Below are 1153433 nucleotides of genomic sequence, written 5' to 3' on the forward strand. Positions count from 1 at the left end.
TGATGTCAGGAATTGAACCTCTATGTTATGCTCTGGACCCTGGGAATATTGTAGCAGGACTCAGCAAAATTCTTAGGCTCTATGAAAAATTTCTAAACTAAGGCTACATTTCTTTGAAAGTCAAAGAAATCAGATGGGTTGCTTATATGCAGGCTTTATTATCAATTTCATCCATTTTCATTCTGTCAAGGCAAATGCTTGATTCCTTAGCATTAGATCTTCCCCCAATGCCAGGCCCTATCCTCTGGGATTATCTTTCATTCTTATAACACAAATATTGTTAAAATCTATTTTTTGTTTCTTTCTCTATCATAATAATCATGCTAAGGTGCCAATGCTCCTGAAATGCACAGCTTAATTTTTTTCCAATATCCTCAGGTTCTTTCAACGCCCCCCCCCCAGCCTGCTTCTTGGCAAGCATACAACAAATTCAATTATTATTACTTGGTCCAATAAAACTTAAAGGAATAGCAAATAGAATTATCAGAAAATAAATAAATAAAAGTCAATTTATGATAATGCATTACTGTATGTCTTTAACCTTTCTTAACCTAGTAGAGGATACACCATATGCACCATTAGTTAGTGCCATACTCAATGTCAATGATGGGAAGTTTGTCTTGTTCTTTAAAGGGGTTCTTTTTTTTTATTAATAGTTTATTTTTAATTTGTGAGTCAACGTGAGGGTACAGTTACAGATTTATACATTTTTGTGCTCATGTTTCCCCCATACAAAGTTTGATAACCCATCCCTTCACCAGTGCCCATTCTCCACCACCCGTAAACCCAACATCCCTCCCCCCCTCCCCAGTCCTGTCTCCCCCCACCCCACACTGCCACTATGGCAGGGTATTCTAAAGGGGTTCTTTTAATGCTTCTTGCAAAACTGGTTTCAAGGCTATAGATTCCTTAGCTGTTGTCTGTCCATAAAGCTGTGTATAATTTCTTCAAATCTGAATGATAATATATCTAGATAGAACATTCTTGGTGATGTGTTCATTTTATTGAGTTTTTGTACTATATCCTTCCATATTCTTCTGGTTTGTAGAGTCTCATTTGATAGATCTGGTGTACATCTAATGAACTTTCCTTTGTACATAAGTTCTTTTTTCAATCTTGCTGTATTCATTATTCTGTCTCTATCTTTGAATATTGTCATTTTGAGTATAATTTGTCTTGGAGTTTTCCTAATTTATTCTATTTTCACTGGGACCCTTTGGATCTCTTGAAATTCTATACCTGTAATCCTCCACTCTGGGAAGTACCTGTAATCCTGAACTTTGGGAAGTTCTTACTGATGATTTGTTCAACTAATATTTCTTCATCACATTTGCTTCAGGAACCCTGATGGTTCTTATATTGTTCTTCTTGAACTCATCCCATAGTTCTCTGGTATGCTGTTCATTTCTTTTCTGGTTATTTTCCACCTTTCACCTGCTGTTTCCTAGTAGTTTCTTCCTTCTTATCTTTGAGATCCTTGAATTTTTGTGCAGCTTCTGTTGTTCTGCTGTTCATAACTTATATCATGTACATGTTCTTCATTTCTGTTGTTTCTGACTGTAGTAGTTTTTTTTTAATTTCAACTCTTGTGCTTTGATGACTACCTTTGAACTCACTGAACTTCCTTATCACGGTCACTAAAGACACTGTCTGAGAAGTTGCTGGTGTTTTTCATATCTTCAGTGATATTGTTTTCACTTATTGAGCTTGGTGGGCTTCTATGTGTTTTCCCCATTGGTTTTCTGGTGTTCTTGTTGTGCTGGGGATGAGTCTTTAATTACAACTCCCCTCCCCTGGGAAGATACTGAGAAATTAAGCTGGAGATTTCTCTCTTTCTTCTTTGCCCACCCTCACAAAATAATGGGAAGAATACTGTGAGCAGCATGTAATTTGTTGAGTAGATCTGTCTCGCAGCTTCATAAATTGGGAAGGAGCTGTGGTACAGGCCCTTAATGCGGTGCAGTGTGGGTGTGGAGGCTGCTGGGATCCACCAGGTAGAGAGGGGGTTTGCCTCCCTTCTGGAATAGGTCCAGTTATATCAGCTGGAGGCAAGCTTTGCCTGGGATGTAGAAGCAGCAAGCAGATGGTCTAAAACTCAGATTTTTTGACATCTATAACATTCATTATTTGTTGCTTTGAGACCTTACCTTATATTTTCTCCTTGTATTTTCCCTTAATCGTTTTGTATTATGGTCACTTGTGACCAGATCAATGCAATCTCCCTAAAGTCACATAACATCCTCTTGAATCGATGAGCGCATCAAATAGTACTCTGAGGTGAAATGAATGTTATCTTTGAAAAAGGATGTTCCATGCAGTCTAACTCATTAGTTCTGAGGTATTTGTGTATTTAGAACATTGAAAATCAGTTCTGACAAAGGTTTATGTATTGTTTACTCCAAAAGCTCCACGGATGGTAGTTTATTTACTCCAAAAATTGTAATAGGAGAGCTATTTCAATGATCTGGAAAACCAAGGTGGGCTATCTAAAACTAAGACTTACCCAGGAAAATCTAGGATTGTGACCACTCGGGTCTTTAGTGACACATATTCTGGTATAATTATGGAAATATGCAGATGAAAGGCATGGAGTATCCCTGCTACTGAAGAACTTTTAGTACTATTGGTTACATAGAACTTCCATGAAATAAGTATGGTCAGGTCAGAGATATAATGCAGGGGTTAAAGTACTTGCTTTGCACTACATAGACCCTGGTTCAATCCCTAGCACCACAAGAGCACCATCAGAAGTCACTCCTGAGCACAGAGAGCATTGCTGGGGTGTTTCAACCACCCTCCCCAAAGATATGGGCATTTTAGCTAAACAACTCTAAAATCAATTAACTCCTACAAGTATTTTACCAATAGAATGTATTTATACATAGTTTCTTACATATAGTTCTCATATCTTCATAATCCTTTGAAGAAGAGGCTATCTCATCCATTTCAGAGAGGTAGAAATGAAGTTCAGCAAAATTGAGAGACGTGGCTAAATTCACACAGTTGGTAATCTGAATAGAGAGCTCTAAACACAGGCTCTGTCATGTTCTGAAACCTCTTTCCTTTGGGGTGTTGCTTCATCCTTTCTTCTGTACCACAGCCAATCTTGCAAAGTTATCATGAAATTATTGTTATTTCTAAAAAATGTATATTTAAAGAACCAAGACTAGTGGCATGATGGAGTTTCCTCTTCCTCTTTTTTCCAACATTATCTTTAGGAGACAGGAATTCAGCTCAGTTGTAGAGCGTAATACCTCACTCCATGTGCCTCCTCCACCCTCCTCCCCACATGACCTTAAAATTGCTCTAACAATGGAAGTTAACAATGATGGTGGGATTGGTGCTAGAACATTGTGTGACTGAAACTCTATTTTATTTTATTTTTATTGAATCACCATGTGGAAAGTTATAAAGCTTTCAGGTTTAAGTCTCAGTTACATAATGCTTGAACACCCATCCCTTCACCAGTGCATATATTCCACCACCAAGAACCACAATAAACCTCCCCCCACACCCCCGCCCCCCAGCCCCCCACCCCGCCTGTGTAGCTGATAAATTTCACTTTACTTTGATTACATACAAACAAAAAACTCACTATTATTGTTTGGAGTTTCCCCCCACTAGAGTCGGACCTGCTGGAAAGGATGCATTTGATAATTTGTTTTCCATTGCTGAGAATGAAGAGATATGAGGTCGTGTGGCCACAGTAGCGGCCTCGAGGTTCTAGATTTCTGTATTTTAGTATTTTAGTGACTAAGTCCAGAGGGCTTTCTGCCAGAGGTTGCATCATTGCTAGCTCGTACCTCTCTGCTACTTTATATTCCACATATGAGTACAATCTTTCTGTGTCTGTCTCTTTCTTTCTGACTCATTTCACTCAACATGATACTTTCCATGTTGATCCACTTATATGCAAATTTCATGACTTCATGCTTTCTAACAGCTGCATAGTATTCCATTGTGTAGATGTACCAAAGTTTTTTTAGCCAGTCATCTGTTCTCGGGCATTAGGTTTTTTTCCAGATTCTGGTTATTGTAAACTGTACAGGTGCAGATGTCATTTTGACTATACTTTTTTGCTTCTTCAGAGTATACTCCTAGGAGTGGTAGTGCTGGGTCAAATGGGAGCTCAATTTCTAATTTTTTGAGAAGTGACCATATTGTTTTCCAAAAAAGCGGAACCAGTCGGCATTCCCACCAGCAGTGTAGGAGGGTTCCTTTCTCCCCACAACCACGCCAACAGCGGTTGTTTTTGTTCTTTTGGATATGAGCCATTCTCTGTGGTGTGAGGTGGTATCTCATAGTTTTTTTGATCTGCATCTCCCTGATGATTAGTGATGAAGAGCATTTTTTCATGTGCCTTTTAGCCATTCGGATTTCCTCCTTGAGAAAGTTTCTGTTCATTTCTTCGCCCCAGTTTTTTTATATTTTTATATTTTTATTTTTTAAATTATTTTATTAATTCACCATGTGGAAAGTTACAAAGCGTTCAGGTTAAAGTCTCAGTTATACAATGCTCAAACACCCATCCCTTCACCAGTGCACATATTCCACCACCAAGAATCACGATATCGCCCCAGTTTTTGATGGGGTTGGATGTTTTCTTTTTGTAGAGGTCAACCAGTGCCTTGTATACCCTTGATATCAACCCCTTATTGGATGGGTATTGAGTGAATATCCTTTCCCATTCTGTAGATTGCCTTTGTGTTCGGGTCACTGTGTCTCTTGTGGTGCAGAAGCTTCTTAGTTTAATATAGTCCCATTTGTTTATTTCTGTTTTTACTTGATTGCTCAGGTCCATGTCATCTTTGAAGATAACTTTGGCTTCAATATCGTGGAAGGTTTTTCCAACCTTGTCTTCAATGTACCTTATGGTTTGTGGCCTGATGTTGAGGTCTTTAATCCATTTTGATCTGACTTTTGTGCATGGTGTTAGGTCGAGGTCTAAGCCCATTTTTTTGCATGTGGCTGTCCAGTTATGCCAGCACCATTTGTTGAAGAGGCTTTCCTTGTTCCACTTCACATTTCTTGCCCCCTTATCAAGGATCAGATGATCATATATTTTGGGTTGCATGTGGGGATATTCCACCCTGTTCCTGCTGTTCCATTGGTCTGCAACTCTGCCTAGTACCATGCTGTTTTAATTGTTACTGATTTGTAGTAAAGTTTAAAGTTGGGGAGGGTGATGCTTCCCATCGTCTTTTTCCCAAGAATTGCTTTAGCTATTCGTGGGCATTTATTGTTCCATATGAATTTCAGGAGTGTTTGATCAATTTCTTTGAAGAATTTCATGGGTAGCCTTATAGGGATCACATTGAATCTGTATAGTGCCTTGGGGAGTATTGCCATTTTGACAATGTTAAGTCTTCCTATCCATGAGCAGGGAATATGTTTCCATTTTCTCGCGTCCTCTTTAATTTCATTGAGTAGCATTTTGTAGTTTTACTTGTAGAGATCCTTTACTTCCTTAGTTAGGCTGATTCCTAGGTACTTGATCTTCTGGGGGACAATTGTGAATGGGATTTTTTTTTAATGTCACTTTCCTCTGACTCGCTATTTGCGTATAGGAAGGCCATGGATTTTTGGGTATTGATTTTATAGCCTGCAACTTTGCTGTACAAGTCTATTGTTTCTAGGAGTTTCTTAGTGGAGGTGAAACTCTATTTTAAATAACTTTGTAAATCACAGTGCCTTAATGAGAATAAAAGAAAATTACCTTTATAATATGTGAGGCTAAGAGATGACTCAGAAGGCTAAATGCTGCTTTGCAATTCTTGTTACTGCAAGGTGCATTGAGCACCTCTGGGGGTGACTCCCTTAGCACAGACCTGGGAGTAGCCTCCATGCAAGGACCACCACGTGTGGCCCAATACTCCTCCCATAACAAGAAGATAGAATATATTAGACTTGAATTTGAACCCATCCGTGTTTTGGCCTTTCATTTAATTAAATTATTTCTCTTCTCTTGAAGGCAATTATATGGAACTAGCAATATGAATAAAAACAAACTGATCCATGATTTTCTGGAAGTGGTTTCAAGAGGTGATATAGAATTGATCTGCAACCATATTACCAAAGTCCATTCCATCATTGGAAACCTTGATTTTCAGCATCCAAAAACTGGAAATACACCACTCATTACTGCAGCAGAAAAAAATCTAACAGAGGTAAGGTGTGTTGTCCTGGGACCCATGGATAGCCATCTAAAATAAGGATTCCAAGAATGAGATGTTTAAGAATAGCATAATCACCACCTCAGTGAAAGAATGTCTGAAAGTACAAAGTAGCAACGGGACTGATGAGAAAAATGGAAGACACTAAACTAGACAGGCACCATTTGGAATATTCCTTCATTCAGTCAACAGATATTCCTGCAAGACCAAAACTAATATCCATGATGACATTCTGGTGGATCTAAAGTGAATCAAACTCAGATGACTCCTAGGGCACTTTTCAACTGGGGGCCATTGGAACCTTCAGGATATTCCAAGGGTGCCCCAGGTGAAAATCCCACAAATAGAACAAAATAGGATCATAATTCCGGGGATGGGGGTGGATGGGTGGACATCAACAGGAAGGAAACAAAGTTGAAAGTGGGCCAAGGTTAGAAAAAGCTTGAGAAACACTAACCCAGAGGAATGTAGGATCACATAATGCAGTCTGAGGTGTTTTTGCTTGTTTGTTTTTCTGACATTTATTTATTTCAGTTGAGGTAATGATTTAGGAATACAATTTACCTATCTCATACATGTATGTTAACCACCAAGTGTTAGCTGGAAAAGTCCCCACAGCTGATGTGTTCTTGCCCTTGGTTTGAGAAGAATCACTCAACCAGGCTCAGGGCCCACAAAAGCTGGTTTACATCTCCACTCCAAGAGGAAGTCATGTGAGTGAGAGAACCCACACAGTGAGTTCTCAACTCACAGATTCTCACTTGGCAACCCTGCAGTCTGATTTTACAGCCGTCAGATGCCAGGACAAGAGGATCCCAGTATATAACATCTTACATTTTTTAAGGTTAACTGGGGAGAGATATGGGATTTTAAAATTTTGCATTTATGTTTATGAGGCCAGAGTGATAATGCAATGAGTAGGGTGCTTGCTTTGCATGCATCTAATGTAGGTTCAACCTATGGCATCCCTATGGTCCCTCAAGCACCACCAGCACTAATTCCTGAGTATAGAGCCAGCAGCAACCCCAGAACACCACCAAATGTAGCCCAAAAAACAAACAAAAATAATTTAATGCTTAAAAATTAAAGTTTGTGTTTTAAAAAACATCTCTGTCCATCATCCTCTACTGTTAGGGTGGAAAAAGTTCTAATTTTTATTTTTTTATTTTTTGCTTTTTGGGTCACACCCAGCGATGCTCAGGGGTTACTCCTGGCTTTGCACTCAGGAATTGCTCCTGGCAGTGCTTGGGGGACCATATGAGATGCCGGGGATCGAACCCAGGTCGGCCGCGTGCAAGGCAAACGCCCTACCCGCTGTGCTATCGCTCCGGCCCCAAAAGTTCTAATTTTTAATAGCCCATTTTGGCTTTTCAAATCGTTGTAAAAGCTCTTTTACTGCCATTTTTTGAATCATTGTGGCGCTTCTGTTGTTGAAAACAGTACAGAGTCCTTTGTTAGGAGTTGAAAAGTCTAACTTCAGCCTGAAAAGAGATTTTATATGCACTCTCAGTTATCACTCCTAGCAGGGCTCAGGAGAGCATATAGGGTGCTGGGATCGAACCTAGGTTGATTGTGTGCAAGGCAAGTGCCCTACTCACTGAACTCTCTGAAGCATGAATGCCATGGAATTTTAAAGGAGGGTCACACACCCAGAGTTAATCAGGTAACACTGCCAGAGACTCTTGAGGGACCACGAGGTACTGGGTATTGAACTTGGGTCACCCACATGTTAAAAAGCATGTACTTCAGCCCTATGAGACATCTCCCTATCTTTCAAAATGTCTTCGACTTTTTGGCAAAAAGAAGCAAAACTAGATCAGAGATATGGGTGTAGCAAGAGTATTAGTCATAGTATTTGTTCTGTAAAAATTGTCAAACATCCAAATTCAATGCTCAACAAGAAGAGAATCAGATAACCCTTGCTCAAGCAATGTATTTGATTACAGAAGAGTATTAATTTAGGGAACGCAAATCTTTTTATGAAGGGCAGTAAGAAAATTACCCTTTTCTCCAATGGAGACACTCTTTCTTTCAGTGTTCACTACACACACAAATTGAAAAGAAAAACTGGAACAAAGGCAGCCATTGCTTCTGCTCACAAGGCATAGAAATGTGGGATCCATGAACACTAGTCTTCTAATGTCGATCTTTCATTCTTGTATTATCGAGGCTTCTGGTGAATTCTTCCTTGTGTATATCATCCTATAGACCACACCAATTCAAAGAACCATCAGAGACTGAGATCAAATTTATCAATTTCTTTTGTACAAGGTTCAATTAAAGCTACAATCAATAGGATTCTGAGCAGCAGAAGTAAGCCATAATGTTGATTGGCCTCATTTATGCTATCCAAAGCCCTATACTTTTCTTTTCTTTTCTTTTTTCCATCTGGAGCAGGCAGAGAGATTGCATCTGTTCCATCTGGGGTTTCCTGGTGAAATTGGCTCAGTATGGGGCCCAGAGAGATCTCCAGCACTGTGGTGTCTTCTGGGACTCACTGCTGTGTCTCTGGGCCAGGGATGTTTGTGCACTAAGATCCACATTACAAAATTTTCAGCAGATTACAAGGTTGGCGCTGGAGTTGGTTCGTGGGGTGACTGCAAGTGCTTCCATGAGTATTTGGAAGGGGGGGAGGTAGCCCACCTCAACTCTGAGAAAGCCTGGAGATTTCAGTTGCAAAGCGCACATACCAGAATTTTCAGCAGATTATATCTTGATGAGGTCCATCCTGAGATGATGGAGTCAGGTCGGGGGTATGGCGGCAATTATGGATTGTGGAAGCAACCCACCCCACCTCCAATTTAACTCAATCTGTTCAGCCATGAACAGGTCCGAGATTAACTGGGGTTTTCTATCTCTTTCAAGATTTATCTATGAGTCTCTGAAATAAGGTCAATAAATGAACTTGTATAGCTGAGCTGGAGGTGGTTTGTGGGTGTGGTTCCCACATACCTAGCTTTCGGATGTTTAATTTCTTGGAAAACTTGGTTCCAAGTTGTTTGGGTCTGGCCAAAGACACAGGAGCAATTTGGGGGTATCCTGAAGGCACCATCAGGATTCTGATGCACCCCGCAGGTACAGGTCGACCTGTTGAAGTCCTATAGTTTTCTAGTTGAACAATATCTATGAAGGCTTGACTTAGGGAAAAACAGGTGACTTTTCTCTTTTAAAAAGATTTTTTAAGTTTTTCACTGGTCTCACCGAGCCAGCCAGCAATCAAACCTGGAATCTTCTGATCCGTAGTCAGACGCATTATCCATTGTGCCACTGGATTTTTTTTTTTGGCTGGAGCAATAGCACAGCAGGTAGGGCATTTGCCTTGCACGCGGCCAACCTTAGTCTGATTCCTTCGTCCTTCTAGGAGAGCCCAACAAGCTGCCGAGAGTATCCTGCCCACACGGCAAAGCTTGGCAAGCTACTAGTGGTATATTTGATATGCCAAAAATAATAACAACAAGTCTCACAATGGAGACATTACTGGTGCTTGTTCGAGCAAATCTGTGAGCAACGGGATAACAGTGACAGTGACTGTGATTAAGTTTTTAAATTTAAAAATTTAGTTAATTTATTTTTTAATCGAATCACTGTGAGCTACACAGTGACAAAGTTGTTCACAATTGAAGTTTCAACATCCATACCTTCACCTGTACATTTCCCAACACCAGTGTCCCCAGTTTCTCTCCCACCCTCCCCTCAAACAGGTGGCCTTTCCATTAACTCTCTATTGAGCTATCTCCTTGATTTGAGCTACCTTACCAGACTTATAAGTATGTACTAACTATTGTACAGACTTTCCTTTAGTCGAAAGGGAGAAAATCTAGCGCAGGTGGATCATAAATAACAACATTGCCCAGTAATTTGACTGTTCACATGAGTGCCCTTTAAGAATGAATAGGTATAACGGCCACTCGATACCCCTATTGCAAACCACAACACCCAATTGGAGAGAGAGAACAAAAGGGAATACCCTGCCACAGAGGCAGTGTGGGGTGGGGGGAGATGGGATTGGGGGATGGGAAGGATACTGGGTTTTTTGGTGGTGGAAAATGGGCACTGGTGGAGGAATGGGTTCTCAAACATTGTATGAGGGAAACACAAGCACGAAAATGTGTAAATCTGTAACTGTACCCTCATGGTGATTCACTAATTTAAAAATAAATAAATTTTTTTAAAAAAAATGAATAGGTATAACTAAAAACTTCATTTTAAAAAAACATTTCAGGGGCTGGAGCAATAGCACAGTGGGTAGGGCGTTTGCCTTGCACGTGGCCCACCCGGGTTCGATCCCCAGCATCCCATATGATCCCCTGAGCACTGCCAGGAGTAATTCCTGAGTGCAGAGCCAGGAGTAATCCCTGTGCATTGCCAGGTGTGACCCAAAAAGCAAAAAAAAATTTTTTTTCAGTTTATTTTTTGGAAAGGAGAGTTAGGCCACACAAGTAGTGCTCAAGACTTAGTCCTGGCTCTGTGTTTAGAGATCACTCCTGCCATTGCTTGGAGGGTCATATGCATTTTCAGGGATACGTACTGGGGTTGGCCACATGTAAGACAAGTGTTTCACTCCCTTTACTATCTATCTGGGTCTTATATGACTTTTTAAAAATTCTATGATTCTTGTGAAAAGGATAATTGCCTCTAGGAGCCACATAAATGACATGTCATCTGCCCTTTTGGAAACATCCCCAAAACAATGGTAGCCTCATTTTAGGGAGAACTCTGTAGTTATCTGAGTCATCTGCTGATGGCTTTTCTTAACTCTATTAAGAAAATATTTGGGGAATCATTCCCATTGATGTTCAGGGTATATTCCTAGCTCAGTGCTGGAAGCTCCTCCTGGAGATTGTCAGAGTATGCTATACCAGCAATCATACTGGTACATGCAAAATATGCACTCCAGTTAATTGAGTTATCTCCCTGGCCCTAATGGTCTCTTATGAGCATTCCTAGGGCACATTTCACCACGAGCTTTTAGAGGAATCTACAAAAGAAGTTTTCTTTGTGGGGGTGAAGCGGCATATGTAATTATTGGGCCTGCAAGGGAGATCCTTGTCAGTCTGGAGTATAGGTTGGCAGTAGCCCATGGTCGGCTTTAGGATGCCAAATCAGTTAGAATAAAAAGCATCATCTTGATTTAGGAGGACTGTCCATCTGGTTTGTCCTTGCATAGGACAATTAGCATTCATCCATCTCCACAGAATGAGTGATGGCTACAGAAATAGAGGGAAAAAAATTTGGAGGTGTTGATAATGTACATCGACAGTATGCGATCTGGAGCTCTTGGCTGATGTTTTTAACCAAGTGAAGTTAAGAGAATTAGCTATCAAATGTTCAGAGCAGTCTGGCAGAGGATGGCAGATCCAGCAGTAAGTAAAGAACATTCAAAAATTTAGGAGAACCATACCAGGAAAGCTTGCCTGTGTGAGGAAAGCTTACAAAGAATTTCTGAAAGATTTTTTTAAAAAGTTTTCTTTTTCTACCCTGTTTTTCTGGGGTCTAAACAGCTTTTCTCCACAGACACTAGCATTATAGTTCTCTTTTCACCTCAAAACTGTGACTCATTTCAGTAACTACAATTTTATTCCCATAGTAGAAACAAAGTTCTTTACTTTATACCCAGTCAACATTAGTGGCTGTGTTGGCATGTCTGACATGATGATGGATCGATTCGGTGTAATTGCAATCTGGGTTCTGCAGTATTACCCTCTAGTTTCATTCTATTCTGTCTCACCAAAAATGAGTCCTTGGCATGAGCTTCTACATGAGTTGACCCAGAGTTTGTTTCCTTATTTTATGGCCCCAAAGAGAGATGTTTTTAACATGTTGTTCTGTAATTTTCCAGCAACAGATTCGACAATGAGGTTTTGGCAGTAACCCAAGAATCAATAAATATATAACAAGATGCATCAATTGAAGTATTGGCTGCATTTAGGAGAACAGCTTTGTGTTCTATCCAAAAGCGAGCCCATACCCATTGTCAGCTCCAACATCACACATACCCCCAGAGGACCGGCCTCCCCCTCACCTGTGCTCACAGCTCCGTTCCCCTTCCCTCCATCCCTTTGTCAAACTCAGTTTGGTAGTGTGACTCTCATGTTCATTAACCAGTTGTTATTCTGTCTATGTTTTCTTTATATTCCACATATGAGAGAACTGTTCTGTGTTCCTCTGTTAGACTTCTCTCAAGATGATACTCTCCAGCTCCATCTAAGTTGCAACATGATTGCATGATTGCACAGAGCCAGGAGTAAGCCTTGAGCACTGTTGGTGTGCACCCCTTCCTCCACCCAAGAAAAGAAAGAGAAAATGAGAGAGAGAGAGATTTACAAGAAGGTAACTCTTTTCCCAGGCAAAGCTTTACTGGGAGAAGGGGTCTTCTGGAAAAATGGAGAACAACATCTTTGCAAGAACATAAGGGAGTCAGCACAGGACAAAGGATCTTGGCCAAGGCCAACAAAGGGAGCATAGTCAGAGCATGATCTGTCAACTCCCTTGTCTGTTGCCAGGACACATTTCCCTCAGCTCCAAGAATTGCATATGGCGCACTGGTCTGCACATCACAGGATGATAGAATGTGCAGGTTACCTAATACTGCTCAAGCTTCAGGGCTAGGAATTCTCTCCTGCCTTCCTACAGAGGAAGTCTTCTATATATGATTTATTTTTATTTTATTTTCTAGGTTCATAAAATATTTTACTTATGAGTCAGGAAAGGAAATGAAAAGAAGTCAGGAAAGCTCACAGATTATGGGAGGGTTTTCTGAAGCACGGGTCCAGAGAAAGGCAGAAAGCTTTCCCCTCTTCTTCTTCTTCTTTTTTGAGTGTGTGTGGGGCGCACACCTGGCAGTGGTTAGGGGTTACTCCTGGCTCTGCACTCAAGAATTACTCCTGGCTGAGCTTGGGGGACTATATGGGATGCTGGGAATTGAACCTGGGTTGGACTTGGGTCCGGTGTTTGCAAGACAAACACCCTACCCGCTGTATTATCACTCTGGTCCAACCTTCCCTTCTCCTTCTCCCACCCCCATTTTTACCAAAGCGGTGGGATGAGCATTTTTCTCTGAGCCTAAAGTAGGTGAGCAGGTAAAACATAGGTTAGGATGTCAAGAGGATTATTTTCTAATATTTGGCATCTAGATTATATAGTCAACTTGGTTATTCAGTTTATTAGGTACTTCCTGGGCCTTCCCTTCTAACATTCCATACTGATTATTCCTTTTCTTGGGACCATTTTCTAATCTCAATACTTTCCTTTGTCATTATTTCCCCCCTACAAAAAACTACTTAAAAAGTAGGGAGCTCCTACTGTGGTGGAGAAAAAAGTGCGAAGAAATTGTCTTACTACTTCCTGCTAAAAGTGGTGGCAGGTTGAGGCTGCAGGTGGAGCCTCCTCTCATACTCTGAAAGCATGCAGTGTATTTTTCTAGATTCTTAGGTTCTGGCGAAGGTCTTTTAATTGCTTATATATAACTGCCCTTATGAAAGGAACCCCTCCAAAATACAAGGTTAGCCTTCAGTTCTCTTGCATGTCTCCCCACTTTTCTGTCCCCCCCAAAGAGGTATCTGTGCCCCTTGTTCCTCTCTGTAAGTCACATAACAGAAGCAGGTGACCACTCTTCAACATCTGGGTCTGACTGACAGCCAAGAGACCAAAATGAAGAACTACTGCAAAAATGGGGAGAGGGAATGAGCATTAAGTAAAGTTTTAAGTTGATCCATTTCTTAGCTATGTTAAAAACATTTGGCCCGTATCTCTTAAAGACCTTCATAAAATTTGTTTCTGGTGTAGAATCCTTTAAGTTATAGATGTAATGCATCCCAAAATGGACATTCCATCTGACTTCTGCATAGACAGACACATTCATTATACATTTTAAAAACCTGATTTAGAGATTGGAGTGATATCACAGAGGGTAGGGCATTTGCCTTGCACGCGGCCGACCCAGGTTCGATTTTCAACATCCCGTATGGTCCCCTGAGCACTGCCAGGAGCAATTCCTCAGTGCAGAGCCAGGTGTAACCCCTGCGCATCACTGGGTGTGACCCAAAAAGGGGGGAAAAAACCTGATTTAGCTTGTCCTGAGGGGGGTTGTTTTCTGGATATTGTTTTGCCTTAAGGCAAGGTTTCTGAGGAATTATAGGTTGATTTTCTTGATGGGTTGAAGAGCCAAGACAAGGCCTCATTCTATCTTACCCTCACCAGCATTATAAACTTAATCCAAGCCATTAAGAACTGAACATTAGCCAATGCTTCTATGGTTCTCCATGGGAAATTGTGTCCATCTTCTCCAGAGGGCCAAAGTCCTATGTTTGGTTTATTTGATTTGTTTTGGGGCCACACCCAGTGACGCTCAGGACTTACTCCTGACTCTAGCTCAGTGTCAGTCATGGCAGGCTTGGGGGACATATGGGGTGAGGGGATCAAAACAAGATCAGCTGTATGCAAGGCAAATTTCATACCTGCCGTCCTATGACTCTGTCCCCATTTTTTTTTGTTTTTCCACTTTTTGGGCCACACCTGGTGGTGCACAGGGATTACTCCTGACTTTGCAACCAGGAATAATTCCTGGTGAGCTCAGGGGACCATATGGGAACCTGGGAATTGAATCTTGGTTGTCAACCTGCAAGGCAAACAACCTACCCACTATACTGTCAATCTATCCCCAATGGCCATAGTCCTTTAAGCAGTCAACCCATTGCAAAAATTCTGAGAATTTACCAGCAGCACTGAATTGATATAAGGTTGTCAGCAGGAGGGAGTAAACTGGTTAGAAAGTTCATCCTTCTATCACCTTACAGTTCCTTATGTAGTCATTAGTGGCTAATAAAGTGGAGGACCATTTATTGCCATTAAACATAAAATTTTATTAACTATTAATTTTCCTCATGAACTTTCCTAAATTCCATTAATAGGTTCATGAAGTTTCACTCTAGTTGAACTCTCTGTCTGTCTGTCTGTCTGTCTCTCTCTCTCTCTCTCTCTCTCTCTCTCTCTCTCTCTCTCATTTTACCTTTTACGAAAACTGTCAACAGTGAAGCATCAGAGATTCTTTCCTCATAGACTAACAAGTTTCCCAGCACAGTTTCAGTCTACAGAGACAAGTAACAGTGTTTCATTTACAATAGTAATGTTGTCAGTGACTGAGTGCCTGGCGACGTCAGGACTGGGGAGAGTGGTCTGCAGAACTCCCGCATGGTGTGGACACCAAAGTGTTGTCAGCCTCACTAAGGCAGCTCTCAAGCTGCACCTGAGACCCAGTTGATTGGAGACGGGGAGCTAGTCCCACAGACTGAGGTGGTGTTATATTCTTCAAGGAAGTCAGTTGCAATTTCCACCGGGGTTTGGGCAGAGAAAAGAATTTCTGGAGTAGAATGATCTCTCCCATATGTGGGATATTAGGAAACCTCGGAAATACCAAATGCCCAAAAGCAATGAAAACAAAGAGTAGGAAAACTAGCCTTCAATAGAAAGCTTGGCATGGGGCAGGAAGAAAGAGAGAGAGCCCAAAAAGTAAAGGAAATTTTGCATACTAAAGAAGGGCGGGGTGGGGGCAGAGTACAGCAGGTAGGGTGTTTGCTTTGCATGCATCTGACCCTGGTTCAATCTCTGGCATCCCATATGGTTCCCCAAGCACTGACAGGAGTAATTCCTGAGTGCAGAGGCGGGAGTAACCTCTGAGCATTGCTGGGTGTGACCCAAAAGAAAAAAAATAATAAATAAAGAAGGGCCTGGGCAGCCCCAGAGTGGATGTCCCAGGATTGCCTTGGAAAGCTGAGTGGATGGGCCTGTTCAGTTGGGGTTCTCAGTACAGTTAAAAGTTCTATTACTAGGGTGTTAAGGAGAAAGGGCTTTGAGTGTAAGACTGGGAAAAGGGCAAGATAGTCTTTTACAGATCATACCTTGATTTTATGGTTTCTGTTTTCATCTCAGAAGTGCGTTTATTGTGTGGGTTGAATTGCATTTATTGTGCTATGTTGGATTTTTATTTGTCTATGTTCCTCACTTGAGTATAAATACCTTAAATATTGGTCAGCTGTCTTGTCCACTGTTTTAGTTTCAAAACTAAGGATAGTTCTTGACACACTAGTCAGTCCATCCATATTCGTTTTATGAATGATGCCTTCACCATTTTGAATAAAGTATAGTCTCTTCCTAGAAATATTTGTGAAAATTTCTTGAAATACTCAATAATTTAGCAAACCACAACACCCAAAAGGAAAGAGAGAGATCAAATTGGAATGTCCTGCCACAGAGGCGAGGTGGGGATGGGATTGGGGGGGTGGGAGGGATACTGGGTTCATTGGTGGTAGAGAATGGACACTGGTGGAGGGATGGGCTCTCAAACATTGCATGAGGGAAAAACAGCATGAAAATGTGTGAATCTGTAACTGTAGCCTCACTATGACTCACTAATTAAAAAATAAATAAAATTTAAAAAGAAATACTCAATAATTTATATAAGCCTTAATAGAAGGAATAATGTTCTAAATCATAGATGACATTAATAAATTAATAGGGTCCTGGAGCTGGAGCAGTAGTGTACAGGAGGTAAGATGCTTGCTTGATATGTGGCTGACTCAGGTTTGATCCCCAACATCCCCGGGCACCTCCATGAGTAATTTCTGTGTGCAGAGCCAGGAATAACCTCTAAGCATCACCGGATGACTTAAAAAGAAAAAAGGAAAAAAATTATATATATATGTATATATATATATATATTCTGTATCATGGAGAGTTTTGTTTCCCAATGTTAAAAAGAGGCAGTCACTGACATTCAAGCAATCCTTCAACTTATTCCCTCATTCTTCTTCCTTATATAGTGAATGAGAGCCATGTCTAAGTTTTCTAACCAGCCCTGAAGACACTGTTGGTACTCAAAACCACTAAAATATGAATGTTTTGATATTGCAGGTTGTTGAATTTCTTTTGGAGAAGGGAGCGGATATCACCCTTTGCAATTACAGCAATCAAACAGCAGTTCATGTGGCTAATTGTGAAGTGCAAAGACAACTTCTGGCCATCAGTGGAATTCAAGCTCCCCAAATGCAGCTTCTGCGAAGTTCATGGCTAGGCGATCTTGAACAGCTTCAACATTTGCTGGTCAGTTAAATTGATGTTGGCTTCTGCCTTGGGGTGGGTGGGTGAGCAATCAGAAGGGCACATGGACTCCTGTAAGAGATAAAGTTACTTTCATACTGAGTTGCTAAAGTTTCAGGCAGGGAATCTGGAATCTGAGAAGCAGGATGAGCGAGAACACAGGGTGCAAAACAAGATAATGAAAGAGCCCCGCAGCAACCTTCCTCCAGTTGAAAGCTAGAAGTCCCGCAGCACCACTGGGAAATGAAGTGCTCCCTACATGCCCCCGGAGAACGACGGTCAACTTGCTCAGAGGAGTTCCCTTGACATCACAACCATTTGTACAAATGCTGCTCAGGTCCCTCTGGAACGGTTGCAGTTATTATCTTTATCCTGAAATGGAATCAGAGAACCTATGCTTTGCCTAATATTTAGCAGTAACTAAGGTTAAAAGTTATTACTAATTTTTAGTTTGGGGGCCATACCTGGTATGGTGGTGCTCAGGGCTTACTCCCAGCTCAGGCCTCAGGGATCACTCTTGGCAGTGCTTCGGGAAGCATGGGGAACTGGAAATTCAACATGGGCCTCCTGCATGCAAAGCAAGCACTAAGCCCATTTAACTAGTTCTCTGGCCCCGTTTCTTACTTTTTTATTTTCTTTTGGTTTGGGGGCCACAACCAGCAATGTTCAGGGATCACTCTTAGTGATGCTTGGAAGACCATACGAGGTGCCAGGGATCAAACTGGATCAAACTGGTTTTGGCCACAAGCACCTTAGCCCTTATGCTATTCTCCAACCCTGAGAATGTATATTTTTGAGTGTTATCTTCATAGGATATTTTTCTTGTTCGGATTTCCTACCATAGATACTCTTTCCTATATAATTTGCAAAATGATATCTACAACCAGGATTAGTTAATGGTGACTGACAACTGCTTACTAGTGGCATTACCTGCAGAGAGGCTGTCAGTTGGTATGACCTTCCAACTGAAATCAAGTGCTGCTAGGAAACAGTTATTTTTTATAGTCCTTTATAAAGAAACACAAACAGATATAAGAATGGAAGGAATTCTGATCACCTAGAATTTAAGAAAGTAAAAAATCAAATCCAAATTACTAATTATTTTGTTTTACTAAATAATTTATACTTTTCCCCATGCCATGAACTAGCTTAATTTTTTTGAAAGATCATAAATTGTATTTAGTACTCTTTACAACATCTGTTTGTGTAATCCAATGTTTTTTATAGCCTCATTCTCCCCCTCTAATAGTTGGCAGCTGAACTTTAAAAACGGGGCCCCTGTAACTAGATTTTGAGCTTAGTCAAGGGCTGCTGAATTAATGAGTTAGTGCAAGACTATTCTCAGCTCAAAACTTTCATGTTGGTTCTAACTAATAATAACATTGATGTAAGAAGAGTTTCTTTTCAGAGACTGAAAAAATATTAACTAATTAATTCCCACAACACCCCTCTGAGGTAATGTCATTATCTCTAGTGTCTCTGGAGAAACTGAAGTAGAGACACTATCTTGACACGGTATAAAGAGAAACAGATGAAAATGAGTGTGTTACTTTAGTCTATATAAGATACAGTTTGGATAATTTGGTATTCCAGTAGCTTCCCAGTGCTGATTTATCTGAAAATTTTTACTTTTGCTAAAACAACAAATAATTTCTATAAAGCTAACTCCATTGGCTGTATAAATACTGTTAAATAATTTAAATAAGCTGCCTTACTGTAAATAATTCTTTGGCAGGTGGTAGGGGGGTGCCATATATGGTGGTGCTCACAGCTTACTCCTGGCTTTGTGCTCAGGGACCACTCCCCAGTAGACCTTGGGTGACATATGGGGTGTCATGGATCAAACCAGGTTGGCCATGTGGAAGGCAAGTGCCCTGCCTGCTATACTATTGCTCTTGCCCCTAAATCCTTTGTTATTCCACAATGTTTTTACAGCATAAGTCATACACTCAGCTCAGTGCTTTTCATTTTCTTTTCCTAATCATCAAAACAACACTACAAATGCTACTCCTGCTTTATGGCTAAGGACTCAAAGCGAGTGAATAGGGTTGTGAGATTTTGCAACTAGAAATACTGGATGCTGGGTTTTGTTTGAATTCCATGTGAATATCAAGTTGTTTTTAAACTATAATTTATGTCTCAAATTAAATTAATCACTGTTTAAGTACCAGAGCAATAATACTGCGGGTAGGTGTTTGCCTTGCATGCGGCCTACTCAGGTTCGTTCCTCAGCATCCCATATGGTTCCCCGAGCACCACCAGGAGTAATTCTTGAGTGCAGAGCCAGAAGTAACCTCTGAGCATCAGTGGGCATGATGACCCGAAAAGCCAAAAACAGCCGAAGAAAAAAGAAAAGAAAATTAACCATTGTTTAACTGGGCATATTTTATTTGTATCAGAGTTATCCTAGGACCCCTTAACAGTGTTCTCAATTTAACTTTGTTAGAAGGCTTAAGTACCCAGGTGAAGCTCAGGGCTATCAGGACTGTGCCCTTTCACATCACCAGATCCCTCCTGGTATTAATAAAGAGAAAGACTATCTTGAAGCTAAAGTGAGAATCTGGCTGAACTGATGGGAGTGGTATTAGAATTGTGTGTGTGGGGAAACGATTAACAGCTTTGTAACTCACATAACCTCAATCAATTTTTTTAAAAGACAAAAAAGAAAACAAACAAACAAAATTCTGACAATCGGGCAGTGGGGCAAGGGCCGTGGGTCAAAGTACCGGTACATGTGCCTGGCGCAGGCCCAGATTGTATTCCCAGCACCGCCTGACCTGCCCAGCTCTATCTATTGAAACCATGGTGGCCCCAGAGCACTGCTGGGGAGGCCCCTCACCTTAAACAGGTAAGGAGTTATGCAGCAAAAACATAACTGAAATAAAGCTTCATTTTTTGAAGTCAAAAGAAGAGTTCCTGGATATTAATTTCCCCAACCAACATGGCTTGACCCCTTTGATGCTGGCTGTGAGGGACGTGGACCTGTTTGAGAGTCTTGATATGTTAACAGTCTACAGACCTGTGGAAGTCCTGTCCGAGCTTCTCAGGCATCATGCGTGAGTAGGAGGGTCCAGTTCAAGGGTAGATTATTCTTTAAGTGGTATATTAAATGTCCATGCCTATCTGTTATAGAGACAGTACAGTTGCAAAGGAACGTTCAGATATCAGCTGCTGCTAGCTATTCTTCTTAAGATGTGGCCCTGGGCAGGGGCCTCGAGTTCATTGTTGTTTAAACCACAGAAACAACTGGAAACAGAAGATTTAAGCGACAATAACAAACTTAAAAATGTACCTGTCAAAGTGGCAGGCTGGGGGATGGGAGGGAACTCAAGACACGGGTGGAGGAAACTTGACACTGGTGGTGGAATTGGTACTGAACACTCCATGTCTGAAGCTCTACTATAAATAACTTCGTGCATCATGGTGCCTTAATAAAAATACATTTTTTAAAAGGTCCCTGAGTCAGAGAGATCGTACAGCAGGTAGGGTGCCTGCCATGCACAAGACTTATTTGGTTTGGATCCCTGGTGCCACACATGGTGCTCCAAGCATAGAGGCAGGAGTAAGCTGGGAAACAAGCAAACAAATAAAAATATAGTGGCACTTTCTTTTTTGGTTTGATTTTCTTTAAGTAAACATTCTTGTGACAAGTAACAGAAATATTAAGTAATTCTTTTTTTTTTTTTCTCTCTGAGTCACATCCAGCGATGCTCAGGGGTTACTCCTGGTGGTGCTGGGAGATCATATGGGATGCTGGGAATCGAATCTGGGTTGGCCTCATGTGCCAGGCAAACGCCCTACCTGCTGTGCTATTGCTCTGGCCCCCAGTAATTCTTGATTATACAAACTTCTTACCTCCAAGATGTTACTCATTATTTCAGGGAGCATTGCTAATATATTAAAACTAGTTTATCAAAACTAATGCTGGCTGTGAAATGGAAATCACATTGAAGTGATTTCCAGTTGTCTAAAAATTACTTTATGCCAATATCTCTTTTTACAGAAATGGAAGTAAATAGCTTATTTTTAAGCATAAGGCTAATATGCAATTTCTCACATTAGAATAGCAGTTTCCTGATGCTGTTTGCTATGCAGATAGCTTATTGTCAAGTAAAAATAGATGGTCTAAGTACTTTGTCAATGTTTTACATGGGTTTTATCTTAGGGAAAAAGGGGAAAAGGCGGTTTCAAGAACAAAAAAATAGTCAAAAATACAGACCAGCTAGTAAAAGAGATAGTAAAAGAGATAGAAGTTTGAAGCTACCTCAGACTTTAGTGATAAGACACTGCTGAGGAGATTGTTGAAAATTATTATTACAGAGCATCACCTTAGAGATGGTGTTCAGTGGAATGAGCCCAAAACTTGGAGGCAAATGGATTCCACATGGAAAAACACAGACCAAAGCATATGAACAAATTGAAGTTTCAATGTTAGGGTATTTGGTTGAGGTTAATTATAAGGGAGGTCCAATCCCTCCATTCTTGGTCTTAGGCTATTTCTTTTTTATTTTTCTTTTTGGGTTACACCCAGCAATGCTCAGGGGTTACCCCTGACTAATGCACTCAGGAATTACTCCTGGTGGTACTCAGGGACTATATGGGATGCTGGGAATCGAACCTGTGCAAGGCAAATGCCCTACCCACTGGACTATCACTCCAGCCCCTGCTGTTTTTTAAAAAAATTTTTATTAGTGAATCACCGTGAGGTAAGACTTACAAACTTTCATGCTTGCATTTCAGTTATACTGCTATTGAGTGCCCATCTCTCCACCAGTGCCCATTTTCCACTACCAGTGGTACCAGCACCCCTCCTACTAACTCCCACCCCATCCTCCCCTCCACCCTACCCTGCCTTTGTGGCAGGGCATTCCCTTTTGCTCTCTCTCTCCTTTTGGGTGTTGTGGTTTGCGGGCTGAAGGTAGACTATAAACCAAACATGATGGCCACTTAATACTTCTGCTATTTCTTTTTAATCACAGTTTTGATGAAGAAAAGGTTATGAGAGAATATTGCTGCAGACCATGAAACATTTATTTTCCCCCATAGAAAGAAAATAATTCATGATAAAAATGTTCAGGTTAAACTACGCTTGTAGTCGAAGGCCATGTGGGGGAAGGGAGTTGCGGGCTGAATGAGGGCTAGAGACTGAGCACAGCGGCCACTGAACACCTTTATTGCAAACCACAACAGCTAATTAGAGAGAGAGAACAGAAGGGAATGCCTTGCCACAGTGGCAGGGTGGGGTGGGGGGGAGATGGGATTGGGGAGGGTGGGAGGGACGCTGGGTTTACGGGTGGTGGAGAATGGGCACTGGTGAAGGGATGGGTTCCCGAACTTTGTATGAGGGAAGTATAAGCACAAAAGTGTATAAATCTGTAACTGTACCCTCACAGTGATTCTCTAATTAAAAATAAATAAAATTAAAAAAAAAATGTTCAGGTTAAAGACTGTGATCAACTTATTTCTTTTCTCAGAATTGACTAGTGATGCAGGTTTAATTATTGTTTCCCTCACAGTGATCTTTGTTCTGTTTTGGGGTCACTCCTGGCGGTACTAGGGGCTACTCTTGGCTCAGTGCTCAAAGTCTCTCCCAATTGTGTTCAAGGGACCACACTGTTCCATAAATCAAACCTGGACCTGCTGTATGCAAAGCATATACTCCAGTGCTTTGCGCTACATTCCCAGAGCAACCCCCACCCCTGCACCTTCACCATAATCTTTCATTGTTTTTCATAATTTAATCTGTAGATCAAAGCTTCTTGAATTTTACCATTTAAGACCAGTTTTCACCCAAGAAATTTGTTACACAGTGCTGGATATTTAGATGTATAAAATAGGTATACAAATCAAACATTTGCTGATAATAAATTATAAAGAACTTTATCTTGAAAAACTTTTGAAAGATTTTTTTGTGAGTCCCACATACAGTTATGCCAGTCCACATGTGTTCACAACCCACACTTTTTTTGGTTTAGTTTTTGGGTCCACACTCATTGGTGCTCAGGTCTTACTGTGTAATTGCACTCAGGAGTCACTCCTGATAGACTTGGGGGACCATATGTGCTGCCAGGGATTGAACCCAGGTTAGCCATGTGCAAGGCAAGTACCCTACCTGCTATACTACGACCCTGGTCCTCACAACCCATATTAAGAAATAGCGTCTAGAAATCCTGAGCTGATGTCTAATCCTAGGGTTCAGTACACAGAGAGAGGACAGGAAGATATTTGTGTCATGACAAGGAATCCTAAGACCTGCCAGTTGGCCTTAATAACCCCTGGCAAGGTAATAGGAATGAAAAGATCAGATAGACAGGGATTTTTATGATAAGATGATTCCACTCAACCTAGAGTCTATGAAATAAGCAAATTAATCTAATTAGAATAGGGAGTGGGGGCTGGAGCAATAGCACAGCAGCTAGGGCGTTTGCCTTGCAAGTGGCCAACCCGGGTTTGATTCCCAGCATCCCATATGGTCCCTGAGCACCGCCAGGGGTAATTCCTGAGTGCATGAGCCAGGAGTAACCCTTGTGCATCACCGGGTGTGACCTAAAAAGCAAAAAAAAAAAAGAATAGGGAGTAGTTGCGGGTAAAACCTGGTGGTACTCTGGAGCCACTTCTTGAGCACCACGTGGAGATCAGATTAAGGACAGCAAAAAGCAATACAGCACCGTAATACTGTATGATCTCTCTGTAAACCTAATTTCAAAGAGAGAGAGTTCTGGCATTTTTCCACCATTTTGGTAAATAAATAAAGAAGCTGTTGATATTTGGAAAAAAAGAGTAAGTAGTTCACTAAATCATTGGAAAGAGAAAACTAATTTAGTAAGCTATTTAGAATGTGAATAAAACAATTTATTAAGATGTTTCTTATTTATTTGATTTATATATCTTAAAGAATTACAAACCCTTTGTCCAAACTTGGTAACTTTATGCCAATAAGAATTTTTAAGAATGGAAATGGGAATAATATATAAAACACATTTAAAAAATATTTAACATTTTCTCCGCGCCCGCACCCCCAGAATGACTGACGAAGAGGACGGAGCTGCTTGGGACACCGGCAGCCCACCAGCAACCTGCAGTATGTGACTTGAGAGTTTCCGCCAGGTCCCCCGAGCGGGGGCCTGGCGTTTCTCTTTTTTTTTTTCTTTAATCTATCTCTCTTCCCCTCAACCTCTGGGCACAGCACAGCATCTATCCCACTTCTGAGCGCAAAATGGAGAGACGCACCCAAGTGCGCGGCGCGGCTGGCGGGGGATCGAGGGCGGGGAAGTACCGGTCTCCGCCCACATCGGACACTTAAAGAGAGTGCAGCCACGTGGGCTTTCCCATTTCTCCGCGCCCGCACCCCCAGAATGACTGACGAAGAGGACGGAGCTGCTTGGGACACCGGCAGCCCACCAGCAACCTGCAGTATGTGACTTGAGAGTTTCCGCCAGGTCCCCCGAGCGGGGGCCTGGCGTTTCTCTTTTTTTTTTTCTTTAATCTATCTCTCTTCCCCTCAACCTCTGGGCACAGCACAGCATCTATCCCACTTCTGAGCGCAAAATGGAGAGACGCACCCAAGTGCGCGGCGCGGCTGGCGGGGGATCGAGGGCGGGGAAGTACCGGTCTCCGCCCACATCGGACACTTAAAGAGAGTGCAGCCACGTGGGCTTTCCCATTTCTCCGCGCCCGCACCCCCAGAATGACTGACGAAGAGGACGGAGCTGCTTGGGACACCGGCAGCCCACCAGCAACCTGCAGTATGTGACTTGAGAGTTTCCGCCAGGTCCCCCGAGCGGGGGCCTGGCGTTTCTCTTTTTTTTTTTCTTTAATCTATCTCTCTTCCCCTCAACCTCTGGGCACAGCACAGCATCTATCCCACTTCTGAGCGCAAAATGGAGAGACGCACCCAAGTGCGCGGCGCGGCTGGCGGGGGATCGAGGGCGGGGAAGTACCGGTCTCCGCCCACATCGGACACTTAAAGAGAGTGCAGCCACGTGGGCTTTCCCATTTCTCCGCGCCCGCACCCCCAGAATGACTGACGAAGAGGACGGAGCTGCTTGGGACACCGGCAGCCCACCAGCAACCTGCAGTATGTGACTTGAGAGTTTCCGCCAGGTCCCCCGTGCGGAAATCTCTCTCTCTCTCCTTCAACTTTCTCCCTGGACTTTAGACAGAAACCCAAAACCGCGCGGCCGCTGCCGCGGCCGCGCGACTTAATGTCATCTTAGTATCAGCAGTATGTAATGGTTCCTTCTTAATGGGTCGGACTTTTGTGGGTGTTCCTAACAAGAATAGTAAGTATTTTGTTGAAATATTGAAGGCAATCAAAATGGTAGCCATCTCTCTAGACTGAACTAAGCTATATCCCCACGCTGGCTGAGAAGAAATATCCTTCTTTCTCGGGAAGAAACGTGGCGTGGTGTCAAACATAGTGTGATGTCCATTAAGCAAACAGACCTGGTGGCGTGGGAATGGGAAATAAGGGGAAAAATTAGGTACATGGACCAGCGGGACGCTGGTGGTATCTCGAGCCGGAGCCGATATCAGCGCAAGAGCTTTGGTTCCAGAAACTGCTTCCAGACACTCTACTAGACTATCAACTAAGCCAGAGCCCCACGCCGGCTGATGACGGGAAATAACCATCCTCTTCGGTTTTTTTTCCCTTTGTCAGACAGCGTGGCGATTACTAAACAGGCGTGAACTCGGTGGCGCGGGGCAAGGGGGAAAAAGAAAAGTTATGTAACAAACAGCAGGACTTAATATCTCTATATGCTTAGTAATGGAGAATTATCAAATGCCTCATTGGCAATAGGACTGTCTTTTTCTTTTTGGGGGGAAACCCCAGCAACGGTAGTGAGTTGTGTGTTGAAACATGGAATGTAATCGAGATAAGCGCAAATGAAGTGAAACCTATCACATATAAGGGTGGGGACTAGGGAGGTGGGAGGGGGCGGCAGATAGACTGGGGGGGTTGGGAATGTAAGATGGGCACTGGTGAAGGAAGGGGTATTTGAATATTGTATAACTGACATAATCCTGAGAACTTTGTAACCCTCCACTTGGTGATTCAATAAAAAAAAAAAAAAAAAAAAAAAAAAAAAAAAATAAAAAATATTTAAACTGTCATTTTCTATCTCATAGATTTTTTAAATTGTTGCTCTCCCAAACTACTAAAATTAATTATATTTAATACAAATGTCTTCCTGTCATATTGGTTTTCTCTTTTCAGCAAATCTGACTAAATAATCTTTGGTGTTTATTCAATTCTTCCTAGAGATCCTAAACTCTGTGATTTTAGTGGAAAATCAGCAATACATTATGTGTCACAAATAGAGAGCTTTAAGAAGCAACAGTTATTGGACATTCTAATGAACTCTATACCCAAACCAGGTAAATATTTCTCTTCTACTTGCTAAATTCCCCAACTACAAATGTCCTATTGGAAATTTTTTTCTATATATATTTTATAGATCAATTTAAATAAATCAAACTTGTTTGCTTTCCGTTATGTTTTTAGCTTTGGAGCCACATTGGTAGCACGTGGGGTGAGTCACTCCCTGCAGAGCTTAAAGGCCATGCAGTATGGGGATCAAACTCAGGGCATGTGTTTCAGTCCTTTGAGCTATGGGCCCAGTTTATAATAGTTTTTAAAAACTATATATTGAAGTGATATTTATCTAGCTATTTATTGAACAACAACTCTGCACAGGCCTATGCACAGGTGATCTGGAAGATGCAAAGTGGATTACAGAATGGACCAGTCTTATAAAAGTCTTCAGGATGGGGTCTTCAGAAATGGTAAAAGGGTGAGGTACATGCCTTGTATGTGCCCTACCCTGGCTCAAACCCTGGCACTGCATGGTTTTCTATCAACACTACAGGGTGTGGGCCTAGTAGCTCCTGGTAGCACATCCAGGGAGCAACACATCCTCAGGCCTTCACATTGCACCTCAGGCCGTCCTAACTACGAGTCTTCAGGATAGACCCCAGGCTCCTTGACTACTGCCTGGGATGGAGTGGGGGGCAAAATAAAAACGTAATAAAACAAAAATGTTTAGATTCTCTTTTAGATGACAAGGGATAGGTGACTTAAGTCAGAGGAGAGACAGAGTTGGTTATGAGCTTGCAAGGGAGGAGGAACATATGTGGTGATTGAAGTTTGGAAAAGCTAAGAAAGGAGAAAAAGAGAAGTTTGATAGAGGTGACCATAGGATACCACGCCATGACTTAGAAATGGCAACAAAGAAAGAGAAAGATATATTAAAACCAAAATGCTATTTGTGCTTGCTCTCTGATGGCACTAGAGAGCTGCCACTGCAGCAGGAGCAAGGCAACTTCATATTAAACAAATATGTTACCAAAGAAATTATCGACAAGTTTGATCCATAACAGGTTCACTTTTCAGAAGCTATGTGTCATCTTACTGATGAAAATTACAATAAAATTGAACAATAAAATGACAAAATAAACGTCACACGCAAATTTTAATGCTATTTAGCAAATGTGTGATTTTGTGGAACAATAGCTAGATTCATGTTTTTTGGGGTGAAGCTTCTGGAGAGATAGCAAGCTAACCCTCAGAAGGTTTCAGGGAAGAAATGAGTCTCAATCCAGTCCTTGAAAAGAGCAGCACATACTACAAATGAGCATGGCTTCTCTCTGAGGCAACCAGGAGAAAGGAACTGAAAGTTTGGGAAGGAGCATAAAAAGTCGCAGAGGTTCAGAAACTGCGTCTATGGAGGAGAGAGGTTTCAATGCCATTGTGAAAGACATGTGGTTCTCCAACAAAATAATCCCCAAAGAATTTTCAGTCAGGGAATAGAAGAAAATCATGGTTAAGACAAATCACGTTTATCATATAGGATGTAAACTGGGAGAAAGGCTCATGGCAGGGAACTTTATGAAAAACAACAGAAGCATCCTTGTGATAGGAACCGGGAATGATGGCCTTGGGCTGTTAGTGGCCTGTCTGAGAGGTGCTGTGTACAGGAAGTCTGAGAGAGTATGGAAGAAATTGAAAAAATCAGTGATAGAAGATTGATAGAGGAGGGTCAGAGAGATAGTACAGGGTTTAAGGTAATTGCCTTGCACATAACCAACCCAGGTTTGATCCCTGGCACTACATACGGTACCCCACGCACTGCCTGAAATGAGCCCTGAGCACAGAGTCAGGAGTAAGTCCTGAGCACAACCAAGTGTGCCTTCCCGACTTAAAGAAAGATTAATAGAGATCTACAGAAGAACTGAGAGATTCTGTCAAAGATGATACCAAAATTTCCAGGAGTGGAGAGACAGAAATACAAGCAACAAATGGGAGAACATCCTGGTTTCAAGAGGTTATTAATGGCTGGGCGTTTAAAACATTGAATATGATGGAACTTGGGGACTTTCAAGTGGCAATTTTCTGTAGGTCGACTTGTGAGAAAGGATGAGTTGATAAAGCTACTTTGCAGTGTTTTTATGAAAGGAAACTTTGAGGACCTGAGAATGGGTAAGTGGGTGAGATCAATAAGGAACTGATGATGGTGAGTGTGCTAAGAAAGTCAGAAATCTGTAAGACAGAAGCAGAAGATATAGTGCAAAGAGTAATGGAGAATAAACAGGCAGTCTGGATGTAAATCACCTACTCAATTTTGTTTCAGTTACTAGATAAATGAGAGAGCATTGAAAGGGGAAGGCATTTTCAGATAGTTAGATCTCATGCTTCTATTAGCAGAGGGAAAAAAACGATGCAGGTGAGAGCAGGGATCCTTAGGAACTAGCTGGGAATTCACTATTGAATGTTCAGAATTCTTTCAATTTAATGTGGCTTCAAGTGCTAGACAGGAAGTGTGCTAGAGTGGCTGAGTACTTCTGTCCTTAACAACTATAGAGCAAAACATAATTTTCAGCCCATGAAGAGGAGTTTCATTTGACAACTTTGTCTCCCCATCCCTTTCCTGCCTCTTTGACTGGTGCTTTTCCTCTCTCTCTCTCTCTCTCTCTCTCTCTCTCTCTCTCTCTCTCTCTCTCTCTCTCTCTCTCTCTCTGCTTTTGGGCATTGTTGTTTGCATGTCTAATTTCCTTTAAAAACAAAGAGTAGTTCAGGGCTGGAGCAATGGCATAGCGGGTAGGGCATTTCCTTGCACGCGGTCGACCTGGGTTCTATTCCCATCATCCCATATGGTCCCCCGAGCACCACTAGGAATAACTCCTGAGTGTGTGAGCCAGGAGTAACCTCTGTGCATCGCCAGGTGTGACCCAGCCCCCCCCCAAAAAAGTAGTTCATTTATTCTGTAGATTTTTGTTGTATCTTGTATTGTTCTTGTATCTCTTCCTGGGGAAATTATTGCCAAAAGCTTTTAATCAGGATGTCCAGCCACTGATTTGGTAAAATCCTTTTACAAAATGAAATTGAATTTAGAACCTAGAGATGGATCTTTCTGTGAAATTGCTGGAGAGGAGTCTTGTCAAAACATATTATTATGTTTCTTTTGGCAGAAAAACATGCTGAATCACTGCTAGACATTTGTCATGATGCAAATTCTTCTCCAACTGATACAATAGTTACTAAAAACCAAAATATAATCTTGCAAAGCATCAGCAGCAGTGAGGTAAGATGTTCTCTAAGGAAGTAAACAAAAAGTGGATAATCTACTTCATCTACTACTTCATTTGTGTTGCTTAAATATTTTGTAATATTCATATAAAATTGTGTTTTAAATATAATCACAAAGAAATTCAGAAAAAAATAATAAAATAGATTCTGCTAGTTTAATCTCAGAGCAGTAATTACCTACTCAGTTCCAAATTGGTGCAGTGTGTGTGTGTGTATGTGAGTGTGTGTGTGAGTGTGTGTGTGAGTGTGTGTGTGTTATGTGTGATGTGTGTGTTTGCACTCAGTGCATGTGTTTGTATATTTACATAGTAGAATACAAACAAAATAATAAAATGTAGTTTATCTTTATGTATTTTAATATGGAAATGGGGATGATTGATCTCTTCTTGTCAAATCTGTTACAAGCTACCACAAAGGAGGTGCCTCTTGCTCCTGTTCATTGCTGTCCTTCCTGTGATGATGATGCCACAAAAATGCCCTTTACTATTCCATATATATATATATATACATATATATGCTGTACTATACTAAATACTGTATGTCTCATACTATACTATACTGTGCTAAGCCATGCCATGCTATACTATACTATATTATGTTGTGCTGTATCACACTAATATATACTCTCTACACCATAGTAATAATACTAGAAACAAGTTTTGTGAGTCACAGAAAACAGTGGGATGAAACCCAAACCATGCAACAAATTGGTCGCAATGGTTGTCTGCAGGGAAAGAACTGGACATGGACTCTCTATTGTATACTTATTTGTAATGATCAATTTTGTTTGTCAGTGTGTTTGGGCTCATTCCTGGTGAGGCTCGGGGACCATGCAGTGCAGAGGATCTACTCCAGGTCTTTCTTCCTCATGCAAAGCATGTGCTCTGACTCTTTGAGCCTTTTCTCCAGTCCCTAACTTTATTTTTTTGCCTTTTTGGGGGTCACACCTGGCTGTTCACAGGGGTTACTCCTGGCTCATGCACTCACCTGACGGTGCTCGGGGGAACACATGAGATCGAACCCGGGTTGGCCGCGTGCAAGGCAAATGCCCTACCCACTGTGCTATCGCTTCAGCCCCATCCAGTCCTTAACTTTTGAATTTTTATAAAATTTAATGGGCCAAATTGTTAAATATATCTTATTGATAATAAAAACTGTCTGCAAATATGTTTAAATTTTTATTATTCTCTTGTAAAATTTTTTTATAGAGGCCATATCCCTCAGTGCTGGAACTAAGGGTCTGGCCTACTTTTTTAAAAAAATTTATTCTTTTATTGAATTACCACGTGGAAAGTTACAAAGCTTTCAGGTTTAAGTCCCAGTTATACAATGCTCGAACACCCATCCCTTCATTAGTGCACATATTCCACCACCAAGAATCACAGTATACCTCTCCCCCAACCCCCCCACCTCCCCAGCCCCCTACCCTGCCTGTGTAACTGATAAATTTCACTTTTCTTTCACTTTACTTTGATTACATTCAAGATTTCAACAAAAAAACTCACTATTATTATTTGGAGTTTCTCCGCCCTAAAGTCGGACCTGCTGAAAAGGAAGCATTTGATAATTTTTTTTTCATTGCTGAGAATGAAGAGATACAAGTTCAAGCGGCCGCACTAGCAGCCGCAAGGTCTTGGATTTCTGTATTTTAGTATTTTAGTAACTAAGTCCAGAGAAATATCTGCTAGAAATTGCATCATTGCAAGCTTGTACCTCTCAGCTACTTTATATTCCACATATGAGTGCAATCTTTCTATGTCTGTCTCTTTCTTTCTGACTCATTTCACTCAACATGACACTCTCCATGTTGATCCACTTATATGCAAATTTCATGACTTCATGTTTACTGACAGCTACATAGTGTACTACATTGTGTAGATGTACCAGAGTTTCTTTAACCAGTCATCTGTTTTGGGGCACTCTGTTTTTTTCCAGATTGTGGCTATTGTAAACAGTGCTGCAATGAACATAGAAATGCAGATGTCATTTCTACTATACTTTTTTTGCCTCTCCAGGATGTTCCCAGGAGTGGTATTGCTGGGTCAAAAGGAAGCTCAATTTCTAATTTTTTGAGAATCATCCATACTGCTTTCCAAAAGGGCTGAACCAGTCAGCATTCCCATCAGCAGTGAAGGAGAGTCCCTTTCTCCCCACATCCACACCAACACTGGTTGTTTTTGTTTTCTGGGATGTGGGCCAGTCTCTGTGATGTGAGATGATATCTCATTGTTGTTTTTATCTGCATTTCCCTGATGATTAGTGATGTTGAACATTTTCTCATGTGCCTCTCAGCCATTCGGATTTCTTCTTTGGGAAAGTTCCTATTCATTTCATCACCCCATTTTTTGATTGGGTTGGCAGTTGTCTTCTTGTGGAGTTCAACCAGTGCATTGTATATCCTTGATATCAACCCTTTATCAGATGGGTACTGCGTAAATATCCTTTCCCATTCTGTAGATTGTCTTTGTATTTTGGTCATTGTTTCTTTTGAGGTGCAGAAGCTTCTTAGTTTGAGATAGCCCATTTATTTATCTCCGTTTTCACTTGCTTGGCCAGTGACGTGTCAGCTTTGAAGATACCGTTGACTTCAATGTTGTGGAGGGTTTTGCCAACCTTGTCTTCAATGTACCTTAGGGATTCTGGTCTGATGTTGAAGTCTTTAATCCATTTTGATCTGACTTTTGTACATGGTGATAGGTGGAGATCTAAGCCCATTTTTTTTTTGCATATAGCTGTCCAGTTTTGCCAGCACAGTTTGTTAAACATGCTTTCCTTGCACCACTTAACATTTCTTGCTTCCTTATCAAAGATTAGATGATCGTATATTTGGGGGGGGGTGTCAGAGTATTCAACCCTGTTCCATTGGTCTGCAGCTCTGCCTTTGTTCCAATACCACGCTGTTTTAATTACTACTGCTTTGTAGTAGAGTTAGAAGTTGGGGAGTTTGATTCCTCCCATTTTCTTTTTCCCAAGAATTGCTTTATCTATTCGTGGGGCCTTATTGTTCCATATGAATATCAGGAGCGCTTGCTCCATTTCTTTGAAGAATGTCAAGGGTATCATTATAGGGATCGCGTTGAATTTATACAATGCTTTGGGGAGTATTGCCATTTTGACAATATTAATTCTTCCAATCCATGAGCAGGAGATCTCTCTCCATTAATCATGTCTTCTTTTATTTCCTGAAGTAGCGTTTTATAGTTTTCGTTATACTAGTCCTTTACCTCCTTAGTTAAGCTGATTCCGAGGTACTTGATTTTTTAAGGCACAATTGTGAACAGGATTGCTCTTATCATGTCGCTTTCTTCTCTCTCATTATTTGCATATAGGAAAGCCATGGACTTTTGGGTATTGATTTTATAGCCTGCAACTTTACTATACAAGTCTATTGTTTCTAGGAGTTTCTTGGTAGAGGTTTTAGGGTTCTCTAAGTATAATATCATATCATCTGCGAATAATGAGAGCTTGATTTCTTCCTTTCCTACCTGAATGCCCTTAATATCTTTTTCTTGCCCAATCGCTATTGCAAGTTCTTCCAGTACTATATTGAACATAAGTGGAGAAAGTGGGCATCCTTGTCTCGTCCCTGTTCTTAGAGGGAAGCTGGCCTACTTTTGAAGTCCTCTGTGGGGCTATGTGATTCTGAAAATCAAACTTAGAGTAACATACATGCTAGAAATATGCACTACCGCTTGAGTTTTCTTCCTGGTCCCAAACTGTTAATTAAAAAAATTAATGAGGCAATTATAAGAATTTTTCGACACAGTGAAATACAGAATTTTCAATCTTTTTCTCCTTCCAAAAATTGTCCATAAGCAGCAAAACACAAAACTGAAACAAAAACTTTAATTCCTAAAACTTTCTCTTGAAAATACTTATGGATTTAGTGAAAACAAGCACAGAGCGATCCTGTGTAATCAGCTTCCCCTTAATGGAAACTGTCACTACAAGAATAGAAGAGTTTAGGATTTCTTGCAGAATAACCACTGTCTATAGGACAGAGCACTCATGCTGTACCTTAGTCAAACTATGAAGTATGATACATAGTCATAATTTGAACTTTGATACTGCCTTAACAAAATGAAAGGGTGGATTTATTGGGAGGGCAGCGTAGGGTATATAATTATTAAGTTGTCAACAGAAATAATGACATTACTAGGGAATGTCTCACTTTGATGACTCAAGAGTTAGGACAACAAGTATGTACCTCCAGCAGTGCCTCCTACTCCGACTCAGCTGTAGGTTGCAGCTTTGCAACTTGAAAACCACTGATCAAAAGATGAAGAGGAAATTGCCCAAAGAAATGATACAAAGCCTGAAAGTTGTTGACTCAGAGTGAAGAGGGGAAGAAATCTGATGATGTTTGTAACTTTTTTTTTAGTTCTTGGGTCACACTTGGCCATGCTCAGGGGTTACTCCTGGCTCTGTGTTAAGGAATTACCTCTGACTCGTCTTGGGGAACGCTAAGGACTACTAGAGATCAAAACCGGGTTGGCCACCTGTGGGGCCAGAGCCCTACCTGTGATGCTATCCCTCCAATCCATGTTTTTGTAACTTAAAAAAAAAAACAGGGGCCATCCCCAGGGGCCACTTCTGGCTGGTGTTGCAGATCAGTGGTTGGGAGTCCAGCCAGGTGCTGTGGTGCTTGGCCAGGAGGTGCTCAGGGACCACCAGCGCCACACCCAGAGTGATGCAAGTGGGACTTATTTGCCTGTGCTCAGACCCGGGAACTCACACTTGCCAAGCATGTGCTCCATCTCCCTGCCCACTACACGTTTAAATGAGCTTTTTACAAAATGAAATACAGAAACCAGCAAAGTTTTAAATTTAATCAGGACATCTTTAGGCAATGTGATGGACTGAATTCATCTGGAAATTTACTTGCTAGTAGTATTTGAATTTTTTCCTTTCTGGCTTTTTTTTGGGGGGGGGCGCATATTTGGCCATGCTCAGGGGTTACTCCTGGGTATACACTCAGGAATTACTCCTGTCAGTTCTGGGGGACTGACCAAATGGGGTGTGGGGGATTGAACCAGAGCCAGCAGCATTCAAGGCAAGCAACTTCCCTGCTGTAGTCTCTCTCCAGCCCTGTATTTGAATATTTTGCCTTTGTGAAAAAACCTATTTAAATTTGTGTAAATAACTTTTCTAAACAAGTTTACCAGAGTTAGTACAGTGGCTCTTAATGGGGGATGAGGATGATTTTGCCCCCAGGAGGCATTTACCAGTATTTGGAGACATTTTTGATGTCGATGTCACGGCTAAAGTAAAAATTCTACTAGCATCTAGTAAGTAGTGGACAGCAAGGCCATTAATCATCCAGCAATGCACAACACCCACAGACTAAAAATGTATTCAAGATATAGAACAAGGGTTAAAATCCTTGCTTTGTCACATAGCTGACTCTGGTTCAATCCCAGAACCTCATCTAGTCCCTTAGCACTGACAGGAGTGCTCCCTAAGCAGAGTCAAGTGTAAGCCCGGAACACTGCTATAAGTGGCCCTAAGACCAAAAAAAAATACAAATAAAAAAAACCAACACTTATCCAGCCTCAAATATCAACAGTGCCAAGACTGAGAAACTCTATAAGGATTACTGCTACTATGCACCTACTACATTGTATCATTTCGTATCATCTGTGGGATTGTTTTTCTTACTAACAATTCAAATAAAGTGAAGATCATACAAGATTAAAACTCAACAAGGAAACACTGACTTTAAAGGAAGAGATAGAAGAGAGAGAGAGCTAATAGATCTATACAGGGCTTTGCATCCCAAAAAGAAATAATACACAATTTTTTTCTAAGTGCACACCGAATATTTTCCAAAATAGACCATGTGTTTGGTCAAAAAACATACCTCAACAGAATCAGGAAGATATAAAATGTATCAACTACCTTTGCATACCACGATGCACTGAAGATAGAAGTCAAACACGCACAGACTGCTGGTGGGAATGCCGAATGGCTCAGCCCTTTTGGAAAATAGTACGGATACTTCTCAAAAAAAATTAGAAATAGAGCTCCCATTTGACCCAGTAATACCTCTTCTGGGAATATATCCCGGAGATGCAAAAAAGTATAGTAGAAATGACATCTGCTTTTACATGTTCATTGCAGCACTGTCTACAATAGACAGAATCTGGAAAAAACCCGAGTACCCGAGAACAGATGACTAGTTAAAGAAACTTTGGTATATCTACACAATAGAATACTATGCAGCTATTAGAAAAGATGAAGTCATGAAATTTTCATATAAGTACAGCAACATGGAAAGTATCATGTAAAGTGAAATGAGTCAGAAAGAGAGGAACAGACATAGAAAGATTGCACTCATTTGTGGAATGTAAAGTAACAGAATGGGAGACTAACACCCAAGAACAGCAGAGATAAGTATCTGGAGGATTACTCCACAGTTTAGAAGCCAGACTTGCATATTGAGGGAAAAGGCAACTCATATATACAAGGAATCACCAAGTAAAGGGTGCTAGGAGGGCCCGCTCAGGATGGGAGAAGCGGGCTAAAAGTAGACTATAGACCGAACATGATGGCCATTTAATACCTCTACTGCAAACCACAACACTCAACAGGAGAGAGAGAGAGAGAGAGAGAGAGAGAGAGAGAGAGAGAGAGAGAGAGAGAGAGCAAAAGGGAATGCCTTGCCACAGAGGTGTGGTGGGGTGTGGGGGGTAACGGGGTGGGGTGGTGGGAGGGATGCAGGGACCATTGGTGGTGGAAAATGGGCACTGGTGGAGGGGTGGGTGCTCTATCATTGTATGACTGAAACACAAGCACGAAAGTTTGTAAGTCTGTAACGGTACCCCCATGATGATTCACTAATTTAAAAAAATGGGGGAAAAAACAAAAATAGATAAATAAAATAAATAAAATGGAGATCAATGGGGGCTGGAGTAATAGCATAGTGAGTAGAGCGCGGCCTTGCACGCAGCCGACCCGGGTTTGATTCCCAGCATCCCACATGGTCCCCTGAGCACAGCCAAAAGTGATTCCTGAGTGCAGAGCCAGGAGTAACCCCTGTGCATCACCGGGTGTGACCCAAAAAGAAAAAAAATGGAGATAAAAAATAATCCAAATAATCTGGGGCTGGATCAATAGTACTGTGCATAGGACATTTGCCTTGCACACGGCCGACCCAGATTTGATTCCCAGCATTCAAATCTAGAGTTAATTCCTAAGTGCAGAGCCAGGAGTAAACCCTGAGCACCACCAGGTGTGACTCAAAAAGCAAAAGGCAAAACAAACAAATAAATAAATAATAAAATAATCCAAATAAAATAGGGATCAATATTTTATTTATTTATTTATTTATTTGGTGGGGCTTGTGGTTTCTCCCAGTGGAGCTGGGGAACTATGATCCGAACTCCTACACGAAAAGCACATGCTCCAGCTCTTAGAGTCACTACCCTGTTGCAAAGCTTCATGTTAAACAGGCAGAGGTTTTATTTGTTTGTGTTTCTTCTGGGCCAAACCTACATGGTTGGACAGTTCCCAGCTCTACATTCAGGGTAACCAGGCTGTGCTGGGGACTGAACCCAGGTCTCCTGCATGGTCTACGCCAGCCCTTTGAGTTATCTCACTGGCCTGAAAATCAGTCTTTAATGCCAGTGTCAGAGGTTAGAAATGGATAAACCAAAACATTTCACATTTATGCTATTTTAAAACAATTTTCTTTTTTAAAAAAGACTCAAAATCCATCCCTTCATAATATTGTATTTTTATCTTATTTTTAAAGCACATTTTAGAAATTCAACTTGTACTCTTTTCTTGACATTCACTCAAGGTTTTCATACTGTGGTTAAAATCACCTTGAAATCTTTCTGAGTGAGGAATAGATTTATTTTTCACTATTGAATTTATCTTTTCTTTCCTAATGCTTTCTCTAGGAACTAAATGGCAAGATTCAAGGTCATCCTTCACTTTTTTAAATAAAGCTCATTTTTGTTTTGGGCTATCTATAAGAGACACTTATAGTTTTTCAAATATAAAAAGCTTACTTACTGGGGCTGGAGAGATAGCACAGCAGGGAGGGCATTTGCCTTGCACGCGGCCGACCCAGGTTCAAATCCCAGCATCCCATATGGTCCCCTGAGCACGGCCAGGGGTAATTCCTGAGTGCAGAGCCAGGAGTAACCACTGTGCATCGCCAGGTGTGATCCAAAAAGCAAAAAAAAAAAAAAAAAAAAAAAAAAAAAAAGCTTACTTACTGATTGTTCCTGAGAAGCTCTTTTTAGAGTGCTTCAATAATTTGTCATCTTAAGATATGCCTCTTTACAAATTTAATCACATTTATATTTTGAGTTTTCTTTTGTCTTCTGTATATTTGACATTTTTCTATTTGCAGATAAAAATACTATGCTCTATTTTCTGTCTGTTGTCACCTCCTATAATTTTACCAGGTTTTAAAAATCTATCTATGCTTGGGGCTGGAGCGGTAGCACAGCGGAAACACGTTCGCCTTTCACGCGGCCGACCTGTGTTCGATTCCTTCACCCCTCTCGGAAAGCCCGGCAAGCTACCAAGAGTATCAAGCCCGCACGCCAGAGCCTGGCAAGCTACCCGTGGCATATTTGATATGCCAAAACAGTAACAATAAGTCTCACAATTAGAGATGTTACTGGTGCCCGCTCGAGCAAATCGATGAGCAACAAGATGACAGTGACAGTGATCTATGTTTGGGACATACCAGTCTAATAGTTTTTCTCTATTACTCATCTCTAAAAGAAATGAGAGGGGGCTGGAGTGATGGCACAGCGGGTAGGGCGTTTGCCTTGCATGCGGCCGACCGAAGTTCGATTCCCAGCATCCCATATGGTCCCCTGAGCACCGCCAGGAGTAATTCCTGAGTACAAAGCCAGAAGTAACCCCTGTGCATCGCCAGGTGTGACCCAAAAAGCAAAAAAATAAAATAAAATAAAATAAAATAAAATAAAATAAAATAAAATAAAAGAGTGGGGCTGGAGCAATAGCACAGCGGGGGTAGGGCATTTGCCTTGTACGCGGCCAACCCAGGTTCAATTCCCAGCATCCCATATGGTCCCCTGAGCACCGCCAGGAGTAATTCCTGAATGCAGAGCCAGGAGTAACTCCTGTGTATCGCCAGGTGTGACCCAAAAAGAAAAAAAAAGAAATGAGAAAATACAAAACTATTTATATTGTTGAGTCTTCAAGTCCACCTCTTTTTTTTTCTTTTTGGGTCACACCCAGTGATGCACAGGGGTTGGTTACTCCTGGCTCATGGCTCATGCACTCAAGAATCACATAATCCTGGTGGTACTCAGGGGACCATATGGGATGCTGGGAATCGAACCCGGGTCAGCCGCGTGCAAGGCAAATGCCCTACTTGCTGTGCTATCACTCCAGCCCCATGTCCATCTTTTTTTTTTTAGTTTTGCTTTTTGGGGTCAAACCTGGCAATGCACAGGGGTCACTACTGGCTCTGCACTTAGGAATCACCCCTGGTGGTGCTCAGGGGATCATATGGGATGCTGGAAATCAAATCCAAGGCAAGGCAAATTCCCTACCCACTGTGCTATCACTCCAGCCCCTCAAGTCCATCATTTTCAAAGCAGAAATTATGCCCTACTTTATTTTTTGTTTGTATATACTCTGGTTTCTCTTCATATTGCATAAATCTTTTGCCTTTTTATTTTTGGTTTGTAGCATGTTTGACACTTTAGTTTATCCACAGGAGAAATTTTTATCAAGTGCTTAAAGGTATTACCCATCTTTCATTATCCCATATGATTCTCCTTGTGACTATTGTCCTGTGCAAAATATAAGTTAAAGTTGATTCGCCTTTCTCCTAAGTTTCCTTATTACTTATCCTTTCTGGGGACCACTTCTGGGTGAATAGGCTTCGAGGATTAAGGAAAAAAGCCCAATTTAAGACAGATGGGGATGGGGCTGGAACTGTAGGGGGATTGGGACTATGGGGACACTGGTGGAGAGAAGTTGACACTAGTCATGGGATTGGTGTTGAACTATTATATTCCTAAAACTCAACTATTAATAACTTTGTAAATCACATTCTTTAATTTAAAGAAAGGAAAGTAAAGAAGAGAGAAAATGCATGGGGTCATGGGGCAAACAGCCTCATGAGCTGAGCCCTGGCAGTCCTCCAAGTCCTCCATGAGCAGAATTTATTGCTTAGAACCAGTGACCATCAAAAGGAGAAGAACAACATTCCTTGATCAGGTGCCTCACTCGCTTGATCTGTCCGGGTTAGACTTTAACATATCTGAGGGCATCAGTTTATTGGGATAAATTGTTGGTGGGTTATTTGTTTTATTTTTAAAAAAATTTTTAGAGACGTGATTTACAAAGTTACTGATTGTTGTATTTAGACATATAATAATTCAACACCCATCCTCCACCAGTGTCATCTTCCCTCCTCCAACATTCCAGGTTCCCTCCCCATCCCCCATCCCAACTCTCATTCCACCCCAGCCTATTAACCGGATAGGCACATTATAGAATTTCAGTGCTTGCTTCTTAGATTTCATGTTTTCAGTTCTGTTGAATATGTGTTTTGGGTATATGGCCATACCCTGATTCATATCACTGGTATAACTGAAGCCCTGATGCCTATTAAGCCATTGTTTCCTGGGAATGAACGTTTTTCTAAAGGACTTTCAGGAGAGAGAGCAAAGATGGGCCCGAGCCAGGGCAGCGTCCGCCTCTAGCTCCAGCATTCTGAACCCAAAGTTCCCATAAACTACTCATCCTGTCCATTTCCTCAATCTATCTAGTCCCCACACATTTCTTTCTAGTTCTAGTTCTAGTTGAAATCCTTGTTTTCAAACTGTACATGATAGCAAGAATTAAGAGCTCTGGAAATCAGATTTCAGAGTCTTGGTGTGAACCTGGATCACCCCAATGCTGGGTGTATGATCTTGAGTAAGTTGCATAACTTCTCTGGGTTTCTGGTAGAGTTTGTAAATTGTTTATAAGCAGTTATAAAGAAGTAATCCCTATGGATTTTATGGGGAGGTTTGTTCATACTCTGCATCTTCCAGCTGAAATTTCCTAAAGGAACAGCCAATAAGTGAACTGAGCAGTGAGATTAACTATATCCCATCAATCTACAGAGACCCGACATGAGAGCCAGTTACATATTTATATACAGTTGTAAATGAGGACTGCTCTGCTATTTCCCTCAGAGTTTAGCAGGAGCATTTTATTGAATTATTATCACAATATGAAATGGTAGAGATATATTCTGAGGACTTTTCAAGAATTCTAGATGAAGGGTCTGATTAAAAGCTATTTATACTAAAAAGAAGAATTCGGTGATCAATACCCATCTGCAACTATCTCCAACTTTCCAGCTAATCAAAGTGTGCTCACTCAGACTCCAGCCAGATGACTTACTCCATATATTACATTATTAGAAATGAAGTGACGATTGAGAAAGGAGAAGATTGATAAAGGGCTGGGTGTATCATTCAGCAAGCAGAGGATCTGCCCAACTTGTGTGTGGTCTTGAATTTGACCCCCAACACTATATTAGCCATCCCACCACTACCCTAGCCTCATGGGATATGACTTCAGTGTTCCCCAAGTGATGCCACTTCCCAGAATATGGATATGTTTGCCTGACAGTGTTAAATTTTGAAATGTAGAGAATAAGCATCGAAGTATATGGTCAGGGTGACCCAGTTTTGCTCTCCCATTTGTCAGGGGCAACTCAGTGTTCTGAGAAAGGGCACCTAGCCTTTTTCAGTTAGTTGAAATGCACTTGAAATACTTAAAAAACACAAATTCACTGCATGAAAGGCTTGAAACCGTTACTACAATTGAAGACAAAATATTGTTATGCCTTAGTTTTATTATTTCCTATTGTAATTAAAATAGGTGAAGTGCAAAAGAAAAGATTCCTAAGCTTTCTTTAAAACCACTAAATGGAGTATTAGAGTTTGGGGATAAAGATTTCCCTAGTTTAACAGAGCAAAGACTTTTTATCCGACGGTGTTCTTCATTAGGTGATTCATACATATCATTACAGCCACATGGCTAATTGCAATAGCCAGGGTTGATGGGCTATTTCAACTGCTTCTTGCATCTCTCACTGTTCTTAAACTAAAAAGGGCAAAACCCCCAGTCGCCACTACTAGTGAAGGATTTTCTCCCCAACAATGAGCTTGAATAAAACATTTCTTCTGGGAGGTAGAAGAGGCTCTTATAAGTCAAGTTGACTTTCAACCATGTTTTTCATTATAACAATTATTTCCTAGAGGATAAAAAGAAGAATTTGCTTTGATTAGGTCAGAAAGCTGTCATAGTGAAGACTTGAATCAGCTTTGCTGCCTCCACGCAGCCTAGGCTTGCATCTGTAGCTCCCAGATGCAGCAGGGATTTCCACCCTCGCCATTTGTCAAGGACACCGTAGGGAGGCACTATGGAAAAGATCATGCTCCTTTGGGGTTGTTTTCTATGATTGTGGTCAAAGATTCTTTCCAGTTGTCCCCTCGGATGGCATTTGCTGCAGTTATCAAGCTGATCACTGAAATGATAAAGCATAAAATATTACATTTCTAAGTGTTCCTTGTGATTTCAACTTTGTTCTTCAGTTTTCATTATGAATCGTCCCCATCTGTCCAAGTCTGGTGCTCTAGGGGCTGACTTTTCCATTGTTGTAGTTGTAAGACTTTATCCAGTATAAAAGGGACCCCCAGTCTAAGACTTTTTCCCTTCAACAGAACTGGTGAGTGAATCCACAGAACTGAATTTGGGATGAGAGAGGGGGGCAGCAATAGATACTTTGTGCTGTGGTGGCAAGTGTTTGTATGCTAAAACTATGAAACCATAGTTAACAGCACTGTAAATCACACTAGCTCCATAGAGTTTTAGAACTTGGACTAGCGAGATAGGACAGCAGGTAGAGTGATTGGCTTGCAAGTGGCTGACCCAGGTTTGATACCTAGCATTCCACATGGTCCCTCAAGTACCCCAAAGAGCAATTCCTTAGTACAGAACCAGGAATAACCTCTGAGGTGTGGCTTGAAAAAAAATTCAAAATAATACTAATAATAAAAAATTTAGTTTTGGGGGAAAAAATCACTCTACCAACAAAGTGGTGCCTGAAGTAAGTGATATTTTACTTTTTGACTATTTTAGGAGTTTGACCAAGATGATGACTGCAGTCTTTCCCTACTAGCTAGTGAGGAAGGAGATGCAAGTGGCGATAGACAAGACTGGCAACCCAGGACAGAAGGTAGGGGGCTTGCGAGAATATTGATTATTTAGATTTCCGTGCTAACTACAGAAGTGCTTGGGGCAGAACTTTGGAAACACACATACACCACACACACACACACACACACACACACACACACACACACACACACACACACACACACACACACACACACACACACTCATCTCAGCATCCAGGCTCTGTTCTCTTCCAGAACCAGGCAGGTCTCCATCAGCTCTTGTCCCCGAGCGTCTCCAGAAGGGAAGCAAGGGAACTAGAGCCTCAACGCTCAGCCCCAAGGATGGAATTTTCCAGAGCAGTGCCTTTGCGTTTAACAGACTCCAAGGTATTTGCGCTTCTTGCAACAGGAAAGTTACCACATCCATCTGCCATTTGTTGACCGATGAACTTCATAAAATAACCCTATTGACGGGCTCCAGTTTCTTTCTGGCCTTGTCCTGAATTTCGTGTCTAATGCGCCGGGAAGCGGCCGCGTTGGGTCTCGCTCCGCATCCGGCGAGCTCCCTGAACGATGCATGGGCCTCGCTTTGTGGGCTGCGACCCTAATGCGATGCTGCCCTCTGCTGGGCAGGCTCCTGCCTTTCTCAGACTCGTCGGAATCTTCCCCAGACCGAGGACACAGAATCATTAGTTTAGGGACCACGTCCCTCCGCCCCCGCCCCCGCCCCCTCTACCCCCGGGGTGGCGGGGGAGGAAGTATTAAGTATTTATTGACTATAAATTTAGGTAATGGAAGATTACCATTACCTAATATCTCAGGGCTGGATGAAGGAGACGTTACTGAGACTGCTGGAGAAAATAGATCAACGGGGTGATGATGATGATGATGATGATGATGATGATGATGATGATGATAATGATGATGATAATGATGATGATGATAATGATGATGATGATGATGATGATGATGATGATGATGAAATTTAGGTAACAAAAAAACCCGAAAATATTCTCTTTAATTACATGTGAAGCAATGAATAGACTATAACCTCTAGGCAAAGATTTCCCAGAGACAGAGAAAGAGGAAGAGAAAGAGGAGAACATGAGAGAACACCAAAATACTCAGAAATGTGACACCACACTCACAATTGTGACATTTGAAATGATTAATGCAGAAAGGCCAAATAAAAGTCAACAAACCCCCTTCCAAATGTTCCTTGGGGTCTGTCTGCTATTCAAAAGCTTACAGTAGGCCTAGATCTCTGAAGCCCAAGCACCTCCCAGGCTGTTAAATAAATCCATCTTCTCTGCTGAGTTTGGAGATGACTTGCCAGTAAGGTGCTAGTAATCATTATAAAATTGATTTCTGTTATTCTAAATTTAGTGTAAGATTTCTATTTTTTTTTTCTTCTTCTTCTTGGGTCCTGCTTGGCCTTTCTCAGGCCTTACTCCTGGCTCTGGATTTCTCAGGGATCTGGTGATGCTTGGGAGACCATAAGTGGTGCTGGGGACTGAACCCAGGTCAACCACATAAGTAGCAAGTCCTGCTGTACCATCTCTCTAGCCCCCAAATCCATAATCTTTTTTCCACTGAACTTGAGTCACACCCGGCAATGCTCAGGGCTTACTCCTGGTTCTGAACTCAGGAATTATTCCTGGTGGACCCTGGAGACTATATGGGGTGCCGGGAATTGGACCCAGACTGGCAGAGTACATGGTAAACGCCCTACCTGCTGCACTATTGTTCTGGCCCCAGATCTGTAACTCTTATGCAGCATCTCCATTGTATGCTTGCAGTTTAAATTTTTGAAAGAAACTCTAAACTAATTTTTTAGATATCAGAAAATCTTTACTTGATTTACTTATATATTTCAGTCACAACGTCTAAAATAAAAATGTTCAGGATCACTAAGGGCTGGAGTGAATTTTCTGAACTACATGGTCACCTCTGGGAGTGGTCCTGGAACATAGCAGTGTGTGGCCCTCAAACAAAAATTTGTAGGACAGTAACAGGAATGGTATTCAACTTCATTATTGATTCATTTATTTTTATGGGGGGGAGAGAAATCCCAAAGATTGCACCCAAGTCCTCATCCGGGTGTCCGCTGCTGAGTTACATATTGGGTCCTATACATTCCTTCAAATTGCATTTTTATGTTGCTAATCTTTTAAGTGCTGGCACACTTTATGAACACTTCACACATATACTTCACATATAAACAGTTTATTCTGTTATTAATAAACATATTTAGTCATTTAGTTAATATCTGTTTATATTTTTCTATTAAAAAGGGAGCATCACTAGTTAAAATATTATGTATATTCAAACATTAGGCTGTTTGTATAATCCCCATTGATTTTAGCAATTAAGTATCCCTGAAGCATGCACTTGCTTTATCACAAGCTTTTAAAAATGAGAAATGTAGGGCAAGACTGATAGTACAGTGGCTAGGGGATTTACCTAGCATGTGGCTGACCCGGGTTTGATCTCCAGAACCACATATAGTCTCCTGAACTCTGCCCTGAGAACCAAAATTCAAAGAGGGACAGTGTGTAGGGGGGCGGGGGGAGAGAAAGAGAGACAGACAGAGACAGAGACAGAGACAGAGTAAAGTACAATTTATGGACTTTCAAAGCTTCCTACCAAAAAAAAATCAAACATCTTTCAGTATGAAAAAAATCCTCTTGCATGGGGCAGAGAGATAATACAGCACGTAAGATACTTACTTGCAATTCGTGGCAGACAAGGGTTTAATCCCTGACACTGTCTATGCCAGCACTACCAGGAATGATCCCTGAGCACAGAGCCAGGAGTAAAACCTGAGCACCACCAGATGTTGCTACAAAACAAAACAAACAAAAAAATCTTCTTGAATTTTTCATTCATTTACTTTCCCAGAACATGGCAGGTGCAAACCTTTAAAATCAGAAATTGAGCATATAAAATTGCCATTCATGGGTGAATAAGAACCAATTTCCTGAAATCACTGCATAAAAATGTTTTTAAAGAGCTATTATCTGGACCAAATATGATGACCTCTCAGTGTCTGTGTTGCAAGCTATAATGTCCAAAAGTAGAGAGAGAGAGTATGGGGAATATTGTCTGCCATGGAGGCAGGGGGAGGGTGGGAAAGGGGGGGTATATCCAGGATATTGGTGGTGGGGAATGTGCACTGGTGGAGGGATGGGTGTTTGATCATTGTGTGATTGTAACCCAAACATGAAAGCTTGTAACTATCTCACGGTGATTCAATAAAATTTTTAAAATTAAATAAAAAAAAGAGTTATTATCAGGCTGCTTAGTGACAGAATGTTCCCTAGCTAGGTAAAAAGGAAGGACGTTTTAGAAGATTCTAGAAAGTTCAGAGACCATTATAACAACAGCAAAGGGTTTGGGGTGTGGCCCAAGATATAGAGCACATGCCTTACCAGTCGAAGACCTGCCTGGACTCAGTCTCAGCACCACATCAGCACTGCCGGGAGTGGCATCCACAACGATCAGCCAATCAATGAACAGACCTAAGGGGCTGGAGAGATCGTTTGACATGCTGGAGAAAATGCTTTACAATGTGAGGCCCAGATTTGATCCCTTGCACTGCCTGGAAAAATCCCTGAACACAGAGCCCGGAGTAGCCTCTGACCAAGGCTGTGTGTGGCCCAAACCTAACAAAACTTTAGTACAGCAGTACAGTACAGCAGGTAGGGTGCCTGCCTTGCATGTGGCTGATCTGAGTTCAATCCTCCACACCCCATATGGGCACATCGCCAGGAGTTATTCCTGAGCACAGAGCCAGGAGTAACCCCAGAGCATTATCAGATATGATCCAAAGACAAAAAAATTTTTTTTCTTTTTGCGTCACACCAGGCAATGCACAGAGATTACTCCTGGCTTTGCACTCAGGAATTACTCTTGGCAGTGTTTGGGGGGCCATCTGGGATGCTGGGAATCAAACCCGATAGGCTGTGTGCAAGGCAAATGCCCTATCTGCTGTACTATTGCTTCAGTCCCCAAAGTATTTTTAATTAAAAAATAAAAACCTATAGACATTAAGTATGATTATTAGGAAGAATTATCATAACTTCATCTTAAGATTGTCCACTGGTCTCCAAATCATTCTGCCTCTGCCACAAGTAGGGGCGACCCCACATCAATCTTAAGACCTTTAACCTCTGCTGACAGCAAGAATCCCTGAGCCCAAGTTTGTCATATTATACTTAAACCTGTCTCTCAAGTTAGGGGTTTTGAACTAGAGTCCAAAAGTAGAGTAATGAAGGAGATTGGAAAACGTAACTTAAAAAAATTCTGAAATTTATGACCTAGGAAAGTAGCAAAGTATTGAGAGGGTATTTTTATATCTCTCTGCACGAGGTAGTATCTGCATGTACTTCAATTTTTTCTTTTTGGGTCATACCTGGTGATGCACAGGGGTTACTCCTGGCTCTGCACTCAGATTACTTCTGGCAGTGCTCGGGGGACCATATGGGATGCTGGGATTCGAACCTGGGTCAGCTGTGTGTAAGGCAAACGCCCTACCCACCGTGCTATCGCTCCAGCCCCTGTCCTTCAATTTTGATAAACACACTGAAAATATAGGAAAGTAAGACTTTATGATAGAACATTATATTCATTGTATGAATTTGGATGTGTCACTTTTAAGTTTTAGTGTGTGGGGGGGGGTTTGGGCTTTGGCTTTAATATTAATGAACATTTTTTAATGACTCATTTTCATCTTATCTATGATTAGCTATGTTAGAGTGCTGAACTTTTGTTTTTCTCTACTGAAGCATTTTTGTTTCTTTCTTTTTTCTTTCCTTTCTTCCTCTCTTCCTCTCTTCCTTTCTCCTTCCTCCATTCTCTCTCTGGCTTTTGGGCCACACCCTGGAGATACTTGTCTTATTCCTTGCTCTATGCTCAAGGGTATCTCCCAGCAGTGTTTGGGCAACCATGTGGTGCCAGGGATTGAACCTAGGGGTCTTGCATGTAAAGCACAGACTCCAGACCTCTGGGTCATCTCCTCCATTCTTCTACTGTAAAATTACCAAGTGGGATTAGTTTACACCTTCTTATGGAGAATGATACTCTCAGGAAGAAGCTAGTGTTTTCTTTTGACATGTGACATCCCCTTTTCTGGGCCACTGGTAAGGTCAGAGGATCCCACCAACCTTCCAACTCACTCAAGAGACAGACATATCAGAGACCATTTGTATGTCCCACTGATTCCAGTCAACTCATTCTATAATCTCTCCCACCCATCACCACCTTCTAAGACCAATAATTAGGACAGGAACCATTGGCTCCAAGAAATTAATTTCTTTATAGGCAAATGTTTCTTATATTTGCATATATATCTTTATTTCTTGATTTGAAAAAATAAAACAGTCAATTTATAGACATTTGAACAATTCCATTTGTTTGAAAGCATTCTGAGTTTACTAGTGCTTAATAATGATAAAAGCACAGACTTTTAAAAATATTTTTTTTATAAAGTAATTCACAATATTTGATCATACTTAACATTTAAGCACCAATCCCACCACCATAACACCTTCCTACCACCATATCTGGGATGCTTCCATTCCAAACTCCAAACCCTGCCCCAAAGCAGAACCGAAATAATTCTTTTCTTTTTACGAATACACCATCTAAAGTGATCCAAAAAATTTCCTTAGAGGAAAGTGAAGCACAGACATTTTCGTTGTTGTTTTGGGGCCACAATGACAATGCTCAGGGTTAATCCTGGCTTTTCACTTAGGAATCACTCCTGAAAGTGTCTGGGGAGCCAAATGAATGCTGGGGCTCGAACCGGGGTTGGCTGCAGGCAAGACAAGCACCCTACCTGCTTTTGGAAAGTATACTTTATAAAAATGAAAACGAACCTAGTTTTATAAATTACAGACACAAAAGTTAATAATGAAAATACTTCTGTTATACAGGCCCTTCTAGTTGACAAAATATCCAAAGTCCTTTGCAAATAATAAATACCTAGCGAGGAAGAGAATATGGGTGTTGATAGCTATTATGTCACTTTTACAAGGTCACCTACCTCATGACCTTGTGGCAAGGAGGCATGTAGACTGAGACCTTTCTAGTTCACAGCCTGTCTTAGCTTCCCTGTAACTCTCACATGGAACTCTCACATGGAACTAATCTCAGAGCCTCCAGACTGCCACAGACAAATGACTGATGTATCCATGAAATTGACTAAATGTGGAGGTGAGCCCGTAGCCTTCAAGAGAATACTTTCTTCTGTCCCGCACCACCACCATTCACTCAACATCATGAATGCTTGACTTGCTATTCTCTCCGCTTTCTTGTCATCTCTACTAGAGCCACAGCTGAACCTTGTTTATTTTACATTTTTAGCACAAACCATTAGGTTCAGCATATACTTAATAAAAGTTTGCTGAGTGGGAAAAATGAATAGGCTAATAAACCTTAAACTACATGCAATGCAGGCATGGTTCATACTAGTTTTTAGTATAAATTTGCTCAACCTGTATATTTTTACTTAAAGAAAGCATCTATTCTACTTAGTGGAATTTTCTGTTACAACAAGGAGACTGGATATTAACTCAAAAAGATATATGTACAGCTATGTTCATTGCAATACCAGGCACAATAATCAAGATAGGGAGTCACCCAAATTCCCAGTAACAGGTGAATGGATAAAGAGGTTGTGGTGTGGAACTATAAGATGAGATGAAGTCTTATCTTTAGCTATATCATGAATGAAGCCAGAGGATATGTTGTTAGTCTGAGAGAGAAGGACAAATATCAGATGATCTTTCTCATATGTGGACTATAAAGAAATGAATTAAAGGAATGGACAATGACCAATAATAACAAACACTTGAACTTTGCAGAATTAAGATTATCAAACTGGGGGGCTGGGAGGCTCTGGGAGAGAAGAGGAAGAAAGCAACTATAATTGATACAAGGGCAGTAATAGAGAGTCTCTGGCCCGGACAATGCTCATTCTGGAATACTTCAGAACAGACCAACCATCCAACCAAAACTAAAATGTTTCTCCTAGATATCACTTGTATCACTTGTCATCCTGTCGATCTTTGATTTGCTTGAGTGGGTACCAGTAACATCTCCATTCGTTTCTGTCAAGTGCTAGAGTAGCCCAATGGTATCTGCTCACTCCATGGGGAGCCTCAAACAGTTCGTTCAGGGTTTTGACAAAGAGGTTTGACCATCTTGTAGGTGGACTGCCATGCAGTCTTTTGACATCCCGTGGAATCCAGTCAGTAACAGCTCTAGTCCAGCGGTCATCTCTAAACTGCCTTACGTGTCCGGCCCATCTGATTTTCGGTGCCATGGCAAACGAGACAGCATCCCTGATTCTTGATCATCGACGGAGGTCGGAACTCTGGATTCCTTCTCTCACTTTAGTGAAATGTAATATTCCCAGCATAGCTCTTTCAATTCCTCTTTGGGATACCTGAATAGCATTCTCATCCTGTTTGCATAGGGCCCAGGTCTCTGAGGCATACGTTAGTGCAGGAAGAATGGTGGAGTCGAAAAGATGTACTGGAGTTGGAGGTTCTTCATCCTCTTAACCACTTCTTCGACACTCTTGAAGGCATTCCACGCTGCTCTCTTCCTCCTGAGCAGTTCTGGCGCCAAGTCATTCCTCATGTTGGGTTCTCGACCCAGGTACACATAGCTGCTGCATTCGGAGATGTTCGTTCCATTGAGAGCAAATGGAACATCAGGGACTAGTTCGTTTTTCATGGACATTGTTTTGGTGAGATTCAGCTGCAGTCTGACCTTTCCACACTGGCAGTCGAAGTCTGCCAGCATTTGTGCCACTTGGCTAATGTTTGGTGTTATGAGAACGATGTCATCAGCGAAGCAGAGGTGGTGTAGTTGCCGACATCTATCTTCACTCCCATTCTTTCCCATTCTAGTTGTTGCATGATGTTCTTGAGGGTGGCACTGAAGAGTTTCGGTGAAATGGTATCACCCTGCCGAACCCCTCTCTTTACATCAATGATCACTTCCTTGTCAAATGGTGAGATCCTGGTGGTGAATCCATAATACAGCTCGTGGAGAATCTTGATGTACTGAGTTTGAACACCCTCTTTGGCTAGGGCTTTGATGACCACTTCAGTCTCAACAGAATCAAAGGCCTTCTTTAAATCGATGAATGTTATACAGAGTGGCATCTTGAACTCTTGTGAAACTTCAATGAGCTTGGTCACCGTGTGGATATGGTTGATTGTGCTGAATCCTTTTCGGAACCCGGATTGCTCACATGATTGTTCTTCGTCTAGTGCTCTGCCTATTAAGGATGACTTGAATGAACAACTTGTAGATGATGGACAACAGGCAGATTGGGCAATAGTTGCCGATGTCGTGGATGTCTCCCTTCTTGTACAACAGAATGATGCTGCTGGTTTTCCATTGGGATGGAAACTTGCATATGGACAGGTAGCATGTGAAGAGCCAAGCCAGTGTATTGACGAGTACTGGTGGCAGATTCTTCAGGTGTTCAGGTCTGACCTTGTGTGGCCTGGGTGCTGTACGTGTCTTTACTGACGAGATGGCATGTCCGATTTTGGAAGGGAGGATGTTGGGAACAACTCTCCATCTGCGGAATTTGGTATGTGGGCAGGTGGACGTGGCTGCCAAAGAGATCTGAGTAGAAGTCATGAATAATCCTCTCCATTGCCCTTCTGGAAGATGTGATAGATCCATCAGGACATCAGAAGGCAGTCATCTGGTCTTGTAGTTGGCGAAGGACAGGCGAGCGTTGTGAATACTTTGCCCGGCTTTTGCTGCATCGGCCAACACTGCAGCTCTTCTCTCCTTGAGGTCTTCCTTTATTGCTTCTCTGCACAGCTTTGCGAGCTCGGATGTTAGCTTGTTAGATATCGCTAAAATTTGTGTTTTTCCCTTCTTATTATTGTTGTCTTGCATTTCTATAGGTGTTGAAATTATTGTTGCTTTTCCAAGAGATGTCACTGACCCTCAAGAAGTGAGCCAAGATTTCAAAGAAAACAAGTAAGGACTATCCTTTGAAAGATTAGATTGCAATTCAAGTACAAAGTGATACTTGTGTGGCAATTTACATTTTAGTGATTGACCTCAGTTCTAAAGTAGGTTAATAAACATTACTGCAACAGCAGCCAGATAATAAATATTTTAGATTTTGTGAGCCATATGGTCTCAGCTCTGCAGCATAGCTGAAACCAGCAGCTACAGACAGTACTCAGCCTGTGGGTGAAAGAGGGCTCCAACACAGCTACAGAAACTCGCTGGAGGCCAGAGTTGGTTGGGTCCACAGCAGTGCCACTCAAAATGTGGTCCTCTGATTCTTTTGCTACCTCATGATGAAAGTAAAATCACCTTTAAAAGTTTGTTTGGGGGGGTTCTGGAGAGATAGTTCAGTGGATAAGAGGCTTATCTTGTGTGAGTCCAAGATGGGTTCGATCCCTGGCATCCCATATGGTCCCCAAAGCAGCACCAAGAGCAATTCCTGCTAGCATTGCTGGGTGATACTAAAAAACTAAAAAAAAAAAAAAGAGTTTATTTTGGAGTCAGAGCAGTAGCACAGCAGATAGGATACCTGCCTTGTACGTGGCTAATCCATGTTTGACCCCTGGCATTCGCATCTCATATGGTCCTCCAAGTCCCATCAGGAGTAATTCCTGAGTACAGAGTCAGGAGTAAGCCCTAAGCATCACTGGGTGTGCCCCCACCCCAAAATAGACCCATCAAAACAACCCAAAAGTTTTTATTTAGATTACTTTTCTCATGGGGAAGCAATCCTGGCAGTGCTCAGGAGACAGTGTCAGAGCTTGGACTGGGGCTCCTACATGCAAAGCACTCTAGCCCTTTGCTCTGTCTCCCTGCCTTGGACCTTCACAGTTTAACCATTTTAAAAGTTGTATATCAAGCTAGAGAGATAGTACAGCAGTAGGGCCTTGCCTTGCATAAAGCCAACCCAGGCGTGATCCCAGCACTGCACAAAGTCCCCAGAGTCCACCAGGAGACTCCCTGAGCACAGTGCCAGAGGTAAACCCTGAGCACTGCTGGGTGTGGCCCTCTGAAACAAAGAAGCAATAAAAACATTAAATAAGAGTTGTGTATTAACTGATAATATAATTTTATGCTCATTAATATGATTGCCTGTTTTTGCTTTGTACCATTTTTACAGTACTAAACTTTTGTTCTGTTTTTACCAAATTATCTCCACAATGGACTGGAAAATGTTAAAACTGGATCTTCACAAAAGATAGTTTGAGAAGCACTGGACTGTGTTTGGGGAGGTCAAGCCAAGCCTGTGCTTAGCTCCTCTGGTTCCTCTGGTCAAGTGAGAAAGGACTGACTGGGCAAAGTGAAATGGGCACAGAGGTCAAGTGGGCCAAAGAGTGAACTTTCAGAACTATGGTCCCTCCACTGAGAAGGACCATTTGGAAAGAGTTCTCCAAATTTTCTTGTGATGTCTGGCTGGACTGAGAACTGAGATGCAGAAGATGTGGGGAATGAGATTTTTATTTATTTTTTTAAAACCAATTCTATTGGGGTACTGGGATTTGTAATACTGTTAATCATCCTTTTTCATGCATATATCAGAATGAGATTTTTTTTCAATCAAAACATTTTCTTCTCTCTTAGTCAGAAATCCTCAGTGCATCGAGAATGGAAGCGAGTACATTCTGTTACTCTCGCAAATGAGAGGAAGATGGTAAACTTCGGGACAAAGATGCTGACCATGCCACCTTCATTTCTGAAGAAAGAGGAAAGTTCTAGGGATGACTGTCATGTGAACTCGGATTTTTTGTTGCCAAAACCTTGCCTAGAACCAACTATTTCTAAGTCTGTAGCCAAAGAAGATGTTTTTCACTTTCTAAAGGGGCAGCAAAGGAAATCTGAAGGTGAGCTAAATAAATTTTACAGTGATTATTTTAATAATAAACATGTATTTTATATGCCAGGAACTATTTCTTCCTTCCTTCCTTCCTTCCTTCCTTCCTTCCTTCCTTCCTTCCTTCCTTCCTTCCTTCCTTCCTTCCTTCCTTCCTTCCTTCCTTCCCACCCACATCGGGTAGCATGTTTGCCTTGCATGCAGCCGACCCAGATTCAATTCCCAGCATCCCATATGGCCCCCTGAGCACCGCCAGGGGTAATTCCTGAATACAGAGCCAGGAGTAACCCCTGTGCATCGCCGGGTGTGACCCAAAAAGAATATATATATATATATATATATATATACATATATATATGTTCCTTTGTCAAGAGTATTTATCATAAACAAATATCTTATAAAATATTTTTCTGCATCTATTGATAGGATCATATGATTTTGGAGGTGGGAGAGTATCATGCATGGCTGAGCTCAGGAATTACTCCTAGCTCTTGCTTGGGGCTCACTTCTGGCAGTGTTTGGGGGACCATATGCAGTGTTGGGGTCAAACAGGGGTAGGCACATGCATTACCTCCTTTACTAATCTCTCTTGCCCCAATCAAATGGTTTTTACTTTTAATATGGCACTTATATAGTTCATTGTTCTTTATAGTTGACAGTATTTCACTAAGAAACAGCGCGAGAGGGACTGGAGTAATGGTACTTACTACTACTGTCCTCAACCAATCAGCCTAAACTACCAGGGACAAGCTATAATCTAATAAACTGTGATAAGGAAGATTGCTTGGCAGAGGAACTGTAATGCATCTCACCAAACAAAGAGAAAAAAACTAAATCATTATTATAGGATTTTGGAGTAAAGATACAATTCAATTAAAATATTAAGTAGAACATATTTTGAAAAAATTTATAGAAGTAAAAAGTACATAACAAACTCATTTGGGGAGTATTTTTTATTGACAAATAAAGGACATACATCAGGGTGTGCTCAGGGGACTGTATTGGATGCCAGGAATCAAACCTGGGTTGAACATGGATAAGATAAATGCAAGCACTCTACCCACTGTGCTCCAGCCCCAGCCCTGAGACCTGATCCCTCTCGAAAGGGAAGCAGCCCGCAAGCAAGTTTCACCATCCCAAGCGAAGGGCGGAGCAGCATGGGCTCATTAAAGGCTGCCCAGCCCAGACAGAACCAGCCTCCTCCTCCACATTGAATTGAGGTCAGGAGCGCACCCGGAATCACTAGAGACTTTCTCTGCAGATTAAGGGAATCAGGTACTCCAGGTGATCCTGAATCAAGCCCTTCGTTGCTGCCCACAGGTGTGGGACATTGGTACCAAATCAGGCACTGTGAACTGTGAGTCTGGATGTAACACTGGTCTGTCCATCCTTAGGATTAGAGCTACACAGTAAGTTTGTGACCTCCACTTGGCAGGAACCGTGTTCCAGAGTGAGACAAACTCAGTGTCAAGTCCATGTGCAATTGGGAGCATGAACCCTTGATTGTCACCCAGGCCTGCGCAAAACCAGACCCTCACTCCATGAGGACTCAGCATCCGACACAATAAAGAGGCAGAGGGTCTCACCTGCATTAAGGAATGATGACAGAAACCTGGGAAGACCCACAGCACACAAGAGCTTTCTAAACTCCTTGACTAGGGGCAGGAGAGATAATACTAAGTAAGGCACTTGCCTCTCATGCAGCCAACTCAGGTTTCAGAACCCGTATTGCATATGGTCCCCTGAGCACTGCCAGGAGAAATTCCTGTGCACCAAGCCAGGAGTAAAGCTCCAAACACCGTCAGATGTGACACACAAAAATATTAAAAAGGAAAAAATAGATAAACTTCAAACTAAAAATGGTAATAAAAGACAGATATGGGGGCTGGAGCGATAGCACGGCGGGTAGGGCGTTTGCCTTGCAGGTGGCCAACCCAGGTTCAATTCCCAGCATCCCATATGGTCCCCTGAGCACTGCCAGGAGTAATTCCTGAGTGCATGAGCCAGGAGTAACCCCTGTGCAAAGCTGGGTGAGCCCCAAAAAGAAAAAAAAAGACATATATGGATATTATGTAATGGTTAAGCTGTTCTTACATCAAAAAGATGAAAGGCTCATTAACATATACACCAAGGGCTGGAGCGATAGCACAGCGGGTAGGGCGTTTGCCTTGCACGCGGCCGACCTGGGTTCGAATCCCAGCATCCCATATGGTCCCCTGAGCACGACCGGGGTGATTCCTGAGTGCAGAGCCAGGAGTAACCCCTGTGCATCGCCAGGTGTGACCCAAAAAGCAAAAATAAATAAATAAATAAATAAATAACATATACACCAAATGCAAGAGAACTGACTGACTTGAAGCAACTACTAACAGTCCTGAAGAAAGATCTGAACAGCAACACAGTAGTAGTAGGAGATTTTAACATCCTCCCTCTCAGTTGCTGGGATTCCCACTCCTTGTTGAGTTCTTTCCTATAGGTACTGAACAGAATAGAGAAAGCTAGAAGCTAAACATTATTAATTTATGCAGTTTTCAGCTGTAAAAATTTTTGCTGATGCTGCTTGTTTCCTTTCCCCAGAACTGTTCATATTTATACCTTCTAAAATTCTTTTACTCATATTTTAGTGAGGTTTTGGATTTTCACTTACAGTGGAGAAAAAACTTATAAATTTAACCTTTAACTATAATTATATACACATTTAAGAAAGTTCTCAACATATATTGTGAAAGACTTATCAGAAAGAGCTTACCTCTACACTTCCAGGAGAAATTGTTTTGGGGCTACACCTGGCAATGGTCAAGGGTTATTCTTGGCTCTGCACTCAGGAACTTCTCCTGATGCTGCTCAGGGGACCAAACCTGGCTTGGCTGCTTGGGCAAGCACCCTACCTGTTGTAATATCTCTCTGCTCCCACACACACTCCTGCCTCCCACACACACACACCAGAAAATTTTGAGTGCCTTTCTATCCCTGAATCATTCCTTATCAGAGCTGCCTAATATTTATTCAAATATTTATAATACTACCTGAAATATTTTTAACTCAGGAAGTTATACATATGTGTCTTACTATAAATTATATTCAGTTATAATTCTGGGATATCCATGAAATTTCTTTTTTTCCCCTCTGAGTCACACCCAGCAATGCTGAAGAGGTTACTACTGGCTCTGCACTCAGCAATTACTCCTGGTGATGCTCGGGAGGCAATATGGGATGTCAGAGATAGAATCTAGTCAGTTGTCTACAAGGCAAACACCCTTCCTGCTGTACTATCACTCTGGCCCCATGAAATGTCTTTTCTTTCCTTCTTTTTTTTTTAGCTTTATGGGTCACACCTGACAATTCTCAGGGGTTACTCCTGGCTCTGTACTCAGGAATTTCTCCTAGCGGGAGATCGTACGGGATGCTGGGAATCGAATCCGGGTCGGCCGCATGCAAGGCAAACGCCCCACCCACTGTGCTATCACTCCAGCCCCGAAATGTCTCTTCTTTGTTTGTTCAGCCACACACTGGCTGCGCTTAGGACTTACTCCAGGCTCTGTGCTCAGAGACCACCCTGGGGGTCTCAGAGAACCCTTTTGGATGCCGGGAATCAAGCCCAGCTAAACTACATGCAAGACAGGTGCCCTGCACACCATGCTATCTCTCTAAACCCCACAATAGCTTTTCAAGAGAAAAGCTCAAGCTTTCAAATACAAAGTGTGTGGGCAAGAATTTTGTCTTTGGGAGCTGGAGCAATAGCACAGCAGGTAGGGCCTTACACGCGGCCAACTTAGGTTCGATTCCCAGCATCTCATTGGGTCCCCCAAGCACCACTAGGAGTAATTCCTGAGTGCGAAGTCAGGAGTGATGCTGGCGAGTTGTGGCAAAGGAGAATTCCCCTTCCCCTCACCCTTCCTTCGGAATTCATGATTTATTAAATAATATTTTCACAATCCTGCACAATCCAGGATTTGTGAACAAAACCCTTAGGTTAAGAGATGACTGAGGGGCCGGAGCGATAGCACAGCGGGTATGGCGTTTGCCTTGCACGCGGCCAACCCGGGTTCGATCCCCGGCATCCCATATGGTCCCCCACACACCGCCAGGAGTAATTCCTGAGTGCAAAGCCAGGAGTAACCCCTGAGCATCGCTGGGTGTGACCCAAAAAGAAAAAAAAAAAAGAGATGACTGAATGGCCAGTGTGTGTTGGGAAATTCGTGTTTTTCTCCCGAGAGATTCAAAAACCTTATTTCCCCAGGAGCTTTTGCTTACTTTAAAAAAATTTGTTTGTTTGGGGGCCATACCTGGTTGTTTCTGTGCTCAAGAATTACTTCTAATTTTGGGGGGGGGGCTACACTTGGCCATGCTCAGAGCCTGCTCCTGTCTCTGTGCTTAGGAATCACTCCTGCTAAGCTCCGGGGACCATATGAAATGCCCGGAATTAAACCCAGGTTGGCCATGTGCTAGGCAAGCACCTTACCCACTGGACTATCACTCCAGCCACTTACTCCTAGCTCTGGGAATAGAGGTCACTCCTGGCAGCTTTCGGGGGACCACATGCTGTTCTGGGAATTTAAGCCACGGTCCACTGCATGCTTATCTTCTGTACTAATCTTCGTTCCAGGCTTTGTTTGTTTATAATAAAGGCAATAAAACCCAGAATCACATCCCCTTTCTCTTGGTGGCATTTACCCACTTTTTATAGTAAAGGTCTCTCTTGCTCAGGAGAAAAAGATGGATTAAAGTGTGAATCATTCACTCCATAAGCTCCAAGACTCATGTCAGGCTTCCCTCCCCTGCTCCAGCCCCACCACGTGCTCTGGTAAACCCCTGCTCTTCACTACAGTGCCTGTGGGGGCTGGAATGAGGGGGACTGGCTCTGTAGTGACCGGTGAGTAAGAAATGCTGTGTTTTCTAATCCAGAGTCTCATTCTCTAAAAAAATCATGCGTATAAACATTACACATATATAAGGTAGCACTGTCATCCCATTCTTCATCGATTTGTTTGAGCAGGCACCAGTAACGTCTCCATTGTGAGACTTGTTGTTACTGTTTTTGGCATATCCAATACACCACGGGTAGCTTACCAGGCTCTGCCGTGCGGACAGGATACTCTTGGTAGTTTGCTGAGCTCTCCGAGAGGGACAGAGGAATCGAATCTGGGTTGGCCTTGTGCAAGCCCTACCCACTGTGCTATAGACATAGACAGAAAAGTCTATTTCTCCTACAAAACAATAAATGCAATTTAGCATCTTATTTTATTTATGATAAAACTATGCTGTTATGAGTTAAACATTAGAACAGAGTCTGTACATATATTATACATATATAATGATGACACATATACCAGTGTTATAGATATACATACATATGACATATAACAGATGGCCAAAAGCAACAAACCTAAGAATTAGTCTGTAGAACAAAGCTTGCAATGGTGGGGAGATGTGGGAGGCTTTTGAGATGTGGGACTGGGGGACAACACTGAGACAGCAGAAGGAAATAGGCACTTGGGATGGTGGTGGAGGGTGCTGGAATGTTGCATGTGTGAAACTCTATCATTGGCAGTAATGAAAAATTGTAACGCACAGTGACTAAAGTAACATTTTAAAAAGAAGAAATATTATCGTCATATACCTCTTTATGATGGGGATCTAGCCTGAGAAATGCATCATTAGATAATTTCATTGTGTGTGAATTCTTTTTTTTTTTTTTGGCTTTTTTTGGGTCATACCCAGTGATCCTCAGGGATTACTCCTTGCTCTGCACTCAGGAATTACTTCTGGCGGTGCTCAAGGGACCATATGGGATGCTGGAAATTGAACCCTGGTTGGCCGAGTGCAAGGCAAATGCCCTACCCGCTGTGCTATCACTCCAGCCCCTGTGTGTGAATTCTTTAGGATGCACTTATATCTTGATGGTACAGCCTAATGATACACCCTATAGATAGCACCTCAGCTATCTATAGCACCTCGGCTATCTATAGGGACCACCATCATACATGTGGTGTTAATATATATACTTATGTATTATAGAAATGTGATAGTAATACATATGCGCTCATGTATATTTGTGGTGAGTATATTTATACATCTATATATGAACAATACTCTATATGAAATGACCATCCCCTTTAGCATCAATTATCCGAAGTTTTGTATAAAGATTCCTTACCTACCTCCATGGGGATCACACCTGAAAATGCTCTTCATTGCACACTTTTCTTCAAATATCAGCACTATGATCACTCTAGCCTCACACATTGACAAGACTGACTAGATTCAGGGCTGGAGGGATAGCACAGAGGGTCAGCTGTTTGCCTTGCACGCGGTCGACCCAGGTTCTATTCTTAACATCCTATATGGTCCTTCAAGCACTGCCAGCAGTAATTTCTGAGTGCAGAGCCAGGAGTAACCCCTGTGCATCACTAGGTGTGACCCAAAAAGAAAAAAAAAGACTGACTAGGTTCAGTGTACTTCTGAAAATATTTAATATTTATTTTTTATTACAGACTTTTCTTCCTCTGATATGAAGTACAGAAGACGTGGAGTTGAGGTAAGAGCTGACATTTGTTTGAGGACTTTGACTTTAAAAATTAAACCAGGGGGCCAAGTAGATGGCTTAAAGTGTTGGAGTTTGTGCTTCTCATACAGGGGGTCCAGGTTTGAAACCCAGCACTATCTTGTCCCCTGAGCACCATCAGTTTTAGTGTTACACCATCAGCCCAAATAGTGTTTTTTTTTTTTTTTGCTTTTTGGGTCACACCTGGCGATGCACAGTGGTTACTCCTGGCTCAGCACTCAGGAATTAGCCCTGGTGGTGCTCAGGGGACCATATGGGATGTGGGAATCGAACCCGGGTTGGCTGTGTGCAAGGCAAATGCCCTACCCGCTGTGCTATTGCTCCAGTCCCCAGTTTTGGGCCCAAATAGTTTTATGCCCAGAAACTATTAAAAAAAAAAACTAATACAAGGCTTAAGTCTGACAGTACCGTGGGTCAGACGTTTGTCATGCATGTGGCCAACCAGATCCCGTATGGTCCCCAGAGCACACCTGGTATGATCTCTGAGCACAGAGTCAGAAGTTACCCCTGAGCACTGCTGGGTATGAACCCAAACCAAGCAAACCAAACAAACAAAACTTAATACCAAGGAATTCTTGTTAGACACAAAGAGCTCAGAATCAAGACCTTTCCTGGTGCACTATTCTATCTCACATGCAGCTTACATACTAGCAGTATGTAAACTAGCAGTGATATCTGAAAAATCATTCTTGCCTATGTATTTTATTTCTGGGTGTTTCCTGTTTTCTGTATTATGAGCTGTGTTGCTCTCAGACAATTTTAATTTGTCCTCTTGTAACATGTCTGGAAATTAGGTCATTTTTGTTTTACAATGATAAATATTTCCTAGTGTCTAATTTAGACGTAAAACATTTGAGAATACTTTGCAACTTGAGTTTCCTAACTCTGAGACTTTATTTCTCCTATGCACCTTTGAGAAGATGCATAGGTACTGCTAATTGTTTTGTGGGTTTGTTTTCTGTAGGAGAGGGGCCTCACCCAAGTCCCAGTGACTAGAACTCAGTAACCCACACCCAGGTGTTACTCCTGGCTCTTCTCTCAGTAATCAAACCTGGTGGTGCTCAGGTGACTATATGGGATGCTAGGATCAAACCCGGGTTGGCCACGTGCAAGGCAAGGTCCCTCCTCACTATATGGCCCCATACTAGTTTTTTTTTTTAAATTTATTGGCCAAAAAAAAAGATGTAATGAATGTTACTAGAAAGGAGTTTAAATACTGGGAGACACTGTCCTTATTTCTGAATTTCCTTATTACTTTTTAGAGATTGAAGAAAATTATTCAGGAAATATGTTTGGAGACTATACTGCCTCTCACCTTTGAAAATTCTGTTTCTTATAGCAGGATCCTCTCGCTCTTCCTCCTTACACATAGGGGTTGGGGATAAACATTTAACATACAGCTCTCAATTAACACCCATTATCCATACCTATAAATATTCTGATATAATTATCAAATACATGGAACAGATCACAATGTAAAGTTTAAAGAACAGAAGGCTCTTTAATATATATTAGGTTACACTGCCCTCTAGAGGTTGAACATAATAAAGACGAGCTAAGTTTGGAAATGGGCTGGAGCAATAGCACAGCGGAAAGACCTTGAACTTGGTCGACCTGAGTTCGATTTCTCCACCCCTCTCAGAGAGCCCAGCAAGTTACCGAGAGTATCTCGCCCGCATGGCAGAGTCTGGCAAGCTACCCATGGTGCATTTGATATGCCAAAAACAGTAACAACAAGTCTCAAATGGAGACGTTACTGGTGCCCGCTTGAGCAAATCGATGAGCAACAGGATGACAGTGACAGTGACAGTGAAGTTTGGAAATGGAGCACAAAGTCAGCCTCAAGGGAACAATGAGCTGTGGTTGTACTCTAAATATAAATTCTGAGCTAGTCACAGCTTGAAGATTATTGTAAAATTGAGCAGCAGTTTAAGCTTGTCTGACTCATAACTTCAAAAACATGAACGCAGTCCTATGGAAAATAAAAAAGAGAGGTCGAAGAGATAGTACAGTGGGTAGGTGCTTGGCTTGCTGCAGCCAACCCAGGTTTGGTCCTTGGAACCTCATGTTGTCCCCTGAGGAACATCAGGAGTGAGCCCTGGGCACAGAGGTGGGAGTAAGCCCTGAGCACCACTGGATGCACCTCCAACACCCCCCCCCCCACCACAAATAATGTCTTTAAAGGGAAAGAGTTTCATCTTAAACTTTAACATTTATTACATGTAGTCTTTTTTTTTCAATATTAGCCATGAATCTTTATGTCTATAATTGTGGTTTCAAACTTATTTTGTTTAAAATTGTCAAAGAATTTATAATTTGAATCTTAATAATTTTAGTTTTTATTTATAAAATTTAACTATTATTTTAGCTTTGTTCTAACAGAACTTCAGCAAAGGCATCTTAGTTTCAAAAACTGTGATTGCCAGCCTTGTACTTTTAAGGGTTTCCTTACAGAAATTCTTAGAATCTCTCCAGATTACCTTAAATCAGTAATAGGCTGTATACAAGCGTCTACACTAACTTCTCTTTCTCTTTTAGCAACCTCTGCCACCATTGTCATTCTTGTCTATGCAACCTGGTCTCTTTACTATTCCCCCAAGTCACAAGGATCAAAAGGAGAGAGAACGAAATATTTCAAGCCTCATATCCTTTGTTCCTAAGTTCTCTGAGCCTGTGAGTCGGTCTGATGAGTTTCTAGCATCAAACAAGCAGCAGGAAGTCCCAGTTAAAGTGTTTGTGGATCAGACTCTCAGGTCCTCTGATGGCTCCATTTGGTCCAGAAACCTGTGCTCTTTTTGGAAGGCTAACCATCACAGACAACACCTGGGGGTGAAGGGGGACCTGAAATCCACGGAAACAGACGAGCATGACAAAACTGAAACATCTCACTTTGCAAAAAGGCAGTCTTTGGTATCCTTTGAGTCTTTTAAGGAATGTGATTTTCCCATGGACCATGAAGTTGATCTTGATTCTCTTGGTAGTGAAATTAGAAAAGCAGAAGAGGAGAATTCTCAATATATAGCACCCCAAATGAGAGGAGGTTCAGAAGCCAGAAACCATGAGCAAGATTCAGAAGTGTTACATGTCATGTCAATCAAGTTCCAGGAAATCCAGCACTCAGAAAGAGCTCAAAGCCAGACTGAAGAGACTAGAAATGATACAGCTGATTCAAAAGGCACTGTAGTACCTGATGATGAAGCAGTGGCCTCGAATCATATTTTCGAAGATTTTTCTGAACTTAAAGCTTTGTTCAGTGTAGTTCCTCATGACCCCATTGACAATAAGCTCCCAAGCAGTCAGAGGGACATGGAAACAAACACAAAAATATCAATAGCAGAGACAACCAAACCAGAAATGAATGGACTGGTGCCACTTATCCACATCACTTTTCCGGGAGAAGGAACTCCCAAAGAGCCAGCAATAACCAAACCAAGCCTCCAGAAAAGAAAAAGCGCTCTTCCTAACAACAGCTTCAACATGCTAGCACGCCAAGAAAGTGACAGACATAAGCTGAAAACCCACAGAAATAAGATGGATTCCAAAACCAAGGGCAGCAACAAAACACCTCAGAATTTCATGGTTACCACTACAGAAGGTTCCACGAAGCCCAGCATGCATAAAACCAGCATGAAAACACAAATCTTCCCTGCTTTGGGGCTTGACGCCAGATCTCGACAACCATCCAAGTTTCAAAGGAGGATGCCACAGATAGAAAAGAAGCCATCACCGTACCGGGCTCTGAAGCCTAAAAAGCAATCATTTCCTTGCATTAATAAAAATTCAGGAACAAAAAAGTCCTCTGTTCAGCCAACAGAACCAAGACCTACTCACTTAGATCTCAAGTATAGTGACATGTTCAAAGAAATCAATTCAACTGCTAATGGACCTGGAATCTATGAGATGTTTGGGACTCCTGTCTATTGCCACATTCGAGAGGCTGAACGGCACGAAAACAGGCATTACCGAGACATCAGCTCAGCCCCACTTGGCAGAAGCATCACCAATAAGTGCCGGACTTCACACAGTGAAAGGAATAGCAATAGCAGAGCAAGACTATCTCAGAAAAGGCCACATATTAAGCCCACAAAGCCCTCCCTTGGTATCAAAAAAAAGCACAAAAGTTTAACTTCTGAAGAAAAAGGAAGCAAAGCTATAGGCAGTAACATTCCAGACATTGAAAACGATGATGGTATTTCAAAACCAGAGTGGCAGAGAACATCTTCGGAAACAGACTTTCTTCCTCCCAGAGATGAGGTTAGGCTCTCGAACTTGACTCAGACTCATGAACAGCCCATTGAACAGAATGAATTCCTTCCTGTCTCAAATTTGTCTATTATTGAAGAAATCTCTATGGAAGAGTCTCCTGATGAAGGAGACATTTCTAACAATCAAATACTTGCTTCAAGCCTCAGGGATCTGCATGAACTTGAAGAGCTACATCATCAGGCCCCATTTTTCCTTTCAGAAAACAGCTGGGTATTGCCCAGTGAGAAGAATTCCAACAAGCAGGTACTACAGAAGGAGGAGGATACAGCATCTCTCGGTAAAACAAATGCCAACCAAATTTTACCTAATGATCTAGAATTTGATTGTGTTCCCAACAAACCTAAAACCCTCATAAGTTTCTCTTTCCAAGAGAAACAAGAAAATGCATCTCCCCCGTTATATCAACACTGGGCACATTCCTGGGATGAGGATAGTTTAGTTGATAAGTCAGTTATAAATCAAAGCTTTGGACAAACGTTAAGTGATGCAAACCCAACTTCCCAAGAGATTGTTGACTCTCTAGAGGATGAAGAATTGACAGATGAACTCTTGGGTTGCCTTGCTGCAGAACTGCTGGCTCTTGATGAGAAAGATAACGAGACTTTCCAAATAGTGGCAAATGAAACAGATCCTGAAAACATAAACCTTCTCTTCGGTGGGAGTGAAAATACAAGAGAAGAATTGGTCAGGGAGACAACAAATGTTGAGATACAGGTTGGTGTCAGAATTGGAAATTAATTTTGGTTTGGAAGGGACCATCAGATACTATCTGGTCCAAATCCCTTTATTTCCCAATGAGGATTCAGAAACCCTAAAGAATTAAATACCTTCCTCAGGGGGCCCACTGTTTGGTTTCAAGTTTGGGACCTAGATTCCCTGATTCTCCAAGTAAATAATATACTCTGGTTATGACACCTCATTTAGCTAGCCTGACACTGCAATGGAATACTTTTGGAGTACAGTAATGTAGCAAAACTATATAGCAAAAAGTAATATGACAAACAGGTCAACATTCTATTCAGTGATGATTTAATCAATAAATATCAGAGAGATCATTATGGGTAAAGCATTTCTATAGGTTTCATGAGATGTCATCTTTTCTAAGAGTAAATACCATATTTCACTATTGCTCATAGCTTCTCTTCTTAAGCCCCTTACCTGTTGGACACTTGGGTTCTACCCGCTTCTTGACTACCACATAAATGGTGCTAAGATGAACATAGGGAAGCATATCTTTGTGAGTTAGGGTTGTGTATTCTTATCATTGTTTGTTGTTTTTGTGCTTGGAGGCCTACACCTGGTGGTGCTAGGGGTGTGCTTCTGGCTCTGTGCTATCTGGTCACTGCCACTGGAAGTGAGAGGATATATGGGTACTGAAATTTGAACTGTGACCTCCAGTGCTCAAAACATGCACAGTAGTTTGCTGAGTGATCACTCGGGCCATTTTGTGATTTTTGGATAAATATCGATGAATGGAATTACTGGATTATGTTTAAATTTTTCTTTCTTTTTTTTTTTTTTTTTTGCTTTTTGGGTCACACCTGATGATGCTCAGGGGTTACTCCTGGCTCTGCACTCAGGAATCACCGCTGGTGGTGCTCAGGGGACCATATGAGATGCTGGGAATCGAACCCGGGTTGGCCGAGTGCAAGGCAAACGCCCTACCCACTGTGCTATTGCTCCAGCCCCATGTTTAAATTTTTCTAAATCTTCATTTCTATTCTCATCAGTAGTGAGTGAAAGATCCTTTTTTCTCAACAATTCCCACCTGTGTGTGTTCACAAATGAAGAGGGGCCACAGGGCTCTATCTCTTCCGCAGCCCGCATTCGGTAGTCTTTAGTCGCTTCCCCCACCCCAGGGAGGCTGATGGAGATGGGCAGGTGAAGGAAGGAACGAGTGCCAGGCTGGTCAGTATCAGTTGCAGTTTATTCCAATCTCCATTCCCGGTCTGCTTCTCTCTCGCGCGTGCGCCTCTGTGTGTTCCCCCTACTTCTGTCTTTCCTGCTTCTATGTGTTCTCATGTCTTCTCCCTGCTTCTTTGTCTTCCGCCTGCTTCTGTGTGTTCCCCCTACTTCTCCTACAATCTTATAGCAATCACATAGGGTGGTAACACAAAGGTGGGTCGGAACATTAACACATCAACAAAGAAAGGTAAGACCACTCCTCAAGGACAAAATCTCATCTAAGAAGATTACTAGATCTGCTCAAGGATGGGATCCAAACAAGGGTATGTCACTTTCTTCTTTCCTCAGCTAGTAATCCACTTATAGTTGTAGTAAATCTACTTCTATTATTTCTAGCAATGTCATTCTGTATGAGCACAATAAGAGATATAACCTTAAAGTTTGGTTCTTCCTGAGGACATCTCACTATACATTCCAGACCACAGACCTCAGGCCAGGTTAATCTTCCTAACCCCAGAAGGGTCCTAGTCTCGTCGTTAGCTTTGGGTCGTGACAGCATTGTCCATGATCATGCCCTCAACTTATAGTTGAGTATTGTGGTGCTTTGGCCTGGCCCATTTCGATGCCAGGGTAGCTCACAGCTTGCCCTGGGTCCGTTCCGTCCCTCATCGGGACCCTGCTTTTGGGGTGCTAGGAACTAAGGGCAACTGAGTTGAGAAAGCAGATGCCCAAGAGTAAATATTATTGGAGTCAGATCATCTCCCAAGTTACAAGAGCATAATATTAACTGTCTTCCTGTGTCCATACAGAAAGGACATTGCTTTACGGTAAACTATGCAAAAGACACTAACTTACAATACAAATTCAGAGTTCTTCGAAGGATCTGATCTTACAAGATAACAGAATCTGATTAGGGTAAGGTAGTTAACTGGTTGGGAAGGAGGTGCAGAGAAAAGTTTACAGATAAACAAAGGAAGGGAGTATCTCCTCCATGAGTGTTTAAACCTAAGCTCCCTGTGGCAAGGGAGGAAGGACAAATCAATGTTATCCTACATACCTGCGTTTGTTTTTCTAGTTTATTGATCATAGGCTACTCTTGCTGGTCTGAAGTGTTATCTTATTGACATTTTTATTTGCATTTCACAGATAGAATGGTGAGCATAGAGTGTTAAAGTCTTCTGCTAATGGAGCTGGGGTGGTATGGATTAGGGCAGGGCATGCAAAGTCCCAAAGTACCTCCAGCTGGAAGGTCCATAAACACTGTTGCAGTGATCTTGGTGGCCCTGGTGCCACAGGCAACTCTATCCCAGGTTCAAGCATTCAACCATCCCACCCAATTAACCAATAGTTGCTGGAACTGGCCTTCAAACTCCCTGAGCACTACTTCGGAAACTTCCACCACCCCTCTACCCCAAATCTACTACTACTTTTGTGTGCCTGAAGTTCACTTGGTCTATGTGGTGCAGGAGCTGGTGGGCTGAGGTTGGAGTGAGGAATTCTTTTTTTTTCTTAATTGAATCACTTACAAAGTGTTTAATTGAACACTTACAAAACTTTGCAGTCTAAGTCTCGGTCATACAATGATCAAACACCCATCCCCTCACCAGTGCACACCCTCCACCACCAAGAACCCCATCCCTCCCCTCCCCCCACCTATGTGGTGGATGATTTCCACCTTACTCTCTCTCTTCTTTGATCACATTCAATATTTCGACAAAAGATCCACCATTATTATTTGGAATTTTCCCAACATTGAGACCTGCCAAAAAGACATCATTAGATAATTTGTTTTCTATTGCTGATATGAAGAGCATCTTGGATTTCTGATCTTTTAGTAATAAGTCTGGAGAGATTTTTGCCAAAAGCCACTGGGTTCTGAGATTTTTTGTGTGCCTCTGGGATGATGGCCATTCAGGAGCCAGGAGCCGTTCGTGGGTGGCAACTTGGGGCCTCATCGGTGCATGGAGAGGGGCCGGTTCCATGCCCCCATCCCATGAGGCCCCGCATGTCGCCGCTCTTTAGTTTTGGGCAGGGGCAGACGCTAGATCATTTATTTTCCATTGCTCACTTTGTATATCAGGAAAGGTCGGAGGAATAGTCCTGTAGCCACATACCGGAGCCATGCTTGTAGAAGCTCGTGGTCACCGGGATTTCATCTGGAGAAGGCAGGGAGACTGCACCTGTTCCATGTTGGGGTCCTGGAAATATCAGCTAGGTAGGGGGCCCAGAGAATTCTCTGGTGTTGTGGTGCCTGCCGGGTTTCTTCACTGTTGGGTGCCATGAGGAATTCCTCTTTGCAGGAAAGGGAAAATTAGGTCTAACCTCAGTACAGGCATTCCAGGTTGATCACCTTCCCTATTAGAAAATTTTAGAGGGAGGCCAAATAGTGAAGCAAAATAATTTTTATTGAAGAAATTTAGATAAATGGGAGGGGAGACAAGGCGAGATATGTAAGGGACAAACACAGGCTTTTCCAGAGTGGAAAAGGCAGAGAATTGCACTTAATAAAAGGTTATATATCATTTCTCCAAATTGTTTTAGCTTTGCACTCTTTTTTTGGGGGGGGGCACAACTGATGGTGCTCAGGGGTTACTTCTGCCTGTTGATGCTCAGGGGACCATATGGGGTCTGAGAATTAAACCTGGGTTGGCTGCGTGCAAGGCAAACACCCTGCCTGTGATACTATCACTCTGGCCCCAAAGCCTTGCACTGTTGATGGTCTTTTCTTGTGTGTGTGTGTGTGGTGGAGTGAGGAGGGGGAGGTATGGACCACACCAGGTGGTGCTGATGGGTCCTGGCTCTGTGCTCAGGGATCATTCCTGGAATGGCTCAGAGGACCAGAACCCTACCCGCTGTACTATCATCCCGGCTCCAGTCCTTTCATATTCTTGGTATTTGTTTAGTTTTGTTTTGGAGCCACACCTGGCAGTGCACAGAGCTTACGCCTGCCTCTGAGCTCACTCCTGGTGGGCTTTGGTACCATATGTGGTGCCAGGGATTGAACTTGGGTTGGCCTCATGCACCTTAAGTGCCCTACCTTCTGTACTATCCCTCTAGCCTTCTGTTCATATTCTTATCATGCCCTTTAGATTATCCTGTAACTTCCCCATTTCCAAACGGTCAGTCCTTCTCTGAGTGGGAGCATCTGGGTGGTGCTACAGCTTTTTCTTCTCTAAAGAGCGCAAGATTTTCAATCTCAAAGGGTTGAGCTCCTCATAAGTTTGGGCTACTTCAGGGCTGGGAAATTTCTTAAGATTTATTATTTCCCCACAGCTCATCACCAGGATCCCTCTATTTGTCTGCCTGCAAATAAGTCCAATTAGATTTATAGGCTACATATAATTTGTTCATGTGTACATTTATTTGACTGCATTTAAGAAAAATTTTTATTTCAATCATTGTATTTTATAATTTTACAATACTGTCAATGATTGGGTTTCATGAATGCAACATTTCAACACTATATCCCCTGCCATAATGCCTGTTTCTCTGCATTGTCCAGGTCTTCCCACACACCACTCTGGCTAAGGAATACAATGTCTGGCCATTTAGGGGCTGGGGGGTCTGTATTCTGGATATTGACCCAAAACAATAAGAATGGGCAAGATTGGTACATTTGAAAAAGGAAGGCTTGGTGATTTGGCTTAAGGTTAAAGCTTGTATCTTTCACTGATGAGACATAAATGAGATTAAAATAAGGTGAATATTTGAAAGGACCTCAGTATTGAATGGTGACTCCTCTTTTTGTCTCATTCTTCCAGCGATACAATAATGGGTTCAGAATATATGACAAGGAGGAGAAATATCTCAAATCAAATGGAAATAAGACATTTTCTGAAAATAATTTAAAGTGTGAAGAACCTACCCTCTGGACCAAGGGTGAGATCCTTGGGAAGGGAGCCTACGGCACAGTAAGTGTACTTGGAAACATGATGAAACCAAGAATCCCCCTTTCCCCTGAGATTTCCCTATTCTCTGATACTCACTGCATTACTCCCCCCCCCCCACCCAAATTCTTTAAATTAGAACTCTTTCCATTGGAACAGGAAGCCCAACCCAAAGGAACTGGAATAAGATATTCACTGCTTTAGGTAATGGAAATGTCCCAAGTCAGTCTGGTGCTGGCAGTTCCAAGGATCAAATATGACACTAACATCCTCTTTCAATCTCTCGTTCTCAAGGCCAGGGCGATAGTACAGCATGCAGGGTGCTTGCCTTGCATGTAGCTAACCCAGGTTTGATCATCAGCACTGCTTATGGTTTCCTGAACATCGACAGGAGTGACTCCTGAGCACAGAGCCAGACTCTGTATGATGACAAATGCCCCTGGATTTCCAGCCTCTCTTCTCTTAGGTTAAATTCAGAGGCAAAGTTTCTTTATTTGGAGCTGGAGAGATGGCTCAATGGGTTGATTGCATTGAATGCATGTAGGAAGCCCAGCACCATATGGTTCCCCAAACACTACCCAAAGTGACCCCTGAGCACAGAAATGGGATTAGCTTCTGAGCACTGCTCAAAATTCAACACTATTCAACAGCTCAAAATACATTACCAGAAACTAAAGGTCAAAATAAAGAAGGGAAAAAAGAAAAGATTCTCTGAATTGTATAAGAGACCATCTAAAAAAGTTGGCTTGACGGCTTCAAGGGCTGAATGAAGCACATACTTTGTAACAGGAGCCGTCGGTCTGATCCCTAGTATCACCAGTCTCCAAACACCTGGGAGAGTAACCCTAACCAGAGTAGCCCCTGAGTACTGCCAACTTGAGAAAAAAAAAAAGACCTGTCTAAATTAAATTCCTTGTACTTTAAATAGTATTTACAGATTAGTTAAGAAAAAACTGATCCTTGGGGCTGGAGCGATAGCACAGTGGGTAGTGCATTTGCCTTGCACTTGGCCGACCTGGGTTCGATTCCCAGCATCCTATATGGTCCCCTGAGTGCCACCAGGAGTTAATTCCCGAGCGCATGAGCAGGAGTAACCCCTGTTCATCTGTGCATAGCCAGGTGTGACCTAAAAAGCCCCCCTCCCCCAAAGAAAAGAAAAAGAAAAAACTGATCCTCTGTAAGATCTGTTATAACCCTCATTGGGTACATTTCAGAAATCAGTAAGACGGTGGAAAGAATGAACCACTGAGCTCACATGATGAAGATGGAGGCTGCATTGCCCCTCGACCTGCTCTCTCCCCATAGTCTGGTTGCACTTATTTTATTGAAAAGCTTTGCCAAACAAACAAAAAACCCATCTCGTTGGCATCAATAACTGAGGAAAGTCTTGGCACCACAACTGAAATACTGAAGTCAAAATGTTATACAACTTCCCCAGCATTCCAAGGACAGAAATGGTAAAGTCAGTGTTCGAAGCTCTGATTAGTACAGACCGTCTGACTCAGCCGCTGGGACATTCATTATCAGGGACCTTGTGTGCTTCATTGAAACACTGAATTTGCTTAAATACTTTGCATTTAGGCAGGGAATAAAGACAGGTGTTTGAGTGGGAAAGAGAAGGATGTAGCATTTTGTGTGCACAGATTAAGTTTTAGATACCTAATAATGAGGTATTTATTTCATTTTAGGTATATTGTGGTCTTACTAGCCAAGGGCAGCTAATTGCTGTGAAACAAGTGGCTCTGGACACCTCTGATAAACTGGCTACTGAAAAGGAATACCGGAAACTGCAAGAAGAAGTAGATTTGCTCAAAGCACTGAACCATGTCAATATTGTGGCCTATTTGGGGACATGCTTGGAAGAAAACATTGTGAGCATTTTCATGGAGTTTGTTCCTGGTGGCTCCATCTCTAGTATTATAAACCGTTTTGGGCCACTGCCTGAAATGGTGTTCTGTAAATACACAAAACAAATTCTACAAGGTGTTGCTTATCTCCATGAGAACTGTGTGGTGCATCGAGATATCAAAGGGAATAATGTTATGCTCATGCCTACAGGAATAATAAAGCTGATTGATTTTGGCTGTGCCAGGCGTCTGGCCTGGGCTGGCTTAAATGGCACACACAGTGACATGCTTAAGTCCATGCATGGGACGCCATATTGGATGGCACCAGAGGTCATTAATGAATCTGGCTATGGAAGGAAGTCGGACATCTGGAGTATTGGCTGTACCGTGTTTGAGATGGCCACAGGGAAGCCTCCGCTGGCTTCTATGGACAGGATGGCTGCCATGTTTTACATAGGAGCACACCGAGGACTGATGCCGCCTTTACCAGAACACTTCTCAGAAGATGCCGCAGACTTTGTGCATGTGTGCCTGACCAGGTAAGAAACAGAAAACTGGAGGAGGATGAGGAGGAATAAGTCATAAAGAGAATTCAAGCAGCTGGCATTTCCCATGCAGTCTGGGTGATGAGAGAAACCATGCTGCACCTGTGTAATCAGGGGGAGTAATTTTGTGTAGCATCATGATGAATCACGGGTGATTCTGTTCCTTCTTGTATCAGGGAATAGGGTAATGTTTCAAGGAGAAAATGCCTCAGTTAATCAGAGGCTGGGCGATAGCTCAAGAGGCAAAACACATGCCTGAATGTGCCTCTAAGTGTGAACACGTAAGCATGGCCCAAGTGTTGCTGGAGGTGACCCCTAAAAATAAATGCATTATTAGGTTCAAATAATACTTCCCTAAATCAACGGGTATACAAAAAAATTGTTTGAAGTCTACTTATACACCAATGGAACATTTTCCCGGGGACCATACTGGAATGACATCCCTTGTTTCCTAAGCTACTTCTCTTCTCAACTAGTGTTCTCCTGGGGTTTTTGTTGTTTGTTTTGGGGTCATATGCAGTGGCAGTCAGTGCTTACTCCTGGCTCTACACTCAGGAGAGCCACTCAGCCCGGCGGGCTCAGGGGACCCCATGGGGGTCAGGGATGGAGGTCAGCTGTATACAGGTGTGTGTCCTGCCCACTGTTCTATCTACTGTCTCTCCAGAACCCTAGTGTTCTCCTTCCATTTCTAAAACTAACTCTCAGGAAAGTACTTGAGTACTTTTAGTGATAAAATTAGCGAGCAGCAAATTTAATATACTGGTTCCTCAGAAACACTTGCTTATAAAGTGATGATAAATATGTAGTTGGAGCATATCAAGCATCGGGTAGGGGGAATATTTAGAGAAGCACAATAAAATGCCCCCAGAGAGTTGGTTCTTTTCGCTTTTCTTGGCATCTCCTTGTATCAATGCAATAAAACTGGGCAAAATGTTACTGTAAGGGCCATTAGAAGTCACCCACTGGCATGACTTCAAGCTTTATAGCCAAGCACTTTCTGCTTATTCTTACATAAGCACTGTTGTCCCCGCTGTTCATCGATTTGCTCGAGCAGGCACCAGTAATGTCTCAATTGTGAGACCTGTTGTTACTTTTACTGTTTTTTGGCATATCAAATATGCCAGGCTCTGCCGTGTGGGTGGGCTACTCTCGGTAGCTTGCCAGGGTCTCCGAGAGGGACGGAGGAATCGAACTTGTGTTGGCTGCATGCAAGGCAAATGGCTTACCCATTGTGCTATCGCTCCAGCCATTCTTATATAAGCACATTCTAATTTCAAGGAAAATAGAGTGAGCTGACTCTGGCTAAAGCTAGTGTGCATGGTGGGGGAGAGCTGGTGAGTGTTATGCTAGAGCCTGCCACCACCAGACCTCTAGGATACACAGAGTCCAATGTCTTCTGTCTTAAAGAGACTCAAATTTAGTTGCATGTGGAGGAGGATGAAAGCCTGAGACCTAAACACAGTGTTTTGCCTTTCAAGAAAGTGTACTTTATCCTTCCTAGAGGAAACATTCAAGTTCCTCAGCTTTCAGCTAGCTAATATAAGGCAGCCTCCAATTCTGATTTTGTCTTTGTTTTGATTTTGGGGCCACACAATGTTCAGGGCTGACTCCTGGCTCTACACTCAGGAATCACTCCTGGTGGTGATAAGTGGACCATATGAGATACCAGGATCCGCTGTGTGAGAGGCAAATGCTCTACCTGCCGTGCTATTGCTCTGGCCCCTTGTTTGTATTCTTGCACCTTGGTGCCCATGTGTCTCCTGGTCTCCCAGTGTCTCTTTTAGATTTCCTGATTCACTCTCTTTGGCCTATATGTAGAGTCTTTCCTGGTGGATTTCTGGGATCATGTAGGCCAGTACAAGAATGTGTACTCTAGAGTAAAGTTCTAGATATGTATTTGAGCAGGAAATTTGCGGACAGAGTCCAGGCACAGAGCTGTTTCTACCTCCCCTTAAAAAACAACCAAAACTGGGGCTGGAGCGATAGTACAGCGGGTAGGGCTGGCACACCTTGCACGCGGCTGACCCAGGTTTGATTCCCAACATCCCATATGGTCCCCCGAGCATCGCCAGGAGTGATTCCTGAGTGAAGAGCCAGGAGTCAGCCCTGAGCATTGCTGGGTGTGACCCAAAAAGCCAAAAAAAATAAAAGCCCCAAAATCAAAATCTCACAAAAGGAATATAAATGTGCTAAGAATATTCCACAGATGAAATATAAAGTAACAGAATGGGAGACTAACACCCAAGAACAGTAGAGATAAGTACCAGGAGGATTACTCCACAGCTTAGAAGTCGGGCTTGCATGCTGGGGGAAAAGGCAGCTCAGATAGAGAAAGGACCACCAAGTAAAGGGTACTAGGAGGGCCCACTCGGGATTGGAGAAGCGAGCTAAAAGTAGACTATAGACCGAACATGATGGCCACTTAATACCTCTACTGCAAACCACAATACCCAACAGTAGAGAGAGCGCAAAAGGGAATGCCCTGCCACAGAGGCTGGGTGGGTGGGGTGGGGTAACAGGGTGGGGGTGGTGGGAGGGATGCTGGGACCATTGGTGGTGGAAAATGGCACTGGTGGAGGGATGGGTACTCAATCATTGTGTGACTGAAACACAAGCATGAAAGTTTGTAAGTCTGTAACTGTATCTCATGGTGATTCACTAATAAACAATTAAAAAAAAAGAATATTCTATAGATGGGCCAGTGCTATAGCATAGCAGGTACGGTGTTTGCCTTGCATGTGGCAGACCTGAGTTTGATTTCTGGCACTCCATTTGGTCTCCCAGTTTCCCTAGGAATGATGCCTGAGAACAAAGCCTTAGCACTGCATGTGTGACCCACAAACAAACAAAGCATATCCCCTTGGGGTTGGAGCAATAGCACAGTGGGTAGGGCACTTGCCCTGCACATAATAACCCAGGTTAGATCCTCTATGGTCCCCCAAGCCCTACCAGGAGTGATTCCTGAGTGCAGAGCCAAGAGCAATCCTTGAGCACCCCCAGGTGACCTCAAAACAAAATACATACAAAAAGAAAAAAAACACTCAATGGAGCATTGTTAACTTTGGGATTTGGTCATAGTTTTTCAAACTACTCTAGTTGCTTGTACTTAATCTATTGATTCATTGAAATTGTGATCCAATTTTCTTTTATGAAGAATTTTAAAGAGAAAGTATTGGATCTTTTTTATGGCTTCCTGAAACATACTTTGCTTTATAAGCTAAACTGGATACAATTCATACCTCCAGTGATCGATCAACAGGGCTAGTCTAAAGGTCAAGTGAAATAGCATACGTAAATTGTTTATCAGAGAATGGGGCATATAATTAGGATTTCATAATTATTTTTTTATTGGTTAACTGGATTTTTTTAATTTTCCCCTGGACTGGAGCTATAGCACAGTGGATAGGGCGTTTGCCTTGCATGCAGCCAACCCAGGTTCGATTCCTCTGCCCCTCTCGGAGAGCCCCACAAGCTACTGAGAGTATCCTGCCCACACGGTAGAGCCTGGCAAGCTGTGGCATATTTGATATGCCAAAAACAGTAAAAAGCAGTCTCACAATGGAGACGTTACTGGTGCCCACTCAAGCAAATCCATGAACAATGGGACGACAGTGCTACAGTGCTTATTTTCCTCTTACATCTTATATAAACACTGTGGTTTACAAACTTATTCATAATTTGTTACATTCAGTACACCAACACCAATTCCACCACCACTGCACCTTCCCACCACCATTATTTCCAATTTTCCCAACCACCCCCTAAGCCTACACCCATAACATGTCCTCAGTAATTTATTTGGTATTGATTGTTATGATTTACTAAAAGAATGATAAAAAAATTCCTCAGAAGAAAGTTAGTGAAGATTGTGTATCTCACCATGCAGCTATTAAGCCCTTGTATAAGAGATTATTAAAATGTTACAGGTTAATGGGGCTGGAGTGATAGCACAGCGGGTAGGGCATTTGCCTTGCACCCAGCTGACCCAGGTTCAAATCTCAACATCCCATATGGTCCCCTGAGCACCGCCAGGAGTAATTCCTGAGTGCAGAGCCAGGAGTAACCCCTGTGCATAATCAGATGTGACCCAAAAAGCAAAAAAAAAAAAAAAAGTTACAGGTTAAGCCTTCTGCGAAGATATTTTGTTAATTGAGATTGAATGCATGCCATTCACTAACATCCCATCCAATCTGGTGTGCTACTCTTGGTTTATCTGTGTTGTAGAGTTTGAGATGTTGCTCCAGGACATCAAATATATATATATATATATATATATATGTATATATATATGTGTGTATATATAGCTTTTTGGGTTACACTCGGCGATGCACAGGGATTATTTCTGGCTCTGCACTCAGGAATTACCCCTGGTAGTGCTCTGGGGACCATATGGGATGCTGGGAATCGAGCCCGGGTTGGCCACGTGCAAGGCAAACGCCCAACCCGCTGTGCTATTGCTCCAGCCCCCTAAGGACATAAAATATTTTTAATGAGGTGATATTGCTGAAGTTAACCTTTTAACTGGGAGGCATTTGGGGGCATGTGTGGTTTTGCAAGGGCTTCAAGAAGTACAGGGAGATGGAAGGATACCATCCCTGACTCCGTGAAAGCCTGGAGGTTTCAGTCACAAAACCTGCATGCCTGAGTTTTCCAACAGATTAATTTCTGAATGAGGCTCATCCAGAGTGATGGAGTCTGGCCAGGAGCATTGTGGCCAGGTGTGGAAGTTTCCTGCTGCCGGGGCTCTGTTTGGGTGAGTGCTGGGCTCATCTGCACCCCTCTGTGGTACCCCAGACAACTCAGCCTTGTGCGGGGTCCAGAAGGATCTATGCAATTTGCTGATCTCCTTCGAGATTTACTTATAAGTCTCTGGATCATGGCTGGTAGGCTTTTATCGTTATTAATAGGGAGAATATTATTCCCAAACTATTCCTTAATGTAAGGAGATATTTTCCTTAACTATTGTCTATAAAAATCTATAATTACTTCTTGAAATTGTATGACTAAAATCCTAAAGACGGGAGATAGCTCAAATGGCAGAATATATTTCTAGTGTGTGGAAGGCAACATTTGATCCCCAGCACTGCATGGCCCCCCAAGCATCTGAGGGGGCTCTACTGAAAACAAAACAAAAGCTTAAGGACTCTAGAATGCCACCTGGATCTATGACAATATTCCTTGGAGGTGCGGATTGTCAGAAATAAAGGCACTTTTTACTTTTTTTGAGGGGGATGGGTCAGGCCACACCTGGAAATGCTCTGGTCTTACTCCTGGCTGTGCTCAGGGATCACTCTTGACCATGCTTGGGGGGCCTTCTGGGGTACTGGCGATCAAACCTGGGTAAACTATATGCAAGGCAAGTGCCTTAGCCCCTGTAGCATCTCTCTGGCACCAAGGCACTTTTAAAGACCCAGAAGTTGAAGTGATTAGGTGGCATAACTGAATTTGGGGAAACAGTAAGAAACATGCAGAGGTGTTGTCATGGGCAGGCTTTAGGTTCTGGGAAGTCAGGTCAAGTTTAGTTTGTTGCAGTATGGGGTAAAGTGTAAGGGATTGCAAATGATTTGGGGATAAGAGAGGGGGGAATGGGCCTTTGGGAGAGTAGGGCAGAAGAGAGTCCACCTTTAAATGGAGGATAGTTGAGAACATGCTTAGGTCTGGACTTTGGTTTGATGGTGGTGGAAGCAGTGAGCTTTATAAAAGAATATAAGAATAAAATATTCTTTATAAAAGAATATTCCAGAACATTCAGAAGAAAGTGAATCAGGACTTCCTTCATGATGAAGATGAGTGGTAGTCTATTGTATCAAATGTGGAGTGGAAAAAAAAATAGTAAGTTGTGGAGGATATCAGGGGAGGAGTTGAAGAGGGTCCTCTTCATATATAGAAATTTCTGACACTCTGGAATTGGAGCTCAGGAAAGCAATTAAGACTGGAAGCACATAACTGAGAACCAAAGTTGTAGAAGAGTCATGAATTTTATTTTTTAAAGGCTGACTGATGAAAATGATCTGGAAAATGCTTGGGTAAAGGGGAAGAAAAAGCATATGAACAACATCAAAACATCTAACACACAATCAGCATCTAACACATACCCACTAGAAGAAAGAGTACAGGCAGCAGAGATTAGGTTAGTGCTCATGCCCAACCTGAATTCAATTCTTTTTTTTTAAATTTTTATGTTTTTAAAAATTTTATCACCATGTGGAAAGTTACAGAGTTCTCAGGTTTATGTCTCAGTTATACCGTATTCAAACACCATCCCTTCACCAGTGCCCATATTCCACCACCAAAATCCCCGGTATACCCCCCGCCCCCCACCCCAACTGTATAACTGATGAATTTCACTTTATTTTCTCTTCACCTTGATTACATTCCATATTTCAACACAAAACTCACTATTGTAGTGGGAGTTATATCCCCAAACAAGATAACCCTAATAAGGAGGCATCTGATAATTAGTTTTCCATTAAAAGATTGTATATTTTCAGGTTTTAGAAAAGGTCGCGCAGCCGCATTAGCGGCTGTGCGGCTTGGATGTGTCCCAGTCCTGAATCCTGGAGCCGTGTTAGTTGCTGCTCAGTGTCGCCAGGGCTCCATCTGGAGAAGGTGTGCTGGCGGCACCTCCTCCTTCCGGCCCCCCGGTGTTGCTCGGTGAATTCTCTCTGAATTCAATTCTTGACACAACATGGTCCCCTTGCATCCTATCCTGGATGTCCCCAGCACTGGGTGGCCAAGTTAATTCCCAGCACGGTAGGACTGGAGCTGCATTGCATCCTTGGGCCCTTGCAATCAACTGAGTGTTCGCTGAGAGTTTCAGTGGGGGCCCCCAGGCCACTGAACACCCTTCGGAAGCCCACCCCTTCAAATAAAATTTAATATAAAAAACAGTGGTAGTGAGTTGGCCATGGTTAATTTTAAGAAGGGAATTTTTTTTCTACTCAGCATTAAAAATTTTTTTTATTAGTGAATCACAGTGAGGTACAGTTACAAACTTATGAACTTTTTTTTTTTTTTTGCTTTTTGGGTCACACCCAGCGATGCTCAGGGGTTACTCCTGGCTTTGCACTCAGGAACTACTCCTGGCGGTGCTTGGGGGACCATATGGGATGCCGGGGATTGAACCCGGGTTGGCCGCGTGCAAGGCAAACGCCCTACCCGCTATGCTATCGCTCCGGCCCCACAAACTTATGAACTTTTGTGTTTGCATTTCAGTCATACAGTGATCGTTTACCCATCCCTCCACCAGCGCCCATTCACCCCCACCAATTATCCCAGTATCCCTCTCACCACCCCACCCTGCCTCTTTGGCAGGGCATTCCCTTTTACTCTCTCTCCTTTAGGATGTTATAGTTTGCAATAGAGGTATTGAGTGGCCTTCATGTTCGGTATATGGTATACTTTCAGCACACGTCTTTCAACCTGAATTGGTCCTCCCAACATCCTCTACTTGGTGCTCCCTTCTCTATCTCAGCTGCATTTTCCCCCAGCATGTGAGGCCAGTTTCCAAGCTGTGGGGCAGGAATTTCTATAAAGAAAGGATTAAGCAAAATGGTTAAGAATTTAAGATAATTTGGGGTTAGAGTGATAGCCCAGCAGGTAGGGTGTTTGCCTTGCACACGGCCAACCAGGGTTCGATTCCCAGCATCCCATATGGTCCCCTGAGCACCGCTAGGAGTAATTCCTGAGTGCAGAGCCAGAAGTAACCCCTGTGCATCACCGGGTATGACCCAAAAAGCAGAGAAAAAAGAATTTAAGATAATAAGGGCTGGGAAAATAGCTCAAGGGCTGGGCATATGCTTTACGTGCAGGTGACTCCCACTCATTCTAGGCACCTGTCCCTGAAAAGTGCTGGATGTGACCCACCAAGTGTCTGGCTGATCGTTGTGCCCATGCACTCCCTGCGGGTTGTGCCCCCAGAGCCCCTAAGAATTTTTGATAGTGATTATTAAAAAAAAAAAGTACCCTGGATAACTGGGCTTGGCCACATTAATTGAAAGAAGAAACAAAAATCACAACTAGTAAAAGTAGTCACGTTAAGAAAATACATTTGGGGGGTTGGCGAGATGATACAGCACGTAAGGTGCTTGCCTTGTATGTGGTCAATCCCTGGTGTCCCATGCTTCCTGCCAAGCCCTGTCTAGAATTATTCCTGAGTGAAGGGCCAGGACATACCCCTGAGCATCACCAGTATGGCCCCCAAACAAAACAAAAAGAAAACCAAACCAAAAAAAAAAAAACCAAAATATTTTGATGATGTACATATTCTAAAGGCAAGGAATCTTCAGAAGTTTTTATTTCAAAATCATTTATAGCAATTTATTTTTATTTCCATTTTATCTGGGCTATTCATATTGGTAATTCACTTCATAAATTATCAAGATTGCAAGTTAACCAAAAATGCCTCAGAATAAGCTAATTGCAGCTGTTTTTAAAAATTATTTTAAATTTCCTTAAGGGGAGTAAAGAACCCAAACCACAGTATTATTAAAACAGCTCCTCTTTCCCTCTACACTCAAAATTTTAAAGTATTGAATTCTAAGTAGAAGTTCATTAAACTACATCTTAAAGTATGAATTTTGTTTATAACTATGTTGAACAGAAGTATGATGGAATAGTGTCTAGTTTTTATATGTAGTAGCTACTAGTTTTGAGTATTATGTGTCAGTTTAAAATCTATACATACTTTATCCAGTTCTTTCAACCAAGTAGGTTACTATTGGTACTTTTGTAAACGGAGAATGAATCATTTGCAGATCACACACTATACACATGAATCGAAACTCAAACCAAGTCTGTCTACGGAATGGAAAAGGATATTCATCCAATACCCTTCTAATAAGGGGTTAATATTAAGGATATACAAGGCATTGGTGGAACTCTACAAGAAGAAAACATCCAATCCCATCAGAAAATGGGGCAATGAAATTAACAGAACATTTCTCAAAGAAGAAATTCGGTTGGGGCCAGAGCAATAGTACAGTGGGTAAGGCGTTTGCCTTGCAAGTGGCCAACCTGGGTTCAATTCCCAGCATCCCATATGGTCCTCTGAGAACCACCAGGGGTGATTCCTGAGTGTTAGAGCCAGAAGTAACCCCTGTGCATTGCCAGGTGTGACCCAAAAAGCAAAGAAAGAAAAAGAAAGAAAAGAAATTCGGTGGCCAAAAGGCACATGAAAAACTGCTCTTCACCACTAATCATCAGGGAGATGCAGATCAAAACAATAATGAGATAACATCTTACACCACAGACTAGCCCACATCCAAAAGGACAAAAGCAACTGGTCTTGGCATGGATGTGGGGAGAAAGGGGCTCTCCTTCACTGTTGGTGGGAATGCTGACTGGTCCAGCCTTTTTGGAAAACAATATGGGCATTTCCCAATTAGAAATTGAGCTCCCGGGGCTGGAGAGATAGCACAGCGGGTAGGGCGTTTGCCTTGCACGCAGCCGACCTGGGTTCAAATCCCAGCATCCCATATGGTCCCCTGAACATGGCCAGGGGTAATTCCTGAGTGCAAAGCCAGGAGTAACCCCTGTGCATCCAGGTGTGACCCAAAAAGCCAAAAAAAAAAAAAAGAAATTGAGCTCCCATTTGACCCAGCAATATCACTTCTTGGAATACACCTTGGAGGCTCCAAAACACACAGCAGAAACACCATCTGCACTCCTATGTTCATTGCAGCGCTATTCACCATAGCCAGAATCTGGAAACAACCTAAGTACCCGAGAGTAGATGAATGGATAAAGAAACTTTGGTACATCTACATAATGGAATACTATGCAGCTGCCAGGAAAAATGAAGTCATGAAACTTGCCTATGGAGAGTATCATGCTCAATGAAATGAGTCAGACGAAAACAGATATAGAATGATTGCATTCATTTGTGGTATATAAATATATATGTATATAAATGCATATATATAGTAAAAAATATTCATGGTCAGGGAAAACAGACGTTAGGAAGACTGGTTAATGGTTGGAATTAACCACAAGTGTGTGTGGGACTTAGGGTAGGTAAGATAGAGAAGGGACTGCTATGACACTAATAGCTGGGAATGATCACACTGGATAAGAGCTGAGTGTTAGAAAGTAGGTAAGGGATATTCTAGATAACCTTTCAGTATCAATATTGCAAACCACAGTGCCCAAAAAAGAGAAAGGCACCTGCCATAGAGGCAGGCAGGGGGCGGGTGGGGGTGGGGGTAGGGGTAATGGGAAGGAACCTGGGGACACTGGTGCTGGGAAATGTACACTGGTGGAGGGATAGGTGTTGGAATACTGTATAACTTAAGTCCAATCGCGAACAACCTTGTAACAAAATATAAATTTAAAAATAAAAATAATAAAATCTAGGTCAAATGGATGACTTCGGAGCTACCTGAGTCATACCAAAATAGGTTCAAAAATATAGACCCAAATAGACCCATTACTGGACAAAAAGAAAATCCTTAAATTGTTCAATCCACAATAAATGATAAAACTATAGTTTTATGAATTAGTACCATTAAATTTTCAAGAAAATCTAAACAACCAAGTCTGTCTGGCAGAGGTTGTGCTTTCATCTTTGTTTTGGGGCCACAGGCAGTGCTCAGAGCTTACTCCTGGCTCAGCAATTCGGGATCACTCCTGGTGGATTCGAAGACTATATAGGATGCTGGGGATAAAACCCAGGCCAGTTGTGTGCAAGGCAAACACCCTGCCTGCTATAGGACCTCTCTAGCCCCTCTGCTTCCATCTTTAAAGCACATAATGATCCTGGGTTTGATACCCAACACTGCAAATAAAGAACACATTGAGGCAAATTGATATAGTTGGTAAGCATAATTTTGGGTGATGCTTCTAACGTGCTTTTTTCATTCTTAGGGACCAGCATGAGCGACCTTCTGCTGTCCAGCTTCTCAAACACTCCTTCTTGAAGAGAAATCACTGAATGTTCAAGACTCCAGCTGTCAAAGGCACTGTATTATTGTCAGTTTCATTGTGGGAATGATGGTTCAAGCACCCATGATTTCCTACAGGGAAGTTGGTCTAACTTAACTGGATCCTGCAGTGCCACTAGAAGTTTTAGTTATATTAGTATCACTAGCCATCTATATGAAAATTTCTTAAAACCTATTCCAGTGTTTACAGTTTTTACTAGCCAGCAACTATAATCTCTTGCTTTATATATTTCTTTCAATTTGGCTTGTTAACAGAATAAATTATATAGAAAAAAACTTTTCTTGCTTCATGAGATTTATTACAAAAGACTGGGAAAAATTAAAGAAAAGTTGAAAGATGCAAATGGCTTGCTTACTAGTAAAATTGTGTTGGGGGAGCCGGAGCTGGCGCTCCGCACTTCCGGCCCCGGCTTCCTCCGTCGGGCCGCTTCGCGAACAGCGTGGGAGCCCGGCCCGCTGATCAGGATGATCACTGACGTGCAGCTCGCCATCTTCGCCAACATGCTGGGCGTGTCGCTCTTCCTGCTCGTCCTTCTCTACCACTACGTGGCCGTCAACAACCCCAAGAAGGAGTGAAAGTGGCGCCGCCCCAGGGCTCCAGGACATAGTCTGAGGCACGATGGGGGGTGTGAGGGTCCCCTCACACTTCACTTCATCCCTCCTACCCATCACCACATACAAAAAGCAACTATACCTGGATTTTTCCAAACAACTTTTATTTCCTCAAAGTCTTCCTTAACCCTATGGAATGAGAAGCTGCCACGTAGTAGGGCCCAGTATGGGGGTTTCTTTCTTTTGTACTCCCCCCATATAAATATATTTTTTTCTGTGGTCCCAAAAAATAATTGTGTTGGGGCCACATCCAGCAATGGTCAGGGCATACTCCTGTGTCTGGAATGACCAATATGGGATGCCAGGAATTGAACCTGGTTCAACTGTGGGCAAGGCAAATGCCTTACCCACTGCACTCTATCCAGCCCCCACATTGTTTTTTGGGGTCTGTACCTGGTGATGCTGAGGTTACTCCTGGCTCTGCATTCAGGAATTACTTCTGGTGGTGCTCTTGGCCCCAACTTACATAGATTTAAATCTTTGCCTTGCAGATTATAGATTTTTATCAAGGCTTTAAAAGGCTAAAAGTCTGTTATTTCATTATGAGAGGGTCCTCATCTATCCCCTCCTACAAGCTCAAGTATTCAAAGTGGCTTCATACACATTTCCCTGTATTTATAGTGGCCTTATTTGCTGCAGTTATGTCATTGGCATGTCTATGAAGAATGAGTTAAATCAGAACGTCAATAAAAAAAATATGGACAAGTTGTCACAACTATTGCAAGGCCTTATGTTGGAAGTCAGTTTCGAATTTCTATTGTTGGTGACCCATAAATTTCACTGGAACCTAGTGTTTTAGGTTATACCTAGTTATCCTTGGGGAGAAGGGGCCACACTTGGCAGTGCTCAGCGGACCATTATGGGGTGCTGGGGATAGAACCCAGGTCGGCTGCATACAAGGTAAGTACCCTTACTCTCTGGCCCTGCAGAGAAATTTTTTTTTTTTTTACAAACTTTGTCAGTTCAAAATCAGATTACTTTGGGTTGTATTCTAATGAGCTGCCAACCTCAGTCAAAATCAAGCACAAGTACTTTAGAGAAAAAGATGTGACATGCCATCCAGTTGAGGTGAAAGATTTTCCACTGTCAATGTTTCACTGTCTTTGTGAATATACCTTCTTTCTTTCCAATTTGTACAGTTCTCTTCTTGCATTTGCTAAAATTTGACACCAGTGTCTTTTTGCAGGGGTTTAGGGGAGGCACAACTCATTGATGCTCAGGGGTTTACTCCTAGTTCTGCACTCTGGAATAACTTCTGTTGGTGCTCAGAGACTGACCATATGAGATGTCAATGATCAAACCGCGATTAGCCATGAACAATCAGGTCCCCCCCCGGCCCCCGCAACACCCTTTTCATTATGTGTTGAACAGATTGTGTTCTGAACCCGAGTGCCCAACACACACACACACACTCACCCCTTTTCATTATGTAATTAACAATAGATTGTGTTCTAAACCCGAAGCCATCCAGAGGAAATTCATTTCTCCAGTTAAAATTCTCAAAACAGGGGCAGTAAGATAGCTCAAAGTGGTACACCAATTGCAGTGACTTCTTAGGGACCTTCCTCTCCCCAATCAAGGAAAAATCTTAAAGTAGCTTCAATTCTATACCATTTCTTTGTTTCAATCTGTTGTTCCTTAATATGATGGGCATTTTCTCAATGACTGAATTTGGAGTATGGGATTGGGAATATGTAAAATTCCACCTCTACAGCAGAAGTCTATTTCAAAAACATTAAAACCATTTCAATTGACACATACTTAGTGGAAGGTGGGGGGGGGAAGCAAAGGATGGGCTAGAAAGCAGTAATATTAAAGTAGCTTAGAATTATTTTATCATGGGTAATTCCTCTTGTAGACAATTATGATTACTCCTTTGCATTTTGTAACAGATACAAGGTTAAAGAAAGCCCTAAGTATTTATCAGAATCAATTCTGGAAACACACTTGTACTGTGCAAGCTTAATGCACTTCAATACTTTATCCCCTCCAAAATATAATCCCCTAATAATGGTGCCATCTATTTATTCCTTCCAGATCACCCAAGCCTTAAATACAACAAATTTTCTTTTTTTTGCCACATCTGATGGTGCTTAGGGATTTCTTGTGATGCTTGAAGGACTGTATGCCTGTCAGTTGCACCAAGCACCCTACCTGATTATCTTTCTGCCCATTCCCTCCCCAATATACACACATTTTAAAAAGAAAATCAAGGCAAAAAGTCAATTCATGCTAGTAAAGGGAAGAGTTGAAGCTGAAATGTATACAATCGGATCTTAGACCTTATGCCTTTTGTAAGAACTGCTGTACTGTCACTTGGTCCCTGATCAAGACATTTTTATAACTAGAACTTTCAATTTTTTCCCCCAGAAAACATTAAAATAAATCACATAGTAAAAAATGAGAAACCGGGCCCAGAATAACAGTACAGCAGTTAAGCCTTGTACACGGCCTACCACAACCAAGAGTAATTTCTGAGTGCAGAGCCAGGAGTAACCCCTGAGCACTGCAGTGTAACGCCAAAGAAAAAACAAAACGAAGAAGTGAGAAACTGCCTTTTGTTTAGGTAAAATTTGGGAATAAACTATTTTTGGAATAGGACCATTTCCTTTAGCAATACTACTAAAAAACAAAACCACCTCATCTGTATAGTAAATGAAAAACCCTGAAAGAGCTAATCAACAAAAAATACTTTACAACAATACATATGCACATATAAGCCAGTGGTTTGAGTCTAAGATTAACTAAGAAGTAAAAATAAGCAATTAAATTCAAGTGGAAATAGGTGCTTCCAAGAGTGTTTCCAAGGCAAGGCATTTGGGAGTAAAAGAAATTTTTTTTTTTTTTGGTTTTTGTGTCACACCAGGTGATGTACAGGGGTTACTCCTGGTTTAGCACTCAGGAATTACTCCTGGTGGTACTCAGGGGACCATAAAGGATGCTGGGAATCAAACCTGGATTGGCCGCGTGCAAGGCAAATGCCCTACCTGCTGTACTATCGCTCCAGCCCCTTGTAGTGAGTAAAATAATTTTATATTTGGTTTTCTGAAGTAATTATCAACTACTTAATTCATAAAGTGTTAAGTGTTTTTTTAAACACAAAGTCTGTTATATAACTATAATCTGTTGGCACATACAATCATCAGCATAACTTTAACTGTTACTCCAACCAGAAATTAAGAGACTTCTGCTTTGGTAACTGCATGACCAGTATTTAAATATGTGTAAAATGGATCTCATGTTAAATAGGACCTAAGATATTTTGAAGATTTTATTAAAAGTCATTACTGCCAGTCTTGTAAAGTCTGTCTCCAAGAATGTTTGTGAAAAAATACTCCTATAATTGGGTTCTGAAAATTAAGCAGCTAAGGCAAATACTTAGGGACTAAGCTCAATATTGAAGATTAATTAAAAGAGGTATAAGTCAAATCACTCTTGGCAATGTGCTTCTGCTTATAGGTAATAAAACTATGATCTAGGGAAAACACAACTGAAAAATGAATCACTCTTTTATAGGATGTTTTAAAGATGTTTTTTAATATTTCAAATATTAAAAAAAAACTCATCAAAATTTATCACCTTAACAGTACTTTGCACATGTGGAATTTCACACCTAAATTTGGTGATACTATTTTGGTTTATTTATGGCTACTTACAGGAAGACTCAGTAATAATGTCCATTCATTGGAGTCTTTTTTCTTTGGTTGAGCCTACTGGGACCAGGCTGATGAATTAATTTTTGCAAATGAGATGGATAAAGCAAATTCATAGTAATATGAACTATAAGGATTTTTTTCAATTAATGGAAATGAAACTTAAATAAACTTTCATATTCTCTCCATTGTGATTTTAGAAGCTAATATCTTGTCCGGAAGTTAAAAAGTTTGAATAGCTCACACAATCCTGTAAAAATTACAACTGGCTGCCCTTTAATAAATAAAGTCATCATAAAGAATTACATTTACAGAGTGAAAAGTGAATACATAGCATTTCAAATTCAATTTTGAAAGTACTAGTAAGTACTGACTCATAACAATATACACTAGCTACCTTTTAAACTGTCCATCATTAGCACCAATATAGATTCAACAAAATTACCTTTATTCCCACATCTCAAAACAATTCTGCAAATTCTCAGTGAAGTTTAAGTATAGTCACAGACCTTAAATATTCACATTTTTTCCTATGTCATATTGAAAATAAGTTCACTACTTTTGTGAATAGTCTTTACAAAATCTTATTAAAATTCCTGGTATTATCATCCCCAATTATACAGTAGCACAACCACCCCATGTCATTTCACATGATAGCTCCTTAGAGGTTTCACATCTAAATTACCAAGAACAAAACCCTTCCCTCCCTCATGTTGCACTCTTAATTCTATACTAGTCCTTGGATTATGTACCACTGTAAAGTATAACTGTATCAAAATTACCATGTTTATGGACACAATGTCATACAGAGTAACCAAGTTACATGTAATGACAAAGATTACTAAAGTTATGCAAGACAAGAACAATTAGGACATGCTAGCTAGGCAAAAGTCCCTAGAAAGAGACTCCTAGTATCCTAAATTCAAATAACATTGACAAAATAATGAACAACTGTCTTAAAATTTTTTAAAGTTACCAGCAAATTAGGTAATTGCTAAATAAAAGTAGACCACAAGATTAAACTCTCTAATATTTACAACTGCAACATACTTGAGTAAAATTACAATTGTGCACATATCAGTGGCTTTGTAACAAAAATAATTCATATACAAAGATGAAAAATTAAGACAGAAGTTGAATTAAACCCCATTGCAAAGATACTCAAGATTTACCACAGAATAAATTCAAGATTAGCTAATAAACCAGAGCCATAGTACTGGTGTTTAAGACAAATTTTAAACAAGTTAAATCTACTGTTTGTTCAGAAGTCATATGACTGTGCAAACTTAACCTCAACAAAGAATATACTGAGATGTGCAAACAAATGTAAAACCTCCACTAGCTGGAAACTGACTTTTTTTGTCCTCACAAAGCTTCCTGATAACAACCATAAGCTACAAATATAGATACTGCACAGTCAAGTGATTTTTTTTAAATTTATTGTTAGTATATAAAAAATCTGAGAGCAGTAGGTTTCATTTCATTTTTTATAAGGAAGACTGCATTTACCTGAAAAAGAAATATGGCATCATACACAAACACGCTCCAGAGAGGAAAATGTTTAAGAATATGGTGTCATTCTGACTGCTAGGAAAAGCAATTCCTGTTTACTGTTAAATATGTAGTGTTAATGTTCTTTAAGAAAGAAAAATACTATTTTTCCACTATGTTAAGTTTTGGTGAATGAAGTTTTCAAATCACAGTAATCTACATAACCATTAACAGCTCTGTGTTTATAGTACTGCAACAAGCCAATAAACATTAAATGCACTTCACATCAAGAGTATGTAAACTTTATTTTTTCTTCTTCAAGCCTTCAGAAAATAAGGGGCTATTTCTATAGCCAATCTGATCAGAATCTCTGAAGGCAAAAGTTCAGTGCCTCACAGTGTAAATTACCATCGCTAGCACTGTACACATCTGGTAGTGAAGTGTCCACTGTCAATGGCTTCCAGTAAGGCCTAGAGTTAAGGTTAACATGAAAAAGTGCCACCTTTTAGATTAGTGATGGACTCTGACAAGATAAAGTTATTCTGTATATTGTTATACTTACAAGCAGCTCCAATCCTGAGTATTTATGGTAATATCTAAACATACAAAAATGTATGTACATTTTTCTCCACTTTCTTGTAAACAGTTGTCAGTATACTGTTTTATCCCTTTATCAGTGAAACATGCAAATCATACATACAAATATAAATACACAAAAGAAAACAATTTACACTCATTCAAAAGCCAAGCAACAACAAAAAATAGCTACAGTATTCAAATTATAAATAACGAATGCTTGAGGCATCTTATATTCCTAGAAGCAGCCAGCCATTCACCCTAATGTTCTTAGCTGCAATTGTAGAAATACTGAGTTTTTGCACCTTCCATGCTTTTACAGTATTTATAACACTATCATATGTGGAGATAAAGACTTGTTTACTATAATCTCTTCTTTTCAGAATGAAGAATAAAGCAGCACTTACAAATATTGAAGCAGTGGCAGCAACACCAGGTGTTACCACTGCTAGATCAGAAGAAGTTTTCCATTCTAACAATTCTTAAATTAAAAAAGTAAAGGAAAAATTGACCTAAACAAAATGATTACATGTTCATTCCTTGGGCACTTAACAGCGAGTCCAGCATGTCGAATGTGTCTTTGTAGTCCATATGCTGGCTGTTTGTACTGTACTCGTGATTGACATCAGGACCGTTGGTCTCCACTGGTTTCTTGTCCAGTTTCACGAGGGTGCTGAGATGTCCGTAGCCCACCTGGTATGTGACAGGGGGAGGAGGGGGTAAGGGATGGTTAAAAACAGAGTTGTGAGAGGATATATACTGCTTAACAGAGGAAGAACTAGATGAACTACCTGAACTTTTGGAACTTTTGCTCATTTTGGAGTGATGGTTGTGAGATGCATCATTGATATGCAGCCTCTTCCTTGAAGAGCTTGAACTAGAGGAAATGCCATCACTGCTCAGGCCAACAGGACTCCTCAGAACAGTGGGCGGTATTCCATCAGCACTGTGTTTACTACCACCACTGCTGCTGCCGCCACTATGGACGTGGGAATGCTTGTGACTGCTGAGGTGATGGCGATTTGACAGATGCTCCTTGTGCTTCTCCTTATGGTCTCGGCTAATATGTGGGCTTGAATGCTTACTCTTCCCACTGCCTTCGTCAGAAGAGCTGTGCCTTTCTGAGGAAGAAACTTTTATTTTCATTTTCAGTTCTTCTTTACTGGCACTTTTATCAGTGGGTGGTATTGGTATCCGTAACTTCAGTGATCCACTCTTTTCCTTTTTATCTGCCATAAACTTGTCAGGTTTTTCAGAACTTGAGATGGGAATTTTCATTTTAATGGGAGAAGTCACAGAACTGCTGCTGGCTGCCTGCGACTGTACGTGTTTGTGTTGCTGTTCTACCTGGGCAGCTATATAATGATCCCTGACATCCAGATCAAGGGTTTCTAGCTTACGCTTTTCTCTATATTTATCTAAAGACATTTTCTGAGGAATTACTCCAGGAGTGGCAGAAATTGGCCCATGGTGTTTACTGCTCCCTGCTTTATGAGTATATTCCTGCTTAACAGATGAGTGATCAGATATTTTGTCAGGTCTGTGATGCAATCCTGAATGCAGTGAAAGAGAAGGTCCCTGTTGGAAGTTGATGTTGTACTGGCTACCAGATAAAGATGTCTCCTGTTTCTGTGAATACATCTGTTCTGTCCTTGCTGATTCTTGATGCTGAGGCCATTCTTGATGTGATGACAAACCATATGAGGTACTTGGCATTCCCGTGGCCAGCATCGACAGGTTATCAGATGTATGGCTGTCCTGAACAGAAACGTTTCCTGAATTCAGAGGTACTGGTGCAGGAAATGCTGATGTAGACGGTTTCTGAAAACTTGGGTTTGTAGACACACCAGTAGCACTGTCTACTAAAATGGAATTCTGGACCAAAGATGAACCAAGAAGTGGCTTCTCTGACACTTGTCCATCTACTTTTGGTTTCTTAGAAGCCGCCTGATCTGCCTATTTAAATAAACACATACACACACAAAACAATGACAGCAAAAAAATTTAATACAAATTATTTGCCTATAAGAAATAAGTATATAGAAACAACAACTGGTATTCAAAGCTTCATGTTGGATATAATTATAAAGCTATAAAAAATTAAAAGCATTGATTTGAGTTAGCTATAGGTTATAGCCTAGCCAGCAGGAGAAAATTACCTGACAAGGCTTTAATTCCCCCATTTGTAAAATGAGTACTTCCATCATAATCACTGTCAGAATAAGAAATTTAAAAGCAATTACAAAGTCCACTGGACTTAGCAGTTACATTAGTATATGTAGTTTGGAACACCATATATGTAAAAATAATGGAAACAAAAATTTAATCACAGTATTTCAAATTGGTTAGCTCTGTAATTGTTATATATGGGAAATGATATTTTATTAAACCCTGTCAATTTTCTTACCCTCCAGTTTCGAATCTTCTTCAACCTATTAGGCGTTTTCTCCAATATTTGTAGAAACTCATGTGTTAGCTCTAAAAATAAAATTTAAATTTAAAACTTAGAAGGTGCCTTTAGGATTTAATTTTATTCTCAAGTGGGCAATTTATTAAAAAGCGACCTCAAGAACTCATCTGTTTCACTGTCATCTTCCTAATACAGCACATACAGAACTAGAAGAGATTTAAGCTATTTTTAAGGATAGGCTCTTAAAAAAAATCTAATAGCAGTGAAAAAAACATTCTGTCCAAATGGAAAACTTTCATTAGGCAAACACCACAGAAACAAAAAGTTAACTTTTCAAAGAAAAATCTGCCTTTTAAAGTTATTAACATGAAAGGCAGCTGTATAAGATATCTTTAAGATAGGAAAGAGAAAAACATTAGCCTTATAATGCAGAGATCCTACAGATGCCATTTTAACCAAGTGATCAGATATCATCCCAGAATGCTCTAAGATATACTAATATTATGTGCCCCATGAAAATATGTGGAGAGGTGGCATTACTCATTTGTATGCTAATTTTGCCCCAATAGTCTAGCTTCAATAGTAAGAAAATGGCACACAAATTCCAATTAAGAAGCCTTCTATGAACTAGTTATGGGCCAGAGATAGCACAGCAGTAGGATTCTTGCCTTGCATGTAGCTGACATGGGTTCAATCCCTGGCAGAAGTGATCCCAGAGCACACAGCCAGGAACAAGCCCTGAGTACCCCCAACCCACCCTGCACCGAATAACTAGTCATTCTTTTTCAAAATGTCAAAGTCTTGAGGGCCTGAGAGATACACAAATGACAGGGGTAAGGAATTTGTCTTGCATACAGCCAACCCCTCTGACTGAAGACCAAGTAAGCTCAGAGAACTGCTTGGGTCAAGCCCAACCAACCACCTACCCAACTCCACAAATTAACCCCACACAAGGTATCATGGTAATTCAAGACTGAAGAACTGACACAGGTTAGAAAACAAGGCAAGTGGGAGTACAGCGATTCAGGAATAAAAAAGTTAGGGAATTAAAATATTATTTTCAGTTTAGTTGGCTTTGAATAGCATTCTATCAACATTAATCTACTGGCTTTGATACTTAATATATATTCTAAGCAAGTCCATTATAAACACTGGCAAAAAGCTACATAAGAACCTGTACTTTTACAGGCTGGAGTGATAGCACAGTGGGTGCCTTGTATGCAGCCGACCCAGGTTCCATTCCTCTGCCCCTCTCAGAGAGCCCGGCAAGCTACTGAGGAGTATCTTGCCTGCACGGCAGAGCCTGGCAAGCTACCCGTAATGTGTTCGATATGCCAAAAACAGTAACAAGTCTCAAAATGGAGACCTTACTGGTGTCCACTCGAGCAAATCGATGAACAACGAGATGACAGTGACAGTGTACTTTTACATCTTAAGGTTGAAATTACTTCAACCTGGAAAAAAAGGCAACTACATTAAAACTTCCTTGCAACCAAAACTATTAGCACATCTGACCAAAACTACTTTGGTTTTTTTCCCTTTAAGTTTCTTAAATACAAGATTTTAGATGATCCACTTTCCCAAAGTGGCATAACTACTAGCATTCCAGATAAACAATTATTTATCAAATGAGTAACAATACACTAAACACTAATGTTAATTCCCTATAATAATGGGGAGAACCTGTATGAGTAAAGACTAGAGAAACTTATAATACAGAATTTCTCTCAAGAACATACAAATACCACCATTCTATGATTACAAGATGTGATGTAAAGTTCCTGCTTAAGTCTTAAGCTTTTTGACATCTGGATCCCCACTTTCACATATTAAAACAAACAGAAGAACTCAACCCCCTCCTACAACCTACTTTCATATTTAGATACTAGTAAATCTAGCCCATTTACTTTAATACGGACTGGAGCGATAGCACAGTGGGTAGGGCGTTTTCCTTACAGGATTCAATTCCTCCGTCCCTCTCAAAGAGCCTGGTAAGCTACCCGTGGCATATTCAATATGCCAAAAACAGTAACAACAAGTCTCACAATGCAGACGTTACTGGTACCCGCTCACTACTGGTACAAAATTGATGAGCAGTACTACAGTACTGTACAGTACTGTAGGATGACACTACTACAGTAATATGCTGGGTCCACGATTAACACATTGTTTTGACTCAATATTATTGACAGTTTGGTTGTCAAATATTAAATACGCATAAATTTTCTGGTCTAAAACCTGCCACACAGTAGGCATAAAATACGAAATTTCTTAAGATTCCTACTTTATTGGAACTAGGAAGATAGCACAGTGGGTGCTTGCCTTACACACTACAGACCTAGATTTTATTCCTAGCACCGCATGTGGACCCCCAAGCCCTGCCAGGAGTGATCCCTGAGCTCTGTTGGGTATGATCCTAAAACAAAAGATTCCTACTTTATTACATTTTATAGTAGAGGAACAAAACCAGAGGTCAAACTTAATTAAGCCACATACATTAAAAACTACATCTGGGGCCTGGACAGTTAATACAGGTGCTTTCTTGCTTTGCATACTGTAAAGCATTGTTATATCCCTGAAACCCAAGCTCTACCATGAGTGATCCTTGAGCAAAGAGCCAGAAGTAAGGCCTGAGCACTGCCAGTGTGGGACAGTACCTGCTTCTCCTTCAGACTGCATTATAATATTTAAAATACAATTATAATAAAGGCCCTTTCCCCTCAAGATACACAAAAAAAGAATTCAGCATAAAGTCATGAGTTCACTATTTAAAAAAAAAAATCCAGAAGATTTGAGGTAGTAACATACCCAACAAGGTCTATTGAGGCATGATTACTGCTAACTAAAAAATCTATAATAATACTAAAAACTATACAGCTTCAGCTAATTCCAAGGAAATGGTGCTTTGGGATCAACATTAAATGAATTATTTCAGTAAACACTATGCTTCAGACACCATGCTAAAATTAAGTTACATCTTACCATCTGCAACTTGAAATTTCAACTTTTATGGGTCAAAATAGAGCAAAGTCTGCTAACTACTACATCAGAATTTTTCAAGACCCAAATTTGAGCTTTCTCATAACTAAGTGGAGGAAACAGAAGATCCCTGTTGTGTCAATTAAAAAAAACAAAACAAAACAAAACAAAAAAAACAACCAAAACCAAAAAACCCAACAACCAACCAACCTATCATTTAAAGAGCTGGGAAAAAAAAGACATATTTATGAGGGCTTTGTTTTAGCACCATGTAGATAAACTTTTAATTACAATTATATCTACATTATCTTATCTATTGACTATTAAAAACTTAGACGGCATAAACCAAATTTTCAAGTCATAGAGGAAAAAAGAGACCTCACAAGTTATCAGAAAATGTCACCTGAATTCAATAAATGTTCCTTTTCCCTTGGATACACTTGAAGAAAAGGCGGGAGGGAATCTAAGGGGGGAGAACCAAGTAAACAGCATGATAAACACTTTGGGAAAATTTTTTCAGGACAAAAAGAAAAACAAGAAAAGAAATCAAGGGAGCTCTAACAAAGAAGCCTATTTTTGCCACAGGGGAGGATAGGCAAACTAGAGCCAGTGAGTCAAATATGGCCTGCAAGCTACTGTGATATCTTATTGGAAAAGAGCCATACCCATTCCTTAAAATGGCTAATGACAGTTGCAGAATTGTTTAGTATTAGCCTTCCACAGGAAAGGCTGTAGACCTTTGAAATTATCTCAGGTAATTAGAAAACCTATTCCAAAATCATTACTTTACTGAATAAATATCCTCTGCATATCTTCTCTCACAGCTTAAATTTTGTCAAGAAAGCCAGAAAGCTCACAAAAAGAAAAAGCTCAAAACCCAACAAACCAGTTTAGGGGCCTGTACAGTATAGCAGGTAGGGTGCTTGCCTTGCACACAGCCGACCTGGCACTACCTATGGTCCCAAGCCCTGCCAGGCCAGGAGTGACCAACTGAAGAGCCAGTAGTGGCCCCCAAACCCAAGCCCACCAAAATCCAAAGAACCCCCCCCTACACACACACCATTTCAGGCTGTTACATGAGAAGTGTTACCCATTTGCTTTTTGAAATCTGTATTACATGGTTAAAAAAAATTGAGAGCAGGAAGGGGGTGGGGAGAAGTTGAAGCCATATTCAAATTACTCAGGGCTTACTCCTGGCAGTAACTGACTATATGCAGTGAGAGGGAACCAAGAACAGGCGCTTTCAATATGCCTTACCCTGTATTATCTCTCCTGCCCTGTTAGTAGTGGAACCAGAGAACTAAAAACAATACCCTGACAATACATTTAACACAATGCTTTACATTTTCTATAATAAATGAATTTCAAATTCAACAAAATTAGTATAGTTTTAAGTTTATATTCTTATGTTATCAATCTATAGGATAATACAGTAATTCTTTCCTTGATAAGTATTGAAAGACCTTATATATTTAGTGGTTAACATATATTCAACTGTTTCTTTTCTTTAGGCAACTGAACCCTTCTCCTTATCCATACCGCTCATTTCCATCATACTTATACTTTAAAAGTCAATCAACTTATTAAAGTGGAATTAGTGATGCTTTGAAAGTATTATCTTTTAAAGTTTCAGATACACTTTGTTTTTTAAGCCCCAGCTCTCCCTTGAATGCATAGTCTTGCTTGCTTGTCTCTACGTATCTATTTTGCTAGTGTTTTCCACTTTGGAGAAACTGGTGTTTTCTCTTGAACATGTCCTTCCTCTATTTTTCTCCCCTCCTGTCTTTCTAAACAAGTTTCAAAAAAAAAAAAACTATCTTGCACCAAAAAATAAACTGACATTCTAAGTGGAATTAGCATAGAACTACTAAGTGGGGGTTGGGGCTGGTGGGGCAAGGAGAAGTATGCTCTACTGGTTAGAATTTTTAACTGTTCACTTGGGCAATGAGTAAGGAGTTTCACTATTTTTTTTTTTTAAATATATGGGACTAGATGGAATTTTTCCACAATATAAATTGTTTTCAATGTGAAAAGATTTTCTCCACTTACCATCTAGTAATTCTAGAGTTACTGTAGGATCCACGTATTCCCACCAATGTTTTCCATCAGTCGACACAGGAATCTCCCAGTTCGACCATTTGCAAGCCAAATGAATGCACACACATGCTATCACTGTTGGTTTGTACTGAAGACAGAAGGTTGTAAGATGCAGACTGTCGTGGAGCAGGTTTGAAAATGAAGAGTCACAGAAATTCAAGTATGTAAAACAAAGAAAAATATTTTCCAGTAAATAAGTACAAAATTACAAAGATACTTCTATGTCTAGAGTACAAAACCTTAGTCAATTATAAGCTAACAGTAGTTTAAAAAATAAAACATTTAAAACCCCACAATTATGAACAGTTTGTACTAATATTTTATTAGCACTACTATATTAGTAGTTCTAAATTTAATCTTACATCTACACATAAAATATTTTTTTCCTTCTTTATAAAAGGAGGGGGAATACAGTGAAATATCTGAAAATTACTATAGATAAAAGTGCCACACTAAAGTTTTCTGGTGCTATTTTTGCTTCTTTTGTAATGCCATGGTTAAAATAAGCAAAGAGCTAATGATCGCAAAACTGACGAAGTAATATCATCACATTACAACCAGGGTTTCTAACATCTGATGTTACTTCAGTAAACACAATTCTCATAGTCAAAGAAACCTGTACAGTTATCTAGTAAACCTGTCTTCCTTACAGCAAAGCCACAGGGAAAACTTACCCTTTGCTGAAAGAACAGCTTCACTGACAATGTTGCTAAGTACTAACAAAATACTATCCTTTCTTTTACTCCCACTTAACTCTAAACATGTAATCATGTCATGGTTAGCCTTTCCTAACCAAAGTTTAAAATGAAGTTTCATTTGTTCAAAATTCCTTGAGCTAGAAATCAAGTTCCAATAAGTATCTGCCAATTTTTAATAAATTCACTGAATCATAATAAATTAAGGGCAACACAAAATTGGTTCAATCCCCTTTCCCAATAATCCATTAAAAAAACAAATAGAGTTAACCTATGACAAAATTACTTATTAGCTATTCAAGGTTTTTAAAAACGTCTTCCAATTCAATTTCAGAACTGAAGAAAACATTTACAGATAAACCAGAAATCAATAACCCCTTTTCTTTATATAAATTGAAAAGGAAGACCTTTAAAATAAAAAATTATACTTATGCAAAACCAGGCACTAATAGGACTGAGCTACTTATAGTTTACTATGAATGGGCATTATCTGGAAAAAAAAACCCCGTTACATAAATTTTATTTATTAAAAAACTTATTATTTTAAAATTAAATCAGATTAATGTGAAATTGTAAAAAAAACTGTCATTTAACTATAATTGTAAACTTGAAATAGCTTTATACTTACCAAGTTGCTCGAGTTTCTACGTTAAGTTTAGCTCTTTGTAATCTTTAGCTGCTATTCAGGCTACCAATTTTAGACTTATGCACTCACAAATCGAGAATATGTCATCAGAAAGCACCACTACACTTCACATTGTGCATTTAACCCCTCTGTGCCAAAAGTCCCTTGTACAATACACCGCAGAGCAGACAGGAAGGTACCACCACAGTAGATGGTCCAGTCTCCTGCTGCAACAAGGGTAAGAGACACATTGAGGGGGCCCTGCATTAAAGGAAGCTATAGTGTGCTACAACAGTGCAACAAAGAGGGTCAGGATAACAACCTGTTGGTAGCCATGAAATAGGATGTCTGTGCCAAATCCTTGCTTGCTGTAAGAAAAGAAAAAAAAAAAACGAAGACAATACTATCAGCTTTAACATTCTACCATCAACAAGCTCTCAACACAACAAAAAACTTAAAGATTTGTACACAAAAAGTAAATTTTACTTACTACTTACAAATATCACAAGAGCGCCATCATTTTCTATACTACTGAAAATCTTCAACAACATTCACTCAAATGTTTTCTTGCTATCCCCCAAAGATCTGAGAAACAAGCCGATTTGCTTTTAGCTAGCCAGTTACAAGGAGGGCTAAACTTGTTACTAAGTTAAGCATCTAGTCAGCTAAAAGTTGCAATAAAGCATTCTCCTGGATTTAAAAAAAAAAAAAAGAAGAAGAAGAAAAGATTTTGAAGTCTAATACAAAATACAAAGAGGTGCCTGCCAGGCTTAAAAAAGTCATCATATTTAAGTTGGCTTAAGTATGTAATCAAAAGAAAAGAATTAAATAAACCCCCACCCTCCCAAAACTCACAATAGCTGTCTTCATGTCACTAAGCATCAACAGAGAATAAACAACCCAGAAATGCTAATAAGGGTATATATATGGGAAACTCCAGTTTATTTTTAGAATTAAAGCCCAATTTAAAGACAACTTTAGAAAAGATACAGGCACTCTAGGGGAAATTCACGATGCTTCAACACTGGTTTCCAATAGAAAAGCAATATTTAACAACAAGCCACAAAACACTGAAAATAGTCCCATGCACCCTTCTGCTTTTTTTTTTTTCCTCAACACGGAAGTCTTTGCCATAAATTCCACCCTCTCCCCAATTATATTTACAATCACCAATGCCATCTTTTCCCTCTTCGTGGTCAAGGATCATTTACCTAACTTCACCCCTCTCTCAAAGGCCTCAATCTGGACCCTCCTATTCATACGCAGCATCTGTAATTCCTGCTGCCCCATATGCACCATCAACATAAAGATTTACAAAAGGGATTTGGGTCTAGCAGAGCTGTGCTAAGGAAGAATGTCAAAGCATCAGATGTCTTGGTGGCAGTGAGACTTAAGTATGCATTCTTTCCTGGTGGGGAGGGAAGGAGAAATCACAGACGTGAAAAGGTCCCTGTAAAATCACATTATCCAATTCAGTAGCAAAGTAGCATAATACCAACTTTCCATTTGGGAAGAGTGTGAAAGGAAGGACTATACAGAATCAAAATTTATGACTTCCCACCCCTCCAACCCCTGCAAAAAAATTTTAAAAAGTAGCAAGAAGCAAAAATGATTTTAAAATTGCCAATAGCGGTTTTCATCTCAGAATTTAAAAAATTTAGTAACTTTTTAATAGTTACTGGAAGAGAGGAAGAAAATGGTTCTCTTTATTAGCTTAAAGTTTTAATAAAGCAAAGAGGAAAAGACATCAAATAAGAAAAAAATAAAATGGAGAGATAAACGAGTTACTTAAAATGTTAGTCAGACAAAGTGAAGTAAACAAACAAAAATCACCAGCCCCCTCCCCCATGAGATTTGCACTAAAATAACTGGCAAAACTGTCTTAAAGCATTGATAAAAACGTAATTACTGACCAAAAAAAAAATTAAATTTAAATATTTTGCTCTGATGTTGTATTTTTAATTTTTATAGGCACTATAAAGTTTACTGTGTTCTTAATTTCTTTAGATATAAAAGAGCATGTATAAAAATACACTTTCGGGCCAGGGAATACTGAGCTTAATCCTGGGGGCACTGGGCGAGTGATGGGGTGAGTGTTGAGAAAAGATTTAAAGAAGCCGACCCAAATTTTTACAATACTAAGATGAAAATCGAATTTCATTTCATGTATCTTGGTATTAGTATCTTCCTTATTTCACTTTCCTTGAGGTACAACTGAAAGCTAATTCTCTGGTTTTCCAATATTCTAGCAAAAGTCTATCCTTTTCAGAGTTTTAGAAAAACAGACCCATAAAACATTTTTTCTTAATTGTCTAGTTATCTATACAATTCTACATTATCAAATTCAAACTGGGGGGCACGGAAGTAGGTGTTATGAAATACATCCATATTATCCTAAGAAAAGAAATCACAAACACTATTTACAAATGATACCATGCTATTTAAGGATAGAAAATATTAATGGAATCTTGGTGATAAGCTTATAAACTGTTTTTTTAACGGATGCTACTGTTGCTGGGGCCACTCCGGTGGGGGCTCTGTGTGCACACTCAAGGATCAAGAACCAGGGTCTCCTAAGCCGGGAAACCTCCACCCCTTTAATTTAGCTGTCATTAAAAACCTACTGGAAAAATAAATAGATTAAAATTTAGAATAAATAAAATGTGGGGCTGGAGTGATAGCACAGTGGGTAGGGTGTTTGCCTTGCACACGGCCAACCCAGGTTTGAATCCCAGCATCCCATATGGTCCCCTGAGCACCGCCAGGAGTAATTCCTGAGTGTAGAACCAGGAGTAACCCCTGTGCATCGCCGGGTGTGACTCAAAAAGCAAAAAAAAAAAAAAAAAAAAAAAAAAAAAAAAGAATAAATAAAATGTGAATAACTAGGTAAACACTAAAAGAAACAAAGTCTTCAAAAACCCATTTAGAAAAAGTCAGGTGGGAAAAGAATGAAACTACAAAATCTTGTTTTCACAAAAGAAGCAATAGAAAAGCACACTACAAGTTCCAAGTGATTGTTATTAGTACGTAACACTTCACATGGGAAACAGGAAAGCAGAAGTGCAAAGACATGCAACTGTAAAAATATTTCTAGGGATATAATAGGTCAGCACTCACTAAAAAGTATAAAAATGTGTACTACATGCTTCAGTCAGTAAAGCAATACAAAGTTTCCTATTCCTATTTATAAAATGTTTATCAAACTGTGTACAAAGGTTTATCAATAGATACATCACACACCGGGTTGATCATGCTAATTCTTTTCCTGTTTTATGCAAAGTTTTTTTAAAAAGCCGTATTAAGTAACACTTAAAAAACTCTGAAATGCACTAAGTCAACTTTTTTCAAATATGAGCAAAATATTTACAAAAAATGACAAATTACAAAGACAATTTTTATACAATTTAAGGTAGTGTATTAAAATTTAAATCTATCATTTTTCAATAAGCAGAAGAAAATGACACTACTAGAAATTATCATTTTCTGCATATTATGCATTAATGGTCTACACTTCAAATATTAGTTGATATATGACAGGTATGACTATGTGCGCATTAGAGTCTGAATATTTTTATAACTGCAATGGGATTTTCATCTATGTTTAAGAAAAGCTAATTCACCAGGTAGTGTTGCAAATAGAAAAAAAAAAGGTGTATGTAGAACACTAAACTTTAAAATTTCTTCTATTTTATACAGGCCCAATTTAAAGCTAGTGGAACAAACTAGTATTCAAAAGATTTATGGACCGAAAAAAAAAAAGGCACTAACAAATCAATTTAATTCTCTAAGATCACTTACCTCTTACTAACTGGGTACATTTCACCACATCTGTGTGTGGATGTTCAATGGTGATCTCAAAACCTGAAATGAAAAGCACTTTTTTCCCAATCACTTGCCACTATAATACTTGCTTGAGAAGTGCCATTAACATAACTGTAACATTTTTCATTATAAAAAAAACTTCAAGGGCAAAGTTCAAGTTTCTCATCATTGATGTGCTTATTGTATCACAGATGAGAAATAATTTCTTCTCAAAAACTATGTTCAAAAATGAGAAGATAATAAAAGGGTTGAAGGAGTGCATGCTTTGCATGCTGCAGCCCAGAGTTTGGTCCCAAGTACTGCTTAATAGCACAGGCATGGCCAGGAGCAAGTCTTGACTACTGAACAGGGAGTAGCACTGTCCTGTGTGCACCACAGGGAAAAACAAAAAATGAGGACAATGTTTCAATTTTGAAAACAAGTAAATGTAGAATATTAAAAATATTGAATTATAGATAATTCTGACACATTCATTTAAGTCTGAAGAGGCTTCAACTATGTAGCGAATTTCTTACATATATTTCAAACTAATTTTCTTCCACCAGAAAATGTTCAAAGAATAGTTATTATAAACATAATCCATGGGCCACAATCACAGAAATCAACTTTTTAATGACATATTCCTAATTACATTCCTAGTAAGCTACAGATCAATAGGTTCACCCATTTTATATTTCATAAGCAATGAAGTATTAAGGCAAGAGAACCTTGCAAGTCTCAAGGTTCATTAAATCACTCTTCCCAAAGCCTAATAAAACATGCAAAAGATTGCATGAGTTCAAAATCAACCCATTTTTATTTACTTTATTTTTGAAAGAAGAGGTTGGGGTTGGAGGTGTGTTCAGCAGTAAGAACAGAAGCACTGAGTGTGTGAATTCTTGAATACAGAAGAGGTTACATCTAGTGTCTTCAGAAGCAGTTAAGTGAAGAATATCCTACGTAACAGGTAATCTGGATTTATAAAATCTTTGTGTAGCCTATTTGAATTTCTAATTGGACAAAATGATAATATAATAACTCACAGATAACATTTTTTGAGTTCTAATATTCTCCTTAAATAACATTTGTCCCTTAGGCTTAAGAATCTGTCATAAACATTAATACTTTATAAATTTATTTCATAAATTTACTATATAGATTTTATTTATACGTAACAAAACATCACAACATTCCAAAATCATTAAATTTAAAAGTAGCAAGATTTTAATTTTTGTTTTTGGGCAATACCCAGGGGTTATTTAGGGCTTGCTTACTCCTGGCTCTATACTGGTGGAGTTCAGCGGGCCATCTGGGGTGCTGAAGACCAAACCTGGGTCTATGCATGCAAAGCAAGCACCTTACTATACTGTATCTCTCTGGTCCCAAGAGTCTCGCTTTTATCTTTATATATATTTTAGGTTTTATGGCCACACTTAGTGATGCTCAGAGGTTACTCCTGGCTCTGTGCTCATGAATCACTCCTGATAAGCTTGGGGAACATGATGGAGGGCAAAGGATCCAACCTGGGACAACAGTGTGCAAGACAAGTGCCCCACCCAGTGTTGGTATACTCTATCCAGCCCCTCTTTTCAAATACTTTTATATTATAAATATTGCCAAATAAGCTTTGTGCATTTTATACAAGTTATTTCTATATTGAAATCTGTCATAATGGGAAATATGATTATCATAGTTTCAATGCCCTGAAAAGAATAAAATAAAAATAGATGAAGCAACTTTGTAAAATATTCATCTTTCGCCTTCAAATTCACATTAAGGTAGCTTGGTTATTCTACCTTCTTATTCTATACAACAAAGGTAGGAAAGTTAAATACCGATTAAAACATAAAGTTCAAAGTCTTCCAACATGGTCCTGCTAAGTAGTTCCAGGAGTAATTACTTTAAACCTACTCATAAGCTTCTTATGCTTCAATTTCCTCATCAGTAAAATAAAATATTAAAATAAACTCTTGGATAGTACTTAAAAGTTACATAATCCTTGTACATAATTCTAACTTTTAAAGATGGCTAAAATTAAATTACTAAAAATTGTGTCAGAGCAACAGTACAGCAGGGAGAGGTTTGCCTTGGACACAATTGACCTGGATTCAATTCTTATCACCCCATATGGTCCCCCAAGGCCTGCCAGGAGTGACTGCTGAGCTAAACACCAGAAATAAATCCTGAGCACCACTGGATGTGGTCCAGAAAAAAGAAATAACAAAAAGGGAAAACCTTAAAAAAAATTACAGTGAAAACTATTATTTAATTGAACTAAATCTAATTAAAAAAAAGGTTCCTTGTACTCAGGCAGTATCATTCTAGACTAAAATCTGTTTTAAAATTAACTTTCCTGGGGCCCGAGAGATAGTACAGCGGGTAGGGCGTTTGCCTTCATGCAGCCGACCCAGGTTCAACCACCAGTATTCCATATGGTCCCCCAAACATTGCCAGGAGTAATTCCTGAGTGCAGAGCCAGGAGTAACCCCTGAGCAACGCTGGGTGTGACCCAAAAAGAAAAAAGAAAAAAAAAAAACCCTTTCCTGAATGATTGAAATTCCAGAAATATATTAGAATACTGCACTGAAGAATATCTGCACATATATATCTGCTAAGTACATACCTAGGGTTTGTAGCATTATGGTTTCAAGTAAAACCAGTTCTTGAGTCTGTTGTAGGTAAGCCTGTGGGGTTAAAAAAAGAATAGATATGTTAGAATACTTTAGATAAACTTCGCACTACAAAGTATGGGGCTGTTAAATCTCATGACAATTGTAGATCATAAAAAAAAAACAGATGAATAAAAACAAAACAAAAATACCTAGGAAAAGTGCTCCAGTCAGCAGGAAGATTACCTTGGATAAGGCTAATTTTGTTCAATCCCTGGTACCCCACATGGTCCAAGCCCCTCTAGGAGTGATCGCTGAGCAAAGAACCAAGAGTAGGCCCTGAGTACAGCTGTGTTTGGTTCGAAAACCAAAATAAAAATTCTCAAGGATAACTGCTTCAAGACAGATTAAAGACAGGAAGCATAAAGAACATCAAATCCACCTTAAAAGGAAAGATCGTACACATTCTCCTTTTTCAAGTGGCAACTTCTTGACAGTCACAGAAAATCAGTGAGTTCTTAGAAATAACTTCCTCTCCTCAGATAAAATCAAAACCACTCCTCAGATCTCGACTGAAAGAAAAAAATGTAGGGCATGGCAAAAAAGTTCCAGTCTTTGCAAGAATGAGGGCTGTCATAACTGCAGGTTTTTTGTTTTGTTTTGTTTTTGTCTTTTTTGGGTCACACTTGGTGTTGCTCAGGTGTAATTTATGGTGATGTTCAAACCATGAGATGCCAGAAATCAAACCTGGGTTGGCCGCATGCAAGGCAAATGCCCTCCCTACCCAATGTACTATCACTCAGGCCCCAGGGTTGTCATAAAAAAAAAAAGGGAAAAAAAGTTTTTTGAAGTAAAACGTTGGAGGGTTTTAGGAAGAAGGAGAGAGTGAAAGTGAGAGAAATGCACTCGATTGTAGGCTTCCCCACATACAAATATATGTGAGCTCCTACACATATCCCAGCATGCTTTTATATGTATATCCTACACATATAAAAGCATGAAAGTACACAACTACAGAGGGGAGATGCAGATGCCACATGTGCTCAGCCATGTGGGCTCAGGCGGCTTATATGCTTTTGTCCCAAGGTTTAATCCTTGGTGCTGTCCACATGTACCAAGCTCAGTCCCCTTATCTCTTACTCTTTGGGATCTCTGGTATTACAACAAAGTATACAATCCCTTGGTATGTGCAAATCTAAATACAGCCAGTGTATGAGGCCATAAAAGCACAAATAAAAGATGTTGAAGCACCATAGTCAGGATTTTAAGTCTCAACAAGCACATGTATACTTATTACAATGATCCTTGACAAATACTAAAACCAGAATTATGTAAGAGCACAACTAAAGAAGCGTGACCCCTGTCATGTATCTATACAAGCAAGCACTATAGCCAAGTTTATGATCCCTAATCATTGCAAAAATCAAAAATTCTGATAAAAAAAAAAAAGTCCCAAAATAAGGGGTTGTGTTGCAAATGGCCAGTCCAGATTCAATCCCTGGCATCCTATTGGTCCCCTGACCCCATCAGGAGTGATCTGACCACTGAGCCAAAAGTTAAGCCCTCTTGGGGCTGGAGCGACAGCACAGCGGGTAGGGCGTTTGCCTTGCACGAGGCCAACCCGGGTTCGATTCCCAGCATCCCATATGGTCCCCTGAGCACCGCCAGGAGTAATTCCTGAGTGCAGAGCCAGGAGTAACCCCTGTGCATTGCCGGGTGCGACCCAAAAAGCAAAACAAACAAAAACCAAAAGTTAAGCCCTATCGCCTACCCCATAACACCCCAATAAAATGCAATTTATATCCATTGGGAAAAAGAAACTTTCTCTTCAACTCTAATAAAGCATTCTCACAGAACAATGTTAGACTAAGAATAGGTATTAAAACATTTCGCCCATCTTAGATAATGACAACTAAGATGGTAATATAATACCATATATATATCCATTTATGTAAGGATAGTAGATCAGTGCATCCAGAAAATGAGAGCACCTTTAATAACCCATTACAAAAAAAATATTCTAATACCAAACCCACCACCATTATACCTTACCACATTATTCCAAATTTTACCACCACCCAAGCCTGCTTGTTAAGAGTAATCCGCTAAAAATGATTCAAAAAGATTTCCTTAGAGGAAAGTGTATGAAGATTGTTGTATCTCACCTTGGAGACATTGAGCCCTTGTGTAAGAGATTACTAACATTTTGTGACAGGTTGAGTTCTGTGTGGTAATATATACATACTGGGACTGGAGCGATAGCACAGCAGGTAGGGCGTTTGCCTTACACGTGGCCGACCTGGGTTCAATTGTTTTGTCCCTCTCGGAGAGCCCGGCAAGTTACTGAGAGTACCTTGCCCGCACGGCAGAGCCTTGCAAGCTCCCCGTGGCGTATTCGATATGCCAAAAACAGTAACAAGAAGTCTCACAATGGAGAAGCGACTGGCCCGCTCGAGCAAATCGATGAAGAGCGGGATGACAGTGACAGTCACCCCCCCCACACACACACACTGATGGAGATCCTTTTTGCCTTCTACTTTACACCCCATCAAATGTGGTGTGCTACTCTTGGTACATCTATAAGAAATGTAAATTTTAAATAGAGTGCTACAGCTGAAGTTAAATGTACCTCTGAAGCTTACTACTCTCTTCCATGATTTATTTGTGAGTCTCTGGATTATGGCCATTAATGAGCTTACATGGCTCCCAGAGCAGTTTGTGGATGTAACTGCCAGGTCCCGGGAGAAATGGAGATGTGGGGAGGTGGCCTATTCCTGACTCAGAGTGAGCTTGGAGATTTTGTAATACCCTATTTTAAAAAATCACTTAACAGATTTTTTAAAAATTGTTTCTAGACTGAGGGAAGATAGTAGGGCACTTGCCTAGTATGCAATAGATCCAGACTGGATTCCGGCTCCCCAGTAAGGGTTTCCTGAGCTCACCAGGACTCATCCCTGAGCAGAGCCAGGTGTGACCCCAAAACATAATAAAATAAAAATAGCTTCTAGACAGAGAAATTATATAGGAGTTTAGGTGATTGCTTTGCAAATGGCCAACTTGGTTCAACCCCTAGCACTGCGTAACCCTGGGCAGGAGTAATCCCTGAGCACAGAGGCAGAAGCAAACCCTGGGCAATACTACCAGGTATAGATAGTACCAAAAATGTTCTCCCTATTATTTAAATATTCTCCGGACCAGTAAGATGGTTTAAGTGAAGGTGGATATGTTTCCTCCCCCGCACTGTGTGGCCGCTCAAGCACCATGGGATACAGCCCTGGTGGAATCCCTCCCATCTGCTTCCCTAGCACAGCTAGGTATGGCTCCTGCAACAATAACAAGATGTCCTAAATGTTTATAAAAAATAATTTCAGTTTTATATGATTAACAAGAAGTACCTTTGACTAATCGTGTATTTTTTAAATAGCTACCTTTAATTTGGTGGGTGGGGATACACAAACCTGGTAGTATTCAGGGCTCTGACTCAGGGATAACTCCTGGCAGGGCTGAAGGACCTTACACAGTGGTGGGGATGAACCCAGGTTGGCCAAGTGCAAGCTTCCTACATGCTGTACTATCCTCTCCAGTCTAATCCTCAAAACACTTTTTTTAAACCAATCAACAACTATGATAAAGCCTGTCATTAATAAAATATATTAAGATATACTTAATCCTGAACTCAAACTTGATCCATATCAAACTGAATATAATTTGATAGCAATTCAAAAAGTAAAAATTTAAGAAGAAAAAAAAAAGTAAAAAAAAAAAACACACAAAAATTTCCTCATTAATAATTCACCTATAAAAAAGCATGCTAGAAAAATAAACTTAAAGGCCCAGAACTCTAATTTCTGCTTTAAGACATCAAAATACTTTTAATGATGATTTCAAAAAAGGTCTACTGACAATGACCAAAATGTTTGGATACTAGCATTACTCTTTAAATGTTTCCAAATTACAGAACAGAATTAAAACGCTTTTTTTTTTTTTACATACATCACATTTAGTATCCAGCAGGGGTTCTAAGGGATGAAGACAAGCATGTGCTACTTTGATAACATGTTCAAGTTTTCGAGCTTGTTCTTCCACTTTTGCAGCCAAAAATAATGCAGTAGGTGATATAATCTGCAAAAAAGATAAAAAAAATTTTTTGATTATTTCCTAAAGGAGAGATGTATAAGGAGAAATGCAGTAATAATAGTTATTAGAATAGAATTAACCATCTTGGACTATAAAGTTGTTTCATTCTGCAAAACAGACACTGTGGAAAGGACAGTTAAGTTTAAATGATATTAGGCAAAGGTAACAAAAACTCAATGTAAACTTGTAAATAAAAGAGAAAAAATAGAAAAGGATGAAAGTGGATAAAGGACACTCAGATTTTCCCTTGTTTTGAGCAGTCATCACTTTCTAAGTCTCTTTTAAAATAGTCAATGATTCATTGTGTGGCTAACACCTATACAACCTTAACAGAAAAAGAATACACAAGACAAAATATAAGAGTATTCAGAACATTGAACTGCTAACTGACCCTCTCACTTCACCATAGCAGTATGACAGTAGTTAGAAAGTAGTTAAACATACAAAGCAACAGAGTAGAAATTTTGTCAACTAGAGATTAAGAAAATAGCCTTTTTTTAAAGAAAAAAAAGTTTTAGTTGTATTTGTGGAAAAAGGTTTGTGACATGGCTCTAAGATACTAAGAAAAACATCAATTGTGAGCAAATATTTACCCTGAATTAAACTATAGCCAATTAACTACCATCTTAGAAAACAGGCATATTTTAAATCCAAATAACATTCTAAGATTTACATGCAGGATAATTCCCCATGAAAAATAATTCCTCAGTTTCAATATTTAAGTGCATGTACTTATGTCTGTATGCTTTTTCAAAGAGACAAACATTGGGGTCTCGCTGTATCGTGGGGATTGGGATTATCAATGACTATATGGAAACAATGCCAAAGATAGGAAAATATAGGAGGCATTAAATCATGCTATATGATTTGTGGCTTAAGAGAAAGTTCAGGTATAGAAAGGTGAAGACCTTTCCCTAAGAACATTTAAAACTTCTAAATACCACTTCTGAGAAATGGAATTTTAATCACTTGATTTTGTATCTTAAAAAGAAGTTTAAGGCCATCTGCATTTACAGATAAATAAATGGGTGGGGGAGGGGTAGAGAAAAACCCCCAGAAGTTCTCCTGTATAAATCTATGCATCTAAAATTAGCAAGTTTGGCACCAAAACCCTAGAAATGCTACATTGAAAGAACTGAATAATTTCAATTTGAACTTTCAACATTTCCTTCTTTAAAACTCAAAATTACAATATTTTTAAAAAATTAAACAGTGTTCCAAAAACCAAGAGTCTCATCAATTTAAAATAAACCTAGTTAACATTCTTGAATTACTAGTCAAAGAGCAGTCATCCAGAGCTGAGGGTTTTCTGAGACATACAAAGTACAAGATAACCAGATGTGGGTAATTATTTCCTATCAGTGCTATTTTCTCCATATAGTTAATATTTTCTACCACTGCTACCTACACTTAGCCTGCTTTATTATCCTATTTAAAAGGTTTAATTCAGAAGAAAATCTCCTATAGCAAAATTCCTTAGATAGTCTTCTATTTTGTACAAAATGGCACAACTCTGAATCTTTGTATTTAGTGTGTTCTAACTGGCTTAATTCTTCCCAACCAGTCTAGAAGTAGTGTGAATAGTTACTGTTTCATGTTCTCATTATCTAGCATTAGCCATAGTTTAATGTATTTTCTGAAAGAAATGGATACCCCACATAAAAATACAAAGTCACCAAAATTAAGAACAAAGTACTCCAAAATGCCACAATAAAAATCTGAACTACAGTATACCAAAGTAAAAATGCTAGAAAATGAAGATACTTTAAATTAATTCCCTACAATTTCTATGATCTATAAATTTTTTTTTTTTTTGCTTTTTGGGTCACACGTGGCAATGCACAGGGGTTGCTCCTGGCTCTGCACTCAGGAACCACCCCATATGGGATGCTGGGAATCGAACCCACCAGGTCGCCCAAGTGCAAGGCAAATGCCCTACCCGCTGTGCTATTGCTCTACCCCTATGATCTATAATTTATGCCTATGGCTAAGCACATCAATTGCTATAACAAAGAATCAAGCAACAGATGCACAAGTCAGAAGTCAAATTAGGGGATAAATAGTAAGTACCCCTGGGTGGTGGCCCCAAAATAAAAGAAAAAATTTTAACATATCAAATTAGACTGAATTTTGTATTTAAAACTCTTTCTCAACTGCCACTCACAGAATGTATTACTCACCAAAAAAGCATTTACAAAGTCTTGGCAAAAATCTCACAAGATTCCATAATAGTTCCATTCTCTCCAAACTGTCATTAGTAGTGGTAATTGTAAGCCTAAATATCCTTGCGGTGCTTGGGGGACCATATGGCATGCTGGGGATCGTACCCAGGGTTGGCTGCGTGCAAGGCAAATGCCCTGCCAGCTGTGCTATTGTACCAGTACCAGATGTTTTAGTTTAAGAATGACTAAGGAAGGAAATCAAACTAGGTACTATTACATTTTTGTATGGAAAGTTGATTTTTTTGTATGTGTGGCTCATTAAAAGAAAAGAATCCCAGAATTTTTAGTAATGGTAGTGTTATAGCTGATCTGTGGTCTTTAATGAGAGAGAGAGAGAGAGAGAGAGAGAGAGAGAGAGAGAGAGAGAGAGAGAGAGAGAGGAGAGAGAGAGAGAGAGAGAGAGAGGGGGGGGGAGGGGGGGAGGGGGGGAGGGGGGAGGGAGAGGGAGGAGAGGGGGAGATCTACTGTTAGATCATTTGGAGAGGGAGAGGAGAGGGAGAGGGGGAGAGAGAGGTCTTTTGTTAGATCATTTGGAGAAGGAGAGGGAGAGGGGGAGAGAGAGGGGGGGGAGAGAGAGAAGAGTTAAAAATCTTCAGGCTGAAAAACACTAGTACTCAGTATTCAAACTACAGTACTGGGCCAGAGCAGGAATAGCAGATAGGACATTTGCTTTGCATGCTGGTGACCCAAGTTCCAATACTCAGCATTCCATATGGTCCCCGAAACACTGCCAGGAGTGCAGAGCCAGGAGTAACCCCTGAGCATTGCTGGGTGTGACCCCCAAAAAGCAAAATAAGAGCAAAGATGTCTCATAACCAAGAAAGCAGGTCCAAGGTCTAAGAGCTGAGAATATGATTGATTGCCTGAGGTAAATAAAAAGCAAATTTGCCCTTCCTCTACCTTTTTATTTCATTCAGGCTCTGCAGGGATTGAAAACTGCCGGGGGGGGGGGGGGGAAGATAGCACACCAAGTAGGGCATTTGCCTTTCACAGGAGCGACTGACCCAGGTTCGATTCCCAGCAAGAGCCAGGAGTAACCCCTGTGCATCACCAAGTGTGATGAAGTAAAAATAATACATAAACAAACTGCCACTCCCTCTACCCTCTTTAATCTATTCAAATACTAATCTTCCTGAAAATACCTTTGAGGACACCAGAAAGCAATTCTTAAAATAAAATAAAAATAAAAAGAGTAGATAGTTTATTTATTTGGGCAGTGATGCTCAGGTGTTATTCCTGGCTCTGCACCCAGGTATTACTCCGGGTGGTGCTCGAGGGATCACATGGGATGCCTCGGACTGAACCCTGGTCAGTCCATGCAAGGCAAATGCCCTACCTGCTGTACCATCTCTCCACCTCCAGAAAACAATTCTTTCCCTTAAATCTTAGTATCCCTTAGTAAACTATTTTAGGATAGGACCAAAAAAAAAAAAATCCATGCAATATTTCAACTTCTAAAATTTATTTATGCAATTCTGAGTCTTTGTCAAAAGACTTTTTAGGAAAAAATATTTTTTTTCTTTTTTTTTTTTTTTTTTTGCTTTTTGGGTCACACCCAGCAATGCTCAGGGGTTACTCCTGGCTTTGCACTCAGGAATTACTCCTGGCAGTGCTTGGGGGACCATATGGGATGCCGGGGATCGAACCTGGGTCAGCCGCGTGCAAGGCAGACACCCTACCCACTGTGCTATCGCTCCGGCCCCAGGAAAATATATTTTCCTAAATACCTGCAAATATCTGCAAATATGTTATTTCACATTAAAGTATGTTTTATATACATATATATATATATATATATACACACACACACACAGATGTTTATTGGTCCATTCTCATTTGCCATACCAAAAATCCGAAATAAGTGACCACCATCTGGGTAAAAAAAAAAAAGAATATGCTAATAACATAATGGAAAACCAAAGTTAACTTTGATTATAAAAAATAAGAAAATAAACCATCTTTTGTTAGATCATTTGAAAACACTGCTTGAATCTTTTTATCTTTTTTGTTTGTTTGTTTGTTTTTGGGTCACACCCAAAATGCACAAAATGCACAGGGGTTACTCCTGGCTCATGCACTCAGGAATTACTCCTGGCGGTGCTCGGGGGACCATATGGGATGCTGGGAATCGAACCTGGGTCGGCCGAGTGCAAGGCAAAGGCCCTACCCGCTGTGCTATTGCTCCAGCCCCCTGCTTGAATCTTTTTAGATGTGTTCATTTAAAACATCAAAGAGCCTCTATAAATCTGAAAACCATTTTCCAATTAAAAATATTATATATAAATCCTTAATCATCTCAGATGACAAAACAAAAAAACTAATGTTTAATGTAGATGGCAGTATTCCCCAAACTATCTACAGACTCAATGTCAAAATTCCAGCTTTCCATTTTTTGCAAAAACTTAAGTTAATGATAAAATTCATTAGGATATGCTAACAAAGTCAGAACCAAAATAGTCTTGGAAAAGATCACTATCTCCTAGATTCAAGATTTACCACAAAGCTAGTAACGCTGACTGGTACTGGCTCAAGAAAAGAAACCAATAGAACTAAGTGTCATGAAATACACCCCTACGTTAACTATCAACTGATTTTTAAGTAAGACTCGTAAGATAACTTGATGGGGAATCTGCTGTCTTTTCAACAAAAAGTGTTTGACACCCATAAATCCACACAGGGAAGAAGAAACAAAGGAAATCAACATCATAAATAAAAAGTAAATTAAAATGCATTAGAGTTAGATGAAAGAGCTAAAGTGCAAGTGACAAAAGAAAAATATTAATAAATGGGATACATATATTTACAAATATATGTAAATATATATTTACAAATGATAGCATCAAAAAGGAAAATAAGCCAAAGTAGAAGGAACACAAATAATGTGTGACTAGCAAACAATATCCAGAACAAATAAAAATCTCTTGCAACTTAGTAATATGATAGTATTTTAAATAGAGAAAATGCAAATCAGAACCACAAAGATATTTACTAGAATGACTGTAAGAGTTATAATGAGCAAATGAAACCCTTATACACTTCTGTGGGAAGGTAAAATGGTATAACTACTTAAAAGTTCCTTCCTATTTTTTACAAAGCATAAAATATGTCCATATGAAAACTATGTAAGGAGGCTGGAACAATAGCACAGTGGGTAGAACATTTCCCTTCCACTCAGTTGATGGGGCTTCAGACCCCATAAGTCCCCTGAATCTGTCAGGAGTGATCCCTGAGCACCACCAGTCTGGCCCAAAATCTAACCCCCCCGCCCCCGAAAACCCCTTCTACCTGAATACTCAAACATATAATACCAGAAAATGGGAAGAAACACAAATGGCCACTAATAATAAAATGAGGTATATTCACATGCTATCGCTCCAGCGGGTAGGCCGTTTGCCTTGTACTAGGCCCACCTGGATTCAATTCCTCCACCCCTCTCAGAGAGCCCTTCAAGCTACCCGTGCCGTATAGAAGATGCCAAAATCAGTAACAAGTCTCACAATGGAGACATTACTGGTGCCTGCTCAAGCAAATCGATGAGCAACAGGATGACAGTGACAGATATTCACATGAGCATGTTAAAAAAAAAAAATTTCGGGGCTGGAGTGATAGCACAGTGGGTAGGGCGTTTGCCTTGCACGCGGCCAACCCGGGTTCGATTCCCAGCATCCCATATGGTCCCCTGAGCACCGCCAGGGGTAATTCCTGAGTGCAGAGCCAGGAGTAACTCCTGTGCATTGCCGGGTGGGACCCAAAAAAAAAAAAAAATTGCATGCTACACGCCACACCATGTTTGAATCTAGAAAACACACCAAGTTAAAGACTATATATTACATATTCCCACTGTTCTGAAACGTGTACAGAATAGGAAAATCTAGAGACAAAGTTCATTGTTTGGGGAGGGGAGTGGCAGTGGAGGGGGTGGCTAGAAATCAACAGTAATTGCCAGTAGACAGTTTCTTCTGAACTGATAAAAATATAAATTCAGAATGTAGGGGCACCCACTCTGCTTTATAAAACACATTTACTGAAATCTGAATGGGTAAATTTTGTAGCTCAAAAGATTATTTCATTTGTGGCTCAATAAAGATTTTTGAAAAGGAATTAAACACATCTTTTAAATATTTAGTACCACATACCAAAAAGGAAGTAATAAACCAAATAATTCCTTTCAAATGAATGAGTACCAATAAACATGTATCTTACTCATGCAAAAACCTTTCTGTACATCTGTTAATTTTATATTAGGTTGTTTTCAGTAGATGTACATTTGTTAAACAATGATTAACCTTGGTATTATAAATTATGCAATTCTTCCATAGAAGAAACTAGTGACTGCGATTTAACAGCAATTTTACTTGTTGACTAAATGTTTGCTTGTCCTTAGTTCACGGGTATTACTTTTGCTAGTTAGTAGTCCAAAATAGGTCCATGAAATAGAAATGTAAACCGAGCAATAAATATGATGTATTTTTTCTAGCAACCACCTTATCAAAGAAACAAAAAAGAAACCATTTCCAGTGAATGCGTATGATAGCATAGCTTTAATGATAGCACAGGCCTTAAGGTTTTGTAGGTATTCTAAAGAGAAAATTCATTAAAAGACAAAAGGCTAGTAAATGTATTAAATGTTCAGAAGTATCACAACTCAGACTGGGCCAGAGAGATAGTACTTTTTCTGGGTAAGGTGCTTGCCTTGCACACAGCCCAAACTGCTCTGATCCTGGATACCACATGAGGTCCCCAGGGCACCACCAGGAATGATCCTTGAATACAGAGCCAGGACTAACACCTGGGAACAGCTGGGTATTGACCCCACAAAGACCAAAAAAAAAACCCCACAAAAAACACACCAGCTGAAATTGGTTAATGCCCTAGTGATTGCCATATTAAACAGACATATTCAATCCACTATATTTTCCTCCCTCTCCCGTTACAATATAAATCCCTTAAGGAAAGCAGCATCTCATGTATAACCCACTTAAGTCATACTACAAAGACTTGGATAATCATTTGTTATGTACACAACACACTTTCTAAAATCTTAAAAAAAAAAAAAAAAAACAGCTGGAGCAATAATACGGTAGGTATGACAACTTGCACGTGGCCCACCCAGATTCAGATTCTTGGCATTCCATACAATCCCCTTAGCACCACCAGGAGCAATCTCTGAACAGTCAGGAGTAGGCCCTGAGAATTGCCAGGTATGGCCCCAAACCGAAACAACTTTCTTATCAAATCACATTTGAATTAAAGTTATTAATAATGAGCTACCAGATATAATGCTCTAACATCAACTCCTTCGACAGAGTTCACTTCCTTCCATCAATATCCCCAGTTTTTCCACGGCCCCCAGGCCTGATTCTATGACAGACATTCCCCCAACCCCCATGTACATTTTGAAATGGTTTTTTTGTTTGTTTTTTGTTTTTTGAGTCACACCCATGCACAGGGGTTACTCCTGGCTCATGCACTCAGGAATTACTTCTGGCGGTGGTCAGGGGACCAAATGGGATACTGGGAATGGAACTTGGTCGGCCGTGTGCAAGGCAAACTCCCTACCCGCTGTGCTATCACTCCAGCCCCACATTTTGAAATCTTAACAGTGAACAGTAGGTGAGGTTCTTAGTGCCAATTTGTTTTTTTCCACTCTGTTTTTGACTTACAAAAATTTAGCAATAGCATGGCGGTTAGGGCATTTGCCTTGCGCGAGGCTGACCCGGGTTGATTCCTCTGTCCTTCTCGGAGAGCTCGGCAAGCTACCCAGAGTATCCCGCCCGCACAGCAGAGCTTGGCAAGCTCCCTGTGGCACAGTCGATATGCCAAAAACAGTAACAAGTCTCACAATGGAGATGTTACTGGTGCCCATTTGAGCAAATCGATGAACAACGGGATGACAGTGATACAGTGATACCTCCATTTTACATGTATTTACTTAAATAATTACACAATAAGTACTTAATATGCTTAATACGCCAACTTTACTATTAGAACTGTCAAGGAGGGAGGGCTGGAGGCACAGGTAAGAAGGCAAGTAGGAAACAAGGTGAGAAGGGGGCCACAATGGGGGAAAAGAACTAGAGTATGGGGCTGGGGAGATAGCACAGTGGGTAGGGTGTTTGCCTTGCACCTGACCTGGGTTCGATGCCCAGCGTCTCATATGGTTCCCCAAGCACCACCAGTAGTAATTCCTGAGTGCATGAGCCAGGAGTAACCCCTGTGCATTGCCAGGTGTGACCCAAAAAAGCAAAATAATAATTAAAAAAAAAATTATGGCTTATAGCCACCTTTTGAAATATTTTTCAAATTTATTTCAAGGATCTTTTTGAGGATTCCTATTGAAGAGAAAACCCTATGAGCAACAGGGAAACGACAAACAGGAATATAAAGGCAGGAAAGGAGAGCCAAAGAGAAAGGGTTGAGGTGCTTGCTTTTGATGTGGTTAACCCTGGTTCAATCCCCAATCCCAGTAATACAAGTTCCCTGGGCACAGCAGGGTGTGGCCCAAATGATCAACTGCTACCAAAAACAAAACAAAACAAAAACAGAAAAATCAGAGAAATGGTTAGGAAACCTCAGAAAATAAGTTCTACATTTATAACTGTTACGTAAAGAAGAGAGCTGAGCAAAGTTAAGAAACTCCTCTTGAGGCATGTCTATCCACTTAAAGCTCAGGAAAATTAATCTCACGTAAGTATGCAACAGAAGGATATTTAAACCAGGAAAAGTTACTGTAAGAAAAACAGAACAAAAACTAGGAACAAAAACTAGAACATAAGTTGTCCTTACTGGTGTTCTGTCACCATATGGCTAGCTAATTCAATATTCAAGAGAAACCTCACAAAAACCACAGCCCAAATCTCCATCAACTGATGAATGTCTCTGCAAGACTATAATAGTAATTCTGGCAGAAAAATAAACCAAGTTCTAATATATGCTACAGATAATCTTGAAAACATAAGTGAAAAATGCTAGTCAGAATCATAATCTATGATTCTACTAATAGAAACGTACAGAATAAACTAGAGAAAGAAAAGAACTAAATGGTGGCTGGAGAGATAGTACAGTGGATAGGGCGCTTGCATACTGCCAACTCAGGTTCTATCCCCATCACCCCACATGGTTCCCCAAGCATAGCCAGGAGTAATTCCTGAGTGCAGAGCCAGAAGGAGTAACCCTGAGCATTGCTGAGTATGTCTCAAAAACAACCAAAAGGGTGGGAAGGGAGCTAAAGATTGTGGAGCGAAGAAATCAAAGAATTTTCTAAAATTGATGTACAACTTTCTAAAAACACATAAAAAACCTACTGAATTGTATACTTTCAATGTGTAAATCTAAATGGGAATTAATAAAGGAAGACATATAGTATAGTGCCCGCTCAAGTAAATCGACGAACAAGGGGATGACAGTGACAGTGATATAGAATAGAGCAAGATTCAAGTATTTATCCTGTAATTCCTAGACAAACTTTACCAAAAATGTAGAAAAACATTATTTTTGAATGAAAATGTCCCAGTAATAGAGTTATAGAATATCAACACAAAATAAAAGGATCTAGGCAATGAGCAACAGCTGCTAATATCATAAGGAGAGATAACTAAACATTAAGTACTGCCTGATGAAAGAACATAACACCACCTGAAAGCTTGCCAAAGGATCTAATAAGCCTGATCAAATTTCTAGATCCAGCTGGCAATTTACAGGGAATAAAAGAACAAAAGAACATAATAAATAAATGGTGCCATGACTGTATTATCACTAAAATACACACAGTTGGAAACTTTACAATAATAAGGATACTAGTTACTTTGGGGAGACAGAGTAGGGGCTAGCATCAGAACATGAAACTTAAAAATACTTTTGGAGTAGTTAGCAATGGTGATTTTCCTTTTCTCTTTGTTTGCAATGCCAGCAATCAAGCATAGGACCTTACGAATACCCAAGTGCTACGACACTATGCTACATCCTTGGTCAAAGCTGATTTTCCCGAAACTTGAAGTATGATTAGATGGGGTTTTTTTGTGCTTTTATATTTATAAAAAATCTTATATTTCATAGCACAATTATACACAATTTGGTATACACAAGTATACCAAAATGGACAGAAAATAAGACAGAAAAGAGGACCCAAAAGAAAAAAAGTGGAGTTAGCTGGGTTCTTCTTTATGAAAAGTTGGAACTTCAATTAAATCTTAAAATCTAACAGATGAGCACTTGGGAGATTTCAGGGACTGGGTTTAAGGACCCTCACACAGCCAACCAAGATTCAATTCCCAGCACAACATACAGCCCCCCCCCTTAACCTCCCACTCCAGCACTAACAGAAAGTGATCCCTGAGCACAAAGACATGGGCCCCAAAACAAAGTCCAACCAATCACAGCATCACACAAAAAAATATGGATGCATAATACATAAATTCTGATTGGTGTAAAGCTGGAAGAGATATATGGGGCCTAACTCAAAAGAGGATTTTAGGCCAGAGTGATATATTTGCTTTGCATGTGGAAGATCTGGGTTCATCCCTGGCAGCACATAAGGTCCTCTGAGCACCACCAGTATGATCTCTGAGCACAGCCAGCAGTGCCCCCAAAACATACAAAAATATGGGGAGGCCAGAGAGGTAACAGAGCAGATGGGATGCCTGCCTTGCACAAGGCTGACCCAGGTTCAATCTGTGGCATCCCATATAGTATCCCAAGCACCAGAGTCAGGACCTGAGTTAGCACCTTGAGCCAGACTACCGGGTATAACCCCCTGCCCCAAATGAGGATTTTACTGGATCTGTCCAGTAAAATTAGCAAATCAAACTCTTGAGAATTTTTATTTCCTGCTTTAAAATCATTGTCATCAACAGTGTGCCCTATTAGATTTGAGTAGGTTAAAAGTGAGCACAACAGTACAGGATTGGCAGAGTTCAGAGTTTAAATTCCACTTAATAACTGCTTTGATTTTGTAAGTCATTTAATAATTGTTTACTTGGGAGAATAAAACTGAGATGAGCAAAGTTCCTTTTATGCCGTGGAATCAAAAAATTTTCATTCATAAACAGGAATTTAGAAGTCTTTAATTCAAAAATATCAAATTTCATAACCTAGGAAACCTGTATTTGGTTAGTATCATTCTGAATAGCACAGGTAAAGAATATTCCATTATTGCAGTAAGTTCTACGGCACAATACTGCAGTATTTCTCAGCAGTAGCATGGATTCTGAATTTAAACAGCATTCTTAAACGAAACTTTAAAAATTCTTTTTTTTTTTTTTTTTTTGCTTTTTGGGTCACACCCAGCAATGCACAGGGGTTACTCCTAGCTCATGCACTCAGGAATCACCCCTGGTGGTGCTCAGGGGACCATATGGGATGCTGGGATTTGAACTCAGGTCGGCCGCGTGCAAGGCAAACACCCTACCTGCTGTGCTATCACGCCAGCCCTAAACTTTAAAAATTCTTGAACTAAAATTTGTAGTGAAAGGTAGGAGTAGGAGAGATAACTGTCTAGAATAAAAAAATTTACACAAGATGGGGCTGGAGTGATAGCACAGTGGGTAGGGTGTTTGCCTTGCACTCGGCTGACCCGGGTTCGATTCCCAGCATCCCATATGGTCCCCTGAGCACCGCCAGGGGTAATTCCTGAGTTCAGAGCCAGGAGTCCTCTGTGCATCGCTGGGTGTGACCCAAAAAGAAAAAAAAATTTACTCAAGAATAAAAAAATTCTTTGTGGTGGTGGGGAATCAAATTCAGGGTCTCATATATGTGCGCGTATTCCTCCGCTGAGTCACATCCCAGGGTACCAGGCATCCTAATAATTCTTATGCAAGTAGTGAGTCACAAATGGTACATCACAAAATCTTATTATCACTCTCAGTGAGGTTACTTTAGGGTTCTGAAGAGACTCCTAGTAACACAACTTGAGGAACCAATAGTGTTAATAGCATAGGCTATCGAATATAAATCAGTAGGATTTTTGTTCTGGTTATATGCTGTATAACTTCAAGTATTAACCTACTTGACTCATCTTCCTATCTGCACTAAGAAAAAGAGTATCTGCTCAGCTGGAGAAATAGTATCGTAAATAGGGTGCTTGCCCTGAATGCAGCCCACCTGGGTTCAATCCCCAGCATCCCATACGGTCAACCAAGCACTGTCAGAAGTGATTCCTAAACAAGGAGCCAGGAGTAACCCCTGAGCATAAGCCGTGTGCAGCCCCTCCCCTGCCAAAAAGAGAAAAGATTATCAAGGCCGGATCCTAGTACAGCAGGCAAGGCACTTGGGTCTTGCATGCAGCTAACCTGGATTCAATCCACTGCACCCATATGGTCGCCTTTGGTTACCAAAGTGATCCCTAAGTGCAGAGTCTGGAGTAAGCCCTGATCATCACTGGGTATTACCCGCCCCCCAGCAACGAAATATCCTCCTTAGAATAAATTTTAAAAAAAGGAAAGAATAAATTTCTATTGCAAGGCCAATTTCAAGATTACAACAGGGGATTGTCAAATTATCAGCCCAGGGATTATAGTGACTTTTGCAGATCAGTGGTTTTCAACCTTTTTATACTCTTCATATAGTTAACTAATTCCTAAACTCACAAGTTTTTTTTAAAAAACTACCTCTCCAGGTAATGAAGATTGCAAATTTTCAGAAATTTTCAGCAAGACAAGGGTGAAAGTGCTTGACTTACAACCAACCAACCCTGGTCCCTGGTTGCATAGTTCCCCAGAACTTCCAAGAGTGATCCCTGAGCACTGACCAGCACAACACCACCCAGATCCTAAAATCAAAACCCTAAAACCAAACTAATAAATCTTCTAATTAAAAAAAATTTTTTTTTGGTTTTGGGTTCATACCTGGCAATGCTCTCAGGAATTACTCGATAGTACTCAGGGGACCATGGGATGCCAGGCATTGAGCCTGGGTTGCATTCATGCAAGCCAAATGCCCTACCTGCTGTGCTAGCTCCCTGGCCCCCCAAACCTTCAAATATTTAAGTGTCTTCTAATAGTTGGAACCAAGCGATTAAGACTATAAAAGCAAAAAGTGGCAAGCTAATTTCAGAACAAGCAAACGCAAGTTTGTGCTTATGTGTAGCAGCTGACCCATATAACTTAGTAGTATAAATGAAACAGTCAGAGAGAAGTCTCAGCTGTGCTGAGCCTGGTAGCCTTGGTCTCCTGGGCACTGATTACTGGAGCCCTCTCAGGATGGGGGCAGGCTGAGTCCTTCCCCACAGGAGGGCCCAGGGCTCCACCCACCCACATCCGCTTCCACTTGGAAGTCACAGTGCTGACTCATCCTAGTGATACAACTGCTGGAGCACGTGGCACTGCTGCTCCACATCTCTCAAGCTAAGCCGGATAGCCCAGTAGGAACAGAAAATTAGATGGGATAGGAGAGACAGTACAACATATACAGTGCTCGCCTCACACGCAGCTGACCCGGGTTCGATCCCTGGCATCCCATATGGTCCCCTGAGAACCATCAGGAGTAATTCCTGAGTGCAGAGCCAGAAGTAACCCCTGACAATTGCCAAGCGTGGCTCAAAAACCATAAAAAGAAAAGAAGGAGAAAATTGGATGGGCTAGCTGTGTAAAAATCCACTAAGTTCAATTAGAGAAAGCAATAGCACAGAAGGCTCAACTAGCTCCTGGAAGCTCAGCAAATCCAATGACTTTAGTAACAGCATTATAAAATACATGCTGTAACAAGCAATGTAATTTTGTGTCTGCTAAGGGGATAAGGGGGACAGGCTGGGAGGGGGGCGTAGGGGATGGGAGGGAAAATAACCTGGAACACTGGCGGAAGGAATGTGGTATTAGAACATTAAATACCTGAAATTACTGTATTAGATACAGTAATCTAAACAGCTTCAAAAAGAAAAAAGTAAACAGTGACACAGATTATGAATTGAGTCATTATTTAAAAAATCCTTAGTCATAACACATGATCTTTAACTGTATACTCTTGGGAGCTTAAAAATGAAACTACTTTAGATCTGGCATATGATTTGCCGTTCTGATTGCTGAAACTCATAAAAAGTGGCAATAACCTAAGAAAAGTGAAAAGATCATGATGGCCTGGCAAACTGAAGTACTGTAAGTTCAGGTGAAGACCAATTAAAAACTCTCAGAAAAAGATTTATACAACTCGAGAGAATTCATAAGACTTGAAAAATAAGCAGCAAATACACAATAAATCTGACTAACAAAACAATTTAACAGTTTCTGAGAAAAGCTGGAAGAAGAATAGCAAGCAGGGCACTTGCCTTGCATGCAGTCAAACTGGGTTCAATCCCTGGCACCCACATAATTCTGAGTCCTGTCAGAGTGATCCCCGAGGACCTCCAGGTATGTCTCTGCATTCTAAAAAATTAAGAGCCTATACAGCGCCCATACATATACTGCCAACCTGTCAAGAATGTGAAGTGAGGGCACTGTAGGATAGGACCCAACCCCCAAAACAGAAAGAAAAGTTGGTCATTTAAAAATAATGGGGGGGGGGGGGGTCATAGAGATAGGAATTAAGCAGGAATTAAGCATGTGTCTTGCATGTGGTCAGCCTGGGTTCAATTTCCGAGACCACAGAAGGTCCCCTAATACCTCCAGCATCATTACCAAACACATACTCAGGACTAAACTCTGAGCATGGCCCTGTGTGGCAACACCCCCAGCTCACTGTCACTGTCATCCCATTGCTCACCGATTTTGCTCGAGCAGGCACCAGTAATGTCTCCATTGTGGAGACTTCTTGTTACTGTTTTTGGCATATCAAATATGCCATGGGTAGCTTTGCCAGGCTCTACCGTGCGGGCAGGATACTCTCCTAGCTTGCCGGGCTCTCCGAGAGGGGCGGAGGGATAGAACCCAGGTCGTCCATGTGCAAGGCAAATGCCCTACCCGCTGTGCTATCGCTTCAGCCCCCTCCCACCCACCCCTAAATAAATTAATAATTGAAGAATGTTCTCCCACAGCATATACCTTAAAGGCACTGTTGGCTATAGGGACTTTTCATATTTTACTAGATTTATCTTGAGCTTGATCCAGCAATGACATTCTTTAATTACTAATTCTAGTCACATAAACCTCACTGCATCCGGTGAGGAAAGGTAGATTTGTCTAACCAGGTTACACAGAAAAGTCACTGACTATTGACAGTGATCCAACCCTTGCAAAGAAATTGCCCACAGAACTCAAAGTTTCTAGGTTACCATAACATGTGGAAATTTAATTGCATCCTTAAAACCATTTAATCTTTAAGGATTTCTCACCTTAAGCTTGTGAAGAGTGAAAAAATACAATGAAACCACATAAACATTAACACTCCCAAGAGATACATGGTATCTATTATAAAACTTGATAGTCTGTAACCAGCATCTTAAAATTTAAACTGGTTAGTTTACTTTGTAACTGAATCATGAAGATCAATGATTTTTCTTTAAGATTACTGTATTTACATTCCACTGTAACCCCACAAGAAAAAATGTCCCATTAATGCCAGGTAATTGTGACTGAAAGAGACTTACATTCGATTTGAAATCAGGGAAAAAAGAGAGGTGGTGTTATGTGTTAAGTGCTGAATACTAAATATTAATATTAAAATACTAAGCTATTTTTGATACAAACATAACAAAGGCAAAAAAACTAGATCAAATGTGAAGGTCAATATTACTTTCCAAAATATACCATCAGATTTCAATTATCCAGCATTCAAATCTGTCACATACATGGAAGACATTAAGAGTAATAAAAATACTGTTTTTAACTGAATAGCATTTAAATAAAACAGTGAAAATTTGATGGACTTCTTACAACCAAGCGACTTGGGCTTTACCAGTCAACTATGAATTTTGACTGTAACAGGGCACAAAGATTAAATTATGGCATAGGGAGAGTTCAAGAGGTACAATCTTGTCATGAGATTATTTATTCAAAGTAGAAAAATCGAATTCGGCAAATGGGACACTGGTAGGCATTAAAAAAAAAAAAATTCGGGGCTGGAGCGATAGCACAGCGGGTAAGGCTTTTGCCTTGCATGCAGCCAACCCGGGTTCAAATCCCAGCATCCCATATTGTCCCCTGAGCACCGCCAGGAGTAATTCCTGAGTGCAAAGCCAGGAGTAACCCCTGTGCATCGCCAGGTGTGACCCAAAAAGAAAACAAACAAAAAAATTTCCCAGAATTATTCTTACTTCTACCAGGTTTTTGTTTTTGGCCACACCTGGTGATGCTCAGGGGTTACTCTTACTCTTGACTCTATACTAAGGGATCACTCCTGGTGGCCTAGGGGATCAAAGCCAATTCGGCAGTGTGCAAGAAAAGTACCTGGAGATTCTACTATAGCTCTGGTCCTGAAGTGATCTTTTTTTCCCCTAACACTTTCCCTGATCTAAGTCCTGTGCACAAAATATGTCACTAAAAAAAAAAAAAAATGGGAAAGGGGGAAGAATAGGGGACCAGAGAGGTTGTACAGTGGATAAAGCAGTTGCAGTCAATGCAACCAACCTGGGTTCAATCCGGGACAGTCCATACTGTCCCCCAAAGTCAGTCAGTTCCTGAGTGAAGAGCCAAGCATAAATTCTGAGAACTGCCAAGTCTGGCCCCCAAAAATAAAGAAAATGAAAAATTAACAAAAATTGTTCAGATTTAAAAGAGGTACAAAAATAACTGGAGATGGGGCAAAAATATATGCTGTTGAAAATCTATACATACCAATCTGATCATTCAAATCAACTGAAATTAATAAGAGATTAAAACAGAAATCAGTCTAAACTATGAAGCTTTCCCCTACAATTTAAAATTTTTTTGCTATGAAAAACTTTCATAGCAAAAAGAGGTCTCAATGACAACCCACAAATAGCATTCTCTTCCACAGTTCATTTCTCTACAAACACCTGTCAGAACAGCAAGCTAATAACTAATAAAAAGCAAAAAAAATAAAGGGAGAATTAAGGCCACCTAGTATTTCTAAATACACAATTTTTTGTTAACAGAAACTCGTGTCAATCTAAAAAGGGCACTACAATCTTATCTTGCATAACTATTAAGCGTGCATTTATATTACATATGTGATATACACATATCTCAATAATCTGGCATAGTCAATGTGAAGCAAGATTTGACCAAGTTTCAAACAGCAAGTCACCCTATGCTGATGGATGATATATTTGACATCCTAAGAAATTTTGTAAGCAAATAAAATATTTCTGTTCAACGTTAACTTTTACAAAGAGCTAATTCAAGAGACTGTTACAATATACCATCAGATTTCAATTAAGCAGTTTCCAATATTTGTGGGTTGAAAAGAAATTTAATACACTAACGATGTATAACACAATATGACTGCTCCAAATTAGACCTGCTCTACCACTGTGTGAAATTACTCAACTCTAAATATAAAATTTTAATGAAGAAAACCTACGTAAAATAATTCTACATGAGTAATGTTTATCTTTCAGCTCGTAATACTTGACACAGCTGAACACTGGGCCTGATCATTACGTCATCAATTTTTTTTCTAAAAACCCGCATTTGAAGAAAAAAAAAGGTTTCTACGATTTACCTTTACTGTTAAAACGCTTAATCTACAATAAATGGGGGCCAGAGAGATAATACGACGCGAGTAATGTGCTTCCTTTTCGTGCTGTCGACCCGGGTTCGATGCCCTAAAACTGCCAAAAGAGATTCCTGAGTGCAGAACCAGGAGTGCACATTACCGGGAGTGGCACCCGCACAAGGTAAGAAACGATTAAAACAACAATTTAACAGAAACGACCAGCTTTTGGATTCCCGCGCTATCAATTTACCTTAAAAAAACTGGTAGAAGTATATTTTAAAAGGTGGTAAGTACTTACATTTCTGCTGAATTTGGTGAAAGAATGGTGCATATAAAACCTGTGCATATAAACAATCGCAGTGTTTATCGTAAGCTGAGAGCTGGGATGTACCGTTTAGGAAATCTCCATGAAAAAAACAAGTTCTCATTTCCAAAACCATTCCAATGGAAAATTCCCGATCTAAAGTTCTTTCTCCTGCTCTTCCGCCTGCCCAACAACTCCACCCCACTCGACTCCCCTTTTCAGGGCAAATCCCAACCAACCCCCCCCCCACGCGCGCGCGCCAAAAAATAAGTAGCAACCCCCAAAACTCGGGTTTCTCCAAGAATCCCATACCCGCAGGCTGGCTGGGGACGGACGAGAGGCCACAGCAGAGTTATAATAAGCGCCGCGCATGTTCCTTTCACACCCATTTCCCCACGGAGGCAGACCTGGAAGGAATCTTTTTTCTTTTTTAATCAATGGCTATGACCGACTTAGCTGCGAGCCAAGCAGTTGAAAGGCGCGCGCGCAGACGCCTCCGTCCAAAAAAAAAAAAAACCACAAAAAAGAAAAGAAAGAAGAAAAACCCACGCCTGGAACAGAAAGGCCTCCGGGGCGCACTCGCGGGCGAGCGCCGCCGCCGCCGCACGCCTCCAGCCAGGCCCCGTCAGTCCTCGGACGCGAAGGCCCCGCAGCCCCGAGACTCCCCTCGGAGGCGCCCCCTCCCCCGGCCCCCGACACACGCACACACACACGCACACACTCACAGGCGGCCCGAGCGGGGATTACACAACGCCGCCGCCTGCTGCCCGCCTTCCCGGGCTCCCCTTTCTCACCGGCGCGGCCTCCCGAGCCCGCCCCGACCGAAGCTCGGCGAAGGCTGAGGGAAAAGGCAGCGACGCCATGTTCGGGGGCTGCGGGGGGAGGCGGGAGGTCGGCGGGCGACCGGAGACCGGCGACCGAGTTTGGTGAGCGGAGCCAGGGCGCGAGCGGCAGGGGCCACCGAGACTTAGAAGACAAGGATACACATTGAGGCGCTGCCCCATGTCCTGGATGAGGTTGGCCGCCTGCTGGCGGTACGAGAGCTCTTTGTCCGCCTCCATCCCGCAACGGCGGCTCGGCGTATTCTCCAGCTGTTCCCGAGTAAAGAACCAGCGAGAAGAAGCTCCACGGCCCGACGCCATGACACTTCCTCCTCTGCCCGCTCCCTCACCCACCCCCCACCCCTCTGGGCTCGCGGACTCCCCGCCAAGGCCGCGCGGCCCCGCCCCACTCCGCTCGCCGTAGGTCGCGCTCCGCCCCCTCCGCCCGCGCCGGCGGGGCCGTGCGCATGCGCCAGAGGCCCGCCCGGCCGCCCCTCCCTTCGGTCTTGTCTTTTCCCCGCCTCCACCCCGGCTCCGGACCGCGCTCTCGCGGAGGACCACAATGCCCCGCGCCGCTTGTCATTTTGAGGCGCCGGAGATGGGGGGGGGGAGGGCGCGGGCTCGTCGGCTCAGTGCATGCCGGGCAAGGGGCGGAGCCGAGTGAGAAAGGCCGCTGGCGGGCGTGGGTGCCGTAGGAGCCGGTCCTTGTGGACCTTGACGCTCGGAACTGGAGTCTGGTGGCGTTGTAGAGCACAAACCAAAGGGGCCCGGAGCGCTAGGACTGCGGGGAGGGCGTTTGCCTTGCACGCGGCCGACCCGGGTTCAACTCAGGCTCTGTCAGGGTAATTCCTGAGTGCAGAGCCAGGAATAACCTCTGAGCATCTCTGGGTGTAAAGCACGAAGAAGAAAAGAAAACGCTTCCACTTTTCCACCCTTGTTTGCCTCTCGTGTTGGTCCAGGGAGTCTCGAAGACTTAAATGCTCGCATCCAAGACCCTCTGGGTCCTCACGGGTGGTTCTGGGAAAGGACTCCAGTGCTTCTTGCCTGCATCATTTTGTTTGAATCACGTTACCGAGACTTTTGTGTTATTGGAGGGTAAGGGGAGTGACCGCCCCAGCGGGCCTTGGGGAGGCCACAGCCCAGGCGGTGCAGGGCCTGATCGTTCCATTTCCCTGGCACAGCCGCACTTGGATTTAAAGGAGAGGAGTGGTTGAGAAGCGGGGGGACGACAAGGAAGGGACTTTTCAATATTGAGAACTACGTCGCACAGAGCGGCGGGGTAACACCTTCCCCACTCCCTGCAAGGCAGTGCCCCTGAGCCCCAGTAGGAACGGTGGTCTTTGTCCCCTGAGCCAACTTCTGTAGCTGGGAATCCATGTGAGCTGTTGGGCAAAGGGTACAAAAACAAGTGGGCATTCCTAAAAAGCATCTTGATAATTGTTCGGCGAGTTCCTGATTCAGGTTCGGGCTTCTGTTCTAGTTCCCACCTAAACTAACCATCCTGATGTGCCTGTGCTCCGCTTACCTGCATGACGTTACTGTATCGTTACTGTATCGAACTAATGTGTTTGTTACTGTTTTTGCAGGGTGTGGAGGGTGAGGGGACACACCCAGCAGTGTTCAGGGCTAACTCCTGGCTCTGGGCTCAGGGATAATTCCTGGTGGTCTGAGGACCATCTGGGGTGTTCACTGTACTTTCACTCTAGCCCCCGAGCTGTTGACTTGTCTGAAGTAGGCAAGTTAATTAGCTCAATAACTTCATTTCTCATCTTCATTGCTTCCTGTTTTATGCTGCCTGGAAGTTCTAGGCTAGATTGATTTTAACCAAGGTTTATAATGTGTCCACCTATCCCCTCTGCCTCACTGATTTGTGATAAAAACTGTAGGCCAACTAGAATAAAAGGTAACCTCCTCAACCTGATAAAGGACACATTAAAACCCGATAGCTAGTGTCATACATAACTGGTGAGACACTAGCCTACTAGCAATGTACAATTGAATTGTGAACTTAAAAAACTATACCACTTAAAAAATACCTTGTGAGTCTAAAATACAGAATCAATATGTAGAAAAGAAAATGATTAAGAAAATCAAACAATAAAAACGGGAGGATATTTTTGGTTCACAATTTGAACTTGATGTTGTTACATGTCAATTCTTCCTAACCCCTTTGTAGATTGTACAAAGTATCAGTTTTAACATGTAATTGTGTAGCTATCTACAAATTGATTACAAAGCTTAAAGAAAAAGGCAGCAGACCCAGAGTAGCCAATACATTACCAAAGGAGTTGGACTGATACTCCTGCCCCACAAGGTGACACTACGGAAAGTAATGCAATACTGGCAAAAGCATAGGTGAATGGAAGGGAAGAAATACAAGAGAAATGGTCCCATACAAATGTCAACTTATCTTTAACAAAGGAATAAGGCAGACTCTTATGAAAGTGTAGTCTTTCTTCATTTGTTTTGTTTTGTTTTGTTTTGGGGCCACACCCAGTGGTTCTCAGTGCTTATTCCTGACACTGCACTCAGGAATTAGGCCTGGTGGTGCTCAGGAGACAATATGGAATACCAGAGATTGAACCTGGACTGGTGTGTGGCAAATACTCTCCTTGTTCTATCGCTTTAGCCCCAAAAGCATAGTCTTTAAAACGAGGGGTGCTAGTGCCATTAAGGAAAAAATTAAAACGTGGAAAAAAAAACCAATGTAAGCTTTATACATTTTTAAAAATAAACTCAAAATGAAGCATTGACCTAAGTGAAAGTGAAAAACTGTTAGGGGCGGCAGATCTCTGCCCGGGGGAGGCTCGGAGAGACAAAAGAACAAAACCAAGACAACTCTTTCTGCAAATGCATGGGGTTTATTTAAGCCAATATAGCTATATTGGGACCTTCAATTGTGCCTCAATAGCGTGGCATAACTGAAGGCCCCGACCTCCAAAAAGCAGGCTGTATTTATACCCTTTTGGGGGAGAAATGAAAATCTCACATATCAAAGGGAATCACATAGGTCACTTAATTTGCATATCTAAACATTTGTTGACAAATGAAAATCTCACATATCAAAGGGAATCACATCTATATATCAAAGGGGATCACACATATTGGGGGAAAATTACATGTATTGAATCAAAGGAGAATCATACATATCAAAGAAAATCACAGGTATTGGATCAATAGGAAAACCATAGGAAACCATAGGAAAACCATACAAAAGGGAAAACCACACCTATTTCACTTAATATGCTAATTTCAACATTTGTTGACCATTCCGAGCAAATGTTTGTTTACAGTTCCTCAGGGCAGTTTGTTGGCCTATTTGGTGACAGAGTCCTGCCCAGCGGAAGGTCCTGAAGACATCTTTCAAAGCAGTCAAGTAGTTACAAAGGGCAACTTCAGCGGTTAACCCTTAACCTGCCCTTCAGTTCTTGACTCTTAACTTGCCCTCCTCTTCAAAACTACAAAACATCTAGTAGAGGAAAATCTAGGTAACTTTGGCAGTGGGTTTTTAGTCTATCACCAAAAGAATGAGTCATGGAAGAAATTACGTTGAACTTAATTAAAATTTAAGAAATTCTATGTGAAAAAGTTAAAAGAATGAGTGTACTGGGGATAACAAAATCCTTGCAGAAGCACAAGTCTGATGAAAGATATAGTTCAAATATGTAAAGAATTCTTTAAAACAGGGGCTGGAGCGATAGCACAGCGGGTAGGGCGTTTGCCTTGCACGCGGCCGACCCGGGTTCGAATCCCAGCATCCCATATGGTCCCCTGAGCACCGCCAGGAGTAATTCCTGAGTGTAGAACCAGGAGTAACCCCTGTGCATCGCCAGGTGTGACCCAAAAAGAAAAAAAAAAAAAAAACAAAAAAACAAAGAACTTTCTTTTTTTTTTTTCTTTTGGACCACACCTGGCTCTGCACTCAGGAATCACTCCTAGCAGCCTAGGGAAACCAAATTGGATACTAGCGATCAAACTCATGCAAGGAAAGTGTACTATCTCTCCAGCCCCAAAAGAACCAATTTTAAAATGGGCAAAAAAATCCAAAGAGGTTACAGGGCTGGTTAGTTAAATTCTCTGGTACCTATATTTTTCTTCCTTTCTTTCTTCCTTCCTCCCTTCCTTTCTTTCATTCTTTCTTACCTGGATTGAACCCAGGTAAGCTGTATGCAAGGCAAGCACCCCACTAGCTGTAATATTGCTCTGGCCCCTCTAATGCTCATCTTATGGAGCATTTAACCTAGTTAATAATACAGAGGACTGGAGCACAGCGGGTAGGGTGTTTGCACTGCCGACCTGGGTTTGATTCCTTTGTCCCTCTCAGAGAGCCAGGCAAGCTATCAAGAATATCCTGCCCGCAGGGCAGAGCCTGGCAAACTACCTGTGGCATATTCGATATGCCAAAAACAGTAACAATAGGTCTCACAATGGAGATGTTACTGATGCCTGCTCAAGCAAATCAATGAGCAACAGGACGACAGTGCTACAGTGACTAAAAAATAATACAGAAGCAGTGACAACGTGTCTCTGTGTAGGTCCGTGGTTCCCAGGTTCTTCAATACTTTCAAGAATGAAAATAAAGTAATAAAAATGATCAGACTCAGAAAGTAGAAGAAAAGTTTGTTGGAATGTAGAAGTAACTCCCTGTAAGGAGGAAGTTGGTATAGGACTAACTTAATTGTGATTTGTGTGTGTGTGTGTGTGTGTGTGTGTGTGTGTGTCTGGGTCTTTGTGTTACAGAGAATGCAGGGGAGGTAAAGATAAGTGTTTGTTGTATAGGCCCTTATAATGAAAATTAGGCTCTTAGCATTTCTTATCAATTGCAAAGAATGTTACTGAGAATGCAAGGTTCAAACTGAGAGGTCTGGCTGGTTACCTTAGGTATTGCCCGTTATCTTCCCCTCCAGGTGAGCCTAAATTCTGGGGCAGAACTCTCATTGGACAATTGTTAACTCCTTGTTTAGCAAAAGGGCCCAGGGATTCACTGTCACTGTCACTGTCATCCTGTTACTCAAAGATTTTGCTCAAGAGGGCACCAGTAACATCTCCATTGTGAGACTTGTAGTTACTGTTTTTGGCATATTGAATATGCTTGCCAGGCTCTGCCATGCGGGCAGGATGCTCTTGGTAGCTTGCTGGGCCTTCCAAGAGGGACAGAGGAATTGAACCCAGGTCAGCCACGTGCAAGGCAAACACACTGTGCTGTGCTACTGCCCCAGCCCCAGAGATTCACAGGAAGTCAAAAATGTAGGATAGGGCATTCAAAACGGGCTGCTCACAGTAGCCGACAAGGGTAAACTGAGGCTTTCTCTTTCATTATTTCATATCATTGTGGTTTCTCTTCTTACATCTAGGTCTTTTATGCATTTCAAAAAATAATTTTTTCGTATATGGTTTAGAGGGTAGTCCAGTTTTGTATGAGGGTAGGGTATCCACTTTTCACACCATTTGTTGAAGAGATTTTCCTTTATCCATAGCATCATCTTCTATCCTTTGTCATGGACTATAGGATAGTGCGTGGGTCTGTTTTGAACCGTTAATTCTATTCCATGGGCCCATGTCTGTTTTTATTCCAATCCCATACAGCTCTTTGGTGGGAGAGGTATTCTTCCAGGCAGTGCCCTGGGGCTTAGGGGACGCTTCTGGTGAAACTTAGCCACTTGGATAGACAGTTCAGTGTCTTGTGATGTGGTGCTGTTTGGGCCCAGCAAGCTAGAGAGGTTGTATTTGGTGGTGCCAGAAGAATGCGAGTGCATGTAGGATTCAACTTGGGAACCTACATATGCAAGGCTCAGTAAAGTGAGGAGCTAGGGAGTTAGCATGGAGAAAAGAGTGCTTCCACTTCTCTGCTCGACCCATCTAAGCTCCCTGGGAAAATGCCTGGTATGGGTTAGGAGGGGTAAAGTTTGCTTCGAGCAAACACCTACATAACAACGACACTCAGATGCCACCAGCCCCATGTGGCAGCAATCAAGCTGCAGCTGAGATCCACTTGTTCTGTACAGTGTGGGCAATGATCCCTGCCAACTGATTTCTCAGGGAGCCATGGGCTCACTTGAGTGAGGAATTTCTCCGTAGTAAAGGAAAGTCATTCGTAACCTCGGCTCTGTCATTCCAAGTCCATGCTTTCCCTTGCAAAACGCATTTCAGGAGGAGATGAAATAGTGATGCAAGTTAGTTTGATTCTTGTTGTTGTTGTTGTTGTTAAGAGTGCTCAAGGCCACTCTCCACAAGTTCAGACGAGCCTCACACATGAAGGAATCAGCAGAGGAACCCAGGTGTGCAGGACCTGGGGCCAAGATCTCCAAGGCTGCTCGGATTGGGTCTGGGCCTCTTCTACCCCAATTCCCCATTTTCCAGTAGCTAGGCAGTCACACCCAGAAACTGCCCCAGGAGCAGTTGTAATCCCATCAACGGCCAATATCCAGATACTATAAAACCAAGCTCCAGGAAGAGAGCGACGCAGAGTCTCTTGTATCAGACATCTGATAGCCTAGTTCTCTCTCTTGGAGAACCTGGCAAGAGTTTACTGCCCACACAGGGGAGTGCCTGGCGAGCTCCCCGTGGCGTATTCATATGCCAAATACAGTAACAATGATGGGTCTCATTCCCCTGATTCTGAAGATCCTCTAATGCAGCACCATTGGGAAGAATGAGTAAAGAGAGGCTGCTAAAATCTCAGGGCTAGGATGAATGGAGACATTATTCAATGATCAACAGGATGACAGAGATACAGTGATACAGTGTTGTTGTTGTTTTCCTTTGGGGACCACACCTAGTGGTGCTCTGGGGATATTCCTGGCTCTGCATTTAGGAATTAATCCTGTCTGTGTACCAGATGCTGGAGACTGAACCCAGTCATGCAAGGTAAGCACCCTCCCTGCTGTATTATTGCTCTGGCCCCAAAGTAGGTTAGTTTTTTACTTACAAAATTTGAAAAAAAAATTTCTTAGAAATAAAGGAGGGGAGAGAAAGAGAGGAATATGTGTTTAAGCGAGAACATGGGCTTCTCCAGAGTGAAATGAAGCAGAAAGAAATGGGTTCAGGGGCCAGAGCAATGTACCGCGGGTAGGGCACTTGCTTTGCATGCGGCTGACCTGGATTCGATCCTCGGCATTCCATATGGTTCCACACACAGAAAGAAAGAAAGAAAGAAAGAAAGAAAGAAAGAAAGAAAGAAAGAAAGAAAGAAAGAAAGAAAGAAAGAAAGAAGAGAGAGAGAGAGAGAGAGAGAGAGAAGAGAAGAAAGAAAGAAAGAAAGAAAGAAAGAAAGAAAGAAAGAAAGAAAGAAAGAAAGAAAGAAAGAAAGAAAGAAAGAAAGAAAGAAAGAAAGAAAGAAAATCACACAATTGTTTCAAAAATTTCCCCTCCTGCAGTTTTCTGCAAACATGAAAGCTATTCAGGGGGTGGGGCTAAGCAGTAGGACAAGGAGCAGGGTGCTTGCACAAGGTTTGCCCAGGTTTAGTTCACGGTTCCCCAGACGCATCCCATCAGGGGTGATCCCACCCTGAGCAATGTTGGGTATGGTTGAAAAACCAAAATTAAAAGAAACAAAAAGTTAATCTGGGCATTGTCATAGGAAATCCTTGTACTGTTGTTGGTCTTTTAATAATTTTTTTAAGAATTTTGACCTTTAGGGGCTGGAGCAATAGCACAGCGGGTAGGGCGTTTGCCTTGCACGCGGCTGACCCGGGTTCGATTCCCAGCATCCCATATGGTCCCCTGAGCACCACCAGGAGTAATTCCTGAGTGCATGAGCCAGGAGTAACCCCTGTGCAACGCCGGGTGTGACCCAAAAAGAAAGAAAAAAAAAGAATTTTGACCTTTAGATTTTCCTGTAGATTTTTCTTTCTTGAGGAGTTTGCTTCAAAAGGCTCGGTTTCTCCAATTTCTAAAGAGCTCAGGATTTGCTCGAAGGAATGTGGTTTTCATGCCTTTGCGCTACCACAGGGCTGAACAATCTCTTCTTAAGTTTTATTATTTCCCAGACTGGAGCGATAGCACAGCTGGTAGGGCGCTGGCCTTGCATGCAGCCAACTGAGGTTTTATTCCTCCGTTCTTCTCAGAGAGCCCGGTGAGCTACCAAGAGTATCCCGCCCGCACAGCAGAGCCTGGCAAGCTATCCGTGGTGAATTTGATATGCCAAAAACAGTAACAACAAGTCTCACAAAGGAGATGTTACTGGGGCCTCCTCGAGCAAATCGATAAACAATGAAACGACAGTGCTACGGTGCTACATTTTCAGGTTCCCCCACTCTCCTCATTCTACCCTCTCTCTACCACTACCTACCTGACCTGGGTTGCATCCTCAGCATCCCATATGGTCCAGCGAGCACTGCCAAGAGTAATTCCTGAGTGCAGAGCCAGGAATAACCCCTGAGCATTGCCCTGGGTGTGACCCAAAAAAGTGAAAAAAAAAAACCCACAAATCCAAATTTATTTATAGTTGCATTTCGGACATTCTATATTTCATCATCAATCACACCACCAGTGTCAAATTCTCTCCACCAGTGTTCCCAGGTTCGCTCCCTCCCACCACATCCATACCCTCCGGCCTGCAATCTTAACAGGTACCTTTTTAGTTTGGTCATTAAAGTTGGATCTTGTCATTGAAGCTAAAGGTATCTTCCAAGATGACACACCACTGGCCAAGCAAGTGGAAACAGAGATAAATAAATGGGACTATCTTAAACTAAGAAGCTTTTGCATCTCAAAAGAAATAAGGACTAAAATACAAAGACAGTCTACAGAAGGGAAAGGATATTCACCCAATAACCATCTGATGAGGGGTTGATATCAAGGATATACAAGGCACTGGTTGAACTCTACAAGAAGAAAACATCCAAACCCATCAGAAAATGAGGCGATGACAGCTTGGGGCTTGTCCTGAAGCCCCCACCTGGCACCTTTCTGCTGCCGCCCTCGGATCCTGACCAATCCCCACTCCGCTGGTTAGGGGCGTGTCCTCATCTTAGGGGGCATGGCCTAAAAGTGGGCGTGGCCTCTTTCCAGAGTGGCGGCCGCTAACACGGCCACAATTTTTTTTTTACCATTCCATGCATTGTCCTTTGGCCACAATTGATAGAATTCATTCCTCCGAAGAACTCCCTGATCATCTTAGTTACTATATGTTAATACTCAACTAACCCAGCCTATCCTAACTTCACGAAAACTGTCAATGAACACATCAACTTGCACACAAAAGTCCTTTGTCAAAGGAGCATAGCCCCAAATCTTCAGTTGAGGTTCCTCCCAAGCTAACGAGAGCTCCAGATAGTAAAACCCATAACAACATGAAGAAACAGAGAAAATCCCCACCACCAGGAGAGAGCCAAGAAAATATCTCACTAACCTCAGCAGCGACCTCCCAGAAATACATCCTCCTCTCAGATAAAGAATTCAGAGAGGAAATTGTGAGGATGGTTCACGAACTCAAAGAAACTATGGAACGAACATCCAATAAATTAAGGGAGGATATGGATGCAGCATTGGAACGCTCCACCAAGATCATCCAGGAAGAAATGAGAGCAGAAATTTCAAAGCTACGAACAGAAGTCACTCAACTAAAAGAATCAATAGATGAAATTAAAAACTCCGTAGGAGCCCTCAATAGTAGAATGACTACAGCTGAAGACAGAATCAGTGAGCTTGAAGATGAGCTGCACAAAGCATATAGGCAACAACAAATAATGGCAAAAGACCTCAACATGGCTCTAGAGCCAGTTAGAGTCCTAGGGGATGACCTCAGGAGAAACAACATAAGAATCATGGGAGTGGAAGAACCACACGGAACCAATCCCAATGAAAAAAGCACCATTAAAGACATCATTGCTAAAAAATTCCCAGAGCTAGAGAATGTGGACATCCAGATACAAGGAGTCCGAAGGGTGCCAGCTAAAAGGGACCCAAATAGAAAAATCCCCAAGGCATATCATAGTCAGAATGATGGATGCCATGGATAGAGACACAATACTGCAAGCAGCAAGATCAAAGAAGGAGATCATATACAAAGGAGCACCCCTTAGATTCACAGCAGACCTATCAGAAGAAACCCTCCAAGCCCGAAGACAATGGTGGGATATAGTGAAAAAACTTCATGAAATGAATGCCTCACCAAGAATACTCTACCCGGCTAATCTCTCAGTTAAACTTGAAGGAACCATACACTATTTCATGGACAAGCAACAGCTCAGGAACTTCATAGACTCAAGACCAAATTTAAAAGAAGGACTCAAAGGGCTACTATAAGACAAGGAAAAAGACCTATAAGAACAATAAACACTACAGAAAAATGGGACAAAATCCCATGACAATAATTTCTCTTAATGTTAACGGGCTAAATGCACCAATCAAGAGGCACAGAGTGGCAAAATGGATTCGGAAACTAAACCCAACTTTCTGCTGCCTACAAGAATACACATCTGAATAGCCGGAACAAACACAGACTAAAAATCAAAGGATGGAAAACAATCCTGCAAGCAAAGAGCCCCCTCAAAAAAAAGGGCTGGGGTGGCCATACTAGTATCCGATAGCATAGATTTCAGGCTGAAAAAGATCAGAAGGGACAGCAAAGGTCATTTTATATTCACCAAGGGATATATACAATAGGAGGAAATCACACTCCTAAACGTATACGCACCTAACGAACGACCAGCTAAATACTTAAAAGAACTCCTAAGAGAATTTAAGGAGGACATAACTAGCACCACGATAGTAGTTGGAGATTTCAACACTGCCTTATCACCTCTGGATAGATCGACAAGAACAACACTCAGCAAGGAAACGATGGCCCTGAAGGAAGAAATGGAGGAGACAGGGCTAATAGACCTATACAGGGCTATATACCCCAAAAAGAAAGAATACACATTCTTTTCCAGCGCACATGGAACGTTTTCCAAAATAGACCATGTTCTGGGCCACAAATTATACCTTAATAGAATTGGGAAGATAGAAATTGTATCAACTATCTTTTCAGACCATGATGCACTGAAGATGGAAGTTAATCATGCACAGACACGGAGAACCAAATCAAACACTTGGAAATTAAACAACTCACTATTGAACAATGAGTGGGTCACTGAGGAAATCAAGGAAGAAATTAAGAGATACCTCCAAACAAATGAGAATGAAGACACAAGCTACCAGAACCTATGGGACGCAGCTAAAGCTGTGTTAAGGGGAAAATTTATAGCTCTGCAAGCCTTCCTCAGAAAGGAAGAAAGGGCCTATATAGATAGCTTGACTTCACAGCTCAAGATCTTAGAAGAGGACCAGCAAAAGGAATCCAAACCAGATCGAAGGAAAGAAATAATAAAACTTAGAGCAGAAATTAACGATATGGAAACCCGAAAAACAATCCGTAAGATCAATGAAACAAAGAGCTGGTTCTTCGAGAAAGTAAATAAGATTGATAAACCGCTAGCAAGACTCAAAAAGAAAGAAAGAGAGAAACCCCTAATAAACCGAATCAGAAATGAAAAGGGGGACATCACAACAGAAACCAAGGAGATTCAAAGGATCATCAGAGACTACTTTGAAAGTCTGTATGCCACGAAACAAGAGAACCTAAAAGAAATGGACGAATTTCTTGACTCCTACAATCTCCCAAGACTGAGCCAAGAAGACGTGAAATAGCTCAATAGGCCCATAAATATCAAGGAAATCAAAACTGTAATCAAAAGTCTCCCCCAAAACAAAAGCCTAGGTCCAGACGGATTCACTGGCAAATTCTTCCAAACATTTAAAGAAGACTTGTTGCCAGTTCTCCTCAAGCTTTTCCAGGAAATTGAAAAGACAGGAACCCTTCCGAACAGTTTCTACAAGGCACATATCTCCCTAATACCAAAAGCAAACAAAGACACCACTAACAAAGAAAACTATAGACCAATATCCTTGATGAACACCGATGCAAAGATCCTCAACAAAATACTAGCAAGTAGAATCCAACAACTCATCAAAAAGATCATACACCATGACCAAGTGGGATTCATCCCGGGGATGCAAGGATGGTTTAACATTTGGAAATCAATCAACATAATCCATCACATCAACAAAAGTAAAGATAAAAACCATATGATCATATCAATAGATGCAGAGAAAGCATTTGACAAGATCCAACACCCATTCATGATAAAAAACTCTCACCAAAATGGGTTTTGGAGGAACTTTTCTCAAGATAGTCAAAGCCATCTACCACGAACCTAGGGCAAGCATTATCATCAATGCAGAAAAACTAAGGGTTTTTCCTCTAAGATCGGGGACAAGACAAGGATGCCCACTCTCACCACTTCTCTTTAATATAGTATTGGAAGTATTAGCAATAGCCATCAGGCAAGAAAAAGATATTAAGGGGATTCAGATTGGAAAGGGAGAAATCAAGCTCTCACTATTCGCAGACAATATGATGCTATACCTAGAGAAACCTAAAAGCTCTAGTAAGAAACTCTTAGAAACAATTGACCTACACAGTAAAGTCGCAGGCTATAAAATCAATACCCAAAAATCCATGGCCTTCCTATATGCAAACAATGAGACAGAGGAAAGGGACATGAAAAAAGCAATCCCATTCACAATTGTGCCCCAGAAAATCAAATATCTTGGAATCAGTTTAACTAAAGAAGTAAAGGACCTCTACAAAGAAAACTATAAAACGCTACTCCATGAAATCAAAGAGGACATGAGGAAATGGAAACATATCCCCTGCTCATGGATAGGGAGAATAAACATTGTCAAAATGGCAATACTCCCAAAAGCATTATACAGATTTAACGCGATCCCTATAGGGATACCCATGGCATTCTTCAAAGAAACGGAGCAAGCAATCCTGAAATTTATATGGAACAATAAACGCCCACGGATAGCTAAAACAATTCTTGGGAAAAAGATGATGGGAGGCATCACCCTCCCCAACCTTAAACTGTACTACAAAGCAGTAACAATTAAAACAGCATGGTACTGGAACAAAGGCAGAGCTGCAGACCATAGAACAGGGTGGAATATCCCCACACACAACATCAAATGTATGATCATCTAATATTTGATAAAGGAGCAAGAGATGTGAAGTGGAGCAAGGAAAGCCTCTTTAACAAATGGTGCTGGCACAACTGGACAACCACATGCAAAAAAATGGGCTTACAACTCGACCTGACACCATGCACAAAAGTCAGATCAAAATGAATTAAAGACCTCAACATCGGACCACAAACCATAAGGTACATTGAAGACAAGGTCGGCAAAACCCTCTACGATATTGAAGATAAAGGTATCTTCAAAGATGACATGGAACTAAGCAATCTAGTAAAAACAGAGATCAACAAATGGGACTACATTAAACTAAAAAGCTTCTGCACCGCAAAAGATACAGTGACCAGAATACAAAGACTATCTACAGAATGGGAAGGGATATTTACACAATACCCATCAGATAAGGGGTTGATATCAATGGTATATAAAGCACTGGTTGAACTCTACAAGAAGAAAACATCCAACCCCATCAAAAAATGGGGCGAAGAAATGAACAGAAACTTTACCAAGGAAGAGATACGAATGGCCAAAAGGCACATGAAAAAGTGCTCTACATCACTAATCGTCAGAGAGATGCAGGTCAAAACAACCACGAGATACCACCTCACACCACACCACAGAGACTAGCACACATCCAAAAGAACAAAAGCAACCAATGTTGGAGAGGATGTGGGGAGAAAGGGACCCTTCTACACTGCTGGTGGGAATGCCGGCTAGTTCAGCCCTTTTGGAAAACAATATGGACGATTCTCAAAAAACTAGATGTTGAGCTCCCATTTGACCCAGCAATACCACTGCTGGGAATATATCCCAGAAAAACCAAAAAGTATAGTCGAAGTGACATATGCACTTATATGTTCACCGCAGCACTGTTTACAATAGCCAGAATCTGGAAAAAACCCGAGTGCCCTAGAACAGATGACTGGTTGAAGAAACTCTGGTACATCTATACAATGGAATACTATGCAGCTGTTAGAAAAAATGAGGTAATGACGTTTGCATATAAGTGGATCAACATGGAAAGTATCATGCTAAGTGAAATGAGTCAGAAAGAGAGAGACAGACATAGAAAGATTGCACTCATCTGTGGGATATAGAATAATAGACTATAAGACTAACGCCCAAGAATAGTAGAAATAAGTACCAGGATGTTGTCTCCATGGCTTGGAGGCTGGTATCTCATTCTGGGTAACTCAGGGAAGGGACCACCAAGTAAAATGTGGTCGGAGGTCATGTGGGGGAAAGGTGATACGGGCCGAATACAGACTAGAGACTAAACACAATGGCCACTCAACACCTTTATTGCAAACCACAACACCTAATCAGAGAGAGAGAACAAAAGGGAATACCCTGCCATAGTGGCAGGATGGGGTGGGGGGAGACGGGACTGGGGAGGGTGGGAGGGGTGTTGGGTTTACTGGTGGTGGAGAATGGGCACTGGTGAAGGGATGGGTTATCGAACTTTGTATGGGGGAAACATGAGCACAAAGATGTATGGATCTGTAACTGTACCCTCACGATGACTCTCTAATTAAAAATAAACTAATAAAAAAAAAGAAAATGAGGTGATGAAATGAACAGAGACTTTCTTTTTTTTATTTTTGGTTTTTTGGTCACACCTGTGCTGGGAATCCAGTCAGCCTCCTGCAAGACAAAAGCCCTTCCTGCTGTGCTATTGCTCCAGCCCCCAACAGGAACTTTCATAAAGAAGAAATCCAAATGGCCAAAAAGCACATGAAAAAACGCTCTTCATCACTAATCATCAGAGAGATGCAGATCAAAACAGCAATGAGATATCATCTCACACCAAAGAGACTGGCCCACATCCAAAAAAAGAACAAAAGCAACCCTGTGTTGGTGTGGATGTGAGGAGAAAGGGACTCTCCTTCACTGCTGGGGAGAATACCGACTGGTTCAGCCCTTTTGGAAAACAGTATGGGTGATTCTCAAAAAATTAGAAATTGAGCTCCCATTTGACCTAGCAATACTACTTCTGGGAATATGTCCCAGAAAGGCAAAAAAGTATAGTAGAGATGACATCTGCACTTGTATGTTCATTACTGCACTGTTTACAATAGCCAAAATCTGGAAAACACTCGAATGCACAAGAACAAATGACTGGTTAATGAAACTTTGGTACATCTAATCTACACAATGGAATACTATGCAGCTATTAGAAAATATGAAGTAATGAAATTTGCATATAAGTGGATCAACATGGAAAGTATCATGTTGAGTGAAATGAGTCAGAAAGAGAAAGATAGACATAGAAAGATTGCACTCATTTGTGGAATATAAAGTAATAGAATTGGAGACTAACACCCAAGAATAGTAGAGATTAGGACCTGGAGGTTTGCCCCATGGCTTGGAAGCCAGCCTCACATTGTGGGGGAAAAGGAAGCTCAGATAGAGAAGGGAACACCAAGTAAAGGGTGTTTGGAGGATCTGCTCCAATTGGGTCATGTGTGCCCAAAGTAGACTATAGACCGAACACAATGGCCACTCAATACCTCTATTGAAAACCACAACATCCAAAAGGAGAGAGAGAACAAAAGGGAATTCCCTGCCACAAAGGTGGGGTGGGGGATGGGGGTGGGGGGAGGGATACTGGGATCATTGGTGGTGGAGAATGGACACTGGTGGAGGGATGGGTACTTGATCATTGTATGACTGAAACGAAACACGAAAATTTGTAAGTCTGTAACTGTACTTCATGGTGATTCACTATTAAAAATAATAAAATAAAATAAAGTTTTCTTATGCTTCCATTAAAAAAAAAGAGTTGGGTCTTGTGACTTCAGTGTTGGTGTCTATCATTTCTTAACACTGCCGTCCCCTGCCCCCTTTGCTTCTCATCTGTATCTTCTCCCCTTTCACTTCATTTCTTCCCTTCTACTCCCTATACTCTGGGGCCAAGGGTAATGTAGGCATCCCCCTTTATTTAAACCATTGCATATCTTCATCCAGTTCCTCTAAATACCACATATAAGCGTTATCGTCCTGTGTTTATCCTTCTTCTTCTGGCTTACTTCATTTAACATGTTATCTTACAGTTCCATGCATGTGACTACAATACATCCTAACCCCTGCGCTATCTCCTGAAACTACATACATTTTTTTCTTTTGGAAACAATAGCAAATGTGGTTGCTTTCTTTTTGGGTAACACCTGACAATGCTCAGGGGCTACTTCTGGCCCTGCACTCAGGAAATACTCCTGGCGGTGCTTGGGGGATAATATGGGATGCTGGGGATTGAACTCAGGTCGGCTGCATGCAAGGCAAATGCCCTTCCCACTGTGCAATCGCTCCAGCCCCAACTGCATACATTTCAGACTACTCATATTTTGTTATATAGTCTGAAGTCCAGTAAAACTTACTTCTGTTTTTCATTTTTTCCTCTCTGGATTGCTTTAGTCTTTTAAGTCTTTGGAGTCTTTTAAGATTTCATATAAAACTTAGTATTTTGCTGTTTTTGTTTTTCTCTTTCCTTAAACACTATCTCTGGAATTTTGTTTGTTTTGGGGCCACACCCATCAACCCTCAGGGTTCACTCCAGGCTCTATGGTCAGGGATCACTTCTGACAAGCTCAAGGGACCACATAGTAAGCCATAGATTCAAAGTTAGGTCAGCCAAGGACAAAGCAATTGCCTTACACATTCTACTATCACTTCAGCCCCTATTTCTGGAAATTTTTGGTAAAATGAACAATTTGTCTCTATCAACTCTCATAAATGTGCGTCAAATAACTTCTCATTTTGTAAATGGTTCCTTCTCTTTTCTAACAGCATCTTGTAGTTCTTGTTATATGAATCCTTCAATTCATTTGTTAAATCTATTCCTAAGTATTTCTTTATTTGGGGCTGGAGCGATAGCACAGTGGTAGGGCATTTGCCTTTCACGCGGCCGACCCATGTTTGATTCCTCTGCCCCTCTCAGAGAGCCCGGCAAGCTACGGAGAGTATCCCGCCCGCACTGCAGAGCCTGGCAAGCTACCCGTGGCGTATTGGATATGCCAAAAACAGTAACAATAAATCTCACAATGAGAGACGTTACTGGTGCCCGCTCGAACAAATCGATGAGCAACGGGATGACAGTGACAGATTTTTTTCTTTTGGAAACAATAGCAAATGTGGTTGCTTTCTTTCTTTTTTTTTTTTTTTTTTGCTTTTTGGGTCACACCTGGCGATGCACAGGGGTTACTCCTGGCTCTGCACTCAGGAATTACCCCTGGCCATGCTCAGGGGACCATATGGGATGCTGGGATTTGAACCCGGGTCGGCCGCGTGCAAGGCAAACGCCCTACCCGCTGTGCTATCTCTCCAGCCCCTGGTTGCTTTCTTAATGGTTTTATTTTCATTTGTTATTTGCATATAGAAGTGCCAAAATTTTTTTTGTATATTGGTTTTGTAACCAATCACTTCAAGTATTCCTTATTTTGAATAACTTTTTGTTTGTTTTGGGACCACAACTGGTGATGCTGAGGTTTTACTCCTGGCTCTGTGCTCAGGGATCACTCCTGGTGGGAATCAGGGGACCACATGTGGGGCTGGGAATAGAACCCAAGTCAGTTGCATGTAAGGCAAAAGCCCTACCTGCTCTACCATCTCGGTTTATCTTCATCACTTTAGGGATAGGCACAATTCCTAAGTTGACCTAGGGCTCCCATGATCTTGCTATATCAAGAATGTCTTGCTTTCTCACATTTAGTCCCAATGTCTTACTTCTATTCCTTCCTAACACAAGGCTTTTCCTTCTGCTATTTATACTATACTCTGCCTCAAGTACTCTTTCCTGTCCTCTATTTTTAAAAATAATAATAATTTAGCACCTATTTACTACCCATGGCATATTGGATGTGCCAAAAACAGTAACAATAAGTCTCTCAGTGAGAGGCAATACTGGTGCCCGCTCGAAAAAAATCGATGAGCAACGGGATGACAGTGACAGTTACTTTTATGATCCCAACATATGATGAACTGCTGAAAATCTCTTCTTAACATTGACTCCCTAATTGTGTTCTAAATACAGATATGCTTTTTCATCATAGTTTTGTTCCTTTGTTTGTTTCCAGTAATGCTCAGGCTTATCCTGGCTATACACTCAGGGATCATTCCTGGCTGGGATCTAGGGATCAAATGGAATAACAGGGACTAAACCTGTGTCAGGTTCAAGGCAAGTGCCCTACCCACTCTACTGTCTCTCTGGCCCCTTCATCATAGTTATTGTCATGAGCAATTTTCTATTAGTTTGCTGCTGACTTGATACCTGTCTCCATCCCTAGGTTATAAACACAGTGGAGAACAGAAACAATGTTCGGAAGGTGGGGGTTAGGGATCTCTCAAGCAGTGAGTGCTCAGAGTGTTTTTTAAAAATTTAATTTAATTTTCAATTTTTTTAAATTGAAGCACCATGAGGTATACAGTTATAAAATTGTTCATAGTTGAGTTTCAGTCATACAATGTTCCGACACTTATCCCTTTACCAGTGCACATTTCCAGCTACTAGTGTCCCCAATTTCCCTCCTCCCACCTCCTTCCCAACCCCATCCTTGCCTGCCACTATGGCAGATTCTCTCTCTCTTTCTCTCCCTCCCTCTCTCTCTCCTCTCTCTCTCTCCTATCTGCCTCTCTCTTTTATGGGTCCACAACGCAAAACATTGTGGTTTGCAATAATGTTACTAAAAGGCTATCATGTATATATCACTTTACCTCCTTTCAGCACTCAGTTTTTGATTGTCATAGCTGTCCCTTCTCTGTCCTAACTACACTCCTCCTCCTCCTTTGTGGCAAGCTTCCTACCATGGACCAGTCCTCCTATCTTTGGGTATTATTCATATTATATATGTATATACATGTTATATATATATATATATATGGCAAGTGAGTACAGTCATTCTTTATTACTCTCCCTCTGACTCATTTTATTCAGCATGATATTCTCATGTCCATTCATGTATAAGCAAATTTTATGACTTCATTTTTCCTAACTGCATAGTGTTCCACTTTGTAGATGTATCATGATTTCTTTATCCACTCATCTGTTCTTGGGCTGGAGCAATAGTACAATGGATAGGGCATTTGCCTTGCATGTAGCCGACCCGGGTTTGATTCCTCCGCCCCTCTCGGAGAGCCTGGCAAGCTACCAAAAGTATCCCGCTTGCACTGCAGAGCCTGGCGAGTGTATTTGATATGTCAAAAACAGTCACAACAAGTCTCACAATGGAGACTTACTGGTGCCCGCTCGAGCAAATCAATGAGCAAAGGGATGACAGTGATGACAGTGATACTCATCTGTTCTCAGGAAGTTGGGTTATTTCCAGATTCCTCCTATTGTGAATAATGCTGCAATGAATTTAGGAGTGCAGATGGCTTTTCTGCGTTGTATTTTGGGGTCACTAAAGTATATTCCCAGGAGCAGTATCGCTGGGTCATATGAAAACTAAATTTCTAGTTTTTTGAAGATTGTCCATATTGTTTTCCAGAAAGGCTGCACCACTTGGCCTTTCCACCTGCAGTGAATGAGAGTCCCTTTCTCTCTGCATCCATGCCAGTCTTTTTGAGCTGTGCTAGTCTCTGTGGTGTGAGATGATATATCATTGTTGTTTTGATTTGTATCTCCCTGATAATTAGTGATGAAGAGCACTTTTTCAGGTGTCTTTTGGCCATTCCTATTTCTTCTTTGAGGAATTTTGTGTTCATTTATTCTCCCCATTGTTTGATGAGGTTGTGTGTTTTTTCCTTATAAAGTTTTACAAGTGCCTTATATAACTTGGATATTAACCCATTATTTAAAAAAATATATTTATTCATTTATCTATTTTTTGGGGGCATCCACACTCAGCGATACTCAGGACTTACTCCTAGCTCTGCACTCAGGAATTACTCCTGGTGGTGCTTGGAGGATCATGTGAGAGGCCAGGGATTGAACCTAGATTGGCCAGATGCAAGGCAAATGCCCTACCCACTATACTACTACTCCTACTCCCAGATATTAACCCTTATTAGAAAAGTTTTGGGTAGATAAACATAGTCATGTAATCTGCAAAGAGTGAGAGCTTGACTTCTTCTTTTCCTATATGGATGCCCTTGATATCTTATCTTGCCTAATTACTATGGCAAGTACTTCTAGTACTATATTGAATAGAAGTGGCAAGAATGGGAAACCTTGTCTTGTGCCTGATCTTAGAAGGCATTTGGTTTTTCTCCATTTAGTATAGTGTTTGCTGAGGGCTTGTGGTAAAATGGCTTTGACTATATTGAGAAAAGTTCCTTCAATTCCCATTTTGTTGAGAATTATTTTTTATCACAAATGGGTGTTGAATTTTGTCAAATGCTTTCTCTGCATCTATTAGTATGATCATATGTTTTTTCTTTTTTATATGGTGTATATTAAACCATCCTTGCATTCCTGGAATGAATCCTATTTGGTCATGGCCTATGATTTTTTTTTATGAATTTTTGTTGGATTTTGTTTGCTAGTATTTTTTGGGGGGAAGGCCATACCTGGCTGTGCTCAGGAGTTACTCCTTACTCTGCAGTCAAAAATTACACCTGGTGGTGCTCAATGCCAGAGATTAAACTAGGGTTGGGTGTATGTAGGGCAAGTGCCTTACCTGTTGTACTATTGCTCCAGCCGTATTTGCTAGCATTTTGTTGGGGATCTTTGCATCTGTGTTCATCAAGGATACTGGACTGTAATTCTCTCTCTCTCTCTCTCTCTCTCTCTCTCTCTCTCTCTCTCTCTCTGAATCTTGTTAGTTGTTTATCAATCTTGTTTATTTTTACAAAGAACCAGCTCTTGGTTTCATTGATCTTTCAGATTTTTTTTATTTCAGTTCATTAATTTCTGCTCTAAATTTTATTATTTCCTTCCTCTTGCTGCATTGGGCTCCTTTTATTAGTCATTTTCCATTTCTACTTGTATAGTCAAGTTTCTTATGTAAGCCCTTTTATTTTTTAATTTTTTAATTTTTTTTGTATTTTGGGTCACACCCATCGATGCACAGGGGTTACTCCTGGCTTTGCACTCAAGAATTACTCCTGATGGTGCTTAGGGGACCATATGGGATGCTGGGATTCAAACCCGGGTTGGCTGCATGCAAGGCAAACACCCTACCCGCTATGCTATCGCTCCAGCCCCATGTAAGCCCTTTCTTGATGAATGTTTGCATAGTAATGAATTACCTCTTAGCATAACTTTTGCTGTATTCCACAAATTCTGCTAAGTAATGGCCTGATTCTTGGTTGTTTCCATGAATCTTTTAATTTCTCCTTCTTTGACTTTCTCTCGACCCAATGATTGTTCAGTAATGAGCGATTTAGTTTCCAGGTGTTTGAGGGTTTTTTTGGTTGTTTCTCCATTTCTGTTTGTGATTAACTTTTAATTTCAGTGCATTATGGTCAGAGAAGATGATTGGTATGATTTCTATACTCCTGACTTTGTAGAAGTATGTTTTTTGCCCCAGCATGTTATCTATCTTGGAGAAAATGTCACATACACTGAAGAATAATGTGTATTTGGCCTTTCATTTCTTCCCTTAAATAAAGTATGTCCTTGTTGAGGTTCAGTCAGTTGTTCTTTCAAGAGGTGACAAGAGCAGTACTGAAATCACCAATTGCTATTGTATAGTTACCAATGCCTTTCTTCAAGTCTATTAGAAGTTGTTTTAAGTATTTTGCTGCTCCCTCATTAGGTACATATATGGATAGGAGTGAGAGTTCTTTCTGATGTACATATCCCTTGATAAGCAAGAAATGGCTTTGCTGTCTCATAATTTTTATCAGCCTGATAATACCTGTCATCTGATACCAGTGTGGCCAACCCAGTATTTTTGAGGGTGTTGTTTGCTTGAAGAATTGTTTTCCAACCTTTGACATTGAGTTTGTGTTTGCTCTGACTGTTCAAATGTATTCTTGCAGGCAGCAGTGTTGGGTTGGCTTTTCTAACCCATCCTGCCACTCCATGTCTCTTAACTGGACCATTTAGTCCATTGGTATTGAGAGAGATCATAGTTATGGGGTTTTGTGTCATTTCTATGCAGGAGTTTGGTGCATTTGTGGGGTTTGTCTTGTCTTAAAGTTACAATGTTTTTGATTCTATGAAGTTTATGAGTTGCTGTTTATCTGTGAGGTATAGTATTGTTCCTTCAAATCTAAATGACAGTCTGGCTGGGTAAAGTATTCTTTGTGAGACATTCATTTCATTAAGGTTTTTCATTATATACCACTATTGTCTTTGGGCACAGAGGGTTTTATCTGGTAATGATCTTTTATATATAATTTATTTCTTTGATCTTGCTGCTTTCAATATTCTATCTCTATGTTTTTTTCCAGTCTGATTTGGATGTGTTTTGGAGTATTTTTATTTGGATTTCCTTTGGCTCTCTTTGGGCCTCTTGGATCTGGGTGCATGCACTCTTCAGCTCTGAAAACTTCTCAGCAATAATGACTTTGACTGTTGCTTCTTCATCAAACCAGTGACAGACCCAGACTCAATCCCCAGCATCCCATATGGTTCCCCAGGCTCTGCCAAGAGTAACTACTGAGTACAGAGCCAGGAGTAACCCCTGAGCACTGTCATGTGTGGCCCCTAAGGCAAAAAAAAATGTTAAATGGATGTGAATGAGTTAATGAGTGCATAGTTCTAATCCAGTGGAAAGATATTAATTTATAATTTAAAGTGAGAGATGTGCCCTAATATAGATATCAGTAATTTTTACAAAGGTTGCCAGTGAAATCCCAAAGTCTAGAAACAACTATTGGTCTTGAGGAATTTTGAAAAAGCAGTAATTGGATCAGATACATGTTTTGGAAAATTTCTCTTGTGATAGAGTGGGAGATAAATTGCACCAGATTAGTCCAGTGGCAGGATATAAATAAAAAATTATTTCAATTGTCCTAATAAGAGAGCACTTAAATTAATTTGCAAGACATAGAAAAAAAAAGAAAATATACATGAAAGTGACAGGATATATTGGATATATGGTAGATTTAATATGGGTGAAAGGAAGGATTTAGGTGACTGGGAAATGCTATTAATCAGGAAGTGAAGCTAAATTTGGGGACAAAAGGATTTAGTTACATTTGGGGCATAGGATCTAATATGCCCAAAATACAAAAAGAACCATAGTATTGTACTTTTCTTTTTATTGCCTAAGACTGATAGAATTTCTTGTAGTACTGTCTCCCTTGACTTGTGAATACCATATTTTTCTGTTTTTCTTTTTCCTACTTAGAACCCAAAAATGTCCTAAGGTTATTCCATCTGATCTTCAAACCAGTTATTAATCTGAATCTGGGATTTTTGGTTCTCTGCTCCACTCTTTTTTGTTTGTTTGTTTTTGCTTTTTGGATCACACCCAGAGATGTTCAGGGGTTACTCCTGGTTTTGCACTCAGGAATTACTCCAGGTGGTGCTTGGGGGACCATATGGGATACCGGGGATCGAACCCGGGTCGGCCTCGTGCAAGGCAAATGCCCTACCTGCTGTGCTATTGCTCTGGCCTTTCTTCTCCACTCTTTTTCTAGTTCATTTAAAGAATTTTTTTTTTTTTGGTTTTTGGGTCACACCCGGTGATGCACAGGGGTTACTCCTGGCTCTTCACTCAGGAATTACCCCTGGCAGTGCTCAGGGGACCAAATGGGATGCTGGGATTAGAACCCAGGTCGGCCGCGTGCAAGGCAAACGCCCTACCCGCTGTGCTATCACTCCAGCCCCCTCATTTAAAGAAAGTTTAAATCTCTTTAAATATTTTCTATACGTTGATGATATCTCCCAAGCCTCTGTGAAAATCTGTAAATTAGTATACCCAACTGCTTACTAGATATTCCTTAATGATAGCAAGTACAACTATTGATACTCTCATCCCTCTCCTCTACCTTTCTCATTGTCTTCTCATTTTGCTAACAATGCAGTAATAAATCTATCCAGCTGCTCAAATTTAAAAATAGAAAGTAAAGACAAATAACTATGGGTAAAGACATCTGTCTAAAGTATATACCAGTTTTGGGGCTGGAGCAATAGCACAGCGGGTAGGGCGTTTGCCTTGCATGTAGCTGACCTGGGTTTGATTCCCAGCATTTCATATGGTCCCCTAAGCACCACCAGGGGTGATTCCTGAGTGCAGAGCCAGGAATAACCCCTGTGCATTGCTGGGTGTGACCCAAAAAGCAATAAAAAAAAAAGTATATACCAGTTTAATACCATTAATTACATCTCAGAAGCTAATTGTCTCTAAAATCATATACACAGAAAAGTTGTAGTCAAGAAAACCCTTATTTTCAACCAGGTTAAAGAGGAATCTGTTCATCTTTTCTAATATCTACATAATTTCACTTTTTTTTCTTTTTGCTTTTCTTGGGTCACACTCGGCGATGCACAAGGGTTACTCCTGGCTCTGCACTCAGGAATTACTGCTGGCAGTGCTTGGGGGACGATATGGGATGCTGGGAATCGAACCCGGGTTGGCCATGTGCAAGGCAAACACCCTACCCGCTGTGCTATCGCTCCAGCCCCTAGTTTCATTTTTTACAGTTAAATCCCTGATCCAATCCATGTCATAGTGATCTTTATGCATCCTGTGCTGTGAAGTGAGATTTTTTTGTTCTGGTGCTGGGAACTGAACCCAGGATATCACACATACAAGTCAAGTCAAATGTTTTATCACCAACCTACATTCCTGGTCCAAAGTTTAATTTGATAAAAGTATTACTTATAATTGTAAGATTATAAATACATTATAAATATACATATTATAAACACACACATCCTTAACACTACAGTCTTTCTATTCTCTATCTTTCTCATATTTAATCCATCATGCTGTTGGGTCTACTGCATTTCATCATCATTTTTCTACTTACATTTTCTCAAGTCACCTTTTTTTTTTTTTTTTGCCTTATCTTCCTACAAACATTCTTGGTCTCCTTAAGTGATTCTCTACAGGGGCTCAAGAGATTATACAGTGAATAGGGAGTTTGCATCACATGTGGCTAACCTGGATTCAATTCTGAGCACCCCAAGCTCCTCCACTAGGAGTAATTTTTAAGCATCACTGGGTATAGTCTAATAACCTTAAAAAAAATCTCTACATAGCTACTAATAAGGGAAATTTTTAAAAAACATATCCCAACAGTCTACTGACTTATCTCTAAAATCACAATAGCTTCCAATGAAACATAATATGAAATTTTAACCCTTGACCATATCTTTCTTATCTAACCAACTTTCCTGCTTCATTTTATTTCTCTCTCTCTCTTGGTCACAGGCTCTTTCACAAACTCTTTTCTTCCCTGAATTTTATACTTTGCCTGGAATTCTCTTTATTACCATTTCCTATTATTGTACAAGACTTTTAAAAAATGCTCTTTAATAAGGCTTTTTCTGATCCACAACTTAATGTTTTATGCTTCATATTTCCTCTAGTTATTCTCTATACATTTCCCTATATTAATTTCTTAATAGTGTTTATCACTATGAGAAAGCTTTATCTCATTCATTCTTCCTGCTCTCTTCCCTCTGTATCTCTTTCCCCCTCACTCCCCCATATATATATGTAAATATATATATATATGTATATATATATATATATATGTTAGCCCTCCAGATTGTTGACTTTATCAGAGAAGGAATTTTCTCCTTTTCATTTACTTCTGTATTCTCAGTACCTGGAATAATCCTACAGCCCTGACATATCACATAAACACTGTGTGTATGAACATTCCCACATGCGTGTGTATATGTATATGCATTATTCTATCTTTATAGCTGTATTATTGTAATATGTAATAAAGCCATATTTTTATAATAAAAGAAATCTCTAAACACTATGTCAATTGCTCAAACATAGTATATTTTGTAATAGACATTTTATTCCCACAGGATAAAGAAAGAAAAGTAATAACACTGCTCAATATAACTCAACTTTACCTCTATTTTTGGGCCAGATTATATCAACAAAACAAACAAGTGAATGGGTATAGTTCTACAAAGCATAATGGGGGAGAAAGATAGTGATGATATAATGAACTAAAATTAAAATATCACAATAGGCATAGTTAAGCAAAAATTAGATTAGCCCAATTACTTGTCGAGACTCAACTCTATTTTTTTTTTTTTTTGCTTTTGGGGTCACACCTGGCGAAGTACAGGGGTTACTCCTGGCTCTGCACTCAGGAATTACTCCTGGTGGTGCTCAGGGGACCATATGGGATGCTGGGAATCAAACCCGGGTCGGCTGCGTGCAAGGCAAACATCCTACCCGATATGCTATAGCTCCAGCCACAAGACTCAACTCTTGATTTTCTAGACTAACCCAGAGGAAAAGAAGTATGAATGAAGTCAAATCAAGAAAGTAATTTTGACAAACCATATGTGATTTTTTTTTTTTTTTTTTTTTTTTTTACTTTTTGGGTCAACCCAGAAATGCTCAGGGGTTACTTCTGGCTCTGCACTCAGGAATTACAACTGGCAGTACTCAGTGAACATATGGGATGCTGGAGATCAAACCTGGGTCAATGGTATACAAAGCAAATACCCTACTCTCTGTGCTACTGCTCTGGCCTCCAAAACTATATGTGATTTTTGCTTTTATCTAGAGGTACACAACCACAGATGTTCATTGCCTTTCCCAAGACCAAGTAAACTGCAGAATCACAGTTGGGACTAGAAATGGTGATAAATAGGTCCAGGTTACCCTGATATTGCCCTGTTTATTTTTCATAGTTAATTTTACTGATTCTGATTAGTATTTTTAATTAAAGGCACTTCTGGTAAAGCCAAACTTATGCTCTTTAATTTTAGTCCAGAATGAAATGAATAATTACTCATTAAATCTCAATATCTCAATAGTTTTGCCTTCCTAAATCTATTCTCTGACTTGAAACAAGTCTTTTTGTGGGGGGCAAAGAGGCTCATACTAGGCACTGCTTAGTGCTAGGGATCAAACACACATGTAAGGCTCTCCCCATGTCTGTAGGCATGCACCCTACCACTTGCACTATCTTTCTGGCCTCAAGAGAAATCTTACTCTAGACTCAGCCCAAGTTTTGACTTCTGTGAAGATTTGCTTGATATTTGTGTTCAAAATGAAAAATTTTGCAGAAACTTCTGTGACATGCATGCTATATTGCTTAGTAATAATTCCATGTACATTGTCTTGCCTTTTTAATTGGGCTATGAGATTATGGAATATATACAGTATGCATTTTGTGGAATCTAAAACATTTTCACCTCTGTTGTGGGCTAATGAAAGTTCTTCACATATGAACAAAAGCAAAGTTATACTGGCTTAGTCAGAAATACTTGCTCAAAATGAAAAACCTACCTGAGTCTTCTACAATGAATCTGGTTTTGTTTTTTTCCTCCATATGAATCATTATAACATTTTGTTTTTTATTTCTGCCATTAATTTCAAAGATGCCGGGATAAATCATTTTTATTTACACAAGAATTAACACCATACAATTCTGTATTATACCACATGTGAATCATTTTTGTTGTGAATAATTTATGATATTTCAAGATACTCTTTTTTTGGGTAAAACAGCTCAAAATAATATTTTAGTAGTGTATGTGTGATACATACTAAAAAACAAAAATAAAATAGCTCCTTGAAAGTTTGTAGTTAAAGTTAGTCATTCAAATTGCTTTCTCTCAAGGCCCAAAAATGCTAGGGCATTGCCAGCTTTGAGTTTATCCTGAAAAAAGAAAACAAAAGATTTAATTTTAAATTGTCATTCAATTTTTTCAAATAATTTATAGTGTCTATCAGATTTAAAAATCAATTATAAAAAAGAAAACAAAAAAGAGAAAGAAATAAAAAATAATCAATTCCCATTGTGAAAGAAAATACTAGCAGGTTAAAGAATCTCTTTCCAAATATTGAACCATATCTTACCTCACTATTTGAAATATAAATTTCATTTTATTTATTTTTTGTTTTGGGGTCACACCTAGCAGTGCTCAGGGCTTATTCCCAGCTCTGTGAGCTGAGGGATCACTTATGGCAGTGCTCTGGGGACCACATGGGGTGGTGAAACTGAACCTGGTTGGCAAGTGCCCTACCTGCTGTACTATCTCTCCAGCCCCAATTTTAATATTCTTGAAGCTGATTTTTATATTCCTATGGTTATGTTTCATTGGGTATTATTTATTTTAATATTACCTATAGATATTATTGTTTGGGGGACTCTCCTGGCAGTGCTCAGGGCTTCCTACTAACTCTGGTTTTCATAGATTACTCCTTGTAGTGCTCAAGGGGGACTTTCTGGGGTGCTGGGAACTGAACCTGGGTTGGCTGTGTGCAAGGTAAGTCAGTACCTTTTCTGCTGTACTATTTCTCCAGCTCCTACCCAGAGTGCTTTTTATTGTCTTATTTCAATGCTATAAGCAATAAATTCAATCTTAATTTTTTTTCTTTTTAGACTCAAAATATTAGAGCAGCTTTGAGTTTATACTACAAATGTCATCTGTATTTGTGATACAATTAATTTTAATGCATTGTTTTGAAAGCTTCACATTGTTAAGTAAAGTAATTAAAAGGATAAAACATTGATAAGTATTATTCCATTTAAGGTTTTTTTTTGTGTGTGTGTTTGGTCCACACTTGGCAGTGTCAAGGCTGATCGCTGGCTCTGCACTCAGGAATTACTCCTAGTGGTATTCTGGATGACTCTACGAGGTGCCAGGGATTGAACCTGAGTTGGCCATGTGCAAAGCAAGACCCTACACATTATACTATCTCTTTGGCTTTTCCATTTAAGTAATATCAAGATACTTAGATCAGTATAAGTTCAATTTAATTTTGGTTAACTTTATAGAAAGTTTTTCACATTCTTGTAAATAGAAAAGTTAAAATAATACTACGATTTGGAAGCAACCCCCAAATCCACTGACAGCTGAGTAGAATAAAGAAGGAATGGTGGTGATGATTGAGGAAAGGCTTGAGAAATAGTATAGTGGGTAGGGCACTTGCCTTCCCATGCCAGATCCAAGTTTAGCTCCTGGCATTTCAAATGTTCCCATGAACACCACCAGTAGTAATTTCTGAATGTAGAGCCAGGTATAACCCAGAATATGGCCGTGTGTGAACCCCAAATCAAATAAATAAATAAATAAAAATAAGGAATAGTGGGGACTGGAGATACAATAGAGTGGTAAGACACTTGCTTTGCATGCAGACACCCCAGGCTTGATCCCCGGGACCTCATATGGGTCCCTGAACATGGCCACTGAATGTGGCCTCAAAACAAACAAACAAAAAAGAAGGAATGGTACTCAGCTATGAAGCAGAAGATAAAATCTTGCCCTTTGCTACAACGCAGATGGAACTGGAGGAGGTCATGCTAAGCAAAACAGAAGAAAGACAAACAGAATGATCTCACTCCTGTGGGATACATAAAAGCAAAGCAAGGAAACCGAAAATGGGCACTGAAAGCATAGTCTAAGACTGACATCAGAACAGAGGCTAACCAAGAGAGGGTTCTTGTACTAAAAGTGTGAAGGGAGTTATAAGGGTGGCCAGAATCCAGTGGGCTGGTGGCAAGGATATTGGCACCTTACGGAGGTGCAATGTGATAACTTTACACCCCTAAAACATATGAACATTTATAGTTTAGTACACCAATACTGACTGAATCGATAGCACAGCATCAGGCACAGTAGGGCATTTGCCTTGCACGCGGTCGACCCGGGTTTGAGTACTCTGTCCCTCTCCGAGAGGCCGGCAAGCTACCGAGAGTATCCTGCCCGCACAGCAGAAACTGGCAAGCTACCCGGGGCGTATTGATATGCCAAAAACAACTAATCTCACAATGGAGACATTACTGGTGCCCACTCTAGCAAATCGGTGAACAATGAGATGACAGTGCTACAGTGCAGTGCTACACCAACACTACTTCAATTTTAAAAATTCATTAAATATTAAAAATAGAGTATCGGGGCTGGAGAGATAGCACAGCGGGTAGGGCGTTTGCCTTGCACGCGGCCGACCCGGGTTCAAATCCCAGCATCCCACATGGTCCCCTGAGCACGGCCAGGGGTAATTCCTGAGTGCAGAGCCAGGAGTAACCCCTGTGCATCACCAGGTGTGACCCAAAAAAAGCAAAAAAAAAAATAAAAAAAAAATAAAAATAGAGTATCAAAAAGCCCTTAGCACAGCTTTCTGCATTATCAGGTAAACAATTAACAATTCAAGACTTTTAGACTTGAGGAGAATAAGTGCATTATATACTTCCTGTGTGAAGCAATCTCAGTAACTTGCAGCTAATATATCTGAATGATTCTTCTGGGTATTTGATAGTCTACCTTTAGCCTATTTAGAAGATTTCTGAGCTATAACCTTAGAAACTAAAATAGAATTATAGTTTAAAGAAAGTTGGGGATTCAAGTGTAGAGTAAAGCTAAGCATTATGTAAAAGGATTATGACAGACTTCTGAAAGATTGGTCAGCTTTATATATTTCTATATCTTCACTGTGACCATTATTGATGGGTAAGAAGAATGTAATTCAGTGGTGCTGTGTGGGTTTGAGGTTTGAGAAGGTGACTCAGGGAGAAAATGAGAACATCATCTTACTCTGTTTTATAAATTTATTTTTTGCAGGTTAGGCCTTATTTGATGGTGCCTTGGGGCTTCTCACTCCCAGTTTGTTGGGTGCTGGTGGCCCCATGTGGCAATAGGGGATGAAAAGGATTGAACTAGGGTCTTCTACATACAAATCATATGCAACAGCTTTTTGAGGTATTCCTTGGCCCCTGCATATTATTTTAAAGCTCAAGAATAAGATTATGAATTAAACAACAAATACCTTTGTATCTGCATCAAATTCTTCCATGGACTCGATCAGTTTCCCAGGTTCCAGCTCACCCAGTGGAAAAGGGTAATCAGTTCCCAACATGACTTTATCCTGAAAAAAAACCCACCCTTTTTGGTTTGTTTTTGGGGCCACACTCTGCAGTGCTCAGGGCTTGCTCCTAGATCTATGCTCAGGGGTTACTCCTGGTGGCTGAGGCATATGGGGTTTCAGGGATTGAACTGGGTCAGCTGGATGCAAGGCAAATACTCTACCCACTGTACCATAGCTTCGGCTTTTTTCATTTTGTTTTATTTTTGGAAGACTCTATGTCTTGGGACTACATCTTGTGGTGCTCAGGGTTTACTCCTGGCTCTGTGCTCAGGGGTCACTCCTGGTAAAACTATAGGGAGCTAACCTAGTCTACTGTTTGCAAGCAAGTACCCTACCCATTATACTACCATTCCTACTCCTAGCCCCCAAAACCATTTGTATCTGTAATTGTATAGAACATCAAAGAACCATATGAATTAGTTGCATTTACTTATTAGAAACATTTCTTCTAATAAGTAAAATGGTAAAATTAATTTCTTAGTAAAAACAACCCAAAATTTAAGATAGAATAAATTCCAGTTTTATTTGACAGTTTCTCCAGCAGATGTCACTATTAGGTCTCTTAAAATTTCAAAATGATCTCCAATTAAAAAAAAAAGGTCCAAACACAAGGGAGCTAATGAGTACTTAAAAGCAAGAAGTAGCATTTAATAAAACATGCTGATTTTACATGAAAATAAGAATTCTTATAATTAAATCACATGTGTCATTATAACCTTTCTAATGACACGTGATTTAACCCACAGTGTGGCACTGTTGGGAAGGACGAGTAAAGAGAGGCTGCTAAAATCTCAGGGCTAGGACGAACGGAGACATTACTGAGAATGCTGGAGAAAATAGACGATCAACGGGATGATGATGATGATGACGATGATTTTGAAAGTATACTAGAGTTGAAAAAGAAAAAATTAGGGACCAATATACAACAAGCTGACAAGTATCATTCTCAATGGTGAAAAACTGAAAGTTTTCCTCCTGAGATCAGAAACAAGGCAAAAATGGCCTCTGTCTCCACTTTAGTTCAAAATGGTAGTGGAAGACCTAGTTATAGCAATTAGGCAAGAAAGAGAAATTATAAGGGATCTAACTTTGAAAAGGAGTTAAATTACTACTATCACTTTTATGATAATATACATAAAAGAGCTGAACTAGAAGAGGGAGGTTAAAAAAAAAAGACTACTCCAGCAGTTAAAAAGATAGTGCAGTGGGTAGGACGTGTACATTGCGTGTGGCGATCCTGGTGTTTGATCCCAATATATTGTCCCTTGTGGCCCCCAAACAAAACAACAGGGACCAGGATAATATTACAGAAGGTAATATTATCTTTGCTTTGCACATGGCCAACCTGGGTTCGATCCTTGGCATCTCATATGGTTCCCTGAACACCTCCAGGAGTAATTCCAGAGTGCAGAGTCAGCAGTAACCCCTGAGCATTGCCAAGTGTTCTGACCCCAGCCCTCAAACAAACAAACAAAACCCCAAAAGTAACCTATAAACCTGTCCATGCTAAATCCCTGGTTAAAATCCTTAAAAAGTTACCTTTGGTAAAGCCCATAGTCCAGCATGTCACCCCCAATAAAGTGACAACGTGCCAACATAATCCATGGTCCAAATGACTAGCTGGGGAAAAAGTACCATTTTAGATGAAAGAAGTGAGAGATTTGTGGATACATTTTAGTGAGTTTAAGAACCCTTTCTAGGGCCCAGAGAGATAGTACAGCAGGTAAGGAGCCTGCCTTGCATCCAGCCAACCTGGGTTTGATCTCTGGCATTTCATTCTGAGTTCACCAGGAAAGATTCTTGAATGCAGAGCCAGGAGTAATTCTTGAGCACTGCCAGGTGTAGCCCCCCCCAAAAAAAACAAAATAAATGAACCCCTTCCTGGAAACCCTACCCAACTGACTATTAATCTTGACTCTACTACCTTACTAACATAAGGCAGCTAGTCACCCTTATATAGATAGATGTTTTTCTTTTATTATTTAATATTTTAGATTATTTTTGGTTTTGGGACCTTAACTGCTCTATTAACTCTCCAGCCCCAATTTATGCATTTTAAATATTCTGAATTTGAACTATTATAAGTATAAATGACACCTTGATTTCTATAAAATAAAAAAAGGGTTTCTGATTACATATACACAAAATAATGTGGTAAAGTACATAATAAAGCATAGAGGAGAACAATGATAGATGGATAGCTTTATGTCTAGATTCTCGTACCCAACATTAATGAAACCAAGCAAATACACCTGCTGAGAAAGGCCCTAAAGACCCAATGTTAGGTCTCCTCACATCTGTGCCAACAGCTGATCTCATTTGCCTCTGCCTGTTTGGTATTCACTAGAGGTTCATTTGTCCGTATTTTTGCTCCTCTTGCTAAAGCTGTTTACAGTTCCAAAAGACAACATACTTTTAAAAGTCCCGTGCTTATATTATATCTGTAGACTACATTAACATGAAATCTGGAAATCAATTTTGCTTTCTAGTCTATTCCTAGTGCTGTGGTCTTGGATATATCCTGGAGTGGGGGGCAGTCTGACCTGTTTTAATGCTGTTGGCCACCCTTCTCTATAGGAACTTAATTATTCCCTTGTATTAATCTGTTTTGCAACATTTTCAAACCTGTTATCTATATGTGTCACTCTTATTTTTTTAACAGATAAACTTTTGATCATTTCTAACTTCTTAGAAATTTCATAAGGGAGAATGAAGTAGCCATATAAGAATTGAAAATGAAGTTCTATTTTCTTATTTAGAAGAATAGGGAAAATTCTAGGGAAAAGGAAAAGAGATTCCTCAAGCATTACACATCAATTTTGACTGATTAAGGCCATGTACTTCTTGTTTTATACCAGTTTCTACTTGGTGGTTAATAAATACTTCTTACACTTTTATTACTATTTCTATCACATGCTATGTTATTAACTGCAAATGATTTATTTTTTATTTGGGCTTTAGGCTGCACCTCATTATTCTCAGGGCTTAATCCTGGCTCTATGTTCAGGGATCACTTCTGGCAGGAATTGGAGGACCATATAGGGTGGATCAAACCCAAGTGAGCCACATTCAAGGCGAGTGCTCCACTCAATCGCTTGGCCCGTCTTCTTTATTAGACAGCAAAGCAGTAGATAATACTGATTGATATCTCAGAACTAAAACTCTACCCAATGTACATTTTCCTCCCCAAAGCCAGCAGCACACATTACCTATGAGGTCAAAGACCTACTGAGTTGATAATATGGTGATTAATATTCCTGCCAGGAAAATAAACCGTTCACCTGTAGAGATGCATTTATTTTTCCACATTTTAAAGTAATGCTTCCTGAAGGACATGACTTACTAAATAAACTCTAGTAGTGAGATATTTTTTCTTTTGAAAAAGATAATTATCTTCTCATGAACACATTTCACTAGGAGCATATATAACAATTGCAACATGACTTACTACATCTTTTATTTAGTTAGTGAGTAGGGAGACTTTTTTTTCTTTTTAGGTCACACCTGGCAATGCACAGGAATTACTCCTGGCTCATGCACTCAGGAATTACTCCTGGCAATGCTCGGGTGACCATTTGGGATGCTGGGAATTGAACCCAGGTCGGCCACATGCAAGGCAAACGCCCTACCCGCTGTGCTATCGCTCCAGCCCCGATATTTTTTCTTTTGAGAAAGATAGTTATCTTCCCATGAACACATTTCACTAGAAGCATATATAGCAAATACAACATAAATTATTACATCCTTTTTTTTTATTTAAGTGTATTGGATATCAAACCAAGGACCTCACACATGTATATCATATGCCTCACTGCTGAGCCATAGAAGCTAAAAATTACAAATACTCTAGTATATCACGAATTCAGCTTTTATTGAGATATAATTTCTTTTTTTTTTTTTTTTTTGCTTTTTGGGTCACACCCAGCGATGCTCAGGGGTTACTCCTGGCTTTGCACTCAGGAATTACTCCTGGCGGTGCCTGGGGGACCATATGGGATGCCGGGGATCGAACCCGGGTCGGCCGCGTGCAAGGCAAACGCCCTACCCGCTGTGCTATCGCTCCGGCCCCCCTGAGATATAATTTCTTAAAGAAAGAGCCCCATTTTCATCCAGCATTTTTTGAAAACAATATTGGCATTCCTTCAAAAACTAGAAATTGATCTTCCATTTGACCTCACAATTCCCCTTCTTGGAGTATATCCCAAGTGTGCAAAAAAGCACAGTAGAAATAACATTTGCACCTGTATGTTCATTGCAGCACTGTTCACAATGGCCAGAATCTGGAAACAACCTGAGTGCCCAAGAAAAAATGACTGGTTAAAGAAACTTTAGTACATCTACACAATGGAATACTATGCAGCTGTTAGGAAAGATAAAGTCATGAAATTTTCTTATAAGTGGATGGTCATAGAGAGTATCATGCTAAGTGAAATGAGTCAGAAAGAGAGGGACAGACATAGAAGGACTGAACTCATTTGTGGAATATAAAATTACATAATATGAGACTGACCCCCAAGGACAGTAGACACAAGGGCCAGGAATATTGCCCCATAGTTGGAAGCCTGTCTCATGAGCTGGGGGAAAGGTAGCTGGGATAGAGAGGAGATCACTAAGTTAATGATGATTGGAGGAATCATTCAGGATGTGAGATGTGTGCTGAAAGTAGATAAAGGACCAAACGTGATAGCTTCTCAGTATCTGTATTGCAAACCATAATGCCCAAAAGTAGCGAAAGAGTATGGGGGAAATTGTCTGCCAATGAGGCGGGAGAGGGTTGCAAAGGGGGGGTACACTGGGGACATTTATGGTGGAAAATGTGCACTGGTGAAGGGATGGGTGTTTGATCATTTCATGACTGAAACTCAAACATGAATGTTTTGTAACTGTATCTCACGGTGATTCAATAAAAAAGAGCCCCCTGGGGCCGAAGCGATAGCACAGCGGGTAGGGCGTTTGCCTTGCACGTGGCCGACCCGGGTTTGATCCCCGGCATCCCATATGGTCCCCTGAGCACCGCCAGGAGTAATTCCTGAGTGCAAAGCCAGGAGTAACCCCTGAGCATCGCTGGGTGTGACCCAAAAAGCAAAAAAAAAAAAAAAAAGCCCCATTTTATTTTATCAGTGTAAACCAAGATTAACATTCTATCTCAGGACTATTATGAAACTCAATTAAACAAACATTAATATAAACCTACTATTTGTAAAACATTGGAACTGGTGATATTAATCATCAGCATTTGTGTAATACTTTGGGACAGTATTAGTTCCTCATATCAACTGCCTGGGTATCAACTTAATTTTATAGAGGAAGAAACTGAGGCCAAGAAAGATCAGTAGTTAGGGATGGAGCAATAACACAGCAGGTATGTCATTTTCCTTGTACGAAGCTGACCCGGATTTGATTCCCAGCATCCCATAGGGCCCCCTGAGCACCACCAGGAGTAATTCCTGAGTGCAGAGCCAAGAGTAATCCCTGTGCATCACCAGGTGTGACCCCAAAAGCAAAAAAAAAAAAAAAAAGAGGGATAAGTAGCTTTATATTAAGGGTCATTCAGACTAGTAAGGTGCAGACTTGAACTCATGTACCACACCATCTCTTGGAAGCTAGTTATAATGAATTATTATAAGTTATAATGAATTATATTTTGAGATCATGCTAGCATCAAAGAAGGCCTCTTCCACTCTTTGAGGATGTACATAGAATATTGAAATGCACTTAAATCTTAGCCTTTTAGAACTCCTGGATAGAACAGTTATGAATGGTATAAGCCACCGGAAAGGGAAACAGTAGCAGCAGCCACTGGATCTAAACAAGTTACCAGTTACATCTTTTTTTTTTTTTTTTCTTTTTGGGTTATACCCAGTATGCTCGGGGGTTACTCCTGGCTCTGCACTTAGGAATTACTCCTGGTGGTGCTTGGGGGACCATATGGGATGCTGGGGATCGAACCCGGGTTGGCCGTGTGCAAGGCAAATGCCTTACCCACTGTTCTATGGCTCCGACTCCACCAGTTACATCTGGTTACCCACAGAACAAATGCCCAAGACAGTCATACTTGCACTTATTTTAAAAATGAGTGCAGAGGGCCAGAAAGAGTTCAAAGGGCTAGTGCGCTTTGTGTCCTGAAGGCCTGGAATCAATCCTCTGCAGTGATGGTCCCCCAACACCACTTGGAGCGGCCCTGGGACACTGAGCTGGAGGGAGCCTTGGTTTGGTTTGGTTTTTAAGTTGGCCAAAAGATTTTATTTATACATTTACATACGTATTTCCAACTTTATTTTATTATTTTAAAAAAATTTAATTTTTAAAAATTGAGTCACAGTTACAAAGCTATTCATGATTGGGTTTCAGTCATACAACAATCCAGTACTCCACCAGTGTCCACTTTCCACCAACAATGTCCCAGTTTCCCTCCCATTCCCCCCATCCCCCGCCTGCCTCTGTGGCTCTATGGCAGGCACTCTCCCTCTCTCCCTCTCTCTCTGTCTCTGTCTTTGTCTCTCTCTCTCCTGGAAGTAGCCTTTGATGCTTAGCACCAGGTGACATCCCAAAATTTATAATCATATCAATACAATTTAAAAATTGGGGCATACTGTGCACCCCGTCTTCCGAACCGGCTTTGTAACTGTGCACGTCCTTCAAGTACGAGGACCATCCCTCGGCCACGCCCTCCGTCCCCCACTTCCCGCTGCCGTCTGCGTCCCCCGAGTTTCTGAAGCCACTCCCCGCCCGCCCTGTGCACCCCGTCTCCTGAACCGGCTTTGTAACTGTGCACATCCTTCAGGTACGAGGACCATCCCTCGGCCACGCCCTCCCGTCCCCCCCATCAACAGGAAGACACTGGGGGCGTGGCCTGTGTCTTAGTGGGCGTGGTCTCAAAGTGGGCGTGGCGTACTTTCGGAGCGGCGGCCGCTAATGTGGCCGCAGTTATTCTTTACTACCTCAGCTCAATCGGTACTGTGTATTTCGTTAAAAATTCACTTTTGCGGTTGGTTTAACATTCGGAAATCAATCAACATAATCCATCACATCAACAAAAGTAAAGATAAAAACCATATGATCATATCCATAGATGCAGAAAAAGCATTTGACAAGATCCAACACCCATTCATGATAAAAACTCTCACCAAAATGGGTTTTGGAGGAACTTTTCTCAAGATAGTCAAAGCCATCTACCATGAACCTATGGCGAGCATTATCATCAATGGAGAAAAACTAAGGGCTTTTCCTTTGAGATCGGGGACAAGACAAGGATGTCCACTCTCACCACTTCTCTTTAATATAGTACTGGAAGTATTAGCAATAGCCATCAGGCAAGAAAAAGATATTAAGGGGATTCAGATTGGAAAGGAAGAAATCAAGCTCTCACTATTCGCAGACGATATGATACTATACCTAGAGAAACCTAAAAGCTCTAGTAAGAAACTCTTAGAAACAATTGACCTATACAGTAAAGTCGCAGGCTATAAAATCAATACCCAAAAATCCATGGCCTTCCTATATGCAAACAATGAGACAGAGGAAAGGGACATGAAAAAAGCAATCCCATTCACAATTGTGCCCCAGAAAATCAAATACCTTGGAATCAGCTTAACTAAAGAAGTAAAGGACCTCTACAAAGAAAACTATAAAACGCTACTTCATGAAATAAAAGAGGACATGAGGAAATGGAAAAATATCCCCTGCTCATGGATAGGGAGAATAAACATTGTCAAAATGGCAATACTCCCCAAAGCATTATACAGATTTAACGCGATCCCTATGGGGATACCCATGGCATTCTTCAAAGAAGCGGAGCAAGCAATCCTGAAATTTATATGGAACAATAAACGCCCACGGATAGCTAAAACAATTCTTGGGAAAAAGATGATGGGAGGCATCACCCTTCCCAACCTTAAACTCTACTACAAAGCGGTAACAATTAAAACAGCATGGTACTGGAACAAAAGCAGAACTGCAGACCAATGGAACAAGGTGGAATATCCCCACACACAACCTCAAATGTATGATCATCTAATCTTTGATAAAGGTGCAAGAGATGTGAAGTGGAGCAAGGAAAGTCTCTTTAACAAATGGTGCTGGCACAACTGGACAACCACATGCAAAAAAATGGGCTTAGAACTCGATCTGTCACCATGCACAAAAGTCAGATCAAAATGGATTAAAGACCTCAACATCAGACCACAAACCATAAGGTACATTGAAGACAAGGTAGGCAAAACCCTCCAGGATATTGAAGATAAAGGTATCTTCAAAGATGACACGGAACTAAGCAATCTAGTAAAAACAGAGATCAACAAATGGGACTACATTAAACTAAAAAGCTTCTGCACCGCAAAAGAAACAGCGACCAGAATACAAAGACTATCTACAGAATGGGAAAGGATATTTACACAATACCCATCAGATAAGGGGTTGATATCAAGGGTATATAAAGCACTGGTTGAACTCTACAAGAAGAAAACATCCAACCCCATCAAAAAATGGGGCGAAGAAATGAACAGAAACTTTACCAAGGAAGAGATACGAATGGCCAAAAGACACATGAAAAAGTGCTCTACATCACTAATCGTCAGAGAGATGCAGATCAAAACAACCATGAGATACCACCTCACACCACAGAGGCTAGCACACATCCAAAAGAACAAAAGCAACCGCTGTTGGAGAGGATGTGGGGAGAAAGGGACCCTTCTACACTGCTGGTGGGAATGCCGGCTAGTTCAGCCCTTTTGGAAAACAGTATGGACGACTCTCAAAAAACTTGAGGTTGAGCTCCCATTTGACCCAGCAATACCACTGCTGGGAATATATCCCAGAAAAGCCAAAAAGTATAGTCGAAGTGACATATGCACTTATATGTTCACCGCAGCACTGTTTACAATAGCCAGAATCTGGAAAAAACCCGAGTGCCCTAGAACAGATGACTGGTTGAAGAAACTCTGGTACATATATACAATGGAATACTATGCAGCTGTTAGAAAAAATGAGGTCATGACGTTTGCATATAAGTGGATCTACATGGAAAGTATCATGCTAAGTGAAATGAGTCAGAAAGAGAGAGACAGACATAGAAAGATTGCACTCATCTGTGGAATATAGAATAATAGACTATAAGACGAACACCCAAGAATAGTAGAAATAAGTACCAGGAGGTTGTCACCATGGCTTGGAGGCTGTTCTCTCACTCTGGGCAACTCAGAGAAGGGAACAGCAAGTAAAATGTGGTTGTTGGTCATGTGGGGGAAAGATGATGCGGGCCAAATATAGACTAGAGACTGAACGCAATGGCCACTCAACACCTTTATTGCAAACCACAACACCTAACCAGAGAGAGAGAACAAAAGGGAATTCCCTGCCATAGTGGCAGGGTGGGGTGGGGGGAGACGGGACTGGGAAGGGGGGGTGGGATGTTGGGTTTACTGGTGGTGGAGAATGGGCACTGGTGAAGGGATGGGTTATCAAACTCTGTAAGGGAGAAACATGAGCACAAAAATGTATAAATCTGTAACTGTACCCTCACGTTGACTCACTAATTAAAAATAAACTATAAAAAAAAAAAGAATATCCATTAAAAAAAAAAAAAGGATTGCATATAACATTCAGCATTGTGTTTTAGGATTTCCTTAAATTATTTATATCATATAGTGTTTTTCATTAAAATGATTGTAGGTAACACATGGAAAATGTTTTGCTTTTCTTACTGGTACTCCCATAACCTTTTTTCTCTTCCTTTCTATTTTCCCTCTATACACATTGCCTCTATAAAATAGTGTCAACGTTTGCTTTTTTTTGTCTGCCTCTGAAGAGGTTAGTACTAATTCTTCCTAAAGGTGCCACTTTAAAATGTAGATTATTTTGACCAATCAAGAACCAACAGGTAAAAATAAATAAAGAAGTAAAATAAACTTTTAGCTCTTCCCTTAAATAGTAAAACCTAAATAAGAAGTGCATTCCAGAAATCAGCTAGTACTGAAAATGTACATGAATGACTTAGCTCCAAGGCATGGCAAGCACACGAGCGAATACCTTCTCCTGTCATCACTTGGACGGTAACTTCCTCTCTCTGAAGCCCCAGGCATCTCTCCCACTCCTTAGCTCAGAATTGCATGTAGTTTAATTTGTTTCGCTTTTTCTTGGGTCCAAGATCTTTGATGTGACCATAAAAGTATAAAATTTGGTACTTTCACCCTCTTGCTAATTTTGTCATTAATTGTAGGGGATGTCTCAGCCAAAATTAAAAAATGAAGTAAAACAAAAAAAATTCACTTTTGCGATCTCAAACACTTACGCAAAATAGCCATTAGCTTAGGCTGACACTATAAAAGCTATCAGTGAATAAGGGAAGTTTAGCACAATCGGAGCCCCTTCTTCTCACAAAAAGGAAGAGTAATAAATAACTACAAGGTTCCAACTCTATACTTCCGTGACAATATGAAGAAGCAGCGAAAATTCCCTCCGCGAAGAGAGGGGGAAGAAAAGATACCAGAAACCTCAACAGGGGCTTCTCACATCTACGACCTCTCAGATAAACAATTCAGAGAGGAAATCTGGAGGAGAGTCGACCTACTCCAAGCAAATATGGAACATACATCCAATAAATTAAGGGAGGAGATGAATGAAGCGCTGGAACGGTCTACCAAGAAAATACAGGAAGAAGTGAGAGCAGAAATGAGAGCAGAAATTTCAAACCTTCGAACGGAAGTCTCACAAATAAAGGAATCGGTAGATGAAATAAAAATCTCACTAGATGCCCTCAACAGTAGAATGACTACAGCGGAAGACAGAATCAGTGATCTGGAAGATGAGCTGCAGAAAGCTTATAGACAACAACAAATCATGGCCAAAGACCTCAAAATGGCTATAGAGCGAATCAGAGCCCTGGGGGATGACTTCAAGAGGAACAACATAAGAATCATTGGAGTACCAGAACCGCAGGGAAGCAACCCCAATGAAAAAAACACAGTCAAAGATATCATTGCTAAGAAATTCCCAGAGCTGGAGAAGGCAGGCATCCAGATACAAGGAGTCCGAAGAGTACCAGCAAAAAGAGACCCGAATAAAAAGACCCCAAGGCATATCATAGTCAGAATGACGGATACCATGGATAGAGACAAAATTCTGCAAGCAGCGAGGTCAAGGAAGGAAATCACGTACAAAGGAGCACCCCTCAGATTTACAGCCGATCTGTCAGAAGAAACCCTCTGAGCCCGAAGACAATGGTGGGACATAGTGAAAAAACTCAACGAAATGAATGCCTCACCAAGAATACTTTATCCGGCTAAACTCTCACTCAAACTCGAAGGAACCATACACTATTTCTCGGATAAACAACAGCTCAGGAACTTCATAGACTCAAAACCAATCTTGAAAGAAGGTCTAAAGGGGCTACTGTAAGACAAGGAGGAGCCCCATAAGAACAACAAATCCCACAGAAAGATGACACAAAACCACATCACAATAATCTCTCTCAATGTCAATGGCCTAAATGCACCTATCAAGAGACACAGAGTGGCTAAATGGATCCGGAAATCAAACCCAACATTCTGTTGCCTGCAAGAAACACACCTGAACAAACAGAGTAAACATAGACTCAAAGTCAAAGGATGAAAAACAATCCTGCAAGCAAACAACCCCCTTAAAAAAGCTGGAGTGGCCATCCTGGTATCCGACAACATAGATTTCAGGATGAAAAAGATCAAAAGGGACAGCGAAGGTCATTTTCTGTTTACCAAGGGATATGTACAACAGGAAGAAATCACACTCTTAAACGTATACGCTCCTAACGAACGACCGGTTAAATATTTAAAACAACTCCTAACAGACTTCAAAGAGGACATCACTAACAGCACAATTGTAGTCGGAGACTTCAATATGGCCTTATCGCCTCTAGATAGATCCACAAGAACAAAACTCAACAAGGAAACACTGACTCTGAAAGAAGAAATTGAAGAGAGAGGCCTAATAGACCTATACAGGGCCTTACACCCCAAAAAGAAAGAATACACATTCTTTTCCAGTGCACACGGAACATTTTCTAAAATAGACCATGTACTGGGCCCCAGAACATACCTCAATAGAATCGGAAAAATAGAAATTGTATCAACCATCTTTTCAGACCACGATGTGCTGAAGATAGAAGCTAACCACTCACAAATACGGAAAATCAAATCAAATACCTGGAAATTAAACAATTCAATGTTGAAAAATGAGTGGGTCAGGAAGGAAATCAAGGAAGAAATCAAAAGATACTTAGAAACAAATGAGAATGAAGACACGAGCTACCAAAACCTATGGGACGCAGCTAAAGCCGTGTTAAGGGGAAAATTTATAGCTCTCCAAGCATTCCTCAGGAAGGAAGAAAGGACCCACATAGATAGCTTGACTTCACGACTCAAGACCCTAGAAAAGGACCAGAATAAGGACTCCAAACCAGACCGAAGGAAAGAAATAATAAAAATTAGAGCAGAAATTAATGACATCGAAACCAAAAAAACAATCCGAAAGATCAATGAAACAAAGAGTTGGTTCTTTGAGAAAATAAATAAGATTGATAAACCGCTAGCAAGACTCACAAAGAAAGAAAGAGAAAACTCTAATAAATCGAATCAGAAATGAAAAGGGGGACATCATAACAAAAACCAGTGAGATTCAAAAGATCATTAGAGACTACTTTGAAGGTCTTTACACTACAAAAAAGGAGAACCTAAAAGAAATGGATGGATTCCTTGATTCCTACAATCTCCCAACACTGAAGAAAGAAGACCTGGAATACCTGAATAGACCCATCAATGTTAAGGAAATTGAAACTGTAATCAAAAACCTCCCCAAAAACAAAAGCCCAGGCCCAGATGGTTTCACTGGCGAATTCTTCCAAACATTTAAAGAAGACCTATTGCCTGTTTTCCTCAAACTTTTCCAGGAAATTGAAAAAACAGGAACTCTCCCAAACAGTTTCTATGAAGCACATATCTCCCTAATACCAAAAGCAAACAAAGACACCACTAAGAAAGAAAATTACAGACCAATTTCCCTGATGAACACCGATGCGAAAATCCTCAACAAAATACTAGCAAATAGGATCCAACAACTCATCAAAAAGATCATACATCACGACCAAGTAGGATTCATCCCAGGGATGCAAGGATGGTTTAAAATTCGGAAATCAATCAACATAATCCAGCATATCAACAAAAGTAAAGATAAAAACCATATGATCATATCAATAGATGCAGAGAAAGCATTTGACAAGATCCAACATCCTTTCATGATGAAAACCCTCACCAAAATGGGGTTTGGAGGAACTTTCCTCAAGATAGTCGAAGCCATCTATCACAAGCCTACGGCAAGCATTATCCTCAACGGGGAAAAACTAAGGGCCTTTCCTCTGAGATCAGGCACAAGACAAGGATGCCCACTCTCACCACTCCTCTTCAATATAGTACTGGAAGTACTTGCGATAGCTATTAGACAAGAAAAAGAGATTAAGGGCATCCAGATAGGAAAGGAAGAAATCAAACTCTCACTATTTGCAGACGACATGATACTATATCTAGAGAAGCCTAAAGCCTCTACTAAGAAACTCTTAGAAACAATAGACTTATACAGTAAAGTTGCAGGCTACAAAATCAATACCCAAAAATCCATGGCCTTCATATATGCAAACAATGAGGCAGAAGAAAGGGACATGAAAAAAGCAATCCCATTCACAATTGTGCCCCAGAAAATCAAGTACCTCGGAATCAGCTTAACCAAGAAAGTAAAAGACCTTTACAAAGAAAACTACAAAACGCCACTCCATGAAATCAAAGAGGACATGAGGAAATGGAAACATATACCCTGCTCGTGGATAGGGAGAATCAATGTTGTCAAAATGGCAATACTCCCTAAAGCATTATACAGATTCAAAGCGATCCCTATAAGTATACCCATGACATTCTTCAAAGAAATGGATCAAACAATCCTAAAATTCATATGGAATAACAAACGTCCAAGGATAGCTAAAACAATTCTTGGGAAAAAGACAATGGGAGGCATCACCCTCCCCAACCTCAAACTTTACTACAAAGCAGTAACAATTAAAACAGCATGGTACTGGAACAAAGGCAGAGCTGTAGACCAATGGAACAGGGTGGAATATCCCTACACACAACCCCAAATGTATGATCATCTAATCTTTGATAAGGGAGCAAGAGATGTGAAGTGGAGCAAGGAAAGTCTCTTTAACAAATGGTGCTGGCACAACTGGACAACCACATGCAAAAAAATGGGTTTAGACCTTGACCTGACACCATGCACAAAAGTCAGATCAAAATGGATTAAAGACCTCAACATTAGACCACAAACCATAAGGTACATTGAAGACAAGGTCGGCAAAACCCTCTACGATATTGAAGATAAAGGTATCTTCAAAGGGGACACGGAACTAAGCAATCTAGTAAAAACAGAGATCAACAAATGGGACTACATTAAACTAAAAAGCTTCTGCACCGCAAAAGATACAGTGACCAGAATACAAAGACTATCCACAGAATGGGAAAGGATATTTACACAATACCCATCAGATAAGGGGTTGATATCAATGGTATATAAAGCACTGGTTGAACTCTACAAGAAGAAAACATCCAACCCCATCAAAAAATGGGGCGAAGAAATGAACAGAAACTTTACCAAGGAAGAAATACGAATGGCCAAAAGGCACATGAAAAAGTGCTCTACATCATTAATCATCAGAGATATGCAGACCAAAACAACCATGAGATACCACCTCACACCACAAAGTCTAGCGCATATCCAAAAGAACAAAAGCATCCGCTGTTGGAGAGGATGTGGGGAGAAAGGGACCCTTCTTCACTGCTGGTGGGAATGCCGACTGGTTCAGCCCTTCTGGAAAACAATTTGGACGATTCTCAAAAAATTAGATATTGAATTCCCATTTGACCCAGCAATACCACTGCTGGGAATATATCCCAGAGAGGCAAAAAAGTACAATCAAAACGACATCTGCACATGTATGTTCATCGCAGCACTGTTTACAATAGCCAGAATCTGGAAAAAACCCGAATGCCCCAGAACGGATGACTGGCTGAGGAAACTTTGGTACATCTATACAATGGAATACTATGCAGCTGTTAGAAAAAAGGAGGTCAAGAATTTTGTAGTTAAGTGGATGGGCATGAAAAGTTTCATGCTGAGTGAAATGAGTCAGAAAGAGAGAGACAGACATAGAAAGATTGCACTCATCTATGGTATATAGAATAACAGAGTGGGAGACTAACACCCAAGAACTGTAGAAATAAGTACCAGGAGGTTGACTCCATGGCTTCGAGGCTGGCCTCACGTTCTGGGGAAAGGGCAACTCAGAGAAGCGATCACCAACTATATTGTAGTCGAAGACCATGTGGGGGAATGGAGTTGCGGGCTGAATGAGGGCTAGAGACTGAGCACAGCGGCCACTCAACACCTTTATTGCGGGCCGTAGAAGCTAAATAGAGAGAGAGAACAGAAGGGAATGCCCTGCCACAGTGGCAGGGTGGGGTGGGGGGGAGATGGGATTGGGGAGGGTGGGAGGGACGCTGGTTTTACTGGTGGTGGAGAATGGGCACTGGTGAAGAGATGGGTTCCCGAACTTTGTATGAGGGAAGTATAAGCACAAAAGTGTATAAATCTGTAACTGTACCCTCACGGTGATTCTCTAATTAAAAATAAATAAATTAAAAAAATAAAAATTGGGGCATAAAATTTTTAGAATGACATTGTGAGTATGATACAATGTTTTACATTTTCCCCAATATTTGGTTTCTTTTTTTTTAAAAAAGGCTGAAGACATAGTTAGGGGTTAAATGTTTGCCTTACATGTGGACAGTCTACAGTCCACATCACTGCAAAAACAAAACAAATAGAAACAACTAAAAAGAAAGAATACGTAGTTATTTTAGTTGAAGTGGCTGAATGACTATCTTTTTTTTTTAAAGGAAAGTTGATGGGAAATTATATAATTTAAAGGTAACCATTCTAAATTGTGTACTTTGGTGCCATTTAATACAATTCTATTTTGCAACCATTTTATTTATCTAGCCTAAAATATTTTCAGGGTCAGAGTAATAGTACCAGAGGTAGGGAACTTGCCTTTTACTTGCTGGTTCAATCCCTGGCATCACATATGGTTATATGGTTCCCCAAGTGCATACAGGGAGTGACTCTTGAGCACAGAGCCAGAAATACTCTCTGAGCTCTGCTGGGTGGGTGTGGCCCAAGCCCCCGAAAATAAAATATAAACAAATTTTTGTATTTCCAAAGAGACCTTATGCACTTAATTTTTAAAACTTTTTTGTTTAAAAGGGAATACCCTGCCATAGTGGCAGGGTGGGGTGGGGGGAGACCGGACTGGGGAGGGGGGAAGGGATGTTGGGTTTGCTGGTGGTGGAGAATGGGCACTGGTGAAGGGATGGGTTATCGAACTTTGTATGGGGGAAACATGAGCACAAAGATGTATGGATCTGTAACTGTACCCTCATGATGACTCTCTAATTAAAAATAAACTAATAAAAAAATAAAAAAAAATAAAAAAAAACTTTTTTGTTTATTGAATCACTGTGAGATAGACCTTTTCAAAGCTGTTCATGATTGGACTTCAGTCATACAGTATTCCAACATCCATCCCTCCACCTGTGTACATTTCCCAGCACCAATGTCCCCAGGTTCCCTCCTATCACCCCCCACCCCCACCCCCATCTCCTGCCTATCTCTATGGCAGGTGCTTTTCTTTTCTTTTCTTTTCTTTTCTTTTCTTTTCTTTTCTTTTCTTTTCTTTTCTTTTCTTTTCTTTTCTTTTCTTTTCTTTTCTTTTCTTTTCTTCTCTCTCTCTCTCTCTCCTTTTGGGCATTGTTGTTTGCAATATTGTTACTGAAAGCTTATCAAGATTATCCCTTTACCACTTTTAACCTTCATATTTTGCCCAGTGTGATCATTCTCAGCTATTATTGACATACTGGTCTCTTTTTTATCTTATCTACCTTCAACCTCCCCACACACTTGTAGTTAGTTCCAACCATTGACCAATTCTCCTAATCCCTGTTTTCCCTGGCCATGGATTAATGTATAAATACATTAATAGATGTATAAAATGCATCTTCCACTATGTATTTTTTTTTTATGTACCACAAATGAATGCAGTCATTTTGTATCTGTCCCTCTCCTTCTGACTCATTTCACTCAGCATGGTACTCTCCATGTCCACCCATTTATAGGCAAATTTCATGACTTCATTTTTCCTGACAGCTGCATAGTATTCCATTGTGTAGGTGCTTATGCAATTTATTTAAAAAATTATTAATTAGTTGGTTTTTCTGCCACACCTGGAAATGCTCAGAGGACAAGATAGACTGAGGGGATCAAAGTCAAACCTGGACTGTGTATGAGGCAAATGCTCTACTTTCTGCACAATCATTCTGGCTCCCACCTTCCACACTTAAGGCATCACTCCCAACCCTTTCTTCCCTGAGGCCCTGGTAGCCATTATGCTGTTTTTAGTCTCTGTGACTTTACCTATACTCAATATTTCACATAAATGGAGTCATATAAAATATGTGTCTGCCTTCTTTCATGTAGCATGTTTTCAAGTCCATTCACACTGTATCAAGTGTCAGTTTCTAATTTCTATTTTATGGCTGAATGTTGTAGCCCATTGTATGGGTATAGCACACTCTGTTCAATCATTTGTTGATGGACATTTAAATTTCTTCTACTTTTGACTACTGTGAATAAATAAGACTATTGTAAATATTTGGTTAAAAACATTTGTTTGAATACCTTCTTTTAATTAAAAAAATGGGGGGCATATACCTAGGAATGATTGTAGATATGTTAATTTTGTGGTTAACTTTTGAAAATCCACCATTTTCCCCACAGTTACTGCACCATTATTTATTCCAGTCAGTAAGAGTGAGAGCTTCAATTTCTCTATACCCTTGCCAACATGTTATTTTTTCATTAAAAATATATATGTATTAGGGGCCAGAAGATAGTACAGCAGGGAGGGTGCTTGCCTTGTATACGGCCAACATGGGTTATAAATCTCTTATCATATAAGACTTCTTGTGAATTTTTATTTAAAGTTATTTTACTTTCAGCTCCAGAATTTCTATTTAGTTTCTTCTTACAGGGTTGGATCAATAGCACAGCGGCAGGGTGTTTGCCTTGCACTCTGCCGACCTGGGTTCAATTCTACCGCACCTCTCGGAGAGCCCTGCAAGCTACTAAGAGTATCTCGCCCGCACGACAGAGCCTGGCAAGCTACCTGTGGTGTATTCCATATGCCCAAAACAGTAACAAGTCTCAAAATGGAGACGTTACTGGTGCTCCCTCGAGCAAACCGATGAGCAATGGGATGACAGTGACAGTGACAATTCTTCTTACAATTCCTATATATTAATAGTCCATTTTTGTTCAAACATTGTTCCCTTAGTTCTTAGACTTAAAAAATATCTTTGACCTCCAACATGGATATCATGGGAGGTCACTTCCCCTGAGCACTCTCCAGGTGGCTTACAGGAGCAGAGCCCTGAAAGTGAGACCAACCATCTTGGCTCCGTTCCTTCCTTCGCCTGCCACATCATCGCCATCAACCTCCCCAGGGTGGGGAAGCGGCCGGAGACTACCGAACTCGGATGGCAGGAGAGACAGCGCTGCTGCCCTAGGCCCTATGCCTGGCTCGGTGCGATGAGGCGTCCCTTCCCTCGCCCGCACCTTTTCTTTTTATTTTTATACATGTGATATACAGTCCCTTTCCACACTGTTGGAGATCAAGCTGGGCCTCCGGAGTGTCTGCATCTGCATGTTCCGCAGCTTCTCAAAGTTCTCAGGACAATGACTGAGGAGATATGCCATGCAGGAAATAGTAAGAAAAAAAAATCTTTGACAAACTGGAGAGATAGTTCAGGGGTTGGTTAAGATGCTTGCCTTGCATTTGATCAGGTTCTATCCTCAGCACCACATACTGTCTGTCCCCTGAGCACCTCCAGGGTAACTTCTGAGCAGAGAGCCAGGAGTCAGCCCTGATCACCACCAGATCTGGGCCAAAAACAAAACGAAAAACAAAACTCTTTGAGCATATGTAAGACCATTAATCTAGGGGACTGGACAAGAGACTTGTACTTATAAGGCACTTCCCTTGTCTGTAGCAAAGTTTGGTTCATCCCTGGTATCACATATGGTCTTCTGAGCACGGCTAGGAGTGATGCTTGATCCTGGTGCCTGAAATAATCTGGGTTTGATCCAACCTCCCCTTAAACTCCCAAAAGAAAGACTACTGATTTGAAATATTTATCTAGAAAGTCCAGTATTATCATCTCTTAATGACAAATTGAATTTTTGTGTTTGTGACATATTTTATTATTTCTTTTCCTGCCTCATATATTTTTGGTTAAGAACTAAGACAGTTTGAACATTAATATGGGATAACTACACAAGGCTCAACCTGTGACAACAAGTTAGCGATCTCTTATATAGGGGCTTAATGGCTCCAAGGTGACATACAACAATTTTCACACACTTTCCTATAAGGAAACCTTTTTTGGATCATTTTTAGTTGATTATTTATAACAAGAAGTACAAAATAAATTATTTAGCATCTGCCTTTGGGACAGACTTGGGTAATGGTGGTAAAATTTGAAATAATGGAGGTGGGAAGGTGTAATGGTGGTGGGAAGTTGTTCATAATGTAATAAATTATTATGAACAACTTTATGAAAATAAAATTAAAACAAATAAAATGGGCTAACTTTGGAATCAGATTATTTGTTTTCTTTTCAGGGCCACGCCTCAAAATACCCAGCACTGTGCTGGTGGCGGGGGAGGGTGTGCTGCTCTAGGTGGTGGTTAGGAAACTATGTGTGCCAGAGGTCCAAGCAGGACCCAGCAGGCAGAGCAAGCCCTCACTGCTCTCAGACCCTGTCACCAGACTATTCCTTTTCCTCAGGGTTTGATGCTGTTCCTGGCTGTGCTTTGTAGTTATCTACTTAGAGTTATGTGCAAACTATTTGAAAAAGATGGTATGTATGGCTGGAGCACATGCTTTGTATGCAGGAGGCATGCAGGAAGTATGTAGGAAACTCAGGTTCTAGAGTAACCCTTGAGTTCTGCCAAGTATGACCCTCCCCCCCCACACACCAAACCAAAACATAGGCTGAACAACAACTACTACAGCAACAATCAAAATACTTATTTCTTGTCACATTCGGTCTCTGTTCATTAAACTTCTTGGTATTTGGGGTCAGAGAGATAGTACAGCCAATAGGTGCTTGCCTTGCATGAGGTTGACCTGAATTCAATCCCCAGCATCCTATATGGTCCCTCCCAGGAATGACCCCTGAACACAGAGCCAGGAGTAACCTCTCAGCATTGCTTGGTATAGCCCTCCAAACAAAACAAACAAAAACCCAGTTAAACTTGTCAGTGTTTATTTTGATAAGGATTTCCTTAGGTATCTAATACAAAAAGAGAGTGAGTGGGACTGGTATTATAGTGTTAGTACACATATTTTTATCTAGGGCAAGAGAGAAGAGATAGTACAGTGGGTAGGGCATTTGCCTTGACCCAGGTTCAACCCCCAGCATCCCATATGGTCCCTTGAGCAGTGCCTGGAGTGATCACTGAGTGTAGAGTCAGGAGTAAACCCTGAGCACTGCAGGGTGTGACCTCAAAACAAGAACATATAAGAAAAAAAAAGACAAAAACCCGAGAAATATAAGCTAGAGACTTGAACTTATCTTTATAGCTTAAAGTTCTTGTTTTTTTTTTCTGGGCAAGTGTCCTGCTCTGGGTTTGAGTATATGACTTTCTATATGAGTATATGGATTTCCAGATTCTTTTGTTTCTTTTCATCTGTTTTTACTCTTTCTCCCTTTACATTTCATTAAATCAGTTCTTACCTTCTTTACTTTTGATTAAATCTTCAAAGAGGATCTTAGTTTTATTTTACATCATTGTTTCAGAGACATATTTTATTTATTGTAAAGTTTAATTTAGGTAGACTTTTTGGGTAAGAAGACAGTTAATTAGCGTATAGGACAAAATCACTAGGTAGAAAATTTTGCCTTTATCTCAAATTTTCAATAAATGTATAACACTGAAGTTACTAAACTTTCAAGATGGTTGAAAAATCTTGCAGACTGATTGACCCTTCTTGTTTTCACTAAAGTTCCATATTTGATATCTGAATGTACTATTATCAAATGCTTTTATTGTGAACTTGCTATGGGGCAGGATTTATCCTTTAAGTGGCTATCTTATTTAATCCTGTCAACATTTTGAGAGTTAGGTATTATATCATAGCTACTTTATTGATAAAGAACTTCAGGCTTAAAAAGACCAAATTATTTGCTCAGTATATATCTCTCAAAGCTATGATTATTCAGTGCTGTATTGAATTGGTTTTTTTTGGGGGGGAGTTTCCTTTTTTTGGAGGCTGGGGGAGGTTGAGAAACACCTGGTGGTGCTCAGGGGTTACCCCTGACTCTGTGTTTAGGAATCACTCCTGGCAGGGCTCAGGGGACCGTATGGGATGCCAGGGATTGAACCAGGGTCAGCTGCATGTAAGGCAAATACCTTACCTGCCTTACTGTTGCACCAGTCCTAGAACTATTTTTTTTTTTTTTGCCTTTTGGGTCACACCTGGCGATGCACAGGGGTTACTCCTGGCTCTGCACTCAGGAATTACTCCTGGCAGTGCTCAGGGGACCATATGGGATGCTGGGGATCGAACCCGGGTTGGCCGTGTGCAAGGCAAACGCCCTACCCGCTGTGCTATCGCTCCAGCCCCTAGAACTATTTTTTTTAATAGTGGCCACAACTACCAATGCTGGAAGAATTGAGTTGTTCTCTCTCTCTCACTCTCTCTCTCACTCTTGCTCTTGCTCTTTCGCTCTCTCTCTCATTCACTTTTTCCTTCTTTATTTCCTTCCTTCCTTCCTTCCTTCCTTCCTTCCTTCCTTCCTTCCTTCCTTCCTTCCTTCCTTCCTTCCTTCCTTCCTTCCTTCCTTCCTTTCTTTCTTTCTTTCTTTCTTTCTTTCTTTCTTTCTTTCTTTCTTTCTTTCTTTCTTTCTTTCTTTCTTTCTTTCTGCTTTTTGGGTCACAGCTGCTGATGCTCAGGGTTACTCCTGGCTCTGCACTCAGATATTATTCCTGGAGGTACTCAGGGGATCATGTAGGATGCTGGGGATCAAACCCCTGGTGGGCCGCATGCAAGGCAATACACTAACCCACTGTAATATTACTCAATACCTGAGAAACTCATTTTAAAGGACAGGAAAAAAGACTATCGTGGGTATTTGTTCTATTTTTGGATGTCCCACCCTCTGAAATGTGTATTTTTCTCTTCCTTCTTAAATACACTGTTTATTTAACCCTTACTGGATATTTGCCTTTCTTTTCCCTCCTAAGTATATACTTACCTTTTGTACTTCTCACAAAAGTTATTTTCAAGGACTCACAAGAAAATATCAGGCCACATGTGTGCTGTAACACGTTTATGGCACCGAGATCCAGGAAAGAAAAAAAGGAAAAACAGTAAAATTAAGGTATGTTACTTCTGGATTCTATTCCATTGTTCTGAGGGTCTGTCTTTATTTCAGTATTATGTTGTTTTATTTACTTCTGCTTTTCAGTACAATTTGCAGTTGGAGAAAACAATGCCTTCCATCTTCTTTTCCCCCAAGGATTGCTTTGGCTATTCTGTTGTTTTTTTTTTTTTTATCCATATGAATTCCAGGTCTGATTTATTTCTTTCAAAACTATCTTGAGTATCATTACAGAGACTGCACTGAATCTGTATAATAGTTTGTGGAGTATTGCCATCTTGATGATGTTAATCCTCTTAATTTATGAGTAGGAGATGTGCTTCCATTTCCTCTTGTCCTCTTTTCTTCCTTTCTTTCTTTTTTTTTCTTATTTTTTTTTTTTGGGGGGGAGAGCACATCTGGTAATGCCCAGAGGTGACTCCTGTCTCTACACTCAGCAATTATTCTTGGCAGTGCTCAGGGGCCCATATGGGATGCTGGGGATCATACAGGGTTGGCCCTGAGCAAGGTAAGCTCTCTATCTGCTATACTATCTCTCTGGTCCCTCTTTTATTTTTTTTTTTGTAGTGCTTTTGTAGTTTTCTTTGCATAGGTCTTTTGCCTCTTTAGGTAAGTTGATTTTTAGGTACTTGATTTTCGGAGACACAATTGTGAATGGAATTTTTATTTTATTTATAAACTTTGTTTGGCTTTTGGGATACACCTGGCTCAGGGGTTAAAAACTTTTTCTGGCTTTTCACTCAGGAATGGTGTTCAGGGGACTGTATAGGATGCTGGGGAGAAAAACCTGGGTCGGCCACATGTGAAAGCAAATGACTTAACTGCTTTACTATCTTCCAGCCCCTATGGATAGAATTTTTAGAAAAATTATATATCTCTATTTTGTTGTTTATAGCTAAATCCATTCTGTAAGAAAAAGAAAAAGAATGACTTCAGATTCTCTAGATTCAGGCTTTCTTTGTCTTGAGCAAGGATCCAGACTTGTTCTGACAAAGCAAGGTAAATAAAGCACTAATTTCAGCTCTAAGCCCAACTGGAACCTCAGCAGGTCAAAGTCCTGCTCCTTCCTGCTCCAGTCTTCTTTGCTGGTACAGACTAATGCCACGGAAGCCTCTTGCCCTCCTGAGGACTCCCTTCCAACCGGGCAATTCATAACCCTATGCCAGCAGAGCTTCAGCCCCTTTTGCTGGTCTAAACTAAAACTCTAATAAAACTCTCTTGTCTCATTGCAATCTCCCCCCACCCTGCATCAGAACTCTGAGCCCGGAATTCCTTACTCCTTTTGTGTCCTCAGCTTCTAAAATCTGGACCTCCTTCCCGTCGACCTCCTATGATATGATGCTTTCATAAACTATCCTTAAAAGCTCTTGGGCTTGATAGAACCTGTTTTTACCAACGGACTAAATTAAGGTTTCCTCGGATCTCTTTTCAGAGGGTCCAGACATATATATTGGAGAGTCCAAAAATCTAACCCAATATCTTTCAACTCTCTTTCAAGAATGTGTTATTTTTCCTAAGGCAGACATTAAACATGAATGAAAAGAGAATAGCCCTGAATAACAGCTGAGAAATCTGCTGATGATCTGAATGTCTCCATTCATGGAGTGATGCCCACCCCCTTGCTGTCCCCTTGATGGCCAATCCTAATTGAGATTATAATAAGGGCCATCAGTGGCTGTCTCACTCCTCTTAACATGCAGACTTAACAACATAGGTCTGGGGACCTGTGAAGAGACACTTTAAACTATTTAAAATTGTCCATTATAATGTGGATGTGGGGATAAGGGGACTCTTCTTCACTTCTGGTGGGAATGCTGACTGGTTCAGTCCTTTTGGAAAACAATATGGAAGTTTCTCAAAAAATTAGAAATTGAACTCCCATTTGACCCAGCAATAACCACTTCTGGAACTATATCCCGGAGATGCAAAAAAGTACAGTAGAAATGATATCTGCACTTGTATGCTTATTGCAGCACAGTTTACAATAGCCAGATTCTGGAAAAAAATTGAGTGCCCAAGAACAGATGACTGGTTAAAGAAACTCTGGTATATCTACACAATGGAATACTATGTGGCTGTTAGAAAAGATGAAGTCATGAAATTTTCATATAGGTGGATGGTCATGGAGAGTATCATGCTAAATGGAATGATCCAGAGAGTGGGACAGGCATAAAATGACTGCACTCATTTGTGGAATATAAAGTAACATAATGGGAGACTAACACCCAAGGATAGTAGAGATAGTAGAGATAAGGGCCACTCCATGGCTTGGAAGCCAGCCTCACATGCTGGGGGAAAAGGCAGCTGAGATAGAGAAAGGATCACCAAGTAAATGATGCTTGGAGGGCTCGCTCAGGACGGGAGATGTGTGCTGAAAGTAGACTATGGACTGAAGATAATGGCCACTTAGTACCTATATTGCAAATCAAAACACCCAAAAGGAGAGAAAGAGAGAGTAAAAGGGAATGTGCCTGCCACAGGGGTAGGGGGGTGGGTGGAAGGATGGGGGACTGGTGGGAGGCATACTAGAATCATTGGTGGTGGAGAATGGGCACTGGTGGAGGGATGGGTACTTAATCACTGTATGACTGAATTTTAATCACAAAAGTTTGTAAATCTGTAACTGTATCTCATGGTGATTCATTAAACATTTTTTTTTTTAAAAAAGAACAGACGGAGGAAAAACAATTGTCCACCATAAACCAGAAACCTTGGAACCTTGACCTTTTTTGGAATGCTTCCCAGAAACAATCTGTAAATACAGTCCATTCATCCCAACTTTATGAAGGGTCAGTTTTAAAATACAAGTTTATCACTCAGGCAACCCTCGACATTAGACACAATCTACATAAACTAGTTTTATTTGTTTTTTGTTTTTTTTTTTTTTTTTGCTTTTTGGGTCACACCCGGCGATACACAGGGGTTACTCCTGGTTCTACAGTCAGGAATTACTCCTGGAAGTGTTCAGGGGACCATATGGGATGCTGGGATTCGAACCTGAGTTGGCCACATGCAAGGCAAACGCCCTACCCGCTGTGCTATCGCTCCAGCCCCCATAAACTAGTTTTGGGCTCAGGAACTTCCTAGGTGTGCTGCTAAAATTGGCATCCTTAATACTTATAGCAAGATCTAGGAGGAGGAATGGAAAACGAAGGAAAGTTATAGAAGAAGGAAAAAAGGCTGCTGTGCTAATGAAGCCTTTTGGGTGGCAATTGTCATTTCTGCATCTCACTGAAAGATTCTCTGCAGTCCTTGCCTCGCTGTTGAAAGGGAAGAGTGAACATCGAGAGATGGTTACCCCCATGTCCTGTCCCTTGTGTGGGCTAACTGCTCCAGTAGGACTTTGTCCGGGACAGAGGCCCCAGTGTTACAGCCTTCCCTGGCTCTTGTCCTTAAGCATCCAAAATTGGAAGTAGGAGCCAATACTTAGTGGCTGGATTCAGAAGAGACTTTTTTTTTTTTAATTAGGAGGATAAGAGGAAGGGGAAAATAGCAAAAATCTTCCGTAGTTTGTTAGGGCATGTAAGCTGGCTTCAGAAAAGGTGGAAACCTTATATCTTCTTGGCCAGGGGGAAGGGTGGGCACTTTTCATGAGGTTTAAAGTGTATATAGGTAGCATGAGACTAATACCCAAGATGAGGGTAAACAGGGACCAGGAGAGCAGGTCAGTGGCTTGAATCTTGACATAGGACTGTGTGGGGGGTGAAGGGCACAGCTAAAGGGATATACTTGATAACCTTTCATTATCTGTATTGCAAACTATATGACCTGAAAGAAAAGAAAGAGAAGGAAAGAGAGAAGGAGAGAGAGAGATAGAGAGAGAGAGAGAGAAGAAAAGTGCCTGTGATAGTGGTAGGTGGTGGGACAGGGTGGGGGAGTGTGGGAGGGAAACTGAGACCATTGGTGGTGGGAAAAGTACACTACTGAAGGGACAGAAGTTGGAACATTATATGACTGATATTAAATCATGAACAACTTTGTAAATGTGTATATCACTGTGATTCAATGAAAAAAATAATAAATGGGAAAAAAGGAAAAAAAGCTAAAAAACAGATAACGTACAATATAGGGCAATAAGATAGGAGGTGGAAGAGGAGGATGTTCAGATGATTATCTTCTGGTCATTCCAGTTACCAGGCCCATCTTGTGACATTCTGTATCCGCATACTGGGAATTCCCTTTTTAAGAGCCAGTCTTGTCCTAATCTGAAATTGAATATCTCCTGCCCACCCCCTCCACTCCCTATATTACCGTGAAGCATCAGTCCCATCTCAGACGGTACAGCAAGACATGGAATGAGGATCCTGGTCCTTAACTTGCAAAGGCTCCTGCAAACATGTTGCTGTCATCATAAGTGAATCTAAGGCAATTATCCAAGTGGCAGGTGAGTTTGTAACTTTCTTAAACATTTCGGGAACCAATTACTCTGCTTTAAAATCCTATTCTTATCCTCTCCACTCTAAAACCTGTGAAATAATCAGGTTGTTTAAATAATCCTATTATCAAAAATTTTTAAAATGATTGAAATTATCCTCCTCCAAAGCTTCACCATTATGTTCTGTTGTCTCTGACGGGAATTCTTGTTTTCTTCTATTTTCTTGTAATGCCAGAATGTCCTACTTCCCTTTTACAATGAGATCCTGAGTGTTGTAGAAACTACCGTGACTTTTAGAAAACTTCAGCTCCATTGCCTCTTTCTTTTAATGCCAGCTGAATAGCACTTTGCCAGGCAAAGAGGACCCAGACAGTCAGGTGCAATTAAAAGATCCCACTTATTTCCCACAGACAGCACTCTTCGAGGCCAGAGGCCAGAGGCCGGAGAAAGCTAAAACCTAGAATAAAGAGATGACTCCAGCAAGGCCTGTGAACGCCCACAGGTCTCCTTGTAATGCTGCTATTTGAGGAGTTAAAAAGCCCACTAGTGCCTAGAGACTTGTACAAGACTTATTTTTTGGCTTCCATGCTCATGGTTTACTCCTGACTCTGCTCGCACACATCACTCCTGGTAGTAGTTGGGTAGCCATATGTGATGCCAGGAACTAAACCCAAGTCATCTGCTTGCAAGCCAAATGCCCTATCTGCTGTACTGTTTCTTCAGTCCCAACTTGTACAAGACTTGAGTGTGATTAGTGAAGAATTTATACTACTGCATCCCATGGTGCCACCCCCTCCCCATGTTTTACTGATTAGTATTTCACCTAAATGAAATAAAATGAAATTTGATATTCATTTGCTTTTGCATTCCTTACTCCAAGTCTATGTGAAAAACAGACAAGCAAAGAATCTCCTTTCCTTTTGACTAGGAGAAAGAGTCAGGCCAACCTCAGCAGATGTAGGATAACATTGGTTTGTCCTTCCTGTCTTGCCACAGGGAGATTAGGTTTATTGGATTGTTCCCATCACAGTGCTCCCATTCCTCCATGTTTATTTGTAACTCCTTTCTTTGTGCTCTGTTGACTTGTAAATATTGTTTTTCTCTTCTTAAGTCCTTTGTCCTTTGTATAGTTAATTCAGTGCAATGTCCTCTTTGTATGGACACAAGAAGACAGTAAATACTATGTATATTGTATAGTTAATTCAGTGCAATGTCCTCTTTGTATGGACACAAGAAGACAGTAAATACTATGTTTTTCTAATGTGGGAGTTAATTGACTCTCAATAATATTTACCTCCTGGGCATCTGTTCTCTCGACTTAAGCCTCAATTGCCTTTACTTCCTAGATCCCCAAAAGCAGGGTCCTGACGAGGGACTGAATGGACCCAGGGCAAAGCAGTGAGCTATGTGCTACCCTGGCATCGACATAGGCCTGGCCAAAGTGCCGTAATGCTTAACCATAAGTTAAGAGCTTGGTCATGGACAAATTCTGTCTTGATTCAAAAAATAATAATTAGATTCGGACCCTGCTAGGGTTAGGAACGATTAATCTGGACTGAGCTCTGTAGTTTGAGTCTGTGGCAAGATGCTCCTAGGAGAGCTGCCCTACAAGCCTCGATATGTCCTTTATATCCTTTATTGTGTCCATACAAAAATAACTAATATTAAGATGTTAATTAAGATGTTAGGAGAAGAGGAAGACCCATGGATATGTTTCTGCCCTTTGGCCTGATGGGCATTCAGGAAGGGCTTTTATTATGTTGCTAAGGGACTGTGTGTAGCATCGGCCCAGAGTGAGGGAGTTGGAGAGCCTAGAGAGTTGGAGTTGTTGAGAAAGAGAGCAGGGAGCAAGATGGAGTGCAGAGAGATGAGCGGGAATGACAGGAGGAGACAGGAATGAGGAGCAGTGTGAAGCTAGAATGGGGGGTTCAGAGAGACTGGAACAGGCGCGTGGGGGAAAATGGAATAAACAGCAACTGATCAACCAACTGGCTTGGCCCTCATTTCCTCCTCCATCTGCCCCATGGCACGGGCTGCCCCTGCTGGGCAAGCGGCCGGGGACCACCCAACCTCAGCGATGAGGGGGAGAGCCACGGGGCCTCCCCTGGCTGACCTGGGAGATTATATACTTTTGACTAGGAGAAAGTCAGGCCAACCTCAGCACCAAACTCTCACTGTCCTGCCGACGATTTTTTTTTTAACCTTTTGACAGTGCATTTATTTTTTTTCTTTTTTGTTTTCTTTTTTTTTAATGAGTGACCATGAGATACAGTAACAGACTTAGAAACTTTAGTTATTACATTTCAGTCATACAAGGATTGAGTACCCATCCCTCACCAGTGCCCACTCTTCACTAGCAATGTTTCCAGAACCCCTTCCTCCATGCCCATCACCCCTGCCTCTGTGTCACCCCCTGCTCTATCTCTCTCCTTTTGGGTGTTATGGTTTGCAATACAGGTACTAAGCAGCCATCATGTTTGGTCCATAGTTTACTTTCAGAATGCACCTCCCATCACGAGTGAGCCCTTCAACCATCATTTACTTAGCGATCTCTTCTCTATCTCAGCTGCCTTTTGCCCCAGTATGTGAGACTGGCTTCCAAGCTGTGAAGTGATCCTCCTGGCCCTTATCTCTATGATCTTTAGGTGTTAGTCTCCCATCATGTGGCTTTATATTCCACAAATGAGTGCAGTCATTCTGTCTGTCCCTTTTTTTTTTTTTAAATTTTTTATTGAGTCACCATGTGGAAAGTTACAAAGTTTTCAGGTTTAAATCTCAGTTATACAATGCTCGAATACCCATCCCCTCACCAGTGCACATATTCCACCACCAAGAATCCCAGTATAGCTCCACCCCGCCCCTGCCGACGATTTTAGAGATGTGGTTTGAGATCAGCATTAGAGAGACCTTGGAGAGTTAGAATTGTCAGCCTCTCAGGACTGCTGGGATGGGTTTCACCACTATGGGGAGCTGAATTGAGAGGACTGGCTACATTCACTAGCCTAAAACTAACTTTATATATATTTATATATGTATGTATATATATATATATATATATATATATCTACACACACATATCTATTCCCTTTCAAGTCTCTAATACTAATCATGCATCGAGTTGGATTACTAGCCAGTAGTCCAACATAAATCCTACTATCATTAAGGCAGGACATAAAACTTCTTTTTTTTTTTTTTTTTTTGCTTTTTGGGTCACACCTGGCAATGCACAGGGGTTACTCCTGGCTCTGCACTCAGGAATTACCCCTGGCCGTGCTCAGGGGACCATATGGGATGCTGGGATTTGAACCCGGGTCGGCCGCGTGCAAGGCAAATGCCCTACCCGCTGTGCTATCTCTCCAGCCCCAGGACATAAAACTTTTTCTGTGACCTAGACCATACCTGAGGCCACTATGCTGACTAATTAACATGCTTGAAAAATGCCAGCAACCACAGAGGCTGGACTTTATCTGGTGTAAGAAACTTTTGGACAATCCTTTCCACCAGGGTCTTAAGCATAAGGCCTTCTTTAGACTGGGAACAGAAAAATCACTCCAGATCCAATCACCCCAGTTTTATCAAGGATATTGGGTGATTACTTTTTTGGGGGGTACAGCGCACACCTGGTGGTGTTCAATACTTATGATTTGTGGTACTGAGCTCAGGAATCACTCCAGGAAGAGGTCAGGGGATCATATGGGATTCCGGGGATAGAACCTGGGGCCAGTCCAGTGCAAAGCAAGCACCCTACCTGCTATACTACCTCTGCTATACTATTTCTCAACTCCCAAAATTTATACGTGTTCTTATATATCATCAGATTATAGGTGACTGACTGATTTGAGACTGATTGAGACAACAGACCACATTTGAGGTGATTAACTCCTAACATCACTTAATGGCTTTTTTTTTTTTTTGCTTTTTGGGTCACACCCAGCGATGCACAGGGGTCACTCCTGGCTCTGCACTCAGGAATTACCCCTGGTGGTACTCAGGGGACCATATGGGATGCTGGGAATCGAACCCGGGTCGGCCGAGTGCAAGGCAAGCGCCCTACCTGCTGTGCTATCACTCCAGCCCCCAATCACTTAGTGGCTTTGTGGACAAAATTTTTGGCCATGGCTTCTCCCAGGATGGATAATAAAGTACACATTAGACTTTGCCTAGACTTTTCTGAGATACAGGGAAGATGCTTGATTAGCAGTTAGACCCTGCTAACCTGCTTCACTTAACTCATCTTTAAAGACTATGTCACTCTTTCATTGGTATGGTCATTTGATATTTTTCATCTTTGGGCCTTGAAGATATGTTATGGCTGACTGAATAACTAAGTTCACCCACAAGCCTAAATGATATCATTAGCTACTTCACCTTGCTTAACACAAAAGTAGCTCAAATAAGAAAGCCATTCTACATAACCAAACAACTCTGTATATTCTAACAGTAGCACCAGGGAGATCTTGTTGTGTACACATTCCTGTCTGTTCCTCCACTATTAGTCAGTATATATCAGATATGAAAACCCAGGTGGAGGCAATGGAAGATGCAGTTCCATCTTTGGGTGACTTGTTACTAGCTTGGAGATGAGCTTGGGTAGGGTGGAAAAGACAGTAGCAAGATATTTGATTGCAGTTGCTAAAGGTTAAATATTATATTGTTGTTTTCTGTGACTAAAAGCTTTGCTTTTCTATGATGAGATCTCTCACATTTCCTAGGATCAGGTTTCCTCAAAAGAAAACTCACCACTGAATACAGGCTCTGAAGACAAGCCTGCAGGAAGTATATCACAGCCCACCGCACAGTCTGGCTCCCTGATCTTCACCTCTAACTGGTAGAGAGCAAGGACATTGAGACCAAGGTACTCACTTTTGTATCTTCTAAGCTTGAATCAGTTAGAATTAAAGCTCCATTTCCCAGGGATTTCTTGGGTCTCAACTCCTTGAGGAAGGGCTGTTAGGTAGAGAGCTAATGGCATGCGTAGGGTCATGGGTGTATGCAGAATGATAGGGGAAAAAACCAAAGCAGAGTCCTAGCATTTAAATAAAAATTTTTGAAGGGAGATATCAAGGCCACATTCACTGTGAGAAGAGAATTCCATCTTTGGGGATGATCAGGGTCTCCCTTTTCCCCATAGATGGGCAACTTAATCTCCACTGGGAACACTCCTCACAGTATATCAGAACAAAATAGAGCAGCTTTTGACCCTGAAACCTGAAGAAAGATAGACTCATCTTCTGTACTTGAGCCTGGCTGAAATATCCAGTGGAAGGTGAAGAGAAATTGCCATGAGAAGGAAATATTAATCACAATACCCTTAATAATTCAACTATTTAGTAAATGTACTGGTAAATGGTCAGAGATTCCCTAATACTCAGCTGTTTTGGGAACTTTAAGAGCACCTAAGACTTTGTAGGGAGTGTTTGCTGAACCCAGCTATTCTTGCAGCCCTATAATCCAAACCCGTCACTGATGAAAATGGGGAGTTTTAAAACCAACTCTCTTCACTGACACATTGAGGTTAAAGAGAGAATTCACTACTGTGACTTTGTTTCCTTATCAAGTCCTAGACAAAGATTTCCAGATGACAGGTAGAATCTCTCTTTAGACTGTTACCACTAACACTTTCCAAGATCCATTCCTTGTAGGAACTACCTTGCAAAGGGCGGGGAAGTTCTGGTAGAATCAATGAGTCTTTCTCATTTCCAAATCTATAACATTCAAAAGGAGTTGGGAAAGTTGCACGATAATTCCAATTTGTATACAGAGGAATCATTCTTTGTGAGACAGGTTTTCTGTCTAACCTGATGATGTTTATCATAGAGCCACACTCTCCATTCTCTTCTTCTCTGGTCCATCAGAAAGCCATCACTGGAGTCTCTCCCCATACGCTCACATGTGCTTTCACCCCACCTTTAGGGTACAGTTGGAATGGGATAATTATTATCCACTTTTTTTCTGGTGGCATCTGAAAGTCCGACTCTCCTGCTGAGGAGGGATAATGTGGTTGGGTTAAAAACTCAGGCAATTTGCAGAGATGCCTCCGGACTCCAAATATTTAAAAATTTTAGAATTCCAGGAGTGTGCAGCCACAAAAGTGGCCATGCGACATCTCATACTATTCGCGGCCGGCAATACAAAATAAATTATTTAGCATCTGCCTATGGGACAGGCTTGGGTGGTGGTGGTGAGGTTTGAAATAACGGTGGTGGGATTGGTGTCGAAATATTAAATGTAAGCAATTATTGTGAACAAATTTATGAAAATGAAATTTAAAAATTAAATAAAAAATGAACTCAGGCAATTACCATTCACAAATGTGCCAATCTCAGTCCTGCAATTTTCCTATCAGAGAAAAGAAATGCCTGGGAGCATTCTTGTGAGGAAATTATCTCCCAAACACATGCAGGCAGGGAGACCCAGCCACACTCCTCCCTCCCCACTGTGATTTGACCCTGTTCCTCCTTCATAAAAAAGGGAATTTGGAAGGCTGGTTTTGCAATATTTACTCATCATGACCTCACTTCAGTGTGTTCCAGGCCTTGCACTGGAGAACCTGTGCTCACCTGGTAGAAGTTATCACCCTCAACTGGGCTTTAGAGCTAGTAAGGACTAAAGGGTCACTATACATTACAGACTCAAATATACCTTTTTTGAGGCTTCATTCTCATGCAGCCATTTGGAAGGAAAGGCAGTTCCTCACTGCTGGAGTGATAGAACAGAGGGTAGGGCGTTTGCCTTGCACGCGGTCAACCTGGGTTTGATTCCCAGCATCCCATATTGTCCCCTGGGCATGGCCAGGAGTAATTCCTGAGTGCATGAGCCAGGAGTAACCCCTGTTCGTTGCCAGGTATGACCCAAAAACCAAAAAAAAAAATCACCAGGAGAGAGACCACTCCTGCAAGAGATCTATCTTCCCTCAAAGGTGACCATAATGCATTATAGAGACCACCCAGAAGACCACCTAATTACTGAGGGAAGCCAGCAGGCAGACTCCAAGACAATGTGGACACCTGTGAATGCCCAGACCAGGATTCCCTGACTTGGCACAGATGCCTTTCCAGCTCTAATCCAGTTATTTGGGTGAAGAGGTTCATTTCGCACAGACATAAATTCTAAAACATTTCTCTATGGAATAGTTGCAAAATGAGAAGGTACAGCTATGGTTGCCTAAAGCAGATATGTGGAAAGTTGTTAAACATCTCCACCAGACTTTCCATCTGGGAGCAGTTAAAACTCACAGCATGGCTGTAACTAGCCTGGTGATTAGTTATAGATTTGGGTTTACACCAGACCAAAAAATAGACAACCTGCTCCTGTGAGATGTATCAATCTAACAATCTTATGTCATTCTGGTGTTCTTCCTGATACACTATGCTTGGCTGGCCACCGTGGTAAGAGCTGGCCATTAGATTCCACTCACATGCACAAATATTGGGAAATACAATACCTTTTGGTTTGGGTGACGCCTTCACAGGGCAGGTTGAAGCATTTACCTGCTGGACTGAGAGTTTCATGGAAGTGACCTGAGTGCTCAATCATAAGTTTGTACCCAGGTTTAGGCTATCCCATGCACTGGAGTTGGAAAACAGGTGCTTTAAAAGCAGAATTTAGTTTTCTGAAATTCTAGAAATTCAGTTATATTTCCACTTATCTGGATCTGGAGTTCCCAATCCTCAAGTAAGCCTGAAAGGCCAAAGATATTCTAGTTTTTCTTTTTATTGGCCCACACCTGACTGCTACTCCTGGTGGAGCTTGGGGGACAATGACCAAGTAGTACATCGATTTGAAGAATACATAGAGTCATTGTACTATTGCTTTGGCCCCTAAAGGCCAATGATGTTCTAAAGAGACATTAGAAAATACTCCCAGGAAAGCTAACTTCCCTGGGTCACCCTACTTCCCATTACCCTGCTCAGAATCAGAACTCCCAGACATTTGGATGTCCTTATGAGAATTAAATGGAAAGCCATTCTTCATGAATGATTCCTCGGGGATAGTGCTGGTTTAGAGGCCACCTGATATGCTAGCAATTTGGCCCTAATCCAACAGCCCTCAAAAATCTATCAGAGATACTTTCTTAACCACAGCACCACCTCTCTTTAATCCTGGTGACTGTTTTAGACCAAATCCTTTGTCTATGGGACTCTCACTTTTGCCCCTCTGGGATATTCCTGATATGGTTCTTCTTTCTTTCCCTACAGCTATCACAGGTTCTGGAATAGACTCATGGATTAATAAAACCTGAGTTAAAATCTGGGAACCAGAAGGCCACTATTTAACTGAACCCTCCATCCAGAGTCAATCACGGTGCCACACCAGTATATCTGTGAGCCTCTAGAAGATTAAACGCCTCTTCCAGTGAGCTAGAGATAGGTAACACTAAACTTCCCTGTCTGGGGAAGTCTATGATAACTTGTTGCTTTATTGGTGGGACAATTGCCCCTCTTCTCAGACCTGTTTAGAGTGCACCCTATCACTATTCCTCTTCTGGTGTCTTGAAACGCTCCTGGTGGCTTTCTTGGAACCACAACTTTAGACTCACTATGCTGACTAGATGTTTTTTTCTCTCATTAACCTTCATTTTCCCTTGGCTGCTAACTGGCTTCCCAGTTCCAGCCAACACTCATACATCCCAACTCACTAGTAGCTCTGATTACTTGATCTATTCCCGAGAGGATCAGACAAATAAAGGGATGGCCCTTATAGCCCTCCCCCCCAGCCTTGAAACTCTGGCAAAAATTCGTGGTTATTATGATGGCGTCTCACTTACTTCGGCCTCCAAAGCTTTCTTTCCTACACCTAGTGGTGAATACTATGATGCAGTGGATTCTGAACCCTGGGAAGAAACAGACCCAGGGTCAACTTTCCCCATCGGTTTTGCCTCTGGCATTGCAGGAAAGGCCCATCTCTGCTTTAAGACATTTGCAGCAGTCCCTGACTCCCAGTTTGTGGGTGAGTTCAATACCACCCTGCTCTGCAACCACACACTCTTCTTTAACCATTCTGATCTTTCATGGGAACCAAGTTTTGATAAGGCTGAAGTAGAAGAGAATGGGACTTATGAAGTGACCATTTATTCCCATGAACTGACATGGGGAGAGAAAACCAAGTTCTGTGTCAATGATTCTTTGTATTTCATCAATAGTTCCTCCCAACAGTTTGAACTTGGATTCAGTCTGACAACTGGAACAACTTTCTTGTCGAGTAACCTGTCTGCACTCCCCCGGTTTAATGTTATCCATCTAATTTTCCGTAACCTCTTTTGCGCCTCTCCCTTTCACACCCATGACAGCAGTGACCCTTTATACCTTCCTCTTTGCTCAGATGAATATCTTACAGATAAGGTTTACAGGAAATTCTCAGACTACCCAGGATTTGTCAACCTATACAACCATACATGGTTCCGGGCTGAGGGCTGCACAACTCAGGTTAGCCTCTGGGGCACGGGCTTCTTCTTTTTATGTGGTCAGGCTTTGTATGTCCAACTTCCCCAGGTCTGGCATGGGTCTTGCACAGTGGTAGCAGCCCTGCCAGATGCTCTCATACTCCAGCCGGAGGAGATGGAGTTGTTGGGCCGTTATCCCAACCTTGGCACTTTTCTCAAGGCAACACCTATTTCTATCCAAAATCTCACTTATTGAGATTCCTTTGACCTTTCCCAGTGGGTCTGGGTGGAATGGAGACATGCACATCACAACCCTATCCTGATTCATCCAGGAATAGGACACTCTGTATTCCAGAGTTTCTTTTGGCTTGGTGGCATTTCACTTCCTGAGGACTCACTGCTTAACCTCACCATTGTGGACCAACAATCTTGGTAGGCCACATTCAGTCATTGAGAACCAACAATGGTCAACCAGTGCAGTCTAACAGATGTGATCCTCCAAAACAGACTCTTTGGTATCCTAACTGCAGAGGCTGAGGGCACTTGTGCCCTTTGAAATGAAACTTTTTTTCATTTCATCCAAGACCCAAAAGAGACCTTCAGGCTAGATCTCCTAACCCCACAGTCTCCTAACATCTTTTCCTGTTATCTGGGCCTAGATGCTCCCCTTTGTGGGTCCCCTCCTTATTCTACTTTTCTCTATGGCCTTTGTCTTCTAAACTGCCTTGTGAGGTTTCTCTCTTTTAGATTGGAGGAAGGTTTATCTCTTCCGGACTCAGATACTGGTGCTCAACATGAAGTCTCAAATGCCAACAGTTATCACCTTGTACCGAGGACCCCTGGATCACCTGCCTCATAGAGGACCCTGACCATTTGGTTTGGGTTCCACTTCATCGCCCCACTTCAGCAGGAAGCAGCCAGAGTGGTCGTCACCCCTTTCCCTGACAGCAGGAGGGAACAAAAAGAGACCCCCCAAGTCTTCCCCTTGCCAGGACAGCCTTAATATTAACTTCTGCTAAGTAGAACCCCATTTTAATCTGCAGTTTTACAGGACCCCCTGAGAATAATGACGTCTGTAGTTTCTCAGGTTCCCCATAAGATCAATGGGTGACCTATGCCCTGGGCCCAGTTGTCAGATAATGAAAGGCAGGATAAATGGCTTGATTGAATTCCAAAAAGTTTCTAATTTAACAGAATGCAGTAAAAGGCTAAAAGGTTAGGGCAAATTCCACTAAGACCCTACTTAACTTAACAAAAGTTCTGAGGGAAACAGGTAAACATCATCTATTGTATTGTGACAGTTCTATTGACCTACACAGGATGCCCCAACTCTGAGCCATAACTGAACCAAAACTTCTGCAGAGAACAGATGAAAGTCATTCATCATCATGTGATAACTCTGTCCAATAAGAATTCCAAGATGACAGACATGCAGTGGCTTAGTTTTTCCCAGACTTTTCAAGTCTGGGAGCTACACTTTGTTATTAAAAAGTTTTCTGCTTATTACTATAAACCTTGAGCTTTGTGTATTCATTCTTCATACTCCAGATGGATACATTACACAGAGACTCTCCTCTCATGCATCACTAACAAGTTATGTGGTTTAAAATGTTCTAATTGATGGGTTATGGTGCCATCAACAGGTTAACCTGTACCTGAGGGGCGAGTGCATCAGCAGTCTGATGGTGTCTTCAGCTTCCTGATACCCCCAAATTGCTGTTGTGCCTCTAGCCAGACCCCAACACTCAGGACCAAATTTTCCGAGAAATTAAACAGCCAAAAGTTAGGTATGTGGAAGTTATACCCATAAACCACCTCTGGCTCAGCTACACACACTCATTTATCAACCTTGCTTCAGAGACCAATAAATAAATCTTGAAAGAGGTCAAAAGCTACAGTTAATCTCAGATCCACACAAGGATGAACAGACTGGGGTAAATCAGAGGGGGCCGAGTTGGCCTGTTGCCCACCTGTGAAGAGCCCCCAGCAGCCACTTGCTTCCACAATCCAAAATTGCCACCACCTGAACTCCACTATCTCAGGATGAACCTCACTGAGATATAACCTGTTGAAATTTTGGGTATGTGGGTTTTGTGACTGAAATCTCCAGGCTTTCTTGGGGTCGGGATGGGCTACCTGCTCCCTCCTTCTTGTACTTCAGGAAGCCTTGGCAGTCATGTCCACACCCCAAAGCTGCAGCCCAGTTAAAAAGCTACTCCAGCATTTTCTTCCTGATAAAAATACTGAATGCCCTGAATACCTGAATAGACATGATGACCTCTTAGTACCTATATTGCAAACCATAATGCACAAAAGGAGAGAGAGAGAGAGAGAGAGAGAGAGAGAGAGAGAGAGAGAGAGAGAGAGAGAGAGAGAGAGAGAGAGAGAGAGGAAAAGTGCCTGCTATAGAGACAGGCTGGGGGAAGGGGTTGTTGTTATTAGGGGTTGATGGGAAGGAAATGGGGGACATTGGTGGTGGGCAATGTACACTAATGGAGGGATGGGTATGGATCATTGTATGATTGAAACTCAACCATGAAAAGCTTTGTAATGGTCTATTTCATGGATATTCAATTAAAAATTTAAAATTCTAGCTGACACCCTGGAGGAACTCTGTATTTAGTGGCAGGGGACAATGGAGCCATAGAAGAGTGCACTTATTGTCAGATATCAGCCTGTACAGTGGAGCCTGTTCTGTCCAATTCCAAGGGAGAAGTTTAAGAATAAAGTTCTAAGAGATGAGTCTTGAAAAGTCATAGAATTCAATGAGAGATGACTGAGAGTGGAAGGAGGAGTTACATTTCTAGAGACTTGTATATAACCATGAAGGTCCAGATTCACTGCTGCTTAAGGACCAATCAAACGGGAAATACTGTGCTAGGTAAAGATAGAGCTTCATTGGCAACATGCCAGCAGGTTGGAGGATAGCAGATTCATGTTCTCAAAACAACCATCTTGTCTGCACAGTCACAAGAAAGATATTTGTAGAGAAAGATAGAAGAAAGACACCAGGGGGTGTTAGAATGAACAATAAGGTGCTCTCTTAGACTGGTCTCCTGAGGCAACCTTCATTAAGTTGTACACCTCCCTATATGGGTTGTAGTTACGTATTTCTGTAATCACCAATAAGACAATAAAGTGATGCTGGAAAATGTAAGGGTAGATCAGGACGCTATAAAAGCAACCCAGAAGACACAGGTAGTTGGAACACTTTTGGATCTCAGGGCAATTGCTCCAGCTTATTTAGAGAAGAAGCAATCTTGGCATTGACAAGTAGATATGAAGAGAGGCATGGGTGCTTCTGAAAGGGTAGCACTTGCATTTTCCCCATTAAGGGGCATAAGTGTGAAAGACCATAGAGGCTCTATATGACTCCTGTTATTTGGGGCCTATTTCTGGTCCATTCAACTCCCAAAGCCATCAAGTTTCTTGGAATACTCAGCTGGGACCATCATACTGAGTAAGAGAAGGATAGTTTCCCCCATTCTTGGAGGTTGAGAACTCTAGCTCAGATGACTATCAGTAGAGGCTGAGAACCCTGGTCCACCACTGATGACAAGCACAGACAAGGACAAAGAATACCAATACTAACATCTGGAAGTCCTAAAGTACCTCTTCAAAACTTCTTGATACTGCCTATTTCACAAGTGATTTTATTGTATGCCATGTACACCCTGATCTGCAATCCACCCTTTCAGAAACTTTCCCTGTTCTCTTTCTCTATGAAAACAGTATGTGACCTCACAGACAAGATTTTTTTTTCAGGACATGAGTCTGTAATCTTTCAACCTGCTGGTTTTTTGCAAATGAAACAATTTCTTGACCCATCTCCGTGTTTCTCAACTGACTGGCTCTCAAAGCTTCAGTGGAAAAGGGCCTTTGTGGTTACAATCGGATTTTAGATGGATAGAAACTATGCATCAAGAGCCTCATACACATGATTTAAATCACAATCTAAATTATGGGAAACTAGGCTTTAAGTTGATGGGGTAAATGGTTCAGGCTCTTGGGGTGGCTATGGGATGGGTAAAGATATTTCACATTTAGCAGAAATAGAAACAATTTGTGGCCAGAGTTCAGAATGTGGTGGTTTTAAAATGTCTTCAAATTCTTTGATACTCCTCCCTTCTAATTCCACTCTATTAGAATGTGATGCAGACTTAATAACTTGCTTTGAACAAATAAAATGCGATCAAAATGGTGCTAAAAAACTTTAGAGGCCAAGACATAAAAAAGGGAAAGTTTCTGCTCTTCTCTCTCTCTCTCTCTCTCTCTCTCTCTCTCTCACCTCCTCCCATACACATTTTCTCTTTCTCTTACTCCTCTCATACAGACACATTTTACTGTTTCTTTTTTTCTGACTGTCTCTCTTATTCAGATCTCCCATTCTTGAGGGAATTTAATTGTGAGTTGTGGCTACACCTAAGCAATACTGTGGCAAATAGCTGGGGAGGAGCTGAGGCCTCCTGCTGAAACCTAGCACCAGTGTGCCATTCACACTGGTCATAAATCCTTCTGTCCCAATCAGAATTCCTGACAGACAGACTGGCAAGAGATCCTCAGACAGCCAAGCTGCTCTTCATATACCGAGATTAAGAAGCCATGAGAGTTAACAAGCAGTTGTTGTTTGAAACAACCAAGTTTCAAGGCAATAAGTTATACAGAAATAAATCGCCAATATGGATTTCATCAAAATTATATGGTTATAATAAGAAGATGACCAACCTCTAAAAAAACTATCAACCTAAGTATATAAAGTAAAAAGTTTTAATTTAATATTTTATATTAAAATTTTTGTTTTTAAAGTAATATCATATAGATTTTTAATATAATATAAATCCCAGGTGCACAGTACTATAATCCACATCTCTAGCAAGTGTGTTGTTTCATCTCAAAGCCTAATCCTTCCTTCACCATACAGACCCCTTCTGGGGCTGGAGAGATAGCACAGTGGGTAGGGTGTTTGCCTTGCACGCGGCCGACCCGGGTTCAAATCCCAGCATCCCATATGGTCCCCTGAGCACCGCCAGGAGTAATTCCTGAGTGCAGAGCCAGGAGTAACCCCTGTGCATCGCCGGGTGTGACCCAAAAAGCAAAAAAAAAAAACCAAACATACAGACCCCTTCTGCCAAATGTACCCCCTCCCTTCCCCTTGAGTAACTTCTATTTCATTTTTACAGTCTGAGAGTTTGTCATATTTTGGATGTTCACCAGTATTTATTTTTTATCTTGTAAAGGGATGAAATAGAGTATCTGTCTTTCTTAACTTAACCTGTCTCATTTCACCCAGCATGTTGCCCCATAGGGCTTTCCATAGTGGTCCCAGAGTTGCACCTTTTTCCTATGACCTTGCCCCAAGTCGGGTGTGCAAGGCAAGTACCCTACCAGCTGTACTGTCTCTCCAGTCCCAACTCCAGTTTCTCTATCTTCCACTTCTCTTAAAGAATTAGAATTTTCTGTTAGATCAGTTCTTAGTATTTATATAGCAAATGTTCACTGTAAGCCAAGTGTTATACAGTGATGATCTTCCCTTCACATGCATCTCTGTTTCCTCTGAGTTCATGATATCATTTTCTTTTATTTCCTACATTTTTCTATGTGTACCGCTTGTTTATTCCTAACACATCATCTGATTATCTCACTGCTCTAACCTGGGTAGGCTGCTGTCTAAACTGGCTATCATGTTAGGACATTTTTGTAGCCATTCTGGAGGAATTGATTTTTTAGGAGAATTTTTCAAAGATAAACATAACTAGAATGAGGAAGCATTAATATTTTAAAAGAGAATTCTAAATTATTAATATATACTGCTTCCATGCCCTGGAGTCATCAACTTAAGAGGTCATGTAGCTTGAGGTCACAATTGCTTATGATGCCCAAGTCTTCACAGGACCACTACTTTGAAAATTGCTTCCTGAGTTTTTCTGGGGATTCCTATGATGTCCTCACATATGTTTACTAACTATGTCCCCTGGTGACTCCAGGCACGTGCCATGTTCCTCTTCTGTTTTGGCTGATCACTGTTACATGCACGTTGTCTGAAGGTTGTTGGTAGTAACCTCACTGCTGTGGTTTTTCTTATAAGATGACTGCTGTCTTTTCTCTTGAGATTGTTGTTTCTAAGAGCACCAGGGGAAGCCACGCTAATGGGAGGTAATGAGAAAGACCCTTTCCCCAGGTCCATGGCCTTTCCCTTCCCTTCTCTACTGCTCAAAGTCCAAATCTCACAGACCTTTTCTGCTTCTCCTCTTTGTAAACTTCCTGCAGACACACCTCCCCACCACCTCTCGGTTCAAACCAATAATCATCAACAGTTACAATCAACTGCTCACCACCCATTCGGACAGGAACAAATACAAGAGTTAGAAGACTCAGAAGCACAGGTCAACCACATGGTCTATTACCAAATCAGAATGTTTACATTGGCTCTTGAGTTTCACAAGGTGAGAACCAATCTGTTTTAAAATGAAACGAAGCCTCTCTTGTGGAGATAGATAGATGCTTTCAACCGGTAGGCATTTTCCTTCTAAACGAGATTTTAAGTAGAGTCTACTTGCAACTAAAGTAAAAGCTACACAGTAAATTTTTGAATATTTCATACACTTTTAGAAAACTCCAAAGATTTTTCCCTCATGAAAATTGTCGTAAGTTGCTGAGAATACTTTTTTTTTTTTTTTGCTTTTTGGGTCACACCTGGCGACAGGGGTTACTCCTGGCTCTGCCCTCAGGAGTTACTCCTGGCGGTGCTCAGGGGACCATATGGGATACTGGGAATTGAATCCGGGTTGGCCACTTGCAGGAAAACGCCCTACCGTTGTGCTATCTCTCCAGCCCGCTGAGAATACTTTAAAATAAACAAGCTACCACCAGGGACACTTGTGAGTAGACTATGCCGGAGGAGGGATTTTCTGTTTATTTCAGAGCCACAACAAGCTTTGCTCAGAGCCTATTCCTGCTTCAGGGTTCAAGGGTCACTCCCCATGGGTGCACCAAAACCAAATGATGCCATAGATGGAACTTGGGCCTGCTGCAAGCACAGCATGTGCCCATCCCTTTCTGTTATGTCAAAGGAAAGACTTCTACTTTCAAAGTTTCAAGCAGAAGTCTTGAAACTTCTTTTTGATCAAATAAGATCATTGTCAAAACCAAGGTCATCCTTTTTCAGAAAGAAAATGTGGGTGGACTCAAGACCTTTTTTGTTATCTTCTTCCGTCCCCTTTCTAGCATAGCTTCTCCCCTCTTTATTTCAGTTTTATGTTTTTTTTTTTTTTTTTTTTGCTTTTTGGGTCACACCCAGCGATGCTCAGGGGTTACTCCTGGCTTTGCACTCAGGAATTACTCCTGGCGGTGCTTGGGGGACCATATGGGATGCCGGGGATCGAACCCGGGTCGGCCGCGTGCAAGGCAAACGCCCTACCCGCTGTGCTATCGCTCCGGCCCTTCAGTTTTATGTTTTTAGTGAAAGAGGACAGAAACTTCACAATTAGCCTAATTAGAGGTAGGGTCAGGAGTTTTTAAAGCAAGGGCCACCCAGGAGTGCTGGTGATATGCAGGGCCACTCTTAGAGATACTTGACCATCTGCATGGGAGACACCAGGGTCAGATCTGGAGGTGCCCAGGAGCCAACGTAGTGACACCCTATCATGATAGGGGACCTGTGTGGCTAGGATTGGAACCCATGGACTTCATGAATGCCAGGCAGGTGCTTTACCACTTGAACCCTTTCCCCAGTCCAAGGAACCAGGGTTTTATTTATTTATTTACTCATTTTAATATTTCCCATTTATTGAAAACTTGTAAAATTTAGACACCGAGACTCGCAGGGTTTCTAATGATAAAGTTTCAGGCATATAATGCCCCACCACTGAACTCTTGGTGTTCACCATGAGTGTAAGCATCCCTCCACCAGTGACTCAAGGTGACTTCTTATCAAACTTCTTTTCATTAATTCCCTGTACTGGCCTGTGGCTACTAAACTGTGGCAACATGCGAAGGTTCTCTGACACTTAGAGCAACAGATACTCAAAGGTTCAGGCGTACAGCAATGGTTGAGATAAAGTCACCCACACAGGTCACGGACTCGTAGTCGTATAACAAAGGTTATTGGGGAAGATAATGGATATATAGGGGCAGAAAGGAATGCATTACTTGAGGATCATGAGATGGGAGGAGAAAGGTAAAATCTATGGTTTACATGAATTAAGGGCTGGAGTGATAGCACAGCGGGAAGGGCATTTGTCTTGCACGCAGCCAACCCGGGCTCGATTCCTCTCGGAGAGCCTGGCAAACTACTGAGAGTATCCCGCCCACACAACAGAGCCTGGCAAGCTACCTGTGGCATATTTGGTATGCCAAAAACAGTAACAACAAGTCTCACAATGGAGATGTTACTGGTGCCTGTTCAAGCAAATCGATGAACAACGGGATGACAGTGCTACAGTGCTACATGAATTAGATGGGATGGAGTGTCACAAGGTGTGACAGGATTTCTATGAGCTAAAGCAGACATGGAACAATATGTTTTGCAGACACTGCTGGTGTCCAGTCTCCCTAACCTTAAACCCTGGGCACAGGTAGTGGCAAGGCCAGGGGCCATGCTAATCACTGGGGAATGCCGGTTCCCCTGGCAACAGCTTAACCTTCTCAAGGCCGAGACTCGGGGGCTTTCCTGGCACAAGCCCAGCAGCCTAGACAATCAGGGAGTTGTGCCAGGAAGAACTCCAACAATTCCTCACTCTAAGTCAAACTTTAGATTTTTTTATAACAAGGATGCTCATTCTACAGCTCAATGACTCTCTGTTTTTGTTACTATTATTTATTTATTTATTTTAATATTTATTGAGGTACTGTGACTTACAATATTGTTAATAATGGTTCCATGTGTGACTCATCCATCCTAGAATACCTACTTCCCTACACCAAGGTCCCAAAAGTCCCTCCTTTCAAACCTCACCTTCACCCCTCCTGCACATTCAGTTCTGTGAACCACCTCTCTGGTTCTATTGCCTTTGGCCTTTTCTTACTCCCTTATTATGTATCTTTAAATCCTACATATGAAAGAGTTCATTCTGTATCTATCCCTTTCCTTCTGACTGCCTTCACTCAGCACGGCTTCATGCATCTTGTGGAAAATTTCATGATTCAGTCTTCCTTCCTTCCTTCCTTCCTTCCTTCCTTCCTTCCTTCCTTCCTTCCTTCCTTCCTTCCTTCCTTCCTTCCTTCCTTCCTTCCTTCCTTCCTTCCTTCCTTCCTCCCTCCCTCCCTCCCTCCCTCCCTCCCTCCCTCTCTCTCTCTCTCTTTCTCTCTTTCTCTCTTTCTTTCTTTCTTTCTTTCTTTCTTTCTTTCTTTCTTTCTTTCTTTCTTTCTTTCTTTCTTTCTTTCTTTCTTTCTTTCTTTCTTTCTTTCTTTCTTTCTTTCTTTCTTTCTTTCTTTCTTTCTTTCTTTCTTTCTTTCTTTCTTTCTTTCTTTCTTTCTTTCTTCACACCTGGCAGTGCTCAGGTGTTACTCCTGGCTCTCCACTTAGAGATCACTCCTAGTGATGTTCAGGGGACCATATGGGATACTGGTGATCAAACCTGAGTCAGCCACATGTAAGGCAAGTACCCTACTCACTGTACTATTGCTCTGGCTCCTAATTTAATCCTTTCTTATATCTGCACAGGATTCCACTGTGTATTTGTGCCACAACTTTTTGATCCATTCATTGACTCTGGGAATTTGGGTTATTTCCATATCTTGGCTGTTGTACTAAGTGCTGAGATGAACATAGGCATGCACATATTCTTCAAAATTAATTTGTTGTTTTTTGGGAGGTAGATGCCAATAAGTGGTATTGCTGGGTTATAGAAAAGTTTTTTTTTTAATATTTTTAAAGATTTTTTTTAAATTGAATCACAGTAAGAAAGACTCTTACAAAGCTGTTCATGATTAAGTTTCAGTCATACAGTGTTCTAACACCCATCCCTTCATCGGTGTACATTTCTTCACTCTCTCTCTCTCTCTCTCTCTCTCTCTCTCCCTCCCTCCCTCCCCACACCTCTCTCTCTCCCTCCTTTCTGGCATTGTGGTTTGTTATACAGATACTGAAAGGTTATCAAGACTATCCCTTGACCCACTTTTAACACTCACTAGTCTCTTCTCTGTCTTTCCTGCTCTCCGCCCCACGTACGCTTGTGGTTGATTCCAACCCCTGACCAGTCTTCCTAGCCCCTGTCTTCCCTGCCATGGATATTAGTCTTATACTGTATATATTTTTTATATACCACAAATGAGGGCTGGAGCGATAGCACAGCAGTAGGGCATTCGCCTTTATAGAAAAGTTTTAATGCTTTCTTGAGAGATCTCCACATAGCTTTTCATAGAGTTTGAACCAGATGACATTCCCACCAACAGTGAAATAGGGTAGAACCAGGGTTTTAATGCATATCAATTTCTGAAGCAGCAAGTCCCGAAAGACAGCAGCTCACCAGAGATCTCTCTGGACCCTGTTCCAAGCCGATTTCACTGGGACTCCTCAGATGGAGCGGGTGTTTTTTCTCCGCTCACTCCAGATAAACCCCCAGTGGCCACAAACTTTCAGGCAGGCAGGCTTGAATGGGGGTGGGAAAATTTGAAATGATGGTGGTGGGAAGGTTTAATGGTGGTGAGATTGGTGTTGAAATATTGAATGCAATCAATTAATGTGAACCAACTTATGAAAATAAAATTAAAAAAAAAGAAAAAATAAAGGGAATAGTCAATATGGAATGAATGCCATGAAGGTTGGCATTCTGATCCTGCTTGGCTCTGATCCTGACTTTTGGCCCCCATAGTCCATCCAAGTGCAGACTTGGCTTACCTTTCCCATGACATCAGTTAACAGTTTGAGAGCAAGAGGATCATGAACCAAAGAGTCTGTGTAAAAGGAACCGAGGTATTTCTTTGGGTTGATTCTATTGTCCTGGGCACACAGATCTGGGCGCACAGCAAATCCATGGGAGATTCTCCCCACTGTGAAGGGAAAGGCACCACCTGCAAGTAAAATTCAACATTGACGGCCTAGAGTTAGTTCAAATGGATTCCTCTTAACTTTCATGTCACATGCAAGAAGTTACTATCAGTTCATTGGTTAGCAGCATTTACAAAGAACCTACAGGATTCCCAATTCGGGGAGATGACCCAGAAAAAAAGACAGAAATTCATCTAGAAAATTTAGACTCAGGGTGTTTATCCTAAAGTGAGAAGAGAATTGGGTCAAGATATGTGGTGAAGTTTTAAAATATAACATGGTTTATAGAAAAACAGAATTTATTGGTGAATATTTATAGAATAATTGCATAAGCATAAAATGCAATGCCATTCAATACCCATCAGAAATGCAGGTACACTGTACTTATTGACTTGGGAGATACATTTATATGTTATAGAGAAGAAAAGTTATAGTAGAGAATAGCACATATGTGGTATATCTATTGATGTGTGTGTGTTTCAGAGTCACACTCTATTACCTATAAGAATCAAGTGGGAAGTGTAAATGAATGAAATAGGTCCACTTGTATATAATATATAATAGTGAATGACAGGGATATTGCAAATGAAGAGCTTTGGCTCTGACTAGAAGGATTTAAGTTAAAAAACAAAAGAAATTAAAAAGAGCTGGAAAGCTATCTTAATGGATGGACTGAGTGACTGTTTTGTATGTGTGAGGCCCTGGATCAATTCTTGATACCATATGGTGTCCCCTCACCATCACCACTGTGAGTAAACCCAGAGCCAGAATTAAGCTCCTGAGCACTGTTGGGAGTGGCCCTCAAACAAACTAAACAACAACAACAAAATTTAAAATATGATACCAAGCAAATTAAACTTGTTGATACCACATAACTTTATAACTTGGTCTCTTCAAAATTCAGATGTTGAATTTTTAACTCCCCAGTTGCCTGTATTTGGAGTTAGACTCTTCTTTTGTTTTGGGGTACACCCTATTTGGGAGTAACCTGCTCAGAGGTTACTCCTGGAGAATTTGGTTTTGTTGTTGTTGTTGTTTTTTGTTTTGGTTTTTGGGTTACAACTAATGGTGCTCAGGTCCTACTTCTGGTACAGTAACCAGGAGTCATTCCTAGGGGTACATACAGAAAGCTAGGGATCAAAACTGGGTTGGCTAATTGCAAGGCAAGTGTAGCATCTCTCTGGCCTGAAATAGGACATTTAGGGAGATAATTGCGGTTAAAAAAGAGCATAAAGTAGAACCCTAATCCAGTAGAACTTATAAGGTCCTTATAAGAGGAGGACCCCAGTCCTCTCGGTTTCTCTCCTCTCTTTCTCTGTTTCTGTATCTGCACAAAAGAAAGGCCATATGACCAATAAGAAAATCACCTTCCTAAAACTAGGAATAAAGGTCTTCTCAGACATCAACCCTACTTTCACCTTGATCTTGAACTTTCAGCCTCTAAAATGGAGAGAAAATGAAAGTCTGTTGTTTAAGGGACCAGTCTATGGTATTTTGTTATGGTGGCCCATGTTTGCCAGTACAGATATGCTCTTACCTCCATGCGCAAAACACACTTTCAGCTTAGGAAACTTCTCAAACACACCACCCATGATCATGGAGCAAATGGCTATGGTGGTCTCTGCTGGCATTCCTGAAAGAAGAAGCATGCACAGGTGTAGAGTTTGTCAACTCAAACAAGAGAAACCCCAGTGATGCTCATGGCCAGGAAATGGCAGCTTTCTGTAACTGGACAGGTTGGGAAATGTGGGGTATTTGTCCCCACATAGTTTGGTTGTATATAGGCCATTACTCTGGAAAGAAGAACCATCTGAAGCTTCCTATTTGCCACTTGTAGGTAGAGGTGTCTCATGGCTACACAACAGGAGCCAGGGGACCTGACTTTTGTCCTGAGTCCCTCAGTTTAAGTTTCGGAATGCAATGGGACAAGTGGCATACAGCAAGTCTGGACAGAACCCTAGCTCTTCCAATGTCTGGATTCCTGGCCTTTGATGGCTTTAGATGCCCCCAAGGCTGTGTTTCTTCATCTGTAAGACAGAGGCAGTAACTGTCCACCTTGCAAGCCTTGCAAATGATGATGTCAGCAAAGTTCTCGGCCAGAACTTTACACTGGAAGTACATAATGCCCCCACCCCGTGCTTCAGTGTACTACCTGTAAAATGGAGATAATATAGGTTAGTTCTTACTCCTTAGTAAGCAAACAATTAATGTGAACACATACTGTTTCTGCTAAGTATCTTCTGCTTCTTAGCAGTGAGAATGAAAACAACTGGAATAAAATGAATATAAGTATCTTGTGTTCCTAGAAGAAGAAGCTGGTTCATGTTTGCAGCCTTTATCAGCTTGAAGCCAGACCAGGTTTCATGTCCAGATAACTCTTTTTTAAACGCGTCTGTCTGCTCTACCAGCTGAGCCCTGCACCTTCTTCGGGGGCAGGAGCCTGCTGAATGGAGCTTTACCAGATGCTCCTCCCTCACCTGTCACTGGTCTATGGACAAGATGTGATAGATTCACGTCCATATGGAGTGGTTTGTGCAGAGACATTCCTGAAGGCAGAGGAATGAACATTAGCTCTTCGTTTTGATTCCTGGATTTGACTTTCCATGAATTACTTGGATCATAAGCCCCCAATCCATTCTTTACATAGGAACCAGAGTGGAATATTTACTTCGTAATTTGGGTCCCAATTCTCTTCAGTTAGCCCTCAAGTCTGCTAATTTGTATCATAATCAAATCCTTAAATTAGCTTATTCTATGTTTATTATCTCTTTTCTAATCAGAACCACACTTCTGTTCATGTCTGTACCTTTGCACAGTGCCTGGCATTCTGGAAGTGAACAAGATATGTATGCTGCATAAGTGAACCAAAAAATGAAATAATAATCCTCTTTTTTGGGCTTTGTTTTGGGGATTCACCTGGAAATGTTCAGGAGTTAACTCCTGGCTCTGCTCTTAGGAGTTACTCCTGGAAGTGCCCATGGAACTATGTGGGATGCCTGGAATTGAACATGTGTTGATTGAGCACAAGACAAGTACCCCACCCTCTTACTATCTCTCTAGACCCTGAAATGATCCTTTATACAAGTGCCCTCCTTACTTTTCATGCAGGAAGTTTCAATGTTGATAGCCATAAATAATGTTGGATTTATATCTGTTAAACTTCTCACACTGGAGAGGATGTTTTTCGAAGCTGGATAGCATTGGGACTTCTATAAAAATCTTATTATATTTATTGTTGCTCAAGAATTTGGAGGTAGGAAAAGGATAAGAAGCTACCTTGAGGGGCTGGAGTGATAGCACAACGGGTAAGGTGTTTGCCTTGCACGCGGCCGACCTGGGTTCGATCCCTGGCATCCCATATGGTCCCCTGAGCACTACCAGGAGTAACTCTTGAGTGCAGAGTCAGGAGTAACCCCTGTGCATTGCTGAGTGTTACCCAAAAAGCAAAAAAAAAAAAAAAGAAGCTATCTTGATAACTATGTAGATGATCCTTGAGCAATCCCAGAGGTATAAAATGTCAGAGCAGAGACTCTCAATTTACAGATCAACATGGAGGAAAAGTGTCTGTCACAGGTTAGACAGTAAAGGCTACCTGGAACTGCAGTTCAGCTTCTTCACTTTCAATATATATCATTCAATTCTTTTTAAATTAATTAATTTTTTTTGTTTTGAGTCACACTGGTGCTTCCCAGGCCTTTCTCTGGGCTCTGCACTCAGGGATCACTTTTGGCAGTTCACAAAGGACTATATGGGGTTCCTGGGATCAAACCCAGGTCAGTTGCCTGCAAGCAAGTACCTTGTCCCCTATACTATCTGTCCGGCCCCAACACCACTTAATTATTCATGGAAATTATCTCATTTTTACTTAGACTAATTGGACTGAAGAGAGAATGGATATTGTTACTCCCCTACCCAACTCCGCGCCCCAACAAGAGAATCCATGTGCTATTAAGTTGGGGATCTACTTTTTATTAGGTTGTAGATAATCTGAAGTTTACTAATTTATATGTCTCCATTTCTTTGTCTTATCAGGGATGATAGTAAAAGACTGGAAAGAACAAATGATGGTTTCTTCTCTTTTTTCTCTCCCTTACCCTTACATGAAATCATGAATGAATAGTGCAGAAGGCAAAGAGCAAAAAGAGGTGATCAAGAACATGGAGCTGGAGCGATAGCACAGCGGTTGGGCTTGCGCCTTTCACGCGGCCGACCCGAGTTTGATTCCTCCGCCCCTCTCGGAGAGCCCAGCAAGCTACCGAGAGTATCGAGCCAGCGCAGCAGAGCCTGGCAAGCTACCCGTGCATACTGAATGTGCCAAAGACAGTAACAATAAGTCTCTCAATGAGAGACGTTACTGGTGCCCGCTCGAACAAATCGATGAGCAACGGGATGACAGTGAAGAACATGGAAAACCAGGGTTTTCCTAATCACTGGCCCATTACCCTTGGGTGATAAAAGTTAACCTTTTACTCAGAATTCCAAGATTCTCATATGTAAATGCTGATGCAATTACTGGCTTCTTTAAGAAAATCTACTAGACAAGCATGGTTACTGTTGGGTGATCCTTGGAAGGAGTCCAAGTAGAGAGGTTTTTGTATCAAACAGATTTGAGTAACTCCATCTTCACTTATTAATTATAGGCTACAATGACTTATTAATCATGCAAAGACTTAGTTTTTCCATCATCACATAAAAATCTCTTTTTTTTAAATATTTTTTTTCTGGGGCTGGAGTGATAGCACAGCGGGTAGGGCGTTTGCCTTGCACGTGGCCGACCCAGGTTTGATTCCCAGCATCTCATATGGTCCCTCAAGAATTGCCAGGAGTAACCCCTGTTCAACGCCGGGTCTGATCCCAAAAAAAAAAAGCAAAAAAAATTTTTTTTCTCTTTTTGGGTCATACCCAGCAATGTTCAGGGGTTACTCCTGGCTCTGCACTCAGGAATTACTCTTGGCGGTGCTTGGGGGACCATATGGGATGCCAAGGATCGAACCCAGGTAAACCACATGCAAGACAAACGCCCTACTTGTTGTACTGTCTCTCTAGCCCTCCATCATAAAATTCTTATAAAAAATGTCCATTTCAATGAGCAATAGGACAATGGGTAAGGCACTTGCCTTGCAAGAAGCCAACGCAGGTTCAATCCCCACATATTGCACCACAGATTGTCCCCTGATACCTGCCAGGAGTGACCCCTGAGCACAGAGCCAGGAGTAAACCCTGAACATTGTTGGGTATGGGGCTCAAAAGAACAATAAAAATGTCAATCTTTTAAGGTTTAGTCAGAGTGGATCTAACTAAATTTAAAGGAGGCAGTGTATACAGTACTTATCTGAGTAAGAACTCAATAGCTCACAATCTGGTTAATCATACTTTCTTACTGGCATAATATGACTTAATATATAACTGGAAAAAGAAAATTTAAGTCTTTAATCTCTCTTTCAGACCCCAGGTTGACACAAACCTACTAGCCAAGGCAGCCAGTACTTGGCCATTCGTCCATCCATCTGCATGTCCCAGGGGTGCACGAAGATAGAACAGTTCAGTTTTTCAGCTGCCTTCAAATAAGAATTGAGAAAGGATTACTTAGATGAGTCAGCAAAAACTGGGTACTATTTTAGGGAAACTGCTTTTCTCTAGGTCTATGTTGATCTGAATTAAATTTTGAAGTTGCTTCTTGATCTATCTAAAAAAGTCTGATGACCTCTGCTCCTGGTGAGAAAAGAACACATAGAATTAATCTATGGGTGTGTCAGTGATCATGAGCTGGGTCGATGAATTTAATGTATCATTTGGCAAAACAAGCCACAGGAAACAGCCACCATTCAAGTGTTATGGCTGAGAGCAAAATGCTCCCAGATTGATCTTGTCCTTCAAAGGTGGGGGAAAATTTTCCTTGGTGACATGTTTACGTATACTTTTACATATATATTAGGGCCAACTCAGCTATTTCCACCCCCCCCCCGCCGCCCCCATGGAGAAACTACTTTGGGACAAGGGCTTCTGAAAATGGTGGACAAAGGGGGAATTGAATAAAAGACTTTACATTCATCAGGTTCTAGGGAGCAGAAGAGATAAATACCTTTTGAAGGGAGAAAACTGAATTTGTTTCTGATCATAGATGCAGGTTAAGAAGAGAATATCAGCTTTGGAGAATGGTTTGAACTTGGTAAAGTCACATACTTCTATCTATGATTAATTAAAATAAACAAATACTTTTGGTCATGTTCTGTAATGTGAAATGTGGTAGAGAATACAGAGAGAAGTCACTTATATACCCCCAAATGTAACACATTAATTGAGTACTTACCACGTTTCATGGGCTGTTAAGAGAATTTTATAATTATTAACTAGTCTAATCTTTTACGAGATGAGTACTTCTATGACTCCATTTTATAGAGAAGGATATTAAGGCAGACAGAGACCACATAACTTAGCTCTTTTAAAGGTAGAGACAGGCATTTTGCCAATCTCACTGTGCGTGTCTCATACTTTTGTAACTAATTTTGTACACTCTGAAAACAGACCAAAATTTGGATCTCTAGGCTCACCTTGGAATGACAAAGCCAACTTGTCTCAAAGTAACTCCTCTTTTTTTTTTTTTTTGGTTTGTTTCAGCACTTATTGACGTCAGATAGAGAAGAGCAAGGTTTGACAAGTCTCACTAACCAAATAAATGTGCCACCCACCTCAGGATATCATGAGTCAACTGTGGCCAGGATGTTCTCCTGAATGCCTTTAGAGACTGGCAGTCCCCCAACAGTCTAGTTAAAATGACTGAGGGGTCAAACTATCACACAAATGAAAGTATCTATTTGGATCCCAACCTACTGTTACTGCTTTCTCAACCCCTTAGTAATTCATAAGCCTATTTCCAATAAATAATGAAATGACTTGTGACTGAAGGCTTACTCACACTGTAGTGAAACAACTTGGATGCACAACTAAATGAATTGTCTTTTAAAATTCAATAAAGTTTCCAAAAACATACACTCTATCACCTCAGCTTCTGTAGCCATTAAACATTAGGGAATTGTGGTGGCCACAAACCTCCAGAACCCATTCATTCACTTCCATTCTCATGGGTGATCTTCACAGGTTTGTCCTGAACCTCCCACAGAAGAGAATGAATCCCCTGAAAAACCCAGGTATGCAGGACCAGTGACTGAAAACTCCAGGCCTCAGGCCTCAAGGAGCCTGGCTGTTCCTTCCCATATCTCCATCCTTCCTAGGCCCTGGCTCTCACCCCTTCTGGGTGCCATTTAAGCACATTAACGGCCATGATCCAGAAACTCACAAATAAATCTCAGAACAGAGAAGTTTGATGCAGAGATGTCTCTGGACACAAATTATTTAAAATTTTAGAATTCCAGGAATGTGTGACTGCAAAAGTGGCCACATGACTTTGCACACTACTTTTTTTTGTTTTTACTTTTCTATCGAATTACTGTGAGATAGACCCTTACAGACATCTCATACTATTCATAACAAGCAATACAAAATAAAAGTGGTGGTGGGAAAGTATAATGGTGGTGGGATTGGTGTTGAAATATTGAATGTAATCAATTATTGTGAACAACTTCATGAAAATAAAATTTAAAAAATAATAAACATTGGGGAACTCAACATTTAGAGGAGAATTAAATCTTTCGGGTCATTAAGAGAACATTCCATAGGTAATCAATCCCCTAACTGGTGGTCAGTGTCTATAGCTATAATGCTGTGGAATATCTTGCCTGTAATAAGAATTCAATGAACATTAGATGGAATGATCATTGCTTACAGTGTTTCTGAGTCTACCAACCATGATTGAATTCATGATTGAAGCTTTTGTGTTTACTAATACGAACTACAGAAAACAATACTATATTTCTAAGAGGGAAGTGAGAAAATTTTAAAATGAAGTAAAATAAAAATGAATGCAAGTTAATTTCTGGCACTACAAAAAACTGGTTTACGGCTGGAGTAATAGTACAGTGGGTAGGGCACTTGCCTTGCATATGGCTGACCTAGGTTTGATCCCTGACATCCCATATGGCTCCCAGAGCACTGCCAGAATTGTCTCCTGAGGGGAGACAGGAATAACCCAAGCAATGTTGGGTATGACTCAAAAGCCAAAAAGAAAAATAAGAAAGAAAAGAAAAGCAGGTTTAGCTGCAGAAAGAACAGGTAGAGGAAGATGTGTGAAGGGCAGCCATGGACATTGAAGGTGAAGTTGGATACTTCAGAAATGGGTGGCACTGACTTTTTCTAAAAATATTTTATTATTTTATGTAATATTTCAGATATTGCAAGTGATAAGCAACAGCACCTACAAAAAGATTCATATTTTAGGTATCTAATTTCATCAACTGTTAAGATTTTGATGACATACTTTTGTTTTGGGTAGGCTAGAATGTAAATGAATAGAGAATACCTTCTACCCAATCATCTGCCCCCACTCCAGTCTTAATGTCCCAAAGCTTAATTACCAAAACAGGGAAGCAGCACACTTTTGTTGTTTATTTTCAAAATCTAGGGCCTAACCAAGTGCCTTAATTGGGCTGGAGACACACTCCAGAGGATAAGGTGCTTGCCTATAGCTGGCCCCAGGCCATCCCTGACAGAGCATACGGTTCCCCTAGCACCTCCAGTGATACCTGAATAAGAACTAGGAGTAAGCCCTGAGCACAGTCAGGTGTGCCCACAAAACAAAGTATCTTAACTAAGGATTGATAAAGAAAAATATATATCTATATGTTTGATTATGATGCAGTTACTTAAAAATCATGCCTGAAGAAAAGTTCCATTTTAGCTGGAAGTTCTCAACAAGCACATAAAAATCACAAACATAGAATTTGTAGACTTATGATTTTATTAAGATGTAGTGTTTACAAATAAAAAAATGAAATATACTATACCAGTGTCATTTATTTTTGAGGAGGAAATTAACAGTTACTTTTGATTTCCTCTGTAATTTTCTGTATTTTCCTACAGTTTCTTCACAATGATTTGATAATTTTGAAAAATGATAAGCATACTTTTCTCCAAAACAAAACCAAGTATATTTCTTTTATGCCATGGCTCTGTTGTTGAGGCCAGAGTGATAGTATAGCAGGGAGGGCATTTGACTTTCACATGGTCGATCTGGGTTCGATTTCCAGCATCCTGTATGGTTCCCTGAGCACTGCCAGGAGTAATTCCTGAGTGCAGAGCCAGGAATAACCCCTGACCATCACCGAATATGACCCAAAAAGCTAAAAAAGAAAAAATAGGGGAAAAACATGGTTTTATTATTCTGTATCCAATATGAGGGCAATACTTTGGCTTTTAAATGAAAAAAGGAAGGAAAGAGAACCAAGGTGATTTTCCTGAGTTTTCCACCCAAGGAAACATCTGCACTTGCCCATCTTCTAGTATAATGACTACTCCTTTTGAGGCACCCTTTTCACATTCCCTCCTATGCCCAAACCCAACATGCCATCCACCCTCTTTCTGGCTTATGTGGAAGCTTGCATGGTCACCATCCCACCAGCACCTTGTGCTGGGTGTCTGCTCTTTGCTGTGGAGACCTCTGCATACTCACTGCGTAGATTGGAAAGAGTTCTTGAGCGTTCAGATCCCACTCATTGATGTGGGAACCAATCTGGACCCCAGGAAAACCCAGCTCCTTCACACAGCGCTCCATCTCCTGGACAGCCAGCTCAGGGGCCTGCATGGGCAATGTCCCCAGACCCACAAATCTCCTAGGGTGGCTTGCCACGGTGGCGGCTAGATCATTGTTTAGAAGCTGACAGAGGTCTAAAGTGTCCTGAGGTTTGGCCTGGTAGAGAAAGGGAGGAAAATACCATAGTTTACAAAAACCTTTTCCTTGAGGAGGGGGTATCACACCCAGCTGTGCTCCTGGTTCTGCAATTAGGGATCAGTTCTGGTGGGCTTGCGGTACTGTATGTGGTGCCAGGGGTTGAACCTAGGTCTGCCACAAGCAAGGCAAGCTCCATACTTGCTGCCTAGCCCCTTCTTTCTTGAGGGCATTCCCTGGAGCACTCAGATTCTATTTGGTCTATCAAACTACCAGCCACTCACCAGACATGTGCCTGACCACTTAAGCCACATCCACAACCTCTAAAATTTGCCTCCTTAGCTATTTCCTCTCAGCAGCACCTCCCCAAGACTGAATCAGGTGTCAATTCTCAGGGACTTTGCCCTTCAGAAAACTGAGGCAGCACTGGAGGTAGACTTTACCTCCTTGGAGAACCAGAAGCTAATCATTGCAAACACAAAGTAAACAAGCAACAACAAATAATCTCGCTGGAATATTGATTCATTAGAAAAATTGAGACTATATTCCCAAGGGACTGGAGCAATAGCAAAGCGTGTAGGGTGTTTGCTTTGCACACAGCTGATCCAGGTTCGATTCCTCCATCCCTCTCAGAGATCCCGGCAAGGTACCAAGAGTATCCTGCCCACACGGCAGAGCCTGGCAAGCTCCCCGGGGCATGTGGAGTATTTGATATGCCAAAAACAGTAAGAATAAGTCTCACAATGGTGACATTACTGGTGCCCGCTTGAGCAAATCAATGAACAACAGGACGACAGTGCTACAGTGCTACAGTGCATAATCCCAAGACAAGGATATAATTACTGGACCTGGCATGGGACGTGAGAGATAGGATGGAGGTGGGGGCAGGAGCTGCGTACCTAGTGCCTCACTCCCCACAGGAGGCAGGTGAGTACATGAACATACCATCAGGGCACCTCCTTACCACCCCTCATGGTAGAATGCCAGACTGCTCATGGGTCACTCCAATCACTGCCTGTGCTTAGACTTGACTTAGACTTAACTTTAGCAAATTGCTGATGCTAATCAGGTTTGCTTTCAGTTCCTCTAACTCCCCCTTTATTTATTTTTCCCCCCTTTCAGCATCATTCATTGCACCACTAGGAGCCTGATGTTTTTCTGCAGACTCAGTTGTCTTTTCATGATGGCACCTAATAAGATCAGTTTAGGCACATTGAGGTTTTGGGGAGTTTTAACTTTAATGAGCGACTCCAATCACAGAGACAGATAAGGACTCTCTGTCAATAATGCTGGAATTATTGGCTAGGGGAAGAATGTGTGATCACATTCCCAGTCAATATTTACTTAGTTGAGCAGGTACATATGCCCAAGTCACGCCTGGAGGCAGGCACTGTAGTGCGAGTAGTGTGAGGTGTCTCCATTGATCTCTGAGTGGGAAGAGATTTCGGGAGCGCAAGGTCAGTTCAACACTTGAGGGATCTTTCTACATGCGATGGAACTGAACATGAGTGTCTCCCTGCAAGGAGGTGGTGAGCAGTTTCACACTTACCCAGTAGCTAAACATGACAGGAACTGTGGAAAGGGCTTGCACAGTCACTCCTAAACAGAGATACGAAGAAAAGCAAAGCTGATGAGGACAGCCTAAATACACCTTCACACGGCCTCCGGCTCGCTCCTCGCATCTGCTTCTCCCTGCCCCCTTCTCTCAGCCTCCTGTCCCTCAGCCTCAGGTTCTAGCCAGGGAAAGAACAGCAATAAGAAAATGACATCATTTGAGATAAACTAATTGACTTCATTTTTCAGATGTTTCCAATTCTCCTGCCTGTGAAGTTTTGTTGAAGCAAGACATTGCCTCACCTCACCAGTTTCTTCCCCAGGGCTCTGTATCTCAGGTACATACTTGACAGATGTATTTCTCAGTCACCTCCTCCACCCCTTTCATTCAGCATCTAAGTGAGCCTGGATGAAGCCCACTGTCTGGAATATCCAGAATCTGGTTTTATTTCCAGAATTTCCGGAATCGCACATCTAGGGGGCTTAGAATCTCTTGTGTTCAGACTCCTGGACCTGAGGTGTCAGGAGAGGCTCGGCCCAACGAAGGATCCCCCTCTTTGCCTCAAACCCAAATCCAGCCCAGCAGCAAGTCCTATTTCCCAGTTTCTTTCATCCATCCTGGTCTTCTGATCCCTGCTGCTACCTGGTCCAGGCCACTAGCACTGGTAGAGCCCCCAAAGCTAGTCTCCGGTCATCATTCTTTTCCACCTGGAGTTCATTCCGTTTTTACTCCTATGTCAGACATCAAACATTGGCCAGGCCAGGCCAGGCCCTGGTTCAACACTTCCATGATATTCCAAAATATCACACTGAAAATAAAATCCAGACTTGAACTTGGTCTGCTCTGAACTCAAACTTGACCTGTTTATTATCTCTCTTAATTTTCCCTTGCCTCCTGCCTGTTGTTTGGAGGTTTTTCTTGACCTTGGAACTTTTTGTGGCCAATCCATTGGCATGTTAAATTTTCCCTTTGAGGATAGTCATCTTCAAAGTGTTGATTTTCACCCTCAAGTGCTGATTACAATATTACTCCTTATAGAGGCCTCTCCCAACTCCACTGCAGTCACTCACTTGTTCATTCCTCTACTTGAATGAAAACATCACAAGGGTTTATTTACTCAGTCTGTAGCCTCAGTGACCAGAGTTAGATCTAACACTTGAACATACCCAGTCAGTAATAGAATAAACCATTGCTCACTGAAGAACAGAGAGTGCAGCTTTTTGACTTGAGAGGATAAACATTTATATTTGATGTAATTTACATTCATTGATTAGTACAAAACAGATGAGTATCTTTGAGCGTTATATGTTTTATATTTTAGATGTATGCTTTTAGTTATATTTTTCTCTTTTCTTTCTTAGAGTCACTCTAAGGTCAAGTGGTTTAAAAGTGGTGAGGCAGAGTGACTTGTCACCATCTTCAGATTAGATTAGCAAATTATTTGTGAGTTGGTTGGCCTGGATACATATTCTTTAGTCCCTGGCAACATAGTGGTGAAGTGATATGTTTGTTTGAATTGGAATTTATACTTTTTTAAAGAAGGGGCATTTGACAATATGGCATAACACATGTTCTCCAAATGTACTCATTGATTCAAATGGCTGGCGGGGAAAAGGGATTTGAAGAAAATAGCACTGTAGCACTGTCTTCCAGCTATTCATCGATTTGCTCGAGCGAGCACCAGTAACTTCTCCATTGTGAGACTTGTTACTGATTTTTTGCATATTGAATACGCCACTGGTACCTTGCCAGGCTCTGCCGTGTGGGTGGGATACTCTTGGTAGCTTGCCGGGCTCTCCGAGAGGGACGGAGGAATTGAACCCCGGTCGGCCACATGCAAGGCAAACACCCTACCCACTGTGCTATCACTCCAGTCCTTGAGGAAAATAAATTCTTAAAACCTCCTTTAGAAAATTTGATTCAGTGGATGGGACTCAAGAGTATTAAACGTGTTTCTAGGGGCTGGAGCAATAGCACAGCAGGGAGGGCATTTGCTTTGCACACGGCCGACCCAGGTTCGAATCCCAGCATCCTATACGGTCCCTCAAGCACTGCCAGGAGTAATTCCTTGAGTGCAGAGCCAGGATTAACCCCTGTGCATCGCTGGGTGTGACCCCAAAAAAGCAAAAAAAAAATGTTTCCAAAGAGTTGTGGGGTTGGGGGCTTTGCTATTCCTGGTTAAATACTTGAGGGTCACTCCTGAGTGCTCAGGGAACTACGTGGTGCCTCCAGTTGAGCCCAGGTCTCTCTCATCAAAGCATGCACATGGCTGCTTGAGCTCTGTCTCGGGTCAGGGAAAACAGTTTGAAATAAGCATGCCAGGTGATTCTTATTCTGAGAGACCCTTGAAAGAAGCTTTTGTGGTGGAATGAGGGGACAACCTAAGCTATGGCACAAGCGCTGCTGACTGTGTGGTTCTGAGTCAATCACTTATTCTCTACCCCCCCACCCCCCGCCACCCAGATACAAGGAGATGATAGGGAAAAGGCCAACGACAAAGGGATGTTGAGAAGGGGCAAAATGTGAAACTCTCCCCTGGATGCCACTGGAGCATGCGACAGCACTGAACTCCCACCCAGCCCTCTCCAGGTCTGGCTCCCTCATCAATTCTGACCCCTCTGGGTCTGCTCCAGAACTAGTTTCCATGGTAACTCAACCTTGTTGAGGATTCTTACCGATAGATCTTCTCATTATCTTATTATTTTGATCTTTCTCTGCTTTGCATATCAACAAAAGAAAAGATAAAAATCATATAATCATATCAATAGATGCAGAGAAAGCATTTGACAAGATCCAGCACCCGTTTATGATGAAAACTCTCGCCAAAATGGGTATAGAAGGGAACTTCCTCAATATAGTCAAAGCCGTTTATCACAAGCCTAAGGCAAGCAGCATCCTCAAAGGGGAAAAACTAAGAGCCTTCCCTCTGAGAATGTCAACTTCTCTCATTTCTATCTTGTGTGTTGGGGGTGTGTTCTGTGAATAAGAGAAAAAAAGAGAGATGTGACCCCGAACGGCCGCACACGAACGGCTCTTTCTTTCCTGAACGCCCATGATCCGGGAGCCAACTAACTACTTTCGGCAGGCACCCAGCGGCTTCTTGCAAAAATGCCTCTAGACTGTGAACTAAACTACGGCCCCATGCCTCCCTGGGAGGGGAAAGGGTTTTCTCTCTCGGCCTTTCCTTTCCCCGGTGGCGTGGCGACCACCTGTAGGATAACATAGCCTCTGATAGTTTAGGTTTATTGGGTTACTCCCATCACAGTGCTCCCATTTCTCTGTGTTTATTTGTAACTTCTTAATGTTCTGTTGACTTGTAAATATTGTTTTTCTCTTCTCCTTGAGTCCTTTGCATAGTTTATTCAGAGCAATGTCCTTTTTGTATGGACACAGGAAGACTTAGCAAATGCTATGCTTTTGTAACCTGGGAGTCATTTGACTCTACATGATATTTTCCTCCTGGACATCTGTTCTCTTTTTTTTTTACAGAAAATATATTTTAATTTTTATTATTATTATTTTTAATAAGAATTTTATTTTATTGAATCACCATGTGGAAAATTACAATGCTTTCAGGCTTAAGTCTTAGTCATACAATGCTGAAACAACCATCCCTTCACCAGTGTTTTTTACAACCGCCATTTTATAAGGCCCACTAAACAGAGGTACGATCTTGCAGTGATGCAATTTCCGGCAGACATTTACCTGGACTTTATTGTTAAATACCAGAAATCCAAAACCATTTGGCCACTGTTGCGGCCGCGTGACCTCATGGGCTCTTAATTCTAGCAATGGAAAACAAATAATCAAATGATGCCTTTTCGGCAGGTCTGATTGTTGGGGGGAAATTCCAAATAATAATAGTGAGTTTTCTGTTGAAATATTGAATGTAATCAAAGTAAAGAGAAAGTAAAGTGAAAATCATCAGCCACAGAGGTGGGAGTGGGGGGAGTAGGGGTATATTGGGGTTCTTAGTGGTGGAGAACCCCATGTGCACTGGTGAAGGGATGGATATTTGATCATTGTATGACTGAGACTTAAGCCTGAAAGCTTTGTAACTTTTCACATGGTGATTCAATAAAAATTTTTTTAAAAAAAGAAAATTGGATCCCAAATCTCACTAAGAAGACAATGGTGTCATTCACCTATGAGTTTTAATTTTTTTCTGTAGTAATTGACCCTACCATAAGTAAATGCATCTTAATTAAAATCTTATAAAAATAATAAAATACTACTATAATCTTATTGATGATACAGCATTTTAAGTTAAAGCAGGTAATACTTAATTTTAAAAACAGAAATCCATATTGTGAAAACTTTGTTAGAGAAGCTGCCCTTCCTCAGGAGAGCTGTAGACTGGCCTGTTGAAGAAAAGTTTAGGAATTGATCTGGGGTCAATTTCATACAAGGAAAACACCTTGTCTCTACATCTCTCTGGCCCAGTGCTGCCTTTATACCCCATGTAACAGTTGGGAGCACTTCTTTATTTTCTCTTTTGTTAAAGTCAAATAGTTTTGTAATGAAATGGAAAAGATTTCTACTCTCACATGTCCTAAATGAAAAAGAGATCCCCTAAAGTTAAAAAACAATCCCATAAAGTGAAGGAAGAAAAAGGATACACCACCGCGACTCCAGAAAGAAGTGTGTCTAAAGCATTTCTGAGGGCAAGTACCTGTTTGGTCCATTTCTCTAAGACGGACTTGTGGGTCCCAGCAGTTCTCTTGGATCACTCTGAAGACCTTTCCATCTTTCAGCATCTTTGCTTCTCCCTGTGGCAGAAAATTCCCATCCGTAAATTGTGACCTAAGCTTAATCAGATGAACCTATGTGCTTGGGGAGGCATTTTCCCCTTAACACTTATAGGAAGGTTTACTTAATTCTCCCCAAAGTATAAAATCTGTTTATTAGATAGAATTTAAAATATCTTACTGGCTTCATTTGGCTTGGAGAGAAAGGCTGTGCTCTGGGATGGGGGATAAGGGGTTGGTTTGTTGGCACAGACAAGGTCAAGATCTCATGACTTACTGGGACTACAGTGACTCAGGATGCCTCAGCATTTAGAAAACTCTAGATCTGCAACATTTAGACCTGGATTATATCATCTAATCCAACCTCTTTTGGGGTGTGTGTATATGTGGTATGGTTTGAGCCATATCTGGAGGTGCTCAGGGATCACTCCTGGTGGTATTTGGGGACTGATATGCATGTTGGTTATGAAATTCATTCAAGGCAAATGCCTTGAGCCCTGTACTATCTTTCTAGACCATCTTGCTTCATAGAAGAGAAAGAGATTTAGTTAAATTAGAACAAAGTGGCTTTTCCCAGGGAGCATTTGGTTATATTTTCCAACTAAAGGACAGTCTGTTTTAGTTCACCTCACCCCCAGAGGATCCTTTTGGGTTATGGAGGAGTAAGAAATGGCATCTTCTTTTAGTTAGGTGCATCTCAATGTTACTAAGACATTGTTGCCCTTGAACCAATGTAATTTTTAAGTCCCTTGGGCTCGCCCACTTTGCAGCCAGAGTGGCACAAAGCCAGCTCAGGTCCATCTGAGGTTCTCAGCAGGAACCACATTTATTTTGAGTGCTAGAAATTAAGGCCAATCTTAGGGCAAGTTTAAGTTTATCTGAGTTAAGCTTAAGTTAAAGCCAATATGACAAATGTTTAGGGTTCCATAAGACATACCTGCAACATTTGTTTTCTGGATTTCATCACTCTCTATTTGAAGTTCCAAAGTATCCAAGTTGTTATTGCTACCCTGTAAGTAGACTGGAAACTCTGCCTTAATTTATGCCCTCTTGGCTTGTTCATAATTTGCAACCAGACCTGGATACATCACATCTTCTTTCTCCATCCTTCGGGTACATGGACAAGACTTTCCTCCGCTTTCCATGAAAACTGACAATCACTTTTTTTTTTCCTTTCCTTCCCTTCATTTTTGATTTGTTGCCACAACCACTTGCTTGTGGTGCTTGCTGGGAATCACATTCTTTCGCTTGTGATCCTTGCCAATATATTCTGCATGTGGTGCTCACCAGGGGATACACCTCTTATTTATAGTGCTCATGCCCACCTGGCTATGCACCAGAGGTATAGGTGTGAGAGGTTCTAGACAGCAGATCTTTGGGGTGCTTGGAGCATGTGAGTGACACATGGATCTAACTCGTGGCCTCACGATTAAAAGGCAGTCACGCCTTTGCGGCCCCGCGCGAGATCGACCCCGGAGGCAACTGAACCACTTTGGACACGAGCGGCGCCCCCAAAATGCCTCCAAACTGTGTGCTGGGAGCTTCTGGCCCAGGCGCTGCCGGCAGGGTATGCTCTTTTCTCTCTCAACTCTTTCTTTTTGAACGCAGCGAGGCTATAGCCGGTTTTTAGACTCTACAGGAAGCCCGGGATATCCGATGGGCGGGACTCCCGGATCCGCCCTGTGCCAGCCGACATTTAAGCACAGAGCCATGTGGGGACGCTCCTTTGCGGCCCCGCGCGAGATCAACCCCGGAGGCAACTGAACCACTTTGGCCACAAGCGGCGCCCCCAAAATGCCTCCAAACTGTGTGCTGGGATCTTCTGGCCCAGGCGCTGCCAGCGAGTGATGCAATTACCAAAAGAATTTTCCTTGGACTTCATATAGAAATCCAAAACCGCGCGGCTGCTGTCACAAAGATCTGCTGTCTAGAACCTCTCACACCTATACCTCTGGTGCATAGCCAGGTGGGCATGAGCACTATAAATAAGAGGTGTATCCCCTGGTGAGCACCACATGCAGAATATATTGGCAAGGATCACAAGCGAAAGAATGTGATTCCCAGCAAGCACCATGGATCTAACACATGGATCGCAGCCGAGCGACCTAATATCTCTTGATTGTCAGCAACGTGTAAATGTTCCTTTTTGGCAGGGCTTAACGTGGGGGGAAACTCCAAACAATAGTACTAAGTTTTTTGTTGAAGAGTAAAAGATTGTAGCGATAGAATTTTAGGCAGAATTTTCCCTGGACTTTATATAGAAATCCAAAACCGCGCGGCCGCGGCAGCCTAATGTCATCTAATCATCAGCAATATGAAATGGTTCCTTTGTAATGGGTTGGACTTTGGGGGGACCATAATAGGGTTAAAGTTTGTAGCGACGTGTAATTTCTGGCTGTACTTTCCCTGGACTTTATACAGAAATTCAAAGCCGCGAGGCTGCTGCCATGGCCGCGCAACCTATTGTCATTTAATCATCACCAATATGAAATGGTTCCCTTTTAACGGGTCGGACTTTGGTGGGAAATCCTAACAAGAATAGTAAGTCTTTTGCTGAAATATTGAAGGCCACCAAAGTGGTAGCCATCTTTATAGACTGAACTAAGCCATATCCCCACGCCGGCTGAGAAGAAATATCCTTCTTTCTCGGGAAGAAACGCGGCGTGGCGTTAACCATAGTATGATGTCCATTAAGCTGACACGGACCTGGTGGCGTGGGAATCGGATACAAGGGAATAAATTATTATGTACATGGAACAGCGGGACGCTGGTGGAATCTTGAGCCGGGGCTGATACCAGCGTATTACTTTTGGTTCCAGAAACCGCTTGCAGACATTCTACCAGACTATCAACTAAGCCAGAGCCCCACGCCGGCTGATGACGAGAAATAACCATCTCTTTTGGTTTGTTTTCCCTTTGTCAGGCAGCGTGGTGATTACTAAACAGGCGTGATCTCGGTGGCGTGGGACGAGGGGGGGAAAAAATAGAAAAGTTATGTAACAAACAGCGGGACTTAATATCTCTACATTCTCAGCAATGGAGAGCCATCAAATGCTTCCTTGACAGTGGGACTGTCTTCTCTATTTGGGGGGAAACCCTAGCAACAATAGTGAATTATGTGTTGAAACATGGACTGTAACCAAGATAAAGTGTAAACGAAGTGAAACTTATCACTTACAAGGGTGGGGGCTGGGGGGGCGGGAGGAGAAGGGAGGTATAATGGGGTGGTTGGTGATGGAATATGGGCACGGGTGAAGGGAAGGGTGTTTGAGTACTGTATAACTGACATAATCCTGAGAACTTTGTAACCCTCCACATGATGATTCAATAAAATTTAAATTTAAAAAAAAAATAAAATAAAAGGCAGTCACTTCTGGTCACCCAGCCATGCTCCAGGTCCATGAAGACTGACCTCTTTTTTTTTTTAGTTTTTTTTTTAATTTCTTAAATTTTATTGAATCACCATGAGATAGTTATAAGCTCTCATGATTGGGTTACAATCTCACAATGATCAAACACCCATCCCGCCACCAGTGCACATTCCCCAGCACCAATATCCCGGGTATACCCCCCCTTCCCCACCCTCCCCCTGCCTCTAAGGCAGACAATATTTCCCATACTCTCTCTCTACTTTTGGGCATTATAACTTGCAACACAGACACTGAGAAGTCATCATGTTTGGTCCATTATCTACTTTCGGCATGCATCTCCCATCCCAACTGGTTCCTCCAGCTATCATTTTCCTAGTGATCCCTTCTCTATTCCATCTGCCTTCTCCCCTCCGCTCATGAAGCAGTCTTTTTTTTTTTTTTTGGTTTTTGGGTCACACCCGGCGATGCACAGGGGTTACTCCTGGCTCTTCACTCAGGAATTACCCCTGGCGGTGCTCAGGGGACCATATGGGATGCTGGGATTAGAACCCGGGTCGGCCGCGTGCAAGGCAAACACCCTACCCGCTGTGCTATCGCTCCAGCCCCTCATGAAGCAGTCTTCCAGCTATGGGGCAATTCCCCTGGCCCTTGTATCTACCGTCCTTGGGTGTCAACCTCATGTGATGCTATCCTACATTCCACAAATGAGTGCAGTCCCTCTATGTCTGTCCCTCTCTTTCTGACTCATTTAACTTAGCATGATACTCTTCATTTATAAGCAAATTTCATGACTTCATCTCTCCTAACAGCTGCATAGTATTCCATTGTGTAGATGTACCAAATTTCTTTAACCAGTCATCTGTTTTAGGGCACTCGGGTTGTTTCCATATTTTGGCTATTGTGAACAGCGCTGCAATGAATATATAGGTACAGATGTCATTTTTACTGTGCTCTTTTGCATCCTCAGGATATATTCCCAGAAGTGATATTGCGGGGTCATATGGAAGCTCAATTTCTAGTTTTTGAAGGACTGTCCATATTGGAAGACTGACCTCTTTGAACCTTCAAGTCTACCAGCTTATTCACATCTCATACACATGCAGAAGACTTAGATCCAGGTTCTCATTCTCATTGACTGGGGACAGGACAGTGGGCACATGACCTGTGAAATTGTGACAAGTGTCTGTCCCCAAGTACAGCAAGTCTGACATCAGGAGAGCAGAATGCATTTGCTCGGTTTCTGTCCTAGGCTGATCTGCTAGCTTCCGGGTTACCCTCTTGGGCTGGTGTCGTCCATCAGAGTCTTGGGGAATGCAGAGTCCAATGTACCTCTAGATGTCTGAATGTTCCCATGCCTGCTCTCTTCACGGCAAGCTTATTGAACTAATGCTTGATTTGGTGTCAAAAGCAAGTGATGCAGAAACACAGGAACATCTGATTTGGTCTCCAGCCATTTCTGCATGGGCTGTATGCTGTGTCCATGGCAGTGTAGTTGCTGGCAGCCCCCAGGGTCCAGCTGTCAAGCAGCTGTTCCTTAACTGGGCTGTTCCAGCAGCCTGGCTAAAGTTTAGCTATAACTTAGTCACTCCATTTCTGCTGAATTTATGAGTGTTTCCCTACATCTGTGGTAATTTTATGGAACTGAAAATACTTTCAGCAAATTCCCTTTCTGAATAAAGTCATTTTCTGTTTTGTTTTTTTTTTTTTCCTTTTGGGTCACACCTGGTGATGCTCAGGGATTACTCCGGGTTCTATGCTCAGGAATTACTCCTGACTGTGCTAAGAGGACCAAATAGGATGCTGGGGGTTGAGCCTGGGTTGGCTGTGTGCAAGGCAAATGCCTTATCCACTATACTATTGTTCTGGCCTCCGATTAAAGTATTTAAAAAATATTTCTGATGAAAGTAGTTTTTTGAGTGATTGGGGTTGAACCCAGGACATGTATCTTTCTACTACTGAGTCAAGCACCCTAACAATTCCTTTTCTGTTTAAGCTAACTGTTGTTGGCTTCTATTGCTTACAACCAAGAGTTATGACTGATGTTAAATGAATAGAATACAAGAGAGACTGAGATGATAGCTCAAGGGCCACGAGTGCAGGCCTGGCATGAATAGGTCCCCCAGATTTGGTCTCTAGCACCTCATTACCTCTGTTGCACAGCTAGGTATAGATTTGGTAGCTCCCAGAATTGCGGGAGAGCCCTTCAAGAAACAAAAATGAAACAGAATATAAGAATTTGTCTTTCCCTTTGGAAAAGAAGAGAGGGGAGAGGGATGGTAGCAAGAGAGAAAAGAACAAACTTTAGGTTCACAAAAAAGATTTATTTTTCTTTTGTTCTCAAACAGGAATGCAAAATCTCCAAATAGACCCAGTAAAGTAGAGTGGTGAAGAGCATGGTTTTACATTACAAAATACCTGGGTTTAAATTGCACTGAATATTTTTTTGCAGTAAAATTGGCTAAGTAACAGTTCTCCTGAATCTAAGCCTCAAATTTTAACCTCTCTACAGAATGTGGAGTTTTATATTTGCCCTGCTGTGTCCTCTGAGCATTATAGAAACACTTTCCTTACATAAAGAAATGTTCACGTTAGGATTCCCCATTCCCCAAGAGAATCTAGAATTCTCTTTTCCGGCTTCCCTTGCAGTGAGGGCACTGGCATGAGCTTCAAGCTCTGCCAATCAGAGACCCCTAAATGTGACTGATATAGGAGTGCTGTGAGACAGGAACTGTGTAGGAGACACTTTTTTTTTTTTTTTAGCAAGGGCATCAGACATGACTGGGTCAGAAATAATAATGCTTTTCTCCATCTCTGTGCATCAGCTGGAGATTCCCGTTTGAGACCTGAGTGGCAGTGGCTGTGTTTTCCCTGGAGCAGGCCCTCAGAGAGGAATGGGCAAGTATCTATTGGCACAGCCCCTGAACTTGATTTTTGGCCCTTCCAGGATGTCTGCGAGCTACTTTTCTAATTAAACTAAAATAGAGGCTGTTGTTCACAACTAAAAAATACTGGGTGATGCAGAAGAGTCAATAACAGAATGTTTGTAGAGGCCGGAGGGCATATTCAGTCAATGACTGGCACTACAAATGCAGACATTTGGTTTCTGAGATGCACGTGTTACAGCACGTGAGTATGCAGAGCATGTTGAAGCGGGAATAAGTAAGTCCTCTCAATTTTTGCATTGACCAATGAGGTATGATGCTATAAACTTCATTGGATTGGAATCCAGGTTTAGGGGCCAGGAAATAGTTCAAGGGCTGGATTGCATGTCTTGTATATAGGAAGCCCAGGTTCTATTGTGGTAAGACATGGTCCCTGAGCACCACCAGATACGATACCAACCACCATCTCTCTTGCCATCCCAGAGAGAGAGAGACAGAGGGGGGGGAGGCTATGAAATCATTTTCTACCTACTTGAATGATAGCTGGTAACTGGTGTCTATCTAGTAGGTAAAGTTCAGTAACTGATTTCCTAAAGAATCTGGTATTCTGGAATCATTACTTTCATTGCATGCCAGGAGAATCACACACACATTTCTCGTAATGGATCCCAGGTAAGGCAAATGCATGACAGCAATTGTCGGAGGAACTCCTTCTGAGTGAAAATTACCAGAACAGCTGTGCTCCTATAACAGGCTCCCTATTTGCTGTTTTATTTAGCCTGAATTTTGGTACCTGGCATCACTGTAATGAACCAGTTTCTGCTCATACATCTCAGGGGCTAACATTTGCCACTGCCGGGATCATGCGTCTCAGGGGTTAAGTGCCTGATCCTGAAGAGGAACAGGGAGTGCCTGTAATGTAGTGCCTGAACAGGTACTGTGTAATGTAGAGTTCAATATCAACCCAGATCTTGTTTTTAGTAAAACATGGCCTTATTAGATAAATGTTTCTGAGTGACAAATAGAAACATTAGCAAAGATTTTGATTTCTTAGTGGTTCTGTTACCACCAATGGTCTTGCAAATGTATATCCTCTTGAGAAAAAAGAAATCAGAAGCTTTAGTAATCGGTGTCTATCTAGTAGGTAATATTTTTTTGTCTACTAGAAAACAAAAATTAAAAATGCATTCTAACTAATAATGCTAACTTAGTACAAAAATTAACAGTCACTTTAGGGGAGCAATTTGCTTTCAAGTGAAGTAAATTTATTTTTCATATTTTCTTTCTGCATAACAACATCTTAAAAATCTCATATTTTCCCTGAGTCAATCAAGATCTTAAAAGTAATCAATGATAAGTCATAAGGATAAACTATTTTCATTTATTTAACCCAGAAATAATTATTCTTTTTAGTTTGGGGACCACACCCAGCTGTGCTGAGAAGTGGGGGAGGAAGCCAGATGGTTCTGAGGATTGAATTAGGGGCCCACACATTCTAGACATGCCTTCTACAAATTGAGCTATCTCTCCAGTCCCTTTTTTTTAATAAATAAAAGAAAGAAAGAAAGAAAGAAAGAAAGAAAGAAAGAAAGAAAGAAAGAAAGAAAGAAAGAAAGAAAGAAAGAAAGAAAGAAAGAGTGGGGCTGGAGTGATAGCACAGTGTGTAGGGCGTTTGCCTTGCTGGGGTTCAATTCCCAGCATCCCATATGGTCCCCTGAGCACCACCAGGAATAATTCCTGAGTGCAGAGCCAGGACTAACCCCTGAACATTGCCAGGTGTGACCCCCAAAAAAAAGAGAGAAAGAAAAAAAAAGGTAGAGAGAGAGGAAGGAAGAGAGGAAGAAAGAAAGAGAAAGAAAAAGAGTGAGAGGGAGTAAGAGAGAGAGAGAGAGAGAGAGAGAGAGAGGGAGAATTCTGTAACCAATTATTCCTGAAATGGCCCAACCTAACTCCCATGGAAAAATTTCTGGTCTGTTTGCTGCAATTTTTGTCAAAAAACTGTCAGTGAAAACAATCAGTTATGACCATCCACAAGTGCCCGTACATTCTGTGCAATGTGTTCCCGTCTATTCAAACTGCACCTTAGCTCTCCAGCTACACTCACTCTCTGCCAAGCTCAACGCTGGTTCCCAGGGTTATGTCAGTAAAACATCAGTATGTCTTTCCTAGCCTCTACCCAAAAAGCTCCTTTGAGGTCTGGAGAGACAGAAGAGTGGGTAGGGTGCTTGCTTTGCATGTGGGCAGATTCCAGTTTGATTCACAAAACCACATATGATTCCCTGAGTACTGCCAAGAGTGATCCCTGAGCCCAGAGCCTAGAGTCTACCTCAAGTACAGCCAGGTATAAGCCATCCTTTCCCTCAAAAGAAAGCAAACAGTGCTTTGGGGAATCGGGGCTCCAGTGTCTGTGCTCGACATGACAGCTCCTCCCTCTGGAGTCTCCACTGTGTCCCTCAGCCCAGTGCCCTCTAATAAACTCGGACTTTGTCCTTGTCTAAACATCTCACATTTTGATTGATTATTTTACAAGCCTGCTGCTTGAGTCCCTCAGAGTTTGAGAATCTCCTTCAGTTCCCACCTCAGAACCTTCAGTTCCCAACCAGATAATCCATTTCAAATATCTTTTCAATATTTGTTTAGGGAGTCCAATGGATGTGGTAACAAGGAAATCTGGATATTTATGTGGTCAGGGGATCTGGGTTGAATACTTAATACATCAGAACCTCAGATTCTAACCATCGAATGAGGCCTTTGAGGAAATGTTTTCTAAGGTATGGTGCTTAGACAGGAAGGTATGATGAGCCAAGTAGACAACCCTTCAGGAATAAACAGTGGTTTTCAGTCTTTGACAAAGGCCCTCTGGGGACTTCCTTGGCTGAGGAGAGCCACCTCCTACCAAGTCCTGCTCCACTGATAGTCCACTGCCGAAGACTGACTGACATGAAAGCATAAAGACTCGTTTCCTTTGTACTCTTCTCCCCAGGCCCTGATTGGGATGATTCTGAGGATTAGTTTCAGGAAAGCTCCTTGTCTGCAGAGGCCTCTGCTGAGAGTAAATCACAGCTCTGTGTTACCCGTCACTTCAGGGCCAGGATGTTGTTCAAGTGGGAAGGCACACACCTCACCTGTGTGAGTTCATAACTTCAATCCTTTGTACCACACGGCCCTCAAAAACCCTTGGGTGTGGTCCCATTGGGTGTGACCCTGGAGGCTTCTATGCTTCAGATGTGACCCCCAAAATAAAAGAAGTGACAGTGGCCTTTGTTAAGTTCTGCTTCCTTCTCTTCCCTCTACTGGTTTCCATTCTAAGATACTTCCAGATAAACCTCCCACATACTAATGTCTGTCTCTGAGTAATTCTCAGGAAACGTGGCATGCATTCCAGCCTGTTGAACTATCTCCTCTTTAAAAAAAATTATTTGGAACGTTGTTAGGATGGAGGTCATGGGAGGTTTGGGCCACACCTTGCAGTGCTCAGGGGTTATTCTTGGCTCTGTGCTCAGGAGTGACTCCTGGAAGAATTAGTGAACCATGTGTGGTGCTGGGAATTTGAACAAAGGGTGGCTGCTTGTAAGGCAAGCACCTTACCTCTGCATTCTCTCCAGCCCTGCTTTTTCAACTCTTAGCAAGGTTTTACCATCTTTTTTAGTTTAAAGCCCTTCAATTCATGCTAAGAATATTGAAAATCCACGGGACAAACAGATCAATTATTTTGAAAGACCTCTAGGTGAAAAGGAATGTGTGAAGCAAACCAATCAGAGGATGCAGAAATTATTTGTTCACTGAAGAATGTAGGAGATTGTCAAGAAATTATAACCCCCAGGTCTCATGGCTCTTTGTCTAATTAGCATGTTTTAACATTTGCATTTTGTTTTCCAGTGACTGTAATCCTTGATGACTGTAATTATGAAAAACACAGATTTAGTTCTGTTTTGTTTTGCTTTATTTTGTTTTTGAGAGAGAGGGAGGAGGATGTCACTGTTTTGTTCTATAAGATCACTATTGTATCCAATTTTGTTGAAAATGCATAGGCGGGTAGATATAGCTGGAAGTATCTTACATTTTCCTTTAGAGAAATGCTGATTAAATTGAGGCAGTCTCTTGATACAAAAGCAAAGTGAAATGAAAGCCATTCAAATCCAGAGTCAGCACTGGAAAATGCTGCCTGGGATGTTAATTAAAGAGGAAAGTAAATCACAGGCCACTGCCATGTGGGCCTTCCCAGTAAGTAGCCTTGTGATTAACTTCCTTCCTATTGGCTGTTTTTGTTTTTTTGGTTGTTTTTTTTTGGGGGGGTGGTGTCACACCTGGTGGTGCTTAGGGCTTACTCCTGAATCTGTGCTCAGGGATCACTCCTTGTGGGGTCCAGAGAATCATGTGGTTTTTGGGATTGGCTCCAAATTTACTGTCTATAAGGCAAGTATCTGACCCTCTGTACTGTCTCTCAACCATAGTCTTCTCTCTTGATCCTCAAGGCCAGCTCAGAACACCAGATCCCTACTGCTTTTACAGGGCACTAGTTTAGACTGGCACTTTGTGAGTCCTCCTTGGTGAAGGTGCCCTAGAGCCTGATGTTTATAACACACTCCCCAATGCTTTCAGAATCAAGAATAAAGGCCAAAATCCATCTCCACGGCCCTGTCAGATGAGGCGTCTGCCCATCTTTCCAGCGTCTTCCTAGCACTCCAAACTCTTGCCAGCCTCTATGTGTTCTGCACTGAGCAACCACAGGAACTTTTTAAAGCCCTGATAAACTTCCAGAGAATTTGCATTGTGTCAGGAGTAAAGCTGAGATTCTTTAGCTTGTTCTCCATGCTCTTCCATGATCTGACCTCCCTTACTTGCCTTTTCTCCCCATCACTATAGATGGTTCCCAGTTTACAGGGATTCCACTTTGAGATGGCAGAGAAGTGATAGGAAGTTAGTACGGATCATGCTTTGGATTTTGATCTTCCCAGGTGAGTAACAGGTTAACTGACTTATTATTATTATTATTATTATTATTTTGGACTGGAGCAATAGAACAGCAGGTACGGCATTTGCCTTGCACATGGCCTGGATTAGATTCCTTTGTCCCTCTCAGAGAGCCCGGCAAGCTACCGAGAGTATCCCGCCCACACAGCAGGGCCTGGCAAGCTACCCGTGGTGTATTTGAAATGCCAAAAACAGTAATAACAAGTCTCACAACGAAGACGTTACTGGTGCCCACTCGAGCAAATTGATGAACAATAGGATGACAGTGATACAGTGCTTTTTTTTTTTTTTTTTTTTTTTTTTTTTAAATCTGGCCCACATCCAGAGGTGGGAGTTGCAGGGAGGGCAGCAATGCTGTTCTGGATGGTGGGAGCCTGACAGTTCAGGGCTGGAACCTGGTGCAGCTGTGCTCAAAGGGGCCACCTGGGGCTGGGGATTAGACTCAGAGTCTGGAATATGCCAGCACTTTCAGCCACCCCTTTAAGGATGCTGGCCAGAGGCAGCTCCCAGCATCCCCTGACTATGGGTATGAAGAGCCAGTCCTCTATAGTATACAGGGTTGTGAGCAGTTTGGGGCCATTCCCATGCCACAGTGTCAACCAAATGCCCATCTGCCTCTCCTTCTGGTAAGAGAAAGCAGAAACAGTTACTTTTAGGATTAAAAACACAAGACATTTGCTTGACTGTAGGCGAATAGAGGTGTTCTGAGCATGTCTGATGTAGACTAGGCGAAGCTCTCATATTTGACAGTGGAGTGTAATACACACTTTTCAACTTAAATTATTTTCTTTTAAAAATTTTTTTAAAATTTCTTTTTAAAATTTTATTGATTCACCATGAGATAGTTATAAGCTCTCATATTTGGGTTACAATCACACAATGATCAAATACCCATCCCTCCACCAGTGCACATTCCCCACCACCGATATCCTGGATAAACCCCCCTCCGTTCCCACCCTCCCCCTGCCTCCATGGCAGACAATATTCCCTATACTCTCTCTCTACTTTTGGGTATTATGGCTTGCAACATAGACACTGAGAGGTCATCATGTTTGGTCCTTTATCTACTTTCGGCATGCATCTCCCATCCCGACTGGTTCCTCCAGCCATTATTTTCTTAGTGATCCCTTCTCTATTCCATCTGCCTTCTCCCCTTTGCTCATGAAGCAGTCTTCCAGCTATGGGGCAATCCTCCTGGCCCTTGTATCTACTGTCCTTGGGTGTGTCAGCCTCACGTGATATTATTCTATACTCCACAAATGAGTGTAGTCCCTCTATGTCTGTCCCTCTCTTTCTGACTCATTTCACTTAGCATGATCCTCTCCATGCCTATCCATTTATAAGCAAATTTCATGACTTCATCTCTCCTAACAGCTGCCTAGTATTCCAACTTACGGTATTTTCAACTTCAATGGAGTTACAGGGGAGTAGCAAAGAACACTTGGGCATCTCAACACATTGGTCTCCTTTAGTTTTGTTTCACTTGTGGACCTCCCCAGCATGCCAAGAACCACCAGGCTGGGCAGCCCTGGTTAGTGCCTGGGAGGTTATGTGATGTTATGTATCAAACTTGGGCCCTATATAAACTGGGCATGCCTTCCTGCTCTTCACATTAGCTTCCTAAGCCCATTTCTGTTCCTTAGACATAGATTTTTCACACCTGGAATCCTTTGAACAACGATTCCCTCAGCCGGCAACACAGTTCCGAGCTGTTGCTTTCCACCCTCCATGTGTCAGATAGCGCCCTTGAGAGGCTACCCATGAACCTTGCCAAGTCATTTCTAATATAGCACTGTTTTTGAAATTCCATTTTCTGCAATGATCATGTTTGTTTCTCTCTCCCTAGAATTTAAGTGCCATGAGGGCAGGGGCTGGTGACAGGGCATAAAAAAAGATGCCAATAGAAATCAGTGTGTGTGAGTGCATATTATGAGCAGTGGTTCCGCAAATTGATTTTCTGAATACTTTGAGGTTGAGCAAAATACAGATTGCTGTTCCAACCCTTATGGTTGCTTCTACAGTAGGTCTGGGCTAAGGCCCTGGAATTTGCATTTTTGTCACATTTCCAGGTAAAGCCTAACAACATTGATCTGGTTACCAAATTTGAGAAATGCTGATGTCAATCATGGTCAAGTGTTGAGTTCTGGGCTTACAAATGATATCTCCTCACATTTGCTCCTTGTCTTCTATTTATTTCTTCTCAGGCTCCTCTCTGCTCAAACTCTAGACCTCAGCAGGTGGCACAGAGGTATCTCTCTGTTTACCACATGGCATTGTTTCCCCCTGTACTTGGCAACTATTTCCTCCCAACCAGTAGTCCTTCAAAGTCTACGTTAGCCATATCTGTGTTCCATTTGAATTCCACAAAGACATATGAAAATGAAGTCAAACAGGATCTCTGTGCATCCCTTGGCACCCAGCTCCCTCTCTGGCCTCATTATTTGCAGGTTGCTTTGCCCCAAGCCTTCTTTCTCTTGTGACACTCAACCCTTAATAATAATGACTTCTTCCTTTTGTCTCCCTTCTTTAATTTCTCTAGCTTGTGCTCCAACAAAAAGCATTCCACTTATTTTCTTGGCCTTAATATACTGCAGTAACCTCTGGAGAAGGCCAGGCTGCTCCTTGAGGCAGAGTAATAAATGTTAAAATTGGTTCTAGGACAAAAATAAAGATACCTTAATGGATTCTCTAATTCCAATTTTATCGTCCTAAATACTGTTTTTTGAAGTTGCTCCTTTTTTCCCCTATAGATCATGAGAAATCTCAGCAGACCCCCTGGCCCGCTACTGAGTCAAAGGAGGCAGCAGCTTCAAGCTGCCCAGAAGTTGGCCTGCAGAAGAGTCTCAAGGCTCAGCTGTCTGGCTATAAGCACCCAGGGCTTTGGGAGAGACTCACCTTACGGTGGTGTTCCAGCTGCACCCAGCCTCCATAGCCGAATCTCTGCATGGGGGAGAAGTGTAGTTAGATGGGAAGAGCATCAGATTTGTCCATTTATATAGCACTGTAGCACTTTTGTCCCATTGCTCATTGATTTGCTTGAGCAGGCACCAGTAACGTCTCCATTGTGAGACTTGTTGTTACTGTTTTTGGCATATCGAATACACCACAGGCAGCTTGCCAGGCTCTGCCGTGCAGGTGGGATACTCTTGGTAGCTTGCCAGGCTCTCCAAGAGGGATGGAGAAATCAAAACCGGGTCAGCCACGTGCAAAGCAAATGCCCTACCTGCTGTGCTATCGCTTCAGTCCTTTGATAGGTATTGAGGAAAAATAGATCCCAAGTAGAGTGGACAATTTTTCTCTAGGTGATGAATCACTTTATTATTTTAGGGACTGGTATCAGCTGAGGGGATTGGGAATGCCAGCAAGTAAGGGAATTAATGTCACATCATTTTCAAGCCCTCTGGAATAAGCCTTTGGATGGTCTCCGTTGTCATATTTTTTTCAACCCATACAACATTCAACGTCAGAACAAATGGTAGCATATAAGTATTCATGTCTGAGTAAATCAAAGTATTTCTCATACAGTTGACGACTCCATTAAAACCACCTAGAAATTGCATCAAAAGCTCTTGAAATCTATACTGAGAAATGAAAGAGGCACTAACTGTGTTGAAATTCTCTTTTCAAAAAAGCAGCATGACTGTGAAGAAAGGCCACCACAGCTGAAAACCTGGGGCAGTGCTCTGAAACTGATGTCAAATTAACTAAGAGACACAACACGTTGGTAATCACAAAGTTATACATGACATCTGGTTCATCCAACCTTTTTTTTTTTTCTTCAAGTGTGTTTAAAAAAAAAATCAAACTCCCTTTCAGACCCCTGAGTGTAATCCCGAAGAAGACAATGATTTAACCCTGTTCCTAATAAAACAGAGCCAAATGCACAAATTACCAACAGCATCTTAAGATGAAACACAAAAAGATGTAAACATCTACAAAGTTTAAGGTAAAAAGCAGTTTTGTAAACAGTAACTGCAGATGATAACATTATTATTGTAACATCACAGTTTATCAATGTCCTTCAGACCGATCGGGAGGTTGTGAGTGTGGAACTGTACAGAGGCAAGGAGGATTGCAGCAGATTTCAGGCGGGGGTCAGTCCTGTGCGGGTCAGCAGGTAGGTGTTGCTCTTTCTGTTCTTCCTAAATGCCATGGATGTTATTAATTTCCCACTTCTCACTCGTTTTACTGTCGTCGCAACTAGAGATGAAAACTTGATGGAGGACGTTGGAGCGATCTAGGCACCTTCCAGTAAGGATGTGAATGAATCTGAACAGGCACTTGAAATACTGCCATTCCTTGAATTCATTTAGACTACAGTGTGTAATCATGATTTTTGACCCATCCGGCCCAATGGTCAAACACTGGTCATACTGCATGAGTTGATTAGCTTCATTGATTCAGAATAGCTGATTTCCTTCCATCCGATGGCAGGGTCTGAGCTCCATAAAGCCTCCGTTAGTTTTCCCCATACTATCAATGCAGTAAGCAGTTTCAGAGCCTCTGATTTCTCCTCAGTCAACATTTTTGGGGGGCAAAGGGTAGAGGTGATATCATAAGCTATTTCTTCCATGAACCATTTGAAGCTTTTGCAGTTATGATCTTCCCGAAATTTCTCAGCTCCAAAATATCCCCATAGGCTAATGCCTTCAACTCGGGATAGCTTGTGTAGTAGTCTTTGTATTCATCCCACCACACCTCCACCACTCTAACATAATTCTTTATTGTTGGCGAGGACCCCACATAAACAGAGGGAGGGATCCATTTATATAGAGTATTTATACATACATATATATCATTAAATATTTATATTAAAACCATCCTTTACCTTCCTTTACCTTCTTTCCTTCAGTGTGTTTATTCAGGAGGAAAGTTCTATGATGCATGAATATTGGAATTATGATCCTTTTTGGTTTTTGTTTTTTGGGCCATGCACACCTCGCCATGCTCAAGGCTTATTCCTGGCTCTGTGCTCAGGGATTCACTCCTGGCAGGGCTCAGGAGACCATATAGATTTCTGGGGATTGAACCAGGGCTAGCAGCATGCAAGTCAAGCACCCTACCTGCCATGCTGTTGCTTGGCCCTTACCTGTGTTTCTAATGCAGGTTGCGACTTTTTTGGTGGAGCTGGGGGTTGGGAGATGGGGACAGGGAGGGAGGTCAAACCTAGCAATGCTAAGGAATTGTTCCTGACTCTGCGCATAGGAATTACTCCTGGCTGTGCTTCAGGAACCATGTGAGATGCTGGGGATCAAACCTGGGTCAGGTGCATGCAATTTAAGTGCCCTATCCACTGTACAATCTCTCCAGCCCCCCATCAGTTATATTTTTGAGTATACTTAAACACATCCCACAACCAGAAATTCACCGTCAAGGTTTTACCTTGGATATAAAGAATTCTTCTTTTTAATGAAAAGGTTCAGATTATGCTTTTCTCTTCCTTTATTACTACCTTCACTACTCTATTTCTTAATTTCCAAGGAACTTTAACCCATAAGTGAGCAGGTCAGAGAAATATTTATGCCCCTTTGGGGAAGGGTCAAGAGGTTGAGGGATCTAGTATAAAGAAAACAGGTGATACATGACCAACAAACTACTTATAAGATATTGACCTTGGTTGTAGCAATCTGACATCTCAAAGTTAGCATTTTTCCTGTATATAGAATGAGGCTAATAATGGTAGCTGTGACAGAAGATTTTATGGGAATTTATACAATTCAGGGGAACGATAGACACCATGCCTGGCTTTTGGGAATTATTTAGTTAATTCTGCTGCTGCTGCTGCTGGTAATGGAGTTGGTGATGACAGCAGTGGTGGAGGTGGAGATGGGCATGGCAGAGATGGTGAGAATGTGATGATGTTAAGGGCAATGGTGGAAGGTGGTGGTGTCAGTAATAGAAATGGGGGTGGTACAGCAGTAACAGCTTTTTCTCCCTCAGTGGTAGAATAAGGCATAGCTTAAGGTTCTCTCAAGAAAGGAGGCATTTGTCACTTTGCCTTACTCCCCACTTTCTTGGAAGGCACAAAATTTGAGCACTTTGTACTTTAGTCCTTTTTTGTTTGGAGGTGACACCGATACACAGGGGTTACTCCTGGATCTGCATGCAGGAATCACTCCTGGTAGTGCTCAGGGTACCATATGGGATGCTGAGGACTGAATTCAGGGTGGTCACATGCAAGGCAAGTGCTGCCCTCTCTTCAGCCCTTGATCCTTTGTACTTCTGAAATCAACATTATAGAGACCTAACCTAAGATTGGAGAGATTATTCAGGGTTAAAGTTGCTTGCCTTGTACGTGGCTAGCTCTGGTTTGATCCCCCAGCACCAGCATTACAACTGATCCTCTCAGTATTATCAGGAGTGATCCCAGCGCACAGAGCCAGGAGTAAGCCCTGAGCAAAAAGCCAGGAGTAAGCCCTGAGCACAATCAGTATATAAGCCCTGAACATAGTATAACCCAAAGCAACCAGCTAAACAAAACCAAATACTTTAACTACTTGATGAAGCATTTCTTTTTCTTTTCTTTTTCTGGCTTTTTGGGGATGTTCAGGGGTTACTCCTGGCTCTGAACTCAGGAATTCCTCCTGACAGTGCTCAGGGAACCATATGGGATACTGGGGATCAAACCTGGGTTGGCTGTGTGCAAGGCAAATGCCCTACTTGCCGTACTATCACTCTGGCCTCAAAGAAACTTTTTTTTTCTTGATCCTTCACTGACTCCAAAAAGTCTCCAGCTCTTATCCTAGGTTGAACCCAAATCAGGGTTTGCAATATATGGCCTGGGAGTGGCTGTGGTCAGGAGTTAAGACAGGAAGCACTGACAGCTAGCAAATGTGTCCAAAATAATGACCCATGTCCCAATGCCACTTATGAAACTCGCATTTAAGAAGAGAATTAAAACTCAAAGAAATTCTTTCTGTATGCAAGGAATGTATTTCTGAAGTGGATATTAAGTTGATAAAATGAATGACATTTTTAATATCTTGGTGACCTCACATTTTCATTAGGTGAATAAGGGGGCTTCTGGGAGATGGACCCAGATATCTATTTTCTTAAAAGCATTGTTTAAAAACCAAGTATGCCTAGGATTTTATTCCTACACTTTACAGTAGTAAGGTGCAATTATGTCATTGCTAATGAAAAAAGATATGAATACAGGTTTTAGAGATTAAAGACCAGAATTGTTAACTCCATTTATAATTAAAACAATCTGTGCAAGCCCTGACACTAAGATGAGTAGGGAGTCAAAAGAAAATCCCCCAAGTCTTATTATCATCACTGGGGCCATGAATAATCTCATTGATCAACACCAAACAAGTTTCATCATGGGTTTTTGGGCCATGATTTTCCTGTGTGACAGAAGAGAGGAGTGGGACTGAGTCATCAGACACAATTCAACCTAGTGCCCTCTCAATCTGCTCTATGGACACCTCTGATTAATTTTTGTCACCAATGCTCTTAACTGGAATTCTGACTAAAATCGTTTTTAGCAAGTGAAAATGAAAGATTTCTCAAATCTCAGTCCTTTGTGCTCATTTGTTATATATCAACCCAGGCCTGTTGATTCTGATTTTCAGTTTCTCCATTGCATAAGGAGGTCAAGGTTATTGAGTCTGTCTATTAATCTTTAATAAGGAAAGGCCGATTTGAAAAGAGATAATATTTCTTTCAAAAGATGAGGTGGGGGCTTCATCTTCTCACTAAAACTACTACTGGCTTATTCTTTTTATTCTCTAATTGGCATATTATAAAAAGAAAAGGCAAGAAAAGATCAGAGATAGCTATTTTGAAATAATATTATACACCCTAAGAAACAATTTGAAGATAAAGAAAAATCTGCTAAAACCATTTAACTATATGATGACAAAGGAAAACCTGTTATTCACCAGTATCCCTTTTATAGTCATTTTAGTCTGTCTGTATCATCTAGAAATGGGACGGAAAGGAAAAGAATTCCAGCACCATTTAGATATCTTTTGATTTATCTTACTTTTTCCAGCTGGAAAACTAAGACCTATTTTTTGCGGGCTATTTTAAATGTCTTGCGTTAAAATGAAAAATTCTACCATGTAACATATCCCATGACCTGACCAGTGGGTTGGAATCTGGATTCAATAACCTTGAGATAAAGCCCCTGGTGGGATTTATGAGTGTGAAGACTTGGAGAGCAGGCTGATGTCAAGAGAGCAGAGGGAAATGTAAAATCTTTCTCAGAAGTAATATTATCTTGACCCAGCATTCTGACCTTAAAAAGACAGAGAGTAGTATGATGGGCAGGAACCCAGGGATTCAAGGTGATATTCCTTAAAAGGGTACAGATTTGCAACTAATGAATAAAACACTTTTTGGAGATCTGATGCCCAATATAGTGATTAAGTCGATGACACTGTGCTGTTAATTTCAGAGTTGCTAAGAGATTAGATATTCATTGTTCTCAATCCTTTTGAAAAATAATTATGTGACCATGATAATGGTATCAACCCATGTTACTACAGAAGTCCTATTGCAATACAAAAGGTAGCAAATCAACACATATACATTTCAAAAGTATACAAGGTTTTATGCTAGTTATAAAAATAGCACAAAAAAACCCAAATCATTTGTAAGTAAGTGGGTATGGAAGAACTACGACTCTAACTCTGGGAGTTTCGACTCATTTCTCAACCTCAAATGCCTAATCCATTGGAGCAAAGTTAATAATAAATCCTGAGTGTCTAAAGATTTTGTTTTGGAATCACATTTAGCAGTGGTCAGGGCTTACTTCTGGCTTTGTGCTCAGGGGTCATTCCTGGCAGGTTCAGAGGAACCATATGGGGTATCAGGGATTAAACCTGGGTTGACCACACGCAAGGAAAGTGCCCTACCTGCTGTACCACTGTACCAAAATATAAAATCTCTCTGATTCCATTTGGTTTTCTATGAATAAAGTTATAAGATCTATATTTCCCTGGAAGAATGAGTATTGTGAACATTAATACTACCATAATCATCATTGAATATCAGCCATCTGCTTGCAACGTGTAAAAAGAGGCTTTATAGGAACAAAATCCTAATGCCCTTTAAAAGTCTGGTATGGTTAGAAGATTGGAAGGAGTAGAGGAGACAGGCACAGAACATGAACTTGGAAGTCTTACGGCACAGCCTTAGGCTTTAACCTCCCATATCCTGCCTCCTCCTGCTTATAAAAGTATATTTAAAAACATGTACTTTGGGCGTGTCCAGCACAGTGCTGTGGGAGGGCCTGCTGCTGGGGTCCTGCAGTGCTCGGGATGGTACCAGAGACTCCTGCAAACAAAACATGTGCTCAAGCCCCTGGAGCTATCTCTGAGGTTTTATTTTTATTTTATTTTATTTATTTATTTTTATTTTTATTTTCAATTTTTACACAGTCTATACCTGGTGGTCATGGAGGCCAAGAACCACACCTGACAATGCTTCTGAGGGACACGGAGCTTAGGACTTTGCGCAAATTGGGTTTCCGCTCTAGCATTTGAAGTATCTACTGGCCCTGCCAAGCACCTTCTTTGTTTTTTCTGGAGGACTAGTCTGGCGGTCGGTTGGTGCATAGGGCTTACTCCTGGCTCTGAGCTCAGGAATTCTGGGTGGTGCTGGGATGACATATATGGAGCTGGGGAACAAACCTGGGTCATATGCCAGGCAAGTGTCTTTCTTCCTATACAATATCTCTGGCCTTCCTATGAAGTGCTTTGTTTTTAATTAATTAATTTTTTTGCTGCAGGTTGACTTTAGGTTGACCTTGCGACCACTCACTACTTTCGGACTAGCCGGCAGAGGAACCCAGGTGTGTATAATCCCATCAACGACCAACATCCAGAGACTTAAAAGCAAGCTTCCAGAAGAGAGTGATGCAGTCTCTTGCCCGAACGCCTGGCTGTCTTCCCCGGGGCCCCTCGGAAGGGATGGGCTCAAGCTTCCATCCCCGCCCCGAGCAGAGCTCCTGGTGGCCAAGACTCGAACCTAGCTACAGCCATGCTCGAGTTCCCTCTCCACACGTTTGGACAGGCCTCACGCATGAAGGTACCGGCAGAGGAACCCAGGTGTGTGTAATCCCATCAACGACCAACATCCAGAGACTTAAAAGCAAGCTCCCAGATATCTTGTAGCCTACTTCTCCCTCTGGGAGAAATTGGCAATCTTCTGAGAGTTTCCTGCCCACATGGGACAGCCTTGCAAGCTTCCCATGGTGTATTCATATGCTAAATCCAGTAACAAGCTGGATCTCATTTCCCTGACCCTAAAAGAGCCTCCAGTTCCAGTTCGACATCGACATCGACATCGTTGGGAGGGCTGAGTTGAGAGAGACTTCTAAGATCTCAGGGAAAGGATGAATGAGAGGTTACTGAACCCACTGGAGAAATCGACAATTAATGGGATTTTGTGATTGAATTTATTTTTTTAATTAGTGAGTCACCGTGAGGGTACAGTTACAAATTTACCCATTTTCATGCTTGTGTTTCCCTCATACAATATTCGAGAACCCATCCCTCCACCAGTACCCATTCTCCACCACCAATGAACCCAGTATCACTCCCACCCTCCAATCCTGTCCCCCCCGCCCACTCTGCCTCTGTGGCAGGGTATTCATTTTGTTCTCTTTCCTTTTGGGTGTTGTGGTTTGCAACAATAGGGGTATTGAGTGGCCATCATGTTCAGTCTCTAGTCTACTTTCAGCACGCATCTCCCTTCCCACGCAGGATCTCTAATCACATTTTACTTGGTGTTCCCTTCTCTATCTGGGCTGCCTTTCCCCCAGCATGTGAGGCCAGCTTCCAAGGCATAGAGCCAACCTCCTGGTATTATATACAACTATTCTTGGGTGTTAGTCTCCTACTCTGTTATTTGATATTCCACAAAAGAGTGCAATCTTTCTATGTCTGTCCCTCTCTTTCTCACTCATTTCACTTAGCATGATACTTTTCATGTTGATTCACTTATATGCAAAGTTCATGACTTCATCTTTTTTAACAGCTGCATAGTATTCCATTGTATAGATGTACCAAAGTTTCTTTAACCAGTCATCTGTTCTTGGGCACTCCGTTTTTTTCCATATTCTTGCTACTGTAAGCAGTGCTGTGATGAACATATTAAGTGCAGATGTCATTTCGACTATACTTTTTTGCTTCTCCGGGATATATTCCCAGAAGTGGTATTGCTGGATCAAATGGGAGCTCAAAGCAACCACTGTTGGAGAGGATGTGGAAAGAAAGAGACCCTTCTACAATGCTGGTGGGAACGCCCTATGAAGTTTTTACAATAAATTTACAGTCCTGCACTAGGTGGGACATACGGACATTTCCTCACTCACTTCTATTTTTAAGATAGAAGCAGGATTGGGACCAGGAGGCAGGTAATATGAGGCAAAGTACCCTGGGTAGAACGTTCGTTCCTTTCAGCAGAGATGAGACACGTTTTTCAGGCCACTGTGGGACTTCCAGTTGGAGAAGACTGAGGACGTTTGAATTAAATTTTTCTGCCTTGTGACTTTATTTAGGCACCCAGAGGTAATATTTCATGGAGCTCTATCTTATCTGTGAAAACATCATCCTTCCCCAGGAGCCTGACAAATGTGTTCCTCAGAAACAAGCTATTCTTCTGGACATTGGCTTCCATTATTTGGAAGTTTCTGAAACCCGGATTTAAAATGTCTAAATTGTACACTAAGAATTCAACACAAATAGACAGAAAAGCCAGGTTTTCTGTATATTATACTTTACACTTGTCTGGAGTAAGACTTTAAAAGTCCTGCTCTGTCTCCCCACAGTGAAAGAACATCTTCAACCCAACAAGCTTACTCTCTGAGCATCAGTTTGTGGACAAGAAGGCAGATGCCTTGGAGCTTGGTGCTATCACCATGACCTCATCCTGGAAGGTGGTCTGTGGTCCTGGCTTCTCAGAGAGCATCCAGGTGGATGATGTTTGACAGAGACCACCTTGAAAGTCCCAAAGCTTTTCACAGGAATGTTCTTTGACTCAAATAAGGACAGTATTTGTAATGTTGAATTCAATGCTATTTTCTGGAATATATATGTATACATATGTGTATGTATATATATATCTTCTCTATCTCTATCTATCATATATATGTATATATTATTATATATAATATAATAATATAATATATATTATATATCACATATATGTATATATATTCTCTATCTCTATCATATATATGTATATGTGTATATATATATCTTCTCTATATCTATCATATATATATACATATATATATAGCTAGAGTGATAGCACCAGCCTTGCACGTGGTCGACCTGGGTTCGATTCCTTTGCCCCTCTTAGAGAGCCCGGCAAGCTACCGAGAGTATCTCTGCCCCTGTCAAGCTACCTGATATGCCAAAAACAGTAACAAGTCTCACAATGGAGATGTTACTGGTACCTTCTTGAGCAAACTGATGAGCAACGGGATGACAGTGATGTACACACACACACATAAATCTGGGGTGGGTGGGACATAAGGATAAAAACCAGGGTTGACTTTATATAAGGGAAACATTCTTCTTGCTGTACTATCTCCTTAGACCAAACAAGTTCCACATATTTTTGAAAACTTTTTTACTGAATCACTGTTAGATAGACCCTTACAAATCTATTCATGATTGGATTTCTGTAATATAATATTCCAACACCCATCCTTCCACAAGTGTACATTTCCCAGCACCAGTGTCCCCAGGTTCCCTCCCATCACCCCCCACCCCCTGCCTGCCTCTATGGCAGGCGGTTTTCTTCTCTCCCTCTCTCTTTCTCTCTCTCTCCTTTTGGGCATTGTGGTTTGCAGTATTGATACTGAAAGGTTATCAAGAATATCCCTTTACCTACTTTTAACCCTCAGTACTTGCCCAGCATGATCATTTCCAGCTATTATTGCCATACTGTCATATGATCTGTTCTCTATCTTACTTACCCTCAGCCCTACACACACATTCTTGTAAAGAAAGCTTATCATTGAAAAGTTCTTCTAATCTGTTTTTCCTCGTCATGGATATTAGTATTCTACTATATATTTTTTTATATATCACAAATGAATGCAGTCATTCTATAACTGTGCCTCTCCTTCTGACTCATTTCACTCCATATGATACTCCAGGTTCATCCATTTATAGGCAAATTTCATGGATTCACTTTCCTAACAGCTGCATAGTATTCCATTATGTAGATGTGTCATAGTTTCTTTATCAATTCATCTGTTCTTTGGCAGTCAGGTGTTTCCAGATTCTAAGTCCCACATATTTTAAGCTATCAAATCATCAGTTAAATTTTTATAAAATTCTCAGATTAGGATCTGAGTATTTGATCATCAGTATAACCTATATTATCTTATTATAGACTAGATTTATTCAGTGTATCATTCATCAGGCCAAAGGTCATAACTAAGGAGTAGAAAATAGTAAACACCATTAAGAAGTAAGAAACTGCAAGTTTTGGAAATGTGTTTGGAAACTACTTCTCATTAAGTTAAATATATCCCTATAAAGTAGTCTATAAATTAAAATCCTCTGGGCTGGGGAGAAGTCACAAATGGATGCACCTCCATACAGGAGCCCTGGACATGACCCCCCAATACCACATGGTCTCCTGAACACCCTGGAAGCAACCCTGAGCACTGAGCATGGAGTAATCCTTGAGTATAGTCAGCTGTGGCCCAAATCCCCCTCACCAAAATGAAAATCCTCTAGTGGGGACTGGAGTTATAATTCAGTGGTATATCATGAACTTTATACATATTAGGGCCTGGGTTTGGTCCCTAACACCAAAATTTTAAAAACACATACAATAGGCTTCATTTGCTAGGGTTCCATTTACCACGAACTGTAACATGATAGCCTTATGAAGATGGTTCAGCATTATTTCTATTGTTCAGTCTATAATGCCTGTCAGATAATATACCTAAGACATCAATGAGTAAAGAAGCACTTAAACATAACATTCTTGTAAAGACAGCTATCAAAATAAAATTGTTTTCACCCAGTGATCCACATTTTAATTAGAATTTAGGTTAATTCATTTTTTTTAATCTCATGGGAGAACAAAAGTAAAATGGTATAAAAAAAAGCACTTGATCACCTAAACTGTATTTAAAATAAAAGGAGTGCTAGAGGGACTAGAGAGCTAGTACAGAGTTAAGGTACTTGCCTTGCACATAGCTGACCCCAGTCAGTTCCTAGCACCACCAGGACCGATCCCTGAGCTCAGAGCCAGGAGTACACCCTGAGCACAGCTGGGTGTGGTCCAAACCACCCCCAACTCCCAAAGAAGTACCAGAAATGTATTCTTGATGTACCAATATTGACAGTATTATAAATCATGGTGTCTTAATTTATATACATAAATAATATAGCAATTATTTTATATTTATATGTAAATATATGTAGATTATGAAAAAAAGAATTCCACCCCTGATGAGGAGAGTGGGAGTGGAATTTCTGGGTCAATTTATATATATATAATTTATAAAGATATTATATATAAATAATATATAAATAATATAAAAGGTGCTAGAGAAAGATAAAGATTTGATGAAGCTTGATACCTAAAGAAAAAGTTCATGCCAATTTATAATTTTTTTGTCTTTTCTTTTTTTTAAGTATTCATTCATTTTTGAATTCATTCAAAAAATTTTAATGGAATTTTCCATCTTTAGAGAAATTCCATTTAAAAAGAAATTTCCATCTTTAGTGAAACCCAGAGAATGCTCTTTAGATATGCTCATTGTCCTGAGGATTCCTGTCATTTCCTTTAGGGTTTTTGATGTTCCTATTCCCTGGTTGTTTGTATCAAGGATTTGCAGTTTAAAGAACTTCAAAAGGGAAAAGTTTCAGTGTCTTAAAATAGACCAGGAAAAATTCCACAAAGCTATCTTTTAGTGCTTCTAAAACTTATTTTAAGCACTTTGGAAAGAAGACATGTTTTAGAAGTCCTGGAAATGTATCATATGCCATTTTTTAATAACTCTACTTAAAACTGTAACTTTAAGTTCTGCGCTTGGCACATATCTTCTCAGCAACTGAATATATGACTTGAAAGGACATAAAACTGCCTGAATTAAATTGTTTGGAAGTTTTAAAGGACACTTCATTTCAATAGGAAAAACGGGGATTTTTGAGAAAAATTTTCTTTGATCTGATGTTCTTTCAAAATAAGAATCTAATAGTTTTTGAAAATGAGGTACCAGAACTACTGAATTGTAAAATTTCTCCCAAAGCAAAGAAATTTAACATCTAGTTTTTAAAAGAAACGAAAGGTCTATAACAGAGGCTATGAGAGACCTAGAGAAGCTCCAGAAATAGTTCAGCAAATTAATCACATTACCTTTTTAAGATCTGGCCATTCTTTTGGTAGAATATGACAATGAATGTCAATTTTCATTTCCACAGGATCGGAGGGGAAGTGTGTAAGAAAAGAAGTTTTGATGTCAAGATATTCCTACAAAAACCATGGAATAAAATGATTTGCTTAGTCCTTTTATGACTGCCTTCAAGCCTGGTCAGCACAGTTTAGGTTCATTGGAACTGCCTTATTAAAGTTCAAAGTTCTGTTTATTTGTTAACTAGGCTCTGGATTAACAGCTCTTTGGTAATTAGGTCTGTGGACACACACACACAGACACACACAGACACACACAAATGACTTTATTAAACCCTGTGAAATAAAAGATACTGCAAACAGCTTTTACATTATAAAGCATGTTTTTATAATGGACTGATTTTTGCTTGGATCCATAAAATACACTGAGGAAAACAGAGGCAGAACTCTCCATAATAGAGACCTCAAAGGAGACTTCAGTGGGATGGCCCCAGTGGCAAAGAAAGCAGAAGTACAAATAAACCCCATTTTGCACCATGAAAACAAATGATAGCTAAAATCAAAAGACATCCTGCTGAAAGGGAGAAAATATTCACACAGCATACATCTGATAATGTGCTAATGTCCAAGATGCATGTAAAAAAATTAGCAAAGGTTTAAAAGCTCACCCCAACCCAAACAAACCCCAAACAAAATCAATAATAGGGAGATAAGATGAACGGACACTTTCTCAAAGACATGAAGATGGCCAGCAGGAATATGAAAAAGTGTTCATCTTCATTATTATCAGAGAAATGCAAATCAAAGTAATAGTGAGATAGCCCTTCACACAAGTAAGAATGTTTTACATCAGAGCATTCAGAATTGGGACCAGAGAGATAGTGTAAGAGCTAGTGAACTTACCTTGCACAAAACCTACCTGGGTTCAGTCACAGGCACCCTAGATGGTCTTCTGAGCTCTGCAAGGAGTGACCCTCAGGACAGCTAGGACTAAGCCCTAAGAATGATGAGTGTATCCCAAAACAACACTTCAGAAACAGTTTTGATGGAAATGTGGTAAAAAAGGTAGACTATGTTGTTCACTGTTGGTGGGACTGTTATCAGGTTCAGGCTCTATGGAAAATTATATGGATAATTAAAAAAAAAAATAAAGCCTCCAACTACCCAGAAATTCCATTCCCACGCTCCTTACCAGGAGTGGAATCCTAATGAAGCAGGCAGGGAGGGAGTCAGAGGGGAGAATCCTGTGATTCTTGGTACATGGGGAGAAAAAAACAAGGATTTTTGGATTTAAAGAAGTTACTTTGTCACTACTCCTAAACTGCTAAAAGCATTACTATCAGGACCCACTTTGTGGACACAGGAACTAAAGGCTGATAAGACCTTTCATTGGCGCTGAAACAGACCCAGAGGACGCTGGGCCCCCTCCCCCCACCATTCCAGAGAAGCTCCAGCAAAAACAAAAGGCCAGGAAAGGAATGTCAAAGAAGACCATCGACTGCTTCCTGCTCTTTCCCTTTGGCAATCAGCCTAACAAAGGACCCTTAACCTAGGTGAGAGCGCCGCGTAGTATAATTTTTGGAAATGTACTTAAAGCCGACTTGAGCCAGCCCGTACTGCCCATGTCCACGCGACTGGGCTTCGTGCTGCCTTCGCACATGCCATGTACAGCTCCTCTCAGCTCCTCTCCTCTCCTCTCCTCTCAGATGTGCACTCTCGGCTCTCTCCACCTCCGGAGACGCCCATGTTCCCTATGATAGATTTGGGAACCCTGTCCGGGACAGACAGAGGGACAGAGACGAATAAAATGAAGGAAATAGGAGAAGTTTATTAGAGTGCGCTGAGACTGGGGTAGAAGCACGCCCTGCGAGAGACTAAGTGGGATTTTCAAATCGTCTTGAGTGGGAAAAGGGAACCAAGACTGGTGTGTTTAATATGGCTCCTGTTATCTATAGGGAAGTCAATGGTGAGGAAGCATGAAATGCTGCCTGGTGGCCTCCTGGCACCAGGTGAGCCATAAGTCCTGTCTCCTGTGCTGGGGGCATGGGGAGTTCTGGTTCCAGGAATGTTTTGTCCAAGCAAATCTTACACTCTATTGAGCATGCAATGCTCTCTCTTTTTCTCTCTCATTCTCTCATTCTCATTCTCCCACCCTCTCTCTCTGTCTCTGTCTCTTTCTCTTTCTCTCTCTCACTTCCTCCCTCCTCCCAACCCCAGCTTCCTCGAAACTTCCAAATGAAAGCTGTGTTTATTTCACTGCTTGCTCCCTAATAAAAATTCTTTTACTTTGAGGAAAGCCTAGATGAGTTCTTAGGGCTGTTTCCTGGAAAGAGCAATTTCCGGCTCCAGCTTGTATTCATGACTCCCAAGAATTTAGGTAGTAGGGATCGACTTTTACCCTGTGCAGAACAAGTGGATGTCAGATGCAATTTGATGCTACTTGGTGACGCTGATGAGACATACGGTTTGTACCATGTAGGGGCTCATTACAGTTTTCTGCAGTGCTCAGATCTCCCAGCTGCTCCTGAGGTGATAGAGGTGGATGGGGAAAAGCTGTAGATTTCCTTCTTGAGTCTGCCATATCTCTCTCCACCTCTCTCCACACATAAGTCACCCAGGGACCCCTACTGGTATCACTAAGAACAGAAAACCATTAATTGTATGCCTATATACACCTCTATGTTTGTTGCAGCATTATTAACAATAACCAGAATTTGGAAACAGCCCAAGTGCCAATAACAGAGGAGTGGATAAAGGAAAATATGGAAAATAAGGAAAAACGTGAGGAATGATGTTCAGTTCTGAGAAAAGACAAAATATTGCATTTCTTCAACTCGCAAGGAACTGGATGGTGTTAAGCTAAGTGAAGTGAGTTAGAAAGAGAAAGACAAATACCGGATGATCTGAATCATACATGGAGTATAGAGAAACAACAAAAGGGAATAGACAATGTCCAATGCAAACAAGCACTGAGTTATGATCAATAGAATTGTGACCCAAGAATGCCAAGGGAAGAGTCAGAGAAGGGATTTTGGGACAATAGAGAAGAAATACTGACACTCTGGTCATGATGTGGTATAGTAATATAGTCATCAGATTACAACAAGATTAATTCTACTGTAAATGCAATAGCATATTGCAATTACACATACATATGTATAGCATTCATGAAATAAATTTCATTCCCACCCCACCAAAACCCTATTTTTTTTGGCCCATACAAGGATGAAAAACCAAATAAATGGCCCCAGTAACACCATTAAATATTAAGGCTAATACATTCAGAGTAATTACACTAAATGGATGCAATGTTCTCATCCATTTTCTTTGAAGTTATCATTAAAATCAGTGTCTTTGAGGCAATTATTTCCCTTTCCCTTAGAAATAATATAATGTATGTTGGCAATATCAGCTTGTAGCATAGAGAATCTTTTTTTTATCTCCATCGTTGATTAGCACAGTGTTTTGTTATGTCAATTTCACAGATTTGAATGATAGCCATTCTACAAAGAGAAAGCATACTGCTACCTACATTTAGAAATAGCACAGCGGGTAGGGTGTTTGCCTTACACGTGGCCAATCCGGGTTCAATTCCCAGCATTCCATTTAGTCCCCCGAGCACCGCCAGGAGTAACTACTGAGTGCAGAGCCAGGAGTAACCCCTGTGCATCTCCAGGTGTGACCCAAAAAGCAAAAACAAACAAACAAATGAACAAAACATAGGTAACATTCCACAGAGCAAGAATTTACTTTGCACTTAGTTTATGAGACAGAATTCTAAGTAAAAATTCAAAGTATATGGGCCAGAGAACATGGAGCACATACTTCGCTTGTATGAACCTTGGCAACAATCCCTGCACTCCATGGTCCCACACAGCTGAAGGGAACAGCTGGGTGTTAGCTCCCACTATTGTTGGGCATGGTCCCGAAACCAAAATCAATAATAATAATAATAATAAAAGAGAGCCTAAAAGACAGCAGTTTCCTTGTGGCTGTTTCCCCTTCCATGTTCCTAGTGTCCAGTCCTGAGGGGAGGTTCTCCAAGCAGAGCCTTGAGCCTCCTATGAGATGCTCTCTTCGGCTCAGTCTTTCCAATCCCAGGACTGAGTACTGAGAGAAAAACGTCCTATGAGGCTAGTCACCAGGATCTGGATAAACAATAACATTCAACTAGAAGCTGGATAAACTGTAGTTCAACCAGATGCTGTATAAACAAGAAAATAACCATAATCCATAATTTTCTTTTTTTAAAAAATAGAATCACCATGATTTTCAAAATTACCAAGTTATTCATGGTTGAGTTGCAGGTGTACAATGCTCCAGCACCAGTCCCTTCACTAAGTGTTCACTTCTCTCCACCATTGTCCCCAGCTACCCTCCTGTTACACAACCTTACTCATGGTAGGCACTTAATACGTCCTTTCAGCACTCCATTCTCCTCCAGAGAGACCACTTCCCCCACCAATGTCCTATTGAACCTTCCTCTGACCTATTCCTATCCCCCCACACCATGCCAGTGGCAAGCTTCCTACTGGAAACCAGTTCTCATGCTCTTTGTCTTTATTGCCTTTGGTACTTTTAAGAGATGTTCCACTTAAAAGCAGTAGGCAGGAGCATCCCAGGCTTCCCTCCCCACCGGACTGCAGGCCCAGCGGCCGGCACGCTGACCCCAAGCGCCGCAGACGTTCTGTCTTCCAGCTCAGGTGTGTGACGCTCCCTCGACCCGCCCTTGCGGACCCAGCCTGCTCCTCGGCCCTGAGCACCCTGGGCTTCCCTCCCCTCCGGACTGCCGGCCGAGTGACCAGCACACCACCCCCAGCCCCTTGACCGCTGTCAGGTTGTGGGAAAGGGGTGTGGACTAATCTCCAGGGGCGTGGCCTAAGCAAAGTGGGCGTGGCATCTTTACCGGCTGGTCGCAGATAGTTTCCTCAACATCGTGTCCAAGACTAACATCCTAGCTATTCGCAAGCAGTAGGACAATAAAACACAAGACTTCACATAAGGATTGAAGGAACATCTCAGTGGGAGACCAGGTTCTACAAGCGGGAAATAAAAAGGCAACCACCATTGACTGAGCCTATCCACAATCCTTTTTCGCAACAAGAGGAAACAGGGATACTTATCTTCAAGGTCCCTCTTTCATACCACCACAACAACATGAAGAAACAGCGAAAATCCCCATTGCAAGCAGAGGACGATCAAAGGAGTCCAGAAACCTAAATTGGCATTTCCTACAAACTTGACCTCTCTGATAAAGAATTCAGAGTTGAAATCCTCAACATGTTCAATGAACTCAATGAAAAGATTGACAACTTAAAGGAGGATCTGGCAGAAACAATACAACAGACAGCCAAAAAAATACGAGAAGAAATAAGAGCAGAAATAAAAGCCTTCAAAAAGAAATGAAGGATTCGGTAGATGAAATCAAAAACTCTCTGGCTGCCCTCAACAATAGGATGACTGCAGCGGAAGACAGAATCAGAATGCTTGAAGATGAGCTGCAAGAAGCCTACAGGCAACAACAAACCATGGCAAAGACCTCAAAATAGCTCTCGCCAGAATCAGAGTCCTAGGGGATGATTTCAAGAGGAAAAACATTAGAATCATTGGACTACCAGAAGGACAGGGAGCCAACCCCAAAGAAAAAGCCACAGTCAAACAAATCATTGCGGAAAACTTCCCAGAGCTGGACAATGCGGGCATCCAGATTCAAGGCGCCCAAAGGGTGCCAGCTAAAAAAGATCCTAACAGAAAAACCCCAAGACATATCATAGTTACAATGATGGACATCGTTCAGAGAGACACAGTACTGCAAGCAGCAAGGTCCAAGAAGGAAATCCCATACACCCCTTAGATTCACAGCAGATCTATCAGAGGAAACCCTCCAAGCCCGAAGGCAATGGTGGGATTAGTGAAAAAAACTCAATGAAATCAACGCTTCACCAAGAATACTTTATCCGGCCAAACTCTCATTCAAACTCGAAGGAATCATACACTACTTTGGGGATAAACAACAGCTCAGGAACTTCATAGACTCAAAACCAAACCTAAAAGAAAGTCTAAAGGGGCTATTGTAAGACAAGAAGAACCCCTACATGCACAACAAACCCTTACACAAAGATGGCACAAAATCCCATAACAATAATCTCCCTTAATGTCAATGGTCTAAATTCACCAATTAAGAGGCACAGACTGGCAAAATGGATTCAAAGACTGAAACCAACATTCTGCTGCCTGCAAGAAACACATCTGAATACCCAGAACAAACACAGACTCAAAGTCAAAGGATGGAAAACAATCCTGCAAGCAAACAACTCCCTCAAGAAAGCTGGGGTGGCTTTACTAGTATCAGACAACATAGACTTCAAGTTGAAAAAGATTAGAAGGGATAGGGAAGGCCACTTTTTATTAATCACGGGATATGTACATCAGGAAGAAATCACACTCCTAAACGTCTACGCACCCAATGAGGGACCAGCTAAATACCTACAACAGCTGCTAAGAGACCTTAAGAAGGACATTGTGAGCAACACAATAGTAGTTGGAGACTTCAACACCGCCCTGTCTCCTCTGGACAGATCAAGAAGATTAAAACTCACCAAGGAAATACTGGCTTTGAAGGAAGAAATAGAAGAGAGAGGGCTAATAGATCTATACAGGGCTTTATATCCCCCAAAAAAGGAATACACATTCTTTTCCAGTACACATGGATCATATTCCAGAATAGACCATGCGCTGGGCCACACAACATACCTCAACAGAATCAACAAGATAGACATTGTACCAGCTATCTTTTCAGACCATGATGCACTGAAGATAAAAGTTAATCATGGACAGATGCAGAAAACCAAATCAAACACCTGGAAATTAAATAGCTCGATATTGAACAATGAGTGGGTCAGGAAGGAAATCAAGGAAGAAATCAAAAGGTACCTGGAAACAAATGAAAATGAAGACACGAGCTACCAGAACCTGTGGGATGCAGCTAAAGTTGTATTAAGGGGAAAATTTTATAGCCCTGCAAGCATATCTCAGGAAGGAAGAAAGGGCCTACATAAATAACTTGACTTCACAGCTCAAGACCTTAGAAAAGGACCAACAAAAGGAGCCCAAATAAGGCAGAAGGAAAGAGATAATAAAACTTAGAGCAGAAATTAACGACATGGAAACCCAAAAGACAATCTGAAAGATCAATGAAACCAAGAGCTCGTTCTTCGAGAAAATAAACAGGATTGATAAACCACTCGCAAGACTCACAAAGAAAGAGAGAGAGAACCCTTATAAGCCGAATCAGAAATGAAAAGGGGGACATTACAACAGAAACCAATGAAATTCAAAAGATCATCAGAGACTACTTTGAAAATCTGTATGCCACAAAACAAGAGAACCTAGAAGAAATGGATAAATTCCTCGACTCCTATAATCTCCCAAGGCTGAACCAAGAAGACCTGGAGTACCTGAATAGTCCAATTAATATCAAGGAAATTGAAATGGTAATCAAAAGTCTTCCCAAAAACAAAAGCCCAGGTCCATACAAATTCATTAGCGAGTTCTTCCAAACATTTAAAGAGGACCTTTTGCCAGTCCTTCTCAAGCTTTTCCAGGAAATTGAAGAAACAGAAACCCTCCCAAACAGTTTCTATGAGGCTCATATCTCTCTAATACCAAAAGCAAACAAAGACACGACAAAAAAAAAGAAAACTACAGGCCAATATCCCTGATGAACACTGATGCGAAGATTCTCAACAAAATATTAGCAAATAGAATTCAACAACTCATCAAAAAGATCATACATCACGACCAAGTGGGATTCATCCCGGGGATGCAAGGATGGTTTAACATTTGGAAATCAATCAACATAATCCATCATATCAACAAAAGAAAAGATAAAAATCATATAATCATATCAATAGATGCAGAGAAAGCATTTGACAAGATCCAGCACCCATTTATGATGAAAACGCTAGCCAAAATGGATATAGAAGGGAACTTCCTCAATATAGTCAAAGCCATTTATCACAAGCCTATGGCAAGCATTGTCCTCAATGGGGTAAAACTAAGAGCCTTCCCTCTGAGAACAGGGATGAGACAAGGATGCCCACTCTCTCCACTTCTGTTCAATATAGTACTGGAAGTACTTGCAGTAGCAATTAGGCAAGAAAAAGATATTAAGGGCATTCAGGTAGGAAAGGAAGAAATCAAGCTCTCACTATTCGCAGATGATATGATACTATACCTAGAGAACCCTAAAACCTCTACCAAGAAACTCCTAGAAACAATAGACTCATAAAGTTGCAGGCTATAGAATCAATACCCAAAAGTCCATGGCTTTCCTATATGCAAATAATGAGAGAGAAGAAAGTAACATGAGGAAAGCAATCCCGTTCACAATTGCGCCTCAAAAAAATCAAGTACCTTGGAATCAGCTTAACAAAGAAGGTAAAGGACTTGTATAATGAAAACTACAAAACGCTACTTCAGGAAATAAAAGAATACACGAGGAAATGGAAAGACATCCCCTGCTCATGGATTGGAAGAATTAATATTGTCAAAATGGCAATTCTCCCCAAAGCATTGTACAAATTCAATGCGATCCCTATAGGGATACCCCTTGACATTCTTCAAAGAAATGGAGCAAGCGCTCCTGAAATTCATATGGAACAATAAGCCCCCGCGAATAGCTAAAGCAATCCTTGGGAAAAAGAAAATGGGAGGAATCAAACTCCCCAACTTCCAACTCTACTACAAAGCGGTAGTCATTAAGACAGCATGGTACTGGAACAAAGACAGAGCTGCAGACCAATGGAACAAGGTTGAATACTCTGACACCCCCCTCCCAAATATGTGATCATCTAATCTTTGATAAGGGAGCAAGAAATGTGAAGTGGAGCAAGGAAAGCATGTTTAACAAATTGTGCTGGCAAAACTGGACGGCTACATGCAAAAAAATGGGCTTAGACCTCCACCTATCACCATGTACAAAAGTCAGATCAAAATGGATTAAAGACCTCAACATCAGACCAGAATCCCTAAGGTACATCGAAGACAAGGTTGGCAAAACCCTCCATGACATTGTAGCCAACAGTATCTTCAAAGCTGACCCGTCACTGGCCAAGCAAGTGAAAACAGAGATAAATAAATGGGACTATCTCAAACTAAGAAGCTTCTGCACCTCCAAAGAAACAGTGACCAAAATACAAAGACAATCTACAGAATGGGAAAGGATATTTACACAGTACCCATCTGATAAAGGGTTGATAACAAGGATATACAATGCACTGGTTGAACTCCACAAGAAGAAAACTGCCAACCCGATCAAAAAATGGGGTGATGAAATGAACAGAAACTTTCCCAAAGAAGAAATCTGAATGGCTGAGAGGCACATGAGAAAATGTTCAACATCACTAATCATCAGGGAGATGCAGATCAAAACAACAATGAGATATTATCTCACACCACAGAGACTGGCCCACATCTCAAAAAACAAATGCAACCGGTGTTGGCGTGGATGTGGGGAGAAAGGGACTCTCCTTCACTGCTGGTGGGAATGCCGACTGGTTCAGCCCTTTTGGAAAACAATATGGACGATTCTCAAAAAGTTAGAAATTGAGCTCCCATTTGACCCAGCAATACCACTCCTGGGAATATATCCCGGAGAGGCAAATAGGTATAGTAGAGATGACATCTGCATTTCCATGTTCATTGCTGCTCTGTTTACAATAGCCACAATATGGAAAAAACTAGAGTGCCCGAAAACAGATGATTGGCTAAAGAAACTCTGTTATATCTACACAATGGAATACTACGTAGCTGTCAGAAAACATGAAGTCATGAAATTTGCATATAAGTGGATCAACATGGAAAGTATCATGCTGAGTGAAATGAGTCAGAAAGAAAGAGACAGACATAGAAAGATTGCACTCATATGTGGAATATAAAGTAGCTGAGAGGTACAAGCTTACAATGTTGTGATTTCTGGCAGATATTTCTCTGGACTTAGTTACTAAAATACAGAAATCCAAAACTGTGCAGCTGCTAGTGTGGCCTCCTGACCTCATATCTCTTCATTCTCAGCAATGGAAAACAAATTATCAAATGCTTTCTTTTCAGCAGGTCAACTTTAGGGGGGAGAAACTACAAATCAATAATAGTGAATTTTTTGTTGAAATATTGAATGTAATCAAAGTAAAGTGAAAGTAAAGTGAAATTTACCAGTTATACATGCGGGGTGGGGGGCTGGGGAGGTGGGGGGAAGGGGGGAGGTATATTGTCATTCTTGGTGGTGGAATATGTGCACTGGTGAAGGGATGGGTGTTTGAGCATTGTATAACTGAGACTTTAACCTGAAAGCTTTGTAACTTTCCACATGGTGATTCAATAAAAGAATAATAAAAAAAAAAGCAGTAGGCGATATCAGCTTGTAGCATTGTGACTCCTCGAGCCTCATTCAAGAACAAGGCCAGAGAGCTAAAGGTAACATTCAAGCTCTTGTCAGCCCTCCTAGGAAGTGCAAGACCTTCCAGTGGGCCAAGCACTGTCACAAACATTTCACACATGTCTATTCATTCATTCCTCCTAGTAGTCCTAAAAGAGAGGCACTATTTTCTCTCCTCCCCTCCCCTCCCCTCCCCTCCCCTCCCCTCCCCTCCCCTCCCCTCCCCCCCTCCTCTCTCCTCTCCTCTCCTCCCCTCCCCCCTCACCTCCCCTCTCCTCCCCTCCCCTCTCCTCCCCTCTCCTCTCCTCTCCTCTCCTCCCCTCCCCTCCTCCCCTCCCCTCCCCTCCCCTCCCCTCCCCTCCCCTCTCCTCTCCTCTCCTCTCCCCTCCCCTCCCCTCCCCTCCCCTCCCCTCTCCTCTCCTCTCCTCCCCTCCCCTCCTCCCCTCCCCTCCCCTCCCCTCTCCTCCCCTCTCCTCTCCTCTCCTCTCCTCTCCCCTCCCCTCCCCTCCCCTCCCCTCCCCTCTCCTCTCCTCTCCTTCTCTTCTTTTCTCCTTTTTTGGGTTATACCCAGCGATGCTCAGTGCTTACTCCTGGCTCTGCACTCTGGAATTACTCCTGGCAGTGCTGGGGGGCTATATGGGATGCTGGGGATTGAACCTGGGTCAGCCGTGTGCAAACAAATGCCCTACCCCCTGTACTATCAATCCAACCCTGAGAGGTACTATTTTTTTCCTTTTTTTTTCTTATTTGCTTTTGGGTCACACCCGGCAATGCACAGTAGTCACTCCTGGCTCTGCAATCAGAAATTACCCCTGGCGGTGCTCAAGGGATCATATGGGATGCCGGGAATCGAACCCGGGTTGGCCGTGTGCAAGGCAAACGCCCTACTCACTGTGCTATTGCTCTAGCCCTGTGAGAGGTACTATTTTTAAAATCCATTGATGATAAGAGAAAATTGAAGCACAGAGGGAAAAACCTATGTGGTTACACAACAGGAAGAGATTGAGACAGAATTTGAATTGAGGGAGCATGGAATCAGAATCTTAGCACTCTGAGAATTAACAGTTTATAGTGGGGGATCATATATTATAAACTTGTACAAAACAGAATTGTACTTAATAAACTCCCAAACTGTAATTCTTAAGAAGATTAGACTTCTCATGACTGAGTGCTTTTAAAATTTTCTCATAAATATTTAATGGATGAGTGGATTCATTCCCCAGTAAACATTAGTCACTGTCACTGTCATCCCATTGCTCATCGATTTGTTCGAGCGGGCATTGGGGGGAACATTTCTATCAAGGAATCCTCAAAGTGTCAACCTCTATGATTGATGGAAAGACTGAATCCCGGACTTGGGAAGCTCCAGTGTTAGTTAGATGGAATTTTCACCCACCCTTTGGCTGAATCACAATCTCCTACGGTAAGCAGAGAGGGAGCCAGAGAAAAGATGGACTATGTGTTGAGACTGTGGGTTCTGAGGAAGGCACCCCAAGTCCTGCCTTCCAAGGCCAGACCTGGGACTGAATGGAGGAAGAACCCCCGATAGGTCTGGAGATCTGAATCTGGGGGCAGAGAGTGGTTTACAGGCACTGCCAGGGAGTTGGCCAGGAAATGGGTTGGCTTGGTGTACTGGGGACTTTTTGTGGGTAAACAGAGTTTCATGAAGCTCAAACAAGTCTTGAGAACTACAGAGTGATCCCCCCAAAGAGGATAGAAGTAGCAGAAAACAAGCAATTTTGGAAAGGGCCTTGGGGAGAGTGATAGGGGATAAGTTGGCAGGCTGCTGATGGAATGCTGCTGCTGATGGAAGGAGGACGGTTCTGTCTGTGTCAACATGGACAGTGACCCATGAAGATACCTCTCCTGCTTATACCTTGTGCTATCAAGGAAAGTTAGAAGGGTTCTGGGGTGATGGGTAGAGCATGAAACTGGAGACTATCAGGTTAAGCAAAATAAATCACCAGGTAAAGAACAAAAGCACTGTAGTCTCACTCATCTGAGGTATTGGAGCAACAAAATAAGGAAACAGTGTCACATGATAACAAATACTGGCTTTATATTATAGAACCGAGAATACCAAGTAGGGAATAGTAGGTGGGGGAATGGAGAAGTGGACTGTGGGACAGTAGGTGGGGAAATGAAGAGTGTGGGACTGAGGGCAGTAGGGACGGGTTGGTGGTGGTGATGATGAGGTGGACTGCTGAATAGTAGGTGGGGAATGATGAGGTGGACTGGAAATACCAGAGAGATATTGCTAGAGGGTCTGAACACTTTGGTGGTGGTTGGGGGAGTAATTGTGTATATCTAAGCCATAAATGTTAATGGTTCTGTAAAAACAAAACAAAGCAAAACATGATGCTGGCACTCTGGTCGTGGGCGTGGTGCAGAAGCACAGCAAGCAAAAACAACAGTATTGTATATTCTAAAAGCAATTATTTAAAGTGATGGTTCTATGCCAGTTAAGAAGGAAACTATTGTAAAATAGTTCTTCTCTAGGATTTAAACGATTGTTGTTAAAGATAATTTAATTGTTCTTGTTTTTGTTTTTGTGCCACATCCAGTGATGCTTAGGGGCTACTCCTGGCTCTGCAATCAGGAATAACTCCTGGTGGTGCTTGGTGGGCCACATAGGGTGTCAGAGATAGAACCACGTTCAGTTGCGTGCAAGGAAAATGCCTTACTACTGTACTATGGCTCAGATCCCAAGATCATTTAATTTTTCATAGGAAAATCATACTATGTGTCAAAACCCACTTTTAATCTAAAGATATTATCGAGACAGAGGTCTGCTTTGTAATTTTAAGAGATGTGTTGTAGTTTTCAGTGCTTTTCTAGTGAATTACACTAAAACTTAATTTGTCAACAAAATAAAATAAAATGGTTTATGAGGTTTGCTAGGTAATGAATAGCAGCATTGCCCTATAGTGCAGTTAGATGCTAGGAACATTTAATGTGCAAATCATGAAAACAGTCAAAGGCAATGGTTAGTTTATAATGTGAGGCCAAATTGTATACCATGGTTCTATTAGAATTTTGAAATTCAGGGTGACTTGTTTTTTAAATATTTAATCATGAAGTTATAATACTCCTGTCTTCAGAAATGTTTATAAAAATATATTTTAAAATTTGTTATGTCAAATTGCCAGTTTTCTCTCTTTTTTTGGGGGGGGGTATCACACCTGGCGATACTCAGGGATTACTCCTGGCTCTCCATTCAGAAATTAGTCCTGGCAGTGCTCAGGGGACCATGTAGGATGCCGGGGATCAAACCTGTATCAGCCACAGGCAAGGCAAACGTTCTACCTACTGGACTATTGCTCCAGCTCCTGTTGTTCGTGTTCTCAAAGTCACCATAGTTAATGTCATCAATCACCACAAAACTGGCTTTACTTCTCTCAGCAGTTTTTTTCTCTTCTTTCCTTTCCTTCTGTTGTTATTGTGTTATTGTTATTTTTTGTTATCGGGATGACTGGGGAGAGGATGGCCACACACTTGACCAAAAATCTAGGAGCTGTTGGGATCCTACTAAGCATACGGCTGTGGTGCTGGGGATCCAGCTGGCAGCCCCCTACCTGCTGGACTCTTCGTGGAGCCCTACCTGGGCCCCTCTAGGGTTTTCTCATCTGTTAATTCAATGACCTCATCTCTCTGATCCTACACCTAATAAAGTTCACCTGTTGATTTCAATTACCAAGCAAACAATTCCAGAACATACATATTCTAATCAAATTGATTTTGAAACATTATTTTCCTTTCTGTTGGTTTTTTTCTTCTAGTACTAAACATTTTTAAAATGAACTTCAGATATAGACCAAACATTACGGCCACTTAATATCTGTATTGCAAACCATAACACCCAAAAGGAAAGAGAGAGTAAAAGGGAATGTGCCTGCCACAGAGGCTGGAGTTGGGGGAGATGGGGTGGGGGTGGTGGAGGGATACTGGGAACATTGGTGGTGGAGAATGGGTACTGGTGGAGGGATGGGTTCGATCTTTATATGACTGAAACGTAAGCACGAATGTTTGTAAGTCTGTAACTGTACCTCATGGTGATTCATTAAATTTTTTTTTTTTAAAATGAACTTCAGAAATCCAAAATACAAGTCAATCTAGTACATTCAATACAACATAATCCTATGATTATATAGCTTTGCCAGATCAGCATAGCCTAATATGATTTTAAGCTCGTAGAAAGAGCTATGCCTATTGACAGTCAAGAAAAATGACTGACTAACTCTTAATTAGAAAAGCTAATGGTACACTTGGATTATATTCATCTTTTTTCACTGTGACTTTTAATCAGGTCTCCTCTCCTTTTACTCACAATTGCCACAATTGATGCCTAATTCAAAAGTGAGGTGGTAGGCATTTGCATAATGGTGCTATTCATTCATAATGACAAGTTAGGGTTGCTAATAATTTTACACTTTTACAAAGCTAAGGAGAGAAGCAGAAATAAATCCATCACCTGAATTGTGTTCAAAGAATGAACTGCACCCTACACTTATTCAGAATTCTGATGATAGAAAAGAATGACTTATTTTGTGTGGTTGAGGATAGGCTGGGAGAAAAATCAAGATTCTCAATCTTAAATACCAAAGAGTAATCATTTGGGAAACTGAAAATACTAATCACTTCCTCCTCTTGCTTTCCCACCCCACCCCTGCTCCTTCTACCTGAGGAGACTTAGTTAAATTTAAATTTATAAAAATGAATAATATTTTAGTATAATTGTGTCTTGTATTGCATAGGCCATACTTATTTTTTTTATTTTTATTTTTATTTATTTTTTTGTGATTCAATTAAAAAAATTTTATTTTTTTAAATTTTTTTTAATTAATAGTTTATTTTTAATTAGTGAGTCAACGTGAGGGTACAGTTACAGATTTATACATTTTTGTGCTCATGTTTCTCCCTTACAAAGTTTGATAACCCATCCCTTCACCAGTGCCCATTCTCCACCACCAGTAAACCCAACATCCCTCCCCCCGTCCCCAGTCCCGTCTCCCCCCACCCCACACTGCCACTATGGCAGGGTATTCCCTTTTGTTCTCTCTCTCTGATTAGGTGTTGTGGTTTGCAATAAAGATGTTGAGTGGCCATTGTGTTCAGTCTCTAGTCTATATTTGGCCCGCATCATCTTTCCCCCACATGACCAACAACCACATTTTACTTGCTGTTCCCTTCTCTGAGTTGCCCAGAATGAGAGAACAGCCTCCAAGCCATGGTGACAACCTCCTGGTACTTATTTCTACTATTCTTGGGTGTTCGTCTTATAGTCTATTATTCTATATTCCACAGATGAGTGCAATCTTTCTATGTCTGTCTCTCTCTTTCTGACTCATTTCACTTAGCATGATACTTTCCATGTTGATCCACTTATATGCAAACGTCATGACCTCATTTTTTCTAACAGCTGCATAGTATTCCATTGTATAGATGTACCAGAGTTTCTTCAACCAGTCATCCGTTCTAGGGCACTCGGGTTTTTTCCAGATTCTGGCATAGGCCATACTTATACTAAAAAATCATTATCTAAAATTCAAACTTAACTGTGCATCCTATAATTTTACTTTCTAAATTTTGCAGCCTCCTACTCCCAATCTTTATCAGATTCGGAAGTAAGAGGTCTGGAGTGTATGATAACATTGCCACAGGAAGCTTAGGTTTATTTGGGTTACTCCCATCACAGTGCTCCCATTCCTCTGTGTTTATTTGTAACTTCTTTCTTTGTGCTCTGTTAACTTGTAAATATTGTTTTTCTCTTCTCCTTAAGTCCTTTGCAATAGTTAATTCAGAGCAATGTCTTTTTTTTTTTCTTTTTGGGTCACACCCGGCAATGCTCGGGGCTGACTCCTGGCTCTGCACTCAGGAATCATTCCTGGTGGTGCTCGGGGGACCATATCGGGGTGCTGGGAACCGAACCCGGGTCGGCTGCGTGCAAGGCAAACGCCCTACCCGCTGTACTATCGCTCCAGCCCCAGCAATGTCTTTTTTGTATGGGCTCAAGAAGACAGTTAATGCTATGCTTTTGTAACATGAGAGTTAATTGACTCCAAATGATATTTTCCTCCTGGGCATCTATCTATTCTCTTGATTTAAGCCTCAGTTGCCCTAACTTCCTAGTACCCCCAAAAGCAGGGTTCAGACGAGGGACTGGATGGACCCAGGGCAAGTGGTGAGTTATGTGCTACCTGGCATCGAGATGGGCCTGGCCAAAGTGCCATAATTCTTAACTATAAGTTAAGAGCTTGGTCATGGACAAATGCTGTCATGATCCAAAAAGTAATAACTAAATTTAGACCTTGCTAGGGTTAGGAATTTTAATCTGGCCTGAGCACTGTAGTCTGAGTCTGTGGCAAGATGTTCCCAGGAGAGCTGTCCTACAAGCCTCAATATGTCTCTTACTGTGTCCATACAAGATAACTAATATTAAGAAGTAGAATTAAGATGTTAATTAAGTTATTGGACTGAGGAAAGGAGAAAAACACCTTAAGTGGTATTTTGAGCAAAGGAAGGACTTTCTTATGTTGATTTTGCTACCTGACTGTGTGTAGCCTCTACCCCCAGTGCTGCGGGTGGAGAGAGGAAAGGTTGTTGGGAGACAGAGCAGGGAGCAAGTTGGAGCGCAGAGAGATGAGCGGGAGAGACAGGAGGAGACGGGACTGAGGAGCAGTGTGAGGCTAGAATGGGGGGTGGGGCTCAGAGAGAATAGAATAAACGGCAACTGATCAACCAACCGGCTTGGCCCTTGTTTCATCCTCTGTCTACCCCATAACTCGGGCTGCCCCTGCTGGGCTAGGGGCTCAAGGCCCTCCATCCTTTGGGGGTAGGGGTTGAGGTGGAGAGCCGTCGAGACCTCCCCTATACACCCCGAAGATTACACAGGGGTTTCCTATTCCTTAGTTGATCCTCATGTGCACCAAGTTTCAGAACTACTATTGAGTCTTAAATGATCTCCTTTGGGTGCAACAGAATAAAAAGTGAACAAGTGAAACTACATCAAATCAAAGAATTTCTGCATTACAAAAGAAACCTGGGGTAAAATTCAAAAACAGATTTCTGAACAGGAAAAAAATTTGCACTCAACACAACAAATAAATGCTCAGTGTCACTTTATATAAAGTACTCACAGCGATTAACACAATTTTTCCAAGAACTCTGTAAACAAATGAGGAGAGGAAATGAACGAGCACTTTTCAAAGGAAGACAGGCAGATGACCAATAGCAGATGATGAGTGCTGATAGTCACATATCATTAGGGAAATCCAAACCAAGATGACAAGAAGATACCATTTCACACCAGTGACAATGCACAAATCAAAAATATTTGGTACAATCTGTATTGACAAGGATGTGGTGAAAAAGAGTTCTCATTCACTGTTGATGGGAGTATTGTCTGGTTCAACCCCTTTAGAAAACCAGTATGGAGACTTCTCAGTAAGCTAAGAATGAAAATGCCAAATGACCCCGCAATTCCACTTCTGGATATCTACCCCCGAAGACAAAAACGTTCATTCAAAAGGACATATGTATACCATTATTCATTCAAGAGCTTAGAACAATAGTTAAGATATGGATTCAAGGTAGGTCCAACAACAGATAAATGTATTATAATGATGTGTTATGTTTGCCTGATGAAATAATATGCATTTTCAAGCAATGATGAAATCATGCAATTTGCTGCAACTTACATGGAATTGAAACATATCTTTTTTTTGCATAAAAGTCTGTTGTATTTTTATATAAATTAGAAGAGAAAGGGGGCGAAAGATGGCACCCATTAGAGCTGGAGAGATAGTACAGTGGGTAGGACATTTGTCTTGCACATGGTCAACCAACTCTGATTCCAGCACTCCTATGGATCCATAAGCACCACCAGGGGTAAATCCTGAATGCAGAGCCAGGATTAGCCCCTAAGCATAGCCAGATGTGGCTCTAAAACAAAAATAGAATCAAAACAACACAAAATCGCACCATTAAAATAGTATTCAAAAGCCTCCAGTACCTAGGAATCAATTTAACAAAGAAAGCTAAGAAAGTGAAAGTTATTTATACATTGTGAAATGTAATACACTTTTGAAATAAATTTTTAAGTGGATTTTTTTGCTCACCCCCACTCTTTTGCCATGACTGGGTAACAGATAGACTGCCTTCTGCCCAGGATATCATGTTTAGTGAAGTCAGAAGAAGAAGGGTAAACACGGGATAATCTTGCTTATCTGTGGTATATAGAGTAACTGGATGAGGGAATGCAAAGTGGTTAAGGGGTGGGGGCTACTCATTCATTCACTTAAGCGGGCCCCAGTAATGTCTCCATTTGTCCCTATTGCGTGCTAGTGTAGCCCAATGGTGTCTGCTTGCTCCAGGAACAAGAAGAGCCTCAAACTACTTGTCCAGGGTCTTGACAAAGAAGTCTGACCATCTTGTAGGTGGGCGGCCAGGTGTTCTTTTGACGTCCCAGTAATAGCTGTAGTACAGCAGTCATCTCCAAATCTCAATATGTGTCCGGCCCATCTGATTTTTGATGCCTTGGCGAACAAGACACTGATCCTCAATCATTGATGGAGGTCAGAACTCTGGATTCCTTCTCTCACTTGAGTGAAGCATGATAGTCCAAGAATAGCTCTTTTGATTCCTCTTTGGGATACCTAAATAGTGTTCTCATCCTGTTTTCATAGGGCCCAGGTCTCTGAGGCGTATGTTAGTGCAGAGTCTCTTGCCCCCACGCCTGGCTGTTTTCACCAGGGTCCCTCGGAAGGGGCGGGTTGAGTTTCCCTCCCTGCCCCAAGCAGAGTCCCAGCAGCCAAAGACCTCCAGAACCCAGCCACAGCCATGCTCAAGGCCACTCTCCACATGTTCAGACGAACCTCATGCATGAAGGAACCGGCAGAGGAACCCAGGTGTGCGGAACCCGGGGCCAAGATCTCGAAGGCTGCTCCAATTGGGACTGGGCCACTTCTACCCAGATACCCCATTTTTCAGTAGCTAGGCAGTCATACCCAGAAACTACCCCTGGTACTGTGTAATCCAATCAATGGCCAACATCCAGAAACTATAAAACCAAGCTCCTGAAAGCATGCGGCTTCGATGCGGCCACACAACATCTGATAGCCTAGTTCTTCCTCTTGGAGAATCTGGCAAGCTACTGAGAGTTTACTGCCCGCATGGGGGAGGGCATGGCAAGCTCCCCGTGGTGTATTCATATGCCAAATACAGTAATAATGATGAGTCTCATTCCCCTGACCCTGAAGAGCTTCTAATGCAGCACCATTGGAAAGGACAAGTAAAGAGAGACTGCTAAAATCTCAGGGCTAGAATGAATGGAGACATTACTGGGTCCACTCAAGCAAATCAATGATCAATGGGATTACAATGATACAGTGATGTTAGTGCAGGAAGAATGGTGGAATTGAAAAAATATGACCAGAGCTGGAGGTTCTTCGTCATCTTAACAACTTCTTTGATGCTCTTGAAGGCATTCCACGCCTCTCTCTTTTTCCTGTGCAGTTCCGGCACCATGTTCATCATGTCAAGTTCTCTACTCAGATACACATAACTGCTGCATTCAGAGATGTTTGTTCCGTTGAGAGCAAATGGAACATCAGGAACTAATCCATTTTTCATGAACATTGTCTTCATGAGATTCAGCTACAGCTGAATACTCTCAGTCAAAGTCGGCCAGCATTCGTGCCGCTTGGCTAATGTTTAGTGTTATGAGAACGATGTCATCAGCAAAGCGGAGGTGGTGTAGTTGCCAACTTCTATCTTCACACCCACTCCTTCCCATTCCAGTCATCACATGAAGTTCTTGAGGATGGCACTGATGAGTTTCGGTGAAATGGTGTTGCCCTGCTGAACCCTCTCTTTATGTCAATGATCGCTTCCTTGTAGAATGGTGAGATCCTGATGGTGAATCAGTAATACGGCTTGCAGAGGATCCTGATGTACTGAGTTTGGACGTCCTGTTTGGCTAGGACTACGATGACCACTTCAATCTCAACAGAATCAAAGGCCTTCTTTAAGTGATGAATATTAGACAGAGTGGCATTTTGAACTCTTGTGAAACTTCAATGAGCTTGGTCACCATGTGGATATGGTTGATTGTGCTGAATCCTTTTTGGAAACTGGCTTGCTTACATGGTTGTCCTTTGTCTAGTGTTCTGCCAATTCTATTCAAGATGATTTAGTGAACAACGTGTAGATGACAGACAACAGGCAGATTGGGCAATAGTTGCCAATGTCGTGGATGTCTCCCTTCTTATACAACAGAATGGTCCTGCTGGTTTTCCATTGGGACAGAACCTTGCATTCAGACAGATAGCATGTGAAAAACTGAGCCAGTGTATTGATGAGTACTGGCAACAGATTCTTCAAGTGTTCAGGTCTGACCTTGTCTGGACCGGGTACTGTACGTATCTTTACTGACGAAATGGCAGGTCGGATTTTGGAAGGGAGAACGCTGGGAACGACATATCCATCCTGCAGAATTTGGTATGTGGGCAGGTGGACATGGCTATCAAAGAGATCTGAGTAGAAGTTGTGGATAACCTTTTCCATTGCCCTTCTGGAAGATGTGATAGATCCATCAGGACATCGGAGGGCAGTCAACTTGGTCTTATAGTTGGTGAAGGATAGGTGGGCATTGCAAATACTTTCCCAGCTTCTGCTGCAGCAGCCAACACTTCTGCTCTTCTCTCTTTAAAGTCTTCCTTTATCGCTTCTCTGCATAGCTTTGCAAGCTCGGACATTAGTTTGTGATTGCCTGAGACTTGTGCCAAACCATGTTGGCAAATGAGCTCAAGAGTTTATGAAGACAGGTCTGTTTGTGGCTTTCTCACTCTTGACATTCCTCGCACAGTCATGGAGAGGGGAGAAAGGGCTGCAAAGTTTAAGAAGAGAAATCCCAGAACAACCACCAACTGGGAGCTCTTTGGCACTATTGCAACAATATGGGAAGATGTCATCATTGACAACATTGACGAGGAATATGACCAACTGGTTCAGCACAGCAACCATATTTTTTTAAAAAATGTGCTTGTCAAAGAGGCAGGCTGTGGGCTGGAGGGTGGGGTGGGAGGAAGCCAAGGCACAATGGTGGAGGGAAGTTGACACTGGTGGTGAGTCTGGTACAGTAACGTAGTATGCCTAAAACTCAACTATGAATAACTTTGTAAATCAGAGTGTCTTAATAAAAAAACTTTTTTTTTAAAAAAGTTCTCCTTTGGGGGCTGAGGTTCACTGAAGGAAATTAAAAGAGGAAGGAGGGATATGGTTGCTACTGCCAATGAAACTAATCACATCACCTTTAAAGTCTACTTTGCTATTCTATTGTCTGTACTATATGTTTTATATATATATTTACATATAGTGTAATTACATATTTAATGCATTGAGGTGCCTGCTATATTCACGGCCTCTTATGAATTCCCATACCCTGTGAAACACTGAGTGGGCAGTTCTAGATGGGTGTAGAGGCTTTTATAGCTGACTTCTGCATCAGTGACTCACTTCCAAACTTTGCTCACAGGAGCCAGGGCCATCTGAGAAAGGCACAGGACTTAAGAATATCATAGAATTCCTTAGAGAAATTCAGTTCATAGAAATTGAGCTCCCATTTGAACTTGGGGGCCCAAAAACATACAGCCGAAACACTGTCTGCACCTTTATGATCTCTGCAGCACTATTCACAATACCCATAATCTGGAAACAACCTGAGTGCTCAAGATGACTGAATAAAGAAACCATGGCACATCAACACAATGGAATACTATGCAGCTGTTAGTAAAAATAAAGTCATGAAATTTGCCTACAAATGGATGGACATGAAGAGTACCATGCTGAGTGAAATGAGTCAGAAGGAGAGGTACAGATATAAAATGATTGCATTCATTTGTGGTCTATAAAAAATAGTAGAAGACTAATATCCATGGCCAGGAAAAACAGGGGCTAGGAAAATTGGTCAATGGAATCTGCTACAGGTGTGTGTGGGGAAGAGGGTAGGTAAGATAGAGAAGGGACCAGTATGACAATAATAGTTGTAAATGATCACGCTAAACAAGAACTGAGTGTTAAAACTATATAAAAAGATATACATAGTAGCCTTTCGGTTTCTGTATTGAAAACCACAATGTCCAAAAGGTTGGTTCTGGGAAATGTACATTGGCGGAGATATGGGTGTTGGAATACTGTATGACTGAAACTCAATCGTGATCAGCTTTGTAAGGGTCTATCTCACAGTGATCTTCCCCCCCCCCAAAAAAAAATAAGTTTGTAGCTTGGGCTATGGGCTATGAGATGGCATGGTGTAATGGTTAAATCTGACTGGCAGATTGTCTTTCTATAAATTTTATTTCTAATCACAGGGTGTCAGATGATTGATAATGGAGGCAGAATGAAGGAGATAGATTAGATCAATGGTTCTCAAATTTCAGTGAATGTTAGAATTCCTTGCAACTATTGTTAAAACATAGATTTCTGGACACTATCCCAATTTCTGACTCTGTGGGTCTGGGCTAGAACCTAAGAATTTGCATTTCTAATAAATTTCCAGATAGTTCTGCTCTTGAGTCCCCTGAAGTGAGAATTATTGGGTTAGCTTATGCTGCAGTAACAGATGAATTCCAGACCCCAGTGACTGAACAGAGAAAGGTCTATTTCTTGTTTGAGTCACACAGTCACCTTCCAGTGGCTGGAGACTGCTCAACAGTGTCAGTTTCCTCACTCCCACACAGACTGACAGTGCCATTGTCTGGAACATTCTGGCCACCACAGCAGAGGGAAAGGGGTGGGGGGGACTTGGTGAATCACACCCTCAGCTCCCATGTTTTTCCCTGGAAGTGGCATGAGTCATTTTTGGGGGGCTGCCCGTCTGCGGTGTTCAGGGTCTACTTTCTGGCAAGGTGCCCCAAAAACCATGTGATACCAGGAAGTGAACCCAGGGCTCCCACATGCACGGCAAGTGCTCTAACCCTTTGGGCTTTCTCCCGAGCCTTACACATGTCATTTCATCCAGTTACATATAACACCTAGTGGAGTAGAGAAATATTACTTTGAAGGAGGCAACACATACGTTTTTTTCTTTTTAGGTCACACCTGGCGATGCACAGAGGTTACTCCTGGCTTTGCACTCAGGAATTACTCCTGGTGCTGCTCAGGGGACCATATGGGATGCTGAGAATGGAATCCGGGTCAGCTGAGTGCAAGACAAACACCCTACCTGCTGTGCTATCACTCCAGTCCCCCTGATGATAAGATAGTGGTAAGGCGTTTGCCTTGTATGCAGCTGACCTGGGTTCAATTCTTTTGTCCCTCTCGGAGAGCTAGGCAAGCTACCGAGAGTATCTCGCCCACTCAGCAGAGCCTGGCAAGCTACCCGTGGTATATTCGATATGCCAAAAACAGTCACAAGTCTTACAATGGAGATGTTACTGGTCCCTGCTTGAGCAAATCTATGAGCAACGAGATGACAGTGACAGTGACTTTGAGGGAGATAGAGCTAGACAATTTGCAAAATGTTCTAGTGCTCACACAGAGACCAAAACTAAAAAGGAGACAGATTGAAACGAAAAAGCAGCTTGCAGAGGCCATGAGACCATGGGTGCCATTAATTGAGGAAAACCCTGGCTGGTCGCTTTGCAGAAGCAGAAGTGATGTGAACAGAGTCATATGTGATGGATAATGATTGGGGATGAATGTTGAAGCTACTTCGACTCCTGATCCACATCTGAAAGAGATACATAATCTTCTAGTCACTGTGGAATATGTTAAAAATGACCATTTCCTCATGCCTCTGAAATTTCCAGAATCCTTATTCCCACATCAGCCTGTAAGCATAGTGAAACCTTCAAACATTCACCCATGGGTCTCATCACCACCAAAATCCTAGCAATTAAATGTAATTTCAAGGTAATTCAAGCCTCTAGTTTATGTATTTCAAACACCACAAAAGACAGATAAATATCTCTATTTATAAAGAGATAGAGATAAAAAGCATGAAAAAATTTAAATATATTTTTTCTCCTTAAAATTATATGGCTCTATCCCCCCAGCTCTGCCCTTGAATTTCTAGTTTGTCTTTCCCTTTCCCTTTTCTTTACTTTTTAAAAATTGAATCACCATGAGATAGAGCACTACAAAGCAGTTCATGATTACATTTCAGTCATACAATGTCCTAACACTCATCCCTCCACCCCAGTACCAGTGTCCTTAGTTTCCCTCCCACCCCTCAGACCATCCCCCATCTCCACCTGCCTCTATGGTAGGCACCTCTCTTTTCTCTCTTTCTCTCTCATTTTAGCCATTGTTGTTTACAATACAGATGCTTAAAGGTTATCATGTACATCCCTTTACCTACTTCCAACACTCAGTTCTTACCCAGAGTGATCATTTCCAACTAGTACTGTCATAATGGACCCTCCTCTATCTTAACTACTCTCCTTTCCCCACACCCTGTGGCAATTCCCAACCATTGACCTCCTTTTTTGTATTTTTATTCTGCATTTCAAAATCCCATAGGCAGAGTTCAGCAAAATAAGGATGAACTGCAGGCTGGGCAGTTCCCACCAGAATCCTGTCCGGTGTTGTGAAAGAGGAAAGTGTAGGGGTATGCCTACATTAGTCACTGACCCATCACAGACACATAGAAAGCCCTATAATCTTTCTAGGGTCACTACTCCTTGTGGTTGGGAGAGTGCAAATACTTGGGCATGCACATTCATGGCAGCGGTGATTATTTCTAAGGTAGAAAATGGTGATTGGGGCCAGGACAAGAGCACAGTTGGATAAGGTTCCTGCCTTGCATGTTACCAATCCAGGTTCAGTTCCCAGCATTTCATATGGCCCCTGAGATTTCCAAGATCAAGGAGTAATCAAGGGCCAGGACAAGAGCACAGTTGGATAACGTTCCTGCCTTGCATGTTACCAATCCAGGTTCAGTTCCCAGCATTTCATATGGCCCCTGAGATTTCCAAGATCAAGGAGTAAGCTCTGAGCACCAATAGTGTGCCCCCCATACCCTGCAAGAAAGAAAGTAAAAAATGAAAAAGAAAAGAAAGAAAGAAAGAAAGAAAGAAAGAAAGAAAGAAAGAAAGAAAGAAAGAAAGAAAGAAAGAAAGAAAGAAAGAAAGAAAGAAAGAAAGAAAGAAAGAAAACGAAATGGCGGTGGTGTGTGGAAAGACTGGCAGTATTCACAACAGAAAATGCCAAAACATATGTTAAAATTGAGCATGCTGGGATTCTGAGCCTGCTCTGCTGTGCAGCCTCCTTTGTTGCTACCTCACAAACATGGTTATACCTGTCTAACACACGAGTTTCCATGAGCCAGGTGAGGCTTTCTCTTGTTGACTGCTCTCTCCTGTTCACCAAGTGACTACCTGGACTGAAACTCCGAAAGTTTGTTCATGCCCTAGTAGTCCTTTGTGTATTTGGGGGAGGAGTTTGCAAGTGGTGCTCAGGAGGCACAGGGGTGCCAGCCTGCAATTCTCAGCCAACCAGGCCTTCGGCGCAATGTGAGGCGAAGTATGTGATGCAGCTCTGGTCCTGCTCTGGTTACCTGGCACCCCGGCAATGCTTTGCCCAGAGATGTTGGGGGTGACTTCAGAGCTGCAGCTGGTGTTGCCTGGGGACCATGTGGTCCTGAGGATCTAGGTTGCATGCAAGGCATACGCCTTGACCCCTTAATTAGCTCTCTGGTTCCTCCCTTTATTGTAAAACCAAGATATTTTATACTTAAAATTTTTTTAAATTTATTTTTGCTTTTTGGGTCACACCTGGCGATGCACAGGGGTTACTCCTGGCTCTGCACTCAGGAATCACTCCTGGCAGTGCTCAGGGGACCATATGGGATGCTGGGAATCGAACCCGGGTCGACCGCGTGCAAGGCAAACTCCCTCCCCGCTGTGCTATTGCTCCAGCCCTGATATTTTATACTTTTTAATGACCTAGTAACATGTTCCAATATACACAAATCGTTCTCTATTGAAGAATTATTCTATTGATAGAAATTTATGGAATTTTTATTTGATGGTCTTAAAGGCTCTGCTTCAATGATATACTCTTTTGTGTACCTGTTTCCACCTTCATGCCCCCCACCTCCACACCAGGCCCTCCTCCCCACTATGATTTTTCAAAAGGTTAGATCCCCCAGTGGCACTTTTGTGAAATCTTCTAGGAGTGGGTAGTATTTCTTTTGGGCTCAAGAAAGAGGGCTCCGTTTCCTAGACCCCGTGTTTCGAGCCAACCAGATAACCCACCAGATTTTTCCATCTCAAATTCCTTAACTTAATTACATGCATACTATTCCCTTTGCAGTGATAACGTTTTCATAGGTTTAGGGAATTAAAAAGTAGGTATCTTTGAAGAGTTGTTGCTTTGCCTACTACACAGTCTGTTAGGAGAGTTGAGAAAAATAACTGACTGAAAAATCATATAGTTTAGTGTTTTCTTTTTTGTCTATGCACTAAACTGTAAGACTAGAGGTATTATGTTTGGCTGGCTTGATTCCTTTCTTTAGTCTCTGACTATGCCTGAAACCATTTGGTTACAGAGTAAACTTTTCATATGTTTAACTTTTATATATTTTACATTACATTGCAATATAAGGATGAATGAAGTGTTTAGAAAAAATATGAAACATCATGCAAAACAACCATTACTAATATTTTTAAAAAAGGGAATTTGTATTCCAGATGGAAAGAAAGCTTGTTTCAATAGACTAAGTGGGGTGATAAAGACAACTGTGAACTCTTGAGCCATTATTTTGTCAAATATTATGAATCAGTAATGCAATCTGTTGTTATTCAAGACATATGTTTTATATTTCAATGAAGAAAATCCATCTGCCCATATCTAAAAAAAATTTCAATTTTTAGTTTTAAATTAACATGCAAATAGTCTGTCCCACTTTCCCAGACTCCTGTCAGAGTCACATGCCTGTAGTCCAAGGAAGAGACTTAAGTCAGGCTGAGATACTCAAGCAGGGAATAACTCAATTTTTATGCATTGCAAGAAATCAACTTTTGTAGGAAAAATTGGAGGTGAAGGAATGCATCTCTAATAAGTACCACAAGTGTCCACTTCAATTTGGGGGGAGGGGAGCTCCCAAGTAGTGCTCAGAAACCCTGGGGTCACTCTGAACAATTCTGAGCCAACTGGATAGGAACCCAATGGTGAGATGCTGCTTGGTACTCCAGTGCCAGAGACCACCAGGTCACCCCAGATACAGAACTATGCCCAGCCATGCTTGGGGCACCATGAGGTTCTAGGGATTGAGCTGCTGTAAGACACACCAGTCTTTATTTTTAAATACATTTTATTGGATCACCAGGAGATGCAGTTACAAACTTGCATGATTACATTTCAGTCATACAATGCTCAAGCACCCATCCCTCCACCAGTGCACATTTTCCACCACCATTGTTCCCAGTGTCCCTCCCGCCACCCCCACCCCATCCCACTCCCTGTCTCTGTGGCAGGTACAATCCTTCTTACTCTCTCTCTCTCATTTTGAGAGTTATGATTTGCAATACAGATATAAGAGGCCATCATGTTTGGCCCTTGGTCTACTTTCAGCACACATCTCCCGTTCAGGGTGATCCCTCCAATCATCATTTACTTAGTGGTTCCTTCTCCATCCCAACTGCCTTTTCCCCCAGCACATGGGGCCAGCTTCCAAACAGTGGAGTGATATTCCTGACCCTTATCTCTACTTTCCTTAGGGACACACCAATATTTACTATGGTGATGACATTTGCATTTAGCTGCTGATGACATTACAATGATCAAGGCAACAGCACCAAACTGCTCTAGCAGTGACTGTATTTTCACCAGTACACATTGTATTTAACAAAAAAGAATGTCCTTGGTGAAGCAGTAGAAATCATTTATGAAACTGCAACTCTTGCTTAGGCATATTTTTAAAAAATTCTGTCTGACGGTGCTTGCTTTAGCAGCACATATACTAAAAATTGTCTGACAAAATGGGTGTTGGTATAAAGAACTGCTCTGTAGACTAGATTACATATATCCAGATTTGAGTCCTTGTGTGGTATTTTGATTTATGGTCTGCACTAGCTATGATTTTCACAAAGTGTAATTTTTCACTTGAAAGATAGACTGACAGATGCAGTATTGTAATTGAGATCTAAAATCTCAATTTTAGATTGAGTATCTAAAAGTTTTTTTGAAAATTGGGAAAATGAAAACAACTAGATTTTTAAAAGAAAACAGACTTTTTTTGGGCCAACGTTAAAATTCCAGGCTACATCTCTCACTTTTCTTCCTTCCTTCCTTCCTTCCTTCCTTCCTTCCTTCCTTCCTTCCTTCCTTCCTTCCTTCCTTCCTTCCTTCCTTCCTTCCTTCCTTCCTTCCTTCCTTCCTTCCTTCCTTCCTTCCTTCCTTCCTTCTTTCTTTCTTTCTTTCTTTCTTTCTTTCTCTCCTTCCTTCTTTCCTTCCTTCTTTCCTTCTTTCTTTTTTTGTTCTTTGAGTCACAGGAGTTATTCCTGACCCTGCAACCGAGAATTATTACAAACAGTGCTCAGGCGGCCATATAGGATGCCGGGGATTGAACCCGGGTTGGCCTCGTGTAAGGCAAACGCCCTACTGCTGTACTATTGCTCCAGCTCCCTACAACTTTCTAAAATTAAATTTTTGCACCACCTCCATTTATCCAATAGCTTCCCTGCCCTTGCAGACTTCTCTGATAAAATGGGTAGTGATGTTAGTGAACGTGATTTAAAAATATAATATAATGAGAGCTGGGAATGTAGTTCAGCAGAGTGTATGCCTTGCATGCATGAGAACTGAATTTGATGCCTGGCACTGCTAGGGGAAAAAAGTTATAAAATGTGTCAACATTTGGAAGATCTGCATACATAAAATATTTTTCCAGTTATTAACATTTTTCTGTCATGATATTACAAAATCATTAAAAAACTACATTATAAAGTCATTAAAAATGCAAGAACAAAAAATAAAAATATATAAATTCCAGAAAGAAACTAACAATGTGGCTTAGATGCTACTTTTAATTTTATTTTTTGAGATGTGGTTTACAAGTTTTCATGGTGTTAGTTTAACCTTGCAATGCTACTTTATTACTCCCAAACCATTATGTCAGTAACCCTCTAGCAATTCTCTCGAGGCTCCTCCCTACTCACCTCTTTGCGGTTTAGTTTATTATTCTTGGACTCTATCTCAGGGTTTAATTCCGTTGGACATTATCTTTTCTCTGCTTTGTTTCCACATATGAGTGACATTATCCAGTATCTGTCTTTTCCCTTATAACTCACTTTACTTAGCATAATATCCTCCAGTTCCACCCAGGTTGCAGCAAACTGCTGGATTTCATCTTTTTCATCACTGAATAGTATTCCACTGAGTATGTATGCCACAATTTCATTATACACTTACCTGTTGTTGGGCGCTTGGGTTGTTTCTAAATCTTGGCTATTGGAAATAATGTGATAGACATACATGCACATATATTTTTGAGGATTAATGCTTTAGTGCTGTTGGGGTAGATTCCTTGGAGGGTATCTACTTTGGATCCCATGCTTTGGATTATATGGGAGTTTTAGTCATAATTTTCTTTATTAAATAGATTATAAAATCTTATTTATTTTTTTCATTAGTTGACAATTTATTTATTTATTTATTTTTACTCTGACTGTGGATTAGCTTTATTGGTATTAGTGTTCTCCCAAAATGATGTCAGTTTTTCCAACAGTGATAAATTTAATTAATACATCTATCAACAAATATTCAAGTACCATTTTTGAACAAGTACAAATTAAGGGCTCTAATAAAGTTTATAAAGTCAAAATAAAAAACAACACAAGAAGCAAGAAATAGAAGTAGGTTCTCTGATGCAGGGTCTTCAGAGATGATTCCTGTTACCACCATCTCACTGTTCACTGTCATCCCATTGTTCATCAATTTACTCGAGCAGGCGCCAGTAATGTCTCCATTTGTTCCAGCCCTGAGATTTTAGCAGCCTCTCCTTACTCGTTTTTTCAACGATTGGAGACTCTTTTCAGGGTCAGGGGAATGAGACCTGTTTTTTTTTTTTTTTAATTTTTTAATTGAGTTACCGTGAGAACAGTTACAGGGCTTTTAGGATCGAGTCTCAGTCATACTATGCTCAAACACCCATCCCTTCACCAGTGCACATGTTCCACCACCACCAACCCCAGCATAATCCCCCTCCCACTCCTCCTCTGCCTGTGTGGCAGATGATTATCACTTTACTCTTTCCTTACTTTGATTACATTCAGTTTTCAACAGGAAACTCACTATCATTATTTGGTGTTTCCCCCCAACAGTCAGACCTGTCGGAATGACATCATTAGATTGTATGTTTTCTATTGTTGGTAACAAAGAGCATATGATGTTGCACGGTCGTGAAGCAGCCGCCCCGATTTGGAATTCTGGTATTAAGTCCAGAGGTGTTTCACCCAGCAGCCGCTGCATTCCGAGATTGGTTTCTGTGGCGCTGGGATCATGGCTGTTCAGGAGCGGAGGAGCTGTCCATGGGCAACTGCTGGGGTCTCATGGGCAGGAGGCAGGGCCAGTTCTGCCTCCCCCATTGCAAGATTCCCCATGCATCCCATCCCATCACTGTAAACTCCTACCTCTCTGTCCAACTGATTCTGCAGGGTGGCGGTCACCATGCTGTCGCAGGGGGTAAAAGACCGAGGGACTTCCCCTCCTGGGGTCGTAGCTTAGTTCAGAGTCCAGGAGTATATCTGCCAGCAGCTGCTGCATTCTGAGATTGGTTTCTGTGCCTCTGGGATAATGGATGCTCAGGAGTGGTGGAGCCATTCCAGAGAATATATTTTGTATATCAGGAAAGGTTGTGGGGCCCCGTAAGTGGCCACGCAGTTTGGAGATGTCCAGTCCCACATACCGGAGCTGTGTTAGTAGTAGCTCAGTGTCGCCGGGGCTCCATCTGGAGAAGGTGTGCTGGCTGTACCTTCCCCGTTTGACACCCCGGTGTTGTTGGCCTGTTCTGGGGTCTGGAGCGTTCTCCGGCCTGCGGTGCTGCCTGAATGGCCTGGATTCTTCACTGCTGATTATGGCAAGATGGCACCGAGGGCGGGTCAAGGGCGTGACTTCCGGTGGCTAGGGCGAATTGGAAGCTTGGCTGGCGCCGCCCTGTTCCAGTTCGCCCCCCACCAGGTTTGGAGATGTCCAGTCCCGCATACCGGAGCTGTGTTAGTAGTAGCTCAGTTTGACAGACAATTTAGACAATTAATGAAATTAGACAATTATTTAGACAATCATTTCCATTTTTTGATAATGAATAAAAGTGCTATGAGCATTCATGTACACGTTTCTCTCAGGCAAACAGCTAGGAGTGGTATACTTAATTTTCTGAGGAGTCCCCAGATACTACTTTTTCAGTTAACTTTTTAAAAAATGAAGGCCCTGTGATTTATAAATTATTCATAATAGAGTGTCAGATATAGATGTTCCAACACGAAGCATTCCACTAGTGTCAGTGTTTCTCCACCAATGTCTCTAGCTTCTCTACCATCCAAGTTAATTAACTTTTTGCCTAATTTTAGTATAGTATAGAGGAATATTCAAAATTATTTAGAAATATTTTAAAAGAGTCAGCTTTTACCTCCAATTGTGTATCTCTGTAAGCTCATGCAATCTTCCTATTCTTCAACAAAAACTACATATTACAACAAATTGAAAGCAGAATCATATATAAGAACCTAACAGCATCTTACTGAATCACATATGAAAGATATTTAAAAAATTTAAAGACACATGCCTCTCTTTTGCTCTTCATTTTTGTTTTGTCTGTTTTGGGAAATATAACTATTTTTCCATAAAGTTTTTTTATTTATTTATTTGGAGGATAGGGTTGGCCCACATTTTGTGGTGCTTTGGGACTATTCCTATTCAGGTGCTACCATGACGGTACTCAGGGGACTATATGTGATGCTGGGAATCCACTCCATTAGCCCCATACAAAGTAAATGCCTTAACCCTTGTACTTCCTCTCTAACACCATAAAATGTTTTAATGTAAAACAGAATAGTTATTTTTATGTGAATTAGTCGATATTTTAAAAAATTTCTGGCTTAGGAAAATCTTTTTTGAAGTATGTAAACAGGCTCTGAGACCCAAAAGTTTGAGAACTACCAATACAGCACCAATACAGTGCAAGATGAGTGATAAAACCCTTGCTATTATCAGTAAAGAAATTCTTTTTAGCAGTAAAGAAATTACATTAAAAATTTTTTTCTTTTCTTTTTTTTTAAATTTTTGGGTCACACCTGGTGTTGCACAGGGGTCATGCACCCAGAAACTACTTCTGGTGGTCTTTCAGAGGACCATACAGAAAGCTGGGAATCAAACCTGGGTCGGCTGCTTGAAAGGCAAATGCCCTACCTTGCTGTGCTATTGCTCTAGCCCTAAAATTTCTAAGTAAGAGAAATTTCTATATCATTATTGGTGGGAAGCATCTCACCGATAAATATAACTAAAGAATATATCGTTGAACCACATCAACAACTGTGCTGAGAGTCAATTTAACCAGAAAACAGCTGACAAATAATTGTGTGAATATTCTTGGTTTCATTAGCACTTCACTTTGCTATCCTCAGGGGAAAAACTAATAGGAAATATAATAAAAACCAAATCATCTGCTATCCATGACTAGCCTCAAATTCCATTTCTACAGAAAGAATTTTATACTAGGCCTTGGGGGCTGAATATAGTCAATTTCAAATAGAGTTGTTGATTTCTGTAGAAAATGAAGTGGTGAGATCAATGGATATTTACTTGAATGAGTAAGTGAAATTTAGTTCATACTCGATATGTCCAACTGAGTATCAAGGTATTTAAACATTTTTTTTTCTTTTTGGGTCACTCCTAGCGATGTACAGGGCTTACTCCTGGCTTTGCACTCAGGAATTACCCCCGGCTGTGCTCAGGGGACATATGGGATGCTGGGATTTGAATCCGGGTCGGCCTCGTGCAAGGCGAACGCCCTACCCGCTGTGCTATCTCTCCAGCCCCAAGGTATTTAAACATTTTGATGGACATTTTGGAACTTCATGTATGTTCTGCCCTTATTAATACTGGTGTAATAATAAACTTAAAGACCATAATAAACTTAATCCTTTTTAGCTTTGACTTGGCATTGTTGAAGGTCAATGCACTAGCCAAGCTCTCAAGAACACTGATTGAAAATTCCAAATCTGGCAAAATCAAAGTCAGCATCCAGATTAATACACTTCTATTCACAGTCACTTCTCATCACTTTTCTCCCCATGTATTTGTTGAAATATTGAAAGTAAGCATACGTTTAAAACTGTAGCAAAACTTACTGGTCTTTCATCTTTATGACCAAAATGTAATCAGTATTGACTTTCTATGATTCCATTTGTATTCAGTAAGGTTTTCTTCATTTCTTTCTGTGAGTTTGTTTTCACAACCAAACACCACAACACTACAACAGACCATATCTACAAATGTGTGATTACTTTGCTAAGATCAGCATGTGACTAAAAAAATAGATCTTACTAACGTCTCATTAATGTTTGCTCATAAATTGCTTTGATGCTGTCTCTGGAGGGGGTGATTTAGTAATTTCCTGGGGATCCTGATGTACAGCATCTTCTGAACAAAGTGAAAAAGAACTTTGATTTCTCATTTCTACTCTGATGGCTAATTTTGTTTTATTTCCCCCATCCCTCATCCCTGCCCTAGCCAACATTTGAAGATTTAAAAATATTTGTTGAATATGAATATCCTTCCTTCCTTCCTTCCTTCCTTCCTTCCTTCCTTCCTTCCTTCCTTCCTTCCTTCCTTCCTTCCTTCCTTCCTCCCTCCCTCCCTCCCTCCCTCCCTCCCTCCCTCCGTCCCTCCCTCCCTTCCTCCCTTCCTTCCTTCCCTCCTTCCTTCCTTCCTTCCTTCCTTCCTTCCTTCCTTCCTTCCTTCCTTCCTTCCTTCCTTCCTTCCTTCCTTCCTTCCCTTCCCTTCCTTCCTTCCCTTCCTTCCTCCCTCCATCCCTCCCTCCCTCCCTCCCTCCCTTCCTTCCTTCCTTCCTCCCTCCCTCCCTCTCTTCCTTCCTTCCTTCCTCCCTCCCTCCCTCCCTCCCCCCTCCCTCCCTCCGTTCCTTCCTTCCTTCCTTCCTTCCTTCCTTCCTTCCTTCCTTCCTTCCTTCCTTCCTTCCTTCCTTCCTTCCTTCCTCCCTCCCTCCCTCTCTTCCTTCCTTCCTTTCTTCCTTCCTCCCTCCCTCCCTCCCTCCCTTCCTCCCTCCCTTCCTCCCTCCCTCCCTTCCTCCCTCCCTTCCTCCCTCCCTCTTTCCCTCCCTTCCTTCCTTCCTTCCTTCCTTCCTTCCTTCCTTCCTTCCTTCCTTCCTTCCTTCCTTCCTTCCTCCCTTCCTTCCTTCCTTCCTTCCTTCCTTCCTTCCTTCCTTCCTTCCTTCCTTCCTTCCTTCCTTCCTCCCTCCCTCCCTCCCTCCCTTCCTTCCTTCCTCCCTCCCTTCCTTCCTTCCTTCCTTCCTTCCTTCCTTCCTTCCTTCCTTCCTTCCTTCCTTCCTTCCTTCCTTCCTTCCTTCCTTCCTTCCTCCCTTCCTTCCTCCCTTCCTCGCTCCCTCACTCACTCCCTCCCTCCCTCCTTCCTTCCTCCCTTCCTCCCTTCCTCGCTCCCTCCCTCCCTCCCTCCTTCCTTCCTCCCTCCCTCCCTCCCTCCTTCCTTCCTCCCTCCCTCCCCCCTCCCTCCCTCCTTCCTCCCTCCCTCCCTCCCTCCCTCCCTCCCTCCCTCCCTTCTTCCTTCCTTCCTTCCTTCCTTCCTTCCTTCCTTCCTTCCTTCCTTCCTTCCTTCCTTCCTTCCTTCCTTCCTTCCTTCCTTCCTTCCCTCCCTCCCTCTCTCCCTACCTTCCTCCTTCTTTCTTTCCTTCCCTCCCACCCTCACTTCCTTCCCACAGAGATCTGGTTCTACATTAGTTAGAGTTTATGGCCATAGCACCCTGAACGCACCAGATCTCGTCTACACTAGTCAGAGAAGAAAAGTGACTTGAGAGTCTGGACTTACACAGTGACTGAACTGGGAAGCTCAATCTCTCTTCATTTAATTTATTTATTTTTAAATTTTTATTAAAACACAGTGATTTACAAAGTTGTTCATAATGCAGTGGTTTCAGTCATTTAGTGTTCCTACACCATGAGTGTGACCTTTCCTCTAACAATGTTCCCAGTTCTCCTCCCACCCCTGCTCCCTGAGTCATATTACAGATTTAGTTTATATTGCTTACTCCAACAAAACTGAAAGAAATGGCAAATAGAATACTCAGAAAATAAATCAGTGAAAACCAGTTTTGTGATTGCTATATGATTTTCGCCTTTGTAAATAAGGAAATTAAAAGCATTAAATTCAATATAACAAAATGTCTACTCTCCTATTACTAATTTACATAAGTAAGTTTTCAACTCTGGAATCTAAAATATATTGCATTAAATTTTATTTTATAGTTGGATCTTATTATGGTAATAATCATGTCTTACCTGTCATTAATTTAAAAAAATTCTGTGCTGATATATTTTGGAGTTTACATAAAATAGGTAAGGCCTACATATGCACAGTACTTTTTTCTCTCCCTACATTTTATTTAAGTACCGTGGTTTACAAAGTTGTTCATGAAAGGTTTACAAAGTCCACCTTTCAAAATTCTTTTAGCCTCCCTTACAACTGTAGGAGCCCCAGTGACCTGAGTCTAGCCTATGTCTGTACATCCTAACTTTGAGCCATTTAGCTGCAGCTTTGATGTGACAGACATGTATTTCCCTTCCTAGAATTTCTAGCAGTATCTACTCCCAGTTCACGTACTTTTAGTGGGGATTACCATCGACGCTAGGTCCAGTGTGGATAGTGACCAATATTGAGCAAGATATAAATATGTGACCCAAAACTGACCAACTAGACTCAGTCTCAGATCTTTGACTGTTGCTATGGAGAAGACGTCTACTTGATAGGATATAAAATTGGAGACATTCATGGACATTTTGCTGCCACTTGAGAAGGACCTATTAGAGAAACAGGAGATAGAGAGAGAGAGCAGGAGCAAGACCAAAAAAGGGGGGGGGGAGAGGAGAAAGGGAGATTGATCTCTGGTAAAATTTGAGTCATTTCAGGTTTTTTGGGTTTTTTTTTGTCTTTAGTCAATTGAAGTTGATTTGCTTCACTTGCAAATGAATCTTGGTTCTTGGCATAATAAGGAGTTGCTTACCGGCCAAAGTGTGTCACTTCAGAATAATTCTTCAGCTCACTCTGCATGTGACCTGTGTTAGCACAATATTGAAGTGCTGGTAATTTGGGTGTGACATAGGGTAGAAGTTGTCTTGTTGAGGCAACCTGCTGTTGAATTGTATTCGCTGACACGTAAAGATCTGACTTCTGTGTCTTCTGACAGTTTAGACTGAAGCTCTAGGTAACTTGTGCTGCTCCAGAATTCACAGTTGGCTTTGGGCCCTTCCCTCAGTCACAGGGACTAGCTCAGAGGTGGGCATATGATGTCAGCGAGTCCCAAGGACATCCTGAAATACTTGTAGGACATTCTCGGAAACAGAAGCTGGCATTTGAGGGAGTGGCCATTGGAAGATAAGGCCAACAGGGATAAACAGTTGCAAGGACTGGGACTGAGGGTCAGTCTTGATAACTTTTGTAAGAACATTGGAGCCAAATCTACCTGATGATAATTTAACTTGGATCCAACCTGGTGCCTTTTTAACTAAGGCTGACTTGAAGCAGTCTGATTTAACAATATATATATATGTATATATATATATATATATTATAAATTTAAGTTCCTAGTAAAGAATATGAATAACTCTTCCAATGGAATAAATCCTATCTGCAAAGGTGATAGTAGCTAACAATGATTGAGCAACTTTTATGTGCCAGGCATTAAGAGCTTTATATACACTCATTAAATTCTCAGGGTAGACTACTAACAGTGTATCCCTTTTTTAAATATGGAGAAACTGAGGCCCTGAATTTCCTTCACACTTTATGCTTTTCAGTTAGGAAAGTACTATGATCATCTGGTCTCCACCATTTTGGGAAGTCACCAAGTTATTGAGCACAGCGGTAGGGCATTTGTCTTGCACGCCGCCCACCCGGGTTTGATTCCTCTGTCCCTCTTGGAAAGCCCAGCAAGCTACCAATAGTATCTCGCCCGCCCAGCAGAGCCTGGCAAGCTACCCATGGCGCATTCGATATGCAGATAACAGTAACAAGTCTCACAATGGAGACGTTACTGGTGCTTGCTCGAGCAAATCGATGAACAATAGGAGTACAGTGCTACAGTGCTACATTGTACTTTCAAGGGTTCAAAGTTTTTTTCTGTTTCCAGGAGTGTCCATGAAGGTTTGAGAGGCTAAGAAGAATGACAGTAGCTATAAGTCACCAAGGAAAAGTCAGCCAAAGACTGCCACCACTTGAGAAGGTCCCTGTACACAGGAAGGTCAGAATATTTCTTCATCTCTGTGAGATTAATAGTCAAGGGTAGCCTACCATGCTCAGAAATCTAGACCCTCAGAAAGAAAGTGGACTGGGAAATAACTGTTGCCATGGCAGAGGAGATGGGGAGTTGGTGCTTCTGCTATCTCCTGGCAACCACTTGACAAGATGCTGCATTTGAGTTTGAATTACAGGCAAGGGAGAGAACACATGGGGATCATTTGAAAGAGAACTTTAATCAAGTTTACTCTGGTGTCTCAAGAGAAGCTCAGATTTATTAATAGAAGGGAAAAACAAATAAACAAACAAGCAATGACAGGCTTCCTTATTGCATAAGTGTGGAGGTCGATGTGGAGGTCTCGTTCTGTTCAGCAGGGAGAACCTTTCGTGGGGCTGAGAAGGGGACGCAGCCGAATGAACAGACGCGGAGCCCGGAGGAGGGAGAAAAGGCGTTTATTCTATGGCAGTTACTGTATTTATACCTCCCTGCTGGGAAGAGGTGGTATGCATGCCGGGACCCCCAGTAGAAATGCAGGGTGTGGCATGGGCGCTAGCTAGTGATAAACAAATGGTGATAGGATAAGATCAGTAAGATCAGGAGTGGCAACCTTTGCTAGGTGTGGCATGGGCGTTAGCTAGTGATAAACAAATGGTGACAGGATAAGATCAGTAAGGTAAAATGGATCCCTATACATAAGCTCGGCAGACTTTTCTCACTCCAAGTAGTAATCCAGGCAGTGAAAAAATTTTGCTTATGCAAGAGCCTTCCTCATTAGTTTTCTAAAAACAGCAGAAAAGGTTAGCCCTTATTTGCAAATGACTCCACTCAGGGGTTAAACTGTGGGGCAATAGAATCTGGGTCACCTCTCAAAGAGTTGTCTATAATCTTGTTTTTCTTAACCACAAAGGCTTCTGGATATTTCCAAGGTAATTTTTCTTAATCCCTTCACTTAGTTCCTTTAATTGCAATCTGGTGTTTTATTTCTTTCATACCTCCCTCCCTCCTGGGCTGGAGCGATAGCACAGCCGTTGGGCGTTTGCCTTTCACTCGGCCGACCAGAGTTCCATTCCTCAGCCCCTCTCGGAGAGCCTGGCAAACTACCAAGAGTATCAAGCCCACGCAGCAGAGCCTGGCAAGCTACCCGTGTGTATTGGATATGCCAAAAACAGTAACAATAAGTCTCTCAATGAGAGATGTTACTGGTGCCCACTCGAACAAATCGATGAGCAACGGGATGACAGTGACAGTGACCTTCCTTCCTTCCTTCCTTCCTTCCTTCCTTCCTTCCTTCCTTCCTTCCTTCCTTCCTTCCTTCCTTCCTTCCTTCCTTCCTTCCTTCCTTCCTTCCTTCCTTCCTTCCTTATTTCCATTTTTCTTTTATCTTTGGGCCAGTCACTTTTGGCAGAGCTCTGCTGTTTTTAGAAAACTAATGAGGAAGGCTCTTGCATAAGCAAAATTTTTTCACTGCCTGGATTACTACTTGGAGTGAGAAAAGTCTGCCGAGCTTATGTATAGGGATCCATTTTACCTTACTGATCTTATCCTGTCACCATTTGTTTATCACCATTTTGTTGCTAGAGATTGAACCTGGGTTAGCTGCTGTAGAAGGTAAGTGGCCTACCCACTGTACTATCCCTCCATTCCTTCTTATTGATGATGCACAGAGCTTACATCTAGTTTTGTGTTCAAGGTAACTCCTTGAAGTGCCAGGGATCAAACCAGGGTCAGTTGTGTGCAATGCAGGTCCTCTACCCATTGTAGTATCTCCCCAACTTGCATTTTGGTATTTTCTAAGAGGAATGTGCTGTTTCACCATTGTTCATCAATTTCACCATGTTGTTCATGGGCACAGAGGTTAAGTGCAGATTTTTATTATAACATTTTGCTATTCTCAATATCTGGTTCATGCTTTCCTGTGCCCATGTGCAGGCAGATTTTCTATAACAGATATCTGAAAGAAGTTTGCATGGTTAAAATAATGCACATCTTGGGGCAGAGAGACAATAGAGAGGGCAAAACATGCACATATAAAATTTTATAACAACTGCTAAAATACTGCTCAGGGCCAGAAAGAGCGTACAGTGATAAGGCACGGCTGACTTGGATTCTATCCTTGAGCACTGCCAGGAATGACCCTTGAGCACAAAACCAGGAGTAAGACCCTACTACTAGGTATAGGCGCTAAATCCTCCCTCCTGCAAAAATTACTGCTCTAAAGACTACAGAACTTACATTCTCACTACCAGCTTCTGTGAGCCTCCTACACTCTGCCTTCTGAGGACCCTGGCACAATCGATCCCCTTTAGCTGGGTTGCTTTCCTCATACTCGTACTCATCTTTCAAATCTCAGCTTTTCTTTTGGGGGCAGTTTTCTCCCACCTCCCTGTCCTGATTATCTTCCTTTATATCAAAACTGCCAGCGTTGAGTTTTTTTTCTTTAGAGCATTTACTGTCTACCAATATATTAATTGTGAGATTGGCCTGGTAAATATATGGTCTAATTCTCCACTTGGTCCTCCCTCAGGCTCTTTCTTGTCCTCACTGAGCCCTGCAGGTAAACCCTTTGTCAGCTGACTTTCCAGTGAGTTGGGCCGGTGTGAGAAGTGCTGGCAGATCTGGGTGGTTGTCTATAGTTCTTCTTCCTCCCCCCATGCGTATTGTGACTGCTTCATCCTCCTACTACAAGAAAGCATTCCAGAATATTGGAGAAGTTCTTTAGAGATAACATCAAATATTTCTGATCCTACTATAATTATTTTGGAAGGTTCCAAGACTCCTGCACTGAATGCTCCCAGTTTTTTTTTTGTGTGTGTGTGTCATTTGTTGGGTCTTTAGATCTTTTAGCTAAGCAGTGGTTACACTCTGCTGCTCTGAGTTCTGAGTCCAGAAAACTGCCAGACAGACACTTAGCTGGGTAGACTGGAGCTGATGAAGCCTTTAAGAAATGAAAGTAAGAAACATTATCTGGAAATCTGAGTAGATACTGCTGTGAGTTTGCTTGCTGACAATGAGTTCCAAAGAGTTCTGCACAATTTTGCCTTAGTGGCTCCTCTCAACTCTGTCTAAAATCTCTCCTTTGTCTTGCCCAGAACTGTCAACTTGGAGGCAAGGACCTTTAGTGCCACTTTGCTTTACCCTGGCCTCGGTGATAAATCTATTTCTTTGGCCATGAAACAATCTTTATTAACTGATTGTCAACACTCACATGCACAACTCCCAGATGGCCTGGGCTCTATGACTACTCTTCTTGATCAAACTCTTTCAATAAAGCTGTTGCAATTGATGCTGCTAAGCCATATCCAAGAATTAGGCTCATCATTCAGAGATAGATAAATGGGGTGAGAGATTTCAGGGTGGTGGACTCCCCCCACAGAAGCTAGGGAAAGAAAGTAGCACTAAGGTTTTCTCAAAATACCAGAACCATCCGAAGCAATTGCTAGATATTTAAAAGAAATGCCATTCCAGGAAAGTCAATTTTCTTTCAGTTCCACAAACAGTTTAGCAAAGGCAAGGATTTTCTTCCTAGAACAGATGTTGAAGTGGTTCCAAGCTTCAGCTCCTCTCCACAAGCAAAGTACTCTTGGGAAAGAAGTTTCCTTCTACCTCTGAGGATCATACTGATGTTCAGGTCAGACGCTGGGAACACTTGATATGTCATTGAATTGATTTTCTTGTCTGTAAAATTGAGATAGTAATATTTAGTTTTGGGGCTATAGTGATCATACATCAATAAGGATGCTTGCCTTGCATGTGGTTGATCCAGGTTTGATCCCTGGCATCCCATATGGTCCCCTGAGCACCACTAGGAGTGATTCCTGAATTCAGGGCCAGAAGTAACCCCAGAGCATCACCAGGTTGATTCCGAAACAAACAAACAAACAAACAAAAGCTCCTAAAGAAAAAAATTAGTATCTAATTTTAAAATTCACCAACATTACTAGAAATGGAATGGGGGCTATTTATGAAGAAGGGATTCATATACAGTTTTATTTTTTATTATTTATTTATTTATTTATTTTTATTTATTTTTAAATATTTTTTATTTTTATTTTTATTTTTTTAACTTTTTATTAAATCACCATGTGGAAAGTTACAAAGTTCTCAGGTTTATATGTCAGTTATACAATATTCAAACACCCATCCCTTCACCAGTGCCCATATTCCACCACCAAAAACCCCAGTATACCCCCCGCTCCCACCCCCTATCCCCTACTGTATAACTAATGAATTTCACTTCATTTTTTCTTTACTTTGATTACATTCCATAATTCAACACAAAACTCACTATAGTTGTTGGAGTTTCCACCCAAGAGAGACAGACCTACTACATTTGATAATTAGTTTTTCATTGCTGGAAATGAAGAGATATGTAGCCCCACTGCTACAAGTACATAATTCTCTCTCTCTCTTTTTTTTCCTTTTTCCTTTCCCCCTTTTTTTTTTCCTTTTCCCCCTCATCCTCCTTCCAGCGCCTCATAGTATGGTGTACGCCACGCCGCGTTGGCCAGCGTGGGGCTTTTGCTTAGTTCACAGTCCAGAGAGGTGGCTGCTACATTAAAAACCTTCAATATTTCAACAAAAACTTACTGTTATTATTTGGAGTGTCCCCCCAAGTCAGACCTGTTCAAAAGGAACCGTTTCACATTGCTGACAATTATAAATATTAAGTTGCGCGGACGCAGTAGCGTCCGCGCGGTTTTGGATTTCTGTATAAAGTCCAGGGAAAATTCTGCCAGAAATTACATAGCCCAGCTCACAGTCCAGTGCATTGCTGTAAGAAGTCTCTGAATTCAAAGTCTTTAGGCGCAGAGGATCCGATTCGCGCTCAGCTGCTCTGGATTTATCTGGGCCGAGGGCGTGCCGATTACGCCCCCTTCCCATGAGTTCCTGGGAGCCCCAAAAGTAAAAACCGAATACCTCTGGGTTTGGAGTCTAGAAGATGGCGCCTGCCACATGGGTGCCGCCAGCCTGCCGCTTTCCATGCAGGAAGACAGGGTGGGGAGGAAAAAAATCCACCCCCGGCAGTACAGAGTTGTAGCCCAGTTCGCAGTCCCAGTGCATTGCTATCGGATGCTGCGCTGGATGCCCGAATGTGTTAGATCTCTGGAATCAAAGTCTTTAGGCGCACAGGGTCCGATTCGCGCTCAGCGGCTCCGGATTTAACTGGGCTATTTTTTATTTTTTTAAATTTGGTCTTTTTATTTAATCACCATGTTGAAAGTTACAAAGCTTTCAGGCTTAAGTCTCAGTTACATAATGCTTGAACACCCATCCCTTCATCAGTGCATATATTCCACCACCAAGAACCACAGTAAACCTCCCACCCACCCACCCCCCGCCCCTCAGCCCCCCACCCCGCCTGTGTAGTTGGTAAATTTCACTTTACTTTCTCTTTACTTTGATTACATACAAACAAAAAAACTCATTATTATTGTTTGGAGTTTCCCCCCCAGAGTTGGACCTGCTGGAAAAGAAGGATTTGATAATTTGTTTTCCATTGCTGTGAATGAGGAGGTATGAGGTTGTGTGGCCACAGTAGTGGCTGTGAGGTTCATTTCTGTATTTTAGTATTATAGTGAATAAGTCCAGAGGGTTTTCTGCCAGAGGTTGCATCATTGCTAGCTCGTACCTCTCTGCTACTTTATATACCACACATGAGTACAATCTTTCTATGTCTGTCTCTTTCTTTCTGACTCATTTCACTCAACATGACACTTTCCATGTTGATCCACTTATATGCAAATTTCATGACTTCATGCTTTCTAACAGCTGCATAGTATTCCATTGTGTATCATATACAGTTTTAAATATTGTCTTCTTGGGACCAGAGAGATAGTACAGTGGTTCATTCTTGAGCTTTTATCACAATCCTTGTTCCTGCATTCCTGATGCTTTTCCTGACAGGGATCCATCATGCTCTGGGACTGAAATGCTGTATCACAAGAGCTTTTTGGGCAACTGGGTATATTGTGCAATGGGGAATAAAGAGGTGGAAGCTTAGAGAGGAGAGTCTATGGCTTTCCTCTCTTCCCCCCTCAGTCACCCAGGGAAGTACCTGGAAGAATCTAGGGCTCATGAGAGCCTGTCATGAGCACCTGCATGGCACAGACCATCTGTTTCATCAGCTGCACTCAGTAATTGTCAAACTGCATCTGAACCACACTTGCTCTGGCTCATACGGGAAATTATTCCTGCCACTCAATTTCTTGGGAAACCATGAAACTCAGGCTGGAGTAGAAACTTCTCTTTGCAGGAAAGAAGTCAGTCCTAAATTCTACTTAGGCTTACCAGATCTGTTGCCTTTTCTCACAGAAAATATTTTAAGGGGATTAATAATGAAGTAAAATAAGTTTATTTGGGAAAAGAAAGGAGGGAAAGAGAATGGCATGTTCAGGAGAGAATATGGGCTTCTCCAGTGTGGAAAAAAACAAGTACACATCTCAAATGGTTCTGCAGTAAGAGACCAACCTGAAGAATATATGCTGTAAAGTGAGAAAGCGCATGTCCCAGGCAGACATGTGAGTTATACCCCAGAATGAGGAAATGTGCCTTTGCCTCTGCCAAGTTCATTAAAATACAGTTTCCCCAAGCTGCTTTACCCTCCATTGCCCTCCCCCAAAATATGTTGTTAGGGTGGTTGTAAATGCAGGAGAGCTTGGAGTTCTTTGATGGTTTTCTTTGATATTCTTAGCATTCCCTTTGTTCCAGGAGTCCAGGCATGCTCTGGGCCTGAAATTCAGCATCTTAAAGTTTTTCCTGTGTCCTCAAATGGGTGGATCCTATGTCTCAATTAATGAATTGAGCTTTGACAGGATGGGCAAATAGGGAGAAAGAATATTCTAGGCAAAATATAATCTTTGTTGTATTTGTCTTTTGGGTCACATCAGCCTGTGCTCAGTGACTACTCTGTGTTCTGTGTTAGGGCTCATTCCAGGTGGTGCTTGAGGTGGGGGTGGGGACCATTGCAGTATCAGCAACCCAACTGGGTTGCAGTTGTAAGACAAGTGCCTTAACTCCTGTACATCTCTCCAACCCACGTTATTATCTTGAGAAGAAAACGTTTAAGGGAGATGAAGAGACAAAGGGAAGAGAAGCAAATTTCTTTATTATTCACAAGAGGAATTAAAAGAAAGTCTCACTGTGAACACTGGTGTTTCATTTCATCTTCCAACTTTGAAGGAGTATAGGGGAAAATTGTAACCAGAATCTAGAAACAAAAGACAGGAGTCTAGATTAGGAGCCTGCCCAAGCCCTGTGACTCTGAAATCATTAATTTTAGTGAAATGGATATATTTTTAAAAAGCAGACTATTGACTTTAAAGCAAATGCAAAACAGTAGGTAAATGATAGTTAAATTAACCAGATTTTTTTTTCTTTTTGGGTCTCATAACTCCGGCGATGCAGAGGGGTTACTCCTGGCTTTGCACTGAGGAATTACTCCTGGCAGTGTTCAGGGGACCATATGGGATGCTGTGAATTGAACCAGGGTTGGCTGTGTGCAAGGCAAACACCCTACCCGCTGTGTTATCTCTCCAGCCCTCTTAACCAGATGTCCTTGATGCTTTGGAAACTAATCATTTTAATGAATTTTAATTTTTTTTAACCCACAACTCAGCAAAAAGAGCTTTTTTTAAAATTGAATCACCATGAGAAAAGTTACAAAGCTTTCAGGTTTAAGTCTCAGTCATACAATGATCAAACACCCATCCCTTCACCAGTGCATGTTCCACCACTAAGAACCTCAGTATACCCCCCCATCCCACCCACCCATCCTACCTGTATGGCTGATGATTTTCACTTTACTCTCTCTTTACTTCAATTACACTCAATATTTCAACAGAAAACTCACTATTTTTTTAAATAAATTTATTTATTTTTAATTAATGAATCACCATGAGGGTACAGTTACGGATTTATACACATCTGTGCTTATGCTTCCCCCATACAAAGTTCGGGAACCCATCCCTTCACCAGTGCCCATATTCCACCACCAGTAAACTCAGCATCCCTCCCATCCTCCCCAATCCCATCTCCCCCCCACCCCACCCTGTCACTGTGGCAGGGCATTCCCTTCTGTTCTCTCCCTCTAATTAGCTATTGTGGTTTGCAATAAAGGTGTTGAGTGGCCACTGTGCTCAGTCTCTAGCCCTCATTCAGCCTGCAACTCCCTTCTCCCACATGGCCTTCGACTACATTATAGTTGGTGATCCCTTCTCAGAGTTGCCCTTTCCCCAGAATGTGAGGCCAGCCTCCTAGCCATGGAGTCAACCTCCTGGTAGTTGTTTCTACAATTCTTGGGTGTTAGTCTCCCACTCTGTTATTCTATATGTCATAGATGAGTGCAATCTTTCTATGTCTGTCTCTCTCTTTCTGACTCATTTCACTTAGCATGAAACTTTTCATGCCGATCCACTTAAATAAAAAATTTGTGACCTCCTTTTTTCTAACAGCTGCATAGTATTCCATTGTATAGATGTACCAAAGTTTCCTCAACCAGTCATCCGTTCTAGGGCATTCGGGTTTTTTCCAGATTCTGGCTATTGTAAACAGTGCTGCGATGAACATACATGTGCAGATGCCATTTCGATTATACTTTTTTGCCTCTCTGGGATATATTCCCAGCAGTGGTATTGCTGGGTCAAATGGGAGCTCAATTTCTAATTTTTTGAGAATCGTCCATATTGTTTTCCAGAAGGGCTGAACCAGTGGGCATTCCCACCAGCAGTGTAGAAGGGTCCCTTTCTCCCCACATCCTCTCCAACAGCGGTTGCTTTTGTTCTTTTGGATGTGCGCTAGTCTCTGTGGTGTGAGGTGGTATCTTGTGGTTGTTTTGATCTGCATCTCTCTGATGATTAGTGATGTAGAGCACTTTTTCATGTGCCTTTTGGCCATTCGTATTTCTTCCTTGGTAAAGTTTCTGTTCATTTCTTCGCCCCATTTTTTGATGGGGTTGGATGTTTTCTTCTTGTAGAGTTCAACCAGTGCTTTATATACCATTGATATCAACCTCTTATCTGATGGGTATTGTGTAAATATCCTTTCCCATTCTGTAGATAGTCTTTGGGTTCTGGTCACTGTATCTTTTGCGGTGCAAAAGCTTTTTAGTTTAATGTAGTCCCATTTGTTGATCTCTGTTTTTACTAGATTGCTTAGTTCTGTGTCACCTTTGAAGATACCTTTATCTTCAATATCGTGGAGGGTTTTGCCGACCTTGTCTTCAATGTACCTTATGGTTTGTGGTCTAATGTTGAGGTCTTTAATCCATTTTGATCTGACTTTTGTGCATGGTGTCAGGTCAAGGTCTACGCCCATTTTTTTGCATGTGGTTGTCCAGTTGTGCCAGCACCATTTGTTAAAGAGGCTTTCCTTGCTCCACTTCACATCTCTTGCTCCCTTATCAAAGATTAGATGATCATACATTTGGGGTTGTGTGTAAGGGTATTCCACCCTGTTCCATTGGTCTACGGCTCTGCCTTTGTTCCAGTACCATGCTGTTTTAATTGTTACTGCTTTGTAGTAAAGATTGAGGTTGGGGAGGGTGATACCTCCCATCGTCTTTTTCCCAAGAATTGTTTTAGCTATCCTTGGACGTCTGTTGTTCCATATGAATTTTAGGATTGCTTGATCCATTTCTTTGAAGAATGTCATGGGTATACTTATAGGGATCGCGTTGAATCTGTATAATGCTTTGGGGAGTATTGCCATTTTGACAACATTGATTCTCCCTATCCACGAGCAGGGTATATGTTTCCATTTCCTCATGTCCTCTTTGATTTCATGGAGTAGCGTTTTGTAGTTTTCTTTGTAGAGGTCTTTTACTTCCTTGGTTAAGCTGATTCCGAGGTACTTGATTTTCTGGGGCACAATTGTGAATGGGATTGCTTTTTTTATGTCCCTTTTCTCTGCCTCATTGTTTGCATATATGAAGGCCATGGATTTTTGGGTATTGATTTTGTAGCCTGCAACTTTACTGTATAAGTCTATTGTTTCTAAGAGTTTCTTAGTAGAGGCTTTAGGCTTCTCTAGATATAGTATCATGTCGTCTGCAAATAGTGAGAGTTTGATTTCTTCCTTTCCTATCTGGATGCCCTTAATCTCCTTTTCTTGTCTAATAGCTATCGCAAGTACTTCCAGTACTATATTGAAGAGGAGTGGTGAGAGTGGGCATCCTTGTCTTGTGCCTGATCTCAGAGGAAAGGCCCTTAGTTTTTCCCTGTTGAGGATAATGCTTGCTGTAGGCTTGTGATAGATGGCTTCGACTATCTTGAGGAAAGTTCCTCCAAACCCCATTTTGACGAGGGTTTTCATCATGAAAGGATGTTGGATCTTGTCAAATGCTTTCTCTGCATCTATTGATATGATCATATGGTTTTTATCTTTGCTTTTATTGATATGGTGGATTATGTTGATTGATTTCCGAATGTTAAACCATCCTTGCATCCCCGGGATGAATCCCACTTGGTCGTGATGTATGATCTTTTTGATGAGTTGTTGGATCCTATTTGCCAGTATTTTGTTGAGGATCTTCGCATCGGTGTTCATCAGGGATATTGGTCTGTAATTTTCTTTCTTAGTGGTATCTTTGTTTGCTTTTGGTATTAGGGAGATGTGTGCTTCATAGAAACTGTTTGGGAGATTTCCTGTTTTTTCAATTTCCTGGAAAAGTTTGAGGAAAACAGGCAGCAGGTCTTCTTTAAATGTTTGGAAGAATTCGCCAGTGAAACCATCTGGGCCTGGGCTTTTGTTTTTGGGGAGGTTTTTGATCACAGTTTCAATTTCCTTAACATTGATGGGTCTATTCAGGTATTCCAAGTCTTCTTTGTTCAGTCTTGGGAGATTGTAAGAATCGAGGAATCCATCCATTTCTTTTAGGTTCTCCTGCTTTGTGGCATATAGACTTTCGAAGTAGTCTCTAATGATCTTTTGAATCTCACTGGTTTTTGTTATGATGTCCCCCTTTTCATTTCTGATTCGATTTATTAGGGTTCTTTCTCTTTCTTTCTTTGTGAGTCTTGCTAGCGGTTTATCAATCTTGTTTATTTTCTCGAAGAACCAGCTCTTTGTTTCATTGATCTTTCGGATTGTCTTTTTGGTTTCCATGTCATTAATTTCTGCTCTAATTTTTATTATTTCTTTCCTTCGATCTGGTTTGGGTTCCCTTTTCTGGTCCTTTTCTAAGGTCTTCAGTCGTGAAGTCAGGCTGTCTATGTGGGCCCTTTCTTCCGTCGTGAAGTCAGGCTGTCTATGTGGGCCCTTTCTTCCTTCCTGAGGAATGCTTGGAGAGCTATAAATTTTCCCCTTAGCACGGCTTTAGCTGCGTCCCATAGGTTTTGGCAGCTCGTGTCTTCATTCTCATTTGTTTCTAAGTATTTTTTGATTTCTTCCTAGATTTCCTTCCTGACCCACTCATTGTTCAACATTGAATTGTTTAATTTCCAAGTGTTTGACTTGATTCTCCGTGTCAGTGAGTGGTTAGCTTCTATCTTCAGCGCATCGTGGTCTGAAAAGATGGTTGATACAATTTCTATTTTTCCGATTCTATTGAGGTATGTTCTGGGGCCCAGTACATGGTCTATTTTAGAAAATGTTCCGTGTGCACTGGAAAAGAATGTGTATTCTTTCTTTTTGGGGTGTAAGGCCCTGTATAGGTCTATTAGGCCTCTCTCTTCAATTTCTTCTTTCAGAGTCAGTGTTTCCTTGTTGAGTTTTGTTCTTGTCGATCTATCTAGAGGCGATAAGGCCATATTGAAGTCTCCGACTACTATTGTGCTGTTAGTGATGTCCTCTTTGAAGTCTGCTAGGAGTTGTTTTAAATATTTAGCTGGTCGCTCATTAGGTGCATATATGTTTAAGAGTGTGATTTCTTCCTGTTGAACATATCCCTTGATAAACAGAAAATGACCTTCGCTGTCCCTTTTAATCTTTTTCAACCTGAAATCTATGTTGTCGGATATTAGGATGGCCACTCCAGCTTTTTTACGGGGGTTGTTTGCTTGCAGGATTGTTTTCCATCCTTTGACTTTGAGTCTATGTTTACTCTGTTTGTTCAGGTGTGTTTCTTGCAGGCAGCAGAATGATGGGTTTAATTTCTGGATCCATTTTGCCACTCTGTGTCTCTTTATGGGTGCATTTAGGCCGTTGACATTGAGAGAGATTATTGTGATAGGATTTTGTGTCATATTTCTGTGGTATTTGTTGTTTTTATGTGGCTCCACCTTGTCTTACAGTAGCCCCTTTAGACCTTCTTTCAAGTTTGGTTTTGAGTCTATGAAGGACCTGAGCTGTTGTTTATCCGAGAAGTAGTGTATGGTTCCTTCGAGTTTGAGTGAGAGTTTAGCCGGATAAAGTATTCTTGGTGAGGCATTCATTTCGTTGAGTCTTTTCACTATGTCCCACCATTGTCTTCGGGCTCGGAGGGTTTCCTCTGACAGGTCTGCTGTAAATCTGAGGGGTGCTCCTTTGTATGTAATTTCCTTCTTTGACCTTGCTGCTTGCAGAATTGTGTCTCTATCCATAGCATCCGTCATTCTGACTATGATATGCCTTGGGGTCTTTTTATTCGGGTCTCTTTTTGCTGGTACTCTTCGGACTCCTTGTATCTGGATGCCTGCCTTCTCCAGCTCTGGGAATTTCTTAGCAATGATGTCTTTGACTGTGTTTTTTTCATTGGGGTTACTTCCCTGTGGTTCTGGTACTCCAATGATTCTTATGTTGTTTCTCTTGAAGTCATCCCCCAGGGCTCTGATTCGCTCTATAGCCATTTTGAGGTCTTTGGCCATGATTTGTTGTTGTCTATAAGCTTTCTGCAGCTCATCTTCCAGGTCGCTGATTCTTTCTTCAGCTGTAGTCATTCTACTGTTGAGGGCATCTAGTGAGATTTTTATTTCATCTACCGATTCCTTTATTTGTGAAACTTCCGTTCGAAGGTTTGAAATTTCTGCTCTCATTTCTGCTCTCATTTCTTCCTGGATTTTCTTGGTAGACTGTTCCAGCGCTTCATTCATCTCCTCCCTTAGTTTATTGGATGTCTGTTCCATGGTTGCTTGGAGTAGGTCGACTCTCCTACAGATCTCCTCTCTAAATTGTTTATCTGAGAGGTCATAGATGTGAGTTGCCCCCATTGATGTTTCTGGAATTTTTTCTTCTCCCTCTCTTGGTGGAGGGGATTTTCGCTGCTTCTTCATATTGTTACGGAAGTATAGAGTTGGAGCTCTGTAGTTATTTGTTCCTTTTTCTTCTTGTGGAAAGAAGGTTTTCTGATCGTGCTAAACTTCCCTTATTAACTGAGAGCTTTTATAGTGTCAGACTAAGCTAATGGCTATTTTGCGTGTTAGAGATCGCAAAAGTGAATTTTCAAAGAATACAAGTACCGATTGAGCTGAGGTAACAAAGAATAACTGCGGCCGCGTTAGCGTTGGCCGCTCTGAGAGGAGGCCACGCCCACTTTTCGACCACGCCCACTAACATACGGGACACGCCCCCAGTGTCTTCCTGCGAGGGCGGGCCGCAGTTAGGGGGCCCGGGGAGGAGCCGGGGCGCAGAGGACACGGGCTGGGGCGGCTGGAAGGTCTCGGGGAGTCCAGGCGGCGGGAAGCGGGGCCGAAAACTCACTATTTTTATTTTGAATTTTCCCCAACAATCAGACCTACTGAAAAGGCAACATTTGATAATTTGTTTTCCATTGCTGAGAATGAAGAGCATATGAGGTCGTGGGGCCGTGATAGCGGCTGCACAGTTTTGGATTTCTGGTTTTTTAGTAATTAAGCCCAGAGAAATTTCTGCCAGAAGTTGCGTCACTGCTATCTTGTACCTCTATTTAATGGTCCCTAAAAGATGGTGATCACCACACTGCCACTGCTGCCGCCACCAAAAGGAAAGGCCGAGAGAGAAAAACCTTTCCCCTTCGGGGGCAGCATGGGGCCGTACTTTAGTTCACAGTCTAGAGGCATTTCTGCAAGAAGCAGTAAAAGAGTTTTCTGTAAACACTAAATAGTGAAATATTTTTTTTAATTTTATTTTTTTATTGAATCACCTTGTGGAAAGTTACAAAAGTTTCAGGTTTAAGTCTCAGTTATACAATGCTCAAACACCCATCCATTCACCAGTGCACATATTTCACCACCAAGAATCACGGTATACCTCCCCCCGAAATATTTTTAATTTCAGCCTTGAAGAACCGAAGTGACAAGTTTTCACTTTCAACCAGAAGTGACACAAAAGGCTATTTAACGGAACAATCTAACTTTATTTTTATTGAATCACCATGAAATAGTTACAAAGCATTAATGTTTGAGTTTCAGTCATACAATGATTGAACACCCATCCCTCTACCAGTGCACATATTCCACCATCAATGTCCCCAGTATCTCCCCCAAAATCCCACCCTTCCCCCTGACTCTATGGCAGACAATTTCCCCCATATTCTCTCTCTACTTTTGAGCATTATGATTTGCAATATAGATACTGAGAAGCTATCACATTTTGTCCTTTATCTACTTTCAGCACACATCTCCCATCCCAAACAATCCCTCCAACCATCATTGAATATTCTAATTTTTAATATTGTAGTATTACTTAAGAAGCTTTTCTTAAGGAAAAAACAAGGCAACTTAGAATGATTTCTAAATATATTTATATCTTTGAGCCCTTAATCTCTGTTCTCTGAGTCCTTTGCTTTCTCTTGAGAGCTGACAGTGAAAAGGAATCATGGTAATAACTGCAGGTCCCCTTGCAGTTATTATTTAGATGCATTTGTATTGTGATACTCTAGACTTGCACATTAACAGGAATGCCAGAAACCATAGTTTCTCTGATTAAACTTTGGCCCTTGGCACTGACTGACAGATTCTCTGACTAATGGATGTTGCCCCCTAGTGGAAAATCAGGGGGCCATGTACTTTTGCCAGGGCAAGTACAGTTTCCCTCATTCACTCCATCTGTAGTGCAAGAAAAATGAAACCCTCACTAGCAATCTGTTTGGTCTATCTGGTGCCAATGGAATGTATAATGGCATCCCTAAAGATGTCCAAGTCTTGATCTCTACAACTGATGAATATGTTACCCAGCAATTGTAATTTTTCAAATGTCATTAAACTAAAGGTTTTGCATTTTCCTTCTTTCTTCCTTCCTTCCTCCCTCCCTCCCTCCCTCCTCCCCTCCCTCCCTCCCTCCCTCCTCCCCTCCCTCCCTCCCTCCCTCCCTTCCTTCCTTCCTTCCTTCCTTCCTTCCTTCCTTCCTTCCTTCCTTCCTCCCTCCCACCCTCCCTCCCTCCCTTCCTCCCTCCTTCGTCCCTTCCTTCCTTCCTCCCTCCCTCCCTCCTTCCCTCCCTCCCTCCCTTCCTTCCTTCCTTCCTTCCTTCCTTCCTTCCTTCCTTCCTTCCTTCCTTCCTTCCTTCCTTCCTCCCTCCCTTCCTCCCTTTTTCTTTCTTTCTTTCTTTCTTTCTTTCTTTCTTTCTTTCTTTCTTTCTTTCTTTCTTTCTTTCTTTCTTTCTTTCTTTCTTTCTTTCTTTCTTTCTTTCTTTCTTTCTTTCTTTCTTTCTTTCTTTCTTTCTTTCTTTCTTTCTTTCTTTCTTTCTTTCTTTCTTTCTTTCTTCATACCTGGCAATGCTCAGGGGTTACTCCTGGTTCTGCACTCAGGAATTACTCCTGGTGGCTCTCCGGGGACCATATGGGAGGCTGGGGATCAAATCCGGGTTGACTGCATGCAAGGCAAATGCCTTCCCCACTGTACTATTGCTCCAGCCCCAAGGGTGGTTTTTTTTTTTTATCTGAAGTTTCTGTTTTCATATTTAGAAAGAATACATTATCTTAGTATTTGAGGCGGTGGAGGGTTGACTTCCCAAAAAGGGTGCCAAGTCAAATCTCAGTCATTGTTGTGGGTGGTTCAAGAATCCAGTGCTGTTACGGTACTGTGGTGAAGAGGATACCTGTCTGTCTGTCTGTCTGTCTCCCTCCCTCCGTCCCTTTGGGGCATTATGGTTTGCAATACAGGTACTGAGAGGTCATCATGTTTGTTCCTTTACCTGTTTTCAGCACACAGTTCTTATCCAGAGGATATTCTCCTCTAAGAGGAGGTGTATTTTAAAAAGAACACTTTTCCTTCTCGACAATAGATGTGTCACAGGCACAGTGTAGAAAACTTGAAAATTATGAATAAAAGTTGTATATAAGTCAACCACTTGGAAAACCATGATTTTAGCATTTTTCTCTTAGTATTAAAATAATAAGAGATAAGCAATTTGAAATCTTTTTCAATTTAATCTTAAAAGCACTCTCCGGCATCACTATAAATCTTCTGTAAATACTGCTTTTAATGATGATTCAATCAGTTCATATTCTAAAATTGATTTTCCATTGCTATGTTAGTGGATCTTTAAGTTACTGGAGTTTCTAGAAAATAAGTAACAGTGCAGTGACTATTGGGGGAGCCACACCTGGGACTTACTTCTAGGTCTGTGCTCAGAGATAACTCCTGGCCATCCATGCTTGGGGAACCACAGGTGCCCGAGATCAAAACGAGGTTGACTCTGTCCAAGTCAAATGTCTTAACCCTGAATTATTTCTCCGACTTCTGCAGTGAGTATTTTTGTGTAAAGATATTTTCCTGAGTTTCAGATTATTTCCTTGAGAAAGTGAAAGGGAGGCTTTCCCAAGACATGCTACTTTCTGGGTTATTTGAAACTAAGATGAACTGAAAAATGTTATGCACAAAAAACTTTTGGGGTCACATCGGCGATGCCAGTTACTCCTGGCTTATGTACTCAGGAATTACTCCTGGAGATGTTTGAGGGATCATATGCGATGCTGGGTATCAAACTCGGGTCAGCCCCCTGCAAGGCAAATACCCTACCGGCTGTGCTATCATTCCAGCTCCCCACAAGAAACTTTTACTACTCTCTTACCCCCCTAGAATTCTTGAACAAAAATTAGAGGTATAGCCCAGAATTAGGATATTTATCAAAAGTAGACTTTCTGTAGGAAAAACATGTCATAGGGCAGGTTGGACATCTAATTATACATCTGGTCTTGGTTATGAGTCTGTTCTTCTCTCTTTGAAACCCCAGGGCCATCTCTGATTCCTGAGTTCAGGATATTTATCTACATTTTGCTCTATTTGAACTTAGGACATATGTCCATTGTAGAATCTCCATTTGTGTGCAATTAAATTTCTCCTTTTCTCCTATTATCTGTCTGATGTCACTTTGATGCTCTACCAGAAGGCAAATCACCCAGAGGGGTAGGGAAAAAATTCCTCTCTACCACTATAATAGATCTATAAAGATGGAATAACTGTTTTAGACATTTTGAATTATTTTAAGGTCTATAAAATTTGCTAAAGTAGTTTCTTGTTTTGTTCTGTTTTGATTTGGGTCACACCTGACAGTACTCAGAGCTCACTCCTAGCTCTGAGCTTAGGGATAAACTCCAGACTGGGCTTGGGGGACAATATGGGGTGCCAGGTATTGAACCCAGGTTTTGAGGCATGCAAGACAAGTGTCCTACCTACTGTACTATTGCTCTGGTCCCACTAAAGTCCCCTCCCCATAATGTTTGTGTTGATTTCTTCTCATTAATAATATATGTTGGCTGGGAAATTTGCATACCCTTACTTAGATCAACAGCTTCCAAATATATCTTATGCTCTCACCTTTTAAAATTAATTTTTGGGAAAGATACTGTGAAAGCTGAATGCTCTATTTGTAGGGTACCCTGGGTTTGATCCCTGGTATTGAATAATCATGTCTAGAGTAACTCCCAGCACCTCAAACCAAACCAAAACATACCAAATGTTTTCATGGGATGTTTTCATGAGCTTAACATTGTGGCTGACTTGCACAAGGTCTCCTGAGCACCGCCAGATGTAGCCCTGGTGACCCCTAACACTGCTCAGTAGACCCCTTCCCCCAATACATTTTTATATCATAACCTAACAAACATATACTGGTACAAATTGAAACAAAGGTATTTTCTTCTTTAAAGGAAATGCATGAAGACCTGTTTTCTGTTCTCTTCTATATCTAATGCTTACTTTGACTCATAAGATGGTTACAGGGCTTATGAACAGGTGATGACTCCCTTTGAAAGACTTGCCTTTTGAGCATGAATGTGGGCTTTCAGAGTGTATTCGTATGTGATTCTAGGTGGACCATAGGAACTACCCCTTCTAAATATAACGCTAAGTCTGTTTCCTGCCCATTCAAGAAGCATACTAATATGGTGATACACTCTTAGTACCAAATAAAGACAACGTCTGCATTGAACAACTGACATTGCACTCTTTCAAAAATCTGAATTTAACTCTCCCTCAACGCCTAAATGTCACCCCCATTATTTATCCCTTTTGGATGTCTGTTAATTCACAACATTCTCACAGGTACATACCTTGTGATTTCTATGCATTTAATAATGGAAGATGAAGTGGCAACAACAGATCCCTAAAATTTTGAATTCCATGAGATTTTTATGTAAGTTGCACTTTTGGTGTTATCAACACTTTTGTATATCTGTGAGTTATCCTAGCTAGGTTTTAAGAGCAGATTTAGATTTCTCAGTTAACATCTGGGGAAAGGGAATGAACTAGTACGGGCTCTTTAGAGGCAGAGATAAAGAAAAGAGAATAGAATTTTAGCTTGAGGTCAGATTAAATTCCTCTCATGTGTTAAATATTACTATATTATGAAGTGTACATATATGTATATTAATGTAGGAGTACTGCTATTTATTCAGCCATTGATTAAGCTGATTGAATTGGGCATGACCTCCACATTACTTTTTTGATTCAGAATGTTAATTTTATTTTATATTATTATTTTTTTATTTTATTTTATTTTATTTTTGCTTTTTGGGTCACACCCGGCGATGCTCAGAGGTTACTCCTGGTTCTGCACTCAGGAATTACCCCTGACAGTGCTCAGGGGACCATATGGGATGCTGGGGATCGAACCCGGGTCAGCCGCGTGCAAGGCAAACGCCCTACCCGCTGTGCTATCGCGCCAGCCCCCAATTATTATTATTATTATTATTTGAATCACCATGAGATGCAGTTACAAAGCTTTTCTGTTTTAGTTATACAATGATTGATCACCCAACCCTCCACCAGTGCACAACTTTTACCACCAAGAACCCCAGTATCCTTCCTCCATCCCACCCCTCCCCCACCTCTATGACAGACAATCTCCCCCATACTCTTTTGTATTGCAGCCATGAGAGAGGTCGTGTGCTCCTGGAATTCTAAAAGTTTAGATAATTAAGATCTGGAGAGATCTCTGTAAAGAGCTGCTCGGTTTGGAGATTCTTTTGTGTGTCTCTGGATCCTTGCCAACAATGAGCAGCCAGAAGCAGTTTGTGGGTGTGACCTCCAGGGTCCCATGGGGACAGGGAATGGCGACCAGCCCATCTCCTATCCCTTGAGGCCTGCAGTTTGCTGTCACTGAACCTGTATACCTGCACTTCTCACTGGGTTTTGGAAGTTGGCAGCCACCAGGATTTGTAGGGGACAGGCAGAGGGATGATGCCTGCCCCTGTCTGAGGCACCCCGGTGAAGTTGGCCTGGCTTAAAGTTAGGAGGCATCTCTGCAGCAAGCTGCTCAGTTTGGAGATTCTTTTGTATGTCTCAGATCATGGCCCTTGTTTCCATCTTTTCCAGAGAAACTATTGGCATTTGCCCTGCAGGTTGCACCCACTTGCCCAAAGCACACCGTGCCACTAGCTCTAACCGCATCTTTTGAACTCTTTCGAGATTTATGGGTCTCTGAAATAAGGCCAATAAATGAGCTTGTATAGCTGAGGAGGTGGTTTGTGAGTGTGACTCTCACATACCTAAGTTTTGGCCATTTAATTTCTTGTTAAACTTGGCCCCAAGTTGTTGGGGTCTGTCAACACCGGGGCACCAGACAGAGAAGGTACAGACAGCACGCCTCCTCCAGATGGAGTCCCGGTGACACTGAGCTTCTATTAATATGGCTCCAGTATGTGGGACTGGGACATCTCTCCAAAATTCGTGGGGGCACTGGAACGGAGTGGCGCCAGCCCCTGCTGCCGGAAGTCACGCCCTCACCCTGCCCTCAGCGCCATTTTGCCACAATAGTCAGCAGCAAGAAGCCAGGCCGGTGGCACCACAAGCCGGAGAATGCTTCTGACCCCACACCAGGCCAACAACACCGGGGCACCAGACAGAAAAGGTGCTGAGTCCCCACCTTCTCCAGATGGAGTCCCGGCGACACTGAGCTTCTGCTAACATGGCTATGGTTTGTGGGACTGGGATATCTCTCCAAACCGTGTGGCCGCTTTTGCGGCCATGTGACCTTTCCTGATATCCAAAGAAAACGCTCAGGAACGGCTCCACCACCCCTGAGTGGCCATTATACCAGAGACACAGAAACCTAAAGGCTGCTGGCAGCTACGCTCATGGACTTTGAACTAAACTACGGTCCCGGGCATTCCCGGGAGGGAAAAGGTTTTTGTCCTCATCCTTTTCCCCTCTCGGCAGCATGGCGACCACCACCATTTAGTGCCAATTGGACAGAGAGGTAGGAGCTTGCAATGATGGGACACATGGGGAATCTTGCGATGGAGGGTGGGCACAGAACCGGCCCTGCTTCCTGCCCAAATGAGACCCCAGCAGCCTCCCATGAACAGCTCCCCTGCTCCTGAACAGCCATGATCCCAGAGGCACACAAACCAATCTTGGAATGCAGTGGCTGCTGGCAGAAATACCTCTGGACTTAATACCAGAATCCCAAAACTGGGTGACCAATTTCATGACCATGCAACATCATATGCTCATTGTTATCAACACTAGAAAACATACGATCTAATGATGCCATTCTGACAGGTCTGACTGTTGGGGAGAAAACTCCAAATAATGATAGTGAGTTTTGGGTCAGAAATTGAATGTTATCATAGCAATGAGAGAGTTAATTGCAAATCATCTGCCACACAGGCAGACAGGGAGAGGGAGGGAGGGAGGGTCTCTGGAGTTCTTGGTGTTGGATCATGTGCACTGGTGAAGGGATGGGTGTTTGATCATTGTATGACTGAGATTTGATCCTGAAAGCCCTGTTACTGTTCTCATGGTGTCTCAATTAAAAAGCATAAAATAAAAAAAATAATTAATTAAAAAAAAGTTGTTGGGGTCTGGCAAAGGCAAAGTGGCAATTTTGGGGTATCTCAAGGAGTCTGAGAGCACCATCAGGCTGCTGATGCACTCACCCTGCAGGTACAGGCTGACCTGTATCTGCTGGTGTCACCATATCCCAGAAGTATATATTTTTAAAATTTACCAGCGAATATAAGAGCAACTAACCAAATATTTCATTTGTCATTCAGTTTAATTTTGAGAGATCTAAGTGCCAAAAATTTTATGAAACATTGTGTGCATAATTCTGCATGCATGTGTGTAAAAAACTAAGCACGCTGAAGGGCGTGTACACTTGTGGGCTCTCTGGCCGGCACTGTCTCAGTACCCGCGTTCGGTGCTCTGGAACCGCTGTGTATGGGCTGGATCGGGGTGGCTGTTGGCCAAGGACAGGCTAAGGAAGAACGAGGACCAAGCTGGTTGCTGATTAGTTACCGTTTATTCAATCTTCCATCTTTCTCATCCTCTGACCTCCTAGCTCCGTCCTCTCTCTGAATCTACTGTCACCCCTCTCTTGTCTCTCTCTTCCCTTTTTCTTTCTCTCCATTGCCCCTAGGCTACACACAGCCAGGTAGCAAAATCAACATAAGAAAGCCCTTCCTGAGGGTTCAAAGGCAACACTAAGGAAGGGCATTCCAAAGCCCTTCCTAACTCTTAAGGTGTTTTTCTCCTTTCCTTAGTCCAAACACTCATTAACATCTTAATACTAGTTATTTTTGTATGGACATAGCAAGAGATACATTGAGGCTTGCAAGGCAGCTCTCCTGGCAACATCTTGCCAGACTCAGACTACAACACTCAGGCCAGATTAATCATTCCTAACCCTAGCAGGGTCCGAATCTAGTTATTACTTTTTGGATCATGACAGCATTTGTCCATGACCAAGCTCTTAACTTATAGTTAAGCATTAGGCACTTTGGCCAGACCCATCTCGATGCCAGGGTAGCACACAACTCACTACTTGCCCTGGGTCCGTCTCGTCCCTCGTCAGGACCCTGCTTTTGGGGGTGCTAGGAAATAAGGGCAGCTGAGGCTTAGGTAGAGAGAACAGATGCCCAGGAGGAAAATATCATGTAGAGTCAAATGGCTCCCAGATTACAAAAGCATAGTATTTGCTACAGTCTTCCTGTGTCCATACAAAAGGACATTGCTCTGAATAAACTATGCAAAGGACTCAAGGAGAAGAGAAAAACAATATATACAAGTCAACAGAACATTAATAAAGAAGCTACAAATAAACACAGAGGAATGGGAACACTGTGGTGGGAGTAACCCAATAAACCTAAACTACCTGAGGCTATGTTATCCTACACATGTGCAGTTGTATTTCTTCTGTCTCACTAAGGATCAGACAATGAGGCTTCCAGGCTCATGCTCTGTTATGAAACTCCAGGGATTTGAACTCATGACCATACACTTGCAAGGCTACAAGGCAAGTGCTCTAAACCACCTCCAAAAAGTTACCTCCATCATTATTATTATTTGCCAGTCATTATTTTTAGAAGGTAAAGAAATGGAGATACTGGCATATGACAATGATGTTATAGTTAAATGTTAAAATTGTGAAAAAGTGCCTGAAAAAGTATTTATTATTTTTAACTTAATTTAGGAGCTTGGGGTCACCCCTGGTAGGATTCCCTCCACTGTGCTCAGAGGTTGCTCATGGCGGTGTCCAGGGGACAGTGAGGTGCTGGGGGTCCAACCCAGGATCACCACATACAAAGTATGTGCACAGCTCTTTGAGCTAGCTCTCTGGCTCCAGTTTTAAATTGTTTTAGAATCCACTTTCATTTATGATTCACATTTTTACAAGAACTTGAAGCATTTTGCAGACATCTTTCTCATTATTTCGCAGTCCTTTAGCTTTGAGACAGACAAAAGAATAAATAAAACTTCTTTACATGTTTAACCATGGAAAGGGACATTAGCACTGTAGCAATGTCCTCCCATTGTTCATTGATTTGCTTGAGTGGGCACCAGTAATGTCTCCATTGTGAGATTTGTTGTTACTATTTTTGTCATATCGAATACACCACAGGTAGCTTGCCAGGCTCTGCCGTGTGGGCGGGATACTCTTGTTAGCTTTCCAGGCTTTCTGAGAGGGACGGAGGAATCAAACCCAGGTCGGCCACATGCAAGGCAAATGCCCTACCTGCTGTGCTATTGCTCCAGTCTGGAAAGGGACATTAAACCATACAAAATGCATAATGTGGATCAAGACCTCTGCTCCAGCACTGTCTAAATTTTTTATTTCAAGAATACCTTATAATAGAAATTTTGTACACTTGGCATCATTTTTTTCTATTCCATTTCACTTAATTTCCTGGAAACAATCAATATTTCAGACCTCTGGTACCCAGGTTGGGTGCTCGCAGGGTGCTCATACACGTGCTCATACATGTGCTACTTGATGATCTTACTGCTTGGCCCTGTATGTCTTCCCAACTTGAGGTATTTACAAGGGATGTACCCCATCTTTTTTGTGGCACCTAAATAAATTTGGCTGCAGTGTTGCCAGAAATCACTTGAGTCTCCAAGTCTCACAGATAGCAGAGCTGTCGCGTTCACAGAACCAAGCCGCTCCAGTTCGGGTGTAGCACGTGTGGTACATTGGGGATTTGAGCAGAAGCTTGCAAGACAGGCACTCTGAGCCCTGTGCTCTGCTTCCAGGCCCTGGGAGCACTTTCATTTCTCTGAAGTAAATAATTTTATTTAGCCAATATGGGAATGGAGAAAGAGAGAAGAGAGAGAAAGAGAAAGAGAGAGAGAGATAAAGGGGGAAAGGGGAGAGAAATTATGCAACTGAGCTGGGATTCAGGCAGAAGCATATCCAGAAGCCCTTTTAAAAATGATATTTCTTTGACATCTATACCTATATGTTCATTGCAGCACTGTTCACAATAGCCAAAATCTGGAAACAACCCAAGTGCCCTAGAACAAATGACTGGTTAAAGAAACTTTGATACATCTACACAATGGAATACTATGCAGCTGTTAGGAGAGATGAAGTCATGAAATTTGCTTATAAATGGATAGACCTGGAGAGTATCATGCTAAGTGAAATGAGTCAGAAAGAGAGGGGCAGACATAGAAGGACTGCACTCATTTATGGAGTGTAGGGTAGAATCACATAAGGCTGACACCCAAGGACAGTAGATACAAGGGCCAGGAGAATTGCCCCATAGCTGGAAGCCTGCTTTATGAGCGGAGGGGAGAAGACAGATAGAATAGTGAAGGGATCACTAAGTAAATGATGGCTGGAGGAATCGGTCAGGATGTGTGCCGAAAGTAGATAATGGACCAAGCATGATGACCTCTCAGTGTCTGTGTTGCAAGCCACAATGCCCAAAAGTAGAGAGAGAGTATGGGGAATATTGTCTGCCATAGAGGCAGGGGGAGGGTGGGAAAGGGGGGGCATACCAGGGATATTGGTGGTTGGGGAATGTGCACTGGTGGAGGGATGGGTGTTTGATCATTGTGTGATTGTAACCCAAACATGAAAGATTGTAACTATCTCATAGTGATTCAATAAAATATTAAAATAAAAGATATTTCTTGGAGGCTAGAGAGATTGTGCAGAGGGTAGGGTGCTTGCCTTGCACACAGTCTACCCAGGTTCAATCCCCTGCATCCTATATGGTCACCTGAGCTATGAGTCATTCCTGAGTGTAGTACCAGGAGTAAGCCCTGAGCATTGCCAGGTGTGGCCCAGAAAAAAATTATATTTCTTCTTAAGTTGTTTCTTTCCTCTCCCCTTTCCCCGGTTATGGTGGTTGCTGTGATCAGGGATCACACACACGTGCTTGGATGTGGTGCTTGTGGGTCAAGAGATTTATGCACATGACTCCTGGACACATGCTTGCATACCTCTTTAACCTCTGGGCCACCAGGCATTACACTCTTTAGTTGCAGTGCTCAGTCACACCTGGCTGCGATGTGACCTAAAATCACTTGTGGTGCCAGGGACCTCAGAGGACAAAGCTACTGGATACAGGTGAATGGTACTAAGGATCCAACTTGTGGCCTTGCACTTGCAGGGCAGGCACCTCAGCCATCGAGCTAATTTCCCAATCCTTCTAAGAAGCACTATTTTGCATTTCTAATATGATCACTACTCGGATACACTTTTTTGGCTTTTGGGGTCATATCCAGTGATGCTCAGGGGTTATTCCTGACTCTGCACTCAGGAATTATTCCTGTCGGTACTCAGGGACCATATAGGATTCAGAGGATTGAACCTGGGTCAGCTGCATGCAAAGCAAACACCTAACCCGCTGTTCTATCACTCCGGCCCCATTGGGACACATTCTTAATTTAGACCGGTTAGATATGACGCTTGGAACAGCACACTTGTAACCACCTGGTCTATGATGATGTGTTCGAAGCATCTTTGACACACAAGCAACATGCTCTGGAGATATAAGGATGTTTGTTTCTAGGACTCTTTGCTGTGGCTGCCACAATCCCTGTGCCAAACTTTCTGGCTTTGAAGAAATTTTGCCCATAAAGCTGCACTGTTAGCTGTTGGAGTGCTTTTAGCAAACTAGAGGAATGCACCTCCTTCCTCCAGTGGGTGTGTGTGTGGCTTACTTCCAGGCACTTGGACTGATGAACAAAGGGTGTCCTCTAGGCAGAGGAGATGGTCTTTATCTCCCCTGGCATACCTAGTTCTTACATCAAATTGTCTCTTTTTCACTCCATGCTTTCCACAATGCGTCCTTCAATGTGGCCTAGTGTCAGTGGACAAGCTGCCTTACTTCTGGCTTCTAACTTTCAGTACGGTGTTAGGTCGGTTATCTGATGAAACCAGTCAGAAAAGCAGGGTGGGACATGCGTCTATACTTCTGGAGTCTTCCCTGGACCTCTAAATCTAGGATCCTTCACAGTTCAGAGGAGGAACTTCCTTTGTGTGTCCAGACTCCCATATGACTTCTGCCTCACTGTTGTGGCAACTTCAGAGACCCGGAGCACATGCTTTGCTGCAGAGGCCCAGGCATGATCCCCAGCACTGCATAATCCCTTGAATGCTGTCAGGGATAATCTGAACACAGAGGCAGGAGTATTCCCCAGCACTGCCAGATGGGGCCCCTAAACTAGCTGACCAACCAACAACCAAAATTTAAAAAAAAAAGCATCCATGCATTCCTCCTAAAAGTTACTCACATTTCCCCCTTCCCCCTGCAATTAAACTTTGTGCTCCAGGTCAGGATAGCAGTTTCCTTCTGAGTCCTCTTTATGTGCTGATTTGTGGCTTGGTGTCCTTGCATTTTGTAGCACAGCTATTTTTATATTGGCAGCAAATGCCAATGTAAAGATTCCTTTCCTGGAGCACTATCTAAGGTGCTAAAGGAACCGCCAGAGGAGAGCTCACAGAGCTAGGGTGTGAGCCTGGCATGTACAAGGCCTAGAGTTCAATTCTACATGGTTCCCCAAGTACCACAGGGGTAGCCACCAGCGCTTCTGGGAGGCTTTCCCTCAGCATGATGCTAAAGGAGAAGTGTGCCACCAAAAAATCTTCTGAGGTTCCCCAGAGGAACATACAGAGAATCCCACATTAGACAGACAAGCCAGGGTGCAGGGCAGAGAAACAGTATTGACTATGACTCACAGAGGACCAGGGGCTCTGCTGACACTGTGTTTAGTCTTGGCCCCACAGATACAAGAGGGTGTGATTACACCCCACTTTCTTGTTTGCTTTTGGGCCAGACCCAGCTGTACACTGGGATTACTCCTGGATCTGTGCTCAGGGATCACTTCTGATGGAGCTTGGGGGACCATAGGGGGTGCCAGGGATGGAACCCGGGTTGGCTGTGTGCAGGGGAAACTCCCTGCCTGCTGCATATTCTGCATCTGCACTTTTTCAGTGTGGAAATGGAGTCTTGGGAGAGAGTCAGTGACTTGTTCAAGCTGGAATTGAGCCCTGGCACATTGCCTCTAAAACCTGGGCTCTAACCCTCCATCTGGCTCTTGCAAGACTGAGAGAGGGCAAGTGCCTTAAAGTCGCAATGATTAAAGACCACATGGTGACCAAAAAAACCTGGACCTGAAAAGTGAGCCCCTGTGGGCACAATGTTTTCTGGGGGTTGGGGTTTATATAGCCTGGAGCATGGAACTGGAAGTCGGAAAGGTGCAGGGGTAGGGCCAGCAGGGCCAGCAAATATTTTTTTAAACTATATTTTATTTATTTATTTATTTATTTTGCTTTTTTGGGTCACACCTGGTGATGCACAGGGGTTACTCCTGGCTCTGCACTCAGGAGTTACTCCTGGCGGTGCTCAGGGGACCATATGGGATGCTGGGAATTGGACACGGGTCAGCTAGGTGCAAGGCAAATGCCCTACCCACTGTGCTATCATTCCAGCCCCTATATTTTATTTTAATAAAATTTTTCACAATAATTGATGACATTCAATATTCCAATACCAGTCCCACCACCATTATACCTTCCCATCACATTATTTTATTATGTTGTTTACTATTTACTATTAATAATATTTACTATTCCACCCTGATCCCCAAAGTCTATCCCCAAAACAAAACCTAAATGTTTATCTTGTATTGCTTGTTATGAATAATCCGCTAGAGATGATCCAAAAGAGTTTCCTTAGAGGAAAATGTGTGAAGATTGTTGTATCATCTTGGAGTCATTAAGCCCCTGAATAGAGTATGAGATGTCTGCATGGCTTCATTGGCCTCCAGGAATTCTAAAATTTTAAATAGGATGGTACAGCTAGAATAAATTTTTAACTGGATGGTGACTTTGGGGTCAGGAAGATCTCTGCAGCGTGTTGCTCTCTTCCTCTCTTGAGGTTTATTTGTGAGTCTCTGAATCATGACCATTAATGAGCTTATATGGCACCAAAGACAGTTCCTGGGTGTGACTGCCATGCTAAAGGAAGTAAGGTTGATGGGAGGAAGGGGGGACATTGCCTTTTCCTGACTTCCTGTGAGCCTGGAGATTTCGGTCACCAATCCCGCATACCTGGGTTTCTCAGCAGATTTCCTTGTGGATGACACTCTTCTGAACCTGTGCAGTGGCAGTAAACATGGCGGTGATTGAGTTCTGGAGTCTCTTGGCTGCAGGGCTCTTCCGTGGCAGGTGATGGGACTTACCTGCCCCCCTCTGGGTTGCTCAGGATGAGACAGTGTGACGCACGGTCCAGTGGCATCTTTATGGTGTGTTGCTCTCTTCCTCTTCCGAGGTTTATTTGTGAATCTGTCGGGCCAGCAAATTTTGCCTGTATCTTCTGCACCATTTGGTAATAGATCTTTGGAGCAGTTGCTCCCTGCAGACTTTCTCTTTGGGCCTCTTATTTGCAAAGAAACTCAGGTTGATAGCAGGATGTCTTGAGGTTTTAATTTATTTTTATTGTTTGTTTTGCATTGGTTTTGGGCCATGCCCGATGGTGCTTAGGGATTACCCTGGCTCTGTACTCAGGGATCACTCCTAGTGGTGTTTGGGGACCATATGAGGTTCTGGGGATGGAACTTGGTCAGCCTCATGTGAGGCAAGCACCCTATTTGCTGTACTATCTCTCTGGCACCGGGGTCATAAGTTCTGAGCCTCCATCCCACTGTAGGAGAGATGACAGCTGCAGAATGTGATGTCCAAGAGTTGAAAAGACAGCATGAGCTACCAGATTTGCTACCCCTGCTTCAACTGCCACCATTTTATCCTTCCACGATGCCACTGCTACTGAATAGCCCTCCTGAGTCTCATTGTGGGGAAGTAAATAAATTGCCTGCTGCCCAAGCAGCTTCTCATCTCACCATGGCAGACAGTGGAGCCTGCACGACATGCCTCACCATACAGGCTAGGCACACAGCTCCAGGACCACTTCTGTGCTTCTGCAAAGGTGCCAGATAGACCTGTCAGACCAGCAGGCTTACACAAAAGCTCTCCCCAAAGATGACAGAACCAAGTGTCACACAGTCCAGGATAAAGTGCCAACACACATACACCAGAGGCCAATGAAGCATCCATAGATAAAGTCTTTGTTTGAGACAATGGGGGCATTTCTCTGGATGGAAACTCACCTGGTAAGACTCCCAAGGGGCGACTCATTTCCCTTGTCATATTTATTTTTAAAAATAGATGACAAAAAGGCAACTAAGACTTTTCTGGGTCATTGTGGGACATAAAAGCTGTATCTACTCTGGGTAGAGTGAAAGGCAGTTTAGTGACCCTGTATAGCCTAAGTTCCACATTCACTGAGTTAACCAGACACATATGGAATGTATTCACCATGTGCTTAGGCCTATCATGGTTGTGCCCATATAGGAAAGAATGATTATGGACTGGATCAGGGTGGTGGCAGAGGGGGCGGTGTGGAGCATGAGGTGCCAAGGATCAAAAAGGGACTCACACATGTAAGATATGTGCTGGACATTTTTCTTTCACCCAATTATTTTAATAAAGGATTCGAGTAATTGAGGATTTGGTAACCTGACCCCTCATTCCAGATCTCGAGATGACTGAATATCAAATAGGTAAGTGCTTGCTGTGGCTAATGCGAGTCTAGGTCATTTTAATTGGCTTACTACTGGTTTTCAGTCTTAAAAAATTTGAAATATATTGCCAATAATAAAAATAAATCAAAAATGAATTCTCATAAAAAAACAATAAATAAGGCATACATTGACCTTAAATCACCAATGTAGGAGGGTGGGAACAGGAGATAGGAGCTGAATGTTTGGTTTTCCAATTGTTCAATTTTATAATTTAGATGCTATTTCTCTGACTTCTATTTTTCTTCTTCATTGCCATGGATCTAACCCAAGTTCTGTTCATGAAAGGCATGCACTTTTACCATCGAGTCACATTTCTGGCACCAACTCCTAATTTGGTGGGGGGGTCTTTGTTTGTTTGTTTGTTTGTGTTTTGGTCACACCCAGTGTGTTCAAGATTTACTCTTGGTTCTGCTCTTGGGATCACTCCTGGTGTAATAGGGTGATCATATGGGATGCCAGGGATCAAATCCAAGTTGGCTATGTGTAAGATAAATGCCCCACTCATCAGAAGATTGCTCCAGCTTCCTGACTTCTAATTTTTATCTCTGACTTCCTTTCCAGAGCTCAATTTTCAGTGTGTTATACATGCTACTTTCCTCATTGATTTTCACTAAATTGCCATAAAATACCATTTTCTATCATCATTTGTGAAATGACATCATTCTTAGCTAAAGCAGTGCCATATTTATTCCCCAACATAGATGTACTTCTCTCTGTTTGACCAATTCCTTGTGATACTTGAGTCAAGTCTTGCTTCAAACACTTTAGAGGATACATCTTTATATGCATGTGTAACTGAGGATGAACTATTAGACGTGGAATTAAGGGTGGGGAGGCAGGTGCACATTTTCTTCTGATGTGTTTTTCTTCAGACATGTTTCCAAACAGCAGCTACCTTCTCTCACCACACCATGATGGCCTCTGTTTGCCTTAGGAAAACTTTGTTATTAAACTTTCACAAAACATATCAAGCTAAAAGAGGAAAAACAGCATTTATATTTTTTATGTGTTCATAAGCCATTTGTATTTATATTAATTTATAGTCCCATGAATTTTCTGTTCATGGTTTGGTCTTTTCTTTTTTTAAATTCAATCACCGTGAGAACAGTTTACAAAGCTTTTGGGCTTAAGTCTGGGTCATACAATGATCAAACCCCCATCCCTTCACCAGTGCACATTTCCCACCACCAAGAACCCCAGTATAACCCCCATCCCAACCCTCCCCCTGCCTATGCAGCAGATGATTTCCACCTTACTCTCTCTCCGCTTTGATCACATTCAATATTTCGACAAAAGACCCACCATTATTATTTGGAATTTCCCCCCAACAATCAGACCTGCCAAAAAGGAAGGCATCATAGATAATTTGTTTTCTATTACTGATTATGAAGAGCACATTATTTTGGAATCCTGATATTTTAATAATTAGGCTTGGAGGGATTTCTGCCAGAAGCCGCTGGGTTCTGAGATGCATTTGTGTGCCTCTGGGATCATGGCCATTAAGGATCTCAATAAGCAGCCAGAAGGTCCGTTTGTGGGCAGAAACTTGGCAGCACCCCTCAACCCGTTGGGGTGGGGAAGAAGGGCCACTTCCACCCCCCATCCCCTGAGGTCCCACGTGTCTTGTCACTGCTGGCACGTACCTGACTGTCCAATAGGCTTTACAAGATGGCGGCCACCGAGCCACCAGGGTGATTAGGTGGAAGACAACAATACCTTTTCCCACCTGGGGTGGCCAGCACCGGTAGCTTAATGTAAAGTCCAGACACATTTCTGGCAAAAGCCGCTGGGTTCTGAGATGCATTTGTGTGCCTCTCATGGTTTAATATTTTTAAAAAAATATTAGTTCTTTGACTTCTTTTAAAAGCTGACTTAGAAGCATTTTATATATTCAATAAGTTAGCCCCAAACATGTATTAGGCAGATATTTTCTAGTCTGTAGTTTGTTTTACTTTGTCCACGATATTTGTGGCCCTTAGGAAAATTTTATTTGCATTAAGTCCATTGCAATTTTAAATACTTTAAATTGCATCAGTGACATTTTTAATAGCTTCTGGGCTTTAAACAATGCTTAGAAATACACTCTCTCGGAGTATTCCACATCTTGGAAGCTGACCTCACACACTAGGTGAAGAAACAGCTCTGATAGAGAAGGGATCACCAAGCAAAAGGTGCCAGGTGGGCCCACTAGGGATGGAAGATACAGGCTGAAAATAGACTATAGACCGAACAAGATGTCTACTTAATACCTCTGTAGCAAACCACAACACCCAAAAAGAGAGAGCGAGCAAATGGGAATGCCCTGCCACAGAGGCAGGGTGGGGTGAAGGGAAGAGGGTGGGGGTGGTGGGAGAGATGCTGGGACCATTGGTGGTGGAAAATGGGCACTGGTGGAGGGATGGGCACTCGATCATTGTATGACTGAAACATAAGCATGAAAACCTGTAAGTCTGTAGCTTTGTCTCATGGTGATTCACTAATAAAATAAAATAATTTTAAAAAAAGTAACAAGTCTCACAATGGAGACATTACTGGTGCCTGCTAGAGCAAACGGATGAACAACGGGATGACAGCGATACAGTGACAGTGATACGTAAGGAATTAATGCTATGACCATGATACCTTTTCAGAAGCATTTAAAAAATAAGTAAGCTTCTCACTTTTCTCTTTACATAAAATATCTGATACATAAACGAAATTAAATGTGGAAAAAGGGGAAATGGTCTACTTATACATAAAAGAATGTTTAATAATGCAAATAATAAAAGTTCAAACAAAAAAGAAATACACTCTATCTCTAGTGTAATTTAGTTTCAAATTCTCTCCTATTTTTCTGTAATACTTTTATTGTTTTTATCTTTTCAGTTAAAATCTATATTTATTTGGAATTTTTAGATGTAGGGCTCTTGGATTTCAATGTGAGTGTGTGGGGTCATCCACTCATCAGTTCCAGTGGGGTGTCTCCTAAGTCACCTTAATGCTGCCACTTCTCCCCGAAGATTCCACAGGATGTAGTTCTCCAGGAAAGTGCTCCACTTCAGATGCAGAGGCAAGTCCAGGCAGTTGCCTGTGGTTCTGACCAAGCAGAGGTAGATTAGAGGTTCCTAAGATATCCTCCTCAGGCTTGATTAATTTGCTAAAAATTAGTTTATTCACTAGATATAACTCATACAAGTTAGCTATGACTCAGGTACTGACAGTTGGCAGAGATACCATGGGAAACATGTAGGGAAAGGGGCAGACTTTCTGTTCCACTCTAGGTGCTTATTAACTGGAGGCCCTCCAAGCTACATGACTGTTTTTAGATGCAGGCTTTATTTCTCAGATGTAATTGATAAAATCATTGGTCATGAACAGTTGTAGTCAGCCTCCAAACTCCTCCCCCTACTTCCTCAGAAATTAGGAACCAGACTGAAAAATCTCTCAATTCATGTTAGTTTCCTTGGCAACCAGCCTCCATCCTCAGGTATTTCTAAAAGTCACCTCATAACATAACATAAGACACCTTTATTATTTCTCAATATAGAAATTCCAACTTTTTGGGTGCTGAGAGAAAGGAATTATGCATGAAGGCCACATATATATGAGAAATACATTTTGGTCATCAGAATTACCAAATCTATATTTCTCTTTTTTTTTTAACTGATGAACCTCACTTTATTTTCTCTTCACCTTGATTACGTTCCATATTTCAACACAAAACTCACTATTGTTGTGGGAGTTATATCCCCCCAATTTTTTTTTCTTTCTTTTTGGGGTCACACCCAGTAATGCACAGGGGTCATTCCTGGCTCATGCACTCAGGAATTACCCCTGGCAGTGCTCAGGGAACCATATGGGATGCTGGGATTCGAACCCGGGTCAGCTGCGTGCAAGGCAAATGCCCTACCCGTTGTGCTATCACTCCAGCCCTTAAGACACAATATTGTAAGAACAAAAGTGGAATCAGTTCTCCCTACCACTCCCACCAACACCAACTCAGCTTCTCAGTTATCTTGACATCATTTATTGAAAGATTTGCTGTTCCCCTACTGATCCAAAGTACTATCTTCATTCAATAATAAATTTTTATAAGCATTTTTTTCTTAGCACTTTTCTGTGGAATTGGTTTGCCTATTATTCATGGGTGATGGTATTAATTATCATAGTTTTTGACCGTACACTTTAATCCCCGTTGTTATCTCTCTCCTCTCATTTTTCTTCTTTTCAGAAAAATTCTGGTAATTTTAGTAAGTCAAATTTTTCACATGAACTTTAGAATCATCTTGTTATATTTCCCAAGAAAGTCCCAGTGGTATTTTCACTGGGAATGCATTCCAGTTTTAGACTAATTTATGGTGCACTGACATATTTGCAATACTTAATGTCCTCTTAAAATTAGTTGTACTGGAGAAATAATATATACTGATATTTGCAATTCTGACATGAAAGTTTCCGTCCTATATTTTTAAATAAGTTTGTAGTTACACATATACCAAAACATTTTAGCAAGTCTATTCTGTTGCATGGTTTCATGCATTGTGGTATCAAATATTGTCTCTTGCCCACTTTTCCCATCACTTATATATTGTGAATAGATCAGTCCTATGCAGGTCAGCACCTGTTAAAGTAATAGCACTGTAGCACCGTAGCACTGTCATCCTGTTATTCATTGATTTGCTTGAGCGGGCACCAGTGATGTCTCCATTGTGAGTTAAAGTAATTTTTTAAAAATTTATTTATTTTTTTTGTGACCACACCCAGAGTGCTCAGATCTATTCGTAGCTCAATACTTAGGGTCACTTATGGTGGTGCTTATGATATTAAGGAAGGATGACTATTCAGTACTGACAACTGAATCCTCTGGTCTGTGGTTTAAATAGCCGGCTCTTCAGCCAATTGGTTCTTTATTTTCCTTGACTCTATCTTTTTAAAGATCTCATGGTGACTTTCTGTATGGCAAGGTAAGAATATCATAATTGTTTTACGCATTTTCCTTTAATGAATATTTGTATATGCACGTCTATGTCCATTTCAGCAATATTTTAAAAAGCCAAGATATGGAAACTCCTCAATGCCTAATGATAGGTGGGTGGAGGGGATGGAGCAATAGTATAGCAGGTTGAGCACTTGCCTTGCACACAAGTGACCAAGGTTCAATACCTGGCACCACATATGATCCTCCAAGCCCTGCCAGGAGTGATACCTGACATTAAAGTCTGGAATCAGTCCAAAGCAAAGACCTAAATCAAAAGGTTAGTGGTTAAAAAAATCATAATGTATACACACAATGGAATACTATTCAGCTATGAGAAATGATGAAGTCTTGCAGTTAGCTGCAATTTGAATGGAATAGTAATACATCAAGCTTAAAGAAGTGAGTCAGAAAGATAGATACCAGATGCTCTCATTCATGTGGAATATAGAGAAACAAAGCAAAGATATTAGTTCTCATAGTTTACCTGCAGGTTTTTCTCAGACATACTAATTTTCAGTTCAAGAAATTTTCTTATTTTTCTGTTTTGATAAGAAAATAAGAGTTTCTTATTTTTCTGTTTTGATAAGAAATTGGTATTGCATTTTGTCAAGTGTAGTTTTTAAAAATAGGTGTTAAATATTTAATAGGTAAAATATTGGCAATAGATCATAAGCTGGAAGATTGCAGCTGAATGAGCAGAAAAAGTCACTAGAGCACATTGCTTGATTCAAGTTACTCCCATTTTAAATGATTTTTGCACCTGTGTTCATATGGATACCAGTTTTTAGCTTTCCTCCCATCTTCTCTCTTTCTTTCTTTCCTCCCTCTTTCCCTCCCTCCTTCCCTCCCTCCCTCCCTCCTTCCCTCCCTATTTCCCTCCCTTCTTCCCTCCCTTCCTCTCTCCCTTCTTCCCTCCCTTCCTTCCTTCCTTCCTTCCTTCCTTCCTTCCTTCCTTCCTTCCTTCCTTCCTTCCTTCCTTCCTTCCTTCCTTCCTTCCTTCCTTCCTTCTTTCCTTCCTTCCTTCCTTCCCTCTTTCTCTCCTTTTCACACATATAAGGCTTATGCTTTACCACTGATCCATTTTTCTGACACTAATTTTCATTTTTTGATTGAATCACCATAAAATATACAGTTACAAAGCTTTTTGTGATTGAATTTCAGTCATACAAAGTTCCAACACCCATCCCTTCACCAGTGCACATTTTCTGTCCTCACTGCCCAATGTCCACAGTTTCTCTCCCATCCCACCCCTGTACCCTGCCTCTATGGCAGACACCTCTCTCTCTCTCTCTCTTTTTCCTGTTTTTCTTTTAGGCACTGTGTTTTGCAATATTGTTACCAAAATGATATCATGCATGTCACTTTAACCTTAATTTTCTTATGATATCTGTCTGGCTTTATTGTTATGATAATACTAACCTCATGATAATTTGGGAAGTATTCTTGTATCCCAAGTATTTGACAGGTATATTGAGTGGGGCAATTGCTTCTTTGAATGTTAGATTAAATTTCTGGTGAATTTTTAAAGACTTATTTTTTAAATTAAATTATTTCCAGTTGTTTTCTATTCCATTGATATTAATATCTAAACTCCTGTTTTACAAAATCATAAATGGTTTCTTTATCTGCTGTCTGAAACTCATCTCACGCTTTACCACCACCCTCTGCCATTCATCATGTTCCAGCCACCTTTGCATTGTGTGTGTTCCTCAAAGGTGTTGCTTTGGTTCTTACCAGCCTCCTCATTTCTGCCCTTGGCCCTTTGCTCTGGCTGCTTCCTTTTCCTGAAACGTAGTTTCCCGTTGGTGCTCCCCTCATTTTCCTCAGCGTGAACCACACCTTTTCACAAAGGCCTTTCCGAAGAAGGGGCCATAAAGAGTCTTCTCTATCATGTTGCTCTAGGAGGAGTAGTGTGTAAAGTTACTGTAAGAAATAATAAAGACAATATCGGGGGCTGGGTGTTTACCTGGCCAACCCGGGTTCTATCCTCGGTATCCTATATAGTCCCCCAAGCACCTCTAGGAGTAATTTCTAAGTGCAGAGCCAGAGAAAACCCCTGATCATTGCCAGGTGTGTCCCAAAAGGACACAAAAATTTTTTTTAAAGACAATTTCATGATTCGAAGAAAAACCAAAATTCTAACCCCAACAGCCCTGTAACTCAGTATCCTAAGTTCTTTTCTTCAGGAAGACAAAAAAACCTGGTTTCCTGGATGAAATATACTTTCATATACATTTTTTGACCTGAAAAAGCTAAATCTTGCCCCAACCTAAGTTCCATGGCTGCACCTCAATGCGGCTGGGCAGGGGTTAATACCTGACAGACCCAGTGGGTTTAGGAGTGGCCTGGTGAGCAGCTGTGTAACTGGTAGGATAATTTTTCAGGGCCCAGCAAAAACACATCTGGATCCTTTTTTTCTTTGAGGTTCAGGGGTGAGCAAGGACATACTTTGATCCTCCCTTATCTTTATGATCTTCCCAGTGCATTCTCTGGGAATAGTATCACCCTACTCCACCCAGCCTTAACTATTCCCTGGAAATTTTAACAAAATTTTGTATTAACCATCTCTTCTTATCTGACTAAGCTCCTTATGAGCATAATTCTTGTTTTCTCTGGCCAATGTCTAGAAACAATGCTTACCCATAGTAGGTGGTCAGTAAAGATTGGTTGAACAAATGAACTTTAACACAGTGATTGTTCTTTGGGAGTAGGCACTGATTGAAAGGCATTGATTCAAAAACCAAGCTTTAAGTGTTTTTATATAGATTTAAATTTCTTTCTCTATAAGTAACCCTAAATGGAGACCTAATTTTCCGCTATTAACTAAGCAGGAAATGAAACTTAGACTAAACCGCATGTGCATGACCGCACAGCTGCCAGGCTACAGAGCTTGGGCACACCCAAGATTTGCCTGATTTCAAGTTAAACTGTATCTGTACATTTTCCCATTTGGTCATTAGTAGGGGAGGTTGTTGTTTCACCAAATTAGAGCAAGTGGTCTCAGGCTGCTACATCTTTGTGAAGGCCCAGGTGAGAACTCTTTTTGAACAATACTTTTAGAATATCTCTTAAACACTCCATAATATGTCTTGAAGAGTAACATCTATCCTCAGACTAGGTTTATGTTAAGCTTTCATATCCTCTTTTTGAAAATAGATTTGCTCTCTTAAACACAGTTCTTGTTACTTTTCATAATGCAACTTTTTAATCTCTATCTTATGAAACCTGTGGGTGTTCTCACAAGTCCCAAGCTTCATGAACTGTCTGTTCTAGCCAATCTGGCCTCAAAAGTCAATACTTCCTGAGACTCATTTGGGGGGCAGAGAGATAGCTCAATAGGTTGAGTGGCATGCTTTGCATGTAGGATGTCCAGTTTTGATATCTATAATCACATGGTTCCTGATGACCACAGCACCTGAGCACAGACCTGTTAGTAGGTTCTAAATATCACTGGGTATGGCCCTCCAAAACCTAAACCATCCAAAATAACTTGATAGATCTCTTTACCCAAACATTACACCAAACTCATCTTAGAATAATCTGAGATTGGCATAATATGATTGCATAATAATCTCATGCCATTCTTGAAACATTTCCTGGAGGTAGTCTTGTCTCAAGACTGGATGACTCTCTGGTGCCATGAGCCCCTTGGAAAGAACCATGCCAAGAGCTCCTTGTGGGATCAGGCTGTGGTTAGAATTCCACTGACCCTACAGCTTGTAAATCTCCTCCCTCTGTTGTATTGTTCTCCCCTCATTCTTTTCATGAGGATACCATCTCAAGTCTTCTTACTCTAGAGCCTTCCAAGTCCTGGGTCCAGAACTACTGTCTATAGTTTGCAGAGAGATGGAAGGTGAAGTTGGAGGAAGTTTCCTTGCTGAAAGCACTCTATTGCATTCCTGGAGATGAGGACTGATTAGAAGCTCCTTGGATAGAATGTTTTTCTTCAGCTTCCCTCTTTGAAACTCCAACTTCCTGAAAAGAAGAGAAGCCATTTCACTTTCCCAGGCACCAAGACCTGGGCTTTCTGCCTCACTCTTTCTTGTCCTCCTTTCTTTCTCCTCATTGTTTCCCATCCTCCACCAAGGACCATGACTATTGGACATGCTCAAACAAGCTGGAGGCTGAGGTAGCAATAGATAATAGTTGCCTGGAACAACAACAACAACTGTCTCTCTCTATTTATTGATATTGCTTTTTGAATTACACTTGGAGATGCTCCTGGCTCTGCACTCAGTAATTACTGCTGGTTGTGCTCCCTGACCATATGGGATGGCCAGGATTAAATCCATGTTGGCCTCATGCAAGGCAAACTCTCTACCCTCTCCAGTCCTCAGTGGCACACTGAGGAAAAAATCCCTTCTGCCAGATATACAACCTCAGTGGTTGGGGAAAAGGAAACAGTGGTGGAGGGAAGGTGACAATGGTGTTGGGATTGGTGTTAGAATATTAAATGCCTATAACAAAATATCATGAAAAGCTATGTAAATCACAATGTTCAGTGAGGAGGGTGGTGGGATAAAATCCCGACTGCCCCTTCAGCCACAGTGTGGTCACAGGCTGGACAAGTGCAGGGTTCCTGCCGGTTCAGTGACTTGTTCATGAATAAGCACAGGACTAAGCTCGGCCAATCAGATCCCTTCCTTGAGGCTGCTTTGTTAAAACAACAACAACAGCAGCAACAACAACAACAACACAAGCAGGGGAAGGATAGCCTTCTAACTCTGCGAGGCTGTAAGAATTCAAATCTAGGGCTCAGACTGGGACTCTTTCCTGCCACATGGGGAAAAACTCCCTCTGAGATAACGGAGAAAGAACCAACACCAAGGAGCAATAGCACCAACAGGTAGGCCTTTCATTGATTTCTGCCTGTTGCACGTGAAAAGTGCTCATCAACACTGACAAAACTTTGATATCACTTCCAGTCAATGCATCCCAGCAACAGGCATGGTTCTTCAAGGTCATTTAAGCAGCTCTGCCATCAAAAAGTGATAATTAGAACTAAAAAACACATCTGAATCCAGGTCCCCTTCTTTTCCTCCTAACCTCCCAGGTTTTTTGTTTTGTTTTGTTTTGTCTTCTGGGAGGCAATGACTTGGCTTGCACTTGGGGTGGTGAATGGCCCAGATACAGATCAGCTGGAAGGCATCTGGATGCTGAAAAATGCAGCCTAGGGACAAATGCTCAGACAGCTGTCTCAGGGAGCTCTGAAGTAGGGGAAGATCCAGAGCTGAAGTCCAGGAAGGGAACCGATGAAAGGCAGTTCCTTAGGATACTTTTGGCTTTTGTTTATCCCATCAAAACAGAGTCTCTCTGAGGGATTTCCTATTTTCTTGTGTTTTTTTTTCCCCCTCATATTTCTATTCCTCCAAGGAAGATGTAGGAATCTGCTCCCCGTGAGGCTAGGAGCTCCTATCAAAGCACTTGCCTCCTTGGGAGGCAACTGTAATTCTGACCCAGGGTGAAGAGAAGTGAGGTCAGTTTTCTACTTTATGCTGCTGTGAATCACAAGTCACTTGACAGTGATTTTTTTTTTTTTCTGATTCGGGGAGTAATACTCTCAACTCTAGGCTCTATGCTTGGCTCTGTGCTCCAGCAGTGTTTAGATGGACCCAGAGCTTCCTGCATGCAAAGTCTCTGGTCTGCCATTTAAGTCTCTCTCAGGGCCCCATGGTCTGCTTATGTACCCTGTGACCCCCACCTAAATTATGGTATCTTCTTAGGACAGAATCAGATATCAGTCAACTATTATTTCAGATAAATAAAACATTTTGCACATCTATCTTCAGAAGACTGTTGATGGGATTACACACACCTGGGTTCCTCTGCCAGTACCTTCATGCGTGAGGCCTGTCTGAACGTGTGGAGAGGGGCCTCGAGCATGACTGTAGCTAGGTTCTGGTGATCTTCGGCCACCAGGAGCTCTGCTCAGGGCGGGGAGGGAAGCTGGAACCCATCCCTTCTGAGGGACCCGGGGAAGACAGCCAGGCATGCAAGCAAGAGACGGCCAACATCCAGAGACTTAAAAGCAAGCTCCCAAAAGAGAGCGATGCAGAGTTTCCTCCCCACCCCGAGCAGAGCTCCCGGTGGCTGAAGACCACCGGAACCTAGCTACAGCCATGCTCGAGGCCCCTCTCCACATGTTCGGACAGGCCTCACTCATGACGATACCGGCAGAGGAACCCAGGTGTGTGTAATCTCATCAATGGCCAACATACAGAGACTTAAAAGCAAGCTCCCAGAAGCAATGTCTTGTAGTCTGCTTCTCCCTCTGGGAGAAATTGGCAAGCTTCTGAGAGTTTCCTGCCCACATGGGACAGCCTTGCAAGCTTCCCATGGTGTATTCACATGCTAAATCCAGTAACAAGCTGGATCTCATTCCCTGACCCTGAAAGAGCCTCTAGTGCAACATCGTTGGCAGGGCTGAGTTGAAAGAGACTTCTAAGATCTCAGGGAAAGGACGAATGAGAGGTTACTGAGCCCACTCAAAAAATCGATGATTAACGGGACTTCGTGATTCGTGATTCGTGATCTCCAGAAGAATATAGAAAAAAAATATATATATATATATATTGTCCCATTGTTCATCAATTTGCTCGAGTGGGCACCAGTAATGTCTCCATTGTGAAACTTATTGTTACTGTTTTTGGCATATCAAATACGCCACGGGTAGCTTGCCAGGCTCTGCCATGTGGTCGGGATACTCTCAGTAGCTTGCTGGGCTCTCCAAGAGGGATGAAGTAATCGAACCCGGGTCAGCTGCGTGCAAGGCAAACACCCTACCTCCTGTGCTATCTCTCCAGTTCGTATATGTATATATGTGCGTACATATATGTAATTAAAAACAATGTATTCCATGAAACAGGTTCAGGCAGCATTGGTATAGGAGGAATTTCTCAGTGGGAATGGAAAAACAAAGATTTCCTTCTAGAATCTCCTGTTTTTATATGTAAGGATATCACAGGCTAAGGGTGCTTTTAGAATTTTATTTCTTTTCTGGAAGTACAAGATCACAGATGTCATGTGGATTGTGCCCTCGCTGATGCTGCCAATTTCAGGAAAAATTTAGATTGAGTTGTCCCAGATGCAGCCCCAAAGATATAGACTAGGTGCATGTAACTCGTTTGGAAAGCAATCTCAAGAAATGCTGATGGTGGAGTAGGACATTGAGACTGAGAGGAGAAGGGAACTAATATGGGGTGTGCTAGAAAGTTGATGACTTCTATGTGCAATGAGGATGAGGTGCTCCAGAACCAATCTGAATAAACTCATGCACCAGTGACAAGAATGGCCTCTTCAAGTGGCCTCAGATAAATCAAGGAAAGTATCTGAACCTCAGGTCTGGGTAATGGCAGATGAAGAGAACAGTAGCAGAGAGAGAGGAATTGAGCTAGAAGCTGAGACACAAGTGATATGAAGAGTTCAGTGGTAGTAAGAGCTCATTGGTGTGAAAGATAATATGTTGGAGTTTGCCTATTCTAGAAGATCACATTAAAATTTCTCACAGAACTTTAGATGCAGTTGTGTTCAGTTTTACTTATTTTTTAATGACAGAGTGACTTCAACTGACACCCAGGTGGTAGATATACAGGAACGACTGAGAATCTAGTCCTAGGTCTAGGCTCATTCTCTGGTTGTCATCAGAGACATCCATATCCTAATTTCCAGAATTTGTTGATATTACCTTGTATTACAATACTTTGCTGGTATGTATATGAATCTTGAGCTAGGGGGCCAGAGTGATAGCACAGAGGCTAGGGTTCTTGCCTTGCATGCTGCTGACTCGGATTCAATCTCTGATACCATATATGGTCCCCAAGTCTGTCAGAGTGATCCCTGAGTCAGAGATGAGGGTAATTCATGAACACTGCTGAGTGGTGGCCCTCAAACCACAAATAAACAAAAACAAAAAGAACCCTGAGTTAGGGAAAATCTCCTAGAGTATTCTGGTGGGCTTGAAGTAATCACAAAGATGGTAAATGGAAGGCAGGAGGATCTTCAGCAGACAAGTGAAGGAGCTGTGATTATGGAGGCATCACTGTGCCTCAGGTATCTCATCTGTTACATGGACCTTCAGTCAAACTTAGATGACTTCAGGCCCATCCAACTTTCTCATAGTTTCAGTCTACAATTATTATCCTTCCTTGCTTTTGAGCTAAATAGAATAAATTTCTATTGAGCTCCAAATTTTGAGCTAAATTTGGACGTGAAAAGGTCCAAATTGGCCTTTTCAGACAATAAGAAATCAAAGTTCATGGTTAGAGGTGATAGAGAACTAGAATTCAGCTGTATGCTCATCTAGAGATGAACTAGAATTCATCTCTATTACATTTATTTAATTTATGTTTGGGGCCACACCCAGCACTGCTCAGGGCTTGCACTACTTGGCTCTGTTTTCAGGGCTCACTTCTGATGGGACTTTGGGGGACAATATGTAGTCCCTGGGATCAAATCTGGATCGACAGCATGCAAGGCAAGCACCTTACCCAAGAAGCTATCTCTTTGGCCCTTCCATTAAAAGTCATATTACAAAGTTCAGTGGTTGCAGTTAGATCTCATGTTTTCAGTTTTTTAGTCTCTGTTTTGGATATACCATATACCATTCCCCTACATCACCAGTATAACCAAAGTCTCGTCTCCTGTTTGCCCATTGCTTGCCTCTCTCTTCTTTCTTCCCACTCTTGAATTCTTACCTTCCCTGTCCCTCTCCTCTCTAAACTCTGGGGACACTGGTGGAGGGAAGTTGACATGGTGGTGGGATTTGTGTTGAAATATTATATGCCTAAAACTCAACTATCAACAACTTTCTTAATCATGGTTCTTTAATTAAACAAAAGAATTAGAAAATTAATCATAGATGAAAAAATGAGTATTGCTTGCATGTAGAAAATTTGAGCTAATTTCAATGGTGCATTGTGAAATGAGAGCTCAAGGTAGGACTCAGAGAGAACATGAAAGTCAGAGTCAAGGTGATAAAAAACAACTCACAGTGACAAATAAGAACCAATTCTCAAGTTTATAAATAGCTACAGAGCCTCCCAATCTCATGAGACAGTGCTACCCAGGAATACTATTTTGGAATTAAAGTAACATCAGTACATTCTACTCCCTATCCCCAATGATTAAGGCACTTTTTATAAAGAGATTTTTATGTATATTTCAATCCTCAATACTTGGTCTCCATATGAAAAAGATTTAGTCTCCATGTGAAAAACTGTGAAAAATACACTAAAGAGGAGGGATAAAAACAAATGTCTACTCCTTACCTATGGGAACATTGAAGAACTGAGTTCTAGAAGTCTGAATAGTACTAAGAAGGACTGGATTGAGTTACTTTAATTGGGTGATTTTTTTCAAAAGTGCATTCTTTCTTCCATTAACATCACAAATATTATTAAACAACTACCTTTACTGGTTATTGTTCCAGGCACTTGGGGCTTACTAGTTAATAGAACAGGAAAAATCCCTCATGGATATTAATCATATCACATTCTAAGCTGTTTGCTAAAGTGGGAATGGTCTTACAAATAGATCACTTGGGCAATCTACCACATGGCCAAGAGTGGAAAGTCCGGTCACCATAGAATTGGAAGAGTACCTTGGAGACTACCAGAGAAATCAATTCACTTTATTCTTGGAGTCTCCCATAAAATTTTATTGAAGTATTACCTTAAGTTTTGAGAACACAGTTTATCACACTAAAAAATATGATGATTTTCTTTTTTTTTAGCTTTTTATTGATTGAGGTTCTGTGGTTTATAATACTGTTAATGATGTGTAACAGACCTGAGAATTCTGAGTTAAATGCCCAGATTTATGGATAGTTAATTTTTAACAAAGGAGAGAAGCATATGAAGTGGAATAAAGAAAATATCTTCCATAGTGGTGTTTGGAAAACTGGACAGTCATATGTAAGAAATGAATTAGAACCATACTTCACACCATTCACAAAAGTAGAGGAATAAATTCTCTTTTTCAGCTTGAGTCTCCAGCATCCATTCTCCTTCTCACCAGTTATCATCTTATATAATGGCTATGCACATGACCGAGCAGAGAGCGGGGAATTTACAGAGACTGAGACTATATAGAACGTCCTAGTCATGGTTTTGCTACTTCCACTTTTTGGATATATGTCCATATTGCATTCCATAGACCCTGAACCAGACAACATTCCTACCAACAGTGGATGTGGTTTCTCACCACAACCCTGCCAACAGTGGCTGTTTCCATGCTTCTTGGTATGTCCATTCTTACTAGCATGAGATGATATCTCATTGTTATTTTTATTTGTATTCTCCTAGTCATAAGTGGCGATGAACACTTTCATATGCCCACAGGAACTCTCGAAAGTGGGGAAGGCACGGGGAGCCTACATTTGGCTGGAATAAAGGAGATCTCGAGATGAGAACTCTTCCAGAAACAGAGACTATGGCCAAGCACCCAGAGATATGAGTGAATTATCCAGGTACATATGGAGCATGAAAGAAATTACACCCAGTTTGGTGAGAGAGAGCTGGAGGGCTGTGGAGGTAAAAGACACAAAGTATGGGGCCGGAGCGATAGCACAGCGGGTAGGGCGTTTGCCTTGCACGCGGCCGACCTGGGTTCGATCCCCGGCATCCCATATGGTCCCCCAAGCACTTCCAGGAGTAATTCCTGAGTGCAGAGCCAGGAGTAACCCCTGAGCATCGCTGGGTGTGACCCAAAAAGCAAAAAACAAACAAACAAACAAACAAAAAAGACACAAAGTAAAGACATGGAGCAAAGGTCAGACAGAGAGTAACAAGAGATAAAAAAATATTGCCTTGCACACAATTCTAATATCCAGCACCACGTATGGTCTCCTAACACCACCAAAGTTCACTCCTGATCACAGAGCTAGGCATAGACCTTGAGCACTGCTGGGTGTGGCCTCAAAAACATATATATTTAACCACCAAAGGGTAGTCCCTTGCTCTGTGTAACGGGAGAAGAAGTGGAGTCAGGACTCAGAGTCCACCTCAAGGTGATAGTGGGTGGGGCTGCAATACACCCATAAAGGAGATAGAAGAGGCACAGGTTTGGGTTTGGGGGAAGCAGATGACTTTTCCTCTGGACACATTGAGTTTGGGAAACTTACTTGGTTGATGTTCAGGGACAGTTGGATTCAGGGAGCTGAGATATAGAGGGCTCAGAGGAAAATCAGGGGAAAGTAGATGCCAGAAATTTCTTTTCTATATCATGAGCAGAACTGGGGGGAAAAAGTGAACTTACTTAGCTCACTAAATCAGATTCAGCAAACTTGGCACATATTGTAAATGCCCCTCTCTTCCAGATCTTTGGCATTCCACTGAACTGTGACCTCTTGTTGGTCCTATACAGGCTGTATTCCCCAGCAACCTCCACCTGTATTCAGTACAAACTGCTTACCAAGGAACACATAAACCTCATATTATATATGTGACCACTACTAGTACATCTTGCCCCCTGGGATGCCAGTCACAAGAAGCAAACCATACCAGTCTTGGTGGTGGTCTCTATATGTTAGTATTCAGACCTGGATTCTACTACCATCAGGAAAAGCAATGAAAAACTTTTCACACCCTGTTTCTCCCAATCCCCAGAAGGGTAGGAAACTAAGCAAAGACTTCAAAGATTTTATCATTCCCCCAGTTAAGACCTGTCCACCTTACACAGAAAAGGGGACAATATGGGACTCATGACGCATTCTGAACGCTCCTCTGAGTCAGAAAGCTACAAAAGCCCTCTGCAGGATTTTATAATCAGAGCCTGTTCTGCTGAACCAAAGAGATAGCTGAATGGGCTTTGCATGCAGGAGGGTAGGGTTTGAATTCTAGCATTGCATGATACCATGTGCACTGCCAGGAATGTAGCACCTGAGCACTTCCCTGGTTGGGGTCCAAAAAATCAAAACCCAAACCAAAGCCAAGTAAAAACTAATCACAAAGAAGGCAGAAGCTATATCATAACACTCATGGTTGTATGCTGCTGACTAGGGTTAAATTCTCTGCACTCCATCCCAGGTTTAATCTCTGCATCACATCCCTGAACACTGCCAGGAGATATCCCTAAGCACAGGTAGAAGTAAGCCTTGGTGGCACAGCCAAGTGTACCCTACTCAAACAAAATGAATGAAACAAAACAAGAGAAAGTGAATGAAAAGAGCTTGAGGGCCGGAGCGATAGCACAGCGGGTAGGGCGTTTGCCTTGCACGCGGCCGACCCGGGTTCGATCCCCGGCATCCCATATGGTCCCCCAAGCATCGCCAGGAGTAATTCCTGAGTGCAAAGCCAGGAGTAACCCCTGAGCATCGCTGGGTGTGACCCAAAAAGCAAAAAAAAAAAAAAAGAAAAAGAAAAAGAAAGAAAAGAGCTTGAGAGAGAGAGGATAGGGAGAGGATAGGGCCTTGCAGGTGGGCTGACCCTAGTTCAAATTCTGGGCACGCATATTGTATTTATCCTATGCATCATCAGAAGGGATCCCTGAGCACAGCACCAAGGTTAGTCCTGATATCTGCCAGGGATGGCCCCAAACCCAACCAGTTAATCAACAACCAACCAAACAAAAACACAAAGAACTTCTCAGCTGACCTTAAAGTTCGGGTTCTACCACTTGGGTGTTTTTATCTTGGCTTGGAGAAATAAACTGATGTTCCTGAGTCCCTGTCCTGTCTGTCAATCTGTTCTGGAGAGTCTACCAGTCATGGCAGTTTTCCTTAAGACACATGGAGGCCTGGTTGTCCTCATCATGTCAAATATGCTGCCATATGACTGCCAGGTCCCAAACGTGGGGGTGGGGGGGCAGCCTTTACCTGCCAGCAGGAGGCTGGGTGCCCTTCCAAGGGAAAGGCTGTCTGATACTGCATGGAATGCATGGTCAGAAGATCCTGTGAAGGAGTTTGGCCAGGTGGAGAGAGATAAACAGAAAGAGAAAGAGAGAGAAAGACAGAAAGAGAGAGAAAGAGACAGAGAGAGAGACTTCTTGCCTAAAATATGCTGCAAACCTTGCCTATGTTGAGGCTCAGAGGAAAAACCCACTATCCTTTGAACTCGAGTTGGACTGATGAAGTAATCAAAACTGTGCAAGATGGGGTATGAGTGGGTCTAGGATCTCCATGAGTATGTATATCCAAGTTGGGGAGTACAGGGTTGAATCCTGAACAGAAGAATGGGGTGCCAAGGAGAGAGGAAGGGTGCTTTACATGAAGAGGAGGGGATGATAATTGTTTTCACTGTGAATGTGAAGATGGGTTTCTTGTGTCTACACACAAACCCGCACCTGGCTAATATCCCTCAGACCACCTTCTTATAGGGAGTAGAAGGGTACAGAGTTGGCTTTCATCATTAGAAGGGCCAAAGCTTCTCCATAGCCTTCAGGACCTTTGTTGTTCTGAATAGCTCTTCTGGAGATACAAGAATCTGTTCGCCAGAGTGGGGTCCCTTGGAGAGAGCCATTCTGAGAACCTAAGGGTGATCTGGTATTTTTTTTTTCAAAATTTTTATTAGTGAATCACCGTGAGGTACAGTTACAAACCTACGAACTTTCGTGTTTGCATTTCAGTCATATAATGATCATATACCTATCCCTCCACTAATGCCCATTCTCCACCAATCTTCCCAGTATCCCTCCCACCACCACCACCACCACCACTCCATCTCCCACCTCCCCACCTTACTTCTGTGGCAGGGCATTCCCTTTTGTTCTCTCTCCTTTTGGGTGTTGTAGTTTGCAATAAAGGTATTGAGTGGCCATCATGTTTGGTCTACAGTCTACTTTTGGCACACAGCTTTCAACCCGAATGGGTCCTTCCAACATCCTTTACTTGGTATTCTCTTCTCTGTCTGAGCTGCCTTTTCCCCGAGCATGTGAGGCCAGCTTCCAAGCCATGGAGCAAACCTCCTGGTCCATATCTCTACTATTCTTGGGTGTTAGTCTCCTACTCTGTTATTTTATATTCCACAGATGAGTGCAATCTTTCTATGTCTGTCTCTCTCTTTCTGACTCTTTTCACTTAGCATGATGCTTTCCATGTTGATCCATTTATACGCAAAGTTCATGACCTCATTTTTTCTAACAGCTGCATAGTATTCCATTGTATAGATGTACCAAAGTTTCTTCTGTTCTCGGGCACTCGGGTTTTTTCCAGATTTTGGCTACTGTAAACAGTGCTGCAGTGAACATACAAATGTAGATGTCATTTCTACTATACCTCTTTGCCTTTCCGGGATATATTCCTAGGAGTGGTATTGCTGGGTCAAATGGGAGTTCAATTTCTAATTTTTTGATAATCGTCCATATTGTTTTCCAAAAGGGCTGAACCAGTCGGCATTCCCACCAGCAGTGAAGGAGAGTCCCTTTCTCAAGGTGTGATCTGTTTTAAACACCTTAACCTACGCTGCCTGTATGTAGTCCAGGGGCTGGTTTGGGTATCCAGATTTTCAAAATCTTCTAGTGAGGTGAGTTACTACCCCCATTTTCCCAGGACAGAGGGGTTTTCCCAGCACTTGAAAATTTCAGTGCTAAAGCCAGGAATGGCCAAGGTGAACCAGGTGGTCTCCACAGCCCTGGTGACTGTCATGTGCAGTGCTGAGGTACACTGCTCAGGAAAGCAGGTGAAGGTGGGTAAGATCGAGCTATGCATGCTCCCTTAAAGATAGAGACAGCATGTAACAAATCACTTGTATGTTTCAGAGTATTTTCCACATAGTACCTCATACTAATTGTTGGTAATATAGTGATTCTCTAAATGTCACAGTTATGTCCTAATTTGTAACTTTTTTAAAACAAAAAGTGAGTTTATAATTTAATACTCACACCCACTGGTTTATATACAAACAAACACATACCTTGTTCAAGAAAAGAACTCAGAGCTCTTCTTGGAAATGTTTTGGGTTGACGACAGCTGTCAGTTTAGACAGTCCATCCTGTATAGCATCTCTGGGGTTTAAGCCTGAGAGGGTGGACTCAATAGCTCCAAGTGTGGCTTATATTTATTCAAGACTTGCGAAGGTTGACAATATGTTGATGAGATAGGTAGTCAGATAGAGGTCCCCTTGGCAGTGAATTCCAGAGAACCATAACACCAAGAAATGTTTGGCGGAATTAAAAACCTTAGAACCTGGAAATGTTTTGGAAGACAAGATAATATTCCGAAAGGGAATCATTTTGTTGACGGCTCAGGATAGAGGCCAGACCCTGGGGAAAATCACACAAGGCAGAAATGATGGTCTGATAATACTGAAGGAAGAAACCACTAGAGCTAAAATTGCTTCCTCTTGACAACTGCCTCTTAGTGACCTGTAGTTCAAGGTGAGGAACCTGAGCAAAATATCCTATAGACGCATCCTATACAGTCAATTTCCCAAAGCAGCTCAGAGATCTCCATTTGGGAGTTCCCACTTACTCAACAAGAATCATCATTTTTTACTTTTTTACTGGTGGTGTTTGGGGTCCCTCTTGATGGTATTTGGGGGCATGGCACACTAGGAATTAAGCCTGGGGCAGCAGCCTGCCAAGCCTACTCTCCAGCTCTTCGAGTCATCTTCCTGACCCTTTTGTTTCACTTTCTTCTGAAATTCTTTCCAACAGTGAAAGACAAGAAATCCTGAAACCAGACTTCTTTTCCAATAAAGAGCAGAACCTCAGTTTAGCCTGAGAATTATGGCTTTCCAAAAATCTCGGTGGCAGGGACTGGCTAGCTCCTGTGCAGGTTAGATGAAGTGAGTCTCAAGTGCCATGTGCCAGCTGTATTAATGATGTGGGTAGGACTTTTCTGTCCACACTACAAGGAGTTCTTGCAGACTCTCCCCAGTCCTGACCTTCTCGGGCACACACCTCATCAAATGGGTCTCCGCAAGTCAGCCAGGAAGATGGTAACTCTACAGTGGTAACCTCCTCCTGCTCTGTGACTCCCTTTTGTACTTCAACAACAACATTGATATTTGGTTTTCATTTTATTTTCTGTTTTAGTCACATCTGGCAGTGCTCAGAACTATCTCCTGGCTCTGCACTCAAGAATCATTCCTGGCAGGCTCAGGGGACTATATAAGGGTTTGGGGATAGAACCTGGATTAGCTACACATAAAAGAAGTCCCCTACCCACTGTACACGAGAGAACACCAATATATTTGCTTTGCTAAGGCCCACATGTACAATAAAATAAAGCAAGTATACTCTCATGTGAAATCTGATGTAGGAAAATGAGATATAGAAGCCACATTCTTAATAATTTTTGGATGCAGAGAGAGGCTGCAAAGTAGCCATTAAAAGCAATTCCTTAGGAGCTTTACTCCTGGGAAGTTGTGCAGTTAGAAATGTCTATTTGGGGCCAGGGCAATAGTACAGTGGGTAGAGCATTTGCCTTGTCTGTGGCAGACTGAATTTGATCCCTGGTATCTCATATGGTCCCATGCTCATGACCAGGAATAACTCCTGAGTGGAGAGCCAGGAGTAACCCCTGAGTATCATTGGGTTTGGACCCCCGAAATAGCACCCCCAAGAGAAATTTTTATTTAATCATTAGAAATACTATTTAGCCTGGCTTTCCATTTCCTTATCTTTAAGACAGAGCTATGGCTGTAACAACTGTCTTATGTTTATTGTTGGAGGTTGGGAGGATACCAAGGACTAAGTGAACTCTCACCCACAACCTTACGCGGTTCCACCAGGGCTCATTTTTTTATTCCAACAAGGATCTTATTGGTGTTTTGTTGCCCTTGGCTTCTTAAGCTTTTTTCCCTTAATTCCTGGGCTAAAGATCTGAAGAAATTTGCTGAAAATGTAAAAAGGTTTGGGTAAGAAAAAAACCAGACTCTATTCATCTTATTATCTAACAAAGATCAGATTATTTGTTCACGTGCCCCACACATAGTGAATTTCTGAAATGTACTAATGGAAATTCAGTGATTTAAAATATCAGATCTCACAAAATTCATACTGATTATGAAATTTTAAAATAGGATTTTAAAGGCTCCAATGAAAGCCTGTAGACTAGATTTAAAGCTATGAGTGTTAGTTTAATTCTGGTCATTGCCACTCTTGATGAGTGTTGCAGTCCTGGTGGAGCCTCTGAGTATCTTATGTGCTTTTTTTCTTTCTGTGGTCATCATATGAACCGGGCATTTAAAGTTCATGATTAGCATATCTACCTCTCAAGCCTTCCCAATATCTTCCACCTCATATTACTTTATTTTACTTTTCTTGAAAATAAGACTTTAATTTTTTTTTTTTTTTTTTTTTTTTTTTGCTTTTTGGGTCACACCCAGCGATGCTCAGGGGTTACTCCTGGCTTTGCACTCAGGAATAACTCCTGGCGGTGCTTGGAGGACCATATGGGATGCCGGGGATCGAACCCGGGTTGGCGGCATGCAAGGCAAACGCCTAACCTGCTGTGCTATCACTCCGGCCCCAAGACTTTAATTTTTTTAAGTATTTTCAGATTTGAAGGAAAACTGACAATGGTATAGGGATTTCTTATATACCCTGCTCCCTGTTTTCTATATTATTGACATCTTATATGAGTATATTTGTTTATAATTAATGAAGAGAATTGACACATTACTAAATAATGTCACTGCTTTATCCAGATAACTATTTTCCCCCTCCTCTGCCCCTGAGATAACTATTTTTTAAGAACATTTAATGTCCTGTTCCAGGATCACACCCATATTACAATTAGTTGTTATGTTTTCTTAGCCTCTCTTTATAATAATCACTGTGTTTGTTATTCACTACTATGATCATGAAGTGGAATTCAGATAGTACTTACACACATAGCTTAAGGGTCACTATAATTATCTAATTATAATGAAGTAGTAGCAAAAGTAAACTAACAAATATTTGTTGTGCATGTACTTTCATAAGTGTTCAATCAGAACTACATCTGCAACCATAGGAAGGAATGAGATATTGCATTTACTTGGAATTGAAAAGTAGTAAGACACGACTCTGGAATTTTACTGACACATCTAGAAAATTTAGACATTTTGAAAAAGTAGTTAAATAATGATGCTCATATACAGGTATGAAATGACTGGGTCTGTGGGAGTTACAATGCGGCAGCCACAGATGCTGACTCAGAGGCTATGAGTAAAATTGGCTTCAGTGTCATGATTCTCCAAAACAATAAACATAGTAAAAATCTTTTAAAAACATACATATTGCTTGCACTTGCAGAAAATTCAGTGTGGTGTAAAAATATTTTGTACCTATTTGTGAAGTAGAATTAAGATTCTTGTGCATTTGTTGGAACATTTTTCATAGCCTCAAATGTCCACTGGGGCATAGGAAAGCCACGTGGGACACAGACAATCTTTGTTGTGTCGCAAAGTCCTGCCTGCCCTCAGTCACCCTTCACTAAGCTGCCCTCCTCCAATTAAAGCATCTGCAAATTTACAAAATACCCCTAGGCGGCAGACTTCTGTGGGTTTTGGTTGTGGTATTGGCACATTAGACATTTCCCACTATTTCTTCTTTGGGAGAAGGAGGGTAATAGTTGAGTGACAGAGACAATGCATGGAAAACCTTTTATAAGGTGCTTCTTGATACGCTGTATGTCCTTCAAGAGCAGTAAACGAATATCATCAGCAGAGATTGTTTGGGGGGAACACTGTGCCCTTGGCTTGCAGGTGGATGCAGGTAACTGAGGAGGCGTGCCGGCAGGCCCCATAATCTCCGTCTCACACATGAAATAAACAGTGAATTATTAAATAGAGTTCACACAAAGCATGCCTGGGGGAGTTGGAGCCAGAGAAATCTTTCTGGAGGAGACAAAAATGACTTATTGAACCAGGACAGCTGAGACTTGAAGGAAAACATATTTATCCCATGAATAATGAATAACTCCTAGATCCTTACTTCTCAAAGCATGGTCTTCAGACCAGCAGTTTCAGCAGCACCTGGAGACTTGCTTGAAATTTCAGTCTCCACCCCGGACTTTCAACAGGAATCCTGGGTGTTCATTTGCACATTCACATTTGAGATGTGCTGGACTAGTGAGTCAATTGAGAAACCCGAGGAAAGAAAAATTATTTTTGCTCCTTTGAGAGAACACACAGACTCCCCCATCCTCTCTCTCTCTCTCTCTCTCTCTCTCTCTCTCTCTCTCTCTCTCTCTCTCTCTGTTGTCATTGTATTCAAATGAAAATTCTCAGCTAGACCCTGTCAGAATCTTGAAGTGACAAGGCATCAACATCTACTTAAATAAATAGATAAATAAATACACAAATCTTCCCATATAATCTTACATTCATTTAAAAAATGATGCCGAAGTCTCAGACTAGATCCATTTCATCGCCTGGGATAAAAGAATCTTTGGCAGCGCCTGAAATTGGATATCTTTGCTCTCAAACTTCCCAGGTGATTCTAATATATGAGAGCCATTGGCAAGAAGAAATCAACATGACAATAGTGTGGAGGTGGGGCTGATGAAAGCGTTAGTGAGGATGGAACTGAAACGAATACCTAAAGTTTTAATGGTTTTCATTATAAATTATTAATTTATATTATAATTACTTATAAATCAATAATTTTATCATATTATTGATTATAAATCAATAAATTAATAAGTTTATTCACCCCTGTATTCCTTTCCAGCAAGAGGGGACCTTTGAAATGTCCTTGTCCAACTCAGTTTGTAATTAAAATATTAGCTATCAAGCAGGTAACGTGTATTATCCAAGGTCCACGCAGATGTCTCTTCGTCCAATAATAAAATATAAAATGAGTCCCTTTTCCCATTTTTCGTGATGGTTTCCAGTACACCACAAAGGCACTTACGTTCTACCGCGGTTTCGATCCTCAAAGCGAGCATGAGAAAGGACACGCGTTACTTTTCAAAAAGCAGAGTGGCCCCCAACCCTATCTTTCAGTCCCCCCCTCTGCCCCACAAACTGAGCAGGTTTTAAGCGGTGCATTTTGAAGAGTTCCGATGAAACCTGGACTCCAGGTAACATCAAGCTGCATCTGTTCAGCGGCCGGTTGTCCTCTGTCCCTCTGGGAGCGAGGACCCGGGCGACGAGGACCAGCTGGCTGCCTCGCTGCAGGGACCCGCTACAGTGAGGGGATCGGAGTTAGTCGCGGTCGGATTTGGGGGCGTTCGAAGAGCTGGTCCCGCTGGAGGGGACGGGGAAGGGGTAGACTTGTCCTAGGATGGGGGCTCGACTCAGGAGGGAAATAGCGAGTGAATGGGATGAAGGCCCAGGGAAAGTCGCAGTGGGGGAATCTTGGGGTCCACATCTCTGCCACAATCACGGGTCCCCAATACCTAGCACGTTAGTAAGGGGATGCTGGAGAGAAGGAAAGCGGAGGGCAGAGCAAACATGAGCTGGAAAGACAGCAGACCCGGGGGAGACCAGACCCTCCGCGGCGTTTGCGGCTCGCGCCGCTCCAACGAGAAGAGGAGCCGAATCGGGCGCAGCCCGTGTGTTCGTGCGTTAGGTTCCCGGACGGCAGAGAAACCGGGTTCTGACGGTGCCGCACCGCGGCTGGAGCAGGTTCCTCCGACACCCCTGGCACCGGCCTGGGCCCGAGCCGCCGCGGGTCTCTCCGCACCCGGGGACTGTCATCCCCTCGAGAGTCTGGCGGGGCCCGGGGTACGCGGGCTCCGGCTCGGGGACCTCGGGGCGGGTCCCCGGCGAGCGCACCTGCCCCGGGGGGCGGAGCGCGGCGGCCCCCGCGCGGCCCCGCTTCCCTCCGCCCCGCCTCGCGGCCCCACCCCGGCCCCCGCCCCCCGCCGCCGGCGCACCTCCACTCGGCCGCGCGCTCAGTGTCCCCCTGCCGGCTCCCAGCCGCGGCGCCTGGCGCTTCCCCCTAGCGTCCCCGCCGCCGCCACCCACCGCCCCGCGCCATGGAGCCGGCCGCGGGCAGCGAGCGCCGCAGCGCCCCGGGCCCCGCCGTCCCGCCGCCGCCCCGGGGCCCCCCACCCTTGGCTGCCGCGCCCGGCCCTCTGGGGACCCCCGCGCGGGAGCCGCCGCAGTCCGACGACGAAAGGCAGATGCGCATCAGCGAGAGCGGCCAGTTCAGCGACGGGCTGGAGGACCGAGGTGAGCGCGCGTCGGTGCCCTGGCCGGGAGGGCGCGATTGCGGTGAGCCTGGCTCCCGGCCCGCCGCTCCAGCGCCTCGAAGGCTGCTCGGGGCGCGGGGCGCGGGGACGTGTCCGCCAAGGCTTGGGGAGCGGAGCGCCGCGGCCGCACCTCCCGCGCCGGCTTCTTTCCCTCTCCCTCTGCCATCCCCGGGGATCGGAGAAACGGGCGTCTTGGACCGACCCCGCCGGGGCCCGCCGCGCCCGCTGCAAAAAAGTTTGCAGGAGGCGGTGTTTCTGCCTTTGCTTTGTGTGTGTGTGTGTGTGTGTGTGTGTGTGTGTGTGTGTGTGTGTGTGTGTGTGTGTGTCTTTCGCATTTGCTCTCGGAACCCAGCGCTCTGGAGGGGACACTGCGGACCCTGGTCGGCGCCGCAGACCCGAAGCTCTACACTTGCTCCGCTCCGCGTTTTTGCGACCCCCGCCGGCGTCCCCGGAGAACTTCGCTCAGCCGGGCTGGCTTCCTGCCCGGCGTCGGGAGAAGGAGGGAAGTCGGGCGGCCCCCCGACGTTACTTAACAGGGGACCAGCGGCCCCGTGGGTCGTTGCCCCCCCGCTATCCGGCGACTGGGCATTTGGAATTCCTCATGGGAACGGACATCACGGAAACCTGGGGGTTCCAGGAGCGCACGTCCCATCCTCTGCAAAATCCCTTCCCAGACACTGACCAGGGTCCTCCCCTTCCCCAACACAGACACACAGGAGAGTCTTTGCAGCGAAGCCACATCCCACCTGCAGTCCAGAGCCGGTTCCCCCGTTGAGTTGTCCGCATAAAACGCGGGAGTCACCTCTTTTCATTCCCTTCTTTCTCCTCCGACATTCCGCTTTCCCTCCCTCATTTCCTTTCCGCGTGAAGGGAGCCCCGTTCTTGGCCACACCTAATACCTTTTCTGCATCCTGCTGAATTCAAATCTCTATACCATTCTTCCAGTTTCCGGCCTCCCATCCCCAAAGACTGAACGGTCTTGCTAAAACCTCTTAGTGACCGAAGAGGGATCCCTGCAGCCAGGCTTTCCAGCCAACGGAACCGGCTCTTCGCCACTCCACCCCCTTTTCTTGGAAGCCTCGTTTTGTTGGCTGTGGCGGATTTATATATTTTAGTCTTAGCAGGTTTCTGTCCTATTCTTAGTCTCTCCTGTGCATTTTTTTCTATTCCGGTGTAGTGTTCGGATGCACGATGTTATTCCCTTGGAAAATTTAAACAGTAGTGTGTGAAATAGAACGACATGGAAAGGACAATTTTCAGAATCACCAGGAATCCTCCGTGAGACCTGGAGCCCTCCAGGGGCAACGAGTTCTGCACCTCGGTTACAATTTCTCCTCTCCCATTCGTAGGGATCATTTTAGAGCTGATGCCTGCAGACAAGCGCCCAGCCAAACCCGTCTATGGTTGTCAGCCGTGTTAGTTACCTTTCCCGTCTGCAATTAACATGGTAGGACTGAACATTTTTGTTTTGAGCAAAGATCTCTGGGCAGATCTTCTCTCCCGTCCCCTCCCCTTCCAACACTGCGGACCATTTGCACAAGGCGGCCTATTTCTCCCCACCAAATGGCAGGAGGAAAGAAAGCATTGATTTGAAGCTCATGGTCAAGTGTAAAGAGCCCTTCTGGATTCCTTCTTTAGATTGTTTTCCACTGGTCAACGGGATTTCATTTTCCCTTGTACACTAGCATGAAAGCAGTTACTGTTCATGACGGTCACTGTGCAGCCTCTCTGTGAGGACAAACCCTGGCCACCAAAGCGCCCTGTCCCGTGTGGCATGGAGAGAAAGCTGAAAGTCAGTATGACATTCCTTTGTCTGACCTACTCCCGGAAGCAAAGAGTTAATGATGAATCAGTCATTTATATTAAATACATCAGCAGGCTACCTGGGGAGTCTTATTAGAATATTCTGTGTCTGCGTTATTTTTTTCTAAGGGGCTGCATCTGTCCAGCATTGATTTCTCAATCCCTTGGGAGTGGTTCGATTGCTGCTACCTTTTTCCTAATGGTGAGGGGATTAGGGGAGGAGGTGGCCGGGGGCGGATCTTTCCACAGTCCCCAGCTCACTTCCTTGTAGGCCTAAATACCTAAGGGGGTGTCATATGGGGGAAGGGGATACCTGGATATGCACCCGTGCTTGGCCTTCTCTCTTGTCTTCTACTTCTGAAATACCAGGACTAAAATGAGCACATCTAACTCTGATCAGAGGCTTGTTTGGGGACTTTGGAGGTACATCTTCTGCCCCCCTTAGAAGTGATGTGGGCTGGTTTCCAGAAACCTAGCTGGTTCATAATGGCAGTAACTGCAGTGCCATTTGGCTGAGACTTCAGAAAGCCAGAGTTGTGTGGTCCAAGATATTTCGAGACTCAACATAAACACAGACTCTTTCTATCTCCTTCCATTTAATATCTACTTTTCTTCTTACAAGACTTTCTCCATCATCTGCCCCAAGCCTCAGGGTCCAGCCCAGCATTAGAATATTACATGTTTCAGCATTTCCCACTTTCTTCCCAGCTAATAAGCACTTCTTTCCCCCCAAAAGAATCTCAGAGTGACTCTTAGGAGAAAGCAGTTCATGCTCACTTGGAAGTGACCAGTGGTTTCAAGCTTCCTACATACCAGCACACCCAGTTCCTCCTGGGTGTGATGACATGTGTCACCTGACAGAGATTATAAATTTGAATATGGAGGCCAGTTGTGGATAGGAAGGAGACAGCTCTGGGTACAAAGCTGAGACCAGTCTCAACTTATCTAGGCTATGCTCCCTTCTTTCAAGACTGCCTTCGTGTCTGCTTTAAGAATTCTCACCCTTTTTTCCAGAGCTTTTGAGTGTGTGAGGGGCCATCACGGGGTAGAGGCAGGGGCTTCTGAGTACGTCTGTGTACCTGTGAACTGGGTCTTGGGAGGTCATCATAGATAGCTTCCTTTTGAGAAGTGGTTGGTTTTCCATCCTTGCTGCTGGCTAGATTCTGAGGGGAGAAAAATAGTAACAAAGGCTGGGAGGAAATAGGAAAATTCCTTCCTTCCTGTACAGTCTTCCATTGTGGTTACTCCTTTTTGTATGCAGATACCAGATGTGAAGAGGAATCTCCAGTTATGCTTAGAGAGGACCTTCCCCTTGCAGATGCTCCAGACCAATAAGGGTGTTACCTGAAGCCCCATCCTGGGAGCACTGTAGGGAAGAGTGTGGATTGGGATGTGTGATCATGACCAGCTCCTTTGCTGGCAACTGCTGGCTTTTGAAGGGGAAAAAAAAGATCACGTGACAGAATAGAAAACCCAGACTGTTGTCCCTTCTCTCAGAAAATGAAATCTTACTCTAAGAGGAATCTTGTTTTTTGCCCTCAGTAGACAAGCCTCTCGAGATTGTTGCTGTCAAAATATCCAACAAATGAATTCCTTATTTGAGTCAGCACTTTAATGTGAGAGATTCCCTTCTGCAAATTAACTGGCCAGGATAAAAGGAAAATTTTTATTTCATATGAGAAAAGAGAACAACATTATTGATAATGTTTGGGACCTGCCCATCTAGGCTTTAACTGGAGACAAGTGTGACTGTAGAATAGGGTGAACATTAGAATGGTATATTTGTCAACATCTAGGAGAGAAATGGACAAAGAAATTTTAATTTGAGATGACGTACCCAGAGCAGAATTTGACAAGAGAGGTTTCTGTTTGTTTTTCTTTAATTTTGCACCTAAGAACTTTCGCTTAGGAAAGTTTGGAGGGAATTTTGTTGATGGAAGTTGATGGAAATGTTCTTCATTCCTCCTTGCATTGGCACCTACCTTTTGATTCTTTATAAGCTTATAGGTTTGGTTACTTAGAAATTTCTGGGCTATAAACTGAGCTCACTAAGACGTTTTCTGGACATTTCTTCCTGCTTTCTTCAGGACTTATTTGGGGTGCTTCAGTCAGGGTAGTTGAGTGGAGCAATGGCATTTTAATAGAGTTAAACATGTTCACATTTGGAACAAGATACAGTTTTCAACAGTCAGAGGTATAGTGTTGCTGCTATAATCACTCAGATAAGAAAGATGCTTTCACAGGGTGTGAGGTGTGGCATGTCACACTCTGTGCAATATTTTACAAGTCTGTGTCTGATCTCTAACTACCAACCCTGTCAGTTGAGGATAGTGTGAGGAAGCTGCTCCCCTCTGCAAAGCATATTGTGGAATTATGAGCCAGAGAACAGCTTCTGTTGTGGAATGAGCATCTGAAAACTCAATTCTTCATGCAGCTAAGAGATTCCACAGATGATTTTTTTTATTTGCTATTTGAGAAGTATTTAGTGAATGTAAATTCTAAAGAAGTATACATTAGGATCATATTGAAGGTGTTCTAGTTCTTGAAGCTGGGCTCCCAAACCTTGGTCCTTGACTCTGAGTCATCATACATTTCTGTTGTTGTCCTGGACTCTTGTTTTGTTTGTTTGTTTGCTTGTTTGTTTTGGGAGCACATGTGGCAGTGCTCAGGGCTTACTCCTGGCTCTGTGCTCAGGGATCACTCCTGGTGAAGGGACCATAGCAGTGCTGATGATCAAATCTGGATAAGCTGCATGCAAGGCAGGTGCCTTATGCCCTGAACTATCTCTTCAGTCTCTTGCCAAGGACTCTTAATGTTGAAAGCTTAGGAGACAAAACTAACCAATATTTTTTGCACCTGTCTTACCCAAGGAGGCCACCTCCACTTTCAGCAGATTTACTCCACTTTAATGTTTTGAAAGATTTTGAACTGTGTTTGATGCAAATGGATACATACTATAGACTAGAAAGAGCAAGGAAGAAAACTTGGTGTATAATGTCGGCCCCAGTGATTAATGTTCATTATGCTTAAGAAAAAATAGTTTTTCTCCTTCTAGAACCCAAAAGAGGAGGACCTTTGCTGTTCCTTACTTCTTGCTTTGGGCAAAACCACCTTTTGGGGCCATGCTGGTGGGTCAATGCAAATCAATGCCTCAGTTAAATGTTAGCAATTAATGCTACTTTCCTGACTGAGAGTCTTCTTGGAAGGTCAGCACCTATGTGAACCATAGTTGACACAGGAAGAGGAGATGGCCCAGGTTATACATCAGGTCAAGGAACAGTGGGGTTTGCAGTTTTCCTAAGGCTGATGAATCCATGCACAGACTCATGCCCTGTGTTCCCAGAGTCTAGAATTCTTTTGAAAAAAGATGCGCCAAAGCTTGATTTCTTTGTTAAAACACAGTGTGGGGCAAGGAAAGCCCACCTTGGCACACTGGTTTTCTGTTTGCAGTCCTTGGCAAGGGTGTGTTGTTCTGATTGTGGGTTTTTGAATAAGGAAATGTCTAACTTCCTTCTCTCCTTGTTCTTATTTTTGTTTTATTTTTTTTTTTGGTTAGGCTTACTAGAAAGCAGCACTCGACTAAAACCCCACGAAGCCCAGAACTACAGAAAGAAGGCGTTGTGGGTCTCCTGGTTCTCCATTATTGTCACACTGGCCCTGGCGGTAGCTGCCTTTAGTGAGTATCAGTCTTACCAATCGATACTTGCTGGTGTGGCCTGTTTTATTTTCTGATTCCTGTGGGATGCACTTTTGCTTTTTAGTTGACTGCTATTGATGAGTAAATTTTTTCAGATGGTTGGGTCGTCAGGGTACTTACAAATTAGTAAAATGGCTTCTCTGCTTTGCAGAGGAAAGAGGTGGTTAAGAGGAGAGCTGTGCTGGGAGCCTTGGCTCTCATCAGCATGCAGGTCTGTGGAGCTAGATTCTGGCTGCAGCTGAATAGTGAAAAGATTCTCTTGGTGGATGCCTTCAGCCTGGGCTGACAGGTGACAAATGTATATCTTTGACATTTGTATTTTGAGCCTATTACAATTGGACAATACCTACCCAATACCTACCGGCTCACAGTAGGTCTTCTTTCACCTTTACCTGTATAGGGTTTGGATGAAAATCACGTACACTTAAATGAAATAAAAAATGGGAGGGTCCACTGTCAAGTTTTTAGTAGGCATGGGACAAAAAAAATTCATGACAATCAAGAAAAAATAAGGTAATTGGATATGTTCTGCCTATGAATAGTCCCCTTTGGGTGTTAGGATTCCTATCACTTGTGTGTTCTTAACTCACAGTTGCAGCCTAAAGAAATGGGTGTGTGCTATTTATTCTTATTAATTTGTATAATTGTGCAATGATTCACAAGCTGAAGCAATATCATTCAGCTTCAGATCAACCTTGGTAGAAAGCACACTGACTTTTTCTTTTCATGCTGAGAAAAAGGAGAATGCATTTTTTATGTTTGTGAGACCTTATTGCTTTAACTGAAAGATCCATATTCTAAGTGATGAGTATCACACAGCATGTCTCATGTGACAACCTTAAGAGTAGGATAAAAAGGGGCTGTGTAATGGAAGATACGGCTCTCTGGCTCTGTGTGCATTGTTTAAAAATCTATTCTGCACTGCTGGTGGAAGTTGGTGGTGTTTCCCAAGAGGGAATATCAGAATTTGGCCAAATGCTCCCTGTAATAGTATGCATATATTGCTTGAAGCAATTTATGTTGCAAACACTGTACCATATCTTGGCTTAGAAAAAAAAAAAGCTCAACATTTAGAAGCAAAGTAATGCATCTCAAAGTATAAGCATTTCAAAGCATAAACATTTTACCAAGTGAGCCAGAAATCTAATCAAGAGGAATTCTGATTCTTGAAAATAGCTACTCCTTCTCTGATTCCCCTTCCCTCCCCCCTTTCTTTTAAATGCTGAAACAAGAATAACAAGCCAGATTGATGTCCCTGGAGGATAATTTGATTGTGGTGGCTGGTGTGGATTCTGGATTTGACACCATAATTTACATATGTAAAGAAAGAGGAAAGGAGTGAAGGGTGGTGATTTACAAACAGAATAATAGATTTACAAACAGAATAATAGTTACTCAGACTTCTCTGTGTTCCTGATAAAGCTATTATGACTTTTTTATTTGGATGTCTGAGTGAGGACCTGAATGGAAAGAAATATTGAGAAAGTCTTTTCTTTGGGAGAATAATATTACATTTGATGTACTTAATCTTGTAATAGGGAAAGATTATGAGGAAATTTCGGTTTCACATGTTATGCCTAATCAGATGTAAAAATTCTGTTCCATTTCCTTTAATCAGGAAAGACTGTGGCATAATTAGGGTGTTGCTCTGTGGAATTTTTTTTTAATAATGTTATTCTTGGTTGTAGCAATATTTATTAAATTTTTTAATTTGTTGCCAATACAATATTGACATTGACATATAATGTCATGATCTGTTATTTTCTATAACACAGCCAACTTGTTCCCAAGTTGCTTTCAGCCTTTTTAGTTAAAATATAAAAAAATGTAGATGATGAACTATATTTATTTTTTGCCCACCTTAACTAAATCTTTAGTATGTGTATGTATGTATGTATGTATGTATGTATGTGTGTGTTATATTTTAAACACATAGGGTGGTCTCTGTTGTAACGGTTATTAGTTTTATGCTTTATTTTTCTAAATGTGTTTGTAATGTGAAACATTTAAAATCCTTTCAAAAGCATCATTTACATGTTGACAGATTTGTGCAGTCTTTTCTGTTCAGAATGGAAAGAAAATCAATACAAACTAAGCAGTAGGAGCTGACTTTTGAATTGAGTTTAAATTAACACCTACAGGAATGTTGTATGTTACAGAAGTGGACACACACACACACACACACACACGCACATACACACACACAGAGCAAAAGGAGCTCCAACCTTATTCTCTCAAGAGGCAAGTGACAGAATAATAGTATGATGTTATGAAGCAGAGTGGCCTGGTCTGATGATACCCCATTCTGTCCAGTAAAATGACTAGTTCAAACCAGTTAATACTTTAGAAGAGAATCACTGTGGAATTACTGCAAGTGATTCTTTTGTGGGGGGCCAGAGAAGTTTGGAGTGTATGTGTATGTTTGTGTGTGTGTTGCAGAGGCATATTATCGTGAAGAGAATCTTATCATCTACCATTATGTCTTCTTGCTACTGTTGCTGGTAAACTCTTTGGGGGCAGGAAGACCATCCATGCTTGTGTGGAGTGAGGATTCAGAACTGTCAGATGAATGAATTGAGAGATTAATTCTTTTTTTTCATACAAGAAATATATATATTTTTAAAATAGTGATTTCAGGGCCCAAGGAGGTAGTTCAAGGGACTTTAGCACATGCCTTCTGTCCTGGAAACCTGGTTTGATCCCTGGCACCTGTTGGGATGACACCCACCTGCCAGCACCAGAGCAGGGAGTTAGTCCCTGGGCACTGTGGTGTGTGGCCCCAAACAAAAAGCCAAAAAACAATAAAAGAATTTATTCTAAAGGCTTATTTAGATATCAGGCTTAGCTATCATTTATTTTATAAAGAACTGAAATATTTTGGGTCAACAGTATCATCCTATGGTTACTCTGCCTAGGGGGGTGCCTTAGAGCTGTCTCCTCTGGGGTCAGTGAACATTCTGACCATCCCCTCCTCGCCTGCCATGTTCTATTATCCTGGATGCTGAATTTTAACTCAGCAGCTAAAGAAATGCTGCTGTCTCTTTTGTGTTTGCAAATAAGGTGATGAGTATGTATAAATTTCGAGGGGCACCTCTTTTCTCAGTCAATTGCTAAGATTAACATCTTTGTGTAGTATAATTATATGTACGTTGCAGGCAAAACTTGTTATTTTTATCCTCCACAAACCTTCTGTAATCACTATACTAAGTTTTTATAGATTAGGAGTTTCTAAAAGCTCTCATGGTAAAAGTAACTTTGGAAAAGAGTAATGATTTATTTGTGAAAAGTAAGTTCAGTGTACAGATATACAGATAAATATATGTGATTGTGGTTGGCATTCATATCTGTGGTATAGTTAAAAAATTAGATGAACTTTCGGGGCCGGAGCGATAGTACAGCGGGTAGGGCGTTTGCCTTGCACGCGGCCGACCCGGGTTCAATCCCCGGCATCCCATATGGTCCCCCAAGCACCGCCAGGAGTAATTCCTGAGTGCAAAGCCAGGAGTAACCCCTGAGCATCGCTGGGTGTGACCCAAAAAAGCAAAAAAAAAAATTAGATGAACTTTCTTTCAAAGTTTCTGCTATGAAAATAGTTTGAAAGAAAACAGTGCTCTTGAAAGAGATATGAACTATTTTTAATAACATTTGGTAATATAGTGATTTTGGACCTGCTCAAATGCTGATAAAAAACAGATGGTAATGCATCTGAATACTTCAGGAAGAGTCCTAGTTTGGCTTTAAAATTGCTCTGATTTATGATCTTTAAGTAGGATGGAAAATGGCATTTTGTTTTGAACCATACCTTTAAAAATCTGTTTTAATAATGAGACTAGAAGGAGAACAGAAGTTCTATTTCAAAATTCGGGCTTTGACATCATTGATATGTTTGTTAGAACAATTTCGGAAAAATGGTTCTGATTCTGAGGTTTGACTGAGGGCAAGCTAATTTTTAGGTGTTGAATGCATGTTCTGTGAGAAATGATATATTTGAAACATTCTCAGGGGAAATTTTTTTCTAAGATACACAGTTCTATTAACAAAAAAATGAAGTAAATTTTTTTGATTTAGATCCAAAACAAGATCTTCTCAGAAACACTTATACATTTAGTGAAGCAGTAGATTTAAGATTCAGAGAAAATCAGGCCAAGGAGATGGCATGAAGGGCTGGACTGCATATGGCACCACATGATTCCTGAGTAAGGCTAGGTGTGGCTCCTAAGCAAACAAACCAAAGGAAATAGTCACATTTAAAAGGAGCTACTTTCCTTTTATATATGGGTCTTTAAAATAATATATTGTCATTTTGATGTAATTAATTTTAATCTTTAAGGTTTTGATTTGTTCTTGATCCTTAAAATGGTAGCATAAGTGTAGCACTGTAGCACTGCCGTCCCATTGTTCATTGATTTGCTCGAGTGGGCACCAGTAATGTCTCCTTGTGAGATTTGTTTGATAAGTGTGTATATATATACATATATATATTTTATTGAATCACCATGTGGAAAATTACAATGCTTTCAGGCTTAAGTCTCAGTTATACAATGCTGAAACAACCATCCCTTCACCAGCACCCATATACCACCACCAAAAAAACACCCCAGTATACCTCCATCCCTCCCCGGTAACTGATAAATTTTACTTTACTTTCTCTTTACTTTGGTTACATTCAACATTTCAACAAAAATCTTACTATTATTGTTAGGAGTTCCCCACTAGAATCAGACCTGCTGTGAAGAGATATGAGGTTTTGGATTTCTGTATTTTAGCAACTAAGTCGAGGGAAATTTCTTCCAGAAATTGGATCATTGCAAGCTTGTATCTCTCATTAGTGGTCCTCATAATATGGTGGTCACCACGCCCTTCCCCCTCCCCCCGAAGGAAAAGGCGAGAGAGAGAAAAACCTTTCCCCTTCTGGGCAGGCATGGGGCCACAGCCTAGTTCTCAGTCTGGAGACATTCTGCAAGGAGCTGCCAGTATCAAAAGTAGTTCAGCTGGCCTCTGGAATCATGCTCGTGCAGCTGCGGTGAGGCAGCACACGTGTGGCCCCAGGATCACATCTCAGCGGCAAGTGGGGCCGGTGCCGCCCACCTTCCTGAGCAGTGTGTGTATATATATGTATATATATTTTATATGTGTATAAGTATATATATTTATGTATATATAAATGTGTATATATATTATATATGTGTGAATTTATATATATTTTAGCATTTGATAATTAGTTTTCCATTGCTGAGAATGAAGAGATATGAAGTCCTGCTGTTCCAAGTACATAACTCTTTTTTTTTTCCTCCTTCCCGTGCCACCAAGTTCGTGCCTGCTTAATAGTCCTCATAGTATGGCTGACACCACGCCGCCCGACAAAGGAAAAAAAAAACCTGAGAAAGAAGGATATTTCCAATCCTTGGTTGGCGTGGGGCTATGGCTTAGTTCACAGTCTAGAGACACGGCTGCAGGCAGTTTCTGGAACCAAAGTAGTCTAGTTGGCTTCCAGATTCTGGTAGATCAGTAGCAAAGCGACCACACAAAAGTGTGGCCACCCAAGTGGAATCTCGGCATAGTGTGCGCTGGTATCAGCCCTGGCCTGAGACCAGTGTATATATTTTTATTTAAATCTTGTGAGTCCAAAAGTTGAGAAATAGATACAATGAAATTACACATATCTTCCATAAACTCAGCAAACAAGGTCTGGGAACCTGCTCAGGTATTTTCTCAGTGACACATTGGGAGCTGGGCAGGATAGAAATGGCCTGATCTCCATAGACTTCTGGCCCTGAGAGTGAGAGGTCAGTCTCAATCCTTACAGTAGCTACAAGGGGCTGGCCTTAGCCTTTGCTGTATCTTAGCCTAGTCTCCTAGCAGTGGAACTTTACACCAGACTCTTTCTGTTTCCCATGGCTTTCCCTGTTAGGAACTCCTCAAAGAGCCCTTGCCTGCTTTGTGGACTCATCCCCTGGTAGTTTTACCCACCACATTGTGTGCTTTCTTTTTCATAGTTTCTCCTCTTGTACTCCCACCTCCTTTTGATGAAAAGGTGGGAGACATCTTATACCCCCGACCCTACATGCAGCCAAATGCACAGCCCTCTTGTCGAATGATCCTTATGTGTATTGCTGGCCCTGCGTTTCTTTGACTTGATAAAAGCAGTATCTGAACATTATAAATATTCATCAGGACAGTGGTCTGTAGTGCCAGTTTCTGTTCCTTCCTCAGTTTGCTCTCCTGAGATACTGTGTATGTAGAGGACCCTCAGGGAGGAACAGCTTGAGCTTGAGGACCTCCCCCGACAGCGTTCCATGCCTCAAGGATTCATTCTTCCTTCATCTCCTTGGGTTGCTCTCATCAAAATGTTCTACAAGTCACCTCCTCCCCTCCCTTCTCCACCCCCTTCTGTAGTTCAGGAACAGCACCCAGAATTTAAGCATGTTTTATTTAGGCCCCTAGGTCCCTCTTACCTGGCTGGACTCATCTCACCCCATAAACCCAGCACACCTCCGCTCTCATCCACAGATGCTTCAGCAATCTCCCTCCACGCTGTGTCCTACCATTTGCCCCTGACTGTGGCACCTGTGCTTCTCTTGGTCTTCAGCGCCCTGCCTTCCTGGCCTCCTCTTTTGTTTTCCAGCAAACTGTTTACCACTCAAAATTGAGATGAAAGCTCTCTGCCTGGGAGCCTTCTTCACTTTCTGGGCTGATTTAAATTTCCCTTAGGTTCCTTTAGCCCTTTTGGACTCCTGTTATTCAAAACTTACTTGAATCATTGCATCCCATTCTTCTTTGTTTTTCTTAGCCACACTTGTCAGTGTTGCTGGAAGGTGGGAGAGTGTTACTTATGGGGAGACCATATGGTGCCTGAGATTCAACCAGGGCTGGCTGCATGTAAAGCAAGTACCTTAACCCGTGTTCTCTGTCTCTGTCTCTGCTCTTTTAAAAAAAAAATTTATTGCACCTGTATATACTCCTGAAAGGCAGGGCTTGTCTTTCCCAATTTGTATTCTTAGCTACTAACTCAGATATTAGTTGGGCTGGGATAGTGTGTGTGTGTGTGTGTGTGTGTGTGTGTGTGTGTGTGTGTGTGTGTGTATTGTACCAGGGATCAAACTCAGGGCTTCATACATATGAGCATGATCTCTGCATGGAGCCACATCTCTGGTTCTGGGGTAATTATTTTTTCTTTTTGGGTCACACCCAGCGATGCTCAGGAGTTACTCCTAGCTCTGCACTCAAGAATTACTCCTGATGGTGCTGGGGGACCATATGGGATGCTGGGGATTGAACCCAGGTAGGCCATGTGCAAGGCAAACACCCTACCCACTGTACTATTACTTCGGTCCCTAGGATAATTTTTAGCATCTGGAATTGCTTAAGACATTGTGGCTGAAGCAAAGTGAAGACTTTAAAAAGAAATCGTTTTGGGAGACATGCCTGGGATCAGACCCAGAGCCTCTCACAGGAGTGCTCTACTGCTCAACCACTTCCAGCCCAAGGATGAATGTTACAGATAAGGACTCCAGACCAGAAGAATAGCCTTTTCAAAGTTGATAGGAAGCAGAGAGATTGCAGTGGTACCTATTTAAATTTGTAAGTAACCAGGGACCCCTCCCTTGCCCTGGAGACTGGCCACTGCATGGAGGGGAGGGGGGGGCCGAGCGTGAGAGCACAGCTCTCATCTGTGTGCTCAGCTCACAGTGAGCTGCTGTTCCTGCGGGCAGGGGAGGAGGGGGCTGGCAGCTGCTTGTGTGTTCCCCCCTTCTCCCTGAATTCCACACACAGTGTTTAATGAAAATCTGGCCAGGCTGCATTAGCATGGGGGTGTCCTTGTCACAGTGCCGAGACTCAGGGAAGCTGGGCAGTGAGCCCCAGCTGGCCCCATCTCATTAGGCCCTGAGGGTCCTTGTCCTTTCTTGCTCCCCTGGGTTCTGCTTGGAGATGGCTCTTGCCCCACGAGAAATTCCTGAGGGCTTTTCCTATCATTTGATTTGCCTGTTTTTGTTCAATCATATCTGCAAACCAGTGGAGAGAAAGGGTTGTAAAGGTGTGTGTGTGCGTATTCATGGTTGTGTCTCGATTCTCTGGGAATTGCAATTGCATCTCTCTCCCTTTTCTTTTCCTCCTCCTCCTCCTTTTCCTCCTCCTCCTCCTCCTCCTCCTCCTCGTCCTCCTCCTTCTCCTTTTTCCCTCCTCCTCTTCTTCCTCCTCCTCCTCCTCCTCCTTCTCTTTCTCCTCCTCTGTCACACTTGGCATTGCTCAGGGGCTTTCCCAGTTCTGTGGTCAGGAGCAATCCTGGCAGTGCTCAAGGGCCCATATGTGAGGCTGGGGTTTTGAAATGGGGTTCATAGGATGCAAGTACCTTACCCCTGTGCTTTCTTACTGTTCCTGAAGTTTCTTCTTGAAGGTGAGTTCCTGGCTAGTATTTTTCCTGGTGCCTAGCCCTGAGGTAGGTGAGCACATGAAACCAGAGGGAAACTTCCAGTGGTAACATATGTTAATCCAGCTCACCCCTTAAAAGGCTCCTTCCTTTTAGGCCCTTGCAAGACCCAAGGAAGGTACCCCAGACCTCTAGGGAGAAGACAGCCTGCAGCCTCTGAGTCCCTTGTCTCCATGTGTGATGGTGAAGACACAGGGAAGGGGTAGAACTGAGAATTATTAGGGTTGCCACAAGGTACCACAGTTGAAACCATATCTTCTTAAATTTTTTTAATTGAATCACTGTGAGATATACAGCTATGAAGTTGTTCCTTATTGAGTTTCAGTCATACAGTGTTCCAACATCCATCTCTTCATCAGTGTACACATTTCTTGCTGCCAATGTCCCCAGTCTGGGAACATTGTACCTCCCCCTATCCCTCCCCCACTACTTTTTAAAAGTGTCTCTATGAAAGACACCTTCTTCTCTCACTCTTTCTGTTTTTCTCTCTCATTTTCCTTTTAAGCATTGTAGTTTTCATTACTGTTACTAAACAGGTATCACACTTTACTTCCTTTCGGCATGCAGTTCTTGTCCAGAGTAATAATTTCCAACTATCATGTCATAGTGGTCCCTTCTCTGTTCTAACTGCATCCCCCCACTCATTTGTAGCAAGCTTCCTACCATAAACCAGTCCTTCTGGCTCTTGATTCTACTGTCTTGGAACCCTAACTTCTTAAACTATGAGTTGTGACCCTGTCCAGTTCCTCGTCAGGATCCTGCTTTTGGGGATCTAGGAAGTAAGGGCAACTGAGGCTTAAGTTGAGAGAACAGATGTCCAGAAGGTAATATTATCTGGAGTCAGTTAACTCCCAAGTTACAAAAACATAGCATTAACTGTCTTCCTGTGTCTATACAAAAAGAACACTGCTTTGAAGTAACTATACAAAGGACTTAAGGAGAAGAGAAAAGCAATATTTATAAGTTAATGGAGCACAAAGAAAGAGGTTGCAAATAAATACAGAGGAAGGGGAGCACTGTGATTGGAGTAACCCAATAAACCTAAGCACCCTGTGGCAAGGCAGAATGGACAAACCGATGTTATCCTACATTCGCCTTTGTTGCATTTCTTGAATGAGAGGGGTTTGAAGATGAGGAACAGGTCTAAGAGGCCCTGGCTTCATTTTCCCACTTGCGGGGGGATTCAGACCCAAAGCCAGGCTGTCAGCAGTGCTGGTTTCTTCTCAAATTGCCCTCTCCATGGTTTATGATCCAGTGTTTTCAGTCTTCCCCTTGGGGGTCTGTGTCCTAATATCTTTCTATAAAGACATCAGCCAGTTTGGGTCAGGATTACCCTAATAACTGAATCATAACTTAATTATCACCTCTTTAAAATTCCCACCTCCTAATGCAGTGTCATTTTGAATTATTGGTGAGTTTAGTCTTTAGCTTGCATTTTAGACCCAGTTCATCTTATAACAACAGCTTCAGCCAGCACTAGGGGGCAGAGGAAATGAAGATCCCAGAGGAAAGTAAAGGCATTTTCCTGGAGGACTTGACCTTCAATAAGCTGGACAAGTTGCTCTCTCTCACAAACCCACCACCTAGGAAGACAATGAGGAGGCTTGATTGTTTCAGCACAGTTCCATGTGGATTGAATTGGTGGACCTTCCACTAGAATTAATAACCATGAAATTGACCTTATGGAAATTTGCATTTGGAATTTTCATAGGATCATCTGGGAAAGAGACTCTGATATTTATTGCAGGAGATGAATTGGGGGAGAGGTCTTTCAGGAATAATACTTGAGAGGGAGCAAGAGAAGTAAGACTGGGGCAGAGGAAGGGATTAAGAGTCAATGTTGTTGCCTGAGACTCTGGCCTCAGGGACTTGGAGGCTGGAATGCTCTAAGGGAAGTAGAGACCTGAAACAGTCCTCAGCTGGGCCATCCAGAGAGATTGGTGAGGGAGTCCCAGGAGGGGATGCAGCTATGAGCCACAGGCAGTCTCATTCCTGACCGCTGGGGCATAGGGAGTGGGCTGTGGGCCCAGGCCATAAAGAGGACCCAGGAGGCACCTCATGAGATTACACTAGAAATTTAAGCTTCCCTCTTTGAACTTTTGAGTTCAGATTTGGCCTTATGATGGCAATTCCACTGGAGAACATGAAACAAACAAGTGCAGAACCTCAATTAAGACCCAGTAGGTTCATGGATGGAGAACTATGGTGAACACACACCCTGACATTAGGAAGCTCCCCAGGACTGGGTCCACCATGAGCAAGAGTCATTCATGCAGCCTAATGAGAACCCAAATTCCAGGTGAGAGAATTACCTGACAGAATCTGTAACATAAATGTGTTTACTATAAAGAGAATATCAAAAAGGAACCAAATGTGTAAAAGGAAAGACACCAAAAAGAGCAAATAGGAAATAAACAAGTAAATATAATTTGATTATTTTCTTTTTTTAAAATTTTATTTATTTTGATTATTTTCAATGAACTGTACCATGCATGTAGCTTTAAAAATTTTAAGGCCTCCAGTTATGCCCAGTCACTCTTGTTTCTATTTCCCTTTGTACCGATCCTGAAAACCACTTTACCTCCACTAGTTGGTTCTTTCTTAAAAAATATAAATTTATTTTTATGAAGTGGTTCACAATAATTTATTGCATTCAATATTCCAGTACCAATCCCTTCACTATGACATCTTCCCCCACCATATTTTAAAATTTTCCACTTCAGCCCCCTAAATCTGCCCCCAAAGTAGGACCAAAATAATTTATTTGTATTGCTTGTTAGGGACATAAAGATAGTACATAGGTTAAGGCACTTGCCTTGCATTCAGCAGACCCCAATTCAATCTCTGGCACTGAATTTGGTCCCTCAAACACTGCCAGGAGCGATCACCAAGCACAGACCTGGGAGGAGCCCCTGAGCACTCTCCCTCTATCCAAAAAAAAAAGATTTCTAATGCCAGTTTTTTATGTTTTTATATTTTTTTGTCACGTAAGCACTATGTGTTTTTATTTTTTGTTTACCTCTCATCATAAAAGAAGTTAATTTACTCTTATTCTTTACTGGATCCACACAAACATGCTGATCTGAATTTCCATCCTTGCCTATAAGTTACAGCTTTTATGATTCTATGTTAATCCTATTCACTGAGCTATATGGCAAAGAATAATTGTTTCTTTCCTGCACAATTTCTTTATTTCTCTGGTTTTAATATATTTTATTCATTCCTATGTTTACTTTTCTCTGAATACATTTCTTATGAAGCTCCAGTTCAGCACTTCTATTCCAACTTCTGCTTTTCTGTGCTACTTTCAAATGTATCAATAATTCTATCAGTCTCTTCTGGGAGCAATATATCTTAGAGCCTTTGACGTCCTCTAAGCTGTTCTGGTACTGTCTTCCTGGCACATGACTGCACCTCAAGACTGTCCTTTGTTACCTTTGGGGGCATTTGCTTTAGGGAGAGCAACTCTCCTAATTTCCTAAGAAGCCAATAAATTTAACTAAAGATCAACTAAAGTCTATGGACATAGGAAAAAATACATAAAACAAAAGTTGAATATCTGGGAATAGCTATTTATAAGAAATTAAATTTTTATGTGCTTTAAGGAATGCAAGGGCTGATGATTGTACTTTGGTTTGTGTGGCAGTAGTGTCAGCTTCATAAAACCCAGTGTACCCCTTATATGCCCAGTATTTTATCATGTCCATTTTACTATTTTAAAATAAATTTTCATCCACACACACCATTGAAAATAGCATTATGTTCTATATGCAATCTAATGGAAAAGTAAATGGAACATAAGTTTGAGAAGTGTATTATTTGAATTTATAAATGCCAGGCATGATAAATATTAATAGAGACAACAAGCAGTTTGTTGTTTATACCTGCATATAATGAATAATTGGATGTTCTCCTTTGTATGACATTTTGAAATATGAGCTATATATGTATATTTTATGCATATGTAGAAACATTATGAATGTGACAGCTATAAGAATTGATATGTTTTTTCCTCTATGTCCTGAATGCCTTGAGTATAGTTATTAAATTTTTGAGTAGATTCATCCTTACTTTTCTTTTGATTTACTTGGAAGTTATATTCCTACAATGAGATCCATGTAAATTTAAAACTATGCAAAGCAGGAAAAAAAAATCCCTCTCCTTTATAGGTAATACACAGTTTGATTCTAGACTTACTGTTTTTCCCCATCATCCATTTTGTGGATTATGTAAAAGCTTTATGGAACAAGAGAAAATTTTTCATAGTGGAAGACTTTTTTGAACATTTTAGAATATTAAGATTAATGGCTTCTTTCTATCATCTAAATACCATGATCTTCCCAGTCCAAAATTTTAACAACCAATGGAAATTCAACACATTTTAAACATGGCATGAGAATTTTAAAGTAGATTGGGGCTGGAGAGATAGTACAGTGGGTAGTGCACTTGCCTTGCCTGTGGTCAACCTGGGTGTGATCCCCGGCATCCTATACGGTCCCCTTAGCCCACCAGGAGTAACCCCTGAACCCCACTGGGTGTGTCCCCCAAACAAAACAACAACAAAATTAAGTAGACCTAACATGGATGAATCTGAAAAACTGTGCTAATAAATAAAAACATAACAAGATCCTATCATTATATAATTTTATTTTTAATTTTTTCTTTTTGTTTTTTCTTGCCATTATATTATTAAATACAGTATACTCTTTGAGAAATAAGTAGACTATTCATAAGCATGAAAATGATAAGCTAAGCTCAATATGGTGTGTATATTGGTGTAGGTAGAAGCAAGAGGTTAGTGAAGAATATGCAGAAGACATTAACTATAATGTTTGTGAAAGAGTCTGGAGTGAAATGTAAAATTTTAGGAGTTGTCAAAATGGGGTGGAGAATATATTTGTTACTGACAAGGTAATTTTCTTTTTCTTAAAAGTAACTTGTGGGAGAGACTAGCACACATCCAAAAGAACAAAAGCAACCGCTGTTGGAGAGGATGTGGGGAGAAAGGGACCCTTCTTCACTGCTGGTGGGAATGCCGACTGGTTCAGCCCTTCTGGAAAACAATTTGGACGACTCTCAAAAAATTAGATATTGAATTCCCATTTGACCCAGCAATACCACTGCTGGGAATATATCCCAGAGAATCAAAAAAGTACAATCGAAACAACATCTGCACATGTATGTTCATCGCAGCACTGTTTACAATAGCCAGAATCTGGAAAAAACCCGAATGCCCCAGAACGGATGACTGGTTGAGGAAACTTTGGTACATCTATACAATGGAATACTATGCAGCTGTTAGAAAAAAGGAGGTCAAGAATTTTGTAGTTAAGTGGATGGGCATGAAAAGTTTCATGCTGAGTGAAATGAGTCAGAAAGAGAGAGACAGACATAGAAAGATTGCACTCATCTATGGTATATAGAATAACAGAGTGGGAGACTAACACCCAAGAACTGTAGAAATAAGTACCAGGAGGTTGACTCCATGGCTTCGAGGCTGGCCTCACGTTCCGGGGAAAGGTCAACTCAGAGAAGCGATCACCAACTACATTGCAGTCGAAGGCCATGTGGGGGAAGGGAGTTGCGGACTGAATGAGGGCTAGAGACTGAGCACAGCGGCCACTCAACACCTTTGTTGCAAACCACAACAGCTAATTAGAGAGAGAAAGCAGAAGGGAATGCCTTGCCACAGTGGCAGGGTGGGATGGGGGGGAGATGGGATTGGGGAGGGTGGGAGGGACACTGGGTTTACGGGTGGTGGAGAATGGGCACTGGTGAAGGGATGGGTTCCCAAACTTTGTATGAGGGAAGTGTGAGCACAGAAGTGTATAAATCTGTAACTGTACCCTCACGGTGATTCTCTAATTAAAAATAAATAAATTTAAAAAAAAAAAAAAAGTAACTTGTGGGGCCGGAGCGATAGCACAGCGGGTAGGGCGTTTGCCTTGCACGCGGCCGACCGGGGTTCGATCCCCGGCATCCCATATGGTCCCCCAAGCACCGCCAGGAGTAATTCCTGAGTGCAAAGCCAGGAGTAACCCCTGAGCATTGCTGGGTGTGACCCAAAAAGCAAAAAAAAAAAAAAGTAACTTGTGTTTTATAATTATGTGCTAAGATAATTGCACTGCACTGTAGCACTGTCGTCCAGGTGTTCATCAATTTGCTCGAGCGGGCACCAGTAACATTGTGAGACTTGTTACTGTTTTTGGCATATCGAATATGCCACGAGTAGCTTGCCAGGCTCTGCCATGCGGGTGGGATACTCTCCAAGAGGGAAGGAAGAATCGAACACAAGTTGGCTGCATGCAAGGCAAACACCCTACTGCTGTGCTGTCGCTCCAGCTAAGATAATTACTTAAAAAAGTGTCCAGGATTTTACCAAACTATGTATTGGTGATGGCTATTCTGAGTCAACTCTTCCCATGTTCTATTTGTAGTTTTATGCTTTACTATTTTATAGAAGTTTTCATGAATTACAATTTTTAGTAGGTGTTCTGGTATATTGCTTTGATTTTATACCTTTGGAATTTCTGGTGTATGTATGTTGGATCTTCTTTACTTCTTCATCAACATCTGTTAATTTATCTCAAACATTTTTTATCTTTCATGGCTTTTCAAGTTTAAAAATTTTCCTTCCTTCCACATTTAGTTATTTAAAATTATTGCTATTGTTTTTCTCTTGCATTGATTTTGGCTTTCTCTTTATAGCTAAAATGAAATTTTCTTTTGATTTTAAATGTTTTATGAGTTCTGATTTGACTTTTCAAATATTTCACTTCTATAACATTTTTAAGTTTTAAATTCTGATTTAGAGACATATGTGTGTGCATTTCCATACATGTATCATTTTAGTTTTGTTTGTCTTAATATATTATAGTTTGTATCAATTTTGTGAGAGCATTTTTTTCTGATTGTGTACACTTAATATGTATGTATAATTTTTGCTTTTCATTTTTTAAATTTAATTTAACATTTGAGGGTTTAGAGAAATGAGAAAGAAAACTAATACCACTCTTTCTGTATTTCCAGAAAACTTTGGAGTTTATAATTATCTTAGTACCTTTTCCATGATGCTTTTACTTATCCAGGAACAGCTCAGATGTTCCTGCTAATTGCATTTAAAAATAATACAGAGTTTTATGGTGGCAAGAGTACTTTGTCCATTTGATACAATCCATTCTAAAAATGGAGATAGCCTGATGATTTTTTTAAAAAATGAAAATTTTGCAATCTTCTTTCAAAAATACCCAGTGAGAGTTTGGATTGAATTCCAGTTATTCTTTATTGTGAATTAGGAGATATGATAACAACTGAAGAGCTATTATATTTATCACAGAGTAATTGACACACCAGACTCCTAAAAGCAGAAGCTTAAAGGTTATATGTCTCATAATGAGAGTATTCTTAGGGTGTTATTTTCAAATGACAGGGAGGGCTATTTTTCATTGGAAGAAATGACAGATGGGACTCATTTCTGGTGAAATAAGATTAAGTTCTTAGTTGTGAGTATCATTACCTTTTAGTGATAACTCATAATAATAATAATACAAGTTCTTTAGTTCCACAGTATTGTCAGTGCCATAGGCAGGAGAGGGACCTGTTTTTCTTTTTTTTCAGCTAGCACCATGTCTAGATTGCCATCATCAGAGATTTCTTACTCCCTTTTTAGTAAATTTTAATGGTCTTTTTGGTTTTGTCTGAATATAGCTCGTGTTGTGATTCTAAAAGTGTTGTGAAAACTAGTCTATGTTGTCCAATCCTAATTATATAAAGTTTTTTTTTGTTTTGGGAGTCACACGTGACAGTTTCAGGGGGACTGTTTCTGCCTCAGTTCTTAGGGGTCACTTCTGGCGATGCTCAGGGGATCTTTAGGTGCCAAGGATTGAACCTGAGCCTCCTGAATGCTAAGCACATACTCAGTTCATTGAGTTGTTGTCGCTCCTGCCTGAAATTATCTTTTAATGTCAACTAAAATTTGCCTTTTCTACCTACTGCTTCTTAGGTTCATTTTTGTAGCTGAAAATTATCAAGCATATCTCTGCTGGGTGTTGTGTTAAGTGCAGTATATACACTTAATCATATACATTATATATATTACATGCACTCACAACAGTGCTTTGAGATGGAATTATCATTCTTTCTATTCGATATGCCAAAAACAGTAACAACAATGTGCTCTTCATGTTCCTGGAGCAAGCAGATGCCATTGGGCTACACTAGCATGCAATAGGGACGAATGGAGACATTACATTGCCCACTCGAGCAATCGATGAGCAATAGGATGACAGTGACAGTGATACAGTGATTACTTTGTGGCATGAATTTTTTTTGGCTTTTTGAGTCACAAAAAGTAGTTCTCAGGAGTTACTCCCGGTCCTGCACTCAGGAATTACTCCTGGTGGTGCTCGGGGGACCATATGGGATACTGGAAAGCAAACCCAGGTCTGCCGTGTGCAAGGCAGCGCCCTACCCATTGTACTATTGCTCTGGTTACAGGTCATAAGAATTTTTAGACTAAGAGAAGGCATGGAACTTTCTGGAGCCTTTGAGGCTACTAAGACATAGAGATTATATTCACATTTTGGTATACTTGACTGTAGACCACAGGACAAATCTTCATTTATCACATGGCATATTTTCACTGTGAACTCATCACTTAATGAAAAATCAGAAAAAATGTTTGAAAATCACACTCATTACTTTTGCCACCTCTTCCATCTCACATTCTTCAATTTCCTATGAGCTCCTTTTTTGGAACCTACTATCTTGACCAATCAATCTTGTTCAGACCTAGAGGTACAATTTAGAGGATGCTTAGAAGCGAAGACTCTCTTGGTTTTTTGTTTTATTGCAAGGTGGGGAGATGGGAGGCAGTGCTCAGAGCTATTCCTGGCACTGTGATCAGGAGTCACTCCTGGCAGTGTGCAGGGGAGCATATATACAGGTCCCGGGATCAGACTGGGGTCAGACACATATAAGGCAAGTGCCTTAACCACTGTCATCTCTCCAGCCCCAGCCAGGGTTTGTTAAATAAGTTAATGACAAAATTGTCTCTCAGTGTCCAATTTAAGAATCCGGCTTTATTTCAATAGTGTGTTGGGGTTTCAGCAGTATTTGCATTTTTCTATCATTAGACTTTACCTGACAGAGCTACAATTTTGATTGTACAAGGACTGATTGAGTTAGCTTGGAGAGCAGCAGTATAAAGAGAGCCAAGGTCTGGAAGTCAGGGAAAGGTTGGGTTTTTCCATAGATTGCTCAAGGCTCTTAAGAATTCACTCCTTCCCCCACACCCATTGAGATTGAATTCATCCCTCAGATTGATTAGTGACTTTCTTTGTTATAAATTGCAGATGCAGTTGAAGTTTGATCAGTTTGTGGATATTCAGTTCATGTAAAAGCATTGGGTTAGGGTGATCTTTATTTTCAAGTGACATGGAAAAAATCATTTTTGAGGGCAAACGCTATACTTGTTCCATCTCTTGTTAAAAATAAAGTCCATTTTATAAAGATGAAGTACATAGCCATGACATTTGTTTGGAAAAGCACATGTTCTTAGGCTTTCTAGCCGTCTCTGTCCTACTTCACACAGACACATGTGGGAGAAATGAGCTGTGGCAATGCTTTATCCCTCTACCCCAACTTGGGACCTTCTCAGCTCTTAGAAGTTAATTACTTTATCACTGAACAATTTATTTCTCATCATTGTTTTGTCCTTTAGAGGAAATTTAGTTGATACTCCTGTGTGTCATTTGTGGCACTTCGCACATTCTACCCTCCATTATTTGATTGATAAGTGGTGTTTTTTTTTTTAACTAGTAGTTCATTTTTGGGTGAAGATGATGTGGGGTATATAATGTTGATTATGGTGCATGTAGTTTATAAAGAACTGACCTCCACAGAAGGAAAGGGACAGATCCAGATCTCTCTCATATGTGAGTTAATGATACACGGCAAAGTAGCAACAAAGGTCCAAAGGCAACATAATGGGAGAATTGATTCACACAGTTGAGTTGGGGGTGGGAGGTTGAGAGGAAGGGGTGTTGGGGTCCTTGGGGAAGGGAGATGAGTGCACTGGTGATGGGTGTGATGCTGGAATGTGTAGGAGAAAACATTACTAATAGTATTGTAAACCATAGAATCTCAATTAAAAATAATTAAAAAAAAATAAAGAATGGACCTCCGTTTGTAATAGCTTTGCTAATCTGTCACCTGGATCATACTTTTCATAGTGGGGTGTCATTTAAGATGGCCTACTGTAATCTCTGTGTTTATTATCAGGACCACACTGCCTCATGGTTTGACAGGTCTCTGGTCTGCAGTGTTGGCATGGCATTGTTGGGGTTATAAACAGAGGGGGATATGCACAGATTTGTTTTTTAATTTTTGTGTATTGTAAAGCTAATTTTATTTACAAGAATGATACAAGGTCACTATTATTTATTTATTTATTTTGTTTTTGGATTCTGTTTGGTGGTGTGTGGGGGTCTCTCTTGGCAGTGTTCAGGGGACCATGAGTTGCTGGGAATTGATCACAGAGCCTCCCACATGCAAGGTAAGTTACAGCTGAGCCACATCCATGACCCCATGATTAAAAGAAATTTTTTTTCATTAGAATAATTTGACGGACTGGAGCAATAGCACAGCAGGTAGGGCATTTGCCTTGCACGCGGCCAACCCAGGTTTGATTCCTCCGTCCCTCTCAGAGAGCCTGGCAAGCTACTGAGAGTATCCCGCCTGCACGGCAGAGCCTGGCAAGCTACTTGTGGGGTATTCGATATGCCAAAAACAGTAACAACAAGTCTCACGATGGAGATGTTACTGGTGCCCGCTCGAGCAAATTGATCAACAATGGGATGACAGTGCTACAGAATAATTTGATAAAGGAAATGCAGTGATTTAAAGTGATCCAAAGGAACTCGGGAATGCTGATGGAAGGATGTTGACACTGATGCTGGGATCAGTGCCTAGGTCATCCATGGCCTTAAAGTATAGGGAAGAGAAAGAAAGAGAGTGGAGTGGAATGGGAGAAGAGACAGGTGAGGAGCAGTGGAGGGAAGAGGTCAGGGAAGTCAGTTGCATCTGTGGCATTTAGAAATGAGAGAGCTAAATACCCAAACCACAGAGTCAACAACACCGAAATCATGAGATCCAAAGGAACTCTGGAATGCTGATGGAAGGATGTTGACATTGGTGCTGGGATCAGTGATGGAACATTGTATGTCAAAAACCCAGATATGAATAATGTTGTAACTCATGGTGCTTTCATAACATTTAAATAAAATAAATAAATTGTATTTTATGCTCTCTCTCTCTCTCTCCCTCCCTCTCTCTCTCTCTCTTTGGTTATACCTGGTGGAGTTCAGGGGCTCTGTGCTTAGGGATCACTTCTGGCAGTGCTGGGGGGGGGGCAGTCCTATGTGGTGCCAGGATTCAATATCATGGCAGAAGGAGCCACATGCAAGGAAAGTGCCTTATCTTCTATACTATCTCTCTGGCCCCAGGCTCATGATTTTTTAAATCAAATAGTGCCAAAGTTTGGTAACAGAAATCTGTCCCCACATGCTCCTTTTCATTGCTTCCATCTCACAAGGCTACTTCATAACCAGAGACATCTCTTCCCAATAGTTCTGTGCTTTCCTGTATACCTTTGTTTCTGGAGTCACCACCTCCTGACATTTATGACTCATTTTAGCAAATGGATATTTGAACTCTCTTCCCTTTTGAGAGATTTCTTTTCTGAGCCACTCATGTTCCTTTGTATCTTGCAAACAGAGGTACTAAATACATTTGCCACAGATTCAAAATTAATTTGCATAGTGAGCAACCTTGAGAGGAACAGACGGTACTTCCTCAAAGTGCAGGGCACTTTGTCTGTGCTATGATTGTCTTGGAAGAAAACAGTGGTTTTTAATTTTTTTTTTTTCAGAGCAAAGAGGAGGCTTGCTTTACTTACTGCCTTGCTTAACTGCTCACGAATGATGGAAGTTTAAGCTTCTCTAAGCCTGGAATTCTCTTCTGCCTTGTAGCGTGCTGTGTGTGTATGTGAGTGTGTGTGTGTATAGATGTGTGTGTATGTGTGAGTGTGTGTGTGTGTGTTGTATATTATGTGGATCCCTGCACATGGTCCAGGGACATGAAGGTTTGGGAAATCAAGACAAAATTCGGACACTCTGTCTGTAGCTTTATCGCTGAGAGTAATAAACTGCCCTTTGTCTTTGATCTCCTGTCTTCTGTCAGTTTTGATGAAACTGGTAGGCTAACTTGTTAGATGGAAAGTTAGGTAAAATCTCAGATGTTACACAGTTTTTTAAATTCTCAGTTTTCTTCATTCTCTTGATTTTACCTGAATCTCTATCAGGTCCATTTATAATCTTTTTTTGTTTGATTTGGGGGCTACACCTAGCAGTGCTCAGGGGCTACTCTCAGTTCTGTACTTTGGGTCTGCTCCTGGCGGTGCGGGGTACCATATGGTGCTGGGGATTGAGCCTGGACTTCCCCCAGGAAAGCCTGTGTTCAGGCTGCCCTTTGGTACTCTCTGTCGCCCCTATTGATGAGTTTGGCTTTAGAGAAACTGCACTCTGATGAGCTGTAGAGCGTGCTTTCATCACATCTTCTGTGTCAGCCAACTTTTACTGCTCCTAAAGTCAGTAATTATCATAAAAATGTTTGGTTGATAAATTTTCTCTAAATCTTTCCTCACAACTTTGTAATATGTGAAAACAACTCAGATAAACTGTCAGAAAAGTGATGGGCTCTTCCTTCCTTCTGGAGAGTTGCCTCGGAGAAGCGCCATCCTGCTCCATGCAATGGGTTGATTGCCTTCGGGGCTGCGCAGCTACCTCACTGGGTCTGCCGGGAGGCTCCCAGCCAGGTTACAGCCTCAGACTCTTCCCTCTCATTTTGAGATTGGGCAAGATACATCTCCTCTTCCCCAGCTTCTCCTGGCACACCTAGAAATGAATAGGATACAGAGATTTAGTCAGCATTCATTAATTTTCACTAGTATTTGTGTGTAAACTTTAAGAAGTAGAAATTTAGGGGCCAGAGAGATAATACAAGCATTAAAGGGCTTGCGTTATATTGAAACAGGCTGATCCTGGTTCGAACTGGAGCGATAGCACAGCAGGTAGGGAGTTTGCCTTACACACGGCCGACCCAGGTTCAATTCCTTCATCCCTCTCGGAGAGCCCAGCAAGCTACCAAGAGTATCCCACTCACATGGCAGAGCCTGGCAAGCTGCCCATGGCATATTTGGTATGCCAAAACAGTAATAAGTCTCACAATGGAGACGTTACTGGTGCCTGCTTGAGCAAGTGGATGAACAATGGGACGAGACCTGTCATTCCCTCAATTCTTGTCATTGTATAGGGTTCCCCTGAGCATTGCCAGGAGTAGTCCCTGAGCACAGAACTAGGAGTAAGTCCTGATGTATCACTGAGTGTGACCCCCCTAAACAGCCCCTCAATAAGAAGAAGGAGGAAGAATAGGAGAAAAAAATAGATTCTAGTATCAAGAGATTAAGACTTTGTAATTGTTCCCATTGTTTACTGTCAGAAGCATTATTCTCATTGTTTGGTGCCTGCAGTTTTTTTACTAAGGATGGTGCTGAGGCACAAAATTGTCACCTTGAGTGAGACAAGGTTCTGCCCCCTTGAAGTAAACAATGCGTATCTGCACTTTCCACAGACAGGAAGTGATACAGTGATCTGTGATCACTTTGTGAAGTGATGGAGAAAAGTAAATCAAAATGTGCATGAAAGCTCCTCTCTTCCATCCTTTCCCAACCTAGATTATGCAAAACAAATAGACTTTGATGCCTTGAATTGGGTGTTGCCTGCCTGGGACAGGCATCAAGGGTAGTAGTAGCCATCCATAGTGAATTAGGAAACTGAGGAAACTTACTGCAGTCATCTTGTCTGTGATTCAGTTAAGGAATCCTCTTTGAGAAGTTTGTGAAGCTAATTGCAATCCTTTGAGTTAATTGTTGGTATGTTCTGTATCTGTTTATTCTCTCTTAAACTCGGTATTTGATGCAGTGAGATTGTTTGCCATGTGTAATGTATATATCTGCCCTAAACCATATTTGAAAGTTCCTTTCTCTCTTTATTCCACACTTATACTTATGAAAATTTGCCTGCTGTGAGCGTGCTTTGAAGACCAAATTTGAAAGCCAACTCATGAAGACCAAATTTGCTGTCATACGCATATTGGCTTTCATATACGTGGGTAGCAACCTCTTGGTAGAGGGAAAGGTGCTGAGTGATTACTTGTCTGCCTGTCCATTTTATAGACACTGAATGAGGTATCCATGTTTGCTGAAGTCCCCTTGGTGGCCATCCACCACCCCAAGCACACTGTCTTGTTATCTACACTTCTCCTAAGATTTCCCTGGTCATATTCACTGCCAGCACCTAAAGGGGACAAGGGCCTCAGGACCTGCTCCAGGCTTGGATGCTGCCCTCTGGCTAGAGGGATCAGAGCCCCTTTATGTCGTTTAAATATGTTGATTGCCATCTCTGTGCACCACTCCATTACTTTTGGTACACAGATCTTGGAAAGGTGTGTCATTTGTCAAGAAACTGACATTTCAGTAGTTGAAACGAGTTTTTCTCAAAGGCGGTAACCTTATTAAAAATGTGGCTTATTTCCTTGAAGCTAGATGAGAATAAAACAGCTCAATAAAAATTCATTTTAAAGCAATTAAAAACCAATAACGCAAAAGGGGCAATTTATTCAGCAGAAATATATTGAACACATACTTTGTGCCTGGGGAGAAAAAAAGAACTGCTACTAAACAGTGCCCTTTGCATAGGTGGATGGGTGAGAGCTGGCCATCTTTGCCAGTACCTGCAGTCTTGTGTTCTGGCTCGGTTCTGTCTTTGAGGTGGCGGGATGGGAGAGAACATCCTGGAGTGGCAGAAATTTGGTTTGAATCAGGTTTGAAGATTCTAGAACTGCTGCTTCACCTCACTGTCTTTCAGTGATAGGAAGGAAGAGCCAAGAAAGGCAGTGATGCCCCTGTGCTTTCCTGTAGGGACTCATTCTGGCAAGAAGGGTGTGGGAAATGTGACAATCTCCATGGTGTCATGCTACTTACAAGAAGGCAAAAACAGGGGGCTGGAACAATAGTACAGTGGGTCAGGCATTTGCTTTGCCTGTCACTGATCCGGGTTCAATCCACAGCTCCACGTATGGTTTCTGGGAGTGATTCCTGAGCACAGAGCCAGGAGTGAGCCCTGAGCACCACCAGGTGTGGCACGAAAACAAACACACAAACACCAAATAGACAAAACCAAGTCCATTTCTTCCTTCATTGGAACCACTTGTAACCAAGAAGACAAAAAAAGTTTTCTTTTTTTTTCTTCTTCTTAATTTTATTGAATCACCGTGAGAGAGTTACAAGCTTTCATGTTTGGGTTACAATCACACAATGATCAAACACCCATCCCTCCACCAGTGCACATTCCCCACCACCAATATCCCGGGTATACCCCTCCTTTCCCACCCTCTCCCTGCCTCCATGGCAGACAATATTCCCCATACTCTCTCTATTTCTGGGCATTATGGCTTGCAACACAGACACTGAGAGGTCACCATGTTTGGTCCATTATCTACACACATCTCCCATACTGATTCCTCCAGCCATCATTTTCTTAGTGATCCCTTCTCTATTCCATCAGCCTTCTCCCCTCCACTCATGAAGCAGTCTTCCAGCTATGGGGCAATCCCTCTGCCCCTTGTAACTACTGTCCTTGGATGTCAGCCTCATGTGATGCTACCCTACATTCCATAAATGAGTGCAGTCCCTCTATGTCTGTCCCTCTCTTTCTGACTCATTTCACTTAGCATGATACTCTCCATGTTTATCCGTTTATAAGCAAATTTCATGACTTCATCTTTCCTAACAGCTGCATAGTATTCCATTGTGTAGATGTACCAACGTTTTTTTAACCAGTCATCTGTTTTAGGGCACTTGGGTTGTTTCCATATTTTGGCTATTGTGAACAGGGCTGCAATAAATATATAGGTACAGATGTCATTTCTACTGTGCTCTTTTGCATCCTCGGGATATATTCCCAGAAGTGGTATTGCGGGGTCATATGGAAGCTCAATTTCTAATTTTTGAACGACTGTCCATATTGTTTTCCAGAAAGGCTGGACCAGTTGGCATTCCCACCAACAGTGAAGGAGCATCCCTTTTTTCCCCCACATCCATGCCAGCACTGGTTGCTTTTGTTCTTTTGAATGTGGGCCAGTCTCTGTGGTGTGAGATGATATCTCATTGTTGTTTTGCAAATCTCTTTCCTAAGGCTAGAAAGACACCTTGTGGCAGAGGCCCCTGGAGTGGGGTGGGGCAGCTTAGGCTGTGGTTTCTATGCCTGCTCCACCTTCTTTAACACTTTAATACTTTTGGATAACCCCTATTGCCTTCTTAATCCATTTAAATAAACCCATAGTTGCAGTTATACATATTTGGATGCAGTTAAGTATCTGCTGATTGGGTGACTTGATTATATTATAAAACTATATTATAAAACAAACAAAAACCCTTTCAGTGATTGAAATGATCTACCCTACCAAAGTGAAGCTTTTTCTTTTTCTTGTAAAAATGATACATGGTAAGGTTATAAACAGAAAATTTGAAACCTTGATTTTTGCTGTTTTAAAAAGTTATCCATGTGTCATTCTTTCTCTTTCCCATGCCTCTTCTGCATATATTTCGCAATAAGATTATTTTTTGTCTGTAACATCTGTCTTATGCGGAGGGAGATCTTGCTCTACAGAGCGGCATGGCAAAATCAGCTGCTAATTGCTGGAAGAGACCTTTATGTTATTATTATTTAAAAAATTTTAATTGAATCATGGTGAGATACAGAGTTACAAAGCTGATCATGGTCGGATTTTAGCAATACCGTGTTCTAACACCCATCCCTCTACCAGTGTACATTTCCCACCACCAGTGTCCCCAGTTTCCCTTCTGTCACCCTCCTCTCCACTCCCCCACAGCCTGCCTCTATGGCAGGCACTCTCTCTCTCTCTCTCTCTGCAAGATATCTTTATTTTTAATTTTTTTAAATTTCATTTACCATAAAGTTGTTCACAATAATTGATTACATTCAGTATTTCAACACCAATCCCACCAGCATTACACCTTCCCACCACCATTATTTCAAATTTTCCCACCACCACTCAAGCCTGCCCCACAGGTAGATGCCAGATAATATATTTTGTATTGCTTGTTATGAAGGGAGAGACCTTTCAAAGCACCCCATGTAGTAGCTGGTTGGAGAGGGCAGACTCCCCCTTTACCTGCAGCCTGAGTCCCACCTGAGGATGTTTGGAATGTTTTCAAAGCTGTCCCTCTCTTCAGACAGAGACACCCTTGCAGGACGTGTGGGGAGTTGGAGAGCAGGGTCACAGACACTGGCCTGCTTTGATATGAGACCATCACACATTCCACTAATGGGGAGTGGACATTTTGGCATATAAAACGATTGTTTTATGTCTCTTTCTCCTTGGCAACCGTGTCTGGTTAAACTGCCTTCTTCAGAGAACTGTAGGAGAAAAATTGCTGACACAGATCAGATCTGTCAGAAAGTCCTGAGCTTGTTTCCTCCACTTATGGCACTTTAAACTGTTGGTTCTAAAGGTTGACAGTGAGGAGAGTAAATTTCTTTCACTTAGCATTGCTTCATATGACATGGATTTATTATGGTCTGACCATCTCAAGTGATGATGGCTTTAAAAATATATGACATGGAGAATATCATGCTCAGTGAAATAAGTCATAAAGGACCAAATATCATAGCCTCTCAGTATCAGTATTGCAAACCATAATGCCCAAAAGATCCAACCCAGGGCCTCATGTGTACAGGGCAAGTTCTACCACAGAGCTACATTTCCAGGCCTGAATTACAGATTTTAAATTGGTTAATGTGGATATGCAAATTGTCTCAGTGTAAATAGTTTCAATAAAGTGTTAGAACAATAAGAACACATGTGTGTCTACTATAGTACTTAATAATAGTCAGAATGTACCTCATCCAAAGGCCTGGTAAAGAGCCCCAATTCTTTACATAAGAAGGGTGGAAATTGGGACATCTGGATGTGAGAGATCACTCTACCACCACCTCCCATCTAAAACCCCACCCCCCACCCCAAGTAATTGTAGAATGATAGGCAGTGGAATCTTTGGACTTGTAAGAGGTGATTGCTGAGCATTTCCGTTACTGGTGACATCATGTTGGTTACTTGAAATAGCAACGGTGAGTGTGTTTACATTATGGACATTGGTCAACACTACTAGTCAGGGCTCTTTTTCCTCTTCCTATTAGAGTTAAACCCCTTACCACTGAACTGTACTTTGCAAGAAAGTGAACTTTCTTCTAGCAATTGAATTAAAATGTGAATTTAAGAGAATTGTGGGGAGGCATTTGGTTAACAAGTTTGATTCTGTGGGACTCATCTAGGAGCTCATAAGGCATCTGACATTTTATTAAGATTTAGGGGCTTAGCTTTGGGCATCTTCCTATTTTATATGGCGTGTGTGCTCTGATAGAATATCTACTGACCATAGTGATTGCTTTGCCTGTGCTTTTGGTTTTGAGGAAGAAGACTCACTCCTGAATCCAGAGACCAGATTTGTTAGTTAGTATTCTTTTTTCATTTGGAGGTTACCATTTTGTGAGCCCTAGATGAAATTTGCAACTGCAACCTGTGAAGTGAAGGAATAGAATCCACTTTCCTTTTTATTCATCTTCTTCAATTAATTCAGTTTGATTTAGGCTTAAATAACAAAAAGTAGGGGATTTTTTGGGAACAGGAAATATCTGAATTATTCATATCCCTCCCATTATGAACTGTGCATATTGGTCCCTTGAGAAATCAGTGTTACATATCTTACTGCTGTTCCTATGTGTTATTTTGTCAATATCTTTCAGTGAGTTTAGTAATTAGACACTCAGCTACACTGGAAAATCTGGAAATAAGAGTGAGTATGAGAAATCTCAGTGACAGGGATGTGTTGGGGATCTGGTGCCAGATAGCACAGCAGGTAGGGCGTTTGCCTTGCACACGGCCGACCAGGCTTCAAATCCCAGCATCCATATGGTCCCCTGAGCACCACCAGGAGTTATTCCTGAGTGCAGAGCCAGGAGTAACCCCTGTGCATGCCAGGTGTGACCCAAAAACCAAAAAAAAAAAAAAAAAAAAGGAAATCTCAGTGATACAAGCAGCTAAAGTTTAAATTCAGATGTTATTCTTTTAGTGCCTTTGTGCATGGTTCAGATTAATTTTATTGGTTGATTTTTTTTTATTACTAGAGATTAGTGGGGGGCTGGGGTGATAGTAGCACAGCGGTAGAGCGTTTGCCTTTCATGCGGCTGACCCGTGTTCTATTCCTCCGACCCTCTCGGAGAGCCTGGCAAGCTACTGAGAGTATCACGCCCTCGCGGCAGAGCCTGGCAAGCTACCCGTGGCATATTTGATATGCCAAAAACAGTAACAATAAGTCTCACAATGAGAGATGTTACTGGTGCCCACTCGAACAAATCAATGAGAAACGGGATGACAGTGACAGTGACAGAGGTTAGTGGGAATGTCTCATTAAATTTTACTAATAATGACCTTTTACTTTAATGATTAAAATTGCCGCATGAAACTCCTAAGAATGCCTCTTAAATGCCAACACATTTATGTTTCTTTTTTTTTTCTTTTTGGGTCACACCTGGCGATGCACTGGGGCTACTCCTGGCTCTGCACTCAGGAATTACTCCTGGCAGTGCTCAGGGGACTATATGGAATGCTGGGAATCAAACCCGGGTTGGCCACGTGCAAGGCAAACGCTGTACCTGCTGTGCTATTGCTCCAGCACCATTTGTGTTTCTTTTTGAAAATACATATTATACTTGTATTTGTATCATGTTTGCCTACACAAATATTATCAAATGCAATTAATACTGAGAAAGAAAAAGCTGATGCATAACCCTGTCCTCAGAGACAAGGAAGAAATGCTTCTGTGTTAATTTGTTTGGTATCTGTGATGCTGTAATACAGTAAGTGAGAAAGTCAGGTTATGGCCCAGGATGTGTCTCTGTGGTAGAGCATCTGCCATGTGTGCTTGAGGCCTAAAGATCAATCCCCAGCCCCACCCCACATCACTGAGTGTGACCCCTGCACTGTTGCGTGAGCACCTGACACACTTCAACAATGTGCAGCCTCCATATACTACACCTCCACCCCCACCCGCCTCCCCTAGGGATAATTCAACAGAGTAGCCGGATATAAGACATGAGCAGAAAACATACCCCCCAATATGGAAGAAGCTATATTCTGGATGAAAAGGCGTGTCTGTGCATATAAATAAGCAAAAGGAGATTGACAGCCTTTCTCTCCCTGATAGATGCTAGACGCCTCACTGTATGTTTGCACGCAGTCTGTCTTATCAGACCCTTTTTGATGGGGACTTAGAAAATAGTTTTAAAATTCTAAGTGGTTCTGCAGCAATAGAATTCTATCTAGTTATTTATATTAATTATTGCTGCCTTCACAAAAATAGAAACTTTAACCTAAAACTGGATTTACCCAATGGTTCTGGAGATGAGAGAAGTCCAAAATCAGGGCTATGGGCTAAAGTTCTTTTTAATGGTTCTCTTTTCTTCCTTTTTACAGTTTCTACAGATGGTCCATATTTCTTAGCTTGAGGCCTTGTCCGGTTGATAATACCATCACTCCACCAGCATCTGCTTCCACTGACCATTCCTTTCCCAGACTTGCCACATCCCCTGAAGGTGCTTCTGGAGGAACCCACCATGATAATCCAGGACACTCCCTGTTTTAAATTCCTTAATCACATCTGCAAAGTCTCTTTTCCATTAATGTTTCACAGGCTTTGGGATTTAGGATCTGTACTTCTTTGGGAGGCATTATTGTATCTATGACATAATTTAAGAAAAACTGCTAGATTGCACTCATATGTGGAATATAAAGTAGCAGAGAGGTACGATCTAGCAAAGATGCAACCTCTGGCAGAAAGCCATCTGGACTTAGTCACTAAAATACTAAAATACAGAAATCTAGAACCTCACAGCCGATACTGTGGCCATATGACCTCATATCTCCTCAATCGCAGCAGTGGAAAACAAATTTTCAAATGCTTCCTTTCCAGCAGGTCCGACTCTGGGGGGAAACTCCAAACAATAATAGTGAGTTTTTTTTTTGTTGTTGTTGTTGTTGTATGTAATCAAGGTAAAGAGAAAGTAAAGTGTAACTTACCAACTACACAGATGGGGTGGGGGGCGGGGGGGCAGGGCGGGGTGGGGTGGGAGGTTTACTGTGGTTCTTGGTGGTGGAATACAAGCACTGGTGGAGGGATGGGTGTTCGAGCATTATGTAACTGAGACTTAAGCCTTAAAGCTTTGTAACTTTCAACATGGTGATTCAATAAAAAAATAAATTAAAAAAAAAACTGCTAGTTTAGAGTAACTTGCTTTTGGGCTGGAGCAATAGCACAGCGGGTAGGGCGTTTGCCTTGCACGCGGCCGACCTGGGTTCGAATCCCAGCATCCCATATGGTCCCCCGAGCACCGCCAGGAGTAATTCCTGAGCGCACGAGCCAGGAGTAACCCCTGTGCATCGCCGGGTGTGACCCAAAAACCAAAAAAAAAAAAAATAGAGTAACTTGCTTTTTTTTTTTTTTGGTTTGGTTCATTTCCCTGTCTGAACATTAGGCTCTAGGAATACAAAAATGAATGGCAAATAGATTATTGTACTCTTTCAAGGTTACAGTCTTATAAATATACACTTATAAAAGTGAATGTATGATTTCCAAGGATCAAAATAGGCCTATAGAACAGTGGAGGGGAGTAATACATAATATTATATTAATATTCTCAATAAATTCTCAGTTTCATCTATTGAGAGATTGGATCTTGGAAACTGTGACTTTAAGTAAAATGATCACGAAATCCTGTTAATCATGGATTTCTCGAGCAGGCTCAGTAACCTCTCATTCCTCCTTTCCCTGAGATTTTAGAAGTCTCTCTCGACTTGGCCCTCCCAACGATGTCGCACTGGGTGGGTGGGGGCTCTTTCAGGGTCAGGGGAATGAGATCCAGGTTGTTACTGGATTTAGCATATGAATACACCTTGGGAAGCTTGCAAGGCTGTCCCATGTGGGCAGGAAACTCTCAGAAGCTTGCCAGTTTCTCCCAGAGGGAGAAGTAGGCTACAAGAAGATATCGCTTCTGGGAGCTTTCTTTTAAGTCTCTGGATGTTGGTCGTTGGTGGGATTACACACACCTGGGTTCCTCTGCCAGTACCTTCATGCGTGAGGCCTGTCCGAACGTGTGGAGAGGGGTCTCGAGCATGACTGTAGCTAGGTTCCGGTGGTCTTCGGAAAAATGATATAAAACAAAATTAGGTGCTCAAATAGCACCATTTTGTTCAGTATCAGCTAGTTTAAAAAAAAAATTGTTGTGAAGGTCAACAATGTCATATGTCAGGGTGTTGGGTAGAGCGCTATGGGGTTTGGTCATGTGGGACATGTGCTCTACTACATGAGCCTGGTTCCAATCCCCAGGACTCTGGTTTTTTTTTTTTTTTGTCCGTAAAGACGTGTATTTTTATTTATTTATTTATTTATTTATTTTTTAATTCTTTTATTGAATCACAATGTGGAAAGTTACAAAGCTTTCAGGTTTAAGTCTCAGTTAAGCAATCCTCGAACACCCATCCCTTCACCAGTGCACATATTCCACCACCAAGAATCACAATATACCTCCCAGCTCCCCCCCACCTCCCCAGCCCCCCACCCCGCATGTGTAACTGGTAAATTTTACTTTACTTTCACTTTACTTTGATTACATTCAATATTTCAACAAAAAACTCACTATTATTGATTTGGAGTTTCTCCCCCCTAAAGTCGACCTGCTGAAAAGCATTTGATAATTTGTTTTCCAGGTTTGGATTTCTGTATTTTAGTATTTTAGTAACTAAGGACTCTAGTTTTTAACTCATATACCTAATAACAAAATGATATTCAAAGACTTGCTGTATAATCATAGAGGTTTCTAGAGCTAGATATTCATGCATAGACTGTGGCTCTGGTACAATGTGCGAAGCAGCTAAACTTGAAGGTGAATTGGAGGCGAACCAACAGGTGCTTGTGGAAGCTTATGAGATGGGAATTCACTTAATGAGACCACTGTATCTTGTGGATCAGGGATTTTATACAACCTAGGTTAGTGGAAGGATGCCATGGGTCTCTTGTAACAGTGCGTGTGTGAAATTTTAGATGGGGCTGGAGCGATAGCACAGTGGTAGGGCGTTAGCCTTTCACGCGGCTGACCCGTGTTCGGTTCCTCCGCCCCTCTTGGAGCTACCGAGAGTATCGCGCCCACACGGCAGAGCCTGGCAAGCTCCCCGTGGTGTACTGGATATGCCAAAAACAGTAACAATAAGTCTCTCAATGAGAGACGTTACTGGTGCCCACTCGAACTAATCGATGAGCAACAGGATGACAGTGACAGTGACGTGTATTTTCCAGTGGAGAGGTCTCTGATGTCCATCAGATTTTCAATAAAGTTTGTGAACCAAAGATTTAGAAATGTGAGGACATGAGAATTCAAAGGACTTTAGGTAGGAAAATGACATGATTTAAAATGGACCCAATTTGGGGTTTGGGTTCTCAAAGGAAAAAATATCTCTAGGAGACTCACTCAATAATGGTGCCAAGGATGATGCGGCTGGACAGGCATGCAAGAGAAGCGTCACTGGGATATGGCAGGTCAGGGACAGGGATAGGGCAGGATAGTGACTTGGTTGAAGAGTTGAATAATCTGCCCAGAGTTCTGGCTGGCTTATGGCCTGATTAGTGAACTTGGGGAATATAGGACAGTAAGGTTTGGCTGCCCTGGGCGTGAGGGGAGGGAGCTGATAAATGTACGTCTGTATGTATATCATATAGTTTCTGGACCAATCTGAATGGAGGTGAGTAGTTTATAAAACATCAGTATCGAGATTTCTAGATTACAAAGTACAGACATTCATATACTATATTCCTACGCTTACATTACTACTTCCTTACTGGAGTGATAGCACAGTAGTTAGGGTGTTTGCCTTTCATGCGACTGACCAGGGTTTAATTTCTCTGTCCCTCTTGGAGAGCCTGGCAAGCTGCCGAGAGTATCCCACCTGCACGGTAGAGCCTGGCAAGCTCCTTTTGGTATGTTCAATACGCCAAAAACAGTAACAACTCTCACAATGGAGACGTTACTGGTGTCTGCTCGAGCAAATTGATGAGCAACGGGATGACAGTGACAGTGACAGTGACATTACTTCCTAGCTGGGATCTGCCATTCTGTTCTTCTGCAGTAGAATTAAATCCTTACAATGAACACAACCTAGTTTAGGAAAACTTTATTATTATTTTTTAAGACAAGTCACAACAGTAATTTTATTTTATATTTTTATAATCTGGGTTACTTGTCATCCTCCAAATTCCATTTTGCCCTTAGAGTAATCTTGTAAGGGTGGTGGAGGATGAACGGCATTTGACATATGCAGATACTCAGCAGCAGCAGCATTAGTGATAACATACGCTGTGCATTCCCCATCCAAGTGAGGTTCTGATGTGAGCTTTATATGAGCCCTGTAAGATGGTTTCTTTGCTAGCCCAGTTGTACAAATGAGATCAGGTTTCTTGTCATCAGTCAGGGCCACAGCTCCTGAGGCCCTGGGTCAGAGGTGTGTGTGTGGTTCTTCAAACCTGCGTGTGTGTATGGCTCATTCACTAGTCCCTATTTCTGTGCTTTCCACTCTGCCATAGTGTGTCAGTAGGGACCTGGGGCTTGAGTGGGCAGCATGGAAGGGGCTCCACCTGCTTCTGTTTACAGCCGCTGATGTATCACAGGAGAGGGCCTTCAGGGCCCATGGACAGGCTGTCAGGAAGGAGCAGAGAGCAGCAACTTGCTATGGGCTGTTGGAGGAAGGAGGGGAGTGTTGACCACCAGTCACAGGACAGAGTTAGTTTGGGGTTGGTGTTCCTTAAGAGCCAGACTAAAAAGAGAGATGCAGGCATGGGAAGGAGGGGGGTTGCTCCTCCTTGAGCATTTGAGGCCAGATATAGAATAGTTTGGTGCAAACCTCCTGGTCCTTATCTCTACTATTCCAGGAGGTTTGCTCCGTGGCTTGGAAGCCGGCCTCACATGCTGGGGGGAAGACAGCTCAGATAGAGAAGGGAACACCAAGTAAAGGGTGCTTGGAGGCCTGATCAAGATGGAAAATGTGTGCCGGAAGTAGACTATAGACGAAACATGATGGCCTGATTCAATACCTGCATTGTAGATCACAACACCCTAAAGGGGAGAGAGAGTAAAAGGGAATGTGCCTGCCACAGAGGCCACACAGAGGCCGGGGTGTGTGTGTGGGGGGGTGTTGCAGAGGGAACGGAAGTGGGGGATGGGAGGGATACTGGGAACTTTGTTTTTTTTTTCCTTTTTTTAAAAATTTTTTTGGATTTTATTTTATTTATTTTTTTTTACAGTTACAGATTTATACATTTTTGTGCTCATGTTTCTCCCTTACAAAGTTTGATAACCCATCCCTTCACCAGTGCCCATTCTCCACCACCAGTAAACCCAACATCCCTCCCCCCCTCCCCAGTCCCGTCTCCCCCCACTCCACACTGCCACTATGGCAGGGTATTCCCTTTTGTTCTCTCTCTCTGATTAGGTGTTGTGGTTTGCAATAAAGGTGTTGAGTGGCCATTGTGTTCAGTCTTTAGTCTATATTCGGCCCGCATCACCCTTCCCCCACATGACCTCCGATCACATTTTACTTGGTGGTCCCTTCTCTGAGTTTCCCAGAATGAGAGACCAGCCTCCAAGCCATGGAGACAGCCTCCTGGTACTTATTTCTACTATTCTTGGGTGTTAGTCTTATAGTCTATTATTCTATATTCCACAGATGAGTGCAATCTTTCTATGTCTGTCTCTCTCTTTCTGACTCATTTCACTTAGCATAATACTTTCCATGCTGATCCACTTATATGCAAACGTCATGACCTCATTCTTTCTAACAGCTGCATAGTATTCCATTGTATAGATGTACCAGAGTTTCTTCAACCAGTCATCTGTTCTAGGGCACTCGGGTTTTTTCCTGATTCTGGCTACTGTAAACAGTGCTGCGATGAACATATAAGTGCAGACTATACTTTTTGACTTTTCTGGGATATATTCCCAGGAGTGGTATTGCTGGGTCAAATGGGAGCTCAACCTCTAGTTTTTTGAGAATCGTCCATATTGTTTTCCAAAAGGGCTGAACTAGCCGGCATTCCCACCAGCAGTGTAGAAGGGTCCCTTTCTCCCCACATCCTCTCCAACATTGGTTGCTTTTGTTCTTTTGGATGTGTGCTAGCCTCTGTGGTGTGAGGTGGTATCTCATGGTTGTTTTGATCTGCATCTCTCTGATGATTGATACTGGGAACTTTGGTGGTGGAGAACGGGCCCTTGTGGAAGGATAGGTACTCCATCAGTGTATGACTGAAACATAAGCACGAAAGTTTATAAGTCTATAACTGTATATCATGGTGATTCACTAAAAACTTAATAAATAAATAAATAAATAGTTTGGGAAGAAAGAAGTACAGCACATCCACTTATCAATTTTCTTTACAACGTTGGCAAAGCACAAAGGATTGCTGGCTTGGGACACTGTGGGATGCGCGTGTTCTCTTCATGTCTGTGTGTGGCTTTGTTAGCTATGTCAGCTTCCTCCAGCCCTCACAGATGTTCAAAGGAGGGTCACTGTTGTGTCTCCATTGTCCTTATGAATGTGTGTATGTGCGAGAGTGTGTGTGTGTGTGTGTGTGTGTGTGTAAAAACCCTGTGATGGAAGGGCATTGATTCCACCAAGGTTGGCTTCGGTAATCCTCTTGTGACCAGAAATACTCCATAGGCACTTAACTCTAGTCAATTAGCCCATGTTGAAACTGCTGTCATTGTAAGTCACTTTGTTTAAAGTTTCAGTTTCCAAGAAAATAGTGTTGAATGAGGAGTGGCTGTAGCTGTGACAGAGTTTTAGAGACTTTCCAGTTACAGAGCATGGGCAAATGATGGGTTCCTTGCAATGGGACATGGGCTGGTCTCAGAGGGTGTCCAGGCTCCTGGGGAATCAGCTTAGAGTCTTTGGGCCCACTGAACTGGCTCCACTTTAGCAAGGATTCTGAAATGCAGCAGAGCAGTACTCGCGGCCTTGGGAGGCTGGGCCTCTGAGTCTAGTGACAGCCTGCATTACTGCGGTTAGCCTTTGTTGAAAGCCAGCATGCTGCCAGTGAGAGAAAGTGAGTGGAGAGAGGAACATGAAACAGTTCACCGCACTGCAGTTTGCTGCTTGACAAGGAAATGGAAATCATCTGCAGAGGTAAGGCTGGGCCAAAAGCAGAAGCTGGATGTGCAGAGGGTCAGCCCTTTCCCAGGACAGGGCCCGAGCTCCTGGATTTGTGCAGGGATGCACCATCGTATTTGGAGGAAGGTATTAGTGCTTGAAAGGGCCAGAATTTCACTGACAGCTATTTTTGTCTATGCAAGCATTTATGCGGTGTTGGTTTCAAAGTCCTTTAAATTGGAGGACTTTCATGTCAAGTAATTGGCTCTTTATGCAAAGGTTTCCAGTTACAAATGGGCTAGGTGGGAGGGGCAGCCAGGTGCTCAGATTCCAGTCTATCTTAGTTAAAAGGCAGAAATTGAAGCTCCCCACTCCTGCACCATGCCCTTCCTCATCTCTGCCTCTGGCCTCAGCTCAGCAATGCGATGCTTTCTTTTCCTTCTCTGTCATTGACTGCTGTTGCCCGCAGCCTTTGGATCTAGCAACTCTCTAGTGGACTCTGATTGGCAGCGCCCCTGTGTTCTGCAGTGGGAAGGGAGCCTCGATTTTCAGAGATCTGCAGAGGCCAGCGTGTCTGTGGGGCTGTAGGCAGAGAGAGGAGGAGGTGAGGGCAAGAGCTCTCAAGAGGGAATGGGGAAGCCCAGCTCTGCCAGCACCTCACTCTCATCTGCCTTTGGGAAGCCCGGAAGGGACATCCATGGCTAGCAGTGGGGAATTGCCCAATTCTCGTTTGAGATGCTCCAGATCTCTACAGTAAACTTGAGCAAGCTGTTGCAAAATTTTCTAGATCTTGAAGCAGAAAATGGGAACTCATTAAAAAAAAAAGTGTCATTTACTACTACTCAACTACTCCATGGTTGAGTAGCACTGTAGCACTGTCACGGTAGCACTGTCATCCCATTGTTCATCGATTTGCTCGAGCGGGCACCAGTAACATTTCCATTGTGAGACTTCTTGTTACTGTTTTTGGCGTATCAAATACGCCACGGGAAGCTTGCTAGGCTCTGCTGTGCGGGCGTGATACTCTCGGTGGCTTGCCGGGTTCTCTGAGAGGGATGGAGGAATAGAACCCGGGTCAGCTGTGTGCAAGGCAAATGCTCTACCCGCTGTGCTATCACTTCACCCCATGGTTGAGTAGTGAAATTAAACTCTGACAAGATGTTCTAAATCTGCGCTCAAGGTGGTGAGTGATGGGAGAAGGAGCCATAGCAGCTAGTGATCCTGAGTTCCACTGAATGCGGCTTCTTCACTCACATTTCTGGGGCCTGGAACAGATGGGAGCCTTGGACGTGGCTCTCTGACCCCTGTAGTCTGTCTAGATTTTCTCCTCAGCACGCTAGCTGCAGGGTTGCTGGAAGTTTCCATATGCGCTGAATGGTCTGAGGGCATGTGTCAAGAGAGAAGCAGGTGGGAACTGTTTAGCCTTGTATGGTCACACATCAGATTGTGCTGCATCTTGCTTGCACTCTCCTGATTTATGGGGTTAAGAGTATCTGTCTAGGTTCAAAGAAAAAGAACATAACCCCACTTCACAAGTGTCAGTGTCCCCAGTGTGATAAGCAGGTGCAAGATAGGAAAGATACTGGTGATGCTGTTTTTGCAAGTTGCAGTGTGCTACATTATTCCGTGGATGGGGAACTTTGTTAGAAATGGACTTATGTCTTTGTATTATATGTGGTATATAACACACATGTACACACAATGAGATACTGTGCAGGTCTAGGAAACTAAGGAAAAACGGAATCATGCAATTTGCCACAGTATGGAAGGCACTGGAGGGTGTCATGCAGAGTAAAACAAGACTGGGAGAAGGACCTCACTCATCTTCAGAATATAGTGAGACAAAATGAGGGAAAAGATGATATTTATCCCCAAAACGACAAAGCCTGTTGGAGGAAGGGAAGAAAAGATATAAAGTGGTGTAAGGTCTTGGGCATTTTGGTAATGGGGCCCCCGTTACCCAAATGTGCAGTAACTTTGTACATCAATACCAAACTTTACTTCATATACCTTGTATAAACTGCAACTAATCTAACCCAATCAATTATATAATAATATAATAAGTTTATTATCTTTTTTAAATGTTGACTTGTTTATCACCAAGCTGGAGCAATAGCACAGCGGGTAGGATGTTTGCCTTGCACGTGGCTCACCCAGGGTCGATTCCTTCATCCCTCTCGGAGAGCCCAGCAAGCTACCAAGAGTATCCCACCCACATGGCAGAGCCTGGCAAGCTACCCGTGGTGTATCTAATATGCCAAAAACAGTAACAACAAGTCTCACAATGAAGATGTTACTGGTGCCTGCTCAAGCAAATCGATGAGCAACCAGATGACAGTGATACCGTGATACAGTTTACCACCAATGCTCCTAAGAACCAGGTTGTTGAGAGATTCATTAGGAATCTAGTTTCTTCCCTCCATCCATGATGTTCAGAAGTGAGGGCACAAATGAAAAGAACTGACAGTGGCCAGGACCCCTGACACTTGTGTTTGCCATGTGGTGGGAGGATAAAGCCAGATCTAGAGAGACTCACGGTCATTGGCCAAGGCAGGAGGAACTTTTCCAGGGGAAGAAGCTCAGGAACCTTTGAGCAGGCAATCAGAGAGAGTTTGTCTTAGCTTCGGAAAGGGAACCTTTGGTTCTTACGGGGCCAAAGTACACTGGAAGTGACCAGAAGGCTTTTAATTCCCTCTCTTTGCTCCTGTTCTTCAGAAGTGAGTTGAGGAGCTCCAGGGTGTGCACTCGCCTGACTGGCTGTGTGAGGAAGCAGCGAGGCTGTTTCTGACCTCCCGTTGGAGTCATTCCTTGGTGATGGCTCTTTGCTGTGGCACACACAGGAGGCCGTGCCTCCCCATCTCAGGCATCCTTTAGGAAACCTTCCCTATTCAGTAACTGGAGTCAAGGAATGGCGCCACAGATGTAGGACTTTGCACTCCCAGTGAGAAAAAACAGGCTGCTTCTGCTTCTGAAGGAAAAGTGATGTATACATGCAACCCCCCTTTGTAGATTGTTTTGAGGTTGGGTTTTAAGGAGATCAGTTGCTTGCTTACTGGTGTTCTTGCCATATGTGAGCCCGTATTATAATCTGGAAGAGAAGGAATATCAGAAGCTTCCCCTCCTTAGTGGTGCCTTCCAGGGAGTGCTCAGAAGGGATGGGGCACTCCAGGCAATATTCGGGCCCAGCAATGTAGTGGAGGTGCTGCTGTTTGGAGCTGGTGGTATGGGGACCTCCAGGCTATTCTTGGTGATGCAGGTAGGGAGCACCAGGGATGGAGCTTGGGTTCCATGCATACAAAGTGTGGTCCCTTACCACTGAACTCTCCCCCCAGAAACTCAGATTAATTTTTTTTCTCTAAACCTAGTAAAGAGAAACCAGAAATGCTATAAAGGACCAATAAATAAATAATAAATCAAAGACTAGTTAACTGGGCCCAAGGGACTTGAATTTGGGTTTGTATTGATTAGTGTCAATGAGCACTATAGATCCTATCACATTTGTCTCTTTAATCTGTCCCAAATATCCTCTGTCACCCCATATACCTTGTAAACACAAGGTGAACTCATTCGTGGAGAGGGTTGTGTGTTGTGTGGGGGCAATGCCTATGTGAGTAGTGGCTTGTAGATTCAGTAGGGGTTAGTTCTCTTGAGTTTGTGTTTTTCATTTCTTAGCAATTTTCTTCTTACAACTGCAGTTTTGAGGCTCACCCTTCCTTCCTTCCTTCCTTCTTCCTTCCTTCCTTCCTTCCTTCCTTCCTTCCTTCCTTCCTTCCTTCCTTCCTTCCTTCCTTCCTTCCTTCCTTCCTTCCTTCCTTCCCTTCCCTCCCTTTTTCCCTCCCTTTTTCCCTCCCTTTTTCCCTCCCTCCCTCCTTTCTTTCTTTCTTTCTTTCTTTCTTTCTTTCTTTCTTTCTTTCTTTCTTTCTTTCTTTCTTTCTTTCTTTCTTTCTTTCTTTCTTTCTTTCTTTCTTTCTTTCTTTCTTTCTCTTTCTCCCTTCCTTCCTTCCTTCCTTCCTTCCTTCCTTCCTTCCTTCCTTCCTTCCTTCCTTCCTTCCTTCCTTCCTTCCTTCTTTCTTTCTTTCTTTCTTTCTTTCTTTCTTTCTTTCTTTCTTTCTTTCTTTCTTTCTTTCTTTCTTTCTTTCTTTCTTTCTTTTCCTTTTGGGTCACACCTGTCAATGCTCAGGGGTTACTCTTGACTCTGCACTCAGGAATTACTCCTGGCAGTGCTCAGGAGACCTTATAGGATGCTGGGGATTAAACCTGGGTCGACTCTGTGCAAGGCAAATACCCTACCCACTATACAAACACTCCGGTCTTTTGAGACTGTTTTTTGCTTTGTTGTAAAGTTTTGGTCTCAGACCTCTTTGTCTTTTAGCTTCTGTGGAGGGCAGTCTTTTTCAGATTTTCTGATTGTGGCCTTCCCCCCAACTTCTTTCCTTCCTGAGGTCCCCCAACTGTCCTACTATTTGCACCCCCTGTTTTGTGCAGTGGTCCCCTCCCCCCATTTACATGATTTTCACCTGAGCCCCCTTAGAATATCATGGGTGTAATGAATGTCATAAGTGAGGCCCAGGCAGTCTTGTGGCTTGTGTAAAACCTGAGTCCACAGCCCAAATGTTCTAGCAGCTGCTTCCAGAGCTTTGTCCATTAGCCTGGTCCATGGTGTTCTAACTGCATGGTTCAGAAAATTTGTTAGAAGAAAACATTGTAAATGTCACTAAATGTGTTTGGGTGATTTTGGTTGATTTAGACTGTGGAATTGTTTTTTCTTCCCATCTCAGGAGATGTAATGATTAACTATACACTGTGTGACTCATTAAACAAATAGCACTCTAATACTCTAGCTGAATGAGTGTTTCCCTCCAACTAGTCACTTTGGGAAATTTCACACTGTTATCTTTGCTTAAAATATATTTCACACTTTTCTTTTGCTTATGCTTTTAGGAGCTGTTACTTGTTTGAATTGGATGGAACATAGGTTGGGTTACTGTAGGGGATTCTAGATAGTTGTCGCTTAAACACGAAGTCTGGCCATAAGCAGCTCAGTGCTGCTGTGATGGCTCTGTGTGCCAGAGATGCTGATGTGTTCCCTTTTGCTCTGCCTGCTCTCTCTAGAGTGTTCATAGCATCACATGTTTAGAAAAGGTTTCCTTATTCCACGCCCTATGTCTGCCAGGCCCACATACTCACAGGCCAACATTCCCATAAGGCATAGGGAAATGGGGGGAAGGAGAATGCTTTCCTTTCCACTGTAGGAGAAACATTTGGAAGATGCAGTCCTTGTTCAGATTTTATTGGCCAGAAATCCCCCACATGGAACTCCTCACACAGGTGGCCAGGAAGGCTATGTTCATAGCTGGAGGCCACCTGCCCAGCTATAAACCAGGTACAGAAGGAAGGACACTTACCATAGGATCACTAGCAGCCTCGACCACAATGTTATCCTTGATTATTCTCAGAAGGAGCACTAAATTGGGCACGGGTTTCATTTGGGGTATCTTTTGAGTTATCTGGTGAGTAAGGAAGTTCAAGCACTAGGTTCATGCTTCTGATAGGATAAATAAGGTCCATTGTGAGTGATGAATGGGTTTTTCTTATGTGGTTCATACACTGGTTCTGGCAGCCCCACATCACAGAGAGACTTCACAGAGAGACTTCAGTGATGTTCGGGAAGAGGGAAGCTTTGATGGGAAAGAAGACCATGCCTCAAGGTGATATCTCCAGAGGAGAACACTCAGATCATGTAAGTTCTGGTAACTGTTGCATTGTCAAGGACATACTGTTTATTGGATGTCATTTGTCACATGATTGATCTCATTTAATCCACAAGAAATCCTTATGAGATCGGCAGGTTCTGTTAAAATATTTCTTTTTAAATTTTTTTTTATTGAATCACCGCGAGATACAGTTACAAAGCTTTCATGTTTGAGTTTCAGCCATACAATGATCAAACATCCCTCCACCAGTGCACATTCCCCACCACCAGTGTTCTCAGTATTTCCCCCCTCCACCCAGCCTCTATGGCGGACAATAAAATATTTATGTTTTTAAAGAAAATGGGAGTGGAGGCAGTGCCAAGGACTGAACCCAGGACCTCACACATGCAAAGCCAGTGCTCTATCATTGAACTATATTCTGGTCCAAAGTCTCCTTTTTTTAAAATAAGAATTTTATTTTATTGAATCACCATGTGGAAAATTACAATGCTTTCGGGCTTAAGTCTCAGTTATACAATGCTGAAAAAACCATCCCTTCACCAGTGCCCCTATCCCACCACCAAAAAAAAAAAAAAAGCCCACACAGTACACCTCCCATCCCGCACCCCCACTCCCTCCCCGCATTGTAACTGATAAGTTTCACTTTACTTTCTGTTTACTTAGGTTACATTCAATATTTCAGCACAAACCTCACTATTATTGTTAGGAGTACCCCACTAGAGTCAGCCTCTATGGCAGACAATAAAATATTTATGTTTTTAAAGAAAATGGGAGTGGAGGCAGTGCCAAGGACTGAACCCAGGACCTCACACATGCAAAGCCAGTGCTCTATCATTGAACTATATTCTGGTCCAAAGTCTCCTTTTTTTAAAAAAATAAGAATCTTATTTTATTGAATCACCATGTGGAAAATTACAATGCTTTCGGGCTTAAGTCTCAGTTAGGAGTACCCCACTAGAGTCAGACCTGTTGTGAAGAGAAATGAAGTCGCGTGGTTTTGGATTTCTGTACTTTAACAACTAAGTCCAGGGAGATTTCTTCCAGATATTGGATCATTGCAAGCTTGTAAACCCCATCTGTGGCCGTCATAATATGGCGGTCACCACGCCCTTCATCCCTGGAAAGGAAGAGGCAGAGAGAGAAATACCTTTCCCCTCCTGGGCAGGCACGGGCCGTGGCTTAGTTCTCAGGCTGGAGACATTCTGTGAGGAGCTGCCCATGCCGAAAGTAGTTTAGCTGGGTCTGGATTCACGCTCGTGCAGCTGTGGTGTGGGGACCCCGCCAATGTCCTTGGAAAGACAACATAGGCAGAGGATACTGCTTATGTGGAGACAGAAACAAAAGTGGATTTAATTAAATTTTTTTCTAATTAAATTTTGATAATTGATTTAATTTTAAAAATTGAAAAATTAAATAATGGTTATTTACAAAGTTATTGAGAGTTAAGCTATATATATACACATATATGTATATATATATATATATATATATATATATATATATGCTCTAATACCAATCCTGCTCTCAGAGAGCCCGGCAAGCTACCAAGAGTATCCCGCCCACATGGCAGAGCCTGGCAAGCTCCCTGTGGCGTATTTGATATGCCAAAAACAGTAACAGCAAGTCTTACAATGGAGATAGATGTTACTGGTGCCCGCTCGAGCAAATTGATGAACAATGGGACAACAGTGCTACACTGATACCAATCCTGCTACCAGTTTCCACTTACCTTCACCAGGGTTCCCACGTTCCCTCCCACTGCCCAGCCTGCCACCTCAACAGGCACATTTTAAAGAATGGCAGTTGTAGTTTGGTTCTCATGTTCTCAGTGTTGTTGATTCTGTCATTTGGGTATATAACTATACCAAAGAATGGACTTTAAGGAAGTTTAGTACGTTTGGGATATAGAGTGTGTGGGTGAAGGTGAGATAGATGGGTGATGACTTTTTATTTCCTGCTACTTTTGCTTACCACTCCTGATCCTTTATATGTGATAAGAGCAGATCCCACAGGGAACTGCTTAGAATGTGGATCAGCAAACACACCTCACCAGAGAGGCTTATGTTAACCAGAGTGGGGCATATGTGTTCAGTTACTTTCAAAGCATTTTTCACTTCACAGAAACAATAATAGTAGCAGCTGTTTCGTTGAGTGCTTTCCCTGAGCCAGGCAGAACTTAAACACATTATCTTGTTTAATGCTCTTAAAAGTGCTCTGAGGCTTGGGATATTGTCCTCCAGTTACAGAAATGGGGGTTGTGCTTAGAATGCAGGGCTCCTGGGCACCAGAACCAGCCTGCGAGCCCCACTCCATGACCTCTTTGTTGTGCACCCTTCCACCATGTGAGATAAAGGGAAGGTGTTCTGAATTGTTACCCCATCTTCCAGACCATCATTCCCACAGGTCCCCTGCTCTCAGACTGGCATTAGATGAGGCCAGGGATCAGTGGCTTCATTCACTGGTTCTCAGACTGAGGACCTTGACCAGCAATGGCAACACCATCTGCTATTAGTTTCTTGTGACCTTTACTCTAAACCATCACAGGCTTGGTCATCAAAGTCAACATACATGTGTTCCCTTCCATTTCTGGACATCTGGAACTGGATCTTCTGCTGCTAAAATCGATGCATTAGTAGTGCTGATACCTTCTTGAAGCTATAGTGGGAAATCCATTCTTGCCTCTTCCAACTCCTCCTTGTCACATTACCTCCTCTTCTCTCATCTAATTTTTCTTTGCTTGCCTTCCACTAAAAACCCTAGAGATGACATTTATGACCTACTGGATAATCCAGAATAATCAATCTCCTTTTCTGAAGGGCCTTACAGGAAAATAACATTCATCAAGTCCCTTTTGCCATATTGGATAACATTTACAGGTACCATGGATTAAGGCCAAGATATCTTTTGGAATTCTTATTCAACCTATGGAAACTGGGAGCTTGGTTGTTATTTTTTTTTTTTGCTTTTTGGGTCACACCCAGCGATGCTCAGGGGTTACTCCTGGCTTTGCACTCAGGAATTACTCCTGGCGGTGCTTGGGGGACCATATGGGATGCCGAGGATCAAACCCGGGTCGGCCGAGTGCAAGGCAAACGCCCTACCCGCTGTGCTATCGCTCCAGCCCCGGCAACTGGGAGCTTGTTAGAAATGAAAATTCTAGACCTTACTGCGCCTTAAGGGCTGCAGAGATAGTACAGTGGGTAAGATACTTGCCTCATTGAACCTGGGTTCAATCCACAGTACCATGTATGGTTTCCCAAGCACCACCAGGAGTGATCCCTGAGCACAGAGCCAGGAGTAAGCCCTGGGCACACTAAGATGTGCCCCCCCGCCAAACAAGACCAAATAAACAAAAAAGAAACAGAAAATCTAGGAGTGGGGCCAACTATCCATATCTTAACAAGGTTGTGAGATGAGTTTGATGGATTCTGAAGTTGATGCTGAGCCGACACAACTCAGCCAGTAATTGGCAACTTTCCACTTAGTCAGAGGCAGGGTAAGGGGTTGTCCAAACCATGGGTATTCTGTATGGCTCTTTATTAATTTTCTATAATATTTCATAAAGAGGTAATGTGAACTAATCGACACAAATCCCGATACAGCCGGCTTTTCTGCTTGCATGGGAAGCTAGTCCAAGACATCAAACTTGGAACATATGAAGGAGGAAAGGGAAATGTCTCGTGTATGTGTTGTGATACAGGGGGCGGGAAAGCCATGGGGCTGAAATGGGAGCCATGACACTTGGCTGTGGATCTTTCAGGTAGGAAGTGCTTGAGGGCTCCTCAGGGACAGCAGGTCGCCAGTTTGGAAACTCCCCCATGAGAGTGGCCTTGGAAAGAGGAGAGTGGTGGGAATGAAACGTGGGGAGTGATGGTTCGCCCCTGATTAGCAGCCCGGCCTTGTGTCCTAAGGTCACCTTACCACCTCAGCTCTGCCTCCTGCCCCTGGAAAGGGTGAGTTCTGCCTGGTCCATGGAGGGACAGTGGGGTGCAGAGCATTTCTCTCCCATGGTCTGTGGAAGGAAGAGCAACACGGTCTCCTTGCTGTTCTAGAAGGCGGCTGTCGTGGGGAACACCCCTACAGGAAGGGACTCGTGTGTACATGATTAGAAAACTGTGGCTTCTGAGATGCCACTATCCCGAACCGTTCTAGAACCATCTGTAAAACTGGTCTTAAGAGTCAAGGCCATTAACAGTGATATCTCCCCACTCCTCAGTGTACTGGCACTCACGCCCACGAACTGCCTCCGGGTGCCATGTAAGCTCACGAATCCAGAGACTCACAAATGAATTTTGGGAGAGAGCAGCATGCTGCAGAGATGTCTCCGGACCCCAATTATTCAAAATTTTAAAATTCTAGGAGCTCGTGACATCTCGTACTATTCATACCAAGCAATACAAAATAAATTATTTAGCATTTGCCAGTGGCACAGTCTTGAGTGGTGATGGGAAAATTCAAAATATGATTGTGGGAAGGTGTCATGCTGGTGGGATTGGTGTTGAAATATTGAATGTAATTAATTATTGTGAACAATTTTCTGAAAATAAAATTGGAAAATTAAAATAATAAAGCCATTACTCACTTAGGATCACATAATATCTTTGCTCTGTTCTTTGGAATATATGAACATATGGAATATATGAGTATATGGAATATACGGATATCACAACAAATTAAAATATATTAAAGAGTCAGGCCAGAAGTTTGTATTTTTGCAAGTGGTAAAAAGTAAGTAAGGCACTGGAGTGTGCTGAACTATGGGACCTCTTCTGAATCCTGTTGTTTGAGTTCCTTTCTTTAACCAGACCAAGGACCTGGAGGGACATGAACCATGCTTGGAAATAGTGGGGCGATCATATCTCTGAGGAACAGGAACCAGCCTGAGTGCTCTTAAAGTATCTCAATCAGGGATGAATCTTAAGATTTATCTGATAGGAAGAGAACCTGGAGCTCACGGCCTAGAAGGCGGGCAGGATTCATGCCATTATCACCTCCCTCTGTGACTCTGGACTTGCTTAATGCTTCCCTCTCTGTAGCCAGTCTTCCTTGCCTTCCAGCCAGAGAGTAAAGAGAGAGTGGGCCACATAATGGGAATAAATGATCTACTCACCCAACTCAGAGGTCCTGGCCAGAGATGTGGATTGGCCAGTGTTGGGGGTGTCTTATTTGAAAGACTCTTGTCAGCTATGGTGGGAAGAGGCCACCACGACTGAGCACACACCACAGTGGACGTGATACACGTTCAGAGAGAAGGTGTTTATCAGCTGGGCAGATAGTTGGAGGTGTGCCAGGCATGGCACAGAGAAACTACTTTGGTTATTAGGTGGAAGTTTTAGAAAGTTCTTTGTATCTTCTCACTGTTTTGAAAACCATGATGTGATATGGACTGGAAGTACTAGTAGATTTCAGATTAGCAATGCCAAGACATTAAACATTCCTCTCACCCTCCTTTTCATCTTGCCTAGTAGATAAATCGAAAGGGGAGAGAAATAGTGACTCACCTCTCAAGTCCCAGAATGAGTCACAATTGACACATTAGTCATATTTGCAGCTTGTCTTTTTTCTATGTGCACACAAAAGTTGAAATTACATGAAAACTGTCTCACGAACAGAACATTATTGCAGTTAAGAGTGAAGTGATTTTGGGCCCACAATTTCATTCTGACTTTGCCTCCACTGTATCTGAAGGTTTGTATGTGGTATATTTCCTTTATGTGCTTTGGCATGTTTCCCTTCTCCCTTATGCATACTAGCCAGTTCAAGTGTCCTTCTTAGAGCAATTGGCACAAGGATATGGACTGTGTCTCAGCTGTAGAGTACCGTCCTTTCCATGGACGGGGATTTGAGCTTGATACCTGGCAATATGCCTCCCAAAAATGGGAAGCTGTTAAAGCCAAAATTGCACATTGGTTTTAAAAGTGGAAGTTGAGTTAATGAATAGCAGTAAACCCATGAATACCTCCTTAAAAGACTGTGTACAATTTTGTTATTTCCTTCCCTGACTCCATGAAAAACAACCACAATTACAACCAAAAAAAAAAGAAAAAATATCCATCCTTTTTAAAGCACAGAATTCCCATGAAAATGTATACAGACTGTGGACTCCTAACCTTACATACCAGAAAAATGTTTTTCTAAGAGTGTATTAAGGTGTGAGTTAGACATGCATTTACTTAATGTCTGAATTGTGACCTAAGATCTGCTAAGAAGGAATGGTAATGGCTTCTGAATTTTGTACTAGCGACTTCTTTCTACTGGTCTTTGGGGGTTATTGCTCTGTGTCTTCATGTTTGCACCTGCACAATATAGAACTTCCTAAAGTTTATAGGAGGCTGCAAGTCGATGACAGTGACCATCCAGCCAATGAATAAAAACAACAGTAAAACATTTGCTTCTTAATCCCGCGATAAAGGTTGTTTTAGAAATAGCACTGTAGCACTGTCATCCCGTTATTCATTGATTTGCTCGAGTGGGCACCAGTAACGTCTCCCTTGTGAGACTTGTTGTTACTGTTTTTTGGCATATCAAATATGCCACGGGGAGCTTGCCAGGCTCTGCCATGGGGCGAGATACTCTCGGTAGCTTGCCGGGCTCTCCAAGAGGGGCAGAAGAATTGAACCTGGGTCCTCTGCGTGCAAGGGAATGCCCTACCCGTTATGCTATCACTCCAGCCCACTAGGGAAAACTATAAAGTTAAATAGTAAAAGTACCAAGCACCATTTTAAGTGGTAATGATTTGAAATATATATTTTCTAGAGTTTTATAGACAAGCACACCCATAAGAAATCTTATATGGTTTTTCTTTTTGTTGCTTTTTTTAAATTAAAAGATTTTTTTACTTAAAGAAGAGATAGTACAGGGTTAAGGTACTTGCCTTGCATGCAGCTGAACTTGGTTAGATCCCCTGACACCGTAAGACCCTCTGAACAAAGGCTCTGTGGCTCTGGAGGCCCTAACATCACCATCATGGCCTAGGTAATCCCTGACATGTAGGGCCCTGAGCATTGCATCCTCAGGCCCTTGCATTGAGCTTCTCACCAATTTCATTGAGTTAACTGAGATTCCTGAGAGCGTCTCCTATTTCCTTGGCACTGCTTGGGACCCCTTGCCCCCACCCCCAATAATTTATTTTGGAGTTTACCAGTGGTGCTCAAAGTTTCCTTGGGCCACTTCTGGAGATACTTGGCCAACTGTGCCAGATGGTTCAACGGTCAGCCCAGCAGTGTGTGCTCCTCAAGCCACGGGATGCTTGTGGCCACCACGACCTAGTCCAGTGGTGTGTGGGGGCCTCCAGCGCAGCACCTGGTGGTTATGGGTTGGGGGTGAAGTTTGTAGCTGCTGAGGGTTGAATTTGGGTCCTTGCACCCTTGTCCACTGAGCTCTCTCCTGGACCCACAAAATCTTTCTTTTTTCAACTGAACCATACCTAGATGTGCTCAGGGATCATTCTTGGCAGGCTCAGGGGAACATATATGGTGCCAGGCATCAAACCCTGGTTTGCCATGAGCAAGGCAAGTGCCCTTCTCACTGTACTATCACTCCAAGTCTCACGAATCATTTCTCCATAAATAATACAACCATACTATACATATTGATTGCACTTTCCTTTGTTTCTCTATATCATGGATATCTTTGCATGCAGATTTACTGAATTGTTCATCAGGACTATATAGTGTTCTAAGGAAATACTTTTAAAAAATTTAAAAAATTATTTATTTATTTTTAAGGAAATACTTTATTTTTTTATATTTTTAAAATTTTTATTATATCACCATGTGGAAAGTTACAAAGTTTTCAGGTTTATGTCTCAGTTATACAATATTCAAACACCATCCCTTCACCAGTGCCCATATTCCACCACCAAAATCCCCAGTATACCCCCCGCCACAGCCCCCCCCCCAACTGTATAACTGATGAATTTCACTTCATTTTCTCTCTACCTTGATTACATTCCATATTGCAAAACAAAACTCACTATTGTTGGAGTTTCCCCCCAAGGAAGACAGCCCTACTAAGGAAGCATTTGATAATTGGTTTGTCATTAAAAGATTGTATGTTTTCAGTTTTTAGAAAAGGTCGCGCGGCTCGGATGTGTTCCAGTCCCGAAACCCGGAGCCGTGTTAGTTGCTGTTCAGTGTCGCCAGGGCTTCATCCGGAGAAGGTGTACCAGCTGTACCTCCTCCGTCTGGATCCCTGGTGTTGTTGGCCCGGATTCGGGTCCGGAGCATTTCTGCGGCCGCGTTGCTCACCAGACTGCCTGGCCTCTTCTCTCTTTAAGGAAATACTTTAAAGTGATTTTAATCCTTTCAATACATTTAAATGCCTCCATTTTTTGGCTAGTAAAACGTGCACCCATCTTTTATAAAATTTCTGTGTTCTTGCAAGAGTTTTTGTTTTGGGAGACACATCACACCTGACAGTGCTTGGGGCTTACTTACTCCTTGCCCTATGTCAGGGATTACTCTTGGTGGGGCTGCGGGGGCTATATAGGGTACTAGTGATCAAACTCAGCCACATGCAAGGCAAGTATGCCTACTTGCATGTGTCTGTAAGTAGCAGACAGTAGAGCAGGTCTGTTTTTTGGAGTTTACCAGTGGTGCTCAAAGTTTCCTTGGGCCACTTCTGGAGATACTTGGCCAACTGTGCCAGATGGTTCAATGGTCAGCCCAGCAGTGTGTGCTCCTCAAGCCAGGAGCATACAAAAGACTTCTATCTACTGCTCTACTGTCTGCTCCAGAACCCCAGTTCTTCAAGTTTTTAATTGAAAAGATTTCTATTTTTCTGTTTATATTTATTGTTGAAGATTGCCAATCTAAACATGACTGAACTATTATACTTCTAAATTCCATCTTTTCACAACTATCAAGAATGAGACTCCAAGATTAAAGTATAGTTTGCAACAGGTACTAGAAATTTTGAAGGTGTGTTGTTCACTGATTTGGTGATGAGTACTAAGTCTGAAAGTCATGGAGAAGGACATGGAGTGTTCGTATTCAACTCTTCTTCTGGTTTTGTTTGATTACTAGTTATGATCAACACAAGTATTTTGTTTCATTTATTTATTTATTTATTTATTTTTGCTTTTTGGATCACACCCGGCGATGCACGGGGGTTACTCCTGGCTCTGCACTCAGGAATTACCCCTGGTGGTGCTTGGGGAACCATATGGAATGCTGGGATTCAAACCTGGGTTGGCCGCGTGCAAGGCAAATGCCCTACCACTGTGCTATCACTCCAGCCCCTTTTCATTTTCTTTTATTGATGCATGTATATTTTGCTCACTTATTTATTCAAACATTGATTTTCTTAATTACTTGGATAATTTTATATATTATAGGTTGCATACTCCTATATTTCATGTAGATGTTTTCAACTTTTTAGTCTATAATTTTGTTGAACAAACTTTTTATTTTCTTGATAACCAGATTCAAATGTGTTAAACTTTTTTTATACCATAGATTAGGGAATGTCTCCAGAGTTCTGACATTCAGTTATTTTTTAAAAATCTTATTTTGTTCCACTATAAATAAATCAATATAAAGGGATTTCTTAATCATCACAATGTTTCTTCTAAACCATGAAGTTTTTAGCTATGCTTTATCAAATACACTGATACCCTAAGGAAGGGAAGTGCTTACTTTTTAAAGTGAGTGAATCATTTATGCCTCAAATTCACGTGGGCTAAATAGATATAGGAAATATTAAAATTAATACCATTGGCAGGAAGCAAGTTCTGAGCACCGTGAGTCATTTCCCTCATTTCAGAAAGCCTAAGTTAGAAGCAATAATGCTTACATAGACTAGTACTTAGAACTTTGTTTGGAGTTGGGTTTCTTTTTTTGTTTGTTTGTTCCTTTGGGGGAAGACATACCCAGGGGTGCTGTAGAGCTATTCCTGGCTCTGTACTCATGAACTACCCGCTGGCAGAATTTGTGGTGCTGTGGATTTGAACTGGGGCCAGCCATACACAGGCAAGTGATTAGTCTCTGTGCTATCTCTCTGGCCCTGGGAATGTTTTTATTTTCCTTTTATCTGTGAGAGTAAGATTCAAATCCAAGTTTTAAAAACAACCGTTTTTTTTGTTGTTGTTGTCAGCTAGATGTTGGTTCTTCTTTATAACCCTAATAATATATCTTCCCTGCTTTTCAACAGATAGACATTTGGTTTGGCTCCAGGTTTTGGTGATTATGAATGCGCTTCTATAAGCATTCATATATAGATTTTTTTCAGTTCATCTAGGTTTTCTTTATTTTCTTTTCTGGAGTAAATGTTGGCAAATCTTTTGAAAAATGCCAGGTAATATTGGTTATAACAGGGCATATAGTCTCTGTTGCAACTATTAAGCTCCTCTGTTGTAGCAGAATGTTGAAATATATAATAAAGAAATGGGTCTGACTGAATTTGGGCCAGTGCTGGGCCTTACGAAAGAGCTATAGTTGGCCTGCCTAAGGCTAAATATTTAGAAACAGGATTGCTGGATCATATGGTAGGAATCGGGCTTAGCTCAGAAAAAGCATCAAACTGCTTCTCAGTGTGGTGTGTCATTTTGGGTTCCTACCAGTGTCACATGAATTCCAGTTGTTTTACATCCTGTAAGCCCTTGGTGTGAATAGTTGTCTGCTTTGATACCACTCTACTAGGCAGTAAGTGATATCTTATTGTGGTTTCGATTCTGTTTCCCTGATGGGTACTGGTACTAAGCACCTTAGGCTTCTGCAGTGGACTCTTCTCTTAATCGACTTCGGGTTTGCCAGTACTGCAGTGTCTTCATCACTTATAATTTGTTAGTAAAATTCAAAATATGTTGTGTAATTCCTTTAACCTTGGTTTTCTGTTTCAAAGAATATTTATTTTATTTAGTTCCTCTTCTTTATTGTAGTGATGTGTTAAAAGGACTAGCGATTTCACACACTGACTGTGATCACTGGAAATTGAGGAACCAGGGACCAGAGACAGCAAAACTTCCAACATAGGTGACAGCACATATGAACTTGCATTCATATGCTTGCAAGACAAGTGTCCTAAGTCACTAAGCTCCAGACCCCTCAATTAAAGACTTTTTTCATTTTCTTATCTTTCAATATGAATATTAGAATCATCATGTCTATGGATTTTAAAAAATCCTTCTGGAATTTGAGTTGTGTTAAATCTGCAGATGAAGTTATGTCTTCATTAGGTTCAGTCTTTAAATCTGAGAATAAAGGTCGGCTTACTTCTTCTTTGACTTCTTCTATTACTGTTTGCTAGTAGAATCACACTGTTACCATATGTAATTTGTTAGATTTACTTGTATTTTTGTTTCCAAGTATACATTGTCAGTTTATGGAAACAACTGATTGTGTGTGTTAATCTAAGTCTTTTCTACATTTATGTTAATCTATATCTTTTCTACCTTTAGTTCTAGTATAGTTTTCCCCCTGTTTTATAGGTTCCTTGAGATATTCTCTCACCCAACTTTTTTTCCAGGGGAGGGGCATTGTTGTTGTTGTTGTGTGGAATTCTTAAGTGGTGCTTTGGGAGCCTACGTGCAACTCTGAAGAATTCTCAGCCAACTGTGTTTGATGGGTCATGGCTAGGCCCTGGGGTGCCTGGGACCACATGAACCTCCCCAGTAGTACTCAGGAGGCTTCTAGGTCTACACCTGGTGATTGGGATTGAACCAGGGTTCAGTGTATGCCTTACATATTCCTCAATCCCTGTACTATCTCCCCAGCATTGATCCTTATGTTCTGCCATCTTTACACCTCAAGGAGTATTTCATTCCTCCTTTGCTAACTTCAGGGCTGTTTATAATTTTAACTTTGGTTTTGCATTTTAGGTATTCTTTTATTAACTTAATGCGTTTGGCTTAATGTATTTTTTTGACCTTTGCCTAAGTGCTGATTGCAGAAGTAGTACTTAAAAAAAATGGAGCGATAGGGGACCAGAGAGAGCACAGGAACTAAGGTACCTGCACTGACTGCAGCAGACCTCAGGTTAGCCCCTGGGTCTGCACATATGGTCTCCTAAGCACCACAGAGGGTCACTCCTGAGCATAGAGCCAGGAGTAGCTCCTGGGCACCACCAGATGTGACCCCCAGCAAAATAGAAATAAGTAAGTAAATAAATAAAAATTAAAAGGAGCTATAATGCTAAGTACTTAGTAGTGGCAATGAAGAGAACCAACGTCTTGGGTAAATTACAACCCGGAGAGACTGATTCTTTTAAGGAAAAATTGCAGGCACTCATTGTGAAGTAAGATGATTTAATATCTGGAAGAAGTGCCTTGTCAAACCCAATGATGTGACTGACCTGGTAGTGAAGGGATGACCCAAGGAGATAAAAATGATTTTGATCCTTAGAAGGCATGTGCATTTTTTAAAAGAACAAGAATTTTCATCTCTGCTTTGGAAGGCATCTAGCCTTGGGAAGAGCTGTGTGCCATCTTTTGCATTGCTGTTGTTTTTGTGCAATTTTTCTAGTTGTTTCTGATTCAGCAGACCATTTGCTACAACTAGACAAAAGAGGCCCCCATGGACAAGACTTTACACAAATATAGCACATTTATATGGCAGATTGTGTCACTGACATTTGCTGCGAGCCTCTTAGAAGCTCTTTTGACTGCAGAAACACCACTGGGATTAGTGGTTTACAGCCTTGGAAGTGAAAGGCTACTATAGAAAATGGGAGATTGGAATTGGAATCAGCAACTGCAAATGAAAGAAGTCATGGCATTGTCTAAATGTGTAGCAATGAGTGGATTTTCAGGTGATAAAATATCTCTTTTAAAAATAATATTTTATTTTTTGCTTAATTTTATTGGGGGTGTTCCTTAGTGCTGGAGCATGTCCTGGAGCATGCTACTGCACCTTGTGTTCTCATGCTCAGTTACTGGCTGTAACAAGTCCCATGGGTGTGGGAAGGAGAGTGGCTGGTGTGACCTGGGAGCCAGTGGCAGATTGAACAACAGGAGAAAGGGTTGATTGAATGCGGGCCACTTACCTTGTGACAGGGAGGTTTGGAAGATTTTAAAAACCAGTACAGTCATTCTATTCTGAGCCCTCTGAACTCCAGCCCTGATGTTCCGTGATTGATTCCTGCTTATTGCTGTGTGTGTGTGTGTGTGTGTGTGTGTGTGTGTGTGTGTGTGTTTGTGGCCACAGGAACTCACTTGCCTAATGTCTGCCTTGCTGTTTTTTGCCCTCTTCTGAGATCTTCATTTCCCTCCCTCCTGACTGCTGGGAATTACCCCTGCTCTCTGAAGCACAGGGCCCTTTATCAGTGTCTGGCTTTCCACATTTATCTCTCTTTGCACAAGCTTTCTGTTTTTTTCCTTGTTCTATCTCCCCTGATAAATCATTTAATGAATTCTGATAAGACCAGAGTCATTTGTCTTTGTGTCCCCTCTGCCATGTGAGCCTTTTCCCAGGACTCCTGCAGTGTTGCATGGTCTGCCTCTAAGTGTTGTCATGCTGTTTCATCTAATGAACTTGCCTTCTTGTTTGGAAGATCTTGTGGCTTAGAAATAGCTCAGTTTGATGAGTGTGGAATGGGGAAGGAAGGATAAATTGCTCTTCCTTTAGCAAATGAAATATGAATCTCTTTTTTTTTCTGGGTCACATCTGGTGATGCACAGGGGTCACTCCAGGCTCTGAACTCAGGAATTACCCCTGGCGGTACTCAGGGGACCATATGGGATGCTGGGAATCAAACCTGGGTCTGCCGCGTGCAAGGCAAATGCCCTACCCGCTATGCTATCACTCCAGCCCTGAAATATGAATCTCTTAAGGGTCAGTTCCCAGGTGTGCAGAAGGCATAGGGGAGGTTCTGGGGCGCATTGAACTCAAGGGTTAGAAGAGATCAGTGATGAATACGAGTTTGGGTCACTGGGAAATATTCATTGCCCAGGAGCTTATCAAGGTATCAGATTGTGGTTCCCTGAGTTTGTGGTCTAGGTGGATTCTCAGAAGTGTCTTTACTTATGAGTTCTTTTAATGTGCTTATTCCATGAGTTTGTTTCTCATGGTTTTTAACCAGTCTCTTAGTCTTTCCCCTACTCTTCCATCAAGAACAATGGGACACAGTTCAGTCAACACTGCCTGCCCATCTGTGAGTCTGCTGTCTGAACTTCTCTAAGATATGGTACTCCTTGCCTCCATATAGGTTTCTCATTTCTTTGTTGCCTTCTTGAAACCCAGCAGCTAGAGTTAGAAGTTTCTGAAGATGTGCCTTGTTTGTCCTTATTCCATCTTTTGTGGCAGGGATCAGCCGACATGGCAGGTAAAGCATTAGCTGCTTCTGTAAATGAAGCTTTTGGGGCACTCATCACTTCTGTATTGCCTACGGCATCTTTCAGAGCAGCATGGGTAGAGTTGAGTAGCTGTGCCAAATTCTCTTTGGCTTGCATATCCTAAAATAGCCTCTGTCTGACACTTTTCAGAAAAAGCATAGTGGTCCCTGCTGTATTGTGATAAGCTCTCACCCCTCTCTTTCTCTGCCCACCTCACCCCACCCCACCCCTCACTTCCCTTTTCCTTTTCGCTTGGTTCTTCTGTCACGATGTATATTCAGCCATTTAATACATGGCACTGGCTAGAGGAGTGAGGAGTGTCCTTCTCCAGGCCTCCCTCACCTGACTTTCTCAGGGGAGTCCCTGCTGTTTAGGACTCCACAGCTGTGGCTGAGGACATGCGCCAAAGCTCCATGCATTCCATGCTGGCATGCCAAACTTCCTACAACTTACATATAAAATGTGCTACCATCCTCATCTTACTGAAGACTATGGGGCCCAGGGCAATTTAGCACGTTGTCCCAGATCTCCCACTGCAAGAGTCAACACAGCTGGGAGAGGCATCAGAGTTGGCCTGGCTCTGGAGCGCTGTTCCAGCCCTCCAAACTCTTGTTCCTGTCTCCGCAAAACTGAATTCATCCTCAGGCTTTTGCTCACGTTCATGACCTCTCTTACTTCTTTTGGGTACATTGGAGCTTATACCTCCTAACTGTTGACACTCCCCTCCCCCACTTCTTGCAACTTAACTTCCTTCATGGCCTTTTCTTTTGTTTTTTATTTTTATTTTTTATCTTTTATTTATTCATTTTTATTAAATTGTTGTGAATCACAAAGTTACAAAGATACTTATGATTGAGTTTCATATTCCAACACCAGTCTCTTTACTAGTGTCTACTACCATCTGCCAATGTCCCAGTTTCCCACCCTCTCCCCCAGCCTGCCTCTGTGGCAGATATTTCCCCCTCCTGCATGGTCTTAGTGTTTTCTTCCCTAACATGCCCCCGCACTCCCACCATTGGCAGACTTCCTACTGAAGACCAGTTCTCCTCTTATTATTATTGTTTTATTTTTTATTTATTTATTCAGTTTTTGAGCTACAACCAGTGATGCTCAGGGCTTACTTCTGGCTCTGCACTCAGTAATCACTGCTGATGGTGCTCAGGGGACCATATTGGATTCTACAGGTTGAACCCAGGTTGGCCACATACAAGGCAAGTGTCTTACCCACTATACTATCCTCTGGCCCCTATTTTATATTTTAAACCCAAGGCATTTTTTTTTATTTTACTGAATCACTGTGAGATAGTTACAAGCTTTCATGTTTGGGTTACAATCTCACAATGATCAAACACCCATCCCTCCACCAGTGCACATTCCCCACCACAAATATCCCCGGTATACTCCCCGTTTCCCACCCTCCCCCTGCCTCCATGGCAGACAATATTCCCCATACCCTCTCTCTACTTTTGGTCATTATGGCTTGCAACACAGACACTGAGAGGTTATCCTGTTTGGTCCATTATCTACTTTTGGCACACATCTCCCATCCCGACTGATTTCTCCAGCCATCATTTTCTTAGTGATCCCTTCTCTATTCCATCAGCCTTTTCCCCTCCACTCATGAAGTAGGCTTCCAGCTATGGGGCAGTCTTTCTGGCCCTTGTATCTGCTGTCCTAAACCCAAGGCATTCTTTAAAACTCTTCTTTCTCACCTTTTCCACTTTGTCTGTGGTTAAATCTTGAAGGGGATGGGGTCACTCCCAGTCATGCGTGGCCCAGCTATGTGGGCCTGATGATTAGCACTGTGCTCAGGGGTCACTGCAACTACACCTAGAGTTGTTGGGGAGTGAGGAGAAAGCTTAGGACCCTGCACACACTCTGCAGGTGCTTTACACTTGAGCCATCTTGCCAAACTTTTTAATGTCCTTTGAATTTCTCTCAGGTGTCCTCTCAAGATCTCAAACCCATTTTGTCCCCTGAATCAGCTGACATCAGGGATTCTGTTCACGGCACCTGTGTTTCTCTGCTTACTAAGATCAGGAGGTGAATGATTAGAAGCCTGCCACATGAGCAGAGGGAGAAGGCAGCTGGGATAGAGAAGGGATCACTGAGTCAGTGATGGTTGGAGGGATCGTTCGGGATGGGAGATGTGTGCTGAAAGTACAAAAAGGACCAAACGTGATAGCCTCTTGGTGTCTATATTGAAAACCATAATGCCCAAAAGTAGAGAGAGAGTACAGGGGAAATTGTCTGCCATAGAGGCAGAGGGAGGGTTGGGATGGGGAGAGGGAGGATATTGGGGACATTGGTGGCAGAAAATGTGGACTGGTGGAGGGATGAGTGTTTGATCATCGTATGACTGAAACTCAAACATGAAAGCTTTGTAACTGTATTGCATGGTGATTCAATTTTTTAAAAAGTAAAAAAAAAAGTCCTGATAGTGTCAAATGCCCCTGGTACTGCTGGTCTACCTGCTAAGGATTTTTATCCACACTCACTGTACAAATGAGAAAAGTAAAACCCAGAAAGCCAAGAGACAGAGTCAATGCCAAGGAGCTGAGTTAGCAACCAAAGCATAAAGTGCCCACAGGAACTGTCCCTCAGTTCTCTATGTCCCAGCACACTGTACAGGCTTATGTTGGGATTTTAGCTAAGCAAAGTAACATTTTCACTTAAAACAAAGCTTACCAAAAACCTGTTTTCAAGAAAGCCCATTAATCCACTATGTACTTAGCGATTCTTAAATGAGAAACCTATTACATTTCATGGCTGACAATATCCTCCCATTCAGAAAAAATCAGCGAAAACATATCCAGTGCTTTCTAGGCATCTTTAAGATTTGTTAAAGCAGAAAAGAGAGCTTGCTTTGTTACATCAGCCATGCAGGCAACAGACAGTAAGATTAGCTTGCAGGTCACTCTGGCATGAGGAAAAAGCAAAGCTCCAGAAGAAAGATTTCAACGTAATAAGGAGGCTCAAAGGGAAGAAAATTCCCATTACCTTGGAAATCAAAGAACCCACAAAAGAAATACCAATGGAAATAGACTTTGAAAGATGAGAAAGACACTCCAGAAAGAAAAAATAAATTAGCCTGGAGGTGGAATGTAAGGAACCATTTATTGGGATCCGTTGAATTGCCTAATTGTCTAGAACTCATGGAACAGAACACAGAGCAGACAATAATGTAACAAGAAGCACTGAACCAGGGAGATAGCTCAGAGGTCCAAGGGAACCAAGATTGACGTTGGCACCACATGCCCCATGCTAGCACCACTGGGTATATAACTCAGGAGGCCCCTGTTGTGTTGGGCCTAAGCTATGTCACATCATGCAGCTCTAGAATTAAACCATTAGTTGAATGGCCAACTATTGCTGCAGTGGCACCCAGGTCCTCTGAGCACTACTTAGGGTTACCCCATAATCCCTCCTCAAAAATTAAAAGACTGCAGTCATATAAAGTCAAGTTTGGTCTGCTTCTCCAGACATTTGTTTTTAGTTTGTGAATAAAGTAACTTTGGGCTTCTGCATTTATAAGTGATATAAATGAGGGTATATTTCTGCATAAGTCTTTTGCCCAGACCACAAGAGTCAGAGAGGGAAGGAGTGGACAGCTGTCACTGCTAAGAAGGATCTGTCCAGAGCAGGGAATCTCATGGGGCAGTTTGTCATTCCGGGAAAAAGCTAGAAAGAAACTCTCATGCCCATGCAAGCAAAAGGTACAGTGAAGGAAGGCCTGGGATTGAAATGGCAGGAACAGGGCATACTACCCAAGATGACTCAGGTACCCAGTGATGGCAGGTCAGGGAAGGGTTGGGAGGAGCATGACATAACCTCCTGTTCTTTTTTATTACTATTACTGAATCACCGTGAGATACAGTTACAAAGCTTTCATGTTTGAGTTTAAGTCATATGATGATCGAACACCATCCCTCCACCAGTGCACACTTTCCACCAACAATGTCCCCAGTATCCCTCCTCCCCATCCCAACTTTCCCCCTGCCTCTATGGCAGACAATTTCCCCTGTACTCTCTACTTTGGGCATTATGGTTTGCAACATAGTTACTGAGAGGCTATCATGTTTGGTCCTTTTTGTACCTTCAGCACACATCTCCCATCCCGAACGATCCCTCCAACCATCATTGACTTAGTGATCCCTTCTTTGTCCCAGCTGCTCTCCCAGCACCCGAGGCAGGCTACCAACCATGGAGCAATGTTCCTGGCCCTTTCTCTACTGTCCTTGGGTGTCAGTGTCATATTATGCTATTTTATGTTCCACAAATGATTGCAGTAATTCTATATCTGTCCCTATCTTTCTGACTCATTTCACTTAACATGATACTCTCCATGATCATCCACTTATAAGCAAATTTTATGATTTCATCTTTATCAGGAGTCACTTTTTGTAGTTACTTTTTAGGGGTGCTGCAAAGCTCTCTCCCTCATTGCATATGACAGATTTCATGGTTCAAAATATTAATAATGTTGAGGTTTTAGTGTCCCAGTGGAAGGGCCTGGGGAGATCTGATGCATGTGTTTTGCATACAGGAGGCCTTATTTTATTTTTAAAAATTTTATTGAACCACTGTGAGATAGTTACAAGCTTTCATGTTTGGGTTACAATCTCACAATGATCAAACACCCATCCCTCCACCAGTGCACATTCCCCACCACCGATATCCCAAGTATACTCCCCCTTTCCCACCCTCCCCTTGTCTCCATGGCAGACAATATTCCCCATACTCTCTCTATTTCTGGGCATTATGGCTTACAACACAGACACTGAGAGGTCATCATGTTTGTTCCATTATCTACTTCCGGCATGCATCTCCCATCCCAACTGATTCCTCCAGCAATCATTTTCTTAATGATCCCTTCTCTATTCCATCTGCCTTCTCCCCTCCACTCATAAAGCAGGCTTCCAGCTATGGGGCAATCACCCTGGCCCTTGTGTCTACTGTCCTTGGATGTCAGGGAGGCCTTATTTTGATACCTGGCACTATTTGGCCCTCTGAACACTGCCAGGAGCATTGTCGCATACAACCTCCAAATACTCCTCCCCCGAAATAAAAAGGAACCCTTAGGTAGCACAGTGTTATCCTATTGCTATGATCCTGTCTATAATCTTATTATTTTAATTAATTGGCTGAGCATTATAAACTGGTATTTTAACTCTAATTAACTTAATAAGAGACATTTTTTTTCCAGGAGGCTCTTTGAGATGCAAGATTGTTTTCATTCTCCTAGTGTTTAAGTAAACAGATATGATTATCATTACTAAGGAGGCTTAAAATGTGCATAATTTAAAATCATATCCACAGTCATCACATTGGGTCAGCAGTTTTCAAGTTTCTCATTATTAAAACATTTGAAAGAATTTGCAGGGAGCAAACTCGAAGAAATGGAAACCACTTCTACGAGGACTGGATGTAGAATTCTAGTAAATTGCAGAAGATTTATGTGATCTGAAGAGAAACCAGAGCTTGGATGTAGAATTTTATGAACTAGAAGAGGAAAAAGTGAAATCTTTTTTTTTCCTTCATAGTCCATTAAAACTTCCCTTGCATGTCTGAGAAAGTTCCTGATCCCTGCTGAGGGTGGAATATGGATGTCTGAAGCAGGAATATTTGACCCATTTTGGGATTAGCACTTGCACCTGATATAGTCCTTGACAGCTTGAAGACTTTAGTAACAAAACAAAAGAACCCAAGGCCACTAGGAAACAGCCAGCGTAGTGCCAGCTGCCTGGTCAAGACCATGAGGCAGGCCATGCAGCGGGCACATTGGGTCCTGGAGGAGGTGAGCCACCCCAGCTGCTTTGCGAGCAAGTGGCTTGCGTTTTGAGCAGTCTTTGCTTCTTTCCTTCTTCCATTTTTCTTTCCATAAATGAGTTTTGCGATATTACCAGGTATAAGAGAAAACATAGTTTAATCTATGGATAACCATATTTTGGAATGAATGCACTCTAAGAATTTCATATGGAATTGGCATGCTTGCAGTAACTGGTAAAAATAGATCAGGTATTTACCATTTAGAAGCCTTAGAGTTTTTGGAATTCACACTGATCTCTGCTCAGTGCCATTATCTAATGATGGAGGGAAGGAGTTGGGGGCAAGGGATGCTATTTCACACTCCACAGTTTGAACAGTATTTTTCTCTTTTTCCATCTACCGTTTAGGATGACATGTAACTGGGGTGAAGGGAGACTTGGCTAGGGCGACTTAGCCAAATAAAAGATTATTTCTTCCTGTGAATTCAGAGGAAGGCACTCCATAACCCTGTCAGGGACCCAGGCACTCAGATATTTTACTTCTTCATCCTTAGTCATTTGAGAGATTAATTTTCATGATCATAGGATAATTGTTGCACATTGAGCATAGCATTCTCAAAACCAAGCCAAAAGATGTCAGGTCATGGCACACCAATCTCGCATCTCTTTGGCTGATTCTGGTTTACATGGCTCCTATCTGGAAATCAGTCAGTCTTAATTGTGGCGTATTGCTGTCTATCAGAACTATAGAGCTCATAGAAAGAAAAAGGCATGGCACTAGAACTTGGTGGTGGGCGCAATTAGAACTTGAAGCTGATGATAAATTAAAAGGACCAAACATAATGGCTCGCAGTATCACTATATCACTGCATCACTGTTGTCCCATTGCTCATCAGTTTGCTTGGGTGGCATCCCTGTCATGTTCAGGGTCAGGGGAATGAGCCCCATTATTGTTACTGTTTTTGGCATATCGAATACACCACAGGTAGTTTGCCAGGCTCTGCCATGTGAGATTCTCCATCGCTCTCTTCTGAGAGCTTTGTTTTATAGTCTCTGGATCTTGGTTGTTGATGAGATTACATGGCACCTGGGGCAGTTTGTGGGTGTGACTGCCAAGCTACTGGAAAATGGGGGATCTGAGTAGAGGAGGCCCAGTCCTTATCCAAGCAGGCTTGGAGATCTCAGCCACTGGTCCTGCGTACCTAGGTCCCTCTGTCGGTTTCTTCATGCGTAAGGCTCATCCGAGCCTGTGGAGAGTGGCCTTGATCATGGCAGCGGTTGGGTTCTGGAGGTTTTCGGCTGCCGGGGCTCTGCTTGGGGCAGGGAGGGAAACTCAACACACCCCCCTCTGAGGGGGCCCAGGTGAAGACAGCCTGATGCTGGGGCAGGAGATTCTGCCATTATAATAATAATCGTAATAAAATTAACCAAAGAAGTGAAAGATCTATACACTGAAAGTGTAAGCATTGTTGAAAAATCAATGCGATGAAATTGAGAAGTGATGAAATTGAGAAGTCAGAACTTGTGAGTTTCAGAAGAAAAAGCATCAGGGCACGTGGGACTCGAGTGTTCGGTGGCCAAGAGTCACCTCCCCCAGGCCGGACGACAGCAATGGATGACAAAGGACCAGGGGAATGGAGAAACGGCTGTCAGTATATGTATTGCAAACCATAATGCTCCAAAGTAGAGAGAGTGTTAAAATCAAAGTGCCTGCAATAGAGCCAGGGATGGGGTAGGGTGGGGGTGGTAGAAGGGATACTGGGGACATTTGTGGCATTGGTGGTGGAAAATGTACACTGGTGGAGGGATGGGTGTTTGATTATTGTGTGACTGAAACTCAACCATGAAAGCGTTGCAACTATCTCAAGATGATTCAATTAAAAAGAAGCTATTTAAAAATAATGCTCCCCTGAGCACCGCCAGGATTAATTCCTGAGTGTAGAACCAGGAATAACTCCTGTGCATCACCATGTGTGACCCAAAAAGCAAAAAATAAATAAATAAATAAAAATAAACAAATAAATAAATAAAAGAGAGAATGGGTATAGGGAGGTAATAGGCTTATCGACCCCTTGGTGCTTCTGCCCTTCATTCAGTAGACCCACACAAGGGTGGCACATTCATTTCTTTGTTGGATTAGTCGAGACAGATTGTCAAGAATGAAATTTCCCAAGTTTTCCTGGTGCTTTTTCTGGTCATTGGCTAAGTTGAGAGTGATTGTGGCCAGAAATACATTACCCGTACTTGTATTCTTGATCTCCTTGTCAGGACTAAAATTTTCACTTTCTACTTTGTGACATAAATCTAGTGACTGGGTCTTGAATGTGGCTCCCTTGAAAAAGTCTCAATGGAAGACTTTTGTAAAGCTTCCTTTTACATTTAATTAATTAATTTTTAATTTTTTAAATTAAAGTACCATGATTTACAGTTATTTATATTTGAGTTTTGGACATATTGTGTTCCACCACCAATCCCATCACCATTTTTTAAGAAAAATTTAGAGACAGGAATAGAGTCCTTTTTACTTTTGTGATAGTTAAACATTTAGTGAAATGTTCTGTGGTAGGAGAGAGATGACCAGACTTACCAGGTTCTCCATGTAACTGTAACTGGAATTTTGTACCGTGTTTGTGGCAGTTTTCTAGAAAATATTAAGTGGTGCTGGCTAAAGTGCTGTATTACCCATCTGTGAGATGTGTGTTGATTGCCCACTCACACGTGCATACTTCATTGTTTGCTGTGTACTAAGGTTTATAGCATTTTAGCAAAAAGCCCACAAACAGTTTACTTTTGATCCTTCTCAACTTCCTGTGAAACAGGAGCCTCACTGGCTACTTTGATTTATCTTACTAGCTCATATGATTCGCTAAACATTCTTTGGGTTCTTCTCTCCTTTTTTTTCCACAGGAGGCCCCTATTCTTGGAAGAGGCTCTGAACCACCTTTTAGACATTTTAGGCTTTTCTTTGTATTTGGATGCGGATTTTCTTTTGTAAGCCAGTTTGTCTTTTTCTCCAGTGTTTGACACTTAGCTGAGTGAGGCTGTCACAATGTTTTACTTCTCTCATTACCATAGTGTGCCTTAGCTCAGCATCATTAACACACTTGTGTGTGTGTGTGTGTGTGTGTTGAGTATATTTTGTTTTGCTTAATCTGCTGAGCCACAAATTTACCACTACTACTCCCCCTCACCCCTCACACATCCCCCATGCAGAACACAGACAGAATGTAAAAATTGGTTTCAGAAATCATTCTAGACGTTTCCCAATGCTGAGGAGGATAAGCTGCCTGCTTCACAGACTGGAGGTGGTGTGTCTGTCGGCAGAGGGTTGCCATGGCGACTGTAGGAAAGCTAGAAATCTGGAAGGGCAGGCGGGCTGTCAGAGAGCCCTGCTCAGGGCCTCACAAATGTCTTATTTCTTGCCACACTCTTAGGATCAGGCGCCTTTCACTCTTCAGGAGCACAGAGACGTGTCTGTGTGGCGACAGCTCTGTTCATGGGGGCCCTTGTTCTGGTTGTTGGCTCAGGCCTTTCTTCCCCACCCAGTATCAGGTGTTTTCCTTTCCTCCTTCACCTCTTATTCCCTGCACATTGGGAATGAGGCCAAATAAAGAAAACTCCATTTAGTGAGACAACACTGATTTGAAAATGCTGGAAACAAAAGGAGTGTTATTTAGTATGTGTTTTGGAGCGCCAAAGCAATTCTAGAGCAGGTAGGGTGCTTGTCTTGCATGCGGTTGACTGGGGTTGGATCCCCAGAACCCCATATGGTTCCCTGAGCTCTCCAAGGTGTGATCCAAAACCAATACCAAAAAATGTATTAGTGAGTGCTCTGGGGGTAGATTGGGGGTATGAGCTGCTACTTTGAAATAAGTTGCTTGTGTGGCAGGGAAGAATGAGACTTCATTTCTTAAGGACCTGCTCTGTGCTGGGAATTTACTTACCATGCACAGTCTCATTTGATACTCATAGGAGCCATAGCACAGTGGTAGGACGTTTGCCTTGCACGCGGCTGACCTAGGTTTGATTCCTCCACCCCTCTCAGAGAGCCCGGCAAGCTACTGAAAGTATCTTGCCCTCATGGCAGAGCCTGTCAAGCTATTGTGGCATATTCAACATGCCCAAAACAGTAACAAACAAGTCTCACAATGGAGACATTACTGGTGCCTGCTTGAGCAAATTGATGAGCAACGAGATTACAGTGACAGTGACAGACATTCTCAAAGGGGTAGGATTGTTATTCCCAGTTTACAGTAGAGAATAATGAGCATCAGGAAGGTTCAATAACTTACCTGAGATCATTCAGAAAATGATAGCAGTTTTAAACCCAGAGAGCTGCTCAGTGACATATCATCAACTGTGACACAAAGTGGGCATGAAGTACCTATGTAGCCTGAACAACTTAGTTGCTACTGAAGAAGTCTTTGGTGGACTTTGTAGGTATTTAGACTGATGTATATAGTTCAGCTATTCTCTTGGTAGGAAAGCAGGTTGCTGGTGTTTAAGATGTGGCTTTTCCCAATTGCTTCTATCAGGACACTGATCAGTTTCTCAGACCATTTCTCTTGCAAACTGCAGATGTTAACACGAGTCAATCCCCTTGGAATTACAAAGTATGAATTAGTGGTATGCTCTTTGTTAATGAGGCCACTGTCCTGTGTGAAATCTATGTAAATAACTCTAACTAATACTTGAATTTAGTTTTATTGGAGAAGTAGATTTCACAGTAGCAAAGTTTTAGAAGTGTCAATAAGCAAAAATAACCGAGGTCTGGCAGAGATTGGTGAAAGGAACAGTATAATTGGAATTGCAATGAAGTTTCAGTGGAAGCTATTAAAGAAGAAAAGGAGGCACGGGCCTGATCAGGGAAAGGAAACAGGAAGACCAAAAATGACTCCTACTCAAACGAGGGATGCTTGGCCCTCACTTTGGTCTCCATGTGACAAAACAAAACAAAACAAAAATGCCACTACCCCACCACATGTATCTGTAAAAACTGGATTTATTTATATGGTAGACCTCATAGCCTAAAAACGTTATTTTAAGAAAATATATGCTTGTAATCAAAATACAATGCACATGAAAATTCAAAGTAAAGATATATTCTTTAATCTCATTACAATGAAGAAACTATTATTAATATATGTGTATAGATGTATACATATACATATATATACACACATATACATGTATTTTGCTTTTGGGGGCCACACCTAGCAGTGCTCAGTGTTACTCCTGGCTCTGCACTCAGGAATCACTCCTGGTGGACTTCGGGCATCATATGGAATGCTGCGCATTGACCGGGTCACCCTCATGCAGGCAATAACCCTACCCACTACTATTTCTCTGACTCCTTGATATGTATTTTGACAGATATGCCTACAAATTTTCACATGTATCTGAAAGAGATAGCATGTTGTATTGGTTAAGTGTGCTGGGACAGAGAGAGTACATATATATATGTATACATACATATATATATATATTAATCACCATGAGCTGCAGTTACAAAGCTTTCATGTTTGAGTTTCAGTAATACAATGATCGAACACCCATCCATCTACCAGTCCATATTTTCTACCACCAATGTCCCCAGTATCCCTTTTCCACTCCCATCCCACCCCTCCCCCACTCTATTTACCTCTTACTCTCTCTCTACTTTTGGACATTATGGTTCCAAAATGTTACCACATTTGTTACCCAGAGCAATGCCAGAAATAACCCTTTAGCAGTGAATCAGGAGTAAGCTCTGAGCACTACCATGTGTGGTCCCAGATTCCACACCCCACTCAGATATTTTTTCTAGAGTTTTTGTGTGGATTAAATGAGATAGTACTAATAAAACAGGTAGAAAAGACCTGGCATATCCATGAATGTTAATGCTTAATAAAAGTTAGCTTTTAAGAAATGTAAGTCATATCAATTATGTTTTACAATTAACTGATCACTTACTAGTACACTGCAGACATCTACTGTGAGTGTATATTCATACACTTTCATCTGCTTCATTCCTTCTAACGGATGTTTAATATACTGTTTAATTGTGTCTGTTCAATACAAAATTCAGCCTTGATGGTGTGTTCAAGGTACCTAGCCACCTTCAGGCTTAATGGTTTTCTAAAAGGACTCACAAGACTCAGGAAACTGCTACGCTGTGGTTATGGTGCATTATAGCGTAAGGACACAGTTTGAAACCTGCAAAGAGAAAAGGCACATGGCATGAAGTCAAGAGCAAGCAGGTGCAAACTCCCTAACTCCCTCCCCCTCCTGTCACCTGGAGGGGTTTACTTCCTCAAACAATGGCATGTTACAGTGCATGTGAAGTGTTGCTGGGCAGGGAAGCACACCAAGCCTTAGTCCAGGGTTTGCTTGGGAGCCATTGTGTAGACTTTCAGTATCTGTGTGACTGCCTCAGATAATCACACTCCAGCTGTCACCCAAACCAGCTGACAGCCATGTATCACGTTGTTAGAATAAACTACAGGGTGAAGCTGGTACTGCATGGCCCAGGACCTTGGGTTTACAAAGACACTCTTATCGGGGAGATATTCTAAAAGCTCAGGGCTCATCTGCCCAGTGCTAGCCCAGACCCGGTCCTGAAGACAGGTCTTAATCTTGTTTGATCCACCCAGGCCTGTTGAACCAATGCCAGTCTGAACAGATAGACACTTAGCAATTTTCTAGTGTTCTGCCAGTATGTGGATAGACAATACTTCAAGTAGTTACATATATATAATAATATATAGAATATGAATTTATCTGAGTTTTTAATAGCAGCAGTTAATAAAATCTAGTGATCCTATAGGATTTAACTTTGAGTACATTTGGTAGTGTGATTTTCAGGAAGCTTGCTCTATAGTCCCACTCTGAAAATCACTGTGGCCATTTTCCCATATCCTCCCCAGTGGTCTGCCTTATAAACCATGGTAATCTTTCTAATCTGATAGGAACAACACTCTAATTTAATGTATTACAATTACTATACTTTAAAAGATATCTGTACTGTCCTGTCCTATTTTTTTATTGTTGTCTTTTAGTAATTTGACATTCCAAATTTGAAGATCAGAAGAATTTGATAACTGGTACTTAGTCAGAGTACTTGGTAAAATTTCTTCAAAAGCATAGGTGTATAGTTCATGCCATGCTTGCTAAAATAGACCTCAGACCAATTGCTTTTCTGGTAAGGACCACATAGTAAATATTTTACTTTGTGGGCCATATATGTCTGTTATATATCTCTCTGTTTTCTCCTTTTCAACAACTTATGTAAAAAATAAGTAACAGGTAATAGTTTACTGGTCCCTTTCTTAAATGCTCTAATAAAAAAATAAGTCATCTTGCTTTTAGGTATTATCTTTTTATCTGGTCTTAGGATGTCCTTGTATTAAATAACACTCAAGTATATAAAGTTTTCTGTGCACAATCCAGTGTTCTATTGTACGTTTGGGGAAACTATGTACCCAAAGGAAAAAATTACATAATTTAAAATAGTTTTTATTAAGATTTCATACTTAATATCAAATATATATAAATATAATGCAAGAAAGTGAAGGATTAGACGTTTGTAGAATGCACCTATAAGAAATTGTTGAGGTTAAAATTTTGACTATATTAATAAGTTGGGTTTTTTTGTCTGTTTGTTTGATTTGGGGCCACACCTGGCTGTGCTCAAGCTTACTCCTGGCTCTATACTCAAGGATCATTTCATTCTTGGAGCTCAAGAAACTATGTGGGGTGCCCAGAATTGAATTTAGGTTGGTTGCATGCAAAGGCAAATGCCACACCTATCACTCAGGACCTAGTTTTAATGGTCTTAAGGACATTTCTTAAAAAAATACGTAAAAAGAAATGCCTTATTTCTTAGGTAAATGATATGAAGAAGACAGAAAAGGATGTGACCGGACAATTTCAAAGGAAGAAATACAGGTGATTAATAAATGCATGAAACACTGTCACTGGAAATAAAAGAAATGCAAATGTGAGCAGTAAGCCAGTGTTTCTGATCAATGGGTAACCACTGAAAGAAAATATATTATTCCATGTACTGCTGAGACTGGAGTGTATCTGATATTTAATGTGCTGCATAGTTATAAAGTCTCTCCTAAGGACAATTCATGAGCATATCTCAAGAGTCTTAATCATGTGCTTAGATCCTCAGATATGAGGTTACTGAACTGCTTAGAAGATTTATACATATCATATCTTCGTAACTCAGCATGGGCTACAGCAGTAAACTGTCATCGACTGTTTTCTTATCAACAATAGAAATTTATTTTTCACAGCTCTGGAGGAAAGATGTCTAAGATCAGACCGTCAGTACTGTTGGAAACGTGAGGGGATCCTCCTCCTGGTTGTAGCCGATAACTTGGGGTGTCCTCCCATGAAACAAAGCCAGCCTTGTTATTTCCTGTATCAGACTCATATCCCGTTTATGAGGCCCCACTCCCATGCCCTACTGACCTCCCATCACCTAATAAAACCACACTAAGGGTTAGGACTTCTAAGGTGAATGTTGGGGAAGCACAAACAATAAGTCTCTCATAGTATCTATTCTTGCTTTCCTGATAATATCAAACCCTTTAGACCCATCTTAACAGAAACAATGGAAGAATATTTAACTAACCCGTAAGTTGAAGCACTTAAATACTAAATACCTGAGGAGTGTTTTTTATGTCTAAGTGTGGCAGGCTGAGTGATGCCCTCTCCCTAATGTGCAAGTCCCCATATTTGTGAATGATGCCTTGCATGGTAAAGGGACTTTGCCACATAAATAGTTGTTATTGACATGGAAAAATGATCTAGCATTATTTGGCTGGGCCTGATGGAATCCAAAGTGTCTAAGACATAGGGGATTCAGGTATAAAAAGGAAAGATAATGGCAGAAGCAGAGATCAGTGATGTGGGACAGAACCAGGGAATACAGGCTCTTGTAGAAGCTCAAAATGGTAAGGAATCAGATTTGGGAGCCTCCAGAAGGAATGCAAGTCCAACAGCAGCTTGATTTTTAACCATAGATTCGGCTTATGCATATCTGATCTCTAGAATAAAAGAATAATAGATTTGCATTAGTTCAAGCCAAGACAGTTATGGTAATTTGCTACAACAGCATTAGGAAACCATGGCAGCTCAGGTAGAGAAGACTGGTGACAGATTCAGGGTGGGGGGGATTGTTCTGCTTTCTGTTAAAGACCAGTTTTCAGTTTCTGTTGCCTTTGGGCATTTGTTATTTCCCAGTAATGCTTCTTTATATTCTGCACATGAATAGAGGTAACTCTGTCTGCCTCCTCCTCCTCCTCCTCTCCATCTTCCTCCACCTCCTCCTCCTCCTCTCCATCTTCCTCCACCTCCTCCTCCTCCTTCTCCTCCTCCTCCTTTTCCTTTCTTCTCTCTCTCTCTCCCTCTCTCCCTCTCTCTCTCTCTCTCTCTCTCTCTCTCTCTCTCTCTCTCTCTTCTCTCCTGACTAACTTCACCCAACACAATGCACTCTAGATCCACCCAGGGAAGAAGAGAAGCTTGCATGACCATGTTGCTGAAAGGTATGAGAGTGGCCACAAGGTTGAGAGGCAGTCCCCATAGAGAAAGAGCATGCCACTGCACTTCCTCCTGTTCCCCTATCTCGACAGTGTAGTGCTCAGGATGGTTCAGGTCTTAACACAAGCGCACGCTGCATGAGCATCGATGTCCTGATTCCACCCAGGTTTCACAGCTCCTTGTTTATTCTTGCAGAAAAGTGTTTTGGAGAAGATAGGTAGTGAAATAAAGTTGTTTTGTTCAGGAAATATGAAAGAGGAGAGAAAGAGGAAATGGAATTGTGTTCTTGAGTATACATAGGCTTCTCTAGAGAAATGAGAGAGCCCCATAAAAATCAAAGAATTACATATTAGGATGCAAGTGACCTCCTAAAATAGAGTGTATCCCGTATCATTAAGGGGAGTAATTGTACCCCTAAAGTCAAGGGTTGTGGGTGACTCCCAAGACAAGTGTGCTCCTATTTCCTTTTGCAGATAGGAGTTTCACAGCTTGCTTCAGCTTATTCCCAGAGTCATCAAGGAAAGGCTTGTGAACCATCCCTGGGTAGGTCCTGGACAATCCTAGCCTGACTGGAGCCCTCAGTATAGCACTGAGGGTTGGCTACAGGAATTCTTTTTCAGATCATATTTAGGTGTTGATTTTTTGAAATTCACTGCAAAGACATCTCCCTACTTCCCTCCCTACACCAGTCCCCTGCCTGCCTGCTTCAGTATGATAGTTCTTTTTATACAACTAGTTGACCATAATTTTCAACAATAAATGCCTCTTACTGTTAGCAGAACATGGGTTTGATTTCATGACCTGCCTTTGTATGCTGTCTTTAAATTATGCATGTGCTGGATTGTGGTATCTGGAGGTTCTTGTTTTTGAGTATTCATGGAAGTAAGACATAAAGCACAGTTCTTTGCACTTGTCACTCAGTCATAATCTTGAATCTTAATCTTTTTTTAGGTGTTTTTTTTAAATTTAATTTTTATTAGTGAATCACCATGAGATATAGTTAGGAACTTACAAACTTTCATGTTTGCATTTCTTTTACATCTCTCCACCAGTGCCCATTCTCCTCCACCAATGTTCCCAGTATCTCTCCCACAACCCCTTGAATCTTAATCTTGAGTAAGTAATTCTAGTAGTGGAGCAAAATGATTGGTTGACCACCAGCAGGATCAAATAGTTCTGCCTCTGTCAGTTGTCATTTTTGATCTTGGATGATTTTCTCTTTTTTGCTGTAAAAACCATGGTGTGAAATAATGGGAATAATGGAAAGAATCTAAACTCAGAGCCCAAAGGCCAGAATTCTTAGAGGCTTATTGATAACTGAACCTTGTAAAATTTACCCTACCTTTCTGGACTCTATTCTTCTAATATCATAGGACCATTTCTATATTGTGAACTTTCTGGTCCTTTTCTTTTCATAGTGTTTAAACCAGATGCCCAGCAGACTGATGTCAAGATCAATTTTACAGAGACAGAGAATACCACCCCATTTTATGTGCTCGTGCAAGGTCTCTTCCTTTGTTACAACCCAAAGGAACAAATGCAGGTCAGCTTAAGTGAGTGCTGAGTTTAGCACATTTTACCATCATTGTAATATCTTAACTTATCAAAAATCTTAACCCCCTTATCCATGTCATGCCCATCAGTACCATTCCAGTTTTATAATTGCCCATGGCAACCCATGCATGTGATCCTATATGATCAGGGCCTTCAAATTGTAGATATCCCACACATTTGGAGAAGGCAGTTGGAGGAAGTGAGAAAGGCTGAAAGTCTGATGCCTAAAATGATGTGGCAGAATTCCTCTGGGATCCCCACTCCTGCAGGCAGGTGTGTCTTTGCTACCTTTTCTTTTTTCTTTAAAAAACACTCGAGGGGCTGGAGCAATAGCACAGCGGGTAGGGCATTTGCCTTGCACATGGCTGACCTGGGCTTGATTCTCAGCATTCCATATGGTGTCCTGCCAGGAGTGATTCCTGAGTGCATGAGCCAGGAGTGACCCCTGTACATTGCCAGGTATGACCCAAAAAGCAATAAATAAATAAATAAATAAATAAATAAATAAATAAATAAATAAACACTTGACTCCAATCCCAGCTAGTTATTTGCTTCCTGTATCTTCTTAAAGAAATGCTTCCTTTAGACATTGTAAACTCTATGAAATTCTTCTTGGGGACACACAAGAATTAGTATTGGAGGTGGCATGGGCTCTGTGTATGCCTATACCCTTCACACTTTATCAATATAATTTCAAATTTGTTCTTTACTAGTGCATTATTATACAGAGAAAACATTAAATAGCCAATCTTGGTGCTAGCAATATGATGCCACATGAGAGTTGGACCCCAAAGTGGCAGTATCTTTGTAGTCCTTTTAACCCCAGCCCCTTGTTACTTTCCATCTGTCTCTTCTCCCCCAATCCCTAGAGTTCTTTCCTTATTTGTTCTTTTTAAATATAGATCCTCTAACCAGTCATCTGTTCTCGGGCACTCGGGTATTTTCCAGATTCTGGCTATTGTGAACAGTGCTGCAATGAACATATAGGTGCAGATGTCACTTTTACTATACCTTTTTGCATCTCTGGGATATATTCCCAGAAGCGGTATTGCTGGGTCAAATAGGAGCTCAATTTCTAATTTTTTGAGAGTGTCCATACTGTTTTCCAAAAGGGATGAACCAGTCGGCATTCCCACCAGCAGTGAAGGAGAGTCCCTTTCTCCCCACATCCACGCCAACACCGGTTACTTTTGTTCTTTTGGCTATGGGCCAGTCTCTGTGATGTGAGATGGTATCCCATTGGTTTTTTTTTTTACAGTTTATTTTAGTTTTTAATTTTTTAAATTTTATTGAATCACCATGAGATGGTTACAAGCTTTCATGTTTGGGTTACAATCTCACAATGATCAAACACCCATCCCTCCACCAGTGCACATTCCCCGCCACCAATATCCCAGCTATACCCCCCCTTTCCCACCCTCCCCCTGCCTCTAAGGCAGACAATATTCCCCATACTCTCTTTCTACTTTTGGGCATTATGGCTTGCAACACAGACACTGAGAGGTCACCATGTTTGGTCCATTATCTACTTTGGCATGTATCTCCCATCCCAACTGGTTCCTCCAGTCATTTTCTTAGTGATTCCTTCTCTATACCATCAGCCTTCTCCCCTCCGCTCATGAAGCAGTCTTCCAGCTATGGGGCAATCCCCCTGGCCCTTATGTCTACTGTTCTTGGGTGTCAGCTCATATGATGCTACCCTACACTCCACAAATGAGTGCAGTCCCTCTATGTCTGTCCCTCTCTTTCTGACTCATTTCACTTAGCATGATACTTTCCATGTTGATCCACCTATATGCAAATTTCATGACTTCATCTCTCCTGACAGCTGCATAGTAGTCCATTGTGTAGATGTACCAAAGTTTCTTTAACCGGTCATCTGTTTTAGGGCATTGGGTTGTTTCCATATTTTGGCTATTGTGAACAGTGCTGCAATGAATATATAGGTACAGATGTCATTTCTACTGTGCTTTTTTGCATCCTCGGAATATATTCCCAGAAGTGGTATTACAGGGTCATATGGAAGCTCAATTTCTAGTTTTTGAAGGACTATCCATATTGTTTTCCAGAAAGGCTGGACCAGTTGGCATTCCCACCAACAGTGAAAGAGTGTCCCTTTTCCCCCACATCCATGCCCTTACTGGTTGCTTTTGTTCTTTTGAATGTGTGTTTTGATCTGCAACTCCCTGATGATTAGAGATGAGGAGCATTTTTTCATGTGTCTTTTAGCCATTAGAATTTCTTCCTTGAGAAAGTTTCTGTTCATTTCATTGCCCCATTTTCTGATGGGGTTGGATGTTTTCTTCTTGTGGAGTTTAACCAGTGCCTTGTAAATCCTTGATGTCAACCCCTTATCTGATGGGTATTGGGTGAATATCCTTTCCCATTCTGTAGACTGTCTTTGTATTCTGGTCGCTGTATCTTTTGAGGTACAGAAGCCTCTCAGTTTAAGATAGTCCCATTTGTTTATCTCTGTTCCCACTTGCCTGGTCAGTGGCGAGTCCTTTTTGAAGATACTTGTAGCTTCAATGTTGTAGAGGGTTTTGTGCTACACAATGGAATACTATGAAGCTGTTAGAAAAGATGAAGTCATGAAATTTGCATATAGGCGGATCAACATGGAAAGTATCATGTTGAGTGAAATGAGTCAGAAAGAGAGGGACAGACACAGAAAGATTTCACTCATTTGTGGAATATAAAGTAAAAGAAGGGGAGACTAACACCCAAGAGATAAGTACCAAGAGGAGTACTCCACAGCTTGGAAGCTGACCTCACACACCAGGTGAAGAAGCAGCTCTGATAGAGAAGGGATCACCAAGCAAAGGGTGCTAGGTGGGCCCACTAGGGATGGGAGATACGGGCTGAAAATAGACTATAGACCGAACATGATGCCTACTTAATACCTCTGTAGCGAACCACAACACCCAAAAAGAGAGAGCGAGCAAATGGGAATGCCCTGCCACAGAGGCAGGATGGGGTGAAGGGGACAGGGTGGGGTGGTGGGAGGGATACTGGGACCATTGCTGGTGGAAAATGGGCACTGGTGGAGGGATGGGCACTCGATCATTGTATGACTGAAACATAAGCATGAAAACCTGCAAGTCTGTAACTTTGTCTCACCGTGATTCACTAATAAAAATAAATAAATAAATAAAATTTAAAAAAGAAATATAGGAGGTAGCTAAAGTGAGAAAGAGTATTGTGCAAATTGCCTGCTACATAGGGAGGGGAGAGGAAGAATGGGGTTGGGGAAACTGGGGATTTTGGTGGTGGAAAACATGCACTGGTGAGGGGATGGGTGTTTGATGAGTGTATAATCGAAGCTCAATGATGAAAGCTTTGTTACTGTACCTCACGCTGAATCAACTTTTTTTTTCTTTTTTTTTATTAGTTTATTTTTAATTAGAGAGTCGTCGTGAGGGTACAGTTACAGATCCATACATCTTTGTGCTCATGTTTCCCCCATACAAAGTTCCATAACCCATCCCTTCACCAGTGCCCATTCTCCACCACCAGTAAACCCAACATCCCTCCCCCCCTCCCCAGTCCCATCTCCCCCCACCCCACCCTGCCACTATGGCAGGGAATTCCCTTTTGTTCTCTCTCTCTGATTAGGTGTTGTGGTTTGCAATAAAGGTGTTGAGTGGCCATTGTGTTCAGTCTCTAGTCTGTATTCGGCCCGCATCACCCTTCCCCCACATGACCTCCAACCACATTTTACTTGGTGGTCCCTTCCCTGAGTTACCCAGAATGAGAAACCAGCCTCCAAGCCATGGAGACAATCTCCTGGTACTTATTTCTACTATTCTTGGACGTTAGTCTTATAGTCTATTATTCTATATTCCACAGATGAGTGCAATCTTTCTATGTCTGTCTCTCTCTTTCTGACTCATTTCACTTAGCATGATACTTTCCATGTTTATCCACTTATATGCAAATGTCATGACCTCATTTTTTCTAACAGCTGCATAGTATTCCATTGTATAGATGTACCAAAGTTTCTTCAACCAGTCATCTGTTCTAGGGCACTCGGGTTTTTTCCAGATTCTGGCTATTGTAAACAGTGCTGCGGTGAACATATAAGTGCATATGTCACTTCGACTATACTTTTTGGCTTTTCTGGGATATATTCCCAGCAGTGGTATTGCTGGGTCAAATGGGAGCTCAACCTCAAGTTTTTTGAGAATCGTCCATACTGTTTTCCAAAAGGGCTGAACTAGCCGGCATTCCCCCCAGCAGTGTAGAAGGGTCCCTTTCTCCCCACATCCTCTCCAACAGCGGTTGCTTTTGTTCTTTTGGATGTGTGCTAGCCACGCTGAATCAACTTTAAATAAGTAATTAAATAAAAATAAATATAGATCCTCAATCAAATTCCAAAATTTCTGCACACTTTTGAAGCATACTCCAGTATTTACTTTTCTGCTGGACTGTTTTTTTTTTCACTGTTCATATGCATGGCTTTGAGACAGCTATTAAATGAAGCGCCTACTTGGCTAACTCATTTCCAGAATTTACCTGTTACATTTCTCATTAGTCCTTCAGTGTTCTGCTTAGCTAACAAGGGTTGCAAACAGACTAAGAAAAATGGGTTTTCCTCAATGTACACTGAGTTCAAATTTACCTAAGCATGTGGGTGCACTTGCATCACTCCCAGAAGTGTTCAGGGAGTATTCCTGGATCTGCGATCACCAGTGTACTCTGACAGTGCTTAGGGGAAATGTTGGGGGTTGAACTGGGGTCAGTCACATGCAAGGCAAGCACCTTGCCTCCTGTATTGTCTCTTAATATGAGCCTAGTATGTTCTACCCTCTAGACCAAACCAGATTAGTCCTTTCTGGAGGTAAGAGTATTATTAGTTCTCATAGTCAACTGCAACCCAGCAATTATGTTCATTGGATTGTCCTAAGTAATGTGATGTAGCTCTAGACCAGACCATCATGATTTTCACTCTGCTGACATAAACATGAGCAACATTTTGTGAACATAAGTTTCCCAGTTTGTTGATTTCCAAAAACCCAAACTGATTGTTTAGTGTGGATATTTTAATGGATTTAAGTAGTTGTGTGTTAGAGAGAGGCCTTATTGAGTAGTTCCCAATTTCATTGTTTAAAGTCATGCTTAGGATTTAAAATTTCTGAAAAATATAGGAGATTTTGAAGTTGTCACAGAAGAAGAAGAGATGACTGAGTTACTCAAGATTGTCTCATTTCAGAAGTGGTGCACAGTACTTTTGTCCTTTGTAGACCAGAATTTGTCATGTGACTTACTTGACTGCAAGGATTCTTGCAAAAATGTATAAGAATGGTAAATTTGATAAGCACCAATCTTTCTGCCTCATTATCCCATTTAATTTTTTTTTTTTTTTTGCTTTTTGGGACACACCTGGCGATGCACAGGGGTTACTCCTGGCTCTGCACTCAGGAGTTACTCCTGGCGGTGCTCAGGGGACCATATGGGATGCTGGGATTTGAAGCCGGGTCGGCCGCGTGCAAGGCAAACGCCCTACCCGCTGTGCTATCGCTCCAGACCCTATCCCATTTAATTTTAACTACAACTTTTATTATCTCCCCAGATGAAGAAACAGAATTCAAAATGTTGAATGAATTATCCTAGAATAAAGTTAGTAAGTGGAAACTACAAGAAAATACAGGATTGTGGAGTATGTAATAGTTTAGTTAGAAAATCAAAGTTAATGGAAATGAGTCTGGAATTCCCAGTTGTGTACATTGTGATCATTGAATAAGGGGAATTTACCATTCCAAGTGATAATCTGTAAAAACATAATACCATTATTGGTGTACTTATCTTGGTGGAGGACACATGTGGCAGTGCGTGGGTGCTATTCCTAAGTGGTACTTGGTGGTGGTGGTGGTGGGGTGTTCACTCCTATGGTTCTTAGGGGATTATTCAGGAGCAGGAATCAAACCAGGGTTCCTATCTGCAAGCATGCACTCCAGCTCTTTGAGTCAACTCTCAGTCTCTTTCTGTTCAATATCATACTAGAAGTTTTAATCAGATCAATTAGGCTAAGTAAGTAAATAAATATTCCCAGCTGTGAAAATGGGAAGTGAAACTTTCTATTTGTAGGTGACAGTGTACATAGGAAATCCTAAGAAATATACTGGAAAGTTATTAGAACAAATGCATTCAGCAACATTGTAGGATATAAAGAAGATAAATACACAAAATAGTTATATTTGTATGCAATAGCAATAAAAATGGTAAAAGTGAATTAAAGGAAACAATTATTGTAATAGTAGCACCAGAGAAAACAAAGTACTCAGGAATAAATTTATAAAAGATGTATAAAATTTGTTCTTTCAAGCTGTAGACTATTGTAGATATAATAGTAAAATACCTCAATAAAGTGAATCTCATGTTCATTGGTATAATTAATATTGTTAAGAAAGCTTTGCTCTGCAATTTGACCTACAAATTGAGTGCAATACCTATTAATGTTGCAGTTTTCTATTTTTGGAAATTTTGTGAATATTCTCTTGTTAATTTAATTTTTTCTCTTGTTAATTTAATTTTTTTATTTCTTTTATTTTTCTTTTTTTGCTTTTTGGGTCACACCTGGTGATGCACAGGAGTCACTCCTGGCTCTGCACTCAGGAATTACTCCTGGCGGTGCTCAGGGGACCATATGGGATGCTGGGAATCGAACCCGGGTTGGCCGCGTGTAAGGCAAACACCCTACCCAATGTGCTATTGCTCCAGCCCCTATTTCTTTTCTTTTTTTTTTTAATTAGTGAATCGCCATGAGGTACAGTTGCAGAGTTGCAGACTTACAACTTTTTGTGCTTGTGTTTCAGTCATACAATGCTCGAGTACCCCTCCCTCCACCAGTGCCCATTCTCCACCACCCATGATCCAGTATCCCTCCCACCCCTCCGCCCCACCCCCACCACCCCATCCCACTTCTGGGGCAGAGCATTCCCTTTTGTTCTCTCTCCTTTTGGGTGTTGTGGTTTGCAATAGAGGTATTGAATGGCCATCATGTTTGATCTATAGTGTACTTGCAGTGCGTATCTCCCATCCCCAGTAGGTCCTTGAACCATACTTTACCTGGTGTTCTCTTCTCTATCTGAGCTGCCTTTTCCTCCAGCGTGTGAGGCCAGTTTCCCAGTTGTGGAGCCAACCTCCTGGTACTTTTCTCTACTATTCTTGGGTGTTAGTCTCCCATTCAGTTAAAGTAACAGAATGGCAGTTTCCTATTTTAAAGAAACTAATAAATTTATGCTGAAATTCATGCAATTGCAAGGGATCCAGAATTAGCAAAACAATATTAAAAGGAAGCAACATGGTGACTAACCCACCTTAATTACAAGATTTAGATCTATAGGTCAATAAAGCAGAACTGAGAACCCAGAAAAAAGATCCTTTAATTTACAGACAATTGATTTTTGTGAAGATGTCAAAACAACTTAATGGGAGACAGAATAGTCTTTCCAATAAATGATTTTGGAGTAACTGGATAGCCACTTAAGAATAGTGGATTTATGATGACCCCTTTTCTGTCCACAATGCCTCCCACCACCACAGACCTATCAAAGACTTAAATGTGAGATCTAAAACTCACAGGTATGATCTCATAAAGATCTAAAACTCATAACAAACACTCAAAGAATCCCCCCAAAATACATGAGCTTGTCCAAAACAAAAGATTTTATGTAATAATGCCATCAACAGAGTGCACAGTTGGATCTACAGAATGAAAGAAGATATTTTCAAATCATATATCTGATAAGCAATGGTATCCTGAATATAATGAACTCTTACGTGAATGTTAAAGACAACTTCACTTAAAAACCAGGCAAAGACTGAATAGATATTTCTCCAGAGATAAGAGCCAAATGACCAAGAGAAAAATGAAAGATGCTCAGCAACATTAGTCATTAGAGAAATGAAAATATATCAAGCAACACTGAGATATCCAGACCTATTAGTGCAGCTGTGATAAAGAAGACAAGTAACTAATGTGTGGATGTGGAGTAATTGGAAACAGTTGGTGGGAATTGCAGCTTGTTTGGAATAACAATTACATGTTAAGCAGAGTTACTATGTGCTCCAGAATTCCAGCCTCTAAGTAGAATTCTAAGAGAAACAAAAAAATATGGTCTGTGTATAGGAATGATCTTAGCTGCATATTCATAATAACTGAAAATTACAAGTTTTCAAATGTTCACCATCTGATGAATGGATACAAAGTATGTGCTATGTTCATACCATGGGAATTTATTTGACTATAAAAATAAATGATGTTCTGATAATTGTAACAACATGGGTGAAACTTGAAAACAATGCATAATATGAAAACAATATGAAAGCAATGCATAACTAAGTGAAATGAGTCAGAGAGGTACAGACATAGAATGACTACATTCATTTGTGGAATATAAATTAACATAAGATGAGACTGACACCCAAGGACAGTAGAGACAGGGCTAGGAATATTTTTCCATGGTTGGCAGCCTGCCTCTAGAGCTGGGGGAGAAGACATCTGGGATAGAGAAGAGATCACTAAGCCAATGATGGTTGGAGGGATAGTTCAGGATGAAAGATGTGTGTCGAAAGTACAAAGGACCAAATGTGATATTCTCTCAGTATCTGTATTGCAAACTGTAATGCCCCAAAGTAGAAAGAGAGTATGGGGAATATTGTCTGCCATAGAGGTAGGGGAAGGGTTGGCATGGGGGGGAGGGAGGATACTGGGGACATTGGTGTTGGAAAATGTGGCCTTGTGGAGGGATGGATGTTCGATCATTGCATGACGAAAACTCAGAATTGGTGTCCATGAAGCCTGGCATGGATCTTTTGTAAAACTTCCTACGTGATTGATAATCATCCAGGGTTGAGCATAAAGCCCTGTGTGAGGAGGCCTCAGAGAGATGGTACAGAAGTTAATGCACAGAGGTTAAGGCCTTGCATAGGGCCCATCCTGGTTTGAACCACAAGCCCCACAGATGTCCCCCAATCACTGCCAAGGGTCTTTCATGAGCAGACCCAAGAACCCTCAGTACTGCTCAGTGTGGCCTCTGTATAAAAAACAGAAATAAAACTCTGCATGAATTCTTGGAACTATGCTAAATGAACACAATACTGTCAACATGTGTATAAAGTTTCAGATGTGAGTACTCCCTTTGGGTAGATGGATTAAAGCAGGGGATTTACAGAGTATAGTTCCCAGATTAGCGGTGGCAGCATCACCCGGGAATTCATTTGAAATATAGATCCAAGAGCCTGAATGCTGGACCTGCTTGGACCAGAAATGGCAAGACTGGGACCCAGCCATCTGTGCAGAGCCCTGCAGGTGACTGCTGCTCTCTGAACCGTGACAGCCACCAGCTGGCAGAGAGCTCTAGTTGTGGATGTGTCCTTGGCAGGCCTAGTGTCTGATTTCAGCTCGCCCCCCTGTCCCCCACCACACCTCCCCCAGTGCTCTCTCAGCATCTGAGGACAAGACTGTAGAGTAGCTGGTGCAGTGCCTGCTCTGGAGCTTGCCCTCCTTGGGCCCCTCGACCAGGGAGCAAAGGCCAAGGCTTTGCTGTTATTCTAAGGGAACCATCTTGGAAAACCATCATCTTGTTTTTAGCAGTTTTTTGCTCTCCCTGAGACTCTTTGTCAAAGAGATATCTTCACCCCTGTCCTTTGTAAGACTGGTTTTGGAATGCTTTATTCACCTCCCCTTGCCTTTCTTCTTCGTGCAGCATCTTGTTTAGTAATATATTTTGCACATTCCACTTGGCATCTTGGCTTTTATCTCTGTTTTCTCTTTTTCCTTCCTTGGAGACATGGCAGCTTGCAAAACTGTCTATGCCCCTTTCCCTACCAGTCTGTCCTTGGTCTAGGCCTGACATGCCTCCCTGCCTTGCTAATTCCTTCCCCAACTCTAGCAAAATTGTTTCTCACCAACCCAGAAATTCACTAAAGCCACAGACTTTCCCTTTCATTAATCCCTGGTATCTTTGAATGGTCAATGATATCGAATGCTGTTGGCCACTCTTTCCTGGTGGACAATTTGTATTGTTTGCATGTCGCTTTACCTTTTAATTTTCTCTTCAGCTGGTTTGTCTCAAGAACTCATCTCTGTCCATTCACAAAACAAGACCTCACAGGAGCCATGGCCCCAGTCTCCATGTTGCTTCTGGTCCCCTCAGCCTGTCTCTTTCCTGGTGACAGGCGCCGGCTCTGTAATGTTGGGTGGGTGATTCTGCAGGGCTGGGAGGAGGGAGGCACACGGGAAGCTCAGGAATTTGCTAGTGATGAGAGCACTGGGAAATAACAGTTATGAGCAGAGGGGAAGGATGTGGGATTTTTGGATAGAAATTTTCATGATAGAGATGATGCTCACGAGGAAAACTGTTGGGAGTGGACTCCGGGAAGAGTTTTGGTGACACATAAGAACTTGATGTGCTGAATTATAAATTTATATTTTATCTTGAGAGCAGGGATTTTAAAACTATTTTAAGCTGCCCCTGACACTTGAACAATAATAAACTACACATGCACACACAAACCATTCCACTCTACTCTCAAAGTTCTCAGATACTTAAAAGGAAAAGTGAACACTAATGTTCCCCCTCTAAATCATCCCAGTAGTAATTGTTACCAATTGTGTGTCCCCAGTTCCCCCTCCCATGGGATCATAGTCAACAAACCATTCTGCACCTTGTTTCTGTTGCTTGAACAGCACATTGCTGTCGCTTTTACCTGTCAGCACATTTGAATCAGTCTCAGTCTTTCTCAGACCCAGGCTTTCCATTATCTCACTGCTCCACAGTTTGTCTGACCACTTTCTTATTGATGGGTATTGACAGAATCAACTTTTTACTACTGTTAATGAATTGGTAGAATTTAAATTATTTCTTTTCTCTTGTGTTCAAGCAAACTTTTATAAGTGGAAACACAAAAGAAAAAGTGTCGAGGCCAAGATTATTCATAATGCATCACACCAAAGATGATTGTATAAAAAATAGCTAAACTGACAAATAAAAATGAAGAAGCATTCAATATTTTAAGAAGTTTTCTTTTATGGGAGAAATTGAGAATATTTTCCTATATATAATGACCAGTAATTTCTTCTGTGCCTTTGTGTATCATATGTTATTTAAAAATGTTTTTTGGTTGGTAAATTAACACCCAGAAACACCCAGAAATAGGAATAAAAACTCAAAATATTGGCAGTAATTAGCCCACAAATCAGTAGCCACTCTAAATGTGAATGAGCTGGTTCATCAATCAAAGGACACAGTGACCATATGTATCTGGGCAGGATCTAGGAACCTATCCTGCAACTGACCAGGGTTTAATTCCTGGCACCACATGGTTCATTGGCATTGCTACATGCAACTCTGGAGGTCCTCAAGCATTGTTGGGGTGGCCTAGTTTTCCCAGCCCTGCAGAGTTTGAGCAGCATTGCATACTCTAGATTTACATTAAATTGCCCTTCCAGTTGACTGATGCTTGACTGATGTTAAGTTTAACAACCCAAAAACTTAATTACAGATGAATGGATCAAATTGTGGTATATGTACACAGTGCAGCTCTTTGAACAAAATCATGCAATCTGAAGTAACATGGGTGGAACTAGAGATCATGCTGAGTGCATTAGTCCAAAAGAAAGGGATAGATACAGAGTTATCTCTCTTATATGTGGGACCTAAAGATACACAGCAAGGTAGCAATAAAGGGCCAAATGCAACACAATGGAAGAACTGATACACACAACTGAGTTGGTGTGTGAGGTGGGGATAGTTTGAAAGTGAGGGGTGTTAAGGTCCTTGGGAGAGAGATGTTGTGCATGGGAGATGGATGGGACATTGGAATTATGTGCATGAGAAACCATTATCAATAGTATTGTAAATCATAGAATCTCAATCAATAAAAAAAATACAAATAAAGGGGGGTGCCAGAATCTGGCTTTTATGTGAGACTCAAATCAGTATAAAGTCTTAATGAAATACTGAAGTAAGGTATTTTAGGTCACTAACAGAGAAAATTGAAATTTTGATATTTAGCTAGGAGTGTGTACTCCTAATGACCAAAAAAATGCTCCCTGCTGGTAATGAGCTTGTGTGAGCATCTCAGAGAACCCTACGACCAGAATGTGCATGTACACCACAGTGAACGAATGTGGCTCCTGAGGGAGCATGTGCCAAACATGACAATCACGGAGTATGACCTTCAGTGAGCACCACAGCCACAACGTGATATGCAATACCCAGAAAGCACCACCCCACCCCCTTAGATGGATGTGTGATCCCCAATCATTGAGACAGCAATGATGAAGGAAATGAGAAGATGTGACTATGTATTGAAATGTGGCTTTTGGGACCAGGTTCACACTATTTAATAAAATAATTTCCATCGTCTTTTAGAGTAAAATTTAGGCCTTAGAACTTGAAGCAATTTAAGAAAAATCTGGTCTCCAAAGGAAAAGAGTGCTGATAAAAGGTAAATTATACTGAGGCCCCTTGAAAGGCATTTTATGGAGGTTACTATCTTCTAGCAGAAAGAGAAGGTTTAAATCAGATGCTCTTGGATATGGGACAGGGAAAGAAAAGCAGCTGTCAAGAGAGGGACTGTGAGGTGGTCTAAAGGGTAATATTAATGACCTAAGTACTATTGATGAGACAGCATGTTTTGGAGGCAAAATAAATCTGTATTGGAAAATATTTTGTCTACAAGGCCTGTATCTCATGTAGCAATTATGGGTATTCAGAGCAACAGAGCAATTGGTATATATTTATAGATGCACTATACGGACACACACTCAGGCACTGGCTTATGAGGAATTTCTTCCTGCTGGTATGGAGGGTGAAAAGTCCCATAATCTGCTATTTACCCTCTGGAGACTCAGGAAAGCCTGGGGCCCAGGTGTGTCAGACTCTGAAGGCCTGAGAAACTAGGAACTCGGGGTGGAAGACTCAGTCTCCTGAGGGCAGTGGAGTAATGTCTCAGCTCAGCACTCCGCCAAGAAGGCAAATTCTTTTCTCTGCCTTTTTGTTGTATTCCAACCTTCAACAAATTAAATGGGGCCCCAATAAAATCATTTTATCCAGCCAAATGATTCAGATGCTAACACCCTCATAGTCACACCCAGAAATCGTATTAGCTAAATACCTAATCTCCCCAGATTTAATCAAGTTTATATAAAAATATTAACCAGCTTCCCCAGTAAGTCAGACTTGCCCAATAGGGACTAAGCTTGAGAGCTGGTGAGGACTGTAAAGTAGGTGGAGAATTCACAAGTGTGTTAGGAGTTGAAGCTTTGAGAGCTAATAGGTTCCCCAGGGGGACAATGTGGAAAGACAACAAAAGCTGAACTGGAATAGCCAGTCCCAGAAGGGTAAAGGGAGAAAGGGAAATAGCAGTAGGTCAAGAGGATCTGGATTCTGGAAGCCTAGGAAGGCAAGTTTCATGGTGAAAGAGACGCAGTAACTTATATTACACCTAGAAGAGTAAAGGTTAATTAATGTTCTTTGTCCTTGGAAATCCGGAAGTCCTGATTCAAGGCAGTTTCAAAAGATGACTCTCCCCTCAGTGATGTCGACCCTTTCCACTTCAAGTCTTTGCTTTTTTGGAGATGTTCACGGAATTAGTCAGGGAATCCAAGTGAGCTGCCTTAACAACTAGAAATCTCAGGGGTATCACACAATTAATTCAGAGTTTCTCACTCATTCCTCATTTTGTGTGGATTGGGCAGCAGTGCTCCAAGCTGTGACCTGAGACTCAGAATCTTTCATCTTGCAGCCCATCATAAAAATGAGGTCACTGCAGGTGCTGTGTAAGAGAGAGGATGTACAACATGTAGGAGTGTGTAGACAGGCCTGGGCACCATGTGATTCATTTTCATCTTCATCCTATCACCCAGAACTCTGTCTTAGGATCTCATTCTTATACAGGAAAACCAAGAGTAGGTGATGGAATTAAGACTTTATCCACACTAACAGAGGCCTTTCTAGTTCCATGGACTATGTGCCTAATTTTTTAGTGAACATTTCAGACTTAACTTGCTAAAATCAGATCTTCACTATTCCTCTGTGTAAAGCAGAGATTGCTCAGTTTCTGGCAGTAAACTTAAAATTTCTCCTTTAAGTATAACTTTGGACCTTGTCTGGAAGGTATGGCCTTCCACGTCTTTGCTCAAGCCGTTCTCTTTTTTATAGAGTGCCTCTAGGGGGTTGCTTCATTGCATTTATTTGTTTATTTATGGTTTGGGGGCCACACCTAGCAGTACTCAGGGCTTACCTCTGGTTCTGTGCTCCAGGATCTCTCCTGGCCAGATTTGGCAGAACCATATAGGATACTGAGGAATGAAACCAGATTGGCTGTGTGTCAGGCAAGTGCCTTACTCTCTGAATTATCGCTCCATTCCCCTGCCTTCATATCTTTATTGAAGCCTCACCTTCATGAGGATTTATCTCTTGCACTTTGGCTAATACTGTAGCACTTACACTTCCACCTCCAGAAATCGAGACCCTCTGTCATCTGCAGTACCTCTTTGTCTTACTACCTTTGGCTGTTCAAGATACTTATTCTTTATTCCTATTATTTCTTAGCTCCAGTACAGCGGGTAGGGTGTTTGCCTTGCATGCGGCCGACCCAGGTTCTATTCCTCTGTCCCTCTTCGGAGAGCCTGGCAAGCTACTGAGAGTATCTTGGCAGAGCCTGGCAAGTTACCCATGGCATATTCAATATGCCAAAAAACAGTAATAACAAGTCTCACAATGGAGAGATTACTGGTGCCTGTGGGAGCAAATCGAACAACAGGATGACAATGCTACAGTGCTATAGTGCATTATTTCTTAGCAGTCATCCCCAGAAGAATATTCACCTTAGGGCTGAATCCTATTTTCCTCTTTCCTAATCTATTAGATCAAATATTTGGATTGTTGTCTGGCATACCAGGAGACAGGCTTCATGAATGTTTGTTGAGTGAAATTAAACAACAATTTCAATTTCAAATCACTTAGCCCAGGAAGACTATGGAGTAGGAGGACTGGATGGATGCAGTGGGAGATCAAAGTGAGCAGTGTTGCCTTTGCACTTAGGATTCTGTTCCTGGCCTGTACATCCCTTAGTGTCTACAGTGAAGTCTGGTGGGTTTCTGCCTAGTAATGTAATTTGTTCCTATGGAACAGGGCTATATGGATTTGTCCTTCAGCCAGAGCTCACAGACTTTAGGGCCTATAATACTTTTGTACTGCTCCCTTGAAAAAATTTTAATTTGTTTGAAAATCAGTAGAAAAAGCAGAGCTTCTATATTAGAGAACATGTTCTTATTTGTAATAAAAATATTTACTTGTAAAGTATAACGTGAAATTAAATAGGTTTGTAGAGCATGAGAGGTAGTATGATGATAAGGCATTGCTCTGCACTTGGCTGAACCAAGTTCAATCCCTGGCACCCTTTGTATTTCCTGAGTCCATTAGGAATGGTCTCTGCGTGCAGAGTCAGAAGTAATCCCTGGGAATAGTTGGGTGTGGCCCCAGGCCCCCCAAAGGATTGCTACATAATAAATTATTAACTTCCTATTCATAATTATTTAATATAACCACATTATAATATAACAAATGTATCAATCTATAATGACATGTTTTGTAGACTGTATATTATAAATTATTAACAATAATGATTAGAATGACAATTTAATATTATTGTTATAGTAAGCAAATATATTAAATAGTGACATGTTATATATTATACATTATTAATGATTATTAAAATAATTACTGGTGTTTATTACATAGCTGGAGGAATGGCAAAAGTGCCCACAGCCCATGAAAATCATAGTGCATTCTTGAATGTGAGTTGAGTGGAGTGACCCATAGTGGCGTGTACTTAGACCTAAAATTTTCTTGGGGATTATAGCACAGGGTTAGTCCCTTTCCTGGAGAAGGCAACTGGCCCTGCGAGTCTTGGCTAAGCACTACAATGGGTTGAAGTGTTAAGGTTGTATTTAGATTTTATATGCCCTTGGTTACACTTTTGGCCATGAACCATGCTCCTATGCCTGACAAACCTCCTAAAGGAGTCAGGTAGATGAAAATTGTCTCTAACTATGTCTCCTTTGTTTTAATTTTTCAACAATGCTTACTGATGCTCTATTCCCAAGTCGTTTGTCAAGTTTGCCTGAGTGGTCATGAAATATTTATTCTGTTCAGCTGTGCTGGATAAAATGTACTGTAAGGCCAGGGAGACAAGTCAAAGGGCTGAGCACTAACTTTGCGTTCAGGAGGCCTGGGCTTAATTTCTAGCATCTTATACTCTCCTTTGCACCACTGAGAGCAATTCTGAGCACAGAGCTGGGAATAGTCCCCAACTACCACTAGGTGTGGCCCTCAAACAAATAAACAAGCAGAATTTACTGTGTTATGGGCTGAGGAATTGCTCAGAGAAGCTGAGTGCTTGCCTTGTATACATGAGGCCCAAAGTTTGAATTGTGACTCTGGATGCCCCAATGCAATTGGATGTAGCCCTGATGACCCTAAGCACTAAACTGTCAAATGTCCAAGCACAGTCAGACACCTGAGCACTGCTCATGTGGCTCCTATGAAATTGTTTTATAAGGGCTGAAGCAATAATACAGCAGGTAGGGCATTTGCCATGCACACAGCCAGCCTGGGTTGGATCCTGGCATTCCATACAGTCCCCTGCACTCAGGAGTAATTCATGAGTGTAGAGCCATGATTAACTCTCGAGCATCACCAAGTGAGACCCCAAACCAAAAAAATTAAAAATAAAATTAAAAGTTTTACAGTGTTACGAATAAGCCACTCCTCAGAGGGAATCAGGGACTATTTAATAAGCAGGTATTGAGCCTTTTTGGGGAGGGGCAGAGGACGAGGTCTATACCCAGCAGTACTCGGGGGCTACTCCCATCTGACCTGGGCTCTCGGTGGTGCTCGGTTTCCATGCGGTGCTGGAAATGGAACCAAGACTGACCACATGTAAGGCAAGTACCTCGAACTCCTGTATTATTCTCTGGCCCAAGTAGATAATACTCTTAAGAGATAAAAACCTGCTTTATACACTTTTGTGTTTGAAATGAAAATGTATGTGCAGGCGTTGACTTAGTAGGCCCGTAGGGTTTGCTTTCTTTCTTTTCCTTCCTCCCACTAAACACTGCAGTCCTCTACATTCTCTGTGATGCCATTGATTACCCTATTGGTTCAGAGACGAGCGAATGGTTATCCTACAAAACAATTAAGGCACAGAAAGGCCACATTCTGCTTCATTACCTGTGAGCAATAGGGATCTTTCCAAATCTCTGTGCTTTTCTAGTGATTTCCAATCTTTTTCACACCTGTGGAACTCCCTCCCCTCTCATCCGTGGAAAGGAAGTTGAAAACCACTGGTCTATGGGCAGTCAGCATATTCCAGGGGCGCTAGGGGTGAATATTGCATGAAGGGGGCCCACAACATGAAATTAGGAGGGAATCCACAGGGGTCACAGAAAGAAAACAAGGTTGAAAAGGGGATATAGTCAGAAAAAGGTTGAGAAATGGTGACCTAAAGCGTGCTTGTTTAGCCTGGGCTGTGTTACAGTTGCACTATACTTTTCATTCATTCAGTTATGATGTCAGTCATTCAACAGATACTGATCTTTTGGGGGGGTTCTTTGATTTGGGAGTAACTTTTCAGAGACTGGGGACACAGAGGTAAACAAAACAGGCAAACTCCTCTCAGGAGTATGGTTTCTAGGGGCTATCAGTAGACTTTTTTATACAGTGTTTTAATGTTCAGGCCCTGGAAGCTCTGGACATGGGTGAATTTGAAATTTGTTTACAACAGCAGGAAGGGTCTCTTCCAAGACAGGGGAGGGAAGTTGTTTTGGTTAATATAAAAAATAAAGTAAATATGGGAATATAGCTATCTTTAATGTTATCTTTTAACTTTATATGTGTAAAGTTTATATGTCTATATCTAGAACACATAAACTCTTCTGTATGTGGATTCAGTGCCAGGAGTTCTGACTTGTTATGAACCAGATCCAGTGTCTCAGGGTTAGAGCAGAGTAAGTGTATATATACTTGTCAAGATATCTGAACCTGAATTATATCTTTTTATGATCTTTGTTTCTCCCTGGCTTTCACAATGATACCTGAGGTGAGGTCAGTTATTTTTCAACAGATGGTTTTAAGTGAATCTTTTCAAAGCATGCTAATTCACAGAAAGTGAGATTTCTATTTTACTGTGATAAATAGAAAATTACTTAATATTCAGGCGGCAAAGCCTAGTTATTAGAAGCATGGCTGTGAACTGTTCTGGTTCTTATCTGAACTCTGGCTTTTAGCTTAAAGCTGGACTGTGGTGGCACGAATATTAATAGTACAGCAGGTAGGTCACTTGCCTTGCTTACTGCCAATTCAAGTTTAATCCCTCACACTTCATATGGTCCCCCCAGCCTGCCAGGAGTGATCCCTGAGCACAAAGCTTAGAGTAAGCCCTGAGCATCACTGGGTGCAGCCTCCAAAAGCTAGATTGTGTCCTCAGTTCTTTTCATTGGTAAAATAAGTGTATTTATCATCCATCTCTCATAGGATCACTATGAGAACTAACACCAACTGCTACAAGTATATATATTCAAATATCCTTAGAATAATATATGGGGATTCGTGTGGGGGGGTATAGCTATGATTATTATTGTGACTAGCACGATGTCGTTTTTTTAACAAATAAAACTGGTTGGTTTGGGAGTAGACTGCATGCTTCTTGGCTAAAAACTGACAAAAGTAAAATTGTGTGAGCATCACAAGACCACATCTCATTAGCCTGCACATTTATAGGACTGTGATCCTTCTCTCTGGCGAGGAAGGCAGTGGATGTATATGTTAAAGGACGTTATGATCTGGGTGTAGTGGATCATCTGCTCCCAAATACTATAATGCAGAACTCGCATCAAACTGCCTGGAAATAGATTTCCTCTTTTGGTTCAGCAAACCCCTAGATATGATGCCTTGTTAAAAATCTTTTCTTTCCAGTCTTCCTTCCTCTAAATGAGAGTTGGAGGATAGGATGGGCCAGCCAGACGCCACACTTGAGATGCTGGTGCATGTCCTGTAGAATTTATATTGTGCAGATTCTAGAGGATTCGGAAATTAGCCACTCTGCTTTCTTCTGAGTTTGTCACATATGTGATTGGAATACAATATACCTACTTGCTGATTGCCTAAACAAGTGATGGGAATGAACCTACATTGACAAACACAGCGAGCAGGATTTCTGCCAGTGGATGTGCCTCCAGATTTGTAGTCCTACAGAGCCCGGCCTCTCGAGAAAGGGGAGAGCCATCTCTGTGCTTATGCCTTTGTTTGATCCTGCCATGTATGAGAGGGCATCGTACAGCTTCTAGCCTAGAAATAGCTAGCTTCCAATTTTATTTTTAGTGGTAATGACTTTTTAAATGGAATTTGTTATTTAATTAGTTATGGGTTTTAATTACCACCTAGCAGAAGTTAGAATGCTGGATACCCAGTTGAAATCCTCAGTAAAGTCCATAGAGGAGATTAGATAGAGGAGATTGGATAACCCTTTGGTTGCCTCGAAGTCCAAGATGTCCTTCTTGCTTTCTACCTCTATTCCTCCCTCTATCCATCTAGTCCTTGTTTTCCCACCTTTTTTGTATACATCGGAGTGATGAGAGCTGGAAATGTTTCTGGAGCCATCTCGATGGCACAGGCTTTCATGCTGCTATGGGGGGTGGGAAGTTCTGCCGTCTCCACTCTCCCCAACTTTATGGGTTTACCTGAACCTGGAGCTCCCCCCTGGGGTCTTCATTGAAATAGTCACCCACCTTTTTGATCCTTCCATCTGGAAAGTAGAACCTGAAGATTTTAAGAACTGAGCCACCTGCTCTGTCTTGCATGCTGGTTTTCATGCTCCAGAAAGGCTTCCTGGTGACTGAGTGGCCTTTTTAGGAGTTAATCCCCACAAGGAGTTTAGCATCTTCCTGAATTAAACCTGTCTTTTTTTTTTTTAAATCTCAGAGTTAAAAACATCAATGTTTCATGAATCAAGCTTTTAGCCTCTCGGAGTTATTAAGCTCCCGTCTGAGCTGCCTGGATGTAGACAGGTTGGTTGCTGGAGCAATAACAGTTTGTTCTGGATTTGGTGTCCCTTCTGTTGGTCCCTGGACTTCCCTATGGTGGTATCAACTCTGTTCAGATCCCCTCAATCCTCACCTCCCCCTAGCCCCGGTGAAACTATGAGGCTTTCGTCTTGGCCATTTCTTAGATATCCAAGTGGTCTGCAGCAGCAGCTCCAGCCCTTGGATTTTATTTTTTTATTTTTTTAAATTTTTTGCTTTTTGGGTCACACCTGGCTCTGCACTCAGGAATTACTCCTGGCGGTGCTCAGGGGACCATATGGGATGCTGGGAATCGAACCCAGGTCGGCCATGTGCAAGGCAAACGCCCTACCCACTGTACTATCCAGCCCCCAGCCCTTGGATTTAAAAAATATATTTTTTCAATTTTATTGAACCACCGTGCGATAGTTACAAGCTTTCATGTTTGGGTTACAATCACACAATGCTCAAACACCCATATCTCCACCAGTGCACATTCCCCACCACCAATATCTCCGGTATACCCCCCCTTTCCCACCCTCCCCCTGCCTCCATGGCAGACAATAGTCCCCATACTCTCTCTGCTTTTGGGCATCATGGCTTGCAACACAGATACCGAGGCAGCTCTTGTTTTTTGAAGAGCACCATCCTGGCAGGGACCACGTGGTTCCTGGCAGCAGAAGGGACAAGCTGTGGCTGGTGGCGCTGCTCTTTTCAGTGGTGGCTCTCAGGGAATGGGTGGCGGTTCCACATGAGCTGCCAGGCACTGTGCCACATAAGGGGGCTCCCTAAGAAATCTCAAGAGATGGATGCACCTTGAATCGCAGTGGAATTTATAGAGGGAGTTCACTTTCAGGATACTGAGAGTGCATATTTCTCTCTTCTCCCTATGTGTCTATTCTGCCCTCACCTTTAAAGGTCAGTTTAAGTTTATACTCAACTTTGATGGCACATCTTGTCAGTTTCAGTGAATTTCTCTCTTCTCTGAGCTCATAGGAGCTTAATCTGTATCATAGTACTTGGTTATTGGCCAGTTACTGTTTTGTTTTCCTAAAAGCTGCAGATCTTCTAGTTTCAGTGAAAGAGAAGTTCCTGGGCCCCGAAGATGCAACTATGCAGTTCAGGGGGAAAGCCAAGTAGAGAGTTACATGAGACTAGATGTAAATTATGATTTTGTATTTCCAATTCTCTTATTTGCAAGGATAGATATACAAGTAGTTCAGTGTTTCTCAGTGGGTGACGCTGCCTCCCCAGGGATTTCTAGATTGATGGGGATTAATAGCCTCAGATGAAATTGAGGGTCACTTTTGTTTGCATAAAGAAGGTAGATTTCTTACAAATGGCCAAAAGACACTTGAAAAATGCTCTACATCGCTAATCTTCAGGGAGATGCAAATCAAAATAACAAAGAAATATCATCTCACACCATAGAGACTGGCACTCATAAGAACAACCAGTGCTGGCTTGGATGTGGTGAGAAAGGGACTCTCATTCATTATTGGTGGGAATGCCGACTGGTCCAGCCTTTTTGGAAAGCAATATGGACATTTCTCAAAAAACTAGAAATTGAACTTCCATATGACCCTGCAATACCATTTCTGGAATATACCTCAGTTGTGAAAAAACACGCAGCAGAAGTGACATCTGCATTTATATGTTCATTGCAGCACTGTTCACAATAGCCAGAATTTGTTGCCTTTTTTAAAAAAAAATTTTAAATTTTATTGAATTGCCTTGATATAGTTACAAGCTTTCATGTTTGGGTTACAATCTCACAATGATCAAACACCCATCCCTCCACCAGTGCACATTCCCCACATCTAATATCCCGGGTATGCCACCCCTTTTCCACCATCCCCCTGCCTCCATGGCAGGCAATATTCCCCATACTCTCTCTCTACTTTTGGGCATTATGGCTTGCAACACAGACACTGAGAGGTCATCCTGTTTGGTCCATTATCTACTTTTGGCATGCATCTCCCATCCCTACTGGTTCCTCCAGCCATCATTTTCTTAGTGATCCCTTCTCTATTCCATCTGCCTTCTCCCCTCTGCTCATGAAGCAGTCTTCCAGCTATGGGCCAATCCCCCTGACCCTTGTATCTACCGTCCTTGGGTGTCAGCCTCATGTGATAATAGCCAGAATTTGGAAACAACCTGAGTGCCCGTCAAGAACAGACAACTGGTTAAATAAACTTTGGTAAATCTACACAATGGAATACTACACAGCTATTAGGGAAAAAATTAAATAATGAAACTTGCGTATAAATGGATGGACATGGAGAATATCATGCTGGGTGAAGTATGTCAGAAGGAAAGGGACAGACATAGAAAGATTGCATTCATTTGTGGGATATAAAAATAATATAGTATGAGACTAACACCCAAGGGTAGTAGAAACAAGGGACAGGAGGATTGGCCCATGGTTTAAAGCCTGCCTCAGAGGTTGGGGGAGAAGGTAGTTGAGATAGAGAAGGTACCTTTATGACAGTGATGGTTGGAAGGGATTGCTCTGGATGGGAGATTTGTGATGAAAGTGCATAAAGAACCAAATGATGACCTCTCAATATTTGTTTTGCAAACCATAATGCCCAAAAGTAGGGATAATGAGAGGGAGAGGGATAGGGAGAGAGAGGAAGACAGACAGAGAGAGAGGGAGGGAGAGGGAGAGGAGAGACAGGAGAGACAAAAGAAAAGTGCCTGCCATTGGGCAGATTGGGAGGTGGGCAGGAAGGATATGGGTGATATTGGTGGTGGGAAATGTACACTGGTGGTGGGGTGGGTATTGTAACATTGTATGACTGAAACTGGATCATGAAAGCTTTATAACTATATGTCATGGTGATGCAATTTTTTAAAAATGGGAGAAAGAAGGTAAATTTCCAGGGCAGGGCAGTGACCTTTTGTTTGTTTTGTCTTCCTGAAAAGGAGTGAGTAGGTCAAATAAGTTTGGGAACCTCAGGTATTGATTGGTAAATATCTATATCAATGGACACATTAGCTACACCTTGATGCCCTCTCTCTGTTTCTCTCTATATATATATTTTGCTACCTCTGTTTCTCTCTCCCCTCTCCCTTCCCTCTCTCTCTGTCTCTGAGTCACTATGTTATATATGCACATTTATGGGCCTTCAAGTCTGTAGAACATGAGGTGTCTCTTGCTTCTGAAAGATAAAGGGGAAGTGGCAACATATGTAAGTGGTAGCATTTCACCAGTGGAAGGAGTCCCTGAATGTCAAGCAGTGGAATGAGAGCTTTATTTAGTATACATGGGATCTGTGAACATTTGTAAATGCAAGTGGTGGGATGCAGATTTGGTTTCAGGAGGTCTGTCTTGAAACACTGGGAAAGGACTGGGGAAGTGAGACCATGGCTGACTGCCGGACTCTCCAGGTTCTGAGAGAACTATACCTAGTAGTATTTTCAAAAGATAGCTCTCTCATCACTTTATAGATTCTTTTCTTTCCAGAAGCATTTCTAGGATGTGAGGGAAGTGGCCTTAGGCTTATAAAGATCTTATAAGTTGGGTAGAAATCTACCTGATGTTGAGGGACTCAAGTTTCGTTTCTGTCACTGAACTTTTGTGATTCTTCACTTACTCTTGAATTGATTGTGTCTGAATTTACAGAGAGATGACAAGGTTATTTTTTCCCAGTAACCCAAATGAAAAGACTATGAAGTTGTTTTATTTCTAAAAATAGATTAAATATCAACACTGCAGTCACTGCATTTGACACACATCCTTTCTTTCCTCTTCTATACTTGAGTACTGTTTTGTTAGTGCCTACGAGAACATCTCTGGAACTTTCTGGGTTTTTGACATCTTGTGGCTACACTGAGTCTTTGTAAGTGAGTAAAGCAGTCCCATCAGCCAGAAACCCATAGGAAGCATATCAACAACTTTGGTTTAAGGAATGGTTCAAGATCAAGAGTGGGTGAACTCGGCAAGCTACCAAGAGTATCCCACCCTGACAGCAGAGCCTGGCAAGCTACCCGTGGTATATTCGATATGCCAAAAACAGTAACAAGTCTCACAATGGAGATGTTACTGGAGCCTGCTTGAACAAATCGATGAACAACGAGATGACAGTGATACAGGGGTTTTAATTTTTATATCCTTCCCTATTTTGTTGTTCTGATGATGGTAGGGGGAATCATGCTTGATTATGGTGATCATTGTGGGGTGCACATGGCATTCCCTGCTTGCACACTTCACTGCAGTGCTTGCCAGGGGGTGCTGTGGTGCCCACACATCCTTGTTCACGGGATGGGAGGAGGTGTCACACTCCCCACTACAGTGTTTACATGTCATTTCTGCGCAGTGCTCACTTGCCCACCTGCTTGCATTGTAGTACTCCTACACAATCTGCCTCCTGTGATATGGTGTGCAGACAGCTGTCAGGATGGGTTGCTCTCAGCACAGGTGCTGCTGCGAATCAGACTCGAGGCCTGAACTGACAAGGCTGGGGATTTCTCTTCTAAGTCATCTCCTGCCCAACCCACCTCCCCTGACCTCCAGTTTTTTAAATTAGGACTTTAAAGGCCATAGTTTTTCAGAACTCTTATAATTTTCTGCATCTTGGGGATTCCAAGATGCCCAGGGATTCCACCTGCCTTGAGGCATGAGGCTGCAAGTTGGAGCCCTATCATCACCTGCATGCTGAGTGTGCAGCACCACTCCACAGCAGGTGTGTGCACTTGGGTGCCAAGGATGTGTGACCCCTGCTTGTGGCAGCAATAGAGACATCGACAGCAAAGGGAAGAGGGAGAAATATGAACCCATATAATATCAAGTCCTTGGAATCAGCTTAACTAAGGAGGTAAAGGACTTGTATAAAGAAAACTACAAAATGCTACTTCATGAACTCGAATAGACCTATGTGTTCCCTCATCCGCATCCTCCCATATCTGTAAGAACGGGAAGGATGGGAGGATGGAAGGATGAGAAAGCTCTTTAGATTTTTTTTTGACTAAAATGACTAAACATTGATGATGCTTGACTTAAGCTAGTTTGCTTTCATGATTCTTGTGACTTGATAACTTGTTCTACAAGGCATGGGGAATGATCCCTGCCATCTGAATCCTCAGGGAGTTCTGAGCTACAGCTGGAGAGAGGAATTGCTTTTTATAATAAAAGTCAGTGCTAAATTCTTACTCAAGCTTTTTGAGCCTGGTGTTTGTCCTCCAGAAAAGAATTTCAGTTGAACAGTGAAGTAAAATAATGTTATTATTTTTTGGTTGGTTTTCTGTTTTATAAGACCATGTTTCATAATACAGTTGTTTAAGGCATTCAGTGGTCCAACACCAATGCCACCCCCAGCTTGGCCTTCCCTCCACCAGTGTCCCCAGTTTCCTCCCCCTCCACCCATTTGCCCTCTTATCAGGCACAAATGTACTTCATATTACTTGTTGCAACAAAATCACAAGTAGAATTATAAAAAAAATAGATCAACAAAAAGTCAATTTGTGATAATTGCTATGTCTCACAATGGTGTTACTAAAGTCATTATCTGAGGATTTGCCAAGCTGTTTGGTGCTAGCTGAGCCTTCTGTTTTACTGTTTTCACTCATTGCGCTTGGTGTGCTTCTATACAAATTTCCCATCAAATTTTCTGTGTTTCTACTGGGCAGTCAGCACTGTGAAATTTGAAGGTGTCACACAGCACACTTTAGGAGTGGGTTAATTTGGGTGGCTTGGTGACTTGATCAGGTTTAGTGGTGGAGCTGGTCTCTTCTGTACTAGAGGATGTCTGGTGGGTGTGGGGGCTGCAAGGCCTTTGGGCAGAGCTCTCAATCTGGAGACCAGTCTACCTGGCATGATTCAGCGGCTTGGTGTTCTTTTCTAGTACAGTTGTCTGAAGCAAGATAGTTTTTTTTCCAGTGTATTACTTTATTTTTTTCCCAAAATGTTGTTTTTTCTTATTTTTTTAAATGAATCAACGTGAGATACAGTTATAGACTTACTAACTTTTATGATTACGTTTCAGTCATGCAATGATCCAGTACCCATCCCTCCACCAGTGCCCATTTTCCACCACCAATGTTCCCAGTATCCCTCCTGACACCCTGAACCCCCTACTGGCCCCGCCACCTACCCCTCACCCCTGTCTCTGTAGCAGGCACATTCCGTTTTACCCTCTCTCTCCTTTTCTTTCAGGTGTTATGGTTTGCAATACAGGTACTAAGTGGCCATCGTGTTTGGTCCATCATGTGCTTTCAGCATGCATCTCTCATCCTGAGCGAGCCCTCCAAGCATCATTTACTTAGTGGTTCCTTCTCTAGCCTAGCTGCCTTTTCCCCCTGGCATATGAGACTGGTGAAGCAAGATAGTTTTATTTAGAGATTATGAGGGAGGAGAGAGAGGCTCTAAGAGCACGCATCTCATTTGGAGATGTGGGCTGCCCCAAGAATGAAGAGACACACTGATTGCCTTTGCAAAATTGGTCTTAAAGGATTTTCTCTCAAGCTGCTTCCACATAGGGCTTTTTACCTAGATAAGAGTTTGTAGCTCTGGTGTCAAGGATAAGCACTGGAAACTTTTCATATCCACCTTCACGTCCTTACCACAACCCCTGGCTCCTGCTGGAGGGGCATCCAGGCTACGCTGGGCTGGTGTTGTCTTATCAGTCTTATCAGGTATCAGTTCTTTCTTGTGGCCACAAAGTGGGTCCTGCCATAATGCTTTTAGCTGGTTTAGAGCTAGTGACATAGTATCACTGTAGTACTGTAGCACTGTCATCTTCTTGTTCATCGATTTGCTCGAGTGGGCAACAGTAACATCTCCATTGTGAGACTTGTTGTTACTTTTTTTTTTGCTTTTTGGGTCACACCCAGCGATGCACAGCGGTTACACCCAGGAATTACTCCTGGAGGTGCTCAGGGGGCCATATGGGATGCTGGGAATCGAACCCAGGTCAGCCGCGTGCAAGGCAAACGCTCTACTTGCTATGCTATCGCTCCAGCCCTTGTTGTTACTGTTTTTGGCATATCGAATAAGCCATGGGTAGTGTGCCAGGCTTTCCTGTGTGGGAGGGATACTCTTGGTAGCATGCTGGGCACTTCAAGAGGGACGGAGGAATCGAACCTGGGCTGGCCGCATGCAAGGCAAACGCTCTACCCACTGTGCTATAGCTCCAGTCCAGTGACAGTAACTTCTTCAAATCCCATCTTGGTTTTATTATGTCTCAAGAACTCGTTGTCAGACACCATACACACCCCCAATCTACCCATCTGCTTCAAAGAGAACAGAAAAATTAAATAACATTCTTAAAGTCAGCCATCTAGGAAATGGAAATAAGATAGAAAGTCTTCTAGATGACTCAATTGGTAACCATTACCTGAAAATAGATTAGGTTAAGAGCATGAGGTTGTGAGCCCTTTCTATCTTCCTTTATAGGGGGTTAAATGAATGCAGTAAAGCTCTCTAGAAGGGATGTGGTTATAATAGAATTGAAATATCTGTAATCTGAGTGAGTGCTATGGACGCTTGCCTCTAGTTCCTAGCTCTGTCCTAGTGTGTATCCACCAGTGCCATGGCTGCAGTGTCTGCAGAGTTTGTGTGCATTTGGAGCCTAGAACTGGGTCCTTAGCACTGTGTTTTTCAGGTCTTTTCTAGATATTAATGACTTTTAGGGCCCTTCTTTTGTCTGTTTGTATATTTTGAGTGGAAATCCTGTCCTGCCTAGGGCCAGGGGGATTGCCCCATAGCTGGAAGACTGCTTCATGAGCAGAGGGGAGACGACAGAGGGAATAGAGAAAGGATCACTAAGAAAATGATGGCCGGAGGAACCAGTTGGGATGGGAGATGCATGCCGAAAGTAGATGATGGACCAAACATGGTGACCTCTCAGTGTCTCTGTTGCAAGGTATAATGCCCAAAAGTAGAGAGTATGGGGAATATTGTCTGCCATGGAAGCAGGGGGAGGGTGGGAAAGTGGGGGGTATACCCAGATATTGGTGGTGGGGAATGTGCACTGGTGGAGGGATGGGTGTTTGATCATTGTGAAATTGTGACCCAAACATGAAAGCTTGTATCTATCTCATGGTGATTTAGTAAAATTAAAAAAAAAAAGAAATCCTATCCTGCTTAAGTTTAGAACCCAGACATTGTTGACTTCATATTATAGAGTTTTTATTTTGGTATTTGAGTCACCCCTGGAAATGCTCAGAGGTTACTCCTGGCTCTGAACTCGAAGTACTCAAGGAACCATATGGAATGATTGGGCTCAGATGCAGGTCAGCTGTGTTCAAGGAAAGTGCCCTGACTGCTATACTACGACCGTGGCCACAATGCAGGTCATTTTTATGGCCTTTTGTGTGTACACCCACACAGATTATTGTCCATACTTTCTTTTCTCCTGAGTGAGAGTCTTCTGTCTCCATCTTGTGGCTTACTTGTTGTCTGTTTTGGTAGCCTCAGGCTACTCCTGGTGGTACTAGGGGATATCAGGGCCATACTCAGTAGTGTTGTGTGAGTGTGTATGTTTGTGTGTGGGGGGGATGTGGTATGAGGTGCCTTTCAAATACTACACTTGTGCTCTATGACTTGTGCTTTCTTCCTGTCCCTATTCAAAATTCTTGGAATATATTTTGCAAGCAGCATTCTTTCTTCTAAAATGCAACAGTCAACATTGCTGGTTCTGATACTCTACTTTCCAAATAAACTTTGAGGGATATATATATTTAAAAAAATTTTGGTACTATTTAAGGACTACTCCCAACTCACCCCAGCAGTGCTCATGACCTTGCTAAAGCACAGAAAATACCTGCCTCGGTGCCAGTGGGTTTGAATGTCACACAGGCAATGCATCTGTGGGGTTTGTCTCAGAACCATACCCTTTCCAGATCAACCTTCTCCCAGACAACCTGGTAATTTTTGTGCTTTGTTTCTTAGCTTTTCTCCTTGCTACAGCCAAGCATCTTTACATAACTATCAATTAGGGCACCCCAGAATGCTATTTCATCCTACAAGGACAGTTTGGTGATGTGCTTACTTCATTACTTCACCTTCATTTCCAGAAATAACATGCATTTCTTGCATAGCAATCTCATAGTCTGTTTATTCAGCACCTACTACAGGTTCTGAATCCCGGGGATAGAGCAGTGAATAAATAGTATTCTCTGCCCTAATGGAACTCAGTAGAAATAAAACACATATTGTTCAGTGATGAGCAGCACTGGGGCAAACTGAGGATTTAACTAATAAAGTATTGTCTGGGAACCCACAAAGATGTGGAGGATGAGAGGAGCAACCTGCTGATGCCAGGGGAAGAGCATCGAACCAGAGGGAAGCGCAAGTCAGTTTCCCTGGGGATGCTGGTGGGGGGGGTGGCGGAACAGTGTCTCAGCACAGAGGGGTGGGGTGACCAGGGGAGCTGCTGCAGGCAGAGAGGGAATTGGGGGAGGACAAGGACCATGAGGTTGCTGAGGTGAGTCATAGTCTGACTGCTCGACCAGTTAAAACTAGGCAAGATTTTAGAGTGTATCTCCATTGGGCATGGGGACACCCTTTCCCCAGAATACCCTTGCCTCCAGCTTCCTTATTTGCTCTTGAATCTCTTCTCCATTGCTTACTTCCTGGACTCCCATGTGGAGCCTGTAGCTGTCTCTGTGGAAGTTTCAGGCCTCATCAGCCCTGAACCTGCTTTGATTGATTTCTTCCTTCAACCTGTAGAGCCACTTACTGGATTGTTGTTTCTGAGAAAGTAATCAGCGTACAATGATGAATATGAGAGTCCAGAAGGGTACAATGATAAGAGCTAGTTATTAAGAGATTATATGCTAGGAGGTACTTGCTGTGTGTTCTGCATGCTTTGTAGTCACAACTCCCTCACTCAGCATCTTTGTGCACTAGAGATCATCATTCTGAGCTTACAGGTAAACAAACCAAGCACAAAAACATTGATAACATTGGGTAGCTTTAGTTGTCAGGCCAGAGTGGGGTGAAGATTCAAGTTTAGCAGCTGACTTCTAAGTTGGGCTTCTTAAATTTTTTTCCACTTGTGTCCCCTTTTTACCAAAGAAATGCAACTGGGGTGAGTGCTGTGAGAAACATTTAAAATTCAGCACACATTTGATTTTGAATTAATATTTGGTCATTGTATGTTCAGAAGTCTTTCATTTTTGCCTGATTGTTTTGTGATTCCCCACATTCAACCATATGCTTAAGAAGCAACTCTTTTAATGATTCATATACCAATACTAGAATTCTATGAAAACTCTAGAGTTTCTCTTTCTACAGAAGGAGTGGTAAAGGGAGCGATTCTACCAAATTTAACCCAAATAATTATTGCACAGATATATTTCTTAAAAGGGGAAAGTAGGGTTAGAAAGATGCCACAGGGGTTGTGATGTTTTCCTTGTATGTGGCAGACCCTGATCTGATTCCCAGCACCCCTTGGTCTCTCTCACCAAGGGTCTCCTGAGCAGAGAGCCAAGAGTAGCCAGCCCCTGAGTGTGACCTCAAAACAAAAGCAAAATAAAACAAAAAAGGGGATGTATGTTTGAGGGCTGGAGAGAAAGTAAAAGGTATGATGACCGTGCTTTGCATGCAGCTTACAACTTAGCCTGCTTCGGTCCCCAGCACTTCCAGGAGTAAACCCTGGGCACAGAACCAATGAGCACCATGAGCCCTACTGGGCATTACCCTAACCCCTCATCCCCAAAAGCAAAAATCAAACAAACTCAGAGAAAGTCGGGTTTAGTGCCATTGCTATAGGAAGAATGACCCCAGAAGCAAAGATGTGTCCAGAGAAGGTGACATCCAGGGACATTACTGTCTGCTCTTTGCAGATAAGAGGGAATTCAGGCTCTGAGAATCTGATGCAGGTCTCTGTTCCTCTCAAGGTGGAGGCTGCCTCTTCACCCTCAGCCTGAGCCACCACACTGCCTCCTTTCCAGTTGCTGTCAAAAGATCCAGATTCAGGATCATGCTCTCTTTCATCTTCTAAAAATTAGCATTTACGGTGACTATGTGACTATATAAAAATTGCCAAAACTGAGTGACAGGGTAAACTTGGGGTAGGGTTTCTTATTAGTCTGGATGAATGCTGATCTGCATTTGCATGCCTCGCCCTTCACCTCCTCAGTCTTCACCCTTTCTCTCACTCCGCTTTCTCATCTGCCATAACTCTATAGCTTACAGTTTGTGTACAGATTTCTTTTTTTCCTTTCTTTTTAAAGCATCATACTTCCTTGGGAACCCTCTGGAAAGTTCATCGAGTACTTGCATTCCACAAGCTCACTTACCGATTGCTGGTCAGGTGTGTGTGTGTGTGTGTGTGTCTATGTGTGTATGTGTGTGTACAAGTCTGAGCATTTCTGATCAGAGTGCCTCTTGATATTTCTACCTTCATGACTGAGGCACCACCTCAAGCTTGATGACACCTTAGAAAGGGCAAAGTCCTCAATAATTTGTGGTCTTGGAGAATTAAGGACCCAAAGGTAGGAGGAAGACAAGAAGTCTGAAGACTGTTCCATGCTCCCATGTATTGTTGGTTGTTTCGGTGGTGGAGGAGGGCAAGTCATAAATGACCTAGATGGAAAGGCAGATGCTACTTTATTTACTTAGATGTGTTGATGGGGCACACCTGGGAGCTTACCACTGTTCCTTGGGTGCTTGGTGGACTGTGATTTAGAGATTAGACCCAGGGCATTTGGTGCAACAATGAGTTTCAGCCATTTTAGCCATATTCTTGGTTGCTATAGTTGCTGTTTCATTTGGATGAAAATGAACCTGATTCTGGGAATGCCGACTGGTTCAGCCCTTCTGGAAAACAATATGGACAATTCTCAAAAAATTAGAAATTGAGCTTCCATTTGACCCAGCAATACCACTGCTGGGAATATATCCTAGAGAAGCAAAAAAGTATAGTCGAAATGACATCTGCACTTTTGTTCATTGCAGCACTATTTACAATAGTCAGAATCTGGAAAAAACCCGAGTGCCCTAGAACAGATGACTGGTTGAAGAAACTTTGGTACATCTATACAATGGAATACTATGCAGCTGTTAGAAAAAACTGAGGTCATGAACTTTGCATATAAGTGGATCAGCATGGAAAGTATCATGCTAAGTGAAATGAGTCAGAAAGAGAGAGACAGACATAGAAAGATTGCACTCATCTGTGGAATATAGAATAACAAAGTAGGAGACTAACACCAAGAATAGTAGAAATAAGTACCAGGAGGTTGACTCCATGGATTGGAAGCTGGCCTCACATTCTGGGGAGAGGGCAACTCAGATAGAAAAGGGAACACTAAGTAAAATGTGGTTGGAGGCCACGCGGGGGAAGGGTGATGCTTGCTGAATGTAGACTAGAGACTGAACACAATGGCCACTCAACACGTTTATTGCAAACCACAACACCTAATTAGAGAGAGAGAACAAAAGGGAATACCCTGCCACAGTGGCAGGGTGCGGTGGGGGGAGATGGGTTGGGGGTGGGAGGGATGCTGGGTTTATTTGTGGTGGAGAATGGGCACTGGTGAAGGGATGGGTTCTCGAATTTTGTATGAGGGAAGCATGAGCACAAAAATGTATAAATCTGTAACTGTACCCTCACGGTGATTCACTAATTAAAAAATAAATAAATTAAAAGTTAAAAAAATTGTTCTTTTTAAAATTTTTAAAATTTTTATTATATCACCATGTGGAAAGTTACAAAGTTTTCAGGTTTATGTCTCAGTTATACAATATTCAAACACCATCCCTTCACCAGTGCCCCTATTCCACCACCAAAATCCCCAGTATACCCCCCGCCACAGCCCCCCCAACTGTGTAACTGATGAATTTCACTTCATTTTCTCTCTACCTTGATTACATTCCATATTGCAAAACAAAACTCACTATTGTTGTTGGAGTTTCCCCCCAAGGAAGACAGCTCTACTAAGGAAGCATTTGATAATTGGTTTGTCATTAAAAGATTGTATGTTTTCAGTTTTTAGAAAAGGTCGAGAGGCTCGGATGTGTTCCAGTCCCGAAACCCGGAGCCGTGTTAGTTGCTTCTCAGTGTCGCCAGGGCTCCATCCGGAGAAGGTGTGCCAGCTGTACCTCCTCCGTCTGGATCCCTGGTGTTGTTGGCCCGGATTCGGGTCCGGAGCATTTCTCCGGCTGCGTTGCTCACCAGACTGCCTGGCCTCTTCTCTGTTGAAGGTGGGAAGATGGTCGTTCTTTTTCAAAAAAAAGAAAATGAACCTGGTTCTGGACTGAATATGAATGTTGGCATTCCAATTTTCTTACCAAAATAAAGTGGGTAACTTCAGATATTTCTAAGAGAAATAAGCACAAGACTATTTGCATATAGACATTTTTGTAGATGGTGCAAAAATTGCTTCTAGGGTGTGCATTTCCTATTTAACTTTTTTAAAAAGGCATTAAGGAATGGGGAAGATAGCTCAACAGGCTCGATTTCATGCTTTGCATGTAGGAACCTCAGGTTCAATCCCTGGTACCACATGGCCCTCTGAGCACTGAGCTGGGAGTGAGTAGCCCCCATTACTGCTGGGTATGATTCACCTCTTTTTCCCCAAACAAAATTAATACAATTTTTTAAAAATCTTTTTTTTTTTGCGGGGCCTTCCAAGTAGTGCTCAGAGAGATGGGGTCATATCCGGTGATTCAAGTAACTAGCTCAGTTTGAAGGCTGTAGATGTGTGTACGCAGACCATGCAGTGCTGGGGGCAACAGGGCCACACCGCTAGCACTGCTTGGAGGGCCACATGATGTGGGGCATTGAACTGGGTGAGATGCATCTAAGGCAAAAAGCCTTAACCCCTATACTATCACTCTGGTCCTGTAATTGGTTTTTGTTTTGTGTTTTTAGTTTTGGTGGAGCACCAGACTGTGCTCAGGGCTTACTCCTGGCTCTGTTTTCAAAGATTACCCCTGGTAGTGCTCAGGGGACCATATGGTGTGCTGGGGTTTGAACCCAAGTTGGCAGTGTGCAAGGCAAACACCTTGTACACAGTACTGTCTCTCTAGCTCTCTTATTTTACTCTTGTTCTGCAAAAGAGAGCATTGAATTGCATTATAGTATGTTCCATCAACCTGCCTAATTGGGCTTGACAATTAGGTTTTGGTTCTTAAACAGTTTTGTAACCCTCCTAATTAAAATCCAGTGTATGGTGCTATCTCTCTTCAATTGATGGCTGTGACTCATGGGGTTGAGATGGACTAATTAATTTTCAATCCTTAATGAATTCTAACTCTTTTCACCTTTGTTTTTCTGGCTGTAACAGTCAGTGAGGTTCTGAAGCAGCATGTACTCTGCTGAGAAAATGCATCTTTTCAATGTAAGAAAATTTCTCTATTACTATTTGATTGGACAGGGAAAACTGTTCTGCTTAAATGCCAGATCTTTTCTGGTTTAATAATCTATCTTTGATACCTAAGTTGTTGCTTTCTTCTTGTCAGTTTATTTCTCTAAGACTAGATTTCTTAGTTTGGTATCACTTGAGATCTTTCATGCTATGTAATGAAGAGAGAAATCAATATCATCTACCTGTACCAAGAATTCATTTTCAAGGAGAGAAGTATTTGCTAAAGAAATTAGCAAGAAATATCCGTGCAGTAAGAAGTAAATGATTTACTATGTGATTGATATTTTAGACAATTTTTCCCCAATTTTTAGAACTTTGCAAATGAATGCCTCACTTTTCAGATGAGAAAGCCGATGTTTAAAAACACTCAGTGATTTTCCTTGTCTAGAGGACTGATGATACAAAGAGATACGGTGGTGGGGGGGGCGTAGTCGTAGTCTTGTGTTTCCCCTTAGCTTCCTTCTAAGTGGGATGATTAGGGTTAAAAAAAAGGAGGGGGGATTGAATGTGATACATATGAAGACAACAGGAGACTTCAGGACTTAGATGAATCCAGGACTGTAATATTCAAAAATTGTCCATTTTTTCAATTCTAAAATATAGAGGTAGACACTTCAGTTTTTGTTGTTGTTGTTGTTTTTTGTTGGATTTTTGGTTTAGGGATCCAGCCATGCTCAGGGATCACTAATGGTGTTTGGTCAATTTATTCGACAAGAAAATTGACAAGAAAAGTAATGGATCACTCCTTGCTCTGTGCTCAGGGATCACCAATGGTGTTCCTTAGGGGACCGTATGCAGTGCTGGAAATTGAACCCAGATAGGCTACATGCAAGGCAAGCACCTTATCCACTGCTGTATCTATCCAATCCCCAAATTTACTTTTAAAAATATTCTGGAGGAGCAGTCATCTTGGAGAATGATTGGAGTCATTCTCTTACGATAGACATATAGACATATTTGTTTCTGAAGGTGTGGTTTTAAATCTGTTTTATTTTGTAGTGTGGAAAAAAATGGGCTTTGAGGGGCTGGAGTAATAGCACAGCGGGTAGGGCGTTTGCCTTTCATGTGGCCGACCTGGGTTTGATTCCCAGCATCCCATACAGCACCCCCAAGCACCACCAGGAGTAACTCCTGAGTGCATGAACCAGGAGTAACCCCTGTGCATCGCCGGGTGTAACCCAAAGAGCCAAAAAAAAATGGAGCTTTGAAAAAGAAATTATGTCCAGGATCCCAGGGGAATGGATCAGTGTCAAAAACTCCGCCTCCGGAGCGGGCGGAGCGCGCGGCTTAGCTGGGGGCGGGGGTGGGGGGGTAGCACCGTGTAGCACCCGGGCAGACCCTGTAAATAATGCTACGGGCGCGTAGGGGAGAAAGTTTGATTTGTTTTGTTTTGTTTTGCTCTTTTTGGAGAGGCCCCAGCAAAGCTCAGGGGCCACTCCGGGCTCAGTGCTCAGGGCTCACTCCCTGCGGTGCTTGGGGGCCCCTGTGCCGGCGACTTTCCTGCTCTTACTCCCCATCCTGGCCGCAAAGGGGCCGCTTTCCTTGCCAGTGAGAGGCTTTAGATTCATTTCTCAGTGAGGCCCTCATGCTCTGCTCTCTGAGATTCCTGGCACTGCAATGAAGCATGCTCCTTCATAAGCACTGCAGATGAGCAATTGAGCACTGCAACAAACTATATGAGTACTACAGCAGTTGTTGTATGAGTCCTGGTCATTACAACAGCAGGAAAAGGGAGGAAAGGGGGACTAAATAATTGTATGTCCACACTATAGATGTTTTGATAAACCAGAAAATTTACTTGTGACCCTTTTATTTGAAGTTGAGAATTCAGGACAGCAAGTAGGGTGCTTGTCTTTCATGTGACTAACCCCCTGATTTGATATTTGGCACCACAGTGGTCCTCTGAGTCCTAGGAGTGGTTCCTAAGCACAAAACCAGGAGTACACTCTGAACACAGCCAAGTGTGGCCCCCAATGGGGGGAAAAACAACAGAAAAGCTGGAATAGTTGCCCCTTTTGAGATATAGTGATGTTTCTATGAATAAACCTGAGTGGTGCTGAAGGTTGTAGAATCTAGGTAGAAACTAGTGATAGGCAGCTGGGGCTGCTGGAGAAGAGAGAGAGAGAGAGAGAGAGAGAGAGAGAGAGAGAGAGAGAGAGAGAGAGAGAGAGAGAGAGAGAGATGTGATTGGACTTCCCCTCCCACCAAGGAGGGCTTAAGTCACTCTGTGATTTGGACACCTTCCAGATGCAAAACTTTCTGCTCCTTTTTGCTCACCTGAAGAAATAATCGAACCATCCTATTTCCTTTTGTGGTGGGAAGTAAGTGTGTAAAGTTGGAGAATAAAATAGTCCCTTTGGAACTCTTCCTTACCAGAGAGCATGGTTAGGATCCACATGAATCAGCTTTAGAAAAAGTGGGGTTGGTGGAGCCCAGAAGCGCGTTCAGTCATCTCATGCACTGGTTCAAACCCTGGTGCCTCTGCATGTGCTGATGCTTTCTTGACAGCAGCACGGTCTGAGATGCCCTGTGAGAATGAGGGGGAAAGATGCTGCTTTGTGTGCACACAGACTCACTCACAGAGTCACTGAAGCTGTGAGATTTACATGGGCAGAATGATCACTGTGAGACTGACATGTCGAAAGCAGAGCGATCACACTGCGTGTTTGTATTACTTGGGATGTGTGCAGTGTTTTTCATATTGAGTATCTCACAAGGGAGTGCTCTCATGTGCTTTTTGCAATTTTTGATTACATTTATCTTTTCCAAATGGCTGTACGCAACATTGCACAAGCAAAATCTAACCACAGTGGTAAATGTGTGTAGCAAGATGGAGTTCTAATTGGCTGACATGAATGTCACCATTATGTTTCTGGGTTTAGAAAGCTGTCCACTGAAAGCATGACCTGGAAGCTTTGTTCTTCCTTTGGTGTGTGAATCTGGGTAATCTTATTTGGTCTGGGTGAGAATAATCATTTTTAAAATGGGAAAATCCGGAACAAAATAGTCTGAACAGATTTGACATACAGACTTTGCTTTTTTTCAGTGAAATCCTAGGATTCCTGCTTGATGGGTGCCTGTCAGAATGTTCTGTTTCATTTGAAAACTCTCCCTCTTATTTCTAATTTGTGAAACACAGAACTATTATCAAAGTAGCAACAATGGAGAGTTAAAAATCATTCACTTGACTTTTCTGCTGATTTATGATGGAAGTAGACTGTTCTGTGGGCTGGAGGCTCTCTGTGGCAGATGGGGGAGTGGGAAAGCACCTCCCAACTGATGCAGGTTGTGCTGGGGACTGGGGAGGGCGCCGCCTGCAAGGTATTGTCGGGCAGGCAGGATTGCTCCTCTGCTCTTCTCTGTCCAGCTGTCTGGGCTGCAGCTCTTCAGGGCCCAGTTCCCTGGAGTGATTGGGCTGCTGTCTCCTCTGGCCCTCAGACATCTTCCCCTAAGTATCTTTCTGGGGAAGATATTTCAGGAAATATCTGCTTGGTCCCTGCTAGGGCAGCTGCTTTTCCTGGGCCAATGTTGGAATTGGAGTTTGCAAGGAAGGAGGGATAAGATAGTTGTGGCTCCCGGGCAGCCGCTATTCTGGAGATGTTCCAACCAGCAAGAAGTAGGATGGGACATGTAGGACACACACACACACACACACACACACACACACACAGAGGCGGGGAAAGAGAGCGCGCTGTTGATGGGGTTTCAAGAGTGGGCTGTTTGGAGAGTAATACTAATATCTTAGCTTCCAAATACTCAGAATACTCAGGCGATTTCAAAGGGCTGTCCCCACCACCCAGCCTTTTACAGCATTCCTGCAGGGGACAGAAGGAGCGTTGACTTACCAGAAGAGAGCTGGGCCTATTGGCAAGTGCAAAGTTGACCCTTCCTCTCTGGGACTTGAAATGCTTGTAGATGCATTCAATTTGGAGAAATGTGAGTCCCCTGCTTTCCCGAAGCATAACTCCGTAGCAGAGAAGTGAAGCGGGCTGATCAGCTACTGTTAGGCTCACACTAGCTCCTGCAGGCTGGTGTGAGAGACTTTTCTCTCCCTCAAAGAATACTCAGGTACAGGCATTCAGCCTGGTTAGGAGTCGTGCTGGGCCATTTGTCTGAGGTTAAAATTCTCACTGCCCCTTAATGGTTGGCCCATTTATGCTGTGAGAGGTTACTTCAGCAAGCTAAAATTAGGCCCATTGGGCTGAGACCTTATAACTGGGATGCAGCTTCCTCCCACCCCCCTCCCACACTTAAATTCCCTGTTGGCAGTTTTGGTTTCCTAAATTAGGCTTAGTGAGAACTACAGACTCTGGCTGACTAAACCACTTTGTAGAATATCACAGGCAGGTCACAATCCCCGGACTAGTATTTTATGCCTCTCTCCAGAAGGTCTCCAAAAGTTTTCAGAATTCTCCTCTACCTGTCTTCTTTGCGCCCTGTCACCCCCCCCACCCCAGATCAGCTGACAGGTCAAATGTCCTTCCTTAGGGACCTGTTTGCCTGGGGGCACTGCTGGCGACACATCTGCAAAGGCCCCTCCCTGGATGACTGAGGCAGGAAATCTCTCATCCTCATTCTCCTGCTTTGTGCTTCCCTTTGCATTCATGCTTCCATCCTTACTCACCTTCGAAGCGCTGCTTCTTCTCCCTTCTCCCTTCTCCATCCTCCTCTCCACAGAGAACTCTTACCTCCTGTCTCCCTGGAGCCCTTGTCCAGGCTCCTTGTATATCCCTGGACTGGCGTCTTTGTGGACAATTTTAGCGCACCCTATAAGCCTGATGACTCTTTAGGGGTCTGCACCAGTGTCCCTCTAAGCATGCCTTGTTCTGACCTAGGGTTTTCTCTCCCTCTCACCTGGCACAAGCTAAAACTCAAACGTGGCTTGCGGGTGAAATCTTCTGGTTTCTTCTTCCCAACTGGATGCTCTCCAGAAAATTCATTCTATTTTCCTGGAGGTTGTGCTGTGGCTGCCGAGGATGAGAGACTTAAATGGATGTGACACTCCAGAGAGGGTTGGGTGAGAACCTCCCTGCCCCAAGGGACCTGAGGCAGCCAAACATCCCCAGAACTCAACTGCCACCATGCTCGTGGCCACTCTCCACATGCTCGGGCCAAGCCTCACCCATGAGTGAACTGGACTGGACTGTGCGGCCTCATTCATGACCACGTGACACTTCATAGCCCACAACCTACCCATATTCCAAGAGCACTGTACCACATTTGATGGGGTTCAAAGTAGGAGGCAACCAACCTTAGAAGGAAATATTATATTATTTTGGTTCTGCTCTGGGGCAGGGATTGGGGTTTGGGATGGGAACACCCGAAATATGGTGGTGGGAAGGTGTAATGGTGGTGGGATTGGTATTTGAATATTACATGTAATCAAATATTGTGAACTACTTTATAAAATAAAAAAAATGGATGTGACACAGAGGAGGGCTGTGGAAAGACTCAGATCCTAAGAAGTCTCATCTAACCTCTAGACCACAGAGGTTAGTTGCTCACCCCAGCAGCCTCCACCCAGTGGGCTCTCCGTAGACTGATGAGCTGAAGCAAATGTGGGTATTGTCTGACCGCCCCCCTCCCCCCCTGCCCCATACTCGGCTCTTGTCTGACAAGTCAGAGAACTGTTCTCAGCCTCCTGGATTTGCAGAGGCACACATTTTGGGCAGTGGGAGGCAAGGATATGATCCCATGTGATACCAGTTTAGTTGTAACTGGTGTTCAGACACCCTAACTGGTCTCCCTTTTTTCTTTTGTGGTTTTGGACCACACTTTAGTGGTGCTCAGGGCTTATTCCTGACTTTGTCCTCAGGGATCACTGCTGGTGGGGCTTGGATGGACATTTGGCATGTCGGGATTAGAACCAAGGTTGATTACATGCAAAGCAAGTGCATTAACCCTGTACTTTCCAGTCCCCAAGGATTCCCTTTTATTGAAGAAAAATAAAAACTGAGGGGCCTGGGGGAGGGGAGATTGCTCTGCCAGCACCTGCCTTGTAAAGTTGAGGTAGAGAGTTTGATCTCAGGTTCCACACATGTGAACAAATGTGGTCCCAGTGGCTTTGCTGTTTGGGACCCAACAGAGTGGGCTGCTCCCATGCACAGTCAAGTGTGTGCTAACTAAAATGTGCCACCCACAACAACACTACAATCACAGGTTGTGCCAGCACTGTGGCCAAGTCTGTGAGCACTCAGCAATCATGTTCATGGTTGGCTGTGGGTCATTGCAGCAGCAGTGGAAGACTGCAGAGGGGTGTGGGTGGGGAAAGTCAAGGATGTTCATAAGGTTATCCCAGCTCTATGACCCTTTCCTTCTCCTGGTGCTTTTCTATAATGTTCTGGCAGGAAAAAAATATCCAACAGAGCCCAGCAGGGGACCCCTCTTCCCGCCTCTCTTTATAACACATGCTCTGGCCCCTACACTTCCTTCTTTCTCCTTTAGAACCCACAAGTCTGGGCTGGCCTTATTTGGCAAGTGTTTCCGCTCTTTCTCTGCCATGTAACCCATTTGCTTCTGAACTTCGGGGGTATCTTTCATCATCTAGAAGGGGGCTCAGTTTCCCATGTGGGGGCACAATTTTGTTATGTTCTAAGCCGGGATATACTGTTTAGCTAGCCCAGTGGATCCATCACCAGGGAGCCTAGTGCAGTGAACAGCCTCTGCAGAGGGCTGAGGTAAATTGTACACTCGGCCAGCTGTTCCCTCCTTGCAGCTGGTTTGACTTTCAGTCACAAAACCTCCTGCTTGGGTTTGGATAACTTCTCCATCCAAAAGGGTGTTTTCCTGGACAGCTATTTGTTAAAAAATGAACTCAGACCTATGTCTAACTCCAGGCACAAAATTCAGATCAAAGTGGATTAAAGACCTCAATATCAGACCTGAATCCATAAGACACATGGAGGAAAATGTAGGCAGAATCCCCCATGACAATCAGGCTAATGGCATCTTTAAGGATGAAACATTGACAAAGAAAGTGGAAACAAACATAAACAAACAGGATTACATTAAACTAAGAAGCTTCTGCACCTCAAAAGAAACAGTAACCAAAATACAAAGAGAGGCCACTGAGTGGGAAAAATTATTTACCCGATACCCATGAGATAAGGGGATAATATCCAGAATATACAAGATATTAGTAGAACTATAAAAGAATAAATCTCCAACCCCATAAAAAACGTAAAGAAAAAATGAACAAAAACTTCCTCAAAAAAGAAATACAAATGGCCAAAAGCCACATGAAAAAATGCTTTACATCACTAATGATCAGGGAGTTGCAAATCAAAACAACAATGAGATATCATCTTATACCACAGAGACTAGCACACATCAAAAAGAACAAGAATAACCAGTGCTGGCATGGATGTGGAGAGAAAGGGACTTTCTTTCATTGTTGGTGGGAATGCCAAATGGTCCAGCCTTACTGGAAAAGAAATATAGGTATTCCTCAAAAAACTAGAAAATGAGCTTCCATATGACTCTGCAGTACCTCTTCTGGGAATATATTCTGAGGGTGCAAAAAAGCACAGTAGAAATGACATCTGTACCTGTATGTTCACTGCAGCACTGTTCACAATAGTCAGAACCTGGAAACAACCCGAGTGCCTGAGAACAGGCGACTGGTTAAAAAACTTTCGTACATCTACACAATGGAATACTATGCAGCTGTCAGGAAAGATGAAGTCATGAAATTTGCGTATAAGTGGATGGATATGGAAAGTACCATACTAAGTGAAATGAGTCAGAAAGAGAGGGACAGACATAGAATGACTGCACTCATTTGTGGAATATTAAGGAACATAATATGAGATTAACATCCAAGGAGAGTAGACACAAGGGCCAGATAGATTACTCCACAGTTGGAGGCCTGTCTCATGAGCTGGGGGAGAAGGCAGCTGGGGTAGAGAAGGGATCACTAAATCAATGATGGTTGGAAGGATCACTTGTGATGGGAGATGTGTGACCAAACATGATGGCCTCTCATTATATGTATTGCAAACCATAATGTCCCAAAGTAGAGAGACAGTAAGAAGAAAATTGTCTGCCATAGAGACAGGGGTTGGGGTGGGAGTGGCAGGAGGGATACTGGGGACATTAGTACTGCACTGTAGCACTGTTGTCCCATTGTTCATCGATTTGTTCGAGTGGGCACCAGTAATGTCTCCATTGTGAGACTTGTTGTTACTGTTTTTGGTATATCGAATACGCCATGGGTAGCTTGCCAGGCTCTGCTGTGCAGGCGGGATACTCTCAGTAGCTTGCTGGGCTCTTCAAGAGGGACGGAGGAATAGAACCTGGGTTGGCCACATGCAAGGCAAACGCCCTACCCGTTGTGCTATCATTCCAGTTCACTGGGGACATTAGTGGTGGAAAATGTACACTGGTGGAGGGATGGATGTTCTATCATTTTATGACTGAAACTCAATCATAAAAGCTTTATAACTGCATCTCATGGTGATTCAATAAAAAATGTGGGGGGGAAGGTGTTTTCTTGGTCCAAATGTGAAGAATACCAAAACCAATAACAAGCTAAAAAACCACCCTCACAAGCACTAAATAATTTGGAGAAGGTGACATTTGGACACCCCTAACTAGAATTTTTGTTACAGCTCGTCTCCTGACTATTTTATTCTCTTAAAATTTGGTTACTTTTTTTAATTAATGCACAATATATGTAGGTCTTTTTCACTGTATTCACCTACACTCTCTCCTAAGTTACCAGAATCGGTTTCTTTTCTGTTTGCTAATGCCAGCTTTATTTCTCACTTCTAAATGCTATCTTAATTTATCAGTGTTTTGTAGTAGGTTTTTGTTTTTTACTCCAAACCCTAGAAATGTAATTTAAAAATGCAGCTTGCTGGGAGGTAGCCAGAAGCTCTGGAAAATAGGCCACATAATAGATGAGGGCTGCCTGGGCATGCTCTGAGCTGTGAGTCCCTCTCCAAGTTCACCCTGAGGGTCCTCAGCGCCCTCATCACTAACAGTGAAGGCCCAGTAGCAACTGGCATCTGGGACATAATGGCCAGTCTTACCCAGATGCCTCTGAAATTTTTCATAATGAAGAACTACAAACTTTAGAACAGCGAGAGAAACAGATTCTGCATGACAGCCAAAATCTTTTGTTTAATTGAACTGTCTGAATTTCCGTTTGAATGTTGAGATCTGGTTCTCTATATCATACTCAGCACTGAGACAGCACAGAATTCTCAGGAGCACAGAATTTCCAGAATCTGTCTCTATACTCTTGGGAACAACAGACGAGCCTTTATTTGCTTCAACTTGTAGCAGCGTCATTCAACCTTGGTTCTGTTGGTACTTTGAGTCACCTACATTGGTGTTGGGGGCTATCCTGTGTGCTGTAGCATCCCTAGTAGATTCTTACAAGAGGACACCAGTATCTCCCCCTTCCCCAACTGTAACATCAAACAATTTCTCCAGGTGAGTTCCAGGTGAGAAACACTATTTTACACCTTTCTGATAGAACTTTAGAACAGACTTCTCTCAAGAAGACAAGGCTAGACACCTTGAGTATGACCCTGTGGGTATCAACACACAGATTTTAGGGTCAGCTCCAGAAGTAACATTTGTTTTGTTTGGGGGCCACATCCAGCAGTGCTCAGTACTTACTCCTGGCCCTGCTCAGGGATCACTCCTGGTGGGACTCAGTGATGCTGGGAATTGAACCCTGGTTTGGCCATGTGCAAGGCAAGCAAGCCCTCTATGCTCTCTACCTACTGTATTATCTCTCCAGCCCTGGAAATGACCTTTTATGGCAGAAACCTGTCTTATGACAGGGCACACATCAGCTTCTGGCTTTGTCTTGTGAAACTCTCTCATCTTTCCTGAATGCCTCAGCACCCAGCTCATCATTAGTTTGGGAGTAAAAACCCTGTATCCTATTTACTCAGAAACTTATAGCCATGCAAATTTTCTTGACTTAGTTATTAACACTTTTCCTTTTCTCCTAGTAATCTGATATTCATTTGTTTGCTTGAGCAACCCAAGAAGAATCCAGAAGAGTGAAAGCATTTTATCTGATATCCAGAACCTTGAATGTCACTTTCTATACGTAGAAAAAGTCAGTGTTGGTCCAGAGAGATAGTGTAGTGGGTAGGGTGCTTTCCTTACAAGCCGACCTGGGTTCCATCCCTGGCACCCTGTATGGCTTCCCGAGCCCTCCAGGAGTGATCCCTGAGCACAGAACCAGGAATAGACCCTGAGCATCACCAGGTGTGGTTCAAAAGCAAGCAAGGAAACAAGCAAATGAAGAACCAAAAGAAGGAGAAGGAGGAGGAGGAGGAGGACAAAAGAAAAGGAAAGGAAAGAAAAAAGACAGCATCACGGTCCTTCGATTTCTGAAATGTTTTTTATGTGGCATGGATTTCACACTAAAATAGGAAACATTTTTATTGTTTGAGTTTCTTAGTCGATGGATTTCACACAATGAGAATCTGCCCTGTAGAGAAATGACTAGCTTTTGTCTTTCTGTGACTCTTTTTGTGTGATAAAATAATAATCACATTACAGGGAAGCTTGAAATTTGTTTCCTCTGGCACTGCAAACAAGCCCCTTTGTGTGGTTTCATCTGCCCATGCAAGGCTTACTTGGGGCTAGTCAGGGTGGGAAAGGTCAGTCTAGCAGGACAAGTGTGTGTGTGTCTCGGGGGGCGGGGGGATTAGGGGGGTTACACCATGGTTTGGGCATGTTCAGTCTTTGCTCATTCAACACTGTGTAATACTTGGGGGACCTGATACTGTCTATAAGGGCATGCAATCTTCTCCAGCATGACAATCATTTCTGTGACTGCAGGGAGATTGGCCCTTTGCAGGGCTGTACAGGTGTTTGGGCACAAAGGTCATGAAGGGCCTCATTGCAGAGCACTAGGCACTTAAGGGCCTGTAGTAAGCCATCAGTCTTCTGAGAGGCTGGTGGGATGGTGAGACGCATTAGAAGGGCCAGAGAGGAGGATCCAAGTCCTGGATTTCAGACGCACTGATGCCGAAGCCTTAGTCAAGTCTTTCTCTCTGGACCAGTGCTACTTCTTTTCAGTAAAGATGTTGAGCTTGATAGATCTTCTCTATGGATTCTTCCAGCTGTAATTGAAAATGCATTATTTTAATTAAAGTAATAATGAGATTGGTATGTTCAAATGTAATTAAATTGAGTTGGAGAGGTAGGTTTTTTCTAAAAGGAAGGATGGTGGTGGGATATTAAAATTTCCATTTATTCCATCAGTGAAACTTTCAGCAATGAATATAATTAATGTTGCCATGGAGAATTTGTGGATTAAAAATCCAAGCTTTTTTTTCTTTCTTTTTTTCTTCTTCTTTTTCTTTTTTTTTTTTTTTGGCATCTTACTCATTTGCAATCTTCACTTGTGAAGTGAACTTCTTTTTTTTAATTAATTTATTTTTTAATTAGTGAGTCACAGTGAGGGTACAGTTACAGATTCACACATTTTTGTTCTTGTTTTTCCCTCATGCAATGTTTAAGAGCCCATCCCTCCACCAGTGTCCATTCTCCACCACCAATGAACCCAGTATCCCTCCCACCCCCCAGTCCCATCCCCCCACCCCACCCAGACTTTGTGGTGAGGCATTCCAATATCTCTCTTTCCTTTTGGGTGTTGTGGCCTGAAATAGGGGTATTGAGTGGTCATCCTGTTCAGTCTCTAGTCTACTTACAGCACGAATCTCCCTTCCCGTGTAGGATCTCCAGTCACATATTACTAGGTGTTCCCTTCTTTGTCTGGGATGACTTTCCCCCAGCGTGTGAGGCCACCTTTCAAGCTATGAAGCCAACATCCTGGTAATATATACTACCATTCTTGGGTATTAGTCTCGTACTCTGTTGTTCTATATTCCACAGATGAGTGCAATCTTTCTATGTCTGCCCCTCTCTTTCTGGCTCATTTCACTAAGTATGATACTTTCCATGTTGATCCACTTATATGAAAAGTTCATGACTTCATCCTTTCTAACAGCTGCATAGTATTCCATTGTATAGATGTACCAAAGTTTCTTTAACCAGTCGTCTGTTCTCGGGCACTCAGGTTTTTTCCAGATTCTGGCTATTGTAAATAGTGCTGCGAAGAATATATAAGTACAGATGTCATTTCGACTATACTTTTTTGTTTCTCCTGGATATATTACCAGCAGTGGTATTGCTGAGTCAAATGGGAGCTCAATTTCTAATTTTTTGAGAAGCGTCCATATTGTTTTCCAAAGGGGCTGGACCATTTGGCATTCCCACCAGCAGTGTAGAAGAGCCCCCTTCTCCCCACATCCTCTCCAACAGCGATTGCTTTTGTTCTTTTGGATGTGTGCCATTCTCTGTGGTGTGAGGTGGCATCTCATGGTTGTTTTGATTTGCATCTCCCTGATGATTAGTGATGCAGAGCATTTTTTCATATGCCTTTTGGCCATTCGTATCTCTTCCTTGGAAAAGTTTCTGTTCATTTCTTCGGCCCATTTTCTGATGGCGTTGGGTGTTTTCTTCTTGTACAGTTCAACCAGTGCTTTATATACCCTTGATATCAACCCTTTATCAGATGGGTATTGGGTGAATATCCTTTCCCATTCTGTAGATTGCCTTTGAATTCTGGTCACTGTGTCTTTTGTGGTGCAGAAACTTTTTAATTTAATATAGTCCCATTTGTTTATCTCTGTTTCTACTTGATTGCTTAGTTCCGTGTCATCTTTGAAGATACCGTTATCTTCAGTATCGTGAAGGGTTTTGCCGACCTTGTCTTCGAGGTACCTTATGGATTGTGGTCTGATATTGAGGTCTTTAATCCGTTTTGATCTGATTTTTGTGCATGGTGTCAGGTCAAAGCCTAAGTCCATTCTTTTGCATGTGGTTGTCCAGTTGTGCCAGCACCATTTGTTGAAGAGACTTTTCTTGCTCCACTTCATATATCTTGCTCCCTTATCAAAGATTAGATGATCATACATTTGGGGTTGTGTGTAGGGATATTCCGCTCTGTTCCATTGGTCTTCAACTCTGCCTTTGTTCCAGTACCATGCTGTTTTAATTGTTACCACCCTGTAGTAGAGTTTAAGGTTGGGGAGGGTGATGCCTTCCATCATCTTTTTCCCAAGAATTGTTTTAGCTATCCGTGGGCATTTATTGTTCCATATAAATTTCAGGATTGCTTGATCCGTTTCTTTGAAGAATGCCATGGGTATCCTTATAGGGATCGCGTTAAATCTGTATAATGCTTTGGGGAGTATTGCCATTTTGACAATGTTTATTCTCCCTATCCATGAGCAGGGGATATGTTTCCATTTCCTCATGTCCTCTTTTATTTCATGGAGTAGCGTTTTATAGTTTTCTTTGTAAAGGTCCTTTACTTCTTTAGTTAAGCTGATTCCAAGGTATTTGATTTTCTGGGGTACGATTGTGAACGGGATTGCTTTTTTCATGTCCCTTTCCTCTGTCTCATTGTTTGCATATGGGAAGGCCATGGATTTTTGGGTATGGATTTTATAGTTTGCGAATTTACTGTACAGGTTAATTGTTTCTAAGAGTTTCTTACTAGACCTTTTAGGCTTCTCTAGGTATAGTATCATATCGTCTGCGAATAGTGAGAGCTTGATTTCTTCCTTTCCTATCTGAATCCCCTTAATATCTTTTTCTTGCCTGATGGCTATTGCTAATACTTCCAGTACTATATCAAAGAGAAGTGGTGAGAGTGGGCATCCTTGTCTTGTCCCCGATCTTAGATGAAAGGCCCTTAGTTTTTCCCCATTGGTGATAATGCTTGCAATAGGTTCCTGGTAGCTGGCTTTGACTATCTTAAGGAAGTTCCTCCAAAACCCATTTTGGTGAGAGTTTTTATCATGAATGGGTGTTGGATCTTGTCAAATGCTTTCTCTGCATCTATTGATATGATCATATGGTTTTTATCTTTACTTTTGTTGATATGCTGGATTTTGTTGATTGATTTCCGAATGTTAAACCATCCTTGCATCCCCGAGATGAATTCCACTTGGTCATGGTGTATGATCTTTTTGATGAGTTGTTGGATTCTATATGCTAGTATTTTGTTGAGGATCTTCGCATCGGTGTTCATCAAGGATATTGGTCTGTAGTTTTCTTTGTTAGTGGTGTCTTTGTTTGCTTTTGGTATTAGGGAGATATATGCCTCGTAGAAACTGTTTGGAAGGGTTCCTGTCTTTTCAATTTCCTGGAAAAGCTTGAGGAGAACTGGCAACAAGTCTTCTTTAAATGTTTGGAAGAATTCGCCAGTGAATCATCTGGACCTGGGCTTTTGTTTTTGGGGAGACTTTTGATTACGGTTTCGATTTCCTTGATATTTATGGGCCTATTCAGGTATTTCACGTCTTCTTGGTTCAGACTTGGGAGATTGTAGGAGTCAAGGAATTCGTCCATTTCTTTTAGGTTCTCTTGTTTTGTGGCATACAGACTTTCGAAGTAGTCTCTGATGATCCTTTGAATCTCCTTAGTTTCTGTTGTGATGTCCTCCTTTTCATTTCTGATTCGGTTTATTAGGGTTTTCTCTCTTTCTTTCTTTGTGAGTCTTGCTAGCGGTTTATCAGTCTTATTTATTATCTCGAAGAACCAGCTCTTTGTTTCATTGATCTTTCGGATTGTTTTTCGGGTTTCCATATCGTTAATTTCTGCTCTAAGTTTTATTATTTCTTTCTTTCGATCTGGTTTGGGTTCCTTTGCTGGTCCTCTTCTAAGATCTTGAGCTGCAAAGTCAAGCTATCTATATAGGCCCTTTCTTCCTTTCTGAGGAAGGCTTGCAGAGCTATAAATTTTCCCCTTAACACAGCTTTAGCTGCGTCCCTTAAGTTCTGGTAGCTTGTGTCTTCATTCTCATTTGTTTTGAGGTATCTCTTGATTTCTTCCTTGATTTCCTTCGTGACTCACTCGTTGTTCAATAGTGAGTTGTTTAATTTCCAAGTGTTTGATTTGGTTCTCCGCGTCTGTGCGTGATTAACTTCCATCTTCAGTGTATCATGGTCTGAAAAGATAGTTGATACAATTTCTATCTTCCCGATTCTATTAAGGTATAATTTGTGGCCCAGAACGTGGTCTATTTTGGAAAACGTTCCCTGTGCCGTGGAAAAGAATGTGTATTCTTTCTTTTTGGGGTGTATAGCCCTGTATAGGTCTATTAGCCCTGTCTCCTCCATTTCTTCCTTCAGAGCCATCGTTTCCTTGCTGAGTGTTGTTCTTGTCGATCTATCCAGAGGTGATAAAGCAGTGTTGAAGTCTCCAACTACTATCGTGGTGCTAGTTATGTCCTCCTTAAATTCTGTTAGGAGTTCTTTTAAGTATTTAGCTGGTCTTTCATTAGGTGCATATACGTTTAATAGTGTGATTTCTTCCTGTTGTACATATCCCTTGATGAATAGAAAATGACCTTCGCTGTCCCTTCTGTTCTTTTTCATCCTGAAATCTATGCTATCGGATACTAGTATGGCCACCCCTGCTTTTTTTTTTTTTTGAGGGAGCTGTTTGCTTGCAGGATTGTTTTCCATCCTTTGATTTTGAGTCTGTGTTTGTTCTGACTATTCAGATGTGTTTCTTGTAGTCAGCAGAAAGTTGGGTTTAGTTTCCGAATCCATTTTGCCACTCTGTGCCTCTTGATTGTGCATTTAGACCGTTAACATTAAGAGAAATTATTATCATGGGATTTTGTGTCATTTTTCTGTAGGGTTTGTTGTTCTTATAGGTCTTTTTCCTTGTCTTATAGTAGCCCTTTGAGTCCTTCTTTTAAATTTGGTCTTGAGTCTATGAAGTTCCTGAGCTGTTGCTTGTCTGTGAAATAGTGTATGGTTCCTTCAAGTTTAACTGAGAGTTTAGCTGGGTAGAGTATTCTTGGTGAGGCATTCATTTCATTAAGTTTTTTCACTATATCCCACCATTTTCTTCGGGCTTGGAGGGTTTCTTCTGATAGGTATGCTGTGAATCTAAGGGGTGCTCCTTTGTATATGATCTCCTTCTTTGATCTTGCTGCTTGCAGTATTGTGTCTCTATCCACGGCATCCATCATTCTGACTATATGCCTTGGGGATTTTCTATTTGGGTCCCTTTTAGCTGGCACCCTTCGGACTCCTTGGATCTGGATGTCCATATTTTCTAGCTCTGGAATTTTTTAGCAATGATGTCTTTAATAGTGTTTTTTTCATTGGGATTGGTTCCGTGTGGTTCCGGCACTCCCATGATTCTTATGTTGTTTCTCCTGAGGTCATCCCCTAGGACTCTAATTCACTCTAGAGCCATTTTGAGGTCTTTTGCCATTATTTGTTGTTCCCTACATGCTGTATGATCTTTTTGATGAGTTGTTGGATTCTATATGCTAGTATTTGTTGAGGATCTTCACATCGGTGTTCATCAAGGATATTGGTCTATAGTTTTCTTTGTTAGTGGTGTCTTTGCTTTTGGTATTAGGGAGATATGTGCCTCATAGAAACTGTTTGGAAGGGTTTTTGTCTTTTCAATTTCCTGGAAAAGCTTGAGGAGAACTGGCAACAAGTCTTCTTTAAATGTTTAGAAGAATTCGCCAGTGAATCGTCTGGACCTGGGCTTTTGTTTTTGGGGAGACTTTTGATTACGGTTTCTATTTCCTTGATATTTATGGGCCTATTCAGGTACTTCAAGATTCTTGGTTCAGTCTTGGGAGATTGTAGGAATCAAGGAATTCGTCCATTTCTTTTAGGTTCTCTTGTTTTGTGGCATACAGACTTTCAAAGTAGTCTCTGATGATTGTGAGGTGAACTTCTTTGGAAGATATGTGTGTGAACTATTTTGCTTTCCAGCTTTCTTACCCTTTTTATGCTGATGGCAGGAATTGAATGCAGGGCTTTACACATACAGGACAAGTGCTTTACTGCTGAGTCACCTCCCTGGCCTTAAGCAGACACATTTGGAGTCTGGGGCTGGGGAACTCAATGTTCATCTCCATAGGAATCTGGGTCCTTGGTGCTGGTTCTAGCTGTGCCCTGTAATTGGGAGGAAGTCCCAGTTCTCACTGTAATGCAAGGAATGAAGTTTTGGTGCTGTGCAGAATGAGGTAATAGCAGACCTGCCCTTCCTGTTCTTAAAGAAGTCTACTTGCAAAGATGGTCCTTGGGTGTCATGTGACAACTTGGCCCTCACACAATTCTCTCAGCTGATATTAAACCTGGAACGAGTGGCTTAACAAGTCTAACTTGTTTGGATAAATAGTGTGGTTGTATGTTGAACACCTGCTCACCTTCTGGGAGTCTGGAATTTTGGTGCATGTGTGACAGAAGGTACTTGTACTTATGTGACAAGCTCTGATCAGGTGCCTGGGTGCTGTGTTTCTGACAGGCTTCCCGGTATGCAACACTTCACATGTGTTGTCACAACTTGTTGCTAGTTGTGACTAGCATGGCCTCTGTGACTTTCTGGGAGAGGACTATGGCAAGCTTGTGCCTGATTTTTTTCTGCGCTTCACATCACAGCACTTTTACCCTTTGAAGAGTTTGCTTTGTATCCCTTGGCTGTATCCCTTACCCATGATTGTAGTTTACAGTGGTTCCTGGGAGGCCCTCTGTTCAGTCACCTAGCCTGCGGTGGTATTGGCATAGGTGCTCAAAAACACTCAGTATATGTGGAGTTCTTAAACTTTATTTGTAAAATTTATTTCAATACCTTATGTTCCCCCTCCCTTGATTTGGTACTAAGAAGCTTGAGAAGGCGGAAAATGTGCATGGACTAGCAAAATTCCTCTTGTTCTGTGATCAAACCAGAGCCCATCTGACCATAAGGTGTGTTTTGTTGGAACCAGAGAGCTAGCATAGGGTTAAGGTACTTGCCTTGCATGCTACTGAATTGAGTTTGATTTTCAGCAACCCATGTGGTTCCCCAAATATCACCAGGAGTCATCCATAGATGCAGAGTTAGGAGGAAGTTCCTTGCCCCCCAAAACACTATGTGCTGTTCATTATAAAAAAAAAAGAAAAAGTGAAAAAGGTCAGTGCAAAATCAGAAAAGAAGCAATGTCCTCTAGCCATTATTCATTTAGCAGGATACTTTGCTTATTGGTGTGTCCTTCTGTGTTATTGCTTTGAATATAATTAGGTTCTTAAGACTGATAGTTAAGATAATTTGAGGGAAGCTGATAGTTTGAAGAAATCCTTGTATGATTCAATTCCTAATTTTTCTTTGAGACGATGCCAACATGAATGTGCTGGGGGTGAGAGGTAGTGTGAGTCTTGGCATGGAATGTTCTGATTAACAGATGTATATGTATGTTGCAATGTAGATATTTATGATTGAGTTTCAGGCGTTTTGACACCAGGCCTTTCACCAGTATCCACTACCCTTCACTGTTGTCCTCAGTTTCCCTCCCTTGTTCTGTCAGTTTGGTGGTAGTAGAGAGGTATCTTTGAGAAACAACTCTGAGTACAGAAATAGAACAAGCTCTTATTTTATTGAGTAATTATTATAATAAAGTTTGATTTGAACCAGGGTCTGGGGCTTCTATTAAGGCTAAAATATCAGCCTTGCTTTCATGGGTGAAAGGTATTTCCCTTACGGGGTGGTCAGGGAGCCTGCACTTATGTATGCAGTTCTCTAATGCTCCTTTGAGTGAACTCTGCAGTTCTGGGCCCAGAGATGGAGCAGTGATCAAATGTGCCTTCCATGCAAAGGAGAGGCTTGGAGTTAGAACTCTGGCACCACCTGTATGTGCTAAGGCCATCCCAGTAGCTTTGCTCTTCGGGATTGCTGTTGTGTGATCTCCAGTCCATCACAGCAGGTGTGTGAGAGTCCCAAACTGGGGCTTGGGGTGGACTCCCCAATGAACACCTTGAATGAAAATATGTGAGTGCCACAGCCTGTAGTTTTGGGCAAGCACTGCCACCAGAAAGTGCAGACACCACATAGTTGTGGCTAAGTGTTAAAGCAGCACGATCAGATGCATGACTCCCCTTCAGGTGTACCATAGCCAATTGTGTGAGCAACACAACCAAGTATGCACACAGTCCTTATCAATGTAACAACAAAACCATAAGGAAGAAAAAGGGATGAGGACTTCGCAGTTATATTTTAGTTGATCCCTAATTCTTAGTAGAGGAGAGAAAGAAGCTGCTTGGTTCAAGATGAGTGGGGGAGGGTAGATCAGTAATAAAGAGATTATTTGCCTTGCACAATGGCTGATCTGGGTTTGATCCCTGGCATCTCATATGGTGCCCTGAGTCTGCCAGGATTGATCCCTGATCACAGAGCCAGGAGTAAGCCTGGGGCACCATGTGGTATGGCCCAAAACCAAAAAAAAAAAAAAGAGAGAGAGAGAGAGAGAGGGAGAGAGAGAGAGAGAGATGCCCTCACCATGACAGAGTTTAGGAAAGTTAAATTCATGTCTGCGACCCTGTTATGAGTTACTTTTCGGAACTAAGTGGAAATAGAGCTGATCCTGTCAGGGAAGAATTTATTTGTTATGGGAGCAAGAAAAACCATGACTCCATGTTTTTATTTTCTTTGGAGACATCAAAATAAATTTATCTTTGATTTATAACCCAGTATTACAAGGAGATTATTCAGGATCCTGTAAAATGTCAAAAAATCTATGAAATCTTATTTGAGCATAGCCTAGGTTATTTGTATCAGAATTATCAACTGCATTGAGTCTTTGACATAGCAACATCTTTAGAGAGTCTAAGAGTTAACTTTGGTGGACTGTATATTTTTGTTGTTTTATTTTTGGGGTGGAATCATACCCAGCGATGCTCAGGGTCACCCCTGACTCTACACACAGGAATCACTGCTGGCAGTGCTTAAGGGACCATATGGGATACCAAGGATTGAACTCAAGTTGGCTGCAAGCAAGGCAAGGACCCTACCTATTGTACTATCATTCCAGGCTACCAGGCTGCATTTTCTGTTTGCTCTTGGACTGACTCCAAGATTTCTCTAATGAAGTTTCATTAACCTTGTGATGAATTAGGTAATGTTTTTTCTTTGCTGTTATGTTCTTACTATGAAATGCTCAAAGTGCATGTGTAGTGAATGCATTTGCTGACTTAGAAATCAAACTTTCCTTTATTTTTGTTTCTACCTCTTTTCTTTACTTTTGTTTCTATCTCTTTCTGTCCTATGACTTCTCATGCTCAATGTTAGTAAAAGAAGGAGATACTTTACTCAAACATAATCTGGGCCACCCTAAATAAATCAGTTAACACATAAGTGAGCCATGTTTCTTGAATGATACAACTTTCTCCTGTTAGAAACCTTACTTAGGTCTAGATTAATTTTTTACTGATAATGTTATAGTGGGTACAGGTGCTCAGGTTCTTATACTCAAGTAGCCAGAATCAAAAGCTAGGGTTGGAGACTGGATGGTCAAATTCAGAGATTTTATTAAAGAGAAGGGAAAGAAAGGGAAAACACAGCAGGTAAGCTTCCAGGTTATATGAAAGGTCTTCTTCAGCAAGATTCCAGAGGAAGTCAGGAATCCTTCCCCTTTTATACCTTTTTAACAAAGTCGGGGGTGGGGGGAGTGTGAGTACTTTAAATTGAGTTTAAAACAGATGTGCTAACAAAATAGGGATTAGGATGGTGAGATGATTATCTTTTGGTATCTGGTCATCTAGGTTATTCAAGCTATTATGCATATTTTCTGGGCCCACCCTTATGATATTCCTTTACTAGTAGTCTTTTCCTTGGGCCATATTCCTCATCTGTTTGTCCCTATAAATAAGAGTGCTAAGAATATGCTATTAATTTCAGATTTGATTAGAGCCACAGCTTAGTTATAGTTGTATTTTGTGTATATTTTGTGTGAGGTAGGCTCAGTGGCCCAGCACCACTTATTGAAAAGCTCTTTCTTTACCCTGGCATAATTCAGGAGTATCTTTGTTACAAAATAGTATCACTGTATCACTGTCATCCCATTGATCATCAATTTGCACGAGTGGGCTCAGTAACATCTCCATTTATCCTAGCCCTGAGATTTTAGTAGCCTCTTTTTACTCGTCCTTCCCAATGGTGCCCCATTAGATGCTTTTTCAGGGTCAGGGGAATGAGACCCATCATTGTTATTGTTTTTGGCATATGAATACACCACAGGGAGCTTGCCAGGCTCTACCTTGTGGGCAGGAAACTCTCAGTAGCTTGCCAGGTTCACCAAAGAGAACCAGGCTATATGATGTTGCACTGGCACAGATGCCTCCATGTGCTTCTGGGAGCTTGGTTTTAGAGTCTTTGAATGTTGGCCATTGTTGGGATTTCACGGGGGCCGGGGCAGTTTGCGGGTGTCGCTGCCCAGCTACTGGAAAATGGGGGGTCTGGGTGGAGGAGGTCTAGACCTGGCGATGCACAGGGGTTACTCCTGGCTCTGCACTCAAGAATTACTCCTGACAGTGCTCAGGGGACCATATGGGATGCTGGGAATCGTGCCCTGGTCAGCTTCGTGCAAGGCAAACGCCCTATCCTCTGTGCTATTGCTCCAGCCTCAGGACAAGTTCTTGAGCACTATCGGGCGTGACCCCCAAACAAAACAAAAACAAACAAATCGAAACAACAGCAAAAGCCCCACAGAACAGTACAGCAAGTAGGGCACTTGCCTTGCATGTGGCTCACCTGGTTTCGATTTTCAGCACCCCATATGGTTCTGCAAACCCCACCAGGAGTAACTTTTGAGCACAGAGCCAGAAGAGAACCCTGAGCACAGCTGGGCATGGCCAAAAAACAAGAACAAAAATAAAATTGAAAAATCTTACAATTTTAATTGTGGGTATTGAATCTTCCCATCCTTTCACTTGTCATATCCTTTCACTTGACATATCCTTTCACATGTTTAGTTTCAGTGTTTCTCAGTAATGTTGTGCTGTTCTGCTAGGTAGAGGTCGTACACATTTTCATTCTTTTGTCCTGCTTATGGGCTGGAGCGATAGCACAGCAGTTGGGCTTTCACCTTTCACGAGGCCAACCCCTGCTCGATTCCTCCGCCCCTCTCAGAGAGCCTGGCAAATTACCGAGAATATGGAGCCTGCACGGCAGAACCTGGCAAGCTACCCGTGGCATATCGGATATGCCAAAAACAGTAACAATAAGTCTCTCAATGAGAGACGTTACTGGTGCCTGCTTGAACAAATCAATGTCCTGCTTATTTTATATTATTATGCTTTAGAAAGAAGATCATTTCAGGCCACTCAACACCTCTATTGCAAACCACAACACCTAATCAGAGAGAGAGAACAAAAGGGAATTCCCTGCCATAGTGGCAGGGTGGGGTGGGGGGAGACGGGTCTGGGGAGGGGGGGAGGGATGTTGGGTTTACGGGTGGTGGAGAATGGGCACTGGTGAAGGGATGAGTTATTGAACTTTGTATGGGGGAAGCATGAGCACAAAGATGTATGGATCTGTAACTGTACCCTCACGATGACTCTCTAATTAAAAATAAACTAAAAAAAAAAGAAGATCATTTCAAAAATTGTGTATGATTACTTTTTATGTCAAATCTAAAAATAATTCCTATATGTATATTGGGTAGGTGACCTTGTTGAATCCACTTCTTAATTCTCATAGTTTCTTTGTTCTGTCTGCATTCACTAGTAGCTCATTGCTCTAATAATTGGAGCTTTATGAGAAACAGGATCATGAAGGGGGCATCATTCGGTGTTAATTGGAGTCTTAATCTTAGGGTGCTTTACATTTGGTCTCAGTATTCCCACGGGCTTCTTTGAGGAGGCTGTCTGGCCAACAGTGGGACTTTTTCTCTTCACCAAGATGCCATTGGTTGTCTGATGGCCTCATTTGTGTTCCAGGGGCTTTGTGAGCAATTACTCCTCTCCTGTCCAGAGTGTGGAAAACGGAGAAGGGGGTGAGAGTTGGTGGTGCAGCTCATCATGAAGCATGCTCTTGCATGCAAAGTGTGATTGTTTGATTGTTTGGGTTATTGATGACTGTGCTGCCATCAACTATAGAAAACTGAGCTTTGAAGAAGATTTCCTGGAAGTCTGTTATTGGCTCTGCAGTTTTCCTCACTCAAAAGCCACTTTTCATGCTTGCTAGCTATTCTCTATGGAGTTTGGGGCAGGCCATTTCCCAGTTTCTTTAATTGCTGTATTATTTTCTCGGTTTTCCAAGCTTCTTGTTGCTTTGGTGGATTTTGTGGAGAAGAGCCTTAGAGAGAGGATGGGAAAGGCCTCTACTGTGTCATGTGTAACATTCATTTTCTGACCTGGAATGTCAATCTTTTAATGACTTCGATTCAGTGCAACTGAGCATGTATTTATTCAGCATTTCTCTAAGTACCAAATGTTCTCTGTGTTTTTCTCTGCCCCACTCTATATACTATTGCTAGTTTGATTTTGAACATTCCTTTAGTAGTTCTCCGAATGAAGATCAATCACATCGTATTCTGGCAATCTTTACCTTGGGTGACAGCATCCACGTTATCGCTAGACCTACCTACTTGTCTTTGGAATTGGTCAGTGTTTCTGTCACTGTCACTGTCACTGTCATCCCGTTGCTCATCGATTTGCTCGAGCGGGCACCAGTAACGTCTCCATTGTGAGACGTGTTTTTACTATTTTTGCCATATCGAATACATCATGGGTAGCTTGCCAGGCTCTACCGTGAAGGCGAGATACTCTCAGTAGCTTGCCGGGCTCTCCGAGAGGGGAGGAGGAATTGAACGCATGCCGGCTGCATGCAAGGCAAATGCCCTACCCGCTGTGCTATCGCTCCGGCCCCCAGTGTTTCTAGCATAAGTTTATCATTACATGTTCAATAAAAACCAGATATTAATATTGGGGTTTAGAGATTTCTCAAGCATTTAATGAACAAAAAGCTTTTGTGGAGTACCAGCTTTGATCTTTTATAGGTGCTTTGATAAGTTGTGGGGATAGAAAGTTGAATATGCACAAGTCCCTTATTGCTGGTTTTGATAGCTTGTTGGGAGAAAGCTGGAGTTTGGTAAAAGGTGAGGGCAGGGATGAGAGTGTGTGTCAGTGGTAGAGCACCTGCCTTGCATGAGTGATGCCCTGGGCTTGATCCCCTGCACTCAAAAGAAAAAGAGGGTAGCACAGGCAGGGGAACTTTTGCTGGAGGAGAGACACTGAGACAAGTGAAGAACTGATAATGAGGTCAGGGATGTGATTCAGGTGGTAGAGCTCAAGGTCCTGGATTCTATCCCCAGCACCTCACAACCCACCTATCACTGCCAGATGAGGTCCCCACAATAATGAAACAACAATGAAACAAACCAACAACCACAGTGGGTTGAAAATGAGAGTCCCAGTTCGAATTCTCAGTAACCATATTCAGCACAGAAGACAAAAGACACACACAAGGCAAACTCAGGGCCCTACTGGGCAGAATCCCCCCATCTCCATTTCTACTCAAAGGATGCTTTATTTACTAGGAAAAAGCAACAGCATTCTGTGATTGAAGGATAGTTAAAATTTTCCAAGATATACTTCATTATATCCATGGGCTGCATCCCCAGTTCGACCCAATAGTGAGTACAGAATAGATGCTCAATGAGCATTTGTTTATTCATAAAGAATGACTAGTGAGCTCAGACTGTGCGTCTGGACAGGGTGGGTGTGTTAGCGCAGAAATGGAGCTATTCTGGAACTTATGGGTGCTTGAGGATGGCAGGAAACATTTGCATATTAAACTCAGATGCTGAAGAAGTTAAAAGTGTATTGTACAGTTGAAGTAGGTAGATCTGGGTCTTTTTCCAATGTCCAGGCCTCTTACCCGTGTATGATACCTACGTTCTTTTGTTTTCCGTGTTCTTTCCTCCACCCCACAATGTCCAGTCTTGTCCCAACACTGTCCTCTATTTGGTGCTTGCTTTCCTAGCCTGAAATATGCAGCAGGAGTCCTGTCACCTATGTCACTTGCTTGGGCATACTGCTCTGTAACGGGGCCTCTCTGGGACTACACACTAGCAGTGGTGAGGGCATGAAGCCAGCAGGTTCCCATGGCCCTCCAAACCCAGGGCTGGCCCTATCCCAGTCGTCTTGGTTTACTTACTCCCAGGTTACACTACTTACTCCCAGCTCTGTGCTCAGGGATCACTCCTGATGGGGGACTATATGTGGGGAGTGACCCAGGTTGGCCACTGTTAGGAAAACATCTTAACCCCTGTACTATCTCTCTGGCCTCTAGATATAATTTTTTTACAGAGATAAACATTTCAAGCTTCTTGTTAGATTTATGAAGTCTCCCAGTTTTTAAAGTTATTTTATTTATTTATGAATGTTTTGGATTGTGGGGCCACACTTGATGGTGCTCAGGGCCTACTCTTGTCTCTGTGCTCAGGGATCGCTCTTTGTAGGACTTGGGGGACCGTATATGTTGCTGGCTATTGAATCTGGGTTGGCCTTGTGCAAGGCAAGTGCCATACTTACTATACTGCCATTTCTTTTTTTTTTTTTTGCTTTTTGGGTCACACCTGGCGATGCACAGGGGTTACTCCTGGCTCTGTACTCAGGAATTACCCCTGGCCATGCTCGGGGGACCATATGGGATGCTGGGATTTGAACCCGGGTCGGCCACGTGCAAGGCAAACGCCCTACCGCTGTGCTATCTCTCCAGCCCCAAATACTGCCATTTCTTAAATCATTTCTATTTGGACCCTCTTGGCTTCAACTCTTCTGCTGAGGTTGCCTAAAGCCTGAGAGTCTTGGTCTTAGGATGTTGGGGATTAACCCTGGTGGGCCAAGAGCAAGGCAAGCACCCTACCTGCTTTCCTATCTTTCTGGCCCTTGAAAGTTATTTTAAATTCTAACATTTAAGTAATATTGTGTAAGCCAAACAAAAACTGCTGGATTTCTTTGCTGAGGTAGCTCTTCTGCAAATTCTCATTCAAGAGATAAATGGTGACACACTAGAGCTGAGGATGATTGTTCAAGGGGCCACATTGTAGTTCTGTTGATTTCCTTTTCAAAATTTGCTTCTCCCTCCTTGTTGATGACTTAATTCAGCAGCCATGTACTTTGCTGAGTGTCTGTATGTCTGTGGTAGTGCAGTGGGGGTGAGGGAGTGGTATATGTGAGAGAGAGACACACACACAGAGGAAGAAAATGCTCTGAAATTATTGGAGGTTTTGTTGAAGTGATTTAGAACATAAATTATTTCTTCAATTTTGTTGTTTTAAGGCTACACCTGAAGGTGCTCAGGGGTTACTTCTGGCTCTGTGCTCAGGGATCACTCTTGGTAGGGCTCAGGGGACCATATGTGGTGCAGGACATTGAAGCTGGGTGGCCCCATGCAAGAACAGTGCCCTTTCTGCTGTACTGTCATTTCTTAATTTCCTTTTGCACCCTTTTTGCTTCACCTCTTCTGCCTAGGTTACTGCAAGCCGCAGTCTGAAGGCAGAGAGGATGTCAAGATGGGTTCTCAAGCTGGGTTAGTGACAAGAGCTGGGTGTGGGCAAGGATGTTGCCAGGCATCTGAGTGACAGAGGTGATCTAATTAAAGTGGGATTGATTTATTAACAGAGCTTTACTGGTCACATAATTTAGCAGCTAGGAGGTGTCATGGGGCCTGGGGTATTGCTAAAGAGTGCTAAGGCTCAAGATAATTATGGCCTGACTTTGGCAAGAGTGACAGATGGGTCCTTATTGTGGCTGTAAATTTAGCCTGCAATTGAAATGGCATTCTTTGTTTAAGGTTGTTGAGGGGCCCTCGGCAGAGACCCTCCGTTGTCTTGCTGCCACCCTCATCTGTGCATTTCCAATGTGCTTTGTCTGAGCCTCTCCAACCCTCCCTCAAAGCCTGCTGCTTGTTCAGCTGCATGATTTGCATTTGGCTTTCCTTGGACAATGGGTTGCCTGGTCCACTTCATTTTCCAGCTGTCTTTCTGTTTGAATTTGAGTTTCCAGTTGACATGCTTTCTGGGGTGTGTGTGACTCAGCTACAGAAGTTCTGGTCTTGAACCAGTCCTGTATAAATATTGATTTAAAACTTCTGTTGTCTGCACACTTCTGGGAGGGTAACATTGAGTACCTTCCTTGACATGTGAATGAAAGTAGAGTTTAGCACGAGGCAAGCCTGAGCCAGAGGCTTTTAGGTCCTCAGAGGCCTGAGTGATGTTCTGTGTGCAATCCACACTCTGGGTTGCCCAGCCCTTCCCAGTTCCTTCCTGAACTTTTTGCAGGGGTGGGTGGAGGGAACCATTAATAATTCATTCCTGTAGCTGATTTGGTCAGAGGGAAATGGATTTCAGAAAAGTGGACATAATAAAGACATGTATGACAGTGTGCTTTCCTGCTAGCCCGCAAGTATTCAGGAATTCTCACTGCTATGTGCTGCCCACAGGTGTAATAAATTTTGTTTCTGCTATTGATTTTAGATTTTGGCTGTATTTTAATGATCTCTGTAATCCTCTTCTCCCCAAATAAAATGCATTTATTTTTCTCATTTGTTTTTGTTTGTTTGTTTATTTTTAGGGTTATATTCAGTGATGCTCAGGGCTTACTACTGGCTCTGCACTCAGGAATTACTCCTGGTAGTGTTCAGGGTACTATAGGGGATACTGAGGATCAAACCCTGGTTGGCCACATGCAAGGGCAAGTGCTCTACCTGCCGTATAATTGCTCCGGCCCTGGATTACTTTCTCTTATTTGAATGACCATATTTTAAGCTTGTTTAAAATTGTGGAAAATGTAAAAAACTAGAAAGGAAAGCAATCTCTCCAGTGACCACACCCATTGTTTTTAATGCACTTTTTATAAAAAGCATGATTAGGGGCTAGAGAGTTAATACAAGGGTAAGGTACTTACCTTCCATGTGGTCAATCCTGGTTCAATCCTCTGGCCCCCCAAATGGTCTCCTGAGCACCACTGGGAATGAACCCTGTACAGAACCAGGAGTAAGCCATGAGCATGACCTGGTGTGACCACAAAAGCAAATGAATAATTATGATTATATTATAAAGCTATTAATACACTTATACAATTTTAGATATCTCCTTTTTCTACTTCAGTTTTTCTTGGATATTAAAGAAGCGTGGTAGCTCATAGAACTTTCCTCTTGCTCCCTTTTGCTTCAGACAAAATGGCATCACAGTAGCTTGTTGCCCTAGTTCGGAGCCTTTGCACTGACACTCCCTCCCCCCAGTTTCTGGAAGTGCCTTCAGCAGACTGCACGACTTACTCCTGTACTTCTTCTGAGTCTTAACCCAAATGTCACCCTTCTCAGTAGGACCTCTTTGACTGTCTTCTTCTGTGTGTCTGTATATAACTAGACCCCCAGACCCAGGCCTGATTTGCCCCAGGGCCTCCCATCTGGTGGCATCAACATGGCATCTGCCTATTATCAATATTGTCTTTCTAGAATAAAGCAAGATAAACATTAACCTACAGTATTCTTTTTTAAATTTTATTTTTATAAGGTAGTTCACAATATTTGATTACATTTAATATTTGAACACCAGTGCCACCACCATTACACCTTCCCACCACTATATTTCAAATGTTTCCATCACAAACCCCAAACCCTGCCCCCAAGCAGAACTGAAATCATTTATTTTGTAATGTTTGCTGAAAAAACTGCTGAAAATGCTCCACAAATTTTTTTAGAGGAAAGTGTGTGAAGATTGTTGGATTTCACTCAGGGACCATGAAGCCCTTCTATAAGATATTACAAACATGTTTTAAAGATTGAGCCTTGTGTGCTTTTATATATATGTATACACACAAATATATATATACACATATATATGCCATAAAAATATATTTCCCTCTAAGATTGGTTGTCTTACCCATCAAACGTGGTGCATGACTCTTGGAATATGAGTGGTATGAGGTATAAGATGTACAGGAATAGGTTCACTCAGCCAGAGCATGTGGCCAGCAGCTGTGAACATGGCGGTGGTTAAATTCTGACGGTTTTTGCCTGCTGGAGCTGGGTCCCTTGGGGCAGGGAGAGGCCTCACCTGCCCCCCTCTGGGGAGCCCCTAATGAGACAGCTTGGTGTGGGGTTCAGAGGCAGAGCTATGGCATGTCATTTTATGCTTTCTTCCTTGATTATGGCCATTGGTAAGGTTATCTGACGCCAGCCAGAGGTGACTTTAACCTACAGTATTTTTTGTAAACAAAAGTAGCACATAGATTTTCTTTTTTGGACCATAATTTCATCACCACCCTACTGCTGGATATTAAGACTATGTTCAGGTTTTGCAGTTCTAAATCATGTGAACCTACTAAGTATATTTAGTGTTTCTTCATTTCTTGTACACATTGAAAGAGAATTTTAGGCATCACAGATGAACTGATTAAGGTGGAATTGCATGGGCTAGAGCAATAGCACAGTGGGTAGGGTGTTTGCCTTGCACGCAGCCAACCCGGGTTCGATTCCCAGTATTCCATATGGTCCCCTGAACACCGCCAGGGGTAATTCCTGAGTGCAGAGCCAGGAGTAACCCCTGTGCATCGCTGGGTGTGACCCAAACAGGAAAAAAAAAGGTGCATTGCATTAAATTCATGTAGCTGCAGGTGATGTAAACTCAACTCCACTGACTCATGCAAATTAAAGGAAATCATTGATGGACAGACTTGGGGAATGCAGACGTGGATTTCTGATGGGTTCCAGAGATTCCATCTGTGTCCTGTGTCATCCTGGGTCTTTAGTATTGGTTTCTTTTATTTTGGTTTTGTTCTGAGGCAGCCTTTGCCCATTTAGGGCAGAATTGCTACTGCTGGTTTTCATGCGGCCAACTTGCCACCCCCCCATCCCTCCACAGCCAAGTTCAAGGGCTTCAGTTACAAGTGAAGAAGACAAGTTCTAAAGGTGAGGAATAGAAGCATTTCTGAAAATGCTTCTAAGAAATTGGGGTAGCAGAGTTCTCTGGATGAATGTGGAGACTGCTGACAGTCAGGAACTCCCCTCACAGACTCCACATGGTGGGAAGGGTTGGGGTAGGTTGGGCTAAGAGAGACTTCCTTCCTTCCTCGATGAAGAGCAGCATTCCTGGGTGAGCTCTGCTGCACAGAACCTAATTTCTTGACTCTCTGTTGTCCTTCCGAATTTGCAGCACAATTGTCTGAGATCAAAAAGGGTCCTTGTTTGCTGTCAGCTGTTGAACTTGCCTTAAAGATACCCAGAAACTTTTGTTGATCGCTTTCAGCTACTCTTGGTCATACATACATGAAGCTCTAAGGTTGCCACCCTGTCCCCTTTGCTTTGATGGGTCATCTAGCACTAGGTCTGCTATTCTCTAGATGACTCCATGCCTAGGAGGATGATGGGGTGTGGGGGGAGAAGAAGTTGGAATGATCTGAGGAACTCCCCCTCCCCCCTACTGCCAACACACACACACACACACACACACACACACACACAGTTTGCCCTCTTTCTATGGGAACAGGGAGGCTCTTCAAAAGGATCCAGATTGTGCCACTAAGTCCCTTGTCGCAGAATCAGGATAAATCTTTTCAGTTATGAGTCAAAGAAAATCAAATTCGGACTGTACCCTTTCAGCAATGGCTGCCCTCTGTCATTCAGTCCACTTGGAAAGCTGCCCGAGACACGGCCCCTGCCTTAGTGCACTCTGGAGTCCCTTCACGGTTCCTGACATTTTTCTTCCTTTTCATTTCACCAGGGAAATTAGTTCAAGCCAGTTTATAAGTACTTAATGCATGCTCATCTTTGTTAAGGACTCGGTTAACTAGGAGTCCTTTGACTACCCATTTCCTTGATGCATGGGGCATAGAACACTATTAAGATTGCACTTGTGCTTGAAGTTATTCATCCATTGGGCAGACTTAACACATCTACATGAGCAAAACTTTTTTTTAAGAGTGTTTAAATCATGGGCATGGGCCCCGTTGACTTCGAGCAAACTCCACCAGTCCATGGCCATCTTCAGGCTGTGAGACATGAGTCCCATGGTTCTCAGCGAAATCTGTAATCCAGTGAACAGAGTTCTGGATAACTATCAGAATCTATTTAAAGTTGTGGTTTACTGCTTGGGAAGCAGAGACTTTCCATTTTCTTCCCTTCTGTGAGCCCGAGGCCTGTAGTCAGGCAGAGACTGGCCTTGCAGCTTTCTGCTTGTTGTACATATTGAATCTCTTTACAGGATGTTAACTGCATGAAAAAGCTTTCCAATACTGATAAAGAAGTAATACACAAAAAGCATACAATTGTGATATTCTGAAAACAGGTTTTTAAGAGAAAATGATACCTGTTTGACCAAATTATATGCAATTTTGGTAAGCTTTCTTAGAATTATTGGGCATAAGCTCTTACTATCAGACAGGCCCTGTGCCTTCCAGGACATCTTTTCATCTAGGGGGATTATGCCAGGAATCTGCCTGTGTTCTATACACCTGCCAACTTAACTATGAGTTGAGTTGTTGGGGATGTCCAGAGCCTATTTCATGTTGCCCACGGGAGTACATACATGTAGCTGGCTTTGTCCTCTGCATACCCATAAAAGCAACCATGAGGATAATTGGAGCTGTGCCTATCAGAAACAAAAGCCAGGAGTTGAATGAAGTGCATCTTCCCTCCCTGACGGCCTGAGGATGGGACCTTGATTGATTGAATGTCAGAGAGGGACAGGTACTTTAGGGAGCGGTTTTCTGCTGTGTTTCCCTGCTGCTGACCTTTTTCCTGCTTGCTTTACAGAGGTCAGATGCCCTTGAGGCCAGGGATAGGGCCATGAAGCAACATATAGTTGTCCATGGCCCATTCCTAGGCCTTGTGGTGAAGACAGAAGGGACATATAGAGACCTGAGAGGGAGTCCAAGTAGGCATTGAGACATCGATGGCCAATGCTACACAGATTACTCTACCAGTGAGCACTGTGCCCAGAGCAGTCTGCTTCAGAGCCTTTCCAACCCACAGGCTTCATTGCTTGTTGAAAGGAGGACATTGTAGGGCCACAGTGATAGGACAGTGGGTAAGGTGCTTACTTTGCATGCAGTTGACCCTGGTTTGATCTCTGGTATCCTTTATGATCATTGAACCCCCAGAAATGATCCCTGAGCACAGAGATAGAAGTAAGCCTTGAAAACTTCTGGGTGGGCTCAAAAAACAAAAACAAAAATGCTTAATAAAAACATTTTTTGAAAAATAAAGGTCCACATGTATTTGCTAAAGATGGTTTTTGTTCAGAAGTTGGCCTTATTTAGTAAGATTGAGAGCAGTTTTTGAATCTGGACATTAGCACTGTAGCACTATTGTCCCATTGTTCACCAATTTGCTCGAGCAGGCACCAGTAACGTCTCCATTGTGAGACTTGTTGTTACTGTTTTTGGCATATCAAATATGTCACGGGGAGCTTGCCAGGCTCTGCCGTTTGGGTGGGATACTCTCAGTAGCTTGCTGGGCTTTCTAAGTGGGATGGAGGAATCAAACCTGGTTCAGCCACATGCAAGGCCTGCTGTGCTATCACTCCAGTCCAATCTGGGCATTATTTTGGCATAAAGTAGATCTCGAGTGGGCAAAATTGGCCCCCCCGCTGACCTGCCTGCCCACAACAGTTTTTTGTTTTAGAAAATATGTTGTAATTATAGCCTAGAAACATCTGCCATGCTACCTAATACAATGTTATATTTTTCTAAACAATCTTATTTATTATTTTTGGCTTCAGTGGCTACATTGGTGTTGTTCAAGGCTTATTCCTGGCTCTGTGCTGAAGGATAGCTCCAGGCAGACTTGGGGGACCACGTGGAGTGTTCGGGATCCAACCCAGGTCTGGCGTATGCAAGGAATGCAACTTACTCACTGCTTACTTCAGTTTTTACTGAAGTCAACAGTGCATTGAAAGTTCTGATGGACGAGAGCTTGTTTAAAACTAGTTTATAGTTGTTCTCATTAAGTACCTTATTCTGGGGATAATTTGAATGGTTGTACTTGCAACTTCAGAATTTTAATAAGGTTTTTAGCTCTCCATTCCCAGTTGCTAAGTTCCCCAAATTCTCAGCGGTCCATTGACTAACATTTATTCAAAAGCAGCCCCTTGGTGGCTCCAGGACATGCTGGGCAGTAACCAGGTGTGGGTGGACTTTTGATTCTCTCTCCTACGTCCTTTCCATTTTCTCATTCACAAATTTTGCAAGTATCGTTTTTAAATTGTTATTCTCTTTGAACCTTTCCATCACTGTTAGAAAAAAACTCATCAGGAGATGAATATATACACCAATGAGAGAAAAATATCTGAGGTCTTAAAATATTCTGAATAATATTTTCTTTCTTTTTAGCTGTCTCCGTTATGAGGTACAGCGCCTCTGCTTTTGGGTTTGCAGTAAGTAACAAAAATCTTTCTTTATGAGGTTGTGCACGTTTATTCTGAGCCTGGGTGTCCTGTTGGGCTCACTCTTCAGAGGGTCGTTAGCAGATGAGAGCTTGGAGGACAGACACCTCTTATGGAAATGGCATACACCAAAAAATGACAGTTTCCTAGATGTCATGGACACTAATTCTTAAGAACAGACTAGGGATACCACATGTTCCATGAGCAGATGAGAGGAGGTTTGAAGGATTTGTTTGATTCTCCCCCACTTAAGTCTGTAGGTTTGAAATGGGTACACTATTGGAGTGAAACATTTGGTGATTCAGAGGTACTGGGAGTTAACATTGGGGTTTTTGTTAACATTGAAGATTAGTCCAGGGGTAACTTGAGTTCTTAACCTGCTTTCTGTTGGGATGTGATATGAGAACCTTGGCCTCAGCAATTTTATAGGCTGAGCATGTGGAAAAATTGAGAGAAGGGATAAAGTCCCCCACCCTCTCCCACACACACACCTGGACTGCTTGTTTAGAAATTGGTCATTGCAGGGGCTCTAGTGATAATACAGCAGGTGGGGTGTTTGCCTTGCATGCAGCCGACCCGAGTTCAATCCCCAGCATCCCATACGGTCCCCCAAACACCACCAGGAGTAACTCCTGAGTACAGAGCCAGGAGTAACCCCTGAGCATTGCTGGGTCTGACCCAAAAATTAAAAAAAAAAGAAATTGGTCATTGCAGTAACACAGAGAGCGCCTTTAAAAGTATCTTGAACTCAAGTATATGTTCAAGTTTCCAAATCTATTTCTTTCCTTGGTTGTGAAAGTAGAATATTTTGGGGTATTGTAGATAGTCTTCAGAATCTCTTGAAAGACAGAGAAGAATGTCACATCCATCTCTCCCCCCACTAACCACAGCAGACAAATACTTCCCTCCTTTTCATCTTCCCTCCTTTCCTATTTTATTTCTGTGTCTCCTGTCCCTTTCACCCATACTCAAACAGAACCGTGAGTTTTATATACAGTTTCAAATAATTGCATATCCCTCAGAGTCCTTATGTGCCACAGTCCCTATATACCCTATGTACTTCAGACCTAGACCCCAGGTAGAAGAGTTCTGCTGAGAGCCAAATCACAAAAGTCTTTACCCCAAATCTTTAGCTTGGGATATGCGGGGAAATAGTGAAATTGACTTGCCTGCCATAAAGAATCTAATTAATTCCCTTATGTCAGAACTGTATAATCCCCCTCCATATTTCCAGAGAGATGGGAATCAGATGGGACTAACCACCCTTACCTTTGTCACCTTCCTACCCCATCCACCCCCATACACACATATACTAGACTGAGGTTTTTCTGTCAGTGTGAGGTACATGGAGGGACCATGACACTGCCTGCCACTGGGACAGCATGTGGGTCACCCAGCCTCCAAATTCCCAGGATATGCTATGATGGTGGTGAGGGGTTTGAATCCTGATGAGGAAAAGCCTCTTTCCCTCCATGTCTCTCATCCCGAGATTCCAATCACAGCCTATTTGCCTGTGTGTCCATAGTCATGTCCCATTCACTCTGGAAAGCCACTAATACTGTGTCTTCTTCTTCTAGTTTGATGCCATCCTTGATGTCCTGTCATCGGCGATTGTGCTGTGGCGTTACAGCAATGCGGCCGCTGTACATTCTGCCCATAGGGAGTACATGTAAGTGGATTTATGTCTTTTTCCAGACAGCAGAGCCCTTGCACACAAAGACCATGTCATTTATCTGTCAGCACTGCTTTCCCTGCAGCTTTGGTCCCAGTTGCTTTGAGACTAACTAGTAAGACCACCCAGGTGATGTCTCTCTTGGAACTTTCAGAGACATAGGATGCCCTGTTTTAATTCTCCTTGGTTTTGGCTCTTGAGTGTGGACTGAATATTAGGTTGCTCGTTTATTGGTCTTACTCATCTTTCCATCCATTAATTCATCCTTATGCACATTTGCCCAAACATTATCCCATTTATCCTCTTATATGTCTTCTCATCAAGTTATGGGAAATTTTAGTCCCTTGAATTTTCATGCTTTTTTCTTTTCACTTAAGAAAGATGAATATATAATAAGATAAGAGCCAGAAGGATCGCTGCATGGCTTGGAAGCAGGCCTCACATGCTGGGGGAAAAGGAAACTGGAATAGAGAAGGCACCACTAAATGAATAATGCTTGGAAAGCTCTCTTGGGATGGGAGATGCGTATTGAAAGTAGACTATAGAGCAAACATGATGGCCACTTACTACCTGTACTGCAAATCATAACACCCAGAAGGGTAGAGAGAGTAAAAGGGAATGTCCTTGCCACAGAGATGGGGGGGTTGGGAGGGCTACTGTGAACATTGGTGGTGGAGAATGGGCACTGGTGGAGGGATGGGTACTTGATCATTGTATGAATGAAATGTAATCACAAAAGTTTGTAAATCTGTAACTATACTTCATGGTGATTCATTAAAAGTTTTTAAAAAATTTTAAAAAAGAAAGATGAATGCATCAGTGTAATTTGCAGAAGACACCAGAGGGCACGGAAATGACAGTGCTTATCTATCATTTCTTTCTGTACTACTTGCCCCAATTTGTCATATCCCAGGGGTGATGATTTTTGTCTCTCAGGGATTGTCATTGTGACTATATAAAATGTGTCTTTACCAACTCCATTCTCTTTATTCCATTTGTAATCCACAGATGATAGCAGCATAGTTTCCAGGGTCCAGTTAGTTGGCTTTGCCACTTTCTAGCTCTGTGGTGGGGATAGCTAACTGCTACTCACTGCTCAGTGCTTTTTTTTTCTCATCTCTAGGAGGAAAAGTAGAAAAACCAATCCATTTACATGGGATTCTTATGATAATTATGAGTGAAATTTATCTCATAATCTATTGTGAAATAATTACCACATTATATGCACAATATTAGCGATCTATACTAATGTTATTAGTATAGAGAAGTATTTGGATGGAGTTTAGTAAACCTCAGAAGTTATCAGTACTAATGTTTTATCTAGGTCTTGGTTTTGGGGCCACACCTGGTACTCAGGGGCTACTCCCAGCTCTTCTCAGGGGTTGTTCTTGGTGGTGCTTAGGGAATGTGATGCTGGATCTCTAACCCCAGTCTTCCACATATAAAACATGACCTCTAGCTCTTGATGCAATCTCCCAGACTCCAGTGTTAATTTTGAATAGCGTTTCCCTAAGACTGATCCACCTCTGTCATTGGGACAAGATTGTTACCTCAGCTTTGTAACGTTTGGACTGCTAGCTACAAAAAGAGCAGGTGCCCTGTAGCTCTGATTCGTGATGATGCCCAGATAGAAGTAACTCTCAATGGATGGTGCATCACCTTCAAACTTAGCAGTGTTAGATATTTCTTTGCTGCTGCTTACATATTAGTGTGACAATGACTCAATTACATATCTGAAATTATTTGTACCAAATAGAAAACTTTGGAAATATGATGTCAGTACTGATTTGTGGATGAGAACAAAAGTTAGCTTTATTTTTTGTTATTTTTAGGTAGAGCATCTGAATTTATTTATTTGTTTGTTTGTTTGGGGCTGTGCCTGGCAGTGCTAAAGGCTTACTCCTAGTTCTGCACTCAGAGATCACTTCTAGTAGTACTCAGAGGACCATATGTGATGTTGGGAATTGAACTTGGGCCAACTGCATGCAAAGCAAGTGCTATACCTATTGTACTGTCTCTCTTGTATGCACCAAACATTTTAATTAGTAAAATGGTTTTACACAATGGGACTATCTTAAACTAAGAAGCTTCTATACCTCAAAAGATACAGTGACCAGAATACAAAAACAGTCTACAGAATGGGAAAGGATATTCACCCAATACCCATTGGATAAGGGGTTGATATCAAGGATTTACAAGGCACTGGTTAAACTCCACAAGAAGAAAACATCCAACCCCATCAGAAAATGGGGAGATGAAATAAACAGAAACTTTCTCAAGGAAGAAATCCGAATGGCTAAAAGACACATGAGAAAATGCTCCTCATCACTAATCATCAGGGAGATGCAGATCAAAACAATAATGAGATGCCATATCACACCACAGAGACTGGCCCACATCCAAAAGAACAAAAGTGACCGGTGTTGGTGCGGATATGGGAAGAAAGGAACTCTCCTTCACTGCTGGTGGGAATGCCGGCTGGTTCAGCCCTTTTGGAAAACAGTATGGACGCTTCTCAAAAAATTAAAAATTGAGGTCCCATTTGGCCCAGCAATACCACTTGTGGAAATACATCCCAGAGATGCAAAAAAAGTATAGTAAAAGTGACATCTGCACCTATATGTCCATTGCAGCACTGTTCACAATAGCCAGAATCTGGAAAAAACCCGAGTGCCCGAGAACAGATGACTGCCTAAAGAAACTTTGGTGCATCTACACAATGGAATACTATGCAACTGTTAGAAAAGATGAAGTCATGAAATTTGCATATAGGTGGATCAACATGGAAAGTATCATGTTAAGTGAAATGAGTCAGAAAGAGAGGGACAGACACAGAAAGATTGCACTTATTTGTGGAATATAAAGTAACAGAAAGGGAGACTAACACCCAAGAATAGTAGAGCTAAGTATCAAGAGGAGTACTCCACAGCTTGGAAGCTGACCTCACATGCTAGGTGAAGAAGCAGCTCTGATAGAGAAGGGATCACCAAGCAAAGGGTGGTAGGTGGGCCCATTAGGGATGGGAGATACAGGCTGAAAATAGACTATGGACCTAACAAGATGCCTACTTAATACCTCTGTAGCAAATCACAGCACCCAAAAAGAGAGAGCGAGCAAATGGGAATGCCCTGCCACAGAGGCAGGGCGGGATGAAGGGGGACAGAGTGGGGGTAATGAGAGGGATGCTGGGACCATTGGTAGTGGAGAATGGGCAGTGGTGGAGGGGTGGGTACTCGATCTTTGTATGACTGAAACAAACATGAAAACCTGCAAGTCTGTAACTCACTGCGGAATTGCTTGGCTAATTCCCAGATGGGGTTTACGTGACAATGCCAATGAATTCATTTGGAGATTCTTAATCTAGGGATTAAAATGACACGCACAATCCTTTGTATTGCTGGCTTTCATTTAAGGTTTTAATCTCTGGTCCATCCCATGTAAATTAAAAATTCATGAAATCACTGCCAGCTGAGAAATTGATGTTTGCATATTAATGAGCATGAATGAATTTTGAGAGGCAGAGCTAAAATAAAAACCGTTGGTTTTAGTGAGCAACTGAAGAACAATATTTGGTAGAATAAAGAAATGCTAACTTGACCCTCTGTTAATTCCTCTAATTTTCCTAATTTGACTCTAGAAATCCTCAGAATGAGTCTTCAACTTAGACTTCCCGGTGGAGAGGACAGACATTCTCTTTCACTTTGCCTCCTGAGTGCAAATGAGACAGAACTGACAGGGTCGCTGATGCTGAGGAAGAAAGCATCACCCAGCACTAACCCATCCTCTATTTGTTTCACACTTTTCTTTTGTTGTGATAAAAGCACAACATTAAATTTACCATCGAAACCATTTCAATAGAAATAAGCACATTTACATTACTGGTAACAGATTTTCTTTCGTTTAGTAAAACTAAAACTGATATTTATCTAACAATCCCTGTTTCCCTTCTTCCCCCATCCCTTCGCTACCTACTGTCTACTTTTTATTTTCATGAATTTGACTGTTATTGTACCTCATGCAAGCAGAGGTATGATACAGCATATATATTCTTTTGTGACTAGCTAGTTCCACTTAGCATAATGTCCCTCAAGACTCATCTATATTGTAGCATGTATCAGAATTTTCTTTCCTTTCTAGAGTGGGTAATATTTCACTATATACATGTAACCAATTTGATTTATTAATTTATCTACTGATAAATATTGGATTGTTTCCTTACTTCAGCTAATGTGAATCGTGATTCTTTAAGCCTGGGTGCACAAATACCTCTTCAGGATTCCATGTTTTGTTCTTTTGGATATATATCCAGAAGTGGGATTGTTGGGTTATAAATTTAAATATTAAATTTAAGTTTTTGAGATACTCCTATTTAATTTTCCATGGATTTCTCTTTTCCTACAAATCCATTGTTTACCTTGGAAAGTTCTAAATTTGATTAGTCACCTTGTCATAGTGGGACTACCTGGGTGGAGAAGGCAGACCACTAGGTTCATTGCGGGGAGGGGGATGGGGTTCAGCAGGTGAACATGGTAGAAGGTGGGTAAGGGAGGTGAATTTCTTTTCAGGGGAGAAATTCTAGGAATATACCAGAATATCTGAACTGGGGAAGGAAGGATGGGAATGGCAAGACTAGTAAATTATCACCATGGGTTGGAAGTCTTGCTTAGCTAGACAGATGTTGGAATAGGCACTCATCTGAGAGCAAGGTGTTAAAACGTAGAATTTCACAGGTAGTACATGCCCTGATGTATAGTCAGGATGGAAATGGGTGGCTGAAATAGGGTGAGGACAAAGATTAGAGAAATGTCAGAGGCCGGGAGTTGGCCAGATGCTCTACCCAGTGAAATGTTTGCGGAACTCGGGGAGAAGCTGTGGGCAGTGAAGCGGTGCTCTTGCAGTCGGTGTGTGAAGGAGAGGTATGCTCCTGTGGTCTGGGGGAGGTGATTGGAGATAGGGGGTGCGTTAGCCTGCGGGAAACTGGGAGGTTTGGGCAGACAACTGGAGAACTGGACTATAATTCAGGAGGAAGAACAGCTTTGATGATGTGATAAGAGAAAAGATGCTGCTCTACTCCGGCAGGGAGAGAAGCAGCTTCCTTGAGGAATAAACCGTTATTAGAGCAAGGAGTGAGGGACAGAATGAGGAAAGGGTTTGGGGATGTGGAAATGGGCAGTTAGAGGGAGGTTAGAGGGAACCACACAGAGGACACAGACAGTGATTAGAAAGGTGAGAAACTAGCTGTCCTGGTAACCTGAGTCTGCTATGAGGCTGCTTAAAATGATAAATCACCTGGGAATGGTGACTATACAGCAGGAAGGGTGCGTGTCTGTCATGTGCCCAACCCTGGTTGGTTTTCTGGCATCACATGGTCCCCTCAGCATCACCAGCGCACTTCTGGGGTGGTCCGGGGAATCCCTGGCACCACAAGGGCAAGGAAGTTATCACATTTGTAAGCCTCTGTCTTGAGTCACTGGTTTATTGACTAAAAGTAGCTCGGAGGGGCCCCTGGGACCTCTTAAGCATTGCTTGAGACCCCTCTCCCCACCACCAATGAATGAAATACTCATGAGCACTTATCTTGATATCCAAAGCTCAGAAACAAAAGAACATGTGGAACAAATGAGCTTTTAGGATCTTTTCTCATTGGTTTAACAAAAAAGATTCACATACACACAAACTTGTTCAGCAAAGTCTCTCCAAAGATACCAGAGATACTGGCAGCAGGATGGCCTCTGCACAGGGGGACATTTTCCTTATGGCCTTTAGACCAGCGCTGTGTCACTAATTTCTCTGCAGCAGTGGCCACAACTCCCTCTTCACTGTCCAGCCATTATCCACGTGGGCCCTAGAATTCCTTACACATGACTCGAATAACAGAGCCACTAGATCGCAAACTAAGGAACTGGATTGTAAGCCTTACTTAATTTTAAGTAATTAGAAGGAAAATAGTCACACACACATGGCCAGTAGTTATCATATTAGTGTTTTCTTAGATCACTTAAGACTTAAAAAAAGCACACCAAGATTGTTAATGAGAGTCCATTGGATTTGGAAATGAGGAGAGGATATTGAAGGAGGAGAGATGGTAGAGGTGGAGGGTATGGAAGTAATCGCAGTAGGAGGAAGTTGGCAAGGTCCACAAACACGGAATTTCATGCCTGTCTGCCTGTCCTCAGTCCCATGTAGGATGTCAGGCCACAAGAAGCCCAGCTTCCCATGGCTGTGAGTGCTGGAAGGCCACTGGGATGCTGTCAGCAAAAGTAGAGCTCAGTGTTCACTGGAGTCTCTGACATTTTGCATATGATTTCAGCGCAGGTGGGAGGCCCCACGATGTCTTGGGCCCCAGCTGTCTCTAGGCCATCCATCAGCAGTGGCGATGGAGAATTGGTGGCAGATGGGAGGCTGTTCACCTTTTGCAGGCTTCTAATTCTGCAACACCAAAGCAAAACACAGCCCAGGAGGTGGTTCGCTTGTTCCAAAGCACCTCCACATGGCGTAATGCTCAGCAGCGTGTTGCAAAGTGACTTTGAGAGCTCTGAAGGGGATCTTCTTAAAGAGGCATGCAGCCTTTGCATGTGTCACCTGTGGAATAAATGAGGTACACTGCCTCTCACCTACGCATGGCCCTGTCTCTGGGATTGGGTTTGTTTCATTTTCTTCCAATTTGCTGAGTCTGAAAACTATCCTTGAGCTGAAAACTATCATCCTATAGGATAGCTTGATGGCCTTTTGATTTCTGCCTTTGGCACCACTATTGCTGGGGAATGTCTCCAAATCCAAAAACTGAAAAAGAAAAGTAACAGATGCCATTAAGAAATAATGGATTGGCAGTTTGCTTTGGGTGTCTGGAGTAGACAGCAGATGCAATCAGTTATACCAAGATTTACTGGCCTTGATCCTCCTTTCCTCTTCTTCTCATGGGGCATTTAATATGGTCTAAATCAAGAACTCTGGGAAAAACAATTCAATTTCCACCACATTTGCCTAGTGCTCAGGACTTTATAAAACTCTTGGGTATATTTAAACTCTGAAGCAGGCCCTGACCTAGAATAAGTAACATTAAAGATGCCTTTGGTGACCCATGAGAGCCAGTGCAGAAGGTTGAACGTTCATAGCAGGACTTAATGGGATATGAGACAGTTAGCTCCTAGTCTTTTGCCTGGAGGCGGAAGGGAGTTGCTATGACTTTCATGAAGAGAACATACAAAACCCACTATGTACTGACACAGTATTAGATGTGGTGCCATGTGGGGGATTTATTAGAGGGAAAGTGAAGGCTTCTTTGGTATGTGGTTAGTATTTTGGGGGGGAGCAGGGAGGAGGTTGTTTTGGGGCTACACCCAGTGATGTTCAGGGGTTGCTCCTAGCTCTGTGCTCAGAAATTACTCCTGGTAGGCTTGGAGAACCCTATGGGGTGCCAGGGATTGAACCTGGTCAGCCGTATGCAAGACAAACACCCTGTTCACTGTACTGTTGTTCTGGCACACCTTGCTACCTGTTTTGAGTTGAATTGTGTCACCCAAACAGACAGGTTGAAGTTCTGATCTTCAGTACCAGAAAATGTGACCTTATTAAGATTATAGGGGTTTTGATATAGATGTATCCAAGTCAGATGAGGCCCTAATCCAATACAACTGCAATCTTCTTAAGAAGAAAAGAAGAGAATTGCCACCATATTCACAGTGGATCTTTACAGGCTCAGGTTGAGCCCCTCACTCATGAGAATGAATCCACTGAAAAACCCAGAGACCCAAAAAGCCACATAAGCTCATTAATGGCCATGATCCAGAGACTCACAAATAAATATTGAAAGAGAGCAACATTCTGCAGAGATGCCTCCTGACCCTGCATCAGGATGACTTTATACATGGTACCTTGAGGGTGAGCAGGTGAGTTGCTCCTCCTGCCCCAACAGAACCCTGGCAGCCACAAATTCCAGAACCCAATTGCCGCCATGCTCATGGTGGATCTTCACAGGCTTGAAATGAGCCCCTCACACATGAGAATGAATTCGTATGAAAAAAACTCAGGTATGCAGGTTTTGTAACTTAAACCTCCAGGCTTGCATGAAATCGAAAATGGGCATCCTCCCCCCATCTCCCTGTGCTTACAGGTGCCTGGTAGTCATGCCCACAAATTGCCTCTGGGTGCCATATAAGCTCGTTAATGGCCATGATCAGAGACTCACAGATAATTCTCAAAGAGACCAACATGCTGCAGAGATGCCTCCAGACCTCAAAATTACCATCCAGTTAAATGTTTAACTCCAGCTCTGAACCCTATTTAAATTTTTAGAATTCTGGGGTGACATCTGATCCATTGATATACCATACCACATTTGATGGGGTGTAAAGTAGAAGGCAACTTATCTTGATCTAGCTATATAGTAGTACGCAAGGCTCATCCTGTAACATGTTCATGATCTCTTATACAGGGGCTTAATGGCTCCAAGATGAGATACAAGAATTTTCACTCAATTTCCTCTAAGAATCATTTTTGGATCATTTTTAGTGGATTATTCATAACAAGCAATACAAAATAAATTATTTAGCATCTGCCTTTGGGGCAGGCTTGGATGGTAGTCGGAAAATTCAAAATAATGGTGGTGGGAAGGTGTAATGGTGGTAGAATTGGTGTTGAAATATTGAATGTAATAAATTATTGTGAACAAATTTTAAAAAATTAAAAATAAGTGAGCCAAGTACACACAAAAAATAAAAAAAGTAGAAGGGAAGAAACCCAGAGAAACACAAGAAGATGACTGTGTAACAGTGAGTGCAGGGGTGGCAGTGATGTACCTGTGAACCAAGGAATGCTGGTATTGTTTTTTAACACCAGTGGCTGAAAGCAGCAGGGAAGATTCTGCCCCATGGGATTTCTGAGAGAGCATGACCTACTGACCCCTGGTTTCAGGCTTCAAGTTTCCTGAACTTTGAAAGAATGCAAGTCTGTTATTATATGTACCTTCCCTTTTGGGACTGTTGGTAATGAATATTGTTCCATAGAATAGTCTTCATAAGTTCTGATTTATTTGCTGGGGCTACACCCAGCAGTGCTCAGGAATTACTCTTGGTTCTGTGTCAAGGATCACTCCTGGCAGTGCTTTGGGACAGGTTATAGTGCCTGGTTGGCCAGGTGCAAAGCAAATACGTGCTGTACTATCTCTCTGACCATCCCATTGAATTTGTGTCTGCTGCTTGTTAGGTCTTGGACCTTAAGTGATATGTGAATCTTTCAAAACTTCTGTTTTCTCATGTTTGATAGGGAGAGGGCATGACATCTATCAAAAGGTATTGTGCTGAAGAATAAAGATATCAAGTATAACAGCAATATAGGCTAAAAAATGTTAATACTGCTTATTTTTTCATCCCTAGTGTTTTGAGAATATTTCCTTGCTATTCATACTGGAATAGTTTCAAATTGCTCTATTGTTTAATTTTTCTTTTCTAGATTGTAGTAGATATCTTGGGCAAGGGAATTAAAACACACACACATATACTTTGACACGCTTAGAAAGCTGCTTCTGATCTTGGGATGTGGAGTAATATAGTAATATATGTGCAGTAATATAGTAAGGTGAAGATTATTAATTGGTTTCCTGATTTCATTTCTCCACCTGACCCACTGAAAGGAGTCTAATGTGTATGGGTAATACATGATTACTATCAAAAGTTAGGATAATTCTAGATGTCTAAGGGATACAACTCACTTGTTATAAGACTTCCCAGGAAGAATAGAGCTAACATTTAATGTGTGTGTGCATATGTGTGTTTGTGATAGGGACACATATGTGACCTTGTTACACATGTCATTATATATGTATGCATATATGTATATATCTATGGTATCTCTAAGACCCTTTTTTTTTCTTTTTGGGTCACACCCGGCAATGCACAGGGGTTACTCCTGGCTCATGCATTCAGGAATTACTCCTGGCGATGCTCGGGGAACCATATGGGATGCTGGGAATCGAACCCGGGTTGGTCACATGCAAGGCAAACGCCCTAACTGCTGTGCTATTGCTCCAGCCCCTCTAGGACCCTTTTTATTTATTTATTTTTTTGGTTTTTGGGTCACACCCGGCGATGCACAGGGGTTACTCCTGGCTCTGCACTCAGAAATCACCACTGGCGGTGCTCAGGGGACCATATGGGATGCTGGGATTAGAACCCGGGTCGGCCGTGTGCAATGCAAACGCCCTACCCGCTGTGCTATCGCTCCAGCCCCCTCTAAGACCCTTTTTAATTTTAAATTTTTTTGGCTTTTGGAGTCACACCCATGGAGGCACAGGTGTGCACCTGGCTCTACATTAAATAATTATTCTTGGCAGTGCTCAGGGGACCATATGGGATGCTGGAGATTGAAACTGGGTTGGCCAGGTGCAAAGCAAATGCTCTGTCTGCTGTACTATTGCTCTGGCCCCTATACCCTTTTTTTAAACTGTTTTCTTTACTTGGACTGCAGTGATAGCACAACGGGTAGGGCATTTGCCTTGCATGTGGCCGACCTGGGTTCGATTCTTCCATCCCTCTTGGAGAGCCCGGCAAGCTACCAAGAGTATCCCTCCCTCACGGCAGAGCCTGGCAAGCTACCTGTAATGTATTTGAAGTCTCACAGTGGAGACGCTACTAGTGCCCACTTGAGCAAATCGATGAATGACTGGACGACAGTGCTACAGTGCTACAGTTTTCTTTACCTGCCAATATATGTTGAATAGTTTCCCATCTTAAGATAGAGATATGTTACTTTTTCTTAATGGCAACATTGCATTCTAGGTATGGAATTGACATTTAAGGAAATCTCTATGAAGGTGTGGGTTGTTTCCAGTGTCATGGGGTTTGAAATAACTGTTCTTACATATTTGACACACGGTCATGCCAGAAAGCAGTGTATGCCTGCCTTTGTTTGCTTGCTTTTGAGGAGAGGGGCCTCAGCTGGCAGTGACTGTGGGAGTCGAGTTTTGACAGGGCTCAGAGTTGTTCCAAATGGAGCTTAGGGGACTATGTGGCTCCAGGGCTTGAACCTAGGGCTCTTTCGTATAAGGCATGCACTCTAGCTCTTTGTACCATCTCCATGGTCCCACGTCTGCATCCTAATGGTTGTATTATTTTTTTTTCAGGAAAATTTGCTGGACTCCTAGGCAAATAATTATACTACGTGGTCATTTTGATGCCCCAAATGTCAAAGTGTGCTCCCAAAGGGGCAGAGTGATTACACCCACTGCCCCCGCTGGCATAGGTAGAGATGTCTGTTTATTCACTTTTCCTAGCACTAAGTATCATCATTCTTTTTGATTTTCTTCCCAGATCTGTGGAAAATTTAATTCTTGTTAATGTTTGTTTCTTTAGTTATCTACCATTCTACTGGGTAGAGTCTCATATGCTTTTCTGGTATTTGCATTTCTTTTGAGAAATTAGTTGCAAGAAGTTCATATAGGACTAAGAAGCCTTTTATTTCTGTTTTGGGACTTACCCAAAACAGAGTTTCTAGTTTAGGACATATGTGGTAGGGGATGTCCCATCATTGCAGTTGATCATTGATATGGATCCTGCCTCACCCTTTTCCCCCATAATTCTGTAGCATCCGATCTTTTTCTATTACAGATCCAATTACCCGTACTTAATTTATGTATTGAAAAAAATTACTTATTGTTCTTCACCCTTACAAGACTTTGAGCTCACAAAACAAAGGCTTTTCCGCCATGCTGCACCTTTTTTTATCCCTGATTTAACCCAGCTATGGCTGGGTTCTGGTAGGTTCTCATTGAAGAGTTATGGAATAAAAGTTTGGAAGCTAGTTTGCAGAAAGTTTAATAACCTTTATTAAGATAGTAACACATATTTACAAGCACCTGCTTTGTGCTACCTATCTTGAAGGGCTCTGTGTTAAGTAGAATTATTATTATCATTACTATTAGTAGTAATAGTTGCCATAGTAGTATTTGGGTTGTGGGTGTTTGGTCATACCTGGTGGTACTCAGGGGCTTTTCCTGGTCTGTCTGTGCTCAGGAGTGACCTATGGTAGGCTCGGAGAAACATGTGGTGATTGTGGTCAAAACAGCAGCATACAAAATAACACCCTTTTCTCCTATACTATCTCTCTGGCCCCAGGGAGAGTTATTATGTAATATCTGAGATAGATGGTAGTTAGTGTTCTTAAAGGTTCCTGGCTAATAATGATTAATAATGATTACAATTGGTTTTGAACCTAGATCTTGATAACTCAGAAATTCTCTTATAAACCTCATGTAAGACTCATTTCTGCATGCCTCTTGACTGTCTAGGATTCACCTGTATTCTTCTCTGGTCTTTCTGCCAGCCTCCTTGAAGTTAGCTGCTACTTGGTTTATTGGAGTGAGAGGGAAGTGGTAATAGAATTTAGAACCATCCAATTATCTATCTTGAGATGAAGTCCACGGCTTGGCTATTGGTCAGACCCAAATAAAGTGCAGAGCAGTTGGGGGAGGTGGTAGGTGTTGGTTTACTCAGGAGCTGACATTAATTGGTTTCCGGGAAAATGACTACAATGACAAGCACTCAGACTGAACACCTCAGAGACCTTGTGAATGAGGACCCTTTGTCTTGGCTATATTTCTTTCAACCTCTAAACTTCCTGTTTTCCAGCCTAACTTGCAGTAGGATAGGGCTTGCTGGGTCCTGGGCTGAGGACTCTGTAGCTTTGCTATCAATGAGCAGAAATTAATTCTGGCCATTGCCACAGCTTCTGCTTGATACCTGCTGCCAGTACTGGACATTTGCCAAGTGAAGAAATTCTGTCCCCAAGAATACCAGAGCTGGGCACTGTGGACAGGTTTTTGTTTCATCTTGAGAACAACCACCCATTGGAAATATGAGCCCTTTGTCTGCCCTCTTCCTATATCCTCTGCACACAGACCACCTCTCATTCCCTTGGCTGTGTACAGGAGCCCATCCCAGGAGAGGTGGAATTTGAAATATGAGATGAGAGAAAGCCCCTTGTCTCATTGCAGCCTTCTTCATCCACAAGAAAATTTGGGCAGGCACTCTCCCTTTTCCAGAAGTGCTATTTTTTATTTTCAGAGGATAGTGTTGGCTTGTTTTCTCCAAAGTTACCTTTGAATTTATAGGGTCAGAATTTTAAAAACTCATTTCTTCTCACTTCAGGCTCCAGAGCTTGTACCCCCATACTAGTCTGCTGAACCTTTCACACCTCAGTTTGGTTTTGCACACTACTTGCTATGAATTTCAGGTCCACACTCAAACAATGTTGGCAATAGCTGATGATGACGTTTTCCCTTCTAAATTCCCTCTGCCCCATCTTCTGTAAATAATTTGTAAGGAAATTGTGTTATTTTGTAACCTTACCAAGTTTAAGATTACACAGCAAGCGCTCCTGGAAGCTTCCAACATTTTTGTGATTATAATGACTCCTGTGATTATCCTATGGGTGCTGTACCTCACCACTCACACTGCTGCATGCTTTTTTGTTAATACTGATCTTCTGAAGGGCCCACCACAGTGTTCCTCTGGGTTTTGAGAAACTGCACACTGGCTGTAATTCCAAGGATTTGATTTTGCTTCTGTCTCCTGCCATTCTCAGAATAGTTGTACCCTTTGTGGTTTTAGCGTGAGAGTTTGCCAACCTCTCTTATTCATATCACTGATTAGCAAGCATCTAAAGGAATACAGAGGGCCATTTTAGATGCTTTGTTTTTGTTTGGGGTTAGTTTCTACTTACCTCATAAAAATGGTATGAGAAATAAGGTAAGTTCTTAGTCCATGTCTGGTATACAGTTGGTTTATGATAAATGGAGTTTTTTTTTCTAAATGGAGTTACTTTTAATGGTTATTTTTTCCAGGAAAATAGAAATAGGCATGCTTTTTGTTTAAAAAATAGGACTATGAAAATACAATAAACATAGCTTACAAGTCATGATCTTAAGTGTAGGAGTCAATGACTTTTAGTATATTTGCAGACTTGTGCATCTGTTACCACAATCAGTCTTGGAACATTTTTATTACCACATAAAACAAGCCCCACATCCTTTAGTTTCTTTGTGAAGTGTGAGGGTCTTGATGCTGAGAATCCAACCTAGGGCCTCACATGTGAAGGTAATTGCCTTTCCAATGAGTCTTACCCCTCCCTCCCTTCTTTAGCTTCTGCCACTCTGAACCCTCCCATCACCCCAGGTCTTCCCCAATCCAGCCCTAGACAATTTCTAGTTGGCTGGACTTCATTTTGCCTATTATGCATCTGCCATATGGATGGGATCCTATTCCATTTGCAGCAATCCTGTTAACCTGTGACTCAGCATATTGTTTTATTCTTTAACTAGTCTTTCTCATAGCATAATGTTTTCAACATTCTTCCAGATGGTAATATGTATCAGTATTTGCTTTTTTTTTACTATATGCTATTTCAATGTATGAATATACCACAATTAATTTATGCATTGATCAGTTGAGAGATTGTTGGGATTATTCCTCTTTTTGGCTATTACGAATAATGCTATGAACAATTGTGGACAAGTTCTTGGGTAGAAATGCATTTTCTTTTGGGGGAAAGGCACAGCAGGCGGTGCTCAGGGCTTACTCCTAGTTAGGCTTGGGGGACCACATAGGAGGGTAGGGATTGAACCCAGTTGGCTGTGTGTAAGACTAGTGTACTACCCTCTGTACTATGTCTCCAGTCCCCATTTTCAGTTTTTGGGAACATATATAGAGGAGTGAGGTTATGGAGTTAGATGGTAATTTTTAATATTTGAAAAGTTGCCAAGCTGATTTTCAAAGTGACTGTATTATTTCATATTCCCACATTCAAAGTATGATGCTTACAATTTCTTATCTAACCTGAACTTGTTATCAAGTCTTTTTGATGGTAGCCGTCCTACTGGGCATGAGTGGCATTTAACTACAGTTTTAGTTTATAACTGAGGGTTGTTATATTTTTGAAAACTCATCTTTCTCTTTCTTTGACTCTTGGTCTTGATTTCCACAGTGTTTTTTAGAAATTGTTACACTTCCTAGTAAAATAGTTTGTCACTCTCTGGAAGAAGATTTCTCTAAGAGTCTCTCCATCTCATTGATGAAGTCTTATAACTTCCTTTAGGTTCTGGATTTTGGCTTTAGTAACCAGATTTGGTTTTTTTGGATTTTTTTGTTTTTTTGTTTTTTTGCTTTTTTAGGTGACACCTGGCAATGCTCAAGGGTTACTCCTGGCTTTGCACTCAGGAATCACCCCAGCGGTGCTCAGGGGACCATATGGGATACTGGGAATTGAACCCGGGTTGGCCACGTGCAAGGCAAATGCCCTACCTGCTGTGCTATCGCTCTAGCCCCCATTAAATCTAATAACTTCTTTGGGCAATTCCTTCTTTGGGCAACACAGTCCTTCCTTTAGAGGAATCCACCATAGTTGCCCTCATAACCACCTTTTGTGGGGTGTTTCTTAGCTGACTAACCTCCTTTTTGGTTTCACGAGCTCTTTTTCTTTAGTTATGTTGATACTATCACCATCTGCTAGAAATGGAGGCTTTCTAATTTTTTCCTTACATATTTTCTGAGCACTTAAAAGGCCTTGGCATATAGCTATGATTTTATAGTCTGGCAGGGAAGCTTGCCTGGGAGCCAAGGGATTTTTAGGTTTTTATGTAGAAGTCTAAATCTTAAGACAGTCTTAATTACTGATTTTATCAGCATGCGTTGGGTACTCTGCTTCATACTTTATATGTTTTGTCTCATTCAATCCTCAGAACAGTCCTGGGAAATGGAGCTTTCACTATTTCTCCTTTTAAGGAGAGGAAATGGAGGTTCAGAGAGACAGAGAGACTTGTCTGAAGTTGGGGCTAAACCAGGTGCTGGTGACTGGCACAGTCCTGTGAGTTCCCAAGCCTGCTGTTGCCTGGGTTCAAGGCAGTTCTAGTGTCTATCCCTCTGGAGGTTTCTGGTGTGCTGCTGGTAGGTATGACTGTGGGTTTAGACTCAAGGAGGAGCTGGCATATGATGGCTGTAAACAGCCTCAAACTTTGGTTACCCGATGTGGTCGTGTCACAGTTGGGGAAGTGAGCAAAAGAGGTAGGAAACATGGTCACCCTTCCTGTAGCCCAGCAGGAAGTCACTTTCTCATTCTGAGAGGCAACAAAACCTGTGACTTAGGTCTGTTTCTACTACACATAATTTAACTACCCTTTGCTTTTGTTTCCCCATCTACTTGGTTAAGATGAAAGCTACTTGGTCAGGAATGTATGTCAGTGGTAGAACACATGTTTCACTGTATGAGGCCCTGAGTTTGGACCCCAGTACCCAGCCCCACCCCCCCAAAATAAATTATTTAAACTACTCATTGTATCTTCTTTGGAAGAATCAGGAAAAAAATTTCTGTTGAAAAGTGTTTTCCTGGGGCCGGAGCGATAGCATAGCGGGTAGGGCGTTTGCCTTGCATGCGGCTGACCCGGGTTCGATCCCCGGCATCCCAGATGGTCCCCCAAGCACCGCCAGGAGTATTCCTGAGTGCAAAGCCAGGAGTAACCCCTGAGCATCGCTGGGTGTGACCCAAAAAGCAAAAAAAAAAAAAAGAAAAGTGTTTTCCTGTACATAATTACAAAAAAATTAAGTCTTTCTTATAAGTAACATATGTTATTAAATACAATTAAGTTAATGAGTTTAAATTCTTTATTTTAATGTGGTAAGACTACTTGACATGAGATGCAGCTTAATAAAACTTTAAATGTGCAATAAAGTATTATCAGCTGTAGGTACAGTGTTGTACAGTGGTTCTCGAGCACTTATCTTGTATAACTGAAAAGTTTTTCCCATTGATAAAGCGCCTCTTTTAAAACATTTATTTATTTATTTAATTGAATCATTGTGAAATAGACCCTTACAAAGCTGTTCATGATTATGTTTTAGTCATACAGTGTTCCAACACCAATCCCGCCACCAGTGTACATTTCCCAGCACCAGTGTCCCCGTTTTCCCTTACATCACCATTATCCCTGCCCCAGCCTACCTCCATGTCAGGTGCTTCTCACTCTCTCTCTCTCACTCTCTCTCTCCCCTTCTTTCTCCCTCCTTCATTTTTGGCATTGTGGTTGATAAATACCTTCTTATTTGATCTTTCTTCCATAAACTTAAATTCTTATTTTTTTCAAACTGTAGATCTTTAATTCACATTTCATAGAATTTTGGAAGGTTAATAACTATAAAGGATGTTGGTAATAATCTATGTGTATTAGAAGATGTTAACTTAAATACTTCATTGTATGGTGTTGGAGTAGGAGGATTTGCAGTTTGTCCATGGCAGGTGACTGCCCAGTCTTTTAGGGAATGGTTACAGTCACACGGCCATAGCTTTCCGAGGAAAGGACAGGCAGAGTTACTGGTTTTCTTTACTTGCTCTTACATTGGGATCATTTAGGATCCCCAATTTTGTTTCTTGGCACTTTCATCCAAGAAATCTTTCACTTTTTCTGTGTCTATTTTTAATGAGCAGCTCTGTCTGAACGTTTTGTCAGTGTGGTGGAAGCTCCCTAAGAATGAACAGGACACTGACCTGACATGCTTTTTATATCTAAGATCCAATTCACACCTTTCAAGGTGACTGAGGCTGAGAGCTTGGGAAAACCAGGTGCAGTTCCTCAAGAATGGTAAGACATGAGCTGGAGCCTGAAATTGAGTAACTTTCAAAAATAGTGTGTGAAGGGTCTCTTGACAAATCCTGTCTGAGAGAGCAGATGGGAGCTTAGAGAATGGCCTGTGTCAGCACCTGTAAAGCAGTATCCCCAGTCCCACTCTCTTGAGGAAGATATCTGGCTTCTGTTATGACCAATATGGCTGAATGTCTTCTTGTCCTCAGGGCTTGTTGGCTGCGGGTTGATAACTCAGGAAACTCAGGAGGGGGCTCCCCAAGAGACTCTCTTCTGTCTGTTCAAAGAGCTGTGAGGATTAGAGGGTAAATAATGAATACAAATACCTTGTGCAGGACTTGCCTATGCAGGATATTTGTATAGAAATTCCTGGGCAAATGTCAGCAAATCTGAATCTCATCTTTGTTTGAAACCCTTCAGGTAATCTGCAATTCTGAATGAGGAATGGTCTTCTTGGAACCTTGTTTCTGGTTAGATATGTATTAGGCATTCCTTTCCTGTAGCATAAAAAAGAGAGAGAGAAGAGAGGTGCCTGCCATAGAGGCAGGCTGGGGGGGTGGGATTGCTTGAAGGGATGGGAGGGAAACTGGGGACACTGGTGCTGGGAAATTACACTGGTGGAGGGATGAGTGTTAGAACATTGTATGACTGAAATGCAATCATAACCAACTTTATAATGCTCATAGTCATTCATTAAATTAAAAAAATAATAATAGAGAAATCTATGTGCCAAGAAAATAACCTTTGGATAATCCTTTGTGAGCATAGAAGGAATGAAAAACAGTAAACACATCTCAGAGCAGCTAAGCCTCAGAGCATTCCCCTCCTTTATGTTCTAATTGCTCCTGCCAGTGGCCCTTGCAAAGACCAATGGCCCTTAGCCACTTCACTCACAGATAGTGTAATGTTCCTAACCACATGATCTGGTTCATTGACCAGAATTTTAAGACCACAGAAACACCAAAGATAGGACAATAAGTCTGTAACTTTTGCAATTGTCTAGAAATGAAACTGGTATGAAAGTTCTTCCTAAATCATTAAAAAAAAAAAAGGACATCTTTTCTTTCAATAATTAGAGTTTACAGGGGAGAAGGAAATTTTAAAAAACCTGTGTTTTATAGATGAGAAAGTCATTTGTTTTACTGAAAGCCCAATTCCACCGGATTCCCCTAAGGAGAGGAATTCTTCTTACAGAGAATGTGTACGTAAAGTCTTCTTTGAAGTTGGGGATCAAGGAAAGCCCTAGAACTGGTACTTGGCTAGATAGGAATATGCCTGGACAGAGATTGGCGTGAACAAAGACCTGATGGTGGGCCTGGATGAGGATCAGAGAAACAGGTTCCTCTGTCTGGGCCCAGCTAATGACGGACTGAGAGAGAAGAAGCTGGGAGGAGGCCAGAGTTTTGGAACCTTGGGAGGAAATTGGACTTGAAGAACAGCAGGAAGTCGTGGGCAGGTTATGAGGCAGGAGGTGGAGCGGTCTGATTACATAATTTCTGTTGGAGGACTCAGATGGTGTGTCATTGGGGAATTCTGCCCCATGAGATGCTATGCTGTCGTTTGAAAGGGAAAACATTCTTACTCATTTCATTGATTGTAATTGGGGTGCAGGGTTATAGAACAAAGACATTCTAAAGCTTTATTTTATTGTATTTATTTATTTTGAGGCCTCCAAGTGCTGCTCAGGAGGCCTTGTGTGGGGGTCATCCCAGCAGTTCTCAGCCAGTCATGCTGGTGGTTGACCACGAGGGCCAGAGGATTCAGTGCTTGGGCCCTGTGGTAGCAGACCTTGGTGGTAGCAGACATTACCTGGACTGTTCCAGCAGGCTCAGGGGCCTCCAGGGTTGCACCTGGTGATGCTCAGAGTGCATGTGCCAGGGATGGAGCTGGATGGGCGGCATGCAAGATCTGTGCCTTAGTCCCTTTATTGCCTTTCCAGCCTAGATAGACATTTTATTTTTTATTTATTTTTTTTTTTTTGATTTTTTTTTTTAATTTTTTTTTTTTTTTTTTAATTTATTTATTTTTAATTAGAGAATCACCGTGAGGGTACAGTTACAGATTTATACACTTTTGTGCTTATATTTCCCTCATACAAAGTTCGGGAACCCATTCCTTCACCAGTGCCCATTTTCCACCACCCGTAAACCCAGTGTCCCTCCCACCCTCCCCAATCCCATCTCCCCCCCACCCCACCCTGCCACTGTGGCAAGGCATTCCCTTCTGTTTTCTCTCTCTAATTAGCTGTTGTGGTTTGCAATAAAGGTGTTGAGTGGCCGCTGTGCTCAGTCTCTAGCCCTCATTCAGCCCGCAACTCTCTTCCCCCACATGGCCTTCGACTACAATGTAGTTGGTGATCGCTTCTCTGAGTTGACCTTTCCCCGGAACGTGAGGCCAGCCTCGAAGCCATGGAGTCAACCTCCTGGTACTTATTTCTACAGTTCTTGGGTGTTAGTCTCCCACTCTGTTATTCTATATACCATAGATGAGTGCAATCTTTCTATGTCTGTCTCTCTCTATCTGACTCATTTCACTCAGCATGAAACTTTTCATGCCCAAGATAGACATTTTAAAGTGAAAAATTTCTCCCATCCATTCATACTCATTCTCAGCTTTTTCCCCATGTAAGGCAGTCACAATAAGCAGGGCGGTACCTGTGCTTCCAAAATATTTCTATTCAAAATAATACTCCTACATATGCTTTATGTACACATACATATGCACATCTGAGTATAAATTAAAATTCCATTCATGTATTTCTGAAAACTGCCTTTTTTTTCTCCTAATAAAAAAACAAGGGCATTAAAACATTTCCTGCCTATGCATCTTGCCTATTCTTTTTATTGCCTTCATAGGGTTCTGCTGCTGTTAATTATACACACACACATACCTATATGCACATATACGTATGTATATATGTATATATAAGTTTATATTTCCTATTAGGAACTTTGAGTTTTTCCAGCTTTTGTTGTCTTAAGCTGCCACACCCTTTCCTGCTGTGTCTATATACACCACAATTTGGTTTCCTTTAGTTGGAGATAGTGGGAAACAGATGATGAACCTGAGTTAAAAACTCCTGAGTGTATCCAGCACAGTGTGTACTTGAAGGTGGAAGCTGGTTTGTTGGCTGGACTCCGCCTCCCTCACAGCCTGTCCACCCGAGTATGTGGACTTTGTTTCTTAACTGTCCACCTTGTCTGTTCAATGGCTACTACAGTTGGATGTGCTGCCAGCCACAAATGCACACAAGAATGAGGAACATATGCAGGCAATGGGAAGCTCACCTATTTTATATGCACATCAAGCTGGCTGTATTCCCCAGGCGACCATCACTGTGTGGGCACAGCTGCAGGTCTGTATTAGGTTGCTTGCCTGAGTATCCTAAAGGAGTAACTAAAGCCAGGGACAGGCTTACAAACAATAGACTACACAAAGCTGTGTCTGCCCTTTGCATAATTAACCTGTGATTCTGCATTTCCAGAGCTGTGATTGATGGAGGCAGCAGCCTGCACACTCAGGATCAAATACACATTGCCTTATTATTGGATCTATGTCTTGCAAATATCGCATCCTATTAAAAGCAGAGTGCTAAAGGAGAAGGATTTGGCTGATGGAAGGTCTTGGGAGAAGGAAATGTCTTTGGAGTCATTTAGGAAAAATTTTCTGCCTGTGTTGTTATGTACAGCCCCTATCATGGTCCAAAAAGCCTGGCCTAACTGAGATGTTTGCAGAGATGATAGAGCTGTCAGGACCTCTTGTACGGTGCTTGGACATGAGGCCCCGGAGCTCCTCACCAATCTGTGGTGGGTCTCTGTCCACACTCTCTCTGCCCACGTACCAGCTGAGTGCTGGGTGCCTGATTAAGAAACTCTTTAGAGCAAGGTTATCCAAAGTAACAATTTCCATAGTCCTTTTTGAAAAATGTGATTTGGGGGGCTGTGCAATGGTATAGTGGTTAGGTCTCCACTATAGTGGTAAGGTTGGCTTATGTCTCCAATCCAAGTTCAAGTATGGGTACCACATGTTCTTTTGAATATCTCTAGTGTAGCTCCGAAGGACCCAGAGCCCAGTGGGGTGTAGCCCTGGAGGCCCCTGAACTTACTGAAGTAACCTGGGTTTGCCCATCATTGCATGGTCCAAGTAAATGCATCTTTGGACTCTTTCAGTGAAGTGCTGGCCTGGTTTGCATGCTTCACATTCGGGAGCCCTGGGCAGTCCCTGGTACTGCATAGTCCCCTGAGTACTGCTGGGTGTGTACCACTCTCCATGAGAGTTCTTGAACCTCAGGCAAAAAAGAATCATAGCACAGATGTAGAAATGGAGAAAATTGTGGCTTTCACTGTATCATATTTGCTTGCCCCATTCCAGAGGAAGAGTGTGCGTGGTGTGTGTGTGTGTGTATATGATATATTGGGAGATTTGATTGTGAAAAAAACTATTTGCACATTAGCTACTTTCCAGAAATAATTATTTTGATTTATTCCCTCCCTAATCCCAGAGGGAAGTCCAGCTTATTAGATTTAGTTCCAACGGAGGCACATGTTATTGCATTAGAGAATGGGCCTTAAATGAATAAGTCAGGGTTTCTTTTTCTTTTTCCAAAATAAAAATGATTTGGGTGGATTCGTTGTGAAAGGCGTTTGTTGCTCTAGGGACCATTTCATATCAGGAAGTCAATCTTTCCCTCCTCTAATGGCTTCTTAAAAGAGTAACATCAGAAAGGACCCACGGTAAAAGATGAGCTATTTCTGAGCCACAAAGGAAATTTAGACATTAAAACAAAGAAGAGTAGAGTGGAGAGATAGCACAGTGAGTACTCTGTGTGTACTCACCTTGCACACAGCTGATGTGGGCTCAATCCCAGCCTCACATAAAGTGCCCTGAGCCCCACCAGAAGTGATTCCCTGATCAAAGAGTGTGAATAAGCCTTGAGGAGATCTGAATGTGTTCCCAAACACACACACACACACACACACACACACACACACATACACACACACACACACTCATGAAAAAGAAAAGAGAAAAGTAATAGAAAGATGGGGGAAAGTCAGAGATGAGCTCCCCTGCCCCTATATCTCTCTTCCTTTTCACTGGAGAGTCACATGGGCTATGGAGCTTCTTACCCTGCATGGTTGTAATTTTCCTGTGACAGCCTCAGTCAGATCTGCTCACTAGATCCAGGAAGTGCTGGTGACTTCCTCCATGACGAGATCCCCATTGTGCCATTTCTGTTCCAACCTTGAATGGTGGCTGTTCAGCCTCTGGATCTTACCCTTTTAAAAATGATTTTTGAAGACAAATTGTAAAAGTTATTAATATTTTATGCCTTTCAGTTGATATATATTTATTTAAAAAGTGAAAAATCTCAAACTATAAAATTAGAACTTAGAACCTGGTTCATTTGGAGGGAATTTTTAAAATTTATATGAGTACACTATTATTCATATATCTATATATATCTTTCTGGTCCACATAATTTTCTAGAGCTAGCATCAAGTCATTTAAAAACTTGATATATTTCATTTTAAGTAACTCATTATTTTTAAATGCACCATTAACTATTCCCTTTAAATAAAATACTTTTTATAAAAAATATTTGTCAAAACATTTAAATAAAATATTTTTCTATTATGACATAGCAATGACAGTCTTATATATTTCTCTGTTTTCCTGATATTTCCAAGAACATCTTTGATTTGGGATTTCTAGTCAAAGGTGTGGTACATTTTGCAAAATTGTCCTGTGAAAAAAGCTATATTAAAGTTTCCAACTAGCACTGGCTATTTTCACCAAGAAATCTTTGACAAGAAAAGACAAATTTATGTCCTTTTCAACTTTGCTGTTCTTCTTCTCTTTTTTTTTTCTGAAGCCATGATCTGGAAACCTCACTCCAAATTGTGTTTGATTGGACGACATTTTTCAGGAGATTGTCCAGTCAGAGTATAGTTCACCATAGTTCATACTCACTTCTCTGCCTTGTTCATAAAAATGTGTTATGACAAACTCTTGACAAATGCCTTCATAAAATTAAAAGATATCTTCCTCCACACTGTGTGCTTTTCTTCTGCTGATAAAACCATTTTCCCTGGAAATAAAGGTGGATCAGTGTGATATAGTGCATTAGTTGGACAAAAGTCTTGTTCATTTCAGCATGTTTAGAGTCTGTGGAATGAGTCACCTAAGAATGTGAAGGGAAGTTTTTTAAAAAAATTTTTTAAATCAACTTTTCATTTCTGAGATACTTTACTGAGATTCAGACTTCTCTGAAGTCCCTTGGGTTAGTTTCCTGTTAGCCCTAAAATTTTTTCAATGGACACTGACAGATTTTCCACAATGTAGACAGCATTTTCAATACTGGGGAGAATGGCATTCGGAACCTGGCAGCTGGTAGAGGGCCAGCGCCTTCTATTTGAGTTTCTCTTAAGGAATTTTATCTTCTATATCATGTTTGATTGGAAATTCAAGCAAAAATAACAAAACAAAACACAAAAAACAAACCAAAAAAACCCCCCAAAAAGCAGAAAGTAGCACTGTTCTCCATATTCTTAGCCTCTTCTTAACATTAACTCTTTACCCTGACACCTAAAAAGATTTACTTTTTGGCTTAATTAGAAAAATCATGTTTTTCAAGCTCAGCCCATTTTTACCTATGCTATAAGTATATATATGCACATGTATACACATATCTATATAAATATAGACTGTCATTTTGCCTGTGTCCTGATTAATTCTTTTCTTACACCTCTTTGGAGTCTTAATTCATCCAAGAATTTTTCCCTGCTGTCTCAATGATTTATTTATGGGCAGCCGTTCTTTCAGCCTTGACGTTTTCCAAGCCATGGTTCACAACAGAAATGACCCCCAAGATTAGGACAGCTCAGGAAAGAGTGAGCAGGACTGGGAAAGCCTGTGAGACCCCTTCCTGGCTACTTATTTCTCTGGAAATTATAGACTCTTTGACAATTTACTATGATAACTGCTCCCCTAACTTCACTTCCCAGATTCAAGCTGTATTATATACATCATATGTAATGTATATGATATTATAGCTTTCCTTTGCATCAGCAGGTACCCTTTGCAAATGTTAACAGTCTGTTACATTTTCTTCTGAAACATTTTCTGTGATATCTCTTGCCTTGTTATAAGTTTTTCTAATATTCTTTGGTAAACATTCTTAAGTTCTCTTTCTTTCCTCCCTCCCATCTTTCTTGCCTTCATCCCTGTCCATCCTGCATCACTGTACATACAGATGTCTATATATTCATGCATAGTTGCCATATAAATATGTATCACAGTAATGTATAAATGCACAGAGGTGACCAGGAGAGTGAGAATGAGGAGTGTATGTGAAGATACACATCATAGTATGAATTATGAATGATAAGGTAACAAAAATATTTTAATAAAATTAAAAAAAAACTTCCCTTCACATTCTTAGGTGACTCATTCCATAGATTCTAAACATGCTGAAATGAACAAGATTTTTGTCTAGTTAATATATGTTGGCCAGCACTATATCACACTGACCCAGCTTTATTTCCAGGGAAAATGGCTTTACCAGCAGAGGAAAAGCACACAGTGCGGAGGAAGATATTTTAAATTTTATGTTACCTATTTCTATTACTACACACTGGACCATTCCATCTTGCAAAGATTTTTTTTATTGTTTTCATTAAAACTTAGGGTAAAACTAATGATAAAAATCATTCGATTTTTCCAGTAAATTTTCATTATGGTTCATAAAAGACAAGGATTAGAAGGTTAGTTTTTTCCTTGACCTTTTTATGTATAGTGTGTGGGTCAGTTGAGTTATAGTGCTTGGCATGACTATCTGGCTCTGGGGAATCTGACATGAAAATCACGTGCTCCAGGGTATTGAAACACCTCTTTAGTCCCTACCTTGTCCTTAAGACAAGTAACCAGTCTATTGATGGGAATGCTGACTGGTCCAGCTTTCTGGAAAACAATATGGACAGTCCTTCAAAAACTAGAAATTGAGCTTTCATGTCCCCGCAATACCACTTCTGGGAATATATCCTGAAAATGCAAAAAAGCATGGTAGATATGACATCTGTACCCATATGTTCATTGCAGCACTGTTCACAATAGCCAAAATCTGGAAACAACCCAAGTGCCCTAGAACAGATGACTGGTTATAGAAACTTTGGTACATCTACACAATGGAATACTATATGGCTATTAGGAAAGATGAAGTCATGAAATTTGCTTGTAAGTGGATAGATATGGAGAGTATCATGCTAAGTGAAATGAGTCAGAAAGAGAGGGACAGACATAGAAGGACTGCACTCATTTGTGGAGTATAGAATAACATCACATGAGGCTGACACCCAAGGACAGTAGATACAAGGGCCAGGAGGATTACCCCATAGCTGGAATACTGCTTCATGAGTAGAGGGGAGAAGGCAGATGGAATAGAGAAGGGATCACTAAGAAAATGATGGCTGGAGGAATCAATTGAAATGGGAGATATGTGCCGAAAGTAGATAAATGGAACAAACATGATGACCTCTCAGTGTCTGTGTTGCAAGCCATAATGACCAAAAGTAGAGAGAGAGTGTGGGGAATATTATCTGCCATGGAGGCAGGGGGCGGGTGGGAAAGGGTGGGTATACCGGGGATATTTGTGGTGGGGAATATGCACTGGTGGAGGAATGAGTGTTCGATCATTGTGTGATTGTAACCCAAACATGAAAGCTTGTAACTATCTCACAGTGATTCAATATTTTTTTAAAAAAGACAAATGACAGTGGTCTCTGGTGTGATTAGAACAAAACCAGACAAGGAGCCTTAGAAACCAGGGTGTTCTGGAATTGATTTCCTAAAGGATGTATTGGCTCACTGCTCTGAGTAGCTGTTTTCACTGCCATGTGTAAAGTGGTTTTTGACTCTGATTTTAGAAGACGTCATCTAAATAGATTTTAAATTGCATAAACGCTCCTGTCAGGCAGTCAATCTGTCTAGCATAGTTGTAAAGTGGATATTAATTCAGCCTCTGCCAGGATTATTGATATGGAGAACTTCACTTAATATGTTTTAGAAATGCTGGATGATTTTATATAATTTGGTTCTCGTGCCAGATGTGTCCTGAAGTGTCCTTCTCCTTTTTTCTTTTACTGTTTGGATGTGGGGGGCGCATGGGGGAGACCCTGCTCTTCCTAGTCAGCTTTAGTAAAGGAAGTGTTGAATTGGGAAGCTTGAGATTGGTGTAAAGCAGGTGGGAGAGGCTTATGCCCACCCCTGTGGTTGGCACTGATGGTGGTCACTCCTGGGCCACACCTGTGATGTGGCCCCAGCATTGCTCATGCTCATTCTCCATGTCTCCTGGAGGAGCACCCTCCTCTGCCCTGGAATGTGAGTCTGTGCAATGATATCAGTGTCTGCAGGGTCCTGCCACCTGGATCCGATGCCCGTCTCTTTCCTTTTGCCTTTTCACTGCACTTACTTAATTCTTGCTACTCTGAAAGGTGCCTGCTTCCTGGAACAACTTTCCTTTGCTCTTGTTCCCTTGGTGTGGGAGGCTAATTCTGGGGAGAGCCCCTAAGTCCCAGTCAGGTGTCAGAGTGGTTTCAGCACAGCTGGTGGGTGGGACTGTCCTGGTCTCAGGTGCTCCGGGCAGGGCAGAGGCATATTTGGTTTTTTAGATTTGAAATCTTAACTAGAATCAAATTTTGAAGGCCAAAGTTCTCCGTTTGTACCTTTTGTACCTTTCTTGTTATTTACTTGGAGAGAGAGAGTTGAACCATACTCAGTGCTCTGAGCACTCTTTGGTGCTCAGAGGTCACTCCCAGTAGTGCTCAGGGGACCGTATTGTGCAATGGGGTCAGTTTCTTGCACCATAGTGCCTTAACTTCATACCATCTCTCTAGCCCTACTGCTAGCCTGAAGGTTGATCACAAAGCCCACAGGGCTGTTCTGTTGGGTGTGTCTCCATCCCACAATTGGAGGACTGCAGAGAGGACAGTGGGCAACCTGGCAGTGCTGCTCCCTGGCTGATTTTGTTCTATGTGGAAGGATATGACGGCAGCATTCCAAGCGACATCGTGTCTATGGTTGTTGGGAAGGACATAGTGGATCTGTGACCCAGGTGCCAGGAGCCCTCCCCCGGGCTCCAGGAGAGCTATTCTGATGGGCCCACCCAAGTCACTGATCAGGAAGAAAGAGAGCAAGGCAAAAAATGTTCATGTCTAACACATTCCCTGGTTTGTGCCTATGCTGCTGACCAAGGTCCACACCCTAAGCAACACTGGGCTTTATTTGAGGGTGGTGAGTCATAATTTGAACGAGGGGTCTTAAAAATTCTCAATGTTAAGGTTGTTCCTCAGACTAGTGACATCTGGATTCTCATGAGCAAGGGTCCCTAGCATCTGGCTAGCCCAGTGATTCCAGGAAGAGCATCCTTTGAGGACCACTGTTCTAAGCAAATGTGTCTTACATTTTCATGTTGTTGCAACCACTCTAAGATATTAAAATGCAGGTTCTGAAAGTCTTGCGGGCCACCCGAGATTCAAATGTGCTCCCAGGTTATGTCTTTGCTGCATAAGCCACAGTTTGGGTTATGAGGCTCTAAAACAGGAGTGGGAAACACTTGGCCTATGGGCTGTGTAAGTCCATGAAAACATGGGGTCTGGTCCTGGTACATGATAACGCATAAACTTCTTGTCAGCTGCCCACAACCTGTGTGTCTGCAGTGTATGATCTGTGGTTGATTTTTTCCACTGTGGTTTTTTTTTTTTTAAATAATTTTATTGAATCACCATGTGGAGGGTTACATAGTTCTCAGGATTATGTCGGTTATACAATTCTCAAACACCCTTCCCTTTACCAGTGCCCATCTCCCATCACCAACCCCCCCAGTATACCTGCCACCCCCTCCCACCTCCCCAGTCCCCACCCTTGTACATGATAAGTTCCACTTCGTTTATGCCTTATCTCGATTACATTCCATGTTTCAACACACAACTCACTACCGTTGTTGGGGTTTCCCCCAAAAAAGGAAAGCAGTCCTATTGCCAAGGAGGCATTTGATAGTTCTCCACTGCTAAGAATATAGAGATATTAAGTCCCGCTGTTTGTTACATAACTTTTCTTTTTCCCCCTTGCCCCGCGCCACCGAGTTCACGCCTGTTTGGTAATCGCCACGCTGCCTGACAAGGGAAAAAAAAAACGAAAAGGATGGTTATTTCCCGTCATCGGCAGGCGTGGGGCTCTGGCTTAGTTGATAGACTAGTAGAGTTTCTGCAAGCAGTTTCTGGAACCGAAGGGCTTGCGCTGGTATCGGCTCCGGCTCGAGATTCCACCAGCGTCCCACTGTCCCATGTACATAATTTTTCCCCTTATATCCCATTCCCACGCCACCAGGTCTGTTTGCTTAATGGACATCACACTATGTTTGACACCACGCCGCGTTTCTTCCCGAGAAAGAAGGATATTTCTTCTCAGCCGGCGTGGGGATATAGCTTAGTTCAGTCTAGAGAGATGGCTACCACTTTGATTGCCTTCAATATTTCAGCAACAGACTTACTATTCTTGTTAGGATCTCCCACAAAAGTCCGACCCATTAAAAAGGGACATATTACATATTGCTGATGCTAAGATGACATTAGGTCGCGCGGCCGCGACAGCGGCTGCGCGGTTTTGGGTTTCTGTATAAAGTCCAGGGAAAGTACAACCAGAAATAACATCACTACAAACTTTTACCCTTTTATGGTGCTCATAAGATGGAGAAGCCTAGAGAGAGGCTTGGCGTCTCCATTTTGCGCTCAGGAAAACCGCGGATCCTGCGCTGTGCTCAGGGGGGAGGTGTGGAGAGAGAGAGAGGTTAAAAGAATTGGGGGATGCCCGGCTCCCACTGTTTCAGCGCACCGTGGGGTCTCTGGTCCCATGCCGGAATTAGTTCAGTGGGCTGTTTGGAGTCCAAGAGCGCTTCCTTGGGCTCTTCCATCATGCTCGCTCCGCAGCAGGGTCCAAAGGGCGATTTTTTCCACTGTGTTAAAAATTTTTTTTTAATTTTTTAATGAATCACCATGAGATACAGTTACAGACTTTTGTGATTACATTTCATTCATACAATGGTCGAGTACCCATCCCTCCACCAGTGCCCATTCTCCACCACCAATGTTCCCAGTATCCCTCCTGCCACTCCCACCCCATTCCCCCCACCTCAGTGTGCTTGATTTTTATTAAGATCCAATTGGTCTTGGCAGAAAAAAGTTTCCCCACTACTTTTCTAAAACTGGAGTCAAATAGTGTTTTTGTTTTGGGACACCACCCTGCAATGTGCAAGGGTTACTCCTGGCTCTGCATTCAGGAATTACTTCTGGTAGTGCTTGGGGGACTGAATAGGATGCTGAGGATTAAACCCAGGTTGGCCATATGCAAGGCATGCACCCTACTTCCTGTACTATCTCTCTGTCCCCCCTGCTCACATTTTGGACCAGACTGTTCTTTGCTGTGGAGCTGTGCTTGGCTTTGAAGATGGTTTATTAGCAGTATCCATAGCCTCTCCCCACATTCCCAGTTATGACAACCTCAAGTATCTTCAAACAGTGTCAAATGACTTCCAAGATTGTAAGGAGGGTACAAATCTCTCTGACTGAAAACTTATGGAGTAGCGTGTCTAACTGAGGTTAACTTAAGAGCTTCCTCTAGTCACCACATATTTAGTTGAAACCTTATTTCTTTGAACAGGAAAAAAACATTTATATACATCTAGACATGTCTTAAATGCCTGAAAGAAGGCACACATGACTAGAGTAATTCACACCAAGGTGACTTAAATGCCAGTTCCTTAGAGCAAGGCAGAGAAAGGGGGAAGGATGGTGATGGAGTCTTAGTTGTCAAGAAGTTGGGAGTAAAGCTGAGGAAGGTGGAGAGATTGGCACAGAAATGCCCTAATGTGTTTTTTTTTCCCTTAATGGTTCTTGAGATAGTGGGAATAGCTTTGAATGTATTTCTAAATAAAATTTTGCTTGGTCCATTCTAATTATCGCCAAATTAGAAGGGGGAAAAAGGAAAGAAACACACCACACCTCAGTTCCTTCCAGTTAAATCAAGTTTTTGGCATGTGACCTTTTAACAAGCTTGTGAATAATTCCCTTAATTGACTGGCTGGTGATGTTTTTATTCCAGGATGTCGTTGTAGTTCAGCGATAGTGCACACACTCCTGCCCGCCCCTCTGTCCTGCACACCCTCAGACAAGCTGTTAAATCAGTGAAGGGTGCAAATTGCATCTCCCTCTCATGGATTTGAATCGGAAGCTTTTCTTTCACCAAGTATGTCCATGGTTAATAAAATGATTGTGTACACATCTATCAATCTTTACCCAAAGACCCCGAGTCTCCAATTCAGTTGATCTTTGGTATTCATGGTGCAGATTGAATGTTGAGTTGTGATTATCCAGGCCCTCATTATACAAGCCTGTTAGGGGTGGTGTCTTTCCCATCTGTCAGGGAGCCAATAGGCTGATAATTAGGAAGAAAATGGGCATTACAAGGGCCGCTCAGAGTCATGGAGCATTTCTCTTTCAATGGTCTTGGGAACAGTCTTTCTTCCTTCTTCTTCTTCTTTTTTTTTTAAAGCAGAGGCAGGTTATTTTAATTCAAAATTATTGGGCATACAAATTAGAACAAAATGGGTCCTTGCAACAGTAGGGCAAATGGTAATGAGCCTTAGATAAGCCAGTAGGATAATTACGGTGGGAGTAATAAATGGCTTTCTTTTTTTTATTGCTCTTGTAATCATTTGCCCCATGGGGCTGGCAACCTGTCCCTATGAGGCTGTTTCTGTTGTTGGCAAAATAAAGACCATGGTTGGTAAAGTCTTTGTTAGATCTGAGCCCCCAATAGGGCTCGTAGATTATTTAAAATTTTTTTTTAATTTTTAATTTTTATTTTTTTTCAGTCATACAGTATTCCATCACCCATACCTCCACCAGTGTATATTTCCCAGAACCAGTGTCCGCAGGTTCCCTCCCATCACCCCCCACCTCCCAAACCCTGGCCTTGTGGATTATTTACAAAGTGCTCACATTATTTCTGGTTGAGACTGTTGAGGGGGTGAATTATCCAGTCTATGCATCTAGGAAGTCCTGGCAAGCTTGAATGCCAGCCACTGTTACTGCCAAAATCATTTAGTATGAGAGACTAAACTGCTTTGCTGAAACTCATATCCTGTCATAGAGACTGGCTTCCTCAAATAATGGAAAATACATTAACATACTTTTCTTTCTTTTGACTAATTGAACCAGCATTTTATTTTGTTTTATCTTCCCTTCTGGGGATCTTCATGTCTTTCTGTACATGGGGGAGACAAGCCCATGGTGGACGGACATAGCCTTAGACTCGGACAAAGGCTCTGAAGAATAGGGGACCCAGGAAGTATTGGGGGAACTGATAAAGACACTGCTGGGGTAGAGGTGTCTGTGCTCACCCCCTGTAGAAAATTTCTGGGATCTGAGGACCATGGAATGTAAGGTATAAGAGGTGCCCCAGATCACACTTCGGAGAAACAGGTTGAAAGAAATGCAGATGGTGGCGACATCATGAACTTCTGGTGATGTAGATGATGAGCTTCATAGCCTTAAACCCTGAGAGCCTTGTTTTTCTCAAGTGCTCAATATATCATATGGACCTGTTAGTTACAAGGAAAAATGGAAATATGTGAGCAAAGTATTGGCCCAAGGCCTGTCACGTACTAGGTGCTTCTCAAGTGGCACTAGGGCATGAAGAGGCAGCTCTGTCATCTGACTATGCTTCCATGTTGGAATTCTTGGGGTTCTCTCCCTTCCTTCCTCCCTCCCTCCCTTCCCTCCTCCTCCCTCCCTCCCCTCCTCCTCCCTCCCTCCCTCCCTCCCTCCCTCCCTCCCTCCCTCCCTTCCTTCCTTCCTTCCTTCCTTCCTTCCTTCCTTCCTTCCTTCCTTCCTTCCTTCCTTCCTTCCTTCCTTCCTTCCTTCCTTCCTTCCTTCCTTCCTTCCTTTCTTCCTTCTTTCCTTTGTTCCTTTTTCTTCCTTTTCTTTCTTTTATTGAATCACCATGAATTACAAAGTTACTTATGACTGAGTTTCAGGTGTGTAATGTTCCACACCTAATGTTCAGGTGTGTAATGTTCACCATCATGATGTGCTTTTTGTAAATGCAATATATGTTTACCCTTTGTATACAGAGACTGCCATAGCCTCTCTGTAAACTCATCACTGCTCTGTTAGAACTTTTCTGTCTTCATCAGTCCAACTGATGGGGTAGAGGCACAGACACCTCTACCCCAGCAGTATCTTTATCAGTTCCCCCAATACTTCCTGGGTCCCCTATTCAACTTGTGTTACAGGGACCCCTCCACACTTCAACGGTGCCCAGAGTCATGGGGGCCACTCCTATTGACTCTTGGCCTGACTGTGCAGGACTGACAGTTTGAGGCATACACCTGTGATGTAGTGCTACTTGGGCCTGGAAATTCTGGGGGACCCCCTGATGGTGCTGGGGTGAGGGTGGTTGGCACCAGGAATTGATCTCGGGGATCTGCATGCATGCAGGGCATGAACTCCAACCCTCTGTGCTGTTTCCTCGGCCATGGGTTACCCAATTTGATTCTTTTGTTTGGGTGGGCTGGTCCTGTTAATGAACTTGGAGTCCCAGTATCCATTCCCTGGGCCAGACTATAAGAAGACCACATGCTGGAAATGACTTACCTGGAGCTTCTCAACATTGACCTGGCACCCACCAGGGGCAGGATCATTCTTTGTCGTGAGAGACTGTCATTTGCTCTTAAGGATTTTTATCAGCCTTCCTGCTCTCTACACACAAGTGCAAGTTGTGGCAATAGAAAATGGCTCCAGATACTGACAGAAGTCCACTTATCCACTGAGGTGCAAAATCATTTGGGTACAGAACCACTGACTTATAGTCTTGTCTTTGTATTTTTTTTGGGGGGGTCACACCCAAGGGTGCTTTGAAACTGCTCCAGGCTCTGCCTTCCCCTATGCTGTGGATATGCTCCATTCTCTAGAGCTGTCTCTTAAGATCTTGCCTTTGTTTTAGAACAAAAGTTTCTGAATGTCTTGCTTGGTAAAAACACCTAGAGAGTTTACAAAAATCAAAGCAAGACACAGCTAGTAAATAACACCTGCAGTGGATGATAGGACCAGAAACTACAAGGTGGAATCTGGTGATGGGACTTAGTTGAACTCCACAGAGGAGTCCTATGAGTTTGGAACCCACATGATTGGCCTGTGATAGCTTTTTGCTTGATGACTCTGGGTGAACTTGCCTGTTCAACCTCATTCTCAGGCATAGAAACAAGGGAGTGAGCTTATAGAGAGGAATTTTGGATCTCAAAGGATGAGTTTTATACCTCATCACAGGAAAACAAGAATAGGAACACCAGAATATGTTTCTCTTGGGACCATTGAATTGTTTGTTTGGAGGCACACCCGGAATCACTCCTGAGAGGGCTTGGGGAACATATGGTGCTGAGTATCAGATTGACGTTGGTCACATTCAAGGCAAGTTTTCTAATCCTGTACTCTTTCCACAGCTCCTATTTGCCTATTTTATATACCCAAGGTAAAATAAAATTTTTCAGGTAAAAAGGGATGGAGTGGAAAGAGTTTCAGAAGCCCTGCCATCAAGCATCCAGACACTGGTCCAAAGCTACCCCCAACCCCTCTTTCCATAGCAACAATGAATGAAGGTTCAGAGATTTCACTATGGGACCAATAGTAGGAGTGTAATGATTAATTTTAAAGAAATGGCATGTGAGAATTCCTTATGAAATTGTCCATCCTGTCCACAGACTGAATTGGTTTATGCTATCTCTAAGTTATCTTGCTTTAGAACATTTCTCCTCTAAGTTCTTTCCAGAACTCTCTCTGCCTGGTATTGGGTCCTGAAAAGATGTTGACTAGAGATAGTTAATGGGAAAAAAATAATCCAGGTGTCCTTAATTAACAAATCAACAATTTAAACATTTATAGAATTTTGATTCTTGGGGGGAAATGTACGGCAGTCCAGGCTCTCAGCTTCCTCATTTCCTTCTCCAAGGAGATAGTATATATAGTTTGGTAAGGGACAACACAGTTTTCTACTCCGTCACCTTCTCACTTTTCTTGTGGCTTCCCAGTTTTCCTAAATGAATATCTTGAGGACGGCACTGATCACATGAACTCTACTTTGTGCCCAAAATATGATCTTGATTCTGCTTGATAAGTGGTTATCTGTACCTGCCTCTCTCCCTGAGGATGGTTTTTTGTGTTCTGAAAATTACTCACCTCACTTCCTTCTCTGCCTTTCTAACTGAGCTTAGGCAGAGCGCAGAGACCCAGTTCTTCCTCCCTACTCTGGATAGCAGCAGCCCCCAGAAGGATGCCTGGTTAGCCCTTCTGTGTTCATGTGATCACAGACATTTCTGTCTCTGTTTGCTCCAACCTCACTCCTGCCTCAGTGTGTACACTCAGAGGTAGCTTTGTTCTCTGTGCTGACTCAAGCCAGATACAAACCTCAGCATTGACTAACCAAGGCTTTCTCCTGTGATGTGGTATTGGGGTATGATGATTATTGTCATTGTCATGATTATTGTCATCCGCTGAAGGAGGGGATGACCAGTGGACTTCAGTAGTAAAATATGTATTGATTTAAAGATGAAAAATATCACTTTTCTCAGTTCTCTTGTCATATTGATTCATAGCCTGATTGGAGATCTGTGCTTTTCTAAGAGGAAACAGGTTCCTTTCACATTTGTGCAAATGAGCTTTACGTAAAGTGATCTTTACGGTTTGACAGTTGTGTCTGGTATCAATCTGGGAGTCTTGGGCAGAATTCTTCTGCAATTTCAGGAGATCTTTTCATGACTGACATTGGATTATTGACATGGATTCAAGACGCATGTCTGAGTTTATGTTATGGGATATTCACTACAGTTCTTGTTACCTCACTCAAGTTATTTTGCCCTCTCTATTTTGACAGTATTGTATGATATATCATACTCAAGCTCTACCTGAAACTCCCTCTCCTGGTATTGAGACCTGAGATTAGAACCCTGGTTATATATAGCAGATGAAGCAACAAATTAGAATCAACCCAAGGACCCAGGATTGAGGGAACAGAGTGAGGTAGATGATGAGAACAAGTCTTTCAAGGTGCTGTCCTGTAGGCATCTCTGAGGGGGGGCTCAGCTCTCTCCCGGCCTCTTTGAAGTGCACACGATGCTTCTATGATAGACGTTTAGCTGGGCAGTCAGGGCATCAGTGAGCAACCACCATCATAATGGATCGGGGCAGGAATGGTGTGATCAGACAAACGTCTGATAAACCTCTTATCCCCCTACTCTCTTTGCAGTGTCCCTTCGCCCCAGGGTGACTGACTCCTGGCAGAACCAGCTGTGATCCACAGCCACAGCTCTGCTTGTCCTCCTTTCGGCTGAATCTTCTCTTTTTCACTCTTGTTCAACTGACTATCCACAGCTGCTCCTGCAGTCCTCCATCCTTGAGTCCATCCTAACTCCAATTTAGCAAAGTTTTTCAGCTGAACCTTTGGAATATATCAAGACTCATCCCATTTGTGCTTCAATCCTGATCCATGGCATCATTTGCAACTCTCTCACCTGGTTATTGTAGCCTCCTTCTAACTGCTCCCTATTTTTTCCCTCGTTTGGCAGCACAAAACCTGCTAAAACGCAATGCATCATCTCGGCCCTAAGACAGAGGCTCTGGAAGATTCTGTCTCACCCACCCATTCTATGACCTCACCCACTATCATTCTCCATCCATGCTATTTCTCTTCAGCCCCGACTCCCTCCCTTGGTGTTCCTTATTCGGATTCTCCCTCATCGCCGGGTTCTGCCTTTTGGCTTGCCCAAAGTGTCTCTCTCTATGCCACTTGCTTACCAGGACAGTGCCTGAAAAAAAAAAAGCAGATGTAAGGTGATCTGTGCTGAATGACTGCATTCTGCTAAACCTTTGGAGACACATTCTATGGAACATGCTTATCTCTCCTTCTTTCCAAAATAACCCCCCTCCCTCAGGACCGCTCAAATCATTAATGTCTCTATAAGATTCCTACGTGCTGTAAAGGCCCTATTCTGTACTCTGAGGAAAAGGACTGGATCTGATTTTTCATTGGTCACTAAACATTATCTCCAAGATGATCCCCTGGCCCTATTTTTATTCTTTTCAAACCTGTCAAGTCCAGCCAGGGTCAGAGAGTCTTGTTAAAGCCCAGATCACATTGTGGGTCCCCTTTGCTTCAAATCCTTCAGTGACTTCCTGCACGACTGCAGTGTTCTCCTGCCTCAGTGTATGTCTTCTACCTTGATGATTTGTACCTTCTGAGCATGCTAACCTCTCTGTTATTGCCTCAATCCAACGACAGCTGCTATTTACTTAATAGTCACCTGAATGTAATTATATTCCATTTTTTCCACGAGCAATAAAATGCACTTGATGGCATGGGGTGATAATCAATTTCTTCTCCCCCAATGTACACTAAAATACACAGTCATTAAATATAACGTGCAGTCCCGTCTGTCACTCACCATACCTGTGAGTTTCATGACTGGGGACCCAGAGAGTCTTTCTCTACAGAACCCTGGTGCTGCTCCACTTGAATCCACTATTCCAGGATCAGCTTTTCCACTTCGGATCACTACTGAGACCAGCCCCCAGTGCTGTTCGTCTGCTTCTGATCAGGAAGCTCCTGCCACTTGGAATGCCCTCCACAGCCTTCTAGCTTCTCTTTTCTGATTAATGATTCTGGTGCGTTTTTCCTGACCCAGTTTAAACATCTCCCTGCAGAGTGAGTCCTTCCTCCTACTCCCTCCCAGATGTGTTCTGTCCCTCTCATCCTTTCTTCATTTGATTCCTTATCCATTGACTATTCGATAATGTTTTCAAAGATTTCTACCCGGGATTTGTGCTCTCTGGAGGCTGAGAAGAGTTCTATTTGCTTTAGCCTCAGAACTTGGCATATAGACCTAAAAATGTGAATGACTAAGACTTTGAATCTTTTTGAATCCCATACCCCTGGTGATGTAGCATGTGTGGCTGGCATTGGCTCATATAGAGATGACAAGAGTGAGACTCAATGTATAAACCTAGTTAGGGCATACTAGAGGAAGGAAAATGGGGCATTGATTGCTATAAGGTGTTAAAGACATGTCAGTTCCTCCTCACAAGGTTTCTGAGTCAGACTCTGCTAATGACCAGGAATAGACCTAGTCCTAAAGAGTACCTTCTGGCAAGGAACCTTTTGTGATCTGACATATTCTTAGCCCAACTTTTATTTATTTATTTATTTATTTATTTATTTATTTATTTTTATTGAATCACCATGAGAACAGTTACAAAGCTTTCAGGTTTAAGTCTCAGTCATATAATGATCAAACACCCATCCCTTCACCAGTGCACATGTTCCACCACCAAAAACCCCAGTATACTCCCATCCCACCCCCCATCCTGCCTGTGTGGCAGATGATTTTCACTTTACTCTCTCTTTACTTTGATTACATTCAATTTTTGACAGAAAACCCACTATTATTATTTGGAATCCCCCCCCCCAACAATCAGACCTGCTGAAAGGGCATCATTAGAAAATTTGTTTTCTATTGCTGATAATGAAGAGCATTTGATGTCCCACGTCCGAGACAGTGGCTGCACGGTTTTGGAATTCTAGTATTTTAGTAATTAAGTCCAGAGTTATTTCTGCCAGCAGCTGCTACGTTCTGAGATTGGTTTGTGTGCCTCTGGGATCATGGCCATTCAGGAGCGGTGGAGCAATTCGTGGGCGGCTGCTTAGGGTCTCATTTGGGTGGGGAGCAGGGCCAGTTCCACCCCTCCCCATTTCAAGATTTCTCATATGCCCAATCACTGCAAGCTCCTACCTCTCTCTTAGCCCAACTTTTATGCACTCTTATAGGGTAGACCCAACCACACATGAGCATTTAAATTTTAACTAGTCAAAAGTAATTAAAACAGAAATTTAATTCCTTTAGCCATATTCAACATGCTCATTAGCCACTCATGTCTAGTGGCTACCATATTGTACTGCACAGATTAGATAATTTCTGTGACTACAAAAGTCTCATGGGGCATGCTGCTTTAGAAGCCTGTTATTTCCTGAATTCTCATGTTTATTTTTTAAGACTAAAATTGAAGCCAGGAGTAAATGAGTTTAGTAAATTGAAGCTTATGTAAATGAGATTCCACTTGGGTGCTTCAAGTCAATTGTGTGTATTTCAAATATAAATAAAGGGCCAGTTGTGGAGTAAGAGGAGAGCTTTATGAGTTCTATATGGAGGAGATAAAGAATATCACCATGGTGACAGTATGAACCATTTTCTTAGAAAGCTGTGACCTGTGCCCAGTTCTGGGGCAAGTCACTCTCCTCCTCACCTGGCTGGTAATAAGGTAGCAGATGGCTGAGGTGGAAGAGAGATGGAAGTCTGGGGAGAAAGAGAATGGTGAATAACATGTCTAGGGGAGTCAAGAGAGGGAGGGAAGATGATTAAGAGTTGAAAGAGGAAGAAAGGGCATTCCTACCAGAGCACGGAGGACCCATGGGCTGATGGTGACAGTGAGGATGGCAGGAGTCTTGAATAAAATGGTGACTGTGTGGTTCATATGGAGAATAAGAGGTAGTACATCACCTTTCATTGTTCACTGTCTCCTTGCCTTTATCCTGTTTCAATAACATTTTATTTAAAATGACAGAACACTTGGAGAAAAATGAAGGAAAAGAGGACTTAGTTGGAATAAAACAGCTCCAGAACTTTGTACTCAGGATTTGATCGTATTTTAGTTTTCTTTATTTCACATTTGAATGATACCCTTGATTACAAGTGGTCTGAACACTAGGGGATAGATGATAAATCAAACATTTACACTTAAACTTGTGAACTGAATTGGTTAATTGCCAGGGAGACTGTGCTTTAGATAGCTCATACATTAAACGATGATTAGAAGAAGCTACTCTTTGAAGAACAACAGAATTGGTGTAAGAAGAGTCAGGCTATATTCACATTAACTACCAGCCTTTAAGCCTGCAACTGACAAGGGACCAAATTTTCAACCTAACACCATGTTGGCAATTTGCTTTGCCCTTATGATTTTATCAGCAGCAAAATATTAACACTTCTTGCATGGTTATTCATAGATTTACAATGCTGTGCACAATTAGCAATTTGCAATCTTTAGCTGAATTTTTCAAAGATGGTTTTTTTTTTTTGACACTAAAACATTTTTTTTTATTGTGGAAAGTTACAAAGTTACAAAGTTTTCAGGTTTAAATCTCAGTTATACAATGCTCGAATACCCATCCCTTCACCAGTGCTCATATTCCACCACCAAGAATCCCAGTATAGCTCCACCCCGCCCCCTCACACCCCAAACCCCCCCACGCCCCTAGCCCCCCCACCCTAAGCCCCCCCCGCCTGTGTAACTAATAAATTTCACTTTACTTTCACTTTGATTGCATACAATATTTCAACAAAACTCACAATTATTGTTTGGAGAGTCTCTCCCCTAAAGTCAGACCTGCTGAAAAGGAAGCATTAGGTAATTTGTTTTCCATTGCTGAGGATGAAGAAGTGTGAGGTCGAGTGACCACACTTAGCGGCCTCTCAGTTTTGGGTTTCTGTAATTTAGTATTTTAGTAACTAAGTCCAGAGAGATATCTGCCAGAAGTTGCATCGTTGCCAACTTGTACTTCTCAGTTACATTATATTCCACATATGAGTGCAATCTTTCTATGTCTGTCTCTTTCTTTCTGACTCATTTCACTCAACATGATACTTTCCATGTTGATCCACTTGTATGCAAATTTCATGACTTCATGTTTCCTGACAGCTACATAGTATTCCATTGTGTAAATATACCAGAGTTTCTTTAGCCAATCATCTGTTTTCGGGCACTCTGGTTTTTTCCATATTGTGGCTATTGTGAACAGAGCCGCAATGAACATGGAAATGCAGATGTCATCTCTACCATACCTTTTTGCCTCTCCGGGATATATTCCCAGGAGTGGTATTGCTGGGTCAAATGGGAGCTCAATTTCTAACTTTTTGAGAATTGTCCATATTGTTTTCCAAAAGGGCTGAACCAGTCGGCATTCCCACCAGCAGTGAAGGAGAGTCCCTTTCTCCCCACATCCACGCCAACACCAGTTGCTTTTGTTTTGGGGGATGTGGGCCAGTCTCTGTGGTGTGAAATGATATCTCATTGTTGTTTTGATCTGCATTTCCCTGATGATTAGTGATGTTGAACATTTTCTCATGTGCCTCTTAGCCATTCGGATTTCTTCTTTGGAAAAGTTTCTGTTCATTTCATCAGCCCATTTTTTGATCGGGTTGGCAGTTTTCTTCTTGTGGAGTTCAACCAGTGCATTGTATATCCTTGTTATCAACCCTTTATCAGATGGGTACTGCATAAATATCCTTTCCCATTCTGTAGACTGTCTTTGTATTTTGGTTACTGTTTCTTTTGAGTTGCAGAAGCTTCTTAGTTTGAGATAGTCCCATTTATTTATCTTTGTTTTCACTAGCTTAGCCAGTGGCGTGTCAGCTTTGAAGATACCTTTGGCTTCAATGTCGTGGAGGGTTTTGCTGACCTTATCTTCAATGTACCTTAGGGATTCTGGTCTGATGTTGAGGTCTTTAATCCAGTTTGATCTGATTTTTGTACATGGTGATAGATGGAGGTCTAAGCCCATTTTTTTGCATGTAGCCATCCAGTTTTGCCAGCACAATTTGTTAAACATGCTTTCCTTGCTCCACTTCACATTTCTTGCTCCCTTATCAAAGATTAGATGATCATATATTTGGGGGTGTATGTCAGAGTATTCAACCCTGTTCCATTGGTCTGCCGTTCTGCCTTTGTTCCAGTACCATGCTGTTTTAATGACTACCGCTTTGTAGTAGAGTTGGAAGTTGGGGAGGTTGATTCCTCCCATTTTCTTTTTCCCAAGGATTGCTTTAGCTATTCGTGGGGGCTTATTGTTCCATATGAATTTCAGGAGCGCTTGCTCCATTTCTTTGAAGAATGTCAATGGTATCCCTATAGGGATCGCATTGAATTTGTACAATGCTTTGGGGAGAATTGCCATTTTGACAATATTAATTCTTCCAATCCATGAGCAGGGGATGTCTTTCCATTTCCTCGTGTCCTCTTTTATTTCCTGAAGTAGTGTTTTATAGTTTTCATTATACAAGTCCTTTACCTCCTTTGTTAAGCTGATTCCGAGGTATTTGATTTTTTGAGGCGCAATTGTGAATGGGATTGCTTTTCTCAGGTCACTTTCTTCTCTCTCATTATTTGCATATAGGAAAGCCATGGACTTTTGGGTATTGATTCTATAGCCTGCAACTTTACTGTACGAGTCTATTGTTTCTAGGAGTTTCTTGGTAGAGGTTTTAGGGTTCTCTAAGTATAGTATCATATCATCTGCGAATAGTGAGAGCTTGATTTCTTCCTTTCCTACCTGAATGCCCTTAATGTCTTTTTCTTGCCTAATCGCTATTGCAAGTACTTCCAGTACTATATTGAACAGAAGTGGAGAGAGTGGGCATCCTTGTCTCGTCCCTGTTCTCAGAGGGAAGGCTCTTAGTTTTTCCCCATTGAGGACAATGCTTGCCATAGGCTTGTGATAAACAGCTTTGACTATATTGAGGAAGGTCCCTTCTATACCTATTTTGGCTAGTGTTTTCATCATAAACGGATGCTGGATCTTGTCAAATGCTTTCTCTGCATCTATTGATATGATTATATGATTTTTATCTTTTCTTTTGTTGATATGGTGGATTATGTTGATTGATTTCCGGATGTTAAACCATCCTTGCATCCCCGGGATGAATCCCACTTGGTCGTGGTGTATGATCTTTTTGATGAGTTGTTGAATTCTATTTGCTAATATTTTGTTGAGAATTTTTGCATCTGTGTTCATCAGGGATATTGGCCTGTAGTTTTCTTTTTTTGTGGTGTCTTTGTTTGCTTTTGGTATTAGGGAGATATGAGCCTCATAGAAACTGTTAGGGAGGGTTTCTGTTTCTTCAATTTCCTGGAAGAGCTTGAGAAGGACTGGCAAAAGGTCCTCTTTAAATGTTTGGAAGAACTCACTAGTGAATCCGTCTGGACCTGGGCTTTTGTTTTTGGGGAGACTTTTGATTACCATTTCAATTTCCTTGATATTAATTGGACTATTCAGGTACTCCAGGTCTTCTTGGTTCAGCCTTGGGAGATTATAGGAGTCGAGGAATTTATCCATTTCTTCTAGATTCTCTTGTTTCGTGGCATAGAGATTTTCAAAGTAGTCTCTGATGATCTTTTGAATTTCATTGGTTTCTGTTGTGATGTCCCCCTTTTCATTTCTGATTCGGTTTATAAGGGTTCTCTCTCTCTCTTTCTTTGTGAGTCTGGCTAGTGGTTTATCAATCTTGTTTATTTTCTCGAAGAACCAGCTCTTGGTTTCATTGATCTTCCGGATTGTCTTTTGGGTTTCCATGTCATTAATTTCTGCTCTAAGTTTTATTATCTCTTTCCTTCTGCCTGGTTTTGGCTCCTTTTGTTGGTCCTTTTCTAAGGTCTTGAGCTGTGAAGTCAAGTTATTTATGTGGGCCCTTTCTTCCTTCCTGAGATATGCTTGCAGAGCTATAAATTTTCCCCTTAAAACGGCTTTAGCTGCGTCCCACAGGTTCTGGTAGCTCGTGTCTTCATTCTCATTTGTTTCTAGGTACCTTTTGATTTCTTCCTTGATTTCCTTCCTGACCCACTCATTGTTCAATATCGAGCTATTTAATTTCCAGGTGTTTGATTTGGTTTTCTGCATCTGTCCACAGTTAAGTTTTATCTTCAGTGCATCATGGTCTGAAAAGATAGCTGGTACAATGTCTATCTTGTTGATTCTGTTGAGGTATGTTGTGTGGCCCAGCACATGGTCTATTCTGGAAAATGTTCCATGTGCACTGGAAAAGAATGTGTATTCCTTTTTTTGGGGATATAAAGCCCTGTATAGATCTATTAGCCCTCTCTCTTCTATTTCTTCCTTCAAAGCCAGTATTTCATTGGTGAGTTTTAATCTTCTAGATCTGTCCAGAGGCGACAGTGCGGTGTTGAAGTCTCCAACTACTATTGTGTTGCTCGAGATGTCCTTCTCGAGGTCTCTTAGCAGCTGTTGTAGGTATTTAGCTGGCCCCTCATTGGGTGCATAGACATTTAGGAGTGTGATTTCTTCCTGATGTACACATCCCTTGATTAATAAAAAGTGGCCTTCACTATCCCTTCTAATCTTTTTCAACCTGAAGTCTATGTTGTCCGATACTAGTAAAGCCACTCCGGCTTTCTTGAGGGAGTTGTTCGCTTGCAGGATTGTTTTCCATCCTTTGACTTTGAGTCTGTGTTTGTTCTGGCTATTCAGATGTGTTTCTTGCAGGCAACAGAAGGTTGGGTTGAGTCTCTGAATCCATTTTGCCAGTCTGTGTCTCTTAATTGGTGAATTCAGACCATTGACATTAAGGGAGATTATTGTTATGGGATTTTGTGCCGTCTTTGTGCAAGGGTTTGTTGTGCTTGTATGGGTTCTTCTTGTCTTACAATAGCCCCTTTAGTGCTTCTTTTAGGTTTGGTTTTGAGTCTATGAAGTTCCTGAGCTGTTGTTTATCCCCAAAGTAGTGTATGATTCCTTCTAGTTTGAATGAGAGTTTAGCCGGATAAAGTATTCTTGGTGAAGCGTTGATTTCATTGAGTTTTTTCACTATATCCCACCATTGCCTTCGAGCTTGGAGGGTTTCCTCTGATAGATCTGCTGTGAGCCTAAGGGGTGCTCCTTTGTATGCGATTTCCTTCTTGGACCTTGCTGCTTGGAGTATTGTGTCTCTCTGGAAGATGTCCATCATTGTAACTATGATATGTCTTGGGGTTTTTCTGTTAGGATCTCTTTTAGCTGGCACTCTTCGGGCGCCTTGAATCTGGATGCCTGCATTGTCCAGCTGTGGGAAGTTTTCCGCAATGATTTGTTTGACTGTATCTTTTTCGTTGGGGTTGGTTCCCTGTGGTTCTGGTAGTCCAATGATTCTAATGTTGTTCCTCTTGAATTCATCCCCTAGGACTCTGATTCTGGCTAGAGCTATTTTGAGGTCTCTTGCCATGGTTTGATGTTGCCTGTAGGCCTCTTGCAGCTCATCTTCAAGCATACTGATTCTGTCTTCGGCTGCAGTCATCCTATTGTTGAGGGCAGTCAGAGAGTTTTTGATTTCATGTACGGAATCCTTCATTTCTTTTTGAAGGTTTTTTATTTCTGCTCTCATTTCTTCCCGTATTTTGTCGGCTGTCTGTTGTATTGTTTCTGCCAGGTCTTCCTTGAAGTTGTCCATCTTTGCATTGAGTTGATTGAACATGTTGAGGATTTCAAGTCTGAATTCTTTCTCAGGGAGGTCAAGTTTGTAGGAGGCGCCCATTGAGGTTTCCGGACTCCTTTGATCGTCCTCTGGTTGCAATGGGGATTTTCGCTGTTTCTTCATGTTGTTTTGTGGTGATATGAAAGAGGGCTCTTGATGATGAGCGTCCCTGTTTCCTTTCGTTGCGAAAAAGGATTGTGGATAGGCTCAGTTAATAGTGGTTGGCTTTTTACTTGCCGGTTGTAGAACCTGGTCTCCTACTGAGATGTTCTAATGTGAAGTCTTGTGTTTTATTGTCCTACTGCTTGCGAATAGCTAGGATGTTAGTCTTGGATAGGATGTTGAGAAAACTACTTGCCGCTGCGTGAGCTTTGGCCGCCGGCAATGAGGCCACGCCCACTTTTCTTAGGCCACGCCCCCTGGTGTTTAGGCCACGCCCCTTTCCCACAGACCTTTGCGGGAAGACAGGACGGTGGAGGCGCTTGGGGTCGGCGTGCCGGCCACTCGGCCGGCAGTCCGGAGGGGAGGGAAGCCCGGGGTGCTCAGCTCAAAGATGGTTTTAACTGTTTCTTTAGATTTTACTAATCTTCTTCCAAACTTACCTGACTTTTAAAAGTGCAGATTTCCAGGTCCAATCACCAGATTTCCCGATTAGCTTCAATAACCTATTTTCTTTTCTTTTTCTTTCCTTTTTTTTTGTTTGTTTCTTCGGGCTATACCTGGTGTTACTCAGGGGCTACTCCTGGCCCGGTGCTCTGGGGATAAAACCCAGATGCCATGTAGACAAAACATGTGTTCAGCTCAGTCCAATGAACTGTCTCTCTGTCCTCCTTTTTTTTTTTTTTGGTGGGAGAGGTTTGCATCACACCCAACTGTAATCAGGGATTACTCTTGGCTCTGTGCTCAGGGATCATTCCTGATAGTGGTTGGAGGACCAAGTACAGTGCTGGAGATTGGCACTAGGATTTACCACAGGCAAGGCAAATGCTTAACCACACAACTATGGTCTCTCTGTATCCTCAGTTTGTTTTTCTAACAAACTCCTGGGTGCTCTCCATGTGGCTGATTTATGAACCTCCCTTTGACAGCCTCTGGTCTTGTAGAGATTTAATTTCAGCTTCAGTGGGGTTTGGTGGGAGTCATGGGGTGGGAGGAGATGAAAGGGGTGGTAATTCTCTTGTCTGTTTTTGGCTCAGGGGGCTGTGCTCTGGGGCTTGTCAAGAGGAAGAGGAAACTGTGTTTCTCAGGGTGCCTAGTCCCTCTGCCCTGTAACTGCCATGGCATGCCAGGCCAGCCAGGCCAGCCTCTCAAGTGCAACTGAATTATGCAGAGGGAATGCTTACCTTTTCCTGTTTGCCAGGAACACGCACTTGCAGTGTCAGTGGCTTCCGATTTGCAGTGTTTGCTCCTCACCAGATCTTGGTTATGTTATGTCCTGGAGACCACTTTAGTCCCAGGGTGCTCTGTGTGTATGTGTGTGTGTGTGTGTGTGTGTGTGTGTGTGTGTGTGTGTGTGTGTGATCACCCTTATGGTGGCTGACAAGGGGGCTTACAGTCAGGAGGGAGTCAGGAGATCTGTGCTCTGTTTCTCAGGGTGGGGGAGCGCAGGGGACTTCACACTCCTTGAGAGACCTTGGACATGTTCCCCCTCCTCCATTTTGACCACTTGTGTTTATGAACCACACTTCTCTCTGGCCCTGGCCATAAAATAGCAGAAACACAAAGACTAAGGTTTGGTCAGTAGCCTCCAGGGCATTTATGAGCCGATGTGCAGAACTCTGAGTGCCTGAGGAGAAAGCTGCTGGGTAAACACAATATATTATTAATAAAATGTTAGAAAATAGCATTGCACCCTCTGCTAATAATAGCAGCTGTTGGAGCAGCTCTGACATGCAGGCGCCAGGCAGTGTTGAAGGAAGGGTGACTGCACTGTTTGAATTTGTAACATGTTTAAAGGCGGATGGAAATAGGTCTGGAGAAAGCATTTTTAGCATATGCATAGGTGTATTTGCAAGGAAAGATTACTATAGTTCTGTAACACTTCTGCTTTAGAAGGTCATGGATTTCTTTTGACTTTCACTCTACTCTAAAGCTGTTTTTAAATGTGACCTATTCCATAGGTTTTGAGAGTTTGTTAATTAGAATCCATTGGCTCATTTTATTTGTTATTTTTTATCTCAAGTATCTTAACATCCTCCCCGCTTGAAATTCTATTTCTCATTACTTAGCACTATTATTTCAGGGGCATCGCTAATACCCCTCTGTGTATAAGGGCCGACTACACCTACACCCACCATCCTAGTTCTGCTGTCCTCCCTCCTCCTTGCCTAAATACCCTTCCTGTCCCTCCCTGCCCTTTTTCTTCCCTAACCACTACAGTTTCATCAACTTTAAGCATCACCTTTGTTGTATTTTGCCAATTTGCTTCGGTTATTAATATTCCATATATTAGTGAAAGCATCTGGTAATGCTCTTCCACTTCTTAACTTGTTTCTCTTAGCTTAATCACTTTGAACTCCATCCATTTTGTCCCCAATGGCACAATTTCATCTTTTTTTTCCCTTTGGCCAACATGTATTCCAGTGAGTACTGGTCTTACAGTTTCTTTGTCTGATCCCCTTGATGGGCCTGTAGATTGATTCCATGTGTTGCTGTTGTGAGTGATGGTGCTGCAGATGAAGGGGTGCAGTGCAGATAAACTTTTAAATTAGAATTCTTTTCAAATTAGGATGTTTCTCTGGATAAATTGTATTTCACTTTTTATCAAAAAGGGGGGCATCTCCAGGGCTGAGGAAGTAGCTCAGAAAGCTGCAGCATACATATGCCTCGCATGAACAAAGCCTAGGTTTGATCCCCTGGATCACATGGTTCTCCAAGCACTGCTGGGAGCAACCCCAGAGCACTGAGCCGGATGTAGTCTCAGAGCATTGATGGATGTGTCAAAAAATAACCCTTGTGGCCTTTCCTCTGAGATCAGGCACAAGACAAGGATGCCCACTCTCACCACTCCTCTTCAATATAGTACTGGAAGTACTTGCGATAGCTATTAGACAAGAAAAAGAGATTAAGGGCATCCAGATAGGAAGGGAAGAAATCAAACTCTCACTATTTGCAGACGACATGATACTATATCTAGAGAAGCCTAAAACCTCTACTAAGAAACTCTTAGAAACAATAGACTTATACAGTAAAGTTGCAGGCTACAAAATCAATACCCAAAAATCCATGGCCTTCATATATGCAAACAATGAGGCAGAGGAAAGGGCATGAAAAAAGCAATCCCATTCACAATCGTGCCCCAGAAAATCAGGTACCTCGGAATCAGCTTAACCAAGGAAGTAAAAGACCTTTACAAAGAAAACTACATAACGCTACTCCATGAAATCAAAGAGGACATGAGGAAATGGAAACATATACCCTGCTCGTGGATAGGGAGAATCAATGTTGTCAAAATGGCAATACTCCCTAAAGCATTATACAGATTCAATGCGATCCCTATAAATATACCCATGACATTCTTCAAAAAAATGGATCAAGCAATCCTAAAATTCATATGGAATAACAAACGTCCAAGGATAGCTAAAACAATTCTTGGGAAAAATATGATGGGAGGCATCACCATCCCCAACCTCAAACTTTACTACAAAGCAGTAACAATTAAAACAGCATGGTACTGGAACAAAGGCAGAGCCGTAGACCAATGGAACAGGGTGGAATATCCCTACACACAACCCCAAATGTATGACCATCTAATCTTTGATAAGGGAGCAAGAGATGTGAAGTGGAGCAAGGAAAGCCTCTTTAACAAATGGTGCTGGCACAACTGGACAACCACATGCAAAAAAATGGGTTTAGACCTTGACCTGACACCATGCACAAAAGTCAGATCAAAATGGATTAAAGACCTCAACATTAGACCACAAACCATAAGGTACATTGAAGACAAGGTCGGCGAAACCCTTCACGATATTGAAGATAAAGGTATCTTCAAAGGTGACACGGAACTAAGCAATCTAGTAAAAACAGAGATCAACAAATGGGACTACATTAAACTAAAAAGCTTCTGCACCGCAAGAGATACAGTGACCAGAATACAAAGACTATCCACAGAATGGGAAAGGATATTTACACAATACCCATCAGATAAGGGGTTGATATCAATGGTATATAAAGCACTGGTTGAGCTCTACAAGAAGAAAACATCCAACCCCATCAAAAAATGGGGCAAAGAAATGAACAGAAACTTTACCAAGGAAGAAATACGAATGGCCAAAAGGCACATGAAAAAGTGCTCTACATCACTAATCATCAGAGAGATGCAGATCAAAACAACCATGAGATACCACCTCACACCACAGAGACTAGCACACATCCAAAAGAACAAAAGCAACCGCTGTTGGAGAGGATGTGGGGAGAAAGGGACCCTTCTTCACTGCTGGTGGGAATGCCGACTGGTTCAGCCCTTCTGGAAAACAATTTGGACGACTCTCAAAAAATTAGATATTGAATTCCCATTTGACCCAGCAATACCACTGCTGGGAATATATCCCAGAGAGGCAAAAAAGTACAATCGAAACAACATCTGCACATGTATGTTCATCGCAGCACTGTTTACAATAGCCAGAATCTGGAAAAAACCCGAATGCCCCAGAACGGATGACTGGTTGAGGAAACTTTGGTACATCTATACAATGGAATACTATGCAGCTGTTAGAAAAAAGGAGGTCAAGAATTTTGTAGTTAAGTGGATGGGCATGAAAAGTTTCATGCTGAGTGAAATGAGTCAGAAAGAGAGAGACAGACATAGAAAGATTGCACTCATCTATGGTATATAGAATAACAGAGTGGTAGACTAACACCCAAGAACTGTAGAAATAAGTACCAGGAGGTTGACTCCATGGCTTCGAGGCTGGCCTCACGTTCCGGGGAAAGGTCAACTCAGAGAAGCGATCACCAACTACATTGTAGTCGAAGGCCATGTGGGGGAAGGGAGTTGCGGGCTGAATGAGGGCTAGAGACTGAGCACAGCGGCCACTCAACACCTTTATTGCAAACCACAACAGCTAATTAGAGAGAGAAAACAGAAGGGAATGCCTTGCCACAGTGGCAGGGTGGGGTGGGGGGGAGATGGGATTGGGGAGGGTGGGAGGGACACTGGGTTTACGGGTGGTGGACAATGGGCACTGGTGAAGGGATGGGTTCCCAAACTTTGTATGAGGGAAGTATAAGCACAAAAGTGTATAAATCTGTAACTGTACCCTCACGGTGATTCTCTAATTAAAAATAAATAAATTAAAAAAAAAATAACCCTTGTGTTGTTTCCTATAGAGTTCATCAGCAGGGTGCCAGGGTTCCTTTCTCTTCACACCCTTGCCAATACGTGCTGTTTTCAATCTGTTTTATCTAGGCCATTCTAATAGGTGTGAGATGACGTCTCACTGTTGTTATGATTTGCAGCCCCCTTTGTCAAGCATTTATTCATGTGTTTGTGGGTCATTTCTGTGTCTCCTTTGAAGATGTGTTTTTTTCCCCCTTTTCTTGATTGGATTGTTCTTTGTTAAGTTGTGTAAGTTCTTCACTTAAGTATTAACCTCTAGTCAAACAGATGATGTGCAGATATCCTCATCAATATTTTGTCTTTGTAGAAGCTTCTTTAGTTTGTGGAGTTTTTTATTTATTAATTTATCTCATTTTTATTTGGGGGAGGTGGCCTTTCAAGTGAGGATCAGGAGACCTGAGGCCCCACTGCCTATTCTTGGACAAACTTGCCCTAGTGGTTTAATGAAAGGTTTTTTTCTTGGCTTGAGTATAATGACTCTCCGCCTTCCATCTCCACTTGTCAGAGATTGATGCCCCTTCAGATAGGAGGGGCAGTAGGAGGAGAGAGACAGACAGACAGACAGACAGACAGACAGATAGACAGAGAGACAGACAGAGAAAGCTGACTGGTCCATCCTTTAGTCCGCTGATGACCCTGCCCACTACTCACATGCTCCTGGGTCACCTGCTTCTAATAGCTGTGGACACTGAGAAGGGCCAGTATAGTTTTTGCTCTTAAGGCATTTGTGATGTCATTTTAATTAAAGATTTGTGAGCAAGATATTTTGTAGAGGAATGTTTCCTGTAAAAACAATTCTGCCCCACCTTAGGAGGCTGGAATGAACCAGGTTGCAGTACTAGTCTTGGATACAATTAGGGGGAACTTTCTGTTCTTTTTCTTAAAAAATGTAGTTTTGGGAAAGGTGGGGAGATTATATCGGGGATATTGGTGGTGGGGAATGTGCACTGGTGGAGAGAAGGGTGTTTGATCATTGTGTGATTGTAACCCAAATGTGAAAGCTTGTAACTATCTCACAGTGATTCAATAAAATTTTTTTTAAAAAAGAATGTAGCTTTGTTGGGATGGGCACTGAGTGGTATTTTTTTTGCAGGGGGAAAAGGGTGGTATCCTAAAGAAGGTTGGAGACCTCTGCTATAGGTAGAACTAGTTCTTAATATTTAACTCCACTTAGAAAGATAAAAATGTACTTTTGATCCATTTTTCTGGCAGCCTGCCTGTAGTGCTCTGCGGACAAATTCCTGTAGCATCCCTGTTGGCCAGTAGGAAGCTCAGACACTTGCTCCTTTTTCCCCAAGAGGAGAATAGAGATGGAACCTTGTGAGGATGCTTAGTCGAGGGTCTAGCTCCCTGTGGTGGCTGCCCCACTTGTATGTCAGGAGAGACTCAGCAGACACACATTAGGGTCTCCTAGGGAGCCATACCCCATTCCTTCCTTACCAGCTGGGATGGCCTCTCCCTCCTGGCCTTAGCCCAGGGAGGTACGTACTTCCTATCAGACTCAGAACCCTTGAGCACCTGGACATTACCTGGAGGTGCTTTTCAACAAACAGAGAGGCCCATCACCCAGATCACCTCCCCATCACCCAGATCCTGATAGGATGGTGCTGGCGCTGTCCATGGTTCAGAAAAATGTAGTGTGCTACAGGGCTAAGAGGCACCAAGTAGGTAGTTGGATTTTTCAGAAAGGATGAATCCCTGCCAGTCACTCAAGAATGTTTTTGAAGGAAGCAAAAATCATAGCACAAAGCTTATCTTAGTGGGTTATCCTGATATTAGACTTTACCCCCCTGTAATTAGACCTCCAAAGTCTGTTTGCAAGCAGATAGAAATCAGTCATTAGAATGCCAGTCATGGCTAACCCATGTACGTCTTCTCCCTGAGCATGCTGGGCACTCAGTGGTCACTTGCTTTGAGAGCAATGATTTCTCCAAGCCCTGAGAGCTCCTGCTCTTCTAAAGACCCCCCACTGAAGGATCCTCCCATGCGTGTCCTTCTTTGCTCATGCACAAAAATCCTTTCTTGGTCACTGTGTTCTTTGTGCCAATAACCAGAACTGTGGGTGTCAGCCCTGGTTGCATGCTTCACACCAGCATTCTTCACTCCTTCCTGTGTGGCATCATATTCCTTAATGTCTGAAATTAGCATTTTTCCTTTCTTGGGTTCAGATTTTCCTCCCAGCACACTGTGAAGATGTGTAGCTCCCATGGCAACCATCTACTTAGTTGATAGGGCCAGGGCTTCATTTGCTCAAGATGGTACAAAGAGCCTAGCACATTTATTCCTCTTCTTACATCTCAATGATCTTTTGTACTTAACCTTTTCCTGCAGTCCTCCCTTCTTTCTGCCTGGGTGATTCAAAGAACAAAACCTAAAGCTTGAGTGTGATTAGAATACAAGCAGCTTTAGTTATCTGCTCTTTTCTGGCCTCTTAGTTTGGGGGAACTTATCTGTCCACTAATTTTGTTAGAGTTCTGTGTGGGTGCCACTCTATGTTGTGTGGGCAAATGTGGGCCATGTCATCAGTTAATGAAAACTGATTTTTTAATCACCGGGGGGCGGGGAAGCACTGATGAAGCTGCCAAATAATGGAGAAAAGGCTAGAGAGATAAAACAGCGGGTAGAGGGGCCAAAGCAATAGCAGGGAGAGTGTTTGCCTTACATGTGACTGACCTGGGTTCGGTCTCCAGCATTCTATATGGTTTCCTGAGCACCGCCAGGAGTAATTCCTTGGTGTAGAGCCAGGAGTAAGCCCTGAGCTTTGTCAGTGTGACCCCAAAAAAGCATGTAGGGCACCTGCCTTGTATACAGTTGACCTGGGTTCAATCCCTGGCACCCATATGATCCTCTGAGCTCTGCCAGGGGTGATCTCCAAGCACAGCACCAAGAATAAGCGCTGAGCACCACCAGGTGTGGCCCCCAAAGCAAAATCAGTAAGTAAATAAACAAATGAATACAAGAATGCAAATAGTGGAGATACCAGCGTGGATCAGGAATGAGGAGCTGACTGTTTTCACTATTATCATTTCAGTGGGTTTTCTTTTTTCTCTCTTTATGTGCATTTATATGTATATTTAAAAACATTATCTTCATTGTTTTCCACCTTTTTATTTCTATTTTCCAATTTTTCTTTTGTACATTGTGCAAATCTCTGTATGCTGAGGCCAAGCTGACAACCTTGCCAGCTCACTCCAGCATGGCATGTGGCCTCAACTCTTGGCCTCAGCCCATTCTGTCTCCTGTGCTAGGTGTCTTGGCTGACCTCATCTTTTCTTCCTTGCCTTGCATTTCCTGTTTCATTTGTTTTTATTTCTATATTTATTTTGGGCATTTGGCGGTAGCCTTGGCAGTGTTCACGGACTATTTGTGGCTCTGTGCTCAGGGGTTAAATGACCTCTGGCGGTGCTCAGGGGGCCTTATTTAGTGCCTGGGAATTAGAACTGGGGTGCTTGCATACAAGGTAAGTACCTTAAACCTGACATTGGCTCCCTGGCCCCTCTCATTTCTTCTTTTTATTCATAGCTTTTCTTTGCCATAAACATGCTTTGTCATTAACAACGCATTATTCTTTTTATTGTTCGGAAAATACAGAGTCATTTCAGAAAAGACTTTATTTCTCTGGTTTTGAACCAATACTGTGTTGCTTCATCACTGTTGTAGGGTCAGGGCTTGGTACTTGTGTTAACACAGAATCACACTTGCAAGGTGGGACTCCAACTTGGGTGGGGGGCAGACATGCCACACAAGCACAGAGCCATATCTGTGAGTTACTTTCCATACTCTATGCATTTTCTCAGTTCACCATCATATAGGAAATGTGACTGTTACTGGACAGGTTAGTGGACAGAGTCTAAGATAGTACAAAGAATTGCTTGGCTATTATCATGCATCAAGTTCAGTGGGAGGGCTTGGGATGCCTCCTGACAAGTTTCCATTTTTTTACTGTTAAACTCTGTGTCCTCCAGCTGGAGGAGGAATGAATTTTGTGCTTTCAGACCAAGCTTGGCACTGGAGTGGCTTGTGGGTTGCATGACCTTGAAGACCCTCCCCTTCCAGCACTATCTGAATCCAGTGAGTTTATGGAGGCTAGTTAGACTCTTTCCCATAACTGGTGATGAATCTCTGAACTGCATTCTCTTAGAGATAGCTCTGTGTCCATCCTGAAAGTTGTTGTGGGTGTGTGGCAAATATGATTGGATCTCAATGCGGGGGATGTTGTCCTTGTTCTTGGGTGACCAGCAGGATGGAGTTCTCCCTGTTAAGATTCACACTGTTTTTTTTTTTGTTTTGTTTTTGCAGAGCCTGTGTCATCTTGGGGGTGATATTCCTTCTGTCATCCATATGTATAGTGGTCAAAGCCATCCATGACCTCTCAACGAGGCTGCTCCCAGAAGTGGTAAGGTTTTTAATTCTTTCTTTGCTCACAACCATTCATAAAGTCCCAGCTTCTGTACTACCTGTCATTATAGGCTTACAGGGGGAGAGGGACCAATGAGAAAACTGATTGCAGAATGTAAATGGCAGAGAAAAGCACCAGACAGGTGAGAAGACTTCAAGTAGTTGAACTGGTTCTGGGTTGATTCCACTTCTTAGACCTTCTGAATATTTTTTAAGCAGGATGTTTCAAAGGTTTGTTTCATTTTTAAAAATAAAAACCATTCCCAGTGTACTTAGGGCTGCCAGGGCCATACCCATCAGTGCTCCAGGGGCCTAGTGATACCAGAAATTAAACTCAACCTTCCATGTGTTAGGTATCTGATCTGCTACTTGAACTATATCAAAACTGGGGTGATTTTTATACAACAGAGTAATAGAATCCACAGTGTTTACATCCATTGTTCTTTGTCCATTTAGTGATTATTCTAGGAAGAGCTTTTTTTTCTTTGCCCCTCATTTCAGCCCATTAATCTATTTATTTTAGCTTTTCTAAAAGCACAACTGACATTTGGATGCAAAACCAAAAGACACAGCTTCATATTAAAGTGTTTCTTTGACTGCTTTGTTTTCTGGAAGAGAGCCATTACCTGAAGCCTGATGATTTTTTTTTCTCCCTACCCTTTATGAGTGCTCAGAAATAGTTTTTCAATCTCCTGTCAGGTGATCTTCATAGAAAGCGGCTGATGCACTTACCAGATGATGAAGATTCTGCCATGATAGTGCTTTTCTGCGAATTGCATGGTGATTTAAATGCAAAACTGTGGGCTCTTCTCTTTGGATATGATCTGATTTGAACTTATGAGGTGCACCATGTTATATAAGTTCTACAGTATTAGATTGTTGGTTTCATTTTTACAAAGATGCACTTGAACCCTTTTGGGGGGTGAGGTTTAAGCATATGTATGTGTATGTGTGTGCAAATGGATGATGGAAATGGAATGGGAAGTATACAGCATGTAGCATAGACCTGAAAGTGATTATAAAAGTTGCCCCCACCTCCCTACTTTAAACCAGTCCTTTATTACCTCGCCGACATCTTTATTATTTATCACTTTCTTGTCCAGGCAGAGGATTCTCATTGTCAGGAAGGAAAGATGGATCAGGGTAGGAGTGCTGCTATTTTAGGTTTTCAGCCTTCCTCAGCAGTGGAGCTGACATTACTGTTACATTCCCTCTGAGTTCTTCATCTCGTGATTGTGTTCTTACACCCTGATCTTCCCCTGGGGTGCTGGGGTTCTGTACTTTTGTCCCCCTTTTCTCTATCACATTTGCTAGGCTATGCTGCATTCTGTCAGAATCCAACTTGTGTGTAAAATCTAGACATACTGGCATAAGAATGATTAATGAAGAAGTCAATCAGATAAAACATCTCTGCATTTTACAGAGGATGGAAACAGGCCTGCACTCTAAGAAATGTTTATTAGTGGGAGTTCTCAGCACTAGGCTGGTTGACGCATTCATTTATTTAGGCATTAAAAATTAATTTCCAGCAGGGCTAACTTGACATGAAATGCATCACTGTGCTCATGAGTTCTTGCAGAGACCCTCCTTGTTCTCTTGATAGCAGAACCATTTTCATTTGGGAATACTCCCATATCCTATGATGCAAATTCTTGGTAGGGAAACAGCTCAGTGACTGAAATGCCACACCAATGAAAAATGGCTAAGACCCCACTCCAGATGGAGTTCAGATATGGTGAGGAGCTCCATGATTTTTCCTGGGAGATTTCATCCTTACCGCATCTTTGGTGAATTCTGGCACGAGATTTCAACATCACATACATTTTTACTCAACCTCTATATTTAATGAAAGATAACAAGGATGCCTTCAAGTTCCACATATTCCCAGCCCTCGAGGGGAGGCTTTCTGGTCAGCTGAGTGGCCACATCATTGAGTGGTCCACATCAGTACTGCCACAGAGTTTCAGTCCCAAGTCCTTGGAGTTCTTTCTTTTCACTACTCTCAGTTTGGGGGAACCCAAAAATTAGTCCCAGAGTCCCAACTTCCATTCACAATGCTTAATTTAGGAGCCACAGGAGGATAGTAGAGGGGTTAGAGTGCAAACCTAGTGTCTTCCCGACTCAATTTTATTCCCAGCACCACATTGTCCCCTGAGCACCCCAGAGCACCCTTATTACCTCAGGGTGGTCCAGATATCTGTACCTCAGGACCCAAGCAGCATCACATCCAGCTGGTTTGAACCAGCTGGTTGACTGATAATCACTGGGCCCCAAGGCCTCCTGAGTACTACTTAGGAAACCTAACCCACCGCCCACCAAAACCACATGGTCAGATGACTACAGAAGTCATTCCCACAAGTAGGAGAAATTGTTAAGATCTATGGCAGCAGGAGTTATGCCAACCTTCAGAACAAGAATCTGCCATCCTGGCTATGGTGTTGTGTGTGAATGTGGACTCATGTTGTCAGATATTTCAAGTTTTGTTTTTGTATGTTTGCTCATTTGGGGCCACACTCAGTTCTGCTCAGGGGTTACTCTCAGTGTAACACGTGGTATGAGTGAACAAATCCAGGGCTACCTAACATGAGGCATGTGTTCCAGCCCTTTGAACCATCTCCAATATCCAGATATTCCGGACTTTTGAGACAGTGAAACCTGCTTAATTTGAAGTAAGTTGATAACTAATTACCGTTTTTGAAAAGCTTCATTGGGAGTGGGTGGATAATTACACGCAGAGCAAATGAAGCTGTCTCTTGACTATTCATGCCATGTCACATCAGAACTGGAGAGACAAGTGTTTAGGTCCTTGATGCCACAAATTTAGATGTGGGTTCCAGCTTTACTCTTGCCTTCAACTGCAGGGTTGCCTTTTGTCATGGCATCTTTCTAGTTACTGTGGGTCTGTGAGAAGCAGCATTTTCTCTCTCCCAGACAGCTTTCTTTTGCATGTCAGCTGCCTGGTTCTTACTGAAGATAATTGCAAGAATGAATCATTCTGAATAAGAAAGCTACATAGTTAGGAATTTCCCAGCCATGAAGGTAATTGCTTTGGCACCTTGGTGGGTTTGCCTGCTACTTAGCATTTTGCTGGAACCCAACTCTCCAGGGAGCCCCAGATGGGTGTCTGTGATGGCCTCTTACAAAGACTTCATGAGCAAATGGCATCAAGTCTACCCCCTGAAAATGTGCCCATGGCCCTGTCACAGTATTGATTCATTGTTAATGAAGAATCCAAAAGTGCATCCTCAGGAACCTCTATGAGCTCAAGTTCTAGAGTCAGGGGAAGAGTGGGCAGTGGCCCTAATGTGGTGGCAACAGTGCTTCCTTGTTCTCTGTGGCCAGTTATGATTCTTGTTCACAGGCCAAGACAGTGCTTCTCTGGTGGCTTCAACATTTTTGGTTGTTTTGTGTTGGGGTCATCCCTGGAGGTTCTCAGGGGTTACTCCTGGCTCTGCACTCAGGAATTTTACTGCTGGAAGTGCTCAGGAGACCAGGTGGGGATCAAACCTGGGTCAGCCACATACAAGGCAAGCACCCTATCCACTGTACCATTGCTCCGGCCTCATGATGACTTCAACTCTAATTGTTTTTATTTGGGGGAGTTGGAGTCACTCATCAAAGTAATTTCAGGTCATAACCAGTTTAGACCATCTCTTTGGGGACTCCTGTGACTGTCAACTTCTTTGGGCTAGTTTTTCAGAGAACACGAGAACATACTCCACTATCAGAAGAAGCCTAACTCTAAAATCTAGGAAACAGCATGGCCGGCAAATTATGTCTCCTCACTGAGTGATATTTCCTTCCTATGGGCAGATGTTATGCCACCTCCTCCATAATAGTGATCAAGCCGTGATGAATGGCAGAAATGTGGACCTCAGGACCACATTTTTTTTAATAATAAATTTATTTATTTTTAATTAATGAATCACCATGAGGGTACAGTTACGGATTTATACACATCTGTGCTTATGCTTCCCCCATACAAAGTTCGGGAACCCATCCCTTCACCAGTGCCCATACTCCACCACCAGTAAACCCAGCATCCCTCCCATCCTCCCCAATCCCATCTCCCCCCACCCCACCCTGTCACTGTGGCAGGGCATTCCCTTCTGTTCTCTCCCTCTAATTAGCTGTTGTGGTTTGCAATAAAGGTGTTGAGTGGCCACTGTGCTCAGTCTCTAGCCCTCATTCAGCCCACAACTCCCTTCTCCCACATGGCCTTCGACTACATTATAGTTGGTGATCCCTTCTCTGAGTTGCCCTTTCCCCAGAATGTGAGGCCAGCCTCCTAGCCATGGAGTCAACCTCCTGGTAGTTGTTTCTACAATTCTTGGGTGTTAGTCTCCCACTCTGTTATTCTATATGTCATAGATGAGTGCAATCTTTCTATGTCTGTCTCTCTCTTTCTGACTCATTTCACTTAGCATGAAACTTTTCATGCCGATCCACTTAAATAGAAAATTTGTGACCACATTTTTGAAAAGAGACAATGTTGCTCTTGGTTCCAGGGCCTGGCAGCCACCACTGTCTGCGAGTAGAACTGCACCCTCATTCCCTTGCATTGAATCACCAGCCAAATTTGTCAGGTGTTCCTGGGAGTAGCCCCCAGCGACCTAATTAAGCACTGTTTAGGAGGCGCCCAGAGCAAGCAGACAAAAAAGGTAGGCAAGTGTGTTTAGCATTTAGCTACTGAATGGGTATTAGCTAATGTTGGATCAGGGAGAAGAGGCTTCTAAGAAGTTGGGGGACCTTTTAGTGTTTAAGCCAATAAGTTCTGGAAGCTTAGGCCTTATTGAACCTTTGTGGAAATGTTTTTTATTCTCTATTGAGCTTGGGAAATGCTATAGCTTCCTATAACTCCTGCTTCCAGCACAGCGCCATAGAGATCCATCGTCTAGTAGGTCAAGTTCTCCAGCCTTGTTCTAATTTTAACTTGAGAGTAGCATTGACATAATAAAAAAGTAGGTTTTTTTATTTAAAAAAAATCTCACATAGGAGAGATCCTCAGCATTCTCCATACCAGCATCTCCCTTGCACTGTCCCCTGAAGGCAGATGTTTGTAGTGCCAGCCTGTCAGTGGTGCCCATTCTTGTTATTTCAAAGAGAATAACTGCATGATCTCAGTAAGGCTGACCTCTTCATTCATCCTAGAGTCACAGACCTACCAGCTTTGAAACAGAAGGCAGCTAAGTGGTGAAGAAAATGGATTCCCATTGGCTGTGTGAGTTCAAGGAGAACAAAAGTTCAGAAATAGACCCACACATCTCTGGCCATATATTTATTTTTTGGACAGAGGTACAGGGCAATTGAATAGAAGAAAGAAAAAGTCTCCTCAACAAATGGTGCTGCAGCAGCTGGATAACCAAATGGGGGAAAAATGGAATAAAGCTTTAACAAAATTTACACAATATGAGCTATAAACCTCAATGTAAGACCTCACCTCTAAAATTTGTGAAGTAAAGCCAAAAGGAAAATCTTTGCTATCTTCAGACAGGTAAAGGTTTCTTAGATATGGCACCAAAAGTGTGAACCAGAAAATTAAAAGTCAAAATTTAAAAATAAATATCACCAAAATGAAGGATGTTTGCTCTTCCAAAGAGCCATTAAGAAAATAACAAGATGGACCTGGGTCGAGAACTCAATATGAGGAATGACTTGGCACCAGAACTGCGCAGGAGGAAGAGAGCAGCGTGAAACAACTTCAATAGCATCAAAGAAGTGGTTAAGAGGACAAAGAACCTCCAGCTCCGGGCACATCTTTTCAATTCCACCATTCTTTCTGCACTAACATATGCCTCAGAGACCTGGGCCCTATGAAAACAGGAATAGAACGCTATTCGGGTATCCCAATGAGGAATTGAAAGAGCTATGTTTGCCTCTTCATTCTCAGCAATGGAAAACAAATTATCAAATGCTTCCTTTTCAGCAGGTCCGACTTTAGGGGGGAGAAAATCCAAACAATAATAGTGTTTTTTTTTGAAATATTGAATGTAATCAAAGTAAAGTGAAAGTAAAGTGAAATTTATCAGTTACACAGGCGGGGTAGGGGACTCGGGAGTTGGGGGGGAGGTATACTGTGATTCTTGGTGGTGGAATATGTACACTGGTGAAGGGATGGGTGTTTAAGCATTGTATGACTGAGACTTAAACCTGAAAGCTTTGTAACTTTCCACATGGTGATTCAATAAAAGAATAAATTAATTTTTAAAAAATTAAAAAAAAAGAAAAGAAAATAACAAGATGGGCCAAGAGTTAAGGAGCGTGCCTTGTTTGTATCTGACCCTGTTTCTATTTCTGTCCCTTCCATGGTCCCTTGAGCACTGCTGAGTACAGGCCTAAAGGTCCTTAAGCCCTGCCAGCGTGGTCTGGGTAATCCTTGACACTGTGAGACCCCAGCAACACCTTTCCTTAGGGACCCTGCATGGAAACTCCAGCCTGATTAGCTGAAAACTGCTGGAATGTTCTCCCGTCCCAATAATCCTATGTACTCCTTGAGTAACCCTTTTACCCTTAAAAAAAAGGCAGAGCCAAAGGTGTGGTTTAGTAGTAGAATGTAGACTTTACATATCTGAGTCCCCTGGATTTTATCCTGGCACACACAGCACACACTACACACACATCAGACAAAGAACTAGTATCCATAATGTATAAAGGGCAGCCTAATGGAAGACAAACACCCCAGTGGGTTGACAGGCAAAAGACTTACACAGATAATTCACAAGTGAGACAAATAAGCACAAATTGATGCACAGGGTTATTAGGTATCAGGAACTTAGAAATCAAAACCACTGTAAGATACTGTTTCATATTGAAGTGTTTATTATTAAAAGTGAGTCAAACAAAAATGGGTAGCACATCTAGAACTCTGTTACATTTATGGTGAGAGAAGAACACCCCTGGCAAACACTTCAGAGGTTCTGTCAAATTTAACACGTTCATTTACTCTAGGACCTCACCATTCTGTTCCCAGAGATGTAAAAATATGTATGTCTGCAAAGACTCATAAATAAAAGTGTTTATCACATTTTTATTTCTAAGGTCAAACATTGGAAGCTACCGATTCCATTTTAAAAATAAATAAATAAATAAATTATGGCATAATCTTACAGTGGACTACTGACCAATAATAAAAGCATTACTAATCCAAGCAACAAGATGTATGACTCATAATAATCAAGGTTTGTGCCAGAAACAAGGCCAGAGAAATACATACTGTTTCAGCACTCTTAAACTGTTATTTGGTTTTGTTTTGGTTTGGATCACCCACCTGACTATGCACAGGGGTTACTCCTGGCTTTGTACTCAAGAATTACTCCTGGTGGTGCCCGGGTCCTATTGGTTCCTGGGGATTGAACCGGGGTACAAGGCAAGTGCCCTACCCACTGTATTATTGCTCCAATCCCTCCTCAACCTTCTATATCGGTGGGCTAGCACTTGTCCACCTGTCCTGCATACTTGCACACCTGTTCTGACCAGTGGCTTCAACCTGACTACAAAGGACCAGTGGTTGTAGAATGCAGTATTATAACATTCCATCTCTTTAGCATTTTATATAACAACTAATTTACTGGAATAGCAGGAAGACAGAAGTTACCAAGATGGCATTAGGGAGGGGGAAGGGAAATTAAAACGTAACAAGGAAACTTTATTTGTTTGTTTTGTTTGTTTTTGGGCCACACCCAGCATTACTCAGGGCTTTCTCCTGACTCTGCACTCAGGAATCACTCCTGGCATGCACTGGGGGCCATGTGGGGTGCTGGGGATCGAATCTGAGTTAGGTGTCTTGCAAGAAGCAGCCTATCTATCTCTCCAGCACCCCTAACAAGGGGACTTTTTTTTCTTTTCTTTTTTTTTAGTGAATCACTGTGAGGTACAATTACAGGCTTACAAACTTTCATGCTTGTGTTTCAGTCATACAATGATCGAGTGCCCATCCCTCCACCAGTGCCCATTTTCCACCACCAGTGGTCCCAGCATCCCTCCCACCACCCCCATCCCATCACCATCACCCTGCCCCACCTCTGTGGTGGAGCATTCCCTTTCCCTCCCTCCCTCCTTTTGGGTGTTGTGGTTTGCAATAGAGATATTGAGTGGCCATCATGTTCGGTCTATGGTCTACTTTTGGCACACGTTTCAGCCCAAATGGGTCCTCCCAACATCCTTTACTTGGTGTTCCCTTCTCTATCTAAGCTGCCTTTTTCTCCAGCATGTGAGGCTGGTTTCCAAGCCCTGGAGCAGACCCCTTGGTCCTTATCTCAACTATTCAACTCAACTATCAACTCAACTATCAACTATTCAACTCAACTATCTCAACTATGTTAGTCTCCCATTGTTACTTTATATTCCACAGATAAGTGCAATCTTTTTATGCCTGTACCTCTCTTTTTGACTCATTTCACTTAATATGATACTTTCCATGTTGATCCACTTATATGCAAATTTCATGACTTCATCATTTCTAACAGCTGCATAGTATTTCATAGTGTAGATGTACCAAAGTTTCTTTAACCAGTCATCTGTTCTTGGGCACTCGGGTTTTTTCCAGATTCTGGCTATTGTAAACAGTGCAGCAATGAACATACAAGTGCAGATGTCATTTCTACTATACTTTTTTGCCTCTCCAGGAGTGGTATTGCTGGGTCAAATGGGAGCTCAATTTCTAATTTTTTGAGAATTGACCTTGCTGTTTTCCAAAAGGGCTGAACCGGTCATCATTCTCACCAGCAGTGAAGGAGAGTCCCTTTTTCCCCACATTCTCGTCAACATGAGTTGCTTTTATTCTTTTGGATGTGGGCCAGTCTCTGTGGTGTGAGATGATATCTCATTGTTGTTTTGATCTGCATCTCCCTGATGATTAGTGACGTAGAGCATTTTCTCATGTGCCTTTTAGCCATTTGGATTTCTTCCTTGAGGAAGATTCTGTTCATTTCATCACCCCATTTTTTGATGGGGTTGGATGTTTTCTTCTTGTGGAGTTCAACCAGTGCCTTGTATATCCTTGATATCAATCCCTTATTGAATGGGTATTGGGTGAATATCCTTTCCCATTCTGTAGACTGTCTTTGTATTTTGTTCACTGTTTCTTTTGAGGTGCAGAAGCTTCTTAGTTTAAGATAGTCCCATTGTTTATCTCTGTTTTCACTTGCTTAGCCACTGGCGTATCATCTTTAAAGATAACGTTAGCTTCAACGTTGTGGAGGGTTTTGCCAACCTTGTCTTCAATATACCTTATGGATTCTGGTTTGATGTTGAGGTCTTTAATCCATTTTGATCTGACTTTTATACATGGTGTTAGGTAGAGATCTGAGCCCATTTTTTTGCATGTAGCTGTCCAGTTTTGCCAGCACAATTTGTTAAAGAGGCTCTTTCCTTGCTCCACTTCACATTTATTGCTCCCTTATATGATTAGATGATCATATATTTGGGGTGGTCAGAATATTCAACCCTGTTCCTTTGGTCTGCGGCTTGGCCTTTGTTCCAGTACCATGCTGTTTTAATTATTATCGCTTTGTAGTAGAGTTTGAGGTTGGGGAGGTTGATTCCTCTCATTTTCTTTTCCCCAAGAATTGCTTTAGCTATTCGTGGGGGCTTATTGTTCCATATAAATTTCAGGAGTGTTTGCTCCATTTCTTTGAAGAATGTCATGGGTATCCTTATAGGGATCGCATTGAATTTGTACAATGCTTTGGGAAGCCTTGCCTTTTGACAATGTTAATTCTCCCAATCCATGAGCAGGGGATATCTTTCCACTTCCTCGTGTCCTCTTTTATTTCCTGAAGTAGTGTTTTTCAGCTTTCTTTGTACAAATCCTTTACCTCCTTAGTTAAGCTGATTCTGAGGTACTTGATTTTTTGAGGCACGATTGTGAATGGGATTGCTTTTTTCATGTCGCTTTCTTCTCTCTCATTATTTGTGTGTAGGAAAGCCATGGACTTTGGGGTATTGATTTTATAGCCTGCAACTTTACTATATAAGTCTATTGTTTCTAGGAGTTTCTTGGTAGAGGTTTTTGGGTTCTCTAATATAGTATCATATCATCTTCGAATAGTGAGAACTTGATTTCTTCCTTTCCTATCTGAATGCCCTTAATATTTTTTTCTTGCCTAACTGCTATTGCAAGTACTTCCAGTACTATATTGAACAGAATAGGTGATAGTGGGCATCCTTGTCTCATCCCTGATCTTAGAGGGAAGGCTTTTAGTTTTTCCCCATTGAAGATGAAGCTTGCCATAGGCTTGTGGTAGATGGCTTTGACTACATTAGGAAAGTCCCTTCTATACCCATTTTGGCAAGAGTTTTTACCATAAATTGGTACTTTCTCTGCATCTATTGATATATCATGTGGTTTTTATCTTTTCTTTTGTTGATGTGATAGATTATGTTGAATGATTTCTGGATGTTAAACCATCCTCCTAACAAGAAAACTTTTAAGTATAGTGTGAATACTTGCTTCATATTGGTGATAATTTCACAGGCACAAACTATGTTACATGTGAGCAAGTTGTACACTTTAAGTATATGTAGTCCAAATACCTCTGGGCACTGTACTTACTCACAATCTTACCTTGTCAGGATAGGAATTCTGCTCAGATCCAGAGAGGAGAAATGTTTTAATTTGCTATGAAGTAAGGTTTTGTTTTCCTGACTGTAACCCATACATTTAGGACCTAGGTGTTGACAGCATTGTTGGAAGTTATATTCTAAGTAAGCTGTAATATGAAGACAAAGTGTATGTGTGACAGGGAATAGTGTCAGTAGTAACCTAAATATAAGAGCTGTCATCAGCAGTACAAAATAAGAGAGGTGTCATTGAAATATGGCGGATCTCAGGAAGTTTGCCAAAAACACCTATAGTATCTTCTGGGGCCTCGACTCTTGGGCCATTAAGCATTGTAAACTGGGATGTATGGGCAGTTGATCTGCTGAGTCTCTTGTGCAGAGTGTTCAGATGTTACCTAGGCAATGGCCATATGAGATCTTCATTGGTTCTGTTACCCTTGCTGGGTTAGCCTTGGATTTTCATCAGAATATTCTCTGCTAGGAGCCGTCTGCCATGCTGCTCTATTCTGTGTATTGTGCCTCTGCATTTTCCAACTGAGAAAAGGGCTTTTTAGCTTTCATTTCATTAGTCCTTCACTGTGTTTTCCAAGGGGGTAAGTAGAGGCACTACCCCATTGCCATTTACCACAAGAAAGCAGATTCTTAAATAAAGAATTTAAATGACTTTCTCTAGACTTTGTAATATTAGTGTAAGATACACCACACACACTCACACACCTCTTGATTCTTTGTGTTTTGTTAATTGCCTCCTGAAGTACCACAATATCAAGTCAGATTTCAAGAAAGCTATTTACAGCTGATTCAGATTCCTGATTGAGAAAACAGGTTCTGAGGACTCCATCTCACTGAGGGTTTGAATGCACTGCAAGCCTACAGTCTTCTTGTGCCCTATTTCACGGGGTGAACTCTGTCCCAGCGTTCCCCCCCACCCCTTCCTGGGGTTCTTGAACATTTCAGCAAGATGGAGTGCTAAGAAAGCCCTCCTTCAGGGACTGCCAGGTGAGGATCACAAGACAGGAAGGAACAAAGGAGAGAGGGAGATCTCTTCTTCCTTCCCACTCCAGGGCATCTGTGCATTTAAGGATGCCCGCGTTTATCAGTCAGGCATTGCTGGATCAAGGATGAGTTCTTCCCTATTCAAATTCATTCTACTTGACCTTGAAAAATTTATTTAATCTCTTGGAACTTGTGTATCCTTCTGAAATGTGATAATTTAGCACCTCTGAACAACATTTCATTCTGTGAGGTTTAGAAAGCACTTTCATTTGGGAAGAAAGAAAAAAAAAACTCCAAAAGATGTTTACTTAACAATGTTAGGTTTGGTTCATTTTCCTAAGTATTATATGATCAGGTCTCATAACATTTCTCTGTGGGTTTTGTTGTTTAGTGTTTGGCTAACGGGAAAATTCACACTGAGTGGCTTTTTACTTCCCAAGTTATGACTAAAATTTCCCTGGAGATCTGATACAAAACACTGCAGTACCACCAAGGCAAGGGGCAGAAGTTCCCTGTCCTGAGAGCATCTGTCTCCTGTGTGTGATGCTTTGGCCTCCTGTCCTTTGAGCAGCACTTTGGAATTGTCAGCCTGGGATCAAAATGTGAGTGGTGACAAAGTCACAAATGTCACTGAGGTGTTAGGAAAACATTTGCCCCTTCTCTCGAAGCATTTTTGGGGCATTGGGTAAGACAAAACAAAATTCACTCTTAAATGTCCCAGTTAAAATAGACTCACAGGCCGGCTTCTGTGCAGAGCCTTGCTGGAGAGGCCGTGAGGACAAGGAGGCCATCTGTGTAGCGGCTGCTGCAGATACAGGGCAGGGTTATGCTACGAGACGGGGGGTTGTGAGAGGGCTCTGTCTTCGACCCTTGACCCTCTCTCTGCTGTTCTAGTTCACCCATCAGCCTTTACTTGGAATCCCCAAATTCCACCCAGTCCCAATAAGGGTGTCATTTTTTCAGTCTCCTACTCCCTGTCTGTACTGGAGCGTTAGCACAGCGGGTAGGGCGTTTGCCTTGCATGAGACTGACCTGGGTTCGATTCCTCTGTCCCTCTCAGAGAGCCCGGCAAGCTACCGAGAGTATCCCGCCCACACAGCAGTCTGGCAAGCTACCTGTGGCGTATTCGATATGCCAAAAACAGGAACAACAAGTCTCACAATTGAGACGTTACTGGACCCCGCTCGAGCAAATCAATGAACAGCAGGATGACAGTGCTACAGTGCAGTGCTACTCCTGTATAGACGGTATTTTTGAGGGGTGGGGGTACAGAGCACACCCTGACATGACCTGGCTTGGTGCTCAGGAATGACCCCTAGTGGTGCTCTGGGGACCATGTAGTGGAACCTGGGTTGACCGCATTCTAAACAAGTGCCTTTTTTCTGGTCCCAGGCCCCTGTACACTGCAGAACACTCTGTGCACTTAGCCTCACTAAGCTCCTAGCACTGGGAGGGGCCTGGCGTGTTGTAGGAACCCAGCAACTATGTCCTATAGACAGGAGGTCATTGACAGTACCAGGAAGTCGATTTGTGCAGCGCTTGCCTGAGTGTGACCTGGTACAGCCTCTCTGTCAAGGGAGCTGGGGCCAAGGCTGCCTGCCCTTTCTGTGGACGCTTCGCTCTGGGAAACGCTGAAGCTAACTCTCACTAACAGTGTGCCACACTCAGCGGCTCGAATTCTGTTCCTTCTGCTCTTTGGTGCTTGTAGTGCTGTTTTGTTCGCCACTTTATTATTTAGTCATAGTGTTTACTTAACAATCGTTTATCCGTTTATCCCTCCTTTGTCTTTCTACCCTTTCCTCCCCTCCCCCCACCACTTCTCATTGATTAGACAATTGTTTTGCTTTTCGTATTTGAGCCCCATTGGTCTGCACTCAGGCCTTGCTCTTGGGCTCTGGACACAGGATCACTCCTAGTAGGTGTGGGGGCCATATGGGGTCCCAGACAGCCCCGTGCAAGGAAAGTGCCTAACCCCTGTATTTTCTCTCTGGCCTCCAGCCTTTGTTGTGCCGTGGAATGGGCAGGCTGAAGCTGTGCCTCCTTATGTTGATCCTTTTTTGGTTTTTAATTTTAATTTTAGGCACCGTGGTCTACTAAACTATTAATGGTAGGGTTTCATGCTTAAAACATTTAGCACCACACCCTCCACAGAGTGTCCTCTTCCCAGTGGTCCCCTCTCCCTCCATCTCCTGCACTTCCTACTCAAGACCAGTTCTCAGTTTCTGTTGTCTTTGGACATTCTTATTCCCCTCTGTTTCTTTATATCCCACATATGAGAGAGATCATTCTGGGTCTGTTCCTCTCCTTATGACGTATTTCACTCAGCATAATACTCTCCAGATCCATCAATATTGCTGCAAATTACATGATTTCACCTCATAGTTGAGTGGTATCCCATTATGTCTGTGTACCACAGTTTATCCAGTCATCTGTTCTTGGACATGTGTTGTTTCCAGATTTTAGCTTTTGTGGACAGTCCTGTAGTGAACATAGGGGTTCACATGTCTTTTCTGAATAGAGTTTTTGGGCTCTTGGAGTGGAAGCCTAGAAGCATAATTGCTGGATCATATGGAAGTTCAATTCCTAGCTTTTTGAGGAAGGTCCACATTGTCTTCCCAAAAGGCTGGACCAGTCAACGTTCCCACCAGCAGTGAATGAGGCTCTCTTTTCTCCCACATCACTGCCAACAACTGGTTGTTTTTGTTCTTTGTGATTATGTTTGTGTTGGTTATTAATGTAACAGAAGTCCTTCTAAAGTTTCATCACTAAGTGTGGTGTATATTGTTTTGGAGTATTCTCTGATTTGTTTTTACATCACATATAGATGTCAGGTTTTGGGTATTTTTCTAGATCCTGAGTTTTTTTTCTCTATCATGATTTTGATTAATTAATTAAATTCTAAGATTTTTGGAATAAATTGTCTGTGGCCACAATATATTATTCTTTTAACCTGTTGCTGGTTTCTACTTTGTGTTTCATTTAGGGTTTTTGTCTTTTTTCTTTGATTTGGGGGCCACACTGGGTGGTCCTCAGGAAGGCTATTCCTGGCTCTGTGCTTAGGAGAGCCCCCTGGCGGGGAAACATATGTAGTGCTGGGGATGGCAAGGCTGTGGAAGGCCTGAGAGGCCAGCACCTACCTCCTGTGCGATCTCTCAGATCCTCAGGCAGGACTTTTGTTGTAAGTATCATTGGGCTAAGCCCCTGTCTTTATGTGAGTGTTCAGCTTGACGTTGCTTTTCCTCTGCTTGGGAGAAGTGGGATTAGTGTAGGAGTTTCTTGTTTCTTTACATTTCAGTAAAATATACCTGTAAAACTAAGTGGGCCTTTTGCTTTGAGGATAAAAATAGAGAATTGGGAACCAGCTGCCCAATTATGCAACCAAATTGACTGTGGGAACATGGACAGGCACCACAGTGACTCAGTTTTCTCCTATGCCAAAGGAATACAACATTAGTCCCTACTCTATGGAGTTTTAAGAGTTACTCCCTTCAATACACATGGGAAACAGTTTTTAAAAAGTGTCAAGTACAAGGGCTGGAGTGATAGCACAGCGGGTTGGGTGTTTGCTTTGCACGAGGTCGACCTGGGTTTGATTCCCAGCATCCCATATGGTCCCCTGAGCACCGACAGGGGTAATTCCTGAGTGCAGAGCCAGGAGTGACCCCTGTGCATCGCCGGGTGTGACCCAAAAAGCAAAATAAATAAATAATAAGAAGTGTCCAGTACAGGGGCTAGAGCAATAGCACAGCGGGTAGGGCATTTGCCTTGCATGCGGCCGACCTGGGTTTGAATCCCAGCATCCCATATGGTCCTCCGGGCACAGCCAGGAGTAATTCCTGAATGCATGAGCCAGGAGTAACTCCTGTGCATCGCTGGGTGTGACCCCAAAACCAAAAAAAATAAAATGTCCAGTACATAGTGCTGTAATAGGTGTTGGCTATTTCTATAATTATCTGCATCATTATTGTGGCTATTAAGAATTTTTCTCTTGCTGTTTCAAATCTTTTTCTAGGTATGCTTTTGGGACTACTAAATTTTTTATCTTCTAGAAAACTGCCAACTTACTCAGGATTTCAAACTATTCTATTGAAGTTGCTTGTGTAACTCTTATATCACTAAAAAAAATTGGGGCAGGGCACATCTGGTGGTGTGCATGGTTTATTCCTGACTCAGTGCTCAGGGGTGACTCCTGGCATGCTTAGGGGTCTATATGGGGTACCGGGATTGGACCCGGATCAACTGCGTGCAAGGCAAGTGCCCTACCCATAGCTTTACTCTCTTTCTGGCCCTCTCTTCTATGATTTTTACAACCTCTACTCCTTCTGTACTATGAACAAGTTTTTTGCTAATATGGTTGATTAAGCTAGCTTGCCCAAAGTTTGTCCTAATCATCACTTTTATAAACCATCTGATTCTATTGATCAAGTGTATTTGCTTTCTGGCTCATAAACTTTGCAGCTTTAAAGTTCCTCGTGTATTGTCCACACTCATATTAAGAGGGCAGATAAGTGAGTCCTATGTTTGTTTTTTCTTTTTGGTTTCTGATTTGGGCATTTGAATGCATTGATTACTTCTGTCTTTGTACTTTGAGAGATGAGCAGTCTTCTCTGTAACGAGTGGCTGCATCAGTACCCCAGGGCCCCTTTACACTCCCGCTCTCCTGCACATAACAATAGGACCCTCAGTGGGAGTGAGATATGTGTTACTGTGAGACACTCACTTACCTGGGAGTTCTCCTGGGGTAGCACCTGGAGCAGCCCATGATGATAGCAATGTGCTCCCCCAGGAGATGAACCACATCCTGTCTTCCTGGAAGCTGTAGTCTGCAGCTAGTCATCAGACTTAAATCTCTTGAGTTGGAGTTTCGAAGGTGTGATTATCATCATTATCATCATCAGTTGATTATAGGCCATTGGCATGATAATGTGGCAGAGCTGATGGCTCAGCCATGGAGACAGAGCAGAGGGCTAGCAGGCAAGCTCTGCATCCCTGAAATGCACGGTCCTCCAAGCCCTCTGCAGGGTACAGCCCTTGAGCACCCAGCCAGGGTGTAGCCCCTGGGCACAGTGCCTAAAAACCAGAGAGCAGAGCTGAGCTTGAGCAAGAAATTCTGCCTGTGGCCAACCACAGCTCCCGCACCAGGAATGAGTGGAAGCCTGCCCTCTTGTGGCCATCCCCGGGAGGGCTTCGTCCTGCTGACAGTCCTACTCCTACTACATCATTGGTGGATCTGTCATCAATAAAAACGATAATTTAATCTAAGACCCATATTGACTGAAATCTATTATTGGTTATTATATCAACTTTAAACACATAGAAGATTGGCTGTTTGATTTTTCTGTTCCATAAATTTGGAAGCCTTTATTAATACATAAAGTTTTGTTACAACTGGAGTTCGCTTATCAAGTACATCAAGACAGAGACTTGATGGGAAAACAAGGATGACTTTATTTATACCGGTTGGCTCGGCCAGGAGACTACAGTTAGACAAAGCACTAAAGCTATTGGCCTGGGGATCACAGCATCCAAGCACATCTATATAGAGCATTTGAGCCCTGAATTTCAATTTCAATTAAAAAATGTGATTTCTTATCTAGCATGAGAGAGACAGTATAGTCATTGGCACCAAAGACAGAAATGATGTTGGGGGTCCAGTACAGCAAGAAGATTATAAAATAAAGAATTATAATCATGGTTACATCAAGGGAAGCTGGGAAGGTTGTTTCCCTGAAATCAGAGAATCTTGTGGTGTTGCAGTTTGTGAATCACACGTTGCAGTTTTATGAAATGTCTTCTAATATAACTGCATTCTTTATGTTCCTTTATAAGTCTCTATACTTTGTTTTGGAGGCCACCTCTGGCAGTGCTCAGGGCTTACTCCTGGCTCGGCACTCAGGGATCGCCCCTGTGCTGGGAGGACCACATGGGGTGGTGGGGATTGAACCCAGCTCAGCTGTGTGCGAGGCAGGTGCCCTATCCATTGTACTTCCACTCTGGCCCAAGTCTGCATACATTGTGTTCTTGCACTTGCAGTGGCTTTCTCTGGGCTAGTCAGTTTTGCAGTTTCCCTTACACTGTTTCCCAAGCTCCTCTCTGGCCTTGAGCAAGGCTGCACCTGCAATGCAGAGTTTAGCCGTGTGTGATGAGTGTGATTTCTCTTCTGCTGGGAACTGCAGTCAGGATGCTGGGCAGTGGAGAATGTGCGGGGCCTTATAAGGACTTCACTTGGGAATTTTTTGAGTCTCGTCTTTTTCTCCACGAGTTTCTAAAGGGTTTGCTTCTGATCCCTGAGGCCTGGCATCTTTGCTGCCTCTTATACTTATCCATCCCCTGAAAGCAGCCAGCACTTCCCTCCCCTGCCCCGGGTCATAGGTTTGTGGTTGTCGTTCTCCTGTTTTCTTGGTTCTTACAGGTTCATCCCTTTAAAAAGAAGTCCATATAATTGCCATTGGGTTTATAAATGCTTACATGTGTGTCATTACCCCACATTTTGAATTGGAATCTATGTGTGTGTGAGGTGCTGGGAATTGAAACTGGGACTTCACACACTACAAAGGGGAAGTCCCTGACCATAATGCATAGCTCCAGCCTGGAATCCTTCCTAGTGTTTTGTATGGGGGTCACACCAGGTGGTACTTTGGGCTTACTCTTGATGCTATGCCCAGGGGCCACTCCATTGGTGTTTGGGAAACTGTATGTGATGTGGGGGAACCAGAGTCCACCACAGAAAAGGTAAATGTCTTACCTCCCTATTATGTCTCAGGCCTACTTCTGATATATATATATATATATATATATATATATATATATATATTTTTTTTTTTTTTTTTTTTTTGCTTTTGGGATCATCACACCCGGCAATGAACAGGGGTTACTCCCGGCTCTGCACTCAGGAATTACTCCTGGCAGTGCTCAGGGGACCATATAGGATGCTGGGAATTGAACCTGGGTCGGCCATGTGCAAGGCAAACGCCCTACCTCCTATGCTATCACTCTAGCCCACCCCTTCTGATTTTTAAGGCATTCTGGACTATGTGAAGTTTTAAGCATTGTGAATTGCTTTTTGTCTTTTATTAGGAAAAATTGAAATTCAGGGCCAGTAGGCAACATTGCAGGAAAGATGGCCCTGTGTTTTTAAAAATATTGTTGGTTTGGGGGGCACACCTGGTGGTACACAGTGATTGCTCTGCCTTAAGGATCACTCCTAGAGGTGCCCAGTGGATCCATTCAATATGGGGAAGCCAAACCCAGGTCTTTGACATGTCCTGTGAGCTATCTCCCCAGCCTGTCCTAAGGTTTGAGGGTGGAGGCTGATTAGGGGTCAGACAGATGGGGTCTTCAACATCACTGACTCGCTATGTGACATGAGCCTGGGGCAGGGCAGAAATTACTTACCCTCTCTGTTGAAGCTCATAGTTTCACCTGGCAGGAATCTATATTCAGTTACCTTTTTAAAATAAAATGATGCTGTCCATTCCTTTAGGAAAGCACCTTGTCTCAAAGGTACATTAATGAGCAGTATCTGCTGTATGATTTGGACTGCTAAGGGAACCTCTGATCCACACCTGTGCAGATACTAAATCCCACCAACTTCAGTAGCAAGAGCAGGCAGCCTGCGGCTGAGAGTATTTCTTACGGCTGGCAGTGCTTCGTGTCAGAGGGTTCAGCTCAGGCCATATCAGGCTCCATCCCAGCTTTAGGGAACCCTGGAGGATCTTTGAAATGCCTGGTGGTGACTAGAGGAAGGAGGAGTTCCCTTCCTCCTGGCCAGGTGGGCTTGTCTCAGGGGTCCAAGGCCATGTTCAGTGATTAGCGCACTTAGCCCCAAGTGAGGTTACCTTCCTGCTTTGCATCAGAAAACAGTGGCCAGAGTCCAAACACTGAACAGAAGCCAGGCTGCATCTGCACCGCGGCGAGGCAGCCAGCATGCAGACTGCACTCATTGGTCCTGTGCTTGCTAAGGCAGGCCGAGTGCCTCAGTGGTCCCTCTGTGCCTTCCTCTGACCCAGTGTCCCTGCTGACTTACTCAGGTGCCCAAGACGCTGGGTGCCTGCTTCCTGCACATGACATGGCCCAGCATCCACACTTGGGTTGGCCTGTGCAGCCCGGAGTAATGGGGACCACAACTCCCCATCTGTCTGTAAATCTTGCAGCTGCCACATCACCCAAAGCTAAATATCTGATCACCAACCTCTGACCCTCCTGGCATCATAATGTTCCGCTGCTGATTCAAAAATGGTTACGTTGAAAACAACAATGAGATATCATCTCACACAACAGAGTTTTGGCACACATCCAAGTGAACAAGAACAACCAGTGCTGGCATGGATTTGGGGGAGAAAGGGACCCTTATTCATTGCTGGTGGGAATGCCGTCTGGTCTAGCCTTTATGGAAAACAATATGGACATTCCTCAAAAAACTAGAAATTGAGCTCCTGTTTGACTCAACAATACCACTTCTGTGAATATCTCTTGTTGGTCCAAAGACAACAAAACAGAAACATCATTTGCACTTCTATGTTCATTGCAGCTCTATTCACAATAGCCAGAATCTGGAAACAACCCAAGTGGCCAAGAACAGATGACTGGATAAAGAAACTATGGTATATTTACACAATGGAATACTACACAGCTGTTAGGAAAAATGAAGTCATAAAATTTGCCTATAAATGGATGGACATGGAGAGTACCATGCTGAGTGACATGAGTCAGAAGGAGAGAGACCAATATAGAATGACTGCATTTATTTGTGGTATATGAAAAAAAGTAGGAAACTATTATCGAAGGCCAGGGAAAATGGGCCAGAAGGACTGGTCAGTGGTTTGTGGAGGTGGAGGGTAGTTAAGATAGAGGAGGGTTCATTATAACAACATTAATTGGAAATGATCACTCTGGCCAATAACTGAGTGTTGAAAGTAGATAAAGGAATATACATGAAAACCTCTAAGCATTTGTATTACAAATCATAATGCCTAAAATCAAAGAGAGAAAGAGAGAGAGACAGACAGACAGACAGACAGAAACAGAGAGAGGAGAGGTATCTGCCATTGAGGCAGGCTGGGTGGCTTGGGGGGTTGGGAGGGAAACTGGGGACACTGGTGCTGAGAAATTACACTGGTGGAGGGATGGGTATTGAAACATTGCATGACTAAAACCCAGTCAGGAACAGGTTTGTAATGCTTTATCTCACAGTGATTTGATAAAATTAATTAATTAAAATGGTGATGCTGTTTCATGTGAATCCATAGCAACTCATCAGCATAATTCAATAACTGGGGGAAATTGAGGGCTCAAGCTTGGTGTAATTTCCTCTCCACCTGCCCACTTTTCTCCTTTGCCTGGCGGGGGCAGAGGGAGGAGAGGTGACAGAAAACTCTGAGAATGAGAGTGACTTTTCATTTCACCTGGGGCTGTAAATCGATGGGCGTTTATTATTCAGCTAGCACCAGCATTTCCCTGGGTAATTCTGTAACACATGTATGTCAGAATGGTTTGAAATTTGTCCTCATTAGGAAAGCAAAGGATGCCTCTTTTTTGCAGGCATAAGCAAGTGAGCCTCCATACTCCCCCCATGGGCTGTCACGCATCTCATGTAAAGGGAAAGGGCTGGTCTTTGGGGGAAGGAGCAGGAAGGATTTCAGATGCAGACTCTGCTGATGGCAGTGCCAGCCATGAACAGGGACTTGAATTACAATTGCTGATGTACTTCTCCAGCAGGAGTTGACAAGTGGTGTTTCTGCAGAAGAAAAGCCCATTCATTTCTGTGAAAAGGTTTCCTTCGAGTAGCACCATGAATAAATATGCTTCGAGATGAGTCTCTATGGAAAAGTGGGGGTGCTGACAGGGAGGACGGAGAAACTCAGCATCACCATGTTCAAAATTGCTGCTGCCAATCACTAGCCAGAAACAAGGGTCTTCTGTGTACTGCTGTGTCTCATTCAGAGGAGGAATTTGACCTACAGGTGTGGAAGAATCTCTACCTCTATGCTGGTGTCTGGGATGTTGGTGGGAGTTTTGAGAGTATCTTATTGTAGATGCAATAACAAAATGTCCTAGTCTGTGGATTCACCCACAGGTGTGAAGCATGTTTATCTCTCACAATCCTGGAATTGGGAAGCCTGAGATCAAAGTGTCAGCAGATGTGGTACCTTTTCCCTGCGTGCAGCAAGCCACTTTCTTGCTGTGTTCTTTTTTTTAAATTTATTTTTTATTTTATTTTATTTTATCACTGTGAGATAGTCACTGTGTTCTTGCAAGCAAGGAGTGTCTTATGTGTCTTATCTTATAAAGGCACAGATCACATCATAGGAGCTCCACCCACAAGACCAACTTAGTAGTCTGAAGGTACCTCTGAGTACCTCTGAGTACTAAGGACACATTAGGGACTAGGGTTTCATCATATGAGATGTGTGTGTGTGTGTGTGTGTGTGTGTGTGTGTGTAAGGATGCATACCTATGCACCTATATCATCCTGAGTGGATTGGGTTCATATTTAGGTAGCAGCATGAAGGAGTTGAACAAGTTGCATTAAAATACCCAATACCCTGTACTGCAAACCATGATGCCTAAAATGGGGGGTAGGGGGGAGGGAGAAAGGAGGGGTACCTGCCATAGATGCAGGCTGGGGTGGGGGTGAGGAGTTGAGGGGTAATGGGAGGGAAACTGGTGACACTGGTACTGGGAAATGTACACCAGTGGAGAGATGGGGGGATGGCTGTTGGAATATTGTATGACTGGAACCCAATCATGAACAGCTTTGTAATGGTCTATCTCAGTAATTCTGTGATTAGATTGGCTTGATTAGAGCCTATTCGTTGGTACTGGTTGAAAGATATGTGGTCCTAGCATATCCTTTATGTGGGTTCATTTCTTCCTGATATTTTGATCCAGAGGTTTAGATTTCATGATTCTAGATGGTCTTCTATGAAGGCAAAAGACTAGTTCCCTAGCCTCTCCCTTCCTGTTTTTCCAACTATTCCTTCTATCAATAACTATCTCTCTCCATTGGGAATATAATATTTTTTAAAGCCTGGTTTCGATAGGAAATTCTTAGATTGAACTGTAAAAAGCATTTCATTGGGAGGACTATGACATTGATAGAATAAGACTCAATAGAACAGGATATACTGCTGATACCTGTAACAAGACACGGGATTCTCAAGCACAGACAATCAACCAAAGAAGCCAGACCAAGCTATGCCTAGTGAATAGTTCTCTGTCTATGAAATGAAACAATGACAGAAACTACTCTTTGGCGATAAGTCAGCAAGTATGTCTCCATGACTTAATCTATTCGATAAGATAGGACTAGTCTTGCCAAAGCAGAGTTGGAAAGCTTTTTCTACCCCAGGCGTATGTTCTGTTGGATTCTTAAAACCTTGGTAAGCAATTTGTCCCAATGAACTGGGTCTGTTTTCATGTTTGGGGTGAAGTTGAACCATATCTAGAAGGCAGAAAACACTCTTCTCAGATGAATTGTCCACGTGCAAGGTGGGGGTCATACTGAGAGCAGGTGGAGCTAGAAGCTTGATTGGGAGCCATGGGCTAGTACTCAGACTGCCGTGTTTTCACTGGCTGGCAGGGAGCAAAGAAATATTCAAAACCCAGCTGATGCCTGGAATCTTGGGGAGCATAAGGGACCTGAAGTTGTGTTCAACTAGCTCCCTTTGGTATTACCAGAATCTCAGCCTTGCCCTCAGCACTGACTTGCTGCCCTCTAAAAGCTAAGAGCAGATGGTACTGAAGAAGACCATCCCTGGGCCCAGTTTCTTCCTATTCCAACATGTGTTCCAGTGTCCACTGTGATCACTGGACACCAGTCACCTTAGCTGTCTTCTCACTGCCCTGCTCTCTCAGGAACACCTTTACGGAGGTTGGTCTTCACCCGTAAGCTCCTGACTTTCTCTGAAGTTCGAGGTGATGGCTCTTGGAGATGCAGCTTTCTTTCTATTCCATAAAACTTCTTGTAAAGGACTATTGACCATCACCTTAATATCCATCCATGCACTGTCATTGTTGGCATTGAAGACAATTTTTTTGTTGTAGTGGGGTGGGTACTGAGTTGAGGAATGAGGGCTTCTCACAGTAAGCTCATAGAACGGAGATGATGATGGAAAAAGTGCTAAGATGTGTCATAGGATCTGTGGGAAGAGGACCTAGTGGGGCATGGCATAGAGGTGTCAGCTGATCAGGGAGGAAACCCTCGAGGTAAGTCTATGAAAAGAAGTGTTGGGACTAGAGTGATTGTACAGCAGGTTGGGTGTTTGCTTTGACCCAGGTTTGATCCCTGACACTACATGTGGTGTCCTGAACACAGCCAGGAGTGACCCATTAGTGCAGAGCCAGAAATAAGCACTTGGTACTCTTGGGTGTGACCTAAACCCTTGCCTCTATCACCCCCGCAAAAAAGCAGTGCTGATCCACCCAGACAGTGGAAACATATCAGTCAGGAAATCCATGAGGCTGCATGTCTGTCCATCTGGATCTGTGTTCTACCTTTGACCTCCATAAGTCTATGATTTCATCTTTCTAGTGACTGAGCTTTCTTATACCTCACATTATGATAATGTGCATTGACTGAATTATTAGTAACTATTAGAACTATTTACCTAAGGATATCTGGAATTAATTGCTTTAAAATTAGTTTTGAGATATAATTACATACAGTAAAATTCAGCCTTTTAAAGTATATATAGTTTGATGAGTTTTGATAGATGTCACAGAACTACTAGCACAATATTGAGAAGGAGGATTTCACCACAAAAAGTTCAATCATGATACCATTTAGTTCTAATGTCACCTTAGTTTCTGATCTGGAACCACCTTGGTTCACCTTGTAGTCATTCATGAACTCCCTATCTCCAATTACTGTCTATATTCTGTCAGCACAATTTTCATCTCTGATAATATTATCTGAATGAAAACGTGAAGCATTTTGTACTTATGTCTGTCTTTTTTCACTGAGCGTGGTGCTTTTGAGATGTTGCCATGCTCTTGCTGAATAAGCCGGTTATTCTTTTTTGTTGCCAAGTAGCATCCCATTGTATGATAAACTGCAGTTTGTTTAGCTAGTCACAAGTTGTCAGACATTTGTTTCCAGTTATTTGACTACTATGAAAAGAGCACTTAATAACACTGGCGTTCAGATTTTTGCATGGTCATATGTTTTTATTTCTCTTAGGTAAGTAGTGATGACTAAAGCTTGCTGTAGTAATTCTGTATTAAATTTTATAATGAATGGCCAATCTGTTTTGCAAAGTGATGCATATGTCACACTCTTTCCAGGGCTACGTGGGCTCTTCAGTCACTACGTCCTCACCATACTTGGTATTATCTTTTTAATTTTGCTGATTCAGATGGGTAGGTAGTCATTTCTTATATTTGTTTCCATGTACATTTTCCTCTTGACTACCTATCCATAAGCTTATTAGTCATCACTCTAGTGAAATGGTTGTTCAAATATTATGTCCATTTTTCAAATTGAGATACTTTAAGTTTTCTTAGTATTCAGTCTGCTAAATTTGGGGACAAGGGTGGGATGAGGAGCTTGGGCATACCTGGCGGTGAGCTGAAGCTACTCCTATTTTTGTGCTCAGGGATCACTCTTGGCATCACTAAGGGTTATATGTTGTGCCAGGGATCAAACCAGATATAACTGCAAAGAGGGACAGTTTCTTAATCCTTGCTTATTAACCTCCAGAGTTTCTATTATTTTATTTTATTTTTGTTTAAAATGTTTACAAAATTTTAAAGATATTTATTATTTATTAATTTTAATGAATGAATTATTTGACTTTGGTTTACAAGACTTTGTGTTTTGGGGGAACAATCTTACCACATTATATCTACCACCAAAGTGTCAGTATCCTTTTCCCACACACCATTGAACTGCCGCCACCCTTTTGATCCACTCCTCCCCTTGGTAGTCTGTTCCATCATTATAAGGATTTATTTTTATTAGATAAAATAAATGTTTCCTTGCTTTGTTTCTTTACAGGACATGAGAGAGATCATCTGGCATTTGTCTTCTGCTGACTTACTTTACTCAGCATAATTTTCTCCAGTTCCATCCACACGTAACAGAGCAAGATTTCTTACTCTCTTAGACCTGAGCAGTATTCCATTGTGTTTATATACAACTACATGATCCACTAATCTGTCATTGAGTTGTTTTCAGATCCTGACTATTGTAAATAGTGCTGAGGTGATCATAAGTGCATATTTCTTTTCAGATCAGTGCTTTAATGATATCCTCAGGATATAAGTCCTTTATTAAGTATGTTTTGTAAATATTTCTCTCAGTGTATGTTTTTCCTTAATTTTGCAGATGTGTCTTTCTTTTGAGGAGCACATTTAAAACAATGATTTTGGTTCAGAGAAAATGGGGCTTCAGGATTTTAATTCAGGGTTTTATTTCTTTTATGAGAGATTTAGAGCATTTTTTATATATTTTAAATCCATTTTACTTCATCTCCCCGCATCTCCTTCCTTTGTTATTACAGTGATCAGGGCTCATCCCAGTCCTGACTGTGGAGCTCATACGATTTTTGGTCTTGTGCTCACTGGGGATCACATGCTGTTAGTTGCAGTACTTGCACACACATTTTGCTTCTTGTGCTCATCAGGGTCAGAGTTCCTGGCCAAGTGCTTACACCCCTTTTGTTGTAGTGCTTACACACAGCTGGCTGTGGTGCAGTTCCAAACTGCCCACAGGGTTGCAGACAGCAGCCCCCTGGACCACATTTAACAATGGCACCAGGGATAAAACTCATGGCCTTACACCTGCAAGGTGAGCTCTGAGCCCTACCCTTTTAAATTTGAACTTTAAAAAAATGTGTTTGAAAGGCAATTCCTGTATTACTCATTGCTCACAAATGTTTCATTTTCACATTTGTTTTGTGTATTTCTATACCTGGCACCACACAAAAATTTCTCACGTAAAAAAGAGTTTTGAGTAGAAACTGTTTAAGAAATCTTGTTTTAAGCCCCTAGTCTACCCCTGCCCCCCTTTTGGGTTTTTGGACCACACCTGGCAGTTTGGGGGGTTACTCCCAGCTTGGTGCATGGAGGTTGCTCTTGGTGGTGCTTCAGGGACCATGTGGTGCTGGGAATTGAAGCCAGGTCTCCCTCATGCAATGTGAGTGAGTACTCACATTTGTGAGTTTTTTTTAAAATTTTTTTATTTCATAGGGTAGTTCACAATATTTGATTGCATTTAATAGTCAAACACCAATCCCACCACCATTATACGTTCCCACCGCCATATGTGGGATGTTTCCATCCCAAACCCCAATCCCTGTCCCAAAGCACAACCAAAATAATTTATTTTGTATTGTTTGTTATGAAAAACCGCTGAATATGCTACAGAAAAGTATCCATAGAGGAAATAGTGTTCTATTTTGTTCTATTTAGAAAATAGATTGTTCTGTTTTGGCAGGGGTCATTAAGACCTTCTTCAGGATATCACTAACATGTTGTTAAAGATTGAGTGATGTGAACTTTCATATATATTTATCTGAATATATATATGTACATATACATTTCCCTCTATGATTGATTCCCTACTATTTGAACTCTATCAAATGTGGTGTGGTACTCTTGAATGGTAGGGAGTGTCTTAAGATGTGTCGAGCGGCCGAAAATGTGGCCACGCATGCAGCTGCACAATCCAGGAATAGGTTCACTCAAGCATGAGGCTGAGCATGGCGGCGGTGGGGGTGTGGAGGTTTTTGACTGCCAAGACTGGATCCCTTGGGGTGGGGAGGGTTCTCATCCGCCTCCCTCTGCCCCCTCCCCAGTGAAAAAGCCTGGCACGGGTCTGGTGGCATGGCTATGGCGACACCCTGTTGAATTCTTCCCTTGACCCTGTCCCTATTTTACTTTTATTTTACTTTTAAAATTTATATTTTCCCCAGGGATATAGTTTTTTCCATTTCTTATTAACTTATGTCTTTTTCTTATACATTTCTTATATATTAAAGTGATTAACCATTTGTGATAATTTCTCTAGTTTGCATTTGTATAAATTCTATCTTTATGTATTTTAAATTTTATCTAATCAAATATATTCATTTGATGCTGGAGCTATAGTACAGAGGTAGAGTGTTTGCCTTGCAGGCAGCTGACATGAATTTGATCCCCTTCACCCCATGTGGTCCCCAGAGCCTGCCAGGGGTAATTCCTGAGCACAGAGCCAGGAGTAAGCCACCACTGAGGGTGACCTCCCCAAAATATATATTCATGGTTATGGCTTTGAGATAGTTCTAAAAGACCACATTACCATGTCATAAAGGAGTTTGCCAAAATGGACATAAATTACATAGCATGTGTCTATATGTGATAAGTTCTCATTTAATATCTTCAGTAGGTTCTCAAAAAAATTTTTTATGGGGCCAGAGCAATAGTACAGTGGGTAGGGTATTTGTCTTTCATGTGACCAGCCCAGGTTTGATCCCCGGCATCCCATATGGTCCATTGAGCACCACCAGGAGTAAATCTTGAGTGCAGAGCCAAGAGTAACCCCTGATCATCACCAGGTATGACTCAAAAACTGCCACGCCCCCCCAAAAAAAGTGGTTGTTACATTTATCAAAAGTGTAAGCAATGAACACAGTCCCTTAAATAGTATCTTTCTGTTTAGTGCTGATAGGGAGTTTTGGTTAAATTCAACATTATAATAAAATGATTTTTCACATATCCAGGGACAATATTTGACCTGCAGCATAATTGATCTTTGGCTTCTGAGGGGTCTTTGGCTTCTGTTGGTTTTCATAATCTCTCTGCCTGAACCTTTTTTCCATTCAGCAAAGATTCATTTGTGTGGCGCTAGAGTAGAGAAGGTAGGCACTTACCTTACATATGGCCAACCCAGGCTCGATCTCTGGCACCCCATATGGCTTCCTGAGCCTCAAAGGAGTGATCCATGAGCACAGAGCCAGGGGCACCTCCTGAGCAAAGCCAGATGTGTTCCAAAACTGATGGAAAGACTAAAGATCATCTTTGAGATGTCATTGGGTTCTGTTACTGCTGACAAGGAAATAGCTTCCCTCAGTCTATTGGTCAGTGATAGGAGAGATAAGGCTATTGATGACACATCTGGTACAGTTATAGCTGGGGACAAACCCAGCTACTGGTACTGGCTGGTGATGTCGAGCAAATCACGTAGCCTCTGTGTACCTGCCTCAGTGTCTGTCACAGCTCTGCTCTGCTCTGCTGGGATGTGAGAGAGGATGTCAGGGAGACACAAAGGCGGTCACAAAGGTGACCATACCTTGAGAGAAACCCAGACCTACACAGGTTGCAAACTTCTCTTCATTGGCCATGTCTGCTCTGGCTTTCTGTCTGTCTCTCCCAAAGAAATCCCCTCAGAAGTTCCTTTTTTTATTTAATGGTCTCAGTCAACCAGGCTATCACAACAAAACAGCACAGACTGGATGGTTTAAGTAACAGGGATTCTTTTTGCAGTTTTGGAAACTGGAACTCCCAGATCAGGGCACCAGCAGGGTTGGCATCTAGTGAGGACTCTCTCCTTGGTTCACTGAGGGTCGCTCTCTTCTGCCTCACCCAGCCTTTCCTCAGCGTGTGGCAGAAGAGAGGGAAATCTCTTCTCCTTCATATGAGGGCACTAATTCTCTCACCAGGGCCCCATCCTCATGACCTCACCATGACCTAATCTAAACCTGTTTTCTCCCACCTCTAAAAAATATACAGATGGGAATGGCTTCAATATAGGTATTTGGGAGAGGACGGGTAAATATTTGCTCCCTACCAGGGATGTGTCAGCAGCTGGGTTCTCTCTAGGACATTGTGCTTGTGGTAGTGATAGATGGGGTAGCCGTGTGGAAGAACAGTCTGACAGGCTCTGGCAGGGAAGACCCAGAGGACTTTGGGGTTGAAAGTGGCTTTAGAGAAGGAAATTTGGCATATTTTGGTCAGCCCATGTCACCAGAGATTCTTCTTAGGTTTATTTCCTTATTTTCCCAGTGATTATAAACAAAACTAGCTGTGATGCTTCTAGACTCTCAGGATTTCTGTTCCACCACACTGTGGGAAGGTGGGCTGAGCTCTGGAACACACACTGTTTGACAGGAACAGTCCCGAGAGTGGAGAAGTCTTCCTTAATTGCAGTGGTTAAGTAAAGCTTCTGCTTTGGTGTTCTAAGGACTATAGAAAGCTATTCTCTTCCAACTCTGTTTCTGTTCCAACTCCGTTACATAGCCAATCTTATCTGTTTGTCCTGGACATGGAACTCAGAACCCAAGGGGACTCACACGATGGAGAGCATCTCTGAGATGAAATCTCTAAGGTGAAAGGCAGGTCTCAAACAGTTTCTCCCTCTTGATACCCTGTGGGGCCCCAGCATCACTTCTCTTCAGTTCCTTTACACTTCATCATGCTCTTCACACTCTTTCCAGGAAATAAGCTCCCAGTGATACTCAGCCAACTGGCCAGGTGGTTTAGTGATTGGGTCCAGGCAAATGAGGCCAGGAACCAATCTCAAGTCCATTTGTGTATAAGGCATGAGCCCCTGAGTCCAGAGCTATCTCCCCATAATTTCACCATTCCAGGATGTAATCGGGACACTATTTAGTTATCCTGCCACTTTGGTCTCTGATCTGGGACCACCTTGGTTGCTCCTCATTTTCTGTGGCCTTGACTTGTCTCTTGTCATGTTGTGCCGGGGTCTTTCATAGACCACCCCCTCTCCTTGAGGTTTATTTGGTGTTTCCTTTCATGACTCAGCTGTGATTGCAGATTTTTATTACCACCCCACAGAGGCTTCTCCTCACACACCCTATCATGAGGCCTCCAGTGTGCATGTGAACTTTATTAGCCACGACTCAGCTCACCATGCTCTCTTGGCTAAGGTCTGATGGATTTTTCCACTGCGATTTTCTCCTTCTCCTTTTTCCAACCCTATTTGTGAGGGCCAAGTCACAAGGTATGTCCTGCCCCTCTCTGCGAACCTCCTAGAGGAAGGAGTAGCAGAGAATTGGTGGAAGGATGTTACAAATGCCACTGCTCCTGATCCGCCTTTGGGCATGGCTGCTTTCATGCTACATGGGTGTCCTGTTACCAGATACATGGTGTTTCAGTGACTCTATACAGTTTTGAATCCTGGGAGACAGGCTGTCTTCATTCATCTAGCTTTCTGTCACTAGGTTAGTGAATCTGAATAATAAACTGCTTAAGGAGGCCCTTCCTTTGTGTCTAGGTGGTGCTTTATTAGATTTCTGCTGACAGCTGCATTTTAATGTGGAAGCTTCTGGAGACCCAACTCCTGAGGGTGACACATGGCTTGCTGCTGGGGTCCAGTCATGAGGTAGCAGTGCTCACTTTTAAATGTGTGACTCACTGGCTTGCTTGCAAAGGTACGGTGACAACTTAAACGAAGTGTTAAGATGATGTCAATTGCAGAATGTATTTTTAGATGCTTTTTCCCCACCTTCAAGGCTATATTTGAACTTCCGATTGAGTTATATGAGTTTAAGGGATAAATTTGGTTAAAAGTAGCTCCAGCCATAATTGACCTTGTAACAAATTCAGCTAGCTCAAGGAGAAGTGATCTCAGGTCAGTAGTGTACTTACATGTTCCAAAATTCCCAATTCAGGGGCTGGAGTGATAGTACAGCGAGTAGGACATTTGCCTTGCGTGCGGCCAACCTGGTTTTGATCTCCGCCATCCCATTTGGTCCTCTGAGTACTGCCAGGAGTAATTCCTGAGTGCAGATCCAGAGCATCATCAGATGTGACCCAAAAAGCCAAAAAAAAATCAAATGAAAAATCAACATTCCCAATCTGCATTGTGCATTGTTTGTGGTAAACTGTACCAAGAAGCTATTCTGATAGCTCTGTTATTGATCACTGATTGCCAACCATTTGGGCAGATGGGGGAAGGGGAATCTCCTACAGGAAAAGGACTAATTAGTGGCTTTCTAAATAAACATCAATCTGGATGATCTGGTTTTGGCGACTCTCTAATTCCCAGCAGCACAGATAACTGAACACAGAATACGAGTAGCATACCCCACCTTGTGGCAGTGTACCTGGCGGTTTGCTCCACGATCAAAGCTGATCCCGAAGGCAAGTGGTTTGCGGGTAATGTTTGCTAGCTGCAGGAAGTTGAACTCTGGCCCTTTTTTCTAGGATGATTTCCTGTTCAGCGTTTCCATTCTAAGTGGGATCCTGTGCAGTGTCCTCGCTGTGCTGAAGTTCATGCTCGGGAAGGTTCTGACAGCAGAGCACTCATCACGGATGGTGAGTAGGGCCACTGGGCTCATCTCTGGGGCCTGAGCCCCTCAACAGTGTCTTCTGTTGCAGAAGAGTTCAAAATTTGGGATCCATTCTTCACTGTTCTCCCCTTGCTGTCATTGTCAAGGCTCACACATCAGAGCAGATGTCTTGAGCCCTGGAAGTCAATCAGCTCTGCTTACTTTATCGCCTCCCTTGACCTTATAAGACCGCAGTTCTGAATCATGAAGCACATGAGGCTCCCCAGAGTCTTGGATTTCATGTGCCTTGTTCCAAAGTGTTAGAGCCTTTTTGTTTGCTTTGTTTTGGGGTCACACCTTTCTGTGCTCAGGGCTTACTCCTGAGGGGATCAAATGGGGTGATGGGGATTGAACTGGGTCAGCCGTGTGCAAGGCAAGTGCCCTCCTGGTTGGGGATTTCTTCAGCCCCCCAAATCAGTGCCTTTAAGGGGCCTAGATCAACGTTCCCTCTGTGCTTCTCCGCGCTCACATCTCTCACGCTTGGGAGACTCTCACTGTGGTGTTCAACTTGCGACTGCCAGGCTGGTGGTGGTGGGGACTGGGTGGTCAAGGGCAATGCTCACTCTACACTTAGAACCTAAACCATGCAGAAAAGATTCTGTGTATGGGTCAGCACATTTCTTCTCTTCTCTCCTTCTTTCTCTTTCCTTCCTTCCTTCCTTCCTTCCTTCCTTCCTTCCTTCCTTCCTTCCTTCCTTCCTTCCTTCCTTCCTTCCTTCCTTCCTTCCTTCTTTTTCTTTCTTTCTTTTTCTTTCTTTCTTCTCTCTTCCTTTCTTCCTTTCTCTTCCTTCTTCCCCTCCCTCCTTCCTTCCTTCCTTCCTCCCTCCTTCCTTCCTTCCTTCCTTCCTTCCTTCCTTCCTTCCTTCCTTCCTTCCTTCCTTCCTTCCTTCCTTCCTTTCTTTCTTTCTTTCTTTCTTTCTTTCTTTCTTTCTTTCTCTTTCTTTCTTTCTTTCTTTCTTTCTTTCTTTCTTTCTTTCTTCCTTCTTCCTTCCTTCCTTCCTTCCTTCCTTCCTTCCTTCCTTCCTTCCTTCCTTCCTTCCTTTCTTCCTTCCCTCCCTCCTCCCTCCCTCCCTCCCCTCCCTCCCTCCCTTCTTTCTTTCTTTCTTTCTTTCTTTCTTTCTTTCTTTCTTTCTTTCCTTTCTTTCTTTCTTTCTTTCTTTCTTTCTTTCTTTCTTTCTTCTTTCCTTCCTTTCTTTCTTTCCTTTCTTTCTCTTCTTCTTCCTTCTTCCTTCCTTCCTTCTTCCTTTCCTTCCTTCTTCCTTCCTTCCTTCCTTCTTCCTTTTTTTTTTTTTTTTTTTTGCTTTCTGGGTAACATCTAGCAATGCTCAGGGGTTAATCCTGGCTCTGCACTCAGGAATTACTCATGGCAGTGCTTGGGGCACCATATGGGATGCCAGGATCAAACCCTGGCAGGCCACATGCAAGGCAAACGCCCTCTCAACTGTACTGTCACTCCAGCATGAGAATCAGGTGCTCAGTCCTCTGAGTAAGCTCCTATCTCTGGCCCGCAGAGCGGATTTTTCTCTCTTCCAGGAATTACTCAGGACACCCGCTCTGCTGAAGGCTGAGTATGGACATATCTCAGACCTGTCCACAGCTCAGAGGCCATGTCCTCCTTCGCTCCCTCTATGCCAGGGCCCCTCCAGACTCGACTGCTGTCATGCTAAGCACAGGGCTGCCAGGTATTAGCTCTCTGCTTGCTGATCCTACTGTGCTGTTCTTTCCTTTAACATGGTAGAAGAGAAGATCCTGTGTGTCCTCCCAAGAGAAACCATGTCTGACTTTGTGGCTTCCACACACGCAGGCATGATTTCTGTGGAAGGGGGTTTACAAAGAGAAGTGAGTTGTTAGGGTGAAAATGTTTCCCAGACAGGTGCTAGTGAGTTGGGAAGGCTGTCCCTCTGGCAGAGGGGACCCCATAAGGAAAGAGGGGTCATGTACAGAAGGAGTTTAGTGGAGAGAGTTCCCCTGTATGGGCAAGGGCAGATTTGCAGGACATTTTGGAACAAATGAAAGTTTGGGATGTTTTACTAAATATCCAAATAGGTAGAGAGTTCGTTGCCTGCATGCTGCAGGGTATGACCCTGATTGGCCTCCAGTCATTGCAGGAAAAATGGCTCCCTGCACCCTCAATAGTGACATAATGAAATAGACCCTGCCAGGGATCATGCAGAAGAGTGGAGGGGAGGCAGGAATGCGCTGAGGAAGGGAAAGGACTCCGGGGAACTGGGAGTAGTGGTGGCTTAAACAGGGCAGAGGGGGTGGAGACACGGAGTGGTGTTTGAGGCCATCCCAGCACTATTTGTCAAGTGGCAGGGAACAGGGATAAACTGGCCACGAGGAGGAGGAGGAGGAAGAAGAAGAAATGGAGGTGAGGGTGGTACGTGGGGGATGGGAGAGAAGGAGACACAGGAAGAGAAGAAAGAGGGACAGTGGGCAGCGCACTGGCCCCGTGCATCCTCTCTAACTGCTCTGATAACTGCTCTGATCCTGGTGGGCATGCCGGCAGAATGGACGGGAATAATTACCACCTCCTGCTAATGGTATCATCTGGGATTCTGGTTTTACTCATTCATTGATTGATTAGCAGAGCTCGGAAACAATCTGTAATTATCTCCTCTCAGTTCCTCCCTTGAGTTGGGAGGTTGTGGAGAGTCTGGGAGCCTTGACTGCCTTGGGACATCCTGACATCGCAGCACATGCTGTTTGACTGTCCCCGGAAATGCAGCCTAATGATGTGGGGGGTTAAGGCACACACAAGCTAAGCACTTTGTTTCTACAAAGGAAACTGAGTGCTGCTCGTGTAGGGAAGGGGGGTGGGCTTCCTGCAATGGAGCTGCATGTGCACTGGTTTGGGCTGAGCCATGGTGTGCTGTTCCCTGGGTTGTGATCTACAGCCAGGAAGCTGTCTGGGGAAGGGACAGCAGCGAGGGGGTAAGTGGCAGGCTTTCCGCCTGGTGCAGTCAGTCTCAGTGAATCTTGTCTAATGTGGTTTTGTGGTTTTGGTATTTCATCAACATTAGGAGTAGGCTGAAGCTGGCTTTGTATTATTTAAGGCAAAATGTGCTAGAGCATAGACACCTGGGAGGCACGTGTTTCCCCACCCAGCTACACCCAGCCCTGGGGTCAGATGGGTTTGTTTTGTTTGGGGGCTACACCTGGCAATGCTCAGAACTTACTCCTGGCTCTGTGCTCAGGAATCACTCCTGGTGGGGCTCAGGAGATCATATGTTGTGCTGGAGGCTGAACCTGGATTTGCCACGTGAAAGGCAAGTGCCTTATGTGCTGTACTATCTCTCCGGCTCTGGGAACAGATGATTTTGTACAGCAAGTGAAAACTATAAATCAGATAAGAAGATGGGGATCAGGGAAGCGGCTCAAAGGCTGGGGCACATGCTTTGCATGCAGAAGCCCTGGATTTGATTCCAGTACCATCTGGTTCCCTGAACACTGGCCTGGGAAGGCCTCCATCCCTGAAAAAAATCATGCTTGAGGGGCTGGAGTGATAGCACAGTGGGTAGTGCCTTGCACGCGGCTGACCCGGGTTCGATTCCCAGCATCCCATATGGTCCCCCGAGCACTGCCAGGAGTAATTCCTGAGTGCATGAGCCAGGACTAACCTCTGTGCATCACTGGGTATGACACCCCCCCCCCCCAAAAAAAAAAGAAAAGAAAAATCATGGAGAGCAACCCGGGGGAATCCTCACCCAGAGGCTGGTGCTGGGCTGTAGGGTGTAGGGGACCATTTCTCTACACCCAGGGCTCTGGAGTCACCCTTCCCTCACTCCTTTGCAATTCTTACTAAAGCAACAAGATGATGTAACAATTTCAGCACATGAGACATTTTTCAAATCAGAACTTTCTGCACGAAATAAATGTGCTTCATCACATAGATGCTTACCTAGTAATTAGACGGCACTGGTGGAGCCTTTCATCCAGCATTGAGCATCATATTGTGCCCATTCCTTAATAACAGCATTTCATTTTTTAACAGCTTTGTGACTTGAATTGGTGGGCCCTGGTGGGTGGGCAGGAGAGTCACGGGCTGATGGAACAAGGCAGGGTCTGGGTGTGGGCCCTTCCCACGAGAGAACTGGACTGGTGAGGTGAGCGCGGCTCTGGCCTAATGAGAAGGGGGTGGGAGGTGAGCTGGAGCCCGGGGCCTTCTAGAAGGTGCGCGGGAGCCAGGCGAGGGCGCGCTGCAGTCCCGAGCGAGGCAGGGGCACGGAGGGCGCGTGCGTGGGCACGGCGGGCCGGCCGGAGCCTGATGGAGCGGAGAGGACATCTAGCGGCCGTCTCGGGCTGCGCCCGGGCGCGCTCGACCAAGATGCAGAGAGGGAGGGAGGACGGCGACCCTTTCCTCGGGCCACTGGGAGGAAAAGTCCCCTCCGACTTTGAGGATGCCCAAGGGGCAAACTGTCGGCCCAGGCCAGGGCAGTCCCGGGGCCGCTGCTGCTCTTGCAGCCTCCGAGGAAGGCGCGCGGGGGCTTTCTTGAAAGGACCGTCTCCTCCGGCCCGCTCAGGGCACCCGGGAGCCCGGCCAGGGGCAGGAGGCAGCCGCGGCTTTGCACCGGGAGGTCAGACTCCGGGGACTCGGAAGAGGGGGCTGGGGCGGGCCTGCCACGAAGAGGCACGCAAGCAGGACCCCCGAGAGGTGTGCGGAGACCAGCACGGGTGGAATGGGGTCGTGCTCGTGGCTCTGCCTGCAAGGGGCTAGGATGGACTCAGCCGGAATGAAGCTGCTAGCTGTGGCAGCAGATGGTTTCAGGTGGGCACTTGTGCTGTTAAAAACAAAGGGCCTGGGGCAGGTCAGGTGTTTCCCTTGTACCAGCCTGACCTGGTTTTGGTCCTTGTCCTGAGCAGCGCCAGGCAGGCAGGCAGGCAGGCAGGAAGGAAGGAAGAAATGAAGGAAGGAAGGAAGAAATGAAGGAAGGAAGGAAGGAAGGAAGGAAGGAAGGAAGGAAGGAAGGAAGGGAGGGAGGGAGGGAGGGAGGGAGGGAGGGAGAAAAGAAGGAAGGGAGGGAGGGAGGGAGCAAGGGACCAGGGCCATAGCTTTTTAGCTTTTCATGGCTGGAGTTGAAGAGCACTGATTCAGGAGTCTTCTGTATGAGGAGCATGAAGAAGGGGGACAGGAAGGATGCTGAGCTGTTTCTTCACGTCCAAGTTGAGTGAGCATGAAGGAACCAGGGGATCTAAGCCCTGGGGCTCTGGGCTGTGGCCCCTTACCTCCTGGGTTAGTGGGAGAGCTGCTGTGGGGCTCATGGTGGCTGAAGTCACCACGCCCACTCCTGAATCCACATGCCCCCCAGGCCCCCAGGCGGCCCTGGCAGTGCCAGTGGAGGTGCCACCGTGTGTGGGCAGGCTCTGCTTGGGGGCAGAGGACCAGTCCTCCTGGCACCAGCCTCCCAGCAACCTTTGCCTCAGAACATTCTTGGGGGGGCTTGTGGGGTGGCCAGGGTCTGCCGTGCCCATGCACCTCACCTTTATTGGGCGCAGTGGGGCTGGAATTTTCCAGAGCCCCGGAGGGAGCAGGCACTCACTCCCCAGGGAGCCTTAGCTCCCACAGCAGGAGCGGGGCCCCAGGTCCTGGGGGTGGAGGGTGACCCCTCTCTGCAAGGAGACTGAGCCTGCTGCGGTGGAGCTTGTCCCTGCAGGGCCATGCTCCATCCTGCTGTTCCTCTTACTTCACCGGGTCAGCAGTGCAGCTCTCAGGTGGTGCCCCAGGAAGCACCAGCCTGTTCCCGGACTGGACCCCTGCCAAGACAGAGGGGACAGCCCTGGCCCGGGCTTGCCTTCCTCGCGGGGAAGAGCGGTGTCGGTGAGAAGGAAGATGGACGCAGCAGCGTGTTGTGAAGTGAGGCATCTGGAGACAGATTGTGGCGGTGGCTGGGGAGGCGGTCAGAGCAGCCTTGGGAGAGCCCAGGAGGAGGCCAGGCCCTGTGGAGGTAGCAGGTGGGTGGTTTCCGACAGCAGCCAGGTGGCAGAAGCTCTGAGAATGAGGAGAGGTAGGTGAAGCTTGCCACCTGAGAGCCAGTCAAGCTCAAAGAGGCCCAAGAGCATTCGCACTGCTGTCCTGTTGGAGCCTCTGGCGTCATGAGGGAAGGGAGCGGGTGAGGGAGGGGTGGAAGCCAGCGAGAGGCACTCAGCACAGGGGCTTTGTGGGGGTGGGGGGTGGTGAGAGGCAGAGTTTGGAGGTGAGTATCAGCAAGAATTACTCTGCGGGTTGCAGAGATTCAGGGTGTGAGAAAAGCAGGGGTGGCCCCTAGGGATTTGGCCTCAGCAGCTGGCTGGGGTTATGGGGAGTTAAGGGGGTGGCAATGCAGTGCCCATTGTTCTCTGTGTTGAACAAGACCATATGCAGTGCCAAGGACCCAGCTAGGTTGACCACACCCAAGGCAAGCACCCACCCCCCATAGTGCCTCCAGTCCTGAGAAGTCTTTTCCGCAAAGAAACCCCAGAAGTGTGGGGCACCACCATCTGGCTGCTCCAGGCAGCAGCACCGAGTGTGACCTGTCCCTAAAGGGAAGGGTCGGCAGCTTTGCCTGGTGGGGATGGAGGCCGCTGGATGCTGGCAGAGGAGTATGCTAAAGACTGAGCCTGGCACTCAGGGGTGTGTGTGGGGGGGGAGGACAGAAAAGGAGGCTGAGTGGAATCGTGAGGGAAAGAGGAAACTGGTAGGTTGCAGTCCTAGGAAATGGAAGAGTTTTTTGGAGGTACGAGCTCAGCACAGCAGTCAACCCGGGCAGCCTGGAGTCAGCCAGGACCCCCGAGGGGCATCCCGGGGAGGCAGAGGGACAAGAAGGAACAGGAGGTGCGGATGTGTAGCCAGCTTGGGGCTAGCACAAGGGCTCGAGGAGTTGGAAGTGGAGACGGTAAGGCTGGTCCCAGTGAGCATGAACCAGGGGGAAGAGAGAGTTTCCAGTCAGTGGAGAGCCAGTGTGAGGAGGTGGCCCTGGCCCTCAGCAGAGGAACCTGGAGCAGCAGCTGGCTGGGGGAGGTGGGAGGTGACACGTGGATGGTGATGGACTGCTGTTGGAACGTCGAGGGGCTCCTGGCTGCACCTCTGACAGCTGGAGTGGGTGGGCTGCTTGGTCAGCATCACGGCCAGTGCTGAGATGTCCGGATGCCCCTAGCTCCATCTTGTTCCTGTCCTTGGAGCCTACCCCCTGTTAAGGTCTGTGGAGACCCTGAGAAGGAAGGGGCTCCTGGGGTTGGCTCAGATCACATCTGTCCCTCTCTCTCTCCTCTGTGCCCTTAGGGAATGCCTTCTGGTTGTTTGATCCCTGTGTTCCAGTTGGGGTGTCACACGTGTAATCCTGGGAGCAAGAGACTAGCCACCCTGCAGGCCAAGGAGGGCATGTGTGGGCCTGGAGCTTCTCTCTGGGTCCCACACCCCATTCTACTGCGGCAGGTGAGGTCCACGCAGTGATACCCCCAGAGTGGCTCTGAGACCCACCTGTGTGGCCTTGGGTGTGACTCACTAGTATGGTGAAATGGGGGTGGCTAAGTATGAGGATGAAATGGTGTGACACTGATGAAAGAAGAGGGTGGCCCACATTCCTGAGCTCCAGTGACGTTGTCGTTGCCGTTTCATGACCATGAAGCCGGTGCTGGACTTGACACTTCTCTTTCCAGAGAGCAGAAATTTTCATGTGGCTGAGGAGGCTCTAAGGGGAGACTGTGAGTCCCGGAGGGAGAATGGCAGCCCTGCAGCCTCAGTCCTTTTATTGGGCCTCACTGCTTCACCTCATTTTCTCACTGGCAAATGTGTGGAATAATTTGACTTCATGGGAGCAAGAAGATTCTAGCTTGATCCTTGCCCTAGTGGATAACCCATGGATTTGAGTCCCCACTGTTTGATGGGCTCCTATGTGCCAAGTTGGGCACTCTCCCAGAGAGTGCTCACTGCTCTCCAGGAGAGCTGGGTGGCCAGTGGGCAAGGAAAAGCGACAGGACCAGGGCTGGAGCAACAGCATTTGCCTCACACGCGGCCAACCCAGGTTTGATTCCCAGCATCCCATGTGGTCCCCTGAGCACCGTCAGGAGTAATTCCTGAGTGCAGAGGCAGGAGTAACCCCTGTGCATCGCCAGGTGTGACCCAAAAAGCAAAAAAGAAAGCCAGAGGACCACTTGCCTCTGTGTCACGTGGGCATAGTGCCTGTCAGGAGACTGGATTGCTAGTGGCACTGACTGGTGTATCTCTCTGAGGCTCTGGTGACCACTGGAGTCTGGACAAGCCACATAGCCACAGTGGTAGTGGCTGTCGCTCAGGAGAACAGTGTTCCTGCCAGCACATGCTCTGCAACACAGCCCCCGAGAAAGCTGCCACCCTCTTCCCTGGGCTTAGCTTCTCCCCTCTCCTTCCCTTTGCTCTTTTTAGTTTTTCAACAGTTCTCAGGGATGTCTCCTGGTGGGTCTCGGGAGACCATATTGGGTGCCAGGGATTGAACCTGGGGGGCTGCGTTGTAAGGCAAAGTCCTCTTTCTGCAGTAATGTTGCTTCAGCCTCCAACTTTGGCTTCTTTTTGCAGGGTTTAACTCCCTTGTAGGTGGTGTCATGGGCTTCTCCATTCTCCTGAGCGCGGAGGTGTTCAAGCATAATGCGTCGGTCTGGTACCTGGATGGAAGCATCGGCGTGCTCATTGGCCTCACCATATTCGCCTACGGGGTCAAGTAAGTTCCCCTCCCCTGCAGCCAGGAGAGAGCATTTTCCCTCCCTGCAGGTCACCTTTCCTCCTGGTGACCCGCCCAAGTCCCCACAGGGCTTGGCTGTTCAGCAGCGAGCACACGAATGAGGTGGGCTCTCACTTGGGCAGCAAACCTGGGCTTTTAGTCCCAAGAGACCTCTTCTGCTTCTGCAGAGACGTCAGAGCACTCTGCCATCTCCCTCCCTGAAGATGCCCCCTACGTCTTCTTTCTCGTTGGGGTTGTAATGATATTCTGGATGAGCCCGGGTTTAGCTCTTCTGGGGGAAAGCTCTGCTGGCCACTGTAGGTCCTGTGGGGAGCAGCTGACTGATGGATTCTCATGTTTCAGGATTTTGTTTTCACGTTTTTCTGAAAGGATTTCTTAGGGCAGAGTAGTGCAGGGGTTTAGGTGCCTTCCTTGAATGTGGAAAGGTATGGCCCTCACATGGTCCCCAAGCACTACTGGGGCAACCCCTGAGCACAGAGCCAGAAGTAGCCCCTAAGTGTGACCCAAACTTTTCTCTGCCACCCCTTCCAAAGGGAATTATCAGCACAGAAGGGTCACTGAGGAACCACCCACCTTGTCCTTGATCCTTACCCAGGTAGTGCCTTGAAGGCATGACTGACAACAACCCCGCCTGAGCTGGCACCTTTGAGAGGCCCATTTCTAACTCTTAAGATGCTTCCTGTCTCCACCAGGATGGTTATTAAAAAAAGAAAAAAAGGCACATGAGGATGGGATGAAAAATAGAAACCTCATGTTGTGGTGGGGGTGTAAAATATTGCAGTCACTGTAAAATGATAGACTTGTGGGTCCCTTATACCAATCAGCTGAGGAAAGGATACATATGACATGGCCTGGCGCTGAGGTAGAGCATCATTTAGTCAGAAGGAGGATTGAGTACTCATTGGTTTCACAGCACGGGTGAGCCTCAAAAAGTATACCATGAAGCCGGGCATAAAAGGGCACTCACGGAGTGCCCCCCTTTATGGGCAATGCCGGACTAGGCAGTGGGAGAGTGGAAAGAGTCTCTGTCTTCCATAGAGACTGCAAGTAGTGGCTGAGGAAAGTGGGAGTGACAGCTGGTTAGTCTACTTTTGTGGAAGTAGATGGTGGTGAGGACTGTGTGGTCGTCTTTGAGCCAACAAAAGACACTCCCCACAGGGGAACTTCACAGTATGGGAATGATGATGCACGTGCTCCTGTCAGGCCCCAGAGCTGCCCTAGGAATGCATTTGGGTGACCTGTTTCCTCTTTGCAGACTCCTCATGGACATGGTGCCCAGGGTGAGGCAGACGCGCCACTACGAGATGTTTGAGTGAGCAGCTGGGCGTCGCGTGGACCCCGTCAGGATGGCAGGAGGCTCCCACACAGGCAGATGGTGCCAATGTTTAATTCAACATTCAGCTTTTTGTTTTATTTTTGTGGGGGGGGCGGTTTATGCTCCTGGGCACGAGGTGTACCCAGCAGGTGGGTCTGCACGGCTCCCCCCTCACTCCCATCAGACACATTAGAACAGTGAACAGCAGGGAAGACTCGTTTCCTGTCCCCTGACGGAAGTGATGTCTTGGTTTTTGGGAGAGTCTGGATTCCCACGGGGTGAGTGAGAGCACTGTTCTCTGCTACTCTCGGCTGAGACTGATGGACACTGTCCAGACCCACCGCCATGGCAGGTCACCCTTGTGTCCCTGGGACCCCCCCTTTCCATACTCAGAATCATCAGTATATATCACCTCCTAATTTCTACCAATGTATTTCATTTGTTTCATACTGTTTTACTAATTCTAAATCTAAACTGATTTGTCCCAAACGAGACCATTCTATTTTTCAAGTGCTTAGTGATCTATGTAGGAGCTTTGCATGAATGAAGTTAAGCACACGGCCCTTTCTTGTACACCAAGAACCTGAACACACACATAAAACAGGATCCATTTTTGAGAGATGTGAAACTACACTTTATTTGTAATAAATAATTATATAATCTATTCATATATGCATATATCTATATGCTGTACTATGTGGTAATGGTACATTACAGTCTGTTAGAGGTGGCTCACTCTGTAAGGAATGTTTCCATTTCTGTCATGTTGTAGGTATAGACTCCATAAAACGTTCCCCCAACACGCAACGTACCTCTGGCACTGTGGGCTTGTCCTGGCAAGTGTCTGACCAATAAACACCTTTACCTGTTTTGTATGGTATGTTAAGCTTCTCTTTGAGGATTGCTGCCATGGTGGGCAAGTTTTCTGTGTATGTTGCTGAAGAGTGACATGGAAGTGGTCACTTGGGCTGGGGGGTAAAGGGAGACTCCAAGCTGTCTCCATGGGCATTGAGGCCTCTGCGGGAAGACTCAGCAGCTGCTCTCAAGTAGGGATTAGGTGCCATGGGAGGGATTAAGGGATGGCCACTCCCCTCTCCCCCCCCAATCGTTCAGGCTGACTTCAGGAAGGTGTTGGCTCTAAGGAGGTCACTGACCTTGGTTCTCTCTGATGCTTTCAGCATCCGTGGGATCCTCCAGCAGCATCTGAGCATTCTACAGATCACTCAAGCTACCCGGGCAAAGGGTCTTGGAAGTGTAATATCAGCGGGACTCTCTTCTGTTTCTCTGTTTCTCATTGTATTTAATATACATGTGGCAACTCGGGGAGGGGACATTACCAAGAAGCAGCCACCAGGAGTAAGCACTCAGGTTTTTCATGGTACCATTTTTGAGATTTGTGTGTCCCCAACCCTAAATACACCACAGTGATCATAGGGTCTCCACAGGGGGCAGGAGAACCACTGGTCACAGGGCTGCCCAATGGTGGGCTCCAGCACCTCCTACAGGCCAGGGCCAGCCTTCAAGTCCTCCAGAACATTCTCTCTACCCACATGCTATGGACCGTGCCCCCAGTCAAGAAGTGCTCTTTGGGAGGGGGTTTAGGTTCCAGTAGGCCCTCCCAGATAGCATCTTCAGGGCTGTCTGACAAGCACATCCTCCCAAGGTTTTAAATGATCTGACATAGCACACAGTTACAACCTTCACCCCAGATACAGGCACAGGGAGGGCTTCTTAAACTCACCTTCCCATCAGCGGTGTTTGCCAGTGATGAAATGTGGCCAGTGGGTCCCAGGACTGGGGGACACAGCTGGACAGCAGCTGAGCTTCATTCTGCATGCATTCCCACACCCAACCAGCACCTCCCCGTCCAAATCACTTCCACTGGTCACACAAGAAAGGTTTATTGAAAAATAAAGTTCTCCCTAGTTTTCTCTACAACAGTGGAAAACAAAGCAGTGCTTTCTAGGCCAGTACAGTACATTTGGACAGCGACACCATATTTGCAGAAACCTGCACTACTTAACCCCAGAAGTGAACAGTAGAAAACATTTTATTTTGTTTTTACCAGAAGCTGTTTGAAGACACAGACGCAAACGGTCATTAGCTTAAAGACATCAAGGTTGTGACAGCAACTACAGTAGAAAGGAAGTCACCATCTCCTTTGGCATCGATTGCTCTGCTCTGGTCCTGTTAATACTGGGGCAGGACGGCGAGCAAAATGCTTCCCAAGTTCTCTCCATCTTGGCTTTGGCGGAGGTGGCAGCCGGTGCTAATCCCACAGAGGCGTCTGGACCTCCAGCTCTGAGCCACGACCAGCCCTCCCTCCACAGACAGAGACGCAGACCTGCCTGTGGCCACACACGGCTGCGCATTCCAGCCTTCACCATGTGGCACCAGCTGAAGGGGTTGGGGATTTTAAGGCTCCACAAAATCTGGGATAGAGTAAAGATGCTTAGAAGAAGGTAAATTCCACTAAATTCTCAGGTCCAGAGAAGGGTAAAATTGCTGATTTCAGCGGAAGAGAATCTCAGTGGAAGAGAACTTGAAGGACACAGATACTAGCAATGGACTATATACTCCATAGTCCACAGCTGCAGTCCATCCAGAGCCAGGCCGTGACTGGGGAGGAGAGCGCACACTTGCTCTGACAGGAAATTAAGAGGCAAATGCCCGGTAAGACTCTGGGTTGGCCTAGGGGAGCTGGCGCTTCTCTGGGACCAGGACCGAGGGGAACATGTAGACAGATCACCAGCCCGGGAGTCTGACCCCTGCAGACTGGGCAGTGTCAGGGTCGCCCCGACCAGCAGGGGACAGCATGGGGGAGTCAGTAAGTCCAGTGAGCCATCCCTTTCTTTTTAAATAACAAAAACCCAAACAGAAAAAGTCTCTATTATTTTTTAAGAGGAATACAGCTAAGTTTCATTTGAACAGGTATAGTAAGTCAGAACTTAGTTCATAGCCCAAAGTGTATCAAGAAAAACCTTGAAACGCTGCTTATTCCTAACCGATATTAGTGGGGCGAGGTGCAGTACTTGGCCACAGGCCACCCATTTCATTCAAGTTGACAAATTCTTACCGTCTGGGTTTCACCTGGGGCTGAAGTCAGGCATACCTTTCAAACCAATCAGTGCATTGAGAGATACGGTTTCAAAGAGCAAGTTGGGCTTCAGACTTGAATATCCTACCTCAGTCATTCCTACAACATTTTGTCTGCTTGCAATATATTTTTATGTGGAAGTTGCTTGTGAACCAACAGGGAGTGAGTGCAGCTGCTCATTTCTCAAAAATTGTGAAATGCTAATAACAATATTTAACATTTACTAGGGCTTACTGTGGGCCAGACTTTGCTTAACACTGAATCCTCACTAAGACCCCCCAAGTGCTAAGAACAAGAGCCAGGGCAGTGTTGCCTGTACCCAGGATTCTACAGCTAATTTGGCCATTTGCTCTAACACCTTGGCTGTCCACTTTTAGTTGAAGCCAACGAAAGCAAAAGGAATTGAGCCTCAGCTTTAGGCACATTCCCAGGTTTCTCAGTAAACAGTACTCTATTTTTTTTTATGCCCATCCATTGTTCTACTTGAAGATGCTCTGCAACCTCGCATAGAAGTGAAAGGGATTTGAAGGAAGCCAATATGGATTAAACTATTTAAAAATAAATACAACAGTCCAGGCTTAGGAGAATAATGCACATGCCTGAGCCTGTCGTTAACAAAATAGGCTTTTTTTTAAAAAAATTGAGAACTTTAGGTCATACAGGAGGGCAGTAATGTCTCAGTTACCGGCACCAACTAGGTCAACCTAGGAGAATGGGGCAGAACAAACTAAAGCACAGACTGCGCATGTCCAGTCCACCGTGGCACCGTCATGCTTGCACTGCCAGAGAGGTGCCCTGGGCTCTGCCTCCAAAGGGGAAGCTAAGTATTGGCCTTTCTTAAACTCTTAGCTAAGCAGACAAAAAAGGGGGAGGGGGGCTGCGCAATCTCCCCTTCACGATGCTAACCAGGTCAAGTGTTCATTGGCCAATGCTTCTAATGTGCCTTTTGGGGGCCCGATGCCCTTCAGTGCAACCCGAGAGGTCCCAGCCACATGGCACCGAGGGCCTGGGTGGTGACACAATGGCACAGTCCCAGACAGACTCAGAGGCCTGGGTGAGCAGCTGACAAGGGTGTGGGTGGTTCCGGAGGAAGGCAACGCCTTTCTCCTGGGGTCCTCGGGGCTTGGCGGTGTGTGCATGGAGGAGGTGTCTGTGCTTGTGTGCTGTGGCCTTGGGTGCCTGGTGTGGCTGACACACAGCCTGAGTGTCTGCAGTGACAATGGGTCAGTTCTGTCTTCCAGCTTGAGTCTGTCCTCTTTCAACAGCACTCACACCCCAAAAATCAACCCCAAAGAAAAGGGAAAGGCACATCAGAGAAAAATAAATACCAAAGAATGGACTCTTAGTATTTCCAAACATAGAGCAAACACACACACACAGCAAACTAGAAGCAGTGACAAAACAAAATAAAAACCCCAAACCCAATCTAAGCAAATATGCAAAAAAGCGGCTCCATTTGTACATGTGCAAATCAAAGTCCATACACAACCCCATGAGGTGTTTACTGGCATTAAAGGATGTATGTTCCCCCCTCCCAGGGGTAAAACAGGTTTTTACTCCTGAAAGTGTTCATGTCTTATTTTCTCTTTTAATAAGTTAACTCTTTTTTTCTCTCAAGTGTGAAAAGGACTTAGGATCGCTACGGAGAGGTGGGGGAATTCAGATTTCAGTCAGGAAAAGGACAAAAGTAAAAGCCCATGCCAGATTGGCTACCACTCACTGCACGGAAAGACACTGCTCACTGCCCTCTTGTGGAATGATGATCAAAAAGGTTTTGGGTTCTTGAGATCAGCGCTAGAACCCCCTACCCCCCACCCAGGTGCCTTTCCCTGGGCATCAGACACAGGGGCACCCTCCCCAATTTCCTCTGCAACCAAGATTCTGGGGTGCCTTGCAGCTTTACACGTGTCTGCCCCTCTAAAGAATGCCCCTAGCAACTGGAGTGTGGGCTGGTTTGCAGCCTATCGGGAGTACGCTCTCTTCCCACCAATACTGGACTGGGGGAAGCAGTAGGGGTGGGGGGTGGGATAACAAATGCTCGGGGCGAGGGGGCTGCTGGCCCTGTGGCCCCCAACATGAAGTGGATGAGAAGGCGCAGAGGCCCTGAGCTCGGGGCAGCCAGCCGACCATTCCAGCGGCTTCCTTGGCTTCTGAGTTTCTGTGCTTGTTCAACAGCTCTGCTACACGGGCTCCCAGGCCCTGTCAGAGGACTCGGGTCTGGCTCTCTGCCTCCCGCTGCTTTCATCAGCTCTGGCAGTTGCCAGAAGAGCCCAGGAGAGGGTGGCACCAGCCCAGGTGTGGCAGGCCTGGCTGCGGGGCTGCAGCCCGGGGAGGGGAAGCAGTTCCTCAGGGAAGGCAGGTCCTCCCCCACCAGAAGCCGCCCTCGCCGAACGTGCACACGTCCTCTCTCTCACACTGGCACCCTTGGGATTGGCACTTGTTGCTGCGCTGGGCAGACTGCTTGGCCAGTCTGGGAGTGACTCCCGGGCACCTAAGGTGCGAGGTGGCCCTGGCTGCCAAGCTTGACCCCTCCACTCTCTAGGACCAGAGGTACAGCTCGCATCAGCACAGGGGGCATTGAAGAGCAAAGGCTGGTGCAGCCTTGATGGCACTTCCGCCCAGTGAAGAAGAAAGAAGCAGTGGGCAGAGCCAACCCCTCCACATTCCCGTGGGCCTCGCACAGCAGAATTCACTCCTCCTCCAACCTTACATCCCTGGGGCCCGCTCTTGACCTTAGCGGGGAAGCACCGGGGGTGTCCGCGGCCCTAGAGCTGGGCACGTCATGAAGGGAAGAGGGCTCAGGGCGACCAGCCGGGGGAGGCTGTGAGTACTCCAGACTCACAGACACATGGACACACCACACGCCGCCTTGCTTGTGTGGAGGAGCTGAGGGGCTCATGCGGTGCATCCAGGCACCTGGACGCCAGAGGCTGGAGGCGCCTCCGACCTGCCAACCAGCTCTTCCCTTTAGAATATTTGTTCCTGGAGTGTTTGTGGGCATCAGACAACCACCCTGTGCGAGCTGCACCCACACCCCGCCAGCGACCAGGATAGCAGGGTACCCTCCTCCCCTGCCCCTGCTCCCTCGGTCCACACAGCATTCACCAAACGGACACCGGGGGTGCTCAGCCTGTGCCCTCTTGTCTGTAGCCCCACTTTGGTGCCAGCATAGGTTTGTCAAGGTCCAGCTTCACCCCATCCAAATCCCAGCTTGAGGCCACCCTCTCACTGGCTAGAAGGGAATGAGACCACCACCTACCCCGCCCCCGTCTGTGGGGAAACTTGGTCTCCACATGTCAGTGAGGGAGGGCTCTTTCCAGCCTTCCATTTCTTCCTAAGGGGTCCTAAGCAGAAATTAGGGCCCAGGTATGCACCGGGGTGCAGGGGGCATGGTGGAAAGGGGACTGCGAGGAGCCAGGTCCCCCTGGTCATCCTCCAGACTGTCATTACCCCCTTGGCACCCATCAGAGCAGAAGGGAATGTCAGAGTAGAGGTGAAACGGGATGATGTGGCTGACCCCTGTGCCCTCCCCTGCTTTCCCTCCCTCCCTCCCAAATAAATAAGTTAATGGGTCTAGGAATGTTCCCATACACAGTTCTTGCCGATCAACTCAATTCTTCTGGGCGTGTTTCGTATGGAAATAAATCTCAAGGCTCTTTTCTTACCCCCGGAGCAGCTGCCCCAAGAGTCTCCTCCATCGTGGCTCCTGGGAACGTAAAATTGGAGTTGTGCCAGGGGAAAAAGTCAGACCCCCGAGCTGACGCAGCAGAGACTCCGACACAGAAGGAGCGACATCACCTGCCACCAAGAAGTTCAGGCTCTAGGGAGAGTCCCTGGATGACTCGGAGCCCCTGGCTCTGGCCTGAGGGGCTGGAGCCTCTGTCCTGGGCGGAGTGTTGGCAGCCGAGTGGGTGCCGCTATAGACAGTCCTTGCACAGGGCCACCTGGCCTTTGAGGAAGTCCCTACACGGGCAGATCCTCTGGTGTGTGGGGTGGGCGCCCGCACAGCTGAACAGCAGGAGGTCTCCTTGAAACACACAGTGCTTGTTCTTGGGGTCGTACGACGGTACCAGGATGTCCTTGGCCAGCTCGGAGCTCTGGCAGTTCACCTTGTACCTGAAGGGGAAGAAAAAGGCCCTTCGTTGGAGAATCCCTGAGGTCTCCATCCCCAGCTCCCGGGAGACGCAGACATGAAAGGGCAGCCTTGCTGCCCCAGCATGCCCCCTCCTCCAGGCACCCCTGCCCCAATGGTCATTGAAGCAGGGAAGCGTGTCCTAACGAGGAAAACATGGAAATGGCTCCAGTCTTATCCCACAGGGGTGGGTTGAAGAGATGGTGACATCAGGCCTCTGGGATCCAGGCAGCCCTCGGAACAGAATGAGGGAGAAACACACAACCATGAACAGAGAGAGCTGGGCTCCAGGGATGCTGTGTCTGTGGCTATACATGTGAATTGCACAGGAATATGTGTATGCACATGTGAGCATGTGTGTACATGTGTGGGCTCATGTGAACATGCATAGGCACATACATGTGTATAGGTGTGGGCACATATATATTTATGGGTGGCAGCACATGTGTGTACATGTGTGGGCACACACATGCATGTGTGATGGGGGCATGTATATGCGTATGGGCACATGCAGAAAACGGTGAGGCTACACATCAAAGCTGCTATGGTGTCTCTCTGTGAGGGATGAGTGGGGCAAACACTGAGTTTTATGTTTAACTGCTGAGTTCATGGCTTTAAGACATTCTATGTCCCCAGTCTGCTGTTAGAAAGTGGGGATGGTTGGAGCTGGTGCAGTAGCACAGCGGGTAGGGCGTTTGCTTTGCACGTGGCCAACCTGGGTTCAATTCCCAGCATCCCATATAATCCCCTGAGCACTGCCAGGAGTAATTCCTGAGTGCAGAGCCAGGAGCAATCCCTGTGCACCTAAAAAGCAAAAAGAAAAAAAAAAGAAAAAGAAAGTGGGGATGGTGTCACCCCCAATCCCTCTGTAGGAGGGGCCTAGTGACCTCCTTGTCTCCAGTGGGACCAGGGGTTTCCAGATGCCCTGAATGGGACTCCTGTACCTCTGTCATCATCTCACCGCAGCTAGCCTGTGTCTGCATCCTGGAGGTCTCTGGGCTTCTGCTTCCCCAGGACACAGCCCCGATCTGGGGAAAAGAATGACCTGGCCGGGTTCCCAGAAGTGTTGTTTCTTCGCCAAAAGAAGAGCTGCCGCTTGTCTCGCTGTGCCCAGGGAGCGAGAGTCCCACCCGCCAGGTTCCCCCAGAATGAGGCCTCATCAATGTCAGTATGCTGCTCCAGCCAGGTGAGAAGCAGTTGGGACAGGGTCAGTCAGACCTGGGTTGAAGTCCTGGTTTCTTCTCTTTGAGCTGTGTGACCCCGTACAAATGTCCCAGCCTTTCTATTCTCCAATTCCTTTTTTGTGAAGTGGGCATGGACTTGGTGTGAGTGTAACAGTCATTAAATCCATACTCAGAGAACATGACAGAACTGAGCTCTGGATAAGTGCTTAACTGTTTATTATATTGTTGTTCTTGTTGTTGTTATTATTATTATTATCTTCCCAAGCAGTGCTCAGGAGATTCAGGGGTCCCACTGGTGATTCCTGGTCGGCCACGCTGCTGGGTCACTGAACAGGTGATGCTGCCCGAACTGTATGGTGCTAAGGGTACACATGCCACTCCAGCATTGTTGTGGGCACTTGCAGGGTTGCACCCAAAGATGCCTGGGAGACCACATGGTGCCAGGAAGCAAAGCCAGGTTGGGCACATGCTCCCTCACACAGCCCTGACCGCGGTGCTAGCTCCCAGCCCTATGGTCATTATTATTATAATCATCATGTGGTCACTCCACCACCCTCTGGTCAGAGGCAAAACGGGCTCCACTTCTCTGTGTGAATTTATGTCTATTATCATGATTTAGGGAGAGGATGGGTGGGTGGGGGACACTGGAGCTTTCCTGCTGCCTCTGGAAAAGTCCCAAATATTGGGACAAAACATCCACCCATCTTTTCTCCCAGGTAGTCTACTAACTGCCTTGCACTGCCTGCCTTTGCTCCTGTGATTCTGAGGCTGTCAGCCTGCAACTCTTATCTTGCTCTTGTGGTCGCCAAGGAGTTGTGTGATATCTCTGTGTGCCGATGGATGCACAGTGGATGCACACTAGCCTCATCGGGGCGAGCATTTGCCCTAAGACAAATACGTATTTAGGTTGTATATCTGAAATGAATATAAATATAGTATGTCAGTTACATCTCAATAACAGTAAAAAAAACCCCTGCATTTATGAAATTGAAATAAAATAGGGCATTTTCTAGGGGAGGCAGGCCAACCTATCACCTGCTTCCTGTCAGTGTTTCCCCAAAGCCCATACTTCTGAACACCTGAGCCCCCTTCAGCCCATCCTGAGCCCGGATGGACTAGAGGAACCTCCCCTGCCTACCCCCCCACAGCCCCCGCACTCACTTGAGCATGTCCTTGTCCTTGTTGAGGTGCTGGAAGAAAGAGGGCTCGCAGATGAGCTGGTGCTCCTGGCACACCTGCTTGCATGACTGCCCGGGCTGTGCCAGCTGCACCTGCAGGGCGCTGAGGGGCGGCCACATCACCTGCCCATGGCAGAAGTCCTGTAATGACAACGACAGGGATGCCATCAGCCCAGGCACGTTGGAGGATATAAGACGGGCCCTGCACAGGCTGCCGGTGTCCCTGTGATGGGGGTCACCATGCAGAGAGGGAGCAGGAAGGTGAAGAGCGGGGAGCTTGGCTGTGGGCTGGGTGCTTACCCCTCTGGCCACCAGCTTCCTCCACCTCAACGTGGGGGTCATGGTCCTTCGCCCAATGCAGGGAGTGAGAGGTGTGCTGTGCAGGAGAGGAGGGGAACCCCCTGGGTACCATTGGGAGTCTCTCCTGAGCACTGAGCCTGGAGGAGTCCCCAGGCACTGGAAGGTATGAGCCTGTCTCTGCTGGGCACCGAGAAGCAAAGGGAATGTGGCTGCAAAGAGCAGGTCAACGCTTCCACATGCTCGGACGACCTCATCTGAGAGGATACAAGCCTCACTCAAGACAGGATGAACCTCACCCGAGAGCAGACTGGCAGGAAAACCCAGGTACCCGGCAACCTCTGACTGAGCTCTCCAAGCCCACCTGGATTGGGACTGGGCCTCCTCCTCCCAGATCCCCAGTTTTCCAGTAGCTTGGCAGCCACACCCACAAACTGCCCCAGGTCAAGACCCAGAGACTATAAATATAAACTAAAGCTCCCGGAAGAGAGCCCTGCAGAATTTCATGGAGCACACGGTGCATTTGTGGCTGCATGGCCTCTTATACTCTACTCACTTATTTATCAAAAGTATCACACATTTGTTTGGTTTCTAACACAGTTGCTTGTATTCTCTTATATTTGGGCTTAAATGGCTTCAGATGAAATATAACAGCCTTCACACACTTAGCTCTTACTGCGGTGGGAGGGCACTCGGTGGTGGGATTGGTGTTTGAATATTATCTGTAATGAACTATTGTGAATTACTTTTTTTTTTGAGATTTATTTATTTTTTATTTTTTATTTTTTTTATTGAGTCACCATGTGGAAAGTTACAAAGTTTTCAGGTTTAAATCTCAGTTATACAATGCTCGAATACCCATCCCTTCACCAGTGCACATATTCCACCACCAAGAATCCCAGTATAGCTCCACCCCGCACCCCCACACCCCTAACCCCCCCACGCCCCTGGACCCCCCACCCTTAGCCCCCCGCCTGTGTAGCTAATAAATTTCACTTTTCTTTTATTGTGAACTACTTTTATGAATATGAAATAAAAAACAAAAACAATCAAACAAACAAAAACCCAAAAAACAAAGAGAAGGCCAGGGCTGCACCATAGAGGGGTGTTTTTAGGGGGTGCGAGGAGGGGCCTGTGCTTTTCCTACCTTCAGGAAATCAAAGGAAGACAAAAAATGGACCCCAGGCTCCAGGAGCAGCTGGCACCCCCTGCTTCTTTCTTTAACCAGCTGTGAACCTTTGGGCAAGAGTCATAGGATTCTGAAGCCTCAAAATAAAATGCCGACAGGGAAGCTGAAAACTGGCTCAGTGGGTCAAGTGTTTGGCTCACATGTGTGAGGCCCAGAGCCTGATCATCTGGGTGTCGGCCTGCACCTGGCACCAGGCAGTCTTGACCTCTGGCATCACGCAGGACCTCTGGCCCCCAGGTGGCCAGATGTGGGCGAGCACCTTCACTGCTCAGCTCTGTGACTCAGATGTCATCCCTGCAGGCAGCAGGCAATCATGCTGAATGTGCACCGGAACTGGGAAGAGGGGTCCATGGTGACTACAGCTAAATGTGCAGTGCCACACGAGTCGCCACCAGAGGGGAAACCAATACACAACCACAAAGATGAGGAGAATGATAATGACGCTGCTGGCCTTCTCGATTTCCGCTGCCCTCTCCCTCCTTCCCAAGGCGGCCCAACATGCACACTGACTTCTCAGTACTTGGTACCGAGTCCAAATTCCTTCCACTGAAGGACTGGTCACCAACAGGAAGACACAGATGTGTGTCCCCACTTCACATGGCTCTGTGAGCACGGGGCTTACTCAATGTACACCACCTCCCCCGCCAGCAACCCGGTGATGAATAAAAAGAAACCTTCATATCAAAAGGTCAAGTGACCTAGGACTTATCAGTTGAAGGCAGAAGATTCTAGAAGCAACTCTTAACTCATAGATGAACAGGAACAGGCCAGAATGCTTAAATATATCAGGTTCCCACCTAATCTTTGGAATTAGAAGATTGATGGTGGAGAGAGGTAGGCCAGGCAGGGTACCCTCAGGAACACACCAGCCCTGGGGAAGACCCTGATCTGACTCCTGGACTCAGGAGGATCTTGAGCCTGGTGTGACCTGTGAACCGGCTGAGACCGCAGAGACTGGTCTGGCTGCTGTGGCTGAAGGCGCAGTGCCGCACAAGTACATGCACGACGGGCACCTGGTACTGCCCGGGGCCCGCCACCACTGGCAGCTGGAGACTTGCTGACGGCTGTCACATTGCAAGACCAGTGTAGCTGCACACCACAGCCAAGCAGGTGACGAATACTTGGCAAAGGGGTTGCTTTTCCTGTCATCTGCTTCCATGTCTGGCCTGAGTGTGGGAGTCACAATAAATCTTAGAATCCGTTTTAAAATAAACTTGGACTGGAGAGCTCTAGCACAGCTTTTAAGGGCAGCAGTAACCTCAGGTACATGGGCGGGAAGACACACTTTTTGTTCTTCAATAAAAAAGGAAATCTCTGAGTGGTTTGGTTTGGTTTTTCCTGCTCTCGGTGCTGATGTAGTGTGGTGTCCACTAATTCCAGCAAGCATTGTAAGTGGTAGAGCAATGCCAAGCAGCTTTCCTTGTAATTCTTTTCCTGTTTTGTTTGATTATTTTGGCGTGGAGAGCTTCCCAAGAGACGCTCAAGAAGCTTGGGGGCCACTCCTGGTGATTCTTGGCAAACTGAGCCGATGGTTCACTGCAAGGGCCCAAGAATGCCACGCTGTTCAGGCCCTCACGACAAGGGTTTATCTGGGTCACCTGGCAGCAGTTAGAGGCTGCCAGAGACACACCTGGAGATACTCAGGGGACCAAGTGATGTCAGGGATCAAACCAGAATCAGCTACATGCACACAATGTTCCTCTCTGGCCCCCAATAATTCTTTAAGAGCAATGTAATAACTTATACAATCTATTAATATAACAGGAAAGAAATTTTATATACAGTATATGCAATAGCCTATTGGAGCTAAGCATTATTTAGAGGGGCCCTTAATTTAAAAAAATTACATAAGGGTAACCAAACAAATGTGAAAACAGAATATCAAGAATACTAAGAGGAAAGGGAATGCCCTGCCGCAGAGGCAGGGTGGGGTGGTGGGGGATGGGGTGGGGGTGGTGAGAGGGATACTGGGATCATTGGTGGAGGAGAATGGGCACTGGTGGAGGGATGGGTAAACGATCACTGTATGAGTGAAATGCAAACACAAAAGTTCATAAGTTTGTAACTGTACATCACAGTGACTAATAAAAAAAAAGAATACTAAGAGGAGAGAAATAACTCTGTGGGGAAGGATGAGGTTAACTATCAAAAAGATTTCCAGGAAAATTGGGTCTTTTGAACTGGATTTTGTAGTCTGAATAGGAGTTGGTTGCTTCTTACTAACATGTTCCTATACATAGTATTAGTATTCAAAAAGAACTATTAAGCGGACTGAAATGTTTTTGGTACCCTGTGGCTTTCATAGTAGTAAAAGTAGAAAATGATGATATTCTAATCCAGAGAGGCTGCTACAGTTAGAATGAGACAGTCATTTCCAACCTGGTTAACAAGCCCACTTGGCAACCCAAACATCTGCGATTCTCTAATAATCCAATCAATTGCCTATTTCCCCAAATTTGCTTCACTACACTCAGATTTTCATGCTATAATAGTAAAAATAAAAGCTGGTTTATTACCTTTATGAGCACAAGCAATGCTGTGAACAAATGAACACAACTTGGTATAAAGAAGAGAAAACACTGACTGGTGAAGGCAGAGAAGCAGTGGCCAATGTTATTTGCAAAAATCTCAAGAGAGAGAGAAAATCCTGGGGTGAGCGGGTGAGGTGGTGGTGGCAAGGGGTCATCATTGATGACCTCAGGACAGCAGTCAGCAGGGCAGGGACTGGCTTGCTCTCTCCTCTCTGGTGATGCACAGCGAGATCTTTTTCATAAGCCCTCGTTTCCCACCCAGTCCAGACCAAACCAGGAACAAAGTTCCATGACAATGCTGTGTCTGTTGCAGACATTTCTTTAGAAACTCAGAAACGTTTCCCACGTGGGCCATGAAAACCTGATCAGAGCCAGCTCTGTAGGTGGGATCTAAAAGGAAGGTCAAGGAATTTGCCAAAAAGAGGGGGGGATGGTAGATTCCAGGTCATGAAAATTTGGGCCTGGGGCCTGGTTCAGACAGTTATTTGTAAGAACTCCAGAGTTCAGCACACTCTCATGTCAGGTTCCATAAATGTGGACTCATGATTCCTGTTCCCACTGATACCCACCAGTCAGCCTATGCTGCCTTCAGAAGGAAGGGACCTCTATCCAGGGGCACCCCTACATCACTACCAGCAGGGGGTGTTGGTATATTTCCATGGGGCAGCAGAGAAGGGGCCTTGTAAGGCTGAGCTTTTGGACCTGACCGCCATGGATGGTCCCTACGTGTGCATGTCACTGAGCCATTAAGATTCACCTTAAAAAAGGCAAATATAAACCTCCCGTACTCCCATAACTACCCAGGAGAACCAAGTCACAGACGCACATGCAGGCCAGTTTCAGAGCAATACAAGCCAACCATCAGCAGATAAGCTGTGGTATACCCAGACCATGGGATAGTACTAAAAAATACTCTAAGTACTGATAAATGCTACAAGGTGGATGATCCTTAAAAACCTGAGCCTAGATCAAAGAAGTCAAAAGTCTGCAGCCAAGGTAAGGGTGCAGGCAAAGATAACAGACGGCTTTTTGGTTTTGCAAGGCCAGAGAGCCACGATGAATCAAACAATCTTTCTGACACATGGGAATGTTATAAAATGACTTTGTAGTGGTAAAGTCCTGACTATCAATAAACGCCACCTTTCATGGAGTGAATTTTAGTCTGTAATGAAGTCGTTCAAGAAACACGCCTCGGGGACAGAGCTTGGACAGGGGCTGGGGCCCTTAACACTGTGCTGACTACAGGGGTTAAGCCTTGCGTTTTGCTGACTCAGGTTGGAATCCCCAGCACCACATAGGGTCTTCCGAGTTCTGTCAGGGGTTACTTCTCAGCACAGAGCCAGGAACAGTCCCTACACACTGCTGGTAAGGCTGTAAAAAACCCAAAACTAAAAAGCCACCCTGCCCCCAAATCATACCCTGGCTGGTTTCTGGTCCCCTGCAGCAACAATGAGAAAACAATTTCAGAGTTAGCACCTGTTCACTCAATCCTAGCAACTGTTCTTAGTATGTGTCAATCTGTCGATTCCTCCATCAAATCCTATTATCCTATTACTCTCATTGCACAGAAAAATGCACTGGAATAGAGAGTAGGAAACTTGCCCAAGGTCACAGGGCGAGGCAGGATGTGAACCCAGGTAGTCAGACTTCAGGGTCAAGTGCTTAATCATTACCCACCCAGTCTCTCAGTGGTCAGAAATGACAAGGTCAGCAGCAGCCATTGATTTTCAAAAGACCAAACATTCCTCTAAATTAGTACCAACATTCTTCCCTTTCAATTGTTTATGCTCTTTCCCTACAATCTGTCATGTCAGCATTCCCACCCACCCTGGAGTCTCTGGGTCACTCCCAGCTGGTCCTTGCTCCTAGCACCCTCCCCAGGCAACTCAAGATGGGCTCAGAGAGCCAGTTTCCCCAGGAGCTGAAGCTGATGGCACAGCAACTCTCAGTTAACTAATATTCCTCCATATCTCCAGAAACTTTGTACAAGCATCACACAATGCTGCAAAATGACATGAGCCAAATCATCCTGCCCATTTACTGAGTCTTTACAGGAACCAGGAAATAGGGTCCAAAAGTCTATGCATAGGTTTTTGGAAACCAATCTGAACATTATCATACTTTCAAATAAACCAGCTCGACTCTCTGACCTGAGACAAATACCTTCTTCCCCAAGGAAGGCAGGCCTGGACACACTCAGGTTGGAGCAGAAACGTACTCTTGATCGTACATTACAAGGCATTTCACCTGGGCACCGACAGCCCTGCTGCTAGAGAGAGCACCTTTCTTAGAGAGCTGACTTCAAACTGTGCAACCCAAACCAACATTTTTAGTATAGTGAAAGGAGTGGGCGTGTGCCATGAAAAGGGAAAAGCAGATGTCTTTCCTAATGCCAGGCTTCTTTCTCGTGGGTGCACATGCCCGGGGCTGGCTGAGTATGACGTAGGTTTCTTGCTGTCAACTGCTCAACTTTACACTGAAGCCTGGGGCTGTCTCAATTGCTGTCAAGTGGCTTCTTCAGCTTCCAGCAGCCTTAGGTGAGCATGATGCAACTTTGAAAGGTTGTGGATAAAAGCCTCCCTCCTTCCCCCCCCCCATCACACAGAGGACTATGAAGACAAAGATCAATCTAATTAGAGCAGCTCCGCTCCTGCTCTTCCACGGGGCTGAGCTGGAGCTGAATCACCTCTCCAAAGCTTGAGGCTTTCCTGCTCAGACCACAAATGCTCTTTTTCCAGCCTTATTGCTCTTTGAAGATCTCACTGCAAAAATAACGAACACCGAGAGTTTTAAATTACTGACCCTGAAGCGGAGGGAGAAGAACTAATCTTTGAACCAACAGGGTCCTGGCTTTCTACCCTTCTGCTGGAGTTGGGCGAACATAATGGTTTCAGCAAAGCCCTCCACAGAGGCCTGGGCTTGTCTCAAAATGGTCCCTGTACTTCGTATTTAGCAGCACCGGGAGAATGTCAGTATGAAACATGGTAAACACAAGATTCCTGTCCTGGTACTCCTCAGATCTCATAGCGTCTCAGATCCCCCTATTCTGAGAGCATTCTGCATGCTTTTGCTGAGGCTTCATCACTTTTTTTTATATTCTAGCTTCTCCTCCAGTTTCATTTTCCATGCCACCTACCCCTCTCCTTGGTCATAGTTAAATTTCCAATAATTCGTCATGGCCTCTCTTTTTTAAATGCAGGCCTTTGAACATCCAAGTGTCCAGTCTCCCCTTTCCCCCAAGTCTGTCCTTGGGAATTCTCTCGTGCAATACGAGACATTCACTCCTCTCCTCTCTCTAAGTCCTCTGTTGTGGCTGAATATGCAACCTTACAGCATCACACCACAGGCTGGAAGTGCAGCGACCCCACCTTGGCTTTAAGATACTTCTCAGCCATCTTGAAGCTAACTGAGGTTACGTCTGCTCCTCTGGCTCTCCTTCTCCATCCCTGACTTCCAACACAGCCCTCAGCACATTCCAGTGACAAATATTTATCACGAATACCTATATAACAGACAAAGTACAGCTCTGGATTTCTGTAAATGACTCAAATCTGCAGAAAAGTCTACACTCAAAAGGCAGAGCTACAAGGGAATTTTATGAGCATGCTTGCTAGAGGATGACTTTTGGGACATGTTTTCCAAATCATAAGGTCTAAGATAAGTTTTCTGGTCTCTGATACGCATGACTAAAAACACACACACTCAGTCAGCCTCCCATTCATGTATCCATTCCTTCACCAGGAATTACCGTGTATCTGTGTGCCAGGAGGGGACTAGACATTTTAGATACAAAGGTTCGGAAGAGGCTAGGATTTGCCCTACAGTAGCAAGCATGGGGCCAGGTCTATTCAGAGAAAGAGACCTTTTTGTTTGAAAGGAAACTTAATAGATTAACAGAGAACAGGACTGAGAACTGTTAAAGACTGGCTAGGATTCAAGCGTCTTAGGCAGGGGAAAGACATAAAACTCAACTACACTTGATTAAGAATTTTTGTAATTGTGGTAGTGAGTCACCCACCATATTTCCTCAGAGGAAGTGGGAACTGGAAAAGAGAAATGTGTTCCAGAAGCTGCCTGAGAAATCCCAGTAAACTCTCTGGTGACCTCCCCAGTCTGAACCAGGATGTCTGAAACCCCAAGGTTAGAGGAGGCCTCTGAGGTTCCTGCCTGGAGCATCAGGAAGGGCGGCAGCTCCCTAAGCCAGAGGAGAATGGGAGATGAGCCCTGAAGCCATGACATCAGCTGCATCCCCACCCAGACCCAGCCACCAAACTCCATTCCATCACTCACAAGCCCTGCATGAGGCGAGGATCTGTCCCCTCTCTCCAGAAAGTGGGACTATTACCACCACCTCCCAGGGCCCCAGTGGGGCTGCACTATGATGGACTTGGCACATGTTGACTTAGTTTATCTGACAATGGCACAGAAATGGATATATTGACCAAGATTGAACCAGATAATTGAAATGTTTAGTCTCATGGTAAAGTATGATGAGGAATGCATATACATCATCTCATGATTAAATACTTATAGAAGACTACAATACAGTTATGTAATTGACATGATAGTAACATATTAGCTAATCATCTATACAGAAAGTCCTATACAGTATCATGAATAACTCCTTCGGAACTGTGACTTGAAGCAAACGCTGCATATAACAAAAGCAGGACCCCAGATGAAGTCAGTTTCATTCAACATTGATGGGATTTGTTATTTTCTCGTGAACTCTGAGGTAACTTGACCCTGGACCACACACAGGCCATGTTACTAGAGGGCCCTTATTATGGGTTTGCATTTTTCATGCCCCTTGTGCCAGCCCTGCTCTAACATTGATGCAGACATTAACTCATGGATTTTTACATCAGCTTTATGATAGCCAATTATTCCCCTTGTAATCCGGGGAAGGAAACTAAGGCACAAGAGGCTGTTCATGCCAAAGCTGAATAACTAGGAAGTCAGAGCAGTTGAACCAAAGAGGCTGGGTGCAGTCTGTCCTCTGGCCACTCACCAACCCCCCATCACTCCCACCACGTTAGTCTCCCCACTGCAACAGTGAGGCAGGATGGTCCTCTCCTCCTCTGTCTGTTGTGTCAAATTTTTTTGAAAATGATCTTGGACCTACAATCTATACCTACTTAAAATATCAACACACCTTTTCTATTTTTGGCCTTCACAAGCCCCTTCCTTTGTAATGTAAAGGCCTCCTGGTCACCCTAAGATGCTCTACTTTGCTGTTTGAGAGGAGTTGCTTATTTCTGCTCATGAGGTCATGTGCCCTCCTAACAGGGGTTCTGTCTAGCTCTTGTTACATATTTTTTGAAAGTCTAAGGAACATAAATGTTATAAAAAGACAGCAATGGCATTCTTGGCCTTTACTTCTGTAAGCATATGGCATAGTTTCAGACTCTGTTAGGGGCCTGGGGCTCTTGGAATCTTCGTGTGTCCTACTTTTATCTATTTTGCATACTTACATTTCAGGTAAAGTTGTCACTGAAAGGGGGTTAATTTAAAGGTTTTTGAAAAATATTAAAGTTATTTGAAAGTCACCAAAATGTTCCAACGCATTTTCGAGTGGTGAATTTGTGTTTAAGAAATGCTTTGAAGCTACTGGTTTCACTTGTGAAGAACAGGTAGAACCAGAGCACGGTTTCTGTTACATCTGCACCCAGAGCTTAGGAGGGTTCATTCAAGGCACAGATCTGATTCTCAAGGAGATTTTCATCGTGGTCATCCAGTATTTCCTGTTGTAAATTTCCGTTTGACTGTCCATCACCAAACCGCCATAAAAAAAAAAAAATCGTCACCAGACTGAGTCCCTTGGGTGACCATGAGAAATGCATGCTTTGGAATTCTAATGAATCATTACCCAACTTCTGGAGTCTTCCAAAGCAGGAAAATAATGATAGAGATACAATGAGCTTTTAACTGCTTATGGGTACCTTGAAGGTATACAGGAAGTACACGTAGCAGAGACAGAGGATCTGGAGGAAGGAATCTCACCTGTTTTTCGATAAAAGCATTGATTCTCTGTAGCATTCCCTCACAAGTAAATTCATATGGCATATAGGGCTCAATCTGTGGGAACAGAACACAGCATCATGAAAGAGAAAGATACAGGACATGCAACCCTTAAGAAGTCCTCTATAATGCACATAACAACCAAGTTATCAATATCAATAGGCAGCCTCATAAAGGATGAATTCTATGAACTTGGAAGCCAACAGACCTGAGTTCACAACCTCATCTTTCTCCTAACTAGTTATGGTAACCAGAGCAATCCTTGAACCTCAGGTTCTTCATAGTAAAATGATAATAGTGGAAAAAAGACAAATTACTATTTACTCACATTATAATAGCAATTTTGCTTTAAGGACAAAAAAACTTTCTAGGGATTAGAGTCCCAAGTTCAGGGACTAAATTTCACATCATTGAATTTCAGTTCATAATGGCTGAAGAACTTTAACAATGGTAGTTGAAAGTGATCACTCTGGATTAGAGCCGTGTGATGAAAGTAGTAAAGGAACAAACATGATGACATCTTAATTGTATTGCAAACCATAATGCACAAAAGTGGGGGTGGAGAGAGAGAGAGAGAGAGAGAGAGAGAGAGAGAGAGAGAGAGAGAGAGAGAGAGAGAGAGAGAGAGAGAAGGAAAGTACCTGCCATAGCTGGGGGTGGAGGGTGGGGTAGTGTGGGAGGGAAACTGGGGACATTGGTGGTGGAAAATGTACACTGGTGGAGGGATGGGTGTTGGGGCATTGTATGACTAAAATCTGATCATGAACAACTTTGTAATGGTCTATCTCATGGTGATTCAATAAACCTAAAAAGAAAAAAAAAACCTGGGGTCAGAGAGCTAGTATAGTGAATAGGGCACTTGTCTTGCACACAGCTAACCTGTGTGCATCCATTTGGCTTCCTGAACCCTGCCAAGAATGATCTGTGAGTACAGAACCAGGAGTCCTAAAACACAGCCAGGTATGACCCAAAAGCAAAACAGAAAGTGAAAAAAAAGAGAGAGACAGAGAGATAGATAGAGAAAGAGAGAGAGGAAGAGAAAGAAAGAGAGAGGAAGAAAGAAAGGCCTACCTTTTTTCAGCTTGTAAAGGTGATATGGCGGGGTCATGGGGGGGATAAAGTGCTCAGATCCATGTCTAGCACACAGCAGGTAATTGGGAATACCAATAATTGTGGTGTTATTGGTATTAATTAAGACTGCAGGGTTAACAGGAGAAACTGGTAGTGGTGCACACAGGAATGCAGCAATCATGTACTAAATGTATGAAGGTTCACTGCTTTCAGAAAGACTCATAAAATGCAATTTAAAGACCCTTGATGATGACAAATGCATTGGTCTGTGTAAGTAGGTGAAGCTTTTATGTATACCAAAAAGAGCTTGTGGCATCAAAACAGTTACAATCCACTCCCCTGTCATCTATTCCTTGAATATGGCAGACCCAATAGTAAGTCCCAAGAACTGCCAGGTGTACCCGACTCCAATCTTCCCCAAAGTCTTTTAGAATAGTTTCAGAATATTACAAAATCAAAGTTGGCTACTGACATGCTGGACTTTTAAGGTCAACTAATGATTCTAGGAGCCAAGATGTGGAAAACTGGTCAGGCCGAGTGAGAAGCAAGGATGAAAAGACAGGCATGAGGGTGGTGCTCCAGGAAACACTGTAAGTCAAGGTTTATTGAATATCCACAAAAAAAGTTGAAATTTCTATGCTACATGAACCTAGATTTTATCTGAAGGTATGAGGAAGTATTAGAAGATGCTCTATTGGTGTGGGGAAGGCAATGTAGGTCAAATATTGTGACAGCTGGGAGCGGGGGGAGAAGAAATAGAGATATGATATCTGCTTGTGTCAATACCTGAGGTTTTAGGGGCAGTCTAGTCAGCATTGGCAGAAATGAAAATTTCATGTGGGAGAAAAAACAAGCAAGCCAGAGTATTCTAGTTTTAGGAGTCTGATAGTACCTGTCAGAAGGTTATCTTCATTGTCACTTTCTTAAATCTACATCTGCCTGTTTTGATTTAATACACTTATGAGTTGATGGGGTCAGAGCAATAATACAGCAGGTAGGGTATTTGTCTTGCATGGGGCTGACACCGGATCAATCTCTGACATCCCATATGATCCGCCAAGCTCCACCAGGAGTGATCCCTGAGCATAGCCAGGTGTGGCCCCCAAACAAAACAAAACAATAATTTATGACTTGAAACCATTATAAATGTTAATAGGTAGAAAAGATGTTTTTCTCTAGGCAGCAGAGCAATTGGTCTCAGGGGGGTTCTTTTCCTTTTTGTCTGTGCTTTGATTTTCACACTACATATGAAAGCTTCCTTGGCTGTGACTGTTAATTTCATATCATTATCTTCAAATGCACAATTGGATGGCACATCACAGAGGTGTGTCTTAATCATCTTTGCACATTCTAACTCAGACAGTGCCAGCAGAGACTGAGTTGTAAGTTATAAAATATCAGGGCACAGCTTATCTGAAGGGTTGAGGTCAATTTCTCAACACCTTATTTCTGAAGAGTTAAAAATACTTAAAGAACCAACTTCTATGTTCCACACTTTTTAGAATTTCTAAACTCCAAACTTGTGCAAACTTGCTCAAAGACACACTGGAGCCTTTGTTAACTCTGGCTGTTGCACCACTATTCTCTCTCTGACCCAGACACAGCTTTTTATTCTTTTCTAGGTTTTTATGTACTCAACGTATGGGTGATTCTAGAAGCTTTCTATAACTGTCCTTGAGTTTTATCTCCTCCCAAAAGTTCATAGAAGGAATGAAAAGAATGAAAAGAAGGAATGAAAAGAAACTACCAGAGATCTCGAAATTTGGATCATGAATAAGGGGTGGGTAGTAAAATTCTGGAGTGTCATAAATAAACGGTCATCCATCACCAGGCCAACAGACTTAGCTCAGTAGCGGGATGCAGGTTGTATTCTAAAGGGCATTCCTACAACATATTCTAAAGGGCAGTCGTTAGAGATTTAAATAAATGAATTCAAAGATTTGATGAATAAATATGGAAAAAGGACTTCTTTGTTTTACCAAACAAAACTAGTTTATCCACAAGAGTGCTTGCTGACTCATTAATTGCTTTGTGGTCAGTTCACTGTTTTAGAGGATATGACGCCAATCAACTTTCCTATAAAGGAAAATAAAGAAAATTGTTTTCTTAACTACCTCTGCTAGTTCCACTAGCTGTCCCTAGACCAGTGGCTTTGGGGATAAAGAGTACAGGCAAAAGTCGTGACTAAACAAATACATGACAGTCCTTCAGGAAGAAGTACAGGCCACTAGGGGGAACTAATGAAAGAAAATGCTGAAATCACATGCAGTCACTCAGAAACCCAAGTGGGGCAAGTTATATGGAAGAGTAACAATGTTCTTGACCATCTTGCTTTGTGAAAACAGAATTATCTCTTGAATTGTCAGATTCAATCTACAGGTTGCACTTTGACCAGTACTGTGGAGTTTGTGCTGGCTTTAGAGACATTCCATTTTATTCTTTCTCTAATCCTTTCCTGAGGGACTTCTATCTTCTGAACTGCTCTTTTTTTCTTTTTGCTCAGGTCAGAGTACAGCTGCTCTAGGAAATTACTCTCAGAGAATGAGCCAAGTCCTCCTTGGTGCCACTTGCAGAGGTGGTCTGGATTCAGACAGCAAGGGCTGTGCTCACTGGACTGTATCTGAAGACCAGGAGCTGATTTCTATCTCCTTGATCTACTAAGTCTCTAGGTTTGAATTCATCAATGGGTCACTTTTACTAAAAAGAAAGAACTTAGTGCCATGAAATTTTAAATCTTATAATTAATCAAATAAATACTTGGTGCCAACTTTCTTACTCATGGCAACAAGTGTAAGGATGATTGTTCAAGTATTAATTTCATCACCACCCCCATCTCATTTCTTCTCCCAGCCCTGCCCCATTGTTGTTTGCTTTTTTGTTTTATTTTTGGGCGACACCCAGCCCCGGCAGTGCTCAGGACTTACTCCAGGCTCCACGCTCTGTGATCACTCCTGGTGCTTCTCAGGTCACCATATGGAGTGTCCGGGTTTGAAATCAAGTCAGCTGTGTGCAAGGCAAGCACCTTACCCACACTCTGGTCCCCCTATCTCAATTCGTATTTAAATTCTTACTTCCCAACTCTTACCTGTCTTTCCTACTAGTTTGAAAAATATTTTGCATTATCTTTAATCAAATAGTCTTTGGTTTTAGTCCCAGTTCTACCACTTAATGGTGATATAATTTTAGTTAATTTCTTTAAAACTTTTTCTTGTCTACAAAACAGAAACAAATTCTACTCCACAGAGTGAGATAATGTTCATAAAGATGTTAAGAAAGATTATATATGTGTAGAAAGAAGTTCTGTCTACATGTCAATGATCATCATAGTTATGTACTTTATAAAAAAGGTGTCTTTAACTGGTCTTTGGAATAACCTGGAAGAAGTACAGGGTTTTAAATTCAGGGATGAGTGATCATGCTCCATCTAGGAGGAAGCAGACAGAGCCCAGGGCCTGCTGTCAGGGATTATGGCTGAGGCTTTTCCATTAGACTTCTGGTTGATGACAGAAGAGATCTTAACATAAAAAGTACTGGTGTTCATGGTTCGAGACTGTCTGCCTCTACATTAGCTTTCAAGTGGCTTCTCTTTGAAGTCACTCTTCTTTATGATTACTTACTGAAGTGCCATGGGTTGAACTGTATCTCCATGATTCCCCCCAAAGATAAGCTGAAATCCTAACCCCTAGCATGTTTGGAAATATGGTCTTCACAGATATAATCAAGTTAAGATGACATGACTTTGAATGAGAGTGAACGGAAGTCTGTAAGTGAAGTGGTGAGAGAGCCACGTGCCTCCAGAGAGAATGTGACCAGAGATGAAAGGCCTATAGCTACTGTCAAGGGATGTCTGGGGCCACCAGGAGTGGGTAGAGGCAAGGAAACATCCCCCAGTGGAGGCTGCACAGAGCACAGGGCACAGGGCCCCGTCGGTATCACCATTTTGGATCCCATTCTCTAAATTTTGAGGAGTGCTAATTTGCCCTGATGAAGTCAACATGTTTCTGGTTCTTCATTATAGCAGCCTTAGGAAATCAATAATCGAAGAAACTTGGAGATACAAGAAGAAAGAAAACCTGTGATTCTACACAATGACTCTGGTGGTGGCGCTTTCGATGCACAGCAGGCGTTTCAGGGCGATCCTCATGGTGCCACGCTAGAGTGACCACCAGAGGTCTGGGAGCTTCTGACCTAAAATGCTGAGACCAGAACCGAGAATGTACATGCCATAACCTCACCGAGTTCAGGAGGAGATATCAGCTAGTGCACAGGAGGCAATATCAGCTGACGTCAGAGTGGACAAAGTGGAGGCTCGGAGGTTCAGTACTGACTAAGAGGATTCTGCTGGTAAGTGAGAGTAACAGCTGGAACCCAGATCCAAGCTGTTGGATTTCAGCCTGCCCTCATGTCACGCCTCTACTGCTTCTCGTCCAATGCCGGAACTGAGTGTAGAAATTGCAGTGGGCAGACAGGCTGCACTGGACAGAGCCCAAGGCCATATAAGTCAGTCTCTGCTCCCCGAGAAGCGTCAGCCCAGGCACAGAGCCATCCGTGAGTATGCTGATCACCATGAACATCCCCTTAAGTGGCTCAAAGGGACTCTGCATGCAGTAGGTACTCAATAAATGTCTAAGATATCGTTTAGGAGAATTCTGAAGTGCACACGACTTAAAATTCTATAAAATGTTTCAGTGAAACAAGAAAAATAGATGCTATATAAAAACATTTCCCTGTATTTTTTAAATCTATGTTTTATACTTCATTCTCCTTCCTTATTTTTTGTTTTGGGGCCCTACTTGCAGTGCTTAGGGGTTATTCCCACTGGCTGTAAGGACCATGAGATTCTGGGGTAGAATACAGACCTTCTGCATGAAGAACATAGCACTGTATAGCACTGTCATTCCGCTGTTCATCAATTTGCTCAAGCGGGCACCAGTAACGTCTCCATTGTGAGATTTGTTGTTACTGTTTTTGGCATATCGGATACCCCACGGGTAGCTTGCCAGGCTCTGCCATGCAGGCGAGATACTCTCGGTAGCTTGCTGGGCTCTCCAAGAGGGACGGAGGAACTGAACCCGGGTCGGCTATGTGCAAGGCAAACACCCTAGCTGCTGTGCTATCGCTCTCATCCCTTCTAACCCTAGTTAATGTGTTCTTTCATAGCTCATTTTGTGATAGCAAACATAAGCTTTATTTTATTAAGTGATCTCTCCATTCCCCTCTTGCTCTGTCTCTGTTGGGGCCAGGCCTATATTTTCTGACCTTTGTGAGAGCTGCATAATTTGGCCACTGAAGCAAGTATAACTGAAGTTCCATATTAGCATGTTGGGGGCCCAGGAGTCACCTCAAAAGAGACTAGAGTGTGGGCACATGTTTGGATACCACCTGGTTTTCCATTTCACAGAACATGGGTGGAATTCCCAAGCCAAAGCTTGGCTACCTTCTAATTCCAGAGTTCAGCTCAGATGGAAGGGAATGCTCTCATCACTCAAATGAAGGCCTGTGATGCTGTCTACATATCCCAGTTTACATTACAAATTGGGAAACATGGAACAAAAGAAACCACCTTCTGACTCAGAATTGCTTTCACTGCATCTTCTACTTCCTCCTGATTGTTAAGGTCAACAGTCCAGACATGTGGCCGGCCGATGAAAACTTCTGCATAAGGATGCTGGGATGTCAGCTGGGAAGGAAAGAAATGGAACAACTTAGTTTCTTGAGCATTGAATTAAAACTTTCTGTGATGGAGGAAGTGTTATGCATTTTATGGTACTGAGCTGTACTTGCACAAGTAACAAGACATTTTTATTTCTCCTTGATCCAAACCTCTTAAGAACCACCCTGCAGATTACAAATAATAAAAATATAAATAGATCACATAGGGGCGTAACAGGTGACTTCAAAAATACCAACAAGAAATAATGAGCACTTTTGCTTGGCCACATCTCAGCCCTACAAACTAGTACCTATATAGACAGACAAGCATAGGAAATTCACAATAGGGTCCTTAAAGTCACATGAAGAGATAAAATTATAGTAGAAAGGGCCATAATGTTATCTAAATGAGTTTTGGAGTAAGGACAAAATAATGATCATAAGCATCACATTGGAGACCTAATATGTGTAAAAAAACAATTTACAATTGGAAAAGAAAAGGAAGGTTTTTGTTGTTGTTGTTAATCAAGAAAGTTGTAACTGAAACTTGTTTAGAAGGATGTGAGGGGGGGCTGGAGCGATAGCACAGCGGGTAGGGTGTTTGCCTTGCATGCAGCTGAACTGGGTTTGATTCCCAGCATTCCATACGGTCCCCCGAGCACCGCCAGGAGTAATTCCTGAGTGCAGAGCCAGGAATGACCCAAAAATTAAGAAAAAAAAAAAAGAAAGATGAGAGGTAAGAGAAAGGGAGAAGTAAATGTTTGAGAGAGAACATAGTCTTCTCCAGAAAAAGGCAAGCAAAGAAACACAGAGACAAGCAAGTGAGGTATGTGTTCACGGGAGAATACAGGCTCAAAAAGCAAGCCTGGAGGCTGGAGCGATAGCACGTGGCCGACCTGGATTCAATCCCTGGCATCCCACATGGTCCCCCAAGCACTGCCAGGCGTAATATCTGAGTGCAGAGCCAGGAGTAACCCCTGAGCAATGTTGGGTGTGACCCAAAGAGCGGAAAAAAAAAAAACAAGCCTGAAAATTTGTTTTTTTTTAACCAAAGTATTTATTTAATCAATTAATTTATTTGCTTTTTGGGTCACACCTGGTGATGTACAGGGGTTACTCCTGGCTCATGCACTCAGGAATGCATTCATGCACTCCTGGAGGTGCTTGGGGGAACATATGGAATGATGGGAATCGAACCTGGCCTGGGTTGGTTGTGTGCAAGGCAAACACCCTACCCGCTGTGCTATTGCTCCAGTCCCAAAATTTTTGTTTTTAAGGAGGATTAATTTAAAGAAAAAAAGGTTGGTCAAAGCAAACCCATATGAAATCAGCTAGTTCTCCACTCTGAAAAGTTCATTCTGTAAGACAGCTAAAATGATCTTGCAAACTTGTCTCTGCCTTTATTCTTGTGTCTCTCCAAAGTCCTGATATAAAGGGAGCATTGCAGATATCTGTGGAAGTGTTTTCGGTTCTCACATGACTTCAGGGGTACTACCCTGAGCCTGTGAGGTGCTTCCTGATTTGCCACTCCTGCAAATCATGGCTGCTTCTCTATGGCTTCAGAGGTTCTTGCTCTCCACAGTGAGGTACACTGACATTCCCAGGAGCAGGTGAATAAAGAGATGTCTGAGCTGTTTTATTTGAAACTTCACTAATGAGCAGATACCATTTTGAAAAAAATATTGTGGCACAAAGTCAATGCCACCCATATGAGCATATTTCTAGTGCAATAGCCCCCATTCAGGCTCTATCTCTAGATCTCAAATGAATGTTATACATACATACATATATGTAAATGAAAACACTTTCATGTTCAGCTTATATTTTGTACTATCAACTATTAAAAAAAGGGCTGGCTGTATTCAGCTGCATTGCTATTCCTCTCAAGTAAACACTTATTCTTTGTGCGGAGGTAAGAAGCATCATAATGTCTTCTGGTGAGTTCCTGGGTGTCCTGTGAGGTCAAGTATCACTTCACCACTCAGATACTGAAGTATAACTTAACATATTATAAACTACTTTCCTATAGGCAGGGCATTGCACTGTAGCACTGGTATCCCAGTGTTCATCGATTTGCTCAAGCAGGCACCAGTAACGTCTCCATTGTGAGACTTGTTGTGACTGTTTTTGGTATGTCGAATATGCTACGGGTAGTTTGCCAGGCTCTGCCGTGTGGGCGGGATACTCTCGGTAGCTTGCCAGACTCTCCGAGAGGGATGGAGGAATTAAACTGGGGTCGGCTGCATGCAAGGTAAATGCCCTACCCTCTGTGCTATCACTCCAGCCCATAAGGCAAGGCACATTACTTATGAATTCCATTTCTGGGAGGGTGGTGGTCCTTGCATTTGAGGCTGGTTATCTCCCTTTTTTTTCTTGTGTCTAATACACTCAGAGGACTGGATGATTTCACTGGTACCTCTTCACCTGGTGCTGAACCCCATTATTTAACCTACTGTGCCAATGGTGTATAGTGTACACACACTACTGGGGGCAGCCACCCAGAACTTAAGTTACTGGACCTCAGCTACAAGTCTTCAATAGCCTGTACATGGAGGTCATGCACTTCCACTGAGATCTTGCTCTGGCTTCCTCTGTGCAGTCCTGCCCCCTTGCTGGCCAGACCAGCTCCCCACCCATGCTCACAGAGGTCAGGAAATATTATTTATTCTTCTCAGCACTTACTTCCTCTTTTGTCCATTTCTTTTGTTTCTAGGCTCAGGGATCCACTCCTGTTGGGCTTGGGAGACTATCTGTGGTGCCGGGGATTGAACCCAGGTCAGCTGCATGCAAGGCAAGTGCCCTACCTGTTACACTATGGCCCAGACCCCTCAGTACTTATTCTCGATTCATCACATCTCTATGAAGCCCCCGGCTGGATTGGGCTAATCACTGCACATGTGTGACTGATCTGGTCTCCTGTGCAGGAATGGGGACTGGAAGGTTTAGAAGGATTTATCATTCCTCAAGACCACCTTGTCTGAGAGTAAATTCAAAATCAGCTCCTTTAACAAATTATTTACTTAACAGAGAAATAAAGGTAACAGTTTTCTCTTTCTTCTGTCCTACATGGGGACCACAAAAACATGTTGGCCAGGAGAACCTGGTCTCATATTTGCCTGGGCACTTCCTAAGTCACTGAGCCATTCTGCAGGTCCTTTGTTGGTGGGCATCCCTAAGAGAGGAGCCATCAGCATCTCCATAACACATGGGACAGGCAGGGTGTTTGAACTCAGGATCCTGTGCTTGCTGGATTTCAAGCCACAGCCATTGTCTGAATCCCCAGGATGGATGGCAATTTTAAAGAATGTTTTTAAAACAAAGACCAAATGATGTTCTGTGTAAATACTAAAAATTAATCACTTTCTTAAAAATGCTCCAACCTAAAAAAAACTAAATAAAAAAACCCAGATTGAATTTATGTATTAGATCTTCTATGAAGATGAGAAAAAAAAGTCATATCATTTCTTTTTTTTTGACTGAAGAACAAATTAATTCTCCTAGTGGAAGTCTGGGTAAATGAAACATGAAACTTGGCATTGATTTCAACACTTAGCTTTATACATATTAGCAGTGCCCCTTCTCTCCCTCTTTAAGGACCCTGCTTATTTAGGAGGTTGCTGAACACTCTTGGAAAATTCAGAGTACTGAGCCATTATCATTTTCTTCAGCCACATTTAGTGGGGTTACTTAATTTTATGAGAAAGGTAGTTTGTGATTCATTATCCACCCTTGAATGCTATGTTCCTTCTTGTTAATTTATTGAGGACCATCTGATCTGAGCTACTTCATTGTATATCAATCAGTAATTTGATAGAGAAGAGTTTGTAAAGTAACGAAAATCTTATTAAATATGAGACATTACTTCACAGTGGTGATTAAGACTCCACTGAGAACACAGGTTCTCTTTATGTGGAAAAAAACTCCTAAGCCAGAAAATTTTTATGGCTTATAAAATGTCAGCATAATGATCAAGAACCTATTAATATGTTTCCCAACATAAAGATAAAAATATAATTTGTATTACATTGAAAGCATAAGTTGAAATGACCATATTTCTTTTAGGTATTATGGGATTTCTCCCCCTTTGTGTGTATATTTGGTGTACAAATTGGTTCAATGCATAAAGAAAAATTAAACTATATTTAGAGATATAGGGTTTTTGGTTTGTTGTTTGGTTTTTGGACCACACCTGGCAGTGCTCAGAACTTACTCCTCTCTCTGCATCCGGGGATGTCTCTTGGCAGACTCAGCATGGGGTGTTAGGGATTGGACCTGGGTCAGCTATGTGCAAGACAAACACCCTACACGCTATACCTTTGCCCTGGTCCCCCTAGATGTATTCTTTTCTTCAAATAAAGGCAAAGAAGGGACATATGCACATGATATGAAAACAACTTATATGGCTCTGTTGTTGCTTAAATTAAAAAAAGGAATGTATTTATGTAAACGTAGGTTAAAGTGTTTAGGGCTTTTTGAGCCTTAGAACTGTTAGAATTATTGATGGTTCTTTTCTGATTTAAAACATTTTTGGTTAGAAAGGGATTATGGCATTTATGAGCTTAGAGCAGAATGGGAAGTCCCCTTTGCCACGGGGCCAAGTTTACTAGCCCTCACAGCTGTGTGATGCTGCTGGCACTCAGCCTGCCCTCTGAGCTGTCTCTCGCTCCGAAGGATGCAACTCAGGTGAAACGTGCCCTCTGGCAAGAAGCAGTGGACTCCACCACTCCCACCCACACTCACCTCCCTCATATTCGAATCCCTTTCTCCTGCTCTTCCTTAAAGCATTGTTCCTTCGGCACCCCCTTCTCAACTACCCAGCACATTTCACATCAGGCACAGCTCCAAGTAAACTCCTCTTCCTTATTCCACTTAGCTATTTCTTTATGCATTTCCTTTGATTATCTATTAGTCTTATCACTTCCATATAAAATTGCGAGCTCCTGGAAAAAAAGAAACGTGCCTGATAAATTCCCCTCCTACAGCAACTACACTAGGGATGCTGTGGGGACACACTGGACATCTGTCTACTGACCTTCTGCATCTCTACCCTTCTGTAAGAGCCCAGGAGTGACAGGGTCATCTGCAGGGGGTCAATTTCTGAGCAAGTGTTGAAAGGACCCCTCACTGCCATTCTAAACTAGAGTCTCACTTACACATTGGAAGGGATAGGGAGCCCACTCGTGGCAGCCCTGAAGGGGATTCTCATCTTAGAAGAATGGCTCCAATGCCATAATGGAAACCTCTAGGGTCAAGAGAAACCAAATTACTAAACGATGACAATGGACAAAATACAATACACAGAGTTTTCTCAGCAACTTCATAGTGGCTGAGCTGCTATATGTAACATTACATACTTTGCAGGGAAAATAGAGTAAACTCAGTTCTTCTGTTTTTCAAGAAAAAATATTGATTGTGTCAAAAGTCATTAAAAATGGTGAAGATTGTCAGTAATAAAAAAGTGCAGTTGAGGGGCTAGAGGATAGCACAGTGGGTAGGGCGTTTGCCTTGCACGCGGCCGACCTGGGTTCAAATCTCAGCATCCCATATGGTCCCCTGAGCACCACCAGGGGTGATTCCTGAGTGCATGAGCCAGGAGTGACCCCTGTGCACTGCTGGGTATGACCCAAAAAGCAAAAAAACCCAAAAAAACCCCAAAAAGTGCAGTTGAATATGTCATCTAGAATACTTCAGTTTAATCATTTCCCAATATTTCTGTAAGGACCTGCAGTAAAAAATAAATGGGTTTCTTCATTCGTTTTAGGAAATCAGGGAGAAGAAAATAGAAAATCACCAAGAGAAAGAACCTCAAAGTAATAACTGTTGCAGGTAAAGGCCACTGATACAGGCGAAAATAAACTAGTAGAAGTTTGAGAAGAACTAATAAGACACTCTGACACCTTGCACCCTCTAATATGGCATGCTAAGAAGGTGATCATTGTGACTTTGTTATTGCTCAAATAGTGTAATCTCAAACTATCATGAGAAATTGTGATTCAAATCCAGATTGACAGTGTTCAAAGACATGGACCAGTATTCTTTAAGAGGGTCAAGCTCAAGGCCTGGGAAATAGTTCAAGTAGCAAATGCCCTGAATGTGTAGGCCCCGTGGCCTCCAAAACATCACTGGGTGTAACCCTGGTGACCCTGAGCACTGTGCCAATGCCCAAGCACCATCAAGCCTGCATCTATTTCTGGGAATGGCCCTGGACCCACTCCTATACAGCACCACTGGATGTGGTTCCTATAAAAAAATTTTTTTTTTAAATAGAAGGATCAAGGTCATGAGTGGCAATGAAATGTTGGAGGTGACTAGAGAAACATGGCAATTAAATATAATGCTAACTCTGGATTGGATCCTGGAATAAAATAAGAACATTACCACAAAAAACTAATGAAGACTAAAAGTCTGTAGTTGTAGGTTACATGAATAATTTTGAATAATTTTTAAACTTTTTATATTAGTGAATCAGCAACGGATCGGCAATTCAAAACCACTGGTACCGATACTATTTTCTTAGTTTTGATAATTAAGGTTTTTTAATATGACCACTCTCCATCATAGGAAGCTGGGTGAAGCCAAAATCTGTTAAGACCATAATCATTCAAAATAAGAATTAAGGGTCTGGAGAGATAGCACAGTGGGTAGGGCGTTTGCCTTGTACGTGGCTGACCTGGATTCTATTCCCAGCATCCCATATGATTCCCCAAGTACCGCCAGGAGTTATTCCTGAGTGCAGAGCCAGGAGTAATCCCAGTGCATGGCTGGGTTAGACCCAAAAAGCAAAAAAGAAAAAAAAAAAAAAGAATTAAATTCCAACAGCTCCACTTGTTGGTAAACATGCTAAAGAATTAAAAGGACTCAAGAACATGCCAAGGAATTAAAAGGACTCATGTCTGTAAACCACTAACCACTGTGCATGTGAAAACACCAGTAACCAAACTAACAAGAAGTGGAAACAGTCCAGGAGGTCATTAACAGACTAGGTCAATAAAATGGGACATAATAGGCAATTCTGTCCTATGCAGCCTTAGAAAAGAATGAGATTCTGACATGTGCTATAATATATAAAAACCTTAAAAATAGGCTAGGTGAAATAAAGTCAGAGACGAAACAACAACTATTATGATTCCATTATATCTAGTATCTAAAATAGGTAGATTTTTAAAGATAGAAAGTGAAATCAATGTTATGAAGCACGGGGGAGGGGAACCTCTAAGATGGACAGAAGGAAAGGGGAATTTTTAAAAGTTTTTGGTTTGGGGCTACACTCAGTGATGCTCAGGGGTTACTACTGGTTCTGCACTCAGGAACTGCTCCAGGTGGTGTGTAAGGGACTATATGGGATGCCGGGGACTGAACCTTGGTGCTAGCAAGGCTAGTATCCTACTTGCTGTACTATCACTCTGGCCCTAGGAATAATTATTTAATGAGGACAGTTTCTTTTTGGGTCAATAAGGTCTAGAAATATATAGTGTTGGTGGCTGACTTAGTACTAGGGAGCTGTAGGCTTCAAAACAGTTAAAATATTGTATATATTACATATTCTATCACCAAAAAAGTAAAGTTGCAACAAGTGTGCAATTGGGCAAAAGTAGAACTTTAGAGATTTTCTACACTAAATTAAAATCCAGAGACAAGAATTTATTAGTCCCCATTTACTTCTCCAAAATGTCAGCTTCAAAAGAGTCAGTTACATGTTAAAGCTGAGATTTCCAAATTGAGATGTTCTTACTTGCCAGGAACATCCTTTAAAATCTTTTCAAAGAATAAGTGCCTCAATGTCAGATTGGACCTTCCTGATCTCTGAGTCCTAGTGTCTCAGGGGTTGCTGAGGAATGACCCCCAACAATGAAACTATTCCCCCAAATGAAGAAATCAGACTTATTCTACTAGCAGGAAAAAAAAAAATCAGTAAATGTGGGTGTACATGTAATTCTCTCTCTCTCCTCTGCCTCTGTTATCTGGCCAACAGAGCCATCTTTTTGAGTATAACCTAGTGATCTTTCTCATGTTCCTCCATTTCACCAAAGAGGATCAGAAGAGAGCAGTCTTAATTATAAGATCTCTGACTAAACAGTAAAAAGTGATCAGAAAAAAAAAATGCATTGAATGTGTTATGTAGGGGAAGAAAACCAACCAACCCTGCAGTTAATAAAACTGCTGTGGAACTGAAAATGCAGGCATTAGAGTCAGGGCTGCCGTGTTGCAGGAAGGCTGCCTGCCAGCGGCAAGCCTGCCAGGCTCGGGCATTACAACCGCACACACTTGAGGCTGCTCCTTCCCAGCAGCCTCTGGGGAACCTGGGAACAACACTGAAGCAACGAGAAACTCAACCTTCGGTTTCTTGCACCCACCTGTTTCAGACTAGATAAAGAACCCCCTGGCTTGGCACTCACATACTCATCTAGAAGGCTTTTGTTTATTGATCCAAATTGAATCCAACTGCTGGAGTGACTGTCCACCATTATCAGTATTCAAGAGGACCCAAGAAAGCCACTGAAACAGGGCTTTTGAAAATGGTTCGAGCACTGGCAGGCTGGGTTCTCAGGAGGGTGCCTGCTGAGGTGGCAGAGTGGGGGATTAAATGCAGCTTCATCATTGCAGTCTCTTATGAGACTCAAGGTTGAACTTAAGGACTCCACAGTCCCACTCAGAGTTGCCACGGCCCGTCCTGGAGAGTAGGTTCTTCAGAAATACCCATCAAATAAATAATTTCCTTATTCCATACATGCTAGCCAGTCAACAAAACTCAAGTTCAGCTCATTCGGAGTTCAGCAATATCTATTCTAACGAAGGTAAGACGTGGGTGGACTGAAAACATACTACACTTTGTGAAAGGGTGGAAATGGATTCAAATCCACACATGGCTCTGCCCCTCTGGGGCTAAATGTGACCTTCCTTGTCTCCATGCCAGTTCCACCTGCCACCCAGATGTGTTGCATGGAGTGGATCAATCTCTGCTGTGCAGGGTAGGAGGCTTAAATGAGCTGCCAGCGCTTCATCCACAGCCATTATTGCTTTCACTAAAGTAGAATGATGTGTAGAGATGCTTACCTCTCTCAGAGTTGGCTTGCCAATGAAGAAGTCCGTATTTTTGCTGCTTTTTGGGGGACTGAACTTGGGATTCAGAAAAGCACATCCATTTGCGATGGCCTCCAGGGGAGCCGGACCCTCGTAGGGAAACCCAAGTCCAACGAACAGCTGCAAGACAGAAGCACAGAACATATGAACACACTGTCAAGAGTGTCCCTGGCTTGCACAGGGCTGGCTAGTCCACACTGCCTTCCTGTGTGAAGGTCACACACAGACTCTGGGAGGTTCTTGGACCCTGGTGGGAAAGGCTAAGTGAAGTCAGTTTTCATTAGGATCTGGAAAATATCACCCGGTCCTCATGTTTTCTTTTGCTAAATGAAAAAAAAAAGTTATGAAATAAGTGTTGGTGGGGGAGCTGAAGGGAGGGAGGTGGGAGTATTAAAAGAAGCAAAACAACAACAAAACCCAAGGCCCAACAATAACCTTTCTGTAACTCACCAGGAGCCGGGACTGGAAAAACACTTGCTTAAGCAAACAGAAGGTTTCTTCATTGAGTCCCAGAAACAACAGGCCCTTTCAGGGATGCCTGGTGCGGGACACAAAGGTCCCTCCGTGGTTTGGTGGTTTGATTACCATTCCAGGGGCGCTTCTGGAACATGATGGGCGAGAGGTGGGCGTGGGCTTTCACCGGGGGATTCTCACTGGGGGGACATCAACATCAGGTTCTGATTTTCCCTTTCATGTTGGGGGGCGAGGTTGCAGAGCCTTTTCACAGCTTTGCTCTCCAGCAAGCAAACCCATGTTTTCCCCTCGGCAAACGATAGAGGGCAGCAAAAGCGCACCACAGGCCTCACGGCCAGCAAGCTGAGAGCCGGTGACAAAGGGGTCTGCCTGCAGCTCTGTGGCTTGGGGCCCACAAAGGCATTGAGGTTTCATAAACCTCAAAGCATCCTGACGGCTGTAGGTCCGTTCATGCCGGAGGTACCCGAGGCCCAGGGTCTCTGCTGGGTGCCATGCGACATCTCCCTGCACAGAAGGAGGCAATTCCAAGAGCTCTGGGTTCCAGGCCCCAGAGGCACAAGTGACAAAGGATACCAGAGCCTCTGCTCCAGCACGGCAATGAGGAACACCCCACCAGCCAGAGAGTGAAGGACTCTTCAGAACAGGCGAGGCTCGGTGCTCCGTGGTGGCTCTTGGGCCCTCTGCCCAGCAATCCTGCCTAGGTGGCCCTTTCGCTGACTCATGATTGATCCCTACCGAGGAGAGATACTGGAAGAGAAGCTGCAGGAGGAGGGTGCCAGTGCCTGGGCTGGAGGCTGGGCAGCTCCATGCTGGCCTTACTGGAGAGTTATGGGCAGCCCCCAGGGGCGAGGAAGTAAAATTCTCTTCTTTCTGAGCAGGTAGCTAACCTCTGTATTACTTTGGAAGGTTTATGTCTCCTTTCCTGAAAACCCTGAGAGGATTGATGGGCTGTTAGGAGTCGGAGAGCACCTTTGTGTACAGGGTGTGGCAGGAGTAAGGGGCTCTAGGGAGGGGATGCCTGGAGCAACAGAAGAAATGGAAGGAAACAGGGGAAAGAACAACCCAGCTCCAGGAAAGACAGAATTCGGGTTACCCTCTGATGCTTTTGATCTTTCCTCCCCATCAGAGTGGGGGGAGGGTCTGATCTGTCCAATGGGAAAGATGGTCTCTCTCGGGCCATTTGTCAGGCCAGGAGCACAGGTTTTCTGGATCCTTCCAACAATAAGGGGAAAGATGCCAGAAGGTGGAGACTGGGGTCATGTAAGATGGAAAGACCCAGAGCTCGCACTGTCAGCTGACCTCCGGAAAGCAGAGCCTGCTGCAAAGTGCTGATACCGCTCATCAACTCCAACCTGCAAGGAACTCTGAAGAAAATGCAGGAGCATAAGGCAAGTCTATTTGAACAGAAAGTCCTGGAAAAAAATTTAATTAGCTTCTTCAGACCAACCAATCTGAACCCATTAATTAAAAGGATTTGAGGCTGTTGCTTAATGGACTTGAATGTGACCTAGGTTTAATTATATCTGAATAACAATTTGCACCATCTCTTCTGCCCTACTAGCATCAGAGCATCTCAGTACATATAAAATAAATACTTTGGGCTAACTCTCCAAAACCTTACAATTTTTGAATAAAGCTTAAGCAAATACCAGGCAATTTCTTGGCAGTGAGTTTTCGTGTCACACTAATTAGGACTGCAGGAACTGCATTACTTGGAAACATCAAAATAACAGTCTTTCTGTCATTTCTGTCAATAAGCAATTTTTTTCGCTTCCTGTTTACTCATTACCTGTGACATTATAATGGAGCACATATACTAAGGTCAAATAGAAGATTTGAGGTTTAAATGACAAGCGGTTAGATGAAAAGTTCTTCACTGTCAGTTCTATACATTTCTGAGTACTCAGGACCTTGACACATACTGGACCCTTATCCAAACTCCATCACTTACCCCTTGTCCCTCACTTCCCACATCATTCTGCCTTCTTCCAGGTTTCCTGAGCAGGGAAGCAAGAGATACAAAAGAATGCATTTGAGTGCAAAAGCCCAACTCTTCAGAAGGAAACTGGGCATATTTTATTTATACTTCAGCGAGCCTTCAGAAGCGCCAAACTTAATGAGGCTATTCCAGATGACAGAACATCTCCATGGCTGCAACCCTGGCTCTATCAGTAAGCACTTCCAAACAGAGAGATGACATGCTCTAAAATTAAAATTTTGAACTAATATTAAGAGAGAACAGCTGGAGCACCACAGATTTTACTCATGGCACAGGGAATTCCCACACACTGACAATGGTTTGGGAAAACCACTTGCATTTCATAATGGTGTGAACAGAGAAACTGAATTGTGTGAAACCCTTAAGTGGTTTAGAACGCTGAGGTTCACTTTTGTTTGTTTGTTTTGTCTTTTATGTAATCCCTGATGGTGCTTAGGGACAACTACCAGCTCAGTGCGTGGGGTTTCTCCTGGTGGTCTGGGTGACTGTATGATGCAGGGGACTAAATCCAGGCCACTTGCATATAAATGGTTCAGTGCTCCAGTCCATTGAACTATTGTTCTGTCGTGAGATTTTTTTTTAAAACTTTTTTATTGAATCACTGAGAGATAGACCTTTACACAGCCGTTCATGGTTGGATTTCTGTCATGCAGTATTCCAACACCCATCCCTCCACCAGTGTAATTTCCCAGCACCAGTGTCCCCAGTTTCTCTCCCATCACCCCCCACCTCCTGCCTGCCTCTATGTCAGGAGCTTCTCTCTGTCTGTCTGTCTGTCTGTCTGTCTCTCTCGGCTTTGTGGTTTGCAGTATTGGTACTGAAAGGTTTTGTCAAGAATATCCCTTTACCTACTTTTAGCACTCAGTTCTTGTCCAGCATTATCATTCCCAGTTATTATTGGCATACCAGTCTCTTCTCTATCTTACCTGCCTTCAGTTCCACACACACTTGTGATTAGTTCCAACCACTGACCAGTCCTCCTAACCCCTCTTTTCCTTGGTCATGGATACAAAGATAGCCTATGGAATCAGAAAGGATAGTCACCCAATACTCTCCTGATAAGGGATTAATATCAAAGATATAAGGCACTGGTTGAACTCTACAAGGAAAAAACATCCAATACATAAGAAAATGGGGCTATGATGCACTGAAAATAGAAGTGAATCACACACACACAAATCAAGTCAAACACCTGGAAATTAAACAGCTCACTATTGAACAAGTGGTTTAGAAAGGAAATCAAAGAGGAAATAAAAAGATTCCTGGAAACAAATGAGAATAAAGACACAAGTTACCAGAACTTAAACAACAAAAGCTGTGTTAAGAGGAAAGTTTTAAGATCTACAAGCATTTCTCAGGAAGTATGAGTGAGCCCATATAAGTAACCTAAACTAACAGCTTGAGATCTTGGAGAATGATTAACAAAAGGAGTCCAACGCAGGAAGAAGGAAGGAAATAATAAAACTTAGAGCAGAAATTATCAAGGTGGAAGCCCAACAAACAATCTGAGAGATCAATGAAACCAAGAACTGGTTCTTTGAGAAAATAAACAAGATCGATAAACCTCTAGCAAGACTCACAAAGAAAGAGAGAGAGAAAAAAAAAACAAACAAAAAACCAGAATCAGAAATGAAAAGGGGGATATCACAACAGAAACTACAGAAATTCAAAGGATCAGCAGAGATTACTCTGACAATCTTTGTGCCATGAAACAAGAAACCTTGAGGAAATGGATAAATTCCTGGTTTTCCATAGCCTCCCAAGGCTGAACCAAGAGGACCTGGAGTATCTAAACAGACCTATCACCACCGAGGAAATTGAAAGGATAATAAAAAGTCTCCCCCAAAACAAAAGTCCTGGCCCAGATGGATTCACTAGTGAATTCTTCCAAATATTAAAAGAGAATTTACTCCCAATCCTTTTCAGGATTTTCCAGGAAATCAAAGAATCAGAAACACTTCCAGTGTCTATGAAGCAAATATCACTCTGATACCAAAAGCAGAGAGAGATACCACAAAGAAAGAGATTACAGGTCAATATCCCTGATGAGCACAGACACAAAGATCTCTCAACAAAATCCTAGCAAACAGAATCCAATGACTCATCAAAAAGATCACACACTGTGACCAAGTAGGATTCATTCCAGGTGCAAGGATGGTTTAACATTTGCAAGTCAATCAATATAATCGATTATATCAACAAAAGAAAAGATAAAAACCATATGATCATATCAATAGATGCAGAAAAAGCATTTGACAAGACCCAGCACCTCTTTATGATGAAAACTCTTAGCAAAATGGGCATTGAAGGAACGTGCCTCAGTATAGTCAAAGCCATCTACCACAAGTCCACAGCAAGCATCATTCTCAATGGAGAGAAACAATCTTCCCCAAACTCGAAGACTGGGGACAAGACAAGGTTGCCTGCTCTCGCCACTGCTATTCAACATAGTACTGAAAGTTCTTGCCATAACAGTTAGGCAAGAAAAAGATGTCCAGGGCAATCAGACAGGAAAGGAACAGGTCAAGCCATCAATATTAGTGGATGACATATTATACTTAGAAATCCTAAAGAATCTACAAAATAGCTCCTAGAAATGATAGGTTTGTAGTGGCAGTCTACAAAATCAACAACCAAAATGTCTTTCTTATATACAAATAATGAAAGAGGAGAAATGGATATTAAAAAAAATCCCATTCACAATATTGACTCAGAAAATCAAATATCTTGGAGTCTGCTAAATTAAAGAGGTGAAGGACCTATACAAAGAAAATTACAAAACACTACTTCAAGAAATAAAAGAGGGCACTAGAAAATGGAAACACATCCCTTGCTCATGGATAGGGAGGATTAACATTATCAAAATGGCAATACTGCCCAAAGCACTATACAGATTTAATGCTGTCCCTATCAGGATACCCATGACATTCTTCAAAGAAATAGACAAAACACTCCTGAAATTCATATGGAACAATAACCCCCACACATAGCTAAAGCAATCCTTGGAAAAAAGAAGATGAGTAGGCATCACTGTCCCCAACTTCAAACTGTACTACAAAGCAGTAGTTATTAAAACAGCATGATATTGGACTAGAAACAGACCTGCAGACCAATGGAACAGAGTTGACTATTCTGTCACAGATTCTCAAATATATGATCACTTAATCTTTGACAAAGGAGCAAGAAATGTGAAGTGGAACAAGGAAAGTCTCTTCAACAAGTGGTGCTGGGAAAACTGGACAGCTACCTGCAAAAAAAAAAAATGAACTCAGATCTCTCTCTACTGCCAAGTACAAAAGTCAGATCAAAGTGGATTAAGAACCTAAGTATAAGACCTGAGTCCATAAGGTACATGGAGGAAAATGTAGGCAGAACTTTCCAGCACATTGAAGCTAAAGGCAGCTTTAAGGATGAAACACCACTGACCAAGGAAGTGGAAAGAAACATAAACAAATGGACTACATCAAACTAAGAAGCTTAAAAGAAACGGTGACCAAAATACAGAGAGAGCCCACAGAATGGGAAAGATTGTTTACCCAATACCCATCAGATACGGTGTTAATATCCAGCATATACAAGAAATTAGTAGAACTATACAGTAAAAAAAAAACCCTTCAGCCCCATCAATAAATGGGGAGAAGAAATGAACAGAAACTTCCTCAAAAAAGAAATACAAATGGCCAAAAGGCACATGGAAAAATTCTCCACATCGCTAATCATCAGGGAGATGCAAATCAAAACAACAATGAGATATCATCTCACACTCAAAAGAACAAAAGCAACCAGTGTTGGTGTGGATGTGGGGAGAAAGGGACTCTTTTTCATTGTTGGTGGGAATGCTGGCTGTCTGAGCCTTCCTAGAAAACACTAAGGACATTCCTTTAAAAACTAGAAATTGAGCTTCCATATGACCCACAATATCACTTCTGGGAATATATCCATAGCATGCAAAAAAACACAGTAGAAATAACACTGCACCTGTATGTTCATTGCAACACTGTTCACAACAGCCAGAATCTGGAAACAACCTGAGTATTTCAGAACAGACAACTGGTTAAAGAAACTTTAGTACATCTACATAATGGAATATTATGCAACTGTTAGGAAAGATGAAGTCACAAAATTTGCTTACAAGTGGATGGTCATGGAGAGTATCATGCTAAGTGAAATGAGACAGATATAGAATGACTGCACTCATTTGTAGAATATAAAATAACATAATATGAGACTGACACCCAAGGACAGTAGAGACAAGGGCCAGAAACATTGCTCTGTGGTTGAAACTTGCCTCATTAGCTGGGGAGAAGGCAGCTGGAATAGTGAAGGGATCACTAAGTCAATGATGTTTGGAGGGATCATTCGGGATGGAAAATGTGTGCTGAAAGTAGATAAAGGACCAAACATGATGGCCTCTTAGTATCTGTAGTGCAAACCATAATGCCCCAAAGTAGAGAGTATGGGGGAAATTGTCTGCCCTGGAGGCAGGGGGTGGGGTGGGGGGTACTGGGAACATTGGTGGTGGAAAATGTACACTGATGGAGGGATGGGTGTTCGATCATTGTATGACTGAAACTCAAACATGAAAGCTTTGTAACTGTATCTCAGTGATTTAAAAAAAGTAGAATAACACTCATGACAAAAGAAGTGTCCTCATGGGGTCAAATCTGAGGATTGGTGCTGAGGAGAGAGCTTCAGGAAGGAGCTGGGTGCTTGTGAGGCAAGCAGAGCAGTTTTAAAAAAAAAATTTAATTAATTTATTTTTAATTAGTGAATCACCGTGAGGGTACAGTTATAGGTTTACACATTTTCGTGCTCATGTTTCCCTCATACAAAGTTCGAGAACCCATCCCTTCACCAGTGCCCATTCTTCACCACCAGTATACCCAGCATCCCTCCTACCCTCCCCAATCCCATCTCCCCCCACCCCACCCTGCCACTGTGGCAGGGCATTCCCTTCTGTTCTCTCTCTCTAATTAGGTGTGGTAGTTTGCAATAAAGGTGTTGAGTGGCCACTGTGTTCAGTCTCTAGCCCACATTCAGCCCGCATCACCCTTCTCCCGCATGGCCTCCGACCACATTATACTTGGTGATCCCTCTCTGAGTTGCCCTCTCCCCAGAATGAGAGACCAGTCTCCAAACCATGGAGTCAACCTCCTGGTACTTATTTCTACTATTCTTGGGTGTTAGTCTCCTACTCTGTTATTCTATATTCCACAGATGAGTGCAATCTTTCTATGTCTGTCTCTTTCTTTCTGACTCATTTCACTTAGCATGATACTTTCCATGCTGATCCACTTATATGCAAAATTCATGATCTCCTTTTTTTCTAACAGCTGCATAATATTCCATTGTATAGATGTACCAAAGTTTCTTCAACCAGTCATCTGTTCTAGGGCACTCGGGTTTTTTCCAGATTCTGCTATTGTAAATAGTGCTGCGATGAATACACAAGTGCAGATATCATTTCGACTATACTTTTTAAGCAGAGCAGTTCTAAGTGGAGTAGAATCTTATGGGCACACGCACTATGCTAACACAAGGATGAGAAATATTCCAGAGCAGGACTGAGAATCTGCTGTATCCTCCACAAGAAACTCTGCAGCTTGTTATTTCTTTGCTTTCCATGGCACAGAGCAACAGTTCACATAACTGAACTGTTGACCTGCTTATATCATCATGTAATGGTTTAAGCTAGAATCACAATATGTATTATTATATATATTGAGTTCTGCTCTCAGGGAGCACTCCTGGTGGGGGATCATAAGAAGTATCAGGGATTGTACTTGGACTGGGCTGCATGTAAGGCAAATACTGTACTATGGCTCCGACCCCAAATTTTCCCATTGTTGTATCACTTGTTCATTCTTCCTAATGGGGCAAAACTGCCTTAGTAATTTTTATATCCAGGCATCACTATACTAATAATAAGACCTAAAATATATCCAGCACTTAATATGCATTTGTCAGCCATGTGAACAAAAGGATAAGTACCAGCAGATTAGATCTTCCCTCTCGGAGAGCCTGGCAAGCTACTGAGAGTATCTTGCCCGCACGGCAGAGCCTGGCAAGCTACCCGTGGTGTATTCGATATGCCAAAAACAGTAACAAGAAGTCTCACAATGGAAATGTTATTGGTGCCCGCTCAAGCAACCAATGAGCATTGGGATTACAGTTACAGTAACAGTGGCAGTGACAGCAATCAAGTATCTCTGTGAAGGAGAGCATGAGAGTTTCTATCTATATTTGGATGTGAGGATGTGCTTTTTTCTTTTCTAATTTGTGTTTTTAAAATTAAATTATTTTGTTCATGCATGAGCAAAGTCCTATGGAACCCAGGTAATGCAGAACTTTGTGATCTTGGACTCTGGGCTCAATGGGACCCGGGAGCTGAGATCCTCTGCCTGCTTCCCCCAATCTCTGGTGACCCAGGGGTCACACCCATTAGCTACCTCCTGCTGTCACCAGATATTCTCCTCATTGGCCACCCACCAGAACTCATGGCTGCTTCTCCCAGAAGGGAGCATAAAATGAGGCCCCCCAAAACACGCCACTAGACTCTGTGCCAGGGGCGCCCCAGAGGGGGGCCCGTGAGAGCCCTCCCTGCCCCAAGGGACCCAGCCTTGGCAGCTCACCTCCACTACCCAACCGCTGCCACACTCCAGGCCGATTTCCACATGCTCAGGCTGAGTCTCACGCATGAGTGAACATATTCCTGGACCACATGGCTGGGAAGCCTTTACACATCATCATAAAGGGAAATATATATACATATATATGTGTATATATATATATGCCTCTTAGAGAGCCCAGCAAGCTACTGAGAGTATCCCACCTGCACGGAAGAGCCTAGCAAGCTCCCCATGGCACATTCAATATGCAAAATAAAGGAACAATAACAGTCTCATCCCCCTGGTCCTAAAAAAGAGCCTTCAATCATTGGGAAAAATGAGAAAGAAGAGGCTGCTAAAATCTCAGGGCTGGGACGAATGGAGATGTTACTGGCGCCTGCTCGAGTAAATTGATGAACAATGGGATGACAGTAACAGTGATATAATGATTTTGTTTTTATTGTTTTTGTTTTGGGGCCATAGATGGTGGTGCATAAGGGCTACTTGCAGCTCTAAGTCTTGAGGGTCACTCCCAGAAATACTGGGATTATTGAACTCAGGCTTCTTACATGCAGAGTGGACACTCCACTATTGTGTTCTCTCTCTCTCAGCCCTAAAACATGGTGTTTTGGGAGTGCTTTAGGATAATAGTGCCGGGGTCTAACTCAGGACCTCAGAGACCTCCAGGATCAAATGCATAGCATGTACTCTACTATTGAGCCTAGCAGGACTGAGCTTCTGTTCTTAAAAGGCAGCTTACTGACCAAATCTCTGTCCACTCCTCATTCCCCATGCACATCTGAGTTGGGAAGAGAAAGGAGGATTCCATGTTGTGTGCTTTTGGGTTCCATCCAGTTAGAGGGAGGAATGACTGTTAGTAGGACAGGTCACTAAATGAAACCTGCTCGACTTTCTCAGGGTGAATATTTCAGGATATGAAATAACAACAGAAGAGGTAGGATCCATTGGCAAAGCCCTGCTTGGGTTCCCTCTGACGGGATGGGGGAGGAGGCAGATGTGGGCAATGCCACTAAGTGGTAGACAGAGATCTTGGGACAGGAGGCATCATTCATGAGGACCGGAATTTGGGTTATGGCACCATCATCAAAGATCCCAGATGATGTGGATTTCATTTTGCTCCTTTCTTTATCTGAGGATCTTACTCCAGGCCAGGCAGTGCACTGGATACTGCAAGTGCACCTTTCAACAGTACTGATCAGCCTCCCTGCCTTCATGGAGTAGCAGGGGGCTAGGTTCCACCAGCAGGGGCTGGCTCATGCCTAGGATTCTGGGAGAGGATGTAGGAACACATCTAGGCTCATGGGAAGGGCAGGCCAGGTATGAGCGGGGGAGAGAATACACGGCCTATCTCACAATCCTGTCTCAGTTTTGAGGGGGATCCCCCAGGAACCGGATGAGCTGAATTAGGCAAACAGGGTGGGCATGAGCCAACCTGGGAGGGGAGGAGAAATGAGCAGAGATCTGAGCAAAGAAGGGCTGCTGTGGCCACAGCAGGACCCTGGCAGCCCCTGGCCCGGTGTTCACCACCAGATTTAGCTCTCTCGACCTTTGCTGTTGAGGGGGGCTCACAAATCCCTCTGGTGCACTCCAGTGCACCTTCAATCCAGGGTGAGAGTGCCCCACTGCAACGGCTGCCTTCAATGGGGAGCTTCCAGGATGACTGGAGCAGAGGGCATGCAGAAAACTGACAGGGATTTCACACAAAGATAAAAACTGTCCCCCCACTCCCTACCTTACCTGCCCCAGGAACCCTTACTGCACCCCAGGGGCTGGCTGGACTGAATGGCTTGCACCATCTTTAGATAAATAATTCATTCATCCAAATTCCTGTGTCTATTATAAAATGATAGCCAACAGCTTCTCCACTCTTTTAGCCCCAATTAGACTGTTACATTGCATTCCTCCTGGCTGCAGAGGTTGTCTGCAACTAGAGTCAGGTAATGACACCTGGGTCTATAAAGGCTGTGACAGGACAAAATGCGGCTGAGCTGAGGGGTTCCTGGCTGAGCTCAGGGATTCAGAGATGGCTCATAAAGGAAAAGAATGAGTCGAGGCTGATTAAGTATCAATCATTTAAATATGCCTCTAAATGCCAAGGAGCCCTGCTCCCTCTCTGATGAGTAGTCAGAGGAGCATGCAGACCATCCATTCTGTGGACGCCAGCGTCTCCGCATCCCCGGGTCTCCACTTCTAACACGAGTTGGAATAAATCACTTTTAAATTGCACAGAGACATAGAGGCAGGAGTTAGAGGAAGAAAGAGTTATAAATGCAAAGCCCGACTGGTCTTTAGTGTCATTATTTCAAAACCCAAGGCTCATTCATTTTAGGGCCTGCTGCTGGGCTCTGTGTGAGGGGAGTCATGGAGAGGCACTGCCTCATTCGGATCAGATTTGCCAATGGTTTCAGCCATCATTCTGTCCAGACTACCTTAATATATTCTAGTCAAGTGAGTAGGCAATGCAAAAACGGGCTCCGTGACATCGCAGGAAAGCCTGCATTTCCTAGGGATGAATATATACGGCCCACACATTTCTAATCCACAATGCAATATCTCAGCATCCCCGAGTTTGTAGCCTCGGGGACTCTCTTCAGGACCCCTGGACCTCAGGGGACTTGGCAGAGGCCTCCAAACACAGGGTAAATTTACCCTCTGATAGTGTAAATGGATGATAGGTAAGGAAAGAAGGCTTCTTTGAAACTTGGCCAGGCTGAGTAAGACATTCACGAGGCTGAGTTAATAGAAGTGTGTGAGACGGTAATGACATGCTGCTGAAACCCAGCACTGCCAAATGTCATTTTAAAGGCACTTGAGCTGTTCCCACTTTCTGATGTGGAGAAGAGAAAAAGGAGGCAAATGGTGAAAATAGCATTGCCACGAACAGACCTGGACAGCTTAATGATTCTAAAATGTTATGCTAAGATGGGAGGTGAATGGGAAGTAGGGGATGTGAACTAGGGTACACACCTGCCTACTGACACACACACACACACACACACACACACACATTGTGGCCTTGAAAGCAAAGACTATCTAGAGTCAAGTCAATTAGGTCTTTGGCCAAGGAAAAATAGATATGACTTCTTTTCATAGCATTGCACAAGTGAGTTGGATGCAGAAATGATCAAGTACATTTCTATATGGAGGAATGGAGGCAAAAAAAAACACCATATGCTCTGGTCTAGTGAGAGTCCAGGACACGTTCTTTTATTGCTGTTATTTTGCAATGAATGTAGGTGTGTGTGTTCGTGTATGTGTGTGCGTGTATGTTTGTGTGTGTGTGTGTCTGTTTGTGCATATGCATGTATCTAGTTGTGGCACTGCCCCATTTTTTAGTAGTGGTGTTTACACACACTTTGGGTGCAGGCATCAGGGCTCAATTGGAGGAGCTACATATTTAGCCGTGGTACTCACATAACTTATGGCTGGGAATGTTGAAGATTCCTCATTTTATTTTGGCCCATGTCAATTCTAGGTATGAAACCCTCATGCATACAAAAAGGGTGACCCATCACTCAGCCACATCTCTGTGACAGACTCTTTTTGCATGTGATTTTGAAGATTGACCCCCATCATATATTCCTTTTTTTGGGCAAGATCTAGCAACGGTGCTCAGAAGGTCAAGGGTGCAAAGGGTCAAAAGTGAGGGTCAATGTGAGGGTCCATGGATGTGGTGCTGCTCGGGCCTGTGGTGCGGTGATTACCTGAGTCACATCGATGGTACCTGCTAGACTCCAGATCTGCATCTGGTGATGCTCAGAGGACTGTGTGGTATCAGGGATCAAACCAGAACAGGGTGAATGCAAGGCATATGTTTAAACCCCAGTGCTATCTCTCTAGACACCTCTCTCCATTGTGTACTCTTAAGTTTGGGTGTATATTTATGAGGAGAGTATGTCAAAGAGTCAGTAGAGATTTACTCATATATGTAAAATCTTAAAAATTTTATTTAATCACCATGACTTACCATATTGTTAATGATAGAGAGTATTCATGTGTAAACATTCTAGCCCCACATTAATTTTTTTGTTGTTGCTATTATTTTGGGTCACACCTGGCAGTACTCAGGGCTTAATCTTACTTTGTGCTCAGGGATCAGTGGAACTAGAGGGACCATATGCAATGCCAGACATTGAATGGGGTTGGCTGCGTGCAAGGAAAGTGCATTGATCTGCCCTATCTCTCAAGTCCTGAGCAGAGATTTAATTTGCAATAAAAACAGAAAGAAAATGTTAGAGTCACTTTAAAGATTTGGGCTGTGTGCATTCCATACTCTCTAGTTCATTTCTCTGTATTTAAAATACAGCTAATTAGGATGCGGAGATGGCTCAGTGAGCAGGAGTGCAGACCATGCATGAGAGGGACTTGGGTTTGGTCCTCAACTACTCTGACCCCCCAACGCACCTCTGGGTGTGGCCTGAATAAAATAAGACTAACTTAATTGTAATATTTGTCTTGACTACCTCTTAGAGCTGCTTTGAGAACTACACAGTGCAGAAAATATGAATGTACTTTTCCCAAAGCAAAGTGTCATACAATGATTAGGAATCATGATTATACTACAGAAGTCCATCCACTCAGCCTCTCTCCACAATCTCAAAAATGAAAACACAGTTCATCAGGGACCAGAGCTAAAAATTGGCTGCTGATAATCTAATCCTTTATGCCTTCTGAAACACTAAGCTCTGGTTTTCTTCACTCTTTTATCGGTCACACAATGGCGCACAAGAGACTGCTCAAGAAACATTTGCAATACTCATAAATAAGAACATACCAATAAACATGAGAGCTTAGCTAATGCATTAAAATGCCAGCCAGCCAACCCTTCCAGACCAAACTTGATCTATCTATAAATCCCCTAACTTCATTTGTTGCTTCCACGGCAGAATTACAGAAAGGACAGCAGAAGGCCCCATGATCAGTGTGTCAGTAAAACAAGACTCCATGAAGACTGCCCCCAGGTCCCTTTCCCCAAGGTCAGGAGTCAATATCTGTGGCACAGTTTCTGAGCCCTGTATCATATTTGGTTCCCTACATGTTCCAATGATTTAAATGAGCTCAGTTGGTTAGTGTACCTCTTGTGTCTCAGCCAACCAAATGTCACTCCTGTCCCAAATTCTAGGTGCATCCAACCATCCACCCTTCCTGTCTTACACCGTCCACAATGCCTTTTCTGTTCTGGGAGTCCAAAGTGGCATTTTCCTGTCCTTACTTTCTTGGGTTCCAGTAAGGACTTTCATAAAGAGGATATATGAGGAAAAGCTACATGAAGGGCCGACTGCTTGAACAGTAGAGACTGGGGGTGAGGTGGGAATGAAGTAGAGTGGGTGAGTGAGTTATACACCCAAAGTCACAGTGGTCCAGAGAAAGCTGGAGTTCAATCACAAAGTCCAGTCTTCTAGCATGGTCCTTATCTTTCCTGCCACCACACTCTTCCCACCCCACTCTTGATGTTTTAAATGGTAACAACTTATGCCACACTCCACTTATTTTTTTGGTTTGTTTTGGGTTTGGGGGCTATACCCAGTGGTGTTCGGGGGTTACTCTTGACTGTGCCTGGAGGATGATGAGGTGCTGGGGCTCAAACCTGGGTTCCCTACATGGAAAGCATATGCTCCAACCTGCTGAGCTATCTCTCTGGTCCTGTAACAATTCATTACTTTCAATTTTCTAAGCCAAAATTCAGTTGAGAACTGACCCCAAGAACTACTACAGTACAAAGACTCTGTTCCCATCGTAAAGGCATAAGAAAGAAACAAGTAAACAATATCACTACTGGATTTCTACAGAATTACTGAAAGTTTACCTTGGTTTCTCGGAGAAGAAACTGCAGATCCCGTCCACTAAGGATACCATGGTTTTTCACGTAGCTGGGAATATATTTTGTGCCAGAGCCATATACCGTGGCATGCACTTCCATGTATGTGTGAATAATGTCCAAGTAGATCTTCTTATTCTAGAGAAAAAAAATAGGAGAAAGAGTTTTTTTTCTGTCTTTCTCACAATAATCTGTATCATGACTGAAGTTCTCAGAGATGGGTATTCTAAAACTGCAAAACTTTGGCAACCCAACGGAAAATTTTGTTCAAAAGGGATCAAAGCAGATTCTGACCTATTACTGAATACCAGCAGGAGTCTAGGTCAACCATTTGAGGCATTGTCCTCACTTTGTAAGTTGCCAGGGACCCAACACTTTGCTTATAGTTCATCCTGAGGGTGGGAGGAAGCTTGGAAAAAGGAAGCCCAGAGCAAGCCATTGGACTGGAATATTTATCTGGAATTGCTAAGCTGTACCCAGAGGAATACAAACATCCTCAGCTCTTGCCAGCCTTCCTAGTAATGACTGAGTCGTGTTGTCAGAGCCAAATGCCACCCAATACAGACCATGGGCTGATGAGAGTTTCCCACAATAGAAATGGACTGATTTGGCAGCTGGAGAAAGAATGAAGCTAACCAGGTATTCAAAAGTGGAAAAAAGATTAAATGTAAACTTCCATGAGCTCCCAAAACATTCCAGTGCAGTTGCATGTTTATTAGAAGCAAAACAAAGTCATTTGTAGGTGCTGGCTTAGGAAGCACAAAATCAAATCCACCTGCTAAGCAAGAGCTCCATCAGTTTCCCTCCATCTTCCCTTCCTGGGACTAAGTCCCACAAGCTGGGTTTCGTGGTCTGCTTTGTGGGCTTTTTTGTTGCTGAAAGATTCAAGTTCTCTCTTGTTTTCTGGTTGCATGGAAGCAGGACAGGATTTTACCATTCTAGGCCCATTTCACATGTCGCAGGAAAATGTACTGGAAACCAGAGTTGTGACTGAAAAATTGCAAGGGGCAGAGCAGTGGCACTAGGCACAGAAAAGGGGGAGGCTGAGAAGCAGAGAACGAGGGAAGTAGCCCTCGACACCTGCCCGGGGTGGGGCTGGCCTTACTTCCACATGGTCAGCTGTTTCTAAGAGCAGCATGCAAGCAGGGGGTGGTCAGCACCTGCCCTCAACGTCCCAGTGAGAGACTGACAAAGGCCTCTCCTATTGGTGGAAGCTTATTTTAAATTTTGAGTCCAAAGCTTCATACCTGGGAGAACAAGCAGCCCTGCTAGAGCCTCTACTGCAACCACCAGGGTGATTTTTGTTCTGAATCAATCAAGCCCATCCATCCCTGTGCTTTGGTGTACAAAGTGAACACTCGGAATGAAAGTGTAATTTCATGCTATGTTTGGTATGGTGGCAAATGCTACATTCTTAATTTCAGAGCAGGAGCCCCTTCAATGAGGGCTGAGGGAGTCAAGTTCTCCTCATCACTTTGCCTTTCTAGCCTGAGTTACATTTAGAGTCACTACTGTTACATATTAATAGTTGCTTATAGGACTTAATTCTTGTGTGAATAACCTGTAACAGCTACCTGCCCAAATGCTTTCTCTTCCAACAGTCCCTCCCCGCCTCCCCCCGCCCCCCCGCCGCCGCCACAGGAGGTTGCTGGGGGCTCTGTAACTTTGACCCTTACTTAACCACTGACAGGGGCTATCTGTAGATTTGCCAGTGGCCTGGGATAGTGCAGCGAACTCAGAAAGAAGTGCCATCACACCCCCTTTCTGGAGCTCAGAATTGTGCACACAAAGAGATTACCACCAGATGGCTGTGGGCTTCTGAGAAAAAAAGGCCATTCGGTGTGGGAGTCTTGACAATTATGGGCCAGATAGATGTTCCACGGAAACCAGCTGTCAGTTTGGGGAGTGGGTGTAGGAAGAGAAGCAGGTAAGAGCTGAGAGAAAGGAGAGGAAAGACAGAGACAGTCATTGGTGATCAGAGGGAATCAGAAAGTCGGAGGCCTGGCAGGGAGAGAGGGATAAAGGGTGTAAGAAGGGAAAGAGGAATAAGAGGAGGAATGGAGGAGGATGAAGAGGAGAGAACACGAAGAGATGGGACAAGGTAAGAAAAACAAGCAGAAACAGACGGAGACAATCAGGGCCCAGAGTGGATCCGGGGCTCTACCCACCCACATCTGTCCTTGTACTACACCCCTGCTCTTTCTAGATTTAATAATAACTCTTCTCTACCCGCCCTCACTTCTTAAGTTACTTGGTAGTTTTCTATCATCCTAAGCAGCATGGGGAGCCATCTTGCCAGCCCTCTAACAGACATCGGGCAGGAGGGATGGGGACAGCTTCTTCCCTCTCTACAGGTATTTCTTTGTGCACAGTCAGTGAGTGAAGATGGAGCAAAGGTGCCACAACTAGCCTGTGGAAGCACCGAGGGGAAGCTGAATGAGGATCCTGCGAGGCTGTCCTGGAGAGACTTCCCTGCACGCAGGCAAGATGGAGAGGCCCAGGGCAGAGACAGGGGTGGGGGCCTCAGACTAGCATCCACCCGACCCAGGGCAGGCTGAGGCACTCTGAAGTCTAACAAGGGCAAGTTCAGGCAGATATACACAAGTAGAAGCACAGGCGAATAAAGCCAGTGAATATCTTTCCATGAAGGCAGGGCAAAGACAAAGTAGAAATTATCTTCAGAGAGCATTTATATATGCTCCCAAACAAGAAAATCCAAACAGGTTATTAGAGGGGGGAGAAAATCCCCAACATTTCAAACAACTTTAACCTTTGAAGTTGACATGACAATTAGGCGATTCCATCCCACGTCTCTTGTTGCCACTTGTCAGAGTTCTGCAGGAATGTGATGAGGGTGAGCCCTGCTACCTTTACCTGGTAAAGGTGCAGGAAAAGCCCTTCACCCCAGGAGCTGTCCTAATTCCCAAGCCCCAAATTTCCGGCCCACTTGATGCTGAGGAAACCCACAGGGGCATCTTAGGTCAGAAGCAGGACCTGGATTTGGACACAAAAATCTACCCACCTCTGACCACTTCAGTGCTGTAGCACTCCCAACTCAATAGACCAAAAGGGAATTCCATGACTACTTCTATATCCTGGTCACAGTGACCAGCCTGAAGGTCCCCTGCTCCCAACCAAATATCTGCAGCAGTTTTACACCTGCTGCCCACACAACAAATTATGTTGTGGCCCAGTGGAGCCTACATCTGTACCATCAGCGTTGTTGCCTTTTCAGGCTTCACTCATCTGGATGGTACCAAGATGAGAACCAGCATCTGAGTGCCTGTCCCTGTATCTCGAAGAGGGAATACATCTTTTTCAAGGGTTCCACAAGTAAGAAGTGGAGTCGTGACTGACAGCAAAGATTTATATGGCTCACTGTCACAAATAATTTTTTGCTCAGGCAAAAGCAATGTGATGCCTATGGACAGTGTTTTTCTATCATGACATTTGTGGTTAAGTTCAAAAATATGCATGAGACTAATAGACACCAACTTCTGGATATAGAGAGAAGGTTTGAAAAAGAAGATGAGGCTTGAATGATACTTGTACCATTTCCCTGTTATAAAGTTGTAAAATATGAGCAGATATGAGTCTAGGTGGCAGATGTATATGATACATTAGATAATTCAAGTAGAAAAAATATTCATACGTGCCAGAAAAAAATCAGAAGTCAGTTTGTGGTATTCCAAGTGGCATCACTGACTCACAGGAAGGCTTCATTTCTGCCGTAGAGGCGGTTCACAGGATCCCTTTTCCCCCTTCAAGATGTATTGCTGTCTTCTGTGTCTCAGAACTAGGGCGCTAGGATTTCTAACTTAAGCATATCCCAACTGCATCTCCTTAACCCATGCGAAGGCCTAAAGTGGGATGGGGGACCCAGGGGTGAGGACATTTCCCAGCACATCCTTGGCTCCCAACTCAAGACTTTGAGCAGAGGGCCACTAGGCTACTGAGTTCTTCCCTGCTGTTCCCGCGCAGATCTAGAGGACTTCTCAGAAAACTTTCCCTTTCTAACCTAACACACCAAGGCCCGAGAAAATGACCTTCCCTCAAGACCCCGTGATGATGCATTTATGAAGATACATCCAAAGGCGCTTGAATGGGAGACCCACCCTTAGTACATGGCCACCCTGGATCCCACTCCATCTCAGGGCCAGGAGGAACACCTTGACAGAGGTCCCAGCTGAGAAACTTGCAGCCCCAAGATGCCAGCAATCTCAAGTTCAATTTAAATTCCCATTAAAAACAACCAATCAGACTAATTAAAATTTAAATCCACCTAGGGGCTGGAGCAATAGCACAGTGGGTAGGGCGTTTGCCTTGCACGAGGCCAACCCGGGTTCGAACCCCAGCATCCCATAAGGTCCCCTGAGCACCGCCAAGTGTGCATTGCCGGGTGTGACCCAAAAAGAAAAAAAAATTTAAATCCACCTAAGCTTATTCGGAGGAGGGAAGGGAAGAAGCACAGGAGGAGGCAGCGAGCAAGCCACTGGAGTCACGGGGCGTGTTTAGGCTGTGGCTGGAGGCAGGTACACTTGCAGAGCACGTTCTCAGATGTTCAGAGCTTGAACGGAGAGCGTCAGGAAAACAACTCAGTCAGGCAACACTCATGTGTCCTCAGCAGGGGGAGAGGTAGAGCGAGAGGTAGAATGGGAGTGATTCCAGCTGGTAAATGAAGGGGAGGGGATGTCTTTGACAGGGGCAGACAGTATGTACTCTTTCGCCCACTAACACTCCTGCCATCCCAGTGCAGAGACATTCAAACCTCCCCTGGGACTCCACCTTCCCTCATCCATTGGCTACTTCGGGAGACTTTTGGTTCTGGGGAGGGTGACCTGGGAGCCATGCAGTACGGGTTATCCTAGCTGGGGCCTCACATCCCTAACCTAGAGATCTGCTATTTTTAAAAACATGGATAGTTCAGGGGCTGGGAAATGGGGTAGAACACACACACAGCAGGTACGAGTTAGGTCCCTTGTACCATAAAGCTCCCTGAGCTCCACTGAGTATACTATTGTAGCTCCTGAGCGTGGCCAGGTATGGTTCTCCTCCTCCTCCTCCTCCTCATCATCATCATCATCATCATCATCATCCCGTTGATCGTCGAATTTCTCGAGCGGTCTCAGTAATGTCTCCATTCGTCCATCATCATCATCATCATCATCATCATCATCATCATCATCATCATCATCATCATCATCCCGTTGATTGTCGAATTTCTCGAGCGGTCTCAGTAATGTCTCCATTCGTCCAAGCCCGGAGATTTTAGAAGCCTCTCTCTACTCTACTCGTATGGTATGGTTCTATTTCAGTAAACTGATCTTGCAACCTTGCCCAGGGCTGAAGAGTCTGTGGAGACGATGTAAGATCCCCTATCCAGGGAGCACATAAGAGGTGTGAACATACGTCAGCACCATCCGTTGGTCCCACTGCATGGAGGTCAGGCTGCAGTCACTGAAAACTCATACCCTGTATGTGTCAGCCTGGGACCTGCCTATTGCCCGGGGTTCCCAGAGCAGCTAGTTCCCACTGTGGCTTAGCGAGCCAGCCTGGGCTTCGGCCACAGAGCCTGCAATGATCTGGCAGGAACTCTGCACTGGGTTCTTCATGGGACCATCCAAGGGTTTGAACCCTTTTTAGATCTTCTTGCTTTTGTTTTTTTTTGGGGGGGTCACACCCGGAGATGCACAGGGCTTACTTCTGGCTCTGTTCTCAGGAATTACTCCTGGCGGTGCTCAGGAGACCATATGGGATACTGGGAATGGAACCCAAGTCGGCCGCGTGCAAGGCAAACACCCTACCCGCTGTACTATCGCTCCAGCCTGCACCTATCAATGGATCAAATTTTTCTTCATAAACACAAGGGCATCAAGCATGCCTTGCTCCTAACTAGCCCCTTACTATGACCAGATGTCATGTCATCTTGGACAGCTGAGACTGGGCTTGTGAGCCATGAAGATCTTGCTGGCTCTCTGCTCCCAGCCCCTCCTGTCTGCACCTTTCAGCTGAGGTCCTTGTAAGAAAGGCCTCAACATCCCCAAATTTCCTGGCTGCTGCTCTTCTTGCTCCTTCATTTTTGGTGCTCACACTGGACAGGATCTCCTCCACTTCAAGTCTGGATGCTCATTCAGGGGGCCAGGGGAGCAGGAAAGTGGAGGAAACAGGGTAAACCCAACCATGAGAGACTCTCTAGGCAGGACTCCTCTGCGCAGCACACCGTGTTGGGAGGCTGGGATGCCTGCCGGCCAGTGTGGGGAGCCCCAGCTCCATCACAGTATCACACAGTCCTGGGGCCTCGGCTCCCTTCCCCTTCATCAGCACTGCCCCAGGCAGCCCCCAGCCCCACCCACACTGAGCCCTGTGAGTCCTTGCCTTAGAATCCCAGGCCAAAGACACAGTAACTAGACTCTCACCCTTCCATCTGCTCTCGGAGAACTACAAGTTTCCGGAAGGGAATGAAGTTCTCTGCAGAAAGGGCCTCAGAGGTCCCTCACCCTCAGTGGGAGTCCCCCCAGCCACACACAGGCGGTCATCTTCTCTGTGGCTACAAGTCACTCTGCTTCTTCCCCTCCTCTGCAGACCTCAGGCTCCAGGTTCATTTCCAAACCCTCCTGCTCCTGCCCACGCGTCCTGCCTGCACCCCTAGCCCCGCATCCACTCAGGCTTGCCCCAGTGAAGCAGAGTGCTGTTAACCCCCTCGATGCCTTTCACCTCGTGAAATCAATTAATCAATGAGGCTCCTGGATGGAGGCCTCTGGAAGCAAATCCAAAAGTTGTTTTCCTGGCCACTGTCCACGGAGAGCTCTGGTCAGCAAACACTTGTGGCTTGGCACTGCCTGCTCAGAATAAATTTTTGCTCACAGAGAAACTCAATCTCTTTCACGGGTCCTGGTTTAACAGCAGCATCCTGTGTGTGGCGGGGGAGGGCGCTGTGACAACAGGATGTGAGCAGGAGCCTGAGACCTGGGCGCCTGCAGATACCGGGCAAGGAGCAGGAGTTGCGTCAGTACAAGCTGGCTGATGAGAAAGACAGACGCACAGCACAAAAGCATTTATAGGTTCAGGGCAATGAGGGGTGCAGCTCCTGCTGACTCCCCTGGGCTGGCAGCCTTCCACCTGCTGGAGGCGCCACAGCCCACCACCAAGCTGCTCCCTGCAAACTAGCTTTAAGCCTGTGTCTCTGCTGAAAGGTGTATTTTAGCCAAACTAGAGTAACAGGAAGGCTGCCATTGTTAGGACTGATTATTCACAGTTGATTCACCTTCCATTGAATCTCGCTCTCCCTTGGGAGTTGAAAGGTTAAAAAAGAAGGGAAGGAGGGAGAGACAAAAAGGAGGAACTCCCTCTTGTGCCTGCTTCTAATGCTAGCCCTCAACAGGGTTGAGAAATCTTTTATCCCAAGACCAGGAGTTAAGTTTTAACATGAAAAGCACTGAATTTCAGCAGTGAAGCACAAACAATTTTCATGACAAAAGTCTTTGCATGTTCTGAAGCTCAGGTTTGTGTGGAGGGGGTGAGGGGGTCCTGGCTGTATCCTACTCTGAGCTTCTTGGACTCTGAAGACGCTGGGAAGGTAAGATAATCACAATCTATCTATCTATCTATCTATCTATCTATCTATCTATCTATCTATCTATCTATCTATCTATCTATCTATCTATGTACTCAGTGCAGCATTTTATTCAAGGTCCACCCTTGACCTCCTACCAAACTCTCCTCTGTCTGAGAGAAAGGATCATGGTGAGAATACTCTGGAAGTCCTCCATGGACTATTCTGTGATCTAGCTACAAGCTCTAAGCAATAAAAGTGCAAAGATTCTTCTCTCTTTCATGGTACTGGAACCACAGTTACTTTTTTTACTTCCTTATTTTATTTGGCATAATCATATCGAGTTTCATCTATTTTATTCCCAAAAGAAATGATTTCTTCTTTTTAACAGCAAATAGTAATTTACTGAGCAAATACATATCTACATATTTATAAATATAGATATATCTATGTCTATATTCTATATTTACACATACAGTCTAGCTTCTGTATTCATTCATCTGTCAGTGGGCACTTAGATTGATTTCATATTTTGGCTATTGTGAATGATGTTGCTATGAGCATAGAGGTGCAAACCTCCTTTCAAATTAGTGTTTTTGTATCCTTTGGATAAATGCCTAGGCATGGAATTACTGGATCATATTCAGAGAGTCAAGTCCATTGGCAAAAAACAAAAGCAAGAATAAATAAATAGAGTATCAAATTAAAAATCTCTTACACAGGAAAAGAAACTTCCATAAAAATAGAAAGGCAGACTAGCAACTGGGAAAAGATATTTGCACATCATATGTCTGACTCAGGGTTAATAGCCAAAGAATATTTAAAGAACTCATGCAACTTAATGACAATAACAACAAAAACCAACTCGATTTAAAAAAAATCCTGAATAGACACTTCCCCAAGCACATACAAATGCTCCACAGGCACATAAACAACTGTTCAACAACATTTATTATCAGAAAAATGCAAATCAAAATCACAATGAGCTACCACTTGACACCCATGAGATTAGCCTGTATCAAAAAGATTGAAAATAACCAGTGCTGGGGAGGATGTGGAGAGAAATGATAGCTTGCACACTACTGGTGTAAGAGAAATGGGCACAGTCCCTCTGTAACACTACGGAGATTCCTTAGAAATATAAAAACGGAAACACCATATGACACTCTTAGTCTTAGCAAGACTCTGCTGGTATAAATAAGTCCTCTAGGACAACGCTGAATAGCTCTAGGTTAGGTTGACTCAAATTCAAGTGGAGTGGAAACCTCAGTGTTTAGATCTGGAGGACAGAGGACAAAGAATGGCTGGGAAGCAAGGAAAGGGGAAGAATATTCCCAAGCACAATGGTTATCTCTATGGCTTGGTTAGTTGAAGGGTGGGTCTCACCCTAATGAAAATGGGATTCTCCCAGGCTAAATGGGTAATGGAAACTAAATGGATAATGGAAAGAAAGAGCCATCAACCCTGTTCTGTGCAACTTGCAGGAAAATTTCTCCTGTATAAGAAGAAGATGTCACTTCCCAGTTAGACATGTACTACTGGTGGAGGACTGGGCTGTGTTAGGAACAGTAAGTGTATGGAAAAGCTACTTACACATTTATCCTTATATTAATATAAATGGTGCTCAAACTGGCTCCAAACCATGAACTGGGACCATGGGCAGTGGGTCGTGAGAGAGCTGGGGGTTTTACCTCACTGCCCCTCCATTAGTGCCCACACTCTGTCCAGATCTTCCCATTTCACCTAGTTGGTTCCCATTTCCAACAGTTTTGGGTTCCAGGCTGTGTCTCTATCTCAGCATTAGTTTCCTTCTATTTAATAAATGCCTCTTAAAGGACCTGGGGAACCATCAGCCTGTTTGTGAAAATGAGAAGCCCCAGGCCATGACCTCCTTTCTGCTTTGAGGAGGGAAGAAGGTCTTTAAATTGTCAAAATGGCTTTTTGGGGGTTGGAGGGTAACCCAAATGCCATCATTTATGGATGTCCCTTCCTCCCCTGGCCTCCTGCCACTGGTATGAAGCAACAAAGCACCTCCTGCCCCCCTCTTCCCCAGCTGTGTTTAGAAAACTGAGGAAAGGTTGAAAACACATGGCAGCGGGCAGCCCAAGTGTGTCAGCAGGCTCTTCCAGGAGCTTTGTTATGGATCTATCTGGGCAGTAATCATGGAAAACAGACTCTCCAGCGACAAAGAGCAAGCTGTCACAATGGAAGGTTGGGGAACCAAGAGGCTGCCTTGACCAAACTGAAGCTGCAGGTTTTTTTAAATAGAATATCTGCAGGGTCAATGAGTTGGGATCAATTGCACTTGACCTGAGTGTCTCATCCACTCCTGAAAAAGCAGGGCAAACATCCTGAAGGGCCAGGGGCTAAATAACAATTAACAGGCTGTCTAAGACAAAGAAGTATACTGTGTGGGAGGGTTGGGGCCATCTGGGAGCAGAGACAGGCTCCAGATCGCAGTCCTGAACTACTTCACGATCCGAAATGGGCTGGGAAGATGCTGAGAGAGTCTGGAGCAGGACCTGTTTCTGGGATAGCCAGAGGGTCAGGTTGTTCCAAGGAAATGGGTAACAGCCCTTGGTGCGGGTAAGCACGACATCCCCAACAGTGGTCAGTCTAAAGGCCCATATGAAGGGCCACAAGGAGTGACTGAGAGGGGGTCACACAAACGGCCAAAGGCACGACTACCCATACGAAGGGGACACATCAGTGCAGGTGTGCAAACTCCGGGAGGTGCAGGGATGGAGACCCACAACAGTCCACCAGAGAGAAGGTGCAGCTGGACCCTGACAGAGCCAGATAGCACTTATGCAAAACCCCTTCCACAGGAGCTGCCCCACCCGATCGCCGGGGCCCGGCACCACTGCACCTGTTAGGGAAGAAGCCCACTGACCTCATGTCCCCACCTGGCAACAGAATATCAGGGAAGGGCACTGAGGCAGGAGGGAAGAAGTGGAACCTGAATGCTCAGGTTCTACAATCACACAATGAAACTAGTGCAGATACCCAAATTACAACATTGGCTAAGAATTTGAGGCTTAAGGACACTGTGCTCCAAATTGTATTCAAAGGGGTATAAATGACTATTTCTATACTTCAAAGGTGAATCTTTTTTTCTCTTTTAAACTCAATGGAGTCCTACTTTTTTTATTTTGGTTTTTACTTTACTTCTTATTTTTTGGCAGGAGGTGTGATTCCAGGAATCAAACACAAGGCCCTAAACCTGTGAGGCAAATGTTCCACTGCTAAGCCACACCCCCAGCTGAGTCAAAGCAATTTTAGATGCACCAGAGGTAAATATTTTTAATTTCAATAATTATAAATCTCTAGGTTTGTGGTTCAGAAAAGCCTAAGTGACAGATCTGTGTGATTTAATGGTAATCAATCACTGAGGACAGAATCAAAGTAATTGTTTAAAAAGTGAGGTCAAGGGCTGGAGCGATAGTACAGCAGGGAGGGCATCTGCCTAGCACGCAGTTGACCTGAGTTCAATCCCCACCCTGGCATCCCATATGGTCCCCTGAGCACTGCCAGGAGTAATTCCTGCTGCAGATCTAGGAGTAACCAAGCCTCCCCCCCTCAACAAAGCCCAAAATAAGATAAAATAAAAGGTGAGGTAAGGGCCAGAGTGATACAGCAGATAGGGCACTTGCCTTGCATATGGCTGACCCAGGTTTCATCCCTGGCATTCTATATGGTCCCCTGAGGCTGCCAGGAGTGCAAGAGTCAGGATACAGCCCTTGAGCACTTCGGAATGTGGCCCCAAATCAAAATAACATGAACACAAAAAAAGTGAGTCCATGAAAATATTACCTAATTAACAGTGCAAGTGAATTATGGCTGTAGCAAAAGTCACAACTCAGTGTGTGTTTAACTGGGAAACTGAGGTCTCAAAGCAGTGTGTGGTAGTAGAGAGACACAGAGGGCAGATGAAGACTTGAGAGATGAGGAAGGGTCACTTCCTCATGTTATTTCACCAAATACACTGTGGCAAGCCCAGGACACTCACAGTGGGGTCCATATCAAGGATCTAGAACACTGGAGAATGGCAAGAGGCACAAACAGGGCAAAACAGTCCAGAGCAGCAAAGACAGACAGACGGATGAGGTATGTTCCAGTCAAAAGGAAAAGAAGGTGGCGAGCCATTTCTACTAGATGGTCTCTCCCTGTGCCCAGCAGGAAAGCCACCCTCTCAAGGGCACAGCTATCAGTGTGCCATCTTCAGCAAACACCACCTCTGAAGTTCTTCTCCAGGTCTGAACCTGGAATCATGCTGCCCTTCTCCCCAGCCAATTTTTTTTTTTTTTTTTTTGCTTTATGGGTCACACCTGGCGATACACAGGGGTTAATCCTGGCTCATGCACTCAGGAATTACTCCTGGAGATGCTCAAATATAGGATGCTGGGAATCGACCCCAGGCAGGTCGCATGCAAGGCAAATACCCTATCTGTTGCTCCAGCCAGACCTCCCCCCACCACCCATCAATTTCTTGTCAGCAAAGAAAGTCTCTGTGCTGGTTATTCCAGACAGGAGAGTGAAACAGGCTGCAGATCTGGGTCCAAGTTTCACTTCTCCAGAAGTGCCTGGAGGAGCTTGGACAGCATATTTTATCTTTGGGAACTTCAAGTTCCTCCACTGTCAAATACAGGCTGGATAATTTGAAAACCCTTTGAGGCCTCAACTTCGACTTTTTAATTTCTGACTCACAGCACCTCCCTTTCTACTTTCCCAGGAGCCACACCTGCCATCTGCAACTGGAAGGAGGTGTAGTGGTTGCAGGTGGCTTCTGAGTCCCTTGTCATGCGAGTTCACCACCCAGAGGCTTCCACTGCAAAGATCCATTGGCTGATCAGAGCGGGGGGGGGGGGGGGCAGCTCCCTCCACTCTCTCCAAGAATCAGGCTGAAGCTGGTCTCTAACTGAAGGCCTGTGAGGACGGGGAGCCCTTGATAAACGGCAGGGGTCATTATGTAAGCAGCCTCCTTCTCTAGCTCCGATAATTTCAGTAATAAGAAGACGTCAAACACATAGTAACAAAGATGGCCAGAAAAGAAATGAAGCAATGAACATTTTCTGAGTTCTGTCTATAACCAAGTCAACAATGAATCAATAACAAATAGTACCATATAGACACACTCAAAAAAACAGCTGAATTTCGTGATTGCTTTCATATATCCTCCCCCCTGACCCCCTTTCTCTGGATGGGTCTCTCTGTCATCAAATAGAACATTACATTTCTGTTTTGGAATTTCTAGAGACCTGTCATTGACTCCATTACAATAAACACTCTTCACAGACTTATATTAATGGGCAGAGCAACCGCCTGGTCCACCCACCTTTATTTGTAATTTGTCAAGGGATATGTTATGTTAATTTCAAAAGCTTCTTTCATAGGCAGCAAGACATGCTCTCCTGCATGCAAAGAGGGCTCTCCACCCCTCAGCCCTTTCCCCTGCCAATTTGATTCTGAATTACAAAACACCATGACCAGGCCACCATATATTGGAGAAACACAGCAGCACATAGGCTGGAATGGAAGACATTTCATTGACTGCCTAATTTACTGTGGGCGAGGGGATACAATGATTCTGTGGCAGAACTGAAACGGTGCTACTCATGGGTGCCCTAATTAGTCAACCAAAGCACTTCTTTGGGGATGGGAGGACGGCCAAACAAATTCAAGCAGGTCACACACGTGCTCTCTGCTGCTGTCCCAGATCCTGACCGCATGGTCTGCCCAAGAGGCTGACAGATGGCAACAGAGAAGGAGACAGAATTCAACATGCCAGGAAGCCCTCCCGGTGAAGAAGGCTGAGCGCAGGTGAGCAGAGCTGCTCTCCCACTCTGGGCACCTTCTGAAACCTGTTGGTTTGGCAACGTGTGTCTAAGGTGGCATACAGATCTCCCAGGAGAGACAGCAGAGCCGGGTCACCTCTCACCAGCTCTGTTTTATTATTCAAAGACCAGGGAGGGGAGAATTGGTTCTGCCTGTGAGCAGCCTTTCGGCATCAGGCAGTCCTCACACTTGGGCAGAATGAAACAGGCAGCTGGGCTATTAATCCAGCTCTCTGACTAGCTTCTGTTGGCACCTGGGGCAGGCGTCCAAGCTTTAGTTTCTTACCTGCACAATATGGGAATATTTAACTGCCATTATTCTCGCAGGAACCTCCTCTCTCTCTCTCTGTCTCTCTCTGTCTCTCTCTGTCTCTCTGTCTCTGTCTCTGTCTCTGTCTCTCTCTCTCTCTCTCTCTCTCACACACACACACACACACACACACACACACACACACGCGCGCGCGCGCGCGCGCGCTTGTTAAATTATTACCTGAAGGGGCCCCCATTCCAACCTCACTATCTCACACACACACAAGCATGCATCCTACTCTTTACCCAGCTATGGGGCACCCTGTGACATAGGGATGGGCACAGGGACGCCCACTGTTGGGTGCCATGAATGTCCTTGCTTTTGGCACACTATCCTTCCTCTCCTACATTAGTTTGAGGTTCTAGTGTAGTGTTTCCAAAAGTAGCAACACCACGCCCCAGAGAACACTAGAATGACCCTGAGAGTGGCAGAAGCTTTCGATGTAATTTGGGGTGAGAGTTGGGGGAGAGGGGAACTTTTATTAGCTTAAAGAACAGATCTTCTTTAGACTTTGCAAAGGTGGGAGTGCTAAGTAGTTTTTTTTTCTGTAAAGGGGGTGTCAGTTCAAATTAGTCTGGGGACCTCTAATGTGTGAGGCCGGGCTGCCTGCATTGTTTACCAGGGCATTCAGCCCAGTGCCATCTGCATTAGTTCTCAAGGCCTGATGAAGACAGATGCGTCTGCAGTAAGGTGCATATTCTCTCCACTTAGAACAGCAAGGGTCAACACATCTTTGTTGTGGAGGCTGGAACCTGACATGTGATAAACAAACCATTTTAAACAAGGGGTTCTCTCCTGGGCTCCTCCCTTGGCACCAATCTAACTCAGAACAAACTTTCTCCGTTCCAGGCATATTCTCTGAGCTTCTGGAGAAAGTCACAGTGGGGGGATGAAGCTTCTGATTTTGGCACAGCGGTGCCAGTTCCCTTCAAAGGACAGCTCAGCACTGATCTAAAGGAAGGCCTGACTTGAAGAGGGAGCTAAAAATACCATCTTCTTCTCTCTCCTTGAAGGAAATCACATTCCTCCTGTAATGTCTTCACTTCAGTCCTGATTTTTGGAAAACATAAAGAGAGCTAAATAAAAGAGATCAGCCTAATTAGCACACATTTGAATCTAAAATGTTGCAAATAAATATATTTAGAAAGCCAATGTAGCTAAAGTGTCTAATTTAGAAGCAGAAGTTTGGAAACAGAAGTGATTCAAAGACACTGGAAAAGTAAAGCTGAGGTCTCACACTTGTCTATCATTGTGGAAAATCTCTTGTACATCATCTATATCCTATTCCAACCCTTCAATCAAATGCTTTCCTTGCAATTCCTCACAAATCTCAGGCATTGTGAGAGTCTTGAAGTGGCTGTCCCAAACCAATGCTGATCTTAACCTAGGGAGGTATGGAAATCAGGGAAAAGATTTGGACTCTGGGGATATGGGTCAGTCTGGACTCTGCCATTCACTGGCCATGTGCCAGTAGATAGACCAATGGTTTCACTCTGCTGAACCTAGATTTTTCAGGTGAGAATCATGAATCCAGGCTGAAATTATGGCATGGTAGTTAAAGCACTTGGACTGGAGTGATAGCACAGTGGGTAAGGCATTTACCTTGCACGTGGCTGGCCTAGGTTTGAATCCTCCATCACTCTTGGAGAGCCTGGCAAGCGGCCAACCCAGGTTCGATTCCTCCATCCCTCTCAGAGAGTCCAGCAAGCTACCGAGAGTATCCCACCTGCACGGCAGAGCCTGGCAAGCTACCCATGGTGTATTCAATATGCCAAAAACAGTAACAACAAGTCTCACAATGGAGACGTTACTGATGCCTGCTCGAACAAATTGATGAACAATGGGACGACAGTGCTCCAGTGCTACAGTTAAAGCACTTGCCTTGGACATGGCTGACTCCAGTTCTATCCCCAGCATGCATATGATCCCTTGAACACTACCAGGAGTGACCCCCTGAGACAGAGCCAGAACTAAGCCCTGAGCACCACCACGAGTGGCCTCTCCAACCATACAAAAATAGAAGCGAAGTCAAAACAACCATGTACTCTTCCAGAGAGATCTACAGCTCCCAGACTCGACATGAATAAGCTCCAACCAAACAGAGCTGTGCCATGTTAAGGAATTTTCTCAGGACCGCCTGCCCTTGTGGTTTGTGCCAGCCAGGCCTTGCCTCTCTCTGTCATGCTGACAGCTATCTAACAGCTGTCTCCAGTCTTCGTGGAAGAGGTTCTCCTTTTTACCAATGCAACTGTCCCCTCAGGAGTCTAAGTGGTACCTATTTGATACTCCTTAAGCAGAGAGGTTACAAAGCCACCAAATCCCCTACTGCTCTTTGCCTCACTCCATTTAATAAATCCCCAATGCCTCCCCTCAGTCCTATTCCTCACCTAGTTCCTTATCACTTGAGGCATCATTGAGACATCAACATGTCTCCTTCCTCCCGATTCCAAGACTTTTTTTTTTTCTGTCTAGCCCTTCACATTGCTGATCATGAGTCTGGATCAATACCATAAGAAATTATACAAGGAACATCTGCTAAATTAAAGAGTTCAAGGGGCAAAGATCTCTGGGACCTGGAATAATACAGAGAGTAACAGTGTGAAGCTGGCATATTACAAAGACCGGTTTGCTGACGGGAGGCGTGGGCCTGAATTATCTGATACTTTAAAGGGATTCTATAGCACCTATTTCAGCAGAGATCAGTGACCACTCTTATCTAGATGTGGGGATAATTAATCGATTAAATTTTAATAAACTAGAGTACACTCATATGACTTCAATTTTTTCTTGATCATCTGGACTATTCCACAGACATTAAGTCCTACATTTGAGGTAGGGTAGAGAGATAGTACATTGGGTAGGGCACTTGTCTTACAAGTAGCCGACCCTGGCACCTCATAAGGTCCCCTTAGCATGAAGCAAGAATAAGCCCTGAGTATGATAGGGTGAAAAACCGAAAGGAAAAATAAAAGAAGTCCTACATATGAAATGATGATTGTGGGATAAATGATGATATGTGGACTGAAATAAAATCTCAACAATTCATACAGCTTGTATGTTGAAAATAATCACAAAATTCCCTGCATTATCTAATTTTAAAAACATATTGAAGGGGCCAGAGTAATAGTACTGTGGGTAGGGCACTTGCTTTGCACACAGGCGAGATCTCTGGCATCATATATGATTCCCTTGAGCCCACCAGGAGTGATCTCTGAGCACAGAACTAGGAGGAAGCCCTGAGCACAGTTGGGTGTGGCTCAAAAAACAAAACAAAACAAAGAAAAGATTGAAGCTGAATATTGTTTTTGGCTCTGCTTTATTTAGACATTCTCACTGCTTTGTTGGATCCCTGGGCAGTACCTAATCTAACTAATGAAGTGGAACCCAAAGTGGGACAATTCACTGGGATGGAAGAAAAAAAAAAAAAAACAGATTATCTCTGTATAGTACCAATGTCAGAGCATTAAGCTTTTTATCAGTATATTAACATTAATGGATTGGAAAGTCATGCTCATGTATTTTTTTTTTCCACTTAAACAGCTGCAACAATCCACAAACCAAAGACCAAGCCCTCAAGAGACACATAGGAATAAATAATCATGTTCTCTCAGCAAAATGAAGTGAGCCAGTCAAGGCCAGTGGCAACTATATTTCCTAGCAAGAGGGTTGGGGAAAGATGATGAAACAGACCAAGGCCTAGTCTGTCTTGGTCACTTGCAGTTCTCAATTTAGAAAGAATACTTGGAAAAGGAGCAGAATACTCTTCAATTCCAGCAGAACTAGGAAATGAGAGTAAGAACACCATGTTAAAAAGGTTCAAAAGAGGAAGTCTTCGGTCCACCATGTCCTTGAGAGAATTTCTGAGTTCAGGGTTATAGGGCTTCTCTTCTAAGAGTCACCTACCACTCACACTTAAGCAAAAGCACAAATATTTCACATTTATTGTAGCGGCAGTCACCATATTCCAGGTTAACTTGAATTTCAAATTTATTCAGGTCACCTTCACACACCATTAACTCAGTTACCCACGAAGCCATTAGATACCATATGTGTGTGGCTGCAGGCCTCTGGGTCATCCGGAAAAAAGAATTAATCAGTGGGGAACCTATTTTGCTAGCAGGTCTGATAGTTCAGCTGCTAAAGCATATGGAAGTAGCACAGAGGCTGAAGCTTAATTCTACTTAAAAAAAAAAAAAAGCTGTAGTGAGAAAGCTTTTCTTTAAAAAAAGAACAAATCTGTGAAAGGCAGAGGGTGCCAACTGCACACAGATGTTGTCCAGGTCTCTTTCCTTAGATGACTTTTCACATGTTCCCAAACTTAGCTTTTAGGAAATTGAAATAGGCTCAATTTACAAGTCAATACAACATCGATAAGAATAACAGCAATGGACTGAAAAACACCAAGTATATTTAAATTGAGTTCATAAAGATACTGAATTAGAATCCCACTATTCTGCTGGCACTAATGAACTAATAGATGTGGGCAGTGATTTGTAATGGCTGGGAGAAGCTGGAAAGTGAGAGACACAGACTCGCTGTGTGTCCCGATGTTAATGCCTAACCCTACCTAGGAAGTAGCCTAGCCATCCCCCACTCCCCAAAATACCATACCTGAATTTAAGCAAACTGAAATGGCATATATGCCAATTTCAGAAACTATAGTTAGAAAAAGATGGTAAACTACACCATGTAGTTTACAGTCAGTAAAATTCAGACAGTAGCAAGCTACATGGAATAAATAACCTGGTTTCTTTAATAAACTTAAAATCAAAGGAGATTTAAAGAGCACATAATCAGAACATGAGGATCTTGTTTATAACCTGAGCATACAAGATAAAAATCTAAGAAATCTAAACATTCACGGTTTATTCAACATTAAGAAGCTATTATTATTCTGAGGTGTGAACTTGGTATTGTTAAAAGTATTGAGAGTTCTTATACTTCAGAGGCACATGATGTATTTAGGATTCAAATAATGTGTTGGGTAGGAATCAATAATCTGGGGCTAAAGAGAGTATGATGAAGCACACGTGGCTGCATACTGACAAAGGGTAAATGTGGATGATGGGTACATGGACTCACTATACTGTCTTAAATTAGATAATTCCTAATATAACACTTTAATAAAAAGTGATTATAGTCATTCTGAGTTTCAAAGACTCAAACGTGGACTGGACACTCCATTTCTTTTCTTTTTCTTTTTGATTTGGGGACCCAGGTATCCGGGGTGCTCGGGAGACTGTTGTAGTACATGTACTGAATGTGGGACTCCTGCATACAGAGCATGTATTCCAGCCTGTGGCACTCTCTCCTCAGCCTGAGAATGCTTTTTTGGTTGATCTTGAATTTCGGGAAAGAGTTTGTAACTTATGAACAAAATTTAGACTACCCTAAAGTTCTTGTTAAGGTCTAAACAAAATTTAGAACTTAACATTTTGGTTCTCTGCTTTTCTTTGATTCTACTTTGATGCAAGTTTCTACAATCAAGGCTCTGCTCACTGTGAAATCTAGCTGGTGAGTTTGGGGTCTCTAAATGTCTGCTCACTGGCACTGCTGCTGTACGTGGCCAGTATCTTGATTCCCCAACTGTCATCCAATGGAAGTGCCATTCACAGACTTGGTTTACTTCTGACTCTGGTGCTTCACATGCATATTTGTACCCCACTCTTCATGCTGTGAAATGGCTGCTTTTGCCCAACATCCCTGCTGCTTCTTGCTCCCCTTCACTAAACACCATGCCTGTGCTGTTTGAGACCAGGGCATAAGAATGAGTGTTATTCCTCTTTCTTATTCCAGCTGGGGTGTCATGAGGCAAGAGCTTGCAAGACACTGAATGGGCTTTTAGTGGTGATGATACAGACACATTAGTGGTGGTGGTACCCCTGGGCGTTCACCTCTTAGCTCTGTGCTGCAGCTTTCTACGCAGCACATCAGTTCATTCTCAGAACCACTTAAGGAGAAAAGGATACTGTTCAACATACAGATGGACAAACTGAGGTCCACAAAAATAACAGAAACTTAGCTAAGGTTGTCTGTGTGATCACAAAATAAATGAGTGAGCAATGGCAGTGGGGTCTTCTTGCCCACCATGTGCATTAGGTGGCCATGAGCTGCTTCCCCACCCAGGTTTACAGCTGCCGCCAACAGACACATGAAGGAGAAGACAAGGTTGCAAGGCTGGCTGGTGACCAGTTGCTGATTATTCCATTCTCCCCACATGTCTGGTCCAGTCTCACCAAGTGCCCCATTCCAGTCTCACACTGCCCCTCATTCCTGTCTCCTCCTATCTCCCATGCACTTGGCCTGGCCTATTTTGATGCCAGGGTAGCTCACAGCATGCCCTGGGTCCATTCAGTCCCTTCACTGGGACCCTGCTTTGGGATGCTAGGAAGTAAGGTCAACTGAGGCTTAAGTCAAGAAAACAGGCCCAGGAGTGAATATTATTCAGAGTCCGTTAACTCCCAAGTTACAAAAGCATAGCATTAACTGTCTTCCTGTGTCTATATAAAAAGGACATTGCTCTAAAGTAAATGATGCAAAGGACAAAAGGAAAAGAGAAAAGCAATATTTCACTTACAAATGCAAATCGAGAGATTTCTGAGGAATTTGACTTTACAAGTAACATGCACTGTTTTGGGGATAAAAGTGATTAACCGGTTGGGAAAGCAGAGCACAGAGAAGAGGTTAAAGATAAACACAGAGGAATGGGACTGCCTCGGGAGCACTGTGATGGGTGTAAACCAATAAACCTAAGCTCCTTTGTGGCCAGGGAGAAAGGACAAACAATGTTATCCTATAACTTATCCTAGTAAGTCACATGATAGAAACATGTCATGAATATTATATTTGATTTTTTATCTTGGCCACACCCAGTGCTCAGTGCTCAGGAGCTACTCCAATCAGTCATAACATAGGTGACCATGTGGGGCAGGGGTCGAGTCCAGGTCTCCAGCCTGTGAAGCATGTGCTCCCACCCACTGAGCTATCTCCAGCCAAAAACTCTCTATGGCTTAAATGAGAATAAAAAAACTCTCCAAATTTATTTGAGAAATTCCTGTTTTAGAGTGTGCACAATCTAATAGTCACTACAGCATTCTGATTTGGAGAGACTTTCACACCAACCGTTTATATATGTCACTTGTTTGAACAGTGCTGCTTCGAACACCTGAGGTCATTCTCCCCTTCTGCATTTTCCATCAGTAGTTTGTTCAGACATTTTGTATTTTGTCCCTGACAACTGCTCATACCCTAACAACTCTTAACTAATTCTCCACAGTCCAGTCACAAGCTTATTTTTCACATGTAAAAATAACTCATTATTTTACTTTGCCTCAAAAATTTGTTCTGATGCCCTTTTAAGGATTTCTGTCATCACACTAAACTATTCTGGCGCTTACTGTGATGTGATTTTAGCTGCTAAAAAGGTGCTACTCACACCTTATTTTACCTTCCAAGAGACATTGCTGTAGCTCAGCTGTTACATAATTTTTCCACCTTTTAAGGAGAATATGACCTCATTTTATACACCCTTAGTAAAAGATGCTAGATGTGCTTGCCTTTTAACAAGTATTTACCAAAGTCAATTTCTATATTTTTTCATTCCTAAGAATGCTTAATATCCCTCCTCTTCCTTATCATTCTTTTCTAGTGCTTTATCAATTACTTTTCATTTTTCTTGTGGCCAATCAGATTCATGTATTGATATATACTTATAAATACCCAACCTTAGAGTGCAACTGAAAAGTTATTCAACTATATACAGAGCCTGATCTTTGAGACTTAACTGGCAGCACATTGAAAACAATATTGCTGTCTCATCTCCATGCAGCCTGAGTACATAAGAATAGAAGGATGCCCAATCTGAAGCGAACATGCCACTCACTTAGCAGCTCAGAGCTTCCTAAATTGGGAACCAGACACAAGGGGCATCACATGCACAAGAAGGATAAAGTGATTGATGACATTCTTCCCACCCCTTTGTTCCCCACTCTCTGAGTTTAATACCTAGTGCATGTATACTTGCTGTCTTGACAATAAAAGTTGACCTGAATTATTAACATCATTTGACACCTATTCTTTTTTTGGCCAGTGAGTTATTGGGATTTATAGTCTCCCATCCATATTGTGGCCTAATACCCAACGTTATCTGGAGAATTGTAAGACAGGAGAGGGTAAGGAACGGGCAGCTCAGCTAAAGAGTGTGCTTCTCTGACGTGAACTGACTCATCCATGAAAGTAAGGAATGACGGCAAGGGAGCAAATAAGTTACTGTGCTCCTACACAACATTTCTTGGTAGATAAGTAATGTGGAGAATCAGTAATAGCACTGTGCTGCAAACACACTAGGCAGCATGCACCAAGCCACAGAGGGAGATGGGGCATCTCTGTGCTCCATCTTCTTCCAGGCTCTGGGTGGCCCCAGGCTGTGTCTTGGGCAGCCATTATGGGCTTCTTCCCATCATTGCTTTTCTAACCTCATTTCCTTGAATTATAAGTAGCCTCAAATGATCTTAGTCTCCACCTCTTCCCTTTACCCTCCCTTCTACCCTTGCATGCTAATTTAACATTTTAAAAACATAGGGTTGGACTCAAGGGGTAGAGCATATGTCTAGGAAGTGTGATACCCTGAGTTTGATCCTCCAAACCCCGTGATCCTCTATGTACACTGGGCTAAAGCACTCAACTGTCTCCCATAATGTAGCTTTGGGTGTAACCCCTGAGTGTAGCCCTTATTGAAAAAAATAATGAAAGAGGAGCTAGACAGCACACATTTTAAGTTTTGTGGACCATAACGTCTATTCCAACTACTCAGCTGCTTATGTAGGAGAGAGCATTCCTGGATGGTAGTGAGCCAATGGGCTGAACACAGTTCAAAGAAACTTTCTGGGGCCCTGAAATGCAGATTTTATGTAATTTTCACATGTCCCAGCCTTCTTTCCATTTGTTTTAAAGTACTTAAAAATGTAAAACCTCACTTGGCTCACTGCACAATAATGTTGATTTGTCCTTCCTCCCTTGCTACAGAGAACTTAGGTTTTTCGGGTGATACCCATCACAGTGCTCCTGAAGCACCTCCATTCCTCTGTGTTTACTGGAATGTAGCTCTTAACATTTTAGGATAATGTTGGTTGTCCTGTTCCCCTTGCCACAGGGAGCTCAGGTTAATTACAGTGCTCCTGAGTGGATTCCATTCCACTGTGTTTATCTGTAATGTCTTCTCTATGCTCTTTTCCCCAATCAGTCTATCACCTTTACCCCTAATCAGACCCTGTTAACTTGTAAGGTCAGATTCCTCAGAAATCTATGATTTTATATGTATGAGTGAGATAGTACTTTTCTCCTCTCTTTTATGTCTTTTGAATAGTTTACTTTAAAGCAATGCCCTTTTTGTATAGACACAGGAAGACAGTTAATATTATGCTTTTGTAACTTGGGACTTAGTTGGCTTTGAAAATTATTCATTCCCAGGCATCTGCTTTCTCTATTTAAGCCTCAGTTGCCCTTAGTTCCTAGCTCCCCAAAAGCAGGGTCCCGACGAGGAACTGAATTGACCCAGGGCAAGGTGTGAGCTACCCTAGCATCGAAATGGGCCAGACCAAAGCGCCACAATTCTTAACTATAAGTTAAGAGCTTGATCATGAACAAATACTGTCATGATCCAAAAGGAACGAGACTAGGACCCTGCAAGGGATAGGAAAGACTAATCTGGCCTGAGCACTGTAATCTGAGATTGAGATGGCCCCAGGAGAGCAATTCTATAAGCTTAGTGTATCTCTTACTGCATCCATACAAAATTACTAACGTTATGAATGTTTATATGTTTGTTAGACTAAGGAGAGGAGAAACACACCCATATTTGCCTTTAGGCCAGTCGTCTTGCTGTATAAGAATCTGTCCTGGAAGTAGCTTCCCCTGAGGGAAGGACCTTACATCCGCTGATTGTATGATGATACTTATGTGTAAGCCCCAACCCCTCTTGGGGAGAGGGAGAGAGGGAGAGGGAGAGGGAGAGGGAGAGGGAGAGGGAGAGGGAGAGGGAGAGGGAGAGGGAGAGGGAGAGGGAGAGGGAGAGGGAGAGGGAGAGGGAGAGGGAGAGGGAGAGGGAGAGGGAGAGGGAGAGGGAGAGGGAGAGGGAGAGGGAGAGGGAGAGGGAGAGGGAGAGGGAGAGGGAGAGGGAGAGGGAGAGGGAGAGGGAGAGGGAGAGGGAGAGGGAGAGGGAGAGGGAGAGAGAGGGAGAGGGAGAGGGAGAGGGAGAGGGAGAGGAGAGAGAGAGAGAGAGAGAGAGAGAGAGAGAGAGAGAGAGAGAGAGATGAATGGAGATGAGATTGGATTAAATGGCAATTGAGACCAACCATCCTGGCTCCCATTCCTTCCTTTGCCTGCCCATCGCCATCGACCTCCCCAGGGTGGGAGAGCCTACTGAACGCAGGCAGCAGGAGAGATACAGTGCCGTTGGCCATTTTGTGATTACACAGCTCACACAATTAGAAATGTAAAACTGTGCTTGGCTCCTGGATTGTATGAAAACAGGTGACATTGTGTGGCGTGGAACTGGAGGCTTTTCCAAGCCCTGATTTGGAGTGTTGAGATGTATTAAGGATGAGATTAACTCCTGAATTATAAAGAACAACCGGGTACCAACTGGCACATGTGGACAGCAGTGGTATTAAAAGTAATCTGGGTGGTTAGCAGGAGACAGATTGGTACTTCTTAACCTTTCCATTCTGTGGACCAGTACTGATCCTCAAGATGGCAACTAAAAACCTCAGAGAAAGACCATTTTAAAGGTCAATATTTTAGCTCAGTTGTTAGATTTAGCAACAAGGTCCATGATTCATTTCACTTTCAGGTTTCATTTAAATTAGAGGTACTTTGTTGTGTGTGTGTGTAGGGGTGGAGGTGGAGGATGGAAAGTTCATTAAATTATGTACTGTTTAAATAAGTAGGTAGAAAATTAATGCTATGTTAATGGCTTATCATAGCTCCTTCAGACATTCATTGCTCACTGTTTTTATTCAACATTAAGAATCAGCCAACAGAACACTTTAAAGCAGACAAAAATGAAAAGTGATACCTACATATTAGGAATGTTGAATTAACAGAAAACATTTTTTTTACAACATGTATAAGGCCCTGGATTTGGTCCCCAGAAGCACAAGAAAGGAGCAATTATTTTAAAGTATTTTCCCTTACTGAATCTAAGACTATATACTAGGCTTGTGTAAAGATGACAGCTCTTAATTTCCATGATCATCTTTCATCAACTTATGCAACAGTTAGTGAAATTACATAATTACAAATATTAATGTGGCAGAGACAGGTTTGGTAGCAGAAATACCTGTGCTTCAGGTGCACACAACACAAGCTGTGGGTTCAGATTTGCATGCAAACTGGCTGTGTGTGTGGGCTTGGGGTGGCCTTGTACTTCGGTGCTCCATGGATTTCAGTCTTGTCTCAATACCTTTGGAATCATCTCAGAGGCCGAGGCCAAGAAACAATCATAGTGGGATTGCCTCATTGCCCATGTCAGAATCACATACAATATCAATAATATTCAGGCCTGCCAAGTTTTAGAGCATCCAAGTCTGTGGGTGGTAGCTCTTTTGCTAAGTTTCCAGGCAGTTCTGATGCACTGGAAAAGCACCTTTGAAGGAAGCTGCCCTGGGGCCCCAGCCTCCCCATGCCATAGCATTGGTCCATGTAGGCCTCACGATGACATGGCCCATGGAGCTTTTTCAGGGAGAGGGAGACTCTGGTCTCACTGGTTTTGTGGCAATGTCTGGACACAGGATTTTTAACAACTCTCCAAGGACTTCCAAGGAGTAGCAACTCATCTGTGGCTGAGACCCAGCACATTCCAGGGCTAATAGGAGGAACAGGACAGCATGAAGACTCCCAAATTCCAAAACCCAGACTCACTACACAGAACCAGGGATTATCAGGCATAGACGTGTGTGTGTGTGTGTGTGTGTGTGTGTGTGTGTGTGTGTGTGTGTGTGTGTGTGTGTGAATGTGCTTAGAAAGAAAGAAGTATGTTCATACTTAAGCAAGGCCCAGGGAATGTAGGCAGATAAAAACCAACTTCTAAAAAACTGCAAATTTGAAAAATGTCTGAGAGAAGCCTCCAAAGGCAAAGTCCTCATGAACTGATTGGAAGGTTTGAAGTAGCTAAGGCTAACAGGTACATTTGGGATCCTGGGCAGGATTTCTGAAAACGGTTTGTATTTCTATAGAAAATAGCAAAACAGTTGTTCTCTCCAGGCAATTCACTTGGGTACCTGGAACACACAACCTTTCTAGGCCCAGTGTAGTCAGGACAATGACATGAATTCAGCCTCACCATGACACAAGAATTCAAAACTAATTTACATACAGAATTCACAAGAGGACCAGGGAGAATCCTCATTGAGCTAGAGTGTTTGGTATTTAAGGGATAACCCCAGGCTCAACCCCTAGCGGTGCATGGTCCCCTGAGCACTGCTGGGAATTACTCCTGAGCAAGGACCCAGGAGTAGACCTTACAAGCCAAAACAAAGAAACAAACAAACCAAAGACTTCCATGACCCAAACTCTTCTCTTTCTATGGTCTTTACTGGAATCTGGGGGAAGGCACAGGTGTGTGTAAATGATGTGAATGCTTTGCTCGAATATGAAAACCTAACATGCATTTCCAACAATTTCCTTACCTCATTTTATAGGGGCTCAGAGATCATATCACTGTTATATATCTACTGAGGGGTGACTTTCTCTTTTTTTCCTTATTAGAATATAAACACTACCAAGGCAAGCTTATCTCCAATTTCCTCTTGCAGTACAACACCTTGAAACAAGTCTGGCACACAATACACATGGATTTTGAATAAGTGGCACAAGGTTGTTGCCCTCTGTAGAGTTCAGGACAGCAAACGCGACTCACTTGGCTGGAGTGGGGAAAAAAATACGACAGTTGAAACTGTGAACCATGTGAACGGCAGTGAGAGCAATACAGAGTTAACACACAGTCCTGGAACCAACATTCTGGCAAGGCACTGAACTGCATCTACGCTTCTCTCTACTGAGATGGTTCCAGCAAAGCTGCCAGGTAGAAGATGAGGAAACTAAAGATTCAGGATGAGTGACTTGTTCAAAGTGGCCAGGAACTAGGGGAGAGAACTGCTTCTCCCCCACAAACAACATCTTCGTGACCATATTAATCATCGCAAGACAGAGAGAGTGTGTCTGTAGTTTCAGCATATACCCCAAGCCCTGAGAGAGATCATGTTTCTCTTCAGAAGGCCAAATAAATGCAAGCACAAGTGATGGTACTTGGTGCTAATTAATACCAATAGCAAGTTAGCTAGAATTTACTGAACATTTACTATGTGCCTGGAATAGTGTATATGCAAACATATGGTTTTACTCCAGCCCACAGTCCTGTCATCTAAGTATTATTATCTCTACTGAATTAAAGTTTTATAAAATTGGTGGGTAAAGAAGTAACAGGAATAGGAGCCACCAGGCCAGAAAATGATGCCGCTCTTAGTGCAAAGAATCTTTTAAGTCACTGTTTTTGAGACAATGCACAGACTGGAATTGGTTTGCAGAGGTAAAAGGTTGAAAATCACTGTTCTAAAGTCCAGTTTCTTAATCTGTGTCAAAGCCCCATCTGAAATTATGCAGCTTTTAAAAATTTTGTGTTTAAAGTAAATTTCCTTATAATTTTATTACCAGCAAATATCTAATTTATGTGCCTGTTTTATATAGTTATATATACTGATATACAAATGTCTGTGGTGAAAGGAGGCTGGCCGTGAGCAGGAGAAGAAGACCTGTTAGGAATGGCATGGCCCTTTGACTTAGAGAAAGCATAATCCCGCCAACTTTTCTAGAGAAGCTGACATTATTTCTGACACTTAGAGATAGTGTCTCAGAGAAGTGAGATTCTCATCCAAATGGCAGCCCTACAATCCAGGTACAGTTAGTGACATCCTTATTTTAATAAGAAAACTGGGTTGATAGAGGCTCACACATGCTCAGAACAAATGATAGAATCAAGATCCAGTTCAGGGCCTCATGGCCAGATCTCTTCAGTGAAGGAACACAGCTCCTGATGCAAGTCACAGTGACCTTTTATTTTTTTCTTTCATTGCAAAATGCTGGAGCTGCTCTTGAGAAAAATAAAGATAATAGCAAGGGGGCCAGAGCTATAGAACAGCAGGTAAGGTGCTTGCCTTGCATGAAGCTGACCCGGGTTCAATCCCTGGCACCCCATGTGGTCCCATAAGCCCTCCAGAAATGATATCTGAGAGCAGAGCCAGAAGTCAGTCCTGAGTATATGGGTGTATCCCCCACCCCAGAAAAAGACAGCAGCATGTCCCTCTGCCTGTGCCTCATGTGCATCTGTGCATCTCATTCTCTTCAAAAGCAGTTTGGTACCTCCTGTGTCTGGGGCCTGGAAGGCCTGCACAGTACAGAAGGAACAAGACCCCTCATGCCTGCTCTCAGGAAGCCTGCACCCCAGATCAGTGGTGGCTGTAAGAGCCCCAAGTCCATCTGAGACATCACTCATCCCCAGTACCATCGATTCTGCATCTTCAGGTGCTGGCACTTGCCTGGCGTTGAATTATTTGAATTCCACTCTTGAGGAACCCTAGAGAATTACAGATGATTCCCGACAGGGACCAGAACGTTTTACACCGAGACCTTTGTGTCTGTTTCTGGGTGGTGATTCATCTGTCTTTTGGGTTCCAGCTACAATAATGCTTCCTTCTTATCTTATTCCTAAAAGAACAAGACTGGAAGGGAACACTTGACCCCAGAAACAGGTCCTCACAAGATGATAAAAGACTGAGAACAAATGTGCGTGTGTTTCTGCAAGGCCTTCTGCAAATATTTCTAAACCATTTCATCAAACCATTGTTAATTCATTATAACAAAAGCCTAAAAATAGGAAAGAACTGAGAGCAGCCTAAGACAAGCAAAAAGATGGAAAGGAAAGCCAAATGTGCAGACAAGGTAAGGAGGGAGGCTGGCAGTTAGGTGGTCTCTGCTATAGGGAGCATTCAGAGGAAAAAGAACGCAGAAGTGCTGCAGGTCACGCTGGGAGTTGAAATACCACCAAGAAGGAATATAATTGCAAACCATAATGCTCAAAAGGAGAGAGAGAGAGAGATTATCTCTCATAGAGGCAGGGCGAGGGGTGGGATGGTTTGGGGGAGGGTGAGTGATACTGAGAAAATTGGTGAAAAATGTACACTGGTGGAGGGATGGGTGTTCGATCATTACATGACTGAAACTCAAACATGAAAGCTTTGTAACTATCTCACAATGATTCAATAAAAAGACATAAAGGAATACAAAACAACCATGATAATGTTTTACAGGGATATTACAGTCAGTCAGGCATTTCACTAAATGTTTTCATTCATAATAACTATTTCAAGTAATCCATTAACTTGGACATCATTAATGTGCCCACTGTGCATTCCGGAACACAGAAGCTTTGCTTAGCTCAATGTCGGGAAAAAGAGTGCCCACTGAGTAAATGACAGAGCTGAGAAGTGAATCTGTCTTTAAAAACTCACACTCACCTGCATACTCCCTCTCTGGGTCTACAGAAACTTCCATAGCTGAATAACTTGTTTAAGTTGACTGTGATGAAGGTAAATGAAGAAATGCTAGTAAGAGAGCCCCAGATGCTCAGGTTAAATCTCGAGTTCATAATGCCTGGGTCATCTGGTCCCCCATCTTCCCTCTCTGGCTACAGGATCAAGGAGCTGCAAGAAACACTAGAGAACAAGATGTGAAAGTCTTTTCCTCCTGCTACATCTTTCCATCATCTGCTGACTATGACCATTTTAATGGCAGCAGCCAATGAAAAATAGGCGCAGAACCAAATTCATGGTCACTGAGTGGTTCTGGGGAAGAAAAGCTGAGTTCGGAGCTGCACAGCAGCAAGTCAATGCCAGGTCCTCTTGCAGACGTTGGCACCAGCATCAGGAAGGAAAAAGTCCATCTCCAGTATCTTGTACCTCGTTACAGTAATCCCATATATCCCAAGGTGACAATGAATCCTGACAGATAAACTCATGGCAAGTGTCCTTTTCTCTGCTTTCCTGTTTCTCGTGTAGCCCAAGATGACCATGTGAGACATGCCTCCAGCATGCTTGTTTCTTAGCAAAAGGAATATATGTGCTGGTTGCAGTCCTTTACCTTCCTTCTGCCTGCCCTGACCACAGACAGGATGCCCAAGGCTGTAGGGACCTCTGCAACCAGAATGCCACAAGCCAATATGCTCAGCAGAAAGAGAACTGGCCTGAACTTGAGTGATTCGAAAGTGGAGAAACTGTCTGGGCTCTGAGCCACGACCCCCAGAAAGGGAGAGAAGTTAATCCTGCTCTGAAGCGCAACTGGTGAAGCATACACAGTTGAGCATATGCCTAAAGGATCAGGAGAAAGAGAACCTGGGCACACCTATCTAGCTCATGAGGGTTTCACAAATATTTCCCGGAGGCCAGGGAAACAGATCAATGAGCACCTGCCTAGGTGCAGGCATTAGGTTTGATCTTGGCACCCCATGACCTATTGAGCATGGGCAGGTGTGTCTCCTATAAAAAACAACCAACCAGGGGCTAGAGCGATAGCACAGCGGGTAGGGCATTTGCTTTGCACACGGCTGACCTGAGTTCAATTCCCAGCATCCCATATTGTCCTCCGAGCATCGCCAGGAGTAATTCCTGAGTGCATGAGCCAGGAGTAACCCCTGTGCATTGCTGGGTGTGACACACACACACAAAAAAAACCAAAATAACAAAACCAAACCAAAGGGATTGCTCCAGACTGACAGTGTGTGCTGAAAGTGGGCAGAGGACCACACATGATGGCCTCTTAGTATCTGTAATGCAAATGATAATTCCCAAAAGAAGAGGTAGGGCTTGGCCCAGATAAGATCCCGAGCTGCTGCTCTCGAAACAGACCCTCTGCTCATACAGACTATGATCCAAGAGGTCTTCTAACCCATTTTGGCACCCAGAGTGGCTTCTTACAGACATGCATCTAGACTTTGAGCTGTACTACGACTATGTGCCGCCCGGGGAGGGATTTTCCCTTTCCACCCTGTTTTTCTGCATGGAAAATGGCACCCCCTAAGACTTCCACCCAGAGGTAGGAACTTTGCAATGTTGTGGCTCATAGGCGATCATGGGATGGGGATGGTACTGGCACGCCCTCGGCCCAGATAAGATCTGGAGCTGCTGCTCTCGAAACAGACCCTCTGCTCGTACAGACTATGATCCAAGAGGTCTTCTAACCTATTTTGGCACCCAGAGTGGCTTCTTACAGACATGCATCTAGACTGTGAACTGAACTAAAATATCAGAAATCCAAAACCATGCGGCCGTGACAGAATCTATGAGACAGATTCTATGAGACAGAGCTCATAGAATCTTCATTCTCAGAAATGAAAAGAAATTATTAAATGATGCCTTTTCAGCCGGCCTGATTGTTGGGGGAAAATTCCAAACAATAATAGTGAGTTCTCTATTGAAATATTGAATGTATTCAAAGTATAGAGAATAAAATGAAGATCATTAGCTACTTAGGTGGGGGCTGGGTGGGAGGGGGGATATTGGGGTTCTTGGTGGTGGAACATGTGCACTGGTGAAGGGATGAGGGTTCAATCATTGTATGACTGAGACTTAAACCTGAGAGCTTTGTATTTTTTTTCTCACAATGATTCAATATAATAAAATAAAAACAAAAGAAGAGGTAGGGAAAGAGGGAGGGAGGGGGGAGAGGGAGGGGGAGAGAGGTGGGGGTGGAGGTAGGAGGGATAATGGGGGGGCTATTCATGGTGGGAAATGTACACTGGTGAAGAGACAAATGTTGGAACACTGTATGACTGAAACTCAATCATGAAAGCTTTGTAACTGTATCTCACAGTAACATAGGATTCAATTTAAAAAAATAATAAAAACCAACCAACTGACCAAACCAAAGTATTTCATAAGTATCACTGGTGTCTCCTGTCAACACCAAAAAGGTACAAGGAAGTAACACAGAACCATCTGCAGTCTAAGAACTAGGCGCAGACATGGGAAGCAACTGGTTGGAGCCCAATGGTGTACAGTAGCAGTCTCAGGATCTCTGTTGGTCCTCTGCCACCTGGGATGGCACAGGTGGCAGACCCACACTGATGGCCAGTGAGTTTCATAGGGAAACCCTACCCTATACTGTATGACAATCCAGTAAGTATCAATACAGTCTCAGAAAATATAAGGAAGAAAAACTGTTTTAATGTCTTGGACTTGGTCTCAACTGAAGGTAGGGAAGGAAGCCTGCTTATTGCACTTAAATTGAGTAAGTCACTGAATAAAGGATGAGGGAGATTTCTTCCCAAGGCCCGTCCCGAAAGCTCTTCCACACCAGGAGATGTGCAGTGCTTAGCAGGAAGTGTGTGGGAATCACCATCTGGTCCAAATGGTGAGTGATTTATCTCAGTTCCAACTGACAGTTCATTCCATGAAAACGTCACCACTGAGTCAAAAATGAAAAGAGACTTGGTTTGATGTCAGGTTGTCAGTGTCACTCTAGCAACTGATCTATGTCCACTCTAGCTGATAATCTCAATTATTTACAAGTCAAGAAGATAACAGGAAAGAGCAGAGAAGACTGGGAAAATAAGAGACAGGAAGAAAGAAGGATGAATGGGAGGAAGGGAGGGAGAAAAATCTTTGAATTGGAGACAGCCTCCTTGGCAGTTAGGTTCAAATTCCCCTAGACCTGGTTTTTAAAGAGAAAGCCTCAGCTTCCCTTTACCACTGCTGTGACTAGTCCTTTACTCCTCATCTTACATTTCTGACTCCATGCAGAACTACTGGGCTCTTTCAGATAAACAGGAAGTTAACAATTACCAACTTCATAAATTCTGTCCCAGAGTTTAGGTTCACCAGGAGGCTAAGATATGGGCAATACCGAAGGTAAAAGGCCAGACCTCTCTGTTTGATCCTTGCATTCTCTATCACACTCTCGTCAACAGGAAATACAAATATTTCATTTAAATACTTTCAAAAATAAATTTTTAAAAATCCTTTTTATTTAAAAATCTGTATCTTTGGGGCTGGAGCAATAGCACAGCAGGTAGGGCATTTGCCTTGCACACCCCGGTTCGATTCCCAGCATCCCATATGGTCCCCTGAGCACCGCCAGGGGTGATTCCTGAGTGCAGAGCCAGGAGTAACCACTGTGCACTGGCAGGTGTGACCCAAAAGGCAAATATATATATATATAATAATCCGTATCTTTAATTTCCCTGCATTCTCAGTAACTCTAAGACCCAGTTTTCCAATAAACACCCATACCCTCCCCAAACAAACAAACAAACAAACAAAAACCCTAGGGCCATAGTTAACTCGGTCCTATACTAAGTTCCTCCCCGCATGGAGAGTTACTTTTCCTTTCTCTTCTACTTTCCAACTTTGAGTCTGATCATCGTAATTACTCAATATGTTAATTCTCAAAAATAATGAGGAACCTGGAACCATAGACCAACTCAGAGAGCCACCATTACCCACTCCTGCATCAGTTTCCTTTTTATAAATGCATATAATGGTGCTGCCTGATAAGGCTGCAGAGTGCCTGCCTGTCTGACATCCGCTGTGAGCATGCAGTCACCCTCTGGAGGATCTGAAATGGTCATTAATTGCTCTGGATCAACAGGGCTCTACTCTGCTATGCTCATCTCAGACTCCAAGAGCCTAACCATATCCACCACGGTATTGCCTGCGATGAGCATGGTGTCCCCCAGGAGGCACAGAGATAAGCTCAAGGATGCACTGGGGCAACCCCTGGTGACTTCCACTCTGTGGTCATGTGGTCATGAAAGTGCCCAGTGGCTGGACAGCTGATGAAAATGTTCAAATTTTCTTTCCTCCTTATCCTCGCTCCACTCCCATAACTACTGGCCTTGGGTTCTCTCCTTCATTGAGGCAGGCATTGCTTCTAAATTTAGGGACTAAGAGGGATTTCTCCCATGGATCGCCATGTCTTCCAAATTCTATCTTTAAACTCCTGACTTCTTCAAGCCCCATCGGGGCTCAGGACATGTGCTCTTCCACCATAGTTTTTCTTTCTTTCCCTCCCTCCCTCCCTCCCTCCCTCCCTCCCTCCCTCCCTCCCTCCCTCCCTCCCTCCCATCTTCCTTCCTTCCTTCCTTCCTTCCTTCCTTCCTTCCTTCCTTCCTTCCTTCCTTCCTTCCTTCCTTCCTTCCTTCCTTCCTTCCTTCCTTCCTTCCTTCCTTCCTTCCTTCCTTCCTTCCTTCCTTCCTTCCTTCCTTCCTTCCTTCCTTCCTTCCTTCCTTCCTTCCTTCCTTCCCTCCCTCCCTCCCATATGGAGTACCAGGGATCAAACTGGATCAGCTGTGTCTTACCCAGTGTCTCTGGCCCTAGCACTCAAAGCTTTCATGTCCTTTTTCAATTTTCCCACATTTCTCTTGACTATGTCAGTATTTTTGTCTCTTAAAACTCCTCAGAGCAGTAGAGACAAGTCTTCACAAGAACCAACATGCAAAGCCTTAATCATTATCTTAGTTCTCCATGACAACTGCTATACATGGGATGAAAATCAACAGTCTTCACTTTTAAATGGTTTTAGATGAGACAGATGCAAAAGGCTTCCTGCACTGTCTCACTAGTTCTACAGAAGGGATTTCATGCTTCCACAGAGAATCCTACAGAACTTTTCCTTGAAATTTGTCGCACACCATCATATCAGCTGCAAAGGAATTGAAGGATGGGCAGGAGAAAGAAGATGCTGTTAGAGTCCCCTCCTGGGGAGGTGGTCCAGCATGGAGACTTCGACAGAAGCTTCTTCCCGCCAGTTATGACCTGGGGTGTGGGGCTAACTTTCATCAGCCTCAGCTGCTTCCCTTGGAGATGGGGTATATAAGGATATTGACTTGATAGAGCTGTTGCAAAGATCATATCTGCCACACAAACCATTCTCAGAGCACTAGCCATCTCTCTAAGGAACTCAATCCATTCCAAAATAGAATCAGGGTGAGGTGAGGCAAAGTCCAGCAGCTATAAAATTTCCAAATGTGCAGTGGCAATGCCAGTTAGCCTGGACGCTGGACCCCCACTCTCCTGAGCCTAAGTGCTCTGGAGCACAGACGGACTCATTCCGAGCTTTGGACTGCACAGCCAGATTTTATGAACATATGCTGCTTATTTGATTTTTATTTAAGTTTAATATTGTGTATAGCTGCTAAGCACAATTTTAGAAGCATATTTACTTTGAAAATATTTCCTAAATTGGTCTATCACTGTTTCTCAATGGCCTCATACCACTTCTTGTAATAAAATGATGGATTCTGCTTCCAACAAACACGCTACATAGAAAAACACATTCGCCATTTCTATTTTAAAAATAAAACTGCCAAACAACAACCTCTGTCCTTATGGAGCCTGTTTAAAGGTTTCCATGACTTGGCTTGGTACAAATACTGAACCAAGAGTAAACCCCTTGGTCTTGGGATTCTACTAGAAACTTTTGACAGAAGAGTCTGGCTGGCATGAAATGCTGCCTGGGGTCATTTCTTAAAACCCTCCTGCACCTAGTCAACAAGGTAGTGGTAAGTGAACAAGAGAGCGTGATTTCCTTCAGCTGGTTCCACACACTCATTGGCTCCTTTGAATCCCATCCCCAGGTTTGAACAGGACTAAACCAACACAATTTTTGCTTTTCTCTCCAAGACACAGCCGGAAATCCACCCTCCTACTTCTTCTACTGCCCCAATCTTACTTCTTTGGTGATTTTTTAAAAACAATGGATGGGGCAAGGCCCACAGGGGACTCATTAAAAGGCATCATTGAATTAAATTTTTTATTTGAAGAACCATGATTTGTAGTAGCTAATACTTGGGTTTCAGGCCTATAGCAGTCCAAAATCACACCCTCCATGAGACTACCCACTTCCACCAGAAGCAGTTCCTGTAGACCAGTTCTCAGGTTCTTTTACCTCTGACCTTCTGTTATTCCCTTATTATGCAACTTTATCCTACATATGAGAGAAATCATTATGCATCTGTCTCTCTTCTGACTTCAATCAGCATAACACTTTAGAGTTCTATCCACATACTGGCAAACTGCATAAATTCATTTTCTTCCTTACGAGTGGTATTTCATTGTGTTTATGTACCAGTTTCTTTATCCAGTCATCTGTCCTTTAGTCAGGTCTTTTTCCAGATTTTGGCATTCTTCTCAGTTGCATCTGAACCCCCTTCTTCACAGCAATGAAGAGGCAAAAGAACTTCATGGGACCACAATACAGTGGTGTGGCCTCAGGGATTTTCACTCCAGAAATAAACTCAGATATCCCAATCCTCCTCTCCACAGGAAGCCTTCCTTCCTCTATCTGAGAGTGACCATGTCTGTGCTGACTTCTGCAGCCTAGGCCAGAAGAGATGCTACCAAGTGTATGAAAGCATGTCTTTGCTGCATCCGTGTGGCCCTGTTCTAGTCCATCCAGGCTGCCACGCATGGTGAAGGCCAGGGACACCCCCTCAAGTTATGACCATGCTTCTGGAAGAATGCCATCTCTGCCCAGATTTCTCATTTCCACCATTCTGCTCCTAGCTGTGTTTAAATAATGCTCTGTTTGGGATAAGGGGAGGGGAACACACGAGAAATCAATGGCCTATTTCAATTGTTGTGGTGAATCTCATGCCTCATCACATTCAAAAGGCCCAGCTACCACTATTATCAGTTCTCAGGCATTCTAGTTCTCACTCCCTTCCCGAAAACAGCAAATCCCTTTCCTCACTCCAAGGGGACAAGCTCAGAGACTTTTGTACCTCCTTCCCGCCCAGGAACACTGATGCCTTCTTCCCTCAGTAGCCAGCATCTGGGCATGGAAAGCCCTTTGATCTTCCTCCTGGCTCCGTGGACCAAGGATTCCACGTGCTTGGCACCACTCGGCGGCTCTGCCTCCAGACAGCCGCTGCTCTTCCCTCTTCCCTCTCCACTCTCAGGCGGCAACCTCTTCTCCAGTCCCCTCCACACCATTGTTCCCATATCCATTGCCAAACTGTTAGGGTTGGAGTAATAGTAAAACGCCTCGAGGCAAATTACAACCACAACAGCTGTGTTTACTGAGAGAGAGGAATGAACTCCTGCCTGCACAGTTAAGAGTGTGCAGGCACATGATTTGGAACCTTCCAGAAGCACCCCGCCCTCAGGATGTTCGCTGGCTGCCTCCGTCTCCTGCTGCCCCAGCCAGCCCTGGCGTGAGGAGGAGACCCTCTGCTAAGCACAAGGGGCCTCATTTCAAGCACAAAAGCCTCTGTCTGTGTTCCTCTCGCAGCTGTAATCATTTTAGGCTGCTGGGAGGCTGCCACCTCTGACAGAAGCGGCAACAGCCAATCAGCATTAAGACAAATCCCCACTTCTAGAACCATTCAATCCCCGCTAACTGCCTTTGACAACTCATAGCGTCCCACTGCTCAAACTTAGTTCAGACTGCCAGTGACCAATCTCAAGCACGATGTGGCAGTAGAAAGGATCTTAAGGGATTTCTTTCTCTGGGCTTATATTTTATCAGATGGGAAATGGATGCAGTGGAAGTGCTTCACGGCACCTCAAATTCATACACATGAGTCACCTGGTTACAAAGGGAGAATTCTTGAGAGACTTCTCGGGTCACCCTGACCAAGGCAGACCCCCTGCATGGTCTGATTCCAACTTGCTTTACCTATGAAAATAAGAGGGCAGGTCTTTGTGGGGAGATTGTGTGCCACCTCTGACAGAAGCGGCAACAGTCAATCAGCATTAAGACAAATCCCCACTTCTAGAACCATTCAATCCCCGCTAACTGCCTTTGACAAGTCATAGCGTCCCACTGCTCAAACTTAGTTCAGACTGCCAGTGACCAATCTGGAGATTGGTGGCTAGAGAGTCAGCCTATTTGGTAAACAAGGGCACGGATCTCTCCGTGGTTTACATTTCTTATGCATGAGGCTGCGATATTACACAAGCCCCCTGCCTTTCCCTGGACAGCCGGCCTTAGGAACTTGTGCTGGTCTGGTCCAATGAGCAACCCTCTACCCTATTTCAATGTCCCTCTGACAGCAGTGATTTATGACCTTCTTACCCTTTTACACCAAAGGGTGGCACCTGCTCAAGGACTGGCAACCACTGATGACAGTGAGATTTTTTTTTTTTACTTTTCCACTTGCTACCCCTTTTTTCCCCAAGGGTTTTTTGTTAGTTTGTTTATGGGGCACATATGGCGAAACTCAGGTCTTACTCCTGGCTCTGCTCAGGAATCACTCCTGGAAGCCAGGGAGTAAATTCACATCAGCCATGTGCAAGTGCATCCAGCCCCTTACCTGAGAATTTCTTACATAGGTAAAATACACTGAGTACATATAACCATACAATTGGTAGACGGACAAACACATGCACTGCTACTATAATCATAAAGGAATGGACATAAACTTTGAAAAGTTATGGGACTGTGATCCATCATTTAAGAAGCTAGATTCTCCAGCCTGGCCTGGTCTCTGGCTAAAGAGATCCTCTGCACAGAGACGAAGCAATTCAGGTTTTTCTGATCTAAGAAAAGTGGCGGCTACCTAGCTTGCTTCAGGAACGTGACTATTTAAAAGAACCACCTGGAACCCTTGAATGTAATTCCCAGGGGCCTTCCCCAGAAATCCTGATTAGCTAAGGCTGAGGAAGCGGGTCAGCACCTGGACCTTCCTGGGTAGAATTTAGGACCCAGCAAGTTTAACCCTGACTGTGATTCTGAGAACCAGTGGAAGCTGTTGGTTGGGCCTGTCCTCAGAATAAGGGCTGGAAAGCAGCAGAGCAAAGACCTCAGAAGTGTACGCCAGTCCAGAAGAGGCTGGCGGGTGCCTGCATGGGCCTGCCCCAGCGCAGCTGCCTGAAGGTGTAGTCTTGGGAGGCGCTATCAGCTGGGCTGCACTCCCAGGGAGAGGGTTCCTCCCAGGCAGGCAGGAAGAGTGTGAGTGAGGCTTCACTCAGCCTGCGGGAGCAGTCAGTCAGCCAACAAGCTCAATGGCCCACATTCAGAACTGATCTCCATGAGTTCATCCCCAGCCGCCAACCCAAAGAAGGGAAGTGAGTTTTGACCAGGGCTGGGCTGTCAACCTGAGCGGGTCCAAGGATGGGTCTGACCCCAAGTTCAGACTTGTGGTGCATCATGGGCTTCCTGCTGAAGCTGTGTGCTGCAAGAGGACCCGGCGGCCTTCCTTTCCAGCTCCTGCCTCCAAACTTGATAGACTTTCTGATAGGATAACTGTCAGAGTGAACACAGAATTCCTCATTCCATTCTGCGGAATTCATCTTCTTCAGAGAAAACTGATTTCCTAAGAGGACCAGGCAAAAATGCTGACTTCTTCCTGGCCTTCCTAGTACCAGCAGGCAAACTCAAAAACTTCGAAAGCCAAAGAAGTGGCAGAGGCTAAGGAAATAGAAGTCATTCCTGGAACAAGCCATTACCTGCACACACAGACAGGCACCAGTCAGCGCCAGCAACCTCTGGCCTGTTGGGCAAGTGAGTGAAATGCTTCACCACCGACTTTTTTTTTTTTTTTAAGAGAAACTGGGAATCTGACTTTTCAGATGAGTTTCTCTAAATGGAGAACTTCCTCCATTCAAAACAAAATTAGTGGGGTGGGGATGACAACCCAAGGCACAGGAGTACAGGATTTACATGCAAGTGGCCCAGGTTTAATTGTGATATCATAGTTTCCCAAGCAACGCCAGGAGTAGCCCATGAGGAGAGCCAGATACAGTCCCCAAACACAGCCTCTCCGCCAAGAACAGTGAGTTAGGGTTGACTTGTGGGAGCCCAGCAGTGCTCTGGTAAAAGGAATTAATAAAATGATGAATCTCCTCACAGCAACCACCCACGGCTAAGCTGATTTTCCTTGGTGTGCTCCCACTTTGTGGTCCCTTTGCACAAGCATGCTACAAACACACAGTCTGGGATGTCCTTACAATTCAGTCCATGCAGTGCTCCCTGGCTTCTTGACCATTTTTTCAAAGCCCGTGCAGGCTCCTCCAGCAAACAGACCCGGGTGGAAGGTTTCCCGGGCAACTCTGCCGTCTACTTCAGTGGCACCTCTGGCCGCGCTCCACTTCATCTGATCTCTCTTGAATGCTCAGTAACCAATTTTCTGTGCTTTTGGGGGTCACTTTGGACAAATTTGATTCCTCTTTTGTTTGCCACCCCTGTGGAGCCCTAGAGCCAGCATCCTGCCTGAAACCTCGAACAGACCTTGTCTTACTCGCCAGTTTCTTTATTCACTCTAATTTACAAAGCCTGGTTCTGGGTCTGCTCATATTTTACAACCTTCCAATCCTGAGGCTCTAATTGGCTTAAGTAACAATGCAACAATTCACAGACATTAATGAACACCAGGTTTTGCTTTAATAGCTTTGTATTTCTTAGCGGGTGCAATCGTATTAAAAAAGCTTACGTAGGTGTTACTATCACTACTCATTTTTCAGAGGAGCGAATGGAGGAACAGGGAGCACTCACCCAGGACCACCTCGCTATCAGTGGAGAGCAGATGGAAGCCACTGGCTGGTTCCCGTCCATGCTTTTGCAGCTCACGAGTATAGGCGGCTCGCGGTGCAGAGGGGGAAGTACAGCCACACATACTGAGCATTGGCAGAGACCAGACTGAATCAGGTGCTATCAGACAGACTGAACTCCCAGGTCTTCTTTCTGTGGTGTTCTGCCTCAGCTGCAGGCCCCAACTTCAGGTTCTTTCTCGATCTCTGGCAGCCCGCCAGTGCTGACCATGCTAGCTCACTCCATAAATCCTTACATCTCTTACACATGTGGCTGCTACGTTGCACAAGGCCCCTGCCTTTCCCTGGATAGCCGGCCTGGCCTTAGGAACTCGTGCTGGTCTGGCCCAATTAGCAACCCTCTGCCCTATTTTAATGGCCCATAAAGCTGCCCTGCAGGTGATCTTCTCTGTGCCCTTGCTCTTGAAAGAATTAGAGAAGGCCAAGGAGGAGTTTAGATTATAGAATCACAGAACTCGGGGGACTCAAACCAAAGAACATCCAGCTCTCTGCCTTTCTGTACAGTTGAGGGACATGAGGCCTGGGGCACAGATGAGTCCCAAAGACATGCAGCCAGAGAGTGGTGTGACAGAGGCCAGGCCCCAGGCCTCTGCTTTGCTACCCAGGGCTCCTCAGGCTGCTCCAGATCCGGTTCCCATCAGGTGTCTGGGCTGGCTCACTGGGAGTTGGAGCTTCAGGGAGAATGTGTTCTCGCTAGCTAGTGACAGTGAGGTCAACCCCAGAGGACTGAAGATGACAGAAGAGAGCCTGCCAACAGAGGGAGCCGACAGCGAGGCAGATGAGACAGGAAAAGGGCACTCTAAGGGTGTCCGAGGCCTGGGGTCGGAGTCCATCCCTGTTTGCAGTCTCTCCTCAGATATCCATATGCTTATGGGGGCCCCCCAGAGAGGGTTACAGCCAACACCAGCCAGCACTATTTGGGAGAATTCTTCAAATCCCCTGGATCTAGCCTTTAACATGGTTGTTTTTATTTTTTAATTTTTTAAACTGAATCACTGAGATAGACTCTTACAAAGCTGTTCATGATTAGGTTTCAGTAATACAGTGTTCCAACACCCATCCCTCCACAAGTGTACATTTCCTAGCACCTGTGTCCCCAGTTTCCCTCCCATCACCCCTTACACACCCCTGGCCTGCCTCTATGGCAGGTGCTTTTCTCTCTCTCTCTCTCTCTCTCTCTCTCTCTCTCTCTCTCTCTCTCTCTCTCTCTCTCTCTCTCTCTCTCTCTCTCTCTCCCCCTTTGGGCTTTGTAGCATGCAATACAGATACAAAAAGTTTAACAGGATTATCCCTTTACCTACTTTTAACACTCAGTTCTTTTGAACGTGATCATTTCCAGATATTATTGTCATACTGTTCCCTTCCCTTTCTTGCCTACCCTCTGCCTCACACACACTTGTGGTTAGTTCCAACAAGGACCAGTCCTCCTAGCCCCTATTTTCCCTGGCCATGGCAATTACAGCAGTGAGATATTATCTCACCCTACAGAGACTGGCACACATCCAAAAGAACAAGAGCAACCAGTGCTGGCATGGATGTGGGGAGAAAGGGACTTTCCTTCATTGTTGGTGGGAAAACAATATATTCTTCAAAACCTAGAAATCGAGCTCCCATTTGACCCAGCAATACCACTTCTGGGAATATACTCTGGGGGCCCAAAAACAACAGCAGAAGCACCATTTGGACTCCTATGTTCACTGCAGCACTATTCACAATAGCCAGAATCTGGAAACAACCTGAGTGCCCAAGAACAGACAAATGGGTAAAGAAATTGTGGTACATCTACACAATGGAATACTATTCAGCTGTTAGGAAAAAATAAAGTCTGAAATTTGCCTATAAATGGATGGACATGGAGAGTATCATGCTGAGTGAAATGAGTCAGAAGGAGAGGGACAGATAGAGAATGACAGCATTCATATATAGATAGTAGGAGGCAAGGTGGTTTTTCTTCTCTGTTTTAGTACCCTACTGCTCTCTGCCATCTGCACTTGAGTTTGGGAAAAGGTTCTGTGCCATGGATGATTGTACATTGTCATGTACCAGGTGTTGAGTCAGACAAATGTGCCCAGGACACTGATGTTGGTCTGCAGGCTATACTGGAGGGGCCTATCTCTACTCAACATCCACTTCCTCCCTGAGGAGAAGCAGGCTCTCCTGCCGAGCGTGGGTTCCAAGTGATTACAACTAAGTATTTTCCAGAGGACAAATCTCTCAAGGAGAATAAACTAGCGAAGACACAGGAAAATATTTCTGATTGGAACCAGAAAATTCTACATGACTAATTCCAGGGGCCAGAGAGATAGTTCAAGTGGTAAAGCACTTGCCTTGTGGGCAGCTGATCCAAGTTTGATCCCCAACACTACATACGGTTCCCAAAGCACAGCCAGGAGTGACCCTGAAGCACAGAGCCAAGAGTCAGCCCTGAGCACTTCTGGATGCTCAAACCAAAAACATGAATTCCAATCTCACTATTTCAAATGCACAGTCATTTAACTTAAGATAAATTTCCATATATCTGATATATTTCTACATTAACCAAGAAGCAAAGTGTGACCAAATAGATTACAGAACAAACAGGATAACAGGGTTTAATCTACTTATAAAAATGTGTTCTTTCCAGGGATTTCAGTACCTTCTTTAATTACAAAGGTGTCTGGCAGTCCATTAAAACCATATACAAAGAACAGTTAATTCCAATTACAAAATAAAATGGCATTTCTACAAACTACTCCCATTTCCAATTCTCCATTAATTTAAAGTAAGCCCGAGTCAATGAAATGAGTCAGCCAGATAATTGCATAGCTTTCGGAATGGGATTGTATCTCAGACTCCGAGGTCACCTGGTTTAGAGACTTCTGAGATTTATTGTTGGTTGCTGAGAGCAGCTGAACCCCTCTGCCATGCAAGCTTACTGGAATCCAATTCTATGTCACAAAGGAACAGAGCTAGTGAGTATGTGGGGCCCACAATATATGCCTCCCCCTTCCCACAGACTTCAAAGAACACAGGTGAATGCTTACTGTGCTTACTGCTGTCATTCAGGGGTTAGCAAGCTTTTTGTACAGAGTCAGATAATAATTGAGATTTTGTGATCAGACTGAAAGGTGTTATCGAGTGTTTTTTTTTTTTAAACTTTGTTCTTTTACAACTTTCAAAGGGTAAAAAAACTGTATATCTTTTTGTGTAGTTTGAAGGCTAAACAAACAGGATAAAGACTGTACTTACACCACAAGTGTTTACAACATTACAGCAGCTTTATTGAAGCTGGCATATAAATGCTCACACAGATTCTGCAGTGCTAGGGATTGAACCCACTGACCCACATCCCCAGCCCAATAACCTCACTTAGTTAAAACTCACTTTTTATATGTTGACATAAGGCTATACCAGGAACCCAGCACCATCATCAAGACCAACAACAAAACTAGTTCTCCCTTTTGGTCCTCTTCTGACAACCCAACTATTTTTTGTCACTATGGGTTAGTTTGCATAGTTTAAAGTTTTTATATACATAGATCCATAGAGTATGGACTCTGTTAACTGATTTTTTGCATAATTATTCAGTATAATTATTTTCAAATCTACCCCGTTGTCCTGGGCTAGAGCGATAGCACAGCAGGTAGGGCATTTGTCTTGCATGCGGCCGACCCGGGTTTGATTCCTCTGCCCCTCTCGGAGAGCCTGGCAAGCTACTAAGAGCATTCTGCCCAGCCGGCAAAGCCTGACAAGCTACTTGTGGGTATGTGATATGCCAAAAACAGTAACATCAAGTTTCACAATGGAGATGTTACTAGTGCCCATTTGAGCAAATCGATGAACAAAGGGATGACAGTGCTACAGTACTACCCTGTTGTCCTACATATCAATAGTTCATTTATTTATGCCTACACATAAATAGTTTTAATGTGTAGGCATAACATGAGTTTTAATCATACAAATAAAACTCATCTGGAGGCTTTCAACCCAAATCACAAAGATGACAGTTGCACTGGCCCAGGGCCAAGCCCTGGTGTCCTTGTGCAGTCCTGAGCCATCTGCTAGTGAACTGCACCAAAGGTTTGAAAACTTCTTTCAGTCCACCTGTAGTGAAGAGAATTTACACAGTATCCTTCCACTTCTCTTTCTTTCAAAGCCTTTTCCTTCCCAATTAGCAGATACTAGAGAGCACAGAACAATGCCCAGGAAAAAAAAAAAGCACTCCCAGTATTCTACAGGACAACGCCCCCCCCCCCCCAGCTCCTGCCCCCAAATGGGTGCAAGATTGAATCAAAGGATCATTACGCTGGGGGTGGAGTAAGCCAGGGAAGAAAGCAGCTATCACAGAAGGCTGGCACCCCCAAGCAAGGGACCCCATAAAGCAGGAGCAGGAAGCTGAGGAAGGTAGTAGGTACAGGGCTGATGTAGTTTGCTCCCAGAACAAAGCCTGTTAAGTTACTCTCTCCACTCCACTCGGGATTTCACCATCAAGACAAAGTGCTCAAAATCATCAGAGTGCGAGTATAGGAAAAGGAGAAACAAAAATCAATGTACCTTTAAAAAAATATCTTGCTGGCTTCTGCTGTGTGGAGAATGGATTAAGAAGGGATGAAATTTGGGAGGGAAAGAAGGAAACAGTTTCATCACATTCTGGGAAGCCTGCTGGCCCCTTCTGAGGTCTCTGGGTGTGGAACTATGTGTCATTTCGGGAGAGGCTATCAAATCCCACCATCTTTGATGGCTAGATAAAACAGAGTTTCCCAAACTCAGTTCAGGATGGCTAACTGGGTGCTTCCAGCAGGCTCAGCCAGGTCAAGCGAAGCCCTGGGGGTTGGGAGTCAAAAACAGTTCGAATTGCCCAAATAAGACCTATTTATTCTTTGTGGCATTTGCTGCAAGACTGCTCATGACTGCCCTAATTGTGTGTGAGCAATTTACCTTTAGGCCCGTATTTTCCCAGGGACCCTGGGCCTGTTGGAGACCTTACTTCCTGAATCAGGAACCCAACATAGAACTGTCCTCGGGGTAGGGGTGAGGGAACAACTCCTCCAGCCACCGGCTGTAGAGGTGCATGTTTGCTGGAGGGGAGGTCAGAAGCCAGATTCTTGTTTTGGACTTGTCAGGTCAGATGTTGGGGGACCTTGGTCAAATCACGCCATCTACTGAATCAGATCCTCCTTCCTAAACCAGAATGGGTGAGGAGAGTAACTGCTGCCTTCACCTCAGAGATGGCCGTGAACACCACACTTGCATAGGATGCCCTTTCATGCTGAGTGTCTACTGAGATGTCAGGTGCGGGACTGGTGCTCTACCTTCAGAAGAAAAGATTTTTAAAGGCGATACTTACTAATATTTAATTAATTGTGTAGTATTTACGTATCAGCTTCATCATTTAAAACATAAATTTTTAAATGTTTATGTATCTATAAAAGGGTGGGAGAACTTTTACTATAAAGGGCCATAAAATAATTATTTTAGATCCTGCTAATTATCATAACTCTGCCATGAAGTGCAAAAGCAGTCAAAAAAAAAAAAAAACCAGGCAAGCTGTGTGCCAATAAAGCTTTATAAAAATAGATTTGGCCCATGGACCGGAACTTGTCAACGACTGATATAATTTAAACATTGCAATGGGAATATATTTGGTCAGCATTTGCTCCATCAATTCTCAGTATGCTTCCTATCTGGCCCCAACAGCGATACTAAAAATAGGAACAAATATTTATTTGGGACTCCTGTGTGCTGAACCCTTTTCTTAACACTTCACATGTATTAAATCATTTCATCCCAGCAGAAACCTGCTACCATTACCTCATGGAAAACGCGGCCAAGTGAAGTCACTTGCCCAAGATCAGGCAGCTGGTGGCAGCTGCAGAACTGAAACCCAGTTATCTGGCTTTGAGTTTCTGTGCCCTTGACTGACTGCCAGGCTAGGCAGCCCAGCAGGTCCTGCCAGCACAAACCAGACAGCAGATGATAAGCAGGCAACGTGCTTCTCACCTCCTCTCAGATACCACAGCTTGCCATAGGCCGACCCATTCCAAGGGGCCAGGCACTGGGGAGCCAAAGCAGCAAAGGTCTCAAAGTGAGTGGAGTAAGCAGTGAGATGGGAGATGACTAGATTGAGGCACCAATTACAGTAAAGTGACAGGACAGCTGTCTGACAAGAGCAGCAGGGAGGCAAAAGTAAAGACCAAACAGGAAGTCTTTATTCCTTGAGAGACAAGTGCCAGGCCCTGCACAGGACCCCCAACATCCCAAGGCATAGTTTCTCCATCGGGGGAGGTTTGGAAAAAGAAGTAGAACTTTCACAGAATGTATTTTCCTCAAAAGTTGGAGCTGTCTTGAACTACTAACCAGTATTTTCAGCCCCTCCTCACTGAAGAATGTTCGGTTAGAACACAGAAATGAAATAACCCCTCAGAATTTTGGTACTCAGACCAAAATAAATGTTAACATACTGTCTCTAAGGCTGTTATGTTTGCGTGACATGCCGGATGAGGAAGGCTGGGTCATCTGTAGCCTTTTAGCACCTCAGAACTCAGAAGCGCTTCTGAGTCATTCTCCACATCGCTAGAGTCATCGTGGATAACACTCTGCAGACTGAGAATAGCGTCTAGGAAACTGTCCTAGTGAGCACATTATTTTATACCCCTCCCATGGAAGTGACCACAAAACGTTCAGGACTAATTCACTATTTTATTTTACAAAGGATCGTCAAGGCTACCAGAGGCATCAAGGCAGAAGCCAGAAGGAAAATCATTTCTTGAACAGTCTACAAACATGCCAACTCTTCCTTTTATGCAGGTGCAGACGTGTTTGTTTGTTTAAGAGGCTGAATCTTGCTCTAACCAATGCCACAATCCATTCATTCCCACCCTAGCAAAAAACAAGCTAAGAACAGCCCCCCACTGTGTCCCCTGTATCTCAACTCTAGCTAAAGGTTGAAAGATGAACCCAGGGCATACAGCGACAGAGGGTAGCGTGTCAATTTATGAGATCATCTTAAGGAACCATTTATAATCTATAATAATCCATTTTACTTTTCCTTAGAGAAGAAAGTACAGAATAATCTTTGTGGGGAATAAATTTTATTACCAGCCCACGTTTCTCAACTGTAGCATAACTGACATTTGTGCCAGGTGGTTCCTGTTGTGGGTCCTTTCTGGGCAGGAAGGAGCTCAGCAGTACCCGAACCCCTTTGCGCAGATGCCAGAGGCACCTTTTCTCAGTCCTGACAACCCCCAATTTTTCAGACTTTACCAAGAATCCCTGGAGCATGATGAGGATGGGGTAGTGGGGCAGGGGAGAACTACACCTTCAAAACTATATACTAAACTGAGACAAAATTCTAGCTGTTTAAAGCCAAGACCATTGTTTGGGATTAAGTCAGCTTCCTGGAAGCAGATTAATTTAATTGTCCTCAGCACAGTTATCATTTTAGAACTAAAAAGGCAGCTGGACTTGAGGTCAGAAAACTGCCAGCAGGAATTCTTGCCCTGGATGACAAGTGTGGCCCTCAGCAATGGACTTCTAAACTTGCTCAGTGACGGAGACATGAGAACATGAAATTAGAGTTACTGCGCTTTCTGGGAAGTGATAAACATTTGTGTTTAGGAGGAAGGATATTTTGGAGCCCTCGAGACTGCTTTATGATATACACACACCCTCATTGTTGGGTTTTTTTTTTTGGCCCAGGGAGAGCGTTCAGGTTTTAGAGGCACATGTCTTTTCATGAACGAGGACTTGATTTCTATTCCCTGCACACAAAGCATTCCACTCTCACTAAGCCTGAACATTAACCTGTTTGGCCCTATTGGCCGGGGATTGGCATCGGTGATCGTAGGGGCCCCTGAACTACTGCTTGGGGATCTAACCTAAAATAATAATGAAAGCCCCACCCCCACCCGCAAAAAAAAAATCATGGCATTTGCATACTAGGATCTCATCCAGTGCACTAAATAAACTTTCCATCTTGAGTCTACATCCACATCTGGTGGCTTCTCTGTTACATCCTCCCTAGAAGAATTCTGAACTTCATCTGGAAGGGCCCAAGGGTCCCCACACAGCCCAAGGCTTTCTGAAAAACCCATCTCAGCATGCCACCAAGAATGCTTGCTTTTATTTTTGTGATTGGGCTACACCCAGCTGTACTTAGTCCTGGTGCTGTGCTCAGGGGTCACTGCTGGTGGTTCTGGAGGACCATATGTGATGCTGGGGATTGAATCAGGGTCAGGCACATCAAGGCAAGCACCTAAATCTCTGTACCATTTCTCCAGCCCAAGGATACTATTATCATAAAGAACTTCATAAATAAAATCTATAGCAGCTCTGGCAGACATGTCCCTTTGCCAGGGATCTGAGCACTGTCCACTGTGGGCACTGACCCCAGGTAAGAGGATGTGAAGAGCACTGTGCTCTCCATGCATGGGAGCAGTCTCCCTTCAGTTCTCCAGGAGGATATGCAGAGATCACTTGGCCAAGGGTCTGTCTGCAATGCTTTTCCCATGAGGGGCCGTGAGTCTCAGAAACAAGCCAGGTCATGAAGGAAGCGGTGATATGTCACCTTCCACATGCAAAGCATGAAGGACTCTTTGTAGTGCAGCCTCTGTTTGGATGAGCAGGTACAGCCTTTATTCAAGGCCCAGCGAACAAGCAACCCAATCTTTGCATATTCTTGTTTACTCCTAAGCAGATTCCATTAAAGCCCTGGGCACTAGGCTTGATTGCTCTCTGGATCAAAGTTAAATTAAATTACCCAACAAGCTTCTTTTCAGAGACAGACATGCGTGCAGATGCACTCACCTTCCAGAAGCTATCCACTTTGCCGTACACCAGGGACTGGTTCTGCCTTTTGATCTCATTGATGTGGTGGATGTCACTGGAGTTCAGGTGCTGCTCGACCACAAACCCCAGAAAGCTGTTGTCTGGGGTATGAGCTGATGTAAAAAGGAAAGGACAGGACTGTTAGGCTCAAATCAGCAAGAAGAAACAATTACAGGTTTAATATACACCATCTCACACTTCATTAAATATTTCCATTTTGCCTTGTTCTTTTCTTATCTGCGAGGGCTGAGGGGGGGGCATGCTTGCACAGTCCCTCAGCTAAGCCTTCACAAGTGAATAACTTTCTCCAGTTTGGATTAACCTGAAACACATCTGCCTAAAACTGCATCACATTTCATGTTCCCCTCCCTGGGTCCTCATCACAAGGCTACAGACAGAAATGCCACCCTCTGGGCTCTTCCAGCTAAGGGGGCTGGGGGGCTGGGGTGTTTGCTGGCAGTAGGCGTTCGTTCATTCAGTTGGGAGAAAGAAAACTTGGGCAAAGATAAACATCACCCCAACCTTGCATCTCTACTAAGAATGACTGAAGACATTTATTTTGGAGGTATACTGGTCAGATGAATAGAATGAAGGCAGAATAAAAAGGGCTGTTCAGTAGGCGTAACCCCTTCACACCCCGCCCCCCATCAAGTATCACAATATCCAAACTATATGACAGATGGTTCAAAAAAACAGACCATTCTTCCTTGGGTCCCAAGACCTCTTTCCTCCCTGGGGTTCTAAAACTGCTGTATATTAACACCAATCAAATCTGGGAAAGCCGAACAAGCCTTCTCAAATATTTGTGCCTGTCATTTCATTTTAATTGGGAGAGTGTGTGTGGGAGGTCACACCTGGTTGTGTTCAGGGCTCACTCCTAAGGGTGCACGGGGGACTACAGGTGGTACCAGGATCAAACATGGATCAACTGCATACAAGGCATAGGTCTTAACCATTATATTACCTCTCCTACCTCTGTGCCTGTCATTTTAAAAGGAATTTCATCAGCAGGTCACAATTAGAAAATGAAATAGAAGACCCTACTCTGAAACATTTATTCTCTTCGGAGGAGAGTCCACGATCTCAGGAGGGGCCTCGACAGAGGTTCCCTGATACTAAAGGAAGCCACTTCTTGCTCTGGCCTTTGACCAGGATTACAGAGCTGTAAACAATTTATGGAAACATGGTTGCTAGTCACTACAACCTACCATCTTACTAGGCAGATGGATGGTCAACAATGGGAGGAAGTGGACTCCTTTGTCCTTCTGGGGACTCACCCAGGAGCCCTTTCCCAGGCAAGCAACCTGCTCAGAGGGCCCGTCAGACAGGCCAGAGTGTGCCTGTAGCGAGGCCCTCGGCATCTGAAACCCAGGTCCCCCCTCTCCCACCTGCCATGAAGATGAGGCGGACAAGGCTAGCAGAGGTCCGTGAACTGTGGAGATGAACAAGCTGTATAAATACTGTGTTATCACCCTCTAGTCCCCCAGATTTCTGCCTAATGGGGGTGACAGAAAGAGGAGATAATAGGGTTGTGATGGGGGAGTTGTGTTCGGTCTGGCCAATCTGTTATTTCATTTCTGTGCTTTTGAACAAGTGCCCAGAGGCAAGCAATGGTTGCAGTTGGCTGGGAAGTAAATTACTGAATAAATTCTACTGCCAACAAGAGGCAATGGGGCTTTTTCCCTCCCCTTTTTACGGAGCCGGGGGTGGGAAGAAAGCCTGAGTGCATTCTAAATGTCCATAAGGCAGTTTAAAAATACCTCTTTGTAAAACTTATGATACTGGAAAAAAATACAAACAAACCAACAATTGCAACCCCAGGCCCCAAATCCTGATATCAAATTTTTTATCTTCAGAAAGTTGATGTGATGGACAAAGCTTCTTGCTGTGTATATTTATTATATTTGTATATATTTGCTTCTGCAGCTCCTCTAGTTCCTGTATGGTCACCTCTTTTAAATAAATGAAGTAATTTACCATCTAAACAACTGAACAGCTTTTATTTCGTGTGACACTACATTATCGAATAATCAAAAAAAAAATGATTATCCAGCTTCTTCCGCCATCCCAAGAAGTATATCCAGAGGGATACACTTTGGCTTTAAGTCCCCTAGTTCACAGCTTGAATCGTGAGAGGGAGGGGAAGCCGATGCTCTATTCACAAACCTCACAAGGAACTGTGGGCTCTCTGTGCACTGTGCCTGCAGTTTGCTGCTAACCCAACTTCGACATGCCAAAGAGAATAAATCATGTGGGCCCAACCAAGCTCTTCTGAAGTTATTGTCCAAACACTACTTCAAGTCCTCTTACTTGGACTCTGAGGTGTGGACATGGGGGTTGCTAAGCTGCAAGTGCAGCTTAAAGATGCTGAGTGAGACTTCAGGAGAAATACAAGCAGCACTTCCAAAGAGTGCCAACACACGCTGGGCATACTGATGCAGTCGCAGTACCCTTGGTGTGGGGAGCAGGTGGGCTGCTCGGCTTCTCAGCCTTGCAGGTACTCCTGCACTCAGAAGTGACTTCCTGTAGGGCAGAGGTTGCCTCCAAAGAGTGGGCAGCAGCTGGCGGCCTGTCCTGCCAGATGGAGCACAAACAAGCATCCCTGAAGTTGCTTATCCTAAATCAAAGTCATATGACATCTGCAATTATTTTCCTGTCGAGATCTAACCTTGTCTTTTGCTCTCCCTTCAGAAGGAAACACAGGATTTAGTTGTGTTGAGAGAGAAGATATTTATACTTCAAGATATATCAAAGAAATCCTATCACAAAAGACATGGGAAATCCCTTGCTTTTGGAAATCACTTTGTTCTGGAGGTAAACCAATGAGATATTTGAAAAATGGTTAATATCTGAGTTCTAACTATATTCTAGGTGCAGTGCTGAGTGTTCAAGAGTGATTATTTCATTTTACTCTGGTGGCTACATTTTGGCCTGTGTATGTACAGATGAACAGAATCAGCTGAGCCACCCAGGCTGACAAGCTGGGAAAGGGCAACTTTAGGACTCAGAGCCAGATCAGATGGTTGCAGAGTAGGAGCTCTCACAAGCACTTGCGTGTGGCTTGCAGCCCAAGCCATTTGTTTTTGGGCTTTAAGAATCACAGGGGAAAACATGCTTCAAAGGAAAAAAAATAATGCAGATATAAAGTAGACCAAAACACACAGGACAAAATCAGGAATACACATACACACACACACACACACACACACACGCACACGCACACACACAGAGTATTACATTTGCTTCCTGAGTGACTTGCACTTTTGTATGTCTAAAAAGAAAATTGTTTATTAAAATGTTACAAAGTGAACATTTTCTAAAATTAAAAATGACCTTAAAATAATATAGGCCTATTTTTGTCCCTCATTAAGAAAAGCATTCTTTCAAGTATGTTGGAAATGCCTATTTATAAATGATTACAAATCAGCTTGAAGAGTGTCCCGAGTAGATTAAAGCTACGATCAGTTCAGCTTGAATAATTCACTCACTAGCAAGTGTTGAGAGAGCTCTTCCCTAAACCAGGTGCAACACTAGGGATATTCAACATAATGATGAGTTTCTGCCCTCAGAGAGCTTATTTAATTAATAAATGAGATATACATTATATCTGCGGAGCAGCAAGATTGTCCTTTTTCAGTGTAATTCACAATTTTTATTTAAGTCAAATTACTCCTTTCAATTGCATACATCTGAGACTGAGTTTTCAACCAATTAGCTTCTAAAAATAAACGCAAGTGTCTCTTGAACAGCCTGTCCTTCAGCTGTCCCTATAATGTTGGACAGTACCCCACACCCCCATTCCACCTGATTGTCAAAGCAGAAGCCCCAGAGTCAGCTAGACACTCTCTTAGCACTAGTATCAGGGGGTGTCTGTCTCCCCACTTTTATCAACTCCTTTCCTCTTTCCATTTTCTTTGTTCTAGCCTCACCATTCTTACCAAGACTTCTGCAATAAAACTGCTTTCTCTTTCCTAACAGAAATGGTCTTGGTAGTATCCTAATCACCATAGACTAGTATAAAAAACCTTTTATTCACAGAGAAAGGGAAAAAGGAAAGAAAATGTCTTCTATCATCTCACCACCTGGAAATCACCATTATTAGTTGGCTTTTCTTTTGGATTTCTGTATTTTTTTTCATCATCAAATCAAAATCTAATCCTACTATCCCTACTCTTTTGTGATCTTGTCCTCACACAATGTGCTATGGGACTCCTTCTGAGTTAATAGCCAGCACTCCTCACTGCGTGTTCAAGTAGCACAATACCGCTGTGCTAGATCTCATTCTGCAGATGGGAGGCCCCATTGTTCTGCTCTGCCAGCATCTTAGTGGAACTAACCACCCTTCCCCCAAACCATGCAATCCTGTTCTATTCCTGTGGCTGGTCAGTGAGAGTCCCAGGTTCTCAAGTCTCTTCTCTCTCCAATGTCCCCACCCCCACCCTCACCCCAGGATAAGCACACAATCCAGGTGACTCAACCTAATCAAGGGTTCAAAGACTGAAGAAAAGCCTGAGGTGATATTTCAAGTGGTAGAACACAAGACTAGAGGCCCTGATTCCTCTAGTTTGATTCCTGGCAGTACAGGCCCCTTTGGGGCTAGAGCGACAGTATAGCGGGTAGAGCATTTGCCTTGCACGAAGCTGATCCAGGTTCTATTCCTTCGCCCCTTTCAGGGAGTCCAGCAAGCTATCGAGAGTATCTCACCCCCACAGCAGAGCCTGGCAAGCTACCCGTGGTGTATTCGATATGCCCAAAACAGGAACAACAAGTCTCACAATGGAGACGTTACTGGCGCCCGCTTGAACAATTCGATGAGCAATGGGATGATAGTGATACAGTGATACATGCCCCTTTAGGACACTGGTGGATGCCTCCATGCCCCCTCCCCACCCCTCCAACCCCAGCAGAACACCACTGCCGGCCCAACCAGGCCCAGCATGGCTGGTATAACCCCTATTTAAGAAAAAAAAATCAAGAAACAGGTTTATAATCCAAATCCAGATAATTACAATAGCTCTGTGAGTAGTCAGAACTACTTTTGAAATCAGTGTCTTTCTGCTCCAGCAGAAAGCAGGGGTGGGGATATGGGCAGTGCTGTGGGCATTTTCTGTGTGTGCATGTGAGCTCAGCCTATAAATGAGCTCAGTGCAGATGCAGGCAAACATGCAATATAAAGCGAGTGAAAAGTACTTCCAGATCCTGCATGCCCTGTGGAAAGGCAGTCTCAACCATTTCCAGGGATAAGACCCATTTGGGTGCAATTCCAGCACACCTCACCATATGACACTTAACATCTAGCTCATGTCCCCAGTTCTCTAACAAATATATCACCTCAAAATCTCTGCAGTGGATTTCTAGGTGGTTTCTTCACAGCTGTGTCCTACCTGCTTCTTCTCCCTACCCTCTAACTCCAATTCATCCTCTGGGTTGCTTGCCAAAGTATTATGTGAAGGGCAGTGCCCTGAAAAAAACCTTCACCATGTCCAGGCTGATGCAGTGCCCATCACACCTACTATTCCAGCTTCATTTCAGACCACCACCCCCAGAATGCCTCTGTTCCTGGTTCCTCTTTGTAAATGTCATGGTTTCCACAGGCTCTCATGCACATTGGCAGTCTATTCCATCATCTGTCTTTCCTAAACCTGATACCAGTGCCCTTCTCTACTCTCTTAGACAACAATGAGTAAGAGTCATTACTACACATTGTTCTCACTCCAACAGATTCAATGTGTCTTTAGGACTGACAGTAGGAATTAAGCCAACATTTGGATGGGGAGCTGGATTCTGCTCCAGCTACTGAATTGGTGGGGAGAAAGTAGGGGTAGAATTAAGCCATATCTGACAGTGCTCATGTACTACTCTTGAATCTGTGTTCAGAGGTTACTCCAGAAGTGTTCAATGAGCCACATGTGGTGCTGGAATTAGAACTGGAGTTGGCCACGTATAAGACAAGAGCCTCAGTCCTTTAGCAATAAATAAGGAACTAAAGATATATCAGTGAACAAGAAGAATGAATGAAACTCCTTTTGCTGAGGTTAAGGCTCTTGCCTTATATGTAGTCAACCCCTTTCTCTCTGGTTCAAGCCAATGCTTTTTGAATGCAGGATTGAACAGTTAATGAACTGCTGTGATAGGCTTTACAGATAGATCTTATCTTACCAGGCAGCAGGGTTATGTCTAAGCTACTTCCACCATCACACCTGGCACAAAAACTTCAAAACCAAAGCTCAGTGTGTGAGCTAAGGCAACTTGCCATTCTACTCCAGAACCTAGCTCAGAACTAGTACAGTATAGCCAATAAATACATACTGCATTGACACATCAATATTTTGTTATATGTAAGTGCCAAAGTTGATATTGGGAATACGTAAAACAAATGAGGCAAAATTTTAAAATGATAAACTTTTGAAATTGGATTTCTAAGTATTGCAACTCAATCAATATCAGAACATTTATTGAGCACTGCTAAATGCGAAGTAACAACTAAGGAAGTAATAACTAAAGATATACCAGCGAACAAGACAAGCATGAATGAAACTCCTTTTGTTGAGCTTATGTTCAGTTGAGAGACAGATGGTACATAAGTAAACAAGATAATTCACTGTTGTAGATAAAAAAAACCACAATGGGTTTGGTTATCAGTATACAATTCGAGTTAGTAATATCATACTAAGAGTCGGGCATACAGCTCAAGGGCTAGATAGAGTACATGCCTAACAAGAATGTGAATTTAATTCTTAGCACTCAGTAGCCACTTAGAGTAACAGATGTGACTTCTATAAAGTAAATATACTAATGTCCCACCTAGGAGATAAGGGTTCTTTTACACATTAATAAAAGCAGTTTATTGGGGGCGGAATGATAACACAGCAGGCAGGTAGCTTGCCCTTGGTGCAGCCTACTAGGGTTTGATCACTGGCACCCCATATGTTCCTGTGAGTCTGCCAGGAGTGATCCATAAGTACAGAGCCTGAAGTAAGCCCTAAGCACTGGCAGCTGTGGCCTCAAAGAGAAAAAAAAAAAGAAGGAAAAAGGGGGGGGATTTAGTAACAGTTGTTTGGAGAGAAGACACACATGAATTAACAGAGATTGATAAGATTGAGGAGTCTAGGCTGAGGGTTTCTATATACATTTCTTTTAGATACTATGAATGGTATGTTACTGGTATACTTGAAAATTATTGTAACAAAATAAAGAGTAATATTAGCCATGATAAAACTCACAATGTTGATAATGATTCCAATGATATGAAACTGACACAACAGAGAAAAATCTAACTGAAAATAAAGTGATGTTGCCTGAGAAGTAACCTTATTTTAAAAGCTTAGTGATGATGTTATGCTTTGGATTTCACTGAGATTGATTTTTTTTTCCCCATATGGTGTAGACTGAGGGGTAAAAGAAACCAGACACAGGGACTGGGGAAACTATTATGTACAGCTGGGTAGAAAAGATATGTACCCGAACTGTTGACAGAAGCATACTAGAGTAAATATTTCAAGTGTCAAAAAGCAATTTAGAAGGGAATGGAATCCTTAGAGAACATCATTCCTGAAGGTTAAGACTCAGACTGCAGGGGATTGCAAGGCTGATCCTATTACCCACTGGTCTACACAGAAATAAAAGGCGAAGAGTCCTCCAAGTTAAAGGCCAACAGGCTGACTTAGCACCTTTCCCTGTCAGGCCCTAAAAATAAAATCATGCCTGGAATCAACTGAACCTTAGCAGAAGCCAACAGTTTTGTTTCATTTGCATGAAAGGGAACAAACTATAATCCTATTTTGTCAGGCAAACTTTTAGATTTGCTTGCCACTTTTCCAATCTCATCATACAAATAAACGTTGCCTTGAGCTTCCCATCCCAGGAGGGACCCAGGGTCAGAATGCTGATGAGAATGAGAGTGAGTCAGATTTCAACTCAAGAAAGCCCAGGAGAGTAAGTTCTACAAGAAGACAAAAAGAGCAGCCTGAGGTCACTCAAACAGCCTCAAACAGCTTCTGGAATATTAAATTTCTACAACACTCCTTACCCTTCTCTACATTGTTCCACGTGCAGAATAATGCAACAAGCAATAGTGATTTATTCAACAAATATTTTCTGAAAGCCAGTTCTGTGCCAGGCATTCTCCAAGGCTCTGAGAGTTTTGCTAATGAGCAAAACAGACAGCTTCCCTACTAATACTTGGCCCAGATTCCTGAGTAAAGACTAGGAAAACAAAAAAGTGAACTATAAATGCTGGGTACTAACTCTATTATGGAGGAAAATAAGGCAGGGACGGAGAGTAGGAAGATGAGGGAAAAGAGAATTACATTTTAAACATGGAGGAGGCTTAACACATAGATTTTGTTCAGTGAATAAGGAAATGCTCTGTGAATGGGAAATGGTGGCTAACCTGAGATTAATGTCACCAAAACTTCAAGAGGAGATGAAAATAAAAGTCAGAGGAAATTTGCCAAACACCAGAAATGGAAATACAATCTACTTATGGCTATAATCTTGGGGAAAAAAACCCAATGAGATAAAAATGTCTTCCTCTTGTAGATGTTTTTATATCAACCAGGTGGGGAGTACAATAGAGGTTGCCATGTAGACAATTGCAACTATCTGAAGACAGAAAACTCAAGAGCAGGTCAGGGTTGTAATTTCATAAACAGCAATAGCAAATGCCCCCTCTTTTTTTTTCTGTGTGGGCAGATTTCTTTTTTATAATTATTAATAAAAATAAAGAAGACTGACCTCAGGAATTTAGAATAAGTAGGCATGGCCAACTATAGGAAACTGCCTGAAACAATGCCTAAGTAGAAAGTCAAACCAAGGTCCTGGCAAGAACAGAAAAGCAGCGATTAATTCTCTACGTAAAAGAGTAAGCCTACTCCAAAAGAAATACAAATAAATGCAAATTAGGAGCTAACTATTGCTCAAGTGTGAAACAGCTCAGGAAATGGTGATTTTCAAGGTAGGCACTTGTGAGGGTCTTGAGACTGTACAAGAATTATGGTGTTTGCCTTGTATGCAGCCAACCCCAGTTTGACACACTATACCCTATAGAGTCCCATGAGCACTTCCAGGAGTGAGCTCTGAGAGTAGAGCCAGGAGTAAGCCCTCAGTGCTGCTGGGTGTGACCAAACAGACAGAGTAGAACCTTGACAAAACAATTGTAATGTATTAAAATGAGCTACAGAATTTTAGTATGCAGACAACCGGACTGGGGCTATAGCACAGTCAGTAGGGCATTTGCCTTGCACGCAGGTGACCTGGGTTTGATTCCTCTGTCCCTCTCAGAGAGCCTGGCAAGCTACCGAGAGTATCCCACCTGCACGACAGAGTCTGGCAAGCTACCCATGGTGACAGTAACAACAAGTCTCAAATCGGAGATGTTACTGGTGCTTGCTTGAGCAAATCGATGAACAACAAATGACAGTGCTACAGTGCTACAGATTACAACTACATAAAAATGTCCTCATGACAGGAGAATAATGGCAGGGTCTAGAGATGATCTGTGCCTGCAACTGGGGCTCCCACGGCGGGGAGGAGCTGAACCAGAAGAAACCTGGGCCACTATGATATTCAGCCCAGGCTCTCAGAACAACCCCGAATGTAGCAAGGAGAGCCCTTGGGAAAGCAAATTTCCAGATATTTTGGATTTAGTTGCAATGAAGAGTGAACATGGATCTGCCCAAAGCAGCTGAACCTGAATTTCCTTTTAATCCGTGACTAATGTTATCTTGGAAGTGTATGTGTATTCTACAGATATCCTTTGCCTTTGAAAATTTGTCTGCATGCCTGTCTCCAATGAGTAGCTGCTTTAATATACTCTTTTTAATTTTTTTTAAATTGGATCACCGTGAAAACAGTTACAAAGCTTTCACGCTTAAGTCTCGGTCATACAATGATCAAACACCAATCCCTTTGCCAGTGCATATTTTCCACCACCAAGAACCCCAGTATACTCCCATCCCAGCCCCCCACCCTGCCTATGTGGCAGATGATTTCCACTTTACTCTCTCTCCACTTTGATCATATTCAATATTTCGACAAAAGCCCCACCATTACTATCTGGAATTTTCCCCAACAATCAGACCTGCTGAAAAGGCATGATTAGATAATTTGTTTTCTACTGCTGGTTATGAAGAGCAGATGATGTTGTGCGGCCACTTTGCGGCTGCATGATTTTGGATTTCTGATATTTTAATAATAAATCTGAAGAGATTTCTGCCAAAAGCCACTGAGTTCCGAAATTAGTTTGTGTGCCTCTGGGATCATGGCTATCCAGGAGCCAGAGGAGCTGTTTGTGGGCGGTGACTTGGGGCCTCATTGGGGCAGGGAGAGGGGCCAGTTCCACCCCCATCCCGTGAGGCCCTGTGTGTCTCATCACTGCAGTCTCATACCTGACTGTCCAATAGGCTCTGAAGAGGTGACAGCCACCGCGATGCCGGAGGGAAAAGGTGGAAGGGACAACCACTTTTCCCCATCTGGGGTGGCACTGTGTCATAATTTAATGCTCAATCCAGATGCATTTCTGCCAAAAGCCACTGGGTTCCGAGACTGGTTTGTGCGCCTCTGGGATCATGGCCATTCAGGAGCCAGAGGAGCTGTTCGTGGGCGGCAACTCAAGGCCTTATTGGGGTGGGGAGAGGGTCTAATATACTCTTTTTACTCCCCCAAACCTTCAAATTAAATGGACCCACAAGAAAAATGCAAAAAATTTAACTAGGTAAAGATAATAATGGTTCAATTAGAGTCTAGAGGCTTGTTTTCTGTGGCAAATTCTTCAGTCTATGTATTTCACATACTTTGTATTTCTGGTGCCAGAAATTGAACTTGAGCTTCATATAAGCAAAACTTATGCTGTACCATTGTACCATATCACTGGCGAGGGACACACTTCAACAGGATTATGGTCGCAACAGCTTCACTTACCTATACTTTTCCATGGGGTTTTTGTTTGTTTGTTTGTTTGTCTGTTTTTTGGGCCACACCCAGCAATGCTCAGAGCTTACTCCTGGATCTGCACTCAGGAATTACTTCAAAGGGGACCATATGGGATGATGAGGATTGAACCAGGTTGGCTGTGTACAAGGCAAGCACTCTACCTCCTATACTACTTCTACAGCCCCATCCATGTTTTCCTTACCCAAGATAGTCTGATCCATAAGGAAATTTTCCATCAACTGAATATATAAATATATAACAATCCCTGCTTTGCTTGCTCTGTTATTTCACCAGCAGTTTTAAATGCTCATTTTCTAGTTCTTTTGCATTTCTTCCTTGTGTTTTTTTTTCATGATTAACAACTTTCTCTCATCAACAATTTATCTTCAAATATAATTTGTCCTAGAGAGGCAAAATCAAAGCTGGATTCTATCCTGTTATGTCTCAGAGTAATGAAGTGGTATCCTGGTAACTTGCAAAGATGACTGATTGATTTTGTGGGTATTTATTGTTTGAATGAACATTCTGGAAACATGAACTATTTTCCATTGGTTTGGTTTCAATCCACTGTCATTTCTACTCTATTCATGCTCAGACTACTCCATCTTTGGCTCCTGTGTCCTTTCTGGTTCTACTTCAATGGTTTCTTTGCTTCTTTGCTTTCTGGCATGGAAAAAACGACCCTTCTAGAGTGTTTCCTACCCTCGATCTGTAAGCAGCTATTACAAGAGGTTCCTTTTAGTGGAAGTGGTATCACTACATTAGGATTAGTCCTTTACAAAGTACAGAGCTAGAAACAATTCCATGTCAAGAAAAACTAAGTTCATACTGATATTCTTCTTTCAAACCCAAAATTATAAATGTTACTTATAGTAAGGCCCTTTCTCTTCCTGTAAACAGAAACCACAGTTCCTTTACACTTGTAAAGATTTCAAAAAATAATAATAATGTAAATTTTCCACTATTAAAGCATGACTAAAGGCATATTTTAAAGTCAGTATAAATAATTATTGGTGAACCAGGACTGAAACTAAGTGGTAGAGAACATGCCCAGCGTGTGTGAGGTCTTGGGTTTAATCCCTAGCATCAAAATACTGCAATTATATAACATATAATTATAGAATATATTTATATAGTTATATAATTCGAATTATAAAATTATATGTAAGTTTACACATTTATTAGATTATACCCTACTACTATAATAATTATTATTGGTGAGAGATTTTCACCAACCTGATATATCACCAGGTTTGGTTTCTTTTTAAGTCTGTTTGCAGTGAATGTGTTCTTTTTGATGCTTCTATTTACATTACGTGAAACATGGTTCCAGAATTTAATAAAAGTATAGTTTTATTTTCTACCTCACTCCAAATGCCCTTCTCTGTAGGGGTATTAATTTGTATTGACTTGCTATTTGTGCCTTACATGCTTCTCTTCTACCATACAGCTTTTGTTTTATTTTGTTTTGGAGCCATACCTAGATATTCTCAGAGCTAACTCCTAATTCTGTGCTCAGGGATCACTCCTGGGGACCATATAGGATGCTGGGAACTGAGCCTGGGTGGCTGCATATAAGGCAAGCACCTGTGCCATCTCTCTAGCCCCGTATCACACGCTTCTTATATGGAAAGGAGTGATTCTTCTCCACACAGCCCTACACAATTGCCTTTCATCACTGAATTTATCCTAGAAATCTCCATCCAGAGCAGAGAAGACCTGCCCTTATCCCTTAGGGCTGTTAAGTGAAATTTCCCTCATCTTTCGACTTCATTATTCACTCAGTCCCTATCATGAACCTTTGTGTTATTCCCAGGCTTTTCCTATTAAAAACAATGTCATAATAAATAGCTTTCTGCCCACGTTGAGTTGTTTTTTTTTTTTTCTCAGCTCACCTATGTTTGAGATAAATTCATGGAGATGATCAGGTCAAAGAGGCATAGGCAGTTTTGCTAGCGCGTGGCAAATGCTCTACTCCAGGGTTGAACATGTTGCATTCTTACTACTAAGGTAGGAAATGTCTTATTTCCTGAGTCTCAGTATCAGAATAGCTATGCCAAAAGATTGCTGTTTTTTTTTTTTTGCCAACTTGACACATGGACATGGTATCTCGATGCAGTTTTAAAATATATTTCTCTTAGTGTGAGTGAAGTTAATGTATCTATGTATTTGAGACAATACATTTATTTTCCTTAGAAATATTAATAGCTTTTGCTTATTCTTTTTTCCCATTGGATTGGGAATTTTTTCAATTTTTAGAATTTTTAAAAACACAACAGAGATATCAAGTACAAGATTTGCTTAACACACTATTTATTATTGTTGTTTTGTTATAGAGGTTCTTTTTTAAAAGGTAGTCAGATGTATCCATTTTCCCCTCTACATCCTGCTGAATTTAGCACTCAGAAAACTTAACCCTTTTCATGCTTAATAAGAACAGATGAATAGTTTCATCTCCAGTTACATCTCTAGTAGTGAATTTCTTCAATTCAATCAAGCAACACACAGATAAAATCCTCTGTCCATTAAAAGCAGAACTCCACCTTGCTAAATGAGATCTTTATACTTTCTGGAAAAGTCCTCACTTTCCATTCCCTGGGTAAAAGAAACACTAACTGCTGATGTACATGTATCCATGTCATTCAAGCAATTTGGGTCATTTTATCCAGCTAACATTTTGTTTCATTTGACATAAAGTACAGATCATTTCTAGGAACTCTTTTACTATTTAATGTAGTCCCTCAAAGGAACAAAGTCAAACCAGAAGCTACCTGCAATCACACCTCACACCATGGTGACAAGCCATCTGTCACCTAATGTGCCTTATATTAGCCTCTTTCCTGAACTGTGTCTCAGGGATAGGTTGCAATAGCAGGACATATAGTTCCAACAATTGATTATGAAAATAATATTTACTATGCATATAGAAAATCCTCACAGATCTCTGGCTTTACTATTTTAAAATATGTTCAATTACAAGATTTTTGTATGTAATATGTTTTATGTTGACTGCTTTTTAATTGACATATCATAATTTACAATAATATTCTTTACATCTGCAGAGCTATTACACTAATCCCTCTGCAAATATTTTGAGATTCTGACACCATTATCCCACAGTCCCTTCTCCTCTCTAGTTCTCAGTTCTTTTGATCATGTCTGAATTGTTTACATTGGGATGGTCTATTCCTTTTCTTTGTTTCTTCATATTCCTCACAAGAGCAAAATTATTTGGTATTTATTCTTTATCTTTTATTTTCTGACTCACTTCATTAAGCAAGCTATCCACCAATTCCACTCAGTTGTAGCAAACTGCAAAATCTCATCTTTTCTCATAGCTAAACAGTATTCCAGTGTGCATATATTCCACAATTTCTCTATCCATTCTTCAACTGTCGTTGAGCACTAGTATTGAAAACAGGCAGATTTCAAAATTTCTGGGGAGATTTTTGGGGGACCAATACCCAGCTGTTCTCAAGGCTTATTCATGGCTCTGAGCTCAGGGATCACTTCTGGCATTTCTCAGGGGACCATATATATAGTGCCAGGGATAAAATCTGGGCCAGCAGATGGAAGGCAAGGACCATTCCCCTGGGCTACCTCTTTAGGTCCAAATTAAGCAGATTATTTCTTTATTTGGTTTTGGGGTCACACTTTGTAGTGCTCAGGGCTTACTCCTGGCTCAGGGATCAGTCCTGGAAACCTGGGATGCCAGGGATGGAGCGTGGGTCACCTCAAAAGTGATAGAAGGATAAACACTTTGGATTAATACTATCTGTTCCTTTAAAAAGATAGGAATTCTCTAGAGTGAGCATCAAATCAAACTCATTGAATTATCTCATGGAAACTTTCACTTCCAGAACAAGACTTTACCTCATCACCTTTTGTTGACAATATAAAATATTTTTGGAATGAACTCTATCAGATTTGGCATTTGGCTCCACCATCCTTGGTTGCTAATAAATGAGACTGGGGGTAAGTCAAATGGATGGCAGCCATAGGAAATGATGACTGTGTGGGGTAAAAACAAACAAACAAACAACAAAATTCTATGGAAATAGAAAAATCTGAAGAGCCTAAAGTTGGGGCCAGCAAGCTCATTGTCTATTAGGAACCTACCACCTCATCGACTTCACCTCATTAAATAAGCTCTGCCGGAAGCAGCAACACCACATGAGCCAGACTTTGTTCTGGGTGCAGTGTTTAAGTCAGCAAAATACGCAATGCATTTGAAAAAGTTCCAATTTTGAAAGGCCAACTTCTTTTTCCTTTATAAAGTGTATTGTTTTTCTAATAAGGGTTTCAACATCAGGAGGGGTGCAAGCCTGTCAAGGTTTCATTCTCCTTGATAATCCAGTGCAGTGATTTTCAAATGCCAGTCTGTGGAACAGGGCTGCTCCACACATGTGAAAATTGGTTCAAAACTACTGATCTAGATCACTGTAACATTGTAGCACTGTTGTCTGGTTGTTCATCAATTTGCTTGAGGGGCCACCAGTAACGTCTCCATTATGGGACTTGTGACTGTTTTTGGCATATCGAATACACCACAGGTAGCTTGCCAGGCTCTGCTGTGCAGTCGGTCTACTCCTGATAGCTTGCCGGGCTCTCTGAGAGGGACAGAGGAATCGAACCCGGGTCCGCTGCATGCAAGGCAAACGCCCTACCCGCTGTGCTATCACTCCAGCCTGATCTGGAGCAATGGCAAGAAATGCAACATGAGTGAGTGCTGCCAAAAGTGGGTTCATGATGCCAGTGTTCTTCAACCCTTTTACACCTGTGGATAGTGGCTGCGCTGCATGCTGGTTAATGAGCCTGGAGTTATAATAAAAGCAGTACACCAGAGATTTTCCACCTTTCTATACCTGTGACCAGCAGTGGACTGTGGGTAGGTATCTGAAGACCACTGTATTGAGCAGTTGATTTTCAAAACCTGTTTGGCCTGTGTGTGTTCATAAACCTTTGGCTGTGCAAGTGTTTCATGAGCCTCTCTCTATTCCCATACATGCAGTTACCAAAAGCTGAAGAAGCTAGAGTCAGACCAGAGAGGAAGCTCCAAGGCTGAGCTCATGCTTAGCATGCAGGAGGCCAGGGTTCAATCCCTGTCACCACATGGCCCCCTGAACATTGCCGAGAGTGACCCCTGAGCACAAAGCCAAAAGTTAGCCCTTGAACATCACAGTGTGTGGCCCTAAAACAAAACAAAACAAAACAAAATTAAAAATAAAACAAGCAGAAGCTAGGATTGGTTTAAATAGCGTTTGTGTGGCATTGCATGAAACATATTTAGTACTTGCCAATCCAAACTCTACCCAAAGTCTTTTCCCAAACTTAGAAATTATTTCTAAGTCTTAGAAATAATTCATAGTGAACATTTTTCTCCGGAACATTTCTAAATCTCTTTGAAAAAAAAAAAACTCACATGACCTTTTAATTCGAATTTAAAAAAAAGATCCAGTTATTCCCAATGGCAAGATTCAATGGCACACATTTCTCCAGCTAAGGGCGCTGAGAATGACCTAAATACTGTGACGGCCTACTTTCCTTTCTTATCTAGATTTGGTGGAATTCTGGAAAGCAGATGTGAAAGAAGAATACTCACGGAACATTGTATAAAACTGCTGTGGGTTCAGATTCCACTTGCCCCATGGGGTTTTGTGGCCTTTCGACTGGGCATAGTTCGCATGGTTAAACTCAGGCTCTGTGCCAAAGGAGTCCAGGACTCGGAGCATGCACCTGAAAGAAAAACGTGCCACGAGTAAAATGACTACCTCTCATCCCAGGTTCAAAGAGCAAACACCCTCACGCTCTGCAGAGAGGAGCCCGCAGGGATGAACTTCACTGGAGACACTACCGGCATGCCTTGAGAGGTACCAGGGATGCCTGGATCACCAACATCTCCATGTGTGACTTTCCAGCCCGAGGCATCACACACCAGGCATAACTTACTTCTATTGCTGATTAAACATAGAAAAGTATTCAAATTCCAGCAAAATCAAGTTCCATGGAAAAACAGGGCCAGGAGGACTGGTCAATGGTTGGGAGCGTGCCACAAGTGTGGGGTGTGAGCAAAGGGCAGTTAGGAAAGAAAAGGGACTAATAAGGCAATAATAGTTAGGAATGATCACTCTGGACAAGAACTTAAACTGAAAGTAGGTAAAGGGATATACATGATAACCTTCCAGTATTTGTACTGCAAACCATAATATCCAAAAGGAGAGAGAGAGACAGAGAGAGAGAGAGAGAGAGAGAGAGAGAGAGAGAGAGAGACAGAGAAAGAGAGAGACAGAGAGACAGAGACAGAGACAGAGAGACAGAGACAGAGAGACAGAGAGGGAAAGAGAGAGAGAGAGAGAGAGAAAAACAGACAGACAGACAGACAGAGACAGACTGGGGACATTGGTGGTGGAAAATGTACACCGATGAAGGGATGGATCTTGGAACATTATATAACTGAAACCAAATCATGAACACCCTTGTAACTATGTATTTCACTGTGGCTCAAAAAACAGTGCGCTGAAAGTAGATAAAAGAACAAACGTGATGACCTCTCAGCTTCTGTACTGCAAACCATAATGCCCAAAAGTAGAGAGAGAAAGTAAGAGGGAAATTGTCTGCCATAGATGTAGGGGGAGAGGTGGGATGGGGAATACTTGGGGACATTGGTGGTGGAAAATGGTAACTGGTGGAGGGATGGGTTTTTGATCATTGAATGACTGAAACTCAAACATGAAAGTTTTGTAACTGTATTTCATGGTGATTCAAAAAGGAAAAAAAATAGTATAAAAAATCAAGTCCCATGGAAATTAGCACTGCAGACGGCCAAGTTCACGTTGCAGCAAGCAGAGCACAGAGCACTGCCTAGTGAGCAGGTGCTGAAGAACCAATATTCCTTTATAGAAGGTGCATTTGTATGGGCCTCCAGGTAAATACATTTATTCTTAAAAATCTTAAACCTCAAAGGTAATAGTGGCCATGAGAGGTAGGCCTTCGGGAGGTGATTAGGTCCCGAGGGTGGAGCCCCCAGGATGGACTGAACACTCTCAGAAAAGCAGAATCTTCTCATCCTTCCATTATGTGAGAAGTCAATAAGAAGTGACCAGGATGAGAGCTCTTGATTAACTCTGATTTCAAAACTGTGAGCAATAAATACATGTTGTTCTAAGGCACACAATCTGGTATTTTCTTATAATAGACAAATTTGGCAAAGGTCTGACTCTGCTTAAAGCATGCAGCATGCTAGTTACTCAATAGTCATTCAATGTTTTCCTCAGAGCATGTGGTTTTAGGTAAAACCAGACTCTGGTTCAGTAAGTTAGGATGGTATTTATGTGCTTAGAGTTGTTAACAGGCTGGAGCGATAGCACAGCCGTAGGGCATTCACCTTTCACAAGGCCGACCCGTGTTCGATTCCTCCGCCCCTCTCGGAGAGCCCGGCAAACTACCGAGAGTATTGAGACTGCACGGCAGAGCCTGGCAAGCTACCCGTGCGTATTGGATATGCCAAAAACAGTAACAATAAGTCTCTCAATGAGATACATTACTGGTGCCCGCTCGAACAAATCGATGAGCAACGGGATGACAGTGACAGAGTTGTGAACATTACTGCTTTTGCTGGAGCCCAAAGAAAGGACATTAAAGATGCTCCATGGGGCTCCTCCATCACAGTCTTTGACCTGGGCAGCTCTATCATCAAATCTGTCTACAGCTGATTTTTATATAGCCCATAAGCTAAAAAGAATCTTTATAATTTTAAATAGTTCTTGAACATTCTGTGATGTGAAAACCATATGAAATGCAACACTGGGCATTAAAAAAAGTTACCTGCACCTCACAATAGAGCCATTTTAGAAGTTGATATATCCACATAATCTCTAAAGCTATTTACACATAATAAAAGTGAAGCTAAGTAGCTAGAACAGAAACCAGGAGGTTGGGAAAGCTTAAAAACTCATTATTTTGTGTGTGGGGGTGGGGGGCGGGGGTGGGCATTGGGCCACACCTACTGTGCTTAGGGTTTACTCCTGATTCTGAGCACAGGAATCACAACTAAGGGCCTTGGGGGAACCATTTGGGTTGCCAAGGATCAAACCTGGGTCGGCCATATACAAGGCAAGAACCTTAGCTTCTATTGTCTCTCTCTAGCTCCCACAAGCCTAAAATCTTTCCGATTGGGCTTTTTTCCCTAAAAGCCACTCACCACTGGTTTAGCATGTCAAAGAAAAGTGAGTTAGAAGAAAGAAATCAATACTGAAATGGGATCAGTCTTGGGTTTCTTTAAGGAACCCCAGGGGGTGTCAGGGATCAAACCCAGGGCTGCCACAAGCAAGGCAAGTGCCCTACCCACTGTACTACCTCTCCGGCCTCAGCAGCCTCCATTTCTGAACTTATCATTTTTCCTTTTAAAATGAGACACAGAAGGGACTCCTTGAAACTAATTAATCTGTTTTCTTGGGAGAAGGCAGTGTTCAGAAAGCAGCAGAAACCACAGGCAGCCCTGAAGAAGGTAACTGCAGGAGGAGGGAGGAACGTTTAGGGGTGCCCATGGAAAAGGGGGACCATGGGAGGCGCAGCCCAGTCAGGAGGGCACTGGAAAGGAAAGCTTGCAGCGTCTCGGCAGGGAGAAATGGTGCTCCTAGTCATAGGCTTTGTCTGAAAGGCTTTGGTCTGTTCACTTCTTTGAAATCAACTCAAATAGTCTATATTCCTCTCTAGCTCAGACTTATGAGTATTTAATTTATTTATTCTTGGGTTTTTGGTCACACCTGATAGAGCTCAGGAATTATTCTTGGCTGTGCACTCAGGAATTGCTCTTGGCAGTGCTCACAGGACTCTGGTATGCTGGGGCTTGAACCCGGGTCAGCGGTTCAACACAGTGATAGCCCGCCCCACTGTGCTATTGCTCTAGCCCTTTTGAGTATTATTATTATTATTATTATTATTATTATTGTTATTATTACCCAGTGATACTCAGGGGTTACTCCTGGCTCCTGCAGTTAGAAATTACTCCTGGTAGTGCTCAGGGAACCATATGGGATGCTGGGAATTGAACCCAAGGCATATGCCCTACCCAGCCCCCCCCCTTGAGTATTTTTAACTTGGGAGTTCTGTTGTTGGTATTTTAAATTTAGACAATTAAAACACCATGGTGTGGGAAGATGCCTATAGGAAGCTGATTACTCAAAGTCTGGACTTAGACAAAGCACCAAGAAGCAAGCAACCATGATGCTGAGCTTCCAGAGGGCAAGCTGGGGAATGAATAATCAGACAGCACAGAAACTTCTAATTCTTTATGACTCAACTTTGAAGCTTTTGTTTGGAAACTGAATCTCTCTCTGTCTCTCCCTTTCTTTCAGCTTATCTGATTTTGTTGTTGTTGTTGTTGTCGTCGTTATTTTAAACCAGAGGCAAAGAACTGATCTCTGTCTATGACAGGGAAACATTCTAGTTTCCTTTCTTCAGTCGCTGTCTGCTTCTGTGTGCTATGGAACTGTGTTTTTGTTGTTAATATTTATGTTGTTCCTCTGACATCTTCCTTGTGTCTTGAGCATCAAAAACAGACTGATGACTTTTAAAGATAATTTGCCTTTCTGCCGGAGGCAGCTGGTCTCACCCTAAGAAGGAGGCAGCAGCAATGTCAGATGAGTCCTGCAACACGACTCTCTGCTCACACCCTTGACAGGATCTACTCTCTGATTTGGAGTTTGATGTAAAACACAGTCTATGTTGGACCACTTGCATCTCACTTTCCCATGTGTCCTTGAAGCTCAGCAAATGCCTCGAGTGAAACCAAATGCATCTGTGACTTGCAGTACTTAGTAAAAATATGTTGTCATACACAGATATCAAACTAATGTGGAAGCAGATTTCTTAGGTTCCAATAAAAAAAGGAACTGAATTTACAAAGTTGTTCCAAGATCAACAGGACTTAGTGTTCGCTCCTAAATCAAAGACCAGGTGATAAATTTATATTTAATGAAATTCAAAACATCTGAATTTCAGAACATCTACTTGCAACCAAGATGATGAAGAGAGAAATCCCTAATAATATCTAATCTTTAAAAGGTGAAAGAAGCTCACTGCTGGTGGGAATGCCGACTGGTTCAGCCCTTCTGGAAAACAATTTGGACGATTCTCAAAAAATTAGATATTGAATTCCCATTTGACCCAGCAATACCACTCCTGGGAATATATCCCAGAGAGGCAAAAAAGTACAATCGAAACAACATCTGCACATGTATGTTCATCGCAGCACTGTTTACAATAGCCAGAATCTGGAAAAAACCCGAATGCCCCAGAACGGATGACTGGTTGAGCAAACTTTGGTACATCTATACAATGGAATACTATGCAGCTGTTAGAAAAAAGGAGGTCAAGAATTTTGTAGTTAAGTGGATGGGCATGAAAAGTTTCATGCTGAGTGAAATGAGTCAGAAAGAGAGAGACAGACATAGAAAGATTGCACTCATCTATGGTATATAGAATAACAGAGTGGGAGCCTATCACCCAAGAACTGTAGAAATAAGTACCAGGAGGTTGACTCCATGGCTTCGAGGCTGGCCTCATGTTCCGGGGAAAGGTCAACTCAGAGAAGCGATCACCAACTACATTGTAGTCGAAGGCCATGTGGGGGAAGGGAGTTGCGGGCTGAATGAGGGCTAGAGACTGAGCACAGCGGCCACTGAACACCTTTATTGCAAACCACAACAGCTAATTAGAGAGAACAGAAGGGAATGCCTTGCCACAGTGGCAGGGTGGGGTGGGGGGGAGATGGGATTGGGGAGGGTGGGAGGGATGCTGGGTTTACGGGTGGTGGAGAATGGGCACTGGTGAAGGGATGGGTTCCCGAACTTTGTATGAGGGAAGTATAAGCACAAAAGTGTATAAATCTGTAACTGTACCCTCAAAAAAAAAAAAATTATGTCCTTCCTCTGATTAAACATAATGAAGTCAAAAAAAAAAAAAAAAGGTGAAAGAAGCTGACAAGGAAATTTCAGAGTTCCTCTGCTGGCTTTCAGATCAAATCTTAGCTTCATCACATGGCCAAAATACAAGACAAAGATACTAACAAATATTCCAGCTAGTATTACTAACATGGTTGCTGTATTAAAGAAAGGACAGATTAACATTATATTCTTGCATTAAGCCCCCCTCTGAGAGCCTTTTCACCCAACAAGAATCAAATATCAGTGCTCAAGCAAGCATATTGGTGCTCATTTTAATAATGAAATCGTCTTTTATTATCGACCTAAACACTACCACCATGAGTATTTTTCCATGCAGACAGCCCTTCTGTTTGGCAAGGATATGTGAGTCTTGTGACACCCAGAATATATCACACATCTATCAGATGCATGGCACTCTCAAAAAGGCCAGAAAAGAGCAGTGCTGGTTTTTGTCTTATTTTAATGCTGTAGGAAAAAAAAAATCACTTACATAGCTTCTAACCAAAAGAAAAGGTTGTTATTTCTGCATAACTGTGAACAAATTTGATGGACGTCTTTCATAAAGAGTTTAAGAAAAATCAAAGTAATAGTAATAAAAAAGCAATAAAATAATACCAATGTAAGATAGGAAATACTTGAAAAGTTTTCACTGCTATTCTTAACTGAAACCAATATTTCTGTTTTCAAAAGGCACTACATTTAACAGAGTTTGAGGGTGCTGAAGGTCACTCTCTGATGCTCATCCCAGTGCTCACAACTGGACAGTTTGATGCCCAGGACACGGGCAGTGTGGGGCTGATTGGACCTGGCAAGTGTTCTGGGGTCACCAGGGACACACATGGTTGTGCCAGTGTCGGACTCAGGCCCTTGCACATGCTGGGCATGTGCTTTATCTCTCTAGTTATCTACCTGGCTCCCTCCAAACTCTCTTTCTCCCTCTGTGTGTGTGTGTGTGTGTGTGTGTGTGTATGTGTGTGTGTACAAACATACGTATATATTTAATTAACTATATTCAAAAGAAAGTCAAAAGCACACAATGTTTTTGCAACCAGGTTCTTTCCTCTGCCATGAGCATTTCAGAGTGAAATGAGAAAATCGTTGGTACTGTAAGAATATCCTAAGAAAATTCTATAGAAAAAAGGCTGCTTCCCCCATTCTGTTTTGTTGTTGTTGTTTTAAGCATTCTGATTATTTTGACATTTCCCTTATCTCTCATTTCTAAAGGACTTCTGATCTGACATAACTGATAATATTAAACTATAAACTAACCTGAAATTAAAAGACCTAGTTTCAATCATTATGGGCTCATTTAATTAATTAATTAATTAATTAAAGGTGTTGGAGTTGCGCCCAACTGTGCTCAGGGACTGCTTCTGACTCTACTCGGGATCACTCTGGTGGGGAGCATATGGGGTGCTGGGGCAAAGTCCTGCTACAATCTCTCCGAGACTCTTGTTTATTTTTAAATGTGTTTGGGTTTTTGAGGAGGGTCTGGTGGTGCTCAGGGATTGCTCCTGGTGGGATCTGGGGGATCGTGCAGTGCCAGGATCAAACCTGGGTCTCCTGTGTACAAAGCATGCGCTCAGCCCATTGAGCTGTGTCTTTGCCCTATTTTTCTATTTTTTTGAACAGCACACTAAAATACCTCTTTGCCCAATGACAATAAAAAAGAAAAGCACCTAGAGATTTCTAAGATATACTTATAGAAGATTTCAACACATTCTATTAGGAAAGTAGTTAAAATTATAGGTGAATATGTACTATTCAGTTGGTCAAAATGGTGGGAACAACACACAATTTTTACTCAAATTCATGTATCACTGACATTATTAAATAAAGCATCTGTATTAAAATTACTTTAACCTTTAATACTTTTTAGAAGTCTTTATAGACCAAATAAAAAAGTATCAAATAAATGGAAGATAATAAAAAAGCCTGCAATTCTTCTTTCAAAAGTATTTTTTAATTCAAACTAGATACTTTAGCCCACTGAAGACAGAAACATAGCTACTCTCAACTAGTTAAAACAGAAATATTACAAGAAATGTGGGCAATATAGTAGCATGAAATTATTCCTTTTAAAGAAAGACTAAGAGAAAAATAAAAAATTATTAATGCTCATTATATAATTTAATGTTACATAATACCATACATAAGTATGGTATGTACCATGTAATATAATTGCAAATAATACATCCTGGTCCCAAATCTTCCCACTCAGGGAATGCTTATGTCCGCCACTAAATAATAAAGACTGCATAGAGTACTACTTGAACCCACATTATACTAAGCATGAGATTGAAGTTTATCCTTTTAATTTATTATATATACTTTTAGGGACCATACCCAGCGGTACTCAGGGATTACTCCTGGCTCAATGACCAGGGATCACTCCTGCTGGGACTTGGGGGACCATATGTGGTACCAGGAATTAAACTGGAGTCATCCACATGCAAGACAAGTGACTCAATTATTTCTAGGCCCCCCATGAGGCCTAGAAAACATAAAATAGGCCTTAACAAACATAAAATAACAAGTCAGCATTTACACAAGGTAGTCCCAGCTTTCCTTTCCCAAAATGACAAGCATGCTGATAAGGGAAAGGAGAAGAGAAATGAATCATCATTTCAAATCTAGGGAATACAAATAATGGCACTGTCTAAGTATCACAATATTTTTTTTTTTATCAAACAGACATAACTGGGGCAGACATAGGAGAGGGATGTTAATAATTAGGGAAGGTAAAAATGAGGGTGGACACTTGATTTATTTATATTCTTAAAAGAAATCAATAAAAATAATGAATAGCCCTTGAAAGTAAAAACTCACTGAAGATACTCTGAATTTCAATTAGGAATAAGAAATATAGTCATAGTTCAAATGATTGTATTTGATAAGTATTTTCTATCTAAACCATATAATCCTCTTAAAAAAAAAACAACTCTAAAAACCTAATAGCAGCATTTGGTACTTACTGGTAATGAACCCAGGATGGTCCCAGCGTTTTCTTGAATTGAGCAAGTCCTACAATATCAATATAAATGAGCTCAACAATTTTGTCGCCTACAGTTGGACAGCCTGATCGGTTTCCAACAACCTTCTTCATTATTCTAGAAAAGGGCAAAAGCAAGAGTGGAAAACATTTACTTGACTATATTACACTTTGTGACTTTGGCAGGCAAACAAACAATCTAAGAACTCGTGGCAGTGGAGCTACCACGGCCCTCCCAATCCGCAGTCTATGCACTGACGCAAGGTCTACCCAGAGGCCTGACTCGGCCTTTTCCAAAACTAAATATGGGTAAACAAAAACAGCCTTAAAACTAAGGCTGAATCTAAATTTATCCACACCACCTAGCGGCTCTGAGCTCTTAGAGAAAGTACTTAATGTCTCTGAACTTTTCCTCATCCCTAAGTCCAGGATGGAAAACTAGAGAGGAAATTATACACACACAATAACAATCTCTTAGGAATTTTTTTCGGAGGTTAAATGAGTTATTGACATGAAAGGGCCTAAATTTTTCTAAATATTCAGTGGCTATTAATTATCCCTACAGAGCTCACCCTTATTATTTCAGCTTTTCCTCACCTAAATATTTTCAAATTCTACGTCTAAAGTATAAATTTCTTAATACACTGTCTTATTCTATTTCTGAATATTTTCTCTTGTTAAATGTTTCTTTCTGACTAAAATGTAACTGGCACTATAGTTTACCCTCCTTTCCTTCATCCACTCATTCACCCACCCATCCATTCAAAATCACATCTGCATTTATAGCAACATACTGGATCATATACCAACTTCATTTGTGAGAGGAAATGACTAATGACAGAAAAGCCAATTCACAAAGAAACCAGAGCCACAATCAATGTCTATCCCTACTCACCAATCCTTCACCAAATTATTGGCATTCTACCTCAAAGGACAAGAGACACAGAGGACTCACTCCTACCGCTCTCTTAGAGATTAAGAAAGAACTACGTTTTGCATAACCAACGTCCTCCCAAGAAATGTCACTTTTCTTTTTCTATAAAGGGCCAGAGAGTAAAACTTCCATCTTTGCCAACTACATATTCTGTCACAACAAATACAACTCTGCCATGATAGAATAAGATTCTGAATCTTATAGAATAGAATATTCTATCTTATAGATAGAGTAAGAATAAGATAGAAAAAGATTCATCTGTAATATAAGAACCATGGGTGTGGCTGTGCTTCTAAAAATCTTTATTAATAAAACGTGGCAGAGGACCTAACTTGATTTTCTGAGTGACACTTTGCCAACTCCTTGTCTACCCTGTATTCAGTGGTTCCTAAACTTTTTGCAAACTGGAACTCTCAGAAGGCATCAAAAGATACATCTGAAACTTCTCACATTTTGCCATTGAGTATGGTCTTCATTCATGGTGCTTATGGCTGCCCTATACTAAATTAATAAAGATCTGTTTAATCCTAGTTTACTAAGGGATTTTATAGTTTTTAAATAATGAATTATGTTTTAATAAATAAAAAATGGTATGTCTGTGTGCAGTCCCCAAAGGCTGTGAGTTAATTAGCCTGGGATACTAGCTGGGCCTGGGTATCTAAAAAGGTCCCCAGCAGCTTATAATGGTAGGCAGGTTTGGGATTTACTGCTTTAAGTTCTTTCCACCACTATCTTCTTATATAAAGTACATCTGCCTTCATACTGCTGCTTAAACACCTCTATAGACTTTTCTCTTATGTAAAAACTGGTAATTCTGACCATACAAAAACTTCCTATATTTGCCTGGTAGGTCCCAAATATACCTTTCCTGACTGTGGAGCCTCATTGCCCTCATTGCCCTCACAGCCCACCACTGTTCACACATTTATCAGTTCATTCATTCATTCAACCAGTTACTCATCTCCTTATTTATCTGTTCAATAAATTGTGAGGACAGTGTGTTAGGTACTACACTAAATACTATATATAGAACAGTGAATAACATTCACAATTCCCAAACTTTCATTAGTACTGAGTGTGATTAGCACCATTAATATACTAATAAAGATTAGTGTATAAAGTGTCAGTCAAATGAGGGCAACTTCTTGAGCCCAGATGGTTCTCTCTGAATATTCCAAAGCCACAGGACTAGCTCATAGAAAACAATGGCAGAATGACTGCTAAATGTGCAAAAGTATATCCTTCCCAGATCATATGTTCTAAGTGTTTCAATGTAAGCAAGAAGAAAAAAGGCATCAGGAGGCAGCATACCACAGGGATACAGTTGGTGATTGAGGTTCGCAAACTCTCAGGGTTCTATAGCTCTGAGAATATCTGGTATAGGATACGGTAAAGAGGATGGGTTTTAATGTCAGATCGATGCAGGACTCAAATCCTCACTTTCCCCAGCATTCTGTATGTGACCTTGGACCATTCATTTTTGGTTTGAATCTCAGTTTCTCATCTTTAAAAGGTAGGTAACCTCTTTCTGGATTTGCAATGGACTAAATAAAATAAAACATGCAAAGCTAAATCATTTTATAAAACATGTAAGGCACTTAGCATTTGGTTCAGAGTAAGTCCTCAACAAATGTTAGCTGCTAATAATAATCATTCATATTATGTACGTTGTAGCTATTAAAATTACTGGGATATAATTATTTACTATAATTAAAGCTCTCATCATTGTTTCAACATATGGAACCATTCAATCAATGATGGCTATAATGTCATATGTATTTCTCTCACCATTAATTGGGTATATACTTTGATAAAAACAAGTAACATTCCTTAATGTCAAAAAGTAACATCCCTGAATGTCAATAAAGCAGAGTAAGATGGGACTAGATTGTTCAAAAACAAACTGCCATGTCTAAAATGTCTATCCAAGGTATATTTTCTAGAACATTTGACTTATTGCAACATGATAACTTGGCTGCTGGGTAGAAAGTCTCAGTGGGCTGTTATCCAAAAGGAGAGAAGAGAATTTGAGCATGCCTGCTTAGCTAGCTCTGCCAATCTAAAAGGAATTAGGAGAAGGCTGGAGAGAAGCAACTTTTAGTAAAAGAGAAAACCCAGATAGAGTTAGTAGACTCTATTTAACTCTCCTAGAGCTAATAGCTGAAAGTTGACTAATTGAAAAAGGATGGGATCAGGGCTTGCAGAAAATTTATTCTATCCAAATTAAATTATAAACAGGAAGCTACCCTGTTTTAAGATTTAGAAAGCCTGATGTTGAAAAGGGAAAGGTATGAATTTCAGCAAGAGACAGGGAATTAGGAAAGTCAATAATGTTTTTGTGCTGCAGATGTTAGAAGCACCTGTAACAGCAAAGAATAAGCTCCTTAGTTTGAATTTTCTAGCATTCATTTATGAAGCCTCTGGAGCCTGCAGCTACAATGAAAACATATTATCCTTTTCACAGTGTATGTATTTAGCTCCTGAAAATAATCTTATCTCCTGTTTAGTGAATTATCACTTTCATTTTCCTCCACAAGAAATTATACACTAATAGAGGGCTTTAGAAGTTTACAATTTCTTTTTTGTATTCTGATTTTAAAATTGAAAAGTAATCTCCTTACTCCTTGAGCTCAGCCAGTGAAGCTGAAATCCGAATGTCATGGCCCAGTAAGTACAGAGATGTAATTAAATCACTCCACTGAACTAATTCACCAAGAGGGCCACCACTGAATGCTGTCTCTGCAATCTTAAATCCAGATTCCTTCGTCAGGAGTCCCAGATGAACGAGGACCTGGAAAAAAAACACAAAAGAGGTATATACTGATTCCCACTGAATCAAGTATATGCTCCTCAGCAGCATACCAAAAAGGCATCAATCAATTGTAGTCATTTTTATGCTGTAATAAAATCTCAGAGTGGAATAAACCATATTTTTAGATGATAAAACGAAAAGAGGAAAATTTTTTTTCATGATCATTTCAGTAAAATCAAGTTACTTGGTACACCATGAGTGTTAAGTATGAACAAACAATCCTGCCTTTAAAAAGCATGACTGGGGCTAGAGAGATAGGAGACTGGTAAGGCATTTACACACATTGCTGACCCAGGTTCAATCCCCAGCATGCTTTGTGGGTCCCCTGAGCATCAGCAGGAGCAATTCCTAAGTGCAGAGCCAGGAGTAAGCCCTGAGCACATCCAGGTATAGCCCCAAAACAGAAAGAAAGAAAGGAAGAAAGAAAGAAAGAAAGAAAGAAAGAAAGAAAGAAAGAAAGAAAGAAAGAAAGAAAGAAAGAAAGAAAGAAAGAAAGAAAGAAAGAAAGAAAGAAAGAAAGAAAGAAAGAAAGAAAGAAAGAGAGAGAGAAGAGAGAGAGAGAAAGAGAGAGAGAAAGAAAGAGAGAAAGAAAGAAAGAAAGAAAGAAAGAAAGAAAGAAAGAAAGAAAGAAAGAAAGAAAGAAAGAAAGAAAGAAAGGAAGGAAGGAAGGAAGGAAGAAAGAAAGGAAGAAAGAAAGAAAGAAAGAAAGAAAGAAAGAAAGAAAGAAAGAAAGAAAGAAAGAAAGAAAGAAAGAAAGAAAGAAAGGAAGGAAGAAAGAAAGGAAGGAAGAAAGAAAGAAAGAGAGAAAGAAAGAAAGAAAGAAAGAAAGAAAGAAAGAAAGAAAGAAAGAAAGAAAGAAAGAAAGAAAGAAAGAGAGAGAGAGAAAGAAAGAAAGAAAGAAAGAAAGAAAGAAAGAAAGAAAGAAAGAAAGAAAGAAAGAAAGAAAGAGAGAAAGAGAGAGAGAAAGAGAAAGAAAGAGAGAAAGAAAGAAAGAGAGAAAGAAAGAGAAAGAAAGAGAGAGAGAAAGAAAGAGAGAGAAGGAAGGAAGGAAGGAAAAAAGGAAGGAAGGAACAAAGGAAGGAAGAGAGGGAAAGAGAGGAAGGAAGGAAAAAAGGAAGGAAGGAACAAAGGAAGGAAGAGAGGGAAAGAGAGGAAGGAAGGAAAAAAGGAAGGAAGGAACAAAGGAAGGAAGAGAGGGAAAGAGAGGAAGGAAGGAAAAAAGGAAGGAAGGAACAAAGGAAGGAAGAGAGGGAAAGAGAGGAAGGAAGGAAGGAAAGAAAGAAAGAAAGAAAGAAAGAAAGAAAGAAAGAAAGAAAGAAAGAAAGAAAGAAAGAAAGAAAGAAAGAAAGAAAGAAAGAAAGAAAGAAAGAAAGAAAGAAAGAAAGACAAAAAAGAAGGAAGGGAGGAAGAAAGAAAAACAGAAAAATAGGGAAAAAAAGCATGATGATTGAAAAAGTCAAAGTGATAGGAAAGGAAGCCAGGACAATAAAATCTCTAACAATTTTGGGCTCTCTTTCACAGATTAATATTTTTTAAAAATGCAAGAAAATTAAAAATGCATGCAAAACATAATATAGTTAATTTCTATATACTTACATGTAACTCCAAAATTATTAAATCATGACAAAAATCTTCATTATTATTTTTGGGTGATGTTCAGTGGTGATCAAGAGTCACTCCCAGATGTGTTCAGGGGACAGGATTGAACTTGGGTCTGTGGTATGCAAAGCATATTCTCCAGCTTTTCAGCTCTTTGTGGTACTGACAAATCTAAATATATGCCCCTCAATCTCTCCCAGCCCCTCCAATTTGTCTCTAGACATTTTACCTTTGTGTCTATAAACATTTCAGTAGATTTTCTAAAAGAAGTCTTCAGTGTTTTTTTTTAAAGCCATAATATTATCAAATCTCTGTAAAAGAGCTACTTTCAATACTGAGGCAAAATTTGTATTTCCTCAACTGTGCCTATAGTTTTGTTTTCCTTTCATTGCAACTGTACAAGGAAGGAGTCAAATAAAGTGCATCTATTATAACTGCCTCAGAATCACTTAGCTTTCTTCAATCTACAGTAGTCCTTGATCTACCTGGGGGAAAAGATGAACAATTTATTTGTCCAACAAACTGGGTTGAATTTTCACAAGAGTCTCTCACACTCTAAATTTTTGCTGATTACATAACAAATGCTTCTGTTCCTTCTACTTATGGCAATTTAATAATTATAGCTCCACAAATAATAAAATTCATATTTAGCTTTTTGATAATACTGTGATGAGATGCAATGTATTTCTATTAACAGGAACAAATGTCTGGGTATCTCTCTTTTTGTGCTACCAGCAATTGTTAGTGATTACTAAGTAGATCAACTAATCCATTACGGGTTGCAAAATGATAATATCCTACCATTGCTTCTGCACTTACTAGCTGGACTATTAAAAAAAGTAACTATATCTTATCAACTTTGTGGATACTCCAAGATATAGTTTACTAGAACAGCCTGATTTATTCTTTATTCTTTCTTTTTTACATGCTAGTTCTCACAATAACAATAAAAATGTATAATACTCTAATAATGATCAAAGAGATTTTTCCTTTTGATGTGTAACAGTGTTTCAATACATTGCAGTTAATAGCTTTCCTGATTACTCAACTCTCTCTGTTGAACAACGGAAGGTCCTTTGATTTGATATCTAAATATTTTATTCAGTTTTACTAGTCGTTGATAGTTTCTTTGCTTACAGGTATAACTAGATGTTCCAAGTTTATCACACACATATAACCATATCCATCCACCCCCACACTTGGAGCCCCAAAAAAACTCTTCTGTCTCAGAGCCTAAGTCATTTTTCCAAGAACCTCTTATAAATTTAGAGATACATGTCTAAGGCTTAGATAATTCTAGTGTATCACTTTTTATAGGTGTTTTTGGTAGTCATAGCTGTAAAATTTATTTTCAAGGATAAGACAAATTGTGTTCATATTGGCTTTTTCAAATCCAACCAAGGATTACAATATCTTTACATAACATAATACATCTTATCACTGCTCCTTCCTCTCTCCCACACTAAAAATTCTACTTCTTAAGGACACAAACATCATTACTCATGTGCTTTATTCCAAAACATAATGGAATCAGAATAAGAATACTTATATGAACATCAAGCACATAAGTAACAATCATTTCAAGATTATTTTCTGCAGTTTTTCATTCCTTTGCTACCCCATCAGAATGACTAAATGTGGTGTGTCCTAATGTCACAAAGTTATGTTCACTTAGAGTAAAACCAGATATGTAGGAGTTAATTGCCTTATTTTTTTGTGATTTTCCAGTATTGCTTATTTTTATAAAAAAGTATATTCAGAAATCTAGTTTTTCTACCCACTGACTTCAAATCTTCCTTCTCATCTTTTTTTATTGTATAAAATATACATAATATAAAATTTATCATGTTAACTATGTTTAAGATTATACTCCAGTGGCATTATATACATTTATGTGATTAGCAATGATTATCACTCTCTTTATTTTTGATTTGATAATTTATCCTTTTATCTTAAAATATGAGCAAGTATATGCCTATATCTAAGTAATTGTATGTTTATATGTGGTATCTGTATTGGCAAAAAAAATTAATTCTGTGCTTTTAAAACTTAATGTTCACTATTAGCCATCTAACCTTTCTTCAGAAAACAATGTCCTAAATATTACTGTATAATTTTATATAAAAAAAAACCTTTTTTATTTCTTTTTGGGCACATTACTGGTGCCTGATCGAGCAAATCAATGAACAACGGAAGACAGTGCTACAGATAGTGCTTTTTATTTCTTTTAACAGCACACTTGGATTTTTAATTATATACTCTTCCTTATATTTGATGCCAGCATGCCAGCTGCTGTCTCATCAACTCAAGGAATAGACGCAAAGCTGACCCATCAAACTGCGAGTGGGGTTTTATAAACATATTTGTATTTTCTTTAACAAGGATATCTAATTAGTGAATGAGAAACACAAGGCTGGTTTTCATTTACTTTTAGATACAGGAGCAGACTGTTTAAGTTTCTCTGTTGTTCTTCAGAAGAACAGCTCATCTAAAATAATGAAAACTTTGTCACTTTTAAAGTGTTAAATCTTCCATAATCGGGGCATTCTAAAGGGGTATTTCCATGTGTCTTCATATGACATGAAAGTAAACGAGCTAAAGTTAACTTATAATATTTATCTGTCAGAAAGCACCAAACTGAAGAGTAATGGAATTCTCCCAAATCAAAAATATGGATAAATACCCAAATTCAGAAATTGTTTAGGAATTTTTAACAGGTTCTGTTCAGGAAAGTAAGAGCTAAAGCTTCCAGACCTCATTGTTACAATCAGATGGTTCCAAGGGAAACCTTACTGCTGTCATTTTGCTCTGCTTCAGCCAAGAAAATGGGTGCCAGTGCCTGCTAAACTGGGGAAAGGAAAACCCCAAAATGGCAGAACAAGAGACAGAGCAGATTCATCCTGAGGGGACAGAGACTTCGAGATATGATATTTCTCTCAGTCTTGTTTCCAAGCAGAAAAGAAATTTAAAAAGACATTAAGGGTATACAGATAGGAAAGAAAGAAATCAAGCTCTCACTATTTGCAGATGACATGATTCTATACCTAGAGAATCCTAAAACCTCCACTAAGAAACTCCTAGAAACAATAGACTTGTACAGCAAAGTTGCAGGTTATAAAATCAATACCCAAAAATCCATGGCCTTCCTATACGCAAATAGCGTATAGGAAGGCCAGAGGAAAGTGACATTAAAAAAAAAAATCCCATTCACAATTGTGCCCCAGAAGATCAAGTACCTAGGAATCAGCCTAATTAAGGAAGTAAAGGATCTCTACAAGGAAAACTACAAAACACTACTCAATTAAATAAAAGAGGACATGAGGAAATGGAAACATATTCCCTGCTCATGGATAGGAAGACTTAACATTGTCAAAATGGCAATACTCCCCAAAGCACTATACAAATTCAATGCGATCGCTATAAGGATACCCATGAAATTCTTCAAAGAAATTGATCAAACACTCCTGAAACTCATATGGAACAATAAACGCCCACGAATATCTAAAGCAATTCTTGGGAAAAAGACAATGGGAATCATCATCCTCCCCGACGTCAAACTTTACTACAAAGCAGTAACAATTAAAACAGCATGGTACTGGAACAAAGGCAGAGCCGCTGATCAATGGAACAGGGTGGAATATCCCCACATGCAACCCAAAATATATGATCATCTGATCCTTGATAAGGGGGCAAGAAATGTGAAATGGAACGAGGAAAGCCTCTTCAACAAATGGTGCTGGCATAATTGGACAGCCACATGCAAAAAAATGGGCTTAGACATCGACCTAACACCATGCACAAAAGTCAGATCAAAATGGATTAAAGACCTCAACCTCAGACCACAAACCATAAGGTACATCGAAGACAAGGTCGGCTAAACCCTTCACGATATTGAAGTTAAAGGTATCTTCAAAGATGACATGGAACTAAGGAATCAAGTAGAAACAGAGATAAACAAATATTAAACTAAAAAGCTTCTGCACCGCAAAAGACACAGTGACCAGAATTCAAAGGCAATCTACACAATGGGAAAGGATATTCACCCAATACCCATCCAATAAAGGGTTGATATCAAGGGTATATGAAGCACTGGTTCACCTCTACAAAAAGAAAACATCTAACCCCATCAAAAAATGGGGCGAAGAAATGAACAGAAACTTTCTCAAGGACGAAATATGAATGCCTAAATGGCACATGAAAAAATGCTCTTCATCACTAATCATCAGGGAGATGCAGATCAAAACAACTATGAGATACCACCTCACACCACAGAGACTGGCTCACATCCAAAAGAACAAAAACAACCGATGTTGGCGTGGATGTGGGGAGAAAGGAACCCTCCTACACTGCTGGTGGAAATGTCGACTGGTTCAGCCCTTTTGGAAAACAATATGGACAATTCTCAAAAAATTAGAAACTGAGCTTCCATTTGACCCAGCAATACCACACCTGGGAATATACCCCGGAGAAGCAAAAAAGTATAATTAAAATGACATCTGCACCTGTATGTTTATCGCAGCACAGTTTACAATAGCCAGAATCTGGAAAAACACCGAATGCCCAAGAACAGATGACTGGCTAAAAAAACTTTGGTACATCTACACAATGGAATACTATGCAGCTGTTAGAAAGCATGAAGTCATGAAATTTGCATATAAGTGGATCAACATGGAAAGTATCATGTTGAGTGAAATGAGTCAGAAAGAAAGAGACAGACACAGAAAGATTGTACTCATATGTGGAATATAAAGTAGCAGAAAGGTATGAGCTAGCAATGATGCAACCTCTGGCAGAAAGCCCTCTGGACTTAGTCACTAAAATACTAAAATACAGAAACCTAGAGCCTCACGGCCGCTACTGTGGCCACACGACCTCATATCTCCTCATTCTCAGCAATGGAAAACAAATTATCAAATGCTTCTTTTCCAGCAGGTCTGACTCTTGGGGGGAAACTCCAAACAATAATAGTGAGTTTTTTTTGTTTGTATGTAATCAAAGTAAAGTGAAATTTATCAACTACACAGGCGGGGTGGGGGGTTGGAGGGCGGAAGGGTGGCGGAGAGGTTTACTGTGGTTCTTGGTGGTGGAATATATGCACTGGTGAAGGGATGGGTGTTCGAGCATTATGTAACTGAGACTTAAGCCTGAAAGCTTTGTAACTTTCAACATGGTGATCCAATAAAAAAAAAAAATTAAAAAAAATAAAAATAAAAATAAAGTTATAAATTTCAAATAAATTTTGAAAATATATATTCGTTAAAAAAAAAGAAAATTTCCATCTAACTTAACTGAATTAATCAGTGACTTACTTTCTTCCTTTTTCTCTTTTCAAGATTCTGCTTTTCTGCCAGAGATTTGACTGCCTGGATCCAAGCATCAGCCATTCGCCGTATCCGAAGTCGCATCCACCGGAATTCTTCATGCTTTTTCATCATACTGTAGAGAATATTAAAATCCGTACGGATTTCTGCCTAGAAACAGAAATTTAATAAAAATGAACAGAAGATAAAAAAGTCAATCAGAAAACATAACAGTTTTCCTAAGGTAACCTTTGAATACCCAGAAAAGATAATCAATTAGAGAGAGGACTTCAAGAGTGAGGCTTGGCTGCTTGTGTTAGCATCCCAAGAAAGCAAACTCAAGCAAAAGTCCCAGCTGCTGATGTGCTATGAAAGACATCATTAAAAAATTAGACATTTAGGAAGGCAACCCATTTGCTGCAGAGCCCTGGGCTGTGTTAAAACTGTGCCTTTTTTGTTTTTTTTAAAAAAAGGAGAGTGTGTTTGTTTTACCTTAATGTTTGTTATATTTTAAATTTTCTGCACCCAAATGTATTTGGCCTTTGAATCTACTTCAGGGCAACAGACTCCTGGGAAAACTGAAATCCACCCTGCCCCAGGTCTTACACACTAGCCTATTACTTAGCAGACCTCAGAGAATGGTGCAACCAATCAGCTGATGCTACCTTGTTAACTGATTTGGTCACTCAGATTTCCACTCGACTAGGGGCAGAAGGTCTTCACCTTATTACTATTTCAGATGACAGCTGGCATTTTTGAAGCTTTCACTTATATCATTTGGCATTAGACCCACATCACAAGCTTTAGGTTTCTAAAGTCACTTACCAATGAATTATGATCAGCTTCTTCATTGGGATTTTTTGCTCTCCAAGGTAAATGAGGACACCAATTTTCAACCTGGAAAAGATAAATCAGAGATACTAAGTATGCTTGTCCATCTTTAAATTAATTGATATGTGCACAAAGCCTTGAGCATTGTTACTGGCATACAGTGAGCACTATGCTTAGTGGGTTATTACTAGTCAGACTCCCAGGCTTTTTGCTAACAATCCTGATACAAGTGTCTCTTAGGTGAAGCAAAAACATAAAATGTCCCACAGAATATGATTACACTTTCTATCTGTCCCCAAATTACTCTATACGGACTTACTCCTTACTCATTTATTCCACACACTCAGGCCAATGGGGGAGTCTTAGGCTGGAAAGTTGAAAGATTTGAGCACTGCCAGAGGGGAATGACAATAAAAAGGAACCTCTGTGATGATTTAGCAAAAGGACAGGAACAATTCATTATCTGCCTTGTCCTGTCTGAAGAGAAAACAGCATAGCATTTGAACCACATAACTTAATCATTTGTCTCAGAATTAGGAATGCAACTGATATTTTAAGGTTAATTGATCAAAACTTTTCCTCATTTTCTGGCTGTTCCCTTCACACTATCTCAGGGAATAAGGTGATAAAACCAATTGGGGAAAGAGATAAAAGGAAAAAGGAAAAAAACAAACACAAGAGAAAATGTACAATGATTTGGGAAGATGGATTGTTCTGTCAATGCAGGGAGTTTAGAGGACTGTGGGGAGGAGAAAACCACCAGGTTTGACAAGAATAGCTTTGACAATGCTTACCCGAGAAAATGAGGAAAATAAGTAATTTCTAGTGTAGGAAAGACAGAGAAAATGTATTGAGAAATATTGATGCTCAGGCTTTCTGCCAAAGTTGGTCACACAATTCCAAGAGAGCAAATTACCATTACTAATAGAGAAGAAGACCATTAAAGCTGGCTAATAAACAGCTAGTTAAGAGACTTTTTGCTATCATTTTTTTTTTGTGAGCCTATAACAATGAACAGAGATAGAGGGAGGGGATGTCCTTGCAGGGCCATTGAGAGGGGAGGGAGAGGTACATGGTCACAGCCGTCAGAAGAGAGTGGACAGCAGAGCAGAGTCTGACAACACAAACTGCCCTGGAAGCATTTCCGGAGGAACAGGACAGTTTCACACTCCAGAAATGATAGGTACCTCAGGGACTTGAGAGTTTGGTACACGTTTGTAGCAATAAAGTGGAATTACAGTAAAATAAGTTAGAGAAATATTTTGGTTTTCTGGTACATATAAGTTATGTTTGCATGATATGTAGTTTGTTTACTATGCAATAGCAATTTTTCTAAAAGAATAATTCAGGGGGTCAGAGAGATAGAACATGAGTTAAAGCACTTGGCTTGCTAAGCTGTTAATTTCTGGCACCATGATATCCCAAGCACTGTCATGCATGACCCCAGAGTGCAGAGCCAGGAGAGTCCCTGAGCACTGCCAAGTGTGACACTAATCAACTCTGCACCACCCATAGATATAGCACTAATAAACTCGCTCTTCAGTATGCAAACCTGCAAACCTCTAATTTGCTTTCTGAAAAAAAAAAAGAAAAAAACCCAACACCCTCTCTGCAGAGTGTAATAAAGCAAGACATGCCTTTATTCTTTTTTATGAGCTTTTAAAAAAAATCTATTTTTTTATTATTGAATCACCATGAGATACAGTTACAAAGATTTCGTGGTTGAGTTTTAGTCATACAATAATCGAATACACACCCCTCCATCAGTGTACATTTTCCACCACCAATGTCCCCAGTATCCCTCTTGCCCCGCCCCGCCCCCACCACCCACACCCCTGCCTCTATGGCAGACAGTGTCCTTCTTACTATCTCTCTACCTTGGGGCATTATGGTTTGCAATATAGATACTGAGAGGCCACCATGTTTGGCCCTTTTTCTACTTTTAGCACACATCTACCATCCCAAGCGATCCCTCCAACCACTATTGACTCAGTGATCCCTTCTCTATCCCAGCTACATTCTCCCTTAGCTCATGAGGCAAGATGCCTTCATTCTTAATGAAAGAAGTTGTTTACTACAGTAAAAGAAAACCCCAAAACCAAAAAAAAAAAAAATCCTGGTAAATTGACACTGAGTCATGTGGCACTGCCAATGATCTGAAAACAGAGGCTAGCAAAGCTTGGGGGAATGCGAAACCTTTCTATAGAAGTACAATATTCTCTTTTTTCTTGTTGCGAGAAAAAAAAATCAAAACTTAGTATATCAAAGTATACTATTTATATGAACGACTTCAGAGACTAAAAATGATTCCCCTTAAGAAAAGCTGAAATGGTTTTACTCATAAAAAAAATGAAAGAAAACACTGCCTTGGATGCCCAAGTCTATTTACAGAGGTCTTGCAGCAAAAGCAGCATAAGAGATAGTCTGTGGAATGCCACAAATGAGAATCCACGGAAAGCAACAAAAAAGAAATCAATGGAGATGCTTCCAATGCCCCCAGCAGCACTAAAGGGCTTGTATACTTGGGCCGGATTGAACAATTTCATTCAAATTAAAATTTGGTGATGAATTTGATAATGCCTATTTTTGGGTTGGGGGAGGAGGAGGTCAAGATCAGTGGTACTCAGGAATCACTCTCCTAGTGGTGCCAGGGGGACTGGGGGACCGATGCAGTGCCAAGAATTGAAACTGAGTTGGCCATGAGCAAGGGAAGCTCATTACCCCTGTTCTGTATCTCTGGCTACATAAAGCCTACTTTAACCATGAAGGTATCGAAGGGATTGCAGTACTGACTGAGGAACCTTCAATTCCACCAAACATGGGATGGGGCTGGCGAGTGGGGTGCTGACCTGAAATTCATCTCTAAGCAACCACATGCACATAGCTGTATACCATGCAACATCTCCCCATGCAGAGCATGGTAGATAAGCATGAAATGAAACTGTCCGTAAAGAAAGTCAGCCCGAAAGAGAGACATTAGGGCGACAGATAGTCAGAGAATACAGTCCCTCCTTACTCTCTGTCCTCAGAATAGCCTTCCAAAATGCACTCTGATGAAAATGCAGTCCAAGGCGATCTTCTCAAATATACAGCTTCCCTACACAATTCTCAAGCCTTTAATTCCTCTTTGAATCTCATCGTTTATCTCAGTTCTTGTTACTCTAAATCACTGGATAATACTTGTGAGGCATCAAGGGCATCCCAGGAAGTATGGAAAGTGGAGTCAGTCTAGTTTGGCTTTTAGCAAGAAATTTCCCTGCTAATGGAAGAAGAATCAATTATGAAAATCCTGGCACAATCCTCGAAGGGAGGCTTTGTAAGGTGGCTGTGCTGGTACACAGCGATAAAATAAATAATAAGATAATTAAATCATACAAAAACCAGTTACTCCAGAGGAACAGAGAGGGGGAAAAATTCTCTCTTTCTGAAACCTCGGAGGATTACCAGGATTGGAAGAAAGCCAGCACTGGAAATAACTCCAAGCGCTCAAACAAATGTGCCTCAACTGAGCAACATTTTCCTAACTAACAGCATCATTAAGAACCTGCAGGGATAATCTTGCTCAAGACTAATAATTCAACCTCCTGATCCTTAACTTTGTTTCCACCTGATCTACTCAGTGTCCTGGGTGAGTTTAACACCCCCCACATAGCATCCTACCAATAAAGCTGGAGCCCAGGAGTCCACTATATTCTTGATCTGGAGGCATGTCTACTTCAGACATTCCTGCCATCTTTCCTGGCTCAGAACCTGGGTGTCCTCTTACTCCTAGTCCTCCTCCGACCATCTTCTCAGCAAGCTTTTGCAACCATGTCTCCAGGCCCTCCTGTTTCCTAGCGTCCTCCTGCCTTTATTATATGAGCCAACAGATTATGCTCTTCTTTTATGACTAATGAAGTATTTCCATGCTGTGGATCACTGACAAAATTTCAGGCTGTATTTCTTAGGTAGTAAGTGAAACTAAAATTAAATGGGGAAAAAATGCATCTCTGGAGCTGGAGAGATAATTTCAGAGTTAAGGTACTTGTCTTCAACCTGGTCCATGTAGGTTCAGTCCCTGACACTGCATAAACTCCTCTGAGAACAGTCAGGAGTAAACCCCGAACTCTGCTGGGTGTCCCCCTAATGTCTCTCAAAACAAAAGCCCAAACCAAAAAAAACCCTCAAAATGGAAAATGCACCTATGAATGATCACTTTCTAGGTGCTTTGCATTTTTTAATGCTAATATTCACATATGTTCTGGAGCAATAACATAGCAGGTAGGGCGTTTACCATGCATGCGGCTGACCCGGGTTCGATTCCTCCAGCGCTCTCGGAGAGCCCGGCAATCTACCAAGAGTATCGCACCTGCATGGCAGAGCCTGGCAAGCTACCCGTGGTGTATTCAATATGCCAAAAAACAGTAACAACAAGTCTCACAATGGAGACGTTACTGGTGCCTGCTTGAGCAAAATCGATGAAGAATGGGGCGGCAGTACTACAGTGCTACAATATTACATATCTGGATTTTTTCTGATGAACGTTATATATTTTTGATAAAGTTACCTATCTTTTAAGTAGATAGGTAACTTTTCAAATATCTAGTCAAATATCTATATGAGTATATATATTTATGTATCTAGTCAAATATTTAGTCAAATATCTATGTGAGTATATATATTTATGTATTCATTTACTTATGGTTTACAGTATATAAGTATAGGTATATATGATATATATTATATATAATAAGTATATTCACATGCTTATGGTTTACAGTATATATCTCTTGAAGGGAAACAAGCAAACTTGTGTATTATCAGTGAATCCTCTGAAGTTTGTTTCTTAACATGGGTACCTTCACCTGGGTACAAATGTGGAAAAGATGGCTGGATGGAAGAGAGTTTGGTTTGGAACCTGCTACAGGAGCTCACAAGGAAGCAGCCCCTGCTGCGTTAGCAGCCAACAGGAAAGGTATCAACTTGCTCTTCTCTCAGCAGGACAAAATGTGGGCTAGGAGGAAGATGAAGCTTTTTGAAAGCCAAGAACTGTAGAGTGGGGGAAGAGGGCTGAATCTGGAATTAGCCAAAATAAATTCTGTGTACAAGTCTACAAGCAACTCTCTATATGAGTTGAAACCCTGAAAATCTTGAAAGACTTGACTTTCATGTTTCCACCCCTATAAAATGGAGAGCTCCAGTGAGCTCTTAGTAATTACTCTCTAGCTTTGTAAAAGATCATTTTATATATCATCTTGTCAGACTAGGAGATTATTGATCAAAGGCAAAAAGTTGGCTACATATCTATTCATTTGATACCAATTACATAGACATACAAATGTATACACATAAACATATTCTACTGATGACAGACATATCAACTCTAGTTACCCATTAAAGAATATGCTTTTAAAAGAGTTTTCTATCCTCTACCCACACCTTTTCTCCAAATTTCAAAATGGAAATGCAAATCGTAAGAGGTGTCTACACACATCTGTGATTCAGTTTTCTTGCCTGGTTCTTGGCATCAAACACCTGACCTGATTCACATTTTGGAGACAAGCACCAAGATAAACACTTTGTATTATCTCACCTAACAATCCTTGAGCATGGCCATGTAAACTGCTAGTTGGGCAAGCATGGAGTGGACCCACTGCTGGGCTGAAGATCTGTGCCAGCCCCTGCCCTTGGCACTACACAGTCAACATAGAAATCAGAGGTTTGGATCCTGAAGTCCCATGGACATGGCTCAGTGTGCAATAATAAAGTTGTACCACCTAATTCCTTCAAGAGAGGGTTACTCGGTTCCTACTGTGAGTAGGCAGTGAGAGCAATGGCAGCTCCTTGCTTGCAATTCTTGTCCCTTCTGGACTGTACAGCAGAAATGATCACTTCCAAGCCTCGGCTAAATCACATTCTACACTAACTCAGACCTTTAGTGGCTTCCCTGATGCTCAGATAAAGAAAACTCAGAATTTGTACCAAGATCCTCCAGAATCTGACCTCAACCACTCACTTGCTGCCTCACCCACTGGACCCTCTCCAGAACCTCAGTGGAAGTCCATACTCATGCCAAGTCATTCTTATTCTTTTGTTCTGGCTTTGGGCAACATCTGGTGGTATTTAGTCAAACCAGTGTTTGGAGATTTCTCCTGGCAGTATATGTGGGAGATGATTTGGTGCTGGGAATCAAATCTAGGCCTCCTAGAGCATATAAAACCTTTGCTCATTCTACTGAGCTATCTCTTTGGCTTGCCAAGTTTAGTTTTCCTGAAATGGTTACCAGATTTAGGGTAGAAAGGGGATATCCAGTTAAATTAGAATTTCATATAATGACTTTTTAAAACTGTTAAGTGTGTTCTATGCATCATTTGTCATGTTCCTATAGAAATTTGGTTTTGTTTTAGGGCTATACCTGGTGGTACTTGGGGCTTAGTACTGGCTCTATGCTCAGGGGTCACTCCTGGAGGTGGTAGGAGAGCCATACGTGGTGCCCAGGATCAAATCAGCATAAGCCACATGGAAGGCAAGTGAGTGCCTTCACCCCTTTACTATTTCTCCAGCCCCACCTATAACCATTTCTCCTGGACTTTAGTCTGCACTATTTCTCAGCGTCTCCTCAGAGGAGCAGTCCTGGATGTATTTATCTGGACTCTGTAATCTCAGCTGACACTAGTTTTCACACTTTGGAGCACCCACAACTGTGGAAGTTACTTTAAATATTAGTTGAATATTTAGAGTCAGAGGCCCCAATTCCAGTGGAAACTCCTTGAGGAGAGATTTCAATCTTCCTACATGGTTCTGTGGCCCCTGTCCTGAGATTAGTCCTGGCACACAGTAGTATTCAATCATTCTCTATGGAGGAGTAAATGAATACCTCAAAACAACACTTTATTGCAGAAGTTAATAAAGACTAAAGATATTTATTAATTTATTTATTTTGGGGTTGGGGGCCACATCTAGTGGTACTCAGGGTTTGGTCCTGCGCTGAACTCATGAATCACTCCTGGTGTGGCTCTGGGGATCATATCGGGTTCCAGGGATTCAAACTGGGTCTGGCCCCTGCAAGGCTTACCCACCGTACTCTCTCCCCAGCACCAAGAGAGCTGTGATCCTGATATTCTTTGCCATGGATGTATCATTATGCCATTTTCATCATTTCACTGGAAAATCTGAACACACTGAGGTCCATTTTATTTTGATCAAGTAAGGGAAAAAAAATAAAATGAAGACTCAAGGGAAAGCTCTAGACCACACAGGTAGGAGGTAGGAGTGCAGACAGGCAATCAGGCCGTGTGTGTTTTCCAAATACTTACTGCTGCCCCTTCCAAGGAAACAGGAATGTTAGAAACAGAAAGTAAAGAAGCATCTGTGAATAGCAGAGAGCCAAGAATCCTGGGGGGCCGTGATCCATGGTAGATCCCAGGAGGCGATTAGAGAAGACACAGAACTCCAAGAGAAGCTGCAGTAAGATTTCAATGTGCCACAAAACCAGTGGGGTTCTAATGACAGGATATCTCAGTGTCTTAAAAATCCATTCCAAATCATTGTAGGAGGAGAGATGTCAATTTTCCTTTACACAAGACAAGCAGGCAGCAAATGAACTCCTCTGTAGCCAACCAATGCATCAAGATGCTTCTTCCTCCACCCACAGGCACTCTGCAATATGGCCAACCAAGTTCCATTTCACCTACATGTACACAGAAGACACTTCTATAGCCATAATCACTCAATGTACAGACTTGGTGACTTTCTAAAGACCATGGATATGGTTCCCTTTCTCTGTGAATGTACAGTTTTGCCTGAGATGTATATCCAAACTAATACTGCTAAATGATGAGAATAAAGGATGAACAATAAAGCTGTGCCTTCTAATAATACTTGGCTCACTTCATTCTAATTATTTAATATCATCCCTCAAGTATCATATTAAGGAATATTATATTAAAGTTGTTAGTAAGTGCTCAAAAATGCTATTGGCTACATGCCTCAGATTTTAAAATTATAAATTTCACCCCAAATTGTTTTCTCTCTAAGATTATAGACAAAGGTAATACTTGGAAGAAGTTATACTCTTCGTAAAAAGACAAAAAGAAAGCTATCACCGACTCTTTAAAATAAATGCTTCAAATAAAATGACTCATCCAATAAATACATATGGTAGTCACCCCTAGAGCTGCAAACAAAAAAGACAAAATTCTTTTCTGGAGATGGTTTTCCATGTACTTGCTTTCAGGGCTGGAAGCTGATGGCCACTGCAGGACCTTTGCACTTGCTGTCCTCATTGACTTATAAATAGCTCCACCACATACCCACCTTGATTCTCTCTCATATTCTTCAAATCCATGAGCAAATATTCCCTCCCAACTTCTCAGTCAGGCATTTCCTGACCATGCTACCTAAGACAGTTACCATCAGGAACATTTCTTAAACCCTCCTTCAATTTCTATTCTTCCATGGCACCGTTACTATAATCTAAAAGGTATTTTTACTTTTTTGAGGGACACAAAGGTCTGTCCCTCTCCATCAACCATAACCCTAACAAGGAATCTTCATCTTTCTGATCATTGTGACATCCTCTGCCTACCACACCATGATGTCTAGGTACTGTTCTCATTGACAAGAACAGAGAAATGGCAAATTCCAGGTCTTTGGCACTTGTCTGAAATACACCTGGAACATCTTTGAATAATACCCAATAGAAAAGAAAACTATTAAAAAATCATCAGTCATCAAGCCTGAAGGATGGCTCAGTGGCAATAAGCACCTGCCTCAAAAGCCTGAGGCTGCATGTTCCATTCCCAATGCTGCTGACAGGCACAGGTGAGGTCCCAGAGCACTACTGTTTGGGACTTCTGGTGCTGCAACAACGTGCAAAATCTCTGGCCCATGGCAGCCAGGTGTGTTCCATCCTCGAGACCAGAATGTGCATGAGTAGCCACAGAGGGGTTAATTTTTAGTCAGAAAAAAAAAAAAAACTGGAATAGATGGAATGTGTGTGTGTGTGTGTGTGTGTGTGTGTGTGTGTGTGTGTGTGTGAACTCACAGCTGCTTCTTCTGTCTTCTGGAAGGAAACACAAAACGAGAGCCCCATAACTCCATGCCATTGGACTCTGCGCCAGGCTGTTTTCACTCAGGGCATCCCAGAGGGGGGGTGGGTGAGAGCCCTCCTCGCCCTGAGGGACCCAGCCCTGGCAGTCTACCTCCACAATCCAACTGCCGCCATGTTCCAGGCCACTTTTCACATGCTCAGGCCAAGCCTCAAGCATGAGCAAAGTCCCACAGGACCCAGGTAAGGTAGATCTTTGTGATCTTGGACGCTGGGCTCAACGGGACTAAGGAGCAGAGATCCTCTGCCTGCTTTCCCCACTCGCTGGTGACCCAGGGGTCATGCCCATAAGCCACCTCCTGCCAGCACCAGGTAATCTCCTCATCAGCCATCCTCCAGAACTCATGGATGCTTCTCCCGGAAGGGAGCATAAAATGAGGCCCCATAACCATGCCACCAGACTCCGTGCCGGGCTGTTTTCACTTAGGGTGCCCCAGAGGGGAGTGGGTGAGAGCCCTTTCCACCCCAAGGGACCCAGACCCAGCAGCTGACCTCCACTACCCAACCGCCGCCATGCTCCAGGCTGCTTTCCACACTCGGGCTGAGCCTCACGTATGAGTGAACATATTCCTGGACTGTGCGGCTGCGACACATCATAAGAAACTCCCTACTCATTTTCCATAATTACCACACCATATTTGATGGGGTTCAGACAGCAGACAACAAATCATAGAGGGATATGTGTGTGTGTGTGTGTGTGTGTGTGTGTGTGTGTGTGTGTGTGTGTGTGTGTGTGTGTATGCCTTACTGGGAACACCTGTAAAGGTGATTAGCGGCCACCCCCAAAGCCTCCATCCCTCTCGGAGAGCCGAACAAGCTACCAAGAGTATCCTGCTTACAAGGCAGAGCCTGACAAACTACCCGTGGTGTACTCGATATGCCAAAAGCAGTAACAATGATGCTCCTCATTCCCCTGACCCTGAAAGAGCCCCCAATATGCCATCAGGCTACACTAGCACGCAACAGGGACTAATGGAGACGTTATTGGTGCCTGCTCAAGCAAATCAATGAACAATGAGATGACAGTGATACAGTGATACAGTGTGTGTGTATACATATATATGAGTGTGCATGTTTCAATTATTTCATAAATGATAAAAATTATAAATGATAGAATTTAACAAGCATACAAATAAAATATCAGTCATAGGAAATGACTCTAGGAAACTTACAGAGTTAAAAAGAAAGGTCTCTATAAATAAGGAAACTTTAATGAATGAAACAAGCCAGGCAATAATCATCAAGGGCTGCTAATACCACAAAAGAAAAAAAACCAGTATTGCATGTCTCCTGATAGAAGTACACAATACCATCCATGGAGCGATTCTGCAGAAATATATTATGTCTTATCTGATCAATCCTTATCCATCAATTTATGGAAAACTCAAGGAATAGGGAACCAGATTATTCAATGCAGGAAAGCAATCAATACATTTCAGAATATAAGATTCTCTAAGGCTGATGAAGTTTCTTCAACAAAAAATTACAAGCAGAAAAGGACACGAAAGCCAAACCTAAAATTAAAGAGACTTAAGCATGATAACTTCTGACCCTTATTCAAAACCCAGTTCAAATAAATAAGCTTCCATTTAAAAGAATGACATGGATATGCATATATTAACCAAATCTATAATATCTAATTTTAGATGTGAGAAATCACTAATGATTATGACAAGATTCATGTTTTAAAATAGTTTCTTTTAAAGATATATATTGATCTTTAAATGTACATTTAAGATAATCTTTTAATGTACATTTAAGAAACATTAAATGTAAATGGTGATCTTTTGGGATACATCATCAAGGGATATTGATGCATTTCCTGATGAAAGTTTAGAATTTCTTTGAAATAATGAAAAGGGTAAGCTAAAAGAAATTAGATTGACCGTAAATTGATAACTGTTACATCAAATCGTGGGCATAAGGGTTTTTTTTTTATTGCCCATTCTCTTCTTTTATATATGTTCAAAATTTTCTGTTTTTAAAAAAGTTTGACATAAAAACTTCATTTGATTCGTGTACAAGATAGAAAGAAAGCAAGAGTTAAAAGACTGCAATGAAACCTCAATCTGCTGCATTATTCCAGGACACCAAGTGGTATTGGTTTTCTTGTTTGTTTGTTTGTTTTGGGGGGCCACACTCAATGGTACTCAGGGCTTACTCCTGGCTCTGCACTCAGAGATCATTCCTGGCAGAGCTTGGAGAGCTTGTGGTGTGTTGGGGCAGGAACCTGGCTCAGCCATGTGCAATGCATGTGTCTTATCTGCTGTACTATCTCTCTCCTCCCAGTGATGCTGGTTTGGAGATTGCCAAATCCTGTCCTTTACCCTTCTAATTTTGAAACCAGAGTCAGAGCATAGAAATAAATGCTTCCATTTAAATCTTAGAAACATTCAGCATCACCAAGAAGAGGAATATGGGGGATAATCATGATGGGGTGATAGAAAGAATTGACAGATGAGTTGGGCTGACTGACTTATTCAATACAATCAAGAGGGTATAAATATTCTTTTTTCCAAAGGATGTCCTAGAATGCAAGTAATGCAAGCAATGAAAATACATAAAAGAAAAAACATAAAAGAATATGATCATAAATCTGTTACTTCTATTACAGACATGAACTATCACATGGAAAAGGAATTTTCTTTTTAAGTGGCCAAATATCTAAAAGGTGATATTCTCGGGGAACAGCGTCATGATATTTCTAAACTCCCAACCTGTCTCAAAATGTTAGTTATGTTTCTCCATTGAGGATCTCTCCTGCAACCTAAACAGTCGATTCTTTATTGCTGCCCACTTTGACAAATTAGTCTGTGAAGCACCATTTCCAAGTTATCTTTAGCAGCCAACACAGCCCATAAATCCAAATCATTGTACTGGTTATTAGGATTTCATTTCATGCTCGCATTCACAAACATTTAAGCTTTCAACCTTTGCTGTTGGGCATTAATCTTGGCATTAATCAAGGGATTAAGTATGCTGAATTTAAACTCAAGGTTAATAGCATGCTCAGCCAATATTAGTTTTACATATTGCCAAGGGATAACAGGAAGAGGCAAAGACCTTTATGTCTGTTGTTCATGAAATATAAGAAACAGATTGATGAGTAAGGCATAAAATTGCTTCTTTTGTTCCTTTATGAAGGAATCACATGCACACATACACACACGTACATTCACTCACTCATCCAGTCCAAATTGGCATTTGAAGCAACAGCTTGTTCACATCCCAAGATCTAGCAATCAATCATGGAGCAATTTGATAATTTCAGCACAGCCAAACTGGCAATGGTTACAAAAGTACTTAGAAAAACAGCACAAATAAATTAAAAAGTCTGTAGGGTATGATAGAATAATTGCAAGAATAATTGCATAAGCAGAAAAAAAAGTGTGAGTGTCAAATTAAAATTATCAATATGCTATCAATAGGGGTAGAGAAATTCATAGTTAATTTCATAAAATCTGAGAGCAGTCAAAGGCTCTGCAGAAAGCTAAGTTAATATACCTGAAAGAATGACATTCAGAGTAATTGCTTTGTAGGGTCTTGTCTCTGTAATGGGAGTAGTTACATGGCTTACAAAAACAGATAGAGAAAATGAGCTGCCCGATGACCTGGAAATGCAAAGCTGCCCAACACATCATTCACTCCCACCACTTAGAATGGCTCAGTCCCTGGCTTTTGTGAGTTAGTTCTCAAGAGGATCACTGCTGTCTCTCTGTTGGGTAAGGCATCAAGTCTGTGAGTATCTGGAAATAGCAATGGATACTGACTGGTGGAAACTCACAGAATTAGAGGCTCAATTCAAACTCAAGAGGCACTGAGCACAGAAGTGAGTGGGAAGTCAGTGGTGTCAAGTCCCTTACCTGAGTTAAATTTTCCTTCGATCAAAGGGTAAAGGGGTAGCAGAAACAGAAAGTGCAGAATACTGGACTGTGACTTGGCTCTTTATCATAGCTAAAAAGAGGTTGAAGTGAGAGTGTAAATTTCAGGTGGGAGGCATGTAGTGGTTTAATTCTTCTCTTGGTCGTCTGCCACCAAACCAGGGCAGTGACTTGACTTCTATCAGAACATTCTAGTTCCTACTATAAAGTCAGACCCATAACAAGCATCCCTGGGGTTAACATAAGGAAAGAAATTGATGGCTTTATTTGCTGGGATTTAACAAAAAAGGATTTGTAGAGTACAAATTGGTGAGGGCAAAAATAGACATTTATACTCCTATGATTCAGTGGAAGTTGGCACACTGAGACAATCAGGGGAAGAAAAATGAAGAAAGAGTGCTGTCTACCCCCTAGACTGGTCAGCTGGAGAGTGACGAGATGAAACATGTTTCACTTCATGACATTCTTCATATCTGGCAAAGTTCTGAAGTTAAATGTAATTGGAAACAAGAACTGTCTTCAATAGGGACTTAGAAGAAGAGTTACTGTTACCTTGTTGATTAAGCAAAGAAATCACATGAAGACATTCCCCTGAATCTTTTTCCCAAGTGCAAGAGAAGCCTGGCATAAGATGTGTGGTATAAACAAGTTTCAGGTAAAGTGAAGTAGGCAAAGACAGAATGTTTTAAGAAAGTAAGAGAAAAAGAAAGTAAGCTGAACAAACAGCACTACAAAGTCATTGATGTCCTAGATTTAAAACAAACTAGAAAGGAATGAAATGGCCTTAGCAAGCATCTCTAATCATTTTAAATTAACATCAGCAGGGGTGGCCTGATGCTTACATATCTAGCTCACAGTTTTAATGCAAACAGAAATTCAGAGCCAAAGAAAAGAATTCAAGAAAAACAGCTCATTTCCACACTACTAGATAATATAAGATCTAAAATTAGACTTGTAAATAGGAATGATATATGAATCCTAATTCTCTAAAACAGAACCTGGGGTACCACATGAAGTGTTTCAGACTAAGTGATAGAACAAAGTATCCTCAAATCACAACATCAAAACATAAAAATACCAGCTATGTTTGGTGAGCTTCTTCTATCTGTTAGGTTCTACTTTAATCATATTCCTGTATTCAGGAATAATTATAGTAGAATACTTAAATTAGTAAGATACTAAGAAAAGCCAGAAAAATTGAAATGACTACATAGAAAGGGTCTAAGGGCCCCAAAGGAGAAGTAACTTTTTTTCTTTTTAATTCATTATAGTAAAGACAATGTGCTACCTATGGTGGTAACATTTGTGATCTTGGTGTGCAATCTCTTCACTGAACCACCATCAAAGAGCCCAAGAGCCCCCACCCATGTGTCACCTGTGTCACCTCCTACTTCCCTGTGTCACCTCCTACTTCCCCATAATCTGATGGTTTCTGTTTATACTCCAGTACCCAGAGTTTGCTACCAACTGATATTATTTATACTCTTGTTTTTTTTTTTAATTTATCTGGATACATCACAGGAGAGTGAGAACATTCATGAGGGAAGGTAAATTTTCCACCAGAACAGAGATTAGAAAACACAAGCTACAAAAGCACAAATCAGTTATCAGACAAGGTAGCACTCCACCTGAAGTGATCATTTTGGTGAAATTCTATTCTAAAACTTATAGGTACCTGTTATGATACTATGATAAAATGGGGAAAAAATGAAATGTCAGAGCTCAAAGGTTATTTCCAGATTATAAATAAGAAAAAGAAGCCCTTGGTTCTCTCTACAGAGGAACAATCTCTACCCCTTACTGGCTCAGTTACCTGCATCCATTCTTCTACTTTCATTTGACACTTAAAATAATGAATACCCCAAAGGATGCCAAGAAAATCTGTCCTCAGTAATTGTTGACAATCAATGAATAATACAATAACTGTTCAATAAGCACTCACTGAGCTGTAAAACCTGATCATCTGCAATAAGTAAGTAAATAGGCTGATGAAGTATCCTTCCCCATCTTGAAATGAGGAAAAAGTAGCTGAGAAGTAAAAAAGCAAAACTCCATCATGTCTATGTGGCCCATCTCTTCTCAACCCTGCCTGCCTACACTCCTCTTAGTTCTGTCAGATTCTTTATTTTTGCCCATCTTAGCCACATTTGTATTTCTTTGGAAGTGGAGTCCAGGTGGCCACTTTAAAGGAAGGGGCCTGGGACCCAGACAGCAGCTGTGCCTTTCCAGTATCTCCTTCTCCTGCACCTCCTCAGAACCACCATGGTGGGAATCTAAAAACCTTTCTCAGCAGTTCAGCCTGACATGCAGACTCTTAGGAAGCCATGAAATTAGCTCAGCTTGTCAATCAGGGAGCGCTGTTGGACTGTGGCTAAATTCTATCAAATGGAAAAGGAAAGAAAACTTTTGAATATTAAACTGAATCAGGTACCTTTTCCTCAGGGCAGGAAAATTTATTTCTCACTGTCTTCTTACAGCAGTGAAGGTTCACTCATGGCCCAGGGGCTTACTCTCACAGAAGGACCCGAGAGGGCAGGTACAGGAGACCCAAGCTCACACTCACAGAAACACCATAAAAGCAGCTTGCAAGCAGCCTGCCAATGATGCTTGCCTGCACCCAACTCGCAGTGCTTTGAATTACCAAGCTGGTATTTTAATCATCCACTGAAGATTCCCTTGGTGGCCTGGGGAGGTCTTGGTGTAACCTTGCCCCCTTAATATACATGACCAGATCTTGAAAGGAAAGAGAGGTAAAGAGGGAGGGAAGGACAGCTGCAGAGAATTCAGAGTTACATGCCCTGGAGCTACATCGGTTTTATCTGGAACCCCCTAGAAGCTGACTCTATTCACTGTGGTACAGAGAAGGGGGACTCCTAAACCTCTCAAGGACAATTGTGACAAAAGTAATGAATTCAGCCTCAGAAATGGAGGTCATTTCCACACCACCGGGCAGCACCCGGAAACTGCTACTAACTATTGAATAAACAGCAAGAACATGCAAAATCAGGGGGAATTAAAAAACAAGTGAACAAACAAATAAGGCAGCCAAGAGCACACATAGCCCCTGAAATCAGCTACCAGTACCCATTTCTGAAACCATCAGAGCTACCTTGCCCATTGAGCGTAAAAGGAAAAGTCAGCAAATTTTGATTCTCTTCTCAGAATTATTGCCTCTAGTTTGCTCTGGAAAGAATCTTAACTCTCTCCCATCCCTCTGATTTTCCTCAAGGTGAAATGGAGATCACTGAAGCATGTAACAAATTCCATGTGGTCTCTAAAATGCTTTGTAACCCTTAAATAAGCTGCCATTTCAATCAAGAACATCCATGAAAATGAAACTCAGATTAAAAGAAAAAAAAGTCAAAGTTAATAATTCAGCCTGGAGCAAAGAACAAAATCAGTTGATAAGCATATGAAAGGGAACTTGAAATCACTAATCATTAGGGAAAGCAAATGAAAATCCTAAGAAAAGAGTACCTCATATCCATTAGGATGGATATTATAAGAAAGAAATAATCAGACAATGACAAGGTTTATTATGGATGGAGAGAAACTGGAATCCTGTGTGTTGTTGGTGGTAATGGTACAAGCACAGTAGCAAGGGCTAGACAGTACTTCAAAATGGTAAGAATAGGATTATTAGCAATTCTACTCTGGACACAGACCCTAAAGAATAAAAAGTAGAGTCCCAATAAATTATTTGTATAACCTATATACGTACCAATATTACTCACAATGGCAAAATGGTGGAAACAACCCAAGTGACTGCTCATCAGTTTTACTGCCAAATATGCTCTATCCATGATGCTCTATCTAATCAGCCTTAAAATGGATGCACTTCTGACATAAACTACAATGTGGATGGATATGATACGAAGGGTTGTTAGGGGGAATAAATTAATCTAAATAAAGGCAAGTGTTGCAGGATCTCACCTATTTGAATACTTACAGAAAGAGAATGCAGAATTGTAGCCAGGGTTCCAGCGAAGGCAGAACCGAATGTGGAGTGATGACTTAATGAACAGATTTGCAGGTGAAAGATATTTTCCAAGATTAGCAGTAGAGGAGGAGGAGGACGGAAGTGGTGGTTCAGCTATATGAATGTCCCCAGTGACACATTCTAGTGAAATCAGCATGCCTTTGTTGTGTATATTAGTACACATTCTTAAAAGGGGGGAGCAATATTACTTGAGGGAAGGGTATAGGAATGAAAATGGGAACCATCAGCCCTGCCTCTGTGTGAAAACAGTACATCCAATCATGGGCTCAGCAGAAACACACTAACCAAACACAGGTATCCAATTCTACACCACCCTCCCCAAAGCCACAAGAAGTCACTCACCTCACTGAGGTAAATAAAAAAGGAGCAGGTGGACCCATCCACTCCATATTCTGCGTAGCAGGGATCCGAGCGCCACATGTCTTTCATCCACTGAAACAGAGCCGGAGAACACCTGTGAGCAGGGCAGACTCAGGACTGACAGGGTAGGTGAGGAGGGCACTCAAGCTGTGTCCTAAGGCCCCGAGCAACAGGCTCCAGGGCCACAGTCAGGACAGACCCTGCTCCTGGAAAACCTATGGCAGATGCTGAGTTGGGCCCTGACAGGAGAGCTTAGGGTAGCCTGCACCCATTGCTCAGGAGAAGCAAGGCTTAGAGAGTTCTAGCAAGAGCGAGTGCCTCCAAAACCCTCCCTAGAAACCTCTTTTCCCCTATCACATTCCTTGGACAAAACCCCCAAACCAGGGTAGTGCGGTGTGAGTCCCCTACCAAGGAAATGCTCCCAGGGAGTGAGCTCAGCTTCCTCAGAACAAACCGAAACTTGGAGTGCGAGAGCGGTGTCCTTCAGGGCAAGCCAGAGAAGTGAGATTCTTTTTTTTTTAAATTTTTTATTAGAGAATCACTGTGATGTGCAGTTACAAACTTATGAACTTTTGTGTTTGCATTTTACTCATACATTGATCGTTAAACCATTCCTCCACCAGTGCCCATTCTCCTCCACCAATGATCCCAGTATCCCTCTCACCACCCCCACCACATCCCCCACCACCCACCCTGCCTCTGTGGCAGGGCATTCCCCTTTGTTCTCTCTCCTTTTGGGTGTTGGAGTTTGCAATAGAGGTATTGAGTGGCCATCATGTCCGGTCTATAGTCTACTTTCAGCTCGCACCCAAATGGCTGACATCCTCTATTTGGTGTTCCCTTCTCTATCTGAGCTGCCTTTCCTCCTAGCATGTGAAGCCAGTTTCCAAGCTGTGGGGCAGACCTCCTAATCCTTATCGAGAAGTGAGATTCTTTACAATGCTGTTAAGTGTGCAAGTGTGACCAGGGGTCCCTTGGTATTCAACTACAAATGCAAATGTGACATTTAAGTCACCATCTGGAGTTCTCACAGAAGAGGGAGCTGCCACTATATAAAGGCAGTCCCTTCTCATTGGCCCTACAAGGACCACCGGCTGGGGGCTGGGAGATGGGGCTCAGCAGCTTCAAAGAAACTGCAGGCAGCCAAATGGCCCCACCAGCGAGAGCTCTGTGGGTCTCACGAAGTTGCACTGGCAGAGAAATGTTCCAAACTAGCAGGATCGAGCCACCTTACCCTTACCTATCTTTTGCACTGGGGAAGAAAGGTGAGGAGGGGGGAGAAGGGAGTATTAGTGAGCTGGAGAGTGACAGGACTAAATGCCATGGCTTCTGCCTTACCTTGATTTTCCCCTCACAGTGGGGGTAGCCATCCATAGGAGGCAATACACATTTTTCTTGAGCTCCATTAATGATATCTGTCAAGAATGAGAAAGAACAAAGAATATCATGAGTTCTCTGGAACACCAACCAAGCTCCGTGGCAGGCAAGGGGGAGGGGAGAAAGAAACAGAAGAGAGAGGTTTCTACTGAAAGCTGGAGCTGCCTCATAGAACCTCTGTAGCTGGCAAGAGCCAACAGGAGCGCAAATCGGGAAAGCTGTCACCAGAAACCCCAGCCTTTAAGTGAGGAACAGGAAAGAAAGCCCTGAGATTCAGTGGGCTCACCAGAGCTGAAGCGGCCAGGCTGAGCCTTGTAGACAAACCAAGGCCACAGCTCCCAAAAGACACTGCTTCAGCTGAGGCATTCAACAGGGGGGACAAAGATAAACAAGACTGAGGAGTAGGGCAGCAGGAAGCCACCACTGACAGGGATAGTTTCGTATGGAGCCAGTTCCGAAATTTCCACAGCTCTGCTTTGCTTCTAAGGCTGCCTCACAATAAACTCTCTAGTAGCTATGTGAAGTGGATTCCTGCCTTTGTTACGACAGTCAAACCCCACACAGAATGCTTTTATGAAGCTTGGTGTTCAGTGATGGACCACAGGCAAATTATTTGACATACAAGGGCATGACAAATGTGATGTGGACAGGGCAGTGCCAGGTGGGATACCACACTCAGATTCTCAGGATCCAAGGCATTTTGCTGGCCAGTAGCATCTTAGCTACAGTTGTGAAGAAACTGGAGCTGAGCCAGGGAGTTGAGCTGACAAGGTAGAGAGATGGTCTTCAAGGAAGTGAGACTATTTCAAAGGCAGAGACATGCTGACTGGAATTAAGATCAGTCAGAGTGATAGTGCAGCATGTAGTGCATTTGCCTTGTACACAGCCAACATGGGTTCAGCCCCTGGCATCCTATATTGATGCCTGAGCACCGCCAGGAATAATTCTTGAGTGCAGAGCCAGGAGTAACTCCTGATCATGGTCAGATGTATCTCCCCAAAAATAACAAAACAAAAAAAAAACAGTCATGAGAAACAATCAGTGTTCAAACAGGAAAGTCCTTGTATCCTAATAAAGACTCTGGTCTTTTAATCATTTTTTTTTGTGGGGGGGGTCTGTGTTGGGGTTTGGGGGGTGGTTTGTATCACACATTCCAGCACTGGGGACTTCGACTGGTTCAGTGCTCCTAGCAGTGCTTAGGGAACCATATGTGGTGCTGGGAATGGAACTGGAGAAAAGCAAGCACCTTATCCTCTACTATCTTTCTAGTCCAAAACTCCGATCTTAAAAGTAGTGGAAAATAAAGACTCTGGTCTTTATTTAAGTGGATGGAGCAGTCCTGAAGGATTTTAAGGAAGCATGCTTATCATTGAATTCCTTAGGACTCAAGAATCTTTGTTGGAAGCGAAGAAAACCCTAAACTTATATGCTTCCTTTTAGGGGCCTAGTATATTTCCCAGAAATCCTGGAAAAACTAACTGTTGATGCAGATAGCTTCTATACAAAGCATTCATGAGAAATCAGGTCCCAAGACAGTATCATGTGCCAGACATATTTAATCACTGGTTTTGGCTTCTGAGGCTAGAAGAGAGGTTAAGATTAAAAGGGGTTGAGTTGGACTTGTCCCTTGAAAATCAGTCCTTTTGATAGTAAGAAGTTCTTAGCTGTTGATTCAGTGTTTACAGTTTGTTCAGACTCGAGAGTGTACAATCAGAATCCTCCACCTCAGAGATTGGGAAGCACTATCCTTGGATCTAGTTGATACCTGTTTCCCCCTCTGCAAAGTCAGAGTAACTACACCTCTCTTTCATTCAGCTCTTATTAAATAAGTGAACATTTGTAAAAAGTCTGGTCTGCTATTCCCAACAGCTGATACCACAGACCACAGCAGGTGCTTAAAAGTTGGCATTTGCCAAGTAATTACACACAATTTTTGTAATATTCAGGAAATCAATATTTCAAATACACAGCTGTTTTTGGAAGTGCATTCTCTGTGTTTGTGAAATAAATGCAGGCTGGAAGTGGTGGATCTCCCGACAGTGCCCATTCTTTCCTTTGCAAAAGAGAGTTGCCACAGAAGCCGCTGACACATGGGCTGCCTCCCTGAAGAACAGCAAGTGCTTTTCAACGATGCTACTCCTATCAACTTAAAATCCTTGCTTGGTTTGCCAACATTTGCTTAGCAAATATACAGTGAAGGGTCCAAGAAATGCAGATGATCAGAAACTTAAAGGATGGTTAAGAAGAAAGACTCCTCTTTCCTCACACACCGAATATTAGTCTCGTTTGGCCAATAAACTAGCAAGTTCACGTGACCCTGTGAGCAAAACCTGGTTGCTGACATGTGGGTCTCTACATGAAAAGTGTCAAGTAATAGAAATATCTTATGCCAAAGGTCAGCAATATTTTCCGGCAGATAGTAAATATTTTCGGCTCTGTAGGCCACACAGTCCCTGTGGAAACCACCCCACTAGCTGTTGTGGCAACCTAAGCTGCCGAGACAATGGCAGGAATGAAAGGGTGTGGCTGTGTTCCAATAAAACTCTATTTATGAAAACTGGCTCACGGCCATGTGTGTGCTGTATTAAGAAGGTGCCAAAACGAGGCGCCTGGTTCCTGCAGAGTCCTATCAAACAGATCCTTGGGACACCAGTGGAATCCTTCTGCTGGGAGGGATCCCACCCCTTTTACCTCCCATCCTCTCTCCGTCAGACAAATCCTCTCCTCGAAGCCCCAGGGCTAACGCATCAGGTCTAGAAGGAACCATCCTCATCCTCCTTCCTTCTTCCCAGGCCAGGATGGGAAGAAGGACGCAATGAGGATTGTTTTCTATTCCCATCTCTCCTACCAGGGCGAGAAGTCTCATTCCTCCCTTCACAGGGGTCCATCTCACTTTCTCGAACGTGAGGACAAAATGGGGAGGTTATGTCTTTCTGCTCCACCAGCAAGTGCTCAGTGGAGGCTCTGTTTCCAGGACACACATGTAGGTTCTGCCTGACGCATCCACTTGGGAGACCGGGTTGAGCTGAGGGCCCAGTGAGGCCTGCATCCTTCTCCCACTGGCAGTTTGTCTATTTCCTTGCGAGGTTCTGTTGTCAAGAACTAAGATAACCATCTTCATACACTCAGGCTTGATTAGACACTACTGCACTCGGACATATTTCCTCTTAAAAGATAAAGGGTCTCCAGCAATTCTGTTTTGTGTGCAAGACACGGTAGTGTTTCTTCTAGGACACCTGATAGCAACAGGCAGCTCCCCTTATCAGATGGCCCCACAGAGCACCCCTGGGAGTACCGTGCCGGCCCGCCAGCTCTGAGCCAGCCAGGAACTGACTCAATCCCTGTGTGCAGTCTGGACTCCTGCTCTTGCCAGCACCTCCATCAGCTGGCCTTGCTTCAGAAGTTAATAGCAATAAATCAGGCAAAAATCAACCATGGTGAAATGTAATCTCCCATTAAAAATGACCTCACCAGTCATTCTCAGCTTGGCAAATGTACATTTAGGGCCACTTTTCATTTGCATTATGAAAAAAAATGATTTAATTTTTGTAAGTGAGTCATATGCACCCTTTCCAGCCTCCATTCCATAACTCCGTAAGCAGAAGCTCTCTCATCACCAAAGGAGCTGGGGAGCCAATGGCAGGGAATGGGTGCTCCCCTCCCAGGGGGGTTTCCGCCCACCCATTCTCTCTCTCTCTCTCTCTCTCTCTCTCACACACACACACACACACACACACACACACGCGCGCAAGAAACTGCCTACATAATCATTCTACCAAATAATTTTAGTTAGAGCTACATGGGACTTTGGAAGCTGTTATTGTTCATCACTTTCTTGAGCCAGAGACTGAGGCCTAGAGAGATAAGGTGCCTTCTCGGTCATCCATCACACACAAGTACCTCCATGGCCAAAGCATTCTGTACAATGCATCCAGGTATCTGTCTTCCAAGTCAAGGTTTTTCTACCTCATTGTTAATAGGTAGTAAAAGGCTCACCACTGCTCTATTTAAAGTGACAGACTTACACTTCTGAAAAAAGCACCTTCTTGGGCTCTGTGGGCTGGCTAGGAACCTGGAAGTACATAAAGGAGAATTGATGAGGCAGCCAGAGTCAGTGCACTTCGTTTCTCTCTGCCCAACTTTCTAAGAATGAATTCACACTGGTGAGGACTATGAAAAATGCATTAATTTTCCCCTCATATCATCTTGTGTAAAACCTCTACCCAATATGTATTAATGATGCCTCATGAATAAGATATACCAGGAGAGATGAAATAGAGATCCTTGTAGAACAAGTTTGCCTCATTTTCTTACCTAGCTAGTTAGCATTATTCTTCACTACTGATCTCTGATTCTGAAGAGAATAAAATTCTATTCTTTGAGGCTAAGAAAAGTTAAGTATAATTTTGTCATAAAAATTTAAATCACAATAATAGCCAAATAACCCTAGGTTATTTATACTAACCCTTGTCACATCTAGTGTTTAGCATTATTATTGCAGGATTAACTGTCTAATTAAGCTTTTAAGCCAATATAATAACATTTTCATACTTGTTGTAAAATAGAATTAGAAAAAAGGAGTACCCAGGATTTAGAGATTCAGTAGGAGCAAGAGGTATAAAAATGCTGTGAACAAATGAGCACACACATACTTTTATTCCAAGTCCCCAGGTACTACTATTGATAAAATATATGTCAGATTCTTATGAATATTCAAGCAGGAAAAAACTCACCTTCATTAGTCATCAGAGAAATTCAAATCAAAGCTACAATGAGACACCACCTCACTCATTAAAATTGCTATGATAAAAAAATTCAAATAATAGAAAATGTTGGCATGGATCTGAAGATAACAGCAGTCAAACACCTGGTAGCAGTATAAAATGATGCAGATACTTTGAGTTTAATAACGGTTTAATGATCTGGATAACCATATTTAAAGTTAAATACAGAATTATCTTTGATCCAGAAATTTCACTCCTAGATGCATACTCAAGATGTCTACACCAAAGGCTTACAATACAAATGGTCACAGTGGTATCATTCATAAGAGCAAAAAGATGAAAACCACCCAATGTTTATTATTGATAAACAAAATGTACAATGGAATATTATCTGTCATCAAAAAAATAAAAGACTGATTCATTCCACAATATAAATGAAATTGAAAAACATTAAGTGAAGGACAGTCACAAAGACAGGCAAATTTACAGAGGCTGACAGAGATTGCTTGGTGCTCAGGGCTGGGGGAAGGAAAGGCTGGGAAAGAAAGTGAAAACTGACAGACACAAGATAATGGAAATGCTCTAAAACTGATTATAGTGATGGTGCTGCAACTTTGTGGATACAGTTAGAATAATTGAATCACGCACTTTAAATGGGTGAGTGGAGTAATGTGCAAATTATATCTTAATAAGACTGTTACATAAACAACAACAGAAAGAAACACAAAATACATGCTACTGATTCATTCAACAAATTGTGCACCTAAATAAACATCTCTGGAACACGTTTGGAACCTTCCTAAATAGCATAAGGAAAACATATGCAAGCCTTGCCTTGAAAGATCCTAGAATATGTCCCAACCTTGCATGACAGAAAAGGGAGTTCATACACCTGAGCAAGACAGAAAAAGGAGCTAGCAACCAGGACAAGAGATGACAGGCAAGAGGTTGCAGCAGACTGTGGTGGTCAAGAGTGCCCAGAACTTTTTAGGAAGTGGCAGGTCATTTCCATTCTTCCAGATGCCACCTCTCCTCCCTCCACAGTATTGGTCACCAAGTCTATGGCTAGATGTGACCATGTTCACCAGGTTCAGGTCAAGGGGATGAAAGTGAGGAAATCATAGGACAGTACTCTGGCTGAGTCCTCAGTTCTGACCACTTTTCCACTGCCTGGAAAATGGATTTTTAATGGCCCACCTAGATGAGAATAATCTGGACTCTTAAACAGTAGTGCAGAGATAGTCTGGAATGCACACTACTGAATATCAACAATGTATCACTGCCATCCTGTTGCTCATTGATTTGCTCAAGTGGGCACCAGTAACGTCTCCATTGTGAGTCTTGTTGTTACTGTTTTTGGCATATCAAATATGCCACGGCTAGCTCTGCCATGTGGGCAAGATAGTCTCGGTAGCTTGCCGGGCTCTCCGAGAGGGACAGAGGAATTGAAACCAGGTCGCCATGTGCAAGGCAAATGCCCTACCAGCTGTACTATCATGTAGTGCACGGAAGGTAGTATGTCCCATACAGGAGATGCAAGAATTAGATTTTAACACTCAAAATAATTTTGAATTACCATACAAGTAGTGGTCATCCTGTTTTTAAAGTTTAAAAAATTGCTTATTGGCATCACTGCAGTGAAGTAACACAACAATGCTTAAAAGCTGGCTTTGACAGACACTGGCCCACATCCAAAAGAACAAAAGCAACCGCTGTTGGTATGGATGTGGGGAGAAAGGGACTCTTCTTCACTGCTGGTGGGAATGCTGACTGATTCAGCCATTTTGAAAAACAATATGGACGATTCTCAAAAGATTAGAAATTGAGCTCTCACTTTGACCCAGCAATACTACTTCTGGGAATATATCCCGGAGATGCAAAAAAGTATAGTAGAAATGTCATCTGCACTTGTATGTTTATTGCAGCATTGTTTACAATAGACAGAATCTGGAATCCCGAGTGCCCGAGAACAGATGACTGGCTAAAGAAACTCTGGTACATCTACACAATGGGTGTGTAGATGTACAACTATGCAGCTGTTAGAAAAGATGAAGTCATGAAATTCGCATATAGATGGATCAACATGGAAAGTATGATGTTAAGCGAAGTGAGTCAGAAAGAGAGGGACCGACATAGAAAAATTGCACTCATTTGTGTGATATAAAGTAACAGAATGGGAGACTAACACCCAAGTTTATTAAAAATAAGTACTGGAAGGATTACTCCACAGCTTAGAAGCTGGCCTCACATACTGAGGGAAAAGGCAGTTCAGTTAGAGAAAGGATCACCAAGTTAATGGTGGGAGGAAGATCCGCTCGGGATGGGAGACGCACCCTGAAAGCAGACTATAGACCAAACATGATGGCCACTCAATACTTCTATTGCAAACTACAACACCCAAAATGAGAGAGAGAGCAAAAGGGAATGCCCTGCCAACAGAGGGAGGGTTGGGGGAGGGGAAACGGAGTGGGGATGGTGGAGTGATGCTGGGACCACTGGTGGTGGAAAATGGGCACTGGTGGTGGAATGGATAGTTGACCACTGTATGACTGAAATGTAAGCACAGAAGTTTCTAAGTCTGTAACTGTACTTCATGGTGATTCACTAATTAAAAAAAATTTTTTTAAAAGCTGGCTTTGATTTTATTTTGAACAGTGTTATTGTGAATAAGGTTGATTTTTATACTACAAAGATAATCCCTGGCATCTACTAATAAATAAAAACTAAAAAAAATTTTTGAAATAATCTTGGAATTTTCAGCTTTTCACATCTGCTGATCCTAGATACAAATACAATTATATTTACTTCCACAAAGTTCTGTGGAGATTTGCCAGTCAGGGAGTAATATTTAAAAATCTCCTTCATTTTAATTTTTAAAACAATGGAATTTTAGAATGTGGAGGCAAAAGCCTTTATTTTTAACCAGTCATTTGGTTAGAGTAAACTAGATGAAGACTGAAAAGAAAAAAATAGAAAAGAAAAAAGAAAAGAGAAAGAAAAGAAAGAAATAGGGCCAGAGAAAATAGTACAATAGGTAAGGCACTTCCCTTGCACCTGGCCAACCAGGATTTGATCCTCAGCACAGAAGATGGTTGTCCGAGTATCACCAGGAGTGATTTCTGAGTGCAGAGGCATGGGTAACCCCTGAACACCACTAGATGTGGCTCAAAATCCAAAATCAAACCAAACCAAACAAGAAATCACATTCCAAATACTATTATAGCCCAGGAAGCAAGCCTGTGGCCCAATAATGATACCAGGAAACATGAAGGCCTATGTGCTCAAGTGAGATTTTCTAAAGTTCTTCAGTGTTTCACAGGACGGCCCTGAACTCATTTCACCCACTAGTTTTCAACTGTTGTAATCAGATTTCCATAAAAGCAATTTCCATAGAAGTTCATTTTATAAATGAGACCGTATTTTATATTCTAAAATCCAAGTTATTTTTGTTATCTGGAAAGTTCTAGGTATCAATAAAATGAGCTGCAGGGGTCTTGTGGTTTTATTCTACTGAGAAAAGGATATTTGAAAGTGAATTTTCCCAGTGCAGAAAAATAAGGAAAAAAACAACTGTGAAAAGACATACGAAAGGGATCCCACAGCCTGCTCATTCCAAAGAACTACTATTCAGTCAAAATAAAAGCAGCTAAACCACAATTATTCATACACTGAAATCAACTGACTATCACGGGAAAGAGAAACCCCCAGTCTCCGGAAGCACTCTACCTTCTACAAGTTTCTTGTCGCAGCAGCTTGGCTGGCACCTTACCAGACAACTGAGATTCAAGTTGGGTTTGAAAATAGAAAACAGGAGAGAAAGAAACATGAGAATATAGAGGAACAAGAATCCTGATAACCACATAGACTGAGCACCACCTCCCACCTCCCCTAAGATCCATACCCTAACCACTCCTCACAGTAACCTAAAGAGGTGAGCATCACCATCTCTGCTCCAAAAGAGAAGACACTGAGGACCAGAGACTTCAAGTGATCTGACCAAGATGGATCTGACCAATGGATGAGTGACCTCATCTCAGTCACTCTAAGAAACAACCAATGTCAGGAACCAGTACAGTAAGGAAGCAGGGAACAATAAAAAGGAGGAAAGGCCAGTGAAAGAAAAGATGTTTATCTTATGTTCCCACATCTAGACTGTTTTATTAAGAGTACAGATTCATTTACCTAATAGCCCTCGATTCCTGAGAAACGGGAGCAAAAACTGCAGGGTAAGAATTTTGGAGCAGTCTTTGGCACTAACTTTATACTTCTGTACCATAAATGTTAACATCATTGTATCATTGTCACTGTCACTGTCATCCCATTGTTCACTGATTTACTTGAGCGGGTGCCAGTAACATCTCCATTCATCCCAGCACTGAGATTTAGCAGCCTCTCCTTACTCGTCTTTCCCAACGACTGGAGGCTCTTTCAGGGTCAGGGGAATGAGACTGTTATTGTTACTGTTTTTAGCATATCGAATACACCACAGGGAGCTTGCCAGGCTCAGAATATTCATCATCAAAGACTGAATTGTTTGAAGCCTAGATTTCTCAACTGCAAAATGAGAGGAAATGCAAGCCTGTGGAGACATTACATGAACGTGAAAGGAAGTGCCAAAAATATTTAAGCACAGTGCTTTGCCCACAGTCCACACAGTATTGCCTGTCAGACACGTGTGCCATTCGGAAAGGTCTTAAAAAGTAAAATTAAGCTTTTTCATTCATAAACATCTTTATTTAAACTCTGCACTGTAGCACTGCACTGTTGTCCCATTGTTCATCGATTTGCTCGAGGGGGCACCAGTAACATCTCCATTGTGAGACTTGTTGTTACTGTTTTTGGCATATAGAATACGGCATGGGTAGCTTGCCAGGCTCTGCTGTGCGGGCGGGATATACTCGGTAGCTTGCTGGGCTCTCCATGAGGTATTGAGGAATTGAACCCGGGTCGGCTGTGTGCAAGGCAAACGCCCTACCCGCTAATTAAGATATACTTTTTAATTCATCTAAATTTAGTATATATAAAATACTTCCAAAAGCGATCATGTTAGGAGAGACATGATATTTCTATTATTCCCATACATAAAAATAAATTTATTAAAAATAAAAGTAGAGAGACAGTACAGCAAGTATGGCACATGCCTTGCATCCAGCCAATCCAGGTTCAATCCCTTCAATCCCTGGCACTGCATTTGGGCCCCCAAATCCCACCAGGAATGATCCCTGAGCACAAAATCAGAAGTAAGTCCCAAGCACAGCCAGGTATGGAGCAAAAAACAAAATAAATAAATAAAATAAAAGTAGAATATTTTAAGACTGTAAGAGTCATAAACTACATCTATGATCTGAAATGATGAAATTTCATACTGATTAATGTTTCTCTTATCCTCTCCCTACTGTTTATCTTTCTACCCATTCCGAGAGGGGCCCTGGCGAGGACAGCCTGGTGTGGGGCAGGAGACTCATGGAGTGGGTAATGCATAATAATGCAATTAGGTCTCTTATCTCAAGCTTTAATATGAATAAGAATTGAGAAAAGAAATATTATCATCTCCAATTTAAAACCCCTATATACAGAGACACTTAGAGTTGTTATTATATATCTGCATTGAATTGACTTATAGGAGATCTTATTAAAAGTTTCTATTGTTTTAATTTTTTCCCATTATGTATTAAACTTAAATCTTAGATGTTATATTTCAGTATTTGACTTGAATATCTGGTTAGGAAGAAGTAAAAGAATTTGTCAAAGATAAATATCTAAAATATGGTGGTTCCTTCAATACTTGCATTGCAGACCACAACACCCTAAAGGAGAGTTAGTAAAAGGGAATGCACCTACCAGAGGCGGGGATGGGGTGAGGGGAATGGGAGGGATACAGGGAACATTTGTGGTAGAGAATGGACACTGGTGGAGGGATGGGTACTCAATCATTGTATGACTGAAACGTAAGCACAAAAGTTTGTAAGTCTGTAACATCATTGTAAACATGATAAATAAAACAATACAAATGAAGGTTGGGGAGGGGGAAGGGGAGAGAAAGAGTGAGAGAGAAAGAGGGAGAGAGAGATTGAGAAAGAAGAAAGAAAAGTACCTTTAGAGGCAGGCAGGCGGGGTGGGGGGCAGTGATGGGAGGGAAAACTAGGGACACTGGTGCTGGGAAATGTCCACCTGTTGGGGGATGGGTGTTGGAACACTGCATGACTGAAACCTAATCATAAACAGCTTTGTAAGGGCTTATCTCACAGTGATTCCATTTAAAAATATTTTTTAAAAAGAAAGAAAGAAATTATGGAGGTCTGGGAAGATGGCTGAAAGGACTAGAACACACACTCTGTATGTGGCCGTCCCTACCTAGCCCAGGCATCAAACGGCTGTCGGACATCACTAGGTGTAGCCCAACCCCCAGGCCTCCATCAACCATAAATAAAAATAAATGATGGCAAGATCAACAGACTTCATATTGCTACAGAATCTTCCAGGCTTCTGAGAATACATTACCACTACAAGAAACAGGAAGGGAGCAGCATCTGATTGTAGAGTGGGGTACACTGGATCTGGGGAAATAACTGAAGGACTATGAGTGAGATGCTAAAATGAGGGGGGGAATTAAAAAGAGAAAAATCACACTCTAAAAAGTGAAAATGTGGCCATGTATCTTGTTTGTGGCACTGTGGGGTGGGACTGCACACCCAGGGCTGAGAGATCAGTTATGGAGGTCGCCAGGGACCGCATGGGGTGATGGGGATAGAACCTGGTCAGCTGCATGCTATGTGAATACACTACCTGCTGTACCATCTCTCCAGTCCTGGGCCATGTAGTTTTAAAATACACTAGTATGTAAAATCTTTTTGTTTTCTTTCATTCACATCAGATAGGTGAAGTGCCAAATGCGTAACAAGATTTAAGGGAGGCACATGTCATACAAATGTACGAGCACCCAATCATTATGCTTATGAACCAGAAAAGGATTCTGCATAAAATCTTTATGGCTGAACAAAATTGACAACAAGGTCCCAACATTCACTGGAAAGACAATCTAAGCTATTTTATGAACACAGTCTGTAAAGACAATTATGGATGTTCAACCCCTTCTTTGGATTCTAACTGCTTCTAATGTCTTTCTTAAATAGCCCTTTTACATCCATTTTCATTTGATTAAACTCTCATTGATGTCCACTTAGGAGGTAATTGATAAATTCTTTTCAAATTTTTAAATGTATTTCCAAAATGACATTGCCATCAGCCTACAGTTAGACTGCTACAAAACTCAACTAGTGGATCAATGCTCAAATAAAATGCCAGCTCCTGCAAAGGCCACCAACCTATCTTCCTTCACCTTACAAAGCACCGTGTGCAATGACTACGAGAGAACAGCACTTCAGTGTCTTGGTATTCCAACCACACACAGCCCATGTGGTGTACCCATAGAAAAGAGGACTGGAGATAATGGGCTACAAAAGACAGGGGGTGCAAGCATGAGGTTGTCTAAGAAATCCCAACTGAACCTGCCTTCCTGAGCCCAATTTTCCTCATGTAAAAGAGTCAGCAAAACCTTCTAACCTCTGAGTTACCTTTCTGTGCCAGAAACTATGGCTGATGCTCACTGATGGTCTTATGTTACCCTCACTTTATTTTGTTGTTGTTGTTATTAGTTGTTGTTTTGTTTGGGGGCCACATCTGGTGATGCTCAGGTGTTACCTCTTGGCATTATGCTTAGAAATCACTTCTGGCAGGCTCATATGGGATGCCGGTGATCGAACCCACGTAGGTTGCATGCAAGGCAAGTGCCTTACCCCTGTACTCTCACTCCAGCCCCACCCTCACCTTATTCTAAGGGTGACAGGAGGTAGTCAATGACCATCAGCCACAGCTCCATAAGGAATGCTGAGGAGGAGAGGGTAATAAGAAAGGCAGATGGCCTAGACCAGTGGTTTTCAACTGTTGGTCCATAGTCCATAGCACCAACATCGGTGCTCATGTGAAGATATGGAAAAACACTGTTCTACCTTCAATTTAAAGTGGTGGTCTTCAACTATTGGTGTGCAGAATGATGCCAGTCTGCAAGTTTAAAAAGGTTTAAAACCAATGTCTTCTACACCACCCTGGACTATCTCATGCTAAACTCTCATATGCTCATTCTGTCTTCTACTCAATAATGTGTCCTATGAGCTATGTGTTCTTGTATCTTGGTTCATTTGATGTCCTAATGCTGAGTGGAGTGTGAACTAAATTGAGAGATTCTAATGTCTTGGGTTTATGAAAGGTTCTATGTGATTACTTGCCTTTTCAAAAGAACAGCACAGGGCCAGGGAGATATCTCCAAGGTCTGGAGCACAGGCTTTATAAACAGGAGCCTGGGTTTAACCCCCAGGATCTCACCCAGAGCTATGCACCAAGAGTAGCCCTGAGCTCAACCAGGTACAACCAATAATGAATAATAAAACTGTGTATTCTAATGACTATGAATGGAAGATAAAAATGAGTTTTCAAAATGACTTGGATAATCACTAGCTTTTTTCTGCATAAATCTGCATGTGTTCATCACTATGTGAATGCCATAATATGTAAGTTTATGCTTAATTTTTTCTCTCATTTCTTTTTTTTTTTAGTTCACAATTCAGTTTTATTTTTTTTTTAATCGAATCACCATGAGATACAGTTACAAAGCTTTCTGGTTCCAGTTTCAGTCATACAATGATGGAACACCCATCCCTCCACCAGTGCACATTTTCCACCACCAATGTCCCCAGTATCCCTTCCCCACCCCATCTCACCCCTCCCCCTGCAGACAATTTCCCTATTACTCTCTCTCTGTGCTGGAGTGATAGCAAAGTGGGTAGGGCATTCGCTTTGCATGCGGCTAACCCGAGTTCGATTTCTTCGTCCCTCTCGGAGAGCTCGGTAAGCTACCGAGAGTATCTCGCCCACTCGGGAGAGCCTGGCAAGCTACCGGTGGCATATTTGATATGCCAAAGACAGTAACAACAAGTCTCACTATGGAGATGTTACTTGTACCTGCTCGAGCGAATCGATGAGCAATGGGATGACAGTGATACAGTGATACTCTCTCTCTACTTTGGGACATTATGGGTTTTCTCTCATTCTTTTGCAATGAATTTTTGGACTTTTAGGAAACAGCCAGAGAAAGATGTAAATATTCCATGTGGGAATTATGTCTGAGTATCCAGTTATAATAAATGGGCATAACATTCACTCAATTGGGAGAATGATAGGTTAAGTGTCAAAAAGAAAAAGTTATACCAGAGTTTTTTATTTTAGGAAGAAATAAAATGTTTCCTAGGACATGGGAACCAATGTCCAAATCAGCATCTTTCAGGGAAACAGGATCAACTTTATGGTAAAAGTTAGAATTTGACTATAAGCAATGAACATAATATAGAACTTACAGATGTTGACTCGGAGTGACATATATTAAAACCTATAAAATGTTACATAATAAGGCTACTTCAGCTACTGTACTGACAGATTCTGATGCACCCTCAGCTGTCAATTTAGACTTAAGAAAATATTCTAGTAGGTGGCAGGCATTTAACATTCAAAATTTTATTTGCAAAACTACATCAGATTCTCAGATTCTATGTGTCCCTCTCCATTTTGCATGTGACATGTGGAGGGGAAGAAGCAGTGGGTAGCTAGCTTAGTGGAACACACATGCTCTTGGAATATGGAGCACAGTTTCTTTATCCCCTGGGTAATGAGCGATCTGAGTTTTCTTCTGAATCACAATTGAGTTAAAGCACAGATCATATGTTTCTGACTAATCTTATCAAATTATCCAAGATCTCAGAGACTTGAATTTTGTTATGAAGACATAGAGAAAGATACATGTAGTAGGTGTATATTTATATTTTAAAATGGAAATATATAAAGTTATTTGTTATAAAAACAAGTAATATTCCTTGGCTATTTTAATTGTACAAACTGCTAAAAGTTGGGTGTTTTCTTCATATCATACAATGCCTTCCTTTTTGAATTACCTGTCACCAGCTTTTAAGCAGTTATTGGTAACAGGAATTCTAACTCACTACCCAGACATCTGAGGCAAAGAGGAAGTATTTTATTCTTTAAATAAAGAGAAAGAAAGAAAGAAAGAAAGAAAGAAAGAAAGAAAGAAAGAAAGAAAGAAAGAAAGAAAGAAAGAAAGAAAGAAAGAAAGAAAGAAGGAATATCAAGATACATCTTTATTTGCACCCCCACATGAACACAGTATTTGTCTGAGTTGCTAGGTTCAAGTTTCCATTCTCCCTTTTTAGCATGAAAAAAAAATTAACTTAGGTTAAAATGGCACCTTGATAATCAGTTTTGGGCACTAGAAAATGATGTGGAAACAGAACAACAGAAAATGTTGAAGGCCTAGAACATCGAGAACACCTACAAGTACACCAAACCACTGGGTACTACTTTTAATAAAGATTGAGAGCTACTGAGTGGAAGAGATAATACAGGGGTTTGATAATTAGGGTTTGATAATCCACAGCACTGCCTAGTCCTCCAACCACCGGTGACTGACAGAGAGCAACTGCCAAGAGCAGAGTTGGGAGTAGCCTACAAGCCAGAAAATCAAAATCAAAATAGCCCCCAGAGAGCTAGCTGATTCTTGGGTCTAATTAGAGTTGTCTGAACTCTATAAGCCCACTGGCATAAAACATACATGCTAAATCTGCTAGATGTGATTTTGGCTCAGGGGTGTCTCTCAAAAATCAAGTTGTCTTGTAACTTAACTCCTTTTTATCACCATCAGCAGGTTTTTCTTCTTGTGGAAACATGCTTGGTATTAAAACTATGAAAATTCGAACACTGCTAATAAGCTTGTGAAGTTGAGACAGTTTTGCATCTATTTTTAAGTGTTACCCTGGAATGCTGTTTAACTCCTCAACAGAAAAGCTGAGTAAAATAGGTGAATGCAAAATATTTCTAATATGAAACAAAAAGTTTTAAATACTTGGTTACATGGTTCTTATCTCAGACTAGAATTGGATTTTGACCTTTTTTTTAAAAAATAGGGAACACACCTGGGGGGCCACTAGGATCACACCCATAGGCACTAATGATGTCAGCCTGAGGAGCTGGAGATTAAAAAAAAAAAAAAACCACCAAAAAAATGAACAAACGAATTCAGGACCTTGCACATGCAAGGCATATTGCTCTACTGGTAGAGCTATATGCCTGCCCCTTGAATTTAGTTTTTGAAATAACACTTGAAAGACTCTTCTCAGATCAGTTGACAAAACTGAAGGTCTTCACAGGAAGACCTTTAGTGGTACGCCTGGATTTAGCATTCACTCACCCTCCATTCTGCATTCTCTTACGTTCCAGCCACTGCATGCAGCAAAGGAACGCTTTCTGGGGCCAGAGAGGTCAGAGGCAACATGCTTATATTTCTGTTCCTGGCAGCCAACTCCTTTAAATCCCATCACTATACATGATTCCCTGAGCACTGCCAGGTGTAGTCACCCCTCTTCCTCCAAAAGAAAAATGACACCTTCCATACTACTCAAGAAATCGAGGCTATTATATTGAAAGCAAGAAAACTGTTGTTTCATACCCAAAGGTAACAGAAAGTCATGGCATAAGAAATAACTGAGACTGGCCCTGGTGACCCCCACTTTCCACTGTATATACACTAAAACAACAACAACAACAACAACAACAACAACAAAACCTGCTAAAAGTCAAAAAGCAAATGTTGAAAGTAGTCAGAGAAGAACACAACATATTTCCTAAAAGCATACAAAGCAAGAAATAAATCCTAACCTCTCAGCAGAAGCTGTTGGCAGCTAGTAAATGTATTTTGAAAGAAATATTCCCCTTCCCTTTCCTTTTGCTGTTGTGATGGTGAGGGTTTCACACTTAGTTGTGGCACCAGAGACACCAGCGAGAGCAGTGTACCTGGCGGATAAAGGGTGGATCTCGTGACCCGACCCTGACCTCATGCTTTACCACTGAGCTATTCCTAGGCCCCACAAACAGTATCTATAAAGCCCTGAAAGAAAATGATGCTTAACTCAAATTTCTCTACCCTGAAATTCTTTTTTTTTAAGTTTTTAATGAAACATCGTGAGATACAATTACAGACTTACACACTTTCGTGATTATGTCATACAATGGTCGAGTACCATCCCTCCACCAGTGCCCATTCTTCACCACTAATGTTCCCAGTATCCCTCCCACCACCCCATACTTTCAGATAAATGAATGATGAGCAAATGCTCCACCAGCAGCAAAACTGCAGAGCAAGAAATAAAGTCCTGGAAAGGAAATGACAGACACCGGACACTTGGAACCTCAGAAAGAAAGGGAAAAAATCAGCAATGTGAACATGTGGATAAGTGCAAAAGATATCACTTTTCCCCTTCTCTTAATTTCTTTAATGCAAAAAAATCTACCTAATGCAAAAATCACAGCAGGGTGGGGAGAAGTTTAAACACTTAAAGTTGTGCATATTTAGCAACAATAGAAAAAGGCACAGGAAATTAATAGAATTCAACACAAAGTTTTTATTATTAGAATTACTGTGATGAGTTATTGAAATATGCAAAACAGGCAACAGATATATACAGCTTTAGACTGATGCAATCCATTACCTATTTTTATAAATAAATCTTTAGTGGCATACAACCATACCACTTATTAGCATGCACTTATATGAACTGCAGAGTTCAGTGGCTGCGATGATAATCATACTTCAGAGCTAAAACACTGGTACTTTACAGAAAAATTTTACCTCATATTCTCTACAATTCTTCATTCATTTTTACTACACAAAGGAATTTGTTTATATCTAGTAGGTAGAAAGGAAATTATTTGCTTTTTATCCTGTCTCCTTTATTTGGAGACACTGAGTCCAGCTTCTATACAACATTCACATCCCAAAGCTAAAGGCAAAAACTGAAAACTGAAAAGGATTCTTTGGATAACAGTCAGTTACCATGGTCTCCAGTTTACACATTCAGGATCCAGTATGTTTGTTAGTTTCCTCTACTCTATATTTATCTTCCTTTTCTGGCTTCATGACCTATAAACTTCAAGCACAAATGTTTTATAGAAATGGTTATACCAGTTCTTACAAATGGCTTAAAGTCAGAGCACTCTAACAATCCCTTAGTATATGTATACTTGTGTGCTATAGTCCTCACCCCCCACAACCTCCTAATGCTACTTGCTTTCTAATTTAATCCTGATTGACAAATGAACAATGTCAGTTCTTTAAAAAGATGAATTAAAATTTATAACCCTTAGCAAGTGTTCAAGAAAAAGAATTGAAATGAGCAACATTAGGAATTAAGTGAGGGATGTCACTACAAATCCCCTAGATATTAAAAGAATAAGAGGATATTACGAATGACTTGTGGCAATGATAAACCATTCAGAAGAAATGAATTCAGAACTGCAGATTTCTGGTAGCAATATTCAATATAGCTCCAAACTGAAAACAACTCACATGGCCATTATCAGAAAAATGAACAAATCATTGATGTTATCTTAAAACTAATATATTAACAGAATACTCTTCTACGATGAAAAAAAATAACTAAGACAAAAAAAAATAACTAAGACATATGCAGCATTTAAGGAGGTGACTTGAAACTCTCATGCCAGGAGAAAGAAGCCAGATAGAGCAAAAACTGTTTATACTGCATGATTTTACGAAGCTCAAGAACAGACAAAATGAATCTATGATGATGGAAATCAGAACAATGATTGCCTGTGGGGAATTGAGGTTGAAGGGAACCTCAAGAGGGAACATTCTGGGGTGATGAATATGTTCAGTTTCTTGCCTATAACACTGGCTTTATGGATATACACATTTATCAAAACTTATCAAACTGTATACTTAAGATCGCTGCCTTCCATTATATGTAATTTTGCTTTCACATAAAAATCAAGCTACATGGTTTAAAAATACATGTTTTTCTCTCTGACTTCGGACTGCAGTTTAAGGAACATTATTTTCCTTTGCTAATTGCTAGTCAGTAACCCTTTGCCAACTGCCTTCACATGGAAAATCATATTCTCCTGTAGACTCACATACACACACACACACACACACACACACACATACACACCATAATGTGCCTCAAATAAGCATGCATTCAGTGGTCTCCAATATTACATGTTTCCCTAGAGGCTGACCTAGCTAAGGGACCCCTCCACTTCAAGCTGGTTACAGAATCATAGGGAGAGCTGGCATTTAATCTTTACTCCGGAAATTACCATCTTAGAGTTAAGTGCATCTGTTGGTAAAGTGTTTTTCTCAGTCACTGACTGCATTTAGGTGTTCTTTTTTTGGGAGGAGACTACTTAATTGTGCATTTATAGTGCTTGGCCTAAAGCTGAAGAGGGGTTTAAATAACAGCCTTCACTCTAAAATGTGGCCACATGCATGCACAGACAATCAGCAGGACCAGGAAATAACTCACCCACAAGATATTTAACACTAAAAAAAACCTGTGATTTCAGTCCTCCCTGTCTCTGAGCTTAGGCAGAAATCACTTGCCCTCAATTTATAACACCCAACCCTGATTTTTCAGTCAGTACGCAGTACGCATTCTTCTGCCTCTCAAACTAAGATTCCAGGTAAGTGCTGAAAAGGGAAAATGGTCTAAGTAATGGCAGTAGAAGGAGATATGAAGAGTATAAGTTTTACATTTCCCAATGTCATATCGAGTAATAAAGCAAAGGTCAAAGTATGGCTGGTTCTTGCAAAAGTTACAGTGAACAAACTAACAGCATAAGGAATTAATCACAAAATAATTAATTTTATTTCTATTGTATTGACTAGAGCACAGAAATGAATCACCTCAGAGTTTTGAGGCTCAAGGAATAAATGTTTTCCATAACTGTATGATGCAGCTTCACAAGATGAACCTAGGGTTATACAGACATGGTTGGTACAGGGCAATGCGAAGGCCAGGTAAGGGACTGGCAAGAGCAAAGAACATGGATTCTAGCAATGAGTTTGCTACAAGAGGGAACTTTGCCCAAGGTAGCCTTGGCACATAGATCATGGAATTACAGAACAAGATCACTTTGAAATTAAAAGCTGTGATTGGTTTATGTATTGCCTCTATACACCCACACTGAAGCTGTTATGGAATATAGAACGAAAGTGGGGATAAACAGATCTTTGTGTGCTAGTACTTGGAAAGTTAGAAACGAGTTTCAGGAAAAAAGAAGAGAAGACAGACAAGCTCAGGTGCCTCTGGCCAAGACGGAAGAGTACTTTCAGAAGGATCATGTAAAAAAAAAAATAATGAGGTCTTAAATGTCTGTCACTTGGTTCTTCCACTCTACTTTTATCTTCCTAATTCAGAAGAAAGTCAAATTGTTTGCATGCTTAATTCTGTGGCATCATCCCAGCTCTTACATGTAATAGCCAACCAGTCCCAATTTCAACTCCTGGCTACTACCAACCCAAAACAAATAACCCTTCCCACTCCTAGAGATATATTCACCAAGAAAAAGAACCACTACCAAGAAACATCACCCTTGCCTCAGTTCTCAGACTAGACTCGGTTTCTTTTTTTTTTTTTTTTTGCTTTTTGGGTCACACCTGGCGATGCACGGGGGTCACTCCTAGCTCTGCACTCAGGAACTACCCCTGGCGGTGCTCAGGGGACCATATGGGATGCTGGGAATCGAACCCGGATCGGCCACGTGCAAGGCGAACACCTTACCCGCTGTGCTATCGCTCCAGCCCCTAGACTCGGTTTCTTTGATCTCATAGAACTGAGAATGATTTTAAGGGACCAATGAACGCATCTGTAAATCTAAATTCATATCACTGAAGATGGTTCCCAACATTTGATAGCTCAGAACTATATTTCATGGATATAACTTTTTGATAGCCAAAATTTGTAAACACGAAGTTGATCTGCTTTATACATAGTTCCTTTTGATCATTCTAAGAACTGGGGAGGGGCGAGGGTGGGGAGAAAAGCAACATGATTTACCATGAACCAAAATAATGATCTCTTAGCTTTATTACTTATATTAAGAACTCAATATCAGCACAAAGGTAGATAATACATGAACTGAAATAAAAAAGGCTTGAAATTGGACCTCACAAAACTGAGACACACACTTCTCTTTGAGCCATATTCCTGACTTATTTTTAATCTTCAATTTAAAAAGTCTTATTCTGCTGGTAGAGAAATAATAGTACAGGGATCAAGGTACTTATTTTGTATGTGACTGACCCTGGCTTGACCCCCAGTACTGCATATGGTTCCCCAAGCACCACCAGATGTGATCCTTAAGCACAAGCCAGAAGTAAGTCCTGAGCACTGCTGGGTGTACGTCATCCCTCTCCCCCCAAAAAATATATTTCATAGGATTTACACTTTCAATATTTATTCCTGCTTGCTCTGAGTTTACTTTGTACTTTTTTGTTCTTAGTGTATAAGCTTAAATTACTGATTAGAACTTTTCTTCGTTTCTACTTCTAAATCCTTAAATTTATGAATCACATTAAAATGCCATAACCCAATATTATTATAAAGAAGCTTAAGTAAAATAAAAACATCTAGTTCTATCTTCAATCTTTTATATACATCCACACATTTACCTGCTCTGATGTTCTTCACTTCTTTGTGTAGGTTTAGTTAACTTCGGGTGATAATGTCTTTTAGCCTAAAGAACATTCTCTTAAATTTTTCTTGTAAGAAAGGTTTGTTTCACAACAAATTATCTGAATCTTTGACTAAGGATGTCTTCATTTTTTACTTCACTAATCGTCGTCGTCATCATCATCATCATCATCATCATCATCATCATCATCATCATCATCATCATCATCATCATCATCCTGTTGACTGTCAAATTCTTTGAGCGGTCTCAGTAACGTCTCCACTCGTCCAAGCCCTGAGATTTTAGAAGCCACTCTCTACTCGTCCTTCCCAATGATGCTGTATTGGAGGCTCTTTAAGGGTCAGGGGAATGAGACCCAGCTTGTTACTGGTTTTGGCCTATTAATACACCATGGGGACCTTGAGAGGCTCTCCCATGTGGGCAGGAAACTCCTGGTAGTTTTCCAGGTACTCCCAGAGGGAGAAGTAGGCTATAAGATATCACTCGGTTCTGAGCACTTCTGGGACCTTGCTTTTAAGTCTCTGGATGCTGGCCATTGACAAGATTACACGGCGCTTGGGGCAGTCCCTGAGTGTGACCACCTAACTATTGGGAAATGGGAAATCTGGGCGCAGGAGGCCCAGTCCCCATCGGAGCAGGCTTGGAGGTCTCAGCCCCGGGTCCCACACACCTAGGTTCCTCTGTTGGTACCTTCAAGCATGAGGCTTGTCTGAACGTGTGGAGAGGGGCCTTGATCATGGCTGTGGCTAGGCTCCGGAGGTCTTCGGCCTCGGACTGGGCCTCCGCCTAGTAGCTAGGCGGTCACACCCAGGGACTGCCCCTGGCACCGTGTAATCCCATCAACAGCCAGCATCCAGACTTAAAAGCAAGCTCCCGGAAGAGAGCGCACAGAGATCTCTTGCCTGAGCGCCTGGCTGTCTTCACTAATAAAGGATCATTTTAATGGAAAAACTAATTGCTAGTCTTTTTCTTTCACCACTTTGTATAACAGTCATCTGATACCTTTGTTTCTGATGAAATGAATTATTTTTCTCTTATCATTTTCAAGTTTTCCTCCTCTCTGTCTTTCTACATTTTGACTATTGTGTGTGTGTTTATGTGTGTGCATGTGTGTATTTGTGTGCATATATAATGTTTTAATAGTGGACAACATAAAAATGGTGGTCCCTATCTTACATGAGTGTAGCAGGTTATAGTGATGTATCTTTGTGTGAGCACAGAGATTCACAAGATGGAATCACCTAATGATGTATTTTCCAGAAGGTACCATCTTTGGGCAACATGAAGATGTTCTACTTTAAGTTCATTAAACATCTTGGTCTGCAGATTATTTTTTAATCAAATTTGGGGACTTCTCAACTATTATTTCTTTGAATACTTACTTTATTTTGCACCATTTTCACTCTTTTTCTTCATCTAGGGCTCTAAATGCTTGTGCTTGAATTCAAGCAGATCTCTGAGACTGTCATTCTTTTTGTTCTCTGTTCTTAAAATTCTATAATTTATTTAAACTAACGTTGGATTCATTATATGTATCCTGTGATATCTCAAATATGTACGTAGTAATCACAGTTTTGTATGGATTTATCCATGTAATGTGTTTTGAGTTTGTTATTTGCAAGACATAGCATTGTGTCTGAAAATACCTACACTGACCTGTCTCTTTTAGAGTTGTTTGTTTAGTAGGGGAAATAGATATTAAATTGCCATGCAGGGGTTTTTGGGTGCTTTTTTTTTGGTGAACGGTGATTGCTGTTAATGTTGAGCACGTCATGGGGGTAACTTATTCTATCCTTATTCTATGTGGACAGAAGACAAATGATACCAAAGTGAGCCAAGAAATACCATGAAAATTAGAGCATCCAGTGGAGGGAGCAGCTTTGTTGTGTTTTTTTGGGGGGCACACCCGGCGAGGTTCAAGGGTTACTCTGGGTGGTGCTCAAGGGAACATATGGGGTGCTGGGGATGGAACCTGCCAGGGGTCAGAGCCAGGCCAGCCACATGCATGACAGGCGCCCTACCCACTCCATCCTAGGAACAGCTACAGAGGATCTAGTGCCCTTAATAATTATTCTATACTTGTAGTAAATGAATTTTCAGGCGTGGACTGGAGTGATAGAACAGTGGGTAGGGCGTTTGCCTTGCATGTGGCCGACCCGGGTTTGATTCCTCTGTTCCTCTCAGAGAGCCTGGCAAGCTACTGAGAGTATCCCGCCCATACAGTAGACTAGCAAGCTACCTGTGGCATATATCGTATGCCAAAAACAGTAACAACAAGTCTCACAATGAAGATGTTACTGGTGCCCGCTTGAGCAAATTGATGAACAATGGGACAACAGTGATACAGTGCTATAATGTGTTCTTTAGTAAATTTTTCATTTCACTTACTTTAATTTGGAATTCCACTTTTTTCCATTTCTCTTTGTTGAGAGTCTCTAGCTAAGTTGTCACACTAATCTTTGAACCAATTTTTTTATATCTTAAAATCATTGCTTTTATATCTTTAGTAAATTCAAGATGTGGAACCGCTCATGGATTGGTTCTATTGGTTCTATTAATCTGCTTCCTATTCCTTAAGTTTAGATCATTTTTTTGCAATCTTTTCCACATCTACAAACCAGTACCGATCTGATGTTAAAAACCACTTCGAATTAAGCAGCAATGACTTTTTTTTTTTTTTTTTGGTGAGCTGGTAGGAAATTTCTGTGGACCCAGCAATGGTTTGCAAACTAGCAGTAAAAAACCACTAAGATCACTTCCTCTTTCTTAGCATGCCTCATAACTTTTGACTGCAACTAAATATTCTAGGTATTTATTCTAGCAGCTCTGGAACCTGATTTCCTTTTCTCAAGAAAGTTGTAATATTATTACTATTATTACATTAAGCAGTTTCTCTAGACCGAATCTTTGTAATCTGTTTCCTCCATGAGTGTTGATAAGTCAACTCAAGTAAATTTTTGTTTTACATAAAGTCTTGCTTACTCTAAACCTACATTCCTTGGGACTGCCTTAGATGACTTACACTGTTTAGTAGTCAGACAATAATTGATCAAAGTTTATGCATAAACACCTCAAGTCAAGATTTTCACCATTTAGTAATGGTGTGTCTGCTAATGGGCATTAAATATTCAGCAACAGTTAATTATCCATCCAGTCTTGCATTTTCTGCCATGTCCTCTTGTACTTCCTGTGTGTGCACACATTTCATTGTGAAAGCTGAGGGAGGCAGTTCTCTCTAGTTTCCGCTGATAGGATTAGTAAAGAACTTATATGGTCTCCTTATGACAACCTAGCTTCTCAGGTTCCCCTGGTAAATAACTGATGAGTCTTCTTTCTATCCATCCTTGCTTCAAACCAGAAGATAGCCATGATCTACTTAAGTCGCTGGCATAGGCCACTGTTTGTCAACATCCTACAGTTACTGAAAAGATACGTGGTATTTCTGTGCTCTGTGTCAAATTGAGTCAATCACCTCTCTATTTCCAAAGCTGTTGGGTGTTGTCCAGCAAGCCCTACCCTAAGGTGACCTTAAGCAAGACCACCAAATAGCAACAAAATGGAGTCGTCACCCACAAACGGGCCCTCTGGCTGCTGATCAGGTGGCTTAAGCCATGATCCCAGAGACTCAGAAACAAATCTCGGAACCCAGGGCTTTTGGCAGAATTGCCTCAGGACTTCCCATTAGGTTACTTCCCTGGATCACCCCAGGTGGGAGACGGTGCCATCCCCCTGCCATTTCCCCCTGGTGGCTCAGTGGCTCACCATTTTCCAGAAGCCAATGGACAACCAGGAATGGGCCTGCAGTGAGGAGACATGAGGTTCCTCATGGAATGGGGTTAGAGTGGCCCTTTCCTCCCCTGCCCCAATGAGACCCTGAGTCCCTGCCCAAGAACGGGCCCTCTGGCTACCGATCATGGCTTAAGCCATGATCCCAAAGATCCAGAAACAAACCTCAGAATCCAGTGGCTTCTGGCAGAAATCCCTCCAGATTTAATTATTAAAATATCAGAATTCCAAAATCAACATCATATGCTATTCAAAATCAGCAATAGAATACAAATTGTCTTATGTTGCCTTTTCAGCAGATCTGAGTGGTAGGGTAAAATCCCAAATAATAATGGTGGGTCTGGTGTCGAAATATAGTATGTAATCAAAGTAAAGAGAGAGTAATATGGAAATCATCTGCCACACAGGTAGGGGGAGGGTGTGGGATGGAGGGTATACTGAGGTTTTTGGTGGTGGAAAATGTGCACTGGTGAAGGGACAGGTGTTTCATCATTGTATGACCGAGACTTAAACCTGAAAGCTTTGTAACTGCTCTCACGGTGGTTCAATAAATAAACTTATTTTAAAAAAATCACAGAAGAAAAAAATGGCAGGAAAATTCTCCTTGTTTCCACACAACATTTAAGATTTTTTTTTCAGGAACAATTGCTTTTCAAATTGGTGTATAACTTTCATCCATTTTCAAAGCCCTGAACTAATTATATTGACAAACTGGTCCAATTTTATCATATTTATGGGAGGAAAGATTTTCCAAACCATTCCTTCCACCACAGTAGCAGTCCTTTCTCAAACCTATGCTGTAGTTTTAGAAAGAATTACAAATACTTTAATTGTAAAATTATAATTTCTTTAACTAGCTTAGAAAATCATAATTTTCATCTAGATTCTCCTCTCTTCATTTGAATGCAGATACTTGTTTTCTTTTCCCAAATGAGCAGCGAATAGACTTTAACAAAGCAAAACAAACAGCAGAGGAAAATTTAAGTGGAACAGATCATAACATCTACAGGAAAAAGGTCAGTTGTATAAAAGGATTCTCTATTTTTTTATAGGACTCTACTTTTAACTCTCTCATTTTCTCCATAAGGAGTAAGAATAGTGACTTTTTTTCAAAAATTAAAATTAGTTTCAGATAGTAAAACAGAGAAATGAAGAAGCTAAAAGAGGAAGCAGAAAAACCATAAGTTCTGGTCATATGCTGTTTAAAGAAAAAAAGAAGAAAAAAGTCCTACCAGTAAAACTTGAAGCCAAGGATATTAAGAACAGGAAATTCAGAAAAACTGAATGAACTTTCTACTCCCTCAATACCAAGTAATTTAATATTTGGTATTTATTTAGTGCCCACAAATTTCTGAAGTTGACACCCAGGTTTAACAAGTTATATATGATCACAGTGAATTTTTTAATATGTTCTTAGGGCAGGGTAAGGATGGGAGTGGTCTATCCACAGTTCCCTGAAACAAATTATTTTTCCAGAGTCAAAATTCAGTTAAGAATAAACATGTACGTGATGCTGTCAAGTATTTTTAAAAGATATTTTAATTCTATTTCTATCACCCAAACAAAGGTGCAGTCATCTGAAGATTCTACCACAAATAATAAAACCAGAGAGTCTTACAATTTGGTAGGAAGGCTATTCATCTAACTCATTTACCTACCCTTAAGCAGAACTTAGAGTAAAATAGGACATGCTTATTAATTTTATTTTTGTTTTGTTTTGTTTTGGGACCAGGCTCGGCCCAACAGTGCTCAGTGTTTACCCCTAGCTCTACCATATGGCATACCTGGGACAGCCGTGTGCAAGGCAAGTGCCTTACCCACTATACTACCACTCTGGTAGACAGGGGTATACTCCTTAAAGTTCAGAGACTGAACTAAAACATAACTAGAACTTGGTATCACCCAAGGTTTCTGAAACAAGTACTGTCAGGAACCAGAGTTGTCCCAACTGTTTTCTTGGTGGTTCCAACAGGCATTCTGAACAGCCTTTTCCTGTTTGGTTGAAATCAGTGAGATGACCACCACCTCTGAGCTTACTAACACTAAAATTAAGAGAGGAGAGTGGGATTAAAAGAGAAGGGATTCAAAGAAGAAATATTTCCAATACCATTCAGACTTCTCTCCATTAATATTCTATTTCACTGCTCTAATTACTGAATTGGAAATTACTGAAGGACCACTCCAAATACCTCATGCTCTCCATTTCACACCTGACTGAAGAGAATTAGAAGTCTACATGGACCCACAGTTCTACTGACAGCCTTGGAAGATGCTTTGAGCACTATCTGGCTTTTCCATAGCTCTATTCAATTTAAAGTAATTTTGGGCTCCCATTCTGTTACTTTATATTCCACAGATGAGTGCAATCTTTCTATGTCTATCTCCCTCTTTCTGACTCATTTCACTTAGCATGATACTTTCCATGCTGATCCACTTGTATACAAAGTTCATGACTTCATCTTTTCTAACAGCTGCATAGTATTTCATTGTGTATATGGGAGACTAACACCCAAGAATAGTAGAGATAAGTAAAAGGAGGTTTGCTTCACGTCTTAGAAGCCGCTCACATGCTGGGGAAAAAGGCAGCTCAGAGAAGGGAGCACCAAGTAAAGTGTGGTTGGAGGACCCACTCGGGATGGGAGATGCGTGCTGAAAGTAGACTATAGATTAAATATGATGGCCACTCAATGCCTCTATTGCAAACCACAACACCCCAAAGGAGAGAGAGAACAAAAGGGAATGCCATGCTGCTCGGGCCCAGCAGTGCCAGGGAGCATCAGGGCCCTCAGTGGTGCTTAGGAGGCCATGAAGTACTGTGGGTCAAATTTAAGCCTTTGCCCTGGAAAGGCATGTGCTCCAAGCCCTCTGAGTTATCTCCCTCACCCTCGACTGCCAAGTATCCTAATCACCATTTCTGGGTTTTTCTGGCCAACCCAATCACCATTTCTGGATTTCTCTAATTGTTCTATTTTGGCAACTCTGATGCCCTTAAATACCAATCAGTGTACTGGGCACTCAAAAGTCTCTATCTAAACCCACTTCTTTATAAAATCTTATAATAACTTCCTTTTATAGAACTTGACTCGCAGGGGGATATCTCTGGAATAAAGATCCTTTGTTAGACTATATTTCTACTTCTACATCTGACTCAGAATATTCAAATCCTACACACTTAGTCCTGGTGATTCCTGAAGCAAAAACCACCCACCCAGCATCCTCAAAAAATCGTAATGTGTGACCTTAACATAAGACAAAGAAACAGATGAAAATGAAAATGAGATCCTAAAATAATGGTGGTCACGTGTTACAATGGAGCTCTTCCTATTATTTTTAAGGTCCATGGAGCTAGACTGCCTTTACAATGGGTCTGTCCCTAATTAATTGTGGAAGTATGCAGTCCTGCCACTGTGAAGGAAGTCAGAACAAAATTTCATGCCTCTCTTCCATTTGCTACCTCGATCAGAGGGGTGAAAGGTCTGAGAAAAAGAAAAATGTAAACAGGACTCTATACTGAACAGGAAATTCTGTGTGAAGGGCCTGAGTAGTAATTTCTATTAGAACGAACTTCCATTTACTTGAAGATCAAAAGTACCAGGGAAGAGACAGGCAGGAACCTGAAGGAGCCCAAAGGAGGGCATGGTAACCACTATTTCATATTTTAGTCCTTTCAGGTGAAGAGTGATAGAGAGTGAGGATGGGGGCGGGAGTCCTTACCCTCCTGGCACAGACTCGGTACAGGCCCTTATCAGCTAACCGGACCTTCAAGAGGCTGCACCACTAATCAAAAGATACAATTTTCTGCCTGAGCTTTTCTTCAACTTAAAGAAATGGAAAAGGAGGAACAAAAGGAGAAAGCAGAGAAGAAAATGAGGTACACAGATATGTGGGAGAAGTGGGAAGAAATATAAGGGAACAAAGCACTCTAAGTTACACCTGAAAGCTTGTGTAATTTTCCATCATATTAAAATCACAACACGAGCAACTAACCTAGTGCTTAGAACCAAGTGCTCACTAGGAATATAGCCATTTTCAATTTAATGAATCCACCATCCATTTTCAATTTTCATATTTTCCACTCAATGAGTAGTAACACTCATTATCATACACACATTATTAAAACATGCAAGAGGAACCAAGGTGCACAGTGGTGCCCCAAATGAATTGTAATTAAATGAGAATAGGCTGCCTCTCATGTGTGAAGGCCTATTACGGGCCCGTGTGCCCCTGGGGCTTGCTATTTTTACTAATGATAAATAAATTTTCCCTGAGTCAGGCACATATCTGGGAAGGGGTGAGTGGAAGCCAACGACCCTCTTCATCCAAAGCTATTTGGATGGGTCAAAGAGGAAGAACAGGGCTTAAGACACTCTTGAACAGTGCTTGATACCAGTTTGATCTTGAGCACTGCAGAGTCTCCCAAACAACACCACCAGGAGTGACCCCTGACACAAAGTCACCATCAGTGCAAAGGTTTCAAAGCGATTTGGAGGACTGGGAAGACCAAGCAAATGGTGAAAGCAGTAGCCGAGCAAGGAGAAGCCAGACGTCAATCCCCAGCATAGTCCTGGTGCTCCACCCGAACCCCATTACAGTGGCCCTGTGCTGCCATCAGGTCTGCACTGCAGATCAAGCATGGCAATGGGTAACCTTTGCCCCCGTGAAGCACTAGCGTGGGTAGTTTCTAAAACTAAAAAAGCTATTTGGGCACCTCCCACCTTGAAACTTTGCCTTCCAGGTACCCTCCTGTTCATATTATATAGATTTCTGGTTCACATGCAAGGGCTTTTCAAAGAACTGCAAGAACGGAAGGTTATATAAGCTTTTATAACCCCCCCCCACCCTCTACGGCCCAGTGTGTCATGGATTATATATTGCACAACCATTGGTTCCAAGAGCTGCCCATGAAACAGATCTTCAAAGAGAAATTCAGCCATCAGACCTTCAAACAAATTCAACCGAATGACCAATGAAGAGGACATATCCTGGCTCTAAACACATGCATCACTCTGAGAGTGCTTAGGGGACTATGCAGGATGCTGGGGATGAAACCCGGATTTGCAGCGTGCAAGGAAAGCACATTAACTGCTGCACTCGCTCTCCAGCCCAAATTTTGCTCATTCATTTGTGAAAGGGTCATTAAAATGAATGAGTAAAAATTTTTATCAAAAACTTAAATGCTCCAAGTCAGTGTTACCAGAACTTAAGGGTGAAAGATGTTGACACTGTAAAAGGGAATAACTGTATTGTGGCATGGAATTACACATGTAGACACATATCTATTTTAATGATGCACACACCGGAAACTTATATAATGTAGTGCAATGTTAATTCAGTTTTTAAACAGGAAGAAAAAAATAGTCTTCAGGGAGCAGTGGGGGTTGGTGAATCTGTATGTAAGCCCTAATGCAGTGCCTGGCACAAAGTGAGCAGTAAGCCCATGTTGGTTTCTATTTATCTTACTAAATCACCACTGGAAACCTGAAATTAAAACAGTTTTTTTCAACAAACAAGTCAAATTATAAGAGAATAAAGATTATATGATCATTTATATCTCCTCAGCTTGATCTGACTGATGGTCTATTAGCTTGAAAGAATTTAAGTTTGTGATATAACCTTCTAGGAAGGTCCCAAATGCACCAAAATGCTGATAAAAAAGGAAGAGATAAAGTCCCTAGCTTGATGTTGTTGGAGCATCACCAAGTACTAAATATTAAAAGGCTTTAGAGTTATCCAAATTTTGCAAGCTTCTAGGAAAAACTGGCCTCATAAAACAATAGGAGCTTTTTTTCCACAATCAGCACCATTATATTCTCACAACAAGAAATGAATGCCCCAAACTTGACTTATGTGCCACCTCTGCATCAAAACCTCCCTCCCCAGCTCACAGCTCTCCAATTTACAGGCACAGCTCAGGAGCATGGCCAGTGCCAGCCTCTCTCCCTGCTCCTCTGTCTTCGATGCCTTTCCAGGCCTTTTATTCTACTTTCATCTCCACAATTTCTCTCCTGGGGCTTCCTTTCCCCACAACCCTAAGTCACTACCTGATGTGATTATAGAGAAACATATCTGTGTCCACAGACAGGATGTGAGCCCCATGAGATGAGGTCCTTGTGTATGTGTCGGAAAGGACTGAATCAACCCTGAGTGAGGACGCAGGTCACTCCCACGCCACAGGCCCGGCCTATTCACCTCAGCCTGCTCTGCTGCTCTCACCTGGGCCGGTCTCAGCCTCGCTCTCCTGCTACCACTGGAAACTGCTGAAGAAACTGGTTTTTTCTCTGCTGCTGAGTCTCTCTAATATGTTTTTCTCTGATGACAGCAAACATCAAATAGAGGAAAAGCACAGACTCAGCAAGTGTCTGTGTCACCATAATCGATTACACTCAACTGGCTTTCCCACTCTTGTGGGGCCACAGCTCTCAGTGCAAAACCAGCAGTACTGATCACCTGCCAAGGGGGAGAGGGGAAAGGCTTAGAAGAAACAGCTTTATGGCCTGAGGTTAAGTGGCAGACTAACCCCTGTGAAATGAGTAGGGACGGGAAGGAATAAGACATCTGTCTGTGGAGAGAGTACAGGAAGGAAGAGGGTTACAGAGGAAGCGGAGGGGCAACTACCAGCCCCAAATTTATTGCACTCTCAGTGGAACATGTCTCAGTAACCTGCTTTAACCTCCCAGGATACCCCAAGAAGATTTAGGGGAACTTACCAGGTAACCTGTTCAGAGGGGGTGGAGGAGGGAAGAAAAGAAAAGGAAACAGCACTGGCAGAAATCTGAGTCAAAATCTCAGAACAAACTAGAGTGTATGAGACTGTCGAGATAAAGGCCTGGGAGTGGCTTTTCTTGGTATCATGTCACTGGTTTCATGTATACACCTTTTGAGAGAAGATGAACGAAAGAACCATCAGACACTGGATAGTCTGTCTAAAATTTGCATAGTTCTTGCAATTCTGAGAACACCTCTGAGAATAAATCCTTGTGTGCTGGGAGTGCAGACCCAAACCCATTGCAAAGTGATAGGATTCACGAGAAGGATGCACAGCTGAGATTGATTACAGCAAAAGACTGTACAGCAAAAATCAGTAAAGGGTGAGGCACAGGGAACAAAGCCTGGAGGAGAGCTTGTGCAAGCTTCAGAGCCCGCTCCTGTGCAGCTACAGAGCATGCTTAATTCTTCCAGAAAAAAATGAAAGAGCAGAGGCATGGCCAGCAGGAAAGTTCCTCAGAGACTCAGTAGCACTGTAGCACTGTCATCCCGTTGTTCATCAATTTGCCCGAGCAGGCACCAGTAACGTCTCCACTGTGAGACTTGTTACTGTTTTTGGCATATCAAATACACCACGGGTAGCTTGTCAGGCTCTGCCATTCGGGCGACATACTCTCGGTAGCTTGCCAGGCTCTCTGAGAAGGACGGAGGAATTGAACCCAGGTCGGCCATGTATAAGTCAAATGCTGTCATTCCAGTCCCAGAGACTCAGTGCCTGGAATTTTTATTTGGGGCTGCTCACATAAGTGCTGTTACTCAGTAAGGTCCAACATTGCAGATCCCCAGAAGGAAATCAGATGTCTGACATGCTTGTAACTGTTTAGGATGAGTGGCCCACTCATCTCAGGGAGTGGAAAGAGCCCTCCCAATCTCTGGATTCCCGGAAGCCAGCAGGAGCCAACCTTGCCTTTGTATGGAAAACAGCCTCCAAGGCATTGCATTATCCCTCTCTGCATAGTCCAGTCCATTCTGACATCTGTAACATCTGTGTATGTGCAGGACACCTAATGTTGCTGCCAAGAGTCACCTGCCTTATGTCGTGTGCATGAGAGTGGGCAGAAAGCAACTGGCTCAGAGTCTGTGTCTTTGTTACTAATAAAGGGTGTGTTAGTAGGGTCTTAGGCTCCTACAGAGGGAATCGTGGGACAAAGGGAGAGAGAGAATTGTCAAGAATAGAGAACAGGGGAGGAATCCCCTAAAGGTAGAGGAAAAACAAGAGCACACAGTAGAAGAGTAGTCCCACAATGCAAAGGCCATGTAGCAGTATTAGACAGGCTCAGCTACTCACTCTCCAGCACAAACACCACGAACATTCTTTTTTGTTATTTTAAATTTTGTATGATTTTATTCTCATGTGAAAGATAAAGAATCAAAATAAATGAACAAAGCCATTCAAAAAGAATCTCTTAGATAATAAATGAAGACATCCTGAATCCAGACTTCAAACTATATTACAAATGAATGATAATTAAAAATAGCATGGTAGGGGCTGGAGCGATAGTACAGTGGGTAGGTCGTTTGCATTGCACATGGCCAACCCAGGTTTGAATCCCAGCATCCCATATGGTCCCCTGAGCACCGCCAGTAGTAATTCCTGAGTTAAGAGCCAGGATTAACCCCTGGGCATTGCCAGGTGTGACCGCCCCCACCCCCCAAAAAAAAGCAAAAAAAAATAGCATTTTTTTTTTGGTATTGGAACAAAATGGAGATAAGCTATTAATGGGATGGACCAGACCCCCAGAAATAAACCTTGGCTTCATAAACATATCACAAACATTCTTAAGAAGTGAGTCTAGATACTGAAGGAAGGTGTTGGCCACTGGATGAATGTTGCAAGAAAAGTTACAGGAAGAAGACTGGGGCTTTATGGGCAAATGATCTGAAAGAAATTTGCAAGAACATATACATATGGTAGTTCTCTGGGCTTCTACATGCTAAACACTTTCTTCCACTTGCTGTTTGTTCTGTAAACTTAATTGACTTTTGCACTAAAGGGAACAAAGTGACCAAGAGCGGCTTGAGCAGGGGCCATGGAGATAGTACCGTGGGTAAAGTACTTGCCTTTCACACGTCCAACCTAGCTTTGATCCCTGGCAACCTACATGGTCCCCTGAGCCTGCCAGGAGTGATCCCTGAGTACAGAGCCAGAAGTGCTGAGGTCCAAAAACCAAAGGAAAAAGAAAGAGGCTTAGAGAGGTTAAATCTATTTTATACATCTGGTATTTACAGAAAGTGGAGGCAAAGAAAGAGAGTGAAAAGGTTAGAACAGCTTGCAGGATAGTATGTAGCTGCAAAAGCAAGACGACACATAGCTAGAAGTCAATAATCCAGGCATCTCACACAAAGGGGACTGATCCAGGTCTCACACGCACATTGAAGAAAGCCAACTGTCTCTGCCATCTTAAAATATTTTGCAGATCTACATTTGTTAATTTACATTCATAAGAACAAATATTTTTTTTTCACAAGTCTTCACAGATACTTGCCTGGTCTTAAGCAATCAATCATGATCAAGTTCAAGGGTAGGTAAAATCTTTTTGAAAAGAACAAGATGGCAATGAAACTTTAATAGACTTTGATGCAACTCTTCACCTCCTGCCACTACAGGGTGAAGGCAGTCTAGGTGAAATGGACGTGAATGTGTGTGGCTGGGATCCAGACATATCTGATGTAAACAGTCTGGGGGCTGGATTGTGTCCAGTTCCCTCCTCTCCCCTCCAACACACACGCAACTGTCATTTGCCAATTCCCGGTTTAATTCAAATATATAGGGAACTTCCTTATAAGAGACATAAACTATTCTGAGATGGCATGTAAGTCAATTGGTGTTGACCAATCTGAAAGGAAATGTCTATCATATGGCAGGTAAAGCATTCCAGATGCCTCAACTCTCAGAGGAGTTCGCTAGTGACAAGTTAAGGAGACAGAATCACGCAAAACCAACAAAAATAATTCACTCCAAACAACAGAATAGGATTCAAACTTCAGTCAGTCCTCAAGAGAATAAAAACAACACAGAGACATAAACAGGATATTCATAAAATATAAGTCTCATGAAACAGATGGAAAACATCCAACCTCTAGTAATCAAAGAAACACATGTAAAATATCATTTTCTATTTATTCTATTGGTAATGTTTTTTAAGCAAAATATAAAATATCAAGTACTAACATGCAGACCATTAGGAAACAGGGTTACTCCTAACATTATTGGTGAGATTGTGATGTCATTCAGGTCTTACAAAGCTTATATTGAAAACTAGTAATTACAAACAGCAAAGGTTTATTTTCTGGAGAGATGGGACATAGAGCCTGGCAAGCTCCCCGTGGTGTATTCGATATGCCAAAAACAGTAACAAGTCTCACAATGGAGACATTACTGGTGCCCGCTCGAACAAATCAATGTGCAACGGGATGACAGTGACAGTGATACAGTGATGGGACATAGAGCAGCAGGCGGGTACAGAAGTGGACATGAGGTCCAGTGTCCAGAGTTGCAACAGTTTTAGTGAGGATAATTTTTATCCTTTGGAAGCTGAAATCTTCATTCTAAAGATACAAGTCAGAAAGAAAAGACACACCTGGGTTTGGCGAAGGTCACCTTTGGTTTCCTGTGAGTTGGCCCAGCAGCTGTCATCTCTCAGACGTGGCCCACACATCCCAGACTCCCTCCTCTCACACATGAAGCAAGACTTATAAGTCACCTGACATCTGAAAATGTATTCTATTCTTTTAAATTGAATCACCGTGAGATAGTTACAAAGCTTTCATGTTTGAGTTTCGGTCATACAATGATTAAACACCCATCCCTCCACAGTGTACATTTTCCACCATGAATGTCCCTAGTATCTTTCCCCCGACCACCTCTCCTCCCAACCCTCCCAACCATAGCCTTTATGAAAGACAATCTCCCTCTTATTCTTTTAAAAAGTATCCTAATATGAAAAATAAAGATGAATTCAAGCACAAAGAGAGAAATGTAAAAAGAACAAAAATCTGGAGGAACAGGTGAGAAAGAAAACAGAAAGTTTTTTTTTTAATTTACTAAATATTTGATAGATTAGTGGTGAAATACACTGACGAAGAGAAGAACAGGAAGCTTTTTTTTTTTTTATCTTAAGGGAAACTTGCAAGAACAAGAAGCTCTTGGGAATGAAGACTGAAATAGAAAAGTAACACTTTTAGTAGAGGTGCTGACTATAAAGTGGTGGGGATTTTCCACAACACAGAACATAAAAGATGAACAGGAGCATAACAGGAAAGAAAAGTTATAGTGGTGGGGAGGACAACTAGGGGAGAATTTACTTAGGTTCAAAGTCCAAGTAGTATTCTAGAAGAAAAAGCAGAATAAGGTGAGTCGGTCCGATGTTGAAATGGGGAAGAAGAGAGACTATTATCAAATCAATAGATCAAGAAAGTAACTCAGGAAAGCCAGAACAATAGTACAGTGGTCAAGTGCTTGACTTGCACATGGCAGACCAGGGTTCGATCCCTGGCATCCTAGGGATCTTGGCATCCTGAGCACCATCAGCAGAATTCCTGAGTGCAGAGCCAGGAGTAACCTCTGAATATCATGGCCTGTGGACAAAAAATAAAACAAAAGAAAAAAGAAAACATCCCAGACAAAACATAAATATCCAGTCACAAAGAGTACAAATTTCACAGTGTGAAAATGGTGATAACTATGGTCCAAACTATGTGGAAGGCTAGAACATGGGGTGGCAAACCATGTACTTCCCACTCCACCAGGCTTCAGGAAGGGCCAGGAACTTCCAGGCTCAGACCATCCCAACCTCCTCTAAATAACACTGAAAAACAGGTGGCATAGAAACAAGATTTACTTGAATTTTGTAGTCAATAAATATATCATTCCATGTAGAATTAAGGTAGATAAAGGTATTTTCTAGCACTCAAGGAATTTAAAGTTTTTTCCCCAAGAATGCTTTCTCTCCAGAAACTAGTAGGAGATGAGTTTTCCAAGGTTTCTGGTAATAAACTGAGAGGTCCAAGAGAGAGACTTCCCAGGGCTAGAAAACAGGCAACCCTAGAATAATGATTGAACTACAGGGCAACCCCAAGAATGCAGAGAGCAAGCAGGTCAGAGAGATGAAGGGGAGAAGGTTGCAGGAAGAAAACTGTTAAGGGACAATGGATCCAGTGGACAAGCTGAGCTGCAGGCCATGGCAAGGGACTTCTGATGAAATGTTGAACACCAAGTTTTGAAAAATAAGCTTAGAGAATAATTCTTCCTTTTTTTTCACAGATGTATTCCCAGCAGCCTAGAAGTAATTACTAAATATTTAAACTAATTATTATAACTTAGCAAATACAGAAGGAAAATTACTAACACTGGGAAAAAGAAAAGAGATGTATCAAAGAGAAGATTAAGTATTATCCCATTTTACTAGGTCCCATTTTACTAGGAGACTTAGCAATGTCTTTTATTAATTAAGCACTGAAATCTGGAAGATGAGATTAGAAAGAGAGAGAGTGAGTGTGTGTGTGTGTGTGTATTAGAGAGAGAGAGAGAGAGAGAGAGAGAGAGAGAGAAGAGAAACTATATGTTGTGGGGATGTTAGAGAAACACTAGATTCCTATGTTCTATAATAGAAAGTCAATAATGTCAAAAATTAAAAATTGCTAGGTAGGGAAAAGCAGCATAAACATGTTAAGGACATACATAAAGATGTATGTTGGAAGAAACGAGAAAAATGACTAAAAGAATCTTTTGTATTTGTGGAGCACACTGAGGGAGAGAGGAAATAGAGAAGTTCACAGCAAGGGACTATGGTTTTGTGAAAGGTCTTACTATGCATGCAAAAATTTGATTTTCAAAATGTAACCTTAAAAAATGCTTCTATTTAAGTCTGTTAGTTTAACAGCTAGGAAACTCTCCAAGGGCAATGATCAAAGATGCAAAGACTTACACTCACTGCAGTGATCTTCATAAAGATAAAAAAAATGAGAGGGAAATTTAAAAGTAAAAACATAATTAATTTAAGAGAGTTATTATGCAATTATATTTTAAAAAATTTTGAAAAAATAATTGAGAATGAGGCTTAAAAATCAATTTAGAAATGACTCACAATCAGAGCTCTTATGCACTACAAGTTTGGGGGGGAACCTCAAAGAAATAACAATTTATAGCAGGCATATGCCCATATAAAAAGATTACAGGTGCCCTTTTGGCGCGGCTGCCACTTGAGCATGTTAGAAGAGCCCAAAAGAGCACCCTTGGACTCCAGCAGCCCACTGAAATAATTCCAGAATGGGAACTGAGACCTTACGCCGGGCTGCGACAGTGGAAGCCGGGTATTCCTCAATTTTTTTAACCTCTCTCTCTCAACCCCTTCCTCCTGAGCACAGCACAGGTTCCACCGCTTTTTGAGCACAAAATGGAGACGCCGAGCCAGCTCTCTCTAGGTTTCTCTATCTTATGAGCACCATAAAAGGGTAAAAGTTTGTAGTGATGTTATTTCTGGCTGTACATTCCCTGGACTTTATACAGAAACCCAAAACCACGCGGCCGCTACCGTGGCCGTGCAACCTAATGTCATCTAATCATCAACAACATGAAATGGTTCCTTTTTAATGGGTCGGACCTTGGGGGGAAATCCTAACAAGAATAGTAAGTCTTTTGCTGAAATATTGAAGGCAATCAAAGTGGTAGCCATCTCTCTAGACTGAACTAAGCCATATCCCCACGCTGGCTGAGAAGAAATATCCTTCTTTCTTGGGAAGAAACGCGGCGTGGCGTTAACCATAGTATGATGTCCATTAAGCAAACACAGACCTGGTGGCATGGAAATGGGATATAAGGGAAAAAATTATGTGCATGGAACAGCGGGATGCTGGTGGAATTGCGAGCCGGAGCCGATACCAGCGCACTACTTTTGGTTCCAGAAACTGCTTGCAGACATTCTACTAGACTATCAACTAAGCCAGAGCCCCACACCGGCTGATGACGGGAAATAACCATCTTTGTCGTTTTTTTTCCCTTTGTCAGGCAGCGTGGCAATTACTAAACAGGCATAAACTCGGTGGCTTGGGAGAGGGGGGGAAAAAGAAAAGTTATGCAACAAACACCGGGACTTAATATCTCTACATTCTCAGCAATGGAGAACTATCAAATGCTTCCTTGACAGTAGGACTGTCTTTTTCTTTTTGGGGGGAAACCCCAGCAACAATAGTGAGTTATGTGTTGAAACATGGAATGTAATCAAGATAAAGCGTAAACGAAGTGAAACTTATCACTTACAAGGGCGGGGACTTGGGGGTGGGAGGGGGCGGGAGGTATACTGGGGTGGTTGGTGATGGAATATGGGCACTGGTGAAGGGAAGGATGTTTGAGTATTGTATAACTGACATAATCCTGAGAACTATGTAACCCTCCACATGGTGATTCAATAAAACTTAAATAAAAAATAAATAAAAATAAAAAGATTACAGGTAATTATTTATTCTTTCCAGTATTTTCTAAATTTCCTATGGATAAACTGGCATCACTTTGTCCAGTATTTTTTTATAGTGCCTTTAAATTTTAAAGCAAAAAGTAAAGATAGTTGGTAAATAATTCTTGGCATTTTAGAGAATACTCATTCATTTGAAAGATATAAGGATTAAGAAGAAAAACACAGGACAATCAATGCTCAGTGGTGAAAAGAGCACCAAAAAATAAAAACTAACAAAATAAAGTATGATTGACACCTGAAACATTTACAGTCGCATCCCAATCAATCACCAAAAGGTCCTGTCTCCTGATTATCTTTCCTTCTTGAGTCTTTAACTTTTCTTATCTTTAAAAATACCCAGTCATGACCTTTTTGGTGTGATAGTCAATGAAATTCTATTGTTCACAATGTTGTACCCTTCTGAATATGGATAGAAGAGATATGTCAACCAAGTGGTGAATGGTCACTTGGTGCAGATTACACACTGTCTCTCCTAACCTAACTGATCTACTACCTGTTAAACTGTGACACTTACTGTGCTCTAAGGAAAGAACTAGTAAAGAACTTTAAAATGATTCTATATAACATAACATGAGACTGACACCAAAGGACAGTAGATACAAGGGCCAGGAAGACTGCTCCATAGTTGGAAGCCTGCCTCATGAGCTGGGGGAGAAGGCAGCTGGAATAGAGAAGGGACCACTAAGAAAATGATGGTTGGAGGGATCAGTCGGGATGGGAGATGTGTGCTGAAAGTAGATAAAGGACCAAACATGATAACCTCCCAGCATCTGTATTGCAAACCATAATGCCAAAAGTAGAGAGTATGGGGGAAATTGTCTGCCCTGGAGGCAGGGAGAGGGTGGGAAAGAAAGGGTATACCGGGGAAATTGGTGGTGTGGAATGTGCACTGGTAGAGGGATGGGTATTTGATCATTGTATGATTGTAACTCATGAAAGCTTGCAAATGCATCTCATAGTGATTCAATTAAAAATAAATTTAAAAATTAAATAAAATTGTGGCTATTGGGGGCTCTAATAGCATATATGTATATTATATATACAACATATATAATATATGCTTATATATTATATATATATATACTGAATTTGCTTTAACATATTCACTAGTCAGAATAATGTACTCAGCCATTCATTAACTCATTCTCCCAGATTCACTATAAGCCACAAGAGGCACTGGCCCACTTGAGAATCGGAAAGGAAAAAGACAGTCCCTGGATTCAGAGAGCTACACAGTCAGGACTAGTTGGAGTAAGGGGTTAAGGTGTTTTCCTTGTATGCTGTTGACTGTAGTACCTCATATGGTTCCCTGAGCACTTCTAGGGACCCCTTGAACACAGATTCAGGTGGAAGTCCTAAGCACTGCTTCGGAGAGAGAGAAAGTTAGAGAGAGGGAGGGAGAGAGATAGATATGGAGAGAGAGATGAAGGGGGGTTATTTCAAAGGGAATTTGACCAACTTGCAAAAGTTTAAAAAAATTTTTTTTCAAATTCTCTCTTTTTTTTTAAATTTTATTGAATCACCATGAGATAGTTAAAAGCTTTCATGTTTGGGTTACACTCTCACAATGATCAAACACTCATCCCTCCACCAGTGCACATTCCCACCACCAATATCCCGGGTATACCCCCCTTTCCCACCCTTCCCCTGCCTCCATGGCAGAAAATATTCCCCATACTCTCTCTCTCTACTTTTGGGCATTATAGCTTGCAACACAGACACTGAGAGGTCATCATGTTTGGTCCATTATCTACTTTCAGCACACATCTCCCATCCCTACTGGTTCCTTCAACCATCATTTTCTTAGTGATCCCCTCTCTATTCCATCTGCCTTCTCCTCTCCACTCATGAAGCAGCCTTCCAGTGTCCTTAAAATTTTTTTTTTACAAATAATAAATGATGGTTCAACAGATATGAGCTATGCAGAGGTGAAATAACTAAAAGCAACACTGCTGCAAATTAAATAAATCTGAGTGCTATAAGACTGGTTTTACCAGTGTGCAAATAATAATACCTAGATGATTATTTGCATTATAATTCCATATCCTGCTGGAGACAATTTTAATAGCGTTTTTAGTTATTCTGCTATTGCTTTTTGTTGTCAAAGTCTGTTGGATAACCAAATACCAGTAAGAGACAGGTGGGAGGATTTCACCATAATTAAGAAACTGCTGAGAAGAACAGAGATGAGCAAAGGCTTTCTCCTTCCGCAGATATGATAGGGAGATAAGAATATGAAAAAAAAAATAAGATCTTATTCATGCCTGGTACAATTCTTAGGAAGGTTTAAATAGATGGTTTAAGAATTCTTTGAATATCAAATACACTGAAATTCACAACTCTCTCCTTCCCCCTACTTGTTTTTGGAAGGGAGGTTGGGTCACACAGGTGATGCTCAGGGACACTCCAGATGGCCGAGGGAACATGCATGCCCAGGAACTCATTGGGCTCAGTATTAACATGGCAGCACCTCAACCCTCATACTATCTCTCTAATCTTTGAGAATTACACTCAAAAGTGCTGATTAATGGACCAGGTCAACCTGGAAGGTGTCTCTAGGTCATCATAAAGCTTCCTTTCATTTTACTGACTGAAAGCTAAAATGTCAATACTGTTGACATATACAGGGGAAAAGATGAATAACCCAGTATGCAGGGAAGGTCTTAAAAAGTAATATAATATTCAGTCATTTAGAAAATAAGTAAAATAATATTGAATTGAGATTACAGCAAAAATCCCATGGTTTTGGAATATGAATTACAGTTGAAGAGGAGTATGTTTGAGGGAATGATTTGGCTACAAGTCTACATAGAAAAGTCTGGAAAAGTCTGGAAGGTTTAGTCCCCAAGTTAGAATTCCATGTAACCAAGTTCTGTTAAGAAAATCTGATGTGTAGAATAGGAAAATAAGGATCTTCTTCCCTTCCAAGCTCCAGACTGATGAAGTCACCACACCAAGAGTGAGCTGGTGTAGGCCCTGAGAATGGTCAAGACGTGGTGTACAGTGGCCACTCAACACCTTTATTGCAAACCACAACACCTAATTAGAGAGAGAGAACAAAAGGGAATACCCTGCCACAGTGGCAGGGTGGGGTGGGGGGAGATGGGATTGGGGAGGGTAGGAGGGATGCTAAGTTTACTGGTGGTGGAGAATGGGCACTGGTGAAGGGATGGGTTCTCGAACTTTGTATGAGGGAAACATGAGCACAAAAATGAGTAAATCTGTAACTGTACCCTCATGGTGATTCACTAATTAAAAATAAATAAAGAAAAAAAAAAGACGTGTTGTGGCTGGGGGTGCGGGGGAGGGTCATGGAGGATGGAGGTCGAGCTCTATAGATATGTACTCCAGGGATACAGAGATTGATCCAGTTTCTAAATTTTAAAGTTTCTTAGGAGAGACAGGCTTAAAGGGCTGAGAGCATATTTCAAGGTGTGATTTCTGGTACCCTGTGTTCCTTGAACACCATCAGGAGTAACACTGAGTACATAGCTGGGAGTAGCTCCTGAGTACTGTAGAGTAGACAGTACAAACCTTTCCCAGGCCAAATAAAAAGAGTTGTTGGGAAGACAAAGTGAAGATCAAAAATAAATATACCAGGAATGGAGATATCTCCACTGTACAGCGGGCAAGGCCTTGCAAGTGGCTGGCTGACTGGGGTTGATCCCTCACATCCCATATGTTCTCCCAAACACTGCTAGGAGTAATTCCTAAGTGCAGAGCCAGGAATAATGCCTGAGCATTTCCAGGTGTGGCCATGTGGCCCAAAACCTACATATATATGTGTGTGTATGTGTATATATAACATATTATATATACACATACACACACATATATATAATTGAAATACCATCCTGAACTCAGATGGTTCTTTTCAAGGAAGATTTAGCCTAGCAGGCCCACAGAGACTGTGTACTATGTACATAGTACGGGGCTGTGTACTGCACTCAGTGGGGGATTAATTATTTAGACCAAGAGACAAAGGTATTTTGTGTAGAAGCAAGATAGTAATGGGTTTCAGCTTTAAGGCTCTTGCAGTCTCTGCACCACTTTTCACTTCTGTAGAGGAAGCACGAAAGTCACCAATGTCAGTAATGAATGGAGACAAGACACATGGACAAGACTGTGCTCCAAACTTTTACTCACAAAAACAGGTCAGGGGATGGACCAGTTGTTTGTTCTGTTCCCGCTGACTCTGGAGGAAGTCTGGAGGAGACCTGAGCTCCATCTATTCATCCCCTGAGATAGTCAGTGATGAAAATGTGGTCGACTCAATTTGTGCAAAATCTAGAAGTTCTCAGAGGAGGCTGAAGGAGCAATCCCAGGACTCTGGATGGTGGAAGCCCCTCAATTTGGAGAAAGATTAGACCAGCCAAGTCTTTTTCACCTCTGAAAGTTCACAAAAATGTGGTTTTGAAAGACAAGAGAGAAATACTGGGTGATTTATCAAAGATCTCATAGTCAGTTCTGAAAGCAGATCTAGAACTCAGCCAGCCACACTGGATCCTGGTCCTATACTTCCTCCATGAGGTTCGAAGATTCCTCAATTGAGGACCACTGTACACTCTAAAGCCTTACATTTGCCAACCAATCACCAGCAAATATTTCTCCAAGAACCTCCAACTTTAATGTCCATGTCTTTTCATCCCTGACACGACACCAAGAGGCTGGTGTTTAGGAGATTTTATGCATTTTCCTCCCTACTGGAGAAGGTAGAGTCTGGATGTCTACTTGTAGGGACCAGGAATTGGATCCAGAAAGATCTTTGCTCTATGATTCCATGTTTCCAAGACTTCCTCCAGAGTTAATGGAAGAACAAATGACTGAACCTATGAGAAAGTTGGATCCTGGACCAAGACATATCATGGCACTTACTCAGCCAAGAACCAGCTTTCAAGAACCATTACTAAGAGAAAGGACTGAAAAGCAAAGGCCAATTTTGGTCAAGCCTCACAAATACTGCATTGAACCAATGATGATTTCACTGTAGACTCCCAAAGACCATGGGCACAGACCAGATGCCCAATCTGAGAACACTTGTGTGAAAAACAAACACTGCATTCCTTAGCAATGGTTTTAAACTCAACAGAGACAGGCAAATAAAGAATTTCCACAAATTTTCACAAATTCTGCACCTACTTCATAACCAAAATGTGGGCACTTGGCAGTCAAAGCCTTTATTTTATTTAACAGATTCCTGGCAGAGGAATGGAACTTACCCCCAACTTTGGTGCCACTCACACAATTTTATTCTAATTTGGGGGCCATGTCCAACATTGCTGGGGATCAAACCCCAGCCTCCTACATGCAAAGCAGTGAGTTATCTTCAGCCTCACTAATACAATTTTTGTGGCTCATTAGCTTCGGCTAAAACTCCTATGGAATAAAGGCGCACACAGAGATTTTTCAACTCGTTTGCTAAAACCAGATTTTGATCATTATAATAGTGATCAGTATTTTTTTGTGGTGAATCCTTGCCAGTGGTGCTGGGGCCACCGGGGCCACACCCAGCAGTGCTTGGGAGGCCATACAGTGCAGTGAAGGAAGAGAAGCCAGGCCCTGTGCATGCCAGGTATCGCTCCAATCCTTAGAACTATGACTGTAGGCCTTTTTTGATCATTTTAATAATGGCATACAGGTTCCTATGAACCAGGTCTGAATATGTATTTTCTTACATGTCTCTCCAAATGAGAGCAATGGTTTTAAACTCAACAGAGACAGGCAAATAAAGAATTTCCACAAATTTGAGCTAATTTTGATGGTTCACACGATGGGGCTACAGAGATTTGACCCAAGTCACATGGTCGGCTGAACTCAACCTACAGATAGAGCACAGAGCCTATTCTCTGAGCTGCTACATGCCCTTACATAGCATCATGTGCTAAACCAGCGAGTTCATTCATCAGCATCTGAACCTGATTCCAATACTGCTCTCTGAAATATCCTGTCTGAGCAGAGCAAAAGCAGCAAGCACATAGAATACTGTTTAGCAGTAAACAATCTCCTTGGTTTTAATAAGGCCCTTCTATGGTGATATTCAAAGGACAGGGTGTTGCCTGAACACCCTGGAAGAATGTGCCTGTACCCCCTCTGCAAGGAATGTGCCTGTACCCCCTCTGCAAGTTCCCAGGCCTCCCTTGCTTGTAGTGTTAATCCCCCCCACCCCACCACCACCTCCTTGGTTTTAGGGTTACACCCAGTGTTGGATAGGGGTGACTCCTGGCTCTGAACTCAGAAATTACTCCTGCTGGTGCTTGGGGAGATTATATGGAATGCCGGGACTAAACCCAAGTTGACTGCTTGCGAGACAAGCACTCTACCCACTGTACTATCTCTCTAGTCCCCATGTGGTATCAGCTCTTCAGAGTGATCCTTTGACAGTCTGCCCAACTGAAAACTGGATGGCTTCCTGCTCTCTCCTCACCTGCTTTATCATCCTCGATGATTGATCACCCTGGGCATAGTCTAGGTATCTGCAGTTTGAATGGACTCCCCATGAAAGTAGAGACATGGGCCTGTTGGACCCTGCCCTCCCACCCCCACTTGGGGCTGAGCAAGTATCTGGCACAGAACATGAACAGCATCTGTTAGGAAGCTAACTCAATCTCTGGATTATGTCTGCTTTGTCTGTTCCTCTATTTGCTTAGCTGTTATATCCAAATTTTCAGCAGGAAATTGCATTTCCTGTTATAAAAAGAAGGTTTTCTTTTTCAAGTCGTTCCTTGTGAAAATACTACTCTATTATTATATAAACTCAGAGGCTATGACTGCTTTTGGTCATGGGTCACCTGAAAGCATGGAAGCCTGGGCTAAATTAAACCCCCTGCAATCACAGACGATGGGGTCAGCATGCCCTGGCACAGGCCCACACTTGTCACCGGATTTTTGGCCTGCTCAGCTGCTCCAAATGGCCCTCTGACTTCAAGGAACAAGTGTCTTTGAACTGAGTCCAGCCATGGGAGTCTTAATCCTCACAGCTTCCCAGAACGCCAGGGAAGGTGATTTTTCTTTATCGCCATGTGACTGTTTGAGCAGGGCCAGACACTGGAAAGCAAGAACTGAATCTTCCAGTGTTAGAATCTCAAGAGCCCACTGATGAGAAGGTTCTGGAACTTCAGCTGAACAGTCCACTCTGCTTGGCTCTTAGACATCACCTGATTTAGCTTTTACTATTAATCTTCTCTTTGCCCCAAGTTATATAAACCTTGAAATAAAGTCTTAAATATTTACTTTGTTCTTTCACTTTTCTTGCTGTGACTTGTACTGTTCATATTAACCATACTTAATGAAAGCAATTATTGAGAAAGTTCTATTAGCATACAGTTTAGACAGGTTAATGACTGTCTTCTCTTGAGAGCTGAGCTCTATAGCACAGGAATTCCCCTTCCTGCTTTGGGGTGAGAAGACACAGTGAGGGGGGTCAGGCACAGTGTCTAGGCTATTTGCTGTGACAAGAACTTGTCACAGGACTTGCACCCATGGCAGAGAAATCCCATCTGTGCAAGTTCCTATAGGCCATGCTTGTCTCTATCCACAGATGGCTACGGAAGCTGAAAGTCACTGCTAAGATCAAAGGTCAGCAAAACCAATAGATCCTCTTGGATGAGGGTAAAGATCCTCTGAATGGAGGATCCAGAGTTGTAATGGCATGACCAATGCTCTCTTCCTTCTCCTTCATGGCAGAGTTGAGTCCAAAGCCCATGAAAGGCATACCTGCTTCTTGCATTTCTACTCTCGAACACAGACCTCAAACCATTTGGTTAGTGTTGATCACCGCATCCCAAGTTAATTTTATAACTTCTCCCTTCTACGATGGGTTAATTACAGAGGGTAGGTCCTTGTGCAAGTGGGAATAAGAGAATGTGGAAAAGCATTGGTGTCATTTTAGGAAATAGTACTGAGGATGCAAAAGTAAGGGAAAATAACAGGAACTGAATACAGAGCAAGGAATTTGCCTCAAGACTGTCTCATACCGAAGACCTGGTCCAGTTGATGCATACAAGAAACTTCCAGGAAGTTATTTTCATAGTCCAGTTGCTCTATAAGGTACAGCATTCAGACTGGGTAGTTTGCACATGTATCAAGCACTGACCATCGACTACCTGCCCAGACAATAGTTCCGAACCTCAGTCAAGTCTTTGAAAAGGATTACTGGGGAGATAGCTCAAAGGGTTCAAGTGTGTGCATTGCATGCACAATGGACTGACTTCAATCCCTGATAGAGCATGAACGCCCAGCGCCACTGGGAGTAATCACATTGGCCACCCACACAGAAGCACCAGAAGTGGATCTTGGGTCCTGAGCATCCTGGAAGCACCCCCACCCTTTCAAAAAATATGTAAATGCTCCCATGGCCAAAACTTGGCAGGCTCTTTGTTCCTGACCTCATGAGTTTCCCACAGTCTTCACAACAATACCATGGCACAAACAGGCTTCTTATGAAATTGCCAACTGAATAGGTTTATCTACAAACACATATTAGAAAAGAGAAAATAATGGAAGTTAAACTCATGGGTATAGAATCCAGATACCCTAAGGCATAATTCTATGGTTGCTGTTCAGTCACATGCCCCAACAGGAAGAATCATGAATACAAGCCCTTTGCTTCATGGAAACTGTTGCTTTTCTACACTTCTGACTGTTTCTTAAGCTTAGTCCTGGCTGCACCAGGACTAAGTCCTGCTAGCAAGTCTTGTTGATGTGAAAAGTTCACCAACATGAAACACAAGACAGTTTGAGACCAGCTAATAGTGCAGCTGGTCAACCCAGATAGGGCACATTAAAATGCAATTTATTATTAGTATTATCATTGTTTTTCTGCAGTGCTGGGGACTGAGGCAAGGGCATCACATATGCAAGGCATGTGCTCTACTATTGAGGCACATCTCCAACTTTAAAATGCTATTAAGTCCTCCTTCAACCCAGACATGGACCCCTCTGTTGCCTCTGATGAAGCCATAGACTCTTGTTTGATATAAATAGCATGGAGGCAAAATTGTGCAAGGGAAACTTGTTCCATGCCCATAGGAATCTGCAATGCTCATTTCTACAGTCCAGACCCAGGAGGCAGTTCAGCACACTGACTTATTCACCTAACTGGATATCTCTGTGCAGTTTTAAACATGGCCCAAAATTTCAGAGGACCCCATTACCAAAATTTTGTCTTTGCTTATACCAAAATATAATAAGAAAAGGGTGGGGAGAGGAAGAGAAAGAACAAAAAAATAATAAAAATTAGCAACTGGTGTTCATGTGCTCTAATATTAGAAGCTGATGATAGCAATGCCAAAAGCAAAGCTTCAAAGAACACCCTTCAAACCACCACAAATCTTCAAACCTAAAAATCCTTTTCAGCAACAGGGAGGCACAGAGACATCTACCTGTTCCGATCAAAACAGCTCTAATTGTTTTCCCCTAATGTCTTCCACCTTAAGCACCAGGATGCATCTACTGACTATGTGTCAAGAAGACTAGGTAAAGGATGAAATGACAAAAACATGGGAGTATGTACAGGAAAGCATATGCTGTGCCCAGCTCTGCAATGTCTACTAACCAATACCATATGCAAGCTGATAGCACAGCTCTATACACGTACCTCATTACGCCAAATTAGAGCAAGTGGGATCTGTTGCCTTCTGATTAAAACAAACACATCTAATTTCAGTCTATCCTATCTGTGATCCACAGAGCAACCTTCCCCAGAAGCATTTTCATAAACGAGTCAAAGCTACTCAAGTTCCCGAGGCTAATCTCACGATGCAGGCTCCCAAGAGCTGCTGCTCCTCCTGTTCTCTCCCTGCAAATGTCTGGGGCTGAGGGGAGGAGAGACAGACAATCCCAAAGGGAAACACACTCTCTGAAATAAAAACCAGTGTGTGTTCCTCGAACACAAGCACACTAGTGAATCCAAAGACTTCAGGAAGAGGAGGCCCCACCTCTTTTCTGCAAGAGCAATACATTCAGAGCAGCCTCTAATCTATTAAATCTCTTTGGATGCTTGGGGGCAGGGAGGCAGCACATACCCAGCTGTGCTTGGCCCTCACTACTGGCTTGTGCTCAGGGATCATTCCTGAGAGTTCAGGAAAACATCTGGCATATATGGTGCTGGGGATCAAACCCTCCCCCCTCCTAGAGGCCTGATGAATTACTTCTTAGAGTTGTACATTAGGCCATCAAGAGATACCACAGCCAATTATCTTTTTATGGAATTGCTTTCAAAATGCACTGCAAAGTAAAAAGCATTTCCCCATTTCAACAATATGGCAATCAAATTTGTCTGTGCTTTCAGGAATTCCAACAGCACTCAGGTCTGCCAGAGCAGGTGAGTGGCACAAACAATGATTTCATGCTGAGCACAGGGCGCCTGTAATGTTAAAAGCTCCAGGCCTAGACAGGTGTTCAAGAGAGCAAGGAATGCGTTCAAATGGACAGTTCCTGAGAAAATGCTTTTGCTAGGGTCAGCCAAACACTGGGTCTAAAAGAAAAACCGGGACTCTTTTGCTCATTCCTCTGAGGAACCTGGAGTTGGGCTATGGGGAATGGCTGAGCTGGGACCAAACCAAGGAAGCAGCACAGGACAACTGTGGGAAGGCCAAGCCAAGGCACCAGAAACTCTGGGGAGGGGAGGAGTTCAGGAAGTTTTAGGCAAGAGATGGTGCTTCAGATGAGTCCCAAAGCTGATAAACAAGTTAGTCAGAAGTAAACAGCAGGGCATTCCAGGCCGAGAGATTTACAGATCATGTAAAAGCACCAGGATATAAACAAGCAGCACACTGTTGGGCTTGGCCAGCTCCCAGCAGGGCGTTGGTGCACTCAGCCACAACAGCATTAAAAATGGGGTCAGAAAGGTTAGCAGTCCAGAAAGGTTGCCCCCTCTCCCCCAGGAAACCTCAAGAGAAGAAAAACTGGGGTGAGGCGTGGCATGATCTGGAAATTCAAATCATCAGGGTCTCTGGTAGTCAAACCTATTTTAACTGCTTGCTAGAATCTCTTCAGGACTCTCCGCCCCATTCGACCTTCCACCAATGAAATTTCAAGATAACCGATGTGATCTAGGGCCTAAGCAATCAGGGCATCAAGGGCTTTGTGACTAGATCATGAATAGGCAAATCCTACAAGTCATTTGGAACCTTCCCCAAGCCCAGTGCCAGAAACTCAGAGCCTCCTGGGATCATTTCTGTCACCACTATGTAAGATGACAAAAACAGAGCGAGCGCAGAAGCTGAGACAGCTGCAGCCTTGCAGATGGTTCCCACGTCCGAGTCCAGACAGGCTGGGCCCCTCACAACATCCTCCGAATCTTCCAATGACACGGCCCCAAATTCCCTTCTATTTATATGACTTTTTTGCTTCTTGCAGTCAAGAGATTATTAATAATAAAGTATTAGCTAAATACTGGCAAAAAAAAAAGAGATCAACTTGAGAACTTTTTCAAGTTTAAAGTACCTAAATGAAAGCATATACATAAACTACTTTCTAATCTCTAAATTACTAATCATTATTAATTATTTCACTCCAGCAGTGATAATCTAATAACTAGTCAACTCAATTTCTATTATACCCATATTCCTTAGCTTTTAAGCTCTAATTAACAAATGCTATAGAATGCTCAATTTGTGTCAGGAAGGTTCTAAATAGTTTACTAATCTCACTTAATCTTCATAATAGCTCCATAAAATGGGCACTTTCATTTTTCCCCCCAAGTTTATAGATGAAGAAACAGCCACAGAAGTATCAAGAAACATGCCCAAGGTCACAGAGGTATAAAGTGTGAAATTTGAACCAGGGTATTCTCCACAAACATTCCAGTATCCCTTATCTTCTGGGCACTAGAACCAATGTTCCAGCTACCTTTAAACTAGTATTCCTAAATGAATGGCTGGAGGGGCGGAGGCAGGCTAGGGATTAAGGAGCTGGCCCTGCATGTGGCTGGCCCAGATTCAATCTCAGCACTGTACAGCCCCTAAGCACTGCAGGAAACAACCCCCAAGTAGAGTCAGAAATTGTTCCTTAGCACAGCTGGATGTAGATGTTATCTACACCTCCCCCCCACCATGAACACAAACCCCCACAAATGACTTATGGTCAAGCAATTTACCCTCCCTAAATCCACAACACAAAGTTACCTACTGTTGCCACAAAACCCTATCCCCCTGGCAGCTTAGCTCATTTCCTCAGTAAACACACCTTAATGTTGCAGCCTTTACCATCAGGAGGATAGCTTCCCCGTCACCCCCGCCAAAGTCCACCCTGTCACCAGCTCCAACCCACCAGGAACTCGAATCACTCCCTCCTCCTGGGGTCCCATCACCTGTCTCATTTCAGGCCTTCTACCATCTCAACTAACCTTCACCTCCTACTTTGCTTTTAGTTTGACCCCCTAAAAAACTGCATCTCACTTCCACATCGGCATTAATGAATCCTTCTCTGAAAATACAGATCTCATTTAGTATCCTTCTGTTTTTAAACCCTCACCAGCTGCCAGTGCCAACAGAACAAAGTAATTCCTTAGAAGCTGGGAAGTCAGTATAGCAAGTAAGGTGCCAGGACTCACTCCTGAGCACAGAAGTAGGAGTAAGCCCTGAGCGCCACGGGTATGATGCAAAAACAAAATAATAATAATAATAATAATAATAATAATAATAATAATAATAATAATAAAGACATTCTACATGAGTGCTTTACATGAACACTCTTCAGAAGTCGTCCAATCCTCCTTTCCAATCGCATTTACTTCCCAGTTGCTCCACACAAGCGGGGAGCAGTATTTCAGGCTATAAAGTAGATCTCTGGGGAACTGTCTTGTTTTCCTTAAGTTATTTAATTTACTCGCTCATATCTTCATAATTATATACTCCACTCAAAATTAATAAAATGGAATTTCTTCTAAAACATTCTTGCAATTTAAATAGACTCTCCCAGACTACTTTGCTCTCATTATTCTGAATTAGTGGTTCTTTCATGAGAAGAAATAATTACCTTTATAGAAGAAGAACTAAAATGCAGGTTGCCAAAAATTAACTGGTTTGGGTCCAAGAAAAAAGTTTTGCAAGGTCAGAATCCCACAATAGTCTTCTGGGAGTTTATAATATCTCTCTCTCTTCTCTCTCTCTCTCTCTCTCTCCTCCCTCTCTCTCTCTCTCTCTCTCTCTCTCTCTCTCTCTCTCTCTCTCTCTCTCTCTCTCTCTCTTTTATTTTTGGGTCACACCCGGCATTGCACTGGGGTTATTCCTGGCTCATGCACTCAGGAATTAGTCCTGGCGGTGCTTGAGAGACCATATGGGATGCTGGGAATCAAACCCGGATCTACCTCATGCAAGGAAAACGCCCTATCCGATGTGCTATCGCTCCAGCCCCTATAATATCTTTCTAAGAGGTTTTCTATATCAATTACAAAATGAAAAGGTAGTAGAAGGGCTGGGGGGCTGCTGTGAAGAGACAAGAAAATTTTAGGCCACACATCAGGAAAGCTCAGCATCACCAGCATCTTTTGGCAAGATCAGAAGTTAGGCTACGTGATTTTTGCAGACCAGGGTTTCTGAATCACAATGACCTTTTGGGTTAGATAATTCTCCATCATGGACTCTGCATTGTAGGATGTTTAGTGGCATTCCTGCTGTCTACTGACCATGTGTCAATTACACCTTCTCAGTTGTGACAACCCTCAATGTCTCCAAACATTGCCAAGCAAGTGTTGCTTGAAGAGCAAAACTGCTTGCTGTTGAGAACCAGTGCTATAAATACCCAGGGCTCACTGGCTGGCATTATGTCCCCTGAACTGTGTTTTTCTTCTTGCCCTTCCTCATGAGAAAAATCATAACACACTTGGCCACACAAAGTGAAAACCCACACCAACAATGACATACAATTTTCTGTGAAGACACTAAAAGAATTGCTTCTGACAAGTAGCCCAATAGTGATGGCTGCCCTTGCGAAGAATAAAACAGAAAATGACAGGGAGATCAGAGGAGCACATATGTTTCTTGCCCCAATTAATGAGAAAGCTATCTGCAATCTCCACTCTCTCCTGCTCTCAGTTGCCCCTTGGGTGTGAGAGAGACTGGCCAGAACCTGATCCTGTCAAAGCCACCTGCTAAGTCACAGTGGGGATGGAGCGAGAGAATGGAGGTGCTTCAGGTGCTATTTCCACACACTGATAAAGCAGGTTTACAAACAGAATTCAGCACAGGTGCAACTTAATTTCAAGGTCCATTAGCAGCACAAAGGGGGGAACACTGCATTTCCAAAGCCAAGCTCTATAACGCAGCACGGCATTTTTCATTTTCAATTGTCAATGGTCTGAATAATAATTATGGTTGTTTTTATTAGGAACAGCATCCAAGTTCAAATACCTTTTACTTTTCAATGATGAGACTACATTGCAACGGATGTTTGGGAATTGCAGGGATGCAACTACTCATTCATACTGAACATCAGAAAATGGCCACTGGCACTATTTCCACACTTTTGATTTCATGATTGTGCTTCCCAATGGACCAGTGACCTTGCAACTGTAAGAGGTCAGAACACAAAGGGGATGCTAGCACTACCTTGTGCTGTTAGCACCCATTAACTCTCGGTTATTCAGTTATTCAGCTGTGTTGAGTAACAACACGTAGTTCTTGAGGGTACACACAGACACACACACACCTTAAAGAGCTGTGCAAAGGCCCTAGGCTGCCAAGTATTACCATCTAGAACAATAACTGTTACATTCTATGAAGGCTCCACAGTGCAAAAACTCATATGGGAAACTCGGTTATTACTGACACAGTGCTCTGCTTCTCAGCTGGTATGTGGGATGGTCTGAGACAAGGGAAGGAGACACAAAGTTCTACTTCCAGGCAAATTTCCATTAAGAGAAATGAAGAAGATGAACCATAGGGAGAAACTCTTTGTAGTGGTGAAACCAAACACTGTCCCCTGCAGTGTGGGGAGCCATTTTACCTTACTGATCTTATCCTGTCAGTATTTGTTTAATCACTAGCTAACCCCATGCCACACCTAGCAAAGGTTGCCACTCCTAATTTTACAGATTTTATCCTATCAGCATTTGTTTATTACTAGCTAAATCCCGTGCCACACCCTGCATTTCTATTGGGGGTCCCGGCACCACCTCCTCCCAGCAGGAAGGTATAAATACTGTAACTGCCATAGAATAAATGCCTTTTCTCCCTCCTCCGGGCTCTGCGTCTGTTCATTCGGCTGCCCTACAAAGGGTTCTCCCTGCTGAACAGAACGAGACCTCCACATCGACTTCCACACTGCAGAACTATCCAGTCCCCATGAACAGTGTTAGCTGAGAAACGGCAACAGGCAGAACTGAACCAAACACTGAACAAAACAAGAGAAAGTGACAGTCAATCCTCAGAAGGCAAGTTCCTCTTTCATTCTCATATACCTGCACTTTTTACCTTCCCCACACAACAAATATCACCCAGTCCTATTAGCCCAACTTCATAATATGACACCATTAAATTAGAGACAGGTAAAATTGGTTTTTCCAAATGCAAATCATCAGTCTGAAGGCAGATTAACTTGGACAGTGAACATTCAAGTTTTTTTTTAAAGCAATAGACATTTACATGACAGTTAAAGGAAAGAATTTTTAAGAATTGGATTTTTATAGTTCTTTGAGTTCCTATTCAACAAGATAAATATAGTTAAAAAATACAGGTAATTTTGAATTTGGGCTTAAATAGAGTTCATTTACTGCTCAACTTCTCTAAAGGAATATTCATTTTCATATAATACAAAAGTCCAAGAGTGAGAACATGAGGAAAAAAGTCTTTCTGTAGAAACCCCACACTGAGCACAGTTAAGCAGAAAAAGAAAAGGGAATACAGACGGCATGTCCCTAATAATGAAAATAAGTTCAGGAAACCCTTCTGCAACTATGTCACCCAATTTAGAGGCAGTTTATAGTCACCCAGTAGATAGATCAGCGAGCAATAAGACAGCTTGCTCAAAGGGCTGAGTAAGTAATCAGAAGCATGAGTGAGAAATAAGGCACCAGAGTGAGCAGTAAGGACACACCAGGGAGAACATTTCTGTGCAATTACCACATGTCTTCATGCAGAAGGCAGAGAAAAACTTCACTCCACTAGGATTGGATCCTATAAACATGAACTCTCTCACAGCCCCAGAGTCTCTCCTGCATGACTGAGGGACTACCAACATGATCAGAGCTTAGAGAAAACGCAAAAAAGCAACGAGGGGTTTCTCATGAAACAGGATGATGAGATCTCATCTTTAAGTTTGGGCTGACTCATCTGAAGACAAAGCAAAAGTTTAAAAAGATGCATTTGTAAGTTTAAAACTTCTATTTCTACCATTGCCAATGCAGTGTCTAAGGAGAAAGCCAAAACAAACCAAAAATACATTTTTGCTAAAAAACAGACATAGAGAACCTCCTTACAGGTCACTGAATATCCAGTAAACCATCAAGAATCCCTCATAGAGAACCTCCTTACAGGTCACTGAATATCCAGTAAACCATGAAGAATCCCTCTAAGAAAATGGTATTGCATTATTGTAAATGGAGTCAAGAATGGTGGAGTAAACCCTCAATCTCTTCGTGTGATGCTACCAGCTTTAAGTTGAGTTCGAAGGATCCTAGGCCTGAAACATTCTCTCTTTCCCCAAAACTGAAACTAAGGAAAACCTATGAGAAAACTCAAATCTCAGAGATGTTAAGAGATTAAAGAAAATCATGTACCTCTAAGGATCAGGAAGAGTAATTGGGTGGTCACTAGATATTAGTTTCTTCTTCATGACAAGTGTTTTTGGTTGTTGTTGTGTTTTTTTTCCTTTCTGGGAGGTGGGTTTAAAGGGCTCTTCCAAGTGGCTCTCCTCTACTCTCAGGAGGCTCAGAGATCCTACCTGCAATTTCCAGACAACCAGGCCAGCAGTTCAGTGGCAGGGCCCCAGGATGCAATGCCGCTGGAATCTGTTGACGTGGAGAATTACTTTGGCTACTCAGAAAGTGCCCAGGGACCTCTAGGGCAGTACCTGCAATGTTCAGGCAATGTTCAGGGGGCCATGTGGTACTGGGAATCAAACTCAGGGAGTGTCCATGCTACACATGTGTCCTAACTATTGAACTATCTCCTGTCCCCTTTTGTTTTATTCTTCTCTGGGTCACATGGTGTATCTGGCTGTATATTCAACATGAGATTTCTATACATCAGTCCTTCACAGTTGACCTTTCTGGGGTGGTGATGTGGCTTAGTGACACAGTGCGTGTCTTATATGCATGAGACCTGAGTTTGATTCCCTGCACCACAAAAATTAATATAAATAATTCTAACCTGACCTTCCTATGAGAAGCCTTCCTCAGTCTCCCCAACTTAGAAGTTTACGTAGTTGAATCCAGGTGAATTATATTTCCCTAATGCCAGTAAACATCTTGACACTACAGAGTGTCTCTCACACACATGAAAAATGCAAAGGAGTGAAAATGAAGTTAACATTGTAGGGGAATAACACATGACCAAAGGCAACCAAATCAGGAATTGGTCTTCCTTGGAAGTTTAGGGTGGGGCAGGGTGGAGGTGCTGTATAAGACAGTGAAAACACCACAGAATGGTGGAGGGATGGGGTGAGGATGGGATGGGGCTGGAGGGTTGCTGAAAGATAGTAAAGTGTTATGTATGGAAAGTCTATCAGTAATAGTACTGTCAGTGCCCAAAATTTATTTTAAAAAGGTGCCTGGCATAGTGGCAGACTGGTGATGGGAGGGAAACTGCAGACACTGGTGGAGGGATTAGTGTTGTGAGTGAATACTGTATGCCTGAAACCCAATCATGAGTAACCTTTTTTTTTTTTAAGTAAACAGACTTTATTTGGAGAGCTTTTGAAGTGAGAGAGAGAGAGAGAGAGAGAGAGAGAGAGAGAGAGAGAGAGAGAGAGAGAGAGAGAGAGAGAGAGAGAGAGAGAGAGCGCGAGAGCGCTCGGGCATCACATGTGCTTGGCCACACAGGTGCAAGCAGTACATGGGCTCAGGCAGCATATGTACCTGGATTTAGATTTTTTTTTTTTTGCTTTTGCTTTTTGGGTCACACCCAGCAATGCACAGGGGTTACTCCTGGCTCCCACTCAGAAACTACTCTGGGCAATGCTTGGGGGACCATATGGGATGCTGGGAATAGAATCTGGGTTGGCCGCATGCAAGGCAAACACCCTACCCACTGTGCCATTTCTCCAGTCCCAATCACAAATAACTTTATAATTCATGATCACTAAATAAAATTAATAAGCACAAAGAATGAAGTTATCCGTTAAAAGCATAACTCTAGGAACCAAAGTGAAAATATAGAAGTTAAGGCACTTGTCTTGCATGTGCTGATTGGGGTCAATCTCCATCATTTCAGATGCTCCCCTAAGTCCTGGCAATAGTGATTACTGAGCACTGAGCAGGAGTAAGCCCTGAGCACTGCTGGGTGTGGCCCAAAAATGACAACAAAAAATATTTGCTCCTGTTTCCCAAATTTAAGATAAAAACCTTTTGACCTTTAAATATTATTAAAAACAGTACAGCCAGGGAAGGTTCCATTCCCAGAACCACATGGGCCTTCTGAACATACACCCTTGTATTGTCCTGGTCCTTAAATACTGGTGGGGTATTCTTGGTGGTCCCTAGCACCACAGGGTCTGAGTAGTACCACTTCCTGGGGCTTTCACAGAGGACTGCTGATAGGACTCTTGAATATGAGATTAAGGGGACTCCAAGGGTCCCTACATATTGATTAGGAGTTTCCTCCAAAAAAACAGAAAAACTCACAATACTGAGGGCACATATAAAGAATACTTACTCACAGTTAAAAGAGACAGTTAACAGTTAACAGAGATTGTTAACTCAGCTAACTGTTTACACAGCTAAGTAGTTAATTAGTAAACTAGTATCAACACTTGAGTGGGATACCATTTGAAAGAAATAACCACTAATTCCCTCCTCTTTAACTCCTGGAGGTCTACTAGCCATCTTGGAGCATGAAATTTGGTGTCTAGGCAAGGAAATCTTTCCCTGGAAACCTGATACAGAAATTGGGCATCCTGGGGCATGAAGCTTCTCTCAGGGGAGGGAATAACAGCAGGGGCCACCAGGGGCCTACAGGATGGAGCCTGTAGAAGGCAGTGACTCCCCATCCCAAAGCTGCAATCTGATCATACAGGACCTTTGCCACAGCCACTGGTTGGGCTTGGAGGACTGACGACTGGAGAGGCATGGGTTCCATTTATTAAAACGCAGCTCAACACAGTGGGAGGTTTTCTTGTCTAATTACAGAAGCTGTTGGAAACTGCAGGGAAGACAGGATTTATGGCCTAGATGACACTCCTCTGTGTTGTAATTAAAAGTTATTTTTAATACCTTTGTTTGGCTGGATACTTTGAATTATTAGAAATATATTTTGCAATTTTGTTAAAGGGCAAAGAACATAGGGTAATACTGAAGCTCGCATAATGTGAAACAATGAAATGTTTTGACGCTGGAAGGAGGCAACAGAAAAGAATTTATCCCTTTAAATCCACGAATTTTTATAAGAAAGAGAGAAAGAGAAACAAGCTTAAAAGTGTATAATACCTGGCGCTTAAAACTGTGAAGGGCTGAGGAGATAGCTCAAAGAGATAGCTTTGCTTATGGAAGGCCCAATTTTGATCCCTGGCACCACATGATCCATGAGCACTGCTAGGAATAACCTCGGAGCACTGCCAAATCCTTAAACACATTCTCCTCCCCAACACCCCCTGCCCACCCCCCAAAGATAAAGAACATTTCAAAAATAACCCCGCTACTTATTCTGCCCATTAAGTTTGGCTGCCATAGACGGGACATGCAGACAGCTCTTTCATCACTGTTCGTCCAAACCTCCTAATCCTAATCCTCAAATTTGCTTTGTCCTGGGTCCACAGGAAACAACAATGGTCACTCTAATGACAGGAAACTCTGGCTCAACCACAAAGACACAGAGGCCAGCCCAAGGTCCACGGGAGTTGTGGACAACACATGCTGTATGAAATTTGGGCTTTGTTTTTAATCCATATGTTTTTCCTTCTGTTTCAAGAAGGGGTCAGACACATGCATCCCCCTGGGATCAGCAGGTTGTCGGTTTGAGCGGCTACAGAACAGGTCAAAATCAAACAGGCCATTTATTTCCCCTAAATGCCATTCTCAGAATTTTTATTTCCCCAGATCTGCACATTCTCTTACTTTAACAACAGGGAGGAGAGACTCTCTCATATGCTAACAGACTTGTGAAATTGATGGAAATGGGGAGAAGGGAGGAGTCAAACTGACAGGAGCCTCCTAGCAAACCTCTACATTTCACTGACCCATGCTGTGTATCTTCTCATTAACAGCAAATTCCAGGAGCTCGTTATGTGTGCAATATGTCACAGAAACCACCAGATAGTACATGTCCTGATGAGACTTTAAATGTGTGATTCAAAAATAAATTTCAACTTACAGGAGCCAGACCAAGTTTATGGGATCTGCCTTATGTCCAAAAGAAGCAATGAGCTCCCTGATTATTTTCCTACTTCAAGGCAGGGCTTGACATCATGGCAGTACAGAGAACTGCCATTCTTACCTGCCACATTAATTTTCTCAAGTGCTACCAAGCTGGGAACAGCTGTGGTAGAGTTGGTTGCATTTGTTCCTGTGCCATTGATGACCAGATTGTCCACCTTCGACTCCAACTTGCCAATGCGCTGCAAGATGTTATCCAACAATACAGCAAGAGTTTTCTTCAGATCTATAAAAGAAAATAATGCAGAGTTTAAATATTCTTCAGCTCCTACATATTTGTCTAGTTTTCCTCTCTCTCTCTCCCTTCCTCCCTCCCTCCCTCCCTCCCTCTCTCTCTCTCTCTCTAGAAACATAAAGCCTAGTAAAGGCTCTCTTCAAAAATCCAGAGAGTTCAAACAAATCAGTCTGTTTTGTAATGATGCATCGAATCTAGCAATGGCAATAAAGGGCTAAATTATTTCCAGCTACAAAGTTGACAGAGAAAAATTCCTTGTTACTTGACAGCATTTTACCAAAGCACTCTATTAAACCCTACTTCCCCTTACCCCCCCCCCAGTTTAAAGTATAATTATTACTGATGGACAGAATGAGAACCCCAACCTGCTGCAAGGTCCTGAAATAACTCTGAGATAAAGTTCAGTGTTATTTCTAGCCATGTGTACTCAATTATGTCCCATTTGTTGTGTGAAGTCTTATTTTTGGTGGATGCATGTGGTAATACTTCATGAAAACTATAGTTTCAGGTTTCCAGAAATACTGTATAATGCAGGGTGACATATTATCAGATGAGGAAAAATACTTAAAACAAAGAACGGTCAGGAAATACTTAGTGAACGACTACTATGTGCCAGTCATTGTTCTGAAATCTGGGGCTTTACTCTTTTGTGGCACTAACACTTGGCAGTTGACTCCCTTTCTTATGTATGTAACTGCTCCAGAGCACTGGACTTTTCTCTCAACGAAAAACAGCCCCGCTACCTTCAAACACATGTAACAGTCACTGAGTTCATTCCCCAGGCATTCACGCATAGGAAGAGAGGAATTCAGCTCCTCTCCTCTGGAAACTTATCATCAAAGAAAGATGCACCAACGAGTACACATGGGAAAAGCAGAATAACAGGACAGAGTCCGGTGGATAAAGTCCAGACTTGCTTATGCATGGGGAGAGGGTAAGAGGGAAAAGTGCACAGCATGGGTGGCAAGAGCAAGACAGGTCCTGCGCCAAGACAAAAGCGAGCTGCTGCCACCGTCCATGCTGCTGGGAATGGCGAATGTGCTCAGAGCAAGCACTCTGACCTGGAGCAAAAGAAACACACCTCAGACTCAGAGCACAGTCACCAGCCTCGGCCAGATGGCACTCCAGTGGCCCTATCATCCAGGTCAAGACAGAACCTCTTCAGAACAGAGACACAGACATGACACGTGTACTGAGCATGGGAATTTCTGGTTTTAGGAGAACATTGCTGGAGCTACTAAAAACTATAAGCTGAAACAAACCCATACCTTTCTCCTGAAATTCTAGTTCCAAGTGCTTGGCATAACCACATCCTTCCCACCATTTCCCCTGCACTGAACAGCCAGTTACCTCATAACATGAAAACCTACAAAAGCTTGTTCATCCATTCTTACAAGTATCTGATGAGGCCTATTTTAAAAAACTGTGTGCGTGCTGGGACCGGGGGAGGGGTGCACAGCAGTGTTTGGGGAACGGTATGTGGTGCCAGGGATAGAACTTGGGTTAGCCAAATGAAAGGCAAGCACCCTACCCACTGTACTTCTCTCCTGCCCATAAACCTTATATCTTATTCTTATAACTAGCGGGCAGAAGGCAACTAGCACTTCTGTGAATTCCTATTATATGTTACACAAATGGACTGGAGAGATAGCACAGCAGGTAGGGCATTTGCCTTGCACGTGGCCTACCTGCGTTCGATTCCTCCACCCCTCTCGGAGAGTCCGGCAAGCTACCGAGAGTATCCTGCCCACAGAGCAGAGCCTGGCAAGCTACCCGTGGCGTATTCGATATGCCAAAAACAGTAACAACAAGTCTCACAATGGAGAAATTACTGGTGCTCACCTGAGCAAAAATTGATGAACAATGGGATGACAGTGCTACAGTTACACATATATGTAAAAACTCCTATTATACTGTCACATTTTCCATAAAGTAGGCATGGCTTTGTTTTACAGAGAAGCCCAAGGGTCCCAGGCATGAAGTGAGAGAGAGTGAGAACAGAGAAAAAACACATCACAACAGGGAGCTGACTCTGGGCTGCCTACTCCCCTGCTGCCTGCGACCAGAAGGCTAGAATCCGGGTAAGAAAAAGTACCCAAGTGTGTGTCTCAGTGCCTTCTTTCTATAGAATCATGGTTGTCCGCTGCAGTCAAGCCTCTGAGGCTGGCATCCTCCTTGTTCTCCACCCCAGCTGCCTTCTTTAAAAAGAAGTTATAAGGGATTGGGGGGCACAGAGCAATGGTACAGCAAGTAGGGCATCTGCCTTGCATGTAGGCAACATGGTTTTGATCCCTGGCATCCTGTAAGGTCCCCGGAACCCACCAGGAGTGATCTCTGAGTATAGAGCCAGGAATGAGTCCTGAGTACCACCAGGTGTGGATACCAAACCAAAAATAAATAAATAAAAAGAAGCAGCAGCTCTGGTCCATAATCACTCCAAAGCCAAATCACTAGTAAAGCCTTCCTCTGGAAAATGCTCTCAGATTTCCTGACAAAATCTCTTTGGCTCCACCACCTTATCCAAGGCACCATGAGTTTACCCAGGCCCCAGCTGCCCGCTCACAGTCAGTGATGACTCACAGTCCGTCCCTGCTCCTCATTAGCTGCAAGCTCGACAGAAGCCAGTCACCAGCTCTGCTCTGAGGCTGGATCTAAGGCATACTTCAGTCCAAGACTTCTGAAGACTGCCAGAGGCTGCTTCACAGAAGCTGATAATGGTATTAACAAGAAGAGGCTGGATTCAGTAGGTCAAAACCATCAGCACATAAAGGCAGCCCTCTCCCCCATCTCCTATCTCCTTACTTGGACCCTGCATAGCCAACAGGGAGACAACATGTGAAAAATTAGCAATATCAGCAACTGCTATTATGAGACACAGAAGTCTCAGCTCGTGAGTTTGGGTGAACTCATAGTTTCTTACCTTGAACACTACTGATTTGTTGTTGAGGGAGGTGCCCTGTGCATCCGAACACTGGATCAGCATTTCTCAACCAGGAGGTACATGCCCCACCCCATCCCCCACTCCTGACCCCGTGCACGCTCAGGATATTCCAAAGGGGCCTCATGCAAAGATCATGTCAATGAGGGCCACGTCAGGAGAATATGGGAGAGCGTAGGACAGTGAGAACCACAGGAAGGAAACAAGGTAGAAAGAGGCCCATAGTGAGAAAACACTGAAGAAACACCAAACTTTTAAATGAAGTAGAAATCTTTGTGACAACCAAAAATGTCTCCAAATATTGCCACTGTCAAGGGGGGAAGCTCAAAATTGCCCCCATTTGAGAACCACTTAATTTGGCATGTTCTTCTACCCTATCTTCCATGTCTGAGCATCTGTGTAGAGACATTCAGAGGGCAGGGAGGCAGAACAGTTATGTGAAGCCACTCACTGAAACTATAACCTGTTTGACCAGTCACAGGGGCACTAAAGACATTTCATTGCCCCAGAGATGATGGGCAACACACTGAGAGTTGACTTTCCTTCCTAGAGGAGCAACATGGTGATGTTGTCTTGAGGACAAATAACCTTTTTCAAAGATATTAAAAAAACAACAGGACTACAAGACAAAGCACCCAACCAAAGTCACTGGTGTTAGTAACTAGTGCAGCACATCCTGAACTGAGTAGAAAGCTGTCACATTATCCAGAAATTCTTCCTAAGGATTAATGAAGAAAATCAATAATGGAACTACCTATCACGCAGAAATTCCACTCCTAAATATCCAATGACACAGGATTTATAAATTGTGTATAACTTCCTGTCCTTTAAAACCCTATGTTCTTAGATATCAAGGAGTCAAAATCTAGAAACAACAAAGTCCCCTACAACCAACAAGTGGGTAAAGAAGTTGTGGCATATACAGGTGATAGAATACTACACAGCTATGAAAAAAGATGGTTACAAACAAAGGCAGAATTAGAGGGGGTGATGCTAGCAAAATAAGTCAGGAGAAGGAAAAAAATCAGATAATTGTTTTGGTTCCTGACTATAGATGCATACCTGTATATAAGCATATTTGTACACATTAATGTATATGAAAGCATTTATACATATGTGATTCATTCTAGAAATGACAGGATGGTTTATTATATGAAAATCAATAAATTTATCTAAATTTATCACCAACTCAAATAAATATAAAAACCACATTATCTCAGGGCAGGAGCAATAGTACAGCTGGAAGTGTCTTGCATTACATGCAGCCAACCTAGCTTGATCTCCAGCATCTCAGATGGTCTGCCAAGTTCACCAGAAGTGCTCCCTGAGCACAGAGCCAGAAGTAAGAAAGCCCTGAGCACTGCTGGATGTGGTCCCCAAACAACATCCCCCAATCACATGATCATAATACTAGATGCTGAAAAGCATAACTAAAGTTAAAATACCATTGATATAAAAATTCCACAATATATCAGTAGCAGTACTATAAATCACAATTCAAAAACTTGTTTTAAAAACATCACCTCTTGCAGAGGCACACCGGTGGGTAGGGGGCAAATACTGGGGAGAGACACTGATGGGGGAAGTGGACACTGGTGAAGGGATTGCTGTTGAATCCTGTATCCCTGAAATGCAATCACAAGTAACTCTGCAATTTTATAGTGACTGAATTTTTAAAAAATCTATAATGAACTAGGAATAGAAAAAAACATAAACCTACTTCACTGTAATAAAAACAATGCATGACAAACCCACATTTAACATCACACTCACTGGTAAAAAATGATAGATTTCCCAAAGTCTGGAAAGCATGCCAACATCACCACAACTGTTAAACACAGTTTTGAAAGTCCTAGCTTGAGAAATTAGGCAAGAAAGAGATATGATCATTTATATAGGAAACCCATAAGACTCTCTCAATAAACTACTAGAAATTTAAATGAGTGCAACATAGCAGCAAGAAACAAAATCAAATTGTACTCTGTACACAAGTTTTCTTTGTGTATGCAAATGTAAACTCTATGTTGTATTCTATATGCAAGCAATGAATCAGAGAAAAGAGAAAGTAGGAAAATAGTCCACTTACAATTGTAACAGAAAGAATAAAAGAGCTGAGAGAGAACATTTTCCTAGAGGTCAAAGACCTACATAGAAAACTCTAAGACTGTGTTAAGAAAGAAGAAAGTAAAAAGAAATGGAAAGATATTCTATTTATAGATAAAATTAGTCAATAGTTATAATGACCCTATTGGGGCTGGAGTCATAGTCCAGCAGCTGGGACACCTGTTTTGTATGTGGCCAACCAGGTTTGATCCAGCACCACTTATGGTCCCCTGAACATGCAAGGAATGATCCCTGAGCACAGAGACAGGAGTAAGCCTGGAGCACAGCCAGGTGTGGCCCCAAAACATAAAAGTACTAATAATAATTGGGCCCTATCACCTAAAGCAATTTATGGATTGAATACAATAACTATCAATTTTGCAATTGCAGTTTTCAAGGAAAGAGTAAACAATCCTAACACATCCATGGAAATAAAAGATAACAAAGAGCCAAAGCAATTCTGAGAGGAAAGAAAAATAAAGATAAAGGTATTATGTTTCCTGACTTCAAACTATACTGCTAAGTAATAGTAATCAAGATAGAATGGTATTAGAAAACACACACGCGCGCGCGCGGAAAACAAGTGGTAGAGCACAGGCCTAACATATGCAAGACTTAGAGTTGAAACCCTGACACTGCACAGTTCCCTTACTATCACCAAGGATGGCCCTGGTGAACCTCAAACACCATTAAACCTGAACATCAAAATTCAGACCCATACTTCCAAGCCAACTATCACCAGGAGTGGCCTTACCTCTCCTGCCCTATCACTGCAGGGTGTGGTCTCAATTGAAAAAGAAAAAGCAAAACCAAAAAAGAAATAACTCAAAGACAAATGAAATAGAAGGAAATAAACCCACACTTATATAGGAACAAAAGTGTCCAGAACAAACAATGGAGGGAAAAAAGCCACCTCTTGAACAAATAGCATTGGGGAAACTGAACTTTCACATGCAAAACAAGTAACTAAACCTAGATCATTATAACAGCATACTTAAAAGTAACTGAAAAAATGATGGATTAAAGCTTAGATAAAAGAACTGAACCATAAAACACAAAGAAAATGAGGTATACTTCTAGAAAGCAACCTTGAAAATATATTTGGGGATTCAACTCAAAAGGCAAAGGAAACAATAGCAAAAATCAAAGCCTAATTAATACTACATAAAATTAAAATTGAATTTAAAAGTTTACAAAGGCTAGGGATACAGCTCATCAGCAGAGTGCATGCCTTGCATATATGAGACCCTGGAGTTGATCCTTGGCACACACGAAAAAAAGCTTTACACAGAGAAAATAATTATTTTTTTCATCACCATACTCCAGCAAAGGGTTGATGTCAAAAATACATAAATATATAAGCCAACAAAAAGAAATAAAATTTTTAGAAATGGCAAAAGACTAAAACAGATACTTCTCCAAAGAAAATATATAGATGGCTCATGAAAAAAAAAAAGCTCAATATTACTTACCAATAAGTGCACACAAATCAAAACCATAATGAGTTCTCTTTTTTTTTTTGCTTTTTTTTTTGGGTCACACCCGGCTATGCACAGGAGTTACTCCTGGCTCTGCACTCAGGAATTACTCCTGGCGGTGCTCAGGGGACCATATGGGATGCTGGGAATCGAACCTGGGTCAGCTGCATGCAAGGCAAACGCCCTACCCGCTGTGCTATCACTCCAGCCCCCAAAAAGATTTTTTTTTTCTTTTTGGGTTACACCCTGATTATGCACAGGGGTCACTCCTGGCTCTGCTCTGCACTCAGGAATTACCCCTGGCGGTGCTCAGGAGACCATATGGGATGCTGGGAATCGAACCCGGGTCGGCCGCGTGCAAGGCAAACGTCCTACCCACTGTGCTATCGCTCCAGCCCCCAAAAAAACCATAATGAGTTCTGATCTCACATTTGTGAGAATTGGCCTAGATGATAAAGACTGGAAACAGTAAGTGTTGGTCAAGATGCTCAGAAAAAGGAACCCCAGGGGATGGCTGGGGGCATGTGAACTGATTTGGTCTCTATGGAAAATGATACTCCTTAAGAAACTAAACCTGGGAATATCATATTATCCAGCAATATCACATGTAGGCATTTATCTCAAGAACATAAAAATACTAATTTGTAAGGTCATTTGCACCACTCTGTCCATAGCAGCAGCATTCTCAGTAGGGACCACCAAAATGCCCATCGACAGATGACTGGATAAAGAAGCTGTCATACGTATACTCAGTGGAACACTAGGCAGCTATTAAACAGGCTGACACAGGCACTGCAATTTGTTCTTCTCACCATCTTGCAGCTTCGTTAAACTCTACTTTCTTTCAATAAATATATGCATTTAAAATTTGAAAAATCAATAAGTAATTTAGCTTTTAACTAGATGGTTGCTTCTCCACACACACCCCGCCCCTGCTATTTTAACTAAGTATTTAGTGGTAGTTTGTTCATTGTGGCATCAAAGTGTGAGTCATGGTGGTGGTACATGTAAGCCATGAGACATCCAAGTGTGAGCCACTGGTGCTATGTACCAGCACCTCATGTTATAAGACTGAAACCATGCCTTTCACAACTTCAGGGGCTGAACTTAGATATTATGCTAAATGGAGTGAGTCAAGAAGTAAAAGACAACTAACAGACGTTTTCACTAACATAAGGAATACTGATAGCAAAGAAACTAGCAAAGAACAAAACAACCTTTAGACAAAATATGGTGACCAGAAGGGAAGGGAAGATGGTTAGGTGGAATGGCTAGAGGGTCATACACTAGAACCAGGGCAGGTGCAGTAAGGCTTTTAGAGAGAGGTGTAAAGCTTTACTTCCCAAACTTTATGGCATTGTAAGTGAATGGAAAAATCAATAAAGTATGTTTTTCTTCTTCAAAACAAATAAAAAAGCAATCATTTGCTGCTTCTGAACACACTTTTCTGGAATTAGCTTGGGATTTTCCACTATGCGTTTTCATTAAATAATATTTTAACTAAATTCAAGACTCATTTATGCCATTGCTCTGTGAACAACTACACACACACACACACACACACACAGATGAGTCAATTTGTCTTTCCACACATTCTGTCAATTCTGTCATAAAATGACTATATCTATCATACTCGCAAACACCTTGGACTCCACGTGAGTGAAGATGTTTGCACACAAAAAATGAAAATGTGGAAAAGTTCATTTCAACTCAAGAATATTTCTAAATCATTGTTTAAAAGTTAACTGTAATGGCAAGATAAGAAATACTTTACACACAAGGACAAAGATGACACCTGTTCATCCTTTACTCTGAACAATTAGTACAGTACCTGGCACAAGTTAAAACCCAGCATGTTACATAAATGAATAAACCAATCGATCAATTCCTAAATAAATGAACCATATTTTTACATAAATCACAAAAATTGTTCCTGTCTGTATGGTGAAATATTTCTCACATGTTTTTAGAAAAACTATTGGTTTTATTGCAATTTTCAACTAATACTAGAGCATTTTTGATTTAACCATAATGATCATCCATTTATCTAACAAGACTACATACCTTAGAACAAGTTCTAAAGATTTTAAGAAATTAGAGTAATAAGTATTACTCTAAATTCTAGTTTAACAGTTTTCTAATTATTATATTTTATAGTTATTAGAGTAAAATGTATCTTCAGCAGGTTTACAATTTTCAATTACAAATAGATTTCTAAAATTTGTACATGCTTCAAAGCCTCAGCAATAAAAATATTATCTTATCATTACTATTGCAATTCTGTGTTCCTGGAAATGGCAAGAAAGAGATAAAAGTCACTGAAAATATTTAAAATATCCACCTGGGTTTGGAGTCATAAAGATAGCACAGAGGTCATGGTGCCTTTTCTTTCATGTGGCTGACTCAGTTTCCATCCCTGGCACCAGAAATGGCCCCTCAAGCACCTGTAGAAGTGAACTCTGAGCACAGAGCCAGGAGTAAGCTCTGAGAATCAGCAGAAATGACTTAAAAAATCTTCTGGGAAAAGTTGGCTTTGGTTTCAATCAAACCAGAAGTCTTTTTGATGAACGAGAGTAACAGAATTTCCAACAAGTGGTCAGACCGTTCCTAAGAATTAACCTTCTCAAGAAGTCATGACATTAGTGATAAAATGGTGGAAGATGTGCTCTGTCCTTCAGGGAAGACAAATAAGGAAACATCACTGCCAGTTATACTTCCATTAAGACAGAATGGCAGAAGATGTGGGATGGCTCTGCTGGCGGAAATAATGTTTATAATAATCAGGTGATAATCAGGTAAACTCTGATTATCTAGAAAATAAAGTCAACCAAGACTTTATATGAAGATTCAACACAAAAGGCTGTGCTTAGGGCCTCTATTACCCTTGCCCCTTCTGTCCTAGGACAGACTTGCAAAGCAAGCATTCTAGGGCTATAGTCCATCAAGTTCAGCAGGCCCCTTCCTAAGGCTTTTGATGGGAATCTGCAGAAACCACAAGTCTACGATTCTGGGCACAACCATCACTGAGAACGGTGTTTATGGGGCAGTCGCCATGATTCAATGACATAGAACCAAGTATGCAATGAACAAAGACTTAGAAATATGCTGCTAGAAATAATTTACCTCTGTGCCTGCTCTTAGTTAAAGTCCCTTCATCAAGATTGCCCTGAGAAAGATGCGGGCTGAAAGTAGACTATACACCGAAAGATGGCCACTCAATACCTCTATTGCAAACCAAAACACCCAAAAGGAGAGAGAGAGAGAGCAAAAGGGAATGCCCTGCCACAGAGGCGGGGTGGGGTGGCGGGAGGAATACTGGGATCATTGGTGTGGAGCATGGGCACTGCTGAGGGATGGGTACTCGATCATTGTATGACTGAAACGTAAGCATGAAATTTTGTAAGTCTGTAACTGTACCTCACAGTGACTCATTAATTTTTTAAATAAATAAATATTTAATTTATTTAAATAAATATTTAAATACTTAATTTATTCAATTTTATGATTGAAATAAATATATGTTAAAAAAAAAAAAGATTGCCCTGAAAGGCAGAGCATGAACAGAGTCAGAGAAAAACCAGCTGACAAAAAGAAACAGGTGTAAAGAAGCATTAACCCTGCCCTTTCATTTTCACTCAACACCACCATGTCAAATTTCACCAGCTATGTATTTTTAAATTAATTTTAAGGAGATGAACATATAGCATATTAATTATGTACAAAGACTTTCAAATCTATGCTGCAAAAGAAAATAGTGTTAGTTGTTATAGATCACCTCCTCCAGATATGCACTATTATGGAGTCAGAGTGATATGGAGTCAGAGTGATTTACGAGAGCTTAGGTGCTTGCCTTGCAATGCGGCCAACCCCAGTTCAATCCCCGATTTCACGAATGGTCTCCTTAGCACCACCAGGAGTGATCCCTGTGCACAGAGCCAGGAGTAAGACCTAAGCACAGTCAGAGGGGCTCAAACACCACCCCTGTCCCACAAAATTAAGTTATACTACACACATCCATTCGTAAGAATCAATCATTCTATTAGGGAAGGGCAAAGAACAGGAAACTTAGGAAAGGGCAAAGGACAGGGCTGTGCTGTCATTGACTATTTATCACCACTTGCTTTTATGATCAGGAGTTCAATATTTATTGACTCAATGAATAAAAAAATCATTGTTTAAAATATTCAATGGCATAAAAATTCAATGAAAGATGAATTTTAAATGCTGTATATAAGAGCTCCTTATCTTAAAATAAGCATACACAAAAGCATATTTATATTTAAAGAACCGAAACAATGGTAGAGAGAAGCAGATGCAGGTATGGTCACAGTACTGTCAATTACAGTGCCTAAAATGAAAAATAGATGTGAATTTTTTTTAAAAGAGTACTGGAGGGAAATAAAACTTTATCTGAGTTTGGGGAAGGTGTATGTTACCTTTTCTTCTTTTACTCTTCTTATCTGGGCTTAGGGACAGACCTATTCTATTTATCATTCTCCCTGAACTGCAAGCATACAAAGATAGGGGGTTATCATTTCGGCCCTGGTGTGCTTTATTGACAGTATCGCTTATCTTGCTTTGGACTTCTTTGAAATAGTGACTCAAATAGCGCTTGAGTTCAAAATGAAGTTCTTTCTCTCTTCTAAAAAAAGAATAAATGCCAGCTCAGGTGAAGTGCTTGGTGACTGCCAGACTTCTGATGGCCTTATAGCCACATGTTCCCCATTCTACTTATTTACATGACTTTTACAACCAGAAGGCCACTAAACGTTCTTTGAAATTACATACTTTGCTTTCCAGACTCAAAGGCACTAGCCCCATATGCTGTGGTGTCATGTAAGAGGATACCTAGAAGCAGCCGTCACCGATCCTTACCACCTTGGCTCAACTGGATTCTTCAAGCCATGGGGTCAATTATTCACCTGCACTGAATGCACAAAGGTGCCCTCCAGACTACAGCTGTCACAGCCAAACCAGAACCCAGGAGGGCCCAAACAGTGTCACCAACTGGAAAGCAGCTCAGATGCTCAGACCACTGACTCATCTCACCTGGACCTAAGTATGAAGGAATTTTTTAAATTTTTTTTTAATTTGCTTTTTGGGTTACTCTTGGCTCTGCACTCAAGAATTACTGGCTTTCTGCCCAGACGAGAACCCAAATGGCCCCACACGAATGGCTCCTCCGTTCCTGAATGACCATGATCCCGGAGGCCCACTAACTACTTTCGGAACCCAGCGGCTTCTTGCAGAAATGCCTCTAGACTGTGAACTAAGCTATGGCCCCATGCCGCCCCGGGAGGAAAAGGTTTTACTCTCTCTGCCTTTCCTATCAGCGGTGGTGGCATGGCGACCACCATCTTTTAGAGCCCACTAAATAGATGTACAAGCCTGCAGTGACCTGACTTCTGGCAGAAATTTCTCTGGATTTAATTACTAAAATACCAGAAATCCAAAACTGTGCAGCCACAACAGCAGCCAAATGACCCTATATGCTCTTCATTATCAGCAACAGAAAATAAGTTATCAAATGATGCCTTTTCAGTAGGTCTGATTGTTGAGGGAAAATTACAAATAATAATAGTGAGTTTTCTGTTGAAACACTAAATGAAATCAAAGTAAAGAGAGAGCAAAGTGAAAATCATCAGCCACACAAAAGGGTGGGGGTAGGATGGTAGGTTTACTGGGGTTCTTGGTGGTGGAACATGTGCACTGGTGAAGGGATGGGTGTTTGATCATTGTATGACTGAGACTTAAACCTGAAAGCTTTGTAACTTTTCTCATGGTTATTCAATTTAAAAAAAAAAAAATTACTCTTGGCAGTGCTCAGGGACAATATGGCATGCCAGGGATCGAACCTGGGTCAGCTATGTGCAAGGCAAATTACCCACTGCACTATCGCTCCAGCCCAGTATGAAGGAAATTTGACAACTTGCACGTGGAAGTGAATAGTATTCCTGATATGCAGGGGGATTTCTTTCATGGGTATTTTATGTTATTTATTTAATTTTGATTTGAGACCACACCCTGTGGTGCTCAGGGCTTCCTCCTGGCTCTGCATTCAGGGATCGCTCCTGGCAGGGAGATTGTATGTGGTGCTGGATTTTGAACCCCGGTTGGCCATGTGCAAGGTAAGTGGCTACTCACTGTATTCTGGCCCCTGTCTTAAATATTTTAAAGAGCTTTTGAGGCAGCAACACTGGCAGGAAAAGCAAGCATGGCCTACTGAGGACAAGGAGTGCTTTATAGAATCTGTAAATATCTAGAATGGCCTTTTTAGACCATCCGCTCCATGCGCCACATGGAACAGGAGTCCAGCATTTCAGCCCCTTTTACGCAAAAGGACTCAAACTCTGCAAGGTGAAAGCCCTGCCACCAAGGTCCCCCTCCTGATTGCAGGACCCACAGCTCCTGTGGCACGAAAGGTGGCTGGAGTGCAGGGCTTCCACTGGCTCATCATCCATCCCAGAAATAGAAGCCAGTGGGACCATCTCAGGGACTATGTGGGCTGCCTGCCCACAAAGGACAGCCTTAGCTTCTGAACAGGGCAGTGATACATCTCGTTTCTTGCTTTGGAAATGCCAACTTCACTCTGTGACACTATCGGACCTCTAGATCAGGAGCCAGCAATGAGCCATACAGCACCATGGAGAACTGGGAATATGTGCTAGCTGCTGACTGGCAGCCTAGAAAAGTAGCAGTGATGAGCTCAAGGTCACAGACAGAAGTCTTCCCCTAGGTGGGTCACATTGGCGGGAGTTGTGGTAAGCCCACCTTTCTCCAGAGCAGAGCCCATTAACCGGCCTTTCTCCAGAGCAGAACTTGTTAACTGGTGTCTGGTGGAGCCTCATTCCCTGCAAACACTCACAATAGTAACCTGTGAGCTGGTTCCTCACCCTGTGTTTAAATAAACCACATCAGGCTCCATGGACGATACAGACAGCTACACACAGGCACGGGTAGTGACACCACACCTTGGCAAACGTTTCTTTGTTACATGTCACCTTTCAACAGCCTTGTGAGGTAATTTAGATCTTCCTTTGCAAAGAGGAAGCAGTGATGGGTTCAAGGTGGGTTCAAGGTGACAAGTACTTCACTTGTTCTCAGACTTCCAATCACAGACTTCCAATCACACATTGGAACATGGCCTAGTGTGGGCATGAGGGTTGACAGGCTGAACCTCTACTACAAGCTCACTAGAAAAGCCCTCAGTCCCGAAGGAGCCTGTTTTTAAATCTCGGGCTTTTAGGAGCAAAGAGCTTTTCTTTATCACACCAGCCATGTCACCGAGGGGACCTGCCACACAACCCTGCTCTTTTCTTCTTGCCAGTTTCACTCCAGGAATCGTGTATTTCCCCCCAAAGACAGATTTCTGCTTGAGTGATGGTGGTTTCCCCCATTATTCAAGCTCACAAACAAAACGAAACAAAATAGTCCCTTGATCCGTTTTGTAGCAACAGAGGCAAAAAGGAAGAAGGAAACAAATCACATTTTTAAAACCCCATTTCAAGTCTACTCCTCCAGTGAATTTGGTGTGGGTATATTGCATCAGATCATGCAGGGGATGGAATGAAACATGGACGAAGCCCATCTGACTTTGGGCAGCCTTGACCTTGACCTTTCTCAGGGCAACACCTTCCTGGAGCCCAGCAGTCATTTCTATTTTTTTTTTTTAATTTTTGGGCTACACTTGGCATTGCTCAGGGTAACTCCTGGCTCTGTGCTCAGGGATCACTCCGAGTGGGCTCAGAGGACCACATAGGGGGCCAGGGAGAGAACCCAAGTCAGTCACATGCAACGCAAATGAGCCACCCACTATACTTACCACCGAGCCCTCTTAGACATCACTGCAGCATCAAGATGGGGATCCCCCACTGCTTGTGGAAGAGACCCCAAGTAGTGTGCACATCTTAGAAGCAACATCCCTTGGCCAGCAACAGCAACATGAAACCCCAAACTAACACCAGCCCCCCACCGGGACCTACCACACAAAGTCCTGATTCTCTACCTTGCAATGTGTGTGCACCCCTTCTCACTGAGGAAATCGGACAACCCTCTCCCAGCCTGCCAGCTGGAGTGACAGCATTAATGGGGTGATAGGGTGGGGCCAAGGCCAGGCCCACTCACAAGATTATCCAACCCACTGTCCCTTGGACCTCAGTCCCCACTCTGCACTGGGACCCACAGCCTGCAGGGTGGCCTCTGCCTGCTGCTCACACCCCAGCACACCCTGCGCTGCTCTCTGCTCACAATTCCAAGCTCCCACAGCCTCTCTCCTGCACCTGGAATGCACATTCAGGCCTCAAGGCCTAGCTTACATTGTGCTTTCTGCCTGCAGTGCTCTGCCTCAACTCCCTTCTTCTGTACCACACACTGACTCAAACAATACTTCCTGAGAGAAGCTTTTCACAACCTTCTCATGCAAAGTAGCATGCGTGTGTGTGTGTGTGTGTGCGCACGCGTGTGCGTGTGTGTTGCTAAGAACTGAACCCAGAGTTTCACATTTGACAGGAATTTTTTTAAATTATCTCTTGACATTTTTCTTCCCAGAATGTATTACTGTCTGCCACTCTTATTATTCTGCTTTCCAAAAAAAAAAATCATAGCCTTCCTGAAAGCATGAACCTTGTCTGACTACTGTAGTCAGATGCATAATTCAATGCACAGTCCACTCGTCAGACATTCCCAAAGGGCAAGGCTTAGGAATGAGAGAGTCCAGCCTCCAAGATGTTCAGGGAAGTAGTAGGCAAAAGCTAAACGGGAGAACAGGGGTAGTGGCAGGGAACCCCCACACTCCGGAGTGAGAAAAAAAAAAGTCTGATGGCCACGGTTTCATGACTATGATGAAGGAGCATCTAGTGCAGAGAAGCCAGCAGGTGAGTTAGGGCATGGTTAAAGGAGTGCCAGGAGAAGACTTCATCCTAAAGCCAGCCCGGGGAAATTGGTAGCTAAATTCAATACCAGAAATCAGAAAAGCTGTTAGTTTAGGAATAGTTTATAATGTCGAGAATGGCCACCTTAACTTTCTCCTAAAGGTTAAGGCACAGAAACCCTAATCTAAAAATTTGTATTTGCAGCCACATCAGAAATGTGCCTCGGGCTGGAGCAATAGCACAGCAGGTAGGGCATTTGCCTTGCACGTGGCTGACCCGGGTTTGATTCCCAGCATCCCATATGGTCCTCTGAGCACTGCCAGGGGTAATTCCTGTAATTCCTGAGTGCAGAGCCAGGAGTAACCCCTGTGCATTGCCGGCTGTGACCCAAAAAGAAAAAAAAAATGTGCTTCAGGGAATCAGCCCCTGAGTGAATTTATTGATCACCCTGGTAACTCAGCAGTCTGTAACCAGCCCTGTTTAAAAATCTACTTTCCTATTCTATTTCTCTATAAACACCCCTTCTCTCTTTTAATCTTTGGGGGGAGAAGAAGGGTGGGGAGTGGGCCACACCTAGGAAGTGCTCAGGGGTTATTTTGGGTCCTATGTTCAGGATCACCGCTGAGGGTGTTTGGGGACCCAAGCAAGGCTCAGCCACGTGCACGGCAAGAATCTTAACCCCTAAATTATTTTTCTGACCTAAGCGTCTCATTTTGTGACACTGTAAACAAGGTGGGTTTTTGAGGACATGAGTCTACCAAACTGTCAGGGTGCTAATACCTGAAGGACACTGTCCCCACACCTTATCTTTTGAGAAATTGGCCTTAGAGCAGAGAGACACACACACCCCCATCCCTAACTCAAGTTCAGTAACAACCCCAGTTTCAGTGCCTGTTTATTAAATATAAGTGCCCCAAGTCTGCTTGTTAGATGAGAGGGGGAATCACTGGGCGTCCAAATTTGGGTCAGTCTTCACTGACACAGATCAATTCACCTCAGAAACAAGCCAGCATTGATGGGGGTGAGTGACACCATTTGTGACTTAACTCCGGAGAAGTCACTGATAGGCATGGCCATCCTATGGGCCTGGGCCATGGCGAAGGCCAAGCTGCAGGACAGGTGGCTCCACAAGCTCCTTCAACAGTGCAGTGTTAACCTCCCCACAGCCGGGAGTGAATGCCACTGTTCCCACAGCCTGCACTGTTCCAGACACTGCTTCATAAAAATCCCACAGGAGGACCTTCAGGAGTCTCCTTACAAGTCACAGAAACAAGGGTTGGGGTGGGGAGAGACTGGTGGAAAGTTGAGACAACCAACCATCAGCACCTGGGCTTTAGCACCTCATTCACATCTTCACACCCACTCAGGGAGGCAGGTCCTGGGTCCCCTTTCTAAAAGCAACTTGTGCCTCTTGGCCCAGACAGGCAGCCAGGATGTGGCAAACCAAATGAACTGGTTGAAAAACCCAGACTCTGAACCACTCAACTCTCATCCTGTCCTGTCAAAGGACTTCCCATTGACAGAGAAGCACAGCCTGAGATGTGGCCCTCGTGAGGCAGGTGTCCTGAGAGAATCCAAACGGAGATAGAAGAATATCAAAACATGAAACAGAATCTCACCCTATGTAACTTCAGGAGAGCAGAAAGACAGACTCGGGAACTGTCTAGATGAAGAATTCACAAATATTTCGCAAAGGATATCTAAAAGCGAACACTTTCGATTTGGTTGTTTCAATAGCAATGACTCAGCCCTACCATTCTAGAGCAAAGCAGCCTCTGAGGTTGCATGTATGAAAGGGCATGCTGGATTCGAAGCCATCTAACACATAGAATAGGAGCAACTGTCCCACTGTCCCAGCTTGCTGACCATGATTTAGAGCGCAGGAGTTGTAGAAAACTGTCAAGTAAGGAGCAGCAGATCAGATGAGAATTTAGAATGCACGATGATGACTGCAAAGAGTTGGTTGGAGTAGGCATGCTTTAAGTGTTTTGAGAGCTAAATGTTCGTATTATCATGTTTCATCTGTTACTGCAGTGGTTGCCTTGCACGCAGCCAACCTGGGTTTGATTCCTCCGTCCCTCTCAGAGAGCCCGGCAAACTACTGAGATTATCCCACCCGCACAGCAGAGCCTGGCAAGCTACCCGTGGAGTATTTGATATGCCAAAAACAGTAACAAGTCTCACAATGGAGATGTTACTGGTGCCCTCTCAAGCAAATCTATGAACAACGGGACGACAGTGCTACAGTGCAGTGCTACTGCAGTGGTTGTAAACAAACAGGAGAGGATTTGTTTCAATAAAACTGTGGACACAGACAGGCTTCTAAATTTGAACCACAGGGCATAATTTACTGAACCTATTGCTCTAGGATTTCAAGTAAGAGAGTCTAATAAACCAAATCTGCTACAATCCTTCTTTAAACACCTGTCACCCCTGTTGAACACCCATTTATAGCAGATGAAGAGTCACCGACTATGTCATATATTATATTGGGGAGTGAGGGTGGGGAAGGAATCCATTCACTAGTCACTCAACTGCTCACATAGATCATAAAGTATCCACTTTATCCTTCAGGAGTGGACGCCTTGCTAGCACTGCACATAGAAGCTGAATTTGTGAAGAGTCTGCAAACTGGCAACCCAAGTACCCACAACCTATCCTACCAGCCCTGCTAAACTACTACAGGTAGTATAATACTACAGGTTCTGTATCACCATTACCTGGTGACACGTCCACACTGGCACTGCAGGACTCCAGGGGAAGTGTGCTTCATCAGAATGACTCTCTGAATTCCCAAGGGTGGTCTTGGGCCATCTCATCTTCCTTAATTTGGGTGTTACATACCAGAACAAGGAATCAGGAATAAATTTCTTTTAAATTTTTAGGAACACAGAGAGTCTGAGCCACACCTCTGCGGTGCTCAGGGGCTACGTTTAGCTCACTCTGTGCTTAGGAGTGACCCCTTGCAATGCTCTACAGACCATATATGGTGCTATATGGGGATAAAACCAGGGTTGCTCACATTGTAAAGCAAGCATCTCTCTAGTTACTTGTCCTATTTTAGACAACAAAACCAGTTATCAAATATACTCTGCTTGAGAATATTCATGAGATAAAGTGGGTAGATATTCTTTGCTATTTCTAATGCAGTGTTTCTTCAAGGAAAAGAGAAAAAGTGGTCCCCCCATATTTGGAAACAGATGGTCACAACTAAGGGATTGCTACTGGCATCTAGTGAGTAGAGACACCACGGACTCTGCTACCCTCCTGCAATGTATGAGCTGAACTGCACAACAAACAATGATCCACTCCAAAATACCACTGGTGCCAAATGAGAAGCCCTAGGTTAGCAGGTCTTGCTCAAGAAGAATCGATGGCTCAAACACATAGACACAGCTTCATTTCAGAAACTCCAGTACTAAGACCACATTGATTGATATGCTGAGTTGATTAGATGAAAGAGAAACATAACAGTGTGAGTTAAACTTGCTGATGGGAGCTATTTGGTTGGTTTGCTGTTGCTGAGAAAAGAGAATTAGTTCAGCAAAGTTTATCTATAGAGAAATTGGAAAAAAATAATGTCTGTCATTTCTTTGAGTTTCAAAATCGAGAAATTATAAGCATCTCAGGGGCTTGAAAGGCTAACAGGCTACTCTGGGATTTGGAGTGACTTCCTAAAAACAGTCTCTGTGAAATCATAACGCTGCGGCAAGATCTCTGTGCTTTAGAATGTGAAAAACTCAGGGCCAGAGAAATAGTACAGAAAGTGGGTGCTGGCTTTGCAGCCATCTTGAACCCAGCTGACATGGGTTCAATTTCCAGCACCGTATAAGGTTCCCTGAGCCCTGCCAGGAGTGAGCCCTCAGCTGTAGAGCCAGGAATAAGCCCTGAGAACCTCTGAGTGTAGCCAAAAAAAAAAAAAAATCAAAACAAAAGATAGAATATAGAGGACGCTACTGGTGTTAGGCAGCGCCTGGAAAACATAAGGAAGACTGAAGGCAGCAATGGAAGAAAACTACCCCTTTCCCACAAGCTTGAGATCAGACACAGTAAATAATACTTAATGTACATACATTTCTTTCTGAAGAAAGTGATTCAAGATATTTGATTACTTTTTTTTTTCCTTTTGGGAAACACCCAGTGTGCTCAGGCATTACTCCTATCTCTGTGCTCAGGAATTACTCCTGGTGAGATGCTGAGGCATGGGGGACTGTATAGGATGAGAGGGATGGAGCCCAGTTAGCCACATGCAAGGCAAATGCCCTACATGCTGTATTATTGCTCTGGCCCCAATATTTGGTTACTTTAAAAAAATTATCATTTATGTTTTTTTACTGTATAAGGAGAAAGTGATAACTTGTCTTGGAATCAAATTTTACTGATTTATCATTGGCTTCAGAACTGTGATTTCCATACAGCTTTACACCTTTATGTGTATCAGCCTTACTGTAGCAAAAATTGTGAATACTCTCATTTAAGTGGCTATTTGAATGGTGGTACTGTTTGTTTTTTTTTTAAATAAATTTACTCAAAATAGGGTAGTACCTTCAGGCATTGCCTTTTAGTGTGTCTAGTGTGCCATTTTTGATATTATTAACCATTATTAATAAAATATTATAACAAAATATTATATTATTATAACAAAAATATTATAACAAAAATAACCATTTTTGATTAATAAAATGAGGCAATGTTTTGAGGACTACCTTGAAAACTTATGAGATTTTTAGATGATTCATTTTAAAATTCCTCATTTATTTTGGTCTTTTGTCATATTTCCTAATTATTGCAGGTAAAACAGCAAGGAAAAAATAAAAAGCTAGTTGTCACCATTGGTGTTAGTTAGCAATGTGGACAGGTAAGTTGAGTCAATAAGAAAGATAATGTGTGCATGGTTCTGGTTCAGTGTGTGCCACATTCCATACTTGCTCAAGCTTCAGTCTTCGAATGCACAAGTTCAGGAATCACCATTTGAGCTTCAGATACTTCTGGGAATCACACTTGATTGATCAAGTCATAAAGAAGAACATGTTTGTTCATCTCACTTAACCCCACTCTCCCATCTCGTTTGCATTATAGGTCTCGAATACTGAGGTCACCAAAGCTTCTGATCTGTCACTGAATAGTAACAGAGACTTGATCTGGGTGACCTGACACTGATATTGAGACTGAATTGTCTAAAACACAGTGTGTTGCAGGTTTCATCTGCAATGTTTTGTTTTGTAGCTTGCATATATTTGTAAGTATCATGTGCGTATATAATGTGTAAGTATTCTTGTGTGTATACACAAAATATCAGGACAACACACACATTTATGTGTGTTAAGCGTGGGTAAATACCAGATTAGTCCATTGAAGGAGATCTGTATGTGATTTTTTTATCCTTTATGTTTTCCATTACTCCATATGGGAAATCATCCCTCTACCAAAAACCGCAATGCTGAGATAGTCCCCTGGGTAAAACAACTTAAGTCTTTAGAAATAATTTGGTCAAGCAAAAATGCAATAGTTTAATATGAAATGGTCACAACTTTACCCTGTCCTTTTAAGGTACCTGCTGCTTGGCTATATGAAATACCCCAGCTTCTGCTCTTCATAAACCTAAAGAAATTTCATATGCTAATTAACTGTCCTTAATAATTCTCTCAACTTAAACAATGGCTCTATATTGGGAGCCAGGTTCAGGGAGAAATATTCTACAGAATAAATGGGCAGCCTGTGGACTCACGTGGGGAAGCCAGCAGACCCAAAAGTTTGTGTGTTTGTTTTTCTCCTTTTGTGTCTCATCCTATTGGCCAACCCCCACTAGATAGAGGTTGAAAAAGCCAATCCAAATGGCTTTATTAGTATTGATATGTGCCCCCAAAAGGTAAGCAATATTTCTTACACATATTCCTTTTACTCAACTTTATTTCAAAAAATGATTTCAGGCAACCAAAGAAAACAAACACACCAAAGAAGTTTCCTTTCATTGGAAACAAGGACAAGGAAAAAGAGTGGTCAACACCAAAAAAGTTAAAAGTTGCAAGATATTAGCCAGCATGTGAATTATGATGTCCTGCGAAGTGGCCAGAGGAAGGCATGCATTAGGCTCAGAGTTTCCCGGCATCTGCAGAACATTCTTCTGAATTCTCCTTACCTCACTCCCACCAGTACTAATTAAGCTTTGTTTAAGAAAAACTAATGAGAATTTTTTTTTTAACATTCCCTGATCAGACTCCCAGATGAGATCATGTAGTTCAAAAGCATGTTGGAGGAGGAGCTCGCTGCAAAAACAACCAGTAAAGCACTAGAGATTCTGTCCCCAAGCTCCTGAAGTGGCATGTCCATGTGCACACAGCTCAAAGATCCCCATTGGTATCGCCTCACCTTCTAGAAGTCCCCCTCTACGTGGGAGGTACTGCATGTGAAGGAGGTAATGAGGGATATTCTCAGTACATCTTCAGACAATGCCTTAGAGCCTCTGGGTCCTTTGGAGGCAAAGCCAGGCTCCAGAGAGAGAGCCGGGGTCGCACTTACCGTAAGCTGTCATGACACCAGCGTATGGCCCGTCCACCACATTCCTGTTCTCTTCTGCCAGCGCCTTGATGTACCTCTTGCTGAGGTCTAGGATCTGCTCCCGCAGCATGGAGCTGCTTTCGGGCTGAGTTCGCTGCTGGATGGTAAAATGCAGGAGCATCATACCCCAAATAAAGCCAAAAGTCACGAGGAAAAAGCCCAGCTTCTGAGAGGACAGCTTCCATGGAGTAAAAAGAGCCATAGCTCTCCAGCACCTTCGCCTGCCCTTGCTCTCAGAGTGTGGAAGGGAGGCACAAACTCATGGTGCACGCCAGGGCTGCGGTGTGTCAGCCTCACTCCGGCTCCTGCGTCAGCCAGGTTCCTCTCCTCACTTCCATTCTGCTGTGAAAAAAAAAAAAAAGGAAAGTTAGCAGAGGGGTGATGGCCAGACCAGGCGAAAGAAACCAGAAGCCACGCAGGCTCTTAGAGAGTTCTAAAACGTACACTTCCTCTTCTCTTGGTTGGCTGGTTCAAGGTCTTCTGTTCTTACTGAGGAGTGGTAAGCTGAGAGGGGGAAATCAGACTTGCGACAAGAAACTGTACAAATATGATGTGGGGAATGTGTGTCTGGGTGTGTTAACAGGTGTCGATTTGCCTTTCCAGTTTGGTCCAACTTTTGAACAAAAGCCTGTTTTGCAAGGTGGACAGAGGAAAGGATATTTCACTAAATGTCAGCAAACACCCAAATGCAGGGTGGAGTCATGTCAGCATTGGGCACTTGGAGCATTGGTAACTGGAGCTTACAAAGTCATTATTATGTGCTCTGGCAGGGATTAGAAAACATTGCTGAAGGGGGGAGCAAGAAAGCCGATGCCTCCTCCTTGAGGCAATCTCAGGAGCCAGGGAGAGAGTGCTGACATCTGATGCAGGCAGGATCAGCACTTACTAGCAGCACTGAGGGATGTGCTCCAGCTTTGGGGGCTACCTGGCTTTCTCTCCTGGGGCCACCAGCCCAGAGAGGCTGTGCCAGAGGTGGCCCGGTTTCCCCTCTAGCTGTGTGGGGGAATCAGACTGCTCATTTAAACTCAGATACATGTGGGGTTCAAGACAGCCTGCTCCACCATGCTTCTCTCACTTGCATGAGGCAAAAAGAGAGCATTCAAGTCACAGTTTCTTTTTTTTTTTTTTTTTTTTGGTTTTTGGGTCACACCTGGCGATGCACAGGGGTTACTCCTGGCTCTGCACTCAGGAATTACTCCTGGCGGTGTTCAGGGGACCATATGGGATGCTGGGATTTGAACCTGGGTCAGCTGCATGCAAGGCAAACGCCCTACCCGCTGTGCTATCGCTCCAGCCCCTCAAGTCACAGTTTCAATAGCAAGGCAGCCAGATGTGCTCTGATAACCATGAAGGCTGGGTCCAGGTCTTCAATCGAGGCTGTAAACAGGTTGCAAATAAGGCCAAGATTATTTAACTCTCCAGTCAGAGCATTGGGTCCCCAAACAACAAGCTTGCAAATAGCACCATTTTCCAAGTGTGCCAGAGAGAAAGGCTGAGTGATTGTCTCCCTGATGTGCCTTCCTATCTTTTCCTCACCTGCCAACAGTCATCAGTAGTTGGTAATACAACAACTACTACTAAGAGTAAGCACTACAGCACTGTCGAGTGGTTTGCTTGAGTGGGCACCAGTAATGTCTCCATTGTGAGACTTGTTACTGTTTTTGACATACCGAATACACCAAGGGTAGCTAGCCAGGCTCTGCCATGGGATACTCTTGGTAGCTTGCCGGGCTCTCCGAGAAGGACAGAGGAATCGAACCCAGGTGGGCTGTGTGCAAGGCAAACACCCTACCCACTGTACTATTGCTCCAGTCCGGGAAAATAAATTCTGTATACGTCCTAAGCATTGTGATAGATGTTTCGGCTGCTTTTACTACTTGTGTTTTTATCAGTAGAACTAGCACTAAGAACTCTGTCTTACAAAGGAATAAATAAGATATCAAGAAATTTACTTGGTCAAGCTCAAAGGGAGAGGAAGGGAAACAAAAGCTTGTCTGAGAGTGAGTAAGCCATGCCCTGCCTCCTTCTTCTTCTTCCACCAGCCCAAGTAGCCAAGTAGGGGTGGTGTGTGCAAAGGGGTTGGGGAAAGCCACTAAGGAAACTATATGGAGAGACCCTCTGAGGCTCAAAATATCAATGAACCAAGTACTACCCGACCCTTCACAGAGGAAGCTTGGCAGCCAAAAGTTACTCCTATTCCTTCTTGGCCGGTGGGTCTCAAAGGAAGAGCACCAACTCATCACCAGCAGGAAAAAGTCATGCAAATGCTTCAATCAAGGGTGGAAGAAACCTACACTTCAATAAGCAGACCATTTCATGCCCTGGCCCCCTGCGGACAACAACAGGGACCCCAGCTCACAGCATTTTTTGCAGAAGATCCTCGGGTGCCATGGGCCCAACTCCCACACTTGCTGGCCTGCTCACCATGACACACACTGAGGCTTGAGTGTTCCTCGCCTTGTCTGTCAATCATCCAAACCTCATTCAAACCTCACCCAGTCCTCGCTGGTCCCACTGCTCTTTCCCAGTCTGCTGTTTGGAAAACTGGGAGTATTTACCAGTTTCTCTGTGGGCCCCATACCCAGCATCCTATTTCAGACAAAGTCACTAACCCACGGTTAACCACTGGCTAAGCAGATCGGTCATCTGGGATGACGGTGCTTCTCCATGCCAGCTCCCTGAACAGCAAGCACCGGCCTCCCTGCCTTCCACCATTTGTCCACATGCCGAGATGGGGACTGACACTGAACAGACTGAGTGCCCCTTCCAGGAGCCAGGGCTCTCGAAACCATCATTCTAGCTGGGTGCTGCCCCAGTTAGCCAGGAAGTGGCAACACTTCCTTCCCTTCACCCCCATTTATTAGTCAGTGCACACCAGGACTGAAGGGATTTCCCTGGGGCAAGTGACCTAGAGTCAGACCAAGAAAAGTCATTTTCTGGTGCTCTTCTCTTACCATTTTAGGGGAGAACCCCCAGTACACATGATTTCAGACAGGAGTCCCCCTCTACTTCCCCATTAAGCTCCTAAAGAAGCTGCTCAAGATTACAGAGCTAAAGCAAAGGGTCAAGAATTAAAGAGCTTCAGGGGCTGGAGCGATAGCACAGCGGGTAGGGTGTTTGCCTTGCACGAAACCGACCCGGATTCGATTCCCAGCATTCCATATGGTCCCCTGAGCACCACCAGGAATAATTCCTGAATGCAGAGCCAGGAGTGACCCCTGTGCATCACAGGGTGTGACAAAAAATAAAAAAAAATTAAAGAGCTTCAGTGGGGGGGAAGGGAAGGCAAGTCTCTTAACCTTTATTTAAGGGTCAGGTGGGGGGTTTTCAATCTCCTACTATTACATGTGAATAAAAAAAAAATTACAAAAACACAAAACAACAAACAAACCAAAAGCCCCAGAGTCAACTCAAGAAACTTTTTTTACTACAAATTTGCATGTCTCTGAACAGGTTAAGAGACATGCAAATTTGTAGTAAAAAAATTTCCCAACTCTAAGAAATTCAGAGTATGGTTCTGATTACAGAGGGCCTAGTTTTCCACCCCCACCCCTCACCTTCTTTGAATTGCAGCCATGACAACAAGATACAACAGTGATAACTGATGCTTTTAATGGACAAAATTATTGCACCTCCACCACTAAAGTGTCAGACCACTATTTGGTGTCACTTTTCTTCTCCTCCCCACACTGGGCCCTGCGCCTACCACACAGGCGCAATCTCAGTTCTGCAGGCGGCCTTAGGGCTTGTCATCATGCAATACTGCATTTTCCCTTGCTTTGTTTCTCTGTACTCCACCATGAGGGAGATAACATGGGGTTTAACCTTCTCCCTTTGACTTCTTTCACTTCACATGATACGGAGGGCCAGGTTTGAAGGGATCCTGGAACTCCCAGGAACAACCTTGTTCCCAGTGGTGTCTGAAGTTTGAAATTACAGCAAGTATTTCAGCATATGCTGAGCACACTTAGAGAGCTAAATGAGATCTCACCTCTACGACTCGTACTAAAAAGATACAATTTTAAAAGACTTTTCAAAATCATAATTGGGAAGACACCCTTATCTTCCCCATTAATTGGAGGACAACAGGGATAGCCAGCCTCACCAGCAGGGGCTGGTGTCATCATCAGTAATGGCAGTTAATTAAGGGATCACAGGCCAACAGTGACCACAAAGTTGTTGGTTGGGGAAAGAATCAGCAGCTGTGGGCCTTGTAAGAGCTGAGTCCTTTAGGAAAGTGGAACCTACAGGACCTTAAAGGATGATACTATATACCTCCGAGGGTCTAGCTACCAACCAGAGTAACAGCAACCCAGAACTTCCCTTCAGTGCTCCACCTCCAGAAAGACATCTGAACCAAGTCCACGTGAACTGTGGTAATCCCCCTGGTTTACCTCTGCTATAAACTACCCTTCTCTGGGTGTGTCACCTCTAGTTCTATCTTCCTAAAAGAGCAGCCTTCACCTCCTTCCTTCCCATCCATGCCTCCACCAACAAAACCTAACTTCCACATTTCCTGATGTGGTCAATAATTGCTGATAAGGAAATGCATGAGTTCTCCTTATTTAAAATAGAGGCTGGGGGCTGGAACAATAGCACAGCAGGTAGGGCATTTGCCTTGCACGTGGCCAACCTGGGTTCAATTCCCAGCATCCCATATAGTCCCCCCAAGCACCGCCAGGAGTAATTCCCGAGTGCATGAGCCAGGAGTAACCCCTGTGCATCGCCGGGTGTGACCCAAAAAGCAAAAAATAAGAAAGAAAGAAAGAAAGAAAGAAAGAAAGAAAGAAAGAAAGAAAGAAGGAAGGAAGGAAGGAAGGAAGGAAGGAAGGAAGGAAGGAAGGAAGGAAGGAAGGAAGGAAGGAAGGAAGGAAGGAAGAAAGAAAGAAAGAAAGAAAGAAAGAAAGAAAGAAAGAAAGAAAGAAAGAAAGAAAGAAAGAAAGAAAGAAAGAAAGAAAGAAAGAAAATAGAAGCTGGAGAGATAGTACAGTAGGAAAAGTGCTTGCCTTGCACCCGATTCCAGCCAGACTCTATCTCTGGCACCACATCTAGCCTCGCTAGAGTGACCCCTGAGCACAGAGCCAGGAGTGACCCCTTAAGCATTAAGGGGTATGGCCTGAGAACAAAAAAAATAAATAACAAATAAAATCAGATGTAAAGATTTTCAGTCATGTCATGAGCCACTAGGAAAATGCAAATCAAAGCACAGTAAGATATCCATTCACACCCAGGAGGATGGCTGTAATAATTTAAACAAAGACAGATGAAAGTAAGTGTCATTAAGGATGTAGAGGAATTGGAGCCTGCCATGCACACGGATGGGAAAGCACAGTGATGCTGCCTGTGTGGAAGAGTCTGGCAGCTCGTCATATGGCTCAGCACAGAGTTACCCCATGACTCAGCCCACTGCACTCCTCACACTTCTCCCAAGGGAGCTGAAAACTCAGGTCCACATAGAAACTTGTACATAAATGTCCATGGTCAGACTACACCCAAAAATGGAGCAACTGAACCACAAGAAACAAAACGAATTATAACCAGAAAAGGAATATTATTCATATAAAAAAGCAATGAAGTACTTGTACATGCTGCAGTGCAGATGACCCCTGGAAACCCCAGCTAAATCAAGATATAGTCACAAAAGATCATGGAGTGGGTGACTCCATTCTGAGGAAACGTCTAAGTAGAAAGTATAAAGGCAGGTGCAGAGGATGGCCTGAGGGGAGGGGATAGAAAGATGACTCTAAAGTGGGCAGGGTTTATTTTGTAGAACAATGAAAATGTTCTGAAGTTGGCTGTGGCAACAGAAACTTAATTCCACGGATATAATAGTGTGTGTGTGGCGGGGGGTGGGGAGGGATGGTACCTGGTTACACACTTAAGTAGGGGAACTGTATGTCACCAAAAGAAAGCCCACCTCAGACATTGGGAGGAGTCCATGGAACTGTATGGGGCTGGGCCCCTGGCAGCCACATCAGGACCCTGCAGCCAGGAGGAGATTTATCATTCCTTAGGGCTGGCCACAGAGAAACCACCAGCAGTTCACTGGGCATGGCTGCTACACGGGCCCCAGGTCAGCCCACTGATCCTTCCACCCACCTTGCCAGTTCCTGCCGGTTTGTCATCTGCACTGCAGCACGTGCAAGAGCCACTGAGAGTATGGTGAAAGCAGTCCCATTTCAGGGGCAGGAGATTAGATCGAAGAAGCAGATCTGCAGGTGTGCCATCTCGGAGGCCCAGTTTCCGACACCAGGACCTGTCTCGTCAGATGAAGGAAGTCCCCATCCCTTCAGAAGCAAAGCCAGCCCCAACTACATGGGTGACAATTACTGACTCCCCCACAGAATCCCACCACATGAATCCCATTCTCCTGCAATAATATATGACTCCTGCTATTTCTGTTCCAGCGACACACAGCAGGAACCATTTCGTAGCTGTACTTATTGGGAGCAGGCTTGGGATACTCCCCGTGATACTCAGTCAATGGGGCTGGAGGTTTCAATGTCCAAGTCCAGTGATGTTCAGGTCAGGGCTACTGGAAACACCTTGATGGTACATAGGGTCTCCAGGGCTTTCCCCAGTGGTGCTCAGAGGTCTATATATAAAGCTTGGACTAAAATTCAAGTCCATACACGTGCACACATATGTATTATATATATTCTGTATATCATAGCACTGCACTGCACTGCACTGCACTGTCGCCCCATTGTTCACCAATTTGCTTGAGTGGGCACCAGTAATGTCTCCATTGTGAGACTTGTTGTTACTGTTTTTGGCATATCGAATACACCACGGGTAGCTTGCCAGGCTTTGCTGTGTAGGCGGGATACTCTTGGTAGCTTGCCAGGCTCTCCGAGAGGGACAGAGGAATCAAACCCGGGTCGGCCATGTGCAAGGCAAACGCCCTACCCGCTGTGCATATATTATAATTTGTTATAGAAAAAAATGATCCTACTTGCCTCTACAGGTATAATTTGAATTTAGACTATCTATGTTATTTGATCTGGGAATTAGTGCTTGGTGAATACTATTATTTTCTTATTTGCTTCAATAAAATTCAATTCCATATACTGATTCCTAAAACACTATATGACAAAGAAGATTATTGTACTCTAATTAAATACTAGATGAGAGCTGGTCAAAAATTTTAAGTTCAGAGGCTGCTTGTCTGACCTTATCATAAACAGTAGCAAGAGTCTTAGATAATGATTCAACTCTGAAACAATTATCTACTACTTCTCTTTCCAATCTCTGTATCAATTTACATTAAGAGCAACTTACAGTGCTTGGAAATTTATTTTTTTAAAATAGTAGCCATTAGCATTTGCAATCAGGATGTATTTGAGCTTCATTATTCCACAATCAAACTGTGGTATGAACACAGACTAGATGTTAAAGTCAAAATGACTGTATCCCATCTTACCAAACTCCCCATTCAGTGCTCACTAGAGCTGATGAGTGATGACTTAATAATAAACTTTGAAAAGGAAACAATCATAGATGAAAACAAATAAAATATCCTTATATAGACCAGGATGACAGTGACAGTGATACAGTGATATAGACCAGGGGACTACTTAAGACCTTGCTTAGAAAAATAATAACCAAGGACAATGCCTCAAACTGCAGAGTATGTTAATAGACTTCCCCCAAAATTTCCATTTTTCAGGTGGCGTTAAAATCAAACCATGTACCCTAGGTTATCGAATCTCCACCTCTCCATATGGTATTACTGATCAGCCACCAAGAGACACTCTAAATAGAAAGACTTGTCAATATGAAACACAAACCAGAAACCATCAGATGGCATTAAGGAGCTGTGAACCCTATGCAAGGTCCCACCAACCTCAGAGGTTGGGACAATCAACAGATGACAGGAAGAAAAACACACACTGGCAGAATGGGTGGTATGAGGAAGACAGATGGATTGGGGGTGGGCATAGGGTAGGGAGGTCCTTACTCGGAATATGGCTGCCTCTGCTCTGCTGTTAAAAGGAGAAACAGAGCAGGAGGAGAGATCAGCAAAGCCTTTTCTCTTTCCTCCAAAAATATATCTTAATTCTAGAGAAACTGCTCTGAGGTAGCTCAGACTCCTGAGCATGCAGGCAGGGTGCCAAATCCTGAAGACAGCAAGAGGGCCACAGAGCAGAGTTCCAAACTGCAGCCAGAAGTACCAGTAAGCTCCTCTGTTCCAGGCAGGGGAATTGCACAGGAGATTCTGCTAGGAACAGGTCTAAATAAGGGCCCTTTTTGCTCTCCTAACCTGGTCCTTGGCAAATCCTAGCACTTTGCTGGACAAACAGGAAAACTTACAAACTAAGTGAAAAAGAAAAAAAAAAGAAAAACTAACAAAAACAAATACCTGATCCCTTGAGAACTGGCTAAACAATTAATTTTGAGACCCAACTCAAAGACACCAGCTAAAAGAAACATGCCTTGGCATTCTTGGGGAGACTGTAAATATATGGGTTTGTAACATGCTCATCCCTTTTTATTTTTGAAGTCATGAGAGAAATCTATGTTTAGAGTTTTTATTTATGATGACTCATTTGCAGGGCGAAGAAAATCCCACCCAGTTCTAAGATCCTCGGATAGCACATCAGGATTTTGTACCTGGCATCAACCGCAAAATATATGTTCACGCCCTATAATGAAGCTAACAATGACTCCCATCCAGAACATCCTCTAGCCTTCTCTATTCCTCTCTCCCCACCACCCAGCAACAACTACCCCATCACTACATGTCTGCCCAACTCCGCTAGGGGGCGCAGCAGGGAAGGGAACACATCAGCATTTGCTGTTTCACTGTGACTTTGCCTTTGGACTACTGACAGGTAAGACACTCGGGAAAGGTGACAAAGGAGTGAAAAGGAAGCTGTCACTGCCTGATCAGATAAAACCTTCACATATACTATGAGTTTTGTTCACCAGGCCCATAGGTTATTCACAGTTGACAGAATCTCTAATCAACACAAAATGAAACCACAACAACTCTAAGGATTCTGAAAATATCTACTAAACAAAAATAAAAAGCCTGGAACCCTGACAAATGGAATAAATTCTTTTCATCTGGGACTTTTCGCAATGGGCATGTGGGATGGTGTCCTTTTTATTATATATAGCACTGTCGTCCCGTTGTTAATCCATTTGCTCGAGTGGGCACCAGTAACGTCTCCATTGTGAGACTTGTTACTGCTTTTTAGCATATCGAGTACTCCACAAGTAGCTTGCATGTGTGTGTGTGTGTGTGTGTGTGTGTGTATACACACACACATATATATCTTAAAACATATTACCCTGCAAGTTATAGGCTAGTTATCTGTATATCTGGGCTTTTAAATGACATAAAAACCCTCCCATTGCCAACCAAGCCCATCAAAAACATCTCCAGGATCTGCCAAATGTTGCCAGGTGGAAAGTGCCCTAAATGAGAGCCTCTGTCCTACACCATAAGCAGGACCTTCCCACCTCACCCAAGAGGATCAGAAAAAGTCAGCACGTAGAAGATTGCAGAGCAGTGAGAAACAGCCCTGGTGGATTTAGGGGGGCATCACTAGTCCTGAAGCAGAGTAAGCAGAGCTCTGGACTACGATGGAAAGGTCACAGAGAAGATGAGAGGGTAGCCAAGTCCTGATGTGGTGCTGAAGTGAGTGACAGATGAGTCAGATTCCCACACATCCCTCACTGCCCACACTCTGCTGTCACCAGCTGAGAGATCATTCCTAGGCTGGCTGTGCCCCCAGTTACTAATTAGTATCTGACACTGGTGCTCTGTTCTGCAAAGATTCTAGTCCATAAATCAGCAGGCACAAGGAAGAAAGCTTTGGAAAACAAACTCCAGATGATGCTACAGAAGACTACCTTAAGAACTGGGATTGTCATCTGGCTTGCAGCCCAGGAAACCATGCACACATCATGACAGGTCGATAATGACTCTCTAAGAAGAAGAAAGGAATGGTCTGTGAAAAGATCATGGCATGTCACTGAGTAAGGTAGGACTCCTCCACACTGTATGAAAACACGTGGGAGAGTTGCGTTCACTTAAAGCTGAAGGAGAGCAAGGCGACTATGAGATGTTGTGGTAAGTATAAAATGCACTTTATAAAAAATGCCCTAATCGAGAGAAGCAGTTTTACCTTTACTGAGGAGCAAGTTTCAAGCAATTGCTTGTATCTAGAAAACTCCATGAAGGTCTACCCAAGCCCTGATAATAAAGAAGCTCACAGCCACAGACATCTTCAAAGTTATTTCCCCAATAAAGGTCAATACCCTCAAGATCAAGTTCATTACTCCACAAGTGGTTCATGAGCTCTGCAAGTCAATCAACCCAACCTCAGGACCTTCTATATCTTGGGGACAGGACACAAGTGGGATGCTGACCTTGGCAGTAGTATTCTAGCTACAATTTCTGCAAAAATGGGATAGTGCCCTAAACTCTTGATTTAGTCAAGACTGTCAAGTTAAAGTTTTAAAACTAGCTCATGAGTGAGAACATGGCAACAGAGGTACACAAACACACACACACACGCACAGACACACATTTACATACACACAGATACACATACACACAATATGAAATGGCTCCTCTGAGGTTCCTCAAATTTAAACCTTGTAATAAATTTCTCATCACTTATAAAATGAGAGCCCCAAGACTTGGCAGATCCTAGATCTAAAATATCCCAGTGACAATTTTCAAGGGAAGAACCTGATTCTCAGACACTGGTCAATAAGCTCACTTGCCCCCAATTTGTAGAAGCCAAACTTTCCTTAATACTGCAGATATCCTGGGTCAGCCTATTGGGAGGGATGTGCTCACAAATCCTTGGATTTCACAAAAGGTGGATTTGTTGAGATAAGGATATCCTTAGCCCTGAAGCACAGGGAATTACCCTGGGACAGGCTCAGATCTGTAAAAGACTGAGGGGGAATGGATAATCCAAGCAGTAATTAAGAGCCCCGAGGCTAGTCCCTGCAATTCTTAGCCAGTCTAGCTGGTGGTTTGGGCTAGGTTAAGGATGCAAAGCAGGAACCACCAGGGTCACCCCAGCAAGGCTCAGGATCCCAAGGGCCATACTCATTAAGGCTCAGGAGGCCATGTTGAACTAGGGATTGAACCCAATCAGGCAAATGCAAGGCAGGCACCCTAAGCTCTGTGCCATCACCTGAGGTCTAGAAGACACATAGTTAAAGAAAAATGGAAAACAAATTATCAAATGCTTCCTTTTCAGCAGGTCCGACTTTAGGGGGGAGAAAATCCAAACAATAATAGTGAGTTTTTTGTTAAAATATTGACTGTAATCAAAGTAAAGTGAAAGGAAAGTAAAATTTATCAGTTACACAGGCGGGTGGGAAGCTGGGGAGGTGGGGGAGGAGGTATACTGTGACTCTTGGTGGTGGAATATGTGCACTGATGAAGGGATGGGTGTTCAAGCATTGTATGACTGAGACTTAAACCTGAAAGCTTTATAACTTTCCACATGGTGATTCAATAAAAGAATAATTCAATAAAAATTATAACTTTTATAATTATTATGAAAATAATAAAATAATTAAAAAAATAAATAAAAAGATGTCCATGAAACTTGTTTATAAGTATATAGACATGGAGAGTATCATGCCAAGTGAAATGAGTCCAAAAGAGAGACAGACATAGACAGACAGACAGACAAAGAAGAGAGTGAGAGGAACAGATATAGAAGGACTGCACTCATTTGTGGAATATAAAATAACATAATATGAGACACACAAGGATAGTAGATACAAGGGCCAGGAATTTCGTCCCATAGTTGGAAGCCTGCCTCATGAGCTGGGGGAGAAGGCAGCTAGAATAGAGAAGGCATCACCAAGACAATGATGGTTGGAGGAATCGTTCGGGATGAGAGATGTGTGCTGAAAGTAGATAAAAGGACCAAATGTGATAACCTCTCAGTATTTGTACTGCAAACCATAATGCCCAAAAGTACAGAGGGAATATGGGAGAAATTGTCTGCCATAGAGGCAGGGGGAGGGCTGGAAAGGGGGGTGTACTGAGAACATTGGAGAATGTACACTGGTGGAGGGATGGGTGTTCGATCATTGTATAATTATTGAAACTTAAACATGAAAGCTTGTAACTGTATTTCATGGCAATTAAAAAAAAATAGATGTGCAGGTCTCAAGGCCAAAGACTGTCATGGACTTGGTCTGAAGTATGGCCGGGCAGGGGAGAATGCTCCCTGTGGTTCTTGGGGGGTCCATGAAATGCTGGGAATCCAGCCCAGCTCTCCAGAGCAAGTGCTCAGCTCCTAGATCTATCTCCCTGACCCAGAATTTGTATTCTTAAAGTTGCTTAAATGATATTAAGACACACAATGTGAACCATTACCATCACCAAAAGGATATATGTACACGCAATGTGGACTATTATTATCACCAAAAGGATGCTTGTTCTAATGACTCTATTAAACCCCATCTAGTGTAAATATGATTTTTTCCCCATTATCTAAGAAAAATCCTTTGCCCTCCACAGATAGAGACGCACTGTCTCGTTCAACAATCCATTTCCAAGAAACACTGGTTTTCTCCTTAAATGAATCACATACCAGGCTTCTCGGGCAAGGTGCGTGGAGTCAGCTCCTCCACAGAGTTAATCCACTAAGGAGCCCTTTCAGGTCGCTGTTCTGCAGAAAGACTTGCTGAGAGTAGTGTGGGACTCCGGGTGTTTATTAACCTCTCCTTGGCATCTGGTTCCAAAGATGAGAAGGTAGCTGAGCTTACCTTAATCTCTGCTCATGCTTTGTAATTAGCACCTCTACCGTCTTGCTACTCAAACCTCATCTGTGTATGGGCAACAGAAAATCCTTGGTAGGTTGTTACAAACGCAGATTTATAGATCTAACCCCAAGTGAGTATTATAAACTTATTATAAATTAGTGTTTATGATAAGAACCTCAGGACTGGATTTGCATTTTAAATTTTAAGATGTAGGGCCAGTGGGAAAACTCCAGTGAATGTGCACATCTAGCATGTGGAAGTTATGAGTTCAATCCCTAGTTCCACAGGGTCCACCAAGCACTGCTGGGTATGGCCTGGATGGTCTCTGAGCACCACAAGATGTTCAGAAACCATCAGACCAACATCACTGTGGAGAGTTCCCAGAGTTGGCCCCAGACCCCCTGAGCACCACTGGTCTAAAAAAAAAAATTAATTTTTAAATTTTTTAAAAGGTTAAGATGCACTGCTCTTCATCTCATCAGAGTAAGAATGAGAGCAGATTAGATGTTATTTCCTGTGGAAGATGGTAAAGAATGTGGCACATTTCCCTCCTTCTTATAATATGCACAGAGTTTTATTTGATATCACTTTGAAATAAGTTGGATGTGTGTCAGTAAGAGATGAATCTTACTGACATGCATCCAACTGAGATGAGAATTACATATGCAGATAGCCTGATTTTACCATTAAGAACATGGCGTGACTATAACACAACTGGTTCTGCTTTCCAATTGCAGGGTTCTGAGCCAGCAGGCTAAAAGCAAAGACAAATTTTGTACACATATCTTCCAACTTTTAACTTGCTATGTAGCAAATAATTCCATACACTAACACCCCCTTCACCCCACGCAGCTGAGCAACATAAATACTGTCCTGATCAGTTAGAGGTGGGATGTGAAGACTTAAAATTGCTTTTCTGGTTTAAAATTACTGAAGTGCTCATGTTGATACTCAAGACAAATCATCAGGAGAGATTTCTCAGTTAACTTTAGGGTGGAACAGGCTTCAGGTAAGGTAAACATCCTTGACAAGTGCCTTAATGGTTCATGAAAGACAATGTCAACCAATACTTAAGAAGTTCCTGGAAGAAACTAGCTGGAGAAATAGTACAGTGGGTAGAGCATGTGACTTGAATGTTTCCTGAGGCAGAACAGGGTCCTGACAGTGATCAAGGACCATGTGATACCAGAGACTAAACCTGGGCCTCCTGCACACAACGCATGTGCTCAGTCTGTTAGATTATTCCAGCATCCCGAACGGTTCCCCAGACATCACTAGGCCTGATTCCTGAGTGCAGAGCCAGGAATAACCTCTGAGCATTGTTTGGGCCAACCACAGCTCCACAACCCTACCTCCAAAAGAGAAGCTTATGGAAATTCTTCTAATTCTAACATTTTTCAAATACATAATTGGGATTGGATGGTCACTGAAACCCTGTCAGAGCTTTGCTCAAGAAAAAGCAAACCACTTTTGAAGAATGACTTAAATGATACACAGTCCATCCATTATTCTACATTGAGTTGCCAAACATTTTCAACAAATGAATTCTGTCAGTACCATTTGTCTGTCATTCTGCTTCTCTCTCTCTCTCTCTCTCTCTCTCTCTCTCTCTCTCTCTCTCTCTCTGTCTCTCTCACAGACACACAAACACACACACACACAATCACTCATCCCTTAGGTAAACTATGTAATCAATTAATTTGTACATATATATGATAAAGATGAACTAGGAAAGAAGAATCATGTTTCATGTATGAAACAAGACATTAAAGTTTATGAAGTTGATTTATTTTGATACCATCCTTATTAACATTCAAAATGACTGATGATATATTTCCTTTTTCCCATTTAGCCCATAACATAGAATTGAATTCAATATTCAATTCTTTAAGGAAAACATATAATTTATCAACAAACTTAATGCCAAAATTACATTTTTAATAGCACATTTTGGGTATGGGCGGGGTGGTAAGTGTACACTCAGAATCAGAGAGCAATCTAATTACTGGCGTGACACCAAAACTAGATGAGAAATTGCCCAATTCGGGGATTTCTTGTATCTGAACATTAAATAAACCAAATGTGTTGCAAATGGAGGTGCCCTTCCTCCCTCTGGATGTGCTTTCATGCAAACCCAAGAAACCAAAAGGTTTTCTGCAGCTCCATCTGGGGCAGGAGGTACAATATCTCAGGTCTGCATGAGTGTTGGGGCGCAGGGGTTCCTGTTATCAGGGGTTTATGCTCTCTCTGTGCCCGCCCAGGAGAACAGCCCAGAGCTGTGTGGTCTGCCATTGGGCAGGTGTGAAGATTCCATGAAAGGTGTCGCATCCAGGACGCATCTCCCACTCAGCTCTACTCTGATAAGTCAGGAGTGTTCATACGTTAAAGCTGGTGCTGCAACCTGTGTTATTTAAAGCACATTCAAGTGTGAGCCACCAGTGGTCTGTGCCAGCATCAATGTGTGCTTCCTCTGGCTTCTCCTCCTGTCTCTAATCCAAGGAGACCTGATGTGATTAATTGGCATCTCTAAACCCTCATAGGTTTATTTTTATATTTTCCCTGTTTTGTTTTTAAATATCAGTGTAAGACAGGTGTTTTCTGGCAGCTATTTGAAAGCATTTCTCCACAAATAACACATTGCAGGTGTAGGACTCTTATATCCTAATCAATTAAAAGATAAAATGACTGTAACAGTCACAATATTTTCTCTTTATAAATATTGATTTTTAAGTACTATTAAGACCAAAAAAATTCTGATCAAATAGAACTTCTGAATGAAAGGAAAGGAATCTAGAGAAAGACTAGCAGCAATCTCCATTTTTTTTTCTTTTTTTTTAGGTCACACCCGATGAGGCACAGGGCTTACTCCTGGCTCTGCACTCAGGAATTACCCCTGGTGGTGTTCAGGGGGCCATATGGAATGCTGGGAATCGAACCCGGGTCAGCCACGTGCAAGGCAAACGCCCTACCCGCTGTGCTATCACTCCAGCCTCAGCAATCTCCATTTAATGCTCAATAATTTATACCTTGACCTGGACGCCTATAGTGTATCTAATCTTCAACCAACTGCCCAGGCAAGTTACAATTAAGCAATATATCTTTTTTAATCATAATGTAGCTTCAAAAACCTCACGGGGGGCTGGAGTGATAGCACAGCGGGTAGGGAATTTGCCTTGCACGCAGCCGACCCTGATTTGATTCCCAGCATCCCATATGGTCTCCCATACACTGCCAGGGAGTAATTCCTGAATGCAAGAACCAGGAGTAACCCCTGAGCATCACTGGGTGTGACCCCCCCGAAAAAAAAAAAAACACCTCATGGGTTCTAGCACAAAACACTCATCCAAATGGCACTAATCACATCCATGCTCATGAGACATGCTGACAGGTTTTCACAATCACCCTTCCTACAGGGGCATGAGAGATCAATATGTTTGTGCATATTTTATTTAATAATCCTCGAAAACAGAAATAGTGAAGTACATATCACAGACATTGAGCATGAAAGCTCAGTACACCAGATAGGAACCACACCTCTGAACGATAATTTATTGTCAGAGGGTCACACAGGGCAGCCAGAGGAAGGTGGGCCAGGGAGAGGGGACGGGTAAAAGCAGTATGTGCTCGGGGTCTCACAGACCTGTCATGTACTCTACCATGTGAGTAATTCCCCTCACCCTCTATATATTGATTTTTTTCCCCTCCTCCTTTTCTTCTTCTCTCCCCTCCTCCTTTTTGGTGAAGCAACACAGGTTTTTTGGTTTGTTTGTTTAACTGAAACATCTAGAAGGATGTGAGGAGAGAGAAAGAGAAGCACGTGTTCAGGAGAGAACGCAGTCTTCACCAGAGTGGAAATAAGCAAGCGAAGAAACACAGAGATGGGCAAGAGAGATGTGTGTTCAAGGGAGAAGATGGGCTGGAGCACAAGCCCCTCGAGATACTTTAAATCTTCAGTTAGGGGGCTGGGGGCGTAGATCAGTGAGAGAGCACTTGCATAGCATATGTGAGGCTCTGAGTTTGATTCCCAGGACCACCAAAAATGAAAATAAATTTAAAAAAATAAGAATAATGTTCAATGGGCCCAGTCCTGAACCACATGTCTTAGAAGAAATCTTCAAAAATATGTATCACTGTATCACTGTCACTGCTATCCTGTTGTTCATCAATTTACTCAAGCAGGCACAAGTAACATCTCCTTTCATCCTAGCCCTGAAATTTTAGCAGCCTCTCCTTACTCATTTTTCCCAACGATTGGAGGCTCTTTTCAGGGTCAGGGGAATGAGACCTGTTGTTACTGTATTTGCCATATTGAATATGCCACAGGAAGCTTGCCAGGCTCTGCCACGTGGGTGGAATACTCTCAGTAGCTTGCTGGGCTCTCCGAGAGGTGTATATATATGTGTATATATTACATATATATATATAATATATACACACACATATATATGTGTGTGTATGTATATGTATATGTTGTGTGTGTATATATATTTTCCCTTTATAATGATGTGTCCAGGAATATGTCCACTCATGTGTGAGGCTCTGCCCAAGCATGTGGAAAGTGGCCTGGAGCATGGTGGAGGTTGGGTAGTGGCGGTCGGGTAGTGGAGGTCAGCTGCCGGGGCTGGGTCTCTTAGGGCGGGGAGGGCTCTCATCTGTCCCCCTCTGGGTCACTCCTGATGTGGAGTCTGGTGGCATGGTTATGGAAGCCTCATTTTATGCTCCCTTCCGGGAGAAGCAGCCATGATTTCTGGAGGGTGGTTGATGAGGAGACTATCTGGCATAGGTAGGAGGTGGCTTATGGGTGTGACCCCTGGGTCACCAGGAATTGGGGGAAATTTGACCTAAAATAGCAACTGCCAAGAGGGGGTATGGGGGAGGGGGAGCATGGTTAAAATCTATCAATGGTTTCCCATCACCTGACAAAGGTCTTCTTGTTATACATTATGTATCCAGGAGGCTAAGACAAGACAGGCGACTTTCATCACAGTTATTCATCTGAGTATCTAAATAATTGGTGGAATTCCACTCAATGGCACAGTGAAATGTTGACTGACCACTTTCCTCTTCAGGAGAGCAGCAGCAGGGAAAGGCCAGAGTCAGTGCAGTCCGTGGATATACCACAAGCAAACTGCTTAAACTTCCTCCTGAGTTTCTTTCCTCCTACTCAAATTTTCTCCTCATTTTCCCTTTTAACTTAAAATGAATTTCCATCTTCCTGTATTATAATCTTGCTCCTTTTTTGAAACATATAATAAAAATAATTAGGCAAAAAGGAGTAAGAGAGCTCTGGTAGATAGAATATCCTGCTCAGTGAAAATAGGTCCACATACTCCATTATTTTATGGGGCAGTGGGAAATTAAAGCAGCAGAAGAATTTCAATTGCTAAACAATTGACTTCAAGGTATCACTGTATCACTGTCATCCCTGCATCCCGTTGCTCATCCATTTGCTCGAGCGGGCACCAGTAACGTCTCCATTGTGAGACTTGCTATTACTGTTTTTGGCATATCGAATACGCCACGGGTAGCTTGCCAGGCTCTGCCGTGTGGATGAGATACTCTCGGTAGCTTGCCAGGCTCTCAGAGAAGAGCAGAGGAATAGAACCCGGGTTGGCTGTGTGCAAGGCAAATGCCCTACCCACTGTGCTATGGCTCCAGCCTAGGTTAACTATATTCACAGGGTCCCAAAACGTATACCAGGAAGTCAGACGGTAGGTCAGGAGTACATAAGAGAATGGCACTAATCAATGTGTGGCTTTGCCTTGCATGTCAGGGCTGGTCCAGCCATTTCATCAAGGAAACCCCATAAGCCAGCTATTTCCCAGTAAGGAGCTGGGTGGATACATTATAATCTCCTGGAAAAGTTTCCAAACATACCTTGCTGAGGAAAGCCTTTGCTCCTCTCCTTATCAGCTTCTTTCATTCTGGGTGGGGCTTCTATGTGGGAATTTGAAAAGAAGCAACTACCCCGGGGTCCTCTTAATGACCCCACCTCACAGTCTAATCAGATAACCATCTCCACTAAGACTGAGCTCCTTGGAGAGGGAATCTGAACAGTAAAGCCTCAAGGTAGAACACTGGGGGGAGGGGGTGGCAGGGAGATGCAAGGGAGATGGCGCCACTCCACACAACTCACACCCAGCAGTGCTCAGGTTTACTTCTAGCCCTGTGCTCAGGAATCACTCCTGGCAAGGATCAGGACCATATGGGGTGCCTTGGAACAAATGCGGGTCAGTCATTTGCAAGGCAAATGCCTTATCAGCTGTACTATTTCTCCAGTCCAGGGTCTCAATTCAAAAATCTGAGGAAGTGCAAGTGAAATGGAAACTGCAAACAAAGTAATTCTGCTGGGAAAGCTAGTCTTCCAGACACAGAGCCAGGAGTGTGATCTTTCTCTCCTCTCTCCCCTCCCCTCCAACCACCCCGGGTCTCAGCAGGACCCAAAGACATGGGTGCTAGAGAAAAACCCTAAGGAAACCCCAAAATGGTTCTTAGAGACCCAGTGACCTCATTTGAGTTCTTCCCTTAGTATCCCCCTTTTATTTTCACTTCCGGCTAGTGCCAGGAGCCAGGTAGAATGAAGAGGTAAGAGGGGAGTAAACACACTTCAGAAACTACTAAACACAAATAAACCTAAGGCAAGATTCACGGTAAGGGGCTAGAGAGATCCTCTGTAGCTACAGGGGCCCCAAAACTGCTCTCCAAGAAGAGCAGAGTTCCCAGATTGGGGCAAATTCTGAACCTGCCCCTCACATTCCAAATCCTTACTTTGCCCTGGCAATGAAACAGCAGGTCTGGGGAGAGAGCTGCCCATAGGCTATAGGGGTCTGCCCTCTGGCATGGTGGAGCAAACTCAGATCACAAGCTCCCAAGCACCACCAGATGTGACCCCAAAATAAAACAAAAAAAATAATAAAATAAAGAAAAACAATATGAGGCAGCAGAAATAGGTGGTGTCTATGTCCCATCTATTTAAGTTTAAAAAAACAGATTTTTTTTTTTTTGCTTTTTTTTGGGCCACACCCAGCGATGCACAGGGGTTTCTCCTGGCTTTGCACTCAGAAATTATTCCTGGCGTTGCTCGGAGGACCATATGGAATGCTGGCAATCGAACCCGGGTCAGCCGCATGCAAGGTAAACACCATACCCACTGTATTATCGTTCCAGCCCCCAAAATCAAATTTTTATGTATCAGCTATTAAGACTACTGAACCACTGCCATCGCCCCCCCAAAATCCTCAGCATCATCTCACAACCTAGATCGTGATTCCAGAAGCAGGAGATGAGAGAGGTGAGCAACAGAGAGATGATGGAAACCGATTTGTAGCGAATTATAGATGAATGAAACCATTATGCAAAACAGAAAACCACCAAGGTTCATTTTAACTAACTCCCTCCACTTTATCACTTACAGCAAATACACTAAATCCATGTCATTTGCTTCTCATGACCACCAGATTTATAGGGCCATTAAAATAATTTTATAATTACTCCATCCCCCCAAAAGGGACGTTATTAAAATGATTTAAATGCCTACAACAGTATAGCAGCAAGATCTGGGTAGAATTTATTAGAACCTAGCAAAATGAGCTTCTTGGGTATTTGCTTTTTAACCTTGATTTTCCCCAGTGAGTTCAGGTACATTAGACTCAGGATGCCCCTACAAATAGATCAGGCCCATTGTTTCCTCATCTCCTCACCCTATGGTGGTTGCTCTCATCAAAACCCACCCCAGGATGATGCTACATAAGCGCTGGTACTCAATCTTCACAAAACAGTCAAATCAACTTGGGAGACTTTTAGACTTATTTCAATTTTGGTTTTGGGGTCATAGACAGCAGTGCTCAGGTGGCCCAGGCAGTGCTGGGGATCAAAACCAGGGCCCCCCATATGTGAAGCATGTTCTCAGCCCATTGAACTCTCCCTATCCCTGGGAGCCTGGGGGCTGGGGGGTACACCCAGCAGTGCTCAGAGGCTGCTGCTCAATGGCCATTCCTGGTAGTTCTCAGAAGGGCCATAGGTGGTGTAGGAGACCTTGGACTCTCTCTCCAGCCCGCCTAGATACGTATGTCAGCCCACCTTACTCTTCAAGAATATGACTCAGTAGATATGGGAAGAACCATAAAAAGCACTAAAAGTCTAAGCATTTCTTAAAATTATAATGTGCAAGTTTGAGAAGTACTGAGATACAGCAGTACCTGGAAGACACTAAAAATCAGCAGGAAGGGAAAAAAAGTGAAAGGGGTGACTGGGTGGGTAAGTGTTGGGAAGGAGAGTAGTAGTAGAGAAAAGAGGGGTCTGAACTAGGTGCCCCCTCTAGCGTGCAACCACTTTGCAGTTCTTGCCACTGGCACAGTGAGGGATGACATCTCCTGGCACAGCTCTCCATCCCATCTTTCCAGCCCTCCAGAGCTATGAGACAAATCTCTGCATTTTTAAGTGTTGGGTCTTCTTCATATTTCAGTGGATCCTGTTCAAAAGAGTTTACCAACTTGCTCACCCGTTCCATCCACCTCAGAGCAGATTTACTCTGTTTATTTTAACTGAGCAACCTTTAATAATGATCTGAATGGCAGGTAAGTCTGTGCTCAGTTCTGATTTCTGATCTTCATTACGAAAGGCCCAGAGCACTGGCTTCTAGTCCACAGAACCCACCACACAAACTTGTGAACCGATCATACCTAACTGCTACCTCTCAGAAAGTGAAAGGGCATCTGAAAGTCATCCCAGGAGAGAGAGACGCAGGTCCCCAAACCTAGAAAATCAAAGACACTGCTTAGAGCCACAAAGATCACTGGAGATCGGGTAACCACTCTGGGTCAGGGTTATCACTCATCCCAGTCCCAGACAAAGAGGGATGGTCGCTGGGCCAAGAATCACCATTTCTGAAAGTGAATGTCACTAAAACTAGAGCACTGGAGGTGGGGCTAGTAGATAGATTCAGGTGCAACTATGCAATGGTGGGGAGGGGGGTGATGGAGGGACATTCTATCTGTTTCCTTAAAGAAGGTAGATTTTCAAGGGGCAGGGGGCACTGAGTCATTTTATCTTCCTTTAGAGGAGAGTAGCCAAATACGTTTGGAAACCCCTGAAAGGTAAAAGTCATGCTGTCATCCCCTGTATGTGCACCTCTATAATCTGGTCAATCTTAATACATACACATACTCCCCCTCCCCCGCCAATAAAAGCTTTTTTAAAATTGAATTTCCATGAGATAGAGCATGACGAAACCGGTCCATGATTGCATTTCAGTCATACAATGTACCAACACCACCAGTGTAATTTCCCAGCACTAGTGTCCTCAGGTTCCCTCCCACCCCTTAAGGCAATCGCCCCCCCCCCCAGTCTGCCTCTAAGACAGGTACCTCTCTTCTCTGTCTCTCTGTCTCTGTCTCTGTCTCCGTCTCTGTCTCTGTCTCTCTCTGTCTCTCTCATTTTAGGGCTGGAGCGATAGCACAGCGGTAGGGTATTCGCCTTGCACATGGCCAAAAAGGGTTTGATTCTTCCGCCCCTCTCCGAGAGCCCAGCAAGCTATCGAGAGTATCTTGCCCGCACAGCAGAGCCTGGCAAGTTACCCATGGTGTATTCAATATGCCAAAAACAGCAACAACAAGTCTCAAAATGGACATGTTACTGGTGCCCGCTAGAGCTAATCGATAAGCAATGGGATGACAGTGATACAAGCAGATGCTGAAAGGTTATCCAATATATCCCTTTACCTGCTTTCAACACTCAGTTCTTGTCCAGTGTGGTCATTTTCAATTAGTATTTACATACACATACTTGACTTTTAGTGTCATGGTTTGTTCCCTGCTATCAAAAGCTTCAAGCATCAAAGTCCTGAAAGAAAAACACTCAAGTGCTCCCACCACGGAGTCATGAATATATGCTGTAAAAATCCCCATAGCCCTGGGTTAACAAAGATTCCTGCTGGGATGGTCCATGGCAGATACAGACCCCATGGTTCTGGGAAACTCTGCAGTATATGGAGGTCTCAGCCACTCACCCAAATCTCAGCCCCCCGAGAGGGCTTCACGACTCCACTCACAGAACACCAAGAATGAATGGGATGAGTAACTTTTAGCCAGCTGCTTCCTTTTCTCCTTGGCCAGCAAAGTCTCCTCACTTTAATCAGGTTATTACCCATCAGCAAGGGACACAGCATCCTGGTGGGTTCCCCCATTTGGAGACACACCTCAGAGGGCAGTTTCTTAGTCACGAAAGCTGCCAGCCTTCCAGCCCTCTGACATCCACTTTGGGATGAATCGGGATGGTCACAGATGAACCCCATGTGTTCTTGCATGGATGAAGAGGCAATCTGGGGTGGTGGGAAGGCTGGGAAATTGGATTCCAATTCACATTTCAGGACTGACAAAAATGGGTCCTGGGCCTCCCTTAGGAAAGAAGCCACAGATTCAAGAGCCAGGGTCCTCAACATTTACTGATGTCCACTACACAGGATTCTATTGCACAAAGCCAGGTCCTCTGAGGTGAGAGGGTGCTACGGAGGAAGCTGGGAGTCATGACCCCACTGGATGTACAAACAGACTTCTGCCTTATCTGACCTACTTTTATTCTGAAACAGAGCCTGGTTTTTCCCATTGTTCTTCAGTTCCTTTTTTTCTCTCTCTCAAAAGATGTAAGCAAATCTACATGAAACAAAATGCAGATGTGTGTCAGCAAAATGTCACTACATCTGACACACACACAGAAATTTCTGTCTTGTCCACTTTCAATGAGGCAGTCAGGCAGAGCTTCTTCACCACACTGTATTCCCCATGTGGGAGAGAACGCGGCTTCAAATTTCCTGGGTCAGCACCTAAAAGTCTGAAATCTATTCTACAGAATTCATTATCACCTATAATAGTATTCCATCCCTCCCTCGTAGCAAAATTACACTTTATGATTTACTGCTTAGAGCCAGTCCCTGGCAGACACAGTGTGTGTGAGAATTATGACCAAAACAAGACCTCAAAGAGCCCATCCACCCCCATTAAATAAGCTCTGGGTCCATATGTTTTATGATCTATACAAGATAAAACAAAGCAAGATTTACATGTGCCTGCAAAACAATTCACATGGACATAATTTTAAGGGAACTGTATCTTAGATTCAAGAAGAATAACTGTCTGCTCTGTTGTCAGCGTAAAATCTGTTGTGGCAGTTCCAACTCTTTAAGTAAGGAAGTTACGACCTGGGGTCAGATAAAATGGGTATCTGGGTAGATAGAATGACATCCTCCAAATGTAATCTTGGCACAAGCCCTCTGGGGCTGTAATCCACTTTATAAGAACAAGGAAGTGGTAGCCACCCAAATCCTATGCACATGAAGATACCACAAACACTACCAATCCTCTCAGAGCAGAGAGTGTCGATCCCATTTCTAAACTGTCCTGATGAAATGAAGAAACAGTGCAACACTTCATGTAACCTGGCAAGAGAGATAGGCATTAAAAAGCATTACCTACCTCGGCAGTATATCTAACAATAATGCATCACTCTCAGTTTCCTCCTTTCCATATTTCAGTAGAACATAGAAAATGACACTTTTGGGGGAGACTGAGCTCATGGGACTCTCTACACTGTCTGCAATGTCTTATAAAATAATTATTTCCAAAATAAAAACCCCATTTCTAAAGCATTACTTATTGCATATCTTCCTGTGAGGGAAAGATTTTTCTTGATGAAGAAAATCCAAACCTTTTAGCCTGGGGCCTCACTTTCTCTGTATAGGTCTAGCATAAGATCCACATCTATGGATTCTCAGTGAGAACCACTATCCCACACAAAGTCACTGGAGACTTTGAAGACCAGGCAGAAAGCCCTATTTGAAGTTGGTTGCCACATCAAGGATGGATCTGAAGTAAATGTGGCTGGAAACCAGGAGCACACTGAGGTGGCGGATGCAATTCTGGATGAGAAATGAATCAGCTAAAGAACGAAAGTCCTCAATAGGGTCTTTAGTGGCTGATGTGGCAGGGAAAGAACAGAACCAGAAACACGTAACAGGTCAAATCAGCAGGACATGCGACAGTGACTAATGGAAAGAATAAAGGCGAAGTCCCAAACAGCCACTTGCCTTACAGCGTGAGCAAGCTGAAATGAAGGACTGTGTCATTCAGCAAGAGGAGAAGCTATTGGAGCATAGCGAGGATGGATTTAGGAAGACTGCCTGGAGGTAATAAAGACCCCAGTGCTCTATTCTCTATGGCTGCCAATACCATCTTCTAGTGGAGACATTTTCCCATCTCTGGATGACAGAACATAAAGTTCCAGAACCTGGATTCCTGGGCAGAGCAGGCGAGAAGAATGGTCAATACTCAGACCCTGAACCCCAGTCAGACCTTCTCACACTCTGTCACAGACTTTTGAACCCCACAGATTTCCCTGGAAGAACAGATTCCAGCCCAGCTATTCTCCTTAGAGTATAGGTACTTCTAGCATTTATATTAAAGAAGTAATGCCACAGGAAATCCAATTAACTACAACACCCAAAAGGAGAGAGAACAAAAGGGAATGCACTGCCACAGAGGGCTGGGGGGTGGGGGTGGTGAGAGGGATACTGGGATCATTAGTTGAGGTGAATGGGCACTGGTGGAGGGATGGGTAAACGATCACTGTATGACTGAAATGCAAACAGAAAAGTTCGTAAGTTTGTAACTGTACATCACAGTGATTCTCTAATAAAAAATTTTAAAAATACAAAGTTAAACTTCCTATAACAAGTGTCTTCCTCTTCCCTCCTACCCCCCTCACTATAGGAGTGCGGGTTACTGGGGGCTTAAGACATGGGCCCTTGTACACACTTCCCAGGGGAACTTCCATCCTTCTCTTGAAAGTTTCATGGGGAAATGTAATTCTATGAGGCAGAAAATGAAAATGCCAAGAACTATTTCAATAGAAAGGACATTTCTAGAATAAACTAAAAAAGAATCATGAGATTGTTTTCCAGGTAAGAAAATAATTATATTATTATGATATATAGCACATACTATTTCTTGAGTGCTTGTTATGAGCCAGCTAGATGATAATGTTAATGAACCTTCATATATAACATATGTAACAACCATTTTATAGATGAGGAATCCAAACCTGAGATTGTAAAAAAAAAGTAAACAAAGCTGCTCTTACTACTCTCTATACCAATCAAGGCTGTAGATCTTTGAGTCCTGGATTATTCCACATTATCTCTAAGATGTGAGTTTCTGACTCTTGTAACATCTAATGCAACAGTTTTACCATTAAAAAAATTCAAGAATTATTTGCTAAACTGCATGTACATTCCCCAGTCCTTTCCCCAACAGGATCACCCTCTGACTGTGCTCCCCACGGCTAAGGGTTCCACTAACCACACCCCAAGTTTCCAAGGACTCATCCTCCTTAATTGGAATCTCAACTTCTAGAACCTTTTTCTCTCACCTGAATTCTCACATATCACCTGATATGTGCCAGAAACAGCACTGTGGCTTCACAGATATCAACCTGGGTGACCTTGGCAACAATCCTCTAAGGGGCATATGATGCCCCTTTTATAGAAGAGAAAGCCAAAGCACAGTGAGGTTTAGGCATCTCCCCATAGCCATTGATTTAGGAACTGGTAGTTTTCTGAAAGTCACAGCAATCTTTGCTCTCATTCAGTTTTCTTCCCACTGACTCAAATCATCCTGGCTCTATTTATCAATCAAGTTGCCATTAAGCATGTCTCCTCCACTCCAGCCGGGTATAACTGGTAGTTTTCAATCCTAGTTTAAGACTTCTTATTCATTCCCTCTATAACAGTCTATTTTATGTCATTACTTTAAGTCCATTGGTCTAGCCTGCTGTTTTTCATTTGATTTTTTTCTATCAATAAGAGTTCAAGATATCATTTTAGGTCAGTATTATTTATAAGTTAGATGGTGAATTGACAGACTTTATCAGTAGCCATTATCATAAGATCCTGAAAGAAAAAGGTGCAAAGTAAGGCATTCAACACATGTAGTGAGAGGAAAGCAAGAGAAACCAAAGGTTCAGATAAAACACTCATTCTCCAAACACCCTTGGGTGTGGGAAGGACACGCATGAAAAAATTATAAAGCTACTCATTTCACTTCTCAAATCTTCCTGGGAGAAAGGAAGGCTCAAAATTTAAAAGGAAAATTCTTAAGGAGAGGATGTTTAAAAGGAAATTGAGGAAGATCTAACAACGTGGACAGTGAGTCTGCCCAGACAATGCAGACAGGCTGGGCCCAAGGACTAAGCAATGTGGCCTACGTGAAAAAAAACTGTCAATATGAAATTTGGTGACCACTTTATTGAAATATAGTTCATATTCTGTATAATTTCCCCATTCATTGTGTTCAACAGGTTTTAGAATATTCATAGTTGAACAATCACCATAATTAATTTTAGAACTCTTCTATTCCCCATCCAAAATAAACCACGTTTTTAGCTTTCACCTCTTAATCTTCCTTACTCACCTCCACTCCCAGGCAATTGTGAATCTACTCTGTTTCTATGTGCCTCTACCGGAATGATCTTAAGTCACTTGTCAAATACATTATTAGCAAATATTTTCTTCGATTATGTGGTTACATAATGAATCTCTTTTTTCAAAACCTAATTCAATATGATTTCTTTATGTCCTTTTAATAAAATAATTTTTCTATTTCTGTCCAGTTATAAAAACATATTATCAAAATGCATTCTCTATGTGTTTTTTTCCTATTTCAGTTCAGTTATAAATGTTAAAAATTCACTTAAGTCACTTTCACAGCATTTTTTATCATCATTTTCTATGCTTTCTAATCTAAATAGACCTACCTCATGAAGTCCTTAATACATCATATTGCTATGGCTTTTTAAATATTAAAGCCATGTCTCAGCCAAATATAAACTGGACCTTTATCAAAAGATTGTATTTAGCTCAATAAAGAAAGAGGAATATGAAGATGATTATATCATATTCCAAACAGAATCCAAAGAATTCACTCATATATAGGTAATCAGGAACATTGAAACAATAATTTTTATGGGTTTGGGGTGGGGTTTGAAGGGTGTACACATGATAATGATCAGGACTTACTCCTGGCTCTTGGCTCAGGGATCATGCCTGGAAGACTTAGGAAACCATATGGGTGCTGGGGAATCAAACCGTGGCCAGCCATGTACAAGACAAGCACCTTATGTGCTGTACTACCACTCTGATACCTGAAACAAATTATTTTAATACATATATAGAATAGGCTTCTTGGACATATGAATGGCCAAGAGCATATGAAAAATTGCTCATTATCACTCATGACTAGGGAAATGCAAATCAAAACAACATTGAGCTCTCATCTCATGTCAGTGAGAATAGGACATATCAAAGAGTCTGGAAACTGCAAGTCTTCGCGGACTTGTGGTGAGAAAGAACCCTCATCCACCATCAGTGGGAATATCATCTGTTTAAGCATTTATGGAAAGCACTACAGAGATCCCCCCCCCCAAAACAGGAATAGAACGTCCATACAATCCAGCAGTACCACTTCTGATATCTATCTCCAGAACACAAAAATGGTCATATGAACACCTATGCTCATCACTGCACCCAGTACATTAGCCAAGATATAAGGAAACAACGCGAATGTACAACTGAGTATGAATGGATCAAGAAGTTGTGGTATATATATATACACAATGAAGTGCTATGCAGCTCTAAGAAAGAACAAAATCATACGACTTGCAGCAACATGGATAGAATTAGAGGACAACATGCTGAATGAAGCCAATGAGAATGAAAAGGACAGATACAGAATGATCTCTCTTATATGTGGGACCTAAAGATACATAGAAAAGTAGCAACAAAGGACAAAGGCAACACAACAGAAAAACTAATCCACACAATTAAATGGGTAATTGAGTTGGGGGTGGGAATGTCAAAGGTTTATGTCACTGGGGGTCCCTGTGTGAGGGAAGTCGGTCCACTGATGGGTGTGATGTTGTAATTACACGCATGGGAAACCCCCAATAACAATATTATAAATTAAAGAACTTCAATCAATAAAAATATTTTTTTAAGTAGACTTCTTGGAAGGGATCAAATTACCTTTACTGGACAATAATTTACATATCTAGAACAAAAAAATTTCTATTGCTAGTTAATAATTAGTGTAATACTAAATTATTCATTTTTTCTGTAATTAGCCAAGTTATAGAATAGTTAAAAGAAAATGAAAGGCACAGATAATCGAGACATAAACTGAGCACTAAGCAATTTTCTTTTTTCCTTCTTTAGACAATTGACAATTCCCATTGGTGGGGGGTGGGGGGCTCCCAAAGTGGTACTTAGAGGGACTGCAGCCATTTCCAGTGATTCTCAATTAGCCAGGGTAGACATCTGAATGCTAGGCCTAAGGATGTGGTGTTGCTTAGGTCCTTGAGAGATGACAATATCTTTATTTAAGTGTGTTCCTATTAGCTTGTCTACAACCAGAAGGATAAAAATCACCTAGTAATGTAAGCAAGAAAAATTTAATAGAGACAATAAATAGATAAAACCAGGGATTGTACAACATGTGATTACTCATAAGAATACCAAGAATTCAGATGCATATGGAAGGCCAGCTGGAAGCAGCATCCACTGTCCCTGAGGTTGAACAAAGCAACCAGGTAAGAGGCATCGACCCTGACTGTGCTGGAAAGGCAGAGCTATGACTCTACAAGGCACCGAAGCCACTTGAACTAATAAGTGGCCAAATATGGCAGAAATGTATCTTCTAGGGTACCAGGGAAATAAGCTGTTCTTGGGAAAATACATGTTACAAACTCACCCAAGAGATACTCAAGGGAATTTGACAACCACCCTGTGCTTTGACTGCCACACATCATAGGGCCAGGGTTCTGGAGAATATTCTTTCTACAGGATGCAGAGACGGGGAGCCAGAGAGCACAGGGCATCAGGAGGGAACCCCCCTTGCTTCTGCAACGCCTTTCTAGCACCCTCTTCTGACATCGCTTAGCCAACTGTTATGGAAAAACTATTTCAAGGGCCTAGATCCTGTTTCCCAAGCAGGCAAAAAGGGCAGATTGGGCACTGAGAGGCTGTAAATCAACTACTGCGCAGACAGTACAGTCAAATACTTTCGGAAAGTGCCAGCTATGTATCTGGGAAGACACTAGTGTAGTACCTTCTGCCTGGAGCTCCTTTTACCAAAAATGAAGACAAGGACTCCAATTGGGACATTTCTAAACCAATCATTTGCTAAGAGTTGGCCATGAGTATTTATGCATCTCAACTTTCCTATAAATTCTCATCTTGTCCTTCAAAGAATACTTTTTGGTATCTTCATCGCCCACACACAGCTCCCTGTGTTGTAACCAGAGGTGGTGCTGCTGGGAACACTGAGCTCCATGCATTTCTGACTGCCTTAGACTAGTCCAGGCCTCTCCTCTTCAATGAGAACTGTTGGTGCTAAGCCAGGACATAAGACGAGCCTCTGGACTCTGCCCTGCAAGCAGGAAGCAGAACCAAGGCCCCACTTCTCACTAAGTGGGCAAGCTAAAAACTTGTGAGTCCGATGACCTGGAGGAGTAGAGCACACTCTCATGCACACGCCTAGTCATACACTATCTTGGCAGTACAAGGCAGCAGTTTCCCCCTCTCTTACACATCCTTAATCTGGATTGACCTTCAAGTATCAGTATGAGTCTTCTCTTTGCCCTGTGTAACTGACCACAAGAATGTGGGGGACATAATCTCTAGAATCTACATGTCCAGTTCCATATCTTCCTCTGGTGTTTTTAATCATGACAACATAGCTTTGACAAGACAGTGTATACCCTGATGTTCCTTTGACAAATGCTCATCCTATAATTGTTTGTACTCTCATTAGTGAATCTCTCTCTGTGATGAAGTCATTAGGATATAACTGATAAAAAATAGAATAAAAAGAGGCCCCTGGCAGTTGCTCTTTACCTCAAGTCAGAACGAGCCTTGGCACTCTGCACTCTCTACATTCCTCTCCTGTGTCTTGTCTTTGTACCTCCGACCAAAAGAAAATTCATGCAACATAACGAGCACTCCCCTTGTACAAATCCTTCCAACTTTGCACAAATGATATTTCCCTTAGAAGTCACCACTGTGAACCTGTTGTTTTCTGGATGCAGTTTTTTTTTCTATCTTGATCCTTTAAACAAGGCTGTATTTTTCTTATTTATTTATTTATTTGTTTGTTTGTTTATTTATTTATTTATTTATTTATTTGCTTTCTGGGGCCACACCCAGTGATGCTCAGGGGTTACTCCTGGCTCTGCACTCAGGAATTACTCCTGGCAGTGCTGGGGGCACCAATGGGATACCAGGGATCGAACCTGGGTCAGCCACATGCAAGGCACATGCCCTACCTGCTGTACTAGTGCTCTGGCCCCAGGCTATATTATTCAAATGGCCGAAAGGGAAGGAAAAGCTGGATGGAGAGGCACTCCTCTAGGTAAAAGAAATAAGGCTCACTCCTGGCTGCCATGGGCCACAACCACTGGCACAAAGACCCAACCTATAAGCACCAGCAGCTGCACCTGCCAAGAGCCCTGGACTGGCCAAAGAATAGACGGTTCTCACAGTCATGAGGTTCAACCTTCTGAGACCAGGCAAAATATTAAGCAAAATGGCAGTGAATAAGGAGCCCGGAGGAAATCATTTCCTCTCTTCTTAAGGAAGATGTCGCCACACAGTTCAGCCCCAGGAACCAAACAGCAATTCAGAGGCAAGTCAGTGAGCTTTCCCAGCCTACTGAAAAAGTCATACAGAAAGGTGGTGCGGAGGTTTTCTGAGCAGTAACCTGGTTGGTTTGTTCAAGTAAGATTTGCAGTTGGTAACCTGAGTGGTCATCAGTGCTATACCCTGCAGACAATGAGTATAGAGGAAGGTCCTACCCAGAGCAGCTCATCTCTAAAACTCGTTATTTTAGTTTTTGATTTTGAAAAATGATGGGTTAGGGCTGGAGCGATAGCACAGTGAGTAGGGTGTTTGCCTTGCACATGGCCCACCGGGATTTGATTCCCAACATGCCATATGGTCCCCGAGCACCACCAGGAGTAATTCTTGAGTGCATGAGCCAGGAGTAACCTCTGTGCATCGCCAGGTGTGACCCAAAAAGCAAAAAAAAAAAAAAAAAAAAAAGGAACTGAATAGCAAAAAAAGGACAAACATAGTGTTCAAACAGGTCCAGGCCTTCTCCATGGTCCGGTTTCACAAAAATGGCCACCCAATGGTGGACCTCACTGCCCTGGGCCACGATTCATAGGGAATGGGGTGCAGGCTTTGGGAACAAACACTGCCCTGTGGCTCTCAGGAAAGAGGAGACGGAGAAGTGAGTGCCACTCAGAGGGCAGAACACCACATGTACATCTGTGCTAACTGCTGTTGACAAGGATAAAACAATTTTTATTATCTAAAACCTGACCAGCAGTCAGATCAGACATTACTTTCTTTAATTACCAACACTGGAAAAACAGAGAAAGTTCACCTAAAAAGCAGAGTTGCGGGCATTTTCTGTAAAATGCAGCTCGGAGGTAACATGAAGCCCAATTCGTGGAGAAGACCTGGCAGGAACTGAATACTGGGGATACAATTTTCTACAGAGCCTAACCTTTCTACAGAGGCTACAGAGGCTGCCTTACACATATCAGTGCTTTGCATTCTAGTTTCATCATACACTACAGAACAATATGTTTCACTGAGAGCAGGGTGTGTCCGTAGTTTTTATTTATGAGCATCTTTCACCATAATGCCTAGCATTCATCCCCCCAAAACTATGCCCACTGGGATTCCATACAGAATAAACAAGAGCACGAACTCTTTTAGGCCCTCCTCTGTCTGTACTACCTAATTAAGTTCTCAACTCATTTGGAAATATTTGCTTCCCACTTTACTTAGGAGGGTCAGAGAATTGGATCCTGTTTATTCAAGTGCAAAGCAAAGGAGTAGAGAAAAGTGAGAGTATAAAGAGTTTCTAGTTTCAAAACAGTGCAGGAGGGAGGCGGCGGCAGGAGGTGTTGGGGGGTGCAACAGTCTCATTGCAAAAACTTCCTAGTTTCACAGTTTCTGTTCCATACCTATAAACAAAAAGTCTCAATATACAAGGGCACTGCCCGTTTCTACTTTTTCCTGGGGTGGCAGGGAGGGACTGGCCCACCCTTTGTGGTACTCAGACTACTCCTGGCTCTGTGCTCATGGGTCACTCCAGGTGGTGCCTGGGATCGAATCAAGGTCAGCTGTATGCAAGGCAAGTGCTTGCTTGGGCCCCTGCCTCTCCCTCTTCCCAAATCTTCCACTCCCAAATCTTCCACTCCCAAATCTTCCACTAGGGTTAATTCTGCCTGTGAGATCAGTGTCCACCGAGGCAGTCCGGAAGCTAGTACTGAATTTCAACTTGCTTGCAGTGAGCACCACAGAGAAAGCAGGAAGTCATGCCACTTCACAGGAAGCAGGGTTTCTGAGCTAAGGGGCAGAGCAATGGAATAACGAACAACTGCAAAATAACTCTGGGCACAACTTCCTGGAACACAAAAGATGCTTTCCCAGTTACAAGAGGAACTTTCAGGGTAGCTTCCTGAAAGTTTAGAAGTCTGATAAAGCTCTCACACTGTCATCTAAGGCTCTTCACACTATCAATATCTACTTATCAATATCTATAGATGTCAGTGACACCCAGCAGTGGGGAAAATGCTATCAAAAGATACAATAAAATCAGATGGTATTGCCCTTTCTCATGTCTGACTTCTTGGACCACACTTCTTAAAGACAGAACCAGAGTCACTTCAATCAGCTCAGCCCTCCCTGGGGATTGCAGATGGCAGGTGTGATGGGACCTTTTTATACTCAGATCAGAGCACACGATCCCGAAAGAAAGTTTTCTTTGACCTGTACATTTGCCTATGAACACCCAGAGAAACACATAAGACCCAATCACACACAAGCTCGCATAATTGCACTGAAAAATTACCATGCATTAGAATTTGCCTCAAAAGTATTTAGCAAGCAGAACCTAATCTAAAACATTAATGGTGAAGCCCATGACACACATAAAGCTTCTGGAGACTTGGCAGATGTTAAGAAGATGGGCTGAGCCTAGAACTTTGCTCCTAAATAATCAAAGACTAAGGACATTCCTTGGAAATTGGGCTATTCCATATGTTCTGAGTCAAAAATGGTGGGGAGGGTGTTAAGAAGCTGATGCTGCCAGTTTGTGAATCCCCTTTATGTAGTAAGGATTCTGGTCTTCCAGCAATTATCCACCATCACTTTCCTTCCATGCAGCTCACAACACACCTCACGCTTAAAAGCTGAGCTAACAGGGGCCAGAGCTTGCCACAGAGGACAGAGCTTACTGGTTTGCCTTTATAACGAAAATCCCCAAAACCAAGCTATTTTATTGTATTATTTTATTTGATGTCTAGGGGGTTAGTAGCACTGTAGCACTGTCATCCCGCTGTCCATCAATTTGCTCAAGAAGGCACCAGTAACGTCACCATTGTGAGACTTCTTGTTACTGTTTTTGGCATATCGAATATGTCACAGGGAGCTTGTTTGCCAGGCACTGCCATGCAGACGGGATACTCTCGGTGGGTAGCTTGCCAGGCTCTCTGAGAGGGCCATAGGAATTGAACCCGAGTTAGGGGGTAAGTCCTTCTGAAAATATTTCTAGTCTCTGAATTAACCCAAGCAGGAGGTCCTAATATCCAAAGGTCACCATCCCTTGTAGGAATTTGATAAAAGATATGAACACCCTTCGTCTCCGAAACAAAGCGACAATAAAGGTTATTTGATGGTCCAAAGTTTTCACTGACTGAGCCTGGAAAGTATGCTGTCTATGTTTAACTTTAAGGGTGCAAGTTCATACTCACTCAGAACACTTTATTTTTAAAATACAAGTCTTCTCCAATAAATACTCCAGGAGAGAGACCAGGTTACTGCCTCCACAAACATATAATGGATAATAGCAACCACACCCTGCCCCCCCGAAAATAGGTCCATGCATTAATACAGACTGTGATAACCAGTGAACAAAACTAGAATTTTCAAGACAAAGGCACAACCCCAGAAACAAGGCTGTGACTGGCACTGCTCCGACCCACATTTTAGTAAAAGCAGACAAGGAATTGTTGGGGTTAGTACTGGCTCCCCACAGAAGGAGTGCACGGCAGAGGGGTGAGGAGCTGGAGCTGGAGAGGGGAACTAATTAAAAAGCAAATGAGAAAAAATTAGCTTGGAAAGGACTCACTGACCTGCTGACAGAATAGAGTGCCGAGGTGAAAAACAAATGCAAAAGAGATCTGGTAGAATCCCAAAGAACATGTGTGGAATGAGAAATGAGGCCGTAGCCAACTGCCAGCCACAGGCAGGAGGGGCAGTTGGAATGACATCTGTGGCGATGGAAAAAAGGAAAATTTCCCAGACAAAAGGGAAGCCAACAGCCTAGGCTAAGGACGGAGAGGGACCACCATGATGGGCAAACATAGCGGGGTGCAGCCCTGGAGGGCCGTTCCCTCCCTGTCCTGTAGCCTCAGGTACTCCCAGACACTACAGGACCCAAGAAGCACTGCAGCCTGAGGCCCTACATGAATGACTGACACCCAGAGTCCTCCTGAGCCCCCAAATTCATTAGAAAAAAATGTGAGTCAGGGCTGAGAGGACAGCAGGTAAGGGACTTGTCCTGCCCATGACTGACACAGGTCTGAGCCCTAGTACCATATTGTCCCCTGAGAAATGTCAGGAGTGTTCCTGGAGCACAGAGCCAGGAGTAAGCCCTGAGCACTGCCAAGTATGGCTCCAAAACAAAGCAAACAAACCAAAAAATGAGGATTGTTGGGAACAGCAAGTTGCCTAATCCATCACAAATCAGCTTCTAATGACAAGACGAAGCCTGCTTGGTGGGTGAGGCCCATCTGCTGGGATCACTGGTACACCCCCTACACACACACACACACACACACACACACACACACACTCTCAATAACAAACACACAACACATAGTAGCAGGCCATGCTGCTCATTTCCATTACTGAGGACATGACAGAAGGGTCAGGCGTCTTCCAAAGTGCCTTTGATCTGCGTCATATTTGGTAGATACTGGCCATTCTACAACCTGGTGCAGGATTGCAGGGTGGAGAGGTCCACATGAAATTTATGGAATGTGTATGAGTCCCCCAAAAGCACCTGAGCTGCATTTGGAAAGTTCATTTTCCCATAAAGATATAAATCACAGTCCATTTCTGCCTCTGATTTCATGCAGAATATCCAGTCCTATTTATTATTCAAAAAGCTCAGAAATTTCTCCGAAACTTCCCTCCAACAGGAAAGGACTGTGCTGGGTCTGTGCAGCCTTCCTAGAAAATAACGGACAGCACCCCTCCAGTTACCGCGACTAAATCTGTAACAGTGATCTAGCATTTCCCATTACCACTGTTCACCCTGTCTTAAGCCCTTTTCTCATATAACTTCATTTATTTTTCTCTGGAACACAGAAGAGGGAAAGGTCTCATCCCCACTTTCTGGATGAGAAAACAACCACTATCCTGAGACAACAACACTCAGGAGAGCAGGGGCAAGGTTCCAACTCCACCAGCACTTAGCTTCATCACAAGTGGCTACTCAAGTCTTCCCATTTCATTGTGATGTCTAAGATTCTACAATGGCATCATGCTACCCATCAGCCTGGAGAATCGCTACTGAAAGCTCTATTTACAAAGCCACTAGGTCCAAACAGTTCAGCAGTAGGTAAGTGGTGTCAGATGCAGTGGTAGATGCAGCTACGCTTTCCTTGTACAGCTGTTAAGGCACTTGCCTTGCATGTGGTGACTTGGGTTTGATCCTTACCATCATATATGGATCCTTGAGAAACATCAGAAGTGATCCCTCAGCAGAGAGCAAGGAACAAGTCCTGAGCATGTGGCCCCAAACACCACACACACACACACACACACACACACACATTCCCAAATAAACAAAACTCTGCTCTCTCCTGGCTCCCTGAGACTTCCTGGTCATTTCAACGCACTAGAGCACACAGCACAAATGCACCCAACTACACCTTCTGCCTTATTTTTTTTGAGAAGAAAAATAGGATGCAATGGCCACACATCTGTTCCTTCATGTTCATGAGTCACTGGAGTAGGGAAGAAAAGGGTATGCTGCTAAAGTTTGCCTTTTTGCCACAGATATCTCAGAGCCCTCATCTTCACTCAGAGCAGACTTTTCCACCTGTCCAAGCACACTTTCCAATAATCCCTGCCATGCCCTTGACAACAATAAGCAAACCTGTTAGAACATGCAGGGATCTTCCTGCCCTCAGACACTATCTCACCTACCGCACCCTCACAGTCATTTCCTGCTCCCAGATGGGGCGGGGGTGGGGGGAGGGATGTGCTGGGAAAATTCACTGAATTGGTTCACATCCACTTTGCACATCATTTTATTGGTTTCACCAGATCTCTTATTGGTCTTCTACCTGCACACATGCACACATGCACGGGCAGACACACACACACAAACACACACACACACATACACACTTTATGAATTTCACAGGGTGGACGCTGGTGTCTGATTGCTATCTTGGGATCTCCTCAGAGGCTACACATAGTGAAAATTACAAAGTCTTTGCTGAGTTTTTATTAACAAAGAAGAGAAGTGACTGAAGGATCACTTTCAGGACACAAGAAGGAGCAGAAACAAACAGAAGAAGCTACTTTTTATCGACTGATAGCACTGAGGGCCCCAGTTAAAGGCTCTTCTGCATAAGTTCTCCTGCATAACTTATGCAACAGCACCCACTGAGAGAAGTTTTCAACCTTACTCTCTAAAGCAGGACTGGCTGGTCAAATATAGCAAATGTCACTGTCACTGTCATCCTGCTGCTCATCGATTTGTTTGAGCAGGCACCAGTAATGTCTCTCATTATGAGACTTATTGTTACTGCTTTTGGCATATCCAATATGCCACTGGTAGCTTGCCAGGCTCTGCCGTGCGGGCGCGATACTCTCGGTAGCTTGCCGGGCTCTCCGAGAGGGGCTGAGGAATCGAACATGGGTCGGCCGCGTGAAAGGTGAACGCTCTACCGCTGTGCTATCGCTCCAGCCCATAGCAAATGTCAGGGTCAGCAATTTCAAACATACACCTCAAAGTGCATTCATGACATGCTTCTGCATATGCCCTTACAAACACAAACACACACACATAAGAGTGCAGGAAAACAGGCAGTGTGCAGGGAGGATGTAAGGGGTGCAAACTGTCACCATTCTAGATGAGACTCAGTCAACTAACCCCCCAAACAGTTGGGTTCAGCTAAGACTAGCACATTGACCCTCTACTTCAATGAGTAAACCCACCTAAGATCAGAAGAATCACCCAACTCACCAGCATACTCATAAACATCAATAAAAATGTATTGTCTTAAGCCAACAAGTACTGGGGTCATTTTTCATGTGGCAGTTGCAAACTGAAGGTGGGTAGATAACAGTTAAACTTGTGGCAAGGAAGCCTAATATGATTTATGTAAGGTACATGAAGAAAACAATTTTGAATATTGCAAGGGATTTACATGAAGTTATAGTGTGAATTGCCATCCTCATCGGTACCTTTGCATACTATTAATTTGGGGTTTGGGGTGGTTACACCCAACAGTGCTCAGGACTTACTCCTGGCTTTCAGGGGACTCTATGCTCACAAACATGAACTAAAATGTTGGTTTGCTGTCCTTTGGATGGATCCAGATTCGTGATGATGAGTAAACTTAAAAATGCTTCTAGTTAACTCAGGCACTAGCTGGTTGTGAGACCTGGGACACAGATCAACCCCCTCACTCTAGTCGACCATTCTTGGCCTTCATGAGTTGTTCAGAAACATAGAGGGAAAAGCCAGAACTGGGTGTAGGGTCCAACTGGGACCAGAGAGCATATGGTACTAGTTCTCTTCATCAGAACTAAAAAACAATTTTAAAAGGCATTAAAATTATTAATTTAAAAATAATTTTTATTAAAAAATTTTATTAAAAGATAATTTTAAAGACTCACTCCCTTTATTTGTTCAATGCTGAGAAAGCCAGCTCACTATCTGATTAGACAAAACGGCACTCCACACTGGGTTCCCTATTAATCCAATTGCAATTTTAGCTCAACAGTCCATTTGACCACCAGCTAGTTATTTCACTGCCTTTTCTGTCCAGAAAAATAAGGCAAGTGGGGTATGCAAAGTGATACATTTACCTAGGTCAGCAGCACAGATTCTTAAAATAAAGTGCAAGTATCCAAAAGACCTGTCCAGACAGGACTGTTCCAAAGAGCAAGAGCATCTCAATGTCAAGAAGAAGATGAGTCAAACATATCACAGGAGCATCGACTTCAGCATGTCAGCATTCTGTGCCAAGTGGCGCTCAGCATTAAGCTGGTTCACTTACCATCACTCAAAGAGACATGTAAGCCGCCGCAAGGTCTTATTGACATTTCACCCTCTTCCTGGAAAGTCAGAGGGTGATGTATTAGAACTGGGGAATCAAAGGAATGTTTCTAGAAAAGACCAAGAAGACAATGGAGAACTGAAGACCGGACTGCAAGGATGTCTTCCCCACAAGTTTCTACATATAACCAAAGTCTTGGTCGGTCTCTGAGAAAGTTGGAGATGCTCCATGCAGAGAATTCTGATTTTATATTTTCTTGGAGCTGGGTATAAAGATAACCAAGAATCAAATGGATTATTTAAAGCTGTTTTACATTATCTTACAAATAACCCAGCCTCCACACAATCCCTGTGACTCCAACAAAGACACTAGAGCAAGAGAAAGAGGTAATCAAGTGATTGCTGGTGACCCAGGAATCAGGACAGGAAACTTGTTTTCCCCATGCACAGGGCCTCCTTCACACAGATGGATGGAGATGACGTGTACCTGTGTCCAGACCCCATGACACCAATCCAAACATTACTCCTGCTAATTCTGTTATCTACCTCAGAAGCTGACAATAAGATAAAAATGCTATTTAAACAAAAGAATACAATAAAAATTAAATGCCAGTCATGCAATGTCAAAAAGATAGAAATGTTAGTCATAATTTTTATTTACTTTGGGCAAGACATACTTAGAGCATGGCTGATCTAGGCTCTGGTAAAGCCAGAGCTGGTGAAGACCCTATTTCTGCAGACATTTTATATAGAAGCAACAGAAGTTCTTTCTTAGCTTTTATCACCAAATGAAATAAAGATAAAAGCTTTTGATATATACACATATCTATCTTATTTATATTGCAAATACCAGAATAAGTAAATACACCCTTTTGCTTGGAAATCAAAGCACTTCCACTCCCTCAGGACAGATTTTCTTCTTGAAGCATTTTGAAAGAGTGAGCCAGCCACCCTCTCAGGGGCTGAAGCTAACAGAACTCTGGCTGATGACCTGGTCAGACTATCTCCCAAGGGCTGGAGTCAACACTGATGCTGAAGCTTAAAATGTGGGAAATACTGGTCTACTTTAGAAATTTAAAAACGAATAGTTCCACCAAGATTCAGAGAGCTTCGAGGATTCAAGGGCTGACTTGCTGGGTCTGTGCATATCCTTTGCTACTGTCCAGACATGCCTCACTAGAACAGCTCCAGCTGACCACATTAGGGCAGTTGGACACAGGTAAAATCTTTTAGAAATAGAATGCAAATAAAAATAGAAGTTAGAATATCATCAAATAAGGCCAGGTTCTGTCCAGCTGAGATTCATGAATCTTTACTAACTTTTAGCAGAGGAACCAGCAAGGTACTAGAACACATCTTTGCCCTCAAAACTTTGTGAGCTAGGCACCAACTCCCAATGTCTGCTCAGTGGCATAAAAACAATCTATATCATCACAGCCTGGAGTTCAAGGTCAACAACTCTACCCAAGATTCCCAGGGAGACATGGCCTTCCAAGGTCATGGTTCATGGCTGGGAGTCTAAAATCACTCGTCAGCGATTTGCATTTTTCAACCTGTTTAACTGAATCTTCATGCAGTTTGTTAGTACCTTGAGAGAAAAGTTTCATGCGAATACTAACACATCAAAATCTCACCAGCTTTCATAGTCAGAGAAGGTTACTATTGGGGTGAGAGGGTACCAGCAACCTTAGATGGACATGCTAGGCTTCCCAGAGAGAAATATTAGAAATATGTCATCATCTTACAAATGATGCTAAATAATGGTCCCTATGATAGGAAAGTCACTCCCCTTAAATATCTCTGCCTTAATCCCCAGAACCTGTAAATGTTACTTTATGTAGCATAGGGGTATTAAAGATTATGAAGTGGTGTGAAATAGATTATAATATGAATCACAACTTATTAAGATTTTGTGCAGATGTTATAATATAATCACAAGGGCACTTAAATGTAGACAAGAAAGGCATAACTAAATGGTAGAAAGAAAGGTTGATGTAGACACGAAATAAGGCTGTGAGGTAAGGAACATGAGCAGCCCCTACCTTTGGAAAAGGCGAGGAAACAGTCTTCTCTACACCTTCCAGAGAAGAACACAGCCTTGCCAAAACCTGGTTTTAGTCCAGTAAAGTTCTGCATCTACTTCTTAAAACTGCTGTAACAAGTGACCACAAATTAAGCAGTTCTGGGGCACGGGTTGGGGCTCAGTTAGATGAGGTCATATGCATGAGGTCAAGTGAACACAACCTTCCACGTCACTGAGTATAATCCTCAGTACTGCCAGCATGATCCCTGGTCCCACAATAAGTGTGACCCCTGGTACACTGCAAATGTGTGACTATCAAACACTACTATCAAACACTACTACAAAGGGTAACACACGCCCAGAATTCTTTCACAAGTCAAGACCTGAAATCCGAGATCAATTTTTTTCTTTTTCTTTTTGGGCCACATCTAGCTGTGCTCAGGGCTTATTCCTGCTCTATACTTAGGGATCATTCTTGGCAGGGCTTGGAGACCATACAGGGTGCCAGGTATCGAGCCCTGGTTTGCCATGTGCAAGGCAAGCATTGGTATGCTGTACTATTGCCCCCAAACCAACTTTTCTGGGTGGAAATCAATGTGTTGGCCACCACTAGAAGCCAAAGGCTATTATATTTTTCTTGCTCTTTTGGTATCCGCTGCCTGGCAGCATTTTTTGCCTTGCATTTCCATCACTCCAGTCTCTGCCTCCACAGCTATCATGATGATCTCTACCTCTAGTCATTTCCCTTTGCCTTGCTGTTATAAGGACTTTTATGCTGGCCTCCTGAGCCCATGGGAATAATCAAGAGAGGATTCGTATCTCAAGATGCTTCACATACATAGGCAAAGCTCTCTTTTTCTATTAACAGGGTCAAAGACGTTAGAACCTACACTCTTTTATTTATTTACTTACTTACATTTTCCCCCCTTTTTTGGGTCACACCCGGAGATGCACAGGGGTTACTCCTGACTCTGCACTCAGGAATTATTCCTGGTGGTGCTCGGGGGATGATATGGGATGCTGGGAATCGAACCCAAGTTGGCCACGTGCAAGGCAAATGCCCTACGCACTGTGCTATTGCTCCAGCCCCACCTAAGCTCTTTTAAGGGTGCTATTTAACTGACTAGTGACCACTTCAATCCTCCAAATATGTACTGATTTTATCCACTACATTCATAACAACAGAAAACACACATACACACACACACATACACACACACACACACACACACACACACACACACACATCCTCCCTTTCTAACAAAGCAACAGATCAGGAGGTCTGGGGGAGGGTAAGGATGTAGTCCATCCCAGTATTCACATAGGGGTCCTTTCTATCTAATGACAACCTCCTTTTCCCACAGTTTGTGGGATGTGAAAGATTACTAAGAATTTGCCCAAAGTGGCTGTAAAAAATTGTGTAAAAAAAAAAATTCGGAAATTGCTCTCTTTCCTCTCACCTATCCCATGTTTCTTAAATAAACGTTATGATAATTCATAAAGCAAAGCTTAGAGGGGGAAAAAAGGACCGACATCCATTTCAGAGAATTCCTCTTAATAATAATGAGTACACTCCATCCACAAATGTCAAAAGCTTTGCTCACAAAGCCCATAATCCCCAGCACAAACAAGAGACATTGTAAGAACCAAAAGGACGCCAGTCCTCAATTAGGAGCAGCCCCACCAGACCCAGCACCCAGCGTTCCAGGGCAGAAGCACCTGTGTTCTGTTCTGTTCTCAGCACACATATTGCAATGGGTTTTCTGTCATCTCTGTAGTGATTTCCATTTCTCCAGTGCTCCTTGCTCTTACTTGCCTTTAAAACTCGGCAGCGACCCCCTGGCACCTGCTCTCTCAGACTCACCAGAGAGGTCAGGGCACCCCGTGGCTATATCCTTCTATGCCTTCTCTCTGAATTCACCTCTCAGTGAGTACCCTAAGTTCTCATGATCTTGAATCTGTACATCCAGCTTGACCTCTCTTCTGAATAAGCTTCAGTTCTAAGTATCCCAGCAAGTATTCAATAAGCTCACTTAAATATGGAGAATCATCTCTAAGTCAGGGCTGAAAAACACCCTAAGAAAATGGTGCCACAAGCCACCTAGGAATCCACCCAAACCCTTGCCCTCACATGTGTACTCTCTTACTACCTCTGACCGTTCCAATGTAATCCACCTGCAATTCTATCCATTCTGCCTCCAAGAATGATCCCAAATCTGATTAGGTTTTATCATCTCCACTCCGTGTTCCCTCTCCTCTCACCAGATGATGCCAACCAACAGGGTCCTACCTCATCGGCTGGCCTCCTGCCCTTGCCTTTATCCCCAACCTGTCTTCCCCATACAAGACAGCTGGAACCATAAAGCATAAATTAAATGTTGCTCTCAAGTGTAAAATGATCCTGGGGCTCCTGGATTCATTTAAACTCCCCATTACACCAAGATCTATGTGTAAATGCCTTGACCTTCCCCTCCTTCTCGTTTTCTTCCTTGATAGGAAGGCCTAGCATGCACACACTGGCTCGCTGTCCTTTTCTGGAACATTCCCGGTCCCACTTCAGGATCTTTAGACTAGCCATGACTTCTGTTGTCAATGGCCTTCTTTTCCAATCTATGCATGGTTATCCTATTCCTGCTCTGAAGTTCCCCCCAAATGTCCCTGCAAAGCAGCCTAGGGTGATAACAAAGTCACATGCTTTCATGTCACAATCCTTTGTCTTTTTCAGAGCATCCTGAAGCCATCCTCGATGTTCTCTGACAGAGTGATTTCCCTCCTTCCACCGCGCCTGCTCCACTAGAGCACATGCTCACTGAGGGACAGGATTCCGGCTCAAATACCCAGTGCTTAGTGATTATCAGGTGCTTATGAAACACCTGTTTGTGAGCAGATGGTCCACAGGCAACATTAAACCACGTTAAATGTTATTCTTCACCAATATTTCTGGTTTTCAGTGATTCCTGGGATTCCAATACCACAGACACTGAAATCTCCCTTGGAGGAGTTCTACTGGTCCTTCTCATTTCTTCTCATGGCTCTTCGCTCTCTCTTAGCCCAACTCCTTTCTGCCAGCAAGCTGGCTCCCTAACTTTCCATTTAATAGTTTCCCAAACCTTCATGGAACTCTGGCTTGCCAAATCTCTCCTTAACCTAGGACACATCAGCCACCTGCTGACTACCAAGTTTTCTCTTGAGTATCCAGGCAACTTCCTGAAAGAGAATCTCAGCAGCTTGGGTAGAAAAGGACACAATCAAACAAGAGCACTCAAGTAAAATCAGAATCATGGGACTGAGATAAAAGACCTCCCCCACCATGAGTAAAAGCAAAGGCATCTCCATTCAATCTCCCCTGTGAAATGAGAACGTGACTACAAGATCCTCCCAAGGGGTGTTGAAGCCAACAGATGGTGGGAATCACGGAGGACTTGAGAAATAAGTCATTGGCATGAGTAAGAAGAAAGATTTGGAGGGAAAAGAATCTTTATGTAAACAACATGATGAATTGAGCACAATTAAGCAGGGAAAGGACAAGTTGGATCCTTCTGTAAGTCTCTGTCAAAGGCTTACTCTTAACTGAAATGCCTCTTCCTGGCAGACATACAATAAGCCCAGTTTGTGCCAGGTAGTATAATACTGAGAAATTTTTGCTCATGTTAGATCACATGAGCAAACTCCATACCTGTCAATTAGTGATTACTGTATTTTCCAGGTAAACAAATATATCAAAAGGTTCAAGAACAATTTTCCTGCAAGGCAAGATATTCACATGGCCTGGGATTGTCTCAGGGCTGACTTGGGATGCTCATTTAAAATTCAGTCTCAGGGATCAGAAGGAGTGCACAGCAGGTAAGGTGTTTGCTCTGTATATGGTTGACTTGGGCTTGGTCCTGAGCACCACATATGTTTCCCTGAGCACAGAGCCAGGAGGAAGCCCTACGCACAGTCAGGGCTAAGTGATCCTAATCCCCTTTTCCCTCACTACCACCAGCTAACAAAAAAGCATCTGAGGACCAGAGGACGGCTCAGTGACAAAATGCCCTCTCTTTCGAACATGAGGCCATGAATTCGATCCCCATGAATTCAATGCACCAAACATGATTCTTTCAGCTCTATGGTCTGGGACCCTGGACACAGAGTATGTGATCTCTGGTGCCTTGAAGGTGTGCATGAGCATAACATGTGTGTAACGTGTGACTCCTGGTAAGCACTAAAGCTACAAAGATGTACTGAGGAGTGCATAACCCCACATCAAGTCTGAGTGTGAGCACAAACATGCACGTGTGCGAGTCATTAGTTATCACAACTGCAAGGGAAGAGAGGAAATAAAAGGTAAACTGAAATAAATAAAAATGCACCCTCACAGTTCCATCCCACATTTCCTGGGATGCCAGAAGTGGTCCTGAAATCTGCAAAAACACAAGTACTCTAGGCGGTTTGGCCTACCTTGGAGAGGAAGACCTACAAGTCAGAAGACAGAGAAACTATTTTTTGTATTGTCTTAACATAGCCTAAAATTTTCAAAAATGCAATAATCACATGCAAGGACTCAAGAAGAGGCTCTGTTTTTGTTTAGAACTTAACCATTGGCTATTATCCATTTCAAAAAGAGTCTAATGGCAGTACTAATGACAAAGTCAATGGGAATATGAGCCATCGATCAATCCTGCATTGGTGACATTTGCAGGTGACATTTGCAGGTGATGTGACCAAAAAGTGTAGGAATCTGAGTTTGCCACTTTGTCATCTTAGTAGAGGGGGGCTGAGCATTTAGAAAATGAAATAACTACTTGATTATACGTTCCTTTCCTTTCATTTCTTTTCTGCATTAGTTAGGAAACAGCATTGATTTTTTTCTTTTGAAACTATGTGTGTTGGCAGGTTATATTATCTATAATTTACTTTCAGGATGGCAAAGAAAGCATTACACAAAAATTGTTCTTTAAAAGAAAATAATAGGTATTACAGGATTAAGAAGGACAGAAAGATATCCTGGGTGGGTGAATCCTGTCAATCTTCCAAGTCAGGAAGGTTTCTGACCCTAAAGAAGAATGTTCCTGCTCCATCCACTCACCAACCAACAAAAGGGAAAGAAACAGCCCTTTGGAAAAGCAGAGCATTGGGATGTGGAAGGTATGCTCACTGCAGCATCTTCTCCAGGCATTGAGCCTGCCACAGACACAAGGTTGAGAAAGAGAAAAAGAAACATAAGAATGAAGCTCTGGCTAGTGGCTATTGGGGGTGGGATACTGCAGATGAGAAACACAGACTGAAGCAACTGACGGTAACTCCAAAGACAGCTCTTGGTGATGACAATGACAACAGCATGAATACTGTGAAACAGTTGCATGCATTCATTAGTGCCAATGAACTAATGTGCAACGAACTAATCAAAGAAAGGGAAATCACTAATTGAGCATTATCTCCAGTCCGGGCGCCCCAACTGCAGACAGCAAACTACTCATGAGCATGAACAGGAGCGACTGAAGCCTGAGAGCTAATGGGCACCTTCAAGGGAAATGGGGAGTCACTGCTCTCATATTAATAAAAATAAAACAGCAAAAATCAGACACTTGGCATAAGGAGCATGGCCTTCTGGTCTATGCCAGGCACATAAAGATGTACCTCGTGGCCACCAAGGCCACCTCAGACAGCATTCAGTTTGCTCATTAGCATTGCACAGCTCTTCCCTCTGGTAACGCCGCCTGGGGATCTGACAAGCACAGGTCTTCCTGAAGACAAAGGCAAAGAAGATCAGAAGAAGACAAATCATAAAAATTGTTTCACCATGTCTGGAATTGTCATAGGTTGGGTGGGGTAGGAGAAGATGGTGGGCCCCTGGAGACTTCAAAGGGGCACTGGCCATGGCCTTCTCTCTCCTCCATACCCACCATCCCAGACTTTCTCCTTTATCTGCAGAAACAAAGTAGTGCCCAGAGCAAATCAGCCTTGCCCAGCTTTCCTCTGGCTCTTTCTTCCCAGGGATTTTTTTTTTTTGGCCTTTTCTCCCTTTTCCCTTGCCCTGTGCTCCCTATGGGACTATGCCAGGGTGTTCCCCTTGACTCTAGCTATGAGTTATCAGGGTTGACAAAATCTTAAAGTTCCTGTGTATAGAGCAGAATATGATAGACATCCACAGACTTTAAGTTACAATAATGCCTAAAGATATATACAAACAACTCAACATATCAACTCTGGAGAAGCCTGCATTTTCTTTTGAGTGTCAAGCCCCCTTCTTCACCCTTCATTTTCCCCAAATAAGCTTATCTTACTTCACACACACACACACACACACACACACACAAATGAAAATAGCTAAGATGATATGAAAAGAAGAAAAAGAAGAGAAAAAGAATTTGTTTACTAAGGCCAACATCTAAGAAAAGATAATGAAGCCCACCACTGCCACCACCATCAGAACAACAGATAAAACCTTCTGTAGTATTGTCAAAAGAGGAACTGTTTTGCTCGCAGTGACCCTGGACATACCAATGAACAATCACTTAACATTTTTTTCCTATCTACTAGTTTCATGGGTGAGTCTGTCTCTACTAGATCAAAGAGGTCCAGAGAGAGCCAAGATTACATGCTCACCACATTTAAGAAGATAGCCCCAAAGATAGTCCTAAAAAGAGGTAACCAAAGAATGCAGGTAAGCTCCCCCGAACTAAAGTGTAAAACTAGTCTGTTTGTTTTTCATTTGTGTTCAAAATCCAAATTAATATAGATAATCCAGGCATTGCTGCAACCAAAAGCCCATAGAGGTGCTCTGTGTCATTGTATACTACATGACCTCTTAGGCTTTACAAACTCAGATAATAATTTATAGGTAGCAAAAAATGCTAGAACACCTGACACAGTCAGACAAATGAGAGGTGAGGTGAATACACAGAGAAACAGTAGTCAGAATGTGGATACTGGAGGCATATTCCTAAGCATGCTTTATTCAAAATTTCCCTCCCCTCTCACTACCCCAGGAAGAGTCAAGAAGGGCACGTGAGACCGTCAGTATGACCTGCTCTAACAACCAGCCATTTCCTCATCTGTCTCCCATACCACAGGTATCTCTATTCCCGAGACACAGTAATACTGAAAAGGGGTCATCTACTAACCCTATAATAGCTTCTAAATGTTTGAGTGAATGCAAAACACACACTTCTCACTGTAAGGCAGAAGCCAGAAATAACTACTACACTAAACTAGGGGAGGTTTAGTTGTCCAAAATTTTAACAGCCTGGAAGCCTTAGGCACTTGCATCAAACAGAAAAACAACAAACCAAACACAAACCTCATTGCTGATATGGATAAATTTTAGTGGTCTGGGAAGAAGACAAAACCAGTCACAAAATTTACTAAATCTAAAACGTAATTCAGAAGGAGGCCCTTTCTCTCTATCATTCTATGAAGCCTGACATAGATGAGGAAACTTCAAAAGAAAAGTTTCAATGTAGCAGAAGTTGGTTCTTAAGGTTTTAGGGGGAAAGGCTATTAAATCTCTACTACATCAAATGCAAGGTGAAGAAGCTGCACGTGCTGATATAGAAGCTGCAACAAGAGATTCAGAGGGTCCAGCTGGAGTCACTGGTGAAGATGACTCCATGAAACAATAGATACCCATTATAGCTGAAATGTCCTTCTAACTGAAAAAGATGACATCTCTGGCTTTCATAGCTAGAAGCGGGGCTCAATGTCTAGCTTCCAAACTTCATAGAACAGACTGATTTTAGGGCTAATGTAGCAGAAAGATGTTTAGTTGAAGTCAATGCTCATTTTCCATCCAAAAAATTCTAGCTGTTAGGTATACTAGTTGATTCTGCCTGTGCTCTATAAATGGAACAACACAGTCTAGTGGCAGAATATCTTTTTAAAACATGGTTTACTAAATAGTTTAAGCCCGCTGTTGAAATCTACTTCCCAGAAAAGGATTACTTTTAAAAGGTAACTGACCTCTGACAATACACCTGGACACTCAAGGTCTCTGATGGAGATGTTCAAGGACATAGATACTGTTTCTATGCCTGATAACATATTATCTACTCTCTAGCCAAAGAACCAAAAGGTCATTTTGACTTTCAAGTCTTAATGGAAAAACATTTTGTAAAGCTATAGTTTCCATAGACACTGATTCCTCGGGTGGATCTGGACAATGTCAATAAAAATTCTTCTCGAAAGGATTCTCTGTTCTTAGATGCCATTAAGCACCTCCTGGTTCATGGGGGTAGCTAACATACCAATATTAACAGGAGTTTGTAGGATGGTGACGCCAACCTTCAATGGCTGACTTTGAGGTGACATCAAGACGTTAGTGGAGAAAGTTTTTGCATATGTAGAAGAAAGAACTGAAAAAACTGGATTTAAGAGTGGACCCTGAGGCCATCTTGATGCCACAATCCACAGAGAAGCGGCAGGCATTCTGATGAGCAACGCGGCCCGGACAATGCTCCGGACCCGATTCGGGGCCAGCAACACCGGGGGGCCGGAGGGAGGAGGTGCCGCCAGCACACCTTCTCCAGATGGAACCCCGGCGCCACTGAGCAGCAACTAACACGGCTCCAGGATTCGGGACTGGGACAGATCCGACCTTTTCTAAAACCTGAAAACATACAATCTTTGAATGGAAAACTAATTATCGAATGCCTCCTTATTAGGGCTATCTTGTTTGGGGATATAACTCCCACAACAATAGTGAGTTTTGTGTTGAAATATGGAACGTAATCAAGGTGAAGAGAAAATAAAGTGAGGTTCATCAGTTATACAGTTGGGGTGGGGGCGGGGGGCATACCGGGGATTTTAGTGGTGAAATGTGGGCACTGGTGAAGGGATGGTGTTTGAATACGGTATAACTGAGACATAAACCTGAGAACTCTGTAACTTTCCACATGGTGATAAAATTTTAAAAATAAATAAATAAATAAACAAATAAAAAAAAAGAGTGGACCCTGAAAATGCAGCTGAACTGTTGTAATCTCTTGATAAAAGCTTGAACAGATGAGGAGCTGTTTCTGACAGATGAACAAGTCTCTTTGGGGGGTGGACGGTGGGAGACGAATGGGTTTTGGCCACAGCTGATGAAGCTCAGCTGCCTATTCCTGACTCTTTGCTTAGAGTGACTCCTGGCAATGCTCAAGGGTCCAGCATTGAAGAGGGGTCAGCCGCATGAAAGGTAAACACCCTCCTTCTGATACTATCTCTCTGGCCTGAAAGTTTCTTGAGATGGCATCTATATCTTAAGATACTGTGAACCCTGTTGGAAATGAGAAGAAAGGGTTTAAAATAGTATCTGAGCTTAACTGATCAAGTAGCAGCAAGGGTTAAGAAGAATTATTCCAATTCTGAAAGTTCTTCTGTGGTTAAAATCTATAAAACAGCATCACAGCTACTGAGAAATCCTTCATGAAACAGAGAGTTCATTGATGCAGCAAACTGCACTGCCATTTTTATTTTCAGGATTTACCAGTGCCACCTTAACCATCAGCTACCATCACCCTCAGCCACCACTGACAAGGTAAGACCCTTCACCAGCAAAACTGATTATGATGCACTGAAGGCATGTATGGTAATTAGCAAGTTCTAACAATCAGTTATTTTTTAAGGCATCTACACTGTTTTGTTTTCTTAAGTTTTTTTGGTTTTTTGGGGGGAGTCACACCCCGTGGATGTGACTCACCCCGTGGATATTCAGTGCTATTGTTTTATTAAGCTACAGTGTTAAACATAACTTCTAGATATACTCAGAAACCCAAGTTTGTGCGACTTGTTTATACAGTGACATTCACTTTACTGTATTGACTGGATATGAACCTACTACAATCTGAGTTGTGCCAGTGCAGCTTCTGCTGTGGTAGATAAAGGCTTTGATTGTGTGGAATGAATCTATTAAGGCAGTGAGGAAAACATGCCATGTCTTCTCTAGGAAAGGAAAAGAATAACTTGGATCTCCAATATCTGCATGTCAGTATGTGCCTAGAATATTGGCAAGACAGAAATGTAATTCTACTGCACAGGATATTCTCTTTGGTCCAGTGACTTCCCTTATACTTAAGTGCAATTTAAAACTCCCTCCCCAAGAAACTCCAAACAATAATAGTGAGTTTTGTTGAAATATTGAATGTAATCAAAGTGAAAGTAAAGTGAAATGTATCAGTTACACAGGCGGGGTGGGGGGGCTAGGGGTGTGGGGGGGCGGGGTGGAGCTATACTGTGATTCTTGGTGGTGGAATATGTGCACTGGTGAAGGGATGGGTGTTCGAGCATTGTATAACTGAGACTTAAACCTGAAAACTTTGTAACTTTCCACATGGTGACTCAATTAAAAAAAAAAAAAAAAACCTCCCTCCCCAGCTTTAGGCAGACTCTCACAACCTCATGGTCCCTCAGTTCACTTCTGTGCCTTCCTCCCTACAGTTTTATTACTCTCACTTTTCTGAATAACTTCTTTCCCTCTGCAACTTACCTCCATGGCTAACATCTCATTCTGCAATTCTTAGTTCAATGTAGGAAATCTGATCCCCACAATTCCTGATAAATTTTATTAAGTGCATGCTCTCCTTATTTTTCCCTTCTCTTTTTAAGCATGGAAATATCTGAAATCATCCTGTTTGTCTTGTTTACAACTTGAGTATGTCCCTAAAAGAAGAAAATTCATCCCTTTGGTCACCTCTGCATCCATCCTGATGAAAATAGGACCTGGAGCATAGTAAGTGCACAGCTCCTCCCGGAATGAATGAATAAATGGAGACGACATGGGGAAGAAAATGAGCCTGTATTTACTAAGTAGGGTTTATTTAGACTATGTGTGGGTGTGGCTGAGCGGGAAAGAGGGAAAAAACAATGACATCACCATTAATAGTTCAGGAACACACAAACCAGGAAGAACTGTGATGGCACTAAAGTGCCTGCACAGTTTAAGGGAAATGTGCACAGCTCACAAAGTGAGATGTCGGGTGATACACAGGCAGCGTCATCTGAAGCATTCAATATGAAGCCTATGTTTCCTCGGCAGAAAATCTGTTGAAACATGCATGATTTCAAGCATGACTATTTGCAGCATCCTTTCCAAGGTCAGTCATACACAGATTTCTTGATACATTCCCTTTCTTGACGACTAAGGGGACAGAGTCACTTAAAATAGTGACTTCTATTTTAAAAACTGCTGCTATCTATCTGCAAAAGTCTACACAATCAATCTTTAATACCTAAGATGTTGATCTATGACCCAAAGAAAATAAATTCCAACGTTTGTCTGGAAGGTACTTCTAGCCAGTGCCTTTAAAAGTCTAATTGCAGAGCTCAGGAGGTAGCTCAAAAGGTGGGAGGACATGCTTTGCCTGTGGGAACCTGGGGTGTGATTCCACAACACTGCATGAGCAAAATAAACAAACAAGAAAAACCTAAAAATGTAGTGAGGCTTTGTGGAGTCAAAGATATAGATCAATAATAGAGCACTTGCCTGGCATGTGTGAGGCCCCGAGTGGATCCTCAGGGAGAGAAAAGGACAAGACAGGAAAGGTCCTGTCTGCGAAGTATTATTTTTGCCAAGCAGGACTCAATACCCTGCCATCGGCTCCACTTCCAAATACAAGCCCCTACTAGGTACTCAATCAATACTGGCTTCCCTCCAACACCCACAGAACTGAAGAGCACTTGACCTAAGTCATTAAGCAGAGACATTTCCTAAGCTAAGGATTTGGAGGTAACCTTCCCAAAGTCCAAGGAAGAAGAGAGGAGACAAAGACACAAGTTTCCAGGTTAACCTAAAATGACAATCCTGAAAGACTAGGGGAACTAAATTACTAGGAGAAAAAAGAAAACCACAAAAGGATTACTCAAATTGCTCTTTCCTGGGGGGACCCCAAAAACCAAATATTGACATTAAAGAGTTGTTGGATCAGCACTGGAGAAAAATCATTATGATTTCCTAAACGGACCTAATGTGCCAGCCCTACAGAATGATAGGTGGAATGAGGTAGTGTCTACTTTTTTGAGACAAAGAAAACAGGGCAAGCAAACAAAGCACAGCTACAGCGGCAGCTAGTAGCCAGCCCTGCAAAGCCTGACAGGCCACAGGTGGCACCAAAGGAAAGCTGCATCTTGCAGCCGACAGCTGGTCCCACAGCCCACAGCTTGGACCACTGTTCACTCAGGAACCAGCCCCATCCCATGAGACTGCAACCTATAGGAGAGACAAGCCTCCTGGCTGCTATCAGGGAAACAGGTAGCAACAGATACTAGATTATCTGCCTGTGAGGGCTAGGGAATGGGGGACAGAGACATGCAGCTAACAAAAAGAAGAGAATTTGGTTCTTTAAGAATTTGCCCCAATTATGGGGAAACAATGTCCCTTAAAAACATGCCTTTAGTACAAAAACTCCAGAATGGAGTCTAATGTTTACTCTCATATCTATCACCCATTTTGGAAAATATGATAAGTATTTAATTTCTCTACAACGACACACACGCAACATTTCCTGGTGTGCTAAATTTTACCTTCTATTAACCAAAATGTTTTAAGACAACTTAATATGCCATGAGAATACATTTCAGGAGAGTCAGGGAGCTGCATACAAATACCAATCATTCCTAAAATAAACTTCTGTCTGCTTCTTCCTTAGTGAGTATCAGAAACGGCCCAGTGCCCGGCACTTACCAGCATAGCTGGTACAGAAGCGCTAAGAAGGAAAAATGTGATACAGTTACTAAGACTTCTGCATTCTAATACAAAGGTTCCCACACCCGGCCCACCCCACACCCACCAGGAGAAAGTGGGGTTTACGTGTTTATTCCTGGTAACCACCCTGAAAGCCTGCTTTACTTGTCTTCCCCCACCCCGAACCTAATTGCTGGTAACCACACATTAAACCAGCCCCTCAGTGACTCTGATCCCAAGGCAGCGTGAGAGTTGCTAATATCAGGACCTTGGCAAATTGTAGATAGGCTGTGCTCAGGAACCCAGAAAACTCCAGCCTCGTGGACTGCTATACTGAAATGCCCAAAAGATTATATTAATTTAGCCTCTTTGGAGATGGTCCAAGATAGCCAAACCCCATAACCAACCTGACTCCAAAGCAAAAGGCACGCCCCACCCCACGTTCTGGACATTGCTGCTAGCTGCCTGGCACTTCTGAGGAATTCTAGGTCAGAAATGCTGGGTATCTTCATAGATGAGCACAAGCAGCATACTTGTCTTGCTGCACATGTGTGCCCATGTTGGTGATGCTCGTGAAGGGCAGCTGGGACCAGCTAATAGGCTCGGTGAGTCAGAAGAAGCAGATAATAACACCTGTTTCATTCCTCAGGAAGAGCGAGCTCCAAGAAAGGATGCTGCAGCAGCTGCCCACCTTGTTTGTTCACGGCTTATAGAACCTTTTATTTCTAGAAACTGACACTTTCCGTTACTATTAAAACGTCCAGGCCTTAGCTATTGGACCACTCTTGTTCTCCCACAGCCACTCTGTCCTTCTTGCATAAAAAGGGAAATTGGGCAGATCATCTGGCCACCAGAGAACAAGCCTCTCCTTACAGTGGGAGGCAAATGTGATTATTTTATGATCAACAGAGTATGAGTAAAAGCAAATCAGACAAATTATAGACCCTCATGACCCCATGCCCTTCCTCCCAACCTCTTTCCTCCCTTAACATGGGGTGGTCAGATAAAAGAGAGTAAAAGTGGAGACAGCAGAGCAGCTAGGCGGAAGGAGCCTGTTCCTAAAAGAATCCAGCAGAAGAGAAGTGCTTATTCCAATGGATTCTAGAGCCAACCCACCCTAGTACCTTATAATTGGGACTTTTGTTCAAACTTCTATACATGTATCCTAGTGAGTCCTAATGCAAGGACTTTCTCCCCTACACAGAACTTGATAAAAACTAGTGATCAAGAAGCAATCCCTTCAAAGCTTCATCTTCGAAGATCATGTTGGCAACTACAGAGAATAGTGAGTTATATCAGGAGACTCAAAAATATAGGGCTAGAGACTGAACACAGCGGCCACTCAACACCTTTATTGCAAACCACAACAGCTAATTAGAGAGAGAGAACAGAAGGGAATGCCCTGCCACAGTGGCAGGGTGGGGTGGGGGGGAGATGGGAGTGGGGAGGGTGGGAGGGACGCCGGGTTTACGGGTGGTGGAGAATGGGCACTGGTGAAGGGATGGGTTCCCGAACTTTGTATGAGGGAAGTATAAGCACAAAAGTGTATAAATCTGTAACTGTACCCTCACGGTGATTCTCTAATTAAAAATAAATAAATTATAAAAAAAAAAAATATACTCCCGTTTTCACAATTTATTTTAAATGATATGCTTAAAAATACAAGCTTTCCTCATCTGGCCAAGCAATGTCTCTATCTTTTGAAGTGAACTTTATATCAATACTTACCATGTAAATTATTCACAATTTCTGGAACAAGTCTAGTATTACTTGACCAATGTTAATGCAGTTCCCTCTGCCTGAAAGGTCATTCCTGACCTAGAAAATTCCTCAACATCATATGCAAGTTTACAGGGAAATGTGTCTCGATTCTGAAGAGCTTAATGGAGTTTTATTTTGTTTTCATGGGGAAGGGACAGGGAGGTTAGTCATACCTGGCTGTGATCAAGTCATATTGCCAGTACTATGCTTGGGGATCACTCCTGGCAGTGTTCAGGGGACCATATGAAGTGCAGGGGATCAAATCTAGCTCAACCTCATGCAAGGCAAGAGCCTACTAACTGGACTATTCCTCCACCCCTCACTTAGACTACTTAATATATTGTGGTATATGTGCCAATTTCCCCTCTAGCCTGCAGAATTCTTGAAGGAATAACTGCATATTTGTTTTTGGTGTTTGGTTTTCGTTCTTGTTTGAATCACTCAATACTTCTACTACATGTATCTCAGTGTCTGGCACAGCCCAGTCTCAATAAATGTTTGGAGAAATAACGAATAAAACTATCAAATTAACTATGTTAATGTTATCTTGAGAATCACTTTTCAAATTGTTAAATAGCCAAAGGCAAAGCTTATGGTTTAAAAAAATCTCCTGGTACATGCACAAGTAATCATTTCCCTTTAACCAGGACACCTTAGTCTGTTGAGCTAGGAGAAAAGTCTTTCAAGGATAAAAGTGGAGCTCAAGATCCTTTGTGAGCATCTCACTTATTTCTCACCACCTGGAGAAACACAATATTGTTCTTAATAGAAAAAGCAAGTAGCACAATGAGAAATCTGAGATGTCCTATTTTTAATAGATCAGTTTGCTTTGAAAACATATTCTACATTTAATTCAAAGGAAAAATACATACATTGAATGTTGTTTTACAAAGATCCCTTAGATACCATTTAGATTCTACCATAATGTCTGAAAAACAACAAAAAAAAATTACACAGGCACATTGTTTTAATAGGACCTGTGCCAGACACAATGGCCTGAAGCCCTCTCTTTTAAGGTGAAAATATTCCTTCAGACACCAAGGTTTGATCACAGTTGCAATTCCCAAGTACAAGATAAATTGGGACCAAGTCTATGCTCAGTGGCAATTCCATTGCTGCTGCTCATGGCTCAGCACAGAACTGAGCAAAAATCTAAGAAAAGATTAAAGAAAGTATAGAAAATGAAATAATTCCACTATCAAAGAATGCCATGGAGTCTAGGGAAGCTACTGTGAATGTTAAGAAGTTCTTTTTTATTCAACTAACCTTTTAACCTGGAATCTCTGAGAAATAAAGCAATCTCAATATCAACTCATTAAAACTGTAGGGTCCATCACCACCATTTGTTTTAGATAACAATTTATTAGCTGACTTACAGGGGGGGAGCATGAGCCAGTCAGGGACACAGCAAACTCTGGACATTCCAGTTCTCAAAAGTCTAACCCAGACTTTTCTCCATCACAGCACACTATCAGTCCATTCCTTTAAAATCTGCATAAAGAAAGCCAACACCAGTAAAAACACAACAGCTAATCCATGAAGTTTTTTTTTCCAATGCCTCCTCCCTCCCTCTCTCTCTCTCTCTCTCTCTCTCTCTCTCTCTCTCTCTCTCTCTCTCTCTCTCTCTCTCTCTCACACACACACACACACACCAAATATAGCTAAGATTGCACCACACTGTAGCACTGTCATCCTGTCCCATTGTTCATCAATTTGCTCGAGCAGGCACCAGTAACGTCTCCATTGTGAGACTTGTTGTTACTGTTTTTGGCATATTGAAATACACCATAGGGAGCTTGCTAGGCTCTACCATGAGAGTCGGATAATATAGCATAAGTAGATTTTTTAAAAATTAAAATGGTAATACACAAAGTTGAGACTAAAATTAAGAAATTCAGAAAAAAATTCAGAAATCCTCAAAAATAAAAGTTTCCACGTATTGATTTTCTAAGTAAAGTTTAAAACACTGAGGGCATTAAATTAAAGATTAACAAGGACTTATTCATGCTCCATTATCTGCTAAATCAGATTCAAGCATTCTCTTGATGAAGTAGACTTGAGCCACCAGCTCAAGAATCTGAAGAAAACCAACAGCTGACAGAAATATTCCAGTACTGACAGTGTTTTCAGAGGCTGACAGCCTCCTCTCCAGGAATACCAATACCAGCTGTGTTCTGGAGACACTTCAGATCAGAGACCGTGAAAATCAAGTACATAAATGACCTTCCCAGCCACAGTCACTAATAAAATACACCTGGACCATAACAATCTGAGCAAACCATTTAGACTACAGAAAAACAAACTAGGCATTCATAACAGTAAAATAGGTCACAAATTCCATTTTTTTTTTTTACTGGCTATCTGGAGAAAGAATCTGAAGTGGGCTGAATCCTGGACCACAGTATACCACCTAACATCCAGGTAAGGCATCCAAGCTCATAAAACATACTTTAGGAGGGTCTTGCCCAGTGCCAACAGTGAGGCCAGAGTTGAGGTTCCTTGGCAGAAACAGGCAGTGAGTGACAAGAAAGAGGAGCCATAGTACATGGGTAGGGTGCTTGCCTTGCAAGCTGCAAACCAGGGCATCCCATACGGTCCCCTGAGCACAGAGGCAGGAGTAAGCCCTGAACACATTAGCATATGTCCTCCCCTTCCCCCAAACTAAGAGGGAGAGCACAGACCTCTGATGGACCATATTCATCTTCATCAACATCATCTTCATCATCATCATCATCATCATCATCATCATCATCATCATCCCGTTGATCATTGATTTTCTCGAGTGGACCCAGTAACGTCTCCATTCATCCTAGCTCTGAGATTGTAGCAGCCTCTCTTTACTCGTCCTTCCCAACAGTGCCGCATTGGAGGCTCTTTCAGGGTCAAGGGAATGAGACCCATCATTGTTACTGGTTTTAGCATATGAATACACCATGGGGAGTTTGCCAGGCTTTCCCATGCTGGCAGAAAACTCTCGGTAGTTTGCCAGGTTCTCTGAGAAGGAGAACTAGGCTATAAGATGTCACTCGGCCGCTTTGCAGCCTCGTGCTTCCAGGACCTTGGTTTTATATTATACTCTCTAATGTGCATATAAAGTCCAATTGATCATTCCCAATTAACCTTATTTACATAAAATGTGACATCTTTTCTTGGTGTGCCCATATAAGGGCATGTATAATTTGGTCATGCCACATTACCTCACACCCTCACTTGCATAGAGAACCAGACTGTTTTTTATAATCAGATTACTGCATAGTTATAACCAATCAGACAAGAGAAAAAACTAAGGGGCAGGGGCAATGTATATAAGCTAAGTCACTGTACAGAGGAATATTCTCCTTCTCCCCCTGCCCACTTTTTCCTAGACATATGCCTACATGAGCTATTAAATCAAGAACTTTAAATAAAAGAACACTAACACAGAAGACCTATTGTGGTCTTTAATGCTAATTTTACATTGCCACAAAAACACAGAGCAGGTGGTGATTTACTGTAACAAAGGAAACAAAATTAAAATTTCAGAACCTGCTTATTGATTTTTTAAAAAATTATACTTTATTAGCAGATAAGAAAGCTCTTTGGGAGGCGGGTGGGTTTCAATTCATGATGATAAAAAACAAAAATCATGGGTTTTAAACATTCCAGATCCATTATTTGTTTCATAACCTGTAAGCAAAAGACTAAATTGATTCAAGCATGTATTAGTATTGCACAGCAGTCAGAGATGAAGCTGCTGACCAACACAGGGGGACCCTAAGAGGTAACATAGTAATACCTGACAGAGTAACATAGCTGTTAGTACTCAAGACTGTGGTTAGAAAGAATGATCCAGAACCACTGCAGATCATAATGGAAGTGGAATTACTGTCAGAAAGCACTGTTTTCTGGACCTCTTCACACATAGCATTCTACTCACCAAACACTGAAGTAGAATCAAAGCTTATAGTCATCACTGTAGACAGCTCTGAGAAGAAATGTAATAACTTTCCAGAAGTTAGCACAACAGATGTTTATTTAGGAATACATATCTACATAGCATGAGCAAGAAAATGAATTCAACAGATAGCAAAGAACTCCAGAGAGGCAATGTCTCACCTCTTTTTCCTTCCTAACATAAAGAGGGAGAAAAAAAGAAGCAAATGCAAACTGTCACTGGCAGAGCTTCTTGTTTAAGGTGCACGGAATGATTCAAGAGCAACTCAAGGTTTTCAACAAATGCCTATTCATTAACCCAGTAGGAGGTGCAGAGCCATCTGGCACTGTCGTCCTGTCCAACAGAAGATATATTGCTCAGGACCAATTCAGAGCAGCAAGCAAGTTTATTTTTACCCTCTTAAAATTTCATGCACAAAACTACAAGGACATAAATGCTGCATTAGGCATGCTGGGGAGACTAAAGGAGAATGGAAAATGGGACCCAAAAATGGGATCAAGCAGAAACCAGCTTTCATCACGGTTGATTAAATAACTCCCTCCCGACAATCAAGAAATCTAGCAAACCCCAGAGCATCTCAGCTAGAAACTCGAAGAAACCGCAGGACAAGGAAGGGAGAGGAGGAGAAATTATCCTGCATTCACTGATGTAAAAAGGCTTAGAGGGGCTCACAGTCAAGCCGGGGCCCCAGAGTCCAGCAGGGCAGAAGCACATCACAGCCTGGACCCAACATCAGGAAGCACGGAGGAAAAGACAGTCAATCCCTGGACCCTGTGAATATCTGTAACTGTGCCGGCTCTGCTGGAATCTGCCTCTGGGGCTACTTTGAATCGCAGGAAACCAACCAGAATCTCCCTTTTCCAAGTGAAATGACTACTCCTTGTTCTAATATAAAATACATGTTCAAAATAAAAAATATGCTCAGTGCCAGAGAAGAAAACAATCAGGCAGTCCACTCCCTGCTGGCGTCTCCTGCTAAAATTTTGGCACATTTCATATATTTTACATATACTTAGTATATTTCATACTTAGTACATTTCAGAACAAATAGCAAAATACATGTACAAACACACACTACTATACTACTATGCATCATAAAAATGCTATTTTTATTTCTTTTTCTGTTAGATTGCTTTTATTTTTTTAAGAAGTTTTATTGGATTACTGTGAGATACAATTACAAACTTGCGTGATTACGTTTCAGTCACACAATGCTCAAGCACCCATCCCTCCACCAGTGCACATTTTCCACCACCATTCTTCCCAGTGTCCCACCCGCTACCCCCACCCTTAAAAATACTATTTTTATACTTAAATTTAGTACTAGATATTAAACCCAGGGCCCTATATTTTCACTCTACCACTAAACTAAATCCCCCCACCCCCAGCCCTTACACTTGCTTTTTTATAGCATGCTTTTATATCTTAATATCATGTTTTAAACAATTTTATGATAACTGTCAATCACGATCTAAAGGCATTATATATCTCTATCATGTTTTACCAAATAATTATACATTAGTTATTAATTTTTCCATAATAAAAATAGTACAATGACAAACTGTCTTCATGACAGTTTGCAATTTCATATTTTTCCTTAGAATAAAGTAATTATCAAATCAACAAGAGGATTTTAAGGCTTCAATATCATAGTATTCCCACATGTTATTCCTGAAATGTGATACTAATTTCTATTTCCCACTCACATGGTATAGAAATGTCCATATATCCCATCCTCTCACCAAGTTTCTAGGTTTTACTGTTACTTAAAGTATTTTCCAATCAGACAGGCACAAGTGAGTTTTGCTGATAAAAACCACTGACCAGCCATTGTCTATGTGCCTGTCATTGTTTTAAAGGATATACGTGCTGAAGTAGGACTATAATTCTTAACTTCTATCATCTGTATGGGGAAAACAAGACACAGAAGGTAAATGGGCACAGCAGATAAGTAGATTTGGAAGCCAGCAACAACTAGTTCCACAATCCAGGCTCTAAGCACACCCAGCTGTGGAACAAAGATGAAGTGATAATACTAACAACAGAGAGCTGGGGAGAAAGCTCCCAAAGGGCTAGAGCATTGAGTCTCTCAAAGTTTCCGTCCCAGCACCACATGTTCTCTTAAGCACAGTGGTGAGCAAGCCTGAGCGCAGGAACAGAGGCCCCACCACTGGGTGCGGATTCAAAACAAAGATGAACAACTATCAGAAGGAACACTAATAAAAATTCATTCCAAGGTCATCCTAACCTTTATGTGTTCAAAATCGCCAATTGTGCCATAGCCCTATAAAGTGATGGGCAAATTCCTATTCTGGTGAACCAGGGCTTAAAATACACAATCAACTTCCCACAAATAAAACTGACCTGGGTTTTCTCTATTTTTCTACTCCAAAGGTGTAAGTTTCTACTCCAAAGGTGTGAGTTTCTACTCCAAAGGTGTGAGTTTACTTCCAAAGGCATGAGTTTACTTGCTTTTTTGTGTTAAAAAAAAAAACAAAACTTCTGGACCAGTGAGATAGGTAGGTGCTTTCATGGACTGACCAGGATTTGCTCTCCAGTGCCCCATATGTTTCCCTGAGCACTGCCAGGAGCCATCCTTGGATGCAGAGCCAGGAGTAAGTCCTCAAAAATGCTAGGGATGCCCACACACACAAACCAAAAAGAGCCTCAAATGAAGTAGCCCCACTTCGGGTGTATAATTCAAAGAACTAAAAGTGATGACTGAGAAGCCAGCACTCCTAGCTTTCATCACAGTTAATCCCAATCACCAAAGGCAGAAGCAAGGGCCCACTGACTGATGAATAAAGAAAGAAAACGTGGTATAGCGGTCAGAGTGATAGTGCAGTGGGTAGTGCATTTGCCTTACACGTGGCCAACCCAGGTTTGATCCCCAGCATCCCATATGGCCTCCCAAGCACCGCCAGGAATAATTCCTGAGTACAGAGCCAAGAGTAGCCATTGAGTATCAACAGGTATGGCTCAAAAGGGCAAAAACAAAAGAAAAATGTGTTTTACATATATGTGGGAGGATTCTGAGGTCTTACAAAAGGATGAACATGAGAGAACAACTGAGTGAGAAAAGTCATACATGAAAAGGACAACTATTGCTGGTTCCCACTTAGGTGAGGTTCCTTGAAAAGGTACAAGTTTTGAGACAGGAAATAGAAGAATGGCTGCCAGAGCCAGGAGTGACCCCATGCATTGCCGGGTGTGACCCAAAAAGTGAAAAAAAAAAAAAAGAATGGCTGCCAGAGGTTGACCCTGGAAAGAATGGGAAGCTGGTATCTGGGCACAGATTTTCAGGTGGGAAGATGAAAAAGATCTGGAGAAGACTGGTAATGAGGGGAGCACAGCAAAGTAAATGCTCTTGGTGCCACTGTGCGGGATGCTATAAAATGTTGAAAAAAAGATCGCTTAATGCTACCTACTTAAGCACATTATAAAACAGTCGGGGTTGCAGAGATAGTGTGGCAGGGAAGGACTTACCTTGAATAGAGGTGACCTGGGTTCAATTCCCAGCACCACATACAAGGGACAAAGCCCTTCCAGGAGCTTTGCACACAGTCAGAAGTAAGCCCTGAGCACAACTGGGTGTGCCCTTCACCCCCCCAAAAAATATCTGGAAACTAAGGGTTTTCAGTGAACTTTGTACTTAGTTCAGCCACCTAGGTTCCCAGCCAGAACCTTGCAAACCTGAGTTGTGCTACACAGTAGAAGCTGGACAGGAAGTTAAGGACAGGAATAAGGGTTGACAGAAAGATGAAAATTCTGGCAACACTCAGCCTTCAATTGCTGGGACCAAATTGTACTATGATGCTCAAGTAACTGAGCAGGTTTAAATAGCCAGGGAAGAATAGAAAATCAGAGGGATGGAGTGACTATAGGAATCAAAGAAATAGGAAAATCAGTGAGCATTCACCAACAGTTACTGAGAAAGACAAGGAAAACCACATGTGAAGGATTATCACAAGCCTGAAGATCACCAAATGTCAGGCCATTAGGGGTCAAGAACAGTGAGTGTTGGGTCCAGGAAAAGAGTTCAAAAGACTGGAGCACATGCTTTGCTTGTTTGAGGCCCTGAGTTTGAGATCTAACACCTCATGACAACCAAGTATCACTGGGTGTGATACTGGTGGCGCTCAGTACCATTGGGCACAAATATCGCCACATTGCCAAGGCCAATCCTGGGTGATGAGTAGCACCAGGAGTGGCATCCTGGCCATTGAGCACTGTCTGGGAGGCATAAATAAATAATAAGAAGAAAGGATACCAGAGGCAGAAAAATTGCCCATCCACAAGCCAAAACCTCGTGCCCATCTAGTAAGCTACCTCTGTAAGCCAGAAATAAAGTTAGCAAGTTGTAGTCTTGAAAGCATCACAGAATTAGAATCTTTTCAGAGTCACATTATTTTTAAGGCTCAGATTCAGAAATGCTGTCTTTGTGACTTATTTAATAGGTCACTATAAAATCCTAAAAGACAGCTTAATTCACAGTGAGGCTAAATAAAGTTGCTCTCCAGAAAGGAGAGCTAGAACCATCAAGGTTAATAACATGTCACTGGCTAATCATAAACCCAACCTGACACTGGGTTATAAGCAACGCCACCGAGAGAAGCAATGGGAGTCTCCCAGGCTACCACCTTGGATCCTGCTACCTCAAATATAATTTCTTACAGAATAAGAAAAAAATTGATCAACCTTGTCCCTCGTTTCTGAAAGGGAAACTCAAAATCCTGGGAATTTTCTGAGGGATATCACTCAAGAGTCCTCTGGATCATGCCAGACGTAATGCTACTTGACAGGATGGCTCCAGTTGGAGGCTGATCACCTGAAGGAGCAACCATGGCACAGTAGGATGGAGGCTCTGAGCCCACACAATCTTGGGGAGAGAAGAGGGAGGTCCAGAAACTTGAGTTTCTCCACATAGCCAATGATTCAATCGATCAGGCCCAGGTAACGAAGCCACATAAAAACCCTGGACAGCAAGTTCAGTGGTGCTTTGAGGTTGGTGAATATGGTACACGCCAGGGAAGGGATATATCCTAACCCCTAGGGGGAGGTCAAGGAAATTAAACTCATGACCTTCTCAGATCTCCAGATCTGTCATTCTATTTGAAAGGTCCTGATCAAACTCGGGGGTTCCCATGGTTCCCCTTAAATATATTTATAAGTGGAGCACTGTTGAGTTCTATGAGTCATTCAGCTAAATTACGTAATCTGAGGGGATTATGGGAAGTCCCTGGATTTGTAGCCAGACATAAAGGTTAGGAGCCTGCTGACCCAACTTGGCACCTGATGTGGGGGCTGTTTTTTTGGGGATTATACCCTGTCACTTCTAGGATCTGTGCAAATTCCTGATGGTTAGGATCAGAAATGAATGACAGTGCATCCCTCAGTACTCTCCCCTGCATGGATACATGCGTGCGTGTGTGTGTGTGTGCGTGCATAGTTGCCCTTCACTCAAACACTCTTCATTGGGTCAACACACAGGCTAAAGAGCCAATTTTAATCTGTTGAAATCTACGTCCACTATCAATGACAATCCCTTTCCCTATGCTTTTTTTTTTTTTTTTTTTTTTGCTTTTTGGGTCAGACCCAGCGATGCTCAGGGGTTACTCCTGGTTTTGCACTCAGGAATTACTCCTGGCAGTGCTTGGGGGACCATATGGGATGCCAGGGATTGAACCCGGGTCGGCCGCATGCAAGGCAAACGCCCTACCCGCTGTGCTATCGCTCCGGCCCCTCCCTATGCTTTTCAACAATCACTCATGAACACATTTTAAGAACCTTACACCTTAGAACCTTGACAGGGTTCTAAGATTTTCCATGTGCAGGAACTTACTCCTGAAAGCCACCCGCCAGGGGAGATCTTGTCATTGGTCTCCCTTTCTAGATAAGTACATAAGACAGAGTAATGAACATGCCAAGGTGGCAAGAAAGTGTCTGGATTCAACATAGGCTTTCTGGTCTTGCATCTGCCTCTCAGTCTCAACTCTGGGGGAAAAAAAAGTGGCTGTTTTTTCTTCCTTCCCATTTGTTCTCATTCTCCAGTCTCAGAAAGGGTGCTGGCTTATCTCCATAGGAATGTGTGCTTCCTGATGACAAAATGTCCAGCTTTAAGTATACCACAGGAAAACTCATTTGAAAAACACTGATAACATGGAGAGAGATGAACTACTTCTCTGAAAGTCATCTTCAACAAAAACACCAATTAACAGCTCAATGGTACTAGATGTAAGTGAAAGTGACAAATTTCACTGCAGTAAATAGAAAGATTCAAAGTTGCTCTTCTTTATTATCCTCTCTGTCTCCATAGGCAGAGCTTCTCTGCAGTTGACACAAATTCCCTCTCCCCCTTTCCATTCTTATTTAAACTCTTTGCTGTTAAATACTTCTCACTTTTTAAAAATTGGTATTGCAGTTTTCAGGGTTTCGAGGAAAGCCTTCAGCAGCCATCTAGCCACTGTAGTGATTTTCTAAATAGAAATGATGCAAGAAGGATGCCAGCTGACGGTGCTTCATTGCACAAACCCCTCCCATGAAGATTGTGAGCATTTACTGCATGCTGGGGGCATAGTATTCAGTGCTGAGTTCTGTGCACTCAGGACTTGGCAATCAATGTGAGAGAGCCTTGCATGCCCTTGTGGCACCTACCAGTCTGCAGGATCCACAGTCAGAGGCTTGGTTGACAGGTGAAAGTATGAGAGGTGTGTGTACAGACCAAGGAGAAACAAACACAGCCTGTTAATGGCGCAGAAATGAAAGGTCCTTCCCAGGTGATACCATCATGGCAGGACAGAGGCTGGCAGGCTCTGAATTTTGTATAAAGCTTTCCAGAGAGGTGACACCTCCTGTGTGGATGCCATCATCCTAGGACTCTTCAGAAATCCCTGATCTCTTTATAGCTTACAGAAGTGAGCCCATTTCCCATGTCCCCAGTCTGGAGTAGAACGTTCCATGATGACCAACATCACCAACAATCAATGCATATTACATATTATCGGCCCTAGCCATAGACAGTTCACAAAGATTGCACCCCTCCCTTTCACTTAAGGACAGGCTAGCCTGGCAAGCTACTGAGAGTATCTCGCCTACCCCTCCCTTTTACTTAAGGACAGGCTAGCCTGGCAAGCTACTGAGAGTATCTCGCCTACCCCTCCCTTTTACTTAAGGACAGGCTAGCCTGGCAAGCTACTGAGAGTATCTCGCCTACCCCTCCCTTTTACTTAAGGACAGGCTAGCCTGGCAAGCTACTGAGAGTATCTCGCCTGCATGGCAGAGCTGGCAAGCTACCAGTGGCGTACTCAATATGCCAAAAACAGTAACAACGAGTCTCAAAAAAAACAATGGAGACGTTACTGGTACCCACTCGAGCAAATCGATGAGCAACAGGATGACAGTGACAGTGACAGTGACAGTGACAGGCTGGGGGTGGGGGCAGTGTGTGGGGATCAGTCACTTCTTTCATTCTGCCTCCCCAGGCCGGGAGCAGGGAGCTACGCTGTAAGCCAGGCCAGCAACATGCCTCTGCATGGGACAACAGTTCTCAAACTCATCGAAAAGGTTTGCTGACATCATGGACCACTGGGATACCACAGCTGCTTACCCCCTGGGATCCCTTCAAAGCAGGAGCACTGTAAGGACTCTGTGCATGCTGTGGACAAAGACCACCTCAGAAGAGCATGGGAAAGAAAAAGTTACACCTCCGCTTCCTACAAACATTTGTTTTCTTCCTTAGTTCTTCATTTCATCCCCTGACACTCATTGGCAAATATGTGATGGCAGAAAACCTGAGCCTGCTGCCAATAAAGCCTAAGTGTAGACAAACTCAATCACCCCCCCCTTATTTTTTTCAGGGGACCTTAAAATGAACCCTACTATCTAATTCTAGGGGTTCCGGAGTCCCTGAGGACATACCTCCCCAAACTACTGTAGAAATGAAGTCAGGTAGACAACACAGGGCCTTTATCAAGCAGCATAGTCGTCATACAAAAGCGACAGCTCCCTTAAAGGGAGGTCACTAATACTGCTTCGACACAATTCATTCTTTAAGCTCTTTCTTTCTTTCTTTCTTTCTTTCTTTCTTTCTTTCTTTCTTTCTTTCTTTCTTTCTTTCTTTCTTTCTTTCTTTCTTTCTTTCTTTCTTTCTTTCTTTCTTTCTTTCCTTCCTTCCTTCCTTCCTTCCTTCCTTCCTTCCTAACTGATACTTTACTGCATCAGCAATCAACAAAATAATCTTCTGAGATAAACATTTTCATCAACAGCTTCTCATCCAAGAAGTGTTCCTATCTGAAAAATAAGAGGGTAGAGACGAGGTGAGACCCAGAGGTCTTATCCTCCATCTTCTGGGACTCTCTGGGACCTGACCACAAAGGATAAGGATTCTGCTCTTCCACTCAGATCTTACTACAAACAACTGCAGTGCCAGGAAAACCCCTCTTTGCCTCTGAAATACCCTCCTCAAAGGTCAGCTAGCCTTATCTGCCTTCCTTGCAAACAGTATTGAACACTTTGTCAAGCATTAAGTATGTAGTGCAAAACAGGCTTGATCCCTTGCTTTAAGCAAAGGATGGAGAATATCTGATGCACAGGGTTATATAAGGGACAATGAAATCATGTGATCTGGCCCTGGTATATGATGGGACAGACACATGTGTGCTTCTTGTCAGTTGTCCCAAACCCATCTGCTTATATTATTATATGATATGTAAATGATGTTATAAATACACAAATGGCACCTAACAGGAAAATGTTTCCCCAGTGGGAAGACATACATCAACAATTATAATATGAAAGTTACATCCATCCCTCTGTTGGCACAACAAGAATTTGCTGAGCATCTACTATGTGCATGATACTCTTTGGGAAGCTTGACGTCCACAGTGGTATGAAAACACACAAGTTTTGTGACAGGCTCCATATTATAAGAACATTGAAGGAGTACCTCTCATCTTCTAGCCAGAAGATAAAAGATGGCTTCTCTGAAGAAAACAAAACAAATAACACAGGACAGGGCCTAAAGGAGGAAAGCAAAAGGGGGCATCCATGATAGAGAGGAGCCTGAGCATGCCACAGAGGCACTGAGAGCTGCAATATTCATTCAAGGGCACCATGTCCTCACATGTCAGGGTTAGGATGAGACGCCGAGGCAAGTGTGAAAGGAGGGCTTGGAGTGAAGATGTGTTGAGGTAGCAACCAAGGTTTTAAATGCCACAGCAAGACTTAAGGCTCCCTGTAGCTAAAGAGTAATTCTGAAGAACCTCAAGACTAGCAATGAAATGATGATTCCTATCTCAGATATAATATAAACTTTGGTTTCCTTATTTTTTTGAGGGTCATACCTGGCAGTGCTTAAGACTCACTCCTGGATCTTCACTTAGGGGGATCACTCCTAGTGAGCTCAGGGAGCACAGAGGATGCTGGGGCTTGAACTCAGGTCAGCCATGTGCAAGGCAAGTGACACACCAGCTGTAGTCTCCAGCCCCAGAAAAAGCTAGTTCTTATTTCCAATTTTCTACCTTGGAGGCTTGAAAGTGAAAAAAAATAAAAATAAAAACACAAAACATAATCACACAAACCTGGCAGATTTAGCAACTGGATGCAAATAAGTTTCAAAGAATAAGATATATTCTTATTCTTTCCTGTTTGATTTAAAGATGGCTAGGAATCACTGAAGAAGACAATATCCTTTACAGACATAAACATTAAGTGAGGTTCATGTTCAATCCCCCAGTACTGCATGGTCCCCCCAAATACCTCGAGTAGTGATCCCTATGCACCAAGCTGAGAGTAGCCCCTGAGCACTATAGAATGTGCCCTAAAACAAAATAAAACTTTAGCAAAAACAGCATCCTGGAGAACAACATCTCTGACTTAGTAATTCTGATGATACTGTTCCTTTCATCTTTATAGGAACCAACAGAAGCTGTGTGCCACATGCCTTCCTAGTCCCACGCAATTCACAGCCACAGAACACCCACAGTCGGCTCCCATGTGGCTCACCATGAACGAGCCAGCCTCAAACAGATCCAGAAAGAAGAGCCCAGGTTTTCCCCTCAGAGAAAGGTCGGAGCAAAGTCTATTGTATCCTAAATGACAGCTTCAAGTTAATTTAACAGTCCAGCATTCCCAAGGGCCTGCAAACTGAATATGAAATTTCCCCATAATGTGAAGGGCAATCTCAGATTTTCGTGACCCAAACTTCACCTACTTAAACATCCCATCTGTTCAGTCCCTACAGACCAGACACTCCTATTACTTGGGAAATGGTATTCTGAATATGGTACATGATGTGATAAGATTGTACTGCACAGCAATCATTTTTAACCCGAATCCAATTATCAGCTTCTATAAGGTATTAGAAGTGTATTGACCATACAGTAAGCCTATAAACTACTCTAGTTTCCAATGAACTGGATTGCTTCAATAGATACACAAACTCCAGTTTCATTCCTATAAAATTAATTATCTGCTTTTGGAATAGAACTCTCCAGACGATAACTCATATCATAATTGGATAAGTTGTGGTCTACATGAGGCAAAGGAGTATATTAAACATGTCTTGCAGACCAAAGTCTCTGTCGCTGAGGTCACAAGCAGAACAGATTGGCAATGTTTACAATTTTACTACTTGAAGTTGCTTAATAGGCTGAACTTTTGCATTTGGGGAGATTTTGAATGCTTCCAGTCAGAACTAAACCTGAGAAATGGGTTTTAAGAATAAGTGGTTCCTTTATGTACTATACAAATAACCCCAGGCTCATAACATTCAAAAGCATACAAAATAGAGCAACATACTGAGAGGTCAGGTCAGTGATTATACTTGGGATGCAAATAAATGGAGACCAGGGGGAGGTACAAGGAAGCTTCTGGGCGCCGTTCAGCTCATGTTTTGTTTTTGAGCTATGGTTACACAGGTGGGCTTGGCTGTGACAATTCATCATGCAGTACACGAATAATGTGTGTACCATTCTCGAGACATCGGTCAATAAAAAGTGTTCAAATAGTAGAAAGAGAAGGAACAATGTCTCCATAGTCTTACAGAGAGCACAATAAGCCAAAACTTCAATCCTGTTGTAGCACGTCAAAGAACCACAATTATCCATGGACAGAAACTAGATGAACCGAAAGAACTCATTGTTTTCCTAGGTCTGCTTACATTCTCTTTTATTAATTTTTTCTTAGGGATTTCAACCACAGTAACAGCAGCCTAACTGGCATGGAGCACATACAAGACAAAGGACCATTTAATATCCCCTCCCTACATATGAAGTAGCACTGTAGCTCTCTCATTCCATTGTTCATCAATTTGCTCGAGCAGGCACCAGTAAGGTCTCCATTATGAGACTTGTTACTGTTTTAGGCATATTGAATACGCCACGGGTAGCTTGCCAGGCTCTGCCATGCATGCGGGATAATCTTGGTAGCTTGCCGGGCTCTCCAAGAGATATGGAGCAATCAAACCTGGGTTGGCTGTGTACAAGGCAAACGCCCTACCCAGTGTGTTATCACTCCAGTCCACATATGAAGTAACAAGAAGCAAATATCAAGATCACTAAATTGCTGTATCAATTTTTAGTCTTAAAACCACCATTTAAAACATGAGATCCAAACCTGAATAACTACACCTCAAACTCTCTCTGTCAAGATGACAGGCTCTGTGTGTGTGTGTGTCGGGGTGGGGGGTGTCAGACAGGCACCTAGAAATCCTCAAAGAGGGAGGCTGACACTGGTGATGAGACTGGTGCTGGAACACAGCATGTCTTAAATTCAACTATTATAACATCATAAATATGGTGCTTCAGCAAAAAAGTTTAAGGGCAATAAATAACCGTGGGGGCAGGGGAGAATGCCGTTTTAAAGTTACTTTTAAAATCCAGTTTTTTAAAACACTTGAAGCAATAAATCCAGTACTTTTTAAACAGACTTACCAAGCAGTATGACACCCATGAGTTTTCACTCTTTTTTTTTTGTCTTAAATTTTAAGCACACCTTAAAATTCCAAATAGTCACAGAGAATGTCAGAACTGAAGCAACGTAAGTTCTATTTCTTGGTCTTAAAATGCAATAGCACTGTTGACTGCAAAACTCTCTTTGTAAGAAAAAAGTTATCCTCAAAGGCTTGGATGGATAAAGTGATCACAAAGCAAATTCTAGCAACTCTGAACTGAGGAACTCAAAGTGGCATCTACCCCCCAGGCCACATGTGACCAGGTCCTCTGTATGACAGACCTTTCTCCAAAAGAGCTCCAGGTAGAAAACAACGTTTTGTTTTGCTTTTTAAAAAACAACAGGGAGAAAAGCATGCTAATTTAGGTCAATATGCATTTGTAATCTTTAATAGTACAATTATTTGGATCTATGACAAGCTTTTTTCCAGACATCCTTTTCTCATTGATTTGATACAGGAGTACCCAAACCATGATAACAAAAACAAACAAAAATATCAGCCTAGCTGCGGTCAGTTTTGAACGCTAGAAGTGGACATCCCCTTAGACCCACACCTGGAAAGAACCATTCCTCTACCCCACCACAGAGACTATTATAGCACAACCAGAAACCAAGAGTTATTCAAACAAAAGCCTTCAGAGGTGCCCAACTGAGTACTGAGTACAGGCAGCAAGGCTGGTAAGCAGGGCTTTTGTGACTTCAGCCCAGCAGATCATGTGGGCTGGACTATTCTTTACACGAGAGCCATGCTGTAGCCATGTAGTAGAATGCTCCTCCTCGCCCTTGAGCTCTATCCACATGCAACACCCTCCATGTGCCAAATGTCTCAGGGGAGGAATATCAACAGGTGGATGTGAGACCAACTCACAGTACACAGGAATTTTAGGAAGTAAGGGAGAGACTTTTTTGTTTTGCTTTTCTTGTGCCCCTTGAATTCTTAATCAAGCAACTGCTTCTAGACACAGATAAATTTAAACTTAAACACACAAGAGAAACTAGAGAAAGAGAAGAGGCAGAAACAGGGTTTGGGTGAGAAAACATTGCCAGCAGCCCGCTCTAATGGCTTCTCCTTTATTTTCCTATTTTTCTAAGTATTTCCAAAGGAAGAACAAAAAAATCATTCTTTTAACACATTCCCAAAATGTTCACTCCACCCCATGAAAAATTTTCTATAAACACGGAAATACATGGTCACTTTAAAGAATATATTTTGGGGCCAGGAATGTGGCTCTGTGTGAGGCCCTGGATTTGATTCCTTGCGCAGAAAAAAAAAAGAAAAAGAAAAATTGTGGTTGTGGCCCCTCCCTGCAATGGTTTGTTTTATGCACAGTGCCAAATTCTGTGGTTTCTTTCTCTAGGTCAAAACAGAATGGGATCAGCCAACCAAAGGAGCAGCTGCAGGGTGGGCATGCTGTCCCCAGGGCCATACGGAGACTCCCACGCAGACGGGCATGGGGAACCCCAGGCTCTAAGAAAACACGCACTGAAGTCTGGTCTCTCTCCTTTTCCCCTGCGCCTCTGACCAAGACCACCTCCTGATCTGCTGCTTCCTACTATGAAAGACAGTGGCGCCATGCAAGCAAACTCACATGCACTCATATAAAATACAAGGAGGCTTTATACAACAGTCAGACAGTAGGATCACACAAATCAAGATTCCCAGCTGGAGGTAACTGCTGGCTTCAAGGACAGTCTTATTTTTATAGGGATTCTTTGAAGTTGACCTCATTTTTTACTAGGGGTATTCACTTTTTAAATATTTTTAAATTTCTATTAGAGTTTAGATAATGGTTTATAGCAAGTTAGGCTTTTGCTGTACACAGTTACTGCACTCCACCACAACAAAAGTGTCCAAGACCCTCCACCACTGTCCCTATGTCAACTCTAGTCCACCTCATGTCACCCCCTCCCACCCTCCTACTGCTTGGTAATCTGAGTTTTGTAATCCAAGGCCAAGGGGTTTGTCATAGTTTGATACTGTCTATTCCATTGCTTTGTTGCTCTGTAAAACACACATGAGTAAGACCAACTGGTATCTGTCTTTCTGCCTCTAACTTTGCTTAACATGAATACCCTTCAGTATACAGCTATAAGAGGTAAAATCATGCAGCTCACTGCAATATGCAATATGCAATGAGCTATCAATACTGCAGTGAACTGCATGATTTCATTTCTTCTTAGGGATGCATAGTATATCACTGTGTATATATTTATATCTACCTAGTTATGAATATCATATATGTGTGTATCACAATGTCCTTATCCATTCATTGGCCATTGAATCCTTCCCTTCATTTTTTCTTTTCTCACTTTTGTTGCAACAACAAGAGGTTACACACACTTGGTCGTGGTACACCAGAGATTGCACACTTCACTACTTCATTATGGAGTAAGAGATCCCCAGTAGTCATGTTGTCAGAAGGGTATCTGGCTCAAGTGGGGTGGCGCCTTGCCCCTGAATTATCCACAGGTCCCTGCATGGCAGGCTTTTTTTTTTTTTTTATTAAAATAACACTAGAGGTAGATCCAGCAGTATCAATATCAGATTCGCAAATGCAAAAGAGTCACAAACAGAACTAAGTAAAGCACAGCCTTGAAGAAGAAAAGGTGGGGAGATCTGACGGGGTGACACCAGCAGCTTTCTTCACTTCTCCATGCCTCAGTCTCTATCTCTAAACTAGAGGTAACAGTAGGGACTATTATTCATCTTCTTCCTTGTCAGAGTTGCATTCTCTAAAGTCTGTGAAGACTGAATTAGTAAATACTAAATCACTACACTTACGGGAAATCAATGGTTAGGTTCCTGCTTGCCTCTGGTCATATTTATGTCACTGGATCAATATATAACTGTGCCTTATATAGAGCGCAGAACTTCAAACAATGGAGGGTCTAGGGCTACCTTTCTCCTCTGAACCTAAATTCACGAACAGCTTTTGATTTCCTCAAAACTTAAACTAGGTATTTCTTGCTGTATGGGGGATGAATTTCCGGACCACCCTATACCCTGAAGTTACCAATCTAAGGGACTCAAGCCCCTTCATGGCCACTCCTCTGTATGCCCACGTTCCACGTCTGGGATTCAACCAAGTGACACCCAACTGGTTGAAAACAGGTGTATAAAGTCCACAGGTAGAAAATAATCCCCACAAATGACAGCATGCAGTTCAAAGCCTCATTCACAAGGCATCTATGTATTTCTCACTCATTAGCCCTGAATTCACAGACAATAGCACAAAATCTCATGCTACAAGTTTATCTAGCATACACATTTTCTCCCTAAGTCTTCTCACCATTGTAAACTTCAAAAACAGTAATTTAGGGGTCAGAGAGGCAGTACAGTGGATAGGGCACTGCCTGGCACAAGCTGACTCCAGTTTGATATCCGAGGCCCTCCAGGAGTGATCCCTGAGCACTGTCGAGGGTAAGCCCTGAGCTCAGCCAGGTGTGGCCCCCAAACTAAAGAAATAATAATAAAATCACAGGCTGTATTGTAGCTCTATATTTCAAAGTCATTTTAAACAGTAAACCTCATTTTTATTTCATTTTTTGGGGGGTCACACCCAGCATTGTACAGCAGTTACTCCTGGCTCATGCACTCAGGAATTATTCCTGACAGTGCTCAGAGGACCATATGGGATGCTGGGAATCAAACCTGGGTCACGCACGTGCAAGGCAAATGCCCTACCTGCTGTGCTATTGCTCCAGCACTTTATTTTAATTTTTCTTTGGGTGGCACTACCCTGTCTGTGCAGCAAGAGCACCCAGGGCCACTCTCAAGAGATTCTCAGCTTGGCAACTAAGGTCTGTGGTAGTCGGAGCCAATGCAGCTCGGGACCTCCAGGCCTATGACAGGGGTGGACAGCATGCAGTGTCAGGGATCAGACTCTGGGGCTCACACATGCATGCACCTCAGTCCTCTGGGCTATCTCCTGGCCCCCTCACCAAAATTTTTAATCAGTAAAAAAATGGCATTAACTAGCCTCAGAGAATTCATTCAGAGGGGCGACTGCATTTCCTGAAAGCTCAAAATGCCAGATTCAATCCCTATTACCACATCCTCAGCATCATCTGAATGACTCCAAGCACAGAGCTGGAGTAAGCCCTGGGCACCGCGGAGTGTGGCCTAATATCCAACCCTCCCCCTAAAAGAGTGGCAATAACTATTCCTTTATTTATAGTCCAGCTTCTTTAACTATAGGCTGGAAACCCATATGGTCACAGAATGCAGAGCTTTGGGGAACTATTTGGCAATGATGAAAGGTTTCTGAATGTGCACCTACCAAAAATTAACTCAAAATCAAGTGCATAATGCATCTGAGGTGTCTCTGGCAGTGCTTGCCCATGTTGTAATCTCTGGCTAAAAAGATTTCTTTATGGGAAGGGCCTAGGAAGCCTGGTCCACAGTGGGGGACCTGAAACAGAGAGACAGGGCAACCCCTTGAGCGACCTCGATGGGGAGCATGTGCCTAAGGCAGCATCAACTCCACCCCATCCTGGGTCTGTCTGCAAACACCCCAGCACCTGTGGCCCCTGTTGGTTTTGACATTACAAACAAATGTTAACAAGAAGACAAATCTGCAAATAAGGATATGTAAATAGGAAAGCTGGAACACCTGTCTCAAAGGGTAGCCGTGATGATTCAGTAAGTGAATACAGAGAAACACTGGGAATATGGCTTTCCTGGCACATGGTGAGCGTGCAATGAAAGTTACCTGTTATTACTGGGGAGCCAAATACGTCAATAAACCATTACACCATGTACAACACATACCAGAATTATGATTTTGAAAAAGAAACAAAAACAGGTGGTAACAGAGAAGCACTGGAGAAGGAATATGGCCGGGGTGGGGGGAGCGGTGGTGGGAAGAGGGACCAAAGTTTGAAACTCCTAACACTTCCTTCTTCAAGCAACTGCTCACTGAAATATACCCCACGAGGTTCCACTCTCCGTAGCCAATTATCCCCCTGTTTATCCTCCAATTATCTCCCTATAAATTTTATCCTATTGGCAACGACACATGGGCAACCCCTTTACTTGGAGGTTCCCACATAAGGCCGATGAGTCGGAGGCACAAAAACTGAGCAGGCAGGCAGAGGAAGAAGCCTCTGCCTCTCACCTCCTTCCCACTGTCCCAGCACCATCTCCTCCCCAGATACAGCTCTGATTCCTGCTACCACGACCCCAGTCCCAGGCACGACCTCTGCTGCTGGTACATGTGCCCATGGCTAGAAAGCTCTTGGCTGCCACAGTCTTTCAGCACCTCACTTCTTCTATCACAACACCCCCAACTGTCAGGTGGAACCTCTCCATTCAAAGTGCCTCATCAGTTCTCCTAACTGGCACACCTCAGCCTGCCAAGAACCCAGCCCGCCTCACACACACACCTCCATCCCTCCTATAATCTCACCTCTCAGGTTAAACCGGGCTTCTCTGAATTGAAGCAGATAAAGGCATTGTGCTCCCTTTTCTTTCCCCTTTGCAGGAAAGAGCCCCAAAGTGCTCAAGGGCTGCTCCCAGTTTTGTGCTCAGGGGTTGCAGTGCAGCTCCAGGGACCACACAGTGTTGAGGATAAAACCTAGGCCTCCTAAAGGTATCTTCAAAGATGACACACAACTGATCAACCAAATGGAAACAGAGATAAGCAAATGGAACTACCTTAAACTAAGAAGCTTCTGCACTGCAAAGATACAGTGACCAGAATACAAAGACAATCTACAGAATGGGAAAGGATATTCACCCAATACCATCTGATAAGGGGTTGATATCAAGGGTATATAAGGCACTGGTTGAACACTACAAGAAAACATCCAACCCCATCAGAAAATGGGGTGAAGAAATGAAAAATGCTTTTTTTTTTCATGAAAAATGCACATGAAAAAATGCTCTTCATAACTAATCATCAGGGAGATGCAGATCAAAACAACAATGAGATACCACCTCACACCACAGAGATTGGCACACATCCAAAAGAACAAAAGCAACCACTGTTGGCAAGGATGTGGGGCAAAAGGGACCCTTCTACATTGCTGGTGGGAATGCCGACTGGTTCAGCCCTTCCAGAAAACAGTATGGATGTTTCTCAAAAACTTAGAAATTGAGCTCCCATTTGACCCAGCAATACCACTACTGGGAATATATATCCGGAAAAGCAAAAAAGTATAGTCAAAATGACATCTGCACTTATATGTTCATCACAGCACTCTTTACAATAGCCAGAACCTGAGAAAAGCCTGAGTGCCCGAGAACAGAAGACTGGGTAAAGAAATTTTGGTACATCTATACAATGGAATACTATGCAGCTGTTAGAAAAGATGAAGTCATGAACTTTGCATATAAGTGGATCAACATGGAAAGTACCATGCTAAGTGAAATGAGTCAGAAAGAGAGAGACAGACGTAGAAAGACAGCACTCATCTGCGAAATATAAAATAACAGAGTAGGAGACTAACACCCAAGAATAGTAGAAATAAGTACCAGGAGGTTGGCTCCATGGCCTGGAAGCCGGCCTCACATGCTGGGGGAGAAGGCAGCTCAGATAGAGAAGGGAACACCAGGTAAAATGTGCTTGGAGAGCCCGTGCTGGAAGAGAGATGTGTGCTTAAAGTAGACTAGAGACTGAACATGATGGCCACTCAGTACCCCTATTGCAAACCACAATACCCAAAAGGAGAGAGAGAACAAAAGGGAATACCCTGCCACAGAGGCAGGGGTGGGGGAGATGGGATTGGGGGGGAGGGATACTGGGTTCATTGGTGGTGGAGAATGGGCACTGGGGTGGAGAATGGGCACTGGTGGAGGGATGGGTTCTTGAATATTGTATGAGGGAAACACAATCACGAAAATGTGTAAATCTGTAACTGTACCCTCACAGTGATTCACTAATAAAAATAAATTTAAAAACAAAACAAAAAAAATCCTAGGCCTCCTGCATGCAAAACATACATTCAGGACATTGAGCCACCAGCAGGGGCTGATTTCAGAGGCCTCTGCACACAAGGCATATGCTCTGCTGGCTTCTCCATTTTTTATTACTCACTGATGCAGGGAAAGAAAAAAGTGCACTTATAAAGATATTAGAGCTACTTCAGCTTTTTATCAAGTTACACTGCCTCTTCTGCTTTCAACAGAGACCACTGCCTACCTGTGTTCCTACAGCCTCCTTTTGCTGAAGTGCAATTTACTTTTTAAATACTAAGCATTCCCTGCAATTCACAGATACCTGGACTCAAAAGGAAAACCCAAACCTCCAAATGCAGCTTCTGGCACAGAGCCTGTCTCCTCTCATCGTTAGGAGCCGCTGGGGCAGAGAGCTGCCTGCGTCATCACTGCCCATTAACTCAAAGGCGACTTCCCTTCTCTTTGCTTTCTACTCTTTTGTATACTGACGCATAAAAATATAATGCCTGACCACAGCCATAAGATGAAAGAGCTCATTTGTAATAGTGAAGGAGATCCTGACACAGTGGCTCAGAGGAACAAAAGGAGACAGAGAGAGTTGAGCCCAGTGCTTGCTACCCATGGATTCCTGAGCGGTCCTCTGACTAAGCACTCAGCTGGATCCTGTACTCTACGAAACCACATTTCCTAGCGCGAAGTGGCCAAGTGACAGCGTTGTAGGTGATGAAACATGGGAAACAACACTAACACTGCCACTGCCAGGCTTTGTCCAAACTTCCTCCCCACCTGCCTCTTCCATCCAGCACCTTCCTGGAGGGCTAGGCTGAATGCAGGGTGATGGCAGAGGTCAACATCCACACACACTGACTTTGAACAAGAGGACATTTTCTCAGCACCACCAACTTACTCCCCAACATAAAACTGTTACCATGGGCCTGGGAGATAGCTTAATGGTATAATGCACAAGCTTTGCATGTTGGAGACCAGATTCGATCCCTGGATCTGCGTGGTCCTCCAGCACTACCAGTTATATTCCCTGAGCACTGAGCTCAGGTAGCCCACTGACACCACACAACTATGTGGGCCTTGAAACCAGCCAATGAAAACTGTTATTATCTTATTAACAAAATCACATGAGCGCACACACACACACACACACACACACACACACACACACACACACACACACACACACACAGGCCCATCCATTACAAAAGATAAACTAAAGTAAGACATTTGCCTTTCAACTACAACAGTCATGGATCTGGGGTCCGGAGCACATGGTCAGCACATATGAGACCTCTGATTTGATGTCTGATACTCTCTAGTCCCAAAACCAAATATGCTAGTTAGACAATGTGGTGAAGATGGGGATCTGTGTACGTACCGATCCCCAGCATGGTCCTTCCTTCCAGAGGGATTCCTGACCGGGAAAGCACTCAGGTTAAGCCTAGGCTGCTAGTGCCACATTTCCCCGCCAATAGCAATGTCTGGCAGTACCACAAGGCTCAGCGGCAACACACAGAGCAGGATCCAGAGAAGTCAGCCTGTGCCTCCTGGTACCCATAGGCCCAAGATCTCCAAGCTCAGTGCTAAGTGGGGGGCAGGGTGGGGAGTCCAAGAACAGTGTCTGTTTCCATGTGTGTCTGATCTGTGAAGAGGTAGCACTGTAGCACTGTCATCCAGTGGTTCTTCGATTTGCTCGAGCGGACACCAGTAACATCTCCACTGTGAGACTTCTTGTTACTGTTTTGGGCATGTCGAATATGCCACGGGTAGCTTGCCAGGCTCTGCCATGCGGGCAGGATACTCTGGGTAGCTTGCCGGGCTCTCCAAGAGGGATGGAGGAATCAAACTCAGGTTGGCTGTGTGCAAGGCAAACACCCCACCCACTATGCTATCACTCCAGCTTGCACCAAAACTGATGGGAAGGGCATTTCAGAAGTGTATTTAGCAATTATATTGGGGGAGTGAGGGGTGGAGCAGGGCACATCCAGTAGTGCTCGGAGCTTACTCTTGGTTCTGTATTCCTGGGAAAGCTCGGGGGATCATATGTGATGCTGGAAATCAAACTGAGGTCGGCTGCATGCAAAGCAAATGTCTTAACCCCTAAACTATCCCCCCAATCCTTGACTGGATTTTTTTGTTTGGTTGTTAATGTTGGGCCATAGTCAAGGAGTTCAGAATTATCACTGGCTTAGTGCTTCGTGTGCACGGCTCTCTCCCAGCTGTGCTGAAGGGATCCTACCCAGGGCCCCTCAATCAAAGCACGCACTCAGTCCTTTGAGCTCTTTCCCCGGCCTGATTATCAAAATGTCTGCATCTGTTAACAAAACCAAAGTCTTGTATTTTAGATGCCCTTGGTTAGTTTTTCATTTTCCTAGTATTTTTAGGTCAATGATAGGAGTTTGTCACTGCCTAGAATTTCATTCACCTGTTCTGTCTCTCTAGGGCACCCAGAGGCCCCAAATCTTAAGCCAAATTCTCATGACAGTCGCAGCTTCTTCCCCAAGCATTCCTGCAGCATTAGAGGGAGAAGGAGCACCTGTCTGGCTGGGAGCTGTAGGTGCTGGTAACCCTCCTCCTGGCTGAGGCTCAGATGCTAAAACAAAAGATCTGAGCAGCCAGCATCAGACGCTGCTGTCCGCAGAGGCTGCCCGTGGGCCTGCCCGCCTTCTCTGACCAGCACAGGAGCCCAGGCTGCTCTAACCGACGCCGCCTATTCAACACACCAAACCCAAACGGTGAAGTAAACAGGCTCCGCTCTGTTCCGGAGCACCATCCAGGCAGGCCCACCCCGCCAGTCCGGGGAGAGGGGAGAGTGAGTGAGTGGACTGTGGCATCCTGCATGATGGAGAATCCTGCAAAGGGAGTGAGGCAGGAGGGAAAAGCCTTCGGACTGCCAAGTGTGGCCCTGAAGTCGCCCCTGCCAAGGGCGTCCCACCCTTGCTGGAGGAAGACAATAATGGAGAGGACTCCTAGGCATACTACAGCCTCGAAACACAAGGAGGAGAAAAACAGACACCAAACAGCAGAATAAAGAAAGGAAACCGGGGCTGGAAAGATCGTACAGGGATTCAGGCACTTCCTTGCATGTAGCCAACCCTGACTTAATCCCCAGCACCACAGGGCCCCATGAGAATCACAGGGTGCAGTTCTGGAGGCCTCACACACTTGGTGGGGGGCAGGGGGAGTTGAAAAATCCCTGACACTCTCAGCCACACCAATCTGCTCAGCCATGATAGCTAAAAGCTGGAGAAGCCCTCAGGCCTCATCAGGACTTGTCTTGGCCCTGCCCAAAAGAAGGAAGGAAGGAAATGCTTGGTCTGGGCCAATCCAGGGAGCGTCGCCCTCCCCTACAGTGTGGGTGAAGTTCTGGGTTCCAGGTGGACCCGGTTTTGTTTTGTTTTAGCATTTCCAGGGACAAAGCCGCTTGTCGTAAAGCGTAAGCCTGTGCTGGCACATTTCACAATTCACAAGACGTCATCTGTTCTCAGAAAAGAACCAGTAAAATCTGACAGGAAGGCACAGTGAGTATTTTACTAAGTCTCTGGACCTGTCTGGATATCAAAGTGTTTAAAATGCTTAAAAAAAATTTTTTCTCAAGTAAAGCTGGAGAACAGATGCCTGGTCCTGGTTTTGAAACCTCTTCTGTGAAGTAGATTTTGGTTTCGGGCAGTTAAGGCAGGCATGCCTTGAGCAGAAGACAGCTCTGTTCTTTGCCTTGCACAATTCCATCCCTGGCACCCCATATGGTCCTCAGTGCACCATCAGGAGTGATTTCTTCTTTTTTTTTCTTGCTCTTTGAGTCACACCGGGCAATGCTTAGAGGTTATTCCTGGCTCTGCACTCAGAAATTACTCCTGGCTGTGCTCAGGGGACTATTTGGGATGCTGGGAATCGAACCCAGGTTGGCCACATGCAAGGCAAATGCCCTACCCACTGTGCTATCACTCCAGCCCCCCAGGAGTGATTTCTGAACACAGAGCCAGGAGGAAGCCCTGATAACCACTGAGTATAGCTACACACACACATGCACGCAAACCCACAGAGATGGGTCATAGCCCTGTCCTTAACCCTGCAACTCTGCCTCTCCCCTGTGCCAGGAGGGGGTTACGGCTTAACCTACTGTGCCCCGCTCTCGACAGGCAGCTGCTGCCTCCAGTGCAGGCACTGAGCAGAGGAGGAGGAGGAGGAGGAGGAGCGGGTGTGGAGCTGAAAGGTGCATGGCAGGCAAAGGCAGAGCCAGGACGACCGTGGCCCTGGAGCTGGCCCTGCAGCCTGCTCCCTCACCTTCCTTTCCAGACGAGCTCCAGACTAAGATGCAGCTGCTCAGCCCACAGTCAAGGTCAGGCACTGACATTTCCTGGGATGTGACAAATGTTCCAGGAGCCTCCAAAAGAAATCTGAGCACAGGCAGGGAGGCAGTATCCTAATCGCCTCAAAGAGCTGCCATCTAAGTCCCCATTCCTGTAACATCTCTCCCAGGATTACTCAGCTCTGACGCCAGCAGGAAAATATCCTGAGCATCAAATCCCGTGATCTGGATTTGCTGCTGATGACATTATTTCTCTGTTCCTAGTACTGGGAAGGAAGGACAAAGGGAGGTGAGAGAGGAATAGAGTGAGGCAGGGATGGAGGGAGGGACAAAAGGAGGGAAGAAGCAAGGGAGAGAAAGAGGGAGGGACTTTTTAACCTGGGAAACCTTTTTTGTTTTGTTTTTGTGTTTTTTGATGGGGAGTTGAGGGGCTCTGGTATGGGGCTGGAAGCTGGTGTCATGGGGGATGATGGGAGGGGTGCAATGCAGTATTGGGGATCAAACTCAGAGCAAGGATAAGCCTTGCATGGTCTCCACCCCTGTAAGCCATCTCTCTGGCCCTGAATTCTCCTCCTCCCCCACCCTCACCCCTAACACCCATTTGTTCAGCCCATCATGCTGCCTGCCATGTGCCAGGCTCTAGGCTGGCCCTGATGGTATGACGAGGAATAAGACCAGGCATGAGGCCCCCATAGCCATGCCACTGGACTCCGTGCCAGGCTGTTTTCACTCAGGGCGCCCCAGAGGGGGGCATGTGAGAACCCTCCCTGCCCCAAGGGACCCAGCCCCGGCAGCCAACCTCCACTACCCAACTGCCACCACACCCCAGGCCACCTTCTAGACTGCGCGGCTGCAAAGTGACCATGTGACACAGTATAAGACACTTCCTACCCATTTTCCATAATTAGCACACCATATTTGATGGAGTTCAGACAGTAGGAAACAAATTATATGTACATATATATATATACATATATATATGTATATATGCATATACCTCTCAGAGAGTCCAGCAAGCTATCAAGAGTATCCCACCCTCATGGGCAGAGCCTGGCAAGCTTTCTGTGGCGTATTGGATAGGCCAAAAACAGCAATCCCCTGACCCTGAAAGAGCCTCCAATCGTTGGGAAAGACAAATAAGGAGAGGCTGCTAAAATCTCAGGGCTGAGTGTAATAGAGATGTTACTGGTGCACACTCGAGTAAATCGACAAACAATGGAATGACAGTGATATTTTGATACAGTGATACCATCAGGACATGAACAGTCTCACCAGACCCCAGGGAAGTAAACGCATCCCATGCACTCACATTTTCTCGACTTTGCTTGGCAGTATGTGTTTTCAAGGATACCTTTGAGGTTTTTTGGTGCCATCCTCTGCAGTCGGGGATCAAACCCCAGGCTTCCAAATTCAAAGTTTATTTAGTCCATTGAGCTCTCGCTCTCTCTAGGCCCAAGAAATAAAGCTTAGAAGCTGGTTCTTTCACCTCTACCAACCTGAGAAACATCTTTTGACATCAGTATCACAGTAATATCAGAATAACATCACTGCGGTGGTCAAAGTTTCCATCCTAACATTTTACTTGAATGCCCATCACCATCTTAATCTCCGGTAACACAGACAAGCACACGCTCAGGGAAAACTCGGTTCATTTCCAAAGCAGCAGAACTGACTGGACAGTATGATAGGGCTGGGGAGGGGGTGTGTGTGGCACATCTCCACCTTCCAGAAGCAGCAACAATTTCCACACTTAAGCATGACCCTAAGTGGACCCTGAGTAAGTGATGAGGGGAGGTACCACAGCCTCTTTTCTGAAGGTGATTTAAAAGATTCTAAGTAACACAAACTCATCGATGATGTGGCTTTCGAGTCATAAATGTCAATGACAGCCAAGTCTGCTGCGTTGGGAACTCCTCCAGCAGCAGGCTGACAAGCGCCCGCGCCGAAGGCTCGGGAGGAAGCTGACAGACAGCTGCTCTTTAGCTTGGTTCATTATTCCCAAGGTGCCAGGAGGACTGCAGGCCCCTAGGTAAGAGGTATTGGAGAGGGAAGATGACAACATATTTGGTTTCAGATAAATACAGCCCAGAAGGACCACATGATGACAACACGTCTGCCTGCACCATGAAGGCTGTCAGCCCCACATAGTGCAGAGCTGAGAACAGGAGGCAGGAAAGAAATCAGCATCCAGGAAAACAGAACAAGGCTCAGAGCACTACAGCCACTGGGTAGCAGGGACCACATAATGGCCCCAACTCTCCAAGATAATAACTGGCTCCCCCTGCTGCCCCACCTGGCAGCTCTCAGGGAGCAAGGAATAAGCCTCCAGATCTGTCAGCACAGACTGGGTTTCAGGATACCCGCCCCTACCCCCACACACACCCCACCCCAAGACTGTGCAATTGCCCTTATCCTGAGCTAAAGTGCTATTCCCAGTAAGTGCCGGGGGCATGCAAAGTGAAGGGCTGAATTAAATATGCCTGGTGCATCTTTAACAAAATCCCACCTCTTTAGAAACTCAAAATCCTTTTGAGGTCTGAAGGAGATACTTCTTGTTTCTCTGGTTTCTCCCAGAGGGACAAAGTCTCAGGGTGACAGCTATAGAAAGATGCCTGGGATAGTCACACAGTCACATGATATTCTCACTCCAACATTAAGGCTTTGTATTCACACCAGGCATTCCTCTTTAGCTTCTCAGTGATTCTCTGTTTGGGAATCACTGGGTAGTCCTTTCCTCCTGTGATGTCGTTAGAGACAAAGTTGGTTCAAAGCCCCATGTACATTAAAGAAACAAGAATCAGGAATGCTCTTTTCACTCTGGTGGCCCATAACCTTGACACCAAATCCTGTTAAATCCAAACATTCTGCTCTGGAGTTGAAGGTCAAATTGACCAAGGTAACTCTCAATGGTAGTAATGACATTGGCATTAAATACTTTTGGGCTTTTCAGACCATCAGAAAAAGAGGGGGGTGGGGAAGACTAAGTAGCAAATTGTTTCCCCCATAAAATATGCATATAACTGTGGACTTAGGGACATGGCAGTTCTTGAGCAATTGTTCCTTAACATACAGACAGTTCAGAGATTATGCAGTCTTAATGAGTCACGCTCTGCAGTTCTTTGGCTGTACTTCGATTCACATCATGATCTTCTGTGCCAGTCTGAGCTAGGCTGCTCTGAAGCAGTCAGCCCACTATGAAACTGTAAATGGCTTTTGTATTTGATAATGATCAAAGCAGTAATAAATGGTCTTCTGCTCCTGTCTCTTTTTGTCACTAGATATTTAATTCCAGACATAGAAAATATCCCTGGCTCAGGGGTAGCATGCATACCCCACAACTATGAGGCCTAGGGTTTGAGCCTCAGCATTTTATGCCCTACACCCACCCATTCACCCACAAAATTTTTGCTCAATTATGCCTCAAGACCATTACTCCAAGCCTTAAACAGAGAGTCAGAGATGGCTGTTTAGGAATGGATGCCAAGGGATAGCCACCAATTGCTCTTTGGGGACCATAGTGCTCTTGTTTGAATGATGCCAAATGCCATCATCTAATTCAACCACTTAGCCTCTCCCTCCCATGGGCAAATATCCCATGGTCTGTGCTTAGCCAGGGGAACATCTGCTTACTACAGTACTTACATGGCTAATGGATCCTCCGCCAGTGTCCACTTCAGAACAGGAATCACTCCTGAAATCACAAGGACAAAGATATAGTTAAGTTTCTCCTCTTATGAATTTCGATTTTTTGTCTGTTTGTTTGTTTTTGGGCCACACCCAGCTGGGCTCACCTGCCTCTGTGCTCAGGGCTCACTCCTGGGCAGGCTTAGGAAACCAATATGGGGTTCTGGGGAGTCCAACCTGGGTTGGCTGTGTGCAAGGCAAGCACCTTACTAGCTGTACTCTCGCCAGCCCCCAAGTTTCTTCTCTTTAAGTACTTGATTCAATACAAATAGGCTGACAAAGAGCTTCTGTGAACTCTGCTTCTTCTACTTTGGAACCCAACTGCCTTTAAGAGAGTCTCCTCCAAAAAAGATATCTAAAGTAGCTAGGTAGGAAACCCTATCACTTCAACACCCAGAAGTATTTTTCTGAAAAATTATCTCACTTGTTTGGATCCAAATCCACCCGTCATGAGTTCAGCAGGAGTAAGACTACATGTGGCCAAGACGGAGTATCTCTGCACAGAACTGCTCTTTGTTCCAAGTCTCAGGAGACATTAAGCCAGAGCTTTTACCAACCCTAATGCTTTCCAGACTATACTGCATTAATAAGACACAAATACTGAGTACATGTACACACTCAATTTTAAAAATAGGACCAGATAAATAGTACAGGATTTATAGCACTTGCCTTGCACGCAATTGACCCCAGTTCAAATCCTTGGGGTCACCAACTGTTATGGTTTCCCAGGTCTGCCAGGTTACTCCACGGTGCAGAGCAGGAATAGCTCCTGAATGCCTCCAAGTATGGCTCTAGAATTCGATGCTTCCCCACCCTCACCCCCACACCTCAAACAGGGAACGAAAAAAACAATGAGTCAAGTGAATTTTGAGCCAGTTTATTCAATTAAACAGATAACTAGTAGGCAAAAAATAAAACCCCTGGGATGGAGAGATAATATAGTGGCTAAGGTGCTACACAGCTAATTGACTCTGACTCCTGGAGCCCCATATGTTCCTCTGAACCGTCCAGGAGTGACCCTGACTGTATAGTCAGCTGTAAACCCTGAGCACAGACAGGTGTGGCCCAAAACAAACAAAATTTTCATACCTTAAAAACCACAAAAACCAGAAGGACTGGTCAATGGTTAGAAGCTTGCCACAAATGTGTGGGGAGTGAAGGGCAGGGACCGGTATGACAATAATAGTTAGAAATGATCACTCTGGATAAGAACTGAGTGTTGAAAGTAGGTAAAGGGATATGCATGATAAATTTTCAGTATCTGTATTGCAAACTATAATATCCAAAGAAAGAAAGAGAGAGAATGAGAGCATGCATATGTGTTTGGGGAGAGGGGAGAGAGAGACAGAGAAAGAGAATAAGAGAGACAAGAAAAATGCCTACCATAGCGGCAGGTGGCAGAGGGGAGGAGAGGGACTAGGTACATTGGTGGTTAGAAATGTACACTGGTGAAGGGATGGATGCTAGAACATTATATGACTGAAACCCAATCATGAACAACTCTTTAACTTGTCTCTGACTGTGATACAATTAAAAAAATTTAAAGAAACTTATAAAAATTAAAACAAACTACACGTCAGTGCTCAACACCTTACCTTTCTTACCTGGAGAAATCTATTGTTGACACTTTTATATGTAATAATTATAGCTGAACCCATACATCATGAACATCTTATAGGTATATTCATGGTGAGCTCATACACTGATATAGACAAACATATGGATAAAGCTTATTTTTTACCATACAGATAAATTTTCTTTTTTCACTTCTGAGAGCTTTCATAACCAGTTTCTGAGCTGCAAGATTAAAATGCTCTGTCTTTGATGCTTTGGGTTTAGTTTAAACTAGGGAACAAGATCCCTATAGGTTCAATTCAGAAGTAATTAAAAGACCACAGATGCTGATTTATATAATTTGATAAATAGTGCAGGGCTGGAGCGATAGCACAGTGGGTAGGGCGTTTGCCTTGCACACAGCTGACCCAGGTTCAATTCCTCCATCCCTCTTGGAGAGCCCGGAAAACTACTGAGAGTATCTGGCCCGAATGGCAGAGCCTGGCAAGCTACTCATGGCATATCCGATATGTCAAAAACAGTAACAAGAAGTCTCACAGTGGAGATGTTACTGGTGCCCACTTGAGCAAATCAATGAGCAACGGAGTGACAGTGATAAAAATTAAAAATCCTTTAAAATAAAACAGGAAAAGGCCATTTTAGAAACATCTGAGATTCTGATCTAACCAAAAGTTTTCCTCTATAAACCCCTTTGTGAAAAAAGAAAGAGATATGCCCTTTAATAGATACACACAGTACTTCTGATAAGGATTGCAAAGAATTATAAAGGAGAAAGATAAGTCAAAGAGAGAGAAAGAAGGAGAAAAGGAGTCTTCCAAGACTAACTGGTTTATCTTATTTTTAACAACTTCGAAGACCACTCACAATTTTCTGCTGAAAAACCATCTCAGAGTTTTGTTATTTTTAGTTAAAATGAGCCAACTCTCTCGTTCTATGGTCTGTAGCATCAAATTGCCCTTGACAGTGCTAATATCCTTACTGTATCAAAAAATCTCTGTTCAATATCAGAAGGCTGTATACTAGAGCAACTTGGGAGAGCAGGTGGTTTCTATTTCTATTATTGGTTGGAACCAATAGATACCAGCAGTATATCTAGTCTGGTCTTCAGAGATATACTGCTGGTATCTATGGTTGGATCATCTATGCCAGAGATCACAGGCTTTGTTATACCCCTTTTATACCAGCTTTGTTCTCCTCTTTGAAGTAAGGGGATAGTTTTGGAAGCAGAATTATCACAATACAGAAAACTAAACTAACTTTAGGAAGTCCAATTGACTATATTTTAAAAAACAAATTCTAGACTATACTTTCAGGGATCATTGGTTTAGTTCATCACTAGAGAAGTTTCTCTGATCATGCAGAGCACCCAAAACCATAAAGAAGAGCTATCCTCTCCTGAGAGGGAAGCAGTTCTAAGTGTTGCTTTTGCAGTGGTCTTTTACCACTAATGATCATTCTTCTCTTCCCTTGAAAGAGGGAGAGGGAGAAGATGCAGTCAGTGTAGTTTCAAAAATAAATAAATAAATAAACAATAAATTCTAAGCATACTGGTCATCATCAAAGATTTGTGCTCACTTTGGCAGCACATATACTAAAAATTGAAACAATACAGAGAAGATTAGCATGGCCCCTGCGCAAGGATGACACACAAGATCATCATCAAAGATTTATGTACAGAATGTGTACACAATAGTCTATGTACACACATTTATATCCTATTTGTTTTATGGGATAATAAAACAAATATCCCTCTGCCTCAGATCAAAATAATACCAATTGTTTTCAGTGCTTTTCCTCTTTCTGGTAGACATTTATACACATCTCATTTGTTACATTCTATGGCAATGTTCCTTGGTAATACTGGGATCAAGTGCACAGACAGTAGCAACTTATGAATCATGCCAGTAATAAAACTATTAGCTCCTAATTGTTCATGATATGCCACCAAAATAATGTTTGTTACCCTTTACCTACCCCAATATTTTAAAATCTGGATTTTATTCTTTAACAATACTTGCAGTAGTTAAGAACTAAGTAATAGTTTAGTTCTAGTTAAGAACTAAATCTTGATTTTACTCTAGGAATCAGACAGGCTACTCTGAATCACATGAAAACTATTTCATTACTTTTGATTCTATAACCCCACAAAGTCTTTTAGTCACCAAGAAATCAAAAGGCCATTCATTTCTATCTTCAGTAAACTTTAATGTTTAATCCTAAATAACATTTCCTGGGGATCCAGATATATATAGCATGAACAAAACTATATAGCCATTTCTCGTTAGGTCTATAAAGGAAGTACCTATGAACTCCATTTATAGGTTAAAGAAAGTCCTATCTTCTTTCTAATCTTCATGATAGCATGACTCTACTATTTTAATCATGATTTTATTCAAAAGTATCTTTTCTGGGGATTAACAGACTCCCTCAGTCTCTTCTTAGATTTATGCTTTGATTTTCCTCCCATTCTTAATTACACCTAAACTGTGAAAGCATTTGTACGCAGATCATGAGAATACAATTCAATCCAGAAAGTGGCAGCATTCACAAGGGGAAACACAGTGAGAGTTGCCAGAAAACTGAAATCCCATTTTCAACCCACATTTACCCCTTTTATCTTCTATTTCAGATCAAAGACACTACAAATGAGCCACAAAAAACAAAATCCCATTTGACAAACCATACTTCAGAGTGGCATACTACTAAAATTCTGAATTTTCATTTCTTGCCCCCTCCCCTACATTCAAATGATCTCTAAAAGTGATCCATAATGGTGTAAAAAACAAAGGGGCAATTGCGCTGTATCTCTCCCTCCACCTGTGGTCCCGTGGTCGGTAGTCTCACGCCACTTCCCCCACCTGTGGGAGGTCTATGTTGATAAGTAGGTGAAGGAAGGAATGAGGGCCAGGCTGGTCAGTATCAATTGCAGTTTATTCCAAACTCCATTCCCCTTCTGCTTCTCTCTCTCCAGCCCCCTCAGATCTTACAGTCTCAGTTTATATAGCAATCATGTAGGGTGGTAATAAAAAGGTGAATTGAACATTAATAAATCAACAAAGAGGAGTAAAACCACTCCTCCAGGAGATTAACAAAATCTTATCCAAGGAGATTACTCCAGATTACTAGGAGATCAAGGGTGGGATCCCAACAAGGGTGTGTCACTTTCTTCTTTCCTCAGCTCGTAATCCATTTAAATAGTTGTAGTAAATCTCACTGTATCACTGTCACTGTCATCCCATTCTTCATCAATTTATTCCAGCGGCACCAGTAACATCTCCATTTGTCCCAGCCCTGAGATTTTAGCAGCCTCTCCTTACTTGTTTTTCCCAATGATTGGAGGCTGTTTTTAGGGTCAGGGGAATGAGACCTTTTATTGTTACTGTATTTGGCATATAGAATACACTACAGGGAGCTTGCCAGACTCTTCCATGGAAGTTCAATGTAGCCATAAAAATCACCAACTCTTCTTTTCACATTCAAACTGCTACTTAGATCCAAAACCTTCTGATGAGGAGAAAGAATAAAAAAAGTTCAGAAAGGTGTCCTTTCTGTACACCTTTCTGTGGTAAATATACTTCTAATATTTCTAACAATGTCATTCTGTATGAGCACAGTAAGAGATATATCAAACTTAAAGTTTGGTTCTTCTTGAGGACATCTCACTATATATTCCAGACCACAGTCCTCAGGCCAGGTTAGTCTTCCTATCCCCAGCAGGGTCCTAATCTTGTCGTTACTTTTGGATCATGACAGCATTTGTCCATGATCATGCCCTCAACTTATAGTTTAAGTATTGTGGCACTTTGGCCTGGCCCATTTCAATGCCAGAGTAGCTCACAGCTTGCCCTGGGTTCATTCAGTCCCTCATCGGGACCCTGCTTCTGGGGTGCTAGGAACTAAGGGCAACTGAGTCGAAAAAGTAGATGCCCAGGAGTAAATATTACTGGAGTCAGTCAACCCCCAAGTTACAAAGCATAATATAACTGTCTTCCTGTGTTCACACAGAAAGGACATTGCTTTAAGGTAAACTATACAACAGACATAACTTAAAATACAAGTTCAGAGTCCTTAGAAGGATCTGATCTTACAACTAACAGAATCTGATTAGGGAAAAGGTGATTAACTGGTTGAAAAGGAGGGTGCAGAGAAGAGTTTACAGATAAACAAAGGAATGGGAGTGACTCAGGAGCACTGTGATGGGTATAAGCAGATAAACCTAAGTTCCCTGCAGCAAGGCTGAAAGGACAAACCTACACATAATAAAACCACGTTTGGGGTTCACTGAACTCTAAGTCTAATGACATAAATAATGACAGCTGATCCCAGACCCATGGGTCTCCGCCTGTCTTTATCCCTCAGGTTCTTCAAACTAGAGTCTGTGAGGTTGGTCCCTTAACAATGATTACATTCAAGCTCTTTATCTTCTATTTATAACAGGCACTGCCTCTCCAAATAGGGACTATTCCAAAGAGTATCTCGGGCTCTTAGATACTAAGAACAACCACAGACATGGCACCCAGCAGACTTTCCTTACTCTCTCTCCTCTTCCAGACTAGGCAAACATGGAGAACACCAGAGATGTTCTGCACAGATGATCCTATGAGAAACTAATTAGAGGGAATCCAAGGTTCTGCCTAAAATGCATACCTAAAAAGATTTCAAGTGGTAATGCCATCTAAGTCTGTAACTTGGAAAAATGTGGCACCGGCACCATGTTTACAAATTTACATCTCGGGGTCAGAGATATAGTACAGGGATTCAGATACTTTCTTTGTATGTGAGTGACCCCAGCATGATCTACAGCATCACATGGTTCCTGAGCACCAATAGAAGTGACTCCTGAGCACAGAGCTGGAAGCAGCCCAAACCCTTCCCCCAATAAATTTATATTGTTTGTTCTTCCTTATATTGTCTTACTTCCATCAGTCACAATGTTACCATGTTGGCATATGACTGAGCACTTACGCTAGGCAGAATGGCTACATTTACATGTTTCATTTTTGTGTGTTTTATTTTGTATTGTTTTGTTTATTGAATTACCGTGAGATACAGTTACAAACTTTCATGATTAAGTTTCAGTCATACAATGATCTAGTACCCATTCATCCACCAGTGCAGATTTTCCACCACCAATGTCCCCACAGCCCTCCCACCACCCTTACCCCATCTTACCCCCTGCTTCTGTGGCAGGTTCATTCCTTCTTACTTTCTACTGTGGGGCATTATGGTTTGCAATATAGATACTAAGAGGCCATCATGTTTGGTCTTTAGTCTACTTTCAGCACACATCTCTCATCCCGAGCAATCTCTCCAACCATGATTTACTTAGTGGTTCCTTCTCCATCCCAACTGCCTTTTCCCCTAGCAGGTGAGACCAGCTTCCAAACTGTGGAGTGATCCTCCTGGCCCTTATCTCTACTGTCCTTCATTGTTAGTCTCCTATTATGTTACTTTATATTCTACAAATGAGTGCAATCATACTATGTCTGTCCCTCTCTTTCTGACTCATTTCACTTAGCATGATACTCTCCATGTCCATCCACTTATATGCAAACACCATGATTTCATCTTTTCTTAAGGCTGCATAGTATTCCATTGTGTAGATGTACCAAAGTTTCTTTGTACACTCGGGCACTCGGGTTTTTTCCAGATTCTGGCTATTGTAAACAGTGTTGCAATAAACATACAAGTGCAAATACACTTATACCTTACCAGTTATAAGATTCTAGAAAAGTCATTGTCCACAGTATAATATTAACCCTAAATATGTTCTGTTTCAGCACACTTCATCTTTTTTTCTAACATCTTTTTATTTGAATAAGACCTTCATCTCATCAAGCTGCCATTGAAAATGTTCTTTTAAAAGATCAAATCTAAGGACAGTAGAGATAGTACAGCAGTAAGTCACTTGCTTTGTATAAGGCCAACTGAGATCCAATCCCCAAACCCTGTAAGAGTGATCCCAGTGCAGAGCCAAGAATAAGAAGCCCAGAAAACAGCGGGGTATGGCCCCAAACTTACCTCCCCAAAATGACAAAAACTACCACCAACTCTCCTCTAAGTTTTCCCCTACACTGTCTGTGCATGATGCTTGGAATCAAACACTCACAAACTATGTAAGAGAAACAGAACACCTTTCCGATTATCTGTCTCCCATGTCTGTACCAGAGATAACAAGCACAGTGCTGCGCTGGAGATTGTTGAAGGGAATTCACAAACTGACACAACAAGGCCAAAATGCAGTCTTCTCAGAAGACAGCAAATCCGTTCCAAATGTCAGTGATGATTACTATTGTAACTTTCCCCCCCCCTTCCAAGAAAATGAATGAAATCTCTTTTTGGTTTTTCCAATTTTATTTAGGCACCATAATTTACAAAACTGTTAATAACACAGTTTCAGGCATACAATGTTTCAACTTCAAACTTACCACCAGTCAGTCAAAATCTCATGGTCCCCTCAAACCTCTGACACAATTCCCTTAGGAAACACTTTTTAAAAAATTTAATTATTGTAGCTGGGTTCACATACTTACAATAGAACTTACAATAGGATCAACTCTTAAGGTTTTAATGTACAGTCACCTCTAGGATAAGTAACTACTTGGGCAGTCAGAAGGCTGAAATTACAGCCCAGTCTGTGCCTTACGGGTGGCAGATTCATTTTCTGACTTTTTTTTTTTTTTTTTGGTCAGGCATGTATGGTACTGAGGATTTAGTGGCTTGAGACCTGGAATACTTTTAGCTAAAATAGCTGTTCTCCTACACAGTCCCTGACCTGGGTTCTATTCCTCCGCCCCTCTTAGAGAGCCTGGCAAGCTACTGAGAGTATCTCGCCTGCACGACAGAGCCTGGCAAGCTACCCATGGCACATTCGATATGCCAAAAACAGTAACAACAAGTCTCACAATGGAGACGTTACTGGTACCCGCTCAAGCAAATTGATGAGCAATGGGATGACAATGACAGTGACAGTGACTCATACATGAGAGAGAGAAAAAAAATTTATACTTTGCAACTTCTGAATTTATTACTAACCCAGAGGATACTAAAGTAATACTTGGAGCCAACTTTATTTATCCCAGATATTACCAAGATGTGATGATAGTGAGCTGAGAGAGTGGACAGAACCACTGGATCTAGGTTTGCAACGACTTTTAATGTTCGTTGACAGTGTCAAAAATAACATCCCTTTTACAAAACATGCACACTTTTCTTAACAAAATTCAGTGTTTTTGTCAGGATTATTTTAATTAGTATTGGGGAATTAACCTTGAACTTCTTACCTCCATGTCATACCTAGTCTGTGCCATAACCTAATGGTTCTACCAGATGCAGTCCTTGAATCAGCAACATGAACTGTGCATCTAGGAAGTACAAAAGGCAAAATCTCAGAACCCACCACACACCGACTGAATCAGAAACTCTGAGCTGGGATCCTGTAATTCCAGCAAGCCGCCAGGAGATTCAGATGTACACTCAAGTGTGAAAGCCACTGTCAACAGACTGTACGTGTGGGCTTGGACCGATCTTTAGAAATCTCTTTTCCTTAAGAGAATAAGAAAAGAAAAAAAAAAACAACAAAAACTATCTGGCATCTTTCTGTTCCTTAAAAATGTGCTATAGAATGATGTCAACTGTTCCTTCCTATTTTTAAATCCTCATGATGAGGCTGACGGTGATTCATTCAGCACTTATGTGATCACTTAAATAGTAAGGATCTTTCTCGATAACCCTTAATGGAAGGTGACTGCTGCCTGTTATTTCTGAAGTAATTACCGGAATAATTCAGTAACAAGAGCTTGTCCTTTATCAACCTCAGCAATAGCTGTAATAAAGAGTTATAATTATAATGCTCCATTCTTTTCTGTAATGCGCTCATACTGATGCATCCTTTGAAACTGATCACACCGCATGTCATAACAAGGAAACACTGAACCGGGATCAAATTTAGTTTATTGTAAATAGAAATCAAAATTGTGAATTGTTTAGGCAAACCTTCCTCAATTGACAGGAAACAAATATGCATAAACCATCTGCTTTATCTCATTTATCTCAGTAAAACATGAGGGTGGGAGGGCTGGTTTAATGCTTTCTGTGGGTCCAGAAGAGACCTTCCGATACTCCATGTCTTATCACTAGACACCACCTAACATCTAATTGTAAAAGCACTAAGAGACATTTCTTAAATAATAAACAACCTTTTCTATGCCCTTAATTGGTTGAGGTATGTATTAATTTGGAGAAGTTAATTTCATACCTGCTGTGAGGCTTCTTGATGAATTGTGAATACCAATGTATTATTAATTTCCCTTTCCTTTTTGATTAATTTCACACTTATGTTGGAGAAGGACAAGATTAATGATATCTGGAACTCAATGTATAATTCTTGTAAGACACTAAATCTCAAATGGTCAAGCAAACAGAGAATGCAGAGAAGAAAATGATAATGGAATCTTCTCTGGGATAGGTCCAGGGTGCCTTGCAGATCAATGCCCTGATGCCCAGGGACTGTCCAAAGTGCAACCATCCCCCTGGAAAGAGCCTGGAATTCTGTAGATTGCAATGTGTGTTCTTTCCATCAACCAAAGTGTTTTTTTTTTTAATCTATCATCCTATATTTCTCAATTGGGCTGGAGCGATAGCACAGCAGGTAAGGCCTTGCATGTGGCCAATCCAGATTCGATTCCTCTGCCTCTCTCAGAGAGCCCAGCAAGCTACTGAGAGTATCCTGCCTGCATGGCAGAGCCTGGCAAGCTACCCGTAGCGTATTCGATATGCCAAAAAAAAAAAAAAAAAAAACAGAAACAACAGGTTTCACAATGGAGACTGGTGCCCACTCAAGCAAATCAATGAGTAATGGGATGACAGTGATATAGTGATATTTCTCAATTACCATTTAGTACCATGTCCAGTGTCCAAAAGCCATTCCTAGACATTCCTTTTACCCTTTGCTCCTATAACTAGACCCCATAAGGAGATACAGAACAGAAATAATATGTACATAAGGGGAAAAACTACCCCAAACCCCAATGCTGTTCAGATCGGGTGCTACCGATGGGAACTTAGAGAAATTACTCATCACTTGGCTTCAGTCTCTATAAACGTGGGATCAATAATCAATCTCAAGGGCTTAGTCTCTGAATAAAACTCCCAGTACATAAGCCAGCAACTCAATTAATGGCATTTACTAAATAAGATTTTAACTCAGCTATAATATAATTGGAAACACTCCGTCCTTCTTGTTCCCATCACTGTATCCCCTAGCAGTCCTCCCCTGAGTTCTCAAACCAGGCCTCTGCCTTTCTAGCTCCCACAGCATCAGCCTTAGGCCTCCCAGAAGAATGCCTGAGCATTATCCTGAAAACCACAAGACAACTCTCTTTAAGGCAGCTATGTGTAGCCTTGGGTTTTTTTAAGCTTTTGGGAAATACTCAGTGAGGCTGGTACTTGGGGAGGCTAATCCTGGCACAGCACTCAAGAGACACTCATGTGGTGCCGGGGGTTGACTGTGGCTCCCAGGTGCAAAGCATGCGCTCCAGCCTCCGGGCCATCTCCCCCACCTCTGGGCATCCTCATTTTTGGTTGGCAGTGGTATATTGCCTGGGGGGCCTTATGCAGTGCCAGGAATCAAACCTGGGTCAGCTGCATGCAAAACAAGAGCCTTATTTTCTCCCAGCCCCAGTCTCATACTTATCACTTTCCCAACTTCCAAATATTCACTGCTACTAATTTGAACCATTACCCTATTGAGGCCATTCCTGAAAGAAAATGTGCTGGTATTATTAACACCTTTTTGTTCTGTTTCGTTTTGATGAATCTGTGATTGAAAACATTCTCAAAAGGGCCCAAATGCTTAGTTGAAGACATACAGATTTGAAATCCCAAACAAGTGGATAAAATGTTACAGCCCCACACATAGAAGGCAGGCTCCTGCCTGAATCACACCTTCCATGGGGGTTGGGGGCAGGGAAACACTTGAGTATTTTAGATCAATTTGCAAGTCTCTGAAAACTCAGCAGGAAACTGGAACACAGAGCCACTGGTTCTTCCCCTCCTGGGGGCCATGTGTTCCCAGGCTTCCACTTCCTCTAAGCCTGAGTGCAGGGAGCCCAGAGGGAGAATCATTGGCCAAGGACCTCCACTGCTGATGCGGGTGGGCAGGAAGCCAGCATTCAGATGTTACATGTGTTACCAGGTAACCAGGTTCTCACCGGAAGCTTCTCAGCTTTGGTCTGACTCCACAAAGCTGAAAAGTCACTTCCTTCTTTTGGCACCCAGGCCCAGCAAAACTCTGGAGGCACTGTGCTTACTCCGATTATGATTATTCCCCCCACACCCCCCACGGCCCCCCCCCCCCCCCGGCCTCAGGCCCCTCTCAGCAAGGACAGGCATTCCTTGTTAAGCAAGCTGAGGACTGCTCAAAGACTTGAGGAAGTCAACTACCTTGGTTTCTCTAAGAAGCTGCATACACCCAGAGCAAATGTCCAAGCAGCTGTGTGCCTCAGGCACCCTCGCCCCCACTTCTTACTGCCCTCATTTGTTTGCTTTTTATCCCCCATACTCAGTAGCTCTCCTTGCTGAAACTATTAAGTCGGCTAACCCAGGCTGATCACAGTCTGAAGTTACCCAGGAGTCTCAGATAACATTAATGACAGAAACAGAACAGCCACTAGCATGACTGAGGCCTAACTACCCGGCCAGGGCTTCCATATAACTTCTGCCACAACCCCTTGGAGGAGCGACTGTCACTGACTGAGGAAGGAACTGAGACACAGATTTAGTCGCCCACACCAAGTCACATAGCTGACAAGTGCAGAGCCAAATGCAAGCCAGGGGTGTGAATGACTCACTGCAGACTGTGTGTGATAACTTTAGTCTCAGCCACCACCTTTGACCATTCCTTCACCAACTGCCTTTTCACTGTTCTTTTTGGTAGTGTTAGAAAAAAGGTTAACCTCTGAAGGCCAAGTGGCCATCAGCCAGTGCTTGAGGCTGTGGGGGCATTCCCAGGTCTGGCCACATATCACTGGTGATGTTGAATAGAACCCGACTCCACCCCAACTCTGTCTAACAGGGGCTCCAACCCCTCTTCGGTAGCCTTCCAGCATGGCTCAGGGCTGCCCAGGTGAGCAGCCCACCAGTCAAAATATGTGCAAATTGATTTGTTTGGAGTAAATCCTCACTTCTAGAGAGAAAAAAGCACAGGAATCCACATTTTCACTCACTGAGTGACTCTTCTGCCACAGAGAAACCACTGGATAATCACTCTTCTCCTGAGGGCTATGAGGGGGGCATATTTTTAAACATTAATTTGTTTGGACCTTTTAGGCAGACTTAGGTGGGGCCGTGGGTCCCTACTGGTGATTCTCATTAAACTGGGTTGGTAATTCAATGTAACTGGGTTGGTTAGAGGCTGCGGTACTGCTCGGGCCCTTGTGTGTTAGGGATATTTGAGCACTCAATGGTGCTGGGTGTGCCTGGAGCTGCAGCAGGAGCCATTTGGGCATGGGCAAGGCCTTAACCCTGTACTGTCTCTAGGGTCCCTTAACAAATTTATTTAAGAGGAAGATAAAGGGCGGAAATGGGACCCTAAAAAAAAGACTAAGGGAGTATGATGTGCAGGCTCATCTAAGACCTACAGTCGGCATTAATAAGGGTAGCACTGTAGCACTGTCATAACACTATCTTCCCATTGTTCATCGATTTGCTCAAGCGGGTACCAGTAACGTCTCCATTGTGAGACTTGTTACTGTTTTTGGCATATCCAATACGCCACGAGGAGTTTACCAGGCTCTGCCATGCATGCGGGATACTCTCAGTTGCTTGCCGGGCTCTCTGAGAGGGACAGGAGAATCGAACCCGGGTCTTCCTCGTGCAAGGCAAACACCCTACCCACTGTGCTGTCACTCCAGTCTGTTAATAGTGAACCCTATTAATTTAATTAACAAATGTAAAGGGGTAAATGTAATAAATTTCAGACTCAGTAGTGAGGACTTAACATCATTTGTTAACCAAGAAGAGATAACTGCATTACTCTTTCTGTGCCCTGAAAGTAAAAGTTCACAACTGAGGAATCAGAGTCCAGTTTCTGTGCAGAAATTCAGGAACCTGATGCCCAGTGGCACACCACACATCAGCTAGAAACCACATTACTATGCCCACCCATAGATGCCTCAGTCTTGGAAGAGGGGAAACTCTTCTCTCTGACATAAGCTCAGAGAGAATGGACATAAGCTCCATTCCACAGAGGGGAAAAAAAAAAAAAAACTCCAGCAGTATCCTCCCTTGTAAGGTTGCATGGACTTGAGAGAGAGAAGAAACAGGAAGACAGCTTACCATGTGTGGGGGCAGAATACTGACCCCCACCCAAGATGGCCCAGTCCTAACTTCCAGAATTTGTGCATCTACTTTATATGACAAAGGAGAACTTTTTAATATTTTTTGGACATGATTAAATAAGTTTAGGCTCTTGATATGGCAAGTATCCTGCATTATCAAGGTAGGTCCAATGTATTCAGAAAAAAGAACACAAGGGTTCCAGAGAGATAATGCAGCAGGTACGGTACTTGCCTTGCATGCAGCCAACCTGGGTACAATCCTTGGCACTACATATGGTTTTCTGAGCACACTCAGGAATAATCCCTAAGCAACACTGGTCATGGCCAAAAAACAAAATTTAAAGGTTGAAAAAAGGAAAGCAAGCAGGTAATAGTCAGAAAATCAGAAATAGTGAGAGAAGCAGAATTCAGTGGCTTGATCCCTGACTTGAGGCAAGGACTGTGGATGGGAGGCCAAGAGTCGAGCACAATTCAGGAGCTAGAATGATACTCTAAGGATTAAAGACATCAAACCGGAGGTATGGGGCTGCCAACAGGTCAAGCTGTACCTGTGGGGCGAGGACTTCAGCAGCCTGATGCTGCCTTCAGGCTTCCTGACACTGCAAAATTGCCGCTGTGCTCTTTGGACGGACTCCAGCAATTTGGGATCAAGTTTACCAAGAAATTAAACGGCCAAAAATTAGGTATGTGGGAGCCATGCCCACAAACCACCTCCCGCTCAGCTATACAAGCTCATTTATTGGCCTTATTTCAGAGACCTATAGATAAATCTCGAAAGAGATCAAAAGCCACAATTAATCTCGGATTCACACATGGCTGGACAGACTGGGGCAAATCGGGGGGTGGGTGGGGGGGTGCAGGTTGGCCTGTTCCAGCGCAAGCAGAGCCCCCAGTAGCCGTTTGCTTCCACAATCCAAAATCGCTGCCATACTCCTGACCTGACTCCACCATCGCGGGACGGACCTCACCAAGATAGAACCTGCTAAAAATTTGGGTATGTGGGTTTTGTGGCTAAAATCTCCAGGCTTTCATGGAGTTGGGGTGAGCTACTTCTCCCCACTTTCCAATATACATGGAAGCACTGGCAGTCACTCCCAAGAAACAACTCCAGCGCCACCCTGTAAACTCAATTACTGGCCTTGCTTCACATATCCATAAATCTTGAAAGAGATCAAAAGCCAGAGACACAGCAGTAAGTCCTGAAGACACCGCAGAGCCGGAAATCTCTCTGTGCCCCATACTGAGCCAATTTCACTGGGGCACCCCAGATGGAGCAGGTGCTCTCTCCTCACCTACTCCAGATGGAATACCAGCAACCAAGAGCTTCCACAAGCAAGGCCCAGGTATGTGGGTTCCAGGACTAAATCTCTATGCCACATAGCAGCAGAGGTGCCAGGCTGTCCCTCCCTGGCTCCCCACCTGTTCTTCGGCATGGCTGTCATCCCCACAATATGCCTCCAGGCACCATCTTAGTGCTCCAACAGCCATAGTCCAGAAACACCCAATTAAATCCCAAAATGGATTAGTGCCCTACAGAAATGTCTCTGAAACCCAACCATCTACAATCTAGGATTCCAGAAGCACATGGCTGCGGGACCCATGATATTCAAAATGAGCAATGGATCTAGTATCTGCCCCTGGCAGGCAGGCTTGAATGGTGGTGGGAAAATTCGAGTAAAACATAATGCCCAAAAGTAGAGAGAGAGATTATTGGGGAAACTGTCTGCCATGGAGGCAGCGTGAGGACTGGGATGGGGTGGGGGGGTATACTGGGGATACTGGTGGTAGAAAATGTACACTAGTGGAGGGATGGGTATTCAATCATTGTATAGCTGAATCTTGAACATGAAAGCTTTGTAACTGTATCTCACGGTGATTCAATAATAATAGTAATAAAAAGTAACATGGAGTTCATGCCCAATTCAATCAGCTTAATCAATGACTGAATAAATAGCAGTACTCCCACATTTAAAAAAAAATATTTTAGGAGCTGGAGTGATAGCACAGCAGGTAGGGCATTTGCCTGGCGCACGGCCGACCCACGTTCAATTCCCAGCCCCTGAGCACCACCACGGGTAATTCCTGAGTGCAGAGCCAGGAGTGAGCCCTGTGCATCGCCGGATGTGAACCAGGAACAAACCAAAAAAATTAAATTTAAAAAATAAAGGCATCAAATCACCAGGATCCCTGCTCCAGGGCCATTACAATAATGAGCTGCTTTAACTCACTTGCAGAGTGTCCTGGTAGACAAGCACACGCGTGCACACACGCACACTGGTTATAGTAACCCTGAAGGTATCTGAGTAGTTCATATACACAATAGTACAACTGTATCAGTGATGGTCATGGAATCTCTGGAGAGCTTACCAAATTCCAAGGACCTTGCTAAATGCTTCACTTTTTGCTTTAATTCACTTTTCATAAATTTACTAAAACTCTACAGCAATGGCACAGGGGCCCTGCAGATGCTTCATCCAGTTTCCCGAATGTTAGCATCTTTACACAACTATGATATATTTGTCAAAACTAAGGCATGTAATTCGGCACTAGGCCATTAACCAAGTCACAGACTTTATTTGGATTTCACAAGTAGTCAGTCACGCATATTTTATTTTCCCAAGAACTTTATGAGGAAAGTACCATTCTAATTCTCAAATAAGGAAGGCCCACTCACTTGCTCAGAGAAGACTGGCAAGCCTTGTGAAATATATTCCTCTGCTTTACCCCCCAGAGTAGACAGTCCCCTAGATTTCACTAGGCCTATGAAGGGAAAGTCCTGTGAGAAGTGCTACCTGGGGACAGGCACTCAAGGGCACCCGCAGAACTGGCTATGTCTAACTCCAAAGGCCTGGCCTCAGTGACACGGGAGGATGAGGAGCCACTTGGGACCTATGACAAGGCCCTGGAACCATAACAAATACCAGGATGATGATGGAGAGGAAGGAAATCGTGCTTCTCCAATGTTCCAACCTATTCCAAGGCACCTGCTAACCCTTTCTTTTGGCTCTCAGTCCACAAAGGGGAAACAGGAGTGTCCACTCCAGAGCTCTTCAGAAGGAGCATCTCGAGAGGGATGGCAGAGCTGCCATCAGTTACTCTCCTGAACTGGCTTCAGTCAAACCACGGACCCATGCTCTGGGCCTTTACTGCACGACTACAGCCACACCTTGAGGTCCCAGAACATTTTGTAACTCAAAACTTTCCCCCTAGACTTTATTTTCTGGGGCCAGGATAGAAACCTAGACCTCACCCACAGGAGGTATGCACTCTACCACACCCCAGGCCTTCAATCCTAACATGTGAGCAATGAAGAGGGGGGGAGGTGTTCCACCCCAAATTTAAAAATCACCTTTATTCCAAACCATGCACAGTCAGTGTAACAGTGCTCTGACAACCTCTTCTTGATCATCCACAACAGGGCTTCTAAGAAATTTTCCACTCACGACCTTGAGAAATTTTTACCTGACTGCGGGGATATAAAATAGATAAGCAAATTAAACATCCACTGATAGCAAATCATACACTTACTTTAAAACAACATTGAGTTAAGCAACTCCATTTAGGGTCACTACCCACAGTTTAAGAAGATAGAACCCATAATAAGCCACCTCATGCCTTAAACATGTATTTTGAAAGTTTTCTGCCAACAGGCACTATGTTCTCCATCAGCTGTCAGCCCACAGAAGAAGTCAAGAAGGGTGGCTGGAGGTCTGACTTTAGGGGAGAGACTCTCCAAACAATAATAGTGAGTTTTGTTGAAATATTGTATGCAATCAAAGTGAAAGTAAAGTGAAATTTATTAGTTACACAGGTGGGGGGGCTAAGGGTGGGAGGGCTCGGGGCGTGGGGGGGCGGGGGTGGAGCTATACTGGGATTCTTGGTGGTGGAATATGAGCACTGGTGAAGGGATGGGTATTCAAGCATTGTATAACTGAGATTTAAACCTGAAAACTTTGTAACTTTCCACAGGGTGACTCAATAAAAAATTTAAAAAAAAAAAAAAGAAGGGTAGCTAAGGACCATGCACTTAAGCATTACATATTTAGGGAGTAGCACCCGTCAATGCACAGAGCAAGCTGGCCCATCCTTGACTTGCTTGACACATTGTCTCCAGCTACAGTTTGTGCTCACAATGCTGCATTCAGGTGTGAGCCACTGGCGGTACACCCCAAAATTGATGTGTTAAAACATAGGAGAGTCTGAGGAAACCAATAGGGCGAAATTACAAATACCTGTACAGTCACAAATGGAGCTGTTCACTGTGAAAGAAAAGAATGAGGGGGGAGCGGTCATGACAGAGGATAATGGACACTCTCATATCTGTGGTGGAGGAGGGATTATAAGGCCGTGAACTGAGCAAAGAGTAGAAGGGGTCAGGCAGGGGGTGCTGTGTCAACGTCTGGGAGCAGAAGAGAGCTGGGTTTCCTGGAGACTGAAAGAAAGTCAGTAAGGATGGGGGGAGAACAGAGGGAGGCAAGAAGAGTAAGTGGGATAGATACCCTGCCTCGGGGTACCCAGGTGGGTCAAGAGACTGTACTGGGCTTGCGAGGTAGCGCAAGTGGCTGAGTGTATGCTTTGCATCCTGGTTGGATCCCTGGCACTGCCTGGTCCCCAGAGTACCACTTGCTGAGTATGGTCCAACAACAAACCAAAATAAATAAATAAGAAGTGTTGGAGTCTAAGCTTATAAGGATACCCCTGAATTTTAGGCCGCATATCAATGAAGCAATAAATAAAATGTACTTATCACTTACTATCATGCTAATAAACTGTGCTAAGAGGGGCACAGAAACTGTCATCTTACAATAACCTGGAGGTAAGTTCCATTATCGTCACCATCGCCACATCAGAGAGGGGACTAAAGTTAATTCAGCTGTTCCAAGGACCCTAACAAGTAAAATATTAGGGCTAAAGTGACAGCACAGCGTGTAGGGCGTTTGCCTTGCGACTGACCGAGTTCGATTCCCAACATGCCAGGAGTAATTCCTGAGTGCATAAGCAGGAGTAAACCCTGTGCATCCCCGGGTATGACCCAGAAAGAAAAAAAATAAAGTAAAATATTAGAAACCAGGCAGACCAAGTTTAGAACCCCAGCCCTGGACCACCTTACCACCTCGGAGCGAGAGAAGCAGAGCCAAAGGATAGCAAGGTAAGCACTGATGTGACTTGTACTTTCCATGCAGTTGGGGAAGAGAGAAGGCAGAGACCACTGCCTCTCCTGCGCCAGTGTACGAGAGAAACATCCAGGAGGTGGAGAAAGAGTGGGCTTTCCCAGAGGCTGCTTCAAGTCCTGACCAAATTGGGTGCACCCTCTTTCCTTTCACCCCTCCATATCCCGGTAGACTGAATGGAGGGTTCATTCTGTGGGGTTAGCCCCAAACACAGGCCCAGCATTGTGCCCGAAATATCAGCTCTTGGCCTCTTTCCTCAGAGCCACTGGGATTCTTCAACACGAGCATTTCGAGGAAAGTCTGTTCCTTGTTTGTACTGGATGGCCGACTTATCCACCAGGAAATGCCGCCCCTGGCCATGACACCTCACAGTGTCCTAAAGAACAGTGACCAGATTCAAATGAAGAAGGAAAGGCAGCTTCCAGCTCTCGTTCAGACAAATAGACTCGCTTCCCATGGCCCGGGTGCTCTCACCATTCACTCAGAAGAGGCAGTACAACTGTCAGAGCTTTTTTCCTAAGAATGGCCAGGGTTTGGAAGAGGCCTGGCACCCACTACTTCCTGGGGTCAGATTTAGAATCTGAAGGGCACAGTCAATGCTGCCAGTTTTCAATGGAAAGGGCGAGGTGGGCTCACCGTAGTCAGCTCAGAGAGCTGAGGATCAAAGCTATGCATGAGATCTGTGTCGGCAGTGGGGACATCCCCACCACCCAGAAGACTCACTCTGGGCTCATGCCATCCATGACCAATCCAGTGAGGGCACTGCTAAGCCCTCACTTCCCCAAGATGAGTCTTGTTAGTGCCCTCTGGCCTGCATTCCTGGCTCTGAATGGAAGCGGAGAGGGCCCATGAGAAGCACTGGCCCTTATGCCAACCAGCCAGTCTCATTCCCTCCACCAGGGACGAAAGGGCACATGGGGGTCAGAGTTGTGAAAGACTTTGTCATGAAAGATGGCAGAAGTGGGCCAGGGCCCCTCTGAAGCTGTCTCGGGCCCGAGCCTGTTCCTCACCATGCATGTGTTCCCTATTCCTCTCCTTGTCGGAATCGGCCAATCCTCATTGCCTCAATTGACAACAAAATTCCCGTATTTAAATGAAGACTTTTCAACTTATAGAGTGAAGAACAGAGTTTCTCTCTTATAAAAGTACTAAATTAATGAGCCTCTGTTTTATAGGACTTGGCACTTTTTTGCTCTTCCACAAGACTTTTATTCCTGTGTTTGCTCCACGTGAGGGAGTCAAGCAGCAGCTCCTGGAGGACTGTGACAGGGAAAGGATGGGAAGGACGAATCCAGTTCCCTATTTCAACCCCAGAGCATCAGGCCCTGAAGGCCCTCGCTCCCCCAAAGAACCACAAGCAACAGTGGCTAGTCCACATGGTGAACTCAGAAGAATAGCATCTGTCAAAAGCAAATCAAAATCCTCAAGTGGCTGGACGACGCCGAGCAGACTAAGTGTCTTAATCACCCAGCAGGGTCTAGTATCTGATCCATAAAAGTCCTAGGAGACTGCCCTGTAAGCAAAAAGCATTACCGTTTGTAACAGGATTAATAACATCACATGCTGGAAACAAACAGCCATCACTGGATTACTTCTCGAACCTCTTAGGCAGACCACTGAGTTCAATGCCTGCTTTGATTCCTCTATTTCTAGACAGGACAGTGGTACCCACCAGGTGACAATGGGATGCCCCTTCAAGGAGATGACTTCTCAGGCATCTGTTCTGCCAGTGATGGGAGACATCAGGTGGCAGGGCAAGAACAGAACAAAACAAAGGTACAGTCTAGAAGATGGTGCAGAGGAATTTTATATCTCTGACGAAAAATGTCCAAAAAATGCAAAGGGTTCCTGATAGAAGGATCCTTGGCACCTTAAAAGAGGATCAGAGGAGAAAAGGGCGACCATGGAGATGTGATTCAAATGCCTCGCCCATCTGGGGCCCTGGGTTCCACTCTAGCACTGTGTGACCCCGAGCACTGCCAGGTGTACACCCGAGGCACCATCACCAGCAACCACAACCACCACCACAAGACAAAAGGCAATACCCAACACTGCACAATTTCCTAAGCCGTTTCTCTATCTGGCTGTGAATTGGAAAATATCTCCATTCTCTGCGGGGGCCTAAGAGGTGCCTTTTCAATGAACCCCTTTAGTCTTTCTTAGATGACTGATGTGAGCAAACCACAATGCTGGCTTATTAATGCACTGCTGACACAGCCTAAACCTGAAACAGCTCACACTTTTCTTCAAAACTCAGATGGTCTCAACTGTACCTGCATGGAACTTGGAGATAAAATACAGTCCACCACATTCATCAGCCTTCTTGGTGAGATTCCAAATCGTGAACAGACAGTGCATTATTTAAAAAGCTAAAATTAAAAATACATTAATTTGACATTTACTTCCCTTCTTTTCCTTTGCTGAAGTCCCTAAAAAGGTCAACATCTGGTGACAGAAGGCAGAGCTGTCACCATGCAGGGAGCTGAACTCCTGCTCAAAGAATTCCGTTCACTGAAGCTCGAGCAGCCTCATAATTATGCAAAGTGCAGCCATACCCCAACCCTGAACCTGCCCCAAACTGGGTCTCAAGGCAAAGAAGCATCAGGAGTCAAAAGAAACAGAGGAATGGCGTGCTGATTTGTCAGGGGCCAAATTCACAACAAATAGCCTCAGATCCTGACATGTGATGTTTTCTCCCAATACTCAGAGCTCCACCGCAATGACAAGGGACTGATAAGGACATTCTTGATAGGACTCTGTACTGATAACCCATTCTTAAATCACATCACTGATCGTAACTAATCTCCCTATGTTTGTAACTACTCTTTTAACCTAGGAACAGCATGATTGGGTTGCATTGGTTTTTCTGCATTAAAATAGTGTGCTGTTCAAAGAGCTCACGTGATGGATGCAATACAGTCTTGAGCTCTCAGAGGCCTTGGTGCAGACGTCTGTAGGGTTCTCCTAGCCAGAAGGGTCTTATGCTACCAGAGATGACCTCTGGAGATCTCCAGGCCAGGAAATCAGCAGCATGAGAACGCATTCCACATGGACACTTGCTCCATGAGACCTCTGTATCTTTGTCTTTTACCTGCCTCAATGACAGCCGTTCAACTCTCATCTGAGCGAGGAGACAATAGAGTGTTTCTGCACAAATATCAAGATAGCCAGGGCTAGGGATCAGAAAGATAGTACAGAGATAAGACAATATCTTGCATGTAGCAGACCCTGGCACTCCATATGGTTTCCAAGCATGTCCAGGAGTGATCCCTGAGCTCAGAGAGTCCTAAACACCACCAAGTACGGCCCAAACACCCCGTACCACCCCGCCCCCCAAAAAAGCGCCGGAGTTCAAAAGAAAGGCATGGGAGGGCCAGAAATAGAACACATGAAAGTGGGCAAACAACCAAACATGATGGCCCTCAATATCTGCATTGCAAAGGATAATGCCCCAAAGGGGAGAGAGACAGAGAAAGAGGCAGAGACAGAAAGACAGAGACAGAGCATAGAGGCAGGCTGTGTGTGTGCGGGGGCGGGGGGGGGGGGGTGTTGTAGCAGGAGGGAATACGGTGGATACTGGTAGCGGGAAATGCACACTGGTGGTGGGATGGGTATTGGAATATTGTATGACTGAAACTCAATCATGAAAGCTTTGTAACTGTATCTCATGGTGGCACGGAGATTCAATTTTTAAAAATTAATTAATTAAAAAAAAGAAAGCACAGCAGGTAAGACGCTTGCCCTATACCCAGCTTATTCAGGTTCAGTCTCCAGCACCACATACAGTCTCCGAAACCCCACGAGGAGTGATCTCTGAGCACAGAGTCAGGAAACCCCCCTGAGTGAAGAACCAGGAGAAAACCCTGAACATAGTCATGTGTGACCTAAAAAACAAAAGCCCATGGCAGAGCTTTCCCTCTGCCTGAATGGCCTTGCTGGTAGTTGAGACAAAGTGAATGAGTGGCCATGTAAATCCCATGAAGTGAGTAGAAAACATATGCTGTGTACCAAGCACACACTCAGCACCCTGCTAGCCAGGCTCTTCCAACCATTCTGGCATATAATATTTTCTGGGCTGGTTACCTGGTTCTTCTATCTCCCCTCAGCCCTCTTTTGGATCCAGAACAACTGATACGTAGACCACAGCACCTAGGTCCCCTTGCCCTCAGGATCCCACCAGCTGAGCCAACCCAAGGCTAAGTAAAGGGTTGGGGAAGCAGAGGCCAGGACATTTCTGGGCAGCTCCCTCAGTCTGCAAGTGCCATCTACCTGGGCACCATTCTTCCTGATTAGTCCCCCTGGGCTTCTCCAGTTCTTCCTGGGCCCTTCTGGCCATAGGGCACATATTGGATGCATTCCTATGATTATGAGTGCCTGGGTGCCTCACAGGGCCTTGGATGATCCCTCACCCTGGCCACCCGGTAACCATCCCCTTTAAAGTCTTTATTCATCTGGGGTGAATTCTGTTTCCTGCCAGGTGTGCGGATACCGTCTGTCATACCAAACTCCACTGCTTAGTGCAAGTGAGATATAATGCCAAGATGCCGCTTGATACGTATAAGGGGACTTTTCCAGAGTTTGAAAACCTCACATAAGCATTAGGCTGAGAAGGCTAATTAATTCATCACCATGCAGCATGGAATCCAACTCTTCATACAACCAAAAGACAGCCGTGGAGAGGCCTGGGCTGAAGGCCTCAAAACTCCGTAGTGGTACACAGAGGATTTGTCTTTTTAACTTTGCCTCTGCAGCCTGCTAACTGCTTGCTAACAGGAGAAAGAACTCCGATGAACCCTGGGAACATTTCAAGCTCCTCTGGCCAATATAATCTACAAGTAGAAGAATGAAAATAGCTACTTGTCACCAACTCTGTACACAGTGCAGCACCCCAAGTGGAAGCATTCTTAGTCTCTACCTGACAGATGAAAAAAGAGATTCAGAAAAGTTTACATGGATCAGCAGTTTACCTCAGCTACTTCCCATCTGGAGATGGTGCTGACCCAATGCTGTTCACTCCACTCTACCGCACTATTTATCACTGTATCACTGTATCACTGTTATCCCATTGCTCATCGATTTGCTTGAGCAGGCATCAGTAACTTCTCCATTGTAAGACTTTTTTTTTTCTTTTTGGGTCACACCCGGCAATGCACAGGGGTTACTCCTGGCTCTGCACTCAGGAATAATTCCTGGCGGAGCTCGGAGGGACCATATGGGGTGCTGGGAATCGAACCCGGATCAGCCGCGTGCAAGGCAAACACCCTGCCCGCTGTGCTATGGCTCTAGCCCCCCATTGTGAGACTTCTTGTTACTGTTTTTGGCATGTTGGATACACTACAAGTAGCTTGCCAGGCTCTGCCATGCGGGCGGGATACTCTCAGTAGCTTGCCAGGCTCTCCAAGAAGGGCAGATGAATCAAAACCTGGGCTGGCTGTGTACAAGACAAACACCCTACCCACTGTGCTATCACTCCAGCCCTGCACTATTTATCAAATGATATAAATCAGTATTTGTGGTCTTTTAATTACTCCTGAATTGAACTTATAGGGATCTTGTTCCCTAGTTTAAACTAAACCCAAAGCGGGCCGGAGCGATAGCACAGCGGGTAGGGCGTTTGCCTTGCACGCGGCCGACCCGGGTTCGATCCCCGGCATCCCATATGGTCCCCCAAGCACAGCCAGGAGTAATTCCTGAGTGCAGAGCCAGGAGTAACCCCTGAGCATCCCTGGGTGTGACCCAAAAAGCAAAAAAAAAAAAAAAAAAAAAAGCCACACAAGTAAACTAAACCCAAAGCATCAAAGACAGAGCATTTTAATCTTGCAGCTCAGAAACTGGTTATGAAAGCTCTCTGAAGTGAAAAAAGAAAATTTATCTGTATGGTAAAAAATAAGCTTTATCCGTATGTTTGTCTGCATCAGTGTACAAACTCACCATGAATGTACCTATAAGATGTTCATGATGTATGGATTCAGTTATAACTATTACATATAAAAGTGTCAACAATAGATTTCTCCAGGTAAGAAAGGTAAGGGTGTTGAGCACCTATGTATAGTTTGAGTTTCCTACTGTAAACAAAACACTTAATTTCTAATTTAGGGCATCCGAAAAAGCAGGAGCATGAAAATAAATCTGGTTTATCCAAACCTTAAGACCCGCAGTTCTCCATCTCTGTTTTCTATTGGGATCACCGGTAATATCTGGGGACCTATACCCAGAAATGTACTCTTATGTGGTCTGCAAGGCAGCCTGGACACTGCAAACTGATGTTCTGCCCGAGGGCCAGTGGGCAGTCAGGGTTAAGAGCAGACCCACTCCGTTAGTGTGAACCACTTAGGATAAAATGCCGACCACCAATACTGGAGGTGAGGACACTTTAACCTCTTCTATGCGTGGACTCCACTGGCAACGAGTTGCAGCCCTGAATATCTATCTCTACATAGTGTTTCTCTGAGTGCACAAAATGAAACAAAGACTTAAAAAGAAAAAAATTGTACTTACCACACTGCTTTTAAATTGTGATAAGGTGACAGGAGTGTTGCTTTATCAAAACCATAAAGTGACGAGATCTAAAAGTAGCTGCCATCTCGCACCCCTCTGAAGCAGGGTGAAGTATGAATGTTTGAAGATTATCTGTGGCAACTACTTTGGCATGGATTTGCTGGTGATAACGACTGCAGACTTCCAATCCTCCTTTGCTTAGATGCCTATGCTCATAATTTAAGAATGCCAACTTTCCATTAGGTGTCAGAGTGTATAAAGAAAGGATCTTTCCCAACCACAAGCTTAAAGTTACAAATGTGGAGGCGAGAAATGAGCTGTTAGGAAAGAGAGTCACAATCCTGAGTCAGGACAATGAAGTGTCTGCCACTAACCGTCCCATCACAAACAGAAGGGAAAGAAATAGAAAAACCACTTCCACTTATTATGTGCTAATTTCATTTCCTGCAAAAGCTGTTCCTTTTTCTTTCTTTCTTTTTTTTTTTAAAGTAACTTTTAACTCAGTAAACCTGCTTCAGGGCATGAAGAAAAATGTACATTTCTGAAACCAACTATACTATATAGTTTAATTACAGCAATATTTTTAAACTACCACTTTCTGTGAAAGGATTCCTGTTTCTTCAACTAAAAAGACTCAACTGTTTTATCTGCCTCAAGACATCCATCACATGAGTGCCAATACCTTGGGATTGAGAAGGCCTTTTTTTGAAACTTTCTAAGTGTTTAATCAATAGGCTCCTTTTCATACCATGCTATGCCTCCTGCATAGAACCAGAATTTTTTCTGTCTTTCACTTGAATTTTAAACAGCTTTTCCCAAGTCTGCAGTAGCTTCCCAAACCTCATGGTAGTTCTGGCCTCTCTTCTCAGCTCTAATGTTCTTCTCCATTCAGTGCTATTATCCCAGGTTATCAATTCAATACAGAAATAAAACTCAGAATTTCAAAACAGAATAGAGTTATAAAATCTCTATCCCCCCCACCATAAAAAAGTCTAAAACATATCTATATGTATACTGAACTCCCAGTTTCAAAGTTAAAAGTGATTTTTTTAGGGGCTGAAGCAATAGCACAATGGGTAGGACATTTGCCTTGTATATGGCCAACCTGGATTCAATTCCCAGCATGCCATATGGTCCCCCAAGCACCGCCAGGAGTAATTCCTGAGTGCATGAGTCAGAAGTAACTCCTGTGAACTCCTGTGCATTACCCAAAAAGCCACAAAAAAAAAAAGTGATTTTTTAAAATTTGTTTTGACTTTACACCTGATATTACTTAGGGCTTATTCCGTGCCTAAGGATCACTCCTAGCAAAATGTAGTTATTCTGAACTAGACAATTCAATATTTTCCTGGGATGGGGAGGGAAGGACACCACAATCACTTGTGCTAAACAGGTTGAACTAAGTAACTCAAAGTCCTCTTTTTCTTCTTAGTCACACCTCACTCATGACTCCAGAATGACACTGGGTGGAAAGGTGGTGATGTTCAAGGGGTTCAAAAGCCACACACTGTTTTCAGTCAACCCAGCTGGGTGACTCAAGGGTATAGGCAAGGATGTGGTGCTGCTTGGGCCCTTGGTGGTGTTCCTGGCCAGGGTCCCAGGTCCACCCTGATGGTGATGGAGGTACAGGGCCAGTAAGACCCAGGGTTTAAGCTGGAGCACTGTATGGACCCCTGACCCCTCTGCTTTCTCCGCCCCAAAATAACTTTCCACTTTCTCTACTACCAACATAGTATGACACTGGGGTTACTAGCAGGCAAGAATGCTGGGGTCAGCCCCGTGGGAGTGGCCAGTGTCTAGCAGAAGGGACACAGCAGTTGGAACATGACCCCAGCTAGCCTGGAAACCGGCTCATGACATATGGGAAACAGATTGGGGGAGGGCCCAGCCATCAATACTGTCACTCTTCAAACAAGCACAGGCACATGCTTATCATTCCTGAGGATTGTTTTCATTTGTTTGGGGGCGGGGAGTAGGAGGGTTGAGCCACACCAGGCATTGCTCAGAGACTATTCCTAGCTCTGTGCTCAGGATCAATGATTGGTGGTACTCAGGAGACCATGTACTGGGCCAGGAATACCAAGCAAATGCCTTATCTCCTATACTATCTCTCCAGCCACTACTGGGTTCCCCCTCCTCACACGCTGGGAATTCTAATCAACACTTTGATCCAAAATAATGTTCTCAAACTCATTTCCTTTAAAACCCTATGCAGTGCCAGGAATTTCAACTGGGGGCAGAGGGGTTGCAATGCAAAACAAATTGCATTGTTTAATACTATACTATCTATTGTTTTATCCTATACTATCTCTCCAGTCACTATAGAGGGGTTCCCCCCCCCCATACTAATCAACATTTTGATCCAAAATAAAGTTCTTATAACTCATTTCCTCTGACTTCATATCTGAACCAGTTTGGGGCTGGTGAAGGGGGTGGGCGGGGGGGTGTGGTATTCTTTTCTTTATTTTTTTTAAACTTTTTATTAGTGAATCACCGTGAGGTAGTTACAGACTTACAAACTTGCATGCTTGAGTTTCAGTCATACATTGGTCATGTGCCCATCCCTCCATGAGTGCCCATTTTCCACCAACAATGGTCCCAGTATCCCTCCCACCACCCCACCCCATCCTCCCACCCCCCTCTCTCTCTCTCTGGGTGTTGTGGTTTGCAATAGAGGTATTAAGGAAGCATCATGTTTGGTCTATAGTCTAATTTCAGCACGCCTCTACCATCCCGAGCGGGCCCTCCTAGCACCCTTTACTTGGTGGTCCCCTCTCTATCTGAGCTGCCTCTTCTGCCTCCTCCAAGATCAGTTTCTCGAGGAAGCATTTCATGGCACAGGGAAGCTAAGTTTCTTCAACACTGACCAAACACTGAAATGGCATTTAGGATGTCTCAAACTCTCCTCAAAATAGAAAAAAAGGAAGGACTGGAGGTACAGAACTACAAGAAAAGAGAGATCTCATGTAAGGGATGGGGTTCAACAGGTAGGAAACATGCAAGGCCCTGAGTGGGATTCCCAGCACGGTATCACACCCACCTCCAGCACCACCAGGTGTGGTGCTAAAAGGGAGGGAAGAGAAATCTCAAGGAAAAAGTAAGACTACCAACCTCATGGCATCATTGCAAGGATCTAGTGACTCATCCTTATTCTCATCTGCGTTTTCAACCAGGATGGAAATATAGAAGAGGAGAGCATAAAAAGAATGGGGAGGGCAACAAACAGCTCCTCCGCTCCTGAACAGCCATGATGCCAGAGGCACACGAACCAATTTCATAACCCAGCACTTCTGGCAGAAATTTCTCTGGCCTTAATTACTAAAATACCAGAAATCCAAAACCTCATATGCTCTTCAATATCAGCAACAGAAAACAAATTATCAAATGATGCCTTTTCTGCATGTCTGATTGGGGAAAATTCCAAATAATAATAGTGAGTTTTCAGTTGAAACACTGAATGTAATCAAAGTAAAGAGAGAGTAAAGTGAAAATCATCAGCCACACTGGCAGGGTGGGCAGTGGGATGGAGGATATACTGGGGTTCTTGGTGGTGGAACATGTGCAACATGTGCACTGGTGAAGGGATGGGTGTTTGATCATTGTATGACTGAGACTTAAACCTGACAGCTTTGTAACTGTTCTCACGGTGATTCAATAATAAAACATAAATTTAAAAAAAAAAATGGGGAGAAGGAGGTTGCGATCAAGGAGGTAAAGAATTGACATTTATTCAATCCTAGAACTGTAAGGATTCACATGACTCATTAACTACTTTGAATTTATCGCCTCACACACACACACACACACACACACACACACACACACACAAACAAACTCAGCAGATCATCACCTCTTCAACTGTGAAAATGGAGCCATGTCAGGGAAGTTTAGCAACTTGCCCAGAGATACACAGCTCCCAACAGTAGAGGCAGACTTGGAAGCCCTAGCTCTGGCCCCTCCCCTCAGCCCTAGGATCTTAGGAATGGATTTTGCCTCTAAGTTCAAATGCTATATTTGTTCCTAAACCAAGGGCCATCCAGGTTCCTAAGAAAAAAAAACATTTAGGTCCTAATCACACACAGGGAGAATGGGTGCCTATCCAAGAAGTCAGGAGCAAGGGGGGTGGGGGGTGGGAATTCCAACAGCTCAGTTTTCAAGACAAACTTGATGAAGGGAGTTTGTGGGGCATGGCAATGGAGTTTACTGAAGCTGTGAATATTCAAGCCCTATCAGCAAGTCATCACTTTAAGCAGGTGCAGTGGCCTGGAGAGAGGAATTAGGAGCTGAGCCCATGCATCGCATGCAGGAAGCACAGGTTCTATCCCCAGCACCGCCAGCAGCCCAAACCCCCTAATACAGAGCTGCGAGTAGAACCTGAGCATTGCAGGGTAACCCCCAAATGAGAAAGCAAAAACTTTCAATTAAAAAAATGTTTCGGAGAATGTATGTATGCAGAACATTATAAAACAAAACACTATAGAGAAATCATATGTTCTCTCTGGAGGTAGTTAGCAGCAGCAGGAAACCATTACCCTACTATTAGCGATGATGTTTCTATCAGCAACTGTGAGACCTGGCCTCCCACATGCCATTATTTCCAAGGAAGTCCTCCTGCCTGGACTCTCAAGCCAGTAGCTTCCACCACTATTTTGGGCCACATCTCCCAGGAGTGAAAGTGAGCAGGCCCCACTCATACACATAAATTTGTTTTAGCACTGTAGCACTGTCATCCCATTGTTCATCAACTTGCTCGAGCAGGCACTAGTAATGTCTTCACTGTGAGACTTGGTGTTACTGTGTGTGGCATATTGAATACGCCATGTGTAGCTTATCAGGCTCTCTGAGAGGGACGGAGGAACCAAACCCAGGTCAGCCGCGTGCAAGGCAAACACCCTACCTGCTGTGCTATTGATTCAGCCCCAAATTTGTTTTAAAGTAATAAATACAAGGTGGTTCAGGGATGTGGCTCCAAAACAGAACACCTGCCTAGCAGGCCTAAGTCCCCAGAACCATCCAACATGCCCCAGGAGACCCCAGCAACAATGTCCTTGGGACCTCAAGTGCCACAGCGACAGTGTGTGCAGTCTACAGCACACCATGAGCACATGTGCAGCCCCAGTCACTTCAACAACTTCAACTTCCCTTTGTGTTCAAAGGGAAGGGAAAAGTCTAACTAAAATGATCAACAAGCATGCACTGCGGCCATTGACAAATAGCACTGACACTTCAGAGAAGCTAAAGTTCTCTTATCTTCTTTTCATACCCCAGAGGATTTGCTCAGCACCAGATTCTGGATGTCAGTGTCCTTGGCTTGTATCACAGAGACACTAAAATCCTAATGATGACTTTCACCCTTTCCCAACTGGAGCCCTAAGCCAGGGGTTTTGTCCAGATCAGCTGTCCTGGTTATCACTGTTCTTCATGTCTGGGAGGGCTTTAATCATTTTCCTCCATTTTCTCCATCTATCTCCTATGGCTCACAGATTCCTTTGTCAGCCCAAACCATTTAACTCACAATATACTCACAATATCCCCATCCTCCTAACACTTATCGCTACACAGGCATCATTTGGCTAAAGCCTCAACTTGTAACATCAAACTTAATCTCACGCCAGATAGGAGACAGGATGGGCTCCAGGGACTCTGCCCCCTATCTACACACACACATACACACACACACACACACACACACACACACCAGGAAAAGCATTCTTCAAAGCCACATGAAAGTCATATCCTGTTTGGGGTTTACTGATAGAGTCTCGCTCTTCCCATCCTTGACTTCTCCCACAGCCAGCAGAAGGGAACAGGCACTGATTTTCCACAAGGGTGAAGTCACACAATTGGACACTGCATCTGTCCATAGGGGAGAGAGTCTACTGACTGGAAACAAGGTTATAGCTATGTAGTCTCCAACAGCTCCTCGCTCTAGAAATTCCCAGTCTCACTCTGGACAGTCAGTCTGGGGCAATTCTCTCCCTGCTGATACTCTTATTCTCAAGTTTAATTCACCCCCATCCTTAACCCCTGGCACCACCTCACCATACACTAGTCTGGGAAAAAGTCTGGCCTCTTGGAAATTTCTATATCTCCAGCATCAGAGAACCCAGAAACAGCAGATGATTACAGAGTAGACACAAGAACCAATCCCAGCTCCTGCCTCACTCCAGCATCTCTGCAGATTTAAGATCTAGAACTTCAGTTTTCTTTGGTCCCCAGTCCCTAGTCTGCTCCAATTCCTTTATTAGCCTCAGCCAATGACCTCGACCTCATCCAGATAGACTGCCACTTAGCCATTCTCTCACTCCTCCCAGCCTTTCACTCCTCCCAGCCTTTACTGAGTTCACATGTTGTTCACATGTGAGCCACACATTGTTCCAGTATTGGATAGCCAGATTTGGACCTCAGGGAGGTTTCATTCTAATAATCACCATCATACCAGGTGTGGGAGATGAGATTTCAGCCAATCCCTGACGAGAAACCAGTAGGGGCCAGAAAAATTCCAGTCACCCCACGTGGCTCATCTTGATTCCTCCCTTCTTTTTCTCCTTCCATTGTTTTCTGCAACCAATGGAAGGAATCACCGTTTCCTTTCAATGACTAAGGCCTAACTACCTAAGACTGCATTACCCTCAAAAAATGTGCAATTTAGGTGCATTGAGTACACTTACCATATTATGCAATTCATCACTGTTTAGTTTCAAAACATATCTATCATCCCCAAAAGTAACCCCAGACCCAGTAAACTATCTTCCCTGTTCTTCCCCTCCTCCAAGCTCCCTGAAACCATGAACCTGAACCCAACGCTGCTCTCTGTCTCTGTGGACTTACCTCCCCTCAAGACTGTGTCAGTACCCTCCTTCTTGCAGTCTCTGATTTGTGCCCGGGCACTTGCAACAGATTTCAGAGATGTCCACCTTCCCAAGCCCAGTAAAAACTCAGGGCTCTCCAGGAAGATCACACCATGGTTTGGAAGCCAGCCCCACGTGTTGGGAGAAAAGGAAGTTAGGACAGAGAGGGGACCACTAAGTAAATGATGATTGGAGGGATCGCTCAGGTTGTGAGATAAGTGCTGAAAATAGACCAAGGACCAAACAGGATGACCTCTTAGTATCTGTATCACAAATACAATGCCCAAAATTAGCGAGACAGTAAGAAAGACTGTACCTGCCACAAAGGCAGGGAGTGGGGTAGGGTGGGGGTGGCAGGTGGGACACTGGGAATACTGGGTGGAAAATGTGCACTGGTGGAGGGATGGATACTTGAGCATTGTTCGAATGAAACACAATCACGCAAGTTTGTAACTGTAAAAAAAAAAAAAAAAACAACTCAGGAGTCTCTCATCATGTGGTGTGTGCAACCTTCAGAAGGCTAAGTAATGGTGAGTTATCTATGGCTTCACTTTCCTCATCTGAAAATTAGGAATGGAGAAACACTGACCTCAGAGGACTTTTACAAAGAATTAGAGAATACATGGACATGCATCAAGGGGTGCATAAAGGGCCATGGGTATTGACAGGGCTCAATACTTATAAGGATGCTCCATAAAATTCATTGCCTTGCTCTGGGCTCAAAAGACCAAACCTCTCTGCCATTCCTCTGGGACTTCTCTTTGGCTGAGGTGCCAACAATCGACTTCCACAGAGGAACCTACTGTTGGTATCACCGCCTTCTGCTGGCTTTGACCGCCATCCTGAAGCAGACAACACCTACAGGAACTTGTACCCCAGCCCCACCCTCCTAACTCTGGCCTACCTCCGCCTCACTTGAAACACGTGGGCAGCCCATCAGCTACCCCAAGACACCCTGAACTCAGCACTCCCACAGTGAAGACCATCCTGTCTTTCTTGTCCTCTAGCCATCCACTGCCCCCCACAACCATCTTGCCCCACACCTCTCTCAGACTTCCCAAGGTGTCTTGCAGCAACCAGTGCAGCCACACTTTCCTTTTGCCATTGCAAGAAATACTCTTTAGGGCAAAAGCTATAGTAGGGAGGAAGAGGAGGAGGTCAGAAGAAGAAGTCAGAGAGGAAAGGTACAGAAAACAGTTTACTCAAAGAAGTACACACTCAAGCATCAAAGTACAGGCCTAATCTACACAGAGTAGCACTGAGGGAGACAAGTAATTTACTGAAGGAAAAGGCATAGACTCACAGTCAGCGTGCAAACAAGAGGAGCTGCGTTTCTCCACAAATTTCTAGGACATATAGGTATAGAAACGTGGTTACTAAATAAGGGGCAGAATATGCATGGGATTTCACAGAACAAGGTGAGGGCGAGGTGGTGGTGGGGGGGGGTGATTATTTAGAGTTAAAGCACCACCTGGATTCTAAGCATATTTGGTTCCTTTCTAGAGTTGCCATAACAACCATAAACTGTCACGGCATGAGTTGTGACATTTCTATAACACAAATGTTTTACCTTTTGGTGCCTAGCATTTATAACTCTTTAACTCTGTTGGCACTAACATGCTGGGCTTTCGGGTCTTATGTGTGGATTTGCAAGTAAAATCTGATCCATGATGGAAACTGATGAGAGATGGAAATTAGGGAGGGTGATGATAGACATTTTTGTGTTAAAGGATAGTATCTTATAGTAATTTCTAGACCTTGGATTATAAGCACATAGATGTCTGCTTAGGGGAGAAACAAAATGTTGTAGCCACCAAGCCTGCAATGTCTGCACAGAGTGATGTTCTTCTAGGGGAGACAAAGTTTTCTCATTCCTTTCCCATCTCGGTCAGCTGTACACCACATGTAAACTGGCTCTTCTACTGGCTTAGCTCCAATCTCATTTCCACCTCTCTCAATCTGACACTATATTCAGAGCACCCTACTAGAATTCTAAAGCTGTCCATGTGACCCGCATGTTGACGCCCTTTCAGGAAGTCTCTAATTCAAGAACTAGACCCAAATAGGGGCCAGAGCAATAGTACAGCCGGGAGGGCATTTGCCCTGCATGCAGCCTGCCTGGGTTCAATTCCCAGCATCCCATATGGTCCCCTAAGCACTGCCAGGAGTGATTCCTGAGTGCAGAGCCAGGAGTAACCCCTGAGTATCACTGGGTGTGACCCCAAATAAAGCCAAAACTAAAAAGAAAAGAACTAGACCCAAAGTCTTCCGAGGGAAGGCCTTGCCCTCTGTGCTCCGGAAATCACTGCTACGGCTGAAGTGAGCCCATGGGGTCCCTGGGCTTGACCAGCCTTTCCCAACCAATGAATCCCCCAGATTCTGTACATCTCTCAAAGCTTAGTCCAGCCAGCATCCCATCAAGGAAAGCTTCCCTGAGGCCCAGTTTGGACCTTCCTGATGAGCACCAATGAACAGTGAGATAATAGAAAATATATAGGGGCTGGAGCGATAGCACAGCGGGTAGGGCGTTTGCCTTGCACGCAGCCGACCCAGGTTCGAATCCCAGCATCCCATATGGTCCCCTGAGCAGCGCCAGGAGTAATTCCTGAGTGTAGAACCAGGAGCAACCCCTGTGCATCGCCGGGTGTGACGCAAAAAAAAAAAAAATAGAAAATATATATTGGCCATGGTCAGATATTCCTGACACAGGACTCCTGACACCCTGGTACTGTGCAGGGTAACTGGAACATCTTCAGTTCTGATGAAATGACAATGGATGGTTCCTGGCTAGGGACTGGTATCCAGAAAGAATCAGCTATGATTAGAATCTAAAAATTTCAGTATCTCAACTTCCACAATAATAGGAGAGAAACATCATTCAGGGAAGAAGGTTACAGAAAGCATTTGATGTTTAAGGAGATAGCTAAGGTTTGCTGTGTCAGTGATAGGCAACACTTGAAGTAACCTGTACTTTGTGTCATTAATTATCTTTGCCCTACCTTTTCCTAGTAAGTTATCAGTCACAATTTAATGATGGGTGTTCCTTTACTAAGGCAAATATCTAACTTTAAATGAGCTGGTGGTTTATTTTACTGATTTTATTATACAAGCTAGTGGTTGAGCTTAAAGATGTTATCTGGACATTAGATACATCTTTTATATTTGAGATTATTAAGCTATCAGAGTTACAGATTTGCCTTTGATAGAGAAGTAGATTTAGAATTTATATGCATGGTAATAAAATCTTAGGGAAATGAGGGCAAATAAAAAATAGAATCTTGATGTATATTACTGAGAAGAACAAGGACATATGGGTAGGAAGATAATGTTGGTAGTCTTAAAACATTTCAAAATTCAACTTTTAAGTAGCTTACTGAAAAGATAGTTGATCATTTAAAGGAGAAATGAAGCAAAAAAAGCCTTTAATCTACTTACATAACATATAAAGTATATTACATATTTACATAGCAAACATTAAGAATTTGTTTGTTGTATGCAGGGGCTCTGCTCGGATAGGGACTGGGCCTCTTCCGCCCAGATCCCCCATTTTCCAGTAGCTAGGCAGTCACACCCAGAAACTGCCCCCCAGCGCCATGTAATCCCATCAACGGCCAACATCCAGAGACTATAAAACCAAGCTTCTGGAAGAGAGTGAAGCAGAGTCTCTTGCCCCCATGTCTGGCTGTCTTCACCAGGGCTTCTAAAATCTCAGGAAGAATGGAGATGTTTCTGAGACCACTGGAGAAAATTGACAATCAACGGGAAGATGATGATGATGATGATGATGATGATGATGATGATGATGATGATGATGATGATGATGGTGATGATGATGATGATGATGATCTCATTTTCCTGTCCCTACCCATTCAGTTTTCCAAAGATGGGAAAGGGGTGAGCCATAGAATTAATTATTAAGCACGCTAATATGATAACACCTCCATTAAAAAAAATCCCCAATGCATTAAGTTCAAAAAGTTCCCAGGCTGGCAAACACCCTTGTTTCTGCACTTGAGACCCTCCCAGAACAAGCCCAAATGTTCCTCTTCACCTAGCTGTTAGTCTGTAACTTTTATCATACCCATGCACAAACTGCTAAAGATAAGTAACTGTTTCACTGAGTTTGGTAAGTCACTACTGCAAGTTACTCTAAGCCAAGAGGGGTGTTGTACTATGAACCAGGCATTGAGGAACAGGAGAAGTGATGTCATACACAGGTAAAAGGAGGGACCTGGATATTTTGGAGGGACTTGGACCCATCTACTTATATTGTACAATAAACATAAATTTCTTAGGCATCTGAGTTTTGTATGCAAATCTTACATACAATTCTCAAGAACCCATGAACTCAGGAATAAATCCACTTTAGTGCTAAGAAAAGGAAAGTGGGTGACACGGGGGAAAGAGCTGGAATTTTAACTATGATTCATTGATATAAAGGTCCATAAGTATGATTTCCTCTTCTGCTGTAAGTGTTCTGCCCACCCTGTTCATCTCCATTCTTCTGTGTTTCCATTCTTCAATCATTCAGTCACTCACTCAACAAAAATGTCTCTAGAGCCCACAATGGGTCAAGCACCAGGAATAAGATTAACAAGACAGGTAAGTTGTGGTTCTCAGGCAGCTAGCAGAGTGTATACACACACACACACACATACACACACACACCTTACCCTAACAGCAGGTGCATAGCATGGGCTCTTACAGCCAAGCTCCTGGGTTCAAATCTTGGCTTTGTAACTTGTTGACTGGGATTCCTGAGATAAATCACCTTCCTTCTTTCTGCCTCAGTATCTTTAAAATCAGAGCTGCAGTACCTAGCTCTTCGGATTCCATTGGGAGGATTAAAACAACTAACAGATGTAGATCCATGGGAAGTTTCCAGAACACTGTCCAGACATAATATATACTCTGTAGGAGGCAGCTGGCCCTGATGATGGGGACAATGAGAGTGTTGATGAAAGAACGTGCACTAGACATGGGGTCACATGTTGGCTTCACCTCTGTGCCCCTGCATCTGACACAGTAAGTACTTAGTAATGTCTACTGTGTGCCACTGGTGAGCTGGACAAAGATGGTTCAGTGGCTCAACATCAAAGACTGGAAGAAGAGCTGAAGTCATACTAGATAACATCCAACCCTGTTCTCCAACATCTATGGAAGGGACAGAGAGAGGTTCACAGTGAATGCAGAAAATATCTGGTGAAAGCAGCAGCCCCCAAATCTTCTGATTTCCCCACTGACATCTCCTGCCCAGTTCCAGAAAAGTTCTTGTGGTCAAGATAGCACAGTTGCTCTGTCCTTCCAAAGGAGGCAAGCCACATCTGCGGCCCAGAATGCTTCTCCAATTCCTTTCATACTCACACCCATTTCCTTTTCCCTTTGGGTCTCAAGGTTTGTGGTTCTTTTCTTTCTAGTGAAAAGTCTGGTCTGTCAAAAAGAGAGATCACTGCCTTCTGCACTGCAGAGGTCAAACAAATGTCAGGGGCAGGAGCAATCCTGGACACCCCCCACCCATCACCATCTGCTGATCACTCCTGATAAGAGCAGGTGTCTCTCTAGACAGTTTCATCTCCCTGCTCTGGGATTCAGTCTCTTCGGGTGCTCCAAGGTTCAGAAGACAGATGGCTCGGGAACATGGGTGTGGAATGCAGGACACGTAACAGGCAGCTCTCAAGTGAAACCAGATCCCACACCTCCCGCTCACCAGAACCCGACTGCCGCCAATCTACGCAGCCAGCCTGCTTGCCACCTCCAGCCGTGGTCTTTCAGTGGCACATTATACTTGGCACTGTTGGCTAGATGATGAATCCAGCAGGATTTTTTTTTTTTTTAAACAGGCCATGGTATTTACAGAACTGCTGTTAGGAAACTTTTACTTTCACACCTCAACTGGCTTAGGAGGCAGCAAGAGAACATGACACAGTGAATGAGTAAATCCGGGAGTGCTATGTGATATGCTGTCTTACTTTCTTTGTTTGGACTAGATATCAACTCCAAGGAACTTGCACTCCTCTCCCTTCGTGTCTACACCTCTTGTCACACGCTTAAGTCTGATGTCCACAGAGGCACAGATGCTTCTCACAAGCCAGGGTGTCCAATAGGGTGAATATAATGTTACAGTGCTTGTATGATGCTGTGGTATAACCAGAGTAACGATTATACCACACAAACATGTTTTGATAAGGACAATCAAGGACAGAGTGCAAAAACACAGGGGTAGCAAATTTCATCTAAATGCTATACTACTAAAGAATTCATTTTGTCCCTCTTGTATTATAACATACCGGCAACAAGGATGTTTGCCCTGGATATGTTTTTATGAGTCTGACTTTATTTTTATTGGAATTACAAAGTTGTTTTGCATTAAACAAAAAACATTCACTAGGAAGAGAAGAACCATCAGCCTTCCCTACAAAAATCTTTTGTAGGGGCCTGGGTGATTGCTCAGTAGCTAAAGGTACCTGCTTTGCAAGCATGAGTACATGAGTTTGATTCCTGGTTCTGTTGACATTTCACATTATGTCTTACAAGTCCCCTGTATGGGACCTCTCTGGCACTGCAACAAAGTGTGCACTCTTAGCTGGAGCCAGGTGTGTGTAAGTATCACTGTATCACTGTCAACCCGTTGTTCATTGATTTGCTCAAACGGGCAACAGTAACGTCTCCATTGTGAGACTTGTTGTTACTGTTTCTGGCATATCGAATACACCACGGGTAGCTTGCCAGGCTCTGCCATGTGGGCGAGATACTCTTACTGGGCTCTCTGAGAGGGGTGAAGGAATCGAACCCAGGTCAGGAATCGAACCCAGGTCGGCTGCATGCATGGCAAACACTCTACTGCTGTGTTATTGCTCCAGTCCTTGTGTAAGTACCTTGTGTAAGTACCAAGACTAAAAGTGTTTGCAGGTCCAGCATTTACCACACTAAACAGAGATGTGCAAGAACAAAGGTCAGGACACTCCCCATGAGCCTGTGTGAGCACAAGCCTGTGTGAGCACTACTGGAAGCCCTGGTGAACACCACAACCCACTCACCTGTGGTATAGTGAGAGATAAAACAAGTAATGAACAATGACAAACCATGACTTTAGACTACAAAACTTAGATACCAAGTGGGAGTAAATGGTGAAGGATAAAGAGGTGGACTAGAAGTAACATAAGGTCAGTAATGGAGGGTTTGAAGCACTTTGGCGGAGGGAGACACAGTGACTTCATACATCAAAACCAGAAACAACACAACTGTAAACATGTCACCTAAACTACATAAAATAAATAGATTTTTAAATCTCTGTTTTACCTGTCAAGGGACCTTTTACCTAGTCTTAGAAGTTTGCCCTTTGGAGCTATACCAAGTGGAGAACTCATCTCCCATTAGTAATAGAATGAGACAGCCTGATTTAATACATCTAGTAGACAACAGGCAAGCAGTCAAATCAGAGACCTAAAAAAAAAAACCCTAAACTGTACCTAATTTGCAGGGGCCCACACTCCCTGTTTAGGCCTGTTATCCCAGTACCACCATGAACAACACCCCCTTTCATTCTCAAAAGTGCTCATGTTTGGTTGACACAATGTTTGGTACCTTACAATTATGTGTTTCAACAGACAAGAGCCTTTTCTTCTCTTATACCTCAATTATACATTTGTTTTGTTTTTGTTGAGTTTTTCAGGTCATAAACAGCTGTGTTCAGGGGTTACTCCTGGCTCTGCACTAAGGGACCTCTCCCAGGGACCATATGGAATGCCAGGGATCAAACCTGGGTTGGCCAAGAAAAAGGAAAACACCCAAACTGCTATACTGTCTCTCCAGCCCAATGTACCTTGATTACATACTTGTTCAATGAAAAACCTGGGACCCTAATTCACAGGATTGTTAGACCTCATACTCCCGTGTGTCAGTGACAGGCCTGGGAGGCCCACAATTGGGGGAAAGGGGTAGTGTTCCTCTGTATGTACAGCCTTCACCTTTTAATCACCAGTTTGAAGATTTGACCTATATTTTCTACTTTTGCATTGTTGAAGTTCTATGTAATGGTATCAGTGTCTATCTGTACAAAGTAGCACTTTAGCACTGTAGCACTGTCATCCAGTTGTTCATCAGTTTGCTTGAGCAGGCACCAGTAACGTCTCCATTATGAGACTTGTTACTGTTTTTGGCATGTTGAATATGCCACAGGTAGCATGCCAGGCTCTACCATGTGGGCAGGATACTCTCAGTAGCTTGCCAGGCTCTCTGAGAGGGATGGTGGAGTCGAATCTGGGTCAGCCACGTGCAAGATAAATGCCCTACCTGCTGTGCTATCGCTCTAGTCCAATATAGAGGCACAATTAATCCTGCAATCTTATGACCTGGATATTTAGACTCCTCAACTCTAGGTCAGAGGTGAAAAACACTTCCAGCCCACAGGCCTTCTAAGACCTGTGAAATCATGTGGTCTAGCCCTGGTCCATGATAGGAGAGACATGTGTGCTTTTCTCATTTGCCAGATATCTGAGTCCTGTCTGTACGGTGTGGCCTGTGAATAGTGTTATAAACAGCCAGTGGCCCATGACAGAAAAAGGTTCCCCACCCCTATCCAGCTCATCTGGATTTTACTTTCTTCACAACAGTAGTATTTAGATCAGAATTCATTCCCAAACAAATCTCTATGAATAACAGACCAAGTAAACATTGCTGAGATCAGGGAGATGGAGAAGGAAGAAAAGGAGGAGGGAAAGAGAACTTTCAATTCAGTGAAATTATCAGCTCTTAGCCAATGAGTTTAGTGAATTCCATGCATCCTCAGTAAAGGGCTCTAAGGTAATTCACTTTAAAAAGTAAGCAAAAAAATAGTTAGCTTAATAGAGAGCTCCACTCTTGCACATGAAAGCATCCTGGAAAGCAGTGGCTCAGGAAGCAACTGAATTTAGCCATTCTCATTCTCATGAGAGAAAAAGAGAGAGAGAGAGAGAGAGAGAGAGAGAGAGAGAGAGAGAGAGAGAGAGAGAGAGAGAGGGAGGGAGGGAGGGAGGGAGGAAGGGAGGGAGGGAGGGAGGGAGGGAGGGAGGGAGGGAGAAGGAGAAAGGGACAGAGACAGAGACAGAAAGAAAATGTCACTTCACTGATAAAAGTGTTAAATGAACCTATGTTCACTTTAGGCTGACTTAAGCAGAAATATCAAGGACTTTGGCTGCCTCTCCTTCTTTAAAAGGCAAAGGGAGGATTTGACTCAATGAAAAATTTGGTCAATGACTAAACCACAGAAAATCAAAGAAGTTTAATTATGCTCTTGGTAATTTTAAAAATAAGTTAAAAAATTTTTAAACAAAGAATAAGGGGCCAAAGAGATACTGGCTAAGGTAGTTACACCTTGCACACAGCAAACTGGGCTCAATCCCCAGCACCCTACATGGTCCCCTGTGCCCCACCAGGAGTGATCCTTGAGGAAGGAAAGCTCTGAGAACCGCCAAGTGTAGCCCAAAAATAAAGTAGAATAAAAATTATTTCCATTAAGATGGACTATGGTTGCCCAAGACAGTACTGGGAACTGTATGAAGTTCCCTTTCCAGCCCAACTTGTAAAGACTCAGAAAGGAAATACTCAGCAAGTTCATACTCTAAATATAGACAGATGGGACATTTAAGCACAGAGCCATGCGGGGACGCTCCTTTGCGGCCCCGTGCGAGATCGACCCCGGAGGCAACTGAACCACTTTGGACACGAGCGGCGCCCCCAAAATGCCTCCAAACTGTGTGCTGGGAGCTTCTGGCCCAGGCGCTGCCGGCAGGGTATGGTCTTTTCTCTCTCAACTCTTTCTTTTTGAACGCAGCGAGGCTATAGCCGGTTTTTAGACTCTACAGGAAGCCCGGGATAGCCGATGGGCGGGACTCCCGGATCCGCCCTGTGCCAGCCGACATTTAAGCACAGAGCCATGTGGGGACGCTCCTTTGCGGCCCCGCGCGAGATCGACCCCGGAGGCAACTGAACCACTTTGGACACGAGCGGCGCCCCCAAAATGCCTCCAAACTGTGTGCTGGGAGCTTCTGGCCCAGGCATTGCCAGCGAGTGATGCAATTACCAAAAGAATTTTCCTTGGACTTCATATAGAAATCCAAAACCGCGCGGCTGCGACCTAATATCTTTTGATTGTTTGATTGTCAGCAACGTGTAAATGTTCCTTTTTGGCAGGGCTTAACGTGGGGGGAAACTCCAAACAATAGTACTAAGTTTTTTGTTAAAGGGTAAAAGATTGTAGCGATAGAATTTTAGGCAGAATTTTCCCTGGACTTTAAATATTGAAGGCCACCAAAGTGGTAGCCATCTCTATAGACTGAACTAAGCCATATCCCCACGCTGGCTGAGAAGAAATATCCTTTCTCGGGAAGAAACGCGGCGTGGCGTTAACCATAGTATGATGTCCATTAAGCTGACACGGACCTGGTGGCGTGGGAATCGGATACAAGGGAATAAATTATTATGTGCTTGGAACAGCGGGACGCTGGTGGAATCTTGAGCCGGGGCCGATACCAGCGTATTACTTTTGGTTCCAGAAACTGCTTGCAGACATTCTACCAGACTATCAACTAAGCCAGAGCCCCACGCCGGCTGATGACGAGAAATAACCATCTCTTTTGGTTTGTTTTCCCTTTGTCAGGCAGCGTGGTGATTACTAAACAGGCGTGATCTCGGTGGCGCGGGATGAGGGGGGAAAAGAATAGAAAAGTTATGTAACAAACAGTGGGACTTAATATCTCTACATTCTCAGCAATGGAGAGCCATCAAATGCTTCCTTGACAGTGGGACTGTCTTCTCTTTTTTGGGGGAAAACCCTAGCAACAATAGTGAATTATGTGTTGAAACATGGACTGTAACCAAGATAAAGCGTAAACGAAGTGAAACTTATCACTTACAAGGGCGGGGACTGGGGGGGCGGGAGGGGGCGGGAGGTATAATGGGGTGGTTGGTGATGGAATATGGGCACGGGTGAAGGGAAGGGTGTTTGAGTACTGTATAACTGACATAATCCTGAGAACTTTGTAACCCTCCACATGGTGATTCAATAAAATTTAAATTTAAAAAAAAATTAAAATAAATAAATAAATATAGACAGATGTTGGGAAAGGAAAAAGATACACAGGAAAACACAACAGTACTGGGTGTCTGAAAGACACCGAGGAACAAGGCAGTAGGCTTTCTGTGGCAAAGTCCTTCCCTATCAGTAGAAGTTTCTGGAAAGGGAAAGGTTGATTGCTATGGCCAGAAATCCAGTTATGTCTATGCAGCATGACTCTGTGAGACTCACTGAGCATCATGGCAGCAAGCAGATTGGCAGGGGCCTTGCAGGGATCTACCTCCTTCAAGCTCTAACCTCTGGGAACGCCCCAGCCCACACAAGCAGTGAGTTTCTCAGCAATCTGGCACTTCTTTGAGCTGTGTGGACAGTGAGGCAATCTTAAGGCAAACCAAGCAGAAAATAGGAGTTGGTTTATATAGTGCAGGAGTTCCCCAAATTTATCTGGTTTACTGCCCAGAAAAAAAAAAAGACCCAACATCCTCCTGGAAATCTATCTTCTTTAAGTGTCACTGTCATCCCATTGCTCAGCAATTTGTTCGAGCGGGCACCGGTAACATCTCTCGACTGGGAGACTTATTTGTTACTGTTTTTGGCATGTCCAATACACCACGGGTAGCTTGCCAGGCTCTGTCGTGCGGGCGCCATACTCTCAGTAGCTTGCCAGGCTCTCCTACAGGGGTGGAGGAATTGAACACAGGTCGGCCGCGTGAAAGGCAAACACCCTACCCCTGTGCTCCAACCCCTTCTTTTTTTTTAATTTTTTTAATTTTATTGAATCATCGTGAGATAGTTACAAGCTTTCATGTTTGGGTTACAATCTCACAATGATCAAACACCCATCCCTCCACCAGTGCACATTTCCCACCACAAATATCCCAGGTAAACCCCCCCTTTCCCACCCTCCCCCTGCCTCTATGGCAGACAATATTCCCCATACTCTCTCTCTACTTCTGGGCACTACAGCTTGCAACACAGACACTGAGAGGTCATCATGGTTGGTCCATTATCTACTTTTGGCATGCATCTCCCATCCCAACTGGTTTCTCCAGCCATCATTTTCTTAGTGATCCCTTCTCTATTCCATCTGCCTTCTCCCCTCTGCTCAATGCCGACTGGTCCAGCCTTTCTGGAAAACAATATGGACAGTCCTTCAAAAACTAGAAATTGAGCTTCCATATGACCCTGCAATACCACTTCTGGGAATATATCCCAAGGATGCAAAAGAGCACAGTAGAAATGACATATGTACCTATATATTCATTGCAGCACTGTTCACAATAGCCAAAATATGGAAACAACCTGAGTGCCCTAAAACAGATGACTGGTTAAGGAAACTTTGGTACATCTACATAATGGAATACTATGCAGCTGTTAGGAGAGATGAAGTCATGAAATTTTCTTATAAATGGATAAACATGGAGAGTATCATGCTAAATGAAATGAGTCAGAAAGAGAGGGACAGACGGGACTGCACAAATTTGTGGAGTATAGAATAACATCACATGAGGCTGACACACAAGGACAGTAGATACAAGGGCCAGAGGGATTGCCCGATAGCTGGAAGACTGCTTCATGAGCAAAGGGGAGAAAGCAGATGGAATAGAGAAGGGATCACTCAGCCCCCTTCTTTAAGTGAATAATTGAAAATATGATCCAATTTTTCTCAAGGAAACTATCGGCAACTATTGACCCCTGAATCAGCCCAGGGCCTGGGAGGGGTGCAAGACTGCCCACTTTGGGATGCCCTCGGATAGGGGGGTTTTTGTAGGATACCTGTGGGCTTTCTCCACCTGAAAACCTGAAGTAGCAGGAGACCCTGGATTCCAGAAGAGGCTGGGAGTGGGGGATCCTCAAGCAGAAATCACGGTCACACTTTATTTTAGGGTTCAGAGAATCAGGATGCGTTGGCTTTAAACATACCATGTGCCCGCACTCTTGCATTTATCAATACCTATCAAGAAATGTCAGGGCAAACATTGTCTCCTCGTGAATGATAAAGAAACAAAATCAAGAGCAAATCCAGCTCTATTTTTTGACCAGGTCTAAGAAAATTTTGTCCATGAGAATCAGTCCCCAGTCCTGCAACCCCACATTCTATCCCACCCACCCAGTGTCAAGCAGTCTTGGGCAAGACCAAGAGGAGAAGATAATTAAGCAGAAGACCTAGGCAGCAGTGATGAGTGTTCAGTGTTCACAGCCCTCCACAGCTCCACGGCAGTCTCTGTGCCGCCAACAAGCCCACAGGCAGAGTATGTCTTCAGATTATAAAATGAAATGCGTTTAATTATGGAGGAGATCAATTTTATTTTAATTGCACTGTAGCACTGTTATCCCATTGTTCATCGATTTGCTCAAGCAGGTACCAGTAACGTCTCCATTGTGAGACTTGTTGTTACTGTATTTGGCATATTGAATACGCCACAGGGAGCTTGCCAGGCTCTGCCATGCAGATGGGATACTCTTGGTAGCTTGCTGGGCTCTCCGAGAGGGACAGGGGAATCAAATTTTAATATGGCTACCAAAATATTCTTAATTGTGACACAGTGGTGAGCAGGGATGTCTCCATGGTAGAGCAGCAGTCTTATATGCTTGATGTTTGCCACAAGTTCGAGCCCAACACCACCTCCATGTCAGCAAGTGCCATCCTCAGGACTGCTGGCTGCAATCCCTACAAACTCTGGCACTGCAAACAAGTGTGCAAACCTGGTTAGCCCACTGCAACCACATTTGACCCAGGACCCTGCAACTAGTGTGACCCTTGACACTGCTACAAGAATGGGAGATACATGTGTTTATTCATAGATTAAATAATGCTAAGTGGAGCAATTCCCTATTTGGGGGGAGGGAGGGGGTGCTTCCAAGTGGTGCTGAGCAAGCCTGGAGCCACTCCTGGTAATTCTCAGCCAATCAGGCCAGTAGTTCAGTGCAAGAGCCTCAGGATGAAGCGCTGCTCAAACCTGAAGTATCAGGGATTCCTCTGGTGCTCAGAACCTCTAAGGCAATGACAAGAAGACCACATGGTACCAAGAATCAAATCAATGTCATCACAAATATAACTTTCACGCACCTTAATTTCTGGGCTATGTCCCTGGCCTCTAACCTCCATGATTCGCAAGTCACAATGAATTTCAAGATACCCCTTAACCAATTGGAATATGATATGAAAATTTCAGATTTTTACTGGTGATAGCCACTGACAATATTAATAATCACAATGGTTTGTGGCAAACATTTAAAAGTTTAGAAACTGTTCAGTTTTGCTTAGAGGTTAGTGAAAATCGAGGCTGAAGCATAATGTATTTCCAAGTTCCCTTGAATCCCACTGAGTGGTCCAGTAGCTCAGCCCCTACTCATGTAGTTTCTCCAGAAAGACAAGGAGTCTGGACCAGGCACAGAAGAGTGAGGGAAAGCTTCCAACCAACCAGAAGCAATAATTTAGTACTTTTTCTCTCAGTACCCCGTGTATGGACCCTAGCTACTATTCATATGGTTAGGATTGAGAATATTTAATTCTGCTGAATCTATTAGCCTTGGAGGCAAAATTACTTCACAAATCACTTTACCTGGTGCTATGTTCATCTGTCTCAAGGCTCCTAACTTAGAGCTAACTTCTAATGTCCCTTACAATCTGAAATCAAATTACTAGACAACCTTCCAAAACGCAATTTCTAACATACATATTTATTGCCCTAACAAGACAATCAATGAGTAAAAGAAAGTGACTTGTAATGAACCCACTATGTATATGAAATAGGTAATAACTTGCATAAGAACAATCTAGATGACATACTGGAGTCCTTTGGTGCTTGAACATTGATAAAAAAGGGGGGTAAGGGTCAGTGATAAATGGGGACTGACATACAAATGATGTGCCAGTTAGTGAAGGAACAGCTTTTTTTCTGTGACATGCACTTCAGTATTTCATACACATCTCTACCAGAAGTGTCATAATATAAAATTAATAGACTGATAGCAACAAAATGTACAATTTTCAAAAATGGTTGGAAATTTCTCAACCAAGCCAATTATCATCTTTCTTCAGAAAAAGAAAATCAGGGGCTGGAGCAATAGCACAGTGGGTAGGGCATTTGCCTTACAGCGGCCGACCCAGGTTTGATTCCCAGCATCCCATTTGGTCCTCCGAGTACCGCCAGGAATAATTCCTGAGTGCAGAGCCAGGAGTAACCCCTGTGCATCGCCGGGTGTGACCCAAAAAGGAAAAGAAAAGAAAATCAGTGTTTATAAGAAATGTGCAAAATATTATTTGTTTGCATGCAAGTTGGGTTTACAGTTTCAGGTTTTTTTGTTTTGTTTTGTTTTTTTAAACGGCTTTTGTTGCCTGTGACTGGCTCATAGTGGGACACACTGTGAGATCTAAGACTGTTCCATTGCACATGCTTCATATCCCAGATCTTCATCCAACCCATGTGAGCAGCAACCCCTCAATCAGTGACAACCAAAATAACTCCTGCTGGTTTCTAAAATAACCCCAAAAGTCAAAACCACTATTTCTGCTCCTAAGTTCTACCCACCTCTGGGTGGTATGCCCCCAGGAAACTGAAACCTGTATTACAAGGGAGAAGTCAGTCTTGAGGGGTAGTGTATGTGATAGCCAGAGACCTGCCGTTGTGGGAAGAAAAACAGAAGAAAGCAGGGAGGGCGCTCAAGCAGCCAGGCCAAGGGAGGCAGAGAGAAAGCAAGGGCTGCCTCCTGGGGAAGCAGGTGCCCACAGCTCAAGGTTCCAGCTCCTGCAGCCCCAGGAGATTTCTCTGCTTCCGTGGCTGTCAGCAGGGAACTGTCGCAAGCATCTGGAAGAGCCCTTCACTATCAACAAGCACCCAGCTGCAGGGACGGCCACCACCTGCTGTGAGTGGCAGTGAACATTAAGATGCTCAGGAGATCCTCACCGAACGTCAATAAAACTTCCTTATTAATTTTGCTTTTGGACCACACCCAGTTGTGCTTAGGGCTTACTCCTGGCTCTGTGCTCAGAGATCATTCCTAGCAGTCCTCAGGAGATCATGTGCCAAGCCAGGAAGAGAACCTGGATCAGTCGCATGCAAGGCAAGAGCCTGACTTCCTCACTAACTTCCTGGCCTAGAAGCTGCCTTAGTGAGTTTTCCTCAGATTTTACATGAATTCCTCTTGCTGGCATTGAAGTTCAGTTGTTTTTATTCCAGCTTCAATATCAAGCAGTAAGTGGGCCAGTGCCCATTCTTCTCCTGGCATTTCAATTAGAAAGACATATCTACATCATTCCAAAGCCCTTTCTGCTTCAGCTCATTCTCATCAATTCCGTCAGCCACACCTCATAAATAACAATGCTGTCTTTCCTTGACAGGCCAGGAAAAATTAGGTGTTGGAGAAGTTTGGCTTTTCAAGGCCCAATTAAGTCTGAGAGAATAAGAATTGTTTTTTTCCAAAGTCTCTTCAACCCCCAAGTCCATGATTTAATATCTCTAGATCTTATTATGCTCAGAAATAATACCATCCTAATTCAGAAATGTGGCAACAAGAACCAGCTGCCAGAAAGGTGTTCGAAAGGAAGCAGAGATGACTGTGTCTCTCCTTCTTCCACTAATGGACTCCATTATATCACCAAAAAGGCACTGCTGGAATCTAATGAATAAATAACTAGCACTTGAATGAAATTTGTGTCCATTTTAATTCCAGCAAGTTTCCACAAGAAAGCCTCATTAAAATAAAAAAAAAAGGGAGGGGGAACATAATACTCTTTATAATGAAACATTTTATAAATGCCTGAAGTTTCCTATAGAAGCCAATGTTAAATAGCAAAAACACTTAATTGCTGGATTTGAGTACATAAAAAGTTTGAACATGACTCAGGAAAGGGGTTAGTTCGCAAATTTACCAGATTTGTTTAAAGTCATTTCCAGAAGGGTTATCAGGAGGTCTCAAAGCCACTTGAGCAGTGTCTTCTAAATGGAGCTCCCGTTATAAAATCCTTTCAATGCAAGGGTCAGAAAACTTTTCTCCAAGAGCCCGAAAGTGAAGATTTTAGGTTTGCAGGCCAGATAATGTGTGGCACTCTATCACCGTATACTAAAGCCATCACCAACAGCACAGGAACAGACAGTTGAGGGCAACTGATTGAGGGAAGAGACACCAGCAAAGGGAGTGGTGTTGAAACATTGTATGCCTGAAACCAACCATGAGCAGCTTTGTAATTCAAGGTGACTAAATAAAATAAAAAGCAATTTTTTAAAATGGAAAAAAGTACAAGAACAAATAGGAGTAACAATGTTTTAATAAACCTTTATTTATAAAATAGGTCACACAGCCCATTGTGCTAATTCCTGACCAGCATTTCTGAAGTAAACAAAATGGAGTAAACAAGATAGAATAGAAAATAACAGAGGTAAAAGGGGAAGTACTATTTTATGAAATTCTCCTTGTCAAAATATACACATACATGTGTGTTGTGAGTGATTATATATTTCTTACTGTAGGTCAGGATCAGAAGCCACTGTGTTAGAAATAAAGAAGATTTGTAAAGGAAAAATAAATCTATTTCTAAAAGAAACTTTTAAGAATTGAAATATTTCTTCATGCTTCAAAAAGAACAGATAAATAGAACTAAAGAAATAGCTGAGTGCATGCTTTGCAACAACAACAACAACAAGAACAATAATAATAATAATGGCAGGTTATAAAGCCTAAGTGAAACCTCAAGTACTGTCACTGTCACTGTTATCCCTTTGCTCATCGATTTGCTCGAGCGGGCACCAGTAACATCTCTCTTTGTGAGACTTATTTGTTACTGTTTTTGGCATATCCAATACGCACGGGTAGCTTGCCAGGCTCTGCCGTGCGGGCTCGATACTATCGGTAGCTTGCAGGGCTCTCCAAGAGGGGTGGAGGAATCGAACTCGGGTCGGCACGTGAAAGGTGAACGCCCAACCACTGTGCTATCGCTCTAGCCCCACCTCAAGTACAATCTTTAAAAATGTTGATTAGTTACTAGTACAAATGGACACTATTCTTGTGGCTGGAGGAATAGTACAGGGGTTAGGTCACTTGCTTCACCTGTGGCTGATCTGAATTCAGTCCCCAGCATTCCACATGGTTCCCTAAGTCCCACCAGAAATGATCCTTGACCTCAGAGCCCTGGGCAAACCCTAAGCACAGCCAAGCATAGCCCAAAAATGAAAATTAAAATTAAATAAATAAGTGGGCACTATTCAAATGTGAAATAACCCCTATCAGTTGGCAACTGCTACATAACAAACTCCCCCATAACCCTGGGGCTTAAAACAATATTCCTGAAATGATTTCCAACGTCCTGCAGGTCAGGGGATCTAGGCCAGCCTGGACTGATCTTGGTTAGAGCATCTGACAGTCCAGGTGGGGTGAACTGATGTCGGATGGCCTCAGCTGACACCACCTGTCATGTCCCCTAGGCCCCTGAGACCTCTCCTTTAAGCCAGCCTGTTCTCATATTTTGAGAGCAAGCCCAGCCATGGTAAATGCAGTCAGAAGCACACGATTGCTTTTAAACTGCTTCACTGTCCAAAGCCATGAAGAGCTCAACCCCTGCCATGGGGAAGGGGAGAGGCCATTAATCTGGGACCATTAATGTGCCATCCATCGACTACAGGCAACATTTACTATCTGTCATTACCTTGGCAGAAGCAAAGGAATTTTACATTATTTGATGTTTCCCCATTACCCTTTCTCATTTTGTTTTTCCATTAGTGCTTCTAGGGCAGAAAGACAGAGAGAAAAGAAGAGTGGTTGTGGAATCAACTTAATCCACTTTTGTCCCTTGGCCCGATCCTTCTGGCTATGTGACCTGGACAAGCTTCCACCATGCCTCAGCTTCTCACTCTAATAGCAGGATGGCTGACAATTCACAAGCCAGAACCTATAAACATGTGGCACTACGGGCTGGGCACAAACTACCAGCACACAGTGCTTTGCCAGTGGCTGGTCTAAATATATTTTTAAAAGACGGAGGAGGGGGAAATAGACAAAACTCCTGTGGCAGCAAAATTCCTCTTCCTTTATGCAAGAGTAACAAACCATTTCCTTATAAAGAGTTTTGAGAACTGTAGTAGATAGAAAATTGGCCCCCTGGGATGTTCGTTGCCTAATCCTTGGAACCTATGAATACATTAACAGGACAGATGTGATTACATGAAGGACCTTGATATGAGTTGCCTTGGATTACCAGGGTGGATGCAATTAAATATTATAGATCAGTAATTCCCAAAAGACAAGGCTAGGGCAGGGCTCTGGAATGCTCCTGAGGATAGTAGTAGCCTCAGGTGCTAGGAGGGTGAAGGAACTAAATCTACAGAGAAAGTAGATTTGTAAGGTTGGGGAAGGTGGGGGAGGGAAATATGCTGAGGAATTTTGTTGCTAAAAAGGGAGTGGTAGGGCCACATAAGTTTAGGGACACTCTGACACAGACAAGGTCTTCTTAAATGTTTTCTCCTCATGACCCCTTTCTTCCTGAAAAATACAAAGCAGACAGATGCTGCCAGAAACAGCTTGGATTAGCCTGGATTGAGTCTGAATGACTATCTGCTTAGGGCACACCCAGAAACCTTTTAGCGCTGCCTAATTTTTGTGACCCCAACACTCTGCAATGGGATCAGAACCCACAATTGAGGATATAGCTTCAGAAAGTTAAAGAATCTTCCCTGTTGTGTTCAGGGGGTCATCCTGAGGGCAGAGGGGGGAAGGTCTCAGCTCTGCACTACTGGGTTAGAATCAAAGCCTACATCCAGTGAGCCTGGCTGCAGAAGCTAGGGAAGAAACGAATTCTCCCTTGGAGGCTCCAGAGGGTGGAAACCTTGATCATGAAATCCACCTGTGTTGGATCTGTAACCAACAGGACTTTAAGAGAAAAATTAATTTATGTTGGGGCTAGAGTGATAGCACAGCGGGTAGGGCGTTTGCCTTGCATGCGGCCGACCCGGGTTCGAATCCCAGCATCCCATATGGTCCCCCGAGCACCACCAGGGGTAATTCCTGAGTGCAAAGCCAGGAGTAACCCCTGTGACCCAAAAAGCAAAAAAATAAATAGTCAGTCATAAAAAAAATAAAAATTAATTTATGTTGCTTTAGGTTCTGAAGACTGTGGTTATTTGTTACAGTAATAACAGAAGGATAACGATCTTATCACTTTGGTTTTGGGGTGATACCTGGTGGTGATGGAGTTACTCTAATTCCTGGGGTAGGGGGAGGTCTCTTCTGATGAAAGGGCTCAGGGGATCCTCCAGTGCCAGTGCTCAAACCCAAGGTTCCTGGATCCAAAGCACATGCTCTGGCATTTCAAGACACTTCCCTACCCCATCCTGTGATCAGTATATGAAACGCTGACTCTGAGAAAACGAAAAAGTCTTGAATACACCAGATGGAGAGGAACAAATTCAGGAACATGGAAAACACTAACAAGACATGTCACCAGAAAAGGAAAATTGTATATGAAGCAGGGTATGGGAACAATTAGGGAAAAAAGCAGTGTGGCAGAAAATTTGTTATTGTGGAACACACTATATGCAGTCTATTGTTATGAGCATTAAAGTCATGATTCATACAAACTCCAAGGTTCCCTTGGCCACTCCTCTGATAAGCATGTACTAGGGGAAAAGTCATGCTAACCAAATTCTTCCACACTTTCTGGAGACTGCATGGAACTGAAGGGTCTGTGAAAGTCCCAGTGAGACTCAGATCACAGGCTCCTTTTATGGATGGTATGATGAGGTGAGAACTCTAGCAGGGTGTCGGCACAGACCCACCAACACTCTCACACACAGTTCCAATCTGTCCAGCTCCATGAACCCACGTGTTACGCTCACAGAGGAGAGGATGCTGACAAAAATTCCACTGATTGGTTTTGAAAACAGCACTCTAAACAGGAACAACGAGAGTGACCACACAGGACCTCAGTAATGGGAACCCCAGGAGGTACCCAGTGAAAGGGTCAGTGGTCAAACACTTACCTTGCAGGTTTGAGGTCCTGGGTTTTATGCCTGACACTACTAAAACAACTGGCACCACAATTATAATAAATACGCACAGGAGAAAGAAACTAGAGTAGATAAGTAAGCTGCACCTAGCCAAGAAGGATACTGACGGAACCCCAGGAGTGGAGGGAAAAGGTAAGAGACATCTCATTTTAGAAGAGAGCAGAATAACACAGCACACAACTGACGGGCATGAAGGCAGGCAGCTGAGAGCATGAAGCGACCCCACTGTCCCTGGGTCAGCTTACCCAGGAGTCCAGCAGATCCGTAACTCAGGGGCAGGCGTCTGTCTGCCTCAGGGATGGAGGCTGCAGTCTGGCCAGCCTCTTCTATGAAACACTTGGGGCCAGGTATTATGTGCTGAAAGAGATCGTACCTACCAGTGCTGAGGAGGGCAGGAATGGGTGCCACTCCCCACAACGCTAAGTCCAGAGGTTAGGGTCTGAAGGTTTAGTGCTGGGGGCGTGGGGGAGATATGGGGCATGTGGCCCCAGGGTCCAAAATCCAAGCCTTGAGCAGGGAATTCCCAGGCTCTACCACTTGAGCTACCCCCCTGGCCCCAGACATATCTTTTTAACCAAGCTCAGTAAAACCCTTCCTGTATGGAGCTCATTGGACATAGGAATACCCAAGAAAAATGACATTTCGTGTCTGGTGAAAGTTCACCCACAATAAGAATGTCAACTGCCAATCTAGTAAGTACCAGAGTCAGAAACTGTCTGAGGAGGAGATGGTGGATGAAACAAAAGTGCCAACTGCCCGCTATGTCCCCACTTGGTGCTGCCTCTACTTTTAGTGACTCTGAAAATTGATTGGAGAGGGAGAGAGGGATGTTACCAACCAGAAATGCTAAGAAAAACACCAACCTGGGCATGTGGGTTAATGCAGAGCTGATGCCTCGCCAGCACAAGGCCCAGGATTTCACCCCTAGCATGAATAAGAAAAGAAAGCCCACAGAGAAGGCACAGGAAGTACCAGTTAGAATCCTGGGCACCACCAGTGGCTCCCTGAGCACTACCAGCCAGGAATAGTTCAGTAAGTTTTGTTAGGTGTGGTCTCCAAACAAAACACACCCCACGAAAAGGAAGGGAACAAGAGAGGGGAGGGGAGGGGAGGGGAGGGGAGGGGAGGGGAGGGGAGGGGAGGGGAGGGGAAGGGAGGGGAGGGAATGGAAGAGAAGGAAAGGGAGGGGAGGGGAGGAGGGAAAGGAAGGGAAGAGAAGGGGAGAGGAGAAAGGGAAGGGGAGGGGAGAAAGGGAAGGGGAGGGGAGGGGAGGGGAGGGGAGGGGAGGGGAGGGGAAGGGAGGGGAGGGAATGGAAGAGAAGGAAAGGGAGGGGAGGGGAGGAGGGAAAGGAAGGGAAGAGAAGGGGAGAGGAGAAAGGGAAGGGGAGGGGAGAAAGGGAAGGGGAGGGGAGGGGAGGGGAGGGGAGGGGAGGGGAGGGGAGGGGAGGGGAGGGGAGGGGAGGGGAGGGAAAACAGAAAGAACATACTTTGCACTTGATAGAGATCGTGCTTTCCTAAACAAGATGCATAAAAGAAAAAAAAGACATTTAAAAAAATTCTCATTGAAAAGAAGACGAGAGGCTAGAGCGATAGCACGGCGGGTAGGGCATTTGCTTTGCACTCAGCCAATCCGGGCTCGAATCCCAGTATCCCATATGGTCCCCTGAGCACCACCAGGAGTAATTTCTGAGTGAAGAGCCAGGAGTAATCCCTGTGCATCACCAGATGTGACCCAAAAAGCAAAAAAAAAAAAAAAAAAAGGAAAAGAATACCAGTAAATAAAATAATTGGAATTGAAAATAACAGGTGTGGTAAACCTTTCACCATACACAAAACACCATTTTCTTGGGTATTCTCAAGAAATAACAGATAGATATTTTTTACAACAGCTACAAAGAGATTGAGGTCCAGCTGTGTATTCATGCCTTTAAGTCACAGTGAAGCGAGGATGAAGGTGTGGGACAGAATCTGACTTGACTCCTGGCAGTCCCCATACTCAGCCACTTTCCTCAGGGTGCTGGGCCATGCCAGCACAGACTCAGCGAGCCTGCTCATCCTCTGTTCTTTGAGTCTCAATTTCACGAGGGAAGAAACAGCTTTGCTCGGAAATCGGGCTATTTCTAGGCTGACAAGTAGGGAGCAAGGCTTTTTTTTAAATTTCTAAACATATAAAAATAAATACCTCAAAGATAGTGATAATAAGGGGTTGGTTCTTCTCAAGTATTTCAAGGGCTACTAAAGAAAATCTACCAGCAAACTCCAAAGCAACTTGAGTTTTCCCTCGAACTTTTACTTTTAAATTCAATAAGTGACTTTTCTACCTAATGCTGTGGGGCATGTGCAGGACTGTACTGTAAGAGGGAACACCTGCCTCCCACTCCTTCTTATCAACAGGGGAACTGAGACCAACTGTGGTCATAAAAACCAATGCAGTATTCATTTATATTTTTATTACCTTACACTAAACTCTTGCACAATGCTTAGACTTTAAACTCCCTGAGCAGATAAGGACTATTAACCAGAAACAGGTAGAATCAAAAGAAGGTGAAAACCATGGATGTGCTTGACATGTTCTTGATCATAAGAAAGAACTAAAAAGGGCCCAGACAGAAAAGTGTCCTACATACGGTTCACAGGATTCCTTCCTTGCACATAGTCAGCCCAGGCTTGATCCCCAGCACCTCATATGTTCCCCCAAGCCCCATCAGGAGTGATTCCTGGAGAGTCAGGAGTAAGCCTTGAGCACTGACAGATATGGCCCGAAACTATAACAACAACAAAAGTGAAGAAAAAGACAAACATTGTATGAGTTCACTCATCAGTAGAATCATTAAAAAATAAACAAAGAAACTAATAACAAAAATAAGCCAGTAATCTGTAAGATAAAATGGCCGGTGGTTACCAGAAGGGGATGGTGGAAAGGGGAAGAGTAAAATGGGTCAAGAGGGGACAAAGTGATAGCACAGCAGGACAAAGTGATAGCACAACATGTTTGCCTTGCATGTGGCCGACCCAGGTTCCATCTGTGGCATCCCATATGGTCGCCTGAGCAACGCCAGGAGTAATCCCTGAGTGCAGAGTCAGAAGTAACCGTTGATCATCGGGTGTAAACCACAAAGCCAATAAAACAAAACAAAACAAAACAAAAACGGGTGAAGAGCTCAGTTAGAAAGTAAAGAGTAGACTTGGGCCTTGTGAACTCAGTGAAGCATCTGCACATGTACATGATTTCACAATAAAACACCTAAAACTCACCCAAATTATAGAGCAACATCACCACAATAAAAAAATTAAAAGAAAATATTACAGATTTAAAAATAAAATAAGAACTGCACAACCAAGAAATGAAATTTTAAAAAGGAAAAAGAAAAGAAGGGAATGATGCTCCCTGGAACACCCATGGGAAAGTTTCACAAAGCACGATGATCCCAGTGGTCAGAGGAATGTCCCGCAGGGTCTCAGCTGTCTCCCGAGATTTTCGCAGACCTGTAGGGAGAGCTTCACAGCCTGTTCCTGGAGCAGTTCTGGACAGCCCTCGTCACGCTGCCTGTTCGCCCTGTGCCTATCCTCAAGCTCAGAAATAGCGGGCACCGAGGCTGATTGGGGCAGGGGCCTTGGCACAGAGGAGAAAGACCCGAAGAGTGAAATACAAACCCTGCCCCAGTCTGAACTCACTCAAAGGCACATCAGCTGCTGAACTTGCGCAGATGGGAATGTAGAGGGATCTGGGCATCGCTATGGCCCTTGCCCCATCAGTAAAGTTAGTGTGAGCACATAGGACTTCAAGGACCAGGAGGGAAAGGAGGGAATGAGCACCCTACTGTCTTCCTGGAGAATTAAATTCTCTTCCAAATGACCCTTGAGGTCATGGGCTTTAGAGTGGAGACATTCCTAAGCCACCCTGGGTAATGTCCCAGTAAGAGCTAAGATTCCACAGACAGTCACACAGAGCAGAGAGTGGGGAGCCAGTTCCTGCTATCAAAGGCTATCGACAGTTATTACCAACAGTTCTCTGTAATCAGAGGCTATCGATAGTTCTCAGGGGATCAATGTCAGAACCACTGATACTGCTTGTGAAGCTTTAAGCAAGTCCTTTCTGCATCTCCATGACCTCTGCCAGAAGGAAAAGAGATCCGAGGGATGCTCCTGAACACCCTTCCGACTGCTGACGATCTAAGGCTCCTCTTGGCTTTGGCTGGAAATAATCACTAATTTGAACAATGAGACAATGCACAGATAAAGGGGCTCTGAGCCACACCCCATCATTGCCAATCTTTGTGCCGCTACAGAAGAGCTTGGTCGGGTTCCACAAATATGTGATCACAGTTCCACGTACAAATGTAATCGTACCCACACTGCTGTAGTACGGTTGTACTACAGCTGCAATTGTGAGGACAGGATGAAACATAAAAGAAGCACTGGGAATCATGTCAGTTACAGGAAAAAAAAAATGAGGATTTTTATCATCCTTGCTCCTCCGTTCTCTCCTCCTTGTTTTTGACATTTCTCCCCTCTCTGTGATGATCCCAATGCAGTACACTCCCCTTGGTAGATGAGGCATCAATATGCTCCACAATGATTGTAATTGAAGATAATTGCATGTGAGACACTTAGAAAAAAAAACGCATCTTTCCAGTATGAGGGAATGGATATACAAGCCTCTGAATGAAGACTATGACCGTAAGGTGTGAGATCTGAACAGGAATGGGGGGCAGCCCACAGCTAAGGGCCAGCCACAAAAATCACTGAAGCCTGTGGCTATGTGAGGCTGTTTTATTCTAGGGGTAACCTTGACATTCTAATTTTTTTTTAAATAAATCAACTGCTAACAGTAGTACCTATCTCTTCCAAGTAACTAATTACTTGGGTACAAATGACTCGTGAGGTCACAAGCTTTAGAGTGGAGACATTTCTAAGCCATCCTAGGTAATGCCCCAGCAGGGACTAAGATCCAGCAGACAGTAACTCACAACATAGGAGTCAGGTATCAGTGTCCAAGAACTGCCCCCAACCAAGACAGTTTGTCCCCCCATCCCACCTTGCTTTTCCCTTTTTTTGGAGGGATAAGAGGGCTGAGCCACACCAGGAGTGCTCAGGGCATACTCCCGGCTCTGTGCTCAGGAATCATTTCTGGAGAGGCTTGAAGAACAGAATGCAGTTCCAGAATCCAATATGGTGTGTGTGTGTGTGTGTGTGTGTGTGTGTGTGTGTGTGTGTGTGTGTGTGTGGTGTGTAGGGGGAAGGTTATTGCAATATAAACACATCAAAGTAGGTCACATGCAAGGTAAATACCTGACCCACTATAATATCTCTCTGAATCCCAACCTTGACTTTTTCAAGTGGGACAAATGTACCCTGAGACAAGGCCCTGTGCTCTTCCCAGGTTCAAAGCAAAGGAGCCCCAGGGCTGCCAGCCCCTGTCCTGAACATGTAGCCTTCCAGGTGTGACAAACCAGCGATGCACAATGGGGAGCTAAGTACAGCGTGCAGGGTGCTTGCCTTGCTCCTACCCAACCTGGGTTAGATCCCTGGCACCACATACAGTTCCCTCCCCAAGCACAATCCCCCAAGCACAGAGGGAAAAGTAAGCCCTGAGCACTGCCCCAAAAAGGGGGTTGAAGGAGACATTGAATTGTGATGATCAAACAAATACATAAAACAGCTCACATGGGTAAACATTACTCAAGTCCCAACTCCTCCAGCAGAGAACATGGTTACAGGATGACAGCCCCTGGGACCCACCTTGGCAGCCCTCCAAGAGCTACTAGTTTCTGTGAACACAGTGAAAGGGAAGGTCAGAGAAACTCAAAGCGAGGAGGTAATTTAGAAGAAGGACATCACAGTGACCATCTCATCCTGGCTGTTCCTTGGATGCCTACGGAACACTGAGCAGGCACACACATGCCCACAGCTGGGCAAAGGGTATCAGCCAATGACGCTGGGATTTGTAATGCTGATACTGAATTTGAGAGAGAGCAGCACCCTGGCTTAGATAAGAACCCTTCATAAATAGAGGAGGTGGGGAGATCATTCATTTCCAAAAAAATACAGTCATCTTGAGTTATTCAAAGTGACTCTATACATCAAAGCAATCATTACCTCTAAAGGCAACCTAGTAAAACCTGTACTGACAAGAACCAAATGTATCCCTAACCCAAACCTCTCAACCAGCACCCACATAGCACCTCTCCCAAATATAACATCATGTCCTCTCTCCTTTTTTTAAGTACGTAGGTTCTAGAACACTCACACTTCAGCTAAAATAACCCCTCTGTCATTTGCCCAATACCAGGACTCTTCAAACTTTGACACAAATTTAACCAAACTCTCTCAAATATCCCTTCAGCCAGCACACAATTTTCTGAGACATACCAGCCACTAGCACAGAACACCACCACCAAATTCTATCCCAACTTCCTAGATTCAGGAGGCCCAGATATGCCAAGAGAGCTTTATTTTAATTTTCTTTTGTTTTAGTTTGTTTGGGGGACCATGCCATAGCAGGGATTAAACCCCAGGGGTCACAACTTACAAAATATGCTCCAGCCATTTTAGAAATCTTCCTAGCACCAGAGGAAATCTTTTATTTAAAAAGAAATATGTAACTTAAATAAATAAATAAACAGTATCTGTTTCCCCAGCTTTATAAATCTCCTGGGAAAGGTCTGAACAGTACCTGCCTGGTCAGCAGAGGGCAAAGAAAGGCTCATAAAGTATCCAATCCGAGTTTTACTGAGGAAGTTTTCTGCAGTTTCCCAGAAATCTCTGCATAGGACATTGGTCCAGGCTTGTCATCTGTCCAAATCAAATGTGACAGTGACTATGCAGTGATTACAATCCCATGCCACATGGAGCATTCAGAAAAGTTGTGACAGCCATCAGATAGACATGCAGAATGGTCCTCAGGAAGGGCCCCTGGTCTCCCTGTTTGGCAAGGATTACAGAGGACTCTGATACTTCAATGTTTTCAGGTTGGGGGGGCGGGCAGCTGGGCAGAAAGCTGGCTGGTTATTTTTAAACTGAGAAAAACGAATGAGAAAGGAGATTTGCATTCCTCTGCTCTCCTGAGGGCCCTTCCAGCTTCAAGATGCTCCCAAAGAACACTGCATATGCACATACATATGCACATGCTTCTTTATAAAACGTATGGAGGGATGTGTGAATACAGATATAAATGAGCGCTGCATTCACACTATCCAACACAAGAGCACTTGAATGCGCACTGCTGAGGCCACGCAAAAGCAAACCCCAGAAGCTGCTCTGCAGCAGAGGCTGAAACAACCGGGTGCCATAGGAAGATTTGGACAGAGCCCCCTCAGCCCTGCTGCCAATATCTTAACATCAACCAGAGTAACCTCTTGTGTAGGTGGACACCCCTACCAAGCCTCCAACCCTGCAGCTGCCTGCTTAGCCCCAGACCAGGAAAGGCAAAAGGCACAAAGGAGGAGCGGGAGGAAACAGCCCAAACCTCTATGCAGGTGCCCAGCACCTCCTGGCCAGGCACGGGGTCTGTTCCCTCTCCCCTCAGACCCTGCAAGGGACAGAAAAGCCCCTCATATTCCCTTCCTGGTTTTGCAGGGGTTCTTGGCTTCGGGTTCACTAACAGACATCAAATCAAATTGGGAACTGGAGAAAACAAAAAAAGGCCCCCAAAAGGGGGGCTTAGCTCTGATCCAAACAGTGCCAACCAAACCAATGAAAGTGCCTGGCTCAGCCCAAACAATAACAAAAGAAAACTGTAGGAACGAAAGGGTGTGTGACCATTCATTTTTCAAGGCAGACATGTGATGCTTTGCCCCTCACAAAAACCTACTCCAAATACAGGGTAGTTTCAATCCTGCAGCAAGATTATAGATGGGTGTATGTGTGTATTTAGGGGAGAGGGCTTATTGCAATATAAACACATCAACTCCCTCAGCTCCAGACTGCCAAATGAAAGTGGGAGAGTCCCCCCTGCCTGTCCTCTCTGAAGAATGAGAGAGATACCCAGTGTGGCAATGCTGCCATCACACCCCAAATTTCACAAAAATATGATATTCCCCCTCTGCAACATCACCCACTCCAGACGTGCCTGATTCTAACCAAAGAATCTGCCCTGGGCCAGAAGGCAAAGATCCCCAACAAACCTCAACTGGGATATTCCCCGACCGCCTAGCCTGGACTCCCCCAGCAACCAGGCGCTGGGCACCTTGTGGGCGCTCCAAATGCGCCGGACAATGCCAGCTCCACCTCTTCCCTCTTCCGCGTGGCTGCGAAACCACGGCTTTGTGTGTGACAGCGAGTGTGTGCGCGACCGTCACCGGGCTTACACACCCCCTTCCACCCCGTCCTCTCCGCGTGCGGGTTCCATGCGCGCAGCAAGCGCACCGTGGGGGCTGAGCCAGTGGACACGGAGCCTCGGTGGCGCCAGGCACTGAGGGGTGGGGGCTGGGGGGCACCCCAGGGAGCGCGGGATCACATCCTAGCCCCAGTTTTCAGCTGCGGAGGCCGCCGGTGGGAGCTTCGCCCAGAGACTCAGAAGCCGAGGCTGGGCAGGCGGGAGCGCGACGGGCGGGGGGTCGGGCGGCCGCCTGGCCCCACTGGCTTGCTCTCGGCCGCCCCCAACTTTGCCTGCCGCGGGCCAGGAGGGGGCCGGGCGGCTCTCGACTCGGCAGGAAGTTCCCAGGGCCGCACTGAGCATGCTCTCGGGGACTGTGTGCGGGGTGTGGGCTCTGCTGCCCACAGCCTCTCCGGCCAGGGAGCCTCGCCGGGCGCACCCGCCGGATCGCGGACCTACAGCCGCACCTCGGGGTGGCGGTGGTGGCGGTGGTGAGGACACCACGGAGCTTCCCAGGTCCCGGGACCGGCGCGCGCGCGCTCGCCATCCCTTCTCCCCACGGGCCTGGAGCCGGACTCCCACCGACTTCCTCTCCCCCAGCCCGGAGCCCAGTCTGCCCGCTTACAGCCCAGTCCCGGGGACCCCGGCCCACACCCGCAGCAGAATCCCACCCGGCTTCTCAAAGGTCCGAGCGCCCAGCTGCACCCGCTCCCCCGCCACTAGCCTCCAGCCTGCGCGAACCAAAGCCCCCTCAAAATCGTCCCTGGAAATTGCCACCAGCTCCCGCCCCACCGGCCCCGGGGGTCGGGGGGCATCATCCACCACCGGGAAAAGGCTGCCCCGCGCAGGTGGGAGCTGCAACACGCGCCCCCCGTGGCACTCCCAGCTCCCCTCCCCTAGAGCAGCCGTGGCCGGAGCACCCACGTAGGCGGCCGAAGAGGCTGCGGGCCGAAGTGGCCCGGTCCGCCGCCCTAGGTGCGGGCTCTCCCTGCCCGCGTCGCGCTCCGCCAGGCGCCGGCGGTCCCCTCTGCCCGCATCTCCCCGCTGGGAGGGCGAGCCCGGACGATCGCCGCGACCCACGGACTCTCACCTTCCCCGGAGAGCAGCAGCAGCAGCAGCAGCAGCAGCAGCCGGGAGCGTCGCCAGCCGCCGTCCCCGAGGGGCCCGAGGCGCGGCGGGGCGCGGGGTGGCAGCGCCCCGAGCCTGCGGCGCGGCTACCTGGGCTCGAGCGCGCCCGGGGCCGCCGCGGCTGCAGCGGGAGCCGCAGGGCCGCCGCCGAGCGGGCCGCGGCAGGGACGGTCTGCAAACTCCCAGCCCTGGCGGGGCCGCGCGCGGCGCGTCCACACGGGGTCCGGGCGATGCAGGCGCACGCTTGTCGGAGGGACTCCGCCGCCCCGGCCCCGGCTGTCGGCGACTGCTTCCAGCCCCCACCACTCCCCTCCCTCGGAACCCGACCTCCACAACTTCTCCCAGCCCGGGCTTCGCTGCTCCGGGAGGCAAGGATTCTGGCCAGGGACGTTCGGCAAACTACCCGCCCTCCCCGGCAGAGCGCGCAGCCAATTCGGAACGCCCCGGCCTCTCAGGGGCCGTCTACAAACTCCCAACCCTACCGAGAGGACCTCTTCCAGCCTCTCGATTCCGCAGCAGCCCGGGGGGGAAGGAAAGAGCCGGGAAGACAGTTTCATTGCGTCCATAAATAATATTCTCACAAGGTCAGGGGCAGTGTCTAAACGCTGATATGACGAAGCATCCTCCAGAGTGGTGCAGTCCAGGCCTCTGAGGACCAGGGGCCTGCCGGGCAGTGCAGCAGCGCGCTGTGAAGCCAACTGAAGGGCAGATGGGGGCGGTCAACCGCCTGGGGGTGCAGGCAACTTTAAAGACTGCTCTAACCCTTCTTCCTAGAGTGCGTTCTAAAAAGCAGTGTTCATTTCTGTCCCTTGGTGTTTGTGACCTTGGGCAAGAAATCTCTGAGGGTATTAAGTGATGATGGACGTAGTTATTTTTGAAGATGAAATAAAATACATAAAGGACTTAGCAATACCTGACATATAATAGACACTTGGTAAGAGAATTCTGGTACCCTCTCCCCACCTGCCCTCCAGCTCCTCAATTTAAAGAATATTTCGGGATGAACTAGGCGAACATTGCAAATTCATAAAGAAATAAAACATCTCATGCCTTGAAGGCACCAACACTTCCCTAAGCATTATAGACCTTTATTAAGCAGGACCTGGGAGGGAAGGAAAGTGGTCTGGTCTATTACCTAAGGGAAATATGACAAAGTTGTTAACCGCAGCAAGATCCCGGTCCCGGTGGCCAACTACTGCATTAGGTTGCTGTAAAGGATCTCTGTTCAATTTTACCTGGTCTTCGAGCTGGACTCCCCACCCCCATTTCGCTGGTCTTCCCTGAGATCTTATACCACTGCATCCTACTGCCTACCCTCCCCAGCAGAAACAGTTTAAAGCTGGGGATGACACAATGCTAAGACCCTAAATGAACAAAGGAATAACTTTATCCAACTCTCACATTTGTAAATGAGCTTTCATACTGCCTCAGATGATGAGAGAAATCTCCCAATTCCAGGATCTTTGGAGAATATCCTCTACTTGCTCCAGGCTCTGGACACTTCAGGTCCATCTTACCTTTCACTTTAAGCTGGGGGACCTTATTCTAACACTCTTTAGAACAGGTAAACTCCCCAATTCTCAACCACTATCGAGCTGACACTTAAGAGAACAAGGAAACTTGCAAGGGCAGGACAATTTCTCTTCCAAAGATTTGAGGGAGAAATCTCGGGATAGGAGGGTGTGCATTTCCCTCTGTCCCTTGGAAGGAAAGCTCTTCAGCTCTCTTTGGGAATGGGAGGGAAATAGAAGAATGGTGACATCTGGTGGCCAGGACTTACTGTGCTTTGAATGTGGATGGTACAGATTCTAATCATAATAGATTCTCTTGCAAGCCAAGTTTCCGCTGGTGGTTAATAATTCTGGCTCCTGGTTGCCTAGAGATTTCTAAAAGACATCAATCATCTAAACTTTGTGGCCCACTGCTGTGAGGACATTACAGATGGTTGTTATTTCACATATTTATTTTATAAAAAGAGCAGTATAAACTATAAGGGTGTAATATTCATATTTATGCACATTATATACATATATTTATATTGCACAAATGTATTTCATATACTCTAGTTGTATAAATAATAAACTTGCAATGCCTTAGAGGGAAATTAATACTCCCTCAATTGTTTACTCTACAGAGCTCAGATTGTGATGTACAATAATCATTGCATAAGGACTCTGCTCATAGACATGAAGATGCTTGCTTGGATGGAGTTGTATATTTCATCATGCCCTCTCAAGAGAGAGTGTATTCATGACTTAACGGAATAAAATGACACAGTGAGATTTCAATAATGAAAGTCTTAGCAGCTGATGGTCAAACTTATGTTTATCTGGTGAACAGGAACCCATTTTCAATATTTCTACCACTTGTGAGTATTGGGTATTAGGTTAAAAGAAGAAAGGTATTCTGGATTGTTTTACAGCAACGAAACCACATGCATTGGTATTTCTAAGGCATCATTTTAATTGCTCAAAAATAAACAGAAAACACAACTCTTAGAGCTAGTAATGGAGCTCATGTGCTTTGCATGTATGAGGTCTTGGGTTTAATCCCTAGCACCATATGAAATAAAACAACATAGAAAACACAACTGCCCAAACAACCATGTCTGTTACCTCTTGGCATTTCTTACTGAACTCTTATATGAGTTATACTCATCCTTATAATACATCATGGATCATGTTTTACTATTTTCAGTGCCTAAAAGAAGACAAGACATTGAAAGAAAATAATATACCCATTAAGAGACTTTACAGCTTAGGTCTAGAGTCAATATTGAATCCAAACCTTTCCTGTCTCCAAAGTCCATAATCTTCCTACTATATTATGGATCCCACTTTGCAAAGTTAGGAAGATGTGAAGATCAGGGCAGAAAACACACTGAAAGATACATTTATAAACACACTAACGAGAAAACTGGGTATATAGGTCATTGGGAAACCATATGTTCTGTACATGTGAGCCCTAGATCTGACCCCTTCTAGAACACAAACATACAGAAAACTAAAGGGGCCATATTTAAAGTACTATACTTAATTCACATTTTATTTACATATCTGTGTATATGTAAAATAGAACATACATAAGTAAATGTGTAAAACACAAAAATAAAAAGAAAGGTGCGAGGCAGGTGAAGGAAGGAAGAAGGCCAAACTGGTTGCTCGATCGGTTTATTTCAGGTCCATCTCCATTCTCCTCTGATTCTCCTCCTGCTTCTTTCTCCCCCATCCTACTTCATTCTCTCTCTCTCTCTCTGCCTCTCTCCCGGCTCTCGGTCTCTCTCTCGATCTGTGGATCTGGCCCCCGTGGATCTGGCCCCCGTGGATCTGGCCCCGTGGATCTGGCCCCCAACCCACTCTTACCGCCTAGTTAAATCTCCACTGCATGAGGGGGTTGGGGCATACACATAGGTGTGGTCAGCAATAGGGTAAGGTTCTTTTCCCTCAGGGGATGCTTCTCCTAGGACTTAATTCTCTTTCAGCAGGAGGATCCACCCAAGGGCTGAGTCCCATGAATGTCTTTCTCTTCTCCTCAGCCAGCAAACATATAAGAATTCATAATATTAATTATTTTGTATGGACACAATAAGAGATGCATTAAAGCTTATAGAATTGCTCTCCTGGGGCCATCTCAATCTCAGACTACAGTGCTCAGGCCAGATCAGTCTTTCCTATCCCTGGCAGGGTCCCAGTCTCATAATTACTATTGGATCATGACAGCATTTGTCTATGATCAAGCTCTTAACTTATAGTTAAGAATTAGGCACTTTGGCCAGGCCCATCTCGATGCCAGGGTAGCACATAACTCACCGTTTGCCCTGGATCCTTCCCATCCCACGTCGGGGACCCTACTTTGGGGTGCTAGGAACTGAGGGCAACTGAGGCTTAAGTGGAGAAAGCAGATGCCCAGGAGGGAATAATATTCGAGGCCAATTAAGTCTTAAGTTATAAAAACATAATATTGTCTTCTTGTGTCTATACAAAAAAGACATAGCTTTAAAGTAAATTATTCAAAAGGCATAAAGAGGAGAGAAAGGCAATGTCATAATATTCAGTGTCCTAGGAAGTTCTGACCTTACCAATTAACAGAGTTTGATTAAGGGAAGAGCAGACAAACTGGTAGAAATGGTTACAGATAAACAAAGGAATGGGAGTGACTTGGGAGCACTTTGATGGGTGTGACTGATAAACCTAAGCTCCTAGTGGCAAGGGGGAAAGGACAAACCAATGATATCCAACAAGTAAACACATATAAGAGGTCATTTCTAGTACTGCTTGGGAGCCATGTAGTATCAGAGATCAGACTTGGAGCCTCACATATGCTAGGCATATTCTCAATATTCTCAATCACTTGCCTTATCTCACTGGCCCTTAGTTTATATTTCTATACCTATTGGAAGGAGACAGTGGTCTGATCCCATTTGGAATTTTGGGACAACTGTGACATCGGTCAGGCAAAACTTTCGATTGAATATGATGTGGTCAATTTCATTATGGAACTGTCCACCAGGAGACTCCCATGTCCAGCGTTTAGATTCGGCCTTCTGGAACTGTGAGTTACCATGGATGGTCTTGGTCGACATGATGAACTCAGACAGTCTCTCACCCTGATCGTTCCATTCTAGGCCATGGGTCCCAATGTGGACTTCTTCAGGGCGACCTTCTCGGTCCTATCTTGGCATTAAAATCTCCAACACACCTTCTCCAGATGGAACCCTGGTGACACTGAGCAGCAACTAACACGGCTCCAGGATTTGGGACTGGGACACATCCGAGCCGCGGGGGGGCACTGGAGTGGGGCGGCGCCACTCGACCCACCCTCGGCGCCATCTTGCTGCCACAATCCACAGAGAAGCAGCAGGCATTCTGGTGAGCAACGTGGCCCAGACAATGCTCCGGACCCGAATCGGGGCCAGCAACACCGGGGGGCCGGAAGGAGGAGGTGCCGCCAGCACACCTTCTCCAGATGGAACCCTGGTGACACTGAGCAGCAACTAACACGGCTCCAGGATTTGGGACTGGGACACATCCGACCTTTTCTAAAATCTGAAAACATACAATCTTTTAATGGAAAACTAATTGTCAAATGCCTCCTTATTAGGGTTATCTTGTTTGGGGATATAACTCCCACAACAATAGTGAGTTTTGTGTTGAAATATGGAACGTAATCAAGGTGAAGAGAAAATAAAGTGAAATTCATCAGTTATACAGTTGGGGTGGGGGGCGGGGGGTATACCGGGGATTTTGGTGGTGGAATATGGGCACTGGTGAAGGGTGTTTGAATACGGTATAACTGAGACATAAACCTGAGAACTCTGTAACTTTCCACATGGTGATAAAATTTTTTAAAAAATAAAAATTTAAAAAAAAATTAAAATAAAATAAAATCTCCAACAATATTTTTTAAAGGTTTATAAAATAAAACATTCCAAAGAGAAAAAAATAAATTAAAAAAAAATCTCCAACAAAGATCTTGTAGAAGGTGTGGTCTTCTTTGTAGAACCTCTCCATTTCCATGTAGAACTCAATTTCTTCTTCATCGTAGTTGGATGTTGGTGCATAGACGATGAAGATACAAACTGCCGGCAGTGAGCCACATCTATTCAAGCAAAAATCATCTGATTCGGGTCAGTTGTTAGGCATTCGAATGAATCAATGCTCATGCCAAGTTCATGTTGACAAGGGCACCAACACCACCGACGCCTCTGTTGTCACATGTTCCAAGGAACAATTCTTCTCCAGTGTCGAAAATGGCGTGATGTGATCAATGTCTTCTTGTTTTGGTCAGACCAATGACCAATTCTACTTCACAGAGTGGAGAGATAGGTCTGCAAAGTTTAAGTTTAAGAAGGGAACTCCCAGAATGACCACCAACTGGGAGCTCTTTGGTACTATTGTGGCAACATGGGAAGATACCGTCCTTGACAACATGGACAAGGAATACAATCGACTGGTTCAGTGTAAAAAACTAAAGAACGCCAAGGGGACGCGTGCACTCTCGGGCTCTCCAGGCGGCTGTGCCTCACCGCCCGCGTTCGGTGCTCTGGAACCTCGGTGTATGGGCTGGATCGGGACGGCCGGTGGTCAAGGACAGGCGAAGGAAGAACGAGGACCAAGCTAGTTGCTGATAAGTTACCGTTTATTCAATCTTCAATCTTTCTCATCTCCCACACTCCCAGCTCCGGCCTCTCTCTGGATCAACTGCCCTCCTCCCTGGCTTCTCTCTCTCCTCCTACTTGTCTCTCCCACCTTGCCCTCTAGGCTACAACCAGCCAGGTAGCAAAATCAACATAAGAAAGCCCTTCCTGAGGGCAGGGCACTCCAAAGCCCTTCCTCACTCTTAAGGTTTGTTTTTTTTTTCCTTAGTCCAGGAACTTATTAACATCTTAATACTAGTTATTTTTGTATGGACATAGCAAGGGATACATTGAGGCTTGCAAGGCAGCTCTCCTGGCAACATCTTGCCACAGGCTCAGACCACAGCACTCAGGCCAGATTAATCATTCCTCACCCTAGCAGGGTCCAAATCTGGTTATCACTGTTTGGATCATGACAACATTTGTCCATGATCAAGCTCTTAACTTATAGTTAAGCATTAGGCACTTCGGCCAGGCCCATCTCGATGCCAGGGTAGCACACAACTCACCGCTTGCCCTGGGTCCGTCTGTCCCACGTCGGGGACCCTGCTTTGGGGATGCTAGGAAGTAAGGGCAGCTGAGGCTTAGGTCAAGAGAACAGATGCCCTGGAGGAAAATATCATGTAGAGTCAAATGACTCCCAGGTTACAAAAGCATAACATTTGTTAAGTCTTCCTGTGTCCATACAAAAAGGACTTGCTCTGAATAAACTATGCAAAGGACTCAAGGAGAAGAGAAAAACATTATTTACAAGTCAACAGAACACTAAGAAAGAAGCTACAAATAAACAAAGAGGAATAGGAGCACTGTAACAGGAGTAACCCAATAAACCTAAACTACGTGAGGCTATGTTATCCTACAGTTCAGCACCTCCATGACTGCACGAAGAATGCCAAGAGTGAGAAAGTCACAAACAGACGCCTGTCTATGGAAACTCTTGAGCTCATTGTCAACTGAGGCACGAGCCTCAGGTAACCACAAGCTAGTGTCCAAGTTCACAAAGCTGTGCAGAGAAGCGATAAAGGAAGACCTCTAAGAGAGAAGAGCAGCAGTGTTGGCTGATGCGGCAGAAGCCGGGAAAAGTATTCTCAATGCTCGCCTGTCCTTTGCTAACTACAAGACCAAGATGACTGCCCTCCTGTGTAATCACAAAAAAGAAATGATCAAGATCCTCTGGTGGCTGCTGCTGCTGGACACTTGTGTGCGTTCGGTAGCCCTGGGCCGCCTCCCCACCTCCCCACCTCCCCAGGGCCCCCCAACAGAGACACAGAGAGCTGGGGAGACAGGGAGGCTGGGGACCACAGTCAGATGGTGAAAATGGCCTGTTTAATGCAGGGTTGCTAGCATACTTATAGAACATCTGAAGGGGGGTTGAGGTAAGCACAGGTGTGATGGTCATTTACATAGATAAACATTTGGCAGAGGAAATTCTTTTAGGGAGATCAACTCAAGGAGACACTCTGTCTCCCAGGGACAACGCATTGCTTTTATGTTTCCCTCTAATTGTATTAAGTTATGGATACTAGCAGTTGTTTGGATAAACACAGTAAGAGACAAAGATCCAACACTTAGTTCTCTGGGCTGAGAGCAAACAGGGCTTTAAACACTTGGTTGTCTGGGCTCTGAGTGCAAGCAAGGCTTTTACCATAAATCCTCAGGCCAGTTCAGCTAGTCCTTCCCCAAGGGGGTCCTGTCTCTAAAGTTGTAACAGTTTGCATAAAAAACATGCATTTATGCTTTCTAGAATGTCCCATTTCGCTGCCGGGTAGTTTTGCCACTCGTCCTGGGTCCATCCCAGTCCCACGGTGGGACCTCCCCTTTGGGGTGTCAGGAACTACAGAAACTGAAGCCTGAGTCAAGTAGTTATGATCAAGTAATTATGCCCAGCGGCAGATATATTTCAGAGTCAGTCAACTCCCAAATATTAGGAGTACAGCATTAATGGTCTTTCTGTGTTTAACCAAAGAACATCGCTCTATGGTAACATATAAAAAGGCTATAGGGGAAACAGAAAAGCAAGTCCAAAAATACAGCACTTCAAATACAAAGCAGTATCAATACAAGTTCAGAATTACCAGAAAGCTTTGTTTTACAAGCAGTCGAGATTAACATGGGGGGACTGTGACAATTCGAGGTAAAATACAAGGGAAAGATTACAAATAAACTTTAACTAAGTTAGGGATGCAAGGGTGATATAAATTCCTCTAGAAGGAGGAAAGGGGACAATTCACTGATTAAGCCTAAAGCACTTAGAGTTAATATACAAAACAAAGGGGAGGTTGAAGATAAACTTTGGCTATATTAAGGATGTTAGCAAGGGCATGGTAAGCTTCTCTGGGAGGAGGAAAGGGGCAATTCACTGATAAAGCCTAAAGCACTTAGGATTGACATCCAACACCCTCCGATGTCCTGATGGATCTATCACATTTTCCAGAAGGGCAATGGAGAGGATTATTTACAACTACTACTCAAATCTCTTTGACAGCCATGTCCACCTGCCCACATACCAAATTCCGCAGGATGGATATGTCATTCCCAACGTCCTCCCTTCCAAAACCCAACACGCCATTTCGTCGGCACCTGGTCAAGAACAAGGTCAGACCCGAACACCTGAAGAATCTATTGCCAGTACTCATCAATACACTGGCTCGACTCTTTACACGCTATCTGTCTAAGTGCAAGGCTCCGTCCAGTGGAAAACCTGCAGGACCATCCTCTTGTACAAGAAGGGAGACATCCACGACATTGGCAACTATCGCCCAATCTGCCTGCTGTCTGTCGTCTACAAGTTGTTCACTCGTGTCATCCTGAATAGAATAGGCAGAACACTAGATGAAGGACAACCATGTGAGCAACCCGGGTTCTGAAAAGGATTCATCACGATCGACCATATCCACACAGTGACCAAACTCATTGAAGTTTCTCGAGAGTTCGAGATGCTGCTCTGTCTAACATTCATCAACTTAAAGAAGGCCTTTGATTCTGTTGAGACTGAAGGGGTCATCAAAGCCCTAGCCAAACAGGGCGTTCAAACTCCATACAGCAAGATCCTCTGCAAGCTGTATTGCAGATTCACCACCAGGGTCTCACCATTCTACAAGGAAGTGATCATTGATGTAAAGAGAGGGGTTCGGCAGGGTGATACTATTTCACCAAAACTCTTCAGTGCCACCCTCTAGAACGTCATGCTACGACTGGAATGGGAAGGAATGGGAGTGAAGATAGATGGTCGGCTGTAAAAAAACTAAAGAGCGCCGAGGGGGCGCGTGCACTCGCGGGCTCTCCGGGCGGCTCTGTCTCACCACCCGCGTCCGGTGCCCCGGAACCGCTGTGTGTGCTGTCGGTCGAGGGCAGGCGACGGAAGGAAGAAGGAAGAAGGCCAAACTGGTTGCTCGATCCGTTTATTTCATTCTCTCCCTCCGCTTCTCTCCCGCTCTCCTGGGTCTCTCCCCGTGGATCTGCCCCGTGGATCTGGCTCGTGGATCTGGCCCCCCAACCCACTCTTACAGCCTAGTTAAATCTCCACAGCATGAGGGGGTTGGGGCATACACATAGGTGTGGTCACCATCAATAGGGTAAGGTTCCTTTCCCTTAGGGGATGCTTCTCCTAGGACTTAATTCTCTTTCAGCAGGAGGATCCACCCAAGGGCTGAGTCCCATGAATGTCTTTCTCTTCTCCTCAGCCAGCAAACATATAAGAATTCATAATATTAATTATTTTGTATGGACACAATAAGAGATGCATTAAAGCTTATAGAATTGCTCTCCTGGGGCCATCTCAATCTCAGACTACAGTGCTCAGGCCAGATCAGTCTTTCCTATCCCTGGCAGGGTCCCAGTCTCATAATTACTATTGGATCATGACAGCATTTGTCTATGATCAAGCTCTTAACTTATAGTTAAGAATTAGGCACTTTGGCCAGGCCCATCTCGATGCCAGGGTAGCACATAACTCACCGCTTGCCCTGGATCCTTCCTGTCCCACGTCGGGGACCCTACTTTGGGGTGCTAGGAACTGAGGGCAACTGAGGCTTAAGTGGAGAAAGCAGAGGCCCGGGAGGGAATATTCGAGGCCAATTAATTCCCAAGTTATAAAAACATAATATTGTCTTCTTGTGTCTATACAAAACAGTCATAGCTTTAAAGTAAATTCAAAAGGCACAAGAAGAGGAGAAAGGCAATATTAACTTATATATTATAAATTCAGTATCCTAGGAAGGTCTGACCTTGCAAATTAGCAGAGTCAGATTAAGGGAAAGCCGCGGATTAACTGTTTTGGGGAAGAGAGCATGGAGAAGTGATTATAGCTAAACAAAGGGATGGGAGAGATTCGGGAACACCTTGATGGGTGAGACTGGGGTAAGCCTAAACTCTGGGTAAAACCGGGACAAGCTACTTGTGGCAAGGAGGGAAAGGGCAAAGTAATGTCATCCTACATCTCCCCCTTTTCTGTTTACAAAATTACAAAAATTTGAAATAGAAAGAGGAACAATTCTAAATACAGTACAATTCCAAATCACAGCACAATTCTAAATCACAATACAGTCTTATTAATTGTACTAAGATTTCAGTCCAACCCTGGACCCAGAGCAGTGCTTATAGTAAAGCATCCAATTGTCCAGCACTGTCCAGGGTTGATGAGAGTCAGTGATGATAAGAGTCATTAGTCACAGTTTGAAGAAATGAAGTTTCTGGACCAAAACTGAAGAGTTGTCCTGTAACAGCAGCAATAGTGGTAGCAGCAATGAGTCTCAGGGGAGCAGCAATTAGAAGTCCGATAAATTTCAGGAAGCACTGGATCAGTCGGGGAGCACTGGAACAGGAGCACCACAACATCTGGCAGGAGAACTTCAGCAGAGGAATGCAGCCATTCTCTGGTCTGGTTCCTCAGCAGTCCTAGGTGTTCAACCTAGCTTATGTTTGGAAAAAACACTTTAAAGTTATTAGAGGCTTTCGCAGTTGGGGTTTGGTCTCCATGCCTGTGGATAAAGAGACAGAGGAAAGCTCCAATACAAATGGATATCCTAGAGATAAATGAAAAGGTGTTCCTGTTAAATCATTCCTTTCTCGTTCAGGAACCTGTGAATTCCAAGGAGAGGGTAAAAATAAAGTATTGTTAATTAAAAATATGTAGGCCTGGCATTGTCCAATCCACAACCTGTAAAAGAGGGGTATAAGGAAAGGTCTTAATGTGACCTCATTAGATGTGTAAGGAGCTAGAGGCCTCTGCTCTAGGTCCTCTGACGCTGGCTCCTCTTCTTTCCTTGTGACTTCCAGCTGAAGTCAGTTTGGCGATGAATCAGAGCTGGAATTTGAAGGGTTGTGAATCTCTGGCGGTCTGAGATCCAAATCAGGTGGTTGAATTCTGCTTCTGATGAGACGTAAAGGGACCCAAAGTTTCCCAGCGGGGTTATCATCTGTTGAAACAAAAGCATAGCCTTTTCCTCGAATGAGGAGTTTCCCTGCTACCCATTCTTTGTCAATTTTAATCCAAATGGGAGAGTTAATAGTTTCTTGAGTCTGTGCGTCTTCCTGAAAATGCCTCTCAGCTGCTGTATAGGGTTCTCCCTGAGGTAAATTTAAAAAGTTTAAAGTAAACAATGTCAAGGACAAGGAATGAAGTGGAGGCATACCTCCTTTTTTGATTTTCAATAACTGTGTTTTGAGAGTTCTATGGGCACGTTCCACTATGCCTTGACCCTGAGGGTTGTAAGGGATTCCAGTAATGTGTTTGATTTGCCATTCATCACAGAAATCCTGAAAAGCCTTACTAGTATAGGCTGGGCCATTGTCAGTTTTAATGGCAGAGGGAACGCCCATGACAGAAAAACATTGTAGTAGGAAGGAGCAGACTGCTCTGGTTCTCTCAGAAGTCATGGGAACAGCCCATATGATGCGAGAATAAGTATCTATAGTTACATGGAGAAAAGGTTTCTTGGGGAAGCACGTGACATGAGTAATATCCATTTGCCATAATTCATTGGTCTGTAGACCTCGGGGATTGGCCCCTGCCACATGGGAGGTGCAGTGTAAAGGAGCACAAACGGAGCAAGCACGGACAATATGCCTGGCTTCTCGAATTGGGATACGATGGTGAATATGAAGACGCCGGGCATTTGTGTGTAAGGCCTGGTGCTCTTCTGCAGCAGAGGTAAAAATTGGTGCTGCCAAGAGATCAGCAGCTTCATTTCCCCGGGCCATAGGTCCTGGAAGACCAGAGTGAGATCTAATATGGGTAATAAAAACAGGTTCAGAGCGCTTTTGTAAAAGCGCTTGTAGCTGCTCAAGCAATTGTTGGACTATAGGATTAGGGGCATTTAGAGCAGCCGTCACGATGCCAGGGAAGAGACCAACCACATAAGCTGAGTCTGAGACTATATTAGCAGGTCCTGGCACATGGGAGAGTAGATATACTAAAGTGGCAAGTTCCACTTGCTGGGCAGAGGTATAGTTAGTGTTTACTGTTGTGGTCAGGGCGGGTCCAGAAATTCCGCCTTTCCCTGAGGCAGAGCCATCAATATAATATACTGGAGCATCAGGAATGGGAGAGGGGCGAATGATGGAAGAAATGATAAATGGGGTTTTTTTGAAAAAATCCCAAGTTTTTCCTGCTGGATAGTGGGAGGAAATTTCTCCCGAAAAATCAGCTAAAGCTCTTTGCAAAGCATCACTGAGGGGCAGGATGGAGGCAATCTCTCAGGGACAGGGAGAACGATGATATGAGGATCAAATCCCAGCATGGCAAGGGCTCTCAGTCTTCCTTTGATTATGAGTTTAGCCATTAACTCAAGGTAAGGCACAAGAGTGCGAGACTCTTTGTTGTGCAAATAAAGCCACTCTATTGGGCCCAAAAGCTGTGCTAGTGCAGCAGTGGGCGAGTGGGGGGTATCAAAAAGCAAAAGCCACAATTTTTCTCCCGGAGTGAACCGGGAAAAATGGGATTTCTGGAGTCGATCTAAGAAAAATTCTAATTCTTTCTGAGCTTCAGGGGTAAACTGCCTAGGACTGTTCAGGGCGGAGTCGCCTTCAAGGGTCAGGAATAGATTACGGAGGTCTGAGTTGGGAATGCCCAGAGAGGGGCGAACCCAGTTAATATTTCCTAGCAGTTTTTGAAAGTCATTAAGGGTTTTCAGTTTATCATGGCGAATGGAAATTTTTTGAGGTCGTACGGTAGTACGCTCAAGAACATAGCCCAAATACTCATATGGAGACAACACCTGAACTTTTTCTGTGGCTATTTGTAACCCAGCTGCGCGTAGACGAGTCATAACATCCTCATACAATCTCTGGAGTTCTCCATCATTAGAACATGCAAGCAAGATATCATCCATATAGTGAATAACATAAGCCTGAGGAAACTTGGCACGGGAAGGGCGCAAGATCAGGTCAACAAAATACTGACACATGGTAGGGGAATTGGTCATTCCCTGAGGTAGAACAGTCCATTGATACCTGCGCATAGGTGCGCGGTTATTAAGAGAGGGGACAGAAAATGCAAAACGCTTACGATCATCTGGGTGGATGGGAATGTTGTAAAAACAATCTTTTAAATCAATGACAACCAGTGGCCAATCTTTAGGAACGGCAGCAGGGGAAGGAAGGCCAGGCTGGAGAGCCCCCATGGGGACCATGGTGGCGTTAACATTTCGTAGGTCAATCAACAGACGCCACTTGCCTGACTTCTGGATAACAAAGACAGGGGAATTCCATTCTGAAAATGAGGTTTCAATATGTCCCAACTCCAATTGTTCTTCTACTAAGGATTCTAACACCTTTAGTTTTTCATTATTGAGGGGCCACTGGGAGGACCACACAGGATCGTGGGATTTCCACTGAATACAGAGGGGTGCTGGGCGTGAAACCACAGCAGCTCCGATTAGACAAGGAGAGGCCTCAGAATCAAAGCCCACAGCGGGAAGTGGAACGGGAATCCTAATCTCCGCTTTCCATTGCTCAAGTAAATCCCGTCCCCATAAAGTCATAGGTATAGGTGCTATGTAGGGCTGGAAAGTGGCCGTAATGCTCCCTGGGCCAATACACCTTAGCCACCGGGCACTTTGCCGGACGGAGGAGGAAGGCATCATGCCTACTCCATGCAAACCATAGGGTACTGCCTGCACGGCCCAGTTACTGGGCCAATGTTGGGAAGAAATGACAGAAGCGTCGGCTCCTGAGTCAATCATTCCTGTAAATTTCTTCCCGTGAGTCTCAATAGTTAAAAGTGGGCGGTTGTCTTTCCTCAGACGGGCAACATAGGCAATCATAGGATTTGTGCTGCCTAAGTCTCCCCCACTAGGGCGAGTGGATAGACCTGGCACAACCAAAGGTAGCAAAAGAAGCTGAGCTATGTGTTGTCCCTTATCAAAGGTCCAAACAGTGGGTACCGTGATAACGATTGTTATTTCACCAGTATAATCAGAATCAATGACCACAGTATGAACAATAATTCCCTTAATGATAAAACTGTTACTTCCTAAGAGTAGGCCTATAGTGCCCTGTGGAATTGGTCCCTTTATGCCAGAATTTAATTTGTAGGGACACTGGGCAGGGGCTATAGTAATCATATCAGGGCAGGAAATATTCAAGGCTGCGCTTCCTGCCGTCACCGGCTGCAGCGAGTCTACTGATCGGAGCTCTGCTGACTGGAGCTCTGAGACTCCACCTTGGGGAGAGAGACTGCAACTGGGAACATCCCCGGATTTTGCTGGGCCTGGGGCTGGCCCCCTGGCAAGTTTCCCGAATTGGAGTCAACAGCTGCATGAAAATTGAGGGGACAATCTTTGGCCCAGTGGTTTCCCTTTTTACACCTGGGGCAGGGCCCAGGAGGTGGTCTCACAGTAGCACTGTCTGGAGGTGTCCTGTAATCTTTACGAAAGCGATCTGATCCTCCACGATTAAAATATCCTTTCTGAGCTTGCCTCTGTACTGTACCAGTCTCAACAGTCCTAGCTTGCACTTTATGTCCAACAGAACCAACATTCCTACATGCTTCCAAATACCCGAATATGTCTTCCTTCTCCTTAATAGGGCGCAAAATGGCTTGGCAATCCTCATTAGCATTTTCAAAGGCCAATTGTTTAGTGAACAGCTCATGGGTCTCCTTACCCTCAACCTGCATTTCTATGGCTTCCATCAATCTTCCTACAAAGTCTGCATAAGGTTCTGAGGCTCCCTGGACAATCTTTGTAAAGCTACCTTTAAATTCCGCATCTGCATCAATCTTGTCCCACGCACGCAGGGCTGCGCCACGGACATGAGCAAGAACAGCACGAGGCAAGGTGACTTGCCTTTCAGGATGGCGCCATTTTCCTTCACCAATTAACATCTTATGAGTCAACTTAATCCCTGAAAAGTTTCTTCCAGCATGGCCTAGGCCTTCAAACTTTGCCTTGGCCTCCTTGCTGAGCCACATTCTCCACTGCAAGTACTGAGAACGGCTTAAGCACGTCTTAGCAATCCTGTGAAAATCTTGAGGTGTCCAGTAGGCCTTTTTACTCCAGTCTGTAAGATAGTCTCTACAGTACGGAGAGGTAGGCCCATACGAGACACAGGCCTGTTTGAAACAACTGAGAGAATCCGCACTTAACCTGCAATAAGATGGAGGCTGCCTCCTCTCCGCCTTGACTGAGTGATTGGGAGCATGTCCCAAGTGGCCTGGAGGCCGATTGGCTGAATCACTCTCGGACTCAGAATCTGTGAAGGCAGCGGCAGACTCATAATCTGCATCACTTTCATCTAATGCACTGGGCGTGGAGCTATATTCATCAGTCTGAGAAATATTTATACTCTGACAACCCCTTCGAGACCTGGGTACAGGAGGAGCCGAGGCCATGTTACCCCTAATATTTTCCTCCACATCAGTCGCACCTTTCAAAAACAGGAGAATAGAATTAACAATCTCCCAGGTAGTCCAGAATTCCACGGGGATCTTAGTCCCTTCCTCAGATGCCTTAGAGACATTTTTCCTAACTTGTTTCCAAGTCTTACTTTCTAGAGTTCCTTCATCCGGGAACCATGGGTTAACTGCATAAACTACCTTAAAGCAGGACCGGAGCTGGTCTCTGGAAATGCAGAGTTCCGGGTCTCCTGTTCTGCGGGAAAGATACTGAATAAAATCCATAAATGGCTTGCCATGTTCAGTCTGGTTTGAGAAAATATGAAAGATCTTGGGGAGGCCCAGAATCATCCTACAGTCGGCAACTACATCACCTCCACTTTCTGATATCATTCTCATAATGCTAAATATTAGCCAAGCAGCACAAATGCTGGCGATTTCAACTGAGAGTGTGGAAAGGTCGGATTGCAGCTGAACCTCAACAAGATAATGCTCATGAAAAACCAATTAGTCCCTGATGCTCCATTTGCTCTCAATGGAACAAACATCTCCAAATGCAGCAGCTATGTGTACCTGGGTCGAGAACTCAACGTGAGAAACGACTTGGCACCAAAATTGCGCAGGAGGAAGAGAGCAGCGTGGAAGAAGTGGTTAAGTGAACGAAGGATTTCTGGCTCTGGGCACATTCTATGCCTCAGAAACCTGGGCCTTACGCAAACAGGATGAGAAGGCTATTCAGGTATCCCAAAGAGGAATTGAAAGAGCTATGCTAGGAGTATTACGTTTCACTCAAGTGAGAGGAGGAATCTGGAGTTCTGACCTCCATCGACGATCAAGAATCAGGGACGCTGTCTCCTTTGCCAATAATCAAAAATCAGATGGGCCGGACATGTAATGCGATTCAGAGACGATCGCTGGACTAGAGCTGTTATGACTGGATTCCACGGGACATCAAAAGACCGCATGGCCGCCCACCAAGGAGATGGCCAGACTTCTTCGTCAAAACCCTGAATGAACGGTTTGAGGCTCTTCCTATTCCTGGAGCGAGCAGATATCATTGGGCTACACTAGCATGCAACAGGGACAAATGGAGACATTACTGGGGCCTGCTCAAGAAAATCAAAGATCAATGGGAAGACAAGTGATACAAGTGATACCTATTTGAACTGTCTGACCACTACAAACAACAAAATAATAACTATATACACAAACCTTATAAGGCCTGGAACCAGCTCCAGCACCTTTGAACAGGTGTCTGAAATATTTTTTTTTCTCCCTGCTCAGAACCTGAACTATTTTTAATGACTAGAGGATAGTACACTAAGTAATCTTGGCAGAAGATAAAGCCTCTGACGGTGAGGATAGCTGATCAAGTTTTTAGGGCAGCATTGCTAGCAGTGGTGTCCAGTGACAGATGCTGCAGTATTAATAATGGAAGCTGAGATGTCTAGTGTGTCATGGTAAACGCTGCAGTCTCTTCGCCTTATTGGCTCTGTGGCACAAATGTAAGAGTTTCTAGATGCATGTGGCTCTGAGCCTGACTCTCTTCCCATCATTCAAATCAATTCCCCATTTCCTTAAATCAGTCACAATGTTTCCATTGCTTGTGGCTAAGTAGCCTGCATGACACAGACATTAGTGCTAAGAGGCACAAACCCTGAGGGAAACAGAAGAAATCAGGGATGGATTACCTAGTTTGATTAAGGTTGAGTATTGAAAGCGCAACAAGTTTAAAGGATTTGGGTAGAAGCAGTGTTTGACATACAGAAACAGAGCAATTTCTAAAATAAAGTGCTTATCACCTTAAAGTACTCATCAAGATCAAGCTATGGGAGGAGCTGGAAAAAAATTTGGTTTTGGTGTTTTGGGGATACATCAGCAACAAGGCAAGTACCTTTCCTCTTGTAACATCTCTCAGACCCAGATCACTGAAAAATATTAAGAAATATGGAAGGTGGTTATTTCTTTTATAGACATAGATATCTTGAAGGATAACAAGTTCTAACATTTAGTTTCTCATCTCAGTTTCTTAAGTTCTCAGCTCAAAGCATTTATAGACCAGGAATTTTACGTTACTTCTAAATAGACAAATAAGCAAACAACAACAATAATAGTGCTTTTTTCCCCTAACAGCTGGAAGCTACAATAGGTGAAAACTTAAAACTAAGTTTTATCCTGTGATTGCCGAATTACAAAGTCAATTAAAATTACAATCTAACATCTCTCTTATTTGAAACTAAGAGCTTTTAATTAGGCCAAAGAAGTAGTTTGATGAATGAATGAATAAACATGGGATATATCAGACAAATTAATTTAGTCCATGCCACTCAAACCCTGTGATGGCTTCCCTTCCCAAATGACAGCAACAGGGAGGCTCCTGATAACTTAATTGAGTCTCAGTGACCTGATGTGAAGGTGTTAAATTAAAAACTTCCCACCCTTATTTCTTTTACTTCAGAGGTGTGCCTCAAAAGTCTAATTGAAAAGAGAAAAATAAATACCTACTCACCACAGGTTTGGCAAGAATCCGGTTAATTTTTGAAAGCAAAAGTCTGGAAAACAGATTTGGATAGATATTCTGAAAAGAATCTTCTAGAACAAAGATGTAGATCAGGCCAAGACAGTTGATAAGGAGGCAGTTACCAATACTCTAGACTCCTTGTGATAACTTGAGGAGTTCGGGGTTTTATTAATTATCTCATTTGACCAAAAAAAAGGAGACTTTTTGTTTGTTTGGAGGTCACAGCCTATGTTGCTCAGGGCGTTGCTCAGGGCTCACTTGGGGAGACCCTCAGAGCTGGGGAACCATATGGGATACCAGGGATTGAACCCAGGTTGGCTGAATTAAAGGCTTATTCAATGCAACTGTATCCTCTGTGCTGTCACTCTGGTCTCTGAAAAATCAAAGCCTTATGGAGGAAGGGAGTGATGAAAATAGCACTACTTAGCACTGAAGTAACTCTCACCAGAGGCCGAATAAAATGCTTTTACAGGCACAGAACCTGAGAGTATCTCTGTAAAACTGAGCTTACCACGGTAGGGGGATGGGACAAGGGTTTGAGAGGGGGAAGGTCAATCAGTGCTAGAGGGAAGCAAGACACTCTGATGGAGGGCGTGGTGCTAGAATAGTGCGTTATGAAAACCTATCACTGATAGCATATATATAAATCACAGTGCATAAGATAAAAGGGCAAAAATGATTTTAAAAGAATTTATATATTCTTTTACTTAATACTAACAATTAGGCTATGAGTTATGTATCACCATTATAAAAGAAAAACTAGCAGGGTCATTTCAAATTTCCTGGGACTGGAGCGATAGCACACGGGGTAGGGCGTTTGCCTTGCACACGGCCAACCCAGGTTCAGTTCCCAGCATCCCATATGGTCCCCCGAGCACCACCAGGAGTAATTCCTGAGTGCATGAGTCAGGAGTAACTCCTGTGCAATGCCAGGTGTGACCCAAAAAGAAAAAAAAATGGATCAAACACTCCTGAAATTTATATGGAACAACAAACCTCCACGAATAGCTAAAGCAATTCTTTGGAAAAAAAGGATGAGAGGCATCACCTTCCCTAACCTCAAACTCTACTACAAAGCGGTAATAATTAAAACAGCATGGTACTGGGACAAAGGCAGAACCGCAGACCAATGGAACAGGGTTGAATATCTTCACACACATTCTCAAATATACGATCATCTAATCTTTGATAAGGGAGCAAGAAATGTGAAGTGGGGCAAGGAAATCTTTTAACAAATGGTACTGGCAAAACTGGACAGCTAAATGCATAAAAAATGGGCTCAGACCTCTACCAAACACCCATGCACAAAAGTCAGATCAAAATGGATTAACGACCTCAACATCAGACCAGAATCCATAAGGTACATTGAAAACAAGGTCAGCAAAACCCTCCACGACATTGAAGCTAAAAGTATCTTCAAAGATGACACTTCACTGACCAAGCAAGTGAAAACAGAGATAAAGAAATGGGACTACCTTAAACTAAGAAGCTTCTGCACCTCAAAAGATACAGTGACCAGAATACAAAAACAATCTACAGAATAGGAAATGATAGTCACCCAATATCCTTCTGATTAGGGGTTGATATAAAGGATATACAAAGCTATGGTTGAACTCTATAAGAAGAAAACATCCAACCCCAGCATAAAATGGGGTGATGAAAAAACAGAAACTTTCTCAAAGAAGAAATCTGAATAACTAAAAAGCACATGAAAAAATGCTCTTCATCACCAATCATCAGGAAGATGCAGATCAAAACAACAGTGAGATACCATCTCATACCCCAGAGACTGGCCTACATCCAAAAGAACAAAAGCAACTGGTGTTGGCATGGATGTGGGGAGAAAGGGACTCTCCTTCACTGCTGGTTGGAAAGCTCACTGGTTCAGCCCTTTTGGAGGCTTCTCAAAAAATTAGAAATTGAGCTCCTATTTTACCCAGCAATACCACTTTTGGGGAATATATTCCAGACATGCAAAAAAGTATAGTATAAATGACATCTGCACATGTATTTTCATTGCAGCACTGTTCACAATAGGCAAAATTTGGAAGAAACCCAAGTGTCTGAGAACAGATGATTGGTTAAAGAAACTTTGGTATATCTACACAATGAAATACTATGCAGCTATTAGAAAAGATGAAGTCATGAAATTTGCATATAAGTGGATCAATATGGAGAGTATCATGTTAAGTGAAATGAGTCAGAAATCGAGGGACAGACATAGAAAGATTTCACTCATTTGTGGAATATAAAGTAACAGAATGGGAGGCTAACACCCATGAACAGTAGAGATGAGTACCAGAAGGATTGCTTCACGGCTTGGAAGCTGGCCTCACATGCCTGGGGAGAAGGCAGCTCAGATAGAGAAGGGACCAAGTAAAGTATGCTTAGAGGCCCCCCTCCAGTGGGAGATGCAAGCTGAAAATAGACTATAGACTGAACATATTGACCACTTGATACCTCTATTGCAAACCACAACACCCCAAAGGAGAGAGAGAGCAAAAGGGAATGTCCTGCCACAGAGGTGGGGTGGGGTGGTGGGATAGGATGGGGTGGTGGGAGGGTTATTGGTATCATTAGTGGTGGAGAAAGGCACTGGTGGAGGGATGGCTACTCTATCATTGTATGACTGAAATGTAAGCATGAAAGTTTGTAAGTCTGTAACTCTACCTCACGGTAATTCATTAAAAAAAATAAAAAATTATTTAAAAAACCCACAGAGCTCAACAATTTCCTACATGCAGCTTATACATGGCAAAGCAGAAATTCCAGTCACATATCCTAGTTTAAATTTATTAAATTATTTTTTCATATAAAATTTATATATATTTCATATATAAATTTATACATATGTGGGACAGCCTCTTTTCTCCAGAGGCCAGATTTCACAACAAGGTTTTATAGTTCTTACTTAAGTCCTGGGTTCACCAACCTGGAGTCCCTTGACTAAAATGAAGACTGGGGACAGTCACAGTAGACACCAAGTGGTTGGTCATCCCAAGCCATCCCCAGTCCTATCATCCTTTGCTATATATATTACAGTGTCTAGAAAGCCGGGCACTACCTCTCGCCCTCCACTCTACCACTAGAACAGCAGGTCATTCAATTCTGGTTAATGAGACTTAAGGAAAATCTTCCAAGTAACTCTGGAAAGACATTTCCTTTCTTTTAACAGAGGTGTAGGAAATAAGTGATGACTTAGGCCATCCTGGACTTTATGCCTTTGAATGAGATCATGATGCTGGGGACTCCAGCAGCCATGCTAAATCTAATTTGAAAAGTCACTTAAATTGATGCAGTCCTTTGAGAGGAGAGGAGAGGAGCCCTCCTTCCTGCAATGGCTCAACCTCTAAGTATCCTTTGTTTTCCTATTACACAGAGGAAACAAATCCCTTTTGAAGATGATACCACCTGTAACCTAAAACATTTCTAAATATCAAAGTAACCCTTGAGAAAGGATACCAAATAACAAGACAGATAAGTACTATGTATCTTCCTTCCAACAGCTGGAAGAAATCCCCAAATTGCTTGTACTCATACTTTGTATTTTTTGAAAACTTTGAAGAGAATCCAAAGACTTACATAGTATTTACAGCAATACATTAAAAAAAATATTGTCTCCTTCTTGCTGCTTTGATTTCACTGTAGAGCTGTTTCAGAGCTTCTTGCTCTATAAAACCTCAAACTTTGTCCACCCTCACCCTTTCTCTTTTCTCTATAGTTTCTTTCTAATTATAGACTGCCTAGAAAATGAGATCAGAGGGACACTTGTCACTACAAAACTTCTGGTGACTTGCTGGTGATCACTCCTACATGAGTAACTACTGTTACATTACAGATTAATTTTAGTATTTTAAATGAAATTTATAATTGCTTATAACATTTTTTCAGTATTTAAGATCTTATTATGTATCGTATATCATTTCTAAGGTGAAGTTGCTTTTATTTGGAAGACAAGATCTTCACAATATGGGTTAAATATTTGAGATTGATATTGAGAATTGATATTGATATTTTAAAAGTATCACTTGTATGTTGAGCAATTTATGAATATTTAACATTCTTAAATGTTACCTGCCCTTATATTGTTATGTATATATGTAAAAACAATGCTTAAGATGACATTATATTAAGACCTGAGGAATTGTGTTTATTTCTACGGAAGGTTGTTATTACTGAACATAAGCTAAGTTTCATTGACTATACCCCAAATTATCACAAGCTTGGTGGCTTCTAAAAAATTCTTAATAAATTCTAATACGAATTTATTATCATACAAATAATGGAATTCTTATCAAAGATGCATCATAAGAGGCTAAAATCAAGGTGTTAGCTTTGCTAATTGCTTCTGGAATGTTGGGGAGAATCTGTCTCTTGCTTGTTTTAGCATCTGGAAGGTGTAGAACTCCTTGTGCCTAGTTTTAACATCTGAACCTCTGGTTCTTGCCCTTCATCATTTTCTCCCTGCTTTAGCCTTCTTTTTTTTTGCTTACAAGGGCCCCTTTGATTATTTGCAGAGCCCTTCTACATCATTCATGATAATCCCTTCTCATGTTCCCAAATCATAACTGTAGCCAGGCCATAAAAACAAGCCAAGTGCTCAAAAAAAGAGGAATAAAGAAATTATGTAAGTACAAAATGGATTATTATGCAACTGCAATAAATGGTGAAGTTTTTTAGTCTGTTGCAATGTAGATGGAATTGAAGGGCAACAAGTTAAGTGAAATGAGTCCGAGGAAAAAAGACAAAAACTGGATGACCACATTCGTCTGGGGTATATAGATAGAATAAAGATATTTTATTGCAAACCTGAGAATATCAAGCAGTAGGGCATAGAAGAGGAGGACTGAAAGTGACATAAAAACTATGGTGAAGGTTCTCCAGCATTTTGATACTGAACAAAATTAACAACCATGAAAATTATGATAGTCAAAGTTCCTTTGTTCTTTAAGGTAACATTCTTGGGTTTCAGAGATTCTGGTAGCGAGCATCTCTAATGGACCATTATTCAGTTTACAAAAGTGTATCTTCTGACCCTGAAAGGTTTTCTCCCACTCCACATTAAAATATAGTCATATACTACCAATATCCCTCCAAGTCTTAAACTATGAAATAAGCTTCACACTATGAAATATCTCTAGTTTTTTATTTTTGTGCCACACTCAGACATGCTTACACATGGCTCTGCATTACTAGTGGTCTCTGGGAACCACATGGAGCCAAGGGATTGAACCTGAATTGGCCACATGCAAGGCAGTTACCCTACCCACATTTCAATCTCTCTAGCCCCATTAAATATTTCTAAATATTATCAATTTGAAGGTCCCATGTCACTTTGTCTGTGTCATCTAGGTTAAGAATATGTGATAGTCTTGAGTATGATCCATCCTGGGGCAAAATTATTTTCCAACTGTCAACTGTGAAACTAGAAAACAAGTCCACCAGAACAGTGGAAGAAAGGCAAGAGATGACTGTTGTATACAAACCAAGTCAAAGGGGGTAAATAAAAAGTCAAAAGTTGACATTCAACTGTGAAAGGTCTATCCAAAGACCTGGGATTAACCCTCTGGGCTCTTGGCTCTATTCTCTGAGCCCAGGACTCCACTCTGAGTCATTCCCCTCTCTCAGAGAGAGCAGCACTCAGTTTTCAGCTGAGTCATTTTTTTTAAAAATTTATTTATTTTTAATTAGAGAATCACCGTGAGGGTACAGTTACAGATTTATACACTTTTGTGCTTATACTTCCCTCATACAAAGTTTGGAACCCATCCCTTCACTAGTGCCCATTCTCCACCACCCGTAAACCCAGTGTCCCTCCCACCCTCCCCAATCCCATCTCCCCCCCACCCCACCCTGCCACTGTGGCAAGGCATTCCCTTCTGTTTTCTCTCTCTAATTAGCTGTTGTGGTTTGCAATAAAGGTGTTGAGTGGCCGCTGTGCTCAGTCTCTAGCCCTCATTCAGCCCGCAACTCCCTTCCCCCACATGGCCTTCGACTACAATGTAGTTGGTGATCGCTTCTCTGAGTTGACCTTTCCCCGGAACGTGAGGCCAGCCTCGAAGCCATGGAGTCAACCTCCTGGTACTTATTTCTACAGTTCTTGGGTGTTAGTCTCCCACTCTGTTATTCTATATACCATAGATGAGTGCAATCTTTCTATGTCTGTCTCTCTCTTTCTGACTCATTTCACTCAGCATGAAACTTTTCATGCCCATCCACTTGACTACAAAATTCTTGACCTCCTTTTTTCTAACAGCTGCATAGTATTCCATTGTATAGATGTACCAAAGTTTCCTCAACCAGTCATCCGTTCTGGGGCATTCGGGTTTTTTCCAGATTCTGGCTATTGTAAACAGTGCTGCGATGAACATACATGTGCAGATGTTGTTTCGATTGTACTTTTTTGCCTCTCTGGGATATATTCCCAGCAGTGGTATTGCTGGGTCAAATGGGAATTCAATATCTAATTTTTTGAGAGTCGTCCAAATTGTTTTCCAGAAGGGCTGAACCAGTCGGCATTCCCACCAGCAGTGAAGAAGGGTCCCTTTCTCCCCACATCCTCTCCAACAGCGGTTGCTTTTGTTCTTTTGGATGTGTGCTAGTCTCTGTGGTGTGAGGTGGTATCTCAAAGTTGTTTTGATCTGCATCTCTCTGATGATTAGTGATGCAGAACACTTTTTCATGTGCCTTTTGGCCATTCGTATTTCTTCCTTGGTAAAGTTTCTGTTCATTTCTTCGCCCCATTTTTTGATGGGGTTGGATGTTTTCTTCTTGTAGAGTTCAACCAGTGCTTTATATACCATTGATATCAACCCCTTATCTGATGGGTATTGTGTAAATATCCTTTCCCATTCTGTGGATAGTCTTTGGATTCTGGTCACTGTATCTCTTGCGGTGCAGAAGCTTTTTAGTTTAATGTAGTCCCATTTGTTGATCTCTGTTTTTACTAGATTGCTTAGTTCCGTGTCACCTTTGAAGATACCTTTATCTTCAATATCGTGGAGGGTTTCGCCGACCTTGTCTTCAATGTACCTTATGGTTTGTGGTCTAATGTTGAGGTCTTTAATCCATTTTGATCTGACTTTTGTGCATGGTGTCAGGTCAAGGTCTAAACCCATTTTTTTGCATGTGGTTGTCCAGTTGTGCCAGCACCATTTGTTAAAGAGGCTTTCCTTGCTCCACTTCACATCTCTTGCTCCCTTATCAAAGATTAGATGGTCATACATTTGGGGTTGTGTGTAGGGATATTCCACCCTGTTCCATTGGTCTACGGCTCTGCCTTTGTTCCAGTACCATTCAGCTGAGTCATTTTATTCCTCTCTTTACTGTCTGTGGAGTTGGGGGAGTCTAATAGCCTTTTAAAACGTTGATCCCCCTTTATCTCTTTTGTCTCAGTGTTTATTCTAATGTAAGATCACCAATAACTTGTGGGTCTCCCACATTTGTCACAGAAATTCACTTCTGTAGATGAGGTTTAACCATAGATTTTCCCCTTCTGGAGATGCCCATGACAATGACTAAGGGGAGCCATGAATCATATGTTTAATCTCTTCACAGAGTTCTCTGTGTGACAAAATATTGTGACATCCCACTTCATTCCAGACACGAACAGAAGATTATCCAGCCACACTCTTGGTTATCCAATCCCACTCTTGATTTTCACTTTTAAAAACACACATACATACTTCCTGACAGTAAATCTAATATTAGCCTCTTTTTAAATTCAGACAAAGAATTTCCAAAAGTATCACATTTCAATTGTCCTTTCTTAACAATCCTTACCTCAGTTTCTTTTTGTTATATTTTACTCTAAAGAGTGAGAAGTAAACAAACTGTACATTTAACACTTTGAAATTTCAGTTAAATATCCAGGTTTATCATGGGCAAATGTTTATATAAATACAGAACACAATATATTTAACCTTTTGCGAGTATGTAATAAGAATTTCCTCTCTTAATGTTTTTAATAAGACATTCAATATTTCCTTCTGAGCCCTCAACAAAAAATTTTAACATCTTTATTTCTACCAACAGTCTGTTCAAGACAATCTAGGCTCTTCATATTGTCTTTCTCAAATTTCTTCCAGTGTCTGACATTTATCCAATCCCAAAGCCACTTCACATTTTTAGGTATTAGTACAGTAACATCTTACTTCCAAAGGCCATCATCTATACTGATTTTCAGTTGCTTCTATAAGAAATGTCCAAAACTTGGTGGCCCTAGAACAATACATATTTGTTCTCTGACAGTTTAGAAGGGCTGGAGCAATAGTGCAGTGGGTAGGGCGTTTGCCTTGCATGTGGCCGACCCAGGTTCGATTCCTCCGCCCCTCTCAGAGAGCCTGGCAAGTTACTGAGAGTATCCCGCCCGCATGGCAGAGCCTGGCAAGCTACCTGTAGTGTGTTCGATATGCCAAAACCAGTAACAACAAGTCTCACAATGGAGACGTTACTGGTGGCCGCTCGAGCAAATTGATGAGCAATGAGATGACAGTGACCATTTAGAAGGTCAGATGGGACCCAGGAGGGAACTTTTAAGTGCCACCCTACCCTCTACTCTCAACACCCCAAGAACTTCCACTCCAGCCCTGACCTCCTTGGAAAGGAGTCAAGGGAGAAACACCAGAGGGCGGCCTGTGAGTCGGCTTGTTCAGATCTGCCAGAAATTGTGAGGAAGTGGAGAAAATTACTTGCACTAGTGGGCAATGAAAAAAGTCTTGGAAGGACACCAAGCATCCAAGATCTCTATTATCTCTTGGATAAGAGCTTCCAAAGACTTGTGGTTAGGCTGTTCACTGAACTGAGGACAACAGAGGAGACTTCTTATCAAGGTAAGAGAAAGTATGAGAAAGCCTCAATCAGAAATCACTCTTCTGAAGAGCATAGTAGGAGAACCAGAAGTTCAGAAATTGACTGCCCTGTTCTCCTTTGAGAGCCTTGAGAAAGTCATTCCATTTTCTTGTCCTCATTCTTGGTGTATAGCCCTATGTCTAGGCCTTTTCTCCCTTTGAAGTCCATATCCTTCTAATCATTATCTCGTTCTCTCTTTCTCTCTCTTAACATGCACCAAAGTGCTCAGGGCTTACTCCTGGCTCTGTGCTCAAGTCACTACTTGCCACCCACAAGGGACCTTCAGGCATTCTGGGGATCCAACCCGGCTAAGTGCCTGCAAGATTAGTGTCTTACCCACTGTAATGTCTCTCCAACCCCCCAACTCTGATGTCTTGCCTCCCTCTTATGAAGACTGTCATGGTTACATTAATCCCACTTCCAAAATTAAGCATAATGTCTCCATGTCAAAATACTAAAATAATATCTGTTAAGTCTGTGGTTTTTCAATGCCCTCTTTCTATGATGGAGGTGTCTTTCCATACTTGAATCTCGGCTTATCTCAGTGACATGCTTTGACTAATGGAAAGTGGTAAATGTGATGCTTTCAAGTGGCCAGTCAAATTTCCTCTTGCCATCACCTTATTCATGTGTCTCAGTGGTCATTTACAAGAAGGATGAGGGTCACCTGGAGCAAAACTCTCCCATCAATGCCAGCATAGGGAACCCACAACTGCTCCTACAAACAGGAAAAATAACTCAGTTAAGAGCAACCATCCTGTTGTGGGGAGAAAGGGACCCTTTTACACTGCTGGTGGGAATGCCGACTGGCTCAGCCCTTTTGGAAAACAATATGGACGATTCTCAAAAAATTAGATATTGAGCTCCCATTTGACCCAGCAATACCACTACTGGGAATATATCCCAGAGAGGCAAAAAAGTATAGTCAAAACGACATCTGCACTTATATGTTCATTGCAGCACTATTTACAATAGCCAGAATCTGGAAAAAACCCAAATGAAAAAAACCCAGAAGGGATGACTGGTTGAGGAAACTTTGGTACATCTATACAATGGAATACTATGCAGCTGTTAGAAAAAAGGAGATCATGAATTTTGCATATAAGTGGATCAGCATGGAAAGTTTCATGCTAAGTGAAATGAGTCAGAAAGAGAGAGACAGACATAGAAAGATTGCACTCATCTGTGGTATATAGAATAACAGAGTGGGAGACTAACACCCGAGAATTGTAGAAATAAGTACCAGGAGGTTGACTCCATGTTTTGGAGGCTGGCTTCACATTCTGGGGAAAGGGCAACTCAGAGAAGGGATCACCAACTATAATGTAGTCGAAGGCCATGTGGGGGAAGGGTGTTGCTGGCTGAATGAGGGCTAGAGACTGAGCACAGAGGCCTCTCAACACCTTTATTGCAAACCACAACAGCTAATTAGAGAGAGAGAACAGAAGAGAATGCCCTGCCACAGTGACAGGGTGGGGTGGGGTGAGATGGGATTGGGGAGGGCGGGAGGGATGCTAGGTTTACTGGTGGTGGAGAATGGGCACTGGTGAAGGGATGGGTTCCTGAACTTTGTATGAGGGAAGCATGAGCACAAAAGTGTATAAATCTGTAACTGTACCCTCACGGTGATCCACTAATTAAAAATAAATAATTTTTTTTAATTTAATTTTTTTATAATTCCTGTTTTTGCTAGATTTAATGCAGTACTTGGGACCAAACCTGGATTGGCTGCTTCTCCCTCTCCCCAACACATAATAAAACATTTAACAATATATTGATCTTAATTTCTCATGCTTGAGAATGTAATCTTGACTGAGGCAAGGAAAGATACAGAAAAATCAGACATCAATGATTTCAAAGTAGGAACATCTATCTTAGAGCACTGCAATAGAACATTAATTTATGAGAGTGTATGTCTATTGAAGCAAACATACTTCCAAAACACCTGAAATGGAAGGAATGGGACAGATGTAGAGTAATCGCTCTCATGTGTGGGATATAAAGAAGCACAGTAAGGGAACAACAAATGACCAAAGGCAACAGGACTGAGAAGTGGTCTGTAGAACTGAGCTTATCATGGCAGGCAAGTAGAGTGGGGGAACACTTTGGTGGAGGGTCTGCTGTTGGAATGTGATGCATGATATCCTCTTATTTTAAAAAATTAAAACAACTCTAGCAACAAAAGACCTGAAATTTACATTAAAGAACACTTATAAATATTTTGTGTGTGTTCTGTGTTTGTTTTTTGGGCAATACCCTATGATTTTAAAGGGCTACTCCTGGCTCTACACTCAGGAATCACTCCTGGCCTAGGGACCATATGGGATATCAGGGATGGAACCTAGGTTGGTCCCATGCAAGGTAAATGCCCTACCAACTGCACTATAGTTTCAACACCAGAATACTTCTAAAGATTGACACTTTCTCTTCCTTTACAAAATTAAAAATTATAAACAGTTTTTCAAGGTATTCTTTTTGACACTATTCAGCAGTCTTAATGTTGTTGCTACTTTGTGTGTGTGTGTGTGTGTGTGTGTGTGTGTATGTGTGTGGGGTTGTTGTGGACTAATAGTCAACTGTGTGCATCTTTTCCCAAAGCCACATATGTGATTAGTACAATGTTTGTAGTGAGTAGTGAGCTATGCTAAGAGTAGTTTCGCCAAGGAAATCTTGCTTCAGTATAAACCTGTGCATTTGGGTTATAATAGAAAGTGTATTTCTTATACTGGGTCATGGTAAAAAAATACTGAAAGCAATTGTCTCTCACAGTGATTGAATATACTTCATCTTTCCACAGTACTAACAATCTATTTGTGTAAAACATTTCTGCCCAGGAAGCAAGGCTTGAAAACTAAGGAAAGCAAATGGTGATACTCCCTACATTAATTTGGAGATAAATTTTTCCATTGATTTTTGTTTGTCCTTAATGCAGCTGTAGGGAATGGCGAATATGTATGTGAACATACCTCTTTTTAAAGTTCCATGCTATGAATTGCAGTTCATGTCAATAATGGGAAACTAATAAATATGTTGATTATGAACCTTTAAAAGACCGTAGTGGGACTGCTATCCTGTTACCTAATCCTGCCACATGCCCCCACAGTGTCACATCTGAGTGAGGTTGGGGTTAAAATTATTTCTGAATTATGCTGCTACTTCCTGTCTAAATCCAGCAGGCATTTGTCACAGCAGTTCAAGAGAGCTTATGCTCCAGAATAATTCACCAGCTAACTCAACTGAGTTTTAGAAGCATAACAAGTTGGCATTGCTGATGAAAATGGGAACTACCTCCATGTCAGACAAGAATCTTAAACTCTACTGTATATATCTACCATCTTTGGGAAAGCGGAAATGCTTTGAAATTCCTGTATTATTATAAAATAACATATATTTGAAGCTTGATAGTACAGGGATTAAGGTGTTTGCTTGCCTTGCATGCAGCCAACACGAGTTCAATCTCTGGAACTCGGTATGGTCTCCTGAATACCACCAGGAACTGTCCCTAGCACAGAGCTAAGAGTAGTCCCTATTACTGCTGGGTGTGGCCAAACTCTGCCTCCAACTCCCTAATAAAATACCACATTTTGATAATCCTCCTCAAGCATTTACTTTTGCTTTATGATCTTCGCATTCCACCCATAGGTGTATCTAAGCCCTTAGCGTCTTTTCCTGCCCATTTCACTTGACTTTTCACTTTTCACTTTTGCTGTAGCAGTTTCAAAGGAACACTGGTGTTCAGATATAAAAAAAATTATTCCTGGAATCCTACTGTACCCACCATGGCAAAAATCCTTTTCCAGATTTGTTTTATGTCTTCTCTCCATTACAAAAAAAACCTGTGTGGCCTTGGCAGAACTTTGCCTATCCCAACGTTTAGAAACTTATTGATTTTTTTTTGCTTTTTGGGCCACACCCGGCGATGCACAGGGGTCACTCCTGGCTCTGCACTCAGGAACCACTCCTGGCGGTGCTCAGAGCACCATATGGGATGCTGGGATTTGAACCCGGGTTGGCCGCGTGCAAGGCAAATGCCCTACCCGCTATCTAGGGGGATACCTCCAGCCCCCTAGAAACTTATTGCTTGATCTGATTAATTTAGTCTTCACTCAGCCTAAAGAGCTATGAAAATGCAGTATCCACTCAAGTTCTTATTCATGTCCACAAATTCCAATCAGATGTTATCATGGAGCCAGTCCTATACCTTAGAAGACAGATATAACAGGACTGCTATATCTCTCAACATTTCCGGGCTCTCAAAGGCTTATTTGTGTTGGCAGTACTTACAGAAAGAAACACTAGGTTAAGAAAAGTAAAAACAACATTTTTGTTTATTATTTTCTAGTAGTTGTCAGAGTTAATTCTATATGCCAGGTATAATCTTGCTCTTCTCATATTTAAACAAAAATTCTTTTGAAATAAATGTTATTAGTGTCACTCTACATCCAAGGAAATCTGAGGGAAAGTAACTTACTCAAGATCACAGATCTCTTAGAGGTAGAGAGATAGTGGACAGGTTATGGTTTTTGCTTTTTAAGTGGCTTGCCTGAGTCCAATCCCAGTGGTATATATGGTTCTCTGAGCCCTGCCAAAGGTGATTCCTGAGCACAAAGACAGGAGTAAGCGCTGCCAGATGTGGCTCAACTCCACCAACGTCTACCCAAAAGAAAAACCCATAGAACCAGTAAGTGGCAAAATTTGAATGTGAATCTCAGAATTTAGTCCCATTTTTAAGCAAGGTGATATTTCTCCCTTAGTTCCACACCCTTTGGATTATAACTTGTGAGTGGCCCAAAGAGCTGTTCCTTCCCTTTCCTGAGCTATCTCTCCAGCCTTCCTCCTCCCTTCCTTCTCTAGACACTCCTCATTGAACTCTATTTATGGTGACCAACACAATGCCCTGATGACAATGCTGAGCTGTGGCTACTTCTGCACAATACAGTCACCTCTTAATTAATGGATCTTTGTGGACATTGTAAATGGGCACTGACTCCTGGTTGAGTTGACAGAGACTGGACAGATGAGTGGAGGGAAAGAGGATATGGAGGCCAAGGAATCTGTCATCCTGGCTGTCCCATTCTGCATGCTCTCTCTCTCTTTTTAAAATTTATTGAATCACCATGAGATAGTTTAAATCTTTCATGTTTGGGTTACAATCACAAAATGATCAAACGCCCATCCCTCCACCATTGCACATTCTCCACCACCAATATCTCTGGTATACCCTCCCTTTCCCACCTTCCCCCTGCCTCCATGGCAGACAATATTCCCCATACTCTATTTTTTGGAATTATGTTTTGCAACACAGACACTGAGAGGTCATCAGGTTTGGTCCATTATCTACTTTCGGCATGCATCCCCCATCCCGACTGATTACTCCAGCCATCATTTTCTTAGTGATCCCTTTCTATTCCATCTGCCTTCTCCCCTCCGTTCATGAAGCAGGCTTCCAGCTATGGAGCAATCCTCCTGGCCCTTGTATCTACTGTCCTTGGGTGTCAGCCTCAAGTGATGTTATTTTATACTCCACAAATGAGTGCAGTCCCTCTATGTCTGTCCCTCTTTTTCTGACTCATTTCACTTAGCATGATATTCTCCATGTCTATCCATTTATAAGCAAATTTCATGACTTTATCTCTCCTAACAGCTGCATAGTATTCCATTGTGTAGATGTACCAAAGTTTCTTTAACCAGTCATTTGTTCTAGGGCACTTGGGTTGTTTCCAGATTTTGGCTATTGTGAACAGTGCTGCAATGAATATATAGGTATAGATGTGATTTCTACTGTGCTTTTTTGCATCCTCGGGATATATTCCCAGAAGTGGTATTGCGTGAATTCAATTTCTAGTTTTAGAAGGACTGTTCATATTGTTTTCCAAAAGGCTGGATCAGATGGTATTCCCACCAACAGTGAAAGAATGTCCCTTTTTTCCCACATCCACACCAACACTGGTTACTTTTGTTCTTTTGTATGTGTGCCAGTCTCTGTGGTGTGAGATGATATCTCATTGTTGTTTGCATCTCCCTGATGACTAGTGATGTGAACATTTTTTCATGTGCCTTTTGGCCATTTGTATTTCTTTTTTTTTAGGTAACTTCTGTTCATTTCTTCTCCCCTTTTTTTGATGGGTTTGGAGTTTTTTTTTCTTATATAATTCTACTAGTGTCTTGTATACACTGAATATTAATCCCTTATCAGGTGGGTATTGGGTAAATATTCTTTCCCATTCTGTGGGCTCTTTCTGTACTTTGGTCACTGTTTCTTTTGAAGTGCAAAACCTTGTTAGTTTGATGTAGTCCCATTTGTTTATGTTTGCTTCCACTTGCATGGTCAGTGCTGTTTCATCTGTAAAGATGTTTTTAGCTTCAATGTCATGGAGCGTTCTACTTACAGTTTTCTCTATGTACCTTTATAGATAAATGTATGGCATTGAGGTCTTTAATCTACTTTGATCTGACTTTTATGCTTCGTTTAGACAGAGGTCAGAGTTCATTTTTTTGCGTGTAGTTATCCAGTTTTCCCAGCACCACTTGTTGAAGAGGCTTTCCCTTTTCCACTTCATATTTCTTGCTCCTTTGTCAAAGATTAAGCGGCCATATATTTGGGTGTCTGTGACAGGATATTCAATTCTGTTACATTGTTCTGCAGGTCTGTTTTTATCCCAATACCATGCTGTTTTAATTACTACTGCTTTGTAGTAGAGTTTGAAGTTGGGAAAGGTGATGCTACCCATCTTCTTTTTCCCAAGGATTGCTTTGCTATTCATGGGAGTTTATTGTTCCATATGAATTTCAAGAGTGTTTTGTCTATATCTTTGAATAATGTCATGGATATCCTGATAGGGACTGCATTAAATTTGTATAGTGCTTTGGGCAGTATTGCCATTTTTAAAATGTTAATTCTCTTTATCCATGAGCAGGGGATGTGTCTACATTTCCTAGTGTCCTCTTTTATTTCTTGAAGTAGTGTTTTTTAATTTTCCTTTTACAGGTCATTCACCTCTTTGCATACTCTCTTAACCCGAGTTCTAGTATCTATTCTTTCCCCTCATTCTTCATCTTCTCTGTCACTAATTTCAGGATGCTGCCATATACTCTGGCTTTTCTACACTCACGACTCATTCAAAATTCTTCAGTAAGGAACCACATATTTGGATTGTTTTAAGATAGGAATGCTATTTTCTATTGGTGTTCTGCTTGACATTATGAAAACGTTTTTTGACATCAGGAGATATTGTGGTCTTCCAGAATCTATCATGAAAATGCCCTTGGGACAGAAGATGATTTTAATGGTTTGTAGATAACAGGTTCTTACCCCCAGCCCTCAATTCGCTCCCTCTATGATTAAACCAGTTGAAATTATTTTAAGTGTTCTAAGCATGGAATGTCCTAAGCTGCCTTCCAGATGCTCGGGCTGAGCCTCACCTACGAGTGAAGTTCCACAGAACCAGGCTCAAGGGGACCCAGAAACAAAGATCCTCTGCTGGCTAAACACCAATCTCTGGTGACCCAGGGATCACACCCATAAGCCCCACCCTGCTGGTGCAAGATAAATTCCTCATCAGCGGACCTCTACTACCCAAATGCCACCACGCTCCAGGCAGCTTTCCACAAAGTGACCACTCAACAAACCATAAACCCTTCCTACCCATTTTTCATCATTACTGCACCATTTTTGATGAGGTTCAAATATGGTGTGAACCATCGGAACACTTATAATCGTGCTTAGAGGCTGCCCTAAAAGCAACTATCCTTCTTGAGAGCCCAGCAAGCTACCGAGAGTATCCTACCGGCACTGCAGAGCCTGACAAGCTACCCGGGGCATATTTGATATGCCAAAAACAGTAACAACAATGGACCTCATTCCCCTGACCCTGGAAGAGCCCCTAATATGGCAGCGTTAAGAAGGTCGAACAAGGAGAGGCTAATAACAATATCAGGGCCGAACTAGGCTGCCAAAATGAAGGAGGACTAAAATGACTGTTTGCACTTTTAACACATGTATGCTGGCATCAGAAGCATCCATTGAGTACCTGATGGTGCAAGCGTGGAAAATCAAATACAATGCCATTGGACTGATTGCGACTAGATGGTATTGAACACATCACGCCTTTTTGACACTGGAGAAGAACTGTTCCTTGGAACATGCAACAGTAGAGGCATTGTTGGTGTTCAGTGTCCTTGTCAACACGAACTTGGCCATGAGCATTGATTCGTTCGTATGCCTAATAATCGGATGCTTATATATGAATAGATATGGTTCATTGCTGGCAGCTTCTATCTTCATCGTCTATGCACCAAGATCTAACTATGATGAAGAAGAAACTGAGAAGTTCTACATAGAGCTGAAGAAGTTCTATAAAGAAGACCAGACCTTCTATAAGGTCACTGCCGGTGACTTTAATGCCAATATAGGACCTAGAAGGACACCCGAAGAACTCCACATCGGGACCCAAGGCCTAGAATGGAACAAACAGGGTGAGAGACTGTCTGAGTTCATCATGTCAACCAAGACTCACAGTTCCAGAAGGCTGAATCTCAACGTTGGACATGGGAGTCTCCCGGTGGACACTACCACAATAAAATTGACCACATCAATTCAATCGACAGTTTTGTCTGACTGATGTCACTGTTCTCCCAAAATTCCAAATGGGATCAGACCATTGTCTTCTTCGTGCAAAATTCTACTTCACAGAGTGGGGAGAAAGAGCTATAAAATTTAAGAAGAGAACTCCCATAACAACCACCAACTGGAGCTCTTTAGCACTACTGCAGCAATATGGGAAGATGCTATTGTTGACAACATCAATGAAGAATATGATCAGCTGATTAAGCACCTCCATGATTGTGCAAGGAATGCAAAGAAAGAGAAAGCCACAAAAAGTTGCTTGTCTTCGGAAACTCTCGAGCTCATTTGCCAACATGGTCTGGCGGGAATCACAAGCTAATGTCCAAGCTCACAAAGCTGTGCAGAAAAGTGATAAAGGAAGACCTCAAAGAGAGAAGAGCAGCTGTGTTGGCTGATGCAGCAAAAGCAGGAAAAAGTATTTGCAACACCCACCTGTCTTTCATCAACTATAAGACCAAGATTACTGGCCTCCGACATCCTGATGGATCTATCACATCTTCCAGAAGGGCAATGGAAAAGGTTATCCATGACTTTTACTCGGATCTTTTTGATAGCCATGTCCACCTGCCACATACCAAATTCCACAGGATGGATATGTTGTTCCCAGAGTTCGTTCTCTCTTTAGAAATCCGACATGCCATTTTGTTGGTAAAGAAGCATACAGTTTCCGGTCCAGACAAGGTCAGACCCAAACACCTGAAGAATCTGCCGCAAATATTCATTAATACACTGGCTCGGCTCTTCACAAGCTACCTATCTGAATGCAAAGTTCCATCCCAATGGAAAACCAGCAGGACCGTCCTGTTGTACAAGAAGGGAGACATCCATGACATCAGCGACTATTGCCCAATCTGCCTGTTGTTCGTCATCTGCAAGTTATTCACCCGAGTCATCCTGAATAGGATTGACAGAACACTAGACGAAGGACAACCATTCGAGCAAACCGGCTTCCAAAAAGAATTCAGTACAATTGACCATATCCACACGGTGAGGTCTCTCGAGAGTTCAAGATGCCACTCTGTATAACGTTCATTGATTTAAAGAAGGCCTTTGATTCTTTGAGACTGAAGCAGTCATCGAAGCCGTAGCTGAACTTTCAAACTCAGTACAACAGGATCCTCTATGAGCTGTATTAAGGATTCACCAGTAGGGTCTCACCATTCTACAGATAAATGTTGATCGACGTAAAGAGAGGGGTTCGGCATGGTGACACTATTTCACTGAAACTCTTTGGTGCCACCATCGAAAACAACTGGAATAGGAAGGAATAGGAGTGAAGATAGATGGTTGGCAACTGCACTATCTCCGCTTTGCTGATGACATCATTCTAATCACACCAAACATTAGCCAAGCGGCACAAATGCTGGCTGACTTCAACCATGAGTGTGGAAAGGTCGGACTGTAGCTAAATCTCACCAAGATAATGTTCATGAAAAACAAACTAGTCCCTGGCATTCCATTTACTCTCAACAGAATGGACATCTCTGAATGCAACAGCTATGTGTACCTGGGTCGAGAACTCAACATGAGGAGTGACTTTGCGCCAGAACTGCACAGGAGGAAGAGAGCAGTATGGAATGCCTTCAAGAGTGTTGAAGAAGTGGTTAAGAGGACAAAAAACCTCTGGCTCTGGACACATCTTTTGACACCACCATTTTTCCTGCACTAACATATGCCTCAGAGACCTGGACCCTACAAAAACAGGATGAGAACGCTATTCAGGTATACCAAAGAGGAATCGAAAGAGCTATACTTGGAGTATCACGTTCCACCCAAGTGAGAGTAGGAATCAGGAGTTCTGACCTCTATCGATCGATGATCAAGAATCAGGGACGCTGTCTCATTTGCCAAGGCATCAAAAATCAGATGGCCTGGACACATAATGCAATTCAGAGACGACTGCTGGACTAGAGCTATTACTGACTGAATTTCACAGAATGTCAAAAGACCACTTGGCCGCCCACCTACAAGATGGTCAGACTTCTATGCCAAGACCCTGAATAAATGGTTTCAGGCTCTTCATGTTCCTGGAGTGAGCAGATGCCATTGGGCTACACTAGCACACGACAGGGATGAATGGAGACATTACTGATGCCCGCTCGAGCAAATCGATGAATAACGGGATGACACGTGATACAAGTGAAGCATGGAATATTTATCTCACTTCTCTGACACGGACTGGGACCTTTTTCCTGCTTAACCCTCTAAACCTACAGAAGTCTTACCCATCCTTCGGAAGCTAATAAGTCACCTTCTCCAACTCACCCCTCTTCCCTCCTCATCCTTCTTCCCTCCCCTCTTCCACTTTCTACTATACTCATCTGTAAGTCTGAAACTACTACACCCCCTGGAGTTTTGCTGTGTCATCCCCCTTCTCCAAACACCCCTCCCAATATATCTTTAGCTCCTTGACATCAGAGATTGGGGCTTGTTTAACTCATGCTAGCGTGTGACTTGGATATAATTAGAAACACTTGGTTTGTTGAAAACATAAAACTGGTTGAATTCAACTAAGAGTCCAACTTATGTTGGCATGGAGAAAGAAGAGAGGGGCATTTGTAAAAGATGGGTTGGTGTTGAATCTTGATCTTTTTGCCTAGGGCATACCTCAAATACCTTTTGCACATTTATTATTGTTAAGAAAAGAGAGAGAATATAAAGCCTCAGAATTAATATTTCACTGACAAACTGGGTCACTCTGAAGCTGGGGGTATTCAAATTTGCCTTCTCTCTAGGGAGCCAAACTACATAAATTAATACACTGAAGCATGGCTTGAAGAGCCCCAAGGCTTTCATAAATAAAGAGCTGCACAGGGCTACACAAGAACACAACACTGCCAACCGTCTCCCCATCTTACTAGCAATCACAGTGTTTCCTGTCCCCGGGCCAGAAAACTGTTTTAGCAAACATTAAAAATATTTGTGCTCCTCTTAATACCCTCTTTGATTGAAGAGACAACGTTGTGTCTCCCCAAGCACACTGGACACCTCCAGACTGCTCAATACTCCTGCTTGACTCTAGCTGAAAGACTATTTCTGGATTCTCTCTGCACTGTTCTCTTCTCAGTGCCTTTTTCATTTATTTGGGACAAAATAGAAAAAAACCCAGCTGGTGCTAAAGGGGTATTTTTTCCATATACCATAGTGTCTTTGTTAGCAAATCTCACAGACAGAAAAGAGCATAATTCTGGGGCTGCATATTCCCTAGTCTACACTAAATATCAAAATACATGAGCACGAAGGGGCCTTAAACATTCTATTATCCAGGGGCCAGAGCATTAGTACAGCGGGTAGGGTGCTTGCCTTGCAAGAAGGGGCCAATGTAGGTTCGATCCCCAGAATTCCATATGGTCCCCTAAGTAGCACCAGCAGTAATTTCTGAGTGAAGAGTCAGGAGTAATTGCTGAGCATCTCCAGGTATGGCCCAAACCCTCCCAAATAAAGTAAAACAATTTTTAAAAAATAAGTTCTATCATGCAATCTCTGATTTTACAGATAAAGAAACTAAGGAGGCAGAATGGTGATCAAACATGCACAAGGTCAGGAAGTAGGGACAAATTGTCTAAGATTCCTGTGTAGTGCCTTAATCATTCATTACTCTCCATTCTTTGAGATGCCTCTAACTTTTACCCTGTTCATTAGTGAAAATCCGTGAAAGGTATAATCAACGCTTTCATTCCATTAGCAGAAATAAAACATAACTTTCCCAAGCTCAAAGTGTAGTGGAGACTTCCAATGTTCACCCATGCCTGTTTTTTCTTACCTTTTAGTCATATGAGATGATTAAATTTCTCTGTCCCCTCACAGTTGGGAGCATCTGCACCACTAATTCTAACCACCAGGCTTTGAGCAGGAGCTGCTTGCAATCCTTCTGAGCCCAGGCAAGAGATGCCAGTGGGAGACCACTGGCTTTGTTCCTTAGCTTCGCAGACAAGCATCAAGGGTCAAGCCTCCATTCCTGGATGCTGAGGAACTATGAGAACTGCATCTTCAGCTGAGTCTGTGAGAGCTGAATCATGATAAACTTTTTTTTTCTTTTTAAATTTTTTAATTAAAAAAATTTTTTTAGTTGAAGCACCATGGGAAAAGTTACAAAGCTTTCAAGTTTAAGTCTCAGTCATATAATGATGGGTGTTTACCCATCCCTTCACCACTGCACATGTTCCACCACCAAGAGCCCCAGTATACCTCCCATCCCACCCCACCCCCTGCCTGTGTAGCTGTTGATTTTCACTTTAATCTCTCTTTACTTTGATTATATGCAATATTTCAACAGAAAACTCCCTATGATTATTTGGAATTTTCTGCCAACAATCAGACCTGCCAAAAAGGCATCATTTGATAATATGTTTTCCTTTGCTGAGAATGAAGAGCATATGAGGTTGGTTTTGGGTTTCTGGAATTTGGTAATTAAGTCCAGAGAAATTTCTGCCTGAAGTTGCATCATTGCAAGCTCATACCTCTGTTTAGTGGGGTCTATAGAATGGTGGTCGCCACACAGCCTGTGAGAGGAAAGGCCAAGAGAGAAAACCCTTTTTCCTTCCGGGGCAGCATGGGGCCATAGCTTAGTTCACAGTCTAGAGGCATTTCTTCAAGAAGTCACTGGATGCTGAAAGTACTTAATGGGCCTCTGGGAATCATGATAAACTTTTATTAGTTTAACTCACTGAGATTTGGAGGATGTTGTCACTATCATATAAAACTGATCTGCCTGCATCAATATGGCTTGAAAACTGCCACTGTTTTATAGTAAATACACGTATTCATTTAAGCATAAAATATAATTATTTTATAGTAATCACAAAGAAAAATAAATATATATTTTAAAATTTTATTGAATCACCATAGCATAGTTACAAGTTTTTATGTTTGGATTACAATCACACAATGATCAAACACCCATCTCTCCACCAGTGCACATTCCCCACCACCAATATCCCAGGTATACATCCCTTTCCCACCCTCCCCCTGCCTCCATGGCAGACAATATTCCCCATACTCTCTCTCTACTTTTGGGCATTATGGTTTGCAATGCAGATACTGAGTTTATCACGTTTAGTCCTTTATATAAAGTAAATAAATATTAAATGAACATAAAATAGGACAGAAAGATTATGTGGTGGGTAAGATACTTGCCATGCATGTGGCTGACCCACTTCAATCCCTGGCACAACAAACTGTGTTCCCTGAGCACAGATTCAGAAGTAAGCATGAGTCCAGCCAGGTGTGGCCCAAACCCCGCCCCTTCAATAAAAGTAACAATGCCATTAATTTATGTTAAGTTGTACGTGTTCTACCAGTTCTTTCTCTGGGATCAAGTTTTAATTTATAGCAAAGTCAATTTATAGCAATGAATTATATACAAATCCCTTCAGAATTTTATAACTTAGGATTAGATTTTATAATAAAGTATAAGTATACATATTTACAGTTATAAAACTGATATTGAAACATGCAGAAAAAAAGTTTTTTTAAAAATTTAATTTATTTTATTGAATCACCATGTGGAAAGTTACAAAGGTCTCAGGCTTATGTATTAGTTATACAATACTCAAACACCCATCCCTTCACCAGTGCCCATATTCCACCACCAAAATCCTCAGTATACCTCCCACCCCTACCCCCCACCCCAGCCTGCGTAACTGATAAATTTCACTTCATTTTCTCTTTACCTTGATTACATTCCATATTTCAACACAAAACTTACTATTGTTGTTGGAGTTTCCCCCCAGAAAAGACAGCCCTACTGCCAAGGAAGCATTTGATAATTAGTTTTCCATTGCTGAGAATGAAGAGATATGAAGTCCCGCTGTTCCAAGTACATAACACTTTTTTTTTCTCCTTCCCGTGCCGCCGCCAAGTTCTTGCTTGCTTAATAGTCCTCATAATATGGCTGATGCCATGCCACCCAACAAGGGGGAAAAAAACTGAGAAAGAAGGATATTTCTTCTTTGTTTCTTGTCCTTGGCCGGCGTGGGGCTATGGCTTAGTTCACAGTCTAGAGATATGGCTGCAAGCAGTTTCTGGAACCAAAAGTAGTCTAGTTGGCCTCCGGATCCTGGTTGATCAGCAGCAAAGCGGCCACACAAAAAGTGTGGCCACCCAGGTCGAATCTTGGCGGAGCATGCGCTGGTATCGGCCCCAGCCCAAGACTGCCCAAGCGTCCCACTGTTCAAAGTACATGTTTTTTTTTCCTTCCTACACCACCAAGTTTGTACCTGCTTAATACACCTCATAATATGGTGGACGCCACGCTGCGTTTCTCCCTGAATAGAGGAAAGAACCAAGAAAGAAGGATATTTCCTCTCCTCGGCTGGCGTGGGGCTATGGCTTAGTTCACAGTCTAGAGAAATGGCTGCTATTTTGATTACCTTCAATATTTCAACAAAAAACTCACTATTATTGTTTGGAGTTTCCCTCCAAAGTCAGACCTGCTAAAAAGGAACCGTTTCACATTTCTGTGTAAAGTCCAGGGAAAATTCTGCCAGAAATTGCATCACTGCAAGCTTTTACTTCCCTTTTGTTGTGCTCATAAGATGGAAAAGCCTGGAGAGAGGAACCTTATCCCCCTGGCGCTGCATGGGGCAGTGGTTTAGTTCACAGTCTAGAGGCATTCCTGGGAGGTGCTTGTGTCCAAAACAGCTCAGTTGGCCTCCGGGATCATGCTCGTGCAGCAGCGGAAAGGCCACAGAAAATTTTTTTATGGGGAGGGAGATGACCCCATTGATTGAAGAAATTATGGAAGACTCACTGTGATAACTGAACCTCTCTCAAGTAGTGGGCATTAAAAACTAATGACTTGTGGGAGAAGTTAGATTTAGATCAACAAAGAGGTTGGTTATTTGATGTCTGACTGGAAAGAGGAGAATCAATTCTGGCTTTTTAAAATTTGTATGTAGTTTACTCTGAAAGTTTTTGAGAGTCTAAAGTTTGAAGTTGAAAATCACTTTGAAACTAAATTAGAAGAAAGTTCAGTCCTTTATTTTCAGAGATTTAAAGGAATGTGACTGGAAGAAGTCTTGGTTCAATAATCAGACATTTCTCTTGACTGTGTCTTTTGGAACACATTATTTAATTTTTCTGTAGTTTACTTTCAGTGTCTGTAAATTAGAGAAGTGGTGTGGACTAGTGATTTCCACTTTGTTTTCAACATGTGTTTTTGTGGCACTTGTTTTGTTTCCCAAAATACTTGATGCAAAATGGTTCTGAAGTTAAAAAAAACTTTGGGAAATATTGTTCTGTAACTGAATCCAAGAGACTGAATTCAATTTTTGTGATTCATGATGCTCATTTGTTTACTAAACATGCACAAAAGTTTCAATACAAAGAGACTTGTGCAGATTTATATAACCATATTCTGAAATTTATTTTACTGGAGAAACATCATCTTCCTCCCTGCCCATAGTAATAAATTTTAGCGTCCCATGCAACAATGATTGCTTGAAACGCTCCTTTAAAAATGTCAGTCATGCTTATACAGTAAAGTTGCAGGCTACAAAATCAATACCCAAAAATCCATGGCCTTCATATATGCAAACAATGAGGCAGAGGAAAGGGACATGAAAAAAGCAATCCCATTCACAATCGTGCCCCAGAAAATCAGGTACCTCGGAATCAGCTTAACCAAGGAAGTAAAAGACCTTTACAAAGAAAACTACATAACGCTACTCCATGAAATCAAAGAGGACATGAGGAAATGGAAACATATACCCTGCTCGTGGATAGGGAGAATCAATGTTGTCAAAATGGCAATACTCCCTAAAGCATTATACAGATTCAATGCGATCCCTATAAATATACCCATGACATTCTTCAAAGAAATGGATCAAGCAATCCTAAAATTCATATGGAATAACAAACGTCCAAGGATAGCTAAAACAATTCTTGGGAAAAAGATGATGGGAGGCATCACCATCCCCAACCTCAAACTTTACTACAAAGCAGTAACAATTAAAACAGCATGGTACTGGAACAAAGGCAGAGCCGTAGACCAATGGAACAAGGTGGAATATCCCTACACACAACCCCAAATGTATGACCATCTAATCTTTGATAAGGGAGCAAGAGATATGAAGTGGAGCAAGGAAAGCCTCTTTAACAAATGGTGCTGGCACAACTGGACAACCACATGCAAAAAAATGGGTTTAGACCTTGACCTGACACCATGCACAAAAGTCAGATCAAAATGGATTAAAGACCTCAACATTAGACCACAAACCATAAGGTACATTGAAGACAAGGTCGGCGAAACCCTCCACGATATTGAAGATAAAGGTATCTTCAAAGGTGACACGGAACTAAGCAATCTAGTAAAAACAGAGATCAACAAATGGGACTACATTAAACTAAAAAGCTTTTGCACCGCAAGAGATACAGTCACCAGAATACAAAGACTATCCACAGAATGGGAAAGGATATTTACACAATACCCATCAGATAAGGGGTTGATATCAATGGTATATAAAGCACTGGTTGAGCTCTACAAGAAGAAAACATCCAACCCCATCAAAAAATGGGGCAAAGAAATGAACAGAAACTTTACCAAGGAAGAAATACGAATGGCCAAAAGGCACATGAAAAAGTGTTCTGCATCACTAATCATCAGAGAGATGCAGATCAAAACAACTTTGAGATACCACCTCACACCACAGAGACTAGCACACATCCAAAAGAACAAAAGCAACCGCTGTTGGAGAGGATGTGGGGAGAAAGGGACCCTTCTTCACTGCTGGTGGGAATGCCGACTGGTTCAGCCCTTCTGGAAAACAATTTGGACGACTCTCAAAAAATTAGATATTGAATTCCCATTTGACCCAGCAATACCACTGCTGGGAATATATCCCAGAGAGGCAAAAAAGTACAATCGAAACAACATCTGCACATGTATGTTCATCGCAGCACTGTTTACAATAGCCAGAATCTGGAAAAAACCCGAATGCCCCAGAACGGATGACTGGTTGAGGAAACTTTGGTACATCTATACAATGGAATACTATGCAGCTGTTAGAAAAAAGGAGGTCAAGAATTTTGTAGTCAAGTGGATGGGCATGAAAAGTTTCATGCTGAGTGAAATGAGTCAGAAAGAGAGAGACAGACATAGAAAGATTGCACTCATCTATGGTATATAGAATAACAGAGTGGGAGACTAACACCCAAGAACTGTAGAAATAAGTACCAGGAGGTTGACTCCATGGCTTCGAGGCTGGCCTCACGTTCCGGGGAAAGGTCAACTCAGAGAAGCGATCACCAACTACATTGTAGTCGAAGGCCATGTGGGGGAAGGGAGTTGCGGGCTGAATGAGGGCTAGAGACTGAGCACAGCGGCCACTCAACACCTTTATTGCAAACCACAACAGCTAATTAGAGAGAGAAAACAGAAGGGAATGCCTTGCCACAGTGGCAGGGTGGGGTGGGGGGGAGATGGGATTGGGGAGGGTGGGAGGGACACTGGGTTTACGGGTGGTGGAGAATGGGCACTGGTGAAGGGATGGGTTCCCAAACTTTGTATGAGGGAAGTATAAGCACAAAAGTGTATAAATCTGTAACTGTACCCTCACGGTGATTCTCTAATTAAAAATAAAAATAAAAAAAATGTCAGTCATGGAGCCAGAGAGAAACAGTACAGAGGTAAAGTCACTTGCCTTGCATGCAGCTGGCCCTGGTTCAAGTCCCTGGCACTGCAATGTAGTCCCTGAGCACTGGTTAGGAGTGATCCCTGAGCACAAAGCAAGGAGCAAGCCCCAAGCCCTGAGCATTTTAGGGTTTGGACCTTTTTTTTTTTAGTATAAAGTACAAGTAAATAAAAATTCTAATCATTAGCCAGCATGATTTGGCAAAATCTAAAGTTAGTTTTCTAACTTCATAAAACCACAGTAAATGTACTTTTACAGGCTTGCAATGCAGAGCAGCATGCAAATAATCATAGTTGGGTCAAGTGTTACTTGTTTCAGGTTCATTTTTTTAAAAAGATGGGTTATCTGGGTAGAGCCAAAATAGCTTAACAGGGAGTACTGAAACTCTGACTACCTTCTCCCAATATCACAAGAAATTTACAACAAAACTTGGATGACTCTAAGTGAAACTGGTCTGTAATGTGAAAATAGAGTTTTCGCCATTCTGCTAAATTTAGAAAATTTTAAATTTCCGATAATACATTTTAGTTCTAAAATTTAAATATAGTATAGTCTAGTTTCTTCTCAGTTCATATATACTATTAGTGTATTTTCCATTCTAGAACTGAATGTAGTTATAGTAATTATTTTGCCTTTCAACATTTTACTTCAATCCAGATTAGTTTATATTGATATCTTTCTTTTGAGAATTTCATGCTATCCTAACTTCTCTTTTGTAAAATTATTTAAAATTGTAGTTTATAAGTCCAATTCTGAGTTTCTGGATTTTATTTTATTTCATTTATTTTGGGGTGGTGACAGGGATTAAACCCAAGTTTCACAAATGCAAGGCAAGTACTCCACCATTGAACTAAACCCTAGACTTCCTGGATCCTATTATATTCCTCTAGGTAAAAAATGGAATAGACATCAGTTAGGTGCAATTTTTTCCAACAGTGACATTTTCAAGTATTTTCTTTGAAAGTTATTTTCTGTAATATAAGAGAGTCTCTTGCCCGCATGCCTGGCTGTCTTCCTAGGGGCCTCTTGGAGGGGATGGGCTCCAGCTTCCCTCCCTGCCCCAAGCAGAGCTCCCTGTGGCTGAAGACCACCAGGACCTAGCCACAGCCATGCTCAAGGCCCCTCTCCACATGTTCAGACAAGCCTCACGCATGAAGGTACTGGCAGAGGAACCCAAGTGTGTGTAATCCCATCAATGGCCAACATTCAGAGACTTAAAAGCAAGCTCCCAGAAGCGCGTGGCCACTTTGTGGCAGCGCATATCTTATAATCTACTTCTCCCTCTGGGAGAAACAAGCAAGCTACTGAGAGTTTCCTGCCCAGGTGGGACAGCCTTGCAAGCTTCCCATGGTGTATTCACATGCTAAAGCCAGTAACAAGCTGGATCTCATTCCCCTGACCCTGAAAGTGCCTTCAATGTGGCATCGTTGGGAAGGCCGAGTGGAGAGAGACTTCTAAAATCTCAGGGATAGGATGAATGGAGACGTTACTGAGCCCGCTCAAGAAATGGACAATCGATAGGATTTCGTGATTCGTGAATATAATTATCCTTTTATTTGTTATACGATACCATTTCACTTAAGATCTTAATACTGTTCTTTCATTACATTTATTTTTGTGTGCTGTTTTCCTCATTCATGATATTGGTTACTTTTCTACTTGCCTTTTAAAAATTTCAAGAAATCCTTCAGTGGTTTATTAATTGTATTCATCTTAAATGAATTTTGCTTATTAATAGAAATCAATTAATGTATGGACTTAGAGGTCAGTAGCTGTGGGAGTCACTGTGGGAGTGACATGGTAGGGACAAGATTTGGACATCAGAGCCAGGCATGACCTTTGAGTGGTGGAGATATAAGTTCCACCTGAGGCTCTGGACTTGATCTCTTGCTGTGTGTTCCCACCTCAAGCAGTATTGGGTGTGGCCACAGTGGCCCTTGCACCTCTGAGTGAGCCTCCCCCCAAACTCTTTATGATGATTTGCTGAACTGTGTGCTCAAATACATTCTCTGTCTTGTGTATGTATGATTTTTTTTTCATAAAATCAACTTGAGAACAAAAGCCAAAACTTAAATGGTAAAGATGTCAACGACTTTCTATAAGATAAGATGAAAAAAAGAATAAGTTGGAAAAATAAGTGTCTCACATTTGTTACATTCTATCAATGTATTATCTTGTAATGGCTTTATAACATTATGGTGACAAAACAGGTGACAGCAAATCAGAGAAAGTTTCCCCAAACTAGATTTCCTCAACTAACCTTAATTTAGCTTTTCACCTCTGGTATCATGCTCTTGGAATTTAACTGTGGACAAAAGAACTCATATTTAAAGTATCCAAAATTATTTGCTGAATAAGTAGATGGAGTCGGACAGACAATATAGAAGAAAATGCAAAAAAGGAAAGAAGACAGAGTGAGAAAGAAAAGGAGTAAAATTGTACCATTTGTTACAGTTCTGTCTTCAAGGAGTCCACAAATCTGATTTATATTAATTAAGCCACTGCCATGGATAAAGGGAATACAGACATCAAAGACTTATTATAATTCCTGTAGAACTTACAATTCAGGAAGGTAAAAAGAGAAGTAAATGATAGTAGTAGTTATAATAATAATGCTAGTATTATGAAGTTACTCTTTATGTGTGTTTAGTATAGTTTAAGTAACTTCATAATAAAAGATCTATTAAGGATAGTACCATACCAATTCAGTTTTATTAGTAAGGAAAGAAAGAAACTACTCAGTTAAGTAGTTGATTTACGATTACACACTATCAAAACTGAGATTCTAATCCTAGCTATTCAGCTCAGAGTCTGTGTATTTAACACAATGGTATCCTTCCTTTTCTGTGTGTTAGATGTTAAGGTAGAAGAAATAGATTTAACATCTAATGCAACAGGTAAGGAAAGTCAGAGAAAATTTTTTGGAGGAAGTGGCACTTGAACTGCATCTTAAAGAATGGAAAGGGAATAATAAAAGCAGTAATAGAGGGCTTTCTAGCTAGAGAGAATATTAAGTGTGTCTGGGGATGAGATTACATAAAGACAGCAGCATGGGTGATTACATTTAGCTTTTTAGGACAATAGCATGTGTCACAGGGAAAGAGGAGACCAATAAGGCTGCAGGAGTCATCTCACGGGGGACCTCAGAAAGTCCAAACAAATGGGGAGGTAAAGCCTTGCTGGCAATTAACTAGGGGATCCACATGCTAAACTATTTTCTCTCTTTAGGGGAGGAATGACCTAGTGATCAAGATGTTCCCACAGTAGGTAATCTATAAGAGATGCTATGAAATCTGAAATGAAGAGGAGCAGGGAGGAAAAGGGAATGAAGGGTGTAGAGATACATAAGAGTTGCAACCAAAGGAGTCAAGATCAAGGAAAGAGTCCGGCTAAGAAAAGGAGGAAGAGAGAGTCTGGCTAAGAGAAGGAGGCTTGTTAGCCAAAGAAATTGGTTAGACAGCAAATTCAAATAGATCAGCTAAGTCAGTAACTCTGAGATGAAACTCAGTAAACTCGATTTGAATAAGCCCTCCCTGGAAAGTCTGAGAACTTAAACTATTTGTACAGAGAGGAGGGAGAAAGGTGATACTAAAGTCAGAAGTTAAAGACAGAGTCTGGACTGCAGATCAGAAGAGGGTTTGTTCTAAGTGAAGATCAGGAGGCTACTAGAAGCCTCTAGTAACTCTTGGGAAATCAGGTCAAGAATTACATCCTGCCTTAGGCTGCATACTATAGGCTGGGAGATGAATTACAAATACTTCTTTCCTTAACTTGAATGTAGGGTATAGACGGTGTGTGTGTGTGTGTGTGTGTGTGATAATGCTGGTCCAAGGTAGCTGTGTTATTTTTTTTTTTAAATTTTATTTATTTTTAATTAGAGAATCACCGTGAGGGTACAGTTACAGATTTATACACTTTTGTGCTTATACTTCCCTCATACAAAGTTCGGGAACCCATCCCTTCACCAGTGCCCATTCTCCACCACCCGTAAACCCAGCGTCCCTCCCACCCTCCCCAATCCCATCTCCCCCCCACCCCACCCTGCCACTGTGGCAAGGCATTCCCTTCTGTTCTCTCTCTCTAATAGCTGTGTTATTTTTAAGGTGAGGCTTAAATATGTGCACAAGTTTAGGCAAAAGATCCTGCTGGGGCAAGCCTTAAAAGTTGCCAATGAGAGTAATCAAATGTGAAGGAGATAAAAGCAATTTGGATGAAAACATAACTTATGGTTAAAGAAGAATCTAAACATCAAGAAATACAGTAGCTGAGACCACATGGGAGTGAGAGGGATAATTTAATCAATCATCTCAAAACCAGACTTTGAAATATATCTATATTCTTGGAGGGCCTCACTGAAGATTTAGACATAGTCTGTACCCAAGCAAAATACCAATTGTTCAGACCAAGAACAAAGGACAATTCTCTATAAGGTACAAACTATTTTGAGAATACCAAATAAATGGGGTTTCCTTTCTTGAACAAGTCACATTGCTCAAATGAAGAAGTTTGTTTTGTTCTTTTGGGCCATTTCCACCAGTATTCATGGGTTAAATCCTGGTTCTTTGCTCGGGGATTACTCTTGGTTGTGCTCAGTGGAACATATGTAGTGCTGGGAATCATACTAAGGTTTGCTACATGCAAGGCAAGCACCTTAGCCATTGTTTATTGGGCCATACCTGCGATGCTGTGGGAGCTATTCCTGGCTCAGTGAATTATGCAAAGGCTTAGGATGAGAGTAGGAGAATGCTAGAGGCAGATGAATGGGCTGAGCCCCAGTCACAATGGCCATAATAAAGGAGCCAAGTTTAGAATCAGTTAATTTTTCATGACATCCCTAAGCAAAAGGAAACACCTAATAGTTCATGCATGAAATAGTTGGATTCAAACAATTAAATAGGTACTTATATCCCAATACTTAAAAGACACTTGAAAATATATGTATATTGAATGAAGCACTAATATTATTGGCCTATTCTTATATTGCATTCATGAATAGAATATGCATAACTGGGATAAAGGACTATTGATCAAGCAGTGAAATAAGATTTTATACCACTACTTACATTTTCTGGTCTATATTGAATTTACTATGACAATTCATTTTTATCACTGTAACCCTTTCCACCCTGAAATACAGCTTTGCAAACTCATGGCATAAGCTAAGAATATTGCTATGAATGATGTTAAATTGTAAACTACCTCAGGCTAATACCTCTCAATGTTGAGTTCTGACTTTCTGAAAAAAATCTAAAATATTGTGTCTTCCTCTATGAGTTTTTCTACAATGCTCAAAGGTACCTCAGAGCCCAAAGTGGGAATTCTTGGGCAACTATACCACTCATAGTTTCTAAAAGAGGTAATATAGCAATTAAATTATAAAATTTATACTAAGTGATTGTTTACACTGATAGTAAAAGGCAGAGAAAATTCTTAAATATTTTCAAAGTGGAGAAATGAAACACTGGAGGGTAAATATTAGAATAAAGGTGAAATTAAGTGCTTGAGGGAGATTATTATGAACTATTTTATTTTCTGTTTCCTATTAAAAGTTTCGGCTTGAGGGAAAGGAGGAATTGAAGTCAAATAACTTGTCTCTCTGATGGATGGAAACTAGATTCATTCACCAGAGATAAGTGGTGATGATAATTATAGATACAAAGGTCAAAATAAAAAGCTTTGTATCTGGTTCAACTTCTGGTACCCCATACAGTCCCTTGAGCACTGCTAGGAATAGATGCCTGAGTGCAGAATCAGGAGTGAGCACTAAGCACTGCTGTTTGTTGCCCAAAACCAAACACCAATTTACAAAACACAAAATATGACAAATACAAACCTGACTTATCAAACCAAAATGGTGGTTACTATAAAGGATGGGGCTTAGGGGCCAGACAGATCAGGTAATGGATTCAACTATATAGTGGTAGATGAAAACTAGACATTTGGTTGATATCATAATGCTTTGTATGTGGATATTGAACTATAATGCTATGTACCTGAAAATTATGTAATGTTATTAACTCATGTTACCATGATAAAATTTATTTTTGGATAAGATTACAGTTATATAATTAAAACCTATTGCCTCTTTAAAAAGTACCAGTAATTGTCCCCAGTGTCTTGCAATGGTGAAGCTTAACAATTAGAAAAGTTGACTTTTGTGCCAGTATGCTGTGTGCATGCATATATGCATGTACTTCTAACTCAGCTAAGCATAAACACATTTTGAGGCAACTGTTGTGTACTCTGAGCCTCAAACACACTAACCCTCTGCTTCTGATAAATTATTAGTGGAATTCCAGATTATCCAAGGGAATACAGCAGTAACAAATGACAAAGGAAATAAGACATAAGAAAGAGAGAGAGAGAGAGAGAGAGAGAAAGAGAGAGAGAGAGAGAGAGAGAGAGAGAGAGAGAGAGAGAGAGAGAGAGAGAGAGAAGAGGCAGCAAAGATCAATTCTACCTGAAAAGACTCTCGGCAAAGGAAATGAAAGAATGAATGACCTTTATTCATGTGAGATGAGTGAGATATAGCAAAAGAAACTGATGTTATGAAAAGAAAGAGGAGCATGTGTACTAGAGAGAGAGGGCCATTTTTCTGTCTCCGATACAATAGTGAGATTATTGAGTCACTCCCCCACGTTGCCTCTGACAGGAATTGTGTCTTGGGGCTGCCTGAGCAATGAACAGAGGTACTTCTAGGAATAATAGGGAGCAGGCTGCATGGAATGATTAGAAAGTCATATACATTCCCCAGGCCTGAACCAAAAATAACCTCCCTCATGGCCTGCCACCACATCCAAAATACTTATCATCGTAGCAGTATTTTTGAATTGGGGCACCATGTCTCCAAGGTTGCTCTGTTAAAATATAAAGGTGTTACTTTGGAAGGATAAAGTATTAACCCACCAAAGGTTTTCCAGGTTTTATCTCAGATGGACAAATTATTAACCAACATAAACTAATGTCCAGTGTTATTTATTGCCATAGAACAGTTATCCCGAAACTTGGATCTTGAGACAGTAAATGTTTATTATCTCACCACTTGTACGGGGCTGAATTTGGGAGAAAATCCTTGTCAGTAGTTCTACCTCAGGTTTTCTCATGAGGATGGTATTGAGGTGTTAGCCTAAGCTGCTATCATTAGAAGACTTGACCATACTTGCTGTTTGGACGCTTCCAAGATGGTGTACTCATGTGACTCTTGACAGGAGGTCCCAGTTTTTTATCATTTATACACCTGCTTGAGACTGTCTGAATATCCTCACAATAAAGCTGTCAGATTCCCTCAACAGTGAGTGATACAGAGAACAGGGGAGAGGATTGTTTTATACAACCTAAACTGCAATGTCTTTCATGATATTAGATTCAAAAGGTATTCTTTCTTGTTTCTAGAACACTCCAGTTTTTTTTTTTAATAGTTTATTTATTTTTTTTAATTGAGTCACTGTGAGAACAGTTACAGGGATTTTAGGATCAAGTCTCAGTCATACTATGACTCAGTCATACTATGACCCCTCCCTTCACCAGTGCACATGTTCCATCACCAAGAACCCCAGCATACCCTCCCTCCCACTCCCCCTCTGCCTGTGTGGCAGATGATTTTCACTTTACTCTCTCCTTACTTTGTTTTTTCTTTTTTTTAATTTTTATTTTATTGAATCACAGTGACAAAAGTTACAAAGCTTTCAGGTTTAAGTCTCAGTCATATAATGATCAAACCCCCATCTCTTCACCAGTGCACATGTTCCACCACCAAGAACACCAATATATTCCCCTCTCACACCCACCCCTCCCACCTGAGTAGCTAATGATCTTCACTTTATTCTCTCTATACTTTGAATACATTCAATATTTCAACAGAGAACTCACTATTATTATTTGGAATTTTCCCCCAATAATCAAAGCTGCTGAAAAGGCATCATTTGGTAATTTGTTTTCCACTGCTGAGAATGAAGATTATATGAGATTATATTTTGGATTTCTGATATTTTAGCTCAGTTCACAGTCTAGATGCATTTTTATAAGAAGCCAACGGGTGCCAAAATGGGTTAGTAGACCTCCTGGATCACAGTCTTTAAGAAGCAGAGGGACCGTGTCATGCTCTGGATCAATTCTCTGTCTTTTTTTTTAATGTAAAGACAAACTAGTTTTATTTTTATTGTTTAATTTTAATTTTTTATTAATGAATCACCTTGGGGGTACAGATACAGGTTTACATATTCTCGTGCTTGTATTTCAGTCATATACAGCTTGAGTATCTATCCCTCCACCAGTGCCCGTTCTCCACTGATGACCCCATCATCCCTCCCACCCCCTCCTACCCCATTCCTTTCCCCACCCCGCCTCTTTGGCAGAGCATTCCCTTCTGTTCCCTCTCTCCCTTTGGGCATTGTGGTTAGTAATGGAGGTCTTGGGTGGCCAATGTGTTAGGTCTATAGTCTGCTCCGTGCACACCTCTCCCATCCTGAATGGATCCTCCCACCACATTTTTTCTTGGTATTCCCTTCTCTATCTGAGCTGCCCTTTCAATTTCGACAGAAAACTCACTATCATTATTTGGAGTTTTTCCCCCAACAGTCAGACCTGTCAGAATGGCATCATTAGATCATATGTTTTCTCTTGTCAAAGAGCATATGATGTTGCACGGTCGCGATAGCGGCCGCCCAGTTTGGGGATTCTGGTATTAAATCCAGACGTATTTCTGCCAGCAACTGCTGCATTCTGAGATTGGTTTGTGTGCCTCTGGGATCATGGCTGTTCAGGAGCAGAGGAGCTGTTCATGGGCGGCTGCTCGGGGTCTCATTTGGGCAGGAGGCAGGGCCAGTTCTGGACCCCCATCGTGAGATTCCCCGTGCAACCCATCATTGCAAGCTCCTACCTCTCTATCCAGTTGGTTTTGAATAGTGGTGGTCGCTATGCTGCCACAAAGAAGAAAAGGCCGAGGGACGGAAACACTTCCCTTTTCAGGGCTGCACGAGGCCATAGCTTAATTCATAGTCCAGGAGTATATCTGCCAGCAGCCGCTGTGAAGAACACTCCAGTTTTTAGAATAAGTCACTAAGATTGGCCTATCCTCAAGGGGGGAGGGAAAATTCAGCTCCAACTCTTTTTTCCTCCATTTTGTATTTAAGCACTGTAATTTATAGTACTGTTAGTAATACAAATCAGGCATTTGCTGTTCCAAGACCACACCCACTTCCACAATGTCTGCATCCCCCCACTCTCCCACAGTCTGAAGGACATCTCCCTCTACCTCACCCACTCGGCAAACTCAGTCTAAAAGTTGACTCTCATGGGTACTGCCGTTAGTCATTTGATATTTCCTTCCTCTGTATTGCTTTATAGTCCACATATGAGAAAGACCATTCTGTATCTCTTCTTCTGCACATCATGAAGCATGACACCCTTTAGTTCCATCCATGTACCTGCAAGTCACATATCATCTTTTTTTCTAAAGTTAGTTCTGTTTCTTAAATGGAAGAGTAAAACAGATTTGTTGGTACATTAAAAACTCACCAGACATACCCTTTTGGAACTGACAGAGGAACCCAGGTGTGCGGGAACCGTGGCTGAGATCTCCAAGCCTGTTCAGATTGGGACGGGGCCTCCTCCACCCAAGTTCCCAGTTTTTAAGTAGTTTGGCAGTCACACCCCAAAACTGCCCCTTCCCTCACCCCTGGCATCATGTAATCTCATCAACAGCAAAGATCCAGAGACTTTAAATAAAGCTCCCGGAAGAGAGCAACACAGAATCTCCTGACACCATGCCAGGCTGCCTTCATCAGGGCACCTTGGAGAGGGGTGGGTTGAGTTTTGCTCCCCGCCCCAAGCAGAGCTCCGGCAGTCGAAAACCTCTAGAACCCAGCCATAGCCATGCTCAAAGCCACTCTCCACATGCTCAGATGAGCCTCACACATGAAGGAACCAACAGAGGAACCCAGGTTTGTGGGACCCACGGTTGAGATCTACAAGCCTGCTCGGATTGGGACTGGGCCTCCTCCACCCAGATCCCCAGTTTTCCAGTAGCTTGGCAGTCACACCCACAAACTGCCCCCCCACCCCTGCCATGTAACCTCATCAATGGCCAACATCCAGAGATGATAAAATAAAGCTCCAAGAAGAGAACTATGCAGTATTTCCTGAGCATGCGGCTGCATTTGTAGCCACACAGTCTCTTATACTCTAGCCCACTGGTATACCTAAAGTAGCACATGTGTGTTCAGTTTTAACAAAATTGCTTGCATTCTTGTATATATGGGTTTAAATGGTCCCAGAATGAAATACAACAACTTTTACACATTTCCCTCTTTCTGTGTGGGAAGATGCTCATGGTTGGGTGAGTGTTTGATATTACCTGTAATGAACTATTGTGAACTACTTTATGAAAATAAAATGTATAAAAATCGTAAAAACTAAGACATACCTTTTTACATAATAGATTTAATGAAGTGTGTTTGACAGACAATGCAACTCACCAGTTCAATGTTTATGATTCAGTGACTACTAGTACATTCACAGCTGTACTCACTACTTAACTCTAGAACATTTTACTCAAAGGGAAAACCTTTACATAATGAAGAAACTAATCTTCATTCCTTTTTCTCCTCCAACAGATAATTCCTAGCTGCCTTTTGGGGTAGATACACTGTGATTGATAATAGTGAGGACGTAAAGTAGACCTTACTCTTCCATCTTGCAAGAATGTTCAGAGGAGGATGGACAGAATAAGAATTAAAGAGACATCAGTAGAGCTAGTGCCTGTCTCCCCTGTATGAAACAAAGGGGCATTTCAAGGTTCCAGGTAACTTATCACGTCAGTAACCATGAAAAGATTTGGTTCAGAAACTGAGTCCACTTGGGTTCCCTGAGTAACAGACCAGCATCCTTTGAGTTTTGATGTCTTGTAGGAGAAAACACAGGGGTCTGATCACATAGCAACAGACTGAGAGATGATAGATGAATCAGATACCAATTACTGGGACTTCAGCTATGCTTCTGATGAGTTTTTGTATTTAGTTAAGTTATGCAACATAATTTAGAGCAAGTCTTCCTCAGATGATGAAACAGTTTTTCCTCTTGGTTTCTCCTGTGAACTTCGAGGACCTATCTCAGAATAACTTACCTTACAGTTCTTCTATATGACTTGGAGATATTTGTGCCTGAGAGATAGTCTAGGAAATATGAAACTTGCCTTCCATATAGCTGCTTGGATCAACGCCTTGTCTTTATATGAGTTCCCTGAGCACTTCCAGAGGTGAGCACAGAGCTAGGAAGAGTTTCCGGGCCACCTGTGGGTATTTTTAGATGAGTCCAGGTATGTCTTTCTTGAAAAAGCTTTCAGCATCTTACAAAGGCAGTAGGGCCCCTTTTGTTTCATTGGTGCTGCTCTGATCTCTCTTTTGAGTCGGGAATGAAATCAGAGAAGCTGATTTGCACTGACAATACTGAGAGGCACAAGAATTCAGAAATTGTGCTGTGAGTTTATACAGTTACATCAAAGTTGACTTCCTCCATTCTAAATGGATGCCATCTCCCTCTCACACACATACAAAGGCATTGCTTTGCGGTGTTAAATTGGGAAATTTCCCCACAATCTGAAGAAACAAACAACAAAGCAGCTTGGTCAGTTGCAGAGGTGGTATTGTAGGTGGGGCCATGACTAGGCAGAATTTTCCTCAGACTACCGTTCCAGAATTGTGCATGGATGAGAGTAAGTTTTGTGGATTCCACCTGCTGAGCTGTTCTGCTTTTTGTGACATCAGCCCCAGAAAATAGGGGTACGTACCTCAGTTTGACACAAATAAAAACCAACCTCCCTCTGTTCCCAACCTTTTTCTTCTCAGGCAGGCATTCCTCTGGCACTGGGAGGACAGAGAATTTACAGACATCCTTCTTTAACTCCATCAACACTTTTCCTTTCTTCCCTCTGGTGGGAGACCAACTCTCCAGGGACTTCATGGGCAGGTACTTTCCACCTGGGTGTCCCATTCAACCATTTTCTATCATGTCTCCATTGTTCTATTTCCTTCAAAACACCCCTCTTGAAATTCTTTGTTCATACTACCCATTCCATGAGGATATTAGCTTTATTGGTGTGAAGGATTCTGACATCTTTTTTTTTTTTTTGCTTTTTGGGTCACACTTGGCGATGCACAGGGGTTACTCCTGGCTCTGCACTCAGGAATTACTCCTGGCGGTGCTCAGGGGACCATATGGGATACTGAGAATCGAACCCGGGTCGGCCATGTGCAAGGCAAACACTCTACCCGCTGTGCTATTGCTCCAGCCCCGAATTCTGACATCTTTTCATCCAGGATCCCAGCCCCCAGAACTCTGATAAACAGCAGGCATTTGGCAAGTACTGTTGAATGACTAAAAAGAATCATCTAGCATTTAACATTTTGTGAAGGTATTTCATGCCTGATTTCATATGATTCTTCTAAATGCCTATGTGCCAGACATGACTGACTTAATTTCCATAAACAAGAAAATTGAGGATCCTGCTCCTTGGATGACTGTACAAGGTTACATAGCTAGTAAGTCAGGGAGCCAAAACTGGAACCTATTTCTGACTCCAGATCCCTTAAACATATTTTTGTGTCTCCTTTGTTGCTGTCCTTGCTTCCTGGAAGTTCCCCCATCATGCCTGTGTTTGAGGCTGACAGACTGCCTAGATCACAACAGCTTTCATTTACCATGACCACAAATTATATGGGAGGAGATAAGTAAAGATTTGTCTTTATTGCAATAAGTTTAGGTGCATGGTTCTTATGTCTTTTTTCCTGTCAATTAAGGCACAAATATTAAATGAGCTCTAAGCAATAAACAAACAAACAAACAAAAAACCAAGTCACTCTCTATGAAAAGCTCCTGTTTGGGTAAGATGGAAGGGCAATCACACTCAATCTAGCAATCACACTCTCTAGTATTGACCAAAATGAGTTGATACCTTATGTCCACATTGAAAACCACATATGATATTTATAACAGCTTTACTCATAATTGCTAAAACTTGGAAGCAGCTGATGTCCTTCAGAAGGTGAATGGATAAATAAACTGTGGTAACCCAGTGAAATATTATTTAGTGCTAAAAAGAAATGAGCTATCAAACTGTGAAAATGCACATTGCTAAGTGAGAGTAGCCAATCTGAGAAGGTTACATGCGGATATTCCAATTCTGTGGCATTCAGAAAAAGGAGAGATGACTAGACAGATCAAAGTGGCTTTTATGGTGGTTAAAAAAATTCTATATGATACTACAAAGATGGATACACTATATTATACTTTTGTGAAAGCCATTTAGCAAGTGTGCATCGAGACTATACCCTACTGTAAACTATAGAATTTAAGGGATGACAATGTGTCACTATAGGTACATCAGTTATAAACAATACTACCCTGCTGTAGATGTAGATATAATGGATGAGGATGTTTCTCCTTGAGACCCCTTCGTCAGTGTTCTGTCACCCTTTCCCCTTCCTTTAAAGTGGAGGATGGAGCTAGTATTCTGGATATAAAAAGAAGGTCTTTCATGAGTGTTGAGGGACTAGTTAAGTCTATGATGAAAAAATTCTTACCAAGAGCAGATAACATCAAACGATAAAAAGTTTGCTGGTCTTTAAAACAATTCACTTTCTCATCCACTATGAACCATGTACCTGTCTGAGAGATGCCAGCATCAGAGTCTGGTCCTTACGGTTCTCTGCTTGGTATCCACAACAAACTTCCTGGGTATTTTTGGTGAAGGAGGGAGCACATCAATATTTCCATACACCCCAGACATACCAGAATGATAAAACCAAGTAACTTGCTCAAGAAATTGAGAATTGGTTGCAGATGATATCAGGTTTATAGCCAGTCTTTCTTCCTGGGTGTGGGCATGGGGTGGGGTAAGTGTGGGTAAGAGCATGCTAGTGATTCTAATTGCCACTTAAGACCTCCAAATATCTCTCAGTTAAAGACATGACTACTAATCTTTGCCACTAAGTGCCGTGATATCTTTCAGCCATTGGTGGAGCTGGAAGTAAAAATCAAGAAAAAGTCTATACTACTGCCTGAGCAAGTCCTGATTCAAAGAAGGAAGGCACATATCATACTTCTAAAAGCTCCAAACTTAATAACATAGTGCAATAGCTGCAGAAGCACAAGTGTGCAACTAATTACAGATCAGGAAGCAGATGGTCTCATCCTCATGGAAGATATGAGGAAAACCTCCGCAGAGCAAGGCTGTGTGATGGCTCTGATAGGCCCCTGGCAGATGGGAGAAAGGCAGACTTTATCTCCCCTCTCATCTCTCCTCCCCATTTTTTCAAAGCTAAGGAAGTTCTCTGTCATTAGCATGCCAGAGCAACAGCCATAAACAAAGAGATAGGCCCCCACCTTTTCTTGTCAACTTGAAGTAGCACTGTCACTGTAGCACTGTCATCCCGTTGTTCATCGATTTGCTCAAGCAGGAACCAGTAATGTAATGTCTCCATTGTGAGACTTCTTGTTACTGTTTTTGGCATGAATATGCCATGGGGAGCATGCCAAGCTCTGCCATGTGGGCGGGATACTCTCTGTGCTTGCCAGGCTCTCTGAGAGGGATGGACGAATCCAACCCGGGTTGGCCATGTGCAAGGCAAATGCCCAACTTGAAGTACTGAAAGGATAAAGTTGAATGGAGGAAATGAAGTGCTTCCTTACACTCTTTGGTCTGCCCTTCCCATGTGGAAGCTTTAACCATTGGCTGCCTTCTTGAGTATGTCCCACTAACTCAGCAGAGGAAATGTTTGCTATGCATATCCCCTTCACCATGACTAATGTATGAGCAGAATCACAGCCACAAAACATGACCCTGTCTTAATCCCCAAAGCCTGAGAATATGGTAGAAAACAAGGAGAAATTAGGGAGCTCAGAGGATAGCTTAGTGGCAAAATGGTACCTGCTATGCAAACATGAGGCCAAGAATTCAATCCCTCGCTTTGCTCGCATGCACCTGGTCTGCTTCTTGAGACATCTAGCTGCACAGAGAATGTACAATCTCTGACCCATTACAGCCAAGTGTATGGAAGCAGTACAACTAAACTGTGTAGTCCTTGGTGAGCACTGCAGGTAAAGATGTGTAACCACCATGGCCAGGAATATAATTGCAAGCAAGGATGTGTGTGAGCACCATAATTAAAGGTTCGAGACCCTCCAATGGGTACCACAATTAAAGGTGTGAGCACTATAATCAGGTATGTATACAACTCCCGGTCATACAACAAAAGTAAGTATGGAAGAGAAGAGAGATGGGAAGAATTAAAAGAGAAGTTATTAATCAGCAGACCCAAAGAAGAGATGATTCTAGGTTGTCCAGGTGTCCCAGTGTAGTTTCAGGTTGCTGGATGCTGAAATGTAGAAGGGGAAGGCAAATAAGTCAGGGACAATATGATGCATGTGCTCATGACTCAACTATTCTTTGTGGACTTTGAGACTAGAGGAAGGAGCCAGAGCTGAGGACAGGAGGCAGTCATTAGAAGTTAGTAAAAAAGGGAAGAAGACTGTTGCCTGAACTTTGCAAAAAAAAATCAGCTTGGGCCTAGAGAGATAGTACAGAAGACAGGGCATTTGTCTTGCATGCGACTGGGTTAGATCCCTGACATCCCTTATGGTTCCCTGAGCACTGACAGAAGTGATTTCTGAGTACAGAGCCAGGAGTAACCCCTGAGCATCACTGGGTGAGCATTCCCCTCCAAATAAATAAATAAATAAATAAATAAACTTTGCTGAAGCCTTGATACATGAGCCCAGTGAGATCCATTTCAGTCTAATGATATCTAGAACTACAAAAATATACGTTTAGGATATTTTCAACTCCCAGGTTTGTGGTAAAGTCATTAGAACAAAAGCAGTAACTGGATATAACTAGTGAACTGGACTCTGCTTGACTCAGATTAGGGCAGATTTGGAAGAGGTCAGCTCCATCATCATCACCCATACAAGGTTTGTCCTGAGCACTAGATCTGAGTCAAGGCAATGGTCAGATCTGAAAAGAAGTCACTGACCCTTGAGTCCCAGTATCTTGGGTTGGGGAAGTTGGGTAGATGATATAAAATAGTACTTAATATCCTCAAGAGGAGATGAGAGATGATCTTGCATAGATGTCCAGGCATTAGGTGTTGGGTCAGTTACGGTAAGTTATCCTGTGAACTCAGGTGTCAGAAGCAGAGTGAGCTTCTGCCAAGGGGCTGGAAGGTAATTTAGGGGGCATGGTGTAATTTAGGGGGGTAAATGTCGGATGCTGCATGGGTGGGGGAGAACTCTCCCCTTCCCAGAGCTGTAGTGCTTTAGAGGGGGAGGTGCTTGCCATGTCAGAGGGAACATCCTTGTCCTGACACACAATTCAGACTCTCTTGAAATTCTGGGTTCTAAAACTAATCTGGACACAACAAAACGGGGTGAAAACTGCCGAATGGTGTGACATGGGAAGCTTTTAAAAAATTCAGCAGCAGCTCATTACTAATTCATTCTTAGAATAGGCTTTAAAAATATCCCTATCTTCAAAGCTCTTGAGCTATAGAATTAGGTTTCACAGCTGTTTATTTTTTTTCCTACAGAAAGTCAGCACATAAAGAAGTGAAGCTGCCCTGTATTTCCCATCCCATAGTCTGTGAGTTCCACCTTCTTTTCCAAGAGGAGGGCCAAAGCAGAAGGAAGGACTTGTAAAAAACAGAACGATGGGGTTAATCCTTGTTTTCTGACCCAGAAAACCTCCCCCAGTGGGTGTTGTCTGAGATAGTACTAACTGATGGGATGGGGCTCATGGGACAGAACTTCTACGGGACTTTCTGTTCTTTTTAAGTGGAGCCCAGTCTTTAGGCCTCGAAACTCAGGAAGCAGAGGGGACTTCTATTTGACTTTTCATATGACTGAATCCTTGTATCCCAAGTGTCAGGCAAAATGCAGGGCACAGAGGCCACTTCATTAATCTTTTGTGAAGTTCATGAGTTTGAAGGTATAGGACATATCTCTCCCAGCATTAGTCATTCTTCCAGCAGACTCCAGGCCTGTCTATGTACCAGGTCAAAGGAGTTTTGGTGCAGCTACAATGCATTTATGTAGACTGGTAAGGAATTCACTAAATCACTACTTCTACTTTGAACTCCAGTGGATGATTAATGAACTTCAAATTATAACCTAACTTTCTAAGAAAGCAAACTTGTGATAACTGAACATGTTCTCTGTGACAGTCAACTCCGGTTCTTCTCTCTCTTCCTTTATAGACCTATGGAATAATTCAATTCTTTGAACACACCAGTGTTTTTTTTGCTATTCCTCTGTCTGGAAAGCCCTTTTTGCATCCCTGTCCTCACCTATTTGGCAAATTCACATTTGTTCTCTAAGTCTCTGTTTATGTGTCCAGGGGACTTTTTTTTAAGCTAGAGAGAAGATTAGGTGCCTCTTCCCTATGTACCTCTAGTTACTGTTACCTGGTTCAAGCATAGTAATTTATCACTTCAGGGACATTTATTTTAGTATCAATAAAACCCAATAAGGGCCTGCTGTAGTTAATCTCATTAAATTTCTACCCAATAAATGGCCCAGTATTAAAGGCTACATTTTTTGCCAACTGTTTATTATGAACATCTTGTTATGTTAAGCTTTTCATGTACACTGTCTCATTTCATCTTTCTAATAACCACATAAGACAAATTTTCTCTCCCATTTTACAGATTTAGAAACTGGGGCTACAAGAATAGTAGAGATAAGTATCAAGAGGAGTACTCCACAGCTTGGAAGCTGACCTCACATGCTAGGTGAAGAAGCCGCTCTGATAGAGAAGGGATCACCAAGCAAAGGGTGCTAGGCAGTCCCACTAGGGATGGGAGATACAAGCTGAAAATAGACTATAGACCGAACAAGATACCTACTTAATACCTCTGTAGCAAACCACAACACCCAAAAAGAGAGAGCGAGCAAATGGGAATGCCCTGCCACAGAGGCAGGGTGGGGTGAAGGGAAGAGGGTGGGGGTGGTGGGAGAGATGCTGGGACCATTGGTGGTGGAAAAATGGGCACTGGTGGAGGGATGGGCACTCGATCATTGTATGACTGAAACCTAAGCATGAAAACCTGTAAGTGTAACTTTGTCTCACGGTGATTCACTAATAAAATAAAATAAAACAAATAAAAACTAGGGCTAAAAGGAGGATAATTTTCCCCAAAAATACCAGTAGAACATCTAACATTCAAATCCAAAGGTATAAAATCCTATGGAACTCATAAAGCTCCTAAAAGGGTTATAAAATGCTACCTTTGTTTGAAATAGAAAAAATTAGGACAGTTGGTGATTTTAGTTCTCCTATCTTGTTCTCCACTCCGCACTCTTTGCCATGTGAATTCAGGAAAGACAAAGTTTAATTTTTTGGCTCCACCGACGTTGGATTTGCCCAAACTATTTCCTATGACTAAAGGAATATTAGTGGGTGAGAAGTGAGTGTAGTCCTCAAATCCATCAGTGAAGCAGAAGGGGTTCTTTGTGCTCCTGCCTTGCCCTTTGGGGAGGACATACTTCAGAACCCACTGATCTGGGGTAATGATAAACAAACGGAGCAGCCCATGCCCAAGCCATAGCTTGATGCTCATTTAACTCCAATCATCCAGATTAATGAAATCTATAACACCCCTCAGCAAGAGATAAATACTTTTGTTATGCTATAGAATGTGGGGATTTTCCCTCCCCCTGTAGGCAGCTTATTTGGGAAAAAACTGATGAAATAGTGAGACAAATGGGCACTGGTGAAGGGATGGGGGAAAAAAAAGAAAAAAAAGAAAGTGAAACAGTAACTTTAGAGTCATAAAATATAAGAATACGAGAACAAACATTCTCTCCCAGGGAAGATTAAAAAATATCATTTCTGGGGTCAGGGGATGGTACAGGGGTAATTGTCCTGTATATGGTGGACCCTGCATCAGTTCTTGGTAACACATACTGTCCCCCCAACACTGCCAGAAGTGGTGCCTAAACCTGAATATGGGGGTGAGTACTCCCTGGTCACTTTCTGCTGAACTGGTGGTGGCAGCCCACCCAGAGTGCCCAAGTCATGCACAGTCGCCACCCTGCCCCTCGTCCTGGTCCTGGCCAGGGCTGCTGCTGCCCTCACCAGTGAGGCTCAGAGGGCACAGCGCTGCCAGTGGGTCAACCTGGTCCTGCAAAGTGAATGCATAAATGATCTGATGGTGTCCTCCGGCTTCCTGGTGCCCCAGCATTGTAGTTGTGCCTCTCCAGCAACTTGAGACCAAGTTTTTCAAGAAATTAAACTGCCAAATAGAGATAAGTACCAGGAGGATTACTCCACAGCTTAGAAGCCAGCCTTGCATGCTGGGGGAAAAGGTAGTACAAATAGAGAAGGGATCACCAAGTAAAGGGTGCTAGCAGGGCCTGTTTGGGATGGGAGATGCGGGCTGAAAGTAGACCATATACCGAACATGATGGCCACTTAATACCTCTACTGCAAACCACAACACCCAAAGAGAGATCGAGAGAGCAAAAGGGAATGCCCCGCCACAGAGTCGGGGTGGGGTGGGGGAAGGATGGGGTGGGGGTGGTGGGAGGGAAGCTGGGATCATTGCTGGTGGTGGAAAATGGGTATTGGTGGAGAGATGGGCACTCGACCATTGTAGGACTTAAACGCAAGCACGAAAGTTTGTAAGTCTGTAACTGTACCTCACCGTGATTCGCTAATAAAAAAATTTTTTAAAAAGATGAAGAAAGAAGAAAAATGCCTGCCATAGAGCAGGCTGGGGTTATGTTCCTAGGGTGGTGGGAGGGAAACTGGGGACATTGGTGGTGGGAAATATATACTGGTGGAGGAATGGGTGTTGGAACATTGTCTAACTGAAATCAAATCATGAACAGCTTTGTAATGTCTATCTCAGAGTAATTCAATTAAAAAAAATGGGAAAAACTCTAACACCTGGAAAGTAAACTTAATGCTGCTGAATAACAACTGGATCAAAGAACATATACATATATATGTAAGATTCTTTGAAGCTAATGAGAATAAAGAAATAAACTTCAGAATCAATGGAACACAACAAAGATATAGTATGGGGGAAATTCATAGCAATAGAGGCTTACAATAATTGGGAAAGAATAAAAAAAACTCAAATTGACAAACTAAACATACATCTTAAACACCTGAAGAAAGAACAAATAAATCCCCATATTAGCAAAAGGAAGTAAATAGCAAAAGCTAGAGAAGAAATTAATGATATAGAAATCAAGAAAGCAATATAAATTAGAGTTTGACTTTGGTTAGAGTCATAAGGGAAAAAGGGAAAATGCCCAAATAAATTGGGATCAGAGAAAAAAGGGAAGAAATCATAACAGATCCCATGTTCCAATGACACTCCTCAAAGACTTAGAATGGTCAATAATAAAATTTGCATGGAATTATAAAACACCTGGAGTAATCATACTGAGAAATAAGAAATTGGAAGTTATCTTATTACCTAACCTAAAACTATAACACTACAGTGATTAAAACAGTATGGTACTGGAATAAGGACCGTCCATTGAACAATGGGTTTGAGGTACCCAAAGGCAAGTTCCCAAAGACAACTCCACAGATCCACAGTTTATGTCCCACAAAGAAGCTCAGTACATAAAGTGGAGTAAAGATATGTTAGAGTAGGGAACATAGCAATAATTGCCTTGCAAGTGGCTGACCCAGGTTTGATCCCCAGCATCCCATATGGTCCTTTAAGCCTGCCAGGAGTGATTCCTGAGTGCAGAGCTAGGAGTAAGTCTTGAGCACTAGTGGGTGTATCACAACAAAAAACTTACAAGAAAGATACCAATAGATGGTGTTGGGAAAACTGGATAACTATATGCAAAATATGAAATTGGCTTAGTATTTCATGTCTTACAAAAAAATTAAATCAAACTGGGTCATATATTTTGAGATAAGACTAGAATCCATAAAATACATTGAGGAAAATTTATAAAAAATGTGCAATATATGGATCTCAAAGATGTTTCAATGGTATGATTTCATTGACAAAGGCAGCAGAAACAAAAACAAAACAAACAAATGGGACTACATCAAATTAAAGACTTCTGCATAACAAAAACTAGACACTAAAAGATAGTCAACTGAATAAAAGAGAATATTCATACCCAAAACATTAGATAAAGGGTTCATATCCAAGATACATAAAGCATTCAAAAAGACCAGCAAAAACTCCAAATAGCCTATCAAAAATTGGGTAGAGGAAATGAACAGAAACTTTTCTGAAGAGGATGGATGAAAGGCCTATAGGAACATGAAAAGGTGCTCATCTCAACTCAGTATCAAGGAAATCTAAATCAAGAGGAAAATGGGATATTTTCTTTCATCATTTAGAATGGCACATGTTAAAACAACAGCAAAAACCTGAAAACAACATATACTAGTGAGGATGTGGTGAAAAATGAACTCATTTATTGCTGGTAAGAATGTTGCCCTGTGTAACTCCTATGGAAAACTATGGAAATTTCTCAAAAAACGTAAGAACAGAGCTGCCATAAGACCCAGAAATCATACTTCTTAGTGTTTACTCTCACGAGACAAAAACACTTATACAAAAGGACATATTCACACTATTATCCATTGTAACACCATAGTAACTAGGATATGGAATAAACTAGGTGTCTAATGACAGATAAGTGGATAATGAAGTTCTGGTACATGTACACAATCAAACTCTATGCAGCCGCAAGCTATGATAAAATCATGCAGCATGCTACAACTTGGACAGAATTGGAAGATCTCATGCTAACTGAAGTAAGTCAGAAGCAGCAGTACGAATTCCAAATCAACTCAGATATCTTTAGTATATAGAATAACAGAATAAGGAAATGCAAGGTATCAAAAGGGGATACCCAGATTATCCTAGATCCTAGATTATAGAAATGAGGAGTATAGTAAAGGAAAGAAATAGAGTTGAGGAAGTAATAAGAGACAAACAGGTTATGGAGGGAGGTCCCAGGGGCTCTTAAACAGATGGTGATGCAGAGATGAGGTGTGTGTGTTTGTGTGTGTGTGTGTGTGTTTAAATCACAGAGCCAACACCACTGCAAACATCAGACATAAACTACATTAACTAAACTGAAAATGTGCCTGCCAAGGAGGCAATCTAATAGGTGGAAAGAATCTGATCTGGGGACACTGGTGGAGGTAAGTTGACACTGGTGATGTGAAAAATGTTGGAACATGTATTCTTGAGACTTAGATTATAAACAACTTTGCAAATCACAATGTCTTAAATTATTTTTCAAATTAAAATAATTAAAAATCACAAATGTATAATTAAAATCATTAAACTGGCAACACTTGTTTGTCAGAATGTTAAACTGGAAAAATTTTACTATTTACTTTTGGCAAGCTTGTTTCTTGGTGTAACCATGTACCTGCTGTATAAATTACAAGCTAATGAAAATAAAGCATTTGGAATCTGAAAAACTAGGTACACAGAGATGGAAAGCTGCCAGATAATCTTATCCCTCACACATCCCTCCACTGAGTCCTCTGATTTCTGCTGAGTTTCTACTAATCTTCCCTTTGAAAATCCCTTTATGGGCCTTCTGAGGTGGAATATCAAGCTCGGAGTGGTGAGACTCGTGCCAGGCTCCTCGGTTGGACTTGGGTCTTTCCTGAGCTGTGCCTAGCTGCTTTTCAGACACTTTGAGGAAGAAGGGATGTTTGCAGACACCATGGCCTGCAGCTGAAGCATTCTTTGTACAATAATTGCCTCACCACTTGTAATTCTTTTAATAATAATTTTCAGTGGATGAACTCATTGAAGGTAAAGATGTAGATCACCAACACTTCAGGGCCCTTTCTTATTCTACAGCAATTTTTCTTTAATTAACTGGATGAATTTCCCTACCCCATATCTCCCAAGTATAGCCAGTGAAGGAATTAAAGAGAATTGTTAAGATTTATAGCAACACAGTCTGACCTACTTTGAAGCAAGTACATTCTGGGGAAGGAAGGAACCCAAAATTCAGCTATCTGTTTTCTTTGTGTCTAAATTCTTTCTTCTTTTAGTTCAGAAGGTCCAAAGACAAACATTGTTTCACTGAGATTTAAAGAATTTCATTTTCTGTGGCTGATGGTTGACTAATAAGCTCCATTTTCATGCCAGTGAAGGCATTTCTTAAAAGAAAGGGTCTTTGTAGTTGGGTCAAGAGAGCAGTTTTAATTTCAGCTTCATTAAAATCTCTAAACTCAGGGCAAAAAATCCTAGCAACTGCTAAAGCAATTGTAAAAATAACTATTTTTTTTCCTGAGGGGTCTTATAAATAGAAAGGGAGGGGAAAAATTCAACTGAGTGTTGATGGTGGTGCTTGAAGTCTTCTAGGAACATTTTTCTTAAAACAAACAAACGAAAACCCAGATATTCAAAAAACAGGATCTGGGTAATTAGATTCAATATTTCAGAAAAAAATTTAACATCTCGTACCATTTTAAATTAATTTAATGATCAAAAAGATAGTCAGATTCAACCTTCTAATCAATAAAGATCTACATCTCCTGTGCTCCACAGAGTTCCTCCAGGAGAGGAATTTGTGGAGTGAGCCTGGAGTTGATGTCAGGATGAAGTTTTCCCTGTATCTTCTTTACTTGGATTCCATGTTTTAGCAGGAGGTAGGTAGATATGGCAAATTGCTCTGGGTGCAACTCAAGTATTTCATTGTTTCCTTTCCATTCTCTCCAAAATAGCAAAATAGGCAACTAATAACAGCAGAACCGTGGTATGTGAGTTAAATTTGTAAGTATTTGGGAAGTAGCTTCCAACACAGGCTTCTTAGTTTAGTGGACAAAACGGGAACCGTTCAGGAGCCCTGTGCATGACTATTCATTGCCGTGGCACAGTGATAGTGAAATATTTTGTGTTCACCTATTTAAGAATAGGTGAATACATTATGAAATATTCCTAATATAAGATACTACAGGGGGCTGGGGGGAATTGCTCAATGATTTAGAATGCCTGCTTTGCAAGCAAGAATAAAGTCATAAGTCCAATCCCTAGTACCATCATGTATGCCGATTGTGATCCTGGCAGCTCTGTTACTTGTGATCCCCAATACTGCAAGCGATTTCTGGTTGCACAACAGCTACCTGTGTGGTAAGTATCACAACAAAAGGGTAAGCCCCCCAGACTTCACTACAACTAAGAGATATGTGAACATCATTGTTAGGAAATATGACCCCTGGCAAGCACATAGACAACCCCACACTGACCTCCCACCACATCCTGATGTGTGAGCCTTGCCGGCCCCATAGCTAACTAATGTGTGAGTACCACAGCCAGGTGTGTGTGTGGCCACCTGGTCTTTACTACATCATGAACAACAAAGAGAAGAGGTATGGGCAAATAAAGAACACCAAAGATGTGAATACATGGGTAAAAGTTTAAAATGTTAAGTGAAAAAATAAATTTACAGAAGGGTCCAAAATATACATTAAGTTTAAAACATGCAGAAAAATACTGTCTAATATATTATATTACATATATATGATAATTTTTGTGATATATATATCTATCAATAGCACTGTTGCCCCATTGTTCATCAATTTGCTTGAGCGGGCACCAGTAACGTCTCTTTTGTGAGACTTGGTGTTACTGTTTTTGGCATATTAAATATGCTACAGATTGCTTGCCAGGCTCTGCCGTGCAGACAGGATATTCTCGGTAGCTTTCTGGGCTCAGAGGGACGGAGGAATCGAGCCCAGGTCGGCCACATGCAAAGCAAACACCCTACCCGCTGTGCTATTGCTCCAGTGATATATTTATATATCATATATATGATAAAAATTTTCAGCTTCTGTGCATGAAAAACAGCACATTAAGGACAGTGGGTCACCTGTTAGAATGAGGTGGAGAGAGAGCTGTGATGTGAGGATGTGAGCAGAGGAACACAAAAGATTATTTATATTTTTAAACTTTTTTAGTTTTGGGGTCATACCTAATGATGCTCAGGAGCTAGTCCTGGCTCTGCACTCAGGAATTAACTCCTGGCTGTGCTTGGGGAACCATACGGGATGCTGGGGATTATACCTAGATAAATGCATGCAAGGTAAGTGCTTAAATGGGTGAGAATTATTTTTATTTTTCTGATCAATATTTTTATGACTTTGAATAAAATATTATTGAAAAACCTGTTAAACAAAGTGTGTTCTTAGTTGTGTTTAAAAATTATACATACCTATATGCACAAATAAAAGACTATCTCTCCCGCCCTATAGTTTTTTTATTTCTAAAGTTGGGTGGTGACCACAAGGTTCATGTATTATTTTGATACAGGTTTTTTTTTCACTAAGAAAGTCTTCATATTAATAAGAAAATGAGAAAGTGACTGCTCTAGGTTGAACATTTGTGTCCCCTTCAATTTCATATATTCGAACTTAACCTATTTCCCTTATGGTATTCAGGAATGATTAGGTCATAAGGGTGGGTGGGGACTTCATGAATGAAATTCATGTTCTTATAAAAGAGGCTCCAGAAGATTCTGACCTTTACTCCTATGTCAGCATGGCCTCTATACATCTCTGAACTAGAAAATAAGCTCTCACTAGGCACCATGTGTACTGGTACCTTTATCTTGGAGTTTTCCATATCCTAAAACTCTGAATGATATCTGTTGTTTCTAGGTCACCCAATCTGTGAAACTTGGTTAGAGCAGTCCTGGCAGATGGAGACAGGAGTCAGCACCAACTCAGGACTATCTTACTTTTGCTTGGTACTTGCTGTCTCTCATCATCAACAGAGACTAATTCATAATTATTGAGAATTTACCATGTGGTTGGACTGGAGCGATAGCACAGTGGGTAGGGCCTTGAAAGCAGCCTATATGGGTTCCTCCATCCCTCTCGGAGAGCCTGGAAAATTACCAAGAGTATCCTGCCCGCACAGCAGAGCCTGGCAAAATCCCCATGTCGTATTTGATACGCCAAAAACAGTAACAACAAGTCTCATAATGGAGACATTACTGGTGCCCGCTTGAGCAAATTGATGAACCAAGGAAGACAGTGCTACAGACAGTGCTACCCACGTGGTCAGGACATTAAAAAGCACTATTGGCACTGGTGAAGGATTGGGTGTTTCATCATTTTATGACTGAGACTTAAACTGAAAACTTTGTAACTGCTCTCAAGGTCTTTAAATAAAAAATGTAAATAAATAAATAAATAAGCACCTTTGGAAGGGAAAGCCATTTGGATGTCACAGACCTAGAGTGGTCATGCAACCTACTGTTCTTACCTACTATCCTTAGGCTTATCCAGGCTATCTTAGGGGGTAGGCAGGGCTAGTGACAGGATGCAACAGCATTTTTAATGTCTTCTCCATTGTCAGTCGCTCTCTAAGGAATTTATAGAAGAGTGTTCCAATGCTAAAATCTGAATAAAAAGTCTTTCCTTGGGGTTACAGAGATACTACAGGAGGTAAAGGACTTACCTTGCACTCTGTTGACCCAGGTTTGATCCCTGGCACCATATATGATCCCCTGAGCACCACCTGAGGAGTGATGCTTCAGCACAGAGGTAGGAATAAATCCTAAGCACTGCTGAGTGTGGTGTAAAAATAACACACAGAGACACACACAATTTCTTCAGAAATTCATGACCTAGAGATAGGAAGGGCTGGAGCAATAGTGCAGTGGGTAGAGCGTTCACCTTGCACATAGCTGACCTGAGTTTGATTCTCTGCCCCTCTTGGAGAGCCTGGCAAGCTACTGAGAGTATTTCACCAGCACGGCAGAGCCTGGCAAGCTGCCCATGGCTTAATTGATATGCCAAAAACAGTAACAACAAGTCTCAAGATGGAGATGTTACTGGTGCCTGCTCGAGCAAATTGATGAGGAACGAGATGACAGTGACAGTGACAGTTAAGAAAAGCATTAGCAAATAGTTAGAATTGAGCTGAAATAGAAACTAGTTTGCAATGGAACCTAGAATGGGCGCCCCCCCCCCATCACTCCCTATTTTCGGGGAGCTTGGCAGTCACCCAACAAGCCTCCTCTGGTGCCATATAATCTTATCAATGGCCATGATCCAGAGACTCAACAATAAATTTCTTGGAAGAGAGCACAGAACGACAAGACATAGACATGCCTCCAGACCCTGTTCCAGGCTGTTTCGTTTGGGGCAATCCAGGAGAGGGAGGGTGAGTACCCCTTCCTGCCTCAAGAGAGCCAGCCCCAACAGCCGAAAACCAAAACCTCCAGAACTCAACCCCACTGTGTTCTCCACATGCTTGGAGGAACCTCACCCATCAGTGATTCTATTCCTCTACCATGCGGCCATGACATCTCATACTTAACACCACTAATATACCAAGAGCAGTACACCACATTTGATGGGTTTTAAGTAGAAGGCAACTAATCATAGGGGGAAATACATATGTATATTTATAAGTACATATAAATATACATATATACAAGTTTTAACTTTAACAACATGTTACTAACCTCTTATAGAAGGGCTTAATGGTTCCTGTTGTGAATACAATAGTGTTCACACACTTTCCTCTAAGAAACCTTTTTTGGATAATTTTTGGTGGATTATTCTTAATAAGCAATACTAAATAAATTATTTTGGGGGCTGGAGCGATAGCACAGCAGGTAGGGCGTTTGCCTTGCATGTGGCCGACCCGGGTTCAAATCCCAGCATCCCATATGGTCCCCTGAGCACCGCCAGGGGTAATTCCTGAGTGAAGAGCCAGGAGTAACCCCTGTGCATCCCCGGGTGTGACCCAAAAACCAAAAATAAATAAATAAATAAATAAATAAATTATTTTGGGGGGGCCGGAGCGATAGCACAGCGGGTAGGGCGTTTGCCTTGCACGCGGCCGACCTGGGTTCGATCCCCGGCATCCCATATGGTCCCCCAAGCACCGCCAGGAGTAGTTCCTGAGTGCAAAGCCAGGAGTAACCCCTGAGCATCGCTGGGTGTGACCCAAAAAGCAAAAAATAAATAAATAAATAAATAAATAAATAAATAAATAAATAAATAAAATCACCTTAAAAAAAATTATTTTGGTTCTGCTTTGGGGGGAGGGTTTGGGGTTCAGGATGGAAATATCCAAAATATGGTGATAGAAAGGTGTAACAGTGGTGGGATTGGTGTTCGAATATCAAATGTAATATCAAATGAAATCAACTAATGTGAACAACTTTATAAAAATAAAATATAACAAATTGGTAGAGAAAATAAAAATGTCAATGCTTTTGTAAACATATGACCAAAACTACAATAATTAAACTTAATTAAACTTATTTTTAACTTTATTAAAGAACCGTGATTTACAAAGTCATAGTTGAGTTTTAGATAAATAATGTTCTAACACAAATTCCACAACCAATGTTATCTTCCCCTCACCAGTGTTCCAAGTTCCCTCCTGCTTATCCTTCCAACAGGCTACTTCAAAAGGCACATTTTAAAACTTGGATGTTGTAATTTGAGTTTCATTTTACATATATATGCATGCAAGTATGCATCTATATTATATATTATATATACACGTATACATATATGTTTATATGTATTTACACATACATTTTTATATATATGCAATCTGGAGGGTTGAGATTATATATTTGCACTCGATTTCTTTCCTTTTCTGCTTTTTTCAAAAGATAGTGGCGCTGAGGACCATGGTCCATGGCCACTTTGGTGGTGGTGCATTAGAACTAAAAATGTCAACTAAAATTATAACTAAAACTGTTCAGGTTACTATTGTAGCTGTGTAATTCACTTGTATTACTTGTCTTCCCGTAGATCTTCGATTTGCACGAGCGGGCACCAGTAATGTCTCCATTTGTCCCTGTCGTGTGCTAGTGTAGCACAATGATATCTGCTCACTCCAGGAACAGGAAGAGCCACAAACCGTTCATTTAGGGTTTTGACAAAGAAGTCTGACCATCTCATTGGTGGGTGGCCAGCGGTCTTTTGACACCCGGCGGAATCCAATCAGTAACAGCTCTAGTCCAGTGGTCATCTCTGAATCGCATTACATGTCTGGCCCATCTGATTTTTGATGTCTTGGCAAACAAGACAGTGTCCCTGATTCTTGACCATCGACCGAAGTCAGAACTCCAAATTCATTCTCTCATTTGAGTGAGACGTGATACTCCTAGCATAGCTCTTTCAATTCCTCTTTCAGATACCCGAATAGCATTCTCATCCTGTTTGTGTAGGGCCCAGGTCTCTGAGGCATATGTTAGTGCAGGAAGAATGGTGGAATTGAAAAGATGTGCCTGGAGTCGGAGGTCCTTTGTTCTCTTAACCACTTCTTCGACAATCTTGAAGGTGTTCCACGCTGCTCTCTTCCTACTGCTCAGTTCTGGCACCAAGTCGTTCCTCATGTTGAGTTCCCAGGTACACATAGCTGCTGCATTCAGAGATGTTCGTTCCATTGAGAGCAAATGGAGCATCAAGGATTAGTTCATTTTTTATGAGCATCATTTTGTTGAGGTTCAGCTGCAGTTCGACCCTTCCACACTCGCGATCGAAATCCGCCAACATTTGTGTCACTTGTCTAATGTTTGGCGTTAAGAGAACGATGTTATCAGCAAGTGGAGGTGGTATAGTTGTGACTGTCTATCATCACTGCCAATCCTTCCCATTCCAGTCTTCACATGACATTGTCGAGAGTGGCACTGAAGAGTTTCGGTAAAATGATACCACCCTGCCGCACCCCTCTCTTTATATCAATGATCACTTCCTTGTAGAATGGTGAGATCCTAGTGATGAATCCGTAACACAGCTCGCAGGGGATCTTGAAGTACTGAGTTTTTTAAATTTAAATTTTAATTTTATTACTTTTTAATTTTTAAACTAGATGCCCCTTTCTTTCATTGCAACTAGAGTGTCACAGGAGCAGCACTCATGTATCTTCCGTTCTCCCATACTTGAAAGTTTGTACATTGGTCCTAATCTGCCTTTTTGTGGAAGAGATCCTTGCAAAGAATTTACCCAATCGGGGAATGTGTTTCTCTCATTGTCAGGGGAGCTTCAGTTTCGCATTGAAAGTGCAATTTCTCGACATTTACTGCATGAGTTAGAAGTGTGTTCCATACTCGTCTGAACAGGGTTTCTTAAAGCGATCGTCTTGATGTGCTCTAGAGGGTTATGACGTACTTCTAAAAGAGATGTGAGTTTGTTTGAGTGTCTTTCATTGGAACTAGTGTGTAGCAGTGAGAGATCACGTCTGTAAGTATCAGTGTCCATATATTTCAAGGGACTTAGTTTGATGGTGAATCTTCCAGTGTGTTTACTTTTATATTGAATCACTGTGAGCTAGACCCTTACAAAGCTGTTCATGATTAGATTTTAGTCATAGAGTATTCCAACACCCATCCCTCCACCAGTGTACATTTCCCAGCACCAGTGTCCCCATTTCCCTCCCATCACCCCACCCCATCCCCTGCCTGCCTCTATGGAAGCACTTTTCTTCTCTTTCTCTCCCTCTCTTACTCTCCCTCCCCCCTCTCCCCTTTTGGGCATTGTGGTTTGCAATATTTATAACGAAAGGTTATCAAGAATATTCCCTTGCCTACTTTCAACATTCAGATCTTGTCCAGTGTGATCATTCTCAGCTATTACTGGAATACTGGTCTCTTCTTTATTTCACCTACCCTCAGCTCCCCACACACTTGTGGTTGGTTCCAACCATTGACCAGTCCTCTAACCTCTGTTTTCCCTGGCCTTGGATATTAGTCTTTTACTCTATATTTTTTATATACCACAAATGAAGGTTCTAGCAGGGGAGTGCAGCTACTTGTCTACCCTTGACTGAAGGACTGGAGTGATAGCACAGCAGGAAGGGCGTTTGCCTTGCATGTGGCCAACCCGGGTTCAATTCCTCTATCCCTCTCAGAGAGCCCAGCAGGCTACTGAGAGTATCCAACCCGCATGGAAGAGCCTGGCAAGCTACCCGTGGCATATTCGATATGCCAAAAAACAGTAACAAAATGTCTCAAAATGGAGACTTTACTGGTGCCTGCTCCAGCAAATTGATGAACAATGGGACGACAGTGCTACAGTGCTACAGTGCAGTGCTACCACAAATGAATGCAGTCAATCTTGCAATTAGATCTTTCCTTTCTGCTCATCTAACCTTAAGTCATCCTTTTCTTGGTGGAATATGTGACGGTGATTTTATTATTTAAAAAACCTTTGTTTTTCCCTGGAGGTGTGGAGAGAGGACAACTGGGACACTGGTGAGGGAAGTTGAAACTGGTGGTGGGGTTGGTGCTAGACTATTATTTATCTTGAGGCTAGAAGATAGTATAGCAGGTTCTTGTCTTGCATGAAGCAAAAAATAATTAAAATCCTTTTTCCTTGAAAATAGTTGTATTTTATTTTTTAAAAATTGAGCCACTGTGGTATTCACACAATGTTCCAACACCACACCCTTCATCAGAGTGTTCCTTCCCTGCCTCCTATAACCTACACCCCACCATCGACCCCACGCACTCACCAAGGTATCATCAGTTTTGCTGACCAATTCTCAGATGTTGCCTTTGATCATTTGTTATTCCCTAACTGTGTATTTTTATCATTATTATTTTTGGATTGATAATGCATTTAGTTTCACCTGTTTATTTTCACTTTTTAATAAGATTCCCATTTAATTTACAATATTCACTGCAAGAACCTTCTCTTTTGACTGTTATTTCACTCCTTTGCACATGCATACCCATGCATGCACACACAGAGATGTGAATACATTCGGGGCTGGAGGGATAGCACAGTGGGTAGAGTGCCGTGCACGAGGCCTACCCGGGTTCGATTCCCAGCATCCCATGTGGTCCCCCGAGCACCGCCAGGAGTAATTCCTGAGTGCATGAGCCAGGAGTAACCCCTGTGCATCACTGGGTGTGACCAAAAAAGCAAAAAAAAAAAAAAGATGTGAATACATGCACAGATGTGTGTGTATACACAAATGCACATTCATATGCATGCATGCAAAACAGGTACATACACACTCATGCACACACATTCATGCACACACATAGGTGTGCACACAGCACTTCCCTAAGTACTCTGCTCTCAAAGTGCCTGGTGCCCTAATTTAACACCATTCCTGGGAGGAGAGGGGGGAATGGCAACAGATTCCATGTACAGTATCTTCTCTGGTTTTTCTAGGGTTTGACCACAGAGGTACAAAACTTGAAAGTTGTCCCTGAGACTCAAAATAGGTGTGTTTCCCCCACCCCCACAAAAAAATGGAGTCTCCTTACACTGTGTTTTTCTTTTTTTCTGGGTCTCTCATAGCTGCTCATAGTCTGACAACCAGTGCTTTGTAGCAGGCTTTAAGAACCATGACTTTTGGGGTCCCGGGACTCCTACCTGCCCATGAGGCAGTGATCGATCTTGGTAGCAGAGGCACTTGGTAGAGGCCTCTCAAGTGCCCCAGAGACAGCAGGGGAATCAGAAGGACAGCAGATGCCAGGTCTGGTATCAACCTTTCATAAGTCACAAGTCAAGAGCATTTCTCTAGCACTGCTTTGGACCCCTGTGGTGGGTTGGGGAGAGCACAGGGAGGCATCTCACAGGGAAAGCCACTGAGACTGTTCAGAGTCGGCTTGCCCCTTGGTTTGGCAGCATAACCCAGATTTCCCCGGTAAAGCTGGTGCATTCTACTCCATGCTGACCTCTCTATCTCCTTGGCTTTCCTCTCATGGCTCCTTTCTGCATCCCTTGCTCCTTCTCCCTTTGCTGATCTTTGCGCGCATGTCCCTCTACTCTTTTCTTTTTGCTATCTCCCCTCTCTATGCCATCTGCTCCTGAGTTTAGAAGGGGGCTTGGGTAAGTATCTTATGAGAGAAATCATTCTGTGCTCTCCCTCTCCTTCTGACTCAATTTCAGCATGATATTCTCCAGATCCATCCACTTAGCAGCTAATTGCATGATAAAATAATTTCAACTACAAGAAATTATAGAAAATATTATGGAAATTTACCATGTACCCTTTCCCCAGCTCCCCTGAGATAACATCTTTTCATAACAATCCCACTGGTTATTATTTTACAACTTGCTCTAAACCCTCTGCTTTGCCTTATTGAGTTCCTTTGCCTGATCTCTTCTGCCCTGAAGTAATCCTTTCTGGAATTTGAAAGAACTTAACATCAGAGAGCAAAGTCTGAAGCACAAAAACATAAACTCAAAAAGATATGTATACATACAGATATTCATTGTAACACCTAGCACAATAGCTTGGATATAGAAACAATCCAGATGTCCACTAACAAATGAGTATATACTAAAGCGATAAGATATATACACAGTGGAATACTATGCAGTTGCAAGGAAAGGTGAAATGATTTAATTAGCTGCAACTTGGATGGAACTGGAGTATATCATGTTAAGTGAAAAAACTCAAACGAAGGTAAATACTGTATGATCTGACTTATGTGGTGTAAAGAGTAACAGGACAAGGGAATGTGCAGAATCATAGGTGGGATGCCATATTATCCCAGACTCTATATTACAGAAATGAGAAGGACAGGGAAAGAAATCAAAAAGAGAGTAAGAAGAGACAGACAGGAGGTAACAAGGGCAAAAGCAGGGGCTTTTGGGCACATGGGTGATGTCAAGGGGAAGTGTATGTATGTATATAAACCATAGAGACAACAACACTATAAGTATGAGCCCAACTTACAATAACCAAACCTTAAAGTATATTTGTCAAGGAGGCAGGCTGGGGAGACAATTGTGACAGGAAATTGACTTCCGTGAATGGTGATGGATTGGTGTTGGAACATTGTATGCCTAAAAACATTGTATGCTTAAAAGGCAAACATTGTATTCCTTTTATGTACAAGTTTGTAATTCATAGTACCTTAATAAAAAGAAAAGAAACAAAACAGAGCAAACTGTTTGCAATGTAAAGGTGAAGAATGGAGACTAGACCTCAGCTTCTACTTCCAACTCTGTAGTTATGTCTTTAAGTAATACAAGTTCACATTACAAAAATCCCCAAATGAAAATTGATGGCTTATTTAACATAGAGACAACGAATAACTCATGAATTCATGCACGGGCTTCTTATTCTTCCTTGCAATGGAGATGAATGGATGAATCGATTTACCTTTCTGCCTCCATGTCTCTTTCCACCATGAAAGAAATATGAGATAAATTGGAGATGGCAGTGAAATGTCAGAAGAAGAGGGCATTATTGAGACATGGGAAACAGAAGGGAACCTAATGACTAACCTGGAATATTGTTGGTAGTCATTTCCTCCTTTGTAAAAGGAGTACGTGGAGGGATAAGGGATGTGGTCAGAGGCTCTAGTTGCGGAAGTGCATGGAAATGGTTATAGCTAGCTAGGTTCTCTAGGAAACTAACTGGGGAAGGGAGTTAGCATGCATTAAGAAGGAAAGGTGGGATTGACACTGTAAAAGGAATAGACAACACAATTGGACAGAGGAAGAAGTTGAAGCCCAATGAAAGCCTCGATCAACTTCATGGAGGGTTCTGGACCTAGAGCACCCTTTGGCCTATGCCAACGAAGGGCATCTTACTACCCTAATACATCAGTGTGCATGGTCCCAGGATAAGTTGGAACCAAGACTAGTTGAAGGCAACTGAAGCAATTTTCTTCAGTGATACTCTTAACAGCCGGGCGGGAAGATCTTCATTAAAGAGATGCCTGGAAGGTGATCAGCCAGATATCCACCCCAATGGAAGAGCATCAGCTTGTTGTTCATGAATACAATTATAACAACAATTGAATATTAACTATCATAGTATTATTAGAACTCATGCAGCTCAACCTCTTCTTTAAAGAGAAGGGAAGAGGGGCTAGAGCAATAGCACAGCGGGTAGGGTGTTTGCTTTGCACAGGGCTGACCGGGGTTCGATTCCCAGCATTCCATATAGTCCCCTGAGCACCAACAGGAATAATTCCTGAGTGCAAACCAGGTGCATTGCCAGGTGTGACTCAAAAAGCAAAACAAAACAAAAACAAAAACCAAATAAAGAGAGGGGAAGAGTAGTGAGTTGTTCAAGATCACAGGCAAGGTTATAACATGCTGAGTACTTGTCCTTGCCTCTGTTTATTCCGGGATAGAACATCTAAGAGGCTGTGCAGCTGTCTGAATTTTCATAGGGAGAACCAGGCAGGCTCCAAGTATGGCCTGTTCCTATGGGTACCACCATAGGCTTCAGACACAGCCAAGAGGACTGGGGCTCATATTGGTAGTTTCCAACAACTTTTTTCCTTTCAGCCTTTCAGTCTTTCTGCCAGTCTTCAACCTTTCAAAGAAAATGGCACTCAGCCTTCTGGCTTCCTGGGAGTCTATCCAAGCAAATTTTTCAATTTGATCTTTTGTCCTTGGCATTAGTTAAAAGGAGAATTAAAAATGCATTAGGATTAAGCCCAGTGGTGATGGTGCCTATGGCCCCATGGGAAATTCATCAATTCATCAACCAAAGCTGGATTGACAGAGCATAGAGTCAAGCCTGAGAGGACTGGGATTTGGAACTTTCCTGTGGATTTTCACAATTCACCCACAAGGTCTCTATGGCCAGGGTCTGAAAGGACAGATAATGAAGGCCCCGGTTGGTGCTGAGAGCCTGCCTCTGAGCCTGGCAGTACTTAGAGTGAGGTGGGGGCAAGAAGGAGATAAAGAGCGCTAGAAACAGTTAAATTTTGTAAGAAATTTGTCTTATCTTGTTTTACTCACAGAGGAAAGAAAAACATCAGCTCCAGAGCCAAACCTATTTTGGAGGGTAATCCGTCTCGGTCCAGGGGCACCCTGCAAATCTCTCTTACATTAGGATTTCTGGGCTTCACACTAATGCGTGCATCGTATTCCATGGAAATTTAATAAGAGCCCTATGTGTCTTTTGTAATTCATGTTTCTGTATCTTATCTCCACCTAATGAGTTAATATGGAAATTAATTTAGTACTCATCAGATAGCAGAGTGAATTGTCAAGATGTGGGTTTCTTTGAGCTTTGTTCAAAGTTCTCCCCGCCCCCTCTCTGGCAGCTGAATTCTTAATATTATCCAAATAGGGAAAAATTGACTTGCTGCAAATACATATGAACAAATTTAGAGCTGAAGGAATTCCATAGCTTTTCAAACCTGAATCTCATCTGGCCCTCTGTTCTCAGTCTGTTTCCTATTGCTTCTGGCTGTACCCCAGCTGGGAATCTTCTCATTGAATTGACCTCCAGAAGTTTCCACATTTTCAAGGTCTGTCCCAGAGTGCTTGCTGGTCTCTGCCTAGGTCAATTGTTCTTACCTTCTTTATAGGAGAAACATCTATATCATCTGCCATGCTAAAATTTTACTTCCTCCCAAGACTGGGGCTGGATTCCTTCCATTCTGAGGGTATCATCCATCTCTGGAGGTGAGGGTTACAGCCGAAGATTAGGGTTTCTCAATATTTGAGTGCATGGCCCCTTCCTCACTTTTATTGAAGGAGAGATCTCCTTCAAGAAAGAACTGTTATTTCTTAGGGCTAGGAGGTGAGGGTAGGAGGCCCGGGGCTGTTTTCAAGCCATGCCAGTAATGCAAGGGTCTACAAAATTTGAGCATAAGAGAACAGGAAGGTGATCAGATACCACCACTGTTCCTGAAAAACATCCTGTTATGTCAGGTAGAGGGAAAAGAAAACAATGCCCATTGCACCCAGGAAAAAAGCTGAAAAATCAATACCACATGGAAGCAATGACCCTCGGCTTTAAGACTGACAATACTAGCAGTCCCTACCCCATAACCTTTTCCTCTGTCCTTTTTGCTCTGTCCAGTTTGCTCATTAAATCCCTAGAACAAGCCCATCCTCTCCATTTGATGGCTTATACAGAAAGGGGGCTCTCTCCATTCTCCTTGTCTTTCCAACTGCTGTCTCTGATTGTACAGAAAAAAAGGCAGAGGATAATTGCAAGCCTCTGGCTGGGACAACTCTGGCAGGGCTGCAAGGTCCTTGGCTTTCTCTGCACCAATCACAGCCTATAGGATGTGGGGCTTTCTTGAGGCTTGACTGACTCCCATCATGTGGGTAGTGAGCTGTGACAGTGCACTCAACCTAACCACGTTTAAGGTCAGTTGCCTGCCTGCTTCTCCCTTTGCTCATTATAGCTGGCGTTCTCATTGGACAGATCTCTTGAGATGGTGAAAATTTCCTAGTGATTGACAAATGGGTGAGTCAAAAGGGCTCAACACTCAAGACACCAATGAGCAAGTCTGTCCCGTCCCGCGGGACCAAGTTATTCCAGGGTCTGAAGAGGCGCTACCTGAAATAGCAAGGGCGAGAAAGAAGAGGGATACCAAGCAAGGAACTGTTGTCAAGGTCTTGTTTATTGAAGGAAAGTATACAGAATATATAGGCTGAGGGGCAAGCTGGAACAGGGGTCTGGAGGGGGTCACGAAGGGTATTTGCATAAGGGGACATGACGGGCCGGAGCATGATTTGTCTGTGCTTTTTTGTCCTCAGCACAGGATGTCTGTCTCTGTAACAGTTCAGCTATTATCTTGTGACACATATATTTTCATAATATCCTGGTGGCTAATCTTTGTTTAGGGAGCGGCCAAGTTCTCTTTTCCAAGGTTTCGGCGCCCAACACAGGTCAGCTCTCTGTAGCCAGATGTCAGGTGACACCCTGACCCTGCAGTGGGGTTGCTAAATATCTCTTGGGTAGTGATACCACTGGCTGCTTCCATAGGATGCCTCTGTGGGATTGCCATGAGCAATCGATCAGCACTCAGGGATGCCTGATCCTTATATCATGCCATTTAAATTGCATTTACTCTGGTTACTTCCATTCTGATGTTCCAGATAACATGGACAAAACAACTCTGTTCCCCAAGATTCTCCTCTCCTCATCTTTCTCAGCAATATTGCATGGCACCAATATACACTTGTGGTAGCGGAGGCAGAGCTCCTTAATGGCACTCTGGACACTTACTCCATCTCCAACTCAATCTTCATTGCTGGAACATAGAAAATTGGTTCCAAGATCCCATATGGTTATGCCTCTTAGCCAAAACTTAAAGCTAAATACAATCAATGTTCTTCAAAATATTTCTGGGTGTGGTATAGTATCTCATTCTCCAAAATCCACTAGAGAATGAAAGAATAATGAGAACAGAGTCATTTTGAAATATAAACCGCTAGAGCCCTGGTGGCCGGCATGCCACCCCCAACCACTGCAGACGTTCTCTCTTCCGGCACAGATGTGTGACATCCCTCGACCAGCCCTTCCCTTGTCCCAGCCTTTTCCTCAGACCCCGAGCACCCCAGCCAACCCCGCCCTCTGGACTGCCACCCTAGTGGCCTCATGCCACCTCCAAGCACCACAGCCGTTCTCTCTTCCAGCACAGGTGTGTGCTATTGTGGGGAAATGGGCGTGACCTAATAGTCAGGGGGCGTGGCCAGGGAAAAAGTGGGCGTGGCCTCTTTTGGGGTCCATGGCTGCTCCGGCTGTAGTTCTTTTCCAGCATCAAGCAATCTGTTGTTACATCTTAGCCTTTATTACCTATGTGCATGAGTAACATCCTAACTATCCAAAGAACATTAAGGTAATAAGCCAGTAGTCTATCCTAATTTCACCCAAATACCAATAAACACAAGTACGCATGCAAAGCCCAATGTAGAAGAGCACATTCTCCAAAAGCATCATCTTAGTCCTCACCTAAGGATTAGAGGAACATCTGAGAGGAAGGACATGTTCTAGCAGGAGATAATAAAAAGGTAACTACCATTGACCAATACCATCCAGATTCCTGTTTTGCAACAAGAGGCAACAGTGATAGTGAACTTGAAGGTCCCTCTCCCATACTAGCACAACAACATGAAACAGCACAAATCCCCACCACAAGGAAAGGACGATGAAAGGAGTCCAGAAGCCTCAACAGGCATTTCCTACAAACTTGAGCTCTATGATAAAGAATTCGGAGTTGAAGTGCTGAAGATGTTCAATGAACTCAATGTAAAGATTGAAAACGTATATATTAAATTAAAGGAGGACCTGACAGAAACAATACAACAGACAGCTGAGAAAATAAGGGAAGAAATGGGAGCAGAAATAAAAAAGCTACAAAAAAAAATGCCACGAGTGAAGGATTTGGTAGGTGAAATAAAAAACTCAGTGGGTGCCCTCAACAATAGGATGACTGTAGCAGAAGACAGAATCAGTGAGCTTGAAGATGAGATACAGGCAGCCTACAGGCAACAACAAACAATGGGAAGAGACCTCAAAATAGCTCTAGGATGAATCAGAGTCCTAAGGGATGATCTCAAGAGGAACAACATTAGAATCATTGGAATACCAGAAGGACAGGGAACAACCCTAGTGAAAAAGCCACAGTCAAAGAAATTATTGCTGAAAAGTTCCCAGAGCTGGAGAATGCAGGCATCCCGATTCAAGGAGCCCGAAAGGTGCCAGCTAAAAGAGACCCTAACAGAAAAACTTCAAGACATATCATATAGTTAGAATGATGGACGTCATGGATAGAGAAACAATACTGCAAGCAGCAAGGTCAAAGAAGGAAATCACATACAAAGGAGCACCCCTTAGATTCACAGCAGACCTATCAGAGGAAACCCTCCAAGCCCGAAGGCAGTGGTGGGATATAGTGAAAAAGCTCAATGAAATGAACGCTTCACCAAGAATACTTTATCCGGCTAAACTCTCATTCAAACTCGAAGGAATGATACACTATTTTTGTGGATAAACAACAGCTCAGGAACTTCATTGACTTAAAGCCAAACCTAAAAGAAGGACTAAAGGGGCTATTGTAAGACAGGAAAACCCCCTACAGGCACAACAAACCCTTACAGAAAGATGGCGCAAATTCCAATAACAATAATCTCTCTCAATGTCAATGGTCCAAATTCACCAGTTAAGAGACACAGAGTGGCAAAATGGATTCAGAGACAGAACCCAACATTCTGCTGCCTGCAAGAAACACATCTGAATAGCCAGAACAAATACAGACTCAAAGTCAAAGGATGGAAAACAATACTGCAAGCAAACAACTCCGTCAAAAAAGCTGGGGTGGCATTACTAGTATCAGACAACATAGATTTGAGGTTGAAAAATATTAGAAGGGATAGTGAAGGCCATTTTTTATTAATCAAGGGATATGTACAGCAGGAAGAAATCACACTCCTAAACGTGTATGCACCCAATGAGGGACCAGATAACTACCTACAAAAACTGCTAACAATAAAGGTGTTGAGTGGCCTCTGTGCTCAGTCTCTAGCCCTCATTCAGCCCGCAACTCCCTTCCCCCACATGGCCTTCAACTACAATGTAGTTGGTGATCGCTTCTCTGAGTTGCCCTTTCCCCGGAACGTGAGGCCAGCCGCGAAGCCATGGGGTCAACCTCCTCCACAACAGCTAATTAGAGAGAGAGAACAGAAGGGAATGCCCTGCCACAGTGGCAGGGTGGGGTGGGGGGGAGATGGGATTGGGGAGGGTGGGAGGGACGCCGGGTTTACGGGTGGTGGAGAATAGGCACTGGTGAAGGGATGGGTTCCCGAACTTTGTATGAGGGAAGTATAAGCACAAAAGTGTATAAATCTGTAACTGTACCCTCACGGTGATTCTCTAATTAAAAATAAATAAATTATAAAAAAAAAAAAGATTAAATAAATTTGCTTGTGACTTGTGACTTAAGATTTAGTGTTTGCCATGAAAGTTCAAGTTTGTAACTTGTACAAACTGTAATAAGTTTGTAACTGTACATCACAGTGATTCTCTAATAAAAAATTTAAAGTAATATATTAAAAAAAAAAAACTGCTAACAGACCTTAAGAAGGACATTGTGAACAACGCAATAGTAGTTGGAGATTTCAACACCGCCCTATCACCTCTGGATAGATCAAGAAGATTAAAACTCACCAAGGAAATACTGGCTTTGAAGGAAGAAATAGAAGAGAGAGGCCTAATAGATTTATACAGGGCATTATATCCCCCCCAAAAAAGAGTATACATTCTTTTTCAGTGCACATGGAACGTTTTCCAGAATAGACCATGTGCTGGGCCACACAACATACCTCAACAGAATCAGGAAGATAGGCATTATATCAGCTATCTTTTCAGAACATGATGCACTGAAGATAGAAGTGAATCATGTACAGACGCAGAAAATCAAATCAAACACCTGGAAATTAAACAACTTGATGTTGAACAATGAGTGGGTCAGGAAGGAAATCAAGGAAGAAATCAAAAGGTACTTGGAAACAAATGATAATGAAGACACGAGCTACCAGAACCTGTGGGACACAGCTAAAGCTGTGTTAAGGGGAAAAGTTATAGCTCTGCAAGCATTTCTCAGGAAGGAAGAAAGGGCCCACATAAGTAACTTGACTTCACAGCTTAAGATTTGAGAAAAGGGCCAAAAAAGGAGCCCAAACCAGGCAGAAGGAAAGAGGTAATAAAACTTAGAGCAGAAATCAATGACATGGAAACCCAGAAAACAACCCAAAAGATCAATGAAACCAAGAGCTGGTTCTTTGAGAAAATAAATAGGATTGATAAACCACTAGGAAAACTCACAAAGAAAGAGAGAGAGAGAGAACCGTTATAAACTAAATCAGAAATGAAAAGGGGGATATCACAACAGAAACCAAAGAAATTCAAAAGATCATCAGAGACTACTTTGAAAATCTGTACACTACCAAACAAGAGAACCTAGAAGAAATGGATAAATTCCTGGATTCCTATAATCTCCCAAGGCTGAATCAAGAAGACCTGGAATACCTGAACAGTCCTATTAATATCAAGGAAATTGAAATGGTAATCAAAAGTATTCCCAAAAACAAAAGCCTGGGTCCAGATGGATTCACTAGCGAATTCTTCCAAACATTTAAAGAGGACCTATTGCCAGTTCTCCTCAAGCTTTTCCAGGAAATTGAGGAAACAGAAACCCTCCCAAACAGTTTCTTTGAGGCTCATATCTCCCTAATACCAAAAGCAAACAAAGACACCACAAAAAAAGAAAACTACAGGCCAATATCCCTGATGAACACAGATGCAAAGATTCTCAACAAAACATTAGCAAACAGAATTCAAAAACTCATCAAAAAGATCATACACCATGACCAAGTGGGATTCATACTAGGGATGCAAGGATGGTTTAACATCTGGAAATCAATCAACGTAATCCATAATATCAACAAAAGAAAATATAAGAAATATATGATAATATCAATAGATGCAGAGAAAGCATTTGACAAGGTCCAGCACCCATTTATGATGAAAACTCTCGCCAAAATGGGTATAGAAGAAACTTTCCTCAATATAGTCAAAGCCATATACTACAAGCCTATGGCAAGCATCATCCTCAATGGAGAAAAACTAAGATCCTTCTAAGATCAGGGATGAGACAAGAATGCCCACTCTCTCCACTTCTGTTCAATATAGTACTGGAAGTACTTCCAATAGTGGTTAGGCAAGAAAAAGATATTAAGGGCATTCAAGTATTAAAGGAAGAAAGCAAGCTCTCACTATTTGCAGATGATATGATAGTATACTTAACATCTGGAAATGATGAGAGAACCCTAAAACCTCTACTAAGAAACTCTTAGAAACAATAGACTCGTATAGTAAAGTTGCAGGCTAAAATCAATACCCAAAAGTCCATGGCTTTTCTATACGCAAATTATGAGAGAAGAAAGTGACATGAAAAAAGCAATCTCGTTCACAATCATGCCTCAGAAAATCAAGTACCTTGGAATCAGCTTAACTAAGGAGGTAAAGGACTTATACAAAGAAAACTCCAAAACACTACTTCAAGAAATTATAGAGGACACGAGGAAATGGAAAGATATCCCCTGCTCATGGATTAGAAGAACTAACATTGTCAAAATGGCAATACTCCTCAGAGCATTGTACACATCCAATACTCCTCAAAGCATTGTATACATCATAAGGATGCCCATGACATTCTTCAAAGGAATGGAGCAAACATTCCTGAAATTCATATGGAACAATAAGCCCCCACGAATAGCTAAAGCAACTCTTGGGAAAAAGAATATGGGAGGAATCACCCTCCCCAACCTCAATCTATACTACAAAGCGGTAATAATTAAAACAGCATGGTACTGGAACAAAGGCAGAGCCACAGACCAATGGAACAGGGTTGAATATCCTGACACACACCCTCAAATGTATGATCATCTAATCTTTGATAAGGGAGCAAAAAATGTAAATTGGAACAAGGAAAGCCTCTTCAACAAACGGTGCTGGCAAAACTGGGCAGCAACATGCAAAAATATGGGTTTAGATCTCTACTTAATGGTTTTTTTTTTTAAATTTTTAAAAAATTTTTTTACTTAAGTCACCATGTGGAAAGTTACAAAGTTTTCAGGTTTAAGTCTCAGTTATACAATGCTCGAACACCCACCCCTTCACCAGTGCACATATTCCATCACCAAGAATCACAGTATAGCGCCACCCCACACCCCCACAACCCTAGCTCCACCCACGCCCCTAACCCCTCCAACCCTAGCCCCCCTCTGGTCTGTGTAACTAATAAATTTCACTTTACTTTCACTTTGATTGCATTCGATATTTCAACAAAACTCACTATTATTGTTTGGAAAGTCTCTCCCCTAATGTCGGACCTGCTGAAAAGGAAGCATTAGATAATTTGTTTACCATTGCTGAGAATGAAGAGGTATGAGGTCGAGTGACCACACTTAGCGGCGTCACGGTTTTGTGTTTCTGTATTTTTAGTCTTTTAGTAACTAAGTCCAGAGAGATATCTGCCAGAAGTTGCATCATTGCCAGTTACATTATATTCCACATGAGTGCAATCTTTCTATGTCTGTCTCTTTCTTTCTGACTCATTTCACTCAACATGATACTTTCCATGTTGATCCATTTATATGCAAATTTCATGACTTCATGTTTTCTGACAGCTACATGGTATTCCATTGTGTAGATGTACCAGAGTTTCTTTAACCAGTCATCTGTTTTGGGGCACTCCAAAATTTTCCAGATTCTGGCTATTGTAAACAGTGCTGCAACACTGTTTACATAGAAATACAGATGACATCTCTACTATACCTTTTTGCCTCTCCGGGATATATTCCCAGGAGTGGTATTGCTGGGTCAAATGGAAGCTCAATTTCTAATTTTTTGAGAATCGTCCAGATTGTTTTCCAAAAGGGCTGACCAGTCGGCAATTCCCACCAGCAGTGAAGAAGAGTCCCTTTCTCCCCACATCCATGCCAACACCGGTTGTTTTTGTTTTTTGGGATGTGGGCAAGTCTCTGTGGTGTGAGATGATATCTCATTGTTTTTTTGATCTGCATCTCCCTGGTAACCCACCTGGACAGAACCATATTTAGTCTTTCTACCAACACCCATGGCGGTGACCTTCAACACTGTTTTGCAAATATGCCAGATAATGATTTAAGAATTGTTTCTTCCTCTTTTTATTAGCCTCTTCATTGTCAAAATAACATGTTTTTTTACAGCTTTATCATTTTCCTGCCCCATGCCAACCCCTGCAATTTTTAAAAAATTTTATTGAATCACCATGAGATAGTTACAAGCTTTTATGTTTGGGTTACTATCACACAATAATCAAACACCCATCCCTCCACCAGTGCACATTCCCACCACTGATACCCCTGGTATACTTCCCCTTTCCCACCCTCCCCCTGCCTCCATGGCAGACAATATTCCCCATACTCTCTCTCTACTTTTGGGCATTATGGCTTGCAACACAGACACTGAGAGGTCATCATGTTTGTTCCATTATCTACTTTCAGCACGCATCTCCCATCCCGACTGATTCCTCCAGCCATCATTTTCTTAGTGACCCCTTCTCTATTCCATCTGCCTTCTCCCCTCTGTTCATGAAGCAGTCTTCCAGCTATGGGGCAATCCCTCTGGCCCTTGTATCTACTGTCCTTGGGTGTCAGCCTCATGTGATGTTATTCTATACTCCACAAATGAGTGCAGTCCTTCTATGTCTGTCCATCTGTTTCTGACTCATTTCACTTAGCATGATACCCTCCATGTTTATCCATTTATAAGCAAATATCATTACTTCATCTCTCCTAACAGATGCATAGCATTCCATTGTATAGGTGTACCAAAGTTTCTTTAACCAGTCATCTGTTCTAGGGCACTTGGGTTGTTTCCAGATTTTAGCTATTGTGGGGCTGGAGTGATAGCACAGCAGGTTGGGCGTTTGCTTTACATGCGGCTGACCCTGGTTCGATTCCCAGCATCCCATATGGTCCCCTGAGCAACGCCAGGGGTGATTCCTGAGTGCAAAGCCAGGAGTAACCCCGTGCATCGCCTGGTGTGACCCAAAAAAGCAAAAAAAAATCAAACAGATTTTAACTATTGTGAACAGTGCTTCAATGAACATATAGGTACAGATGTGATTTCTACTGTCCTTTTTTGCATCCTCATGATATATTTCCAGAAGAGGTATTGCAGGATCATATGGAAGCTCAATTTCTAGTTTTTGAAGGACTGTCCATATTGAACCCCTGCAATTTTAATACTTGAAGTTATTCTCAACAATCTCTCTATCTCTAGGTTCAGAATCCACAATCTTACCAGTCAGTAACTTCTTATTTCTTTCTCCTCCAACTGGCTTGCCAAAACACTCCTATTTTAAATGATTCAAATGGCCCTGACAGTTCTCCAAAATTTTCATACCAATTATACTTGCCAATGCTGGCTTTATGTGGTTCCCACCCCTTAAGATTATAAACTTCTCTACCCTGCTAATGTCCAAGAATAAACCTTTATTGTTAGAACCTATTTATAAGCACCGTGAAGGATATCAGATATTATTTATTAACCCCAACCCCATTCTTTAGACAATAATATGACTTATTGAATTCCTCTGGAGGTGTTAAACATAACATTATTTTCCATTTACTGACTTATGTTTTCTTTGTGCTTCTCAAAACCCAGATTCCTCTCTCTGTTATATTCACTTGAAAAGAAAGACTCTCAGAAGGCAAATTAAACCTAGTCAAGTGCCATTTCATGTTCATAGTCAAAGATGCCTTACCTAAAGTTGAAGAAGATCTCCCTTCCAGGGTCAAAATGAAGCTATTAAAATCTTCAGTTCTTCTCCTCCAAATATAACTTTACCCACTAATACTCTTTCTTCCTGTGACTCTCATTTAAGTGGTCCTTGATTTGTTTTGTGTAGAGAGATTGCACAACTGTGTCCTACCAGTACTCCATTGCTTAAATACAAACACTTCCTTTAACTAATAAAACTCACATGACTCAGTAAATAATCAAATCTTACTCTTTGATAAACATAGGCATAGGCTATTCTCTTTTGGAAAAACCCACTCAAAACCCCACCCAAAAAACCCCACCCAAGTTACATATCCCTCTTTGTTTTCCCTGAAAGCTTCCATGTTAGCTTCAAAATATTTAAGCTGAATTCTATCAAACTGATTTTTTTCTTAATCTCTGCCTGTCTTTGTTGGCAGATATTCTATTTCACTTGTGGCATCCCAGTCTATGTCTGACTTCCTCAGCACATTGGATTAGAACCTATACTCTTGCATACCTTTTTCCTATCATAAATATTGTACTATTAGAAACTCTCTGGCCCTCCCACTATAGGGGTACCTAATGCCCTTACGAGACAAGAGTGCCAATTATCTTCATCTGACTAGTGGTATTAGGAATCTCAGGCATGATATCCTCTGAAATAGGAAAAATTATCTCCTCTTCCTAAGGAGATAAATTTAGACATGCTAAATAATATTTTGAACCCAGTTGTACAGACTGGCTGAACAGATGCCCACCTGTTCCTGAAAAAAAGTTTGTGATATAGTTTGTATAACACAAACTTTCTCTGGAACTCACATAAATCACTAACAATATTTCTGTCCTTCATGAGCTCCAAGAACAAATGAATTCTCTCACTGTAGTAGTTCTTTAAAACTGTAGAACCCTTGTTATGTACCCAAGTAGGGTACTAGTCTAATGTGAAAGGATGAGTGCTATTTGAGTAAATCAGTGTGAACAAGTCCAAGACAACATAAAAAGCTCACTGAGCATGCCTCCTGATTCTAGAAGAGAATCACAGCAGTTGGGTAACCTGGAAATTCAATTGGAACTAATTTTTCTACTTAATACCCCTCTTATAATCACTATATATATACTTATATATATAAATCACTACATTTATAATTTTGACATTTGTTCCTTTTCTCATTAACCAGTAACCAAAGTTTTTCTCTTACCCTGAGTACCTAAGCCTTAAATTTGTCATAATCTGACCAATAGTTTAGGCCCAAAATCTCCTCATTCCCCTTAAATCCACAACATGGTGATGGAATAGGTAGAGATAATTCTATGTCAATCATCAGCCTGAAGCAATTTCAGAAAATATACCATTGCCTTCATTCTAAGATTTTTCTTTCTGCCTGATAGGGGTGTGAGGGAGGAATGCTAAGGACTGAAAAATAATATTTTGAGCCTAATTATATAGGCTGGCTAAACATAAGCTCACCTGTTCCACAAAAACCATCCTGCTAACTTGAATATGAGGAAAGGAAACACCGCCTACTGGATCCAAAACACAAGTGAAAAGTCAACACTACCTCCAATATTGTCCCTCTGATCTAAAGTAGATAATGTCACCAGTCTCCACTATCTCTCGACCTCCACCCCTGGGCAGACAGCTCTCTTCAGTCCTTCATTGTTCTCTTTTTTTTTTAAAAAAAAAAGCTTGCTTCTATTTTAATTTTTTTTAATAAAAATTTTATTTTATTAAATCACCGTGTGGAAGATTACAATGCTTTCAGGCTTAGGTCTCAGTTATACAATGCTGAAACAACCATCCCTTCACCAGTGCCCATATACCACCACCAAAAAAAACCCACAGAGTACACCTCCCATCCCGCCTCCCCCAACCTCTACCTTGTAACTGATAAGTTTCATTTTACATTCTGTTTACTTTAGTTACATTCAATATTTCAACACAAACCTCACTATTGTTGTTAGGAGTACCCCACTAGATTCAGACCTACTGTGAAGACAAATAAGGTCGCGTGGCCGCGCGGTTTTGAATTTCTGTATACTTTAACACAAAGTCCAGGTAGATTTCTTCCAGATATTGGATCATTGCAGGCTTGAAAACCCAATCTGTGGTCGTCTTAATAAGGCGGACACCGCGCCCTTCATCCCCGGAGAGAAAGAGGGGAGAGAGAGAAATATCTTTCCCCTCCTGGGCGGGCACGGGGCCGAGGCTTAGTTCTCAGGCTGGAGACATTCTGCGAGGAGTTGCCCATGCCGAAAGAGGTTTTGCTGGGTCTGGATTCACGCTTGTGCAGCTGTGTGTGCGGCCCCCGGGATCACATCTCGGCGCTGGGCTATTTTAATTTTTGGTAAATTCATTTACTCCATCCCACCTCCACAGCACCTGCCTACCTACTCCAAGGACTTGGTATGGATTCCCATACTTAGTAGGCCCAGGAAAGGGCAGGTCTTAAAAGTCTTCTTAAGGAACACTTAAATGAGGGACACAGTATATGAGAGAAATATAAACAAAACCTGAAAGCTTTTCCATGAGAATGTAGTTGGAAATTTTGCTTATTTCCCTTCTCATTTAGAACACTACACTTTTTGCTTTCTTTATTAAAAAAAACCCTCTCTTTCAAAGAGAAAAGTTCAAAACAAAAGAAATCAAGGAACCAAATTAATGAACCAAAACCAGTAAAAGACTCTTCGAGATAGAAGTCTGACAGAATTTTTCACAGCTCTACAAAGGTGAGTATAGCAAATTCATTCCTCAGGTATCCAACAGGCATTTGAAAACCAAATGTGACTTTCTGATCTCTTCTGGAATATCTGGTAATAAAAGAAGTGTGCGTCAAATATAGTTCCTTGAGGTGTTTCTCTGTGGAGTAAGATCTGTGTCTTTCCTCTCTAGTACAGCCATGGCCTGTTCCTTAACAACGTGGCAGCTTTGGTAGGCTGCTTTCTCATAATCCCTGGCCTCAGCAGGGTAACCTTTTCCCTCTACACTTCCTCCCACTGCAAGGCTGTGTGTGGGAGTCTACTTCATTAAAGGTGGACAGGATGTGTGTGGGAAATGGTGGCACTAGAGAAAAAATTGTGGTCTTGTGCATGAAAATTGGGCAGAGGATAGTTGAAGTTGTAGAGGTTGTTAGCAGGGATATACAAATCAGAAGAGCAAAGAGATATCTCACAATAGTAAGAAACCATGTTACCTAATAAAAAATGACCAGAAACTACCAGTGTTAGTGAGATGCCATGAAATAGAAATCATCTTTCACGGTTAGTGAGAACGTAATCTTGTTCAGTCTCCATGTAAAACAGTAGGAAGACTTCTTAAAAAGCTAAGAATAGAACTTTCATATGAGCCAGCAATTCCACTTCTTGTCATCTATCCCAAAAAACAGCAACAAAAAAGTAATTTAAAAGATGCATGCATGTCCTCTGAAGTGCTAATAGCTTATATATGGGAACAACCAAGTGTTCAAAAACAGATGAATGGATTGTGAAGTTGTGGTATATATATACAGAATGGAATACTCCACAACTATGAGCTGAGAGGTAGAACAGGGGTTAAGGTGATTTCTATGCATGCAGTCTACCCTGGTTAAATCCTGGCATCACATATGGTCCTCAGAGCATTGCCAGTAATTATCACTGAGCACAGTCAGGAGTTAGCTCTAAGCACCACTGGGTATGCTTGCCAATACCACTCCTCTCCTGCCCAAATAAAAAGGTTGAAATACTGAAATTCACTGGAAATTGGATAAAACTAGCACAACATATGAAGCAAAATAAATTAGAAAGAAAAAGACAAATACCAGATCATCTCAATTATATGTTTTCATGAGAATACCCATCCATATTTTTAGGTGCAAAGATCTTAAATGAGAGTTTGAAACTTCATTTAAGCTTTGTATATAGAAAGAAACAAAATAAGGGATGTTGGATGATGGCAACCCTCCATTTTTCTTGAGAACCTATCAAGGATCTCAAGACATACTACATATGTCAGACATGCTCATCTCATAGTTTCTAATTTTTTAAAAATTAAAAAATATTTAAGATATTTCACAATATTTGATTACATTAGTATTCAAACGCCAATCCCACAACCATTACACCTTCCCAAATATTTGGGCTATTTCCATCCCAAGCCCCAATCCCTGTCCCAAAGTATAACCGAAATAATATATTTTGTATTGTCTGTTATGAAAAACCGCTGAAAATTCTACAAAAAAAGTATCCATAGAGGAAACAGTGTGAAGATTGTTCTATATTGACAGGGGCCATTAAGACCTTCTTTAGGGTATCACTAACATGTTGTTAAAGGTTGAGTGATGTGAGCTTTCATATATGTATCTGAAAATATGTATCACTGTATCACTGTCATTCTGTTGTTTATAGATTTGATTCAGCGGGCACCAGTAACATTTCCATTCATTCCTGTTGCATGCTAATGTAGCCCAATGGCGTATTGGGGGCTCTTTCAGGATCAGGGGAATGAGGACCATAGTTGTTACTGTTTTTGGCATATTGAGTACGCCACGAGGAGCTTGCCAGGCTCTGCTGTTCCTGGCAGGATACTCTTGGTAGCTTGCTGGGCTTTCCAAGAGGGAAAAATATGTATATATATTTCCTTCTATGATTGGTTGCCTATATTTGAACCCCATCAAATATGGTGTGGTACTCTTGGATAATGGGTAGGGAGTGTCTTATGGTGTCTTATTGTCCAGAAATACGTTCACTTGTGCATGAGACTTGGCCTGAATGTGTGGGGAGCGGCTTTGAGCATGGCAGCGGTTGGGTTCTGGAGGTTTTTGACTTCCAGGGCTGGGTCCCTTGGGGTTGTGAGGGCTATCACCTGTCCCCCTCTGGGGTGCCCCAAGTGAAACAGTCATGGTCTCTAATTTTAAAATCATTGTATCCAGCATACCAACTCACATCTCTTGTTTCATCTGGCCTAGGCACTATTTTCCTTTCTAATGAATTTCTATCTGTACTACCATTTACCCCTTAAACAATCGAATAATTCTGAGATACAAAGATTGGGTTTCATGCAATGTTCTAACACCCAACCCTTTACCAGTGTACGTTTTCCACCACCAATGTGCTATCTCCCTTTTTGTCTGGATTGATAGCCCACATCACTGTATCACGTCATGTCATCCTGTTGTTCATCGATTTACTCGAGTGGGTACCAGTAACATCTCTATTACACTCAGCCCTGAGATTTTAGCAGCCTCTCCTTACTCATCTTTTCCAACGATTGGAGACTCTCATAGGGTCATGGGAATGAGACCTATTCGGTATGTTTTTTTGCATATCAAACACACTTGCCAGGCTCCACTGTATGGGCTGGATTCTCTCAGTAGCTTGCCAGGCTCTCCGAGAGGTATGTATATATCTATTACTGTATTTTGGATATGAATATGCTACAGGGATCTTGCCAGGCTCTCCAAAGTGGGCAATAGACTCTCAGCAGCTGGTAGCCCACATAAATTATATAAATGAGGTTAGTCAGGACTTTTTCTGGGCTGTTGCATACACAAAAAGTACATCTCTCAAAAACTAAACTCTTGCCATGTACAAACCATAAAACAACTATATGATTTAAAGAATGTGGCTCCTGATTAGAAAACGGCCACCAGCAAAATAGTAATTTGTCTCTTTCATCCTACTCATAAACTATTTGCAGCTATAGTTATCCAAAGACTCTTAAGTTCCTTCTACCAGTCAATATATCAGTTGAAGACAGAATCTGGGGAAGTGGAGCGAGGAGAATGAAACAGAAGTGTCTGGATAGCCCAATTCAGCAGTCTGCTATCATGTGAACTCTCTCTGTATAATTCAGAGATTGGTTCCAGAATCATCCAAAACTTGATCAGAAATTAGATGTCTTTCATTAGCAAGGGAATATACAACCTTGTTCTATCAAGTGGTAATCCATTAAGTTTTGGAAGATCCAATGATTTTCCCCACAGGAGTAGTTTCCAAACTTTAGGATCATTTGGAGGACTTATTAAAGCAACATTTCCAGGCCACATCCCTGGTCTCTCACTCAGTAGATCTGGAACCTATATATCTCATATCTTCCCAGGTGACATTGATGCTGTTGACTTGAGGGTCACACTCTGAGAATCTGCCCCAGAGGAAAGAAGACATTATTTCTTTGCAAAATTTTTTTTCTGGAAACACACTCTTGAACACAGTGGAGATTCAGTTTCTAATTTTATGAAATAAGTTTTTCTAATTTTTATGCAAAGTCTTAGACATTATACTTTAACTGCAAAACTCATAAGCTTAAAAAAGCTTTGGCACGGCAGAGAACAAAAATTATGATTTTAAATGAGAATTAAGTACTTTTCAACTAAGACCTTGAATGGCCTACAGCCATTGCAATTATCATTATAGTCCTGTACTCTGCAGCTGGAGAGCTTAGCCCAGATGAAATTGTGAGGGGATGGGCCAGATTGCTTCCAACCTATGTGCCAGCTGTTTCCCTTTAATAAGGAGAATACAGCAGTTGGCAAAGCATGGCCCACAGGCCAAACCTTGCCTGCCACCTGTTTCTGCATGGTCTGTAAGCTAGGAATAGCTTATACATGTTGAAATGGTTAAAAGAAAAATATGCTAACAATTTCATTCAATGTATTAAGGCTAGGGAATTCAAATTTCTTGTCTATATAGCTTTATTGGAATACTATCACGCTCATTGTTTTCATATTTTCTGTCGCCAAAATGGAGGGTTTTCAATAGAAACAATATGACCCACAAAGTCTAAAATATTTGCCAAATGGTCCTTTATAGAAAATATTTTCATTTTCCTGTGTTAAAGGACGAAGAGTTTACCTTGTCATTTCCACTGAGTGAAGACAGTGATGCCTGCAAAGAAATAGTAAAGAATACTGGAATAGCAGGCCATAGGTTCTCAGGATTTGTGAGAACAGAAAAATGTTGAATTTTCACATCCCCCAAAGATCATTAACCATCTGTGCTTACAATTACAGTGAAGTCACTTTTCAGAAAGACTTTATTCCCCCTTATCCCTTATTCCACATCTCAGAATTTTTTTTAATCTCAGTCATCTGCATGTTTGTTTACAAAACTCCAGTGAGTGGTTTGCTAACCAGTTCCTCACTCAAAGTTGTGATCAGAGAAATACATAAATCAGAAAATACAGTGGGCAAGGTGCTTGTCTTGCAAGCAGCTGAGCAGGATTTAATCTGTGGTACTGCATATGCTTCCCCTAGCATCACCATAAGTGAATCCTGAGCACCAAGCCAGGAGAAAGCTCTGAGCTCTACTGGGTACCCTTTCCCCACTCCAAAAAAGAAAACAAGTCAGTTCTGGTGCAGTATTTATGGTCCCTTTGAAGGTGAGGAGTCTTTCTTCATGGTGTAAATTTCATTTTGGAACAATTCCATGAATTGTAAGTCCTCCAGATCAGATAGAAGGATGTCAGTAAGAGTTGCATCAATGCTAGAAAAGATGATAAATATCCTCAGTGTTATCATACACAGGCCTTATAAACTTCATAAGAGGGGAACATAGCCAACCATTATAAAAGTTGGTGGCTAAAGTGCAAATACACAATCCTTAGTAAAACTAATGAAACAAACTGGACCAAATCAAGTTCTCCAAAGACACTTTCAGCAAAACTAACACTAGTACTAAGTAAAAGTACTGAAGAAAATGTTTTTTGTGACTGCTCAGTAACAAGAAAGATTGAAGATGTGGAACACTTTCTCCAGAAAACAAGCTCTGCATGCTAATCTTACTAAAATCTGTACGATTTCATGGCCAGAAAAATTTTGTTTGTATAAAACTAAAAATTACAAACTAAACTTTTATGTAACAAAGATATTATTTTTTACATTATTGTCTTAAGTTAAAAACTTTTGCTCTGTTAATAAAAGAACATAAAATGAAGGAATAAAAGTTTTAGTTCTAGGGCTAGAGAGAGCACAGGGGATAAGGCTCTTGCTTTGCACATGACTGACACTGGCTTGAATTTCTGTCTCTGCATATGGTCCTCTGAACACTATTAGGAAAGATCCCTGAGCATAAATCCAGGAATAAATCCTGAACAATTCTGGGTGTGTCTCCCCCCACAAAGAAATGACTGATTGCATAAAAATTAAAACTTGGGGTTTATTCAGGGGTTTACAAAGACTTTTTTGTGATTTTTAAAAAATGAATCACCGTGAGATATAGTTACAGACTTACAATCTTTTGTGATTACGTTTCAGTCATACAATGATTGAGTACCCATCCTTCCACCAGTGCCCATTTTCCACCGCCAATGTTCCCAGTATTTCTCCCGCCACCCCCCCCCCCCCCCACCCCTGCCTCTATGGCAGGCACATTCCCTTTTATTCTCTCCTTTGGGTGTTATGGTTCTGGCTATTTACAAAGACTTTTGTGGAACCTAGGATGACTTAATGGCAAAGCTTCTGCTTGGCAGGTGTAAGGCCATAAGCCTAATCCCACAAGTGCCAAGTGGAGTCCAGAGAGCACTGGTGGCTGCCTCCCCAAGCACCATCACTGAGAGTAAGGTCTCTGACTCATTCTGGTTTGTGTTGGCACCATGCCCAAGACTGTGAACTCTGACAAACAGTAGAACTTGAAAGTACATGAACATCATAAAGGAAAGAGTGTGACCCCCCGAGCATGTATGAAAGCACCATGACTAAAGTATGTGATCCTCACAAGTACTGCAACAAGTGTAAGTGGGCGTGACCCCTGGTTATGATAGTAGCAGCAAAGGAGAGGTAAGGGAGGAAGTATTTTGTGAATCTAGGCTGTTTTTTATTTGTGTTTGTGTGTGGGGGTAGGGGTTGGTCACATCTGGCAATGCTCAGAGGCTGCTCCTGGCTTTGCACTCAGGAATCACTTCTGGTAGTGCTCAGGAGACTATATGGAATGCTGGGGGATCAAATCCGGGTTGACCACGTGCAAGGCAAGTGCCCTACTCACTGTACTGTCTCTCCAGCACCTTGTGAATCTTGTTTTTTTAAAAACATGTGTTTCAGAATTAGAGATCTTTATATAATCTCCCTTTAAGTTCATAAGGTGGTTAAGAAGTTGATCTACTTGGCCAACTATAATGCTTGCTTCTGAGATATAGTCCAAGAATGTGGGATAACATAGCCTCAGGTAATTTAGGTTTATTGGGTTACTCCCATTACAGTGCTCCTATTCCTCTTTGTTTATTTGTAGCTTCTTTCTTAGTGTTCTGTTGACTTGTAGATAATGTTTTTCTCTTCTCCTCGAGTCCTTTGCATAGTTTATTCAGAACAAGTCCTTTTTTGTATGGATGCAGGAAGACTTAACAAATGTTATGCTTTTGTAACCTGGGAGTCATTTGACTCTACATGATATTTTCCTCCAGGGCATCTGTTCTCTTGACCTGAGCCTCAGCAGCCCTTACTTCCTGGCATCCCCAAAGCAAGGTCTCTACGTGGGACGAGAAGGACCCAGGGCAAGCGGTGAGTTGTGTGCTACCCTGGCATCAAGATGGGCCTGGCCAAAGTGCCTAATGCTTAACTATAAGTTAAGAGCTTGGTCATGGACAAATGCTGTCATGATCCAAACAGTGATAACTAGATTCGGACCCTGTTAGGGTGAGGAATGATTGATTAATCTGGCCTGAGTGCTGTGGTCTGAGCCTGTGGCAAGATGTTGCCAGGAGAGCTGCCTTGTAAACCTCAATGTATCTCTTGCTATGTCCATACAAAAATAACTAGTATTAAGATGTTAATAAGTGTCTGGACTAAGGAAAAGAAAAAACCTTAAGAGTCAGGAAGGGCTTTGGAATGCCCTTCCTCACTTTGGAAGGACTTTCTTATGTTGATTTTGCTACCTGGCTGGGTGTAGCCTAGAGGGCAAGGTGGGAGAGACAAGTAGGAGGAGAGATGAGAGAAGCCAGAAAGAAGCAGTAGTAGATCCAGAGAGAGGACGGAGCTGGGAGTGCAGGAGATGAGAAAGATAGAAGATTGAATAAACGGTAACTAATCAGCAACCAGATTGGTCCTCGTTCTTCCTTCGCCTGTCCTTGGCCAACGGCTGTCCCAATCCAGCCCATACACAGCAGTTCCAGAGCACCGAATGCGGGCGGTGAGACAGAGCAGCCCTGAGAGCCCGCGAGTGCACTCGCCCCTTCGAGCTTTAGTTTTTTACACAAGAACATCCTTTTATTTCTTTATTGTTTATTTTCTGTCATCAGCATGCCAGTAGGGGAATCCTGGACTATACATCATGCATTGTTTTCTATATCATCCCCATAAATAAATATTATTAACTGAAGAAAATACACAATGAAAATAAAATATTTAATATTTTTGCTTTAATATTAAGAATATGATTTGCTTTCCTCTGTAGGGAAAGAAATAATTGATCTATGTGAATGTAATATAACAGAAGATTTTAATTGAAATGCATTGTCTTTACAACTGTAAGCTACCTTACAGTTGTAAAAAAATGTCATCTTTTGTAAATTGTTGCTAGCAAAATCTTGATCTAAATATATATGCAATATACATATATATGCAACTAGAGACATGTTTCCACTTGAACAGTTTATACAAATTTTGTTTGAATAGATAGTATAGTTTCATGGTTCATTAAATCAGAACTACCCAACAGGCATACACTGAAATGTTTATTCTCACCTTTCTCTTTCAAGCCACCCAGAATTTCACCACAGGTTAAAATTTGTATTAATTTCTTATTTCTCATCCTAGTGTTTGCCTTCACATTTTTCTGAATGTCTGTTTATTATATATTTTCATCTGTTTATTATATGTTTATTATATTTTCATCTGTTTATTATGTTTATTATATAAATCTATCAAACAATGTCTGTTTATTATATATTTTCATCTGGTTATGCGTTCTAATATTTTTACTGAGTAGCATGATATTAATATTTATACTTTGGGTATATAATGTAATTACCCACACCTATCACCAAACTGCCAATAGCCAATATTCCTACACCACTGTCCCTTCTTTTAAGACCTTTAATTTTCCCTCACCTTGGCAAACTTAGTTATATGGCAAAGTCTAAGTGCTTGTTTTTTATAAATTGTTGTCTATTTACTTTATTTATATACTGGTATTTGTCATTCTCATCATGATTTAATTTTATTTAATAAGATACCTGTAGTTTTATTCAAGTAGCAGTGAAATAAAGGACTTTTTTTTTATAGTTGAGTAGTATTCTATGAAGTCTATATACTGTAATTTAAAATTTTTAAATTTTTTTAAAAATTTATTTATTTTATTAAATTACCATGTGGAAAGTTACAGTTTTCAGGCTTATGTCTCAGTTATACAATGCTCGAACACCCATCCCTTCACCAGTACCTATATTCCACCACCAAAAACCCCAGAATACTTCCCACCCCCCCACCCTCCCACCCCCACCTGCGTAGCTGATAAATTTTACTTTATTTTCTTTTTACCTTGATTACATTGCATATTCCAACAGAAAATTCACTATTGTTGTTGGATTCCCCCCCCCCAAAAAAAAACAGCCCTGCTGACAAGGAAGCATTTGATAATTAGTTTTCCATTGCTGAAAATGAAGAGATATGAAGTCGCAATCGCGGCTGCATGGTTTAAGATTTCTGTATTTTAGTAAAAATTTTTTAATTTTTAATTTTTATTTTTTTTTAATGAATCACCGTGAGGTAGTTACAGACTTAAAACTTTCATGCTTATGTTTCAGTCATACAATGATCGTGTACCCATCCCTCCACCGGTGCCCATTCTCCTCCACCAATGATCCCTTGTCCCTCCCACCACCGCCACCTCATCCCCCCACCCCATTCCTCCTCTGTGGCAGGACATTCCCTTTTGCTGTACACACTCTCTCTCCTTTTGGGTGTTATGGTTTGCAATAGAGGTATTGAGTGGCCATCATTCGGTCTATAGTCTACTTTCAGCACGTGTCTCCCACAATTTCTTGACTCCCTCATCTGTTACCGGGCACTTAGGTTCTATCCAGAGTCTGACTATTGAAAATAGCATTGCAGTGATAATAGGTGCGCATATACATTATTGGGGGAGGGGGTTGCACACTAGCTGTGCTCAGATTTTACTCTTGACTCTGTGCTCAGGGATCAATCTTAGTGGTTCTCAGGATACCATATATAGTGTGGGGGATTAAACCCAGGCGGCCACTTGTAAGGCAAGTGGCCTTACTTTACTATATCTCACCTTGGCAAACTTAGTTATATGACAAAGTCTTACTTTGTAAGATTTACCTTTACTTTGTAAGATAGTAAAGACTTGCTTTACTATCTCTCTGGCCCCTACATTTTATATTTTTAATTAATATTTTATGTTCATGGTATCAAAGAGTTGGAGTACTGAATCATATGGAAGTTCTATTTTCAAACTTTTGAGAAGTCTACAGATGGTTTTCCATAAAGATCAGACTAATTTGCATTCCCATCAATCGTGAATGAAGGCTCCTTTTTGACCACAGCCCTGTAAACATTGGCCATTTACAGATTTGTTGATGGAGATGATGCTCACTCTTAGAAGTTGTGACTTTTGTTTTAATTTCCCTGATAATCAGTGATGATAAATACTTTTAAAAATGCTTCTTGGCTCCTGAGAACATCAGTTTGATCCTTGTTGCCACATGGCCATGAACACTGTCTGTATGGCTCCTATAAAGTAACATAAAATAAAAATATTGGGAAAAAATTAATCATTTAACTGGTATTGATCTAAAACAGTTCTAATTAGAAAAATGATTTAAACTGGTACATTATAAACATTAACAACATCCAGTCACAGCCATGGTCAAGGCCCCTCTCCACACGCTCGGACGAGCCTCACGCATGAAGGAACCAGCAGAGTAACCCAGGTGTGTGGGACCCAGGGCTGAGATCTCCAAGCCTCCTTGGATCGGGACTGGGCCTCTTCTGCCCAGATCCCCCATTTTCCAGTAGCTAGACAGTCACACCCAGGGACTGTCCCCGGCACTGTGTAATCCCATCAATGGCCAACATCCAGAAACTATAAAACCAAGCTCCCGAAAGTGACATCTTATGGCCTAGTTCTCCCTCTCGGAGAACCTGGCAAGCTACCAAGATTTTCCTGCCCGCATGGGTAACCTGGCAAGCTCCCTGTGGCATATTCATATGCCAAAACCAGTAACAGTGATGGGTCTCATTCCCCTGACCTTGAAATAGCCTTCAACGCGGCACTGTTGGGAAGGACGAGTAATGAGAGGCTTCTAAAATCTCAGGGCTAGGATGAATGGAGACGTTACTGAGACCATCAAGACGTTTCTTGAGATCATCAAGAAAATCGATGATCAACGAGATGATGATGATGATGATACTTTCTAATATAAGTGAAATATGTTTATCATTGTAAGGTGAAGAAAATATTCTAGTTCAAAAAGGTATAAAGATTGATGTAAATGTTCCCATAACAAATCAGCATTCCACAAAATCAAAATTTACTGAGTAAAAGCATAAGTTCTAATGTTACTAAACCAAATAATGGAAAACACTATTGGTTTCTCCATCTAAATCTAGTGTTTGTGAATTTTCATCTATAACGAATATTTTTATCATTTAACATATTCCATAACAATGGCTTGCGATATACTTATTAAAGTTGTGTGAAAAAGCCTCTGCTCCTAAAGACTTTGATCCTGAGGTCTCCTAACCCATTTTGGCACCCAGAGCAGCTTCTTGCAGTTATGCATTTTGACTGTGAACTGAGCTAAAATATTATAAATTTCTGCTCTCATTTCTTCCTGGATTATCTTGGTGGAGTGTTCCAATGCTGCATCCATATCCTCCCTTAATTTATTGGAAGTTCGTTCCATAGTTGCTTTGAGTTCGTGAACCATCCTCACAATTTCCTCTCTGAATTCTTTATCCGAGAGGAGGTTGTACTTCTGGGAGGTCGCTGCTGAGGTTAGTGAGATATTTTCTTGGCTCTCTCCTGGTGGTGGGGATTTTCTCTGTTTCTTCATGTTGTTATGGGCTTTACTATCTGGAGCTGTCCTTAGCTTGGGAGGGACCTCAACTGAAGATGTGGGGCTATGCTCTTTTTACAAAGGACTTTTCTGTGCAACGCGATGTGTTCACTGACAGTTTTCGTGAAGTTAGGATAGGCTAGGTTAGTTGACTATTAACATATAGTGACTAAGATGATGAGGGAGTTCTTCAGAGGAATGGGTTCTATCAATTGTGGCCAAAGGACAATGTATGGAATGGTAAAAAAAAAACCACAACTGTGGCCGGGTCAGCGGCCTGTGCTCCGGATAGAGGCCACGCCCACTTTTGAGGCCACGCCCCTAATGAGAGGACATGCCCCTAAGCTGTTGGACACGGGAGGGAGGGGTCAGGCACGGTGGGCAAATGACTGAGACCTGCCAGGTGGGGTTGGGGTGTTCCGAGTGTGCCCGCAATTGCGGGCACGGGGTGCAGGGAGCGCTTCTCCGGGTGGGGCTGGGTCTCCAAGGGCGAGCTAAAATATTATAAACCCCAAACCGCGTGGCCACTCCCGTGGCCGCGCAGACTCAGAGTCTTCACTCTCAGCAATGAAGAGAAATTACTAAATGATGCCTTTTCAGCAGGCCTGATTGTTGGGGGGAAATTCCAAACAATAATAGTGGGTTCTCTAATGAAATATTGAATGTATTCAAAGTATATAGAGAATAAAGGGAAGATCATTAGCTACTTAGATGGGGGGTGGGGGGGAGGGGGGTATATTGAGGTTCTTGGTGGTGGAACATGTGCATTGGTGAGGGGATGTGGGTTTAATCAGTATATGACTGTGACTTTAACCTGATAGCTTTGTAATTTTTTTTCATGGTGATTCAATAAAATAAAAACTTAAAAAAAAATAAAGTTGTGTGAAAAAATGATTTCTATTTTACTGTGTAAGTTGGATATTGATAATAAAATATTAGCAGACAAAACTCTTACTGGAACTTTGAAACATCTTTTATTGCACAAGATCAATTAGAAGTGCTAATAGAGATGCCGACCTCAAGCGCCGCCGCCATTCTGTCTTCCGGCAAAGGTCTGTGACGCTCCCTCGACCTGCCCTTCTGGACCCAGCCTGCTCTGCGGCCCTGAGCACCCCGCGCTTTGACCGATGTCGGGTTGTGGGAAAGGGGCGTGGCATAATCGGCAGGGGGCATGGCCTAAGGAAAGTGGGCGTGGCCTCATCACCGGCGGCCAAAGCTCACGCGGCGGCAGATAGTTCCCTCAACATCCTATCCAAGACTAACATCCTAGCTATTTGCAAGCAGTAGGACAATAAAACACAAGACTTCACATAAGAACTGAAGGAAACATCTCAGTAGGAGACCAGGTTCTACAAACGGCAAGCAAAAAGGCAACCGCTATTAACTGAGCCTATCCACAATCCTTTTTCACAACAAAAGGAAACAGGGATACTCATCTCCAAGGGCCCTCTTTCATACCACAACAACAACATGAAGAAACAGCGAAAATCCCCAGTGCAAGCAGAGGACGATCCAAGGAGTCCGGAAATCTCAAGGGGCGTTTCCTACAAACTTGACCTGACTGAGAAAGAACTCAGAGTTGAAATCCTCAACATGTTCAATGAACTTAATGCAAAGATAGACAACTTCAAGGAAGACCTGGCAGAAACAATACAACAGACAGCCGACAAAATACGGGAAGAAATGAGAGCAGAAATAAAAAACCTTCAAAAAGAAATGAAGGATTCGGTACATGAAATCAGAAGAGCTAATAGAAAAATGAATAGAAACAATGGCACCAAGCCAAAGTATTTAAATCACTGAGAATATATAGTTAAAAATTCATTAATTCGGGGCCAGAGAGATAGAGTATTAGGTAAGCCTCTCTTTGCACTTGATCAGCTCCAGTTCAACCCCAGGTACCACATGTGGCCCATGAGGAGTAATTCCTGAGCACAGACCAAGGACTTAGCCCTGAGTACTACTGGGTGTGGCTCCCCAAACAAAAATTAATTATTGACTTAATTCTATTCTATGGGTTGTAAATCAATTTTCCTACTTGTTCAGGTAACCTCTAGTACAAGTTCCCTAGGTATGCACGGCTTCTAACACAGTGGCTTCCTTAAGAACGTTAAAGGCAAATAAGCAGATCAGACCAGCTCTTGGTTGATTCCTAATCTCAAGGTATTAGTTAAGATCTATGGCTCTGACCTACTGAAGGTGGAGATTTGACTTTACCTGTCATTTGGTACACATGAAATGCAGGGGACTTAGAGGGATACAAAATGAGTACCCATTTATCTGAAGAATGCACTTAAAAACCAGGAAATAGGTGGGTCAATAGTTCCCTATGGTGCATAAAGGAAATTTTAAGGAAGGCTAATTTTCATGATTTCTTCCACCTCCTCATATTTGTGAAGCACTTTGACTTCTCAGAGCATTTCCCCCCACTCATTATCTAATTTGTTTTTCACAACCACCCTGGGGTTGACAGCACAGTTATTCTCATGCTTATTCTTTTAAAAACATATATATTTAACATACAAATATGCCAGAATCAGAGCAAAAATTCAAGATAGAATAAACAGTGATGTTTCTGAGAATACAGCTCTCCCATCCTCAGAGGAAAAATTTAAATGAAATGAAATATTTAACAGATAAATGCACTTCCTTTGCAGCCAAAATAGAGGAAAGATGGTACTGAGTACTTACTAAAGGAGAATAAACATTTTTTAGATCAAAATTTACCCCCCAAAGTTACTGCTTATAAAAAAAATTCAGACAATATGCCAAGCATTGAAAAGGATATGTAAAATTGTTTTTCCCTCCCACCTAGCTCAGTAAGCATCAGAGAAGGACCAGATAGGAGTCAGAAATAACAATAGTTATTCTAATAGAGATAATGTAATAGAGAAAAAATTTAATAATATATATAAAATATAATAAACTAGGTAATCAAAAGAGTAAAAAGACAATAGGCAAGGGTATGCAAAATACTTACTGCCCCTGGGAAAAACCAAGGGCATGCAAAATACTTACTTGCCCATGGAAAAAATCCAGCCTATTGCTTCTTTTGTATGTAAAAGTTTATTGAACCGTTGACACTCATTTACCCAAATGATGTGTATATGGTTGCTTTGTGCTATCAGGATAAGTCAAGAGATCTAGTCCTTTGCTGGAAAGTTTCCTAGGCTCTGTTTTGTGTCAGTGTATCAGGATGAAGCTATTATAAAGTGGCTCCTAATTCTAGGACTGGAAGAACAAAGAGAAGAATTTGGAATTAATAACTCTTGGAAACTTGTAAGAAGTCCAAACTCAGGGCATCTGAGAACATTTCAGTTGGTACAGGGCTAAGGCAAGTTCAAGTGTTGGAATAACTTTAAACTGGGTCCATCTTATTAAAGCAATGAGGTTCCACTAGGTTAGAAACTTGCCTAAAGATCCACAGGGGTTGGGGTGGAAAGTTTGCTCGAAGGGTTCTAGAACATGCCTTGCATGTGGAGCCCAGGTTCAAGTCCCAGCACCACATAAGAATATTCTCTGGGACCCCTGAAAGAAACCAAACACCCCCATAGTAATATTGGATGTTTCTCCAGGAAATGAGCCTTCAATATTGATTTCAAAGATGTAAAAGGAAGAGAATCTGGGGATGACTTTTTGAGAAGGGCTTTCGCCGTTGAAACTGTTGGAAGGATATACAACACAGTACACAGCTCAGGAGAAAGAATAAAAGGAATACCAGCTGGCCAGGCCCAGGCCATACCCGGGGTGATTAAAGCAGGACCTCTGGGTGTTGTCCTCTGGCATGAGTATTTTGGAAAGTTCTGCAAGAGATTCCAAAATGGAACCAAAGTCCAGACACGCATGTACACACATTCAGAAGCTCCCTACCCTTTTTCCCTGACTCACAAATGGCATCTTCCCACCTTTAAGGAAGTGTGTTGCTTTTGGGCAGGGGCAAATGGTATATCCACATTGTGTGGGCATTGGCAACGGATAACTGAGAAGCATCAGTACCTGGTCCCTCAGAAAAGATCCTGACATGCCTGTTTTGGGTGCTGTGGAGCAGCTGTTCTCAGGACACTTGCTAAGAGCAACTTGGCTCCGCCTTTGCTCTTCCTTCTACAGCCATGGCTTCTATAAAAGCCTTTCAGCAACCTGGGGCACTCTAAGATCATGCGCCTACGGAAGTCATGAAAAGCAAACTCCACGGGAAGAAAAATACCCCTACACAAGGAGACTGGGCAAAACCCCACAACCCCAAGTAGCTCTGATCTGTGCACTCTTGTGAAATATGTCACTAGGAGGTCTCTGGAGAATTAGGGACCTGCTCAGTCAAGCCACCCATTGTGCTTATACTGGCACAAAAGCACTCCTTGCTTTTTCCCCTGGGAGAGCATTCAGAGAGGGTGCGGTGAAACTAATCTTTCTTTAAAATATCTTCCCATAACAAGGGAAGTGCATGACCAGTGTTTTTTAAAATTTGAAAATTTCCATGGAACAAAGAAAAATTATTACCTATAGTCCACGACCCACGTATAAGTAGATTTTGGGGTAAATGACCTGGATAGGCAATACACACATATAATAAAATATATATAGGAAAAAAATGGCTCGTCTAGATTATATGCCCTGTACATTTTTAAAGATTGCAGCTATACATTATTTTTAAGGGCATATTGGGTTCTATTGCATGAGTAACACAGTCTATTTATCTATTTTAAGACTTAGTTTTATAAAGCGGTTTTAGATTTACAGAAAAATTGGGGGAAAGAACAAAGGCATTCTTTCATGTTTCTCTGATCCTGTCAGACATCACCTCCCCCACTTTGAAAATCTAGAGACGGTACATTTGATCAGCAGACAGGTATATATTGTCACATTTTCATCACTTAAGAGTCCATGGTTTACCTCTGGATTGACATGGTCTTGTACTTTCCATAGGTTTGGACAAAAGTACAATGATACATATATCCATTACAATAATACAGTTAGTATTTTCACTTTCCCAAAATACCCTGTACACAGAACTTATTTTATCATTCTCTGTTATTGGACACTCTGGTTGTTTTTATTTTTCAGTATCAGAAATAACATTATAGTTATATAGCTAATAATATTCCTTAGAGATAAGCCTTGATTGATGTACTGGATTATCTTTTCTCTTGAGTTTCAGGCTGTGGGATTTTGTGCCATCTACCTGGAATATTTCCCTCTCCCCAGGCTCTTTGTTTAATTAACTTCTATTTATTCCTTCAGCTTTGGCTGTCAAATGTCAATTTTTCCTAGGAGTCTTTCTGAACAGTTATATACTTTGATAACAGCTTGTATTTTAGTTTCTAACAATAGCACACTTCTGTTTTTGTTCTCTACTAGGTTCACAGACTTGAATAGTGTCTGGTTCACAGTAGTATCTAAGTATTTAATAACTAAATTTTTAATCACATTCTAATGTGAGCTTTCAAATATTACTTTTCCTTTCAGAGAATAATTTAAAAGACTTATTAATCTCCAGTTCACTTGCAGTTCTAAGATGGCAATGTATAGTTTGCAAGTAATGAAGTCAAGACTAGAGCACAATCTTTTTGACTTTTTTTGTCTTGTTTTTGGGCCATACCTGGTAGTTTTTGGGTATACTCTTGGCTCTGCACTCAGGAATCACTCTAGTGGCGTTTAGGGAACCAAATGTAAAGCCAGAGATTGAACTCAGGTTGGCTGCATGAAAGGCAAGCACCCTACCTGCGTATTATCACTGTGGTTCCCATTTTGAGTCTTAATTAATTGTGCTTGCCTGATGGCAACAATCAGCTTCTTCAAGCCAGACACATACAGAAAACATGCTTTGTTTTACCAGTGGGAAAAGTTATGTTTACTAAATAAAAATCAATCCATCAGTCCATATATCCATGCCTGCTCCCAACAATCCATTCATTGATAGATCCCTTTTCTATAGATTGAACAAATACTATTACTTTCCTAGACCAATATTTAGTGAATATTCCATGCATAGTTCAATGTTCAGCAAAAGATGCTGGATAACAAGTCTTTCCTGTTGGAGAGAACAACTGATATATTACATGAAATATAGGTGCAACTTGGAACTTGAGGTAATTATGTTAAAGGAAGAAAGTAAAAAACAGGTGCAAGAAAATTTCATTCAAGTGTGAAAAATAAATAATTAAAGCAAATGAACTTGAAAACCCTAATGATAGTAACTTCCAGACTTGGTGAAAATAATGGTGGTCACTGGAGAGAAAGGGTGATGAATACGATGAATAGGACAAATGGGTAGAGGGATCTTTGATGATAGGATGCCATATGAATTTTAGGAGTTAGGTTTGGTAAGTCCTAAACACATACAGAGGGTTTAAAGCTATTCCACTGAGGGTGAAGGAGAGTCCTCAGTTGTAAAATATCTGCCTGGAGATTGTAAGACTATGAATTCAATGAGTGGTGTCATCTACAAGTTCTGAGCAATGTCCCAGCAACTCTGCTCTCTCGGAATTGCCAGAACTAGAACCGAGTCTGTGATCTCCAAAGTATTACAGTCAGTACGGCATCCAAAGTGTGTGAACTCTGGCAAGCCCCTCAACTGAAAATTTGAGTACTTAGGCCAAGTGTAAGACCCCAGCAAACAAGTGTGGCACCTTCTGTAAGCACAAGTGTGTGAGAACCACAGCCAGATGTATGAACCCTGGTCAGTGCCACAACAAAATATGTGAGAAGTTGGATGACGGATATAGCTTAGGCCTTGCATGCATGAGTCCTAGGTTTAATAAAGAAAAAACAAAGGAAGGGTGAGAGGGACAGAGGAGAGAAAGAAAGAAAGAAAGAAAGAAAGAAAGAAAGAAAGAAAGAAAGAAAGAAAGAAAGAAAGAAAGAAAGAAAGAAAGAAAGGTAGGAAGGAAGAAAGAGAGAGAGAGAAAGAAAGAAAGAAAGAAAGAGAGAGAGAAAGAAAGAAAGAAAGAAAGAAAGAAAGAAGGAAAGAAGGAAAGAAAGAAGGAAAGAAAGAAAGGAATAAAATAAGAAAGAAAAAGAAAGAAAGAAAGAAAGAAAGAAAGAAAGAAAGAAAGAAAGAGGAAGGAAGGGCGGAAGGAAAGGAGGGAGGGAGGGAGGGAAAGAGGGAGGGAGGGAGAAAGGAAGGAAGAAGGAAAGAATGAAGGGAGGGAGGGAGGAAGAAAGGAAAGAGCAAGGAAGGGAGGGAGGAGGGAGGAAGGAAAGAAGGGAGGGATGGAGAGAGGGAGGAAGGAAGAAGGAAAGGGAGGGAGGGAGGAAGAAAGGAATGGAGGAAGAAAGGAAGGGAGAGAGGGAGGAAGGAAGGAAGGGAGGGAGGGAGGGAGGGAGGGAGGGAGGAGGGAGGAAGGAAAGAAGAAGGGAGGGATGGAGAGAGGGAGGAAGGAAGAAGGAAAGGGAGGGAGGGAGGAAGAAAGGAATGGAGGAAGAAAGAAAGGAAGGGAGGGAGGAAGGGAGGAAGGAAGGGAGGGAGGGAGGGAGGGAAGAAGAAAGGAAGGAAGGAATAAAGGAAGGGAGGGAGGGAGGGAGGAAGGAAGGAAGGAAGGAAGGAAGGAAGGAAGGAATAAAGGAAGGGAGGGAGGGAGGGAGGGAGGGAGGAGGGAGGAAGGAAAGAAGAAGGGAGGGATGGAGAGAGGGAGGAAGGAAGAAGGAAAGGGAGGGAGGGAGGAAGAAAGGAATGGAGGAAGAAAGAAAGGAAGGGAGGGAGGAAGGGAGGAAGGAAGGGAGGGAGGGAGGGAGGGAGGGAAGAAGAAAGGAAGGAAGGAATAAAGGAAGGGAGGGAGGGAGGGAGGAAGGAAGGAAGGAAGGAAGGAAGGAAGGAAGGAATAAAGGAAGGGAGGGAGGGAGGGAGGGAGGAGGGAGGAAGGAAAGAAGAAGGGAGGGATGGAGAGAGGGAGGAAGGAAGAAGGAAAGGGAGGGAGGGAGGAAGAAAGGAATGGAGGAAGAAAGAAAGGAAGGGAGGGAGGAAGGGAGGAAGGAAGGGAGGGAGGGAGGGAGGGAAGAAGAAAGGAAGGAAGGAATAAAGGAAGGGAGGGAGGGAGCAAGGAAGGAAGGAAGGAAGGAAGGAATAAAGGAAGGGAGGGAGGGAGGGAGGGAGGGAGGGATGGAGGTGGGGGGAGGGAGGGAGGGAGGGAGGAAAGATGTAAAAGAAAGATAAGTGTCCCCATCCATTCATCACAGCAAAGACAACAGAGGAGGGATTGTTACATCTCTGAAGTTCTATAATGCTGTAAGCTAATGATAAATCAACAAAAGGACCAAATATGTTAGAAACTGACAATGTATAACCAGTTTGAAAACTATATTTAATTGAACCAATTCAAACAATCATATTTCAGTTTTCACATTTCACACATCCATCTCAAATTAATTTCTGCATATGATGAGAGATTAGGGCTCGGGTCCAAGTGCCAGGCCCTTGCCTTTGCAGGACTACATGCCCGTGTCTGTCTCTCTGCTTTCTAGTCCAGCAAACCTCCTTCACCCTGTGACCCCATGCAAAGCTAATGCTACACGTGTAAAACTGATGCTCACAAAAGACTCATCCTTCCTTTAAAGCTTCTGTATATCCTGATTATCTTGCAAAGCCACAGGGTTGTTCTAAGCTTTTCTAGTGTCTTCCAGTCCCTGTGAAGTCCCTTTGTCTTGACACACCTGCGCCTGGACAGAGCAGTGACAACACTCAGCTGAACACCCAGGGAAGAAAGCTGTCCCAGCTTCAGGCTGGCCCCTTCCTTTGCTGACTACACTCCATTAGACTACTTTGGTGTCAAGACTCAGTCGTCAGTATTAAAATGCACATTCTCTTAGCCTGGCCACTTACTTTCTAGCTTATACAGTGAGTGTGACGATTAGAACTGCAAGGACTACACAGAACCCAAAGCTAGAGACACTGCATCCCATGACTCTGGATTTCTACTGATATGTTGGTAATTCTCAATTCTTTTTTGGGCTAGAATTTTACCTAGAAATACCAAACTTTGTCTAGCTACAATAGTTTTTCACATTCCCTCTATTTTGTTTCTTTGAATCACCGTGGTTACAAACTTTCATGATTAAGTTTCAGTCATACAATGATCAAGCACCCATTCCTCCACAAGTGCGCATTTTCCATCACCAATGTTCCCAATATTCCTCTCGCCACTCACACCCCTTCCCACTCTTTGCCTCTGCTGCATGCTCTTCCTTCTGACCCGCTCTCTACTTCTGAGCATCATGGTTTGCAATACAGATACAAAGAGGCCATCATGTTTGGTCCTTAGTCCAGTTTCATCCTGAGTGATCACTCCAACTATCATTTACTTAGTGGTCTCTTCTCCAATCCAACTGCCTTTCCCCCCAGAACATGAGGCCAGTTTTCAAACCATGGAACGATCCTCCTAGCCCTTGTCACAACTGTCCTTAGGAGTCAGTTTTATATTGTTATTTTATATTTCACAAATGAGTGTAGTCATTCTATGTCTGTCCCTTGTTGGGGCTGGACTGAGCTAGTCAGGATGAGCCCATGTAAACTGCTCCGCACATGGGCAGGAACATAGGGACCCATGAAAATGGGCGAGATTTCTTGTGTGTCCTTACTGGTTTGGATGAGGCTGAACATCTTTTTCTTTTGGCTACCTTAGTAAATAATTTCCTAAACTTTGGTATACTGAAATTGTCAGTCTTCCTTTTCTCACAGATCCCTGGTTGTACATAGCTTGTTTGTTATTATGCAGATCCTGTGTACTTAGCTTGTTGTCATTATGCAGATCCTAGCTACTTAACTTGTTTGTTGTCAGTAAGCAGAGAGTCTCTTGCCCGAGTCTGACTGTCTTCCCAGGGGCCCCTTGGAGGGGATGGGCTCCAGCTTTCCTCCCTGCTCCGAGCAGAGCTCCCTGCCAGAGACCTCCAGAGCCTAGCCACAGCCATGCTCAAGGTCCCTCTCCACATGATCGGACGAGCCTCACACATGAAGGAACCGGCAGAGGAACCTAGGTGTGTGGGACCCTGGGCTGAGACCTCCAAGCCTGCTTGGATCAGGGCTGGGCCTCTTCTGCCCAGATTCCCCATTTTCCAGTAGCTAGGCGGTCACACCCAGGGACTGCCCCCAGTGCCCTGTAATCTCACCAACGGCTAACATTCAGAGACTATAAAACCAAGCTCCTGAAAGTGACATCTTATAACCTAGCTCTCCCTCTGGGAGAACCTGGCAAGCTACCGAGAGTTTCCTGCCCCCATGGGAGAGCCTTGCAAACTCCCCATGGCATGTTTATATGCCCAAACCAGTAACAATGATGGGTCTCATTCCCCCGACCCTGAAAGAGCCTCCAATGCTGCACTATTAGAAAGAATGAATAAAGAGAGGCTTCTAAAATCTCAGGGCTAGGACGAATGGAGACATTACTGAGACTGGTCGAGAAATTCGATGATCAACGGGATGATGATGATGATGATGATGATGATGATGATGATGGTGATGATGATGATGATGATGATGGTGATGATGATGATGATGATGCAGATTCTAGGTACTTTGTTTGTTGTCAGTATGTAGATCTTAGGTACTTAGTTTGTCTTCAGTATGCAGAAAAACTTTGCATGTTCTTCCTGAAACTCCTTTGATGATGACCTCACTGTATTGAGCCCTATGAACTGTAGGATGGTAATAAAAGGATATCTCAGGGCTTGTCACAGGTCTGAGAGAACCTGGAGAGAACCTGGAGCCTCCATGACATAAATTTTCTTTGCATTCCTTGTCTCAGCGCCTCTGCCTGAATGAACGTTCATGCAACAGTCCCTCTATTTCTGACTAATTTTAATTAGTATGATACTCTCCATGTCCATCCACTTGTAAGCCGATTTCATGACTTCATCTTTTCTAACAGCTACATAGTATTCAATTGTGTTGCTGAACCAAAGTTTCTTTAACCAGTCATCTGTTCTCAGGCACTTGGGTTTTTTTCAGATTCTGGTTATTCACATACCCTTTAAATGTACTCATCTTAGAGTCCTACATGGAACTCATTGTCTTCCCACCACAAACCAGCTCCTACCTAGCGTTTATCATACTGATGAACACTACTTCCCTACTGCTGCCTTGCCTTGGTGTTTCTAGTGCAAAACCTCTTCTTTCATTGGTGAGCTGCTGACCTCATAGAAGTTTATCTCTGAATATCTAACACACTTCTCTCTTGATTCCCCTGCCATTGGCTAAAATGATTTGATTTTACTTTTCTTATTGCTAAATTCCCTCCCCTACTCCCTGATCCTTTTGTCAATGTTGTTGTTGTTGCTTAGGCTAGGGATGATACTTAGGTTGATTGAGATTCTGGCACTTTTTAAAAAAAAAATTTATTTATTTTTAATTAGTGAATCACCGTGAGAGTACAGTTACAGATTTATACATTTTTGTGCTCATGTTCCCCCTATACAAAGTTTGAGGACCCATCCCTTCACCAGTGCCCATTCTCCACCACCGGTAAACCCAGCATCCCTCCTACCTTCCCCAATCCCATCTCCCCCCACTCTAGGATAACATAGCCTCACGTAGTTTAGGTTTATTTGGTTACTCCCGTAACAGTGCTCCTATTCCTCTTTGTTTATTTGTAGCTTCTTTCTTAGTGTTCTGTTGACTTGTAAATAATGTTTTTCTCTTCTCCTTGAGTCCTTTTCATAGTTTATTCAGAGCAAGTCCTTTTTGTATGGACACAGGAAGACTTAACAAATGTTATGCTTTTGTAACCTGGGAGTCATTTGACTCTACATGATATTTTCCTCCAGGGCATCTGTTCTCTTGACCTAAGCCTCAGCTGCCCTTACTTCCTAGCACCCCCAAAGCACGGTCCTGACATGGGACAAGAAGGACCCAGGGCAAGCGGTGAGTTGTGTGCTACCCTGGCATCAAGATGGGCCTGGCCAAAGTGCCTAATGCTTAACTATAAGTTAAGAGCTTGATCATGGACAAATGTTGTCATGATCCAAACAGTGATAACTAGATTTGGACCCTGCTAGGGTGAGGAATGATTAATCTGGCCTGAGTGCTGTGGTCTGAGCCTGTGGCAAGATGTTGCCAGGAGAGCTGCCTTGCAAGCCTCAATGTATCCCTTGCTATGTCCATACAAAAATAACTAGTATTAAGATGTTAATAAGTTCCTGAACTAAGGAAAAGAAAAAAACCTTAAGAGTAAGGAAGGGCTTTGGAGTGTGCCCTGCCCTCAGGAAGGGCTTTCTTATGTTGATTTTGCTACCTGGCTGGTTGTAGCCTAGAGGGCAAGGTGGGAGAGACAAGTAGGAGGAGAGAGAGAAGCCAGGAAGAAGCAGCAGTAGATCCAGAGAGAGGTCGGAGCTGGGAGTGTGGGAGATGAGAAAGATTGAAGATTGAATAAACGGTAACTAATCAGCAACTAGCTTGGTCCTCGTTCTTCCTTCGCCTGTCCTTGACCACCGGCCATCCCGATCCAGCCCACACACCGCGGTTCCAGGGCACCGAACGCGGGCGGTGAGGCAGAGCCGCCCGGAGAGCCCGCGAGTACACGCGCCCCCTCGGCGTTCTTTAGTTTTTTACACCCCACCTCACCCTGCCACTGTGGCAGGGCATTTCCTTTTGTTCTCTCTCTCTAATTAGGTGTTGTGGTTCGCAATAGAGGTGTTGAGTGGCCACTGTGTTCAGTCTCTAGTCTACATTCAGCCCGTATCACCCTTCCCCCGCATGGCCTCTGACCGCATTATACTTGATGATCCCTTCTCTGAGTTGCCCTCTCCCCAGAATGTGAGGCCAGCTTCCAAGCCATGGAGTCAACCTCCTGGTACTTATTTCTACTATTCTATTCTTGGGTGTTAGTCTCCTACTCCGTTATTCTATATTCCACAGATGAGTGCAATCTTTCTATGTCTGTCTCTCTCTTTCTGACTCATTTCACTTAGGATGATACTTTCCATGCCTACCCACTTATATGCAAAATTCATGACCTCCTTTTTTCTAACAGCTGCATAGTATTCCACTGTATAGATGTACCAAAGTTTCTTCAACCAGTCATCTGTTCTCGGGCACTCGGGTTTTTTCCAGATTCTGGCTATTGTAAACAGTCTGGCACATTTTTAAAAGTTCTAAACACCTGCCCTTGGTGTTCATACAAATTTGTGTATCCTTAGTTGTGATGCTCACTAGAGTCATGCTTTAAGGCCATGATACTTACACTTTTTTTTTTTGGCAATTGCAGTGCTCACTTGGGTCGCATCTTTTTTTTGGGTGCTCACACATACCTGGATGTAGTTTAGCTGGCAATCGCTGGTGATGCTGGGGATCATAGACAGCAGTGCTACCAGGATCACATTTGGAGCATATAGGATACAAGGAACTTGAACTTGTGGCCATAAGCTTGTAAGCTCTGCACAATTCTTTTGAGCTTCAGGAGTGATTTTAATTACTTCCTAGCTGAACTCTTAATTTCTCTTCTTTCTCTCAACTTCCCTTGTTTTTTTCTCTTTCTCTGTATCTCTTTCTCTCTTTCTGTGCATGCGTGTGTGCTTGCACACACACACACACACACACACACACACACACACACACACACACCGCTCCCCTCTATTTTTAGAGTAACATTTTAAAAGAAATAGCATTTTCAGGAATTAAATACGATCAAGTTCCTCCAAGGCTTACAAATTCCTGAGTGCCTCTTAATTTCCACAGAGCAATATACTTAGCAGTTAAAGTTCCTTTTCCCATAGCCTCACTTGCTTTTTCAGCCATGAGTCCAGTCATTCTCACTAACTGCATGGGATCACCCATGCCACAGGTTCACAGGCGAGTCGCATGGAATTTCTGTATGAATAGCATCTCTTGGAGTGCAATGCCATTCCTTCCACGGAGGTTTTCTGGAGTCATAGTCTGGCTGTCCTTTAGCATCTCAGGATTGGTATTGGTCTCCGTCCTGTGCTCTTCTCTCCCAGAATATATCAGTTATTCCCTTGTGATCTTTTCTTATGTTACCTAAAATGGCTTTAAGTAAACCACTGGCAAAATTTCCCTTCCTATTCCGAGACACAGCTTAGATGACTCCTAGATTTTTTTCTAACAAATATTTTAACTTCACAAACGAGAAAATTATTCAATTATTCTATTATCACACTGTATTATTGGTTTACATTTTTAATATATATATTTAAAATTTTATATTTGTATTTTCTCTTCTTCATAGGCAGACTTTAAGGGGAAGTTTATGTGATTACAGACATTAGCCTTTAAATGGAACAAATCTGGAGCTGGAGTGATTGCACAGTGGGTAGGGGGTTTGCTTTGCATGCGGCCGACCTGGGTTTGATTTCCAGCATCTCGTATTGAAGAGGAGGGCAAGTTAAGAATCAAGAACTGAAGGGCAGGTTAAGGGTTAACCGCCTTAGTTGCCCTTTGTAACTACTTGACTGCTTTGAAAGATGTCTTCAGGACCTGCCGCTGGGCAGGACTCTGTCACCTAATGGGCCAACAAACTGCCCCGAGGAACTGTAAACAAACATTTGCTCAGAACGGTCAACAAATGTTGAAATTAGCATATTAAGTGAAATAGGTGTGGTTTTCCCTTTTGTATGGTTTTCCTATTGATCCAAATACCTGTGATTTTCTTTGATATGTATGATTCTCCTTTGATTCAATACATGTAATTTTCCCCCAATATGTGAGATTTTCATTTGTCAACAAATGTTTAGATATGCAAATTAAGTGACCTATGTGATTCCCTTTGATATGTGAGATTTTCATTTCTCCCCCAAAAGGGTATAAAAACAGCTAGCTTTTTGAGTTCGGGGCCTTCAGTTATGCCACGCTATTGAGGCACAATTGAAGGTCCCAATATAGCTATATTGGCTTAAATAAACCCCATGCAATTGCAGAAAGAGTTGTCTTGGTTTTGTTCTTTTGTCTCTCCGAGCCTCCCCCGGGCAGAGATCTGCCGACCCTAACATTATGGTCCCCCAAGCACCACCAGGAGTAATTCCTGAGTGCAGAGCCAGAAGCAACCCCTGAGTATCGCTGGGGGGTGTGACCCAAAAAGCAAAAATAAAATAAAATAAAATAAAATAAAATAAATGGAATAAATCTTAACTATTCTGAGTTGGCGGAAATAATTTAGATGAATAGGGTACAATTGAGTATTGAGAACTTTTTTCTTGTCATTTCTGGCTTTCATTGCTCTGGTGATCTTGCAGGACTGGGTATTGAACTTGGGCTCTGGGGACTCCCAAATGCAAAACATTAATCCCTGTCCTTTGAGCTGTCTCCCTGGTCTGAATATTAAGAATTTTGAATATCAATTTGTGGAAGCTGCATGTTACTTCAAAAACCAGAGATTTTCAAACGTATTTAGCCAACTACCTCCTTTCCAAAAAGTGCCTCCTGATTGCATCTGAGGGTACTACTGCCTCCTCACTTTGATCTTTCCAGTACCTCTTGCAGGGTAGCATTGTCTACTTTGAAACGTTGCTATAGACAATGGAAAATCTTTGGGATGGTGGCTGTATGACGTTGATGATGAAATGGACTCGGCCTTGCTTAACAACAAAAAAGACCTGGGAAAGAGTACACTGGGTAAGGCACTTGCTTCGCACACAGCTGACTAAGCTTCAATCCTTATCACCATCTCTAGTCTCCCCTGAGCATCACCAGGAGTGATTCCTGAGCACAGAGCCAGGAATAATCCCTGAGCACATCTGGGTGCAGCCCCCAAATTAACAAAGTAAAATAAGGCAGCTTCAGAAAAAACAAGAGTCTGAGTACATGTGGAGGCAGAAAGAATATTAGTTTGCTTGCCGAGCCCACTAATAGTGAACCTCCAACATTATGAAGTCAGTGAAAGTGTTACTTATGCAGGGAACAATTAGTCAATGGCTGTATTGCCTTATGTCAGTGTTTACTTTTCATTGAATATTCCATGTGCAGGTTTATTTAAGTCACTCTAGAAACACACTCAAGCATGTTTCTGAATAGAATTGGCTAGACAGGTTCAAGATTTACAAAGCAACGTCTTCCTTAATTACATGGCTACATAGTCTACTTAAGCCAGGATAGTTACCCACGTCAAGGGTAAGATTCCCCCCTCTCTTCACTGGATCTCCAAGACTCCTCTAACATGCCAAGAACCTTCCAGGCTCAGTGAGTCATGAATTTAAGTAACTCAACAACTTTTTTGTTTTATGAAAAAACTGTCCTTGCAGTTCTTTGTACTTTCTATTTTTCCTCATTTGCTTTCTTTGTTTTTCTTAGTTCTTATTTTCTATTTCATTAACCTCATTGTATATTTCTTCTGCTAAAAACCATGTCAAATAAATTTTAGAGAAAAGGTAGGCTATAAATAAAACTATGAGAAAACAGAAATAATAACATGCCTGAAAGGGAAAAAAAATGCAATCCATCTGTATAATAGAAATTTTATAAAATGTAGCCAGGTATAAAAATGAAGGTGAAAACTGTTCATTTAGAAAATATAAGCACTAACATTTTGCACATTCCCACATAAAAAATCTTGTGTTATATATGTATTATATATAAAAGTTTTGTATTATAAAAAAATTTATATAGTGATATCTTTCTGTCTATAAATACTTTTATATATAATACGTAGTTGCATTCATACATGAAAATTGATCAAAAAAGTGTTTTGGAACAATAAATCAATGTAAAACTTCTTTAATTATCCTTTCAATTAAATAATTTATCTATGTATGTCAATATATATTATTTTATTTTTTTAAAAATGTAGTAGAATGAATCCTACTGCAACCAAATAAAGACAGCACCACCATAATCTTCTAAAATGGTGTTCAGGAACAAATGTTTTTTCTTGAAGTAGGATTTTTCTGACTCTTAAAAGTAGAATATGTAAAGAAGAATATTATTCAATAGAGTCCAGAGAATTTTTACAAGCAATAAGTTTATAAGCAATATCTTTTAATTGCTAAGAAACAAAAATAATGAGTTTAGAAGGAAGCTAGGGATCTATTCTATTTGGAAAGACATGGTTGAAAAGAAGTAAACGACTGAAACTGATTATGTCCTGGACACGTTGTTTCCAGGGCATCACACTGAATAGAGTATAAAGCAAAATTCAAGGCCTGACTGACAGTGTCCACTGAATGTACAGTGAACACTTTACAGGGTGCAATTTCAGATGAGAAATGAGGTCAGAATTAAGAATTCCAACAAAGATTTCACACAGTCCAAGAGGATCTGTTCCTCTACAAGTGGATTAGATTTTATAGTCAATTTTTTAAATTGATGTTTAGAATTATCAGAAACAGTTTCCAAATATGAAGGAAATCATTGAGAATGCACCAATTCTCCATTAGAGAACAGAGCATCCATGTGGAGCATGAGCAATATTGGAAGAAACCACATGGCACTTCAGTAAATGTATACTAGAGCCACAAAAATAGTAGCATAGTAGAGATTAATAATAATAATAATAATAATAATAATAATAATAATAATAAGTGGATGGAGAATATAGTTGACAGATCAAGAAAACATCTCTAGGGAACAGAAGAGAAATCTCTGGAAATGATTTATTCCATATAACTTAGAAAGAATTTGACTTTCATTTTTCAAAGAACTAAAAAATTAAGGAATACAAAACGTGAATGAGATAGAGATGAGAGTCTCAAATCTAAGAATTAACATTTAAGTCTAAGCCTCTATCACAACAGATTGAATTAGAAAAAAAGGAATAGAATAATTATGGCTAGAATTTTAATCCTGGAAATATTGGAGAGCTAAAGATAATTTCAATACATTTAAATTATTTAGTAAGAAACTAAAAGAATTAGAGGAAGAGAAGTTCTTGAAAATTTATTAATAAGTTTTAAATATTTATATCAATTAAAGAATCAATAAATAGAATTAACAGAACAAAAATGCCCCTAAAATATATCAGGGTTTGAGATAAAAGACAAACTGTGTTGTGGAAAAACACTCAAGATAGTAAACTCTGGGGTGCCATCTTATATGGGTTTTTTTGGCAGAAGAATAAAGAAAGCATTCTGTAGGTCACTGTGCACAATAAGGAATTCATCTGAATAAGAACATGCTAAAATTTGTGTTTCAGAAATCCTTCAATAGTACAATCCTATGTAGAGCAGGAAAACTATAAAACAACAGTATTCCTCCCCTCCATATTATCAATAGCAAACATTAAAGAATCATAGAAAAGTATCATGGAATATGAGTCATTCAGGAACAAACAAATAAACAACTACTTTGTAATAAAATCTAATCAACCAAGTGATAACTGGAGAATGAATAGGTGAAAAAATCTGAGAGGGATATTAGAGAATGAAGAGCATGGTGAACTGAGAGCTACAAAGTTCTATGATAGAGAGTGTCAAGGATTCTACAGCTAAGTTCAGAATAGAATAGAAGGAAAGTGAAGATTCCTCTCTAAGGCCTCCAACACACATATACGAGATTTGGATGAGGTGCTAACACCCAGATTTCTTGCAAGACAAAGCTGAAGTCCTCAAGTGATGAGCTGGAGCTATGAGGCCTCCTCCTTAGACCATTGCTGCTTTCGCTCCAACTCATGGTATGTTCTCAAGTATCTCTACTACTTTGATTTCTATTCTAGAATTTCTTTCCCAGCAGACAGAACATAGTATTTAGTGTAAAACTTTTGAATTTATGTTCACAAGTGGATTGTAATGTTTCTTTCTCACAATGTCCTTGTTATGCATTTGAACAAAGATTATTTGTTCCTCATACTGAGTTGGATTGTTACTTTTATTTACAATCTTTCATTAATAGCATAGGTACTTTTTATTCTAGGTCAAGAGTTATATGTAGAGTCAGGAGTTATATGTAGAGTTGTACAATACAAATTATTTATTATATTGTTCAAATTGTCTTATCATTATATATTTTTACCTGTTTGAATGCATATTTTTCTGAGATACGTATGATTGTTATATAGGACAATTTTTCCTAAAATTTCTGACAAATTAAAAAAACTAATTTTAGACTATGCCATTACATGCATTTTTTATCAGTTAATCTTATATAATAAATTATTGAAATTAAACTTTGGTTTCAGAAAATATTTATGCTTTATTTAAAAATATTTGTGGTTTAAAATATTTTTTTGCCATCAATACAGTTTAAGTGACCTTATTTAATTATATAGTATAGGTTTTTCATTCTGATATTTTATTTATTTATTTATATTTGGTTATTATGGTACATCAGCAGTATTCAGGGGTTACTCCTGGCTCTGCACTTAAAAATACTCCTGGAGGTGCTTGGCAGGGGCATATAGAATGCTGAGGATCAAACTCGGTTGGCCATGTGCAAGGCAAGTGCCCTACCCATTGTACTCTTACTCCGGCCACACATTCTCATAGTTTGAATCTTTTCAACCTCTATCTCCTCTACTCTCACTTAAGTGCTCTTATAAATATAAAAGGACATAACAAAATTTAATGATTTAAAACTTTTGTATTAATGAGCTTTCAAAGTATTTGTACACTGTGGTTACTTGCAGATCTCACATCACCACTATCTTGTATTGTTCTGGTCGCTTTGCGTTCTCATCATGCTTTTTGTCATCACCCCTCCTCTGAAGGGAATGAATATTTTTCCTTATCCAAGTTTTCTCCTAAAAATTCAGAAGTTATATATAATTATCTATGCTTTAGAGGGTCCAGGATAGCTCAATGACAAAGAGTTCTGTCTTCCAGAATGAGACCGATAAGGTTGGGCTTTGATCCCTGATGCCACCACACATGCAAGGAATGGTCAGGGAATAGCTACTGTTTGGGACCTCTGGCATCTCATTCAAGTGTACAAACACTGGAGCATGACAGCCAGGTGTGTGTGAAAAGTACGACTTAATGTATGAGCACTCGTAAACTCTATGACCAAAATGTGCATGAGCAGCAGAACTAAAAGACTGTGACTCCCAGTGAGCATGTGTATTGACAGAATAAATGTGAGCTCACCCCAGTGAACATTTGGGCTAAATTTATGAGCACCCTAACTAGATATACAAGTCCTGGTGAGCATCGCAAGCATTTGTGTGAATCTCACAAGGACTGTGTGTATTACCCCTGGTCATTGCTGCAGCTTCAACAGGAACACAACAAAATGGAAAGGAAGGAGGGTAAAATAAATTATTTTAATATTCCAGTTACTAGCCTCTAAAGTTAACAGAGTTTTGCTTAATATCTCAGACCATGAGTCTTAATTCCAAACATGCCCCCTTATTTTTTTTTAATTGAGTCACCATGAGTTACAGTTGCAAAACTTTCATGATTTTGTTTCAGTTATAAAATGGTCGAACACACATCCCTCCACCAGTGTTCATTTTCTACCACAAAAGTCCTGAATATCCCTCCCACTCCAATCCCTGCCTCTATGGCAGACAATTTTCTTCTTATTCTTTCTCTATTTGGGGCATCATGATTTGCAACACAGATACTGAGAGGCCATTATGTTTGATCCTTTATCTACTTTCAGCACACATCTCCCTCCTGAGCGATCCATCATTGACTTAGTGGTCCCTACTCTATCCCAAATGCTGTTAACCCATGACTCAGTTTCCCGAAAGACCACCAAGGAGCTGACTCTGATGCAAGCACAAGAGGATCTTTATTGACTAGCTTGGTCTAGGACTAGTCTGAGCTAGGGGCCCCCTCTGGCTCATTGGCACAACAGTGTTCTCAGAGTGAGTGGCCCTGAGCCACAGAAGCATGAGATTTTTATACATAACTGTTACATAGCAGGGGTTTTTCCCTCGGCAACGTTCTAGGGGATTTTCCATTACTTGTTCCTTGATGATTGGGTGGAGGCTGAGGTTACATTGGTAGAGCCTGAGGTTACATGGGGGCATGGTGGGGTCTTTCCTGGTCTGACTAGGTTAGATGCTCTGGCTGGCGTCATGTCTGATTAGTTGCTCTGCTGACCTCGCTACTTTATTTTGGGGAATCTGCAACTAAAGTTTAGGGAACCAAAACTTAGGCCTAGCTCCCCACTAAGCCTGTCATGGTGCTGCCTTGGCCTCTCTATCTTCCACTGTCTTTTCCCCTGGCTCATGAGGTGGGCTTTCAAACCATGGAGCAATCATCCTGTCCCTGGTCTCTACTGTCCCTGGGTATTAGTCTCATACTCTGTTATTTTATATTCCACAAATGAGTGCAGTCATTCTATGTCTGCCCCTCTCTTCCTGACTCATTTCACTTAGCATGAAGTGAGTCATGCTAATGAGTCCCGAGTCTCCATATCCATCCATTTACAAGCAAATTCCATGACTTCATCTTTTCTAACAGCTGCATAATATTCCATTGTGTAGATGTACCATAGTTTCTTTAACTAGTCTGTTCTCCAGCACTAGGGTTGTTTACAGATTCTGGCTATTGTGAGCAGTGCTGCAATGAACATATAAGTACATACCCTTCTTTCTTTGTATTCTATTTTGTCATTTGTGATTTGTGTAATCTCTGGGCGTCTAGAGAAAGCCCCGTTGGCTCTCTCTCTGGCCACCCACGTTCAGTGGACTCGAGTCGCTCACTCACCCCAGACGGCTGATGCCATGGGTGGACAAAGGAAACGAAGCTGCCAGGCTGTTTGGTGATCAGTTGCTGTTTATTTCATTCTCCCAATGCACCTGTTCCAGTCTCACTAAGCCCCCCATTCTAGTCTCACACTGCCCCCATTCCCGTCTCCTGTCTCCTCCCCTCATCTCTCTGCACTCCATCTCACAGTCTGGTCTCTCTTCTTTCCAAGCACCTGCTCCTGCATTCTTTCCCTACATTCTTCTCCCTCTGTCCCCATAGCTAGTCTCTCCATGCCCCATCTTGCTTCCCTGGTCTCTCTCTCATCTCTTCCCAACTCTCCTGCCTTGGGGATAGCAGAATCAACATATCAAAGCCCTTCCAAATCACTGATTAGGATCAAGGGAGGAAATACCACCTAGGGGTGTTTCTCCTCTCCTTAGTCCAATAATTTAATTAACATCTTAATTCTACTTATTACTATTACTTATTTTGTATGGACACAATAAGAGATACATTGAACTTGTAATGTGGCTCTCCTGGGGACATCTTGCTATAGACCTCAGACTACAGTGCTCAGGACAAATTAATCTTTCCTAACCCTAGCAGGGTCCTACTCCAGTTATTACTTTTTGATCATGACAGAATTTGTCCATGACCATGCTCTTAATTTATAATTAAGTATTATGCCACTTTGGCCTAGCCCATTTTGATGCCAGGGTAGCTCACAGCTTGCTCTGGATCCATCCAGTCCGTCATTGGGACCCTGCTTTTAGGGTGCTAGGAAGTAAGGACAACTTACTTAAGTAGAGAGGCTTAAGTAGAGAGAACAGATGCCCAGGGGTGAATATCATTCAGAGTCAATTAACTTCCAAGTTACCATAGCACAGCATTAACTGTCTTCCTGTGCCTATACAAACAGGACATTGCTCTGAAACAACTATGCAAAGGATTCAAGGAGAAGAGAAAAGCAACATTTACAAGTTAACAGAGCACAAAGAAAGAGGTTACAAATAAACACAGAAAAATGGGAACACTTTGTGTTGTGTGATGGGAGTAACCCAATAAACCCAAGCTCCCTGTGGCCAGGGAGGAAGGGCAAACCAATGTTATCCTACAGTCATTGACCTTGACAGTAGTTTCATTACTGCCCATGGATTCAGTCAATGGAGAGACATGATGATGGGTGGAGAAAGATCTAATCAACATGCTAGTTGCTGGAAGGTGGCTGCATCATGTCCTAGACCATCACGTGGATGCACAATCATAAGAAGTGAATACAGAAAAACAGGGAAGCATGTCCTAGAGAGGAGGTGGTGCCAGAACCATCAGTCTTTTGAGAGCTGATCCATAGAGGCACACTCTGTTGGGATATCAGCAGCCAGCCTGAGACTTTGACCAACTCCCCTGCCCCTGAAAGCAAGACAAGGGCCCAGGGGCTTGCTCTAGCACTTCACACATGTAGGCACTCTGGTTGAGGAGACAATGGGATGAGGGGCATGACAGTTAACATTTGCCTGAACTGATTAACCTGACAAATGACAGTGACAGTGATTAACCTGGCCCTGAGAGGGGAATACAAATCATTAACTAGCATCTGTACTGAGCTCAATGTCACTGTCATCTCGTTGCTCATCGATTGGTTCGAGCGGGCACCAGTAACGTCTCTCATTGTGACACTTATTGTTACTGTTTTTGGCATGTCCAATATGCCTCGGGTAGCTTGCCAGGCTCTGTCGTGCTGGCGCGATACTCTCGGTAGCTTGCTGGGCTCTCCGAGAGGGGCGGAGGAATCGAACACGGGTCAGCCGTGTGAAAGGCGAACACCCTACCGCTGTGCTATCGCTCCGGCTCAAAGAGATAAAATGTGATACCTGTGTGGAATGTGCCCCCCACCCCCGATTGTCTGTATAAAAACCCCTGTGTAAGAGTCAATAAACGGATTGCTGGTTGACCACCAGCTTTCCCCCCTCCGTGCGGTTCTTTCTTGGTGGTGTGGGGAGCCCGCGGTGCACAAAGGGCCAGGGTCGAAGCTTCTCCTCTTCCCACTCCCTCTCCTATAGGGAATAAATCCGGCGACTTTGGGGGATCATACTCCAGTGTGCCGGGGTCAACTGGCCAGGACCCTGACAACACTCCATTGTATATACCCATTTATAATTTAATTTAATTTTAATTTAAGAAATATTTTGGCCCTCAGAAACAATACTCGGAGAGCTCCAGCTCATTTCGAATGATGCTCTTTCGAATGATACTCTGTCACCCAGGTTACATTGTTCAGTGCTTGAGTTCTTCAGTGATGTGTTTCAAGAGACCTCTTGGTGCAGGAGGACACCTGAGTCACACCTATTGGTTTTCAGGGGCCTCTGGGGATATACCTAGTGGACCTCTGGGGGCTATGCAGTGCTGGGGATTAAATTTGTATCTTCATACTTATCAGGAATATCTCCAGGCCTTGAGGTTAGCGCTCAGGCACTTTAATCTGCAAATCTAAACAGATTTAGAAGGGTTTAACCAGCATGTAATCTGAGGCTTTGAAGGAAGGGATAAGATAAGGAAAATATTTCCTAAATTTTAAGCTTCTGTCTCCAAAAGAGTCTCACCAAATCCAGGCCTCCTGTATGCAAAGCCTGAGCCCAACATTTTGAGGTAGCTCTCTGGTGCCAGGCTGTATTTCTCTTCATCTATTCTCTTCCATCTTTTAACATCTGTAGGTAAGAGCATTTTATCCATCTGTATTTTTTTCTTACTTTTCAAAGATTAGTGCTGCCTCTTTCTAGAACTCTATTTCTACATATATTGTACCTTCATATTCCATCTTTCAGGCCTTAATATCCTTGTTTCTATTTTATCTGTGCTTAATTTTTGATGATCCCAGTAGTTGTCACTTCCAGTTTACTTATCTCTGTATCCTTCTTTTCAACTTGTCACTGAAGTATTAATTTCAATTATTAGACTTAATTTTTATTTTCTTTTGTTTTACCTAGCCTGGCTATTCTTTGGACTTACTCCCGGCTGTATGTTCAGGGATTGCTCCTGGAAGTGCTTTAGAGACCGTAAGTGCCAGAAACTGGTCCTTGATCGGCCATATGCAAGGCAAAAGCTTATCTGCTGTACTGTTTCTCCAGCCCTTATTTTCCTTTCTACATATTTTACTGGTTGTTGAAATTTATTTGGATAAATTTTGTATCTCTAGTTCCTTGCTAATTTTCAGGTGTTCCTGTTTTCCTTTAAGCACAATAAATAGAATTCAAAAATTATGTGGCAGTTAATTTTTAAAATTGTTTTGTTTTGCTTTTGGGTTACACCTGGTTGTGCTCAGGGCTTACTTCTGGCTCTACACTCAGGAATTACTCCTGGTGGGTCTCGGGGGATCATACAGGGTGCTGGGGATCAAACCTGAGTTGTCTATGTTCAAGGCCAACTTACTGTACTATCTCTCTGGGTTCTAATGGGGCAGTTAATTTTAATATCTCATATTTCATGTTGCTTTAATTATTTTGGCTTATCCTCAAATACAGTGCCCTTTCCCCCCCTTGTGTGTGTGTTTGTTTTTGTTTTGGGGTCACGCTGGATGGTGCTCAGGGCTTACTCCTGGCTCTGCATTCAGAGATCACTCCCAGCTATCTCAGGGACCATACTGGGTGTTGGAGATCAAAGTCAGGAGGGCAATTTGCAAGGCAAACACCCTACCCACTGTACAAATGTTCTGGCTCCATCTGTGTGCTTTTTATTTAAAGATCCAAATTGTTAATTTCCCTTAGAACTTGATCCATAGGCATTCTCAGTGAACTAAGATGAAAAAAGTCCTTCCAAGAGAAACTTCAAAACCAAGCAAAACTTGATTTTGCTCTACGTCTCAAGGCAATATCCCCATCTATGGTGAGTTAAAATGACTTATGGATTTTCAAACCACAAAAAGTATAGGTTTGGGTTGAAAAATTAGGTAAAATTAAAAGAAACTGAAAAAAAAAGTAAAATAAAATAAACTCTTATTTTCCTGTTTTTTTTTAATTTAAAATTATGCTCATTTATGTGTGCAATCATTTATATTTCTCTGTATAGTTGGTCTGAGAGATACATCTAAATTGAAATCTATATAAGACTTACTTCTAGCTAGTGCCATTGCTCAGTTTTATTTTTTGATATTTGTTATACCTTCATCATCATCATCATCATCATCATCCCGTTGATTGAATTTCTCGAGCGGTCTCAGTAACTTCTTCATTTGTCCTAGGCCTGAGATTTTAGAAGCCTCTCTCTACTTGTCCTTCCCAATGATGCCGCATTGGAGGCTCTTTCAGGGTCAGGGGAATGAGACCAAGCTTGTTACTGGTTTTGGCATATTAATACACCATGGGGACTTTGTGAGGCTCTCTCCCATGTGGGCAGGAAACTCTCGGTAGTTTGCCAGGTTTTCCCAAAGGGAGAAGTAGGCTATAAGAGGCACTGGGCCTCACATATAAGAGGACTGTGCTTTATCATTGAGCCCTAGCCTTCAGACATATTTTTTAATCCCTCAAGGAGCTCACAGTAAAGTGGAGAGAGAAGTTAGTTAGCGAAACTGAAAAATAGTGCACAATTACGTCTTTCGTGCACCTGTCTGTGTGCAATGTATCACCTTGAGTGCAGAGACTGTGGACCAACATTTTTGTGGTAAAATTCAAGAGAACTATCCTGCAGCTTGTTAATGTTGCCTGATGAAGGATTTGTTCCCTGATCTGAGAGGGGAATTACATCAGCAGAACGTTATGGTCAAAGAAGATGGATTCCAAAGCCTTAAATAAATGGATCCTTTTGGGCTAGTAAGAACTATATAAGTCAGCCTCTAAGCCTAAACACCCCTGAAGCTGAGCTTAAGAAATATAGATTTGAGTCATTTTTATAAATAAGGCGCTATATATGAAAGAAGAAAGGATAGCAGTACTAGTAGGAGACAAGATGGACTCTGTGAGAACTGGAATTTCTTAGAAAAACAAAAAGAATCACCTCCCATTTTGCGATTGCCAGTATGAGCTAAATTTGGGTCTCCAGAACTAGTTCTTGCTAAAAAATTGCCCTCAGGAAATAATATGTCCTAAGACATTCAAAGAACAATTTTTCATAAGCAGTTGAGCTAATTTTAAAACTCAATTGTGTGAAATGTACTGTTTCCTACCTGTATTCCCTTCCCTCCCCACCCCCCAGCTTTCTCCCTCTACTACTGTCTACTATTTCTGTAGGTTCTGTCCATTCTAGTATTTCTGTACTAAATTCTAATTGCTTTTGACCAGTTTCACTTATGCTATCAGCTATGAACCCTTGAGAGAATGTTTGGTCTGCTAAATGTGTCTCCTGCCTTTGTAGTTAGCCTTGCATGGTGAAAACAGCCATAAAATAGCTTCAGGGAGAGGGACCAGGTTAAGATACTGTCTGCCCTTTGCCTCCTGAGCTCACAGGATCATCATTTCTCCTAGAATCACTCCCTTCTCCCCACCTGTCTCAACTTCTATTCCCTGTTATCCCTTATGTAAATCAATTGATTGGTTGAATAGCCCTTCTTTATCTGTTTGCAACTTTCAAGCCCATCTCAGGTGTAAAATCCTATTTTGAATGTCAAAAGTTAAACAGTCATTTTTTTTTCTCTTGGCATCTGTAATAATGTCTCACCTTGCAGCAGATGGATGTAGGAAGGCAAAATAGAAAAACACAAAAATATGTTTCCAAATCTTACCCACTTTTCATAATCAATATATAACTTTTATGTCATTTGGATTCCAATATTCGTACTTTTTGATAGGTCTTTTTTGTTACTTATCCATATGCAGTGAACAATGTTTCCATGTCATTAAATACTTTTCTACAACATGACTTTTAATGGCTCAAAAGAATTCAATTAAATATGTGGTGAGAAAGAAAATAAATAGCTATTTTAGAAGCTATTGGCAGTTTGTCTGTATTTCTCTAGGGTGTGGTAATAGCATTCTTTTTTTTTGTTTTCGTTAAAATTGGGGAAAAGGGAATGCATGGATGGATCTTCTAGTCTCCAAAGTTCTTATTTGGAGCCAAAATTTGAGACCAGGAAAAGATGAATGGCAGAAGGAAAGTTGCCTTCTTTTATGCAAAATCTGATGTTGGCAGGTTGTGGGTTTTTTTTTTACATCTTTTGGCTTTCTACCTGAAGTGCAGGTAGAACGTGAAGATAAGCAAGAAAGACTCTAGGAAGAAAAGGTCTGTCAGGCCAAAGTTGTGAAATGGTCAGCAAGAAGCTTTCTTTACTAAAGCACAAATAATAAATTTGATACATATTGACATTCACTTATGGTTCTAACATTTTTCCCCCCATGTATTATACTTGTAATGTCCTTCACAAAGACTATTACACATAGTTACACACCCAAGTAATGTCTTATAAAATGAGCTAACACGGCTATTTCCATGTTTGCAGTATAGAGGAAGTAAAATGTACCCAGCAGATACTCTTATGCAGGAGCAGCTGAACTATGAGGTGAAGTTGTGGTTTTTACCTACCAACTGTTTTAGCTATTTCAAGAAAGTATTTCTAATAGTCAGAAATCCCCATGTCATAGAGAATGGAAAAAATATTTTATTTAAATACTATCATCAGGTAAATACAGTAAAAAACTTAGAATACCTTAAGCATAAGTACATCATCATTTATTAAACCTTCTAATATTATGGTATTTTTTCCTCTTTCCCAGTATCATTCACAACACTGCTATCATTAACCTTATCATTAAAGTTTGAAATATATTATTGTTTGTTTCCTTGAGTCAAATTCCTAGAAGTGCAATTTGCTTGGGTGATGATAAGTCTATCTTTAAAGATTTGTGATGAAGAATAATATTGTTCTTAGTCTTTGAACTCTAAGAGAATCTGCCATCTGTAAGATAATGAATATCTCATGTACCATTGTATCACTGTACACATATGGATGCAGATATATGTATATAGAACAATGGGTAGAAGGTTTTGGCATTGAAGGAAAGCTATGTCTTGGGATCAAATCCTGATACCACATCTCTGATCTGGGACACACTTCGTAAGTTTGATACGCATCTGGGACATTTTTGGTTCGGAAAACAAGGTTGGCTCAACATCACCCTGATCCATTTGACTTTATAAAATTTACATAAAGTATATAGAATATTTCCGTCCCTCTTGGGGAGCCCGGCAAGCTACCAAGAGTATCCCGCCCACACAGCAGAGCCTGGCAAGCTACCTGTGGCATATTTGATACGCCAAAAACAATAACAATGGAGACTCTCACAATGGAGATATTACTGATGCCCACTCGAGCAAACTGGTGAACAATGAGACGACAGTGCTGCAGTGCTACAGTGCCCCATACACCCATAGATATTAAAAGCTTGAGTTCTCTGCCATTTGTCTTCTTCAGAGTGAGAGAAATGTGAAGGTCTCAGTGCTTTAGTCCCTGTGACTCCAGAAAGTAAAGAAAAATAAACCAAGTAGAACCTACTTGCTATGATGTCTGCTGCCAGCTGTTAGGCCCAGTAATTTGATTCAAGGATATTTATGACCAACATTTTGAATCACTGCAGTCCAGGCTGTGCTATTTCTCTTGTTGTCTTGCTGAGAAATGAACTTACAAGCAGAGAATGTGTATTTTTCTGTTACATAGATGCCTCTGGAGGTTCTAGAAACCTTTCCAAGTGTATGGACAGAAGCTAGTAGAATGGCTGAGGCTGTTGTGCAAATGTCGGTTTGTTTTCCTAGGATTCCTAGCGGGCTGTGGCCTTGGGGAGGTTCTTCTGGTCTCCTGGTGCAATTCTCTCAGATACGCAGGCACTGACAACAAAGTGCTCTCATCTGCTCTTTATGCCAGATGAGATGGAGTAACATGGACATGTCCATCATGTGGAAAGCTGGTAGAAGAAGGAAAAAAAGTGTTTTTCTAACAGTACTTCTTTGTTTCAGGGTAACACCCCGTTGTGCTCAGAGCTTACTCCTGGTGTAAGCCTGTGTTTAGGAGATACCACTCCTGGAAGCCTTCAGGGGATCATATGAGAGGTCAGGGCTCAAACCTGGGTGAGCCATATGGAAACAAATGTCCTACCCACTGTACTATCTCTCCAGCCCCTTGAACAACCCTGATACTTTTGACACCTGGGGAATCAATCCCCATAAACACAGCATTTCTTCATGAGAACAGAGATGGAGCAAAACTGTAATAGAACTCTGCTTAGTTTGTCTTTCTAGTTCCTCGACACTCTTCTGAAGGCTCTCTTACAGAAGCTAGCTCAATAGTGCTCAGCCTAGGGGAGGAATGAGGTGCTCCTGCAGGAACAGACTGTGTCTTTATTTAGAACTCTGAAAATTTGTTCTTCATAGTTTGAGGTGTTTTGTATTGACTTTCATTTTTTAAAAACTAGCTCTATTGAAGTAAATAGTGTTCTCCACCCCAGGCTCATAGCCTCAGAATGTGAACTTACTGGAAATTAATGCAGACGCCATCATTAAGATTAGAATAGATTAAAGAATAGTTTGAGTCCAGTGTTTGTTATGCACCAGTGAGCCACTGGGACTGCAATTGGCCCTGTGGGGGCAGGGCAGTGCTCTGCTGCTGAGCTCTTCACAGCCCCAGAAGTTTTGTTTGCTATAATTCTATCAAGGAATATTCCAGACTTGTTTCTCATCTAGGGACCAAGAGATGAGAGAGCTGCCTTGTGTTTCCGTTGTCCGGTTTCTTCTCTCCTGCCTCCACAAAGGGATGGTCTTCCCAGTGTCTAATCAACACCTCCTCTTTCTTGGCAAAGGTTGAGAGAGAGGTCAGGGCCACGATGATATCAGAAAAACTCTCCAACCCTGCCAAGGTGCAGAGAGGATGTTGTCAAAATAAAGAATAGATATTTTGGAGAGGGGAGGCATGGTGGTGGGGTCAGAATAGTGCCCTGGAGTTCAGTAAGAGTATGGCTTAGAGTTGAAGAGCTTTAGGGCATTCATGGATGTATTTAATAGAAACCTCAGTTCTCCACCGGTAAAAAGATCCAGTTGAGAATAAAGAAGGAAAAAACAAGTTGAGGGGCCACACGTCTGGGACCTGTGGGTGATGCTTTACTGGAAAAGGAACATTGGGGCCTTTGGGGGAGAAGGTTGGGAAGTGATTCTGCTACATGATTTTCCCAGCATGAGAAAACTCAGACCTCCTGGAACCAGCTGTATATAAAACCATTTGCCTTAGCATTGTAGGTTAAAAATAGTGGTAATTGCCAGCTCCCTGAGTGTGGCCAATTATTACCATTATTATAATTGGACTAGAAATTAACTCATTGTGCATAGAATCTACAACATACCCAAACTTGCTACAGGCCAGCTGGCTTGTGAAGTGCTGGTGTGAGCATGGTTGGGTGTTCTTGGAAGAACTCAGAGCAGAGGTGGGGGCTGGAAACAGTGCCAGCTGCTGTTCTTGTTTCTTGCATGCCTTCTCCAGCAGCACTGAACTTCAGTCATAAGAAGTTTATTGCAGGGCTCACACACTTTCACCTTCCTGGTGAAATGGCACCTTCCAAATATAGCCTGATTGTACAGATATATCACCAGCACCCTGGGAAGGTGCATTCACACAACCATGATGGTGCTATGTGACTGTCAGTGTCAGATGTACATATCTTGGATGGTCGAGGAGGCCTGAGATCACTGGGTACCTTAGTATGATTTGAATTCTGAGACTCACATAAGTGTTTCCATTTGGAAAAACTGGATGTCAGGAGAAGAAATTGTCCTTCAGTCCATGATGAGAGGACCTTTCCACCTGGCAAGTAGAAGGCTGATCTGGCACTAGGACAAGGCTGGCAAAATGCATAGAGGAAACGTTTAGGTGGTTCTCACTTCCAGGTTCATGTTGATAGAGCAACAGCATTTTTACAAACCCGAGGGTTTGTCTCCTTCAGTTTAGTGCCCTTGTTCTTCTCCTGCTGTATGGACTCCAGTCTGGTCCTTTGAAAGTGGACTTCTATGATGGGTGTGACCTAAAGGGAGACAGAAGAAGAGGAACACTTTCGTGCCAAATTGTCTCCTCAACCCCCTGCCAACACCATCATTCATATCTCCTGACTTTTTCCATCATTTGATTGGGAATCTTCAAAGGCACCAAAGTCACTAAACCGGGAGAGAGTAGGAAGAAATCTGGGTACCAATATACTACAAACTGTTGATAGTGCTACTTTTAAATCTTATAATATGTATAGATATAATCATAACTCTGGGTGACAAGGTAACTGACTTCTCATGTTCTCCCTAGGAGCTGAGGTGGCTACTTTAGTGACTGCCCTTTACTGCTGAGTCAGTTGTGTGCATGGCTAACTCTTGACAAAATAAGGTATCCAGGAGTGGTTAAGCCGAGCTTAAAGTTAGTTCCTTATTCCAGTGCTGTCAGATGGATTCTGTTGAGGGACCCTTGAGCACACAGGTCTTCCTGAACCTGAACCTAAACTTGACCTGTGATTCTACTGTCTCTGGCCTCTGTAGGCTGGGCAAAGACATTAACATCTCTCTTGGGCCTTCAGCTCTCAGCATCCTTCAGCTGGTCCTGCCTTCCCAGCCATGACCAATGCTTTCTTTTCCATCTTCTACATGCACAGCTATATTAGCTTTCCATGAGATATGTGTGTGCTTTTTCCTAAAGCTTTGGGAAGTCTGTGTGTGTCCGTCTCTGCTGGTCTGATGGATGAGTAGGGTTGAGGAGAGCTGCTTTTTCATTCAGTGCCTTTACCACGGGGGTGGGGGTGAGGAGCGTAGGAAGGGAATTCTGACTGAAAGATTCTCATGTTTCAAGGTCAGCTCAGTATCTCAGGATTAGAACTGAGATCTAAGGTTCGGCTTAGATTCTGCTCAATGACAGAATCTGTGGGCAGCAGCGTGGAAATGGAATGGTTCTCAGAAAAATTCAGCCAAGACTTAGGACAGGTTCTCCATGGTATGACTTGAGGCCCTTGCCCTTGCTCCACAGTCCCCAAACTTTCTCCTCTTTCTCTGCTCCCAGAAGGGCACTGCTGACTTAAAAACTCCTTCCTTTCATCTTGAAGATGTTTAGATCTTTGGCAGGTTTCCCAGTCTGAGTTTGAATTTTAAATCTTATTTATCTTAGGGTTTAGACTTGCCTGTTCATGTGGAGAGCTGAGGGGGTGAGGAGGGACAAGAGGCATACCAGACGGGCCCTTTATGCGAAAAACAAAGGAATTGGTGGTGAAAGGGCTTAAAGGAAGAAAAGGGAAAGTTGAAGGATATAAGTTTAGTTGACAGGGCGAGGACAACAATGATGAATTGGACGAGCTGTCAGGATGAAGTGAAGGGTCTGGAGCAAACCCAAGGAACTCTCATCAGTCCTGCCTCAGCCACACTGGGACAACAAAGGGTGAGTGCTGGCTGCACTGATGGATGGTGGTACTGGTGGCTGTTGGGCTACCTCAGGAAGACTGTAACGGACATCAGTGACCAGGTCAGTGCATAGTCTCAGCACACTAGCCAGGCCCAGCTGGGGACAGCAGTGCAGCTGCCACATCATCATTGGCATCTAAGCTTTCCACTTGCCTGGGCCACTGACCAGGTTGCTGTCAAACCTTATTCTGAACATTTTACTTGGGAGAACAAGTGAGGCAGATTATCCTCCCTTAAGTGGGTGGGTCATGCCCAATAGATAAAGGCCTGAATAGAACTAAACATCTGGCTTTTCCTGAGGAAGTGGGGGTTCTCCTTCCTGGCATATCTGCTTTTCTTGGCTCTATAGCAGCATCCTGCTGCTGGACCCAGATTAGGGTGTCAGCTTTGCAGAATTTGGACTTGTCGATTTGAGTATTTATAATAGCTCTTGAAATAATTCATTATACTTATATTCCTCTATTTATTTCTGGTTCTGTCTCTCTGAGGAATCCCTGGATGAGTAAATATTGTCAAGATACATCTTCATGGTGACCTAAATTAAAAGGTCACCCACCCCGGATTGAATCACATCTCCTATAGAGGAGGCAAACTGCCTTGAGGTCATTAAAAAGGCTGCCTGTAGAACACCTGTGGAAATTTCCAGAATTGCCTCACATAAATCTTATGTGAGTGGTTTATTTCCTTAAAGCAAATAAGAGTATAGAGTACAGTCAAAGAGATACTCTTTTGAGGCCCTTTGATGGATTAAATAATAATTCCCTAAAGATATGTATGTTGCAATCCTCAGGACTCATGATTAGAAAGGATTTAGATGTGATTATGTTACAGTATTGAGATAGGGAGCTTGTCCTGGATGGTCCAGGAGAGTTCTTTAGAAATAGCTTCTTTAGAAAGAACTAGGTGAGGGGGCCATTGGGGAGGAGAGGTGAGATGGAGAAGGAACCAGAGGTAACAGGTCATAGCAATGTGCTCTGAAGGTGATGAAGGGGCAATGAGCCAAGAAAAAAAAGTTGACCTTCCCTGTAGGAGATAGAAAAGATCAGGGAACCAAGCAAACCCCAGTGGAGACATGCTACTACTCTGAGTAAGGTCAGGTATATCTCTGCTGGGTCTACTCTGGGCATCTGAGGATATCACATGATGTACAAGTGGGTTGGGCATTTGGGAGAGATTCCAAAGACTTTGCAATTTGTTTTCCTAACAGGGAAGGCAGGCCCACTCCTCTGTAAGGAATGCTGTTAGCACCTCTACCTGAGTGTCTGGAGTACCAGAGGTGGCAATTTGCTCATCTAAATAGAATGCTGAGATGTACAGTACAGGATTTTGATCTTCTGGAGGTAGATTTGACTCTGAGGAAGCAGCAGAGAAAGTTCTGGAAGCAAACAGACAGCCTGGAGGATTATTATTTTATTTATTTATTTATTTATTTATTTATTTATTTATTGAGTTATCGTGAGAACAGTTACAGGGCTTTTAGGATCAAGTCTCAGTCATACTATGCTCAAACACCCATCCCTTCACCAGTGCACATGTTCCACCACCAATAACCCCAGCATACCCTCCCTCCCTCTCCCCCTCTACCTGTGTGGCAGATGATTTTCACTTTACTCTTTCCTTACTTTTATTACATTCAATTTTCAACAGGAAACTCACTATCATTATTTGGAGTTTTTCCCCCAACAGTCAGATCTGTTGGAATGGCATCATTAAATTGTGTGTTTTCTATTGTTGGTAACAAAGAGCATATGATGTTTCACAGTTGCAAAAGCGGTCGCCCAGATTTGGAATTCTGGTATCAAATCCAGAGGTATTTCTGCCAGCAGCCGCTGCATACTAAGATTGGTTTCTGTGGCGCTGGGATCATGGCTGTTCAGGAGCGGAGGAGGCTGTTCATGGGTGACCACTCAGGGTCTCATTTAGGCAGGAGGCAGGGCCAGTTCTGCCTCCTCCATCACAAGATTCCTCGTGTGTCCCATCTCTGCAAACTCCTACCTCTCTGTCCAGTTGATTCTGAACAGTGACGGTCGCCATACTGTCTAGAGGGGAAAAGGCCAAGGGACAGAAACCCTTCCCGGGAGGGTTATTATTTCCAAGGAGTCAGACTGTGGTTCAGTACTCTGGCTCCCCACCCATCTTGTAGTTTTTCTAAGTTTGTCCTGCCTTCCCAAATAATCTGATTTTCACATTCTGTCTTTGTGTTTTCTTTAACTATTTTTAGATCCTTTGATTCAGCTTTGTTGGCAGCTCCTCTTCCCTCATCTAGCTGAAGAACTTCCAACTCCTCAGTCAGAGGAGGCCAAGACTCCACAGCTGCGAAGCAGCCTCTACCCACCAGTGGTGGGTTTCTGTCATTTATCTGACAGAATACACGTGGCCTTGGGCTCTGAGGGGCATCCATTGGCCCACAGTTACAAGAAAGTTCTCCCAGGGATGGATTCCTCTATAGTATTCTCAAGTGGTGTGAGTGCAAGTCAGCTTCTGTGAGCACCAGTGGGACCTGGGGTTAAAGATCCCCCTAGAAGACCACTCAAGCCTAGAGAGAGACTGGAGGGACAGTGGGCAAAGTCAGGAATCGAAGTGATAACAAAATCAAGACTTCTGGCAGGCTGCATCCTTGTTGAGTGCTGCTTTCCCGGGCATACAGAAGATATGAAAAACTGTCCCTGACTCTGACAGAGCTTATATACTGGGATTGTTATTGCAGCATTCTTTGGCGTAGGGTGGAGGATTTGGGCCATGCCAAAGAGTTTGTATCCAAGATATGTGTTCGGGGGGTGTTCCCAGTGATGCTCAGGATGGAATTTTGGTCTACTTCTTGTAGGGCAAGCACTGTAATCCGTTTTCTCTCTGGCTCTCAGCATTCTTTACAACACTAAAACTGAGTAGTCATAATATTCTCTTTGAGGATGGCTCTGAACTATTTTATTTTCTTCAAAGAACACAATAGTTCTCTCTGTATGAATGGGGAAAGCAGAGCTTTCAGTGAAGTCTAGGGCTAATACCTGGTTTTCGGTTGCCATTTCAGTATGCCTTATGCTATTTCACTTGCTCCTGGGATTTCCCATCCTAAATCCAAGCACTGGTTGGTGTCAACCTATATGACTACATTAGTCATATTGCTCGTGACGTATTGCTAGTGACCATCATCAGCAATATTACTATAATCCCTCTGTATCTCCTTATCTCTTCTGTAAAATGAGTAAAGTAGTGGTACTAATAGCCATGCTTGCATATTGATATTATTAGGGGTGATTATAAAATAATAATTCATGATATTAGTATCTACTTTCTGATGTTGGGGCTCTGGGAATTGAAACTGAATTGACTGCATGCAAGGTAACTAATATCTGTAAAATATCTCTACACCCCCAATTTTTGGGATTTTTTGTGGTTGTTATTGAAATATGTGAATGCTTTATATATCTTGGAGATTATCTCTTTTTCTCACATGTCAAGTGGGAATATTGTCTCCCCTTCAATTGGGTATCTTTTAGTTTTAGCCATCGTATCAGTTGTCATGCTTAAGAGCTTTAATTTGATGTCCCATTTGCTTATTTTTTTTCCTATTGCCTTTGTCAATGAAATCATATTTTTAAAAACACTGTTGAGGTTTTTTGAGGTTGAAATCTTGGCTAATTCTGCTTATAGCTTTTTAATAACAAGATTTAGTGAAATGTATATTCTGCTCTGATCGCAAGGCCTTTGATATGTTCAAACTGACTTTTATATAAGGTATGAGGTTCATTTTTTTAACATATGGTTATTATTTTGTCAATGTTATTTGTTGGAGAGACTATCTTTACTTCACGCACTTAGCTCTTTTGTCAAAAATTAGTTTGTCTTAGGTCTGGGGATTTGTCTTTGAGTACTAGATTCTAAATTGTTGGTCGGGAGTCTGTCCTTATGCCACCATCATGCACTTTGATTACTTTATTACCGGTTTATAAGATAAGATAAGAGAACTAGGCTATCAGAGGTCATGCTTCCGGGAGCTTGGTTTTATAGTCTTTGGATGTTGGCCATTGGTGGGATTACACGGCACTGGGGTCAGTCCCTGGGTATGACTGCCTAGCTACTGGGAAATGGGGAATCTGGGCGGAAGAGGCCCAATCCTGATCTGAGCAGGCTTGGAGGTTTCAGCCCTGGGTCCCACATACCTGGATTCATCTGCTGGTTCCTTCATGCGTGAGGCTCGTTGGAATGTGTGGAGAGGGGCCTTGAGCATAGGCTCCAGAGGTCTTCCACCTCAGGAGCTCTGCTTGGGGCAGGGAGGGAAACTGAAGCACACCCCCTCTCCCCCTCCGAGGTGCCCCAGAGAAGACAGCCAGGACCGGGTGAAGAGATTCTATACGTTGCTCTCTTCCAGGAGCTTGATTTTATAGTCTCTGGATGTTGGCCATTGGTGGGATTACACGGCGCTGGGGGCAATCCTTGGGTGTGACCACCTAGCTACTAGGAAATGGGAAATCTGGGCAGAAGAGGCCAAGTCCCAAACCGAGCAGGCTTGGAGGTCTCAGACCTGGGATATCTTATAGCCTGTTTCTCCCTCTGAGAGAACCTGGCAAGTTACTGAGAGTTTTCTACCCACATGGGAGAGCCTCACAAACTCCCCATGGCGTATTCATATGCCAAGACCAGTAACAATGATGGGTCTCATTCCTCTGACCCTGAAAGAGCCTCCAATACGGCCCCATTAGAAAGGATGAGTAATGAGAGGCTTCTAAAATCTCAGGGCTAGGATGAATGCAGACGTTACTGAGACTGATCAAGAAATTCGATGATCAACGGGATGATGATGATGATGATAATGACTTTCTGATGTTGTTGGGAGGATATATATAAATCATGATGTATAAAATCATATATAAATCATTATATATAAAACTTAGGACAGTTCCTTATTCACACAAATAAACATGCTATAGAGATGTTAGTTCTCTGTTCCACATATCTGCATATTCCTCCACCTCCCACTACAAGCCCAGACCTTGAGTTTTCTAGGAAGCTGCTGGTTCTGGTTTTCATTACTGAGGAAACAGAGGCTTCTGTAGGAGTGATTTCTATTTACTCCAAACATTCCTGTTTCATGAATTGGTAAGTTCCTTGTTATCTCAGAGGATAAGTGGCCCCTCGTTTTTGCCTATGTTAACCCTTCTACTTGTGGCCTTGATCCCTGCTCTTCCTGTCTTTATTAAATAAACATGTAAACTATTAAAGTATTATTTGTTTTTCCCACCCCTTCCTTTCACTCTTAATGATATTGTTGTAATCTGCACACACACAACTGGCTATTGGCATCTTTAGTTGTGGGGCTCAGTGTGGTCACACATCAGGCTGAGGTTTCCGTGCAGGGTGCAGAGAGGGTTGTATTCCTATAGCTATGGTGCCAGAACACGTGTTTGCCGGTGAATGCACTTTTCAGCTGTGGTGCTCATGCATGTTCTAGCTGAGGGGTTATTGTGTGCTGGATATTAATCCTACGTGTTTCAGGTTTCATCAGTGAATCACCCCTTTTCCTCCCACCAGAGAAATTAGATTGCTCTTACTAGCACCCCCAATCCCCTGAGTTTATCTGTAACCTTTCCTTTGTGTTTTACCTCTCATTGTTACATTCCCCAAGTCAGTCTTGGTTACTTATAAGTCAAAACTTGGGTAACTCTGGACTTTGTGGTGAATTACTTGCTTTCCTATTTCCCTTATAGTCTTTTCATATTTCACTCTAGAGCAATGTTCTTTGCTTGAACACAGAAAGACCATTCATACTATGCTCCTAATATTTGGAAGCTGATTGACTCTGAAATATATTAGCTCCTGGGCATCTGTCATAATTACTTGGCTCAGGCTTTAGTTGCTGTAGTTCCTAAACACCCCAAAAGGGAGATGCCTACGTGGGACTGGGATAAACTGGGAGCGAGTGGTGAAGCTACCCCTGCATCTAAGTGGGACAGTCTAAAAAGCATAAAAGCAGTCTTGATGCAAGTCGTTATGACTTAAGAGATGGGACCCTCAAGGGAAAGGACAAGCTGAACTGGCCTGAGGACCCAGTCTTGGGTTTAAGGCAAAAGCCTTGCTTGCTCTCAGAGCCCAGAAAACTAAGCTTTGGAATCTTTATTTCTTACTGTGCTTATACAAATAACTGCAAGTATTAATAAGAAGTAAACTTAATTGTTTAATATGCATAATTAAAGGAAAGAGAAAAAGCAATATGGAGTGTCTCCTTGAGTTAATCCCCCCAAGAGAATTGCTTCGAAGCACTGAAAGGCTTTACCTCTGTGAAAGGGTGGTTAATCACACCCATGTGCAGTCTTGTACTTGAAGCCCCTCAGATGTGCTATAGCTATACTAATAGCTCTGCATTAAACGGGCCATTTTGACCATCAATCTGTGATTCCCCATCTCTTTGATCCTCTGCTAGAGAGGCTGGGGAGGTGGCTCTCGGCCAGGCACTCACAGTTTGAACTCACAACTGGATATCACTGCTGTGCTCACAATGAGCTTGCCAGGAGTTGTACTACCAGATTGCAGTGCTTATACGTATTTTTTGTGGTGGTGCTTACCAAGATTTGAACCCCTTTGAGATGCTTATACTCACTGGCTTTACTGGGGGCAGCAATGGCTTGTGACTCTGGGAACATAGACAGATCGCTGCCAGGATCCAATAGTAGAACTGCGAGGCTCATGTTCTGTGAATGTGGTAGTACTGGGAATTGAACTTATTTTTATTCTTTGTTGGCTAGTTGGCTAGTATTCTTTGTTGGCTAGGGGCCACAGCTGGCAGTACTCAGGGACTATTCCCAGCTTTGCTTTGGAGTTGCTCCTGGTAGTGCTTGAGGACTAGATGTAGTACCAGGGATGGAAGTAGTCCTTCTGCATGCAAACATGGGCTCAGCGTGATGAGTGTTATCTTGTTATCTTCTGCTTGTGAAGGAAGCACTCTAAACCACTGGGTTGCCCTCCAGGCCCTCTTGTCTCTTTGAGCTGGATTGCATGGGTGTCCTTACTCCAAATTACTCCTTTTCAAGGTCACACTTCATAGTTACAAAGGAAGTGATGAGTAAAATATATTCACAGTAGAAAAGAATAATCTAAATAAGTAAAGCTTTAAACCTCAACCAGAATCTCACTTCACTGGGCCCCTCTCCAGTCCAACCACACAAAATGACCTTCTCTTTGTTTCTTTTCGTTACATCATTCTGCTTCACAACCTTCTTAGGTCACTACTGACTTCAGAATTGTTTAATTCTCCCAGGCACTAGGGCTGTCATTAGCCCATGCCTAATCTAGCCTCCTGTCCTTTTTCTTTTCACAATCACCCACCCCAAGAGCCCTTTTGCTGACCCTCTGACCTTTGCTTTTCTCTATTTTTTTAACCTGATAGAATACTACTGATGATTCAAGGTCCACTTCTAAAGCACATTAGACACAGCCTGCTCGCATCCAGTCAGCAGTGATGGCGCTCTGTGAGCTCTGCTAAATTGTGCTCAAATCTCTAATAAAACACTTATCACATTCTACCACCTGTGCAGGTCCAAATTTACATGATTCTCTAGATTCATAGAACTTGGCTATTGTTGGATGATTTTCTCTCACTCAGCACTCCTGGGAATGGCTGAAATACAGGCAGAGCATTCTTACTCAGAGTTATTTCCATAGGCATTTAACTTACTTTTGGAACTAGCATATCACCAACAGTGCCAGATCTCAATTTGCAAACAGAACAGGACTTTGGAGGTGGGGGAGTGGGGGAGGATGGCTTATCTTGGGCGAGCTGCTGTCAAGGGCACCACTTCTGGTCTTTGCAGGAGGCACGGATGACTCATCTATGACAGGCTTTCTGCTCTGTGCTCCCCGCCCGAGTTATTTAAAATTCATCACTAACTTCAAAGTGTGAGCCTCAAGTTTTTGTAGATGTTAGAATCACATGGTGGTGGAGGTGGATACTGGATTGAGGGGGATGGAATGTGGGAAGAAGGGAAAATGGACATTTTTCTAAGGGCTAGGAGTTGCTGACGCTTCCACAGTTGGAGAGCAGCTGCTTCAGAAAATGGACAACACAGTCCTGCTGTTCCCTATCACCACTAACTGTTGCCCCATCTTATATTCTTTCTGTGTCATTGGTTATGAGGGTCATGGCCAGGGTGTCTCCTTTGCTCATTAACATGATTCCTGGTGAGACTGATTAGTTTTATGCTGTTTCTTATTTCTCCCTGACTCTCATTTTTCCCTCTAATTTGCCCATTATGAGCACCCAAAATATAAGAGTTATCCCACTCTTCTCTGAGCATTTTATATTCTTGTAAACCACAACTGCCATATATACAGAGCTAGAATGAATGCAGGAATAGTTGAGTTGGATATTTGGATTTGGACCTGCTATTAAATTGGCCCCTCTGATAGTGAGTTAAATATTCTATACCCAATTTTACTATTGGTAAAATGAAGGGAATAGTATTTGATAGTAAGAAGATAGGTATTAGAGAATTGGGTACAAAGAAAATTCTGCCAATGAGAAGGTTAATAAGATAATTGTTAAGGTGCAGTATGTTGACACCAGGAGCACATTTTACAACAAATAAACAAATGAGCTTATATAATTCTGTCAAAGCTCTTAAAGAAGATGAGGCATCTGCAGCCACTCTTTCTGAAGATAGTGAAAACATGATTGTTGTAGCTACCTAATATCCTATTATTGGACATCACATGTTGAGCATTCTTAGTATTGTAAAGAATTATGAGATTAATATATGCATATCTTTAGTTCTGAGTATATGAGTAGGAGAGATACTTTTCACTTTTCTTGCATTCTAAGCAAGTCAGTAGCAATAATCCAGACTTCTAGTAGAACTCTTGACTTTGGTTTTACCTTGACACCTGACTTTGAGAGGAGGGGCAATGTAAGAATTGCAGAGAGGTGCCTAAGAATGGATAGAAATGCTCAGAACAGATGTTCTTATGGTTATTGCTACTGATAAGGATACTCAGGATAACTGATTATAATCCATTTCTGGTGCATGCTCAACGTAGGGCCCTCCAGCCCTGATTTCCCCTTTCCCCTTATTAAAGCCAAAATATGTATGAACTCACATGCCCCTTAGCCGTATAATGAGATATTAATGGCAAATAAGCTGGCATGATGTCAGCACTGCCCAGCTCATACTACAGTGTATGATACTTCAACCCAACTCCTTGATGAATATTCGCTCCTCACTTAACTCATGCTACACAATCCCTGCTCCAAAACTCAGCAGAAAAGACTCCCCTCGGGAGTTCACACAATCACTCAAGTAGATGCTTTCACCTGAATAAACTCCTTTGCTTTCTACATACTAAACTCTGTCTCTTCTGTAATTTCTTTCTTATTATGAAGACAAAAATCTTGTTTCCAGTTGAATCCACTTGCTGGGATACAGAAGAGTAGCTTGTTGTTGTGACTTAAGTTTTACTGTTCCCAGATTTCTAGGCTCCAACGTGGCAGAGACCAGCTCCCAAGCCACAGACTTGACGTGAGTTTAACCTGATAGCTTCCTTTCCGGGAGTGACAGGGTACTTGTCCTTACTGAAAGGGAGCTCAACTGGGACCTCTTTAATTTCTGCCATCTGATACTGGTCTCCTGGCTACAACTCCACGCTTCACTTATGCCCTTCCCTCAAACACATTTCAGATTAAATCAGACTGTAATGTGGATTACTGAGATCCAAGACTCCCTGAACAGGACAGAAGTGGAGACGTGGAATTTTTCCAGAGGATAGAGGAGTGGTGTGTGTGTGTGTGTGTGTGTTGTGTGTGAACTCAGAGGGGCAGGAATGACCTAAAGGAGTTGGGGTCTCTATCAGTCCTCATTCACCTAGTCCCTCCCCAGGGCTAGAAAGTGGGAAGGGGGAAAGGGAGTGAGACCCTAAATCATAAACCATTCCTCTTCATCTATACTTCTCAACCACACTGGAAAATATGACAGTGGGATAGGAAACAAATGAAGTTATCATATTGAAAAAAGTGGAACACAGTGCATTTCTGGAAAGGTCACGTTAACAGTTACTGGATTAGGGGAAGGGTGAGTGGGAGACTAAAGAGAAAGCCTGGAAATTGTGTATGACAGTGCTGAGGTATTTTAGAATGAGGCTCACAGCATTTTCATGGATGAGAGTAGGAGTGTGCACAGTTTCACACAATAGGAATGTGTGCTTTTTGGTGGATGGCTTGAGAAGGTTCATAGTTCATTGAGAATCAACAGGAAATAACAATCTTCCAAGATCACAGAGATAAGAAAAAAAATCTTAGGATCCTTAAGAAACACAGCTGGTGTGTGGTTAGTCTAGGTCTGGGACACAGTTCAAGGATCTAAAAACAGCCATTTCTCATTTTTTTCAAGCACTTTTTGTTCTGGGTTCATTCATTTCCTAAAACCTTGACTGATGGTATAGGAATATTGAATTTGACTAGAAGGGAAAAAGAAACCCTCAAGCCATGAGTCACCTTCATCAGACATACTCTGAAAAGTTCTTAAACAGGAACTTTTCCATGTTTCATGTGCTATGTGCCTGGAGGTTACAACTCTCTGGCCTTTTGTGTTATTACTATGCTTATTTTGCAAATCTTCCAAATCTTCATAAAAAATAAATTGCATATAGTATATTACATATTTTCATAGACAATCCTACTATTGGTAAGATTAATACCTGCAACACTTTTATTTATAGAGCTCCCATTATACCTATAGCATGTTATATATATAAGCATATATATATGTAAGTCATTTTTACTTTAAAATAAAGTAGTAGAGTAAGTATTAGACAGCAAGGATGAGTTAGAACTCGCAAGCCTGAGGGGGAACCCAAGAGGATGAACTAAACATTCAGGTTTCATACCTTTCCTCTGACTTTTATGCTATAAGCATGCTTCAGAAGTTGAGAGTCTATCACAGGGTGAGAATTGTGTCTGGTCTAGGAGCTGCATAAGAAAACTTATTGAAGAAAACTCTAGGTAGAAGTAGAGCAGCTACAGACCTGATCACTTTCTCACCCTAATGAGATTAGTCAGCAGATAATGTGAAACAAAACACCTGCTTCTCACTGGCCTTCCCAAATCTCCTACAAGAATATCTGGTATAGCCCACCATAACCAGAAATATACTTAAAGAGCAGAAAGGGGATTCTAGCAATGTGTTTCATCCTAATCAAGTTGATAGATCAGTAACTATTGCAGTTCTCTATTTAACACTCATACACACTCCTGAAACCATGCTTGATCTCCAAAATAAGATAATAACAAAGTAATGCTTCCACCCAATGTAATAAAGTAGATTTCCTTATCCATATTTCAAAATTTCTAGGGAACTCCTGAAACTATAAATAGTGTGACACCCTTACATAAATTGTTTTCACCTATACATATCTTGCCTCCGCGCCTGGCTGTCCTCACCAAGGCCCCTTGGGGACAGGGGTGCGTTGAGTTTCCCTCCCTATCCAAAGCAGAGCCCCGTCAGCTGAAGACGTCCAGAACCCAGCCAGAACTTCCATACTCAAGGCCCCTCTCCACTGTTCGGACGAGCCTCACACGTGAAGGAACCGGCAGAGGAACTCAGGTGTGTGGGACCTGGGGTTGAGATCTCCAAGCCTGCTCGGATTGGGACTGGGCCTCTTCTGCCCATATCCCCCATTTTTCCAGTAGCTAGGCAGTCACACCCAGAAACTGCCCCCAGAGCTGTGTAATCCCATCAATGGCCAACATCCAGAGACTACAAAACCAAGCTCCCAGAAGTGCGTGGCCACGTTACTGATAGACATCTGATAGCCTAGTTTTCCCTCTTGGAGAACCTGGTGAGCTACCAAAAGTTTACTGCCCACATGAGGGAGAGCCTGGCAAGTTCCCCGTGGTGTATTCATATGCCCAAACCAGTAACAATGATGGGTCTCATTCCCTGACCCTGAAATAGTCTCCAATGCAGCATTATTTGTGAAGGATGAGTAAAGAGAGGCTTCTAAAATCTCAGGGCTAGGATGAATGGAGATGGTACTGAGACCGCTTGAGAAAACCGATCAATGGGATGATGATTATGATGATACATATAGATTTATGGCAGAGTTTGATTTACAAATTACATATAGCAAGACATTGATATAACTAACAATAACTATTACAAAATAGAGTACTTTTAACAGTGTAATTAAAGTTATGTGAATGTGATATATCTTTATCCTGAGTGCTACATAACCTATTGTGCCTATTGTGTGTAAAAATATTGGATTGTGGTTGGCCACTTATAAATAAAACTGTGGAAAGAAAAATCACAGATAAGGGGAAATTGCCATATAATTATTCAGTGTGCAAGCAGAAACACTCTAATCATCTATCTGAGAGAGAATGTACTCCCTCTTTTGTGTTTGAATAATGTTCCATATCTCCTTAGGAGATACATTTACCCCATTTTATATTCTCTACCTAAAATAAGGAGATACAAAATTATTATCTATTAACACATCTAATGTAAGAGTATAAGGGAATGAAAGAGAAAGAAACATATCCAATTTGTGCATATTAATATTCATATTAAAATTAGGAATAATTTTTCTTAACTATAATCTTCTATTCAACTTTCCAGAGTTGTAGCTGGATTTCGTAACTACCTCCTTTCACTATCCATTTCACAGCCTCTTTGCCTTCTACAAACACTTCAGTTTGCCAAGCCCCTGGTTCCTTGCATAATGGATTACCTAAAGTTCTGTCTGGGTCATTAGGAGTCCTACTTGAACTGGGTGGTGAATCTAATTTTGGAGCTTATAACTAATAAGAGTGTCCCAGAATAAATATCTGCAATCCAGATATTCTCCTCATCTTGCTGATGTAGGAGAAATCTATTCCCCCTTTATGTATGGGAGCGATTATTGTAACTTGTACAAAAGTCCTCCCTCTCATTTTTGCCTGTTAATTTAAAGATATAAGGATCTCAATAAAGTACCATGAAGTTATCCATTTGGTAGCTTAAGTTCAAGTTCTATAGATAATTGGTGTGTTGCTAGTAGAAACATTTCTTCCTTTGGAACTAAGACTAGATTCTTTTGGAATCTAATGTTGAGGGACAGAAAGCAAAATTTTGTTAGTATATCTGTAGGAGTCATGAGCGTTGTTGTGTAGGCTTAATTATATGACTAGATGAACAAGACAAACTTCAGGTTTTAATGCAGAGCACCAGTTATATAAGGTATAATAATGTGGGATCACATGATTAAGCATTATATCTCTACTGAAGCCCTGGAGAAGCATAAAACCTGTAGCTAATTTCTTCAAAGGCTATAAATTATATTGGGAGGTTGGCATGATATTGCTCCAAAATTTTGCACTCTGGCTTACATACAGGTGCCTTGAAAAGACTATATGCAGGTGCCAGAGCAATAGTACAGTGGGTAGGGTGTTTGCCTTGCATGTGACAGACCCTGGATTCAATCTCCAGCATCTCACATAATCCCCTGAGCCTGCTGAAAGTGATCTCTGAAGGCAAAGCCAGGAGTAAGCCCTGTTCAAAGCCAGATGTGGCCCAAAGAAAAACCAAAACAAATGAAACCAAATCGCTCAAACCAAAGACTCCATCCATTTTGCTGATGAGATGCTGCCTAGATTAGATGATGTGTAGATCAAATGATTTGATCTGTGGACTTCTGAATAAGTGGTAGTGCAGCTTACAAGATTCTTAGATCTGCTTCAAAGTCTCTGATTCTGTGACCCATTTATAATAAAAAACTGCTTGAATCACTTGAGAAATGAGTCACTTGATAAATGAATATATGTTGCCTTCAAAATTCTTTACATATTATGAATGAGATGTAGCACTATATCTTTATTCTTGGAAGAGATACCTTAATATGACCCAGACAATGAGGATTTTATGGGATTTAGTCCCCCTTATTTACTCAAATATTATCTGTTGTGTTTAAAGTAGAGATTCACTAGGTTCATTCAACACATTATCATTGATGAAATGGACCAGTTCAGCATCCCATAAGAAGGAAAAGTGATCATGTCCTTATGAACTAGACTATAGGATTGATAAATTATTATATATCAATGTGATTACAGTACTCTGAGAGAACCCAACATATTCTGTTCACTTGTCAATTGCAGGTCCAATTAGTTAAGATTCATGAGGTAAGACAAAGAGATGCCTGTGGACCACATTTGTGCCTCACTTCCAGTGCCATACATGGCAGGAGAGCACACGGCTGCCATCCATTTTTCTGAGTGTCACACAAGTCCTGAGCACTGTGCATTTTGACAAATCCATGCACACTTGATTCCTCATTTTAGAGGACTCAATCATCATTAACTGGATCATTTTGACAACTAAAAACATTCCCATCATGGTACAAGGAAGGTATGTTACAAATCTTAATAGCAGAAAGTAAATCACGTTTTATTTCCTTCTGGGTCACACCCGGTGATGAACAGGGGTTACTCCTGGCTCATTCACTCAGGAATTACTCCTGGCGGTGCTCGGGGGACCATATGGGATGTTGGGAATCAAACACAATCCGGTTGCCCGAGTGCAAGGCAAACATCCTACCTGCTGTGCTATCACTACAGCCCCAGAAAATGACTTCTAATAGTGTTATTAATATGTATAGAGAAATTTAATAGACTAACAGTCATATACCAAATGCCACAGAATGTTCCAGCAACAAAAATATGTCTGGAAGAGAAGGTACAATTGGAGTCAACACCTGATTAAGTTAATAATTATTTAACTTATTCTGGTGTTTTGATTAAGTAATTAATTTATGCATAATAATCTATGCACCAGCTCTGGGGGCTGGTGGAGTCAGTGACAGAGAACATGACTTGCACATATGAGACTTTGACATAGATCCCTGGCACCACATACGTAATATCAAGTTAATAAATGCAATAATAAAATAATCAAGCTCCATCTGTTTTCTCCAAAAATGAGTGATTAATGGCCAATTTTGTGGGCATGTGGTGACAATTACCACCCCCGACTCTTGCATCTTTTAAATCCTTGACAGAGACACAGATTTTGCAATCTTTCTAGAAATGTGGCATTGTTTCTGGCTTTCTACTTTTCAAAGTATAGTGAATTAGTTCCTCTGCTTGCCTTTCCTACCTTACAGACTAGATAACTACGTGAGGCTTTTGTTGGGTAGGTCTACTCAAATTTTGCACTGCAGAACTTGGGGCATAGTCATAGGATGGTCCTTGATAGGACACAATGGACCCACTAAAAGGTGAAACTGAACCCAAATTTCATGAACTGTTTGACCTCCATAATCCTCTACTCTGAATAGTGAGTCATGTAACATTTTAGACTTTCAGGAATTAACGACGCTACAGATCCAGTTCCCCACAGTATTGGAGTTCCTGCTAGTGTAGCTCCTGAGCCACCTGGACTGAGTAACCTGTGTGATCACTCTGAGGTTTGTTTGAAACTAAGTCCAGATAATGGCAAAGATCTGAGGCCAGGGGCCCAGTGCTCCTCAGAGAATGGTATAGGTGTGATTTATAATAGTAGAGTTGTAATATCATAGTTGACTATTGGCTGGGTTTGAGGAAGCAGGTTGCCTTTGGAAATATTTATGGAGAATAAACTGTTTCTATTTAGAGAGTTTGGAGACTCTGCATCTGTGTCCCCTGAAACTGTATGTTGCCATTCAACCACTAATCTTCCCTTTTGCTTCCCCTTACTACATGCCCTCATTCCACATATACTGCATTTCTTTTACTTCTATATATCATTGATTGCCCCGAATAAACTTGTCAATTGATCACCAGTCACTGGCCTGCAACTATTGGTTCCCTGTCGGTAGCTCACATTCATGTCTATGAACTATCAGTCTTAGACTGGGCTTGAATGGGCCCGTCGCTCACGTGTCACCTGTACCACTAGATGGTGACACCACAGTACCCCCCAAATCTGATTGTTTTACCTTCCTCAGTGCACACTCACCACGATAAATACTGAGTCCTTTTGGGTAAGGCAGGGAGGTTTATTTTTGGAGATATTTTTGGTAATAGCAGATAAAGCTTCAAAGACTCAGAAACGGGTTATCAAACTGGCTCAAGTGCAGGAATTGGACAAGACACTGTGACTCTTTGTGTTTGTGACTTGGGCCAATTTTTGTATGCTAGACCTTGAGCTTTTATGTTTGTACAGACAAATCAGACTTTAATATATTCACTATTTTAATTCTAGGGACAACATGATCAAGCAGCAGTGTCAAAGATCTGATAATTTTGATTACTGCTTTGGTTCAGAAGTCTCTTGGCCCCTGTAACTCAGAGTTCTATTAACCTTCTTGCATTTAAAAATCACAATTAGATCACAGTTCACATTGAAACATATGACCTAGAGAGAAGAGTAACAACTGAACTCTTCAAGGATGAGAGAGGACTCTTCATGAGAGAAGGACTCTTAATATACAGTCTTAAGGAAGGATATGTCCCCTTGACCTTTCCAGAGAGAACAGGAGGGTTCTTATGTGAGAATTCTATTTTTATATTCTAATCTCCATAGGTCTTTGAATATTTCTGTTACAGCACTCTAAGAAAGTTATGACATTTCATCTTCATTTATTGTAGGCTACCATAAGATACATATACAGTTAACCAACCAACCAAAATGTTCTTACTATTCTCATCTCATCTCCTTGAGCTAAATCATTAAATATAGATTATCTGTTCAAAAATGGAGCTTGTTTTAGTCATGATTCTGCATAAAAACATAACCAATTGGATGTGTGTTTATCAACCATCACAGAGTCTTTGTCAATAAACTCGTGTGGTCCTTTATAAAACAAGATGAAACTCTAGCTTAAAAGTAAAATAAAATTATTAGAATATTTTTTTTGCCTGATCCAAGTTTATATATCTTCCCTGAAATAAGGCCTGAGTAAATAGGGAGTGAAAGAGAAAGGTAGGATAGAGAAGCAATGAGACTTAAAGATTTAATTATTGGTCACCATTTATATAATGATTCAAGTTCTGTAGAGTCTGTGGGGATGAATAAGGCAGTCCTATTAGCTAGCAAGCAGCTAATGTTTTCTTTGACTAGTTTATCTCTTTTCTTTATTCTTGATTCTCAGTATTGAGCTAAGCAGAGAACAGATGTAGAAAATGATGAATGGACCACTTGTATTCTATCCCTGTTCTTACCTTTAGGTGGCAAAGCAACTCACTTTTCAGCTTCTTCCTTTCTGAATGGAATTATTGCATCATAAAAGTTGTGTAAAGGGGCTGGAGCAATAGCAGAGCAAGTAGGGTGTTTGCCTTGCACGAGGCCAACCCAGGTTCAATTCCCAGCATCCCATTTGGTCCCCTGAGCACCGCCAGAGCCAGGAGTAACCCCTGTGCATCACCAGGTGTGACCCAAAAAGCAAAAAAAAAAAAGTTGTGTAAAGAACACTTGTTATACCACAGGCATGCAAAAAAAATCACTTAGTATCTATTCTTATTTTCCTCATTCCTTTTCTTCAGATGTTGTTGTGGTGCGCTGGGTGTCACACCTTTTGGTTGTGTGCTTACATTCTTGGCTGTGGTGGCTTAGAATTATACTGGCAAAGCCAGAGATTGTACTTGGCACTGAGGGGGTGTAGAACAAGCAAAATAGGCATTCTACCACTGAATCAACATTTCCATGAATGTTCCTTGTTTGGGGCCCTAACAAACAAAGAAAATTCCATTCTTATCCACTTTGCTTTGATACTTATGAAAGCTTTTAGTTTTTTAATTTCTCCTTATATACCCTGAATTTTGTGTAATCAGCAAGTTGTACATTTTGCACCCATATTTATCCCTTTGGGCTGGAGTGATAGCACAGTGGGTAGGGCGTTTACCTTGCACGCAGCCAGCCCGGGTTCAATTCCTCTGCCCCTCTTGGAGAGCCTGACAAGCTACCGAGAGTATCTCGCCCACATAGCAGAGCCAAGCAAGCGACCAGTGGCGTATTCTGTACGCCAAAAACAGTAACAACAAGTCTCATGACAGAGACATTACTGGTGTCTGCTCGAGCAAATCAATGAGCAATGGGATGACAGTGACACAGTGATACAATGATTTATCCTTTTATACATTTTGCACCCATATATTTTTTAAACTCTCAGGTATGAAATAATAGAATTAGAATGTGTTATTTTTGAAGTATCAAAAAATTTTCATGACTAGTTTATTTTGTCTAGTTTATTAGTTTTGTCATTATTTCATGACTAGTTTATAAGTTTATTTTGCAAATTTGAAGTAAGATATGCCTAGCAAGTGAGATATGCACATTTCACAAACTTTCCCGCTTTCCTGTTTATCTTTACATTTTGTTTCCTAGTGCTTGAAAGGTCACTTTTCAAGACTTATTCAATAAATATGGAACATTGATTTATAAGTTTTGTATATACATGTACATATATATACATAGTTTTTGGAACCACACCTGGGAGTTCTCAGGGCTAGCTCTTGGCTTTGAGCCAGGCATCAGTAGTCTTGGTGGAGCTCAGGGGATCACATGTAGTGCCAGGGATAGAACCATGGTTGGCAATATGCAAGGCAAAAATGATCTACCAGTTATATTATCTCTGTGGTCCCTGAAAATGATCCTTTTTTGTCTAATAAAAACATCTCTAAAATATTTAACTCTGCATGTGTATGTGTGTGTGTGTGTGTGTGTGTTGGGGTAGGTAATTTTGAGCCACATCTAGCTGTGCTCAGATGGACATGGTGCCAGGGAATGAACCCGGATTTCCTATGTGCAAAGCATGTGTTCAGCCTCTTCAGCTATCTCTCAGTTCCAGGAACTTATTTTTCTTTTTTGCTTTTTGATTCATACCTGGTGATACCCAGGTGTTACTCTTGGCTCTGCACTGAGGAATTATTCCTGGCAGTGCTCAAGGGACCACAAGGGATGCTGGGGATCAAACCTGGGCTGATCATGTGCAAGGAAAACAGCTATTTGCTGTAATATACCTATGGCCCTACAACTTAATTTTTTAACTAAGAGATAGCACATGTAATTTAGCTATAGTCACAAGGGACAAAATAACTCCACGAGAGAGAAGTGCTTCAAATCTTGTGTTCTTGTGTCATAATGTTGAAATTTGAAGACTAAGGGTAATTTAAAAAAAGAAATTGTTCCACACTTACAAAACAGGGGATAATAGGTTTACTCAGAGGCTTAATATGAGGGTAAATGTATTAACACATTAAAAATTTTTAAATGGTCTCTGCCCAGGTAATGCAGATCCTTGGACTCTGGGTTCAATGGCATCTAGGAACGTATATACTATGCTCATTTCCCCCTGTCTCTGGTGACCCAGGGGTCACATCTATAAGCCACCTCCTGCCAGTGCCAGATAATCTCATCATAAACCACCATCCAGATCACATGGCTACTTCTCCCGGAAGGGAGCATAACATGAGGTCCCCATAGCCATGCCACTGGACTCCACGCACCCCAGAGGGGGGAAGCTGAGAACCCTCCCTGCCCCAAGGGATCCAGCTCCGGCAGCCAAAAGCTTCAACAACCCAACCGCTGCTATGCTCAAGGCTGCTCCCCACACACTCGGCCGAGCCTCACATATTAGTGAACATATTTCTGGACTGCACAGCCACTTTTGCTGCTGCACAACACATCATAAAACACTCCCTACTCATTCTCCATAATCACCACACCATATTTGATGGAGTTCAGACAACAGGCAACAAATCATAGAGAGAAACATATATATGCATATATACATATTTTCATATATATATATATATACCAAAGCTCACATCACCCAAACTTTAACAACATGTCAGTGATATCCTATAGAATGCCTTAATAGCTCTTGCCAAAACAGAAGAGTCTTCATACTGTTTCCTATATGAACACTTTTTTGTAAGCATGTTCTGCAGTTCTTCGTAACAGACAGTACAAAATATATTATTTTGATTGTGTTGTGGGACAGGTATTGGGTCTTGGGATGGAACCATGCCGAATTTGGTGGTGGGAAGGTGTAATGGTGGTGGGATTTGTGTTTGAATATTAACTGTAATAAAATTTTGTGAACTAACTTATCACTGTCATCCCGTTGCTCATTGTTTTGTTCGAGCAGGTACCAGTAATGTCTCGTCTCTCATTGAGAGACTTATTGCTCATTGAGAGACTTATTGTTACTGTTTTTGGCATATCCAATACGCACGGGTTGCTTGCCAGGCTCTGCCATGCAGGCTTGATACTCTCGGTAGCTTGCCAGGCTCTCTGAGAGGGGTGGAGGAATTGAACTCGGGTTGGCCGCATGCAAGGTCAATGCCCAACCGCTGTGCTATCGCTCTAGTCGCAAACTAACTTATAAAATTAAAAAGTTTTTTTAAAAAGAAACCTGGCATGATGTACACATGCTCAGTGAGCATTTGCTACTATAAGCTGGTTTATTCTGTGGTTCTGTCATATTTTAACACTGGAGGAAGATTGTTGAACGAATATGAAAACTTCCTGCACCGATTTTCAACTAGCTCAGTCTTCAAGTATTTCAAAAGAAAATATTATATAAAACAAAAAGTAGGTGTCCTAATTCCAAGTTCATATTGACCCTTTCCACATCTTTAGGAAAAAACCTCTCTTAAAAACTAAGTAATTAATGTCTATGAAGCCATCCAAATATAAAGAGCTTGATTATCATCTTTTGGGAGCATGTCTTACTCTTAAGTTTAACTTTTCCCATTCTCTCCCTAAGACTTCCTCCTGGAGAGTAAAAGGGAATGTGCCTGCCACAGAGGCAGGCGGGGGTGGGTGGGGAATGGGGAGGATTGGGGAGGGGATAGCGGGAGGGATCCTGGGAACATTGGTGGTAGAGAATGGGCGCTGGTGGAGGAATGGATACTCAACCATTGTATGACTGAAGCTTAATCATGAAAGTGTATAAGTCTGTAATTGTATCTCAAGGTGTTTCATTAAATTTTTTTTGAAAAGTTCCACTGTAGGGCTGAAGCTATAGTACAGCGAGTAGGGCATTTGCCTTGCTCTCGGCCAACCCAGGTTTGATTTCCAGCATACCATATGGTCTCCTGAGCACTGCCAGGAGTAATTCCTGAGTCTAAAACCAGGAGTAACCCCAGTGCATCACGAGGTGTGACCCAAAATGAAAAAAAAAAAGTTCCACTTCAGGAGCTCTAGCTTCAGGGCAGCAAGATCAATCAAATAGAGTTCTTCAGGACCCAAATGCACATTCAGAGAACATCTTTACGAACTTGGGAAGTAGTTAATCAAACCTACATCGAATTACAAACTTAACACTAAAGAGTCCCAAAGCTGAAAGCAATCACAGAACTATCATTCTGTCTAGTTTAACGATGAACGAAAGATCTTGGGGGAATAAAAACCAAAACAATGCCTTTATTAGCCAGAGCTTAGGGTCTATGCACACATATATCACACACTTGTTTTACGAATCACAAAGTTAAGATGTGTATATGGGCCCAGTAAGTATATGAAATGGCTGTTTTAATTTTGTGCATTCTTCAGGGAAATATAAAGTAGGAGCACACCCATAAATATAACCTTTAGGACCCCAAAAGTAAAGAGGCATCCTGCAGACTATGTGATTTTACTAGTCTGATAAGGCACCGGGGGAATCTAAGAACCAGGGATGAGGAAAAAAGAAAGAAATAACTGATCGCTCCAGTTTAGAGATTTATTCACCCATCAAAGACTCTTGAACTCTAGGAATTATTGCAGAGAAAATATCTTTAGATTAAAGTTCTTATCAATATCTTCTCTCCCAGGGTTCTTCAAGGTCAGTGGAAAGGTGGAATCTCTCAAAGATGGAATTTTGAGTGGTTTGAAGCGTGTATTTTAGTGGCAATAAAATTTATATTTGGAAAACAAATTATACATGTAGCTTTAAGTAGAAAAAGTGAAGCTGAGTAAAGTCTGATAGGGGTGTCAAAGGAGATGACCTTTTGAACATTGATAATTTGTAGGGTGATTATAAAATTTTTCATCAAATTATCAAATTATTTTTATCAAATTATATATTGAGAATTTTAGTACTACACAGAGTATTAGTTACCTTAAAAGTCACCTGGTCTCTTTCTTTTCTCCTCCAATGTCCAAGACAAGCCATGACAACTACAAAATTATTGGCACCAATTTTATTCTGTTATAGTCAGGACTCCAATAGGACCGAATCCGAATCCAGGGAGCCTCAGTTCATTTTATTTTTTAAATCAAATTAGGTTTCATGAAATATGGACTTCACATCATTTTTCTCCTCCCTTCTGAGATCCTTTGTGGTCAGCCAGCATGCTGAATTTGAATACTATCTCTATGTTAAAAGCAAAACCATCTTGAAAGAGACATTTAATCTCCCTGAGCTTCCATTTCCTCATCTATAAAAGGCAAGTGATGATGAATACCTCAAAAGTGGTGGTTGAAAAAGTTAAATGACAATGAATTTGAAGTATACAAGCTCTTAAACAATTCTCAGCAAAAATAGCTACTAGCTGTACTTATTATTAGTATTTTAGGGTGCAGTCCTTTCCTTAGAATTTTCCCAACCTTCCCATTCTACCATAGTATCAATGTTTTCAGTACAATCATAGAATTTTATAAAACTGTGTGGTCATGCCCTAATTATAAATTTGTAGTATGTGTAGGAATAAAGAATTCATCTAACAGAATCAGGATTTGAAAGATCTAGGACTCTAACCTATAAGTTAGCATGTTTGGGGTTAAAATGGATCCTAAATATAAAAAGCTGAATTTCAGGTGTCCATAAATTTTTAGGAGAGGCAGTAATATTCCTATGTTAGTAATAATCTTTTACTTTGTGTTTTGGTACCCTAAAAAAGTGCTACTCTGACCGGGACTTTGTATCGGGACTTTACAATACCCAGGTTTTATCCAAAATTTTGCACCGCCCCCCCACATCCCTTTCAGGTAGGATCATTTCCATTTGAGGAAAATCAAGAGTAAAGATTGACATTGGTGGGGCTGGAGTGATAGCACAGCGGGTAGGGCGTTTGCCTTGCACTCGGCTGACCCAGGTTCCATTCCCAGCATCCTATATGGCCCCCTGAGCACCGCCAGGAGTAATTCATGAGTGCAAAGCCAGGAACAAACCCTATGCATCACTAGGTGTGACTGACAAAGCAAAAAAAAACCCCCAACCCCTCCCCCAACATTGACATTGGTAATAGAGGTAAGCAGAGGATCTAATTCTGAGGCATGTACTCGCTGGACATCTAGTTCACACTCAGTCCTGTATCTTAGTGATCTCAGCCTCTCTTGAAATGAAATCAACTGGACTTTATCAAAGTGCTAGGATCACAAATGCTAGGATCACTAGCATTTAAATTTCAACTTTGCCCTTCATCCTTGGCATTTTGTTTCTATTTTTCATGATCAATTATTCGATATTTTACATAATCTTACAAGCCATCTGCTATTTTTTTCTAAATGAGATAGCATATATATGGATACATATATGCATTCATCAAATATATGATGATTTTTGACAAAGCCATGTTAAACATGATGGATCTTCCTATATCATGGTATTCAAGAGAATGTGGAAGAAAGAAAATGGGAAGTATACTTTTCAAGATACATTCCTGTATTCTTTGTTTCTTATTCATCCCTTCCCTGCCCCAGGCAACCAGATGATATGCTAATAATGTAGGGAGGATTTATATTTTGAAAAATTCTTCTAGGCAGATTTTTCTATACCTCTTTGTTTTCCAGTCCCACCCAGCCTACCCACCACACCCCCACATCCTCCATACATGGGTCTAGGTTTCCTTAGCTCTGATTCTGAGTCTCCTTCTGCCAGGTCTCCAAGGAAATGATTTTCTGATTTGTGATGTAGTATTATGTCCTTGGCTTTTAGAGAGAGAGAATATAAGAAACAGTTTCTGAAGGGCATTTCTGAATCTTTTGCAAAGCTTCAGATAAGATGAGACCATTGTATGTTATATGACCAAATGTCATCCAAATAAAGATTTTTTTTCACAATCCCTTACAATATGCAGTGCTAAAGAAAAAATTAGACTCTCCAGGAAAACCTGAATTCTGCCTATGTATAGATGAGAAGTACAGTGCCCATTATGCTGCCACACAACACTCTCTAGAAGATATTCTAGAGGAATATGTTCATTACAGTGGACATTGGTTGCTAGAAGTCTACTACATACTGAAGTATAAAGCACGGAATGGCCACTCTTGGTTCTGCAGCACAGTCTATGGGATGAAGAACAAAATCTATGTTCCATTATAGCTATACTTTCCTCTGATATTCTTTATCACCATATATCTCTTCTTTTTCAGTCATTTCTATACAGTTTTGGTCTCTGAAATCCCAAATGCCCTACTGAATTTACTTTAAATTTTTCTCCACTTGGAGAGATTTTGGAGGATATTTCTGTTGTTTGTTTTGGTTGTTTAATGCTCCTTATTTCTACAGTTCCTCTGAGAGCATGGCATCCCCTAAGAAGCTATACAATGGCACCTTTCTCCCCAGACTGAAGCTAATTGAACTACAGGTAAACATCTGGCCCATGCTGGACCAATTAATTCCTGAGGATAGCTGAATTGAAAACCCACATAGAGTGAAGGAGAACAGAATTATGAGCAAGAGTACCAAAACATAGGTGACATATGAAAGTTCTTTTTTGACTATTTCTATTTTCTCACTGAACTAAAAGACAAGGTCTTCAGCTTGGAGTTGAAATGGGAAGAAGGTAGGCAAGCTGAAAAGATAGAAGGTGTGAATTATCTCAGAATGGGGGAGTGAACTGTCTAAGGGAATGTAGAAAGAGTGACACACAGCATTATGATTCCACTGATGCTTTCTGCTGTGAGTTTAAGCTGATAAAACTATTATGCAAGTTTTATGTTCTTTTTCTGGCCATTTATTGTTGTATGTGCAGAAAGTTGGATTTATCCAGGACTGATTTTTTTTTTTTAACAGCAAGCCATTTTATTTAAAGCAATAGTTCAAATCCAGTTATCCATTATATCCAGGATGCCTTTTTGTTTGTTTCTTACATTTAAGAACTTTTTCAAATTTTTCTCTAAGTTCTTGAATTTATAATCACACATTTTTTTTTAAAAGCAACATTATTTTATTCTCTCCAAGTTCTGGAGGCCCTAGGTCTAAAGTCTAGGTGTCCAGAGGCTAAGTTGCCTCTAATGGCTCTAAAGGAGAAAAATCCTTTCTTACCTCTTTAACTTTTGGTGGTTTCCAGCAGTCCTTGGCATTTCTTTTTTTTTCTTTTTTTTTTATAGTTTATTTTTAATTAGTGAGTCAACGTGAGGGTACAGTTACAGATTTATACATTTTTGTGCTCATGTTTCTCCCTTACAGAGTTTGATAACCCATCCCTTCACCAGTGCTCATTCTCCACCACCAGTAAACCCAACATCCCACCCCCCCTTCCCAGTCCCGTCTCCCCCCACCCCACCCTGCCACTATGGCAGGGAATTCCCTTTTGTTCTCTCTCTCTGGTTAGGTGTTGTGGTTTGCAATAAAGGTGTTGAGTGGCCATTGCGTTCAGTCTCTAGTCTATATTTGGCCCGCATCATCTTTCCCCCACATGACCAACAACCACATTTTACTTGCTGTTCCCTTCTCTGAGTTGCCCAGAGTGAGAGAACAGCCTCCAAGCCATGGTGACAACCTCCTGGTACTTATTTCTACTATTCTTGGGTGTTCGTCTTATAGTCTATTATTCTATATTCCACAGATGAGTGCAATCTTTCTATGTCTGTCTCTCTCTTTCTGACTCATTTCACTTAGCATGATACTTTCCATGTAGATCCACTTAAATGCAAACGTCATGACCTCATTTTTTCTAACAGCTGCATAGTATTCCATTGTATATATGTACCAGAGTTTCTTCAACCAGTCATCTGTTCTAGGGCACTCGGGTTTTTTCCAGATTCTGGCTATTGTAAACAGTGCTGCGGTGAACATATAAGTGCATATGTCACTTCGACTATACTTTTTGGCTTTTCTGGGATATATTCCCAGCAGTGGTATTGCTGGGTCAAATGGGAGCTCAACCTCAAGTTTTTTGAGAGTCGTCCATACTGTTTTCCAAAAGGGCTGAACTAGCCGGCATTCCCACCAGCAGTGTAGAAGGGTCCCTTTCTCCCCACATCCTCTCCAACAGCGGTTGCTTTTGTTCTTTTGGATGTGTGCTAGCCTCTGTGGTGTGAGGTGGTATCTCATGGTTGTTTTGATCTGCATCTCTCTGACGATTAGTGATGTAGAGCACTTTTTCATGTGTCTTTTGGCCATTCGTATCTCTTCCTTGGTAAAGTTTCTGTTCATTTCTTCGCCCCATTTTTTGATGGGGTTGGATGTTTTCTTCTTGTAGAGTTCAACCAGTGCTTTATATACCCTTGATATCAACCCCTTATCTGATGGGTATTGTGTAAATATCCTTTCCCATTCTGTAGATAGTCTTTGTATTCTGGTCGCTGTTTCTTTTGCGGTGCAGAAGCTTTTTAGTTTAATGTAGTCCCATTTGTTGATCTCTGTTTTTACTAGATTGCTTAGTTCCGTGTCATCTTTGAAGATACCTTTATCTTCAATATCCTGGAGGGTTTTGCCTACCTTGTCTTCAATGTACCTTATGGTTTGTGGTCTGATGTTGAGGTCTTTAATCCATTTTGATCTGACTTTTGTGCATGGTGACAGATCGAGTTCTAAGCCCATTTTTTTGCATGTGGTTGTATCCAGGACTGATTTTAGGCTAGATGAGCATGACAGAGAAAGAGAAGAGTGAAGGAGTGGATTGTATCTGTGAACCAATGATGATAAAAACGGAGCCTGAAACCTAATGAGGGAGGTTTTAGGTCACAAGTGTGAAGTTCAATGAGAGAAGAGTTAAAGAGAATATTGTGGTCCAAGAATCCTTGGCATTAGAGTCTTGAGAAATTAACTAGGGGGCAAAATATTTTTTGGAGAATGGAATATTTTAACTACAGATTGTAGAAGGTGAAGTTAGTGTTAATGGTAAGGAAAAGGAAGTGTGCGAGATGAAGTAGGATATATAAAATAAGAGGAGATAAAGATGATCAAGAAACTGAAAGGCAAGGGTACTGGGAGTATTATCTGTAAGAATACTGAAATTGCCAAGTGTAATAAGAGTAGTGTGATGAGAGAGATAGAGATGGAAATAAAAGGGAGTATCTCAAAGATCTTAAGTGCCTCCAGTGATTAACTTTTGAGCTGAGAACATCAACATGTCAGAGAATGGAGTCAGGCTGACATATAAGACCTATTTTTTTTCCAGTACGTATTGCTGGTTATCTACTATTTTTCACTTCCTCACAGATTTTTTAGGTACATACCCTTGTTGTAGGTGGTTTATAGAAAGGGTACACCAGATATCAGGGAGAAGATTCAGATTATTCTAAACTAACAATTGGTTTTGATAGCTGACATGAGACTGTTCTGGGTGATGAGCATAAGGGTAATCATCCATGAGGATATCTTTGTTTTCCTAATTCTAAGGGTTGAATGATAGATTTTTTTTTACTATTAACTTGGCCACTCTCACACATCTTGATTGGCTATATTTGTCTTGCCACAGCCTGTCAATACCACACAAGAGGGCAGAGAGAAATATGAAAGTTACAGAGATAAGAAGCTGGAACACTCCTGCAACATACCTCATAACTTCCCAACTTCTAATATTGTTGCAAGATCTAATAATTTAAGCTACAATTAAACTAGCCAGTATGTTTAGTTACTTGAAGAAAGAAGGGTCTCATGACAAAGATGAGTACTTTTCTTGGACTTAAACTAATGCAGGTAATATTCATGTTATAATGTGTTTTTGCTGCAAACAGCAAATTCTGCAAACACAAATAGTTCACAGTCCTTCACATCCTCAATGTGGAGCCTCTATTATTCAATCCATACCTTCAACATACACAATCTTCTTAGTGTCAACTTTTAAAATGCACTAGGATGCAGCAAGGAGTCAGGCTGATATTTGTAGAGCATCATGGTCATGCAGAATTATAGATATGTGTTCATTTTGAATAAAGAGAAAATTTAGTTTCAATTGTCAGCTTATTCACAAAAAGATTTGAGGAGAATAGCAGATACAGAGAGTTCTTGTGTACTAATATACTTCAACCTAAATGCCTAATAAATAGTCTTACTGAATATTTCCCTGTGGCTTCTGAAAAAATTTTAAATGCACACAGATCAATATATTGAATGCCTATATCCTCCAAACACTATATATTTTTTTCTAGAGCCAATAAATATATAAATTATCCTTCTGCAAAAATATGAGAAAAATCCATAATATAATTTCCATCTGACATATTCTGCTACAGACATGACTCCTTTTTTAAATCAAATTTTTTATTGAGGTCTCATCATTTGCAATAGTATTAGTATTAAAGTTTTAGGCTTACAGTGTTATTGCACCACACCCACCATCAGATTGTTAATAACCTTCCACACTGTCCCTAGATTCCATTATAGAAAAGACATTCCTAAAATATTCTTTTTTAAAAAATTATTGAATCACCTCAAGATAGCCACAAGCTTTCATGCTTGGGTTACAATCACACAATGATCAAACACCCATCTTTCCACCAGTGCACATTCCCCACCACCAATATCTCCGGTAACCCCCCCCTTTCCAATCCTCCCCCTGCCTCCACGCAGACAATATTCCCCATACTCTCTCTACTTTTGGGCATTATGCTGTGCAACACAGATGCTGAGAAGTCATCATGTTTGGTCCATTATCTATTTTCTGGACATGTCTTCCATCCTGACTGATTCCTCCAGCTATCATTTTCTTAGTGATCCCTTCTCTATTGCATCTGCCTTCTCCCCTCCGCTCATGAAGCAGGCTTTCAGCTATGGGGCAATCCTGAAATACTCTTTAATGTCTCATATCAAAAAACTGTTAGATGGCATTACAAAATTAGTAGTTAGTTATCTGTAATTATCCTCAGCTTTGAGTTAGTCTATAAAAAGTCCCTATGCTTATGTAGGTCACTAAACACTAAATAGGTCAGGAGGTAGGGGCTATTCCTGTCATATCTATTCCCAACATTGAAAGTAATCACACAGCTCAATCTTATTGCTTACCCCCTGACCCCTTCACAAAATGAGGAGAGTGATCTTGCATTATTAGAAGAGAGCCTAGACCTGTGAATGCAGAAGAGCAGAAATGATCAATGGAACATCCCCATCATTCATCACTAGGAAAATCCAGAGAGAGAAAATGTGCCCTATTTTCTATCGCTGCCCTTAATGGAACAAATCACATTGCTCCATCTTCTTAGCCAGTGCTGGAGCAAGGAGTTTGGGGACAGCACAGTTGAAAGCAACCCCATTAAGTCAGTGTGGAAAATGCTGTAATGCATTTACCCACTCCCTGGAGAAGTTGGATAAATATTGCAGGTAGAAACCCAGGTGAAAGCTCTAATAGATTCTTAACTAGGTTTAGAACTAATGGTTAAGGGCCTTTCTCAGAAGAAAATCACAGATTCTATTTCTATGTAGTGTGATAAATGTCTTTGAGATACAGCACTAAGACTGTAGCACTAAGACTGTATTAGGGTATCTCTGAATGCAGAGCCACGAGTAAGCCCTGAGCACAGCTGGATAGAAAACCCCAACCCCCCCAAAAAACAAAACAAAACAAAACAAAACAAAAGCAAACCCCAACTCCCCGCCTCCCCACAAACAAAAAACATTATCAGCTCCTATTTTGAGCCTCTAGTCAGCATGAGAATTTTTATGTCGCAGCTCTCTTTCCCTGTACAGGAAGTCACAGTTACAGAAGAGGGAGACTTGGTTCCTGAGAACTTACAAAACCAATTAGCCTAAATCAAGCAAGTGCTTGTGAGTTGATTCTTATGTTAGGAGAGGAAAGTTCATCTTCTGAGCTCTTTTCCTGATGTTTTAGGCTGGTCATACTGATTACCTCACCTGGGTTTGGAATCCTTGTTCCTAAGATTCTCAAACAATTGGGCTAATTGACAGTGAGTTCTAATCAACCACAAAAATACCTTAAGAACTTTTTCTGACACTTCCAATTATCAACCTTTATAAAGAAAAGAAAACAAGCAAACAGAAAGCATGCACATGAGAACATTCTAATTTTTGTCTAGTTCTACCAACTTTCTTTATATTTGGAACAAAGAAATTAAAGTGTCTTTATTTTTCAGTCTAAATGCTTTTTTGCACAAAGGAATGAAGTGCATTGATTGCACGCACCATTCCAGAAAATTGCTCAGATTTTAAAATTTTCTTGTACTTGGAAAAATCTTCTTTGCTATATTTTAATGGAAAGAGTATTGACTTTGCCACAAGAAAAGCTGAGCTCTATTCTTAAATTCATGTCATGCTGGCCTAAGTTTCTTATCAATTGTAGAATTAGAAAGAAATAACATTTGGATGAGAGAAGTAAGCAGAAACTGGAAAGGAGTATGATAATTTAATCATGGAAGCATTGTTTTAATTACTTGTGTACTATTTCTGTATGAAAAAATCATATGCCTGCCACTTAGTGCATCCTAGTATATTGTAGAAAAGCCATTTCTACCAGGAAAGGACAGAAATGTGTGATTCTTGGGGCCCTCCAGGGCCATATCCAGTGGCACCAAGAGGGTCACGCAGAGTCAGGGACAGAACTAGGTTCTGAGCAAACAAAGCATTTGTCCTGACCTCCTTAAATGCTATCCCTATGACCCATGTCTTTTATTTTTACTTCCAATGTTCATTTCTTTTGTTGTATGTTGGCTTACATCAAAGTCTTCTTTTCTTTGCTTTGTGGGATTTTTTTTTTGGTTGGGGGTGGTGGTGGGGGGACGCTACATCTGGTGGTGCTCAGGGCTTACTCCTGGCTCTGAACTCAGGGATCACTCTTGGCAAGACCTTCGGGGTCATATGTGCCAGGATCAAACCCAGGTTGGTCGAGTGCAAAGCAATCACCCATCCCCCTGTACTATCTCTCCAGCTCCACATGCAAGCCTTTTTAAAAAAAATAATTTATTGTTAACTTAGGACAATTGTTTTTTAAACATTTTACTCTTGGGGACCAACTAGTTAATTAACTTAAATTAATGTAACTTAATTAATTAATTAATTAATTAAATTAACTGAGTGTAGGCATTAGCTGTGGACCAACTGTTAGTAATTGTTCTGTTAGACCAATGACTTTCGACCTTTATACACCTGTGACCAGCACTATGCGAAGATGAACAGTTGAAAATCACTAGTTTACAATATTATGAGATTTTAGGGCTTTAGTTTAACACCACTATGTATAATACTCACAGTGGGTAGGACATTTGCCTTGCACGCGGCTGACCTGGTTTCGATCCTTCGTCCCTCTGGGAGAGCCTGGCAAGCTACCCATGGCATATTTGATAATGCCAAAGACAGTAGCAAGTCTCACAATGGAGATGTTACTGGTGCCCACTCGAGCAAATCAGCAGGCACAACGGGAGGACAGTGCTATAGTGATACAGTGCTACTCCTATTAAAGTACCATTGCTATGGTAACAAAAAAAAGTGGTGAAACAGAAAATCTTTTTATTGTTTCTGAACCTAAGAACTTTCAACTGTTTATCATCATGTATATTTGCTGTGGACTTGTGATGTGTGACCTTCATTATGTTGATGTATGTTCCTTCTCTCTATATCTTATTGAGAGTTTTGATCAGAAATGAATATTGATTTTAAAAATACTCTCTACATCTATTTATAGAATTATATGATTTTTATCCTTTATTTTTTGCTTTTGATTTTGGGCCACATCTGGGGGCACTCAGGGTTTACTTCTGGCTCAGCACTTAGGGAGTTTTCCTGGTTGTGCTTGGGGATCACATGGGGTACTAGAAATTGAATCTGGGTCAGTTACATGCAAGGCAAATGCCCTACGTACAATACTGTTGCTCTGGTTTCTATGCTTCCGTTTTTAGTAATGTAAAAAACTTTTTTACATTGTTAGTTTTGCCTATGTTGAACCATCCTACATCTAGGAGAATTTAGAGGTTTGTTTGTTTGTTTCATGTTGAAACTTCAGATGATTTGATCCTAGTTGACACTTTGATTCCAGTCTGGGTGAGACCTTGAGTCAGAGGAATCCACCCATGCTACCTTGCATTCTCTACCCTCAGAAACCATGAAAATAAATGTCATCCATCTAAGTTGCTATGTTTTGGGGGTAACTAGTATATAGTCCTTGGTCTTCAGGAACTCTTGCTTTAGGATAATTTCTTCTTTGGAAAGTGCTTTGCTGATAAGGAAGTGGGCGTAATGGCATGGATTCTGTTAATTAGGTTTCAGGTGGTGAAAAGAGAAAGCAGGAGCCTCCTATGCTAATAAGGCAATAATGGCCTTTGAGCAGTAATAGGCTTCCTGTAACCAACACTTGTCCTTAATTAACAAAAGTTTATCTTCTTGAAATGACAATATTTGCATTTTCACTTAGTGGGTTGGCAGAAGTTGGAGAAATAGCATTGCACGATAGAGTTACAAGAGCAGGGTTGCTCTGCTATTGGATTTTGCTGTAATCAACAGCTACTTTTTTGGCTGCCTTTTCTTTTGACTCAGATGTGTCTCATGTACACAGACATACTCTGCCCAAGTTTCTACTAACTAATCCTTTTTTAAGGACATCTTTTTTAGGATAGATAGTGCCTAGTGTTGACATCCTTCATTATTATCCTTTGCAAGGTGGAGCACAGAAAGTTTCCTAATATTTACCATTCTGTATGGACACAGTAATAGATACTTTTAGGCTTATAGGGTGACTCTCCTGGGGACATCTCACCACAGACTCAGATTACAGTGCTCAGTCCGGATTGATCATTCCTAACCCCAGCATGGTCCAAATCTAGTTATTACTTTTGGATCATGACAGAATTTGTCCATGACCAAGCTCTTATAGTTAACCATTAGGGCATTTTTTCCAGGCTCATTTCGATGCCAGGGTAGCTCATAACTCACTGCTTGCCCTGTGTCCATCCAGTCCCTTATCTGGACCCTTCTTTTGGGGGATCTAGGAAGTAAGGGCAACTGAAGCTTAAGCCGAGAAAGCAGATGTCCAGGAGGTAAATTATCTGGAGTCAATCAACTTCCAAGTCACAGGCTTGTCTTTTTAATTGTCTATCTGTATCCATACAAAAAGCAACTGCTCTGAAATAATAACCATGTGAAGGACATTAAGGAGAAGAGAAAGACAATATTTACAAGTCAGAGTCTGATTAGGAGACAAAGGCAATTGACAGGTTGGCGGGGCAATCAACAAACACAAGCTCCTAGCAGCCAGGGAGGAAGGGCAAAACAACATTATCCTACATGTGTGTTTGCATATGTGTGCATGTTTCAAACTAAATTAGGATCATAGTGCACATGAAGTGTTTTAAAATTTATTTTTCTTTAATGAGTGTAGCCTCATTGTCATTAATATCTCTGCTCTTAAAAATTATAATAATATGGTAAAAGCAAAAGAATGGTAAAAATAAAAAAAAATCATCAGTACTCAAGAAGTCATCAAGAATAGAATGAAACCAGAAACCACCTCCAATTTGAGCAACAGGATGTTCTTCATACCACTGAAGCTCCTTTGAGAAGTTGATGGACACAGTACTATGTTCTACAAGTATTCTATGACTAGCTTTTTATTCTTAGCATGTGTCCTTGAGAATGATACACACTGATACATGTGTTGTAGTGCATTAATTTTTCAGAGCTGGATGGTAATCTCTTGCATAATTTAGTCCAGTATTTTCAATCTTTTTACACCTATGGACCAGTTTGTGAACCAGTTTGTGCACTGGTTTGAGGGTGGCAGTTAATAAGCACAGCAGTAGACCACTTGTTTTCAACCTTTTTAGCCAGAGGACCAGCATTGGTTCATAAAGTGTGTGTTGAAAACCACTGATGCAGCTGTTACATGATGGGAAAAACTGTAGCATTGTAGCACTGTTGTCCTGTTGTTCATTGATTTGCTTAGTTTGCATCAATTTGCATCATTTTGCAACTTACTAGAAATTTCCCTGACATCAGTCCATGGGGCTTTAGTCATTGGCATCCGGCCTACTCACCAAGAAAGTGGGTTTTGTAAAGGGCACCATCTGCCTCCCTTAGATGTTTCAGAATTCAAGTGGAGGACTCAGGCCATTTGTTTCTAGGCCAGTAGGAAGTTTCCCAACTCCAAGCAGGCTGACCTGGACAACGCAGGTCTCAAGGACATCGTGAGGAGGAGCAGTGAGGAGGAGAAGGTGGGATGAGGGTATAGGTAAGAGATAATAATAGATAATAATATCTATAATAGATAATAATAATAGATAATAGATAATAATAATAATAGATAAAAATAATAGATAATAATAGATAAGAGAGCAGTTTGGGTGACTGAGATGAATTGTAAAGATTCTACTGGAATAAATTATGATGTGACAAAACCACTTTTTTAAAAGTCAGTAATATGACTGGGGGTGCAGTGTGGAATAAATTGAGATAACTATGCCTATGAAAATATATGGGAAATGTCATAACATGTGAACTCTGTGTGGGCTGAGAAAAAGGAAACTGACACTCCTCATTGGCAGCAGAAGGGAGTAAGAGATAACAAATCCTCCATGACCTAATATACAAACATTAAAAAGCACACCTCCTGGTAACACTGAGTGCAATCTAGACCATTTCCAACAGCAATGAAATCAGCACCACCACCAGCAACACAGTAAAATGAACAATAGATTCCTCTTAAAAGTGTAGCAATTATTTGCTGCAATGACTAAATATCTCACAATTTATTTTCAAGACATTCATTGTTATATATATAGTTATTAATTGAACAATTATTTATATAAATTATCAGATCAATCTAAACTTTGATTTTAAGAGATTAGATAAATATATTAAGGCTTATGTTTAGGTACAATTATGGCAAAATCTCCATGTTTTACTAAATAGAAAAGCAAAGTACAGTCGTTTATAAAAGAAAATGTGTGCGTATGTTTCCTGGTGACCATATATATAATATTTCAGATTACAGTGGTTATTACTTCTGGGATTCTTGGATAGTGAGGACGGAAATGGGAAAATATTTTTTCACTAATTTCTGTGTCTTTAAATTTTGGTCAGAGCAAGTGAAATTGAAACTAAACCTGTGGAAGACAAGAGTTAAGTGAGCAAGATGCAGGTCCAGGATGGAGAACTGAAGAAGGAGGAATTTTTGAATCCTCAAGGAAGGAAGTGAGATGAAGAGAAGTTTTGCATATGACTAGAATAATATATAGTCCTTTGCCAGTATGTACATTGCTCAAAGACATTTAGACTCTTTTCTTTTTTTTTTTTTTTTTGCTTTTTGGGTCACACCTGGTGATGCACAAGGGTTTCTCCTGGCTCTGCACTCAGGAATCTCCTGGCTCTGCACTCAGGAATAGCCCCTGGTGGTGCTTAGGGGACCATATGGGATGCTGGGAATTGAACTCAGTTCAGCTGCGTGCAAGGCAAACGCCCTACCCTCTGTGCTATCACTCCAGTCCCCAAAGACATTTAGACTCTTTAATGCACTTTTCAAGTTGCATTCTTTTTTGTTTGTTATATCCTGTTATTTTGTTTTTTATTATTTTCTGGCGAAAGTTTAATAGTGACACTTATGTTAATAGTAAAATGATAATAATATAAAATCAGGAATCATGAATCATGAAATCCCGTTAATCACCAATTTCTTGGGCAGGCTCAGTAACATCTTATTTCGTCCTTTCCCTGAGATCTTAGAAGTCTATCTCGACTCGGCTCTCCTAACGATGTTGCACTGGGGGCTCTTCAGGGTCAGGGGAATGAGATCCAGCTTGTTACTGGATTTTGCATATGAATACACCATGGGAAGCTTGCAAGGCTGTCCCATGTGGACAGGAAACTCTCAGAAGATTGCCAGTTTCTCCCAGAAGGAGAACTAGCCTACAAGATATCTGAGAGCTTGCTTTTAAGTCTCTCTCTGGACGTTGGCTGTTGATGGGATTATACACACCTGGGTTTCTCTGCCAGTACCTTCATGCATGAGGCCGTCCAAACGTGTAGAGAGGGGCCTCCAGCATGGCTGTAGCTAGGTTCCGGTGGTCTTCGGCTGCCGGGAGCTCTGCTCGGGGTGGGGAGGGAATCTGGATATAAAATATAAAATATATGAATGTAAGATATAAAATCAATAATCAAATATGATTTATTTCAACATTAGCAATGTGACTAATACTTTCATGTATGATCTCATGATCTCATCTAATTTTTGTAGCAATTACAAGTGTCAGTAGTTATTATTTCTATTTTATAGATGAGAAAGTTGTAACATATAAAATAATTAACTTATATTTAAGGTTATGTAGTTAGTGACAGTGTTGATTAAAGAAAAAATAGGGCCAGAGAGATATTACAGGGTTTAAGGTTTTTGCTTGCATTTGGCCAACCATGAATCAATCCCCAGTATTATATGGTATTCTGATCACTGCCAGGAATGATTTCTGAGCACAGAGCTAAGAGTATACCCTGAACCTTTCTGGGTGTGGCCTAATGTCCCTCAATAAAAATACTTATTGAGCACAAAGCTAGGAGTAAACTGTGAAACTTGCTGGGTGTGGCCCTCCCACGCCCGCAGAAATAAAAATGATCCTTGAACACAGTCAAGAGTAAACTCTGAACTTGCTGGGTGTAGCCCAACTCCTCGCCCCCAAAAATTTAAAATGGGGTCAACCCAGGAAGGTTGAAAAAAGGATGCAGAGCCATTTTCAGCATGCTCAGTGACGGCATGGGCCCGATGGTGTGATGCTTGGACCCACCAGGGACACATCTGGTGAAACTAGTGCAGGTGGACACATGAAGTGAATTCAGGTTCTGTGTATCTGCCTATCACTGGAGCTATCTCCTCAGCCTGGTTAGCGCTAAAGTATAAATTCAATTTTGCTTGCCATTTTTTTTATCATATTTTTAAGCCACTTTGCTGCTTTCCTTCCCAATGAATGAGGAATCTGTTAGGGAATGTAAGTGTGCAAACACAGACATATTACATCTAACTTCAGATATTATCTTTGTGCATATACCTGTGGGCCACTTATCAGATAGAGCTGGAGTACAATAGTAAAATAGATGTAACGGTCTTTTTCACACAAGAAAAATCTGGATGTATTAGACAATAGGCAGGGCAATCATGTAGGGGATATTAGGAAGAAAGATGCCTGCAAGGCCAGAGCTACGCAGGTGCTGTTGCCATTCCTATTGGGCCTCTGGGAGTTTCTAGCGTGTGAGACTGGGCGGAAATGAAATAAATAGTTTGCTGACTCCACTAATTTGCAAAATTATTTCCAAAACTGCCAGTGTATCACTCATTTTTTTGGCAGTCCGCGGGCTCTATATGGTGTTTTAGAGATAATGCTTCTACAAATCACTCCAGAACAGACAGCCACTGGCCTCCCCTCACAGGGAGAAGTACAGAGCCAGAATTTTCTCTTGGAGATTAGTTTGTGCTTTTTCCTTATTGTTCCAACCAGGCTGATTCCAGTGAGTTTATGAGAACAATTCTAGGCTTATTTTCTCAGCATTCCTTCCACAGGGAACTGAAGAAATGTCAGTGTATTCATTAACACTGAGGGAGAAAATGTACATCTGTATTGTTCTCACTCTTAAACTCTGATTTGTTTCTAGCCAGATAATAGTATTCCCTCCACCAGCAACTTTTCAACTTTGAATTAAGAAAGAAAGACTATTCTAGAGATGCACTGTCCATTGTTGTAGCCAGTAGCCTATATGGCAACTGAGTATTTGAAATGTATCTAGTCTGAATTGAACTGTTCTGTAAGTAGCAGTTCGCATAAAGATGAATGTACCCTGCTCCATCCCCAGCACCACATGGTCCCCAGAGTGACCCCTGAGCACCACCAGGTATAAACTCCCCTCCCCACAGTGAATTCAATGTATTTTAAATGTTTTCTTGATTATAACACAACTGAAATTAAAGTTAGAAAGTAGAATATGGGGTGGGGATGTGGGGGGAGGCTGTAGCAATAGTGCAGCCCCAATAGAGCAATAGTAAAGTGGGTTTGGCTTTGGCCTTGCACTGGAAATTGAACCAAACAGACCTGGGTTCTATCCTCAACATCCCATATGGACCCCAAAACACTGTCAGGAGTAATTACTGAGCAGAGAGCTAGGAATAACCCCTGAATATCATCAGGTGTGGACACTCCCACCAAAAAAATTAAAGAAAAAGAAAAAGAAAGTAGAATATGGGTAGTGTTTGCTTTGCATGCCACTCAGAACTAGAAAAATAATCATGCAGTTGAAATTATACAAATTCCTCTACTAATGAAATGATCAGCATTATGTGACCTTTGGAAATTTTTCAAAACATTAGAAACTCCTACTGTCAGCTGTAAGTATATAGGCTCACCCTCCCCTCCTCTCACTGTTCCTTCTCTCCACTCCCTTCCTTTCCCTTCATTTTTGGGCCACAGTCAGAGGTCCTCAGGGATTATTCTTGGCTCTGTGCTAGAGAGATTGGAAGAGACCAGAGGAGAGAGAACAGAGACACAGAGAGAGAGACAGACAGAAGGGAGCACAGTTACACACACAGAAGCAGAGCACCAGGAGAAGCCAACCAGATCCAGTCCATCTGGTTCATACACAGTGGCTCCAGAGCACCGAACTCGAGCAGCGAGAGAGAGAGAGAGAGAGAGAGAGAGAGAGAGAGAGAGAGAGAGAGAGAGAGAGAGAGAGAGAGAGAGAGAGAGCGTGTCGCACGAGAGCCCGCGAACACAACACACATCACATCACCCTTTCGCGCGTACATTTATATTTTTTACAGAATATTACTCTTCTCTGATAGTGATAGACAGCTATTCCTCATGATGTCATCTATGAATAGAAAAGTCTAGCATGTTGGCTGCATGCAAGGCAAATGCCCTAGCCGCTATGTTATCGCTCCAGCCGGGTGAAGTTTGTACTGTATAAAATTAGTATTAATATACTATATTAACTAAAATGTGAACCATTATTAGAGGACTATTTAATAAGATTATTTAATAAGATGGTGAATTGCAAGCACATTAGAAAGAATCAAAGCAAAGAAAGCAAAAGCTAAAAATAAATTGATAATTTCTTTTTGTTTTCTGAAATGTTATTATCAGAAATATTTAAATGAAGGGCATGGTTTGCATTATAATTGTACAGTGATACTGTACATCACATAATTAAAAAACATAAGATATATGGTTTATATTTGATAAAAATGTGATTGGGAAAGAATCAAATATTGTGACAGTTTTGAATAGGAAGGACCACAAGAAAGAAATATATTTAAATCTACAAAAATTAGAGTTCAGTATGGTGAAAAACAGCAAAGCCGAAGTTATAAAACATAATGGATTGTGAAAACATTTGCACCAAACAGGTAAGCCTAAGAAAATTTCTAATATTACAAAATTACTCATTTAAATTTATTCTAAAGGTATCAAGACCCCAGCAGATTGTAAAACAGATGAATAGCCGTTTATATGAGAGGAAATTGAAATACTATATGAGTACAATGAACAGATTGTTCTTGTCTAGTTATCAAAGACATAAAAATTAGTTATCTTTTAGTTACAATGTAATATTCTTTTAATAAAAAATATGATTACATCAAATATGGAGGGCTTTTTGATAATTTCATATAATATAACTGACATTGTATTCAGATACAAATCTTCTTAATAATCAAACTATAAATTAGAAAAATGCAATATCAGTGTTTCTGGCCCTTTTATTTAACAATGACACTTCTGAGAGTTTGTGTAAATGAAATAATTCAAAAAACCAAAAATTTATGTATAATGAAAAGGTAAAACATAACAAAACTTATAGCAAGTAAAACTAAAACTACTCTAAAAATCAAATATATATCACTACTGACAATACTGACTGAATACATAAAGTTGTCAAATGCATATGGAATGTTTGCTAGAATTTACATATGGGATGTCATAAAGAAACCCGCTATATATTTTAAAGAACTGTAACCATTCAGGTTGTGCTTATTGAAAATACTGAAATTACTTTTGAAACCTATAATATAGGTGAACTTTAAGAATGCCAATTACTGGGGCTGGAGCAATAGCACAGTGGGTAAGGTGTTTGCCTTGCACGCAGTCAACCTGGGTTCGATTCCCAGCGTCCCATATGGTCCCCTGAGCATTGCCAGGAATAATTCCTGAGTGCATCAGCCAGGAGTAACCCTTGTGCATCGCCGTGTGTGACCCAAAAAGCAAAAATTATTCTATGTATTGATATTTATATTTTTATTATTTGTTATTTTACTGAATCACCGTGAGATAGTTACAAGCTTTCATGTTTGGGTTACAATTGCACAATGATCAAACACCCACCCCTCCACCAGTGCACATTCCCCACCACCAATATCCAAGGTATACCCCCCCTTTCCTACCCTCCCCCTGCCTCCATGCAGACAATATTCCCCATACTCTCTCTCCTTTTCGGCATTATGGTTTGCAATACAGATACTGAGAGTTTATCATGTTTGATCCTTCATCTACTTTCAGCACACATCTCCATTCCCGACCAATTCCTCCGATTCCTCCAGCCATCATTTTCTTAGTGATCCCTTCTCAATTCCAGCTGCCTTCTCCCCTCCGCTCATGAGGCAGGCTTCCAGCTATGGATCAGTCTTTCTGGCCCTTGTATCTACTGTCCTTGGGTGTTATCCTCATGCGGTGTTGTTGTATACTCCACAAATGAGTGCAGTCCTTCTATGTCTGTCCCTCTCTTTCTGACTCATTTCAATTAACATGATACTCTCCATGTCTATCCATTTATTTATTTATTTTCACATTCTTTGTTTTATTAGTGAAACACCATGAGATAAAGTTACAGGCTTACAGATTTTCATGCTTTCGTTTCAGTCATACAATGATCGAGTACCCATCCCTCCACCAGTGCCCATCCTCCACCACCAATGGTCCCAGCATCCCTCCCACCACCCCCACCCTGTTCCCTTCACCCCACCCCCGCTTCTGTGGTAGGACATTCCCTTTTGCTCTCTCTCTCCTTTTGGGTGCTGTGGTTTGCTACAGAGGTATTAAGTAGGCATCATGTTCAGTCTATAGTCTATTTTCAGCCCATATCTCCCATAGTGGGCCCGCCTAGCACCCTTTGCTTGGTGATCCCTTCTCTATCAGAGCTGCTTCTTCACCTAGCGTGTGAGGCCAGCTTCCAAGCAAACTTCATGACTTCATCTCTCCTAACAGCTGCATAGCATTCCATTGTAGATGTACCAAAGTTTCTTTAATCAGTCATCTGTTCTAGGGCACTTGGGTTGTTTCTAGATTTTGGCTATTGTGAACAGTGCTGCAATGAACATATAGGTACAGATGTCATTTCTACTGTGCTTTTTTTGCACCCTCGAGATTTATTCCCAAAAGTGGTATTGCATGGTCATATAGAAACTCAATTTCTAGTTTTTGAAGGACTATCCATATTGTTTTCCAGAAAGGCTGTACCAGTTGGCATTCTCACCAACAGTGAAAGAGCATCCCTTTTTCCCCACATCCATGCCAGTGCTGGTTGCTTTTGTTCTTTTGAATGTGTGCCAGTCTCTGTGGTGTAATATGATATCTCATTGCTGTTTAGATTTAAAGTTAAGCAATAAAATGCTAAGCAATCAATGCATCAAATGGAGAATCACAATAAAATGAGAAGATAGAGCATATTAAAACATGTGGATAACAGGTAAATAGTTATCAAGGAAATAAATACCATGCCTGAATTTTATAGTTATAAAATTACCTTTCAAATATCAAGAGACAAGCATTTTTAGATGAACAAAAATAGATTATTCATGTAGTTCCTGAGAAAAGTTTATATTCTAAGGAAAATAAAATTACATGCAAGTTTTCATCTTAAACAAATTACCAAACATAGAAAATTTGGTCAAAGAAAAAAGAAGGAAATAAAAAACTAAAGTCAAATTAAAACAAATAGCAAGCAAAATACATTAAGGAATACTAACAAAACTCCTCACTGTCACTGTCATCCCATTGATCATTAATTTGCTCAAGTGGGCCCAGTAATGTCTCAATTCATCC

At 42.4% G+C, this 1153433-nt stretch overlaps 6 protein-coding genes, 1 long non-coding RNA gene and 4 other non-coding genes across 22 annotated transcripts; 6 read left to right on the plus strand and 5 right to left on the minus strand.

Annotated features, from left to right (window-relative positions):
- Positions 1-26608: 26608 nt before the first annotated feature.
- On the plus strand, positions 26609-84031 carry MAP3K19 (mitogen-activated protein kinase kinase kinase 19). 5 transcript variants are annotated; one of them, XM_004616503.2, is made up of 10 exons: positions 26609-26645; positions 29736-29848; positions 42991-43087; positions 51968-52043; positions 53661-53920; positions 60405-60448; positions 63014-65455; positions 70408-70557; positions 72222-72919; positions 83789-84031. In XM_004616503.2, exons 1-10 carry the CDS (start codon positions 26624-26626, stop codon positions 83853-83855), a joined length of 3969 nt encoding a protein of 1322 aa, XP_004616560.2. In that variant the 5' UTR covers positions 26609-26623; the 3' UTR covers positions 83856-84031. The 5 variants fall into 5 exon arrangements, with proteins under 5 accessions (XP_004616560.2, XP_004616561.1, XP_012789956.1 ...); XM_004616504.2 differs by lacking the exon at positions 63014-65455 and having other exon boundaries at positions 26624-26645; XM_012934502.2 differs by lacking the exon at positions 63014-65455 and having other exon boundaries at positions 26624-26645; positions 70408-70525; positions 72334-72919.
- Positions 84032-84232: 201 nt separating this feature from the next.
- Positions 84233-86845, plus strand: LOC101543418 (dolichyl-diphosphooligosaccharide--protein glycosyltransferase subunit 4-like). The gene has a single exon (XM_055122410.1). The coding sequence runs from the start codon at positions 84331-84333 to the stop codon at positions 84439-84441; it is 111 nt and encodes a 36-aa protein (XP_054978385.1). The 5' UTR covers positions 84233-84330; the 3' UTR covers positions 84442-86845.
- Positions 86846-88383: 1538 nt separating this feature from the next.
- Positions 88384-128774, minus strand: CCNT2 (cyclin T2). Of its 6 annotated transcripts, XM_004616501.2 has the most exons (10): positions 128604-128774; positions 127614-127695; positions 109407-109535; positions 105428-105488; positions 102802-102864; positions 99326-99371; positions 97636-97799; positions 92605-92675; positions 90989-92153; positions 88384-90890 (listed from the first exon to the last, which is right to left on the minus strand). In XM_004616501.2, the coding sequence occupies exons 1-10, from the start codon at positions 128759-128761 to the stop codon at positions 90823-90825; spliced, it is 2007 nt and encodes a 668-aa protein (XP_004616558.1). In that variant the 5' UTR covers positions 128762-128774; the 3' UTR covers positions 88384-90822. The 6 variants fall into 6 exon arrangements, 5 of the variants coding, with proteins under 5 accessions (XP_004616558.1, XP_004616557.1, XP_054976988.1 ...); XM_004616500.2 differs by having other exon boundaries at positions 88384-92153; XR_008627288.1 differs by lacking the exons at positions 88384-90890; positions 90989-92153; positions 92605-92675 and having other exon boundaries at positions 97662-97799; positions 99007-99371.
- A 27281-nt stretch (positions 128775-156055) lies between these two features.
- On the minus strand, positions 156056-249477 carry ACMSD (aminocarboxymuconate semialdehyde decarboxylase). The gene is made up of 10 exons (XM_004616499.2): positions 249341-249477; positions 236894-236938; positions 222696-222792; positions 218018-218067; positions 216253-216489; positions 212152-212245; positions 208225-208320; positions 206538-206710; positions 159271-159369; positions 156056-156160 (listed from the first exon to the last, which is right to left on the minus strand). Exons 1-10 carry the CDS (start codon positions 249395-249397, stop codon positions 156098-156100), a joined length of 1011 nt encoding a protein of 336 aa, XP_004616556.1. The 5' UTR covers positions 249398-249477; the 3' UTR covers positions 156056-156097.
- LOC129400672 (small nucleolar RNA SNORA36 family) lies at positions 215069-215199 on the minus strand. Its single transcript, XR_008627861.1, has one exon. It is a non-coding gene; the product is annotated as a small nucleolar RNA SNORA36 family (small nucleolar RNA).
- Positions 249478-342555: 93078 nt separating the features above from the next.
- Positions 342556-587826, plus strand: TMEM163 (transmembrane protein 163). Its single transcript, XM_004616529.2, is given in 9 exon segments — positions 342556-342897; positions 348277-348396; positions 488632-488675; positions 490262-490353; positions 545014-545110; positions 576814-576901; positions 576904-576924; positions 585469-585610; positions 586887-587826. Coding segments are annotated over 9 exon segments (861 nt in total). The 5' UTR covers positions 342556-342701; the 3' UTR covers positions 586948-587826.
- Positions 587827-588831: 1005 nt separating this feature from the next.
- Positions 588832-972933, minus strand: MGAT5 (alpha-1,6-mannosylglycoprotein 6-beta-N-acetylglucosaminyltransferase). Of its 3 annotated transcripts, none has more exons than XM_055122917.1 (18): positions 972791-972933; positions 909855-909903; positions 823481-823858; positions 801399-801563; positions 741411-741487; positions 740055-740144; positions 722738-722809; positions 721922-722083; positions 714823-714992; positions 711251-711385; positions 702932-703065; positions 686377-686510; positions 637288-637437; positions 622353-622499; positions 613210-613326; positions 606558-606632; positions 596521-596678; positions 588832-594159 (listed from the first exon to the last, which is right to left on the minus strand). In XM_055122917.1, the coding sequence occupies exons 3-18, from the start codon at positions 823719-823721 to the stop codon at positions 593961-593963; spliced, it is 2226 nt and encodes a 741-aa protein (XP_054978892.1). In that variant the 5' UTR covers positions 823722-823858; positions 909855-909903; positions 972791-972933; the 3' UTR covers positions 588832-593960. The 3 variants fall into 3 exon arrangements, with proteins under 3 accessions (XP_054978892.1, XP_054978891.1, XP_004616555.2); XM_055122916.1 differs by having other exon boundaries at positions 823481-823861; XM_004616498.2 differs by lacking the exons at positions 909855-909903; positions 972791-972933 and adding an exon at positions 880490-880604 and having other exon boundaries at positions 823481-823861.
- On the plus strand, positions 644306-652208 carry LOC129400066 (uncharacterized). The gene is made up of 4 exons (XR_008627408.1): positions 644306-644875; positions 648037-648144; positions 650568-650671; positions 651845-652208. It is a non-coding gene; the product is annotated as an uncharacterized LOC129400066 (long non-coding RNA).
- LOC129400217 (small nucleolar RNA U13) lies at positions 753042-753145 on the minus strand. Its single transcript, XR_008627533.1, has one exon. It is a non-coding gene; the product is annotated as a small nucleolar RNA U13 (small nucleolar RNA).
- On the plus strand, positions 912769-912976 carry LOC129400344 (small nucleolar RNA U3). Its single transcript, XR_008627602.1, has one exon. It is a non-coding gene; the product is annotated as a small nucleolar RNA U3 (small nucleolar RNA).
- On the plus strand, positions 913039-913142 carry LOC129400464 (U6 spliceosomal RNA). Its single transcript, XR_008627704.1, has one exon. It is a non-coding gene; the product is annotated as a U6 spliceosomal RNA (small nuclear RNA).
- Positions 972934-1153433: the final 180500 nt, after the last annotated feature.

The sequence above is a fragment of the Sorex araneus genome, chromosome X, assembly GCF_027595985.1.
Source record: "Sorex araneus isolate mSorAra2 chromosome X, mSorAra2.pri, whole genome shotgun sequence".
NCBI lineage: Eukaryota > Metazoa > Chordata > Mammalia > Eulipotyphla > Soricidae > Sorex > Sorex araneus.

Excerpts from the sequence above, each read along its gene's own strand:
- MAP3K19 (XM_004616503.2), top strand. The coding sequence starts at position 26,624 with ATGAACTCTATACCCAAACCAG. Across the intron at positions 43,088-51,967 it reads CTGGCAACCCAGGACAGAAG|GTGTTGAAATTATTGTTGCT; the intron begins GTAGGGGGCTTG and ends GCATTTCTATAG. Across the intron at positions 52,044-53,660 it reads CAAGATTTCAAAGAAAACAA|TCAGAAATCCTCAGTGCATC; the intron begins GTAAGGACTATC and ends CTTCTCTCTTAG.
- LOC101543418 (XM_055122410.1), top strand. The coding sequence starts at position 84,331 with ATGATCACTGACGTGCAGCTCGCCATCTTCGCCAACATGCTGGGCGTG.
- CCNT2 (XM_004616500.2), bottom strand. The coding sequence starts at position 128,761 with ATGGCGTCGGGCCGTGGAGCTTCTTCTCGCTGGTTCTTTACTCGGGAA. Across the intron at positions 109,536-127,613 it reads TCACCAAATTCAGCAGAAAT|ATTATATCACCTACTGCATT; the intron begins GTAAGTACTTAC and ends TCTTTTTTGCAG. Across the intron at positions 97,800-99,325 it reads TATTTCATGGCTACCAACAG|TCTGCATCTTACAACCTTCT; the intron begins GTTGTTATCCTG and ends GCTCCACGACAG.
- ACMSD (XM_004616499.2), bottom strand. The coding sequence starts at position 249,397 with ATGAAAATTGACATTCATTGTCATATTCTACCAAAAGAATGGCCAGAT. Across the intron at positions 236,939-249,340 it reads AATGGCCAGATCTTAAAAAG|AGATTCGGCTATGGAGGCTG; the intron begins GTAATGTGATTA and ends TCCCCCATGCAG. Across the intron at positions 159,370-206,537 it reads TAACTGATGTCATGGGAAAG|GATAAAGTCATGTTGGGAAC; the intron begins GTAAGCCAAGTC and ends GTTTTTTTTCAG.
- MGAT5 (XM_055122917.1), bottom strand. The coding sequence starts at position 823,721 with ATGGCTCTTTTTACTCCATGGAAGCTGTCCTCTCAGAAGCTGGGCTTT. Across the intron at positions 711,386-714,822 it reads TCACTGGCTGAGCTCAAGGA|AATAATGAAGAAGGTTGTTG; the intron begins GTAAGGAGATTA and ends GCCCTTTTCTAG. Across the intron at positions 637,438-686,376 it reads AAGTGGATAGCTTCTGGAAG|AATAAGAAGATCTACTTGGA; the intron begins GTGAGTGCATCT and ends TTTTTTCTCTAG.